Raw genomic sequence first — 1,153,433 nt, 5'->3', positions numbered from 1 at the left:
AACGCGGAGACGGCGGACCATCCTCCAGGCTGTGAATAGCGCCCGGGACGTAGGGTGACTCACCATTCGCCCAGAGTGCTTAACGGGCTGCTCCAGTGGGCCATGGGGAAGAAGGATATACCGCCGAAGGGCCCCAAACAGGGGCCCATGGACAATTTTGCTGCCCCGCGTCCGGTGGCGGAGGGCCTCCATACCGCGTCACGCGCACGCTCGGACACCGAGTTGCTGATGGGGGCCATCCAGGCTTCACGGACGGATATCTAGGAGTCCAGAGTGGCCCTGGAAGTAAAGATAGGCGAGGTGTGCTCGGAAGTGACACTCCTGAGACAGGACTTCCGGAACCTATCCGACAGGGTTACTTCTGCAGAGACGCGGATGGGCGAGGCAGAAGATTCAATCACTACCCTCCGAAAGGACATGGCAGAGCTCAAGGCATCCCACCGCCAACTACTATGGAAGGTTGACGACGCCGAAAATAGAGCGTGACGCAACAACCTGCACTTTGTTGGCTTTAGGCAAGGAATCGAGAAAGCCGACATGGTGTCCTTCCTACGCACGTGGCTCATGGAAACTTTCCCAGCGGTACAATTCTCACCCTGCTTCATTATTGAGAGGGCGGATAGGGCCCTCCTAGCAAAACCTCCGGAGGGGGCAAGACCGCGACCAGTCATTGCGCGTTTTCTTAATTTCACTGACAGAGACCTTATCCTCAGAGAGGCGAGGAAACTGGGTGAGATTCGTCTAGAAAATGCACATATCATGGTCTTCCCGGACTACAGTCAGGAGGTCCAGAAACAGCGCCGCTCCTTCGACTCCGTGACGGCGTGACGGTGAAACTCGGAGACTTAAAGATCTCATACATGCTCCTCTTTCCGGTGAAACTTAAGGTGCTGTACAAGGAGCAGTCACTTTTCTTCACCCACCCGGAGGATGCCTGGCAGTGGCTGGAGGAGCGCCCGATCCTCAACAGTAGAGAAACCGTTGGCCGAGATCTTCTGGACAGGTCCCTGCGAAGTACAACCCAATGGGAAATACCGAAGGCACAAAGACTAAAATCAAGGAGGTCTAAGAGGCAAATCCCGACGACACCCTATCGAGGCCGGGGTACGGGAAATACACGGAAAGGCCGTTCAGCCTCCCCGAAAGGTGCTGCCAGGACAGGCTCAAGATTTGTTGCCCTACGATCCACTGCTCGCTCAGAAGGCGAAGATGAGGAAGGCCTCGATAGACGCACATCTGGAGGGGAAGAAGAGGAGGAAGGGAGTCAATCTGTCCATCCGCTGGTGGAGGAGATCCGAGTGCTGGAGCAGGACTTATCTGGACAACACAGTGCGCCCGAATCAGAGACTCAAGACTCCAAATCATGAACCGTGGAGATTCGGGCCACTGAGCATGCTCTGTGAGGTGAAGATACCCTCATGCTGGCACGACCTTTGAACGACGGTGCACTTGGAAAATGGAAACGGCAGCCCGACAGAGGAGAGCACGCAAGTTGACACGCTTCCCTGTTTTACACGTTTTACTGTTCTTTGGTTTTTTGAAGGGAGGGATCTGCGGGTGGGCGAAAGGCCTACTCTTACGGAAAGTTATGTCCTGTGTTAGGATGAGACTGGAAGGGGAGGGAGGTGGGGAGGGGGAGGGAGAGGGGGATTTCAAGTTCATTCAGGTAGGGGAACGGGTGGGAACAGTTGGGGGAGGGAGACAACAGTCGAGATAATGCAGCAGCGCACATCGCACCTCCACACCGCATACACATGCCAGAGTCTAACCACATGCAACCATCACATCTATCAATGGCAAGTACCTTAGACAACTCACACTGGGGAGGTAAGGGACTGAGCGTCCTCACATGGAATGTCAACGGATTAGGCTCTAAGTTTAAAAGGGGCCTTGTGAACGCCTATATCAAAAAGGCGGACCCGGATGTCACCTTACTACAGGAAACACACCTCAAAGGTACACAATGTGCCTTCATCGCTAGAGGCCGATATAGAGTTCTGGCAGTCATTATAAAAAAAGTCCACACCATTCTGCACCACACGCACCTGGATTGACCCACAAGGGACGTGTGCGGGGGTACAGGGCACCTGGAATAGGCACACGTACACGTTAATTTCAGTCTATGCACCTCCTAAATTACAGACCCGTACGCTCACAGCGCTTGCGAACATCCTTTTAGATACGGCAGGCACTATACAGGTGGTGGGAGGTGACTTCAATGATGTTATGAACATAGGTCTCGACAGATCCGGCGACGCAGGGAGGGAAGGGCACCAGACCACACTGTTCAAGCAGATGTCCACTATAGGACTTACGGACGTCTGGAGGTGGCTACACCCGGCACAGCAAACCTACTCATACTACTCCGGGGCACACAGGGTGTTCTCACGACTTCATGTCCCAACAGTACCTGAGGGCAGATGATGTTGCAGAATATAAGGCCAGAGGCTTATCGGACCACTCGCCACTGTTTGTAAAGGTGGGACGCAACCAGGGCAGGGGCACAGGTTCATGGCGCATGGCGGCGTGGGATCTTCAAAATGCTACTGTACTGAGGGGTATACGAACGGACATTAAGATATATATTGCAGAAAATGAGGGCACGGAGGAATCGAGCGTCACCCTCTGGGAAGCCCTAAAACCGGTACTACCAGACAGGATAAAATCCAGATTGGGTGAGGAAAGACGTAAACTTCAGGCCGAGGTCGCTGCCCTAGAACAGGCTATCCTGGGATGGGAGAGGGAATATCTGACCCATAAAAACAGCGAGACTCTCAGGCGGCTACTCGATGCCCAGAGACATTATAGAGAACTAGCAACTAATGAGGCCAAGACCCAATCCCTCGCCTCCCTCCACCGTCTGTATGACATGGGCGACAAGTCCGGAAAACTTTTAGCGTGGCTTAGTAAAAAGGAGCGAGCGGCTAGATAGGTAGACAGTATTGATACCACTGACGGGACTACTGTTAACACCGACACCGAGATAGCAGAAGCATTTGCTGCGCACTATGAACAGTTCTATGCAATGCGAGACCTTGTAGCTTCAGAGGAAGCACTACAATATTTGGATCAGACGGTCCTGCCGGTCCTACCCCCCGAGGCCCTGGGGCGCTGGGGGCGGACATAACAACCGATGACATCACGGACGCCATTGCCAAACTGAGACTGTGCAAAACCCCGGGCCCGAACGGTTTCCCGGCCGAGCTCTTTAAGCCAACGGCGGACCTCTTGACTCGCCATCTTAAAGGCCTCTTTACTGGTGCCTTCCAGGAAGGGCAGCTCCCTCCGGATCTTGCCATGGCAACGATTGTCCCGATATACAAGGAGGGCAAGCCACGGGAGAATTGTGCTTTAGGTTTTAGTATCTGCGTTGTAGTGTATTGCGTTGTAAAGGTTTCCGTTGTAAAATGACCTGCGTTGTAAAAAATGCGTGGTTATGGTATGCGTGCTAAAAGTACGCGTGGTAACATCATATATCCGGCGAGACCAATGGGGGAGACTATCGGAGAGACTACTGATGACCTCCGAAGGCTTCCAATACCTCGGGATTTATATAACCTTGAGTGCGACCCTCTCTTTCCGTAGAACCCTGGACCGGATCATGCTGAATGCGGTAGCAGATATGGACCGTTGGAGACAGCTTCCACTTACACTCTTAGGCAGAGCGGCCATGTACAAAATGATCACCTTACCCAAATTCCTCTACGCACTGCAAAACGAGTATTATCCAACACCCTCGGCGGTCTTCACCAGGATTCATGCAGATCTGCGATCCTTCCTATGGCTAGGCAAGCATGCTAGGGTGGCTCTGTCCACGCTTCAGAGACACCAATACAGTGGGGGGGATCTCGCTCCCTAACCTAGAGGCCTATTATTGGGCAGAACACTTGACACCAATCAATGACTGGTTCCACGCCCCGGCGGACCACCCAACTTACGCCCTGGAGAGAACAAAAATGTCGTCCAAAAACCTATTGTGTTATCTCTACGGGGGCGCTAGAAGGGCACACCTTCTCCCGGCGACATCTATAACACTTAATGCATGGACAAAGGCCACAAGATGCATGGGATGGGATAAGAGGCCCACGTGGCAGACACCGCTGTGGCACTGCCAATGGTTGCCGGAGCTTAACAAGCTGCAAGGTTTCCAAAGGTGGGACGATATCGACATCTCCACTATCGGAGATGTGATAGCCAAAGGGGAGCTGAAATCTTTTCAAGCACTCAAATAAGAGTTCGGTCTCCATGCTACCCAGCAGTTTAAATACGTCCAACTACGACATGCATGGCGAGCCCAGAACATCACACTCACAGATATCCCAGAATATGCACCACTAGAGGGGCGGCTCCTCCAAGAACAGATAATGGGGAAGGCAGTCTCCCTCACCTATAAAACTTTAACTAATCATATGTTGGGGGACCTAGCAAAACTCAGGGGCACGTGGGAGGCAGAGGTGGGAGAAATGAAAGACCTGGATTGGGAAATAGTCCTGATGCATCCACGAGAGATGGCAATCAAATCAAGACTGAGACTCATTCAATTTAACGTACTCTATAGAACTTACTATGATAGACTGCGGCCTAGCAAAATGGGGAGGGTAGACGACCCGCGGTGTCTTAGATGTCACCAGGGCGATGGGGACTTCTATCATACTATCTGGACGTGTGACACAATACAAACGTACTGGACACAGGTATTCAAGGAGTTAGAGGAGGTCTTGGAGGTTTCGATCCCACGGGACCCCAAGCTGGCACTGCTAGGCATGACTAATGAGGTAGACCTGACTCGCCCACTGCTTACATTCCTAGTCCTTGCGTTAGTTGTAGCAAAAAGGGACATCGCAAAACATTGGGGGGCACCGGAACTGGAGGAGTTGAGGAGAGGATTAGATCTATATATGGCAGCTGAGAGGGTTACCTATAAGGCAAGGGGGTGCCCCAAAAAATTCCGGAGAGTTTGGTCCAAGTGGCGACACTACCACGGGCTGGATGGGGGGGTGTGAGGGGGGTGTTTTAGGTGGGGGGTAGGTTAGGTCACGGGGACATCCTTGACATCACTAATATGGATAAGATAAGACAAGGAAAAAGCGCAGAGTGCCACGTGGCACCGGAAATCTGAGGGTCCGAAATGTGACAGACTCTACGGACACGGAGAGATGGGGGGGGGGGAGCTTTAGAAATGTCACTGCTGCTAGTCTCGCCTTTGTATTGTTGGAGGGTAACTAATGTGTTTGTTGGTTTATCGGGGGTGGGTGGGGTTAAAAAAAAAGCAGATGCTCGGAATGCTCATTAGATGCTCACATTTGTACATGAGTTTGTATTTACAGTTCTTTGACGCAACTTGCCGCCCAACCTCAGGGGTGTGGGCTAAACAGCTGTGTGTTCCTTACTAACGGTGAGATGCGCTAATATTGGCGAATAACTGAAATAACTGATTGATTGCTGGTGGCTTCCTGTGAATCTGCAATAAAAAACGTTTTAAAAAAAAAGTTTGCGCTATATAAAACTCAGTAAAAAAAAAACAAAAAAAACAAGTATGGTGTTATGTTTTACATTCTGAGTTTCTGCTTCACCAGACTACTCACTATTAAGCTATGCTGCCCACTAGTATGGTGTCATGTAACTCACACCTTGTAGTATTGTTTCTTATGTAACATTTCTTATACAGTGATTTACACACATATGATTGATTGTAACTGTGTAATGTGTGTGATGTGAGTTGCTCTGACACCCTACACTGGTATAAGTGGCGCTATAAAATTAATTAAATGCATCTGAGAGAGAGAGAGTGGTTATGGAGACTTAAGAGGCGCAGTTAAAGGGAGGTAGTAGGGAATCAGTGGCAGAGAGGGTCATTGGGGGGCCTCAACAAACATGGTCACACAGGGTGCCACCATCGCTAAAGCCTGCCCTGGGTACATCCCGCACTACAGTCAATACATTTTGGCCCATCATAGGCATATCTACACAGCTTAGCTTAGCTTTTCTTATGTTCAGTGTGTGTGCAGGGTGATGCTAGGGACATGCACCCATTGAATGGACAAATCTGCCATAAAATATCAATAAGCAATAAAAACACAGAAATGTCCCACTTGTGGATTCAGAAAACCTGGCAGCTATGCCATGCTACTACTAAGTGTGGGTAACAATATACCGTTTGCAAGAAAGTATCACTCATAGTCATTGGATGTCACTCATAATAACACTGAAAATATGAAAATATGAAAATGTCACACATTAGCAATCTGAAACCTTGGCAGCTATGGGGTGCCGCTGTTCTTTGTGGGGTAGCAGGCTGCCTGAATGAGTGAAGCAGGAGTCTCTCACCTGAATGAGTGCATGGTGTGGTTGTGTGTGTGCACGGTGTGCCTGTGTGAGTGCAGGGTGAGTGGAGTGCAGGGTGAGTGGTGTGCCTGTGTGAGTGCAGGGTGAATGGTGTGTCTGTGCGAGAGTTGTCTGCACACAACATCAACGACAGACACTTTGGCATTGCCACTGCTTGTTCAAACCTTAGCTGATATAGAAAAATTCACATTTTGTATGGAGATTGAAGTTGCGGTTTGTTTCCTGAAGGGAGCAACAATTCATCTATTATCTAGGAGCCCGCGTTAAACCAGAACGTAACGAGCTCTTCCATTATACAAGAAAGTCAGTTCAAGCGAGCGCGTGTTTTTTACCCGTTAGAATACTTTAAAATTACAATTTTGAGAAGTTCTTCACCCTTAGCATTTCTAAGAAAACGGATATTTGTGGTGGCAAGAAAGCTTTAGAAAGAATTGTGCGCTTTTTTCACAAAATGAGGTGTTAAAATCGTTGCTAAGAGCAAATATGTGAGAAAACTGCTTTCCGTGTTGCCTGTAGTGTTTTCATACAGTGGCTGGGGTGTCCTCGCTTGAACAGGAACGCCTTGGCTCCAAAGGTAACATTTCTTCTTGTCAGTAAAGAGGTAAAGGTTGGCTAAAAAGCGTGCATCTGTGAAAATGACGGGTTCATGCATGGTTTACTCTAAGACCACGTCGCCCTGGCTTGCGTAGGGCTGCAGTCTCGTGGGACATGTCTATATCGAACCCTGGCCTGTCCTCGATCAAAAGAGAGGGTAAACTGGCTGACTAAGATGTCGAACATGTGCAACGGACTGAATGTAGAGGCATCACTGCATATGAACCATCTGACTGAGGACTGGACTTTCCACTCGAGGTTCACAGGCCTCACCCTAACACCTCGAGCACCCGAGGCGCACCCCTCAAGTGTTTGTAGCATGCCTGGGGTTCTCATTGGATGTAGCGTCAGAGCCCTGCACTGCAGGCTCTCTGGGCACCGCCTGGCAGCTGGATGCTCTGGACAAGAGTTTAGTTGTGGGTCTTGGACAGGTGGCAGCATTCAGATGGCGCAGTCACTGGGTGGGTGAATTAGACTCCATGACCCAGGTTTACTATGAGATTGCGCAGGGGTTGCATCATTTTTGTGGTGCAGCTCCTATGCAAAATCCTTTTTCGCAATTACTAAGCCACGAAAAGCCACTTTGTGTGGCTTTGCGTGGATTTGTAAATACAAAGGGGCAGATTTATTTTAACTGGCGCATCCCCAGGGATGCGCCAGTTAACGTGCGCCACAGTGCGCCACAGCTCCGCCACCCATGGTGCAAAAACAGCACAGATGCGTGACGCATCTGTGCCGGAAATGTGGCGCATTGCTGGAGTTGCGTCGCAAGCGCGACACAGCTCCAGCAAGGCTCGGGGGTACACAATGTGCACAATGCTGCGTCAAGACCTACGCCTGCTTCAAGCAGGCGCAAGGTTTTGACGCAGCATTGCCCTGAAAGTGACTGAGTGAAATCTCATAGATTTCACTCAGCCACTTTCAGGAGGCGTTCCTGCGCAGGAACGCCCCCCCCCCCTACGCAGGAACGCCTCCTTATGGCACAGTGCTTTACAACGTGACGCATTTCCTAGATGTGTCACGTTGTAAATAGGGCGCATTGTTTGCGCCGCAGTTGCGTCAAATAAAGTGACGCAATTGCGGCGCAAAGAGGCGCAACGGCCTCATAAATCTGCCCCCAAGTACCTCAATACAGCACATTCTTTTCAATCCAAATAACAGACTAACATGCCCACCACTCAAATTACTTTCATATTACACTATACTAATTCACCTGTAATCCTTTATTGGTACCAGAGTAGCTTGATACTCGCCGAAAAAGCACTTCGACGCAGCGTCAGGGGTAGCAAGCGCTATATTAATGCAAACCTTTTTCTCTCTTCTGTCTGTCCCTCCACTATCCTTCTCAATCCAAGTAACTGACTAACATGTCCACCACTCAATTTACTTTCATATTTCACTATACTAATTCACCACTAATCATTTATGGGTTCCGGAGTATTGTGCTACTCGTCGAAAAAGCACTTCAACACCACATCCGGGGATGAAAGGGCTATATAAATGCAAACCTTTTTTCCTCTTCTATCCCTCCACTATCATTCTCAATCCAAATAACTTACTAACATATCCATCACTCAAATGACTTTCATATTTCACTATACTAATTCACCTGTAATCCTTTATTGGTACCGGAGTAGCTTGATACTCGCCGAAAAAGCACTTTGTCGGCTCGTCAGGGGTAGTAAGCGCTATATAAATGCAAAACTTTTTCCCTCTTCGGTCCCTCCACTATCCTTCTCAATCCAAATAACTGACTAACATATCCACCACTCAAATTACTTTCATATTTCACTATACTATTTCACCTGTAATCCTTTATTGATATGGGATTAGCATGCTACTCGTCGAAAAAGCGCTTTGACGCCTCGTATGGGGTAGTAAGCGCTATATAAATGCAATTACAATACAATACGTATCACTTCCTATCATTACTTTGCATCAGGTTGACGTTTCATGGGTGGAGCACGGACGTCCCAATGCATCCACTCATGTATTTTGACACAAACCCAGATTCACAAAGACATGTAAACCTAAGTTTGTTACAAAATGGTGTGTCTACCCGACAGAGGTACAATATTTGTATTTCTCCTCGTTACTTCATGTTTCCATGTGTGATGTATTCTGATGCACACTTATAAAGAGTAATATGCCTCTAAGGATTGTTTTAGTGCAGAAAAATATTCCTTCCTGCTGACTCTGTCTTACCTGCCGGGACCCTGTTTGGGAAACACACGGGAGAATACACGGGAGATTACACGGTGTTCCATTAGAAATTCCAGGTCACCGTCTCGTAAACTTCCTCCAGTAGAACTACCCCCGGAAGCCCTCCCCTATGTGGTTGTGCTGACAGGGGTCCCTAGATTACCTGACAACAAGAGGGAAGGGTTTCATCAATTGAAAAATACAATCATGCACTGGCTCAGCCAATTTAGACCGCTTGCACAAAACATCAATGGAGAAATTGTACATGTAAGGCGTTTGCCTTGGCTAGGCAATAGGACCAAGAATAACAATGGGGATGTGGTTGTCATAAATTTCAGAGACCCACGAGCGGTCAATTATATACTAAACTGGCCCCTAGGTATTGGCTCTAATTCCATCGTCCCACGCCCGCTGACTTACTTTTATCCGAGATCCATAGTGCTCCCACACACCTATTCTGGTCCCATGGCTCTCAATTATACTACCCCCATATTACCTCTCAACTCTGGATATCCGTTACAAGTTCCCCATCCCCTACCTGTTGCTGACCCCTTTGGGTGGAGTATGGTACCTTCCAGGCCTAATAGGAACTTGAACAGTAGAATGGACCACCTGAGACCTTTCACACCACTGGAGTCAGCAAACAGGTTTGATGTGCTCTCAGGATTGGATAACTGTGATTGAAGTTCACAGACTCAACAGAGTATGGGTACCCACCTAAACGCCACCGGCGAGGGAGAGATTGGTGTGCAATCCCAATCCACCAAACCCACTATTGTGCTGGCGGATTTTAATGAGCCTTCTGTACCTAACTCCCCTGCCACTTCATCTGGAGACCGCACAACCCGACTTTCCATTCTTTCATGGAATTTGGCGGGACTTCAGGGCAAGTTAGACTCTCCTGAGTGGGGGTCTTTCATCGATGATCAGGATATATGCCTGTTTCAGGAGACATGGGCACGGAAGGACACATGGCGCTCTGGGTATGCAACCTTTGCAACCCCAGGTAAATGGGAGGGAAAAGGACGGCCCTCGGGAGGGCTCGGTATATGGGTGGCTTCCCATCTGAGATGCAAGGCTAGGGTCCTTCACACTAATTCCCTGGATATTCAGTGCGTGCTGTTGGAATGGCCGAACCACGGCCAACTCGCGCTTATAAACGTATATTCCAGACCGACGGGTATAACTAAGCCCTCACCCACCTGGGATGAGCTCTCCCATCACATCTTCAACAATGCAAACTCAGTTATCGCACCCCATCTCCGAGACGCCATCAACTGCTCCCTCAACTCCGCCACATTCCCAGAAAGCTGGAAACACGCCGAACTCAGCGCCCTTCTGAAGAAACTCACAGCTGACCCCACCGAACTCAAAAACTACCGCCCCATCTCGCTCCTCCCATTCCCTGCCAAAGTCATTGAGAAAGCCGTCAACAATCAACTCACCGCCTTCCTCGAAACCAACAAATCACTCGACTCCTCACAGTCTGGCTTCCGAGCCAAACACAGCACCGAGACCGCCCTCATCACAGCAACAGACGACATCCGAACTCTACTGGACAACGGAGACACAGTCGCCCTCATCCTCCTTGACCTCTCTGCAGCCTTCGACACAGTCTGCCATAGCACCCTGATACAACGCCTCAGAAACATCGGAATTCAAGGAAAAGCATTGGACTGGATCATCTCGTTCCTCGCTGGAAGAACTCAGAGAGTCCGCCTCCCCCCTTTCAAATCAGAGGCCTCCGAAGTCATCTGCGGCGTCCTGGAAGGATCATCACTCAGCCCCACCCTCTTCAACATCTACATGAGCCCCCTCGCAACCATCGCATGGAAACACAACCTCAACATCATCTCCTACGCTGATGACACTCAGCTGATCCTCTCACTCACCAAAGACCCAATCACCGCCAAAACCAACCTACATGAAGGGATGAAAGAAGTAGCCGAGTGGATGAAGCACAGCCGTCTGAAACTGAACTCGGACAAAACGGAAGTCCTCATCTTAGGTGCATCCCCTTCCGCCTGGGACGACTCTTGGTGGCCAACAGCCCTAGGAACAGCCCCCATACCGACGGACCACGCACGGAACCTGGGCATCATCCTGGACTCCTCACTCTCGATGACCAGACAAGTCAACGCCGTCTCATCATCATGCTTCAACATCCTACGCATGCTCAAAAAAACATTTCGCTGGATCCCCACCGAAACAAGAAAAACGGTCCCCCACGCACTGATTACTAGCTGTCTGGACTACGGAAACACCCTTTACGCCGGTACCACCGCAAAACTGCAGAAAAAACTCCAACGCATCCAAAATGCTTCAGCCAGACTCATCCTAGACATTCCTCGCAAAGACCACATCTCCGGTCACCTGAAAGACCTGCACTGGCTCCCCGTCAACAAAAGGATAACGTTCCGTCTCCTCACCCACCCATACAAAGCCCTCTACGAACTCGGACTGGATTGCCTCAACACGCGCCTTTCCTTCTACACCCCCACCCGCCAGCTGCGTTCGTCCAACCAAGCCCTCGCCGCCGTCCCGCGCATCCACAAAGCCACCATGGGGAGAAGATCCTTCTCCTACTTAGCGGCCAAAACCTGGAATTTCCTTCCCACCCACCTCCGCCTCACTCAAAACCACCTAGCCTTCAGAAAACAGCTTAAAACCTGGATATTCGATAAGTAAACCTCCCCCCCCTTTCTCAAGCGCCTTGAGACCCTCTGGGTATGTAGTGCGCTATATAAATTCTGACTTGACTTGACTTGACTTATTTCTCCCCAGAATTCCTTTGGGTGCTGGGATTGTACTGGGCGGAGACTTTAACTGCCAGTTTGAGCCACTTAGCCTGACTATGGAGGGTGCACTCATGGAGGAGGATGACCAGTGGGGAATTCCACAATTGGGTGGCCCCCCACCAAAGCCATGGTCTCCCCTAGCAACACAAATTACGGCACTCACTGTTAGTAATTCCCAGAGAGCTTGCAACGGCCGATTTAAGAGTGACATCCCCGCAAAACCTACCTTTAACAAATCAGGGCAAGGGTCTCATTTGGACTATATCTTGGTTCAGACATCGAACTGGAATAGGGTCTCTGACTTTGTGGTAGTCGAAAGAACTGACAGCGACCACAACGCACTAATTCTTTTTTTGGTCGCACCAAGCGGGTTCTTGGGCGACCCACTGACAGAGGCACCCCCAAATCCCAAATTAATCCTCACAAACGATAGGCGTAGAGTGAAGTGGGCAAAGCTTTTGGACAATCCTGCCCACATTTCCAAGTTGTACGCTCAGCTCATCCCCATATTTGAACGGGTCGGGGCTCTTATTAGTCACTCCCCGCCAGAAAATATATTCCGCAAGCTGGGTACCCTCCATATGGAATTGGTGGACACCCTCATGGAATTTTTAAATCCAATTGTGCGGAAGGGGATCCGCAGGGGCCAAAGACCCTCCTGGTATAATTCAGCTTGCAGGAAAGCAAAGGCCAACCTCCTCGCTGTATTGAGATATCCAAGGGATAAGAAGGGAGGAATTAAAGCAAGTAATCCACCATGCAAAGGTGGAATGGGATTATTCCAATTGGGATAATATGCTGGCCGCTCTCCAGACTAGAGATGCCCGTAAATTCTGGCAGATAGTGAGAACAGGGTCTGCCGAGCCGACTCAGGCTGTGGAGGCTAATATAGCGGCCTCAGTGTGGGAGGACCACTTTCGCAGCCTCTATGAAGAGGTTAGCCCTAGCTCCCCTAACCATCGTGATGATCTGATGCCCGAACACCATTTACCTTCTGGTGGGTTTACTGTGCATTCTGGAATTATCGAGGGTGCTGAGACATTGCAATTCACCCTAAGGGAGGTCCATAATACAATATCCAAACTGCCCTCGGGCAAGGCCCCTGGGTTAGATAAAATCCCGGGTGATTTATTCAAGCACCAACCCAGGGTTTGGGCTCCGTATCTGTTGGAAGTTTTCAATGCAATACTCGGGGGAATGGCAGTCCCTAGCACTTGGCTGGGAGCAGAGATTTTACCTATCTTTAAGAAGGGCTCTCCTCTGCTCCCAGCCAACTATAGGCCAATCAGCCTCATTGATGTAGCACAAAAAACTTTTGCGAGGCTGATACTTGACCGCCTGCAAGAATGGATGACGGACAATTCCGTTTTAAGTACATACCAGGCAGGGTTTAGGTCCAAGGTCTCGACGATGGACCACATTTTTCGTTTGGCCCTTCTGTTCTGGAAGGCGGTGCAGGTGGAGGGGGGTTCGTTGTACACTGTCTTTGTCGATCTCCGCACAGCCTTTGATTTGGTTCCGCGGAGCAAACTGTGGGCAGTACTCGCCGATCTTGGTGTCCCTCCTGCTCTTTTAAACATCATTGTTCGATTGCATACCCATAATTATGCTCAGGTCAGGTGTGGGAGGTTGGGTACCCTCTCACAAAGATTTCCCGTTGGCAGAGGGGTAAGGCAGGGATGTGTTCTCGCACCGACCCTGTTTTGCCTCTTTGTCAACGGGGTAATCGATTACCTAAACAATGTTCCCAATACAGATGCACCAAGGCTTGGTGGCAGAAGGGTGCCCGCAATTATGTTTGCGGATGACACCCTCCTGCTATCGAAATCCCCAATGTGGATTCAGCGCATTCTTGAGGGCTTTGAGGCATTTTGCCAAGACCACAGTCTCGAAATAAATGCCCTGAAGATCAAGTACATGATTTTTAATCCCCCCCAAAAACCACGCCCTAATCCCTCCATAGGCCCGAACAGGCTTGAAAGAGTTTTCACGTTTGAGTACCTGGGTTTGACTTTGAATGACAAACTGGAATGGGGTGAACATCAAATCAAGTCACAGCTCAGATTGGCTCAAATAGCAGGGGGAATAATTAGGCTAGCCAATGCCAACAAATCATCTATTAGACCGCTAGCCCCCACCTTGGAGATCTATAGACTCCAGGCCAGAGGCGCGATTCTTTACGGCAGTGAACTCTGGGGTCATATCTGCAAGAAAGAGCTGGTCATAGTTGAAAACAAGTTTCTTAGACAACTTTCAAAGTTACCGGCTAGCACCCCGCTTCTCCCTCTTAGATTGGATCTGGGCTTAAAACCATTGGATGAAGTAGTGGGTGTAAAGCCCTTAGCCTTTTGGAGAAGATTATGGTCTACCCCTGAGCTAGCCAATTATAGACAGGAATTGAAGGAAATCCTAGCTCTGCCTACTATAGAGAACATCCCGTGGTTCAAATATCTGAAAACTGAGTTTGCCCGGCTGGGTCTCCTCACCCTTGGGAGGGACCCTGAAATGGCTTGCCAGGGTTTGTCTCGTAAAGATCTGGTGGCAACCTTCTATACTTGTAACCTTGAATCCCATACACAGGGCATACGCCCAGACTCCCTGGCTAACACCTTTCTTGGGGTGAAAGACTATTACAAGTTTGAACCAGTTCTTGACGATATTTTTCCGAACCTGGCCAGGAAGTTATACTTACAATGGCGGTAAGGCACTCTTCCGCTTAGAGCATTTACAAGCAAATGGAATTTCCACACCTTGAAAAATTGTCCAGGCTGCAATTGCGGGCTTGAAGACGAATTGCATTTAGTCTTCTTTTGTCCCACTCACTGTGCGGCTAGGAGGTACTGGATAATTCCACTATGCAAAAATCTAGGGTTTGTTAAATGCTCTGAGGCCTTTAGAATTCTTAAGACCGAGCTCTCAAAAGTAACTGTTTTTGCAATGGCTAAATTCCTCGAAGCAGTATGGCACAAGAGAAGGCTTTTAACTTCCAGGTTACCCCATCCATGACCAGATCATGTACTAGTGACTGCGCAACCCTTTTGCATTGGACTCTTTTTTAACTAGAATCTAAAAAATTTATAAAATTGTCCTGTTTTTATTCGAATATATTGTCAAAATTACTACATAGTACTGATCTATTGAGTGTTGCAGTCCTTATGTTGCTATTTATTGGGACATTGTCCTGTTTTATCTGTATGCTATCCCACTACTGTTGTAACACTGATGTCTAAATTTGGTTAGTTGTAATTTTATGTTTATCTTTTATGGCAATCGCCGAAATAAAGATTATTGAAATGAAAACAATTATGCCCATAACAGAGGCACTCCACCCTTGCGTTATGGTGCAAGGATGCCTGTGTTGACATGAGGCAGCACACAGTACACCAGCGCAAGGAGAGAGCAAAAATGCTCAACTATCTTTGTAAATATAGAGAGTTTTTGCTCTAATCCTTTCACACAAAATAGCTCAAGTTACCTTCAGTAGCAGCTCCTCCGCTATGGCTATGGCGGAGGAGCGTTGCCCCACTACTTTTTAGTAGTGCAAACCACGAAACATAAAATCATAATAACTTTGCGTTAATATCATTTTATTCTTTGAGCTGCTTAGCGGGTGCGCCGGTGGGCGGGGCTGCTCTGCTCTCGGACCAGGGTGGCGTGGCTTGCCCACTCCTAAGTGTGCAATGACTGTTCGGTCATGCACACTTTCCCTGTTCTCCATGCAGGCTGCATTACAGCCTGCATGGAGAACATGGTCACCCATCCAGCTCCAGGATGAGTGCTGTGTCACGGCACTCAGACTAATCACAATGCTGCATTGCAGCATTGTGATTGGTCAGTGGGGCTGGGCTGTGCTTCCTCTTTTCGAAGACGAGGAGAGCAGGAGGGAGCAGAGACACGGGACTGGAGGAAAGGTACTTTTTTTTTTATATTGCGCACTCTCACCACTTGCGCAACTCCCCCCCTGCCGCGACACCCCTCCCCGCCCACCACCCGCGAGCAATGCTGGCCACCACCGGTTCCCTTGCTATGCTGTGTTGCTTGAAGTAATAGTAAATATACTCCCATGAGATGCAAAGCACACCTAAGGTTGTTGACAGTGGTGCTGAAACAATTTGGGCGTGCTGACCTTTGGGCATATCCAATGTGGGAGTTTGCAAAACAGGTATCACTGAGCAAGTGAGCGTTGCAAAGTACCTAAGCCTTTCCGCAGGTCTAGATGGAATTTCAGGGTCTAACTAACCGTACCATGGATCTTCAAAATTCACTGTACCCTGTGCATTTTTTGGCCAGTCTCATCACTGCACAAGAATAGAGAAAGAAAGCAGAAATTTACTGGAAGGTTGTGAGATGATGAGGCTGGACAAGGTAATTCACTGTTTAGCCAGAGCGGCTATCTCTAGTTAGTGTGCTACCTGGCTGGCATTTTAGCATCATAGCCAACATTTCTAAGTTAAGGCCTTTTAAAAAATAGAAGAAAAGGGAAATAAGAGCAAAAAGGGTGGCATCTTTCACTTTAAAATCGGAACGTAAAACATACAAGACGCAATCACTTGAAAGTGTTTTAGAGATGTTTAGTTATGTTATCCTAAATAATTATTAATGCCAGCAGGAGCAGAGTTGACAGCTAAAACGAGAATAGAGGATTTTACAAAAAATGATATCATGAAAGTACCAGCTGCTGGATGTCCTGCATTTTATTTCAGATGGCAACACTACCTCTGATGCACAGAGTTTAGAATGACCATCAGCGGGTCCTAAATATATTCATGAATTTCGACAAGTATTCAGGATACACTATCAATTGGGCCAAGTCATTGATCTTCGTGCTTAGGGGGAGGTTTACGCTCCTGCCCAAGGATTGTAGGGTGTCGGAAGCCGTTGATGGCTGTAAATACCTTGGAATTTCCGTTGCAGGGACCCTAAACTGTATTATGACCATAATCTCCTGCCACCGCTACAGCGGCTCAAAAACGATGTGGAGCATTGGAGGGCTCTCCTGCTGTCCCTATTGGGTAGATCTGCACTTTTTAAGATGATGTCCCTGCTCCGCTATCAATATGTCTTCACAACTCACCCGCTCCTGTCCCAGCGACCAACTTTCATCGGAAGTGAACAGAGGGCGCTACTTTGGGTAAAGGGATCTCCATAAATATCATTCTCAAAACTGGTAAGGGGATGGTACGATGGAGGGATAGGTCTCCCAGATATCAAGAAATACTATTGGGCTGCCCAGCTGGCAGTCATCAACTAATGTACTTACCAGCCCCATGACGATACAGGGTACAGAATGGATAGATGGCTCCTGCCGGGAGGCTCCTACACCTGGGCGCTCCAGTCTAGACCCGCTAAAATGCCACTAACTGGACAGAGTGCGATGTGGGTCCCAATATGGCATGCATCTCACAAAAGTCTAGGTTTGGCCAAGAATATCATGCAGGCCACTCCTCTGTGGGTCTCGTATCAATTTGGAACCTTTCGGAATACTAAAGTGTTCGACAAATGGGATATAATAGGACTGTCTCAGGTGGGTGACATGTGGAGGTGGGGTAAGGTGATATCATTCTCGCTACTGCAACAAGAGTACGACTTGGCAACCACGGAAAGATTCAGATACTTATGGGTGCGACATCCCCTGCAAACAAATATCCCGGGAGAAGAGACACTCCCCGAGGCGATGCCGTTGAAAGATAGACTCCTCAACGGGTATATGCCTAAAAAATTCAGTATCCCTGACCTACCGGAAGTTAATCAATCACACTCTTGACCCTCTCGTACAGCTAAGTAGGAAATGGGAGGCTGACCTATCAGAACTAGATGACGAAGACTGGTTGCAGGCATTGCCTTTCCCAAAGGAGGCTGCAATATCGTCCAGGGTCAAACTCGTACAATTAAAAATACTTCACAGAATATATTTCTCTGGACCAACGTTGGTCAGGATGGGAGGTGGACTAACGATGTAGGCGACAATGTGGACAAGAAGGTACTTTCCCACACATACTATTGGTATGCACCACTATTAGTACATTTTGGATGGACGTCCTCCAATGTATGGCAGAAGTATTGGGGCTGAGGCTGTCCCTAGACATCAAAAGGTGTCTGTTAAATATTTGGAAACCATAAGACTTGAGTAGCAAAGAGAAAATATGGGCAGCCCTGGGCCAGATGGTGGCTAAGCGTAACATCGCTAGAATTTGGGGGGTGCAGGAGGCTCCAGAAATAAATGCATGGAAGAAAGATATGGACTGGTGCATGTTTTGTGAAAAACGGTGTATGTCTCTAGGGGATGTCCGAGAAATTGACACAAATATGGGGTCAATGGAATGCCTACAGAGGAAATATTTGTGCTCCTCCTCTTCATCCCCCCTTCCCTCCCTTGACGAACCTGAACCTATCAAAAACTGTAATAGTTAACCTGCTTTGCTGTATGTAATTAGTGATTATCTATTTTTCATGGAAAGAAAATTGTATACCCCATCTACCCAGAAATGTGTATGTACTGCTGCAAAACTGTCAATAATAAAAAGATTTATGAAATAAAAAAACGACCACCAGCAAAGAGGACGGGTGCTATTTTCACCAATTTTATTTAAACTGCAAATTTTAAATAAAGATGTGTGTAGATCGAAGGAGTACAGTTGAACAAATAAAATTACAAATGAAATGTGGTAAAACCATTTAACACTTCTACATGTGCTTGTCTTTTTGTTTAATTATACAGCAAGTACTAGACTGAAGGAATACAGCCAATCCTTAGTAGCTCCTGCTCTGATCAGATAGGATTGCTTCACTACAGAAAAAATTACCAATAAATGCACTGTTCGTTCTCCATCTTTTAAAAGATAACAATTTCTAATTGGTGTATAACTAGTAATGGAATTGGAAAAATATTACCCCAGGAACCCATAAATTCGGGATGGAAAACCATTTGGTAGCCGTGGTTATTAATCACATATCAGCAGCATACAGTCAGGTAACAAGAGCAACTGATCAACCATAACAAGAACAGTGTTGCACCCCTTGGAACCCTAAACCATGCTACCAATAGGATGTAAGTTAATTATAAACAATAAGGTTGCAATCGAAGCAAAATAAAATCAAGTGACGCTGAAGCACATATTGACATGTATGAATTAACATGAAAAGTAATTCCAGTTTAAGTCCATCAGCCCAAAAAAGTTTCTTTAGCGAGTCGTTCCAAACAATGACATGGATTTTGCTTGTGAATGTTCTGTATAACAACTGGCAACTGACAGGTTTCGTGAAAATATGACTTTATCAAAGGCTGCAAAGTTTTAAAATAAGATGGATGCATGTCTTAGTACACATAGATGTATGTCCTAACAAATGTATGTAAATAAGAGAAGTCATAGAGAGTGCTCAAAATTGTGTTATTTAGGGAAAATCGACATATAAGTTGGTATAAATAAAATGAAGTAGTGTAGAAGATAATAAAAAATGATAAACGCCACATAAGTAAGATGGTGCGAGAGCATCCATACACCCTAAAGCCACCATCCAAAATAACATGCACTCACTTATTAAGTGCGAATCGTGAACAATCTTATCTCTCATATGCGAAAAAGTAAAAACGCCACATAATGTGAATGTATAAAGTCCAGAAAGAGAATCCTATAAAGAATATTTAGCATAAAAACAAAGTGTGTGTAATAGAAAATGTGTGTCTAACCCAAAACTTTATGATATATATTTATGTATACACTTGTGATCATATGAGCTATGTGTGTTTGACTATCAGTCCAGTTATGGATTGCACTTGTAAATTATGTAAATTGATTTTTTTCTTTGAATGTTTTTGGTATTTTATGTCTTATAATTATATACATTAAAAGCTATGCCAAATATGTTTGCAGCTGCTTTTCCCTTTCCATATTTTTTTGTTTTCGTTTACAATAGAACAATACTTATTTTTTTTCGAAATTTTGAATACCTTTGCACCTTTACTTTATTATTGGCCATGTTCACCATGTTTGACATTCTCTCCACAATTATCAGGATTTGCCCTTTACATTTGTATACACCTCCCTCGTTACTATTACTCCCACTTTCTTCATACAAAAGGGTTTTTCTGTTACTGGATTCATATGGCTTGCGATCAAACAAGACACTCTGAGATTTCTTAAGTACTCTCTGGATTTTTTATAAATTCAATATTTTTTATGAGCATCTGTAAGAGTACCATTAGTCAGTCCACTTCTAATATAATACACAGGCTTACATGTGGAGTCCTTTTCTGTTTCTGTAGACTACGCTTTTATAGCGTTTTATACAAGCTCATGATTGAATACTTTCTAGTCCTCTGGCAGAGGCACTCATTCAGGTTGGTAGCTTTGGGATTTTTGTTGCTGTTATGTAATCCCTATGTAAACCTGTGGATATAGTTTCTTTTATTTGTATTGTGCTACATTACAGGCTTATCACAGCCTTATTTTGGTTTATATTTTGGCATCGAGGCAAAGTCATCATAATCGCTTCTGCTGAAGTTTTCTGCGCTGCAATTCTCTATCATCCGAGTAACTTGATATATACTAACTAGAATTCAAGGTATGAATTTTCCAATATCAGAACATTAGACTTATGCTATCCTTTTCTTTTAGATACTTTATTTACTACTCTGGCTGTGTCAATGTCCTTGAATTCGACCTATACGTTTTTTGCATTTTACGTACTACTTTGACAATTGTACTACTTTAGTCAGGTAATTAATTGGTATATTCAGTTGTTACTCTTTACCTCATATGTTGGGTTAAACACACATTTGTTATTACAGACAGTTCATTCTTATACAAGGTATTCTTTGTAGGGTTCTCTTTCTGGACCTAATAATTTCATTTGATGTAGCGTTTTCATTTTTATATGTATGAGAGATAAGATTGTTCGTGAATCACACTAATTAAGAGTGTGCATGTTCTTTTAGATGGTAGGTTAAGTGTGCATGGATGCTCTTGCACCATCTTACTTTGTGGCTTCTCTCCATTTCTTCTTGTCTTCTATGTCATTTTATTTAGACCGACCTATATATCAGTTTTCCCAACATAACTAACACAATTCCTAGCACCTTTTATGATGTCTGGTATTTAAATGTATTTGTTAAGATGTACATATTTGTATATTAAGACATGCATCAATCTTTTTTTCAATCTTTGCAATCTTGATAAAGTCACGCTTTTTTGAAACACGTGTTGGCAGCCAGATACTGTACATGACATTCACAAGCATTCAATATTTGTGTAATTACTCATACAGGTTGATACATCTTGAATTCTTACAGTGCAAGCACATCTCTTGCACAGTGAGGTGAACAAAGTTAAAAACCTGACTTCAAATCATAGCTTCTCTTAGGTACTTGTGAAGTGTTAACATGCCTTTATTTTCTTGCATTGGTTTGGCATTTAGGTGTTAGGCTCCAGGTAGCTCCCATTCATTACTATACTCAAACAAAAAGAGGGCGACAGCCCTTTAAATCAGGCTATTGTTTTGGGCCTAGCTGGAACTGCTAATAAGAAAGCCTCCCCCCGCCTGCACGTTGCTGCTCCGAACAGAATGCAGTCAATGTACAGGTGCTGCTGAAATGTGTCCTGGTGTCAGAAAATGACACCATGTCGAATGCAGCATGTTTCCTTTGGTCAGAAGGATCCCAGATCTGGCCATAAATAGCTGCCAGAACCAGGATCTAGTGCAATCCCCCTACTGCCAGGACTGTGTGTAAGAGAATCTAGGGGGTGCTACAGTACCTGCCGAACTCCTACTTCCAGCTCCACTGGTTATTGAGGGGTAAACCTTGGCTGTGAAACTAGACGCAAAGCAATATGGACATATCATAAATAGCTGGAATGTTTGTGGATGGTCATTTTTGCTTGTATGAGGTCTCTCTGAAGATCTCTGTGAACGTGTCTGGGGCACATAGATTGAGCACCTCAGGTCAGTCCACGGCTATGGGCCTTAGAAATGAAGACCAGATCCATCACAAAGTCAGAAGACAGTTATAAACAAACCCTCGTGATGAAAGAAGTTAATTAAAGAAAGATTTGCTCAATTGCATACATTTCTAATACATGGGATTCTGCAATCCCTGTATAAAAGCCTGTCTCTAATTTCTTTATAATTAGCGTGATACACCCAGTGGCCAATTATAAAGGAAAGATGTCTGAACTTGACTGTAACAAGTTACTGCAGTCGAATTCTGACATCACAATGCCTGTTGCCAGAGCCAAGGTGAAAGGCAGGTCAGGTCTCGGAGCAGATGTATAAAGCAATGAAAATGAAATGTTGCTTTTCTGTTGCCTGCTCTATTTTTCTAACTCAAAGTGACTAGCACAAAGAACATGATTATTTTTTGCATTCCTTAGATAATTACATAAAAGTTAGAATCTTTCTGCATGTTTCTACACATTCTGAACTACTGCAGTGTTTTATTTATTTTTTTAACTGACTTGTATTGAACTGCTTTTAATATCTTTTGCAACAAATATCGAAAAGGTTTTTGATGTGTTTCATTTTGCACTAGAGGTTCTATTTTTATTCTTCATGTTTGCAAACATGCTATCTCATATGAAAGAGTTACACACTAAGGTTTTAAGTGGTTTGAGGGAAAAGAGATGGATACCATCTGGGTTGCAGCCACCGACTGTTGCTGAAACGACTCTTAGACCATTCATCAGAAAAAATAATTGTCAAACAATATTTGGCCCCCTGCCATTCATGACGACATTACATGTCATGGAGACAGGATAGATCGAATATCATTACGTATGTGAAATTAATAGACATTTTGTCTATATATTTTGTCTCCTATATTATCCATGTATATATTCTCCGTTTGTCTTCATTGCATAGTGTGATGTGAGAGCAAATGCAGATACAACTGCAGTTTGTCTGTGGACTCTTTTACTGTTCTTATGATCCATATTTATTGTCTTGTCTTAATAAAAGCATTTTTGTACTTGTTTAATGATTCGTTTTCTTGTGCCTTCATGTGCTAAGTTATGAACTATTGTCATGTCACTAACATTGTTTGAGTTTCCCTAGGACTTAGCATTTTCAAAAGTGATGGTATGACCATGTATTATATGGGATAAAGTACCCCCTGCCTTCCATGATAAGGATATTGCAAGTCACCTCAGAGTTCTACAACCTTATATAGGAACTCTTTCGTGACTCGCAATATCCTTATAATGTACAGCAGGGTGTATTTTATCTAACATCCATCTGTATCCTCCAAAACACAACAGGAATTTGTTGTACCATCCTTTGCTCTCCTGAAATTTTAGAAGCACAGTACTAGATGCACAAGTACATTTTATTTTTAACCATATTCAAAAGTACAAAGTCAGAAATTGCTCTACTTAATCTGACTTTTAAATGTCTCCCCAGGTGAAATGGATGTTGATGTGCTGCTGCAAGAGCTGAACATATCTCATCCCATCCTGACACCAGCATCATGAGTCATGATTAAAGTACCAGCTACCCTCACCAATGTTACCAATCAGCTACACAAGGGAGTGCACACTGCAGGTTCAGCATAGTGCAGATTTATAGGACATGAATTTACAGTAAATGTACATACAATCAATCTAAATAATTTGCCTAGACATTTAGTTCCCCTAAGAATTCTGCCAAGGATTCTGCCCACCTAAACTAGGATACCAATAATCACATTAATGACTACATAATATGGTCAGGCTGAATTTACTATTCCATTCAGGTTTTCAGGGTAACCAACGATAACCAATAAGAATCAAATCTACACATGAAGAGTTTAATTGAAGATAATTAGCAAATGTGATGGTCATTGTTTTGAAACAGGTGTCTTTTATTCCCATGTTCTTCATTATGAGTGCCTGTGACAGATAAAATAAATATCACAACCGATAAAATTTGACACCGAGATGTTTGGAGTTTATAGAGTAAGATGATTATCAACTATTATGCCTTTTTAGGGACTTATATGAGGATTTTGTTAGTTAGAGCACCAATATCCGCATGTTCCAGTAAATATTGGGCCTTTTCCCCCGTAAATTTAGTAGGTTTGAACTACAAAAATGTAACTGATGGTGCGGACTTTATAGCATCCTGTAATTATTAGGTGCAATACACTTGGCACCATTTATAATTGGGATCCCTGTACAAACAGGTGTTTGTACAGGATTCGCGTTATATATAACACACCATTAGTAATCAAGCCCCAAGTGTGTTGATAATCCAGCCCTTATTGGAAGAGATAAGAACCATGATTCAATTAAATTTCGATGATTTTTTCCTACCAGTGATAATTGTTGACACTCATTGAGAGCTTTTTACGATGTAACCACTTTTTTTTTTTATTGGAGTTTTATATAGCGCAAACTCCACCCAAAGGTAACAGAGCGCTTTATATGAGCACCAGTTGCGATACACAAGGACACATGCATTTGTGGTAGGCACAGGGAGATTAAGTGATCTGCCCAAAATCACAGGAAGTTGAGCGTCTCTGCCGAGACATGTACCTGATTCCTGAGCTTCGAGGTCGACAGCTCTAGCCTTTAGGCCAGTCTGCTTTTCCATACAAAATGCCTAGATGCCAATATAATAAATAATAGCCGGGTATTGTAAAGCATCTGCTTCACCATCATTATATGAGAATCCTCAAGAGATTACAGGGGCATTGAAAGTTCAGCTTTCATTGTATCTTTCACTACTGTTTATAAAATAATGATATCAAGCACACAAAGCTCACTGATCACAAAATGCTGTGGTATTAAATATTTAGGATCAGATACAGAATTGCAGAGCTGATGCTGTTTTTCATGCAACACAAATTGGTTTATTTTTTGCCCCCCCCCCTTTTCAAAAAGATTAAATTTGCCTTCCCCTAATTGGTATATTTGACTATAACTTTAACTATAACCTATAAGCACATTGTATATGGCACAAAGTATTAGTGGTGTATTAGTATACACCTTGTAAATAACACAAAGTGTTAGTAGAGTATTAGTAATGCAAGTTAAATATCACAAGTGGACAGCAGTACCCATTGTGCTGTCCAATACTGTGACAGTGTAAACCTGAGGGCAGGCCTATCCTCTGCAGCATAGATGTGTAGTTTTAAATCGCAAATTAGACCTGTGAAAATAACCCCTTTGGACAGGCCTAAATCTTCTTTTGATATATTAATAAGAAGGTCTTATTGCCCTTAAGGTAGGGTGCATGGTAATAAAAAGTAGGAGATATAACAGTTTAATGTTAAACATGTCCTTGCAGTGTAAAGGCCCCAAAAGCAATTTCACTGTAGCAGGGTTGGCTGTCCTATAGGAAAGAATTGGGATACAATATTACATTTCTGATTGCTATCTCCGGCTAGGAAACAGCTAAAATATTCTTTCTTGGACTTATTGAAATATTTATTACAAGCCAAATTCACTGGTGAAGTTGGATTTGCAATAAATATTTTGAAAACTGTACTTTTAGAAAGTTGCTGTTTCCCTGCTAAAGCCTCTAGAGCCCCATTTGCATGACCTTCATCTGTCACCTGGCAGCAGAATAGTCCCTAAATGAGGTTTGCACCTGCTCCAAGGGCTGAGACAGAGGCATTGGCTGTGAGAAGGTGTTCTGTTCCTCTGACAGGATCACTACCTGGGCTGTGCCCAGGAGTTTGATTAACTTCAAAGAGCTCTACCTTATCATAGTCAAATGCTGCTACATGATATCTGGGCAGGGCACTTCTTTTTTTCTCCCAGTCAGTCAGTCACCACTCCCAATGGGGGAGGAGCTGCCTCAGAACTGGTTTAGAGTGATCACATTAAGTCAGCCATCCTGTTTTCTCAAATGGCTGTTACCTTTAACTGCTTTTTCTTTAGTACTCTACCTTCCATCCTGGTCCATGGACAGACAACTGTGCACTATTTGCCCCCCGTGTAAGGCAATGCGTTTTGACCCATGTCCCTATCATTCCTCCCTACCTGTTTCCCTGTATGGCCACTCACAAAGGAGACTTACACTAACAATCTTCCACCTCACCCCAGTCACCCTATGACCATATATGATGCCATTTGAAGTCAATACTGCAACAAAATTCCTACCACATATTTACAGCTATCCATGCTTATACATTTGGCTGACTATGATAAGCTCCCTGGCCCCTCTATTATTTCAGCTCTGCCTAACTGATGGCCATATATATAATAGAAAGTAGAGTTGGCTGCTAATTGCTATTGGCCAATAATACCAGGATATTTTTTATAACATTTTATTTACCACAGTAACTACTGTGTGTATCATATATATTGTGGTACATGAATACAAAAACTTGTTTCTAAAGCGGGGAGTATATACCTGCACATCCCCCACATCCTGGCTCCAAACCTGGCAAGATATAGAAAGCTCAGCCTTGACCTCTGGTTCGCTTATGTCTGGAAGAGAAGCACGTCCACTAGTGGCAGGATGGGATGTCTGCATCTTCATGGAACCACAGAGGCAATGGGTACTATAGGTTCCTGGCTGCCATTGGATAGCCTGCACTTGGCTTTGGCAGGCTCCATCCAAATGTCCACGTACGTCACCATCTGCGAGTGGGGATTTGGCCTGGTTCCAAGCAGCACTAATTCTGACTACAAGCTGGTGCTAGTGATTCAGGAAACCCAGTCCACCGACTGTGTGCTAGCGCAAATTATCGGACTGGATTTGGAATCATTTTGTGCCCTATTGCAAGGGTCTGGATCAGTGGCATAACGAAACTTGGGAGGGCCCCCTGCAAAGTAATTGGAAGGGGCACCCTATCCTCCGGACCCAGTCAGAAGCTCTTAGTAGCCGCCCGTGCACAGTGCTCGGACCCCTCTGCACTGTGGGGCCTTTGGGGGTTTTTGTTACACCACTGGTCTGGATGAGGCTCCAGGACTGTGGAAGAAAAGACTGCTGCTGCTTGAACTGAACCTGGAACTGGTCTAAGCTCATCTGAAAGAATTACTATGGCTAAGCGTAGTGCTGTTGCAGCTGCTGTACATGATCCAAAAAGCATTGTGAAAGAGATTATTTGTTCCTTCCTCACTCCTGCTGGAGAGATTGGAAAAGTCTCAAAAGACTCTGGTGTGAGTGCCCAAAGTGCACTACTTTCTTTTGCATTAGCCACTCTTTACCTCCACAATCTCGGGAGCACATGGTATATCCGATGCTTTTCCACAGCGTGACTATCCACCAAAAGCACCTGCAAAAATGACCTAAACTCCCTTTGTGGAGACTGCACCTCTTTTGTGTTGCTGCCTGGAATCCAGCATGTCCCCATTTCCCCAAAGCCCCCTTAATTTTAGTCTGATGCTGGAACCCCGCTTCCCCCAGGCGCTGACTGCACCATTTAGCACACACTACCCAGCTCTGACAACACTCTACAAGCATCATCTGTTGACCGTGTGGTATAAGAAATAGACTTCATAACTGCAAAGTCCCCTTTATCCCTGGCAATGACACGTCAGCTTACCACTGAACCTGAAGAACGTTCTCAAGTTCAGGAAGAAAACCAGATAGACAGCACCTAAGGCACCGTCCTTCTTTAAACACACTTCCAGTGTTTCCATGTACCAATGTGTGCACAGAGTTCAATTCTTGCCTCGATTAGAAGAATCCATACATTACCTAGTTTTGGGTAGACTGTGGTATCCTACCCAACGCTGTCATCAGCAGCATTACTCAGCTTTCATCAGTAATGTGCACCATGGTCAGTTTCGGAACACTGCCTGTGTTTCCCTGGTATTAGAATGTACAGACTTGAGAGCGGCTAGTGCTGATCTGAGAGAAAGAAAGTTTACATCAACTACACCAGGGTGTGTGGCACTTCATTAAGTGCTTCAAGAGAAACATCACTCTTATTACACTGCCTAGGCTTAGAAGGTCAGGAGGTGTTTCAACACTTACCGGACCTTACACAGGAAAAGGTAAATAATTTAAATGAGTATGAGATTTGCATCAACAAATTGGATTTGCACTATTTTCAAAAGTTGTGTACTATAATGAGATATCACTTTGGGAGATGCATACAAGAAGAAGGGGAGTCAGTTGAGGAATAAATGTCTGTACTAAGGAAATTAGCAGTGATTTACAATTTTGAGGGCCTCAATGAAAAATGATTACGGAATCAATTTATGCTAGGTTGCAGTTTGCTTAAAGCTAGAGAGGAAATGTGGTCGAGTGATAATCCATCTCTTAAAAGATGTTTTGACTATTGCAAAGTCCACAGAGCATTCACAAGCGTGTATGGAGGTGATTCATAATAACAATCATTCAGAATTGAATAAAGAGAGTGTGCAAGTGGTAGGCACTACAAAAACAGACCCGGTAGAACAAAAAGTGGTGGTAGGCAATGCACTAACATGTAGAAAGGTGGAGAAATGTAGTACTTTATCGAAGGGTTTACAAGGCAAGTGTTTTAGGTGTGGGACAGTGGGTTACCTAGGCAATAAAAAAGGACTGTCCTGGGCCGAAATCAACGTGTAGAACCAGTGCCACCAAGGGCAATTTCACATCATGTTGTAGGAGTGCTAAAGGGATCAGGAAAATCAGAGAAATGGTGTATGACTCGGATTGTGAGAGTGATGGGTGTATGTTACAGAGATGTCACCATAATATTTAATTTGGGGGCCAAAATAACTCTATTTCCCAGGGCATTTTATGATGAACAACTCAAGACAAAAGTCAAATTGTGTAGACCGTATATCAAACCTAAAGTGTACGGTGCCAAACCCATAAAGTTATTTATGGGATTTTGTGGGTAACATTGAAGTGAAGGATAGAATGATTCCGGGGAGGTGTATGTGTCTTGCAAAAGTGACTTGTTAATTAGTTGGAAGCACCAGAAAGAACTTGAGGTGTACCTGGATCCAAATGAGTTACCTTCTGTCAGGTGGAGAAAGAAAGACAGCAGTTTCCAAAGTGGACAGTGAGGGGTTTGTGAAACAGTGTAGAACAGTTGTTTCTGGAAGTCTTCAGGAAGAAATTAGGATGTTTAAAACGTTATGTACATCAAATTGAACTCAGTCAGGAGCTGTGCCTAAGACATGCAAGGTAAGGGGGTTCCCATGATGGTGAGAGATGCTATGAAGAAGGAACTGGAATGGCTATTGAGTGAAGGGATAATTCAGGAAGTTGAGAGCACAGAGTGATTGTCTCCAGTCGTTATGGCGTGAAAGACCAATGAAGACGTGAGACTATGTGTGGGTTTGAGGGAGCTGAACAAAGTGACAAAGTGGTGGATCATTATCCTCTGCCCAATATTACTCAAATTCTGTGCAGTTTAAAAGGGGCAAAGTTTTTATCTTCTTTGGACTTGACGTCCGCATATCATCAGATTATCCTGAATCACTCTTCACAAGACCTCACGGCCTTTATAACACCATTTGGTACATTTAAATATCTCTGCATGTCTTTTGGGTTAATCTGGGTGGTTGCCTTCTTCCAAAGGAGTATGGCGTGAGTTTTGGCTACTGTCTGTGGTGTGAAAATTTACTGATGTTCTAGTGTATGGTAAGACACAGGAGGAACATGATGCAAGGCCACAGCCACACAAATTTAACTGGAGTAGTAAATTTACAGTAAATACAGATCACTAACAATTGGTGTAAGTATTTGGGAAAAAGGGTACTGGTGCCATCTTAAATTGAATAAGAAGGAGGGTAGTAGTGTTGCAGGAATTTGATTTTGAAGTGGTCTATATTCCAGGTGTAATGAACACAGTAGCAGACTGTTGTTCTTGATTGTTTATGGAGGATGATGAAGGCGAGGTATGACATGAAGGTGAGGATGTGTTTAGAAAAGTTAATGTGAAGGTTTGTCAGGTGACTGGAGGTATTGAACAGGAAGAGGAGTGGAGAATTGAGCAGGGATTAGACTAAGATATTCAAGCCCTAAAGACCAAGGTGTTGGAAGGTTAGCTCGCCATGAACAAGTGTTCAAGGGTTTTTGGAATGTGAAAGATGAACTGTTGATATGGGACAGGTTCATCATGAGAGGAAAATGGCTTATACTGCCTAAGAAGGTCAGGTCAAGGTTATTTGAGAATGCCCATGAGGGTCATTCAGGTATTTTCAAGTCAAAGGAGAGGTTAAGGGAAAATTACTGGTGACCAGGAATGGATCTCCCCCTAGAGAGAGTGGTTAGAGAATGCTTGAAGTGCAGATAGAGTGATAAAATCCTCAAATGCAGGACACAGCACATGGTGATTAGGGAAAAACCAATGGAACCATGGTCTGAAGTGGCGTTATATATTATCCGACCCCTCAAGATTTTCAAAAGTGACAAATGCATAATCTCCTGCATAGAGCTGTATTCCCGCTGGCCTGTGATTAAGAATGTGAGTTCTGTAGAAACAGGTGTAGTCATGAAGTTTCTTGAGGAGTTATTTGGATGAGAAGTGTTCCTGACTCTCTACTTACTGATAATGGTATGCAATTCCCATCTAAGCTCATGGAAATTTTACTGTCAGAGAGAGGCCTAAGACACAATAAAACAACCCTGTACCATCCCGCATCTAATGGTGCAATTGAGCGCTTCACCAAAGTCCTAAGGAGAGCATTCAACATTCTTTAGCTAATAAATTAAATTGGATGGCAGAGCTTAGGACTAAGTTGAAGGTGTACAGGGTGAAGCCTCATTCCTCCACAGGTGTGAGTCCTTTTTGACTGTTCAAGAAGAGAGTTCCCAATCATCAGGTGGATCCCATGGGGGTAAATAAGTTGAAAGGAATGGGTAAAAATGGAGTGAGTGAAGCTTTGAGAGGGTGGAAAGAGAGAGAAACAAAAATTGTGACGAAAAGGAAAAATAATTTTGACAGCAGAAGGGCTGTGAAAGAAACAAAAGTGTGTGGGAGATTGAGTGGGGGTAAAAAGAACTCTAGGAAGAGGAGTTGTAATGATAACTTCAATCAACCTATAGAGGTAATTAAGGGCTTCAAGAACGTGGTGAAAACAAGTGATTATCCCATATGGACTTGTGGGTGTGTTGCTGTGTGGAAGAGCGTTGAAGAGAGGATAGAAGTGAGATGCTTGTTGAAGGGGTAGGCAAGATTGTTCAAGAATAAAAAAGATTGTGCAAAAGGTTGGTACAAAGACCTTCTTAACTGAAAGACTATGTATAATGCAACCTTAAGGAGCCTGGTCAGGTACCAACCTTGTGGTTGCTGAAATATTACACTGTAATCGGTATAAAGTAGGTCATGAAAACACAGGTAGCCATATAATATACTGTAATAGTTCTAAAGAAGGTCCTGAAAACACAGGTAGCCATCAAACTGAACACACTAGGTGGTGAAATATTGAAGATACGGTTTAATTCCATATGTGGGAGGCAAGAAAGGTATGCGTGTCACCAGTCACACACTGCGCAGTACGCAACAGATTCCATTTAAGGTTCCAAGGATTTTAACAGTTGTGCGCGTTGATGGAGCAAGGTGGTGAAAGTAAATTTTGTGTACCCCTTGTGAAATCATACTACAATAACCATAACTTGTATTAATGAAACGTCGTGAATGTATAACCAACATAGAATAAGAAATGCACCTACACAAATACACGTAGGAAATTAATCTTGCTTGTGTTGCAATCATATTCAACTAATTTTGTGATTTTGTAATGTCCTAAACTAATAAGCAGCTTTAAATTAATGGAAAGGGGCATATATGTGCTTTTGTTTGTGTCCTCGTGTAAAAACGCAAAGATAAAGTAAGTATGATGCGCTTAAATGTAGCTATTTGCTTGGTAAATGTTAATTGGGAAAACCTTAGTAAGGGGGGAGGTAAACAGAAGGGTTAATCGACTTAAATTAATGTTCGTTTGTGTTTGTTTCTATGATAGTCCCCATTTCTGAGTCGTGAGGCCTAAGATAAAATGGAGTCACTCGATTATTGTGGCCACAAATGAACTGAGCATGCGCGAGTCAAAGACTAAATTCGAATGCGGTCTGCTTGTGCCTGGAGTGAGAACAGTTCAAGGACAGACTGGCCTGGAAGTGCAGATGGCTGCCAAGTGATGAGCACAGTGGTACAGAACGTGGGAAAGATGCCGAACGTTGCGGATGGGGAACCGGACTAGGCTGGACATTTAATAAAAAAAATAGGCCCATTAGAAAAATTGCGGACGGAAGGAAACTTGAGTTTCGATGACGAGATGATGCTCATCCACCCCAAAATTGTCTAATCAGAACTCGCATTTAAGTCAAAAGATACACTTTTAGTTAGATAGAGCTAGTGAAAAAGGTATAAAAAGTGCTGATTTTACTGAAGGGTATCACTTCCTTCAATTTCCTTTTGAGATGCTGCCGGACTGATGATTTTTCCTGAGATGTAAGAAACCTGCCTAACTCTGTTTTTCTTTTACAGGGAAATACACTTTATCTGAGAGTCTAGATAGGGAGGTTAGGAGAATAGATAAATGTTTGGGAACTATCTGTCTTTTGCTAATATCTGATCTATTAAAATAATGAAAATATCTATTCTTGATTTTTCTTAAATAAATAATTTAACTGTCCTAAATCTGAATCTTTATATACTTAAACGTCGAATTTTCTGAATAAAATAAATAGAAGTGAATAATATTAGACATGCTGAATTTGCTATTAATAAAAATTAGATAAATAGAGAATCAAGCTGGCCTTGAGTTTTCCTAAGCCTAATTTTCTTACTAGCAGATCTATCGATCTCGATGGTGGTGTGTCTACTAAAATGGTCGTATTTTATGAAACCATGGTAAATACATCTAAACTGCAGGTGTAAATAGTATAAATATGCAATTTAGTTTTTAGTCACTCCGCTAGGATACAGCAGCTTTTCCTTTGAATTTCACCGATCCATGGAATAAAGTGTAAGTGTTTAGGAGTGATTCACAGTGATATGGGCCCCACTGTTTGATAGTATGTTAGAAATTATACTTCAGGGAGAGGTGATATGTCTTTAGAAATTTTTTCCGGAGAAGCGCTGCATCAGTATCACTGAAAGCACACTGCAGCCCTTGCAATTATACGCATGCAATAGATAAGGAACAAAACGCCCACTTACCACTGGGTGTACCACAAAAGGACATCAATTGCTGTCCCAAAATCGCTGAAGAACCAATGATGCAGTAGTGTGGGGCAATGAAAGCCGATGAGCAATCCACCCAATAACCAATGAGCGTACCACTGGGGTAACAAATAGCAATCCACGTTATGGAAGCCAAACTATAACAAGCATTTACAATGCAATGGTTTCGCCTTTGGAAAAGTTAGAGCTATTGGCATTGCTCATGACATTTCTTTTTTTTTTTTTACTTATAAATAAATGGCATTGTTATTTACGTTGCCAACCTCAATGAAGGTCGAAGTCTCACAATGCCTGTCTCACAAGGCACACAGATACACAGCAGTCACCCACTTCACAAGGCATAACATACACTCAACTTCCGGCATCACAAGATACAAAATGCACTGCAGTACCTTATGCAAAATGCACAAAGTGGGAGGGGGGCGGGATAGGCACGGACAGCGGGAGGGGGGCGGGCAGGCACACGGTCAGCGGGAGGGGAGCGGGCAGGCACAGGGACAGCTCTCGGGGGGGTTGGGTTGGATTAGGAGTCGCCACTAAACCCTAAATGGTTTAGGTACTTGCTAAACACCTCCCCAAGTATACAAAATCTAAAAGAAGAAAGAAAAGGGAAACGTCATCCTGCTCATGTTTAGAGAGGGAGCGTGGATTATTTAAAAACAAAATAAAGAGAGAAAAGACATGACTCACAGATACATAAATCAGCATTGTGATTACCATTATTTGGCGCACAATGATTGCGGGCGCTGCAGCAAACCAGCACGAGCAGCACCATGCAATGCTCTGGCCGTTCAGTCGCACACCAACATCCAGTGTACCAGCATGGTCACCCAGATCTCAGTATGCTAAGGTATGTCTTGCTAAGATTGCAAAGAAACACTAAATGCTTCGTTCGCCCACATGGTATCAGCTCTGTCATCGTTGTGGCTGTATGCGGTCTAGTCTGAACCGATGACATAGCGGACTGTGCCACGTAAAACGTCTGAACATGCTCGTGTAGCGCAGATCGGTTACATAGTTCTCTGTAGAAGGCGTGTATAGATGGCTTACCTAAAAAGAGCCCTACTGGTGCTCCATGAGCTAAAGGCGCAGGGGCCCACATCTTAGTTGGGCTGCAGAAAAGGAGAAATGCAAAGGCTATTATACTACTTGCCCACTAGCATCGGTGAGATACCTACATTGTCAACTTACTTGATGAGTGAAGTCTCGCTGCACTTCCTTGCGGATTATACTCACATCCCAAATCGGGTGCCGGCTCGCGATAGCTGCCCCGTCCTGGCGCCTGCTCGAACGTACGAGTGATCGTTCCCAGGACCAGATTAAATACCGGTCCGTGTTGTAACTGGAAGGAGGTGCCGTCTTCCGGTAAGCTGACTCATGTGTCAGCTTGCTGCTGCTGCACGAGTATGTAGTGCTGTCCTTCCTCATGCGCAGAGGGCTGTGAGGGGACTGCGTCTGTATAACTGCCTCACAGGTTCGGGACTGCCGGTGATAGTATTTGTAAAAAAGCGATGTTTGTGCCAAAATGTAGAGTTAAACTCCGGATGTGATTAATAACATTATTTGAAAAATAGGGGTCTAAATTAGGTCAAGTAAGTAATAATGTTAGATCGATTGGACACACTCGGGAAAATGTAAGTTACGATCTGAGTACATTGAGCCCACGGGTGCGCGACAGCGGATGGCCATCATTAAAAAGAGAAGTGCGTGTTAAACAAGCACTCACCGGGGGAACAACGGAGGCCCAGCACGGAGCGGAAGCACACGGACAGCGGGAGGGGGGTCGGGAAGGCTTCCTCCGTTGGCGGTCGGCCGCCGAATGGCCAAAAAAACCTGGACGCCAAAAAAAAATAAACCCCGCCCACGGCCGCGATGACGATGCAGAGGGGGTAAGAAATCGCGGGCACGCCTCCGAATCTGGTCCGGCCTTGACGGACAGATCCGGCTTCTAATGGCTAGCCTCCATTTATGGAGCTAGCCAATGGGAGCCGGGGGACGTTCCTATATCCCATATTGTAATCATTAGATTTCGCCTGCGCGAACTGCTTGCGCAGTAACACCAGGTGAAACCTAAAAGGAGACTAATGAATGACCTGCCGCAATCTTCCACATCCAAACTCTAGCAATGTAACACACCCAGAACTGTTGTAGCCGCGATGCTCAATCTGCATGTAGACAGTTGCAACCAGCACTAATAACCCGTGGTTACCAAACAAAATTCACAATGTGAAGTAATATGCTCATCACCCATGTCAAGTGGGTCTGGAAACACAGGTAGCCTTCAAAGTGAACACGCCAGGTAGTAAATATTGAAGCTACTGTTTAATTCCAACAGCGATACATGGAGCGTTACATGTCAGACCCAAGTGCAGAATGCCGGTTGGTATTCTGACATCACCTTATATGCACTCACAACATTCTGATGCAAGTTACATTTGCCAAAAGTAAATACCGCCATACAAAGTCCATTTAACTGTAATAATGCTAAGCGTCTTTTGATAAATGCACGAATGCGGCACAACTGGTGTCATGTTCGCGCTGGGAATAAAAAGTCCACATTTCTGGAATAAACACCTGTCAATACTACAAGTGGGCAGGAGCATGACAACGTACAAGACGTCACCATGCCCGTGCACGAAATACACACTCAACCATTAGTTTTATTAATTAGATCTGGTTATTTGATTGCAATGGGAGGGAGGTGTGTGGTGTCCTAGCCAATGTTATATCAGGAGCAATAGGTAGCTCTCATCAGTAATGTGCACCATGGTCAGTTCTGGAACACTCCCTTTGTTTCCCTGGTGTTAGAATGTACAGACTTGAGAGTGACCAGTACTGATCTGGGTGGCTAAGTGACCAGGAGCTTTCAGATGGATGAGGCTTGCATTGAGAAATACCAAATAAACCCCTGTTGGATTCATACCCATAACTGTGTGGAGAGACATTCTTACATAGACATGTTTAAACTGTGAAGGAATCACATTAATAATAATCTATTGCGCATAATAGATTTGTTTTCAAAGTAATAGAACTGATTGGACAATGAATATATTGTTTTGCACTGGTGCCAGCCTTTTATTGATGTTTGATCACTTCAGCATCCAATTTATCTTGCTATAATCATTAATGCTCTTGTCTATCAAAGACAACATTTCAGATTGCGACAGACATTTTAATAGAAGCAAATATTTATATTTGCAAACTATACAATCCTAACAAACCCATTAATTTGTCACCTACAACAAAGTCAACTGAGACGCAAACCCATGCACGCCTGGAACCTTGTTAGTTCCTCAGTTTAAGGCGTTGTCGACATGACTCAGACTGTTTATCCAACCATTGAGCCTTTACAGGCACAGAATGTTTTATTGGTATTCAAAACCATAGAGTGCATAATGATGGATAATATTTTGTCAATATTTGAAACAGAACAAGAACAACTCAGCAGGCGAAATGTACTTTGCGGAGATAAACGGTCATTTCTGTGTCAAATTACAGTGAGAACTCATTAGTAACGCGCGATTGACCTTCAGGAAAAGCACTTTTTGTTTGCTAATATCTTTAGCTCACTCTTTTGCCAATATCCTGCAAACTTGGCAAGGAGGGCAAAGGCAAGAGTGGAGGATTTCAAATAGTGTTTCACATCCAAAACCTAATTAATATTTTGAATTAATTCCACAGCAAAATCTAGGTGGCAAATTGACCAAAAGCATGTCAGGAAAGCAGAGCCTGTTTAAAATTGACATCCTTTTGTGTTCTCTTGTAAATCTTTGTCAGAATCCGCTCGAGTGACCAAAGGGCAAGCAGGGGTTATCGGACTACAACCACGGCAGTTGTTTTTTTTTTTACCTGTGGTGTCCCAGGATCCGTCCCTGTAAGGCTGTGAAAACTGGGCCAAGTACACTCTTTCTGCACATAACCCTAGGGGTAGCGAGGGCGGGCAGTGAAAGTCAGGGAGGTAGTGTGGGACTCAACTCAAACAGTGAAACACAGGCACAATAATTCATTGTCCAGTTGAGTGCGCGAGGTTGTTTAAGCCCAGGCCTATAGCTCCTCCAATAGGATGTTTGCGTAGTACTTAGATTCCATGTCGAGAAGTGCAACCATTCTATAGTTTTTTGGCTCTTTTCTCTTCCCACTTTTGTAAGTTGGGTGAAGGATTGCTCCTCGCCAAGACTATGGTACCGTGCTTTGTAGACTGCAATAAAGAAATAAAGAAGTCAGGTATTCAGACCATACGGTGATGTCGGATTTGAACATGGCCTGGGGAGGGCCATTCGGGCCTGGGGAGGGCCATTCGGGCCTGGGGCTCCATCTGCCCTGGCTGTCATTATGAGGCGAGAGATTGTGTCCAGTTGAGGGCTTTTCTATCAGTAGAAAGAGAAGTACTTTAATCACACCAAAATGAAATACTACACACAGGAAATGTTACTCACCACAAGGATGTGTGCTATGGATGAAACAGGGTTAATGCCATGGAAGTAGACTAGATTAAAGCGCAGGTGCAAGCTCACCATCAGTGCCAATGAGCAGCTTCTCTGGTTTCTGGGACTCATAGTTCAGTTCCTACTTCCTTTAGTAGACAGATCTTTCTAAGCAGGGCTATTGTTAAAGCATGGATCCAACAAACATCTGCATACATCTGCAATAAAGTTCACAGTCAATGTTCAGTTCAATAGATGGTTTTACTTGAGATGTCAGATGAGCGTTAGGCGTAAGTGCGAGCATGCATGCCTCACCCACACAGATGAACAGAGGCGTTCACAGAAGCAGTGGCTCAGCCAGACGGCTCCGCCTCCTTCTCTTATTGCAGGGCCCAGTGCTTGAGCAGGTGCTCTGGAAACGTTGCCACCGATCGGGAGGCTCGGTACTCTAGGAGGCTGGCTTCCATCCTCTGGTTTGTGATGCGTGTCCATTGCCCTCGCTTGACATGGTCAACTGAGCAAGCACGCTGGCAGTGTGCAGAGGGTTCATGAGCTGGTTGGTCTCACTGCGCTTACATGTAGAAACACTGTATGCAGACACACCCACAAACAGTCCACTCTTCTCGCGCCCTCTTTCAGACTCAGTAGCTATGTTTCTCCTTCCTTGTGCAGTCGTATCCTTCAGATCCAGGCACGCTTTTCTCCATTCTATGCAGGATGGGCAAGTACCGATCTCACAGGGAGACCCACAGATCTTCTACAAAAATGTGAAGTCTTCAGGTGATATTCCTCACCTTTGGGAGACTGGATGTTCAATAGACACTGGCCATGGATGTCAGCAGTTCTTCAAGCACTGTGCAGAGGCCTCCCTTCCTTGGTCTTGAAGAACTTGGAACAGGAACCAAGTGGAGTAGTTTGGGTCCCACTTTTATACACAGGGTATGTTTATCCCACTGTGAATGCTCCGGAACCAGCTTAGGGTGCTTTCTTTTCATACTTCCTGTTCTTTCTGCAGTGCAGATATAATCTTTACAAAAGGTGATGGCTCTCACAGAAGGTCGTGATGATGCTCGCAGCTGGCTCCAGGCAGGGGTGCCCAAAACATGAGCGCAATAACATGTGAAACTTCTGCATCTTGTTTTCATCAGCCTATCTGAAGTAGCACTCAGGGAGAGGCAAACCGGGCAGGCCCTGCCTAGAAGCATCCTTCTCTCTAAATTTGCTGACTCGCCACCCATCCTCCCACCATTAATTCAAATGGTAGTTAGTGTTTATGAAAGGCTAAGCTGCAATCCTCTTCTAAAAATCTCACCGTAGAATTTCTATAATCAGCCGTCTCAATCTTCAAGCAATTCACTGTTTAGGGTTACACCCTTCAGCTCTGGGATACAGACAATATACTTCAACTGTCTGGGGAGGCTGTAACACATGGGTACTCACAAACATATTCCCAAGAGCCACAAAGTTTGATTTCTGATGTGACCGAGGGCCACTTCAATGCCAGCAGGGTAGCGATCCGGGGGGAGGTTGGGTATCAAAATTTGTGATCCTAGCCAATTTTTTTATTTCTCTTTGAGTCCTTTTTTTCTTTTATTATCACAGATAAGAGGACCTTGAAATACATGACTTCAAGATATGTGTTGTCCAAAACCTTCTCCTGTTTATGATTTAATAAACTGTAATGTTGTTTATGTAGAATAGGGACTGAGGTCACCCTAAAAGTGCACGTAACAAATGACTTGTCTCTTAGTTCACTATTGGCATTGGTGTCAGTGTGAGAGAAAAATGAATGTTTCTAAATTAATATTTGAAACCTATCACTTAAAAAAAAACATACTTCTCAATGCACTGATATATTCTGATATACTAAGGTGAATTGGTTTTGCATGTTATTGAAATACACTTCTTTAATTTTGAAGAGACTTTTATCATATTTTCATACTTTTGCTACAAGACGGCTTTGAAAATGAAGGTGTTCCTAAAGGTAAGTGGCGAAGGACTACCTAGTCACTTCCTTTCTTTAACTTCAATTATCCTTAAAGAAAGGCTTGCCTGTATATTTAACATCATTTTAATGTTAATGCTGAGTCTAGTGAACAGCAGCCCAGTGCTGCTGTTGATCAGGGGGACACATATCAAGGTCAAGAGGGCCGCAAAAGGGTCCCCAGGTCGTACTTTGAGTATAACTGCTGGAACACAACCTATATCTTGCACCATTTAAAACCTGAGCAATCCAAAATGCGTCCAACTTATCTAAGCCTTCTCACTCTCCCATCCAGACACAGTCCTGCTACCATGCATGCTTCAGACAACTCACACTTGATGTGCACATGGGATGTCAGTGTAAGTGGCTGAAAACAAATACCTAGATAGGTATCTAGGTGAACCCAGTGCACTACATTGGTGTCACTAATTAGTGTACTCTGATCTTTGCTGCTAAATCAAAAATATAATATGATAGCTAATATAATTTCTAAATAGTCATCCATAAACAAACCAATTAAATATGAAATAGTAAGAACATCTTCATGAGCTTCAATAGTTGAAAATCTGCGTCATTTATTTCAGTGTAAAGCAGATCAACTTCAAAATCAAAGAATTGTTGTAGCTTGAATTCAGCATACGTAAACAATTATCAGAAGTTCCCAATGCATTTCGGGCTTCAATCAAGAGCCCTTCGTCAGGGGAATCTGTAACAAGTACATGAATATCACAATTACATAACCATAATAATGTATTCAACAGTTTTAGCTGACATTGGCCCAATCAAAATATTATTATAATAATAATAGATCAGGAGTGTCAGTGCTCTAAATAGCAACACAGAAGTGAAAAAGCAAATAAAACTAAACAATAAATCCTACTAGTGAAATACTCTGTGCACATGAAACTTCAAAAGTGCTAGTGGGAAAAGGATTCAAAGAAAAGAGACCTCTGCTAAATCATCAAAACACCTTAAACGTGAAAGAAGTGACAAATAAACGACCAATGTATGTGAAGTGAAAAAATTAAAAAAAGGAATATCACAATATGGAACCAGCCTACACAAGGTTAAGCTGTAGGTTGGTAAAAAGAAGATTGAATGTTAATGTGTCGTTTTTTGTTAAAGCAACTAATGTATAGAGCTAGCTTGAAAAAACTCTGTACCTTAAGATTTTAATCCTGTGTATGAAGTGGACGGATGTAAACTGGAGCTGCCAGGGTCACTAGGTGCGCGTGCATCTGAAAATACAACGTGCACATTAAAACACTTAAATAGGCTGCAGTGCAAAGCTTTCCAGGCAATTAAAAGGTCTAATTGACCTGAGGCTTACCAATAGACGGGGAAATGGCGCGTAGGCAACTGCTTCCAAACTAGAAAACGCCGGTCACGGTGTGTACACCTTGTCTGTATGCGACTGTTTGATAAATGAACTCAGCGACATAGAAAGAGGACTCCGCGCGAGTAAGAGATCAAACAGTTTGCCGCTATACTGAAATGGAGTGTAATGCGATAAAAAAAATTCTGTTTGTTGCGGAATAGTAATAAGACAAGTGAAAATGAATAAAAATAAGACAAGTAAAAAAAATAAGTGCATAAGAATACTGGTGAAAGAAAATACGGAATAAAGAGAGTCAGCTGACACCCACTGCAGATTTTAATGATGAGTAACATAAAGATACAAATAAAATTGGATACTGTATTATTGACCTATTCTAATACACAATACTACTGGTCTAGACAAGTGAAAAATATATACAGTGATGATGTACAATCCTCATTCGTAATCAATGAATCTAAACAATCAGATGTATCTTAATGCAACAAGTCAAGAATTTACAAGAAACAAGACAGTTCAAACTTATCGTTTAACCCTGTAGGGGACAAAGTCTGCATAGACCATATCCAGTATGTTTCTCGTTGTAAAACTAATTTGGACATGTCTCTGTCTGGTAATTCTTAAATTTTTTCTAACACCCAAATCTGAGCTGTGCGATGGAATGATGTGCAAACTACCAATGTTGTGCCAAAGGTGAACTCTGAGTATTAGTGCGAATTCTACTCTTGTGTTCTATAATCCTAGTTCAAAGGATTCTCTCAGTTTTTCTGATATGCAGCAAATCACATGGACATTTTATGACATAAATGACATGGTGACTGTCACAATTTACATTAAAAATCAGGGTTATCTTTTTCCCCGAGCAGGGATGGTTTACACTATTGCCAGAAATGACATTGTTACAATGGGAACAGTTCATGCATCTAGTCATACCTTTGAACTTGACTTTTTTTGGTTCAGGACGTTTATTCAAAATTTCTTTAAGATTTTGCGATCTTTTATATGCAAATAATGGAAGTTCAGAGAACATACCAATAAAATCTGGCTCTGATTGGAGTAAGTCCCATCTTTTGAGGATGCAATTTGTTACGAGTGTGGCATGGGTAGAAAAAGTTGAAACAAATACTTCCCTAGACTGGGAGGAAGAAGCAGTGCTTTTTTTTCAAAAGATCATCTCGATTTAAAGTTAAAGTCCTGCTCTCTGCTTGATCTAGGACTTGTTGGGGGTATCCTCTTGAAAAAAATGATTGTCTAGCTTCTTTGATGGTCTGCAGGCCCAACTCCGGGTTTGAGTTTATCCGTTTTATTCTCAGGAATTGAGAAAAAGGCAGATGGCGTTTTAGTGGCCATGGGTGGAAGCTCTGATAGAGCAAAGCATTATTGCAATCGGTGGGTTTCTTGAAGACAGTAGTTTCTATGTGAGTGCCTGAGTGTTTAAGCAAGACATCAAGAAAAGCTATGCTTTGTGATTCAATTTGAAACGTAAATTGGATTCGAGGATTGATGGCATTGAGTGCAAGAATTAGTGTCTCAAGTTGACTGCGTGTCCCTTTTCAGATGATAACTATATCATCTATAAATCGTCTGTATACCATTAAGTTGGAACTCCAGGTGTTATCAGTTAAAATGTTCTCTGTTTCAAATTTATACATGAAAATGTTCGCATAGCTGGGGGCTCCCGAAAAGCCCATTGAAATTCCGTTAGCTTGAAGAAGAACTGTTTTTTCCAGTGAAAGTAGCTATGAAACAAGTAAAAATGGAGGATTTCTAAAAGAAATACCTTATTGGCTATAATGGGCTCTTGTCTCAGTAAAGCCTATTTGGTGGCTTCAATGCCTTCAGTATGAGGAATGGACGTGCACAACAACACTACATCTATGGTACACAACCATATTTGATCACTTTCAAGAAAAGTGGTTGTCTTTAAGATGTTCAGTAAATGTGTAGTATACTGAAGGTATGACGGACTAGTTTGTACAATGGGTTGGAGAAACTCATCCAAGTAGCGCCCTAAAGGTTCATGTAGAGATCCACACCCGGATACAGTAGGTCTCAACGGGGGGTCATTCAGATGTTTATGAATTTTTGGGAGCATGTATAAACCTGGTCTCAGAGGGAACCGGGTGAATAGGTATTCTTTTGTTTTGGTACTTATCCACTTCATCTCTATGGCATGTGTCAAGATGGAATCCAACAATGCTTGAAAAGATTTATTGGGATCTTCAGGTAACAGTAAATATGTTGAAGAATCCTGCAGATACGGTTGATCATACCATCTTACTTGACCGTGCCGGCGCAGCGGGCATTCGGGGCTCTGCTCTCTCCTGGATCACGTCCTTTCTAACAGGACGTTCACAAGCCGTTCACCTCTCTGGTTTCTCCGCTTCTCCCCTTCCGGTTTCCTGTGGGGTTCCTCAAGGCTCCTCCCTCTCTCCTCTTCTTTTTAATCTCTATATTCGTCCCCTCATTGTTTCTCTTCTTGATCTGGGGGTATCTGTGTATAATTACGCAGATGACCTCCAGCTCCTTTTCGACCTCTCCTCTTCCTCTCACTCCCTCTCATTTTTTCGTTCCACTCTGGTTTTTATTTCCGGTTGGATGAGCGCCAATCATCTCAAGCTCAATCCAGACAAGACTGAGCTTGTCTTGACTGGTGGCTCATCCAGTCCATGGTCTTCTGCTTTCTGGCCCCCCATCCTTGGTCCCCCTCCTACCCCGGTTTCCTCTGTTAAAACGCTGGGCATCAAGGTCAGCCAGGACCTGTCAATGCATGCACAGGTTAGCTCTGTAGTGTCCTCCTGCTTCCTCTCCCTCCGCTTGATCTGAAAAATCTCCCGCTTTTTTTCCCTGGATTCCCTTAAAATGATCATTTCAGCCCTCATTACCTCCCGCCTTGATTATGGAAACAGCTTGTTCGTGGGCATCCCCGCCTACGAAACTCGCCGTCTTCAAGCAATCCAGAATCAGGCTGCCCGTCTTATTTTTCATTTTCCCAAAACTCACCATATCACTCCTGTCCTTAAATCACTTCATTGGTTACCTGTTCTGCAGAGATCCCTATTTAAACTAGGGTGCCTAGTTTTCCGGGCTGTTGATCGCTCTGCTCCGGCGTTCATCAATACCTTGATCTCCACTCATACCCCTGCCCGTACCCTCCGCTCATCTACTTCCGCCCTCCTCACTGTTCCTCGCTTTCGCAAATCCCGCACTGGTGGTACAAGATTTTCTGTGCTGGCCCCCCGGTTCTGGAACTCCCTCCCTCTATCTATGCGCTCAATTCCCATCTTTTCACACTTCCGCAAAGCGCTCAAAACATTCTTGTTTGCCCAGGCCTACACCTGTTAAACTTCCTTGGCCCTGTCTGTATCTGTTGTTTAGAGCTCTCAGCGCCAGGAAGCCGCTTGGCCACAGTGCGCTTAACAAATATCTTATTCATTCATTCATTCATTCATTCATTCATTCATTCATGCAACATTAAGTCAATCTTATTTTCGTATTGAATGTAATCCATCACTACCAACGCTCCACCCTTGTCGGCTCTGGTGAAGTGTAAAGACTTATTCATTCGTAAGGATTTCAGAGCTAGTCGTTCCCTAGTTGGTAAGTTGACTTTCCCTGTACTAGCGTCGGGGAGAGTGGCTAGATCTTATTTAAAAAGTACTTCAAATAGATCAATGGTCTTGTGAGATAAAGGAGAAACAAATGTACTCTTAGGTTTGAATTCTTGAAACTCTGATTGCTGAGATAAAACTGGTTCAGGTGTAATGGTGGAGAAAAAGTATCTAAGTCTTAATTTTCTGGTGAATTTATACAACGCAATTTGAGAATCTAAACTGCTGGTGTGTTGAGTAGGAACAAATAAACTCCCTTTTCTAGAACTGACAAATGCTTATTAGTGAGTTTCTTATATGAGATGTTTACAACTAGTGTTTCTTGCATTGAGTTCCGCTTGTTTTTGTTGAATCAGTGACCTCGACAGGTTTTGTGGATTTGGTTGTTGCCTGTGTAGGTGGTTGATTTGCTGCTGGCATGATCTCTAAAAAAGAGACCTTAGTAGTGCTCGAACCAGCGATGAAAGCATCGCTAGAGGAAATAGAGGTCGCTACAGGAGGTCTAGACAATTGTGTGTCTGTAACAGAAGCTAAACTCTCTTCTGATGAATTTGTGCCTTGTTATTGCCATGGTCTTTTTTGAGCATAAACTTCGGTCTCACAAGACCATTGATCTATTTGAAGCACTTGTTAAACAAGATCTAGCCACTCCCCTCGACGCTAGTACAGGAAAAGCCACCTTACCAACTAGGGAACGACTAGCACTGAAATCCTTACAAATTAATAAGTCTTTACACTTCACCATAGCAGACAAGGGTGGAGCGTTGGTAGTGATGGATTACATTCAATACGAACATAAGATTGACTTAATGTTGCAGGATTCTTCAACATATTTACTGTTACCTGAAGATCCCAATAAATCTTTTCAAGCATTGTTGGATTCCATCTTGACACATGCCATAGAGATGAAGTGGATAAGTACCAAAAGGAAAGAATACCTATTCACCCGGTTCCCTCTGAGACCGGGTTTATACATGCTCCCAAAAATTCATAAACATCTGAATGACCCCCTGTTGAGACCTACTGTATCCGGGTGTGGATCTCTACATGAACCTTTAGGGCGCTACTTGGATGAGTTTCTCCAACCCATTGTACAAACTAGTCCGTCATACCTTCAGTATACTACACATCTACTGAACATCTTAAAGACAACCACTTTTCTTGAAAGTGATCAAATATGGTTGTGTACCATAGATGTAGTGTTGTTGTACACGTCCATTCCTCATACTGAAGGCATTGAAGCCATCAAATAGGCTTTACTGAGACAAGAGGACATTAGAGCCAATAAGGTATTTCTTTTAGAAATCTTCCATTTTTGCTTGTTTCATAGCTACTTTCACTGGAAAAAACAGTTCTTCTTCAAGCTAACGGAACTTCAATGGGTTTTTCGGGAGCCCCCAGCTAAGCGAACATTTTCATGCATAAATTTGAAACAGAGAACATTTTAACTGATAACACCTGAGGTTCCAACTTAATGATATACAGACGTTTTATAGATGAAATATTTATCATCTGGAAAGGGACACGCAGTCAACTTGAGACACAGATTCTTGCACTCAATGCCATCAATCCTCAAATCCAATTTACGTTTCAAATCGAATCACAAAGAATAGCTTTTCTTGATGTCTTGCTTAAACTCTCAGGCACCCACATAGAAACTACTGTCTTCAAGAAACCCATCGATCGCAATAATGCTTTGCTCTATCAGAGCTTCCACTCATGGCCACTAAAATGCCATCTGCCTTTTTCTCAATTCCTGAGAATAAAACGGATAAACTCAAACCCGGAGTTGGGCCTGCAGACCATCAAAGAAGCTAGGCAATCATTTATTTCAAGAGGATACCCCCCACAAGTCCTAGATCAAGCAGAGAGCAGGACTTTAACTTTAAATCGAGATGATCTTTTGAAAAAAAGCACTGCTTCTTCCGCCCAGTCTAGGGAAGTATGTTTCAACTGTTTCTACCCATTCCACACTCGTAAAAAATTGCATCCTCAAAAGATGGGACTTACTCCAATCAGAGCCAGATTTTACTGGTATGTTCTCTGAACTTCCATTATTTGCATATAAAAGATCGCAAAATCTTAAAGAAATTCTGAATAAACGTCCTGAGCCAAAATAAGTCAAGTTCAAAGGTATGACTAGATGCATGAACTGTTCCCATCTTAACAATGTCATTTCTGGCAATAGTGTAAACCATCCCTGCACGGGCAAAAAGATAACCCTGAATTTTAATGCAAATTGTAACAGTCACCATGTCATTTATGTCATAAAATGTCCATGTGATTTGCTGTATATCGGAAAAACTGAGAGAATCCTTTGAACTAGGATTACAGAACACAAGAGTAGAATTCGCACTAATACTCAGAGTTCACCTTTGGCACAACATTGGCAGCTTGCACATCATTCCATCGCACAGTTCAGATTTGGGGTGTTATAAAAAATTGAGGAATTACCAGAGTCATGTCCAAATTACATTTACAACGAGAAACATACTGGATATGGTATATGCAGACTTTGCCCCTAAAGGGGTAAATGATAAGTTTGAACTGTCTTGTTTCTTGTAAATTCTTGACTTGTTGCATTAAGATAAATCTGATTGTTTAGATTCATAGATTACAAATGAGGATTGTACATCATCACTGTATATATTTTTCACTTGTCTAGACCAGTAGTATTGTGTATTAGAAAATGTCAATAATACAGTATGCAATTTTATTTGTATCTTTGTTACTCATCATTAAGATCTGCAGTGGGTGTCAGCTGACTCTCTTTACTCCGTATTTTCTTTCATCCTTAACTTTCCTTTTCTACTTTTTCACCAGTATTCTTATGCACTTATTATTTTTACTTGTCTTATTTTTATTCATTTTCACAAATGTTCACTTGTCTTATTACTATTCCGCAACAAATAGATTTTTTTATCGCATTACACTCCATTCCACTATGGCGGCTGTTTGGTCTCTTACTCGCGCGGAGTCCTCTTTCTATGTCGCTGAGTTAATTTAACAAACAGTCGCATACAGACACGGCGTACACACCGTGACCGGCGTTTTCTAGTTTGCATACAGTCGCCTACGCGCTATTTCCCCGTTCCATTGGTAAGCCTCAGGTCTATTAGGCCTTTTAATTGCATAGAAAGCTTGGCACTGCAGCCTATTTAAGTGTTTTAATGTGAGCGTTGTATTTTTAGATGCACGCGCACCTAGTGAACCTGGCAGCTTCAGTTTACACCCGTCCACTTCATACACAGGATTAAAATCTTAAGGTACAGAGTTTTTTCAAGCTAGCTCTATACATTAGTTGCTTTCACAAAAAGTGACACATTAACATTCAATCTTTTTACCAACCTACAGCTTAACCTTGTGTCTGCTCATTCGTTTCAGGTACACCCATTGTTTCACTTCACATACATTGGTTGTTTATTTGTCACTTCTTTCACGTTTAAGGTGTTTTGATAATTCGGTAGAGGTCTCTTTTCTTTGAATCCTTTTCTCACTAGCACTTTTGAAGTTTTATGTGCACAGAGTATTTCACTAGTAGGATTTATTGTTTAGTTTTATTTGCTTTTTCACTTCTGTGTTGCTATTTAGAGCACTGACACTCCTGATCTATTATAATAATAACTATTTTTTGATTGGGCCAATGTCAGCTAAAACTGTTGAATACATTATTATTGTTATGCAATTGTGATATTCATGTACTTGTTACAAATTCCCCTGACAAATGGCTCTTGATTTAAGCCCGAAATCCATTGGGAACTTCTGATAATTGTTTACGTATGCTGAATTCAAGCTACAACAATTCTTTGATTTTGAAGTTGATCTGCTTTACACTGAAATAAATTATGCAGATTCTCAACTATTGAAGCTCATGAAGATTTTCTTACTATTTCGTATTTAATTGATTCGTTTATGGATGACTATTGAGAAATTATATTAGCTATCATATTATATTTTTGATTTAGCAGCAAAGAACAGAGTACACTAATTAGTGACACCAATGTAGTGCACTGGGTTCACCTAGATACCTATCTAGTTATTTGTTTTCATTTAGAATTAGGAGGTTGCGGAACCCCTAGCCTTGTGCACACAAATTAAGAAGAATGTTTAAAATTTCATAGCAACGTTTTGTATAAAAGTCTGAATTAGTTAACTGAGGGCACACCAGCTGCACTTTTACTCACTGGTGTAAGTGGCTGGGCATCACCATGCAAGCAGAACTTTACACAAGTGAGGCTATGAGACATCACACCCCTTCTAAATCAGAGAAAATGTATTTTCAGTACTAGAATTATGAAAACTCTACACTGCACCTCTGCTTAATGTAGACACCCAGTACATGTACAATAGTCCCATGTGAGCCAGACGGCAAACTTGGTGCACCTTTCCCAAGTCTAACAAGCATTGGCATACCCAATAGGTCTCGCTTTTAGGACCTTATAAGTATTTAGTTATGCAGCACAATATCCTTGGTGCAACAACATCAACCGTTGCATGTCTAAACACTTATAAGGCCCCCAAGGCAATACCTATTGGCTATACCAATGCTTGTTTAGAGTAAGGGCTGCCCCTAGTTCTCTTAGTCTACACGTATATTCATGTATTCACGGTTTTTATAGCACTAACCACTATTTCGGTGTCATTGTGGTGCATTCTCAATGGGGCACCCTCTTCTGCAGAAGTGGAAGGCCAAGGGCCGATTGTGCGGGAAGCTTGTTGGGGTTTAGTTGAGTCAGGTTAGTTGAGAGTAGGTTCAATGTCAAGATCACAAGTGGTGTATTTCACTTAGTGTGAAAGTGAATTGCGTTGGATTTTTAGATGTCTTTGTAGAGTTGTATGGCTTTGGGTGGGTGAGTGACTTCTGTGTCGCTTTCTGCATTGGGTGATCTGTTGTACCTTGGTCGCCATAGGTGGACACCGCGGGCAGTGCAGAAGCTCTCCACCCATTACCAGCCCCTTCGTCCCACTTCCTAAGTTCACTATATGCTTGTGAATACACAGTGTGCAATAGTAATGAATTGTTATTGAACTGTAACACTTCTGACCCCTTGTAACCAATTCAACGTCAGCAACCTAATGCACCAAGGTAAATGTGAGCACAGCCTTTGTGCCTGAGCACTTCCTTCACAAGTAACAACATGAGCACTTTATAAACACAAGTCATTAAATGGTGGCGGTGGTTGGTGAGGGAGAATTGTGCACTCTTTCTACAATGGTGCTCGAGGCTCAGACCTAGTGCAGCTCAGCCCGGGTTGGCATTCACTGGGTGTCAGCAGAGAGCACCAAGGGGGGGTGTGGGTGGGTCTCTGGGAGTTGTCTTTTTGTCCTTGCTGGTGGGTGTGCAGCCTTTAATGTGTGTTTGTGCTCTGAGTGATTGCAAGAGAATGCGAGAGCCACAGGCGATTATAAGGTGGTGGCTCACACCCCGGGGGGTGTGTTGGGGGGGTCTTGTCAGGCACGCCTTGTTACCACTCAAGGTCCGAAGGTGGGGTGGGGGTGGGAGTGTCCCCACGGCACACATGGAGGTGTCTGCCCTTGCTGAAGTGTTGTTGCGGCACCTGATTATTCTCTGAGTACCTGATACGGATCCTGGGAGGTGGTGGAGGGACGGTCGTAGGGGGCATGGCTGGGCGGATCGGCTCATGCTTCGGGGCTCATAACAACTGCTCTGAAGCGGTCACACCAAGCAGTTAGTAATGCAGAATTGCAGACTGCTCGAAGGCGCATAAGTGCCTCCGAGGCCTTGAAAGTTGAGAGGCATTCTTTGCACATATGTTGGTCTGATCAGAGTTTTATGGTAATGGACAATTAATTCCCTGGTTTCTAGAAGAGACTCCACATGTGGACTTTCCTCCACAAGATGGTGCAGGACATCCCCCCAGTTCAGATCTCCTGCAGTGTTTGTGCAGGACATGTCACCCACTGGTCAAACTTTCCAAAGGCGGTCAGCCATGGAGGGAGGCACATGAAGTTATATTTACATTTTTGTTGTGCATGAAATGGCTCTAATTACTATACCCTCTCTGCAAAACTTTACTGCTGAAATGATGCTACACTGTATGCAACAAAATATGCATTTCCTGTTACACAACAACCCCTTCCGAGTTAAGTAGGCGGTCACATGGGGGTATAATGTCCATCTCGTCTTTCCGTATGTAACCAACATAGACCCCCCGCGCATAGAATTAACATCACTGTTGGAAAACCTTCATCTTTAGTAATAGAATAAACGTGTATAGAAATACGCAACTAGTTTTGGTCAATTCACCTACTAAGCTAGAAAAATACACCCTTGTTTATAGCAATACCCCGCTGCATACGAGTTGTGCTGCATGATCGAACTCAGCCTTTCATCTTCTCAAACTCAGTAAACTGAGTAGCACTAAAATTGCAAAAGTAAAACCTGCTATTCAGAGCGCCTCGAAGTGGCAAGAGTGGTTTAAAAATGTATTTACAAAGTGATGTGTGTCTTGGCATTTAAATGAAGTTACCTTTGTTACTCATGTCAGCGCCACTTATTTTATCGACCGTGAATGGTTAAGAAGATGAGTTGGATTAAAAATTGCGACTTAGAGGTGTTTGGAGCGTGTGCTTTCCCTCCTTCTCTGTGATATCTGCTGGGTTGTTGAAGAGGCATCGAGACATCATCCTGTAACAAGCACGGCCGCGCTAATTGAAAAAGAATGTCAGGAATGCAGCTGGCCCCCGGCCACGCTGCTGCTCACTTGCGAGCTCCCTAGGCCAGGGGAGCGAGAAGGACATGCACCCGCCTTTAGCCAATTGCGTACTGTCTTTCTTAGAAAGACGCACACACAGGCCAATAGCGTGTGAGCAACAAAAAAAGCCAGTGCTCCGAGTTGAAAGTGCTTACTAAAAGCCTCACAGAGCAGCACAGGCACGCTGGCTCAGGCGAGACCTAAAAACCAGTCTCAGTCAGGACCTAAGAGTGAAAGGACTCAGAATACTAGATTCAGATAGCACATCCAGTTCAGTCACAGAGGGCAGGAGTTGTCATTCATTTACCACACCGGGGCATTCCCATCCCAGCAATCTTTAAAACTGTTTTTGAAACATTAAGGGTCTGGTTACAATTTGCACAGGGTGCAAACTCTACATCTGTAACACTGATACTGTGCATTAAGGCCATGCCAGTACTTTGCAGGTAAAAGTAATCCCCAAATAATGATAAATAACCATATAGGCTCAATTTTTCAGGTTGAAATTCCGTACAGTGTTCACTTTTCTTGATAGGAAAAGGGTTTCATTTGCCACCTGCTTTCAGGTAAAAGGGAGCACATACACCCGTAAACTCTAGTTCTGTACAGTAACACCTTGCCAGTACTGTGAGGTTAAAACATAATCCGTAACATTGGAAAATAACCATACAGACTTAATTCTGAGAGTGAAATCCTGCACAGTAGTCCCTTTTCTGTACAGACAAAGGCTCTTTTTTTGTTACCTGCTTTTAGCAAGTGCTATATGGGAGCACAGCCCGGTTTGTAGCGGGGCAAGCAGCAGGGATCTGGGGAGTGTGTTAGGGAACGGGGGAAGCAGGCTGTATTCTCCCTGTGCACTGTGTGGGCATCGGGCTGGGGATGTTGCAGCTTAAGACAAGAGATTTTAATCACTAAATTTTACGGTCAGTAAAATTAGGTCAAGTGCTCTTGAACCTAGGAATTTTGGGAGTGGCTACCGTGGGTGGAGGGGTGTAGCCTCACTGCTCTCAGAGAAGGAAAACATAAAAATAAAATGATAATAATACGATTATTATCATTTTATTTTTAGTGGCTATGGGGCTGGGTTAGGGCATGGAGGGGCCGGTGGCCCAGGGAAAAGGAGTGGTTTGTACACAATAAGTGCGCATGACGGTTTGGCCGGCCGTCTCGGGCTGGCCAAAGAGTCATGCGCAATTGGTATGTTCTCCACTGGGCTGTAATACACAAATTGGCTGGAGAACATGCACAGGCTCCCAGTCCCCATCTGAGTACTGAACCACGGCGCTCAGACCAATCACAACACTGCATTGCAGCGTTGTGATTGGCTTGGGGGAGCCAGTAGCTTTCTGCTTCCATGACTCGCCAGGAAGAGAAGCAATGGAGGAGAGATGGCAGCCGTGAGGAGGTAAGTGTTTTTTTATATTTTGTGCCCCCCCTCCACACCCCAGCACCCCACCACCCAGCCACGCCCATTTGTTGCCAGCCACCACTGGTGGCTACACCAGGCCAGTTGTAATTGGGCAGAGCAATTTCCCACCCAGGGGTGCACTCAACCAATTTATAATCATGGCTTAAGAGAGAATTAGCCTAAGAGAGCAAAGGTTATTGATGTGTTGAGAGTTTGATTGAAGGATAAATATTTTAAAGAAAAATAAAAACTGATTTTCCCAGACAAAAAAAACACATCGCCCATCGTAAGGTCTGAAACCTCTGCAATCCAATTGCCCGAGAAACGCTTCAAAGTAATTGGTTGAGAAGAAGAGGTCATCTGAATATTGTTCGTGCCCAAGGAACAGCATAATAATGCACACATGGAGACCTCCCATATACGCAGGGACACAGGGTCTCCTTTCTCAGCTGAATGAACAGACAGGCCCATGCAATCCTGAAAGCACCGCTCAGGGAGGAGCGCACGGGTTTCTTACAGACACAGAGATTCAATGAATAATGGAGATACTACTTTCCTGAGTGCAGTGGCAAACCCTGGAGTTTTGGGCTAGTTCCTGAATGTTTTGTCCCCTGTACGGCCATCAAGCCTATTTGTTTAGGCCAACATATTTATAATATTGTGTTGTGTAAGGGAGGTCAACGCAGTGGTGGTGGCCAGACTGGCCGCCTCTTTTAGCTCGAAACTCAGTGAAGTCCTCTTTGTGCACGGTTAATAGTGTACTTTACGTTTATCAACATCCCAGCACGGGAAAAGAGAAGCTTCCCCAAGTTTTTTGTCATTTGCAACATGATGGACGAGGTTGCAGGCTGCGAGAAAGCACACACACAATATCCAACGAAAGAAGACTCCTGAAGGTAATAGGTTCCAATTACAACCTATGACCAGACTGTAAATTACTACTTGGTAACATTTAATTGTGATTTAAATCGTTTTACTTTATCTTACCCTTGTTACTTTGTCCTAAGCTCCTGGCTTTCCTTTCCAAGTGCAAGAAGACAAGTTCTCCCTTGAAGCTCTGGGCTCCGTGCCGTGGCATGTTGTTAGCATGTCCTGGTCCCTCGAGGCCCACTGCACGAGCACATTCTGCTTTAATTACTGCAACTGAACACATTTCATAATAATTTAAAAACACATAAAAATGTTCTTGCCATAATAAACCAATAACAGCCGAGCGTTACTGCTGGCTCCCCTTCCTTTATTTTTTTTAAAGACACTAAATCACATTTTTGGTAAGAAACCACCGTGACACTTCTCAAAATCGGAGGCCAAATGTCTAAACTAAGCGCACGCATTTCTCCGGTTTCCTTCTTGGACGCGCTGCTGCGCCACAGGAAAGAGGCCTGGCTTCGCTCTCACAGCTGCGCACCAGTCCGGGTTTATTATTTGTACACGGAAACCTGGATGTTAGTTTTAAGAGTTATGGATCAACCCTTCAAGCTGTTGGCAGCCGGCCCACCGCTGCGAAGGCAGCCCGGAGGCGCAGCGTCTCGTGCAACAGGCAGCGCGCGGGCTGCTTCCACATTCTGCCCTCAGCTCCAGCCTCGCCGAAGCATGCCAGAAAATTGCGCAACCGAGCAGCTTTTCTGGATAGTAATTCCTGGTTCACTCGCCGAGTTGCCGACCGAATCCAAAATTACAAATGATGCAGGATTACCCGCCGTATCGGTCATTGTAATTCTCGCACCATTAACAAAGAAGACACCTGTGCAAAGACTAAGGAGTATATTTAATAAGATTTTGTGCTGTGTTTAAGTCACAAAAGTGCAGCAATTTTTTTTTTCTCAATTTACTTTCTGGTGCCAAACATGTTTTGTGCTGGAAATTCACAAGTAGCGCAAAGCAACAACGCCTAGTAGTGTAGTGTCTATGGAGCGTCCCATAGGTGGAAAATGGGCATTCTCATGCAACCGCCCATGGTTTTTGACTCAAAACCCTATCTACTAAAAAAAAAAAAAAAAAAAAAAAGTAGACGTTGTGCATCAGAAAATAACACCACTTTGAAACTGGTGCTATCAAGGAGAAAAGAAACAGAATGGAAGGTGCACTCAAATGAAGTCAATAGAGAAAGTAATTTTAAATATCTTCTTCTTTATTCAAAAAAGTGTTCATGAAGCAAAGGCATAGCCAACGCGGTTCGTTCCCATTTTTTGCCTTTTAGGAACTTCGTGTCAAGAGCCAAAAAAGCGAAGCCGCACCTGTGATAAGGTCCCGGCTCCTGAAACGTCAACGAAAGAGGCGTCCTGCAGGACGCCTCTTTCGTTGACGTTTCAGGAGCGGCTTCGCTTTTTTTGCTCTTGACACGGGTCACTACTGGACCCCTGGCGGTTAGGCTACGCTAGCGGCTACTACACTTTAGAATTTTAAAACATTGGACCAATTACATGCGCTGCCGCCCTAATATGAGAACTTCTGTCGAAGACGCCACTACCCTACTAAATTGAATGTTGCTCTTTCTTGGGGCTGCCACTAGCATCTGGAACACACTTGATTGTACTGCACCGACTGGGACTACTCGAGGTCATCCCCACCAGGGTGCATTTCTCACGATTCAAGGCAACTAAACCTGATCCACCGAACTTGCCACTACTTCTGGCTTAATTCTGTCTGGCTTATGAGTTCACCCCCCTCTGAATACTAACTTGCCCTGACGAAGTTCCTAAAAGGCAAAAAATGGGAACGAAACGCGTTGGCTGTGCCTTTGCTTCATGAACACTTTTTTGAATAAAGAAGAAGATATTTAAAATTACTTTCTCTATTGACTTCATTTGAGTGCACCTTCCATTCTGTTTCTTTGCATTGCGATAATTTGTACATCCTACGGCAGCAGATGTTGGAAGAGATTGCACCACCTTAACTCAAGAACTTTAAGATCCGTCGTGCTTGACCTGGTCTGCTGCCTTTGGTCTTTTGGTTGTATAGCTATCAAGGAGAAATGCTTTTATTTCCCCTGCCTTTTCCACCTTTGCATGTGTACTGCAAAGTAGGAAATGTTTGAAAATGACTGAAAGCTTATTATTTTGTACTAGAAGGGTATCCTTCCAGTGCAAAACCTACACTAGATTTACACAGACACATTTGCACTATGGTGCCAAAGGACGTGCATGGCACACGGCAGCCTGAATGTGTACTAGGGAGAGAGGAGAGTGCCATATCTCTGCAGATATGGCCCTGTACTGCTCTCTCCTCATTTAATGCAGAGGAGCCTTTTCGGTTGCTGTGCTACGTGGTGTGAGAATTTGGGAAATTGGCCCACGAAGAATTGGAGAGCAGTAAACACATTGCACCAGAAACATACAGAAAAAAATAGAGCTCGATTTACGAAAAAAGGTGTAAATGATCACAGTTGCAAGTTAGCCTGAAGATGGCCGCTGAGTAGGAGCTCCCGGTTTGAGGATTACCTTTTTGGTAGTAATCCTCACGTAAACCGTCTCACTGGCCTACCCAACTGCGTGTCTGAGGTTCGAATACGCACCGCTTCGGATTAACACGAAAGAAGTAAATGTTGTACTCACCTATCGCATGTTGTAGTGATAGCAGCGGCGACTCAGGGCTGTGCTGACCCCGCATGGTGCACTGCCTAGGTTCGCAGCATTGCTCCGTGCCCTCCTCTTTTGGAATATTTCTGCCGTTTTGGGGATTTTGGACTATATACTCCTGTGAGCCCTGAGGATCCGTCGCTGCCCACCCCGCTCTTGTGCAGTTTGCCTTTGAAATGGTGTGATCTCCTGGTTTGACCCGTTGACCCGCCTGGCTGGTGCAGTTTCACTGAGCGAGTTTCGGTTTCCCAGTTTATCCCACCTGGAGCCCGGTTCCTTGAGGTTGAGCGACAGCGTCTTCTATGTCCCGATGCAACTTGCTCTCTGAGCGCATCTCCCACCGGATGTGTCCCGTTTACGCTCACAGTCTGACCTCCTAATTGCGGGGACTGCGTGAGCTGGTGTATATTAGCTGATTTGAGTGAACTGCTCAAGAAGTTGGACTCCTACGCCTGGATATCGTGCAGAGTACTCTGTCGACAGGTACTTTTTCCCAGTCCTGCTGTTTTTCACCGAGACACTACCTGTGAAGAAATCAGGGTCAAATGGCGGCCCTGAACCAAAATGGCTGCGCTTGAAGTAACCTGGAGCACTTTTTTAAGGGGCACCTTTTTATATGCCTTACAAGGCTTTATGCAACTTTCTTTGAAGGTAGTTTTCTCTCCCTATTGTTCCAATTTTAGTCAATGGGTGATATAACTCAATTTATTATCTGTGGTATCGATGTTTTGCCTGACCCTAAAATGGCGGCACATTGAAGACAATTTGATTTGCCTGCAGTGTCTGACTTTAAAATGGCTGCTTATATATTTTACCTACCGCAATATATGGTTTCTTTTTTGAGGTATCCTTTTGTGAAGGTATCCTTTCTGGCCCGTAAACATTGTGGTTTTTGCTGTGGCATTGTCACTTTATTTTAATTGATTCCCTTCATGCCCATCTCAGTTGCTGAAGCCCTGGAACCAACTCCGACCCTTGGACTTTAAATTCTTTGGACCCTTCGGTGGGCTTTCAGCAAGCTCTCTCTCAGCTAACGTGTGATCTTTTATGCTCCCTCATCTATTCCAATGAGAGCTCGTGGATTGTCGCCGCATTCTCCCTCTTCCTTACTCTCTTCTTTTAGCCCCCTCCTCACAAGGTGCCCTGCTTAAAATGGACATAAGTCCGATCCTAAAGTTAGCAATGCCTTCATCATCAACTACCCATCTAACCTCTCCAAGAACGCAGCAAAAAAGCTCAAACATTGAATCCTCAAAGCTAGCCCAGAAACTCTAGTCTCCGACACCTATTTCTGCACTAACAAGAGTAACCAGGTGAACAACCTTATGTTCTATACTAGGAAACGGGCTTGCTGGCGCACCGTACTCTACTCTAAGCTGTGAATTTCAGGATCTAAAAAAGCTCACCATGGTCTCAAGCTTACAACGTCTCCCTCGCTCTTCCTCAAAGCCACCACCACTATCACCCTCTACAATAATGGGATCATTCTAAAACAAGCCTCCGATGACAACCTTGCTAAGTTGGCCATGATCTACCCCACCCTTAAGAAATTGGTATATGGCAACTCCACTGACCCCTACACAGCCACCTCCTCTCCGTTGGGATTATCTAGTACCCCCCCCCCCCATTAACAGTTGCGAGTCCCTCTCCCTCCCTGAACCCCTCCCCATCTGGCAACCTCAGAACCTCCTCGCCCTCGGTTGGTCTGCGTCAACCCCCCAGATCGCCACCTCAGCTATCTGACTGTCATGTGGTCTCACTCGCCCCGCTGACTGTCAGCCCAACTCAGGGTGACCCTTGTGATGGGTTGATTCCTCAAGTCATATTATCTCAGCGATTAACCAATGACACCCTTTCCTCCTCCCCTATAACTTTGCCCTCAGCCAGGCCAGTTTCTGGGCAACGTTCCTCTTCGGTTTCTTTTTGAGCCAACCCTCTGATCAATGACCCTCCCCCCAAATGCGATGATTCATACCTCACCTTCGAATTATCCTCTAGTTCTCTCCGACCACCCACCTAGCCATGAACCTTCCACTGCCATAGTGGACCCCACAGGTCTTCTACATGGCCCTCTGACACCCTCTGTCTCTCCTGCACTCCCTTCCTCCCCCGGCCATTACCCAATTTGGTGGCATGCCTTGATGATATATCTCTACAACTGTAACATCTCTTGGAGGAGTTACATGACGTGAAGGCCCTCTTGAATTATCTTTTCATCATGTTCAGTAGTAATATTTGGCCCAGAGACTCTACAGGGCTTAGCGATCACAAAGGGCAGTTATTAGCCCCCACCATCTCGAAATCTATTCCCTCTCCAAACTCGCCACCCAGACCCAGAAGCTTTAAGCCCGGCCTAGCGTCTACTGATCCTCAAGACCATCTCTCTTCCTGCTCCTCGTGGACCAATGTTAACCTGACCCCTCCGAGGCAAATACACTCCATCCTTCCCAACGCGAACAGAGATCCTTCCCGCAATCTGAGATGCAGCATTTCTGACAACCTCACAAGGGTGAATATCACCCAGACTTCTGCCCCCTCGAATCCTCTTAGTCTCAAGTGTGTACTATTAAATTCTAGATCAGCCAGTAAACACACCTCTGATGTCTTTGACCTCATCCAACACAATGATTTAGATATTATCATCCTCACCGAAACTTGGCTAAATCCCGCTTCTACTCCTATTTTAGACCTCCTAGTACCTCCCATTCATAATATAGTCAGGCTTGACAGAAATTTGAAATTGGGTGGAGGTCTAGCCTGCATTTATAGGAATACTCTCTTGATCTCCCAGGTGGAGTCCTCTCCCCCCTCCTCCTATGGATGTCTCTGTCTCAGCATCTCAAGTAAGAACCTACCGATCTGTAAACTTTACACCCTTTACCACCTACCGGGAGATAACCTCCCTTTCATTGAGCACTTAATGGACATCATCTCTAGCAATGTCGACTCTACAGTATCACAATTCTTCCTAGGGGACTTCAACCTGCTTTGGTCCAAACACAATGACCCAGCGGTTTCCTGCCTCAAATCATTTCTAAATGATCATGATTTGTCACAGCACTGTGACCAACCAACCCACACGAAAGGGGAAATCCTTGACCTCATCATCTCCAAGGAACAGACCATCTCTTTAGAATCCATAACCCTTTGTGACTGGTCGGACCATCACAGCATCCTTTTTTATATTGACAGGGAGGTGATATTGAGGAAGGCTCACCCGCTTAAATCAAAGATTCTGAAATGAGATCTCAGATCAATAAACCATGACAAACTAGCTGCCCAATGTAAATCCGTCCTTTCCTCCCAAGCTAACTTGATTAAGGTTCAAACTCTCACGGACTACTACAATTCGAGCATTGCCAAGATCATGGACGACATTGCTCCACTCCAGCTTAAAAGTACTTCATAAAATTTCCAAACCGTGGTACAATGAAAACTTCAATTCCGAACGTCGCAACCTTAGAGCAGCTGAACAATCCTGGCATTCCAATCCTTCCTCGGATCAACTAAAACTTCTGAGAAATGTTGGGGGCCTCTACAATAAACAGATCAAGAAAGCTAAGGTTGACTACTTCAGATTACAACTAGACCAAGCGGCAAATCATCCTAAGAAACTCCTCAAATTGGTCAAACAGTAAACTGTTACTGCTCCAAGCCTCTCTTATTCGAATGGCAACCCACCCTCTTGCGAGGAATTTAACGCTTTCTTCACGGGAAATCACGGCTCATCTCCATTGACCTTGCCTCTAAGAAGGCCCTATTGCCTCACTCTTTAGCTGCCTCGCCCTTCGACTTCCCTGAAAAGCATATACCGACCGTCTTTGATGCTAAGAACAATGCTTCATGGGGCTCCTTTTCCCCTTTTAGTGAAAAAGACATTGATAAAATTCTCCAGACTATCAACCCGTCTAACCACTTCGGTGACCCGCTGCCTCCGGCCATCTTCAAAGAGATCAAGAGCGCTCTCATCCCCACCTGGACCAGGATTGTAAACGCCTCCTTATTTCAAGGCTCTATCCCCGACTGCCTAAAAGCAGCCCAGGTCTCACCTATTCTAAAAAAATCAATGCTGATAAATCCGATCTCAATAACTTCCATCCTATCTCCAACATCCCCACCCTAGCAAAACTTCTTGAAAAATGTGTCCAATCCCAGCTCTGTGCTCACATTGAGAATTGCCAACTCCTAGACCATCATCAATCCGGTTTCTGGAGTGGTCACAGCACCCTCATACACATTTTTGATGACATCCTGAAAATGCTTGACAAAAACTAATCTTGCCTCTTGATCCTCCTTGACCTTTCCTCTGCATTCGATACGGTCAATCATGACATTCTCCTATCCATTCTACAAAACAGAATGGGCTTCTCGGATTGGGTGCTTCACTGGTTTTCATCCTTCCTTCTTCACAGATCTCAAAGTGTCAAGACAAACCACTCCCTCTCTCTGCCCTCCCCAGTACTTATGGAGGTCCCCCAAGAATCCTCCCTTTCTTCCTATCCTCTTCACCCTTTTCTTGGACCCTCTTGCTAACTTACTTAATTCTATGAACATTCTCTTCCACATGTATGCTGACAACAAACAACTCTATTTGAAAATGTCATCCCCGGATAACATCATCTCACTAAATTCTATCCTCACGTCAACTCAAAATTGGTTAAAGGAGAGCAATCCCCTGCTTAACGCTTCCAAAACAGAGTTCTTGCTCATCTCCCCGCCGAACCACACCCCCAAGATCGATCTCTGGATGCCTCACCTCACGGCTCTCAACTGCACTCCGATCATGATAGACTCAGCCAAATCGCTTGGAGTCACAGTGGACAAGCACCCGAGTATGAAAACTCATATCAGCAATGTTTGTAAGGGAGTGAACCACTTGATGAGGACACTTAAAAAAATCAAACCCTTCCTGCCACAAAAGGATTTTAAGCAGGTGGTACAAGCGCTTGTCTTACCAAGGTTAGACTATGGCAGTGCAACTCTCTGTGGCCTTCCTAAATACGCCTTGGCTCCACTTAGGGCCTCGCTGAACTCTGCAGCAAGACTGATAACAGGCTCCAAACGAAATTATCACATTGCTACCCTTTGAAGCACAAATCCAGCTAAAGATTGCAATACTGGCGCACAAAGCCCTTCACTACTGGCACAAAAACTTGAATTATTCTGTGGGGTGAGGGTATCTAGAAGCGCCTCTACTCTCCTCCTGAAACCGATCATCCTTAGCAAAAAGAGAACTTGTCACCGAGCCTTCTCTGGTGTTGCCCTTAAAATATGGAACTCTCTTCCTCCGGATGTTCGCAGACTCTCCTCGACGACAGCTTTCAAACTGGTAGCCAAAAGATTTCTAATGAGCAAATTCTTAACATAAGGGGTGGAAACACTCAAAAGGCAGTTGTCTCTTGGTTTCTATCTCCATGGCACAACTAACAGTCACGGATCGTCACTTCAGCATAAAATTATACCCTATATGTGTACCATTGTTTACTGTTTTGCACTTTATTTTTTCCACAATTGCTGTGTACATCTCATTTTGTCCCCTCTCCCTACTTATTGTAAAGAGCTCTGACATCCTTCGGGATCTTGTTCGCGCTATATAAAACTTTAATAATAAATAAATAAATATTAGTAGTTGAAATTGAATGCAGTATTTACTAAACCTCCCATCCCAACTAGACAAAGCTTACATGCCTTTATAAGTAACAGTCATAGGCTCATGGGTTATATTTAATAAGCGCTGGCAACCCAATAGTTATATCTTGTTTATGCAACAGCTATTGGCTTTGGCAATGTGTTTAAGCCATGTTGTACATTAGTGTGGCTGCTGATCAGCATACCTAAAAGTTAATGGCGCAGAGGAGAGTTGTGTGCTTGGAGTGTCAGAGTGTGGTGGAGTGGCATAGAGTGGGTGGAGTGGCGTAGAGTGTTGTGGAAGGAGTAGAGTGGAAGGGTGTAGAGAGGAGTAGAGTGTCGTAATGTGGAGTGGTGTAGAGTTCTTCCTCAACCTCATGGAGGACATTTCCCCTTTATTTTAAGGTGCTGAGCAAGTCTGTGCCTACATAACCAAGAGCAGTAAGTGAGATTATGGTAAGTGAGTTTACTTACCTCACTCATGCATGAAGAGCTCTGAAAGTTCAGACCTCGTCTTCATTGGTCTTGATGAAGGCCACTTGACCCATACAGGCAACACTGGGCCGAAACATGTCAACCTCTCAACATCGCCATCTTTTTTACCCTTATCCTTTTCCTGTTCAATAAATTACCATACACTGGAAAAAAGAAATTTTTAACCTCTGTCGCTACCCAACAGTCTCCTTCCAGGTGGAGGACAGTAGATCACTTGGAGAATGGAAGACTAAAGTGATAGTCCCTATGAGGATACTATAAACTTAAGCACATTGGCGGAGAATCAAGATATACCGCACAAAATGACTCTGTGGTTGAGGGTCTCCAATAAATACTTTTGTGGCATAAAGTATCATGGCATAGAGTGGAGTAAAGTGGCATGGAATGGCATAGAGGGAGTTGCTTACATTTTAACGTGGTGTAGATTAAAGTAGATTGTCGTAGAGTGGAGTGGCATAGAGTGGAGCGGCATGGAGTGGAGCAGAGTGTAATAGAATGTAGTGGCAGAGAGTGTGCTGGAGTAGAGTGGAGTAGAGTGCTGGGTCATGAAGTGGCATGGAGTGGAGGCACGTGCCCTAGGTATTTTTAAGCACAACAAACGAAAAAAAGTAGAAACTAAATTTGCCCTGCTAGATGTGCTGTTGGCCAAACGCGGTGTGGCTATGTAGTGGCGAGTCGCAGAGGGGCCACCAATCGCTGCATGGTGGGGAGCGGCGATGCAGAAGTGGGCAGCAGCCGAAGAAGATCTTATTCAACAAGAGGAGGCCCATGGCATACGACGGCGACCTATCTCATTAGAATGGGCGACGCTCCTACAGGACTTTAGGCAAGCCCACACAAATGACACAGAGCACGCCGTACACCCCCAGGCGACACCAGATTCACCTGCATCCCAGGCCACACAAGCGACCTATTTTCCGCCCCTCCCCTCATTCATGCAGCGACAACTCCATCTGGGTCCTCCCCCGGGAATCCTAGCACAGACCGAGAGTAGGTAAAGTGTGCAACGCCTGCGCAACAATATGGGACCCCTTTACACTGACCAGCGCATTTAGCGACCCCAGGCTCCTCCCCACACCCTGACCCCCTTATTACCGAGTTCTACATCCCCAAGTTTAGTCACACATTTGGATTATCTATGAATAATACCCTTCACAGGGGAGTTAGATCAGAAACAGGTATACGAGTCGGAGAACGGAGGCGATCCTTTTATTAACTGCCTCCCCGATGCCCCCTGGCACCCTCGGTGGAGATGGTGGGAGGGGGGTTTCCCCCTCCACCAAGGAATCCACTATGTGTCCGCTTATTCCGCTAACCTCAGCGGAATATGGCTGATATTGTTACTTTGTACTACTGAAATGATCAAGCCGATTACTGAATGACATGTACCATGTGAAAATCCAGTAAAAAGGTTTACAACAAAAAAATGAAGGGGCATGGAGTGGAGTGTCACGGAGGGAACAGAGTGGAGTGGAAGGGAGAAGTGTCAAGTAGAGTGTCGTATAGTGGAGTGCCGTAGTGTGGAGAGGTACAGAGTGTCGTAGAGTGGAGTAGATTGTTTTAGAGTAGAGTGATGTGGTGTGGAGTGGTACAGAGTGTCGTACAGTGGAGTAGATTGTTGTAGACTAGAGTGAAGTGGTGTGGAGTGGTGTAGAGGGAGTTGCGTACAGTGGAGTAGAGTGTTGTGGTTTAGAATGGAGTAAAATGTCGCAGAATAAAGTAGCATAAAGGGGAGTAGAGTGTCAAATTAATTGAATAAAGATCCCACCTACCCTGATGTATGCCGTAAAATATTTTCTGGAAAAAATGGCATTTCCTGCACAAATGTGAAGGGAAATTTTTGGGGAAAATAATTAACACGAGTCAGGCCACTCCAGTCCAGGCCTTTCGATTAGAATTGTCACTGTCTAGTGCTTATACAGATTGCACTGGCATTTAGGTGAGCATATAATATGCTCCATGCAGAAAAAGATGCTTGAATAGCTTTATTAAAACTCAAAACCTTTGAGGTTCGTTTGAGCAATTTTACATTCAACAGAAATCTTGAAGTAGCTCTATCACACTTCAAGTGTACGACTACACTCTTACAGTCCTAGGCGCAGGCCCATCTAAAAATCTTCTTAAAATATATACCACATATTAGTTTTGATCTAGATTCAGCTTATTGCCCACAGCTGTCTCATTATAGGTCTTATTCTGCATCTCTCGAATAAAAGATCAGCAGTATCTGAAATATACTCTTGCACACAGTGATGGAGCAAGGATTCAAGAAAACGAAACTTGCTTGAAACAATCCTTCATTAACTTTTACTAACGGTTAAAAGTTGTAGATGAGACAAAATTAATATACATCAAACACTGACATGTGGGGAGAAAGCTTTACATAGGCTTAATTAATGTGGAATAAAATGCAACGCAATTAAAACCGCTTTAAATGTGTAAAAAAGCTTTGCGCATGTGCAAGCTGGAATTACCAGGAGATAACATGACTAACTAGTGTTTGGAGGGAAATCTTTACCCATGCGCAAGAAGGACTAACATGTGGTCTTGCGGAACCGCATGCCTGGTATCTGCTTGCCTGAAACTAAAAAGAAAGCCGCTTATATTAATGCTTTTACCCAGGAAAAAAAATAATATGGGATAGAGTAGATGTGGGTGGTGAACAGTGAGTAGTAAATTTTTGAGAAAATAACATATCTTTATGATTCCTTTATGAATAGTGTGCATTTAGGCCTGCTTCACGTATGACAGGGAGAGAAAATGGAGTCAAATGACGATGAATTGCGCATGCTTCAAAGGGGCATGGTATAAACAGATACTATGGCTACTATAGCTATGGGCTCTAAACTTTCCCCATCATACGCCAATCATTTTATGGGCTGGTTGGAGGAGAGTTGAATTAAAGGCAGTGATTGGAGCGACTCCAGTCTTTTCTGGGGCAGGTACATTGACGACTGCCTCCTAATTTGGAAAGGCAACACTGAGAGGCTGACGGAATTTGTAACATATGTTAACAGCAATCACTTTCTTAGATGTGGAACTCTTTGTTTACAATAACAGAATTGAAAGCAGGCTTTACAGGAAGGCTACGGCGTGCAATAGTATATTACATGCCACAAGCGCACACCTGCGACATCAGATTAACACTACTCCAATTATCTGTTTATACCATGCCCCTTTGAAGAGGAACACATTGTTTTCAAGAATCATTTGTGTCATGTCCATTAACATGTATGTTCCCAGAGTGACATCCAGAGTAACTAGTGCCATAGTATTGTCCCAAATAATGTCTGCCAGTGTGCTGAGTATGTATTTCGTGTCTCTGATGTAAGAGGGTAGGTTAGCAACCAACGACTGGAGAAATAAATCCAGATACTCAGATAGTTTATCTGTGGGTCCACCATTTCCAGACACAATGGGTCTGCCTGGTGGGAATAAGCAGGATTGTTTCTGGACACAAGATATGTGCAGTCTTAACTCTGTATCTAACATTGGACCCTATTGAATTTGTACGCGCACAATGCAATTGCAGTTTTAAAGGCAACTTTGTGAGTTGTCTCAAAAGCATGGGGGACAGAATCAAGCACAGGGGTTACAGTCAGAGGACAGTAAACAATGCAATGAACCGGGTCTCAAAAGTAGAGAGAAAACAGACACTTCAGGATAAAAGCAAGCAAGAGGACCCCAACACTACTCGGCTTGTCATAGACTACAATGTGCTCAGCATGACACTCACAAATAGCATGAGGAAACATTGGCACTTACTACGTGCTGATAAGACGTGAGAACCTTTAATTTCTTCCAGACCAGAAATGACCTCCCGCAAGGGGAAGAGCCTTAGAAACGTACTTAGCCCTAGTTATCCTAGGATGGGCAATCAGGTACATTGGCTCTCGACTTACGGACTTGGTTTTTTAAATGTGGACGGTGCACTGCCTGCAGATGGGCCACTGATAAAAAAGAAAGAATTTTCTGGCCTGAATGGCCGGTCTTACAAGATAAATATTAACATTAACTGTCAGACCAATTATGTGGTCTACACAGTTGTATGCAAATGTTAACGTAGGTACGTTGGCAGCACAATCAAATCTCTGAAAGAGAGCATCTTAGAGCACATCAGGGCAGTTAAACAGGCTGATGCCAGGTACCCGGTAGCCATGCACATATTGGAATGTCCTGCTCAGGGTAGCCACAAAACCTTCTCCTATTACGGCTTTGACACCATACCCAGAGACGTGAGAGGTAGCAATCGGGAACTACCGTTGAGCAGAAGGGAGGCGACTAGGATCATGCGATTAAGAAGTGTGGAAATGGGCCTAAACACAGACCAAAAATGACACTACTTTTTGGGGGACTAGCATTCAGTCCCCACATGAGGCGTAATGTTACCAAGTTGAAACAGAATCTATTTACTCAGTACCACAATCTCCTTGTGGTCTTCTGACTTGTTTGTGATGTGAACTCTATCTTACTACTACTGTTGAGTTTGAACTGAAGTTTTGAAGTCTGCTTCCATACGCTTACATGCAAGCTTACCTAGGTCTACATGTCCTAACATGGTTTTGATTTCCTCAGCACTATAGGATGTCACTTGGGGAGCTCATTTGTTCATTAACTATCTATTATGCTCGTTATACCTGTTCTCCTAACCCCTCGGATTTAGGATTCTACTAATACACCTCCCTTCTTTACTCTGGGACCGATATGCTTCCTCTAGCACCAATGTACTTACTGTGTATGTTTAACTATCTTTAACCCCTTCTGCGCGGCGCGAATTTTCGCGATGTGCTGAAGGTTCTAATGAGCCTATCGGCTCATGACGGAACGGTTCCGTCATGAGCACAGCTCAACCGACGCTCATGACGGAACCGTTCCGTCATGAGCATGGAAGGGGTTAATTGACCCACAGGATTGTGTATTTAGAGCCTGTGGGCATAGAATATGTTTTATTTAGACTTATGATAACTATTATTCAGTACCGTTCTACTTAGACGGTTGCAGCACACACTGAACTCAAGCATCCCTTTCCCTTGACTCTTCTTTAATGTTGCCTTAGAACTCTACGAGTAGAGACACCCTTTTTTCTTGGGTTCAAATATTAAAAAACGTATTGTTTCAGGTAATTTATAGCCAGATGGATTTGTTACTCTAGGGATGGTTCACCCACGTTCTGTTTATTATGTTTTATAAAATTTTTCTCCTTTACATTCCTAAACTTGCTGTGGACACACCATTACATGGGGGCATCAGCATTGTTTTCCTTCTACAAACCTTTTTTTTGCATGCGCACAGCGATAATCAAAATTATATTTTCAGATCCTTATTGGATGCACACAGCTGCAATCACTTTAATTTGATATGTTCTTTACCCCTTCTCAGGCCGTTATTTACCCATCACTATCTCTACTATTAAGCTGGATGCGGAGATTAGACACTCCAAGATGGCGGACGTTATTTGTTTTACTACTATGCATTAGCCCATCGAGCATAATGCTGATCAATACCCAACAACGCTTAAGCTCTACATCAACGCACCTCAGGGGCTGATGAATTGCACCTCTATTTGATAAGTGGGGTACTGAACTTACCGTTCCAAGATTTGCAGACGTCTTTGGAGCGGGTACAGTCCGACAACTGTTTCCGCTCCCAGGCCTATATAAACGTGTGTTCTCCTGCGGGCCATTAGGTCTCCAGAGCACATGCCGGAAGGAGCTCTGTTCAGCACAGAGGTAACGCACATAACTAACTGAATGTTCTCCTGCAATTAGCGGTACGGTGCCAATTACGCCAGATACAAGCACCTGCATTTGGGGGCATCTTCTAAATACTCACAGCAGGGTTTGTCTACTCGCTTGTTCAAACACACTTTCCTCTGATCCTTTTTATTAGGCAAAGATCTCGTATTAATACTGGCAAGGATATGGCTGCCGGTTATTTTCTTTAACACAATCTACATCGAGAGGGTGCAATGCGCCACAGATTTTATTTATTCATGCCTGAATAAACTTGCACTACCACTAAATCCTCGTTTAAGGTACGCGGACCCACATTACCATGTTCTTAAAGTATATAGAATATGCCCCAGCTATTTTTCCTTTGGGTATATTCTTATATGTAATTAGGCCATTTTCCTTTATTTACCCATCCTCAGGGACTCCTTATTGAGAAACACAGCCAGGATGCATATACTGTGAGTAGGAGGGATTATTTCTGGACATAAGATATGTGCAGTTTTAACTGTGTGTCTAACTTTGGACCCTATTGAATCCCATTCGAGACGGAAATATAACCGGATTTAAGGTTGGTTTCCCAGTCAGATTTGGTCACCTTAGCACAATAAACTTGCTCTTACAGGGCTTGTATATTTAGCATTATTTTTTTTTATTTTTTACTCGTCTCTTTTCCCCTAGGATCTTCAGGTATTGAGTATAGTTATTTTGTTTATTACATACCTTCGGGTACCAGGCAGCATTAAAGGGTGTCATTATGTTAAATTCACTTTAGCAAAGTCACTGTTGACTATTTAGGTTCATATGTCACAACTGGACTCACAAGGAACAAGCATGTCTTAACTCCGCACCAGTTTATTTTATCTAAGAGTGTTATTATAATTTTTCTTAAATTGCACTAGTTTGTCACTAAACAACCGAGGTGACACCGTTTATTTTATCTAAGAGTGTTATTATAATTTTTCTTAAATTACACTAGTTTGTCACTAAACAACCGAGGTGACACATTTAAAACAGGATGGGTTTCCATAGGCTCGAGTAGGTAACAAGAGCCGATCCTTCAAAGTTAGTCTGTCACAATGGGACACTGACATTGGGTGCTATTTTTGCATACGTTTCATTCCCAATTCTGTACCATTGTTTGTTTCTTAGCCCTGAAGAAGTCACTGCGCACAACCGTAAGCGCCACAAAACATGTGTTGGCTAAGGCTGTTATGAATAAACTGAATCTCATGTTTCAGCAAAGATTCAAGCTTTTGTCACACTGTTATTTATATAATTGATATACTATTACATTGTGCTAGGGACCGTTGTTCTGTAGAATAGAGTAGAGTCTAATAGACAGGGTAGCATGTTGTACAGTGGAGTAGAGGGGCGTAGAGTGTTGTCGAGGGGCATAGAGTATAGTAAAGTTTCATAGAGTGGAGTAAAGTGGTTTTGATGAGGTTGCGTGGGGTGGAATTGAGTGTTATAGAGTAGAGTGGCATAGAGTGGAGTAGATTGTCATCGAGCGGAGTGTCATTGAAGAGTAAATTGGAGTAGAGTAGAGTGTCATAGAGTGGATTAGCATAGAGTGTTGTAGAGTGGCATAGAGTGGTGTAGTGAAGAAGAGTGGATAGTGTGTTAGTTTAAAGTGGAGTGGCGTGTTGCAGTATTGTGCAGAGTGCAGCAAAGTGGCATAGAATAGACTGGAATGGCATAGAGTGGAGTAAAGTGTCAGACTGGAGTGGCGTAGAATCAAGTGGCGAAGAGTGGAATGGAGTAGTGTATTGTGGATTAGAGTGTCATAGATTAGAGTGCCATAGCATAGAGTGACATGGCGTAGAATGTTGTGGATTAGAATTTCGTGGATTAGAGTAGAGGGTCTTAGATTAGGGTGGAGGGGGGTAGAGTGGTGTGTCATAGAGTAGAGTGGTGTGTCATAGAGTAGAGTAGTTTGTTGTAGAGTATAGTGACATGTTGTAAATGGAGTGTCATGAAGTGGAATGCATAGAATGGAGTGGCGTGTGGTAGAAAAGAGTGGATTGGCATGGAGTGGCATGTCATTAAGTGGCATGTCGTGGAGTGGCGTATCGAGTAGTGGCATGTCATACAGCATCTTAGAATGGAGGGGGGTGGAGTGGCCTAGAGTGGAGTGGCATGTTATAGAGTAGAGTGGAGTGTCGTAGAGTGGAATGGCATGGTGCAGAGTAGAGTGGCATGTCATAGAGTGGAGTGGCGTGGCGTACCATAGAGTGCCATAGAGTTGAGGGGCATAGAGTGGTGTAGAGTTGAGTGGCATTGGGTGTAGTATGCCTGGTGTGGTAGTGAACTCTCATTACTGGCTGCACATTTTCAATTAAAGTGACCTTGCATTTACGTAGCCATACAGATACAGAGCACAAACAATAATGTGTGGAGAGGTCATCACCTAGTATACTTATTTTTGACCGTATTAAAATAATTGTTCCCACCACACTTCATAATTACAAAATGTGCTTCATTTGTGCTTTCTTAATCGTGATATATTCTAAAATATCTGAACAGTACATTTTACAGACATCTACATTTTATTGTGTACTAGAAAAAAGCCTTTCCTTTCACAGTGAGATTGTCACATATATCCTCTCACTTTGAAGTCAGAGAAAGAAGTAAACACTAACGGCCACATGCATCAAAGTTAGCATTTGCGATTTCTTAATTGCGAAAATTAGGGAATCGCAATTAAGAAATCGCAAATTGCCATGCATCAAGAAATCGCATTTTTATTTGCGATTTCTAAAAATTCCTTAATTGCGATTCACAAATTGCAAATCGCAATTAAGGAATCCCTTCCCATTGATTCCTATGGGCCAAGAGGCCCATAGGAATGAATGGGAAGGCATTCACAAATTGCGATTAGTATTTTGCGAATCGCAATTTGTGAATGCATTTTCAAGGGTGCAGAGGGGGGTCCAAAGGACCCCCCCACCTGCACCCCTGAAATGTAACTTTAAGTGCAAGTTTCACACACACATGTCCCATAGACATGTGTGTGTGTAACATGAAACTTTCAAAAATGCATTTTTGTGCATTTTTTAAAGTTTTCGCAAAGTAGCATGAAGGTCAACTTCATGCTAATTTACCCCTTCCTATTTGCGAATTCGCAAATTAAAAATGTTCATGCATTGCATTTAAGAAATCTCAAATTGCAATTTCTTAAATGCAATCACAATTTTATAAATCGCAACATGGTTGCGATTCCTAAAATTGCAAAAAGCATGATGCATCCCAAATTTAAGAATTGTATTCGCAAACGGCCGAAAATTGCGATTCGCACCGTTTGCGAATGCAATTCTCAATGATGCATGTGGGCATAAGCTTCCTCAGAAGACAGAGCCAAACATTTGACCTCTGTTTTTAAATGTACAGCAAGCGTGACAAGATCAGAACAAGATTTAAAGGCCAGTTTACAGTAAGCGAGCAACCATGGAAGAATACATTAAATAGGCTATGCTCCATGGGCGGGACAAACTCAAGCTGGATAGCCTACAACAAATAAAATCAGCAAATAGAAAGCAACCAAACGTAAGTTACAAAACACAAAGCCAATGGTAAGCAATGTGCGGAATGAATTCCCAGGGAAGCTTTTAGAATGTCCCCATGAAATCAGTAGCATACTAGACAGCTAAAAAGGGTGCCTATACCGGTTTACCCAGTCCAAAAAATGTGTATTGTATTTGAGAAGGGAAGTGAACACCCACAAACCTCTCCTCATTAAACATGCCATAAATGGACCCTCTAGTTCTAAACACTCTATTCCTCCTTTTCCTACCATATTCTTCCTCATTTAAGCCCAACAGACTGCATCATGCTAAACACTGCTGCTTCTGAGGGAGTTTTTTTAATAGCCATCATGCAACTATCAAGCTAAAGACTCGTAGCCATGGGCATCATCAACAAGATTCCAAGATGGATCCACTTGGCAGTTACTAAAAAAGGCCCAGCTCCTTAGGGCTAGAACTTGTAAAATTCATGAGGAAGTACCTAAATGTGTGACATTCAGTTACTTTTCATCGCTGTGCACATGAATTAGGACTAAGCCTATTAAGTATGCACTTTCCCTGTCAACGCTATCTATTTATTCATCCCTGCTATCTAGCATTAGGGATTGTAAGGTGATAAGTACCTCTATGATGATTGTGGAGAGAGGCATTTGGATAGATGCATTTTCAAATTGAATATAATGCATCATGCACGTGCAAACTCCACTGATGGATGGGAGGTGGTTAGTGCAATGTCTTGCATAATGCTGCTGACATGAACCCAGGTGCATTGCTCAGAATCATTAGCTTAGGAGCACCCTGTCAAGTATCTGTCTTTCACTGGAAAGTTCATAAAATATCCTTGACATTTACCCGATTTGGTTCTGCACACGAATGACTCAATGTTGGACTGTTTGTACATTTTAAGGTATAAAGAATATTTGTACCTTAAAATGTTTGTGTCTCTCCCAGAAATACCTGAATGCCAAATGAAGAACGTACATCCAGGCAGGACTGGGCGTAGTGGGCACCGGGCGCTTCCCCGGTGGTCCACCATGGTTGGGGTTGGTTTTGGGCCTCTGAGGGACTGTTATGTTACCCAGGGCTGGAAATATCGGCCCCCTGTAACAAAATCGTCCAAAACCGGCCCTAATAAACAGCTCGACCGCACTACTCTCTGCCCCTCAGGGGGGCCAGCCGAGCAGTTTGCCAGGGCCTGTTTCGGTTCCCAGTCCGGCCCTGCTTACATCTATGTAAAATTAGGCATGCCAATTTAATAAACATAGGAATACTTTACACCGCTACCTCACCCTCTTTAAAAGTGCCTGCTCTGACCTCTTCTTTCTTCTCTGACTCAGATACACATCCAATCTCCTTTACTACAAGTGAGCTGCCAATGGACACATCATTATGTACTTGTATATCATTTAAACCCTCAGTTTTGTCTCCTTCCACTACAACTGTTGCAGTGTCTACCTGCCCAACAAGTGTGTACAAGAAACTTGGAGGGCTTAAACACGGAGTGCACTGGATACCAACATCCTCCCCAGCGCCCAATCTCAAGATCAGTCACACAGTGGGTCTCACCTTCTAACATAGTTGATCAATAAGGCTAAATGAAGCATGATGCACATGAGGGCTAGGTCTTGAAATATGTTGTTTCCTTTATACCATACCTTTCCAGAATATTTCCATCTCTTATCTAGTCCTTGAATTAACCTTTCCAAAACCAAATGTAGTGACAGTAACATTCTTTGTTTCCAAGCAAAATGGAGGATATTATGGATAAAGAGACTTGTGCATTTACCCAATCAAAAACGGTGTTCAACTCCATACGATATTTTGCTTCTTCTATTACAACAAATGTGAAATGGTTACTTGTGGCCATTTTGAATCTTCAATATATTACGACGCTTACCATGAAGAACCTTAATTCACAATCATTGCTTTTCATCTGCTTGTGTCTCACTCTAGTTGAAGGCAGTGTATTCTACGATTATCATTGGATCAGTATTTCCCATGGTTTTGGAGTATTTTTTGATTATGTTGGTTTTTGCCAACATATTCTTTCCCAGTATTTGAAATGGTATGGCCGTTTTCTCCTAAAAGACTATGGACTTAGGTATTGACTGTTCTCCCGACCTGCCATTGCAAATTGCAATGTCCTGGGGGTGGGCACCCCTGGACTTGCTGGAGCCGACCCTGGGGGGTGGCGGTCCCCAGGGCCATTCAGGGCTCCACGAAGGGGGTCGCTCGGCACCCAACAGACTTAAAGCCCCGGGAGGCGGTGGTCCCTTGGGCAGTGTGGTGGGGGCAGAAGCCCCCACACTTTTACTTATATTGAAACTCTGGGGAGGTGGCGGTTCCTGGAGCTTGGGGGGGGCCGTGAGGCCCCTCCCCACATAATTACTCTAATTCCCCAGGGAGGCAGGAGCCCCACACGCATAAATTATAAAACCCCGTGGAGGTGGTGCCCCCTGCATAATATTAATCATGCCTGGGAGGTGGCGGTCCCCGGGGCCCCCCATGGGCCCCTACATATATTTTACTTATTGCCCTGGGGGCTGATTAACACGAAGCGAGGAACACGGCGCTTTGTTTTTTTAATTTTCTCTGCAGGATTCACACACCCAGCAAGAATACTGCTGTTTAGTAAAAAAAAGCTTTTTGAGGCCCCGGGGGTCCCTGTGGGATCACCTGACCAGGCCTAGGGGGTCAGGGTGTTTCTACCCTGCGCACTTTTCTTCATTTTTAACCTTTTTTCTTGTGGGTCGGTTTTACTGAGTAACAAGATGGCTGCCAACACTTGGGGCTCGATTAGGATTGCGGTGATTCCGCATCCTCTGGGCCGGTGGAAGCCACCGCCGGCCCGGAGGATGCGGAATCACCGCTGCGGTGAATGGAAAGACCCCCCACCACACTAGGATGGCTGGGGGTCATCGGCGGACAGGAAGACCGTCCGCCGCGGTCGCCTTCCGGCCGTGGCGGAAAAGCTCTAATATGGTGGCGGTGTCTATCAGACACCGCCAGCCATATTAGGATATGCTGCAGGACATGCCTTTGGCATACGGTCTTTTATTTGGGGGCCTGTTGCGGGCCCCCAGGGTGAGGGGTGGGGGGGGCACATCGGGGGTCCCTAAGGTACTCCCCTGCATTTGCATGCATAAAGCGGCAGGCATCGCGCGGTGCCTGCCACTTTGTGCATGTAAATGCTAAGCATGCATTTTTAACCTTGCGGTGGGTGCTGCTTTAAGCAGCACCCGCCGCAAGGTTAAAGATACGGGATGTGACCACCAGGGTGGCGGTCACATCCTAATTGGCATGGAGGGACCGCCGCTGCCCCTGTGGACGGTCCCTCTACCTCGGGGGGCGGGGGTGGCGGACAGACGCAGTCCGCCATCCTAATGACCCCCTTGGTTTGGAGTGTTGGCAGCCAATCAGAGTCAAGCTCGTGCTCGGGAGGGTTCGCGGATCCACCACGGTCACCAGATATCTACATTTCTTTATTTTTTAATTTCTCAGGAACTACCGAATGGATTTATACCATTTGGAAAAAAGGTTGCTTTCTGAACCAAGACCTACCTTTTTGCCAAATTTGGTGCAATTCCATTCAGCAGTTCAAGATGTAGCTTTGTCTAAAGTTTCCTATGGAAATTAACATAGAGAAAACAGGTTTTGGGATCCCCTTTTTTCTCGACCACGGCTTGATGAGTCACCTCAAAACTTTCAAGACAGAAGCTGACCTTAGTGAACCATTAGTTTTGAAAATTTTGCGAAGATTCAGCAAACGGCGCCAAAGATATTGGCAAAAAAAACGATTTTCCTTTAGAAACTAAGTCCTAACTAGAACTACCTACTGGCGACCATACTGACACTAAAGTGTTATGCCTTACAGGAGAATCACTTAGGAGCAGATTTATCAAAATATAACGCAGCCTAGCAAGACACCTTGCTCCACTGTGTTGCGTGACAGGGAGAGTACAGGAATACACCATATTTAATATTATATGCACATTCTGTCCTCTCCTTGTGCTAGCACACTTTGTGCTACCTAACACCAATGCAGGCACCCTTGCACCATGGCGCAACAGTGTCTTTGTTGCAGGCAGGATTGTTTTAGTGTAAAAAGGGACAATCCTCTGAGGCTTTTCCATCTTTTACGTGTGCAACAGAATGTAGCATGTGTAGTAAGAGGAAAAAAGTTTGGAGAAATAAACATATTTCTCCACCTTATGGCTCCCCTGGGAAGGCGTAGCATTGTGACACATTCCTAGATGTACCACTCATGGTAAATTTAGGAACGTGCTAAACTGCATGGATGGATGCGTGGGAACACCCATGCCCCACCCATGTAATGCCTCCCTAAGGCAGAGTACCGCAAGGCATTAACTTGCCCTGCTGTGCGTTACTCCAGATTTACCAAGCAATGCAGGGTCACGCAAGTGGCTTTGTGTGACTTGGCAAATCTCATTCTAGGTTTTGCATCACCCAGCGTCCTTTTACGTGTTGCAATGGCGACAAAACCTCTGATAAATACTCCCATTAATCTTTATAAAGCACATGTAGCTGCAGAGGGTTATCCGATTCCAAAAGGTATCTCATCATAATCTAATATCCCAAAGGTAGTTATTCCTATAAGATTGCAGAGTTAACATTGCACATCCAGAGATATTGAAACCAAAGAATAGGAGAGGAATCCATACCCGATTAAGACAAGGGTGCATCACAACACATTTTTTCCCAATCACCTTTGCTCCATGTCATAAGGTGTGACTTACATTAGCCTCCTCAGAGAACAATTTGTGAGTCGCAATTAGGGAATGTGTAGGAATCACATTTTTTTTGCGATTCCTACATGCAAAAGGAATCGTGATTCCTAAATTACTATTCCTTAAAAATCGCACTTTAGGAATCGCAATTACTTACTTTGATGCATGTAGCCCTAAGACTTTTATAAGCCGGATGTATGCAAAGACAAGGAGGCAAATATTGCCCATGTTCCCAAGCTCTGCTGACTGCAGCCCATACACTAACTTTTCGAGTTAACGTATGCATTGCAAGAGGGAAAAATAACTGTAGACTCCTTCTGCACTGGGGAAGAGCACAGAACAACATTTAGATATGGCCCCCTGGTGGATATGCAGCCTCTGTTCAGGATACAATGAAACGCGTACGCTCATTTGCATCTGTGTAATCTTCCTTGCATTTTGGTGATGGGGAATAAAGGGGATAACTTTTTTATTATGAATGTTTACTTTGCTCAATGTGCCTGGTGCACCTTCTGGAAAAAGGAACATGAGGGCAAGAACACATAATGTTGGTACCTCCTGCATAGCCACCTTTGCCTGTTCATATGCAAATTGGGAGGTAATTCAGAATGGTCTTAAATGGCAGCATCAGCTTGCTCCTCTGTCTCCTGAGCATTGTTTTTGAGTGCAGGTGACTTGACAGACATGAGACTGATGGGGCACGAGTGTTGGTTCCTGTCCAAAAAGTATTTTCCGAATGTAGATTTTTTTTGTGTGCCTCTGTTAATGACTGCATGTATGCATAGCATATATACCAATGTATAATATGCCCAACGTATGTGTGAAGCATATGCACTCGTGTGTCATAAGCATGTACTCTTGATTGTAACAGAACCCCTATCCCGCCCCACATGGTCATATGCTGACTTTCCCTGCAAACAATTGCTATAGGGAACAAGTCTGTTAGTTGGTAAGCTCTGTAGAGTAATTTCTGGTTCATCAATAGCACATAATTATGCTGCGCTTTGTTGAATCTGGCATGACAGAGCCCCAATGGTTCACGTTGAATGAAATCAGTTTAAACAAGCATTAGAAATGCAATAGGTCTCGCAGCATTAGAGTTAGTGCTTTTAGAATTGTTTATGGGTTTTTTTGTAAATCTTTAGCATTTTTGTTTCCTGTAGCCAATGCTAAAGAATAAAAAAAAAAAAGCCATAAACATTTCTAAAAGCTCTAACTCAAATTCTCCGAGACCTATTGCATTGGAAATGCAATAGGTCTCGCAGTAGGAAAGTTTGAGCTATAGGTGTTATTTATTTTTTTGTTTTTTATTTATGTGTTGTTTTTTCTAAATAGCTAAATTAATAGCTTTCTTCTTTACAAAGCCAATAGTTATAATTTTTGTAAATGTGACACCTCTAGCATTTGTAAAGCAACATGTTTTGTATTAACGGGACTTATATGTGACTTATATGTATTGATATTAAAAAAATCAATGGCTTTAAAAAACAATTAATAATTAATACGTAAATAAAATGGATTTTATTTTATATTGCCAATAGCTTAAAGTTTATTAAATATATTTAGTGAAGATGCTGTGGTTGCGCTGAGTGAGGGTGAGTGAGGGTGAGGGTGAGTGAGGGTGAGTGAGGGTGAGGGTGAGTGAGGGTGAGTGAGTGAGGGTGAGTGAGGGTGAGTGAGTGAGGGTGAGTGAGTGAGGGTGAGTGAGTGAGGGTGAGTGAGTGAGGGTGAGTGAGTGAGGGTGAGTGAGTGAGTGAGGGTGAGTGAGGGTGAGGGGGTGAGAGGGTGAGGGGTTGAGGGTGGGTGAGGGTGAGGGGGTGAGGGGTTGAGGGTGAGTGAGGGTGAGGTGTTGAGGGTGAGTGAGGGTGAGGGTGAGTGAGGGTGAGGTGTTGAGGGTGTTGAGGGTGAGTGAGGGTGAGGCGTTGAGGGTGAGGTGTTGAGGGTGAGGCGTTGAGGGTGAGTGAGGGTGAGTGAGGGTGAGGGGTTGAGGGTGAGTGAGGGTGAGGCTGAGGGGTTGAGGGTGAGTGAGAGTGAGGGTGAGTGAGAGTGAGGGTGAGTGAGGGGTTGAGGGTGAGTGAGGGTGAGGGGTTGAGGGTGGGTGAGGGGTTGAGGGTGAGGGGTTGAGGGTGAGTGAGGGTGAGGGTGAGTGAGGGTGAGTGAGGGTGAGGGTGAGTGAGGGTGAAGGTGGGTGAGGGTGAGTGAGGGTGGGTGAGTGTGAGTGTGAGTGAGGGTGAGTGTGGGTGAGTGTGGGTGAGTGTGGGTGAGTGAGGGTGAGTGAGGGTGAGTGAGGGTGAGGGTGAGTGAGGGTGAGGGATTGAGGGTGAGGGGTTGAGGGTGAGTGAGGGTGAGGGGTTGAGGGTGAGTGAGGGTGAGGGGTTGAGGGTGAGTGAGGGTGAGGGGTTGAGGGTGAGGGGTTGAGGGTGAGGGGTTGAGGGTGAGTGAGGGTGAGGGGTTGAGGGTGAGTGAGGGTGAGGGTGAGTGAGGGTGGGTGAAGGTGAGTGAGGGTGGGTGAAGGTGAGTGAGGGTGGGTGAAGGTGAGTGAGGGTGGGTGAAGGTGAGTGAGGGTGAGTGTGGGTGAGTGTGGGTGAGTGTGGGTGAGGGTGAGTGAGGGTGAGGGATTGAGGGTGAGGGGTTGAGGGTGAGTGAGGGTGAGGGGGTGAGGGTGAGTGAGGGTGAGTGAGGGTGAGGGGTTGAGGGTGAGTGAGGGTGAGGGTGAGTGAGGGTGAGGGTGAGTGAGGGTGAGAGGGTGAGGGTGAGTGAGCTACATCTAATGACTTCAGAGGACTGCTTATAGACTGTTTAAATTACAACCACTGTCGATAGTAAGTACTATTGACCCTGATAACACCCTAATATATGTCCAAAGTCACAGTTTGGTAGGACTGGGCCAGACCAATGTATATGTTTCTATAAGTGTAGTCAGGACCATACAAGGGTTAGTTGAATAGCCTTGGCGGAAAACCCTGCTTCATTTTTTCGTATGAAACGATCCAGAGCGCCGCCTCAAATTGACAGGCGAAAGTATGATCTAAACATTACTGACATCTCCACCCTGAGGCGTGGGGTCTATAGCGTGACAGCTCGGTCTACACTTCATGCCCTTGGACGAACGCGGATTGGCTGTTCCGTTCTATGTGTCAGGAGCTCAAGGCTGACAAAACTGATGCCGAACTCCTAAAGGAAGTTTGAGAAAAAATGCGCTTGAGATGAGTAGCAACCAAATCGAAGGCAGGCAGATTTCGCTTCATTTATATCCAGTATCGTTGTTGTCCTGAGCGGCACCCTCAGGGCAACAGAAGCCGCTGCCATTGCTAAATAAAACAATGCAAACAATAGTTTAAAATATGGCGCGCTGAAGGATCTTAAATACAGCCTTTAACCCCTTAATCCTCGCTAATTGTACAAAACACCCACTGTAACGCAAGAGTCGAAGAGCGTTCTGACGTACCTTGCCTCGTAGTTTTTGCAGATGCGTAAGAAGTAGACAGAGGACTAACGCTTCCCCAGGGTAGGGTAACGGGGCGGCCATTTCAGAAGAGAGCGTTTCCGGTCGAGAGGAATGGCAGCTTCTCGGATGGCCACCATACCCTGAAGATTTGCCGTTTGATGGAGAAAGTAAACACAAATTGAGACAGAACACTTTATTGGTCTAAATGGAGGGAGTCTCCCTTCCAATTAGAAAGCCTGCTTGTGCGTGAGCTTGAGGTCCTTTCTAAGCAAGTCTGGTGAAGATATAAAACACTTTATTGCATTTCGGGTTACGTTATTAAGTGGAGAGGTCATTGAGTCGGTACTTGTTTTTCTAGCCTCTCCAGTGCATGTTTTGTTTGCTTCTTTACTTTTGTAGCAGGTAGTAAGATCTGATAATGTACCCCGAAGGACGGCAATAAGAGACTATACAAAAATACAAATTCAAACAAATCGCCCAGCAAAACGTGTGCTCAAAGTCCTTGACGCAAATAGATTTTCTGCTTGTGACAGGCCAGCTGTTTCTGTAATTCTTACACTATTACGTGATTATGCATGGAGTAAAAGTTTTGAACGCGACATGGCAGGCAGGGGAGGGGGCGGAGCGGGGGTGTGGGAGGAGTGCGGGAACAGACGGGGAGGAGAGTAGGAGGAGGAGAGTAGAGGAGGCACGGCCTAGCGGCCGTGCAATCAAGAAGTGAGGGGGTGGAGCTGGGGGAGGCTGTGTGAGAGAGTAGGCAAGGCAGGCAGCTGGGGGCATGTGCACGCGCATTTAAGCTCAATGCGCATGCGCATTGAGCTTAAATTTCTCGTGCACTGCAAGGAATCGCCACGATTCCTTGCAAGTTGGGGATAAAGAGTGGATAAGCCACCATAGACTCGCAAGCTCGATGCGCATGCGCATCGACAGGCGAGACCTAAAAATCTTATGATATAGGAACTGATTTAGTTTGACAGAGTGGTACTCCATCACAACGGCGATGGGGTACCCTCTCCGCCTAAGCCAAGTTTGGGCCGCCTCATTTACATTTGGACAGAAATTCAGTATGTCAGACTACTGGTCTCCACTGCTGACATACACCTCAGACGGCACAACAGAAAAAGGTTTGGCCATTTGACCACCCGAACAATTAAGAGTGGGCAGTCAAACGGCCAGTTTTCATTGTCCGTCATCACCAGGTAAAACCTAAAACTGGGGGGCAGGGACAACTCCAAAATGACCCCCACACCATAGAAGACAACTCCTGTGGTGCAGGGGTTATTAGTTTTTAAACTTTAAAACACAAAAACCTGCTTTGGGATTTTGTTTTTGAAAAGTCAACTTTTTAATACATTGACAGGAACCACCAAGACGGCGATTTCTACAAAGGTGGGAGATGTCTCCTGAGCTAGCACAAATCTCTAGATTCAGAGGATGGGCACTTCATCAGGTAGAGAGAGTATGTTACTGCTTCACCCTGACAGAATATAGACAGTCCTCCATGGTCTAAATCAGCCCAATAGTCTTAATAAGTGAGGGAACCGCTGTATGTGTTAAGTGGTGTCTTGTGTTTTTCTGTGTATGACGAGAACAGGCCATATGTTTGAATACACATGATACTTCCACTTACAAGAGTACAGCATAGAATTTTGTGAAGGCAGGAACATATCATTGCAAAGACATTTTCAAGTGTTTCATGTGTGCCAATCTTTCATATTCAACGTTGTCACCCCCAGTGCATAATTCTACTTTTTTGCAGGTACAACTATGTATTTTACTCACCATAGGTGTGTGTTATACATAATCATATTCATTTTCAACACAATTACTGCAAGGGCATGAGAGTCTTTGCAAATCACTACAAACATACATGTACATAATGTACAAGCTCTTCAAGTCCATTAGCAGTCATAGGGGAGAAACGGCCTATTGTAAATTCGGCCAATGGACCCTGCGTCCCAAATACATTTTGAAAATTACGACATACTCAGTTTACTCCGAATTTCAATTGTTTGGGTATTAACAGACATTTCCTAAGGACTCATGCGTACAATCCTTAAGTCTGTGAGTCTAACTGCAGGGTATTCACAAAGATAGGCTGGTATCCTAGTATTTGTTATTCATAGTGGAATTATATTTGTCGATAGCTTCTATGACATAATATTGAGATTAAAAATATTGCATGCTAAAACAATCAAGGAAAAATATATTGACTTTACTTTTTTACAATTGAAAATACAGTAATATGGCGAACATGAATATTGTGGACAAAAGTATAAAATACATACCTAGGTAAATATATATATATGCAGCAGAATCCTTCCCAAAAGAAAAGGCGAAGGCCACGTCGGGGACAAATGGAAATCTCTTTAATCAGCAACAGACACAGAGGGTGAATGCATTTCGGCGTCATTGCCTTCATCAGCGCCATGTGAAATAACGAGCAGGGAAATGTCCACACCTTTGAATGTCCCGCTGTTGTTGGATAGGCTGCGGCTGTTCCTCCCCCTGAGCACTCCGCCTAATGTAGTTTGCACTGTCAGGGCAAAAACTAATGGACCCAGAATGCAATAATTCGGTACAGGATTCCCAGGCGATGTTATCCCAAGGAATTGCCAAAATGCAGGACGGCATGCAACACTTTCCCTTGTCCCATCTGTTGTACACCCAAGAGTCTCCTTCTGTCCCCTACCGCATAAACCACTCTGCCCAAGATTTTTGTCAGCGGGGGCATGCAGCAATGCAGCTAGCCCATCGCAAGGCACCGTGTCCTCGACACCGCTACTCTCCATCTCAGACGTCGTGGTGGGTTTAGACCTACATTTAGCACTGAAATTGCACTTCTAGAGGTATCTACCAAGATCAAACATACCCAAGGGGGCAAGGCAGTGCTGTTTAAGTTGCCTTTGATTACGTGCCACATTCCAGGCTTCTTGACCATTTCAGTGAGATTGGTATCAGGGGTTCAGTGCTAAACTGGTTAAGATCCTTTCTAGAGGATAGATATCAAGAGGTCTGGATGCCTCCTTTTTCTTCCAGCAAGAGTATTGTCTCGGTGGGAGTACCCTAGGGCTCTTAGCACTACGGTGTTTAACATTTACATGACCCCTTTGGCAATTTTGGTTGAGTCCTTTGGGGCCAAAATATTGTGCTACGTCGATGACACTAAGTTAATCTTCTCATTTAAAACAATTGAGACACTGAATCAAGAGGCTATCAAGCCCTGCCGCCTATCTGCGGTCTTTCAGTGGATGAGTCTTAATCAACTTAAGTGCAAGCCTGATAAAACCGAGGTTCTTAGCCTTGAGTATAATTTTACCTCATATCTACAAGTGCACTGGCCAAATGAAACCCTTTTACCTAGGGTCCAGGCTGAAGTAGTAAAGAACTTGGGTGTCAAGATTGGCAAGCAACTGACCTTCCAAACTCAGATTAGCACAGTTGTTGGCATTTGCTTTTGACTGATGCGTAAGGTAAAAAAACCTACCTGTCAGGACCACTTTGTTTCTGGCCCTGGTAGTGTCCAGATTGGATTATGCCAATGTGCTGTATGCAGGCCATCTTCAATATCTGGTGCAGAAATTGCAGATGGACCAGAATGCACCAGCCAGTACGGTACTCCATCTTCCCAGACGTGCATCGATGATGACGATCTGATCAATTTTCACTGTCAGTGAAACTGCTCTCCCACCCTTGCAGCTCCACCATTCAGTGAGGCCTCTCCGAGCCCTGCACTACCGTAGTGTTGGTGTTCGAGGCCTTCCTCCACCTGCAGATTATACCTGCGCCTCATCCCTTGTGGTCCAGTGGACCTCCGATTCCTTTCTCTCGCTCGGCTTTCTGCCCCTTCTGCTCTGTTTTCACTTTTCAGCTTTTTCCCCCTTTACCTCTCTTTAGCACTTTTTTCCTGCTTTCTGCTCCTCTTTACCCTTTAGTCTTCTCATCCTTGTACTCATTATACCTTTTTCCTTTTATTTTTCACCCTTTTACTCTTTTCCTGTATTGCTGGCTCTTCCCCTGTTTTTCCTGCCGCTGCTGCCGCTGCTGCCGCTGCTGCCCCTGCGGCCCCTCCCCCAGCACAACCAGCCCAAGCCAGTTTCCCTCCCTGCTCCCGCCTCCCAGCTGTTCAGCCCTCCCCAACCCCTACATAATGGTGGCCGCACGAAGGGGCCCGCTGGCGCGCCAAAGGCAAGCCCATCTGCACCTGTCCGCGACCCTACCACGACTAGCGCCAGGACCCCTGGACCTCCGCACCACCAACGATACAACCCAGCATCACTGCACACACTCAACCCAGGCGGTAACAAAAACTGCAAGCTAGCATCACCAGCCGACACCCACGGACCCATCAGCTGTCAGCGCTGCCGGCACACCTGCAGCACCGCCAGGGACACGGACCCAGCACAATCCGCCTGCAAGACCACAACCACACCGAAGTGGAAATGCATCCTCCTCAACGTCCAATCACACCACAAACATGCCACCAAAATCTGGGACCTCCTCAACAGCACCACCCTGGACATAGCATTCTTCACCGAAACCTGGACCAACACCACCTCGGGACCGGATATCGCCATCCCATTCCCCAAGGATACAAGATCTCGCAGAAGGACCGCCCCACCCGCCCGCGAGGAGGAAACGCCATCGTCCACAAATCCACCATCTGGCTGAGCACACTCTGCGACGAGCCAACATACCTGATGGAACACCTACACTTCAAGATAAAGGCCAGCCCTACCACCACCCTCTGAGAAACCCTCATCTACCGACCCCGCGGACCTTTCACTAACTCCATCACGTATATCATCTCCCCGCAAGCTATGGCATCCACCAACTACACCCTGCTGGGAGACCTCAACTTCCACCTCCACAGCCAATTAGACGCCAACACCACACCCCTCCTGGACAACCTCCACAACATTGGATTCCGCCAGATCGTGACCAAACCCATGCACTCAGCAGGACACACCCTCGAACCTCTCTTCACAACACGAAACTCCATCACTTTCAGCCACATCACCAAACTCCCATGGACAGACCTGGGATGCATCCACTTCACCTTCAGAACATCCACGGACAGCAGCACCTACTCCATTCAAGAAATTGAACCAAGATCACGACTACCAGCTCATCTCCTCACTCAGCAACTCCACCCCAACCACCATGGAAGAAGACGACCCCAACACCGCAGCCTGAACCCTGCGCAGATGGATCACTCACAGCGCAAACCCAATAGCCCTCCTTAAGAAGAACACACATGCCAAGAAAGCCAGATGGTTTACCACCGAACTTTGAGAGTCCAGACGCACATGCTGCCACCTCAAATAGGCCTAGATGAACTCCAAATCCACAGAAGCCCAAAACAACTTCATAGCCGCCACCAACAACTTACCAACACACTGAACCCTCACCAGCAACCCCGACACCCTGAAGCCAACGGTTGACAACAGCCCTCACGACTGAAGACAATGAAGTCAATCCACTTCGGTGCCCCCATGGACCCCTGCCCCCACAACATCATCAACAGAGCCGCTGACACTATTGCACCCATGCTCCGCCACACCATTAACCTCTCCCTGGCACACGCCTCTTCCCGGACAACTGGAAATACACCAAGATCAACCCCTTCCTGAAGAAGCACTCGGTGACCCCACCGATCTCAAAAACTACAGACCCATCTCCCTGCTTGCGTTCCCAGCAAAAGTTATCGAGAAAGCCATCAACAGCGACCTTGCCACTTTTATCGAAGAGCACAACATCCTGGACCCCTCCCAATCTGGCTTCAGAAAAAACCATAGCACAGAAACCGCCCTTAGCGCCGCAACAGACGACATCCACTCCCTACTGGACAGAGGAAAAACAGTAGCCCTCATCCTCCTTGACCTCTCAGCAGCCTTCAACAGTCTCTCACAGCACCCTAACACGCAGACTCCAAGACGCAGGGATCCAGGACAAGGTCCTCGACTGGATCCACTCCTTCCTCTCTGGCAGAACGCAGAGGGTCCGACTCCCTCCTTTCCTTTTGGACCCTACACCAACCACCTGGGGAGTCCCCCAGGGGTCCTCCCTCAGCCCCAATCTCTTTAACGTCTACATGGCTCTGCTGGCCCCCATCGTCAGAACCCACAGACTCAACATTGTGTCATACTCAGACCACACCCAACTCATCCTCTCCCTATCCAATGAACCCAATACAGCCAAACACTACTTTCAAGAAGGCATGGAAGCTATCGCAAAGTGGATGAAAAGCAGCTGCCTCAAACTCAACATCGACAAAACAGAAGTACTCATCATGTGCCCAAACCCAGATGTCTGGAACAACACTTGGAGGCCCCCCACCCTCGGAAGCCCACCACCCCCACAGACCACGCACACAACCTTGGAATCATCCTGGACTCCGAGCTCAAAATGGACAACCAGATCAACTCCGTCGCATCCTCCTGCTTCCACACCCTCCGCCTCCTACGTGAGACCTTCAAATGGATCCTCCCCGAGCACAGAAAGGCCATTAATCACGCCCTCGTCACCAGCAGACTCGACTACAGCAACACACTCTATGCCGGAATAAACAAAAAGCTCAACTGCAAGCTACAAAACATCCAGAATGCCACAGCAAGACTGGTCCTCAACCTGCCAAGACACTGCCATATCTACCAGCACCTGCGCACACTCAACTGGCTCCCCATCGAGGCCAAAATCACCTTCAAGATTCTCACCCACACACACAAAGCCCTCTACAACACCGGACCAGCATACCTGAACAGCCAACTCAAATTCCACGCACCCCAAAGGGGCATACAATCAGCCCAGCTCTCCCACACTGTGGTCCCCCGGCCAGAAAGACCAGATTGGGAGGCCGATCCTTTCTAGCAGCCAGAGCCTGGAATGCCCTGCCACTCCATCTCGACAGACCGCATCGCTCCCCACCTTCACAAGAAATCTCAAAACTTGGACCTTCGACAGACCCCCCCTCCTTGAAGGCCAGTATCCTACACCACCCCACTCCCTGCTCCCCCAGCGGCTTGAGACCCTTACGGTGAGTAGCCACACTTAACAAACACTTGATTGGTTGTTAGGACAAGAATCCTGTTTAAAACCTTGACACTGATGCACAGAGCTCTCCAGAGTACTTGTCCACTAGAACTCAATTTGATTTTCCCCTTAGAACTCTACAGCCATCTCCTGTTCATCTTGCTATGGTCCCCAGGGTTTTGTGAGCAAAACAGGAGGCAGATCCATTGCCCTCCTGGGCCTGCAAGCTTGGAATACCTTGCTGGCTGAGCTACGGTTAGTACAGGTGAACGTTTAAAAAAAAAAAAAACAGCTGTAGTCTTGGCTGTTTACTCTTTGATTGGTCCTTTTTAGGTCTCGCCTAGCTATGCAGCGCAAAGAACTGCTCGCTATCGGCGAGATCTATTGTTACAGACTTAGCTCGGAAGGGGGACAGGACATGTGCACGCGTACGGCAAGGCCAGGACTGGAGATGTGCACGTTTATGGTGTGAGCAGGAGTTTTAATAACGCTGCAAGCCGTACGCGTGCACATCAACTGTCTGTGCTGAAGCTTTAACAGACGAAATGTGCAAGCGTACGGGTCACAGCGTTATCACAACTCCTGCTCGCACCATACGCGTACACATCTCCTGTCCAAGTGTGGCGCGCTTACCACGTACAGCATGCCTCACCCCACTTACCGGCTCTTGTGGGGACTCTGCACTGCTCATCGGCTGGTCTCGCACACTTCAGCTGGTCACTGCATTAACACACGGGGCTCAGTTTTGCTCACAGGAGCCCCACCTGAAATCCTGCTTTGGCCGCACAATGCGGCATTCACGAAGGCGGGGTGGGCTCTCGCCGGACCTACTCTACTGCTTGCTAGTGCGGGGTGGGCTCCCACCTTGCTTCTCCCACACACGGGCTGCAATACGCGGGACTCCCTCGGCTCACGGGAGCCCCTGACACTTCTGGCGCGTGCGCTCCATGCCCCACCCATGTCCCGGGAAAGGACGGCATGTCTTCTCTGGTGTTCTCAGCATGCGCTGGGACATCAGATGTGCACGCTCATGGCAATGCGCTTCCACCACGCTGTGACCTTCGCGCGCACGCTCCATCTCAGCTTTTTACTTTCGCTGCCTCTTCACACAAGGCACTGAAAGTGAAAGTAAAATGTGATCAGTTAATCTTTGCTAAAGATCTCGCCATCAACTTCGCTGGACTATGGAGAACACCCACTATTAGCCATGGGGAGAAATGTAAGTACCTTCAGCAAACAATTGTTTTACGTGATGCCAAATGGATATCCTGGCACTACACTTGTGCACCCCTGAACTGTGTAATAATAACAGCTGTTGTTTTCTGTGCTTTGAAAGGTCGAAATATCCTGCAAATGAATATCTGTCTAGAATGATGTAAAATGTCATGCAGTAGTGTTGTGTGTGCACAGGGTTGTGGAACTTACAAATTGCAGAGCTTGTTTTTACTCTGAAGGAGCCATGCACCTCCTGCGATCATTTCTGGCCTTTAGCATAATTCATCCATCGTATGTAACTTCATTTAGTGTAACCCAATGTCGGAGCTGGCTCCTTCCTGAAAAATGCATACTCAAACAAACCACGTAGCGAGAGCAAATTTCGTAAATCAAATTTAAGTAAATAACACATATTATCTATTTGGATGTACTTTACCCATAATAAGGTTCTTGCTTTCTGACATGGCATAAATTGCATGTGCAAAACATTCAGGTGCAACTTTTGAACCATATTTTAAATGTTACCACTGCTAATGAAGACTATAAATTGTAAAATACACAGTGCTAGAATTGATGTTACTTCAGCATACTGTTGTTATGATTAGAACGTATAAATATTATGTCAACTTTAAAACAAAAATGTGTGACACTGTGTTATCGATAGACCTACATAACCATGCTGGGATTTTCAATGCTAAAAAAATTAATACTGTTTTACCTGTGATAAGGAAATGAGCCATCTTATGGCTGTGCGGTGGCTTATGGGTATGCAAATGAAAACAAGCATTTGCAATGCAATAGGTGTCACATTTGGGGAGTTTGAGCTATTGGATTTGCAAATGACAATGCATTTTATTTCTGTGTTTCGCGGGCGCACTTTGTACTTATAGTCCTTGCTTAAGAGATGCAAGGCTGGCAATAATTGCGCATCTTTTACTGCCGGCCTTTCGTCTCGTAAGCAAGGACTAGAAGTAAAAAGTGCGTATTTACGCACCGCTTGCAGCTTTTCAAAACACATAAATAAAAGGCATTGTCATTTACAATCCCAATAGCTCAAACACTCGCAAATGTGAGACCTATTGCATTGCAAATGCTTGTTTCTTCTGCTATTGCTTGTTGTCTAGCACCAGGACACTCCTGGGTGTAGTCATGCGCTCTACAAGTCATGCAATTCATTCATTCACTAATTCATTCAGTAGGGGAAGTATTACACTCTGGATGGGATAGACATACGATTCCCACTTCAGGCCATGTACGGTGGGAATTGGGAGACTGCACTGGGTTAAGCGCAGGACCTGTCCAGGACCCAGATCCTGCAGCCAATTCCTGCTGCACACGACTGTAGGGCATGTGCGACGGGGGTTGGGCAACTGTGAGAGGATTTGGGGCAGAGCTTGGTTGTAGGCCAGGCCCTGTGGCCAATATCAGATGCACATGGCCAAATGGCGTGCACAGCAGGGGGTTGGGCGGCTTCAGTGGGGTTAGGCCAAGCCCTGCAGCTAACCCACTGCTGTCCACAGCTAAAGACCGTGCGCAGTGAGGGGACTGGCGATCTGCAAGGGGGGTGAATGCAGGACCAGGCCTTGCTACCAACCGCTGCTGCGCTTGGCCCGAAGTCCCTGAGCAGTGGGTGGTTAACTGCTCATGGCGAGGTGTTGGATGTTCAGACTGACCGGAGGCCAGACTCTCCGGCCCAAACCCTGCTACACATGACCAAAGGCCAAGTGCCGCAGGGAAGATTGATCGCAGTGAGGAAAATGAAATTTTATATGGCCAATGTGTCCCCTGCGTGAACCCCAACTTTTAGTGTATGTGCATGTCATCCATGCAATTTTCCCTCTATGGCCTACAATGATAATGCCTCTGCATTTCCGTCCAACATCAGAATGTCAGTTACCAAGCCCTCCATGAAAGAAACGTTAATTCTGCACTGAGGCCTATGTTGCCAATGCATTTACATGGTGCACGTTTAAAAGTCGTTTTTGTGGCTCAGCCGAGCCAGGACCCGAATTCAGGCTCCATGCCTCCCCGACACTCTGAAAACTGTAGTTTAGTTTAGCTATGTATCCCTGACCTCTCACATACTTCCTGCTCAGCCGAGAGGTGCCCAGCCTGGCCTGCCAAGACAGTATTTTGCTTACAGTTATCTGCTCTGCTCCACAGAAACACATTCCTGCTTAATGAAAAAGGTAAACATAATTCGCCTGCAGAAGATAGGGCCTAGCCTTTCTGTCTCCATTCAAGTGATTTACAGAACTCGCATCCATAGAAGGCCCATGGCCCCACGCAATGCACGAAGAAATATATGCACACACTAGCATTTAGTGATGAGCAGCCTTTGCTCGAGCGACCTTTACTTCAGACAATACATCCTCCAAACTCAAGATATCAGATAATACCAGAAGTGCAGGTCGTCCTGACATCCAAGACTCCTCTACTAGCACGAAAGTCAGCTTCCCCCAGTTACACGTCAATTCCACGTCATGACCAAATTGCACGCACAAGTAGGGTAAAGGCTCCTGCTGACCATGCAGACCCCCTCCATGTATCCACCCACCTATGACACACCTATGACTCATCAAGTGAACACCCACGTGTACGCCTTCTTACACGCCTTTTTCTCGCCCATGTGCTCTTATCTCTCACCTTCGCATGCTCCGCCTGGAACGCTCCGCCTTCTCTATGCAAGTTAATGTATGTTTAAAGTATAAATAATGCACTCTGTGAATAAAGTTCAGATGACGATCCTTCCTGATCCCTAGTGGTGATGGAACCCGATTCTCCCTAAACTCAAGTTACTGAATAAAGCCCTTCTGAATCGGACACCACGTACTCTGCCTCTGGATACCGACCCCTCCTACCGGTAGGAGGAGCAGACATCCACGCGGGACGTTCGTGAGTGAATGAAAGAGGGTAAACACGGAGGAAATCACCTCGTGTCCCGGGTATCTTTCTGGAACCCTGAACCCTACAAACGTCGTAAACCGCTCTGTCTATAGGTGGGAGTCGGTATCCAGTTCAGCACTACCGCGTGCTTTGGACGTATTGATTTTAACTCTTTTTTCCCAGCCATTATGCTGGATGTGTCACAAAAAGTGGAATTATGATAAAGATTCCATCATCATTTTAATTTAGAATACTGTGTATATCAAGAAGATAATTCGCTGGACGAATATCTCCAACAAACGATAAGGAGGCAGTATACCCCTTATGATACATTGAAAGACCCTTTGCTTACCTGAGAAGTATTGGGAAACATTTGTACAAATTGCCCTGATGAAGGCGGTTTTAGATTGATTATACCGCCGAAACGCGTCGATGCTCAAGGAGTAAATCTGGGAATAGAAACTAAGGAAAATTCAAAATTGCTGTTTTTTGTTTGAGTTTAGTCCTTTCTCCCTGTAGCTCCTTTTTATTGGAATGTTGATTTTATTGATTATTGTTCCGTCCTGTATGTGTTTCCCAATTTTTAACAAATGTAATGTATGCTAATAAATTGTTCGAATACTTAATTTTACCATAGTGTTTTCACGTGTATTGAATTTATCACTTATTTTCATTGCTTCCTTGTTATCTGTTTGGTATTGGTAAGTTTATTGTATGTCTGTAAGTACTTATGTATTAACGTTAATTCGCCCAAAGGGAATTAATTTTTGACTTCCGCCTAGAGACACTCCTGGTCATTTTATGTATCAGAAGCATGGGCTAGATGCCATACTGTTTTTAGACTTATGGGTAGATTACACGAAGGATCTAGAAGAGAAGTATAGATGGCCTGCCTCAGGAACATGGGATGCTGAATGCAATATGAAAGTAGAGGAAGCACTATGGAAAAAGAAAGTGAGACCGTCCCAGAAAGATGCCATTGAGTTATGGCGTAAAGAAGCGCATAGGAGAGCAGAAAAAGAATTCCACAAAGCAGAGAGACGTAAAGAGGCAGCAGAAAAAGCCAGAGAAAAGGAACTAAAGGAAGAGGGGGAACAGGTCAAGGCGGAACAAGCAGATCGAGAAAGAAATGTCCTCATTACAGGCATGTATCCCGTCCTCGCTGAAGGACTAGTTAAAGTGACCCCCTCAGAATTACCCAGTAATTTGCTGCCACCACTGATACCGACCAAAGTACGTAGGCATAGACAGACAGAAGCTGAGGCTTTTATTTCCTCCTATCTAGCGGAGCCTGCTCCGGATTATGTAAATGCAGAATTCCCTCCTCCTGTTCCTTCCGTCAACAATCCTTTTCTCCCTCCGCCCCCACCACAGGATCAGCTTACACAACTGCTTCCTCCACCGACAGTGAAAGACGACTTAGGACAAGGGGCAGTGGGAGGGGGGCCACCAGCATCACCACGAACACCGCCAGCAGCACGAACACCGCTGGGGTTAGGGTTACAACGAACGCCACAAATGACAGCATCGCCCTATAAGCCTAATGTAACAATTTCACATTGTATATACGATCCAGTACCAGGTGTGGGTGCAATGCTCGTGTTCTCACTACGACTAAGACGCGCTGCAGAGTATCTGATCACATTACCAGGCATGAAGGAAAATTTAGACAAAATATACCATTTCATTAGAACGGGGGAGGGACCTGAGAGTATAGAAGATGCCATGGAACAAAGAAAGGTAGAGGTTAAAAACATAATTTTACGTTTTTTGATTAACTGTCTGATCAGGGAACAAGACCAGCCAGACAAAGGAGTAACTAGAGGTATGACTGATTGGAGTGACAACATAGCTGCCGGTAAACATGATACAGTGGGAAAGACTGAATGCATGTACAGGAAAATACGAAAAGAGATCCTAAAATTACACAGGAAAGAGTCTGACAAGAAAGAGGATTCAGCATCAGAAGATGCTGAGCATGAAACAGAGGAAGTGGATAAAATGAATTATGTAGGCAGAGCACGACAGTTTGACAGGCCCAAGTGCCTCGACTACCGCAAACAGGGACCTCCTATAAAAGAAAGATATTCCCTCGAAAATCTATTCCAAGCTACTGAGAACGCGCTGAAAAGACGAGTAGAGTGCGATAGACCCCACACCCTACATGAACAGGAATTAGCACGGTCAGCCGTTCAATGGGTGTCTAATGCCAACATATATAACGGTGACGTAGTGGCTCAGACCTTTTTGAGCCTTCCACAGAACGAACAGCGTTTGGCTGGTATTTACATGGTTCAACATCTGATCACTTTGTACGAGAGTCAATATTCTGATCCCGGTCCTTTGTATACATTACTGGATGATATATTACTAGATAGATGGATAGGCCTAGGTACCGAATTAATTAATGTCATTCTAGACCAACGACATAAGTACTTGACTTTTCTGACCACGTGCATGTTTCCTGCCCCACACTACGACAGAAAGGGTTTACACATAGACAGACAGAACCCCGTACGAGAGGTTCATCCCGTTAAAAATACAGCGGGTGAGTTTCAGCGAGTATACGTTTACACACCCTTGACGAAAATAGAAATACTGGAAATGAAAAGGATGCTGCCCTGCCATGATAAAGACCCGGGGGGGTTCCACCGTGAATTAAAAGACATTCTCCGCATAGGGGATTACACGTACGCTGATATTATTAAATTATTGAAGGTACTGTTACCTGCTGGTATTTACGAAAAGCTTAAAGAGAAAGACTGGGAGGTGGGAGAGAAAAAGATAAGTTGGGCAGAATTGGAAACAGAGGATAAAGGACGGCTCCCTGGTGTTGGTCTTGGGGAAAAAGCTAAAGCACTACCTGAACTCTTGATACAGGTCCTACCGAGATTATTGATTACTAAAAAGGAAGATTGGGATGCTATTTCAGCCTGTAAACAGAAACCAGACGAAGACACTAGTGATTTTTATTCCAGATTCGAGAAATGTTTTTCTATTAATAGTGGCCTTAAGCCAAGTAGTGAATCATATCCACATCTTTTTGTGAGCAAACTAGTAGAGAATTCCTTACCCCTGATCAAGAATAGAGTACTGAAGGTTGAGAGTACCTGGCAAGCAAATAGCCCTTCCCAAATGTTGCAAATGTTACAATACCACCAGAACAGAATTAGAGAGGAACAGGAACATGAAAAGAGACGCCTGAAAGATACGAAAATGAAAGTGCTAGTTGCACAATCGGTACCAGCTAATGGGAATAAAAAGGGCACGGCACCTGTTAAAGGGAACTGTAATTATTGCAAGCAACCAGGTCACTATGTAAATGAATGTGCTGTCCTGAAACACAATATAGCTACAGGCAAGACAAAAGAAAGACCGCATCCTCCTAGACAGAATAGCACCCCACAGAACACGCAACAGACAGTAGCGAATTTTCCGCCCCCACCAGCAGCTGCCATACAACAAGTCACGCAACAAATGTACCAGTACGCCCAGTCAGACTATCCAGAATTCCAACAGTTCTCATGAAATAGCATAGAGAGGGAGGTTGGCTTGCCCCTTATTGAGGTTCCTGTAGATCAAGAAGGTCCCTATGTACATAGTCATGTATCGGGAAAAGACAGAAAATTTCTGATTGACACGGGGACGAGCAGAACTACCATCAGTCATGACGAGGTTCCCAGGGCCCCCCTCTCAGGCTCACAGAATATTTCCCTGGGATTTTCAGGAAAGCCTATTGTTAACGAAGTGTCAAAGCCAGTTTCCCTAGGAGTCGGTCCATTGTCCCGTACCACAGACTTGTTACTTACTAAGTCATGTCCAGAAAATTTGCTTGGTATAAAGACATTGAAAGAACTAGGAGCAGTTATTTGTTGTTCTCTGGAAGGAGTGCGATTGTTTTTACGTGATTTTAAAGGACATTATGTGTTGAGAGATTTTGATCCCAGACTCTAGAATGTACCACAGCATTTATGGGCACAAGGTCCGACTGACGTAGGTTACATGCACATTACGCCATATCGTGTCACTCTCAAACCAGGAGTAGTACTGCCACGAATCCGACAATACAAGTTGCCACCTGATGCCGTAGTAGCATTACTGAAAATTGTTGACGAACTCATTGCACAAGGAGTGGTATTAGAAACTGACTCAAATGTATGTAATTCACCTGTCATCCCTATTCTCAAACGAACAGACCCTAATGCACCACCAGTCTACAGACTAGTGATTGACCTTCGAGAGCTGAACAAATGTATAATACCCCAATACTCAGTGGTCCCAGACATTTCTTCATTACTGACTGCAATTGATTCCGAGGCGACGTTCTTCACTGTCATTGATCTAAAGAACGCCTTCTTCAGTGTCCCAATACATCCAGAGAGCCAATACCTCTTCGGATTCTGTTTAAATGGACGCAGCTTTAAATTTACGAGAGCTCCTCAAGGTTTCACAGAAAGTCCTAGTATTTACAGTCAAGCATTGAAAAGACAACTAGACAGTATTCACATGCCTGCCAACACCGCACTGCTCCAATATGTAGACGATATCCTGATCACAGCACGTACAGAACCAGACTGCGAACGTGCATCACTGACACTCTTATACTTTCTGGCAGACAAGGGGCACAAAGTGTCCCCTTCGAAGTTGCAATTCTGTGCACAGCAAGTGGTGTACCTTGGACACTTGCTGTCCAAGAGGGGTAGACAGCTGACACAAGACCGTATTCAGTTAATTGCTAACCTTTCACAGCCCAAGACACAAAAGGAAGTACGGGCCTTTATTGGCCTTACTTCTTACTGCAGACAATGGATTCCCCAGTATGCATATCTAGCCAAACCACTCATACAGCTAACAACACAGGAGGCAGCGTCTTCGACTGTCCTCCCTTGGACACAAGAACATACCCTTGCATTTGAAGAATTGAAGAAAGCCTTATGTCAAGCACCAGTTCTAGCGACTCCTTGTTACAGCAAGCCCTTTACGCTTTTTGTCACTGAACGAGATAGAACAGCATTATCTGTCCTTACACAAGACCATGCAGGAAAACACAAGCCTTGTGCTTATTTTTCAAGTACATTGGATCCAGTGGCCCAGGCTCTGCCTGCGTGCCTGAAATCAGTTGCAGCAACAGCCCTAGCAATAAGACAGAGTGATTCCATAGTATTAGGACACCCCCTGACAGTACAGGTCCCACATTCAGTGGAAGTTCTCTTGAACAGAACACAGACACAACATCTGACTGTAGCGAGACTGACAGGATATGAACTGAAATTATTTCAGCCACACATAGAAATCAGACGATGCAACATTTTGAACTCTGCTACACTTTTGCCCTCAAGCACAGAGGACACTGCACCACATGACTGTGTGGAAGTAATTAATACAGTGACGAAACCAAGACAAGACCTGACAGACATTGCACTGCCAGACCCTGACCTGACACTTTATGTGGATGGTTCATGCATGAGAACAAGCACAGGAGAGTTAGTGGCCGCATATGCTGTGACCACTGATACTGAAGTCATAGAGACACAAAGAATAGATACACTGTCAGCACAAGCAGCAGAGCTCATTGCTCTGACACAAGCCTGCATACGAGCCAAGAACTTGAAAGCAAACATATATACAGATTCACAGTACGCTTTCGGGGTCATTCATGACTTCGGAGTGTTATGGCAGGAGAGTGGTTTCCTGACCTCTCATGGGGCCAAAATTCAGCATGGTCCCCTTATTCAGGCTCTGTTAGAAGCTATACACTTGCCTACAGCCATAGCCATCATGAAATGCAAAGCACATACAAAAGTCACAGACACCATTTCCCAGGGTAACGACCTGGCAGATCGAACAGCCAAACTTACAGCCCAGACTCCAACAGACACTCCAACGGACACGACAAAGACAGAAGTACCGTCACTGACGAACTGCATGACAGTCAGGGATCCCTCACAAGATGTACTCGATATACAGACACATGCCACTCCAGACAAAATAAAGAAATGGACTGAACAAGGAGGGGTCCAGACTGACCAGGGTTGGATGACAAAAGGCAAAGCTACATGGTTTCTCCCTGACTCTATGGTTCAAGTCATCATAAACACAGCACATAGTCCAGCACACTTAGGAGAAAAGGCAATGCTAGACAGTTTACAGAATATTTGGTTCAACAAGCACCTGCGTGCAGCAGCAAAACAGAAAGTACGCACCTGCATGATTTGTTGCCAGTTCAATCCAGGCAAAGGCATTCCGGTGGAACAAGGTGGATTCCACCCCCCTGACCACCCTTTTGAAGTCCTCCAGATGGATTATATCCAGATGGACAGATGTCGAGGATACAAATATGTCCTGGTAGTTGTATGTGCACTATCTAGATGGACAGAGGCATACCCAGTCCCAGATTACACTGCTGTAACCACTGCCAGGCAGTTGGTTCGAGAGTTCTTTCCACGTTACGGATTGCCCCGTGTCGTGTACTCAGATAACGGTCAGCCATTCTCCTCTGAATTAATGAAACAAGTCTCTCTTCTGCTAGGGTACCAGTGGAAGTTCCATTGTGTACGACACCCAGAGGCAGCCGGACTTGTAGAGCGACACAACCAGACACTTAAGACGAAATTAGCGAAAGTCTGTGCAGAAAAAGGCGTGGATTGGATGGTAGCCTTGCCGGTTGCCCTCTTTTACATGCGTATGGTAGCTCATTCCAGAACAGGACTGTCCCCTTACAAGTTGGTTTTTGGTAGACCACCGAATATGTGGGGTACGCCTATGCCAAAGAAAATTACCGATGTTGACAGTAATATGCTAAGTAAGTTACAATAGCAATGGTCAGAGTCTATCGATTCAGTTAGAACAATAAATGTTAAACAAGCAATTAGTCAAGTACAAAACAAAATGATCTGGTATACCAAGGTGTGCTTATATTATTTAATCATTAGTTCAGCACAGTGTTAAGCAGGTACCTGGTTCAATTCAGCAGGTATCGAGATACAAGGAGTATCATTATGTAAAGACAAGAAGAAATATAGTTATTCAATTACGTCATTGAATCATATATGCATCAATGGACATTGGTCTCATGGAGAAGCTTCATGAAAAGAAATCAGACAAACTTGTACATCAATTATTTACATGAGTGTCGCGCTCAAAAGTGATAGAAATGGGAAGACAGTTAGGTAGGATGGGTGTGATAAGGAACACGTGAGGACTGGGTAAAGGTGGTTGTGACTGGGAAAAATCACAGTGGAATAAAATAAACCCTTTACAGTCTGTATTTAGATCTGAAGTTCCAATATACACATATACATAGGAGTCGTGTTACTCTGTAGATTAATCCTATGATTGGTAAACGATTGTGATCAGGTCTACGTTTCGACCCCCTGGTTAAAGGGTAGGTTTGCTCCTCATATCGGGGTCTTCATCAGGACAGGAAAAAACAGGAGCGCCTATGAATAATAATATGCTCAAATGAGTGTATCATGTTTTTAGGGAAGCTAAAAAGCACACTGCGGAAACATGTAAAAAATGAGGAATGGCTTACTTTGGTAGGGGCCCTTACGAGGCCGCTTTGGTAGAACCATCAAGGGTTCCATTCGCTTGGAGTGGGTATCCCGCCTTCATCTGAAAGGGGATTAGTGTATTACTGATACAATTAATTCTAGGCGCGGAATACGCATTAGTTGTCTAAAGATCCTAGGGGGGTACTTACTGGGAGATGAGCCTTCCTTCCAATGGGTTGTTTTTCTGTTCCAGCCGAATCAACGTTTGTGCGGTCCTAATACACGCACCCCACGTGGTTCTGGAAAAGGAGGAATGTAACATAGCCAGATGTTAATGGCAGTTGCCTGGACATATGGGAGGCAATTTTATCTTTATTTTTAACAATTGAACGTAGAGATACGTTCTCTTTTACCAAAAAATGGGGTCTCATAATGAGGGAATGGCGCTGTAATGTATCGCTGGATTGGCCGCCTAGAAGGGGGACTGGCATACAACATTGTGCTTATACGAGGTATTATGGACAATGGAACGCATGCATACGTTCTTTTCTGAAAAGTGTGGCATCTTCCTTGAGAATTGGCGCTAGAATGTAGCGCTGGGTCGAGCCGTCAGAAATTAGCCGGCATATGACCTAATGTAGTAAATTTCTTACGCGGCGCTGTGTTGCAGCGCGCTTCAGATCTCAAGAGCCGCTGAAGCCGCGGAGGGGATCGGTTACTTCGTACCGGACTGAAAAAATAAAAGACTCACCGTTGTATTTGACAGCGGAGGCTGTCTACTTGATCTATCGTCCTCGCTAGCCGGTTAGGTCTGCGCCGCGAGGTGCAGGCGCCGGATACTTCCCGGAGGCTCGGCTGCTCGTGGCCAATCGGAGCCTCGGGTTGTTAAGGGATCATGTCAAAAGTCCCATTGTGTGGGGAATATGTTAGGGACCATCTTGGGGTCTAAATACACTGTACTAGGAAGGGTAGCCTAAAGCCTGAAAAGACTCCTACTCTCTGACTAAGGAAGTTTTGGTACGAGTAGACACGGTCATTAGGTCAGTGTGTCCAAGTTGTGTTAAAACAGAACATGAATTCACACATAATAAAACTGATTGCATATTAACGTTGACAATACTATGCTGGTTATATAAGGATGAGGATAAAACCATACAGTCACACGTATTTGTGCTATTTACAAGACGTTAATGCAGAGACTAAGACAATCACACACAACAATCGGTCTATCCACCTGAAGACACTAACCAACTGTAATAGCCAGGGAGTGATTTATGCCATCTTTTGCCCATGTGGTTACATATACATAGGCCAGACCAAGCAAAGGGTAAAGAACCGTATACTGCAACACTGCGCCAGGATAAGGTGCCAAACCACAGGAGCACCTCTAGTTGAACATTTCATGACAAAGTCACATACTCCTGAATCTCTCCAATGGGTGGTCATTGAGAAGATTACACTTGGTGCTCGGGGTGGAGACCTAGACTCAATTATGAATTTACGTGAATGCAAGTGGATGCAGGCGTTTGACTCCGTCCAAAATGGTTTGAATGAACAGGATGCAACTTTTTCCCAAATGGCACTACTCAATCAATAGCCACTTGATATGTAGTAATATGGACTCTAGCTGCTGTGTAGGATGTTTGCTTTGCATATATGCGTAGGTTCAAAGTACAATCCAGCCTCTTTCTATAGAGACTATCTGGTTAATATTACCTGTTATGTGTCATTTATGATTGTTCTCACGGTTAAACATATGACAACAGTAATCATTGAATTTTCTAACTTTAGGCATTTAACTAGATGATGGGATTGCACATAACATGTAATAGCTGCATTAACGTCTTGTAAATAGCACAAATACGTGTGACTGTATGGTTTTATCCTCACCCTTATATAACCAGCATAGTATTGTCAACGTTAATATGCAATCAGTTTTATTATGTGTGAATTCATGTTCTGTTTTAACACAACTTGGACACACTGACCTAATGACCGTGTCTACTCGTACCAAAACTTCCTTAGTCAGAGAGTAGGAGTCTTTTCAGGCTTTATGCTACCCTTCCTAGTACAGTGTATTTAGACCCCAAGATGGTCCCTAACATATTCCCCACACAATGGGACTTTTGACATGATCCCTTAACAACCCGAGGCTCCGATTGGCCACGAGCAGCCGAGCCTCCGGGAAGTATCCGGCGCCTGCACCTCGCGGCGCAGACCTAACCGGCTAGCGAGGACGATAGATCAAGTAGACAGCCTCCGCTGTCAAATACAACGGTGAGTCTTTTATTTTTTCAGTCCGGTACGAAGTAACCGATCCCCTCCGCGGCTTCAGCGGCTCTTGAGATCTGAAGCGCGCTGCAACACAGCGCCGCGTAAGAAATTTACTACATTAGGTCATATGCCGGCTAATTTCTGACGGCTCGACCCAGCGCTACATTCTAGCGCCAATTCTCAAGGAAGATGCCACACTTTTCAGAAAAGAACGTATGCATGCGTTCCATTGTCCATAATACCTCGTATAAGCACAATGTTGTATGCCAGTCCCCCTTCTAGGCGGCCAATCCAGCGATACATTACAGCGCCATTCCCTCATTATGAGACCCCATTTTTTGGTAAAAGAGAACGTATCTCTACGTTCAATTGTTAAAAATAAAGATAAAATTGCCTCCCATATGTCCAGGCAACTGCCATTAACATCTGGCTATGTTACATTCCTCCTTTTCCAGAACCACGTGGGGTGCGTGTATTAGGACCGCACAAACGTTGATTCCACTGGAACAGAAAAACAACCCATTGGAAGGAAGGCTCATCTCCCAGTAAGTACCCCCCTAGGATCTTTAGACAACTAATGCGTATTCCGCGCCTAGAATTAATTGTATCAGTAATACACTAATCCCCTTTCAGATGAAGGCGGGATACCCACTCCAAGCGAATGGAACCCTTGATGGTTCTACCAAAGCGGCCTCGTAAGGGCCCCTACTAAAGTAAGCCATTCCTCATTTTTTACATGTTTCCGCAGTGTGCTTTTTAGCTTCCCTAAAAACATGATACACTCATTTGAGAATATTATTATTCATAGGCGCTCCTGTTTTTTCCTGTCCTGATGAAGACCCCGATATGAGGAGCAAACCTACCCTTTAACCAGGGGGTCGAAACGTAGACCTGATCACAATCGTTTACCAATCATAGGATTAATCTACAGAGTAACACGACTCCTATGTATATGTGTATATTGGAACTTCAGATCTAAATACAGACTGTAAAGGGTTTATTTTATTCCACTGTGATTTTTCCCAGTCACAACCACCTTTACCCAGTCCTCACGTGTTCCTTATCACACCCATCCTACCTAACTGTCTTCCCATTTCTATCACTTTTGAGCGCGACACTCATGTAAATAATTGATGTACAAGTTTGTCTGATTTCTTTTCATGAAGCTTCTCCATGAGACCAATGTCCATTGATGCATATATGATTCAATGACGTAATTGAATAACTATATTTCTTCTTGTCTTTACATAATGATACTCCTTGTATCTCGATACCTGCTGAATTGAACCAGGTACCTGCTTAACACTGTGCTGAACTAATGATTAAATAATATAAGCACACCTTGGTATACCAGATCATTTTGTTTTGTACTTGACTAATTGCTTGTTTAACATTTATTGTTCTAACTGAATCGATAGACTCTGACCATTGCTATTGTAACTTACTTCACTGACCCAGGTCAGAGGTTTCTTAGGGTGTACCCCATTGAAACTTACGACAGTAATATGCTGACAGATTACCTGGCTTCCTTGATGTCTGCACTCCTCTCTTGTCGTTCACAGGTTGCAGCCGCCTTCCCCGACAACACCCAAGTAAAAGAACACACCATCGTTCCGGGGGATGTAGTCTTGGTCCGGAATTTTGATCGTTCAAGCCCTCTCGAGTTAGTACTGCTTACCACGAGGACTGCCGTCAAGGTCGAGGGAAGAAAAGGCTGGATCCATGCCCAACACATCAAGAAATTCCATGGAAATACCAAAACTGTGATCGAAACTAAAGACTGCCCCGAAACCAGTGACTCAAAGCCCCCATTGCTAGAAAAAACTCCACAACAGGAGTATAGGTCCAAATTACGGTCTAGTAAGTCAGACAGCGTTTAATTGTTTAAGTCCACCCTGTGGTGAATCGGTTAGACAGGTTCCTGACATGTATAAGATCGTAGACCAGAATAGCAGACAGAGAGATAAGAGAGAGAAATACTGCAAGACATTACGCAGTAGATGTATAGTAACTCTGATTATTATGTTTCTTCTAAGTATAACGATTATATGTATCAGCTTGACGCTACATGTTTTCTTTCCTCCTATTGCTTCACATATACACTCTTCCTTCAACGACACTGTAGAGCACACATTCAGTGATCTGCCACCCCATGAACTGTCATATCGACTAGCACTGCGCAACAATACTTTTATTCGAATGTTGCACCATTCTCATCAGACCAGCAATGTAACTAATTGCTGGGTATGTGGCCGACTCCCACCTTATCAGAAGGTGAAGGGAGTTCTGCCCCATTTTCCTTTCCCGTTCTCGCACAATGGTTCGTGCGGAGCATGGTTTGCTTTAATGTCATCACAAGACAGAAAGTTCACAGTTTCCCAGGGCGATTGGATCTGGGGAGATTTGAATACAGTAATGAATAAGGCATGTTTCCCAGACGACGACGGTTTTCCCCAAAGGAAAGGGACCGATCTAGAAAATGAAGTGTACTAACAAGGAAATGCTTCCCTTAACTTTATGATTTTGAATGCCCAGTCCGAGAAAAATATAGGTCCACCGTTCATAACAGTCTTACCAGTAAAAGGTGAATTGTGCGTTAGAAAGAAAGGATCAGTGCAGCTGGGACACAGTGTTTGTAATACTGTAATCGAGTTCAATGATAAAGGAAAGTCTACTTTCAAAGCTTCCCGCCATTCCTATTTCATTTGCGGTCAGACAGCCTATATACGTCTGCCCTTAGACTGGGGTGGGACGTGTTATATTGCGCTCCTGCTGCCGCCCGTTTTTCTAGCCCCATCCCATTATCATCGAGATTCACGACTAGTACATGTTAGACACAAGAGGGAGACCGATTCCCCAGTTGTTGATCAGACTGAGACAGCTTTGGAGCAATATACCGATTTCAATAAAGGATTCTTTTTCTTCATAGGTCCCGTCCAAAACAGTAAATTAATACGCAGGTTAACAAGAACTCTAGAAGCAGTAGTAAATGAGACTGCGTCTGCTCTGGCGAACTTGACAGAGGAGCAGTCCGCGATGAGACTTGTTGTTCTTCAGAACCGCCTTGTTCTTGACGTCATCCTGGCAGATAGGGGCGGGGCTTGTAGAGGGATCGGCTCCAGTTGTTGCGTGTTTATTCCTAATAACGCGCCATCCGTGTATGCAGCAATAACAAAACTCCACAAGTTAGCTCACGAGATACATCAGAACCCAGGCACATGGACTTGGTCCGGTTGGCTCTGGAGTGTAATATCAGCATGGGGATGGAAAGTACTGTCATTCCTAGGAATAATACTGCTTATTATATTCAGCTGTTGCCTCTGTCTGCAATGTGGCCCGGCGATTTGCGGCTTGTATTCCCCATCCACGTAAACAAATGAAAAAAGACGAACAAATGATGCTGTATGATCAGATATATGGTATCATGAATATAGATGTGTCCTGAAGGGTACGTAGGGGACAAGGAGGGAATGAGGAAAATGAAATTTTATATGGCCAATGTGTCCCCTGCGTGAACCCCAACTTTTAGTGTATGTGCATGTCATCCATGCAATTTTCCCTCTATGGCCTACAATGATAATGCCTCTGCATTTCCGTCCAACATCAGAATGTCAGTTACCAAGCCCTCCATGAAAGAAACGTTAATTCTGCACTGAGGCCTATGTTGCCAATGCATTTACATGGTGCACGTTTAAAAGTCGTTTTTGTGGCTCAGCCGAGCCAGGACCCGAATTCAGGCTCCATGCCTCCCGACACTCTGAAAACTGTAGTTTAGTTTAGCTATGTATCCCTGACCTCTCACATACTTCCTGCTCCGCCGAGAGGTGCCCAGCCTGGCCTGCCAAGACAGTATTTTGCTTACAGTTATCTGCTCTGCTCCACAGAAACACATTCCTGCTTAATGAAAAAGGTAAACATAATTCGCCTGCAGAAGATAGGGCCTAGCCTTTCTGTCTCCATTCAAGGATTTACAGAACTCGCATCCATAGAAGGCCCATGGCCCCACGCAATGCACGAAGAAATATATGCACACACTAGCATTTAGTGATGAGCAGCCTTTGCTCGAGCGACCTTTACTTCAGACAATACATCCTCCAAACTCAAGATATCAGATAATACCAGAAGTGCAGGTCGTCCTGACATCCAAGACTCCTCTACTAGCACGAAAGTCAGCTTCCCCCAGTTACACGTCAATTCCACGTCATGACCAAATTGCACGCACAATTAGGGTAAAGGCTCCTGCTGACCATGCAGACCCCCTCCATGTATCCACCCACCTATGACACACCTGTGACTCATCAAGTGAACACCCACGTGTACGCCTTCTTACACGCCTTTTTCTCGCCCATGTGCTCTTATCTCTCACCTTCGCATGCTCCGCCTGGAACGCTCCGCCTTCTCTATGCAAGTTAATGTATGTTTAAAGTATAAATAATGTACTCTGTGAATAAAGTTCAGATGACGATCCTTCCTGATCCCTAGTGGTGATGGAACCCGATTCTCCCTTAACTCGAGTTACTGAATAAAGCCCTTCTGAATCGGACACCACGGACTCTGCCTCTCATTATATGCATGATCCTTGTTAATGTATAGAAATTCCGACAGGGTAATTATTTTATTTACCACAGCAGGTTGCCTGATGGTGTTGGGCGTATGCTCAGCTTTGGCCATGATAAAAAAAAAAATCATGGAAAAAACAAACATTAAAGTTACGTTATAATTAGATGTTGCAATAAGTTAATGTTTTAAAACAAAAAAAAAACAGAAATTTACCAGTTGTAGTTTAATAAACTAACAATAACTTGCACTGCTTGTGAAGTCACATATTACGACATGTTAAATATCCCTGATGACATCTGAAATGATGTCACAGATCTATACAGTAAATGGCCAAATGAGCACCAGCAATTGGACTGAGAGTCCCTGAGAGCCCATAGTGAGAAAGAGTTTGAGTTAGAGGATGGCACCTCTCTAGAGTATGGCATAGAGGAGACCGGAAAGGCTCTGCATTTGAGGAAGAGAGATAAAGCACCTGTCCTTGATGGCATTTCTGGAGACTTATATTTATCCCAGTCAGAAATTTTTGGGTCAATATTTGAGGGGAGGGCCTGGCAGGGGGGGCATTATTGTCTAAATTTATAAAAAGGGTAAACAGGATATCTTCTCCAATTATAGGCCGAATAGCCTGATTGACAGTAAAAAAAAAAATTCAAGACAGGTGCACAAACATGCCACAGAAATTTGAGACCTCCTCAACGCCGGCTCTCCTGACATTGCTTTCTTCACAGAAACCTGGACCAACACCTGCTCGACCATACATCGCCATCCCCGACTGCTACAAGATCAACCGCAAGGACTGCTCTGACTGAAGGGGTGTTTACTGGCACCAATTTTTTTTTAGTATTTATCTGATTTGCCTCATACATTTTTTGAAGTTTAATCATTTTCTCAAAAAAAATAGGATGAAAAGCGATATACACGCTTTCATATGCTGATGTGGTAGTACTGTCTGATTTAACCACAAAGGGCCTGTAAAGAAATTTGACAGAACTACACAATTATGCAAAAAAAAGCTATTTTTAAAGACTAAGGGCCAGATGTATGATCAATCCGTTTTGCGGGTCGCAAATTGCGATTTTATGCAATGCACAAAACACATTTAGCTGTTTCCAATGGGGTTACACATGACCTGCCTCATCAATATTCATGAGGCAGGTGTCGAATTGCGACCCATTGGGATTGGTTAATAACACATGAATAGTGGCCTACTAGGAACAGCAGGCCACCATGTATGTGTTCGCTTTTTAAATAAAGCAATATTTTTTTTCCTTAAAGGTAAACGAGATGAGTTTATAATAAAGAGATGAAAAGTTTTCTTTTCATTTTTAAGGGCAGGCAGTGGTCATTGGGCCGACTGCCTGCTCTTAAGAACTATTTTCGCTGCCAAATACAAAGAGCAAGGGGTTCCCTACAGACCCCTTTCCTTTTGCAACTGGCTTGCCATCAATTTGAAATTGGTGGAAATTGCGATTGTTATGCAATCGCATTTGCGGTCGCAAAACAATCAAACATCTCCTGCGACTCGCTATTAGGAAGGGATGCCTTTGGCACGCTCCTTCCTAATGGTGACTTGCAAACCCTATTGTGCAAGTCGGTAATAGGTTACTGACTCACAAAATAGTATTTTTACATGCTACAACCCTTTTTTAATTGTCGGAAACAGCCTGATTTTCTGTTTGCGACAACTCAAAACGGTCGTATATTTGGCCCTAACTTCTCTAAAGCAAAGATTCTAGCTTTCAGGGGAGAAAATGTACTCCAGCGTACAATGTCTGGAGCTCGTAGCAACAAATACATTTTTCTACAAATGTCAAACAGGCAGTAGATAAGTTCGGATGTAAAATTGAATTGCTTAAACTATGGTTCCAAAGCCATTTCTTAAAAGTCAAATCACTCAGCTGAGCTACAATTTGTATGAGGAATACTGGGGAAAATTGAGATCATACAAGTTTTTCCCAGGAATTTAACCACTTAGTCAAGTCCAACCACCTCTCCCCCTTTATTGAGAACATAAATAATGACCGCCTGAATTGGAAATTTGCCTTGTAAATCCCTGGTAGGGAGATGGGCGGGTCATTACCCTGACATCCACTCTAAAGTGACAAATTATAATTGATCAAAATTATTACGAATCCCCAATGTGCAAGTTTGTTATAATGTGTTTACATTTTCTTAGATGTTTTCTGAAAATATTTCAAACATATGTAATTAGGGGTATTATTCTTCTGACTACATAATGTTTTTTCATATATTTATTTAATAATTGTAAAAATGTCTTACATTGTTGATCTCAGTCAAGCTCTAAATCAATTATTAATAAACGAACTAAAGAACTAAAGCCAGAAGGCAAACTCTTTGACCAGGACTTACCTGGTTGGTGTATCCGACCCACACTCCAATGCGGTCAGAGTCAAATTGCACCGAGGTCCCAGACTACAGCGACCATTGACTGATTGGCACTTTATGCTTCTTGGCGGCATAACTATACACATGCTGACATAAAGGAATTCCTGGATGATTTTCAACTCCCCCACGTAATGTGTGAGCAGTAATAAAAGCTGGAAGCTCCTATATCGTGCTCTGAAATTGGTGAACCAATTTGCTCCCTGGTCTCGGGTCAAACCCCTGGTCCTGATGGGATACAAACAGAGTTCTACAAAAAGTACTCTTATTTATTAATTATCCACCTAGAAAGCCTATACCAGAAAAAGATTAAAGAAAGTACCCTTTCTCCCTCTCTAGGTGAAGTCCTTCGTATATTGATTCCAAAACCTGGTAAGGACACTAGTGACGTCAGCCATCCTCAATTCAGATCCAAAATATTCAGCAAAGGTTTGGCGACCAAATTATTGCCTCTACTCCCCTCACTTATTCAGATCATGCCAGGTAGAAGTATATCACTTAATCTTAGAAGATTCTATAGGATAAATTAATCTGCCCCCATGAATAGGTTGTGGCCAGCCTGCATAATTCTATACTTCAAAAATTTGATTTGCTAAAGTGGTGCTACTTCTTTGTGGTTTTGGAAAAATATTGACAAGGTAGGCATGAAGAATGTGATTAAACTACCATATACAGCACCAATGGTGCGAGTTAAAATGGGAAAAAGTATATCAGACACAGTAGCGAGCCTATGAAGTACAAGACAAGGCGGTCTGCTTTCTTCACTCCTTTTTATTCTCACAGTGGTGCCCTCTGGTTGTTAGACTGTGGTGTAGCAGTGCAGACCGGGGCATCCCTCTCAGTGACAGAACATGCCGTATTCCTGTATGCTGCTAATATGCTAATGTACCTTCGAGACATCACCACGGTCCCAGATTGCAAAGCCACCACGCTCGGGTCCTATGCAAAGATATCAGACCTAAAAATGATCTAGGGTAAATCATGTCTATTTCCCCTATTCTCAACCACCCCAACAGTACACTTGGGCATTGCGAATGAAATTCTACTTTGGCAGGGTAGCACATTCTGATATTTAAAAATTAAAATATATCATCGTGACTAGGACTTGTTGGATGGTGTTTTCAATGGAGGGGTGGACATCACTCCATAGTAAGGTAACGTTGTGGACATTACCCCTTTAAGTGATGGTCCGCATTTCCCTTTCCAGAATAGTCATGCTTCCCCTGGTTAATGCATTATTTTACTAATCTCTCACTGTGTCTCCCGACGACAATTTTCCTGTGCTCTGCACGCCATACTGGGTGAACCTGTCAGGTGCAGTGAGCACCGTAGAGTGGCACTGGCAAAAAACTGACTTCCCATAGACAAAGTGGGTTTAGGAACTCTGATCGGTGGGTGTGTGTCGCTGGATGCTGAAAACATTAGCTAACACAGATGATGGCTATTGGTTAAGATATTGCAGTTAACTAGACCATAAATAGGAGCATCTCACCCACGTTCCCAGCTACTATGCTCACGACTAGTGTTTCCAAAGTTCTCAGTGTATATAAGAAATAAGACCATCCCATACAGCCGGCTATTCCCTTAATTAGAGTCCAAGGCCTCCAGATGCCCCTAAATCTCAAACACTGGAGTTCAGTTGGTATGAAAACCTTAGGTGATCTTTTTCACAACAACTTTTTACCCATGAGGACCGCATGGAGCAGTTTGATATTCACAGGGGTCAATTCTTAGTGTACACCGCGTTGACACATTCATGTGCCCATTGTGACATAGTGACTCTAGAGCCACTGACACATGCTGTCATACATTATCTATACACTATGTGCACCTGTTGTGAGCTTATTAGCTGGTTAACCAAAACTTTAGGTGAACTCCCTTAACCACCCTTCTTGACAAATGGGAAACTGAAGTGGGGAGGGTGTTTCATGACAAGGAGTGGGAGAGAAAACTATCCTACCACTCAACAAAATCTACAAACGTCATGTTTTGGAGTCATTTTGTTTGTTATATTTTACTATCTATTCCGAATTCAGTTTGGGAAATTTAGTGTTTTGAATGTTGACTTTATTACTTTATAAATACTTTACACATTCCCCTAAATTAAGCCTATCTGCTCTATGTAATAGCTACCAGGAGGTTGAGCTCAGGTTAATGTAGTGACCTTGAAGGTTCACCATGACAAGGGTAAGGACACTAGTGACGTCAGCCATCCTTAATTCAGATCCAAAATGTTCAGCAAAGGTTTGGCGACCAAATTATTGCCTCTACTCCCCTCACTTATTCAGATCATGCCAGGTAGAAGTATATCACTTAATCTTAGAAGATTCTATAGGATAAATTAATCTGCCCCCATGAATAGGTTGTGGCCAGCCTGCATGATTCTATACTTCAAAAATTTGATTTGCTAAAGTGGTGCTACTTCTTTGTGGTTTTGGAAAAATATTGACAAGGTAGGCATGAAGAATGTGATTAAACTACCATATACAGCACCAATGGTGCGAGTTAAAATGGGGAAAAGTATATCAGACACAGTAGCGAGCCTATGAAGTACAAGACAAGGCGGTCTGCTTTCTTCACTCCTTTCTTGAGGTGGGTAACCGCCCCAAATAATAATCCAGTTTCTTATAGCCTGTTTCTTGACAGCCAGTTTGCCAAAATGTATGGCTTCAGCAGAGTGTCCACCCTCTATCCATGTGATAATGTATCTAGGCAGACTTTTATTCAGATTATGCTTTTCAATTAGTTCTATTGAGTGGATATAAGAAAACACATGTGCCTAATACATGGGTACTCGCAAACATTTCCCCAGGGACCAAACATGTTGGTCAGTGGTGTGACAGAAGGCCATACTGATGCCAGTAGGGGGTGGAAGTTTGGTATAGGCAACGCAAAACATGTACATCTACTACACAATGTGCAACACAAGACATGTACATGAATGGCACAATGTGGAACCAGAAAACATGTGATCAATACTGGCTTCTCTGCTTGACCAAAGTGTGTGATCCAAGGCAGTTGTTTTATTTTACTTTCCCTTCATTATGACATATAAGAGGGGCTCAAATACAGGACTGCAGACTGCGCGCTGTACAAAATCTTCTCCTGTCTTTGTTTTAATAAACTGTATTGTTATTTGTGCATAGTAGCAGCTTTGGTGTCCCAAAGGGTACACATAACAACCGACTTGCCTTTTAGTTCACTATTGCCATTGTTGCCAGGGTGGGGGAAAGAATGAATAAATCTAAATTCATGTTTGAAAACTATCACTTTTAAAGAAAAATACTTCTTAATGCATTGATATAATCTGATTTAGTAAGCTGAAACGATTCTGCATGATAATTACGTACACTTTTGAAGAGCCTGCTGTAGAATGTCTTTATAAATAAAGGTGCTCCTAAAGTTCAGCAGTGCAGGACACCCTATTAACCTCCTCTCTTTAATAGCAATAAAACTTTAAATAAATGCTTCCCCATTTATTTACCATATTTTTAATGTTAGTGCTATGTTGAGTAAACAACAGCCAAACGCTGCTGTTGACCAGGAGGCCGCACAGAAACGTCAAGAGGGCCGCGAGCTGCACTTTGAGTATCCCGGGCCTTATAAAATAAATAGATCTGCAATTTTTGCCCTGCACTATTCTTTATTGACGTTGTCATCATCTTTGGATTGACATGCGATTTCATGCTATCTTATTGCAGTAATTAGGCTTAAGCAAAGGTTGGAGCAGGAGGGCTGAAGATTAAATGTATGTTATTGAGGAATATTTTGATCTTGTATTTTGCCTTTTATATATGTTGTATATGCTATACGATCTCTGTTGATCAGCAAACTACTTATTGATTAAATACCCTTTTCTTTTTAAAGGAAACCATGGGAGATCCCAAGCCACTAAAGATTGCAGAAGTTCTTCCAACAACGGAATAGTTTTGGTTGGCCTTTGTAGGGAGTTCAAGATGGTAGACTAATAAATGGAATGGCTGCGTGATCATTCCAGTAGGAAAATTGCGCTGCCTAGCATGTGAGATTGTTGGTGGATGAACAGATGAATTTCGCAGTGTTAATTAATTTTTATGTGGGTTGGTAAAAATAAATCGTAGCTGTTTATTAGGTTGAGGAAGGTTTTCCACCATGGACTCGGATTTCGAATCACCTGGGAGGTTGACATTACGAATTAAAAAGATGCTAGAAAAGCTGGTTTAAGGTCTGTGAGGAATTTGAAGATCTTGGAGGGGAAGGAGGGTTGCGGCCCGGCTAAGCGTTGTACCAAGTGAAAAATTGCAGAAGAGGAGCGCAAAGAAGTTTGAGGGGTTGTTGCTGGTGTGTACATGACCTGTAGGCATCCACCTATGTCATGTTGGCTTGGTGGGTGTGCTGGATGTTATATTCCGGGACAACTCAAATGCGAGAAACAAGTTCACAGGTGGTATGGAAAAAACTTTTCAGGTATGAGGATAGCATTACATATACAGACACATATACAGAGGTGGATGAACCTTAACCATCTAAAACTTAACCCAGGCAAGACAGAGCTGATCTTGCCTGGGAAAAGTGAATTGAGTTGGGGCCCATGTTTCTGGCCATCTGACATGGGAGGCCCACCCACAAAATCCCTCTCTGTTAAAAGTCTGGGGGTCACGCTGAGCGCAGATCTTTCTTTAAAAGGACAAGTTGGAACAGTAGTCTCTTTTAAGAAAATAAAAAAAATAGCCCAGTTCCTGACACAATCTGCTCTTATTCAGGTAATCATTGCCCTTGTTCTTTCCCGACTGGATTTTTCCAACAGTCTCTATTTGGGACTCCCAGCAGGCCAGTTGAAAAGACTTCAGCTTGTTCAAAATCAAGCAGCTAGGCTGATTTGCAGACAATCTAAATGGCAGCCTATCAGACCTGGCCTGGAAAGATTACATTGGCTACCTGTACAACAAAGGGTTGCGTTCAAGACTGGATGTATTATTTTTAAAGCTTTACAGGATACAGGCCCAAAATTCATCAAGAAACTCGTCTCTAGGTACAACCCTTCATTAAACCTTCGCTCTGCGCATAAACGTTTTTTGGTTGGCATTACCTTCAAGAAAAAACGTCTGGGGGGGGCAACTGTTTTGATCATCTTGCAGCCACCTTTTGGAATTCTCTTCCCCTGCCTTTAGGGCAGAGTCCTGATCTTCTTACTTTCAGACACTCTCTCAAGACTTGGCTTTTTAAACAGGCTTACTTTTAGAGTATTATTTTGTGTTATGTTCTCTTCCGATAGCGCCATGAAGCCTACGGGCGTACGCGCGCTTAATAAATAAATTTTAACATAACATTAAGGTAATAAGTAGTGATAAGGTATGTCTACTGCATTCAGGTCATACTGTGTGCAAACTGTGAAAACGGCCCACAAACGAGCACTCGTCTTCACAGTAATAAAGGGAAGTTCATTATACACAGACCAGCTATGAAATTAGACAGCCCACTTGACAATGCAAAGTTCAATAGAAAAAAATAAAAAAAACTTGGCTGTACGTATTATGTAAAACTTCCTCACTGTAGGTGGGAGTTAAAAGAATGTATGCTACATCACAAGGCATGATCACAACTCAGGCTGTAAAACAGATGTTCCTGCCGCCGATGGAGACGGGCGCTTGACTCTGAGCTCCCGCCGGCGAACCGCTGTCTAGCACCATCCTGACCGATACGAGGGGCCCCTACAATCTGTATAACTGGGGCATCGTGCCTAGAAAACATTCAAGAAAGACCATGGAGCACAGAGGCGTCAAACTCAACAAATGTAGACTAATACTATGTTGCAGGAGACGGTGAAATCACCCACAACAATAAGAGAAAACAGTCATCAACACCTGGGATACACCCAAAGTTCAAAAAGCAGCAATCATTATCAAAGAGGGCGACCTGACCAGGAAGACAATTTAAGGTGACCACTGCAATATCGCCTGAACAGGACTCAAAGGACTTTGTTTAGAATTACAGCGTGTGGATATCACACAGGAGAATGGAGCATCACTTACATCCAAGAACTGGATGGACCCAAACAAAATTACAACATTCCATCATTATGCATCTCCCTTATGTGTAGGAGACCAGCTCGCAGGATGCACTAGCCTTCCCAATATTGAGGGCAAGTTCGTTACATAAGGACCACTATAGGCCAATGTATCATCATTACCATGGACCACTACAGGCCAATTTATTAAATCATGGCTGGTACAGCCCGCTATAGAGGTCTATATGGCTATTAGAAGATTCCACTCCTAGAGGGCAACATTTTCTAAATGGTAAAACAAAGGCCTCACATAGTCAGAGGGGGTTGAAATCCCCCTCGGGCTCCGTGAGACCTTCGTTCCCAGCAACAGCTGTAAACAAATGTCGATACTCCAGGCTTCTACCAACTCCAGAGTCGTCAATGGAGCTGCTCCCCAACATTCCAATGTTCTAATATAAAGTAAAGCATTGCTTCAAGTCTTATGTCAAATGTTCACACTGGGCGGGGTGTTGGAATCTTCAAACGTCTAGATTGTTATACTCACCCTATTCTTCCTCTAAATTTTACCCAAGACCAGTAAGAATGGAAGAAGGGATTGATTGCATGTTCGTGATTCAGCCTGTAAAATAGTTGGTCCATTTCCTGTGTACAAGTATATCTTGCTTGGATTGCTGTGCTAAAAAGCTGCCTTTTGTTGGGCGATAAGCACATCAGTGTTTGAGACTTAGGCCATACATTTGTAGAACATAGCATTTATACACGTCTGGAGTCAATTAGAGTAGGTCTTTATGCTACATAAAACCAGGCCAGTCTTTGGAAGGTGTTCACTAACCTCAAAAAAGTAAACCAGTGTCCCTTAAATTCTCGTCACGTTGCCCCATCATCAGAGGACATTCTACATTAAATCCATAAAATTCTCAACGACTTATATGACTTTTATCGCTACAACATATAAATTATATGTATTGTTTTAGTCCAATGACTAAAGTGGTTTACTATAATTTTATTTTCAGAGTTTTGAGTGAGTCAAGATATAAGAGGTTTTTGAAATTGGCATGTTATTTGTATATGACCCCTCCACCTCCAAACCCCAGGGGTTTGGAGGTGATTCACTGAATAGGGGTATTGATACAAACAATGGAGTGGACCTCATGATGATTGGGCAACGCAGTAAGAATTTAGCACTTTACTTAGAATTGTAGGGCGTGGCCTTAGCACTTGTAGCTTTCACACGTTTGGGAATATGTAATTGGAATTCCGGGATGTTGTCTTTGCTCGCATGTAACAATGTGTGAATTTTGTGGTGGGGACATGGCCTGCCGCCGATGGAGACGGGCGCTTGACTCTGAGCTCCCGCCGGCGAACCGCTGTCTAGCACCATCCTGACCGATACGAGGGGCCCCTACAATCAACGCTGGCCCCCACAGCGTCGGAAACCCTGGGGAATACATGCAGCTGAAACCCAAGCTGGGAAATTATGCAAAACACCCGAAAAGGGAAGCGGACCGCGGAGCCATGAGGTTGCGCAAAATGGCGGCAGCGCTCCGATAATCGTACTCAGAGGAGCAGAGACATCCCTGGGAAAATTGGCGTAGGTCCCTACCCAAAGCAACAGACCGGCGGAATAATAACCGCACTGATAAGCTGTACACACCGGTGACACACCCAGGCGGCCGAAGCCCGGCTCGTGAAAGGTACGGAGCAGAGGGGCAGACAGGCTCCGAAGCGAGTGCCTGGCGGGCCCACGATGGGCCTGGATGAGCCTGCAGTGTGGCGCCACCCCAATATATGCCCGGAACTTGGGAAAGGAGGGACAGTGAAAGTACGACGAGAACGGCCGGGAGCCAGAGGCTGAAGGAGCAGGTAGGGGCTAGGAATCATTAAGGCCACAGCGCACAAGTGTAAATTGGGGCATAGAAACTACTTCCCCTAAACTACCAGATGGGGATTCGTTGAGGCTTGCAGGCAAACACCCTGGAAAGTAGGTCAGCAGTGCCACGAACTAGCTTCAGAAAACGGCAAGGAGGAGCCCCGCCTGAATTCGAGCAGCACCGTGACCGTCTGAACAGCCCCTGGACACAGGGCCAACTGACTAATCCCCAGGCAACGCACAAAGCGGGGAAGAAAGACAAGGGCGCTTACTGAGGCCTTAACTACGCGCTGGGCCCCAATTCAGAGGTCACAGGCACTGACATTGCACAACTAAACTTGAATGCCGATGGAGGACACCTGACAGTAGAGCCTGGGGCGTGGAGCTGCGGTGACGCGGAGGGAACAGGAGGCAACTGTGTGCAGGACGCCCCAAGGAGATGCCCTACTCAGGACCTGTCCACAGCGTGCTCACTGCCCGTTCTCTAAATTGACCGTGACACTGCTTGAGGAGTAGCAGCGGTGAGCTGAGGAGAGAGAGCAGGGCTCACCACCATCCGGTAGGTCGGAATTCCTTTCTAGATCGAAGGCATTGAGTGAACCTGCGATTGAACGCACCCGAAGGATGGCTTCTCTGACGCCACACACCTCGAAAGCAACATGGGTTGGCTCAACAAGAAACGCGACACAGAGCAGCAGGAATCGGTGAGCGACGCTAACGGTGAGTCGCGCTCATGCACGGGGACCCGAAATGAAAAGATGATGCAGAGAGGAGCTATCACTCCACTACATCCTACAGGCCATAGAAAAGTCACAGATGGCAGTAGAAACCAAAACAGACACGATCCGAGAGGACCTGGGCCTGCTGCAAGCAGACCCCAGAAAACTGGCTGACCGGGTCACTACCGCAGAAGACGTGATTGTATGCCTGAAGCCCCCGGTAGCTACCACTGCACGCAAAGTAGCGGACATCGAAAAGACGGTCCGGGTCTTAGAGCAGCATGTGGAGGATCCAAAAAATAGAGCGCGCCGAAACAACATCAGAGTCACGCGCCTGGCCGAAAAAGTTGAGGGGAACACAACAACATGGTGGCGTATCTAGAACACTGGCTGCGCACAGAAGTGGCGGAAGAGGGCCTTTCGACATTCTTCACCCTGGAATGGCCGCACAGGGTCCCTGCTTTTGCACCCCTGCCTGGAAGACCACCACGACCGGTGGTGGCCCTCCTCCTCTTTTATAAAGATAAGGACCATGTTTTGAGTCAAGCGCGCCTCAAAGGACAATGCACAGTGGACAACAGCATTGTCAGGATCTTCCCTGACTTCTCTGGGGATGTGCAGCAACAACGAGCATCCTTTGTCACAGTCAAAAGGAAACTGTGCCGAATGGGGGTGTCTTACTCTAAGGTATTGCCAGCCAGACTCCAAATAGTGCGCTAGGGAGGAACCACTTTCTTCACCGCACCTCAGGATGTGTGGGACTGGATCAAGGAGCACGACCCCCAAGACCAAAGACGTGAAGTCAACGACCCAACTGAGAAGGAGCCTTCCCCCCCAACCCCTCCCCCCCCCCCCCCGGCAGGGAGACGACGTCAAGGAAACCAACCAACCATGAAAGAGACCCACCGGGACAGAGATAGTGCTGTGGCAGCAGTGTCCTGCCTAAGCACAGCGGCCACCTGGGACGCCCCTTCGACCTCCGGAGAGGAACAGAGAGAATCGGACTCTGAGACCAGCTCAAGCACGGTGGGGGTTGCCAGCCAGGTCCTTCCGGGTATAACACCCAGATCAGCATATGACCTGATGTGAACCAGATCGGACACGCAGGTACAACTGAGACTATCATGTTGGGGGTAGGAGATCGGCCCTAGCGTCGCCCTAAGCAACGCCTAGAGGAGTCCAGACACAATTGTATCTGAACTATACACAAGAGCGGGGTGAACCGGGGGGCGGAGAGGACAGCTGTCCTCCAGGCGGACACTGGCCTAGTCTTCACATGAGTGCAAGGTTTGGATGGGGGAGACGTTCTCACTTGTCCTGGGAGGGGGAGTTGGGATGTTTCTATCGTTTTAAGTTGGGGGCACTGCTATCTATCTCTATGCGGGCCACAGTTCATTGTGTGGAGGCTCTCACCATATGAAATTGGGCGCTGGGTGTCGGGAGGGGCGGAGGAGGCCAGACGGTGGTGGAAAGGCTGATTCGCAATGCCTACTCAGACAGAATATAATCTCCACTCCTGGAATGTCTGGGGGATGCACTCCATGCACAAACAATACAAAATCTTCTCACAACTGAATAGGGGGTTCACATAGTAATGCTACAGGAAACGCATACATTAGCATCCAAGGGAGCGGCATTACAACGTAGGTGGAGGGGCCAGGCATACTACACCACATACTTTGCATTTGCCAGAGGGGTCCTGATCTGGATCAGGGCAGGTGTCCCCTTTCAGCACACCGGCCACAAAGTGGACCCAGAGGGCTGATATGTGATGGTCACTGGGTGCCTAGATGGGCAGGACGACACACTGATCAAGATCTGTGGCCCGAATACGGACCAGGACACATTCATTGAGCACTTATTAGGATCACTGGCTCCACATATGATGGGGTCAATTATTATGGGGGGTGATTTCAACTGTATATCAGATCCGGCGCTGGAACGCTCACACCCGCCGCTTTGGGATGCTTCAGTACATAGGGTAGCTAAGACGTTTAGGGAATGGCAATCTCATTGGGGGTTGGTAGACACGTGGCGACGGACGCACTCACTGAATAGGGAGTACTCTCACCTTTCCCACGTACATGACTTGCACGGCCACCTGGATACTTTTCTATGCTCCCCAGCCATGCACACCCGACTCTACAATGCGGAATACCTCACCAAAGAACAGTGTCTGACCACAATCCTTTATTAATTCGACTACAGAGGGGACACAAACAACAGTCAATCCCCACCTGGCATCTCAGGCCGGAGGCACTAGAAGACCAGATGTTCCACCAAGAGATCAAAGAGCAAATCACCACATACTTTACGGACAATGCACACTCCACAGACTCATGGGTAACAGAATGGGAGGCCTTTAAGGCAGTGATTAGGGGGCGCTGCATGGCATTGTCCATAGGGGTACGACGTAAACTACTGACTGAGATAGAACGGGCAGACCAAGCGTTGAGGGAAGTGGAACACAGATGCCCGACCGATCCAGACCTCCGCCAGGAGCTACTTGAGGTAAAGGAGGAGGTAGCTATGCAGCAGGAGAGACTGAGGTGCTTCGACTATCGGGCGTATATGGACAGAACACACACAGAGAGACAAGTTAGGTAGACTGCTAACGTGGCTTGTTAATCCTACCCACAGGGAGAATACAATCTTAGAATTGACTGGGCCGGAGGGGCGACATCTATACCGGCAGAACGACATTACCAAACAGATTCCACGGTTACTGAGAGACTTTATAGGAGTGCCGGGCCCCATGGGGGGTCGAAATCGAGGAATACCTGGCGGACCTCCAGATTCATGCCCTGACAGACGAGGACGCAGAGCTCCTAGGAGCTGAAATCTCGCAACGTGAAATTCGGGTGGCTATTAAGGCACTGGCGAGGGGGAAAACACCGGGCACGGACGGGCTCCCCAAGAAGTTTTATGCAGCATACACTTACAAACTGTCCCCCAGGTTGACGGAGATGTATGCAGAGGCAAAGGAGATGGGCCACTTGGTTCCAACAAGGTGTCAGGACAAATTGGGAGAATAATTGTTCAATCACAGAAAAATTCCAGGAGCCTTTCAATCATGTGCAGTGTGTTATATACAGTTCTGAAGTTCAAAACTCCCTCTCAGAAGAGTAGCAAAAGGGTGACAGCCAACATGTGTTTCAACCCCTACATGGCCATCCGGCCTGGGGCTTCCTCAGGGCTGTTTATTTACAAGTGAAAGGTATATAATATTTACAGTGCAGGATGGAAAAAGAGAATTTACACAATTTGCATAAATATAGGTCACCGTAGGCCCACATTTTTCATTCAGGGTAGTAAACCAAAGTGCAGTTCAAAATCCCGGCGTGTACAATGTAAAAGGGCACACGGGTTGAGATAGGCGCGTTAATGATGAGCAGACAGCGCATTCGAAAAAAGGTCATGGAGTATGGTTGTGTACATCCAAGAAGGGGTGCAGGCTGTGGTGAGTAGGATGTGAGTTATAATATATGTGGTTAGGATTTGCGAAAGGCATAGTCGTGGTTTGTATGTACATAAGTCATGTGGGAAAATATGGCAAAAATAGCATTGAAATTCACAAGTAATAGATAATTATTAGTGGAATCCCAGTTAAGAGTTTGTCGTGCGTCAAAGTCAGAAAAAAAGGCCAGCAAAATGGTACATCAGTAGATTGGCAAAGCGCATTTAAGAAATGTTTTGATTTAGAGAGGTGAGGACATTTGTTAATATATATGTGTGCAATGGAGCATTCAATGTGAGCAATCAAACATCATCAAGAAAATATATGCAAATCAAGACATAATTACATATTTCAGTTGAAGGTCGGATCCATGGTTCAATATAGGAAATGGTGAAAAGAGGCAAAAGGAGATAGGTATGAGAGATGGAATTATATTTCAGGTGAGGTGGTTTGTGGCTATTGAACTCGAGTATTAAGCTTATGTTGATGCGTAGGTCATAGCCTGCAAGTCCCATGGTCTATGTCAGTTCAGGGGCCACTTGGCCGGTACGTCTATTGAGGCAGTGGTAATACCGCTGTTGAAGCCGGACAACCCTTGGAGTGTGAAGCATAAAGGTCATTGTCAATGCTCAATTTTAAAATCTGCAGAAAAATATTGGCGACGCGACTACTCCCCTACAGGATACCTCTGGTGCACCAAGACCAGTCAGGCTTTATCCCTCGCTGGAATACAACCCTAAATATCCGTCGACTACTGTCCATCATCGAACTAGGGACGACGGCAGAGCAGGGAGGGGCGGTGTTCGCCATCGATATGGAAAAGGCATTCGATAGCCTTGAATGGGGGTTCCTGTATGCAGTATTAAACAAAATGGGCCTAGGGCTGGGATTTGCACGCTGGGTGCAGTTACTATACACCGACCCGGTGGTGAGGGTCCGCACTGGACACACAATATCAGAGCACTATCGGGTGGAGAGGGGGACGCGCCAGGGCTGTCCACTCTCCCCACTGCTGTTCGCACTGGCAATGGAGCCGTTAGCCTGCATAGTGAGATCTGGAGGGGAGTACCGGGGGATATAGGTAAGCAAGCTGCGGCACCAAATAGCGCTGTATGCGGATGACCTCCTTCTATTCTGAAATGATGCAGAGGACGATCTGCCGGGAGCAAAGGCTATGATGGAGCGCTTTGTCTTCTTGTCGGGGCTACGAGTGAACTGGCTGAAGTCAGATTATTCCCTTTGAAAAGGGATGCGAGCCCCCCCCTGAACTTGGGGGATCTGCGGTGGGAGCCCTGCTGCTTCTGCTATTTGGGAGTACACATTTTCCACTCTATGGAGGATTTGAAGGAAGGCTATGCTCGCTAAAAGACACTATGGCTTTCTGAGGTAGACTTCCCCTCTCGGTGATGGGCTGCATCTCACTACTTAAAATGATGTCTCTTCCTCGGCTGCTTTACTTCTTTGTAGCACTTCTTTCTAACACTCCAGATCTGGATATCAGCGGCTTGGTGCGAGAGAACTGGACTCCTGCTTGTTGGCTTTCATATGGGGTCAGGACGCAGACAGGTTGCCCTTCATACATTAAAGCGGCCCAGGTTGGAGGGAGGCATCGCGGTGCCTGACATGGAGACCTACTACTTAGCAGGAGAACTGCAGAGGTTCACACAATGGGTGGTGGGAAGCAGGGTGGCAGACAGGGGGAGCCCACCTTTAGCCCTGGACAGGGCTGATGTGTTCCGAACTCTACTAAGGAGGTCCAGGCCTCAATAGATCTGCAGCATTGAACATAGAGTGATAAATGGTTGCTGGGGCAGATGCCTGCAGAAAACCAGAACAAAGTGCCCATATTCACCGGAGATGGTGCTGTCGTAGTTAAAAGCCCTTCCCCGTGGAGGACAGTGGCAGGGTTTGGACGATTGGGTTCAAGCAGGAGTGACGAAGGTTGGGGATATTTTCCGGGACAGGGAGCTTCTCTCCTTTGAGGACTTCAGCGCTGACTGGGACATACCACAGGGGCATTTCCTACCATACGGGCCAGTCATGGAGTGGTGAGACGACACTGGGGAACGGGGATGATGGCACCGCCGTGACACACCACCTGCGACTACATGCGCTTGGCAGGTGGGACCATCAAGGCCGTGGCGTACCTCTACTCGAGCTCGGCGGTTAGGGGTAGGTCTGCAAGCAGGGACTCGGAGCGCTGAAGCCAAATTTTAAGGGCTCAACTCTGGAGTACCAGACCGCCGATCACTCATGTGGCCTCTTATAGAAGACCATTAGGCATAGGAGGATCCACTAAGGTAACTAATACAACACATATGAGATTAGCATGTTGTTGTTTTCACTTTGGTCCTGAAGAATCGCGGTGACTATAGCCCTAGCGAGAAACATGTTGACCACATGCACCTCTAGCCTCTTCTAGGGTCACACAACCCTAACTAGTAGACACCTAGGAAGCTAGCCCCACCTTTTAACTGTAGCCAGAGGACCCCCAGAATAAAGGTAATTCAGGTACCCCTTGCTACATTTTTAACCAGTTCAATAGGAATACACCATCCTGCCCACATACCCCCACTTCACCAAAAGGCAGTTGGAAAAAGATCTCCGCCAAAGAGCCCCTCTTTGAGGTGAGCCCGTCGGGGGTTGCACCGCCTCCCCGACGAGGAGCAACCGCCGATGATGAAGCATGACACTCTTCGGGGTGTGTGAGGCAATTACATCCAACATAATGGATGCCCCAGGGTACCATTGTAACACCCTTGGTCACGCCAGGTAAATCTTTTCTTAAAAACCTTCCTTAAATTCTCATCTCTTTCCAGGAACAGTGCAGCACCCTCTCCTTTTGTTGCTACCTCTACAGAGCCATAGGGCGAGACTCCATAAAACCGCTGGACAGACAGACACAAATGGGGTGACGACATTGACAGGCCACTAGACGACAAGGACTGAGACAATATTTTAGAATGAACCGCCAAAGTATCTCAAAACGCCCGGTTTAGCCTGATAAGTTTCTATATACTCCGCCAAGCTTATCTAACCCCAGAACGTATTAACAGCTTCTTTGATGGTGCGGGCGCTCGATGCCCGAGCTGTAATGCGCAGGGGCAACTTTTACTCATATGGTATGGAGCTGTGCCTCCTTAACGCGATACTGGCAGAAGTTACACAGGTGTCAGTGAGGGGGAGGAGAGGGTGGTACCCTGAACACCTGCCCACGTACTGGTCCACTCCTTCCCACACACTGCCATAACAAAGACCACAGCTAGGTTTCAGGACCTGCCATTTATCCTGGTGAAACGAGAAATAACTAGTAGCAGGAAGAAACTGGAGGTCCCCAACATGCACAGATGGAAAAGAGAGTTGGTGAAATTGGTAGGATGTGAGGGCAGGGTCCTGCTTAGGAATGCACAGCGCGGAGTGGGCAAGCCAGAACGAGCTCAGGCATGGGAGTGGCTGATGGCGGACTTAACAAGAGATGGCGAGGCATCAGAGGCTTCCACCCCAGAGAGACCTCCACACGTAGAGAACTCCTAGGGACCAGAATAGGACAGAACAACAAAGTAGAGCCAGAGGGATGAGCATTACATGGCATCGCACACACAGGAGAGGATGGAGTTGTGATGGAAGGTTCTGGCGCAGCACCATTACTTACACCTCGAGTGCAAGAGAGTCTGCTAAATGAGCTCAATAGTGGTACAGGAGAGACAGCAGTGCAGAAGGGAGTGCAAGGGGGGAGGGGGAGGCCTAGTTACTTGTTGGGGAGGAGGGAATTTTCTCGAATGTATGTCAAATCAATATTAGATAGCGGTGTGACCGTAACAGCCAAACGTTTGCAGAAGGGACAAAGTAGGGGCAGCATCTGATGCATCCGTTTGGTCATGCGCTTCTGTTTTGTACATTGACACCCTGGACGTGGATATGCAATATGACATGTAAAAGGAAATAAAAACTTGTTTACAATGTGTGAATTTTGTGGTATAAATCTCAGAATCGTCCTCTTCTGAGGGAGTTTTTGAGATATCAACTGCAGAATTAGTCTTCTGCAACCTGGGTTTAACACAACACTCACTACTTTTATATGTACGTGAAAGTCACAATTGGAGTCAATGGGCGATCTTTTCTAAGTATGGAATGTACTATTGAGGTTATAACAGTGAGGTTATTTTGTGATTTTGTTTGTTTGGAATTTGTGCCCTGATGAAGGTGTGAACATGACGGAACTTGTGTTGGCTAAACTGAAAGGAGTCAAGACAGTAAAGTATTCATAATTATCAAGACTGAAAACAGTGATTGAAGAACGGACGACATTATTTTCATATTTTTTTTTTTTGCTTCTGATCTTGCGTGTGCTAAAGGCTGTGCTGGGTTTTTACTGAGGATGTTGGGTGGGCATCCCACCTTTTTGAGCACGGCATCATTTGGGGTTCATTGCTACAATAGATTTGACAACTGGATGAGCGCCCCGTAACTAGAATTCACCCTTCTCAAGTATAATATTACGAGAAGTGATTGGATCTGCTAAAGCCCACGTTTAAGCTGGCAGTAAACCACCATCAATTCACCTAAACCCAGCCACGGGATACCAAAGAGGAGGCACACCCAATGCATTGAAATCTGCACATGTGGCAGACATCCTGGAGGTCCCACCCTCATCTCTCAACACATTCAATACTAGACACACAATAGCATTACTCACATTTGGGAAAACTGTACTGCAGGCCATCTAGGTGGATCTCTCTCCAGCACAACAAATTAATCATATAACTTGTATAAAAATTACAACAGCAAGCAAACATAACTTGTGGTTGTCTGACTTTTTTCTTTCTCCATTACACTGCCAAGTGCTGCGACCAAAGACAAGGTGACGGGATCATCTGGTCATGCAAAAAACACCAACACACTTCCCGCATGGGCTAACGGCATATCAAACACCCTTCCAACCAAGCAGTCACCCACTGTGTAGCAAGCTACCCATTCAATAAAGCGCTTTGGCGCCCTGCAATGAGGCATGGAGAAATGTTTTGTTTTCCTGCTGCCCAAGTCTTGCACATTAATGACTGCAAATCCATGAACGAAACATTGTGCAGTACAAATGCGCATTATTTATAGATCAAACGTAGATTTTGATTCAATATATTGAGGAACTAGCCAAATTATTATTTGGAGCTGCTTGCACGGAAGATCCAGGAATCCGGACTGGAAAACATAGGTGCTGATTTAAGTGCGCTAAAATCAGACAAGACATGTGTGACTTTAACAGAGTTAAAATATTTTTCTCCAAGCAGGGCAGAAAGGATGCTCTCCTTACAATGCTTTGGTTGATGCTCAATAAAATTGAGCTTTCAATGTGAAGTTTCCCCATGCAGGAAAAAAATCTTTTTAGGTCAAGCACAGCGATGCACGGTCTGGTTCAAGTAGTATTTCTGAGTTTTCCTTCCTATTCTTCTGTTTGTACTTACCTTGGAGCATGAACGCATTTCTGTGTCCTTTCACTGTGCTTTTTCAGACACTACTTTTTTTTCTTTAAGTATTCTACGAGATGGCATGTGTTTTCAGCTGCCTTTTCTTGTTTATTTCTCTCCCCTGCATGCTCCGTGTTCTTCTCTCAACTGTTTGCTTCTCTCCCACTCCACCGCCTCCATGTGGGTCTCCCCTCCAGATCCACATTGCTCTTTTTCACCCGTTAGCTCCCCCTGTGTTGCTGCACTACTTTCCATGCTCTATAGACAGTTCTTTCATAATGTAACTACAGGCAGATTGTGGTTCTGGATGGTCAGCTACAGTGCTTGATGCCTTCAGAAAAGGTAGCGCTCTACAAATTTAAAAATCAAATGGGATGGGAGCGCTGTCCCATGGATCCTATGAACCTCACACCGCTCTGGTTCGGAGTACAGATGTTGAGGGGAAGTCATTTAGTAAAACTCTACAACATCAGCAGATCCAAAAGTGTGTAGGAGTCCACAGCTGCAGCCCATCTCCCTATACCGAGTTGTTCCTGGGGGTGAAGCTCTGTTTGGGGCTGGAGAGTACAGGGAGATAAGATACTGTGAAGCCGTCTTCCTCTCACAATGCTCCCACTGGTAATTAGGTCAGGAAAAGGAAAGCCAGTGATGGAGCAAGGATTTGCCCGTAAACGCCTTGCTCGTATGCAAAACCCTTGTCTAAACTGCATAATAATATTAACCTCGTTATTCGTCATTTATAAAGCGGTTTTCCCAACACGCGGGTGTCCCTAGGATGCTTGCTTGTTTGTCTTTTCGTACTAAAACGAAGCTTGCACTGAAAATGGCTGCTTTGCCGAAGTTCAGTCTGCGCATGCGTCGGTCATACCCATGTGATGTGACGCACTCGCATTCTGGAGGGATTCTGTGCTCATGCGCATTGATGCTAAAAATGGCTGCTTGTCTCTCACCACGCTCTTTGCTTACTGCAGCAGCTTTAGCCTATCTGTCTTTTCGCACTAATCTTTAACGCAATAGTCATTATAAAGTAAGGGTTGGTTAAGTTTTAGCTTGGTATACAGTGCGATCAATTTTATGTATGATTTTAATTTGTTTTCGCTTACTTTTCATGTACCGCGTCTTTTTGGGCTGGGGCGATCATGAGCGGAGCCATACTTGAAGCTCTGCTGGGCACCGTCACATGACCGGAGAAAGTTCCAACTGCGCAGAAGCTAAATCTAGCCAGCTGGCTCCTGAAGCACAATGCGCCTGGGAACATCGCTGGGAATACGGAGTCTTACCTTGAAAGAAGCAATACTGTTGCTACCTATTGTAAAACTGTCCTGTACTACTGTATTCTATGCATGGGAACGTGAACCCGGGGGGCGGGTGTATAAAATTGAATATTAAACATGTGAAAGCTGAATTCTAGGAGGTGGTAATGACCGCACCACCTCTCCTGACCAATCACAATGTGGGAAACTGTCACTTGCAACATTAGTGGGTGGTCTAAGGGTCCCCAAAATAGTATAATTACCCTAGTTTAGCTTAGGAAAATTGTCCGACTTGTCCGAGTAGCAGACCTGTCACTGACCCTACGATCTCAATAGGTGCTCATTCCGAAAGTGCTGCGGAGCACTTTGTCCATACTTTCCACAATCCCCTAAGGGGTGGAAAATCCTAAGTGCTGGCGAAGCACTTTGCTGGGGAATTCGAAAATCCAATCGGGGTTTCTGGCGGATTACTTGCAGGAGGGGGTAACGCAGGCGTTGCTGTCCGAAGCTGTGGGTGTTGGTCGTACCCTGGGAGGCCCAGTCCTTGACCTGAACCTGAGGGGTATCCTGTCCTTACTGTCCGTGGGCTGTACCTGCTCGCATTCTGGCATTCCTTTTCTGAGGGTCCCTGTCCCCGTCTTCCCAACTGACCCGTGGCCAGGGTTGGTCTTCAATCTGATCTAGGTAAATATAGATTGTGGGTTTACGTCTCTCCCTCTCTCTTTCTCTTATATCTGAATCTGGTAAAAGTATTCTTACCTGTGTTATTGCTCTATTGCCATTGCAAATATATGTGACTGAAATTTAGTTGGTTCCTTCTCTCCCCCCATCCTTTAGAAACTCATTGATTTTATAAAACCATAGCATGTTCCCGTTTTTTCCCCTTTTTCCTTTAGTGGTTTGCAGTGAATTTAGCAAGAATAGCTTAAATACTTAGGTTAAGTACATGTTCTAGGTCTCATCCCCAATCCTTCGTTCTAGTATAAAGTTGCAGTGACTTGTTTTGTTCTAAACCCTCCTACCTTTAGTCTCCCCATATATCCTAATGGTCTTAATTTTGATACAAAGTTACCTATTGGTGTTGATCTTAATGTTTGATATATTACTCTGTGTATCGCTTATTATCTTGGCATCTTCTCTTTGAATTCCTATATAAATATTTTAACTTCATCAGGTGTCTGTGGTCATTTTACAGAATTGTGGAAAGTATATTACTGATTTTAAAGTGTATTGGATGTTAGGCCTGTCTACTGTTTTCCCTAATAGCTCCAGGTCCGTCGTAAGAATTGTGCCTGTGGTAAGTCGGGTACATGGTAAGCAGAGGTAAATCCAAACTTTATTACTCTTAGCAGCGTGCAGGAGGAGAAATCCTCACCCGGATCACCCAATAAAATTAGTGAAATAATAAATAGTGTCTTTTCACGCCAAGGGCCCAGTGCGTGTGAAGGAATTGGTAACTCGGGTGACCTGGGTAAAACTGCGCGCTCTAGCAGTAATTTCTGGTAGCCAGAGGATGGTTTGGACTAGTTAGATTAGGTAGACAGGATAGGTCATAAACAAACCGTGAAAATAAAACGTGCTGCTGATTTCTACTGTATTTTTTTTCAAAAAATTATGAAATGTGTTTTTATATATAAATGTGCATGATTTTGCATTGCTGCTATAAATATTGCATGTTGAATTAACCCAGAATTGTTTGTAAATGTTCAGTGTAGTCCGAATCCCCGGGGAAGTATTTTAGCTAACGGTGAGTAGAATCCGGTTAGCTGTTGAAGTCACTAAGTTTGAATCATTAGTGCAGGGTTAAAGGAGTAACTGGAAGCACTAATTAGGATTTTTTTCTGGAGTGAATGATAGCTACGAGTCCATTATAAAACTTTCATTGCGATATCACCTAGTAAGGGTCGCATACGGAAGGAGTAGTAGGGTCTCCGAGGCTTGTCTGGTAAGTAAAATAGTTCGCTGGTGAAATCCTGGCTCAGTACATATCCCCGACTAAGGTGGATGAGTCAGAAGAATAACGGGTTCTATGTTACTAGTGTGAAGGGACAGGCAAAGAAGTCTATCCAGAGTGAATGAAAAGTAGACAGAAGTGGTTTACTAGTAGCGAAAGAAAAGTCTTTTCTCTCTTTAGAACACTCAGACATAGTGGCAAACGTTGTGTGTTATTGACTAAAACTTGCACTCGCACTTTAGAGAGAGTAAAAAGTTTCCGTTACCTTGTGAAGGAGGGAGTCAGTCGGAGAGCTGCTCTGACGTCACTCCGCGCCGCGCTGGTATTGGTCAAAACAGCGGGTGGGTAGCGGAGCTGAATTTGTAAAGGAGGGGTGAGTGCCGAAGCGTGAGACTCTGTCTTGCGAAAAGGCCGCGCACCCATTGGTTAACCGTAGTTGTGTTCTCTGACCTGATTGGGTGGTGCGAAATAAAAGTCGCGCTAGCATTGGAAGCACAAAGGTAAACAAAATTAATCCAGCCGAGATAGAAGCGAATCTGGAGAGTTGTATGTGGTATCCAGATTTCATACCAAATCCAAAATACCTAGGATTTTATAAGGAGCAGACTTTACGAGGTAGACCGCACATGATGTATGGAATAAAGAGAAAATTGTCGTTTTCCGATAAAATAAAGAATTTTTTCAAAACTGACAAGCCCATTAGAACGAGGGAAGGCGTACTCATTCCCCCGCCAAATACCCCTGCCTCTTTCATGTTGTTTGATAAAGGGTATCACACTTGTGTCTGGCTAGAAAATTGGGCAAAGTATACTGTAGATGACGGAGTCCTAGCATTCCCTGTTGAAGGTACATTTAATGGTCGGATCCTGTTTAACTTAAGGACCCGCATGAACGAATTACACCCTAGACCTAGGTTGACCCAGTACGAAGCTTTGGAAGAATGGGAGATTGAGGCTGCAGAGCGAGATAAACCACGAATGGATAAGGGAGTGAGTAAGTGGTATCCCAGACTTCCAACGCCAACCAAAGAGCAGAAAATGAAACAGTGGAGGCAGTCTATGTTAACTGAAGGGCTGTTCCCCATGATGGGGGTATTAGAGGAGAAAAGAGGAAAAAGAAAAGAAAAGACCCATCACCTAGCACCTATGGGGGATATGGAAGATGAACACCTGGAAGACTTGCTAATGAAGGATCCACCTCCCTATGTAGCAGAATCAGATTCGGTGCATTCTCAAAATTCTGTTACCAATTACCCCCGAAGTAGGAGGGAAAGTGATTCAAACGGGACAGCTACAAGCAGTAAATATAGTGGAAGGGATGAGTTTTGCAGACCTAAGTCCACAGTCCCGAATTATCAGCCATTCGGGGAAAGTCCCCCTCGATTGGTCGCCCCGACTGCCCCGAGTATCTATCCGTCCTTAGTACCTCAGGTATTGCATGGCAACTCTGCTGAAAGGGGGTTGCAGGAAAAAGAGAGAGAAGCCCTGACTAAACAGCGAGAGGAATTAGTCAGAACCATTGCCCAGATGCATCCCCATCCTGATTCCTTGACCATTCCGGTAACTATTGGTCCTGCTATCCCAATGTATAAAAATGACCTGATTAGTCCCCTTCCTCCTGTTATCACCCCAATACTGCCTACTCCCAGCTTCCAGACCCCGAGGAAGGAAGTATTCATAGATGAAGATCAGGAAAGTGAGTGTGAATCTGGAAGTTTGATGGATCTGCCCATAAGGGAGTCAAGGGCCAGTGTAGTAGGGACAAGAAGTCAGCCCAGACAAAAGGAAGTGGTGATTGAAAGTGCATCTGGAATTAGGAACGCCTCTTTAGTTTCCCCTGAAGAATTAGACAGATGGACAAAGGAGATAGAGAAGGAGACCGCTCCCCAACCTAAAGCATTGGAAATATATAAATTAAGAATAGAAATAGAAGAAATGATGGCTGGGAACGTGGGAGTTGAGCGCCTGAGCTCGTATAATGAAGAAGAGTTACTATTCATCAGTAAAAATCTTACCCGGAGTGCTAGGGTGCTCCATGAAAAGATAATGGATGCCGCCACAGAAATGGGAGTTGATGTCAGTCGCTCCAAAATTCTTCAGAAACCTTACAGAGTAGACTTCTCAGACAAGGATTTAGAAAGCCTGAATGTGATGGGAAAGCAGATCCAAGTAAGAGAATTGTTGAAAATCCTGCAGAAATGGGGCGAAGTGGGGAAATGGAGAACACGGTGGGCAAAGAAAAAGGAAGGCAGCAGGGCTGGGTCCGTAACTTCAGAATTCGTATTAAAGGAAGTAACCCCAACAGAAAAATTGTGCCCCATGAGAGAGGTTCCGGGAGGAAAATATGTCCATGTCCCTTGGTCCAGACAAGACATTGTGTCATTTACAAACGACTTCCCGAAATTACGTGAAAAACCAGTTGACTGGTACAGACAGGTAGAACGTTTCATAAAAGTTCAGAAATGTCTGCTGAAAGACCTGGATGGGTTTTTCGACATTGTGGTCCCTGTAGATCTGTGGACCGAATGTAAGATAGAAATTGATTGGCCGAATGATGAATATCCCAGAGATGAGAGAACGGGGGCCCCTTCACCGGATGTAATGAGGAAATATGACCAGGTCATCCAGTACCTTAAGAAAAAGGTGCCAGCAAAGGAGACAGATTGGACCCGTATAGATAGAACCACCCAAGAACGTGATGAAACGGTGCATTCATTTTATGAAAGGTTACTGCAGGTATTCAAAACTTACAGTGGTATCGATAATGTAGACATGAAAGACATGACGCATTTCAGTTATAGGTTTGTGCTAGGATTAAGGCCTGAAATCTCACAATGGATTCGAGATAACAAAATAAGTTGGCAGGGAAAACCCATAGATGATGTCCTGAAATATGCAAAATACTGCGAAGATGAAATCGAAAATAAAAAGAAAGCCCTCAAGGAGAAAGTGATGTGGGCACAGGTGAAATTAGCTGAACAGCAAGAAAAACAGTTAAGTAAAATGACTTCTGATAATAATGTTCCGAATACCAATTCTGGGGGGGGAGGAAAGCCCAGACCTAAAATGAGTCGTGAAGAGGCCATGAAAAAGTTTCCGTGCCATGGGTGCGGCCAGATGGGGCATTGGAGAGACGAGTGTCCACACCTACAGGCCGGTAATGCCCCTGTAAATGGTTTAAATCCACAGGTGCCGAAAGAGGGGACAAGAAAAACCCAGCAACAGGTAAAATTACCTCCAGTACCTCGCGCTCCTAGACAGAATTTTAAGAGTCAGGGTCAGCAGAATGAGAGGGCGGAAGTATGGGAGGTTGAGAGTGAAAGAAATGCAGTCATTCCACAGTACTTGCTAAATGATACCTTCCTTTGTGAAGATCAAGATTGACGGGGCCTGAGAGGGGAGGATGAGGAGTGCGTACTTGGCGCCTCCTTACCGGTAGACCAGACTGGACCATACATTGAAGGAAAGGTTGAAGGCAAAGACGTCACCTTTCTGTTGGACACTGGTGCTACCCGATCTACTGTAAGAACAGTGGATGTTCCTAACCTACCCCTCTCGGGAGAAGCAATCCAAGTAGTGGGCGTCTCAAATCAGATAATAAGTACCCCTGTAACTGAGCCAATGGAGATTTCCATAGGAAATTTCAAGGAAATGCACAGATTTGTGGTCTGTGATTCCAGTCCTGTAAATCTACTGGGACGTGATTTGTTGTGCAAGATGCGTTGTACCATTTACTGCACACCAAATGGCGTTGAAATTCAAACCCCCGATGAAGATGGCCTGTACAAACTGATGTTAGTCAGACAAGATGCCGATATCAAGCCTTTGACAATTGAGGATTTACCTGAGGAACTCCAGCTAAGAGTGGTACCAGAAGTGTGGGATTTCACAGGAAAAGATGTAGGCCTGATGGCAAATGTGGACCCAGTTAAAATAGCAATAAAAACAAATGCTGTATACCCCAAAACCAGACAGTACAAAATGAGTGCAGAAGTGAAGGCAGGAGTAGCGACTGAAATCACGAGGCTACTAGAAGCAGAAATAATAGAAGAAGTGCTGAGCAGCCCCTGTAATTCGCCTATCATTGGGATCAAAAAGCCTAGTGGGAAGTACCGGGTGGTGCAAGATTTGCGCAAGGTAAACCAAATTGTTGTGCCTTGCTGTCCTATTGTACCCAACCCTGCAGTGATACTCTACCAGATTCCCTGGAGCGCAGAATGGTTCACTGTCATCGATCTGTGCCACGCATTCTTTTCCATCCCATTGCATCCCGAAAGCAAGTTCCTTTTCAGTTTTGAATTTGACAGCCATATCTATGTCTGGAATCGTGTCCCCCAGGGGTACACCGAAAGTCCATCGATTTTCAACCAGATACTGAAAAGGTGCCTTGAATCCCTAGTGCTGCCAAGAGAGTCTGTTTTGGTGCAGTACATAGATGACCTGTTAGTGGCATCTAAAACCCAGTCTGACTGTGTCACTGACACAATTGCCTTGCTGAATCACCTAGGAAAAGGAGGACATAAAGTGTCGCCTGACAAATTACAATTCTGTAAAAACTCAGTAAAATATCTGGGGCACCAGATAGAAAAAGGAATCAGGAAGGTCACTACCGAAAGGATCAAAATAATTAAAGCAATGGAACTGCCCAGAACGCAGAAAGAGGTGAGAATGTTCTTGGGAGTTGTGGGTTACTGCAGACAATGGATTGTAGGATTTGCAGCTCTAGCCCGACCCCTGATAAATATGACAAAGAAAGGAGTGGAAGACCCCGTCCACTGGGACAGTGAAAGCATGAATGCTTGGGTAACTCTGAGAAACTGTCTATGTACCGCACCTGCATTGGGTATGCCTGAGTACACTAAACCCTTTGAACTGTTCTGTGACACCAGAGAAAATTGTGCTCTTTCAGTCCTGACCCAGGAGCACGGATCAGTCAGACGACCAGTAGCCTACTTTTCGGCCACCCTAGATCCAGTGGCCGCTGGATTGCCTGGATGCTTGAAAGCCGTTGCTGCTGCTTGCGTCAGTCTGGAACAGAGTGAGAGCATTGTCATGGGACATCCCGTCACTGTCTATGTTCCTCATTCTGTTGTCATCCTACTGACTAGAACTAAGACCCAGTACCTCACACCTAGTCGGCTGACTAAGTATGAGAGAATTTTGATTGGTGCTGAAAATGTAACTATTTCCCGGTGCAATGTCCTAAATCCTGCGACACTGTTACCTATCCCTCTGGATGGAGAATCTGATGAGGGCGGGGAACATAATTGCATCGATCTGACTGAATACAGCACCAAGCCCCGTCCTGACATTCGTGAAATAGCACTACGTGACGGGGATAAAACAATGTTTGTGGATGGCTCGTGTTTGAGACATGAAAGTGGGAGTCTGAGTGCTGCCTATGCTGTGGTTACACTGACAGGAGTCGTCGAGGCATCTTACATGCGCGAGGTGAAATCTGCACAAGTGGCAGAGCTCATCGCGTTAACTCGAGCATGTAAGAGGGGAAAAAACAAAAGAATTACTGTTTACACAGACAGTCAGTACTGTTTCGGGGTTGTTCATGACTTCGGCCAATTGTGGTTACAAAGAGAATTCATGGCTTCCTCTGGCACACCCATCCGAAATGGGAAAATAGTGCATGACTTACTGGAAGCTATCCAATTGCCCAAAGAATTGGCTGTGGTCAAGTGTGCGGCTCACAGATCTGGAAATGATGACGTGACTGCCGGTAATAGGTACGCTGACCAAATTGCACAGTTTTGTGCCCGTCACCAGATGTCCCTGCAAATTGCCCTGTGGGATGGAACCAGCTGCCAACTTATGTTGTTTGATAATGTGTCAACGTGGGAAGAATTAAAGGAGATACAACAAGCCACAGACAGGCAAGAAAAGGGCAGGTGGGCCGCAAAGGAATGCGAATTGCGAGAAGATGGTGTGGTGGTAAATCCGGCTGGGGTGCCTGTACTGCCTGATAGCTTGATCGACCCCATGATCAGAATGATACATGAGCCAACACATATGGGAAGAGACGCGATGTGTCGGGTGTTTGAACAAGTGTTCTGTAATTCAAAGTTCAGGGACCAGGCGGAAAGGCTTTGCCAGAGGTGCCTAGTGTGTCAGCAATTCAATGCAGGAAAGAAGACTGTAGTGAAACAGAGTACTATTGGAAAGGCAGTAGGTCCCTTCGTTAGAATGCAGGCAGACTTCATAACCATGCCCAGATGCAAAGGATATAGATATGTCTTAGTCGTAGTATGTCTATTCTCCAGGTGGGTGGAAGCGTATCCAGCTAAGAAAAATGACGCTATCACCACAGCCAAATTGTTGCTCAGGGAGTTGATACCTAGGTATGGGATCCCAGAGACGATCGAAACAGACCAAGGTGGGCATTTTGCCAACGATGTCCTATTGGAACTCTGTAGAGCCTTCAAAATGAAGCAAAGATTGCACTGTGCCTACCACCCAGAGGCTTCTGGGGTAGTGGAACAAATAAATGGCACTCTGAAGTCCAGACTGGGAAAAATGTGTGATTCCACAAAAATGAACTGGATAGAAGCTTTACCCCTGGTGCTGATGAGTTTGAGAAGTATCCCGAATCGAAAGACTGGCCTAAGTCCCCATGAAGTGTTGATGGGAAGAGTGATGCGCCAGGCATGGGTACCCGGAAACAAACTGCTAAGCATTTCTGATGATATGGTGCTAGAATACTGCAAGCAGCTGGGTGACCAAGTGCGTTCTCTCTCTCAGCAGATTGGAGAGACAGAAGACGAGTGGCCAAAGACTCCAGCACACAATCTGCAGCCAGGAGACTGGGTGGTGTTAAAGAAACACACCCGGAGCAGTTGCCTGAAGCCAAGGTGGGGAAAGCGACGACAAGTGATCCTCGTCACTACCACTGCTGTGAAGTGCGCTGGTGTACCGAAGTGGATCCACGCCAGCCACACAAAGCGGGTATCTGGAGAAAACGCGACTGGAGCTGAAGGCAGCACAGCTGAAGAGACTTCCGAGGAGGAAGGTCCGGAACTAGCTGACATCGAACTGCCGAGCACAAGTCGAGACGTTGAATGGTATCCCGCCGACGAACCAGTTCATGACCCAATACGAACCAGGAAATATTCCTACTTAGACAGTGAGTGGGATAGCCCAGGTGAGTCAGAAATAGAAGAAGCAGGTCAGGTCAACGAAAGCCACAACACACCTGATCAGGACATAGGCCAAGTAGGGTCAGACCAAGATCTCGAGACTCCTCCTGAAACTCCGGAGCCGAGAAAGGGACAGTTAGAAGTTAGAGCTGACGTTCATGCAGAAGAAAACGAAGAGATCGAAGAGCATGAACAGGAACAGATAGAACTAGATCAAAGTGCTCAGACAACGGAAACAACAGTAACCAGAAATAAAAAGAAAGTGCGATTTGAATCTGAGCAGGGACAGAATAGGGACCAGGCAGAAGAAATAGACGAAAGACCTGGAACTAGTCAGACAGGCAGGGAAACAGAAGTGCCACATCAAAAAGTGAAAAGAGTACACGAGGAAGGCGAAGTCTCCTCAACCACTGGGAGGCACGGAGGAAGAAGTGAACCCCGATACGTCAAGAGACTAAGGCTCAGATTAAAGACAGTCGGAGAAAACGATAAAGACCGAAAAAGGGCTCAAAGTGAAAGAAGTGCAGCCCAAGGCAAATCGCTGAGAAAAAGCGACAGAATAAAGAAACAGAACCGACTGTATCGGAGCCCTGAGTGGACGTACTTTGTGTTGGAAGAAATTGACGAGCCACACCACAGTGGCAACAGTGACAACGAGTCCATTGCTGATCGGAGTTCGGACGAAGACCCTCCGTAAGAGAACCCCTGAAGTGAGCCTTTGGTACAAAGGAACGAAGAGGGGTAGCAAAAGCCACCTGTAAGCTAAAAATGTCTGATCCGAGTGTCTCTGGGAGATCCCGGTGTGGGTGTCTCAAAACCTGTTGTAAGATATGCTTGTGTAGTGTAGCTATGCTAATAGTAATGTGGATAGGACTAACAGTTTTTCTACCCTTTATGATAAGTAGAGATCCAAACTTGTCCCCTACTGAACCCGAAGCAGTAGATGTAGGGGTTGTACAGACTGCAGAAACACCACGAAGACTAGAAAGACGCGACAAAAGAGTAGGACTGACACACACACGACCTAATTTAGAAGCACCAGATGAGGATGGACTGCATTTTCACAAAATGAAGAACAGAACGCATCTAAATGTTTTTGCTAACTTGTTAGTGCATTATGTAGAAGCTATGGAAATAGAGGACTGTTATGTCTGCATGAAGCTACCAACATCAGTGGCTGAAGGCGTGACATACCACCATCTACCTTTGACCTATGGAATCTCCTGTAGTATATTAGCTAGCTTGTTCTATAGAAGCACTTTGCAGTACTATTATTCAAATGATGACGTAGTATTTTCTGAACTTCCTGTTAGAGGACATTTGAACCGTGTACATACTACAAGTGACGTGACCCGCTACATGGGAGAATATTTCCTGACTATAGGTAACATAGACTTAGATCAAGCAAGAGAAGACAATCTGACCTGTTCACTGCAAGAGCAGGAAAAGATGTTTATAAAGATGGCAGACAGAAGGAGAGAAAAGTTTCAGAAGAAGGCAAATGACGAGAAGGATAGAATCCCTAGGTGGGCTGAGCACATGGATAACACCTCAGAAGGCGAAGCCAGTCCTGCCTTGTTGCTGGATTTTGAAAGAAAGGGGAAACTTTGTATCCATAGGGAAAAGACAGAGTACTATAACAATGTATTCATCGGTTCCAGCGAGTGTGAACATAATTATAAGGTAATTGGAGGCTGGGGATTCAAAAATGGGTCAGAACCTGTGTTTCCCGGAATATATTATATATGTGGGAACAAGGCTTATTTCAAATTGCCAGATCACTGGTATGGAAGCTGCTACTTTGGCATTGTTTTCCCGAAAATATACCATGTGAATAACGCAGCTGGAAGCGATGATGAAACTAATGGCTTAGTGCGTAGTAGACGCGAAAGTGTAGGCGAAATTGTAGGTGATATCTTTAGTGCACTGATACCTGGAATGGGGGTAGTTCTGAACACCCATAGAATCTGCAAACTGTCTACAGTAGTGGACCGGTTATCAACGGACACTGCTGCTGGTTTCCTGCTGGTCAATACTGAAATGGTTGCGATCAGATCAATGGTTTTACAAAACCGTCTTGCCCTTGACACCCTATTAGCAAAAGAGGGCGGAGTCTGTAGAATGCTGAAAGCGCAACATTGTTGCACCTACATTCCTGATAAAAGTATCGAATTAAAACAATATGTGAAGAACATAACTAATTTGGAAAGGGAACTCAAACCATTGGAGGTTGACAGTGCCTGGACGAGACTGACTGGAGGTCTCTCCTCTATAGGTAGTTGGTTTACTAACTTAGGTAGAAATATTTTGTGGAAAATACTGATGCCAATAGTTATAATAGGTGTGGTTGTATTGATCATTTTTATCTGCTGCAAATGTCAAAAGTACAAAAAGAAATATACAGTAAATCCGAGGGGGGTGAAAAGAAATATTGATGATTTAGAATTAGAAGAGTTGAAGAGTGCAATTTACAAAAAGGCGAAAAATGACCACTCTCATAGAGAAGCTGCAAGAAAACTAAACGACAAATTTGTTGAAATTCGGATGAGTGATGTGGATGAATGAGAAAAGTTGGCATCTGTTTCCTTCATGTAGTGATGATAGTAAATATCATCAAAGAGGGGATTGATGGAGCAAGGATTTGCCCGTAAACGCCTTGCTCGTATGCAAAACCCTTGTCTAAACTGCATAATAATATTAACCTCGTTATTCGTCATTTATAAAGCGGTTTTCCCAACACGCGGGTGTCCCTAGGATGCTTGCTTGTTTGTCTTTTCGTACTAAAACGAAGCTTGCACTGAAAATGGCTGCTTTGCCGAAGTTCAGTCTGCGCATGCGTCGGTCATACCCATGTGATGTGACGCACTCGCATTCTGGAGGGATTCTGTGCTCATGCGCATTGATGCTAAAAATGGCTGCTTGTCTCTCACCACGCTCTTTGCTTACTGCAGCAGCTTTAGCCTATCTGTCTTTTCGCACTAATCTTTAACGCAATAGTCATTATAAAGTAAGGGTTGGTTAAGTTTTAGCTTGGTATACAGTGCGATCAATTTTATGTATGATTTTAATTTGTTTTCGCTTACTTTTCATGTACCGCGTCTTTTTGGGCTGGGGCGATCATGAGCGGAGCCATACTTGAAGCTCTGCTGGGCACCGTCACATGACCGGAGAAAGTTCCAACTGCGCAGAAGCTAAATCTAGCCAGCTGGCTCCTGAAGCACAATGCGCCTGGGAACATCGCTGGGAATACGGAGTCTTACCTTGAAAGAAGCAATACTGTTGCTACCTATTGTAAAACTGTCCTGTACTACTGTATTCTATGCATGGGAACGTGAACCCGGGGGGCGGGTGTATAAAATTGAATATTAAACATGTGAAAGCTGAATTCTAGGAGGTGGTAATGACCGCACCACCTCTCCTGACCAATCACAATGTGGGAAACTGTCACTTGCAACATTAGTGGGTGGTCTAAGGGTCCCCAAAATAGTATAATTACCCTAGTTTAGCTTAGGAAAATTGTCCGACTTGTCCGAGTAGCAGACCTGTCACTGACCCTACGATCTCAATAGGTGCTCATTCCGAAAGTGCTGCGGAGCACTTTGTCCATACTTTCCACAATCCCCTAAGGGGTGGAAAATCCTAAGTGCTGGCGAAGCACTTTGCTGGGGAATTCGAAAATCCAATCGGGGTTTCTGGCGGATTACTTGCAGGAGGGGGTAACGCAGGCGTTGCTGTCCGAAGCTGTGGGTGTTGGTCGTACCCTGGGAGGCCCAGTCCTTGACCTGAACCTGAGGGGTATCCTGTCCTTACTGTCCGTGGGCTGTACCTGCTCGCATTCTGGCATTCCTTTTCTGAGGGTCCCTGTCCCCGTCTTCCCAACTGACCCGTGGCCAGGGTTGGTCTTCAATCTGATCTAGGTAAATATAGATTGTGGGTTTACGTCTCTCCCTCTCTCTTTCTCTTATATCTGAATCTGGTAAAAGTATTCTTACCTGTGTTATTGCTCTATTGCCATTGCAAATATATGTGACTGAAATTTAGTTGGTTCCTTCTCTCCCCCCATCCTTTAGAAACTCATTGATTTTATAAAACCATAGCATGTTCCCGTTTTTTCCCCTTTTTCCTTTAGTGGTTTGCAGTGAATTTAGCAAGAATAGCTTAAATACTTAGGTTAAGTACATGTTCTAGGTCTCATCCCCAATCCTTCGTTCTAGTATAAAGTTGCAGTGACTTGTTTTGTTCTAAACCCTCCTACCTTTAGTCTCCCCATATATCCTAATGGTCTTAATTTTGATACAAAGTTACCTATTGGTGTTGATCTTAATGTTTGATATATTACTCTGTGTATCGCTTATTATCTTGGCATCTTCTCTTTGAATTCCTATATAAATATTTTAACTTCATCAGGTGTCTGTGGTCATTTTACAGAATTGTGGAAAGTATATTACTGATTTTAAAGTGTATTGGATGTTAGGCCTGTCTACTGTTTTCCCTAATAGCTCCAGGTCCGTCGTAAGAATTGTGCCTGTGGTAAGTCGGGTACATGGTAAGCAGAGGTAAATCCAAACTTTATTACTCTTAGCAGCGTGCAGGAGGAGAAATCCTCACCCGGATCACCCAATAAAATTAGTGAAATAATAAATAGTGTCTTTTCACGCCAAGGGCCCAGTGCGTGTGAAGGAATTGGTAACTCGGGTGACCTGGGTAAAACTGCGCGCTCTAGCACCAGAAGCACACACCACTGCTTTGGTTTGTTTCATATTACACTTAATTTCTACGCCTCCCAGTTTCATCATCACAAGTAGAATAAGGAGAGACCAGAGGAAGCTGAGCAGGAAGCTAAGTATGCAAGCGCACCTGCTGCTAAGAGCTGTGGTCAAGTCAGCCATTATTCAACTATATGAAAAGGGGGAAAAATTAGGGCCATTGAGTTGTGAAGTACTATGTGGAGAACACTATTGCAAATGTCCTCATTCCTAGTATGGGACGCAAACCATGCTACTTACTGGCTGACAGAGATGTAAACATGCTACTGGCTGACAGGCCTGAAACAATCATTGGCGTTGCCCACCAGCCTTTCAGCAATTCTTTTTTGGTTTCGTCATACTTTTTGCAAAACTTTAATTTTTGGGAAGCTGCGGGCTCTCATTAAATCTAACAAAACAAAAACACAACCATGGCTAAAGGCAAAATAGTTTTCTGGTCTCAAAAATGTACATAGTACCATGGTGTACCTGGCACTGAAGGGACTACCTTATGTGTGGGTGTGCTCCTTATGAAAAAGCAACATGCTGTAACTCATTTTGAAGTCAGTCAATGGCTGATGAGAGCTAAAATTGCCCCTTGATGCATGTTCGAGTGGGTGGAAGAAAAATGTGAATGACAATTACAGACTAATGGATAAAGTCTGGCTGAAGAAACTAGGTTATACATAATGTTAGTAAAATTAAAAGGTCTTGGCTAAAATAGATCTAAAAGATCTATCGGTTTGGCACTGGTTGCTAGCTAGCCTTTGAAACAACAAGAGGAACAAAGATAGGACGATATTTAATGGGGTCCAGTGTACATGCCCTAGTCTAGAGCACACAGAAGAATACAGAGTTCCCCGGGGAGAGTACTACAGTGTGGAGAAGGAAGTAGACGTGCAGAGTCAAGGAACTAGAAAGGTTCCTTTGTCGGAACTAGAGAGCCTCACACACCCAGAGCGTTAGATGTGAAACACACCCTGACTGTGTGGAAAATTAATTCGTATTGATAAACATTATCTGCGCCATCTTGCCTTTTTCCCAATGCCATACTTTTGTCGCACACGGCAGCCATTTTAGATGCCTTGGTCAGACCCTCTCTCTGCACGCCGCCGATCTCCAGCGCGGCTCCCCACCCTCGCAAGCATCTCCCCCACGCACTGGTCACCCCCGCTCTCTCTCTCTCATGCATGGGCCATAAACCCCCTCCATCTGCGCTGCTCTTCCCTGAGAATCACATCCCGTGCCTGCCCGACACCTCCGTTTCATCCTATTCACTATCGCACCCTCTGACCCTCCTCTTCCTCCGTGTCCGATTGTCCAGGCCGTTCCCAGGCTATCACCTCGCCCTGTGAATGCAGTTTATGGCCCCAACTGTAAAGAACCACCCCTCTTCAAAGGAGTTACAGTAGATCAAGGCTCTCACCCCATGAGATCTGTCACACCACACGCGTTCCGGGAATTGGCGGAATACCCCGCTGTTCCTACCATCCGACAACGATCCTGTATTGTGATTGGGGAGGGGATTCTCACTGTTAGGGTGTGTGGGAACGGGCCTGAAGCGGAAGATTCCGGGGATGTCTTTCATACTTCAAAGTACCTTTATTGTAATAAATAATGTCTGCCTGCCATAAATGCGTGTATAAGAGGCCAGGCCTCAGAGATGCAGTTAGAGCACCTCGAGAAGATTCCCTGTTGGTCTGATCTGATGTGTTCTCCTCCGGAGAGAATAAACCCTTGTTTCCTGTCTTCCAGTCTCCAGCGCCTGCCTCTTCATTGATCAATACACTGTGGGTTAAGAGGCGACATCGCCGGGAAATACTTAAGGTTATTTCGTTCGTTGATTGCCTTCCCGTTTAACAATTGGCGTCCCAAGCGTGGGGCCCATCAGCGACACGTGGATCCAGTGGAAGAGGTCCTGACGACAGAGTGAACGACTGCAACGATCGGGAAAGAGCTCCTGCCCAATAGACCCTCGTCTGGCAGCCGATCATCCGAACTTCACTGGTTCTGAAACGACCTCTCTCGAGTGATCTACGGTCCTGACTGGGAACCATCAGGAGTGCCGAGGCAATATCGGAGATTGGAGGACGATCGGGCGCTGGAAGCGGAAGACGAGAAACAGCCCATGTGGTCCGGGTAAGGTCGTGTAAAAACGACAAATTGCGAAACGATGATGGTTCTTTGAGACATTCGCTGCTTACAAACGAGGAAGAGTGAAGGGTGGGTAACGCGGACTTTTGTCCCCCTTTGTAATCTGTCGTGCCTATCTTTTCTCCCCACTGTTTGTTTGATTGATTGTCAGGGTAGCTCCCTTTTTGATTGTTAGAGTAGCCCCTTTTTGAGATATTCACTGTTTGCAAACAACGTAGAATAGCAATATTCTGTCTAGTCTTTGCAGATAGTGAAGGATAGGTAGTGCAGACCTTTGTCCCCCTTTGTAATCTGTCATGCCTATCTTCTCCCCACTGATTGGTAATTGGTTCCACCCGGACCATTTATTAGAGGTACATCATCCGGCTCCACCGGAGGGCACCCCTAATAAAAAGGACATATATAAAATACGGATTAGTCGTTGTGTCTTTTTAGCTAACTATGGCATAAAAATCATTAGAAAAGGAAAGAAAAGAAATCAAGTAAAATCAGTAGGCCACTGATAGGATCTTTTGACCCTGCTAAAATGGAAACACTAGGAAATAGCCCTTTGCGAGAAATATGAAACTAGGGGGAGGAGCCAAGCTCGCAGTCGAGATGGCCACGAGGTAGCTCGGCTCCGCCGCCCTCGCTGCCTAAAACATGTCTGTCCTACCACTCACCCGCCCAATAACGACAAACCCTATACAAAAAAAAATCTGCTGATGCCTACCAATTCAGTGTTGCCAGATTGGGATAGACCATGCACAATTGGGCTATATTTTTCCCTGGTTACGCAGTGACATTTTGGTTTGTGCTAGTTGCCAGATTATAAATATATATACAGCCGTCCAACAAAGTAGAATGTTAAAACGCTTTATTAGACAAATATTTACATGGCAGCTTGCTGCAACATCAATCCCAATGCATTCACCGTCTGCTTGACGCTGTCCCTGTCCCTCCTTCCTTAGAGTAGCAGCATTGGGCTACTTTGGGCTACTTTTTAGTTGGCTTTGGGCTATAGAAAGCCTACAAAATCCATCAGCTGGCGATGTGGCATCGGTGGAGGCCTGGGATGGAGGGAGGAAGCTGGCCGAGGAAGTCGTTGTGCGGATAGCCCGGAGACAACCCAACGTGCAGAGGCACGCCCCCAAATCATCCAGATGTAGTGTCCAACCAGTTGCGGGCAGGGGATGCCTTACTGGTGGCTCCCCCCTTTTTGTTGCCTGGTCCGGCCATCCTATAATGCTGCGCCAAAAGACGGCGTGGGGTGCCCTGGGGGGAGGCGACGCGAACGGGCCTCCACCACCACCTCCGGTGGAGGCTCCTCAGCTGCAGCAGGCCGACCCTTAGCATTTCACTCGCCGACCAGCTGCAGCAGGGCGACCCTTAGCGTTTCGCTCGCCGGTCAGCTGCGGCAGAACAGCCATTAGTGTTTCACCTGCCGGACAGCTGCACCAGGACTGCCATTGTGGATGGCCGGGGGACCCGCTCCGGTGACCGGGGTGAAGAGCGGCTGCTGCTGGGGAACGCTCAAAATGGCGGCCGACTCCCCGGATTTGGGCCCGGTCCACTTGAACGGCTCTGGACTACCCTGGAACTCGAATGCTTGCTTGTTCGAGCATGAGCCACACTCTTGAAGACATTGTCCAAGCTCTGAAGATCCCCCAGGAGTCATGGGCATTCAACCCCTGCGGGCTTCCGGTGGGGGCGACCGCCACTGTTGCTCAATCATCCTCCATTGAGGTGCCCCTGCTCTGGGCAACTACCGCCTTATCCCCATCTGGTGCTGCGAGAGAGGGTGATCCAGTGCGTCGGCGGAGGGATACGCCTACGACAACGAACCCGGAGACCAACCCACCCAACCATATGATGAACATCCTCCCCCCTTGAACACTCTTAACGACTGGAACCCAATCTCCACTGAGGACACCATCCGCCTGATGAACTCTATCCACTCAGGATCCCCCACAGACCCATGTCCTCACCACATCTTCAACAAAGCAGACTCCGTCATAGCACCGCATCTCCGAGACGTCATCAACTGCTCATTCAACTCCGCCACCTTCCTGGAAAGCTGGAAACACGCTGAACTCACCGCCCTTCTGAAAAAACCCACAGCAGACCCCACCGAACTCAAAAATTATCGCCCCATATCGCTCCTTCCTTTCCCAGCCAAAGTCATCGAGAAAGCTGTCAACAACCAACTCTCCGCTTTCCTAGAAGCCAACAAATCCCTCGACTCCTCACAATCTGGCTTCCGAGCAAAACACAGCACTGAGACCGCCCTCATCGCAGCAACAGATGACATTCGAACTCTACTGGACAATGGAGACACAGTCGCCCTCATCCTCCTCGACCTCTCTGCAGCCTTTGACACAGTCTGCCACAGCACCCTTTTACAACGCCTCAGAAACATCGGAATACAAGGAAAAGCACTTGAATGGATCACCTCGTTCCTCACCGGAAGAACCCAGAGAGTCCGCCTTCCACCATTCAAGTCCGAGGCCACTGAAGTCATCTGTGGCGTACCACAAGGATCCTCACTCAGTCCCACCCTCTTCAACGTATACATGAGCCCCCTTGCGGCCATCGCTCGCCAACACAACCTCAACATCATCTCCTACGCGGATGACACTCAACTGATCCTTTCTCTCACCAATGACCCCAGCACCGCCAAAACCAATCTACACGAAGGAATGAAAGAAGTTGCCAAATGGATGAAACAAAGCCGTCTGAAACTGAACTCAGATAAAACAGAAGTCCTCATCTTAGGCACATCCCCCTCTGCATGGGACGACTCTTGGTGGCCGGAAGCCCTTGGAAAAGCACCCATCCCGACAAACCACGCACGGAACCTAGGCGTTATCCTGGATTCTTCACTCTCAATGAACAGACAAGTCAACGCCGTATCCTCATCCTGCTTCAACATTCTTCGCATGCTCAAAAAAACATTTCGCTGGATCCCCACCGAAACCAGAAAAACAGTCACCCATGCTCTGGTCACGAGCCGACTGGACTACGGTAACACCCTCTACGCTGGTACTACCGCCAAACTCCAGAAGAAACTCCAACGAATCCAAAACGCCTCAGCCAGGATCATTTTAGACATCCCGCGTAACGAACACATCTCTGGCCACCTGAAAGACCTCCACTGGTTACCCGTCAATAAGAGGATCACTTTCCGACTGCTAACCCACGCACACAAAACACTCTACGACATCGGACCAGAATGCCTCAACTCACGACTGTCCTTCTACACCCCCTCCCGCCAACTACGTTCTTCCAGCCAAGCCCTCGCCACTGTACCCCGCATCAACAAGACCACCATGGGAGGCAGATCCTTCTCATACCTGGCAGCTAAAACATGGAACTCACTCCCCACCTACCTTCGCCTTACCCAGAACCACCTAGCATTTAGAAAGCAACTTAAAACGTGGATATTTGACAAGTAATCCTCCTCTCCCCCCTAAGCGCCTTGAGACCCTCTGGGTATGTAGTGCGCTATATAAATTATCTGACTTGACTTGACTTGACTTGACTGTACCGCTCTCCGGAGTGGCCACGACGTTGCCGCGAGATGGTGGTGCTTCCATACTGACGCCAGCTTTTGTCTGAATTACCAAGGAACACTGTAGACTACCAACTCGATCAGTTCCGGTGGAACCCCAACGTGACCTGGAAGGGAAGATTTTGCCTTTCCCCGCCTTTGAGTAACGGTCCATGCTGCCTGTCCTTTCTGTTGGTGTTGACAAACTTTTTGAACTGCCGAAAGGGGTTCTGGTCCGGCCGCGGATTATTAGAAGGATTTGAACTAAAACTTTGGACCTGCCCGGCCTCGGACAAAATGGCGCCAATATAGGTGGGACCTGCAAATCCTTACGGTGCCCTGGCTGCTTAGCCTTGATGATACGGGATATGTACTTGGTCTTTGGGCCCATATCGGGCGGGGAAGGATACTGACTGGGCATGCAGACAGCCCTGTTGATGTTGGTTTTGATCGATTATTGATTATTGTATTATCGTAGCTTCAAAGCAGTGTTGCTCGTGGTACTCGCCCACGGTGTGCATCTGGATGATTTTTATCGTAACTGATCCTGTTATACTTTCGATTATTAAATTAACATTCACTGATCCTGCAACTATTAGACAATCAGTTTTGCAATTAATGGCTCGACTGTTACGTATTTTTTATACACTACAGCGTAATTTCCCCTTACCTTATACGTTTTTAACCTGCTCCGTGGCCGGCCTATATGGTTGTAGACCCGTATTTGTATGTTGACGTTTTTTCATAATAAAGGTAAAAATACAGATAATACAGACTCCTTGCCTGAATATTAGGATTGATTGAGATATTTTTATCCACCATGCCTGTCTCTCTCTTAAGGTTATGAGAGAATGGTTGCTTTAACTTGAACTGATTGTCGGATATGAGGTATGGTATTCTGTCCCATAATGTACGACTAATCGAGGAACACACGCACGGGGAAGAAAACTCGAATTTAAAAGACAAGTAAAAGCGAGGCAACTTGTTCCTAAACTTCACCGAAGAGAATGTCATCTAGTCTGACCTTAGGCAAGATACGTACTATTGAAAACTCAAAAACCCTCAGTGGAACCTGCCGCCCCCTATAGTTTCCATGCTCTACGGATAGGGACGGCCCCATACCGTGGTAGACCATATCTTTTCTTCAAAGGAAAACATGAACCCGTCATCTCCTTCATCTTATATTGAGTACTTCTAGCTTTTGACCCTTCCCTACACGCGGTCTGCAATACCACACTCGAGCGACCTATGCAGCGAACTGCCGATAAGTCGGGTATGTGGTAAGTAAAAGGTTTTTGTATTCATGCGCGCTAAATGTACTTTGAATGCTGCCCCCCCCCTCCTTTTTCTTCCTTCCTCTCCAGGCTACAAACGGAATTCTCGACCCAAGAACAAAAGAAGACCTACGCACCGTGTTCCGCACAACAGGAGGACTAGTACAATTGGGTGGTATGCTGAGTGCAGAGGCTATCTCTGGTGGAGAAGAGCGATTCGTACGATATGGATGCATACGTGGCATGATTTGTACAGTGTGAATGCGTAGGTGGCATAACTTGTGCAGTATGAAGATGCATGTATCATGATCCGTGTAGTAAGTACGTCTGCATCATGTATGCTTAGGTTGATCCGGGAATGTTTTATGTGTGACATGAATACCGACTGAGCGGCCCGTGGGAGGAAGAAAACAGGCCTGGACGTCGTACTTTTATATGACAAATAAATAGACACGTAGGAGGATAGCTTACCACAGGGGCCTAGAGGGTTATCGCAGTAACGTCGAACAACTCCGAAAGGAAACGCCCAAACGTATGATCATTCCTGATGCTTAGGCCAAAATAAAACGCACCAATGGGTTGACATGTGAGCTAATAAAATAACAAAACAAAGAGTCCCCCGGGCAGGAGACGACCCTAAAATACTCCTCCGCCGAAGGACTAGAGATTGTTATGTTCTAGATTTACCCCTTCTTCTTCCACCCACTTAGAAAAATGAGATTTGCACCATTTCGTATCCGACCGACACTCCTCCTTTGCATCAGCCCAGATCGCTATTGCAGGATATTGGAGGACTCCACCGTGAGTACAAACCCGACTGGACTAGCGTCCGACCAATTAAAGGGGAGTAAGTATTTTCCAGACAGGCCACCAACCGCAATGATCAACCACTGAGAGATACGGGAAAAGGAATGCGCCTAATCCTGATTTTAAATTAAGCAAAGGGCAGAGAGTACGAAATTTATGTAAAATAGTCCGTCTGTCCTTTTTGTACTTGATGTATGTCCTGTTCTAATACTCGTACGTCCCAAACCGCATGCTTTATATGTAAAACAGACCCGTAATATTCTATGTTGTGTATTGCACTGAATAGTCTATTATTGTACACGAATACTCTCTCCCTCTCTTACCACTCTCTTCCTTTCCACTTTTCGATGTTGCACGTGTACTGAATAGCCTATTGTTGCGCATTATTCTCTCTCTCCCTCCCTCTCTCTCTCTCTCTCTCTCTCTCTTTCTCACCCTGAGGACTCGCTCCTAACTGACCGACCACTATACCCCCCCTGACCCCTGGTACACGACTCAATTGGCTCCAAATACAACGGTATTTGCACAAATTGACTGAAACAAAATATCATATTGTGCCATGTTACTACCTCTCCTTTCTGTTAACACTGATGAAACTTAAATTGGCCAAGAAGGAAAGGACAGGTAAGACAACTGATGTTCCCTAATCTGACCCTTGAAAGGGGAACTATATGTCAGTGGTTTTCTTTTTTAAAAATGCCTTAGGTAACACAACCTTTATCGTCCAGATTGTCTCAATGCCCAAATTAGAGTGATCCGGATGCCCCCGTTTTCCCAGGATGGCCCCAGTTTTGTATCCGCTGCCCCGGACCAGAGCTTGAAAAATATGGCTCGCACCCCGGTTGTAAGGGACGGGTTGATTAACAACTGACACAGGCCAGCCGTTGTTCCCAGAAATTATTTAATTAACAAGCAAGCCACCGAGTTTAGAATGCGAAAAATGTCCCTGAATCCTTGCTGACTTAACTGTAGCCTTCGGCTAGATAACGCGCTTATGACACAAAGTAAGATGGTAACCCCTCACCCCAATAGAAATTAGAATGATGCTTATGAAGTTGAATTAGATCGAAATAGAGAATTGTTGCAGTAGACCCCGCTGAAAGTAATATGTTTAGCTGAAGGATCGGATATACCGACATAATGGAAAATTGCTTAGCCCATGTTCCTTTCTCAGAAAGATACCTGTCAGCCCATGATGATAGCACTTCGCACTTTTTGTTGCAAAGCCCTGAAGGACGGTATAGCTTTGCAGGATTTGTACTAGAAGAACAGGTCTCTGCCAGAGGAGCTGACCTGAATGTGATAAACAATTGTAAAGAATAGGTCTCAGACTTCATACCACGATCATAAATGTAACGAAAACGAACGCCAACGACAAGGTTATGATGGAAGGTTGTGGAAATACTTGCAACCCTACACACCAGAAGTGGTTTATAAATTAGTAGCATACACCAATGTGACGGATGTTTTCCCAGTTGCTTGGGGTTGGGAGAAAAATAGACTTGTATAATTACCTTCCCCTGTCAGTTCACTAAAATTTGTTTTTCGAACTCATTTAAGGATGTCATACAGTTGCCGGAGGAGAGGGGCCGGACGTGATGATGCACAGCCTGGCAACAGATCGTGGAACGTCTACAACCTCGACCAAGGTGGAACCGCAAGGTAAAGAGTTGCAGGACGAGGCACTATTTCCGACATGGAGGAAAGAAAGGGATGACCAGAAGCCCCTGCTCAATGATCAACATGTGCCGGAAAGTCCCAGCCCTCTGAGCCCGATTAATGGGCCCACTTGAATAGAATTTCTTGTCCCCCTGGTCTGTTCCCGATCTGACCCCACTCCGCCCTCTCTTCCCTTGACTTTTCGAAAAGATTGCCCTCACACCCCCTTTTTCCACATGGATTTCGTGACAATTGACTTGAAGAAGAAACACAGCATTCAGATAGAATAGGGTTTGTTACAAAAAGGAATGGAATATGGATACCCTGTCTAAGGTACCCATGAAAGAGTAATTAGGGTACAGGGCACAAAAGGACCTTTGGCCAGGGAACAAGGAATGGCCACGCCCTGCAACGCGAGATCTGCAATAGAGCTGGACGCATAGCTCCACCGCCGGTGCTCAACAGTGCCAACGGAAAACGAAGAAGAACACTAAGTACCTACCAGTGATGACCCGCTGTAATACGACGCTGGAAAGAACGACACCTTTTTTTGAACATTATCACCCCCGACTGTCACTTATATTAAGTTGCATTTCTCTCCCGAACCACTTTGAATTGAGTATGCTCCAATTGGGTGTAAAAAGGATTTATCTGTTGAGACACTACCTCAGTCACCTTCGCCTGTATATGTGTAACGAAGAAAACGTTAAACTTTATATGGTAAAGAATCGTAGAAACAACAGTTGTACATATGGATATACCCACTAGTTCGTATTCCCAATAATTGTAGGCCTCTGTGAAATGTACCCAATGCACTCTCACTGCAAGAACGTTTTTTTGTCTGATATGGTGGTATTATGATCTTCCCGCATCATCCTAGTAATATACCCACCTCTAGATCTGAACATGCGTGACCCCACAAATGTATATGTTATGCACTGTTCCCTCACCTAAACTCCCATTTTTACTACCTGTGGTTATTACTAAAGACAAGGATAGAAAATAGGCCAGCAAGATGACTTGGGAATGTTAAAGGGAGGACTGTGGAAAATTAATTCGTATTGATAAACATTATCTGCGCCATCTTGCCTTTTTCCCAATGCCACACTTTTGTCGCACACGGCAGCCATTTTAGATGCCTTGGTCAGACCCTCTCTCTGCACGCCGCCGATCTCCAGCGCGGCTCCCCACCCTCGCAAGCATCTCCCCCACGCACTGGTCACCCCCGCTCTCTCTCTCTCATGCATGGGCCATAAACCCCCTCCATCTGGGCTGCTCTTCCCTGAGAATCACATCCCGTGCCTGCCCGACACCTCCCTTTCATCCTATTCACTATCGCACCCTCTGACCCTCCTCTTCCTCCGTGTCCGATTGTCCAGGCCGTTCCCAGGCTATCACCTCGCCCTGTGAATGCAGTTTATGGCCCCAACTGTAAAGAACCACCCCTCTTCAAAGGAGTTACAGTAGATCAAGGCTCCCACCCCATGAGATCTGTCACACCACACGCGTTCCGGGAATTGGCGGAATACCCCGCTGTTCCTATCATCCGACAACGATCCTGTATTGTGATTGGGGAGGGGATTCTCACTGTTAGGGTGTGTGGGAACGGGCCTGAAGCGGAAGATTCCGGGGATGTCTTTCATACTTCAAAGTACCTTTATTGTAATAAAGAATGTCTTCCTGCCATAAATGCGTGTATAAGAGGCCAGGCCTCAGAGATGCAGTTAGAGCACCTCGAGAAGATTCCCTGTTGGTCTGATCTGATGTGTTCTCCTCCGGAGAGAATAAACCCTTGTTTCCTGCCTTCCAGTCTCCAGCGCCTGCCTCTTCATTGATCAATACACTGTGGGTTAAGAGGCGACATCGCCGGGCAATACTATAGACAGTTCTTTCATAATGTAACTACAGGCAGATTATGGTTCTGGACGGTCAGCTACAGTGCCTTGATGCCTTCAGAAAAGGTCGCGCTCTACAAATTTAAAAATCAAATGGGATGGGAGCGCTGTCCCATGGATCCTATGAACCTCCCACCGCTCTGGTTCGGGGTACAGATGTTGAGGGGGAAGTCATTTAGTAAAACTCTACAACATCAGCAGATCCAAAAGTGTGTAGGAGTCCACAGCTGCAGCCCATCTCCCCATACCGAGTTGTTCCTGGGGGTGAAGCTCTGTTTGGGGCTGGAGAGTACGGGGAGATAAGATACTGTGAAGCAGTCTTCCTCTCACAATGCTCCCACTGGTAATTAGGTCAGGAAAAGGAAAGCCAGAAGCACACACCACTGCTTTGGTTTATTTCATATTACATTTAATTTCTACGCCTCCCAGTTTCATCATCACAAGTAGAATAAGGAGAGACCAGAGGAAGCTGAGCAGGAAGCTAAGTATGCAAGCGCACCTGCTGCTAAGAGCTGTGGTCAAGTCAGCCATTATTCAACTATATGAAAAGGGGGAAAAAATTAGGGCCATTGAGTTGGGAAGTACTATGTGGAGAACACTATTGCAAATGTCCTCATTCCTAGTATGGGACGCAAACCATGCTACTTACTGGCTGACAGAGACGTAAACATGCTACTGGCTGACAGGCCTGAAACAATCATTGGCGTTGCCCCCCAGCCTTTCAGCAATTCTTTTTTGGTTTCGTCATACTTTTTGCAAAACTTTAATTTTTGGGAAGCTGCGGGCTCTCATTAAATCTAACAAAACAAAAACACAACCATGGCTAAAGGCAAAATAGTTTTCTGGTCTCAAAAATGTACATAGTACCATGGTGCACCTGGCACTGAAGGGACTACCTTATGTGTGGGTGTGCTCCTTATGAAAAAGCAGCATGCTGTAACTCATTTTGAAGTCAGTCAATGGCTGATGAGAGCTAAAATTGCCCCTTGATGCATGCTCGAGTGGGTGGAAGAAAAATGTGAATGACAATTACAGACTAATGGATAAAGTCTGGCTGAAGAAACTAGGTTATACATAATGTTAGTAAAATTAAAAGGTCTTGGCTAAAATAGATCTAAAAGATCTATCGGTTTGGCACTGGTTGCTAGCTAGCCTTTGAAACAACAAGAGGAACAAAGATAGGACGATATTTAATGGGGTCCAGTGTACATGCCCTAGTCTAGAGCACACAGAAGAATACAGAGTTCCCCGGGGAGAGTACTACAGTGTGGAGAAGGAAGTAGACGTGCAGAGTCAAGGAACTAGAAAGGTTCCTTTGTCGGAACTAGAGAGCCTCACACACCCAGAGCGTTAGATGTGAAACACACCCTGACTGTGTGGAAAATTAATTCGTATTGATAAACATTATCTGCGCCATCTTGCCTTTTTCCCAATGCCATACTTTTGTCGCACACGGCAGCCATTTTAGATGCCTTGGTCAGACCCTCTCTCTGCACGCCGCCGATCTCCAGCGCGGCTCCCCACCCTCGCAAGCATCTCCCCCACGCACTGGTCACCCCCGCTCTCTCTCTCTCATGCATGGGCCATAAACCCCCTCCATCTGCGCTGCTCTTCCCTGAGAATCACATCCCGTGCCTGCCCGACACCTCCCTTTCATCCTATTCACTATCGCACCCTCTGACCCTCATGCTGTAACTCATTTTGAAGTCAGTCAATGGCTGATGAGAGCTAAAATTGCCCCTTGATGCATGCTCGAGAGGGTGGAAGAAAAATGTGAATGACAATTACGGACTAATGGATAAAGTCTGGCTGAAGAAACTAGGTTATACATAATTTTAGTAAAATTAAAAGGTCTTGGCTAAAATAGATCTAAAAGATCTATCGGTTTGGCACTGGTTGCTAGCTAGCCTTTGAAACAACAAGAGGAACAAAGATAGGACGATATTTAATGGGGTCCAGTGTACATGTCCTAGTCTAGAGCACACAGAAGAATACAAAGTTCCCCGGGGAGAGTACTACAGTGTGGAGAAGGAAGTAGACGTGCAGAGTCAAGGAACTAGAAAGGTTCCTTTGTCGGAACTAGAGAGCCTCACACACCCAGAGCGTTAGGTGTGAAACACACCCTGACTGTAGGATGTCCAGTATCATCATCGGCTCAGTGAGCTGAACTGAAAACAATATTATTTTAGTGAAACATGAGTGACCTCAGATATCTATCACATGATGCTTTAAGGCAACAGGGTTGAACTAGAGAACATTGTTTCATCTTGTCATCTTCCAAATTACCCTATTGTGTAAACAAATACCTGAAGATGCTTAAATTCAACCCTCCCACCTAAAGAATGCTTTCTTACCCAACAGCCCCTCCACCAGCTTTTTAGGTCGAAGCCTAGCGTAAGACTGCACACATGCGTATTCTTGCTGGCGAGATTTAGTGTCATCAGGAGTGCTCACTAGCTGGCTTTAAGCCCCGCCCCTCTTTCCCATTGGCCGGCGTCACCTTTTAGGCTAAACGGTAGCCAGCCATTGGAAAAGAGCTTCCAGTGACGTATGATACAGGGGGCCTAAAGAAATTCTGTCTCATAAGCACTACTCTACACTACGATACTCACCATAATTTATAAATTCATCACAAGGCCCATAAATGTCTGAGACAAGAATTGACCAACTGAATCATGTGACTTAATTAATCAGAACTATTCACAAATCAATTTATATTTATATACATCTGCAATTTATTTTATTAAATGTACTTTTAATTAAGCCACCTAGGCAATGGATTAACTAATGGTAACTAGACTCAAAAGAATCAAGACCAGCTTGACATTTCAAAATCTATTTTATTAACTTAATTAACAAGAAAAGAGCATATTCAAAATATTATTTGCAATTAATAAGCATCATTTATTAAGTAAAGGCACATTAGACTGTCAGTTCAAATCAAATCAGCATGAAAAGTATTTAAGCAAAAGAATCTCATTCCCTAAACCCTATTTCCCTGTCTAAACTAAATGGAACCTAAAGGGAAAAAGCATAAGTTCAGAGTTCTCTTACGTGAGTCAAAAGTCCGTCAGCATCTCACGATCTCAGGAACGAGCCAGCAAAGCTCCTCCCAAGGGGCCAAGTTTATACCTTTTCTCTATCTAAAACTAGCTAAAAGAATTACTTTTAGAAAGCCATCCTGCGTTTTGATTGGCTGACAGCCGTCAGTCCAGGAAGTCCTTGCCTCTTCATTCAAAATCATATTTTTCCATAGCGCCTTTGTCCATTGTCTACGAGTGACATTAGCTTCCGAGGATCTTTGCAACATTTTATTGAATAGCAGTTCGTTGCTTCCTCAGCTTTGGCCTTTCTGCTATATCCTGTCCTTTGCAAAATTATACAACACGAGGCACATCCTGCACAGTTCCAAGTATTTTATTTTCTGAAGATTAAGAACGAGAAACTTTTTATTCTTTGCTGAGCACGGCTCGTCATAAAAGGACTTCAAAAACATCCATTTTAAGTTAGGCCTCAGGCCTCTTTTTCGAAGCTCTAATATGCAAGGAAACACAAAACATCAATTAATTTGAGTAATGAAAGTCATTCTGTTACCCACCCCCTTCACTAATGTTAAACCATTAGTTTATGTTACCTAGCTTTGAGCACAAGAATGCAACAAACCTTTGTCACATTAAAGACACGACATAGTCAAAAGCACATTTAAAAATAAGCACATGCTATTATTTAAATAGCCGCAATTATTGTTGACAAAACGAAAAGGCAAAGTTAATTTATTAATTTAAACGTACTGGCAAATGCAACAAGAGCACATAATGTTAAACCCGCATGTTCATGTAGGTGCACATTATTCTAGGTTGAATTAATACAAAATCATGCAAAACTCATTAATATTATTATTTATTAAGGAAGTTCAATTCAGCGAATAAAAATGTAATTAATTTTAAAAGCTCGCTTCATCCACTCCCTCATCTGGTGATTTCAAAATCACCAAACAATACTCAAAAATTTTATCAAAATTTTAACTTTTGAAGACGTCACATTATGAACACTCTCTGTGTTAGTAATTCTAAACCCCTGTCTCAGCAGTTTGTCTGGAGCTCTCATATTGAGCCCTACGAAACTCTTCCATCTCTATCTCCTTCTCCTGAGCCCTTCTGAGTTTATAGATCCTTCTCTTTTCCCTCACATGCTTTTTTCTCTTGTGAATCATGCAACTAATTATTAACAAGAGTGTCACTATAACAATGATTATTACAGGATAAAGTACTTTGCCAATAATTGAACTGCCAATTTCACCAAACCATTTCCCAATTGCCTCAAACCTTTTGCTTAAACGTTCTGAAAAATTGTCACTTTCCTTGGGTTCTATTTCTGAGTGAAAATCAGTGATATTCTTGATAAGCATCTCTATGTTCTGGCTTTTGCCTGGGATATAAGTACAGCCATGCTAAACATGCAAAATCCCACAGACTCCTCCTTCTTTTGCTAGCAGAATGTCTAATGCAAGACGGTTCTGCATAACCATGCTTCTGGTGGCAACAAGTTCAGTATTAACTAATTGGAAACCACTTGCAGTATCAGTGGACAATCTGTCAACAATTGTGGAGACCTTTCTAATTTTAATTGCATTCAGAGTTATTCCCACCATAGGAATTATTGCACCAAATATGTCTCCCATGATCTCAGAGAAGCTTTCTCTCTTGTACCTGTTCAGGTGTTTGCCAATCTCAAATGAACCTTCTCCATTTCTGTCCACATGAAACATTTTTTGGAAAAACTAGACCAAGGTAACACGTCCCATACCAATGGTCTGGGAGGCTAAAGTAAGCTTTGTTCCCACAAACAAAATACATTCCAGGGAAAATTGGATCTTTGCCACCTTTAAATCCCCATCCCCCTACGATATGATAAGTATCCTCACATTGACTAGCTCCGACAAAATAATGGTCGTATAGCGTGTTGTCTCTTCTAATACAGAATTTCCCACTAACAGGATCATCTATGTGAATAGCAGCATATCTATTTCCACCATTGAGCTTCTCATCCTCGAGCTGCCAGAATTTGGATTTAGTCTGTTTCAGCATCTCATTTCTCTTATAAATCGCCCTTCTCTCCTCAACCAACTTGAGTAAAGACCTTAATTCATCTCTCATTTTGCAAGTTAAATTGTTCTTGTAAGCATATTCGTAGGTAAGTTCATTAGTCACCAAAAAGAATTCCCTCATCTGTTTAGCAGGTCTGACTTTGTTTAGGCTATTTATAACTTTCAGGTTAGCAAAAATGTCATCGAAGTCTGAGTAATAATACTCCAGACGACCTGTTTGATAGAACAAGCTAGCTATAACACTGCATGTAATGCCATAAGTAAGGGGATATTAACAACAAGGGGCCGAAGAGGCTGAAATGCCAGAAACCGGTCCCCGGTAGCTTGTCTCCTTTCTGGTAAAGAATTGGCTTGGTAGTTTAGTCTGCCCTGTTCCCATGATGCACTGGGCCAGGGACAGACTGATTTGCATATAGCCAGGTTCTGAGCTGGGATGGGGCAGTGAGATAAATAACAGTGATGGATCAAGCCCTGATCTTTGGACTGGGTAAGAGTGGTCTGCTCAATTCAGACACTCTGTTCATCACCACCCCCTTTTGTAAATCGATTTTGGCCACTATAGGTGTGGCAGGGTATACTCAGACATGAGTCCCTTTCTCACTGCTCCATCAGGATTCAAGCAAGCCGGGCCGAAGAGGCTGAAATGCCAGAAACCGGTCCCCGGTAGCTTGTCTCCTTTCTGGTAAAGAATTGGCTTGGTAGTTTAGTCTGCCCTGTTCCCATGATGCACTGGGCCAGGGACAGACTGATTTGCATATAGCCAGGTTCTGAGCTGGGATGGGGCAGTGAGATAAATAACAGTGATGGATCAAGCCCTGATCTTTGGACTGGGTAAGAGTGGTCTGCTCAATTCAGACACTCCGTTCATCACCACCCCCTTTTGTAAATCGATTTTGGCCACTATAGGTGTGGCAGGGTATACTCAGACATGAGTCCCTTTCTCACTGCTCCATCAGGATTCAAGCAAGCCGGGCCGAAGAGGCTGAAATGCCAGAAACCGGTCCCCGGTAGCTTGTCTCCTTTCTGGTAAAGAATTGGCTTGGTAGTTTAGTCTGCCCTGTTCCCATGATGCACTGGGCCAGGGACAGACTGATTTGCATATAGCCAGGTTCTGAGCTGGGATGGGGCAGTGAGATAAATAACAGTGATGGATCAAGCCCTGATCTTTGGACTGGGTAAGAGTGGTCTGCTCAATTCAGACACTCTGTTCATCACCACCCCCTTTTGTAAATCGATTTTGGCCACTATAGGTGTGGCAGGGTATACTCAGACATGAGTCCCTTTCTCACTGCTCCATCAGGATTCAAGCAAGCCGGGCCGAAGAGGCTGAAATGCCAGAAACCGGTCCCCGGTAGCTTGTCTCCTTTCTGGTAAAGAATTGGCTTGGTAGTTTAGTCTGCCCTGTTCCCATGATGCACTGGGCCAGGGACAGACTGATTTGCATATAGCCAGGTTCTGAGCTGGGATGGGGCAGTGAGATAAATAACAGTAATGGATCAAGCCCTGATCTTTGGACTGGGTAAGAGTGGTCTGCTCAATTCAGACACTCTGTTCATCACCACCCCCTTTTGTAAATCGATAAGTAAGGGGAAGCATGTTATATTTGACCCCTTCTGAAACTGAAGCAGGAAGCTTCACACAAACGTAACAATCCTTCACATCCATGACTTTCACATATTCTGACAGGAGTCTTGAAAAAGAATTAGTAGAAAAATCACCAACAGACCTATCTTGGTGGATCTCTGGTTTGTGCTCAATAATTCTATTAGTTTTGCCTGCAACATCATGAACAGCTTGTTTAGATTCAGCTTTGCTTGTCATATTAGCTTTATAGTCCTCTTTGTCTATGCCAAGAGGAAAGATTAAATTAACCAAACTAAAATAATTAGAATCACACAAATAGAAGACATTTTACAACATCTTCTAAAGATAGCACACCTTGAATTGTCAGTATTAGGCATTCTATTTTTTTTTTTACAAAGTTTACTTACATTTTTTTTTTAAAATAGTAGTACTATATACACCTCCCTTTTTAATTTTTTTTTACATCAAAGTGTTTTTCCAGCTAACACAATTTCTTCAACCTTGTGTCACCTAACACAATTTCTTCAGCCTTATGCTAAAAATAAACCTCAACCTAAAGACAATTACTTTTAATCAATGTCACTGTTTTCCTCCAAATCCTCCAGACTACTACTACTGATCTCCACTACTGGTGGGATAATGATATAGGTCCACTCAGGAGACTTGTACTTTTGATTTGGCTTCAATGGCCTTTTGCCCCTACTGCTAATTACTTAAATTTTCTTTCCTGCTTGACCTTTTTTATCTGAGTCACCCTTTTGACTTGATATTTCATTAATCTGCTCCTTTGATTTGTTCACAAATTTGAATTTTAGATTTTCTTTTGGCCAACTATCTCCTTTTCTTAAGAGTTTCTTCTTAGGCTCAGTTTCGTTACACTCAGCTTTCCAAGCCCTTTTTCTGAATTTTCTTATTCCAGACTCCTCATCACTCTCATCCGAATCTGTTTCAGAGATTTCAATTCTATATCTAGGAACTTCTTTACTCTGCAGCTTCACTCCGTTAGGAACATAATCCTTGTAGCTGGTACTCGGTAATTCGTCCTCCTCCTCTTCTGGAATTACTTCTAACTTCCCAGTTTCAGAATTCTTGTTCCTGCTTTCAGAGCTTTCAATCTGCTTTTCAATACTCTCCTGATCTTGAATCTCTTTTGACTCAGATTCTTTTTCTGTTTCTTTTTCTAGAACATTTTCATCATTTTCTGAATCTAGAATCACAATCTCTAGATCTTTTTCATTCAGTGCCTGATCCACATCAGAATCTTCCAGATCTCGACTTTCTTGTCGATCTTCAGAATCTGGACTTTCAGGTTCTTTTTCAGAGTCTGAATCAGTTGTTGTGTCTTCACTATCCTCATCAGGATTATCAGGAGGTGGTACACGAATGGTATGACTTGCATGCACCCACCTTTTCAAACCTTTGCATTTACCTGCATTTGTTGTGACTAATATCACCTGTCTTGCTTTTTGCCACCTGGGTACTAAACAGTTTCTTCTCCGGTGAACTTCTGTTCTGACCCAGTCTCCTGGTAACAGATCATGAGCTTGCTCCTTTTCTTTTGAAATCACATCTGTTCCCACCTGATGGAATACAGAAGTCACCACATCAGATAGATTTTTACAGTAATCTATAATTGCATTTTCATTTATGGTCAATAATTTCCCAACTGGTATAAATGCCTGTCTCATTACTCTTCCCATGAGAATATCATGAGGGCTTAGACATGTCTTTTTATCAGGTGTGCTTCTCAAGGACATTAAGACAAGTGGAAGTGCATCTGTCCACTTCATTCCTGTAGCTAGGCAAATTTTTCCAATTCTATTTTTAATTGTGCCATTAATTTGCTCAATAACCCCTGATTCTTCTGGTCTGTATGCAGAGTGTAGCTTTTGCTTTATGCTGAAGGCCTTACAAATCAATTTTAGCCATCTGTTTTCAAAGTGTGTGCCGCGATCACTTTCATTAGTGACTGGAAATCCATACCTTGGTATAATCTCCCTTAAGAGCAATTTTGCCACAGTAACTGAGTCATTTTGACAAGTTGGGAACGCTTCCACCCATCTTGAAAACAGACAGACAATCACAAGGACATATCTCAGCTTATTATGGGGTGGCATGTCAATGAAATCCATTTGCAACCTGGTAAAAGGACCACCCTCCAATCCTATGGTTCCCATGCTCACAACAGTTTTTCTGTTTGGATTGATTTGCTGGCAGATCAAACATCTCTGGCAAAGTGACTCCGCAATAATCCTAAATTTTGGAGTATACCAAATCTGCCTGAACATTCTAATCATAGAATCTCTTCCTAAATGACCTGGACCATGGTACATCCGTGCCATATCAGCACTCATGCAATTTGGCATAACAGGTCTGCCATCTTTGTAAACCCAAATCTCATTGTCCTCCCTCTGTCTGCAACCTTCTTTCAGCCATGTGTTTTTCTCCTCATCATCTGCCTCATCTTGTAAATCTTTTACTCCCCGCCATGTTTCAACTACAGATATTAGCATGAGAGAGTTCAAAATGTGATCATTGTCTTTTTCTCGATTAATTGAAAAATTGTTTTTCGCACAGTATCGTGCAGTTTCATCTGCAAAAGAATTACCTTTGGTAATATAGTCTTCACCCTTTTTGTGAGCCCCACATTTCACAACAGCAATTTTCTCAGGTAATTGAATGCCATCGATCAATCTTTTGATCAATTTCGCATTTCTGATCGGTGTTCCCACAGAAATTAAATAACCTCTTTGAGACCAGAGCTGGCCATAGTCATGGACTACGCCATATCCATACTGACTATCAGTCACTATGGTAACCTTTTTTCCTTTTGCTCTTTCACATGCACGAATTAAAGCAATTAATTCAGCCACTTGAGCTGAAGAGTTGAACCTTCAACTACTTCTGCAACTGTGCAGACTGAATATGCTGCTCTCAGAATGCCCTCATCTGTTCTCAGACAGGAGCCATCAACAAAGTAAACAATGTCTGACTCTGGCAAAGGCACATCCTTTATGTCCTTTCTAGGTTTGGTATAGTATTCCAAAACATCCAAGCACTCATGATCAACATCAGTTTAATTTTTTATTTCAGTAATAACACCATCTGGCAATAGTGTAGAGGGGTTAAGGTTAACACACCTCGCAATCGATAGATTATTTGACCCCAGAATAACCTTTTCATATTTGGTTAACCTGTTACTCGATAGGTGTTGCGTTTTACTTCTGGTAAGGAGAGTTTCAACTGAATGAGGTACATACACTTTTACAGGAAACCCCATTACAATTCCTTCACTTTGCTCAGCGCTTACACTTGTTGCTGCCACTGCTTTTAAGCAACCTGGCAATGCTTTTGCAACAGGGTCAAAAACAGCTGAAAAGTAAGCTATTGGCTTTCTCATTTTTCCATGTCTCTGTATCAGAACTGATAATGCACAACCCTCCCTTTCACTGCAGTACAGCTCAAACTCCTTATCATAATCTGGCATCCCCAAGGCTGGAGCTTCACACAGACTTTTCTTTAGCTTTTCAAAAGCTTCTAACTCAGTTTTTGTCAAGGTAATCGGGTCTTTTATGTCTGCCTTTGTCAGTCTTTGTAGTGGTTTCACAATTACTGAAAATCCACTAATCCATTGACGACAATAACCTACCATTCCTAGAAACATTCTGACCTGTCTTTGTGTTGTTGGAGGTTGTATTGCTCGAATCATTTTTATTCTCTCAATTGTCACTTGTCTGATTCCTTTTGCAATTCTGTGACCAAGGTATTTTGCTTCTTGTTTGCAAAACTGTAGTTTTGCAGGTGATACTTTATGCCCCTCATCTGCCAAACAATTCAAAAGTGTAATGGTGTCCGTTACACAATTTTCTCGTGTTTTTGCAGCCACTAGGAGATCGTCAATGTATCGACCAATGTCGATTTTCCAGGCAAATCTAAATCTTCCAAAGATTTCTTTAATAACTTATTAAAGATAGATGGACTCTCCGGGAGGGATATGACACCATGCTAAAATACGATCCTGGAATCTGAACGCAAAAATTTGTTGGCTCTCTGGATGCAGTGGAACTGTAAAGAAGGCATTACACAGGTCAATGACCATATACCATTCTGCATCATGCGGAATCCGATATAGAATTACCGCTGGATTTGGTACCACTGGACAGCAAGGTACAACAATTTGGTTAACCTTTCTCAGGTCCTGAACTATTCTGTAAGTTCCGTTTGGCTTTTTGATTCCCATAATCGGTGAATTACATGGGCTGCTCTCGATTTCTTTTAAAACACATTGTCTTATGAATTTCTCAATCACAGGAATGACACCCTCAATAGTTTCAGCTTTCATTTTGTACTGGGGAATGTTTGGAAAACCTATCCCTTGCTTCACAGTAATTTTTACTGGGTCCACATGTTTCATTAAACCCATTTCATCTCCAGTTAAATCCCAAATTTTCAGATTAACTGCCTCTTTCGGTTTTTCAGGCAAATTGTTTTTATCAAAAGCAGGAAACAGTTTATTTCCTCCTCAACCATTAGCATTGTTAATTTATACAGACCATCTTCTTCTAAGGTCTTGAAGCTCAATACCATCCGGTGAGAAATATATTTTACAATTCATTTTACACAATATATCCCTCCCTAACAGGTTAACAGGACTGCTGTTACAGACAACAAATCGTTTGTTTGTTTTGGTAATTTCCAATTTCTATATTAACTGATTCTGTCAAATCTGTTTTAATTTGTTGATTTGCTACACATACAACTTGGATTGACTCACCTGAGAGAGGAAGGTTTTCTCTTTCCACCGATCTAACAGTAGAACGGGTAGCACCAGTGTCCACAAGAAAAGTGATTTCTACATCATTCACTTTACCATTTACAAATTGACCTGACTGATCTACCTCAAGAGTGGCTCCAAGCACACACTCTTCCTCCTCTCTCGGGCACCGTCATGAGTAATCCTCTAAGTCACTGCTCTCATTTTCTTTTAGCCAAAATTGTTGAGACGGATACATTCACTCTTTGCAATCTGTTTACCTGCTCAGCTCCGCAGAATCCCGTCTCAGGACTGAATCTTTGTGCATTCATACAATTTGGAAGTGGTGGCTGTTGAATTTGGCTCTGCTGATTCAATTGGCTCTGCTGATTCACTAACTGTCGCTGTAGCTGTTGCTGCTGACTTATTTCATTGAACTGTAGCTGTTGCTGCTGATTTATCTCATTCTGCATCTGTGGATTTAATGATGAATGTAAAAAATTTCTGGGTGGATTCTTACACTCTCGCTTCCAGTGTCCAATCTCACCGCAATTAAAACATGGGAGCTTCTGTTTAAGCTCTTCAATATTTACATTAAATTTTGGCTTGTTAACAAAGTTTCCCTTAAATTTGCCTTGATTCTGCAGAACATTTTTATTTTCTAAGGTTGCTATTTGCTGTTCAGCTACCTGCACTTGTGCCCACATTGCCTTTTCCTTAAGCTTTTTCTGCTTAGCATCTATCTCATCACTGCAGTATTTTGCTTTTCTCAGGATGTCAACACTGTAAGTGATTGCCAGCCGACAATTCCGTTTCTAATCATCTCACCAATTGTTTTTCAGCCACACAATTACTTTGTCATAGAAATCCATGACATCGGCTGAAGGAGCACCTGTTAATTTTATTTCGAGCTGGTTCTTCTCTGGGCCAACCTACAGAAATTTTACATTCTGTCCAACGATCTGATGGGACAACAATGTCAAAGAATCCATCAAGATCAACCCACAGACCTTTTGAAACCTTTATAAATCTGTCTACCTGACGATACCATTCTACTGGCTTTTCTCTCAGCCGAGGAAAATCATTTGTAAAGAGCAAAATGTCCTGTCTTGTCCATGGAACATGAACATAACCTCCGCCAGCTATTTCCCTCATAGGAAATTCATTTACGACTTCCCCTCTTTCTCTTTTTTCTCCTTCTCTTTTCTTTGTCCATTTTACTCTCCATTTACTTAATTCACCTAATCTTTTTAGAAAAACAATTAATTCCTTTACATGGGTTATCCTGCCTGTGGTATTCAAGTTTTCGATATCTTTCTCAGAAAAATCCACTCTGTAATGTTTTTGCAATTGTTTCTGTCGACTCAAATCTAGGTCTATTTCAGCAGCCACTTCGTCAAATTGATCATATTTGTTTTTCGTTTTCCATTGTATACTTTTGCAGATAAATAACAATTCATCATCCTGATATTGCTTTAAACAGTCAGTTCCAATTGTGCCAATAATTAATTCTTCTAAATCTGCTTTTAATTTTGCTACATTAAGTTGTTTAGACTCAGGAACTTGTGGATTTAATGGAATCTGTGTTAAATCTGTTTTGTTCATGCTTTTTTCTGAAGATCCAGAATCAGATCCTGCAGCTGATGGTGTCTGACAATTTGACAAACTTTGATTAAAAGTTAAATTTGGCAGTGTTTTATCTCAATGGATTTCTGATAATTCTGAATAAAAATTTTCAGCCACTTTCTGAATTTCCGCATTTAATGGAACAGTCAGAGCTGAATGTCTATTTTCACCTTGCTCAAAAACTGGTACAACAGGACCAATTGTTACTGGTACCGTTACTGCTTCCATCCCTTTTGTTAATTGCTGAATTAATTCCCCTTTTGCTCTTAAATATTCAGAAATATTCGGTATAAATGCATTTCTCTGCTCTGGAATTTCGGGATAATTTCTGTTTTCTCTTGGGGTATTAGATTTACTTCTTGACCTTACTCTTTCAGATAATCTTAAAAATCTGGGTGAATTTTCATCTGCTTCTCTAGGAAGTGCACTAGGAGAGATTCCTGAAGAAACTCTCGGGGTAGACTGTGAACAACTTGGCTGATAGGGTTGTGCATTAGTAAGAATTTCTTCTAAAACTGCATCATCTAATTCTTCATCAAGATGACCTTTCCTTCGGGAATTCTTCTGACCTGATGTTTCAATAACCATCTCCCTAACTGGGTACAAACCATCATACATGTCTGCTTTTCTCCAACGACGCACTCTATCTTGATGAGTTTCCCTATTTATATCTAATTTTGGGCCTCTTGATATTCCCCTGCTCTCTCGTTCGAGTTCCATCATTTCAATTTCCCATTCAACTAAAGCTTCAAATTGAGTGGGTCTAGGTTTTGGCGTGAGAGCCATCATTTTTTCGCTCAGGTTTTTCAAAACTTTAACATTAAATGATCCGTCTTCCGGCCACGCTAATACACCATCATCTTTGGTATATTGCATCCAATTTTCAAACCAAAGGACAGTATGATAATCATATTCACCTTCCATGTATGCTGCGGGTGTTTTGTACTTATGAAGTAATTTTCTACCACGCGTTTCGATTTTCTTATCCGGATTGAATACATTTTTAAATTTCTGAAACCATGAAGGCTTCTTTTCTTCTTTATCGTACCAATAACTCATGATTTAAAACTATTCTGTTTAATTTAGAAAAGATTGTAAGTATTTCCTTGTTGTTCCGCTACTCTAGCCAATCTGTGCGCGAAACTCACCAACAAGCCAATCAGGTTAAGCCACGTCACTACCTTACTCAACCAATGAAAATACTGTTTTCAGAAAGGACCATTCAGCTAACTGCTCATTTCAGTCACGTGAACCAATCAGTGCGCTTGCTGTGACATATGTCAACCAATCGCAGCGCGAACCCTGTGACGTATACTGCCGCTGCAGCTTCGCTGTCTCCGCTCCACAAACTCACCCGTCCTTTAAAAAATATTTTCACAGCGCCATTTTTAAACAATTCTTTTCAATGAATTTCAGTTAGTAACTACAGAAAAACAAACCATTTGTCTGTTTCGCTAAACAAAGTGATAGTTTTTATCAAACATTCAAGTTCTCACTCTCGACGCTATTTTCACAAAATCATTTTTACGCATTCAAACGGAAAACCCTATCCATGTATACATGAAATCTTTGGCAGGACTTTAACCAACCAATAGAAATCCTCAATGGCCAGTAAGAATAGACGACACTTCCTTACCCTTCACTCAAGCTTGGAAAAATCCTACTATTCTTTTCACAGCGAGTTTTAAAACGGGCTCCTAGTCCCTATACTCAAAGCTACAATTTCATAGGCAATCCTCACTATACATACAACCTGTCATACCTAAAATCCCTAAACTTGTGCTGTACTTCCACAACACTAGTGATATATCAATACCACTAATTTGAAACAGAACAAATGAACTGTGTAACTTCACCTGTCACACTACTCTGCCGGCAACCTAACCAGGAATTTTCACACTACTGGAAAAAACCTTTCGACTACATATAACAACTAGACAAACCTTAACATGTGTTAAACATGTATCCTATGTAATTACCATGTAACATGTCAGTTACCATAGTAACCGAACTCTGCTACCAGAGAATTGATCCAGCGGGCCTAGGGCCTAAAGGAATTCTGTCTCACAAGCACTACTCTACACCACAATACTCACCATAATTTATAAATTCATCACAAGGCCCATAAATGTCTGAGACAAGAATTGACCAACTGAATCATGTGACTTAATTAATCAGAACTATTCACAAATCTATTTATATTTATATACATCTGCAGTTTATCATTGTCATTTTTATTAAATGTACTTTTAATTAAGCCACCTAGGCAATGGATTAACTAATGGTAACTAGACTCGAAAGAATCAAGACCAGCTTGACATTTCAAAATCTATTTTATTAACTTTATTATCAAGAAAAGAGCATATTCAAAATATTATTTCTTTATTTGCAATTAATAAGCATCATTTATTATGTAAAGGCACATTAGACTGTCAGTTCAAATCAAATCAGCATGAAAAGTATTTAAGCAAAAGAATCTCATTCTCTAAACCCTATTTCCCTGTCTAAACTAAATGGAACCTAAAGGGAAAAAGCATAAGTTCAGATTTCTCTTACGTGAGTCAAAAGTCCGTCAGCATCTCACGATCTCAGGAACGAGCCAGCAAAGCTCCTCCCAAGGGGCCAAGTTTTATACCTTTTCTCTATCTAAAACTAGCAAAAAGAATTACTTTTAAAAAGCCATCCTGCGTTTTGATTGGCTGACAGCCGTCAGTTCATGAAGTCATTGCCTCTTCATTCAAAATCATGTTTTTCCATAGCGCCTTTGTCCATTGTCTACGAGTGACATTAGCTTCCGAGGATCTTTGCAACATTTTATTGAATAACAGTTCGTTGCTTCCTCAGCTTTGGCCTTTCTGCTATATCCTGTCCGTGGCAAAATTATACGACAAGAGGCACATCCTGCACAGTTCCACGTATTTTATTTTCTGAAGATTATGAACGAGAAACTTTTTATTCTTTGCTGTGCACGGCTCATCATGACAGGACTTCAAAAACATCCATTTTAAGTTAGGCCTCAGGCCTCTTTTTCGAAGCTCTAATATGCAAGGAAATACAAAACATCAATTAATTTGAGTAATGAAAGTCATTCTGTTACCCACCCCCTTCACTAATGTTAACCCATTAGTTTATGTTACCTAGCTTTGAGCACAAGAATGCAACAAACCTTTGTCACATTAAAGACACAACATAGTCAAAAGCACATTTAAAAATAAGCACATGCTATTATTTAAATAGCCGCAATTATAGTTGACAAAACGAAAAGACAAAGTTAATTTATTAATTTAAACGTACTGGCAAATGCAACAAGAGCACATAATGTTAAACCTGCATGTTCATGTAGGTGCACAATATTCTAGGTTGAATTAATACAAAATCCTGCAAAACTCATTATTATTTATTTATTAAGGAAGTTCAACTCAGCGAATAAAAATGTAATTAATTTTAAAAGCTCGCTTCATCACGTACACTTTTCTCTGTTAGAGCCGTCCCACTTGGACTGGCTGCCCTGGCTTACTAATGGCGTAAAAGCTTTGCTATCTTTATTGGGCGAAAAACATGGCCCAATAAAGCTAACAAACCTGGCTAGGCCGTCCAAGTGGGAAAGTGGGACGGCTCAAACAGAGAAAAGTCTACGTAATGGTGTCCGCTTGTTTTTTTTCTTTGCCCTTTTTACCGGTGGGAAAGATTGCCCCACCGACCTTCCTTTAATAATTCTGGATTTGTCTTGGTATCTCCTGGCCTCAGCCCCGTTTTTGGATGTCTTATTTGGATTCACTTGGTCTCCTGCACCAGAGGGGGAGCCTGCTCCAGCGTTGCCACCTTCTGCTACTTGCTGTCCCACGCTACTGCATCCCCCTTGCGCCGTACTTCCTGCTGCTCCGGGTGCGATTACAGGCACCAGTAGGTACGATCTGAGGCGGTTTTCGCTGTGCTCAGTCATCGCTTCTGTGCCAGTGACTTCGTAGGTCGCAGTTCTCCCTTTCACTTTCGCTACCTTTGTCTTAGAAATTGCAGGTCGCTGGGCTCCACGCCATCTTGTGCCTGCGTGGTTTCGCTTTCACGCTCTATATATTCAACTATATTAGACACATACATGCACACATATACACACTTACATGTATGTACACGCACACATCCAAAGATAATGTAATGCAATGATACTACGTGCAGACATAGTGCATGCATTTGTCATTATTGGGTGACCCGGTGAACGGCTCCCCCGGCGCTGAGTGCGCTATTCCCACGGTCTGTCTTTCATTAATATGGATTTGCCCACACTCTGCTCAGTCACTGTCGACCTAAGCAGCTCCCATGCAACAGAGTGATTCCCTGTGATATTTAGCAGGATTTACTGACCTCACTGTGGAACTGAGTTCATTCGCTGTGAAGGTGAAATACGGCCTGGAATATGCCCGGTTTTACCTGGGCATTAAGAGTCTCTGGAACAGCTTGAAAAATATACGCTCTTGTATACATTTCACGCTGTTGTAAAGAAACATTTTGAATAATACAAAAATAAACATTTCACGTCCCAATTGCAAATATATTCTTGGTTGAATGGTGGTTCAGATCTTTGACTTACCTTCATTCGAAAATATTTCTTTTCTTTTTGTGCGCATTCATCAGGACGTGAAGTGAATGTCACACGTGTTTAGCGTCGTTAAGCATGGGCCATGCGTGCGCGTTGGTGCTGTGTGGGCGCGAGCGCAGTGGTTGTAAGTCGAGCTCGCATGCAGATGCTGGACAGACTGAAAGGCGTGCAGCTGAATCCTGCAAAATTGTGCTCTTTAAATGATCTGTTGTATAAACATGCTTATGGCATAATGTACGAAGAAATTATTAGCACTTATATGTGGCATAATCGTGCACACGGTAAGCAGTCAATGGAATTATTTAACATATCAATGATACAGAATCGCCAGTGTGTACTTCCAGGTCATTTTTGAAAACACATGGGCATCTTTTCTGCAACGTTTCTGGTTGCTCGAGTATCTCACAAGTGATGTATGCACTGTAATAAATTGTGACACGTGGATAGGCGCTCATCGGGTGCGGTTTCTTCCACGGAGTGGTCTGAGCTGTGGATTGTAGGACTGTGCTTTGCAGTTTGACAGCCCTCAATAGAGTTGCAGCTATGGGGGCTCGTCTAAACCCACAGCTCCGGTCCCCGCCATTCGAGGGTGAAATGCCTGAGAACACTGGGGCAGCGATCGGTGCATGGCACAGATTTGCAGAAGACGTGGCTTTTGTTTTCAGTGGACACAGATGTGACTTTCAGTTCCTGCATTTACATCTGTAAATACCGCGTGCACTCCAGCTGCCCCTACGGATATCGTCCTTTCCAGAGAAAACAAGCATTAAAAATGCAATAGGTCTCTACTTTTATTAAGTTAAAGCCATTCGCTTTGCTATACAATACCATTAGCAAAGCAAATGGCTTTAACTTAACTTTAACTTAACATTTTCAATGCTTGTTTATAAACTGGGTTTATTAAATACAACGTCCAAGCCTTATATTCTCTTTTGTTGCCCAAAGGGCGGCTCAGTGAGTTGAACGATTGTTGCGGACATTGGTGCTGATTTGAAGGTCACAAGTTAGAGAAAGCCTTCCAACCTTCAGAGGTTAATATAATGAGTACCATATATTTAGCAATATTAACACACGTGATTTATAACACTTGGAATCTGCAGAAGTGCTTTTGAAGGTCTATATAAACTGTTTGACTTAAAGCTACTGTACATGCTAGCCTTCTTTTCCTTCCACAGACCAACAGCCCTTCTTCCTTTACTGGACCTACCAGTCACTCTCCTCTCTGCCAGACCTATTGGTCCTCCAAAACCCAATCAATCAATCATGACACTTGTAAAGCGCACTACATACCTACGAGGGTCTCAAGGCGCTGGGGGAGGAGGGGTGCTGCTACTGATCGAAGAGCTTGGTCTTCAGGATTCTTCTGAAGGCCAGTAGGTCTTGGGTCTGCCGTAGGTTGATGGGGAGGGTGTTCCAGGTCTTGGCAGCGCGGTGGGAGAATGATCTGCTGCTGGAGGTTGCTCTTCGGATGCGGGGGACTGTGGCGAGGGCGAAGTCGGTGGATCAAAGCTGGCGGTTTGGGGTGTAGAAGCGGAGTCGTCTGTTGAGCTATGCTGGTCCGGTGTTGTGGAGTGCCTTGTGTGCTTGAGTGAGGAGTTTGAAGGCTATCCTCTTGTTTACGGGGAGCCAGTGCAGCTCTCTCAGGTGGGGTGTGATGTGGCTGTGGCGAGGGATGTCGACAATCAAACGTGCTGAGGCGTTCTGGATGCGTTGCAGCCGTCTCAGGAGCATAGTAGTCCGGCCTGCTGGTGACGAGGGCCTGGGTGACCGTTTTTCTTGTTTCGGTGGGGATCCACTTGAAGATCCTGTGGAGCATTCAGAGGGTGTTGAAGCAGGATGAGGAGACGCAGTTGACCAGCTTAGTAACGGAGAGGGTGGAGTCGAGGATGACCCCTAGGTTGCGTGCATGGTCGGTGGGTGTCAGGGCTGTTCCCAGTGTTGTCGGCCACCAGGAGTTGTCCCAGGCTGAATGGGTGGGGCCGAGGATGAGGATCTTCATCTTGTCCGAGTTCAGCTTCAGTCGGCTGTTCCTCATCCATTCTGAAATGGCCTTCATTCCTTCGTGGAGGTTGGTTATGGCGGTGTGAGGGTCTTTGGTGAGGGAAAGGATAAGTGGGTGTCGTCGGCTTAGGAGATGATGTTGAGGTTGTGCTGTCGGGCGACGTGGGTGAGGTGTGCCATGTAGTTGTTGAACAGCGTCGGGCTGAGGGAAGAGCCCTGGGTACGCCGCAGATTATCTTGGTGGCATTGGAGTGGAAAGGGGGAGGCGGACGCTCTGAGTTCTGCCGGAGAGCAAGGATGTGGTCCAATCCAGGGCCTTCTCTTGGATCCCGGCATCATGTAGGCGTGTTCGTATTGTGCGGTGGCAGACCGTGTCGAAGGCGACTGATAGGTCCAGGAGGATGAGGGCAGCTGTTTCTCCGTTGTCTAGCAGGGTTCTGATGTCATCATTGGCGTTAATGAGGGCGGTTTCGTTTCTGTTGTTGCTGCCGAACCCAGACTGGTACGGGTCCGTAATGCTGTTCACCTCGAGGTAGCGGGTCAGTTGTTTGTTTGCCTATATTCTCAGTGACCTTCGCCGGGTACCAGAGCAGGGAGATGGGTCGGAAGTTATTGAGGTCCTTGGGGTCCGCCTTGGGTTTCTTGAGTAAGGCGTTGATCTCAGCGTGCTTCCAGCTGTCCGGGAAGGTTACTGTCTTGAAGGAGATGTTGATTACTTTCCGGATATGGGGTGCGATTGTTGTGCTGGTTTTGTTGAAAATGTGGTTAGGGCATGGGTCTGATGGTGATCCAGAGTGGATGGAGTTCATGATCTCGCTGGTGTCCTAGTCTTTGATGCTGGTCCAAGAGAGCAGGTGGTTGGTGCAGGTGGTGGTCGTGGGGGCGGTGGTTGTCAGGGTGGTCGCGGCGTTGAAGCGGTCGTGGAGGTCGACGATATTGCAGGGGAAGAAGGTGGCCAGCGAGTCGCACAGGTCTTACGAAGGTGGGATGCCATTGGGGTTGGAGCTGGGGTTGGACAGTTCCTTCACAATGTTGAAGAGCTCTTTGCTGTTGTGTGCGTTGTTATCTAGGCGGTCTTTGAATGAGGCCTTCTTGGCAGTTCTGATGAGGTGATGGTGTCTGCGGGTGGCGTTCTTGTTGGCTGCGTAGCTGTCCGGTGTTTGTTCTCAGAGCCAGTTCTTCTTCAGTTTTCGGCATGTTCGTTTGAAGGCCTGGAGGTCTTTGGTGAACCAGGTGGCTTTCCTGCTGGTGTGGCTGTTGGGAGTGGGGGTGGGTCTTGAGTGGGGCGAAGGTGTTGGCGCAGTCGTCGATCTATTGTCTGAGGTTGCGGGCGGCGGTGTTGTGGTCGTTGGCTCTGGGCAAGGGTGGCTCCATGACCTCATTGTACCACCAGTCTGCACACAGGAAGCGAGGTGGCCCTTCATGACCTGAAGCAAGCAAAACCAACAATGAACTCTTAGATTACAAGTTGTACATCACGATTAGACAGCCTTACTTGCCTTAATGGCTGACCAATCACAGAGGCAACATCACTTTCCTTTACAGCCAATACTCCTATTCTCAACCGGTCATGCCCCAAAACATATCCTGTAAGATAAAGGAAAATAGGTCACATGCTGCAAACAAAATACAAATCACAGGTGTTAGGGTCAACTACTTCACATTTATGCTATATGCAAGGCCACTGTAATTATGTGACAAGTAAGGATCATATTATGCTGCAAGGTTGACTAAAAATTATGCAGTAAGTAAGGCCATTTATGCGGCGTAGTATGCAATATTTTGTGAAAGTACTGCTTCATTATGTTGTCTTCTTTTACAGATGTTACCGTAGTCTGGGTAGGAGATTCAATTCATTAGTACCAGTTTATTTTTATTTTTTTGTCCTCATCAAGCAAGTTTTTTAGGAGTTTGGAGGAGTCGGGCCCCTTTAAACACTCTGTACTCAATGCTTTGAATCCTTACAGAGTTATATAAGGGTTTGAGCTAAAGTCCTGGAGGTCTCCTTACTTTGCTTCTCCAGTTGTATTTGACACAGACCTGTTGTTATTGGTCTAAACCTTTTGAATGGAGTAGACTCCGGTACATTGGCAGGATAATTCGGGGTAGATTGGATTTCAGGTCGACCACGCTGAGACTCTTTGTTTAAGGGAATGGTTACTGTCAAGTTACTGATTTTGCTTAGGTTATCCACCACTGATGCATGGGCCTAAAGACTACTAGCCATTACAGACCTTTGATGTAGGGTATAAAGCTATAATACTTTACAATGGATCAGGTCGTTGTTTTCTCAACTTTCTGCTCGATAGCTATAATCGAATGGGTACATAGGATTGTTTCTGATTTATCAAGAATATATAGTGGGAGCGTGCTAGTGGATTCATATGGATTTCATGTTGGTTCTGCCACACCATTCCAATGTTCTAATGTCCCACTGCTTACGTAGTGTTTATATGCATTTTGCGTTGTGCATAACTGTTCCAATGTCTATACATGACTAGTTTAGACAGGAGGGTTGCTGCGGTTTTCCTCACGTCGCCATGCTTCTGTACTACAGTTGGGGAGGGTGGGGTGGGGGGATGTGGGGGATTGGGGGGATGGGTGTTGTGTTCTATGGTTTGCATTTTTTCTTCTTCTTCTTCTTTCTCCTTTTTCTCTTCCTCTTCTTCTTCTCTTTTCCTTGCTATTTCTTTCTCTTCCGGTCTATCTCTTTGCTCTTGATTGGACAAGTTGTATCATGCATATGTTGTATTTGTCTACCCGTACTCAGACCAGTCATGTTCTATCCCCGGGCACACAGATGTCTGCGCATGGTCTCTTCCCGTTTTACGTCATAGGGAGCAAACCAATGTGTTCTATGCATAACGCGCCGTGTAACATGTTTCTTCTTGGTTCTCATGGACCATTCATGATACATATACTAATTTAAATGTCACATACAACGATTTCCACTCTATTTGGGGCAACCTCACTTGACCCATTGAAGATTCTGTCTATGAATGTTAAAGGTTTAAATCAACCCGTTAAAAAACAGAAGATATTAGACTATGTACGCAGGCAGAAGGGGGACATTGTATTGCTACAAGAAACCAAACTAGATGCTAAACAATTTTACACTCTGCGCAACAAGTTTTATACGGAGGTTGTAGGATCTAGTGCGCTGAGGTTTACTATAACCGGATGACAAGGTACGTTTTAAATGCCAAAAGTATAAGTGTTATCCGGAGATCTGTTACACGCATTGGCACTCCTCCATACTGTTACACGCGTTACTATTTAGACAACCACGTAACGGTCTCACCATTGTGCATTACCAATTCACACGGGCCATAGAAAACACCCGTAAAATATTTTCTTCGCTCCCGATATGAAAAGATTCGGTAATACGTATGTGATTTATATATGAGGGTTCAAGAAGAAGCATGCACGAGATGCACGAGTACTTGTTGAATTTTATGTATGCAGAACTACACAGAAAATTAGATAGCTTAATAGACATAACCATCCTTTATGCACAAAGTCCGCATCTCAAAAACGCCAACTATGAGAGAGTTGACCCAATCTGGGGTGCAAGAGTGTTCAGCTTAAAAGTATTTTCATTTTTGATTAATAGTGCCAATGTGTTACGAATTCATGTCTGATAATTTCATACCAGTCAAAGAATTTTAAACGTTATTCCCCTTACCCTTTCCCTTGTCTAGATTCTTTCTTTTTAACTTCACAGGTACTATTTGACCTTGCCATAGAACTACGCAATGTGATGTTCTATTGAATACTTTGAATCGATAGAGACGTGAGTAAGTCTCTATACACTTGAGCACCGTGGTCCTGATGAAAGCCCCACAGACCTAGTGGCGTTGGGAGGGCTGAAACATGTCGACCTATACCACACACCAAATGTGAAAGAGTCATAATCGCTCTAATTTCACTCACTCCTATTTTAATATTGTCCTCTAAAAACCAGAACTATTAAAATTAATTGTCTGCCATAGAGAACAATTTTTAGTTCCTTTATATTTTCACCTTATCACTTCACAATCACGATTTCTGATCACTATTGTTCTAACAAGGGTAACACCTCCTGGATGGAGGTTGCATACACTATCAAACCCCGTGATTATGCGAACAAGTGTTAGGGACAGCGGAGAACCAAGATATACCGCTATAAGATCGAAATTTCCAACACGTGCATGAGGGTTTTTACTTGGGAATAGTACGAACCATCCATGCATACCCCATGTTATGCAGGACAAGTGATCCTTTCTCATTGATCAAAAGTGTTAACGAAATAGGAAACTGATTGGATCACATTTTCCTATCCCCCTCCATTGATTTTGAATTACTCACTTTAAGGCCCAGCTTGAAATCTTTGTTGCCATTGCCCTAATTATTGGACACCCTGTTGTTCACTTGGTTGTAGCTTTCCCAAATATTCCAGAATTTAAACTTCTTACTCTTTTTCCCTTGGTTATCTAATCTGTACACCCTTAGTATGGAGGCCAGCAATTCATTGTGTGTTGGTGGTGCATCTTTTACCCAATTGATGCATATCGCTCTTCTGGCTAGCAGTATTAATAGAAAGAAGATAATGATCCTTACTCATTGTGGGATAGTTTGTATTTTAATCCCAAAAATAACTGCTTCCAAGCTTACCTCTATGGTTTGTTCCAGCACCTCGGAAAGAGTCTTACCCGTTTGTTTCAAGAATTCCTACAGGAGTATGCAGTACCGGAACATGTGCGGATCATCTGATCTTTCCTCCCCACATTTGGGGCACCTCTTCACCTTGTTACTGTTGATCTTAGTCAGCCTTTTTGGTGTCCAATAAGATCTGTGTGCTGTGAACAGATGATTTTTCTTCAGTGGAGCGGATTTCACCACCTGCCCACAGATTACCATTGAGGTTTGCAAATATTGGAAAACGTCTAGCCCTGGCAAGACTTTTCCCCAGATTTAATTTGGGGCTTTATATTCAGTTTCGCCAGCTCTTATGAGGGCCCAGTACCAAAATGATATTTATTTTTTAATGGGCTTTGTGCTCAACAGCTTTTGTTCGATATCGTCATCCCCTTGTAGGTTTTCCTTTATGTCTTTTATCCAATTATTGAGTTGGTAGTATTTGAATCTCGCTAGCGATCCCTGAGCCTTTTCGTTTAGAATCTCACATTCTATGATTTTGTTGTTTTCTATTATCTGTCCCCAGTTGTTTATGTTTCCTTCTCTCAGGGGGTCACTAGTCTGCCATTCAGGGGTACCTGAGATTGGTGCATACTTGCTGTAGTACGGAACATTTAGAATTGTTCTTATTCCATACCAGACAATTGTAAGCCTGGCCACGCCGTAAGGAGTTTCCTTGTGTCTTTATGAATTCTAACAAAATTCATGCTGGCTATCCGTCTATATCTTTTATATATTCTATCCCTAGAGATTTTATTTTTTCCCTCACTAATGGGTTTCCAGAGTTTGTATTCCACTCTAAGATTTCTGATTTTGATTGGTTCACAAGATATCCTGAGACTTTCCCGAACTGACCTATAATCTCCTCTATCTTCGGGATTGAGCTATTTAGATCGCCAGTGAATGTCATTAAATCGTCCGCATATAGTGCTACTTTTTTCCCAGTCTTGATGTTTAAAATGTTCTATCCCCTCTCCCCTTATCAAAAGGCACGCTAAAGGCTCTATGTAAAAATTAAAGAGTAGGAGGAAACGGGGCACCCTTGTCTTGTGCCTCTCTTTATCTTGTCTGTGAGGACGTCGTTAACTAGTACTTTGGCTGCTGGGTTTTTGTACATATTTTTAATTGCACTTTCAAAGTTATCCCCAAGAATAAATTTGACTAGGTTGGAGTTAAAAAAAAGGCCAGCTAACCCTGTCGAACGCTTTTGCAATGTCGAAAATTATTATTGCCAATGGTATGAGTTGCAACGTCTATAGCACCAATAAACTTGTGTAATAATTCATAAATTTGTCTGCCTTTAATGAACCCTTTTTAATTTGGATGAATCAAGTACCCTGCCACTTCCCCTAATCTTTTGGCCTGTATTTGTGTGTAAATCTTGTAGTCTGAATTTAAAAGTGAGATGGGTCTGTATGACTCACGTTTGGCTGGGTCTTTCCCTGGTTTTGGTAGAATACTCACTATTGAGTAGTTCCATGAATCTGGAAGATCATTTTTCCCTAGGAAGATACCGTTTAAAAGATCTGTTAGGGGGGTTACTATTATTTCCCTTAGGGTTAAGTATAATTCGTTAGGTAGCGCGTCTGGACCTGCCGCTTTTCCTTTCTTTAGGCGTTTTATTGTGTCTAAGACTTCATCTCTGGAAATCTCCTGATTAAGGGCTAATCTTTGCTCTGGGGACGCCGCAGGAGTTGTTATTTTATCTAAAGAACTTTGTATTTGCTCTTTAGTTCTAGATGTTTCTTCCATATATAATTTATCAAAGAATTCTGAAAATTCTCGCCTGATCTCAATATCTTCTAAGCAGCAGCCAAGTTGGCCTTCCTTCTGTATCTTCGTGACCCTATTTCATATTGATTCTGTTTTTGTCTTCCATGCCAGAATTTTCCCACAACCTTCACCATACTTGTAGTTTGATAATTTACGGGCCTCCCATCTGTCTCTAACTACTGTTTCGAGGAAGTCATCTAATTCTACTCTTTTTTCTTTCTTTTTTTCCTCTATTACTACCTTCTCTTGGGCGATTTACGCTTTCTTAAGCTCTGCATCCAGAGCTAAAAGTTCTTTTTCAATGTGTTTGATGTAGGTCCTTTTCTCCTTGTTTTTATGCCCTGTGATGTTAATAATTCTTCCCCTGATAAAGGCCTTGATGCGTCCCAGGCTATTTGTTTTGTTGTACCTTCTTTATTCAGTTGGAATTACAGTTCTGTCTCTTCTGCTAGCTTGTCAGTACAAGATGTGTCTACAGAGATAACTCTATTCACTGTCAATCTCTGATTGCATAGGGAGGTTTTTAGATTGAGGTGGAGTTGCACTGCTGAGTGATCCGAGATGTGTTCTGGTATATGCTCAACCTTCCTTGTACAGTCAACCAGGCCTCTGTCAATCAGAAAAAAGTCAATTCTAGAGGCATGACCTAGCCTTTTGTTTTGAAGAGTAAATCTTTGATTTTTATTTCCTTTTTCTTTCCATACATCCACAATCCCCAAGTCCTTGATGCACATCCCGACCCATTCTCTCATTTTTGGTAAATTAGGGAACTTTTTTGCTGGATATCGATCCTCTTTGGGGTTTAGTATTATGTTGAAATTCCCACCCATTATTATCGGTGCTTGGGTTGTCATTGGATGAGAGTTTACGTTAGGGCCATAATATCCCTCTACTGTACAGAGAGTATTGTAGCTCCTTGCTTTTACAATTACCAATCTACCTTTTTTGTCTATTTCTGCTTTTTCAATGACTGCTTTTAAAGATTTTTTAAGTAGAATTGCTACGTCCGTTACGTTACACTCTTGGTTTGTACATATACAGTGATCCTTACTGATTTCGTCCAGGGAATTTTCTCCTCCGGTAGCTGAATCGTGAATCCCTTTATATCTTCCCCTTTAATGCCTTCCGGAACATTTAGGATTTTGAGGTTGTTCCTCCTGGCGTGGTTCTCCAGGGATTCCATTCTTTCGCTAATCACAATTTCTTTGGTTTTCAAACGGATTATTTCTTCATGATTAGCCTCTGTCTTTTTGCTCAGTGACTCTACTTCCCCCTACACCTACGTCACTCTGTCTATGAGCATATTTATTTTTTGGTTGAGTGCTTCAAAAGCTTTTTGTATATTTGTTTGATTTCTTTCTGAGATCGCAAAGTTGGCTCTCATCTCCATCATTTCTTCTAGGATTTTTTCAACATGGGGATTACCGAAGGGTAATGGATCTTGTCTCGTGATCGGGGTGGTATCTCCTCTCCCCTCGGGGACAGCACCTTCTAGGGCTGTTCCTCCTGTTTCTGGCTGCTGTGTAGAGAGGACTTGATATCTGTTGCTCGTCACTAAAGAACAATAGTTACTTACCTGTAATCTGTGGTTCTCCAGTATTGGTGATTTCATAGATTCACATGCCTGAATCACTCCCCGTCGTCGTAGTGGGAGTCCCAGGGTACATAAAAAAGTAATAATATGCCTATAGAGAGACCAAAACCTTGGTAATAACCAACCAGGAAGTAAAGTAGCCCTAAGCTACAGTGCGAAAAAACTTCCACACTCATGACTATCCTAGTCATTTTGTATAGATCAAACTGCAGCCAATCAGGCGACAGCACCCACCAGAATGTTCTCCCCAGAGGCTCAGGCTCTCAGATTTTCTACCGCACGTCGTGTGAAGGGAGACTCCCTGAGCTCTGCTCAGTTCTTCATAACTTTGGTTGGTTTTTACCTTCTAAAAGATGTCATCTTCTAAATCCCTCTTCATGGCTTGTGACTCTTGTGGGAAGCTGAGGCTTTTTAAGGAAGATCCCCACAAAAAATGTATTTATTGTCTGTATCCAGATCATGAGGTAAAGGAGTGCAAGATCTACAGAACCTTTCCTCAGAAGACCCTCAGAGACAAGAAGGGTTGTCTTCTCCTGTGGCTCCAGAAGATCAAGGACCAGGATAACCCCCTTTCGGACGTAGGAAGTATAGCTTCGGGGTCAACTGTGTCCTCTAGAAAGAAGAAGGCTGAGGTAGAGACAACTTCTCCTGGAGCAAGGGTGTTGAAGAAAGCCCAATCCTTCAAGGATTCTTGCGTGCCTTCGAGTTCTAGCTCAAAAAAGGCATCTCCACCTTCTAAATCTGGACCTGGTACGCCCCCGAGAAAATCTGGAAAATCATCATCTTCCAAGGGAACTTCTCATAAAATTTTACCTCAGAAAAAGACATTGTCGACTACAGAGTCGACGACGGCTCCACCGTCGACGATTCTCAACGTCGACGCATCTTCAACATCGACGGTTACCTTCTCCTCACCAAGACCTGAGATGGTAATGTATCCAGCTTCTTCACCTTTGATGCTAGTCCATGTAGCAATTCGTCCCATCTCGTCAACGAAGGTAATGCCATCGATCGTCGACGCGTCACCATCGACGAAGATTTTGCAGATACCGTCAACGAGCTCATAGTCGTCGAAACATTCGTCGACGGGCTCCTCGTCCACGAAGATCACCCTCCCGTCAACGTCATCCCCGCCGACGAAGATTACCCTACCGTCAACGTCATCCCCGCCGACTAAGATTACCCTACCGTTGACGACTTCATCGTCGACGGAGAGGACACTCCCGTCGACTAAGTCATCGTCCACGAAGATTACATAGTCGACGGCCAAACCATCGACGAAGACCTCGTCGTCGAGATCATCGTCGACGAAGATTGCCTCGTCGACGAGAACAGTCGACGTCGACAAAAATTGCTGTTCCATCGACGGCTGCTGGTCCTTCTCCATTGACGACACCGATGACGGTGGCACCGTCGACGCCTCCTCTCTCATCATGTAGAGCACTACAAGTGTGGTCAGCTACGCCGTCTGCAGTCTCTTTACCTTCGCCGTCTACGACAGCTTCACTACTGGAAAGACGGGGCTCATCCTTAGCGGTTCTTTCACCATTAAATTTGCCGGAGCAATTATTAGATTCTGAAGAGAAGGAGGAACAATCTTATGAGGATGAGAGTTTTCGTGCAGCTAGAAGTCCATCTGAGCTACTTATAAAATATCAGGATGCGGATCAGGAAGAAGAGGAACAGTTCCTTGAGCCTACTTGTCGGGCTCCTGCGTCGGTGCCTACGGAACAGATGCCATTGGATCTACTCCATAATCTTCAATATATGCTGAGTGATTATTACCGCAAGTTCCCACCATCCGAGTTCGCCAATATCATCTCACCATGCCCAGGATGATGTCACCTCTGAGGAGGAAAGACGGGAAGGAGAAGTGGATGACAAATCAGTACTGTCAGAGTGGGACGAATATCAACTCAAACCCCTTCTCCAACTGGTCCACCTACTGCGGACTCTCCGCCTGTAGACATCGGGAGTTTTCATCAGATCATGGAAAGGGCAACAAAAAGATTTTTAATTACCATGGAGACAAAACAGGATGACTGTTTCCTGTACAATTTTAAGGATCAACCACAAAAGCAGGTTAAAACAATCCCAATAATTTTAATTTTTTTTGGAAGGAGGGTTTAAAGATAATGGCTACACCAAACGCTCTACCTGCAGTGCTACCTCGAGTAGATAAAAAATATAAGGCGCCTCTCACTTCACCAGCATGCCTTATTGGACAGGCTAAAACAGATTCAGTTGTCACCCAAGAGGGTCAGAGGGGAGCCAGAAATGCAGTTTCACGAGTCACCGCTCCCCCTAACAGGGATGGGAGGCGTCTGGATTCAATTGACAAAAAGGTTTCAACTATAGCTGCAACTACTGTCCGTGCTGCGAACTCCCAAGCGATACTAGGGAGGTACGATAGACAAATGTGGTCAGACATAGCGCCATATATTGAGAAGCTTCCGGAACCTGATAGGTCTGAAGCCAAGAAAATACTGCATGAAGGAGAATGTACATCTGCTGAAATGATTGATGCAGCAGTATATGTGGAAGCTAAGGGTTTCAGGCAGTTGGCAGGTGCAGCAGTGCTGAGAAGGCAAGGTTGGCTCAAATCAACATCCTTTCGCCAAGAAGTCCAAACTAGGATCATGGACATGCCTTATGACGGAGAGTACCACTTTGGTCAGCACGTTGATGAAGCTTCGCAGACCATAAAGGAGGACACAGAGACAGCAAGATTGCAGGGAAATCTGCAATTCCTTAAGTGGTCCTTTCGTGTTGCAAAAGGACGAGGCAAGTTCTCCAATAGAGGAGGATACTCTCAGCAACGTTCGTATAACACCACACAAGGTAACCAAAGACACCAACCGTACAAACAACAAATGTACGGTCAGAGAGGAAACAATTATTCTCAAACAAGAAGGAAGTCTTCTTATCGAGGACGAGACACCACCAAAAACAAGTGAAACGGACAACCTGCCACCACCTCAACCCATTCCACATTTATAAATTAGAGGAAGAATATCCCGCTTCTTATCAAATTGGTCCAAAATTACTACAGACAGATGGGTCCTGGACGTTGTAGCCAGGGGCACCGTTCTGGAATTTGTCACAGCCCCTCCAAATTCTCCCCCAAAGGGTCCACCGCCATCTCTCCCAAATATATGCCATGATTCGGAAGGGAGCGATCGAAAAAGTACCTCAATTGCAAAGAGGGAGAGGATTTTATTCGAGATTTTTTCTCATACGCAAGAAGTCAAAGGAATGACGTCCTATCCTCGACCTGCGTGCCCTCAACAAATACCTCAAAAACATTTCCTTCCGGATGATAACACTTCAAGAAATCCTCCAGTTCCTCTCAGAAGGGGATCACATGGCAACCCTAGACCTTCAGGATGCTTACTTCCATGTGCCCATCTTTCCCAGGCACAAGAAATTCTTAAGGTTCAGAGTGGCTGGCAGGGACTTTCAGTTCAAAGTTCTTCCATTTGGACTCCATTCAGCTCCCCGAGTTTTCACAAAGATATTAGCTCCTGTAGCAGCTCATCTTCGTTTGGAAGGCATTCAAATGTTCCCATACTTGGACGACTGCCTTATCAAGGCCAATTCTCTAGACACAGCAAGAGCGCACATTCAAAGGTGCCTGTCGCTATTCCAGTACCTGGGCTTCTCAGTCAATTTCGAAAAATCCCATCTAACTCCGTCTCAGAGAAACTCTTTCTTGGGAGCGACATTGGACACTCAACTCACTCAAGTTTTCGTTTCAAAAGAAAGGCAGATACAAATTTGCAGAATGGCTCCCATACTACTGAAAAAAGAGTGTGTTTCCATTTGGAGATTCAAATCTTTCCTAGGGATGATCTCCTCATGCATCCCTCTCATTCCCAACTGGTCGTCTAGGAATGAGGCCCTTGCAAGAAGAGCTCAGTCTCCTATGGGTGCAAGTGGTAGGATCATACGAAAACATGATCAGCATAACTCCTCGGATGAGGACCACTATTCAATGGTGGATGCAAAGAAGCAACTTGAAGGAGGGATGTGCATTCCTGATGGAGGTGCCCAGATTTATCGTCACCACGGATGCTTCTCTGGAGGGATGGGGCGCACACCTCCAGGGAATGATGGTCAACGGAAAATGGAACGTACAACAGAAAAAGTGGCACATAAATCTCCTGGAGCTGCGAGCCATTTTTCTAGCACTGAAATCTTTTCAGACGATCATCAAGGGTTCCACGGTTCTAATTCGAACAGACAATACAACCAGTATGCATTATCTAAACAAACAGGGAGGTACAAGGTCGGCCCTACTATCTCGTCAAGCGCAAGAGATTTGGAATTGGGCCCTGGATCACGAGATCAATCTTTCAGCGGTTCACGTTCCAGGGGTCTCCAACGTGTTAGCAGTATCCAATCACAAATGGGAGATCCATCAGCCGACCCTGGATCGAGTCTTCTGAGAGTGGGGTCACCCCGACCTGGATTTGTTTGCAACGAATCAGAACCGGAAATGTCCACACTTTGCAAGCTGGATCCCCCACAAGAACTCATGCGGGGATGCGCTTTCGATGAACTGGTTTCAGATATTTGCATACGCTTTTCCACCAATTCCTTTGGTCCCCAAGGTCATTCTGAAGATGAAAAGACAACCATGTTGCCTAATCCTCATTACTCCCAGGTGGCCTCGACAATATTGGTTCACCGAGCTTCTCCTCCTTTCGGAGTGCAGTCCCATTCAGTTGCCACAAATACTGAATCTCCTGACAATTCAAGAGGGTCAAGTTTCCCATCCGGACCCAGCTTCCTTGAAATTAGCAGCTTGGCTCCTCAACACAATGAGTTCGCCCATTTAGACATCCCTGCGGATTGTCAAGAAGTTATGGTCAATGCTAGAGAGCCGGCCACGATTAAAACCTACAAACTCAAATGGAAAAGATTTTGTGCCTAGTGTCACTCTGCTAATCTGCATCCCATTCATGCTAAACCAGAACAGATCTTGCCTTTCTTTCTCCATCTGGCTAGATCGGGTTTATCTCATTCAACTCTGAAAGTATTTTTGGCAGCCATTTCCAGATTCCGTCAGGATGGATCTACTTCTCTTTATTCATCAGGGATAATTCAGCAATTTTTTATGGGGTTGTTCCGTATGTTTCCTCCATTTCGACGTCCACCTCCATCTTGGTTCTTGAACGTGGTGCTCGCTCAACTCATGCGTCACCCTTTTGAGCCCATTCATAAAATTGATCTCAAGTTCCTTTCATGGAAAGTCTCTTTGCTCTTAGCATTGACGTCAACAAGGAGAGTCAGTGACATTCAAGCGTTCACAGCGAAATCTCCTTTCTTGCCATTTACTTCCGATTTAGTGGTGTTGCGCACCAATCCAAGGTACATGCCCAAGGTTCCCTCTGGCTTTCATGTTCATGAGCCAGTAATTCTCAAAACATTCTCGAAATCCGCAATCAGCGGCTGAAAGGGCCTTACATTCATTAGACATTAGGAAATGTCTCAAGTTCTACCTCCAACAAACTGCCACAATACGTAAAACAGACCAACTGTTCGTAGCCTTTTAGGCTTGCACGGCTTGATCTGGACAGCGGGGCTTGTTGCTGCCTGAGATAAGCTTTTTTTGTGCCTTATCACTTTGGGCGCTACGTTCGCCAATGTTAGGTTTTTCTCTTTAATATCTGGGTGCGCCCTGGACTCGGAGCTTCCCTTAGCAAACAAATGCCTGCTCCTGAGGTAGTAACCCCCTCTTTTAATAGATTCACTCTCCAAGCCTCTACTAGTAGTGGGGGGGACCTTAGTGCCTTCCAGATTCCCTACCCTTTGACTGCCGGTGGGTCCTGAAAATGCCCCTGCAGAAGCTTTTTCTTTGTCCTGCCCTCATCTCGTTTTTTTGGCTTCTTCCGAGACCCAGAACCCCTCTCACTTACCAGCTCACGCTTGCGCTGTCCTCTGGCCACCTGCTGTCCCACTGTGATATAACTTACTTTTACCAAGCCTGGGATGCCTGCAACGCTGTTAGTAGTGCTGTTCCTTCTCTCTCCTTCCTAAGAGGCTTTCTCAACTGCTGCCACTGCTCTCCCCTGGAAAGACACTCTGTAGGGGGCCCTACTGCTGCGAGCCTCAATTGCTTCGCCCACATTCCCACCGAGTGGCACAGCTCCGCTTTCTCCACCCTGCTCTCCGCGCCAGGATCAGATGTCGGTCCCCCTCAGGAGGCTTCACGTAGGCTTCACAAAGGCTCGCAGATGTGTCAGATATCACTCCGGGCGACTCCCGCTACGATAGCGAGACAACGATGACCGGCTGACCAGGTGCGTTAATTCCCTTTTGATTTTAATTTTCCTCGCTTTCTCCTCATCGATGCCTCCTTATGCCTCCAAAATGCTCAGGAATGCATCCGATATTACCTGGTCCACATCAAAATTGCTGGAGTTTGAGTTTAAAATTATTTGTATAACGCACTTTCACCAGCGGTTTCATGGCGCTGCAACAGACAGATCCCCTGGGTGGGAATGACAGGGATTAATCAGAAGGGAAAACAGAAACAGCAAGTGAATTAGTTAAAGGATTTAGTAAATAAATAAGCTTTGAGCTGTTTCCGGAATTGGGGGTAAAGAGATAAAGCTCTAAGCTCTAGAGGCAGGGAATTCCATAGGAGTGGTGCAAGGGTCGCGAATTTCGATCCTCCCCATTTCTTCCTCCGGAAACGAGAGACTGTAAGAAGGGATTGAGTAGATGAGCGCAATTCCCTAGTAGGAACATAGGGAATGATCTCTGATGAAATGAAAGCCGGAGCCGTGCCCAGTCGTGCTTGAAAGATGATGGAAGCAAGCTTAAACTGGACACGTTCACGGACAGGGAGCCAATGTAGGGACTTGAGAAGGGGAGTTACGTGGTGGGATTTTGGCAGATTGAACACCAGGCGCGCCGCCTGGTTCTGGATTAACTGCAAACGCCTTAAGCTATATGCAGGTATACTTGCATATAGAGCGTTGCCGTAATCCAGGCGGGAGATAACTATCGCCAGGGTGATCAATTTCAGGGCATCAAAGGAAAAGAAACGGGATACCTTGCGTATGGTGCGTAGTTACAAAAAAAGAAGAGGACACCACAGAACTAACCTGGGAGTGAAGGGTGAGCTGGGAATTAAGTTTAATGCCTAATGTTTTGACTGAGGTAGACGGGACAGGTGAAGAGCCTAGGGATGGGGGCCAAAAAAGTGAGGACCAGGGACTGGATGAACCACCCGTCAACACCAGCTCAGTCTTGTCTGGGTTGAGTTTCAGATGGTTGTGGTTCATCCAGTCCCGGATATAAATCATAATAGACTGGAAATTTAGGACAGGAGAAGAAGACAGATTGAAGACAAGTTGGAGGTCATCCGCATAATTGTATACGCTGACCTCCATTTGCTGCAGTGAAAAAATAAGAGGGGCAATATAAAGGTTAAACAAAAGAGGTGAGAGGGATGAACCTTGGGGGACCCCGCACTGAACTTTCCGAAAATCTGCAGAGAAATTACCCAGGCGAACCGCCTGGGTGCGGTCCCTCAGGAAGGAGGACAACCATACCAGGGCGGCACCCCCGATCCCCGCCGCCTTGACACGGGAAAGCAAGATGGTGTGGTCAACCGTGTCAAAGGCGGCTGAGAGATCGAGGAGGACCAAGGCCTGGGTCTGATTGGTGTCCATTCCCTCCCTGAGGTTGTCAAGGACCGAAAGTACTACGGACTCCGTAGAGTGTGCGGGGCGGAAACCGGCCTGGCGAGGGGCCAGGACCCCATACTCCTCCACAAAAGAGCTCAAAGAACAGGTGACATGACGCTCAAGCACTTTGGCCAGAAATGGCAGGAGGGAGATGGGGGGATAATTGGCGGGGACAGAGGGGTCAGCGCCAGGCTTCTTTAGGATGGGGACAATGACTGCTGTTTTGAGTGGATTGGCTACAACACCCTGAGAAAGAGAACTATTAAGGAAGTGGAGAGGGGGGTCTGGACAAGTGGTGAAAATGTGGCGGAGGATGTGCGCAGGGCAAGGATCTAATGGGGAACCATATTTGACAAGGGGGATTATCGAAATCAGGGATTCCTTGGTCAAGGGAGGGAGGGCATCAAGTTGTCCCTTAGGGGGAGGACACTGAGGGTCAACAAAAGTAGGGGGAGGTGGGGGAATGTTGGCTTTGATAATGGCAATCTTCTCAATGAAGAAATTATTTAAGGAGTGACAAAGTTCCTGGGAGGGGGTGGGCTTCAGGGATGTCCTGTCAGAGAATGCCAGATTATGCACAATCGAGAAAATTTCCCTCGGTTGATTCTCAGCTGCAAGAATCTTTGAGGAAAAGTAGGCTGTTTTAGCAGCCAAGATAGCCTTTTTATATTGAGCCAAGATATTAATGAACTCAGATCGGAGTAGGGGACAGTAGTTCCTCCTCCAGGCGTGCTCAGCTCGGCGTACTGTTAGTTTGGTGGTCTTGAGATCTTCGTTGAACCACAAGTTGGCATCCTTCTCCCGCTTTGAAGTGACCCGTTTCAATGGAGCAATAGAGTCACAGCCTGAAGAGAGCCATTGTTCAATAGCAGTGGCCTGAGAGAGAGTGGATAGACCTTGTAGGGAGGGGTAGGAAGCGGTTAATAAGGCGGATAGATTGTCAGGATCCACTCGCCTCCATGCGCGGACCCAGACATTCTTAGGGAGTGGGGGCTTAACAGTAGGGTTGATGGGGAGGGAAAATGAAATCAAATGATGGTCCGACCACGTGCAGGGTGAGATGGATAGGGAGTCTACCGGACAATTCAGGGACCAGATCTGATCTAAGATGTGTCCTTTGACATGGGTGGGAGAGTGGACATGGGACACAAAATTAAGAGATTGAAGGGTGTCTGAGAATTCTCTTGAGGATGGACATTCTGCGGGGTCTGAAGGCCAAAAATTAAAGCCACCCAGTAGTAAAATGGAGGAGTTATTGACCGTAATAGTGGCCAGTACCTCCTGAAAATCGGAAAGGAACAATAAAGGGGATTGAGGGGGACGGTAAGTAAGGACACAAGTGAGAGGGGGGGTAATAGAAGTGGTGCGAATAGCCAGGTACTCCGTAGTGGCAATATCTGGCAGAGAAAGAATTTGGAAAGGGAGGTCAGCTCGAGTAATGACCGCTACACCGCCCCCAGCCCTACCAGCAGAGCGGTCCGCTCGTAGAGCATAATATGGGGCTGGGAGGGTGGCCAATAGGACGGGGAGAGAGTTATCGCTAAACCAGCGTCCTGTTAAAAAGAGAAGATCTGGTGCGTGGAGGTCCAGCAGTACCGATAGTTCGTGCGAGTGGGCCACTGCTGACCGGGTGTTCAGGTAGTAGGCCGAAAGGGTTCTAGCAGTTCCTGTGTTAACCTCACCCCCAGGGGGATGAGGGGGAATGGGAGAAGGGGGGAATAGGAGGAAGGGGGGGCCGGGGACAGGCCAGGGGAAGAAATACGGGTGCGAGCAGAGGCGGATAAAGGCCACGTGCCCTTGAAGTTGCGGAGTTGGGAGGGGGTATAGGTGATGTATTGGGCAGAGTGACGTGCCCCATCTACGCTTATCAGCGTAGATGGCCATATTTTGGCTGTTTGGTCTAACTCAGGGCACAGAGCTACCGAACGAGCTCCTTAGTCGGCCGCCATCTTCATTAGTACCAGTTTAACACCGTATGTAGCAAAAAGCATCGAAAAAAAGTGACGAGTCAATCTTTTCACTGTGCAGTAACAGGTCACTGCGTTTTTAGAAACCTTTAATCTGTTTGAGCTAGAAATAATTTTTGGGTTAAAATCTGCAAATTATACAGCAGATGATGGATTTTGCGAAAAATCTATAATCATGCACTGGCCTGAGTACTGCATGATTCCAGTGACCCTGGCTAGATGTGATTAGCACATCATGTGTCTTTCCACTAAGGTAAACCTAAACCCCTTTCTGTAAAGTAGCATTGGCTAGCTGATGACAGGCTTTGACATTCAACTGCTCCATTTGCCCAACATCCACAGGGGAAGACAAAGAAAAAGGTTATTTTAGAAGGATTGTTTTCGGGATTTCCCCCACCTCTCTGGCTCACTGGACATCTGAAAGGTTGAATGATATGCTCCAAGATACAGAGCGAACTTTATTTATTCAAAGTATCAGCCACTAAAACAGATGTATGTGTACATGTATGTACTTATTACAGAAAGTGACTCCAGATTTGCAAATAACTTTAGGACAATTTGTGGGGGGGCGCTAGAGGGCGCCAAGCAAGATGGCCGCACTTGCGTGAGGCTCTTGCTGTTCGGGCTGTCATCCGCCCGTTATCCGCGTCATCTCTTGCGGAAAACAGCTGTAGTGTACTGATATGGCTGAGAAGACAAGGCAGCATTTTGCTGGGGGTGAACCAATGGTGTATTGGCTGCAGAAACCCGGAGATCTACCATCTGAATCCAGAGCTGTGGTCCGCAAGATGGCAGCGGCCGCGGTCGATTACCGCTAGTAATCGGCCGCGGCATATGCCATCTTGCGAAGGGGGGGTCGCACATGGTGTCTGACTGCAGCGAGGAAGATGCCGGACGCAGAGGTCGGCAGGCGATGCTGCTAGCCGCTGATCCTGCTCTGTGGGGGGCGCCTGTCCGCGGCCTGTGACAACATTGGGGCGAGCTGAGGACGCTGTACGAGAGGTCCCGGTGGGACGCACGCTGCGGCCTTGTGCAGTAACGGAGAGTGTAGAAGCCCCCCAAGCTGCCCGGCATTGACTGGCGGGACCGGGCCGGAGCTCCCCCATAGCGAATATGGACGAGAGGATGCAAGAGCATGGTTCAGCAGCATAGGAACTGCGCTTGGGGTGAATCGCTGTGGCACCCCTTCCCCTGTGGCCTTGGGAGCTGTATAGACTGTCGGTGAGCCTCTGCTGAGCCTCACGGGGATGGAGCGGGCAGAATTACGGGATCCTTGCTGGTCATAACCAATCCCCGCCATCTAACTGGCCTGCTAGAGATCCCCACCTGCATTGCTGCTGCTGCACCGAGGGGGAGATCACCTATACCGCTGCAGACCAGGGAGCCCGGGCCCGGCCCGCCGCGGGGCTTCTGTGAGGTGAAGAGGTAACAGAGCGTCCCACCGTGGGAGGAGGCCTGGCTCCCACGGTCACCCCCGCGGGCGGCCTGTTTTATGAGGGGTTCTTGGAGTGATGAGGGGCCACTGAAATTTGGGCCTACTTGAAAAACGCTGAATTTGGAAACATGTGCCTGCTGCAATCTGAAACTGAGCTTTGCCACAGAGGGGCTCTTTCTGGGTTGGGATCTGCTGAAATACCGCCCCCTCAGACTGCTCCGGGCCTGATGGTCCACTCTTGATCCGCAACACCACGCTGAGGAACCTAATACGCAACACCTTCACGGCGGCACAAAGCTGATTGACCCCCTCTCTTTTGATCTGGTGCGATCTCACACGAGCCAACATTTAACGATGGGGAAGCAGGATGGACGCCAACCGAAGCTGAATTTTGAAGTGCGAAAGGCCACCCGCTCACAGACTGGCCAGGAGGATGAGCACGCGGAATCTCAACCCCCTTCCACTGGGATTTAAAAGAACTCCTGCCTATCATGCAATCCATCTTGACCTCCATCAAATCGAAGATGGACTCCATGAATGCACGGCTGGATGGAGTCACGCATAGGGTTGATAAACATGAAGACCGGTTGGCGGAAGCGGAGCGCCGCATCTCGGACCTAGAGGACACCACTACTGCCACCCTGTCCCGAACATCGGAGATGGAGAGGGCCCTCAAGGTAATAGCAGCCAAGAATGAGAATTTGGAATCCGGCTCTCGCCGCAACAATCTCTGAATTCTTGGCGTATCTGAGACGACAGCTACAGGGCGAATGGAGGACTATATTGAACGTCTCCTTATAACGCTGTTTGGAAGGTAGTCCTTCTCGTCGGTCTTGGTGGTGGAACGGGCGCACTGCTCACTTTCTGCACTACCCGTCCTGGGCGCTACTCCCGGGCCAATCATAGCCAGGATACTAAATTACCGGGACCACGACACTGCCCTCTGCCTATCTATAGAACATGATTTAGAAAAGGGGGTGGTGATGAACAGAGTGTCTGAGTTAAACAGACCACTCTTACCCAGTCCAAAGATCAGGGCTTGATCCATCACCGTTATTTATCTCACTGCCCCATCCCAGCTCAGAACCTGGCTATATGCAAATCAGTCTGTCCCTGGCCCAGTGCATCATGGGAACAGGGCAGACTAAACTACCAAGCCAATTCTTCACCAGAAAGGAGACGAGCTACCGGGGACCGGTTTCTGGCATTTCAGCCTTCTTCGGCCCGGCTTGCTTGAATCCTGATGGAGCAGTGAGAAAGGGACTCATGTCTGAGTATACCCTGCCACACCTATAGTGGCCAAAAACGATTTAGAAAAGGGGGTGGTGATGAACAGAGTGTCTGAGTTAAACAGACCACTCTTACCAAGTCCAAAGATCAGGGCTTGATCCATCACCGTTATTTATCTCACTGCCCCATCCCAGCTCAGAACCTGGCTATATGCAAATCAGTCTGTCCCTGGCCCAGTGCATCATGGGAACAGGGCAGACTAAACTACCAAGCCAATTCTTCACCAGAAAGGAGACGAGCTACCGGGGACCGGTTTCTGGCATTTCAGCCTTCTTCGGCCCGGCTTGCTTGAATCCTGATGGAGCAGTGAGAAAGGGACTCATGTCTGAGTATACCCTGCCACACCTATAGTGGCCAAAAACGATTTAGAAAAGGGGGTGGTGATGAACAGAGTGTCTGAGTTAAACAGACCACTCTTACCCAGTCCAAAGATCAGGGCTTGATCCATCACCGTTATTTATCTCACTGCCCCATCCCAGCTCAGAACCTGGCTATATGCAAATCAGTCTGTCCCTGGCCCAGTGCATCATGGGAACAGGGCAGACTAAACTACCAAGCCAATTCTTCACCAGAAAGGAGACGAGCTACCGGGGACCGGTTTCTGGCATTTCAGCCTTCTTCGGCCCGGCTTGCTTGAATCCTGATGGAGCAGTGAGAAAGGGACTCATGTCTGAGTATACCCTGCCACACCTATAGTGGCCAAAAACGATTTAGAAAAGGGGGTGGTGATGAACAGAGTGTCTGAGTTTAACAGACCACTCTTACCCAGTCCAAAGATCAGGGCTTGATCCATCACCGTTATTTATCTCACTGCCCCATCCCAGCTCAGAACCTGGCTATATGCAAATCAGTCTGTCCCTGGCCCAGTGCATCATGGGAACAGGGCAGGATCAGGCACCATCAGGATTCAAGCAAGCCGGGCCGAAGACGGCTGAAATGCCAGAAACCGGTCCCCGGTAGCTTGTTTCCTTCCCAGTGTAAGATTTGGCTTTTGTAGTTTGGTTTGCCCTGTTCCCATCATGCACTGGGACAGGAACAGACTAATTTGCATACAGCCAGGTTCTGAAACTGGGATGGTGCAGTGAGCTAAAAAACGGTGTTGGATCTAGCCCTGATCTCTTGACTGGGTAAGAGTATTCTGTTTAATTCAGAGACTCTGTCCCTCACCACCCCTTGTTGTAAATATCTATAGAACATGGGCTGCTCCATTTGGAAGGCATGGACATCTCTCTCTACCCCGATTTTACCATGGCAGTGCAGGAGCAGAGGCGGAAGTTTCTCACAGTCAAAAAGAAACTGCAGCAGCTTAATCTGCCCTACACTATGTTCTTCCCAGCACGGCTTACAATCACACACTTGGGGGAAACGGGAATTTTTCAACACCCCACAATAGGCGCAGGACTTTCTTAAAACTCTGCCAAAGCAGCAGGCGGCCTGCGCCTCTCCTCCCCACCCCCCGGATGAACACGGCTGTGCCTTCGACATAGAATGAAGACACGCCGCACCGGACCTGCACCAATCGCTGTTTTGTGGACAGGAACTTGCCGCTACGATATGCCCCTTCCTGGAAATGCCTCATCTGCCATAGACGCTGGGCGCGGAGGGGAGAGCGGATACAAAAACACTGAACGGTTTGGCTCGCGTTGTCTCCTATTACAGGCTCTCCCCCTGGCCAGCGCTGCTGAGACTACGATGCCCCAGACTGGACTGACTTGGTAACTTCTCTGTCCTACTATTGTGACCTGGAAGCTGGTAATGACATTATCCTGGAGGACTCCTATATCCTTGTATTTCTTCACCCATTAAGCGATAGACCTAATATACAAATAAGCACGAGCTGACCCTTTAATGTTGCCCGAACGCCCTCGCTACTGCGAGGAGACTCTGGTCTCCCTCTGGAATCCACCCTCCAGGTGAACCCTTACTACTGTTGTTGAATTCTGGCTGGGCTGAAAGGTTTTGGCTGTTTGGGTCTTCTTCCTCAGTACTTACTGTTTTGACTGAAGTTATGTTGTCTCTCGAGACACGAAAGAGTGGGGTGGGGGAGTTTAGGGGGTCACAGCAGATTTGGGCTGCTGATGTGGGAGGGTGTAAGGTAAACACTTGCCACAGACCCATACAGATTCATGACCAGCCACAAGACACTGGTCACCTGCTCCTAATTGCTAAATCGATATATAAGATTGCCACTTGACACACGTCGCTGATGAATATATGTTTTCATGTCTGCCGCTATGAGTGACCCCCCCTCCCCGAGCCATCCAACAGACCAGTTCCTCACATGGAATGTGCGGGGCCTGGGCGACCCTCGCAAGCGCCGACACATCCTAGCTTACCTAGATCGCCATAATGTACACTGCATGATGTTACAGGAGACACACTTTAATCCTAATGCTACCCCTGCATTCGCTTCTCGCTGGGCCAGCTATGCCAATTTCTCTTCTCACTCACCGTATGACCGGGGCACGTGCATCCTCGTGAGGAAAACCCTCCCCTACACTCCTATAGGGTCCATGGTAGACAGGCAGGGTTGATACTCCATTGTCTGGGGCAGATTAGCCACACAGACCTTGACATTTGTCTCCTGCTACGGCCCCACTTCCGACGACCAAGAATTTTTCCGGCTACTCTGGGGTAAAATCCTAGAAATATCACACTTGCTATGGGGGGGGGATGGGGGGGGGGGTGAACATAAATGTCACCATTAATCCTGCACTAGACCGCTCACACTCACAACCACATCATTATTTCAACTCCCAATCCACTTTGAAACTGATTGCTGCTGAGCATGAGCTTGTAGATGCGTGGCGACATATGCACCCAATGCGGAGGGAAGGTACCTGCTTCACCACGTCCCGGGCCTCCTGGTCCAGAATAGATGCATGTGTTATCACTAAAGGCTCATCTCGTGGCTGACACATGCCCTCCATCTCCCCCGCACTTACTCTGATCATTCCCCAGTGCTCATCGCTCTTACTCCTCCACATGAAAGCTCTCCATTCCTGAACTTGCGTCTGAATCCATTTTCCCTGCTTGACCCAGTCTTTAAACAAGAGCTTGAACAGGAGATCACAGACTTCTTCCAGCGCAATGAAAAGTCAGTGACTCACTACTCCACGATATGGGAGGAATTTAAAGTAACTATTTGTGTCCTGTGCATTGCTAAAAGCAGGGGAATCTTGAGACATCAGGGCCAGGCTGCATCAGCTTGAGACTGACCTCAAACTAATCGAGACTAACTTGCAGACAGCCCTGTCACTTGAGCTGCAGGCGCAGTTCCGAAGCACACTAAATAAGTACCAAGAAACAGCTGAAAGTGAGTGCAAGTTCAGAGGCAAGTACTGCAGGGCGCGCCAATATGGGGAAGGAGACAGGCCGGGGAAGGCGTTGGAATCCCTAATCCGTCCTCCGCGGTTCTCAAATACAGTCTTCGAAATCGAGGATGAGGATGGCAAGCTACAAAGGAATACGGCAGATATTGTGGCAACATTCCATAGATTTTATAAATGTCTATATAAGACTCAGAGGGACCAATCTACTGAGTTTGAATCCTTTTTTGAGGACACAGCGATTGCGTGGTTGGGAGATGGCCAACGGAGATATCTTCTTCAACATCACAAGGATGAGGAGATGGTGACAGCTATAATGCAGTTACCATCTGGAAAAGCGCCGGGCCGGACGGCCTCCCGGCGGAATTCTATAAAAACTTTCATCACTTGCTCATCCCGGTTTTGCGACACATGTTCGAAGAGGCTAGGGAGTCCGGGATTCTTCCCCCTTCTATGCGAGAAGCACACATCTCCATACCCAAGCCAGGCAAAGCTGCCACGTATTGTGCCTCGTACAGGCCCCTCTCTCTAATAAACATGGATGCTAAAGTCCTAGCTAAATTAAATTGCCAACCGCATCAGCCCCCTGATGACTGCATTGGTCCTCTGAGACCAGTCGGGTTTTGTGCCTAGTAGAGGCAACTCCCGCAATATGCATACACTATTTGTGCTACTACAAGACATAGACCCAGAGACAAACGCCGCAGCGATATTCCTAGATGCCACTAAGGCATTCGACTCCCTTGAATGGGACTATCTTGCCTTTGTGCTGCAGCGAATGGGGTTCCCCCCCACTTTCTGGACTGGATCAACTTGCTGTACTCTGGTCTGCAGGCAAGGATCCTTATTAACTGGATACAATCGGCTCCCTTCGCGATAACCAGAGGCACCCAACAGGGATTCCCCTTGTCACCCCTTCTATTTGCTATTGCAATTGAACCATTAGCGGACAAAATCAGACAACACCATCAGGAGTATGCCCTGGTCTACCCAGGAAGACTAATTTTAATATTGTTAAATGCAGATGATCTGACCTTATATCTGAGAGACCCCAGCGTCAGCCTTAATCCAATCCTCCGAATACTGATATTATTCGGTAGACTGTCAGAAATAAAAGTGAACTGGGGAAAGTCCCAAAAATTCCCCCTGACTGTCTCTACCCCGAGTTTCGAGCCCGACTATCCACTCACCTCGTCCGTGGAATTGGACACGTATCTTGGCATCCACGTCTCCCGCTGCTGGGAGCAATTGATGCGGGACAACTATGGCCGCGTGCTGGACCAATTGACGGACATAATAACCAGATGGTTTGCGATACCCTTATCCATGGCCGATAGAGTGTCTTTGATTAAGATGGTGATCTTACTTAAGCTTATCTACCTGTTCACTAACATACCTTACGCTCCGAGTCGCCATTTTTTAACAGTATCAATTCACAGATGATCAGATTGACATGGGGCGGAAAGCAGCCCAAACTGGCGTGGGAGGTCCTCACACGTCCCTTTGACACCGGAAGCTTTGAGGTCCCTGATATTGAATTTTATTTTATCTGTGCTCAGGCTCACTTCGCGCCCACTGGCAGTGGAGGATGGGCACATGGCTCCCACGCCTTACTCGGCATATCTGAGCGCCCCTACAGTCCCTAGACACTTGGCATCCACTACTGTTCAATGCACCACTCGTGCTTGGCAGGACTTGGTGCAAAGGCTCAAGAGCCCTTTACTATACTCACCCCTGGCACCTCTGCGGAGAAGACACAACTTACCTGTTACACAGGAAGGGGGATGATGTTGGATGTTACGGAAGCTCTCGGCTCACTTGGGGTCAACTATACACACAGGGGACATTTTGCATCAGTGAAGAGTTTTTTGGCACCTTTTCCCCCACCCCGTTGGAAAGTTTTTACTATGTACGACTCAGGCAGGACATGCGGACACTCACACCATGCTTCCCACTCGAACCGCCCATCATGGGCCCCCTGCATGCTTCACTGCAACAAGCTTCCCCAGAGCATGTGGCATCGCGACTGTACTACACCACACAGAACTTTTTTTCATTTTGTTTAAGCACTCCATAAGAGTACATATGCTTCCCAGCTGTTACCCTTGTGTACTTCTTTCCCTTCTCAATCGTGCTCGGTGTGCCTTTCTTGCGCCTGTGTGCTATTCCCTCACACCCAACCAGCTCTCATCTTGGCTCTTTCTGTGGACTTCCACCCCCCCAAGCCCTCGTATTGCTCACACCTGCGTTACTTCAACCACTACATGCTGTTAAAAAACAAGCTTTTAGTGTATTTTTTTGTTTTTAGTTAGCGATCCAAATTAGATCAATACCTAAAAAGAAACAGCATTTGCAATGCAATAGGTCTCGCATTAGGAAAGTTTGAGCTATTGGTATTGTAAAAGACACATTTTTTATTTATGTTTTGTTTTTGAAAATAGCGAAATTAATAGCTTTGTCATTTACAATGCCAATAGTTATAACTTTTTCAAATGTGACACCTATAGCATTTGTTGTTGTTTGGGCCAATGTCAGCGGGCTTGATAAATCTCTCCTTCGGTGTCACTCTATCCATGGCTTCCACTCAGCAACTTGGTGCAATCATTTATTTATTTTGAAAGTTTTATAGAGCGCAAACAAGATCCTTACGGATATCAAAGCGCTTTACAGACAGAGTGGGATAAAAAGGCAAATGAGTAATAATTAAACAAAACATTTGAGGAAAGAAGTGTAAATGGTTACAAAATAAAAGAAAAACAAGGTAAGGTAAATCCACATCTCATCTAGATTGGCCTCGAGGAAGATGTACAGATGCATGCGAACTGACTGCCCCTGATACACCGCGTGTGGCCTACTTGATCTAATGGCCATGCGATTACTACATCACTACACGCGTTGCCCAGCGAGCCGAGCATGGCCGCCCCCACCTGCATGTGCCATGCAGAACTTACCCCATTCTAGCTAGAGAAGGGCTTCTCTACCTACTAGAAGACATGTATACACACATTACTTACGTCTCACAATTGGCAGACACCTCTTTGTTATAACTCTCCATCACTTTTAATCGGGATTAACTTCTTACCTCCTCTGTGCAGTCTCATGAGCTTGTTGGCTTTTTCCTGCTCACTTTGTTATACTTTTTGGTTGAAATGATGGTTTTTATCATGGACAATTTGGTAGTGGACATAGAGGTGCAGCTGATGCTAAAGCTTGACATATATCTGTTGCATGCGACGCATGTTGCAGCAGATCTCTGCCTGCGGTGCTGATTGTAGCAGCGGCCTCACGATATGCATAAAATTCAATAAACATTCTAAAAAAAAAGTGTTGACGATATTTGAGGATTGGTGCTGCAACAGACTTCTGAGAGCTGGACAACATGATCTCTGTCTGAACTACTCTAACATTTTTTCTTTAAACAAAGTAAATAAATAAAATGCTGCAAATGATAAATTAAAACAAGACATGAGCAGAGATGAGTCTTTTGAGTGTCAAGTGCAAGTGTCAGAAAAGAGGAAATCATTTTGCCAGCAATAAAGAACATATCAGAAAACTGATGAAACACTCAAGACTGGGAATGGGCAAACAGGATGCCAAGAGGAAAATGGAATTGGTAAATGGAGGAAAGCTCTAAACCAATACTAAAGAGGCAGGAGGGTCAGGAGAATCACTTCTGAAAGAGAAGAAAATTATGAATTTACAAAATCAGATGGATCTAGCTGGCAAGCAGAATAATTTCTTTCCACTGCAAGGCGGAAAGAGGGGCAGGTCAATGATGTTGGGGCCGAACAAGGAAGCAAATGGGAAACCTTGCTCCTAACTTTCAGCTACCATTTCTATCTTCTAGAAATCACAAAGTTGTGACTATTATCAAGGAATATAGTATTTAGAAAACAAAGTAGAGCTTTGAAAAAAAATAATATGCTACTCCATCAACTAAATGCATAATGTTAATGTATACAGACAGAGCTTAGCGCTCAAGGAAACAAGAGAACTACTTATGAAATTCCTCAATTGGGTCAATAGTAGGAATAGAGACATCCAGTTCACAATCAACTATAGCAAAACTGAGATGAACTTTCTGGACTTAATGATCAAACATGATGGAGGGAGTATGTATACGACCCTATATAAGAAAAAAACCGACAAACACCATACTCCATTTTTCCAGTTTTCACCAACTGAACCTTTGTGAAAATTTACCCTTTAGTCAGTTTTTGAGAACAAGACGAAACTGCATGAAAATGGAGGATTACTTTGAGAATGCGAAGGTCCTCATGGAGAAACTCGCAGAAAGAAACTACCGAAGGAAAAGCTTGAAGAGGGCTATGAAAAGAACCTGGTACACCCCCAGGGAAACACTTCTGGTACCCAAAGCACGAAATGAAAATGTTCCATTAGTTTGTGTAACTACATTCTCAGGATGGACCAACGACATGAAGAAAATAGTACGCAAAAATTGGTCCACAGTAAAAGACTTGGAATCATTGAAGGAGCCCCCGATCTTTGCATTAAAGAAAAACAGAAGTCTAAAGGACAAACTGGTACATGCCGACACATCTAAGAGAAAGAATTCCCAGCCAATTCGAAATCTGTTCGCACTACCACCCATCAAAGGACACCGGAGATGCGGGAATTGCTCCTCCTGCAAAAGCACAATAGAAGGCTCAATGTTCATCTATGGCAACAAATTGGTAAACACGAGGCATTCACGAACTGCAACACGCATAATGTAATATACTGCGTGATATGAACATGTCCGAAAGTATATGTCGGAAAAACGACCCAAGCCATTAAGAAGCGCATTACGCAACATCGCTCGAGAATTCGCTGTAAGGTTACCAGTGCACCAATGGTCACACATTGCATGGAACACCAGCATGGTCCCAACGACATAAAATGGACTGTACTAAAACATGTTTCTGGAAAAAACATTGACCATCTTCTGTCCAGATTCGAAGCCAAAACTATTATGTATTTAAACACTATTGACAACGGAATGAACGAAATGAGCGAGATTAATCATTGGGTATGATAGAGCTTCCCTGCAGTAGTTCTTTCCTCCCCCCGCCCTAGATCTGAATGAATGAACTTGATTAGTTCATGACAATTGCGGGCACGCTAAGAAACATGGTCCCCTACACATTTGAGGTATCAGAGTAGGATTGCCCCACGGGTGTCCCGGGGTCTCGAGGTGCGGACAAGCTTTATGCAGAATTAAAACACCTTTCCACGAGGAACACAGACACACAACATAGCATTTTCCGTTTGAGAGCCCTCAGCTCCATGGGATCCACCGGTAACCCGGTATGTCAAGATATAACGCTCTGTGTATGCGAGATGAATTAAACCTGGAGTGCCTCCGTGTGAAGTCCTGGGGCATCCATTTAACGAGAATTCAAACGTAGCAACACTACACAGCTTTATGTGTGACAGCTCCAAATAATGAAGTAGTTTCACTTTAAGAGCTTCGAGCTTCTTGGCAACCGCCAGAACCACGTCACCATCAGGCACAAGTAGTTCCGCCTTAGAATCCGGAAATAGTTTCCCGAATGTCGCGGATTGACTGAAGGATTCCAGCGAGAGATTGCCGGCGTGAGAACCACAGAGATTCATTCCGGGCTCCACGCCGCTCTGCTGCACGAGGGCTCGAGTGCAGTACATTGTAATGTCGCGTCCCAAGTAACAACTGTCTGGAGACGAGCGGTAGTTTGGGCATGGGGTGACTCCCCCAGATGCCTTGATTAAGACATACGCTGGTACGTTCAGGTACAGACCGCCCCTATATCGCAACGCTCACCAACGTCTTTGAAAAGCTTGTCACTTTGCCTGCCTGAATGAACACAGCAGGAATTAAAACATCAGGTGCTATTGTTAACTAAGAATATGTTTATGCCTTGTTTGTTAAATTCAATCATGGCCATTATGCCCTAAGTACACACTCTTGTCCTGCGCTATAGATTTCCTTTAGGCATTTCCCATATGCTTTAAATGCCATCCATTGTGGTCTTAAGCTGCATTCTAACATTTCCCACTGAACGGTCTCTTCAGTTTTTTGGACCCGTCAGACCTACCCGTTTTTGTTCTGCTTCACGAGCTGCCGATGCAGCAGCTAATAAAGTTTTTCCTTCAATGCCTATTTTCCATTTTGAATAATGCTGGGCTTGCATCCCAAGCCTCTTTTTCACCTTCCATTGTGATTGGAGCCCTCGACGCTGACGTCACGGCATGACACTGCTTGCTGTCCATGCCTCACTCTCATGCCAGCTCCCGGATTGGTCACAGCGCTTCAGCATTGATCCCCTCCCTCGCCGGCACTCTACTTTAGCGTTTTCGGATCAACGGTTACCATCCACGAGGTCCGGTTGCAGGAGACGGTAGGTGCTGAGCGGGTGCTGGGCCTTGCGGGCGTAAGATGATTTCTTCTTACCATCACAGAGCTAAGTAAACTTGCTATTGAGCAGATCCCATTATTCTTTTACTGTAACTTTACTTTTTATGTAATGTCCCCCTGCAGGGTGTGCCATTGTCGCCCCCACCCCCCTCCCGAGACCTATAGGGTGTGGATCTTTTAATTAACAAGTGAGGATCTATTACTATTTGTCCTTCACCAACCAGTCTGTAACTATAGCTTTACTTGTTTCTACATCACCAATGGCCATGCAGTCCGGCCCATTGATCGCTAATCACGAGTGATGTGGCAACGGCCGCCCTCTCAATCGGCCCCCTCTTTGTTGCCATAGTGCATGACTACACGCAGGTTTGACTCCCAGAACAGCATTTCCTTGCACAAACGTACTGTCTATGGAACTACGGCCACGGCTATTGACTAGCCTCAAGCACTCCCATGCAGAGATCTGTCTTGCAAAAAACACTACAGTCAGATTCCACTAACTAAGTGTGTGTCTTCTATGTATGTTTGTCTCTTTTATTTCCAGACTATACAGGTTCCTCTCAAACTGAGGTAAATCCCACAACTTGATGGTTTGTTTTTTGCACCTTTTCATTTTTACACTCTATTTTAACTTTGACGTCCTCTGGTAAGGGTAGGCCTTAGCGCGCTCACACCGCCGAGGTACACAACTAACGGTCCTGAAGAAAGCCCAGTAAAACTACACATAAAAGGGCAGAAACATGTCGACCCCACTCTAAGTGGAAACATCCAAAACATTATTTGGTAGATGTCCCACACATATTTTTAACCACGTCAGGCTGACCATTGAATAAAACTTTTGTATGGTACAGTCCTTTGACATTTTTAATATCCCTGATTTTTCACACTATTGTCACACGAACCAGCTCCGCAGTATCCTGGCGTTGTAGCACACCAGGGAGGCATTCGGCTTCTCCTGGTGGGCCCGATGATGAAGCATGTCACTACCCAGGGTGGTGAGTGAGGGCTTCCTAAAAAATCCCTAATGATGTCCAATGCGACCTATGTAGGTTGATTCATTCTCTGTTCCTGTGCTTACGCACATACATTTTTGTTGTGTTTGACACTCTTCTGTTGTTTGAGTACGATTTACCTGGGGGACTGAGAGTGTTCCAGTGTTTCCCTCTCCCTCAAATTGTTGTTATTGTTTGTTAAATTGCCATAAAAGCAACTGCATGCTTTCAGGACACTTGTTGCACCCCCTTCACACACCCCGACCAGTAGGCACTCATCCCTAACACCAGAAAGAGCCACGATCTAGATGAATAAAACTAGAGTAAATAATACATGAGAGGTGCGATCTACACTAGTGACCATGTGTATACCTGATTATTTCCCAGACCAAAGATTTTTTTTTCCTAGCCCAAGGATTTTTTCGATTGTAGAACAAAGAAGTTTTACGCCACCCAAAAGATCAGATCCGGTACGTAATGTTCTCGATGATTCACTCATACCTGTAAATATCACATATAGAAGTAGATTTTTGTGAGCTCCTATCTTTTTTTACTCATACAGGTATCACAAGTCCTCCTTGATAATAATCCACCCTGATGAAGACCTTCGTTATAAGAAGTGCCAATTAGAAAGTCAAAAACGCGTTGGTTATACTGTTTTGAGAGGCAAGCCTATAGAACCCAGGGCAAACCGTCATCCAGAACTTTGACATCTTAGAGCCCATATTGTACGGCCCTATTCTGGGTTCTATACTTTTGAGGCGACCACCCACTGGCATATAAAACTTTATCGTACTGTGGGGACCTTAATGTGAGAAGTCCCCGTACTGCTATCTAAGAAAGGAGTTGGACTATCATTTGCCTGTAGAATTGAACAGTTATTGGTGCTCGGTAGCACCACTTTGTTTTATGTTTGTAAATTGTACAGTTATTTGTTTAATGTAAACTGTCATGATTTATATGATTTGAGTATTTTTTCCTGAACATAACTTATACACAATACAAGGAAATAGGTTAATTGTCTAGCAAGTCCGGCACAGGGCCAACACGTCTTGGTGTAAAACAAAAAAACGTTGTTTGTACTTAATTACAACCGAGGGATAAATAAAAAATCCAACTGGCGTAAAATAACATTGGGATCTATGGTGTCCGAGGTACTTTGTTTTGAATACAAGGGAAACGCAGAGAGCACTTCATGCCCTAATTGGAGAATCAAATGCTTAATTTTAAATCCCAATGTCTCTCCCCTTGAATCTTCTTGCAAAAAGAGAAGTTCTGAGGAGCCTTCTGAAATAATGTTGCATTTCAGGAAATAAAACTATATCATATTGAGGAATAGGATGTGGTGGCTCATTGGACTAATGCATCCACTACTAAAGGAGCCTGTGTTCGACCTCATGGTCATAGGTTCAAATCCCGGCGGGTGTACTCAGCCTTTCATCCATCCGAGGTCAAAAAAAGGAGTACCATTAAGTTGGGACACAATAAACATCTGTTATTCAGCACCAAGATACGTCCGGGTGAACGTGCGCTTTACAAATACACGTTACGTTATGGTGTAAAGGCCAGAGCTGCCGACTTTGGAGCTGCGGATCCAGGTTCGAGTATCAGCATCAGCTCAACATCCTGCAATTCTGAGCAAAACACTTAATCTCCCCATGCCTATGAAGAGGGACTGTATACCATCACGGGTGATTAGATGCGCTCTACAAATCCGAGTATTTATTCATTTAAATAAACAAGATTGAAATGATACAGTATTGCAGCAGAGCAAATGTTTCCTTGAAGTATTTCTAGTACAGGTCTAAAATCCGAACCATAGATCAGAGAGAAGACTGGAAGAGGAGGAGACTTATACATATACAAACAGAAAATAAGCTTATGGAATATAATAAGTGAAATATATCCTGCCAACAGTGCCATCAGAATGGGAGACTGGTTAAAAAGCACCCAGAAACAAAATGGCATAAAACAGAACATATAGTGAAGGAAACTGAGAAGTTATGTAGATGGTGAAGTGCAAGAAGGCTTGTCAGAGCGGAACACTGTAGTGCATTTTTAAATCAGTATGATCCAGGCTTTGTGTTCCTTTGAGGTTTTTAGGGTCTCAAAAAAATTAGGACGGTGAGGAAGTCAGACGTTAGAAGAAAAAGATCACTACATAACCTAAGTTTTCTGTGACAGAATTCCGATTGGTCCGGTGCACAAAAAAGTCTGCTTACTTAAAGCATATAACCAAATGTTATTTAATATCTTAAAAAGTAACACAATCCAAAATGGATATTTCACACACTACATAACAACATGAACACAATATTACCATATGAAGGGACTTTCAAATATAGGCTTACAAAAATCCCTGTCATTTTATCCTTTTTAAGTTATTATGCTAAGCATGACAAGTAAACATCCTTTACAATATGATACACTGACACAATAAAAACCATGTTACAAATGTGCTGTTATAAATCAGTAACATTAGGGAAGACATTTCATGGACTGTAATTATTTCATATGAAATACTATACAATATAAACAAAACATCCATCTTGGATGACCTTTACAGCAACCAGAGACCAAGTATTTTTAATATTTTTTCAGTGCAAACACATTTATACAAGGCAGTCTTGGCTGCAATACTCCTTCCTAATGTACAGTAAAATTCTGCTTGCATGTATTAAGCTAGTTTGCCTAATGTCACATTCAGTCACTCACAGGTTACCCGACAGTGTTACAACCCTTTTTACTTTTAACTGCTTTGAGGAAAGTAACATCTGCGGCAACTAATCTAATGTATTTGAAAGCGGGCAATTCAAATATCTGACATGTCTTCTGTTGCAAGAGTTAGACTGGCAATCATGCTTAAACAAGCATATGCAATGCAGTCTGATGCATTACAATTACCAGCTGACTTCAGGAAGAAAATTAAAGCAAGGTTGAGGAGATGATGCCCATGTCTCATCCCCCTTTACATAATCAACAAAAGTTTTTTTTCCCCATGGAAAAAAATATTTTTTTGTAACTTTATAATACAAAAGGAAACCATGGTAATGAAAAATATGAGCTCATACATAAGCATTGACATAGTTTATAGAATAACTAACCTAATAAGGTTTCAAAACTTACTTTTTGTACAATACAATTTTACATTGCTTCCATTTTTCATCATCAAATTCATGGAGGTAGTTCTATGTAAAAAGTAAAAAAAAAAAATCCATAAAATAAACATGTTGTATTATAGAAATAATACATATTAAGTGTGCAAAATGCCAATAGTTTTGTGTTGATCCTTTAAGTTTCACATAGATTCAACATCACCTAATTCTGTAAACACTTCGATTGATCGACAGCAAAGGTTTTAGGTAGATACTATTTGTATTTCCTTCCAAAGACGACCTTCTCTGCAAATTGTAGAGGCTGTGTACATAGAATACTCCCAACCTCATTCCATTTTCTCTCAATTTTTTTAATGTGGCATTGCTCCCATGTTTTCCTGACCACAATTTGTGGTTTAATACTGTGAATGGTGCATCGCCAGTTCAATTCAGGTCAAGCTTATGTTGTCTCCGCTGCCAAAGAAGAACGTAGTTTCACAATGTCCCCAAACTGGCATTTTCTAGATAAACCTTGTAGTTTAAGCGGAAATCACATTCAGCCATCACTTGCAGAATTGAGTGCAGTTCTGTCAACCGAAGTGGGACTTTAGTTTCAATGTTGTCCAAGTTGCGACATTACAACATTATGGAGTACAAATATTCAAAACAAAAAGGCCCAAAATGCAATCCCCCCACAGTTTGTTTCTTTTAATTCCCATGAAAAAAGCATGTTATTTTAAAAGCCTAATTTAGGCATTATAATGAAACTCTAAATAAAATAGAATTAAATCCTTCCATTAGAAAGAAATCAAGTCATCAGGCCACACTTGTAATTTGTAGCAGAAAAGCTCCCTTTTGTTCATACAAAATATTTAAGATCCCTATTTTCGTGTACCAGGGGATTAGGTATATCATCAGCGCCATGAGGGTTGGAGCAAATTTTATAATACTTGGTTCCTACTCAATAAAAGAGTATTTCCTTGTTACTCCTTAAAAGCTGCACCCATGCCAAATTTGCAGTTTAATACTTGCTCAAATTATACACCCAGTTTGCCATGTGTGATCAGGGAGGACTAAGTTAAAATCCTAAAATTATTCCTGTTGAGTGTTGCTTACTTTTATTTTCTCGCTATACCTCCATAATCCACTACCACTAACTCACAGAGCTGCTGTCCTTCTTAATCTAGTTTGACACTGTTCGTTACCTATTGCAATTGGAATTTGATTGGTGCTCTGAAAAAAAATATATTCAAGATTGGCTCTGCAGTATACTTTAACCACATATCATGTGGGCTCAAGTGATTTGGGAGGCGAGGTCTTTAGCGCCAAGTCTCTTCCACACAGAATAGAGTTGGCGACTGCATGATATGGAATACGCAGATGATAATTTCAGTGTCATGACTTTCACATGTTTACTCACTTAATGATGAGCATGAAAGGGAATGTGTACAAATATCCCAGGCTGCTATTCTCTTGCTTCAAAACTGCAAATATTTTTTTTTAAAAAGCAATATTGTGAAATAAAGATTTTGTTTCAGCTGGCGGTGGTACTGGTTTTGTTGCCCTTAGCCTGTGCCGGAGCACAGGTTTTTTTTTTTTTAGCACGCCACACAAAGTGTGATTAAGTTGATTGTTTTAAGGATGTAAACATCGGTCCCAATGTCAGTAAACTTTGATGTGTCGGATGAGACAGAAAAAGCTCTGAGGTCGCGTGAATATCAAACACTAGTAACAGAAGCTTGCAGGCAGTTAGCTGGTTTTTGCAGTTTCTCAGCATCAGTGGTTGCGGAGTCTGCGGTCGTTGCTCGGAAGTTGAACGGTGGGCCGATTCCCCCGTGAGCCGGGCTGAGAGCTGGGTTCTGACGTCTGTTACTTTCGACAATACTTGAAGTGTTGGAAGCCAGGCTTTCGCGAGTCCTGCAAGAACACAATAAAAAAGGCCATTAAAGAACGATCTTCCTTGTTATGTAACGTCAAATCCAATACGTTTTTAAGCGTAATCGTTCACACATGCCTTGGCAAATGGTTTCCAGAAGTGCTCTGCAACCACCAATTGGGAGTGCAAGTGAAATTCTAAACCTGTAATAAAATTTACAAGGTAGAAACGTTGTTTGACATGCGTTTCTTTTTATATGCAGGATAACAAATTAACATACTTACTTTTAAAAGTTTTATCTTTGTTTTATGCAGCGCCCATGTTTATAAACAGCTTGGTTGAGTGCTTCAACTCAAATACTATTAATGTTCTATTGCTGTTGAGACTTATCCAGTTTTATTTATCCCTCTATGTTCACAACCTCACTAATATCTCTTGTCTTCAAACTGTCTTCCTCAGAGGAAGGGTGTGGGGGTAGAGCGTGGAAGGCAGATATTAAGAAAACAGCCTTTCAAATGCTTAAGTCCATTGTGTCATGCTCCTCATTCCCTTTACGGTGAAATAACTCCAACCAGATACTATTTTAGTCCTAAAACTAATTTGTCTCACTGCTGCAGGCTTATTCATTAATATTATTTCTCTTCCTTGTTTACCTTTAACAATTTCAACAAGAAAATTATATTTCAAGGTGAATCAAGTATTCTGCAAACCTAATTTCATTTTAACTTTTTCTTGTTATGTCTCGTGTGTCCCCTTCTACTGCATGAAAAGCCACAAACCAAAGAAAGTATTTTTAGAAAGAGAGAAATATTAAAAATGCAGTTAAAGAGAAAAATTAAGAGATTACTATCTTGCAGAACTGATCACTTTCACTAATAATGTTTACTTCATCCCTAGATCCACTCCATTCTGCTAAATACCTGTTCTGCTACTATGGAAGAGATCAGTGCTGGAATAATCCAACAGAGCATCTCCCTCATTACACATACAACTTCCGTACTATAGGCCCATCGCCTGATGTGACATATCTGCAGCTATCCCACTTTCCTGTTACTCTTACAAAACTTTTCTGCACGGTCCTTTTCCAGCGCTTATTCAATGTTTTTTAGACTCCTGTGTGAAGCACAAATGTTGCTGCTTTTTAAAATTTCACAAAAGGTATCCACAACAGAAAAAGAAAAAAACTATTATAAAGAAAAACAGAGATGAACCTGAGGATAAGAACACTATGAACGGAACTGTACCAAAAAGAGAGGAAGTTATGTTTATAGCATAGGAGAACTGTGAAATATAGCAAGACATTTGTAGGTTGTGGAGAATATGAAGCGCTGTCTCATGTTTTTGTTGGAGGCGACGTCGTGAAGGATTCAAAACCAAGTTTGACCAAGTAAGATGAGTTAAGAGAAGAAGCCAACTGACATAAAAGGCAAAAAAGCACAGATTTCCACACAGAGCCTTCTTAAGATATATTATGCTGAAAAATACCTTTTATGGTTAAGAGATACGCTTTCTTGCTGAGTGGATTTATATGACACGACCATGAAACAAAGCAGAATGTGTAGTGCCATATTGGAAACAGAACAGGCAGCACTGCTGCACTCCATCCTAAGAGAATAGAATTATACCTATTTATCAATCTGTCTATATGTAAAAAAAAAATAATAACGTATGCACCCAACATCATTTAGTACCAAGTTTCCAATGAAACATTTAACGATGCATAGTTTTGTTCAAGGAAGTAAAAAACTGATTTCCATTGAAGTACAGATAAATAGAAGTCACAGAGTTAAAGCTTATTATAGTATTTGCATGTTGGGATACACTTTTCTCACAGCATCAATGATGGTGTGATCTTTATCATCATTATACATTAAGTGACTATTTTGCTGAAAAAAAATGCAACCTCTATGAACTTTAGCAGACACACTGTTGACACAACCATTCACTATGACAATATTCACTGGTAGCCATCAGTAAAATCATTCAAAAATGTAGCTATCCTATGTCACCATCGTTTTAATTGGTGAAGCTTGAATTCTTGCAACACCAAAATGACATTGCATATCGTCTATTTCTAGGATTATATCACAATTTATCATGTCATCTGTTTGCATATTTTCGTTCTCGATAAAATGTTGCTGTATTTCTATTTAGGTCAAAAAATGAAAATACCTAAAAAGCTATATTTGCAGTACTTAGATCCTGGGTGAAATAGGTACAATAGTGTTCCCTTTTCACTAATTACAGAGAAGGTAGAAATTCACTATCCTCGGTGAAATAGGGCCAATAATGTTCCATTTTCACTAATTACAGAGAAGCTAGAAATTCACTATCTTTTCATGTCATTTTATAACTTTCGATTTGTTAAAACACAGAGACAACTTTTACCATTTGAAGTTTGTGACTTATCTTAGGCAAAACAAACCAATGTGAATGAATTTTAGCTGGCAATCGCACATACACAGAGAAAATCTTATGCGATGCCAAATCATATTTCAGTGATACACTTGTGCTAAAGAGAGTTATGTCATATAAAACAGAGGAACAGATCAGCCCGGTGCCAATTTATGCTACTATCATTTACTTACTACAACAGCATCAGGGGCTACCACGTTAGTTTTCTTACTTCCTTATACGAGGCATGTTTTTCGACATTTGTTTGAGTCAGTGCCTCCCCTTCCCCAGCCAATGTTTTGATGGCCTTTCTCAAACTTGGTAATTTCCATGGACCATCTTCACAGCTTTCAGAACAACTCCTTATAGGAAACCTAGGCTGTGGTAACATCCTACAAATTTGTGGCTGATAACGTATCTGTGGCTGGTAACGTATATGTGGCTGGTATCGGATCTGTGGCTGGTATCGGATCTGTGGCTGGTATCGGATCTGTGGCTGGTATCGGATCTGTGGCTGGGACTATGCTCGTTACAAGATTCAATAGGATTGTCCATCACTAACCTTTGACGAATCCCATTTCTTCCAAGCATCTATCAAGCCCCAAACTTTACACACTTAAAAAACACATCATAGTTCTCTTAGGAGAAATGCGATTGCTGCTGTAGGTACAGCATTCCTTCTTTGCAATGCTAAACTTTTCAAGAAAGTCTCTCTCCCCCCCCCTCTCTCTTTCGCGCTCTCTCTCTTTCTCTCTCCTCTCTCTCTCTCTCTCTTCTCTCTCCCTCTCTTCTCCCTTTCTTCACTCTCTCTCTCTCGCTCATACACCTTGCAATTAGTCCAAGTCAGTACTGTTTTTCTACCTGGATAATATTTGATAGATAGTGGAAGAAGGAGTGGTCATGGGCTGACTAGTACTCTATTTATTGAAGTCGTAAACACAGTTGATGATTTGCTTTTTTTGAGTAGACCATGGCAGCGGAGGCTTGGAGATCAAGTTGTGATACAGCTATCCTCACAGCAATTTCAGTTTATTTCTATTGCCTATTTCACTTCCAAAGTCTAATAGATGGATACGCTGAGGCTCCTCTTTTCTACCTCAATATGTATGTAAAACCACCTGGCTTTCTTTTTCTGTGCGGTCATGTTTTCTCTTCTTTGTGTAAGCAAAGGAATCCGGATTTTCTTCAACCAATCGAAGGTTCCATCGTTTCCACATTTCTACAACTCTTTCACTGCGCAACTCTCAAATAAATGGGTAAAGATCTAATAGCTTAAATTAAATGCATTGAAAGACATTTGGTGATCTTTAAAATCTAACCAACTCTGGTTATGTGAAATCGGCTAATGCCCTGAATCAGTGGACTTGATATAGGAAATTTGGTCTCAGGGTTCTATAAATCATCTGGTAAAGAGTAAAAAAGTCCAGCGAGATCGGACGGGAGAGTGACAGGATGATTAACAGTGCCAGCAAAAGTGGACATCCAAGTAATCATCATATACCCAGAAAAGGAAAGAGGTTGGTCTTACTGAGTGTGGTGAGGTGCCCTGTGTGCTAAAGTTAAAAGGAGGTGATTGGGCCAGGAAAGGATTCCTTGAGGAGGGCAGGAGAGATGACAGCGGGAGAGTTGAGGATGTGTATTCGGTAAAATGTAAACAAATAGGATTGTGTTGTTAAATTGCTCCTTTTTGGGTAAGGATAATAATAATAATAATAATAATAATGATATATCAGTCCCTAAAGGAACCTCAAATTGAAATTATGCCCAAGCTATTGGTCACTGCCTTAGCTCATGGGTATTTTGCCAGCAAACACAGTCAGAGCAGGTACCATCTTTATACCCAATCTACATGCACTGTCTCCGTTATCTGTACTTGAGCAGGTAGTCTTTCGTGTCAACAAGATGTTACCACGAACACAGCCAATCAGCTTCTGATGCTGGTCTTGTAGTCACTCTAAGATGTGTATGTGCCTTTAGTCGGCACCATTGCGAAGAAATGCATTACTTACCTGTAACTGCAGTTATCCAGTATTAGTGTCTTTCATAGATTCACATGCCTGAATCATTCCCCGTCGTCGAGACGGGAGCCTCCGGTATATAAAAAAGTAATGTCCTGAGACATACATATAAAAGAATAGGCTTAAGGGTCTCACCTTAGTGTACTATCCAGGTCCTTATGCAGGAAGGACCAAACAGAGTAGGCCCAAGCGTCCCACCTTGGTAGCCTATCTGTGTCCTTTTGTAAAAAGGACCAAAGTAAAGAGAAACAACCAATCAGCTACTACCTCCTTCCAGAACCTTCCTGTCAGGAGCCTCAGTCTCTCAGATATTCGTACGCACCAAGCTAGTTAGGCGTAAACTTGTTAGAGAGATAGGTGAGTCCTTCCAGGGGAGGCGGGAGGGTGCATGTGAATCTATGAAAGACACTAATACTAAAACGTTTTTGTTTTCCGTTTAATTCCTTCATTCTTTTAGTAGTGTTATGCTCTGGTAAGCGCTGGGATGCCTATTTGGTAACCAGGCGCTATACAAAACTCAGAATAATAATAATAATAATAATAATAATAATAATAATAATAATAATAATAATAACTGCAGTTACAGGTAAGTAACGCATTTCTTATGCAGTATTTGGGTGTCTTTCATAGATTCACATGCCTGAATCAGAGTAGCAAGCAATACAATATGCACATTCTGTGTTGGTACAGCATATATAAAAGTCTGTAGATAATACATATCTGCAACTGGAAGTCAACAACATACAATGTCATGTAGTATCTAGTAATAAAGAGATGTGCATACCAGTCAAGGATGGTGGGAAGCAAGAAGGCTCACCTTACTGGAATAGATGGCGAAGCACCGCTCTGCCCACTGCTGCATCTTTCGTCAGCTCAGCATCCAAGCAGTAGTGCCTGGTGAAGGTATGCGGGGACTTCCAGGTCGCCGCTCTACAGATGTCCAGGAGTGGCACTCCAGCAAACAGTGCCGCAGACGTGGACATGGCTCTCGTGGAATGGGCTTTGACCCGCGAGTCCAAAGGCCGCCCAGCCTTGTCATGGCAGAAAGTTATCGCTGAAGAGATCCACCTTGATATACTTTGTTTCGTCAGGGGCATGCCCTTCCTTGGTCTGCTGAATGCAACAAAAAGTTGGGGTGATTTTCTGAATTGTCTTGTTCTGTCGATGTAGAATTTGAGGCATCTCTTCAGATCTAATGAATGCAGCGTTCTTTCAGCCGAGGTAGTTGGGTTTGGAAAGAACGATTTTAGAACCACTGGCTCATTAAGGTGGAAGTCCGAGGGGACTTTGGGTATGAACCGTGGGTTAGTGCGCAGGATGACTGTCGTCTCTGAATTGTAAAAAAGGGTCTTAGATGGAGAGAGCTTGCAATTCACCAACCCTTCTGGCTGAGGTTAGGGCCAGGAGGAGGGCCGTCTTCCATGAAAGGAATTTGATATCCGTTTTGTGGATAGGCTCGAAGGGATGCTTCATCAGTTGGTGAAGGACCACGTTGAGGTGCCACGACGGAGGGATAGGTTTTGGCCTTGGAAAGGACCTAAATAGGCCTTTCAGGAATTGTTTGATAAGCCTGTCCGCCCACAGGGAAGGACCCCTAGAAGTTCTGGTGAACCTGGATATTGCTGCTAGGTGTACCTTGATGGACGCATGTGCAAGTCCTGACTGCGCCAGATGTAGTAGATATGGCAGCAGTTGCTGTGGGGTGACATGGAACGGGTGTAGGCCTTCTGTCACACACCAGACACAGAAGCGCTTCCATTTAAGAGAATATGTCTTTTTAGTGCTGTCAGCTCTAGCTTTAGCGAGGACATCTCTACACTCCTGCGGAATGTTCAGGTGGCTGAATTCGCGGTATTCAGGAGCCAGGCTGATAACTTCAGAGGGCCCAGGTTCGGGTGGAGAACCTGTCCTTGGGACATTGTGAGCAGGGTCGGATGACTGTGTAGGCGCAGAGGTGGTTGGATAGACAGGCAATGCAGTTCCGTGTACCAATGCTGCCTCGGCCAGGATGGGGCGATGAGGATCAGGGTGCAGGGCTCCGACTTCATCTTCCTGATGACCCTGGGTATCAGTGGAAATGGCGGAAAGGCGTAAGCAAACACGTTCCGCCAAGCTATGGAAAATGCATTCCCTAGTGTTCCTGGTTGGGGAAGCCTGCTTCCGAAGCTTGGGCATTTGGCGTTCTCCCTGGTGGCAAAGAGGTCTATCTGCGGGGTTCCCCACTCCGCAAGATGTAGTTCAGCGCCTCCATGTCCAGTTCCCACTCGTGGGATAGAGACTGTTCCGTGCTCAGGGCGTCCGCCAGGACGTTGTCTTTGCCCGGAACGTATTCGGCCTTGAGTGTTATTCCATGCTCGAGGAGGCAATTCCAGACTCTCTGAGATTCTTGAGAGAGTGAAAGCGAACGCGTCCCTCCCTGTTTGTTCAGGTAGTGCATCGTCGTGGTGTTGTCTGTCCGGACGAGCACTGGGGAGTTTCGGATGCGTGGGAGGAAAAATTGGAGCGCCAGAAAGACCGCTCTTAGCTCCAGAATGTTGATATGGAGTTTGGATTCCTGCGGCGTCCATTTGCCGTTGATCTGTAGTTCTTGCAGGACCGCCCCCCAGCCCTCTAGGGATGCGTCCGTTGTGACTACATGTGGTTGCGCCAGAAGCAGGAACGGCAGTCCCTGCGACAGGTGTTTGGTTGACCTCCACCATTGTAGATGGTTGACTATAGATTGTGTGACTCGTATGCGGTCTTTGAATGATCCCGCAGCTTGTGTCCACTGTCTTGTCAGTTCTTCCTGAAGGGGGCGCATTTTGAGACGGCAGTGTGGGATGAGCAGAATGCATGAAGACATCATGCCGAGGAGCGACTTGAAGGTACGGAGAGTCAGAGTCTTTTTGGATGCCACTAACGTGGCTAAGGAGATAAGTTTCGTTTTTCTCTCCTGCGAGGGGAAGGCTCTCGCGCGTTCCGTGTCCAGGGTCGCTCCAAGGAAAGTGATGACTTTGCTTGGTTTCAATGATGACTTCTCTCTGTTGAGAGTCAGGCCGAGTTGGCGGAAAAGATGCAGACAGGCGCTGGGAGACGCGGCTGCGGCTGTTGCCGACGGGGCCTATACCAGCCAGTCATCCAGGTATGGGAAAACCTGGTGTCCCTGTTGACGAAGGAAGGCTGCCACAGGAGAGAGGCATTTTGTAAATATCCGTGGGGCAGATTTGAGGCCAAACGGGAGAACACGGAATTGGTAGTGGGTTCCTGCTACTGCGAACCTGAGGTACTTCCTGTGTCCTTTGAGGATAGGGATGTGATAGTAGGTGTCCTGCAGATCTAGTGACGTCATGCAGTCGCCTTCTTCCAGGAATCCCAGGATCTCTTGTAGTGTGACCATACAGAACGACTGTTTCTTTAGGAACACATTGAGCGCTCTCAGGTCGAGGATCGGTCTCCATTTCTTGCCTTTTTTGTGAATTAGGAAGAAGTGGGAGTAGAATCCTTCCCCCTTTTGGGCGTGTGGAACTTTTTCTATTGCGCCCTTTTGAAGCATGGAAGCTATTTCCTGAAGAAGCAGCCGTAGGTGTCTGTGAGGCCGCTTGGCTGGTGGTGTCGTTGGGGGATTTGAAAGAAATTCCAGTGAGTGACCGAATTGGAGAAGTTGTAAAACCCACCGGTCTGTAGTTATTTGTCGCCAATTCTGTAGGAAGAAGGAGAGTTTTCCTCCAAGTCTTAAAGAATGTGATGGTGGAAGGGCTGGCCAATGGGAAGAGTCATTGGCGATTGCCAGCAGGTCTCTTCTGGTTTTTTCCCCTGTAGGAAGATTTGTTGTAGGAAGTTTGACGTCCCGTCTGGTGTTGACGCTGTTGGAACTGCGTCATTCCCTGGGAGTACGAGTAGGAGGACCTATTTTGGTAGGAACCTCTGTACGTAGATTGTCCTCTCCCTCTGTTGCCACGAAAGGACTGATTTCTAGATTGTAGAGTTCCCAGAACTCTGGCTGTATCGGTGTCCTTTTTGATTGTGGTGAGGGCTTCATCGATCTTTTCGCCAAAAAGATGTTCGCCATCATACGGCATATCAATTATTTTAGTTTGAACTTCCTGGCGGAAGGAGGTGGCCTTAAGCCAACCCTGACGTCTTAGAACAGCGGCGCCCGCCAGCTGTCTGAAGCCAGTCATGGCTACGTCGATGGCACAGTCAATCAATTCAGAAGCCGATGTTTGGCCCTCTAGGAGTAGCGAGTGTGCCTCCTCTTTCAAATCCTCTGGCAGGTTAGCGAGGTAGGGCGCGATGTCCGCCCAGAGCTGACGGTTGTAGCGGCCCAGGAGTGCAATAGAATTTGCGATCTTCACCGTCGTTGCAGACGTGGTGGAAAAGCGTTTTCCGATGGCATCCAGCTTCCTGCCTTCTTTATCGGGTGGTGTTGATAAGGGAGACGCAGGGTTGCGCAAATTCTTCTGCGCTGCTTGAGTAACCACGGAGTCTGCCTATGGGTGACCCGTGAGGCATGCTGGCGCCGAAGAAGTAGCTTTGTATTTTTTGTCAAGCCTGGGCACTATTACTTGCAGAGAAGCTGGCGTCTGCATGAGTTGTTTGCCCTGTTTCAATAGGTAGTCAATGATCGGGATCGATCTTGTTGTCTTTTTCGCAGGTTCCTTAAAATCATAGAGGAAACATTCAGTCTCCTGTGTTTCCATGGACATATGGAACCTCTTGGCTGCCCTCTCAATGAGGTTATGGAAGCCACCAATGTCTGCGGGTGGAGACTCCGAAGACTGTGGCTCTGGAGAGGCCGGAGAGTGAGTGACGAAGTCCTGGTCTGCAGCAGGGTCTGAGTCATCATCGCGGACTTCCCCCTCTTCATGGTCTCTCTCATCGTCGTCGGACGAGATGGTGTCTTGTGCTGGATCCTGAGTTCTAGGAAGTACCAGCGGAGGGGGCTTATGTCGTGGTACAGGAGCAGGTACCTGCGGAGCTGGAGGAGCAACGGGAGTATTTTTTTCTGGAAACCGCTCTTTATAGTCTTGGATGAGGAATCGTAGGTCCGAAACTAAGGATGCTGGCAGGCACACCATTGGTGTCACTTGAGTGTGTACCGGAGTATGGACAGTTTGATCCACAGGTTCCTCAACATCTTGTTCCTCATCTGTACTCTGCCACTTAAGCACCAGTTCCGAAGGGCTAGTGGCCTGGGTAAACAGTTCCTCATCCAGTTCCTGGTCTTGTAAGGAGCAGGATGGTGTTAGTGGTTGCACCTTACTAGGTGATGTCATGCCCGGTGTGATTGGCTGTTTAGTAATCTTAATCGTGACATGGGACGTCTGGGCATCCATAGCATGTGAGAGCAGCTCAGACTCCTTCCAGGTACCAGTTGCCGTCGACGCCTGTGTCGACGGTGCCACCAAAGAGCTTTCCATCGTCGGCGGAATTTTACTCTTCGTCGACGGTATGTCCGTCGTCGATGCCCTCGTCGACGTTGTTCTCGCTGACAACTTTTCCGTCGTCGACGGCTTCGTCGCCGTCGACGGGGTGCTCCTCGTCGACGAAGGAGGCTTCGTCGACGTTGTGGCTGTCGTCGACGGTGTCGTCGTCGATGTCTTCGGCGTCGACCGCGTCGTTGACGACGTAGTCTTAGTCGTCGAGGGAACAGTAGATGGCAGCGGTCTACTCGTCGACGATGAAGGTGTCGTTCTCGTCGACGAGGAAGACTCCGACGAGGCCGTCGTCAATCGACACTGTTGTCGTCGACGTAGAGACGGTTTTCAGCGCTGAGGAGGCCATCGACGTTGTCGTCGGAATCAGCGGCTGCTTCCTGGGGACAGGAAGGTCCTTGACAGACACAGGTGGCTTGCCCTCTGAAGACTTTCTGGCCTTCTTAGGAGGGGTGTCTGAGGGGCCAGGAGAGGAAGCCCTAGGCCTCTTCAAGGAGAACTGCGAGGCACCAGACATGCTCTCACCTTCTGAAACCAGGTCACTCTCAGGCTTGTTCTTAAGCCTGTTCAGCCATATCAGAAGACGTCCTTCCCGGTCCTTCTGAGTTTTATGTGAGAATGTCCTGCATATTCTGCAGTCCTTGGCCTGGTGTTGGGGGTAGAGGCAGTATAAACAGGTCTCATGTTTATCTTCCACGTGGAGCCTCTTTTTGCCACATGAGGTGCAGGCTCGAAATAGTCCTTTTTTCTGGCTATCAGCCATGGCAAATAAGTTGTGAAAATATCAAGTTTTGATGAAAAGAATAAGTTTCCTGAGGAGAACTCAGGTGGAGACTCCCTAGCACAACGTGCGGTAGAAAATCTGAGAGACTGAGGCTCCTGACAGGAAGGTTCTGGAAGGAGGTAGTAGCTGATTGGTTGTTTCTCTTTACTTTGGTCCTTTTTACAAAAGGACACAGATAGGCTACCAAGGTGGGACCCTTGGGCCTACTCTGTTTGGTCCTTCCTGCATAAGGACCTGGATAGGACACTAAGGGGAGACCCTTAGGCCTATTCTTTTATATGTATGTCTCAGGACATTACTTTTTTATATACCGGAGGCTCCCGTCTCGACGACGGGGAATGATTCAGGCATGTGAATCTATGAAAGACACCCAAATACTGGATAATAACCCACCTCTAAGCAGCCTCATATTAATACACACTGCAGCTTCTGTCGGGTTCACAGTATGTGCTGTGTTTGGTAGTGTCTGAGCAGTTACTGTGCCTCTGGTCAGCCACAGCCCACATACGGTACCTGATATTGCACTCCAGAGCAGGGTAAAGCATTGGAGACAGTAGTGGGTCCTTAGTCTAATCTTGATTAGGTACTGGGCCTCTAATGGGATGCATAAAAAAGTACCTCATCGTAGACAACAGTACAGCATACACTGTAGCCTACCACAGGCTCTAAATCTATTTCCATCCATAAACAGATAAGGGGCCTATAATTAGTCCTAAAACAAGTACTGAGGCTGTACTCAGCCACACAGCTGGTACTGAGTGCATGACAGCCCCGAAGCATGCTGGGATTTGAGGAGAAAACAGAGTTAATGGTGGATGGGGGCTAGAGTGAAAAGGAAACACACAGAGGAGCATGTAAGGGAACGCATCCTTTGAAGACATATACAAAGTGTTTTCACAAAGCTCACAGGTCAGAGAAGAGCTGGGCTAGAGAATAAACACATTAAGAACTACCACATTGGTGCTATGCTGCTGTCCTAGATGAAATAACAGAAGGGTAAGCATCCTTTCATCACATAGTCATTTTTTTTAACCCTGAAATGCCATTCACCACTAACAATTTAAGTTGAAGTTGCTTTGGTAGGAAATTTTAGGTCCTTAGAATGCCTCCTTATGTAAAGAACCGGGTTCTCTGGGATCCACAAAACCGTATTGGGCTGTAGGGAGAGGGAGGAAATGGGGGTAACACTCTTGTGCTGTCAGAACAGCAACCTACCAAGCACTTTGTCTCTCGCCCTCACATGTGCAGGGTGCCAGGTTGGCTGGAGTCTGAACCACGACCAGATTAGGGCTCACCTGAATGGTGCTCATCTGCCTTGGGAAGCCTTCGAGAACTTCAGAGGAGATGGAGGCGTGACATGAAAACACTTCTCATATAAGCTCAAAGCAGAAACAACACCCTCCCAACCACACACCTTACAAGATAACTTGCTATAGCTGTATGTAAGTGCTTCAACACCCCAACTAAGGGGTAGTAAGCACTTTACTAACGCAACAATAAAAGAATCTTTAAAATATAATTGTTTTCTTATGAAGTGCATGTAGTCTGGTGCTGCCCTGCCCCTCTAGTGCGGTCTCGATTAAAGAAACATTCTTTACATACTTTTTCTTATTCTTTTGAACTGTCTCAACTTCTTACGGCAATGCCCAGGAAGGAGCATATCTACCCATACCCGCTTTAAGCTGGCATTCAACGCCTTAAGGTATCAACTTTACAAGTCTGGTCTTAATCCACAAAGCCTACACCTAGGATCCTCGATTCCAATACCGCAAATTCGCACGCTGGATCTAAACAATTAATTTCATGTTAATTAGCCTATCCAGAACTCTGCACCAGAGGCTTTTTTCCATGATGGGAGCACAGTTATGCCTAACCACCCCAACCCAAAACACATAACATTCAACAAGAAAAGGCATTTGGTATTAAACAAACAAGTAATTGTTAGAAAACAAATGACCCTACCTAAGCAAAGAAGACTAAATCAAACAACCTCCTTCACTTAAATACATTTGTGTCATTACATACTTACAGTGGAATGGCTGGTCAATGACTGTGACAGGCCAAAAATACCTTACCCCTTGTAGCTCTTGATTTGCAGGGGTCAGAGGACTGCCTATATTATGCAAAGGATACAGAAGTAGGGTAATCAAGTAAGGAGGACATCCTTATTTCTGTTACATATCGATTCATTATAATTGAGCTTTAAGCAGCACCCATCCAACCAGAAGCAAAAAAGTAGGAAGAGAGAAATTTTCAGAGATTGCATACAAAACGCCTTGAGTCACCTACATTTCTGCTTTGAAGCAAAAGTGTTCACCACAATGGTTTGAAAATAGGCATCAGGAGGGGATAATATATGACCCCGATACAAGTTTTTACGAAAAGCATGCCATTTTAACCAAAGAAGGTTGTCTGTCCTACAAAAATGATTTTGAAACTGGGAAGGCTAGAAGAATAAGCTTCCTGATTTGCTATTTAAATTCAGGTTTTATAGCTTGGACAAGCATCGAAGAAACTGTGCCAGCTTTGGGTCAACTATATTATGTGAATTTTAAGAGATATAAACAGCGGTAGTTTTGCTACATATGGTAATGTATGGATGTGCACAACATTTCCTAGTAGTTTTTTCTTTGTAGGACTGCGCAATATTTGGAACTATAGAACCATTTATTAGCACTTAAAGATCAGAAAAAATGAACCATGCACTATTCAAATGCATGAACAAGTGAACATCCAAGTGTGAGAAAGCAGCAACACAACTTAAAGAAACATTAACCTTCCGTTAAGCGGAATACGGATGCTACCAGGAGCTTCAAATGAAGTCACACAAGCTAGCTATGAGTTAAACTGAAATTCCAGTTCAGCTCTTGTGTTCCACTTTGTTTAACTTTATAGAAGTTCGCAAAAAGAGGCCATTGAAAGGACGATTGCTTTCAGGAAATACCTTTAATCCTCCTTTTTTCTGCCCCCAAAGCCACTAGGTGGACTCAACGAGAGCTGGGGCAAGACACTTATCCAGGGCCTCATGAAGGAATTCCAAAACCTGAGGGATGGAACAAGCAGAAGCATTACTGATTACGTGCTTACATCAATTTTGGAAATGTGTGTCTTCCAAGTACTAAAGCACTCCATCATGGGATCGCTGTTGAAGTCATAAATATTAAATATACCCTCTCGACTCTTGTGCACTTTTACAAAAGATAAATTATTTAAAAAACCGTTTTTTTCCATGTGCTCAGATGCCCACAATAATAACTAAATCTACCCATTCTTTCCTACAATAAAGCCAAACCGAATTAGTGAAAAAACTCGAATGGAAATTGGACTGATTAATCTTTACTATATCCCTCTAAAAACCAAAAATAAGATAAAGTCCAGGGGGTTTCACTCAATTAGTCAACATTTTGAAAATGCATTAAAGGAATACTGCTCCTTCAAGAGAACCCACAATCCTATAATTCAGGGCACTGCCAGTCGAAACCTCTGTTAGTTTCTCCAAAAGCCTGGACGCAGGACGTTTGAGAACTTGGGCCTCATTAGGAAGGCAGATGGACTTCCGTCGGTCCATCACCCATTCAGAATGGGGACTGCACACTTACAAGGCGGCAGTCCCACAAGCCGAATTATGATGAGACTGCCACCACGGCGGTCGCAATGCTGATTCATTGCATTGTGGTGTGTGCTATGGTCTGCAGCACCCGCCGCAGTACAATGAAATTACATGTTACATATCCCTGCACTACGTGGCAGGCAACATGCGGGACCCCCAGGGCCCATGTCCGAGGCCCAAGGAGGGGTGTGGGGGTCTGCTACGGGCCCCCATTTCCGTGTCTGTCTGCCTGGTCACGGCAGGTTGACTGCTGCTGAAAGACAGGCGGAAAGGGATATTATTATCCCTAAGGCGGTGCCTGGCAGGCATCGTAATGCATCAGTCGGATCGGCCCTTACGAAAGGTGAAGGACCGCACCGTTGGCATAGCGGTGGCGGTCTTCTCGCCATCCTAATGAGGCCCTAGGTTCTGTATGCTAACCATGTATGACATGAAAATGTAGATATTGTTCCAGTTCTTAAACAGTTGATTTCTTTGAGTGTTTGTGTGGTGATTATTTTACTGTAAATATTTTAGCTTTACTTTTTTTTTTTGTCACTGCTCTCAATAATCGTGTCTTGACCTTTCATGAATTCTCTCCCCTGAAGAAAAAAAATATTAGGGGGACCCTGTATGCAGACTCAGCCTGTTAAGTAAGATGGCAGTATGTTCATAATGCAAGGAGAAGTCTCCAGAAGGAATTAAGCTCCTATAGCTGGCACAGCCTTCTGCTATGTCGAGTGTAGGGGTTCCCATCGCATCAGAGAATGCGATCAAGGATCTAAGTCCAAAAGGGGGGAAGGTGTTTTGTACGACCTGCAGTCTGGTATACAGTTATTTATTCAAGGAAGCTATTAAAGCATTACCATAATCCAGGTGACTAATAATAAGTGCCTGGACTAGTGATTTTCTTGATCAAAGTGGAATCCATTGAAATACTTTCAGTGGGGCGGGCATGATGCCAAAACGGGTACCTGAGAAGTGGTTTACATGGCCCTTCATTGACAGTTATCCACTATTAATCCTAGATTCTTTACTGTTACCTTTGGAATGGGAGTAGGGTCTAGACTTACAGACCACCAGTCGTCCAACCAGAATTTGTGAGCTTTCACAAATAGTACAACCTCAGTTTTACATGCATTAAGTTGTAGACAATTTAGCTGCACCCAATTGGCGATATGATTCATGCAGTCTTGAAATCTTAGTTTAGTGTCTGCCGGCTGGGTCCCATTGTGATGACCAACTGTGTATCATCTTCATAAGAGATGACATTAAATCCATATGATTTCATCACTTGTGCAGGGGTGCCACATATTTATTGAAAAGAGTGGGGCGCAACGCAGATCCCTGTGGCACACCCTTGTACAAGGATATGGTTCTTGAAACATCCAACTCTAGTTTCACTGAGAGTGTTCTTCCCTTCAGGAAGTTCTTTAGCCAGCTGAGGCCTTTCCCTCCGACACCAATCTCTTCAAGTCTTTTTGTAAGAACTTCAGACCCATCTCCCTACTCCCCTTCCCAGCCAAGGTCATCACGAAGGCCATCAAAGCCCAGCTGTCTGAGTTCAACGAGAAAAACCATGTCCTGGACAACTCTCAATCCTGCTTTCGAAGCGAGGCCAGCACCCAAACCGCTCTCCTCGCCACCACTGCGGACATCCGCTCCCTCCCTGACCATGGAGAAACCGCAGCCTTCATCCTACTGGACCTCTCAGCTGTGTTCGATACCATCTCCCTCCACACCCTAATCACAAGACTCTACAATGCCGGCATATGCGACAGGGCCCTGGACTGGATCCACTCATTCATTACCCGCCGAACACAGCAAGTCAGACTACCTCCATTCCTCTCAGAACCTACAGAGATCAGCTGTGGAGTGCCCTAGGGCTTCTCTCTGAGCCCCACCCTCTTCAATCTCTACATGGCCCCTCTGAGGGCCATCATCAGAAACCACGGACTGAACATTATCTCCTACGCCGATGACACCCAGCTGATCCTTTCCCTCACCAACGAATCTACAGCCACAAGAACCAACTTAAGATAGCTGCCTCAAGATCAACTCGGAGAAGACTCAAGTACTCATCCTAAGACCTGCCCCCGCAGCCTGGGACGACTCTTGGTGGTCCGCCGCTCTGGGAACCCCTCCCACCCCCACGGACCATGCATGCAACCTCGGCATCGTACTGGACTCCTCACTCTCAATGAACAGTCAGAACAACGACATATCCTCATCCTGTTTCCACATGCTCTGCCTACTCCGAAAGACATTAAGATGTATCCCCACAGAATCCAGAAAGATGGTCGCCCATGTACTCATCACCAGCAGTCTAGACTACGGCAACGCACTATGCCGGCGTCAACCAGTAACAGCTCAGGACTCTACAGAACGTTCAAAACACTGTAGTCAGACTGGTCCTGGACGTACCCACCGCACAGCCACATCACTCAGCACCTCTGTCAACTCCACTGGCTCCAAGTCAATAAGAGAATCACATTCACGCTCCTCACAGATGCCTACAACTCTCTCCATGATGCAGGATCAGCATATCTGAACCACCGCCTCTCTGTCCACACTTTTTCAGTGCTATGACCTGCCTGGAAACCTGACTGAGAACGGTCAAGCAGTTGTTGGCGTTCTAAGTATGTTGTCAGTTGCGTATTCACCAATGTTTCCATTACCTTCCCGAATTAGGGGAGTAAGGAGATTAGTCTGAAATTTTCTAATTCATTCGGATCTGCCCTTGGTTTTTTAAGAATAGGTTTGACCCTCGCCGATTTCCATTTTCCTGGAACTATTTCCAGATTTAATGACACATTAAACAGGTCTGTAAGGCTGTGATGTAATGCAGGAGCCTGGGTGGACATAATATAGGGAGGCGCCAGGTCTTCAGATGATCCTGATCGAACCCCGTTTATTATGATACTGACATCTTCTTGCGTTACCATGATAAACTCCTTCAATAATACAGTATGGGCATGTTTTGTCCTACTGCGCTCCAAATTTGTTTCTTCTGCCATATCACTGATAAAGGTATTATACATTTAGGTTATTTTGTCCTCAACGAAGATAGCTACATTTTCTACCAGGTCCTGGGAGGATGGAATAGATGCCTCACAGGATTTGGGATTAGGAAATTCTGAACATTCCTTATGCGAGTTAGCTGCTTTGTCAATTCTGTTGACAATGTGAACTTTCCTGGCTCACTTAATGTTGTCTAGATATTGTCGGTGGGCCCTTTTGTAGGATTGTCCGTCATCGTTTTTCGATGATCTCTATTTACGCTCTAATTTCCTGCATGCCACCATTTTTGTTTTCAAGGAATCTCTAAACCATAGGGCCATCTTACTCTTATGCTTAGTTTTGTTATTTACTATTGAGACAGGAGGTATCATGTCCAAAGTTTGTGAGATGGCATTTGAGGGCCTCGTCCGGACTATTATGACCAATTAATCGAAAAAGAGGAACAGAAATGTGGAGTGAAGGAGGCTAGATCAATGTTCATCAAAGGCCTGCTTGGTTTTTGGGCTGGGACCTGGATTTCTAGGGGAGTTTCTCACTGTAAGTGGAATTTAATAACGCAGTAGTCTGACCAAACTAATGGGGAAGGGGGGATCAACCCTGATAATTGATATATTGGTCAACAGTAGGTTTACGGTGTGCCCTGCAGTATTTATCGGTCCAATCACCTTTTGATATGGACCTAATGCCTTTAGGTCTGTGATTAGACAAGTTGTGTCAGCGTCGGATGTTAAGTCTGCATGATAGTTTAAGTCTCAGACCAATAGGAAGCTATCTACCGTAAAGATATGTGGGGCGATGAATTCCATCAGTTTGTTACTGAAATCGTGCTTCGGCCCCGGGGGTCTGTACACAAAGGCACTTTTCCAGGTACCCTTACCTGATGCTTCCATTCTAAAAATGCATATTTCCATCCAGTCTGTCATATAATAGTTAATCATGCATTAAAGACCTAAGTGTCCTAGAAGTGGTCTACTAGAGTACAGCTCCTTAGGACTATTATCAGAAACTTACCATACAAAATACTATAAAGAAAATCCAGGGCTGGGAAGGGTAACCTCTAAAGTTTCCTAAGAAAAATGCTACTTACCAGTATGCATCTGTTCTTGGCATGTAGAGCTGCAGAGTTGTACACTTAGCATTAGATCGCCACCTGGTGTTGGGCTCGGATGATTGCAGGTTGTTGTTGTCTTGGAAGAAGTCTATGTAGTCACGAGATAGGTGAATCCTCCCTTGGACAATACTGCGCATGGGCATCGGCTCCATCCTTAGATTGTTTTTCGCCATGATGGGAAATTATGAAGTTAGTATAAGTAAAGAAAAAAGGATGTCCATGCGTGTGCATCTAAGTAAGATGAAAAACTGGACCTGATACAAGTCCCGGGGAGGCGAGAGGGCATGTACAACTCTGCAGCTCTACATGCCAAGAACAGATGCATACTGGTAAGTAGCATTTTCCATTCAAGGCATATGAGCTGTAGATTGTACACTTAGCATTGATTGTACAGCAGTGTCTCCCCTAGCGGTGGTCTCTTGTATCCGTTGCAGTTGTTTGAAAGAGAGTTTTAAGAACAGCTTGCTGCTTGGCTTGCACATCAACACAGTAGTGTTCAGTGAAGGTGTGTGTTGTAGACCATGTTGCTGCTTTGCATATGTCTTCTATGGGGATGTTCCCTAAGAAAGCCATGGAGGCTCCTAGCTTGCGTGTGGAGTGCGCTCTAGGAGTAACTGTTAATGTACGTTTTGCTTTTTGATTAGCAGACTTGTATACATTTTACAATCCACCTTGCAATTCCACCCTTAGAGATGGGGTTGCCTTAATGAGGTGGAGAGAAAGATACAAATAATAGTTTTGTCTTTCAAAAAGATATAGTCCTATCTATATAGTAGAGAAGAGCTCTTTTAACGCCAAGGGTATGTAGAGCTCTTTCTTCTACAGAGTCTGGGTTTTAGAAAAACACTGGTAACTCTACAGATTGGTTTAAATGAAAAGGAGTAATCACTTTTGGAAGGAATTTAGGATTAGTTCTTAGAACAACTTTGTTACGATGGAGTTGTAAGAAAGGTTCTTGTATAGTGAACGCTTGTATTTCACTTACTCTTCTAAGAGAGGTGATAAGGAAAGCTGTTTTCCATGTGAGGAATTACAGTTCACATTTGTGTAGAGGTTCAAAAGGGGGTCCCATGAGCCTTGTAAGAACCACGTTAAGGTTCCATACTGGAGAAGGTGGTGAATTAGGTGGAATGATTCTTTTTAATCCTTCCATAAATGCTTTAATTTCAGGTACTCTAAAAAGAGACAGATGTGGTCTGTTTTGTAAGTATGCCGCAATTGCTGCTAGATGCAGGCGTATGGATGAATATGCCACGTTACACCTTTGTAAATGTAGAAGTTAGTAAATTATATTTTGGATAGAAGCATCCAGGGGATCAATTTGATTATTATTGCAGTAAATGGCAAATCTTTTCCATTTAGCAGCGTAACAAGCTCTTGTAGTAGGTCTCCTTGCCTCTTTAATGATGTTCATACAGTCTGGTGGTAGGTTAAAATAACCAAACTCTAAGACTTCAGGAACCAGATCGCTAAATTCAGTTGTTTTGGGTCTGGGTGTCTGATTTCTCCATGGTTCTGTGTTGACAGTGCGCTGTAACTTTTGATGTGGAACCAGAGAGAGGTCCAGTAGTGTGGTGAGCCACGGTTGGCGTGCCCATGTGGGAGCTACCAGGATTAGTTTGAGAGACTGTTGTCTGAGCTTGCGCACTACCAATGGTATCAGTGGGAGAGGCGGAAAAGCGTATGCAAATCTGCCTGACCAGTTCATCCATATCGCATTGCCCTTGGACAATGGGTGTGGAAACCTGGCGGCGAAGGTAGGACATTTTGTATTTTCGTAGGTGGCAAACAGATCTATGTGTGAATGACCTCACCTCCGGAAGAATGGCTGAAGAACTTGTAGATGTAGTTCCCATTCGTGAATCTGTTGTGACTGCCGACTTAACAGATCTGCTATCTGATTGTGAACTTCTGGAAGGTGTTCCGCCAACAGATTTATATTTTGAGGAATGGCCCATCTCCAAATATTCTGTGCAAGCTAGGACAGTTGCAGAGAGTGTGTCCCCCCCTGTTTTTGTATATAGTACATGGCTGTCATATTGTCCGTCCGGATTAAGACAGCTTTGTTTTGTACTTGTAGCTGACAGGTTTTGCGTGCAAAGAATATGGCTAGCAGCTCTAGATGGTTGATATGGAACAGTTTTTGTTGATTGTTCCATTGACCTTGAGTTGTATGATGTAAGAGATGGGCTCCCCATCCTGTGAGAGATGCGTCTGTTGTGAGCACTAACTGTGGAACAGGTTCGAGGAACGGCCGTCCCTTTGTCAAGTTTTTGGTGTTGACTTGGTGTAGTTGATCGTAAACCCCAAGTTGTGCAAAGTTTGAATTGTTTGATTTGTGTGTTGGACACATTGTTTGAATGACTTGGCTTTTATGAGCCAGTCATCTACATAAGGGAAGACATGTATTTGCTGCCTTCTGAGATGTGCTGCTACTACTGCTAAGCACTTTGTGAACACGCGTGGTACTGTTGTTACCCCAAATGGAAGGACTTTGAACTGATAGTGTTGTCCTTGTATTACAAACCTTAGGTACTTTTTGTGAGCAGGGTGTATAGGGATGTGAAAGTAGGCGTCCTTTACGTCTAGGGTTGAAAGGAAATCGCCTTGTTGCAGTAGTGGGAGCACTTGTTGCAGAGTGATCATATGAAAATGATCTGATTGTATGTACTGATTGAGGGGCCTGAGGTCGAGAATTTGTCTTAGTGTCCCGTCCTTTTTGGAAATGAGAAAATACAGCGAGTAAACCCCTGTTCCTTGTTCTTCTAAAGGAACCAATTGAATGGCATCCTTTTGTGAAAGTGACAGAACGTCTTGTTGGAGCAGAGCCAGGTGGTCTGTAGACATTGGACGCTGCCTGGGGGGTATGTGTGGAGGGGTTGCTGTAAGTTCTAGGCAGTAGCCATGTTGGATAATCTTTCTCACCCAATTGCCTGTTGTAATGGAGTTCCAGACAGGCAGGAACTGTGTTAATCTGCCCCCTACAGGAGTGGAATGCTGTTGGGGAGCAGAGGGAAGTCACTGTTTTGTGGCAGAAGAGGATCGATTGCTGTTGTTACCGCGCCCTCTTCCTTTGTTATTATTGCCTCGGTATCCTCCTCTAAAATATCCCTCGTTAGAGGATGTTTGTGTGTGAGATTTGAAAGATGTTGTAGTGTCTGCTCCAGTTTGTTTGGAGCCTCCTCTGTAGAAGGAGAGACGAAAGGAACCTCTAGCTGGTGTGGACTGTAAAGCCCCCATAGACTTGGCGGTGTCCATATCTTTCTTCATCTTTTCGAGAGCAGTGTCTACTTCTGGGCCAAATAACAGGTTCTGATTAAATGGTTGGTTTAAAATGGTAGTTTGCACTTCCTGTTTAAACCCAGAAATGCGTAGCCATGCATGTCTCCTAAGTATGACACTGGTATTGACAGCTCTAGATGCAGTGTCTGCCGCATCTAGTGCACATTTTATTGAGGCATTTGAAATTAATTTACCTTCCTGTTTGAGGTCAGTTGCCTGAGCTTTATATTGATCTGGTAGGAGTTCAAGTAGTTTTTCTAATTGATCATAATGGGCCCTATCGTACCGAGAGAGGAGGGCTTGTGTATTAGCTATACGCCATATATTAGTGGCTTGTGCAGCTATTCTTTTACCTGATGCATCAATTACTTTGGATTCTTTGTCAGGTGGGGGTGCTTCGCCAGAAGTTTGAGAATTTGCCCTTTTCCTAGAATTGGACACAATTAAAGAATCTAATGGTAGGTGTCCTTTAATGTAGGCTGGGTCTGTGGGTGTAGGCCTATATTTTTTCTCAATTCTGGGGTTCAACACTCTAGTGCGTACAGGGTCTTTAAATACCTCTGGAGCATGTTTAATGACTCCTTTAATCATGGGAAGAATTTGAACAGACCATTGAGACTGTTAAAAGGTATCTAAGAGAAAATCCTCCTCAGTCTCATCAGAATGCATAGTAACTTTATGGTATGCAGCAGCTCTGTGTAACAAATGACCAAAACCAATGTTATCCTCTGGAGTGGAAGGTTTTGAAGGGTATAACTGCGGGTCAGGAATATCAGGCGCATTTTGTGGGTTTGGCAAGTCCCATAAAACGTCATCCACGGGGTATGAGAAAGGCTCATCTATATTATCCCCTCCACCCAGACAATATTCATCATCATCATGTTGAGGTGAATGTGATGATACAAGTGGAGAATGTGCAGGAGAGATTTGAGGTGATATGTAAAGAGGAACAGGAGAAGAAGGAGGATAGGTATAGGAAAGAAAAAGTGCATAGGTGATGTAGCACAGTCCTTTTTCTTGGCAGGAACCACAGGTGTGGGCGGTGCATCTGCTGGTCTTTTCTTGTGAAGTGTAGCTTCTACATGACCTGTTTTTGGGTTGATGTAGATCTGTTTATGTCGAGGATCTGGCAAGAAAAGTTCCTCCTCATGTACAACCTTATTGGGCGTCAATTTTTTTGGTTCCATTAGAGCTTGTTTTGTGTGTTTAGCCTTGGGAGGTGCTAAAACATCCTTTGGCGTAGTTTTTGGTGCCGAAGGTGTTGTTTTCGGCTTGGTAGGCAGGTCCGAGGGCTCGGTCACATCGGAATCAGGCCTCGTGGGCTTCGGCACTGAAGAAGGTGTTTTCGGTGTGTGAGCCGGTGTCTTCGGCTTCGAGGCGTCGGACGATGGCTTCACACTTTTATGTTTGGGAGTGGACAGCTTCGGAGCCGGCACTTCTTTCGGTTTCGGTGCCGATTTAGGCTTCGGTGCTGAGAGGTCTTTCTGTGTCGGTGCCGAGCCATCCTTAGGTTTCGGTGCTGAGCTAGCTTTGGGGCCGATGGAAGAGGTGGAATCGGCACGTGCGGTTTGCTTGGCGCCGAGGCACTAGAAGGCTTAGTTGTTTTGGTCGGAGCCGGGCTCGAAGGCGGGGCTTTCGAAGCGGGTGTTCGATCTCGACTGGGCCCAGCGGGCGGAGTGCTGACCTTTGCCTTCGGTTTGGGAACTGTATGTGGTGCAGGGGCAGTAGTACTCACGCGTTGACCCAATGGAATGGAGTCATCTGAGTCGTCTGCCTCTGATACGATCTGGAGATCAGGTGAATCTTCTTCAGGAACGATCGGAACCTCTTCATCTAAGATATCCTCCGGTTCTGGGGCTGATCTCCTCTTTTCGTGTCGACTGGCCCTCCGATCCCGGATGGTTTTCTTTGATCGGAAGGATGCACAGGCTGTGCAGGTTGATTTGTCGTGTTCTGGAGATAGACAGAGGTTGGAGACCTCGTGGTGATCGCTATGTGGAAACTTTGCTCGACATACTGGGCATCTTTTGAACGGAGTTCTATCCATGAGGTGTAGGCCGCATGGCGTCGATAGGCCCAACGGCCCGCGTGGATGACCAGAATCGAACTGATGGCGTCGAAAACTCTTGTAGTCGATGGCGAAGGTAGTTTTTAGCATTTTGAGGAAGTTTTGCTCTTCAAGGTGCTTGAAAAATGTTTTTATCGCCGGAGCGGATAAACTTTCATCCGAACCCAGTGGTGGAAAAAAACAATCTAAGGATGGAGCCGATGCCCATGCGCAGTATTGTCCAAGGGAGGAGTCACCTATCTCGTGACTACAAAGACTTCTTCCAAGACAACAACAACCTGCAATCATCCAAGCCCAACACCAGGTGGCGATCTAATGCTAAGTGTACAATCTGCAGCTCATATGCCTCGAACAGAAAGGTTTTCTTTGAATGAATTTCACAGCACCAGTTACCATTGGCAGAAGTGAATCCACAGCCATAAGTTTAAGTGTTCTACATGCCCAAAAAAAAGTGCACTTCTGGATTAGGGTCCCGCCTGATTATGGCTAAGAAAATAGTCATCAGCCTTCCTGCTTTAGAAAGGGCATGCTCTACAACAGTTGTTTAAGGTGGAGCAAACAAACGTATATTATAGATGAGATCCAGGGCTTTGTGTTCAACTATTTAATTTGAAGCCAAAACTTCCAAGGTGTAGTGCAGTTGTAGAAAGCTTGAGGAAGGCCTAAACTTAGAGGTCCAGAGGCTGGACCTACATTCAGATACCTAAATGTCTGATTCGAGATAATTTGGCTCTAAACTATAGGGACCCTCAACTCCAGAATGACTTTCACTTAAATTCCTCTGTGCTTTATCTAGATGCTGGTCTTTTACCTTTTGGCTTCATCACTGGAAGGCACTTCCTCCACCTTTTTGGGCCAGTCACTTAATTCAGGAGTTAAATTAGCCCCAAAGAATCATGTCCAGACGAAAGAAGACAAAGGGAGAATTCTGCCGCACATAGGCACACACCTCTACATATATCTAAATATCATTTAGTTAACCTAGTTTTTAATCTAAATGTAGATCTTCAATCACTATTTATGTGCACACAATTGTGTTTACCAACCCCTTGAATTCGCAACTTGATTTGTGCTAATCACCCATACTGCGGAGTTATGATGCACAACTTACCATTTTTGGGTAAACTGGTAGTGTTCGAAACGCTGTGGCTGTCTAACAAAAAATAAGTACATACATTGCGAAACAATGATGTGGATGATTCCTCCTCACCAAGAGTGGGAGGATCTTGGTAACATCAGCATACATTTAAAACAAGGGGCTAAGAGAAAGGATAAATATATTGAGAGGCTGAAAATAGATGTTAAAGAGATAGGGATGAATGGTAGACCCTTGAGGAAATACAAAGGCTTGCAGATGGATTTCCATAGAAACAAGCATTTACAATGCAATAGGTCTCGCATTATTAAAGTTTGAGCTATTGGCATTGCTAAATAATGCAACACCAATAGCTCAAACTTTAGTAATGCGAGACCTATTGCATTGCAAATGCTTGTTCCTCTTCTGAGACACAACCACCCCTCCCGATGTCCAGTGTACGTTCTGCTGAAGTCACTGCCTTCACGACCCAGAAACAAGGAATGGCAAAAGCGAGGCCAGTACGTACCAAACGGTGAGTCAGTGGTAGAATGTTACAGTGGTGTAATAAGAGGGGGGCCGAGCTCCAGGGGAGGCCCTCAGCACAGTACCCTGGCCTGAGAGCTACTGAGTGAGTCCAGAGGAAAGTCCTCTATGTACTTTTCTGGGGTGGGGGGTGTGAGAAGTTGGCCTGATATGTAGTGTTTCCAATTCTGGAACCACTGGGTATCAGTCCAAGCAAACCCCAAAGATGTCAGGTTGTAAGTCAACCTTGTAGACAAGCTATCCTAGTGGTAGCATGGACTAAGCAGCCTTAAAGGCTTAACTTAAGAGGTCGTGTTAAGCGAGCTTGTTTTACCACATACAATCCTGTAATCAAATGAAAGGACACCACACAAGTATATATTATAAAAATATATGTATTTATTTCTAAATTACTCCCCAGTACTCTTTATGAGGAAAGGGGCACAAGCGTTAAATCAAAAGCACTGTTACACATATAAAGTTGCACGTTTATGGATGAGGGCGGGTGGCCACTCAGACCATATATTAAAAAAGTGGTATAAGTAACACTTATCGAACAATGGTTAGGCCTAGGGCCTAGAGATTCGCTGGGAGCAGTCAGGACAAGCAATGAAGAAGTCGGGAGTAGCCCACAGGAGACGGGTGCAGCACGGAAAGTGCGGCGCGCACCAATGCACTGTCAATGGTGCGTAAAAGTCAATAAAAGTGAATTAAAAGATACTTCCGCTGAACCTAGGAACACAAAACTTTAGACACAGACCCTAGAGGTGTGTACCAGTGTAAAGACACCGGCGTTGCAAAGTTACCTCACCCACAGGCCGTGGGTGCACAGGGTCGAAGTGGCGTCGGGTTCTGTCACGCAGGTTCTTGGTGCTTGGAGCTGTTGCAGCTGCAGGCGCTGTGAAGCAGAAGTGTCCGGTGCGATCCAAGGGTGGATCGAAGTAGAAAAGTACCTGAAAGCAGAGGGGACAGAGTCTGGGTCACTCAGCAGTGACCAGGGTGGAACCAGGACGGAACCAGGCAATGTCGGGCGCAATCAGGCGGTTGTCGATAGGCTTCTCTCCGCTGTCACGTGGGCTCTGGGGCATCTGCGACGTCCAGGAGCAGGTCACGATCTGTCCCACGTAGGCTCTCGCCGTCAGCACCGTCGGCTTCAAGATTGCAGCAAACAGCACTTGGCAAAAGCAATCCACGCGGAACCGGGAGATTGCTTATCACTCGAACCAGGAGGGTCAGAGTGGGTGCTCCTTTTCACAGGAGCTGGTGCAGATCTGGAGCAACCAGAAAAGCAAGTCGGATTTCAAAGTTCGTCGGCACAGGGGCCACAAGCCAGCTGGCAAGTGACCGGGCCAACGCGTCGAGCGCACACAAGCAGAAGGGCCCCACGCAGCACTCGTCGAGTGTGGAGGGGTGAGCTTTGGTGCAAGTGGAGCTCGGGGCTGGGGCTTCTCAAACCCCGGTGTACAGCTTCGAGGGTCACTCGTGGGCCGCACGGTCAGCGTCTCGTGGCCTTTTCAAGATGGCGTGCCCCACGCTTCCGGTCGCCTCCACGGGTCTCAGCTCTGCAGGGACTGTGGATCGGGCAGGTAGAAGGCAGGCAAGCTTGATCTCGTCGATCTCTGTCGCTCGAGTTCCGGCGGGAACTGCAACAAAGCAAGGGTCGAGGGCTGGATGGTGCCTGTTTGCACAGGGTGGTCACTCCTTGACCACAAGGGAGATTCTTCAGTCTTCTCACGTCGTGTAGAAAGTCGAAGGGTCCAGATTTCGTTTCTTATGTTTCTTCAGGATGATCTGAGGTCCGTTGGGACTGCTCCCCCTCTTATTCGAATCTCGGGGGTTGGACATCCTGCTAGGTCCCCTCCTATGGGTGGGACCCAGGAAGGGGGTGGTTACACCCCTCTCCTTTGATCCTGGCCGCGCTGGGACAGGGGCTGGGAGGCCCCAGAACCGGTTTGGCCGGATCCTGCAAGGGGCAGCCTTGTGCTCCCCAGGCAGTGTCTGGTTTCTTTGAAACCTCCCTACTCCAATCCACTATCTCCTGTCTGGGGTGGTTTGACACCGCCCTGTGACAGGAAACTCTTTGTCCAGGCCTCCTCTGCCGGGTTTCGGTCAGCAGCAGGAGGTCAGACCCGTGTCTGTGGCAGGGGCATCCATTTTGTGGATCTGAGGCTCATTTTAAATCAACCGCGTTTCAGTAAAGTAACATGTCTTCTCCCTCTAGAAGGGTGGAATGCTACCCCCGTCGCCAGAACTGGCGAGGGGGTAGTATTCCAATTCGTATGACACCTTACACGACATGTTTTGATAAAGCCAAACCAAAGTTGCTATATAACCGCGAGGATTATAAGGCGCTTAAGAGTATATGGTATGGCATTATCCCGGATCAGCTTAGGGAGTTGTTCCCGACAGCTGCAGACAGGCTCAGCTCATGCCAGAGCACCATCTCACATAAAACCACGCACTCTGCCTCCAGGATTGATGAGGCCTTCCATAGGAGTGGCTTACAGGCTATATATGTGTCCAGATATAGGTTTAGATATAGGTATACTATATCTAAGCAAGGGGTGATTACACCCACTTGCCCCAGCTGAGTGATCAGCCAGTTGTGTCAATTTAAGAACCAGCCAGGGGTGGCAAAAGCTATGCTTCAGCCCCTGGTAGGCCTTGGTGGCACCTATGCCCTGAGCACCTATAGTGCATGGTACAGGGGCTGACAAGGAGTCCATTTCCAATTGTGGTATGTACCTATAGCACATGTATCATAAATTTAGAGAGAGAACAGCAGGCTGGGGGTCTGATTAGCAGGCCCACAGCCTCAGTAAGTCGAAAACCAGTGAAGCAAAAAGCAAAAATTGGGGTGACCATAGGATAGCAGACCCTACTCTCCTACATAACCCCCCCCCAAACGCAGGGACATTAAACTTAACCTTGACCAGATAAGTCTTCATGTTCTAAGTGGAAGTACCTGGAGAGACCATCTGCATTACCATGGTCAGTCCCTGGGCGGTGCTCCACTGTAAAGTCCATCCCCTGTAGGGAAATGGACCACCTGAGCAGTTTGGGATTTTCACCCTTCATCTGATTTAGCCACAAGAGGGGCTTATGGTCTGTCTGAATTAGGAAGTGAGTGCCAAACAAGTATGGCCTCAGCTTCTTCAGGGCCCAAACCACAGCAAAGGCCTCCCTCTCAATAGCTGACCAACATTTCTCCCTGGGGGTCAGCCTTCTGCTAATAAAAGCAATGGGCTGGTCTTGACCATCTTGATTAAGTTGTGAAAGCACAGCTCCCACCCCCAACTCAGAAGCATCTGTCTGTACAATTAACTGTTTGGAGTAGTCAGGACTCTTCAGGATAGGTGCAGAGCACATGGCCTTCTTCAGGTCATCAAATGCCTTTTGACAGCTAACTGTCCACTGAACCTTTTTGGGCATCTTCTTGGATGTCAAGTCATTCAATGGTGTCACAATGGACCCATAGTTCTTTACAAATTTTCTGTAATACCCAGTCAGGCCCAAGAAGGCTCTGACTTGTGTCTGGGTAGTTGGAGGAGTCCAGTCCTGTATGGTCTGGATCTTGCTCTCCAGTGGTTGAACTTGACCCCCACCTACTAGGTGGCCCAAGTACACAACCTTGCTCTGCCCTATCTGGCACTTAGTAGCCTTGATAGTCAGGCCTGCCTTTTGCAGGGCCTCCAGAACCTTCTTCAGGTGGATCAGGTGATCCTCCCAGGTGGAGCTAAAGACAGCAATATCATCTAGATATGCTGCGCAAAAGTCATCCAACCCAGCAAGGACTTGGTTCACCAACCTTTGGAAAGTGGCAGGTGCATTCTTCAAACCAAAGGGCATTACCACAAACTGATAATGTCCACTAGGGGTAGAGAATGCTGTTTTGGCTTTTGACTCTTCAGCTAGTCTGATTTGCCAGTAACCAGCTGTCAAATCAAATGTGCTCAGAAACTTGGCAGAAGCCAATTTATCAATGAGCTCATCTGCTCTTGGAATGGGATGAGCATCTGTCCTAGTGACAGCATTGAGACCTCTGTAGTCCACACAAAACCTCATTTCTCTCTTCCCATCTTTGGTATGAGGTTTTGGCACAAGGACCACTGGGCTAGCCCATGGGCTCTCTGATGGCTCAATCACTCCAAGCTCCAACATCTTTTGCACCTCAGCCTTTATACAATCCCTGACATGGTCAGGTTGCCTGTAGATCTTATTCTTCACAGGCAGATTGTCACCAGTATCCACCTCATGGGTGCACCAGTTAGTCTGACTGGGTGTGAGTGAAAACAAGTGTCTGTGGGCCTGCAACACCTGTCTGCAGTCCACCTGTTGCTGCTCAGTGAGGCTGCCTGCCAAGGCTACTCCATCAACTGAACCATCATCAGGGTTCTGGGAAAGCAGGTCTGGGAGAGGGTCACTCTCTTCCTCCTGTTCCCCATCTGTGGCCATGAGGAGACTCATGTCCTCCCTGTCAACAAATGCTTTCAAACGATTGACATGGAGCACCCTGTGGGGGCTCCTAGGGGTGCCAAAGTCAACCACATAGGTGACTTCTCCCTTTTTCTCAATGATAGGGTAGGGTCCAGTCCATTTGTCCTGGAGAGCTGCTGGCCCCACTGGGTCCAACACCCACACCTTCTGCCCTGGCTGGTACTCAACCAGAACAGCCTTTTGGTCATGCCAGGCTTTCTGTAATTCCTGACTTGCCTCAAGGTTTTTGGATGCTCTCTCCATGTATTCAGCCATCCTGGAGCGGAGACCAAGTACATAGTCCACAATGTCTAGTTTAGGCTTTTTGAGAGGTAACTCCCATCCTTCCTTCACCAAACTCAGTGGACCCCTTACAGGGTGGCCAAACAAAAGTTCAAAAGGGCTGTAGCCAACCCCCTTCTGTGGGACCTCTCTGTAAGCAAAGAGCAAGCAGGGTAAAAGGATGTCCCATTTCCGCCTAAGCTTCTCTGGTAAACCTTTTATCATTCCCTTTAGGGTCTTGTTGAACCTTTCCACAAGCCCATTGCACTGTGGATGGTAGGGTGTGGTAAACTTATAGTTTACTCCACACTCTTTCCACATTGCTTTTAAGTATCCAGACATGAAGTTGGCACCTCTGTCTGAAAGAACCTCCTTTGGAAAGCCCACTCTTGAGAAAACTGCAATGAGGGCTTTTGCCACCACAGGAGCTGTGGTGGTCCTCAGGGGAATTGCTTCTGGGTACCTGGTGGCATGATCCACTACCACCAGTATAAATCTGTGCCCAGATGCTGTTTGAGGATCCATGGGACCCACAATGTCTATTCCAACTCTTTCAAAGGGTACCCCCACCACAGGTAGTGGTATTAGGGGGGCCTTTGTTGTGCCACCTGACTTGCCACTGGCTTGGCAAGTGACACAGGAGCGACAAAACTCCTTGACATCTTCTGACATGTGAGGCCAGTGAAAGTGTGGAACAAGCCTGTCCCACGTCTTATTCTGGCCTAAGTGTCCTGCAAGGGGAATATCATGGGCCAAGGTAAGAAGGAAGCCCCTAAACTTCAAAGGTATAACCAACCTCCTGGTTGTGCCAGGCTTGGGGTCTCTAGCCTCTGAATAAAGGAGTCCTTCATCCCAATACACTCTATGGGTACCTTGAGCATTCCCTGCAGCCTCAGCAGCAGCTTGCTGTCTGAGGGGTTCAAGTGAAGGGCAATCTAATTGAGCCTGCCCCAGGTCTGCCCTTGAGGGTCCCCCTGTCCCCAGAAACTCAACCTGATCAGGTTCAAGCTCCTCTGAGACAGTCTCCTCTTGGACTGCAGAATCAGTTTCCTGTGAAACCTGATCCTCAACCTGGGGCAAGTGGGAAGGCACAGCCTTAACCCTCTTGCTCCTTCTCTTGGGTTGTGGTTGGTCTATTGTTTCAAGATCCACCACTGGTTCAGGAAGGCACTTCTTAGCCTGAGACCTTGTCACTGCAAGGACATGAGCTGAAATCCCTAGCATTTCTGCATGAGTCCTGTACTCCACTTCTGACCAAACTGAGCTTTCAAGATCATTGCCTAACAGACAGTCTACTGGGAGGTCTGCACTCACAACAACTTTCTTTAGGCCATCTACCCCTCCCCAGGAGAAGTTCACAACAGCCACACTATGGGAAGTAGTGGAGTTGCTTGCATTGGTCACTAGGTAACTTCCACCTAGTACAATCTGTCCAGGGTCCACAAAGCCAGGTGTCACCATTGTGACACTGGCACAAGTGTCCCTGTAGGCCTGAGCCAGTTTCTCATTAATTAAGGGAGTCTGCCTATATTTGCCCAGGTTACTGGGGCTTACTGCAGTGGGCAAAGATAAGTCCACATCATATAGGAGAACTGCCTGTGTGGGGATTCTGACTAGGCCAGATTCCACCTCAGTACCCAGGGTCAACCCTACTAAACCCTTTGGCTGTGTACCACCACTGCTGACTGTACTAGGGGGTGCAGTTGCTTTAGGAGCTGCAGTGGTGGGGACTGGATTTTTCTTAGTGCATTCACTGCCCCAGTGTGAAACTGATTTGCAGGTATTACACCAAGGTTTCTTTGGGCCATCATTCTTCTTTTTCTTGTTTCCATTTTGGGAACCCCCCTCCTTATTGCTAGTTTGGGGGCCTGAAGACTTCTGGTCCTTTTCTTTATCTTTCTGATTCCCACCCTTCTGGTCTGTTTTCTTCTGGTCACCTTGGTTCTGGTTTTTCTGCTTAATCCTTGTTCTGACCCATTTGTCTGCCTTCTTTCCCAATTCTTGGGGAGAGGTCAAATCAGAGTCAACAAGGTATTGATGCAACAGCTGGTTCTGACAGTTATTAAGGATCTGTTCTCTCATCATAAGATTGTACAATCCTGTATAGTCTGAAACTTTACTTCCCTGCAGCCAACCCTCCAGAGCCTTAGTGGCACAATCTACAAAATCAGTCCAGTCCTGAGTCTGTGCTTTTTGGGTGTCTCTGAACAACAACCTGTATTGCTCAGTGGTTAGGCCAAACCCTTCAATAAGAGCACTCTTCAGAACAGAGTAGTTTTTGGCATCCTCAGGTCTAACAGTGAGGAGCCTGTCCCTCCCTTTCTCAGAAAAGGAGTACCATAAAATTGCTGCCCACTGATCCTCAGGGACCTGCTGTACCATGCAGGCCCTCTCAAGAGCAGTCATCCATTTGTGGATATCATCCCCTTCCTTGTAGGGGGGCACAATTTTTGTCAGGTTTCTATTGTCATAGGCCCTGTCTTTTTCTTTAGGAACTTTGCTGCCACCAGTGGCATCTAAGCCACACAATTTTTTCTCTCTTGCTAAAGCAAGTTTAGCTTGAGCCAAGGCTACCTCTTCCCTTTCTATTTGGAGTTGGACAGCCCTCATTCTGGCCCTATGCTCTTTTCTCTGGGAGGAAGTCATTCCTCTTTGAGATTCTCTTGAGGCACTAGAAAGATGAGAATCCCTTGATAGAGATCTCACCCTCCTATTACCTGGGAGAATTTGGTTATGAGATCTGGAGTGGTGCTGGCCCTCTCCATTCCCATGTAGGTCCAAGTTGGCCTGGTTAAGCCTGGCAACCTGTACCTGGTTTCCCCCCTGAACCTGATCTTCAGGCTCATCTAAATCAGAGCCTTCCTCTTCTTCTTCCTCCTCCACTACATCATCTTGAAGATCCTCATTCTCAGGGGAGTTTATCCCTTCCTCTGTTTCTAAGGGAGTCTGACTCACCTTATCTAGGTCATCCTTTTCTAGGAGAGCTACTAGGGAAGGAATGGTAGGGCCTCTGCCCTTTTTTAGCCCCCTGGCTGTGCACAAGGCACTCAGGTCTTTGTGGCTAAGGTTGTCATATCTGGATGTTGTCCCTATAGGATCAACTATTACAGGAGCAGAGCCTGAAGCTCTATCTGTATCAGACATGACTGCTAGTGAGGTGTAAGTGGTGCACTTACCTACACTAAGTGGTTTCCTACTGTACCTTGCTAGTGAGTTGTAGTCAGGGTGTGCTAATCCCTTTAATCTACAACTACTAAGTTCAGTAGAACTTAATATGCTAAGCTTTTGATTTATATGTACCTAGAGGTACTTGATGTGATCTTTCAATTTGATAAAGATTGCAATGGTAAAACAAACAGCAAGCTCAAATCCCACCGCTGCCACCAATGTGAGAAGTTGGCCTGATATGTAGTGTTTCCAATTCTGGAACCACTGGGTATCAGTCCAAGCAAACCCCAAAGATGTCAGGTTGTAAGTCAACCTTGTAGACAAGCTATCCTAGTGGTAGCATGGACTAAGCAGCCTTAAAGGCTTAACTTAAGAGGTCGTGTTAAGCGAGCTTGTTTTACCACATACAATCCTGTAATCAAATGAAAGGACACCACACAAGTATATATTATAAAAATATATGTATTTATTTCTAAATTACTCCCCAGTACTCTTTATGAGGAAAGGGGCACAAGCGTTAAATCAAAAGCACTGTTACACATATAAAGTTGCACGTTTATGGATGAGGGCGGGTGGCCACTCAGACCATATATTAAAAAAGTGGTATAAGTAACACTTATCGAACAATGGTTAGGCCTAGGGCCTAGAGATTCGCTGGGAGCAGTCAGGACAAGCAATGAAGAAGTCGGGAGTAGCCCACAGGAGACGGGTGCAGCACGGAAAGTGCGGCGCGCACCAATGCACTGTCAATGGTGCGTAAAAGTCAATAAAAGTGAATTAAAAGATACTTCCGCTGAACCTAGGAACACAAAACTTTAGACACAGACCCTAGAGGTGTGTACCAGTGTAAAGACACCGGCGTTGCAAAGTTACCTCACCCACAGGCCGTGGGTGCACAGGGTCGAAGTGGCGTCGGGTTCTGTCACGCAGGTTCTTGGTGCTTGGAGCTGTTGCAGCTGCAGGCGCTGTGAAGCAGAAGTGTCCGGTGCGATCCAAGGGTGGATCGAAGTAGAAAAGTACCTGAAAGCAGAGGGGACAGAGTCTGGGTCACTCAGCAGTGACCAGGGTGGAACCAGGACGGAACCAGGCAATGTCGGGCGCAATCAGGCGGTTGTCGATAGGCTTCTCTCCGCTGTCACGTGGGCTCTGGGGCATCTGCGACGTCCAGGAGCAGGTCACGATCTGTCCCACGTAGGCTCTCGCCGTCAGCACCGTCGGCTTCAAGATTGCAGCAAACAGCACTTGGCAAAAGCAATCCACGCGGAACCGGGAGATTGCTTATCACTCGAACCAGGAGGGTCAGAGTGGGTGCTCCTTTTCACAGGAGCTGGTGCAGATCTGGAGCAACCAGAAAAGCAAGTCGGATTTCAAAGTTCGTCGGCACAGGGGCCACAAGCCAGCTGACAAGTGACCGGGCCAACGCGTCGAGCGCACACAAGCAGAAGGGCCCCACGCAGCACTCGTCGAGTGTGGAGGGGTGAGCTTTGGTGCAAGTGGAGCTCGGGGCTGGGGCTTCTCAAACCCCGGTGTACAGCTTCGAGGGTCACTCGTGGGCCGCACGGTCAGCGTCTCGTGGCCTTTTCAAGATGGCGTGCCCCACGCTTCCGGTCGCCTCCACGGGTCTCAGCTCTGCAGGGACTGTGGATCGGGCAGGTAGAAGGCAGGCAAGCTTGATCTCGTCGATCTCTGTCGCTCGAGTTCCGGCGGGAACTGCAACAAAGCAAGGGTCGAGGGCTGGATGGTGCCTGTTTGCACAGGGTGGTCACTCCTTGACCACAAGGGAGATTCTTCAGTCTTCTCACGTCGTGTAGAAAGTCGAAGGGTCCAGATTTTGTTTCTTATGTTTCTTCAGGATGATCTGAGGTCCGTTGGGACTGCTCCCCCTCTTATTCGAATCTCGGGGGTTGGACATCCTGCTAGATCCCCTCCTATGGGTGGGACCCAGGAAGGGGGTGGTTACACCCCTCTCCTTTGATCCTGGCCGCGCTGGGACAGGGGCTGGGAGGCCCCAGAACCGGTTTGGCCGGATCCTGCAAGGGGCAGCCTTGTGCTCCCCAGGCAGTGTCTGGTTTCTTTGAAACCTCCCTACTCCAATCCACTATCTCCTGTCTGGGGTGGTTTGACACCGCCCTGTGACAGGAAACTCTTTGTCCAGGCCTCCTCTGCCGGGTTTCGGTCAGCAGCAGGAGGTCAGACCCGTGTCTGTGGCAGGGGCATCCATTTTGTGGATCTGAGGCTCATTTTAAATCAACCGCGTTTCAGTAAAGTAACATGTCTTCTCCCTCTAGAAGGGTGGAATGCTACCCCCGTCGCCAGAACTGGCGAGGGGGTAGTATTCCAATTCGTATGACACCTTACACGACATGTTTTGATAAAGCCAAACCAAAGTTGCTATATAACCGCGAGGATTATAAGGCGCTTAAGAGTATATGGTATGGCATTATCCCGGATCAGCTTAGGGAGTTGTTCCCGACAGCTGCAGACAGGCTCAGCTCATGCCAGAGCACCATCTCACATAAAACCACGCACTCTGCCTCCAGGATTGATGAGGCCTTCCATAGGAGTGGTTTACAGGCTATATATGTGTCCAGATATAGGTTTAGATATAGGTATACTATATCTAAGCAAGGGGTGATTACACCCACTTGCCCCAGCTGAGTGATCAGCCAGTTGTGTCAATTTAAGAACCAGCCAGGGGTGGCAAAAGCTATGCTTCAGCCCCTGGTAGGCCTTGGTGGCACCTATGCCCTGAGCACCTATAGTGCATGGTACAGGGGCTGACAAGGAGTCCATTTCCAATTGTGGTATGTACCTATAGCACATGTATCATAAATTTAGAGAGAGAACAGCAGGCTGGGGGTCTGATTAGCAGGCCCACAGCCTCAGTAAGTCGAAAACCAGTGAAGCAAAAAGCAAAAATTGGGGTGACCATAGGATAGCAGACCCTACTCTCCTACAGGGGGTGGGGGGGGGAGGCATCAAGTTTCATCACACCATTAGGTAGAAAATGCGGACACCCCTGGGAACATCAAATAGACTACCTTCCTTGGGCAATAGAAGTAAACTGGCAGCCCGAGTTTGTGACTGTAAACTCAGGGAGTTTAAATTTCTGAAGAAACAGTAGCATCCTCAGTAGGGCTCTGCTCTACCACAGTTTGTGACAGATGAACCCCAGGCAGTTTAACTTCCTCTAAAGGCATCTACGCAATGTGCAGGAGAAAAGTGTACACTTTGGGGAGTCCTCTATTAGAGGTATTGAGGTAAAAAAACGTGCTGCGCTGTGTCCAAAGAGAAGGCCCCCAATGTCAGGACAGGCCAGTTAAAATTTCTGAATAGGGCCGGGATAAACCCACAGCCTGGAATTAAAATGGCTGAGCTAGTGACACATTAACCCACGGTTTGATTAAACGAATTGCTGTGTGATTTCTAATAAAACGTTACTCTGGTACAGCCTGTAGCTGGATGCGAGATTGGAAATGGATACTCAAGAGCAAACTGTGAGATATATATATATATATATATATATATATATATAATGTGATCAAGGCAGTGGCGACGCAGCCGAAACCAGTCATGTTGACTATAGAGAAATAAATCACTAAGAAGATTACCTCACACGTTTGTGGTCTGTACCTCATGTGTCTACTATAGGATATAGTAGCACAGGACTGTTGGTGATATATATATAAGAGAGAGAGAGAGAGAGAGCGGGCAGTAGAAAACAGGAAGAAAAAAAGAAGGGATGACAGCAAACAAAGACACAGAAGTGAAGATAGGGGAGGAGAAAAGGAGATAATGAATGAGAGAGTGTGGAAGAGACGGAGAAAAGAGAGGCGAGGCGAAAAGGGGGGATAGATAGGAAAAAAGAGAGAAAGTGGTTGAAAAGGGAGAAGAGAGAAATAATAGAAGAGGTAGCCACGGAGAGCACTTCTGCAGACAGTCTCGAATAGTTCAGCTGTAAACTGAGACTACTCAGCTGCCCGAATTTTGCTTCGAAGTGCATAGGGAGAGAGAATTTCACGAAAGAAAAATAAAGTTCTGTTTCCATGACTGCCAAGTCCCCTCCTGCAGAAGTGGAGTATGCATAATCTCCCGCGTGACTGATGGCCTGGACCGACATTTGGTGGCGAGCTGTCCGGCATCATACCACCGTCTTGTTTCACGAGGGACATGCATGTAGGCCTTTTCATGGGTGGGGAGGTATGAGTCTTCAGAAACACGTCCCCACCTTGCTTTGGGATTGTCTTCCCTGACGCTGCCGACTCACAACCTCGCTAATTCCACCCTGCTTTCAAAAGCACTTTCCACTCTGTCAGCAGCTCCACCCCCCTAACCACAGTGCGTGGCCCGGACACAGCACCCAGGGTCACTCCTCCCTTACTGGCACCTGTGCATTATGTGGCTGACTGTGCATCTAAACAGCCTGTTATCCAATGCATACACCGAGGTACGTCACCTGCAGGGACCATGGGAGAGTGATGCTTGTGAGAGTGTAGGAAATGCAGTAAAGGTGCAGTGAGCAAAAGAAAGAGGGTAAAAGAGACCAGTGGGGTGAAAAAAAAGATAGGGACTTAGAGAAGTAAGGTTCGAAAGTGAAAGTAGGTCAGAAGGGGAGATAGACAGTTACATCAAAGTCAACCAGTGAAAGACAACAAAAGCCCGGAAATGGCAGAGAAGCTACGCGAGGAGGGAAAGAGGCGAGAAGTGAGAAGCGAGAAGTGAAAGGAGATAGGGCGAGAATATGGGATTAGCAACTGCATGAAGAGACAAGGCCCGAGAAGTGAATGAAGATCAGGGAATGTAGGTAATATAAGATAAGGAACGCCCAGAATAATAGTGTTAAAGAAGAAAAAGAAAAGAAATGCAAACTAAGGAGTAAAAGAAAGGAAAGGCCCTAAAACAGTGGCAAGGGGAGTGTGTGAAAAAAGTAAGTGGTGGGAAACCAATCAAATCAACATGAAAGAAATAGAAGATGAGAAAGAGATTGAAAGAAACTCGCAGATAGAGACCAGAAGGAATAAAATGTAAAAGAAGAAAACAGATATTACGAATGACAATGTAAAATAGTGGATGATGGAAAAACGGTTAGCATACTAATAAAAGTAAGAAGTAACAAGCATTTGCAATGCAATAGGTCTCGCATTAGGAAAGTTTGAGCTATTGGCATTGTAAATGACACTTTTTTAAATTTATGTGTTGGTTTTGAAGATAGATACATTAATAGCATTGTCATTTACAATGCCACTAGCTTAAACTTTCGCAAATGTGACACGTATTACATTTGTAATACAATATGTGTTGAGAGTGAGTGAGTGAGTCAGTGAGTGAGAATGAGTGGGAGAGTCAGTCAGTGAGTGGGAGAGTCAGTGAGAGAGAGAGAGAGAGAGAGAGAGAGAGAGTGGGTGAGTCGGTCAGTGAGAGTCTGGACAGTGAGTGAGTCAGTGAGTGGGAGAGTCAGTCAGTGATTGAGAGAGAGTGGGCGAGTCGGTCAGTGAGAGTCTGTTAGTGACAGTGAGTGAGTGAGAGAGTGGGAGAGTCAGTTAGTGAGAGTGTCAGTGAGAGTGAGAGAGTCAGTGTGAGTGAGTCAGTGAGTTAGAGAGTCAGTGTGAGAGTCAGTGAGTTAGAGAGTCAGTGTGAGAGAGTCAGTGTGAGTGAGTCAGTGGTGTGAGTGAGTCAGTGTGAGTGAGAGTTAGTGTGTGTGAGTGAGAGAGAGAGTCTATGCATGGCTTCAAAGGATATTGCTCCGTTTGTTGCTTGTCCCAACTATTCTTCCATGTCTGATTAATAAAGAGATCTGTTTCTTTCTTAACTCTCATGTAGATTATCTACTGCTACGTAAATAGCTCACTGGAGCGTCTGGCTAATGACTGTCCTTGTAAAAGGTGCGGAACATATGTTTAAAAGTGTATACATTGGCTTAGCCATTATCTGATCATATCCAAGAAATATCCATGCTTCATCTGGTTTACAGAACTCTCCATGTATTATTGGAACGATGACTTGGGGCCCAAGGGGTAATGTGCTTGCTACACAGCTTAAGGTATGATCGACTTATCAGTTTATTCAGCAGGCTGCTATCCCAGAATATAACCTGCAACTGAGCTCACACTTTCTGTTCTAAGGGAGACCGCTCAATGGGTTGAGGAACCAACTCTAGAGATGCACGTGTAACCTATAGGTTACCTGGTTACATTCTAGTGATATGTTTAATGCTCCTTTCAGTGCTGGGTCGGGGCGTAGCAAGGGTGCCCTGGTTCAGTTGTAAAATGCAACCATACCTGTGGTGTAGTGCCTCTTCCCCAGTATCGACAGACCCCGGTGCCACTGCTCCTGTTGCACTAATATGAATGGGTACGCACCTGGTCCCCTTAAGATAAATTGTTATGGCACCAAACATCACATGGATGTTTACTAACCTGTAAGAATGCATCAACCCTGCTCCTGCGGGCCGACCATGCCCACGACTCCCCGCCTACCTCTGCAATGAACCCGACCAGAACCAATAGGAAGCTTCTGGTCGGGGATGCCTACCACAGAGGGTGACCAGATCATGCGACTGAAAAACCGGGACATTTCTAAAACACAGAGGAAGGACTAGAATTGTACAAAGGAAGTGGCAAAGAAGGACAACCCTCAACAACACAAACACACAGAAAAAGCACTAAGAAATTAAATAAAATGTAATTTTCAAAACCAGCATCATACCGATTAAATTGCTTACTAGAAACAGCTACGAACTAGCGCCGATTTAGAACACCTAAAAAAGCGGCTCTCACTGTTTTGAGTTGGCCCTCTCTAAGGACCGGTACGTGACCCAAACCAGCAGTTGAAAAACAGGGACTGCCCCGGTGAATCCAGGACACCTGCTCACCCTACTGCGGTGCCACACACACAGGGAGGGGCTTACATAGTTGGCCCCAGCAAGCCACAAATATTGCTACTGTGCTAGGATGGAGAAAATAGGGCAACAGAATGCCAACAAATGTAATTTCTCTAACGATGACATAAATCACTGGCCAGGCCCTATCGTACACACAGTCACACTGAGACAGATAAAAAAAACAAATATGTGATTTCTCTGCGTATACGTCACATACCTTGAAACATTACCAAAAAAGCCCTTCATATCCCTATTATAAAAATATTATGGGTACTTACTTACTTACTAAAGCGGCAAACATATTCGAATGTCAATTACAATTATGACAGCGCAGCCAGTAGCGATTACCTAAAGCCAGATGCATAATAAAAATCTGTTTTCTTTTTTTCAATTCAATGATGAACGGTACTTGAAGAGGAAGCCTCCTTCTCATAAGATGGCCTGAGTGTCTGCGCGCTCGAGGCCTCCGCCTACCCTTCCTGCAGTTTCGCTTGCACTTTCTCCGCCGCACCAGTCCCTTTTCTATGTTGGCGCTGCACTGAAGGACACAGTCAGCAGCTGGAGCTGACGTCACCTCCCCGGGCGCCGCAGCTTGCAGCGTTAGTGTGAGCACCGGGGCAGGGCCACAAACTTGGTGCCACGTCAGGGCTAAAGCTGGGGCGGCGGAACACCGACATGAACCCGGCACACCACGAGCATCCGTGAGAGCAGCAGCCGCAGCCGCGGAAGCCCGCTACAATCTGAAGAGCACCGGTAAGGATAAGCAAAGCCCCTCCCTCTCGCTCATTGTGAGCCTGGCAGAGGGCAGCTGCACGTGTCACCCAACCACCTTGTGGGGGGGGTGGGGGGGGGGGAGGGCAGAGGGCGGCGGCGTGTGTATGCGTGCGTGTCTGTGTGTGTGCAGGGGGGTGGGGGGGCAGTAGCGTGTGTATGTGTGCGTGCGCCTGTGTGTGTGTGTGTGTGTGTGCATGCAGAGAGGTGGCGGCTGGCTGTGTCTGTGTGTGTGCGCCGTTAATACATGCGAGCGAAGCGAAAGCAGGGGATGTGAGTTCGTCTGCGCAAGCACGGGTCAGAAGCGCGCTCCCGCGGTCAAAACTGAGACTGCAAAAGCGCGCGTCTGACTCGTGTCTTCATTCCTAGAAACGGCTGACAATAGGTTCCGAGCAGACAGCAATCAATGCTTCGCATTGAATGCAGGTCGAGCTCGACCTAAAAAACATACGTTGGGGGTGGAAAGAAAGAAAACTCGAGGGAACGAAGGAAAAGGGATGAATGAAAAGTTTAAACTGTCAGGGATGTGCTCTGTATTGCTCGGCAATGCTGTGGCGGGGGGGTGGCAGCCTTTGAAGTCTGATGTCGAGGCACAGACAAATGGTGGTGTGCGGAGGGACAGAGGCGAGTAGTGAATGGAGATAGGGCGAGAATATGGGATTAGCAACTGTATGTAGAGACAAGGCCTGGGAAGTAAATGAAGATCAGGGAATGTAGGTAATATAAGATAAGGAACTTCCAGATTAATAGTGTTAAAGAAGACAAAAGAAAGAAATGCAAACTAAGGAGTAAAAGAAAGGAATGGCCTAAAAACAGTGGCAAGGGGAGTGTGTGAAAAAAGTAAGTGGTGGAAAACTAATCAAATCAACATGAAAGAAATAGAAGATGAGAAAGAGATTGACAGAAACTCGCAGTTAGAGACCAGAAGGAATAAAATGTAAAAGAAGAAAACAGATATTACGAATGACAACGTAAAATAGTGGATGATGGAAAAAAGGTTAGCATACTAATAAAAGTAAGAAGTAAAAAACATATGTTGGGGTGGAAAGAAAGAAAATTCGAGGACACGAAGGAAAAGGAATGAATGAAAAGTTTAAACGGTGAGGGATGTGCTCGGCATTGCTGTGGGGGGTGGAGGGGGGGGGCGGGGGAGCGGCAGCCTTTGAAGTCTGATGCCGAGGCAGAGACAAATGGTGGTGCAGGATGTGCACGTGGGGGGGGGGGCGGGGGAGCGGCTGCCTTTGAAATTTGATGCAGAGGCACAGACAAATGGTGGTGTGTTATGTGGCTGGCGTGCAGGTGCATAGCTCAAATAACTGTATGCGATCCGCAGCCATTTTGGTAGACTTTTCTTTTCCGCTTACTAAAATCTTGCCGGAGCAATGCGCAAGCGCATTGGCTCAGGCGAGACCTACGGAGAGTTGGAGGCATGCGGAGTGCATTTAAAAAGAAATTAGCCCAACTCCAATATTCTGCAGTCTATTATACAGCACTCAACAGTGTCACACGGCACTGAAGGACCAATATACTGCCACCACTCGTTGTCAACCGCAGGTTGATCATCTGCCATCAAACCTGATCTGATACTGCCTTTAGACGCTCATATGCTTCCAGAAATGTGTAAAGTTGCCTAGCCAGGTGGCCATTTAGCAATCAAAGGAAACAGAGGGTGGACAATAATTGGCAGGTATCGGAGGGTTCAACTTTGTTTTTTAATGAAATCGTACCTCAGAACCCTTTGTAAAGGGTCAGAGGTCACAGGACCCATCTGTCTATATACAAGTGAGTCAGACAAGGATCAAGAAAAAAGGCAAATGATGAGATGCTAAAGTAGAATACACAGGCGGAAAACACGAAAGCAGTAGGTGAAGAGAAAACAAATATAATGAAGACGGTGCTTTAAAAGGCACTTTACAGGTCGCTAAAGAAACACAAGAGAATCATAGGATTCAACCTCTATTTTGGTAGCAATCACTGCTGCAGCAATCAAACCAAATGTACCATTACCAAGAGTAACAGGAGGTCATCAGCCTTCTCAGGAGCAGGTGTTTAACCCCTGACAAAGCAAAATAATGGCACATCTCTTCTCCTTCTGGCTATGCTGAGTCAGTAGATGACAGATTTTAGATCATCAAGCACAGTCATCCAAAATAAACAAGCATTGGCACATCCAATAGGTCTCGCTTTTGGGACCATATAAGTTCTTAGTAATGCAGCACAATATCCTTGGTGCAACAACATTAATTGTTGCATGGCTAAACACTTATAAGTCCCAAAGGCGAGACCTATTGGCTATGCCAATGCTTAATTTTATTGTTGTGGCCCCTACAGTACAATGTGTACATCCGCAGGGCAGATGTCTTATTGTCCTTATGCCTCGCTAAATTCCTTAAACATACTTCTCCATTTCATTTTTATTACTCACAGGAATCTCGAAACGAATGCAAACAGCATCTAGTTTAATAACTCTTTGTTCACATATTAAGAAGGTCTCAACACATATGCCACAGTAACAGCTCCCGACTGCTCCATGTGTTGCACCCCGAACCACTGCATTTAGAAGCTACAGGACTGATCCTCTGAACTAGAAACAATTCCCAAATAATTTGTGTGTGCCTGCCTGACACCTGCCACCCTCCTTGCATTCTGAGTGTTGTTAAAACGACGGATGCTGTTGAGGGCCCAAGGACAACCGGCTGTCAAACTGCAACTTCTATGAAACCAGCCTGAAGAGAAAGCAGGAACCTCCAGACGCATAGATTTTCCAATTAAACTTTAAAATAGATGCAAGTATAACCCAAATTCGCCAAGAAGATAGATCAAAAATTATTTTGTGCATATAGTGCTCACATTTCAATAACAACAATAGAACTCTGTAGCGCCTCCATAAAGATGTTATTAAAGTGCAGACAAATAGTTACCACACAAACCTAGGCTCCTCAGAGTGTCTCCAAGAAAAGTCAGAAGGCACAGCTGGGGAGCAGAGCTGCAGTATGCTTATCAAGGTGTCAGTGATTGTTGACAAGCTATGACACTGCTGTCATCAGCAGCAATCCCCACTTATGACATCTTACTCACATCCCTCTAGTGTGGGGTCATTTGAGACTGGCCATCTCCTCCACAAGGATGGGTATGCCCAGTGGGCCTCCCTTATCCTGGCACTGAAACAGCCAGAAACGGACACAGCATGTCACCGATGCCAACCCGGCGTCGTTTGAAGTCAAAGCACACGTCAAACGAGGTGTTGTACTGCCCGGCTGTGGAAGAGCACCTTACCTTGAACACTGCTGTTGGTAAACTAAGTGATTCCACCATAAGAGCACATTCAATTCTTCACACAGTTGTCCCTGTCAGAGCCAATGGGGCATCTTATCGAAACCGCCCAGCATCCTCTTACACCTAATAAACCTCCAAAAGCCATATCGCTGTCAAAGGAAAGCCTCCTGGCTACACAAACTCTCCCAGGCGGGCAGCAAACACCCGAACTTTAAAGCGATCTTTGCCACAGAGCAAGAGCGTCTCTGCTGTGTTCAGTCATCGAGCCTCGAATGGTTCTTCAAAACTCACCAGGAATAACAAAAAACAAGTGTGTCCACGAAAGTGAAAGCATGATACAAAACAGTTGGCACCCTGCACACCCCGAAAGCTTAACGAAAAACAACCTTTGAAATCTGACCCGAAACAAATGCGCCGCTGCTCTTAACTGAAAGCCATAGGCCGTGGGTGGAGACATTTCCTGGGAAAGGTGGGACATGCACCCGCCTTTTCCCAATTGCCTGCTGTCTTCGCATGCAAAGCCCAAAAGAAACCACACTCACAAGCGTGTGAAAAGTCCAGATCGATTCCAAGAGGTCATTTTCCTAGAGCAGCGCATGCGTGCTGCACTAGGCTCATCTTAATAAGGACACATAGGCACTAAATATTGTGCAGAATAGTTACAAAGTAAAGATCTAGTCTCCTGAGGGTCCTAAAAGGTATCTGTCCTCTTTTATCGGAATCATCTGAAGGAGAAGGTGTTGGATGTGCCATAGAAGCAATTGATGAAACCTGCTCCGTCTCTTCAAAAATAAATACAATTTTAAATATATCACATTTGGCAGCAAATCATACTTTGTTGCTGCTACTCCAGTTTTCAAATTTTAAGAAAACCAATCTTACTTCAGAAAAGCCTTAACAACCAGTTTTTTCCTTACTAATACATCTCAAATTTAGTCTCAGGTCAGCAAATTCAATTAATTGAGAATGTCTTTACCATCTTGATACCCAGTGTGGCAATGCCCAACTTCGCACATACCTAAATACAAATAGACAGGCAAAGGTATCTGTTCTCTACCTACTGATGAAAAAGAAACGAAAAAATAGACAAAGGCTATTTCTGTATTTAAATTTAAACAAACCGATGAGAAGTTCAGGCTGCTAGCATTGTATTAAAGTTTACATTAGCACCACTGGATATATCAGATGTGCGTAATACACCTTCAGCTGCATACTTCCATAATTTCAACGCAGCAAAAATCAGAGGTTGTTGTAGGTTATCAAAGAATCTAAAGTACTGCTATACAGCCCGCAATATGCATCAGGTTTTCTCTATCCACAAAGCAATAGCAGTACAAATGATCATCTAGTTGTACTACAAAGACTGGCTAAAAAAGTAGTTACTTTTAAAAAGGCCTTTCAATCGCCTACCAGACCACTGCAAGATCTTGGTCCCCAAATAGACATCATCAAATCCACATCATTCCAAGTGGTGAGGATTCAAAACCAAGAGGCTACACTAGACACACGAGAAGAATAACTGTTCCACATGTAGAACAGACTTGCTGCCATCTAGAAAACATGCCTGTTTCTTCAGTTGAACTATCACTTACTCCAGTTTGCCTTGCATTTTTCATAGTCCTACATGAATGTATTAATTCAATGGCTAAAAGTGCCCGCTTCCACCTGAACTACTTAAGAAAATTGAAATCATTCATCTCAGAGGCGGATCTTAAACTGGCAATCCAATCCTTAGTTATCTCGAGGATTGAATATGGTTGCACCACCTTAGCTGGCTTACCAAAAACGTCCACAGCACCACTAAAAGCCCACCTTAATGCTGCGGCAAGACTTATCACTGGATCAAGGAGATTTGATTATATATCTCCTCGCCTGAAAGCATTAAACTGGCTACCTTATGAAGCCAGAATTCAAATGAAGATAGCATGTATCACTCATAAAGCGCTCCACTAAAACACTCCAAGATACCTAGCCAAGAAAATTGAGCTATCCGGAAGTAACAGCCCAGCTAGGAGCGCCGAGGAGTTGCTGTTGAGGCCAGCCATTTTCTGAAAGAAAAAGACTTATGACAGAGCGTTCTCAGGAGCTGCCCCCAGAATCTGGAACTCACTCCCTCCAAGCATTAGGAAGATTCACAATATTGCAACATTTAAGCGGGAAGTGAAGAGCCTTATGATGAGTAAATACTTTACATACAGAAACTTATTGATCACTGTTAAGATCTATTGCTGCCCTAATACAGAACATTTATGTCATCAGAAGGGGAAGCCTCGACATGAATAATATGAATGCTAATCGATGACATGAGACTGACCCCACGTATAAGACTAAACGGTATCCTTACCGCAGCCTCATGTCAATGTGAACTTATAACTGCATCCCACAAAAACCTTATAATGATCTACCTCATTTATGTTTTGTGTATATGGCTTATGACATAAGTTAAGCCGCAACTTACCTCTTAATGCAAACTGCACATGTGTTATGAATATATACCATCTACCTCATATCTGTTGCTCTTATAATTGTTAGTATATTTGTTAATCTTTAACTTACTTTTTATGTTAAGCACTCGGATACCCACGGGTCTTGTTCGCTCTATACAAAACTTTATAATAAATAAATAAATAAATAATAAATAAATGGTGGAATATATCACCACAACAACTACTGCTTGGTGACTAATGTAGTCGGAGGCCATGCAAATGGAAAGACAAGCTTAATCTGTGCCTTGGAGATCTACACAATTTGCCATGGTGGTGTCAACAGAAAAACATGATGAAAGGTGTCTGTCCCAAGAGTAACTAATCCCCTCTCTCGGCCAGTAAATCATAATAGATGCTTATCAGCATGGTGTTTGGGAGGGGTGAATGGGGGGAGTTGTCGGGGGTGATTTGGAAATGCTCAAAATCCTGGAGAACGGGTGTCAAGCAGGACAATGTATTACAACAATGTTCTGTTGCTGACTACAGTACACCTGACTCAGAACTCCTTCAACCCCTCCTTTAAAACTGTTCCCATTCTCGTATAGACGGACAACAGAAGAAATGTTGTACCTGAGAAAGCGGAGAGGTACTGGCTCAAAAATGCTGAAATCTATCGTTCAAGTCCGTAGCTCACTTTGTTACGTTAGTCCAACTTGTATAGCACAACATCTGCCTCAGCGAAGTCGAGCCTAATGCTTTTAGCAGGATAGTCCAATAGAACTACAAATGGGTTGTAAATGACAACTATTTATACAACATTTTGAGACTAGGGTTAGAAATGGCTAGAACTCACATCAAGGATCAAAGGGCAACACTCCTTTAGTCAGTTGGTTAAAGAAATGTCATTAATGGTTGTCCTAAAGTCCACGATTGGGGAGTGGATCATTGTTGTGTACCTCTCCATTTTACTCAAATTAGATTTGCAACTCTTATAGATTAAGAGACAACAGCAACTGTCATGTTTTACAGAAAGAGTTGCACTTAGGTATTTCTTTCCAGGTATAACAATGTCTTTCCTTTGGAGAGGGTATCCCCTCTTCCATGGAAAAAGTTGCCCTCTTATAACTAATGGGTTCTCCCTTTCAACCTTTGCATACGTGCACGGTAAGCTGCTATCTTAGTAGTTAATTTGTGATGGCAGAATAGAATGAATAAGAAGCTAAAGTTATGACCTCAGGAAACATGCATTAAGGACACTGTTAAACCTCTCAAAAGCAGTGGTCATTGTCTATGTCTCTCTACCGACTTCGAAAAAGCTTTCTGTCCCACAGGGAGAATTCTTCAAAACATGATATTCAGAGGATCCCATGTGGTTACTTAGATACTCGAAAGCAGTTGGAGTTGCATTGAGACCCTTAGAACACCAGGAAGGGGCTTGCCGCCTTCATGTTGTTCAACTAATATTTACTTATCTGGTGCCAGTTTCTTAGGTGTATTTCCTTTTTCTCTTAAAAGACAGAGAACGTAGTAAGGACTAAATAAACCAGTTTATTCACTCCAATTCGGCTTCCAACTCATTAACTTTTTAATCATTTTGCATTTCAAATTTTTTTTATTGAACTATAGTTATGAACTGCATTCTAAAAGAAAAAAAATAGGTTTTGTTTATGCCTTCAGATATGAAGATGTGAATAAAATAAGAAAGGGTGAGGGTTTGATAAATTAACTCTCTTAATAAAAGTTCACAATCCTACTCTAAAGGGTTTATATTCATGACTTCAAGGTAGATTCACATGATGAATAACTAGCATTTGGGAAACACTAGGTTTAAAGAGTTGCAGGACCCTATGATACACAATGATGATTGCCACAGAACAGAAAGTTAAACCAGTAGATAAAACAAACTTTTTAAAAGTGAACAAAGGGAATATAACCTTAAAATGAGAAAGCAATAATGGTTTACATTAAACTATGGAAACAAAGAAAATAGAAAGGAATGGCGCGGAAGCCAGAGTCACAGTTGACAGGTGTAGATATGCAATTGAGAAATAAAAAATGCAACAACACCGGTGGGTGCGTTGGATCATGCAGGAAGTAGGTATTAACACGAGGGCATTTGGTGCACATTCAGCTATATGAGCAATGGCCTCAAAAGCCTTTAGGTTGGGAGTGCGGTTGGAGGACCTCATGAGAGCAGCGGACTGGTCTTCGGACTGTACGTTTAAGAGGTTTTATTTCAAACCGCTGCTGAATGTGGCTCAGGTGGTTATTGATAAGCTTTGAAGGAGCATAATCCTCGCCTCCGGTCCTGACATAGAATAGAAATTTGCTTAGCCTACGAGAAGGTAAGTTTCAATTCTATTAAGGGCGCGGAAGCGAGGATTTCCCTCCCTGCCAGCACGTGGTTTGCGGTTCCCACCCCGTATGATAGTAAGTAATCTGTTTAGATTTTGGGTGGTTGAGATGCCTTTGATTATGTCCAAGATTTGGATTGGTTGTTTAATGCCTATTGTTAAGATCTTTCAGGTCTAGGAATGTATTTGTCATGCTTGTCTGACGTTGTAAGGCATACAGGTGACTGTTGTACTCTCTTTAGGAAATTAGAATCAGAATCAGTCCGTATGAATGGGAGAGCCTCCAGCGAAGAAAGAGGGCGGGGCAGGAAGTGACGACGTCTATTATGGACTGATGTGCTATGGACAGTTTTAAAGGACTCAGAGAATTGTTGTTTCTCCTTTTTCCCTGGTTATGGGAAATGTAGTTGTTTTGTTACAGTTGTGATGAGCTGCTGTGCTGGAATTTGTAATAAAGCGAAGAGAGAAGTGAGCATAATCCTCGCCTCGCGTCCTTAATAGAACTGAAACTTACCTTCTCGTAGGCTAGGCAAATTTCTATTATACTGAATTGTCAAAATGGGCAGAAAAAAGGTCGAGACGTCGTCAGTTTCATATGGAACATCAATGCATTTTCTAAAGCGCAGCTTTTCACTTTGAGGCCTCACAATTATGGCTAATGCTGAGTAAGGTGAATACAGGTGCACAAGGAAAATACTTATACTGAAAAAATGGAAATGCCGAATAACATGTTCCCTGCAACAAAATGAATATGGAGGAATCCTTCTTCAATTGACCATCCGATTTCGCCATTTACCTAGTAAATTAAATAACTTGACATGTGCTGAGAATGTGTTTGATGTAAGTTTAAAAACCTGTGACCAAAGCTTCTGTATTCACCTGAATTAACCTCCTAATAATACATTTGTGAGCATCAAGAGTGGCATTCACACCTCAAGTAAATTGAAAATAGCAGCACACCATTATGTTTCACATCAATTTATTTCCTCATCAACAGCTTTTAAGAAATATTAGCTGTCTCTATTCTTAAAGAGCTTTTTCCATCATTACTCCCACAGGTAAACACGTGGCGGAGGACTGAGATACCACCGGTGTCTAGCTAAAATTGCTTTTAAAATTCTGAAGCTTTACTTTGGCAAATACTTTGCATAGCATTACCGTCATGTCAGACACTGCACCTTCAGGTCCACTGAACAGTGCATTCTGATGAGGAGAGGTTTGGTTTCACTTGGTCATATCTACAGGAGAAAATGATCCAAATGTTATCTCATACCTAAGGACACTGGGGTGTAGATAATGCTGGGGGCAGAATATGTGCTCAGCTTTAATGGTACCAGGCAGAATCCAGTGCAAAACATAAATGTAGGCGGAAAGAAGAACTTCAAAGTTACATCCACTAACAAGTTCAGAAACGCCACCTATTACCGCCAAAGGATGCAGATTAAGAAACATATTCGGTGGAAAAAGAATCGTAACTTAAATTAAAAAACTAACAAAGAGCTAATCATATAATGTAACTGGGAATTAGACTAAATGAAAATGTTTAATCAGCTGAAATATTTGCCATTTCCTAAAGTGTTTTTCACACATCACGTTATGCTGTTTCACTTTTTTAAAGACTCGAGAAAAGATCCTAGCTGAACTCTTTATTTTGATTTGATAATAATAATACATTGTACTTTCTAGAGGCAAGTTAGCAGCAATAAAAGAGAAAACAATTTTTCATGGAAGGCCTACACAGATAGGCCTTTAGTCAAAAATATGGCCAAGACATCTACAAATCTTCACAGTGTCACGGCATGGTCGCAGATAGAGAAAATATTTCTCAAGTTAAAGTCAGCCTTTTTGGGTCATATCATTTTCCATACACATAGAAAGCGCATAGTATAGAGTTAAGGAAAATGATGGGGAAAAATTAGCAAAAGCTAAAGATTGTTATTGATAGTATCAAATAGAAGCAAAGCACTTCGGAAGGAAAATCACAGCACCTAACTCAGATCAAAGTGTCAAAACATACACATAAAAACACAATGACATGCACGGTAAAAAAGTTCTTAACTTTGACCCTTTCAGGTACAAAGTGGTTTGGTCATTTATGTGATAGCGAGTCATGCTTTGGTGCCTGTGCTCTGCCTCCTTGCAACAAAATGTGCGCCGTGGCCATTGTACATTATATAGATGGTCGTCTGCGTCCTCAAAGAAAACCTAGTCAGCTTTGAAACTAAACATACCTTGTAACAATAGCTCAGTGTTGCATGGCTACTACAAACACTTGGTTTTGTCAGCAGTAATTGGCCAAAAAGAATCATGTTTCACTTTGTACACTCATGCCACAAAACGCTGTACATTTCCATTTTAAAGAACATAGTTTGAGAGGCAAATTCCACGGACCAGTTACTTTTTTGTTTAATCTCCAAGTTAACAAAATGCAGTCAGTGTTCTTACCGTGGTGAATTGAATCCGCTGTCTACAGTGATGCTGCTGCTGTCCATGCTGTCCAGTCGAGCTGAGTGGGTGGCTCTCTGGCTGCTGCTGTTTTCAGTCTCCTTTGGATTGAGAAGTGTTAGGTTCTTCTCAAACTTTCTTTGAAGGTCCCTTTCTTTCTCTCGCTCGAGCAGCCACTGCATGGTACCCACATCGTCCCTGTTCTTTTCCTCCTCGACATTCTTTTGAGTCCCTTCTTCAGATTCATCATCATCAGAAACATTATAATAGTCAAATGAGGCTTCCTGGTTACCAGAGGTCTCTTGCTGTCGCTGCGAGACTGGCAATGTCGGAGTAACTGAGGTGATGATTGGTTGCTCAAAGTTTTCGCAGCTGATTGGCAGTGGGTCGGTGGGCGTCTTTTGGTGGGATTTGAGCAAGGGCACAAGAGGCTTGTGAAAATTGTTCACAGATAAAGTATTATGAAGGGGTTTAAAGAGAGTATCTTTACTAAATAATTCTTTCCGTTTGTCAATGCTAATAGAGTCTGCATTATGGTGTTGCACTAATCGTCCATTTGCAACTAACTCAGGAGCTTGACCAGACAATATAGAAGCTGGACCACAACTTGGCAATTTAGAGGGTTCCTCTTTATAATCTCCAAGTTCCCTGCCTATATGTTGGGATTCACGCGGCGTGTGCTGGGATTCACGAGGCGTGAGCTCACGAGGCGTGTGCTGAGATTCACGAGGCGTGAGCTCACGAGGCGTGTGCTGAGATTCACGCGGCGTGTGCTGAGATTCACGCGGTGTGTGCTCACGAGGTGTGTGCTCACGAGGCGTGTGCTCACGAGGCGTGTGCTCACGAGGCGTGTGCTCACGAGGCGTATGTTCACGAGGCGTATGCTCACGAGGCGTATGCTCACGAGGCGTATGCTCACGAGGCGTATGCTCACGAGGTGTATGCTGAGATTCACGTGGCGTGTGTTCACGAGGCGTATGCTGAGATTCCCGTGGCGTGTGCTCACGAGGCGTATGTTGAGATTCACGAGGCGTATGCTGAGATTCACGCGGCGTATGCTGAGATTCACGCGGCGTATGCTGAGATTCACGTGGAGTGTGCTCACGCGGCGTGTGCTGAGATTCACGCGGCGTGTGCTGAGATTCACGCGGCGTGTGCTGAGATTCACGAGGCGTGTGCTGGGATTCACGAGGCGTGTGCTGGGATTCACGAGGCGTGTGCTGGGATTCACGAGGTGTGTGTGGTGGTTCCCTGGCTATATGTAGGGGTTCTCTGGCTAGGTGCTGTGGCTGCCTATCACAAGGCGACAGTCTCTTTATCCCATCACACAATGTCAGTGCCTCATACTCCTCTTTCTTCTTCCCCATTGGGGAAGGAGCAGTGAGGATAGTCTCACTGGAAGTATTACACTGAAAATAGTCATCAGCCACCACTTTTGCAGTACATGCATTTAGATCGCTGTAGGACGGCACACTTTCTGGGGGCATGTCCTGCTCAATAAAGTTGCAAGAATTGGGGGTTTCTACAATCCCGTTACCTAGATCAGGCGTGCATGCTTCTTTATACATTAATACTCTTTCATGTGTAAGTGACTGTGAAGGTCTTAATGTATTGTCATCGATATAGGAGAGACTAGGCGTTCTATCATCAGGGCTAAAGCCTTCAACTATATCTTCAGGTGTACCCAAAGACGTCCCACCCAGTGGACCTTTAGAGTTATCCATCGACCTAGATCTCTCCTTTGCTTTGTTTGACCTTTCATTCCTTGACCTTCTGTCCTGCGTATGGCTATGACTTCTATGGACCTTTGAGTGTGAACTTCCACGGGAAGGCTCTGGAAAAGGCATCTCTGTCCTCCTTTTGGCCAATTCACCAGACACATCCCATTCTGGAGTCACTGGAAAATGTGATTCAATTAGGTTAGGGTTACTGTGCACAATAAAATGATCTCCTCCCTTGCGCTCCATGATGAAACAGCCTTCCCGTGGAGAACGAATTCGGGGAATGTAGAACTCGTATTCTCTTTCCCCAGGTACATCCAGGTGTGAGCCATCCGAAGCTTTGGAAGCCCTTGTTTTGCTGTGTGACCGAGATTTCCCATGAGCTTTCCTGTGATTCCTACTTTTCTTGCTTCGGCTGCTATGGTGAGCTGAGGATCCTGCTTTGCTTCTCTGAGCTTTTTCTTCTTCTAGTCGCTTCATTAGTGCAGTGTGCCTCACAACATTCTCAACAGTCAAATCTGGGTTAATACGCCGGATAATTTCTACCTCCACATCTCTTGGTATGGTCGATGGGGTTTCCTCGTCCCGTAAGGGCCATTCCTCAGGTGGAAACTGAGCTGAAAATGTAGCCAATTGTTTCGTCTTATCTTTTTTAAAGCTAAGCCTAAACAATTTCAGTCCAAATTTTTTCGGTGGCTTGTCCCCATCTTTCGACTTGGTTAGCGTTTCTGCTTTGTATGAATAATTTACAGTACTTTTACTTTTTTCAGTGGGTGGTACCTGGCACATAGATGGGGGGCAATAGGAATCCTTGCAATCTTTTGGTGATTTCCTCTGTAGAGTAGAAGCATGCATGCTGTGCATATCTTCCCTGCAACAATGGCAAGAGTCGCAGTGGTTTTTGGGTAGAGTCCTATCCCTGATGCAGCCTGAGGGGGAGGGAGTTATAGTTCCTGGTTGTGGAGAGGTACACTGAGACCTGTCAGGTATCCTCTCATCCAAATGGTACCATTTGCTGTTAGTTCTTATAAGGGTGGGAGTTATAAAATAAGTCTGTGGTGTCACAATGAAATAGCCATCTGGTGTTGGGTAGATTTTTCTCTCTCGCACAAGCATGTTGAGGGTATGCCGAAGGATTTCCGGGCTTGGAGTAGGAACTCCTAAATGAAAAAATACAAGAGTTTAAGATTGCTTACATGTAGAAAATGATGTTTTACAAACTGAATGACTTCTATAAATCAATGAACTCTGATTACAAACCAAATGCAAGGTATTAGAAAGTACAATAATGTTTATTCTAAATTAGGTAGCACTGACACAAATACATTTCATTTGATCCCCATTATTGCTCGAGTGCGCATCATAATGTGCTTGTACAGATTTCTACTTCAGGGACACTTGTTTACATATTAAAACTGATGGAAGGCAGGCATCAAAAAGGTACATTGCATTTGACTTAAACTCTAAGTAAAGCAGTATAATGCAAAGCTATATGTATAAAGACACCTCCTAATTTTTTTTTTTACCTAGAACAGAACTTTTAATTAAACCAATTAAAAACAATTTACAAAATCAAGCTTTGCAAACTACCTGGCAATGTTTTTTTTGTTTTTCCAAAGTCTATCAGAATATCCCTGTATATGTATACCAGCACCTTAATTCAGGTTCAATATTTAACATCTTTAGAACCTCGATTGGAGTGAGGCTCCGCAATCACCAACTCCTGATCGGAACTGTACTCATGCACCTACAAGCTTTTATCCCCGAAATGGGGAGAATTATGCAAACCCGGAATTATAGTGTTCAAATAAGCTTGGTTAGGACAGATCCTAAGACAATTAAATTCCCAATTACCACCTGCTCTCAGCAGGCGATAAATCGGAGCAGTGGGGCGGATATTGGTTAAGAATCAGGTATGGGGGACTGGATGGAGGAAAATGACATTCTGAGTCCCCTCCAGGCTGGCTTCAGGAAAAACACGTCCACCATGAACCAGATTTTCCGCCTCGTACTCCTCTATTGGAAAACTGTGAGGATCGAGGGGGGGAGGCTGTACATGGTGTTCGTGGACCTGAGGTCAGCCTTTGACTTGGTCCCTCGCAAGAAGCTCTGGGAGGTCCTAAGGGAGCTGGGTGTTCCCGCCCATTTACTACATGCCATTGTTAGGCTTCAGACTAATAATTTTGCACAGGTCAGGTGTGGGAGGGATGGAGCGTTGTCATCCAGGTTCCCAGTCCTTAGAGGAGTAAGACAGGGTTGAGTCTTGGCGCCGACCCTGTTCTGCCTCTACGTTAACAGTGTCATATTCCATCTCGACACTGTTAGGGACAACAACGCTCCCTTTTTGGCAGGCAGGAGGGTACCGGCCATCATGTTTGCCGATGACACCCTCCTGCTTTCCAAATCACCGATGGGGATCCAGCGGATCCTAGATGGTTTTGGTCTTTTCTGTAGAAAATATGGTCTAGAGATCAATACAGAGAAGACCAAATTCATGATATTTAATCCCTCCCCTAAAACCAGACCTAATCCATCCCTGGGCTCAGTCAAACTGGAAAGGGTAAAAACCTTCCAGTATCTGGGTGTAACCCTGCATGAGAACCTTTCCTGGGAGCCACAAATAGCAAGATCCCGGCTCAAGCTTAGTCAATTGCCCGGTGCAATTTTGAAGGTTGCTAATACTTCTACTTATAAACCCATTAGCCCGGCAATAGAAATGTATAAAACTCAAGCCAAAGCGGCTGCTTCTTATGGTAGCGAGTTGTGGGGGTACAAAGCTGGGGCAGAACTTCTAAGTGTAGAAAACAACTTCCTAAGACGCCTCTTGGCCCTCCCCGTGGTACACCCCTGCTCCCCTTGAGACATGATGTGGGTCTTCCCTCCATAGCTGAGGATCTTGAACTAAAACCTCTGAGTTTCTGGCACAGGCTTTGGACCACTAGCTAGCTTGCTCATTACAGGAAAGATCTCATACACGTAATGAACTTGAATAAGCGCGACAGAATTCCTTGGTTGGCTTTCATTAAGAAAGAACTGTATCACCCAAGACTCCAGGAATTATGGGATGCTACTGAACAAGGCTGCCAAATGGTTTCCCGTAAAAGACTGGTGGAGATACATAAGGAAAAAAGCTTATTTATTCAGGTATCTGCACCCAATAACGGCACCTTAACAGATCGTTTCTTAGACTCCAAAAATTCATATAATTTTGAAGGTTTTATGGACATTATTTTCCCCATTTTAGCACGGAAACTGTTCATCCAATGGAGGTTAGGCACCCTGCCTATCAAAACTTTTACCTGTAAATGGACAAAGAGTGATGATAAAATCTGTCCGGGGTGCACTGATCATGATGAGGAGGAAATTCATGTTCTGTTCTTTTGCCCAGCCTACAATAGACCTAGGAAATATTGGCTTGTGCCATTGTGCAGGAATTTGGGCATAAGGAGCCATTTGAACTCTTACAGAATATTGAAAACCAGCACTTTGCCTCACATAGTCTTTGCAGTTGCCAAATACATACTAGCTATGTGGCAGATAAGAAATAAACTCTTAAAAGTCTGACCACTGTAAAGTACTAATCTTATGAACAGTTTTCTAAGGAATTGTAATGTTGTTTATATTAGGGAATGTTCTTTTTTAATGGTGAATGTTTTAAATGTTGAATGTTTTATTGTATCTTTTATGGTCTAAATGACCGAAATAAAGAATTTTTGGATTGGATTGGATTGGAAGGTCATAGGCTATGTCGTGGTTGGGGAAGCACAGCATGTTCTGCATCTTCTGCAGAAGGAGGTCTGAGGTGGCAGCGGACACGTGCCAATGGGACCTCCCCGATACTGGCATACAAGTTCACTGGTGGGCTTTAAAGGCCAGTAAAACCTGGCCTGGTGTTCAAGCACCAGGTATATAAATATTCATGATCATACACAGTGGGAGCCACCACTCTCAGAATCGTGACCTTCGAACTGCTCTGCTAGTAAAAAATGGCAACCCATATTTAAATAGCAAGTTGGCCCAACCTCAATACATCTGTGCAAGGTACATTAACAAGTCTGCCAATAGTGGCTGCTAAGAATGGGACACCACAAAAAACACTTTAATGTTAGTTTACAAACTCGGTAATTCACTACTCTGTAATTCACTTTAAAAACCACAGTTATAGTTTGGGAAATAAAAAACCCATAGCTTGGACTCCTGCCATGCAAACCATATCTTTTGCACCAAACATACAATACTGTTTTTTAAATATTACATATGTGTGTGTGCGTGCATACATGCATGAATATATAGTAGGCGATAGAGAGTTATGGTTAAGTCAAAGTTTCCATTGAAAAGCCTGTTCCTGTTATGCTAATAACTTAGACGCTGTTCGACTGATCTGCACAAAGCTTTCCATTGGATTCCTTTCTCTCGCATACAGAAAAACAATGGTGAATGAAATCACCCTTTATTTGGCATGCAACTCAAACTTTACTCCGGAGTGCTTTTGTTTGTTTTAGTGTAAATCCAGTTAGTTGTTTATGAGTGTTTCGCTGTTAGTTCCTGAACTGCCCTTAAACTTGGATACCAGGACAAGTCACATATCCAAAATTCCCAAAAATTGAAAAAAATGAAGAGGGAGCTTTTTCCATCCAAGTCGTCCATTTCGGGTTTACTAACCTAGACTTTGGTTCGAGGACCTGAGGGCTCTACCTTATTTAGCTGCTAGGGTAAATCTTCTCTTGTGACTGCCATTACAGAATGCAGGGCATAGCTCCCAGGTCTTGAATAAAAAAATCCAACCCATATAAGAGAACGGGGTGGATATCACCTAATCCCCAGAATCAGGCTCAAAGTTTAACATTTAAAAAGGAAATGTGGTTTTGCGCATGAGGTCTGTGAATTCAACCCGGACTGGCACACTCCTCCCGGACTCTGCTCTGAAGTTCGCAAACCGTGTACAGAGTTTGTAAACCATGAACCTTTTGAACTCAAGTTACATTCATTCCCATAGTTTGCAGACTGCCTATAGTTCGCTAAATATGAAACTCCTAGACTCATCACAGGTCAACTGCCGTAGTTCACATACTCTATGCAGATTTTGAGGACTTGCCAATTGGGTGTGTCAAGTTCGCAGACTTGAATTTAAGTTGTCAAACTAATGACACATTTTGGCACCATTTAAAAAATAAAAAAGTAATTATGTTCACATTAAATTTGAGGTTTAGTAGTGGGCTGGGGTCCAACGTTGCTTTTGGAATCTGTTGTTGGTGAACGATTAATTTTTTTTAAATACAAAAAATTTATGGACTTGTATCATAGCTCCCGGATTTAGCACACTTGGCTAAGCGGGCAGAATTTCCTGTGAGGTCTGCAGACTTGGACTCTGTGGACTTTTTGACAAGTTGTAGAGCATCGTATGGGTTTAATTAGCTGGAAGGTGATATATTTGTGCACCACATTTGTGCAGTTCATAATTGGAGAATATTTTGTATTCCAACTCTGAGCCAAGAAAGACAAAACAGGAGATTCTAAGATCATCGCCTCCTTCCACAGAGAAGGAAGAGGCTATCTGCACTGGGGACATGGGAGAACTGGAGAAGCACATCAAGGTTTTCATTCTTTCCATTCGCTAGGTGAGAAGAAACTGGAAGCAAAAGATGGTCACCTGCAAGCTCTGTGACCAGAAACTAAGCATGGGACAGGTAGGTCTCTACTTCTTTGGCACTTTGATGAGGACATGACACCTCAAGTGAAAGTATGTAAAGAAGTATGAAGTTCCTGGAACAGGAAAAAAAACATTGTTCCACACTTTAGTATCTTTGCGCTTTAGTGCAAAATTAATATAGGGTACAGATAAAAGCATCTCAGGATTGGGAATGAAAAGATAAAAAAAAACATTGAATTAAATTCGATTGGTAAGAAAAAAAGTGGTAAAATTATAGTTAGGATTGACTATAGCACCTTAACATATATATATATATATATTGTTTTAAAGACTGAAACGCACTTAAAAAATAGTGAAAGTGAAGTTTTGTTTCCAAAACAATATCTAAAAGTCACCAGTTCTGGTTACGTCTGCAAACAAAAATGTACTACAGCCATGTAAACCATAATTCATATACTAAATAGAAAGCTTATGACCTCACAATAAGTATCCCAAAAAATAACTCCACCGAGAAGCACAACATCATTAAATGACAACACATTTACAAATTGCTAAATAATACTACATTCATGGCCATCACTTTCATCATAAAGTTAATGGTGATGCGATTTGTAAACTCGTTTGTAAAAATGTTGTAGGGCAGTAGAATCTGTCGGGACAAAGGTTGAAGTCATGGTTTGCATTTATGTTGTGCGAGTTATGAACTGTGGAGCCAACCATTACGGAGGGAATTCAGTGTTTTTTATATTTTGTTTTGTAACCATAACTACTTAAACTGAGTTTAAACAATGAGAACAGCATTACTTTTTTGGGGGGTATGTGTTGTTATGTAGCGATGCGTGTTGCATTCTGAGTCATTGATTATAACAGTAGGACACTTCTGTTCTGAGAATGCTTATCTTAGAAGAGGTGAGAATTCATGGAAACCGTCAGAAGTGCCCAAATCCTCATTCTTATGGGTGTCATCATTTTGTTTTCACAACAGATTCCAGAAGCATTTCTACAATATGCAGTTTTTTTAATGTTCCTATGACTACTAATTTGCTGCGTTTCCTGGAACTTGTACCTACGGAACTACTCCAATTATCACAGCGTTTGGTGTTGCGTTTTTCTATTTTTTAGCACTGAATAGACCAAACTACCTTTCTTTCTCGTGTTCCTATAGATAAGTACGCGATACTTATTTTATTTATTATGGCGCCATCCAGATATTTAAATGAAAACTTATTAGAAGTAGCAGCATAATGAGACTTGAGGTTTTAAACTCTGCATTTCTCTGCTTCCACTGCCATGCAAATTTATTTTAAAATACGTGTTGTTTAGCAGTGCTCTGGAAACACCGCAGGCAATTTGAAACTCAAGACCTACATTCTCGTAGACGTAGAGGATCACAAGAGGACGCAGGACCAGCAGCAACCCTGTGCACGCCCTGCATTCACTCTTCCATTACCACTCTATGGAATGCCTGAGTGAAGGATGCTCGATCAACAGTGGCAAGTAGCACTGCTGATGCAAGTAGTCAAAATGGAAGAAAGTTTTTTTCAATCAGTTATGTGTTTGTGGATCCAACCTATCCGCAGGGAAAATGCCTCTAGTGGATTGATTGTTTGTGTTCTGAAGTTCGTTAACCCCTTAAGTGTGGGTGTTAGCCAATGGCCGACACAAGCACTGCTCCCACAGTGAGCTTGTTGGCTGTTGGCCAACACTGAGGAGGCATAAAAAGGCCCCTCCGGAGTCCATTATATTATTTTTAGCATGGGCTGCCTGGGAAGAGCAGAGCTTTCATAGAAGCCTGATTTTTAATTGTTTTTTTTTAAATGTAATGACGATCGCCGCGTAGGGCGCACTGATGTCATTATAGTAAAAGTGAAACTAAAACAAGCCGATGGGCTTGTTTTACTTTCCATAAATCAGTGCTTGGGGGCATATTATAGACACTCCCTCTGTCCCCCCTCTCATCAGCCTGAGCACTGATTCTCTTGGGTGGGGGGGACGAAGTATCATTGGAAAGGGGAGTATCTCCCGTTTCTAATGTTCCTCTGCCCGGTGGATTCCTTCTTTGGGATCGCCACAGGACAGCAATCCCCAAGCTGGGATCCACCAATTAGTCACCAGTGATAGGGGTAGCTGCCTCTTAGGAAAGGGCTTGTGCTCCCCATAGCAATTTAAATATATTTCAGTTTTTCTGCCCCCCCCCCTCCCCTAACCCCTCCAACACCTCCCAGACACCAGGGAAATAGAAAAACATATAGATAGGAGTGGGGTCTGTCCACTATGGGCATAGCCATTCCCTCACCCCTAAAAAATAATGGTGATGGTCTTCGCGTCCCTCTTGGGAGGGCCGATGGGGGCGATTGCCCCAATCTCCCCCTTCCCCCACACCCAGGAGCAGAAAGCTCACTAGACATCAAGGAATGGCTTGTATTTAAAAATTAATATATGGTTGGAGGCTTCCCACTATTGCCCTGACCAATGCCCCCACCCGAACAAGTAGATAGACAATCTAATTGACCCCGTATGACCCCATCTCATTACCCCCAATCTGCCCCCCAGGAGGACAGATTGACTACTAAACACCAGGCATTTCAAAACTGTTTCAAAACAAAGAAAAGCAGAGTACAGCCTACCCTGGCATCGAGCCATACTCCATACCCAGAATGAGCAATAGTCTTTTTCTGCCCCAAATCCGCCGCCCGGGGGGCAGGTAGAACCTTTGTCGATTGCCCCAAATATGACCCCGGGAATAGAAAGTTCACCTGACAACAGAGATTTTGCCTTTTGGGCAGAAGAAACTGGTGTGGATGGTGCACTCTTGCAATGGCCACACCCCACCCCCTGAAAAGAAACAAGCCAGTCTTTTTGCCACCCCCACACCGACAGGAGGATTTCCCCAATTTGCCCCTGGGGGCCAGAAAGCCCACTGTATGGCAGGACTATATTTTTTTCATAAAATAATGGGGTGGTTCAGGCCCATCCTAACATCTGCCCCACCCTCACCCCTACAGCCTTAAAATAATTTTGTTCTCCTCTGTGCACTAAGAAATCCCATCCAAATGCAAACTAGAGGACATTAGATTCCTTTGGGTGTTATTTTTACCTATGAGCCATAGAGTGTGGGCAGCTCCCAATATCGTCCCACTTGCAAAGGTGAATGGCTGCACTTGTTAGGTTTAAATAGGCTGCTACCTGGGAAAACCTTTCAAACAAAGAGAGAGTGAGGGTGGAAAACTTAGTTGCATCCTATCTAATAGACTATAAACATCTATGGGCAACCAGGCCTAGTTGCCCACAGGTGTTTATACCTGGGAAAACCAGACTCGGACAGTTCTGAAAACTAGAACCCCAGGGGGAGTCCAGGGTGGTGTGCTTCGTGTGGACCACATAACATTTTCTTATCCATAATGCCCTGTGTTAGAAATAGGATCTGTAGTGGACAGAGGTTTGCACCCTTTCCAAGTAGAGACCATCACTCTAGTCATGGCAAGTCAGAAACACACTAAAGATAACCTGTGCTCACTCTCTGGTAGCTTGGCACACAACAGGCAGGCTTATCCTACGAGGCAATGTGTAAAGTATTTGTGCAACGCACCAATTCAGCAGCACAATTGGAGCGGTCAACACTTTTTGTTTTATTCTGGAACGATGTTGGGTCACTCAATACCAATACAATAGAAGGGACAGTTTTTGAACACAATTCTATCAAATGGATACACAAAGAATTCACTAATTGTATAAGCAAGAACATAGTGTACGCCATAATTTGCCCATGCCCAAAAATCTATATTGGGAAGACCAAACAAGAAATTAACCAGAGAGTGACCCAACATCGTTCCAGAATAAAACAAAAAGTGTTGACCGCTCCAACCACACGGAAAAAGATTTTAGGCGGACAGCGCTCTCGGGCATCAAAACTCCACCACGTGGAGGTAACTAAGAAACTATTTTGTTGAAAAGAGAAGCTTACTTGATCTTAAAATACAACTGTGTGGCTGATGGGTTGAGCGAGATGTCTGAGCTATAAAAAACAATTCGTTCCAGCCTTCTGTATCGATAGCCGTGTTTTTCTATTGGGAGATTCAGCAACAAAATCCCAATTGAGGAGGATGATTATTAATAATACAGCGCACAAACCGTTCAGAATTGTCCAACTAATGACTACAATTCCCACAACCACGCTGCTCCAAACACGTGAATGATGGATTAATTCCGGGCCATGCGCCCGGAACTCACTCGACAAACACAACACAGCAGAGCGCGAGTGAACCAGAGTGAAAGATTGATTCCAGCAAAATCAAAAAATAAGGCGAGACAGACGGCCATGGGCGATAAAATTAACTTAGACACAGTTAGTTTTGTGTAAATATGAACAAACTCCTTACTTACGGCAATTATTTTTAAATTCAGACGCAACACGCTGCTGAATGCCACACGTGAATTCGGTGTCTGAAATCAAAAAGGGAAGCGCGAGAAGCGCCGTGAGCACGGAAATCATAAGCTCAGAAACCACAAATAAAGTAAGTTGTTGCACCATGACTCCCAAATAAAATACGATATATGTACACACACATGGCTAAAACGCTTATCTTCATTCCATGATAGATCACGCCATTGCTGCTCAAACTGTGGTAAAGACACTTGTGATACTAATACGGGACAAGCTACGCGTCCCCAAAGACTTTCATGAATAGTAAGTCCTGTTTGGCTGTATCACTTCTAACTAAACTTTAAACCACCACAGCGAGTAATGAGACATCGCTGCTCCATGTAACTCGAGACAATCGGTTTGTCTGTCATTTTAGAAATGAAAGATCTTTCAGGAAAACACCAAGAGCATTGAGACAAGGAACAAAGTGTTCAAGGAAGACAGAGGTAATTATTTGTCCCTTTACAGACACAGTCTGTCAGACCATAGGTGAAGGTCAAAATACTCAACTGTTCCCCCCCTTATTCCTGAACAGGTATCCAGTCAAGCCCTGATGAAAAACCCGGGAAAGTGTTAGCGGGTTTGGAAACGCGTCGGCTGTTTCATAGACTCTCATATTATCCACAAAGGGCTATAAGACCACGAGTGTACACTTGAGTGGTGTATACGTTTAATAAAGTTATATTCCGCGAAAAATACTGTCCCTGGTGAGATCAGTCCCATACTATACTGAATAAACAATTCAGGACTGTTAGGAAAAAAGTACTGGGGTGCTATTGTAATGCGTATTTTAATTGTTTTCTAATCATGTATAATTAATTTGTTATGTATATTTTTTGTTCATAATATTCGTGTGAAATGTTTTTTGAATCACAAATGTATTGTAATGTGTCAAACGTGGACATTTTTGAATGATATAACTGTTCTAAGTGATATGACAAAAAAATACTTGATGATAAATACATCAGCACCTATGAATTAATTTATCAGGGTGCATATTCTGCTTAAAATAAAGAGCAGCTTTAACAAAATCGAGACAGAGTTATCGTTTGGTGATTGAAATTTTGTTGTCCTACTCGGTGCCGTAAGGACAAGACCCCTCTTAGTTTTAAAGTAAACAGTATGAGGCGGCTCCACTGTAAGCCACTATTGCAGCTTAAAGTAAGTTCAGCCATTCCTCCATGTAAACCTATGAGAGAAAGTCCAAGCCTTGGGAAGCATATTTAAATGCCAAGTGAAATGACGGTAAGCTGCGTGCTCAGGTCCTGCATCGGCAGGCCTGTGACAGGTTTGAAAGCCTACTTATGTGGGTGGCACAATCTGTGCTGCATGCCCACTAGAAGCATTTGAAGTACAGGTCCTGGGTATATTATACCACTATACAAGGGACTTACAGGTAATTCAACAGAAGCCAATAAGGTATACACCAATTACTAGCAGGTTTAGGAAGAACACGTGCTTTAGGACTGAATGCCAGTGGGAACGTGTTCAGAGTCCTATGGCCAACAAAAAGATGCAGCAAAAAGGAGGAGGCAAAAGGTAAAAAGTTGGTGGAAGACCGCCCTAAGGGTGAGAGGTCTAACACCCTGTAAACCTCAACATTTTACTGAGAACACACACTTGCCTCGTGTGTGAGAAGAACTTCTGGAGTCTGTAGGGAGCCACAAATTTCCTACCACCCAGCATTCCCCCAAGGCCTCCGATACTACTGGTACCTCACATGTGTGGGTGGGCTAGAGACCCTGACACAAAAGGAAGTAAAACACTTTGTGGAGAGATCAGCGATAAGAGTATCTGTGTGATTTGGAGTCATTCATGGAACGCAGACATGCTTGAAAACTAGCCACTCAGAGGATTCGCAAGTATTGTCACTTGCGTAAATTGCACAATGTTTTCTTCCCCACAATGCACTGCAAACCTTAAGCTTTGCCTGAAATCCACCATTTCCCTTACATTTCTGTGATGAAAACAATCGGAATTCTCAAAATGCCAACCACCCAGTCTTATCACACTAGTGCCGATAAAAAAATTCCACCACTTGTGTGGCTGTAACTAGTGCCTGAGACAGGAATGGATCAACCAAGGTCAATGGCAATCCCACTGACCCTGGACAGATCCATTCCTGTCGCTGGAAGTAGGTTGAGAGCACAGAGAACAAGAATAGGAAAAAAATGGGCTCCCTCTTTTAAAAATGCCAGAACTGTCCTAAAAATTGAGTTTTTCAAGTCTGCATGTTTCTGAAAGCTAGGAAGATAATGGCTTTAGAAAACCAAACCATTTGTTGATGCCATTTTAGGAGAGAAAAATACAGACATTTTTAACCAGAGCCCTTTTTTAGGTTTTGCCTCGCCAAAAAGATGCGCTCTGCGCATCTTTTTTGCGCAGGCAAAAACCTAATGAGAACTGTAGTGTGGGTTTGGGTCGGCCCTCGTCATTCATTGGCTGGCTCCATAAATAGAGCCTAGCCATTGGACGAGGGGCCTGTCCGTCAATGCCGGAGGAGACACGGGGGTGTTCCCGAGATTCTTTGGCTTTTGCCGACGTCACGCGACGTCAGCCGAAAGCCGGGAACGCCCCCGATTCTGGTCCGGCATTGCCGGCACCCGCCTTCCTGCTCCGGCCGTCTTCTGCGTCTCTCCTCCCCCTTTCCCGCCCCCTCCCGCTTGTTGTTATTCTCTGCTTGAGTGCAATGTACCTGCACCCAGCGCAAGATTGCTTGTTGCTTGCCTGACCTCTCGAAAGCCATCGAGCTGAAACCCGACTTCCTGGCTGTAAGTTTTTCATGTGCTCAAATGTCCTGCTGTGAGTCAGTTGTGTGTCATCATTCCTAAAAACGACAGTCTACGAACCTTAACACCATGGGTTAAACGGAACCTTTGGGCGCGGCTGGGGATGTGTACAAACGATGGCTGCTCCCATAGACCCTGGTCGTTTTACTCGCAGACATCTGCTCCGTGCGCCTACAAGTCCATTCTTTCTAAATACCGGTACCCGTCTCTGTTCCTATAGGCCCGATTAGATGCACTTGCAAATGCCTGTTCCGTGCGCCTAGAAGTACATTCCTTTCAGGGACAGATACTCCAAAAACCCTGTTATCTTGACTGGTGGACGCCCACTATCCTCTACCTCGAAGTCAGTCCCTTCGAGGCACTTGTATAAGGTCCATGCTTCTGTAGAGAGTCCTACTTATACTGACAGACACCTCTTCCGAGCGCCACGAAGTCCATCCCTTTAGGTCTGCTCCCATAGACTTTTCCAGCTGCGCTCGCAGACACCTGCTGCGCGCGCCTCACTTCCTTACGGTGCCTTCACGGCACTATAATATCCTGACCAGTCCGCAGCCTTTTTTTTAGCCGGATCACACCCCCGCCCCCTCCCCCCGCCCCCCCCCCCACCTCACTCCGGAACGCTCTAAACCCCTGCGCTCACCCTTCTAACCCCAGAATGCCTAAATCCCCTCTCTTACCTATACCAGTCCAGCTGCACCCGCTCACTCTCGCTCCTGTAGCGCCCAGAAGCCTCTCGATTTCTTGAACCGTTTAATGCCACTTGATCACCCTCCAGCCGCAAAGCCTCATGCTCCTCTAACTTGCACCAGTCCAGTCTCAACTGCTTACCAACAACCGGCAGCGCCTGGAAGCCCCTCGCTTCGCTTACCTGGACCAGTCCACCTCCTACGTGTTCACAGTCCTGTCCATCCCCAGCGGCTCGATCTCCTACCCGAACCAGTCCCGTTCCTCTCCCGCTCACCCACCACCTGTAGTACATGTAAGACACTCACCCGCGCCCCCACCCCAGCCGCAGCGCCTAGAAGCCCCTCGCTTCGCTTACCTGTCCCAGTCTAGTCCCGCTTCCTGACAGTCCATCCCCAACGCCTCGAGCTCATCTTACCCGCACAAATCCCGTTCCTCTCCCGCTCACCCATCCGCTGCAGTCCCTGGAAGACATTCTCCAGCGTCGCATTCCACCCACAGCGCCTAGAAGCCCCTCGCCTCTCTTACTTGTCCCAGTCCAGTCCCACTTGCTCACAGTCATTCCCAACGCCTCGAGCTCCTCTAACCCGCACCATCCCGTTCCTCCCCCGCTCACCCACCCCAACACCTGCAGTCCCTGGAAGATCTGTCCACACTCTGAGATCAGCTCTGTCCACAGTCGGCCTCCGAGGTCAGCTCTGTCCTCACTCCTCCACCTTGCTGAGCTCTGTCCACTGCTGAAAGCGGGGCGCGCGTTGTCCACCCTTCGCCAGTGGATCTGTCCTGTGCACTCCTCTGGGATCCGGTGGTACAGTCCTCCGCCCCTCCGTGTAAAGTTGGATGTGTCTTTGCTCTCGGTCGCAGATCTTTTGGCCACGCCCCTTTCCCACGTGCTCCGTGGATGCCTCACTGGTGTCTGTTCGGATCTGGTCGTGATTGGGTCTCGCTGTGATCTGGGACCAGTTGTTTCTTTCTTTCTACGCCGTGATCCGTCGCTCCCGATGTCCTGCTCGCTGTCCTTTCGATGCTATCCTATTGGGATCCGGCTCCCGTCAGCATTTTCATTTGGATCAATTATCCTACTCCGCTGAGATCTGTTCCTCCACCCTTGTTCAGTTCAAATATATTTCTCTTTTTCCTATAAGATCTATTCCTCTTACTCCGCTGGGGTCTGTCCCTCTTATTCCCCCGTGGGATCTGTTGCTCTCACACCACAGGGATCAGCCCCACCCCCTCTTCTTCCAGTGGGATCTGTCAGGGTGCTCCTTGCTTCGCCCGTTACTTCTTCGGACCTGTGGGTGTCTGTGCTGCCAGGGTCTGTGTAAGTCACGCCAAGGGTCCTCCTGTCGCCTAGAAGCCCCCGCAAGGTTTGCAGCGCTCAGGGAGCCGTTTCCTTCCCTCCTTTTGAAGTTGCCGTTCGCATTGAATCCCGGCTGCACTCTCTGCGCTCCGGTGGCAGGGAAGGTAGTGCGAGGCTGGATCGGACCCAGAGTGTGAGCCGGGGTGCGGGGACAGCAGCGCACGTGCCGGCAGCACTCAGAAGTGACATCCACAGGACTTATACTCAAAATACTGACGAGCACTGGCTGAGCAGTGGACCCCCGAGGCAGGTGTGTCTCAAAAGCTGGTGCCTCCTTCCTTGTCTTGTGCGCACCGCACTGACACTGCAGGGTGTGTCCTTGCTAAGGTGCAGTGCAGCTAATCTGTGAGGAGCCTGCTGCCACTCTCACCTCTGCAGCAGAGCCTCGGCTTGCAGTGTGTGTGTAAGGGCAGTGTGGGAGCTCAAGGTATGTGCGGATGGACCTCACACCCCGCAGCAAGTGTTGGCAGTGTGCGTCATTGTGGAGAGAAAGGAATTGCACAGGAGCTGGTGGTGTTCGTATGGGGCGTACCCCTACTGCCCGAGTGTGTGGAAGGGAGAGTGTGAGGGCGGACAGTGTGTGATGAGACCGCACAGCTGCAGGCGCTGGACGTCTGTGTGTGGATGTGCGTGGAGTACAGTGTGTGGGGGCAGGCAGGGCACGTGCTAAAACACTTCTGTAGGAGGTGGCGGTGTGTGACTGTGCAGGGGGAGGGGAGGGCTGCCAGTGTGCGTGACGTTGCGCGGGAGGTGCGTGACAGAGTGGTGAGAGCGGGCAGGGTGCGTGCTGACTGTCCAGCGGACACCTCCTCAGTCTCCACAGACACCCCCTCAGATTCTGCAGACACCTCCTCAGTCTCCGCAGAGCCTCCTTAGTGACATTTCTGGTAACAAACTAGGAAAAAACAGTTTGACAGAAATGCATCTTCTACGTTAGGGATTCCAGGACCAACACTTGGGTGTCTGTGGGTGATGCCCCGTGTTGCCATTCTCTTGCTAAGCGTGGTGGTTGTGTACTGCTTTAAGCTTGGCGCATGCAGGAAGTAAGGCACTTTGTGGTGTGTATGTAGTTTGAGGGCAGAGAGTTGTAATATACCTTGCGTGCAACATCTAACTGGCTCCAGAATGCTCTCTCCCCTGACCTTCGGTGTACCGTGAAGGGCCGGCGCGAACTGGACCTCTAAGTTCCCCTCTAGTCATGCTCCCGCCATTGCTTGTTTCGACCTTTTAAAATGTGGCATCGATGATGCACTTAGCACGATCGCCGTGAGCGGCAGCGCCTGAGGCCTTAGTCCTTATGACGTTTATTTGTCGAGGTGAATATAAAAATATTGTCTTTGGAGTTTTTTGCTTTCGGCGCGAGTTACCTCCATCAGTCAGGCGGTACATGAAAGACCCAGGCATATTTGCCATGGTGTGGACAGGGTTGCCCAAAAGCTTAGCGATGCTGGACGCCCCTCCCCTTTCCGATTTCCCGGCTTGGAGTTAAAACCTTGTTGGCGGCCGACCCTCCCCCACTTAATGCTGGACATGCCGTGCGTTCTGGCCAGATCCCTTCACTGTTGCTCCTTTTTACTTCAAAAACATATGCATCCCAATCCCCTTAAACAGCCTTTTTTGCATTTTCGTATTTTTGTCTAGGAGTAGACCCCACCCCACCGTGACTTGCTACCACCTCTGCGTGCTCCCGACCCCCCAACCCCCCTCCACCCCTGTATTCCTTCACTTTCCTTGCACCCCCGCAGTCCGGGACACCCTCACCCCACCGGCGCACACCCTGCCCCCATCCCCCCATGTCCTTCAGACATCTGAGCCCCCAGCTCCAAGCATAGCCCCCCGTCTTGTCACGCCACATCCTCTGCTCCTGAGCCCCAGCCCCGTCTCCGCAACCCTCAACGAGCCTCTAACCATTCGCCAGAGCCCCCCCCTTTTCTGACCACCCGTTAATGTCAGCAACAGAAAACCTGTAAATTGGACTGCAGTCTAGATTAGAAGTGGATGCTACAAACTGGCCGAATACAATATACTAACTGAGAATGTGTGGCATGCTAGTGAAAATCAAATAAAGAAAACATAACACAGCGTGCTAACCGAAATGCACTATTCTGTAGTTTTGTCAAAAAACAAGTGTTGCGAGTAGCCAACTCAAAGGTATGCTTTCGTTGAAATCTAAAGGAACTAAGGAAAAATGCCCTCAGTTTTGTAAAGCGCCGACTTTCATCTTGCAATCACGTAGTAAATAAAGTCAGTTACTAACGGCAGCCCGCGTTGAACACCATCCGACATGTGAAGGGTATAGAGTGAACGGTCCTAGGTAGTTTACTAATTCGGAAGCAGTTTCGTTCAACTTGCAGAAAGTCGCGTTGTATTTCACCAGCACATCCAGGTTACACATAGGGTGCACACGCCCTCCGTACATGCCTTTCTTACACTGCTAACTCTGAAGTGATCCTTTGGACTTCACACAATATGATCTGTCATGTGCACTTTCGTTGTACTATATATAAAGTATTCTGGTACCCAATCTTTTCCTTAACTGAGAACGTAATTTGTGCACTCCTCCACCCATCTCCTGCCATCCTGTCTCCCTCCGTTCCCAGCATGCCCACCCCGAAATGCAAACGTACTCCTCCGCATTACTCTTGCCACTGTCCTAACCGCCGCCAATACACCCTTCCTGAAAACCATTCTTCGGACTTTAATTTGTTGTTCATTGCGCTCTCACTGCCGGGAGGAGTGGGATCTTGGGTGGTAAATAAAAAAAATATTGCACCAATTAATCCGGAAGCATTGTTTGGAGGGTACGTGTAAAAATACTGTAAAACGTAAGATTAAAGTCGGATGCGGTTTCCGATAGTAATGACTCATTGTAGCAAGCCGACTAGCAATCGTGATGGGCGTGTGAGGCCATTGAAAAGGAGCGCTGCATTTACTTCCGCCTTAGTAACACGTTGGACGGTGACGTCTTCTTAAAGCCCCAGCCATGTACTGGTGTCCATCCCCGTTGTATTGAAAAACGTGTTGCTATAGCTCGTCAAGTTTACTGTGTATGAAGTGGCATGTTTTCGATGTGTTATGTCTTAAATCACTTTTAAATGCTCGAACTCCGTCCAGATCGTGGGTTCTGGTAGCAAGGTGAATGTAATGCATTTTGGTCCAGTAGCCCCAGCACCATTTTGGTCACTTTGTATCACATCTTAATGCCAAACAATACCAGGCGCACACACGGAGCATGCGTAATAACACATTATAATCTTACACATGACGTGTCATTTTGACAAAATTACTCATTTTAAGTACCTTATACTTGGGGGGGCTTTGTGTGGCTGTGTGTGTGGGGGGCTTTGTGTGGCTGTGTGTGTGGGGGGCTTTGTGTGGCTGTGTGTGTGGGGGGCTCTGTGTGGCTGTGTGTGTGGGGGGCTCTGTGTGGCTGTGTGTGTGGGGGGCTCTGTGTGGCTGTGTGTGTGGGGGGCTCTGTGTGGGTGTGTGTGTGTGGGGGGCTCTGTGTGTGTTTGGGGATGCCTCTCCGTGGGTGTTTGTGTGTGTCATTTGCGAGATAAAGCTAGTGGCATTGTAAATGACAATGCCATTTATTTATGTTAAAAAAAACATAAATAAAAATAATGTCAAGAGCAATGCCAATAGCTCTAACTTTAACAAAGGCAAAACCATTGCATTGTAAATGCTTGTTCTTATTTTATCCTCCAAAACTTAAAAGGTAGGTATATAGTGCCCATTTTCTTGGTCCCCTCCAGGAAAATCCACAAGCCCAGGGGACCTTTGTAATGCTGAGGAAATATAAATTTTATGGTCAAGTTGTGTTCCCTACCGTGTACCCCACCGTCTCCATGTACCAGCTTAAAGTGCATGTAACTTCCCTCCTGTACCAGCTATGAAGACGCAAATACATTTGCGTCCAACGTTAACATGTCCTCTTTCAGACCCAACCTGAATGGGTTGAATGCTCCGTTCCTAAGTATGCTATGCCAACGTCTTTTTGTAGTGTACTTTACACGTTTTTCAGCTCTGGCGAAGTAGGCCCTGAATTCTGCCATCGAGCCTTTTACCTGCTGTCCGACTCCGAAAGCCTCAGCCCAGGCTGTCTCTGTACCCGTGACCTCTGCCTTACTCCCTGTGCGGCTCATGGCGCTTAGCTCAGCCTGCTGCCTGCCAAGACTGACTTCAACCTTCGAATTATCTGTTCCGCTCCTCGAAAATGCATTCCTGCCTACTAGCTTAAGTAAACATCCCCCCAGCTGCAGAGCAAAGGGCCCGGCCTCACTGTCTCCATGCAAGTAATTCATAGCCTCTGTTACCATGGTAGGCCCATGCCCCTCGCATTCTCATGTAGACACTTAGGCGCTTATACACGCACTCACAGTCAGTATAGAATAGCTTCTGCCCCAGAGACCTTTTCCGTTTAGATAATATGGTTCCCAAACATCAGATATCAGATATGATAGAAGTACGAGTTGATCTGACATGCCAGACTTCTGTCTCTTTCCGCCAGTGTAAATGTCAAGTCCCCTGCACCCTCCAGTTTCCACGTCAATCACACGTCATGCAGCTGCGCGCGCATCCAGGCCTCAGATTTCTGCTGACATTACAAGATTCTGCTTTGTTGCCACCCACTTGTGACACCTACCTGTGACGTTTCTAGCACACACGCCTTGTTCACGCCTAGTTCACGCCTTCTAATTACGTATCACTACCACGTGGATGCTGTTATCTTGTTTCTCTCAGCTGTTACGCCTACTGTATTGGTTTCTATAATGTAACTTAAGTATATAAGCTATGTATTGTCAATAAAATATTGCTCTATCCCTTCCTGAACCCCTGTGGTTGCAGGAACATGATATCCAGTTCTAGAACCATTCCTTTTTAAGGAATAAAACCCCAGAGAACTCTAACACCACGGACTCTGCCTTTTTCTTTCCGATTGAGTTATTATTGATTAAGTACTTACCTGCATAGAAATTAGGACGGTAAATCAAATATTTACCACATTATTCTGGCGCCCGAACAGGGACCCCTCCCCCACCCCACGCGCCGGTTGGTGCGTTGCAAGCTCTGTCCCCTGCCATCAGTTAGACGGAAACTACGCGTACTGGCAGGATTTCCTGTATCTCCCTCTGGCCCACGGAGGTGACGAAGACTGCGATCAGCACCCAGACGAGGCGGTGAGGAGTGCGGAGGATCCCGACCAGAGCCTAGCCGAAAGAAGCAAGGTCCGAGGTGTCAAGAGGCCCACCAGTTTCCGAAATATCCACGTGTCGAGTCGAAGTCGAGTCCAGTCCGGTCCAGTCGAGTTTTTCCAAGGCCTTCTGTTTCCGTGCTTCCCGGTGAGTACCATTGCTGGGACGTATCAAGACGGGTTTGGGTACACAAATTCGGTCTGCACTGTTTTAGACAGTGTATCTGTACTGTTTAGCAGTATATCAGTTATTTCAAGTTCTTGCACTGTTCTTAGCAGTGTATCTGTGCTGTTTAGCAGTACATCCAGTATAGGGGGGTAGTCATATATGTCTCAAATGTCTTTCATGTGATTAATGTCGTGGTATGAGTGTGACTGTTTTTAATGTGCATTATTGTGTTCTTGTGTAACTAGCTGTATTCAGTATTAAGTAGCAAGGATTGAGCATTCAGTACTAAGTAAACAAGATGCCGTTTTTCAACAAGTTAAAGCAGATAGGAACTAGGAAAGGGATACTAGAGGAAGAAATTCCTATCCCCCCTAGGGACACTCCTGGAAATTTTATGTACCACAAGCATGGCTTAGATGCCATATTGTATCTAGATTTATGGGCCGATTATACTAAGCATCTAGACGAAAGACATAGATGGCCTGTCACCGGAACATGGGATGCCGAGTGCATCATGAAGGTAGAAGAAGCACTATGGAAAAAGAAAGCCAGACAATCTCAGAAAGACGCCATAGAGTTTTGGCGTAAGGAATCACATAAGCGTGCTGAAAAAGCACTCCGCAGAGAAGACAGACTTAAAGAATCAGATAAAGCCCAAGAAAACGAATTAGTTACTGAAGGGATCTGAGTAAAATCAGAGCAAATAGACCGCGCACGAAACAATCTCGTAAATGGCATGTATCTCGTGGCCGAGGGTTCGCCTGAGGCCACTTCAGAAATACCGAAAAATCTGCCGCCACCATTGGTTCCAACTAAAGTAACTCACAGGACCACTAAAGACATATTTCTGAATTCCTATCTAGAGGATGTAGCACCCGCTTACACTAATCTGCCTGTCCGCGTCCCACCTACTGACGGTGACGGGGGTGGCAACCCGCCTCCAGACCATATCCCGCCATTACCGCAACCAGGTTTCCCCGTTCGACAGCCCATCGTTCCTCCACCTCCACCACTTCCCGCACCTAAAATTGATATACCAAAACCGCTTCTACCTGATCCTACTAAAAGACAAGTTCAAGTACAGATACAGACTCCACAGAGAGATAATGTCCAAGCTTCCGCCTCAGGAGGTGCGACCGGGGGTTACCGCACCCCGCCACCAACACACAGATTACACCTTAGGGATATGCAGAACCCTTTTACGCTCCAATCACCCCGCCTCGACATACTCAAAGAACCGCTTTCAGTTTGCAGATATGATCCAGTACCCGGCAAAGACGATAGAATGATGATAGCATCACTACGCTTACGACATGCTACAGATTATCTATTGTTTTTCTCAGGAATGAAAGAGCACCTAGATAGAATATATCATTTTGTCCAGACTGGGGAAGACCCTGAAAGTATTAAGGATGCCATGGCGCATCAGAAAGTTGACACTCAAGCATATATACTACGCTTTTTTATAAATTGCCTAATAAGAGAACGAGACAGGCCTGAGACAGAACAGGATGAAATGGAGACACTAAACAAGTGGGGCCAAAATATATCCGAAGGAAAACATGATAAAGGGGGTTGCATAGCCAGTATGTACAAGAGAATAAGAAAAGCAGTGATAGAAATACACGAAAAAGAGAAAGAAAAAGCTTCCTCCGAGGAGGAGGAAGAATCTGAAGAACAAGAAAAGACTACAGACACGATAGCGTATGTAGGTAAGGGAACTTACCTTAGGAAAGGCATTCGTCCAGAAAGCAAGAGAGTTTTTCTCTCTGGCATAACAAAACCGAATTCTCCTGAACATCAGTTCCAAGAGACTGATAAAAGGCTTCGAGAACGAATGGGGTACCATGTACTCAATTCTATGGATGAACAAGAACTAGCCCGGTCAGCAGTATTATGGGCTGACAATCCGAACATATACAATGATGACACAGTAGCGCAGACATTTCTGAACCTTTCCCCAGACGAGCAGAAATTAGCAGGTGTATACATGATTCAGCACCTCATCACGTTATACAGAAACCAACATTCTGATCCAGGTCCCTTACACGATACATTAGAAGCACTACTCATGGATAGATGGAAAGGTCTAAGTACCAAGTTAATACAAATAATTCTAGAACAACGACATAGATACAACACTTTCTTAAGTGCCGAATATGTTCCCGCTCCGCCCCCAGAAAGAAAAATGTATCATATGGAGCGTCTGCATGGCATTGAAAGTCAGAACCCCTTACGAGAAGTACATCCGGTTATGGGTACCGATAATAACTTGAAACGTGTGTATGTACACACGCCTCTGACCAAGTTGGAACTGTTAGAAATGAAGAAACTAGTACCCTGTCATGATAAGGACCCTGCAGGTTTTCACAGAGAACTTAAAGACATGTTACTGATGGGGGATTACACATATGAAGATATCATGAAAATGTTAAAGGTACTGCTGCCCACAGGCATCTACGAGAAACTCAAAGAAAAAGAATGGGAGGTGGGAGACAAAAAGATTGTATGGGCAGAAATAGAAGACGAGGAGGAAAAACGTACCCCAGGGCTAGGCCTTGGGGAGAAAACTAAAGCATTACCAGGTTTGATAGTACAGGTTCTGCCAAGATTACTGACAACTAGAAAGGAAGATTGGGACGCAATTTCGGCCTGTAAACAGAAGCAAGATGAAGATACTAGTGACTTCTATTCAAGATTCGAGAAATGTTTCATTATTAATAGTGGTCTTAAACCAAGTAGCGAGTCGTACCCGCATCTTTTTGTATCGAAGTTAGTGGAGAATTCCCTGTTAGCAGTTAAAAACCGTGTATACAAGGTTGAGAGTACATGGCAAGCAAATACGCCATCACAGATGTTACAATACCATCAGAACAGAATTAGAGAAGAACAGGATCATGAACAGAAACGTATGAAAGACACGAAAATGAAAATGTTAGTGGCCCAGTCGGTTCCAGCCGACGGCCAGAGAAAGGGTACGACCCAGACAGGTCACGCCGCAGCTCCCGTTAAAGGGACATGCAACTATTGCAAGCAGCCAGGTCACTACGTACATGAATGTCCAGTTCTAAAACATAACATAGCAACAGGTAAAACTAAGGAAAGACCGCATCCACCAAGACAAGACCAGGCCCAGCAACAGACTTCACAGAGTGTACAGCCCATGCAGAATACACAGCCTATGCATGCTTCGTCACATACAGCACAGACAGTAGCGGTATCACAGCCACAGCCCATTGCCGCGACTCAGCAAGTTTCCCAACAGATGTACCAGTATGCCCAATCTGCTTACCCCGATTATCCACGATACACATGAAACAGCCTAGAGAGGGAGGTTGGCTTGCCTCTTATTGAGATTCCTGTAGATCAAGAGGGTCCTTATGTACACAGTCAAGTATTGGGAAAAGACAGAAAGTTTTTAATTGACACAGGGGCAAGCCGCACAACAATCAGCCATGACGAAGTCCCAGGGGCACCCCTCTCAGGCTCACAGAATGTTTCCCTTGGTTTTTCAGGACAGCCTATTGTAAATGAGGTATCAGAACCAGTCCCCCTGGCTGTGGGTCCGTTATCACGTGTTACAGACTTGTTACTGACGAAATCATGTCCAGAAAATCTGTTAGGAATAAAGACATTGAAGGCTCTAGGAGCCGTAATATGTTGTTCTCCGGAGGGAGTTAGACTCTTTCTGCGAGATTTCAAGGGTCACTATGTATTACGAGAGTTTGATGTCAGATTGAAAAATGTACCAGATCACTTGTGGGCACAAGGCCCAACTGATGTAGGCTGTATGCATATCACACCATACCGTGTTACACTCAAGCCAGGAGTTGTTTTACCCCGAATCAGACAATACAAGTTACCACCCGATGCTGTAGTGGCTTTACTGGAAATCATTGAAGAGCTCATTGCCCAAGGAGTGGTCGTAGAGACCGACTCCAATATCTGTAATTCCCCTATCATTCCGATTCTTAAACGTACTGATCCCAATGCACCGCCAGTATATCGGCTGGTGATTGATTTACGAGAACTGAATAAATGCATTGTCACACAGTACCCTGTGGTCCCCGACATCTCTTCCCTATTGACTGCTATTGATTCAGAAGCAACGTTCTTTACTGTAATTGACCTCAAGAACGCCTTCTTTAGTGTACCCATTGATCCAGAGAGCCAATACCTCTTCGGATTCAGTTTAAATGGACGAAGTTTCAAATTTTCCCGCGCACCTCAAGGATTCACAGAAAGCCCCAGCATCTATAGTCAAGCACTGAAAAGACAACTAGATTGTATTCAAATGCCAGTTAACACCGCTTTACTGCAATACGTCGATGATCTGTTGATCACCGCACGAAGTGAGCCCGAATGTGAACAAGCATCACTGACAGTGTTACATTTTCTGGCCGACAAGGGACACAAGGTGTCTCCTTCGAAGCTACAATTCTGTGTTCAGCAAGTTGTGTACTTGGGTCACTTGCTGTCCAAAGTGGGGAGACAGCTCACTCCTGATCGCATTCAGTTAATTGTAAATATGTAACAACCCCAGACACAAAAGGAAGTGCGGGCCTTTATAGGCCTCACCTCGTACTGCAGACAATGGATCCCTCAGTATGCATTTCTAGCTAAACCACTCATTCAGTTGACAACACAGGAGGCAGCGACTTCGACTGTCCTCCCTTGGACTCAGGAACACACACAAGCCTTTGAAGCATTAAAGAAAGCCTTATGCCAAGCACCAGTTTTAGCGACACCATGTTACAGCAAACCTTTTACACTTTTTGTTACAGAACGTGATGGTACAGCATTGTCTGTCCTCACTCAAGACCAAGCAGGTTCACATAAGCCTTGCACTTATTTTTCAAGTACATTGGATTCAGTAGCCCAGGCACTCCCTGCGTGCTTAAAGTCAGTAGCAGCAACAGCCTTAGCAATCAGACAGAGCGATTCAATTGTATTAGGACATCAATTAACAGTACAAGTTCCACATTCTGTAGAGGTTCTTTTAAACAGAACCCAGACTCAACACTTGACTATAGCACGACTGACAGGTTATGAATTGACGCTATTCCAGCCACACATAGAAATCAGACGCTGCAGCATTCTAAACCCCGCAACATTGTTACCTTCCATTATGACAGATCCAGCCCCGCATGATTGTATAGAGATCATTAATGCAGTAACAAAGCCTCGACGAGACTTAACAGATGTTCCACTGACAAATCCAGACCTGACACTTTACGTGGATGGTTCATGTATGAGAACAAGTACAGGAGAATTAGTGGCCGCGTATGCAGTGACCACTGAAACCGAAGTTAAAGAAACACATCGTATTGACACACTGTCCGCTCAAGCGGCGGAGCTCATCGCTCTGACCCGAGCCTGTATACTAGCCAAGAACAGAAATGTTAATATATACACTGATTCCCGTTATGCGTTCGGAGTTGTACACGACTTCGGAATGTTATGGCAAGAACGAGGTTTCTTGACCTCTCACGGTGCCAAGATCCAACACGGTCCCCTCATTCAAGCACTGCTAGAAGCAATACATCTGCCTTCAGGCATATCCGTCATGAAGTGTAAAGCACATACTAAAGTTACAGATTCTGTTTCCCAGGGTAACGACCTGGCAGACCAGACAGCAAAACATACAGCATTGACTCACACTCAGACAACTGACGTGACAAAGACAATAGTACCGACACATTGTATGACAGTTAGGGATCCCGCACTAGATGTAATCGATATTCAGACACATGCTACTGCAGATGAAATAAAGAAATGGACTGAACTAGGAGGGATCCAGAAAGATCAAGGTTGGATGACGAAGGGAAAATCTACATGGTTTCTCCCCGACTCTATGGTTCAAGTCATAATCAATACAGCACATAGTCCTGCACATCTAGGAGAGAAAGCGATGTTAGACAGTTTACAGAATCTCTGGTACAACAAACACTTACGAGCAGCAGCAAAACAGAAAGTGCGTACTTGCATGATCTGTTGTCAGTTCAATCCAGGTAAAAGCGTCCCTGTAGAGCAAGGTGGATTTCATCCTCCCGATCACCCTTTTGAAGTCCTCCAGATGGATTATATCCAGATGGACCGTTGTCGAGGATTCAAATATGTCCTCGTAATTGTTTTGTGCACTTTCCCGTTGGACCGAAGCATATCCAGTCCCAGATTACACTGCTCCGACCACTGCCAGGCAGCTGGTTCGAGAATTCTTCCCACGATACGGCTTGCCTCGTGTCGTGTACTCAGATAACGGACAGCCATTCTCATCCGAACTTATGAAACAAGTTTCCTTGTTGCTAGGATATCAGTGGAGATTCCATTGTGTCCGACATCCCGAAGCCGCTGGCCTTGTAGAGAGGCATAACCAGACACTAAAGACCCGCCTTGCTAAAGTTTGTAAAGAGAAAGGGGTCGACTGGATAGTCGCCCTGCCAGTTGCATTGTTCTACATGAGAATGGTTGCCCACTCGAGATCAGGACTATCCCCGTATGAAGTGGTCTTTGGCAGACCACCGAATATGTGGGGGACGCCCTTACCTAAGAAAATTACCGATGTTGATTGTAATATGCTGACAGATTACCTTGCCTCCTTGATGTCTGCACTCCAATCATGTCGTTCACAGGTTGCCGCAGCTTTCCCTGACAACACTGATGTAAAGCCGCATGATGTCCGTCCAGGAGATCTGGTCCTAATTAGGAACTTCGACAGGAAAAGTCCGCTGGAGCCCCGCTGGAAAGAGCCGAAGACCGTCCTTCTTACAACGAGGACCGCTATCAAAATAGAAGGCAGAAAGGGGTGGATCCATACAAGCCATATAAAGAAGTGTAACGAACTGATGCCAGAAAAGGACTCGTCCACCCCTTCCAAAGACTGTATCGAACCTAGTGACTTTAAAGTTCCGAAACAAGAGAAAACTCCCCAAGAAGAGTACCGCCTGAAACTCCGATCTAGCAAGTCAGACAGTTTAATTGTTTAAGTCCTCCCCTAGGTGAATCGGTTAAATAGTTTCTGACATGTATCCCCTAGATCGAGATAGAGAGAGAGAGAGACAACTCAAGAAACGTACATATTGCAAATCACTCCGTAGTCACTGTATAGTGACATTATTGATTATGTTTTTTCTGAGTCTTCTGATTATTGTTGCTAGTATATTGCTTCCCATATACTACCCTATTTTCAAGCGTGAACAATCTGCTTACAATGTTTCTGCTGAACATTCTTTTAGTGAATTACCTCCCCACGAACTTTCTTACAGACTTGCGCTGCGCAACAACACATTCATTAGTATGTTACATCATTCCCATCAGACCAACAATGCTACAAACTGCTGGATATGTGGCCGACTCCCTCCCTACCAGAAATACAAGGGAGTTCTGCCCCTCTTTCCGTACCCGTTCACTCACAATGGCTCCTGTGGTGCATGGTTTAGAATAATTAATTCCTTAGATCCTGATGTCGCTGTTTTCAAAGGGAGCTGGGTTTGGGGAAACTTGAACTTAGTTCTGCTTAATGTCTGTTACCCTGACAAGAAGGGACTCCCCACTAGAATAGGAACTGATCTAGAAAATGAAGTATATGGATTAGGTAATTATACAATTAAATTAAATTGTAAATTGTAAATTGTAAATTGTTGTGTCTTGTAAAGCGCACTGCTACCCGGAGGCCTCGTAGCGCTATAGACCGCTGGGGAACCCGTCCTGGCTTTCCCTGTGAGATAGTCCCTCCTGGGGGTCTCCAAGGTGAAACCAGGCATCCCCGGCGTTTGTGTGGGGCCGTTGTGGAGATGAGGCAAGCTAATGCCCAGAGTTGCTGAGTGTGCTCCCTGGTCGGAGTAGGCACCGATGCGAGAATTATCAGTCCGCTGATCCTGGTCCAAGACCCTGCCGCGTCGGGAATCGAACCCTGGTCCCGGGCCGTTCTCTGCACTCGGGTCTGCCGCCTCTAACCAGTGAGCCACACCTCTCCACCAACCTTATGATTCTTACTGTCGAATCCGAAGCTGCACCAGTTCTCCCCGCTATGTCAGTATTACCAGTCACTGGTGATTTATGTGTTAGTAAGAAAGGTTCAGTACACTTAGGTCATAGCAAATGTACTACTGTGGTCGAATTCAGTGACCAAGGCAAATCTTCCTTTAGAGCTACCCGTCATTCCTACTTTGTTTGTGGTCATACCGCATACATACGCTTGCCTCCAGATTGGGATGGTACCTGTTACATTGCATTCCTTCTGCCCCCTGTTTTTCTAGCACCTCCCGATTATCACAGAAATACAAATCTAGTAAAGAATAGACTCCGAAGAGATCTCCCGATTGTCGACTACACAGAAACGGCATGGGAGCAATACACAGATTTTAATAAAGGATTCTTTTTCTTCATAGGCCCCGTCCAAAATAGTAAACTAATACGCAAATTAACTAGAACACTTGAAGCAGTAGTGAATGAAACTGCCTCCGCCTTAGGTAACTTAACAGAGGAGCAGTCTGCTATGCGGATTGTTGTCCTTCAAAATCGTCTTGTTATTGACGTCATCTTGGCAGATAGAGGTGGAGCCTGTAAGGTCATCGGGTCAAGTTGCTGTGTTTTCATTCCAGAAAACGCGCCAACCGTATACAAAGCTATTACACGTCTTCATAAGATTGCAAGTTTGATACATCAGAATCCAGGCACCTGGACTTGGTCCGGTTGGTTCTGGACAACGCTAACCGCTTGGGGATGGAAGATCCTATCCTTCCTAGGCATTGGCCTAGTCATAGTATTCAGTTGCTGCCTGTGCTTACAGTGTGGGCCAGCGATTTGTGGACTGTGTGCCACATCATGTATTGAACATTCCAGTTTTCTCTCAAAACGTGAAGGAAAGAAAGAAGAACAAATGATGTTACAAGAACAGACTGATCGATTCATGAGGATCGATATATCATGAAGGGTCCGTAGGGAACAAGGAGGGAATGAGGAAATATAAATTTTATGGTCAAGTTGTGTTCCCTACCGTGTACCCCACCGTCTCCATGTACCAGCTTAAAGTGCATGTAACTTCCCTCCTGTACCAGCTATGAAGACGCAAATACATTTGCGTCCAACGTTAACATGCCCTCTTTCAGACCCACCCTGAATGGGTTGAATGCTCCGTTCCTAAGTATGCTATGCCAACGTCTTTTTGTAGTGTACTTTACACGTTTTTCAGCTCTGGCGAAGTAGGCCCTGAATTCTGCCATCGAGCCTTTTTCCTGCTGTCCGACTCCGAAAGCCTCAGCCCAGGCTGTCTCTGTACCCGTGACCTCTGCCTTACTCCCTGTGCGGCTCATGGCGCTTAGCTCAGCCTGCTGCCTGCCAAGACTGACTTCAACCTTCGAATTATCTGTTCCGCTCCTCGAAAATGCATTCCTGCCTACTAGCTTAAGTAAACATCCCCCCAGCTGCAGAGCAAAGGGCCCGGCCTCACTGTCTCCATGCAAGTAATTCATAGCCTCTGTTACCATGGTAGGCCCATGCCCCTCGCATTCTCATGTAGACACTTAGGCGCTTATACACGCACTCACAGTCAGTATAGAATAGCTTCTGCCCCAGAGACCTTTTCCGTTTAGATAATATGGTTCCCAAACATCAGATATCAGATATGATAGAAGTACGAGTTGATCTGACATGCCAGACTTCTGTCTCTTTCCGCCAGTGTAAATGTCAAGTCCCCTGCACCCTCCAGTTTCCACGTCAATCACACGTCATGCAGCTGCGCGCGCATCCAGGCCTCAGATTTCTGCTGACATTACAAGATTCTGCTTTGTTGCCACCCACTTGTGACACCTACCTGTGACGTTTCTAGCACACACGCCTTGTTCACGCCTAGTTCACGCCTTCTAATTACGTATCACTACCACGTGGATGCTGTTATCTTGTTTCTCTCAGCTGTTACGCCTACTGTATTGGTTTCTATAATGTAACTTAAGTATATAAGCTATGTATTGTCAATAAAATATTGCTCTATCCCTTCCTGAACCCCTGTGGTTGCAGGAACATGATATCCAGTTCTAGAACCATTCCTTTTTAAGGAATAAAACCCCAAAGAACTCTAACACCACGGACTCTGCCTTTTTCTTTCCGATTGAGTTATTATTAATTAAGTACTTACCTGCATAGAAATTAGGACGGTAAATCAAATATTTACCACAATGCTCAGGATGTTGGAAAAAAGGATGCAAATTTGGGGTATTTACCTTATGTAGAAAAAACAGTTATTGAGCTCTAAGGGCAAACTACTCCAAATAGCCCAAAAAATGGCTCAGCAAAGGACGGGGAGAGGCCGAGCAATTAAGGGGTTAAGGATCTTCCTGACCTCACAGATGATGAAGATGAACGTGTCTCTATGAATATAAATGAATACTTGGTATGCATTGAAGAGCTAGACAAACATTACATTCCTAAAATTGTCACTATTTTTGAACGATACCATTTTGCAGGCATGTACAAAGTGAAATGGAATCAGTAAAGGAGTATGTCACTTCTCTTCGAGAGTTGGCTGCTGCAATCAGTTTTGGAGACCGCACAGATGAAAGAATACAGGATCAGTTTATGTTTCGGTGAAGCAATAACTTAGTCGGAGAGGAACAATAGCTCAAAGATGATCCCTCTCGCTCATACGTTTTAGTGGTAGTCAAACAATGTAATCATTCCCTTGAATTACAGCAGAGCTATGCAAGGAAAAGCTGCAAAGTGAATCAATGGACATGCAGTTGAGCCAAACCAAATTCTACACAAACCATAAACAAAATAAGAAGTTTAAAGGTGTATGCAACCATTATGGCAATCCAGGTGATTTGTCTTATCAAAAGGAATGCCTAGTTACCAAACTGACTTGCAAAAAAGGTGGAAGAAAGGGGTATTTGACCAAATGCTATAGAAGTATGATGAGTGTGGATAAAGTACATAAAGTCATGGTTAATTTAGATGAATTTGTTTTGCAAGTAATGGTTGATGTAAATAGTCTCGATGATACAAGTTGTGCCAATTCCACAGATGTAGTTACAATCAATCGGTGAGCATGATGATGGATTATAGGGGCAAAACTAACTTGTATCAGACAATGTATACTAGGAAACGTTTTAAGATTGTTTCAATCAATATAGTTATGGTGGCAATCCTATAGAACTGACAGGATACTTTGATGCCATGACTGAAACTAAACGGAATTCCATTGAAGGAAAAGTTTATGTTCCAGTTATAGGAGACACAGTGCTGAGTTGGCAACACCAAAAACTTCTTAGCATTAGTCTGCGCCCCAAAGCTGGACCACAAGTGCAAGTCAGCTGTGTCAATTATTTGGCAGGTAGCATTGTGGCTTCCTTTTTCAATGTATTTTCTGATAAGATTAGGTATCTTAAAGTATACAGTCTTCATATTAAGTTGAGAGACAGCGCTATTCCCATAGGTATTCCAATTAGTTCGAAGGAAAAAGTGAAGGTAGAGATCAAGAAACTATGTACTGTAGGGATCACTGAACCAGTAGAATCAAATGAATTGTTGGTTGTGTTAGCAGTATATCAGTCCAAAAGTGTAGGCCTCAGAAAGTTAAACAAATAAGTTTCTGTTGACAGGTACCCTATACCGAATATTGCTGATATGACTACTATGGTTGCCGGCACAAAGTATTTTACTACATTAGATATAACCTCAGCATACCAATGTAGGAAGCTGGATCTGCATATACTATACCAAAGTAAGGTATGGAGTGCACGGAGTGCAGGGAGACGCCAGAGGTATAGCAGAGGCTAAATTAGACCAGTACAAACAGCTCTCGTTGCGGTAGTTGGGGCAAGCAGTTATGCTTATCAAGAGGGTGTGTTAAGCATTTATTTTATTCACTCGCTCAAGGCTGATGGCACACACTCAGACACTGAATCTAGACCAATTAGGTAAGTATAAAAAGGTAGATTTATATTTTATTTTGTAGAGCCAAGGAGGACTTGGCACAGACAAGTAAGAAATACTTTCAAATGCAAAGCAATACACAGAAATGCAGTTGTGGATTGTATTGGGATCGTTTACAGGTTCAAATTACTTTTATAACAGTTTAAAATAGAGTAAGATTACTTTTATTACTCTCGGAATACTTTTCAGTTACTTTCAGTACTTAAGGTGATATGCCGATAAATCATATACTGGTAAGTACAATTCTAATGTTAAAGCACAGTTACTTTCTTTCCCTACAAAACAGCAGGTCAACACATGTTTTAGAAACAAAACTCGTATCATTGGTCCCTATGGGAAAAAAAGAGTATTAACTTAAGAGTAGAAGTTTTGGAGGGGGTGGTGGTGGTTAGGACCAAGGTACCCGAAGGTCCAGTTAAGCACTCAAATTGCACCACTAGCGGCACTGGGACATCCAGGTGCTGAGTGTAGGGGCCCAATGTTGGCCAATGGGGCATTCGGTCAAGGACTGCATGTGAATAGGCCACTTGTCTATCGGGGCAAAGCTTCTGGGGTTAGGATCAGCACTGCAGGGGTCAACAATCAGCACAGAAGCTACACCACCAGTGGCACAGGGGCGGTTGTGTGCAAAGTGCCAAGGGGACGTCAGGGACCCTGTGGATTTCAATGGAGATTTCTGGTTTGAAAAAGATTCTGCTGACAGAGGCTTCCTGAAGGTGACCACCGGCTGGTGAGGTAAGTTGGGTTCTTGGTGGATGTCTTGACACCTTCGATTGGGCCACCCAAGGCAGTGGGGCGTCTGGTGCAGGGGTGTCTTTTGGCGTCGGGTCATCTTACCAGCTCCGGTCGCGATTATGGGGACCCTTCAGGTTGAGGCTGCAGGAGTCGGCTTGAAGGAGGTCGGGGATCACCAGATCCCAGGTCAGGATCACTGGGGAGACCTCCTCGTGGTGCTGGGCCACTCAACTCGTGCAGTGGGTGTTGGGTGCAGAGTGGTGCAGAACCGCCTGGATACGGATTCTGTGGTATAAGTCTTTGTTTGAGCAAGTCAGGTACTCACATGAGACAGGGTCTTTAATATGAGTGCAGGGTAGGTCCTCCGGGGTCTGGGGGCTGCGGGACACACCAGGGTTTTTGGTGTAGTCAGGTCGGGACAGGCTGGTAGGACTAGGGCCAAAGTAGAGGGTGTCCTCCTCTTCCGGGGTCAGCATGGCTCTTCAGTTCTTGTTTCTGCCTCGAATCTGAGGAGGCAAGGTTCAGGCTTCGGGTTTTAATACTAAATTTAGGGGAAACGGATGTGCATGTTGAGACCAATGGGTTCCTTCCTTGTGGTGAGTACACCCCCTATTATGCCACCATTTGGTGGGAGGAGTGCATGAGCCTCTTCCTAATTAGTTGGGCCCCCTCATTTCCAAGATGGAAGGGACTGAGAAGTGTGTTTCACCTCGCATACACCATCTGAGGGGTGAGGGTGGGCACACCTCTCCTCCTAACTTGGTTTTCCCACCGAATTTCCAGCCCAAATTGGTGGTCAGAACTGGTGGGAGCCAGTTGCTGGTGTAAGCAAAAGGCAGGGACAGCTTACAAAGGCGGCATGCCTTTGAAGCTTCCCCATTCGTGGACCCAGCCCATCCTAGGAAGGAGGCATGACACCTCTGGCTAGGAAGGGCTTTATTCAGGACCCAGAGAGCGGAGGCTTTCTACCAAGGGGTCCAGAAACTGGTCTGGTGGTGGCAAATGGCAGGTGGACATTCCTAAACCACACCAAGGCTGGTCGTTTTTGAGAGGGCACCTCTGAGATGCCTTCTGTATCCATTTGACATTAAATCCCACACTGGCATCAGTGTGGGTCTAATGTGCTGAGAGGTTTGCTACCAAACTTCCCACTCTTCAGTAAAGCCATTACGGAGCTGTTGAGTTAGTAATGACCAACTACCATACCATACGTTTACTGCACTTACAATGTCTAAGAATGGACTTAGATACTGTAGGGGTACAGTGCTCATGCAACTGTACCATCATCTGTGGTTTAGTGCACCCTGCTAGAGGGGTGGTTTACCTAGGACACAGGCAGTGGATTGCAGGCATTGCACACAGGGATGTATGTGTTATGTAGCGCTATCCCTGACGTGGGTAGCGTCACCAAATGCACTCAATGAAGAAGAGTTTCAAAATGTTGTTATGAGTTTGTAACAATAACGATTTATTGAAAAAAAGTTTTTTGGGTCTTGACGTACTCACATCATAAAGTTAATCAAGTTTCAAAAATCATTATTCATTTCTTATAATTCAATTTCAATTTCCCAATGCATTTTGGGCCATGGGCCCTTCATCAGGGGATTAAATGTGCTGTCAACAAAGGATAATACACAAAAATTAATATATGCAGTAATTCATTGCAAATGTTGTGAAACACATAATGGTTATATATATCGTCATTGTCTATGCTTTTCTTCAAGTCATTACAACTTGTGTGGTGAACCTTGTAACCCATGTGATTATAAAGCATTTTTCCATATTATTTCCCACATATACTATGCGTTAGATCAAAAAAACTTAAGTGTTGGTGAGCGTCTTGGTGGAGTTAGTTTGGTGCCGAGTATTGTTGTTTTTAGCGTGGAAGGCAAAACGAAGCGTAGCTACAGGATGTAACAAAGTTCAAACTTGAGTACCCATGGATTGTGATAAAGGGAGTGCCTCCTACCTTAAGGCCGGCTATGGGTAAGCTGGAAAGTCGCACTTTTCCAAAATAACAGTGTCCTAGAAGACGAGAACGTGAAATTGATCTACCGCGTAATGCAGCACAAAAAGTGCGTGATCGGGGTGTCATGCCCCTGCTATTTAGACAATTTTAAATGTCTCGTACCTTCTTTACGTGGATCACGCTCGATTCCACAATATTGAATGCGATGTGTCTGTAAGACAAAAGTAAATGCGATGTAACCGTGAGCACTTTAAAAATTATTATCGCTGGTCTCAGTCCTATCCGGAGAGTTCTTAAGGGTTACTCACCGCGTGAATCGCGTGTACTCGGCTCATGAATTTCTGTGGAGGGTAGCGGGATGGAATGCGGAAATCCCGACTATCGCTATGTAATGAAAGTCACATGACTAGAACCGCCACGTGACTCGATAGTGAAGACATACTTCACCCGTCAAGCGTGAGACAAAAGACAGACTGTGGACGGTAAATAACACATCGTTCTAGGTATAGGATATCGGTATGTGTACGTGGAAAAATGTAAATGAATCCGCATACAAATAGAAATGCGGAGTTCAAAGATTTTTAAGTCGGAGCTGTCAGCCGAAAATACGTGGGTCAGAAAGGTGTTCTACCACAACACTATCAACACAGGGATGTATGCCATTTCAACCCTTCATTTTTCTCTGCACCAAAACATGCAGCCTGCAATGGCAGTGTGAGTGTGTTAAGCTACAGAGCCCCCAAGGGTGGGAAAATAGGGGCTGAAGCCCTTAGAGGCCCATGGTACCTTTTACAAGGGGCTTACCTGTGGCCAGAGATGTGCCAAATGTGGATACAAAGGTACAGCTTTATGAAAGAACACAGGTCCTTGGAGTCTGATTTGCAGGAACACAGGGCACATCAAGTTAAAGTGCATTATGTGCCAGGCAAAAAGTGTGGGGGAGGGGATAATCATGCAAAAAGGGGAACTTTCCTGCACCTCTGCATACTATCAAGTCAAGCTATGTGTAGAGTCTAAAGATGTAACTGTCTTTGTGAACCCATTTGGAACCTATTGTTTTAATCGCTTGCCTTTTGGGTTATGTTCTGCTGCGTCTGTTTTCCAGAGTTTTATGTCTTGTTTTGTTTGATGGAGTAATGAGTATACCATTCTAAACAGAGTGAGACATGCATTAGATAAAAGGGTTCAACTCTCAAGCCTAGCAAATGTAAATTTGCTAAGACTGACATAAGTTAGTTACATCACGTTATCTCTGGTTATGGTATTATACCTAAAGCAGAATTCAAACCATTGGGAATATACCTAGTCCAACTAAGTAAGATGTAGTACAGACATTCGTGACTATGCAGAATTTTACTCACTTCATTCCAAATTTGCCAGTGGGACTGCTACTTGTCAATTATTATAGAACAGGACACCATTTGAGTGATCCGTGGATTGTGAGGTGGAGCTAAAATAGATAAAGGCTTCTCTGCAGGAAGCGCCCAAGTTGATCAGTTTTTGCCTGGTCTTCCTGGTGTCCTTGTTACTGATGCCAGTGAGAAAGTATCCGTGTTTTGGGCCATCAAGAAATGTAACATTTTTTGTGGGGTTTCAATTTCGAAGTATTCTCAGATCACAAGCTACTACAAGAAGTTTTTGGAAGTAAGGGACTTAACTCCATTTCGTCTACAATTTATAAAAGGGCAGTAGAATTTCAGGATTTTCAAATCACATTTAAATATATTCATCAGCAGTTCAGAAAAAAACCTACAGACTGTATATCTAGATTGGCTGCAGAGTAATAAGGTAAGTGTGAGTTTGAAGAGGAATGGTGGGTAGATGACACTATTAAGGTGTATCTAATCACAGAGGAAAATATCAAAGTGGAAGAGTGGTTAAATGAGTTAATTGGTGAATCTTTGTTGAGGGAAGTTTGTGAATCAGGAAAGGTGGCCAGTGTAGGAGTAGGAAGGCTGAGTAGTGTAAATAACTAAAGGTGTTTGAAAGGGTAGAGAATGAATGCTCCACGCAGGGTTATTTACTTCTTAGTGTTACAAGACTAGTTTTGTCAACCAATTTGAGATCTCGATTAATTGATTTTGCTCACATGGGTCATCAAGGCATTTGTAATACTAAAGAACAGTTCAGGGTGAGTTATTGATGGCCAAGAATGTACTTCAATGTACAAAGAGTAATAAAAGACTGTGTTGAGTGTAATCAGAGTGACAAGATTATGAAGTAAAGATCTGCCAACTAGTCACTGGTATAGATGTTTTTTTCTTATTTTGGTGCCAATACTAGGACATTTGTGTGTTTATCTAAAGATACTAGTTAATATGTTCTCCTGTTGGCCTGAGGTAACTCTGGCGAGGGATGTAATTTCCAGTTCGCAGATATTAGATTTTTTTAAAGACTTCTTCGGAAGGAAAAGCAAATAAAGATCCATATTTACTGAAAATGGCGTTTAGTTGATATCACTTGAGATGGAATTATTATTATAAAAAAAAGAGGATAATAAGCAATGTACCCTTCATCATCCTCGAATTCTATTTGCCAAGAATAACAAGCAACACCTAGTCTGAATACCGCTCAACAACAAGAACCCAACTTTCACCCAAAGCGAAGTCATTTGGATTCACTCTGGACATAGACCTGAAACATCTCCAAGAAAACCGACATGGCTTTGTAATAGTTCTTTACATTAAAAAACAAGCATTGGCAAATCCAATAGGTCTCAGCAATGCCTGAGATATTGGCTTTGTCAATGTGAATGTCTTTCAGCCATGTTGCCTAGCAGCACATCTGCTATTCAGCATGGCTGGAAGTTACTGATAGACCAGAATAACTGGATGATGAGCCAATGCAGAGTCTCTTCGCCTCCCTTGTTGAACTTCTTGTCCTGCCCCTTCTAACACAAATAAGTGCTATGACGTTTCCTGTGCTGGCCGCATCATAACACTTTTTTCAGTGACTTTGAGCCATGCTGAACAGGAGATGTGCTGCTAGACAACATGGCTAAAATACATTCACATGAGTATTGGCTTTGTCAATGCTTGTTCGGTGTTGACGGGGTCTTGCTGAACAAATGTGGAAGTGATTGTGATAAACAGTTGAGGAGCTGGGATCGTCTGAGCAATTTGTGATTCTGGGCAAATCACCTATGCTTCCCACTGCCTACGACAATGAATATGCATTGTGTAATGTAACTGGTGAGCACTGAAAGCGTTCCAATGCCATCAGGGGAAATATGAAAGTAATTTGAGTGGTGGATACGTTAAGTCAGTTATTTGGATTGAGAAGGATAGTGGAGGGGTAGAAGAGGGAAACAAGTTTGCATGTATATAGCGCTTGCTACCCCATATGAGGTGTTGAAGCACTTTTTTGGCGAGAGGCACGTTATTCTGGAACCCATAAAGGATTAGTGGTGAATTAATATCGCAAAATATGAAAGCAATTTGAGTGGTGGATATGTTAGTCACTTATTTGATTGAGAAGGAACAGAGAAGGGTCTAAACATTTTTTTTTGGAGCAGGATCAGCGGCAAAAAGGAATGTGTCATTGTGTAATGTAACTGGTGAGCACGTAAAGAGCTCCAATGCCATCTGCTTGTGCTTGCGCTATAGCAAGACAGACAATTGAGCGAGGGCTCCAATACCACTTTATCGTGCAAGAAAATAAACAAACCAGTGCTGTTCATGTTTTAACAACTTCTTAAAAATGCATTTGTTTATGTACATATGCATTCATTTTAGTGGTATGTGTGAATGTGTACAAGGGAGACAGCCTGAAAAGACAAGTACTCCAATGAAGAGCGGGCACGGCCCCTCTCCAAAAGTAGTGGTCAAGAATTTAGGAATCCGTATTGACCAGAATGTCACTCTCTAAGCTCAAGCCACTACTACCACTGGCAATTGCTACCACACACTTAGCTTACTCAGAATAGTATTTCCTCTGTTTCCTTCCTCTACAAAAAAAACACTGATGCAAGCCCTAGTATTAAGCTGTCTGGATTACTGTAAAGCACTGTTGGCATCGGCCAACGAGGCTTACTTAAACAAGTTACAAATTGTCCAGAATACAGCCGCCCGACTAGTAGCAAATGCCCCTCCTAGAACTGCCTCTATTCCACTTCTTAACAAACTCCACTGGCTCCCTGTGAGGAAGCGGGTGAATAGCAAGATCTGCTGCATTGTTTTTAAATATTTACAACAAGGGGTGGTGAGGGACAGAGTCTCTGAATTAAGCAGAAAGCTCTCACCCAGTCAAGAGATCAGGGCTAGATCCAACACCGTTTTTTAGCTCACTGCACCATCCCAGTTTCAGAACCTGGCTGTATGCAAATTAGTCTGTTCCTGTCCCCTTTTCTGAATCGTTTTTGGCCACTATAGGTGTGGCAGGGTATACTCAGACATGAGTCCCTTTCTCACTGCTCCATCAGGATTCAAGCAAGCCGGGCCGAAGACGGCTGAAATGCCAGAAACCGGTCCCCGGTAGCTTGTCTCCTTTCTGGTGAAGAATTGGCTTGGTAGTTTAGTCTGCCCTGTTCCCATGATGCACTGGGCCAGGGACAGACTGATTTGCATATAGCCAGGTTCTGAGCTGGGGTGGGGCAGTGAGATAAATAACGGTGATGGATCAAGCCCTGATCTTTGGACTGGGTAAGAGTGGTCTGCTTAATTCAGACACTCTGTTCATCACCACCCCCTTTTCTGAATCGTTTTTGGCCACTATAGGTGTGGCAGGGTATACTCAGACATGAGTCCCCTTCTCACTGCTCCATCAGGATTCAAGCAAGCCGGGCCGAAGACGGCTGAAATGCCAGAAACCGGTCCCCGGTAGCTTGTCTCCTTTCTGGTGAAGAATTGGCTTGGTAGTTTAGTCTGCCCTGTTCCCATGATGCACTGGGCCAGGGACAGACTGATTTGCATATAGCCAGGTTCTGAGCTGGGATGGGGCAGTGAGATAAATAACGGTGATGGATCAAGCCCTGATCTTTGGACTGGGTAAGAGTGGTCTGCTTAATTCAGACACTCTGTTCATCACCACCCCCTTTTCTGAATCGTTTTTGGCCACTATAGGTGTGGCAGGGTATACTCAGACATGAGTCCCTTTCTCACTGCTCCATCAGGATTCAAGCAAGCCGGGCCGAAGACGGCTGAAATGCCAGAAACCGGTCCCCGGTAGCTTGTCTCCTTTCTGGTGAAGAATTGGCTTGGTAGCTTAGTCTGCCCTGTTCCCATGATGCACTGGGCCAGGGACAGACTGATTTGCATATAGCCAGGTTCTGAGCTGGGATGGGGCAGTGAGATAAATAACGGTGATGGATCAAGCCCTGATCTTTGGACTGGGTAAGAGTGGTCTGCTTAATTCAGACACTCTGTTCATCACCACCCCCTTTTCTGAATCGCATTGTTTTTAAAGCCCTTAATGGCCTGGGTCCTTCCTACCTGTCTGACAAACTTACCAAGTAAACCCCCCCCTCGGCCCCTCCGATCAGGATCCAAGAATTTTTTTTAAAAAGGCCCGCAAGGGTGGCAAAGCATTCACTCACCTTGTCCTGACTTTCTGGAACGAACTTCCCCCTTCAGCTTTGCCACTGCCAGATACTTCTTCAATTCCAGAAGCTCTTAAAAACGTTTCTTTTCTGAGTCCCTATGGTTTGACTGTAGCACTAAGTCCTAAGCGTGGCAATACCCCTTACGGGGTGATTCTGGCTCTATAGAAATGAAAAAATATCAAATATATCAAGTGCTTGAAAACAAAGAAAAAATAACTCTGCTAACCGGGAGCAGTGTAAAAAGACATGCACTTGGTCCATGCGCTATAGGAGGACCACACACAAGAAGAGGGCATGAGGCACGAATGCCATGACCACTGGCATAAAAAAATGAGTGATGCAGAAGTTTACCAATGGTAGGAGATGGGTGGCTTGTAAGCCCACAGATAGAGCACAACATATCTCTTCGAGAAAGCGCATGGGCTGTCAGCAGAGACTTTAAAAAAAGCAAAACGGTTACTGCCAGAAAGCTGCATCAGAAAGCTATCCAAGCATGATATATATATATCCCCCTCCTTAAGGCCATCCTACACATCACAGCATGTCTCATTAAGAGTGTGAAGAAATATCACTACATCTCCCGACCAAGATGGAACGCCACTGCCACTGGCTTAATGCACCCGGTGTTAAACCATGTAATATCCATACAGAAGAAGTTGCTTTAAGATGATCTATTCTATGATCTTAAGATCAATTTCTCATAGAAGGTCCAATGTAGTACCTCACTAGGAGTGTCTATTTCTACTCTGAAGCTCTCAAAACCTCTTGCGGAATCTTCACCCACTCATATCAAAATTTTCATCACATACTTAAACATTAACAAAACATGTTTAGGGCACAGTACAAGAACATAGAAGACAGGACAACACCCCACTTGCCTGTCTGCACCATCTTCAAAAACAGCTATATCATCTACGTAGCGATCATGACCAAAACCCCCACCAATATGCCTTAAATGCTCAATACGCCTTACATGCTCAATTCTCGGCGGCTCCGCCACACCTGCAGCCAGTACGTCTTCATGATGGAGATAAGAAATGCAAAAAAGGAACACAAAGCAACAGGGTTTCTCCATTTACGTAACTAGGATCTAAAACAACTTTCCTATATCCATGAGGACCACCTCACTTTGCTCCAGTTTAGGAAAGAGCTGAAGGACGGTACACTGCATCACAATGAACAGTTCTCTCTCTCAGGACCCAGCTATCCTGCAATCACTTGTTCACTATCTTAGACCCTGTAAAATGCTGCGTCCTTAAGACTAAGTGTGAAAACGTATTTGTTATTTTGAACATCAGTTCTTTTATGTGTAATTCCATGAATGTTTCTGCTAACTAACTTTGGTGCCTTACTGACGTTTTCAAATCAGCACAAACAGACTTGTTTTGCTTAAGTCTTAACACATATGATGTTCACATACCTGTCATTTGCCCGTTTGGGGCTAATATAGCAATGAGTATGCTTGATTGTTCAATTGTCTGCAGTTGAGGGAGAAGGAACAAGGAATAACAACTTGTAAACGTTTATGCTTGTTTGTTCGATTGTCTGCCAATGTCTTGAGGAACAAACAATGTCCCCTTATAATGTTTGTGATCGTTTCCTTCATTATATGCCAATGTCTTAAGGAACCAGCAAAATCCACTAAGAAGGTTTGTGCTAGTTTGTTTCATTGTATGTTAGTTTGAGGATCTGAAACAAACCTTAACCTAGTTATCTAGTTAGGGATTGTTCATTCTGTAAATATGTTGCACAGTCCCAGCTTGTGCCAACTGTATAAAAACCCTTGCAAAACTATGTAAATTGTCCACTCTGGTCAAACACCTGAGTGCTGGGATTTATGTGCACACAAGTGTTACTATTAAATACAGATTGCTTTGGCAGACCTCAGACTACTGGCTTCTTTATTTGGAAGTGGAGACTAAAATATTGGGATTTCCACAATGGTGTATTCTTTACTAATATCTCAATGCATAGATAGGGCTATACTCCAAAGGCCTAGTTACTAGGATTCTATGCAACTGCAAGAATTCGGTCTATTGATTGTTGTGCTCTATTTATACTTAAATACTTTCCTTGTAAAATCTGCACATGGAAAACAGCATGGCAAAATATATAAATGCAGGCCTTCTGAGCATAATATGCTTTTATTATAATTGTTGAGGGAAGTGAGGGGCCACTTTAGGCATTTTCTTTTGTTACTGAATAGTGTATTACACATAGCACATCTACAGTCTCTCTCTCTCTCTTGTCATGTACATCTGTAAAGTACTACAACCCGCAAGGGTATCCTGGTGCTGAGCAGGTGTGTGTGCCTAGCCCTGCCTAGGATAAATTAGTTAAATAAAAAAGCCAGTTCTTCAGCTTCTTGCGAAATACAAGGAGAGATGCTGCTTCTTATCTTCTTAAATCAAGTGCTAAATAATATGGTGGCTAAAATAAGGCAGGCAAACTTTTAGCAAACTATCTTAGAGTAAAAAAAGTTTAATCATATTAACCGGATTTACCAACTACTTTTATGCACCAGAAAATGATCCTCTACAAACGGATATCAATGTATATCTCTCTTCCATACATGAAGAATTCAATTCAATTTATTTAGAAGAGGCACAGCCCCTTGACTTGATGGCTTTCCTATTGAATTTTAGCTTTGTTTTTCTAAAGCGCTATTTCCTAAATTACACAAACTGTGTACTTTCTTTGCAACTTCCAAATTCACTACGGGTAACTTTCAAGATGCTTTAATATGCCTTATTTAAAAAAATATAAACTAACACCCTAAGATATGTTAAAATTATAGACCAATTTCCCTAGTCAATTTGGACTACAAAATCTTTGCTACGATTCTTGCCTTGTGTCTGGATCCTCTCCTCCCAATTTAATTGGCAGAGAACAATCTGGATTCGCTAAATTTAGAAATGTTTCCTATGATACTATAATCTAAAATATATCAAGATTCCTTAGCTGCTATTTGCTTAGATGCTGAGAAAGTTTTTGACCATATGCATTGGAGTTTTATATTTTCTACTCTTTCTTGGTTGGGACAAAAATTAATTAACCCCTTCGATGCTCAGGACGAGCTCAGCTCGTCATGAGGTACACCTCTCGTACACTCATGACGAGCTGACCTCGCCATGAACAATGGGAATAAATCATGGCCAGCACAGGAGGGGAAAACCATCACCATTGATGGTGTTAATCTTGTTTCTCTTCTATATTCATCCACTAAAGCATCAATGTTGGCTTATGGCCTCATTTCTCCCTCTTTCCCTTTACATAGAGGAGTGCGATAAGGTTGTCCCCTAGCCCCTCATTTTATTCTTGCACTCGAACCCCTTATTTAAAATCTGACACAACAAAACTATACATGGCTTTAAATATGATAAACAGATAACATTTTTAGTTTACGCTAAAGATATTCTTTGATACATGGCGTCTTCTGATTCCTCCCTATATCCATTTTTGGATACAGTTTCAACTTTTGCCTCCCTTCAGGTTATAAATTACATTTTGACACATGTGAGATTCTTCCACTTAATAAATAGTGTTTTAAATACGACTTTTAATCTTCAGGCTTTCTTTTGATTACGCCCAAAAAATTATATTTAGGTCTCTGGATTACTAACTCCTTAAAAGATACTGTATCATCCGAATTCTAACTCTCTCCTTTCAAATTTATCTACCCTTACCTCCTTATGGAATCCCTCGTTTCTATCACAATGGGGTAGGTTGGATTCTATGAAAATAGTACTTGTTCCTATAATTCTTTGCTATCTTTCGACAATTCCCATCAACATTCCATCTTTTGTTTATAGAAACAATGTACGCTATATTGACTGCTTTTTATGGAATAAAAGAAACCTCACGTTTCTCACCAGATTACAAAGTAATCAGTACCAAGGAGGAGTCAACTTACCAATGTTTTTATTTTATCATATTGCTTTCTTTTTGAAACAATCATCCCTCTAGCAAGATAACCAAAATACAAAGAATCAACCTTTTATCTTTTTCAGAATTCTTGTCACTATCCCAACATCTTTCTCCCATGTTGCTTCCTGTGCTTCAAACTTTTTGCAGATTATTGCATCCAATTTATATTACTCCTCTTTCTGTCATTTTCCAATTTCGTCAATCTTAGATCTGGTACAATAAATTTATTACATCAATAACAGTACTATCTTTTGGAAATCCTAGAGAGAAAAAAGGTTTATTATGGATTATTCAATAATTCAAAATCACTTGCTTATCTCTTTTTCACAAGCTCAATCTTCCGTCACTTTCATAATTCATATAAAAACAAATGTCAATCCCTAATTTCATCCATTTCCAGAACCTACTCTGCCCTTCGCCTACTCACCACTTCCCAGTCCTCCAGTTCCATTATACAACCATTGTTAGCCTTCCCTCCAGCTTCCCATACCCAACTTCCCCCCCTGATATTAGAAAGAAACAATACTGGAGGTACAATGGGTAACAGACAGACATACTTATTTCCTCCCCATCTCTATGGAATAAAATATGGCTCAAAATCCACAAAACCTCCTGTGCTGCCAACACAATTCAAACTATTTTTCATTTGCAACCGACCTATAATTACTCTGACAAAATTACTCCAGCCTCCTTACACAAGTTTAATCCCAAGTTCCCATCACCTTTATGGTTTTGTAACATCTCTGTTTCAGATATTAAACATATTTTATTTGAATGCCCGACCACTTATAAATTTTGGTTAAAAGACTGGACACAAATCAATTCTGTTTTTCATACACACACATATACCTTTCTCCTTCACAAACTTGTTTTTAGGTAGCTTTTCAGACGATTGGCATGGTTATATTATCCATGTGCTCATGGTTGATTTATTAATTGCTGTTGCATTTTTTTTAAAAATCACACACGTTGGAAAAATGCTTTTTCAAGCATGGAGAGATGATGTTTGTTATATTCAGACTGGACAGAGCATATACTACCCAAAATGTCTCTTGCTATCGAAAGAAACATTCTTTGGTCACCAGTAACAATTTTCAAAGATTCATGTGTTCTAATGACTAACTGATATCAACCCTTTACTGAAGAAGTATCGAAGTCTCCTTGATTTCAATATTGACCTCTATTTTTATACCATTAATATGTTATTTGGTTGTTTTCTTTTCAAATACACTCAATTTTGGATCAAATCTCTTTTTCAATGCATAAAATGCTGGTTTCTCTTTCTTTCACAATTCTTTCTTTCCCCCCCTTTTTGTGTTGATACACAAGTATAGATTTTATATTATAATATGAATTCATTTTTAATGGATTTATTACATTCTTGACATATTGTCGAACATTTTTGGTAATTTATTTTTTTCTGTTTAACAAACGTTATCTTTAAACTCAAAAAAATATTTTCCCGTGATGTTGAAATTGCTTGTAGGGAGGCAGATCTGAAGTGACTGATGGAATAGCACTCATGTTTTCTTTGTATCATAAATTATACTAGGGCTTGAATTAGGAGGTAGGTAATCTTCTAGGGTCAGAACAATTTTGATTAGAGGCCTGGTCTTTAGCATCTCCTTGGGTTTTATTTTTACACTGTTAAGTGCCTGCTTTGTACACTGTTTTGCATTTCAAGTGTTTGTAGGTTCAAAAAAAGTCAATCTAGTCCACAAGAGTCATTATAAGCGTCTTTCCATGCCTCTCCAGCATAACTGCTCAATGAAGCACAAACATTTGGCTTTATCTCTGGGCATTTCCAAGATTGGGGAAAGATAGAAAACCAATGATAGTAGTGCCAGTCTTCCAATATCCGTGCTATCGCAGCCCAGCACCCCATCTCCCCACCTAGTTACACTTTGTTATAGAGCAGCATAGGCAACCAATATAGACCCTCAATTCAGCATTCAAGCCACAGTATTACACATCACTGCTCATTTCAGGAGTCATGTAGTCCAGTCAGATTTATGCCATGAAGAGCAGACATTAGCAGATAGTGACTGCTATTCAATTTATAACACCACATATAGGTCAGGTCCCGAGGCAACACTTGGGAGCTATGAGAAAGAACTGGGTCCAGCTCCACAGAAATTAGGATAGACAACTCACAGCAGTATTTCTAGGCCTGCCAGGTTCTAAAGAATGTGTTAATATCTTCCAGAAAACAATTAGCAACCGGTTTTAAAAGTCTGATAGAAGAGGCACTGAGGGACCATGGGAGGCTAATCTGCTTGGAGGTTGACGCCACTTACAGAGGACGTGAGCATCTGTAGACCCCCAAAGTACAAAGTAAATCCTGTAGGCCACAAACGGGCTGTATTTCTGGTTTGCAGTTGATTAGAAAAATGTATATAAAGCTTCCACTACATGCCTGGCCAATGCTAGTAAATCTTTGTTGAATAATAAAGGACGTTTACTCCTAAAAAAAGTGCAGTCAAGCTATCTTTCCCTGTATGCGGACTTGCACCAGCTGAAAACGGAAAACAAAGCTACTTTCTGAATTAATATCGTATCTTTGTCCCAATCAAGCTACCTGTGCCATGATTTTAATTAACTCAAATGTGACATATTGGTTTCACTGCTAAAGAATATTGGATGCAAGTTAATTTATCATTTGCTTTTAACATTAAATTAGAGAGAAATCCGTTGTTGAGAGGAGAGTGCCACTGATACTAGGGTAATACGGTTTAAGAAATACTGCACAACCAAGGTTATTCCAATAATGTATTTCCTATGATGCTGTGACGTTGTGCAGGACCCACTCTCCAACACATCCACACCTTTGCACTTTCAATGCAGCAGACTTCACTTCTGTGGGTCAGATGTTCCAATTTCAAAAGGTTTGGTTCGCGTAGTAGACCTAATCCACTTTGCAGCAGGTCCCATAGTTTGTCCTCTACGTTGAGGAGATGCCGGTCTCAAAGTTTCATCAGCTTCAGGTTTCCCCCCTTCCCTTAACCCCATGAAGATTCACTTTCATCTGAACTGTTTTTGCTCCACTGAAGTCAGAAATCAGCCTGCGGCCAGGCTATGTCTATACTTAAATATGATAAGTATTTCTTAGAAGGAAATTCTGAACCCTTCATGTGCTGTATCAATCAATACGAAAACCTTTCTTCAGCACCCAGACTGAACATGCACTTTCTTCTGCATGCATACAACAGTAATGGAAGTGGGCAATGCACCAACTTTGGAGAGGTAAAAAAACTGTTGAGAATTTCAAGATCAATTGCATTTTTGAGATAGATGAGAAAAGCAGCAGAATGGCGCTGCGTGCAAAATGCCTTTGATCTACCAAGCCTGAACTCTCCGCAAATCCCTAGTGTTGTGGAGAGAATACGTGCTTTCATACCAAAATTACTCTCGTTCTGTGAACCACTACAGTTGTTTACTTTATTTTTTATTAGGATTTAAATATAAGGGATGATAGCAAGATTATACTGACAATTCACAATATATTAACATTACTAGTTTAAGAGGCTTTGTGGGCAAGCGTCTAATCCTAAAGGATTCCTATATGCTGTCTAAGACCTGAGTGGGAAGTCATATCTGACCCTAAGGAAAACACAAACACATTTGCTTTATATACTATAAACTGTACAGCATGAGGGAAATGTCACCCTTTGCATGAGATAAACCTATTATATGGGATCTCCCCCTGCCTAAACTATCAACCGAAGACAGGGAGGGCCTTATATCTCTGAACAAAGGAGGAGAAAATAGGAACTATTATTTGATATGTGCTGGTGAGCAAAGTAACTGGGGCCAAATGAATCCCCCGCACCTCAGAAGTTAACAAAAGATACGCCTCCAAATTGATCAAACACAAAGTTGATGTTCGAGGGTTTGGAGAAGGGATCACTGACCCGAGATCTACAGGGAGCTACAGTGGTAGTCATCCATAAACCGGGCAGACTTCCTTTGGACTGCGCCTCTTATCCGCCCATTTCATTAATTATGCCGACTAAGGACTTGGCAAACCGGCTCAAGGGTGTGATTAGTGGGACCACAATAGGTCCATGCCTGGCCAGGGTACAAGTCACTACATTAGGCACCTGTAGGTTTAGGCCCTGGTCAGGGGCAAAAAAGGGGGGTAAAATGTGGGGCTTTTCCCTCTTTTGTTTATTACACAAAGGGGCAGACAGCTTACTTTAGGTCTCAGGATTAGGTGTGATGGCCCTGTGGAGTGGGCAGAGCAGGAAGCCTGTGTCATAGGGCTTTAGGTATCACTGGTGCTGCAGCAGCAGTGGGACTAAGGACCAGGGATGTGAGGTGCAATTAAAAAACAATTATGGCCAAGTGCATCCTTCCGGGGCCAGTGTTGCCGAGGACCTCCGACTAATGGCCCAAGGGTGGTGGATTCTGAAGTAGAGTAATCACCTTAGCCTGGTCCTCAGAGAAATGGCAGAGAGGGGAATGGTGCAGGATTGAGGCTCATGTATTTAACGGAGAGGAGACTTCTTGCTTCATTAGGCAGTAGCTATCATCGGTGAAGCAGGTAAAGTGGAAGTAAGATGGGGAAATCCATGAGTTATAAGCGCAACGTAAGCGCACCGGCAGGTGAGGAGGTGTATGTTTTAAAGCACCTCTACCTTGGACTTTATATGCGGATTATTTGGACACAGAACTAGAAATCTGAGGTTCTGGATTGAACCGTTCAAGAATACACGGAAGTTGGGAAACAGCGATTTTTCCAGTCCGTTTAAGAAGGGGGTCCAGTAATATACCATTCTTCGAGTCTGCAGAAGAAGTACAAGAATAAGTGCAAATATCAACTCTTTCATTCAGGGTATAACCACAAAGAAAAGTGAACATAATGACTGTCTTGATAAAGATGAAATAATCAGATACCCATTGAAACGGATCAACGCATTTCTGTACATTATCCTGAGGACAAGTTGGCCTGTAGATACAAAATAGAATATATGTATCCAAGCTAATCTTGCTAAAATTATTCCTAGGGAACTGTCGAGCTAAAAGACAAAGAATACTGTCTATCATTGTTCTTTTCCCTATTCTTTTAGGGTGCTCTGTGGTAAAAGTGTTATAAGATGCTATGTTATGTCCTGATGATGAGTTTTATTGTTTTTAATTATGTTGAACTGATGCATTGTGTTTTATTATAGGTGTTTTATTACATAAATTGTGTTTTAATAATATTCCCATGTAGTAAAGAAATGAATTGACCTTTTTGCACTGCATGATATAGTGGGATCATTGAGTGTTTCAGAGATTTTGAGTAAAAATAATTATATATATATATATATATTATATATATATATATATATATATATATATATATATATATATATATCTATATATATCTATACTACTATTATAAAGAGAGAACACAAACCTTTTGGCAAGGTAAACTCGGGAACCACAGCGCCAATCCACACACCCAATACATTGTGGTTTGTGGTAATCCGCAGGGTGTGCAGATGGACATAGGCCATAGAAAATTTTAAAAAACGTAAATTTAAAAATATAACTTAAAAAAAACGTAGTGCCCTGAAAGTAGCGCCGGCCGCGACGCTGACAGCCACGACGTAGCGCTGGCCGCAACGTACGTGATGACGAGGAGAAGCGGCAGTGCAGTGAGGAGCTCGGGGATGAGCTCCGGCTCAGGTAAGGCTCTGGGACACGGGACGGAAGGGAGCCGGTGCGGGAGGTTGGCCCGGAACAACTGCGGTAAGGCTCAGGGTCTGGGGGCAGCATTTCAGGCTTACGAGGAGGAGCGGGGTTGAAGTGAGGAGCTCGGGGAGGAGCGGCGGCTCAGGTAAGGCTCTGGGACACGGGACGGGAGGGAGCCGGTGCGGGAGGTTGGGCCGGAACAACTGCGGTAAGGCTCAGGGTCTGGGGGCAGCATTTCAGGCTTGCATGCACTCCCGCCCCGGCCCCCGCCTGCCACGACATTGTCCGGGACACAGACAATGTCGTGGCGGGCGGGGGCCGGGGCGGGAGTGCACGCAAGCCTGAAATGCTGCCCCAGCCCCCTTCTGCCCCAGGCAACGCTGGGGCGGGCTGCTAGTATATATATATATATATATATATATATATATATATATATCCTTTAAGTTGATCTATGTGCTGTATATGAATTAAGCTATTGATAGGGTGTTCTTGCTGATTGAGTGAATCAAGGGACAATTTGTTTTTTGAAAGTGGCACTGGGCCCAGGGATGAGAGTGGCTTATTGGATCACAATCAGGACTGTCTTATTTTCCAAAAGAGGCATGGGGCCTTGCTAGCTTTAGAGCGAAGGAAACCTTACTGCAAAGCGGGGAAAATAATGCGAGCTCATTATTTCCCTAAAAGTGGCAGAGACTGTATTTCAGATTTGGAGTGATAGCCAGGCATGGTGGTGAAGGGTTGACAGTAGAAGAGAAGACAGCCTGCTATGCAGGGCAGCAGCTATTAGTGCAGCAGGTGCAATACCTCCAGAACAGAATCCCTTTCGAGATAACCTCTCACTCTGGCGTCGATATATCGATGATATCTTGATTTTCTGGAAAGGTGACCACCCTAGCTGCGAGGCCTTTTGCCTATGGATCAACCAGCAGGACCCATACTTAAAATTTACAGGCACGATCTCGGAGACATCTATACCCTTCCTGGATCTAACGATTCAACTGGGTCCATCAACGATCAGCACCACTCTGTTCAAGAAGAAAACTGATAGAAACAGTCTGCTCCTGTGTAACAGCCATCACACGAGAGCACTGAGGGAGAACTTGCCCTTTGGTCAATTCCTCCGGATACAGAGAAATTGTAGCTCTGTCCAAGACTATAAACATGAAGCGAGTATTCTACAACATAAGCTCCAAGATAGGGGGTACCCCACACGACTCCTGAAGACATCATGCAAACGAGCACTGAACAACAACAGAGAGTCGTTGCTCGAAGTCCACACAAAAGATAAGGATGAGACGATCACATGTGTCACGTCCTACACAAGGCACTCGACGTTTATAAAAAAGACCGTGAATTCACATTGGGGGATTCTCAATACGGCTGGCATGGACTTGCCTTGCCCACGCTTTGCATACAAGAGGACAACGAATCTAAAAGATACCCTTATCCACACTCGCCCGAAACAATCAAGCACCCGACCAGTTAACACTCTATGGGATCTTCCACCAGTCGTTGGGCATAATCATTGTGGATCATGTGTAGTTTGCCCTCAAACAATCCAGGGCAAAACTATTGTACTACCCAGGGACTTCACTTGGAATATCAACAGACACACCAATTGTAACAGCTCAAGGTGTATCTATGTACTCATGTGCCCTTGCAAGATGCTCTACATCGGGATGACGATGCGCCCTGTCAAACTACGCATCATGGAGCATAATAGTAACGTACGATGTCAAAAGACTCACACTAAACTATATGAGCACTGCAGAGAACAAAATCATGGGGCTGAAAAGTTGCAATGGACTGTACTGGAATGCCATCCGTCTATGAACCAACAAACCCTCTTTAAATTGGAGCAAAGATGGGTACATCGCCTACACACTGATGAATATGGCCTGAATGATGCTGTGCCCTGGACTATGCTGTCCAGATAATACATTCCATGGGCTTACTGTCCAACTACCAGCTAAATCCCCAATCATTACCATCTAATTCCTAACTGTTAATACTGGTCCGCCTATTCCCAACCCGTTTCAAGATGGCGCCCATTGTCACAAGCCAATACACGCTTGGTAGTCCTTTCTTTCCATGCCCCAACGCGCCGCGTGTCCTAGCAACACTTGCCAGACACGCCCCTTATGGCGCGAGCGCAACCCGCTATGTTTAGCGGTGGAAACACGGACCGCTTGTACCGGCTTTCCTGCGGTCAGACCGACGTGGGCGGGGTAGGTGACTACACGCCTGTGCCAGAAGCAAGTCAGGTAAGGCGTGTTTTCCTTACGCGCAACTCACCCGAGGCTTTGGATTTACGATCGTCATGACCCTTTGACGCTTGTGACTCCATCTGATGGTAAGCTTGACCGCTCCTCAACATTATGACGAACGGTGATTCGCTTTCTTCTTTTTAGGTGCTAGTTAACCAGCACTGACCCCACCAGGTTAGCCGGGTGGATCACCGACCAGGGACTGCGGGTAAGCTCCGCGCATCCGCTACCCCCATGCTAACTGTTTACCATTCACCATTGATTGGGGTTATTCAGTACGAACGTGATCACTGAGGGAGCTATGCCCTGCTGGAAATAATTAGTGCGTTTGAGTGGTAATCTTTCTTAGGTTCATTTTTTGATGTGTAGACACACACCTCCTCAAGCCTGCATGACACACATGTGTTACCCATCATGGTGTTGCACACGATATATTTGTGATCAAACATAATGCATGCCAATTGATAATTTCCAATGGCATTTGATGGCAGGACATAATTCAGTTTATTCTGTCCCGCATTTCTTTTCGCCCTCTCTGAGTGTTATTAGTTCACCGGAGTTGTGACCCCCTTCAATACTCAATCACTTGCATGCCATGATTTCATGCAACAATGTCTGTAGTAACAAACAAACTATTGACTGCACCCTTCTTTTGTCTCTTTCTCTAGTCCCAGGGAGGGCTTCAATGAAGGGTTGATCCTGCGACACAAGTCAGGTCGTATACCCGGTTCCTTAATTATCGAGGAATCCTATAGCAATTTTATAAGCACTTTTGGTCCTGATGAATTGCCCTTTTGGGCATGAAACATGTCGACCACACTTGGACTGAGGGTTGAATGAGGCTTGATTACCCTAATCGTCACGCCTCAGTACCCCTCACCTTTTCACGCATTTTAATGAGGCAGTGAGCCATGTTATTAAAGGTTTCCCTATTGGACTCTACTGACCTGTTTTAACCTCACTCACGCTCACTATTGCACTTCCTAGGTCCCTCACACACATGCACCCATTGGCAAAAGGAATAAAAGATCTCCGCGAAAGTGCAGCACTTTGTGCTGCCCGACGGGCATTGCACCGCCAGCCTGCCGTTGGAGCAGGGTGCCAATGATGATACTGGACATTCATCGGGTGGGATGACAAAAGCCATTCAACCTTTGGTATGTGTGAGGCACCCTAGATTCCGAAAAGGGATTACTTCATTCCCTGTTTTGTCACACCCTGTAAAAGAGAGGTTCTATTGAGTTACTTTAGTTAATCATGTTGGGGAACTTTGTACTACTTTTTGTTGATTTTCATGCAATACATTGGGGCCCAGGATTAAAAGAGGTCCATAGCATGGCAATTATGTAGGGTACTGTTTTTTGCTCTCAATTTCTGTTTTATTACATATTTGCTCTTTTATAATTCTCACATATGGTGCAGATTTTGTTCTGCAAAAACAATCCCTAAAATTACCTCATAAGCCTGTCCCCTGTACATAACCCTGCCACTCCCGCTCCTACAAGTTCTGCTATAAAGTTTTGGAGGGTGGCAACTTCAAAACATATTGCTGGGGGTGGAGGGGGGGGGGGGGGGGGGTTGGGGGTAGAGTACAAAAATGTGTAAGACCCGTATAAACACCTGCTATAAATGATTGGTCATTCATTGACAGAGCGGACCTAGTGGGGAAACTGGAGATAGAGGCTGTGGGGTTGCCGTGGCTACTGTCACAGTTGTATTGCTAAAGGGTATTTGGGGACCATCCCACACTCACCAGGACACCCATTGAATGTAGACATCAAACCTTGTGTTAAATGTGGCACATGAATTGGCCCCAGTTAGCTGTCTTTTCCAGGTGGGACGGACGCTATATGGCTATCCAAGGTGGAAGATGTCTAGGAGAGCTCCTGTATTAAAACATTAAGCCAATTATAGGAGGAATTTAAATTACACACATTACAGTACTTCAGGTCAGGCCTGCACTGGAACTCGCGAAACCACAACACCCCATAATCCTGGAATTTTTTCAGTTAAAAACAAACGGTGGGAGCGGTGTGGGGCAGCGGCCAGGGTGGCGGACTCCAGAGCACGGGGCTCACGGTTAGATCCCCAGCACCAGCTCAGCATCATTTGACTCAGGGCAATAGCTCATTGAATCTTCCCAACGGCACCCAGCGCCTTCTCACCCTTATGGGTGTAGGTTTGCACTTTACAAATACCGGGGTATTTTATTTATTATTATTATTTACTTCTTAAGCCAGCGGCGGAAATCGCCATTTCTAGATAATATAGAGCTTTATTGGTAAAGATGGCTGATCCCTTGAAATCTTCAGAGAAAATAGGACAAAGATTTGGGGACCCTGGGGAGGAGAAAGAAGGAAATAAGTTACTTACCTGTAACTGCAGTTCTCCAGTATTGGTATCTTTCATAGATTCACATGCTTAAATCATTCCCTGTCTTTGAAGTGGAAGTCCCACAGTACTATAATAAAGCAGTATGTATCTCTATCATAGGCTATAATGACAATGAAAAAGTTGGTTTAATATTCTATGTCCTTTTTTTTTTTTTAATACCAAACTTGAACTATAACCGGGCGACAACACCCTTTTGAACACTCCCAACTGAGGGTCCTAGATTATCAAGCACAACAGGGAATAAAATAATACTGAGCAATAAGGGGAGCATCTCCGGAGAGGAGGAGGGTGGGTCGCATGTGAGTCTATGAAAGAAACCAATACTGGAAAACTGCGATTACAGGTAACTAACTTATTGTCTTATCCACCATTGGGGTATCTTTCATAGATTCACATGTTGAATCCGAATAGCAAGCATTTAGTGTATTTGTATATATTATAGTATTAGCGGATGGTGGGTAGAAAATATATAGCTAATATATTTATATGCAACTTGATAAATTAATATATCATACATTAAAAGTTGCATAAATACACAAGCACACAAATGGAACCAAAGGAGGCTCCTCTTTTTGAAATAAATGGTGTAGTAAAGCATGTCCAACAACTGCATCACTGTGCTGTGTCAATTCCAGGTAATAATGCATGACATATCTTCTACACAGGCAATTCCCCAAACAAAGTAATTGAGGTGAAAACTATCCTAGTTGAGTGCACCCTGGTTTTCACTGTGAGAGGCTAACTTTCTTTTGAATGGCACAACTGGATTGCAGCTGAAATTCATCAAACAATGGTTGCCATCGTGACAGAAGCCCCTCACGAGTGAGACCATCTGAGTCCAACAGTTGGTCAGTTCTCAAGAGTTTTTTAGCGCTATGTAAGTAGAATTTTAGATAGCATTTAATACCTAGCGTATGAATAGACCTCTCAGCCAGTGATGTGGGATTCGGGAAGAAAGTTCGAAATATTATAGTTTCATTGAGGCAAAATCTGAAAGAACCTTCGGAATACATCTTTGGATTGGTTTTCAGAAGTACTAAATTGCTGAGACGGAAAAAGGTTCTTCAGCTGAGAAAGCCTAAATCTCCTCTACCCTCATTTTCGGAGTAAGTGCTAGTCACAAGGCTACCTTCTATGTAAGAAATAGGAGATGTTCTCTGTGAATGGGTTCGTAGGAAGTCTTCATGATTTAAGATAGAACGATGTTCAGGTGCCAGTACGGGGAAGCAGCCCTTACTGGAGGAAAAAAAAGTCTGAATAATTTTTTCATGAACTGTTTGATTCTGCAAGAGCAGAAAGAGAGAAAATGTAATGAGCATTTATATCTTGATATTGCTGCAAGCCGTACCTTAACAGATGCATGTACCAACCGTAACTGAGCTAGCAAGAGGAGATCGAGTACCAACCGTCAGATTATGCTAGTAGAGAATGTAGGTTTAATTTCTGGCACATTAGGAAGAAACATTTCCATTACAGTTTACATGTCTTTATTATTGCTTCTGCCTTGATTCCGAGACAATACACCTGCATTCCTGAGGAACAATGAGATCTTTGAATTCATGGAATTTAGGAGCCGTCCGTATAAGAGGAGAGAAGTCGGATCAGGATGAAGGACCTCGCCTTAGTTCAACGTCAAACGTTTACTGGATCTTGGAAGGTGAATGTGGTTTTATTCCGATAGCAGGATAAGCTCCGTGAACCAAGGCTGTGTGGGCCACCTGGGGGCTATCAGGAAGAGACGACACCGCTCTGCTTCCCTCTTTCGGAGAACCTTTGGTATTAAAGGTATGGGGGAGGCGGGGGTAAGCATAGATCCAGGACAATCTGTCGAAAGGCATTTCCCTACAATCCTGGATGAGGATGCCAACTTGCATAGAATTGCCATTTGCAGATTTCGTTTGTTACAAAAAGGTCTAAAGCTGGCTTGCCTCAGTATGAGAAGATTATACTTGGCACCTAATGATCAAACGTCCATTTGGCGAGGCGGTTTAATTGCATGCTGGTGGTATTGTCCGTGCGAACTAACACCAAAGACTCTGCTATCATTGGCAGGAAAGCTTGGAGACGGGTTAGATGGCTTTGAGCTCCAGGCGATGGATACGTATATGACCTTTTGGAGCGGAGACCAATTTTCTTGAATTTGCAGGCTCTGTAGATGACCACCCCAGCTCTCCAGGGAGGCATCTGTAGTCATTAGGAAGATGAGGTATTTGAGGTTAGAACTTGATGTCCTCTGACAGGTGGGAGGTCTGGGACCACAAGGCCAGAGCTTCCATCATATCTGTGTGAAGATCACCAGGCCCTTCAACAATTCTTTTGTTTGAATCTATTGTTTTATTGCGGTTCCTTTAAGGCTGCCATTTTCAGGTGTGCAAGAGGGATCATATTGATCACGGAGGACATTATGTTCAGAGGCTAATTAAACAGATGCACAGATTTTTTTTTTTTTTTTAGTTCGAGAGCCAGTTCCTAGAGCATTTGTTGCTTGTCTTGGCCTAGAAAGTCTTTGACAGTATCTAGTGTTGCAGCCAAGGAACAGTATCTTCTTGGATATTGGAGTTGAAGATCTTTTATTATTCACAAAGAGACCTAGTTTGTGAAAGAACTTTAGGCAAGCATCTGTTTCCTTTAAAGCTTGAATGTCGTTGGTGCTTTTGTCAACCAGTTGTCGAAGTAGGGGAATATATGATGGCCGTCCTTTCTGAAAAAAGCTGCCACAGGGCTAGGCAGAAATTAAAAATGCAGTAAGCCGTTTTGAAGCTAAATGGGAGAACTTTGATGCTTGGGTGGGAACGTGGAAGTATGAATCATGTAAATTCACACCTGTCATGTGGTGTCTGAGAGGGTGGCCATGTAACAGTATTGCTTCCGGGAATACTTGTTTGATTTCGGGAGGTCTATGATTGATTGCCACTCTGTTTTCGTTGTCCATGATGAAAAACCGCAAATAGAAGCACGTTCCTTGCTGAGAATATGGACCTCTCTCTATGGAACCTTTGGTTAGCGTAGCTAGCACTCCCTTTTGAAGCAGATTGAGATGAAGCGGGTGGCCTCCTTTAGGTGGAGTGGTGGGCAGAATCTGTATGAATTCCAACATCTGACCATGTATGATGAAATCCAGAATTTATTTGTCCAATGTCCATTGTCACAGATGACATTTTGGAATGGTGTGGGATGGCATAAGCAGCACCAGAACGTTGTCACTGTAGGTAAGCTAGCCTACGGGATACGGAAAGGATTGCTAAATTTGATACCTATGGTATCCTCCTTGATAACGGATGAGTGCCTATTTCGTGGATCCCTTTAAAGGTTCTTCTTTCGAAATTGTAATGTGCCAAAAGATCTTGTGGTGTCAAAGTCAGCCTTGACTGCTTGCAAGGCGCTGTGGACATGCTTGCCAAACAAAACGTTGCCATGGTAAGGTAAAAATATTAGATACATTTGCACCTCAGCCTCTAAATGTTGTGGCCTTGAACCAACCTTAGCATCTAAGGACCACTGACCCGTTGTAGATGAGGATGTCGTCGACGACCGTCGTAGATGAGGATGCAGTCGACGACCGTCGTAGATGAGGATGTCTTCGACGACCGTCGTAGATGAGGATGTCTTCGACGACCGTCGTAGATGAGGATGTCTTCGACGACCGTCGTAGATGAGGATGTCTTCGACGACCGTCGTAGATGAGGATGTCTTCGACGACCGTCGTAGATGAGGATGTCTTCGACGACCGTCGTAGATGAGGATGTCTTCGACGACCGTCGTAGATGAGGATGTCTTCAACGACCGTCGTAGATGACGAAGTCTTCGACGACCGTCGTAGAGGAGGATGTCGTCGACGACAGTCGTAGAGGAGGATGTTGTCGACGACCGTCGTAGATGAGGATGTCGTCAACGACCATCATAGATGAGGCTGTCGTCGACGACCATCGTAGGAGGCATCATAGACCATGTTAGATCAGGCCGTGGTAGGTGGGGCCATTCGTAGGTGGGGCCATTCGTAGGTGGGGCCATTCGTAGGATGAGGCTGTCATAGACGAGGCAATCATAGATGACTGTCACAGACAATGCCATTGTAGATGAAGTCCTCATAGACGGGGCCTTGAAGCAGTAATCGTTGACATGGCTTTGGTCGTTGATGTTGTAATCATTATTGTTGTTAACAATGATTTTGACAGCAGTTTTAACATAGATGCTTTTTGTCAGGTTATGAAGATTTCCCTAGTGTCCGAGCTGAAGAGGGAGTTGTAGGGTCTGCCTCTGAGGAAGTTATTTCCAATTTTCTCTTAGAAGTGCCTTCTTAAGGCTCATGGTAAGTCTTTTTTTCTGGCTTTTCTGCATGCCTTCTGGAGACCCTTAGCGCGACCTCTCCTGTGAGGTGAAGAAATCATCACTGTCTTCATCAGAAGTGACAGATTTAGGTTTCTGCAGTCCCAATAATAGCCTCAGCTCTCTGAACTAGAGTTTATGAGGAAAAGGTTAGACATAATTTGTAGTCCATGACCTGGTTTTCTGCTACTTTGACATATTAGTGCCAGGTTCAGAGATATGAAACATGAAATATAATCTTGGATGATCCAAAAAGAAGTAATAGCTGAAGAAACTCAGCAGATCTCAGGGAGACTGCCTTCACACAAAATGTGGTAGAAAATCTGAGGGACTCTGCATCTGTTGGGAGTGTTCTAGAGGTTGCGGTCACCTAATTGGTTATAGTTCAAGACTGGTACTTTTATTTAATTGACTTTTTCATTGCCATTTTAGCATTATGGTACCGTTGGACTCTCACTTAAATGACGGGGAATGGTTCAAGCATGTGAATCTATGACAGATCCAATACTCAATGGGTGGAGGCGAGGATGGTCACCAACGAACTTGGTGATACTGGCCATGACTCACCATATACAATGTAAGTATTTATTAGCAAAAACATTTGATGCAACAGATTTTCATAGATTTTCTGTTTTCAGAAAAGTACATTTGTTAACTATGTTTTTCACATTTTTTACCAAATGGGAACAGAAAGCCAGCCAGGTATTGATGAAGCTGTACCTTAAACTAAAAAAAGGATGAAATTTATGGAGGCAGGTTTCTTGAACAAAAGCAAGTTATGTATGTACGAAAACGCACACTGGAAAATGTTTAAAAAGGCTTACAACTGGGTGCGGAAAAACCTCATCACTCCCAGTATTAAAGGAAAATGGCAGTTTACTAACTGCTGTAGGTACCTACCTTTAACAGCTTGTTGTCCTCTTTGCTTCTTTTTTTTTCCAGATAGCTACTTGTTGAACAAATGTTGGCAAAGCCAACATGTCTGGCCAAGCATATAAAGCTTCTTTTTATGTATTTATTCTAAGTAAACAAATGCAATATGGAAATAAATGGCAATAATTAAAACAGTTTTAAGGAGCGGCTCAGCAGCCTTGCCACTGAAAAGTACTCCTTTTTGTGTGGCTGTAGATATTCTGTTATGCAAAATGCCTTCCCTCACAGTGAAGAAAGCCAATGGATGAAGTGGACTGACTCATTCATTACCCCATGCTGTATGTTATGGTAGGGGAAAACAAAATGTGGATGACATTCCAACAGACCCACTGTCCCTCTGAGTATTTTCATTAGGATTTTATGTATTTGTATTATGTTGGGTTTTATTTTATTTTGATTTTTGGAAAATACGAGGCTTGTAAGACAGATATAGCTGCCTCTAGGACAGACCTAAACATAATACTGAAAATCTTTTAGAAAGACACTGACCGCAGCAATTTTTAAAACCTAAACTTCTATCATGATACAATTAATTGTGGATTGGAATAGATGATGATCAACTCACGAGTGTGTCCTAGAACAATTTGTGACTTTGAACATAGTCGTCCAAATAAACAGGTTCCAAGCATTTTAAAGTATTTCTAAACACTATAGCTTATTTAAAAAATACAAACACAAATGGCCCCAGGGAGCTAACCAGGGCAAGCATGTTCAACATTTTTTAAAAAAATGTCTGGCGTTTCCCTTTTACAGTATGTAGTTCTTAAATAATTCAAGCGCTCAGGCGGTCTGGCCAGTGAATCATCAGACATGTACATTTTCTGCATCTCAAGAGAGTCCGCCGTGCACTGGCAGCAGCTTCCAGACAGAAGAGTATGTCTTATTTGTTGCTCACAGAGATCGCTGACCCAAAGTGAACTGAGTTAATGCAAGATGCATTTTTTCGAAGAGTTCCTTACATTTTCTATTATCGGACTCTAGATGTACGCGAGTTTAAATCCGCCATTTCCTTTTTAGGACAGACACTATGCTCAAGCAGTGCTTGGTATTGTTTTACAGGCCCATGTTATGCATATTGGTAGAGTCTTTGCTACTTTATTGAACAGTGGAATTCATCGCCAAGATGTAAATATTATTAAAAATAAAGAGAAAAATGCCCAACAGCAGACAAAGCAGAGTAGTTGCCATTTACGGAAGCCACGTGTCCATACATTTGGATCCGGTTTATAGGAGGGAGAAAGAAAGAGAAGATGCTTTGCATAATATCTCAAATCAAATCAAAATATGCAAGCAACACATTTGGATCACTCACAAAGGAAACATTTTTTCCTAACTACTATAAATAAGGTTGAGATGAAAAACATAAACCAATATTTTTCTTTTTTTTTTTTTTAGAGGTGGGTGCCCATGTAGGTTACCACGGTGGTCATCTGGAGAACCAAGTTAGTCGCGTTATCTGGTTCGAAAGGCAAAAATATCAAGTTATTTAAAAAAAATGAAAATATATATGACGGTCAACTACATGGATCGTCAAAAAAGGGAGGGATGAAGAAGAGTAGTGTCCGTTTCTTTCCCCAGGGATTAGATGCAGTTGATCAGAAAAAATGGACACTTGTTACACCTTCTAACCTTAGGTTCAAAGGATGAAGAGTACCCTCAAAGACTCAATGCAATCGTAGGTGCGGTATATATGGTTCATCCGCCCCGCATTGAAGTTAAGGCAGTTATCATTGGGTTATCTTCTATGTATGAACTGCCAGCCTCACCCGAGGCACCTCTGGGTTATTGGTGCAGTGTCCAGAGATATGAGGGTTTCCCCACTATATACAGTGCAAAGAAAAAGTGACAAAAAGAAGTGATGTGAAAAAATATTAAAAAATGGAAGTAGCCCCAAGGATTTATTGAGGGGTATATTTCCACTGTAGGTTAAAATAAGACTATACTTTTTTGCAGACCGAGTTACTGGGTCTGTTGGTATATTATTGAAAAAGCGTCGACATGTTTCAGCTCCTTGGGCCCTAGGGGTCTATGGAGCTTTCGTCAGGACTTATTCACAAACATAAAACATAAATGGTATATTCACACGATTTGTGCGGTATCTGTTTTGCAATTTTTCATTATCTTAAATCAGCAAAAGTTGTGCCACTACGGGGGTTCGCTTGTTTCTGAAGCCCAGAGCCGCGTGGAAGTTGTATCCAACTTGTGCTGGCTCTGCCCCCGGCTCTGGGCTTCAGAAACAAGCGAACCCCCGTAGTGGCACAACTTTTGCTGATTTAAGATAATGAAAAATTGCAAAACAGATACCGCACAAATCGTGTGAGTATACCATTTATGTTTTATGCTTGTGAATAAGTCCTGACGAAAGCTCCATAGACCCCTAGGACCCAAGGAGCTGAAACATGTCGACGCTTTTTCAATAATATACCAACAGACCCAGTAACTCGGTCTGCAAAAAAGTATAGTCTTATTTTAACCTACAGTGGAAATATACCCCTCAATAAATCCTTGGGGCTACTTCCATTTTTTAATATTTTTTCACATCACTTCTTTTTGTCACTTTTTCTTTGCACTGTATATAGTGGGGAAACCCTCATATCTCTGGACACTGCACCAATAACACAGAGGTACCTCGGGTGAGGCTGGCAGTTCATACATAGAAGATAACCCAATGATAACTGCCTTAACTTCAATGCGGGGCGGATGAACCATATATACCGCACCTACGATTGCATTGAGTCTTTGAGGGTACTCTTCATCCTTTGAACCTAAGGTTAGAAGGTGTAACAAGTGTCCATTTTTTCTGATCAACTGCAACTACATGGATCACCTAGGGGGATCCCGACCCCCTTCTGGCAGATAGTCAAAGAGTGCCCCTGTGCAGTTGCATGTCATCATATCGCCATCTCATGCCCTCAAAAACAAAGCACAACCCCAAAAAACAATTATAGCAGCATGTAAATATTTTTAATGGACGGTTGGCTTAAAAAATATTAAAAAGAGGGGGAGCTGTACTTTTGTAGACAAAAATGTGTTGATCGGGCTGTTACCCTTAAGATATAAATGTTTCGAGGCAGCATAATGATAGCTGGGTTCAATATGCAAGCATCAGACCAGCAATGCAAAATACGACGCTGCTTTACTAGTAGAAGAAGCAGCAACTGATAATACTGTATCCTTTAACTGGATGGCAGTGAGCGACTAAAAGACACGCCGACATAAAGCAGCTTTAAAACGTAGGCCTTTGGGGACTTCCTCAAGACGCACTAAACCTTTCAGTTCCTCCTTTCTCATTTTTCTTTCTTTTTTTAAAATGAATTACTCTTTACAGGTGGGGCCTAGCACCCCTCACACTATGATGTACTGCAGTTACTTTCATTTGGACATGATGCCATATTTCCTCCATTAGTGTATGCAGCAATCATAGTGGGTGGCATATGAACTCAGAGGCAATATTATACATATGCCGTATTTTCCTTGATTGCCCAAAAAAATTTGCCAAATTAGGATGAATGCGCTGCCCTCAGGGCAGGGCATTCATGTGAAAAAGGGAGTGGCTGCTTTAACCCAGCTGCACTTCTAAAGGGGATTAGATATTCCTTGCACGCAGATGCAGTGAGTGACTAGCCTCCTCCAGAGGGTTGCTATCAGGGGGCGCACTGACAGTAGGGCACCGCTTAGGTGGCACACTATCAGTTCACCTCCTGCCAGCCTCTTTGCCTCTGCGCCCACATTTGTGTTATTGCGCAGAGGCAAAGGGATTCCCTCATTTGCATGGGGCCTCTCCCCCATGCAAAGGGGGGAACACTCTGATGATAGCACTGGTGCTGCATGTGTGACAACCCTATTGGTATTACAGAAGGGGACTCACAAACGTCTGCAGCCCCAGCAGCTTTTGCGGACCCCAAAGAGACCCGGGCACGCAAAAACCTGTTGTACCCCCAGGGCACTAAAGTAATACAGCCCCTGGTGTCCAGGGCGTTGCTGGGCTTGTGAAAAGTCTGAGCACTTGGGACCTGTCTGTAATTCTGAGGCAGGGGGTGCAAATGTATGTTCAGTTAACATCATCCCATCAATACTTATCAAAGAATTAAATATGTGGACCGTCAGCTAGCTTTGGCAACTGCATGGACAGACCGACGCAATAGATGCCTCTCCATCAGCCATCTGCGTAACACACTGCATCTAGGCCTCTATGTTTAACTCCAGCAGGGCAAATGAGGGCATTTTCAGCCCATCTGATTAGCCCAACCACTGACCAATCAAGATGGCTGAAACTGATAATAAGCACTCACTAAGTCATGCCCCAGGCATCAACCTTCGACTTTCAGGGTAAAATTGAATCCTCATTTCTCTGCCCGGCTCAGTGGGTCACGAGGGCTCTGTTTCCACCGCCCATACTATGCATCAGAGTTAGGCTTCCCAATGACACACATTTCCCCTTAGCAAAATCATCAGCTTACATTTCAGCTGGAAAGCAATAAAAGAATATTCTGATTCCAAAGCAAACAATACTTTGTTAATAATGGTTATGAATTTTGGATATGTCACGCGTATTTGCTTCCCAAAATCTGGGAATACCTCTAATAACCCTAGAGAGAAAAAAAAGGTTTGGGAACATATCATTTTTCAACATTTGCACAAGGGAGTACCACTAAAATAATCTGGAAGTCAAGTGACAAAGTAAGTTCCTAATAACATGAATAACAAACAATTGATCGTTCATAGGTCACAGGGCAGGGTTAACAGGCAAGCTCAGATTTCAAATCAAGGAGCATTGGAAAGCTCCTAAAGTTTCCTGCCTAAAACTCCTAAAACATCGTCTGCACTTATTGCAAGAGTTTCTCCCATCGAGGAGTGGCTCATACTGCACGAATATGTTGACACCTAAAACCAATCGAAATCTACGGCCAAGCCAATCTCAGTGAAGATGCTCCCATGTGGATGCACATAGGTCTTGGGGCACCTTTTGATTTAGGGTGGCACGCTTGCAGTTTCAAGGCCAAAAAGTTGGTATCCTTGAAATTCTTTGGGCGGCCCACACGGTGCTCCTATTTATTTTTGCTACAAGACGAGCAATATTTTGTTTAAGAGAAGATTTATCCTAATTAAAACCAGAATTTCCAAAGATACCTGGCTTGTGTAGAGTCACTCTTCGTTAAACCAAAAATAAGAAAAAACATATGGGCTTGCGCCAGGTCGGGTAGTTGCTGAGAGGCAACACATAACCAGAAACTCCTGTAAAGGTACAGGATTACCTACGCCCAAGCCCATGGAGTATTTCTCCATGTGACTTTAGGTCAATTTCAGGAGCCGATCAACTAATTAGTTGTAGCCGAGCTGTAGTTTTCCACAGCATGAGCCCGCTCAATCTACATTGAGGGATATTATCACTTGCACACCTCACTTCACTATTTATTGCTGGTCCTGAGGAAGTGCCAAGGATCGTTATGACCGTCTAGGTGCGAAACATGTCGACCTGACAACCCGCACTCATCTAACGGCTGTTCTCCAAAAGAGCTCTGCTAAAGTGACCCTTCGGGGGACCCTTAGGGCATTGCAGCGCTGGCCGATGAGGAGCAAACGCCCAATGATGAAGCAGGACATCCTTTGGGGTGTGTGAGGGTAGCATGAGACTTGTTCTCCCCCCTGCAAAGTGGGTCCTAGACCTAGGTCCTTTCCTCTCCCCTCTTTTCTCTCATCGGTGAGAGGGTGATTTTTCAGCACCCACACCGACGGAACAGAGACCCTCTTTTTTGGTTTGACCACTTGATAGTGGAGCACGGGCACAGCACCATTATCAACTCCTGGTCCCCATTCTCCTTCCTTGATATAGAGTCACTCTTCAGCAACAGAAACACTGCATAGATTACACAACTTTCCAACAAGGTGGCACACTGTAGTCAGTGAAACCTAAAGTAAACGCTGTTGGCATTCCAGACCAGACGAAGGGGACTCGCACAACTCCCTCTAGGTGTCCTTAGCCATGAAGCAGTTTAAAAATAGAATACGTACAATATGACAAGTGTGAAAGACAAATCTTGCAGAGCACGCCCAAACGCACTGCGATAAGGGAGAGTAACGACTGCCAACATACCCTAGGGCCTTAATGTAGAACATAACAGCAATGTGCAATGAGTTTGATTCTCTTGCCACGGGCTACTATTAAGGGAAGTAATAAAGTCTCGAGAAACCATAACCCAAGTCCATTGCAGGCTTAGAACTTTGACCAAAAAAACAAAAAACAGTACATGTACTACTTTAAAATTTGCCAGCGAGTTTGAAACTACAGGCCGAGAGTACGTTGTCTCTTCAGAAGAGAGAGAACCAGCTTTAAGGATAATGCTTCGTAAGTAGTTTTGAAAATAAAATGCTGGAAAACAGACCGATACACATTTTAAAACACAACAGGTTTTCACCTGCGCAGCTCTAAAAAAGGAGTTATAGCAGATAACTAAGAGTTAAAAAATAAATAATAATAATAATAATAATAAATAAAGATGATTAACCTCAATATTCAAAGTGATTGGATAACCTCTTGGAGAGGAAAACGTCAGGTGCACAGATTCAATTTTGAACAGAAGCTGCAAAATTAGGACCTATTTTTGGCATAGATAGTCTTGCTTGGTCTGGATTTTGACAGCAGAGCTGTCAAGCACACCTATTGTCTCTAATAAACTTAAAACGGGCTTTGGGTGCATTGCTCTTTCACCCACTGGTTTGGTTATTTGTCAATCGCATCTTGGCTAATCCCAAAAAAGTATTTCTCTCTTACCTGGATGTCACAGTGAATCTTTCCTCCTCCAATTAACAGCTTACATTGAAGGGCATGACAACTTCATCTCTCGCTCATCTCCTGGTAGGACCTTCCAGCACTTTACGCTTTGCTCTCGTGTCCACTCGTGGTTACTCCATCCCTTTCACATGTGTGTCGCTCCTCGCTGGTCCCACACATCCTTCTTGTTCCTCCATCACGCCCCTATGGATTCCCTCTCTGATGCCCCTATTTATTCCCTTCCCATGTGTTGCGCCTTGTCTTCTCACCTGTTCATCCTCGTTTTTCTTTCTACATGAAATGAAGGACGAGTGACAAATGATCATTTGTTATAGTCTTTCTTTCGTTTCTACGATACAGAAAGAAATCAAGGACTATAACAAAGGCTCGCTTGCCATGTATCCTTTATTTCCCATAAAATAAAAAGAGGACGGTAGTAAAAGCAAAGGTGCTTTCAATAAAGTCCTTTGTCACTTCTTTTATTTGTCTGGCTTTAAAGTGCTAACGCTGGGTTTCCATTGGTTAGCACATTACGGTCAGACTGACTGGCTTTGCCAGTGCTGGTCTTTAATGATAAGACTTGCTTAACATTGTTGTTTTTAAAACATAAGAATTGTTATACATGATGAATTGGTTGCATGTGTTGTACTGTTCAAAAGAGCTTGGTATCTAGAAAACTATAAACTGAATGATCAAAATAAAAGCCCATCATAAATGATGCTCCGAAGTATCTTAATGAACTATCTCATTGTTTGGCTCAAGTGGGATTAGGTATCGGGCCTAATTTGTTACGGACAACTGAGCTGTGAAAACGAAGAATGGTGTCCTGCTCTCCAAAGGACTTAGCCTTTGTTTTTAAAGGTTTAAATTAGAATGTTATATTTGCCTTAGGGGCAGGACACCCCAGGGTAACCGTGCGCTCTATAAGTGCAAATAACATAACAGAACATAGATTCGATAGTGGATTCAAAGAAGTTGAACTTTCACTTAATTTATTTTGAGGGTCTCCGCTAGCCACTAATCACTAGTAAATTCACTTGTTAGGACAAATTTCTCCACAAACAAGGGTAACTGGAGCAGCTGAGAAAAAGCATGGACTCTGTGAGTTCCTTGAGGCTTAAAGATTTTTGGTTGCCCAATCTACCACCCTGTGTATTACACAACCCTTTCCAGTCATTCACATCAATTACAGCCAATGTCCCGAGGCAGACTACTGAATTGTACACCACTGGCTCTGCAGGCCACGTTCAAATTTGTCATCACAACAAGGGATGTAAATAGGGACAGGTGACATAGCTAGCGGAGGACAACAAAATAAATATATATGTTACTCAGCAATCAGTCGTGAGATCACATAAGAAGACAGGGATAACCATTAAATCAAAAGACGATGGTTCCCATCTCTTTTCTAGAAGTACAAGTTTACATGGAACTCTTATCTAAGGGCTGCAGCATATGGATTTTTCACCACCATGTTTAGGCTTTCAGCTGGTAACAAAGAATAAAGTATCTCTTGTGCAGATTTTAACGCAGTGAGGTAAAGCAGGAGAGCAAAGCAAAAGTCATCTAGCACAGAAATCACTCATTCTCTCACAATAATATCCTGATCCCAGAGATTCAAATGGCAAAATTATACCTGGTCATGCAGATCTGTGTTCCAGACTAGAGAGACAGCAGAACTCCAAAGAGCAGGTATTAGGGTTCCCACCAATCTGATAGGTGTGAGATGAAAATATGTCAGAGTTAAGGCAATGGAATATATTTCTGTGCAATAGATGGTCATTCTTCTAATAAAAATGATCACATTTTAAAATGGGACTCCCTTTAAACAGACAATCATGTATGTACAGGAAGACATGAATTTGTCTTCAATTCGTGTGAGCCACAACCACAGTGAAGCTGTTCTTTACTCTGAAGGTAGAACTTTTAATTGGTAATGTGTTCCACCTACAACAAAATTTAGGTACTAGAATGGCACCTAGTGCCTGGGGATGTGGAAGTATACATCTTTTTAATTAAGTGTTGTGATCTAGTGTCCCATACTTAGAAGAGGGATATCATCTTCTAGGGGGACACTCTTTAAATGTTCTTAGCTTATGTGGAAGTTGAATGCTCGTAAATCCACGATAGCTTACCAATGCCTTGCCCTTTTTTGCGGATTCGGTAATATAGGGAGTACAGTCCCGTACCTCACTGATGAAATGCCACAATTTCGTTATACCCTTTCTCTCGAAATTACTCTCTTCTAATAGAGGTTTTAGGCAATCAATGTGATTTGGGGGGGTGGGCATATGGAGGGATGGTTTGAGACCTCAAGTTGTAACCATGAGCCATGGTGGATTCAACCCACTAATCAAAACGTATGCCTTCACAGGCTGCAAGGTCTAACCATTATCATGCTCCTGACAGGGGTTGCATGATGGGGGGGGGGGGAAATGCTGAGAAGGCCACTAATCGGCTCTATGGCGAATTGCAATGACTCACTAGACCTTAGGATTCTAATTATCAACATGTTTCGACCACTATATAAGACTAAATAGGTTTCGGGTCTTCATCAGGGTAATGTAATAAAAGGTAATGATATATATTCTGACCATGCAATCAAGTAATTAATTGTACCCTACCAGTCCCTCTTGAAGATTTGTAAAACCCCATTCGTAGTAAACTACGGACTCCATAGCAATGTCTGATGTATGTGTGACAATGGAGGAGGCGTCCCCCACACTTGGCCATGGAGCCCATATTTAGTAGTGTATACATCATAATGCTGAAATTAACTTGCCTTGCGGCTATTTCTACTGAATTTAAGGCACATCTAATGTTTGCGTCGGATGGAAAATGTTACTTACCCGGTAAGCATCTGTTTGTGGCATGTAGTACTGTAAATTAACATGCTGTGCATACTCCTGCCATCTAGTGTTTGGCCCGGATGATTGCAAGTGTTTTTTCTTCGAAGAAGTCATTCGAGTCACGAGCTTCTGTGACTCCTTCTCTTGGTGATAATGGGCATGGTCATCGACTCCATTGTTAAATTGTTCTCCCTCATGGTGGGTGGGAATGGCATGTGAAGCGAAGTGATATATAAAGAGATATCCATGTATAGGAGGAAAAAAGATAGCAAGAGATACTGCAATTGTATCAGGCGTCTGGGGAGGAGGGTGGGCGCATATGAATATGCAGCTTGTCACAAACGGATGCTTGAAGGTTAAGTAACATTTTTGTTCAAGGCTTGTGTGACTGTAGATAAACATACTGTTCATAGACTGTAAAGCAGTTCTCCCAAAAAGTGGTGGCTAGCATGTGGGTGTTGAAGAAGATAGAGTGTACGGAGAACTGTCTGGCCTACCTTAAGTTGTTGGAGGGCTAAAACATCCACACAGTAGTGTTTTGTGAAAGTATGTGGTGTGGGCCAGGTAGCTTTGCATAAGTCAGCAATTGGGGTGTTCCTTAGGAAGACCATAGAAGCTCCTTTCTTCAGAGTAGTGTGTGGTGTAAGAGGAATGGGTAGAGGTCTCTTAGCTTTAGCATAGAAAGTATGGATGCATTTAACTATTTATCTGGCAATACCAGATTTGGATAGAGCTTTCTTTTTGTGGGATTTTGAAAAAGCAATAAAAAATTGGTGCGTCTTCCTAAACGGCCTGGTTCTGTCAAAGTGGTACATGAGGGCTTATTTTATGTCCAAAGTATGAAGAGCCCATTCTGCAACTGAATCAGGAAAAAAGAGGAAGGTCATTGGACTGATTGATGGACTGACTAGAAAGGAGAGACTACCTTAAGGAGGAATTTGGGGTTGGTGCAGATGTCGGTGTCAAGGGTCGAATTGGTGCCATGCACAGATTGCAGACCTGATGGAGATTGACCTGAAGATATTTCACGTGCCAGCGAGGACCATACAGAAATTGCATCTGCTTCATCACCGTCGAGGCATGGTGGAGAGAAGAGACAGGAGCAGGCCCCAAAAGACAAGGCCCAGGAGGGGCCGCAGTCAACTCAGAGCCTGCTGAAGCAAAGTAATCAGACATCGACCCGAGTTAGAAACACAATTGAAGTACCAATTGAGGAAAGCAAGTCATGTGAAGCAAAATGAGTACAGTGACGGTGTAAACCTGGAGCACATGTGTACACGTCCAAACCAGTCAGCGGAAAGATAATCTAGCAATGGAGTTGATGACCATGAGCATTATCGCCAAGAGGAGGAGTCACAGTACCTTGTGCCTCGAAAGACTTCTTCAAAGAAAAACAACCTGTACACATCCGGGCCCAACATTAAATGGCAGGAGTATGCACAGCATGTGTATCTATAGTTAAACATGCTCAAACTACATTTCCTTTCCTATGATCTTTATAGTTCGCTTTTTTTAAGCTTCTGGATAAAGCTGCATTATGTCTTTTATTTCCTCCCACTGACATCTGTCATACTATACATGTATGCACAACCGAGTAGCAACCCCCACAGCTTCGTATTTTACAGCTTTGTCAAACAATTTGTTTTCCTTATTTAGGGCGGTGCATAATCTGTTCCCTAGTGTCCAAGCAGTGCGCTACAAGCGAATCCAGGGACACATGTCCACGGAATTACAGCTGCCTTGGAGCACCAGCTTAAATTTCTTTCAGATTCGTTGAGTCACCACTCAAGCCATAACAGGCTTTTTAAAATTATCCATGGAACACTACAACATGCTTTTTAGCATTGGTATGAACGGTGTAGTTTTTTCCAGTCTTGGAGATTAAATAAGGATGTCATCCTCTTCTCATCTATGTGCTGCCACCCTCCAATAACTGCATGATATTTGGTGGGGGTGTCCTAAATGAATAAAGCTCTAAGATGCAGTCATCTTGAGTATGCTCTTTAGTCCTTCCATGTAAATATTGGCTGATTATTTGGCCACGGTTCTAAGTATTTTGGCAATGGTTGAAAAGAGGTGTCCTCATCAGAACTAGTCTGTGGACTGTAAAAACATTAGAGGTGGTAAAGTATGAGGAGCATTTGCCTTCCTTTTTTTATGCATTTGAAAATGTTCAATAGCTTCTGAAACTGCCTCTTCATAAGTGAATCTTAACGTTTTTGAAGGGTTGGCGTTTCCTGTGGTAGTCTTGCAACAATATGTCCTGTATTTGGATCAGTGTATGTTTCATTGCCTAACATCCGGCATTGTGGAACCTGTAGGCACAGTCCCAAAGTTTGCTGGGCTTCAAAGGCAAATTTGAGGCTGAGAAGCTATTCGCGTCATCTCAGAGATTCTTCTCAGCCTTGAGAACCTTGCTTTGAGTATGGACTTCTTGTGGCACTGAGTGCGTCTTTCGGTGCCAAGTGGTACTCAATCCAGTAGAAACACTGGCTGTGTAGCCTTCTTTGGTGTTGGTTCTTCAGTGAAGGCACATCCTTCTTAGAGTCATTCTTTCCCCCCCTTGAGGCTGAACTATGGGAGGAAGTTTCTTGTTATGTGGTTCATTATCTTTTCGATGCTGGAGGTGTTGGGGCCAGCCCTCTGTCTCCAAACCAGAGATGCGAAGTGTAGTCATTTTCTTGGGTATATATTTTGACGGGCAGCTAAGGACTGTGCTGCTCTGAAGTCAGAAGATAGGATTCCGCTCCATTTCTTCCTCCAGTGCACCTAATGGTTCTCCCCATGGTTCTGGCCCTGCGGACGCACTTGGTACCCTGCTCACCCGCTATGTACCCACGAGATGCCTACGATCGGCCGGGCTACACCAATTGGTAGTGCCCCGCGCTAGGTTGACCAGATGGGGAGCGAGAGCTTTTTCTGTTGCCGCTCCTCAGCTTTGGGACTCCCTTCCGGTGGAGATCAAAACCTTACCCTCCATCGACCTGTTTAAAAAGGCCCTTAAAACCTGGTACTTCATCAGAGCCCACCAATGAGATACTGCTGTCTGGCATGGCTAGTTCCTTTATTTGATGTAGGCGCCTTGACGCCCATTGGGCTAAGTTAGCGCGGTATAAGACAATTCATTCATTCATTCATTCATCATTGACGGACTCAAAACTCTCTGTGCCCTTGGCTATCAGTACAGACTGTGATTTTGGAGAGTCCTGGCGCTGCATTTCTGAACAGTGTACTTATGTTCTATCCAGTTAGTGCCAATTGGTATTTTTTGCCCCAGCAGGAGGTCCTGTTGTGGTCATTTGTTAGCGGTTACAGAGCAATACACAATTTCGGTGACCACCTCCTTCCAGTTCATTACACACACTATTTCCATTCCTAAACTTTCATGTGATCACAGATGAATTATGGGCATTGTAGTCTTGCTTTCCTTCCACTGAACACATTAGACTAACACACCTGAAAACAATGATCTGCAGGTAAAAACTTCAGGACCAGAAAATGCTCCTAATGACATGGTGTAAGTTGGTCACCCTACATGTGATGCAGCCTTTCTCGCTTCTTTGTACTCCCTCTATACCCTTCCCTCTACTCCCCCTGGTAGTCCTAAAACCACCACTTTCTTTCTTTTGGACGAACTGGGTGCTTACTGAGCCCGGTCTAGCAGTGCTCTGCAGAGGGCAGAAATCTGAACACATCACACATTCCTCAGACGAGTGGATAAACCACAGGCATAAGAAAATGTTTGGGGCAAATGTGCAGGAAGGTCACAGAGGAAAAAAAAGTGTAACATATACTCTATTGTTCCCGTCAGGAGATTGTAGGCAGATGAACTATTCAGGTACTTGGCATATTGTTACTCTCCCATGCATACAAAAATGAAAAATGCATGACAAGATCTGGTGAGCAGAACAAAGGCACTGCCTGTTGTTAGTTCAAATAAATAAGGAATGCATAAATCCACATGGGCAATCTGCAGAAGTACAGCAGGGAACCTGACCTACAATAACAAAGCCTGTGGCTCCAGAACTATTTAACTAGCGCATAAATAGGCTGAGATGGTAAATGGTAGTTGCCCTAGATTTTGGTTTAACTGCATTTGCAGACTGCTGGCATTTGTATCTATGATTGTACAGTTTACAAACACTGGCTGTAGTCAGATAAAGCATAACATTCTGTAAGAGCCCGAATAATCCAGTTCAGAGAGCGAGATGTCATTGAAAAAGATCTCCATTATTTCATCCCTCAGGTGTCTTTAAATTTAAGGGGATGAGCTCTCCCCAATAAATCAGCTATATTCTGTAGTGAATTTTAGACCACGATAGATTAAACTTGAAACCAGAGAGTTTCTAGAATTCCTCCATTAATGAAATCATCAAGACTGTGAGGTAACAGAAGGATGACTTCAGTTAAAAAAAAACCAACGTAACTAACTTTCAAATCCACAGCAAAGCCCCTCCGTCTTATGCAGTTTAATGAGTATTTCGAGTGGTTGAATCAATACTTAGGAGAGACAGAGACAGAACATCCAACTTCAATCATCTGCATAATTTAAAATATTCCCCCCCCCCCCCACCAAAAAAATGCATTGCCATAGCAGTCCCTGGTACTTAAGGGTACTAATTTGTGTGTGGGTGTGCCCATTGTGAAAGGGCAGAATGTCATCACTCTTAGTGAAGTTAGCCAATGACTGAAGTGGGTTGACCCACTGCCCCATGCGGTATGCTGTACTAGGAGGAAGAAAACAGAGAATGCTAATACAGCCAAATGTGAGAAGAGAGGCTGGTGGAACACATCCCTATATTTTTAGGTCGAGCAGACAAAGTCTGCGCAGAGACCTATTGTTGGCCGTATTTGGGAATGTGGACACGAGAGGGGCACTAGCGCAGATTTCACCTTGTGGGCGCGCACGGCGCCGTGCCCCTCTCGTGCCTCATATTCTCATGCGCAAACACACTCACACAGTCACACTCACGCATGCGCACATACACAGCCACACGCATACACAGGCACACACACACTGCATACACACACGCACCCCCCCTTAAACAGACACACGCACACACAGACAGACGCACGCACAGACACACTCGAACAGACACACGCGAACACACACAGACACACGCGCGTTCACCCTCACTCCCACTCCCACTCACCGGGCTCGTCTCCCCTTAGGCATGGGAGCCCCTTTCCGATGTTCTTCACGACGGGACTTCAGCTGCCGGACCTGGTAAGGCGGGGGCTGCCCGCGCATGCGCGGCATTTCTAACCGGGGCTCTTCAGAATGAAAGTGAGAAATGCCGCGCATGCGCGGGCATCCCCCGCCCTACCAGGTCTCGTTTGCTATCTGTTAACCAGCCAGAACCACATTCCTTCCGACTCATGTCTTTTGCTACACAATGCTCATTTTATGACTGTTGTAATGCTTTATTACCCCCGACTAAATTAGCATGCATTGCTAAATTGCATACAACGTCCCCACTATGTTTTGAAAGTGGGTAGGATAAAGTCTTCCGTGTATATCCAGATATCTTTAGTTATATAGTGCATACATTTCTCATAGCGTTGGAACATTTGAAATAGACAAACAGCACTAAAGTATACATTACTGCAATGTACTGAACGTTCAATCGCTCACACCAAGATGGCCGCTCAAGAATAGTTCTGTTTCAACAGAGACGTGAAACCCTCCTTTCAAAGATGGCCGCCACGTTCGCTCAGAGCTGGTTCTGGGCACCCTGGCGTATCCGTCCTCGATGTCTATGCTGCTAGACACGCCGCTGCTCTCCGTACTAACACCGGCGGCCCGGCGCATGGCCGCGGATCCACCGCGCTGTTCTGACAGCAGCCCCGCCCCCGCCGTGACCATGCCCTGCCAGAACCAGCAGCCAGCCTCAGGGCCCGCGGAACCCGCTGCCCACAAGCAGCTGCGGTTTGCGGAGTCGGTAGAGAACGACGTCCGGAATGCAGGCGGCAGCACCGGGTCGTCCCCCGCCAGCAGCGACGGGAGCGAGGACAATGGGAGCAGCACCGCCCAGCAGGAGCAGGAGCAGGAGGAGGAGGAGGAGGAGGAGGAGGAGGAGGAGGAGGAGGAGGAGGAGGAGCAGCTCCTGGCACAGCAGATCGGGCCCCAGCTCAAGGTGCTGCCCATCAACGACCAGATCCGGGAGCTGCAGACCATCATTCGGGACAAGTGAGCGCAGGAGGGGGCTTGTCATACTGGAAGAGCGAGAAATGCTGTTATTGAGTTTGGAGATGCTGGGAATTTTTATTTTTATTTTAAAAGTTTTATATAGCGCTAGCTTGACCCGTGGGTATGAGAGCGCTTTACATATACACAAGAGATAAAGGTTGCATTACATAGCATGATCTCAGGAAGCAAAAAAGATATGTAACCTATAGAGTACCTTCCCCACTTAGTCAAAGAGGTGGATACTACTTTTTTTGAACCCCGATATTATACTTATTTAATAAAGCCCCCTTGTTTCTTTTAGGAAATCTCTTGATTGTAGCCCATTAGGTAAAAACTGAATGCGATGGGATGAGCATGACCAGCAACTAACTGAAGACTGTCCAGTGTTTTGAAACTGCTTGTCACGATGCTGTAAATGACACTGGGTTAAGTGAGGTTAAGGCTGGCCACAATGATGCCATAACAATTATATCCTATGATGTCATCTGGGTCAGAAGCCACAAATCTTAAGGGGTATCGGATGGGGTGCGCCCGTTACAGGCCCTCAGGGCAAAGTTCACTATAAATTACAATAACTTTCATTTAAGTATTAATTATTGAAAAAAAATTAAAAGGCATTGTTATTTGCAATATCAATATGTGTAAGTCACGTAAATACAACACATTGCATTACAAATGCTATAGGAGTCACATTTGCGAAAGTTATAACTACTGGCATTGTAAATGACAAAGCTATTAATTTTGCTATTTTCAAAAACAAAACAAATAAAAAATGTGTCATTTACAATACCAATAGCTCAAACTTTCCTAATGCGAGACCTATTGCATTGCAAATGCTTGTTATACATATAATCCAGGTAAAATGAAATCTTCTTGGCTACCGCCATGCCTAAAATTTCACTGTGGCTCAAAATTGGCACACTAGCTTAGGCCGTCAGCCTTCGACCCAGACTCAACAGCAATTAAATTTGCTGCTTTAATTCAATTTATTTATTAAGCATGCTGTATATGAGACGGAGTATGTTCTGCAAATATTTGTTCTTCATTTATTCTGCAAGAAAGGCAGTTCCGAAAAATTGGTTCTACTACGAATACGAAGAATATGGGATGAAAACTATTGCTTGGTAAACGTGTAACAGCAGTGCATCTCTGTACTATCCGCCCCCTCGGTCTCTAAACGGCCTATTAATTTCACATCCTGAGTTGCCCAGTGAAATCGCAGTGCAAAAACCTCAGTGTGACTCACATACCTTATATTTACACAAACAGAATTACTCCTCCACCTTCAATGCAGTTTTTCTATTTAGTAGATGAACACCTACTGGGCCACCTCACACATAGTGTTACTGTTTAGTTTGAATGCAGTTATTATTGAATGGGTTAAATAAGAGAGGCCATGTGAGGTCAAAGGTTTACTGGACAAGTACTTTGTTCATTAAAAGCAGTTGGACAAGTACACCCTGTAGGAAAGTGCCCCTTTTTGACATGGTCTCCCCCACGTTTTGCCGGGTATCTGATGCAATTTTGACAGAAGTGCACAGGGTTCCTGCTATCCAGTTACTCAGTGCCAGATCTCTTTCCCTAAAACGGTACAATTGTTCCCCCAATTGGCAGTACCTTTAGTGCCCCTTGGCTGCATCAAGCTTCGACAATTGCGACCAGGGACTCGCCCTGCAGCTGATCAGCTTCTAAAAGCCCCAGAAGAATGCCAGCCCTTCGCAATTGCCAGCAATCTCCCTTGGTGTAGAGGAGCTACTCCCCTGCAGTCTGCAGGCACCTAAGAGCAAAGTACGGTTCACCAGCCAGCCAGCTCGACGCCCCAGTCTCCCGTGAGAAGACACCAGGACCAACCAGAGATGCACAGGACCAATACCTGTGGTACCGGACCCCTTCAGCAAACAAAGACTGTGAGAGTCCACATCAGACTCCAACGACACGGAGAACGAGTCGCGGGACATCAGCATCACATGGACCCACTTCCAAAGTGTGCCAGCTGTCCTGATTTTTGCACCATAAACCGGCAAAACCGATGACCGCAAGGCCCTATGATGCACAGAACCCAGCCAATCTTTTCACTCTGCATCTGAGTGCCCCAGCCCAGGTACCGACAAACCGACTGTACTCCCTTGTTCTCAGGACCCTTGAGACTCTAATCCCTTGTTGGGATCTCTCTGACTTGTCCCCAATCCCCTTATGGAGCCTGTTTTTAGGTGGCTTCCCTTCTTTCCACTAGTGTAGCGCACACAGCTATTAACCCGACCAGCACCTCTGCAAATGGTTGCCCCAGGGTAGGTAACGAATAACTGCTGATGGTACTTTGAATCCTGGCCACCTACAACCTTAAGTCCAGAAGGAAATCCCCAGAAACAGGTCACAAATAACTGTACGTAACATATGCCTTTTCTCCCATTAGGGGCGCATTGCTGTGTAAAGACGCATGATATTGAACTCTTGTGCTTACCTGTAAAAAGGCATAACAGCTAAAGTACTTACTTGATAACGAAGTCCTTGGTATCAAAATTAAAATAGGACTTATTTTCCTAAATTGGTCTCTGATTTATCCGTGAGTGTGCGACTCATTTATTGCCTCTGTGAGTACAACAAATGCTTAGCATACCCTCTGATACGCCTTACTGCTCGCCCACAGTGCCACAAAAGAGAACATTTTGGATATCATTTGTGCCTCTGTAAACCAACTGGGGTTTGCCTGGTTTCTTTATACAGTGTACCTCGTTCTGGTCTACTATATAAAGAGCCAGCTTCCTACACACCCCAAATAAACTTAGAAACAACCTTTCAACATAACACTGTACAAAAAATTAGCCACTTCTAACAAACATGTTAACTTAACGTGCTCGGTTTAATGTAGAACATTCAAAGTTAAAAATACCATTAAAATATCATTTTTTTCAACCCTAGTAATGGTGAGTAACTGTTGAAATGATTGAGTAATTAAACCTACTGGATGTAGTTTTATTTTCTAATTGTAATGTGTTGTCCTATTTTCTGTAGTAAATTAATTTTACTAAAAACAATAATGATTTTAAATGAATTTTGACAGCAATTAACTGCAGTAATACAAAAGGGAAGGCCATGTTTATTTCCACTGCACTTCAAACTGGTAAATGTCCTATTCTGACCAGGTCAAATATTCATAGTTGCGGAAATCGGGCCATAAGGGTAGACAATGTTGCCTAGAATTACACAGTTTTCTCAAGTGAGCAAACTGGCATTGCAACTGCGGTGAAGCTTGGTCTCTAGTCAGGCAATGACACCACAACCAAGAAGACACTGACATATGAACAATACGCAATGAAACTATGACCAACAGGCGTGCGGTGGTGCAGTGGAGGATGCTGGGAGAAAGCGGGCGCTGGTGGACACAGAAATGACATCGTAGATACCCCCAGATCAAGAGGTGCCTAGGGAACCAATTAGCTTTAAAAAAAAGTTCATTACTGCTGTAAAATGCAAAAACGATATGCTTTTACGACAATGTATGAAAAGCACCGGAACTATGAAAAAGATTAAAAGAAGTAGAACTATATAATAAAACAAAATCGAAGTATGAGAAGTCAATTGCTACTTCTTCAACCTCTGGCTCAAGTTACAACCTTCATAACTTTAAACGAACAACTATACTATACCCAAGTTGTATTTTCCAAAGGTGTTATTGCCAATTTTTTTAAAAAAGGAAATCGGCTCCAAGTGCTGAACCACAACAGGCATACAGGAATTTAGTTACACTGGGTATACTAGTTCCTGCTTTAATTATATGTTCTGAATGAAATAATAAGGTTTTAAAAACAGGAGGCCAGGTGAAGAGACCTAATCACATTCTATGTAGCCAAAGGGCACGAGAACCGAAGATCTTTCAAACTTAGCCTTGTTTCAATAATGAACACTTTATAGGTCTAGGCTTATTGTTATCATTTAAAATATACATAAAGTGTATTTTGGTGTCACCCAGAGCATTATTTCTTTGCAATACACAAGGGACTATTTTACATCTCACTGAATCACCACACCTTAAATTCCGCATCTCATAATCATTTGTGTTTTCTTTTTTTCCCTGCAGCAGCCTTTTTAGGTCGAGCCTGGCGTAAGCAGCGCGAAAGCGCTGTCGCCAGCGAGCTCTATTGTTAGGGACTTGCCTTGGAAGTGGGACAGGAGATGGGCACGCGCAGAGCTTTCAGCAATTTCAGTATGTGTACGCGCACGTACAGCCACGCGCTGTGCACATCTCCTGTCCCGCTTCTGAGGCAAGTCAGCCTCCTGCAATCGCAAGCGCACACACACACACACACACACACACACACACACGCACGCACGCACACACGCGCACACCACCCCCCACTCCTAGATGCCCCCACCCCACACTCCTAAGCCCCACTCACCGGGCTCTTGTGTCGCTGCTTCAGGCACCATCAGGCTCAGGACTCCCCTGGTGTCATCTCCTCTGCATCACCTGGCACACGCGGGGCTTCCATCACTCATGGAAGCCCCGCACTTGCATCGGCGGCCTCAGCCGTCACTTTTACTCCTCCTTACGTCTGCAGCCACTGCGGGGCTCTCCCTCAGGCATGGGAGCCCCGCGTCACCACTGCTCCTCTCGGTCATGCACCCCGTGGGCGCGGGCTTCCCGCAGAAGGCGGAAGTCCTGCCTCAAGACAGGTTTGACGCTCCCTAACTTTCGGTTTTCGGGCCGGCGGCGGTGATACCTTAACTGCATACATTGGACCAACATCTGTTATTATTCTTTATACCTTTCCTTGGTTTCATCTTCGAGGGATTTGTGCTTTTAATTCATACCGTGTACTCTATATTTTCTACCGGAGCGTTGCTTGACCTGCTGCCCTCATTATTATGCGACTGCAGGGAGAGAAGAGACAGGAAGTTACCGTTTATTTTAAAATCTTGTAACCAATACTGTATCCGGAGAGCGGCTCATCGGAGAGAGCAGTTTTCACTGTTGGCGCCCTTCATAAAAGCAATTATTTGAAGAAACAAAAATCTGCGAGGTGAGGGCCGATGGAGCTATGCGTTTTTACATCAGATTTCGTTCTAGGAAAACCGCGAAGAATGTCTCCAGCTGGGGCTTGCTGCCTGCCTTCGCCCGATGGCTGGAGAAGCTTGTTATTTTACTCCTGAATTCTACAGGAATCCAAAACAATTCTGCAGGAGTAAATCCTGTGGTGCTTCTTCAGATTATCAGGTGATAGGGATTCATGGCTGCAGAGGAAGCATTCGACGGGGAGCATTACGCTTCTATGATGGGATTTCCACGGTCAGAGGTTGAGAGCAGAGAGCATGAACGGGGGAAGGATTGCCAAATGTAGTTAAGCCGTCCACAGAGGGGCACACAACATTTTGGGGAAATCTTCTATTCTAATGCTCTGTGGAAATTAGTGCAAACAGTGCACATCGAACAATACTGTATGACTAACTCCATTTCGATATGTGAGAATCATCTTGCAGGCAAAAATTCCTACATCGCATAATCATATGCCAGCATTTTATTGCTATGTTTGTTACATGCGGCTTCAGGCCTAGTGATGGAATGGAAATAATAGGGCCACTGCTGTTATGGTGACTAGTTTTTTTGTTGTTGTTATACCTCTCGTCTGGGAGCGCTGCTGTTGTCACCCTAAGTGTTCCTGTTGTGGTCTTTTGTGGCGATTGCTGTAGGTGCTGGCTTTTGGGTTCAATGTATAGAAGAATGATGGGATCAGGCAGAGAGGGGGCAACAGCTGCCCCCATGGTTCAAAAGGGACTGATGCTCATCTGTCAGCAGATGGGCTCCTGTGTTGTGGCCGTCCTCTCTGTTCTGCCTCCCCTCCCCCTCGGGCTTTGCTGTCTTTTGCCCCTTATGCGTAATTGGCTCAGTCTTTCTAATTGGTTTAACAAAAAATAAACTGAAACCAAAGCACGCGTTAGCTTCCACTTAGAAGTTCCAAAGTGGAGCCGTAATGTTTTGCCCAGCTGCTGACTAGAATTCTAAAAACCAAAACGAAAAACAAAAAAACATATTCGCTACTGTATCTAGTCGAGTTCATTTGTTAATAGGCGACGGGAATGTATTTGCATTTTGGAATTTCTTACTGACTTTAAAAGCGGCGTGTGGATTGGGGTGGTGTTACATTTTGGTTGTCTTAGTTATCGCAAATGTTTTTATTACTTTCTAAAAAAAAAAAACATCTTTTTTTTCTTACTACGTTTGTAACTTGTTTGGTTTCCCAACTTGTATGTGGCTATAATTGAGTCAGTGCATTTGGTCACAAGATGGCATGTAAAGTCATCTTTAATGATCACTGCCCGGCAAAGTAAATACACTGAGCAACCAGTGGCATACAGAAGTCTTTTTAAGTGAGGCATTATATTATTTTAAGATATCTCAGTGAGTGGAGAACAGCTCATCTTTTTGAGATAGATAAGCAGATATTGCTCACCGTTCCCAAGTTACTTGAAAGAGGAGACGTTCTATATGGGTTGCTGCATAAATGATGTCAATACTACGTTTAAGCGTCTTTGCCTGCAAGGTGTGGGTCAGTCAGTAAATTGTCTTCAATGGGTACCGCATTTGTTGAAAAGAAACATATCTGAGCAAAGGTTATATATGTGCCTTCCATCATATTTAGCATTCAAGGCCACTGGATTTATTATGCCTTTTGGCAGTGGTGTTGTTTTCTCCAAATTATGAATTTTGTGCTCAATCCAGTATGTGCGGATGATAACAATGGGACTAGTGCTGATGCCAACAATGAGAATAGCACTGATGATAACAATGGGACTAGTGCCGATGCAAACAATGAGAATAGCACTGATGATAACAATGGGACTAGTGCAAATGCCAACAAAGAGAATAGAACTGATGATAACAATGGGACTATTGCTCATGACATCAATGAGAATAGCACTGATAACCATGGGACTAGTGCCCATGACAACAATGGGAATATCCCTGATGATAGCAACGGGACTAGTGGTGATGATAACAATAAAAATAGCTCAGATGATAACAATGGGACTAGTGCTCATGACAACAATGAGAATAGAACTGATGATAACAATGACTATATCGCTGATGATAACAGTGGGACTAGTGCTAACGAGAATAGTGACAATAGCGCTGATGACAACAATGAGACTAGTGCTGATGTCAACACTAATGACAACAACGAAAATAGCGCTGATGATAACAACGAGCCTAGTGCCGATGACAACAAATAGAATAGCGCTGATGAGAACATGACTAGTGCAGATGGCAAAACTGCATGAGTAAGAGACTGTTACTCAGGGTCCGCACTGCTCATTCACAGGAGACACTGTCCTAGATTCACATGCCTCTCATCAGTGTGCACACTGTTCTTTAACCATATTCCTCCAACAAATTCTAGCACATTATTACAGGTTAATATGTTCCTTGTGAAGCCTCCTGACTCCGGCCATTGGGATTTAGGTTCTGCCACTATGTTGATTATAATTCCAGTGCCGGAGCATTGTGCTCTTGGTAACACAAAGCCATCTCGTGCTTTACCTGTACTTGTTTGTTTTTGTGAGTAACGTTAAAAGAGCCAGTATGCGCTGTAGAAAGGGCTTTTCGGTAACAACAAGCATTTGCAATTCAATAGGTCTCGCATTTACGCGCGTTTCACCTATTGCCATTGTAAATGACAATGGCTTTTATTTATGTTTCAAAAACCAAAACATAAATAAAAGGCAATGTAATTTACAATAAAAATAGCTCAAACTCTTGCAAATGCGAGACCTATTGCATTGCAAATGCTTATTTTTAAATTTCAATTAGGAAGAAAGTGTAAGACAACCATACATTTAGATATATGTTTAGACAGACACACACACACACTTACAAATAATCCAGCAGGCTAAAACAAAACAAGCATTGGCAAACCCAATAGATCTGGCTTTACTATGATAACACACATAACTAAATACATGCATGCACAATAAAGCTAGATCTGTTGGTTTTGGTAATGTTGGTTTACTAACAACCTATTTAATACATTTTGCTACTAAAAAAGAAAATGTTAGGAACTAGTATGTGCTACTTGTGCTTCTAAATAAATAAGTCATTGAGCAACCATATTATGCTTCTCCTCTAACATGGGAGACGTTGCTACCCTCTGATAGTCCTAAAACTACAACAGGTGTGCAAGGGTTTGTGATTCGAAACACTCGACAGGCGGCAGAATAGGGAAAACAAAAGAAAACCACTTACCTTGCACTCGCCGCAGAAGAGATCTGGCAAGCGCAAGGTAAGAAGTTTATTTCGTTTTTTATTTTATTTTCTCTATTCCGTCGTCTGTCGACTCCCCCCGCCCTGTCCCACTGCTCTTACCTGTACCGGCCGTGCCCGTTACTAAATCCTTCCAATGCTTGCTTTGTGAGGAGCTACTTTTTTGTGGTTAAGGCCTCTACAAGAGTGCATGTGTAGGCCAGCTGTTTCCCTAGGGTGAGTCTCTTCTCGTCTTTGCTGCAATGGTCTAGATGTTCCTCACACTACGCAGCTCAAGGGACGGGAGAATGTTTTTTCGAGGTGAGCACACAAAGGCCGGTCCTTCTCCAAAGCAACTAGATTACCCTCTCCACTGCTCAACTTTACACTAAACACGCCAGACTATCTTTTCTCTTTGTTTTTTTTTACTAGACAGTGTCTAATGTGAGGTATTTGTTTCCAATGCTGCCACTTTACATGTCCCAGCTCCAGACTTTAGCCCATTATAAACTTAAAAACCCTTTTTTGCTACTGAAGGTCACATCTGTCCCCCCACCGTGTGAGAGGACACCAGGACGAACCGGAGCTGCACAGGACTAATAATACCCGTATTTATGGTTGATGAGTAGCTGTTCACAATAGGTCTGACCATTGGGACATACTGGCTTTGTCTGTAGTGGTTAGCTAAGCTGTACAGCATGCCCAATGCTGTGCGGCATGGTTAGATTAAAAAAAAAATGCCTTTCACAGATTTTTATAGGTTCACACACCTACAAAATGACACAGCTGCTTTTTTTCTTTTTATTTGATTTCAACATTGGATCAGAAAATAAAAAGAGGAAAAAAGTGTGAAATATGCAAGACGTATTATTAGCTTACACTGGGTGTATAGCCCGCCCATTGCTTACCATCGGTTGGCTTCAGTGTTAATTCTGTGGTGATGCAAATTTTTAATAGCACAACTCCCCCTCAATCGTGGTCTACGGCCAAGATCGTTGTCTTTCCCACAAAAAATAAATCTCCAATTGAAATGGGTTTGTATCTCCCAATCATCCTCATCAACGGTGACTAAAAAACATACTCTAAAATATTTGCCTCTCGACTGTCGGCTAAAAACGAAAATCTTGTTTCCAGGTGGCAGCATGGGTTTATACCCACTAAGGGTACCACTGAACATGTTCGGAGGGTCATTACCCTGCTTGACGCAGCACAGGTTTCAGGAGACCCAATAGCCTTAAATCTTGATGCTGAAAAAGCATTCAATCGGGACCCCTGGAATTTTCTCTGGTGCGTCATGCGGAAAATGAACTTTGGACCTGAAGCCATTCAGGCCATCAAGGGGTTATATCTTACCCCCACTTCCAGGGGGTCTATTAATGGGTCACTGATGGAGCAAATAAATATAACATGTGGGATTCGACATTGCTCCCCATTGCTCTTTGCCATGTACATCAACCCGTTTATTAAAAAGCTGGAAGAAAGCCAGGATATTTCAGCAATTCATAGATCCGGCCTAGAAACTAAAATCATGGCCTATGCAGATGATCTAGCTCTTGTAACACCCGACCCAGAGAAAGCTATTCCTGCAATTGAGAAGAGGCCCAGCTATACGGGGCTGTATCGGGGTAAGCACTGAATAAAGGGAAAACCCAAATCATAATAAACAAAAAGATCACTTGGACAGAAAACAGAGTTGTCGACAAAGCTAAATATTTTATGTGTAGATATTTTGGCTGATACCGATTTGATTGTTGGCCAAAATATGGACCCTCTTGTGGTAGAGACAAAGAAAGCCTTGAGCTGTTTCAACAACATACATCTGTACATTGTGGGCCGATGCAATGTGCTCAAGATGATTTTTCCCCCCAAACTTTTATGTTTTTTTAGAGCTATACCTTTGGAGTTTACTAACGCAATGCTTTTAAGATTTGACCGGTTGTTTTCTCAGTTTGTGTGAGCATATTCTCAACCTAGGAGGGGATATCAACTTTTGTCTCTCCCTCGGAAATGATGGGTTTGGGCACTGTACAACCTTAAACTATATTACTGGGCTACTGTTTTACAATCATGTCCAATATTGATGCGAGATTCAACTTCAACTCCCGCTTCAGGACTTCCTTCACCTTATGAAATTTTACTTGGTAAAGACGCCTGGGGGTGCCTGTGGGGTCTGCTTGAATTTGGATATTACAGAAGGGTAAAATTCAAGTCCCTTATGGGAGTTTACAAGGTTTTCTCTGCCGTACGTAAAAGTCTAGGAATCGGTAGGTTGAACTATTACACTCCTACCAGGAATAATTCTAATTTACTGGATATGTTTGGAATATCATACTTTCAAAATTGGGCAGACTGAGGGGTAAATAAACCAGGGTACCTTTGTACCGCTGACGGGGTCTTGCCCTTTGAGGAGCTTCAATCTCAATTCAGCTTGAGCAATAGGGATGCTTTTAAATATCATGCAATTAGGACTTTTTTTAACGTAAGACAAGGGGGCCTACTGGTTTCACTAAATGTGAACTAATTGAGAAACTATGTGCATCCATCCCCTCCTGAATTGGCATAATCTACGAATTTTTAAATAGCTGAATTAATGCCTGATGACCTGACAAAAGTCTCTAATAAGTGGCAGCAAAAACAGAATATTACTAAACGTTTTTCGCAGAGCACCTAAATCTGCTCAAAATTATCTATTATCTGCCAGCATGCAGGCACAGTTTTATAAAAACCGATTGTTTAAATATTTTACACCAAGTAGGATTGCCAAATGGGGGATGGGAAAAGGTATACACTGTCCGCGCTGCGTAGAATTCAGTGCTGACTCAGTCCATATGTTTGCTACCTGCGTGGATAGATCCCAATCCTCCATTATTCTCGCATTGGATGGCCCAGCTTTATTCAATATTTACCCTGGAAAAGGTAATCTATTCTAAAAAGGGTATTTGGGCTAAAAAGAAAGGCATAGCTATTTGGGAGTTTCTTTCTCGTTGGCTTAATCAAGAAAACTCAGAAGAAAGCTAGGTTAGGAGGGGCTTCACCTTAGGACTTGTGATATGGGCTGTCTTAACAAGTGGGGTTTTCTCTGCCCATAGATTGAATTTCATCTGAATGGGGGCAGTGGCAAACCACGATCCGCTTATGATCATTTTAGGCCCTATTGGTGGCAAGCACTCAAGACTGGTGCTTTTTAAAGTACTACATTTTAATTACTTTCTTCCTAGAGCTGGCTAGGGTGATCAACTGCATTTGCGTATTAACTTTTTACCGCTTTGCACAAAAGTTCTCCTCAGTAGTATATTGTGATGAATTTTTGCACTGGTCACTTAAACCACCTCGGGTATTATGCACACACAACCATGGGTATTGATTGCCTGCATATTTGCACAAAATGATCCGGTATATTTTGAGACGAATTGCGTGCACTGGTTACTTTACCTTTTAGAGACTTATGCCCATCTAACTTTGCGTATTAACTATTCTTCACTTTGTATTATTCAGGGATGTATTTTTGCATTGGTTATTCTACTTGTCACAGTCCTACTTCTATTTACAATGGCCCAACTGTTTGTTTTCGCATTATGCACTTTAAGCTGATATATTGGACTGTGTTATCTAGATTTTATGTTTTGTATTATTATTGGCTTCTTTTCGAATTGGCACCCGTTGTATTTTCTCAGCTCAAGAAGAGGGGGGGGGGGGTGTTTTGTCTTCTCTGTCAATTTTTTTTTGTTTAACGCATATTTAAAAAACAATTAAAAAACATTTTAAAAATAAAATGAAGGGGTTTATTCTGACAGCACAACCGAAGGATGATTAGCTGTGAGGCAGTCAAAAGCGCCATGCCAGTAATGCACTGCAGCTGCCATCATGACCTGACGCTCCAAATCTGATAAAGATAAACCCTCCCTAGTCCACACCCCTCTGGCCTAGCAGTGGGGTGCTCCTCCTAGAGCTTTGAGCCCAAAAAGCAGGTTGGTTTCCAGAAAAACAATCGTAAATCAGCACTTTTTCTTGAACACGACTTAAATAAGCACTGCATAAAAGAGTAAACTGTTTCCTCCACTTTCAAAGGCACACAACGTGTGCCCAAAAAGTAGCGCTCAAAGGCAGGCTTATAAATTATTATTTCATTCCTAAAGCGTACTCCAGACTCCCTGCTTTTATTCTATGCAAATTATACTGAAATCACGTGGACGCCCACGCCTCCCCAACTGAATGTTCTGCTGAGTGGGTACTCCACCAGAAATAGACTCCATTAAACCTGCATGAAAATATAGATGCAGATCGAAACAAGAGACACTAAGGTGAAAAATATACTTCTGTGCATCTTTTAGAAATGTCCCCTTAAAGTTCGTGCATTATCTCATGCAAACACTCCACGCTTCCCTCAACACGCAGTAAAGAGAGAGAACAGGGTGTAGTGCAGTTACCTGGAAAGCAGGTGGTGAGGTGTTCCATTAGTGCTTCTTGGGTGACTGGCTTCCGTGAAGAGTTCATAGCCGAGATGGCCAAACAGAGGATTTCCCCGAGTGGAATGAACTGGGATTGGCTGATGGGAGACATGCTGATTGGCGATACATCACCTGCACACAGAAACAAAAAATAGAGGCGCATTAACATTGAAGATTCACCAACCTGAAAATTAAACTACACCCTGCCCGCAATGCACTAAGGCTCTTCTGCCGAGTCCTATACCAAAGATCCAGTAATATTTTGTTTGTCTGCGATATAGAGCGAGGAAAATAAAATGGAGTGTGTCAGTGAGTGAAAGGGAACCTCCATTTAGCCGGGTTTTACATGAATGTGCCACCTTCTTAAACGCAGAAATGTGCAGCTTAAAACTAACATTTCTATTAAAAACGCCTGTGTAAGCCCGATCCTTGAAAAACAGCATCAATGGGTGCATCCATCCCTCAATCTGTTCACATTATACATATATGATATATATACATTTTACACTTTGTTTAATTACAATACACATATAAAAATCGAGCTTAAAAGAAAATAGAAAATATTTTTCACTGAGCTCCACCCATCGGTCTCAAATAAAAGTAAAGCAATAAAATTGCTAGTGTGAGATTTCTCCTAAAACGGGGTAACCTTCACTTAAGAGAAACCACATAGCGGCATAATATCGGTAACTACCATTAATAAAAAAATAGAGGTTGCTTCTAAAAGCAGCAGATAAAACACCAACTTATAAAAGAGTATCCAAAAGGTAATGTGCAGAGCAAAGTGACAACAATCAAAAGTCAGTGACAAGCCATCAAATTAGTGTTCTGTGTTGTAGGGCTGGGGCTGAATACACTGGTTTTGCTGGGGAGCAACTTCAATAATGTACCTTTATTGAAGCGACCTGTGCTTGTTCCCTGGTTTTAACACAGGCCTGTGATTTACTGTTAAAGCTTGCGGTATGCAAGATGGACAAAGAGTGTGAAGCTGATATTTAAAGCTGTGTTCTCCGGATTCAATGCTGCAATGATACCCTGCCTACAAGACCGGACTGCCCAAAAAAAAATATATACATAAATATATATATATATATATACATATACACACATATACATACATATATATATATATATATATATACACATATATGTATACACATATATATGTATACATATATATATATATACATATATATATATACACACACACACACACACACACACACACGCGCGCATATATACACACACACACACACATATATATATTACACACACACACACACATATATATTTGCATTCTTAAAATTGAGCCTATCCCCTGTATATTTAGTCTCTTTCTTGTGGTTGCACATTTGTTTGGGTTTAAAATAAAAATAAAAAACGACCATTAAATAAAAACTCACACCAGAATGCTTAGTTGGGAGCAACTTGCTCACAGTTTAGTTGTGAAAGTCAACATGACACTAGGACTCAATTTAGCGAGGTGCAGAGGCAATTGAAGAGTCGTCACAGAAAAAATATTGAAGTCATATTGATGCAGTTGGAAAGATTCTTCGACATTGGTCTAAAGCTGTTCGCATGTCCATGAAGAAGTGTGGCGCAGCAGTGCTAGAGTAGTTCAATGGTATTTGATCCTTGATAAGGAAGACCCTGGTACCCGAGTTTTCAGTAGAGAAATAGTGCTACACGAGAAGCAATATGTACCAAAGGAAGACTTTTAAAGAGTAGAATAACTTCCTCCTATGTAAATCGGAGAGCCTGTTGTACTCATATGTTTTGTAAAATATATTCCCATGTATACAGTACTGTTGACGTCACCACAACAGCTGTATTTACAAGCATGTTTCCCAAAATCAAAGATGTATAACAGGAAAACAGACGTATGTTATGGATACCTGGATTAAAATTACTTCATGGAAGCATTTGCCCACAGCTTTCAAATGTGTGAGCAACTTATGGTTCCTATAATGGCCAACAACAAAAACCACAAACTGCATTTGTGGCAAATTTATTCAGGGTCAACTTAGTCCCATAACTAGTATGTGTCGTCATATAGTATGTGCTGGGAAAATGCCAACTATGACTTTCCTCCTTGCATTGAATTCACTTCTAAAGAAAACTGCATATTTGCCCATAGCCTCGGCTTACCACCCTGTCAAGTCTCGTGCCTTCAAGCGGTTCATAAAGCCAATGCAGCCTGGAGGAAAACGGTTCTACCTCATTTCACATACCCCAGAATCTTTTTTTTTTACTAAATACTGGTTTAGGCAGGTGCCAAAATAAAAACGCAGACATGACTAGCCGTGTTATTGGCTTGGAGTATAATATCGGCAGAGGAAAATCACATCTGTTTTGAGTAACTCCAATGAGCTAAAAGTGCAAAACAGTGGTTAATCATTTTCTTTCCCTATTCTCTGGCATGCCTGCCAAATTCTGTTCCACAAGTTATGTTCTCAGCATTTGTAAGCACATAGAAAGCATTAATATTGTTGTAGCAGCACATACATACTCACACCTTAGTAGTACTTAATATGGCTCCTGTATCTGCCAAAACAGTATAAAAAACAACTCTCAGTCAGGGCAAGCGTCCCTTTTATAAACACCATACCAATCTACAGTCAAATGCCAGACACGCAACATAAACTTCAGATATGCATTGGCAAGTCTAGAACACTGTGTTGCCTTGCAAAATATTCCTGTTGTCCTCTATGAAAGTTACTAGCTGACGCAACAATCACCACCTTGGCATAAACTTTGATCATTTATACATATAAGATTTAAGTACACGTCGAATGCACCAACAGCAATATTCTGACCTTCTCAATGTGGACTTGAGCAAAAAATAAGAAGCTGACACTGAAAAAGTCTTATGAAGCGCATTGAAAAAGCCCAATACCCTTGAAGTTAGTGCTGCCGCAGCACTTAAAAATCACCTTTGGAAGCCCAATGTAGATAACACCACACCGACTACTGCATTCAACAATGATCTTGGCCACTACAAAGGTTTCTAAATTATAGTCAACTTTGTAACTAAGCAAAAGGAACAGATTTAGACCTAACCAGTGGCACAACTAGGAAGAAGACTAACAAATGGGAGACCTCCTGCCAAGAAACAGGCAAGGCAGTGTTGTCATAAAAATATTTCATTACTGATACTTAAAAGCTGATGCGTTCCCTTAGCCTCTGGTGAACAGGACAATCATAAATTTACTTCTGGATAATACACAAGAGGGCTGTATGCCTCTGCTTGCAATGACAAAGCAGTCCTCATCCATCTTGGCCGCAGTCAGGAGGAGCTCTACGTGAAATCTTCAGAAGCCAATAATCATCATCTGGTTTAGATAGCTTTTCATTTCTCCAAGAAGGGGGACTATATATCTCAAACGCTTTCAGTTGAGATTTGCAAGAAAGAAACAAAATAAATAACGTCATGCTACTAATGTGCCAAGTTTTTCTGAAAATACCCTTGAATGCCACTAAATTATGAGCCTCAGTGGTCAGATGGAGCAAAAAGAATGCTTGAATCCCAGTATCAAAAAATGGCTGCTGGTTACAGTTTAACTGTGATTTACTTCCCTGTTAAATGTGCAAATACTTTAGTGTGTTAGGTTCACAACAACCTCGTAGTGCTTCATGGCCAGCTCCATTCCCGAAATTGAAACAAATTCTGTAAGAGCCAAACAGTCCAAGCATATGGCTCTCGTTAAAGTTGCCTGCGGCTTTTCCCCAGCTGGCTTGCCTTGAAGTCAACCTGGCTTTAACAAGTTTGTGTCCCAAATTAAGAGAAAACCTGAGTCCAAAAACTGTCAGTCATCTAATCATTCATTTTACCAAAGGCACATTAAGCTTTCCATTGGGAAATATAGTTTTGGGTTTAAGTGGTCTTTTTAACAGAGTGAAGCATGACATAAAAACAATGGTGCAGGAAGTAGTAAATGTAAGAGTCTTAACACAGAGCCAATTATCTTTAACTTTTAAAATACAAACATGCCACAATTCAAATATTATCCAAGTTAGAATACCCGACATATGCAAGTGCTGGTAACATACAATCTTACTTATCCAGTGTCTTACCCTAATAAAAAAAGAGAGCACTGCGTTCCATGTATATTTGATAACAAGGCTTTTATTGTTGTATATTCTGCTTTTCTCCCACAGAACTGCCCTACATCCGAGAGAACATATCTCACACGAATATTGCAATGTAGAGATATCCCTTTTCATCCTCTTAATTAGATGCTACCAAAAACAGATAGTTCTAAGAAATCTCACACACTCGCCCACTAGTACAAAGCAGACAGACCTTTTCTCAAATACCTCAAACATAGTTCAGATATGATACATACTTACTCCGCATTTCAAATCCTTTGAGTGCATATTATTTAAATGTTATCCTGAGCACAACAAAGTTCTAACGACATACGGTCCAACGCACAAAGCTATACACTTACGACCAATATTACCCATTTCATTCCTGACAGGAATTTACAAAGGAATTTACAAAGGCATTCTTAGCAGGCGTAAACCCATTTACGTGTGTCGAAATCTCACCCATGAGGACAGAGTTCATTCTCCACATGCATTAATCCCACTCAAGAGGATGGGAAAATGGAGGTTCATGTTGTTGTTAGCCTTAGAAGCTTGTGAACGCCCACAAACAGAGTACAGTTGTCTGCATTCAAAATCTCCTATAATTTTCCTTTCAAACCTGAAAGATGGGAATTTTTCCTCCAGACAAGGCTAGTGTGAATTCCTCCCGGAGTGTGAATAGGCCACCCCCAGATCTGTTTGGGGTTTAGGCGAAAGGGGTTTTCTTCACGTGATAATAAACATATCCACCCCCCAAGCCCTCCTCCCCCCCAAACCCAATCCCACTCCCCCGCTGGTGAAAAACAAAAGTTAGCATTTGCACAGGGAATCCTTTTCCCCCTGTGCATAGTTCTTCACCATGAAGAGCTCGGCATAGTGGAAATAGAAACCTGAAGCCATACTATATTATGTGACCTTCACAGAAGTATTCATGGAAACCCATGCCTGGCACAGATTCCCAAACATAATTCTGTGAACATAGTGAATTCTATGAAATTGGAAAAATTATATCCAAGATGAGGCTTAGCTTTCTACCCGTAATTGTCCTGATTTTCTACACGGATTGAGGCCATAGTTGTCAACGAATTTGTTTATTTATTTATTTATTTATTTACCAACATAACATTATTATCCTACTTATAATATCAACATACATCTTAGAACTATTCTGCGCCAGGTAGTGTAAAGATACTACACCTTAAAACACAGCTGTGCATCAAATCTATGCAATTGGCTAGGAATGCCAAAGTTGTTAACAATCTGCTCAGACTGTAAAATAGACACACATTTACCACAGAGAAACGCCAGAAACAGTTAACTCCTTCTGCACATGCAGCCATACATCCTCGACATACAAAAATACACAACGTTACTGGACACATTTTAGCTTTCACATCAACGAAAAAAAATAAAAAGATTGTTAAATAATACTATTGACAAACCTGCCTTCACTGCCCTAACACAACCAAATACAGTCAAACAATGAAAATCCAAGGACCTTGCGGAAAGGGCGCACAGACTATGACACCGCACACTTCTAGCATTGCAATAGCACTACGGTGCTATTGCAATGCTAGAAGTGTGTGGTGTAAACGGTGATAGCATTAAATAACCTAACAATACTGACTCTTACAAAGTACATTGACAACTCAAAAAGCACAAGCGAAAGATTCCCTTCACATTCCAATGTACTCAATAATATATAATATGGTTGCAATCCTTCATCGTCACCACACCCATATATTCCTTGATGCTGTTGTACTTTGGATTTCTTAGTTGACAAAATCAAGCCCACCAGAAATGCAGTACAGACAACATTGCAGTACCACTGGTCAAAGTCAGTAAAAAAGTAACCAAGAGAAGGGGTGCAGATGATTTGGGGTCGATTTGCAAAAAGGTACCAACATAATTTGAACAATAACACTAATATAATACTAAAAACAGAAAAACAGAGCTTCAGCGAAAACAAGCAAAAAGCCATAGTGCTGCACATGCATTAAAAATGATACAGTACCATTCTTTATTGCAATATTTATGGTTTGTTTGTCTTGGGTAAAGACGCTGAGAGTGAGCTCTCCTGAATTATGGTCCTCTTAAATGAACAGCAGATGCTGGTATATTTCTTGATAAATGCATTGGGAGACCAACATTCAAAGGTGTTTGCTCTAGACAATACAGGTGGCAAATTCAATTTCAGAAAGGCAGGGAAGAAACCCCAAAACTAACCATGCGTAAAACAATTGGAGGAGCTCGTGTCCCAGATTGGGAAGGTGAGGATAGGAGTAGGGACGAGCAAGACAAAGCAGGAGGTTTACATCTCCCCCAAAACACAGAATGACCTATCACACCACATCAGAGCCTCCTTATCTCTTCTTGAATTCCGCAAGAAACTGAAGAGCTGACTTTTTAAATAAATCTCCAGGGAGTCTGCTGCCTACCCAACTGCGAAGCGCCTGGATACCATCAAGGGTTATTGGTGCACTACACAAATATGTATAACATAAGGAGAATGGAAAATGTGCTGATATATGAAAGGGAGGTGGGCTTTTCACTTCTCAATTGCCGTTTTGTTCAAATGCTGCAGGTTTTCAGGTTCTAAAAGGAGTTTTTCAATTCGGAGTTCAAAAACGAAGACTGCATGATAGCTTTCACTGCCTGCTTAAGGGCTTCTAGTTGAGGCTGGTCTACCTGCAGCCTTTCTTGCATTCTAAGAAATAATTATGAGATAAGCAAGCTCATCTGGTGAAAGAATCCTTTAGTGGTGTATTAGGTTTCTTTTTTTGAGTGACATAAATGAGTTTGTAACATGGCATGGGACCTATCCGTAGTATTTTAACGTCAGTTTATTGTGTAAAGGAGAATCTACACTTCCTTCAAGAACCTGAAAAGCACCTTCAGGGGAAAAATTATATTTTCTGATGTGCTCATCGGCCTCACCCTTCTAAGCTGGGTAAGTATGCTGCGGGTCCATAGGAGAACATCAAACACTCCTAAAGTGAACCCTGTAGAAACCAATGTTATCTCAATGAGACATACACAAATGCAAGCAATGCAGTATCTTTTCACCTCTCTCTGATGCCTTGATGTACAACAGCTTCTTCCATTACAAAGATTTGGTGCCCTGCTCGTGCATCTCCCAACATTAAATATGTGGAGGATTAGTTCACATCTGGAAATGGGGAGAGTATTGGAAAGCAGTAAACTTATAGATTCTTGAAAATCACTTGCAACGCAAAGTAAAACGTTATCAACTTGAAAAGAGCAGGCATGGCAACCTCATAACCAAATTAAGACTTCAAGGTCGACTATGAGCAACAGGTGTATTGGGGCCTTCCATGGCTGTCATCAGCCCATTACCAGTCAGGAAATAGGCATAACGAACACCATGCAAAACCATTCACAGTACCTAAGAATGCCAGACAGCAGCAAATTCGGTCAATAAAAAAAACAAAAAAAAAAAACAACTTAATACAATAGCCGCAACAGAGAAAGGTTCCTTAATTATTATTATTATTTTTTAATCAATGATGCCTATGGAGTGTAAATGATTTATTTCAATAACGGAAAAGACCCACGTACTCAGAAAATTAATTTTTATTTTTTATTTAATTGCATTTATTACGCGCAACAGCTACCCACAAAGGGTTTCCCAGCGCGGAGATTTGTAAGGGCAAGCAACACTACGGAATATGAAATTTAGATGTTAAATAGCCAGGTTTTTTAGGCTTTTGCGAAATCTGCCATAGTTATCTTCCATCCGGACTGCAAGAGGCATGAGTCATGACCATTCGACTACAGGATGATATGGCCTTGAAATTCTTTGATTGCACTGGAAAACGATGGTACAAAAATATGTGGATATGTGGTGGGAGTGTGTGCGAGTGTCAAACAGCACAGACAACCAGCTGCTAGGCACATTATGACTAGGATTGCAAATGCATTGCTCATAAAAAGGAATTGTAGGTAGTAAATAAATGGTTTTACTAGAGACAGGCAAACCTCATAGTCATAGTGTTTAGCATGGTCTCATATCCTCAAATCTAATTACACTACAGTCTAGTTACATATTGTAATTTTGAAATTAGTAAAACATGTTAAATGCAGAAAAGGTGGGTGCTTACTTGGGCACCCAGTAATCTCACAGAACTGAAATAGGGGAAATGTATTTAGATTTTTTTTAAAGGCTTTGAAACGCACATATGAGTTTGCAGTAAAATGTTTTAGGTATGTTGAGATTGACATAGTGGACATTAAAGTCCCCAAAATGTTTTTAGGTCTCGCCCTGGAATTCGCATCCGAAGGATGCGTCCAGGGCGGAGACTTATAGTCGGCTGACACGGGGGAATGAGGGACACAAAACTGTGACGAGCGTGGATTGAGCTGTGTGCACGCGCGTCAACATTCACGCATGCGCACATCACAGCCACACGCATACACAGCACTCACGCATGCGCACATACACACGCATACACAGGCACACCCCCGTCACCTACACGCATACACAGAGACCCCTCCACACACACCAGCCCCTCTCCTCTCGGCTCCACACACACGCACACGCATTTACACTTACACAGACACGCAGGCACCCAGACAGGCAACCCCCCCCCCCCGTCACACACACGCATACACACAGACTCCAGGACACATACACATACACACACACATGCACGCTCACACACATACACAGTCCGCCGCCGCGCGCGCGCACACAGATGCCCCCCGCCCCCCCCCCAACAAGGCGACGCCCCACTCACCGGCATCCTCAGTGCAGCGGCTCCCACCGGCAGCAAGACTCTTCTTCCCTTCTTCGGCACCGGGGCGCAGGGTAGGCTCCTGCCTGCTCCGGTGCGCCAAACAATCGCGGCTCTTCCGTGGGAGGCGGGGTAGGCTCCCGCCCTCCTACTTCCGGTTGTCCCGCCCGGCCTGCCTGACTTCCTGTTCGCAGGCCGGCGGAAAACGAAAGCGGGAGTCCGCCGTAATTGCTTACCTTAGGGCAAAGGAGCGTGTGCGCGGCGGTTTCCTTTGCCGCGCGCGTTGATTGGTGAATGCGCAGTGAGTATTTTTTATAAAACTGTAAAATACTTGAATCAAATGCGCATCACGACGTCTGCGCATGTCCGTGACTTGGTATGATACAAGGAGGCAGGAGAGGAGAGTGTGCGAGCGGCCGGTTTCCTTTGCCGTGCATGTTGTTTTGCCAAGCGTGTTGTTCGTTGAGGGTGGAATGCGCAGTGAGTTTTTTATGAGAAAATTATTAGGTACAATTGCACGGACTTGATTCCTGGAGTACACCCTGTCCACGCACAGAGGACTCCTGAGCCGTGGATGGATCTGGTTTCCCAGGCGACCGATGGCCGGGTTGTGTGCCTGGCCCTCTCCATCAAGTCTTCGTCTGATCTGTTTTGATAAGGACGGGTCGGGTGGGTTCGTTGTTATGGGTGATTGATTTTTTTTTTTGTAAGTACATTCCTCCAAGATACAGTGAAACGTTTAGTACTTTGGTATTGCGGGTACATTTTGTCTCTTACCTCGTAGCTTCTAATCTACGGCCTTGTGCTGTTGCAGGAACATATCATTTTGCCATTTTGTTCAGACATTGACCAAGCTTAGCTCCTCTGACATAAACCAGTGCACGCAGAAGAGGTACCCGTTTTATGCCACAAAAGGAACAGTAATGATGAGTGCAGAGTGAGTGCAGAGTGACAGTGAGTGCAGAGTGCATGCAGTGAGTGCAGAGTGACAGTGAGTGCAGAGTGCATGCAGAGTGACAGTGAGTGCAGAGTGACAGTGAGTGCAGAGTGACAGTGAGTGCAGAGTGACAGTGAGTGCAGAGTGAGTGCAGAGTGACAGTGAGTGCAGAGTGCATGCAGTGAGTGCAGAGTGACAGTGAGTGCAGAGTGCATGCAGAGTGACAGTGAGTGCAGAGTGACAGTGAGTGCGGAGTGACAGTGAGTGCAGAGTGCGTGCAGAGTGACAGTGAGTGCAGAGTGAGTGCAGAGTGACAGTGAGTGCAGAGTGACAGTGAGTGCGGAGTGACAGTGAGTGCAAAGTGACAGTGAGTGCAGAGTGACAGTGAGTGCAGAGTGACAGTGAGTGCAGAGTGACATTGAGTGCGGAGTGACAGTGAGTGCGAAGTGACAGTGAGTGCGAAGTGACAGTGAGTGCAGAGTGACAGTGAGTGCAGAGTGACAGTGAGTGCAGAGTGCAGAGTGACAGTGAGTGCAGAGTGACAGTGAGTGCAGAGTGACAGTGAGTGCAGAGTGACAGTGAGTGCGGAGTGACAGTGAGTGCAGAGTGCGTGCAGAGTGACAGTGAGTGCAGAGTGACAGTGAGTGCAGAGTGACAGTGAGTGCAGAGTGACAGTGAGTGCAGAGTGCAGAGTGACAGTGAGTGCAGAGTGACAGTGAGTGCAGAGTGACATTGAGTGCAGAGTGACAGTGAGTGCAGAGTGACAGTGAGTGCAGAGTGACAGTGAGTGCAGAGTGCAGAGTGAGTGCAGAGTGACAGTGAGTGCAGAGTGACAGTGAGTGCAGAGTGACAGTGAGTGCAGAGTGACAGTGAGTGCAGAGTGCGTGCAGAGTGACAGTGAGTGCAGAGTGACAGTGAGTGCAGAGTGACAGTGAGTGCAGAGTGACAGTGAGTGCAGAGTGACAGTGAGTGCAGAGTGACAGTGAGTGCAGAGTGACAGTGAGTGCAGAGTGAGTGCAGAGTGACAGTGAGTGCAGAGTGAGTGCAGAGTGACAGTGAGTGCAGAGTGACAGTGAGTGCAGAGTGACAGTGAGTGCAGAGTGACAGTGAGTGCAGAGTGACAGTGAGTGCAGAGTGCGTGCAGAGTGACAGTGCGTGCAGAGTGACAGTGCGTGCAGAGTGACAGTGAGTGCAGAGTGACAGTGAGTACAGTCACTCAGCACCACCACATTATCAGTCAGAACCACCACAGCATCACTCAGAACCACCACAGCACCACTCAGCACCACCACAGCATCACTCAGCATCACTCAGCACCACCACAGCACCACCATAGCACCACTCAGCACCACCACTGCATCACTCAGCATCACCACAGCCCCATTCAGCACCACCACAGCATCACTCAGCACCACCACAGCACAAATATGTTCTCTCAATGTTTCAAGCTTTATTACAAATGTCACAAAAAGATGTTAATATTTCACTTCTGTTCTTGGATTTTGTTACAATAAAATACACTGAACATAATCTTCACAAAAGTTATTTACAAAAGTTTAAGCTATTGCCATTATAAATTACAATCACTTTTATTAAGTATTAAAAAAAATTAAAAGCCATTGTTATTTGTAATATCAATACATCTAAGTCACGTAAATACAAATGTTGCATTACAAATGCTATAGGTGTCACATTTGCGAAAGTTATAACTATTGGCATTGTAAATGACAAAGCTATTAATTTAGCTATTTTCAAAACGAACACATAAATGAACGTTTGGTGAATTTCCATTAAAATATTTGACTTTTTTACTAAGATATTATTATACTGTTTTATGCAAACAAAATTTAGATACTGCATAAATAACTTTAATAAAACATATTTTATATGAAGCTTTTTATGTAAAAAAAAAAATATAGCATAAAGCAAAAAACAATTGCCATTTACAATGCTAATAGCTCAAACTTAAATAATGCGAGACCTATTGCATTGCAAATGCTTGTTTTATTTGTCCTCAAGGACGAGACATACACCATAGGCTACATTTCAAGTTTGAAGTCTGCTTTTCAGTGCAGCTTATGTGAACGTTTTGTCTTTCAAAGCCAATAGTTCTAGTCTTATCAAGTTAGTCTGGTGGCTATTTTCTTCACTAGTTTTAAAAACAAGCATATGCCACAAAAATTAAATAAAAGGGAAAAAAAGAAAATATCGTTATGTGGTGGCTATATGCTTGTAATAAAGAAAGATATTTCAATTTAAAACTAAACAACTAACCACTGCATCACATTTTAACAAACCGGTATAGGTGCTTCCTCCTAATAGGAGGGTGTACTGAGAACAGGTATAGTTTTAATACACATCATAATATTTTAGCAAAGAAAATGTACAACTGGCTTTACATTACTGTAACATGAAGGCTTAGTTTAAATACACAGGAATAACTTAAAAAGTGAAGAATGGAAAGGAAAAAAGTGTTAGCAAAGTAAAGCATTAGCCGATTACCTCTGGCACTGAAATGCACTTCTTTTCAGATGGATGTGGACATGATCAAATAAAATGCCGTCACTTACAGTGACACATAGCAAGTGACTGAAGTGGGCTGACCCACTGCCCCATTCTCTAGTGAGCAGACAAAACGTGAATGCACCTCACCAGACCACTGGATGATGGACACCAAATAGTACTTGCAGATGCATACTTTCTGATAAAGGGGGCTGGAAACCTCGGATAGGGGTCACGATAGTGCAGTAGCTCGGTTTATGGGAGAAAGGAAGGCCCAAAATGTGTTCATGTGAAAAGAACAGATGAAAAAGAAAGGATACTTTTCGTGACTCAATATTAATAGTCTTTTCAAACAAAAGGATCAAGAAAATTATATGTCATTGTTAATCTCATCAATTCACTGGCATGCAATGTAACATCAACATGAGACACAAGTCATACATATAAATATACTCATAAATTAACTTTTCACAATCATATTGATAATTAATGCAGATTCAATGTTGTGCTTTTCTCGGTTATCATTCATTAAGTGAAACATTACTGAAAGTCAAATAAATATGAAACCAACATGGAATACACTTCCTGTTCCTAAATTTTAAAAACTCCATGTACGTTCAATGTCCTTAATAATTGTATCTGTTCAAAAAAGCCAGGAATAATATCAAGAAGGGACAATAGTAGCCTTGTAGTTCTTCCAGCCGATTAGCCTCCACACAGTCTTTTCTCGCTCAGTGCCCCTGTTGGAAGTGTCAACGCGTTTCAATCACTGTTATTTGTGGGGCCTTCTCAGGACAGGGAACTAGTGTACATAATATAAGATGAAGGATTATGTGTAATAAATCGAAAGAATGGCTTGATAAAAAAACAAATCCTGTTTTATGTAAGCTGAAATGTTGCGGCACTTTATGTCTAAAATAAACAAGAGCAATCGAATTGAACGTTTTTATGGTAAACATAACACCTACGTTTTAATATTAAAAGAGAAACAAGTCCGCTTGAGTTCTTATATTCCAAACTGAAACATTCCTGTCTCAGGTTTAAGCTCTTTATTATGATTGTTTACCTTGATACCGGCATAGACAGGTTCCACTTTTATCCGACGTCCATAAATGATTGCAGGGAGTGCAGAAGACTTTGGATCCCTTGTTACTGTCAAGATTTGCTAAAGAGTGTGGACAAATCTAGGTGCGGTTGCTTTGTCCGGCATCCTTGTTCCCTCTGTATCTGAGCAAAATCGTGGAAAGTAGTCCTCATTGTAGATTTAATAAAGTTGTGTGAGCAGAGAGATACACAAGTGGTACATACATTAATGTCACCTGGCTTGCTCAAGGGCATTGTAGTTCCTACAACAAGACTGCCATTGTTGAGTCTGAGATGACCCCATATTGTAGTGTGACATTTACAAGGGCTGTATTAGGATTGTCAAGTTCAATATTTTGTATTTCGGAACCTTCACTTAGTCCTGTAGTCACGATGTTAAAGTGAAGTATAAGGATTCCACGTTTCCCATGGTAATCCCACTGGTCTCTCAGTGTTTCTTTAAGTGCTGATGCTACAGGTATGTAAGCACTTAGCAGTTGGTTTCCAAGACTTCAATTCTTTTTCAGCGCAAATACAGATTATTTTGGTTTGTATTAAAATATTTGCAAAACTTCCAATTTTGGTAGATGATTTTTAAAACGAATAGTAATTGGGCAAAAGGCTGACGAATAAATTATTTTATCAGTTGCTGTTTTAATTTTTTTGTCCAGAAGGACATCACGAGAAGTGAACTATGCCCTTTTTAATGAGTCCTTAATTAGATGTTTGGTATAATGCATTTGCATGATGGAAGTAATTGGTGTTCTTAGACCAGTTGCGCCAAATTCGCAAGAACTGTCCAAACAGGAAGGTTTCATGTAGGCTTCTTGAGTGAAAACTATGATAACTCAAGGCACTCTTCTTGTCTGTAGGTTTTTGATATAGCCATATGTGTACAGCAGACTGATGGTAGTGCTTTAATATCCAAGAAATGTATGGTTTTTTCCCCCCTTTGGACATATGCAGGAGTTATGTGACAAAGGAAGGCAAAATTATGCGGCAAGAAAAGGGAAATTATGCTGTATAATGCAGCACATTTTGTGATATTTAACACTGTCTGGGCGTAGGTTGCACCTCATTAGTGCAAGTTTTACTCCCATATATATCAATAATGAACAGAAAGCTGACCAGTCAACTTTTGCAAAGAGCCTTCCAATGCGCGGCAACATGTTGCGGTGTTTTTAGTCACTTTTGAACCGTTTGAGCAAGAAACAATTTTGTTAAAGTCTGCAAATCATGCAGTAGATGATGCGTTGACGCAAATGCGGCAAATCCATAACTATGCAAAATGCGACGCAGCCACACAATTGCATAATTCCAGTGGCCCTGGATATGTGCAACTTGATATCTGGTTTGCAGTTGTTTAAACACTAAATGAAGTAGTTCAAATCAACATCGTTACCCATCCATATAAAAAAAAAAATCATCAATGTACCTTTGCAAAATGTTAATGGTATACATACAGAACATCTGATGCATCATCTTGGGGAACGTATGTATAATATAAAGTGTCAACCATTATTAATGCTTGCGTTTTGGGATCAAAGTGTAGGCTTTCAAATTTTTTTATATAAAGTTTGCTGTATCTTGGATTTAAGACATGAGTGACTTGAAAAATGGACATAAGAAGGTACCAACATACTTTAATATAGGTTCCAAAAGAGAACTGCCTCTGGAAGCAAACTTTCTTCTAGGTGGACTTTCAAGTTCTTATAAATTTTTGTCAGGTGACAAAAATACAGGAACGAGTTTCTTTATTTTGGGGAGAGAAGACAAAACTAGTGAAAAAATCAGATCCAAGTTTGGAAGGCTGGGGCGCGAGATGTGGTTAGTTGTCTGCAGGACAACTTTGGTCTCCCTCGGAAGGACTTCAGAGAGCTATGGATGTGACTAACAGGGAATATCAAATGGAAGGATTAAGCTTTATCATTGAAAAAAGAAAACGGCAACAGTAAACTTTGTATGGTAAAATGTTTGAAAGAATATGAAAAGCGAACTGAGAGTCTGAAAGGTCTTGGTGTGTCTCAATTACTTTGTAATTGAAACAGCCACTTAGGCCTGTATGTTCTCCAACCTAGACTTGATGTGTGAAGGAGGCCATGAAACAAGCAGGGGTGAATGTAAGATGCTTTAGTCCACATTTTATAAGCGGGCATCAGCTTCAGAAGCTTTTTTGTTGGGGGGGGGGGGGGGGGTTGCAGGATATGCTCGGAAGTTGCTATTTCAGACCTGGGGATAGCGCGATTGATAGTCTGTTGACAAGGCTTTGATCTTGCATAAGGTTAGCATCCGGGTCTTGACACAAAATGCAGATTTGCATCAGTATGGTGAACAGAAAATCTGGATATTCTTAAAGACATATCCCAACCAGAGATTTTGCCCTCCCTCATATGTATTGCTTATTGGTTTATAGAAGGTTCAGGACATGTGGACCATCGGAGGTAGGATTTGGAGATGAGACAGACATTCATAGTATGGATTTACACCATTCAAATGTATTCAAGATTATAAAGCATGAATTAAATTTGGTGTTTGTTATCTTGCTTGCAGCACTGTAGGAAAAAAAGTTGGCTGCTGGTTCTGACTATTTATATTCACTTTTAGAATTTTTGAGAGTTGCAATTTCTTGCTTTTGTTGTTCTGGGTGCAATAAAGGACATTGCATAATCTTGGTCTTCGTGTCTTTAATGAAATTCACATTTTCTCTTTCCTTTGCTGATAAAAATATACATTTGCATCTAAGAAAACGAAGCAAAGCAAGAGAATGCTATTTTACCAGGATAAGAGTTTGCTCAAATATATAAACTAGAGCTCAGGTGTACCACTTCCACAATAGATATTTTGACAACTACATTGTGATAAGTTTGTTCTTCCCCTTTAATCCGTTTGGATTTGTCACTTTTTGAACTAACTGGATTTTGAACGTCTGCTGTAAATCTCAATACCCAACTTTCACTCACTGTAAGCTCCGTTATAATGGCTTAGGAGTGCTAACCACCAGAGTCTGCATTTTAAGATAAGTTCAGTTGCTGTACAGCCAGAGTAAAAAGCTCTGGGTTGGTTGCACGTGCAAATGTGTGCACACATGAGAGAGAAACATGTGAAACTACTAACTCAGGATGGTAGCTGCCCAGAAGCAGTCTGTCTCAGACCGAACTCTTCAGTGACTGGTTGTGCCCAGTGCAGGTCTTATAATATGAGTGGGCAAAAATAGTGTGAGTATGTACATCTGGAGCACTACACTGGATTTATATAGCGTTCTTACTGTACCCTAGGGGCAAAATCTGCATCAAAGTACAATTTTTCAATGGGGACGAGACCAACGCACCAATCCTATGGCAAATCAGGATTCAGAATGCAGGTTTGATATTAATTTCCCGATATACGCACTCTTTTTGTCAGGTTAAGATTCCTCATTTTCTCTGACTCAACTCCTAATAATATACAGGACAGGCTTTGAATCACCCTACTGAGCCACGTTAGATACTCTGCTGCCCAGCTGGAGGATCAAGGGCCTCTATACCATAGGTCCATTTGCCAGCAATTAGTTCTACTCCTGGGAGAGGAGAGGGTGGGTACGGAAACAGCATGTGCTAATTACTGTATTGCATTTGGCTTGGGATGACTTAACCCCACTGAAACAAAGGAGTGCAAGAGAAACCTCTGAAGCTAGTCACAGGAGAAGCTACGCATTGAAGTTTGGGATGAAAGGATCCAGGCAGCTGTGAAGTTGGGGACATGAATTAGATTCTCAAAGAAGGCCGTTCAGCAGTCTATTGACAGCACCATCTTAAAATGCCCCAAATGCTGTTCTTGAGAGTTGGGGCAGGTGTGGAGTGATGATGGGCAGAGGTGGCCAGCTTTGAAAACGTTCCATGACCCCCTTAAAAACCCATGCAAAAGAGAGACTTTTGACAACAGTCTTGACCTGGGGGAGCAACAAAAGAGAAATTCCCAACTGGACGAGAGAAGACACCTGACCCCTACTTCAAGGACGTTTGTCTTTGGCTGGCATCCAGGACTAGGACTAGTTTCTCCAGGGCCAGTAGCACTGGCCGCTCTACATCTTCTGGAGACAGTAGAAGGATGGACTTTCTGGAAGGGAGCCTGAAGGGTTTCCCTGAATTTTCTGAGGAATAGACCTACCGAGATGCAAACTCCAGAAGGAGAAGGACTGGGACTCCTGCTGACATTCAGGTACCTCGCAAGCATCTAGGCAGCCATAAGACCTGGGGAGTACACACAGTGAGGCTGTGTCTTGGAGGTCCTCGGGGTGCTGCTGAGGCCTTCATCAGCAGCACAGGCGATGTTCTCCAACGAGTAGCTTGTGAGCTACTGTTAGCTCTCCAGCTACATGAAAGTAACACTCCTGTGTGTAGTCAATCCCTACTAAATTAGAAGCTATTGCTTAGCTGAAATAAATAATGTGTAGCAAAATTGAGTGTGTATTTGAGACGAAAATGTGTTTATTTTCAGAACTTATGAGCTTATATTTTAAGATAAATGGCTGAATTTCCAAAATACATTTAAGGTGTTATTTGAGAGACAAATGTGGCACTGAGGAGATTATTTACCAATGTTACACCTTGTTAATAGAGGCATTGCAGCTATGGCTTACCCATGTGGAGAAATTTCAGACTGACAGAGCTTTTTTTTACTTTACTGCTTGCAACCATGCCTGATGCAACGAGATCACTGGTAGTAAACTGCTAGACACCTTGCATATAGTGGCTACTATTAAAATGCTAATAATATTAGTAGCTCTCAAGGATTTTCGTTAAACATAAGTAGCACTCATTACAGAAAACGTTGGAAACCCCTGAATAGATCAACCAATGTATAGTATTGTCATGTAATGTATACTCCACACAATGAGTATGTAAGTAACGCTTTATTTGCAACTCTGCATCTCACTTCTCCAAGTTATCTTCATGAAAAAAATCTTCAACCGTCTACACTTAGAACTTCCTCCCACATTAATTCTTTGTTCCACCCGGTGATGTAGGATACATTCCAAACATGGAATGCATCAACACCACACATCTTCCCCCTATATGAGATAATATAACAACATGAAACATCTATATATCTATATATATCTATATCTATCTATCTATCTATCTATCTATCTATATGCAACAAAACCCTTCTTCGCTCGAAAGAAAGCAGAGGCCACAGAGGGGAACACCAACGAAGCTGTTTATTTACAGGATATGGCGAATGCATTTCGGCATGTTTGTGCCTTCCTCAGCGCCCAATCAGTTCGAACCCTGTCCTTAGCGCAAATGTGTGTCCTGCCACTTATTTGGAGATCCAAACAAGCTCCATCCCCAACGACGATGTCAGCACACCTGTTGCTAGTCCCGTGATCTTCCATGGACTGCAAGACCCAGAATGCCTTTTGAAGCTCCCAGGTAAGTTTGTGACTTACTATACACATATTTATGACAGCATATAATCCTTGAGTCTGCGAGGAGTATGAATGACTCTACCCATTCTTCCTAATCTTCTAGAGTCCATTCCTGCTTGTTCCAACATCTCTGTAGTATCTTGCTCACCCAATGTTTCTTCACTTTCTTCCACACCTACTTCACCTTCTACTTCATCCTCCCACAACCAATCATCAAACATTGCTTTAGTTTCCTCCATATCCTCCTCCTGTGCCTTTTGAATATTTTTGCATTTTGCCATGCGACTCATATGCCATACACGATCATCACTCAGTCTTGCTGAATTTTTTTAACATTCCACTACTTTAAGTGGTTTGGAAAATACACTTTCTCCCTTAGCCACCTTTCCCCAATTTTTAGTTTTAACCCAATCACCCACCTTGAGCTCCTCCATCTTTGTCACATTCTTTGTGTCAAAATTCTTTTTGTACACTATTTGTGCCTTGATATTGTTTTCTTTTACCTTCTCAGGTGACCACTCAATATGCTTAGTACTATTCATCCATCCTATATTATCCCTTGTGAAAGGTTCTCTTCCCCTCATTAGTACAAACGGACTTAGACCTCTGAGAGATGGTGTTCACCGGTAACCCCATAACCTTTTCATCTCTATTTCCCAATTCTTCTTGTTTTGACAAGCAATTTGAACAGTGCCCTTAATGACACGATTAAATCGCTCTACCGCACCATTTCCTGAAGGATGGTATACAGATGTCTTAGCATGAATAATGCCATTCCTCTTCAAAAACTCTTCCACCTTGATTGCCGTAAAATGTGTGCCATTATCACTTATTATTCTCTTTGGCAAACCTTCTTTTAAAAATACATCACTTAAAAATGTAATTACAGTGTCTGCATCAGCCTTCTCCACAATTTCCAACTCAACCCATTTACTGAAATAATCAATTAATTCAATGATAAAGTTACTTCCTCCATCCTTCGTTTGTACAGGACCTACAAAATCTATTGCAATTAAGTCCCAAACCATTTCTGGACACTGCACCGGTGATAATTGTGGTTTCATAGTTTTCAGATTCTTATCAGAATTTGCACACTCCCTACACTCTCTTACAACCCTTTCCACCTCAATATCTACTCCTGGCCACCAATATGAACCTTTAACTCTTTTTTTGGTTCTCACAATCCCAAAATGTCCTTCATGACACAATTCTATTATTCTTTTCCTCAAAGTTGTTGGTGGTATGATTTTTCCTCCTCTGCTTACAAATCCTGATTCAACACTTTACTCACTTCTTACTTCCCAATAACTTCTTTCTTCTACAATTTCTGGTTTCTTCTCTCCCCATCCTTCTAAAATCTTTCCTTTAATCTTTACCATGAATTCATCTTTTCCATATTCAGAAATCCACTCTTCTCTTTCTATAGATTTTAAACTTTCGTCATCAACCACAGCAATTTGATAATCATCCCAACTACTCTTTGGCACCTCTTATCGCTAAAGGAATTCTGCTCAAACAATCCGCAATTCTATTCTGTATTCGTGGTACATATTTTATCCTATAGTTATAATCCTGCAATCTCATCGAAAGTCTGGCTATTCTTGCTGATGCTTTCACCATTCCTCCCATAGTTAACAAATTCACCAAAGGCTTATGATCTGTTCTCATATCAAACTAATTTCCCCACAAAAACACCCTAAAATGTTCCATTCCCCACACACATCCAAGAGTCTCTCTTTCAATTACTGAATACAATTCTTCAGTAGATGTTTGACGCAAAACCAATAACAACTTCCTTGTTCCCTCTCTCATTTTGTGTCAACACTGCACCCAAACCTTTTCCGCTAGCATCAACAGTTAAAGTACTCCTCAAATCTTGATCAAATCCCTTAATAGGTGTAGCATTACAAATATCTCTTTTCAAAGTAGTAAATCCCTCTTCACACTTAGCATCCCACTCAAACTTGCTCCTTTGTTTAAGTAACTGTCTTAAGTCATACGACTTCTCTGCGAAATTACGTACAAATGTGGAATAGTACTCTGAGAGTCCTAAAAATTAACGCAACTCCTCCTTATTTTTCGGTTCTGGTGCATCTCTAACAGCTTCAATCAGTTCCTTCTTTGGAGAGATACCATCTATCCCAATGTTGTGACCCATATATGCCACTTTTCTTTTTTCAAATTTACATTTTCCATACTCAGCTGTCAATCCTTTTACTTTGAGAATATTAAACACTTGTTCCAATCTCCGGTCATGTACTTTCTTGTTTTCCCCCATTATTAAAATGTCATCATGGAAGTACAAAACTCCTTTTGTGTCTTTCAAAATTTCGCCCATCAATCTCTGAAAGACTGCCGTCGCAGAAGCCAGTCCGAACGGCATCCTAACATACTGGAAATATCCAAAAGGAGTTATAAATTATGTTATTTTCCTGCTCGCCTTGTGTAATTGTACCTGATGGTACGCAGATGATAAATCCACAGTGGAGAACCATTTCATCCCCTTAGTTTTTGCCAACAATTCATTTATCCTAGGTAAAGGATCATTATCTACTTGAATCTCCTTGTTCACACCCATCAAATCCACACACAACCTGATTTTTCCATTCGACTTTCGTGCTACTACAATCGGAGACATCCAATCCGACGATTCAATCCGTCCAATCACTCCTGCTGTTTCCAATCTAATTAATTCCTTCTCTAATTCATCCCTCACTGCAAAAGGAAAATTTCTCACTTTAAAATTTACTTATACGGCATTCTCCTTAAGCTTTATTCTATGTTTAAATCCTTTTAACATACCTATCTTCCCAGAGAATACATCTTTAAAATCTTCTCTTATTTTTTTACCTAAATCTTCATCATCATCATTTAACACTAATACTTGTTCCTTCCCATTAGGATTTAAAATTATAATAAGTTTTCCTTGATCTCTCCAACCTAACACACTAGGTCCATACTCAGCCACATACATTCTTCTATCAGCTTTCCTTCCTTTAAATTCAAACGTTACACCCCTGCATCCCACCATCAGAATGCTCTCACCAGTGAAACTCTTAGGCTTAAAATCACTCTTTTTAAGTTCTCCTCCAATCTCATTTACAAATTTCTCATTATCCATGTCCAAATTCACAATCGTGTACGGCGACCCTGAGTCAGCTACTAACGTCACTTCCACTCCAGCAACTACAATCTCACATTTGGGTTTGCTTCTTCCTTCACTTTTTGTATCTAAAATAACATCTTCCACCATGAAAATTACATCATCATCATCATCAGAACGTTCTTCCTCACATTCTTCTTCTTCCTCTTTTCCAGTAACATACTTTACTTTCGTTGTCCTATCCTACCTATAACAGACTAGTGAATAGTGTCCAATTAATCCACAATTAGTGCACTGTTGGTCTCTAGCTCTACAAGCTCTACTATTTGCCAAATGAGTAGAACTTTCACATCTGTAACACACTAGATTCGCTTGACCTTCCCTCTTATATTCTGTTTAACTGAAAATGTTGTCTTTCTGTCTCCTTTCCACTCCTTTAATTTCTCTTTATCCGTATTCTTGTTGTTCCCCTTTGTTATTTTTTTTACAACGCAGACTTCCTCTTTCTCTTTCTCCAGGGCTGCTTTTGCACATCTCACAGATACCTCTGCTTTCCTCACCACAGCAAGTACTTTGCTTAATGTACCATCCCCATAGTCCAAAGTCTTTCCTGTACTCTCTTATTATTCGTCAACATAATGATTTGGTCTCTTATTAATTCTTCTTCTATTTTCCAAACCTACATTTCTCTGCCATTTTTTTCAAGACACTCAAATAATCATTTATTTTCTCATTTTGTTCTTGCTTTCTTCTGAAAAATGTGTATCTATCAATAGCTACACAAATAGTAGGTGCATAGTATTTTTCTAGATCCTCTAAGGCATTTGCATAAACGTCCACTTCATCTTCACCTCTTTCCTTCTTTTGCATCTGTTGATATTGCCTAATACCTTCCGGTCCTAAAGAGTGTAATATTCCTTTCTTTATTTCGGGTGTCATATTCTCATTGTTTATAGTGACCATATAATTTATAACCCACGCTTTCCATTCCTGCCATTTAATGCGTAGTTCACCTGGTTCCACTAAAAATGGTATAGGCGGTGTTAAAGTAAATGTTTGCGCTGCACACATTTTACTTACTTATTTCCTTTATACACTGTTATTTTTATTATTTTCTTTGATCGTATAATGAATATTTCCACTATTGTCCATAAATGTCTCCAAATCCAACAAAATAAACACTCAACATTATGTTCCTTTTTTTTAAACTTCACAACGTTGTTCAAATATTTATTTTTTTACTCTTATATTTGCCTTTGCTTCAATATAACTGTTCAATATTTATTTTTTTATACATGCGCATTTTTCCTGTAGCGCGTTGAACTCACCATGTTTCCCCGATAATTTTCTCTTTTCCCAACTGCCTCCACCTTCCGGTGATCTTCTTTCGCGTTCTTCGCAATTCAAGAACGACACTTTTGTTGATTTAAGCTGCTATTGCGCTATACGCAAAATCCCCAATTCAACATGGCCGCCAACGTCCTTCGTCAACACGTTGTGCGTCACGCTGTGGATTAGTAAGTTTTCCCTATTTTTTTTTAACCACTCCACACACAGCGCTCGAATTCTCCACTACGTGTCATGACCGTGCCTGACTCGCGCAGTCTTCTCGCGCTCCTCACGTGTTTCCGACCCAACGGTAATTTCCTTTTTTTTTCACTTTAAATTACAATGCTTTCTCCACCATAAGCTTGTTCCCTATTTACTCCGCTTTAAAAAAGCTCACCTCACCTTGTATCTGAAACGGTCTCTTTTACTTTGTCCTCAATATCATTTAATACGCCATACACGCTTCTTTGTCCTGCGTGGGTCCTCGCAGAGTTGCTCCTCTGTCGCCAATTTGTAATGTATACTCCACCACAATGAGTATGTAAGTAACGCTTTATTTGCAACTCTGCATCTCACTGCTCCAAGTTATCTTCATGAAAATCTTCTTCAACTGTCTGCACTTAGAACTCCCTCCCACACTAATTCAATGTTCCACCCGGTGATGTAGGATACATTCCAAACATGGAATGCATCAACACCACATGTCAATTGATAACAAACAAACCTAGTGTGCAGAGGATACAAATCACTGCATTTAAAGAACCTGGTCACAAACTTCTACACCCATCATCATGAACAATGATTATCAAGCAATGAAGAAACACCTATTGAAATCTAGACCATTCTTATATCTTCTTGGTGAAGGAGCTGTATAATTAGCCATTGCATCATTGGTGAATAATTGGAATGTATGCCCTGAAACAGGGTAGATGAAAAAAAGATATGCATAATTGAAATTTTAAAAGTAAACCAAGGAGGATCTGTTCTCATTGTTTTGTTTGGTATTTTGGCAAAGAAAATAAAATTGTAAAGCCAACAGCCCCTCACACTGGCTGCCAGCCTTTTTGCTTGATCAATGTTGGTTTTGTCAAGGTCTGTGTAATTCCTTATTGTTAAGAAAGCTTCGGGGGCCATGTCAATCTACAAAGAAACACATAGCATAAAAGCAAAAATATTTACTAGGCCTCTAAACACACACATTGCTATAGTCAGAGCTGGCACTGAAGGGAATTTCTTTGTGAATGTACCCCTTGTGAGAGGGCAGAACAGCATCACTCACAGAAGGACCCACCACCCCATGATGTATGTCGGGTGTGGAAGAAAAATATGGATGACACAAAAAGATAAAAATGGATGAAGATGGCTGGCTGAAAGCAACCAAGCAAGAGCATTATCCATTTCATTTTAGTAAATTCAAAAGGTTTTGGCTGAAGCCTCGCCTAACAATGGCCCTCATACGTACAGACGTTGGGGAAAGATATACACACATTTGAACTCTTGCTTGAATGTCAAAACAGTCATTTCAAAACTATACTTCAATATCGGTCAGACTTTCTGTTCATCAAATAGGCACGGGCTGAAGTACAAATGTATTTGCTAACAAAAACACTGTACTCCCTTTTAATAACAAATATAATAACAATACGAGTTACTAAAATGCAACCTGTAAATAATAAATTTGCTAGATGGTGGATGAATTTTCTAAAAACTTAATTTCACAATTCGTGTTACATAGCACATTTGGCAACTTAAAATTGGTCGGCCTAATTCAGTGGTGTGACTCAAATAAGCTATTGCTCTAGTCCAGGCATACCATGCCCTTCTCCAGATAAGGCCTAGAAAGACAATGCAGATATTAGGGGGGTTGGCATTGGAGGTACATTTCTCTCTACCCTGAAGAACACTGCTGTGTCACACAAACTGAGGGAAATTACTACTTCATGAGTGACAGACTGAATAGTACAAAACACAAGCATTTACAATGCAATAGGTCTCGCAGCATTAAAGTTTGAGTTATTGGCATTGTGTATGACAATGCCAATAGCTATAACATTTGCAAATGTGACACCTATAGCATTTGTAATGCAATACGAGTTGTATTTACATGACTTAGATGTATTGATATTACAAATAACAATGGCTTTTCATTTTTTTAATACTTAAATAAAAGTTATTGTAATTGAGTTGGTGGAAGGGTGAAGTGGGTCGTGTCCCCGAGTGATGTGGTGGTGTCCCGAGTGATGTGGTGGTGTCCCCGAGTAATGCCCCCCGAGTGATGTGGTGGTGTCCCCGAGTGATGTGGTGGTGTCCACGAGTGAAGTGGTGGTGTCCCCAAGTGATGTGGTGGTGTCCCCGAGTGATGTGGTGGTGTCCCCGAGTGATGTGGCGGTGTTTCCGAGTGATGTGGTGGTGTCCCCAGAGTGATGTGGTGGTGTCCCTGAGTGATGTGGTGGTGTCCCTGAGTGATGTGGTGGTGTCCCTGAGTGATGTGGTGGTGTCCCCGAGTGATGTGGTGGTGTCCCTGAGTGATGTGGTGGTGTCCCTGAGTGATGTGGTGGTGTCCCCGAGTGATGTGGTGGTGTCCCAGAGTGATGTGGTGGTGTCCCAGAGTGATGTGGTGGTGCCCCCAGAGTGGTGTGGTGGTGCCCCCAGAGTGATGTGGTGGTGCCCCCAGAGTGATGTGGTGGTGTCCCCAGAGTGATGTGGTGGTGTCCCAGAGTGATGTGGTGGTGCCCCCAGAGTGGTGTGGTGGTGCCCCCAGAGTGATGTGGTGGTGTCCCCAGAGTGATGTGGTGGTGCCCCCAGAGTGATGTGGTGGTGCCCCCAGAGTGATGTGGTGGTGCCCCCAGAGTGATGTGGTGGTGCCCCCAGAGTGATGTGGTGGTGCCCCCAGAGTGATGTGGTGGTGCCCCCAGAGTGATGTGGTGGTGCCCCCAGAGTGATGTGGTGGTGCCCCCAGAGTGATGTGGTGGTGCCCCCAGAGTGATGTGGTGGTGCCCCCTGAGTGATGTGGCGGTGCCCCCTGAGTGATGTGGTGCATGGCAGTGGTGGTGTCTGTGTGTGCATGGCAGTGGTGGTGTCCGTGTGTGCATGGCAGTGGTGGTGTCCGTGTGTGCATGGCAGTGGTGGTGTCCGTGTGTGCATGGCAGTGGTGGTGTCCGTGTGTGCATGGCAGTGGTGGTGTCCGTGTGTGCATGGCAGTGGTGGTGTCCGTGTGTGCATGGCAGTGGTGGTGTCCGTGTGTGCATGGCAGTGGTGGTGTCCGTGTGTGCATGGCAGTGGTGGTGTCCGTGTGTGCATGGCAGTGGTGGAGTCCGTGTGTGCATGGCAGTGGTGGTGTCCGTGTGTGCATGGCAGTGGTGGTGTCCGTGTGTGCATGGCAGTGGTGGTGTCCGTGTGTGCATGGCAGTGGTGGTGTCTGTGTGTGCATGGCAGTGGTGGTGTCCGTGTGTGCATGGCAGTGGCGGTGTCCGTGTGTGCATGGCAGTGGCGGTGTCCGTGTGTGCATGGCAGTGGTGGTGTCCGTGTGTGCATGGCAGTGGTGGTGTCCGTGTGTGCATGGCAGTGGTGGTGTCCGTGTGTGCATGGCAGTGGTGGTGTCGTGTAGTGTAGTGGTGTAGTGAGCCCCTAACTGCATAGGGTCGGTGGAGATGAGAGTAGGTTTGTGGAGGAGGAGGATAGCAACTTCAATATTTCGAGACTAAATGTACAAATCTTTATTAAACAAAATGTATAACTCTTAATGTACAAACACGTTGCCTTCCAGGCTGAGCCAGGTGTGAGGAAAGGCCACAAATAGCTCAGAAATCAGAATTCTTCCATAAAACATAATTCACATTAAATCTAACCAACCAAAATTATCAATAAAAAAATTAGCATTTTTTCAGAGAAATTTGGCACTATAGCTATTGACTAATATTGCTCAGATCACATACTAAATATATATATATTTTTTTTTTTAAAGGACCGCCAGAGAATAACATCTATTAGAAATTATTAGAACTGAATAAAGAACAAAATGATGCATCCATCCATCGACTATTTTAAAATCATGGACACATTTTTACTCAAAGGTGATGAAGAACCCGAAACACACAAACTATACACTCAAACATACTGGGAAAAAACAAATGTAGCAACAGTACCACAAAGCTCTCAACACATACAACAAAAGCAAGCTAGACGATTTAACTTACCAAAATAAAAATCATGAACGCAAGAAAAACAGCCTCACATCACATTCAGAACAACACAAAAGGTCTACCAGATGAAACCTCCCACAAAGCCAAATGTATCACTCCTCAATAAGTGATGCCTTTACCAACAGTGCTTGTAAATACATCCCGACATATTACCACAACAGCATCCAGTAATCCACCAATGTGCCTTAATTTCACAACTAAACAAACTATTTAGAATTCAGCCACTGACTTCAAAGAAAACGAAAACGGGAAGGGTGTGGGGGGGGTGATAGATATAGATAGATATGCATATATCCACAGCCCGAGTCCGGAATAACAGCATTATTATCAATAGTGCAGACAGGAGAAGTGATGGCCTTGAAGAGGTTCGACAAACTGCCTTTTTCAAACGTGAAGCATCACTTGTGCCGTGTCCCAGGTGATTTAAATAACATACAAGTCACATGCCTGCAAGCCACACTACAATTCAGATAATGCACCTCAAGTGTGCAGCGCATTGTCTGTATTGTCCCAGTGATGTTTTGTAACATTGCACACTCCAGCATGGTTTTAAACGTTAAGTACGGCTTGCCAGGAAGAACTGGTGCACCAAAAAGGCTCCTTACTGTGCCCACACAATCTCAAATGTGCGCAGTGTAAGGATCCTGCCAAGGGAAGGAGGTATCAACCTCCCTCGGCTTTCTTTCTCACATCCTGCCACAACTGTCGCCGGTAAATCCAAAAGCTTGCGGCGGGGCGAGTGGGTCATGCCCCCTCGTTAAACAATCCAAATCAACCGCTGTAGTCGGGGCCCCCAACCCTGCAGGGCGGCCGTGGCTACGGGAGACAGCACTTCCCATTATTGGCAATGCAGCAATATAGCAACCCCTCCCCCCTCACACTCTAGGGCCACATTTGCTTTACCAAAGTCTGTGAGGAGTGGCACCAGCTTAGAGACACTAGGAGCGGAATGGCCCGAGAAACTATGACAAGGGCAGCCGGTGTTTTGTTGGAGATAAGGAAGTTCCAATAGCTGACAAAATGGCCAGACCAACCCCTACTACAGGAGGCTGCTATTAAAATGCCCCCGGAATCCCGCTGCGGCCGCCCCGGAAGTCAGGCACGGTCGCCTGTGACGGGGGTGGGGCCACGTCCAGACCGGAAGAGGAGGCAGGCGGAGTCAATGCGTCTCGCGGCCCGGGGCTCCTGTGAGCGGTGTAGAGCCCCGGGGCCGCGCCAGCAGGAGGTTGGGCGCCGCGTGCTGAGAGCAGAGTCCCCGACATTGGCCAGGTAAGTTCCAAAAGGCTGGGGGGGACTTGGTGCACTTGTGTGTGTATGCTCATGTGTGTATGTATGTGTGCGACGGTGACGGCGGGGGAGGGGGGCCTCGGTGCACTTGTGTGTGTGTGCGCGCGTGTGTGTATATGTGAGGGGGGGTGTCTCTGTATGTATGTATGTGCGTGCGTGCATGGGCGCTTGTGTGTGTGTCTGTGTGTATGCGCATACGTGTGGGGTGCTTGAGCTTCCTAGGAGACAGCGCCTGGCCACAGCGCGCGTTCCAGTTTCAAATCGCCTCCAAGGCGATGCGCGCGGCCGGCACTGTCTCCTGGGAAGCAAGCACAGTCGGCAACAAAAGATCTCTGGCGAGACACAGCGCTAATGCGCTGTGTTTTCGCTACGAGACCTAAAAAACAACCCAACAGCATGGTGCATACGCCATCTATAAACTGATGACAAAAAAAAACATTTTCAATTTCTCTAATGTGAAAGTAAATGCAAGGAGACAGTTTGGAGTTACCAGAATACACGACACTGGTGATGCTTAAAGCTCTTCATAAAAACTATATACTACACAACGAGGGAGGGTTCTTCGCACAAACCCTTAAACTAGCAGGGGTAGAGTACCGAGCAGCTTGCTTGATTAATGTTTTCCTTATGCATGAATGGAAGGTATAGAGCTGTAAAGATCACCAAATCTTGTATCTTACGTTGTTCTGGATTTTCACAGACCAGTTGATCAAGCCCTTTAGGTTCAAGTGAGCTAAACCAGGGCTAATACTATCTAAATGCATTATTTGGCTAAGAAAATCCCTTAACTGGAAACGTAGTGTCCTAGTGGCACAGGTTCCTCGATGAACCTAGTCATGAGATGCAACCATGTATTCTATTCTGATTACCACATAATTCAAGTTTACTAATCTAGATGTGAGTAGAGGCCAAGCTTAGATAGCAGTTTTACTTCAAGTGTTAGAGAAAAATGGCGTCCTATTAAACAGGTAGGTTAATATGCCTAGGGAAACCTCAAAGAAAGACAAAATGCCCCTGAGTGAGACGGGGTTGCTTTTATTCGCACCAGAATTCTAAGATGAGTTTGCCAGCTGCAGTAATGTGGGGTTAGTTGTACTTTCAACGATGCTAATTGAATAGCAGAATATTGCGGTCATTCCACTTTCAGCACAAATCACAAGAAACTTCATGTACTCCCTTTTAATAACAAATATAATAACAATATAAGTTACTAAAATGCAACCTGTAAATATTAAATTTAAAAAACTCGCAGCATGTTACATACACCACATCCCTCCTTAACAATGGTATCTGTCACAGCAGATGATGAGACACACAACAGAAGCTCTCAAAACCACAGTCAGTGTACGTGCATTCAATCATCAAGCTCACATTGTGTGCTTCACACACCACGCAAGATTCAGTTAGTTCTACACTTTGGTATTTATTGGACTGGACGTGTCCTAAGGAGTCTAAAACAACAGAGAACTAGGATTTCAAAGAATGCAAGAGCCCCTCTGCTGTCCAGTCTCAAAGTGCTGATCTTGTGTGATTAACCTCCAGTCCAAATCTCTGCACTAGATTGGCACTCAATAAAGCACATGTTGAGCATCAGAAGCAATAGCATTTGCCACTCCGGAGCCCCCAAAAGATTCCAGGATGTAATAAGCTGTTATAGGGCATAATGCACAAGCATGTCATTGTATTTATTTTACCTCTAACTTCAATAGGCAAAACAATTGTATCACTTTATACTGTTATAACGAGAAAGGAAAGAGTCCAGTGAGAAATGGGGGGCCCAAAAGTGGTTCTTTCTTAAATGATACATCACTAAAATGTAGTAGATGTTACAGGTAAAAATGGAGGTCTATGGGTAGTTTTGCATGTCCCGTTACTTGAGCAGAACAGGGTGCACCAGAACATATTTGCAGAATTGGGTTAGCACAAGATAAAAGTCCAGGTATGTGTAAATCTGAGAAAAATCTCAGGTCCTCCCAAGATCCCTCTTGAGCAAGACCAGTAAACACTCAATACGTGCTGTGGATCCAACCTTGGAAAAGTGAGGAGCACATAACTAGATGGAAACCATTCCTTATGCACTTCCTATGCCAGCAGCAGCAAAAAGAAGGGATGAAAACAGGGATCTATGTTGAGACCAAAAAAAAGTGGAGACTTCTTCTCTTGTTTCCCACACTTCTCCTAACATTACATCTCGCTGGTTAAAAATGTATTCCGCAGATATGAAAGAAACTGTTTCTAATGGCCATTCACCAACTTTGGAGCGCGAAGAGCGCATACATATTCCTGCCCTCCCTGTGAAGAGGGACAAATGAGTATCTCAGTGTATCTCGACTCCCTCATCTGAAAAAAAACATTAGCATTCAGAATTAGAGTTACCCACACTAGTAAGCACCATTTATAAAATTAGAAAGGCCATTTACATAACACCGCTTATCAAAGGAAGCTTTTTGTGTGAGAGAGAGGAAGGGAATAGGGAAAGGCAAAGGAGGGCTAGGGGACAGAGGATGAGTTCAACTGCAGAGATAAACACGTTTAGTGACAGAGGTGTTTCTCTTTCCGAGAGGGGCAAGAGCTCTGGGTAATCCTGGCAGAGTGCAGCTTCTTGAAACGGTGACGTAGAAGTACAGTTACTCAATGTCACAGAGTACCCGTTTGCTACCGAGAAGTCTTGGGACTAACTCAGTGTAGGTATTGCACATCTGCCGAGTAGTGCAGGTCCTCTCCCTTTAATTTTAAAAAGTACAGCTGCTCAGTACCTGACAATAGCTACTCTTTTAAAGCACTGCAGAACACCTTACTTCGGAGTGATAAATTCCCAGTTGCTTGATTCTGCAACAAGTATAATCAAAGTACAAACACAAGGACTACTCCGATGTGTGCTGGTTATTGAAGGCCAACAAATGAATGTTCAGTTAAAATAAATGATGATGGGTGTACAACTTTAACTACTGACCGTGAACAGTTTGTGGATACCTTTATGTGCTTCCACCCTTCTATTTCCTACCTGACTTTAACAGCTCTGAAAGTGGCCACTATGCGAGAGTGCAAATCCACCACCACCAGTCAAATTCACAGGGATGTACCAGTTCTGAAATGTCGCTTGGAGCTGATGCATTGCTTTCTTGATTGCAGCACAAAACTCACTTCCAAGACTGGATTTGGCACGACTTGACAGAGCAAGACTCGCAGTAGAGAAGATCAGGTGCAGATCGCAAGATGCAGGTGAAGACTTCATAAACAGGAGGCAAGCTTAGTCAAGCCCTTGGAGAAACTTTAGAAAGCAGGATGCAGAAAGCAAAGTCCAGACCTCTCATTCCTAGGCAAGAAGCAGCAGGCAGCGGACCAACACAGCAAAGCAAGCAGCAAAGTGACAGTCCCTTCTGGCAGCAAAACAGCTATTCTTCCTGGTAGAATGTCCTCAGTCCAGAAGTGCTCGGCGTATATGGTGTCAGAGGTCCAGTACTAATACCCATTTTAGCCTTTCAAGTAGGGAGATTTCCATGAAAGGTCTTTGTAGTGCCCAACACCCTGCCCTTCCTCGCCCTGGTTCCAGACAGGAGATTTCTTTGTGTGGGAACAGGCACAGCCCTATTCAGGTGCAAGCGTCAGGCCCTCCAACCACTCTAGCTCAGGAAGGCTCATCAGTCAGTTGATGGATAATCAGCATATGCAGGGCACACCTCAGCTCCCTTTGTGTGTGACAGTCTAGAGCGCATTCACAAATCCTAACTGTCATCCAACCCAGTTGTGTATTCTAGGGACAGGCAGAGGCAAAGAATGGTCAAATAAGAAAGTGCCAACTTTCTAAAAGTGACATTTTCAAACCTGCAATCTAAAAACCTGAAAGCTGTTGTGGCCCTCTCCTGCTCCCTGCAGGGCCTGAAATATGCCCAGAGACTGCCGGTTAGTGGCTGATGACTCACGCGGCTGGGGCGCACTGATTGGGACTGTCAGCCATTGACTGCTCGGTCAGCAGTCTTCTGTCTCTCTGCTTTCTGCCTCTTCTCTTGATCTCTTTTTTTCTCGTTTTATATTTTCTGCTTTTCTTTCACTTTTTGCATTTTTCTGCTTTTCTGTCACTTTTTCCCTCTTATCACTTTGCGCTTTTTCCTCGCCGCGTCCCCGCCGCTGCTCGTCCTCAGTGGCCTCGCACCTGCCAGCACCGCTTCCCCCTGTTCCTGCCTCCCAGGTGTCCAGACCTTCTCCTTACACTACTTAATGGCGGGCGCAGTGCAGCCGCGCAGCGGGCGCACCATAGGCACCTGAACCATGCCCAGCACCATGGACTCTGTTACTCGGACCACCCACCGCTACGACGCCAGCACCCTCCATGCCCTCAACACTAGACACCAACCCGCCTGCCGAAGGGCATCGTCGGATGACACCGGGGCCCTATTTCCTGCCAAAACTGCAGCTGTACCTTCGTCAGCCATCGCACACCAGCCCCACCCACCGCACGACCGACTAATAAAAGACTCGACTGCCTTAGCTGTATCCTGCTCATCACACGCTCCCTCAACAAAAACACTGTGGAAATCTGGGACCTACTCAACTCGGTCTACCCCAACATCGCCTTCCTCACGGGAACTTGGATGAACTCCACCTTCGCCCTAGACATTGCCACTGCCATCCTGGATGACTACAAGATCATTCACAAGGACTGCATAAACAAACCAGGTAGAGGCATTGCCATTGTACACAAAAGCACACTCTGCCTCACCACCCACTCGGACGACCACTCGACCAACATGGAGCACCTCCATTTCCAGACCAACCCGAACACCACCCTCCGCGGCACCCTAATCTACAGACCACCCCCCCCGGACCCTGTCCAACCTTTAGCGACTCCATCATTGACTTCATCGCTCTCCACTCTCTCGCCTCCACAGATTACATCCTCTTAGGTGACCTCAATTTTCACCTGGACAAGGAAAACGACAAGAACACAGTCCCTTCTGGAGAACCTCGGCATTGTCTGACTCAAACAACGGATTGCCTCCCAAACCCACTCAGCAGGACACACACTCGACCCCATCTTTTCTGCCAGCGACATCACCACCGTCAGCCAAAACTCTCAGCTCCTTTGGACTGACAACTTCTCCTTCACCAAACCCACTGTACACCACCACACCCACCACTACCCTCACAGAAGTTGTAAAAAGGTCACCAAAGAACAGCTCACTGCTGCCCTCAGCTAAACCCCACCACCGGCATCCGGGGGCGTTAATACCTCAGCATGCAACCTCCATTGATGGAGGTCCAACTGTGCTGACTCACTGGCTCCCCTCCAGAAAGCCTCAGGCAAGCGACACTCCAAAAAAGCCAGTTTGTTCTCTCCCACCCTTCACGAGTCCAGACACAGCAGTCGATGGCTCGAGAAGAGATGGAGGAGCAGCGAGACCCCGGAAGACCACTCAGCCTTCAAGACCGCTGCCACTGTACACCACCACCTCAGCATAACAAAGAAAGCGGCCCTACAAAAAAGAATCCATGCAAATGCAAAGAACAACTTTCACAAGAGGATGAAGGCTATCATAACCTGGATGAAGGACAGCTGTCTCAAGCTCAACTGAGCAGACTGAAGTCCTCATCCTGGGCTCCACGTCCTCTACCTGGGATGATTCCTAGTGGCCCGCATAGAATCCACACCCACAGACCACACACAAAACACTGCCATCACTCTGTACTCCTTGCTAATGATGAACCGCCACATCAACGCCGTCTGATCGTCCTGCTTTCACGCGCTACGCCTGCTCCGAAAGATCTTCAAGTGGATCCAGACCGAGTCCAGAAAGACGGTCACCTACGCACTCAGCAGCATGGAACCTCCATTGATGGATATCGACCACAGCAACGCACTCCATGCCGGCATCACCCAGAAACTCGTCAAGAAACTTCAGAATGCCTCCGTCAGACTCATCCTCAATATCCCCCGCCGCAGCCACATTACCAGCCATCTGAGAGACCTTCATTGGCTCCCAGTCAACAAAAGAATCCCCTTCAAGCATTTCACACACACCTACAAATCCCTACATGATGGGGGGCCTGCGTACCTCAATCACCGCCTCTCAATCCACGCTCCCAGCAGAGACCTCTGCTCGACCCATGTGTCACTTGATTGATTGAAAAAAACACCTTCAATAAAAGATGTGTTTTTAAATTGTGAGTCCAGAGACACCAAACTCCAATTTTCTATATTCTCCCAATTGGAAGATACACTTGTAAGATGTTACAAGGCAGCTCCAATGCTAACCTATGGGAGAGGTAGGCCTTGCTGTAGTGAGAAAACGCATTTAACAGTTTTTCACTACCAGGACAAGTAAAACACCAAAGTACATGTCTTAACTTTTAAATACACTGCCCCCTACCCCTAGGGCAAGGTATGGTCTTAGGAGTGACGTATATGTAATAAAATGGGAAGGTTTGGACCTGGCAAGTAAGTAAACATGCTTGCTCGAAATGAAATGGCAGTTTAAAACTACACACACAGGCTCTGCAGTTGCAGGCCTGAGATAGGTTTGAAGGGCTACTCATGTGGGTGGCACAATCAGTGCTGCAGACCCACCAGTAGCATTTGATTTACGGGCAGTGGGCACCCACAGTGCACTGTACTAGGGACTTACTCGTAAATCAAATATGCCAGTCATGGAGAAACCTAACACCATTATTTTTTAGACACAGAGCACATGCATAATCGCATTGGTCAGCAGAGGTAAAGTGCCCAGAATCCTAAAACCTGCACAAACGAAGTTCAGCACACAGTCAAAAACAGGAGGTCAGAAGCAAAAAGACTGGGGAAGCCAAGCCAAAAGATGCCAGGATGAACACATAACTTATTCCAAGGTTTACAAAGCTGGATTTCATTTCTTGCCTAATATAGAGACACCCTTCACCCAACAGGCTTTGTAGCATCACTCACAAGTGAGGTGCACAAGACCTCAAACATTCCCTAAAACAGACAAAAGGGAGCATCTTTTAATAGTGAAATGTTTTGTGAATATTATGTAACCTCTGAGATTTCATACTACTTGAGACTAAATGCCGAATCTTATCTTATATGAACTTTCGTGTAAAAACATTTTGCCTTTGAATGATGAACATGAAAGAGTCAAACAGCAACTTTACCTTAAATACTGGGATTATGTGCACCACTGTGTGCTAAGGAAGTCAGATTATACACAGTTATATATCATTTCAAAAGACATGTGTGGAATACACTAGGAGACTATCAAACTTCACTGTCAAAAACGTCACCACAATTGTTTTCAGTGAGAGGCAGGGGCATTTCCTGTGTGAGGACATCAAGTGTTAAAGGGTAACAAGTGTTAAGGTCTGCTGCGTGCATTCCGCGTTTTGGTCATACTTGGAAATTTAAATCATTATTAGACTGGCAATTCGGAGTTTTGCTTGTTCTCCTATGAGATGCTTGCCCATCTCTTACAATTATGATCGGCTTATTTTGCAACAATGCAATTTTTTGTCAAAGTGATTCAGACAAAGTAATGTCCATATTCTAGCACATAATTCAACCTCATGAATAACCATTTTGGTAAGGAAAAATATTTTTGGCCCAACATATGCGTACTATCTCTAGCAAAATAACTGCATATTGTCGCACAATTTGCTTTTTCTTGAACACCAATGGGAACATGGGCTTTATCTAGTACAGTTATGGGCATGTTCTAGAATAAATCTGAACCTATCCTGTGCTGGTTTTATTCTCTGGCACAATAAGTACCTATTCTTGAGCTAGAGCACACCATCTTTTTCAAAAGTATAAGGACATCACTGAGCCAGAAGGAGAAATGCTATGCCTGAATACATCGATCAACGGTCCAATTACAAATCACACAGTGACACAATTACTCGCACCCTGATACGCGTATTCTGATTTAACATTGGCTTATGACCCCTACCAACAAACTATACCAAGCCTACTACCTTCAAGTGCTTGCTTCCCTGTCTAAAGCCAGAGAGGATTTTCAAAGTCTGTTCACCTTAAAGCCCTTCACGAGCACTGCATTGATCGCAGTCAAGGACAATATCAGATGGGAACGAGATAGTGGAGACTACTGGTTGCGAGCGCTGCACAGACTGCCAATCTCGCAAACTGCACATCTTGCAACCTGCACTTCCCCTAATCCAAAGAACTAACTATACATAAAACCCAAATGTCAGGAAGAAAATCTTTAGATTTCATTCATTACACAAGATCATAACACTAAAAGACATGCCTACAAAATCTTGAAGTATAATACCTCCCACCAAAATTGTTAACCGCAATCATGTAAAATCATCCATGTGAGGTTGGCCATGACCTTGAGGTCACTAATATTTCTGTACACTTTCACAAAACTTCTGAATCCTCGTCCATGTTCAAGAAAAAGAATACGATGCGGATAACAAATACACGATTGGTACAAGGTAACAGAGAAACATGTTTTAAAGTAAAACGGAGCCCAAAGCCAAGTGCAGATGAGGACAGGGCCAAGAGAAGTAGCATCTCCAAACACTGCCTGGAATACTAATAGCAAGAGTAAGAACCGGTTCCTGCCGGCAACCGTCACTCATTTACTCACTCCCCTTCTCTGGAATTGCCTGCCACTGTAAGCTGCTTTTAATATTTTAGAGGAGTCCAGAAGGCACTAAATGACAAAAAAAATTCAGATGTTTAAAAATTACCATCATGTAAGCAGAATGGGCACCTATGAAACAACTTGCGGCAGATGCACCATTTTACGAAGCCTCGGAGCACTGGCTTATAATCTGGGAGGTAAAGTGGAAGATTTCCTCCCGCCTCACATCATTATTTGCATCTCTGTGTCTATCATTAACCAAACATTAGCTAAAACAGTGGCAACACTTTAAAATAAGTTATGGGGTTTAGTGAAATAAGGTAAGTCTAGCAGGTGCTTCCTTACCCTCCCACCTACAATTGGTATTAATTAGGGTTGCTCTCTGGGCTGGTGCACAGCACATTCAGATCAAAACCGACCGAAGCTGGGAAGCAGGAGGCAGGTAAGGGATGACACCTTAAGTAATACATACAATACTGATACAGAATTCTTTCAAACTTCATAAAAGTACCTCTTTTGCATGCTTAACTTTTGCCTCAAATATTATTCAGATGTGAACGCAGCTTCTTATTACAGAAAAATACCATCTGAATGGATGGAAGGTAATTTCCATGAGCGTTATTGAAATACCTGGACCAAAAGGCATTATACCACTTAATCCCTCTCTTCCTGGGGAGGTTTGGGGGATGGAGAGGACTATTGAGAAATCTCCTGAACAGGCAAATTCCTTTAAACGCCTACCATCTCAGGCGTTCCATAAAACAGGCAGCCTGAAGCCTCTCTGCTATGTTGAGATGGGACAGGGGGAAGTGCCTTCCCAAGTGGAATTCTTCCCTGCACTTCTTCCCCGAGGGTTGGTGCGGCCTTCAAGGGAGATGCGTTAGTCCACACAGAGCCCACATTTAAACTATCAAAAACCAAGTTACAAGTGTGCTTTGTATGAACTCTCTGCACCACCTCCACAAACCACAATTTGAATACCCAGTTACCATTGTGATAACAACCAGCATGAGTTCCCTTCGGCCACCACTAATTTTTATAATCTCAAAAATACAGTGTTGCTGCCTTTCTCCTGGTATTGCAGGAGTGAAATCAGTTAGAAAGTTCCTACCTGAAAAGTTTTGCAATGCTTGTTTCTATAAACGTAGTACTTTAGTACACATTATAGGCCTGAACGTTTCCACAAAGGCTAAAGAAGTCCTGTATCATGACCACAGTAAGCAGTCGGTGATCTAATATTAATGCCTAGCATGCCACTTCAATTAATGAGGGTAAATTATTAAAATATACATATCTGGCACAGGAGGAGAGGCAACATAAATCTAGAGTGGCATGTCTGAATTACTGATTACATTATATATTTCCTAATATAAATCAAAATACACTAACAATACTTTGAGACATAGCAAGAAGATAAACTAGCGAAAAGTAGAGAGAGTGGCATGAAATTTGGGAAAAAAACAGCAAATACTGAATTTTGAAAAAGTATAGTTGTACACTTTGACTTCCTAATCCCAAACTTCATGCCACATGCAACGTTAAAAATGGGTTCCTTCAGTGAACAGTATTGTAAGCTAGTGAGTGCTCTGCTCTAAAAATTAACGGTCCAAACGAGAACTGAAATTCACGCTCACTTGCTGGTGCAATGCAAAACAATGCTGCAAAATTTTTAGCTAATAACTTGATCAAATAAGGGTGCAAAATCCAAGACACAGTACCATATTGAAAATATTCACCTGACTATCTTTTGTGAGAGGAATTACTCTTGTTCCTGCTCAATACATCCCAAAATATCTTTACTTTTTCTGGTTTGCTGACTAAGCCTCATCGTTATTCTGGGAGAATTCTACTATTCAACTGGTGGCGCCAGACACTAAAGTGAGTATCTTGATCAGGTGCCTAGGTGAGCACACTCCAATACTTTCAGTCACTGAATAAGGGCTAGAGAGAAACAACTCCCTGCATTTCATTTACAAAAATGTGACTAACAACGTGTTTAGTAAATGGCACCTGGGATGATGTGTGAGGTTTCAAAAAAGGAATGCAAAAGGATGAGAAGTGAAATCATTTCACATTTTAACATAATCCACTTGGGATAATACACAGACTGTGGTCTTATACCATCTATCGGCGGACCAGCACTGTGCTGAAGAGTTCCTGAGACAGAAGGCCAACAGTAGTCAAGAACTATGTGCAAAAAGTTGGTGAATTTAAAAAAAAAAAAAAGGCAAGTCAAGGACAAACATTTCTACTGCTACAACAATTAGGAACAAATGCAACAAAAAACAACAAATACTTAGGAAAAACTATGCTCAAAGACATTCATGCACATGTGGGTCTATACTGCTTGTCCCAGTGGAGAAGTGTGGCTCAATGGTTAGAGCGGCAGACCCTGATGCAGAGGTCTAGCCCGGGACCAGGGTTCAATTCCCCGCCTCGGCGGGTCTTGGGCTCAAAAATTCCACGGACCTGATAATTCTCGCCTCGTGCCTATTCCAATCATGGAGTCCCACTCTGCAACTCTGGGCAATAGCTTGCTTAATCTCCACAACGGCCCCCACAACGCTAAGGATGCCTGGCCTTCACCTTGGTGGTCCCCAGGAGTGGACGCCTCACAGGGAAAGCCAGGATGGGTTCCACAGCGGTATTCGTACCAGCGCCTTGAGACCCTTGCGGGTGAGTAGTGCGCTATACAAGTATCAATTTACAATTTAGTCATTATTTTAAGCAGCCTTCAAAGAAGTGAAGAATCCTAAGGGTACAACTGAAGCAGTTAGGACAAGAACTTCGCAATGTTGGATAATACATAATCCACTCAAATCCTAAAGTCACCAAGACCATGAACTGCTCTGCCATAGGATTCAACAACTATTCCACATTGTTGTTTGGACCATAAAATAGTGTCTCTTTTAGAGATATTATCCTTGTAGTGTTAACCTTTCAATTATTAAATTTGCATTAACACCTAACTGCACATATAGGTGATTGTCACAAGTCAACTGTGATTGTGCTTAAACCCTTGGGCGCGGCCGCGATTCTGCACCTGCGCGGCCGTTTTAATGATTGGGCGGGTTCATGACGGCCCCCAGCCGTCATCAGCACACACCCACCGTGATGCATGACGGACGGGGGCCGTCATCAGCATGCAAGGGGTTAAATCAATGCACTCCAAAAATATTTCACACCTTTGTAACCATTTGACAACGTTATTCAGAGTGACACTCTAGTTCACATGTAGGATAGATAAGAAGGAAGGCACGGCCTGTTTTTCTAAATCATCTAACAGTCCCATCTCCAATGTTCTCTACACCTTGGGACTTTATTTATTTATTTATTTATTTTGAAGACCTTTATTTCATGCATAAGAATATACAAGGTAAGGCCGGCAATCCCCAGGGCCAACCACAGCATTGAAACAGTCAGCATCGGATATAAAGAGGAAACACACGGCCTTTGAGCCGACAACCCAGAGGGCCCGATTTACAAAAGGGGGTGGTGATGAACAGAGTGTCTGAATTGAGCAGACCACTCTTACCCAGTCCAAAGATCAGGGCTTGATCCATCACCGTTATTTATCTCACTGCCCCATCCCAGCTCAGAACCTGGCTATATGCAAATCAGTCTGTCCCTGGCCCAGTGCATCATGGGAACAGGGCAGACTGAACTACCAAGCCAATTCTTTACCAGAAAGGAGACAAGCTACCGGGGACCGGTTTCTGGCATTTCAGCCTCTTCGGCCCGGCTTGCTTGAATCCTGATGGAGCAGTGAGAAAGGGACTCATGTCTGAGTATACCCTGCCACACCTATAGTGGCCAAAATCGATTTACAAAAGGGGGTGGTGATGAACAGAGTGTCTGAATTGAGCAGACCACTCTTACCCAGTCCAAAGATCAGGGCTTGATCCATCACCGTTATTTATCTCACTGCCCCATCCCAGCTCAGAACCTGGCTATATGCAAATCAGTCTGTCCCTGGCCCAGTGCATCATGGGAACAGGGCAGACTGAACTACCAAGCCAATTCTTTACCAGAAAGGAGACAAGCTACCGGGGACCGGTTTCTGGCATTTCAGCCTCTTCGGCCCGGCTTGCTTGAATCCTGATGGAGCAGTGAGAAAGGGACTCATGTCTGAGTATACCCTGCCACACCTATAGTGGCCAAAATCGATTTACAAAAGGGGGTGGTGATGAACAGAGTGTCTGAATTGAGCAGACCACTCTTACCCAGTCCAAAGATCAGGGCTTGATCCATCACCGTTATTTATCTCACTGCCCCATCCCAGCTCAGAACCTGGCTATATGCAAATCAGTCTGTCCCTGGCCCAGTGCATCATGGGAACAGGGCAGACTGAACTACCAAGCCAATTCTTTACCAGAAAGGAGACAAGCTACCGGGGACCGGTTTCTGGCATTTCAGCCTCTTCGGCCCGGCTTGCTTGAATCCTGATGGAGCAGTGAGAAAGGGACTCATGTCTGAGTATACCCTGCCACACCTATAGTGGCCAAAATCGATTTTAGCAGTGAGCTAAAAAACGGTGTTGGATCTAGCCCTGATCTCTTGACTGGGTGAGAGTATTCTGTTTAATTCAGAGACTCTGTCCCTCACCACCCCTTGTTGTAAATATTTTTGTCCACCCTAAGCGTGGAAGGGTATACTCAGATGTGAGTCCCTTGCTCATTGCACCATCAGGATTCAAGCAAGCCGGGCCGAAGAGGCTGAAATGCCAGAAACCGGTCCCCGGTAGCTTGTTTCCTTCCCAGTGTAAGAATTGGCTTTTGTAGTTTGGTTTGCCCTGTTCCCATCATGCACTGGGACAGGAACAGACTAATTTGCATACAGCCAGGTTCTGAAACTGGGATGGTGCAGTGAGCTAAAAAACGGTGTTGGATCTAGCCCTGATCTCTTGACTGGGTGAGAGTATTCTGTTTAATTCAGAGACTCTGTCCCTCACCACCCCTTGTTGTAAATATTTTTGTCCACCCTAAGCGTGGAAGGGTATACTCAGATGTGAGTCCCTTGCTCATTGCACCATCAGGATTCAAGCAAGCCGGGCCGAAGAGGCTGAAATGCCAGAAACCGGTCCCCGGTAGCTTGTTTCCTTCCCAGTGTAAGAATTGGCTTTTGTAGTTTGGTTTGCCCTGTTCCCATCATGCACTGGGACAGGAACAGACTAATTTGCATACAGCCAGGTTCTGAAACTGGGATGGTGCAGTGAGCTAAAAAACGGTGTTGGATCTAGCCCTGATCTCTTGACTGGGTGAGAGTATTCTGTTTAATTCAGAGACTCTGTCCCTCACCACCCCTTGTTGTAAATATTTTTGTCCACCCTAAGCGTGGAAGGGTATACTCAGATGTGAGTCCCTTGCTCATTGCACCATCAGGATTCAAGCAAGCCGGGCCGAAGAGGCTGAAATGCCAGAAACCGGTCCCCGGTAGCTTGTTTCCTTCCCAGTGTAAGAATTGGCTTTTGTAGTTTGGTTTGCCCTGTTCCCATCATGCACTGGGACAGGAACAGACTAATTTGCATACAGCCAGGTTCTGAAACTGGGATGGTGCAGTGAGCTAAAAAACGGTGTTGGATCTAGCCCTGATCTCTTGACTGGGTGAGAGTATTCTGTTTAATTCAGAGACTCTGTCCCTCACCACCCCTTGTTGTAAATATTTTTGTCCACCCTAAGCGTGGAAGGGTATACTCAGATGTGAGTCCCTTGCTCATTGCACCATCAGGATTCAAGCAAGCCGGGCCGAAGAGGCTGAAATGCCAGAAACCGGTCCCCGGTAGCTTGTTTCCTTCCCAGTGTAAGAATTGGCTTTTGTAGTTTGGTTTGCCCTGTTCCCATCATGCACTGGGACAGGAACAGACTAATTTGCATACAGCCAGGTTCTGAAACTGGGATGGTGCAGTGAGCTAAAAAACGGTGTTGGATCTAGCCCTGATCTCTTGACTGGGTGAGAGTATTCTGTTTAATTCAGAGACTCTGTCCCTCACCACCCCTTGTTGTAAATATTTTTGTCCACCCTAAGCGTGGAAGGGTATACTCAGATGTGAGTCCCTTGCTCATTGCACCATCAGGATTCAAGCAAGCCGGGCCGAAGAGGCTGAAATGCCAGAAACCGGTCCCCGGTAGCTTGTTTCCTTCCCAGTGTAAGAATTGGCTTTTGTAGTTTGGTTTGCCCTGTTCCCATCATGCACTGGGACAGGAACAGACTAATTTGCATACAGCCAGGTTCTGAAACTGGGATGGTGCAGTGAGCTAAAAAACGGTGTTGGATCTAGCCCTGATCTCTTGACTGGGTGAGAGTATTCTGTTTAATTCAGAGACTCTGTCCCTCACCACCCCTTGTTGTAAATATTTTTGTCCACCCTAAGCGTGGAAGGGTATACTCAGATGTGAGTCCCTTGCTCATTGCACCATCAGGATTCAAGCAAGCCGGGCCGAAGAGGCTGAAATGCCAGAAACCGGTCCCCGGTAGCTTGTTTCCTTCCCAGTGTAAGAATTGGCTTTTGTAGTTTGGTTTGCCCTGTTCCCATCATGCACTGGGACAGGAACAGACTAATTTGCATACAGCCAGGTTCTGAAACTGGGATGGTGCAGTGAGCTAAAAAACGGTGTTGGATCTAGCCCTGATCTCTTGACTGGGTGAGAGTATTCTGTTTAATTCAGAGACTCTGTCCCTCACCACCCCTTGTTGTAAATATTTTTGTCCACCCTAAGCGTGGAAGGGTATACTCAGATGTGAGTCCCTTGCTCATTGCACCATCAGGATTCAAGCAAGCCGGGCCGAAGAGGCTGAAATGCCAGAAACCGGTCCCCGGTAGCTTGTTTCCTTCCCAGTGTAAGAATTGGCTTTTGTAGTTTGGTTTGCCCTGTTCCCATCATGCACTGGGACAGGAACAGACTAATTTGCATACAGCCAGGTTCTGAAACTGGGATGGTGCAGTGAGCTAAAAAACGGTGTTGGATCTAGCCCTGATCTCTTGACTGGGTGAGAGTATTCTGTTTAATTCAGAGACTCTGTCCCTCACCACCCCTTGTTGTAAATATAACCCAGAGGGCCCGGCGGCAGATGGGAGTATCATAGTGCATGATGACAAAAATATTAAAACACGATATGACTTAGGTCTAGGAATTTTCTGGTTTTTAAACAATTAACAAACCCCACAAGTAAAATAAACCCACGGCAATCATGTTCAGTTCCACAAAGGTGACCATTAAGTCCCGGGACTGCAGCTGAGTCAATACTAATATTGTGACCAGAAAACAACCAATTCCGTTGAAGGGAGCGCGACAAGTAGTCAAGCGGGGTCCAACGCAGCCAGAGCCATGCACCTTCTTACGTAGGCCCTAGATCAAATCTGAGAATCAGAAAGACATTCATCTGGTTCACTTCGTGGTGGCTCACATATGTCTCCCCTGAACTTGAGAGAGAGAGAGAGAAACTTGTTTATTTAGACCTTGGTCTTTTAAACAGTACAGAACACACGCAATTAGACACAAAAAGTACGGACAGACAAAATTCTACTACATCTTAACTAGGTAAAATTCAATACTTGTTAAAATTAAATTAAAAGAGGGAGACGTCCTCAGAAACACTACATACAATACGCCCTATTTTACAGAAATTTCAAAATCACTAAAAGGATAAGAAGAATATTTTCATTTTATAAAACTTTAAAACAATTTAAAATCAGTGCCCCTCTTTCAAAATCACCTTTCCATATTCTTTTAAACTCCTCAAAAATTTACCCAATCCAATTGCAATTTCTAAAGTGGGCATATCGGTAAGTAACCATATCGCCTGGGCACGTGAAGTTATCTTATATGATAAAAATATCGGGCGTAAAAACTGTTTCCTTATATCCTGTACAAATAAGCAATCAAGTAAAATATGTGCCATATCATGTCTTAGTCCGCGTCCACAGTTACAATTACCTTCTGGGCCGATCAGTGCAGATTTTAATTTTCCATCTATCTTCCATGGGTTAATCCCAACTCGAGTCCTAAGAATTTCATATCTCAGCACTCGATTGGGCAGAATGTCCAAATACGGGAACCAGCCATCATTAACCCATGACTTTTTTAACCACTGGACCGATTTTTTCTCTGTCATATATTCTTGGTCCTGCGCCCTAGAGAGCGACTGGCCTTGTTCCCTAAGGGTTTTCTTAGTAAACTCGGCTATCAAGGCTTCCTGAGAGAATTTCACATTAAGGCACCCAGTTACTTTCTGGAGGGTTTTATTCACATCCTTTGCCCAGGCAAGGTTACTTATTTGGATCTCATCCCTACACCACTGTGAGACCTTTAGTGTCACTCCTGGGTCTTGGCGCTTCCAGAATCTTACCAGGGCCATTTGAGATTGTACGGTCCATGAAGTTAGCCCTAGCTCCATTCTTATTGCCTGAACCATAGTACAATTTGGTAAGGACAATAACATTTTTAAGATTTTTCCCTCTTCCTGGTCCCACTCATGTTTACCGCTCAGGTATAACACCTCTGCGCCATACAATACTTGGGGGGGGATCATTGCACCAAATGCCTTTATCATTGGTTTATGAGTCATGTCGCCATATTCTTTATTAAACTTTTTCAACCCACATGTGGATGAAAAAGCTTTGGCTCTTTGTGCCTCCAAATGGGTGCGCCAATTTAGCGCACTGTCAAACCAGAGGCCTAGATATTTATACTCCTTAACTGCCTCTAATTTGTTATTACCCAAAAACCAATTAAAATTCTTCTTGCTCTTTCCAAAACACAAGACCTTGGTTTTTTCCATATTTACAGTCAACTTTTTCCTATCACAATAACCTTTAAAAGCATTTAGCTTCCTTTGAAGTCCTATTTCTGTTTGATCTAAGATCACTAAGTCGTCTGCGTATAATAGGCAAGGCACTTTGTTCCCGCTCATTCTAGGGCTTGCACTTCTTTCTACTTCAAGTGTCGCAGGGAGATCTGCCAGAAAGATTGAAAATAACAGGGGTGCCAGAACACACCCCTGTCTAAGGCCATTCCCTATCAATATCTTCTGGGTTAGTGACCCATGCGAATCTCTAATAACCTGGGCCCAGTTCCCTCTATGGAGATCTTTCAAGATCATCAACAAGCCATCCGGAATTCCGTATCCTATCAAATCCTCCCAGAGTTTGTTCCGGTCCACAGAGTCAAACGCGGCTCGAAAGTCAACAAAACAACAATGCAACTTCCCGTTTTGTTCTATTGACTTCCGGGCCAACGCCCATAGGGCAAAGCAGTGGTCTATTGTAGAATGGCCTTCCTTGAAGCCGCCCTGTTCCACTGGAATAATTACTCTCTCCTCTGCCCAAGTCTTTAACCTACCTAATATAATTTTGCGAATATTTTTTCTCCTATATCGAGTAGGTTGATTAATCTATAGTTCCTTGGTGCGTTGACGTCCCCTTTTTTATGGATCGGTCGAATTATCGCACCCTTCCAGCTACTTGGAACTATCCCTGATTCTAGGATTACTAAGAACATTTGGGAGAAGAATTTGGCCCACCAAGATGTCCGTGTCTTGATTATTAGGGCAGGCAGGTTATCTGGGCCGGAGGCTCTTGTTAAATTTAAAGTTTTAATTGTATCAAGTACATTTCTTTCTGAGAAGTCTGGTTTTAGGTCATCTACTAAGCCACTCCAGTCCCTTTGTACTTCCTCTTCAGCTTCACCCCCCAGCGGGTATAGCTCTTTCAAATAATCCACCCAGGCACCCTCGTCTACCACGCAGATCATTGACCCAGGTGAGGCTTCTGTTGCTGAGCGAACTAGATTCCAGAATAAACGTATATTCTTGGATTCTATTGCCTCCAGCAATTTTTCCAGCAATTATTCTTATGGGCTCTTCTTGTGCTATCAAGAAGCATGGTATACTCTTTCTTTAATTTTACAAGATATTCAGCTCTAGAATTATCAAATTTATTACGCAGACTGCGCTGTTCTCGCCTTAGTTCTCTTTTCTTCTTTAAACAGGCTATATTATACCAGTTTCCCTTCCTAACTTGAGTGGTTTGTACACTCTTGGTGTTCTTTACGTCTGTTCTAAGTTCGACCTTGATACTTTGTACCACTTGGTTTAATTTTTCAATGTACCAGGCCAGATCTAGACCAACTATGCACCCTAGAACGATTTTATGTTGGAGCCTGGTTAATTTCTCTATATTTTCTTCGGTTAACCGTGTTGTGATGCGTCTGGGATAGTCCATCTGTGGTATAATTACTTTTTCAGCAATGAATTGATGGGAAAGTGCCAGTTCTACTTCTAGAATATTGTGGTCGCTTTCTTCTATATGGTTAACCCTAAAGCCCTTTATTATATCAAAGTTCCATGCTGGGATAAAGACATAATCTATGGGGCAATTTTGTGTACCTTGTTTAAAGGTTTTTTTTGCCGGTCGATCTTGTGGGTACCTGCCGTTCAGACAAAAGAGACATTTATTCGCTAGGTAATTCCCCAAGCTTACGTCATTCATTGTACACAGATTTTCTGGAAACTTTGCTTGAGTTATATCATAAGATTCCAAAAAATCCTGATACATGAGATCCTGCCGCATAGGATTAAGTTTATGGTTAAAATCTCCTACTAACAAGAACAAATCTGAAACGTACTTTTCACACAGTAAATCTAAATCATTTTTAAAGTGCGCCATTTCGACTCGATACTCCTCCTTGCCCCCCCATTGCATATATACATTTACAATCAACACATTTTCTTTCTTGTTACTGGCTGTAATTACTGTTATTCTACAGCAGAGCAGCCATTTACATGTTACAGTGAGCCGGGAGAAGTTTTTCACCAAGTTTGTAGATTGTAAAGTCAATAAACCCCCTGCCGGGCGACCTGATCTAGATTTTACTGCTGGTCGATAGGCTTGACAGAAGCCATCCACTACAGGGGGCTCGCCACATAGCCAGGTCTCCTGGATACAGATGATTGCATAATTTTTTGCTAGATCTTTTAGCCGTTCACATTTTATTTGGTTACCTAGCCCATTTATATTCCAGGAGACCATTTTTAAGCCGTGTGGCTGCCCCTTTACCTATTCCACATCACTAAGGGGCCCAAACCTGTTGGATTCCTCTAGGTACCGCTGTGAAGGACCTGGGAGGCTAGTATTAAGACTCCAATTCTTCCAAGAGTCTTCCGAAGCAGAATTATTTATTATAATATTATAGTTTCCCGGGCCTTGCCCTAAACCTCTTTCTATAAATCTTACTTGCCTTTTACCAAGTCCTGCATGGTACTTTAAGAACTCATTTCCTTGCTGGACACTTTCTTCAGTCCCTACTTCTTCATCAGGTACTAACCGAATTCCTGCTTTAAATATCTCACTACCAGCTCGTTCAATGGCTATTTTTACCAGCTCAGAATAAACTAGAACCTTAGTAAGCTCTTTTCCATCAAGGTTTGTTTGAAAACCCACCTGTCGGAGATCTTTTGTACAGATTCCTTTCAAGTTAGGGCAATGGGCGAAAGCATTAAGAAGAAGTTCTCTGTTTAGGTACGAGCGCTTCTTCGCTTTTTTCCCTCCCCTTCCCATTTTTACTTGCTCAAAGTAAAGCCATTGGTTTCCTTTAGACTTCATACTATTTATTTTTAATCCCTTTTGTGGATATTGTATTTTAGTTTTATCCTCATAGGCTTTCTCATTAAATTGCATCCCCGTATTATTTTGTTTCTTACTGCCATTATCATTTGTTACTCGATTCATTGCTGGCTTCTCTGTGTTTCCCATTCTTGTGTTTCCCATTCTTGTATTGCTTGCTCTCACTTTCTTATCATTTGGAGGTTTACATTTTAACTCGTGTTCCATTAGAACTAATGATTCTAATGATTCCTCCACCTTTGACCTTTTTCTCACTACTCTACCTTTACTCTTACTTTGTATGACTCTTCTAACAGGTCTCCCCTGTCTTAATGAAGTACTTATATACACCCCTCCTTTTTATCAGCATAGGCCATTTTGAGATGTACACTTCATGATTTGTAGCCGGGAGTTCATTATTCCCAACATCCATCACAATTGGCGTTGCCGCTGGGGGTTCTTTATTCCCAACCTTCCTCTCAATTGGTGTTATATTCTCTGGGTCAGGTACTGGTCTAAGCATTAAGGGCATTTGGCACTTGATTCCCTGTAATTCACCCTGAATTTTTAAAAGGTGTGAATTCTGTGATTTTAGTGTATCATGATTTAACATTGTCACTTCAAGGATTCCCTGGAGAGTTTTTTGCAATATTAATATCAGATCCAACATTGAGGTGGCCGGATTTGTTGAGGTCTCCGGGATAGTCTGTGAAGACTGATTACCGTCTTTAGTACCCTTGGAACCTAAAGTGTGTTCTTCGTGCACGTCAAGTCCTTTCGAAATTCCATTTAGAGCCAAATCGTTCAAATCCAGGTCATCTTCCTCATCTTCCTCCTCTTGTCCTTGAGTTTCGCTATTTACTTCCTCCGAGTCGTGACGCAAGGACAACTTTGGGGACGAGGATAGCCTGGGTGTCATTGTTGGGCCATTATGAGTAGTTAGGGACTGTAATGATTGGTTAATCAGATTTTCAGGGTCTGCCATTTGGTCATCAAAAATGACAGAGGAGCCCCCCTTCCAAAGTTCTTCTCCGGCTGCTTCCAGATCTGGTGAGAGGAGCTTAACCGGTGAAAAAACCCTTTTGAAATGTTTTCCCACAAAGTCTTTCAGGGGGTTAGAGGCTTTGCCACTCATAGGGCCCGCATTCGATTGCTCGTTGGATATTTTCTCTTTTCTCTTTTGGGTGCGTTTAGATTTTGGTTTTGCCTCGAGGTTCCCCGAGCTTCCTCCTGACGAGTCTAAATCCATTGGGGGATTTTTAGAAGTCTTTGTTTTTATCAGACCCAAGGCACTTTTGTTCTTCCTTGGCGCCATCAAGTGCGCTTTTTGCTTCAGAGATATGTCAGTGCTTTGTGCCTGTGGTACTCTGGAATGCTCACCTTTCACAGCTCACACTCCGGAGCTCTTATGGCTCACTAGCGACCTCTGGCGTCCTCAATCCTAACCCTCTTTCCAAACAGATACCGAGCAAGCACACAAGCACTCTGCACTCCTTTCGATGCCCTTTTAGGGCGGGGGGCCGGGGGCCGTGAAAGGCCTAAAACTGTTATTGTACGGGCAGGGGAGTTGAGGCAAATGGAGGCAAATAGAGGCAATTTGGTCCTTTAAATAACCGGATACCGCTTACCGGTTTCAGATACCAAAGCCGACCGCTGGGGAATGTAACTGTTGAAATTCTGCAGCTTCCACAAGCTCCTGCAGCCTCTCTACACCTCGCTCGTTCTCCCTCAGTTGACGGCGAGGACGTTGCCGGTGAGAATGCTGCACCACTCACCGCTCACCTGCTGGCCCCTCCCGCAGCCCGTCTCCTTCTGTCGTCCGCTGCTCTTTGCAAAGTGTGGGTACCAGGGCTCTAGGTCAGGTGAGAGGGCCAGGGGGCCAGAGGGCCTGGGGGGCGGGCGGGCAAGGGCAGTTCTCGATGCGAGTCAGGGAACAGCCTGCTCGTTTACCGCTCGTGGTCCATTCACCGGGATGTCAAATTGCGTTCTGGCGTTCTATCGTACTGCTCACTGCTCCCCTGAACTTGTTCCAGGCGCCCCAGATTTGTTCCCATTTTTCCGGGCACCCCCGGTGGACAAACACCGCCCTCTCAGCCACCATTGCTACATCCATGTCGCTGCACCAGTCTCGCAGTGTAGGCAGCACGCCAGAACCCCACAGCCTAGCAATGTTACGTTTAGCCACCAACATCCCCAGTATGGCCCAATCCTGCTGACGGTGGGTCAAGTCCTCCGCATCCCAGATGTTTAACAGGCAGCGACGCGGGTTGGGCAGTAACGAAATGGTTATTGATTGAGAGATGGTCCGCATCACCCCTGCCCAGAACGTGGCCACCCAGCTGCAGTCCCAAATGGTATGAAAGAATGTACCTCTATCTCCGCAGCCACGGAGGCAGTACTCGTGGGGGGCCCCTCCTATTTTGTAAAGGGTCGTTCTGGTGTAATATGTGCGGTGTAGTATTTTTAATTGAACTAACTTAAGTCTGGATGGGATCGCTGATTCTCGGGGTGACGAGAGAGCCTCCTGCCATTCTGAGTCATCAAGGTCGCCAACGTCTCCCACCCAAGTTAGGCGCAATTTGGAAAGCCTGTCAGGTAGATTGTTGAGTAGCTTCCTATATGTGTAGGACGTGGCTTTGTGGGGCATATGATCTGTCAGTAGTCTATCTTCCAGCGGTGTGGACTCTTGTAGTTTTGTGCCAGCTGGGATGACCGATTGGAGCGAGTGACGGATCTGTATATATCTATAATATTCAGATTGGGCCATGTCGTATTTGGCTCGTAAATAAGTGAAGTCCACTATGTTGTTTTTCTTCCAGAGATCCCCCACCACTGAAATGCCTATGGCGTCCCACGCCCGGAATCCCTTGCTATTTCCCATGAAGCCTAGTTTGTGCGAGGGTCTCAAGTTCAGGGCGTGGAACTCGTCTGGATCGGAGGACACCTGGATTCCTAAGTATTTAAAAGGGGTATCCGTGTAACGTAGCGGACAATCCGCTGGGAGGGGAGGAGGGCTGCCGGCGAGAACGTATAGAACTGATTTAGTCCAATTGATTCTATATCCTGAAACCCTCCCAAACTTCTCACAGACATTCAGGGTTTCTAGGATTGACTTTTTAGGGGGGTGAGGTAAAGAAGGACATCGTCCGCATAGAGAGATATCCTGTCTTCCCAGGACGGGGACCGCCTGATACCTTTGATGGATGGTTCCCACCGAATCCAAATTGCCAGAGGTTCAAGGATCAGCGTGAACAGTAAGGGGGACAACGGGCATCCCTGCCGCGTCCCACGGCCGAGTTGGAATTCCCTGGAGACGTGGCCATTCACTGCTATCTGGGCCAGAGGCCCGGCATAAAGCAAGCCGACCCACGCGCAGAACTTGGGGCCAAAGCCCATGTGTCGGAGCACGGCATATAGGTAAGGCCATTCTACGGTGTCAAACGCCATGGTGGCGTCTAGGGAAAGAAGTACCGCCGGCTCCTGTATGTACTCCCGGCGGGCCAGTACTGCCTGTAGACGGCGCAAATTGTGAGAGGTGCTACGCATCGGCATAAAGCCCGATTGGTCCGGGTGGACAAAAGTGTCAAGATGGGGAGCCAAGCGCTGAGAGAGCAATTTGGCAAGGATCTTAGGTTCTGCGTTAAGCAGGGAAATGGGACGGTAAGAGCTGCATACTTCCGGGGGTTTGCCAGGTTTGTGAATAGGAACAATCGTGGCCAGGCGCTGGCCTTTAGGCAGCATACCCCTTTGCAGGCTATCTTCGAACATTTTCAGCAGGTGGGGGGCAGTTATGGAACCAGTGTGCTTATACAGTTCCACCGGGAGCCCGTTAGGTCCCAGAGCCTTACCAGACGCCAGAGCGCTGGTCGCCTCCAGCACCTCCTCCACAGTAAAGTCTTTATCGAGCAGGAGCGCCTCCTCCGGTGAGAGGGAAGGAATTGTCAGATCTTTAATGTAGTCGTATGCCTCCTCAGTAGTATAGGTCGCTTGGGGGGTGTAGATCACCTCGAAGTGATCAGCTAGCAGGTCGGCTATGGTTCCCGGGTCTGAGGTAAGGCTGCCTCCGGGCGTAGTCAGTAGCGCAATGACCCTACCCGCCCTCTCCTTTTTATCGAGCCAGGCCAGCATCTTCCCGGCCTTATCACCCAGCTCATACACCCTATGACGGGTGGCCTGAAGGGTGGTCAGTACCATTTCCCTCTGGTAGGACAGCCATTCTACCCGCCGCAGCTGGACTGTCTGGGCGGTCGCTGCGGATGGGTGGGTCTCCTGCTCGGCAATGGCCGCCTCAAGAGCACCTTCAAGGGTACTAAGTTCCTGATCCCGGGTCAGTCTGTGGGCAGTGATGGAAGCAATTGCCTGTCCGCGTATGACCGTTTTATACGCTTACCAAAGGGTACCATGGGAGCGCACGGAACCTGAATTTTCCTGGAAGTAGTGTTTCACAGCTTTAGCAAGGGTTTTCCTCAAAGGGCCGCTCTGCAGGTAACCTGCGTGAATGGGAAAGATGCGATTTCTATGGGGGCGGTGGTTTGTGTACGTAAGTTGGAGCGGTGAGTGGTCAGATATGCCCCTGGGGTGGATGTGAACGTCCTCAACTCCCTGTAGGCCGTCCCCTGACAGTAAAAAGTATTCTATACGTGAGAGACAGTGGTGAGTCGCAGAGTAGTAAGTGTATTACTTATCGTGGTGTTTGTAGCGCCAGCAGTCCGTCAGCCCAAGAGAGCTCTTGTAGACCCGCAAGTCGCCCACCTCCCCGCACTGTTGTACTTTGTGGGTGTCTGTCTATCTCATGGTCTCGGACATCATTCAGGTCTCCCCCTATGATTAGTGTCGCTGTTGGCAAAGATAGGAGAAAGGAAGCAAGGGCTGAGTGTGCTGAGGCGTGCAGACCGGGAGGTACGTACACAGACACAAAGTTATACAGTCGGCCCTCCCACTGAACCGTCGCAGCTGCAAAGCGCCCCTGATCGTCAATTTTGGTCTGTTGACACACCATTGGAAAAATTTTCCGTATCAATATCCCTGTCCCTCTGGAACCGGAGGAAAAATCAGAATGTGCGGGACTTTATTTTTAATGTTTTACAGATAGCACTTATCAAAGTGATTATTCACTCCACTGTATAGTATAACTCAACCGCACAGAAAGTTATGATGTTATGTGAGATCACTGTAGTCTGCAGCACAGATGCAGAGTATTGGCAAACTCCCTATAGAAATAACAAGGAAATATGCATAGTAGCATGTAATACTATGTACAAATAATATAAGAAATTTAGAGGAACATAGAAAATATGTGTCAGACCACTTCATTACAGTTAATTTTCAAAAAATACAAAAAGTTTTAGATTTTTGTTGGATTATCAAAGAATTTATTGAATAGTCGTGAACATCTAAGACTTGCCATGTAACCAGGAGTACTACTTTTGTATGCAGAATTATGATATGTTTATTTGTAAATCACACTATCACCTGGTGCTGAGGGAGTGTGTGTGCCCAGCCCTGCCTACTTAGGCTGGTTAATTGAAAAGCCAGGTCTTCAGCTTCTTGTGGAATTCTAGAAGAAAGAACGAGGCTCTGATATGGAGGTCGTTCCGCGCTTTAGGAGAGATGTAAGGGAATGCCGGTCCTCCTACTCACACACATGCCACACATACAAGGAACCAGAGCTGGAGTTTTGTGGAGCGGAGGTGTCTGGGTGATTGGTGGTAACTAGGTGGGGATTTCCACACAAAGCTATGCACTAGAAATGCGCATTTGTGTACTAAACTGTGTTATTTTGGCTACTACAAGTGAAAAAATATTTTTCTGCACGGTCTACACATCCATTTAAAATTCGATGTACCCTGCACATTAACATCTTGGAAACACTCATTCATGCCAATAAGTGAAGCAAATATTGAAAGCGCTTCAGGGCGGTTAAACCACCTCAAGTTTATGTTGAATAACCTCATAGTATACGGGTTTGTGAGTGATCATCAACTATTATTACAGATGGATACACCCAGGAATGCCCTTGGCTCCCCATACACTCGGTCCCCACCTAATAATGAGTGACTGCAACATTTTCACCTGAAAGTCAGAATTGCCATGGCGGTAAATCCCATTTGCAAGTAAAATTCCTCCACTCAGAAGGCCGAATCAAGAACTGAATGTTGCCTTTGCACATTAGATTTATTAAGGTTATTTGAGATGCGATTCTTGAGCTATGATTCAGAACCACTACCCAATCGAGGGTAGTTTTATTTACTAGCCATATCAATTAACACTTTTCAGACCGTACAGCAGCAAAGTGCTAAGATCCCCCCAAAAAGTTTCTGAGCAACAGTTAGCCATAAAATTATGCATGTTAAAAAATGTCAAAATAGCGAAGTAATGCCATAAAATGCACAGTATAATTAAGGTGTTAACCCCATAACGTGCCACAATTACCATTTGCCGCATAATTAGTCAGTCTTGCTGCCTAATCTGATTTTCTATTGCGGCTTAAATCTAGGGATCTAGTGCATCGTTCCACAACTAGATGATCATTGAATAAACGTACAAGGCAGGCCGCCTCTCCAATAAGGAAACACAACAAGGGCACAGAGTAAAAGGGAGAACACAGTACCCCTTGACCAAGACGTTTACACAGATCACTTGTGAGAAAGAGGTTAGGCCAATCACAAAGGCGGGAGGAAGTTAGACAGATGGAAAGAAGAGCGGGTGAGGAGGAGACCACGCCCTCTGCTCTGCATCAGAAAAGCGCGCGACCTAACTTCTAATGGGGAATCGGGTGACAAGACAACAAGCAGGAGGTAAATAAACAATCACATTTCAGAAGTTGCTGCGGCGGTTGACCAGGCATGATTGTTCACGCCCCCGCTGTGTTATAGCCCATCAAAGCCTCGTTAACAGGGGAGAGCTTCTGTGGGACACAATGGAAGTGTGCTGAACACGTGTGCAAAATAACGAGCCACTGCTGTGACTGGGCCATGGCGTCTCGCGACCCACGGAAGAGCGCGCCAACGTATGCGTCCACTAATAAGGTCACCCACAAATATATCTGCATTTAGAGATGGAGAGAAAAACGGACTGATTGGTCATCTCTTATTCACCGGACTATGCGAGTAACAGGATGCGAGTAATGGGGACCTGGCATCTATCAGGTGCACCCAATTTTGAACAGGAACATTCATAACAAAACACGACTGACTGCACGAAGAGGGGACCACCGTACCTCACGTCGCTGTTTTATACACGGTTAGATATTAATATGCTGAGTAAACATTTTACAGTCTGATGAATAACATTCCATTATTTTTTTAATCTTAGGTTAAAAAAAAAAATCGACGTATGGTGGCTGTATACACATTAGCGAAAAACGTTTGTTGATTTTGCCTTTACAAGTGGCATTTTGTGTAATTGTTATGTGATATTCATGTCATGCATCTCTTGGAATTTCAGCTACATGCAACAACGGTCTCTGCGCCTCGTGAAAGAAAACAACTCTCCGTTTGGCCAAATCGCCTCCATCTAGGTTAGTGCCTAGAGGGAGGACTAAGGCAGAGAATTAAGACCAGACTCGCCGAGAGCGCTTTTGCTAACCCTTGGGCTTACAGTAAAGAATAGGGAAATGCATACATAGGTTGACTCTACATACGTAGGTTACTTTTCAGTACATCTCTTCCTCCCTTCAATGTATTCACTGGATTTCCTTATCCACTACATAAAAACACAAACAACGAGCCCTTAAAATAGTTAGATCTGGAGAACGCACACAAACCAAAACACACCAACACTCAAACTGCCCACTGGTAGACGCATAGGAACCTATACCCACCTCTATTTCAAGCAGCAGCTCTCAGCCTAGTTGAGTCACTGTGCGTTGCCTTTCCCATGGATGAATCCACCCAGTTTTACTGAAAAAAAATAAAAAAAATAAAAAGTGCAGCTCTAAACCATTCCTGTGGTTTAGTGCACAACCAGGGATTAATCTAACTTGTTATGTTTAGCCCACGTGTACCACATTAACATTACTCTCTTTTACTTGATGTCAGACAAACTCTAAAATTCCTGTTATAGAAGGTGGAAGAACACAGTGAACTCCTAAAGCTGGGCCTAAGGTCGAATCCTGCGTGGGCATTTTACCATCCAGCTCTCCATTAATAGTGGCAACATTTAGTTACTTTGGAACTGCGGGTAAGAGGTTCAGGTATGTGGTATGTTTCCATTTTGATATCAACCTTCCTGTGCTACCCAGACAACAAAGAGCTATTCCTAGATGGAGGAAAAACTCTTTTGCGTGGATAACGTCTTAATGTCAGTTCTGGTATATGGTTACAACAGGACTAGTGATACTGGGTTTATTACAAAATATTAGGCTGGCTTGGAAAGGGCAAGGGCTGGATGCCCTCGAACATGCCAAGCTCTGTTTGATCCTCCAAGATAATGGAGGTGTTCCAGTTTGCACAAGGGCCATGGGTCTCGAGTACCTGATGTCCATTTCAGACAGTTATCCCTTCTTATGCTGCGTGGACTTTTTGGACCAAGGGTCCACAAAGCCCCAAAAGAGGGCAATATCTATATTCACATTAATGATGTTACCTTCTTAAACATCTAAAAGAAATACAAACATCCTTGAACCATTGGAATCTAGCATGTTTTGTTAAGGCTAAGGGAGGAGGGTCAATCTTACATGGCAGTATAGACCAAAACCCCACAAAGCCAGGGCTGGACTGGGAACCACAGCCGGCCCTGGCAAAGTGCTCCGCCGCCTCACCCCCCTCCCTACTCGGGGGTTGGGGAGCCGCCGAGGTCTGTGCGGAGACGGTTTTCGGCCGATTTTGGTACAGGGCCGATTTTGCAGCTATGCTGCAAAAACAAAAATGGCCCGAGGGGCCCAAAAACGGCCCCCACCCGTGCAGCACACCAGGGGATAGCCCGGTGCCCGCTATGGCCAGTCCAGCCCTGCACAAAGCACCTATTCATCCAACAGACCAGCCTCTTCCCTCCGGCAGTACAATTCCTCACAAAACCAGGGTCATTCATTTGTGGTGCAAAGCGATCTGATGATTACAACTAAACTTCATGTGCTTACAACTCAACCCAGCATACGCAGCACTTGGTACTTGGTACCTGGGGTAATTTGGACATTCAAAATGGACAATATTCCAAACAATTAAAACAAATTCAAAACCAAGTTATTAGAAAAGGGGCAGTTTCTACTGTCCTCCCTAACTCACAAGCATGCCAGGAGGCTCATAGAGGAAGGCCCAGATTGTAACTTTATTTACATAGCGCTTACTATCCCGGAGTAGGTGTTGAAGCGCTTTATGAAAAGCAGCATGCTGTTCCAGGAACCCAACACTAGTGATTAGTCCTGTGTTTATTGGTTATTGTTGGTGACTGGATTTAATTTTGTTCTCTCAAGGAAATCATTACATGCATTTACTTAAGTTGCCATGTGGAAGATGAAATTAATATGACTTCAGCATGGTTACTAGTAGGGGTGTCTGTGTTCATGCAACAGAGTTGGCTGTGTTAAGAGAAAGAAGGCATGCAGGGATGTTAAATTAGAAAGTATCAATGAAGAACAAGCATTGGAAATGCAATAGGTCTCGCAGCATTAGAGTTAGTGCTTTTAGAATTGTTTATGGTTTTTTGTTGTAAATCTTTACCATTTTTGTTTCCTGTAGGCAATGCTAAAGAATTACAAATCAAAAAAGCCATAAACAATAGTAAAAGCTCTAACTAAAATTCCTCCGAGACCTATTGTACTGTGTGAGGGTGAGGGGTTGAGGGTGAGTGAGGGTGAGGGTGAGTGAGGGTGAGTGAGGAGTTGAGGGTGAGTGAGGGGTTGAGGGTGAGTGAGGTGTTGAGGGTGAGTGAGGGGTTGAGGGTGAGTGAGGTGTTGAGGGTGAGTGAGGTGTTGAGGGTGAGTGAGGGGTTGAGGGTGAGTGAGAGTGAGAGTGAGTGAGAGTGAGGGTGAGTGAGGGTGAGTGAGGGTGAGTTAGGGTGAGGGGTTGAGGGTGGGTGAGGGTGAGGGTGAGGAGTTGAGGGTGAGTGATGATGAGTGAGGGTGAGTGAGGGGTTGAGGGTGAGTGAGGGTGAGGGGTTGAGGGTGAGTGATAGTAGGTTAGGCTTAAAGATTGAGGGTGAGTGAGGGTGAGAAGTTGAGGGTGAGTAAGGATGAGGGTGAGTGTGGGTGAGTGAGAATGAGGTGTTGAGGGTGAGTGAGGTGTTGAGGGTGAGTGAGGTGTTGAGGGTGAGTGAGGTGTTGAGGGTGAGTGAGGTGTTGAGGGTGAGTGAGGGTGAGGGTGAGGGTGAGGGTGAGGATAGATAGATAGATAGATAGATAGATAGATAGATAGATAGAGCGATATATAGATTGAGAGGGCGATAGATAGATATATAGATAGAGAGATAGATAGAGTAAGGGCAATAGATACAGTGAGTGCGATAGATAGATAGATAGACAGACAGATAGATAGATAGATAGATAGATAGAGTGAGTGCGATAGGTGGTTGTGTGTGTGGTTGTGTGTGGTTGTGGTTGTGTGGTTGTATGTGTGGTTGTGTGCGTGTGGGGGGTTGTGGGTGTGTGTGGGGTTGTGTGTGTGCCGGGTTGTGTGTGTGCGGGGTTGTGTGTGTGCGGGGTTGTGTGTGGGGTTGTGTGTGTTGTGTTTGGGGTTGTGTGTGTGGTTGTGTGTTGTGTTTGGGGTTGTGTGTGGTTGAGTGTGGTTGAATGTGGTTGTGTGTGGTTGTGTGTGGTTGTGTGCTTGCGGTTGTGTGCGTGTGGTTTGTGTGCGTGTGGTGTGTGTGCTTGTGTGTGTGCGTGTGGTCGTGTGCGTGTGGTCGTGTGCGTGTGGTCGTGTGCGTGTGTGGTTGTGTGTGTGTGTGGTTGTGTGTGTGTGTAGTTGTGTGTGTGTGTAGTTGTGTGTGTGTGTAGTTGTGTGTGTGTGTAGTTGTGTGTGTGTAGTTGTGTGTGTGGGGGGTTGTGTGTGTGGGGGGTTGTGTGTGTGGGGGGTTGTGTGTGTACCTCTGTAAAGTGGCGCTAATGTGTGTAGTTGTGAGTCACCAAAATAGGAGAGGAATAACTGGAAGAAAGAGAGAGAGGGTGAGGAGGCAGCTGCTAGCGGGAAGCGGAAGTGAACATTGTTGTTTAAACAAACACGATAAAACGAAAGTAGCGCTCCACAGGAAAAACCTGTAAAGCGGCCCGAATGAATGTGGTTGTGAATACAATTAATATGGCAGCCTTTGGTATTTTCACCCTTTTTTGTGTCTGTTCCGAGGCTGCACCACTTATAATATAGTACCTCCGGCAATGGTGCAGTTTATTACCTGATCTTGAACCAATCTATGTACTTTAAGACCACAGAGGAGGACCGAGACAGAGGCAGGAGAGGGAATAGGAGTATCAAGGAGCGGGGGAGGGGGAGGGAGCGCTGATAGCGACAGAGCAGGAGAAGCTAAAGTGTTTGTTTTCAGTAAGTGAGAAGGGGACTTAAAGAGAGGGAATAAGAGGAAGGGTCAGAGAGGGGTAAGGGGCAGCTGTAGCCGCCGTGCAATATATAAAGGTAAAGATAAAGTGCGTGCCAGGGAGATGCACAGTAGGATTAGAAGCAACGGTGGACTGCGCTGTTTGCTAAATGAGTTGAGTTTGATGACAGATAGCGAAATGGTGCTTTGAACGCAACTTGTTACCCCTCTCATAATGACCCGAAAAGCATGGGCAGCGGACACAGGCAGGACACTGCTGGCCTCCCAATTAAGGGCATTCCACTCGCTATCAGTGGCAGTGTGAACAAAGCAAAGTGGGGCCACCATATTTAAAGAACACAGCTCAGGGTGTCCAGTTCACCAAACAAAAACAAAATCTTGAGCGAATTGGAAAAAGAAACAGAGGCTTCGAATTCTTTGCAGCATCACCCATTTTGGCTGCAGTCAATAAATAAAGCAGTCATGTGAGGTGTCTGTAAAAGAGAAAGAGTTTACAATTTTTTCACAAATATTCTTGGCAGTTCCACAAGAGTTCTTTAAAAAATTCCTTGCATGGGAAAATTGGTAATTTCTTTCCGCTGCTCTCTACGCAGCCTCTTCCTGTTGTATACAAATTGAGCACTATTTTTCCCCGAGGGCCTGTGGGGGATGGAGTGTGAGTAAACTCTCTAAGCCTGTACATTGCTCAGTAAGTGGTGTGCCAGTAAGGTCTGACATCTTGTGATTTCTCAAACCGGAAATTGCAAGGAGGTGTGGTGGCATCTCCTGCCTCGTAGGCAAGAGTAGTGTCTGTCACCGGGATAATTTATGAAAGAAGTGTCTGGCAAAAATGTCTCTTATCGAGATTAGGTTAAAAATGGGCATTAACCCTGCGAAAACTATCATTATTTAAAACAGAAAGTTGGAGATGAAGGCATGTTGAAAACACGCTGACTGTTCCAGTGTTCGAGCACTCAGAGAGCGCTGCCCATTCTGGTAATGAGAGGCCAATCTTCTACCTGGAGCGTGTGGCGCATGGTGCTTCCGGGCCTTTGAAGCCTGCACTGGGGGAGGTGCGCCTTCTTAGGACGCCTTATCTGTTATCAGGACCTGCTGCCCTGACGTCTCAGAAGAGGCGGCCACCGAGGCGGGGCACTGTGTCACCCTGCAAAGTAGGCAAGAAGTGGTGCAGAAAAGATAGCAAATAAATGAATACACCTCAAATAGCCACACCAATGGGGGACACTTTTTACCTGTTCATCACAGATTAAAGACATATATAGAAGCTGTGATTGTTTGCAATTTTGTAAACTTGCTTAAACGCTCCCTAAAGCTTGTGGAAGATATGCCCTAAGCCTAACACATACTCGTCGTCACTTTAAAAGTGGCTTTGGCGTCCAACTCTCAGAGGTGTTTCAACAATCACAGACAGGTTTGGTTTTTTTGGTGTTCGAGAGCGCGGGGTGCTCGGTGTTGTTGAAGAGTGAAGGAGCATGAGGGGTAGTTGAAAAGCACGAGGGGTGCGTTGTTGAAGAGTAAAGGAGCACGAGGGGTAGTTGAAAAGCACGAGGGGTAATTGTAAAGCTGAGGGTTAGTTGTAAAGCGCAAGGGTTATGTGAAAAGCGCGAGCGGTAGTTGTATAGCACAAGCAGTAGTTGAAAAGCGTGAGGGGTAGTTGAAAAAACATTCATAAGCTATCCTCTCTCAAAGCAGCTTCAATTAGTTCGTGGCAGTGGTACCAACTGTGCTGTTCCAGTGTTCGAGCACTCGCCATAAGCCGGAGGGAAGAGAGGGGAGGGGGGGAGGAGAAATGCGACACGGCGGGAGGGGAGGGGGCGGAACGGGGGCGGAGAGGGGAGAGAGAGAGTAGGCAAGGCGAAAACTATCATTATTTAAAACAGAAAGTTGGAGATGAAGGCATGTTGAAAACACGCTGACTGTTCCAGTGTTCGAGCACTCAGAGAGCGCTACCCATTCTGGTAATGAGAGGCCAATCTTCTACCTGGACCGTGTGGCGCATGGTGCTTCCGGGCCTTTGAAGCCTGCACTGGGGGAGGTGCGCCTTCTTAGGACGCCTTATCTGTTATCAGGACCTGCTGCCCTGACGTCTCAGAAGAGGCGGCCACCGAGGCGGGGCACTGTGTCACCCTGCAAAGTAGGCAAGAAGTGGTGAGAGCATGAGGGGTAGTTGAAAAGCACGAGGGGTGCGTTGTTGAAGAGTAAAGGAGCACGAGGGGTAGTTGAAAAGCACGAGGGGTAATTGTAAAGCTGAGGGTTAGTTGTAAAGCGCAAGGGTTATGTGAAAAGCGCGAGCGGTAGTTGTATAGCACAAGCAGTAGTTGAAAAGCGTGAGGGGTAGTTGAAAAAACATTCATAAGCTATCCTCTCTCAAAGCAGCTTCAATTAGTTCGTGGCAGTGGTACCAACTGTGCTGTTCCAGTGTTCGAGCACTCGCCATAAGCCGGAGGGAAGAGAGGGGAGGGGGGAGGAGAAATGCGACACGGCGGGAAGGGGAGGGGGCGGAACGGGGGCGGAGAGGGGAGAGGTGCGAGTAAAATAAACCCAAAAAAAAAGAAGCCGGAGGGGAGGGGGGAGGAGAAATGCGACACGGCGGGAGGGGAGGGGGCGGAACGGGGGCGGAGAGGGGAGAGAGAGAGTAGGCAAGGGTAAACAAACACGGACGTGCACGCGCCCGTGACTTTTAAGGTCAATGCGCATGCGCATAAGCTTAATGCGCATGCGCATTGACCTTAAAAGTCACGGGCACTGCAAGGAATCGCCACGATTCCTTGCAGTTAGATAAAGAGTGGATGAGCCCCTATAGTCTCGCTTGCTCGATGCGCATGCGCATCGACAGGCGAGACCTAAAAAAGGAAAGGTGACAATCAGAGGTTTTAAGTCAAGGTCAATTTTCGCGAATTGTTTAGGAATATAGAGAAGGCTTTTAAAGATAACTTGCAATCTGAGGTTGCAACACTGTAGAGAGAAACATTATTTGCATGTGATATAGTGCTCTACTAGATACGTTTGACAGGCACTAGACTCGGATGAACAGTATGTCCACTGCTCCAATACAGCTAGATCACCGATTCAGCAAGAACAACTGATCAGCTCAGGGGTAGGAAGTATGAAGAAATCAATGGATGCATATTGGGAAATATCTGGATATTGTAGGCTTTATAAATTAAAACTCTGCAAAACTCTACAAAGTCTAAAGTGGATTCTGATCTGTATCTTCCACTTAGATCCTTATCTCTCCTTAACACAAGGTACAAGTAGTTACAGTCACATCAAAGAACGCCTTAAATTATTTGAGAAACAAGTACAAGATACAAACAAAAATACCACCATGCAACAGCAAATAGTTTGTTGTCAATTAGTTATAAATTAATCATGTTAACTGTAGTAAATTGAAACAAATATTAGAACTCAATTGCCCCAAACATCAGTAGCAGCCAGCAAAAATGCACACAGATGTAGGCAATTACTTACATCTCCACACAGAACGCACCAAGTGTCAACCTTCAACAGCAGCCCAAACAGAATCCCAGAAAGATTTTTCTGTCAATCATTTTTTTTTAAAATACAGTGCTATAAATAATACTTTAATTAGAATAAGAAGGCTCTGAACAGTCCACTAAGAGAATGGTAAAAAATATTTTGAGGCACATAATATTCCCATGTGTTCTCACAATATTTTTGTTACACTATGATCATGTGTACCCTTAATACACTGTAGTATAACATCATATTACTGAGCCACAGAACACATTACAGTCTAAGTGCAAGCCAATATGTACGTAATGAAGAAAATGCACATCACTGCCAGATTTTAAAACAGTTTTTGATGCAAAATATATACCTTTTACTCTGCCTGAGAATAGGACAATCACTGCATTACTGACTATAGCAACCCCATATGACTCTAACCATTCATACACTTACCAAGATTTCAACTGTCCTAGGAAAAACGTGCACATTCAGAGAGATCATAAGAAACCCAGTGGTTTTCTCACTGAAGAGTTACAGCAATGCATGGGGGCAGGTAACTGCTTACCTTTCTCCAGCTTCCATTCTGTTCCCAGCAATCCAGGCCAGACAAAGATCTTATGTCTGAATCTCCGGACTTTGATGTGCTCTAGAGTGCTGCATTTGTATTTTTTAACTCCCTGGCACCACTGGCTGGAGATAGTCTGGTGGTGGTTGGCCAAAACAGTACAAGGATCATAGGAAGGACCTTAGGACCATGGGCCTAATTCAATACATACTACGAAACCTTTGTTTATTTTTACTGCCTGTCCTGATAGTGCATATTTCTATTCTATTACACATTACTTGCTCTCACAGTCTGAGACTTTGTTGGTGTCAGTGTTCATGAGGAGTTTCCCTATCCACTTGATGGCGTTATAGACCAAGTGTTCTGTGTAGGTGGAGGTAAAGGTCTTGGCATTTGTAGAAGTCGTTTAGAATTCCATTTTCACGTTCATACTGGTGTTATGTTTCTGGTGGCTATGTTACTCTTTTAGGCCTACTAGAGAGAGGCCCATTGATAGCTAATACGATTTATAAATAGTGAGAGGAGCTATGTATTGTGAATTATGTAGTGTAAATGAGAGGGTTCACTTTGGTCTTTTCTGATATGGAGGTTGCTGTTTGGTGAGGTGGGTGTGTATCTATGTAAGATGGTTTGATGCGGTTAAGTATATTAATGGCGTGGTATAATGGCAGTAGGGGCCGGTGCAGGCAAGCACGGTGGGGCGGGAGGTCGACAGACGGCAGAATAGGTGCAGTCAAATAAAGAAATAATTCCTATTTCATAGTCTATCAACTCCACCCTGCCCCACCGGGCTTACCTGCACCAGCTGCTGATGGATAATGGTAAGCGATTTGAGTGTTTTGGTGCGATATGGCATCAAGATAGAAAAACAGTTGTCTGCAATTAATTTATTTTTGAAAGTTGTTCTGGTGTTTCCAAGAGACTGTCGACCTCAGGGAGAGTATTTGTACAACTTTAACTGAACAAATTATGTGTCTTTTCAGTACTATGCCCCATAGTTTCAATAGAGAGTTTTGAATTCTGCTTTTTGAGTTATTTGCAACTATTGAAGATAGGTATGCAGAGCTGATGTGACGTGTTCTCTTGAGCATATATGAAGGACCTTTTGAGCTGCTGTGTTTAGCATATGTTGGAGGCAGGCATGCAAGAGCATGAGGGGAATGTTTACTGGCAGTCTGTGCGATTAAAGCAGATAGAATAGTGTGTGGCATAAAGAGCAGAGGGGAAAGAAGCAGGTTTTAACTATGCCGCTGGTGTGTGATTCAATGACAGGTTGGAGTTCACTGCTAACACTGCTTTTTTGACTGTCTATGATGGATTGAGGCACAGGCTATTCCTGTTGGCCAAGGTACTAAATTGGGGTATATTTTATGTTACCATATGAGCATATCAGTTTAGTCTTATGTAGATCTATGCCATTCCGTACTCCACATTATGTAGGCACATCCAACCAGCAAAAAAATCAATCATTCTAATATGCAAATGGATGTAACATTTTGGTACAGCTGGTTAGTGCAGAAAGTAAAGGAGCTGGCTCTCTGAAGTTTATGCACCTATTATGAATACTCACTGGCCCACAGCACTCATATGGGGAGGCAAACAGTCAAGTCAGAGCCAGAACAGCCCTTTCGAAATTGCAGAGGGTGAAAAAGCCAGGCCCATTTTGATGACTTTTCCCTTACTTTCTTTTACAGAATTTTAGAGCTGTAAAATTTTATTTTGTGAAACTATGCAAGAGTCACGATGTATAGCTACAAGTTTTCAGTGACTAGGCCTAAAAGTTTCAACCTTGATAGATATTGTTGCACAGAGATCGTGGTTAATGCATTAAAAAAAACTGGAATATGTAAAAGTAAAGTGAATAAGGTAATTATGCAAGTGGCTATTATTATGGTTGTCGGGACACGGTAAGAAACTTTGGACCTTCTGCCACATATTAACATATAGATCTTGAGCCTAGCAATGGACACACCTACATATGAGGGTTCAAGAAGTCTGTCCTTTATTTATGAGCTACAGTGTATTTATGAATGAGTTAGAATCACAAAGACTAATTTGGGGCAATTGTGTATGGTGATCCATTAGCAGGATGAGATTCTGCTTTCATCCACTGACAAATTGGTTCATGGATCGAGTGGGTATATGCCTACAAATTATGCACATTGGTATATCCCACTTGGGTCTGGGCACACAGAGTTGGGAAGGAGCAATTTTAGGAGAGCCTGGCTGAGACCCTGCATGGGATTAATACTCTGAGACATGACGTGACAATAAGATTGCTGAAGTAATTTAACATTCAACAGACTGAGGCATATAGGATAAAGATGGGATGGTGTTTGCTGTTAAAGCGTGATGCTGTTTTAGTTATTAACTTGAAATCGCAAAGCTGTGATTGAGTTTACTTTGTGACTTTTTTGATGAATGATTGGTCAGAGGAATGTAAGTGTTGAAAGAAGGTAAATCACTAGATGCAGAGGACATGTGGTGAAACAAAAGAAGAGCACATCCCTCAAAGAGTCCAAGACACCAGTGCCCATAGTGAGAACTTCACAAGAGTCTAAAGCACAGATTATGTTTTCTCGCTACTTGCTGTGTATCCATCTCTGTCTCAGGAAAGCTGCATTGGTGGAAAGGCGACACATTGTACTACTTCTGCATGGGGCCTGAAAAGAAGCTACTTTCGAGACTGGAATGCAAGTGCCCCCCCTAATTTTTTATGACCAAGGGTGGTAGAGTACATCTTAGCCTATAAATCTGGATCACTCATTCAGTAGCACACATGATAATGAACTCCACTCACCAAGAATAGTTTATCATATAACACAGTTAAATGCAGCAGCTGTATAAGCACCAAACCTAAAGAACATCAGAATTCTAGAAATGAGAGGTATAGTGTAAACAGTTTCATAAAAAAGAGTAGATATGCACCATGTTCAGTATGAACTTGTTAACCCAGTCATTTTATTTGCTTAAAAGGGGTGAAGTAGAGGCACAGCTAAAAAAGGGAAATTAAGGAATTCACTGTTAGCTGCATGAATCTAACATATCCTTACATACACATATTTCCTTTATGAGATGCCAAACATCACACAGACAGAAGCCAGACCAACCTTTCAAAAAGATACTGGACAACTGGTGAGCCTGCTCTTTTCAGGTTGAGCACTAAAATCGTTACTAGCTTGCTACAGGTTGACATGTGGCTATGACTAAACACTAATGGGGAAATTTACTACGATTTACTTTCCAGCCCTAAACTTTATTAGCGTTGGAAATAGTGTGAAAGTAATGCTGCTTGAATTACTTAGCGCCACGGGTGCGCACTATGGGTGGAGCATGGGTGTTCCCAATCAACCACCCAAGGTTTCCGACGCTAAACCCAATTTAATTATTAAGGTACACCGGGTTTAGCATCAGAAAACTGCGCCCTTTTAAAGTAGGTGCAAGGAAGTAGAAAGGATTTCATTCTTCTTCATTTTCCAACTACCTACAGCACACATAAAAAGAGGGGAAATGGTTTAAGTCAGTCTATCCATATATTTTGTACTGGAATGTTACCCTTCCAGTACAAAACCTATGCTAGACTCGTGGAGACACCCTTGCACCATGGGGCAAAGGTGTCTTAATGGCTCATGGAAGAGGATTTCAGCACCAGCGCTAGGGAAAGGGGAGGAGTGCCATATTTCAGTACATTTGGCACTCTCCTCCTCTCTTTTCACGCAGTGCAGCATTTGTGGCTTGTGCACTGCGCTAAATAAAAAAGTGGTAAATCTGCCCCTAAATGCAGAGATAATAGAGTATAACGGGAAACCATCCACTATTCACAGATAGCAAATGTCCATTTAAACCTCAATTATTCTCAATGCATGGAGACTTTTTGAGAGTCCGCATTACTTTTCTCAAATGTTTTCATTCTGATCTAGTAACCTGCTAGTTAACCTCATAGGAGCGTCGAACGTTCAGCGCCCAGTGCTGAACGTTCGAAGAACGAATGCTGGCCCGTCGGCCAAAGGTCGTGCGCAGCACTGGCAAGGTAGTGCTCGCGACGACCGTTGACGACGGCAGCACTTAAGGGGTTATGGGTGCCCTGATTCAAGGAATCCTGAAAATGACAACATTGCTCAGTGCTTGTGATCTCCAATTTGGTGACTTTAAGACAGAGCTCAAAATTCCGGCATTCTGGATTTGCGCTATAATGCAGACCTTCTCCCTGCTCCAATTACTAGATGATTCACGGAGCAGCAATGACAAGGAGAACTTGAAGGCTTGAAAACAATGATGTAATGGTAATTTCCAGAAGCTGGCTGAAAGCAGTATCGCTGGGAGTAAATTAGAGTGCAGAACGAATCGGAGAACTATCTTAAAACGATTTAAGTGGTTCTTTTCATATCTGGCACAAGGTTTAAAGCTAATGAGCCAGCGTAAACATCATGTTGACCAGTTTGGATAGAATATTTACTAACTTAACAGAAATAAAAACAAAATAGTGACATCATTCAAACACCTAATAGCAGGAACTAGGTTTAGCTGCAATCATTTGTTTCAACAGTATATATAAATGCCTGAAGAAAGGGCTTGCAGTATTTCGACATGAAATCCAATTATCAAAAATATAAGACTGTCTGAAGTAGATAGTATCCTTATATAACTGTAAACTATATTTGCAAACGAGACAGCATTCACACTACGTTTTTATCTGAGTAAATGTATATGCAAGACCATTTAGAATACCCAGTAATGAAAGCCCAATAACCAAACAATGTTCTGCTGTGATCTGTATCTGACCTGTAGGTCACGGGTTCAACTGTCACAGCAGAGCCGTCTAGTCCTTCTACTGTTGACACGTGCAATCATATGTAATTAGGTTTTGAGATTAAAGGTCATACATACAATGCAGATTATCATCTGCTAGACAATTCACTGTGTAGAGTGCTCCATAATTGTCGTGCGTACAATTATCTAGGATAGGTGGGCTACAACATATATTGCAGCACAAGCATAGTAATGCTTTGCTGATGTTCTGCAATAATTGTACTTATTAATGACTTGTGTAGTGCAATATCGTACACAAGTGTCATTCGCCGCGTTACACGAGGTTCACATTCACTGTCACTTTTCTCGGCCATATACGCCCTTACTGTCTTCATCAACAGAAGCCATGGCAAGCCATACAACTAATCCTCCCCCGCCCAGAAGCATGCACACAAAGCACTATCAGTTAAAACGAGTCAGCACTGCAATCCCTCGCTTCCACTCTGGGCCTCAGACTACACACCTCATGTACATTGTTCTCCACCTGCAACCATTCTACTTACTGTAAAAGCTCACCTCCCTCTTCAAACCAGCTGTCTCTGTCCCCCCTACCGTCAGCAAAACATCCTAAAATAGTGTTGTTGGTGGAGACTAATTCGGTGGGTAACGGGGAGCAGTGCAAAACACTACACCCTTTCAGAGCATGCAGCCCGCAGTCCCCCCGGATCCAGCAGCATTACCTCACTGCAGCCTTGAGACACTCCGAGCATTCACCCCGGCTCTTACCCAGCGTGCCCCGCGCCACACAAAGACAACAGAGGTGTGACCAATCAGGGCGCGCAAGGGCGGCCGCGTGCGGGCTACCTCCTTTCCCCGCCGTCCATTGACAGGCTCGGCCCGTTCCGCCTGTCGTCATGGCAACACCTCCCGGCCGCGCTCCGCCGAGGCTCGTTAGGTTACTCTCCTCTTCCGCCACTCACTGACTCCACTAATTAAAACGTTAGGCCCGTACGTTTGCATGTGGGCAGCGCACGGAGCCAGCAGAGCGCACCGCGAATTCCCCCTCCGAGTAGCGAAGAAAAGTCGAAAATAAATGGAAGCAGCCCACACTACAGCCAATCAAACGAGCGCTCGACAGATGGGACTTGTATACTAAAACCTAGTGCGTGGCAAAACCCAAACAAAAATACAAGCGCTCCGCGCGCGCACGCTGCCGCTCGCATGCCGTAATGTTTTTCCTCAGATGGGAGGGTGTGGTTTCGAGGCTTCGCGCGGCGCTCCGGTGTGTGTGGATGGAGCAGGGCGCGGTTGTTGCGGCAGGCCGCGGCGCCCAGAAGTTGGAGGTGTGCGAGGCCCACGTGAGGCGGCGCGCGCGGGCGGGCGGCTGACACCTGCACAACGCGCTGTCACTGCAGAACTGCGGTGAAAGGGGAAACTTTGCGGGTTCTCTGTCTCCTTCATGGCAAGCCAAAGCAATGCTGGCTGCCAAAAACACAGCGAGGAGCGCGGAAATAGATTAGCCCTGGGGCAGTGAAGTATTCGCTCTTGCTTGGTCCCTTATTCTTGTTGGCTTGAGAACATTTGTCAAGTGGTTTGCGGCAACAAATTCATGTCAAGCTCGAGGTCACTGGTTCAAACGATTGGACCAGTCGTCTGTCGGATTGCCAAAAAAGAATAACATGGAGATGAGTGGTCGCAAAATACGTCCTAGGGCAATGAAAGCAAGTTACTTCGAGACTAGCATACGTGGTGGGTATCACCTTCGTTTCAATAAGATTCACCCTCTGAAAAAGCAACACCACTCCATGGACTTTCACAAGGTCACCTTTGTAGCAACTCTGCATCATCCCTTTGACCCAACACAAAGATAGTTTTCTCCATTCCCTTTAATGGAACACCTTCCTAACCGCTCCAGGGGCGTTTTTAACACTGCACAGCAGGTGTAGCGATACTGGGTCCAGAGATGAGGGGCCGACAGCACCCCCAAGTACGACTTTCTTTTACTATCCATTCGGAGGGTAAAGGATTGTTTCTTTGCTTGTATTTGGGCCTATACTGCCCTTACTATGCCAATGATGGCCTCACCCTCATTCCACAGCCGATAACTTTGTAGGTATAACCTATAGATTGCACAGATATCTGATAACTCGCGTAGGACAAGATGTTGCATAAACGTAAGATTGACGCATCCTGCTCACTGCAGAAAGTCCAACAGATTTCCGAAGACCTATTTCACGAGTCCGCAACAATGTAACAATACATCCGACTTCAGTTCACCCAATGCAACAATGTTGCATACCAGAAAACCTTGTTTCTAAGTCTCCATGATTCTGATCTATGGTTCAAGGTACTCAGCTAAAGTGCCACTTTAGGCTACACACAACCAAGCGCGTTCCGGTCCTTGTTTTAAAATGTTATGAACCGAGTCACCTGCACAGACAAAATGTAATTGAAAAAAATACAAACGTACAGAAGATTCCCATATCAGTCTGCTGATGGAGCTTTCAATCAATCACAGACCTTATTCAAGCTAGTAGATTCTTAACTGAATCCCTCTTTCACTGTAGAGCAGTTTGGCACTTCACAGATTCTGTAACTAGTGTATTACCTTCCTCATTGATAAGATATTAAACATAACACAGGGATTGAGCGCTACTGCTAAACGTTTGTACCTGCAGTGTCAGAAAGGGACTGCTTTTACTTTATGTAATTTCTCGCAGCCTAACAGTTTTTCTACTGCATTCCAAATTAGACGCTGCATGTGCGGCCATACATAATTTCACATCCATAGACTCTCCTCATGACCTGGCTCCTTCCTGGCATGTAAAAACACATGCAGAGATCTTTGCCGCCACCACAATTAGTATCTCATCACAGTGAGTGCAGGCTACCTCTTCTAAAAGATGAGCTTGCAATCCCACTTTTCAAGAAAGCGAATCTTGATCCCAACAGCCTTATCATTATCAGCTCACCATAACGTTGTCAGGAAAAGGTCAATAGCTGGAAAGGTCCTAGGAGCTCTGTTTCAACCTTCTCTAGACTCTGGCACCTGCAGATATACTCCTGTCTGGGTTTCAATTTAGACTTCAGATGGAGACTACTCTGCTTTGCTTCTGGGATGATGCTTATAAATAATGGACATAGTGTATTGTTGGTTAGGCTGGAACTCTCCACTGCCTTCAGTACAATGAACCAGAAAGTATTTTGGACAAGGTGGCCAAAAGGTATAGAAATCTGACAACTCATGTAGGACAAGACATTACATAAACATAAAACTGAGGCATTCTGCCCATTTGAGAAAGTCCACCCAATGTAAAGAGTACATATTTTATTCATCAACAACAATGTAACAATATATTCGACTTCAGTTCATCCAGGGCACCAATATTGTGCATCCTCAAAATTTGTTCCCAAGTCACCACAATCATCATCTAAGTGTCCTGGTGCACAGCTAAAATGCCCCTTTAGGCTATGCACAATCATGTTCTTTCTGTTCCTTGGTTAACCCCTATTTTGAAAGTTATGAACATAAACATTTTGGACATGCTGGCCAACGTGACTCTTCTCCTTTCTTTCATGCAGAATTCAAAAAGACACATTGGGTCATTTTTTTCCCAGCACTACTAATGCGCCACAGGGCTCATACATCCCACCTGGACTCAATCAATATTTAGCCCCCTCGTTCAGATCCCTGGAGATTCTCTGGGGTGAATGTCAGTCCTGGGCTATGTAGATGACATATAGTAAAGTTTATAAAACCAACCACAATTTGAGCGCTTTATGGCTCCTTGTGGATACAGCCAAAGATGAGAAGGATTGGCACTTGTAAAGTCACAGGGGTTTCACCGGGTTGAACAAACAAAAAGTAGTGGGACCCAGGGGCTTAACAAAACTTGAGGGGGCACCCCCTGCAAAGCACATGGAGGAGTACCCCCACTCTCCATAGTCAGTCAGGAGCTCTCAGGCCAGGGTCACTCCACCCATGCACAGTGCTGGAGGGGGCCCCCTGGAGCTCAGGCCCCCGCACTACGGGGGCTGCAGGGGATATTGTTACACCACTGGTGGGACCTCAGCTGGGCTATAAATGTAAGTGTACAAGCACTCAAGGCAGCAAGCAGGCCTGTTTGATAGAATTATGGTAAGAATCACTGAAATACATTAATTGGTATCCAGTGGCATTCCATATTACAACTGACAATGACCATCATTCCGTACGATTATTAAATGGCAAATACACCAGCAACCAATATGTCTCAAACAGTAATATTCAACTGTTGTAAAAAAAAAAAAGGTTTAAGTTTATGAAGTGATGCTGCCCATCAGCGTTAAAAAATGTGTACATTATGAAGGTATAGGTCTGTTCATTACAGGTTGTTCAAATGCAAAAACATGAAGACACCAGCAGGTTATTGTTGGGATGGAATGTGTTAATAGTCTGTAGTTTTGTAGAGAACTAATTACTTGTTGGTGAGGGGAACTGTTAGTGACGGTAGTGCGTGGGAGGTTAGTACAGAGTTCATGCTTTCTACAGACATGGTTGTGAACAGGCACATGACATGGGAGTAATGTGCCAATCAGCTTCCCCTTTGCACTGTTGATGCGTTTTGACAGGGCTGGTAAATCAGGGGTCTCATCAGTAATATGCTGGGTCATGAATCTGTGGTAAAATATACAGCACATGAATATTTGCTCGGGGTTGTGATGATAGTGCCCACATGGGAGTGGACATATTGAGTGCTTTTTCAATTGTAGCTTATGAACACAATTTTTACCCTCTGCATAGAGGAAGGCTCCGATGTATGAGAAGAGTATTGGCGTGGTAATGATTTTGACTTCACAATCAAAATTATACATGAGCGCCACGCCTAGGGGTGCAACAAAATGAGATTAGGGGTCTATATGGTCCCTACCTCCAACACTCCTCCCACTCTACAACTGTTTGGACAAGATGGTGATGGAGAACGTACCTCCAAGACACCAATCTGTTGGGGTCGGCCGTGCTGATGCCTGGAATTAGTTTTGATCAGGGCAGAATAGATGACTGAATGCCCAGCATGAGATTCATGACATCAACTCTGCACCTGTTTGTGTGATAAACCTTTGATAAGGTCATGTCATCTAGATCTCAAACGTTTTCAGCCCGCAAACCAACCCAGCCTGGTACCACAGAAAAAGCTCTTGTTGCGAAATTATCTCCCTCGCAACCCTCAATTTTATCAGCACAGTCAACAATTGTTTGTATTGTAAAATAGGTTCGAGGGATGCTGAGTGTATTTTTGCAGGAATGCAGTTGATAACCTATTATGGAGGAGGAAGTGGAGTGCAAAGTGCTTTCTAAGCAATCACTACTCTTAAAACGTTTGCCATAAAATCTATGCCTGAAGCACTAAGGTTTTGAGGAGCATATTTTCATTCTGTATGTATCTGTATGTATCTTCCGAGGGGTTGGATTGAAAGATTGAGACACTGTGCAGGGCATAGGTCTATAGAGCCTACCTTCACTGCAAGTCACAGTACCCTCATTACCTGGGAATAAGGGGGAATGTCCAAGACCGGATTCTTTTTTAGGTCTCGACTATTCTATTCTGCAAGGAATAAGTAGACGAGATTATTGTGGGCCAAATAAGCTTTGAAACCATCACTGATTTCATAGAGTGCATGTGCTCATGCATGCGCTTTTTACCATTTGCTCCCGAGCCGCCTGCCTCCCACTTCAAAGGGATCCGCTCCCCTGCCCACTGCTTCACACTTCACGGCCGCCAGGCCGTGTCTCACATTTCTCTCCCCCCCCCCCCGCTCCCCCCTCCACAGCCGGCCACATTTGTGTTAAGTCTCGTGGCCGGCGTTTGATGTTTAATTGCGGCGCGTTTAATGTTAAGTCTTGCACCGCATTCATTGTTTATATTTCTCTTTTTTTCAGCAGCTTTATTTCCACCCAGAAGATACTGCCCTTACAATTTCACGTATGTATAAGAACAACAGGAGAAGACCCATAAACCTCGTTGGGATGGGTGTATCATGTGAGCAAAAACAGTTCCCAACAGGTATTATATAAAGACAGTTTTAGAAATGTATGCAACATGCATTACAAAGAAAGGAGAACCAAGGAGTCAGAATGCTTTACAGAAAGGGTAATCTTATTTCCGAGAACAAAAGGAAAAAACTTTCATGGATCAATACAGTTAGAGCAGCACTGTACAGAGTGGATCTTGTGACAACCCAGTGACACTTGGTGCAAGTGCTATATACAATCAGTGATAAGTGAGTGTGCAAGTGTTAAAAACAACAGCAAAGGCGACGCATTGACCAGAGTATGCACATCAAACAATGGCTCAAACAGAGACAAGTTACAATCACTTGAAACACAATTATTTATAAGAGAGCACAAGACGTGATATGCGTCGTAAAATTCAAGCTGTCTAGTCGACGGCGTTTCGATCCCCTTTATTCGGGATCGTCATCAGGACGGGGCTGTCGATGAGAACAGTGCTGTGGACAGAAAGGGCAGTTTGAGCGTGGGATCTGGGGTTGGCGTACGGAAAGGGAAGGGAAGGTGCACAGGTGCTTGATCCGGTCTATATTACGGACTAAGTTGTGTCAGGATGTGGTGGGGGGTGAGGGCCAGAATGGGCCAGGGGGTAGTGACATAAGGGGTGGCTAGGATACTGCAGTATATGGGATATAAGCCGCTATATCTCAGTCAGCCAGGGTGGCCATTAGGTAAGTGAATAGGGTCGCCGCATATGGAGAGGACAGTTGGAGGCTCACACTTAAGCTCAGGCAGGGGAGCGTAGTTGAAATCCGGTTCGAGAACTCAATGGTCCGAAGTTACTGGGGAGCAAGTAGTAGACAGAGTTTTAGAAAAAGGTCTAAAGTTACTTGCTAGGACTAGAAGACACGGTAACTGGAATTATCTGTATGTTTCTTACGTCTGGGTGGCGAGTGATATTGGCTGAGCCTACGGGGGGAAAAAAGGAAAGTACTCGGAGTGAGCACGATTCAATATAGAGAGACGGCCACAAGTGTCTCGGTAGAAGGTCGCGCTTAGCGCGCGTTGAAAAATGTCCTCTTACCTGACTGAATCAGGACTGTAGGCCGAAACCGGGGCTCTGCTGACAAGCGGGCTGCAGGCAATAGAGGCGGGAGCTACCTGCGTCCGTGTTATGCCTGCATATAAGTCAGGAAGTAAACGGCTGGGGGCGGAGTCACGTGACTGCCAGGGGCGGGGAAGGGGAGTGTCTGGTAGAGATACCGGGGTGGTATTGGCTAATGGGAGGGCTGGGGGTAGAGTCCTGCCGACATTGAAGGGGGACTATAGGGCGTGCAGAATGGTTGCCTGGGTGATAATGGCAAACAAAAAGTTGAATCAGCACTAGGTCAGATCGGACAAGCATGACGCGGTAAAGGCGTGTTTGGCGGACGTGAGCGGCGCTCAGGTTATGAGGCGGAGTAGGGCAAGTTGCGAGCACAGTTACAATGTCACAGTTAAAAATGAATAATGATAAAAGGAAAAATTGAAAGGAAAAATTCAATTTACGAATGTATACACTGGACATTCTTACATGGTGCATTTAGGGCAACGCGGATATCCCAAATGTCAAGCAATTTTTGTGGGGCTATTCATGACATAGAAATTCCAGGGTAAAACAGATATTTCAATACATGAGGGTACAAGTCTGGTATAAAACCGGATGGTTAAGTACATGGCGATTGTCTATATAGATGGACAAATGACTAAGACCTCATCCGAGGTTAAACAATACTGGCATTTACAGTGGACTTCGAGGCATAGTAGGTGATACAGAATACATCAACATCACACTTCTTTTCTAATTATAGAGAGGTAGTCAGAAGAGGGATAGATATACAGGTGGATGGACAGAGGAATTAGATGGAGATGGTGTTTGTCCATTCATCAAGGGTATTTAACCCCTGGTTTACGGAGTCAACTCGTGCAATCCATTTGCATTCTGCTCTGTTTAGTAGGGCTGCCATATTGCCCCCTCTGATAGGCAGTGTTGGTTTTTCAATGACCAGCCATCTTAGGTCAGTGTCCATATGTGATTTTTCCAAGAAATGTGCGACCAGCGGAGCAGTGAGTACTTTGCAGTTAATTCTGCTTTTGTGCTGTATTATCCGTTGTTTGACCATTTGGGTGGTCTGGCCAATGTAGATTAGTTCGCATGGACAACGGATGGCATAGATGACGTTTTGGGTTTTGCAGTTAGAGTGGTGGGAAAGTTGATGAGTCTGTCCATTGTAAACAAATTCCTTGGTGTTGTAAGTTAGCTCACAGACGCAACATGATTGACATTTGAAATGTCAAATTACTGGGGTCATTCCCCATGCCGCTGTGATGGTATGTTTGTCAGTTGTGGCAGTTGGCCATGTGATGGCTCGAACAAGATGATTGGCAATATTATTGCCTCTCTGGTATGAGAGAAGCGGTGGTGCATGGAATTGTTCATCAAATCGTAACACTGCCCAGTTTTTCTTGATTATTTTGGCTACTCTGTTGCTGTCTGGGCTAAAAACAGAGACAAAGGGAATTCTGTTCATGGATTTTCTGTTTTGGTTCGGCACTAGTAAATCCTCGCGGTGGTTATACCATGCGCGTTTCTTCGCTTGGGTAACCAGGCGTCGTGGGTATCCCCTGTTGACAAGTTTCATGACCAAGATGTCTGCCTCTCTGAAATAGTCCTTGCGCCACTTGCAATTGCTCCGAATTCGGAGGAATTGGCCAAATGGGAGTCCATCTCGTAAGCCCCTTGGGTGGTTGCTAGAGTAGTGTAGTAGGGTATTTCGTTCTGTTGGCTTGCGGAAGATTTACTGATTTGGAATGGAACAGCCGATTCTTTACAACCCTTCATGACCTGGCTAAATTCCTCACAAGAACATCTTAAATTCACAAGTGAGACCAAATCAAATGACCTACCATTCCTTGATGTCATCATACACGCAGAAGAAGGCAAACTTGGAACATCGCTCTTCCGCAAGCCAACAGAACGAAATACCCTACAACACTACTCTAGCAACCACCCAAGGGGCTTACGAGATGGACTCCCATTTGGCCAATTCCTCCGAATTCGGCGCAATTGCAAGTGGCGCAAGGACTATTTCAGAGAGGCAGACATCTTGGTCATGAAACTTGTCAACAGGGGATACCCACGACGCCTGGTTACCCAAGCGAAGAAACGCGCATGGTATAACCACCGCGAGGATTTACTAGTGCCGGACCAAAACAGAAAATCCATGAACAGAATTCCTTTTGTCTCTGTTTTTAGCCCAGACAGCAACAGAGTAGCCAAAATAATCAAGAAAAACTGGGCAGTGTTACGATTTGATGAACAATTCCATGCACCACCGCTTTTCTCATACCAGAGAGGCAATAATATTGCCAATCATCTTGTTCGAGCCATCACATGGCCAACTGCCACAACTGACAAACATACCATCACAGCGGCATGGGGAATGACCCCAGTAATTGGACATTTCAAATGTCAATCATGTAGCGTCTGTGAGCTAACTTACAACACCAAGGAATTTGTTTACAATGGACAGACTCATCAACTTTCCCACCACTCTAACTGCAAAACCCAAAACGTCATCTATGCCATCCGTTGTCCATGCGAACTAATCTACATTGGCCAGACCACCCAAATGGTCAAACAACGGATAATACAGCACAAAAGCAGAATTAACTGCAAAGTACTCACTGCTCCGCTGGTCGCACATTTCTTGGAAAAATCACATATGGACACTGACCTAAGATGGCTGGTCATTGAAAAACCAACACTGCCTATCAGAGGGGGCAATATGGCAGCCCTACTAAACAGAGCAGAATGCAAATGGATTGCACGAGTTGGCTCCGTAAACCAGGGGTTAAATACCCTTGATGAATGGACAAACACCATCTCCATCTAATTCCTCTGTCCATCCACCTGTATATCTATCCCTCTTCTGACTACCTCTCTATAATTAGAAAAGAAGTGTGATGTTGATGTATTCTGTATCACCTACTATGCCTCGAAGTCCACTGTAAATGCCAGTATTGTTTAACCTCGGATGAGGTCTTAGTCATTTGTCCATCTATATAGACAATCGCCATGTACCTAACCATCCGGTTTTATACCAGACTTGTACCCTCATGTATTGAAATATCTGTTTTACCCCGGAATTTCTATGTCATGAATAGCCCCACAAAAATTGCTTGACATTTTGGATATCCGCGTTGCCCTAAATGCACCATGTAAGAATGTCCAGTGTATACATTCGTAAATTGAATTTTTCCTTTCAATTTTTCCTTTTATCATTATTCATTTTTAACTGTGACATTGTAACTGTGCTCGCAACTTGCCCTACTCCGCCTCATAACCTGAGCGCCGCTCACGTCCGCCAAACACGCCTCTACCGCGTCATGCTTGTCCGATCTGACCTAGTGCTGATTCAACTTTTTGTTTGCCATTATCACCCAGGCAACCATTCTACACGCCCTATAGTCCCCCTTCAATGTCGGCAGGACTCTACCCCCAGCCCTCCCATTAGCCAATACCACCCCGGTATCTCTACCAGACACTCCCCTTCCCCGCCCCTGGCAGTTACATGACTCCGCCCCCAGCCGTTTACTTCCTGACTTATATGCAGGCATAACACGGACGCAGGTAGCTCCCGCATCTATTGCCTGCAGCCCGCTTGTCAGCAGAGCCCCGGTTTCGGCCTACAGTCCTGATTCAGTCAGGTAAGAGGAAATTTTTCAACGCGCGCTAAGCGCGACCTTCTACGAGACACTTGTGGCCGTCTCTCTATATTGAATCTCACTCACTCCGAGTACTTTCCTTTTTCCCCCCCTTAGGCTCAGCCAATATCACTCGCCGCCCAGACGTAAGAAACATACAGGTAATTCCAGTTACCGTGTCTTCTAGTCCTAGCACGTAACTTTAGACCTTTTTCTAAAACTCTGTCTACTACTTGCTCCCCAGTAACTTCGGACCATTGAGTTCTCGAACCGGATTTCAACTACGCTCCCCTGCCTGAGCTTAAGTGTGAGTCTCCAACTGTCCTCTCCATATGCGGCGACCCTATTCACTTACCTAATGGCCACCCTGGCTGACTGAGATATAGCGGCTTATATCCCATATACTGCAGTATCCTAGCCACCCCCTATGTCACTACCCCCTGGCCCATTCTGGCCCTCACCCCCCACCACATCCTGACACAACTTAGTCCGTAATATAGACCGGATCAAGCACCTGTGCACCTTCCCTTCCCTTTCCGTACGCCAACCCCAGATCCCACGCTCAAACTGCCCTTTCTGTCCACAGCACTGTTCTCATCGACAGCCCCGTCCTGATGACGATCCCGAATAAAGGGGATCGAAACGCCGTCGACTAGACAGCTTGAATTTTACGACGCATATCACGTCTTGTGCTCTCTTATAAATAATTGTGTTTCAAGTGATTGTAACTTGTCTCTGTTGGAGCCATTGTTTGATGTGTATACTCTGGTCAATGCGTCGCCTTTGCTGTTGTTTTTAACACTTGCACACTCACTTATCACTGATTGTATATAGCACTTGCACCAAGTGTCACTGGGTTGTCACAAGATCCACTCTGTACAGTGCTGCTCTAACTGTATTGATCCATGAAAGTTTTTTCCTTTTGTTCTCGGAAATAAGATTACCCTTTCTGTAAAGCATTCTGACTCCTTGGTTCTCCTTTCTTTGTAATGCATGTTGCATACATTTCTAAAACTGTCTTTATATAATACCTGTTGGGAACTTACAATTTCACAGCAGGCATGCAGCGGGGCTCCGTAGTAATGCAGTGCCACGGTGCCATCTCGGAAATTCAATGCGCTCCCGCCCCGCCCCCCCACAGCAATGCCAAGAGCTTGTTTTTATTTCGCCCAATGTATTTTTGTATTGTTTGCCTTCAGCTGACGCTCGGCCGCATCTTTTGCATTTGTCTCGCGGCCGCGTTTAAAGCATATTTGCTGCCGCGTCTAATGTATACTCACGGCCACGTTTGATGTTTAATTGCGGCCGTGTTTGTGTTAAGTCTCGTGGCCGGCGTTTGATGTTTAATTGTGCCTGCGTTTAATGTTAAGTCTCGCGCCGCATTCATTGTTTATATTTCTCTTTTTTTCAGCAACTTTATTGCCACCCAGAAGATACTGCCCTTACGATTTCACAGCAGGCATGCAGCGGAGCTCCGTAGTAATGCAGTGCCACGGTGCCATCTTGGAAATGCCCCCTCACCTTCTGCCACTTTAACAATTCTAACATCCTTCTCTTTATTCAGTAGCCTGTACTGTCTTGTACAACACCTAATAGTCTTTCTCCAAGGTATTATCCCAGATTCACATACGGTTCCAAGAACAGTCACCAAATTCCTTCAGTTATTGGTAACTTGCAGTACCAATCATGACTGCCAGGCTCTTTCTCAAGATGGCGGCTGCAGGGAGCACCTGGAGGTTCCAAATGTGATACAGCCCAGTACTCTGGGTACTAGGACACTTATAGTTAGATATTACTCTACAACTTCTGGGTACTAGGACACTTCTAGTTAGATATTACTCTAAAACTTCTTTAACTATCCAATGGTAGCAATGGTCAGTCAGTCAACGATTAGCCCTTGGGAGGAAACTCAGAGATTACTAATAGGTGAAAAAGTACCTCAGTCGCCTGCCTGTTAACACCTTACAAATGCACAGGGCCCCCCTTCTATGCAAGCAGGCTCTGCACGGCTCCCTGCTTTTTTCCCTTTATCCACAGGCCTCTTCTCTACCCAAAGCCCTTTGTCTTGTGCAACCACCATCCTGCAGCCCCTTCACTCCTCTACACACCCAACTTCTCCAGTGCCTCCCCTCTTACTCATGTGGCCGAAACACCCCTTCTCCCCTATGACACTCCTCTGGCCCCTCATGCCCCCTCTCGAGTCACCTGTGCCCCTTACCCTTGGCTACCAAGTAAACTACCACCTCCAGCCTTCATCAACCGCTGTCCTTTGCACCTTTGAAGTAGAGGTTGTCCGATGCCAGAATGAGAGTTTTTTTTATTATAATTTGGTATCAGACACCCTCCTGTTTCGAGTTGCAGTGCTGCTGGACACCCTGCTGGGTCAAAAACGGTGTATTGGCAGAATCTCTACACTAACAGATCAAGGAGAAAGTGGCACATATTTGGCCTGCTGCAAAAAGACATACATTTTTTGGTTTAGCACCGAAAAAGTAGTACTTTTGTGCTGCCAGATGTGCCATCTCTAGCTGCAAAATCCTGGGTGTTCAGTTCGTAAAATAATACATCGTGAACTCAGATTTGCATAAATAAAACAGTGACAATGAAGAGTAGCCCTTTTACATATGTCCAAGCAAAGAAGGATTTCTGCATCTAATTCTTCTGCACTCCGAATAACCACTAGAGCAGAAATAACTTCAGACCTGGCGTGCGGTATGATTTTTAATGCTATACCCACTTTTGAATTAGATTTTCATGGATACATTCAAAATCAAGAGCATTGTTACTACATTAATTATTCAGATATAGAGGGGGGTGAGACGACCAAAACTAAAGATGAGAAAAAATAGATTAAAAGACAGAAAAAACATGAGGGGAACATAGACTTTTTAATGTATTTCATCATTTAGTTCTTAGAAGTATCATGGAGTGTAAACAAGACACACTGCACACACTGCACCATCACACACACTGCACCCACTGCACCCTCACACACACTGCGGACCCTCACACACACTGCGGACCCTCACACACACTGCGGACCCTCACACACACTGCGGACCCACACACACACTGCGGACCCACACACACACTGCGGACCCACACACACACTGCGCACCCACACACACACTGCGCACCCACACACCCTGCGCACCCACACACCCTGCGCACCATCACACACCCTGCGCACCATCACACACTCTGCACCATCACACACTCTGCACCATCACACACTCTGCACCATCACACACTCTGCACCATCACACACTCTGCACCATCACACACTCTGCACCATCACACACTCCAAATACCACTCAGTGCCACATAACACTCTATATATCTATCGCCCTCACTCTATATATCTGTCGCCCTCCCTCTGTCTATCGCCCTCACTCTATCTATCTATCGCATCACCATAGCATCACTCAGGGGCACCACAGCATCACTCAGGCGCACCACAGCATCACTCAGGCGCACCACAGCATCACTCGGGCACCACAACATCACTATGCGCTACCACAGCATCACTGAACGCCACAGCATCACTCGTTGCCACCACAACATCCGTCAGCGCCACCACAGCATCAGTCAGCGCCACCACAGCATCAATCTGTGCAACCATTGAACAACAACTGGTTCAAATATGTTCTCTCAATATTTCAAGCTTTATTACAAATGTCACAAAAATATGTTAATATTTCACTTCTGTTCCTAGATTTGTCACAATAAAATACAATGAACATAATCTTCACAAAAGTTATTTACAAAAGCATTTGCCATTATAAATTACAATAACTATTATTTAAGTATTAATTATTAAAAAAATAAGCCATTTTTATTTGTAATATCAATACATCTAAGTCACGTAAATACAACACATGTTATGTTGCATTACAAATGCAATAGGTGTCACATTTGCGAAAGTTAAAACTATTAGCATTGTTAATGACAAAGCTATTAATTTTGCTATTTTCAAAACTAACACATAAATAAAACAATTGACATTTACAATACCAATAGCTCAAACTTTCCTAATGCGAGACCTATTGCATTGCAAATGCTTGTTTAGGAGGTAGCCCAGGTCTGTCCCCCTTGAAAAGCTGAGCAGGAGGTTTTACCTTCATGTGAATGGATAAAATGGAATTTTAGGATTGAGAAAATAGTTCCTTCTTTCAACTACAAAGCCTAAACATGTCACACCCTTGCTCTTACTGAATCAGAGCAGTACTAGTTGGTATTGAATTTATTGATTACACCAATTAACCTAGTGCAGAACCCCTCCATCCCACTGTACATAAATGCCACGGTTTGTCTTGACAAGGTATTGAAAACATGAGAACATATCTTGTTGGCTAGTCGTTCCCTTCCCTGGTTACATGGAAAAAGATTGTCAAATGGAATAACGCATGTCTGACCTTCTGGGGTTTGACTGGCAATAATTATCAATGTTATTATTCAAAATAGTATATTAGGCACTTGTTAAAGATCGGCGTTTCAAATGGACCTCTGAGTTAGGCACAGGTATTCTGTGCAGGTCACACAGATCTGGGACAAGCACTCTGTCACTATCAGTATTGCTCCTGTGTTTCCACCTTTAGACTCCTGTTGAATACTCATCTGTTCTATGACAGGATTTTAGTATACCAGCACCAAGAGACCAAACTGGCTTCTGTGTTCTACACATGTGTCTCATAGTGTACTCTCGTTCTTACCAATCCAAAAGGGGAGTCGAATAATATTAAGCGCCCGGATACACTACCGGGTAATTGCCACACTTCATCACTTCGATTAATTGAAGTATTCTCTAACAGATTATTCGGTGGTCCATAAGAAATAATGTTGACGGTCTCAACTTTCACCCTTTAATTTTTATGGGGAGGACTAGCACGACAATGGGGCATTACAGATGCAAATGGGACTTGCGTAGGGTGACCAGAATTTTTAAGCCAAAAACAGGGACATTTCACAAAAATAGAAGCAGGACTACAATTTTACTTCAAGCGATGAGAGCGCCCCTCAGCAGAGAATTACAGAACAGGCAGTAAGTACATACATAAAATGCAATTTTTAAGCTCAGTAGCTTGCCTGTTAATTAAATTGCTTTCTTGAAACAACTGCTAACTATCCTTGCTTTGTAAAACATAAAAAACACCTTCCACCGTTTTCAGTCGACCCTCTCTAAAAACCGGGACGTGAGTTACATTTCTTGAAATTTGCTGAGACAGCTGGTTAAAAACAGGGACCGTCCTGGCAAAACGAGGACGCCTGGTCACCCTAGACTTGCAGAACAGCCTCCAAGTTATGAAAATGCACATCACACCATTAAATACAAGATGTGACCATCTCCAATATACTGGTGTACATTACATCCTACTAGTGTGTCTAATGTGCAAATGTCTTCATAGCTCTGCAAAATAGTACAATCACCCAGATAGCTTCTACAGTGCTCTGAGCCTGCCTTGTGATAGAGGGAGGACAGTACTCTCATCCCAGCATCTTTCAGGCATACTTGTTGCATTCATATGCTAATATTTAAGAAGTACTTTTCTTGGGATTTTGTTTTGTATGTTTGGTATACATTGGTTGGCTCACTCAAATATTCCACATCTAGGTTTCTTGGAAATCATGCACTCCTTACTCAGACATAATGTGATGCAGTAATACTGGCTGTCACACGCAGTGAAGATATCAGTGTAAAGATCTGTAGACTAATGAAATTTTATTTTGCTAACAACTGTCGGAGCCATGCTCGGACAATGCAATGTGGCCGCAATTAGAGTTGCACTTGATTAGCCAAATAAGCCTCTAATATAGCAAATAGCAATTCGCCAATAGCAGCAAAAGTCACTGCACTGGCTCCGATAGCTGGCCACAAGTTTACCCATGCCATTTGTTTTAGACATCGAATGAATGCTCAATAACACATCTGAGGAAGGGGTCTGTGTGATCTATACGGCCTAGAGCCTTGTACTGATTTATTTTGTATAAATACCTAGAACATACAGAATTATTTACTTGGGTTGACATGACAAGAAATAACCCTGTTGCTTAAATCCTACAGAAACCTTAGTGTTGACAATGCTTTGCCGGCTATATATATAACAACACTCTTGGTTAAATTGGAGAGAGAAAAGGTGTAGTTACTGCTTTGAAGTTTAATTACGTTTAACTCGGTTTTGAAGCAGAGCTCAGATCACAGTCTATGGAGTGCTGCTATAGAGAGCAATATAGAAGGCAATCAGCGAGCATGGCCACAGAGATGGCATTGGAAATGTTTAGTGATCAGTACATTAAGATTAACAAACATACATCTGTAAGTGTTCAAGGGAGCAATCCCTGCAGAAATGTAGTTAATGAGGTGACTGGTATAGGGCTGAAAGTGCACTAAAGGTGGATGTGCAAAGGAGATACCTTTCTGGACACTGCAAAGCGAACTACTGCACTCTGTGACAGGCCATATATCCCTCTTTCTTGAGGAAAATGACCACCTCAATTAAAATACTTCTTTTTCACCTTCCAATCCGATTTTCTACCATTAATATTTGAAAAAAGCCAAAGATTTCTCACTACGGATTATTCCATGTGCCACAATTACCCAAGATGAAGACACTTATTTGCATGTCTTTCAAAGTACTTCTCTTGGTCTCTCCATTTACTTACAGAATGCAAGGGCGAAAAAGCCTTAAGTCATTAACACCACATACAGCTTCATATTTGAAGTTTCACATTCAGACAATGATTGTAAACTGTGCTTTTTCCGCTTCTGATCAACTTACAATTGAAAAAGCTTTACATTTCCTAATATTATGCCTACAAGGTTTCCGCCACATGCTTGTTTATGATATGGACATCACTCAGTCAGTCAAATATCTTTATTCGGTTTATGTGCAAACCATAAAAGCATTCTAAAAACATATTATATCAGCAACTGTAAAACCCTAGTATATAAAACACTATCAAAGCCATGAAAACAAATAAAATCAGTGGATAAAAATAGTACAAACTAATTTCATTTTAACACAGTGATAAAAGGTATACATAATTATAAAATATTAGGTTATTTTCCTCAGGGTTCTCACAGCTGCGGATAAAAAATTAGCAATGCTAAAAAGTTTCCCTTACATCTGTCAACATTTGCAAATAGAGAAGGGCAGGTCTCACTTGCATAAAACCTTTGTTTTTTAAAATTGGAATGATGAAGCGTTTCCGAATGACAGTAAGATGCTCACAAAAAAATAAGAAGTGTATGATATCCTGTCCAGAACAACTATCGCACGTACAGGGTCCAAGATAATCTACCTTCTTCCAACCCTTCTGTTCACCAAGAAGAAAATGAAATTGATTAAGCCTGAATCGGATCAGTAAGAAACAGTGGTTATTTGTGACATAGCCCAAATATGGTACCATGGATAGTGTAGTTTTGCATAGCTGGTGGGCCCTTGCCGTCACCTTTACCAGCTCTCTCTCTTCTCTGTCCGTAGTAGCTAAACGTAGGTATGTTTCCTTGGACCATTTTATATCTCCCTTCTCTAATGTTTCTGGGGAGTTATAAAATTCTGGTCTACCTAGCTTAACTGATAGCTTCTGGACATAATTGAGCCAAGGTATAGACAACCCACGATCGAGTAACATGCAATCTTTCAGGATATCATGATTTAACACTAAATCAGGGTTTAGCCAAGTAGCTATCCATTTCTGTAGGGGAGCCACAGCAATTGCGTCTTCAACAAAGCCAATTCCACATTCTTGATGGACAATGTAATTGGCTGTTGTTTTAGGGACAGTTAGCAGGTTCTTTAAAAACCTGTCTTCGACAATCTGTATAGCCTTCGTGTTTTTAATGCCCCACAAATCTGCCCCATAGATAGCTAGTGATATACACTTTGCTCTGTATATTTGAATTGGGGCCCTCATTGGCCTGACTCCTAACTTCCTGGCGAAACCCAGCACAGCAGATGTGGCTCTGATCAAAACAGTTTTTTTCGCTGTAATTTGGGTCCTCCAGGATCCTTGGTCGTCAAATAGTACTCCTAGATATGGGAACGACAAAACCCTGGTTAGTAAATGTCCCTCACAATAAAGGGTTTTGACCTTTAGGGATTTCTGACCAATGGCCATTATGTGTGATTTAGAGAAGTTTACACTTAAGTCTAATGACTTCATAAAGGCCGAAAAAGAGTCTAACAATAACTGTAGTCCCACTGCCGTTCTCGCTAAGAGGGCGGCGTCATCCGCATATAAAAGAGTGGACATCAGTCTTCGCTTTGGGTTACAGTGTCCAGAGTACCTTAACATTTAATTAAAACATTAGATAGACCACTTTGTGCCATGTTTATAGTAAGCTGTGACCCAGACATTTAAACTCGTTAGGTTAACCTGGGCGCGGCTTGTGAGCTTATTGCTCCAAATGCCAATGTAAAGGCATATTGTGTCAACGTGGGGAAGTGTGGAGCAAAACAATCTGTAATAAATTAGCTTAGATAGCTTTGCGTTTGCGGCCAAAAAAAATGTTTACATTTGGTTTCCACTTGCAGCATTTGGCCCAGTAACAGAGAACCAATGGAAGCTTTCCAAATAAAAGTTAGAAATTGCAAGGTGCGGTTTGATGAATCAGTGTCACAGCACTTGGCATTTGTAACATGCACCACAAAACACAGGGGTAGGCAAGGCATTTATTTTTACAACACACTATTGTATAATATCAATACATTTGAACCTTTTGCACGCAGGCTCATACGTGCACTGCAATAAATCTATTCTCTATGCTACCAGCCACAAGACCACACAGCAATACTACTATTATTCAGCAGCTTGGGAGACTGCTTTATATCAGTTTTGCCTAAGGTACAAGAAAATACTGATCAAAAAGTAGGCGTAGTAGGACTGACAACTTACAGCTACAGAAATAATGTATCCCCTAGTCACATATCTGTGATAAAGCACAGTTGAGTCAATCTTAAATATAAATCCAGAAATAATCTCACCACTTGGGAATATAGAGAAGCCTTCAACCATGTAGGACCACCTGGCAACGTAGAACACCAACATAGGCAAAGGTGGACTACTTGAGCTTCCAAATGATATTCCTCTGTGCTTGTTGCTTTGAAGAACTTTGTAATTGTTTAAAATTAGATGTGCACTATTTTTAGGTCTCGCCTGTTGTCGATGCGCATGCGCATCGAGCAAAGCGAGACTATTGCGAGTTATCCACACTTTATCTGCACTGCAAGGAATCGTGGCGATTCCTTGCAGTGCCCGTGAGTTTTAAGGTCAATGCGCATGCGCATTAAGCTTATGCGCATTGACCTTAAAAGTCACGGGCGCGTGCACGTCCGTCTTTGTTTACCCCTCCGCCCCCTCCCGCCGTGTCGCATTTCTCCTCCCCCTCCCCTCTCTTCCTTCCGTCGTGTCGCACCTCTCCCCTCTCCGCCCCCTCCCCTGCCCGCCCCCTCCCGCCGTGTCGCATTTCTCCTCCCCCTCCCCTCTCTTCCTTCCGTCCTGCCGTGTCGCACCTCGCCTGCACGTTTTCGGCAAGGAACTTTGCCAGCGCTTGTTTCTCCGTGCAATTAATTAATGTTCTTACTTATAACTGCTGAGTTTTTCCTCTTTCACAAGAAGGCATGGCGAGCATTGTACCGAATCCCGCCCTTGGGTGAATTTAAACCCACTGTGCCAGGAATTGTCTCATAACTAAATCAACGCCCTTATTGAGATAATTAACACGGTGTGCTTGAATTTCCTTTTCAGTTTAAGCATTTGGAGCCGCTCCGTAAACACACCAGAATATTTTTTCCCATTTTATTCCTATTTACGCTACCACAGTTACCGCATTTTGCCTGTTAATGCCCTTAACAACGAGGATGTAAGAAGTAACTTGTGCAACACACAAGAATAACACAGAGGTGCCTTAGTACACTGCTGAGAGAAAAAGGTGTGTGTGGCTTTTTTGTTTCCATTCAAATCATCTGTGTTGGAACTGCTTTTGCAATACAAATGAACTCCGTTTCCTGTACGGTGCCAAAACCCATAAATTTGCTGGATCATTTAGCGCTCAAGTGGGTGACAAATTATACAGATGCGCATTATATTTGCGCTGTGTGCTCAAAGTGTTATTTCACCTAAATTTAACAATCGAGGAAAAAGCAATGTTTTTACACCTTTTATTCCCTCATTACAAGGTTTGGGTCACTGTTCTCACCAGAGAGTAACCGTGGTAACAGGAGTGCCAAACACAGGTCAGCTTAATGTGCTTCCAGTCCCAAATGCACGCTGATGTAAGATAGACTGTAGAACCATTTCCACCATTTTTTTTCTACTAACGCTTATATTCAAATGCACCATTGGCTGATGTTCTCCAGGAGTTGCCACATAAGAATTATAAGAATCAGTGACCAATGAAACGTAATTTTACCCTCAACCCCTCACCCACCCTCAACCCCTCACCCACCCTCAACCCCTCACCCTCACTCACCCTCAACCCCTCACTCACCCTCACTCACCCCCAACCCCTCACCCACCCTCAACCCCTCACCCTCACTCACCCTCAACCCCTCACTCACCCTCACTCACCCTCAACCCCTCACTCACCCTCAACCCCTCACTCACCCTCACTCACCCTCACCCTCACTCACCCTCAACCCCTCACCCACCCTCAACCCCTCACCCACCCTCAACCCCTCACCCTCACTCACCCTCAACCCCTCACCCTCACTCACCCTCAACCCCTCACTCACCCTCACTCACCCCCAACCCCTCACCCACCCTCAACCCCTCACCCTCACTCACCCTCAACCCCTCACTCACCCTCACTCACCCTCAACCCCTCACTCACCCTCACTCACCCTCACTCACCCTCACTCACCCTCACCCTCAACCCCTCACTCACCCTCACTCACCCTCACCCTCACTCACCCTCAACCCCTCACCCTCACCCACCCTCAACCCCTCACCCACCCTCAACCCCTCACTCACCCTCAACCCCTCACTCACCCTCAACCCCTCACTCACCCTCAACTCCTCACCCACCCTCAACCCCTCACCCTCACTCACCCTCAACCCCTCACTCACCCTCACTCACCCTCAACCCCTCACTCACCCTCACTCACCCTCAACCCCTCACTCACCCTCACCCTCACTCACCCTCACCCTCAACCCCTCACTCCCCCTCACTCACCCTCACCCTCACTCACCCTCAACCCCTCACCCACCCTCAACCCCTCACCCACCCTCAACCCCTCACCCTCACTCACCCTCAACCCCTCACCCTCACTCACCCTCAACCCCTCACTCACCCTCACTCACCCTCAACCCCTCACTCACCCTCAACCCCTCACTCACCCTCACTCACCCTCACCCTCAACCCCTCACTCACCCTCAACCCCTCACACTCACCCACCCTCACTCACCCTCACTCACCCTCACTCACCCTCACCCTCACTCACCCTCACTCACCCTCACTCACCCTCACCCTCACTCACCCTCAACCCCTCACCCTCACTCACCCTCAACCCCTCACCCACCCTCAACCCCTCACCCTCAACCCCTCACTCACCCTCACTCACCCTCACCCTCAACACCTCGGCCTCACCCTCACTCACCCTCAACCACTCACCCTCACTCACCCTCAACCTCACTCACCCTCACCCTCACTCACCCTCACTCTCACTCATCCTCACTCACCCTCACCCACCCTCAACCCCTCACCCTCACTCACCCTCACTCACCCTCAACCCCTCACCTCACTCACCCTCAACCCCTCACCCACCCTCAACCCCTCACCCTCACTCACCCTCAACCTCATGCTAAAGATTTACAAAAAAACCCATAAACAATTCTAAAAGCACTAACTCTAATGCTGCGAGACCTATTGCATTTCTAATGCTTGTTAGTTTTGTGGTAGGGCATACAGTATCTATTTTAATGTATCCTTAATCTACGGCTTGTTTATAAAGGTAATAAAAAGCACAAAAATGAATATAGTCCCAAATTAGCCTGCCTAATTAAAGCCAAACCCTTAAAAAAGGATATGATAAATATACATTTGATAGAAGTCGGCAGCTTATAAATAATAAAACATTAGCTGTGAAATCTGACTTACACAATGCCACAGTTGTGGTTACATGCACATCTGTGTAGCTGGCATATATGTATTTACTTGCGGCTCAAATGAACTAGGTCCAATGAGTGCTAAATTCTAACTGGAAAAATTCTACTAACAAAACATATATAACACCACGTGCCATATTTTTTTTATTCAAGGGGTGCTAAACCTTGAATCAGAAAGGCTGGAGCCATGTCAGACTTTTAGGATAACCACCCTAAGACACATTAACCTTGGATGTATCGAATGTATGTAGTCATTGCTTGGCCTGAAAAATTGGCATGGATCTGATTGTCATGAACCTTTATTGGATTTTGCCGTATTAGTTGTACTGTGACTTAAGAACTCATACGAAACTGAAAAAAACACAATTAGGACTGAATTATTGTTGCAGGAGTGTCCAAAGTAAGGCAAAAGTAAGTTGAAAAATATGCATTCAAGTTTGTGTGCAGTTGCAACATTGCAGTGCTTAAAACTATGCATATAAAAAAAAAAGTTGTGGCCGTTGCAAAATTGGCTAAGGTTAAAAATAGGACCAAAAAGACTGTATGCTGCAATGGTAATGTTCCTACTGTTGTGCATGACCCTGAGTCCATCGCTCCTCAATTACCTACTATTCCTTCCTCCAGCTTTCACCTCTGATGGGGCGGGATTTCTAGCAATGTGGAAAGAAAGTGATGCAGGCTACTTCATCCCCCTCTGCCCTTCACGAATAGGGTAGCCCTGAGAGACAACATTCAAACAATTTCCTGAAGCCTTACGTGTACATCCCTGTGTGCCTACAAAAGGTTGGGCCAGCAAAGTGAACCTGTGCTCGAAAAAATTAGGGAACTTAGTATTTCTTTATAAAGTGTGAAGTTCCCCGACCGTGATTTTGGCCAGGCCTACTTACATTTACAGAGAAGCCCTTTAGATTGCTGGAAGCAAAGAAGACCTTTTTCTTTCCACTGGGGTTTCGGTAACAGGAACCCGAAGATATACAAGTTTGCAAACTTATGACCAGGACCTATTTCCCTCATAAATAATTCTTAGTTCAGCATGAACGATATACAAGTCGTCCCCCTGTTTTTTTTACCAGACATAACTCTCTGACTTGATTCAGGATGCGCACGCATCCTGTTGGTACCAACTCCTTAGTTGAGCAAACTGACATTTGCTCCACAATGCACCAGTAGTACATTTTGTAAGAAGGGCGATTATTGTCCTGTGTCATTCTCATACATCGGTCATTCACATTATGCATTGAAGAAATGATGCCGCTTTTACATCTTCAACATCTTGTTTTACTCATGAAAGAAATGCAACCACATTTAAATGTGTGTGAACCCGATTTTCAACTCGTTGGTTGGGCTTTACATCTGATTAATCTCTTTGCTTTCTCATTTTCAGTTTAACTTAATATATTAAACATGAAAATAACTTGGATCAATTCCAGAATGTACCACTCCTGATCATAGGTCAGTTGGTTGTAGAACGCAATAGCACAGGAAATAATGAGACTCATCAATTTCTTCACATCTAAAAAAGATGCAATGACATGGTCGATAGTAAAGGAAAATTGGATTACACTATGCTGAAGTATTACTTTCAAAGCAAAATTTATATGAGCACCACATGTAGCAAACTTCAAAGTAGTACCCTGCCAACTTACAGCCACCATATGAAAAAACTATTTATGCACAAGGTTCAGGCACAAAATCTGAGGCAAGTGCAAGAGTTTAGGTGCTCTTAACGGCCATGTAGGAGACCTGAGAAACACCAGGGAAGAAGGAAACTAAAAGAAACAAAATGCGGAGGTGGCAATTGGAACTCATAAAAACAATCTTTACCTCTGGGTCTAACTATATTGAGCATTGAGAGCATGTCCAGTTCTTTCTGCATGGTGTGGAGGTACTGTGTTTCCTATCCATCTCAGTGAGTAAGAGTTGAGAAGAACTGGTGGAATCCACCAACAATGACATTTGACTGAATGTAGACAAAGCAAAGTAGAAAGATTGAGCACTACATAGCTGCAAGGGAGCGCTACTGGGCTCCTTATCTTTAATGTACCCTCAATAAAATGTCCCTGAATGGATACTGGACCCTTGCATACTTTTCAAAGTGAAAATCCACAGAGCCGCCCCCCACCCCCGCCTGCTAGGCTAGTGATGTTGCAAGATGCCGCCAACATCCCAGGAGAAAATTTGCATTAGAGGAGATATATCTTCAGGAAGTTATGTATCCTTCGACACTGCATGTTACCCATGTGATGATATATAAAGAATAGTATGGTGGAATTCTGATGCACGATTATCGCATTGGACCCCTGCCGACCGGCTGCTTTACGGAGTATTCACTCAGTTTTGCCCTATTCGCAACCAGCGAGGGCCTTGCTTCATTGAATCATTCGACTCCTTGAAACCTCTGCGGCAAGTAAATCGGTCATAACATTGGGCATTTGCCCTTCCTTTGACCAATATCCATAGGCTCATCTCGAGCCGGACTACCGCACTCTAAGGACCTGCACGATAACAGTGAAAGTGCAGTTACCCGGCCAATTCTGGGTTGCCAAACAAACTATTATTTAAAGACAGGCATGTTTATATATTCATTGTCCTGAAGATGATCTCATGTATCTGAGTTAAGGGATCGAAACGTCAACACCAATGTACCATATGGCACTAAATACTGTGGATGTAATGCACAATGGTACTAATACTAAATCAAGTCTGTCTAAAGAAAACTAGAAAACAGACCTTCCCCCTCCTTGCCTGAACCCCCTCCTTCCTAATTCTGTTTCCTTGTTCTGTATGTGTGGGTCGCAAGTTGTACTCCACTTGAAAAATTGTCAAAAATGTTTTTTTCACTAAAAGCATATTGTCTAAATAAATTCTGTCCGGCTGGAAAAAGAACATATTGTCTATTTAGCATATGTTGATTAATTGATGTGTACTCTTTTTTTCAAGGGACCACTGTCTTTAGTAACAATTACTCACCCAAGGTCCCTAGTGAATTGCCTTTGGGTTCCCTTGTTTCTTTAAAAAGGAATTCTGATGCATGGCAAGGTACAAGAGAACCATTTATTAGATTCAGGCTCACATAAACGTAGTTGAGTTCATCTGGTCCCCTTTATTGAATGGACCTACTGACCCTAGGTCATAGCTTTGAGAGGACAGTAAACTGTAAAAAGCACTTGACATAGCCCATCATGTTCATTAGAATATCAATGACGCACAGAAGGAAATCAGAACGCAGACCCACTGCGCTTAGTTAGCACCTCTGTGCTACTCAGTGTGTTCTCGGACTGTACGAATACTCTATGTTAGCAACAGGTGATATCTTTAGATTTGCCTGGGTCCGTCCCAATATGCTAGAGAAGGACAATTTTGGACGAATGGCTCCAATTGGTATAATGTAAGGACCACTATGAAACAATCCAAATCCCCAGCACTCACCTCCTTTTCTCCTGTGGAAAAGTGTGCAGGTTTAGAGTTCACATGTTAGAACAAACACTTGCCTCATGACTACACTTTCTCTTGTTAACTGCCTACCAAGCAATGCCAGGGGTTCCTGGGGTTCAGACAAGGCTCCGGGATTACAATAGAAGTGACCAATTGCGTATTCTTTTGATTCAGCGGACAACATGCTTTGACAAATGTTTGCCTCCTTTGCTTGTGTGCAAGAATCTCAAGTCTTGCATGTATCATGATATCTCCATACCCTTCTCATAAAACGAATTATTCAGAAACTACGAAATTAGAGCAAGAACTGGCTTGCTGGAACTGCGAAAGAAGGATCACAGGCATGAAAAATGTACAAAGGGACTCAATGATAATAGTGAAGGATACAGATGTTCTCTCTTATTCAGTGATCAGTAGATGTATGTTAAGAGCTGAGCTATAAAGGTGTAGTAAAGCTAGAGGAAATCTAAAGTAGATGGTCACAAGAGATTTGTAAGTGTGATTATGCTAGGGGCAGAAGGGTTGAGGTGTCAATCACAAAGAGTTGGGTTGAAACGGAAGGAAAACTTTAAAAAAAAAAACAGAATGTTAACAAACTGTGTACACTTGCAGGGCGTTAGTTAAAGAAAGGGCATGGCCCAGTGCATGGATTATCTTTGGTGAAAAGGTAGAGTAAAATTTTACATAGCTGGTGTATCAATGCATAGTGGCAAAAGGACCAACTAGTCAAATGACATTTAATGAGGTGTAAAGTAATACAATTAGAACAGGTAGTCACTGCTGCACAGGAATTGGGAAACTTTATGATGCTACAAATGCACGTATTAGTCAATCACTTAACATCCCACATAACATCAACAAACTAGGTTATCATCAGAGAGTTTGTTTGTATTGCTGATTTGCTGACAACTTAAAAAATAGCAGAACTAGCACTACAGCCAGTTAGTATTTAGTAATCCATGCAAAAAATGTGAAGTTCCTCTGAGATTCCAAATTTTTAGGTCGAGCCTAGGCAGCACACGCACTGTCAGCAAGATTTAGTGCGTTTTTCTGCGCCCCTCGATTGCCATTCGTTCTTTGTTGTTCTATATAGAAATGCAGCCTTTTGATTGGTGCTTGCCTTGCAATTGTCCCTCTTTTGGGTTCTTGGTTTCCTCCAGGCGATTTCACTCATTGTTTTTTTTTGGGTCGGCCATCGAATCACACTCACATTTTATCTTGGTTGGCCATCATTTCAAATACACGTGTTGCATGTAGCAGAACTGTCCCAACTGCAGTACTCACAACTGGTGCACACGTCCACCGGGCTTCTGTGCTGGAAAGTACAACTCTGGTGAGGCAGGGAGGAAGAGCAACTTTCAGCTGCTAGCTGGCCTCCGAGGCCCACACCTGCCGACCAAGGGACATGCTCGGTTGTAGTAGACAAGTGGTATAACTCGCTACTACCACAGGCTCCTAAGTGGGCCGAAGTAATAAAGTCTGAAATAAACACGGAGCAGAGGCTGCCACAGAGGCCTTGTTTCCTCCACGATGTAGTCGTTTCTTCGCTCTCTAACTTGTTTCTGTTGGCTTGGTTCGCGACGTAATCGCATTCACTTGATTGCATTCTTCCTTTTTATTAGCTCGAGCCTGTATAGCGTTTCTGCTGTGTTTGTTGTATACTGCCTTCTTAGAGAAGTCCTTTACCATGCAGTAGTATTTAGCAATTCGGCACCCTACAAACACAAGCCTCAAAGTCGTGCAATATAAAATCACCATACTGCATCTTCAGGCCTTTTTACCCAAAAAGACAAGACCCTGGAAAATCCAGTAGGTCTGGCCAGGATGATGTGATTATTTTTATTGCAAGCATAAAACAAGAAAAATATTTAAAAAGTAAACCTACCACCACCTAAACTTGGCGCCATATGCTTGCAATAAAATGTTTAAATGCAGCACTTTCACTGCTCTTATGACAAATATATCAATGTATTGAAATGCATAGAAAGCTTGGCATTGAAAGGGTTAAGATATGATGTGCATATCATTTTAGTGGTGCTTGCTAACAAAAAACATTACAATTTTTAATGCATATTACATGGGAAGATAATTCTGACTAGTGCAAAGAAAAGGTACTACTGACTTTGAATAACTAAAGCCTGAAAACATGGTTTAAACACACAAAGATTACTAATACAAAGAAGATAGAAAAACGGAAAGGAAAACACTGGCAAAGGAAAGCATTGGCCCACCAGCAGAGGCCGTGAAGGGGACTTCTTTTTAGGCAGATGAGAACATGAGATATGGAAAAATGTCATTATCACAGTGCAATAAAGGCAATGGCTGAAGTGGGCAAAACTATTAGCTTTTGCAATATGCTGCGGTGATGGAAGGAAAAATGTGAACGACAGATGAATAAACCAATGGATGGAGATGGCAGGCCCAAAGCCCCACTATGTATGTGTATATATTGATTTTTTTATTTATGATTTTTTTTATTACATGAGGTTAGCAAACAGCTAAAGTTGCTTCTAGGCCACACCTAAAATAACTTGTGTAAACCAGAGAACACTAAGTGATCATATTTTTACTGATCCACAGAGAACACTAATTATGAGAGCTGTTTAGGCCTAAGGCGATAACTTATGTTTATGTTTGTGTATTCACAAGCAGTTCTCCATGAATTCACTCCACATAAAAATAATATTAAGTGGTATGACTTTTAAAAAAATCTATGCCAACATATTCACTGAACCAAGGGACTTTCAAATAAAAGATAACCAACATCATTTTCACTGTTCAAAATTGCATCAATGAGTAAAGAAAGGGCTATCAGGAGAATAGGTTACTGCTCTGCAGGCTCCAGAAATGGTTCAGATTGTAAAAATACAATATTACAGGCCCTGTTTTAAAGAGAGCGAGCACTAGAACTATTATGGATGGGTCCATCTACTACATCAACATTATTCTGCAAGCATTAAGCCAGGAGTCGCTAGCAGAAAAACGGACTTTAACTTGGGCTCTTGGCCATAACGGAGTATGCACAACATTTGTAACTGTTTGATTTTTTACCTGTGGTCTTGTATCATGCAAGTTAGACAGTAACATCATTTAATATTGAGCCAAATGATGGCCCACCCTCACAAATCTTCCCTTCAATGAATCATCAAGAGTTTGATGTTTATAGAGAGTTAATAAAAAATATATATATTTGTGCTCCTGTTATACTGTAATAATATAACTGTATTAACCCAAACATAGCTGTCTCACTTATTGGTGATAGGCTCTTACCTCCCTCTTTCTTGGATCTTCTACTGCTTTACTACTGCTTTACTAAATATTCTTTAAACTGCCTGCACTTTCAAGTTTTTAGAAAATACAAACTATTTCTATATATAACTTCTCTTTTGCAAGTTTTATTCCAGTAGTAATACGTTCCTATTTGAGTAACAGTCAACTGATAATGTTCCAGGAAACATGGAAGAAATCTCCATAATCTATGCACCAGATGGGTTTAGGCAACTCCCCAAAAAATCTGAAGTACTAAATTGAATCAGAATAGTGCACAAAGTTTGTTTTTGTTGTTAGTTCTTGAACTTTCCAACATCCTAGTGCCAGCCCTGTTACTAGCTAGTAATTCAGGATACAGGCATAAGTCTCTAGGTGTTGATAATGAGGTTAAACTAACATTTATTCTTTTTCAGCTTTGGAAATTAAATTATTAGGAGAATATCCACAGGAAAAGAATAAAAATCAAGAGAGTTCACACCAACTACCAGAAGTTGGAGGCATTAAAATTTTAATTTCTTAATCAAACGACACACCAGCAAAATTTAAAATCCTGCTCACCATTGATAGGAGTTTCACAGTACCAACATTGTCCATGTTTCGTACGAATTGTTATCTTTGTGCAGGGCTGTTGCTGTTAAATGTTTTGTTAGGACAGCTCTAGAAAAACAATTTGAATCTGCCAAGTTGGCTGGAAATAGCTCCGGCCAATTGAGGGCTTATTTTGCTAAAAGGAGCTCAGTATGTTTACTCTAGGCTTCGGTGAGGAATGACAGATTATCTTCAATGGCTGCTAGAACTAGGGCGAAATTTTTTTACAAGAAAATATTTAAGGCAAATAAAGGTAAACACATTTGTAATACAGATGGGAAGCAGAGTATGAGCCAAGAATGATCAATTGTTGGCTATCAAACTACATATATTTATTGGGTGGTGTTGAGCAGCGCACGTGGCTCACCAGGACACACACTGGTTTATGGCTGTGATCAACCCACATGAAAATAATAAGTAATTCATTTAAAACAGTAACTATTTTAATTTTCTAGCAAGTATAACACCTGGGAGAATCTATCAGCTAAAGACTATCATTAGAAAAGAAACAACGTCCCTTAAAATGTACTAACCACGTACCGCCCATGACTGCATCTAGTTTTCATGGAATTCAAAGTCAAAAAGGGGTACTGGTCAATGGTGCAGAGATGAGCCTTGGGCCCATAGTAGGGTGGGGAGAGGCAGCACATACCACAGACCAGCTTGTTGGTGTGTAAAAGGCAGCTTTATTGGAAACAGGCGCACCTTACAAATACATACCCTTGGCCTGTGCCCAACAAAACTAAACCTCACTAAATATATACTTGCTAACATACCCCACTCCCCCACCCCTAAAATTGGATCCCACTGCAACAATTATAAACACCAACTTTCAATTTTCAACTTTCCTACCTAACTATATAACTTCTTATATCTACCCAACTGTAAACCCAGACCCCATAAACTCCCCCCTGAACTTTTAAGGAAAAACGCCACCAAAAAGGCCTACAGAAACACCAGCTCCGGCAACGAAAAAAAAAACCTACAACATAACCCCCCTGATGCACCTGATCCCAACAAGACCACCTCAAAAAACCCCATCCTACACAACCATACAACCCAGTACCAACCTCCCCCCAGATGAAAAGAAAACCAGGGCGGGCGGGAGGGAAAAACAGAGAAATCCCCCAGGTCGCCTACAGCTAGCTGCTGGGTAACTACCACCAAAATGGTGGGTAAATTCCCAAAATGTCCGGCTAAGATAGCCCAAGAACAGCCCAACCAGCCCAAAAGGAGCCCACAAAACCCAACCAGCCCAACTGAGGTGCTGGCTGCCCTCCCCCGGGCCAAAACCTCCCGGGAGGGCCAGGCCTCCCGCTGGTCGGCCGCCCCTCCCAAGGCCCTATTGGGCCCATAGTGGGGTGGGGAGGGGCAGCCCATACCACAGACCAGCTTGTTGGTGTGTAAAAGGCCGCTTTATTGGAAACAGGTTCCCCTTACAAATACATAACCTTGGCCTGTGCTGAACAAAACTAAACCTCACTAAATATATACTTCCTAACATACCCCGCTCGCCCACCCCTAAAATTGGATCCCCCCTGCAACAATTATAAACACCAACTTGCAATCTTCAACTTTCCTACCTACCTAACTATATAACTTCTTATATCTACCCAACTGTAAACCCAGACCTCAAACTCCCCCCTGAACTCTTTAGGAAAAATGCCACTCGAAAGTAGTCTTGACGGCTTTTGAGCCCCCGCCTTAGGCATCCTGTCTCTTAGGATAGCGACATACTCCTTTGGCCTTATCCAGCGCCTCCTTCAATTTCAGAATGTACAACTCCATCCCATACCGAGATAGGTGTACCCCATCGTCCCGAAAAAAGTACACTGCCCCATAAAGTAGTTCCGGATGTTCTATCCTACCCAAAACTTCCTTCTCGCAAAATCACTGCAGCTCCCTGTTAATCTTCCTGAGCGCCCCATTTATAGCCGCCGGCCTTTCCGCCCCTCTTCATATCCGCCTCGGGACCAATTCGGACCAGATAACATGGCAGCCTGACCACTGGTGCCGCACTTCCAACAAATCCCTCTTCATTTGCTGGACTAAAGCCAGTCCCTTGCACTGCACTAAATCGCTTTCCCCTAGGTGTATAACAAGCACATCCGGACACACCCCCCTCCTGACCACTTTACTCAATGCTGGCAACAGCTCATGCCACCGCATACCCCTTTTCCCTTCCATTGACAAATAAACAACCCTGGATCCAATCCCAGATTCAAACTCCATTCCTTTTCCCACTTTGCACGTTCCGCCCGCTTCACAAAGGAATGACCCACAATGAGGATAGACAGGACAGCCTCCTCCGGCCCCGCCACTGCACCTGTAAAGACACATATGTGAGCCACAGAAAAAGACGCCATCAAGCGCCGTTTTACAACTTCACTCTCCTCAGCCTGAAATACGTCTTTTAACAGTCCAACTTCCAATGCCCTAAGCGCATGAGTTCATCCCTCCCCCAACCCTGTCTGGCTGCATCCGTTGCCGCCCCAATGCGAAATGAGTGCGTCCCAAAAACCCTCGGGTCCTCACCCATCGCCCGTAGGGGGTGCCGCAGGACCCCTAACAACTGAGCCGCCGTCACCCTGCTATGGTCGTCCCGACAGAACACTTCCCCTGACCCCACTTGCCGCACAGACACCAACAACCTACCCCAACCCGCCGGGCATACCGCCCTTGACTCCACCGGACCCATCACAGCCCACTTCCCCACACCCCGTTGATCGGTCTTAGAATGTCGTCACCTCACCGCCACCTCCCGGGTTCTCAGTTCTACGTCCCCCGACAAGACCCCAGGCCCCCTCCTGATCCCCACCATCTCCGAGACTCGCAATGCCCCAAAATACATCAACGACATGAGCGTGGAAAACAGAACGGTCTCCTCCCGGTTGCGGCAAATTGACGGCAAAAGCCGAATCAAAGTGACGAGCATACCCGCAGTGATGGGCCGGCGCCGGCACACTCTGGAACCCTTCTCCCGCGCCCAACCTTCCAGCAAACACGCACCCAGTTCCCCCGCGGACAGCGCATATCCCCACCACAACTTCCCCATGAAGACGACTGCCGCCAATTTGCCGGCAATCGTCACCTTCGACATCCCTTTGTCCATCATGCGCAGCATAAACTGCACGACCTGTTCGCACTGCAGCCAGCGATCGTCCTGCCGCACTGCCCCACCTTTCCGAAATTCCCGCCATGCTTGTTCGTACTCTCTCCAGGTAGAAACCGTCACGAAACCCCCCAGGTTGCCTACAGCCGGCTGCTGGGTCACTACCACCAAAATGGTGGGTAGTTTCCCAAAATGTCCGGCTAAATATATCCCCAACCCAAACATAGCCCAAGACCAGTCCAACCAGCCCAAAAGGAGTCCACAAAGCCTTACCAGCCCAATTGAGGTGCTGGCTGCCCTTCCCCCATTCCAGGAACCCAATTAATATAAATTGACTTTGTTGGAGAACCTGAAAACCTATTTCAAAAGTCAAAAAATGCAAAGACAATGACACCACATTCTATGCTACTCCATAGTCGTTTAATATTTAGGGTTTTGTACCTTAAAGAATAGTGAATGGGGTAAGCCCCTCATTTGTTGCTATTGATTTGGGCATTCAGATTGACAGTAAAATTTGCTACACACTGAATTAATGTTACTTAGTAATGGAACAGATTTTTTTCATTCTTCCCATGGCAACCTCTCCCTAGATTCCTGTGTCCAAATATTATACAGTGCCGTACTAGGCAGAGCCAGAAGGATATAGATTTAGTACCTTTCTGTAGCAGGGTGAACAAGTTAAATGATGCTACAAGAAATTATAAGCGTCAAGACAAGGATGTTTGCAAAGTGAGAGAAAATAAGACCATGCTTCAGCCTTGCAGATATCCACGACATACACAGGTATAAGACAATGGTGTTGACTTTCCACTATTAGAATGACAGACAGCAACTTTACAGAGGCATTTGTGACCATTTAGAACTTAGCTATGCTAAGATATGTCGCTTCAAAAGCAGAATTTTGTCCACCCGTTTAAATTTTCAAAGCCTTGGCAATCAAAAAATTGTTGAAATGAGCATATCGAAAGCCATTTCACCTCAAGTATATACAGGTTGCTTTCAGTAAGGGCTTAGTGCAGCCCTGGAAAACAAACTCCAACGTGATTTGGAATCAAATTAAAACATCGCTATCTAAGGCAGAAGAAATCCAGAACTTGTATTGAGACACCCACGCCTGTACTGAAATTAAGTATTACACTCATCTCACACAGAGCATCCATAGATATTTACACTTATGAAGGAACTAACATATTGTAAATAGGTGAAAGGGAAATAAGAAGGGCCAAATCTGATCTGGTTCTCCTCCTTCAGAGCCAACCTTTGTAAGCAAGTAGGATTGTGGTCGTTTTGTTTTTTGCAGTTTTATTAACCGCAGACTCGACCCTAAGATATTGGAGAGCTTTACACGTGTACTAGTTACATTACACAGGGACACTTTTTTTTAAAGACACAGGGAAATTAATTGATTGCTCAACATCCTGTGATTCTGGGCAAGACGCTGAGACTCTAACCTGGTTCCCCAATTCCAAAGTTGGCAGGTCTGGCAGTAACGCCACATCCTCTCCATGGTCTGCAGATTTGCTTTTACCGTCATTACAAGTGCAGCAAGCAGGCAGATGTGGCTTACAGGCTCGCCAGTTTGGGGCTCTTCCCCAGCATGTCATATGATAACCAATACCATCTGAGAGCAACAAAGTGAAAACTCGCTTATCTCATTGCTCTTGCAATTTCAGAAGACAATTTCAAGTCGTCGTTCCCATATCAGACTACATATACATAAACTCCATTATCGGTCAACCTGCCGAAAGCATCCTAATAATCTTTAAGGGTAACATTTGACCAATCACCAACTTGTTAAATAGGAGGCCGATGAATCAAAGCAAACAAAGTTCTGACTTATCTTCTAATAACGCCCTTCACTGCTAGCCACTCCAAGCCTACTGAAGTACTCGAAAACTCTGCAAACCCTACTGCACAAATCCAAGCTAGTCACTTGCTCTGCTGCTGCTCAGCCCCCATGCCCAGCGAGTTCATCCCTTCCCTTCTTACTCGCACACCCGCCTCCACCCCCCCACCACCACAAAGCTCCTTTTTTTAAATGACCTATCCCATTTTTTTGTTCAGGTAACTCACCCTTTACTGAGCTCCCTTCCAAAGATTTAAACAAAACCCCTATGAATTGTACGCCCCATTATATTTGTTCCTAATCACAGCCACACATATTCTCTACCTCTGCCCAGTTCCAAGCCTTTCTTTGAAATACCCGATCAATTGGTATGGAACAGGGACTTGTGACAAGCAGCCTTATACTTCCATAACATGTTCTTAACCACGTTCTTTATTTATTTATTTATTTATTGAAAAGTTTTATATAGCGCGAACAAGACCCGTGGGTATCAGAGCGCTTTACATAGAGGTAAGCTAAGCAAATTAATAATAAGCTGAAGTCCATTAAACAGCATATAAGTATGAGGTAGATAGTTATAAGGCTTTTAGTGAATGCATAAATAGCCACCTTCCATTCTAACATATATGGTGTGAGGTAGATAATTATAAGGCTCAAGTGACAGCATAGATAACTACCTTCTATTAGAGAGGTTATCTATTACATTATACCGTACTATAAAGCATAAGATATTAGCATAGTCATTTTCGACGTAAATAAGAGGTAGTAGGTTATAAGGTTTCAGATAGTGGTATAAGATCAAATAACACGAGGTAGCAGTAGGTGTTCAGATTAATCACAGGAGGTGTCATCGGTTATGCCTCATTGTTTCTCTTTCATCTGATTCCAGTCGAACATTTCCTTACGAGGACGTAAGTGTTTAGTTTGAGTCCAGGAATGTAGCATACAGCGTTCCATGCAATTTTCTATGTAAGGTATTTACTCATTAAGAAGCTCTTCGCTTCCCGCTTAAATGTTGCTGTGTTCGGAATCTTCCTAATGCTAGGGGGGAGTGAGTTCCAGATTCTAGGAGCTGCTCCGGAGAACGCTCTGTCATAAGTTTTTTTCTTTTTGAAGATGGCTGGTCTCAGCACCAACTCCTTGGCGCTCCTGGCCGGTCTGTTTCCTCCTGACAGCTCAATTTTCTTGGATAGGTATCCAGGAGTATTGTGGTGAAGAGCTCTATGGGTGATACATGCGATCTTTAGTTGAATCCTGGCCTCATAGGGTAGCCAGTTTAGAGCTTTCAAGTGCGGGGATATGTGGTCAAACTTCCTTGATCCTGAGATGAGTCTCGTTGCAGCGTTGAGGCAGGATTTTGGTGGCGCTGTGGATGTTTTTGGTAAACCCGCTAAGGTAGTGCAGCCGTATTCAATTCTCGAGATGACTAAGGATTGGGTTGCTAGTTTCAGATCGGATTCCGAGATAAATGGTTTCAGTTTTCTTAGGTAGTTCAAGTGGAAGCGGGCGCTTTTTGCCATTGAATTAATGTGAGCTTTCATGTCAAGAATCTCCTCTAAAGTGATTCCCAGTGATTTGGCTGATTTGACGAGCGTCGGGGTGCAGTTGAGCGCCGTCACCAGTTTGGTCCACTCTTTTATTTCTGTACCGCTCCTTGGTGGAGAGATTAGTAAGAATTCAGTTTTCTGAGCATTTAGCTTCAAGTGGTTCGTAGTCAACCATTCCGTTGTCATTTTTAGTGTTTCATTCATACGCTCAATGTCTTTAAGGGAGGATATCTTTAGATATATCTGCGTGTCATCCGCATACATATGGTAGGATATGTTTGAGTTGCTGAGAATTGCTGTAAGAGGTTCTACATACAGGTTGAACAAGTCCGGGGATAATGTTGATCCTTGTGGAACCCCAATCGTGTTGGGGCATGGTGGTGATATGGCTTGGTTGACCAGGAAACGTTGTGTTCTGTTTCGTAGGAACGAGTCGAACCATTTCAGCACATTTCCGGATAGTCCCATTCTGTCCTTTAGCCTGGCTAGTAAAGCTTCGTGGTTAACTGTGTCGAATGCAGATGACAGGTCAAGGAGAATTAGTAAGCATGCTTGATTTCGATCAAGTGCCTGTAGTGCGTCATCCACAATATGGAGGATCGCTGTTTCCGTGCTATGTCCTGATCTGAATCCTGATTGGCATTCATCTAGTAGTGAGAACTTGGAGATGTGTTGGCTCAGTTGGCCCTGCACGCATTTCTCGATTAATTTGGCCAATAGGGGAATGTTGGTCACTGGTCGAAAATTATTCGGGTCAGTAATATCCGCAGTTGCTTTTTTGATCAGAGGGACCACTTGACCTGTTTTCAGGCAATCTGGGAGGATCCCTTGTGATAGTGATGCATTTATTATTTTGGTCCAGATTGGTACCACAATATGGCTAATTCCTCTTACACATTTCGCTGGTAGAGGATCTTGATAATGGTTATTGGGTTTGATTTTGGAAAGCGTTTTGGCTATCGTGGCCTGATCATATAGTTCGAATGTGTCCCAGTTTGCCTTATTTTTTGTATTTCTACATCCTGCAGTCGGGTTGGTCTCGCCTATAGCCATTAGTTGGTTGGGGTGTTTAGTCGCGGCGCTTAGGAGTTCTGTTTCCAGCGATTTGGCCTTCTTTGTGAAGAACGTTGAGAATTCCTCACTGCTCAGCGTCGTTTTTGCGCATTCATGAGCTGTTTTGGCTAGTTTGTTCGATTGTTGCTTCAGGATTTCAAAGAGTTTTCGTGGTCTATTTTTGGCGTTGTCCAATTCCGCTCTTATAAACTCCTTTTTGGAATTGGTGATCTTTTTGTTATATTCGTTTCTCATTTTTCTCAGGGCTTTCAGCTCAGGGGATGATGGGTGTTGTCTCCATTTTCTTTCCGCCATTCTTAGTTTGCGCCTGTCTTCGTTTAGTGATCCATCAAACCAAGGATTTTTCGTCTTCTCCGTGATTCTTTTTAGTTTTAATGGCAAGGTGTTGTTGACTATATTTCCAACTGAGGTTAGATAGTGTTCTGTCAGCTCATTTACGTTCTGCAAGTTGTTAGGTGTCTTTAAGTCTCTCTCGCAAGTTTCTATTAGCAGCTCAATGTTCGCCTCTCTTGTGTCTCGGATCCATTTTTTGCAGTTAGGAGGTTGGACGGTCTTGCCTTTTTTCAAAATCGGTATCGAGAAGGTTATTGCATAGTGATCAGACCAGTCGCACGGGTCAATTGAGAGGATTGATGTGTTTTTGTTGCCTGATATAATCCAATCCAATGTTGCTCCTTTAGTGTGTGTAGGTTCCGTGCATGCTTGGTTGAGTTTTAGCTCAGCAAGGAAATCTTTAAGTGTGTTGACTAGTTTGTCGTTGCAGTCATCCCAGTGTAAGTTAAAATCTCCTAGGAATATGTTATTAGCATCTGTGTTTGAGTTGATCGTGATGATCTCCATTAGCTGCTCAATGAACTTTGCATTCTCACCTGGTGGGTGGTAGAATGCGTGTATATTGCATCTTTGGTTGGTGGCTGATCTTATATTAATGCCTAAGTATTCACAGGATTCTAGCGGGTCGGCTTGAAATTGGCTGACCTCCACATCTGCTCGGTGAATGCAGGCAATTCCTCCTCCTGACTGTCTTGGTCTATCCAGTCTCACAATGTTATAATGAGGTGGTACTAGGAGATCCATGGTCGGAGATGATGCTTCCGATAGCCACGTTTCTGTGAGGATTGCTAGATCAATTTCCTTGTCCATGATGAGGTCTGCTATGTCTGATGCATGTTTAGTAGCCGAACGGCAGTTGAGTAGGAGGCAAGTCAGTTGTTTCCCCTGGTTATTACTATTCAAGTTTTCGTATTCAGAATTAAACTGGACTTGTTGTAAATTGTTATGATTGGGTTTTCTATCCTTCTTTCTTGTTGTTCTATTATAGTCAATCGGGACTGTTTTGATGTTCTCCACATTCTCCCGTTCTGGTGCTTCATATGTTCGGAGTAAGGCAAGGGCTTCCTCCTTCGACAGTGTTTTCGTCCTATTTGGGCGGTTGGTCCTATTCGCTAGGGATAGGTCCCTCTCATTGCTCTTTCTATGTAAGGAGTGTACGAGATTTTGTATATTCATGATCTTTGAGTTGGTGCTTGCCGTCACTTCTCGTATTTCTTCAATCGCTTGTATGGTACTCTTTGTGGCTGGAGTCAAGTTGCAGACTAGTTTCTGAAGATCTTTGATAACCTTCAGATTCCTGAGTGAGTGCTTAGGGATGTTTGGTCGGTGTGTCCGTAGGTTGTAAGAAGCTCTTCTCCGTTTTTGATCTTTATTTAGTGCCACTGATACATTCTTTTTACCATCAGTTCGGTTGTTGATTCCGTTTCTTTTTGCACTGTTTAGAGAGTTATCTATGGTTTGTAAAGTTAGGGGCGTTTTTGTGGGTGGGGTTTTGCTTGGCATTAGTACAATATTCGAAATAGGTAATGAACAGATGATGTTTCCTCTCTTTCCCGTTTCTTGATTCACCTTGAATGATTCATTCTGTGCCCCTGTAGGTTCTGCTTGGGTAGGCTCAGTGTTTAGCACCTGTGAGGTCCTTTCCTTTTGGGGTTGGTCTTGTTCTCTATTCACATTACTCGTAGACCTATCTATCCCTACTGTTTCCTTATTCGCTATAGACACTTCTATTTCGGATTTCTTTCCGGATTTGGTATCTGGCTCTCGGCTGCCTCCCGTTTGATCATCGTCTCTGCTAGTGATCTTCTCCTTTTGGGGCTGGTTTTGTTCAATATTCATATGGATCGTGGATCCCTCTGTCCGTTCTGTCTCCTTTTCTGGTGTGGTCAGCTGTCGTTGGTGTCTTACGCCCTCAAGTGAACCTTTTATAGTAGGGAATACCTTGTCGAACTTCATTAGTTCATTGTTAGCTGCCTGTATCAGTACAATACCGGTTTTATATATGGTGAAATCTTTTCCCCTCCCGCCACCACGGAAGGATGAAAACAGCTCCAAACGTGTACGGATTTGAACACCAAGCAGAAGGCATAAGTGCATTATACATGTATATAAGTAGAAGCATGATGAAGTTAACAATTTTTTTGAAAGACAATATAAAACATTTCTAATTAATTCTATGCTCTCCACAAAAGAGAACACAGTGAATTTGACATATCTGGAATCTGTCATGGATTTAGTCAGCCAACAATCGTGAAAAAGTTGAAAAGGATCTTCCACAATTCTGAGTTCTGAGTTACAGGTTTTCATCATGTTAAAATAAATAATTGTGGGTTTTTTTGGTTCTTTATACTCTCTTTAAAAGCAGTCCACAATCTACTTTTACGCATACAAGGCAGTGAAAATGTATTTCATGATCAGATTGAACCGTCGTTATCATGAGGTAGTGATATCCACGTCACAAATACAAACGCCTGGGAATTGTGTGACCATGTGTACTTATAATGGGCTTACACTAGATCAAAATATGACAGGCTATCAATGAATCAAGTTTCTGTGGTCACCATTGGCCAGAACATAACATTTCAGTATACAACTTACCCAGACAATTTGTACAGTAGCTTGATCTTCCCTGTTCAGAAACCTTCATGTAACCTGCAAGTTATGTGTTTGAACCCAAATACCAACCACTTCGCTGAATATAACATAATTTATGCTAGCATAGCCTTTGTCGAACTGCACTAGAAATAATGGACATCATTTAATATTCACAAGTCAAATTAATCTCATAAATAGATCAACAGGATTAACTTCAGAAGGAAATGTTGTATTTTCTAATGTAAATGTAATTTTTCTGTACATTTTTCTGCAAGATTGAGTATGCCTTCAGTTGCCCAAAATCCTATCCAACAAATATTACGGTGTCCAAGGATTTTGTCTTGCTCTGGGCGGAGGGTGGTAAAGGCACAAAGTCTTTATGTTGCATGCAAAGAAAAGAGCAGGGTTGGCTGCCTCCTTACTAGTGTCAGAATTCTCCAGTTTGAAGATCCTCATTTGTAAGCACGCGTCGAGGCATGCCAGTGTCTCGCCTTTATAAATAATACAGGAAGCGTACAGTTTATAATGCACAGTACCACAAATTAGTGGTGTCTGGAGAAGGAACAAAGCACGTGAGAAATTAAGTAGAACTCCATGGATTATACCGACAGGAGTTCCCTTCCTTTTGGAAGGTAATTGGCTGGCGGAGTGCAGCATACCAAGGGGCCCAGAATGTAGACCCTGTCATTAAAGTACTTGTAGCGCACTTTCTGGAATCTGTATTTATGTCAAACTTGTGAAAAAAAGGCAGATTATTGCACGCTGTTCTTTTTATCGTCTTTTTAAAGGAAATATCTGATTTTGTAAATGATCAACCAATTTTAACTATTTTAGGTACTTTCTGTCCATTACGTTGGATCAAAAACGCAAGGAAAGAAATTGTTCGACACAACTAGTGTTTTTAAGAAAATTTGGCTGTGGGTATTTTATTCCGTGTAATATATGATTGAGACCAATCCCTTGCTCAATTTAAAGCACTGATTCTCGAAATAGTCCACGTATTACATAGCCATAGACCCTTTAGTTGTAGCATTTGTTCAATGAACATAGGAGTGCAGAGTGCGGTTATTGTGCCTTCAAGATATTTAAGTGTGGTCAGAGGGGCGCTCTCTCTCAGGCAAAGTGTATACACAGTTACTGCCAAACCATCCCGTGCCCGAAAAGCTTGGATGATCGGCTACCAGCAACGCACACACCCAGTTCCCGTTTGTAGCCTTTTTCCTGGCATCTACAGGACACCTGTGGCTCAATGCTAGTTGCGGCTCTGTGACATTCTCTGACTGCAGCAAGAAGCCGCTGATGTGTTGTGAGTATGCGCTCCACAGAGAGGCTACCTGTGTGTGGCAGCAGCTTTGGTTCTCTCCGCTCAACCTTTGTCGTAGAACTCTGGTTGGGGCCATATTACACATGACTGCACCGGCGCTAGCTGTCTATGTGCGCCAAAGTATGCGTCCGATCGGTTTGTAATGTGCTGTGATGTTGACGGAGACTTTGAGCTATGTGTATATGTGCGTTTGCGTCTGTGCGAATATTGTATTAGCGCACAAATACACATAAACACAAATATACTCTGGCACACATCGACAACTAGCGCCGGCGCAGTCATGCAGAATACGGCCCCTGAACTCCACTTGGCCCGCTGCCCAGATGCACTTTGCGCGTGGTCCTTCAAACTCCTGTCCCTCAATGTGTGCGCAGTTGATCTTCCGCTTTAGGTAGGCACTTGCCAGAGTGCTAGTATGTTACTAAATGCCAAATTACTATAGGCAAATGGTGACTTTTTTTTTAATTAAAGCATGCTCTGGTCATAGAAAAAAGAAAATAAAGGACATGATTTTTACATTTTTTTTAAATACGAGCATTCTTTGCGAATTGTAGCTCTTTTTTTTAAGGGAATTTAGACATTTGTCTGTGCTCGATTTAAAGACACGCGAACCGCTGTGTCCCAAGAACCTTCAATCCACTGAAACACCTGCTGATATCCTTGCTCTTATCCCTGCACCTCTACTGGCCTGAGAGGATCAAGGGCGCCTGGACATCAAGCTGGACTACTGGACCCCAGAGTAAAAGAAAACCCATGCAGGGAACCCCTGTACCTATGTAAATGTAATGTAAATACCATTTGTGAAGCGCACTGCTACCTCCAACTGAGGTGTCCCGGCGCTGTCCGTATACCGCTTAGGAACCCTTCCTGGTTTTTCCCTGTGGAATGTCCACTCCTGGGCACCCCCAAGGTGAAGTCAGGCATCCCAGCGCTGTTGGGGCCGTTGTGGAGAATAAGGAATATGCTACTTACCAGTATGCATCTGTTCTTGGCATAGAGGGCTGCAGAGTGGTACATTATGAATAGATCGCCATCTGGTGTTGGGCTCGGATGATTGCACTTTGTTTTTCTCTTGGAGAGTCTTTTGTATGTTGGTGACTCCTCCCTTAGTTGGTAGTGCGCATGGGCATCGGCTCCATCCTTAGATTGTTTTGCCATAGTAGGGTTAGATGGAGTAGTATAGTAGAATACAGATAAGAGTGCCCATGTAAGTGTATCTAAATAAGATAATGTTGGAACAGACACAGGTTTCCGGGGAGGCTGGGAGGGCATGTACCACTCTGCAGCCCTCTATGCCAAGAACAGATGCATACTGGTAAGTAGCATATTCCGTTCGAGGCATATGGGCTGCAGATGGTACATTATGAATAGACTATACAGCAGTTCTCTCCCTAGCGGTGGTCGCCCGTGTCTGTTGCAACTGTCTGAAACAATGTTTTTAATACTGCTTGTCCCACTCTAGCTTGTTGTGTTGCATGCACATCAACACAATAGTGTTTTGTGAAAGTGTGCGGTGTAACCCAGGTAGCCGCTTTGCATATGTCATCTAGTGGAATGTTTCCCAGAAATGCCATAGATGCTCCTAGTTTACGTGTAGAGTGAGCTCTAGGAGGAACAGTTAATGTTCTCTTTGCCTTTAAGTAGCATATTTGAATGCATTTTACAATCCATCTGGCAATGCCCGCTTTGGAGATGGGATTGCCTTTATGTGTGGGAGAAAACGCAACAAATAGCTGTTTTGTCTTTCTGAAAGTTTGTGTTCTCTCTATATAGTACAATATGGCCCTCCTAACATCCAGTGTATGTAGGGCTCTTTCCGCTACTGTTTGTGGTTTTGGAAAGAAAACCGGTAATTCCACTGACTGATTGATGTGGAATGCTGAGATAACCTTTGGTAAGAATTTTGGGTTTGTTCTAAGAACCACTTTATTTTGGTGTAGCTGCATAAATGGTTCTTGAATCGTAAAAGCCTGCAGTTCACTTACTCTTCTAAGTGACGTGATAGCTATGAGGAAGGCCACCTTCCATGTGAGAAATTGTATTTCACACCTATGCATAGGTTCAAAGGGTGGCCCCATTAGTCTGGTAAGCACTATGTTGAGATTCCAGACTGGGGAAGGTGGTCTTCTTGGTGGAATGACTCTTTTGAGTCCTTCCATGAAAGCTTTAATTGCTGGTACTTTAAACAGTGACAGGTGTTGCCTGTTTTGTAGGTATGCCGCTATGGCTGCTAGATGAACCCTAATAGAGGTATATGCTAGATTACATTGCTGTAAGTGTAATAAATAGCAAATGATTTGTTTAGTGGATGCGTCCAGAGGGTTGATGTGCTTACTGTTACAGTGTATAGCAAACCTCTTCCATTTTGCTGCATAGCATGCTCTCGTGGTAGGACGTCTTGCCTGTTTAATGATTTCCATGCATTCTGGTGGTAAATCTAAATACCCAAACTCTATGACCTCAGGAGCCAGATCGCTAGGTTCAGTTGTTTGGGATCTGGGTGCATTATTTCTCCATGGTTCTGTGTAAGATGCATGGGTAATAACCTTAGCTTTTGATGTGGTACTTGTGAGAGTTGTAGCAGCGTGGTGAACCACGGCTGTCTTGCCCACGTGGGTGCCACTAGTATCATTGTCATTGAGTGTTGCTGCAGTTTCCTCACCAGTAATGGAATTAGTGGTAGAGGAGGGAACGCGTAAGCAAATTTGTTGGACCAATTTATCCACAGTGCATTGCCCTGGGACCTTTGGTGTGGGTACCTGGATGCGAATTGTTTGCATTTTGCGTTCTGATGATTTGCAAACAGATCTATCTCTGGTTGCCCCCATTTTTGGAAGAATGGCTGTAGTATTTGGTCGTGCAGTTCCCATTCGTGAACTTGTTCTGACTGTCTGCTTAGGATGTCTGCTATTTGATTTTGAATTCCTGGTAGGTGTTCCGCTAACAGGTAGATTTTTTGAGGAATGGCCCATCTCCATATGTCCTGTGCTAGTTTGGACAGTTGGAGAGAGTGTGTCCCCCCCTGTTTTTGAATATAATACATTGCAGTCATGTTGTCTGTTCTGATCAGGACTGCCTTGTTTGTTATTTGCATTTGGAAAGCTTTTAGTGCTAGAAATATTGCCAATAGTTCCAGGTAGTTGATGTGCAGTTTCTTTTGCTGCGCACTCCACTTCCCCTGTACTGTGTATTTGTCCATATGCGCTCCCCATCCGGAGAGCGATGCGTCCGCTGTTATTATTACTTGTGGAATTGGCTCTAGGAACGACCGTCCCTTGGAAATGTTTTCTGTGTTCCACCACTTCAGAGAGCGATACGTCCGGTCGTTTACCAACACCAGATCTGTAATCTGACCTTGAGCCTGATTCCACTGTGTCGCTAGACACTCTTGTAGTGGGCGCATTTGTAGTCTGGCATGTGGTATTAGCAGTATGCAAGAGGACATCATGCCTAATAGTTGCATAAACACTCGTGCTGGTAGTGAGTGTTGTGGTTGAAATCTTTGTATTAACCCGACCATTGTCTGTACTCTGGTTGGGTTGGGGTATGCTATTGCCTTTTCTGTGTCTACTGTAGCCCCCAGGTATTGCTGGATCTGGTTTGGTTGCAGGTGTGATTTTTTGTAGTTCACCGTAAACCCTAGGTGGTGCAGCAGTTGAATTGTCTTCTGTGTGTTGTGAAGACATTCCTCCTTTGATTTGGCCTTTATTAGCCAATCGTCCAAGTATGGGAAGACATGTATTTGTTGTCTCCTTAGGTGTGCTGCCACCACAGCTAGGCATTTTGTGAAAACTCTCGGTGCTGTTGTGACCCCGAACGGAAGGACCTTGAACTGGTAGTGTTGTCCTTCTAACACAAACCTTAGGTATTTTCTGTGGGCTTTGTGAATTGGGATATGAAAGTAAGCGTCTTTTAGATCCAGTGTAGAAAGAAAGTCCCCTTTCTTCAGTAAAGGGAGTACTTGTTGGAGCGTGACCATGTGGAAGTGTTCCGAATTTATGTAAGCATTGAGAGGTCTGAGGTCTAATATTGGTCGTAGGGACCCGTCCTTTTTGGGGATCAGGAAGTATAGAGAGTATACTCCTGTTCCTTGTTGATCCTTTGGGACCTTCTCTATTGCATGCTTTTGTAGAAGTGCTAGCACTTCTTCTCTTAACAATGTCAGATGATCCTGACTCATTGGACGCTGTTTGGGGGGGATGTTTGGTGGGGTAGCTGTGAGTTCTAGGCAATAACCATGTTGGATAATTTGTCTCACCCACTTGTCTGACGTGATGTTTTCCCAGACAGGTAGGAACTGTGATAGACGTCCCCCGACCGGTGTTATGTGGTCTGGGGGGAGATCTATGAAGTCACTGTTTTGGTGTTGAGGCGTTGCGGTTGTTATTATTTCCGCGGCCTCTACCCTTATTGTTGTTACCTCTGTAATTACCTCTTGAATTACCTCTGGGTGATGTTGGTGTGAAAGATGTGGATTGCTGATTTGTTCCTGTGTTTTTTGAGCCCCCTCTATAGGTGGATCTACGAAAGGAACCTCTGTGCGTTGGCTGTTGCAATGCTCCCATTGACTTAGCCGTTTCTGTATCTTTCTTCATCTTTTCTAATGTCTCGTCTGTACTTGAACCAAACAATGTCTTCTGATCAAATGGTCTGTTCAGTAGGGCTGTTTGAACTTCTTGTTTGAATCCTGAGATTCTAAGCCACGCGTGCCTTCTTAGCATGACACTAGTGTTAATAGACCTTGCTGCAGTGTCTGCTGCGTCTAATGCACACTTAATGGAAGTATTTGTTATTATTTTCCCTTCCTGTATTAATTGGTCTGCCTTCTTCTGATGTTCTTTTGGAAGATGTGTGAGAAGTTTTTCTAACTCATCATAATGTGCCCTGTCGTAACGTGCGAGTAGTGCTTGTGTATTAGCTATACGCCAGCTATTCGCTGCCTGTGATGCTACTCTTTTGCCTGATGCATCTATTAACTTTGACTCTTTATCTGGTGGAGGAGCCTCTCCTGTAGATAATGAATTTGCTCTTTTACGAGCGTTTGAGACCACCAGCGAGTCTAGAGGTACATGCCCTCTAATAAATATTGGGTCCTTTGGAGCCGCTTTGTATTTCTTATCGATTCTTGGGTTTAACACCCTGGCTCTCACTGGGTTTTCGAATATCTCTTCTGTGTGAGTGAGAAGACCCTTTAGCATAGGAAGAGTACCTGATGTTCTCTGTGCACTAGGTAGAGTCTCTAACAAGAAATCCTCTATCTGAGGTTCTGTGTGCATATCTAGTTTGTGATATTTTGCTGCCCTATTAATGAGCTGCACAAAACCTGTGTTATCATCAGGTGGTGAAGGCTTTGAGGGGTATAGCTCTGGGTCGTTGTCCTCATCTGACCCTACATCGTAATTTTCCCATGGATCTTCCTCCTCTTGGATAGATTCGTCATCCCCTTGAGGTTCTCCCTCCCCTATATCACTGTCTACATCTGACTGAGGTGTAGATGGTCTTGGTGTGGAGGGTGTAGGAATATGTGGCCTATTGTGAGGAATAGAAGAAGAGGGTGTGTCTCTAGGACGAGGAGAAGCAGGAGGAGTTATGTTCGTCCCCATTGTTCTCTTTTTTGAAGGAAGAGGTTTATCTTCTGACTGTTCACTCTTTCTCTTCTTCGTGACCACTTTCCCAGTCTGTGGGTCAATAAACAAGATCTTTTGTTTGGGATCTGTTTGTTGCTCTTGAATCTGTACCGAGGGTCCTGGTTCCGAGAGCTGTTTTTGTTTTCTATCTTCTTTCGACACCGAATGTTTGCTCGATTCCGACTTTTTGGGTATCGAGTGTCTTTTGGGCGATACATCATATTTCTTTTTCGACATGGAGTGTTTCGATACCGAGCTCTCCTTTGTATGCAGCCTCGGTGTCGAAGTCGATGACGCCCTTTTCTCGGATCCGACGTGGTGGGATTCCGAGTGTTTCGGTTTCAGTTTCGGTTTCGTTGCCGGGCCCGAAGGCGGGGCGTCGGAAACTTTTTTCAGCGGTTTGACCGGGCCCGAGGGCGGGGTCGTTACCGCACGGGGTCGGTTTTTCGGTAAGGGGACGTCGTCACTCACGGTTTGTTGCTCGAAGAGTTCTTCAACCTCCGACTGGTCCCCTTCCGACCCCGACTGGTCCTCTTCTTCCTCGATTTGTTCGTCTCCGAACAGCTCCGGGATTGCCTCCGCCTGCATTCTGGAAGCCTCGTGTCTTCGAGCTCGACGATTTCTAATCGTTAGCTTGGAGGAGAATGCTGCGCAGGCTTCGCAGTCCCTGGATTCGTGTTCAGGCGATAGACAGAGGTTGCACACCTCGTGTAGGTCCTTGTGTGGGAACTTAGCACCACACGATGGACATTTCTTGAATGGAGTCCTTTCCATGGACTCCGGGCTTGACTGCGTCGAGAAAGGTCTCCTGTTCTTCGACGTAGATCCAAGTTTTTCTCTTCTATTTTGAATTTGTAACGCGTCGGAATGGAAAAGAACGCGTTCGCTAACAATACCGTCGAATTGGAAAGGGAATACGCGCCGAAAAATCACTTTCTTCTGAAGTTGATCTGGAGCGTCTCGATCTTCATCCGAACCCGATGGCGGAAAAAAACAATCTAAGGATGGAGCCGATGCCCATGCGCACTACCAACTAAGGGAGGAGTCACCAACATACAAAAGACTCTCCAAGAGAAAAACAAAGTGCAATCATCCGAGCCCAACACCAGATGGCGATCTATTCATAATGTACCATCTGCAGCCCATATGCCTCGAACAATCACTTTCTTCTGAAGTTGATCTGGAGCGTCTCGATCTTCATCCGAACCCGATGGCGGAAAAAAACAATCTAAGGATGGAGCCGATGCCCATGCGCACTACCAACTAAGGGAGGAGTCACCAACATACAAAAGACTCTCCAAGAGAAAAACAAAGTGCAATCATCCGAGCCCAACACCAGATGGCGATCTATTCATAATGTACCATCTGCAGCCCATATGCCTCGAACGCAAGCTATTGCCCAGAGTTGCAGAGTGGGACCCATGCTTAGAATAGGCACCGAGGCGAGAATTATCAGGTCCGAGGAAATTGAGCCCAAGACCCGCCGAGGCGGGTATTGAACCCTGGTCCCGGACCAGACCCCTGCATCAGGGTCTGCCGCTCTAACCATTTGAGCCACACTTCTCCACCTATCCCCCTGCACATCACACGCTCGCCCAGATTCTCACCTGAGTCTTCACTTTCTCATGACACTTTGCCTCGCTATCACGACAGAGGGTACACATCTGTAAAATCAAACCATCAGAGCCCTCAGCCTCTAAAACCCCCCGAATGGCGCATCTCTCTCTAACCACAAGTCTGGGGTTTGCTTCCATCTTCTCTTAGGACTTCAATAATACCGAGAATCAGTCAAATAGGTCACTTAGACAGGAGGCGCCTTGACACCAGGTCAGTGGGGATGGAAATATAAGCAAGCATTGATAAAAGTAATTGCCTTGGTTTAAGATGCTAATGTATGTGAAGAGAGATATGGGCAAGTGTACATTTGCACATGATTTAGCAAGGAGGAGTCAACAAAGGTAAAGGTAGGGAGATATAAATCAGTCCCTCGTGTTCTGAAAGCCATGCTCTCCATTTGGGGTGGAAGGATACAAGCAAACAGCCAATATCATTAGGTGAAAAAGAAATAGTCCTCGAGGAATAACCAAAATGTGATTGATCAAGTCTCAATCCCTATGGCTGAAAGAAGCTGATAAACAGCCAATGTTTGAAAGGAGTGGACCCAAAGCCCACTGCATGTATTCTGTAAACAATAGGTCTGTTCGAGCAGGTGCACCGTTGAAAATTGGACTAAAAAGTGAAGGGGATGAGCAGAAGGGGAAGCTTTCTTGCAAGCCAACATTTGGGAGGGAGCAGTGCTTTGTATGGAATGTATTTCCAGAGGCAGAGTACCTGCACTTCTTTCATTAGAAAGGAGAGGGGCAGCAGGGGTACAATACTTTAGTGTAGGGTACCATCATTTCTCAGTAGCAAATAAGTACTCTTGGATAGTGAGCACCACCACTTCTATATTACCTTTTAGAGTACTGGGAGGGAGACTTGTTGCAAAGTGATTTGGGAAGGACATGTCGAGAGACGAAAATAGGGGAAAACCTTCTGACACAAACACAGCACATTGAAGCCTCTCATTTGCACAAGTTAGAGAAGGTCACAAGACGGGACCACCCCATCTCCCCCAAAACTATTTTTTCAGCGAAGACAGATAGGACACTCTTAGTCCCCCAGGTTAGTTATACAAAACAAAAGAAGAGTGTCATATGCCAGGTGTCTCAATGGAGAGACAAAAGGGCAGAGACTGTAAGGAAAGACTATAGAAAGATACCCCCTTGTTGACACATTGGAAACCTTCAAGGGTTATGAGAAGCCCTCACTCACCAACCTGGTTGGTGACATGCTTCATCATCCCTCACTGCCAGGTCCTTTGTTGAAGAGCAGTCATCAGCTAAAAAAACTAGAGACTCATTAACCACAATATTCAAATCAAAAATCTGGCATAAAAAATTCCCAAGCCCTTTCCAAAACGCCAGGCACTCAAAAAAACATGAATGTAATTGGCTTTAGGGGCCATACATCTGTGACATTTCAACTCGCAGGTTGGGGTAAATTTTGCAATTGTAGCTGGGGTATAGTATATTCGATAGGTCACGAAAAAATTCTTCTTCTTTAAACTAGCTGATTTTGTAAATTTATAGAGAAGTTTTAAACAAGGTTCTAAAAGATCCCCTATTGTAGACTCAAAGGGAGATTGATTCCATGCAGAAGCCTGTGTTGGAATGTTCTTGTCATCTGCTTCAACAAGTTTTCTATACCAAATTGAGACTTCTTTCTTCAGCAATTGTGGCGATGTAAAAAAAAGCTCTGTATCCCAATCTCCCCTTATCCCACCGCTCTCCGCCTCAACCAGGATTTTAATTGTAAAAACTTAAATTTGGATATGCCAGGGCCTATCCTTGCTCTCAGTATCTCTCACGGATGGATACCATTTACGTCTCCCAGATCTGACCAAATTGAGACTCCAGCTCTCTTAATAGGTACAGCCATTCCGTCTTTAAGACAAAGAGGAGTCCCCGGGAGTCCCAGACAGGGGCATGGTCCGAGTAGTAACCTATCCCACACCTGTTCCTTACTTTAAGCCAGGTTGCTAATGCATTTTTATAAGACTTTGGTGACCCATAATTATAGAAAAATCCTTCTGTGCTGCCCCCTCTTCGTTCTTAACCAGCTCACTAAGCAGTGCCCCCCACGCTGAGACCACACGATGTGCCACACGGTTTGCCGAAAGCATCCGGGTGGCTTTAAATTGAAATGCTACCAGATACCAGCTGATGTCTGGAAGAGCTAGCCCACCCTTGACCAACCTCCGCCTCAGTTTCTTCCATGACAACCTCACTCCTTTGTCTCCCCATACAAAACTCCCGATCTTACTCTGTATTTTCATAATACCCTGCTGGGGAAACGTCAGGGGGATGGCATTAAAGATATAAGTCAACTTAGGGAGGATAGTCATCTTGACTAAGTTTACCTTACCAAATATAGTTAGGGGGAGATTCTACCACCTTGCAAACAGACGGTCTAAATCCTTAGTAACTTTTTTGCCATTTTGGTTCCTTAGTGACTTTTTTCAAGTTCAAAGGAGCAATCTTATCCAGCTCTCTAACTATAGTAATGCCAAGATATTTAAATTCTGTACTAATCTGTCCCCTTCACTGCTCAATATTCCAACACATTACCTCCGTCTTTGAGGAGTTGGCTAGATATCCAGAAATTAAACCAAACTCCCTCAGGAGGATCTCAACCCTTGGTATAGTCACTGCTGGGTCACTAGTGTAAAGGATAATATCGTCAGCATATAGTGCTATTTTTGATGAATACTGCTGAGATTTAAAAGGCAGAATTTGTTCATCTAACCTATAGCCTGAGCCAACGGCTCTATGTATAGGTCGAACAACAGGGGAGATATGGGGCACCCTTGCCTAGTTCCCCTCTGAATCTCAAAACTAGGAGTAAGCAACCAATTAATCAGGATTTTTGCTGAGGCTCCTTGGTAGCATTGTCTTAAAGTGTGGATAAACACGGGCCCGAAGCCCATTGCTTCCAGTACCTCCCAAAGATAAGACCAGAAAACCCTATTGAACGCCTTGGCGGCATCTAAAGCGATCACCGCCAAGGGTTCTGCTCTTACTGTAGCAAGATCAATATTACCAATGAGTAGCTGCGTTTGTTCCTGTATATAACGTCAGTTGATGAATCCCTTTTGGTCAGAGTTGACCAATCCGGGGGCCAATTTGGCTAATCTCCCTGCTAATATACCCATGAAGATTTTTTTTTTTTAAAAAGAAAAAAAAACATGGACGCCTTGGTGCTAGGGTTAAAGATGCTCAGGCTTCTGCCAACTTCTACAACTACTGTCCCTCGATCACTAAGGGACACAATAACATCCCTAGAAGAAAGCTTTGGCAGCGTGGCCAAAATCTCACATTTTTGGTTATACCAAAGTTAAATTCCCGGCCAAAAACCCCTAGAACGATCTACCCTGGAGCTCAGGATAGAAGTTAACCACCTCAAGCTGGCAGTAAACTCTGGTGTTCCAGCGAAACATATGAGCTAGCGTGCTGGAAAAGAGGATGGAGTCACTTGATGACTCGACTAAGTACCAAAAAGCCCCAGGAAGGTAAATATTACATTTAGAAATCATCTAACATAAGAAATAATTCGTTGTAATTGAGCTTAAATAGTGCAAATCCAATGGGAAGAGGATTGACTTGGACTAGAAGCTTAAGGCATGGTGATAAAGAAGGCGTCCATGTTCTTTTTGGAGTGAACCCTTCCCTAGTCAAGATAGCGTCACCCACCACCGCAAATCGTACGCTCACCACAAGCATTAATCTTGAGGAGATTTTTCTTCTTACAAAGCCGATTTCTTGAAATATGCCACCTAACGCTGCTCAAAAAAACTCAGAAAGAACAACACATTTGCAGAAGGTTAAACTCCTCAAACATCAGACTCTCTCTCTCTCAGAGCTACACAAGCTGCCTGTGAAATTTCAAGAGCAGACTCAGGTGTTATCTCTGGTTTATAACACTTCCAGAGCCCGATTTAGAGCTGTTTAATGGATTTTCTGTGCATCTCAATCCATGATTGCAGCAGAGCACAATTTCTGGCATTGGTAAACGCACGCGTGCTTTCATCACCATTACATTTCAACAACAATAGTTTCTAAAAGCTGGCCTTAAGAAGAACTAGCACACTCGTTAGGCTAGGACGATGGTTTACATAGTAATCATTATTTTTACAGATTTGCCAATGCTTTCCTTGGCATGAGGACAGATGAAGAGTGAGTTTGCCCGAAGGCATCCAAACCTGGGACCCGCAGATTGCAGTCCAGGGAGAAAAGTGGCACTTCACAGGACAAGATGCATGAAATGCATTTTACATGTAATCCTCTAAGCTAGGGTTGCTTCCAAATCTCTTCTAATGTGCCAAAAGCATTGACTTGTGACACTAAGCAAACACACACAGACTTCCCCTCCTGAAAACTCCTTCATGGAAGGGTTCAATTCGCTTACTAATCTCGCTGTAAAGTGCAAACTGTATGAGATTTCTTGCTGGGCTCGCTTTGCTTCCCAGTCGCTTTAAGTAGTTGATAATATGATAAAAGATACCACTTTCAGGTTTTCTGTAGGTACCTCAGTCACCAACTTCCCATATTTACATGTTGCTTAGAAGAGGCGACAACCAACTGCACATTCCACCTGCTAGACGGCATGCTCCTACCTTCACTAACACCAGGCAGCACCTTTTCTGATAGAGGAATGCTTCCGAGGGCAGGGTTCACCTGCGGCTCCGAAATGAGATTTCAAATTGTCTCACTATAAAGAAATCCATAAACTGGTCAGCAATTTATCGACACCCAGAAAGATGAAAGATGTGTTTGGTTTTACTAGGATTCAAATTTGAGATCAGCAGTGAGACTAGATGTCAGCAGCGAGAACCTAAATCAATGAGCCATTTGGTAGTATATGGAATATGAAAACAATATCATTGAAACGTTTCATACAGGTATTATATATCTCCCTATATTTAAGTACATTCTTACAACACATTTTGGCAAAGGCAATCGATCTGGAATTTGGCTTTGTCTGTTCTTATTTTGAATAACCATAATTTTTTAGAAAACATTGCTATGAGAACAACCATTACCAGTATATAAACAAAAAACATGTCTGAAGGCAAACATTTTTTTGGTCATAAAAAGCACATATTGCCATAGAAGTCCATGGCACTGTAGAGAACTACATTAGCAGTGGGCGTGCCATCACTCACAGTGAAGTTAGCCAATGGCTGAAGTGGTCGGACCCCATGCTCCCATGATGTAGTGTGCAGTGGGCAGAAGAAAAATGTGAATGACAACAACAAACAAACGGACGAAGAGTGCTGAATGAAAGCCTCTGTATATAAATGTGTGTATATATATATATATATATATATATATATATATATATATATATATATATATATATACACACATACATACATACATATACACACACACACACATATTCTACTTGAAGTGAAATATGTGACTTCTGCTTTAGGACGTGATGAGGATATTGTTCGTTTGAATGGAGGTATTGCATCTCTACAGATACCTTGTATTTACATTCGGCAATGCACACAAACTTGATCCAACTCAGTACAAGAACAAAGGGAGCAGCATCCTGACCTGTTACAATGGGCATCCTCCTCTAAAACACTAAGACTTTGAGTTGCAGAAAAAAGACAGCTTATTGAGAATATCTAAAGGCAATTGCATTGCTTTGGCATTTATATAGAGTTTTCCACGTCCCTTGCAGGATCTTAGGTGCTTTCCTGAGTGGTCCCTAGGCAGTTCTTTGGTGCAATCAATAAACCACAGTAAGCATATGCAGAGCACTACCCACCCAACCTGTGCATTGTAAGCAAAAGGCGATGAAAGTGATACACTAACATCAGTCAACTATCTTGCATATAAGCTCCCCAAATCCTCTGCACACATGACATTGTTTTGCAGCCTGGCAACTGCTAATGTTGTAATGTTGTACTTGTAATGTTGACTTTGTATCCAAGGGCTAAATTTATGGCATGAAAAGCGTCTGAAGAGACTGTTCATTTGGTGTTGACCGCTTAAGGATAAAATACTATATGCAGTTAGGACGTCCCACCAAAAATAAAAAAGTTAAATGGCGTGGGTTTAATGTTATCTTGCGTATAAAGTGGCTTAATAAGTGCTCCGATGTTTCAGATCATCATCTGCTGTATCTAGCAACTTGCTGAGTGTACCTGTTCCAGCCTTTGTATTCAGAAGGGATATGGGCCTTACAATACATAGAACAAAAGCGGCAAGAGAAGTTCTCTCTAAAAAAGCGGGGCAGGGCCATACCACTCTTAGGAGTTGCCAGAAAATGCACGTGACCTGCAGGCCCTCGTCTATGGATGCTGTAGGCATTCCTAGCGGATAGGACCTCACATGCAGAATTGGGCAACACTCACATCCGGCCATATTCAAATTGATTAAAAAAAGCTAGGGCAAGACAATAGAAACAAAATAAGACCTCTGAATCTGTGACAATTGTATTGGTGAACATCCTCACTCATTGGTCTTTGTCCAAAACAGTAATGACAATCAAAAGCATGAAGCTGAATATCTTATGCCAAAAGAAAATAAAGGAAATATACACAAGTACATCAGGTTCCAATCAACAAGCTTGAAATGCTAATCTTCTGACTTCTAAAATGATGGATTTTTCTCTTTTTTAAACAAGTGCAGCAATGTAATGTTCCTCAATCAATCATATCACATGTCAAAACTGTAGTTCAACACACTGCAGCAAACATGAACCTGCAACACTGGCAAGAATAATAAAAACCATGCTACCCCCTGCAGACTTTTCCAATTCGAAACCATTCCCGACAAGCTTTTATCCGTATTGCATGCAACAGTCAATACAACAGGGAGACACCATCTTGAAAGCTCTGTGGACTTAGAAAGTGAATGTTGAACTACTCAAGCTTCGATATACCCCAAAATCAATTTGAGATCATAGAAATTGATAGGTTTTTTTAAACACTTAACTCCAAATACATATTGTTCTGTAAGATGTGGTCCTCATTAGTGAATGCTTCGTAAAATACTGCAGGACCAAACCACGCCTACCTATACTGTGAATATAAGCAATGTGCAGAACTTGCAAACACCACTATACAGCACTCAGATTACTGAACATGCCAAGGTCCGCACTCTACAAAAAATACATATAAATACATATATACAAGAAATCAACAACCTAATTAGAACAGAATTTGTTTGTAATTCATATATTCATCTCAGGCTTCTTTATTAAATAAACTATTGACTGTTTGTGAAATAGGTGTGGCGCAGCGGCCAGGGTGCCTGACTTCGGACCACAGGGTTCACGGTTCGATCCCCGGCTCCAGTGGCAGGTTAGCCCAGCACCATGTGACTCTGGGCAAAAGCTTGCTTAAACTTCCAGACAGCCCCCAGCGCCGGGACACCTCTCCGGAGGTAGCTGTGCGCTTTACAAATGCTGGCATTTACATTTACACAATAGATTGAAACCAAGCCAGCTTCTGACATTCTAGGAGAAGAATAAATCCAGGGAAAATTAATTTCACACCGACTGGTTGCGGGATGCTACACAAATACCACAAACTGAGAATATAAACTGAAGCTCAATTTCAGCAGTTTGTAGAACTACAATTGAACAAGAATCTAAAAGTCCTTGTTGACACCTCCTGGACTAGAGGTGCATGTCCACCCTGGACAGATGGCAAACCTGAAAGTCGTTAATCTGCTGCTGTTGGTCACCTAATGTTTGAACGAGATGACTAAAAAGCAGCGCACAGCCAGCCAAGGAGACCAGATGAGCCACTTAGAGTACGCCAGAGAATCCTCATCAGATATGGTGAAGAACTGCAGGCAAGAGAAAGTGCAGGTAAGCTGACACACTGGAGTGTAGACTCTTCCTGGTAAACCTGTTGTCTGCTCCACTGAATGATCTTTTTGTTATCTCTCCTCCGATTATACTAACACCAATATCCCCTAACCTCCATCGGCGTATGTGCATGGGCACCCACCAGCTTTGGGTCCGAGTACCAGCAGTGTATCCCCAAGAAATGGCTCCTGATCATGTTGTGCAGTGTCCAGGTTCAGCAACCAACGGAAACCTGAATTCATATATCCAGAGCTTGTTGACTGGTAGCACTGTGTGAACATTAGCCAATTCAGAAAGGGATTACAAATCTTGCTGGGTTTGAAGCCAGCCCTAAACTAGGCCCTCCTCTTAAAATATTACAGTTAAACACAAGGTAGTAGATTCTGTGCAGCTACCAGCAACAGGACGTATTTTATGGCATGGGCGCTAAATATGTTTGGCTATATGTGGCTCAATATTCATATCACTTGTGAAGAGCTAGACCCTGACTGCTAGGCTAAGCTAAAGTAATCGTGACCTAGTACCCAGCATCCTGGTCAGGGGGGGAACATGTGCAGACTCATCTTGGAAACTGCTAGGTGTTGCAATCACTTCAAAGATTGGTACGAGGACACTTATATTGCTTGCTGGCTTCAACAAGGTGAAATTTGGCAAGATCCCAGAATTGCTACGCAACATTCCTTCCTCACTCATTGTGACTAGCAGCAAGAGTACGGCAGCAGCTGGGGTTATAGTCCTGGAAGAGACGGGCCTAGGCTTCTCCTAGTCTTGCCATTTTGCGGCACAGTACACGCTCAACCTTAATTTTGCTTTTGGCAGCCACTTCTACATCTGTCACTGTAGAACAAGCAGCAGCTAGAATGGAGTTGGCACTCCCACCTATTCTTTCTGCCAATGCATGGCCCTTAGTTTATCTGATTGGGACTTCCTTCTGCACTGTGTTCCCCAAACTCCCAGAATAGCACCTTTTAGCAAGCTCACTCACTCAGTGCCACCGGTGGCTGTTCAGTGATATGGATGGTGGGGGGTATTTACATGCTGACTGGCGCTCAACTAGGCCTTAACTTAAAAAATATATATGCATAGTGATATTATGCCGCAATGATGGGCAAGACTTTCTGGCACAGATTGACAATAAGACGCAAAATGGACAAGGGCGCTAATAATGTGGCAGTATGCCATGACAATTATGGACAATACATGGCACACATGAGAATATTCTATGGCACCACGCCAAGGATGCTCTCTGAATGGGGAGTCAATTTGGAGGATTCTGGAGCTGTTGTATGCTGAAATCAGCATTATTTCATGTTGTTTTTGATGATAGATTATGGTGAATTATGTGTGATAGTCAATGGCTGTTTCATTTTCCTGAAAATCGCAAGCATATTCATGCTGAGGTGGAAGCTTTAGCAACTATTTTGTGGCATTTCATGTTGAGTACTTGAACACATTTACTGGCCTAAAAGTTTTTTTAAATGCTTCACTTGGAATATTCCTTTGAAAAACTATTTCAAATGACACTCCCTTCCTGAAAGTTCTACCACCCACCATAACAATTATCTCTGAGAGCAAATCTGATATGAACAATCAACAAAGGCATTAGTGGTTTCTCAAAATTCTTTGGTGGTCAGAGGTCTTAAACAATTGGATCTACAGTGTGATTTCCTACTTTGTTTCTCATATATGATTTGGGGAAAGAGCCTTGTAGCTACACATCTTTATCTAAAATGAAGCCTGTTACGAACAAAGAGATAAGCACAACCACGTTTCAAATGTACACCGCCCTTTGTTTTGTTAAAAAACCTGCCTGACAATTTTTTTTGTTCACTCTATTTAGCAAACTGATGAGGCACCTGATTAAGCAAAATAGGATTTAAGGTTACAAAACGTTACCTTTGTTAGTAATAAAACGAACCCCATGCAACTTATGTGTAATTTTGCAAAATACTGCATCTTCTCAGTACTGACCTATAAAAAAGTAATTCCTTCATGGTTGACATGAAGGCATATAAGGTAGCATTTCAGCTAACACCTTGTAGCTATGGTCAGTAACTCACCAAAAGCATTATCCATGTCCTGGATACCATTTTATGCCACCAAGACTGCCACATGGCATTCCCAGCTTACTCTACGGCTTCACCACTGTGTAGACCATTTTTGAGAAGGGCCCTACCCTCAATGCTGTGAACAATGCTCCTTTAATCAAGGGCGTGCTAACTTTATTAACTGACATGGCACAAACTTCACATGAAAAGCAGCCGCACACCAGGTTGCAGTTCTTCAACAATGATTCCACTGCAGCTGCCCGTCTCCCATCCATGAGTTCTTTGTCATCTTTTTCTAAAGACTCAGGATTACTTACAAATACTACTTGAGCACCACAAAAATCAGAGGTGGCCAGGTACAGCTTCGGCTTGGTGTCCTATTCACCAAAACCGGTACAACCACTCCGCTTTGAGGATTCCTAGCAGCTTTGTCTACTACAATAGACTCAAACGCAACTGTGCATGATGTAACAACAGTGGCATTATCCTGTAGACAAGGGCGTGCTACAGAATCTCAAAGCGTGGTCGACTAGACTGCCATCTACTAGTTATGTGAACCAGAAGCCGGTTTCAAAGCCAAGGCTGAAGATCCTAGCCTTTGGAAGGGCCGTCTGGTGGCCCTGGTCAGCCAGACAGGCAGGCGTGCATCAGTGCCTGCACAGGACACTTACAGTCACTGCTCTCAACCGTGTGCTTGCAGAAAGACGGACGTCTTGGTAACACTGTGCGTCGCGCTCAGCTTTAAATAGGGGCTGAAAAACCATAACCATGCCATGACTTCCAAGAAATTGTGGATGAGGACACTGGTCTCCTCATGTGACTATACCAGGTGTGACAGTGGCACCATGCCACATGCAGAAACTCTTAAGGCTAAAAGGGGGGCGTGGTAACATTTTAATAAAAACTTTCGAAACTAAGAGCTAAGGCTAAAAGGTGGTTGCTGTAACATTTTAATAAACATTTTGGAAACTAAGAGCTAAGGTTAAAAGGTGGGCGTGGTAACATTTTAATAAAAACTTTCGAAACTAAGAAGTGAAATACTCCCCTTTAAATTTAACCTCGAAACCCTTAACAGAGGCCGGGTAACCAGAGCTACAGGAGATACATTAATTGACCTTGCTTATAACAGGACTCTACCGCTCTGCTTACTTTTTGGATTAAAAATACAACAACCCACTTCCAATGCCAACAGATCGCTTGATAATTTGTTTTTGCAGTAACAGATACACCGTGAACCAGTCCCCACACGTACATTCTCAACACAGATCATGGTACATTTTAGCACGTTGACAAGTTCATAGACACGCGGTACTTGTTAAAAATGAACGTGTTTGGAAAGCGCAGCTTCACGCTGAACCGGAGCAGACAATCTTGCTCGAGCGAGGCACGTTAACCCCGGCTAGCTCTCAAGGCCGAACCTCGTGCCCGTGCAGGTGGTAGATGGGGCGGTACCAGGGTTCACGACGCACGCGCCTGGGAGGGTTCCATGGAGCTCCCCCGCACCCGCAAGGGAACAGAAATGCTGCCAGTGGATTTAATGAGAAGGAAACATGATAGGATGGGGTGAACCTGTATAACTTGTTGCTTTCACGACTTCACACAAAACATGAAACCATTTGTTCTCGTGCTGTGACTCCAAGAAGGAGAAGCCATCATAAATAACCCCTCCCACTCTAATTAAAAGCGGAGAGTTCAGCGCAACCCAGAGAGCGAACAGACATCTGCGAGCATATCTGGTTACAGCACTGGCTGACAAATATGTGAAGCGATTTAGGCCTATAAAGCACCCCTGCCAGACAGAGACATGTGCCTGCGACAGCAGAAGCTCAGGGGCCAGCCCCAGAGTCCTGCTCAAAACATCTGTACAAGTTCATGTCTCAGCCCTTCACACACTGCAGGCGGGCTGGAGGGGTACAGATCACGTGGCCTGCCTCTGTTGGAGTTCATTTACCTTGCATGCCAAGGCCCTATCTCGGTTGAAGTGTCCTGACCACCCGTCTCAGTGCACACTTGGTTTAGACCAAGTGTGGCGCCGGCGAAAGTATAAATACACCATGCCCTGCCTGTTCTGGCAGCAAAGGACTACAGTTGATAATGCAGTCTCCCATACCTCATAGCTTGCTCTGCACCACCACGCTGGGCCTATGGTGTTAGGACCCACCTGGTGATGAGGACACGGTGTGCTGAACCAGCAGAACCGAGCTGGTGACTGTAGTGTCCTGCAGGACATGTCATGCAGTTGGCGGTCTGGCAGCGGGCCAGACACAGCACATACACAGTGCAGACTACGCGCAGTCCAGTGGCAACCCATCTAAGGGGCCTTCACAAGCGCAAGAGATGGACTTGACACTACTCCACCGTCGGATACCAGGAGGTGACATGGCCTTGCAGCAAGGACCCGTAGCAGGTTGCAGATGTGTTCAATGAGCCGAGAAACATCACCAAGACAGCACTTATTACACACCCTTGTTTTTGTACTGTTATCACGAACTACGATTCCTCTGGAGAACTGGCAGAGTGGTCCAAGTCCACTCAAGGGACCCGACTTTAACCAGATTGCATACAGAAGATCCCTTATGTCCCTGAGCCAGCGTTCTGCTCCTTAACAGAGATGTCCTGTTGCAGCTCCTGTCATCAGCCAGTATGTCCACTTCTGTCCTGCTGATTGGGTCTAGAGACTAATGGACCATGTGGATCCAGTTATTGTTGTCCTGACCCACTAGTTGGACTTGTCTTTTTTTCAGATTTTGGGAGGAATGTAGTGTCCTGTAGGACACACCATGCAGCAGCCCATCACTAGGGGCAGTTCTACTACTCACCCCACAACCAGCCAACACAGTCATCATCGGTCAGGTGACCCTGTTCATAAAATGACCCGGGTGCATATGCTCATGACCAGTTACAACCACCACAACTGTGTGTCAGTGTTGTCCTTTTATCTATAATGTGGGCCTAGGACCTACTACCTTGCCGTGATTATCAGCAGGACTACATATCTCAGGCACCTGTAGCAGAAAAGCCATGCCACGTCCGTAGCCGCAGTAAAGACCCACCCATTATTAGGCTAATCAGTGGCGTAAGGAGACCTGCTCACTCTTCGCCGCCAGACGCTTCAACTTCTCTGCATCTAGGAGGAACAGCCCAATTAAAAGCAATCAGCGCAATCCAGTGGTGTATCAGAAAAAAAGAGGAAATAATCTTCTAATTGAATAGGCTGGATGTTGGGTGCAAATTAACTTCAACAGCGTAGCCATAAAAGCATCAAATCAGCTAGCTGTGCCCCATGCAGGCCCAACTAGAGTAGTGTGCAGTAGAGCCATACCCTGGTGTAAGTCAACAAGTGAAATGTTTTGAGCATGGTTATTTACACAACATGAGGACAACCGTGCATAAAATAAGTAGATGTGTTAACAGCACCACAGATCATTATGAAAAAGGACATTCCGAAACATCACAATAGTGACAAGTGTCAGTGCTGTCTCACTCTTTGTTCTTATCACTTTCATCGGTGGCAAACCTTGCATAACAAAAAAAAAAGGCAAACGTTCCACAACGCTGCTTCTGCAATTCAACCCTTCAACATACTTACATAACGCATTAGTGGCTCCAAGGTGGAAGAGTGAAAGATCCATCCTCCTTCAGTTGGTTGACGAAGAAGTCCACAAAATGTTCCTGATGTTTCCCCCACATACAACTTGAACAAGGCTATAATGCAGTTCTGCCTCTCTTAACAGCCAATTCAGCATCCAAGGCAATTCAGACCACGAGCGATATGTTTTACTCCAAGCAAAGTAAAGTCCAATGGAATTTTTCAACTCTTTTTACATCAGACTGCATAAACTAGTGAGCATGTACAAATTCTCAAATGATGATGATAAAGAAATCAGAGGGCAAGTAATAAAGGGTACTCATCACACCTTAGAAAAGAGATACTGAGAAATGCTAGAGTCCCGCTGAGGACATGCTCACTCTGGGCCGTCATACAAACTAGCCAATGCCAGGGCTGCCTATGCAGAATTATCCTGAACGATTAAATCCATCAAGAGGGAACCAGTAGAGACAGTGGCTTAAGAACAGCAATAACTAAAAAAAGCCAGAACGCAAAGGCCATATGGACCTGTGGATACTGCAGTAACCGTCAACACAGAGGAAGCTAAAGCCTAGCACAAGGAAAAACCTGCTATGCTTGCTTTAAGAGAAATCATTTCGCCAGAGCGTTTAGGTCGCCGATGACTCTAGAAAACACGAGTGACTGTACGTGTAATGTCAAAAAATGATTTTCAGAAAATAAGTCCGACACCGTACTTGGAGTAGACAAGTACTTGCACTGAGGCCTATGGTAGTACCACCCCAATAGCACTTACTGGGATGTTCACCAGCCAGGTAAAATACAAAGACGGCTCAATCCACACACAATTCTTTATCACCAAAGCAAAGGAGACAATACTGGTCAGCTACAAGGTGGCAGAGTCACTTGGACTTCTTGCTTTCACATTTGGGGAGCAGAAGCAGGTAGCTGCCTGCATCCTAGAGGAACACAAGAAGATATTTAAAGGTATTGCCTGCCTGAAAGGAAAAAACTATAAAACTACATGTCGACACTTCAGTACAACTAGATGTGCGAAGACACTGAAGAATACCATTTCATATCAGAGATAAAGTAGAGAAAGAATTGAACAAGCTGAAAAAAGCAGGAATCATAGAAAAGTTGAAAGGCCCATATAAAAATATAGGTTTTATAAATTTGAGTTGGACTTCTTTCGTGTTGTATAACTTTCTATTCTTTTGTTTGAGGAGTCCAAATGCTTTACACAAGTTCCTTTGCTTAAGCCTTAATGGTCGAAGCCAAGGCTACCCGGGGTTGACTTAGAGGTTTTACAAATGAGCCTGACTTGACCCAAGATGACTTTGTGAGTGTATTACACAGTGAGGTTACACAACCACACCATATTATAATACAGCACAACTATCAGAGTCTCTCACCAACACACCCTATGTATACACAAAAGCAGATAAGGGGACCACGTCTTCGCGTACCTGGCCCCTAAAGCCTGGAACAACTTCCCACAACACTTCAGAGCCACCTACTCTCTTCTTGACTTGTGCAAGAAGGTGAAGACCAGGCTTTTCTAGTAAGTCTCTAGGGCTGAACTCAGACACTCGCTACAGAGCTTCTCGATACTCTCACAGGTGATTAGCGTGATAAAAATACCCATACACACACATATATATATATATATATATATATATATATATATACATACACACACACACACATATTAAACGCACCTAATGAAAAAAAAGATACAGGAGAGTTACACGTAAATAAGTTAGTAATATTTTAATTTGCATTAAAAAAAAAATCAAAATTCACTGAATAAAACGCCACCATTTTCAGACCAAAAGAACCACTGAAATTCACCGATTACACGTAAATGACCTATCTATAACTTGCACCACCATAAATTTCAGATGTCATCAGAGATGTAATATGTGATATCTCAGTGGGACAATTCTTGATGCATGCAGCAATAGCACCACAGGGAAAACCTGTGGAGATCCGAGCAAATAACCAGATATAGACCCTGTTCTACACATCCTGCCAACATGTAATTCAACACACACAGCATCACTGATATATACACAGCACTGGGTGAAGTGGTGGGCCTGCCACTCAACAGCCTAAAAAGACAGCTGGAGCAAGCTGTGTCGCTGTGCCACACTTCAGCCATTCTAGGCTGAAGTCTGTGCTTAGATTACGCACATGCCGAGAGTATGTTAATAATCCCAACAAATGTCTGCTGGGTCGGATGCTTCAGCCCAAAATGGACAAAGTGGCCAATCAGCTCATGGATGTGGGACTGAGATTGGCACGATGGGCGAATGTGATGCACTGGAGGGCGTACTCGGTGCCACATGTGGTAGCTTGGTAGAGCAATGTCTGCAGCTGGGTGAGAGCTGAGGATGACATGACCCACTGGATGACGGGATGAGATGTTCGACTACTGGCACCGGAACCCGACCCAGACTGGCGGATGCCCTGGGCCACCGACAACCGAAAACAACACTGGGAATCCCATTGTGAAGAGTACACAGAAGGTATGGTGTTGCTGAACTGGAAGTCAAATCATATGAGGGATGATCCTCCTCCTGCCACGTGATATCACTTGGAGACAATAGGGAACCAGGTGCCCCCCAACCCCAGCCTTCCCCTCGCCTCACTTCCTATGACATGTTCTGAATGAAAACCTACTGCCTGATCATACCATATATCCTAGTGAACCAGAGAACCAGGGTGCTGCCTTGCTTTGCTCAATGTGCCTTCAATGTATTTCAGAATGCTAATGTGAGACATCGAACAAATGATTGGCCTGAACAAAATGTCTTTCTGTATCTGTTAAAAATTCAATAAGGAACACATTAAAAAAAAAACAATCAGTGACGTAATTTGTGATGTCACATCATGTTATACTTAGGCAATTTATGTGTAACTGGCACATTTTTGGGTTTCTTGTTTTTAAAATGGTAGAGTTTTTTCAGTCAGTTTTTAAGGTTTATTTAATGTAGGTTGAAATCTTAGCACCTTACTTAATTTATAGCTCTACTTTAACCTTTGGTAATAGCCTATGTAGGAGGCACAACCATGTGCCAGCTACTCAATGGGATCGACCCATTTTGTGAACACGTCCACCACACTTGTCTCTAGCCATTTTAGGTATACAAGGTGCTATACCTCAAGACTAGTTCCCAATGCCATGCTTCAGATAACTATCTCCTCCATACTGCAAGTAGTATCTGCCCTCCTCTGCATTCCCTACTGAGCATGCAATAGGGAAACTACTAAACCGGGTTCTCTTCAGTATAGCTCTGGGTGCCAAGTCACTGATTCTTCAGAGTGATTGTACGTTTCCGGATGGCAGGGGGTCATCCAGGTGGTTTTGCCTACGATGGAAGAGGGGGTAGGCTTGAAATCGAACACCAGGAGTTGAATGTTTTCCCATATTGTTATACCTCATGCTTCCCTGTTTTATCCCTTGTAAATTCTCCCCATGCCCTCTGCATCCCGCCCATTATTGTAGTTAAGCGGTGATCACTGTAGGGGACACTTTCCGTCTCATTGTTTCATTGCGCCACTGTTTTTCAGCATTTATGCTTAAGGGACAGATAGGCTCCACCATTTGTCTGGGAGAACTGGCACCGTCTCTTCCACAAAAGGTATTCATTTTCAGTGTCTCAGAGTAAGGATATAGCATCTCAAAAGGGACAAATACACCCTACTCCATCCTGTACCCAAAATACCACACAAGGTTGCAAACTTGAAACCCCAAGAAACAATTAAAGGGCCTTGAGGTGCTGATACCACACAATGAAGACTACACCCACATCTGTCTGGTGTTTTCATCTAAAATAGCATAGATGGGCACAAAGTTATGCTATTCTGATAAATGATGGACAGGGGACAATGAACCGAAAGTCCACTTACTTTGGTTTGCCAGAATGTGTACCTTTCTGCCCATCTATAAGATGTTTGCCAATTCCATTAAAGCTGGGAGCACGAGTGAACATTTGCTTTCCGAGTGCATGTCATTTAGTGTGTACACTGGTCTAAGCGTTTCCAGGCAGCATAGACTTGGCACTGCAGTCCAGAGCTCAGTGTGGGAAATGCACTGGAAGCGAGGGGGGGCAGCAATCTACATTCAGGACGCATCAGCAGAGATCTCTTTGAAGGGAGGAAGGGTAGAAAGGAGGCAGTGTTTCACAAGAATATGTACGGCCAACTGACCCATAATATTAGGCCATCGCAATCAACAGCTAGTTCAGAGAGCTTTTGTTGAGAAAAATAAAAACCATGGGAAATAGCTTTCGATCCTTTAAACAACACAGTTGTCCTTCCTAAGGTGAAACTGGAGAACACTCAAAAGGTCTCCCTGGTCTATTGTTTTAAGAACATGCATTTCCTAATGACTAAAATAATTAGGTAAATACACAGGCCTATACAAGACACCTAAGTTCATCATCTTCCCGAATAAATATGGGAAAATTATTAAATCAACAGTTTAGTTTTTACTTTACCATCTCATGACACAATGTACCTTGTGAGATGCTACAGACACTACGTGCAAAGCACGGCCACGTCATTTCTTAAGTGTGCAGAAACGATATAAAAAGGCAGATCCCCACGGTTATACATAATACATGACCAATTAAAATAAGCTTTAACAATGTCAATCGTTTTCGCTTTTTTCTGAAGTAAAAGATTGTTTTCCAAGTTCAACTAACACAACACTGCATTGACATATCATAGCCAGGAAGAGAGAGAGAGCGCGAGCACACACACGCATCCCCCCCCCACACACACACACACCTACCCCCCCCCCCCCCCCCCCCCCCCCGACATTCCCCCACTCCACCCCTCCGCCCCACTAGGTAACACAATTTCCTATTGGGCCTGTGCTCTGCTGGTCAGCACTGCTACCTGGCCACCAGTGAACAGGACTGAACTTGTTCACTGTGCACAACTATGGAAAACAGACAGGGACATCGTTATGTTCATGATGCTTGTGTTCGCATTCTCGCATTCTGTTCCGTGTCTGCTATGTCCACGTCAGCATGAGTTCTAGAATACTGGTCAGTGGACGTTGGAGCTGAGAAGGGAACGCATGAGTTCTAGAGTGCTGGGCAGTGGACGTTGGAGCTGAAAAGGGAGTGGAGGCATTTGCTGTACCAGTGTTTCCCTTGAATAAATCTTATTTGAACTTTCCTGTGTCCGGGTCCACTTTACAGACATTCAAACAAACTTCTGTCTTGGAGCGTAGAGGAGTATTGGCAGTACCACCTGCCACACATCCAGGCCAATCCCCACTCCTCATTTCCCTCCAAGTAGAAACAAATATTGTCTGTATGCTATCAATGTGATGGCCCCACCCTGTCGAATGCCACATGTTTTCTCCTTGGTGGCAGGGTTTTATGGGAATGGCCATTCCCACCTAGAAGAGGTTCAACTTAAAAGGATGGAGAGAAGGCCTTTGGAGGCCTGGGAGAATTCTATAGAATAATACAAACTAGGTTGACCCAGAGTGCAAATTCCTGATTGGATAGCGGCCCTCAGGAGAAAATTTCAAACTTATACTTTTCGTGTTTCATCTTTACAGAACCCTCTAATTCTCTGATTTGAGGAGTACCAAAAGGTCTTACATGACGACGGCACATATCTACCCCATTTCGTACACCACAAAACTTAGGACTGCCTTAGTCCTAGGTACATCAGCAAAGTCAGATTTTGAGGCATCAAGGACGTTTGATGTCACAAACGAACCCCCTCTTCCAACAAAAAATGAAAGCCTCCTTATATTCCTCGATGACTAGGTTACATAACATTTTATGTTCTTTATTACAGTTGGCCCTCCATAGTCATTCGACACTTCTATATTTGGACTTAATGCTTTTAAACTCTGGGCCGTACAAGGGTGATGACACCTGGCTTCTTCTTATTTTCATAGTTTTTCCGGTGCCACCTGATTGACTGCTGATCTAATCCAATCCTCAAATTGCAGCACTGCCACATTGTTATCTGCGGCTTCTGAAGGGAGGGACTTATCAAGAGACTCTTTTAACCCATTCTTCTGTATCTTGTGCCAAGGTCGGGTATTTACAAGAAGTGGTCTACTTAAGTTGTGGCGGTTGGGATGCATTATTTTGATTTTCAAATGAACATCTTTGTGATCGGTCCAGGGTAGTGGTACAGTTTTGACCAATGAGATATCAGAATTGTTGGTAAAAATGCCGTCCAAAGTGTGACCGGCCGAGTGAGTGGATTCTGCGACAATTTGTGTTAGATCATGTGCTGCCAGGTTGTCTAGTAGCCTCGCAGTGTCTGGATTATTAGATTAAAGGTGAAAGCTGAAATCACCGAGAATAGTGAACATGGGGAATTCTAAACAGGATTCCAGAAGGGTCTGAAGAGCTAGGATAAAGACCTCTCTAGGCCCAGGTGGTCAATGTAGGATTAAGCCAGGGAAGGTCAGGATGGTATTTACTTTGATTGTAAAAAGCATAGCTTCAGCCGGAAGTTGTAAGGTGAGCTCCACTCGGACATTGAGGTGGGAGCGAAATAGAATGGCAATGCCTCCTCCTGTTTTCCATATCCTGTCTAGGCCAGCCACTAAATATCCTTCAGAGAGAGCTGCATTCCAGTCAGGGTCGGATGTCTAGTTTGCACAAATTAAAATAGGCCCAGTCCCAATGTTGATGGGTTTGTTGAGCGTGCTAATGCCATATGGGCTCTTGGCATTAGTGTCATTAGAACCAGAAAACGAATCACAGTGAAAGACAAAACTGGGCCTGGACTATAAAACTAAGAGGAATCATAAAAAACAGAAATAAGATTAAGCTACAGAGTTAAAAGGCCAAGTTTTAAAATCCTTACTAAATTACAGGAGTGTTGGAATTGTAGATGATTTGGTTAAGAATTCCATCATTTAGAGGTGGAGTTGGAAAAATGTCTTCCCCCCCCCCCATTAAGATTTTTTGATTCTGGGGTCAAATCCTTTTTTTAGCAGTGCTAGACCGCAAGGTACGAGAGAGAGTGTACCAATTAAAGAGGTCCTGCAAAAAAGACACCTGTCCTGATTAGTCGCTTATGGACCCAACAAAGGCCCTTGAACTGTATTCGTGCCCTGATGGGGAACCAGTGAATTTCCCGGTTAGTATTGGAGACTGAGCAGAACTTTGGAAGATTCAACAGCACTCTGGCTAGCGCATTTTGAAGTGTCTGTAGTTTGTTAAGAAGACGTGTTTGAGATCCTGCATACAGAGCATTACAATAATTATTTTAGAAATAACCAAAGCTAGGATAACTGATTATCTTAGCTCTAGTGGACGAAAAGGTAGAATTCTTTTAGGATTCTCAGCATAAGAAGGCAGGAAGATGTAACCTAGTATGAAGGCTCAATGAAGGCTAATTTGTTGACACAAATGACCCCCCGGGAGATCAAAAGGTGACTCTCAGAATATTTGGTGGTCCTGTCTGCCCACCATTCTTTTATTGGAAAGAAATCCTCGGTCACACAAAGAGCCCCATGGGCTACCCGAATCCAGCAAACAACAACATTGTTATCTTGGGCATACGTCCTCCGGACCTAAAAGCGATGACGCATGCAGAACTGGTATCAGACACAACACATAACTGGCGCAGCAAAGCAAGTTATCGCCCTAGTCTCGAAGTCTCCGAATACTCTGCACAAAGCATCTTGGTATATGAGGCTTTGGCACACCCTAGCCATGGAGCCACTAACCCATAAACTGTCAGCCTCAGAAAAAAAACTTTACCCACCTTTGACAACCCCTTACTGATTACATGTCCAGGCTGGAACACTTATACTTCCAAACAACCAGATTCTGTGCACTTCACTTTCTTTGACTAATTGGCTGAACGCTGTGTCCACACAGAATAGCACCACTTACAGACAGACACAACGGGACTAACTCATGTCCAACTCATACCTGTAGGGTGAACCTCCCTCACTTCAGCCTTTGACATTGGCACTCACTCAGACTTGCTTCCCCAGTGATAGAATTCACTTTTCGATGCTCTAATTACCCTATGATGACGTGTGAGTTAGCATCATATGACTAACTAATGCATTTACGTAAACGCACCTATGTTGAATTCATATTTTTACTTACTGCTTATATTCAAATGTATGCGTGACCATATTAGTTTCTTAGCTTAGCCTGTGTGCCACCATTTTGTGTAACTCTCTGTGCCTGCGGGTTCTGCTCGCTCATGCCCCTCCCGCAGGAATACAGAAATATACTAAGACAGCAGTTTTCGTTTCTCGGCTGACTGTGGCCGAAACTAACAAGTTCCGCTATCTGCAATGTTCCCATGCCCAGAGGCGCCGAAGCCTAGCTCCATGGCCTTGAGCAGAGATAATAATGTATCCCTCGCAGGTGCAGATGCCTGCTGTATGAGAGCATTGTTCACTGGTCTGGGGCTCAGTAGTTTTCCACAAGGGGCGTACCCTATTTACTGTATTGCATTATAATGTATTGCTGTGATGCAGAGAGTCAGTCCTCTCGTTCGCACTCCTAGGAGTGAGGTCGGACAGGGCCCTCTCATATGAGTGTTATTTGGCCTAATAAAGACTTTTGTTTATACTTCTCCACTGTCCGGCTGACTTCCTATAAGGTAATTATAGGTGAGTGCTGTAAGTCACTCGGGTGGATTTGAGCCACGCTTATCAGATGGCGCCCGAATAGGGACCCCGCGATAAGGATCTTTCTCACCCATAAGTGGGTAGCAGAAGACCGGGGACCCGCTGGTCGGCACGGTGGGTCCGGGATCCCATTTGATGCCGAGCTTGGTTCTCGCAGCGCTGCCCCACCCTGCTGATCGGGAGAGGTCCCGGTTCGGATCTTACGCCGGGGTCCAGAAGGCGGAACTTGAAGCTGACCGTGTTGGTCCTGGCAGCCGGAGGTGGAGAACGGTAGAGGTCGGTGCCGCCTACGGAAGGTGAGTGGTCCACCTGTGATTGCTGCAGGAACTGGAGTGTTCCGGGAGACTAGAGTGTCTCCGATGCTTTGAGGAGCCGGTGCGCTCCTGGGGCTAGTGTGCTCCGGGGAACTCAGAGTACGAGTTGGTGCTCTGACAGACTTGGCGGGGTTGGGGACGTATTTCGAGGTAATTGTTTGTAGCGATCCGACCGGATGGTACTGTGGTGACGGCGTGGCTCATTGTGGGCAGACTCTGGTGTGCTTACCCTGAACTCCTAGTGTGGTGATTCAGTGGAGGTGTGATCTGGGTTTCCCGCGGTAAAGTGCGCAGTGATCCACAGTGCCGCACGGGTGGCGGATTTGTTCCCCTTCCTCAGAACAGTTAGTGTACTGTTCGGTCTGCGGTAGAGTCCAGGTTCCCCAGGACTTGGTCGACGGGCCTTGTCCCATTTGGTAACACGTGTTTGGAGATATTGTATATGTGTACGTGGTTCTCTGATGTACGTCTATATGTTTGTGTGTGAATGAACTCGAGTTGAGATTCAAGATAAAGTAAAGATGCCGTGTTTTAGCAAGTTGCGATGTTTTGGATGCTGTTGTCGACCCTCAGATACTAGACTGGCCGAGAGCCAACCTGCACCCCCTGAAGGGACACCGAGTTTTGATATGTATGTTAAACATGGACTGGTCCCGATTTTGTTTGGCACTTTGTGGCATCGATACACTGCTGATAATGTGGATTTACAATGGCCTTTGACGGGTTCTTTTGATGAAGCTAAGTTGGATTATTTGCAAGACAAACTGTTTGCTAGGCGTAGCCGTCAGAGTATGTTTGACTCTTTGCGAGTATGGCAGAAAGAGGTCAGGAAACGTAAGATGCGAGAGGAGAAAGAGGAGTATAAAAAGTCCACCCAGACTATGGCGCAGAAAGCGAGGGAACAGGTGGGGAATGAGAATGCATTACGCATGGAGCGCGCTGATAGACTTTGTAGGTTGAAAGAAAATAAAAGTTATGTAGTACGAGAGGACGACCCAGATGAGATGGAGGACATTTTGAATGCCCGGCCCCCTCCCCCTTATGCCCCGCAGCCCTTGTACCCCCCCTTGCCGCTTTCGGCCCCTAGTAGTGCCGTTCCAGGACTTTCGGCGAGTGCCCCCCAACAATCCTTGCCCTCGACACCCCTCGTTTCTCTACTCCAGACCACTTCACCTGCCCCCTCACCATTTTCCTTAGCACTCCCTACTGTTTCAGCTAGTACCACCCCCAGTCAGGAGATGCTAACACCGAGTCGCGGCGCAGGTAGCGGATTGCTTTCACAGGTACGGAAGTTGCTTACACGTTCTACAGTTGGTTTAGATGAAAAAAGTATGGTGGCTAATCAGGCATGTCAATGGGCCAGGAATAATATTTATTCGTTCGAAGACATTTGGTCCACCATGAAAGATTTTGAGCCCTTGATGCAGCAGCACGCTTTGTGGCACATGGCTGGTGTATTGATACCGCTATGGGAGCAGGGATATGGAGGTGTGGCTCCGGCGGTTTTACAGGATATACAGGCTGGAGCGTACAGAACGAACACGGGGGTGAAGGAAGTGATGAGTAGTTTGCGCGCGCTATTGCAATACAGGAACGAATTGCCCTCTGCCGGTACACCCCATTTCCCAGGTCTCCACCCAATGCGAGAGGTGCACCCTATTTTTCATCCTGAGGTCCCCGAGTTGTTAGACCCAGTCACGAGGGCTGTCACACGGAACAGAATTGATGCACATTTTCAGGAGCAATGGGTGTATACGCCATGGAAGAGAAGTGAGGTGTTGTCATTGAAGGCTCAGCTGCCGGATTCTAGAAAGAATCCGACTGCCTATTACAAAGAGCTTACAGAAGCGGCGTCTTCTACTGTGATGACGTTGGCTGATGTTGAATTGTTTTTCGGCCTTTTAGTCCCGGTTGATGTGTGGCGACAGGTGAAAGGTATGGATCATACGGAGGAGCTGGGAGGTACATGGCAGGAGTTTCAGGATTGGGACAAGGAGCGTAAGCCAGGGGAGAAGCCGAGGGCTGAGATATTAGCTTTGCCAGGACGCATTATAAAGTATATGCATTCTCTCATTCCCCCGAAAAAGGTAGATTGGGACAAATTGACGGCTTGCAAGCAGAAAAAGGATGAGGCGGTCTCAGATTTCTTTACGAGGTTTGAGGAAACGTTCATGGATTTTAGTGGGCAGGATGTGTCACAGGATGGAGGGTTACGGCTCTTCGTTAACAGGTTTGTCACAAATTTATTGCCTGAAATATCGGCTAGACTGCAAGCGTCTGAGAGCACGTGGACGACGTCCTCTCCTTCGGGAATACTAAGTATGGCGCAATATTACGAGCACAGGGAAAATGAAAATAAGGACAAGCAGGAAAAGAAGGCTAAAGATTTGAAGACGAGGGTTTTGTTGCAGCAAGTGGCAAGAGGCAGAGGAAGAGGGGCGGCGCTGAGTCGCGGAGGCGGTTTTGGGAGAGGTGAGAGTAGGGAAAGGCTGGGACCGAACCAGTGCGCCAAGTGTAAGCAGGAAGGGCATTGGTGGCGAGACTGCCCACTGCTCCAGTCAGGCACGGGACGAGGACGAGGTAGTGGTGATTTTGGAAGACAGGCTGGGCGATCAGAAGGAGGCGGGAGACCGGGAGGTAATTATTTTGACAACGGGGCAGATAGACAACAGTCACAGAGGAGCGGGGGCCAGTATTACAACGATGATTATTCAGTGGACGATTTGACAGGATTCTCCCACAACTAGGACAGCGTAGGACAGAGCATGGGACCAGTACTTATGGAAGTTGATCAGAGGGGACCTTATGTCGAAGCCGACTTACTAGGGTCTCAACAGAAATTTCTAGTGGATACGGGTGCAATGAAAAGTTCAGTGGCTCGTTCTCGGGTCCCAGGGGCGGCTCTGTCTGGCAGGAATAACATATCCGTGGGTTTCGCAGGAACTCCGGTGATTAGCCCCATTTCTAAACCTCTCACGTTAACGATTGGCCCTTTTACTGTTGATTCACCGTTTTTATTGACATCGAATTGTGGAGAAATTTTGCTGGGTTTAGATTTATTGAAGAGATTGCATGCCACCATCTATTGTTCTCCGGATGGCGTGTACCTTACTCTAGGCCCCAATGTTGCCCGCCCACTACAGTGCTTTTCAAAAGACGACCCGTTGCCACCTGAGTTTCGAGGCATACCCGACAGCTTGTGGGCTGTCAGTGACAATGATGTAGGGAGAATGGATATTGCCCCGGTGTCAATAAGAGTGAAGGTGGGAGCCAAATTGCCCAGAATTCCACAATACAGAATACCTAGAGAGGGTGAGAAGGCCTTGTTACAGATAATTCAAGAATTGATACAGTCTGGAGTTGTAGAAGAGACTGATTCGAATATATGTAACAGTCCTATTTTGCCTGTACTTAAAAGACGGTCACCTGATGCAACTGATAATACTCCTGATGTCTATAGATTTGTGATTGATTTGCGGCAGGTAAATAGAGTTGTGGAGCCACAGTATCCGGTGGTCTCGGACATCACTACGATATTGACAATGATTCCACCTTCGGCCAAATATTTCTCTGTCCTTGATTTGAAAAACGCTTTCTTCAGTATTCCAGTACATGAAGATAGCAGGTATCTCTTCGGATTCTCATTGGCTGGCCGAAGCTTCCGCTTCAAGAGAATTCCTCAGGGGTACACTGAGAGTCCTAGTATATACAGTCAGGCTCTAAAGGCACAATTGGATGATTTGGAACTTCCACCTGGCAACGTGATGTTGCAGTACGTGGATGATATCCTAATAGCATCGGATGACGAACAGGGTTGTCGGGATGCTACTGTGAAATTGTTACACCATTTGGCTAAAAGGGGGCATAAAGTGTCCCTTCCGAAATTTCAATACTGTCGAACGGAGGTCACCTACCTCGGTCACCTCCTTTCGAAAGCGGGGAGGAGATTGACGCCGGAGCGCATAAAAGCGATCACTAACATGCAAGTACCTAACACGCAGCGAGAGGTGCGCGCGTTCTTAGGCATAACATCGTATTGTCGTCAGTGGATACCTAACTATGCGTTACTAACAAAACCCCTATTGTATCTGACTACCAAAGAAGTGCGCGAACCTCTACCCTGGACCCCCGCATGTCAGGAAGCGTTTGAGTCACTAAAAACGTCTTTGTGTTCTGCACCAGTGCTTGAAACACCTGATTACCAGAAGCCTTTTGTTCTTTATGTGCACGAGGCGGAAGGTTGCGCGTTGTCTGTCTTAACTCAGTGTTTTGGGGGGAAGCAGAGACCGTGTGCGTACTTCTCTGCAATGCTCGATAATGTGGCAAGAGCGCTGCCGAGCTGTCTGAGAGCCACGGCGGCTGCTGCGGTCTCTATAAGACAATCGGCAGGGCTCGTGCTGGGATCAGATCTCACAGTAATGGTACCGCATGCTGTGGATATTTTGCTGAACAGGACACAGACGCAGCATTTAACAAGCGCTCGTCTGACGGGTTACGAGATGACTCTTTTTGCGCCCCATGTGACAATTAAAAGGTGTGCCACATTGAACCCCGCCACCTTGTTACCTATCCCCACAGATACTGACACGAATGGTGACATACATGACTGTTTGTATAGGACTGAGGAGGAGACAAAGGGGAGGGTGGATCTGACAGACAGGCCCATGGAAGAACCAGACGGGGAACTGTATGTTGATGGATCCTGTTTTAAATTACCAGACGGGACATCGACAGCAGCATATGCAATAACAACATTACAGACGGTGGTAGAGACTTCTAGAATACCTTACAATTCTGCTCAGGCTGCCGAGATTATTGCCTTACTGAGAGCATGTGAGTTGAGTGAGGGGTTGGATGTGAACGTTTACACCGATAGCCAATACGCCTTTGGCGTGGTTCATAATTATGGGCGACTTTGGGCAGAACGGGGATTCTTGACCTCCCATGGACAGCGCATCCAACATGGTCCACTGATATTACGACTGTTAACGGCATTGACATTACCCAAAAGATTGGCTGTGATAAAATGTAGCGCACACAAGACAATAGTGGACGATGTCGGGCGAGGCAACGCTTTTGCCGACGAGACAGCAAAAGAGACTGCTAGAGAAAAATTACCACGAATGTTTGTGGCAGGGCCAGCACGATGGGTCCCAGATATTCATATGTTCGCAGACACGGTACAGAGTGTCAAGAACATACAAAGTAAGGTGACGGATGAGGAATTGAGAGCATGGAAGGATGGGCAGGGACGACTGGATGCGGATGAATGTTGGACAGATGTGACAGACAAGAGAAGATGGATGTTACCGAATGCGTATGTCCTTCCAGTAGTGACGATGGCACACGGGCCTGCCCATGTGAGTGCAAAGGGTATCTGCAAACTGTTAGACCCGGTGTGGAGCAATAAAAACATCTCTAAGATGGCCACCAATTTGGTTCGTCAATGTATGGTGTGTTTGAGACACAATCCTGGAAAGGGTACCCCTGTCCCAGCTGGAAATTTTGCACCCCCCTCTTTCCCTTTTGAGGTGATTCAGATGGATTACATCGAAATGGAAAGAGTCAACAACTTGAAGTATGTCCTTGTAGTCGTATGCGCCTTTAGTAGGTGGGTGGAGGCGTTCCCAACGAAAGACTGCACGGCTATGTCCACTGCAAAAATGTTGATAAAGGAGTATTTCTCCCGCTTCGGATTACCTAGGGTGATTTGGAGTGATAATGGCACGTCCTTTAATGCTGAATTAGTGAAAAATATATGCAAAGGTCTACACATCACCCAGAAGTTCCACTCAGCCTTGCATCCTCAGGCGGCAGGACTGGTGGAACGATTTAACGGCACGCTCAAGTTAAAAATGGCCAAAATATGTGAGAGTACAGGTCTCCGTTGGCCAGACGCACTTCCCTTAGCCTTGCTATCCACAAGAGTCACTGTAAATGCAAAAATGGGCGTCTCCCCGCACGAGGTGGTATTTGGCCGCCCGGCCAATATCTGGGGAGTGCCCCGACCAAAATGTTTTTCCGAAGTTCCTTACCCTCTGTTGACAGACTATCTGTATGCTTTGACTAAAGATCTTCGTTCTATTCATCAGCAGGTAGCAGACACTCTGAAGCCGTTGCCGGAGGGGCCTGGACACACCATCCACCCAGGGGATTGGGTCGTGGTGCGACGATACCAGCGGAAGTCCTGTTTGGAGCCCAGATGGTCAGAGCCTCGTCAGGTGCTCCTTACCACGCGCACAGCACTACGAATTGACGGCAGAAAGGCGTGGACCCATGCCTCTCATGTGAAGAGGGTCCCACTTCCGTTGCCCTATGATCAATGGGTACAAGATGGCATCGCTGACCAGGAGTTTGAACATATCCCGAGGTATGTTCCTTTCTCGGATGCTTCACTGATTGGAGAAGAGCGAAGCGGCATTGAAAATTCTGTGAGCTCTACAACTCCTTTTGTTGCTAGCAAAGAGATACCGGAAAGTTCAGCATCTGCCACGGAGACACCTGCTTTGTTCTCCGACCCCGAAGTGCCAGGGAGCACTCGCTATAATTTGAGGCCCCGAAAGAAATAAGTGCAGTGCTGGAATATGATGGACTAAATACTGGAAGAAGGGCTTAGTGGACATTCTGAAAAAGAAGATTTAGTGGTAGGGATGGACTTGTAAGAGCCCTGGTGTTTAGCCGAAGATTGTGTTCTTTGAGACTATAGAGTGGTGCGGGGCCCAAATTAAGTGCTTCCCTTATTCCAAAGTGTTGACCAAGCGACGTTGGAGTAGGTATGAACGGTAAAAGCCTGCCTGTGAGGCTTTGAAGGACACAGGGAGAAGATCCCTTTTTAAGGGTTGAAGAACCCCTCTGGCCGGTGGAGGATTGTCTGGGACTATTTTTTTAGTAACAGTGTGATTTTTATTTTTCCTTTGATTTTTGATATTTTGAACGACTATTGGAAATGTATCCCTTTGGGCGGCCAATTCCTGATGAGGAGCAGCCTTTTGCAGCTCCCCCGAGACGTGAGCCCGATTCCCCCTGGTTGGCCCTTCCCCGAAAGGGAAAAATAGTAGTGATAATAATTGTTTTAATTGCCTTTCTGGTGACTCTTGGAATATTGTTTTTCGTAGATAAACATTATCCCGTTCATACATTTGCACCCACACCTACTGCTGTCCCGGAACATAAAATGTTAACAGTTGAATATGGTGAGAGAATGATACGTAAGAATTATAGGGATAATGTTTTTATTAAAACTCTGCATCACGCACATGCCACTACCAACATGACAGATTGCTGGGTATGTGGGCTTTTGCCTTCTGCTGCCTATAAAAAAGATAGGTTCCTCGCTCTCCCTTTAACGCCAGTGAATAGCTGTGTGGGGTGGTATACTCTTATAGGTCTTGTTAAATATTTCCAGCAGCCAGATTCCTTGACTCCACTCCTGCAGAATAGGGGGTGGACAATGACAATGCGAGTGCGGCCCTTGCCTTCAGCTTCCCTTGGACGAATATACACTGACGGACGTTTTGACCTGACTTTTATACAGACATGTGAGAAAAAGTTGGGTCGCTTCTTGACACCTAATGATACTGATCGACTAAGGGATAGTTTCCTGAAATTGAACGCCACTTTGTCTTATAGGCATCCACCTAGGAGTAACGACAGCTCCAAAAGTTTGATACCTTTGGCTGTGGTGGGTCCTCCTCCATTTTTCTTTATAGAGGGAAGGGGTCCCATCAAGGTTGGAAATAGCTCTTGTAACGTGACTGCTTCAATACGCCTGCCCGTTAGCCCTTCCTTGATTGCCCCACCCAGTGTCTATTTTGTTTGCGGTGAAAATGGGTACTTATGGTTGCCAGAGGGTTGGGGTGGGGTGTGCTACCTGGCTTATCTGATTCCTCCCGTGTATGTGGCTCCCTCTGATTACCACAGAACTCATCGACGATTCCCCAGTCCTCAGGAGCAGCCGCAGGGGCAGCGTAAAAGGAGGGACCTTCAGGTAGAGGACGTTGATCAGACAGATACCTCGTATCAGCAGTGGACTGATTTTTCTAAGGGTCTGCTTCCTTTCTGGGGTCCTATATTCAACAGTAGAGCTATCAGACGACTCTCTAGGGTAATGGAAAAGGTGGTTCTGGTTGAGGCTGACATTACGACTAACATCTCTGTTGAGGTTCAGGCTATGAGATTATTTACGATCCAGAATAGGATGGTCCTTGACGTCATATTAGCTGATAGGGGCGGGGCCTGCCGCGTCATCGGGACCTCTTGCTGTGTTTATATCCCTGACTCTGCCCCGACTGTTAACTTGGCAGTGCAAAAATTGCATAGATTAGCGACTGAATTGCACCAAGATAATGGGACATGGTCTCTCCAAGGGTGGCTCTGGGGTGCCTTTTCTTCCTGGGGCTGGAAAATACTGATGGGTTTGGTTGGAGTGGTGAGTGTAATTCTGTCATGTTGCCTTTGCATATATTGCCTTCCTCCATGTTGTTCAATGTGTGCCGCAAATATACGTCCGAAAAAGAAGTTACATGGTCAATATGCCACTTCTATGATTACTGAAATTCCTGCTGACGCAAGTTTCTTAATGTTTATTGCAGAAGATGTTCTAGACTGAGGTAGTACAGTCCTGCCCCTAGAATGGATGTCGGCACTACCTTTGGCAAATAAATGAGGCTATAGTTAGCCAATGATGCTAAAAGGAGGGTCTGATAGAATTCACTTTTCGATGCTCTAATTACCCTATGATGACGTGTGAGTTAGCATCATATGACTAACTAATGCATTTACGTAAACGCACCTATGTTGAATTCATATTTTTACTTACTGCTTATATTCAAATGTATACGTGACCATATTAGTTTCTTAGCTTAGCCTGTGTGCCACCATTTTGTGTAACTCTCTGTGCCTGCGGGTTCTGCTCGCTCATGCCCCTCCCGCAGGAATACAGAAATATACTAAGACAGCAGTTTTCGTTTCTCGGCTGACTGTGGCCGAAACTAACAAGTTCCGCTATCTGCAATGTTCCCATGCCCAGAGGCGCCGAAGCCTAGCTCCATGGCCTTGAGCAGAGATAATAATGTATCCCTCGCAGGTGCAGATGCCTGCTGTATGAGAGCATTGTTCACTGGTCTGGGGCTCAGTAGTTTTCCACAAGGGGCGTACCCTATTTACTGTATTGCATTATAATGTATTGCTGTGATGCAGAGAGTCAGTCCTCTCGTTCGCACTCCTAGGAGTGAGGTCGGACAGGGCCCTCTCATATGAGTGTTATTTGGCCTAATAAAGACTTTTGTTTATACTTCTCCACTGTCCGGCTGACTTCCTATAAGGTAATTATAGGTGAGTGCTGTAAGTCACTCGGGTGGATTTGAGCCACGCTTATCACCAGTTCTCCCACCCCTCTTCCCCATTTCAGTTCTACATTCAAGCACTGGACAACCTGCCGTTCCCCCCTCTTCCCAATCCCTTTATTCAAGGGGGCTCGGTTACACTGGATCCCCCACCTTTCCCCTGACATACCCCTCTGTTATTATTTGCGCCATAATTTAGGCTTCAGGCATCACTGCTGATACCCCCTTCCTTTTTTGGGATTGGATCTGCAGCAACAGGCCATCCTCTGCCCTGATTTTCAATGCCGCACTATTAGCAAGCAATGCTTATTAGGATTATTCAGCGGGATATGCCAAGTTAACATTGCTGTTGTTTAATCGGATATACCTCTTGTATCATTGCTTATGTATTTTTCCTGGCTTTGATCCCAAGTTTGTGGTGCTGATTCAATTTATACCTTTCCGGGCTATTCTTTTGTCCAGTGCAAAAAAAATGGGATAAACTGCATTTGAGTAAAAGAAAATGACACCCAAATTTCTTGCGTTCTACACCGGAGATGGAAGGGGGCCCAGATTTGGTGGCCACCAGGTGTTGTCCCAGAAGGAGGGGTTAATACCAAATAACAACACCTCTGAATTGAGCTTTAAACAATTCAACTGCATCCAATGAGCAATACTGCTCATGCATGCATTGAACTGCATGGGTTTGGGAGACAGATACCACTAATTGGGTGTCGTCAGCGTAAAATCACACTGTGAAACCACAGGATTGGATAAGCTGAATTAGAGGAGTAATGTAGGCATTACATAGAGTTGGATCTAATGAGGGTCCCCGAGGGACCCCACAGGGAAGTTTAAGGGAGTAGATGTATAACCTTCCAATGCCACCACTTGCTCTCTGTTGGAAAGAAAAGACCTTGATCAATTTGGGAGTTGTCCCTTTTATAGCTATCCTTTCGAGACAGTTGACTAAGGAAGAATGGTCCACCATGTCAAATGCAGACGATAAGTCCAGCAGGACTAAGGCAGAACTATCACTTCTATCACCAACAGTGCTGATCTCTTCGGTGGCTGCCAGAAGGGCAGATTCTGTAGAGTGATTGGGTCTAGACCTCTGTTCTAGGAAACGACAATTGATTGTTTTCAGGAACAAGATAATCTACTGATTCACAGCTTTCTCTAGTATTTTAGCTGGAAGTGGTTGGCACGAAATGGGCCTATAGTACTTCACTTCTGAAGGGTCAAATGACGGTTTCTTAACAAGAGGCAGGATAGAAGCTTTTTTCTAGGCTGCCGGAAATCAACCTGATCCCAGAACCTTATTCACAATCAAAGTTAGATGGGCAGAAATGTTTTCAGAGACCGGATGAAGTACCTGAGGAGGAAACAGACCTGCAAGAGATCCCAATTTAGAGATTTTTATGAGAGAAGTAATCTTCTCTATGGTAAGATAAGTAAATGAGCTCAATGCCAGAGGGGACTCTGAGAATGTTTTATCCAAAGATTCCTCATCCCTGTCTTCTTAGGACAGGAGTGAGCTTTTTAGGTATTTTATTAAAATCTTGAAATATTGCGTGTACTTTAGTAAAGAAAGAATTAACGAGTTGATCACGGAATTTTTGACTAGGAAGATTGTGTTTTTACTGTATTAAATATCTTCCTAAAGGAGTTATTGACTGCTCTAATCTGATCTCTAAAAAAATTTGTTTTGGTGGCTTTGATCTGTGTTTTGTATTCCTTTGGTAGGTTTTTATATTTTAGTTTTTCTTCTGGGCTATATTACATCCTCTAGCGCTGTTCTTGATGTCTACATTTTCTTTTTAGTTCCTTAAGGTTTTTAGAACACCATGGCACACATGGTTTTTTCTGATGGTTAATTCTTGTTTTTAAAGGTGGTAGCTGGGAAATAACTGCATCTATCAAGTGTTGAAGGTGGCTGAGGATTGCTCCAACCTATTAATTATAGTTTCAGATTCGCACAGCAGTGTCTAGCTTGAAATGATCACAATTGACAATGGGGGTATTAAGTTTAAAAATGGTGGTCTTGTGATTTATCCAAATTAGGGGTAACATCTTATATAGCTCTATATCTGAATTATTTGTGAAAATACCACCAAGTTCATGGTTGATGTTTGAGTAGGATCTTTAATCAATTGTCAAAGCTCGAAACTCTGTAACTTATCAAATAGATGTTCAGTCTTTTTATCTCCTAGACATTGTAGATAAAAATGAAAGTCTGCAAGGATGGTGAAATTAGGGTAGTCAATGCAGGATTCCATGAAGCCTAGCCGAGACTGCATAAACCTTGCTCTTGTTCCTGGAGGACGGTGAATTAGTAGGCCATTAAACAATTAAGTGTTATGAATTTTTAGGGTAAATAAAAGAGCCTCAAAGTTTAGGTGAGAGAGGGGTTTATATGTGGCTTTAATAACAGAGTGGATAATTGCTTGCCCGCCACCTCTCCTGTGTGGTCAGTCTACTCTAATTAAATCCTAGCTTTCTGGTATGCATGCTATAAAATCCAATACTGTCATAATGGCGTATGGAACTTCATTAAAGCCCAGTGTGCATGAAAGAGCCACAGGAGAATACCTAAAAGGTATACTCCCTTTTAATAATATTTAGTTTCACTTTCTCCCACTGCCCTTTAGCTTAAGTGTTTTTGCTCCTGTCACTTAGTTTTACCGTTCCCCTTGGGGTTGCTGCTCAACTCATTAATCCTTGCACCCTATTTTGCCCCCCTTTAAAATCATCCTGCCTTGCACCTTAAAAGGGTCTTTCTTTATTCCTTTTATTGCATGCTACGATAACCTTGGCAACAATCCCAGATACTGAATTAACAGCAACTGTGTAGATCCTCTAAATTATTCAATACACTATGAAGAAAATCGGAGACTTACCAGTGACTTGGTGGACGCAAATAAACTATCTTTTCAATGTATAGCCTTTACTCCAACTTTCTCATCACTCACCCAATCATTTCAGCAATTTAGATGGATAACCGGACTTTGTGGCATTAAAACCTCCCGTTATGGCTGCACGTCGAGTTGTGTGCAGAAGCCCTTGCTGGGTAATTGATTATGTGAAAATATTTTTGTGGAGAAACTAAAATAATGAAACCAAAGGAACACCCAGTGTCTTACCAAAAACAACAGTAGGTCTTTTTTTATAACTCCGACATGTTTCCAAATGCAAATATACTGTGCTCAAGTGGTCTGCAGAGGTCAAACTCCAGGTAACAATAGATCATATTTACTAACAAGTTAAGTCACCATAACTCTTGACAGGATAAAGATTTTTTCAAATATTTTAATAAAGATAAAACAAACAGAACAAAGGTGACATATGATCACAGCATTACCAATTAAAGGAGAGGGCACTGTATTAAAGTTGAAACAACGGAGAGTAAATATTAAGTTCTCAAAATTTTCTTATGAAGGGAAGTCTAAAGGCTTAAATTAGTCCATGAAGCAGAATAAAATGAATTACCTAAGTAGGAAGTGTTTGGCCATATTTGTAGTCCGGGTGAAAATTGCAAAAAACAGTTGATGGACAGAATGTAGAACAATGTCATACATTCAACCCAGTACAAGGATCTGGGCCTAAATCCATCGTTTTTTTGCACTCCACACCACCCTGGGTTAGACACTGGCTATATGCAAATCAACTCTGACCCTGTGCCTCATGGGAACAGTCCAGTACGAACTACCAAGCCATGTCTTTCCCAGACCGGAATCAAGCATCCAAGGACCAGTTTCTGGCTATCAGCCTTCTTCAGCCTGGATAGCTTGACTCCAGTGGTGTGGAGAGCCTCGGACTCACGTCTGAGTATACCCAGCACACTCGGGTGAAAATTGCAAAAAAACACAGTTGATGGACAGACCACCCTGGGTTAGACACTGGCTATATGCAAATCAGCTCTGACCCTGTGCCTCATGGGAACAGTCCAGTCCAATTGTAGTCCTTCATATCGCCCAATACAATGCACAAATGCCTGAATACACATATGGGCAAATAAAGGACCATCACATTTACACTTTCGAAGGTGTTCACATTAGTTATTGCACAGCTGTGATAAAAAAGCATTGGTACAACCGCATTAAGTTTTCTCTTTAGCTCTTAAAAGTTTCTAGCACAGGCATTAAAAGTTTCATTTTTGCAACTTTTCTCAAAGTACGTCTACACACATTCTTATACCCAATTAGCGAACATAGTTGTAAACACCTTTGACACAAGTATTTAAGAGAAGGGGTGAAAGATGAGCTCCAACGATTCTGATGGATACACAGAAAGCAGATCTGTAAGTTGTTGCTTCTCTGCCGAAAATAATTGATTTCTGTCTCACCAAATAAACTTTTTGCTCTGAGGCGAATTCTTTTGGAGGTATAAAACAACTCATTAGTGAAATAAGTTCTAGGTAACTTTAGAAGCATGTGCAAAAGGTTAAAGGGACGTTATAGTTAAGTATGGTAAGAAGATCTTATCTTATGTTAAAAAGAAATTCACTGCAAAAAAAACAAAGGTTATCCATTCATAAAGGTTGAAGTAGCTGAAAACTCTGTTTAAAAAACAAATTAAAAAAATTTAAATTCACCAGTTATAATTCACTGAGCTAACTACAACTTGTGTCCCCGCCTTGCACCAAAGTCCACGGTTTCGGAATCGCCAGCGATCCTCCACCTAGCATACATAGATATTACATGGGTGGCTTATTGTATATAATGGAGTGTTGTAAAAAATACATATTTCTCAGGGAACTATGACATTCAGGAAATATTTCACCATTACTTGTTAAAATATGGGTTTCATTCATTCATAAACCACTTTATTTCGGTCACAGACCTTAAAAGCAAACAATTATCATACATTTTTACAATACTGTGCATTTACAACGGGTATTCCAGAAGTAAATATCAGTAGAACAGTACAAGAAAATAAAAATTCATAAATGTGACTCGTCGTTAAGTGCTTAAGATGCATTTGTTTAACAACATTAAAAAACAAATCATAAAAATTACACACAAGATTGGTAATAGGATCAGGTTGGTAAAACAAAAATCCTGAGGAATAATCAATAGCATTTTAGGTAAACAAAAAAAAAAATCACCCAAAAGGGCATAAGCCATGTCAAGATAACTCAAAGTGCCCAATGGTGGAGAAGCTTGGATCTGATAGGCCAGACATTTTCAAGGAGTTTTGCAAGAGATAATATTATATAAGATGAAGCATCAGTTCTGCAAATTCTCAATGCAACTTTCCACTGTCGAACTTCTAAATTACTACAGAGGGGCACTATCCAGAGCCTAAGCCGAAAGATAAATGCTGGGCAGAAGAATAAAAGGTGCACATCAGTTTCCTCTTTACTGTGATAGACTTAGTAGATTTTAATTCCATCAGTCAGGCTCTTCTACTTGGCAGACAAACTAGCAAGCGGGAGGATACCCAATCTAGTCGGATTTAAAGAGCCTTAGTAAAAGGCGGCTCAGTCAAGTCCTTAAAAGGCTCAAATTCTGGCACTGGTTTCATCTCCATGAATCTATCTATGAGGGGACTGAGGCTTTAGGAATGTATCAGGGCTCCTTCTTCACACTCCCAAAAGTGAGACTTAGCCATTCTGGAAGAGCTGCATAAAAATAGAAACTGGACTGGTCCAGAGATCTGTCAGGCCCAAGGTAGCTAATGTCTCCTGCACACACTTAATGCCATGGGAGTGTTGCTCGCATAGTTTGCTTCTCCATGGTATCCCTCAGGCCATTCCTGTAAGGAAGTTCTTATGAGGTACTCCAAATCCTTAGCCAATATAAAACTGGTTTCAATCTAACCTTAGAAGTGATAGATTGCATGTCCAAATCATATTTAAAAATCAGGCGAGTGCTTTGAGGAAGTTTTAGGGCTGCTCTCAGGAATTTATTTCCAGTGACTCCTAAGGGCACAGTATTGGAATAGCCCATAGTTCCACTCCATACGTTGCAGTAGCCACCACTTGAGGTCTCCCTGTTTCATAATGGCAAGATATAGGGTGTATGGAGGTGTTACTTGCAAATTTCAGTGTAGCTGCTGCCCTATGGTTTAACAGGAGCGTACTATTTGAGATCTGGCTTGCCCAAGAATTACTACTAGATAGGCGAATGTCCAGGTAATCAAAGACTGGGGCACTCAAGGACAACATCGTCTAGCCTTATAATTCCTCTAAAATGCCTAGGAGGTTGGATTGCCATAAACTTGGTTTTAGAAGTGTTTATGGCTAACCCCTTCTCAGAGCAAAACAACTTGAATCTATTTAATATGGTTTGTAACCCTTTTGGGCTTTTGGACACCAGCAGGGTGTCATCAGCAAATACTAAAGCTGGGGTTTTAACACCCCCTAGAGAAGGTAAATTGTTAACACAGCTCAAGAGGAGAAAGTCAACACACCCATTTATCAAGAGTAGTGTTTGGGTGAGTACACAACCTTGTCTGACACCCTAGGCCACACTAATGCTCTCAGTTGTCTAACCATTTGGACCACATCTCACCAGAGCATAGTTGTCTGTGTGTAGGTGAATTAAGATGTCCAGTAGGGACGGGGGAGGCCCAATTCTCTTAAGGTGGACTAGAGCTTTTATCGTAGAACCTTGTTGAAGGCCGAAAAATGTCACAAAGAGGTTGCTCCGCTACGATCCACCACCTTCAACTTCAAAACTAAAAATCTAAAAACTTGAACCACCGGGACCTGTTTTGGTACTAAATCCAGCCTGAAATTGGGAGATGAAGTTATTTTCTTCCATCCAGTCAAGGGGATGAATAAAGATTTGTTTGCAGACATTTTTTTTTACTGGCATCAGTTAGACTTATGGGGTGATAGTGGCCTGGATTGGATTCAAAGCTCTTTTTGAAAATGGGTATTATCTCTGCTCCTTTCTAGGAAACAGGGGGTTCATGTGGAGGAAACATGTGGACAGCCACAATGGCAGGGTTAACTACACAATTTAATTATTGGGCCCAAACAACAGGTTCAGACCTAAAGAGATCCGCCGGGATTTTGTCAGGGACTGGGGCCTTACCTGCCTTCTGAGAGCAAACTGCCCGAAAGCTTTCCGCCAGAGTAAAAATAGGGATCAAAACCATCGCCATTTTCAAGCCATGTGGAAGGACTGTTGGACTGATATCACTGCCTGAGTCTTCACAGCATGTAGAGGGAACAAGGTGTGACTCTCCAGAATCTTCACTGTAGAGGGCTTAAAAATTGTGTAGCCTTACGGCTAAAGCAGACGACCTCGAAGCTGGGGAACCGGGTTCGAGTCTCGGCAACAGCGCACAACATCCTGTGATTCTGGGCAAATCACTTGAATCTCCCTGTGCCGAACAAAAAAAAATTAATGTGTCCATCTGTATTGAAACTGGTGCTCATGTAAAGCGCTCCGATACCCGATTCCCCGGGTCTAGTTCGCACTATATAAAACTCTACATAAAAGAGAATAAAAATTAACCCAGCCCTGAGGGAGAATATGATGCTCCGGCATCATAAGGGAAGTTTTTGAGCCATGACTAATCAAGTGCCAGAACGTATCCCAGGCTATTTTTGCTTGCCTTTAGGCCGCTTTATACTTGGTTCTGGTAGAATGAATTAAAGAACAAGTGCCTATTTTAATTGCTAAAATTAAGGTTTGTTTGGCCTTCCTGCAAAAAATGTTATACCAAAAAGTAGAGGGTAAGCTCTTTTGGGACAATGGTTTAGTAATTTTTTAGCACTTAATAGCACTGGTCATGGAGGTCCATGATAGCCTTGGAGGAGGCGCCTGGATCAGCAAAATCAGGCAATTTTGAACCAGATGTAAATAAATCTGGACAACAAAAACCTCGTTAGTAGCTATGAACTCGCATCTTACATTCCTCTGGTTGTCAGTAACAGATATTTGCAACTAACCTGATACGAAGGATTGACCATCTGTTCAGGATTACCCCAGAGGGTAAGGAGGAGGGGGAAGTGATCGCTTTTAAGTTAGGGAACAATTTCCATATCAATGAAAGTAGACCAAGAAGGCACCTTCATGAAGATGTTGTCAATGTTGCTCTGATAGAAGTTCCTTGTAAAGGTCGGGCGTCTGGTCGAATCAGATTGGGTGCAACCATTGCACGCTTTCAGAAATATGGGTTTCAACAATATAATACCAGTCCTTTAACTGCTCAGCAGAGATTTACCAGTGTCAGCATTACTATGGTTATGCAACAATTGAGGATTAAGTTATGCGGGAAGATCAACTAGCTTTTTTAGCAAGAAAAGGCAAATGCGCAATATATTCTCTGGTAGAATCTTCATCCATTTGAGCTAGAAACTACACGTTTCGTTGAAATGTGTTAACTCTATAATCATGGGATACGTGCGACAGTGACAGTAACACAAATCCACTGAGGCTCAATATTGCCCATAATAATATCAACCAATCCTTCAAGAAATGTACACAAAACCATAATCTTCTAATTTCAATCAGCATAAATTATTAATAAAGTATATTTTTTCAAGCTGACAAGACCAAAATAAACATGCAATATGAAAAATAGGTATGGATAACTTAAAATATAGTACTTTTTTGCCACCTCAAGGGTCTGCTTAGATTTATTTGCAAAACACTCTGCCTTACACCTCGAGGTTTGTGACGTCACCAGAACCCACCTCAATACATACATACATAGATACTCACTCACAATCACACCCACACACTGTGTGAGAACAAGTAGGCATCCTTCTATTTGTCAATGGAGTTTCCAAATGTGACAATACTTTCATATGCTTCTAAAATCTTACACACGTACAAAATATACCTTTGCCCTACACTTTAAAAAAGAGGGCAGTAAAAAAAGATCCCTGCAAAAAGCACTTTAAAAATAAAGCTGAAGAAAGCTGCATTGCATTCTTTCTGAATGCTTTCCAAATTATTTCGGTTTCAGTTTCATTCACTTTTAATCTCCGACCCTATACATCATGGTAGGGCATGGTAAAAAGTCTCGAAATTAGAACATGCAGAAAACGGTCCATTTCATTGTTCATGGATTTAAAACGTGAAGATACACGTACGAACATGTGAAGATGTAGGACTATTAATCTACCATTCGACATACTAACTTAAGTAAGGCATATGAATTGTGGACAGTCATACCAGGATCACCAGCCTACGACTAAACAACATTGAAATTGCACAGTCAGAACAGTTAGTCAACATATTCAATCGTTTGTTGTTTCTTTGCCATTCTCCTTAAAATCCCATTTCTTAAATTATACTGCAGTAGTAATAGAAGTGGGTGAGCCAACAAATGAACACAGTCAAGTATTTAACATGCGGAAGCGTTTAACCTTCGTACATCAGATTATTTGAAAAATATTTCTCAAATGGTGAGTGTTTCTAAACAATAAGTAAGAAACATTCCTGCCTCCTCCCTGATGACGATGCAGTTAGTGGACGAAGAGGCAAATACGTTGTCATATTTCCCTCAAATGTTGCTTATATTCTTATTATTGATGGAGCAACCTCATAGGCTACTAAATCAACCACGACACATTTGGTGAAATAAAGTATTTGCCGAAAATTCACACCATTAGGTCAAGCCAGGATGGAGCTCAGATTTTTCAGCTCCACAAAGCACACACAGCAATTCCGTCACTATATGTCTTTGTGATACCAAAGAATAATGCTTTGTGCCTAATTATTCGTGGATAAGACATGTGCAGATGATACGCAGAAGCCACATATTATTTTGGGCTGTTTTACACAGAGTGAACCTTGCCCAAGGAAATAACAGCACATTACACCAAACATGCGGACTACGTTACACTTTTTTTCCCTCAGCATAGGAAGATTTGGGATTCACAGGCTGAAGAGCTGAGGCCGGCATTTTAACCAGATTCCTGATGATGCATGTTGGCAGACGTAAGTACTTGGCCACAACCCCTCCAGTGAAAGAGCAGCTCATTTTGGGCTCGAGGTTCCCAAATGAACTCAAGTGGAGACAGAAATTTGGCGCTTGAGCCCATCTCGAGCCTGACTCAAGTTTTCAGTGGCTCACCCACCTCTTAGTAGTAACATTCCATTTAGGGTAAACAACATATGCACAGGCCTGCCAACGGACACAGTGACACCATGTGTGACATAATAACAACTCTCTTCACATGGCCTCCAGGTGAAGAGCTGATAGCACACAGTGTGCACAGAGAGAGCAGGAAACCCCTGAAGTGAGTAAGTTACCAGCTTTGGTTGGAATCTCTGGGCAGCAGATGCCTATCAGTCGTTTTACAGTCTCCTCAAGTCTTCGGTGGTAGCCTCCGGGGCCTCTGATATTTGTTTTTGAGAGAGGATGGGAGAGTTTGCCTAGACCTTGATGGGTTCCAAGGCCTGCCCCCTACATGTTTGGCCAGATAGTGAGGATTTCAAAGCAACACAACTATTTCAAATTGCGTCTCGTCAAGGTCCCAAAACATCCTCTCACTTGGTAAAAATAATTTTCAAGTTAACAGACGCGCATCTCTAGGTGGTGAGACCTTGAATTGGAAAGATAATGTTTTTCTTTTGCCTGTTTTCAAACTACTTTTTTGTTGATTGCATTCTTATTAATGATTGAGAAATATAAGCTGAGCCAGGACATTGTTTGCACTCTCCTAATTACATGATAAGGGTGAAGCACATCACAGTTATCTTTTTTAGGTTTGGCTTAACACTGCGGTCTTCCAGACTTATTGTCACCAATAATTTAAGATATACACATTGTGGAATTTGGTTCTGCCCATAGAAGTAATTCAGTCTTACCCTCTGCTATTGACTGGTGCATCATTCTGCCTCCTATTGGGTGCTTGCATTATAATGCATGAAGTACACTGTATTATAACACATTAAATTATTTAACAGGTGCCCCGTAAACAGGAATAGTTTTTTTGCTTTGTTTATTTTCCTTGGGAGCAGGGTTTTAATGTTCTAGTTAGAATTCAAAATGGAGGCCAGACCTATGGGCTTTTGCCAATACTGGTTCTCTCCAGCAACTGTGTACTTCTTTGTATTACAGGGAACATTTTTCAAGTCAACATTTGCACTTTAATAATGGCTTTAAAATCTAACCTCTCTCACGTTTGAATATGGTGCAACAAGAAGACCATGCACCAATCTTGAAACAAGGTTATGGAATGGAGCAGAGGCAGGAAGAAAACTTCATAGAAGTGCAGACTCGAGAGATGCACCATTGTATTCCGTTTCTACGGCAACCAAGGCGGTATTTGTTTTTTAAACAAACCCAAAGTCCCACCACTGACTCGGACTCCCAGCAGCACCTCAGTGGGGCAGACATCAGTGTGGCAGATGTCAGTGTGTCTTCACTCAAGGCCGATGTGCAAGGACATCAAAATCTAAGGAAAAATAAAAGTGCGTGGGAAGGGGAGGAAACTGATGCTAAAGTAAACTCGAGGTCTGGGAGGACCAAGATGCTGAGTGCATTAGGAAGAAAAAGAGGCAAGGAAGACCATAAAAGAACAGAAGATGACCTATTTCAAGCAATGTGACCTCACCCTTGACCCCACCACAATCATATATTCAAGGGCCTGATATACATTAACAAAAGGTGATAGTGAGAAAACATTTTGAACAACACTGTGAAACCTTTTCGAGTTGCATGTCTTCACTTACATTCGTAATTTCATTTAAACTATTTTGGTTTTCTATCAAAACCATATTGGCGCATTATTTACCGTAAAAAGAAACAATATAGCAAAATCGTCTAGAACGGAGAGATTAGAGTGAGGATGGTTACTTCATACTTTAATTGTTTGACAACAGTTCATAAACCTAACAGTTTTTTTTTTTTTTTTTACAAAATACCTAATTTTAGTTTCACTTTTAAAATTGCGTTTTTGTGTGGGTGTGCGGCTCAAAGTAAATATCCTTAGTTTCAAATGTTAGTTGCTGAATTAATCATTCTCAATTTTGTCCCTAAATTCAGTAATCATAACCTCATCAATCCGATGAAAACTAGCTGTATTTGGTACCGCAAGCTGGAGGCGGCCAATATGGAAAAATTGGTAACTGGGCGCAGTGACAGTTATTCCACCTTAGGTGCAGCTATTACCACGTGTAAGTGGTGCACGTTGAGAGCTTCAAATTAGGCGCACGTGGGATAATGTGGTGGTTATGATTACACATGGGGCGACGGGCCTTGCATGGCTGTCAACATAGAACAGGGCAGACAAGCTTTCACTATCAGGTCACCAGGTCAAAGGTGACAGAAGCAATGCCTTTCCTGTCAACAACCAATCGATGACCCCAAACAAATGAGATGTTCCCACCGGGAAAGCAAAGTCATCAGTATTAGTTTTTTTTGCACAGTACTTTTTTGCACAACAGACCAGAATATTTTTGTATTTTCTTATCATCCAGCTACGTTTCACTAAGTTTTCAGCGGTCTGTGAAGAGGTGGATATTAAGAGTATTTTTAAGCGTTTTTGGCAGTGCCACCCGATTTGGTTTGAAGGGGATTTCTGTTCAGATTGTTTGTCTCTGTTAATTCGCATTCATTCCCATTGTTCTGTACTTCAAACTTCTATTTTTGACGTTTCCTTTGATTGGACTGCAATTGGTAAGCAAAGTGAGAACCTGAATCAAAATTAATGTAATATTTGTGGAAAATCTTAGGCAAGCGAAACAATTTGAAACAGGCATGAATATTTCTCCTGTTACCTCCCCAATTCCCATGCCCACCTCTGCTCCGATGGTTCTCCTGTGGTGAAAAGAGCCGTGCTGGTACCCTGGGAAATCCTGGAACAAGGGTGCTGCAATCTTCTGACACCCAAAAGCTGCATTCATGGCTCTACTTCTTGGCGGTACTACTCATTGGTTCACAATCACCTTTGATTTCAATTACATTTCCAGTACCCGCTGATTGGGCAATGTTCTCAAACTGACAACCAACCACTCTGCCCGGGAGTAGGTAGGTTGGCAAGCGCATGTCTCTGTGAGTGATGTCAGACACAGGAAACACTGGTGTTCTTAAAACATGTAGGGGCAGATTTACAATAACTGGCGCATCCCTGAATATCAGCAGGGATGCGCCAGTTAATATGCGTCACGGCTACGCCACCATGGATACAATGCGGCGCACCGTGGGGCAAAAATGGACAGATGCGTGACGCATCTACTGCCGTAAAGATGGCGCATTGCTGGAGTTGCGTCGCAAGTGCGACGCAGCTCCAGCAAGGCTCGTGGGTGCCCTATCCTGAAAATGCTGCGTCAATCCTCACGCCTGCCTCAAGCAGGCGCAGGGTTTTGAAGCAGCATGGCCTTATTAGTGACTGAGTGAAATCTTGTAGATTTCACTCAGCCACTTTTAGGAGGCGTTCCTGCGCCGGAACACCCCGCCTGCGCCGGAACGCCTACATGTGGCGCAGGGCTTTACAACGTGACGCATCTCCCAGATGCGTCACGTTGTAAATACCCCGCAGCATGGTGTTGGGTTTGCGCCGCCGCTGCATCACAAAAGTGATGCAACGGCGGCGTAAAAGAGGCACAAGGCGCTTGTAAATCTGCCCCATAGTTTTAGCCAAAACATTCAGTCAATCCTTGTCCAAGTAGCTCTTTTTACATATATTATGCAAGTGCAGCGAACGCTTTTACACCGATTTTATTGTTGCACACTGGTTGCAAAATGGACGAGCTCTTTTGCTGAGCCTTGTACAAGTCTATGAGGCAACTGTTTTCTAACATGTAAAACTTGTGCAAGCCTATGAGCAAGGGACTGCTTAAAAGAGGTCACGAAAAGAGTCAGGAGCCCATGTGTTTCTTTCATTACACTATCCAACTATTAAATCTAGTGGACCCAAAAGGTTAATTACAAAACGGATTAGATGAATGGGTGTGGGAAAATGAAGCTTCGGATAAAAAAAAAACACTGGCCTCTATTTCCCAGGCCATGGGTGAGAGCGGTTCATGCACCACTAACTCTAGGGTGACCATCACTGGGGAATCGGTGAAGCAGAGAAGACAGAGCCGGCCAGGGAAAGTTCTTGAGGCTTTCTGGAATTGGATAGCGACAGAGAAAAGCCATTTTATATTCCAGAGCTGTGGCTGACTGGCATCGAACTGCTGACACAAAAGAGATTTTTTTTTTTTTTTAAAGGCTGCGACACCGTTCACCAGCTGCCAAAAACACACTGGAGGCAAAATCATGTTCTCCACAATTATATGCAAGAAAGAAAATATCTTGTGACGATTAATGTAAAGTGTATGCTGCATCGACGGAGCTCTCGCCTTGACCTGTGCCACGTGAGAGCACTGGTATAAGGTATATGTATCTCGAACTAGTTAGTTTGAAAAGCATTGTTAACAGCTCGAAAAAAACGTGTTAAATATGACTTATGACGACAGCCACTACTTAGCACACACGTGACTGTACCCCACACTAGCTAGGACATGAATTAGAATGCATAAATTAGAATGAATACATTCTAATGACGGCAGGACAGCGCAGTAGCCATGTTTTTGAACATTTAAAAAGTTAATCAAAATGGAAGTAACTTGTCCTTTTTTTTTTAAACGATACTTTTTCCTTGTTTCCACACACGACATTATTAACTCAATTTTTATCGAGCTTTTTTCTTTTATAAATGTTTTACAATTTCGAACTAAATGTTCATCACTACTTGCTTTAAACGAAATGCATTTCAAACTAAAACGTTCAACCTAGATTCATAGGCGACAGTTGTTCGCTGCTCTGCCACATTTTCTCTAGAGACTCTATTTTTGTGTCAGGTTTGAGTTGCAGGATCACTGCAACACGCACTTCCTGGAATAGATCAGAAATTAGGTAAAGCTCGTGGTAGTCTGACGTCTGCATACTAAGTAGGCCTTCTTGCCCCCTTACCCCCGACTCTCTGGGAAATTAACGCTCACAAAGGACAATGGAGCAATCCTCTGCCCCCTGATCCTTCTGGTTGCTAGGCGACGAAGCTACTCTGGGAAAAAAAAAAGTGTTAAGACTTGGAAGTATTATGGCTGGCTGCCTTGCGACGTGCTCAAATGTAAGGACAAAAACCTATCACTTCCCAGTCTTGCCTACGATGCCTTTCAAACCAATCATGTGCTTTCAGTTTAAACCCCATACCTACCATACAGAGCAAGGTCACATCTAAAAGGCAACTCCAGCCTAAAATTGATTTTCTTAGAAATTGCTCGACTGCCACGACTTACAGAGGTCCTATACTCTTCTCCAAGGCTCTGTGCTGGGTATTTGCAAGGTGTATAAAAGCCATGCATAGTGTATTAACAGCGTAGTAATTACACCAATGCCAAACTCCACTTAGACCACATCTTTATGTAGCACATAACTTCGCGTCATTGCTCTATAAGAGCTAGGAGCCAATAGAGCCTCAAAGGACTCTCAACGCCAACACTCTAAAACGAAGGCATTCTGCAGCTTAAATCTTAATGTATAGCTTGGCTGTTTGCTCTCATGTTTCTACATGATACTTCCACTGAAGGCCAAACAAAGCGGATGAGGTGAGAATCACCTGACTGGTATACTTTATCATCACAAGTATCACCTGAAGGCATGTCAGCATCTACACAACAAAACACAACTTTTTCAAATAACGTGTTATCAGTGTCAGTGCCTAAAAAAGCATGCACAAGATGGCATGGGCACATTGGTGCCAGGGCCGGAATGGGAAACCAAAGCAGTCCTGGCACATTAAGTCAGACAAGCCCCCAAGAGTAATGAGCACAGCAAGCAAGCCTGACCACTACAGAAGAGGGCTGGGGATAAGGTTCTCACACCAAGAAAAGTTTAGGAAAAAAATACAAAAATGGGGCATTCTACAACACATTTTCATTATTTATTCAATCATATTAGCTTTTAGAGCACAGTGACGACCTTGCAGTGCACCAGGATATGACAATCTTGTTGGGGCCCCTTAATGATTCCCTCACTATCACCTTCCAACAATGCCCCTCCCCATAGCACTTCTCGCATGTTTTTCATTTGTTTTATAGTGCATCTCATAAACTATACATCATGCACACAAAAAGAGACAATGAATTATACTTGTTGGAAAATGTTAGATAAGACGAAAAGGAATACAAGGTGTAGGATTCACACGTCATTCATTCTGGTAGGCATCTTTTAAGAGTGCTTGGTCTGGAAAAGCACAAACTCAGGATTCAAAACGTAACACAGTGGTTGGATTTACTAATAAGAAGATATTTCTACCCAAACAAATCCATTTTAGCAACATTAGGATAATAAAAGACGGAAAAAGGCATACGTTTTGAACCTGTAACTAAGCAGTTTGCATGCAGCTCTTTGATGGCGGTTCATAGCTCACTATGCTAGGTATATTGCGATTGTAAGTTCTGAACTGCAAGTAACAAAAGGATCTCGGTGACAAACGAACCCACTGAGATATACACATTAAATTTAGTTCTGTGATCTGTATGGTATACTTTCTTTGAAGCATGAATACTAACCCTCTGCACTACATTAGATGAGTCACACTACCAACAGACAAAACTCCCAATCTCTCTCCAGCAGGAAGATAAACCTCATCAGATATCAATCTTGACACTTTTATTGTTGCCTGAAAACAGCTGGGTATACAAGAAACTCTGCAGTGAGAAGTGAGTCATTATGCTGGACAGTCCTGCTGATTTTGTTCCTGGAGGGTGGGGGGGGGGTCGATATTGCAGCACTGCTACACAACTGGCCCCCAGTAACAAAACAAAACTCTCACCCCGTAGCCTCCCAGGGAAATGCCCAAATGCCCAGTAGGGCCAGACCGGCCTGGACTGGTGCTCTCTACAAGTAATAATAATGACTGTTAAAACTCCAGCTCGTATGAAAAGCTTTTTCTCATGCACCACAAACAGGCAGAGCAGGGAAGGTAATGCAGAGGTGACCGAAAAATAAGCAGATCAGCAAAAAACATCTTTGTGCTGGAGTAGGGTTGGCTGGGAGAAATGGCAGGTTAGGGTAAAGGAGCAAAAAAACACAGCATTGAGAAAGTTATCAATTTTGGATATAGTGTGCCAGCGCATATTTATATAGCCTTTCTCAAATGCTATTTTCATGAGTTGCATGCGCAAATGCGGTTTAGAATGAATATCCCGTAGTAGAACGCAGCCGGTTTCATATTTTCAAACGAAAAATTGCCAAAGGAATGGAAAAAACATAATCCACTCAAACTGCCGAGGCTACGATTCTCAATGTACAAAGAATAAGAGATTTGGTGAGGGCCAGAACACTAGGATCAATGCAATCAAGTACAAAGCCCTGAATACGAGATGCTGAGCCCACTGGAAGCCATAGAAGATCAAATAATATTTGAGAAACCATTGCATGGGACAAGTATCCTAGGATTATCTTACCCAATTGTCTCAAAGTTTCCCCAACACGATATGAACAGGCGTTAAACTAGCAGAAAAAGGAGGCTACCACTGTATTAGTGAGACATGAGTTATACTTCTGCATGCAGATCTGAAAGCTTCATTTCCAGAGGTATGGAGAAATGATACAATCAGCCTGGAGGACGACAACTAACGAGATGATGCAAGGTTTGAAGAAGGATACAACGCTTGCTCCTCAAAAATGGGAAGCATTGCAGTTAGGCCAGGTCAAGGCAACCATCTCTAGATGCTCTGGACAGGATCGCCGCTGTTCACGCCTGGGCCTTCCAGGTTTGGGACAAAAGGGTCATAAACAACCAACCCCGGCAACCATCTCTAGATGCTCTGGACAGGATCGCCGCTGTTCACGCCTGGGCCTTCCAGGTTTGGGACAAAAGGGTCATAAACAACCAACCCCGCCACAACCCACACTAGACGCAAAAATCGCGCATGCAAAACCTTAACTGGTAAATTAATTGTGAGATGCAAATTTCGCCAAAACTGTAACAACCAATGGGAGCATACTAACCCTGCAACTCTCCTAAATTACCTAAAACAGCACTGAACATTCTCACCGTTAATAACAGCTACGCAAAACTACCATGAAAGCAGCATTCTTCCCCCAAAACAAAATTAAACGGTGGGCGGGTCTATCACAGCAGTTAAGCTGGAACATGCCCAACAGGCAAAGAGGCTTAACACCCCCACCCCCAATTTAATCAGACTCCTACTTAGCCTTTTTAGTCAAAACGGGCGACAGCACAGACACCGAGAAGGAACGGAGCGCGAACAACAGACAAACCACGTAAAACATTTCGATCTAACTGCGGGTTACTACTACAGTGTAGTAACTACACTAATGGACATAGATCCCCCTAGTTGTTTAGAAACCTTATCATTGGGCACTCGGTGGTAAAGCCATCAATTCAGAACTATCGCGTTACCCCCTCCCTAAACAAACCAAGCGCTTAATTAAAAAGATCACGCCACAATACTAATGACAATCAAGTTAAAGCCGTGTAAACAGCGAGGAGGGCTCTGAAGAGCGGGCGGTGCTTTCTAGCCTATGGTCATTGAAATGACAAAAGGCGTGTTTGCTTGTATTCAGCCGGAGCAACTTTCCTGGAAGCTTTCACACAGATTTAGTTAAGAAACGAGCCGCCGCTAACAGTGAGGTTTGTTAAAGGTGGGCTTGGGAGGCAGACGGCGTAAGGGGGCGTCGGACTGCGATGCACCCAAGAAACAACAACATAAACCAACATGCACTCGCTGCAGACTTTATACGAACTTCGTTCATGTCCTGCTGTAAATGTTATGAGTTGATATATATGAATATAGTTCAGGTAAACATTGCACATTAATATTCATAATTATATACAGGGAATAAAATGATTGAGCTGTAAAACTCAGCAATTCATATTTTGTGACTCGTGTCACAGACCTGGTACCTCATTTTCTATACCTTCGAATTAATATGAGCTAGAGAGCTTTACATTGAAGAGCTTTTGCACCCATTACCTGTCTATTTGCGTCTATCCTCTCATTGGTTGTCACAAGCACCTCCCAACTGCATGGGACCCAATAACCTCAGACCGGGTAACAGTGGTTAAGGGAGAGGGTCTGGGGGGGGGGATTTGACTTCTGTTGGGAATGGGTAGTGGGGGGAACGAAGCTCACTTCGTCCAATAAGACCACAAGTTAAACCACACTTACAACCTGTTGCATTTTAGGTGAGGAATGTATCACAAACCATAGTAAACCTTTCACCATTATACGAGTCCCCTAGATTCGGAATACATAGAAACCTAACATGAATGCATGGATGAATAACTCCTTCCCACCCCCACAAGAGCAGGTGGTTCCAGGATAAAGGCAAAGCTCTAAACCAGGTGAGTAGGTGTGCTCCATCTCTGCATAATGAAGACAGCGAACCATGCCTCCTGCCTAACCCCCAACACGCGTCCTACGAATAGGGCTAGGCATGCAGTAGTTGCTAAAGGCCCAACCTAAAGAGCGGGTCAAATCTCTTGATACCAGATAAATACTTGTGTCCTGGAGATATTGAAGACTACTTCCCGATACACAAATCTTCATCACATACAAGAAAATACTATCAGCACTTCCATGTTCATTTCTGGCACCTGCCCGCTTTCCTTAGATCCTCGTCTGCAAAGAATCTGCATTTCGTACTATCTGCCTAAATGCGATTTAAAGTTAGTCAAACTATAAAAAAATGCAAACTTTTCCTTTTTATTGAAAACAGGTTGCCAGGAGATGTCTTTCCCTTCTCATGTGGAAGTAGGAAATATTGATACGTAATGCACAATGTACACTGGGCTTTATTAAGGTAAACATTTAGATGTTTGTGTAAGTGAGGAATATACGTTTTTCACAGATACAACTCTGAAGGTGTTCACCTCTTTTGCATCACTGTTCCTTGACCAGCCCTCTGGTCCTCCCTAGGGTACACTCACAGCTACTCCCTTTGCTGACACTTATGAATGCACAATATCCACAGGAGTGGCAGATTTTTTGCATGAGTAAATGAAACCACTTAATGCAAAATAGCTTTGTGTTTAAGCTGCCAGTTTTGCAAACAAAGTTTCAAATTATGTTTTAGACTGGCTTGTGCAAAGAAAATGTGTTGGTTGTATGTTTGCAATCGCCCAGTGCCAACTGCCAAACACTTGTTGGTCAACCAATTTCTAGCCAGACTAATTATTGTGTACCTCTTACCTCAAAAAATGTGTGTTTGTTTTGTTGTTTGTGTGCCTCTTACCTTCCTCCCCACAAACAAAAAAAATGCTAAATGTTGCCTTCCTAATTGACTGGATAAAGGTGCCAACTCGTTCTATTCTGAATGAACATTTTATAGTTCCATACTCCTGGGAGTGCCAGCAAGTCTGGGGAAGAGAATTAACTTACTGGCCCCAGTTACACGAAGTGAAGGGTAATGGGTATGGCTGCTGGAGGTTGAGGTGACCTTGGAGCATTAATCTTACCATCACAGTTCTATGAACTGCAGGATGAAACTGGCCCAAGAAAGTGCTCCCTCAATAACAGAAGATATCTGAAAGCAGGTCTCAAATATATCGAACAATTCCATCAACTATCTCCAAAACACCAACAGCATCCACCAACCACACTGTCATTTCCTTACAAAACAATTATGTAGCGGGCAGGGACTTATCTGATACATGCAATAATATTGATTCCCCAAATGTACCTAAATATGTATGAGCCCAATTAAAAAAAACCTGCAAGCAAAAAAATGAATCTACCCCCAAGGAATTACTCCTTCATTTGAAACAAGATCTTCAGTTTTATGGGTTTGACAAATTCCTCAAAATGTAAAACAGTCATAACTTTACAGGAGTCTTTCAAATCAAAATGTATTCATTAGGAATTCCACAAGGCGGAAAGTTGGCACTTTTTAATTATGTAGAGAAGGCATTGCTAAAAGAGTTTTCCTGGTTCCTGATGGATATAAGGATCAAGTTCAAAGTCCTCACCACTATCCACAAAGTCTTCTCGGGGAAAAGGTACAAAATATTTATGATTGCGAATCTCATGCTAAGGTCCAACCAGGAACTGCCTGAAACATGAAGGCAGATCTGTGAGAGCTCAGGACCACAGACTTATGCTTTGGGACATTTGTAGAATGCACTATCACCAGAGATTTCTAGACACAGAATGAAGTGCTATGGAAGCCCAAGAGGATATTATGGGTAAGCTCCTGGAAAAGGCCATATTTTAGCTCGTTGTATTCTAGCAAAAGACTTTTTGATATCAGAGGATGGGTCACCATAAGGCAACTTGAATATCAAACACAAAATCTTGAAATGAATTTTTTAATAAGCAGCCAGTCACGTTTGCCCAGAATAGGACTGGTGTGCATGAACCTAGTGCACCTGCAACAAAACAAGCTTCGGAGTTTTGAAAAATCTGGAGTCTAATTAACGTGAGAGTTGGTTCAAAGTAATCCGAAATGTCATAGGCTAGGTGGCAGCCTATCGGGACTTATACCGTCATATGCCAAGTTTCTTGAGTGAGGCAGGAAGACATTTTTCAGAATGTTGTTAGATATTAGTTACAAACTGAAACAGTAGACAGAACCGGATTTAACAGCATAGGTGGACAGCGAGTCGTCACATCCACACTCTCGACTGAAGTAGTCAGTTTATGAACGGCGATCAATTCAAAGGGCCAACAGGTGTCAAGTCAGATAAGAATGACTGTTGACTATAAGGACCTCTGTCCTCTCAGCATTAAGCTTCGGCATATTGCTACCCATCGAGCCCCGAATAAAAGACATTTTCAGTTGGAACTTGGCATGGACAGAGAGGCGCGTCATTGCAAGATCTGGGTTTCACCTGCATGCATGAAGGCTGTGGCTTCCATCTCCACGAAGTCGTTGGCAAGCAGTCTGATATCAGATGTGGAAAAGGTGACCAGGATAAGCTTGGGGAACCCCACACTTTACACAGCTCTACAAGGTGAATAAGAAGACACCATAACTGCTTGCAAGCTATTGGACAGGCAGCATAGAAACCACTGCAGTAACATGTCCACAATACCAACTGCCTTGATATGGTCTACAAGGATGTTCTGATCGGCTGGATCGAAGGCAGCAAACCAATCCGATAAAATCAGTGCACTAATATGCTAAGCATTCAAAGCAAGCCTTAAATCGTCCAAAATGGAAACCAGAATGGTCTCTGTGCGATGTGCCAGGCAGAAACTGGCCTGCAACTCATTTAAGCAGTCATACAATTGCAGCTCATTACGTAGAAGCTATATCCAAAAATGTTCCAATACCGACGCATCAAAAGGTAGAAGCAAGATGTGGTGAAAGTTCTTTAGGACAGTATGGTCAAGCCATACTTGTTCAGCAACTGAATAATTGCAGCAGCTTTAAAGGCGGAAGGGCCAGAACCCTACAACAAGGAGGCATTTAGGAAAGTGTATAAAAGCAGGTTCATATCAGGGGCAAGAGAGTGCAGCCCAGATCCTGATTTCAGCACACTCATTAAGCCATTCAGCTCAGTATCCAATAAAAAGGGAAATGAAGAGAAAAGCAGGGTTTGGGCATCCTTAGGAGTATGAGCCCGAACAAAAAGACTGCCCTCGATAGCCTTTCATATCTCTTCCACATTCTCCAGGAAAATCATGAGGGAGTAAACCTCAATAAAATATGAGGAGGTTTGGGTTAACAGTTGCAGCACCCGAACAACTGTTGGGCACCATGAACCCGACAAGACATGTAATCTAAACTACACGTGCCTCCGAAAACAATTGAAAATGGATGTGTTCAAACTGGCCTATAACTGATCTTCAGTCATCATGCAGGAAAAAAGTCACGACTGAAGAACATAGTTCAGGTTTCACCTCACTGATCGGACTGCAATTACGCAAAGGAGTGACCACAGAAAACGTGCTCTGTCTCGACTTTCAGTATTCTGAAGTAACTAAAAGGGGAAATGTAGCATTGTACAAAACTCCAGAGTAAAAAATTGTGTATATGAACAGTAGTTTTTTTCCACAGAGAATACATTTTCCCTGTGGAGGATCCATACTCATGCATTAAACATGCCTGTATTCCCTTCTCATTCACACTTAATAGGCATTCATACTTTTGTTTTTGCAGGTGTAAATTTGTGTTTCTTTGCTGGTAAACAAGCTCCAATAGGTAAGCGATTACCTACAAAGTTGACCCCTTCGCTGCTAGGCCTCCCTCCTCCCCCTCCTCACCACCCCTGTGCGAAGCCTTTTTTTGGCTCTTTGGGGTAGTACACACTTCAGCCACAGTAACTTTTTGTCCACTTAAGGTATCCACTCCAAATATGTGTCCGTTTCTTCTAACATTGCAGGGTTTGTGGATTCCCTTGCAGGGAACTGAGCAATTGGCCAAAATAAGGCGAATTTGTTTTTTTTGAAAAAACTGGAACAAAGTGCTGCATAAGAAAGCATCTGTTTTTTCCCCTGTAAAATGTATCAACCAAGGCTTTGTGGTGCTAAATTCACTGTTTTCCCAGCTTTCAGAAACAGGCACACTTTTGTTGGACAACCCACATTTTCTACACTGTTTTGGCATTTTACTGGGACATAGCATATTTTTACTATGTTTGTGTTCATAACCTCCTTCCAGTTAGTGGTAATAATGGGTGTGAAAGCAATAATGGATCCCAGAAAACTATATATTTATGAAAAGTAGACAAAATTCTAAATTCAGCAAGGGGTCATTTATGTAGATCCCTTAAGGTTTTTCTATATAAACTAACAATTGAAATAAAGAAATATTGAAATTGAGTTTAAAAAACAGCCATTTGTGCCAACGTTTTCACTTGTAACTTCTTCCAAGTATGGCAGATTTTTTAACGTAATATACAGTTTTGTCTGTGATAGAAGGTTCTGGAATCTGTGGGAAGCCACAAGCTTCCACCCACCCATCTTTCCCCAAAGTCTTGTATGGGAAGGCCTAATACCTGCGACAGGAAAGCACCCAAGACACAACGTGGATACATCATATTTTTCCAGTGAAAACGAACAGTGGTGAGCGGCACACAAGTCACACCATCCTGGATTTCCTTGGGTGTTTAGTTTTCAAAAATGTACAGGTTTGCTATGTTTCCCTAGGCGCCGGCTGCGCTAGGGCCCAAAATCCACAGCTAGGCACACTGCATAAAAATTAAGTGCCTAGTGGGCTTTCTGCCGTTCTGGTGGGAAGGGGCAGATCGGTGTCAATTGCCTGCATCTGCCACCTTGGGGGAGGGGGGGGGGCAGAAAGACTGAATATCCCTATTTGGGGGTGGGGGGGCAGAAAGACTGAATATCCCCATTTTGAAATGAGGGGAGCAAATGCCCTTGCCCAAGGGGCTGCTCCCCCCTTCCTGGTGCCTTGCAGGTGAATCCCTGCTTGGGGATCACCCTCCTGGGGCGATTACCAATCAGGGATCCACTAGGGAGGGGTACCATTGGAAGGGTGAGATTCTCCCCTCTCCAACAATACCTCTCCCGTGTGTTTCAGTACTCCGGGGTGGGGGTGGGGGGCGGGGGCTGAGATAGCTCCACGAGCACTTAAACAGTGAAACTAAACCCAAGTTTAAGTTTAATTTTCAATACAATGACATCAGTGCACCAATGTCATTACATTGAAAACGAAAAAAAGTCCTTGTGAGGTTGTGAGAAGCTCTTTCCCACCTTTTGGGGCAACAAAAAAAGTAAATCCCTCAGCTGTTTACAGCAGAGATATTTCGTGATAGTGTGCACATGACACACATGACGGAATGGTTCCATCATGAACACACGAGCACTGGTACTCATGAAGGAACCATTTCGTCAAACGCACCAAAGGGGCTAATAGTTTTTTTTTGGATGTTGACCTACTTCCTCGAGATGGTAATCTTGAAATGGCCTATGTACAGCCCTTACCCTTAAATTTACAATGGTGCATAATCTGTCTTGCTATTTATTATAAGTGCGAGTTACGATGATAAAGTTTCATAAATCCAAATTCTGTTCATCCAGTTTTGGGATTTAGAATCAAAATTGATTTTCTCTTCACCCAGGTATCATGTTAGTGTGCAAAAATGTTTGTGAAGAAAGCCTAATGTTGGTAATAATATAAAACACCATCACAGCATGGTTGGCTTTGAAAGGTACTTGTGTTCTCAAATTTTAAAGTTACTATATAAAACCTTATAATTAATTTTTTTTTAAAAATGTCAGCGCAGAAACCAAGAGACACATATATACTATGGATCAAGGCGAGGAGCATATGTATACACAGTCTCCAGAGACCAGGAAAGCATTCGGAGCCAGGTGCTAGGCCTGTGGATGTCAGACTTGTAATAAATAGCTTAAAGGTACATTTCTGCTCTAACGGCACAAAGTCCACCTTGTCAATAAAATCTTCAAAATCAGTCTTTGTTAATACATGAAGACCTTGTTCATGATCATAATCAAAAGACATCTTTGTTGTTTTGGCTTAAAAAAAAAACTCTTTACAGGATGTTAAAAAGTCAAAAGAAACAATACATTGGGTCTTTCTGCAGTGCTGAAACATGAATAATACATTTGATTTCTTTGGCGTGGAATAAACTACTCTTCCAAGAATGATAAAAAGCTGAAAAAAAACAGAAACACAAAAATCACCAGGGCTAACTTTGGATAATGAACCCATGCCCTTTAAGCGCCTCCGCTGAGTTTCATGCATTTTAAACCATGCCACAAAAAGTCCCACCGTCTGTGATTAGCCAGATATTGCTTTCGAGGTTCTCATTAACATACTGAAATAGCTGCATACTTTTGTTTTCCATTTCCAAAAGGTACACGATTTTGAGCTGATCTCAAGCAGTTGAAAATAGGAATATACTTTCTGCGGCTCTAAAATGCTACGAGGAGAAACCGGTTGTCGTCGCGGTAATCGAATGCTAGGCGAGGCAAGGCAAGGCAGTAATTAGAGACCATGTCTGATTTCACTGACAACAAGCACAGCTACCGCGAGGTTTCCAAAGTATTCTCCCCCAGTGTTTACAGTCGAAACACCTCAACTACTTCCAGAGCGAGGCACTACCAACCACCAAATGATAAAAGGGAGGGAAGGATAGATAAAAGGGATGTAGAGAGGGTAGGAAGGAAGGATAAAAGGTAGTGAGGGAAGGATAAAAGGAAGGGAGGGAAGGATAAAGGGGAGGATAAAGGGGAGGGGAGAAAGGATAAAAGGAAGGGGAAGGATAAAAGGAAGGGGGAAGGATAAAAGGGAGCGAGGGATAGATAAAAGGGAGGTATAGGGTAGGAAGGAAGGATAAAAGTGAGTGAGGGAAGGATAAAAGGAAGGGAGGGAGGGAGGGAAGAATAAAGGGAAGGATAAAGGGGAGGGGAGAAAGGATAAAAGGAAGGGGAAGGATAAAAGGAAGGGGGAAGGATAAAAGGGAGCGAGGGATAGATAAAAGGGAGGTATAGGGTAGGAAGGAAGGATAAAAGTGAGTGAGGGAATGATAAAAGGAAGGGAGAGAAGGATAGAAGGGAAGGAATGAGAAAATGAAAGAAAATGGAGTAAGGGATAGATAAAAGGGAGGTAGAGAGGGTAGGAAAGAAGGATTAAAGGGAGGGAGGGAAGGATAAAAGGGAGGGAGTGAGGGAAGGAAGGATAAAAGGGAGCGAGGGATAGATAAAAGGGAGTGAGGGAAAGATAAAAGGGAGTGAGGGGAAGATAAAAGGGAGTGAGGAAAGGATGGAAGGAAGGAAGGGCTACTTTTCGTTACTGATGGGAATTTATTTAGACGTCTTGCAACATCATCTACCAGACTCAAAGGACACCAGGGAACGTTTAGTAACAGAAATGTGCACAAGAAGGTACAGAAATCCCAAGTAAGGATAGGTATGTTTGGGGCTACACACACTCTAGTGAAGATGTACGCCCTTGGGACCACTTTCCAATAGTTTTATCTTATATAAGAGGACAACCTATTTGTGGATCTGGCCCATCCATGAACAGTGGTCCGGGCAGATCTGCTAGGACAGCAGGCTCCCAAGACAGACCTTTTGTCTTTAGAGCGGACAGTGTCACCTTGCAACCTAGGCACAGCAAGCACTGGCATGCGTGTTTGTTTCTGCCCTCTGGCAGTTCAGCCTCCAGTCCCAAAAGCATGGGATGGGGAGGGGTTGGGTGGGGTGGGGTGGCGCAATCAGGCAGGACAGGCACAGGGGTCTACACCACTGTTTGCATCAGCTACAAAGCAAAATTCTTACTCTGCTGCCTTGATAGACAAACTTAATAGTGATATTTATTCCCCACAAGATGGGGAATGCCACACCCGATAATATGACAATTGTGATACATAACATGCTCAGAGGTGGAGTTAATTTGTCCCATCAGCAGACTTAAGTCTTTACTGAGTCGCTACACTCCAGCAGGTTATTAATTCTCTTCAGAAACTTTACATTTCACAGTTTAACACATTAAGGGCTTGTATAATCAATTTCTAACCCTAGCAGAAGCTACAGAGAAAGTTTTTATGACATGTGATGTTAATGATCTTGACCCAAGTGTGGCCCCAGCCCCGGCAGCCGGGTGAACATTTGGGGTGGAACAAGGGTTTGAAGGTGAATTGGGTCAAGGCGCCAGGGCATACACAAGTATAGATGCCTGGATCTACCCTAAAATATGGGAATTCGAGTGCACTCCAGCAAAAGTTAGCCATCTTGGTCAATTATTTTTAAGGTTCATGCAATGCAAACTTGTTGGAACTATCAAGCATTTAACATGTGCTATAAATAACGGAGATGGTACTGGGCTGCAGCAATTCTGTCCATGGCCTTTTTTTCAATTAGATAAAAAAAATCCATGTGAATATCTAAAGTAGTTTCTAGCATTATATTGGGTGTTGTATACTATTTTAAGTTATCTTGTCATGGTAACATTATAATGGAGCGCAATGCGATTGTGAATATTAAAATATTGCTCCTGTAAATAACTACGGTAAATGCTTGCTACAAAATAATGAGGTTGGGTTGTGCGTATTTTTCTGGGGAGTGTTGGATTTCCTCGTCTTGCTGATTTACTTCTATATCCTATAAACACTTTCTATGGGAGTGCATGTGACGAGGATCCCTAGCAGTACTGTTCAGACAGGCCAGCTGCTCTCCGGTAGCTAAAATGTATTGTCACACACAAACCCTTGGAAATGTTGACACTTGTACACACGCACAAAAAGAGGCCCTTGCATCAATATACGTGTAGACAACTATGCAATATAAAGTGTGCTGTGATTCTGTATCAGATATGGAGCTCCTGGTAGGGCATGACGAACATAGGCAAGCTAACACACGAAAAGTTTCCCCCCACCCCCCAGTCGCATGTGTGCTTGTGAAATGCAAGAAAGAGAAGTCGAGGGGTAGAGTGTCACAGAATGGAGAAACAGGTGCACCCCTTGCCTTCAGAAAGACTGACCCTAAAGAGAGAAGGCATGCCCACTGCTCCAAGACAAATAACAGCTGACGTTGGTCATGCACCTACCATGGACTTGTGGGTCACAACACTCAGAATGCCCGTCCCAGTATACACTCCACGCCCCATGGCCCCACACGGCCCAGAGGCCTTTAAAGATACAAGATTAGGACGCCTTTTGTGGGTGGCACAACATAGAGATCACATGCTGAATGATTCAATGTGTGTAATAATGAGAATTTAAAAAAAGGCCATGGTGACTTTTTTTCTTCACTCTGCGTGTGCACCCCGCACCTGGCCGGCATCTCGGGTGTAGAACACGGCACCCTGCGAGGCGTGTGCCCTCGCATTGATGCCGTTTACTTCACCACAATAACGCTGGCGTTCCAGTTCGCTCTCCACAATTACCAGCGGCCCCCGGTCCCTGCTCGCTCCCGGCTGCAGCTGGAAACACTCGTACTCCGCAGTCGTGCGGAGCAGCGAGGGGTCATCGCGGGGCAGGAAGCGCGCGCGCGACCTCGTCTCGTGCTCATCAAGGCGCTGTCTGACAGACGTCAGTGGTGAGGTTTTCAGAGCGGCGCGCGCACACCCCTGCACGTACCCCCGGGGCACCCTCTCGTTCAATGGTTGGCCCTGGTCCAAGTCTGTAATCAGGCCTCTTGTTTACACACCACGCCCGCTAGTTTTCGGACGGCCCTGCCATGCCATCTCTAAGATAACGAACACCGTGTTTTGGTTTAAATGGATTGAAAAAGGCAGCTTCAATCCAGCGTCTGGACATTCCAGGTGTATTTACAAGTCCCGTCGGGAGCCCCGAGGCCGGGCCAGTTCACCCACCACTGCAGCAGGGCCCAAGGGTGGGGCAAGTTGCTGCCGATTCTCTATCAGTCCCAGGAGGAGCCCCTGCCAACTGGCTAGAGTACACCAGCGACTGTGACAATCCCTGTGCAGGCCAGAGGGGAAGAGAGTGACAGGCAACCGCCATGGAACAAAGTGCACACACAAAAAAGACACTCGAGAATTCATTTTAAGTCCCACACACACCTTCCGTGCATAAGGAGAACCCCCCTCGAGGCTTCTGCATGGAATGTTCTGGATGTGCTCGACAGGATTCAGAAAAGGACTCCAGACCTGGCTGTACGAATGGCCGATCACCACCAAGCAACTCCAGCGCCGCGAGGCCCTCTAGGGCGATTTGCAGCGCTTTACAAATCCTGGATTGATTGGGGTGCTAGAAGGTGGTTTCTACACTTTCTCCACATACACTCAAATCACATTATTAATAGATTCGACCTTAATGTATCATTGTGCTGCCCGTTTATTTCACAGATGATAAAATAACTTTTCGATAAACTTCAGGAATCGCTGCAATGGCAAAGGCAGTAGCCACGAATTAGTCCACAAGAGAAACCTGGGTAACCGGATGATATAAAGTTTGAAACGTGCTGGCAAGCCTGTCAGAAGATTTTGTCGGACCCAGAGCAATATCTTTTGCAGGGGCCCACTCTCTCGATTGTAATCCAATGACTGCCTTCTAAGAAGACAAAAACATGTTTCCTCTTGTAAGAGAAAACCGCAGTGTTTGATGCCACGTAGTGGGGTGGAACAGGCCTTACCTTTTTAATAACCATACAAATATATTTTGCAGCAGAAGTCCCAATTATCACAGGGTCTGGGACAGGAACTGCACTCCCGCTGGGAGATTTCTGTGGCTCTTTTAGTTCAAGTGAACCAAAAACTGTGCAGTGATAGTCTGAGACACAAGTCATCGGAAAGGCAACTAAGACATGTAACCACTTAAGCGCCATATGAATGCCATGGGAGAGCGGGCACTTCACATACCAGACTCATCCGTAAGCCAGCGCATGATATTTGCTCCTAGGTTTGAAATGAGGGTTCAGTGGGTCAAATTTGCCATGCCCCTAAAGTGACGTTCCTCTTCACTGGTTGAGTGACAGCTCTGATAGGCTAGGGGTTTGCACGAGTGCCATCATTCTCAAGTAGGCAGGCCAACTACTGCACATGCTGCATCGTTTACTAGCAATATGATAAACCAGGGCTACATTTCATGTCAGTGTATATGAAAACTCGCTGTGCTGGTCTCCTGGCCTCAATACAGAAGGAATATATCACTTCCTGTGAAGCTCCTAGGCCTCGAAATAGGTGTCAAAATACCTCACCATCCACCAATTACATTCAGGAAGCAATCGCTAATGGATGGGACGTCTATTCACCATTGCTGAGGCAGCAGAACTGAGACCATGCCTCCTTTGAACCTAATGGCACCACACACTCGACTCCCCTTCCGAACCCCGGTCTCTCAGCAGCCTTGGAGTTGCTGCTGTGGAGTTGCAGCAGCAAATACTGGTGTTTAAACAAGGTTGTTAACTTTACCTTCTTTCTTCTGCCTACCCTATGAATAGCAAGCACAGATCCAGACGTGTCAAGTGGTATGCCTGGGGTAGCAGTGGCTGACCCCAATCAAAATGCTTGCAAGTTCAGTTTAAATCAAGAGGCCCACTCTCTAGTGTTGCAGAGAAACCCGAGGTTCATGGCACCCACCCAACAGTATTTCAGTCTCTCAAATGTTGTGCCGCTTACATGAAAATGGCTTCTATGGCTGCACCAATTGTACAGCAATGTTGCCTAAACTAGGTCTCTTTAAACCTTGCTGTTCACAGGACTCTCTAGGACAAGCATACATCTGTATTAGAAATGGGTGTGTCAAGCTATACTCTCTAATATCCTTTTTGCCATGATGGCAAAATTAGTTCACTGCGAGCCCTCAAATATATAGCTATAATGCTAATTTTGTCCTTTATTAAAAATCTAGCTTTTTCGACAGGCCTGGTTTCCTCTTCACACAGTCTGCTTCCAAGTGACATACCTACATACACAAATATCGTGTTAGGAGGTATAAGCTAGAAGCACCTTTCTTATTTCCACTGTAGATATGGTGTCGCTCCTTCAGACTTCTCTCACCACAAAAACTGGGCAAACAACAATACCCTCTGTGTAGAAAATACACACACTTTCCGAAGTAAAGTAAAACCCAGCTCATGAACGGACAATCCGGCGCATGTTTTTCTTGCACAGTTAACCAGGATCTGTCTCTCTCCTTTCACTATCCCTACAAATCTGGGCGATTTGCACCCTTTGCTAAAAAAATATACACTTAGTAACACAAAGATCATGCCATTATCCAGCCACCGGCTACCATTTTTGAGTGAACCTCCTCAAAAATATGCAGCACACCAACTTCAGCACCACCTTTATAGCAATTCTCTTTTTAAAGAACTATCACTTGTGGCTTCTGTCCCTGGTGCAGCACAAAGTCTGCCACCATCCAGTTTGTATAGAGCCCGGATCCCCCAGGATGCTTCCAGCCCCGCACCCAAGAATACCCCACAATCAATACTTGATACCATAACTGTGGGTACAAACTGCCATGTTTGTTTTTAACATCACCACTCTATAAACATGACAAATTAAAATTAATTATTTACAAATTGCATAACTCAATATTTACACTTTTAATATTGGCAACCATAAACAATCAGCCTAACCACCTGACTTTAATATTTATCAGTCCTTCTATTGCTCCCAGCACCAGGTAAAAACTTTATTTGCATAGTTACTTAAAACCATTGCAATGCATACAATTAATACAACCATATTAAAATGTTCCATGTTTAAAAGTGAATGCTCCCTCATTGCTCCCAGCACCAAGCGGCCCTCAGGCTCGCATCCCCCAACTGAGAACCACGCAAGGAGCAACCCACCTGCATCCTTGAGAGGTGAGCCCCCAGCCCTCTGGTCCTTGTCCGCCATTTTCAGGGCCCACCCATCTACCACCAGGATGCCAAGGAGACTCGTAGGGAATAACCAGGGGCCGCTGCCCCATGTCCCAGCTCGTGACCTGGCGCCCTTGCCTCCCCACCCGGTGTTCTCATTCTCCCTGCGGAAAGCTTCCCGTCCCTCTCCCTCAGTGCTGGCCTAGGTAGTATGTAGGAGGACTCCCGTTAACCATGTGAGTCAATCTTCTGTGGCCTCGTTACTGCTTACCCTCCCTAAATATATAATCTTAGGGACGGGTAGATGGGGGATTCTTTGTCGACGATGGTCAGGGCCGGCAATGAAAAGAAAGAGGACGGAGTCTGGGGCCTCCCAGCATAAATAGGCCTCCAGCTTCTCCCCCTCTCAGTGAGTGCCGGTCCTGGCCGGAAGCGCATCATCTCTGTGACCCAGAAGGACTTCCCCTTTTACTGGCCAGTCGCCAATCGGGCTACCCCGGCCCCACAGGTAGCCGTGGCTGGCATGACAGGGGGCCAGGTCCTAATGGCATGCTCTTTTATTCTCGCGCTTGCCTGTGCTTCTTTATCTCTCACCTGTCTTTTACACTCGGAGGCTCTGTTGTTTATCATGAACACCTTCATGGTATCAGAAGAGCATTGCTGACCTGGAGCTCATCCTTGCTCGCTGCTCATTCCATGTTTGTGCAGAAGCGCTCCTCTGAGTAATCCCTATTCACATGGCCTATGGGGTGCCCCATGACTCGATCCTTGCACCTATGCTCTTAAATGTCAAAACGGAGAGCCTGGGAGAGCAAGTGCATGTTTTGGGCATTTTCAGCTACCCGTGCACCAACAACAACCAGCTGTACCCTAGGAACTGTCACTGGCTGAGATCTAGCCCCTAAGAGACTCGCTGTAATCGAGGACTGGATTCCTTCTAATTTTTTTCAAGCTTTCCAAGTTATGTTGTGCTGATCCTGAGCTCGCTGTGCATAGGGTTAGTCTCCACCAAATTCTTGACCTCGTTCTACTGGTTTCTACTTGTTCTTTCCAACTTTCAATACTACGATTGAGCCATTGCCCCATCTACGCTGGACAGCAGTGACGCCCTCTTAGATAGTCTTTCAGTTGTCTCACTACCTTTAAAGGGAGTGCTCCACTCTGCAGCTTGTCTCATCTCTAGAACAAGAAAATCCAAGTACACACCTGTTCTTAATTCTCTTTGCTGGTTACAACTTCATTTTTTATAGGTTTTAAACTCCGCTGAAATAATTATAAGGCAAGCATCGTTAGTTGGCTGCTAAGCTCCATATTATTGGTGGTTCTTGGATGACCAGAAGCAAGGACAGTGTGCTCCCCGACATTCAGCACATTACACAGCGCATGCTCCTATGTAGTTCCTTTATTTGGTATAAACAAAAGCAGGGACAACACTACGCAAGCAGCAGATGTAATTAACTCAGCCTCTCTTATCAACTATCAGTCCACACTAAGCCAGCACATAGAACACACAGATAGAATATCATAGTTGACCATCCCACAGCAACTACAGCTGCACCCACCGAGATGCAGCAGAATGCACAACAGAAAATTACAGGGAGAGGTATTTGAACCGTTGTTGCCTACATGGCGCCCTCTTTTGGTCCTGGTCGCGACGTGGATGGTCCCCCTCCTCCCGCCATGCAGAGCTGCCCGAACGCTGTTATCCCTCCCTACCGCGAACCAGGCGGTCGAGCAGCGGGTGGGGGGTGCCTCAACTAATACTATTTGCTTTGTGTTGCAGGCGGAGTTACAGGGCGATCCAAACGCTGGAAGGTACAGAAAGGTACCCTCTACTACAGGAGCACAGTAAGGGTGCGAAAGCCAATTATCCCCCAGGGAGGTCCTCGCGTGGGATCCTGGAGCAGCGACGGCGCCCTGTTAGTCCTAAGGGCGGTTGTGGACCTGAGCAACCGGGGGTTGCCTGCATCTCTCCGCCCCCCCACCCCCCCGTAGTGGGGAGGGGCATGAGTAAGGGGTGGACTGGAGGTCCGCCGGTGGGAGGGGCTATCCCTTCCCTTAAATTGACAACACCCCCGGGGTTAACACCACTGGAGTTTATGGTTCATCAGGTGGTGAGGGGCTGCCTGACCCTGGATCGCCCGTAAGATAACCCAACATGTTGGCATAATGTTATACAAATAAATCTGCAACAACTTTCTCCACCAAAACAATTGTGTTGTGTCTGTTATTCAGATAATTGTTGTGGGAGGGCTGGGGTATGGGCTGATGTTGGCACAATACAGCAGCACCCACCGAGATACAGCAGAATGCACAACAGAAAATTACAGCACCTGCCCATCAGCAAAACTGCCTCAAGAGTGTAGTGTTGCTAAGAGTTGGACTTGGCACGGGATTCTAGCTCCTAAAATTGTGAGTACCTACAGGATTCTGAAGTTGACAGTTGGTAGCTGATTGTTCAGGCGTGGCAGTCTTTAGGGCCATCACCTAATAAACGTATCTTTTTAATAAGAAATTGGGTCTCCTCTTTAAGTTTGGTGACAATTTGGAAAACAGCCCCACTTCTCCATTGAACCTGTGCGATTACGGTCTATTCACTCTTTTCCTTTGGTCACTGCCAGACGCGCAAATGGACAAAGTAGATTGTGCATTGATCTTCACAACTTAAATAATAACATCTTGATTGACACATTTTCATTATCTAAGATAAGCAAAGTGCTGGCTGTGAACAAGGTCTTACATGGTTCAGCACTTTACATTTAACTTTAGCCTACCATCAAGTAGTCTTGCATCAAAAATGTAAACTTTTAACTGGTTTAACCATACTGTTTAGTTGCTATCAACTTTGGTGTTTGCTATTTGATTTAGCGTCAGCAGTGACTGTTTTCCAGCTTGTGGATGTATAAAATCTTCAGTGGTATGAACTGAATTGTCTTTTCCCAAAAACGACATACTTGGGAGGAGTAGAGTTGAGCATGACAAGAGATTAACAAATGTATTTAAAGTTTTGGAAGAAAAAGAACAGCGGGGTTTGCCAAGTATGCATTTGCTGTTAATTCCGTAACATTTTTGGGACATCTATTTTGTGATAAGTATATTTTGCCTAAAACAAAATTGGTAGAAGCCATTAGGCATGCTCCTTCACATTCTAATAAAGACAAAGTCAGATAGTTCCTGGATCTGGCTGAATTTTACCCAACATTTGTAGAAACGTTGTTAAAAAACACAGAACACATCCAAAAGCTACTGAAAAAGAATATTGTATTTATATATATGCAGAATTTACAAGAGAATTTTAATACCATTAAGAAGGATGTTTTCAGAGCCACGCCTTCGAGCAATTTTGATCCTTCACAAAAATGAACCTGTTGTAAACACAGATGCCATAGAGGGCTAATTGATGTACTATCTGAAACTGATGAGAGGGGAAAAAGTCACTGTAGAATTCGCATCAAGATCCCTTACACAACTGGAAGAGTGTTATTCTGTGATTGAGAAGGAAATGCTGATGTGTGGGGGTAGACTATTCCAGACGATTTGAGTGGGGTGCTGAGTTTGAACTTGGAGCTGCTCACAAACCATTAACTAAAATTCTCATCACCATTGGAATGCAAATGGCTATTCCTTAAATTGCAAGGATGTCTTCAAGGGGGAACATCCTTTACGACGCAGATGTTACCCCCGCAGTACCGTTACAACGCGGATTTTAGAACGCAAGTCGTAACCACGACTTGCGCTGGAGGGTGCTAAAGGACAAGGAATAGTAGATTTACTATTCCAACACCTTCCCTACTGTACGTAGTCTGGTGTTGGAATAGTAAATTAAACTATTTCTAAGTCCGCACCCCTACAGCGCAGGTAGTGGTAACGACTTGCCTTGTAAAATACGCGTTGTAACGGTATGCGTGGTAATACCACGCGTCGTAACAACGTACATCCGTCTTCAAGCATTTTGGATCATAACAATGTGTAAGGTATTCACTGGGTGTTACGGATTTCTTAAGCAGAGTATCTTTACCGTTGCAAGAATTTCCAGTCGATGAATAGATTGAATTTTGTGTTGCCTGTGTGGTACCTGATACAAACACTGTATGAAAGGATGAGTGGAAAAGTGAGTATGAGAAGGATAAACAACTGGTTGAGATTAAGATCTGTATTTTGTCAGGATATTTGTTCAAGTGAAGATGCAAGATAGTTTTGGGAAATGAGGAATTAATTATTGGAATACAATGTTGACTTCAAGTTCATTAATGCTCCAGCTGCATTACTGAGGGATAGGATTATTAGAGTCATGAAGGGCATTTAGGAATTGGAAAAACTCGAAATAGAATCAAGGAACAATATTAGTGACGGGGTAGTGACTCCGACATTGAAAGGCTTGTGCGTACTAGTGTGGATTGCATTAGTGCAGATAAGTCTTTGTGCTCCGTAGAGGTACCCTGCACTCATTGGGGAAGTTGGGCTATTAATATTCTTTGTCCTAACGAGAGCATGAAATATATTCTTGTGTTAGTGGATATGTTTTGTCATTGGTGTGAGGATCAGGTTTTAACTAAAAGATGATATGTTTAGCATAGTCAAATAGCAGGAGGAGAAGGACCACCCAAATGCTTAATAAGTGATAATGGACCACACATTTATTCCAAGGGAGTAGAGTACTTTCTCTCCAGGAATGTTAATAAACAGTAAGTTAATTCAGTGCATCATCCAAGCCAGTAATGACAGTGTTGAATGCTTTAATGGAGTCATTATGGGTAGCATGCAAATTACAGTAAAAAAAAAAATCATCTTGGGAAATTAAGTTATTTAAATTGATTTGGGCATATCGCACAACCCATACCCTTACAGCGTTTCGTCTTTTTAAGATTATTTCTGGCAGGGAACCGCACACTAGAGATAACTTGTATTGGACAACAGCTGTGAGACACAGGAATAGGCCCCCCATTACAGTCACGTATAACATTAAATGTGTACGACAAGGATTATTATGACCGTTAACAGGCATGTCCAGTTGGAATTGGAGAATGGGGCAGGATAAAAAGTCCTACCAAAGTATGCAAGTACCAATGTAAATTTTCGGATCTAGTGAGGATGGTAGATATATCAACTCTGCCAAGTTGATGATGGCAATGTTTAGCATTAAAGTATGTTGGCTCTTTATGAGGGTAAAGCCGTTGAACTTGTTTAATTTTAGGGAGTTCAGGAGGTGATGTGCCTTATGGAGATTTTAAGGAGGGCGAAAATGACCAAGTATGTAAATCCAACACTGACCAATCTGAAGACCTTCTTTGAATTCTTCCAAAAGTTTCAATGAGAATGGATGTGAGTGGGGAAAGAACTTCTGAGAGAGTTACAGATGATGCCCACAGGGGGGGACCTTTGCTGCAGAATGTGTTTCATGGTCAGGGGGTTCCATAAGAAGTCCTAAGAGCCCTAATGATTTTATTGTAGATTTAAAATCCTTCATTTAGTGTTATGCCGGATTGCTTTTACCTTTCTAACATGATTTATTGGAATTTTCTCTAATCTTAGTAGTACATTACGTGCTTAGCATCTACATGTTTTAAATGTTGTGGGGGATATGATAAAGTATAATACAATGTGTTAAGCTTTATACTATGTGTTCTAAATTAGCAGTAAAGAACTGTATTTTTAGTTTTGTGAAGGAGTATGCCTAGTGTTGCTTAGAGTTGTAATGAGCAAGGGGGATACTAGATCCAGAGATAGTGAGTGACTTCAGGATGCTAAAGTTGGCAGTTGGTTGCAGACTCCATTCTGGTGTTGTGATCACCAAATAAACTTACCTTTCCATGTTGAAGAAGCTGCACCTCCTTACCAAACAGTAATGCAGTCACCAAGAAGACAGCCCAGAAGGAATGCTTTTTAACTATGCGGTACAAAAAAATAACGCTTGTGTTGTGCGAACAACTACATTTGACTAATGTAAGCTTAAGAACCTGAAACCATTGAAAGATTACCTGTTCTTCATTATGCACTGGGGTTTGTGTATTTCAGATAAGTGAGGCTCAGTGGGAGAGCCTGTAATCAAAGATTATAATTTTTTCTCACTAAAACGTGCTACATGATATGTCCCTTGCCATAAGTCAGTCTCTTATGACAAGAACATATCCCCCCCTATCTTACTTTCCTTGTATGAACCTAAAAAACAGAAGGCTCACCACACTAACAGTTTGTTGTCTCCTCAATATCTCTCTTAGCTTCATACTGTTCATCTCCATCCTGAAGACACTTCACCCCAAAGGCTGGATTAACCAGCCGGGGAGCAAGAACCTGCAGCACCAGGGACTAGCTTGGAAGGCTCTCAGAGGTGACAGCAAGGGTCACTAGATCATACGGGGATTTTATTAAATATGAAATGAGTTGGACTGCTGTATCTGGTCTTCTTTTTGGCCAATATTGTTCAGTTCTTTACTTCAGCCTGCTCATTTAGAGGAAGAGAGAAGAGCAGTGGCTGATGGGACAGAATAATAAAAGATTAGAACTGCAGGACGGCCACTCATTTCACATTAAAAACCTCCTAGCGGACACCTCTCCATGCATTAGTTCCTTCTCACCACACCAGGCAGGAGGAAGCAGAGGAGGGTGAAAGGTAGGAAGCGGAAAATGAGGATCAGGCAGGACAATTGAGCTTTACCTACTGGGGCTATGGCAGACTTGGTATGGCAATCGGGCTTCGCATGCTGAAGTGGGGATTTAAGGCATATGAGCTCAACTGACAATGAAGCTTTACATGCACTGTTTTGTATCACGAGCATATACCAACACGCAACTGCACAATTTGTATGTATGGAGAAATAGGGCCTTGAGTAGTGTGGTAAAAGAATTGAAATATATTTTAATTACACATTCAGAAGCTCTGTGGAACCTATAGGTTTTCAGCTACTATAATTGTTCTGTGTCAACTTTTTAAACATTCTTAGGGACAGGCAAGAGTGCTTGTTTGAAGGAGTGTGGGCAGGAAACCTATCCTGCCCATACATTCCCACAGCTAGGATTGAGCTACCTTCCTGTGTTCACATGGTACAACATGTAGACGGTGTCTTTTTGCCAGGGCTGTGGTTTGCATTTTTGCACACCATTGTTCCAGATATATAACCTAGCAGCTTTCTCTCCGGTAACACCAATGCTTTATGCGTTTGACAAACTAGGTGCATTCAAACTTGAGTGAGAATACAGTTCCATCCTCCAGTGCACCTTTTATTTTTCTTGCTCGAGGTGGGTTGGACATAGCACCCTACCTTTCAGTTTGTTATTAACTTATAATGACTTCTGTAGACGAGGTGGCCAAAGATCCGAGACACATAAATGACTTTTTGATAGGTTTTTTTTTTTGCCTCTCTTAAAATCCTTTCTTTTCAAGGAAATTTAAAGAGGTTATACTTTCTGTCTACTTCTGGCCTCTAAGGGGCCTTTTTAACTTTCTAATGTTGGGAGGTAAGAAAAGCAGAGTTGAACAGACAATGAAAAAAACAAAGAACGCCTGTGTGATGCTGTGGCTTCTTCTTGAGCCTTATATTGTAGGGACAATCTCATAGTATCAAAAGATGGGACTGCACAGGTTTACTGTTGACCTCAATGATCATTGAAAAGTATGCCTCCAAAACTGCCACTAACCCTCCATGGGTAGTTAGGTTGAGATAAGAACTAGCCCAAGGGCGGTGGTGTGAAGGTTGAGTTGCATACAGTATATCAATTACCACGCGCACACAAAAATATAAACTTCAAGTTAGGTTTATTACATAGGTCTAGGATTCACTTCTTAAAATTATAGTGCAGTGAAATGTCAAAAGTAGTAGTCTAAAATCTCTAGCCCTGACCATTGAAGAACAATAGAAGAAAATAACTTTCTGAACATGGCCCTGGTTCCTGTTCTGCAGTTTGTTTTGTCAGAGCTTGCACAGGAAACAATGGGCTAATATTAGTCTGTTACGATTCAACAACTACGGCTATCTGTGAGCCTGTCCAAACTACTGAAAGTTTTTAAAGAGCTGTCCAGAGTGCTGAAAGTTTTTTACACTGAAGGCTTTAGACCTCCGCCATGTGCACGGTGGTTCGAAGACAGGGGTACCATAGTTTAAAATAAGTCGAAGTCAATGTTAGATAAGAAACAAACTGACACAGTTCCTGTGAAGGATAGAAAAGCGGCGGCGAGGTGAGCAAAAGAAGACCCAAGAAGTCGAACATGGGCAAAGGGTCTAAGACAATAGCAATGACAGGTGGGGAAAAAAATGTCAGAATCAAAAACAGGAAGGAAGGTAAGAGAAAGTCCCTCAATGAACCAGGCCCCGGGCATTAGGACTAGACAACAAAGGAAAAGTCTGAAAATGATGGAGAGTCAAGAGAATGCCTTCAAAGAGTCAAGGTGCCAGGGCTGATGCAGAAGCAGAAGGACAGAGTCAATTAGAGAGCGGGAAAAATGATAGTGGCTAAATTGACGGGACAAGAAGGGAAAAGGAGAGTGAAAAGAATGGCCCAGGAGCCAACGAAGAGGCCGGTAAAGCTGGGGATAAAAAAGCATTCCACCTGGGGATATGAGGATTGATGCTGAATAACATGGGAGGGATCTTGACCATCCATGGCCTTTGCAAACAAATGTAGTGCGCTGATGTACTGCTCAAACAACCAAGAGGAGAGGGAGCACCAGGCACAGAACAAGCAGCACTAAAGGGGGATGGTGACAAAACACAGTGAAGTCCTACAGTTGACCAGCGCCAAGCGCACTAGGGGGAGGAGAGGTAAGAATAGACTCACAAGGGCCCAGGCTAAGGCCATCACATTGGAACCGATCCAAAAAAGAATAATAACTGGAAGATGCAACATGTGCAGGGGGCAACAAAAACAGAGAAGGGCAATGGGGAGCCAAGGGAGAGCAAAGCAAGAGGGGACAAGTGACATTGCTGTGGCAAAAGGGCAGGAACAACAAGGGCATGTAGGATAAAAGGGAGGCCATCAGAGAGCCAGGAGCAGAAGCTTGGCCCAGTAGGATGGGGGCACTCTGTGGACGAGCAAAATGGATGGGGGAATAAAAGTTAAAGAACAGAAAGGAAGGAAGGAGTAAAAGAGAGGGCAAATAAAGACATAGGTTCAACCTACAAGACCAGGAGAGGCTCTCAAAGGAGCCAGAATAAGGTTCAGGGCAAGGGGTGGAGGTGGCGAAAAAGGCAATGAGGGGTAGGAGAGGCAAGAGACAGACCCAGATGAAGCCAGGTGCCAAGGCCAGAATGTTTGAGGGTGAAATGAGCATACCATGTAGAAAGGTCATATGGTTGGAAGGCCAATGGCTTGACCTCCCATGACTCCAGCAGCCAATACAAAACTAGTGCCCAAGCTTTTGCTCAACCCACTACCAGCCAGCCAGGAGTATTAGGATGGGAGCACAAGCAGACGACCTCCTGGGCCAAAGTAAGGGAGCGGGCGAAGAGAGGAAATGAAGTGTCCTTCAAGGAGCCAAAGCTGGGGCACGCTATGTTCAGGCGACAGAATGTTTCCTTTTTCTACTTGCATTATTTTAATTTATCTTGCCTTTGTTAAGTTTGTGTATGAATTTACAGTGGTTGTTTAAGTTGAATGCAAGAATGAGTCAGTGCGTTGATGAATGTATGTGAGGGTGCTAAAATGAATGACAGAGTGTATGCATTAACAACTATTAACTAAGACTTTATTTTATTCGTTTGTTAGAAAATTTGCATTGAATGTGATATTACTGTTTCTACTGCTCTTCATGTTGTAACTCTGCCAAGCGCTCCGACACCTGCAAGGGTCATGTTCGCGCTATAAAAACTTTCAAAATAAATAAACCGAGCAGGGACACAAGGGAGCAGGAAACATGCAGAACAAAATAGAACAGTGATGATGACAAGGAAAGAAGGATGTAGGACAACAAAAAGATGATTGGAAAACAAGGCAGTAACAAAGACAGAGCAGGGCAAGCGGGATGGGAAAGACAAGGTGAGGGAAAAATAGAATGGGGGGGGGGTCTTTGAAGAGACCGCGTTGAAAGCGTAACACAAAACCAGAGCTAATGAGGAGATGGGGCAAAAACATTGGAGGCCATGAGGAGAGTGGGGAAAAAACATTAGCAACAAGACGAGAGCCAAAAAACACAAGCATTAGCAATACCAATATTTCTGGCTTTAGTATAATGTTGTATGGTAATATGAGGCATTTTAAGTAAATAGCATGGGAATTAATATGTATTTGTGTGGAAGCATCGAACTGTAGAAATATGAATTAAATTAAAAAGGTACTTGTAAAGCGCATGCCTTCCAAAGGCCTCCCAGCGCTAAGAACCTAGTCTGTGAGTGATCACTTTAACTGGTGAATATACTGGTGTAGGTTAAAAGGGCAGGTGACAGTTGCACTGCCAAGCCAGATCTAAAAATCCATGTAGTTAAGTGACTTCCCTCCTCCCATATGTGCTGCTGCCCGAGAAAAAAACCATAAATTAAGTTATCTAAGAAATGTTAGCAGCATTCCAATGCCATGTGTGTGCCTCTTAAAGTTCAACTTTATGCAGCCGAATATGCAAAAATTTATCACATCTGGGTGAAAAGCAAGCACTTTTTTGTGGAAGCACACAACTTCTGCCCAATCAAAACATGTACTCCAGACTCCCAACATGAGGGCGGAGTCAAAGCCCTCTCTAGGAGTTCACACAACTGTCTGGCGACAACTGCGCAGTTAAATTAGACAATTAAAAGGAAGTAAGGGAGGCAAGAAGATACCCTCAAGGAGCCAGAGCTTGGATAGAAAAAAAAGGCAAAGCAAAAAGGTGAGGGTCAAAAAGATGGACCGACGAGGGGAGTAGAGCAAAATGAGTAGGGCCAGAAGGAAAACTTGAATAGGAAAAGGCCAACAAGAGGACAAAGCAATGGGGGCAGGGGAAGGTAGGGAAGACTCAAGGAAACACAGGGCGAGACCAGACTAGAACCATCTAAGTGACAATGTGAGTGGCATAGGAACGGGGTTATAAGAGGAGGGAAGCAAGACCGGGGCCTGAAGAAGCAAAGAGGCAAATCTGGAGCAACATGACAGTGAAACGAGGGACGGTGCAATGAGGAGGAGGGCACAAAAGGAACAGGGGAGGCCTTAGGCATGTGCAAGCTGTGCACCTGCACAGGGCCACCAAACCCCAGGGGCCACCATGCCAATATTTATCCTTAATATAATAATCCTCTGAGGATGGATACATATTTGCGTGGCGGCCCCTGGCAGGGATTTGACGGCCTCCGGCTCTGTTCCACTTCCTAACACCCTGACCCCACCTCTTCACTGGCCTCCGCGCTCCGCCCTGCTCGGACCCCCTCTTCCGGGGCCCCCTACCTATTCTCCCTGCCCAGGGCCGCCATGAGCCTAGAGCCGCCCCTGAAAGGAAGTTGCAAAAGGAGGAGCCCAAGGACTCAGGGCCATAAGAGAAGGAAGTAAAATAGTCAGTTGAGCTATTAAACTGGCCGGAGATTTATCTGGAGAGTACACTGGGGAGGTTGCCTATGTATCACAGGCATAACGTTTTACTGCAGTGATAAAGGACCACCAAAACTGAAGCAAATTTGGGAGTAGAAAATGGAGGGAGTGTCATTCATTCATTAATCTTTATTTCGGTTTTGCTTAGACCATTAAAGATACTTAATAACAATTCATACAGATTGATTGGTAATGCACAGTTAAAATACAAAACATTCCAGTGGTGCCACTTTAGACAAATACAAATGCTAAAATAATAACAATTTGAATAAAACCCGGCAATCGATCTATCAAGTTAAAATATAACAAAAGAGCTAAGCTTACAATCCAATATAATTAAAACGTTGAGGAGAATGTATAATTCAGGTTGAATTAGGAAGAAGCGAATACTAGAAGAGTATGTGTGATGAATGAAGCCTTCTCTCATAGAATCTAAACAACCACAAAAGTGCCAGTGCTTTGAAAGTGCTTATGGGCTACCATGAGTGGGACGTAGCATGAACAACAACACGTTCTACCTGAGCTCTGGGCAATGCTAAAGTGGAAATGCAGAAAAATCCATATTAAGATTTGAGATGACATTAAATTCAGAACATCAAATTTTCAGACCTTTTTTTCCTCTTATTAAAAGTATCTGCTAACACTAAAAACAATTTTCTGGAAGGTGTCAGATTTTAGTATTCTTTCTGCCTCAAGGCAAGACCTAGTTCCTTAAATCCGACAAATGGGTTTCATCCATTTTTGCCTAGGCAAGGCCTTTGCTGGGCAGAAGGATAATAAGTGTAAATCATTTTCTTGTGCATAAGATTGATATAGTACACAACAATCCTCATTATTCTCACCTGTATTTCGGCCCAATTTCGCTGTGTTTGAGTTAATTTGCAAAACACCATAGCGACATTTCATACATAAAGATTTTGCCTAGAGGGAGTGCCAAATATGATGTGTGTGTGTGTGTGGGGGGGGGGGGGCTAGGGTGAAGTGTCGACTGTGTAGTACCGGGATAAGGCCCAAAATGCAATCTTTCTCCACACTGTCACGTCACAACCAGCTAGCGCTCTGCTACTGCTCCTCTCAGCAGCCATCAGTGGCAGTATGATAGCAGCTGCTGAAACATAGCATACGTCATTTCCTTGGAGAAAAAAAAAGCTCCACTGCCCTTCCTCGAAATAGAAAATGAAGACCATACATACTGCTGACAAAACAGAACGCACAAACATCAGAGTGGCCAGACTGGAATGCAAAACGTAACACGATGCAAATGCCTCCGATAATGACAGGGTTGCATACCACCTACACCACAATGCAGAAATCCACAAGCTCATTGACCAAATTCAGTTTCCAAGGTTTACATTAACAGAAGGAAAATGCCGGCTCGCTGATTGCGTTTGGTTAGTCTTTTCAACAACCCAAGATTTTAAGCAGAACGTGTTTCACTCAAACATCATTCACATAAGATTGTGATTACTACGGGGGAAAAAAGCTTAGAGGAGAGACGACATTTCTCAGCGATAACCTCATACAAGACCATGAGATAAGGCAGCAATTAAATCACATATCTGATTTCACATTGGCTAGCAGTAGTACAATTAGAGAAAATGCTGCATGTTTATTCTGTTCGACATTTCAACCGCTCGAGCAAATACGTCATCGACACTACCACTATGAACTCCCTATAGAGTAAGAGATGCTCTACGTTCATATGCTTTAAAAACCGGATTATGCATCCAGCTCGTTTATTTTAAAATTATGTCAACCCTCCTCCCCAGTTGGTGAATTTCCAGCAGGCGTGTTAAAAGTGGCCTTAAATGGATCCAGTTGCTGACATATTTGTGTACATCGAATGACAAAATGCCTAAAAAACAGCTGATCTTGGGACTTGTTATTGTCACCTACCAGTGCCTGGTGACTTATTTTGGTATTTTTCTAGCCAACAGAACGACTTTTCTTTTTCCAGCTGGACCTATACGGTCCAAAAATCCATACGCCGCAGCCGATGTCGGCAGAAACCATTTCTAGCTAGCTGGAATTTCCACCAGGCATACGTCTTGCAGGTTATGAAAAGCCCAGTAGGGAACGAACACTGCGCACTGCCATTCAGAGGAATGTACAGAAAGAATAAAAATGCATAAGCAAATGTAGACTGGCATCTGTAGAAATACACATTTTTAAATCGTGAGCAGCGTATATCTAACGTACTGTACAATTCTTCAAGTCTCACGAGAAATGTGTCCTCTGGAAAGGACCGCACCAAGAGATGGGCACACATATAATGCTTAGCTTTTCAGCAGGACATCATGGAGGCAGATGAAACTGAAAAATAAATCATCATTACTCTTTACATACCAATCAAGGAGTGGTGACACGGGAGGGAAGCGGCTAGGCCTGTGGTGAGAGACACTTGAGAAACAGGTGCACCTTTCACCTTCAGAAACCCTGAGTGTAAAGAAAGAAACCGTGCCCACTGCACCCAGACAAACGGCAGCTGGCAGTAGAAATTGAGCATGCATCAAATCGGGCATCAGCAGGAAGGGCTGGCATGTCACCAGCTGAACACACACAGACACACTGCCTCCCGTGCAGGCCTGGCTGGCACGGTGGGCTTTAAATATATCGGATTCATCAGCCCTGGTGAGGAGGCTTTCTGAGGTGGTTCAAAATGGAGGCGGTGCGCTCATTTCATGAATGTGTGCATTACTAGAAATGAAACGTCACAGGGTTATCAGCACTCCCCCGACACCTGCAGATGGAGGGCACAGAGCTGACCATACACACCTGATGTCATGTAGCCCCGGGACGCCTGCGAGAGGAAGGCCGGGGGGAAGTGCTTGTGGAGCCGGTAGTCCTTCTCGCTGCGGGACCTCATGCGGTCCGAGGCCCGGTCCGAGAAGTCGGCGCTGGGCCAGGCCCGGCGCAGGGTGGTGCTCCGGGTCTTCTTCATGTCCAGGTGGGAGGAGGGGTGATGGTCAAGGGGTCGGCGCAGGCCTCAGCGCCGCGCCGCTCCCGGGCTCCTCCTCGGCGGGGGGATGCTGCTGCTGCTGCCCGGCGCTGCTACCTGCCGCCCCCGGCGCAGGGGCGGCCCCGTGCGGCGGGGGCATGGCGCGGCATGGGCGGGGGATAAATGCAGACCCGCAGCCCGGCCAGGGGCTCTCGATCCCAGACAATAGCCCTGCTCGCAGCCCCGGCACAACAGGCCCCGCACAGCCCTGCAGGAAAAAACAACACAATCCAATGCGGCCAATGGAGCGTCCGGTCCGAGCCCGCGAGTGCAGGGGATGGAGAGGCAGACGGCCCCGATGCAGGGGATGGAGAGGCAGGCAGGCAGCCCCGGTGCGGAGGAGGCGGCGCCGGCTGCTGATGACGGCCGAGCCCGGCCGAGGGTGCCCCGCGCCCGCCCTATCAGGAGGCGCGGCCGAGGCAATCAATGGAGCGGCCCCGGCCAGGCATGGAGGGGAGGCGGAGCGGGAGCTGCTGACACCGGCGGTGGAGGAGGCTGGGCTGACACAGCTGACGGTGGGAGGGGGCCGGGCTGTCACCGGCACGGGGAGGAGGACGGGCTGAGTGACACCGGGGAGGGGCCGAGCGGACACCGGAGGAAGGGCTGACGCCGGCCGGAGGCGGTGCTATGTGAGTGGGAAGCACCGAGGCTGGGCCGTCATTCTCCAGGGGCATCAGCGGCGTGCACAGAGCCGTGGGTCGGTGCACCCCGTGGGTAAGTGTCCTGAGTGGAGGCCCGGATGCCGCTGCAAGCCTCCTGCCGTTCTTCAAATGCGCCCTCACCCCAGGGTCAGCTCACACTTCAGCACTGGCTCTTGCATTCTCTCACCATACAAATCCACTGAACGCTGGGGCCCCACACACGCCGCACCGCACCGCATTAATTCCATCTACTACAAGCTCCTGCCACATTGGCCTTTGCTTAATGCCATGATCTCTTCACACACACTCTGACACTTTTGGGGGAATTGAGCCACAGGCGTGTACTTGGACACACATCCTGCGACAGCACGTTGTTTTAAGTCTGGCGTTATTGTGCGGCTGCGACCTGCTCCAAAGACGTCCAGACTGACTTCTGCAGCAGCCGTTGAAAGCACCCCCGCCTCTAACGTTTCAGAGTAGTGAATGGCTGGTGAGGGGGGAGGAATGGGGAGACACACAGTCTTATGCTAATGAAGAAAATAATTGTCTTAAAAGGTACAGCATACCGTGCATTGGCTTTAAAGCAATGAGGTGTTTTATTTTTGAATTTACAAAATCCGAATGCAACAGAAGCAAAAAACAACAAGATCTGCAATAAATATACAGTAATAATTACACCTGCGGAGCAATAAAAGTTCCGATTTCCACACTGTCCTACTTTTAACAAACATTGGCAAAGCATAAAGGTCTTGCCTATGCGAGAGCTATTGGCTTTAGCGAAGTGTTTTAGCGATTTTAAACACCAGTGTGGCTGCATGATTCAAAGTTAGTGGAGTGGGGTGAGATAGATTGAAGTGGGGTAGTTGGGGGTACAGTGGAATAGGAAAGATTGGGGTAGAGTGGAGGGAGGTAGATTGGGGTAGAATGGGGTACATTGGATTGGGGTAGGTTGGAGTAGGGAGGAGTGGGGAACATTTGAGTGAGGTGTAGTGGGGATGATTGGGGTACATTGGAGTGGGGGAGTTGGTTGGGCAGATTGGCCTGGTAGATTGAATTGAGGTAGATTGAACTGGGATGGGGTGGATAGGAGTAGGGTAGAGTGAGGTAGGTTGGGGAAGATGAGTGGGGTAGATTGGAGTGAGGTAGGTTTGGTGGATTATAGTAGGGTAGAATGGAATGGGTCGGGGAAGAGTACAGCAGTTTGGAATGGGGTAGATTGGGGGGTGGGGTATATTGGAGTGGTGTGGGGTATATTGGGATGGGGTAGATTGGGTACATTGGTATAAAGTGGGGTAGATTGGCGTGGAGTAGATTGAAGGGGTAGATTGAATTGAGGGTAGATTAGGGTGAATTTGAGTAGACTATGGTAGAGTGGAGTGGGGTACACGAGAAGAGTGGGGTGCAGTGAACTGGGGTAGATTGGAGTGGGGTAGACTGGAGTGGAGCAGATAGGGTGGAGAAGAGTAAATTGGAGTGGGTAGATTAGGATGTAGTGGGGTAGATTGGAGTGGGATAGATTGGGTGGATTATGGTAGAGTGGATTGGAGTGGTGTAGATTGGAGAGGAGTGGGATAGATAGGAGTGGGGTAGTTTGGAGGGGTAGATTGGTGTTGAGTGGAGTGGGATAGATTAGAGTGGAATAGATTGGAGGGGAGTTGGATAGAATGGGGTAGGGTAGATTGGAGTGGAGTAGATTGGAGCTGTTACCCCCATTGGGTATCCAACATCTTCTGGACCAGTTCGGAGTCTTCTGCAGACAGAGAGGGCTGCAGATCAACACAAGAAAGACCAAGTGCATGGTAATGAACCCTTGCAAGATGGCAAGATCGCACCTGGTCCTCAATGAGACTCAATTGGAGAGGGTACGCACCTTTGAATACCTGGGACTCACTTTCAATGAGCAATTTGGCTGGTCTCCCCAGATTCAAAAGTCCAAACTTTAACTAGAACACTATAGTGGTGGCCTTCTGAGAGCCTTGAAGGGATCCAGTTTTAGTCCGATGACTCTTGCATTACAAATTTACACATTTACAACTTGCAAGCCTTGGGGGATCCCTATATGGTGGGGAGCTCTGGGGGCATGCTAATGTCAACGATTTCGAGCTGGCTGAAAATCGTTTTCTCTGACTCACTAGCACTCCACTAGTGCCACTTCGCTTAGATTTTGGCATCCGTCCACTTACCCATAAAGTAAAACTCAGACCCTTGATGTACTGGCGGAAGATCTGGTCTTCAGCAGATCTACTATTCTATTGGCTGGGCTTGGAAGAGATTAGGAAACTTCCCGGGGCCACATGAATTCCGAGGTTGGGGTACACTAAAAAATCACTCAAGGAGATAGCGTGTGGTGACATGTGGGCTCACCCAGAAACATCTAGTGGCATTTCCACGTCTACGCTCAAGGAGCGGTATTGGAAAGACATAGTTGGTAGACTGCACCAGCATGGGGGGAGGGGTGGGGGGGAGGGGGGAGTACCCTAACTTCTACCTTTTTAGAATTTAAAGATGCTTATCTCTTGGAAAGGTATGTGGACACAATTAAGCCTCCAGGCGCCAAGACAATTTCCATCAAGTTCCAAATTGGGACCATGCCTTTTCGATCATTTACTGCAAAGTGGTGGTGCACCCTCGTTAATGCTGAACCTGACCTAAGCTGCCCAGAGGCCAAGGAAACTGTAGATCATGCACTGTACTTTTGTCTGCAGTACCTTGCACACAGGAGGAAATGGATTGGTCCATTATGCCGCAACTTGGGCTTTAGGGACTATAAAATGGCAATTTGGGTACTCAGGGCAGACACAGCTCACTTAATTGTCCTTGCTGTCTCCTGTTTCTTGCATATATGTGGAGCAGTCCCAGGCCGTCCCCTGCCAAAGTGGTGGGACAGGCCAGCGGAGGGTGCTGGGGGGAGGTGGGGAGATGGAGATTCGGGTACAAAATAGAAAAAAATTATAAAAAAATTAACTCACCTAATTGCCGTCACTGCCATCCGCTCCATTGTGCTCTTCCTGCTTCTGGGACAGGCTCCCAGACTGCACTGCGGCCAATCATGACGCTGTAGGAAAGCGGCATCAGGATTGGCCTGAGCGCAATGACTTTGCGCTCCCAGTCAGACTGGGAGCCTGTGCCTGTTTTCTTCAGCCGCAGCAACGCAGCTGGGGCTGAAGAAAGCTTCACTGCGCATGAGATGTTTGGCCAGCCTGAAACGTCCAATCAAACACCTCATGTGCAATGAAGGGACGGGGTACACTAGCACTACCCCACCACAGTGTCATCCCCCGGACTCGCTCCCAAGACTCGGGAATGTGAATAAACTGGCATTGGTTGGAAAAGTAGGAGATTGTTGGCGAATCCAATTCCCGACTCCAGGGTGCATATGAGGTTTGAATGGTTGACCGCGTCTAAGGCAGCTGAGACGACCAGCAGGAGCCAGAAATCATTTTTCTACTGTGGTAAAGAGGGCATTGTCAACAATCTGTATAATAGCAGTCTCAATGCTACAGAGTGATCTGTAGCCATGCTGGTAGTCATTCAGGAGATGGATAAAATTTATATGATCTTGAAGTTGAATATGGACTGTTATTTTAATGACCTTGCCGATGAATGGTAGGTGAGTGATTGGTCCGTCGATGGTATGGTTATCCGGGTCTAGTGTAGGTTTGGGTACGATCTGGCAAAGGATCTGACCTGTTCTGAGAGTTTCTGGGAGAATGCAGTGAGTGAGGGAGGCACTGACAATGATAAGTAGGGGTAAGAGATTGCCCCAGAAATCAAATTCATGAGAAGTGACTTTGAAGGAACCAAGTATGTCAGCGAGATCTGGTAGAGATAAGACTTGGAAGGCTGACCATTGTGAGATTTTACAGAAAGGGATGGATGATAAGAGATGAAATAAACTTGGATTGGTAGATGTGGGGTTGGGTCTTCTGTATTTATTTCAAGGTAGAAGAGGTTGCTGGCATTGCACTTTTCTGTGGAATGAGAAATCAAATCTGACAGAAGGTTGACGTTGTGCTTCATTGCCTTGAATATTGCTCTTCTTCTGTTGGCGCCTTCTTTTATCGCATTGGTATAGAAGTTTAATTTGGCTGATGCGAACAGCTGTCTGCGTGTTGCATGGAGGGACTTAAGTCTCAAGAGGTCATTGGAATTCCATTTTCTTTCCTGTCTGCGGATGAATTGCTTATTGTCAGCAACGTCTGTAGAGTACCAGGGTGCCTGAAGGCTTTGGTTTCCACTTGTGTGTTCTAATTGTGGCATGGGTGTTCACGTACCTTTACAAAAAAAGGGTGTTGCCATCAGAAGTGGAGTTGGTAGGATGAGAGATGAGTTCAAGCATTAAGTTGTCTATGGAGACGCCTTCGAAGGATCTGAAGGTCTGGTCTTCTCTTTTGCTTTGACCTTAGTTTGTTGGCAAGATGCCAAGCAGGGAGCTAGAGAGGGCAAAGTGGTCTAGTTCAGGGTTATGGATTTATTTATTTAATGCTTTGTATAGCGCGAACATGACCCGTGGGTATCAGAGCTCTTTACATTCAGAGGTAGGTAAACAATTAACAAAAGTAGTAAACAGTTTGAAGATAAGAAGATATGAGGTAGGTACTAAGCGGCTATAAGGAGGTGATAACAATATATCTATATACCTTAAAATGAGTGCTATATATTAGGAGGTAGGTCAAGGATTAACGTATATATTATATAATTTAAAGGTAACACACGTGAGGTAGATAATTCTATGGCATTGCATAGTTGCGTAAATATATATATATAAATTCAAATTAACAAGAGGTAGCAGTAAGGATACAGCTTGGACTCGGTAGTCACGTTGTCCCGAATCATTGTTCATCCTATATCTTTGTTCATGTCGGCTGTTTTTCCTTATAATGATCTTGCTGCTCTAAGTCAGGGCAGCAACAGTTCAAATCTGTGCTCAGTAAACTACACTATGCAAAGTATTTACTCATCATGAGGCTCTTCACTTCTCTCTTAAATGTTACTGTATTTTTAATCTTTCTAATGTTTGGAGGGAGTGAGTTCCAGATTCTGGGGGCTACTCCTGAGAACGCTCGGTCATAAGTTTTTTCTTCCGGAAGAAGGCTGGCCGCAACAGCAGCTCCTTGGCACTCCTAGCTGGTCTGTTTCCTCCTGATAGTTCAATTTTTCCAGCCAGGTATCTTGGTGTGTTGTAATGGATCGCTTTATGAGTGATACATGCTATTTTTAATTGAATTCTGGCTTCATAGGGGAGCCAGTTTAATGCTTTCAGGTGAGGAGAGATATGGTCGAATTTCCTGGATCCAGTGATCATTCTTGCCGCTGCGTTGAGGCATGCTTTTAGCGGTGCTCTGGTCGTTTTTGGTAAACCACCAGCTAAGGTGGTGCACCCATATTCAATCCTTGAAATTACTAAGGACTGGACTGTCAGTTTAAGATCCGCCTCTGAGATGAAAGGTTTCAATTTTCTTATGTAGTTCAAGTGGAACCGTGCACTTTTAGCCATTAATTTAATGTGGACTTGCATGTCGAGGTTCTCATCTAATGTGATTCCTAGCGATTTCGCTGAGTTGACTAGGGTTGGGGTGCAGTTTAGCGCTGTCAACAGCTTGGTCCATTCCTTAATTTCCGTCTGGCTCCTAGCTGGTGAGATTAGTAGAAACTCTGTTTTGTGGGCGTTTAGCTTCAGGTGATTTGTTGTTAACCATTTCAATGTCATTTTTAATGCCTCATTCGTCAGTTCAATGTCTTCCAGGGACCCGGTCTTCATGTATATTTGCGTGTCGTCCGCATACATGTGATATTGTATCTGTGCATTTCGGAGAATTTCTGTGAGCGGTTCGACATTGGACATTGGATTGTTAGTGATGTTGAGAAGACAAAGTCGATAATGTGGCATTTGAAGTGTGCTGCTTGTGTGACAAGCTGTACTACATTGAGTGTGTTGATGAGGCTAAAGAGGGAGTCACAATTTTATTTTTAGCTTCTATTGTCTGGGATGTTTAGGCTAAGGAATGCTTATTTATCCACGTTAAATTAACGTATCCCTCCGGGCTACACAAATAGCCTACACACCCAGACAAGTTTTTGTAAGGGGCTTACCCCCAGATTCATCATGGTCATGTTTTGCGAGTCCTTAATAGTGAATTTTAAGGAATCGCTAATAAAGACTCAGAAAACGGGATGCATGTAGAAATCGCAATATTTTATGCGATTTCTACTGCTTCCTTATTTGCGATTCGCTAATTGCTAATCGCAAATAAGGAATGGCTTTCTCATTTATTCCTATGGGGCGATTGAATGGGGAGTCATTCCTTATTTGCGATTAGCAATTAGAGAATCGCAAATAAGGAAGCAATTTCAAGGGTGTCAGGGTGTCCTGAAATGGTAATGTACACTGGTGTTGCGCACACACATGTCCAAAGGACATGTGTGTGTGTGTAACATACAACTTAGAAAAATGCATTTTTCTAAGTTTTTGCTATTTACCACGTAGTTAGATTTTGCGGTAAATAGCGGCCCCAGATTGCGAATTCGCAATTTTTAAATGGTTCATGAATTGCATTTAAGGAATCTCAAATTGAGATTCCTTAAATGCAATTAATCGCAATTTAGCGAATTTCTAGAATTGCGATTTTTGCATTTGGGATGATGAATCCCAAATGCAAAAATAGCGCTCGCAAAGGGCCAGATTCTCAGAATCTGGCCCTTTGCGAGCCGATTTCGGCTTGATGAATCTACCTGTTAGTGGCCACTATACGGGATGACCTTTTCAAAAGTTTTGCATTACATTAGGTAAAAATTATGATGATACAGTAATCGACATCACAACACCACACAAATACCTTCTCATAACCTATCACCATCTCCTCCTAGATAAAATGTATTCTGTGTTCTGGGGTATAGTAGCAGCAATACTCTTGAACCTAAAGCATCCGACGATCTTAGATGACTTTACATTATGGGACAATTTTACAGTTTCAGAATACCAAAACCTTATCCCTATATGGCAGATCTTGAGGTTATACCTTCGATCCAGCACCGGACTGGGAACCAAAACCGGCCCTGGCAAAGTACTCGGCCGACCCCCCTCCCCACACGGGGGGGGGGGGGGGGGGAGTTTGGAGGTGCTGCCGTGCGCTTTGCTAGGGCCGGTTTTCTGCCAATTTTTTTGCAGAACCGTAACAAAACCGGCCCCCAGGGGCTCAAAACCGGCCCCCACCCTTGCGGCGCACCGGGGGATTGCCCGGTGCCCGCTATGGCCAGGCCGGGCATGCTTCGATCTGATCTTTGGAATGAAGGAAAGAGATATCTCTCTTCTACATCCTCTCCTTTGACTTGGTCAGATTGCAGGATTGTCTACTTTTCTGTCCAACTCCTCTACTCTCCAGGTCTGCTAGCACTGCATCTGTAATGGTAAACCACAAATGAAAGGCACAGTATACATCGTTACAAAATGATAATCTGGCTTCATCCAACCAGGGATTGATCCATTCTCAATACAGATCAGAAAAGGTTTAGATGAACATATTCACCATTATACCCAAGTTGAACAAGGTATGAAGAATTTGTTTGATCCAGCCTTTAGCATTTGATATCAAATGCTTGATCAAGAAAATAAAAAGGCTGCTCTTTGCGCAACAGAATATCCAGTTTCTTGGTACCCCAGAAGGTATCATGCTAGGTTTCAGAGAAACAAAATGCACTAAATTATGCAATGAAATTGCCAACATTTCAGAAATAAAGTTAACATAACTTTTCAGCGATTAAAAGCATATTCTTTATTATAATAATAATAATAAAGGGGTTTGTAAAGCGCATGGTGACGCCATCCCGGCGTGTCCCCGCGCTGTGGAGAGAGAGGCAGACGAGAGTGCGAGGCTGGAAACTAGAGGGTATACAGGTAGGTCTTTAATAGTCTCCTAAATTTGGTTTCAGTGTCCGCTAGCCTGATATTCACTGGAAGAGAGTTCCATTTGTTGGCTGCTAACACACGAAAGGAGCGACCTCCCATTCCGGCTTTTTTTATCCGGGGGATTTTAAGTAGACCAGTTCCCCTAGAGCGTAGTGTTCTATTAGGCTCGTAGGTGATGGCTAGATCCGTCAGATAAGGAGGGGCTTTGTGCGAGGTGATCCTATAGCACATTAAGAGCGCCTTAAATAAGATCCTCTTTTTTATTGGTAGCCAGTGTAGAGCGGCCAGGGGAGGTTTGGAGGCTGCTCTTTTGGGTAGTCTAAGGACTAGTCGTGCTGCCGTGTTTTGGAGAACCTGCAATCTCCTGATGTTCTTTTCCGTAGTTCCTAAAAGTAGCACATTGCCGTAGTCTATCCGGGAGGTCACTAGGGCTTGGATCATGGTTCATCTGGCCTCTAAAGGAAGAAGGTCCAGAGTACGGTTAAGGGTCTTCAGAACCCCGAAGCATTTCCCTACTACTTTATGAATATGACCATCAAAAGAAAGTTTGGGATCAACCCAAATACCCAAATTCTTTGCTTCCTTACAAGGAATGGGTAAAGGACCAAGACAAGGTGGCCACCATTCTTTTGTCCAGCTAGCATCATTTCCTCCTATCATTAAAACCTCCGTTTTAGAGCCATTTAGCTTCAAGCAGTGTTGGTTCATCCAACCTGCAAGATCCTGCATACAGGTTTTGAAGTTGGCAGCTGCTATGGTGGGCGCTTGGGACAGGGAGATAAGCAGTTGGGTATCGTCGGCGTAGGAGACTAATTCTACACCGTACGATTGAACCACATCTGCCAGAGGAGCCATGTATAGATTGAACAGGGTGGGGCTCAGGGCAGAGCCCTGAGGCACCCCCTGTTCTAAGGCTATGCTGTCTGAGAGGTAGGTGCCTCTCTGAACCTGAAAGCAGCGGTCTGAGAGGAACGCTTTCAACCAACCCAGTGCCGCCTTGGTGACCCCGGCTTTGTTTAGACACTGTAGCAAGATGGAGTGTGCCACAGTGTCAAACGCGGCACTGAGGTCCAGCATAATAAGTGCCATAGTATGACCCTCATCTGCTCCTGCCCGTAGAGTTTCAGTCGCTCTCAACAGAGCTGTCTCTGTGGAGTAGCCCGCCCGAAAGCCAGATTGAGAGCTATGAAGGAGATTGTTAGATTCCAGATGGGCCATAAGCTGTTTATTGGCTATTTTCTCCGCCACTTTCTCTAGGTAAGGTAGCAGAGATATGGGTCGCAAGTTTTCCAGGGTGTCCTGGCTCACATTGGGTTTCTTTTTAATAGGGAGTACAATAGCTTTCTTACACTCTTCAGGAAGGCAGGCCGATGCAAAGGAGACTTGGAGCACATGTCTAAAGTATGGTTCCAGTACTGTTAAACTAGCTCCTAGTACCTTAGGAGGAGCTGGGTCACGGGGGGAACCCGACTTGATACTTTTGCAAATGTTCGAGAGTATTTCCGGAGGGGGAACCGAAAAACAATGTAGGCATGACTCTATGAGACTAACTCCTTCACTTTCCATAAAATCATGACCAGATGTCAAGTTTCCAGAAAAGTTGGCATAGATGTCTGTTATCTTTCCAGAAAAGTATTTGGCAATTTTGTTGCATGTTTCCACAGAGTCAGTGTGGGACGTATTATCAGTGGTTAGCACAGAGATTTCCTTAAAGATTTTAAAAAGCTCTTTAGAAGAGTTCTCTGCTTCCCCAATGCGTATTTTATAATGCAAGGCTTTAGTAGTGCGTATCTTTTTATTATAATCCTTTTGCGCTTTTTTATATTGAGTTTTGATTGTCGGGCAGAAGTTGATGCGCCATTCCAGTTCTAGTTTTTTACAGGCGGATTTAGCTATCTGAAGTTCAGGAGTGAACCACGGGGTGGATTTCTTCACATTCTTAGATTTTTTCATATTTCGAATAGGGGCAGTGCTTTCTAGGGCAGTTAAAATACGGTTCTGTAGTCGACTATAAGCTGTTTCACAGTCTATACCTCCTGGAAGTCCTCCTGTTTCGAGTCTTTTGATAAAAGTGTCTTGAGAGAAATATTTCCATTTCCGACACTGGTAGCGATGTTCACAATCTTTTTTTGGGTCAGACTCAGGTAGCCGTATGTGGAACGGAATTAAGGAGTGATCAGACCAGGGTACCGGTTGCGGAGGTTGAACTTGCACTCCGGTCCTATTCCCGAAGATAGGGTCCAACAAATGTCCTTGTCTATGAGAGGGGTCACGATTTTTAAGGTCTAATTGTAGGGAGTGTAGTTCTAACCTGATGTCCTTAGCATCTTTGTCGAGGAGATCATCAAAATGAACATTCATGTCTCCAAGCACCATGAATCTACTCTTTCTTATGGCTAGGTGTGCTGTAGCTTCCACTAGGCTAGCCGTGAAATCATACAGCCTACCTGGGGGTCTATATACAAGAATACCCGAGAGGGAATGTTGAGGCCCTATTACAATAGTGAAAGAGCCTGCTTCACAATGATCGATCGTCAGGGGTGATTGGGAGCATTCCATAGGAGCTTTAATCGCGATTGCAATCCCTCCACCCCTGCCGTCTTTCCTGTCCAGTCTGGAGAGGGAGTAGCCAGGTGGCATGGCCTCTATTATGTCAGGGTCTGAACATTCTCCTAGCCAGGTCTCAGTAAAAAACAGGATGTCAAATGCCTCATCCTCAAGTAAGTGATATATTTGTATGCTGTGTTTACTAAGAGATCTGCAGTTTATCAGTCCCGCCTTTATCTGCCCTTTAGCGGGCTCATTGGTCGGTACTTTATCAGGTGTAAAAGGACATACTGAGCAGCTATGCAGCGATATCGCCTCCATAGTGTGTTTACATGGTAAGGTGAAAGTGGGACAAAGATCCAACAGTTCCTGTCTACCATACCGTAAGTTGGGGGACTTTGGACGACCAGGATTCCTGGCCCGACACTTAGTTAAAGAGTAAGTCCATTTCTTTAGATATTCAACATAACCAAGGCACATTTCTAGACTAGTTAACTCCAATGACACCAGAACTGAAAACAATACTCTTGCCCAGCAACTAAAATCGAAAGAAGCGTCAGCAACAAACAACTTCTATTAGCATTTACAGCGCAGGGACACACTTGCTAGTGTAACCAGGCGCTTTACAAAATACTAATAAATAAATAAAATAAATAAACTGTTTACAGAAATACACAGACCACGAAAATTGTATGATTCCCTAATAGTATTTGTCTAGTGACACACTACAAAAAAACTCTCTCCTCTGGCAGCAGTGTCAATTGCCCAAGCATAATTTATAACTAATCATTGTCTTCAAGAATAATGCCTTTATCTCTATAAATGGCTGTAGGTGTGCCACTGGTAAAATTAATCTCTAGTTGGCCCTGCTGAATTAACAAATTACTAGGTATTTTTAGTCCTGCTCTATTCTTCTAATTTACTGGAAATAGTAGGGATCCCCAGCTCCAGGCATTTATTGAGAACTATGTTTTGCCGAATTTCACCTCATGTGATACACTAAATAAGTCACAAAGGCCATCTTAGACACTCTGTTGACTGTATTAAACACCGTTGACCATTTAATCCCGGGGGAACATGATCTGGGGATATGAGGCAAAATATGAGACAAATACTGGTGTAGATTATATACTTCCTTAATGGATGGAAATAGACGGTTGTGCTTTCCCTCTCTTTAGAAGTCACCACTGCAAAAACATCTTGTTGGGTTAAAAAAAAAACAGCTAATCAAGAAACAAGCGAAGACCTAGCTTGCCCAGAACCCATCCAAACCTGTTCAATTGGAGGACAACTTGCAGGGACCTTACTTGCAAGTACAGGGAACTACCCAGAGGAATGGAAACCCTGTCTCCCGGACTCACTCCTCTGCACCAAAGTTGGCCAATTTGACATTGAGGATCCCACTACAGCATTCTTGGGATCGACTAGCATCTACCTTGCATTATATAAGCATGGGCCCATCAGTATTCTTTGGCATGGGTGCCAGAAGTATTGTCGATGAGCCACAATTTGAGATCTATGTGAACTAACCAGACTGTGCAGTGATCCAATGTTCAGTTGGTCCCCGAGCCTATGGGCTCTTGAGCTTCAGTTCAGAGCCCATCCAACCACCACCAGCAGCAACAAGAGTGACTTCCCAGTGACCGGAATCTTTGAACCTGTGTTTCTACTGGAATTCCATAATCACCACAACAAGTTAAATGCGACTGATGGAACCTGAACTAGATGGATTTTTATTATGTTTAAATTTAATTATGATTTCTCTTTAATTTAACTGTATCAGTGTTGCCACCTTTCCTAAAGACCTCCTTAAGTAGTCAACAGTTTGGAGGTAGAATTAGTATTGTTAATTATAATTATGCTCATGAGGGACACTTCTCACAGCAAACAATTGAATATTCCCTACATGGGAGCTCGGGAACCCCCTATGAACTACCATGGTAAATTAGTTAATTACACTGGGCAGCTCCACAATTGCCATGGTTCTGAAACTCTAAGAGAACACATGCCAGCTGTTTCGTAAGGAAGTCTCCAAAACGAGAAGAAACACATCCGACTCAGTTCACAACCCAACCAAAACCGAAATAATTTTATGAATTGCTTTGAATGCAGAAAGGATCATTCTGGGGTTAATACTTTGCAAAAGTTAACGCTAGAATTAGCAGAATTTCACTATGAGTTTTAATTGTTTGATAATTTTCAGATGTGTATTAATGTTCTGTTATAGTATGTGTATTTGTAAAGCGTACAACTCGCCCAGGATAATATTCTGTGCTAGAAGCAGGCTCAGCATGGACCTAACCCAGGGCCAAGAATTAGGTGAAGAGCCAAGACTTCAGTTTCTTGCGAAATTCAAGAACTGAGGAAACGGGTCTGATGTGTAGAGGCATGTCATTCCATGCTTTAGGAGCAAGGCAGAAGAGGGCGCAGCCACCGGATCTGGTTTTGCATAGGAGGGAATGTGTACAGAGTATAGGTGTCTAGTATGTTTGTGGAAGTTTAGGCAATTCATGAGGCAGGAGGAACTGATGTTGTGCAAACCTTTGCGTGTGTGTGTGAGGAGTTTGAAAAGAATCAATTTGTGGACGAGGAGCCAGTGGAGTTTTTTGAGGTGTGGGGTGATGTGGGAGCTGGGTGGGAGTGCAAGTCTGCCTGCTGAGTTTTGTATGGTCTGAATTCTCCTGGTCAGTAGTGTTTAAATTCTTATGTATAGTTTGTTCCCGTAGTCCAGGTTGCTGGTGATGCGGGCCTGGGTGACGGTCCTGCAGGTGTTGAAGATCATCTTGAGCATCTTTAGGGCATGGACGCAGGAGGCAGAAACTGAATGCACTTGGCTTGTTATGGGGAGCCGATTGTCAACCGCTATTCGGAGGGTCTTCATGAGGTTGGTAGGGTTGGAAGTAGGTCCAAGATCAGCAGGCCACCAGGTGGCATTCCATATTGAGGTGTTTTTGCCAAAAATGACTACTTCCATCTTGACCACGTTAAGTTTGGGGTAGTTGGTGTTCATCCTTCTGGTGACATTTGACATGCAGGTGTAGAAGTTAGTACGGGTGCTTGAAGTTTTGTTGGCGAGGGAGAAGATAAGCTGGGTGTCATCTGCGTATGAAATAACTTTGATCCCATGGGTTTGAATAATGCTGCCAAGGAGGGCCATGTAGGTGTTTAACAGCATAGGGCTGAGCAAGGATCCTTTTGGTACTCCACAGAGGAGGTTGGCGGCTGATAAGGTGAAAGGTATCAGGCTGATTGTCGGGGTGCAGCCTGTCAGGAAGGAGATCCATTGCAGTGCAGGTCCTTGGATGCTGGCATCGGATAAGCGCTGTATGAGGATGGGGTGAGGCATGCTATCAAATGCAGTGGAGAGAGTTTCAGAAGGATGACGATCACAGGGTCTTCTCTGACCATGATCAGTCAGATGTTGTTGTTGCTGAGATCAGGGCAGTACCAGTCTGGTGATTTACGCCTGAAACTAGATTGGGTGGTGTTGAGGAGCTAGCTGTCGCCGAGGTGGGCTGCTAGTAGTTTGTTCATGATCTTCTCTAAAAATTTCACAGGGCAAAGTAACAGGGAGATGGGCCAGTAGTTGGCAAGCGTGTCTGGGTTCGCTGAGGGCTTTTTAAGGAGGGGGAGAACTGTGGTGTGTTATCAATGGTCCGCAAAGGTGACTGTGTTCATTGAGTTATTCAGGATGGTGGTAAGGGCTAATCTGATGGGGTTCAGTCTTTTAGTGAAAATGTGATTGAAGCATGGGTCCAATGGTGCTCCGGAGTAAATAGATCACATGTTATCTGCAGTTTCATGAATGGTGACAGTGGGCCAGGTGGTCATGGTGTCTTCTGGTTGTCTGGAAGGTAGAAGGGCAGCGAGTGTTGATGGGTCCGGTGCGGGATTGAAGTTGTCATATGTGCTGGTGATCTTGTTGCTAAATAAATGGGCAGCTAATTGCAGAGGCCCTGTGAAGGAGTGATGCTAGTGGAACTTACTGCTGTAGAGGTGATGTCCTTCCCAATAGCGTAGATTTCCTTGGCACTGTTGGTTGAATTTTTTTCCTGCAGTTGGTGACGGTGGTGTATTCAGTGGCTCTGATCTGTTAGCACTATCACATCAGGGCTGACCTAAAGGTGACTTGTTGGTGCCATCTGCGTTCTAGCTGCTTGCAGCTGTGTTTGGTGAATTTAAGCTCTTTTGTGTACCGGCTTTCATGAGGTCAGCTTCTGGCAGCTTTGGTGATCTTGACAGGTGCCAAGATGTCTGCGCAGGAGGAAATCCAGGCGTTTAGGTCAGAGATGGATCTGGTGAGGTCATTTAGGTGTTGTGGTCGGTGGAGTCAGAAGTCTGAGCACCAGGATTCTTCGGAGATCTTGTTCCAGTCACAAAATAGGATTTGATGGTGGCATTCTTGTGGTGGTGAGGGATGGGTACGTTGATGTGGACGAGGGCATGATTGGACCAACTGATGGATGTAGGCTTGTCCATGGTGATTTTACTAAAGCTGGTGAAGATGGGCTCTAGAAGGTGTCTGAGATGTGGGTGGGGCCTTCGTCCGCTCAGGGTGAGTCCAAGGTTAGACAGATTCTCCAGGAAGTCAGGTAAGTTGAGGTCCCTAAGAAGTATGCAGGCACTGGAGTAGAGGACCAGCAGTGCAAGAATATATACAATTGTCCTCCCAACATGGTTTAGGGTCGGTAGACAAGAATGTCATTCAGGGTGAGATTGGTGGTAATGAAGAGCTGAAAGACAACTGTTCCATATTGTTGTCCGCTACTGTTATGGCACAGGGTATATACTCCTTGAAGATGATGGCCATTCCACCTCCAGGTCTGATGGTCCTGTCCTGTCCTGTCTTATGTCCTGGCATATCCAGGGGATGCTGTGGCAATGTCGAAAAAGGATGTGGGAGTCAGCCAGGTTTCTGTCTGAAAGAGCAGGTCCGGGGTGTGGTTGTGAATCAGGTCCCAGAGTTTGGTTGAGTGTTTGGTGAATGAGCGGGTTTTGTGAAGGATCCAGGATAGGAAGGGGTGAGGTCGGGGAGTGGTGGGAGTGGTATTTGCTATTAGTGTTGTGTGGTGCGTGCAGAAGGGGTGAGAGGGTAGGTGAGTATGCAAGAGGCACAGTAGAATGCCCTCCTTGGGGTTGGCTGGCAATGCTCGGCTGCAACGGAGCGTAGACAGGCCACGTTTGAGAGTGCAGAGGGGTTTCGACAGTGGATGGGGGAGGAGCAGGGTTTCTGGTATTTTGTGTGGGTGGAACGCAGGCAGGCTTGCCTTTGGCACACTAGCGTCCTGCTCACTGTGCACAACTGCACTGCGGCAGGCCTTTAGGTCCCTGCGCACATCTACTGCACCCTCATACACTTTTTGTAGCCGACTCTACTGATACAATTCCTGCACATACTTTATGAAGGTATATGTTCTTTCACATTATCCACATACAGTTTCATAATCCAAGTAAATGTTAGGTAAGGTAGATTTGTAGAGCGTCGCGTGTCATCCGTGATGGAATCCAGGCGCTAAATTGTATTAAGTAGAGGATTGCATACTACCCCAGCAATTAGAAAGCCTCAAAGAGATGGATTTTTCTGAGACAAAAGCAGGTTTGTCAGTGCTGCTTTTAGAGTTTTCTTGCATCATACATTTTTTGCAAATTGCTGATGCTTACAAGGTAATATGTAATGCAACTTAAAAATGCCAATAAAACAGATTTGTTAAAAAATCATACATTTTTTGCAAATGAACTGTCCTGTAAACAATGCATTGCAAATGTAAGCCAGCACTGTTAGGGTTAACTCCACGGGCCTCTTCCAGGCCAATCAGTCTAGAAAGTTTTCTTTCCTCTGCTGGCTCGTAGGTCAGCAGAGCCACTCCCCCCACCCCATCCCTCCCCCGCAAACTGAACTGTGGCCCAGCTGGATTTAAAAGGATATACCTCTTTCCAACATGTGGTTTCCTTAATATTTAATGGAATGATGGATTGAACAATAATGTAAATCACATGTCACTGCAAGGCAAATCATGGTTGTGGCCAAGTCGTTTCCTGTTTAGTCAAAAAATGTTTATGTCTAAAACAAATACACTCGAACTGTCTGATTTCAACAAGTGTTTAAATATAAAATGGATTGGTTGTTTAGGAAAGAAAATTCATGGCGTAAAGAACCGAATATGGGGTGTTTACATCAGATTTGTTCCTTGAATAGGCGGGGTTAGGGAGTACGCGTTGTAGGTTTAAGTTTGCGTTGGGAGAGTGAAGAGTGGGGAGGAGGCCCTGTCCCGCGACCATGTATCATATGCCAAGGCATCGCGTCTTTGAGTGAAACCATCTGAGAAATAGGTGCTGTTCACTTTGTTGATTCTTACTCCAGTTTAGAGGGTTGGGCAAAAAGCCATAGCCCTCACCTAGGCAGGTGTAAATGTCTCCACTGGACAGAAATTCATGAGTGGAAAGTTATTACGGATCATGGCCTATAACTCTGTCTAAATGGGTGGAAAAAACAAAGCTTCCTCTTCTGTCACCAGCTACCTTACTTCACACCAGTGGAAGTTTCTCTGCTCAGTTGATGGGGTCTGGAGGTGGAAGGAGCAAGGGTGGGTTATGCCCTCTTCCCGAGTGTAGTGGGAGTCCCCCTACACACCACCTCAACATGGACGTTAGTTCATCAAAATGCCAGGGGTAGCAGAAGTGACTTCACATGCCCCTTGACCTTCACATTCACTCACATATACATATGTGTATAAATACATACACATTCACAAGCATTCACACATACACACGCATTCACACATACACACACTCTCTCATACGTATACACACTCAAAACTGGAAGCACACACACAACACACATACATTTTAAAGTATTTTCTCTAACTTACCTCAGCTGCCAGGAAAAGCCATATTCCACCTATTTGTACTCCATTTTTTTTTATTAAACTAACAACAAATAATGTAATATTATTTACTATTAGTATAATATTAAACTGAAAAAATGAGGTGAGTGAAGCCCTCACCAACGACCATAAGGAGAGCTGTTTCTGTTCCAGCCACTGATTTTGTCACTGCTGAAGCTAGGGGTCAGAAAGGCAGTGCCAGGGGTCACAAGGGGCATGCCGGGGGTCGCAGCAGCGACCCATAAATGACGTCCTTCGTAAAATAAATACATAAATAAGTACCAGGGCTCTTGTCAAAGGCCACAGCAGTTTGCACCACATATTCTCCCTACTATGCTGCCAATGATAGTAACAACACAGCTACTAACAATCACACTCCCACAAGTGTGACAATTTGGACTATTTCAGGCCCCCAAAGCTATAAGAATAGCTGGCGGTAAGTAATAGTAATTTGTAATGTATATTGAACTAATAATTAATTGTTGTGGTCATTTATAAATTAGCCAGACAGCATTACCATGTGGCAGATTGTGACAAGTGTAGGTTTTGAAAATTAAGTACCAGTGCCAAGCACCGGAAACCACTGGCTCAAATTAAGCACTGGATACCTGTTAGGTGCTCCCTGCACCAGCCTCTTAGATCTAGGCCAGTTAAAGTGCTGGTGCATATTATTATGGAGTGCATCCTTCCACTGACAGTCCTGTAAAAGAACTGGTATTAGAAGCTAGCGGTACAGCTGCACCGGCCCAGTGCACCTGAGTGGTGTCCTCGTCAAGCAGAAGTACCTGAAGGAAGATGACACACTCATCTTCGCTGAGTATTGTGTTACAATGGTGGTTCTCACGGACAGTAGATGGGGATAACCCATAACGGTGGAATCCTTCTTAACTATTACAACCATCAGTTTACAATCCACGACAAACCACAACATAAAGCACAGATTTAACCCGTTCCCAGCGTCGAACCTTCAGCGCCCAGTGCTGAACGTTCGGAGAACGAATGCTGGCCCGTCGGCCAACGGTCGTGCGCAGCACTGGGGAGGTAGCGCTCGTGACGACCGTTGGCCGACGGCAGCAATTAAAGGGTTAATATCCCCATTACAAACATGTTTACTATCATACCCCTATTTCAGCAAAAATACCACATAAAATAAGTCGGGAAACTTTACTTTTGTAACTGATTTAAAAAAAATGATAACAATTTTCGCCTTTCGGTAGTTAGGTAAGAATGAATTTCACATTTTATCTTCCACCTACTGATGATAGATTTCTGAATTCCAAGAACCCGATCCAGCTTAATAAGAGCATGGTCCAAAATGATAAATTGATCTCTTCCCAATGTTCTACCCCAACAACCATCCTGGAGCCAATTTGCAGTAACTGCCCCCAGGGCAAAACATGTGTTTGTGCCTGCTTCTTTCCCCCCATGGCAGTATGGTATTCTAGAAGGGGGTGCAGGTGCTTCAGTGGCCCCTTCTATAATACAGAGAGTGCCGCTAAACACAGCGTAATGAAAATTAGGAAATACTTTGTCTCTGCACCTGTGCCTTATTACAGTTTGCGCTCTGTGGGCAGCGCTTGGATGGTCGAAAAAGGGTCTAATGTACCCTCTCAGATATCCCGCTCAGGTGCTGTGGTCACTCACTGCACCCATCTGCTGGGGGATCACTACCCCCTTTCAAACGCTGTCCAAGTTGCTGCCTGCACAGTGAAAGGAAAACCAGAGGTTTCCAGCAGCCAGCCTGCTTTTCACTAATGCACAGTTCCCAGTGCAGGCGTGAGATCACATTTGTGGTGGGCACTGCTCATTTACTGTATTAGGGTGCAATTTTCTGGTCTGAGCTTGGCGCACCCAGTTAAAGGCGCTCTATATGTAATATAGGTCCTTGTGGTTATTGGCAGGCTTTCTGACCCAAAATTCTATACACCAACTAGATAGGAGAGATTTGGAGGCAGATCTCTTCAAATCTATGAACAAATAACACTTGAGGCCAACTTCTTGATGTTGGGTTCAGCCCTGAAGAGAGAACTGAGCAGATACACCTATGGCCTGGGACCACTCTTCCAACAATCCAGTGGTCATCGGTGCTGCCCACCACACACAGCCCTTCTCCTGGATTCAGCACTCTCATTGGAGGATGGCTCAAGGCAGCAGAATTACTTACCAAGATATGTAGAGACGGTTTTTGTGTTAAAGAGAATGTACTATATTGTCCTGTGAGAAACTGTTTGTGATAATTTAGCCTGACACATGTTCGGTTTATTAGTGAACAGAAGCATGTCAATGCTAACCCCAAGGCATTCGGGAGTGTAGTAAATTCCCTTGGCAGCTTTTTAAAAACCTTAGGGATAGAAGGAAGTGATTAAAGATTGCTTTTTCCCACTTGTACACAATTTTGTCTTGTCTGTTGATCAGTCTGGCGACTGTGATATTCCGAGTAGGGCTACTGTTGGGGCATTTCCTACACCCAAGGACGAACAGCTACAAGAGTGGGGGGAGGCCAGACACCACAACAGGGAACCCCCTAGGACAACAGTAACGATTCCCAGACCCCTTCCTTTTCATTATCTTCTTGCCTAAGTGGTAGGTACTGCTGCTCTCAAAAGATGGCAGGAGAGTTGTCCCAACACGAGCAGACCCGGTGATGAAGTAGGTCACATGTTGGAGCTGGTTTATCACCATTTTACCTTTGATGACCGGTAGGGTTGTAAACCAATTACAGTAATCAAAGTACAAATGGTCTCTCTGTGCTGCCAAGGCCATGGTATCGTTTGCGGTAGACCTAAGTTGCACCAGCCAGGTACACTGCTGATGTATCTAGTACTCTCATAACCCACCAATCATTACAGGCATCCTCCCGGCACCACCTTTCACTCGAAGATGCTCCGCTGAGGCTTATGGGTGCACGCTGTGCCTTTCAAAAAAACTAAGCAAATCAATGTGACAATTAAAAATATTATCATATTTGCGTGCCACTGGGATCACAGCCATTGAATAGACTGTTTGAAAGCTTTCAACCAAAACAATTTTACACATAAGTATGCAGCATTCACAATGTAAATGATCATGACTTGTTTAAACCGGTTTAGGGCAGGGTCTCACCAATCTAGTGTAAAAAGGGCAAAGAGAGAAAAAAACATGCCCTGGGTTTCTGAAGTTACACATGTATCCCTGCCTAGGCCACACTTTCCCTCTATTTCACGTCTAACCCAGAGAGGAGCACCTGCGACCCGCAATTTTGTTTCAATCAAAACTATTTTAGCTTGTGCTGGTATAAGTTTTACAAGTCTGGCCGCATTAGTGTGCGCTTCCACATAGGGACACAATCAAACATAGGACCACACTCTCTAGGTGTGTCATCTTCAGCCCCCCAGGAGAAGCTGCGGGTGTCTGAACTCAGTGAAGAACAATGGCCCTCCCCGCTATCGTCCACCACTATCCTCCAGTGCGCGTGGTTGGCAGCGTGCTACGCAGTGTGATAAGGTAATACAACAATGGGTTGTGTACTAGCTTTTTTAAATAGAACATTTTAGCATGTGCTTTGCATGACTGTAACCCAAGACTCCGTGTTATGAAGAGAGATTTCAACATCAAGCATATATCTGACTTAGAAGCCAATGGCTGGTTGTTGTGCGCCCCTATAATTTGTGACATCAATTTCCTGAGTTCTGAGTGAACACTGCTAAGGGGTGCTGCAGGCGTCATGGAAGACAGACTTGCTCCAAAGACCATTACTTTGATCCTGGAAGTTACAGTATTCAACCTGACGGAAATGAATGTGGCGAGTGTCCGCAGGGGAGCATCCGAACAGCCCACCAAGCCGGCTTAGCAACGGAAAGTGTGTGAAGTCGCTTTGCTTTCCCTCGATTTTGGCAATATTGTGACTATCAATCATTCCAGTATGGGAGAGAGCGCTACTGGATTCCAAGTTCCCCAGGGAGGGGCTCCAACAGGAGCAGTCAGTACAGGAGGAAATTAAACCAGCTTTTTTTACTACCACCAGGCAAGCTCTGCAGTGAGGAGGAACCCAGAGAAATTAAACACTTCATGCTGCTGCCAAAAAAGTGCACTGTGTGTTTGTTCATGCAAGCAGCAGCTTCTCTTAGACATGTAGCGGGTGAAACTAGCTACTCACAGCAATGTCAGCAGTAAAAGCCGAAGGATTTATCTTTACGCATGCAGCACCAGCTTTACTATTATAGTCATACACAGGGCTTTGTGTGAAGTCATAACAACTGAGTATAAAGCAATTTTCATCCAAATTCCCCAGACTTCATGGTCATAAAATGTTTGTGGCACACTCAAGAATGGCCTCTCGGTTTGACATGTCAAGTCCCTCTAGATGTGGCAAGGGCCAGAACAATGACTTACGGTGACTGTGGTTTTCCCATTGCTGGTGGCAGATGCCGGGGTTTTCTTCTTTCGCTGAAAACTGAATCAAACCATCACGTTTTTAGAAAAGTTCTCAAAACCTACTTATTTAACCAAAAACCCATATCAGGGTGCTGGAAGGACTTCTTTCATTGAACTTTTAGTGTGCTATTGTTACTGTTCCTTTTCATTCATGTTGAGTTTCAGATACTATCATGAAACGTCTGGATGTGACTATGTGTTGGAGGGGTGGGGGGGGGGGGGGGGGGGTGCTACCCGTGGTCACAAATGATGCACAGCGATTAGGAAAGAGTAGTTTGTCAGGTTCTTGACACCACGAGAAAAGATGCATTTTAGCAGGAGCGGCCTGGAAAGGCAACATACAAAACCGTAATTTATGTATCCGCTTTGGAAAACCTTACCTAGCTTGGCAGGCTTGTGCAGTATTTTGACTCATATTGTTTATTGCATATCCAGATGCTCCATCTTTTGTTTCAACAGCCTTCTAGTCACAAGTGCCAGCACCTGCATATCTGCCATCTTACCTTTGCCCCAGAAATCCCAGAGTTCACCAGGCAGTGTTTTGTTCTCTCCAATCTCCATGTACATCGAATGCGAGCGCCAGTTCAGAATGTGCTAAAAAGACCTCATCAGAGCAGCCAAAGCTAAAACTTGAAGGAAGAAGTCCTTGAGCCAAGACTGGTCCTCAACCTGCCAAAACACTGCCACATCTCCCAGCCCCTGCGCACACTCCACTGGCTCCCCGTCGAGGCGAGAATCACCTTTAAGATGCTCACCCACGCACGCAAGGCCCTCCACGGCACCGGACCAGCATACCTGAACAGCCGACTCAAATTCCACGCACCCCAAAGGACCCTACGATCAGCCCAGCTTTCCTACGCCGTGGTCCCCCGCACCAGAAAGACCAGATCGGGAGGCCGCTCCTTCTCCTTTCTCGCGGCCAAAGCATGGAACGCCCTTCCGCTCCACCTCAGACAGACAACATCGCTCCCCATCTTCGCAAGAAACCTCAAAACCTGGCTCTTCGACAGACCCCCTCCTTGATGGAATGGAACCTGTAACCCCCCACCCCTCCCACCCCTAGCGCCTTGAGACCCTTACGGTGAGTAGTCGCGCTTTAACAAACTCTTGATTGATTGAGCATAAAAGCAACTCCAGGTAAGGCAGGAATAGGTCTAAATCATTAAGCACCCTTTGGAAGGTTCTTCACCTGCACTACATGTCATATGCCATAGGCGCCGGGAAACCCTTGTTGGGTAGCTGAGCGCCATACAAATACATAAAATAAAATACAGAGAAAAGGCATGAGCTTCCTGGGAAAATCCAGATGGGACGTTCCACAATATGAGCAGGTAACTGGACATTAATACGCATAAGTGGTGCCTTTAAGACAGTGTACCTCAACACTTAGCAGACCATCTGGTCAAGAGGGTACATTGCATGGCTTACTATTGGACATTTTGTGGGGGGATTTACGAGACAGACCAGGGGCCTCATGTCTAGCTAGAAGTGCTGACAGTAATGGTCAACTTAAGATCAAAGTTTTCGGGGGAAGCCTTATGCCTTAAGGCACGCTGGATTATCCTAGTTGCCAAGGGTCTGGTATATCAAAAGTTCTTAAGATATACCCTGCATTCTTCATTACTCAGCCATATTAAGGAGGTTACTCTGGAGCGTTTCAAATTCCTAGGGTTCCAGCTGGGTTCTGGTAGCAGCCAAAAAAGACCAACATCACTTCAGTCATTCAGCAGTTAGGGTGGGGAGTGCTGCCACCATGGCTCAGGAGGGTATTCTGCCACAAATTTGTTCATTCTCCATTTGGTGGGCTCGTCTCAAAGTACCGTCCTAATCCTTTGCTCTCAGACCTTGCTTGGGTGGCAGTGGTATTTACGATGAGGAAACTAGACTGCCTGCACCTAATCCCCACAACGCTGAGTGGTGAAGTGGTGACTTTCTAGTCCCTAAGCACCTCAGCGCACTGTCGGAACTGAGCAATAGGCAAGCTCCCTCTCACACCGAGCTGAAGACTGACCCACATCTCCCTGTGCGAGGGAGCCAGTCACACGCTCCATCTGCACTGACTTCTTATATTCACTCGTTGTTCGGACATCTTTATCGATATTTGTGTGCGTTTTTCTTCTGGGCTCTCCTAAGGCGGAGGGTACTTGGATCACCGAGATTGCCAGTAAGGAAACTGTACGCATGGTTTAGTGTAATTTGAGTGTATACATATGTACATAATGGCATAGGCAAAATGGAACATTTGCTTTTGTTTGCCCCCAAGAATGGTCTGGGTTGGTGTTAGTGGGTCCTCTGTGTGGAGGGGTACAGAGAGGGGGGCAGGTCGCTTCCGCAACAGCTTCTGTGCTCTGCAGAAACCCTTATGCTTTGGCCATGGGGTGTGAGAAGGGGTCTGGGCCAGGTTGCCTAGATTTTGAAGTTGCCCAGGAACATCCTCCAAATCTGGTGCTACAGGATGGTTTGGATCGCTTTTTTGCACAGTTAATGTTTGCCCGCTTCATGTGGTGGGATTGCACAACATCTAAGGTTTTACAATATAAATGATAATGATAACCTGGCAACATTTTTATTGTTTTTATGTTCACTTTCTGTATATGGCTTTCACGCCTTACAAGATGTCGATTACTGTCCATGTAGGTAAGAGCTTCAGTACCCACATAGGGGTAGCAACTAAGCACTATCCAATACGAATTAAAACGAAGGCCTATTTTTCCAGTTATCTCGATGTGTGTGGTCTCTTTACTTCAGCCGGTACAATCACAGCTGTCCCAGGCTTATGGAAAGTACAGCAATAAACCTCCATAAATCACATTAAGATCCATAACCTGCTAATTGCTTGGTTTATATCTCTGTTGTACATCATATGCCTTTTGACCGTCATTATGTCAAGCAGAGGTCCCTGCCCAGACACTATGGCTCAAAGATTGGCTCCAGTGAGACAAATGAACAGAAAAAGGAAAGGAAAAGACAAACTCTATCAGAGACTAATGTTATTTGGCAGGAAAAGGATATATTTCTAAATTCTGATCCCCTCCCACTCTCCTGCGAGGAAGCAAAGACCTGCAGAGTGCTGATAAATGGCTGTCAGAAAGCACTTTGCCATAGTAGGCAATATTTGTGTTGACTACCTTGAACTGCGGTCTTAAAAATCTTGGCTGAAACCTGTAAGCGATTTATTTAAAGGAGCCCGGTATCATATTCCCACCATCTCCCTCCCTTGTGCGCCGGTGTGAATTTTCCATGGATCTAGTTTATGGTCCCGTTCCAGCTTTTGAGTATGGCCATGCAGGAAAGCACCACAGTGATAAATCCAAAAAACAGGGACAGTTGTTGGCCACATTTAAAGGAGCCAAACAGACTGTGATCGGCGCTCTCTAAAAAGTAGGGAATACCCAGCAAAAAAAAAAAAAAATCCTAGGAGTACTACAAGTGGCACTATTTATAAAACGCACACTACCATAAAGGCATATAAATACCGGTGGGGCCAGTATGTTCCCTGCATCAATGGAATTATGAGATCTGAGGGAACACAGGGGATCTCTTAACTTTCGCTGGGAGAATTCGACAGCTAAAAGCAGTCAGAATCTTTAGGAGAAAGTCCAGCTTTAAATGGCCAATGACCCTGGAATCGGATGCGAAATTCCCCTGTAATTTCTCATTTTTATGTAGACTCTCAGAATCCAACTCATAATGAGAAATTGTTTCCTCACCCCAGGAGTTACCGGTGTCACGCTATAGGTAACTCAAGGGGTGTGGAAAATCCTGCCTATTTACCTGTCCACTCATATTGAGGGCTTAAGTGCTCTCTAGTCTAATAACACATGCAGTGTGCTTGGAGGCCAGAATACAAATCTGTCTATGACATGCCAAAGTTCAACACTGCTTTTAGGGGCTGATTTAGAATTGAGTGTCATGGGAAGATTCTCCGATTTATGGAGGAATGATGAATCCAAAGGAGAATTCACCAAAACAATTTACTCCACCTTAGTGTGGTGTAACAAAATCCACCAGTGCATTCTTCTCAGAGTTTTTCACTTGCATCAGAAATTGGAGTGTTCTCCAACAGCACCCAAAATAAACTAATGGTAGAAAAGGTACAAGTTCTGTACATTGTCTCCTCGCGCAACCCGGTCTACATCAGCCTCACGCACTGCAGGAACACTATGGCTAGATTTACAGAAACGATGCATTTATAAGTTTCCGTAAAGTGTCAACCTGACGTATCAATTGGCTTCCACATTTAATATCCTGTGCCTGTGCTGAGACCTGCTATGATAAGTGTTTTACTTTTATCACTGGAGTGAAATCTTTACTTGTAGTTGCAGACAAACCCAATGGTACATATCCCGTTGATCTGTTGGCTTCACAAGGGATGCACCGGTATTAGCACATGAACAGAGAAGCAGGGCCATCAAATATGTGCGATGTTCCTGTTTGCCCACCTTACCTGCCCCACCCTCACTAGGGGGGTTTGAGGTTGTTTTCATAGCCAGTCAGTGGCTTAGAACTTGGATCGGGTGGTTATGTAAAGATTAAACTGAAAGGGGCTCTAGTCTTGGCATTGACTTACTGACCTTAGAATCTGGGGAGCCGGGCCCTAATTCTAGCTTCAGCACTTCATTAAACATTATTTTAGTAAAATTAAAAGGTTTGGTCTAACGCCAGACCTAAAAAATGAATCTACACTAATCACTATGGGACAGATATAGGTAAATTCAATTTTGCAAGTCCTTAATAGCGATTTTTACCAAATCGCTATTAAGGACTCGCAAAATTGAATCTAGGTAGGAATTGCAAAAATATTTGCGATTCCTTAATATTGCTTGATTGCGAATCGCAAATTGAGATTCGCAATCAAGGAATACCATCCCATTCATTCTATGGACCAAGAGGCCCATAGGAATGAATAGCATTTGCACCCGCAATTTGAGTAACCAAGAGGCACTTGCAAATTCGGGGCACAATTTCAAGGGTGCAAGGGTTCCAAAATGACACCCTGTTGTACCCCTGAAATGTGCATGTATGCACATGTGGTGCACATACATGCCCTAAGGACATGCATGTGTGCCACATGGCACTTTTAAGAAAGCAAAAAAGTGTTTTTTTAATGGAAATCGCTAATTACCACCAACTTGTAGTTGGTGGTAATTAGTGATTCCTTAAGGCTAAAGTGCACTTTCTTTTGTGCTACTTACATTGCATTTAAGGAATCGCAATTTGCGATTCCTTAAATGCAATCGCAAAATAAGGAATCACAAGTTTTGCGATTCCTTATTTTGCGAGAAAGGTTTAAACTTACCTACATTGCTCAAAGCCAAATTACGATTGCAAAGGCTGAAATTCTGCGAATTTTGGCGTTTGCGGTCGCTATTTGGCTCCCTACATCTGGCCCTATATTCCCAAGGGCATAACACTTTAGGTATGTGTGAAGTGAAAAATAACAACTATACAGCATACCGTCTCATTTACATGCTCCTCTCAAATCACATACTGGTTTCAGTAATCCAGACCTCATACACTTTCCTAGCTGCTCATGGCTGCTTCTGTGCAATACTATAACGAAATCACAGGAGATGGAAGTGGATGAATGAACTCCTCAACAGTCATGTTTGTGCAAAGAATGCTTTTTCAATACCTTTCTAAGCTCAGGGCGCCACTGGAGGACTTGTACTGGTAAATGAAGTATAGGTCATGTCAAGGGTGGATGGGAAGGTCAACAAAAAGTACCTAACCTTATGTTGAGGATATGCACACTTGTTAGTGGACATCTGTTTAATCAGAATATGTTTCTGATTCAGATGTGTTCATTGGGTAGAAGGATGGCCAAGTATTAGCAAAACAAATTGGACCAGGCGTGCACACCTTGTCCAAGTTGTTTTGCTAAGACTTGGCCATCCTTCTATTTAGATAACACATGTTAGAAGGCGGAGCACACTGATCTTTATCTCCTTTTCCTTAACCCCTTCGATGCTCATGACGGAACGGTTCCGTCATGAGCGTCGGTTGGCCTGTGCTCATGACGGAACCGTTCCGTCATGAGCCCATTGGCTCATTAGAACGTTCAGCACAGCGCAGGAATCTGCGCCGCGCTGATGTGGCTAAGTACCAAAAGTGTCCTATAATTAGGTGTACACAAATCTACCCCTCACTCACTTAGATGTGTTCATTGACACACTCATGTCAGGAACTCTCGGCTGCTGTCTTGAGCCGACCGGTATCTTCTTGGGCCCCAGTACTGTGAAGTACTTGGGTTCCAGTACTGTGAAGTACTTGGGTTTAAAAAAAGAGCATCCTACCCGGGTCCCTGGCCTCCCATTCGCCTTTCTGCAGGGCTTGTGGTCAACTGTTAAAACACTGGGCTGTATGTAAACAACAGCCAACCTGGAGAACTGGCGCCATGACAGTTGTGCATCGTGTGCGGAAAGGAAGGCTCGTCGCCAAGGGTGTGCTGGGGAGGCTGAGCTCACATTGCTTCGCTGACCTTGTGTCAACTCTTCAGTTGGAGGCGACAAGCAGATGTCAGCTGGATTCTGTGTTTGACACATTCACGTGTCCTGACCGGCCGTATAGTATTTCTGAGACAATGACGTTACAGCCGAAAGTTATACAGTGGACTCATTGTGTACGAACTCCACGTGAGATGGCTCCACTTAAAAATCACTTAACGCGCAGAGGGGGTGTTACTTCTGCCGGCAGGGTGTATTCTGACACCAGCCTTTAGACTGTGCGTGTTTTAAAAGTTTGCCCTGTTTAATGTTAACACAACCCTACATGAAGGCAAAAACATCAGTTTAATGTCTTTTCTAAATATCTGTTCAGAGAAAACCCCTTCCACAAACAAAATGCCGACGATCAACAGGTGTAAAGCAACTTGAGCTGATGGTAAGATTTTCACGATCGCTACCCATCACAATTTTATAACAATGACCTTTCTTTCTTAAAATAATATCTTTCGTTGTGTGCGTGTGAAGGCTACATTCTCAAAGGTTCTGCACCTCTCAACATACCTTATCCCCACAAAAAAAGATTTCTGAGCCTAAATGTGAACCCTCAGTAGTACTTACAAATATTACAAGCATTGGCAAAGCCAATAATTCTCGCCTTTGGGACTTGTTCACTTTGTCGATGGTTCGAGCCATGCTGTAGAACTACCTAGATGCTCTGCAGAATGGGTTAACAAAAATAAAAGCCTATAATGCAATTGGCCACACAGTTTGTAGGCGCATGCACCAGCCTACAAAATACGCAAACTCCTATTTTCGTTTCGTTTGCAATACCGAGTTGAAACAGTACATATAAGAGGGGAAAAAGTAGTAGAAGTGGGGGGAAGCAACACGTGGGTGGGGTGGACGGAATCACGGAGGACTGAGTAAGCAACAAGAGGGTGGTGTAGAAGCAACATGGGGCACAGATGGGGGAGCAACACAAAGGGCGAGTGTGGGGGTAGGAAGATGAAGGAGTAGGTGGGAGGAAGGAATACAGAGGCTCAAGGTGGGCAGAAGGAACATGGAGGGTCGAACGGCGGTGCAAAAGGACAACAGACAGGGCAACATGGAACTGTGGAACTATCACATGCGCGGAAAAGCAACAAGGAAGATAAGCAAGTGATTGCATCGAGTGGGGGGGTCAAAGCCGGGTTTAGGGCAGTGCGACCAGTGCGGCCGCACTGGGTGCTGACCTGTAGAGGGGGCGCTGACCTCAGGGAGAGGCACTCTGTTTAGCAGTAACTTATATTTGGAGAGCTAAAGAGCAGTTTTGCCTGGTGGTAGGTAAAGAATCTGAGGGAGCGGTCACGGGGTGTGGGGGTGCCAAAAATGATTTTCGCGCCAGGCACCACCAGCGCTACTGCCGGCACTGTGGGGGGGAATGCACATGGACAGTGAAAGAACAGCATGAGTGAGAACAGCAGAGGAGGAGAAGTAGGCAAGGGAGACTGCTGGAACATACATGCACTTTTGTTAAGTGCTCAAACAAAAAGAAACAAAAACTGGTAAATGCAAGAGACATCACCTATGTAAGAGCTATTGGTTTTGCCAGTCTGTTTTTGAAGAAAACGCTATGATGCATCATAGAATTTGTTTTTGTCTAATGGCAGGATGGGGTGGTCAACACAGAAAATGGGAGGGCAGGGTGGGAGGGGGAGAGCAACATAGACAATGGGGTGTAAGATCAGTGGGAACAGGCAAAGCGGACCACAGTAGGGAGGGTGGGAGGTTAAGGGGCAATGGGACAGTAAAGAAAGCACTATGACATCGCCAGTGATGGCTTCATGATAGCACTTTTTTTTTCTTAAAGCAGGTGGAGGGGGAAGGGAGTCATCATAAGGAAACTATTTTTCCAAGGGGAAACTAAAAATAGGTAAATATGCAAGTGTGCACTTGGGTTCTATTTAAGCATGCATGAATTTGCATCTCATTATAATTTCACATGAGTACTTTTTTGCATTTAAGTACTCAAAGAAATCTTCAACTGTGGTATCTTTTTATCCCTACCATTGGGATACTTGGTGATTATCACAATAAGAATAGACAGTCTTTGCACCGCTCCTGTGAGTGAAAGGGACATTGTAGCAAATTTGGTACCAGGCTTTTTTTTTGCCTATCAGGATTCAGAGGTACTTAACATTATAAAAAGCTCTTTAGAACAGCGCCGAAGAAAAAAAAAGTGTTTCTTCAAACTCAAAGCCCTGCAATTTCCTAGCACCATTTCTTTGTTTTTGGCAAATAGCAATTATTGTATCTTCTGTCATGGACTTCAGGCAATAAGGACACTTGTCTTATGTAGAAGTCATTACAAAAAAGAAGCAATCTTGGTTTGCCTAGAATATCTGCTTAACCAAAGGCTTAATCTGCAAAATGAGGATGCTTTTGCCTAGTTTGAGCTGGAATGTGGGGGCCATGTTCATCCTAATTTTGTATTTAGGTATTTCCATCGACTGAACTGGAACGACCAACTTTAAATCTCACGAATGATTCATCAGGAATTCCGCTGCTGCATTGGCCCGTTTGATACAAACGAGAGAAGTTCCAATATGCCAACGGAGCCCCCCATTCTCATCAAATCGATTGTGAATCCATAATGTGAAAAATATATGTTGAGATTGTATGTGCAGGTGGCAGTGGATTTTCAGACCAAGGAGGTCAACACTGGGCTGACACTCAGTTGGACCTGAAATGTTTTGAACACCTTTTGCCCACAGACGGTTTTCCAAAACCTTTCTATTTCCACTTCAATGGGCAGGTACTGCCAGGTGCTGCCTACCTTCAATCCCAGTAACAAATGAGCACCTTTACGTAGATGTTGCTTAATTAAACTTACAAGATTTCATAGCAAATATACAGACTATTATCAGGTGAGGGCTACGATTCAGAAAGCAATGCAAATGCTCCATATTCTTATTGTGGTCACACTCACCCTGTTTCATGGGTTTATTGAGAACAGTCTGTGCATCTCTTGTCTGTGCTCAACAGAGGCGTCAAAGGTACAGGTGTGGCAGCGGTACCTGTACGCTGAGCCGAAGAGGATGCTGTTCAAACCAGAAGAAGACACTGAGATAGAAGGTGATGAGAGGGTTGGAGCCTACAAAGAAGAGAATATGTTCTTTGGCAGTTAAAGACCATCAATAATCTGTGGCACAAGGTAAAGGTGAGTGTAATTTTTGAAGTCCGTAGTTGGGGGGGAAATGGGATTTTTGAAAGCTGTACGCTGGGTTTTTACAGTCCCTCATATGTATGTGCCCTTTTACACTTCATCCTTTTACTTATGGTTATGTATGTTGTTCATTGCCGATCTGTTTTAGGGTTCTAATATACACTGTCCAAAAGTGAAGTTTGGTTTTCATACTATATCCTGCAGTTAGTAGACCCCTTGAACCAGGTGCCAGGCCATTATGTTTCAGGCTAGGATCTGCAGTGGCCTTGAGAAACAGCTTTACTACAACAATTTAAAATCTATTATACTTTCATTGCAAACCCCATAAACAAAGAGTTGTGTGGTATGTTGACAAAGCAACATATTTCCTATGAGAACACCTTTTAAAATAACACCCAGACAACAAAGATCACTGGCATATGATCTATTTTCATTGGCAAAGCACATGCTCTCTTACTTAAATCAGTCACAGTCGCATGAAACCATTTATCGAATGTATACTCTAGAATGTTTTGTACTGTTGCAAACACCTTTCAATAAATGCAAGGGCTCTGCTCTTTTACTAGTGTTTAACAGTCCTGTCTCCAGCCACCCTTGCTCCTCGGGCAATTGCGCCATGTCCTGCACCTGCCACCCATCTCACCTCCTTCCATGGCACGCCCATTGCTGAACATGGCTGCAGGAGAGAGCGGTCCCTGAATTTATGCACCGTTATATCTATATATGTATATATATATATATATGTACATACACTGGTGATATACTCTTGGAGCACTATACTGAAGGGTGTCCTTGTCAAACGAGGCCGAAAGGGAGGGAGAAGACCTGAGGGGAGACAGTCCACTGGGTGTACAGAGTGGGGCAATTTACGTAGGATGGTCACAATGTACTATGATCAGGTTTCTCAAAGATTTAATTGAGTTGCATTACTTTTATTTTAGTAATTGGAATTGACCATGACCATATATAACAGGTACTTTCATTTTCAAAATTACCATGTCGGTTGTACCTTGAAATTGGCTGGTCCCAGGTGACTGCAGCACAACCTCCTACCAACAAGAATCCATGTACAAAATTGCCCAGTCTCTGAAGAGGAAGTGTATGGAAGGGTTCTAGCCTGAGGCGGGACTGTACCGATGGGGACTCTTGGAAAGAGAGCGTTTTTTTGAGGGTGTACCACTGTGAGAGCCTGGTACTGCTCAGTCACGACAGCAAATGGGAAGTGCATGTGTAAGAAATACAAGCTTGCTAAACACCCACATGCCCAAAACCATTGAAACTGATGAAGGACAACCACGGACCAACAGTGGACGTACAACCAGATCCACCCTACAAAACAATGGCACTGAAGTAGGCCTGTTGAGACTTCCAAATCTGTTTTTATATAGTTATGCAGGCTGGACTATAAGTATGTAAACCAATACGAGGAAATCTGCGAAAGCCCCCGTTTTAAGGTGCAGAGCATTCCAGGTCAAAGGCCTCTATTCTCCAGTGACTCTCCTGTTCGAATGCCTGTATACAAGGATGACTGAACAGCTGCGTTGTGCTGGGAGGCATCAAATGCATGTGAAAGCATGTCTGTGCACACATATATACAGCAGTTTATGTTAAATGAAGCATCTGATAGTAAGAAAATGTAACTCTTCCGCCTATGTTCTCTTCGTACGTCCAAGAGCAGTGATATGATCTAGTCTCTCTAGTCCTTTCCAAACTTTCTTATCGTGTTCAACACCGTAAAATTTTAAAGTAACATTTTGCAGGATTTACACGACTTTCTTGACTGTGGGAAAATAAACACCATCTGCAGTAAAAGTGAACCTCTCCGGAGTTATATCAGCGGGAGTGCTGCCATCTGCAACACATCAAGATCTTCATTAGTTAACGTTCCACGGAAAAGCCATTTTCGGTGATATTTCTTACTGTAAAAACAGCGCCAGAACGCCAAGTCGAAAGGAAATATATACCCCATAAAAAGTTCCAGAGCACATCTGTGAACGGGCGGCCCGGCGAGGCCACGCGGGCTTGGGAGGCACGTGAAGGCTCAGCCAACACGTCAGGGGCAGTAAATCCTGTCAGCTGCCCGGGCAGCGTCGAACGTTTTGTTGGGCTGCCATGCGGTAAATCCCGCCTCCACCGCGAGACAAAAAGGGGGAAAGAAAGGAAAGACTTAATCTGATATTGATTAAAATCTTGGCTCAGCCCCACACAAGTAAGCAAAAGTTACTCTCCCGTGTAGGGCCGCGATGAGGTTGAACGGCACTTTTTGGACTTTTGAACTACTCGGTGGGGGAAAGTTCCTCCGGGAGGAATTCCGAAGACTTTCCTGGCCCTCGGACCCTATTAGCAGTTGATAGGCAGTAAATTATAGTTCATGTGGCTTCAAGGGATTAGGGGCCCTTCCAGAACTAACAGTATTATCTCTAACGGTCCTTCAAAAACCAAGAAATCTCGTGAGGGATATTTTTTTCCTAATAAAAAATATGTCTGCCTGAAGAATAGTTGAATTATTGGCAGGGTACACATACTGTTTTGATTTTAATATTATGTTTTCGAAAATACGCTTCAATGAACCTTACCCAGCATGCAGCACATGGAACACCTTGTGTGGTGCCAATGTTCCGCAAATGCAGTCAATGAGGTGTAAAGCTGGTGGGAGCTGCTCATTGGCAGCGCTGGGGGATGGCAACTCGGTGAGGGCGCGTGGCAGTCGGAAGCTCCTGCGTTCTTCTTACCAGAACTGGGCCACATGAAGCAACACGCACAAGCACCCTGATGGTGCTCCCCATCAAAAACCAGTGTGATTGACTAATGTCTATACAGCAGAACTTGGTGTCACGTGAATTGCTTATTTCAAGGGTTGTGAACTGTGGCTGAGAGGGTGTCACTACTGCAGTGTTTCTCAGCAGAGGTTGTGGTCTGGAGAAATTCTAGGCAACTGAAAGTCTCAACGATATGAGAAATGCTGAAGCATTAGAGTAGGGATGTATGTCTAGCTACTCATGCGGCTTGATACAACATAGTCATTGTAGTGTGAGAATTAATTTCTAAAGTTATGATATACAAGTGCACATAATGAGCACTGTGGAGACTTAACAAAACTAGTGTACCCAGGCGACACCCGATCTCATTCCAGCAATATGCCAGTTTATCATGTTAAATGTCAGAACTGTACTGGAGCAAAAATGATTGAAAGGAAGCAATGGTAGATAACTCCCAACGACAAGTGCATGTGGATATGCGATTCTCCTCAGTGCGCAAACCCAGGGTATTTTTCATGCCAATCCGTCAGCTTGTTATCTGCAACATGAATGGTTGATACTCTCCATACTTCTCAACCCCCTGGAGAAATATTCAGCAGCAGCACTCATTGCCTCCATCATAATTTATCTTAGGAGTATCCCTTCCCCTCTATCCTAGATGACAGATGCGCTTGCAAAATGTGTTGGGAGGAATGTTTGGAAACAGTCTAAACACAGGCATTCCAACCCATCTTCTTTTACCCACCACACCACCTCAGATTAGACCCAACCATATGCAAATCACTCTCGGTCCTGCTCCTATAGGAACAGCCCAGCCCAGGCTGCCAAGCCATATCCTCTTAGAACCGGAACCATGTCTGAGCATACCCCTGACCACTTAGAGTAGACTAGGGCTGATCTGTATAAGGCTGGGTCAAGTATGAGGTGGCATGGTGAGCAAAAGAACGATGGGTTGATGTGCTATTTCGAGCGATTGCCAGTAGTTAGACTATTTGCAAGCATCCCTCCCATCACATTTTGTGAGCTTTGTGTAATTAGGGTCATAGGAAGCCAAACTCAGCCCACATTTAAATTCAGGCTCAATTCAAAAACTTCAGTAGTGCCACTGAGCATGTCTCAACAAGAGAGAGGGGCTTCTTAAAACCATGTAATTGTATATTTGTTTGTGACAATCTTCCATATTGTGTTGTTATTCTCACAGGTTTGTTTATGAAATCTTTAGGATATTTCTTTTTTAACAAAGATTCTTTTTAAATGTAATTTTTGTATTGTGTTTTAATTTTCAAATACATTCTTTATTACAAAGGGTTTGTGTTTGTGATGTTTATGGTCTGATGATACAGTATGATTATGTGAAGTGTGTTTGTTTGGTTTATTCTATTTTCGAGTCTGGAAACGAGAGGAAGCAGTCATTAGAACACTCGAGCCCTTTAGCCGACAACCCTGGGGTCCGGCGGCGCAGCAGAATAAGGAATACACAGAACCCACAAACCCTACAAGGATATGCTAGCGGCCTAGAAGAAAATTCTTGAAAGCAGATGATGATGATGACTTCATACCAATGACTGATCATTAAAGACTTGTTCATGTATTTTGTGATTATGGGATAATCAGAGAGAGAGAGTTGCCGATGATGAGAAGTGGGTCATCTGACGAATGTTAGTCAGCAACCTCGTTGGCGGTTCTACCGTGAGGAGGAGAGGAAGGGACTCCCTAAACTGGGCCATGCTCAGGTGACGAGAGGCTGCCTTGGCGTGGGCGTCCTACCCTACTCTTTCAGAGAAGAACCGGCATTCTTCTCCCCTGAGCACGGACGCACTTTCTGCAGCTACAGCGGCACTTTCCTGGACTTGAGCAACCACTCGCCGCACCCGCTCCGCGGGTGCCGCTTCGCCCCTTGGACACCGGGTTGCCATTGAAGGACTGCAGCAGGCTACCGGGTGAGTGTGGTCAGCGGGGCTGCGAGCGTGCAGGGGACTCCATTGCCCAGGAGTCCCTGCAAGACCATCCTCCAACTTCCGGTCCGCTCTCGCCGCTGCCACGCCCCCTTGTTCGACCCGGCCACCTACTTATTTTCCCAGCATTCCCGCAGCGCGGGACGCAGCCCGGGCGAGGCCGTTCGAGGACGGCAGCGGACGGCCCTGGCCCACCCCCCTTGCTACTCCTACCCCGCCTGTTGATCCACCACTGTGTTAAGCTAAGGCCAGCTTAATAGAGGCAATACATCTAGCAGGGTGTGTGAGGGCCCCAACTCTATCATAAGCATTATGAGTACTAGGATGACACGTAGTAAGGCCACCAAAGGTGGTTCACAAGTCAGTGGTCCCATGGATGACTTCATCACTCGCACTAATATAGCTATTGATGAAGAAATATCCAAACTCCAAACTCGGGTATCCCTAGAACTGGCAGCCGCACGTAGGTTGTCCGAGGTAATGGCCCATTCGAAAAAATCATCCCTAGGCCATATAGCCTCTGCTGTCACCCCTGCTCGCCCTGTTCGCCCAGATAGCATCACTATTCAGGCCGATTTACATCATCCCCCGATCACTCCCTCTCTCACTCCGCCCTCAGAGCAAACACGCACTTTAGAAGAGCTAAGTTTCCCTGTACTTCCCCATACTCAGTCCCCCACCCCTAACTCTCCTGCCCAAGTAATCCCAACTACTGCCTGTGCTACTGGCGCGTACTCCAAAAGAAAACGCCAATCACGCTCAGCCTACTCCCGCAAAAAGGCTAAAGTGGCAGTTTCCCAACAGCTTACTATGGCTAACACTCAGGCATGTACTGTCTTACCGGAGGGTCCCTTAAGATCACAGCCAGTATGCCAAAAAATGGGAGATGGCTTAGCTACCATCACCCCAGAGGTTGAGGGGTCGCAGGTGCAGGACCAGGGACAAAATGAGAAGGAATTCATAGACCAAGTCTGGGAAACACTAAAAAAACTTCTCTCCCCACTCGACTTAAGATTGTCTAGGATAGAAAACAATCTACTCGAGATGGAGAAGAGCCTTATTGCTCTGGCCACTCTTGGCCTGAGAAATCTTGAAAATCAGGGCGTGTCCTTATCCGATTCACAATTGCCAGCTCCTGCTGCACAGGCTGAGCAGCACCCCGCTCCAGCACCTGTTGCTGCAAGGCCTGTTCCCAAGCCGAGGACGGTGGCTGTGGATCAAACTTCCACGACTGCTAAACCTCAGGCTTCCAAACCGCAGGCTCCTGCACGGAATCCCAAGCCGAAAAAAACAAATCCAAATCTGGCACCACCCCACCCTATAGAAACCCAGGGCCCTCGCCCAAAAGAAAATTTTAGAGGAGGCTATATAGATCTTCCTCCAGAGGCCAACGAATATGTAGTTGTGTTGACAGGCGTCCCTGTCCTCGGCACTGACCAATACGAAAACCATTGGTCTTTGAAAAACAAAACAATGCACTGGCTCAATGTTAATAGACCAGCTTCTAATGGCGAGAGAAGCCGGGTAATGATGGTCCGCAGAATACCCTGGGTGGGCCCAACAAAGAAATCTAAGCAAGGGGACTGCGTAGTTGTAACTTTTGATGACCCACATACGGCACGCCATATTTGCTCCTGGCCAACTAGCGAAGAATCCCTTGTCATCCCGAGGCCGCTATCCTACTTTTACCCTCCACGCCAAGTACATTCCCAAGCGGATACTCGATCCTTGATGCAGCACCATCCATGGAACATCAACCCAACGAGGCCAATGGACACCCTTTTACACTGGAATGGCCTTTCAACCTATAACAGATTTGGAGGCCTGGAGGAGGTCGATTGACTTTTTGCGCCACTTGCTTCCCCACAACTAGAAAAAGCTTTGTCTCCCATGGACACAGAATTATCTGGAAACCAAACTTACAGCCCACAAACTAATGATGGCGGACTCCTGATTCGCACGCCACGTGTCTTGGATCTGACTAAAACGGTTACTCCAGACTGTATAAGGATGGAATTACGGCCAGACAGCCACTGCCTGACCCTACCTCCCGCTCAATCCAATCTAATGGAGATCAAACTGCCAGACAGTGCTGCCCTCACTGAACTTTGTCGGACCAAGATCCCCCAAACACAAACTATCCCGGATGAAGAAAACTCTTCCTTATCCACTCACGTTCCTAAAATCTCTCCACCCGGCGAATCCTCACTGAAAATCTTAAGCTGGAATGTGGCTGGCCTCGAACGCAACCTTAACAACCCGGAATGGAACACCTTCCTGGCACCTTACGACATTTGTTTGCTGCAGGAAACATGGTGCCAGGAACCTAGACATAGAGTGGGTTTCTCGACCTTCCATGTCCCGGCTGTTCATCAACAAGGTTCCAAAGGACGCCCGTCCGGCGGTCTTCTTATTTGGATTAATATAGCTCTAGACCTCAGCGTTCTTCGAAGATCCACTGAATCTCCTGACCTCCAATGGTTAACACTCCATCACAAAGGGGGAAGGAAGCTTGAACTGTTCAATATCTATTTAAGGGACAGTAGGAACGGAGGATCCCTAACCTTACTAGGTCTAAGCAACAACCTGGCTGCCTGTGACGCTGACTCTCTCGTCCTGCTGGCAGGCGATTTTAACTGCTGTTTTGAGCCCTTAGCTATAGAAGATATTTTGGACACTAATGAGGAGGATAATAGGAGGGGAATCCCCATCTTGAACCTTGACCCGATCCCGAAATGGACTCAGAGGGTGATCGACATAAACGCTCTCTGTATGGAGTACAATTTGAGAGCAACAAACGGGCGTTCCAGATCAGATCCCATGGGTGCCCACACATATAATAGGACGGGCCACTCTTCCAGAATTGACTTTGTCATGCTCAACTATACCCTCTGGTCATACCACCAAGACATGGAGGTTATAGAAACCTGTGATAGCGACCACAACCCTCTTGCAGTAACCATTTCTGTTCCCTGGCATCAGGGCTCCCAAGAAAACACCAATCAGATATGGAAATCTTCACGTGAGATCCTCCCCTCAAACTGCGGGAGACGCCTTAAATGGGCAAGAGTCGCAGCAGACGAGGCAAGGATGACACAAGCTGAAACCATCCTACTACAGGCTGAATCCAAGTTTGGTACTATAAACGATGATGGCAAGAAGTTTTCATCACTATTTTTAGAGACAGTAACAGCACTAAGTGGGCTATTTACCATCTCGAAACCCAGCGCTAGAAACGCTGCAAAAGACGTCCCGAGAGCGAATGGAAAGTGGTTCACAGCGAATTGCCGAAATGCTAAGAGTGATCTCGTGGCCGCAGTAAAAGGGAAAGACCAAGCTGTCATCAGGTCTGCAAGGAAACTCTACAGGAAATCTGTGTCTGAGGCCAAGCGGTCATATGACTTCAATTTTTGGCGTGATTTAACGGAGGCAAGTACAAGGAAAGACGCCAAGGGGTTTTGGGACTTGCTAAGGTCAAGAGATAAGCCCATAGATCATCAGTTGACTTGTAACATCCCTGGCGCTGTCTGGTTTGCCCATTTTTCGAACGTGTATTCAGCGCAAACAGGGCCCCCCCAACCAGACCCGCTATTACGGTTCAGTTCTACAGTCCTTCCACCAAACGAAGTTGTATTCACCGCCGTAGAAGTAGAGAAGGCAATTAGTTGTATTGTTCCCAACAAAGCGGCAGGCCCGGACGGGATCCCGGGCGACCTGATAAAAAATAATCCCCCATTTTGGAGCAGACTAATTTCAGAACTACTTAATGAGGTTACGTTGGGGGGTTCTTTCCCTGATTCCTGGAGGGGCGCTGAAGTCGTCCCCATTTTCAAGAAAGGCAACAGGGAAGACCCAGCCAATTACCGCCCCATCAGCTTGTTGGACACAACGCAAAAGGTGGCGGGGAAAGTGGTATTGGGCAGGATTCTGGAGTGGGTGGATGATAACCAGATATTATCTGATTTCCAAGCAGGTTTTAGATCAGGGACAGGTACCGTCGAGCAGACTTTCCGCCTTCTAATGCTCTATTGGAAGGTAGCGGTGCTAGGAGGAGGAAGTTTATACCTAGTCTTCATAGACTTTAAAACGGCCTTCGACCTGGTTCCACGAGCATTACTGTGGAAAGTCCTCGACGGTCTAGGTCTACCCCCCTACCTTCTGGCCCTATTGATAAAATTCCATGCAAATAACTTTGCTCAAATCAGATGGGGTGCCCAGGGAGAAAAAACATCGTGTATCCCAGTAGACAGGGGTGTTCGCCAGGGGTGTGTGCTTGCCCCCACTCTGTTTTCGTTGTACGTAAATGGAGTGGTGGAGCATCTTTTACAACATCCTGCAGATGCACCATCCCTGGCCGGAAGGAAAATCCCGACACTCCTGTTTGCCGACGACACCCTCCTGATTTCGAAGACACCCATAGGCATTCAGGCGCTACTTACCAGCTTTAAGGCCTTCTGTGATGCCAAGGGCTTAGCAATAAATATTGGTAAGACCAAATTTCTTGTCCTCAACCCCCCGAAGAAATCTGTAAAACCCCCCACTCTAGACTCTGTTCCGTTAGAACGGGTCAAAGAATTTGACTATCTAGGCATTCGCCTCTGTGATAGTATGAATTGGAAGGCCCATCACCAGAAAGTGTTTCTAACCCACAAGAGGGTTGTTGGCGCTTTACTTAAAGAACAACGTGCCTCTTCCACAAAACCGATCGGGGCACTTCTTGACATCTATAGGGCCAGGGTTGTGAGTGCAGCATTGTATGGTGCAGAACTTTGGGGAACCCAGAGAGTGGACACTTTGGCCCACCTAGAAAACAAATTCCATAAAGACTTGATGAGGCTACCCCAGAGCACTCCCACAATTGCACTCTTGCTCGACGCAGGTACCCGTCCTATCTACGACCAAGCTAAATTACGTCCTTTATTACTGTGGTCCAGAATTTGGAACGTTCCTGAACTCCATAGCTATGCGGATGCCCTAAAAGACGTATTGTCCCTTCCTGGCTGGCACAAAATCGCCTGGCTTAGAGAGGTTAAGAAGGCATTCATCTTGCTTGGTTTAGGATCTGCGTGGGAAAATAAAACCGCACCTCCCAAACAGGAATTGAAGAAGGCCTATTGGTCTTGGGTCGATAGCGAGAGACTGGGCAAATCAAACCATCCAAAAACTGTTGCCAACTTCCTGATGGTTAAATGTAACCCCTCCAGAGAAGCTTATTTGGACCTGATACACAGTTCTTATGATAGGGCTTTATATTTTAAATTCAGGGTTGGGGTTTTACCTTTATGCCAGTTCACTTCTACCTGGAAACCACCCCTACAAACTGTCCCCAACTGCCCATTTTGTGAGCTGAAAACAGAATCCGTTGCACACTTTTTATTTGAGTGTCGAGCCTACCTAGCTCCCAGACGGAGGTGGTTGAAACCTCTTTTCAGGAGCTTAGGAACTCGTTCGCATCTGGAAGCTCTGAGAATACTGCTCTCAGACACAAGACCTTTTTTTTCTCCATTTGTCTGGCAAAATTCCTAGGATGGGCTTGGCGCATAAGAACCACTAAAAAACTGATGATCCAATAACGTCCCCCCCGTCTTTTAACATGTTTTTTTTTTTGTCCATTTGACAGATCTCTTTTAATGTATAACGAATTGCAAATTGATTGTTTGATCATTGTTTTATACTGTGATGCTTCGCTTTTATGATATGTTTTTATATATCGAAATAAAGCTTACTTACTATTTTCACCAAAGAGTATATACTTTTGTGACTTTGTGCCACTGAGCATGCCTTGTGTTAAATACCCTTGGTCTTAACAGCGCCAATCTGTGAAGATCTTTGATTGTAGATGCCAGCGTTATGGCACAATCAACACAACTGCAAGACCAGTAGCTCAGTGGATACAGCAGTAAAGCCCGAGGCAGCGCCAATAGGACCTTGAACACTTTACAAGGCTCGCTAGGTCATTGGTTCTGTACCCACCACATGCAACACATGGGAGGACTACATATAAGGAGGGCATGTTAGATGGAACTGGTGTTCATAGCATCAATGCCCGTCTGAATCAGGTACGGCCAAGTTAAGGGTTAGACTGAAGTGCAGACTGTCATTCCACCTTTTATTCACTCTCCTTCCGTAAACTTCATTCTGTAAAGTGCCATAGTGCAGCCGGAAGGTACTGATGGCGCAATATAAAGACAATGTAAACAATTAATGACAATAAAATGACTGAACCCTATAGGGACAGGCCTTGTAAATTGCCTGCATGCTTCATTCTACTAACAGGTAATGCAAGAAATACACAAAGTTGCAGCAAGGAGTGTCCATTATATATGGCTGATTCCCTCTTTCTGAACACCGTTTGCAAAGAGAGTCAGGCTAAAAGTTTATTAATATATATTATAATTTTTATCTAACGTGCACCTAGCCTTAAGGGCAGTGGGGCACCAGTCCATTTGTAACACAAATGACTAATGATTGGTACCATCGTGCAACCAAAGTGTGGCAATAAGTCTGACCTTTTCAAGGTGAAGACTTTGCACCGCGGCCTTTGCAAGACATAGACCACTCTTGCCCAGTTCCCTTTCCCCTTCCCTTTCCCTTCCATGACCTCCCTGAGGGATTCAACTTCACATATAAACTCTGAATTCCTGAGAACAATTTTCTAATAATTGCAGTCATCAAATAATTGCAGAATAAAGTTTCCAAACGTGCCTGATAATTTGGGGGGAAAAGGTGCATAAAATGGTTATTAGTGTAGAACTCACCTCTTCTGTCAGTAACACAAACATCTTCTGGCGCAGCCTTGAGGACTAAACACTTGCAGGCTCTATATCATGTTTACACCGGCGGACAGGCCGCACGAGCAGGGGTAAATGTACTGCGATATTGTGGTTATCATGGCTAGCAACAGCCCTTCATGACCACGTTATAAATAGAGTGGAAAAGCCTTCTTCAGGTTCCTTTTATCCTTTATTCAATGACCTTCTGCCTTTGCTATGGTGTGGAATACTTACAATTAGGCCTGTCAGAAGCTTTTTGGGGTTCTGGATAATGCACGTTGTCCAAGACCCTGGTTGTTTTGGTAGTGTGAGCACATAGCTCAAAATAAAAATCAAACTTGCATTGGCAAAGCCAACAAGTCTCGCCTTTGAGAGCTATTGACTTGACTGATGCCATTTCGAGATGCTGCACAGGGTTCGGTATGTAAACATTATTTAAAAAGTAATAGAAAAGCTCTTCTTTTTAAGGTGGAAAACTGGCAGCAATTTGCTACCTGGTACTCCTGATAAAATATAAAATAAAAAAAGAAGTTTGATGTGAGGGGCAATTAACTGGGTGGCTGGAGAGCAATGGAGGAGGAAAAAGCAGCAGTTCATGAGAAACAGCAACATGTAGGGTGGGGGAGCACACAAGCTAGAAAGTAACTCTGAATGTGGGAGACAGAGTTTCGCGGTGGGTGAAGAACAAGAGAAAGCTTGCAACAAGACTTACACAACAACACAGTGCACAGGAGGAGTGGGTATTTGGCAGGGGAAGAGAAGCTTACAATGGCAAGTGCAGTATTAATATGCAAGAGTGTGCCTTGGATCCACATTGGGGACATTTCAGAACAGGTAAGAGAATGGTTTGTATACTCTAAAAGAGGGGGGACGGGGAGCTCAAATAAGAAACTAGAAAAGTAAAGTGAGGTCCAGTGCCCTTGATCCCAAGGTCATATGTATCAACACAAATAGGGTCGAAAGTTCCTCAAGGGGAGTATGCCTAAAAGTAGGATGCTCCAATCGAAAGAGTGGAGAGATAGAGAAAAGTGTAAGGGAATGGTTTTGCTCTTGTTCTGGATTTCCAGGTGGAATTGTGAGATATGCGTGGAGTGAAGTGAGTGCTTCTCCTTGGTAACCTAGTGCCCTCAGACACCTTACGATCGCCCTAGATCATCATTGGGCATTGCTCCTCGTGTGGGTGTGGCGCTGCAGTCCCTCACGGGCCCCTCAAGGGGGCTCTTTGGCGGAGATCTTTTGTTGGAGATGCCGCAGTTGTGCAAGGGGGTAAGGGGGCCTAGCGAAAATTAGTAGTGATAGTGAGGAAGTTAAAATAACCGTACAGTACCCTCAATCTAGTTTAATTCAGGGGTCTGGTATGTTAGTTCAAAGGGAGTGGTCCCTGGAGAATCCCTATGTAACAAATAATAGGGGCGATTGTCTAACTAAACGCTGAGGGTAAGTGCTCAAGTGGGGATAAACAAATTATGCAGTCGACATGTTTCGCGCGTCTAGTGGTCCCTAGTGGATCCAATCGCGCTTCTTCCGGACCATATGATGTACAAAAAACAATGTAGGTTTGTTGGTGCAGGTGCCAGGCCTATTGCCCGTGTACCCGCTGTACCTTCGTCGTCAATGGGAACAGCGTCTTATCGCTGACTGGTACGGTCACTAATGGTACCATAACCCAACCCAATCAGTTTATGGTCTGGGCCCCATCGATGTCTGTTTGCATGTTAAGCGAGGGAGCAAGTTGTCTCCCTCAGTGGGCGTCTCTGACTCCTACCCACAGCAAGCTCCACGTCGGAAAGGAGAATGGTTTGCTCATAGTAGTGAGACTCTCAAAATGCTAACTTCAGTTCCTCTTAGTAGTCGGACACAGACCTAAGTGCAAGCAGGGTGAGTTAGAGCAATTCCATTCTTTACATTTATGGTCCAAGAGGACTCAAGTTCAGAAAGAAAGATGGAAAATCTCGCTCACACTGACTCTGAGTGAATGGGTAGGAATCTCAATGGAGACCTAGAATCTCGCTGACAGGCACTCAAAGTGCTACTCGAGGAACAGTCTCTAAGGATGCCTGAAATTCTTTCACAACAGTACCTAAAAGAACCTGAAGTGCCTCTATGGCGGCCCGAGGACCTCTCTCACAGTACATCAAACTGTTTATCAGTTGTTCCTGCCCTTTGCTGTGGGAGGATGGAATTTCATACGTAGTCCTCCCTCATAGCCTTTCTCCACTCTGTTAATGTTCATGAGGGAATCTGTGGAGGTTCCCAGTCGCGGCTGCTCCCGCTAATTGGTAGTGAGGCAGTGAGGGAGATTGGGGGGTTGAGTGGGGAGGAAGTGGGGAGAAAATACAAAAACAAAACACTTACCTGCCAACCGGCCAGCTGGCTGCCGCTCTCTTCCATCCTCTTCCTGGCTTGTGTTGGAGCAGCAACCAGCATAGACTCCCCTAAGCCAATCACAGTGTTGTGACTGTTAAGCATCCAGGCTCCCCTGAGCCAATCACAACGCTGCAATGCAGTGTTGTGATTGGTCTGAGCACAGTGGTTCAGCGCTCAGATGGGAAATGAAAGCCTGGGCATGTCCCCACTCAGGCTATAATGCAGCCTGGGTGGAGAATATGCGAAGTGTGCATGAATGTTTGACCGGTCTCCAAATCCTTCATTTCCATATCAGTGTGGATCATGTTTGCTGGGAATAAGACAAAGGCCATCCTTAGAAGCTAGTGATGTGGCTGGACTTTCTCATCACACTGGTAAGGACTAGACTTACAGAGCTGGACACTGCTCTCAAAAGACTAAGTGTAGAATGCAGAAGGTTACAAACAAGGAACTGCACCGTCCACAGGCAATGCTATGCAAAATAATCCTACGCTGGCCCCTTGCAAAGCACAGACCATACAAGAAATCCACTTGAAATGTTAATACAAATGATCTGCTGAATGCATAGTTAAACCTCATCACTCGTTACCACCAATTGTCTTTAATGCACATCTAGCTCTACCAGTCCATGTGCATGCCTATAACTCTAATAGGTGCATGAACGATTCGGTCCAGCCATCCTGTCTCACCCACCAAAAACCAAGAAAATGTGCATACAGCTCACTGAAGTTGTAGAGATAGGACCATAACCATTCACGCTACATCTTTACAAGACAAATCAAACTGTGGTCTGCAAAATAAACCTCAAAACCTTCTGGGAATTCACGTAGGGAAGGCCATACCAATAGCAGATTGTGTGCTATACAAATGGAAAGAACGTAACTTAAATGGCTAATTTTCCAGCTCTCCGAGAGGTTGCTATGCCATGAAGTTGTACTACCTCAGTACTTTTCTAGTATTAGGTAATGCTCGTTTCTTATGGGAACATAACACATGCACTGTGCCCACTCCGGAATGGCATGCAAACCTCCTTACAGATGTATTACAAAAGACAGCAAATTCTTGTGTAGTTTTTGTGCTCGTTGGTGGCCGTAGTTTTACTACCCTTACCTGCATACTCATTTCGCCATTCCTGGACATAATTTTATGGCCAGGGTCATAAATCATGAACCATCATAAAATCGGGTGTCATAAATCAGTAAGTGTTGCACATGTTGCACATGTCAAAAATCATTCAGGTGTCGTAAATTATTTGGGTCATGAACCGTCATAACTTGGTATCATAAATCATTTGCATTACTGGTTATAAACCCATAAATCATTTGTTTGTCATAACTCATTTGCATATCATAGAATCATAAATCACCCTGACAGTTCGTTATTCCACTGTTTTGCAGGCGTATCTTCTTTCTTGCCACTTTTGGGGTAAAACATTGTCCTGCTGGTTTCCACTCCCCTTTGCTTGTGGGGGTAGCCTCTCCCCGGAGTTGTGCCCCAACTCGCTACCTTGCTAGTCTCTTTTTGTGCCCTGCAGTCCAGCAGGGTCTGGGCTGCGAGCACCATCTCTGTTGGCTACCCCCTGTTGTCAGGCCTACACCCCCTGCCGTAAGGAATCCCAAAGTGAGCAGCCCTCCTTCTACACACCGCCCTGTCGGTGTGCCTCCAGAACCAACCAATGTACCTCTCTTATCTGCCAACACTGCTGCTGCGTAGGTGTGGGTTTTGAAAATCCTTTGGCGCCGCTCCATGATGTAATAATGAGCTGTAGTACGGGGTCGAGTGCCTTATATATCTTCCCCACGATTTTCCCGCCGAGACTGGCAGGTGTAGTGATTGGGGGGTTCAAAACTTCACCTGGCCCCTCCCCCCCCCCAATTGGCCTGGTGACTAGACTTCTCTCTGGCACGAGTTTGCTGCACCGGAAGCGCCCCTTCTGCGTCGGGCGCTGCCAGGCGGCTGAAACTAGATCCCTACGGGGCTCCGGCGTCCGTCATGGCGCCAGCCCTCAAGGCCCCCTTCGGGGGAGGCCAATGGAAAAAATGCTGTAGACTGACGTATAAGTCCTATTTAGTATTTACATGGTGATTGTTTGTTCTGCAGGTGAGGAATCATAAAATCATCTCCAGAAACAAGAAAATAAACATACAGGGAACACCAGTGACTAGACAACTGGTCTTGCTGTTACTTTGGGGTCCATTTGGTCGCAGTGCATTGGTACTCTTTGGGGTCCTCTACAGAGACCCCTTGGAATGATGGGGCAAAACAGAGTACCGGGCTGCGTGGGGGCTCTGGTGGGATTACAAAGACGTCATCGGGCCCTTATTTCCAATGAGGCCTAAACTGTCATATTATTTTTTAATTTTTTTAGTTTTTCCGATTAAGAATGGAGGTGCGGGGCATAACAAATTTGGAGCATTGTGACATAAAAATCACGTCACAGAGAGAGCGCAATATCTATATCTATATATGTATAATGAATTAATTCTTGAATCTGAATTTAGCGAAATTAATTCGGTATCGTTTGATAAAGTATAACTATGCCAGTGTGCACAAGCGGCCGACTGTGCACAAGCGAGGCACGTCATTGCTCCGTCCTCAGAATGTCCTTTTGTTCATTTGCAGGCCGGGACCGCAATGAAAAGAAATCTGCATTTCCTCGCGCGCGTTCCCACACTGTTTTATATGCAGCTCCATATGGAGTGTGTTTATTGGACGAGCTCATATATCCCAGAACACAATTATAAGAGCACGCACCTGGTGCCTTGCAGGGCAACACTTTTATGTGCTGCAGCGCTGTGTGGAAATTAAAACCTGCCCAGGACCGCGAGGCCGGCGCGCGAAACAACCTTCTGCAAAACCACTCAGTTAAGCATGCTCCATTGTGTGAGCAGAATCAGCAAGACCGCGTGAAAGTCTCGTTCTAGGAATTCCACGAGATTACTCATTCATGGTCAAAGTCTACGAATAGTTACTCGCCAGACTGAACACGCTAGTCGTTTCTCTACAAGAATTATCCTTGGGCTTCTCTGTCATTTCCTTTTCCCACACTAATCTGTCTCCCCATAATACCGTTTGAATAGGTAAAACCCGGAAAGTGACGGCAGCGCGCCCTCTGCTGGCTGGGTTGAGTGCTGCACGAAAAGTACATTGGGCAAGGGGGAAAAATGTATCGCATAGCAATTTTGAAAACGCACTAAAAGGCTGAGGGAGCCAAGACGATTTCCGCCTCGCAAATGGCAGCCGGAGTCATTTGTCGTGCTCTCGACTCAGCTTGGAGCCTAATACAACATATCATCACAGCGCCATCAACTATGGAATCCTTCGTTTTTGTCCTGGCAACAAGTATTGACTCTGAAGAAGAGACATGTCTGATGTGAGACATGTAACAGGCCGATACTTGCCGTTTTGCAATGTTATTTTCCAATATAAAGCTAGCACAAGTGAATGTTGAAACGTTCTGTTTTTTAATGTAACCTTTAGAAATGTGTACTGTTCTGACACAAATGTTTCTTAGGCTGGCGCTGTGGAAGACCCCTTAAACCCAACACAACAAGAAGGCACAGCACTATCAATCAATCAATCAATCATGACACTTGTATAGCGCGCTACTCACCCGGAAGCGTCTCAAGGCGCTTGGGGAAGGGGTCCGCTACTGCTCGAACAGCCAGGTCTTCAGTTGCTTCCTGAAGGAGAGGTGGTCCTGGGTCAGCCGGAGGTGGATGGGGAGGGAGTTCCATGTCTTGGCCGCCAGGTAGGAGAAGGATCTGCCTAACTTGAGTGTAAAGCGAAGGAGTTCATGGGAGCTCCAACACCATGTAAAGTGTGAGTGAATTGCAGGCCCTCGTACTCTCGCAGCTGGAGGGTGGCAATGCCAGGCTCCACGCCTCCCGCCCTGATGGAACATCACCAGCTGCCCCATCCACAAAGTCATCATGACCAGAACCCCTGCCTTTCCGGCTGACAGACTCTCTGGATCTCTGTTGGTGCACTTCTCAGCAGTCAAGACACCATCAGTCTGAGGCAAATCAGGTAAAAAAAAAGGCAACAGGCCTGTCTACGCACCCTGAATAAAGATCAAAACCCCCTTATCGAATTGGACTGCCCCAACCTTCCTCTAATTTAGGGAGAAAAAAACAGAAGACTCCACTCTTTAAAGAACACTGCACCACGATGCATCAACAGTTCACTTCCGCTCTTAGAAACCAGCCTCCCCAGCCTCGCACTAATGGAGTATTAGCCGCAGACTCTGTGCGGTATTGCGCTTCCTTCTGGCTAGGTTTGTGTCATATACATAACATATGCATACATACATGGATTAGAATGTATTGACTTGATTGAAAAACTGTATGCATTCATGCTCTGATAATTGTGTGACCAAGTGATTGCCCTTTCATATTATTTTATATTGATTTAAAATGGAACTTTTCACCCACATAAATGATCAAATACATGTAGAGTTCCAAACATTTGATAGATGCCTGCGCCGCCACCCATGGAGTAATACTCCAACTTCAGAGAGGTGAGATACAGGAATGTGAGGTTTGCTATGTACTGTTGCCAGGACGTAGGGGAGGCCCTAGGACGGGTTCCGTGTGGCGCGCATCTTGACTACCCGTGATAGAGTGATGCAACACCGGACTTCTCCTGTAGTGCAGCCCGGCGGCCATGGTTAATGTGTGTTTTGGGGCAACGATGTACTTTGGCAGAGTGATTCTACAGTTGGCCTATTGGGACTTGACCAGCTTGGATAACACCAGGACCAGCTGCACCATTGAGCGAGGCCCATGTTGAACTTATGCCGGTTCAACACCCTGACTTAGAACTGGACCCAAGCATAGGGCTGATGTCTAATGAGCTACCATGACACAGACTATGACTTGGAATGTTATTTCTATTAAATATTTCCTACACTATTTTTCTCCCTTCTCTCCCGTACTTTCTCTAGGTTTCCCTGGAGAGGAGATTAATTATCTCCAAAAAACTGCAGCGCCCTAATAGGAGTAGTAGACCGCGTTTACCTCCAGCAGTGAGGGGTTAGCAATTTCCCCCTACACTTGCACTAGTTAAAACTATACAGTTCTTTGCCGTCACTGGTCCTGATGAAGCGCACTGGATCAACCTGACCATGCTAGCGTGAAACATGTCGACCTGACCACACCTACAGGGTACATTAGAACCCATATTGTAACACACAACCTTTTGTTTTTTTATTATGACAGGGGAGCCCGTACATTAAAATTTACTAGGTCTTGGCATCCTCTAGCCATTTTTAACTCACTTCTTCACCTACACCACTAAGATAAGGACCCTCTCCACACACCCGCACTCATCTAATGGCTGTTCTCTTTAAAAGATCTCTGCAAAAGGGACCCTTCGGGGGACCAGTAGGGCATTGTAGCGCTGGCCCGACGAGGAGCACCACCCGATGATGAAGCATGACATCCTTCGGGGTGTGTGAGGGCAACAAGAGACAAAGAGTGTTCTTCCCCTCCCTCCCCTCATCTCACTGTGAGAAGTCCTTAGACTCAACCTAGCTTCCTTTCCTTCTCTAGGATTTCGCGCTCTACCCTTCACTTTATCCGAGTGTGAGCGTGACTCCACGGCACTCACTCCGATGGAACAGTGACTCCCGACTTGATTATAAATATAAATAACATATGCATACATACATGGATTAGAATGTATTGACTTGATTGGAAAACTGTATGCATTCATGCTCTGTTAATTGTTTGACCAAGTGATTGCCCTTTCGTATTATTTTATATTGATTTAAAATGGAACTTTTTACCCACATAAATGATCAAATAAATGTAGAGTTCCTAACATTTGCAGTAATAATAATCAAGTCCAACAAAGTGGGCGTTCATAGTTTACATTGAACTCAAAAATGCATAAGCTATGCACTGCAAAGTGAAAAACAAAATATAGCAGAGGCAAACATGGTTAATTCCTTAGGGCTTAGCACAGTTTGGTTGCAGACTTGAAGTATATATCAATGCAGCTGCAGTGAGAAGAGCTACTGCTGCTAAGAAAACCCTTGAAATCTAATTAGTGGAGGACACAAGGAAAGGAAAGCACCTGCTACCACCTCCATTCTGCTGCTCTTGTGCTAACCAAACAATACGTCAACCAATAAGACTAAAATATATGTACTTCTGGTTTACATTTTCCCTGGTGTCTTGACAAATTGTATGAATTAAGGGCACTGCAGCAAACTGTGTTTGAGCCGCTGCTGCAAGACAGAAGACGGGCTGACTATTTGGGTTAAGTCGAACTTGAAAGAAGGACAACTTTATCAAACTAACCGCTTTGATGCCATGGAGGATTTTGTGGTGCCACTGGGCCTTTGAGATACCGCCTGAGGGAGTAAGTAGGTGGCAACTACAGATAGTTAAGGCAACTGGCAAAACTGAGAATCAGAATTGTGTATGGGCATTATATCTCACCAAAAATAAAAATAAAAATGGACAAAGAGTGAACTTGGACAACAACAAAAATGTAAATGAGGGAAGTGCTTAAGCCAACGCTTGTTAAGCTTTTGGAATTTCAGTTGTTCGCTCCAGTGCTGCCAAAGTAAAGGATGAACTCTTCTCTTATTCGCTTTTCGCCAAAGGCACAGTGCAGGCCAGATGACCGCACCAAGTTCCCTCTGCAAGTGTGTATGTATGTAAATGAGATTTCTAAAGCGTAAACCTACCCAGAAGGCTGCAGAGCGCAGTACGTGGTCAAAGACAGGCTAACATTCAATGAGTAATGGACGAGGAAGCGGAGAGGACGGGTAATGCATTGTGATATAGTGTTCTTTAAAGAGGTGAGTCTTCATGTGAGCATAAGTAACCTGGGCAGTTTTACCCATATCAGACCTCCCCTGCAAGGCGTACCTTGAGCTCCTAGACCGTGCTACCTGTACCTGAACCTATCTGTTCACTAAAGAGGACAGGCATAGAAAACAAAAAGGTAATGCATGGAAATGTTTGACTTGACGCTTTTCACCCAGGCTTGCATACTGGAGTGCACATTATACAGGGAGGCAGGAAATGATGGACGTGATGACGATTGGTGCCAAAGAGGAACTGGGGCATCTCCCTAGCAGCCATAAGGTATGGTGTGTCGCCCTTAGTCAAGCACATCTTGGGTTTAAGACTTGCTCTTTGCCGTGCGTGGGTGAACAGGGTGAAAGCGGTGCTCTTTTAATGCTACCGCACCTTGGACTTCTGTCAAGGACCGAATACGTCCATAATGAAACCAGCAGAGCTGCAGTGGCAACAGCCCTGGCGAACTCCTGTCTTGATTATGGGAACTCCGTAATGAGGGTATGCCTATTTACCCTATGCCACATCTGTGGCATGTTTAATACAGTGGACACAAAGTCGATCCTGTGCCCTACCCCAATCCCTCCACCCCCAAGCTTTGCATTGGCTGCCCAGTGGTGTTGAAATCTATGTGCTTTACCTAATAGACTCCCATACTATGCGCTCCTCCTTTTTTCTGGCACAGTTCTGAATGACATTTACACTCAATAGTAGGACTGCCCTGTTGTGCAAACTAAGAAACAACAACGGAAGGCCACTTATGCACCCTGTACAACGCTTGTCTCTGCTGCTACTTCCTCCACTCATTTTGTAGTCAGCCAAGATTTGGCAGGCGCTTTCGCTTGCTGATGGAGTCTATACATGTGTGTGGGATGTGGAGAGCATGGTGGATGTATCATAGGAGAGACAGCAAGAGAGGACGGCACGGAGAGGTTGGTGATGCTGTCACTGCGAGGGAGAAAGAAAGATAGGGCAGGGGTCTGTCATTGGACATGTGTGAGAGACACCGTTTACAAGCATGACCATGCCAGGGATGATTCTGAGTAGACGTGTAGCGTGTACAGCTGAGCTACAGATGAAGCATGTACTCTCTTCACCAGCAATGGCTCACACCTTGATGAATGTGGGTAAGTACAGTCCCTTTCTTGGCATAGATCAGGCTGGCATCGCTCAGAAAGACGCTGGCAGATTGAAAGCCAGAACCGGACCACCTGGTTTCTTATCGCGCTGCCGCAGGAGTATAATGTTCTGACATGTTTCCTGCATAAGCATGTCTGATTACTCTTCGGTGTTCTTCGTGAAGCATTCCAATTCACCCATGGCCTTGTAAAGTGGTTCTGCCTTAAGCATTCTCTTGCATCACTACAGTGCATGCTTCTGTTGGGTTATCCTGGCAAGTGATATGGCAAGGCTAGGCTTCCAAGCAGTTTTTCAAGCACCTGCTTGCACTTTCAGGTCGTGTCATACGCCGATGACACCCAGCTCCTTTTCTCCTGTGGGAAGGGGGCTGAGTTTGACGGAGAGAGCATCCGTGGGTGTCTTGGGGCTGTTTTCGAATGGTTTCAGCGAAACAGCCTCAAGTGCAACCCAGATAAATCAGAGGTGCTTTTCTTCGGGTGTCAGGCTGACCCGAGCTGGCAGGATTGGTGGCCGGTGAACATGTTCCCTCCCACGTCTTCCTCTCTGGTTGCTAAGAACTTGGGGGTCAAAATTGATAACAGCTTGTCGCTTAAGTCCCAGATCCTTGGATTGACCGGCACTTGTTATGGCCTCCTTAAAATGCTACGTAAGTTCCTTCCCCTGCTCCCGCTGGCGCATAGGAAGACTACTGTCCAGGCTCTTGTTTGTTCAAGGCTGGACTATTCGAATGTCTTATATTTGGGGCTTCCCGAATACCTACTCCAAAGACTCCAGGTGGTCCAAAACTCGGCGGCACGGGCGATTTTTGGCCTACCTCGCCGAGCGAGAGCCTCGGATCTTCTACACTCCCTACACTGGCTGCCTATTCGGAAGCGGATTGTTTTTAAAGCACTTACGCTAGCGCATAAGGCACTTCATGCTGTGGGAGCTGAATATATTCAAAAACGTCTTGCTTTCTATAAACCAACTAGATCCTTAAGATCAGAATCTCTCGGCCTTGCCGTTGTCCCTGCTGTCAGGAAAGCAAGGGTGGGGGGACGTTCCTTCACACGCTTGGCGCCCCAGCTATGGAATACCCTTCCTTTGTCACTCCGCTGCACTTCAGCAGTCCACACTCCTGAGGCGGAAGCCGGGAGAGGTTCGAATTTGCTCGTTTTTAAAAACTGAAAATTATCACTTTGTTTATGTGTGCTAGCTTTTAAATGCACCTTGTTGACTTCTCTGCCACTCACCAGCACTAGCAGCAGATCCTAACGCTGCCTGCTGGTCGAGCATTGAAACATTTCCTCGGACGCTCCCAGCGCGAGGACTTAGGCCACGCCCCTTTTAGGACACGCCCCCGCGTCAACTACAAAGCGCTGAAAACAAGCGCCTGACAGGCCAGCAGTCCACACTCCTGAGGCGGGAGCCGGGAGAGGTTCGAATTTGCTCGTTTTTAAAAACTGAAAATTATCACTTTGTTTATGTGTGCTAGCTTTTAAAAGCACCTTGTTGACTTCTCTGCCACTCACCAGCACTAGCAGCAGATCCTAACGCTGCCGGCTGGTCGAGCATTGAAACATTTCCTCGGACGCTCCCAGCGCGAGGACTTAGGCCACGCCCCTTTTAGGACACGCCCCCCGCGTCAACTACAAAGCGCTGAAAACAAGCGCCTGACAGGCCAGCAGTCCACACTCCTGAGGCGGAAGCCGGGAGAGGTTCGAATTTGCTCGTTTTTAAAAACTGAAAATTATCACTTTGTTTATGTGTGCTAGCTTTTAAATGCACCTTGTTGACTTCTCTGCCACTCACCAGCACTAGCAGCAGATCCTAACGCTGCCTGCTGGTCGAGCATTGAAACATTTCCTCGGACGCTCCCAGCGCGAGGACTTAGGCCACGCCCCTTTTAGGACACGCCCCCGCGTCAACTACAAAGCGCTGAAAACAAGCGCCTGACAGGCCAGCAGTCCACACTCCTGAGGCGGAAGCCGGGAGAGGTTCGAATTTGCTCGTTTTTAAAAACTGAAAATTATCACTTTGTTTATGTGTGCTAGCTTTTAAAAGCACCTTGTTGACTTCTCTGCCACTCACCAGCACTAGCAGCAGATCCTAACGCTGCCGGCTGGTCGAGCATTGAAACATTTCCTCGGACGCTCCCAGCGCGAGGACTTAGGCCACGCCCCTTTTAGGACACGCCCCCCGCGTCAACTACAAAGCGCTGAAAACAAGAGCCTGATAGGCCAGCAGTCCACACTCCTGAGGCGGAAGCCGGGAGAGGTTCGAATTTGCTCGTTTTTAAAAACTGAAAATTATCACTTTGTTTATGTGTGCTAGCTTTTAAATGCACCTTGTTGACTTCTCTGCCACTCACCAGCACTAGCAGCAGATCCTAACGCTGCCTGCTGGTCGAGCATTGAAACATTTCCTCGGACGCTCCCAGCGCGAGGACTTAGGCCACGCCCCTTTTAGGACACGCCCCCCGCGTCAACTACAAAGCGCTGAAAACAAGCGCCTGACAGGCCAGCACTCCACACTCCTGAGGCGGAAGCCGGGAGAGGTTCGAATTTGCTCGTTTTTAAAAACTGAAAATTATCACTTTGTTTATGTGTGCTAGCTTTTAAAAGCACCTTGTTGACTTCTCTGCCACTCACCAGCACTAGCAGCAGATCCTAACGCTGCCGGCTGGTCGAGCATTGAAACATTTCCTCGGACGCTCCCAGCGCGAGGACTTAGGCCACGCCCCTTTTAGGACACGCCCCCAGACCTCCCCCTTGGCAATTACCTACATAATGTGCCTTGGACGGAAGCGCAGCGGACGAGCGCAGCGGGAGCGCCGTTTGCGCGCCGAAGGCAAGCCCGTCTGCGCCCGTCCGCGACCGGCCTGCGACCAGCGCCAGCCATGCTGCCCGCGCCCACAAACAAAGGATAGTCTGGTCCAGTGAGGAGCTCCGGGCTCTGAATGCTGCTACTATCTGTCAGACGCCTGAACTTAATCTGGCGACTCAGGCTCTCCCTCCCCATTGCCCACGCTGCCATATGTCTTTAGGCACAGTCTCCTCTCTAACAACCTCACTTCCCAAAAAAGCTTGCAAACCTTCTCGTAACACCCCTTCCATCCAACTTAGAATCGGATTACTTAACTGCAGATCTCTTCCCAAGCATGCTAATGACCTATGCTTGCTCATAACGGACTCACATTGGGACGCTCTATGCCTCACAGAGACATGGCTCAATGAAGACAACATGGCATCCATTTCGTTAGCAATCCCGCCAGGCTTTAAAATGAGCTTCTCCAATAGAAAGGAGGGCCGAAGAGGAGGTGGAGTGGCTTTCATTTACAACGAGAATTACACTCTGTTGTCCTCCACTCCTACCACACTCCCAAGCATTGAGGGGCTACGCTTTTGCCTCCAAGTTACCCCCCAACTATCTCTTACAGGCCTAGTTATTTATAGACCCCCTGACTGTCCGACATCAGCCCTGTGTGAGCTTACGGACTTTATAATCCTAAACTCTCTAGACCACTCTTACTTTTTCATAGCCGGCGATTTCAATCTCCACGCCGACATTCCTGACTGTCCACAGGCTTCCCATCTTATCTCTACCCTGCAATCGGCCAATCTGACTCAAGCTATTACAGGCACCACGCATCGGGCAGGGCATATGCTCGATCTTTTCTTTTCCAACATACCAAACACAACAGCCTCCTCTCCGCTACCGCTGCTCTGGACGGACCACTACCTAACTACCATGACCATCTCAATCCCCACCCAATCTCAGAGCACTGGAAAGCGATCCTATGTGCGGAGAAAATGGGACAATCTAACAGCGGACAAATTATGTCCAGCACTTCGCGCGACCCCCATACCCCTTACCTCAGATGCTAATTCCGATGCTGCTTCTCTGAACTTGTGGATAAGCAAAACAGTGGATTCTATAGCGCCGGCCAGTATTGCCACATCACAAAGAGAATCTCCCTCTGCACCGTGGTTCACCCCTGAACTCAAGGCCGAAAAAAGTAAATGTAAAAGACTGGAACGCCTTTGGCGAGATAACTACTGCGACGCTGCCAAATCTAGCTATAAAAAGCCCTTCATGCTCTACATTTATCTATTAAAAAAGCCAAGAAAAACTTCTTTGAGGCCTCCATCCTACAGGCGGAACAATCAAGCAAAGAAGTATTCAAGATTGTTCAATCCTTTTTCAAGCCCAGAGCTATCGAGACGGATATCATCCCTTCAGTAAATCTCTGCGAATCCATTTCAGACTTCTTTGATACCAAAATTTTAAAAGTCTATGACACTTTTACGGACCCTGAGCCGACATTAATGGATGAGCTAAGAGTCTCTGAGTGCCTTATTACCCCTTTAAATCAATTTCAGCCTATTACCCTCTCTGAAGCAGTAAAAGAATTACAAAAATGTAAATCGGGAGGCCCGGACGATCCCTGCCCACCTAAACTGTGGAAACTAATGTCGGAAGCAATTGCAGTTCCCCTCCTACACATATGGAACACGTCCATTGCTACGGGCACGTTTCCGGACAGTTGGAAACAGGCCACACTTCTCCCGCTGAAAAAAAAACCCCAAGGCGCACCGGATGATCTGAACAATCTTCGACCCATCTCTCTCCTTGCAGCCCCCGGCAAAATGCTTGAAAAAATAATCCAGCGGCAGCTTAACAAATTTATTGAAGACAGCGGCGCCCTACACGAAACTCAGTCGGGCTTTAGGGCCGGCTTCAGCACCGAGACGGCCCTCATTGAGGTTGCCGAGTCTATCAGGTGGTCCTTAGATTCAGGGGCATCAGCTATGCTGGTGCTCCTGGATCTATCAGCTGCTTTTGATACTGTAGATCACAGCAGATTGCTGACCCGACTTAAGGACATAGGTATTGGAGACAAAGCTCTCAACTGGCTACTCTCCTACCTCACTAATCGCTCCCAGAAAGTGGCCTTGGGCCCCTTCTCTTCTGGACCAAAAAATCTCTGGTGTGGCGTCCCACAAGGGTCGGCACTCAGCCCCCTGCTGTTTAATGTATACTTGGCCCCACTCTTCACCTTGATTGCCAAATGGGGGGTCAAGGCAATATCCTACGCGGACGACACGCAATTAGTCTTCCCATACACAGACACGTCCGAGGCAGCATTTAGCAAAATCAGGGGCTGTCTGCAAGACGTGGCCAAGTGGATGAACACAAACAAACTTAAAATGAACGCGAGCAAAACGGAGGTGCTATTCTTTGGTAACCCCAAACATCCCCCTCCGGATCTGTGGTGGCCAACGGAAATGGGCCCTGCCCCATCTCCCAGCCCCCATGCAAAAAATCTAGGAGTAAAATGGGATGAGAAGTTGTCTTTCTTGCCGCAAATACAACAGCTCACCACGGGCTGCCTGCATAAACTCAAAAATTTGCGGAAATTTCTGCCTTTGCTACCACTCGAGTGCCGGAAAACGGTTGTTCACGCAACAATCACCTCTCGACTCGATTACTCTAATGGCCTCTATCTTGGTCTACCTAAATATGCGGTGCAACGCTTACAAATCGTGCAGAATGCGGCTGCGAGATTAATAAAACGGGTCCCTTTTAGGCAGCATATCTCTCCGCATCTGCACGAGCTGCACTGGCTACCAGTGGCAAGCAGAATTAAGTTCAAAGTGCTAACCCTGGCTTTCAGAGCGCTAAAAGGCACATGTCCAAATTATCTGAAACTCCGACTTCCTCGCTACCACCAAAAACGTGAGCTACGCTCAAACTCCCTACTCAAGCTAACTGTACCGCACATAAGGGAAGCGAGACTTGGAGGCAGATCCTTCTCGGCCGGCACGGCGAAACTTTGGAATACCCTGCCTCCTGCCATCCAATCCGCTACGTCAGAAGCAAGTTTTAGGAAACTCCTAAAAACCTGGCTTTTTACGCAATAATCCTGCCCCCCTTCCTGACTACTTACTCTTGTTGTGGGACTCGCTAGCGCCGGGACACCTCCCCAGAGGTAGCTGTTCGCGCTCAATAAATTTCTGTATTATTATTATTATTATTATTCAAACCTGCTGGCCTTCAGAAAGGGTCTGAAGACGTGGCTTTATGGACAGTAATTTGCTTGACCTCTCTCTCCTTCTTGCCAGACCTCTGTAGTCTGTTGTGGGTTAGAAAGTGCCGGGACACTCCTCGGAGTAGCCGAGCGCTATACAAGACACCCATAACATTAACATTAACTTTCAAATACATGTTTTTGGTTTTCCTGAGATGCACTTACACTGAGGTCTGTAGATGCAGCATTCATCAGAAAGAGGAGGCAAGGGATGGCTCAACAAATTTTGCTTAGGTTGAATACTTAGCTTATTAGGTACCTCCTGGCAGACATGACTTGTGCAATCTAATTTTTGCCTTATAAGGTAACTGAATAGGACACCTTACCCCGCATTTTTTACACCGCATGGCTTTACCCTACATTTTTTACTCCTCAATAACTTTTACTACGCGGGGCTTTACAACGAGATTTGTTACAACGCATTCCCCATTTCAACGCAATTACTATTTTAACTCCCCCATGTTACTTTGGGGAATGCATTGTAACAGTTTTGCGGTGTAAAGCCCTGCGTTGTCAAAGTTATTGCATAGTAAAAAATACAGGGTAAAGCCATGCAGAGTAAAAAATGCGGGGTAAACGACGTTTCCCAAGGGGACTACTATTAAAAAGTTTGTGTTCTGAGTTCATCTTAGTAGTGCAGAAAACGTAATTTGCTAGGGTTACATCCTACCCCTGACACATGGATCTGTGGGGTTGCTTATTCTATAAATTGGGTTTCCTTACATGGACATTTCACCAATATATTTCAATGTCAGCCAATCTATGACTACAGACCGATTTGTGGGCATTTTCTCGGTGAGTGCACTATCCAAAAATGATTAATGCCAACAAACTGGTTTGGGAACACTCGCCAAGATTTTGCTGCTAGCTTCCCACTCCAAATATGCTTATAGAGTTTTCTCCTTTGTTATGGGCAGGAGTAAATTAATTTTGGAACGAGAATGTGTGTGGAACAACTTCAAATTTGATGGGATATTGAGAAAAGGTTTCTCTATCAGCAAAATAATTTACAGCAAGCAAAACAGTAAGCAAGAAGTTTCTAAGTGCACTTCGGCTTTACATTCAGTGGCGGCCGCCACAAGTAAGAGCGGTGAGGTGGGGCAGGGGCAGGGTGGGGGGTAGGGACCTCGACATAGAAGGGGATAAGTTAACTTAAAATAAAAAATAAATAAAGCCACGTACCTTGATCTCGCAGCATCACCGAGTCGGCGATGTCAAAGAAGATTGAGGAAGGCGAACGTGCCGAAACGCATCTGTCTGATGTTTTAAGTGCTGGCAATAAAAATCTAAAAACTCGGATACTCCTGGTGTACGCCTTATCTGTTTGTGGTCACGACGGAACCAGAGTTGTGGAATCTTTACCCGTCTCCACTGACACGCAAGTTTGCACCCGTGTTGTGTGGTGCGCCAACTGGTAAGGACACAAGGCGAATATATATATATATACTGCCGAAATGCATTCGCCGCCACTGTAACCTGAGGGAATAAAGCTGTTTGTTTGACCCTGGACACCGCTCTGGCCTCTGATTTCTTCCTACGAGGGAATGTTTTTGCCATATTATTTGTACCGGTCGAGGGTGCAACACGGAAGGCCTCGCTCAATCAGTGTCCCGGAGTCTACTCGGCGCTTGGCTGCTTGCAGCGTTTTTTGATCGTGGTAACGATAACTCCGGTGACCGCCAGCCATTTTCAGGCATGCAAGGATGGATTGAGGTATTTGACCTCGCAGGGTATTGATGCTTCCACAGGGCAGCCCCCACCTTACAGCGGACCTGGAAAGACCGGCCGAGCGGCACGAGGGGACCCAAGGTCACAGACGCGGACTTCTTAAGGGGTCTGAGCATACCTGCACCTCTTTCCTGCTTGTCAACACGGACCTACCGTCTGTCCCACTCTCCTATGCAACCGACCCAGCAGCGCCGGTACAGTGCACTCTGGGATTGGTAGTTCCTTGCCACTTCCTGAACTACCAAAGGTGTGCCTATCGCTTCATGGGGAGGCGCACCAGTGCTGACAGGTACTTACGAGCAGGAAATAACACTCTGGTGATGGACTCGTTACAGCGCAGGGCGCTGAGGAAGGCACTACTGCCGAAATGCATTCGCCGCCACTGTAACCTGAGGGAATAAAGCTGTTTGTTTGACCCTGGACACCCCTCTGGCCTCTGATTTCTTCCTACGAGGGAATGTTTTTGCCATATATATATATATATATATATATATATATATATATATATATATATATATATATATATATATATATTAACTAGTGGCGGTCACAACTGGGTAGTTCTAGTAAGGATCATGTTTCAATAGCAAATGCATTTTTTATGTTGCTAATAACTTAGGCACCGTTTCACAAATCGCCATGAAACTTTAAAAAACAAAGTGTTTGTGTTTGCATAGTTTGCACGTGAAACTTTCCGGAGTGATTCAATAAGCGTCGGCCAAGAAAAAAGGGGGTTCCCAAAACTCATTTTCTCCATTCATTTTCACATAGGAATCTTAGACACAGCTATAGCCTAAACCTCTGAACGGGTTGACAACAAATTTGAAAGAATGCTAGATCTAAGTCCAGAAAGATTGCTTTTTGTGTTTTGGTGTGCATCCGTTCAGTAGTTTTTGAGCAATTAATTTGAAACTGAGAACTGATTGACTGCCAGCACCTCAACCGCGAAGTGGTGGCAGCCAACCAACGACTTGTTCCCAAGTACTAGAATAAAAGGAAAAAAACGACACAAGGGGGCAGGGTAGGAACACCCTGACACCCTAGGCCTGGTGGTAGTGTCCAAGAGGGCCCAAGTCTGGTGCCAAAAACATTTTTTAAATGCTGCTGTGAATTCGGACGAATCAGCAAATCTACTGCAAAAAAAACCAAAAAGACAAGAGCGGTCTCCCACCTTTGTTTTTTTAAGCCCCTAGGTGGACCAGGTCCCGGGGAGAACAAATATATATATTTTGGGGCAGGGAGAGCAGGTGGTCCCCACCCTAGGCAGACTTCGGCCCTGGGACCATAACCCCTGGGGCCCGCCTGTTTAGTAAAGGGGAGGAGGACACGCGGCCCCCTCTCTGGGTCAATTTTGGCCCCCAGGAAACCCATCCCTGGGACACTGGCGAATGTAAAGGGGAAGGGGGCACACGGTCCTCTTTCCTGAGCTGCTTTTGGCTCTGGAGACTCCATCCTCCGGGGCTCGGCTGCAAATGTGAAGTGGGAGGGGGCATGTGGCCCCCCTCCTGGGGCTGATTTCAGTCCCAGGAACTTTATCTCTGAGTCCCACAGCACAGCTAAATATCCAAAGGGGATGCAGGCTGCACCCCCTCCCTGAGCCAATAATGGCCCTGAGGATCCCAGTGCCCATTTATTTCAATGTCCTGGGATACCCACCCCCGGGACATAGAAAACACAGGTTTCCTTGCCCATATGGGCAGAGAAACCGCTCTCACTTGGCAGGAGCAATTTCAAATCTCCTGCCGAGCAGTAGCAAATGCCAAGTCCTTTCTCAGCGGGCGGGAGCTTCAAAGTTGCTCCCACCCACAGGGAGCAGCATTTTTAGCTACTCCCTGTGGGCGGGAGCAATGCTGGCTCCCACAAGATGTATGGAGCTGGCTGGGGCACCCCCACAGGCACACAACCATAGTATGGTGGGTGCCCTGGGTGGACACTAGAACACCACTAGGACATCCACCCTTTGTTGTCCAGGCCCCAGGCGATGGGTCCCTGAGGCCGAAATCGAGCAGTTACCTTAACTGCCTTTTTCAGTGAATTTCTAGTTTCTTTTAACCTTAAGTAATATTTAATTACCATACGTTAATTCAACCCAACGCCATACACAACCGAACGTCCTATGAAGCATGGAGTTGGCTGCATGCGAGGGGGAGGATGACCCAGCAGCCCACACCCCCACCGCGTACGGCCAGAGACCTTGTGTGGCAGGGGTTGGATTAACTAATGGATTAATGTATGGTAATTAAATATTAATTTATATTAAAAAGCGTTAAAACCCTAGAAACTCACTGGAAAAAAAAAGTTAACATAACATTATAGTCTGGTGAAATTTTCAGTTTTAAACTCTAAAAATAACTGAAATTTACCAGTTAGGGTTATCTCAAGTAACTATAACTTTTGCCCTAAGCTAACGAACTATACCTTGCGCCCCTGCCATGCACTACTAATTACCCTACATATTATCTCACTCATGACATCTTCTTTGGCATCATTGATAATATCACTGTGCATGGTGGAGGCACTAGTTATCGTTAACTTAGGGTAGGAGTTATAGCTACTTGAGATAACCCTAGGTGTATCTGGTGAATTTCAGTGGCTTTTAGATTTTAAAACTGAACATAACACCTAACAGATCCTCCTCACATGTAGCCACCTATAGTCCCTCAAGGAGGCAGTACGTAGATCGGGAGTGAGGTGCCCGCTCGAACTCCACAACATGGCCTACGCCCATCCAAGATAAAGGAATGTGCACATATAGGCTGCTGGTGCGGAAAGTGTATTTTATGTCCTATGAACCTGATGCATTTCAGCCTTACAGCCTAGCTCACAGATTCAAAAAGAGGGGTGAATTGCAGTATACACAATAGACATAGAGAACATACTAAAGCATGATGACATACTATCAATCGTTTAAGCATGTTGAAAATCACCCCCATCTTGCAATGGTGTATTTAACTAGCTCACAAAATCAAATTGAAATGTGGCAACACACTGAGTGAAAACAGCAATTCCACCTTAATGCTACATGTTAGCATATTATGTCAATGTGTCCAGCAGAAGTTGCACAGCCTTAGAACTATAATACAAGTACACAACAGGCAGTGTCTATGCCATTGCAAAAATGAACCCCTATATCTTCAATAGACCACCGTAACAGAGCATCCCACCCAACCAATCTTCCCCTGCTTCTAACCTCATCTCCAAACTCACATACAGGATGGTAAATACTTCAGTCTGACACAAAGACGATGCAAAAGTCCAACCCTACAGATAAGAATTCACCAAACCCTCATCTCCTCCAGAAACGCCATCATAACCTTATATTTTAACAGCACCAAGATCTGCTAAGAGTCTTTTAAATCGAATTAAATGGAAGGGAGGGCACATGAGAACAATGTTAGGAACAAGCAGGCTAGCCAAACCCAGGCATTATGCATCTAATAAAAAGAAGGCAGGCAGTAGACATACGCCTAGATTAGATTCAACTGATAGTGTGCAAGCTGGGAGCAACTTTAATGTAATAAAATAAGCGAATATAAGGCGCTCATGCCTTGATATAGTTGCACTTTAGACTTGGATGTTGAGAGACGCTGTTCTGTTCATCATGTTGCTTCATGTATCAGTGATTGCTGCCAGGGGCGGGCCAGGTTTCAGCCTAATTCAGCTCATCAAAGGAATCATTTTAAACACAGCTATTAAATTTCGTTGCAAGTTGTGCTCTGAAAGTACATTTGTATCGTCTTACTGCAAAGCTGGGCCTCCAAGCAAGTAAACTGTCAATCAAGGGCAAGGTTTGCAACTGTGACCATTGGGTTTCCAATCTGTTAAGTCGAGAAACGCCAGCTTTCCACACAACATGGTGTGAGCTTTAACAAGTGCCTCTACTTTATTCCTGACAAAGGAGGGTCTATAGAAAGGGAGAGTGCTGCTGCTGCATGACTGAACTAAACAAGTAGAGTGGAGTGGTGCAGGGTAGAGTGCAGAGTGTAGAGTGGCGGAGAGTGCAGTGGCGTAGAGTAGTATAGAGTGCTGTGATGCAGAATAGATTAGAGTGGCGTCGAGTGATGCAGAGTGTAGTAGTGTAGAGTGTATTGGCATGCAGTTGAGTGGGTGCAGAGTAGAGTGCAGTGGCCTAGAGTGCAATGGTGCAGAGTAGAGGTGTGCAGAGTAGAGTGGTGCCGAACAGAGTGGTGCAGAGAGCAGTGGCGTAGAGTACAGTGGTGCAGAGTAGGATAGAGTGGCATGGAGTGCAGTGACATAGAGCGAAACAGTGTAGAGAGGCGCAGCGTACAGTGGCACAGAGTCGAGTGGTGAAGACTAGAGTGGCCTAGAGTACAGTGGTGCAGAGTAGGATAGAGTGGCATGGAGTGCAGTGACATAGAGCGAAACAGGGTAGAGAGGCACAGCGTGCAGTGGCATAGAGTGCAGTGGCACAGAGTCGAGTGGTGAAGAGTAGAGTGGCCTAGAGTACAGTGGTGCAGAGTAGAATAGACTGGATTGACATAGAGCACAATGGTGTAGAGTTGCATAGCGTGCAGGGGAGTAGCGTGCAGTGGTGTGGAGAGCTGCAGAGTAGAATATAGTGGTGTAGAGTGCAGTAGTGCAGAGTAGTTGGTGTAGAGTGCAGTGGCATAGAGTGCATTGGTTTTGAGTAAAGTAGTGTTGAGTGCATTGGCATAGAGTTCAGTGGTTTAGAGTAGAGTGGCAGTGGTGTAGAATAGAGTGGTGCAGAGTAGAGTGGCATACAGTGGCACAGCACAGAGTGTAATGGCAGAGTGCAGTGGAGTGGTATGGTATGGAGTAGAGTGGCACTGAGTGGAGTAGAGTGGTGTAGAGCAGATTGTTTCAGAGTAGAGTGGAGTAGTGCAAGGTAGAGTGGATTGGAGTGATGCTGGGTAGAGTGCAATGGCATATGGTAGTGACATAGAATGCATTGGTGTAGAGTGCAGTGGCATAGAGTGCAGACTTGCAGGGGTGAAGACTGGAGTAGAATGGAGTGACCTAGACTGGAGTGGTGTAGAGTGCAGTGGTGCATAGTAGAGAGGGTAGAATGCACTGGCATAGCGTACAGTGATTCAGAGTAGAGTGAAATGACATAGAGTGCAGTGTGAGAGTGCACTGGTGCACAGTAAATTAGAGTGGTGTAGAGTGTAGTGGCATAGAGTGCAGTGGCGTAGCATGCGTTGGCATAAAGTGCAGTAGAGTGGCACAGAGTAGAGTGCAGTTGACAGAATAGAGTGGTGCAGAGTAGTGTGGCATAGAGTTCAGTGGTGGAGAGTGCAGTGTTCGGGAGTAGAGTGGTGCAGAGCAAAGTGATGTAGAGAGCAAAGGTGTAGAGAAGAGTGGCGTAGACAGCAGTGGCATTGAGTGTTGTAGAGTATAGTGGCATACAGTCCAGTGGTGAAGAGTAAATTGGCGAGGAGTGCAGTGGTTAGAGTATATTGGTGTAGAGTGCAGCAGAGTAGGGGAGGGAATCGTAGAATAGAGTGGCACGGAGTGGACTGGCACAGGGCAGACTGCAGATGTGTTGAGTGGAGCAGGGGCGTAACACAGGCCCCCCGCAGCCCCCGCGTTGCGGGGGGCCCCTACGCTCCAGGGGCTCGCTCCCTCCCGTTATTTATCACATGATTTTGAATGGTACGCAATGCACACAGCACAGCACACATTGTCACCTGGCCTCAATAAATTAAAATGTGCACACGCCACAGCAGGGGCCTAACACTGGGTTGCAGGGAGGGGGCGCGCTCCAGGGGCCCCCTCACTCACTTTATTTATCCTGATTATAATGGTGCGCAGTGCGCAGGACACACCCGGCCTCAATAAAATAAATGGTGCACAGCAGTCCGGCCGGGCCTCAGAGGCTCCGCTCCTCTAATTAAATGGAGGCTCGCTCTTTTAATAATTTAATGGTGCGCAACTGAACTGCTGTGCAGTGCGCACGCGCGGGCCCCAGGCGAGCCTCTTCAATAATTAATGGGGCACGGGCCTGGCTGGGACTCAGAAGCTAAATGGTTAGTGGGTGCGCGTGGGGTCCAGCTGTGACACTAACAATTCTCCTGAGCACTCACATAACCAGTGCAGTTGCCATGCCGCCCATCCATCCTCCCTGGCTTCCTGAAGGGGACGGACACGGTGGTGATGAGCTGGCACTGAGGCTCATGGGAGCACTGTAGAGTCCAATGGTGAGCAGAGGAGCACCGATTTCCTTATGCGAGTAGAAGGCGCCTCCCACACAACAGGGGAGTAGTAGGCCGCAGGAAACTCCCCCCTCACTACGGGCCAAATTTCAGCCAAACTCAGATGCTGGCCGTGACTGATCTGAGCACCAGAAAAATCTGGGCTTCCTCTGGTACGGGATAAAGTCTTCGGCTTGCCATCCTCCCAGGAAGGGCCGGTCATAAATCAGATTGACCGTGTGAGTGCCCTGGGCAGAAAGAAAATTTGGTGTTTGTTGGGGGTGGGGGCCGTGTGTGTTGGCATGTGGAGTGAGGAAGATAGGAGGAGGGCAGGGGGTTGATGGGGTGCTAACAGTTATGCTGAAGTGCATTATAGGCTAATTACAAAGTCTTTAACAGGACTCGATTGAGACCAAGTGGGATGGACTAGTTGCTGTCCCTGTGACATTAAATCAGGCAGCACCCTGTGGCCCCCTCTTAATATTGGCACCTCGGGCCAGGCTCCAGCTAGCCCATGCCCAAGGCCGGCCCTGCTCCCATGCTGGAAGCAAAAGGACCAAATTCAGCACTTGCAGGCCATTTGCGAGCCCGGTAATCCAACTTGTAAGTATGCCGTGGATGGTGCATTGTATGAGGAAGGAGTCAGTTTGAGCCAATACAATCTTAATTTACTCACATACTCTCTGTTTGTGTTCTCAAATTTCTCACTAAGAAGCTCTCTTCTGATATTTTGGATGTGGGAGACTCTCGGTTTTTAAATATAAAAATGGCTTTCTCCTGCCTGAAATGCCCCCACTTCAATTTATTTATTTATTTATTTATTTATAAAATTTCTAAAGCGCGCAAATACCATGCAAGTGGAAGGGGAAAAACCGGTAGCCCTTGAATATTTTTCAAAAATCTCCCAAATATCTGCTTTCCCAACGTTGGCATGTATGAATATATTTCTCCCAATGGACGTTCATTTAAGTTGAGACAAATTTAGGCCAGAGAGTGCTAAAATTATGCCACGTATGCTTTATTTTTTATTTTTAGAAGTGATGATTTTCTAAACCTGACCCTAAAAACATCTGTGAATGGTGCTTCTCAAACCCCATGATGAAGCCATTAGTGAACCAATGGTAAAATCGGGTGTCAAGCCCTTAAATGTGACTTGGAATGCTATGCTAATGGAGAAGCATTACAGCTTTTTAATCACGTAAAGCACCCTTTCTTAACTGATGGAGAGGATTTTGTACATCACCCTTATTTGACTGATGTATTTAAAGGTAAATGTAAATGTAAATTGATACTTGTATAGTGCACTACTCACCCTCAAGGGTCTCAAGGCGCTTGTACGAATACCGCTGTGGAACCCATCCTGGCTTTCCCTGTGAGGCGTCCACTCCTGGGCACCCCCAAGGTGGAGGCCAGGCATCCTTAGCGTTGTGGGGGCCGTGGTGGAGATTAAGCAAGCTATTGTCCAGAGTGGGACTCTATGATTGGAATAGGCACCGAAGCGAGAATTATCAGGTCCGTGGAATTTTGAGCCCAAGACCCGCCAAGGCGGGGAATTGAACCCTGGTCCCGGGCTAGACCTCTGCATCAGGGTCTGCCGCTCTAATCATTGAGCCACACTTATCCAGGTGCTCTCTAACAAGATAAAGTAAAGCGAGGCATGTGCATTAAAATAGTTGCTGAGGATCACACAAGTAAAACAAACAACTAAGCTAAGATTGATTAAGGTTTCCTATTGTGCAATTCCAGCCACAAGATGGGTATTGCTTTCCTGTTTGCCTTTTTTCTTTAATGCTGAGAGGCACTGAACAACTGCACTCATAAATAAATGTATGCATTAATTGGTAAATCAGGTCGACACTAGACGCCTTTCCGAATAATGTTAATGGCAGACATGGTGTACATTTTTAATAACGACATAACCAGCTTCCCTTTACTTAACCGACCAACGTTAGGAGAGGATCAACACCTCGGTGATTACATCTGTTAGCAAAACAACCTGTCTGGGAGATCTAACTCCATTACAAGTGAATAGAAATGAACCACAGCGCTCATCTGCAGAGCTGCATACTGACTTTCATAGCTCGCACTGTGCTTGCTTTTTGCGCTTTGAAAGTACTGGACGGGCTAGCCTCAACATTGGAACCTCCATGGGAGTCTTCGTCCTCCCCTGGTGGCAGTCAGTGGGTGGGAGTAGGGTATGTCACGCGGCTCACCAAGGGCGTCCTCTGCTTCCTCTTCAGGAGGGTCAGCCAGGAAAGCCCTCTTCAGCCTATCGAAGGTGCTTAGATCCATGGTGGGGTCCCCTTTGCGCTTATGGGGTCTTAGCACTATGTGCTATGACTCCTGTAGCACACCAGAGGGGGGAGCTTCAGCTCGGGACAGGTCTAAGGGGTTGCATAAAAGTGGGCCAGCTGCATCAGGCACCTTTCGGAGGGCCTTGTGGCGGCTGCTACTGCCTGGTGTATGGAGGTGTCTACAGCCTCGCATAATTCATCATCTAGGGGAAGGACCGTGATGGCCTCCTCCTGGTAATCTTGCATAGTAATATATCATTAAAACGCATTTCAAGTAAGCCAAAAGTCAGGCGCAAGTGCACAGAGAGCTTCAGAAGGTGCGATTCCTGATGAAACGCAGCCCAGAGGGCTTAGTCTTTTGGCACTGTCCGGTGCTGTAGATTAACTGGCATAACAAAGGTGACATTTGTGAATTGCAAAAATACAAAAACGTACGCAGATGGAAACTTACTTGTCTAGATTTCAAGGTGTTTATAGTCAACTGTTATGAGCAGGACCCTTTTTGCCCCCCAAAAATCTTCAACTGAGCAGCGCTTTTCCAAAACTATATTTTAAGTTTTTGTGAAAGTATATTTTAAGTTAAAGTCTATCTAGCCTTGCCATCAATATCAGATTTAACAAACACGTTGCTATAAAATAATTCAAAGCCCATGCATTTGTGGTAAAACACCATTTGCTAGAAATAGATTTTACTAAAGAACAGGGTGAACATAAATGTACATGGTAGTAAATTACAGGAGTATAAATGAACCATCACCCTAGGCCCCACCACAAAACCGTCAGGAAAAGCAGTATTATTTATGCTGTGTTTTGATTGTGAAAGCGTGTCATCAAAGTCAATGTCTTCTTCATAGTGTTATTGTTTGACGTCTTAGATGAAATGGATATTGTTGTTGCGCAAGGTTCTGCCCCTTCTCCCCGCCCAAGCAAGGCCGGAAGTAGTTCGTGGAACTATATTAAGTCGCCTCGACTACTGTAATGGGCTTCTTTTGGAGGCCCCAAAAAATCTGACCGGTAAGCTACAGCGGGTGCAGAACATGGCCGCCAAGCTGGCTCTCTCCCGCCCTAGGTCCAGTTCCTCCACTCTTGCCTTAAGAGACCTCCATTGGATTCCGGTTCATCTGCGGGTACAATACAAAGCTGCTTGCCTTGTGTTTAAAGCTGTTCACCAACAGGGCCCTATCCCTCTGCAAAAAATGTTTGCATGGTACTCTGCATCGCGTCTCCTCCGCTCCTCCTCCGCGCATCTTCTTGTGGTTCCGAGGTTTCACCTAGTGAGGATGGATGGCCGCTCCTTTAGTGTCGCAGCGGCCAAATTCTGGAACTCCCTGCCACTCTCTCTGAGAAGCCACAAGGACTACCTTCCTTTCCGAAAAGCGCTAAAAACCCACCTATTTCCAAAATTGCCCTGAGTTGCTAAAGTCTATGGTTCTTGATCAAAGCGCCAGGATGCCCTTCGGGTGACAGGTTTGCGCTCAATAAATACACTAAATAAATTAAGAAATTTTTGCAACTGAAATTAGTTTGTACATTTGTAGATCTCAAACATATAAACACAACATTAGCAAAATAGTTATAAAATCACAAAGTCTGGGATTTTTGCCCTGTAATGAAGAAAACCATGGTATCGCCTTTTATTTCAATATAGCGAATGGGGAGGTCCCTAAAATTCCCCATGGCCAATTCCAAACCCCTTGTGCAGTTGAAGAGTGTTCTGGGTGCTTAATTGCACCCAGGGTTGCTCCTAGTGAGATCTACCCTGCCCATTCATAATTGTAAGATGCCTCTGACCTCACTTCCCCTTGTAATAGCCATACCCACTCCTGATTTCCTGCCCCTATCGACAGCCATTTCTCACTCCTGCCCCTTCTCAGTTTATGCTGTAAATTTATAACTTTTGTAATTTGCCTATTCTGTAGCTTGTAAGAGTCTGCTCAGTTTTATGCCTTCTGTCCGTTCCATTGCCTGCTCTCATCACGTGCTCTACTCGATCCTGAAAATTTATGATTGAAATATAACAAGGTTATAAAAGCAGAAATGTCAGAGTTTTTTTTTAGGATTATTTGTTTTCAGATGCCTGGCTGCCCACTTTTTCTGCTGTTCTGACTGACTGGTGAAGAAGGCATTATTTTCAACTTGGCTCTTTGACGATAATCTTGTGTACCTTACCATTTGTTATACACTTGTTTAAAATATTTGAGTTTTCTGAAACCCTTATTTGGCATATTGGTTTCAGCAAGACCAAGCTATACTGAAGGCATCAGAATTTAGTTTGGAGAGGACATCAATGGTGACATTGCATATTACCATTAACTCCAATGAATAGCTCATGAAAACAATTTTTGCTACATTTATGTGCTAGAGGTGGATGATGCCTAGAGTGTGGTGGGCAGGGCTGAAGGTGATGCTCTATGGGGTCCAGTGGCAGTAAAAGTTAGTTTGGGGTGTGGATAAATGCCACACTGCACAAGGGCTGGCCAGATACCATGGCCATAAGCTCTCTGGGCACTTGGGAGTGAGTGTAGAAGGTGACCAAAGGCTGCATTTAGTAGGCTCTCTGGACAGTGGGACATCATTAGGAGGGGTGTCTATACCCATATTGATAGGGAGCTAGGGAATTGAGTGCAGGGTGTGTCTGCAGATTGTATCCTTCGACAAAGACCTTGTGGACTCTGGGTGCAAAGAACCTTGGGCAAAGGCTGGCCCAAAACTAGTGGCTACATTGAAAAATGACCAAAGTAGTTAAACCATTACTGAAAAAACTTTATGGGAAGTTGTAATTGTTTACTCATTTAAAAATGTATTACAAAATAATCATTGCCTACAAAGATCATAAGTTAGATAGATGTTATTGCTATGAAATGATATGTGTAGAACCTGTAAACCCATAACATTCACTAGTTCTAGTAGGGCCTGCGCATTCTGAGAAGTGCGGTGTTCATTATGTCACCCCTTCATCCAGTGTTGGTGTTGAGCAGTGAGAGGCCTCTTCTCCTGCATCACAGGACACGGGAGTGGGTGTAGAGTCCAAGGAAGTAATTCTAAGGCCTAAGAATAAGCAGAGATCAGCGGTGGGCTGGCCTGTCTCAAAACTGGGATATTTTCTGAAAAGATCAGTGTCTCTGAAAGCTTGTGAGGGTCGGGACAGAGTCAGTCGTTTCTCAGGCAAACATGCTTAATTTGTGCTGGTGTATGCATGTTGTAGACTCGGGCGTTCAATATTTGGGCATCCAGAATTATTTTTCATTTCCAAAGATTGACCCAGTGCAATAGAGAGAAAGGCAGACAACTACAGAGAAAGAAGTAGGAAGAGAAGGATACGACAGCATCAGTGATAAAAGCAGGAATCAGGATTTAAAAAATCCCAGCTGTGAGCTAAGAGGCAGGGAGTGTGTAGTGGAAGAATCAGGCTTTGGGTGGAATAAAAATAGGCTGCTCTGAAAATCTACCAGTTTTCTATTGTGCCTGCTAAAGGCTTATCCTTTGCTCACAGCTTGTCTCTAGAGAGATGGGTGGGTAGACGAGTGAATGAATGGATGGTATGGACAGATGGTCTTGGTTTGGTATGTGTTTCAATCCAAGAGTTTGGATGAGTGGGTGGGGCTGGATGAACGGTTGGGTTATTGTGTTAGGTTGGCTGAATGGCTGGGTGGGTGAATAGATGTATGGGTTTTGCTAGTTTTATGGATAAAGGGTTTGGATGGATGAATAGATGGTTTTGGATAAGTGGGCGGGTGGTGGATGGGCAATTTGGGTGGATTAGTTGGATGGGTTACGACTTGTGGATGGCTAAGGGGTGAATAAAAATACAAAAGACAAATGTGCAGCATTTGACTCGAAAATGGTCACACAAAAGTGTGAGATATTGGCACAGCAAAGACGTTGTGATAAAAAATGCTCCCGCCATTGCCTGCATAACTTTGAGCATCCTCATAATGTGGCCATATTGCTCTCGCTGGCTGTTGCTCACCCATATCCATTAATGATTGTTGCCAGGGCAATTATATCTGCAAGTGTGTGGTTTTTACAGCAGTTCCTTGGAATTACCAAAGAAATAGTATTGGGTCATTCCCCATTAAGTTTCTATTGCCAGCCCTCTCTATTCGAGTAGCATGTGGGTTTGTGGGATTTAAATGTCCCCGTTGCATTACTCTTCCCTCTTCTCACAAAGGGCGTGCAGATGTTAAGTGTCTTACGGCATCTTTCATGGCATGTGCGAGCTATATTAAAAATGTGTGCAGTCACCTCGGTCCTACAAGTTTCCTCAGTGGGTTTCGCTTTTGAATCCAGTCCTGGATTTGCTCTGTTAAGATCTTGGTCAGCATAGGCCCTAGACCATGAGGGATCACCCACCTTGTCCCATCCCTACGGACCCTGGGAGTCTCAGTGGGTGGCGGTGGTAATCTGATAATTTGGAATCAGGGAGGGCATCATGGTGGGGTGGCTGGGGCCCGGCCGGCAATAAAAGTAATCCGTAGTGTAGGGCGGTACATACTTCACCCACTCTCCATCTCATGCCGGTCATACACCTGAAGGAATCTCACATCGGGGCTCTAACGGAGTCAGTATATATTGATGAACATCATGATCCCTGTAATAGGCAATATTTCCTTAATTCGCTTACTGCTTTAACTTGTTTATCTACTTTAGTTGATCATTGTCATACTAAATCCTATTTTACGTCATCAGTGACATGCTAAAGTATTTAATGTGGCTTTAAGTTTGGCTGATATAATGTTTGCTGTGCTCTCATTTTGCACGTATGTCTCTGTCATGTGTTAGATATTCCTGAATGACATTCCAATTGTTTGGCCATTCACCATCCCAAAACTTAGAGCTGCCTTTATCAAATGCCTCAGGGCATTCTACGAGGAGCAATGTACATATATATATATATATATATATATATATACCTATCTGTGATAAACGCGGTACATCTACCACTTTTGAGTTTAACCTGAGGAATTGCTGTACTGAGATGTCGAGATGATACACTGTAGGTGGTGAGCCAGGCCGCCGGTGGGGGCCACCCTCCATGTGCTTTGCAGGGGGGCCCCCACAAGTTTCGTTACGTCACTGGAGTGGAGTGGCACAGAATGGAATGGTACAGAGTGGAGTAAAGTGCAGTGGTGTAGAGTAGACTGTTTCAGAGTAGAGTGCAGTGGCATAGAGAGCAGTGTCGAAGAGCGCAGTGTCAGAGTGCATTGTTGCAGAGTTGGCTAGAGTGGCTTAGATTATATTGGTGTAGAGTGGTGTAATGCTGAGTATAGTGGCATACAGTGCACTGGCATAGAGTGCAGTAGAGTGACAGAGTAGAGTGCACAGGTAAACTGTAGTGTTCCAGAGTAGAGTGGCGTAGGGTGCCTTGGTTTTGAGTAAAGTGGTGTAGAGTGCATTGGCGTAGAGTGTCCTGCAATAGAATAGAGTAGTAGACAGTAGAGTGTAGGGTTGCAAGGTAGAGTGTAGTGGCATAGAGTGCATTGGAATAGAGTAGTGTGCAGTGGCGTAAAGTGGCATAGAGTTCAGTGGCAGAGTGTTGTGTATAGTAGAGTGGCGTCTAGTGCATTGGCATAGAGTGGTGCAGAGTATAGTGGCATAGAGAGCACTGATGTAGAATATGATAGAGTGGGGTAGACTGCAGTGCCGTAGAGTACAATGGCATAGAGTGCAGTGACATTTAGTGCAGTGGTGTAAAGTGTTGCAGAATAGAGTAAAGTGGCATAGAGTGAAGTGGTGCAGAGTAGATTGCAGCCACGGCCTGTGCTGGTAAGAGCGGAGGGGCCGGGAGAGAGGATTTCGATAGATGATGAAGGAAAATGTATTATTTATTTAATTTTCCCTATTGGTCATCTGTCGAATCTCCCTGAAACCGTCCCCACCCCTCTCACCTGCAAGAGCCTCGGCTGGTAGATTGGTTTTGAGTAAAGTGGTGTAGAGTGCATTGACAAAGTGTGGTGGTGCAGAGTCAAGTGAGTGGAGTAGGGTGGAGTAGAGTAGAGTCAAGTATAGTGGCGCTGAGCACATTGTTTCAGAGTGGTGTAGAGCGAAGAGTATATTAGAGTGGCACAGAGGGAATTGGCACAGCGTACACTGGTGTACAGAGTAGAGTGCATTGGCGTAGAGTGCAGTGGTATGGAGTGTAGTGTTGCAGAGTAAAGGGCATAGAGTGGAGTGGCGAAGAAAGCAGTGGTTCATAGTAGAGTAGTGTGGGTAGAGTGCATTGGCATAGAGTAGAGTGGTGTAGAGTAGAGAGGCGTAGAGTGAAGTGCTGTGGAGTGGGGTGGGGCAGAGTAGACTGCAGTGGTGTGGAGTGGTGCAGAGAAGAGTGGAGTGTGGTAAAGTGAAGTATACATGATGTGGTAGCGTACTGAAATTACAGACAACACATCTTCTGTTGATATGACCATTACATTTGCACAGACATACAGCTTTACTGATAAAATTATACAGTGCACAAATGATACTGTGCTGAAATGTCATCACCTAGTGTATTGATTTGCTTTGATCGTAATAAAATATCTGTTTCCACCTCGCTTCAGAATTAACAAAAAATGTGGTTCATTCATATTTTTCTAATTCTGATATATTCAGAAATATCTGCACAGTATAAAGACATTACATTTTTTGGGTGCAAGAAACAAATAATATTATCGTACAGCTTTCTTCAAGCACATCCCTAGTAACCAGCATGATTGTCACATAAATCCTTTCACTTGGAAGTCAGAGAAAGAAAGGTAAAGACCAAGGTCCTTGGAAGACAAAGCCTGACATTTGAGCTCGGTCTTCGAAAGCACAGCTCATGTGACTAGATAAAACAAGATTTAAAGGCCTGTTTACAGAAATCTAGCACTGGTGTAGGAATACAGTAAATAGAATTTTGGCAACGGACGGGAGTACCTCAGACTGGACAGCCTTAAACCAATAGAGCCAGTAAATAGAAAGCAGGCACTTGTGAGTTACAAACCACAAAGCCAATGGTAAGCTAAGTTTGGAATGCATTCTCAAGGAAGCTTTCCGAATGTCCCCAGGATGTCATTAGCAAACCAGACTGCTGCGCTCTCTGTTATGGCTTCGACCTAAAAAGGGAAGAGAATATTTTTTAAATGTGCAACAAAAGCAAAGAACTCCTTGTCATGTGGAAGAGCACTTATAAGTTAAATAAAATTATTGCAGACAGAAGGTGCGGCCACATAATCTAAAAAGTAATTTTAAGGCTGGAAATATTAACATGTTATATACATTGCAGAACCAGCTTTTTCTCTCTCTTTCACTCTCTCTCTTTCTCTCTATCTCTAGCTCTCTCTCTCTCTTTGATATACAGGGACTTTTTTACAATTTAAAATATAGGGAGTCCTACAATATAACGTTTTTGCTTCAGAATGGCTCACTAACAAATACTCTAGTTAATTCTACTAGACCCCAAACCCTAATTTTTCAAATGTCTGTATTTTTTTGTTGTTGTATGTAACAATCGCAACGTCATACAACCTTTCAACTGCATTAGACCACTAAAGTATGCCGTGGATAACAGAAGTGAGGAGGAGGAAGGTACTGCAAGGAAGGCAATGGCATTTAATGACTGGGAGATGGGGCGGGAGAGTTTCAAGCATTTCCTCCTGTGCTTTAGAAAGTATCCGAGAAGGTGAAGGTCAGTGCTTAATTTGAGCAGGGGTTTTCTGGTGCTAAGCACCAGCACCTAATACTCAGCACCGGTGGTTATAACACCAGTTAAAGACACACTCATTTGGAAGGCACATGATTTTCCACAAAATCACAGGATGTTGAGCCACGCCAAGACTCAAACCCATTTCCCCCGCTCCGAAATCGGCAGCTGTAGCAAGTAGGCCAAGTCCTCTCCAGAATAATTAGAGCCAGGGCTCTAGTCGGGAGGCAGATTGCACCAGCACATTTCTTCTGTTAGCGCTGCCCCCTGAGGAGAGCACTTTTTATTTTACAAATTAACCACTGTGAAGGGTCAGTGGGAGAGAGTTTCTGTGGAAGGAGGACTTGGAAGCGAGAGCGGTACTGCACCTTGTAGTGCAATCGTCAACCTTCGATGTCTACTCAGATGGGACAGGAGCATCAGCTTAGAGAATGAGGCCCGATGGTCTTTATGTGTGAGACTCGGGCTCTAGAACTCAACCCTCTACTTGAGCCTGACTAGTAGCCAGCAAAGGGAACGTACTATAAGGGTGATACGTTATGACCATATCAGCTAAGAGAGTAGTGAACATTTGTAGATAAAATAGATTGAATCCTGCAATAAGCAGTGGGTGATGCAGGGCTTTAAATGGGCCGGGTCTCACTGGTGCTGAGCACCAGCAGTTTTTTAAGGGGACCTCAAAACGTGTCCCTGTTGGGCTCTGTTTTGTGCCCTGGCACAGGTGGTCTGTTTTTTCCCTGACTGCAGTGACAGCAGGCACATCGATGTGCGCTGCTGACTTCTCACTAGTGGAGAAGTTACGGCATGACGTCATGCCAGGTGAGCGTTGTAGGGGAGGGGAAATCCTTTAAACAGAGTCATTTTCTCTCTGGATTTGCCTTCTCTATTTGAAACTCAGGAGCAGCAACACTGTTGTGCTGACGCCAGGGCTTTAAGTGGAGGCTCTTTCAATATTATATACAAGCCACAGCTGCTGCTTATTTATCTAATGCAACTAAAAACCATTGAAAAAGCCAATAGTCCTAACTTGTTGTAGGTATGATGTTACTTGTTATATCATATATCTGGATGCAATGTCAGAAGCAGCAAAATACAAGTTGGGAGGCACTGATTTTTAGCGTATGCGTTTTAAGCCACGCCCTTAATTACAAAATTGAATCGTCAAAGAAGAATTAAAAACAACAAAAAAGGTTTACACCTAGGAGTGAAGGGGACTAAAGTAATTCTTATGTGGTGTTGACCAGGGCTTACTCTTTCCAGTCCGCGGGAGAGCCTAATAATAAGAATTTATTGAGATTCAACCAGTTGTTGTCTATCCACTGGGATAAAAAGGAGATCTTGTCCTAGTGATTGTGCCAGTTTAAAGGTAACTTGTGGTCTTGCTTAATAATGTCCTCACTGCAGCAATGAGTGATGTAGCGATTGTAGGCGCATAATAATGAAAGCCAGAGAAAGAAAGGAGCCCAGCAGAACTCCACCTTAACTTGGCCCAAGTGGAAATAAATTTGCCACTCCCTTCCACACAACACACAGAACATGTTCTCTGAATCAAGAGGCACATTCGTTTTTAGCCAAGTGTAACATCTCCACAGCCATCATTAGTCCTAATGAGGAGGAGGAGATGAATGAAGGCTTTTGTACCCTACCGAAAAATCCAGTAAAAACAGTGTGGCATTAAGGTTTCCATTCAGGATATCCAGACTGGAGTCATGCGGTCTCAGTTCCCCTGTCAGTCCTGAGGCCTGACTGCAAGGTGACAATACTTTTATTAGATGCCAGAAACTTTTAGAGTTGTGCTGCAGCTGCTTTCTCTAGAATGTTCAGGCAGAGAGGATGCTGGAGACCTAATGCTGCATGCAGGGTCTAACCGGCCTTTCTAACACTGGGATCCTTCTTGCCATTGACATTCAAGCAGAAAGAAAGGAATTGGCTTGTTTTCCTGATATTAAATATCTTGCTTTAAAGTATTATGTGTGTTCTTGTACTTTGGTGACATTTACTATACATTTCTACATAGCACCACCGCAGAGGTGAACAGCCAACACTTATGAGTTCACAACAAATGACCTCATGTCTCCAAAAAACGAGGAAAGTTGATCTGCACGATTTAATGATAGATCTGTACACGGCGCTTTCAACCAAGAAATTCTGGATACCCTCATCTTGAAGAAGAAGTTAATCAACATAAGGTACAAGATGCCATACTCTACCGAACTCCCATCTGTTTGGTCATGTGTGCCACAGTAGAATTATCTGCTTCAGGAGGAGCAAGTGCTCAGTTCACAAACCAGGGAGCGTATTCTATATGGGGCACTTTCCCTTCACAGCACTCCTTTCAAAACGTGCGCCAGGTACAAACTGGAAGAGTGCACCATATTACAAAGAATGCTCACGCTGCCCTCGGGCAGAAGATTCAAGTGAAAAACAGAAGGGCTGTTTCACAGCTGCTCTGTGGTTCACAATGCAGGCGGCATGCCACGTGTGCTTTGAAGAGGGGAGAGAGATCCCCTTGCAAGCAGGTGTAGTGAGTGACTGCACCTGCCTGCAGAGGGAATGTCTGTTGGGTTCATGGAACCCACTTTGTACCCTATAGGTGGCTACACTCAATGGGCGCATTAACAGTGCACCGCCTTTTTTTGGCTGCCACGCCAGCGCCCTGCTTTCACACTACCAAACTCATCTGCACACTGCCCGCCAGTTTATAAGTACGCTAGTGGTCTGGCGGATGGTGCTTTGGCACCAAATCACGTTCCTGCACAGCACAGACTCTGAAGTCTATGCTGTGCAGGAACTACGGGTGCATACAGACAAGGGGGCACACCGTGTGCACCCTACATGCATCCCCCTGGCCCAGAGGCAATAGGGGGCCCTGTAGGTCCCCCTTAGTTTACTCACCACCACACTTTTCATGGAAGGCAACTCACAATCTTCTTGGCATTGGCGCAGCAGCACCACCAGCATATTGCAGATTCAGTACGCGACTGCCAGGGGATCACGGAACACCGGCATTAGTGGCAGTCTAATGGTGGTCCGACTGCCAAAGTCATAATACGGCAGTCGGACAGTCGGTGCAGTGGTTGCGGCACCGCCACTGGGGGTTTGGCGGTCAATCGTACCGCCAAACTCATAATCGAGCCCTCAGTCTAATAGAAGTAAGTCATTCCTTTGTAATCCCATTGGGAGTGAGGAACTAAAAGACCCAGACATAGAAAATGAAGAGGTCCGAGGGAGGTTAGAATGAAAGACGTTGTCAATGGTATTGTGAATTTTAGACCAAAAATTGTGTAATGAGGGACATTCATACAGCATGTGAAGGTACATTTGTCCATGAGGCCTTAGTGTGGTCACTCAGTGTGGGGTCCAGAAGGTTCTGTGAAGTATATGTAATTTGACCTGAACAAGATTTGATGTCATTTTCTTATTGAAAGGGGAAGCACAAAGTTTCGGCCAGTCAATGTCCGACGGGTTGGGTAGTCTGTATTGGGACCAGTCTCAGAACACCATTTCTGTTGGGTAGTGTTTCATAATGAGGTGGTTAGAGGTCTGAGACTCGCATAAATTCTAGAGGCCAGGTGACCACCTCGCCTAAATAATGCCAGGAGGGTTGGCTGCGTGGCTTGTTTGAATGAAAAAGTTCTGTGTTTGGAGATGGCAGCTTTTAGTTGGAGGAAGTCCTAAAAATCGGAGGGAGCAAAATTGCATTTTTGGTTACTGTCGAAGAATGATAGGGGGTGTTGTTTAGAGCCACAGTCGCCTACCACAGAAATTCCTTTTAAACTCCATGAACTTCCTATAGAGAAAGAGGAATCACATTTAAATATTTATTGAACCAGATTGGGGATTGTAGGGAGCATCTAATGTTTAACGTTAAGAAACGAAGGTCGAGATATAATAAGACAATTCTAGTATGTTTCCAAATTTGGTTTTTAAGGATGTGGGGTTCCTTTGAGATGGTTAAAAGAAATGACAGAGATAGATTGACTGCTAGTAGTCGTTTGAGGGAAAACCAAGGGGGCATAAAGTCGGGGGCGGAGTCAAGCCATTTCGCATCTTATGCAGCTAGAAAAGCCAATTGGTATTTCCTGAAGTCTGCAAGGTAGTACCACCTAGATCGTGGGTACTCACAAACTTTCTGTCGGGGGCTAAAATTAAACTGTGGTTTGTGGCCGAGGGCTGCATCGGTAGGGTTGGGGTCAGTGGTAGAGGGGTCAGTGAGGGGCCGGGCTAGAATAAAAAAAAATCAAACTTGTTTCAAAACATTAGACAATGCGGCCATGTTGTATTTAAAAAACAGATGTAACTACAAAGAGCACATTTTGATAATATATTTTTATTAGCAGACAATAGTAATCTTAAGAGGCATTGCATAGCTTCATACACACTTTGACCCCAATTCCATCACAGTCTCTCTCCCTCTCTCTCTCTCTCTCTCTCTCTCTCTCTCTCTCTCTCTCTCTATCTATCTATCTCTCTGTCAGTCAGTCTCTCTCTCTGTCAGTCAGTCTCTCTCAGTCAGTCAGTCCCTCTGTCAGTCAGTCCCTCTCACTGTGAGTCGGTCCCTCTCTGTCAGTGAGTCTCTCTGTCAGTCAGTCAGTCTCCCTCTGTCAATCAGTCAGTCTCTCCCTGTCAGTCTCTCTCTCAGTCAATCAGTCTCTCTCTCAGTCAGTCTCTCAGTCAGTCTCTCTCTCTCTCTCTCTCCCTCTCCCTATCAGTCTCTCCCTATCATTCTCTCTCTCTGTCAGTCTCTCTCTCTCTCTCTTAGTCAGTGAGCCTCTCTCTCTCTTAGTCAGTCGGTCTCTCTCGCTTAGTCAGCCTGTCTCTCTCTCCGTCAGTCAGTCTCTCTCTGTCAGTCTCTCTTTCTGTCTCTCTCTCTCAGTCCATCTCTCTCCCTCTAAGTCAGTCAGTCTCTCTCTCCCTCAGTCAGTCAGTCTCTGTCAGTCAGCCTCTCTCTCTCAGTCAGTCAGTCTCTCTCTCTCTCTGTCAGTCAGTCTCTCTCTCTCTGTCAGTCAGTCAGTCTCTCTCTCTCTGTCAGTCAGTCAGTATCTCTCTCTCAGTCAGTCAGTCTGTCTCGCTCTGTCAGTCAGTCTCTCTGTCAGTCAGTCTCTCTGTCAGTCAGTCTCTGTCAGTCCGTCTCTGTCAGTCAGTCTCTCTGTCAGTAGGTCTCTCTCTGTCAGTCTCTCTGTCAGTCAGTCTCTCTGTCAGTCAGTCCGTCTCTGTCAGTCAGTCTCTCTGTCAGTCAGTCTCTCTGTCAGTCAGTCTCTCTGTCAGTCAGTCTCTCTCTGTCAGTCTCTCTGTCAGTCAGTCTCTCTGTCAGTCAGTCTCTCTGTCAGTCAGTCTTTCTCTGTCAGTCTCTCTCTCTCTCTGTCAATCTCTCTCTCTGTCAGTCAGTCAGTCTCTCTCAGTCAGTCTCTCTAAGTCAGTCAGTCTCTCTGTCAGTCATTCTCTCTGTCAGTCTCTTTTCTGTCAGTCTCTCTCCGTCAGTCAGTCTCTTTCTCTCTCTCTCTGTCAGTCTGTCTCTCTGACAGTATTTTTCTCTCTGTCAGTCAGTCAATCAGTCTCTCTCTCTCTCTCTCTCTCTGTCAGTCTCTCTCTCTCTATCAGTCTCTGTCTCAGTCAGTTAGTACCTCTGTCAGTCTCTCTCTCTCTCTCTGTCAGTCTCTCTCTCTCTATCAGTCTCTGTCTCAGTCAGTTAGTACCTCTGTCAGTCTCTCTCTCTCTCTCTCTCTGTCAGTCAGTCTCCCTCGGTCAGTCTCTGTCTAAGTCAGTCAGTCCCTCTGTCAGTCTCTCTGTCTCTCTCTGTCCGTCTCTCTCTCTGTCAGTCAGTTTCTCCCAGTCAGTCTCTCTCTCTCTTTCAGTCAGTCTCTCTTTCAGTCAGTCTCTCTGTCAGTCAATCTCTCTCTGTCAGCCTCTCTCTGTCAGTCAGTCTCTCTCTCTCTCTCTCTCTGTCAGTCAGCCTCTCTCTGTCAGTCAGTCAGCCTCACTCTCTCTGTCAGTCTAAGTCAGTCAGTCTCTCTCTCTGTCAGTCAATCTCTCAGTCAGTCAGTCTCTATCTCTCTACTCTCTCTCTCCACTGTCTTTCTCTCTGCACTCTCTCTCCACTTGCTCTCACTCTCCACTCTCTCTTTCCACTCTCTCTCTCTCTCCACTCTCTCTCTCTCTCCTCTCTCTCTCTCCCCCTCTCTCTCTCTTTGGGGGGCCATGGGTACATTATCTGCAAGGTCAGCGGGCTGCTTCAATACGTTTAGCTAGGATCTTGGCATACAGTTTGCAATCTAAGTTGAGAAGTGATATTGGCCTGTAGTTTTTGGGATAGATGTGATCCTTGCCTTCCTGAGGGTTTAGAGCTATAATCGCTCCCGCAACAGTCTCCCCAATGTATCTGGTCTCAGCATAGCTATGAAAGAGGCCCATTGGGGGTAGTCTAAGCTCTTCCATGAACAGTTTGTAGAAGTGGGCAATTAGACCATCAGGTCTAGGTTCTTTACTAGTTTTAAGGGATTTTGTAGCCGATTGTAATACTGTTTCTGGAATGGCCTGATTAAAGTGTAATTTGCGTTTGAGATCCAGCGCGGAGAGGTTGAGTTTGTTAAGATACCCCAAGCTATCTGTGGAGTTAATATCGGTATTTTCATCATATAATTTCAGATAAAAATCTAGAAAGACTAGGGATATTTTATGGGGATCTAAGTGTATTTTTCCCTCCTGGTCTCTGATAGGGGTCATGTGTGAGCTGTTCTGTTTGTGCTTTAAATATCGAGCTACGACTTTACATGCAGTGTTGCCAGCACAAGGTTTTATTGAGTTAAACCTGGTCTCCCATTGGCCAGCTCTCATGCTAAGGAGTTCATTCAATTCATATGTTTTTCGGTTTATTGTATCCAAGAGGAGGGGGCCTTTTCTGGGAGTAATGTCTGACTTCTAATTGTTTAATTTCAGCGTCCATGTTTTTCATTTGCATATTAGTAGACTTGTTAATATGGGTGTTGGTTTCAATTATTACCCTGCATTACAGTAGCTTTAAAGGCATCCCAGCACACCTGAGGGGAACAGTCTTCAGGTTTTTTTTCACGAAATAAGTTTTTAATGGCTAAACGGATTGTTTTAATGTCTGTTGTGTCTTGGAATATGTCAGGATTGAGTCTCCAGGATTTGTCAGGTCGGGTGGTTGTGACCCAGCCTAGCGAGGCCCAAATGGCAGAGTGATCTGAAACAATCTAGGTTCGATGGAGGAGTCAGAAATCATTCTTACCAGGTTACTAGATACTATTAGAACATGGGAATGTTGGGAGCTCCATTGCAGACAATGGAGTGCTCCCTGCTTCTACGGGCCGGTAAAGGCCCGCAGAGCAACATTCCAATGTTCTACAAAGGCTTCTCGAAGCTCGAGGGGGATTTATATCCCCTCGAGCTCCGAGAACCCTTTGTTTAATTTGTTAGAACATTCTGCCCTCTAGTGGCAGAATGTTCTAATAGCCTTATAGCCCTTCGGAGCAGGGCTATACCGGCTATTAAAGTCCCGCTGTTTCGTTAAAGTCCCTCGCCTTCGGCTCGGGCCTTTAACGATTCAGCGGGCCTTTAATAGCCGGTATAGCCCGCTACGGCGGGCTATAAGGCTATAATATAGGGTCAATTATGGAAAAAGATGGATGGGAAGGGGAGTAGAAAGAGTAGCCCCTAGTGTCCGGATGTTGGATATGTCAGGTGTCAACTAGGGAGTAGTTGGATCATATTTTGTGGAGTCATTTGTGGGCTGAGGATGGCCTAAATTTGGCTATCAAACTATGGTCTAGAGCAGGGTCAAGTGAGAGATTAAAGTCGTCCCCCCCTATCGGGAGCCACTGGGCAGACTGGAAATCTGTCCATCTCATGCTGTTGAAAGCAGCGGCAGCTTTGGCTGGGAATTTGGAGCCTGCCTGCCTCGAGGAGAGAAGAACATTGAGGAGGACGTCGATCTCAGAGGTAATTGCTTTTAATTAATGTATTTTCATTTTTTTTTTCAATGTCATACCCGACACACCACCCTCGGGACATCCCAGCCGCCACTGCTGACAGTGCGCTTGATAAGATCTGATAAGCTATTTTGTGGTGCCTCCCTCCACTTCCATCAATGGCAACAAAGAAATGACGTAGGCCCTTTAAGACCACTACCTCTTGGATCAAAGTTGTGAAGAAGAGACATTTCACGCCACGGGTTCTCTTCACAAGCACACCACTTTCAAAAGGAGACTGGAAGCACTGTCTGTTTTCCCGGGGCAGGTGGAAGACGACGTACGGTGAACTATGCGGTGCACCGCCTAACTCAGTGAGGTGCTCAGGGAAGAAACATCGAAGAACTTTTCCTGGCGCAGGCACACAAACCGTTTTCTCCTTCTCCTTCACGGCACGATCAATCAGCTGCAGCACAGCAGACGAAGCATCTCACAGAGTGACGTCATCATGTTGCAGGAGCTATGATTAATAAACTTTGGAGTGACAGAGAGCACTGCATGGAAAGTGTATGGCCACCGGGTGCTCAAAAATGTGAACCAGTTGATAACAAACAAGAAGATAAATCAAATCCAATAAAAGATGTTAAAACAAGAAGACCCAATAAACTTGTAATTCTACTTAAATATCACAAAAAGAAAATAAAGTGAAAGAAAAGCTAAATCAGGCCGAAAAACACTAAACAAAGGATCTTATTTCCTTAGAGCAAAACTTTTTTTCTTGGTGGCTTGTCACTTTTGCACTTTTTTGTGTGTTGTAGTTCACGTTCTTTTTCCGAATTGACGACTTTGTATTCAAAATGACAGGGAACACCCGCCATAAACGTACCGCAGTATTATTCCTTGCATTATTCCAGCTAATGCAGTTCGTCAAAGTTTATTTAAACGTGTATTTTCTAGGCCCTCTGATTAGGACTAAGTAAAAGTTTTCATTTATCTATAAAATCGACAGCAACTTATTATGTGATTTTAAATGCTCGCAAACAGCGAAAATAATGTTTTTATCTCAGAGCTGGAAACTTCAATCTGCCTTGGGTAAAGATAAAAGCAAATTTTATTTACTGTCGTTATACTGCCATCGTGCGGCAAAATAAATAAGTGCAAGCCATTATTCAGACAGGAACAAAAACAATGTGACTAACAAACGAGTAGGACTGTTTTGTTGTATTATCGGTCAAGTTGGCTAAGCGAATTATGCACGTGCTGGTGATAAAGGTAAGACCTTCGAGTCACACTACGAATCTCGGCAGGGCTGATGAACTGAGTGGCATTCATCGTTGAAACAGCAACACTTGCCACGTGGAGTGCTATGAAAACAAAGACTGTGGTGGTACACGTGCTGTACAAAAAATATGCTACTCTAGGATACACTGCGACATGTATCATGGCCTCCCAGCTTCTTTGCCGTCCCCCTAGTCACTTACCTTCTACAAGAAGGGAGCAGGAGTTTAATTAGTGCTTGAAATGGGAAAAATAGAAGTGCAGGTACCCTGCAGAGTACCTGCTTGTTTCTGAGAAGTGCCGGTACTCTCCAATTAAAAGTATTACGTCACTCTTGAGAAGTGCAGGTAGTCTCCCTCTCAAATTAAAAAAGTGCTGGCACTCAGTACCAAACAGTACCGGCTCATTTAAAGCACTGACTTTAATGCAGTATTGTTGAAACCAGTGTACTCCTCCCTGCACCATGATCGATAATCCACCTGTGATCAGATTATTACTCATGCAGAGGCTAATAACGGCCTCTGCTTCTGTAGTTTAGAGTGAAAAATACTGGACAAGGTCAGGAGCCAGGATGCCATTCTATGCAGAACGCTCATCGCCCTGCCCATCAAAGTCTGCCATGAACAGGGCGTAGCTTAGTCCATTCTGCCACGAAGAGGGCGTAGGGGGGTGGAATCAGATATTTTCCAATGAAAAAAGGTATGCTGCAGGGTTCAGAGATGAGATGACCAAGGTTTAGAAGGTAGGCCTTTCACATACCCAAGAGAAACCTCCGCTGACCTCGCCCTCTCCAAAAACCCACGCATCCGCAGAGCCAGAGCGGCTGGAAGAGCCTCTTCCTACATCCTGGCAAAGACCTGGAACGAGCTCCCGATCGACATCAGACACTCCCCCACTCTATACACCTTCAGGAATAGCGTCGAGACTTGGCTTTTCGGCTGACTCAGAGCTGCATCCCTCCCCCTAGTGCCATGAGACCCTCATGAGTGAGTAGCGCGCTTCACAATTCCCTGATTGATTGATTTATTAGAATGGACTGCCCCTATGAGGAACAGCATCAATACTGATTTGCATTAGGTGGGCCTCTGTCTGGGTTCCTCCTTAAAAATGTCACAAGTTAAAACCTCTTAGTGAAATCAGGACGATGAGAAAAACCAACCAAGACATAGGAGACCCCACTCAGGCCCCCCCAGAAACAGTTCTCAAGCTTAGAATGCATTTATTTGGAGGGGTGTCACACCCCAAACACCCCCCCTGAAGTTACACCCCAGGCCACAACCATTATTTTCCTTCATTCTGTGGGGCGTCCCCTCGTGCGCACCCCGAAATGTCACTAATTTGTATTCAGAAATGTGCTTATTTCTTCGTCCACCAAATGAAATTGTTGCATTATTATAGGCGATAAGGTAAACAAGCATCAGTAAAGCTGAATGGTCTAGCTTTTGCAATACCTCACTTTTTGGTTCTGCCAATGCCTTTCCCCATTGAGAAAAAAATGCTTCCTTGCTGTTGCCAAACAGCAACAGAAAAAATAAGCACAATGAGGCACATTCGTAAGTGTGCCATCGTGCATGCGTATATGCATCATCACACTATTGTGGCCGTCGCATCACCATGCATAAGGGCACGTGTCAGCAGGCAAGCATTCATATGCATTGGCAGCTGCTGCCAATCTGACGGGGGCAGCGCAGGGAAAATTTATTCAGAAATGACTTACCTTTCGCAGCCGGCTGCCGCAATCTTCTGCTCTCATGGCGTGCCTCTCTACTGATCTGCTCCCAGCACTGCAGTCCCCATAAGCACAGGCTCCTAGCTCCCCTCACATTCCCAGCGCTCCTCTCATGCTATTACTCCCAGCATGAGAAAAACGCTGGGATTGGGCGAAGCGGGCCAGTTTCACCCTGCAGCAGGGACTGGGAGCCTGAGCAACTGAGCACTGCAGATGTCACCAAGAAACAGCCTGGAGATATCCAAGTGTTCATGTCGGTTTGGCCGTCCTAAGACGTCCGGCCATAGCGGCATGTGCACTTTCAATGCCTACCACTCCTCCCCCCTGCTGTTGATGCTGCCTCATGGTCCCGCCCCACCCTAGACCACGCAACTCTGGAAATGAAAAATAAAATGACAAATCGTTTTATTGGCATATTTTTTTCTGTCGACTAAATTTCAGCAGTAGGGCGACGCTCCTCCGCCATAGCGGAGGAGCCACCCCTGCACACATGTATATGACACTGTAGCCATCAGGTTAAAAAAAATCTTTTACAGTTCTGAGATCGTGGACATCAATCTTGCAATAGTAAACTGAAAAATTTCTCAAATAGGGCCAAATTGCTCGTTTTTAATAAACAAACAAGAAGCAGCCCGTCAGAAAATTGCAGCTCCTCCAAATGTATTTTTTTCAATGAACTAATGGGAGAAAAGTGGAGGAGCTAGTTAGGAGGGAGGGGTTTACACATTAAAAAAACTGTCAAAACTAGGAGGAGTGGGAGCAATGGATGTGCTGAAAGCAGCAAGGAGAGCACGGATTGACGGGGCAGGTGGGAATTTCATGGGGAAGCAGCACATGAGGATGGGAGCAAAAAAAAACATACTGCCATACAGTGCTGGAGGGGAAAAATATTTCCCAGGGTGCAAGCAGTGCAAAAGTCTTGACCCAGGGGGGAAATAGGTGAGACAGCAACAGGCTGACCTGCATCTGGAGTGTAGGGGGGAGGAGTTGCCCCCTGGATGTGAAGAGGCCTGGGCTGCTGCCATAAAAGAATGGCTCCACCTCCTGCTGAGTGACTGAAGAACCAGACCCCCACTATCAAAGGAAGGAGGTGTTACTGGCAGGGAGACACCCAGAACTGGTTTGGACAGAGGTCAGTGCCCCCTGAACATAAAGACTTCAAAGACATTTAGGGATATAAACATGAGAGCTGAAACCCCTGAACGATGGACTGATCAAGACCGAAAAGGAATGAAACTAATTCGTAGTTAAGAGGAACCTCTGCCAAGGAAGAACAGCTGAACAGACTGAAGAGAAGGACTGACCCTCGCTGTGTGTTCTGGGGCTGGCCTGCTGTTTGCTGATTTAACTAAGGAGAGGCTAAGGGACTTTGCTGTGTGCGTTGTCCCCCTGCTTGAAAGGACTTTGCTGTGTCCCGAAGTAACTTGTCCCCAAGTGCCCGAGGAGAGCTGGCTCACTGTTGTGGAAACTCAGGGACATCAAAGTTTCCAAGTGTGTCTCAGCAACGCTGTGTGTGTGTGTGATTTTTGCAGCCTGAGACCTTCGTAAGCATTGCACCGGGACTGTGAAGCCCAAAACCCAACTGAGTCTCAGCGACGCTTTGTGTGTGCGCAGCATGAGACTGCATGAGGTCCGTGGTGCTGGTTGAAAAGTGCCCCGTGACTGCAGTGCCCCCGCAGCGTGAATGATCGTCCACGCTGCTGTGTAGCTGTTTGTGGCCCGAGCCGTCATCGTAACAGAGGCTGCGGACCAAGATCGCTGCCGCCGGCCTGAGCCGCAACGTGCGAAAGGTTTTCGTAAAGCTAAGGAAGTCGTGAGTTAATCGTGATCGTTGTTCGCAAGAGGAATCTGCCCAAGATCGTCAGCAACGGAGAGAGCAGCGCCGTAACCTTTCCGGCTACAGGGTGGCCTTGCATCGGAGCTGAGTCGTCATCGGGAGTAGCCAGCAGGACGTCCGATGAGCGGGGAGAGAGAGACAGCGAGGCAGCGCATCCCCCAGGTAAGGACTCCAGTCAGGAACCGCAAGCGCGTGGCCTAGGTAGGCGTGCAGGAGGAGTCCAGGAGTGCTCCAGTCTCTCTCCCACTGTGTTGGAGGGTGACATTTTATGGTCTTGGGGCACTGGACTAGGCGGCTTAATTTGAGGGGGTGCCTCTACATAATATGAGAAAACACAGTGAAAGAGACAGGAATTGAATCAGGATTTGAGAAAACACAGTGAAAGAGACAGGAATTGAATCGGGATTTGGTGCAGTTTATTACAATGAAATCACTTCAACAAGAAGTATAAAGAAACACTTTAAAATTCAACTATGAGCCTGGGAGTCTTAGCAAAGACTGGGCATTTAAAGACACATTTCTGGAACGAAGAACAAACTCATGCAATGCAAATATATTTTAGATCAATGGAAATGCAGAGAAGAGAGAAAGAGACAATTTCAAAGTACAATAAGCATTATAGCTTCAGCCAAAGATGTTAGAGAAGATGGCTGAGGGAAACTACACATGCGTCATGACCCAAGGGGTCATTTGTGTGAGGTAGTTTAGTGAATGGACTGAGGAGCAGATCTTTATACTCTTTTAATGAAGAACTATTGACCACAGAATCACAGCATTAACAGGGGCTTTGACCGCAGAACATGACGCACTTTGATTACTTCCCAGAAATATTTAGGGACACAGAAGTGACACCCACATTACAAAAGTTTACCAATAGGTCACTTGATGTTTGACCGTGAATCATAATGAAATTGAACATTCATCGAACATTGATTTGCTTAAAAAGAGGACATTTTTATAAGTTTATAAGAGTTCCTCTTAGCTTGAGATGTTCTGTGTGCTTGTGGTTTTGTTATAGATCAATAGATGTGAGAACAGAAGTGCATGTTGGATGCAACGAGAGACTGGGGGCTTGGAGGAGCTGGGGCTTCGCTGAGGAGATGTCTTGTGATTTTAGTCAGAGAGGCACTGGGCCTGCTGTACAGGGCCTACTGTGTTCAGAAAAAGAGTTTACAATACTTTGGTCAATTAAACAAATCCCTTCATGCTGGCTGGTGTGTAGTAAGTTATTATCTTATTATAAGTTATTGTTGTGCTAATATTACATTAAATAGTGTTGGTTTTATGTTATTCTATGTGACATCACAAGACTCCAGAATTTTCAAAGATGTATTCAGATTTTACTTGGATTTTGCTGTGATCAGTCGTGGGTATTATTGATGAGAATAAACACTTTATTTATTCTCCAACTTGTTTCCTTGGATTTATTGGATTTCCATGTGTAGAAGCAACTACATATTTGGTGATATTTGGATTCTTTTTTTATTTTGAAACCTACGTTATTGCTGGATTTAACATGTGCCCACCGACTATCTGGAGATCACAATCGCAATTTTGAATTTGGAACAATATTCTTTATAGCGACATTGATGATTTATGCGGAGAAGTCGTGAGTACTGTTTGCGATTCCTTTTATTTGTTCCTGCGTTATAATTACCTTTGTTTGTGTTGTTGTTTAAAAACATATGTTATTCTATGTGACACCACAACACTCCAGAATGTTCAAAGATGTATTCAGATTTTGCTGTGATCAGTCGTGGGTACTATTGATGAGAATAAACACTTTATTTATTCTCCAACTTGTTTCCTTGGATTTATTGGATTTCCATGTGTAGAAGCTACTACATGGTGGGGTCATATTGGGGTCTCATGCTTCAGGTGTAGACAGAATGGGCCTGGAGCACTATATGGTAAAACTGGACCCTGCTTTATTCCCTCCTCTTGTTCATTCTTGAACAAACTTCTTACAGCAAACCTTTCAGGCCCTCCTTCTAGTAGGTGTATCCCAGGGCTGTCATTCATATTGGCATATCTGGGACATTCGTTCTCCTGTGTCTTCCTTAACTCAATATACTCTACTTCAGGTATGTTAATGAGGGATGCATATGGTGTCTGTGTTGGTAATGCTGGATCTATATTTAAATCCTATCTCTTTTAGCATCTACTAGGGGTGAGTTGGGGGCTATCTACCTGGCATTTGGTAATGGTAGCAGGCTGCATTTAGTGTAGTCCTATTGTTGTTACTTCTCCAACTTCTATAAGTGCTAAGTTATTATTATTATTATTATTATTATTATATAAAATTTATAACGCGCTCAGATTACCCAGGGGCATCCCGGCGCAGAACAGACCCAGAGAAGAGACTCAATCCCAATAACTACTGTGGAAACAAATAGGTCTTCAAGAGTTTCCTAAACAGTAGGATCTTGGGCTCTGAACGAATCTTAAGGGGCAAAGAGTTCCACAGAGTAGCCACTTGCACTGAGAAATGCCTGCCCCCAGAGCGAGCTCTCCTTACTCTCGCTGACTGCAGAAGATGTTTTTGATCTGAGCGTAAAAGACGTGTGGGCTTATAAGGGCGGGCCATGTTACAAAGGATCGGGGGGCCCTTACCATACAAGATTTTATGGGCCGTGCATAGCGCTTTAAATTTCACCCGCTCCTTCACGGGGAGCCAGTGAAGCGTTTTGAGGGCCGGGGCAGCAAACTGCCTTCTGGGGACATCCATTAACACTCTCGCAGCTGCATTTTAAACCTGTTGGAGGGTTTTGAAGGTCGCTTCGGGAGCACCGAGAAACACCGCGTTCCCATAGTCGAGCCTCGACCGGATTAAACCACGCAACAAGAGCTTCCTTGCTGAATCAGGAAGCAGTGGTAGCACCTTGCGGGCTGACCGCAGCAGACCAAAACAGACCCCCGCGGTCTTCCTGGCGTGGGTCCTAAAGGACAGATCTTCCTCCAACCACACTCCCAAGGTCTTGATCTCCTTCTTGGGAGATGGTTGGTCGCCAAGAGACCGGGGCCAACAACTGGCAATGATGGAGGGGCTGGAGTTACCCAGGAGCATCAGCTCAGTTTTTCCTCCATTAAGCTTTAAGGCAGAGTGAGACATCCAGCGATAGACATTAGCAAGGCAGTCGTGTAAGACTTCAGGTTGTTCCGCCAACTGAGTGAGGCCCACCACCAGCTGAGTATCATCAGCGTAGCTGATGATCTTCACTCCTGAAGGGGCGACCACTCTTTCAAGTGGAGTCATGTATATGTTAAATAAGGTAGGGATCAACGATGAGCCCTGCGGGACTCCACATTGAAGAGGAAATAGGGTTGACTGCTCTGCCCCTTCCCAGACTTGGTAGAAGCGGTTGGAGAGGAAGGATTCCAACCATTTCAGAGCCGTCCCTGCGACACCTACCTCTGACAGACGTTGGAGGAGCACCTGATGACTCACCTGATGATTCACATTCCCTGTTCTATCCTTGCTCTCCCTTTGTAATTCTGCTACTCTCTGGCGGTGCAACTACTACAGACATAGTCTGCTGACAGAAGAGCATATTGCGCATTAGGACACAGACAACATATTTAGATACAGGTAGGACATTGTTACACATGCTGTTTTCTGTGTCTGTAGGCTGGTGTGTGCAAACATAACATCCTGCCCTTCCAACTGTCCCCCGGTCTCATCTTTATCAATGGGTATTTATTCAATTTGGTACAATATCTCTGTGTCATTTAAGCAGTATCTCATGTATAGCACTGTGATCAGAATACACTATAAGGACCGTAGTCATTATAATGGCAGCAAGGAGGGCAATACTGCGAGTAGCACCCATGGTCATTTTCTCTCATTGTTCTGAAAGTCTTGGAGCATTGTTCCAATCATTGATACGTGTAGCTAGTTTGACTCGTTGGAAGAATATCTTATCTTCTGCTGTACTTTTACTCTTTTCAAAAGTCTGCTGAGGAATAATGCAGAGCTTCAGTGATCATACCTGTAAACAGAAAAAGTAACCGTTGGTGCCTGTCTTCAAGTAATTTGAGAGGTTACAAGGACATCTATTACCTAGGCACTTTCAATATGAAGAAAACAAAGTGATGAAGTAGGTAAAGATGTCTCGTTGTCACAACTTGTAGACTGAGGGGTTGGGTCATTGATGTTCCAGACATCTTTAGTTGATGTATCATTGGGGCCCGCTTATACACTCTTCCTTTCTCTGCTGTGTTCAGCACGCGCCACCCTTCAGGATGAACTTGGGATACCATTCTCACTTGGTACTTTTCGTGGGACACATGTTGTAATGAGGCTGTCCTTGATGTGATGCAGGGGAAGGCACTGGAGACTCCTGTGGTGGTGGCGGAGTTACCGCAGAGTTTCATGTGGGCTGAGCTTTGTCACTCTGTCTGAGGTGCTTCTCATGGACAACAGAGCAAGTGGTAGTGCATCAATCCAGGTCAGCTTAGCTTAGCGAATGCACAAACCTTCCCTATCTTATTTTTCAACACTCCGTTCTTTCTCTCAACAACGCCCGCTGCTGGTGGATGGTAGGCCCAATGTAGTTTTTGTGTCACTCCTAGCCCCTTGCACAACCCCTCAATCACATGTCCATTGTCGGAACCCAAAAGCATAGGTATATAAAGGCGCTGTATGAACTCTTTCAGGAGGCATTTGGCAACATCTTGTGCATTGCAGTTCTTGGATGGGTGTACGTCAGTCCATGTGCTGAACATGCACACAATAACCAACACGTACTTGTACTTTTGAGTAGAGGACATGTTGATGAAGTCCATTTAATGTGAGTAAATTAAGTGGCATGGGGCAGTGGAAGTACCCTTTCCAATTTTACTGTTCTATCATCATTAGGAAAACAGTCTGATCATTCCATCACGTCCTACATGTGATGGACCATGAAAAAGTCGGGCAATGGGAGCAAGCATTATCGTTGGTAAACATATCTTTCCATTTGGGCCTATCCATAGTCCCTCTTCTGTTTGCCTACATCCTCTCCTTTTCCATTCTTCCTTTTCTTCCACCCCCCTTTGAGTAATATACTTTGGGTCATAGTAAATATCATCATCCTTTATCTTTATATCATGATATCATGTGGAGTAGAAGCAATTAGAACCATTGTGTTCTCACAACCAGTTAATGCTATTCCTTTTTTACGTCTGCATCAATACATTCTTCACCTCTTGATACATAGTCCTTGGAGATGGTGTGTGCAGCACATTCTACAATTGAAACTCTCTTTAGTAGCAACAAGCCTTGCAATAGTTGTGCTATTAATGGTGCATGCTGTTTTTGTTGGCCAGCTGAGATAAGGAAACCCCTCATAGACCACTGCTGACCAAGATCAGGGGCCACCCCCAAATCATATTTGCTGTCTGTTTAAATGTTAACTATCCTTCCTTCATGTTGTTAATCTCACAGTACATTCCGGTATATTTCTAGCCGTGCCCACTGCGTAAAAATTTGCAGTGAGCCTGCGATACTGCGGATACATGAACCATGAACAATAATACATCTACATCGGGGAAAGGTGTCTCTCTTAAATCATGTTGAACATTTGCATACTTATCTGTTACTAGCACACATAAACAATTATTTACCAAACACTCCCTATCTATTACCAGTTGCTAGGTATGAAAGCAGTAGTGGCGCAATGTGTGGGCGAAATTGTCAGAATTATAGAACACATTTGCCCCAGTGGAGCTTTCTAACCAGATAAGAGAGGGTGACAACTTTTATCATTAGGCACTTGCATGCAAACATTTCAAAAACAGGAAATCTATTACACTCTGTATGGGAATGAAGGAAAGAACCTAAAAATTATATTGGTACCCCTAACTTGGCACCCCTATAGAACACTTTAAAAAGAAATCCATTATCTCCAAAAGCAAAAGAAGAATTAAAACATTGTTCTATTGCTTGTCCCAACAGCAAACACAGATGAAAATCTCTGTCACAGTAACACCTTTGGGAATCAAAATACTCATAGTTGTCAAACTGTGCCAATCCTTTATACCTTGAAATCTAATTGCAAACACCCTTAAATATTGCACTGGTATATTAAAAGACATATTAAATCTGTACACATTTTATCCGTAAAACATTATAATACGAAGCATTGTGTTTCAATGCACACTATCCTTCTGCATTGGCATATACTCATTACTAGATCAATATATAAACATAATATTACTACTTTTTATCCTATCCTTTGTAGCCCCTGGCGAATGCACTGCATTAGAATGCATTTTAGCACATTCCACCTCAATATAATTAATTATTGTAATATTTTCTGCAACCCTGAAGAACATAGAACTGAAAAACATTAATATACACACACATTATTTATGTTAGATACACACACAAAATAATACTTCTCCTTGTGCCATTTAAGTAGGCAAAACCCTTCAAGAACGCAATATACCTATTGCTATTCTATATATATCTGCTTATGAGGATGGCGGTGTTATATGTTAGGTGATGGTCTGTGGAGTGAGAAATGGGGAAAACAAGGCAGCTACTAGCCTGACCTAATTGTGTGATCCTGGGCATTTCATTTCTCATGTTCCTGTTCCGTTTAACCACAGGAAACTATTTCTAATGGCCTTCCTGTCTAGGCACAATGCCCAGACTCTTCAGCCAGCTAGGAGCGCTACTCCTAACGGCAGCCCAAGAAAAAATCAATTAACTCTTCCAACACATGCGTTGTGTTCCAGTGTACGTTAAGTTAAATAAAACCTATTTTAAAATAACATGTCTTTTTTTGTTAAGCGTACGTTCACTCAGAACGGTATTCTGGAACTAGATAGCAGATTCTTATTGCTCCCTAACTCAATGGTACTCATTTTATCCACCTTAGAATGATGAAGGGCTGATCAGACCCTGCATCTATCCACCTGAGAAGGATGAAATGCTCTGGAGACCTAGTAGCATTGGAACATGCAACCATGAAGTCAAACACAGGCTCCCACAAACCCAACCCATGTTCATTATGTATCCTGCGTGTTGTGTTATACGGAGTATTTTCTAGTCTTTTGCTCCTAAGGGCCTACAATAATGTATTGGACAATATATATTGATCCAAGACAAAAATTGGGTGTAGTGAGTGTGTATTCCATTCCATCATTTTATCTCCCCTCTTCTCTCCCTAGTTCTGTAGTCCGATATTCACGTCGCTCTTCATCCAGTGTCACTAACTAACTTTCACATGAGCCACAATTTTAAAACCTCATGTCGTAATAGCAAACACCAACTGGGTGTGCTCTGTGGAAGTACTTCCTGGATTGGTGCTTGCTTTCGGGCTACTACTTTTGCCTGAAGGGGCGGCACTTTTGTTACTGCATGGGCTGTTGTTAAATTGGACGCAGGTAGGAGTATATTACTTGGTAACTGCTTAGTACTGCAGTATTTTGTGTTGGTGTAATCTTCAGTGTGAATGTGCATCTGGCTGACCTGGTAGGCCTTTGCATTTTGCGCATTGAAGTATGGATGCATATAGATATTCATTGTGTCTATAATGAAAAATTATTTTTTTAATTATAATTGGTCATTTAAATAGGAAGAGATATTCACATGCATTTGAAACTGAAAGTATTTTCCTTCTGCCAGGAAACGATTCTAATTATATAAATTGCATTTTTAGTCTTTAAACATTGTGGACTATAGAACATTATTTTCTAAATATATATTTTCAATAAAGAAGGAGATATTTTTATATTGCTGGCAAGGCAATTTACTCATATTTAAAATCTTTGTTAATTTTTTGTTGTTGTCAATAATCTAGATGTCGTGTGGCTTGTTAAATTGAATGAGGATGTATGTACTATGCTAAGCCTATGATCCAAAATATCAAAGGGAATAGCTCCATTTTACCTTGTATTACATCTTCCATCTATTGGGCTCTGGGCGGTAAGAGATGGCAGTCTTTGACCTTAACTTATGTCATTGTTCATTGTGGGAGGGAAAGAGAAGGTTTCTGGTATTGGAAGGGAACCGATGGCTGACCTATCATTTGAAGTTGGGACAAAGTCTAGAGCGTAATTGTGAACAGAAATTTAAAAAGTTGGCTGTGTGACTTGGTCAATAAATGCCTGCGAAATCCTTCCTCCCCCTCTTTCTACCACTTGACTTAATGTTCACTATTCTTCCTTCATGTTGTTAATCTCACAGTACATTCCGGTACATTTCTAGCCGTGCCCACTGCGTAAAAAGTTGCAGTGAGCCTGCGTTATTGCTGATACATGAACCATGAACTGTTACATCTACATCGGGGAAAGGTGTCTCTCTTAAATCATGTTGAACATTTGCATACTTATCTGTTACTAGCACACATGAACAATTCTTTACCAAACACTCCCTGTCTATTACCAGTTGCTAGGTATGAAAGCTGACGTGGTAGTATCATTACTTCGTCGCCAAACACACAGGAATTGTGAGGTGAGAAGCATGAGGTGATATTGTCAAGGAACTGAATGCACTCTATTCAGGGGTAATGAGTTAAACATGGGAGCCTATTGAAAATTGTACTCAAAAGTCGTAATCATGTGTTGTGACACTGCGCCACTACATATGAACATTAGCAAGACATAGGCGGGAGGGGCGGGTGATAGCAGGGCGTGCATATGTAACAATACTATTCACAGTGGACTTAAAGACTTAACAATATGCATAAGACAAAAACATGTTCTACACCTAGATATTATGTTCTCGCTAGCAAAACATTTCTTTAAATTGCTACACTAGACACCGGTGTTAAACACCGCAGCCACAACAATATTATTATGAGATGCGATAATGCAAACAGATAATAGAAACACTAAATGAGAATCATGAATTCATGGAGGTACACAACAAATTGTATATATGTATATAGAAGAAATGCGTTTTGCAATAATCAAAGAGATAAAATTGTGCTCTTTCAGGCCTACAAAAGACAGGGAAAAAAACGTTTCTATTTAAAGTTAAAAATAAAGCATTTGCAGCCAGCGAAAGTGTTATACTATTCTTCTCTGTTCGCCCTGGGCAGAACAGGAAACTACTATAAGACGGCCGGCTATGAGAGAGAGAGAAAAACTTCCTCTTTTCTGTTAGAGAAGTTTGACTTTAAACACCACAGTGTTTCTTTTCAGACTTAAAATAGCTATGCCGACAGTCGGTTTGTAAAGTCTAGAGATGTCTTTTAATATATCTTACATTAAAATAACTGTAAATGTCTTGACTTGCTCTACCCTAAAAGAAAAAAGAACTGAGAAAAGTGTTGACATAACCAACCCTTAAAATTTAGAAAGTCTTGACATGACCTACACAGATCTCCTGCGCTACTTCACAAAACCCAAACTGAGAGCTGTTGGCATCCTGGTAATCTGGTACCACCAGAACACTGCAAAACCTGGTCTGGTCCCACCAGAACACAGCAAAAAACCTGGGAAATGCAAGACGCTATTGTGCCTTATTTATCAGAGAGTAAACCAGAGATTATGCATACATAAATAATGAAAATCCACAATACCTGAGAGAACCACAATATATTCAAAGGAGAAGATATGAAGGCAAAATAATCACAATACTATTATGAAAATAAGAGCACATTATTTAAATAATTCACTGAATATAAACACAGGCAAAGTTGCGCAGACCTTGCCCCAAATAAAGACAGAAGGATGGTATCTTATTTACTGTTTTCCTTTTTAAAAAAAGCATTTGCAATGCAATAGGTCTCGCATTAGGAAAGTTTGAGCTATTGGAATTGTAAATGACACATTTTTTAGTTAGGTTTTTTTTTTTTTTTATTAAATTTTTGAAAACCTTTATTCAAAACAGAGCACACAGCTATTCAGCCTGACATCCCGGAGGCAAGGCAGCAGGGGCGACAGGAGAGAAATAGTGCCAAACGATTCAAACATAATCATCGAAGGTTATTTTTATATTTAAGATGAAGTTCAACAAAAGGGCGCCCGAGGGCGTGAAAATGGCAATAGAGGCAATGTGAAGCTGGGCGCCAGGGATGGGTAGGGGAGGAAAGGCAGGGAAGTGAACATCAAGGATAAGATTCCAGGATGGGAAGGAGGAGGGGGGGAAGAACCAGGAGAATACAGTACATCAGAGCTCAGTTGGCGTCACAGGTCAGGGTGACACATTATCATGCAGGCTGACTGATTCAGGCGGCAAGCACACGTCCCCCCTGTACTCATTCCATGCCCCCCAAATTTTATTCCAGGTTTGAGGTCTCCCTCTTGCCACATAGACCGTCTTCTCCCGGAACATGCACCAGTCCATGTTGGCTTTCCACTGTACCAGCAGGGGGGCCGCGGACGCACCCCACTTCTGAGCTATGTCCCTCTTGGCCACCATGTTCCCAAGGGTCACCCACCTAGTCTGCGCAGCGCTGTGGTCGGAAGGCTCCCACACGTTCAGGAGGCATCTACGAGCCTCCGCGTGGGCAGCCACGCCAGTCACCTCCTCCATGACTCGGTGCACTCTCCTCCAGTAGGAGGCTATCACTGGGCATTCCCAAAGGATGTGCAAAAAAGTGGCGAGAGCTCCGCAGCCTCTACGACAGAGACCGTCAGGCGAGAATCCCATGCGCATCAGTCGAGGCCCTGTCATATACACCCGGTGCAGGATCTTAAATTGCACGAGGCGAAGACGGGAGGAAATTGCAACCTCCTTAGGGGAGGAAACCGCACTCTGCCAATCTTCATCATCAAGTTCAAGGCCATCCGCCACCCATTGGTCCCGCAAGCTAAGGAGGAGATCTGTGCGCACGTTAATCGATTTTTTATATGAAAGGGAGATCGCGCTGTCCGGCATGTGCCCATCCAGTATCCTGTCCTCCAGAGGGGAACTCTCAGGAATGACGCCGTCCGGCGGTGAGGCCGAGAGCAGCGCATGTCTCAGTTGAGCGTAACGGAAAAACTCCATCGCGCCCAGCTGGTATTCGGTTTGTAACTGGGGGAAGGTCTTAATTGAGCCTCTGGAGAGCATGTCTTCAACCCTGCTGATGCCGATGAGGTCCCACTTATCAAACCCCTTGGTGTGCCATAGTCTACCCAGGATGTCCGAGTCAAAGAGGGGAGTGAACCTTGTGAGTCTGCCTTGCCAACCTTGTGCCTTAGTGACCGCCCGCCAAGTGTGGACCGCCGTCCGAGTAGGGCCCCTCAACCGCCGGTCAAAAGACTTCGAGTATAGGGCCCGATAATAGTTACCATCGCCCATCAGCCATCTATCCATGGCATAACCGGGACTACCCACAGGGCCATAGAACCCGTGGTTGAGGGCAGCAAATTGAGAAGACCAATAGTAGCGGCGCACGTCTGGGAGAGCAATGCCACCATCGTACCAGGGGAGCGTGAGTTTGTGGATGGCAACGCGGGGTCGACCATCCCAGATGAGGGTCCGAAGGAGGCCTTCAAGGTCTCGAAAGTAGCGCGCCGGGACAGGGTCCTGGGCGTTTTGCAGGGCGTACAAGAACCTGGACAGGGACATCATCTTAAAAAGAGCGGCACAGCCAAGGAGGGAGAGCGGTAGCTTATGCCAGCTGTCTACATCACGCTGCAGACGCTGGAGAGGAGGGAGTAAGTTGTGGTCGTATCGCAACTTGGGGTTACCAGAGATGTAGATGCCCAAGTATTTGAAGCCGCGTGTGGCAATCTGAATGTTGCAGCCTCTGGGAAGTCTTGGAATATCTCCTTTAAGGACATATAAGGACGACTTGGCCCAGTTTATAATCAGACCAGAGTACCGTCCGAAAAGTCTGATCACATCACAGGCCACAATGAGGGACCTGCAGGGGGAAGTCAAATAAAGCAAGATATCATCGGCGTACAAGGATACCCTGTCTTCGAAGCCAGGGGCCCACGTAATGCCGCGTAGGTCAGGATGTACTCGCAGTAGGGCTGCGAGCGGTTCAAGGGCCAAGGCGAACAAAAGGGGCGACAGGGGGCAGCCCTGTCTAGTACCCCGATGTAGGGGGAATGGCGTCGACAGGCGTCCATTGACCGTGACATTAGCCATTGGATCCGCATACAGTAGCTTCACCCAGCTCACAAAGATCGGCCCAAATCCAAGTTTGGACAGCACTGCCCAGAGGTAAGGCCACTCGAGAGAATCGAAAGCCATTGTGGCGTCGAGGGACGCGAGGACAGCCGGCTCTTCGAGGGTGTGAGCTCTAGCCATGACACCGTGGAGGCGACGTAGATTGAGAGCAGTGTTTCGGTGGGGGACGAATCCCGACTGGTCAGGGTGTACGAGGTCGCCAATAACACCAATCAGCCGGTTGGCGAGCAACTTGGCGAGGACCTTGGGTTCCACGTTAAGGAGAGAGATGGGACGGTACGATCGACAGACGTCACGTGGTTTACCCTCCTTGTGGATGACCACAATGGTAGCCAGCCGCTGATCCAGTGGGAGACAGCCCCTCTCAAAGGATTCCAGGAACATTTTCCGCAAGTGCGGAGACACTGCATCCGGGCGGATTTTATACAGTTCAACCGGTATGCCGTTAGGCCCAGAGGCCTTTCCGGTCCGTAGGGAGCGGATCGCCAAAGCAACCTCGTCAGCGGTGATGTCCCTATCCAAGTCCGCTCTCTCGTCCTCAGAAAGGCAGGGAAGGTCAATCTCCGAAAGGAAAGCCGACGAATCCGCCTCCGAAAAGTCCGAAGCAGACTCATAGACTCCCCGAAAATAACCAGCGAACGAGTCGACAATGGCACTCGGGTCCGTAAGGACCACACCGTCGTCTCCCAGGAGCTCAGGCACCACCCGACTGGCCATCTCCCTCCTGTCTAACCAAGCCAGCAACTTCCCAGCCTTATCGCCCACATCATACACGCGGCCCTGCTGTTCCTTGGCCAGAGTGAGTGCGGCATTCGCGGCCAAATCGTGGTACTCCGCTTGTTTCAGCGAGAGGGTATGCAAGACAGAGGGGTCCGGCTCGGGCCCCAACTGGGACTCGAGACGCAGGACCTCCTGCTCAACAAACAGCAGGTCAGAATCTCTAGTCCGGCGGGCCTCAGCGATGAGCGCCTGGGCCTCACCTCGGAGCACCGTCTTAAAGGCCTCCCACAACGTAACGGCCGACCTAACCGAGCCCACGTTTTCGGAGAAATAAAGATCAATGGCTTTGGCCAGGAGAGAGCGGGTCTTGATGTTACGAAAATACCACGGATTGACCGGGGCTGGTCGCTCCAACAAGACCACCCCGAAGTCGAAAGAGACCCATAAACGGGGAGTGATCAGAAATGCCCCGCGCCAAGAAGCGGGCTTCGGAAACGGCCAATGCGTCCGACGCCAATGTGAGGACATAATCGATGCGGGAAAGACTCCCATGTGCGCCCGAAAGAAAGGAAAAGTGACGGAGCGTAGGATGTAGAAGACGCCAGCCATCTACCAGGCCCATAGACTCGAGAAAGGAGGACAGCCACATCTGTGGGTTACGTAGGTCCCGGGGCGGTTGGCGATCAAGCAGACCAGAGCAAACCGAGTTAAAGTCACCCCCCACTACTAACCGGCCAGCCGGCATAGACAAGATGGCACCACCAAGGTCCTGAAAGGTACTGGATTGAAGCCCCGGGGGGACGTATACAGAAAACAACGTGAGGGAACGCCCTTCCCATCTACCAGCCACGGCAGCGTAACGCCCCCTGTCATCAATCAAGGTGACATCTATCTCTAGGGGAAGGGACGCGCGCACGAGGATACCCGCCCCCCGGGAACCGGAAGAGAACCCCGAATGTGCCACCATTTTGTAGCCTTTGCGATTCAAAGCTTTACAAGCATTGCCCACCAGGTGTGTCTCTTGAAGGAGGACAACATCAGGCATGTGACGTTTGATCAGTTGTATCACCACCCCTCTCTTAATTCGGTCACCCAACCCGTTAACATTCCAACTGAGAATTCGTAACTTTCTACCCCCCATCTCCCCACTGTCTGCCCCGCCCAATCCCACAAGACACCCGTATCAAATACAGTTCAGGAGCACAAATGACCCATTGCCACACAAAAGAAAGAAAGGAAAAACCAACAAACAAGATAACTCTCCCCAACATACCCCCCACCCTGCACCCCTGCATCAGACTAAAAAGCCCCCCCAACCAGCAGTGTGCCTGTCGCCCCATTAACTACTCTACGAAAGACCCAGAGGAGTAAGGAATCTCCATGAAAACGTCCCGCCACCCACCATGGAAATGAAGGAGAGACCGTTAAGTAACGAGTCACAATTCCGGCAGTCATTCGAGGCAGGGGTAGCATCAGCTCCTTGCTCAGTCTCGCCGTTCCGCTCCGCCCGAGGCGCCCCCAACTTCATCCTCCTGTTCATCCCGATGTGGCGAAACCGTGTCCAACCATTCACTGACATTTTCAGGATAGTCAAAGAAAAGGGCACGTCCCTTATGTTCAACACGGAGTTTCGCGGGGAACATCATTGAATACTTGAGACCCAAGTCTCTGAGGCGCCTCTTCACTCCCGCGTAGCTCAAGCGTTGGCGCTGTACCTGCCTGGTGAAGTCCGGATAAAAGTGCACCTCCGCATTCTGGTAATGGAGTGGCCCGTGAGATCTGGAAGCTTGAAGGATCGCATCGCGGTCCCTGAAGTTGAGGAGGCGCGCCACAATCGGTCGCGGCGTCGCTCCCGTTTTCGGCGGGCCACCCGGTACCCGGTGGGCACGCTCCACCGAGAAAAAGTTGCTCAGTCCAGAGGGCGCCAAGTGGGTTTTAACCAAGTCCTCCACAAATAGGTCCGCCGCGGCATTCTCGGACCCCTCCGGTACACCAACTATGCGGACGTTCTGCCGCCTGGCTCGCCCCTCAAAGTCCTCCAGCCGCCTTGAGAATAGATCAGTGGTCATCCGCAGGTTGCGGACCTCAGTCTGTAACTCGGAAACGTCGGAGGTTAGGCTGGAGGTCTTGATGTCGAGCGCCTTCACACGCTCGTTGGTCTTGCCCAAGTCAGCCCTTATAAGGGTAATAGCAACGGCCATAGAGTCTACTTTGTGGTTCAGGGTCTCGTGCTGTTGCTGCATGTCGGCCCGGAGGCTCGTGATGGCACCCATGATGTCCACAAGGGTGGGGTCCGATCCATCCGGCAGGCTCGTCGATGGGGTCCCTTTAGAAACGGCCCCCGATGTAGGTGGCGACTTGAGATTCACATATCGCTCAATGCGATTCTGCTGCGTTTGCGACTTGCCCCGGCCACCCTTGTTCGATGTCCTGTCCGGGTCACCTCTGCCCGCCATGATGGGCACGAGAGAACAAAGGCAAGGTGTCCACAAGTCCGGGTCCGCAGCCGGAAGGCAGGTGGGGCAAAGGAGGCAAGACCAGGGTGTAGAAGGCACAAGTAGGAACACAATCACTCCACCAACGAGGGCGGCAGGCGGGCACTACGCAGTCCGATCGTGCGAAGTGGCGAAGTCCGGAGGGACAATGGCACCGTCACGGAGCGGAGTTCAGCTCGACGTAACTTTGCACAGGAACCACCGATTTGGAAGCCGATTGCAGTCCTCGCCTCAGCAGGCCACCAGCAACACAATTCCACCAACGTGGATCAGGATTTCAGGCAGGATAATTGCGGTGGGTCGGACGGTCCACGGAGCTCCGAGCTTACGCGGCCATCTTGGTCGCCCGCGAAGCTCCTCCCTCGTTAGGTTTTGTTTTTGAAAATAGCTAAATTAATAGCTTTGTCATTTACAATGCTAATAGTTATAACTTTCGCAAATGTGACACATATAGCACTTGTAATGCAATATGTGTTGCATTTAAGTGACTTAGATGTATTGATATTACAAATAACAATGGCTTTTATTTTTTTTTACATAATTAATACTTAAATAAAAAGTTATTGTAATTTATAATGGCAATAGCTTAAACTTTTGTAAATAACTTGTGAAGATTATGTTCAGTGTCTTTTATTGTTAAAAACTCCTAGAACAGAAGTGAAATATTAACATCTTTTTGTTACATTTGTAATAAAGCTTTAAACATTGAGAGAACATATTTGAACTAGTTGTTGAATGGTTGCACAGATTGATGTTGTGGTGGCGAATGAGTGATGCGGGGTGAGGATGTGTGGGGGTGAGAGGGTGGGTGAGAGGGGGGTGAGAGGGGGTGAGAGGGAGTGAGGGTGGGTGATGGGGGGTGAGGGTGTGTGTGGGGGTGAGGGTGTGTGTGGGGGTGAGGGTGTGTGTGGGGGTGAGCAGGTGTGTGGGGGTGAGGGGTGTGTGAGGGTGAGGGGGTGTGTGAGGGTGAGTGAGGGAGGCTGAAGGGGTGTGAGGGTGAGTGAGGGTGTGTGGGCGAGGAGGTGTGAGGGTGTGTGAGGATGAGTGAGGCTTTGATGGTGTGAGGGTGAGTGTGTGATGGTGTGAGGGTGAGTGAGGGTTTGATGGTGTGAGGGTGAGTGTGTGATGGTGTGAGGGTGCGAGGATGTGAGAGGGTGGGGGGATGTGAGGGTGTGTGAGGGTGAGAGGGTTGTGAGGGTGAGGGGGTGAGGGGGTTGTGAGGGTGAGTGAGGATGAGGGGGTGAGGGTGTGAGGGTGGGTGAGGGGATGTGAGGCTGAGTGAGGAGTGAGGGTGAGGAGGTGTGAGGGTAAGGAGGTGTGAGGGTGTGCGAGGGTGAGTGAGGGTTAGTGAGGGTGGGAGAGAGGGTGTGTGAGGGGAGGTGAGGGTGTGATGGTGTGTGAGGATGAGGGTGTGGGGGTGATGGTGTGTGAGGATGAGGGTGTGGGGGTGAGGGGGGTGAGTGAGGGTGTGTGATGGCATGTGAGGGGGTGTGAGGGTGAGGGTGTGTGAGGGTGAGTGAGGGTGTGAGGGTGAGTGAGGGTGTGTGAGGGTGAGAGGGTGTGATGGTGTGAGGGTGACTAGGAGAAGGTGGCAGTGTAGTTCTCCGGTTCCACACCTAGTGGCACAACATCACTGAATAAAAGAGGAATGGCAGTCCACACAAGTCAATAAATCGCATAATCGGCCATCGGAAAATGTGAGAATATTCGGACGCCGCTAACGAAGAAGGAAATCTTGCACAAACATCAAGATCCAGTGTGAGGGCCCCTGGAGCCGAACTGAAACCAAATTGGCACGCAGCCCTAACTGAGACACTGTGGTGTTCTACGGAGAGTAGTAGCCCCTCGCAGTGCACTATGGATCCTACACCCTACTCACAATAAAGAGGGAAGACATTTTAACAAGCAGAGTGCATTTAAACAGCACTTAAAGTGCAGAAAGCATGTGAGATGCATTAATCCCCCGGCAGAGAGCGATAAGAATGACACGTGACGGCCGCTGCGACTCAGACACACCGTGTAGCATCCAGCATCAATCACAATAGCAGGAGCTGCACTCAGAGCATCACCTACCTTTCAAGCCCCTCCACCCCTCGTTTTTTCGTCCCACTTAATGCCCTGGGTGCAAAGTACGCACAGCTCTCACTGACATCTTCACCTAGTGGCACAACATCACTGAACAAGCATTTGCAATGCAATGGTCTCGGCATCATTAAAGGTAGAGCTATTGGCATTGCTCATGACATTTCTTTTTTTTTCTTTAATTCATAAATAAATGGCATTGTCATTTACATTGCCAATACACAGCACTCTGCACTCAACAGCACACACCACTCTGCACCTGCACTCACTGCTCTGCACACTCACTCTGCACTCACTACTCTGCACTCACTACTCTGCATTCACTACTCTGCACTCACTACTCTGCACTCACTACTCTGCACTCACTACTCACTACTCACTACTCTGCACTCACTACTCACTACTCTGCACTCACTACTCACTACTCTGCACTCACTACTCTGCACTCACTACTCTGCACTCACTACTCACTACTCTGCACTCACTACTCACTACTCTGCACTCACTACTCTGCACTCACTACTCACTACTCTGCACTCACTACTCACTACTCTGCACTCACTACTCACTACTCTGCACTCACTACTCTGCACTCACTACTCACTACTCTGCACTCACTACTCACTACTCACTACTCACTACTCTGCACTCACTACTCACTACTCTGCACTCACTACTCACTACTCTGCACTCACTACTCACTACTCTGCACTCACTACTCACTACTCACTACTCTGCACTCACTACTCACTACTCTGCACTCACTACTCTGCACTCACTACTCTGCACTCACTACTCACTACTCTGCACTCACTACTCACTACTCTGCACTCACTACTCTGCACTCACTACTCACTACTCTGCACTCACTACTCTGCACTCTGCCCTCACTACTCTGCACTCTGCCCTCACTACTCTGCACTCTGCCCTCACTACTCTGCACTCACTACTCACTACTCTGCACTCACTACTCACTACTCTGCACTCACTACTCACTACTCTGAACTCACTACTCACTACTCTGCACTCACTACTCACTACTCTGCACTCACTACTCTGCACTCACTACTCACTACTCTGCACTCACTACTCTGCACTCACTACTCTGCATTCACTACTCTGCACTCACTACTGGCCCGGATGGCTACTTTCAAGAAAGCACAGACGTGGTAGCAGATTTCAGGTGTGCTCAAAAATTGTAAGTGGAGCAGATGCATATTTAAAATATTTCTCACAAAAATACTACCGCTGATGGCTGACCACCATTCATTTCACATCTATGGAAACTGAGGGGCAGATAACGTTTAAAAATATTTCATTTAACGTTTTCAGCAATTTTGTTTGTTTTGCATGTTTAGCTAATTCTCTGCTTTGAGTGACGTTTGCCAGACGTGAGAGTGCTTAATTGATTGCATAACACCGACGCAAGCACCAATCTGCACTCACTACTCTGCACTCACTACTCTGCACTCACTACTCACTACTCTGCACTCACTACTCTGCACTCACTACTCACTACTCTGCACTCACTACTCTGCACTCACTACTCTGCACTCACTACTCACTATTCTGCACTCACTACTCTGCACTCACTACTCACTACTCTGCACTCACTACTCTGCACTCACTACTCTGCACTCACTACTCTGCACTCACTACTCACTACTTTGCACTCACTACTCTGCACTCACTACTCACTACTCTGCACTCACTACTCACTACTCTGCACTCACTACTCTGCACTCACTACTCTGCACTCACTACTCTGCACTCACTACTCACTACTCTGCACTCACTACTCTGCACTCACTACTCACCACTCTGCACTCACTACTCTGCACTCACTACTCTGCACTCACTACTCTGCACTCACTACTCTGCACTCACTACTCTGCACTCACTACTCTGCACTCACTACTCACTACTCTGCACTCACTACTCTGCACTCACTACTCTGCACTCACTACTCTGCACTCACTACTCAGCACTCACTACTCACTACTCTGCACTCACTACTCTGCACTCACTACTCACTACTCACTACTCTGCACTCACTACTCTGTACTCACTATTCTGCATTCTGCACACTCACTCTGCACTCACTACTCTGCACTCACTACTCTGCACTCACTACTCTGCACACTCACTACTCTGCACTCACTATTCTGCACACTCACTACTCTGCACTCACTACTCTGCACTCACTAATCTGCACTCACTACTGGCCCGGATGGCTACTTTCAAGAAAGCACAGACGTGGTAGCAGATTTCAGGTGTGCTCAAAAATTGTAAGTGGAGCAGATGCATATTTAAAATATTTCTCACAAAAATACTACCGCTGATGGCTGACCACCATTCATTTCACATCTATGGAAACTGAGGGGCAGATAACGTTTAAAAATATTTCATTTAACGTTTTCAGCAATTTTGTTTGTATTGCATGTTTAGCTAATTCTCTGCTTTGAGTGACGTTTGCCAGACGTGAGAGTGCTTAATTGATTGCATAACACCGACGCTAGCACCAATCTGAGGGGAGAAACAGAAGTCTGGGCATGATGCCAATATTTGGAATTTCAGTTGGCTAAAGTGTACTCAGGCGAGGAGTGAAATAGACCCATGGCATCCTTGTCATAGGCTATGGGCTGGGGAGGGAGTGGACAGCACACAGCAACCCGCCTGACGATATTCCCTAAGGCACCCCAGCACCCCAAAACCTTTTCTTGAAAAGGAGAGTGGATAATAGATGGAGACATGTAATTAAAACCAAAGGGAGAAAAAGAGTTGTGTTGTGCGTATGTCAGGTTTCATTATGTTAGGGAGTGCCTACAGCAATGTTCTGCATCTGCTGCTAAAAAAACGTGTAGAGCTGAACTAATTTAAAGACACATTGTGAATAACAGAGAAGATATTTTGTAAATAACGGCAGCATCCTAAATGCCCCCGGAAGCCCGCCCCGGAAGTCAGGCACGGTCGCCTGTGACGGGGGCGGGGCCACGTCCAGACCGGAAGAGGAGGCAGGCGGAGTCAAATGCGTCTCGCGCCCGGGGCTCCTGTGAGCGGTGTGGAGCCCCGGGGCCGCGCCAGCAGGAGGTTGGGCGCCGCGTGCTGAGAGCAGAGTCCCCGACATTGGCCAGGTAAGTTCCAAAAGGCTGGGGGGGCTTGGTGCACTTGTGTGTGTGCGTGTATTATCGTGTGAGTATGTATGTGTGCGACGGTGACGGCGGGGGAGGGGGGAAGTGGGGGAGGGAGGGAGGGGGGGCCTCGGTGCACTTGTGTGTGTGCGCGTGTGTGTGTATGTGTCAGGGGGGGTGTCTCTGTATGTATGTATGTGCGTGCGTGGGCGCTTGTGTGTGTGTATGCGCATGCGTGTGTGGTGCTTGAGCTTCCCAGGAGACAGCGCCTGGCCACAGCGCGCGTTCCCGTTTCAAATCGGCTCCAAGGATGCGCGCAGCCGAAACTGTCTCCTGGGAAGCACACTCGCTAACAAAAGATCTCGGCGAGAAGCGCTAGCCGAGACCTAATAAAAGAGGAATGGCAGTCCACACAAGTCAATAAATCGCATAATCGGCCATCGGAAAATGTGAGAATATTCGGACGCCACTAACGAAGAAGGAAATCTTGCACAAACATCAAGATCCAGTGTGAGGGCCGCTGGAGCCGAACTGAAACCAAATTGGCACGCAGCCCTAACTGAGACACTGTGGTGTTCTACGGAGAATAGTAGCCCCTCGCAGTGCACTATGGATCCTACACCGTACTCACAATAAAGAGGGAAGACATTTTAACAAGCAGAGTGCATTTAAACAGCACTTAAAGTGCAGAAAGCATGTGAGATGCATTAATCCCCGGCAGAGAACGCTAAGAATGACACGTGACGGCCGCTGCGACTCAGACACACCGTGTAGCATCCAGCATCAATCACAATAGCAGGAGCTGCACTCAGAGCGTCACCTACCTTTCAAGCCCCCCCACCTCGTTTTTTCGTCCCACTTAATGCCCTGGGTGCAAAGTACGCACAGCTCTCACTGGCATCTTCAGCAAGTAAACACTGCGGTACATACACTATAATACAATCCCCGCACGGACTTTGCTAGGTTGTTCGGTAGGAATCTAGCCGGATGTAGCTCGAGAAAGCTCCTAGAGTAGAGGCTTGGGGTGACTGGCACACAGTTCACTGTCGGTGAGTGGACTGGAGAGCTGAGCTTCAGGGCAGCAGAGGGCGTGTAGGGGCACCTCACTCAGGCATCAATGCAGGGTGGGTGGGCGGGGGGGCACCTTAAATTAAGCACTGCCTGGACCACAGGGGTAGAATGGGGTTTCTAAAAGACCCAGGATACGGGCGTCTTCAGGTAAATGATTTATGTTTGAAGTCTGGGGCTCACCAGCTGCTGCAGGAGGCCTCTCGTCTGCGAGGTGACAGCCGCTTCTAAAACTTATTTTACGTCATGTGACAGCTCTTGTGCAAGCACAGCGCCAAAGTCCAATAAAGAGCTGCATTTGAAACAAGACGTGTGGTTGCGGAAAACTGCTGTGGGGCGGGACTTCCATTTCCTGCTGGAAGCCCGCGCCCACGGATTGGCTGGCTAGGAGAGGAGCAGTGGTGACGCGGGGCTCCCATGCCCGAGGGAGAGCCCCGCGGTGGCGGCTGAACTCCGGAGTTGCACCGATTCGGTAAGTGGGATTGGGGGGGGTGCGCGCGTGTGTAGCTGTGCGTGTGTATGTATATGTGTGGCTGTGTGTCTGTTAGCTGTGCGTGTGTATATGTGTGTCCTGATGCTTTGTGCCTGCGTGGGTGTATGTGTGTGTGTGCCCATGCGTGAGTGTGGCTGTGTGTGATTGAGAGAGGCTGTGAATGGGAGGCAGGGGATGTGCACGGCGCCGTGCGCGTACTCGAGGACAAATCTGAGACAGCAGAGGCGCGTGGCCGAACGCTGTCTCAGATTCCCTCGAAAGCGAATACAATAGGTCTTTCGCTGACGCTCGACCTAAAAATGTTGCAAATAAACCTGAGAGTCGACCTAAAATGTTGCACGGGAAAATGAAAGTCACTTCACTTGCACCCGGGCTTGAACATGAAGACCATCAGGAAACCAACACTTCACCTCTTTCTTTTTCTCTCTGTTAGCCATGCAGAGAAAAATGACCCTGTTCAAACGGTACTCTTATATCTCATTTCCAGAACTCAAGCAGGCTCTACCAATCTTGTCTCGGACTGTCATATATTAGACAGTCACTCACAGAAGCTATAGATGTCCGAGACGTATCATCGCTACACCTTCCATGTCACCCATAAGACGTGAAGTGACTAATATTTCTAAGCCCTGACCCGCTCAGGGCTTGCCATAGCTGGGAAACGCAAAACGCAATCTCCCCTTCCCTACCTGCACAGGGGTTCTGTCCCTTTTAGACAGGCAAATTATAAAGCAGATGCATGTATATTAAAAACAATTCAAATTGGCAAAAACAACCCTTAACAATAACACGTGACCCACAAATGAAAGCGTCAAACAATATTGCATGAAAGAGCCACAATTTTAAACTATCAAAAAATGTTGCATCAATTCCTTACTCAACGCATTTGTACATGCATTTAAATAAAAGGGTTTGAGTAATGTGGCAAGACAGGTGATTATGTATATATGTTCAGGAGTACACCACTTTCCAAACACAATTTTTATCCTATTTTGGTATAAGTTAGATTCGCCACCTCAACACTATTTACACAGATGCTGAATGACAAGTAATAGGATTAAGCGTCATCATTGTTCAAACACTATTTTTAAATAGTTTAGTTTTCTCAGATTTCACTTCAAAAAAAGCTATTTTCATTTAGAATACAGGAACACTCTTCTCGTGCTTCTAACTTGTCTCACCATCAAAAATAACCGTTCAAGTGGTAACCCTACATCACGCAGGGGAACTAATACAACCTTTCAGGCTCAATTACGAGAGTGTTTGTTTACCCGTTTAAAATGGCGACCGTATTAGACATTCACTTCGAGTCACTGGATAGGAAGTATGCTAAATGGTTAGCAACGCGTTTATAATCTCCCGAGATCTTAGATTCCCTTTACGGACGCAGTAACTGACGAAACTATGTTAGCCGCGAACATTATCGTGAACCGGTAAGCAGCCACTATAATCTACCAGCAGTGAGTTTTCACAACTCCGCATTCAGTTAGTCAAGCCTTGAACTCTTGTTTATCTTATCACATAGGCAGAAGCTAGAACGAATAAAACGCCAAGGACACCTCTTGCAGGAACGGACGCAGTAATTGACGAAACTACGCTAGCCGCTAACATAACTGTGAGCTGGTAAGCAACCAACTAAAACCTATGTGCAGCGAGTTTGCAGAATTTCGTGTTTAGTCAGTTAAGACCTGAACCTTTTCTCATCCAATTGCACAGGGAGAAACTAGAACGAACAATATGTTAAGGACACCTTTCACAGACACCAAGAAGGAACTTCTTCTAACATTACAAGGTATGAGAAGTACAACGTACTATGCACACATAACACAGTGTCTCGCTAGTACCCGTAATGGTACAGCAGTTTCATTTTATTTACTTATTTGTCTCACAGCTTCCTGCATCCACTAATCTTTAGATGAAGCTCCGTTCCCTCGAACACTAAACAAAACTGAATTATCAGGTAAAACCCCATCACACCAGAAGCTATGTTTTCAGGTACCACAGCGCAGCAGGATTTTATTTACAGTTATGCAGAATAGAATACATTCGTTCGATGCTCTTAGTAAGACAGTTTTGATATTTTTCAATTAGTTTTAACATTTAACCTGTGTACCCTCTAGATGTTTCCCTATGTAACTTGGAAGCATATTCGAGTATGATAACCAACTTTCATTTAGGTATATAGCGATATAGCTAAATTATCCTAGAATAGAGGTTCACAACCAGTAGTTTGTTATTCACAGAGAGACAGTGCGATCAGTAGAGAGATAAACCCTCAAACACAGATCATTAAGTTGTTAAAGGTAGCAATGGTGGTTGATTTGAAACGAAAAGTGACCCTTGATTAGATTTGTAAAATGTACATAGAAAGAGAAACATTTAAAGTGATGTAGAATGTGCTTCATTTACAGGACGGCCCCCGAAGAAGGGACTGGGTCCGAAAATGCATCGGGCCAACCACCTCTCAACTGTTTCAGATTAATCAGTTTTTGGGATGTGTTAACGTGTGAGCAGCATCACACCAAAGATTTAATGTATAGGAAATGTACATGATTATATAAGTGATGATCTTAAAAGAGAAAAGCAAATAACATGAAAAAATAATAATCCTATGGAAAAAAAAACACGGTGAATAAAACCCAGTGCAATTAATTGAAACTTGTAAACTTGTGATTTAATTTAAGAAAAGTAGTTTAATTAATTAATTTTTGGCTGTGCATCAGGTCAGGGAGTAAATGTTGTTTACTACCCGCTCTATCAAAGACACCAATTACGCAAGAAACTGTAACTCAGGACCGAAGTGCGAATTCAAATGCCCATCTGAAAATGGAGATAAACAACACACCGGGAAGAAGTCAAAAGAACAAGAGAGGGTTACACTCTGATCACTGACCTACCCAAGTGCGTTTGCACCAACAGGGAGAAGCACCGAAGGGGCAGTAAGCTGCGGTCGTTGTCACAGGAAACCCTTGCCGGCAGGAAAAGTGTTGCATGCTTTTCCGTGGTCCCTGCTTCAGCTGCATCACATTACACGCGCTAAGTCCTTGGGCACCCCGGACCTGCCCAGCAGTACCGGGGCCCCCCTTGGAAGTTTAGGAATGTTGTCTGTGGTTGGGGCCTAGTGGTGCCCGCGCTAATCGCATCATTTGGCATGGTATTATTCCTGCATTACGAACTGCCTTATTACTTGCATTAGGGATTGCATTATTCATGCATTACGAACTGCCTGATTATGTGCATTGAGGATTTAATTATTCTCGTATTATGAACTGCCTTATTACTTGCATTGAGGAGTGCCTTACACTTGCATTACGAACTGCCTGATTATGTGCATTGAGGATTGAATTATTCTCGCATTACGAACAGCCTTATTACGTGCATTGAGGATTGAATTATTCTCACATCACAAACTGCCTTATTACCTACATTAGGGAGTGCGTTATACTTGGATTACTAACTGCCTGATTACATGCATTGAGGATTGCATTATTCTTGCATTACGAACTGCCTGATTACATGCATTGAGGATTGCATTATTCTTGCATTACAAACTGCATTGGTCTGACAATACGAACTGCATTACAAACTGCATACCATTGCATTAGGACTGCATTTGAACATCGTGAACTGCTCATTAATACCGCAAGAACCTACTAAGCATGGGCGAATTTTGCGAATCTCGCGTTCGCGAATTTTGCGGATTTGCGAACTCGCAATCCGTAAAATCCGCGAATTCTCGCGAATTTGCGGATTTTTTTTTTGTGTGTTTGCGCGGGTTTCTGCCAGTTCGCGAGGGTTTTGTACACTTTCGCAAATTGCGAACTTACCTGTCGGGTCGCAAGTTTCGCGAACTTGTTGTTTCTACGTGTCCAGCCTGTTTGGGACACTCCTCTTCATCACTGCCACTCTCTGTCACCACTGCCACTCTCTGACTACTCATGCCACCCTCTGGCCCACCCATGCCACCCTCTGTTTCATCACAGCACCCTCTGGTTGTCCAGTCAGTGTACATTATTGTGGCAACGCAAGCACACCTTCCCTGCCTCAAGTGACCTGAATTAATTTGGGGCTGATTAATGTGTCACAGAATATTTTTTTAGCTGGCACCTGCTTCCTTAGTGCTTCCTGATTAGTGATCTTTTGCACTTGCTAAGTGCTTTCATTGTTGCAAAATTAGTTATAACACCTGCCCTGCCCCAACTGACAATAATGAATTAGGGGCTGATTAATGGATTTGAACTTCCAGCCTGGCTCCTGCTTGTCTCCCTTAGCTGTAATTCAGGACCTTTGTGGCATATGTGTAACTATTCTGAGGTTCAGAGCAGGGTCACATAATAGTTGCAACTGGCAACTGAACTCTGGAGGGGCCCCTCAGGAAGCACTACAGGAAATGGCTACTAATGATGAGCCTGAACTTTTGAACCTGGTAAGTAGTTTCAGTTTTGCTAAGATCGTATTTCTGCAATTTTGCACTTATTCGCGGGGCGCGAAGTTGTACTGGGAAGCCGCGAACTCACGCGAACAGTGCGAGCAGTGCGAGCAAAATCCGCTGCTCGCGGATTTGCGGATTTTGCGGGAGATTCGCGAATCTCGCGGATTGCGAATTTCCCGAAAATCCGCAAAATCCGCGAGCGAAACGGATTTTCCGCCCATGCTTAGAACCTACAAGTGTTTGTTGGCCTAATAACCGGCAAAGTGAAATATTACGAATGCGCATATGTTGGATCTTTTTCGTTTGTTCTTACCGTATTTTTCTTCTTGATAAATATATCACTATTTTCATACATCAGTGTGGTGCCCATTTGTGGTGTTAGCACTGTGTCACTGGGAGTGTGGTTGCAAATACTTTACACATTGCCTTGAAGATAAGCCTGGCTGCTCGTGCCAAGCTACCAGGGGGTGAGCAGGGGTTATCAAAGAGGGTGTCCCTCCTTTCCCTGACTAGAAGCAGAGGTCCCTATTTGGACTAAAGTAACTGCTTCAGTCAACTAGAGACCCCCAGCTCTAACAGTGTCCAAAGCAGAATTGGCTAAAAACGTAATTTTAAAAAAATGTAGAAACATGCAAATAGATTCTAGCTTTTCTCTATATAAGGGGTGCAGAAAAGAAACATGTTCTCTGTGCTTGTCATTTTAAACTATTAAAATAGATCAGAAGAAAAGCAACTTTCAGTTTTATTTGCTTAGCAGCTCCTTAAATTATGCTCTGTGACCTGACCTGCCTTTCACCTTTCACCTCGGCTGCTGGCTCTGTCAGCAGTCATTGTGACATCAGAACTCAACCATAATAAATCATAATAGTCTTTTCTTTGTAACGAGTGATTGTGAGCGTCACATTTCGACGATTGACTCAAAGTAAGTGAGCCAAGACTGCTATTTCAAGAGTGCATAACTTGTTGAGTGGCAGTCTAAGCAGTCATCCTAAGGAGTACAAAGGCCAAACATGTGCGTGGTTTTGCTGAGCATAAGGTGCTGCAAGAGAGATGTAGCCAAACTAGTAGAAAATGGTGCTAAAATGAAAAAAAGGTAACACGCCACCGTAATATGAAAATGCATGATGTGGCCAGGATATACATATGTAGAAGAATATGAGCAACAATGCCTTGGCATTTTCTCTCATTCTACAAATTCCACACAAACCATACCTCCCCATGCTTCCTCACACTGTGCATCCTCCGTAGACTCTTCAAATGGATCCCTATCAATACCAGAAAGACCGTCACACAGGCCCTCATTACCAGCTGCCTCGATGATGGCAACACTCTCTATGCTGGAATTTGCACCAAACTCAAGAAGAGACTCCAGACCATCCAGAACACGGCAGCCAGACTTATCCAGGACCTTCCCAAGCTGATCCACATTACCACTCACCTCAGAGACATCCACTGGCTTCCCATCCAGAAGAGATGCCAGTTCAAGATCCTCTTGCATGCATACAAGGCTCTACACAACTTAGGAGCTTCCAACATCAACCAACAATTAAATGTCCACCTGTCTGCAAGACACCTGCACTCTGCTTAACTCACCCTCTAACTCACCCTCGCACATACCGCCAGCATCCATTGCAGCTGCAACGGAGGACGCTCCTTCTCCTATATCGCATCTAAGAACTGAAACGACCTGCCCCTCTATCTCTGAACAGCACCCTCCCTGGCAGACTTCAGAAAGCGACTCAAGACCTGGCTCTTCGACAGAGATGCAGCACCCTCTGCGCCCGGATAACCCTAGGTGTGACAGTGCAGCGTTATACAAATACTGCTTGGTTGATTCATCATGTTTGCAAGCATGCTCGCTCTTTCAAATAAAAACACACCAAGGTTTTAAGTGGTGTGTGGGAAAAGTGATGGTGTGACCATGTATTATATGGAATAAAGTACCCCCTGGCGTACATGAGAAAAATACTGCAAGTCACCTTGGAGTTCCATAACTTTATAAAGGAACTTGGGCTTTGGCCTCGTTCCTCTATATGCTTATGGAGCCCCTTCGTGACTTGCAATAGCCTTATAATCTATGGCAGGAGCTACTTTATCCCTTATATACATTACCCTAAAGACTCTGCTGCAATACATGCATAGATTCACGGGGTCGCTCTGCAGATTCCACTCTCTGAACAGTGTTTCTGGCTTTGGAGATATCCATTTTCCTTATTCTGCCTGGCTATTATGGTCATCTTTTCCATACCACTGCTCCTTTCCAAATCACCTTGCCCGTCAGGTTCTTGCACCATATCTCAATGCAGGACTATAAGTATCCACTATTACTGTATGCAGTGTGTGTGCCCTCGTGCACCAGGCACATTAGTGCGGTCACATGTGTTCCAGCCCAACAATGAATGGCTCAATGGCTCTATGGGTTATTAAGGTTGCCCGGAGGGATCTTAGCTTTCAAAACCTGAAAATACACCACGAGATGCAAACTCATGAATTCAGTGTTAATTGATGGTTGGCAAGAGACAGCTGCTAAGTACCTCTCCAAGTGTGATGTACCTTCCTGAGGCCTTTTTATCCCTCACTTAAAACAAAAATATCCCACTTTAACAGGAAGATCGTATTTAAATACTGCGCTTCCATGACCTACATCTTTCCTACACAGTTGTTCTCCAAAACACCAACATAAAATTATTTCTGGGACACTGAAAGACAACATATACAAAATCATAACATGGTAAATTGTGTTGCATTATGATAAAATGCTACCCGTTTATATTTCTTATTATTGCAATAATTGCAGAGCGCTTTTGTTTTCGAATTCTCCTTAGGAATTAAGCCAAAGGTTGAGAATATTTTACAATATGCCAGAAGAAAACCGCTGTTAAAGCAAGTACATTGCAGAAGCTGGCAGAGATGTCTGTTTCATTTCAAGCTATATGGAAACAGGAAAATAACCCATAATATCAAAGCTTAGTGAATATTCAAGTCTCTCGTGGGAATAAGGAATATGGTCTAGGTATGGAAATAGGTATGTAACTAACCATTGGAGATAGCGTCTAACAGGCATTTTACAAAATTGGTGCGATAACGAACAGGATATGACATCAGATGCCTTTGGAGATATGATTGGGTGTAACTAATGTGCAGATTTCCTGTAGGTCAGGTTTGGAACCTATATGGCCCAGTACGTTCCTCACGATGGCATGAATACTGGCAATTCACTTTGAATTGTGGCTTCAAAACTTTTTTCTTTTGGGTGGTCTTGGTATTTTCTTTTGTGTGTTTGACAATGGTAGGTAAGAGACGTTGGGACTGGATGTTTGAGGCACGATAACATATCATTTGGGGTAACAATGAATTGAGTTTTTAGTTTCTTGTTTTTGGCAGGAAATTATGTTATTTTGGTTTGAAGGATTAATCTTTCAGGGTGTTTTTTGTTGAAGGGGCTGTTATATTGGTGATTAATATTGGTATATAAACATTTGCAATACACGTGGAGCATTACATACATAGCCAGAAGGTGATATTGTGTGAATGCTTAGAAGGACGAGTAAGATATGATTTAAATGCAGGGTGTTTTCTTGCATATGCCATCTAGAACCTTGATGTGATTGGCCTGTAAACGGAGTCGTTGAATTGTACAATTTATGAATGCTGTGAGACATGATTTGTGTGGTGCATCGTTCAAGCTTTATTGGAAAGATCATAGTTGGAGACATAAAATCGTGGTGTGAAATGAGGATCGAATTGTTATCAAACAATATTTTTTGGTCGCTACAGAATACTTCTTTCTAAATCTGTGTTTGCTTTTTTGCAATTCCTTGCCTGTGTTTTTTTGTATTTTCCTTTTTGATCTGTACAGAGGTGTTGTGAAGTTAGCACACCAGTAGTTGGGAGTGGGAGGAGCTAGGGGGCCAGAGGAAGAGGAGGAGTGGACACAGGAAAGAGTTAGAGTAGGGACAGGGCAGGAGCAAGAAGTGTTTAATAAAGCTCCAGTTTGGATAAGTCCATGTGTCTGTGATTATTGTAGCAGGATGCTACAACTGGCGACGAGGGTGGGATGAGCAAGACTGCAGCCCACAGGATCGAGTGAAAGCGCCCTGTCCCCCCTGAAGTGCTAGCCAAGAAAAGCCTGCTGCCGTGCACTGCTGTTACAAGAGGAGAGACTCATAGTAGGTGACCCTGCCCCTCCTGTTATTGTGGGAGCCCAGAGGGAGCCGCTACCATGAGCATTGAAGCGCTCGGAAAAAAGGAGAAATTTTCGCGCTGAAAACGCGAGTCCCGCCTGATGCTTGAGCTTTGGCACGCGATCGGCATTGAAGAGCGGGAAATTCAGGAATCGAGTTGGGAGCCCACCCCAACCCGATCTGGTGCCTGTGGTGCCCAAGAGACGAATAAACCCTGGGGTAGATCGCCCCACGAAGGCCTGCTGTTGCGCGCTGCTGAGCGCGAGATAATCGGAGCCTGAACTCCGATGTCGGAGAATCTCACGCCGGATGCGTGAGGATTGGCCTGTCGCCGCCGAGGACTCTGCAAGGGAAGGCGGGAGCCCACCCCAACCTCACCTGGCTGCAGTGGTGACCAGAGGGAGTCGAATTGGGAAGATCCTGCTCCTGGAGATGACTGCCGGTGAGTCCCGAGTGAAGAGGAGGGCTGAATGCAGAGAGAGAAAGTAGTGCCTGCAGATAACCACGGCGGCCATCTTTGAGTCAGGCCACTTCTGGGACACCTTCCCTGTGCAAACTGCAGGTGGCCATTTTGAAGTCAGGCACTGAGAAAAGAAACAAGCATTGGCGTACAAACAAGCATTGGCAACCGAAAGAAAACAAGCACTGGCAAACAAACAAGCATTGGCAACTGAAATAAAACAAGCACTGGCAAACAAACAAGCATTGACTCTGGAAATCAAACAAGCACTGGTGAACAAACAAGCACTTATAAGTAAACAAACATTAGCAAGGAAACAAGCATTGGTGAAACCAAGTGAGAGTGCTGCAAAATGTCCGACGAAGATAACGTTCAGCCTCCACCAAGTGGGTCGCTCCTGCGGGCACCCGCGCCTCTCAAGGTGACAACTGGAGGGAGCATGGGTCCCAAATGGCAAGAATGGTTGGAGGAGTTTGAAGATTACACTGAAGGGTCGGATATTGCAGACGAAAAAAAGAAGTTGATTGCTCTGCGCAATCTGGCAGGGCGAGAGGTAGTCAAAATACTCAAAGACCTTCCTGCTACCGACGTGGATACTTATGCCAAAGCATGTGAGGTCTTGAATAAAAAGTTTCTTCACAAGCGTAATGCCGACTACGAGCGCCACACATTCCACTCCGCTCGGCAAGGGAAGGATGAGCCCATGAGTACCTTCATGATGCGTCTGCGGAGACTAGCCAAATACTGTGAATTTGATCATTTCTCTACGGATGACGCCATCAAATCTCAAATAATAGACGGATGTCATTCGGATCAACTCAGGAGGCGCCTGCTGAGAAAGGCACATGGACTAGATGAAATAGAAGAATTGACACGAGCTTACGATCAGGCGGAGAAGTACGCAGCCGTCATGGAAACGGAACACAAAGGGAGTCATGAACTGGTGCGGCGTGTGCACGCCAAAAGTGACAGTCGGAGAAGCTCCAGAGACAAACAATGGAGGTCGCACACGTCTTCCCGTCAAGAGCAATCAAGATATCAACGACGAGAACCATGGAAGAAGGAGAATAGATCAGAACGAGTGAGAAAATGCTACCGATGTGGGTATGATTACCCTCATGTAGACAGCTGCCCGGCCATGGGTCAGAGATGTCGGAAGTGTGGTCGAACCAACCACTTCGAAGTCATGTGTGGAGACTACAATAAAGAAAAACGAAGTGGTCCCACAGGGACAACCCGATCTGACACACGAAGCAGAGCCCCAAGAATGTCTCGGTCTGACACTCGAAGACACCACGCTCGAGCTGTCCAAGATCAGACGGAACAGTCCTCTGGATCGTCACATTCTAGCAGAGAGTCACGTCGGTCCAGGTGGGAACGGAGGTCACCTTCCAGAGAATCCAGACCGTCGTCCCGAGACTCGGCATACACCATTGAATATCTGAACTTGGCAGCAGATCCAGACCAGCTTAAGAGATACCCTCGGCTGGATATCAAAGTTGGAAATCACGACACAAAGTTTGTGCTAGACTCTGGTGCATCCTTAAACTACATTCCAGTTACCGAATACGAAAGGATGAGTCCACGACCTCCTCTGACCTTCGCACCGGTGAGGGTTTTCACGTGGATGGCCAAGAAGCCACTCCCCTGCCTGGGGAAGTTCTCAACGACCCTGACACACGACAACACAACTATATCAGCGGTCATCCATGTTATCAAGGGCCCCGAAGCAGACTGTCTTCTGAGCCTACCAACCGCTGAACGGCTTCACCTGGTTGAAATCCTTTTCAAGGTCAGCGACAACCAAGCTGTGACTCGCAAATTTCCCGGATTGTTTCAGGGATTGGGCAAATTGAGAGACTGTCAGGTGCGATTGCATATCAATGAACAAGTCAGGCCTGTCGCCCAACACCCTCGACGGGTACCATTTCATCTACAGACTGCTGTTGAGGAAGAACTCCAAGACTTGTTAGCTGCGGACATCATCGAGCGCACTGACGGCCCGACTCCATGGGTATCACCAGTCGTTATCGTCCCAAAGAAGGGCACGGCCAACAAAGTCAGACTCTGTGTGGACATGCGCCTGCCCAACACTGCGATAGAAAGAGAACGACACCCGGGGCCACATTTGAGCGACATGATCGCAGCGCTTAATGGAGCCACTGTGTTTTCAAAGTTGGATTTGAATAAAGGGTACCATCAATTGGAACTAGAAGTGGGGTCCAGATATATCACCACCTTTGCAACCCACCTGGGGTTGTTCAGATATAAAAGACTGAGCTTCGGAGTTTCCTCAGCGGCTGAAATATTTCAAGAAACAATTCGGCAAGTCATTCAAAACATTCCTAACACGCTCAACTATAGTGAAGACATCCTTGTCTATGGTTCTGACGTTCGAGAACACGACATCGCGCTCAATCGGGTCTGTCATGCCCTATTGGCGGCAAACCTGACCCTGAACAAAGAGAAGTGCGAGTTTCACCAGGCCACACTAAAGTTCTTCGGGCACATCTTTTCTGGAGCTGGCATGAAGCCTGACCCTGACAAAATTGTGACCTTAAACAACACCAAGAGTCCCCATGATGTCAGCGAACTCAGGTCGTTCCTTGGGATGGCCAGCTACTGTGCTCGTTATATCAGAGACTACGCAACGATCAGCCATCCCCTCCGTATGCTAACCAAACAGGGTCAACCGTTTGAATGGACTCCCCAATGTGAGCAATCATTCAAGGCAATCAAGAAAGCGGTTGAATCAGCAGATCACCTGTCATACTTCAACCCGAAACGAAAGACTGAGATAACCGTGGATGCCAGCCCTGTGGGGCTTGGAGCAATCCTGGCACAATATGAGAATGATTCAGATCAACGCCGCATCATTGCCTATGCGAGTCGTAGTCTGACTGACCCGGAACGGGCCTACTCCCAGCCCGAAAAGGAGAGCCTAGCCATAGTATGGGCATGTGAACATTTTCATGTTTTCATTTATGGCAAACATTTCACTTTAATTACAGACCATCAAGCGCTCATCACCATCTATGGAAACCCAAGATCCAAGATGCCCCCGAGGATTGAAAGGTGGGGCCTACGGTTGCAGGAATATACTTTCACCATAATCCACAAGCCGGGGAAGTCTGAAAATCCAGCGGACTACATGTCCCGGCACCCGCTTCCATAATCAACTTCCGTTTCGTCCATCGCGGAAGAGTACATTCACTTTGTGACGGACCAAGCTCTACCTCCAGCCATCCCCATGGACACCATTCGGGAGAGTACAGCACAGGACGTCATCTTGCAAAAAGTCCTTCACAAGGTCCGAAACAATCGATGGAGACATGACTCTCAAGATGAGAATGCCGACTCCTCTGTTCAACGTGAAATGCAGGCTTTCCGGCATGTGAGTGGCAAACTGTCGGCTACCACGGATGGCATACTACTGCGAGACCAGAGGATTGTAATCCCCACTCAACTAAGACAAGGAGTGGTTGCCCTTGCACATGAAGGGCATCGGGGGATAGTGTCTACCAAACGAGCACTGAGGGAACGAGTGTGGTTCCCATATCTTGATCACTTAGTGGAAACCACTCTGAAGGATTGTCATCTCTGTCAACTCACTAGCAAAAGTGATCCACCTGCGCCATTACACATGACACCTCTGCCTAGTGGTGTATGGCAAGAGGTCGCTATTGATTTCTATGGACCCCTGTCATCGGGCAAATATGTTCTGGCCATCATCGATGAATATTCCAGATATCCCATTGCATGTTTTGTACCGTCCACAAACACCTCCAGTACTCTCAAAGTACTTGATGAAGTCTTTGCGACGTGGGGGGTTCCTAAGACGGTTAAATCAGACAATGGGCCCCCGTTCAATGGTAAAGACTTTGCAGCCTTTGCGAAACATTTAGACTTTCATCACCGCAGGATCACGCCCCTCTGGCCACAGGCGAATGGGACAATTGAGAGATTCATGGCCACGCTCAAGAAAACCTTTCAACATGCTACCGTGGAAGGCAGGGATCTACAAGCAGCCCTCAATGAAGTCCTCCGAGCGTATCGCACGACTCCTCATGCAACGACTGGCCAGTGCCCAGCGACCCTCATGTTGGGACGTCCCATGAGAAATCGCATTCCAACGTGGGATGGGGCCTTGGAAGCATCCTCATCGGCAAAGGACACACATGAAATGAGAGCAACCGACGAAAGCAACAAAGGGAAAATGAAAGCCTACGCCGATCACCGGAGAAGAGCGAGGTCACTATCCTTGCATGAAGGGGACCGCGTCATTGTCAAGCAGGAACCGCAGAAAAAGACTGACTGTCAATTCAAGGATGACCCCTTGGTGGTCACGAAAAGGAACGGAACTATGCTAACGGCGGAGTCCGAGCAGAGACGAGTCACGAGAAACATCTCGCACTTTAAAAAGCTGTCACCAGACATTTCCAGAACTATGGTGAGTGAAATGGATACTCCCAGTGTGGAAGAACTGCATCCTGATGATCGTGAGAGCACTGCTCCGATCAACGAGACACTGAGTACTAATAGTCCGAGAGTCAGGTCGCCACGACCTCATCGCGACATACGTCCACCCAAGAGACTGATCGTGGAGATGGACTGAGAAGTCAGTATGTTTTGTTTATTTTGTTAGAAAAGGGGGAGATGTTGTGAAGTTAGCACACCAGTAGTTGGGAGTGGGAGGAGCTAGGGGGCCAGAGGAAGAGGAGGAGTGGTCACAGGAAAGAGTTAGTTAGAGTAGGGACAGGCCAGGAGCAAGAAGTGTTTAATAAAGCTCCAGTTTGGATAAGTCCATGTGTCTGTGATTATTGTAGCAGGATGCTACAAGAGGGAATATTTTAAAGCAAGTAAAATACATCCTGCCATTCCAATTAGGTCTTAGCTGCTGTAGTGGTACCGTGAAATAATATTTGTACAGTGAAGAATTGATATAAGGTGATTATTCAAAATAAGACTAAAAAGATGTAGATGAACGTAAAATTGAAGCAAAAAAAAGACATGTTTGGTGAGCCCAAGAAATGCATTTAGGGCTAGATGTAGGTAATTGCAAATTACCGATTCTAAAATACCGAATTTTACCGATTCGGTATTTTAGAATCGGTAATTGCAATGTAGATGAAGATTCTGTAAAAAATACAGAATCGGTAAGATTCTGTATTTACCGAATCGGTATTTACCGATTCGGTATTTGCCATTGATTCCTATGGGCCTGGAGGCCCATAGGAATGAATGTCAATTACCGAATCAGTAATTACCGATTCGGTAAAATTCCGAAAAAGTCAAGGGTGGCAGAATGTCACTTTGACACGCTGTTGCACCCCTGATTAGTGCTTGTGTGCCATGTGGCACACATACATGCCCTAACCCTGTTGCACCCCTGATTAGTGCTTGTGTGCCATGTGGCACACATACATACCCTAAGGGCATGTATGTGTGCCACATGGCACACAAGCACTAATCAGGGGTGCAACAGGGTGTCAAAGTGACACCCTGCCACCAAAGACACATATACAGGACTAAGGGCTAGATGTAGGTATCCAAATACCAGTCGGTAACGGCTGAAAATACCGATGTTCGGCCGTTACCGACCGGTATTTGGATACTGAGATGTAGGGCATCTCAAAATACAGATTTGGTAATTTTACCGAATCGGTAAATTTACCGGTTTGGTAAATTTACTGATTCTGTAAAATTACCAAATCGGTAAAATTACAGAATCTGTATTTTGAGATGTAGGTAGCACTAAACAGTGCTACAGGGCTTTAAGGATTCGTTAATTACCGAATCGGTAAAATTACAGAATCTGTATTTTGAGATGTAGGTAGCACTGTAAACAGTGCTACAGGGCTTTAAGGATTCATTATTTACCACCAACTATTAGTTGGTGGTAAATAAGGAATTCCTATGTAAATGCATAAATGTGCATTTAAACCTCTGCCATGTGGCACACATACATGCCCTAAGGCACAGCTTTCCAAACTGTGTGGCGCGACACGATACTGTGTCGCACCCCATGCGTTGGTGTGTCGCACGATGCAATGCAATGACGTCAGGGGCTATGAACTGGGTCTGTGCACTCGAGTCTCAAAGACACTCTCTTTCATTGAGCTGAATCACAATCATAAAGCAGATTATTTGCTAGGAGACTGTACCTCAGACAAAACATCACTCTGGAGCCCTGCTTCTGATAAGGGTAACTTTTGTTTGCCTCGGTTAATGTAGGAGTTGTTTGTCTCGTAAAGGGCAGAGCCCCCCCTGTAGAAGCATTACAATGTCAGCAGCTAAACCACAGGAAGAAGACGGATTTAAACCCAGAGGAAACACCAACGGAGCTCTGGCCATTTAATGAAAAATGCTCACAGTGCCACAAAAGCACAACTCACACACGAAAACAAACAGGCTTCTACGACGGAGTGAGATTGTGCCGGCTAGGCTGATCGAGAGAAGTGTTAAATATGCTCTCATGATGGACGCTGTGTGATGGTGATCTGATCGCGTGCTGATGGCGGGGATCTCTGCCCAATGGGATGCTATTATGTTCCGAGTGGGGTTAAGTGAAGAAGACCACAGCGGAGATTCTTAAAACTTACAAGTTCTGTGCCGTGTAGGGGACCACGTTTGCAAACAAAGCATAAATTGGCATCAATCACACGACTTGAGAGACAAGACGCCAAAATCCATTGGGAATGTCACTCAGAGTAGTCTCCCGACGGATGCACAGCATAATTAATTAATACCCCTGATGCACAGACACACTGCACACCCAGGTGATATTTAGGGGTAAAAAAGGTGCCCACGGCATGAGCCTCAGGATATGCAGTCGGTTCCACCCACTGATGGAACTTAATGTGGAAAATCCACAAGTATACAATTTTCATAGCTGTAAATTCAGAGTTGCTTTATAGGCAGTGCTTAAAATGGAACAATAGGACTGCAGGCACTGTGTATCAGAGTACCTGCTTGATTCTGAGAAGTGCTGGTACTCTCCAATTAAAAGTAGTACCTCTCTTGAGAAACGCAGGTACTCTCCCTCTGAAAATAAAACAAGCATTGGCATAGCCAATAGGTCTCGCCTTTGGGACCGAGGCATCCAGTACCCCATGTACGCCTCCCTCCCCACCCCTTACCTCTGCTGAGGCTTGCAGTAGAGACTGCGCTTTGATGGTGGGGCAGGCAGATGGCGGGCCAGGTGGCAGCACTGATGATAAATAACTGAATCATGCCATGACTCAGATATGGGCGGGAGGTCTTATAGTGCGCCGTGCTGCAGGCACGTGTGGAATTCAGAGTAACGGCGGGGATGTGGGGGGGAGGCAGGGTGCTGGGCAGAATGGTGGAGGCAGTGGGCATAAAAGGCGCAAATATATGCCCCACTGTTTTCCCATTTTCCAGAGTCACAGCTTCCTATATTCTCTGAGGGAAGAACAGATTCGGAGTGGTGGGGTGTGTGTGGGGTTGTGTGTGTGTGTGTGTGTGGGGGTGGGGTGGGGTGTGTGTGTGGGGGGGTGAGGTGTGGTTGTGTGTGTGGGGGGGTTGTGTGGGGTGTGTGTGTGTGGGGTGGTGTGTCTGTGGGGTGGTGTGTGTGGGGTGGGGTGTGTGTGTGTGTGGGGTCCGAACCCACCATAGGTGGTTCGGGCTCGCGTGGGTTCGGGCTCGCTCGCTGCGCTTCCTCGTGTTACCGTGTCCCTGAAATTTTGTTCACAAAAATGTGTGTCACCAACATGAAAAGTTTGGAAAGCTGTGCCATAAGGGCATGTATGTGTGCCACATGGCACAGGTGTATATGCACATTTATGCATTTACATAGGAATTCCTTATTTACCACCAACTAATAGTTGGTGGTAAATAAATTAGTTGGTGGTAAATAAGGAATTCCTATGTAAATGCATAAATGTGCATTTACACCTGTGCCATGTGGCACCTGTGCCATGTGACACACATACATGCCCTTAGGGCATGTATGTGTGCCACATGGCACAGGTGTAAATGCACATTTATGCATTTACATAGGAATTCCTTATTTACCACCAACTAATAGTTGGTGGTAAATAACGAATCCTTAAAGCCCTGTAGCACTGTTTACAGTGCTACCTACATCTCAAAATACAGATTCTGTAATTTTACCGATTCGGTAATTTTACAGAATCAGTAAATTTACTGAATCGGTAAATTTACCGATTCGGTAAAATTACCAAATCTGTATTTTGAGATGACCTACATCTCAGTATCCAAATACCGGTCGGTAACGGCCGAACATCAGTATTTTCAGCCGTTACCGACCGGTATTTGGATACCTACATCTAGCCCTTAGTCCTGTATATGTGTCTTTTAACTAAGACCTGCTTTTGTTGTGTTCCTCTTGATCTTTTTCTATTTTGTTGTTTCTCTATATTTGTTATGATTTGAGATGTAATCATTTTTTTTATTTGTCATGTTTGTGTGAAACTGCAGAAACCTGAAGAAGCGATAGTATACCACGAAACCTGTTTGCTCTGCCTATGATCTTACTCTTTATTGCTTAAGATCTCAGACTGTGATTGGTACTAGAAAGATTAACAAGAACGAATGGGCTAATAAAAAACTATATAAGCTTGTGAAGCCAATGATTATGGATTCAAGTATTAGCTGGGTTTCTGATATATTTTGCAAAAAAATTATTTTACGAGATGCTTTTAAATATATGATGTTGAGAAAGAAAAATATTTAGTATGAAAATAAGGTTATATTCAAATAATTTCTCAGGACCAGCTCCACCAATGGTATGCAGTGAATTGTCAGCCAGTTGGGCTACTGGTTTCGAGCAGAGGGCTAAAGTTCTATCATATGACGTTGTTCTTTTGTTTTTAAATAATATACATATCAAGCTGCTTTTATGAAGAACCTAGATTAAATTCAAATATAAATAAGAAAACATCAAGCAAACATAATATGTGTATTTTCAACAGCACTCAGCATAATTTCACATCAATATAAGTGGATAGTGTATCAGAAATTTAGCTATTTAGTATCTATTTCACACAAAAAAAGGTTTCAGGGGCATTATAGTTAGGAAATAGAATTTAAAAAAACATGAATATTCACTGAAAACAACAAAGGTTGCAAGGATGTTATAGATAGCCCTGATTTCACTCATTCAAACCCAGTGAAATTCAGTAGTTATAGTTACACGAGCTAACTATAACGTACGTCCCCACAATGCATTGCTTATGACTGCACATATTACATCACATATGACATGGTAAGTGACATCACTGATGACATCCTAAATAACATCACTGATGACATCATTCAATGAGTGTGTTTTGTAAATGTTCCTGAGTTATAAAGATATATACTAAACGGCTGCATTACTTAAATAGTATTCTTTTTGTACTACTAATGAGTAACACTGTTTCTAACATTTGTTATCTAAGAGGCTGTGAAACTGTCTAAATCTGTGTGTGAGTGGTAGTCTGAGTGGCTGTATGGGTGTGTGAGTGGCTGTATAGAGGAGAGGAGTTGGCCTAACGGCTAGGGCGCTCGGCCTTGGACCTGGGGATCTGGGTTCGAGTCTCGGTAACGACGCCTGTGATTCTGGGCAAATCATTTAATCTCCTCGTGCCTAACAAAAATGAATGCATGTCCTCATGTAAAGTAACTGGTGCTATGTAAAGCGCTCTGATACCCGTTTTGGGTCAAGTTCGCACTATATAAAACTCTGCAAAAAACAAAAAATAAATACATAATTAATTGGGTGTGTGAGTTACTGTATGGGTGAGTGAGTGCCTGTGTCAATGGTTACATTGGTGAGTGAGAGTGTGTGTGTGAGTTGCTGTGAGTGACTGAGTGGCTATATGAATGGGTTAGAAGCTGTATGGTTGAGTAGGTGGGTGTGTGAGTGGCTGTATGGGTGAGTGAGTGGCTATGTCAGCGACTGTATGGGTCAGTGTGTGGCTGTGTGTGTGGCTATATGGGTGAGTGAGTGGGTGTGTGTTTGTATGGGCAGGTGAGTGTTTGTGTGAATGGGTGCAACAGTGAGTAAGTGAGTGCCTGCATGAATGGCTCCATAGATGAGTGATTGGGTGTCTAAGTGGGTGGATGAGTGATTGGGTGTGTAAGTGGGTGCATGGGTGGGTGCGTTTCTGTTTGAGTGAAGATATGAGTAAGTTAGTATGTGTGCGAGTAGCTATATTGCACAGACAATGCATGTATAAGTGGCTGTATTAGGTGAATGTCAGTGGCAGTATTGGAAAGTTAGTGTTTGTATGACAGAGTGGTCATTTGAGTGGGTGCATAAGTGGTTGTACCTGTGAGTGAGTGGCTCAGTTGAGAGGCTGTATGGGTGAGTGAGAGGGGGTGTGAGTGGCTGCATGGATAAATAAGTGGGTGGGTGAGTAGCTGTATGAGTGAGTGAGTGAGTGAGTGTTCGGGTGAGTGGCTGTGTGAATAGGTGTATGAGTGAGTGGATGTGTGAGTAACTGTTTAGGTGAGTGAGTGGGTGTGTGTATGTGAGTGGTTGTATGGGTCTGTGAATGGGTATGTAAGTGGTTGTGTGGGTGTGTAAGTGAGTGTATGAGAGGTTGCATGGGGGTGAAAGTGGGTGTAAGTAGTTCTGTCATCCATCAGTGATGTCATTTGAGATGCATTGAGTGATGTCACTGAGCATGTCATGAGTAATGTAATATATGAGGTCATAAGCAGTGCATAGTAGGGGCGATAGTCATAGTTAGCCCAAGCAACTATAAGTGCTGAATTTCGCTGGTTTTGTACAAGTGAAATCTGAGCCAAACTATAACGTCCCTGTAACCTTTGGGTTTTTTTTCAATTAATTGCTACTGTTTTTTATATTAAATTTCCTAACTATAACATCCCTGCAACCTATGTTTTTTTCAGAGAATTTGTAAGGTTTGTAAATTCTAGTTCCTAACTATAACCTACGACCTTTAAGAGTAGGTGTGTGAGTGGTTGAATAGGTCAATTAGTGTGTGTATGTGTGTGGCTGTATTGCAATGTGAGTGGGCGTGAGAGTAGTCGTATGGGTCTGTAAGTGGGTGTGTGAGTGGGTTTGCGGGTGTGTGAGTGGTGTATTGATTGGTCAGAGGATGTTACTGGCTGTGTGGATCTGTGAGTGGATGTGAGAGTTTCAGGGTGGATGTGTGAGTGGGTGTGTAGTGTCTAAGTGGGTGTGTCAGTAGCTGAGTGAGTAACTGCACCAGAACGGAACCTTACCCGCCCCTTTATCCTACAAAAGAACACCATTTTGAACAAAATGTCTACCTAACTGGAGTACTTTCTTCTGGTTAATTACTAAGAACTACCTCACTGGTTAAATGTACAGTGCGCATTGTACGTTATATCTGCGTAATGGACAAATGAGCAAATGTCTCCAGTGACCTTGTGAGAGTTTCGGCAATGTAATTGTTCCTTGTGCATCTCTATCCATAAATCTTTGATAATATGAATTTTCCAATAGAGAAGACAACAAGACTAAATATCCACCAAACAAGGATACTTTCTCTTATCTATATGAAGTATGTGTTTCTTTGTTTGGTTAAGATGTCTTCATATACCACAGCATCAAGAATTTGTGTCACCAGCACCCTATTGGTTTTCACCTGCCATCTTGTGAGCCACCCATCTACTCTCTCATCAACCCACCTTCCCCCCTTGCTTGAGTACCTCTCTCAGGTCACTTGCAGACCTTCACTATGGTGTGGACAGAGGGGTTTAAGGAGAGTGCATGCGGAAGGTCTCCAGATCTCAACAGGGTATGGGACATGGGGTGGACTTGGTCTGCATCATTTCTTATCCCACCTCTCCAGAACATCCTACCAGGGGAAGGAATGGGATCAATAAACCGAGGTGACCCTCTGATGAGCTGGCATATTTGGCATCCCTGGTCCACCTTACATGGGTACCCAATGTCTGTCCTCCACTGAGCTTCCCATATCAGAGGGGTACCTAGAAGTAACTATGGTGTAAACAAATATCAGATAAATTGAAACATCTGCTGCTAAAGCTTACATTTTAAATTCGTGGCCTCCTCTTCTAACTGACAGTGGCTAGCAGAGGCGCTTTTAGCGCTCGGCTGATTGCCCTGCCCCCTTGGGCTTCGTTCTGCAGTTGCGCCTCCTGGCACATATCTTGGGGTAAATGGGATCCCTAGCACATGTGAGGTAAAAAAGGGCTAGTGATCCCAAGTCCAGGTAGTATATTGTCCGACACCGCTGGATAGCAGAGGCCCATTTAGAGCTCAGGTGATGGACCCATTCCCATGGGCTCAGTTCTGCAGTCGTGCCTCCTGGTGCGTAACCTGGTGGGAAATGGGGTCCCCAGGCACAGGGGAGGTCAAAAGGGGCTGGTGACCCCAAGTCCAGATAGTGAATTGTCCTGCATGGCGGGATAGCAGAGGAGCTTTAAGCGCTGGGGTGACGGCCCCACCCCAGCAAATCCTGCTGGAAAATGGGGTCCCTAGGCGCTGGTGAAGTGAAAAAGGGCCAATGAGTCCAATTCAAGGTAGTGTATTGACAGTGTCCACCTAGCCTGTCGTAGTCATGTGGTAAGCGCATAGAACTGCCATCACTTCTAGGGCCCTGGTATGGTGCAGTTGTTGCATCTCATGTCTACTTCCTCATGAACGTCTGTGTTGTCTAAGCATTTCTTTGTGCACTGTTGTGAGAAACAGGTGTGCAACATATGTTGTGCAATAAAACAGCACTGTTTGTTGCCAGCACTCAAACAACATTGGTTATTCAGCTGTCCTCGCTACCCTTTTCACACAAACAATTTGAGAAGTGGCTTGCTTCAAATTGACTTACAACAATTGGCTGGCTTTTAATGGAGCCTTCTTTCAAAAATCGAACACATAATAAGTAGTCAGGTTATCATCTAGAGATGCAGGCACGCCCCAGGGACCTGGCCCACCCAGGGGCTGAGATGTAAAGAAGCGCAGGAGACAGTGCTTCTTTTTTTATTTTGAAGTGAATTTGCTGCCATTTCTCAGCAAAGTTAAAAAAAATAGTTTTTGGTACTGGCGGAATCCCTAGGGGACACCAGGATCAGGGCTTGGTTTTAAAGTTTTTTTGTGGTACTCGGCAGAAGTCCCACAATGGCTGCCAATACTTCCTGGTTAGAGTTTTTAGCCAATCGGAGCTCTGCATTTCCATGCACAAGCTTATTATTCGCGATCGCATATATCCTAATTTAGATTTCCTTAAATTTCTCAACAACTACTGAACGGATTTACACCAAACAACTGAAAGTGTGATCTGTGTAACCGAATCTACCTTTCTACCAAATTTGGTGAAATTCCATTCAGCACTTCAGGCTGTAGTCATGTTCAAAGCCGCTATGGGCATTCACATGGGAAACACACTTTTTTGACCACCACCCTTTTTCTCAGCCCTTGCTTGATGGTTCACCCCGAAACTTTTCATGTGCAGCAAGAATCACCTGCAAATTTCTTTTGGAAAATGTTGTTAAGATTCATAAACTGGCACCAAAGATATAGGCAAGTCATTAAATGCCTTTCCCTTTGAAACATGGTCCTAACTATAATTACCATATATATAACAAAGAGAAAGAACAGGCAGATATTTCTAGTTAAGTCTTAGAATAGCAAGCAATGTAAAATATATACAGTTTGATGCAAAGCACATCTTTAGGCTGACAGTGACCAAATCTACTCTAAAGTGACTGATGATATCTATGCCGAAAATCTCCCTCTTACAATTTCTACACTAGAGTATGTGTTGCACAGGCACTCCCAGCACCTGTTAACCTACTAAGGCAGAGTACCCTAAGTTTGTAAGTCAGGATATTCACTCTCTCTCTCTCTCTCTCTCTCTCTCTCTCTCTCTCTCTCTCTCTCTCTGTCTCTCTCTATCTCTCTCTCTGTGCCCCATTGGATATTATGTCTCTCTCTCTCTCTTTCTCTCTTTCTCTCTTTCTCTTCCACCCCACCTCCCCCAGCACCACCACTCCCTACCCAGACATTTACCCCGTTCTGTGTCTTTTTTAGGAGGAGCTAACCTCCATAGCTACTGTCGAAATGGTACCTCTTTTGCAATCCCCACTTCTAGCCTTCCACGTACGCCCATGGCCGTGATATGCAACTCGAACTTGCAGAGAACTGCTGCCCAATGTAGCATGGTTGCCAGGCTTGCTGTAACTGTTTTATGTATGTGGTGGAAAGTCTCAGAGCTCTGCCAGCTGTGTACATGGCGGAGGTTTGGGGGACGTGTGTGAACTTGTTCTCCTGCTGCTTACATTATACCTTTTTTTCTGTTTGAGTTAATCTTGATCTGCTGCTACAGGTGTCAATTTGTGCCAGTATGCGACTTGTCTAGTTCTGTAGGTAAGAACCGAGACAGAATGTGAGTTGTCTAGTTCTGTATGTGTGGCCTTATGTTACTTATGCATGTGGTTGCTAGTACAAACAGTTAAAAACAAGCATTTACAATGCAATGGTCTCGGCATCATTAAAAGTAGAGCTATTGGCATTGCTCCTGACATTTCTTTTTTTTCCTTAAATCATAAATAACAGCACTCTGCACTCAACAGCACACACCACTCTGCACCTGCACTCACTGCTCTGCACACTCACTCTGCACTCACTACTCTGCATTCTGCACTCACTACTCTGCACTCACTACTGTGCATTCTGCACTCACTACTCTGGACTCACTACTCTGCATTCTGCATTCACTACTCTGCACTCACTACTCTGCACTCACTACTCTGCACTCACTACTCTGCACTCACTACTTTGCACTCTGCACTCAAATTCTGCACTCAATAGTCTGCACACTCTCTACTCTGCACTCACTACACTGCATTCTGCACTCACTACTCTGCACTCACTACTTTACACTCACTACTCTACACTCACTCTGCACTCACACTCTGCACTCACACTCTGCACTCACACTCTGCACTCACACTTTGCACTCACACTCTGCACTCAATAGTCTGCACACTCACTACTCTGCACTCACTACTCTGCACTCTCTACTCACTCACTACTCTGCACACTCACTACTCTGCACACTCACTAGTCTGCACACTCACTACTTTGCACTCACTACTCTGCACTCACTACTCTGCACTCACTAGTCTGCACACTCACTAGTCTGCACTCACTACTCTGCACTCACTACTATGCACTCTGCACTCACTACTCTGCACTCACTACTCTGCACTCTGCACTCACTACTCTGCACTCACTACTCTGCACTCACTACTCTGCACTCACTACTTTGCACTCACTACTCTGCACTCACTACTTTGCAGTCTGCACACTCACTACTCTGCACTCACTACTCTGCACTCACTACTCTGCACTCACTACTCTGCACTCTGCACTCACTACACTCACTCTGCACTCACTACTCTGCACTCACTACTCTGCACTCACACTATGCACTCACACTATGCACTCGCACTCTGCACTCACACTCTGCACTCACACTCTGCACTCACACTCTGCACTCAATAGTCTGCACACTCACTACTCTGCACTCACTAGTCTGCACACTCACTACTCTGCACTCACTAGTCTGCACACTCACTACTCTGCACTCACTACTCTGCACTCTACACACTCATTCTGCACTCACTACTCTGCACTCACTACTCTGCACTCACTACTCTGCACACTCACTAGTCTGCACACTCACTACTCTGCACTCACTACTCTGCACTCACTACTCTGCACTCACTACTCTGCACACTCACTAGTCTGCACACTCACTAGTCTGCACACTCACTAGTCTGCACACTCACTAGTCTGCACACTCACTACTCTGCACTCACTACTCTGCACTCACTACTCTGCACTCTGCACTCACTACTTTGCACTCTGAACTCACTACTCTGCACTCACTACTCTGCACTCACTACTCTGCACTCACTACTCTGCTCTCACTACTTGGCACTCTGCACTCACTACTCTGCACTCACTACTTTGCACTCTGCACTCACTACTCTGCGCTCACTACTCTGCACTCACTACTCTGCACTCACTACTCTGCACTCACTACTTTGCAGTCTGCACACTCACTACTCTGCACTCACTACTCTGCACTCACTACTCTGCACTCACTACTCTGCACTCACTACACTGCACTCACTACTTTGCACTCACTACTCTGCACTCACTACTCTGCACTCACTACTCTGCACTCACTACTTTGCAGTCTGCACACTCACTACTCTGCACTCACTACTCTGCACTCACTACTCTGCACTCACTAATCTGCACTCACTACTTTGCAGTCTGCACACTCACTACTCTGCACTCACTACTCTGCACTCACTACTATGCACTCTGCACTCACTACTCTGCACTCACTACTCTGCACTCTGCACTCACTACTCTGCACTCACTACTCTGCACTCACTATTCTGCACTCACTACTCTGCACTCACTACTTTGCACTCACTACTCTGCACTCACTACTTTGCAGTCTGCACACTCACTACTCTGCACTCACTACTCTGCACTCACTACTCTGCACTCACTACTTTGCACTCTGCACTCACTACACTCACTCTGCACTCACTACTCTGCAATCACTACTCTGCACTCACACTATGCACTCACACTCTGCACTCACACTCTGCACTCACACTCTGCACTCAATAGTCTGCACACTCACTACTCTGCACTCACTAGTCTGCACACTCACTACTCTGCACTCACTAGTCTGCACACTCACTACTCTGCACTCACTACTCTGCACTCTACACACTCATTCTGCACTCACTACTCTGCACTCACTACTCTGCACTCTACACACTCATTCTGCACTCACTACTCTGCATTCACTACTCTGCATTCACTACTCTGCACTGACTACTCTGCAGTCTGCACACTCACTACTCTGCGCTGACTACTCTGCACTCACTACTTTGCAGTCTGCACACTCACTACTCTGCACTCACTACTCTGCACTCACTACTCTGCACTCTGCACTCACTACTCTGCACTCACTACTCTGCACTCACTACTCTGCACTCACTACTTTGCACTCTGCACTCACTACTCTGCACTCTGCACTCACTACTCTACACTCACTCTGCACTCACTACTCTGCAGTCACACTCTGCACTCACACTCTGCACTCACACTCTGCACTCACACTCTGCACTCAATAGTCTGCACACTCACTACTCTGCACTCACTAGTCTGCACTCACTACTATGCACTCTGCACTCACTACTCTGCACTCTGCACTCACTACTCTGCACTCACTACTTTGCACTCACTACTCTGCACTCACTACTCTGCACTCACTACTCTGCACTCACTACTCTGCACTCTACACACTCATTCTGCACTCACACTCTGCACTCACTACTCTGCACTCACACTTCGCACTCACAACTCTGCACTCACACTCTGCAAAGCGCGTCGATTATAATATTTTTTCATGAACTTCCTTTAAAACACACCTTTCTGCAGTGTTGTGTCTCCATTGGCGCACGCACCGGAAGTCAGGCAATATCGCATGTGACGGGGGCGGGGCGGCGTCCTGGCCGGAAAAGGAGGCAGGCGGACTAAATGCGTATCGCGGCCCGGCAAAACGAACGGTCCGTGAATGATTACGCTGCCCGTTGGAAACATTTCCCAGGTAAGAGAAGCATTATGCCCCCCAAATAGTCTGAACATCTGCAGACAGGGACGCGTAGACAGCGTGTACACTTGTTCACAGCCTCACACTTCGTATAACTTTTTGAGAGCTACGCCGCGCCAAGCAAAGCCCGTGTACGTAGCATTGTTTAAAAAAACCACAGCGCGATCCTGTAATCAAAGTGCCTGGCCATAGTGTCTTCAATAAATTTAATTCTGGCGACCTTGTTTTCTCTGCTATGTATCGCGACTTTAATGCATAGTGAGGCGCGGCTGGTGCACTGATCAGGATGGCAGCAACCGTTTGAGCTCTGTCGCGGCGTGGAATTCGAATCTAATATACAGTTACATACAGTGAGAGTTAGCCAACGGGAACCTCTCCGGATGCATTCAATACAGCCTGCAGTATCGTGAGCCGGTTTTAAACCCAACCGGTGCATTCTTTACATTCTGGAGCCTGTTTGTGTGCGACGGGGAAGGGGGAGGCAGGGGGGGAGGAGCACTCGTGTGTGTGTGTGTGCGCGTGTGTATGTGTGGGGGGGTGTCTGTATGTGCGTGCGTGGGCGCTGGTGTGTGTGTGTGTCTGTGTGAATGCACGACAGCAACTGCCCACAGCGAGCGCGATTGCGTGCGCGTTTCAAATAGCCTCCAAGGCGATGCGCGCGGCCAGGAGTGCCTCCTGGGAAGCACACTCGCTAACAATAGTTCTCGGCGAGAACGCGCTTCCGCGCGTTTAAGCCGAGACCTAAAAATCTAGGGAGAAATATCCCCCCTTCTCAAGACAAATCACTCAGACGCAGAGGCTAAAAAGCATTTTTTTTCTTGCCACATGACATGTTTGAATAACTAATATGATCTCATACTTTTTGAAAATCTGGCACTTGCATTCTAGCCCTGTTTTTTTAATTGGAAGAATACTACATGTCCCAGAATGGGTAGGAAAAGACAGGGCTGGATGAACAGCTCACACCTGCCATGGGACCACGTGAGACTTGTGCCCACATATACTCATTGACACATGCATTCTATTCTGTCTCATTATTTGTCCCCATTTTATATCACACTGTCATTCATGATGCATGCAGTTGTGTTGCTTGGCTCATTGCAGATAGGCTAAATTTGGGGCAAAAGTACTGCTCACAGAGGCGACTGAACCTGATGCTAAAATTGGTCCGAGGATTGGAAAAAGTTTTCCTTCAGAGTTATTGTGGCGCATTCCACAATAAAGTTGATGGGAGCTCTGGATTCCCAGCGTGTTTCTGCCAACAGACCGGTTTCCAAGACTTCTATGGTGGCATCCTGAGCTATGTTGGTATATATTGGTATATATACATTCACTGTACAAACATTAGATGCTGCTCTTCCTTACCGCATAATGTGCCTTCCTGCATAGCCTGCTATATGCCTGTTTATTGTATTACTCATCCTGTCTTATCTGACTTGTAACCTTGTAATTATGAGATTATTCCTTGTTTTTTTTTTATTCTTACTCAATGTCGTGATTGCTTTTATGTCCTTGCTTCCATAATTTTCGTAAAGCGCTCCGATATCCTTCAGGATCTTGTTCGCGCTATATAAAACTTTATAAATAAATAAATACCATTCCATTTTCAATTAGACTATGGAGGCTAGCAGTAAACGCTCTTGAACTGCCGCCAGTTGGCAGGAACTTGGCCGAATGGCGGTGTAGTCTTGTTAATAAAGTTAAAGTCCAGCCAAAAACCTTTGCAGCATACCAAGACAAATGGTGCGGTAGCATAGAACAAAACAATGCACTTTGCCAAGATTCTTTAATATACAAATGAGAAAAAATGCTACCTTTAAGAAATGAATAGGGAAAAGACTTAGGGTGAGAATGCATGTGCTGATCCGTGCCATTTCATTAGTGTGGACCCAGTGCTTAATATGTAAAAAGAATAAGTGCCAGGGCTCTCGTCAGGAGGCCACTGCAGCATGCACCACACATCGCCCCTGCCATGCTGCCGTTGATAGTAACAACACAACTACTAACCATCACACTCCTACAAGCGTGACAATTCAGACTATTTCAGGCCCCCCAAAGACTGGCTTGGGTGGCAGGTAACAGACATTTTTAATGTATTTTGAATGAATAATTAACTGTTGATGTGATTATCTCTAAATTAGCCAGACAGCGCCACCTTGTGGGAGACTGTCACAAGCCCCAGTGTTGGCAATTAAGTGCTGGTGCCGAGCAACGGAAATAACTAGCTCAAATTAAGCTATGTGTTCACAAATGGATTGCGTTTCTGGTGAGATGGCAACACAATGTAGAAGCTACACAGGGCTCCTCTGATAAATATTCATAAGTGGGTCTCTTTTCTGAATAGCACAAAATCATTATTCTGGATCTTTCCCTATACAATGAGGCAATGACTTGGATAGACGCTTGTCGGTGACTGAAGGACACCTAGGACGGAGGTCTGTCAGGGACTGAAGGATGCTCAGGTTGGGGTAGAGCGGTTGATTGGCTTGCAAACCAGATGGGATCAGATTAGTCCTCACAAATTAATGCACAAAACACTTCGTCCATTTGTGGATGCAGGGGTAGGTAAACAACACCCATTTCCATGCAGATGCTGAGAAAATGCCAAATGTCGCTTAACAACTGTTCAACCAACAATCTGGCTATCCTCCAGAAACTAAAAAAAGACGGTGGTATGCAGTCCTTCGAGACAGATTAGACCACAGAAGGCTGCCTTTCCATTCTGGGTCGGAGGAAACCATATGTGTGGAGGCTAGCAAGTAGGATCAGGCCCTTTCCTTGTCAACTGCTAGATGGAAGGGCATGCAGTCTTCTCTGGACCAGGGACAGCTGTGTGGGCCAGGGGAAAGTGTCAGACTTGCTCCTCTTCCATGTGCAGGATCAGTAGTGGTTGGGTGACTGGCATAGGAGGTCATGTGGCTGTGGCAGGTCAGGAGGGGTCAGAAAGGAGGTCTTCCTCGGTGGTGTGTACTCTCTCCTTCCTCATCTTAAGTAAACAGCGTCAGCTGTGCCAGGAAGGGGTACCATGTGGCTGGAGTTGCAGTGCTGCAGTCCAACTCGAGGTCAGTCGAGCCTGGGGCCACAGACAGCAGGTGGGGCTTTTATCTTCTTGTCACTTATAAAGTGTCTTGCACATTGCAGGATATGCAATACTAGAGAAAAATATGGACACTTGGGCTGTAGGTTAACTGGAGTGATGGTGTTTGTATCCAGCTCCCTTTTATTAGCAGACTCACCTGACCAATGACGACAGTTTGGATTGGGTGTGTTGGTAAAGTTTATGGGAACGATCTCATGAGGAGGAGGCTGCACAATGATGTGCCTTGAGGGATACTACCAAAGGTTGAAGTAGGTAGTACCTGTGTGAAACAGCGTGCCCGCACTACTTTTTTTAATATAACAGTTACCCTACTTTTGTTCAAAGACAACCATAACAGAACAGATAGTTTTGACAGTTGAGATGCCTCGGCTGAAATGGAAAGAGAGGGGGTCTCCTGTACTGTAGAGGGAGGGGCCGAGTATTAAAGAAGGAGCAGGACTATACACCTTAATGCCTCTACCTGAAAGAAATGTGTGCAAATTGTTAATCTTCAAGTGTAAAAGGCTGCGTGGAAGCCTGTTGGCTTTAACTGATGAAGTCACTTAAAGCTTCATGCTAAAGATTTTTTTTTGATTGGTAATGTAAGGGTGTTACAAGCTGAATTATGGAGTGCATACTTTCTAGTGGCATTTTTTCAGCACTAGGCTAGTCAAACAGCGTATTGCTAAAATTTATATTTTTTAAAGCACTTTTTTTAATCTTAAACAGGAATCATTTTGCAGCAGCCTATCTCATACTGTGTGTAACGCAAGTTTAAAATACTGGATTACATCTTGACAGTCACAAGTCACTATTCCCCATTGCAACAACCAAGATTCCATTCTGTGCATTTCTCACTAATTAGTTTAACTTGCAGTTGTAGTTATCTGAAAGACCAACAAAATAATGACAGATTATTTTGTTCTTTTTAGTCACGCCTTTGACCCCGTCCCCATGGTTGTATGACGATCCATCGTACACAATCTCATCGCGGGAGTTCTCATCGCGGCAATTACATCGCAACTTCCTTCACATCGGCAATTTTCTCATCGCATGCTGTTACTACGCAAATGCGGCCATTTAATTACATAGCGTTTCACATCGGCGACTTTACATCGCGCGACATGACAACGCGATGTTTGAGCCCACACATTGAAAATCTTTTCAGCCAATGCGTGATCCCGGATTCTTCTTCTCCCAGTCCCTGCAATAGTTCCGATGGGTAGATCATTTTCATGACAAGTTGTTGCTTCACGCTTCTGCTTGATGTACATCCAGCAGAAATTAAATTAAGTCGGAATCTGGTGATTTTATACAGGGTTTTACCGTGCCCTTCTCGGCCATGATGAGGCGCTAATGCACATGTAATCCAATCTTGCATTTAAATCAAATCGAAATGTGAAAAGAGGTGACCAGCTTCACCCGTGATAAATGTCACGCCATAAACGACACATTATTGTGAAATAATGTATGTCTACCCCCTAGTCACCGTTATTTCAATGTTTGACGAAATCAGCTTTAATATTGCATTTCAATGTGCAGCAGATTGGTTAATGGAAGGACGTCCTCCGTCACTTCCTTTATTACTTGCATTTATAGCGTGCAGTTGATAAAAGGAGCCACATAATGGCGGAGCCACCTGTCATTACATATTAAGGATGTTTTTGTTTTTTTATCAGACAGCCTTGGTCTAAGTCGATTGAAGTGCTTGTTAAAAGACAAAGTACACAGGTGCAACTGCAGGCTAGAGGGAAAGAAAATGATATAATTTGCGTGCCACTGGTTTTCGACATTCATATCACCTCAGCACGGTATTTCCAGCAGAAATTGAATAATGTTGAGTTATAGCAAAGGCAGATACAGTTCGCAGAGAGCATCCTTTCTGAGGTTGCTCGATCTGAATGTTTTTACTGTGTCAGCAGAACAATGGGAGATTGAGTCTCTCTGTAACTCTCATTAAAAATGAGAGCACTAAACATGGTTTCTAAATTAAAACTGATAATAACAATATTGCTCTGACATAGAAGCCATTTTTAAGCAGTAATAAATAAATTTGATTTATACTGCATTCCTAGCTTTCTGGTCCTCTGTACTGGGTGGGGTGGGGTGGGGTACAGGGCGCAGCGGCAGAGGGGCAATGGCCTCTGTTTCCCTCGTTTTTCGTGCCCTTCTGCCCTGAGTTTCCCTCGTTTTTTGTGGCCTTCTGCCCTCAGTTTTCCTTGTTTTTTGTGGCCTTCTGCCCTCTGTTTTATTCGTTGTCCCCTTGTTTTTCGTGCCCTTCTGCCCTCTGTTTCACTCGTTTTTCGTGTCCTTCTGCCCTCAGTTTCCCTCGTTTTTCGTGCCCTTCTGCACTCCGTTTCCCTCGTTCACCATACATTCATCCACCCATCCATGCATCCATCCATCCATCCATTCATCCACACATCCACCCATCCATGCATCCATCCATCCATACATGCATCCATCCATTCATCCACACATCCATCCATCCATACGCCATACATGCATCCATCCAGCATCCATCCATACAGCCACCCATTCACCCGCCATCCATTCATCCATCTGCCATACATTCATTCACCCATCCATGCATCCATCCATACACCCATCCGCCTATCCATGCATCCATCCAGCCATACACCCATCCATTCATCCATCCGCCATCATTCATCCATCCACCCACTCACCACACACACATCCTTCCACCCATAAATACATAAAAAGTGTGCCGACTTGATAGGAGGCTCGAACCCTGGTTGCCAACACCAAAGTCGGCAGAGCTAGCCGTTAGCCACATCCTCGCACTGCCATTGATGTGGTAATTCTAAGATATCAGTTAGCCCGTTTCCGTTTTAATTATAAAATATATGTCAGTCTGTTTGCTATCAGTTAGAGGTTTCCGTTTCTTTTTTTTAGGAAAGGCGCATTAGAGGTTTCTGCGCATTTCCTACAACTGTGTTCTGCTGTAACTCTCGTGTTTAATAATGCTCTGTCCCATCAAGAGACGGGTCTGCAGGGGCAGCGCCTGACTGCACCTGCCCTGCTTCGAAGCGCTAGTTCTACCACTGCCGTGGTAATATATGCACATCTGTCTCTCATAGCAAGATGATAACTCTCGTGTTTAATAATGCTATTTAGCTTACCTTCAATTTACTGAAATAAACTTAATTGCCATTTTACAATTTCCATTTTATGAAAACAATTCCGCCGCTTATGCACTGATTAAATGAACTCTCGTGTTCAATAATGCAATTTAGCTTCAATCTGCTCTCCTTAAAGAAACACAATTCCCGATTCACCGATGTATCCCGATTCACGATGTAATCGTTTAACGATGTATAAGGAAATGCGATGCACTTGCATGCGTCCTGATGACATGCGATGTGATGTCGTCTACGATGTAACAGCCGCGATGCAATGTCAGCGCGATGCGATATATCCGTTGTAAGCGGCGCTTCCCCGTCCCCATTGCATGAGGGATCACAGTTCTTCCTATACTTATTTTTAGGTCTTGACTAGACAGCGCATGCACTGCCTCTTTGAAACCTTTTCTTGTCTAACAGTGGGCTTAGAGGCCACCAATTGCTCACCACTAGTTGGCCTCATTGTCAGTCTCATATGATTGCTTCTTATTGGATAGCTGCTGTAGGCTTCCTTCCGCCTCGTGTGTTTGGCCCTCCTTTCATTACTGCTTTTTTAGTCATTACTTTGTTTGTATTTAAGCACCATAACAAAGTACATATTTTTCAGTTGTCTCACTCTTGTTCCTCTCTCCTGTGTCCGTGGTACATACCACATTCCACCTGCTCTCTATCACTTTGTCTTCAGTGCCCAAGTTGTTGCTTACACCACAACGACCATCCTTCCATTGTTCATATTATTGCTAGCTCCATCCCCCCACCTCCTTTGCTTGCTCACTGCCCTTCCACGCTCCTTCTGTTGTTGCTTGCTCCCGCCCTGCCACCCTCTATTGTCTGTGTGCTTGCTCCCAGCCCATACTTCCTACCCCGTTGTCCATGCTGTCTGCTCCAGAATCACCCTCCCTGTGTTGCATCCAACCCCCTTTCTCTATGTTGTCTCCAGCTCCCATTTCTCCACTTTGCCTCCCGCCTCCATCCTGCAATAAATAAAAATAAAGAGCTATGACACATCCAGCTCTGACTGCATCATATCACTTTTTCCCCATACGCCTACCCCTCCCTCCCTGTTGCCTTCCATTCCTCCAGCAATAAAAAAAGAAAAAGCACTATGACGCGGCCAGTTAAAATGATAATAAAGCCATTTTCTCGTAGGTGAGAACTATTGGTTTTGCCAATACTTGTTGTTAATGCATTTTGATCACTGGAGACTAAATACTCCATGGCTCACTGACGTCACAAAAGGGAGGCTGCATCTCCAACTGGGGTCTAGAAAGCCCAATGTATGGAAATATACGGTAATTTATTTTATGCGCATGCGTATGTTCGTAAACTAAACTGGTGTAAAATCTACATTTACGCTTAAAAGCACCAACTGTGGAGGCTAACGCTTTTGTCATATGACCTCCAATGTGCTGTTATTGTGTCTTAACAAGCCTGAATTAGCCGACAGAAATACATATAAAACGCTTATATTTTCCACTAGGGGGCGCTATGGTGTAGCAAAAGGATGAGTGTTGCTTACACTGGAAATGAGATAATGTACATCAGATTACTAAACTCCATACAAACATCTGTACCCCTTAAACATTTATTGCTATGAAATAAAGAGTACTTTGCCGAGTTCAACGCCCGAACTTTGCAACCCAGCATGTACGGTATGAAGATACACATTTAATTTTGTTTTTTCACGCAGGTGGTGCCTGTCCCCTTGCCAAAAGTCTCCCTGAAGCTACTTTTGCCTTGATAATAGAATGGATTGATTTTACATTTATTTTTTAGAAGTGGCTTTGATGGAGTCGGTTTAGTCCTACGAACCTGTCCGATATTAAAGAAGAAGTTAGTTCACACTATGTTGCATGATGCATTTTTATAGTGCGGCGTGTTGCCTTGGGTGTTGTAACGTGCAATAATGCTATTTGTGGCAAATACAGTGTCACGGAAGTGCATGTACTGCCCAGTAGAGACTGGGAACATCTTATAAAAGTGACTTCTGTATCTGTGACCACGGCAGGCAGAGTATTCAGCTGTAAATGTGTAGGAGATATTATTAATTGAACAATCTCATTCAATATAAACACTCAAAAGAATTATCTATTTTTGTTTATACGCCTATAGAGCATTAATTATCGTAACTTTGCTGAAATGAACGCTGAACTTCTCAATGAAGGATAACTTCAGCAAAAACAAGCATTGGCAAATCCAATAGGTCTTACAATGCTGGGCAAAAAACACAAAAGCCTTTGAAGTTGCTGCCCATGTCATTCTGTAGGTGCTCGCACCACGCATGTGCGCGCCTACAAAATGATGCAGTGTTTTTTTTCATTTTAGTTACAGATCCGAGTTGGATCAGTAACTAAAAAGAAAATAAAGCACACAAAAGCCTTTTTTTTTAAGCAGGTGGGGACGGGAGCAACATGGACGAGCATGGTGGGAATGACAAAGCAACGTGGGGATGGAGGGGTGAACGTCAAAACATCACGAGGTAGGGTGGGGGAACATGGGAAGGTACGAAAGAGCAACTGGGAGAGGGAGGGTTTGAGGCAGTGGTCGAAGTGGGGACAAAAAAGTAGGGGAACTGTGGGCGGAGACTCAGGGGGCGGGAATAAGCAGAGGATTGGATTAGTGGGCGGAGTCGGAGGTGTGGCTAAAAATAGCAAAACATACCAATTTTTAGTGCATATGGCATTTCACTGACCAGTTACAGCTTATAACGTTATTTAATTCAAACAATCGAAAAACATGTTCATTTGAGGTTTAATATATAAATTGTTTATATTTAATTCATTTACAATGTGGGTCATGTTTCCAATCACAGAATATTCCAAATATGCTTATAAGTGGAATCATAAGCCATTTGTCTCCGAGCCATGCAGTTTCTTTCATTGGCACTTCCTGCATTGCAAATCCCTGGTGAGTTTGCAATGCAAAATGGAGGCACCAATGGGTGAGGTGGACTGGCCTCAAGGGTCCTGTGTATCATCCCCAGATCGAGCCTCCCCTTCCCACCGTCATTCTGACATCGATCAATACCCTGCTTTTTACATACCCATGTTCTGTTCTCGCTTTGCCACCATTACTTCCTGGCATCGCTCATTACCGTACTTCTGGCATAGCAGGGTTGAGCCCTCCTCTTGCCAACCTACATCTTGGCCTCACTCTTAACCCTGATTCCAGCAAACCCAGATCTAGCCCTCCCCAATTTTAATTCCTGCCATCGCACATTACTCCGCTTCTAACATACCCAGATCCAGCTTTGCTTTCTCCCACTCTCACTTCCTGGCATTGAACAAAATCCTGCTTCTGGCGTAGCCAGGTTCAGCCCTACCCTTGCACCCTTAGCCCCTGGTATAGTCGTTAGTATGCTTCTACCATACTTAGATCCAACCCTCATCTCGTCACCCTTAGGTTCTGGCTTCACTAACTACCCAACTCCTTGCATACAGGGTATATCCCTCCTGTCACCTTACTTCCTGGCATTGTCCTTTACCCTACTTTTAGCACCCCAGGATCAAACCATTCTGTTGCCACCCTTATTTAAGGCAACGGTAATTACTTTACTTTTTGGATGTCAGGAGCCAGCTCTCCCCTCACCCTCCTCACTTTCTAGCACTGCTCATTATCATGCATCTAGCATACCCAAATAAAGCCCTCCCATCACCACCCTTACTTCCTGGCACTCATTACCTTGCTTCTAGCATACCCAGCTTCAGCTCTACCCTTACCGCCTTTACTTCATGTTCTAGTTTTTTGCCATGCTTCTACCAAACTTAGATCTAGCCTTCATCTCGTCCTGCTTAGTTTCTGAAATCACTCACTACAAAACTTGGAGGATACCCAGGTTCAGCCTTCCTCTGACCACCCTTACTTCCTGGCATTGCTTTTTACCTTAGTTCTAGGAGTGATTCAGCCCTTCCGGTGCCATCGCTACTTCCTGGCATTGCTAGTTACCTTGCTTATAGCATTACTAGAGTTAAACCCTATTTGCTAACCTTACTTAAAGGTATCCCAACTTACCTTACTTCTAGCATACCCAGATCCAACCATCCCCTCACTACCCTTACTTTTTAGACATCATTACCCTGCTTCTAGCATAGACAGGTTCAGCCCTTCCCTCGTCCTCTACCTCCTTGCACCGCTTATTATTGCCCTACTCTAGAACACCCACGTCCCGCCCTCCTCTCGCCACCCTTACTGCCCGGGATCGTTCATTACCCTAGGTCTAGCCATAGTTGGATCTCGACCTCCCTTCGGAACCCCCACTTCCTAGAATCATTCATTCCCCCAGCTTCTAGCTTACATGGTTCATTTCTCCTCTTTCCACCCTTACTTCCTAGCACCACTCATTTCACAGCTTCTTCATACCCAGATTCAGCCCTTTCTTCATCCCTCTGTATCCTGGCATCCCTCATTACCCAACTTCTAGCATACCCAGATCATGCAATCCCCCTCAACCTTACGTCCCGGCATCGCTCATTACCCTATATTTAGAGTACCCAACTCCAGCCCACCCTCTCCACCCAAACTTCCTGGTATCACCCATTACCTTGCTTCTAGCATACCCAATTGTTCACCCTCACATCGCTCCTTACCCTGCTTCTAGCGTCCCCACATTGAACCCTTCCACGCCTCCCATGCTCTCTGGAATTACCCTGCTTCTAGCATACCTACACCCAGCACTCCCCTCGCTACCCCTCACTTCCTAGCATATCATTACCCTGCTTCTAGCATACCCAGACCCAGCCCTCCCTCGCCACCCTCACTTCTTGGCAATGCTCATTACCCTGTTTCTAGCGTACCCACATCTTGGCCTCCCCTCGCTCCCCCTCACTTCCTGGTATCACTCATTACCCTGCTTCTAGCATACCCACATCCTGGCCTCCCCTCGCTCCCCCTCACTTCCTGGCATCACTCATTACACTGCTTCTAGCATACCCACATCCTGCCCTCCCCTAGCTCCCCCTCACTCCCTGGTATTTCTTATTACCCTGCTTCTAGTATACCCAGATCCAGCCATCCCTCACCACCCTCACTTCCTGGCATTTCATCCATAGACTGCAAACTGCCCATGGGGCACATAGGGCGAGGGCATGAAAAAGACTTGAAGGGCATCAGCAGAGCCTCTGTACTGTAATTATAGGTTAAACTGCACGTCTGGATTGAGATAGGCAGGGACAGCAGTGTCTGGCCCCTACCAGCAGCACAGAGAGCAGTGGCAGATCGGGATAGATGCCCTTCGGTGGAGCAAAATGCCAACATTTTAGAAGAGTAAAGAGGGAGATTTGTTTAAAATAAACGGAAGAATTAATTTCCCCCATTGACTTCTGCAGAAGCCGCAGGCTGCAGAAATAAAGCTGGTTTTGGCTTTAAAGGTTGGGCGTCTCCCGCCCAAATCGGGCCTATTGACATGTATTTATTTGATTTATTTTGAAGGTTTTATATAGCACAAATAAGACTCTTGCGAGTATCAGGGCGCTTTACATGACAAGTAGAAATATATACAGTATATATTACGATATAATGAACCACGAAATAAGTAATAGATACATCTGGATCAAGAAAAGGCAGTGCGATGCTAGTGCAAAACAGCAAAGATAAACAGAAGGACGGGCCCTAAAATAGTGTTTTACATATAATCAGGCAGCACACCACTTTACATACAGTACCTCTCCTACACTGCTTTTATATATAATCATCCCAGTACACTGCTTTACATATGACGTCCTCTGGTGAGCAGATTTATAGGTACTCGCTCCTGAGCCCTGTTTATATACAGTGCTCTCCAGTGCACCAATCACAGTTCTATATATAATAATACCGGTGCACTGCTTTACATATAACAATCTCCGTTGAACTGATGTAAAAACACTCACTCCTGTACCTTGTTTATATGCAGTTCTCTCCCGTGCACCGCTATACATAATAGTGATTTCAGTACACGCTTCTATATATAATGACACCAGTTTTACATTTAGTGCTCTCCAGGAATTTTAAATGCCCGCAGTGAGCCTGGCATGGGTGGTGCCGCCAACTGCACTGGCTTCTGAGTAGGGCACTACACATTGAAAGAGCAGATTTAGAGCAAGTCACAAAGTCCCCCAGGTGGCGTCCGTCAGTCTGCTTGACACCAAAGAATCCTTTGTCACAGGTCACAGGGGGGCGGGCAGGCAGGCAGTGTCCTCACAAATGAGGTGTGAATCACGGTCTCACGGCAGCAGCAGGGCCATCAGAGGTAGCCGCTTTCGCGCTATGCTACACTGATGGCCCTTTCAGTCTCACTTTGTAGGCCCCGAGACACAACAGGGAAGGGGAGGAGGTCGGGTGCATTGCAGAGGCCCTTGTCAATATTCACGTTGCAGCACGCGCCCGACCTTCGTCAATATTCACGTTGAACCACTCAAACAAACAAAAGGTGTCATTTTAAAGTGGCTATTCCTACAGTCCCGGTACGCCCTTTCAAAACCAAGAAGTAGGGGAACGGACAAGCATAATTTTTAGAAGTAGGGGCACGCCGTGCCCTTCCGTCCCCGCCCACTTCTAACACTGGTTTGAGGGGATGTGAAAAAAACAAGGGGAGGGTGGGAGTGAACGCTACACAGGTTGGGTGAAAGCAAAATGGAGGGTGCTGGAGAAGGACACGGGTGAGCGAAAGATGAAGGAGGGCAGGGAGAAGCAGTTTGGTACCAGAGAGCAACACAGAGTGCAGGTGGAGAGACGTATATGACGGAGAAGGCTCGAACACAAACGTGCAAATGGAGTGCTGCTGCAAAAAAAAATAGTGCTTGAACAGCAAGCAGTGGAAGCACAGATTCCAAACAATCACAGAGACTGTAGAGAGACAATGCTCCATGGGAGGGACAAACAAAAGAATGGCTAGCTGGGGCACGAACAAGAAGCAGGCAAATAAGAGTGACTAGAAAAGCCAACCAATAAGGGGGCTCCACGCCCCTCTGTGTTCTTGGTAAGTCGCAATATGCCTCGCAACATACAGTGCATGCACTGTCCAGTAGGCTCAACCTAATTATTCATAATGCTCCACAGGAAGATAACCTAACAAGCTTTGGCAAAGCTAATAGGTTTTGCCTCTTTGATCTATATTCCTTGTTAGTGATTTTTAATTTTGCTTTGCCGCATGTGGAATAAAAAAAAACGCAAAGATGTGTCGGCACCGTAGCATCATGGCGTGATGGAGCACAGTGTAACGACATAAGCATGACTGTGCCTTCACACTCACATGGCATGGCGTGGCTGCCATTTTCATTTATATTTTATTTAAACATGCAAAAGCACTTTGTACAAATAGAGAAGCTTGGAAGCATTTGGTAGCTGATGGACAAACCAAATAAAATATATATATATTTTAAAGTACTGTGACATGGGAGGGGAAGCAATGGAGGAGCAGGGGGAGACTGAATAAGAAAGAAAACAAACTAAAAAGCCAAATTAGGGAATCAAAAGATGAGCTGGTGTGGGAGGAGAGGGGGGCAACAAGAAGCTTGTGGGTGATGGGTATTTGTCAATCAAAGCAGCTCACAAGGGAGTGTGCAGTAAAGCACAAATACTCTATTGAAGTGTCGAAAGCAACAGAAAAAATGTAGTTCCTTGAATGCGAGTAGTGGGAGGATACAAGTGATCCTATCAAAAGGAAGTCATCCAGTCAAAGTATCTTCTCTAGGGTTGGGACAAACACGAAAAAAGAAATTTTAGTATTGTCTTCAAGAGGTCTTTCAACAACAGACACCTGAAAGCTGTCTATAGGCAAGACCTGAAAAAAATATATTTTGAATAAGTGTGAGAGTTCAGTTTTAACCCCTTCCACATGGGGCTAATTCCTCCGCGGTGTGGGGGGAAGGGGGGCCGCGTGCGGCACCGCAGTACTCATGACGAGCCCAGCGCATCATGCTGCACAGCGGAGCTGTGCTCATGACGAGCTGAGCTCATCATGACTCCGCCCACTCCTGTGGAACACCCGCACAGGAGGGGAATTAGCCCTGCGTGGGTGTTCTGCGGCAGTTATGACAAGCTCAGCTCGTCATGTGCACAGCTCCACTGTGCCTCATGACGAGCTGTGCTCGTCATAAGCGCAGAAGGGGTTAAAAACGTTCACAGTTAAACATTCAAAATGCGCGTGGGAGCCAAACCTGGTGTAAACTATAGCAGCACAAACAACCACAAACAAAATCACTGGATATTAGTGTACAGCTCCAACACATGCCCTCTATAGACTAGTCTATGTTAGATGCTATTTGTAGCCCCTTATGTGGGAATAGTAAAACTTGAATGATAAGCCCAGGTCTCGCAATTGAATAAGAAATATGTAAAAGGATGTTGGAATGTACCCTGCATGTGAGCTGGATGAGGAAGATAGGCAACATCAAAGAAGCACTAACAGTCCTTGACATAGGACTTCCAACTGTACCATGGCTCCTGACTGGGAGGAGAGCTGTGCATACCAATTTGATTGATAGAATGTGAAGGGAACAACCTTCAGTAGATCTGAACACATTTCTTCCTTGGTCAGACTGGCCTTGGTGTGATTTCTGTGGTGAGCCCTCTCAACAATGAGCCACACTGTTCTTGACTACAAATGCGTATGTCCTTGAACTTGACTGCTCACCCTCTCAATAATGGTGCAGCCTTGGTCACATAAAACCGGAGGGCCATGTAACTGCTGCCTGATGTGCTGCTATGAACTACCAAGTGCTACCATGAACTGCCAGTGCTAATATGGACTGCCAGTGCTAGTTTGTGTCTTTGCAGTGATGTTGATGCCATATAATGTTCCCCGCTGTGTGGGATTTAGGATGAAACTAGCCTGTCTCATCTCCCCCCTACTTATTTTTGTCATTTTACATTATCTTTCTCTTTTTGCCAATTTATAGAAAGTCTTAGCTCTGGCTAAAGCCTTTAAATAATATTAGAAAAAAGGTGGTATAAAATGTGTATACAGAATGGATGATATGTTACTACTCTAGAATTAATATGGGACAGTCTATGTAAAGTTAGATGATTATTTTTAATCGAAACAGAGGTGTCAACCACAAGACAATAATAGGCTTCAAAAGGTTTTCTGTATCACAAAAAATAAGATGTTGAATTATCTGTGGATGTAGTATACCGTTCTATAAAACATTATAGACCTTCAGATATTATTTGTTACATCCACCTCCGCTTAAATGCTCTACAACTGATTTCAGTGGAGACTAGGATGAGATTTGAAGTGCTACGAATTATGCACAAAGCATTCTGGAAAAAGAGCCAAGGCTGCATGAAGAAAGATCCCCCCCTCTACATCATTTCTACCAATCACATCAACTCAATCGATTGCTGTATTTGGTTGTTAAAGTGGTATTCAATAGTACCACTTTAACAACCAAATTCAGCAATACGCAGCTGAAAAATGACCAGTTAAACTTTGCAAAGGTCCCTTCACTGCGTGCAGAAACATTGCCACATTTGTAGTAACTTTTGATCCAATTGGCTAGAAACCATTTTATGGCGGTTCAAATCTACCGATTATCCAGCAGATGATGGATTATGTGGTGTGGCAAACCCATGATTATGCTAAATAAACAGTGGAAGGCCATGTTCAATTAAAATACTGTAGGTATGTATATGGTACTTTAACAACACAAACCTAGCTGAAAGACAGCAGAGTGCTGTGCATGGTCACAGACCCAGATAAACTCAACAAGTAAGAGGAGAGGAAGCTGGGCAGTCCAGTAGCGGCTGCTAAGGGGCAGCAGTGGTGAGGCGGCTAGGTGGTGGGAGGATTAAAAAAAAAGGAAAATAAGCGGGGGGAAAAATTAAACTTACCGGTGGCGGACTCTCCTCCGTTCTTCTTGCCACGATGCAGGAAACAGGATGCACACAGGCTCCCAGACTCCCCTAGCCAATCACGAAGCTGCTTTTAGCAGCGTCATGATTGGTCTGAGCGCTGTGGTTTGGTGCTCAGACAGGGACTGGGAGCCTGTGCAGGTTCTCCACCCAGGCTGTCCATTATAGCCCGGTGGAGAACATGCAAAGAGCGCATAACTGTTTTGCCGGCCAAAATGTCATGGGCAATTAGAGAGTGCCTACCACTCCGTCCCCTGCAGGGTGGGCAGCCCCGCCCCTACAATGCCGCGAGGGAGAAATTAAATTATAACAACATGGTGTTATAATATTTTTCTTTTTCTTGTGGAGCGACGTCTCTGGGTAGTGCTTGGTTAAAGTTTGATATTGTATTATTTAAAGAGGTAAGTCTTCAACTCTTTCCTAAATTGGAACGGTGTTGGGTGGTCCCGATGGATACAGGGATGTTGTCAGACTGGCCTTGGTGTGATTTCTGTGGTGAGCCCTCTCAACAATGAGCCACACTGTTCTTGACTACAAATGCGGATGTCCTTGAATTTGACTGCTCACCCACTCAATAATGGTGCAGCCTTGGTCACATAAAGCCGGAGGTCATGTAACTGCTGCCTGATGTGCTGCTATGAACTACCAAGTGCTACCATGAACTGCCAGTGCTAATATGGACTGCCAGTGCTAGTTTGTGTCTTTGCAGTGAAGTTGATGCCATATAATTTTCCTCGCTGTGTGGGATTAAGGATGAAACTAGCCTGAGTCTCATCTCTCACCTACTCTTTTTGTCATTTTACATTATCTTTCTCTTTTTGCCAATTTATATAAAGTCTTAGCTCTGGCTAAAGCCTTTAAATAATATTAGAAAAAAGGTGGTATAAAATGTGTATACAGAATGGATGATATGTTACTACTCTAGAATTAATATGGGACAGTCTATGTAAAGTTAGATGATTATTTTTAATCGAAACAGAGGTGTCAACCACAAGACAATAATAGGCTTCAAAAGGTTTTCTGTATCACAAAAAATAAGATGTTGAATTATCTGTGGATGTAGTATACCGTTCTATAAAACATTATAGACCTTCAGATATTATTTGTCACATCCACCTCCGCTTAAATGCTCTACAACTGATTTCAGTGGAGACTAGGATGAGATTTGAAGTGCTACGAATTATGCACAAAGCATTCTGGAAAAAGAGCCAAGGCTGCATGAAGAAAGATCCCCCCCTCTACATCATTTCTACCAATCACATCAACTCAATCGATTGCTGTATTTGGTTGTTAAAGTGGTATTCAATAGTACCACTTTAACAACCAAATTCAGCAATAAGCAGCTGAAAAATGACCAGTTAAACTTTGCAAAGGTCCCTTCACTGCGTGCAGAAACATTGCCACATTTGTAGTAACTTTTGATCCAATTGGCTAGAAACCATTTTTTGGCGGTTCAAATCTACCGATTATCCAGCAGATGATGGATTATGTGGTGTGGCAAACCCATGATTATGCTAAATAAACAGCTGAAGGCCATGTTCAATTAAAATACTGTAGGTATGTATATGGTACTTTAACAACACAAACCTAGCTGAAAGACAGCAGAGTGCTGTGCATGGTCACAGACCCAGATAAACTCAACAAGTAAGAGGAGAGGAAGCTGGGCAATCCAGTAGCGGCTGCTAAGGGGCAGCAGTGGTGAGGCGGCTAGGTGGTGAGGGGATTAAAAAAAAAGGAAAATAAGCGGGGTGAAAAATTAAACTTACCGGTGGCGGACTCTCCTCCGTTCTTCTTGCCACGATGCAGGAAACAGGATGCACACAGGCTCCCAGACTCCCCTAGCCAATCACGAAGCTGCTTTTAGCAGCGTCATGATTGGTCTGAGCGCTGTGGTTTGGTGCTCAGACAGGGACTGGGAGCCTGTGCAGGTTCTCCACCCAGGCTGTCCATTATAGCCCGGTGGAGAACATGCAAAGAGCGCATAACTGTTTTGCCGGCCAAAATGTCATGGGCAATTAGAGAGTGCCTACCACTCCGTCCCCTGCAGGGTGGGCAGCCCCGCCCCTACAATGCCGCGAGGGAGAAATTAAATTATAACAACATGGTGTTATTATATTTTTCTTTTTCTTGTGGAGCGACGTCTCTGGGTAGTGCTTGGTTAAAGTTTGATATTGTATTATTTAAAGAGGTAAGTCTTCAACTCTTTCCTAAATTGGAACGGTGTTGGGTGGTCCCGATGGATACAGGGATGTTGTCAGGGCACAATTCCTAAAAAAAGAAGTGGGAGGACGCTGACGTCACGACAGAAAGTGACGTCATGAAAGGTGGCTTGTACCATCAGACTCATTGCCTCCCCTCGCACACTCCTTAGATGCGATTGAATCAGAGATGCCAGCACGTGTGCAGCATTCTGAATGAGCTCCGATCTCGCCCCAGAGAGGCCAACGAGTGAATGTGTAGCTCCATTTGTTCAAGTTATCGAGCTCCCGGTAAAATAAGTGGGGGGACGCCGTCCACCCGCGTGGTACCCTGACTTGAGCCCTGGATGTTGTTCTAGATCTTGGGTGCAGAGATGGAAACAGTCTACTAACCTCTGTCTTGTTTTTTTTCCTTTTCATTGAAATGCATAATTCGTTTTTTACTGAGTTCTACTGATTGTCTACTGATTTATTTTAAATAGAACAAGCTGTGCTGCACAAGGGTACACAAAAAATATGTATCTGGTGTTTGGGGATTGTTGAAGATGGTGAGTACAGCTGAGTGTGGCAGGAAGGATGGGGCTCATTAAAGTAAGTTGCAGGAGGATTGCGGGGTGCCCGGCAAGGGGGGGCCTAAGTAAGCTACATGGCAGTCACAGAAGAGTGGAGCCCTGTTTACATCCCAAAGAGTGGGAGAGAAGCTCAGGACATAAGTTGAGTTTCAGCAGTTTCCTGAAAGGAAGTCGGTTGGAGGTAATGCAAAATTCCAGCCGCTGCCATAATCGTGTCCTGTTGTCACACATGAGATCAGGATTGTAGTTTTTCTTTTTAAATTGTATATCATTCATTCTAATGTAATTTAAAGATTATATTTGCTCACATCGAGCTTCCAGACGCAGTGTAACGTGCAAAACGTATACATTATTTGCTTTAAGCTCCATGGATAATAAATAACATTTCAATAGAAAGATTTGGCCACAGCACGGCTACCCGCCTGCTGCACCATCCGGAGTCCTCGACAGTAGGAAAGTTTTGGAAACACCTGGCTTGCTCGGAATGCACGTCTCACCCTAAAGCCCTCCCGCTAACAAGTGCCCGTTGGTTGTTTTGAAATTCATGGACAGGACTCGGAGAGCCGTTCCCACCCATGTCCGCCTCTCTTGACGTCTGGCTGTTCACTGCCCTCCGATGTTATCTGCAGCGACTTCCCCTGACGTGAGCGCTGAATGGCAGCTATGAAAGGATGACTCGTATCACGTTTCGCATCTGCCTGCGAAGCGTCACCGGCGCGCGGGATGGAATGGCTCACGTCAGGTAACCCGGCGTGTCGACGAGTCTGCTCGCGCTGCTGTCCCACAATTCAATGTTTTGCCAATGGTCAGTGTGTTTTCTAGAAGCAGATGATAGGTCAATTCAGCAGTGACTGATGGTGTTTTTTGAAGGATGTGCATTACACGAGGTGGTAGACACCCTAATGACTCAGCGCTTAGCTGGAGCACAGAAATAGATGTACGAAAAAATATAACAGTACTGTGACGTAAATGTGCCAAAAAATTCACAAGAAGTTGCTATTGACCCATGTGTTGGCCATGTAGAACAGTTATGTTATGAGGGCTGTCTGCTAGTGCTAACTACTGCTAACAAGTGGCTTCTTGGCGCTATTGTACATTGCTAGTTTTCAGATTTCAGAAGCCTGACTAGAGCTGCTATTTTTTGACCGGTCGTGTATTATTCTGCAGACAGAGACCTTTACAAGGACACCTTACATTGTATGTGATGTTAGAACTGTGTTGCACGCTTACATAGCCCATGGTGAGAAAGCTCCCCAAACAGTACCCATCCCTCCTGATGGGAAGCTTGGAAGCTCGTCCCACAGCCCTCCTTGCTTGTCCTGTATGAACTTCTTTGAAGAAAAATTCCTGACAGAATCAACGGGTTTTAGTAAGGTCGTTAATCTTAATCTCCATCTCCATAAACCATCCTACTTGTCATTTTCTCAAAGAAAGTTATATGTTTTAAGGGACCGCAGTTCCTTAAATTAAATACAATAATTAATAACCATAAAGTCAAGTCATGGCCGATGTAATAAATTACATTTTTGCTAGTGTATTTGAGTATTTGCATGCTAATTTGTCCAATTTTTCAAATGGCAATGAAACCATTTTATTTGAAAAGTAATTTCATGTTAAATGTTCTCCTAAAGTTGCAATCGTCTTTCTGCCAGGTGAGACACCAGACTAAAAACGCAACACGCATAGCTCACCAGGCCATGTGGACAGAAGGGCTTTTATGCGGCAAAGAGGGATATTTTCACCAGGTTATGGATGTGTAGTTACCTCAGTTGCTTTGCTACACACGATTGTTCCACAGGTGCATAACCTCTGAAAAAGAGGCCTGGCCTCCTTTCGCCCCACTTTTGAATCTTTGAAGAGTTATCAGAAAGGATGATGAGAGCCCGCCAGATGAAATAGAAGAAGTAAAGGGTGTAATCTTGCTGAAGAGGAAAGTGATACCTATGAGATGTAATGCCCTAGACGTCATTCTAAGAGAGTTGACAGTCACTCTCTTCAGAACTGGCATCCAGTGCATGCAAAGCATTATTCTTTTGATGGTGTAATTATTGATTCAGGTATACTGCTTCACTCTGAATCTGTTTAAGATAACACATCAGGTATCGTGAATGACCCAGGTACAGGACGCAGCTGCAATCTATCCGTGACACCACTAATGCCTGGACCACATTTCCTTATGGCTGAAAATTAGAAATGGGAATACACGGCGCACGCGTAAGAGCAGTCTTAACATTTGGGAGGCTGAGAAAATTTAGCATCTTTGACACCCAAAATTTCAAACAATGGAACTGGGATATGGACCGGTAGACAGGTGGCAAGAGGTTGCATTAGAGTATTTAGTGGAAAATTCATACATTGAAAAAGTATCCCTGTAGTACACTCCAGCCTCTTCCATCAAACCTCGAGTGGAGGGGAAGTACAGAAACTGGTAATTTCCAGTTCAACCTAAAGAGGTCCTTTCATGGAAGGATGTGTCCTATGCTGAAAATTGATGTAAAGTTTGTTATTGACCGTGTCAAAGGTCGTCCAGAGATCTAAGAGAATCATGTCCCAAGCGCCGCTCAGTCCGCTTCCCACTTCAGGCCCCTCAGCTTCATCCATTTTACGAATTTTAAATCCGGCTCCTTCATCTGCTGCCATGCCTACAGATTCTCATTACCTCATCTGCCTAGCGAAAGCATTTGTCGAAATTAACATATGTGCTATCAGTCTTTTCTATTTCCTAATTATTTTCACAAAACCTACAATCGCACACCACAAGTTATGCAATTCGAGCTGGTGCTACACCATTGTATTACAGCTCTTATACTGGTTCCAGTACAATAATAAAAAAAACAAGGGCTTGCTCTGTATTTACCCAATGCCTGTAAGGTACTGAAACATCTTGATAATAGAGCAATATTCGTATTCTAATTTTTATTTCTACATATATTTGAGACAATCTAGACATGTTAAAAAAAAATCATTTTTTGCTGTCTTGCCATCCAAACCCTTAAGGCGGTAACACCTGGGTGCTCCGGGAACACTAGTTTTAAGTCTTTTTCTAGTCCGGTCATGCCCTTAGTTCAAAAACTGTGGTTCAGAAAGCCCAGGGGGTACTGTCCGGCATCTCCTGTAACAAATGTGCAGGGGTCCAGTTCTGATGTTCACTGGTCAAAACACCAGTGTTGCTGCTGGAACGTTTTTAGTGGGAAGCACCCCTTCCAACTGCAATACCAGTAAAAAGGAAAAAGTGCAAAACACTGGGAAAAAGTGCAATTCACTGCAAAAAGTTGGATGGCCTGCACGTGTTGGAAAGCAGCTTTTATAATAGTTTGCAACTGAGATAGGCAGATTAATTCCCAAACTTCTATTTATTGTCAAACACACAATTGTTTGAAGTCCCATAGTTCATTAGTCCTCCCTTCATATACTGCAGCCTTACAGATTAAGGCGGGAGACAGGGCGCCATCCTCATCTTAAGCAGTGAATCCAACTCGAATTGACCTGCCACACTCAGTTCCACCAACCAACAAGGGGTGAGAAGGACAGACTGCCCCGGGCACCACAGCCGGTCACTTTCAGTGTCACAAAGAAGAAGGACACACAGGGCCAGAGGAGAAATAAGGCTGGGCTGCTTAGTAAGACTGGGAGATATTTTTGTAATGTTGACGAAACTTCATAACATTTCTGAGATTTCGTGTCACACCTCCAAAATTCCCGAAATGACATCATTAGTCAAAGTTAAGTAATTAAAGAATATTCAGGTACAACCCCTATCCCGGAGCATGGGAATAATGCAGAGGGCCAGAGCGTGAGCAGCTGCTGTTCAGGGCAGTTGTGTTTTTTGCATTTTGTTTATCCCAAAATGTGTCTTTATATCCGAAATGGATGCAAGGACGCATTGAGCACTAAAATATAATGATAAATGCTAGATTTCCATTTTGGGTAAGTTTGTGAAAATGTGCATTAATGTGCAAAAGGATATTATGTAAATTACACACATCCCTACTGGTGAGGAGTAGTGGGTGGGTCTGGGAGGGTAAGATCATTGTGGGAGGGGCAGATGGCAGGAAAGGGAGCGAGAAAGGAAGAGAAGCGAGTTTGAAGGGGAGGGAAAGGAAAGGAAAAGGCAAGGAGAGAAATAAAACGCAGAATCTGGAGCAGCATTTTTTATTATTCCAGGTAGGGCTGCAAGCATTCCGTAGCCTCGTGCTGCTGGGGCCTTTCCGTGATTCCGAAAGCATTGCAGTCAATATGTTCTAGAATGGCCTGAAGTAAACATTTCTCATGCATACCCCTCTAGCTTGGGTGACCAGGGTTCTCGGATTTACCGGGAAAGTCCCGCCCCCCACCCCCGAGGACTGGTCAGACATCCTGACACATTTCAATACATTTGAAACATGTGCTGGTTTTTAAAGAGAGCGGGGTGCTTTAATCCTCTTAAATACCGCTGTCTGCATCTGAGGCAACACCGTGCATCGAAAGAGTTAACCGCGGACTGTTGTGATGCAGCATGAGATGGCATGGTCGGTGAAAATGTGCGAGTGCATCACATTTTAATGTATGTGCATGATGGCGTGACCCCATCTTGCACAATCACACCGTAGACATAAGTGAACTCGACGGATGCAACAAAACAGTATTTAGGAGGAGTGAAAGAGTGTATGTAGCTGGACTATGGGTCAAAACAAAGGCTCAAGGGCCTTTCTCTGTGCTTCATCACAGCATGGGCGAGAGGAGAGCGAGGGGGGAATGGCAGGGCTCGAGTCGGGGTACCAAACGGGTGGACGGCGTCCCCCCACTTATTTTACCGGGTGGCCGCCCTCCACCCTGCCAAACAGCTGGACTTCCCACCTAAGAGACCTGCACTGGCTCCCTGTCAACAAGAGGATCACCTTCAAGCTCCTCACCCACGGACTCAAAGCACTCCACGACACCGGACCAGCCTACCTGAACAACAGACTCAACTTCTACACCACCGCCCGCCATCTCCGCTCTGCCAGCCTCGCCCTCGCCGCCGTCCTGCGCATCCAACGAACAACCTCCGGCGGCAGATCCTTCTCCTTCCTCGCCGCTAAGACCTGGAACACACTCCCGACCCACCTGCAGCAGACCCAGGACCTGCTCACCTTCAGGAAGCTTCTCAAGACCTGGCTCTTCGAGCAGTAGCAGCACCCCCTCCCCTCAGCACCTTGCGACCCTCACGGGTAAGTAGCGCGCTCTACAAATTCACTGATTGATTGATTGACTTCACTCTTTGGCCTCTCTGGGACGAGATCGGATCTCTCCCAGAGAGGCCAAGCGCTTTAAAAGTGATTTCAGAGTAAGCTAACACAACAGAGAACAGGCAGTGGAATCTGACCCTGTGACCCTGGGGCTGAGAGGCAGCATGAGCCACTTTTTTTTTTTAGGACTTGTGCCCTGGGGAAAGGTGTTTAGCTTAATAGTCTTACACATGCTTTGCGCAATCCGAATAACTATACCGATACTGAAAAGGGTTCTGAAGGTCTTTGGTTTTGTTATATGCTTAGGGAATGAAAATAATTCCCATTTCAGATTTATGTGAATCTCAACCCCGCTGACGCCCCACAGCAACTCATATGTTGGCTTATCCAGCCTGGCATTTGTAATTTTCTTTGTAGCAACTGTGGCTTTGTTTTTAATAAATAAAAAGGAAAGACTGCAAGTTCCACGATTCAACGCAAACCAGACAATGCTCCTGTGCATGATCAAATTGAAATATCCTTTATTCCTTCCAAGAGCTAGACAAAACTTTGTGATTTCGAAGAAAGCCCACAGCATTGGATTTTTATCCTTCTCATGGCCCGTGCGAGTGGAAGATGTCACTAAAGTCCCACTGTGTCCACGAGTATCCGCATCTAGTCCTACTTCTATGTCTGGGCCTGGTCCCGGTTTTTGGCTTTGAAAATATAGCCACCCTGTCTAACTGTGCTGGAAGTGGGAGGCAGGCATCCCTCTTCCTGCACAGCTGCCTGCCTGCTGTCTTTCCGCACACCCCTGCCAGGGTAGAGGAGGTATCACACGAGCTTCTCACGTGAAAGGCCGTCGCAGTTTACCGCACTGGAGTGCCCGGACCTCCGCCCGTCTAAGGCACATTTGTAAAGCTTTTTGTTGATACAAGCAAAGTGACACATTTCGTGAAAAAAGGCCCAGTGGTGCGCACACAGGCCAGGTAGGTCAAGAAGCACCACAGAACCAGCTGTTCCCAGAGGCCCAGGCAGGTTCATAACCCCAACCCACTCTTCATCGACTCGGTGCCACGTGTTTGCAAAAGTACACAAGTTTAAAGAGCATCAAAAAATGCTTACATTTTCACCCCGTGATTTCCATAAAAATGCCCACACTGGTTACTTCTGTTGGGGGTATACTGTTGTAAGGTTTAAGAGAAGTGCATATTGGAATGTCCACGGAACTGCCTATCAACTCATTCATAGATATGTAGCCCCAGGCGACCGTGACAAGTTGTTGTCCTACTTCTATGTCTAAAGCGTGTCAAGGTTTTTGGTATTTAAAAAAGGGATCCTCCTCCTGTAGGCCTTAACATTTTTGAAGCACTATATTTTTGCACGTGCCCTCGGACGCTTACACGCTTACACACAGTTCGGCACCGTGTAGTTGAATAAGGTAATACACATATTAAAACCAAATTGCATGTTTGCGGCTCCTCTAAAGGATCGATAAAGTACAGGCAACAAACCCGTGCCCTGTGCAGCAGACAGGGTGCACGGTGCCCGCTCCGCTCGCAGTGCAGCCCTGCAAACACCTTGGAATGTATGATTTTCTAAGGGACGCCACTATCGACAGCGCCTTCTGGGCCCCACTTGCTGTATGGAATACTCAACACTGACTGACCTGGTGTCGTTTTTGTCTGGGTTTGTTGGACAACTGCCAACGATGCAGAAATGTGGACGGACTGGTTACACCTTCTCCTCACAGGGCAGGCCTGCTAGGCCCGGCGGTGCGACTGTCTGCACGACAAAAGGGCTTGTCTGAAAACAATCTCCAGACGTGATAACCCAGGTTAGGACTGCAATTTGCTCCCTGTAATTCTTTTCAAGTGCAAATTCCAAACACGCAAAGGTCTTTGATGCAGGGCCTATTGAGACAACAAGATGGAAAGCGATATCATTTTATCTCGCCTTCTTGTTCCACGGGTGTCTCGGTGTTTCGCCCCACATATGCTTGAAGGGACCCACACAAAACAAAAAGGAGTGTCACTCGACCAGACCAGGTGTACACTCTCAGACCACAATCCTGCCCAGAGGTCACCAGTGCTCCAGGGAACCCAACACCCCCCCCCCCCCCCCCCCCCACACACACACACTGCTCTTGCGCTCTGCAAAACAGGAGTGCTTTCAGGAACCAGAAGCCAGAACAAGCATTAGCAATGCAATAGGTCTCGCATTTATGCAAGTTTGAGCTATTCACATTGTAACTGACAATGTCGTTTATTTATGTTTGGGTTTTTAAAACAAATAAAAGGCATTGTCATTGCAATGCTAAAAGCTTAAACTCCCGCAAATGCGAGACCTATTTCATCGCAAATGCTTGCCTATACAAGAGGAAGGGCACATTTCCTGTACATTCCAGGACTGGACGGCAGGAAGGAACCTCCAAAATTCGTCCTAACACGGCCCCTGCACAAAGTATAACAAGCAGCAAACAGACCTAGAAACACCCAGAGTGAATAAAACAAAACAGCTTGGGGGTGTACGGGGGGCCTTGAAAACAAGTGAGTGAGGGTGTGCGTATAGGACAAAGGTGGATTTATTTAGGCAATATAAATACTGCGTGATGTAATTATTGGCTAAGATTACTGTTAATGTTGAAAGCGAAACAATGGTAATCAGTTGACACCAGTCAGTACTTGAGGTCTACAGCATGGGCAGCAGATTCATTGCCAAGCATTAGAATGTGGCGAGCGGAACGACGGAAAAGGCGACCATAACATCATTTTGGGCCTTGCAGGGAGAGGTGCCAGAGAAAAGCATCCAGCTGTGCCACATTTTATAGTGAGATTGGGCCTGTGGCGGTGGAGATTGCCAGAGAATAATAAATTTAAGTACAGAGGCATCTCTACAATCAGGGCTTTAAGTGGGCTGGGTCTCACCGGGTCTGAGCACCTGCAGTTTTTTAAAGGCCGGCCTCGAAACGGGTCTCTATCGGGCTCTGTTTTGTGCCCTGGCCCACACAGCAGTGACAGCAGGCACTTCGATGTGCGCGGTGCTCACACTGCTCACTTCTCACTTGTTAAGTAACGGCATGACGTCATGCCAGGGGAGCGTTGTAGAGGAAGGAAAATCTTTGAAAGAGTAATGTTCTCTCTGGATTTCCCTTCTCATTTTGAAACTCAGGAGTAGCAACATCGCCGTGATGTCAGCAGGGCTTTTAGAGGAAGTGTTTTCAATATTATTTACAAGCCATAGTTGCTGCTTATTTATCTCATGCAACTAACAACTATTGACAAAGCCAATAGTCCTGACTTGTTGTAGGTATGCTGTTACGTGTTGTATCATATTTAGATGCAATGACAGAAACAGCAAAATACAAGTCGGACGGCACACTATGCTCAGCACAGATTTTTAGATTAAGTGTTTTAAGCCAGGCCCTTAATTACATTGGCCACGCTCCTTTGAGAGACCTTCTAGTTTTTTTCACCCCACTTAAACCCCTGTCTACAATATCAAACTCAAATCTTTGTACAAGTTGATAGCAGTCAAACAAATCGTACAAACAACATATAAAATAGAATAAAGCAAGGCGGATATACCAAAACAGCATTATCTGCTTCTGATAGCCCCGCTAGAATAACGTTGACCTATGAGCATATGATGGCTGTGTGCTTGAGGATAATCTTTTCAACCTCGGGTACCACAGGACTGGCGGCTGGTCCCACCAGGCCAAACTTAGAGGCTACAAAACACCTGGAGCACCCTTAGAGCAGCTGAGGCTTTGTGCGGCATAGACAGTCCCGCTCCCACCAACGAAGGGTGGTGGGCACTACCTAGAGTCTCCCAATTACATATGGGACACCGCCGCACAGTCAAGCCCCCTCTTCCAGTGGAGAGGGTACCCCATACCTGCGACACACTACAGACAGCTGTGTAGTTGCTGATGTGTTAGTTGTGGCCCCGCCTGCCACCCAATAATCAGGATACCCCAGGGCACACGGTGCGCGCCTTTCTTGATTCGGTGCTGGGAAATCTTCCTGGACTGGATGTAAACTATGCTGATCTGCAGATGCATTTTCTGTAATTAACCACCCAGAGTGCTGGCAGGGAGGGGCAGTAAAATTACTGGGAGGCTGTAATGCTCACCACATGATTGGGCTACAAGCCGCCCCTCCCAAAACCGCAGCACTCCAAGAGACTAGAACACGTTATTGTGGGCACTAACAGCGGGCCAGTCCCATCCACTAGCCGGGCATCCCCATTGAACAGCAATTACTACCTGCAATCGGCACTGCAATGGATGCAGTTCTGGCAGCTGGTACAGACCACGTACATGGTGAACAAGTGAGATGTACATCTGCCCGTACCCTATACCCTCCTGCCCCTCATGCCTCCTCCCCCTAAGTCATACTGCAGCTAAGACCGGGCAAGCTTCTTTAACCAGTTGGTCACCCTAACTGACACAATGGTCGCCGGAACTATGGGAGCCCCCCACAAACCTCAGAATCAGAGCCTCGGAACTGCCAGGGCCATCAATATGTGAAAGACAACCAACTCCATGCGCCCTACCACTTGAGTGACTCGTTAGAACTTAGGGGACCTAGTGCCTGCCCCCAAAGTAGAGTCTGTCCTTCCATATGTAGTGCTTGCTGTTGTTTTGGGAAGGAGTGCGATTTCCTCGAGGCACCTCGTTTAACGCCACGTGGCTTAATGTGAGTCAAAAGTGAGACAAGCTAATTGTAAAAGACAGAACAGGTGTAGCGCTCCCACTGGCCATATGACTAAGGGGCAAAGGCTATAAAATATGCCAGATCAAGATCAGTATCTGGTCTCTGGCTCCCATCAGTCACCACTCGGAACCGCCCTTCATCAGTTGGGGCTCCGAGGACCAACACTGTACCAGATCTTGGTATATTAACAGAAAGAGGTGATCTTTCTGTTAGTCAGTAAGTGTTGGTGTTATGGTTGAGACCATATGTGTTGGTAAAGTAACTGACAGGGTTGGAAAAAGGTGTAGTGTGCAGTGCAAGAAAAAACCAGGAGAAATATAAGGGTGAATAAAATTGGTTTAAGGAGCAAAAATTAATTTAATGAGGTATAACTCCTAGCACCAATATTAAAAAATAGCTCAGACAGGGCGAATTTATAACCTGTCTAGTGGTGTAACGTGGTCGACATGTTTCAGCAAAACTGGCCACTAGCCTTGCTTTCTTCAGGACCTAATTAAATACAGCTACTGCAAACAAAGAAACCCAACGTGATAGATAAGTAAACAGTAAAATGTAGTGTAGGAACGACACAGAAAAGTCACCTGAACCTCCAGGTTGTGTCTGTTCCAGATCTCTTCATACACTCAGCGGTGGGCTGAAATAAAAAGCATGGCGTGAGCTAATCCCCCCATACCTGTCTGAAACAAGCCTGTCTAGTATACCTGGTGCAATTCATCCACATAGGTGTAGTAGCCTTTGCCCCTTAGTCATATGGCCAGTGGGAGCGCTACACCTGTTCTGTCTTTTACAATTAGCTTGTCTCACTTTTGACCCTCTGATACTCTCTTGTGATTACTGTTAGATGGGCCTGTATTCAGAGCTGGTCATTAAACTGCCCACTGGTCCCCTTTACTGTATGTGTTTTGGATGTTAATGTGAGTCAAACCACGTGACCATGACATCTCTGTGTTAGACTAAATCCTTCCCTTTGCTAGTGAGATCATTATCCTGTTCATATTAGGAAATTTATGTGAGGAAAAATCGGCTTGTTCATGGTAGTCTGTGCCTTGTGGGCAGTGAAGGGCATATTGGGGCAGTTTGGAAGAGAAGGGCGTACCCCTGACAGTGTGAGGGGCATTCTAGCACAGCGCCAGCTTTCTTTTAATTCGAGGATGCCTAGATCAAGGCATTCCCACCAAATGAGGGCATTCCTACTGCATGAGATATCTGCATATCATCAGGACTTTTTCATTCAGACCCTGCATTCCTTGCATGTCAAAGTATCCAAGATCAGAAAGAACATTGCCCACTCGAAAACTAACATCAAATTGGGACGTTTCCTTCCTGTGTAGGAGGAAAGATTGTCGGATTACACGCTCACTATACCGGGCTTCCACAACACTCTGGTTCATTCCAAGTGCACCTCTTGGACAAGCACGTCTGGAAAAAAATCTCTCAAAATCCAGAAGTGGAACAAAGGTGTCCTTCCAAGAAATGTTCTGCATTGAGAGTTGCCTCAGCAGAGGAGGTGCAATGCCTGCCCCTCTGGGGAACTGGCGTCTGATTACTAACACATACAGCAGGACTCCGCGTCAAACCCAGGGGGCTCAACCCCCACGTCTGAGGGAGGTTTCAAGTTAGAGGGGAGGCCACAGGTGCGAGAGTGGACAATATACAGGAAGAGAAGACACAGTGCATGCTGGGAGGTGGCAGAGCAGCTCAGCAGGAGACTTCAGATAACAGAAGGGACTGATTGCTGGGGCCGGCAGAGGGGTTAATCGTGTGTGTGTGGGATGTCTCAGCAATGGGAGACAGAAAGAAAATCTAATCATTTTTTATTGCAATATGAATGGAGAGATCAGGAGTCACAAAGGGCCAAGTTTGTAGCAGAACCGAGGTGTCTCGGTTACATCAACTAACATTACAATGTTTTATTTAGCTTCCAAACTGTTAACCGATGAATAGAGTCCCGAATATGGTTACTAATACCGGCCCTGTCGATATGTTTAGCTACTGCTCATGTGAAGCTCACACTGACAGGGACAGAGTTTTAGTTCTCATGGTGAATGGTAAACAATGATATAGGGGGGGCGGGGGGAGTCTGATTTCCACTCTCATCCTTTGGAATGCGATTGGTTCAGAAACCTGCAAGCTTTGTTTGGTGTTATGAAAGCATTAGAAAATGCCACTGATGCTGCAAATTAGATGAAAGGGGACCTCCATGCCAACCGTGTAACTATGAATTATACCATTTCCTAGTGTATGTCGGGTGGGGTGGGTAAGCGGGTTTACTGGGCATAAACCATAACACGAACAACAAGTGTGCAAGGGCAACAGCTCCGCTGGCTGAAATAACTTCAGAGACAGGCAGGAGTGTCAGGAGCGGCTTTGGCCCATGCATATTTAATGTACAGTGCGTCTCTACCCGCTTTGATCCTCTATCTCCCGGGCCCCTCTCACAGGCAGTTTTGCCCCCCATACACAGCAGCAGGAGCAGTAAAAAACATCTGCTGCCCGCACACCTGTGTGCTGCGATTACATTGCCACAAGTAATAATTAAAAAGAGTTTGCTAAAGAACAATTACCATGCTTTAAGCGTAACAAGACTGTAGTGAGGCGGTGCTGCTTCTGGAATAAACAGAAGTTAGCATCGGATCAACAGCCTGTGAAAAGGCAGCTAAGAAGAGCAATGCCACAGTGAAACTAATGGCAAACGGCAAGACAATTTTCCCGGCAATGGATAAAGTTTCACCCAACATACAGATTACTTGATGTCTCGGAGAGACAGCACATATGTGCTGCCTAGGCGAGACCTAAAAAAGAAAGAAGAGAAGGGTTACCCACATATTCCATATTTGGGTACATTTTATGGGTTCCAGGACTTATGTGCTTTCCACTGCTACAAAACTGGAGATAAGAACTTCAACAGAAATCTGGGTTTCAGAGAACTGGAACAAAAAGGCCCACACTTCAAGAGTCGTCAAACATTCAGCGCCTCTGGTGTAGGTCTTCCCCCACTCTCTCCTTACAAATGCCCATACTTTGAGTCATTGCATACTTAGATCCTCAGGTGTAGGTCTTCGCCCAACATCTCTGTGCAAAGGCCCATACTTCGAGTCGTTGCACATTTCGATCCTCGGGTGAAGGTCTTCACCCACTCTCTCCCTGCAAAGCCCACACTTCAAGAGTCATTGCATATTTAGATCTTCTGGTGTAGGTCTTCGCCCACCCTCTCCTTGCAAAGTCCCATACTTTGAGTCATTGCACATTTACATCCTCAGGTGAAGGTCTTCACCCACACTCTCTGTGCAAAGGCCCATACTTCGAGTCGTTGCACATTTCGATCCTCGGGTGAAGGTCTTCACCCACTCTCTCCCTGCAAAACCCACACTTCAAGAGTCATTGCATATTTAGATCCTCGAGTGAAGGTCTTCCCCCACTCTCTCCTTGCGAAGCCCCCACTTCAAGAGTCATTCCATACTTAGATCTTCAGGTGGAGGTCTTCGTTCACCCTCTCCTTGCAAAGGCCTACACTTCGAGTCATTGCACATTTACATCCTTAGGTGAAGGCCTTGGCCCACCCTTTCCATGTGCATCTTGCTCCCCCTTCCATATTACGTGCATGAGGGACCCTCACATCATTTACAGGTCCTTTACCCATGAGGATACACATAAGTCATGAAGATACCCATAAGTCCAGGAGCCAGTGTGTTGTTCATGTTCAAGTTCAGCTCATGCAGAGGATTACCTACCATTATGGACTAAATCTATTTCTTTTTGCCCATGATATCGACCTGCACTCTCAAAATAATCCCCAGGTGGCCACAATAGAGAGGAGGATAAAGGAAAACAAAACTACACACTTTTCACCTCTTGTTGCTTGTACACAGGTGTCCATGGCTCCCATAGCTTGAGACATCCAGTCTCCGAATTATATCAGAGTTTGGGGAATTTGGATGAAGTCTATTCAAAGAACTGTTGGCTCAAATCGACTGTTGCTGGTTCCCTGCTTTTACCTGGACTCTGCTCTCTGTTCTATTTCTCAACCAATTTGCATTCTTAGCCTCACTCAAAAAATACCCTCAACAAGAGTTCTTTTAATTGATGTAGCAAACTTTCTAGTGGCACGAAAATGATGTTTGAAGCGTCTAACCAAGCAGCTACAGAAGTTTCCTAACTCAATGCCATCTATTGCTAATGGTATACTTGAAACAATGTGTTACCTAGGAGCAACATCAAAAAAGGTATCAAAATCGTAAAATGTCGGAACACAATGCTGCATTTTAAGTCTTTCTTCTAAAGTGGACCTGGTGTGTTTGGGAGCAGGAAAAGCAATAGTCTGTGTTTATAGCCCTGCATTCAATATAGAAACAGAGATGATCGCAAATTTAATTAAAAAAAATGCAGGAAGTGTTTTGGTTGCTGTTGATTTTTTCTTTATGCTCAAGAGTGTTCTACTTTTATTCAACTCCTGAGGCGCACTCATGGTCTGCCTGTTTTATTCTTGCCAATGAATGGTCATTGCTCACAGGGCTATGAAAACGATGCTATTTTAACAACATTATTCAAATGGTGTTCTGCATAAGGTAGGGATGTACACCACTGCACCTCTATCTAAGACATGCACACCAAGCATCAGCTTGTTGGTGCAGTTGAGGCACACTGAACACCAACAAATATAATGGCAAAAAAATCACTTTCTTTTTCACGTGGCTAAAAATGAGGTACATTTGTAACTGGATATGAAATTCTTTCTTTGACAGGCTTGGAAGTAACAAAATGTACAAAATTACCGAGTATGGAAGGAACTTTTCAAAGGTATGCACAGCTGAGGCACTGCAGCACAAGGGCGTTCAAGCCACCCTTGAAAAGTAATACATGATACTGCATCCACAAAGTACTGTAATATTCTTTAACAGTTCCGCTTTAGAAATGGACATTGGACAAATTTAGGAATAGGTTTATATACCTTTTGCTAACAAACATCAATCTCCTTAGAATTTAGAAAAGCAACATATTGTCAAAAGGCCGACACTTTGTCAGATTTTAGAAAAATGGCTGGGTGGCTAACTAAATAAGAAAGGTAGCATTTGTACCTCGAAGGTAATCCAATCACCCAGTCTATAATGTCTTGTGTAGGTTCTGGGGGTCTGATCCTTGCCAGAAGTTTAGGATCACCATTGGCTATGTAAATATTTTCCATTTCGAGACAGTACCTGTAAATGTATCTTATTCGGCTATCAGAAACATCTGGCAGCGATTTGGTGCTACTGAATCAGGGTATTAGAGCAACCAAAGTACAAAAACTGTTTATTCCAATGAGTTCCTTTCACTCACTTGAAGGAATGGCCCACAGCATCTGGCTCTATTTTAGAAGAAGAAGCAATTGGGTGCAGTTCCGAGTGGGCCCCGGACAGTGAAGATAAAACACCACACCTGCAGGATTTCTTCACTGAAATATCTCTGATCAAATAACCAACCAATTAGGAACCAAGGGGCTAGTTATAATGTACAGCTTCAAAAACCGGATGTGCAACGTGTGGCGGTGGTCCACCTGCAGTATAAACCCTTAAAACATTCTGCAAGTAAAATTTCGTGTAGTTTACACAAGCTCTGGTCAAAGGATAAAGAATGTTGGCCTTTGTTGTACTGTGCAAGCAATGAGTGATAGCGCACACACAAATCAAATCAAGAACACGCAAACAATAAATATCCTATGCTATGGGATTTATAGTGCACATGGCGACCCATAGGCATCCAAGCACTAACAAGAGAAGAGAACTGCTCAATGGAGAACAGAGGAGTCAACTAGAAAATCAATTCTTAATGGATTTTCAGAAACAAAGCTCATTATTTGTGGATCGAATGGCCAAGGGAAGGGCGTTTCAGAGATTGTCCACATTAAAACAGAAAGACCGTCTTCCACTTCTAGCCCTCTTAATAGTGGAGACGGAGACAAATATTGGTGTATCTAAGAAGCATTTTGAGGGAGTAGGGGGTAACTTGTAGTTTATGAGTGACTGCCTTGGGGGCACCCAGGTACAGCGAGTTGCCGCAATCCAAGCGCGAGGGAGTTAGATCCTTAGACATAAACCTATGTCGCAGTACATGCTTTTCCTTCTTCAAATGACGTACCCTTGAACTTACCTAGACATAGAGGAAATGGCAAGCTTAAACGGCCTAGGACCTACATTTCCAGCTAACCTCAGAGAGTATTCAAGCACGCAAAAGTAGGCTTGTAGGGACTCTGGTAACAAAAGCACTGGAATTCCTTAGTTCTAGTTACCCCATTTCAAATCTACTTCCCAGTGAAGAGAACTCACCATGACTTTGGTAAAGAAAGAGTGAGAAGCCAACTCTGGCTGCATTCCTCAGATGGCTCTCTTGCATGCCTTGATTTAGTTCCTTCTAGCTTAAAGCTAATACTGCACACCTTTAACTGAGTGCCATGAATGTACGTCTGCGGTGTGAGGCGTCTCGCATTACAGGCTCTCCAGCTGCTAATTTTACAGACAACAAACACTTCGTTTTGATTAATGTAAAGGCACAATTTACTGTACACTGATCCATACAAAAGAAATAGGAGCTGCCTGACAAGTTTATGCCTGGAAGCTACATCACTGAATATTCTACATTCACATCAAGATGAAAGAAGACGTTAAAGTTAAAACCCCCCAGAACCCATTCTCTCGGAGACAAAATGCAGCTTTTTACACACTATTCATAATTTAAGATGCTATTTTAACTGGCACTTTTTTATGATGCTACTAAATGCTGGTATTGTCCTAAAGTTAAGGATGCGGGGTGCAAGGCAGTCAAAATCCCAATCAATCTCATATGAACGTCGATACTATGGACCCATTGAATCTTGGATAGGCTAGTGTCAGAAGCCAATAAGCAATATATATTTCTATTTGTTCCTCCTTATGAGTTACCCAAATACAACTGTGTCATACTAACATAGGAGTCTCAAAAAGCAGCAATCGTCTCCTTCTGTTCCATGTCTACTGATGTTGTCTTGCACATCAAGCAGGCTTTTTGTTATAATAATGAATGGATGACAGCAAGCTCAAATTCTGAATAGAAGTCCTGGAACAGGATACAGTCAAGCTCCGGATACCTGAATTGGGCTCAACTGGTTATGTCTCAATCACCAAGCAATCTCAAATACTTCTGCCGCACCAAGTGATCAAACCACATCCAAGGCCCCATTGGTCAGACACAATGTGCCTATCACCTGTCACGGAAACACAATAAAAGTGGCTTCATCTTGACTAAAAAGTAACATGAGAGCACAAAAATAGCCCTGGAATTTTTTATCTACATATTTAATGGAAATGAAATGCAGACAGAGCCAAAGACAGTGGAGTATCTGAAATGCCCAACCACCTCAGAAATCATCAAATGTAAGAAGCTTCATAAAGGATGGCCAACCACTGCAAGTGACTCATAATTAAGGCTTCCTGTTTTCCGTTTTTACAGAGAGAAAACCATAAATTTTCACGTCTGAATTTATTTTTAAATGTGGATAAAAACGGAAATTGGGTACTTTTTGAGAGATTCTAAATACACTGCCATGACTGCCAAGTCAATGGCTGTGTGGATTGATAGGTAAGGGGGTTAAAAAAGAAATACATTTTAGTAAAGAGGCTTCAACAGCAGTAGATATGCACAAGGCTGATGCTGAAATCTGCATATTTTAATATGAGTGCATTGATTTATCTTCTGCAGGTGTTCATATCACTGAAACCTGGCAGGCATTCAAGCATGACCGCATATTTATTGGTTTAATAAATGTGGAAATACACCAGTTTCAGCTTTATTTTTTTCACAAAACCCATAATAATTATGGATAAATACAGATAAAGTTAACAAAAAATAAATATGGACAAATACAGATGGAAATGTAAAAAAAATACCATAAAACCGGGAGCCCTACTCATAATACATGTAGCAACATTCACAGAACTACTGAAAGACATGATAAAGACACCTAAGCCCGGAAACCTGTCCCTCAGAAATCAAACACCCTTTAATCAACAAACAAAAAACTCTTCCAGCTGATGACACCCCCTCTTCTCACTGATTGCATATTTTCATCACAAGAAAAGGGCAGACCGAGTGGTGCTGGTGGAAACTGAAACATTGGTTCATCAATCACATATAGAATGGGGAGCAGACTACCGTATACCAACAATACTCACAAACGAAGAAAGAAAAGATATGCATCCTATATGACAGTAGTAATTCCGGACAGGGACAGACCTGAAGCTGCTTATACTCTAAGATATGATTTAGGAAAGCACTAGCTGAACGGATTGTTATCAAAACTTTTATTGTTGGTAATTGTTTCATGACAGTATTGTTTGCATTGAACTACATCTCATCTTCCACTGTTGGCAATTGACCTCTTTGAAGTCAATTGCCCGATTTAAATTTTGTGTTTTTATTATTAATGTATGTTTATTTGTTCTTTTATTTCTTTTAGCTGAAATAAAGATTATGATATGATTTCAAAGTGTCTAGTGCATCGGCAAAGGCAACCTGTCTCATTGGCTGTCAAGCAATGCCAGAGTGTCAGTGCGTCAGGATATCTGTGAGGCAGAGAATGCGGAAAAAAAGCACCATCCTAACAGTGACAAAGAGTTATCATGAAAGAAGAATCTAGTGATTCCCCCAAATTGCAACTGAAACCCAGAAGTCAAGCCAATGAAACAGACTAATAAAGAAAAATAAAAACAAACCAATGGGACTAAGAAACAAATCAAATGCACTGCCGAAGATGCAACATGATCAGACTATCACAGTAGAAGATGTGCTGCAAGGCTCCACATCAGTGTTCTCCAACATATTAGCACAAAGGGCTGTGATACTTGCAAATAAAAGTATCATAGAAAAAAAAACTAGAGCTTATCTATGGGAGAAGGTATGATTTTGTGAAATTGACAGGTTGGCACAGAAGTTGCAGCAATGGACGTTGTGACATCTGTTTTTCTGGGCAGCAGGGTAATCAAGGCTCACTTGGTTCTAATTGCAACAACGAGACTCGTTCACCATTGGTGTTTTGAGCTCACAGTACTATTGGACCCAAAATTGAATAATCAAGTACTAGTCTACAACACCTGACTCGCTTAGAGTGGCAAAACATAGCAATCCGGGGCTTATTCAATCAGAAAAGGTAGGTTAGACACGGAGAATAGCCCAAGTCAGAAGGCCTATAATGCTATTAGAACATTGCACCCACATGGGTAGAAGATTATACATTTAAATGAGGGAACCAGAACAAAAAACATTAGATTGTTGGAGCAGAAAGTCAATATCAGCATTTATTAGCCCGAGCCACTTCAGTGTTATGAATGGAGTTGTCATCATGTCAATGTTTTAATGATTCTTACTTCCCTACCTAGATAATTCTGTTCTTGCAAGTTCTGAAGCTATCTTCCCAGGGGTCACATCAGCAACAGACCATGAACTAAATGCCAAGAGCCCTGCTCCCCGAGAGTTTAAGGGTCATAACTCAATCTCTGACAAGGGCTGGCACTATCATGAGGTTGCCACACTAAGTTTGATAGTGGCCCAAACAACACTGTTCCTTCAGACAATTTTTCTTTCTTTAGACTTTGCCTAAAAACACCTTCAGCTGTCTGTTGTTGAAGGCCTTTATTTGGCGATAGCAATAGTTACAATTGTATTTGGGCCAACACACTGCTAACCATTGGCCGCTTTCTTGTCACTCTCATTTGTTTGCTTCTTATTCTATGGCTTTCATTCCTGTTCTTATTTTGTCCCTCCCCCTGGAGCATTACTTCTTCAACAAACCTTACCACTGGGTGATTAGTATCCATCCACAGTTAACACAAGGGAACTTCTTTTTCTTCGAGCACTCTAGAGGAGTAAATGTGTTTTCTTGCTCTCTCTCCCATGTTCTGCTTCTGCCCTCACAACCCTGAGCTCTCAATGTTGCTCTTCATTCCTCCAATATAATCTGTAACAGCATGGCACCATGAACATTTTCCAGGTTTTAATAAAGAGCAACATTTGTTGCATTTCATTTTTTTTTCTGCCTTCCACGTGTTACATGAAAACACAAGTTTTAGCACACAAAGCTATGCTATGCGGATTTATATAAGCCCATAGCTTACCCGAAGGCTTCCCAGCGCTGAGTAAATCAAAAAGTGCATCCTTAATAATGAAGAGCTGATGCCTGATAAAATAATGAGGTTAGAGCCAGGTTTTGAGCATTTTTCACCATTTTATTTCACTGGGTTCTATTCTTGATTCTTTTGGCATAGAGTTCCATAGTTTGGGGGACAGATACGAGATGATCTGCCCCTTCAACGGGATCTATGACCACCTGGAACCCTCAGGAGCCAGCATTTATGGCATTGAGTGAGGGTTATGCTGCTGTGCTCACTCTGCCTGTAGCTGAGGCAGAAGGTTTAGAGTGACTGGATAGGAGCTTTCTTTCCCACGGGCAGCCATAAATCTGCTCCCTGGGCTGCTGGAGATTCAATGCGGCCACTTCCAGATCTTGTGAAATGAAAACCGCACGCTTTTCCCTTTAAATTCTGATACTTCTTCAGGCAGCTGTTATGTCCTTTGAAGTATTCTGTTACTTTAAGCTGGATAGTGGGCAAAGTTTTTTTTTAAAATTCTGTTCACAGTTTCCGGTTTGTAGTTTCAAAAACAAACACTGGTGTTTATAAAGACTGACAATATTGATTTTAAAGTTCAGTTCAGAGATATCTTAAGATGTTTGCTTTTCCTCCAGTGAAACATCGCTTTAAAAACCAGACGTGGCAAAGCTAATAACTTACAACTCACATTATAAATGTGAGACTTAATGGCTTTGCCACTGCTTGTTTTTTGTTGCAGCGTTATGGTGCAGAGCAACTGCTTCCTCTGCAGACACCGCCTCCTTAAATAGAATACATTTTAAGTCCCTCTGTGTCGTGTTTCAGGCACTATATGGATTGGGGCCCTTACCATTGCAGAAAAAATTCAGCTGGTATGCTCCTACTTGTTGCCTCCGGTCATCTTCGGCCAATTGGGTGACGGTGCCCCTACTAAAAGAGCACGATTGGGGGGACGAGCCTTCAGCGTTGCAGCAGCAAGGCTTTGGAACAGCATACCCATGGAGCTGCGGCAAATGAATGAACTACTGCCGTTCAGAAGGAAAATCAAGACCTGGCTCTATCCCAGAGCATCAGGCGAATCTACTCTGTGTCACAGGCTTCAGGGCCGGACTGGGAACGAAAACCGGCCCTGGCAAAGTGCTCGGACGCCCCTCCGCCCCGGGAAGGGGGGAGGGTGACCGAGCTCCTTGCCAGGGCCGCTTTTCGGGCGACTTTGTTACAGACCCTGTAACAAAAACGGCCCCAGGGGCCCAAAACCTGCACCCACCCTTGCGGCCCACCGGGGGATTGCCCGGTGCCTGCAACGGCCAGTCCGGGCCTGACAGGCTTCCCATCTCACAGCGCCAGGATACCTGTTGGGTTGCAGTGCGTTATATAAGAAATGCTTACATTACATTACATTAAAGAAGTGGCTGTCTACATGCACTCAAGTGGTGATGTTTGAATTACAGTGAATAAGGGAAACCAGAAGTGTGGTTTGTCTCCATGTGTGTATTTGTGCTACTGCACCAAGCAAGCTGGTGCGTGGCCCCTCATTAGGGGCTCTTTAAACAGGAGTAGGAGAAACATGGATTCAATAGGTTAGTATTACTGATGTGAAAGTCAAGAGATTTCATTCCACTCTGACAGCCCTACTCAGCTACTTAACATTAAGGCAGATGCAGTGCTTAATTTGAGCCAGTGGTTTTCTGTGCTCAGCACCGGCACTTAATCATCAACACCAGCACAGTTCATGAGCACCAGTTAAGGACACATTAATTTACGGGCAGATTAAGTGATTTGACCAGAATCACAGGATGTTGAGCTGACACTGACTAACACCTGGTTTCCCAGCTCCAAAGTCAGTAGCTCTGGCCAATACGCCACATCCTCCCCCAACTTTCATGGCTAGTAGTTGGTTCTGTTTCAGGCTGCGCTAACAGGAGAAATGGGCTGGTACAACCTGCCTCCTGACGAGAGACCTAGCATCTTATTTATTTTAATTTAACCACTGGGCAGATGTCTTGAAACTGTGAGGTGTGCACCCTGGAGGTCCATAGCTGTAGTCTCAGGGGACGCAAATGCCCCAACAAGTCCTTATAAATGAAGGTGGCCTAGAATTGCGTCAATGCGTTTTTAGCACGTTTCCAGGCTGTCTTAATTTACATACAGAAGTTTTAAGTGCTTAAAAAATATGGGAACTTTGACCACGAGTACCGTGGTGGGAGGATAAAAAACATGGCTAAAAACGAAGAAAACAATATTCTGTATGTGTGTTGTTTTTTTTCATCTTCAGGTAACTGCATATATAATATTCCACTCACCTTAAATGATAAATACATGCAAGTGATGCTAATCAGTTCGAAATGCACTCTTTTACATTATGAAATCTCAGTTGGTTAATAACTGTAGATGTCTGTGCGTGTGACCAGAGTGTCACAGGATTGAGTCCTTGTTGGCACAGTGGGGGATAGTGACTTGTGTATTTATAGCACTTTGAGGTCCCAGCCTCTGACAGAAAGCACTGTGATTATGCAATTATTTTAAAATCATATTACACACTGTATAAGATAGGCTACTGCAAAATGATTTAGTGTTTCAGATAAAACAAGCGTGTTTTCAAAGTATATCTTTTAGTTTTAGTAATAGTTAATCAAATTATACCAAGTGCAAAGTATCCATCAAAAGTACACTTTCTAGAACTTAGTTGAAAATGCCCTTACATTACTTCTCAAAGAATATATTTTGTCACCATGAAGCTTCAAGTAACTCCATCAATTAAATCCTACACTGGCTCCCAAACAGCCTTTTAAATGTGTTGATTAACCAATTGCACACATTTACATTTCTTTGAGGTAGCAGGGGCCCTTGTGAAATGGCCTGTTTCCCCTTTAGCTCTCTGTTCCTCTGGGGCTTCACATCACAGGAGAGCCCCTGCTCCAACCTGCCCTTCCTTCACCCACAGGCACCCGAAGGTCCACAGTAGCTGTTCAGGGATGGTTGCTTTTCTAACAAAAAGTATAGAAACTACTTTTATAAAATGAAAAAAGCATGGGTATGTTGGTAGTAAATGTAAATGTAAATTGATACTTGTATAGCGCACTACTCACCCGCAAGGGTCTCAAGGCCTTGTGCGAATACTGCTGTGGAACCCATCCTGGCTTTCCCTGTGAGGCGTCCACTCCTGGGCACCCCCAAGGTGGAGGCCAGGCATCCTTAGCGTTGTGGGGGCCATTGTGGAGATTAAGCAAGCTATTGCCCAGAGTTGCAGAGTGGGACTCCATGATTGGAATAGGTACCGAGGCGAGAATTATCAGGTCCATGGAATTTTGAGCCCAAGACCCGCCGAGTCAGGGAATTGAACCCTGGTCCCGGGCTAGACCTCTGCATCAGGGTCTGCCGCTCTAATCATTGAGCCACACTTCTCCACCGTCAAAGAATCTGCCCACTTTGAGCTCTGTTTACATGCAGATGTTCTTTCAAGTGAGTTGAGTGGGTAATATAGATGAGGCCAGCAGGGTCTTGTTCAGAGGCAGAGCCCTGATCATCTGGACCCCTGGGGCGGCAGAGTAATATTCCAGGAGAAAGAGGATAGGAGCAAGATACTTGTATACAGTCAAAGAGATGCCAAAAAGAAGGGCGCGATGTGGGGGCTAATTTTCACATTTACAAAAGGAAGAAGAAAGCTTGCTCAAAGGAATAGGCTGAGGAACATGTAGAAATAGCAGTGCTCGTTTATTTTGTTAAAAAAAAGGTCATTAGTGCAGCAGGTGCAGTGGCACTGAGGCCAGGGTTGTGAGGATCCACTGACCCCCAATTGTGGCGGTCTCACTAGCAAGAAGCAGGATGGGAGGATTGCTAGCATTGGGACCCTTGTGCACAGGGAACGGGGTCCAAGCAACAGGAGGCTAAATATGGGGCAGTTGCCACATATTTATTTTGTAACAAAAAGGGGCAGACACCTTGCTTTGGGTCTCAGGATTAGTAGTGATCGTCAAATGGAGTGGGCAGAGGAGGCAGCTTGTTTCGCAGGGGCTGAAGGTATCAATATTGCTGCAAATGCAGAGACACTGAGGCCCTGGGATAATATAACCCACCATTTTCTTTGCTAGTGTTAAGGCCAAAGGCACCCTTTCTACAAACAAGGGGCACCATGTGGAAGCTCATTTTTTCTGAAAAATAGAGAGTCTGTTTCAAAATTGGAGTGATGGCCATGCATGGTGGGGAAGGGGTGAAAGAGGCAAAGGAGACAGCCTGCTACTCTGGGCTGCAGCTATAATTAGCACAGCAGTTACAGGTGCATTGGACCCAGGAGTCTGAGGGGCTCAAAACACCCCAAATATTGAGTTAGTGAGAATTTCTTTCAATTTCTATTTTTGTCTGATATATTAGTAATTGTCTCACAATGAGTGTGGATTGTTAGCCACAGAAAAATGAACCCTGGAATGATCTCCAAAGCCCCGCCCTCCCGCTCAGCCCAGCCCTCCCACTCACCTCATTATTGCCATAAAGTTTAAGTGGATGAGAGAAAAACGTTTTGAAGACCCCTGCACTAAGGTAACAGTTTCATCTGGTGAAGTTAGACACAAGAGCAAAGGACATGCAGACATTTCCAACAGTCCCATTCAGCACCTAGAAACTTTACTGTTTCAGTGGGCGAGAGAGAGGGAGGGGAAGAGATAGAGAGAGAGAGAGAGAGAGAGAGAGAGAGAGAGAGAGAGAATATTTATCTGGATTTACATTTCACTTGAACAAAATAGCCCCCTTTCCTTGCAGTCTGAAAGTATTATGTCATGGTGTAATTGTCAACATTTAACCAACTTTTGCAGGGTCAAAATAAACTTCAAAGATTAAATGGCCAGAGGAAATGTTATCTACACAACCGCTGCAACCAGCCCTGTGTAGACAAGTCACGTGTTTGGTGTGCAGTGGAAGAAAGGTTGCCACAGTGCTTATGTTTATTCACCATTGTTTTCCAGGAAATACATGCTGGTGGCTTAATCAAGGTTACTTCCTATATCTAGCAAAGAGGTGTTCTGACAAAAATAACTCTTCTACTCTACAAACAGGCATTTGCAATGCAATAGGTCTCGCAGTAATTAAGTTTGAGCTTTTGGCATTGCTTAATATTGCAATACTAATTGCAACAAAAGTCAATAAATTGTAGGCCAAAAAAAAGTGTTCTGAGTGGTTTGAAAGGGTCTATTCTAGTTATTTTTTATTCTGGGAGGGTGAATCCTTTATCTTATAGACAGCCCGGTGCAGATCCTGGGTCCCATCGACACCCTCAACATGTAATCACCCCACAAAAAATCCATATCAAAATGCACCCTTCTATGCACTGGATATGCTTTGCTATAGGTTATGTGAGCTATAACAGACGGAAAAATACCCGGACAGACACAGGAAAGTAATCCAAGTACAAACACAAAGACAGACCTGAGACTGGATAGAGTGCGACAAGCGGGCGACCTGTAGCTGCTATAAGCATCTATGCACCGTTATAACAGCCCTGCAAAGTAGGCCGTGTTAGACAAAAAGATGTCAGTACGGCTAAACATGCACAGCAACAAAATAAAAATAAAAAATGCACGCAGAGGGAGAGAACCGTGCCTAAACTGTACATAGGGTTTCCTGGCTAGGGCCGGTTGTATCTCACCTAAACATGGCTCCAAATTATAGGTGTCCTTTATTTTCAGGAAGTTAACTGTGAGAGAGCCTATGCATAGTAGCAAATACACGCATATGGGCGTGCTGGTCCCTCGACGTGGCGCAAACCGCACTTGCTGATTCCAGCCACTTCTTCACCACCGTCAAGAGGACCGCAACCTAATGCCTGCCTTCTCGCTATCACTAGCCTCAAATGGCCCCAATCCAGCAATCCTGCAAGGCTCATACGGGACTCTACTACCCCCGCAGCAGAGGCAGCTTGTCACCCACTCCCTCTCCGAACACTCGAGGGGGGGGGGGTGGGGGGGGGGGAACGGGGCTGGAGGCAGCGATAGGGCAGGAAGTACAGCGCGCACGACTACGAGGGGTCCGGGGGGACTACCCGGGAGCATTATAACAAACCACCGACCTGTGCTGGGTTCCCAAACTTAGCCACCTTGCTGCCAGGTCACTCTGCTCCGTGCTGCCAGCTGACCGTACCTCGCTTCTTGCTTGAAACGCTGTCAGACTCTGCCCAACTGCTTCCGTAGTCACTTCACTACCCACTCATGTTGACCATTTTAAAATAAAATGTACTCCCTGCATGCTCATCATACCATGTGAAGTTCCTGCGATGTGCTATGGCCTGGGCAGACGGGCTCCAACATGTGCAATGTTGCCATTCTTGCTGAGGTTAGGCCAGTTTGAATACTACAGCTCGCCTCTGTATGCAGTGACCTGAAGGTCACAAGTTCGAACTGTTGCAAGGTTCTCAGCCTTCCACCCTTATAAGGATGGTAAAGAGAGTGGTCACATTTTATTTGGTAATAGTAGCAATAGGTATGAGTTAGCTGTACCCGTACTCAGTAAAACCTGCTACTAAAAGCACTATGGAGCAGCAAGTATAGGCTTGGAAGGACCATATAACTGAAAAAACTATAGTACAGAAAACAGTGCTAAATTAGTGCAATGCCTGTACTCTAGACGAACGTCAACATCCAGCTGAAGAATTTAGTGCAATATCAAAAAAAGCTTCTTGAGCACATTAAAAAAATAACTCTTACTGCCCCGGAATCCCGCCGTGGCCGCACCGGATGTCAGGCAAGGTCGCCTGTGACGGAGGCAAGCGGAGGACATGTGTCTTGCGGCCCGGGGCTCCTGTGAGCGGTGGAGAGCCCCGGGGCCGCCAGTAGGATGTTGCGCAAGTGTTGAAGAGCTGCAGCGTGAACTCTGCGGAGGGGGCACGAGGCACATGCCCGGTGCCTGCCCCTGCCGCGTGCTGAGAGCGGAGTCCCCCGAGATTGGGCCGGTAAGTTCAAAAGGGCGGGGGGGGGTCTCGGTGCACTTGTCAAGTCAAGTCAATTCAAGAGATTTATATAGCGCGCTACATACCCATAGGGTCTCAAGGCGCTTGAGGAAGGGTGGGTAATTATTTGTCGAATATCCATGTTTTAAGTTGCTTTCTGAATGCTAGGTGGTTCTGAGTAAGGCGAAGGTGAGTGGGAAGTGAGTTCCAGGTTTTAGCTGCCAGGTAGGAGAAGGATCTTCCTCCCATGGTGGTTTTGTTGAGGCGAGGTACAGTGGCAAGGGCTTGGTTGGAGGATCGAAGCTGACGGGGAGGGGTGTAGAAGGACAGTCGTGTGTTGAGGCATTCGGGTCCAAGTTCGTAAAGTGCTTTGTGTGCGTGGGTTAGGAGGCGAAGGTAATCCTCTTATTTACGGGGATCCAGCGAAATGTTTTTTTGAGCATGCGAAGAATGTTGAAGCAGGATGATGAAACGGCATTGACTTGTCTGGTCATCGAGAGTGAGGAGTCCAGGATGACGCCCAGGTTTCGTGCGTGGTCCGTCGGGATGGGTGCTTTTCCAAGGGCCTCTGGCCACCAAGAGTCATCCCAGGCGGAGGGGGAGGTGCCTAAGATGAGGACTTCTGTTTTGTCTGAGTTCAGTTTCAGACGGCTGTGCTTCATCCACTCGGCTACTTCTTTCATTCCTTCGTGTAAGTTGGTTTTGGCGGTGTTAGGGTCTTTGGTTAGTGAGAGGATCAGTTGAGTGTCGTCAGCGTAGGAGATGATGTTGAGATTGTGTTGGCGAGCGATGGCCGCAAGGGGGCTCATGTAAACGTTGAAGAGGGTGGGGCTGAGTGACGATCCTTGTGGCACGCCGCAGATGACTTCAGAGGCCTCTGACTTGAATGGTGGGAGGCGGACTCTCTGGGTTCTTCCGGTGAGGAACGAGGTGATCCATTCCAGTGCTTTTCCTTGGATTCCGACGTTTCTGAGGCGCTGTAGAAGGGTGCTATGACAGACTGTGTCGAAGGCAGCGGAGAGGTCGAGGAGGATGAGGGCGACTGTGTCTCCATTGTCCAGTAGAGTCCGAATGTCGTCTGTTGCTGCGATGAGGGCGGTCTCAGTGCTGTGTTTGGCTCGGAAGCCGGACTGTGAGGAGCACTTGTGTGTGTGTGGGTGTGTGTGCGCGTGTGTGTGTATGCGACGGCGGGTTCTCTGTATGTGTAGGTGCGTGCGTGCATGGGCGCTCGTGTGTGTCAATTGAGCGCTCGTACTTGTGCGCGTGCCGGTTTCAAATCGCCTCCAAAGAGATGCGCGCGGCCAGGATTGTCTCCTGGAAAGCAGACACGCCGTCAAAAGGTCTCTGGCGAGCACGCGCTTCCGCGCGCTTAGCCGAGACCTAAAAACGACTGCATATCCAAGCAATGCCACACGTACTTCGCTCCAAACAACCCAGCTCTACCTTACGTGACACATATTGACACCTGTCAAAATCCACAGTGCTTCAGTCAAGTACAAATTGCCAAAAATGACAATTTCCCCAATAAACCAAATATTGCCACAAGTCCAGGTTCTACCTTGCCCCAATAAAGTACTCATTGCAATGCCAGTTTCCACTATTTTTCCGTTACACTTGGTAAGAGAACGTCCTCAAATTATGCTATTCTGCCACTTCGCTTAATTTCACACCAGTCGCGGTAAAAATTCCCTGCGAATGAATGGGAACAACAGAACACGAGTGGTGCTTTTGCTTTTTTGCACTTTTTTTTCCATGGAATGCATTCTCACATCACTTACTGACACTACTACTCATTTTGAACTAAAATATAGCACTAAATGACAGATTCGCATTTTGCGTATTTTTGCGAAAATGTTCCCACAGTTATGTAAAAGCAAATTGTGCACATTTACACAATACCTCAGTAGAGTACAAATTTATATACCAGCTGTTACATTACTCCATTTATTGAGGCCCTGTTATGTTTGCATTTTGTGGCCCATCATAGAATTATGGCCGGCACTGTTAGCGTATTGTCAGTTCTGGAATTTTCCATAAAACTTTGGCATTACGACATGTCAAGGACAAAGATGGCCACCATTATGCAACTGCTTCACAAGCTAAGGGTCACCATTATGCCTCCAGCAGCTACAATATGCAAAGAATACCCACATAATGCCAGGGCTACTATTATAAGCGTTGTTACCATCACCGTCACAATATGATAAGGATGACCAAAATACTCTGGGGCCACAGTTATGCCAGGACTGGTCAGCATACTGCTAATGAATGGCACAATATGCAAAGAATGCCCCTAATGTTTCATAGCTACCAGACAGATATGGCCATCACTGTGACCCCAATTGCAAGGGAAATGCCTCCATACGGACCACTCTCCCCCCAGAAACTCTCACAGATAGGCATACATATATCTGATGTGCACGCAATTCACACGCATACACACAGTTCAGTGAACTTAGATATGCATGCACACACACAAACACACAACACCTTCTGATGCCGTCCTGCCCCATCCACTTTAATGGAAAACAGGTAGCATGGATCCTGGTTCTGCAGTGCTTCCTGCAGTCACAGAGACATTGCTGCTCACTTTATGGTCCTAGGGTTAGGGGAAGAGATCACAAGAGAGCTGCGGTCAATGTGGTACTAGGACCCCGCAAGACATCTGCGGCCTGCAGCTCTCCGACTCCTGCACCATAGGCTGCATTAACATGAGGAGGGCATGGGCAGGTAAGGGACAAGCTGCTGACTACTATGCATGGGAAGGCACTGAGTCGGTGGTGAAGACAAAGACTGGCAGAGGTAGAAAAGACTGCCAAGTGCCTACTGTCACACCCAGGCCTGCCCGCCCCCTTCTCTCATTGATTAGGCCTTTGTAAGTGTCAGCCAGTAGCAGGAATACGCAGGGACCTAGGCGTTCTGCTCAGTTCCTGTTAGATTTTAAGGCGAGAAAATTTCATGTCAGTGGCATGCCAAAATGACTGTCATTGGTTGTGGGTAGGTACATTATCATTCTCCTGCTCTCTCTCTCTCTCTTAGACGCGTGGGACTTATTCCAAAACACCCCGGTTAGGAAGCAAACCCTGTCCCTCACAGCTTTTGCCCCTTTGACCATTTGTCATCAAATTTATTTTCAGCCAAAATTTAAGCCCATCAGAAATGTGCATTCTCTAAAAATATCAGGATTCAATTTGTCATTATGGAGTTGTTTTTTTGATTCCATAATGAAACTAGAGGCCAAAGTTTAGGAAACTGCTTGCAGGAAAACAGGGTTGTAGTGTAGTTCCTATATCCCTATAGGCTCTGAGCATTGGAATAATATACATTATAGTTATGGCATAGGACTGAGGTCAGTATGCCTCTATCAGGTACATTAAACGTAATTACTTGTGTGTGCCAGCTAACTCATAGGCCACTAGAAACTTCTCGAATAAACAAGAAGGGATTAGTTTCTGACAACCGCATAAACATGACAACTTTGTCTTAGAATCGGAACAGTCTCAGAATCCTGGAAACAGTAAATAACAGTTTCACTTAGTGTTACGCTTTGGGCGGGTAGCGGCGCAGGAGTTATGGGCAACAACCGGACTCTGGGTAAGTGAGGCTTTATTGAGGCAAATAACTGGTCTGTACAACTCTTTCTTGTAGGAGGAGGCCTCCGGGGGGACCGGCTTCTGCTCCTTCTCCGATGGCGGACCTTCTCTTTCTTACGGATCCCTTCCGGTCCTCTGGGGGGTGGTTCTTCCTCTTCGGAGTCCGTCACGGCGTGGGGAGTAGCTCTCCAGCAAAGCAAAGAGAAGACAAGGATATCGTGAGACGTCTGTCCACAATTGCCAGTACAGGGAAGGGAGTGAGGGGTGTTTTCACCGGTGCTCTTTAATCACAGTGCACTAACGTGAGGGAGGGAATAAGTGCACAGGGAAAGGGTACCGGGGAATCAGACGTCCCGTGGGGGTGTACCTAGTGTACTTCTACCTCCCACCCAGCCCCGTAACCGGTCACGCACCTGAATGAGCCACGCACCTCCCCTGGGTGAGTGGCTGGGCGGCTCACAGGAACGGTGGCCTCCTGGCTTTCCTCCGTCCGATGCAGGCGCCGACTCTGCTCCGGTCAGGTGTCTCGTTTCCTCGACTCCAACGGCATTTGATGACACTCGCCGACCTCCTTCTCCTACACTCCTACGCGGGCCTTCCTCCGATGTTCCCCTCCTTCCGCTCTCGGTACCTCCGGCGAAGCTCCTCGCTCCCTCCTCCGATGTAACAATCCTCTCGTCCTCCGTCCGTCCTGTCTCCGTCTTCTCCTCTCGCAAATCCGCACTCCGCACACTCCTCTCCTCCGACCTCCGGGTGAACAAGCACACCTGTGCTTCGGAGGGCTCACCTTTTGACGGGCAACTGTGATAGGTTGGCTCCTCCCACTCCGCTTCTTCCCAGGATTTAAAGGGCCATTCCACGTCGTCCGAATCTCTCATGCTTGCACCAGGGTCCTACGATGAAGGAAGAGAGAGAGGGGGGGGTGGTAAAAGTGTTATGTCGAGCTTCCCCTCGGTCGTCCTTCGGGCTCGCGGGAGTAATGTACTGTGAAGCTGTGGGGACATTGCACATACGGAAGCCCTCCGGTACACCCCGTTACACTTAGTCAATCGTGCATGCTTCGTTTCTACAGAGTTTACACAGAAATAGGTAGACAGGCGTTTCAATAAAAAGGGTTTATTGAACAGTCTTATTTCTTGTGCAAGAAATATGAGCTGCTACAATCGTAAGACAGAATGCAAAGTATAATACGTACAGTGTTAGCTGTAAGATAAAATAATACTGCAATAGCACGGTTTGTAGCTATGATATATATTATTAAAAATACATACATACATAACACAGGCTAAAATGTGAATACTCGTCTGGTGCTTCTAGCTAATTCTACCCCAGTGTACCTAACCTAAGTGTAGTACGAGTTAAGAAGTAGGTGCTGGTTTTCTATAGTCTAGTTTAGCTATAGGTAGGATTGGTGTTGCCAAGATTTGCCAAAAGGTCGCTCTAGGTTCCAGTCTGCTCCATACCTTAGAATGAGAGAGGTTGGAATCTCTTTCCGGGTCTCGATCTCGAACACCCCACAAGAGGAGTCAGAAACACTGGAGTTAGATTATCTGCAAGGAGGATGACAGCGACTGGTCAGTGCGTCAGGCGGGGACTCAAATTCCTTCTGAACTTGCCGTAGCGAGCCGTGCAAGTATGCAGCCAAGCCGTGGTTTGCCATGGCAAGTGAAGGTATATTTATACCTTGAAGGTGTTTAGGAATGCCAGTATTGATGTAAAAGTCGAGCAGAGGAATGTCATGAATGAACCCCTAAGGAATAGATGTTCATGCATAATAAATGAGTTCTTGGAGAAATCAATAATCCAAGCAAGTGGAAGTCCTAAAGGCTTAGGAGTCTGGTTTTCCAAGAACTGGTTGTGATGTGGATGGATGGATGGATGGATGTAGGTGGCCATGCCTGTATTTGGTTAGCATGGATAATGCCTAAATAAGGATTGGATTTCTATGGCTAAATAAGGGCAAAGTGAATTGTGCCTATACAAGGGCATACATCGGGAAACCTATATACGGTATCTAAATCGACACACAACAGGGTAAAGGATGGTCACTGCTTAGTAATGTATTGTAGTTCAAAGGAGTTCACCATTAATCATGTAATTCGCTTTGAACTTGTACTCAGTATTTGAAGATATCTACAAAATACAATTAGATCCCAAATATAAAACTCCAAGCTCAGAGTAGTGCAAAAAGTTACGGGGAGGATATAAGACAGTAGAGAAGTACAAAAGTCAAGGAGACTGGAAAAAGACAGAAACAGTAAAGCAGCAGTGGCAGAGAAGATGGTGAGATTAAGAAATCCTTCAATACTGGATATAAGACGGTCCGTGATTGAGCGGGGTAGAAAAAGAGTAGCAGCTATAGGGCAGAATGAATTACTGTGAGTATGTGCCATGTAATGGGCATTCAAGGGGTGGGATGGGGTAGCAGCAGCAAAGCAGAAGATACAGCAGATCACGTATAATGGAAAATTCTCATACATACAGTAAAAACTTAAGGATCAGGAGGAACTTAAGGGCGATGGGAAAAAATGGTGTCAGTAAAGTCCATATTCGTTAAAATTGTGAAAGCATATATATCATTTTGTAATTTGGAAAGTACGATGATAGATTCAATGGCCCTGCATAATTCTGAGTATATGTGCACCTACTTCAGGCAGTTTTAGGTTAACTATTTACTTCATGTCACCAAGACGAGGGTCATTGTGAGGATCAGGGATATGCAGGACCATCATCAGGATCAGAGAAATAGGTGGTCATTGCCTGGATGAAGAAGATGTTGGGATGTTAACAGGATTGTGGAGGTGTGGGGCTACTGTCAGCATCACGCTGGGCCATCGTCAGGATCGGGGAGGTAATGCATTTCAATCATGCAAGATGTGGGGGCATTATCAGGATGAAAGAGATGTGGGGTCCTGGTCAGGATCATGCAGGTGTGGAACCATTGTCAGGATCCAAGAGATGCTGTGTCATTTTCACTGAGGGAGTCTTCATTGAAATCAGGGAGCCACAGTCTGTTAGTGAAACAACTCCCCTTTTGTCCCATCTGGCATCGACACAAGTGGCTAAGGGCAGGGAATCCCACAACATGCACACTGGCCACAGGCAAAGTAAGCTCCTACCCTACTGCATAAAGGCAAAGCCGCTACCCTCGCCCAGGCGATGAAGAACTAGCAATATATGTCTAAGGAGATATGCACAGTGTATTTGAGGGCTCCGAATCTCAACCATTTGTCGTCCAGCATCCCAACACACAAGTGACTACAGTCAGATCTGTTCTTCTATTTCCCTCATCTCTGAAACAAAGTCGCTGCTCCTGGGAAAATCTCAGATTTGAACACAACCACAATTATTTCAGTCCCGGCAGATTAGGCACGCTCTTTGCCTCCACCTGCTAGCATTATGTAATTTAGCATCTCACATTAGATATAGGCATTGAAAAGCTCTGCACTAAACAAATGCTACACAACTCAGCACACTTTCAAATACTAGACAAACTGGGCCATTTCATCACACATCAAGACACACACCAGGTGCAGATCGCTTAAGCTTCTAAATTCCATTCTTAGGTTGCCATGTTTTTCCTTTTCTTTGCGTTCTGGTACTTGTAGTACAGTTTAGCCCATTTCAAATTTGCCACTACATTTTTTAGAATACAGAGTAAAAACCATAGGTGCTGGAATTAGGGGTTCCAGAGAGTGCTGCAGCACCCCCAGAATTATAGAGAAGGTAATTGAGCAATGAGAACGCCTTTACGTTTTGTGCTGATCTTGTCACATTTGCGATGCCTTTCAAAGACAAAGGTCAAATATCAGGCTAAAAAAAAAAAAAAAAAATAAAGCATGTGGAAATTGATATTAACTTTTCAAGCAAAGCACATCACGCAGGGCTTTATTTGTAAAATACTGAGTGCAGGTGCCCAAAAGCACTGCTCAGAAACCCGGCCGGCGCCGAAAACCGAGACTGCTAGGGATAACTCCATTTCAAGCCTCTTTATTCCACTAGCAGACACTCTCTGCCCCTTTATCCCCTTTTCCAGCTTGCTCCCTCGGTGGCGGCTTTTCATTCTTTCCCTTTCTCTTTCGGTCCTGTTTGCTCACTTTTCCCTCTCTTGCTCTCTGGAAATGTCCAATGAGGAAAAATAAGTGCTGGTCTCCAAAAAGGAATGAAACCACTGACTCAAATTAAGTGCTGCCAGCTCATGAGGTCGTACTCTGACCCAGTGCTGGGATCTTAAAGTAAAGTAAAATTGATACTTGTATAGTGCACTACTCATCCGCAAGGGTCTCAAGGCGCTTGTACGAATACCGCTGTGGAACCCATCCTAGCTTTCCCTGTGAGGCATCCACTCCTGGGCACCCCCAAGGTGGAGGCCAGGCATCCTTAGCGTTGTGGGGGCCATTGTGGAGATTAAGCAAGCTATTGCCCAGAGTTGCAGAGTGGGACTCCATGATTGGAATAGGCACCGAGGCGAGAATTATCAGGTCCGTGGAATTTTGAGCCCACGACCCGCCGAGGTGGGGAATTGAACCCTGGTCCCGGGCTAGACCTCTGCATCAGGGTCTGCCGCTCTAACCATTGAGCCACACTTCTCCACCATCTCTAATACTCATACCCCCTTTAAGCATTTGGTCTTTGAGATGGTAACCCCACAAATCTTTGTGAATTATCCCTGCCTACGGCTGCTGGAGAAACCTTGACTGGGTTTATAATTTCTGACAGATCCAGTGCCATGGCTGTGTATGTTTCACACCAGGGGAGCACTTTGAGGTCACAAGCTGGTAATTCAGAATCTATTTTGGAACCCTCCATAATCAATGGACGCAGGCGTGGACTAGTATGGGCAGTGAGTTTCTGTGTATGTGTGTGAGTGAAAACAGCATGTAGCTGGGAGACAGGGCAGCCCTCTGCACCTCTGTCCACTTAATAGGAAAGTGCAGCATGGGCCCTTCACTCATTGGTGGGGGCTATATGGTGTTCTTCCCTCATCTCTTTCAATTAAGCAGCACCTCCTCTGCTCCTTCTTTGCAGGGAAAGGGAGCCTCCAACCCATGTGGGTCACAAGGACTGATGGCCTACTTGTTTCCACTGGGCCTACTCTACCACCAGCCTCATATTAATTGGAATTGTAAGGGGCAGGGATATATTTGTATGCGGAGGGGGGTGGGGGGAGGGGGGGGAAAAACAGCAAGAGAGATTTGGTGGCAGCTTGTGCTGCTGGGTTTCATAACAGGCATATTTGGGATAAGCAGATTGTAAGCGGGAGACGGAACTCTGTCTTAATGTGATCTATTGTATAATTGGGCGTGTTGTGTCCTGGTGCACAGTGCAAATGAAAGCAATTTCATACTCCCTTATATGTTACCTTTGTTTTGAGTTAGGTGTGTGTTCTTTGCCCCTGTTTCATTTTTAGGTCTCGCCTACGCAGCGCACATTCGCTGAATAGGAGGGCCATTAGCCGTCGCACTGGTCATTTTCAAGCACACACTCGTTCTTGTGGCGGCATCCACCTTGGGGAAGCGAGCAGGGGTGCGCCACAAGCACAAGTGCAGTGCTTGAAAATGAGCAGACTGCGCATGCGCGCATGCGCGCACACGGGCACGCGCGCACACGCACCACTCCAGGGATTGTCTGCAGGTTAGAATAACAGCCACTTTGCTGCTTGCAGATTCCTACTTTGAAGCCTCTCATTCAATTTCTCTTTCCTCCATAGCTCTGCTTTCCCAGGTCTCTCGTCTATCCCGCTGACCACAAGGCCGCCTTCCCTCTTCAGTTTCACGCTCCATCTTGTTTTTTGTAAATTCCACGAGCTCACTGAAAAAGGATTCTGCTCCACAATAAAAATGCATCTTGTTTGAATTTTTTTTTTACGGATTTGAAAAAATACTTTTTCACCTTCACTGAAGGTTTGCCATAAATACTTTCAGGAGGGTTGGAGAACAAAGAACACAGATGCCTTCCTGCACGGTGATTTTGTTCAAAACACAAAATTTCTTTCAGACGGCGTTGTCTGTAGATTTATGAGTTCATCGCTGACTCTGGGGCCTTGCTTATTTTATCCTGCTCTTCAATTGTTCAAATCCTCTTTTTCCAGTGGCTCTTTTTGGTTGTGTGAAGTGCTGCCCTTCTTCTGCTCAGTTGGGGTTCCACATGGCGCTGTCTAGGTCTTCTTCTTTTCCCACCGCGCCTCTTTTATCGGAAATAGTATTTCCTTTCATGGTCGCCAATATTGTCTGCACATGGACGGCGCGCGCCTCTGTTGCTCTTTTGCTTTTGTCCCCTTTGTGCACAATCCGGTGTTGTATTGACTTATTTCTGTTTCCTCTTAGATTAAATGCAGTTACTTCAAAGGAAGATGTCACAAAAGACAAACTTACTGTCCTTCCGCCCCCCGTTCAATCGCATTTCTTTCTTTTCTTCTGCTTTTTCCCTTGATGACGACTTTGTGGCTTTGGTCGGGGTGGCAGAAACCCTAGATGTTCGGTTTGAATAAAATATTCCTCGCTGCTTGAATTTTGCAGATGTCCACGTTTTTGAATTTGGTGTGTTCCTCAGCTTCCTACCCTGGTTCAGGTAAGGTCCTGCTCAGCTCTTGCTTTAAAGCTGACTGGCCTCCTGTTCGCAGCACAGGAACACAAACTGCAGAAGCCTGCTGGGTAAGTTGGTAGCCCAAAGTCTTCAAGCTGATACCACCACCACCACCATACAGCACCACAAAAGACCAAGACCCGAAGCACAGAGTGGCACCTGAGCTCGCTGACCCTAAGAGTGCTATCAGAGAGTTGCTGGGACCATCAGAAGGCAAGTTATCAACTGAACAATTAGCCTGTGACTATGACAAAAGGCGACTGGGAGTCCAGTGGCGACTGGACTTTGGCCAGACCAGAGATGACTTTGTGGACGTCGACTCTGCAACCAGGACTCCCTCACCATCTTTGTGGACAGAGTAATCCCTGCATGAAGACCTCCATTGACCACATCACATCCATAGAATCCTTAGAGCATCTTCAGCATCCTTCATCCCTTGCATCAAGACCACACCGTGGGAATCTATTGCAACACAGATAGAGCACCTGGAACTGCTGAAGGACTGTTTACTCTGTGAAGGTAACTCATCTTGAGAACCTTGCTCATCCCCCTGACTAGCTCCATGCCGGAGTTGGTTGCCTCAAGTAATTCTAACCAACTTGACACTTATAAGTTTTCCTTGAAAAAGTTTCTGTAGCCAACTCGTTGATTTTTCCAAGACTTGTTCGCGGTTGAGTTTAATTGATTTGATTTATTATTGCTTGTAAAATCAATTTCCCTAGAACCCTGTGGTGGATCTTTTTTGTTCTAGTGTCTACATTCTTATAAAAACAGTTTATTTTTTTTTAATTGGTGTCAGATTTCACAAATGTCATATCGATTCCTTCTTCTATTGTTTTGGTACAGTTTAAATGATTTACATTAGTTTCCTAAGCCTTGCTGCTCAGTGCCACTGCTACCCAGGGTTGAGCTGTGGGTTTTACATACTAAACCTACTGGCCCTAAAGGAGTTATTACGTGTATTACACAGTGATATCGCACAGCTACACCATATAATACACCCAATTTCCTCATATATATCTTAAAGGTAAGTAAATATGGAGTTAGGAATAGTAAAATCTGCATTACCTATGATATTTTGGTACAGCAATATTTTTGTACTCGATATTCTGACTTGCAACTCACACCAGAGGCTCTAGAGTTTGGAAGCTGGGTTGAATGGTAGAGTCTTCGCTGACTGATGCTTTCGAATAAAGCATTTACAAAGGCCACATATAAAACTGTGCTTGTGTATTATTGCACACACTTTTCAGAATTATTTTTCATGAAATTACCTTAATTATTCACAAAATGCAAAACACTTTCAATAATACAAAGCACTTCTGAGTTTCATTGTGTGTGACCAAGTTATTTGGCCGATACGGTGAGATGAAGTGAGTAATTTATATTTCCACGCGAAGAACATTTATTATTGTGTTTATGATCAAAAGGCTGGATTAGGACAGTTGATGGTTTGATTTTACACCAGGGTAAGCAATGAACTTCCAAGGTTCATAGGGACCTGCTCGAGATAGGCTCTTCGGTGCTACCTAATTTAGAGAACCAGCCATGCCAAGGGTAAAAGGCATCTTTACTCACACTTCATAGGCAAAACAGGGACCCAGCATCCAGCAGAGGCCCACTTCGCTCACTCCTTGAGCAATAGAAGAGTAACTCGGGCAACCAACATACCAGGGGTGGTTAAGCAAGTGTGTGGGAATCCACATAAGTAACAGAGTTTACTCCAGGTCACTACACCCTCAAGACCACCGCCCTCATTTCTCATGTTCATCAACCCGAACACAAACTGAAACCAATCGAACAGATAGAACTGTTGGTGAGTTATTTTATTAGTTTTGCTTATTGTCTTAGGAAATGTAAGTTTCCCTCCTCCGCAAGCCTGTGTGAAATATGTTAGCAATGTGGTGTATGGGGAGGTGCAGTTAAAGCTCTTTATCTTTGGAGCCAGGCACTGCTTTTGCACTCCCTGAACCTTCACATACAGATAACCTGTTGGCCGTCATTGAGCTACACCAAGCTTGGCTTACCTCCAAACATGGACACGAACCAGCTTCATCGGAGCTCTTCTGATAGAGCACTAAATATCTTTAGTTTGATTTTGCAGATGGTCACACTGGTGGATTAAAGATCGCCTATGCTGAAAATTTCAGTCTTTGGCTAAACTCCCCTGTGTGTTACACTTGTTGTGTGCTCAGGGTCTCGAAAACCTCAGAGATACACTAGTCAGTTACAAAAAGAACACCTGCTTTAAATGTACTTCATCAAAAGATGCTGGCTTGAATTCCCATAGAAATATGGCAAAAGTGGAAAGCATAAATTTTTACTATTGCTCGCACATGATGCAAAAATAAGGTAATGGATGGAATGCTTGGATTAATCTCAGCCACTGGTAATTGCTCATTCCGCATCCCGATCCATCATTTTTCACCCACCATGTTATCTCAGTTTGGACTCAGCCATATGCAAAATAGTCTTGACCCTGCTCCTCAGGGGAACAGTCCAGCTTGAACGGCCAGGCCAGGTCCTCGCTAAACCGATACACAAGCAATTTAGGGCCGGTTTCGCCCTACTTAGGGCTCTTCAGCCAGGTATAGCTTGGCTCCAGTGACACAGTGAGGCCGGGACCCATGTCTGGGTACACTTAGGGTGTCAAAAGCAAAAACAATAAGCTAATGAATGGTATGCTTGAATTAATCTCAGCCACAGGCAATCGTTTGGGCTGTATCCCATTCCATTGTTTTTCGCCCACTATGCCACCTCAGTTTGGACCCAGCTATAAGTTAGTGCTCCTCAGCCAGGTATAGCTTGGTTCCAGTAGCACAATGATCCCGGGGCCCACGTATAGGCATACCTCACACATTAAGCATAGCGTGAGGAAATCATCTTGACACAATTCCCACTTCTAGACTCTTATCACTCAAAAATCTGGATCCACATGGCTGTGCACAAAAGAGTGCTTTGAATCCTAAGTTAGTTAGTGGCACAGTCACATAAATGTTAATTATTTTCAACCTGTTCATAAATACTGCCACCCCAAAAGACCAATAAACAAGCACTGGCAAAGGTTTGGATTTTGTCTAATGAAAAGATTTTCTGTTTTCTAACACACACCACACACATGCACATACACATGATAACTAGAGGAGAGAACTAGGGAGAGGGTGCATCACAAGTATAAAAGTGGTGCTTAAGCACACAACTGAGGGAGGGCGAGAGTACGGAAGAAAGGCAAAGAGTCTGCACACACACATATTACACATTCCATAGCCTGAGGTAACCCTAATCAACTACTATCTGTCTCCTGGCCAGCCTACCAGGATGGATGAACCCCGCCATTTCGGGTGCATAGTGCTACGCTGCATTAGTTGTTTTACAACTGATGAAGCAGAAACCCCTGCATTGAATCTCTTGAGTTTACTGCACTACCCCAACTCAATATGATTCCTGGGCATGCACAGATGGGGAAGTCAGGTGACACAGTAAGCACAAAGAAGGGAACAGGCTCCAACACATTAAGAGACTACTCCTCCCCAAAACGTTAATACTGTCACTTTAAGAGATCCTTTTGCAAGTTTCATGTTACGACCCTACAATAAGTAATAGAAAACAACAATATCCAGGCAATAACGGATAAGATTAAACTGCCAAGAAACACACAAAAATTAGTGCAATAATATATGGACACAAGTAAAAGAAAGCAAGATAACCATTAATTATAATCACATATAAAATTTAATACCATGGATACAAATTGATAAAAAATGTTACATTATTGATATTAAAATAAGAGATAACAATAGGAGAAAACAGATAGACTAATCTCTTTATCGTGAAGGAAGAGAGTGGAAACTGTGATGGTTTCCACTGCTGATAGTTCGGGTCAACGCGTTTCGACACCAAGTGTCTTCATCAGGACCTTAACAGCACCTTATCAACACATATCTGAAGCTGTTTCTCAAATGAATCTTCAGGATAAATGAGCTCAAACGATTTAAAAGGCAATGCCACGAAGTATTGATCATTCCACTTTATACATAAGAGTATGGGATCCTGCTGATATATCAGGAGTCTTCAATATTCAGTATATATCTTGCAATAAACGAACAACTTTCCAGATCTTCGTATGAGCGTGCTCTTATAGACTCCCAGCTATACAGGATAAGAGGCTGCGTCGCGCGTTTCTTTTCCCCCAGTATATTTGCGTAGTGTGTGTCCGATGTCAGCCGGCACACGAAAGTTCTGTGCTCTGCTTGAAAGGCGGCTAGGCTATGGTGTAAGACGAACGGGTTCAAAAACTAAGTGCTGTTTGGAAACAGCAGTCCGGCGCGAGCAATGGCGGCGAGAGTGTCCGTGGCAAGGGTGAAAGGACCCTACAATAAGGCCTCGTCCTCTTTGGTTGAAAGCAAACCTCAATCACTCACAGAGATTGGATCTTTCAATTTAGTTGAAACCAATATATGTAGGCCACCCTAGTTAATTATAGAAATTGTGTTGCCGAGCCTTCATGTTGGTAATTCAACAACTTACATATAATGGTGTTTATTTCTTTTTAGTTGAATATAATATGTGGGCTGGGCGGAAATCCCTCTTTTAGCACTGTTCCTAGTATGTTTGCCCTTCACATCTAGTGTTTCGACCTCCGGAGTGGCTGTAGCTTCTTAAAAGGAGCACGGTAACACGTACTTTGTTTTTATACTTCAATCCTTTTCGCATATCTTTGCCCTACCTGATACTTCATCAATAGAAATACAAAATTAAAAACAATTAAAGAGTTGATATGATGATTATTTGCATACCTCTGCACCCATCCCGGTGTGCATTACATGGTAAGAAACCACAAGACCAATGTGTCAGAGCAATACACCTAACAATTGAAGCAATAACAATAATAGAATAAAATCGAATGTGTGCATTAAAAGAACAAAAAGGGGGGTGAGGGATGGTAAAGAAGGTAGAGCATCTAAGAAAAAAGACAATTTGTCATGATTATCATCTGCTCAGAGAAATAGGAAAGAAAGAGACTTCATAATTTGCTGAGGAGCAGCACTGGAGAAATGAGAATCAAACGATTAAGTGTAAGTGAGTAACAGAGTGTTCCTTTTTTTAAATTATATTAGGTGATATGTTCTTGGATCCTCAGGTCCTCAGTGAGAACGTTTTGGAATGAAGGAGCAGTCATAGTGAAAGGGTTGGAAATAGAGTCTGCCTGAGCTCACCTGCAGTTTCTCCTAATCACCACTGTGGATGTGGAACCAGCAGGTGCACTGCAATGGAAGCCCACAAAACAGGCCCAGGAAAAGGGAAAACACGAGGCCCAAATATTTCGGGTCAAATCGGCTAGTGAAAAGTCCTAGCAGTATTCAGAAGATTTGAGCAAGAGAAAAGGGGGATATGACTTTCCCAGACTTTCAGAACCAGAAGCCATATGGGGCATGAAACAGAAGTTGTTTGGAGGGCCTGGGAAGGGACAATTATTTTTTAACCTTAGCAAAAGCAATTAGACCAGCTGTCTCCAACCAGTTCATCACAAGCTACCAGTAGCTTCCAGACACCTTCAGATTAGCTAACAGCCTTGAGTTTATTTTTAATTAAGCACTGGGTCACATTTTCCTTTTAAAGTTAAGGGAAGGCTGTGTTTATTTTATGTTGTTGTCATCAGGCTGCAGATAGCAGGGCCTGATAATAAGCAGTGCTCAGTCAGATTTATGGCTAGGGATGGGGCTGGGGCACAGAAGTGATCAAATGAAGCACTGAGGTATTTAACTTTTAAATAAAAGTCCTTGTCAACTCAATATTTGAGCTTTGAACAAAATGTTGTTTCAGAATGCTTTTAAATAGCAGAAAATTAAAATGAAAAGTTATCCTAATGATTAAGTTTACTCTTCATTTTAATTTTTCTCCCATTTCAAAGTTTTGCATTTACAAACAGAAGGCCTCTTGCTCCCAGTAGCCAGTAGACACTGTGCCACAAGTATAACTGGAAAGTACAGCCATTTTTTTTAAATGAGAAAAATTTCAAGTGCAGAAACATGTTCCATATTATGAAAATGTTTTCAGAACATTTTTCTGCACTTTAAATTTCTCCCATTTAAAAAAAAAAGGATTGTATGTTTGTGTTATACATGTAATGGTGCCACATATGGCCAAAGGTATGTCCTGTGCTGCAAGTACATTTTACGAAGTCTCTCAGTCACCCATTCAAATATATCCATTTATATGCACACATGTTCATACATCCCCAAAGACCACACTCTCACTAACACACATGGTAGCCATGTCATAGTGCCCACAGTCAAAGTACTTTGTTCAGACCATTGTATCTGGCTGTGTAGACATTAGGCTTAAAGTCAATGTATCTGGCGTGTGGGTGTCTGGTAACAATGCCAAGTTGTTTAGCCTTCAGTAGCTCACAATGATTTTCAGTGATCAGAAGCAGCTCTAACTACAGAAAAGGTTGGAGTACCCTGAACTAGACCATGCCAAGGTGGAGTTTGGAAAGGAGAGGTCTCATCACTAATGATTAAAGGCTTCACTATTATCACTTTCTGCGCTTGAAAGAACCATCACCCTAGATCCGGAACTTGGCACATTTCTGCATAGGATGGAGGGGAAAGTCTAGGAATTTTAGTACAATTCACTTGGAAGTCATTCAATGCAAAAAGGTTCAGCACTATACAATATGATATAAGCGTGCCACATCAAAGTTCAAGAACAGTTAGCGCACAAAAAGACATCTGAAGCCAAGATGTGTGTTTCTTGAGGTAGTTTCTCTTTATTTTTCTTAAAAGGATTTTTCTTTATTTTCCCATGAATAAATGATCATAGCCATAGCCAACGCGTTTCGTCTCCCAAAGAGACTTCTTCAAGGCTTCACAGTATGGTATAAAGTGTGTTCATTAGATGGTCGTACAAGTCAACAGTTTAAAAATCCAATATTCATAAGCTTCTATACAGTGCAAAGATAACCCGCAACATAAGTGGTCTTTTTTCAGCTGAAAACTACGTCAAGAAACACATACCTAGGATTCGGATGTCTTTTTGTGCACTAACTGTTCTTGAACTTTGATGTGGCACACTTATATCATATTGTTATTGAATGTTATTGTAGGACTGGTTCCTATTTGGGGAGCATAGAGGGGAGTGCTCCTTGGTTTTGTGCACTATTTGACACTTTGACACATTATTCATTTGTTGAGTGTGGTTTCAAATAGCCTCTACCCTCAGTTCTTTGATTTTCACTTGGAAGTCATTGCCAATTACTGACTGTTTTTAACCTTTAAATTGACTTGCATGATTGAACCCCAACATACAACTGACTAAGGAAGTTGGGAAGAGGATGTGGACTAACGGCTATAGCGGTCAACCTTGGAGCTGGGGAACTGTGTTCGAGTCTTGGCACGGACACTCAACATCCTGTGATTCTGAGTAAATCACTTTATCTCCCTGTGCCTACCAAAAATTGAATGTGTCCGTCTGTGACACAACTGGTGCTCATGTAAAGAGCTCTGATACCTTCGGGTCTAGTTTGCGCTATATAAAAGTCACCCAAATATAAATAAATAAAATACTTTCTTGCTACTAACTAGTTCCTGCCTTCATGACAGCGGTCTGGGAGAGTGGTTGTCTCCAGATTGTACTGAATCTCTAGGACTAAAAAGCTTCTCAGGGGCTAGTGGTGATAACCTCTCACTGAATTATAAGGATACAGGAGTCCAGGTCTTGCTAATGAAGCTTGCTTGCCCCAGTGGTCCCACTCATCTGTGGCTAGAGTGAGAAGAGGCTCCTGGAAACACATGGATCTGTGGCTGCCTGGAGGAAAGGAAGTGGATCAGTTACAACCGGACATTTTAAGGTTGAATCAACCAGGCAGTGCAAACTGGTTGCAAAAGGTTTACCAAGAATATATAGGGACTTGGAGCCTGCCGATTGTGTTTTATTTGTCGGCGTTACTGTCACTCTAATACCTTGCTTTCTATCTGATAGGTTTCCTTGTTTCCTGTCCATCTTGTGGTTGTCACTCCCATGGAGCACAGCCTCTTTCCCATCTATTTGATTGGCTGGTTTCTGTGGTCCCTTTGCTCACTCTTAGGGAACTACTTGTTTATTTTTGTTCAAGCACTCCACGAGAGTGGATGTGGTTTCCAATTATCTCCCTCATGTGCTTTACTCCTGCCTCCATTTTGCTCCCTCTTGCTCACGAGCTTCTCTCCCCCACCCACACTTCTGTGGCTCTCTCACTCCATGTGCTTTTCCCCTGCGCTGCACATTATTCTCTTTCACCTGTATGCTTCTCACTTTTCTCCAATGTTTTCTAACTTGTGTTGCTTCTCACCCCACCCACCATGTTGCTTCTCCTCCACCTGGTGTTTTGTTTCATCTGTTTTAAATTACAAAAAAAAAATAACGTTCACAGTACATTTAAAAAAAGGGCCTTTGTGTTATTATTTTCTTTTACATTTACAGATTCATCTCGGATCAGTAAACAAAAAAAGCCTGTGTAGCAAAGTACATGCATCTTGAAATCCTACAAAATGATGAGGCAGTCACGCCATCGTGCCTACACTGATTGGCTAGGATAAAATTGGATAAAATTAAATTGGCAAAGCCGATAGGTCTCACAGGTGAAACTTTTTGGCTTTGCCAATGCTTAATCCTGCCCGCTTCTGTGTAACATCTACCTAGTGTCTGGAGAATGCTGATGGTCCTGTGTAGAAAGGAACCTTTTGCTGCTGCAGATAAATCCCAAGGACCATTTGGAACTAGAGCAGCGAAGAGCCTGCCTGCAACGTGCACCCATCGAAAGGTGTTGGAGGAACCAGTCCCGAACTGCTGGACATTTTATCAAGGAACTTTATGGCTGAAAACACTTCTCATCCCAATAGAATCTTACTGCTTCCTTTCTGTGCCACTAACAAAATCACTGTACTGTTTGTGTTTTTGCTATAAACCTTCGACTTCTACGTCTGAATTCCTTCAATTAGGTGACAATTAAATTAATAAATTATTACCGGTCATCTATCCTGATTTGGACCTTGGTAGAAGAGCACTATATTTTGCTTAATTTCATATTGATCAAATACACTTCTATCAGGAAAACCAATCTTTTTGAGTCAAGATACCAAGGGTGAATCGGAAACCAGTTCACCTTTAGTGGGCAATAATATATCAACCCCATGGATTAATAATCGGATATACCACACTGGTGCCATCAGCCACGTACTAATATAATACAGAGAGAACACAAATATTTATCTCCAAGTTACTGTATCACAATGGCCCAGCACCATGCCAATGCAGCCCTCGTACAGACACACTTGTATACTACTTCACTGACACAGCTGTAGAGTAGACAGACCAGGAACTGGGAGTAAGGGCGAACTTCATGTAGTCACTAGCAGCGCCTGCGCTACATTTTAAGTCATTGCAGGCCACTGTCTTATGGCAGCATCACAAATAAACGTAATAACAGGGGATCCTTTTGTTATGTGTGGCTCTCACATAGAGCCTCTATTGTTTATTTCAGTTTCTGAAAGTCAACTCCTTGCTGTGACATCACAACAGTTAAGAACAAAACTGGTTATCACCTGTTGGGATGTCAAAAGGGCTTCCCGGCCAGGTGACAAGGCTCTCTGAGAGCCTGTCAGTGCAGTTCTGCTTGTTTGCTTTGACAGAAAGCAGAAATCACAGCTGCACAGGGAAGGAAGGCATGGAAAGGTAGTGGGTTTTGGTTAAGGATAGTAAGTAAGATATTTACTTTTCACATTTGCGTCAGGGAGGAGAGGGCATGTTATTTATAGCTTTCCCATTATTCTTTGCCCCTGTGCAGTAGTTGAAGGCAGGGGCAGATGATTTCTGGGGTCATACATAACATAGAATTATAGATAGGTAAAAAGCCTCGGGTTTCTGTGTGACACCATAGACAACCTGAGCTTCGCTGTTGTCACTCAGAACCCCTCAGTGAAAAACATCCCAGTAAATCACGGTTACTCATCTGTAATTCTATATGTAACAAATTACTTCAAAATGACCTTGTTGTTACAGGAAAGGCAGCCTACACTGAAGAACATCATCATACCTGAGGCACTGAAAATCCTTGCACCAGAGCAGGTCACAAGGAGTTATTTGGCCCGTGAACTTGCACGCATGCTTGTGTTTCTTAATTATGCGTTAAGTGTGCGGCAAGGTCATCACACTAAACTCACCCATTTGGTAAATGAACCGTAGATTACCTGATTTTCCACCCAACACAAAGTGCAGCGTCATCTCTTCTGACTGAAGCGTGCATACTTCTGTCAAAATGCACAGAAAAAGCAGAGCAAGTCATCAATAGCTGTGCTCCTGGCCACGGTTTATGCTAACCTTAGCAATTATGGCTGAATGGCATTAAGAAAGATGTGCTATTCTCTGCAGCATAAGCATATCTTGACCTACTGCTAACAAGAACTTCATCCCCATGTCTAAAGTTATAATCTCGGCCCTCGGTTTATTTTTTCACAGTACCTTTGTAGAACAGTCTTCAACCCAACTAGCAGGGATTACTCCAACCCGTTCGTGAAACATTTATGCAGTGAGGCTGCATCTCATTGCATTGATTTATGCCCACAGCTCGGATTTTATAACCTACTATGCTGTGTGTGGCTTAAATCAGGCCCTGAAAGCTAGCCTAGTCAAGTTAGAGTGGACCAGTTGAACTACTTTCAAGATCTCTTTAATTTGTTCTTAAATTGTCAGTGTGCCTCAACATTGTTCGTTTATGAGATTATAAAAGGACAGACCCCACAGGAAGCACTGGCGTAGCTAGAGGGGGGGGGGGGGGGGGGTGGAAATCCCCCCCCCCAGGCGGCACTACTTTGGGGGCGATGGGCACATGTGCGGCGGCTGTTTGTGAGCAGCCAGTCCGTAACTGCATAATCTACTCACATCGATAGCTTGCGTAAAAATCAATTTGTGCCTCTCGACTCTAAAGAAGTGATCTTTAATTGTCAAACTCTGGCGTTTTCCCGATTTTCATCTTCTTCCTCGAATTCTGTCTGCAGCCTGCAGGTTATGCACAAATCTCTTTGGCAGGTTGGTGAGGCCTAACAGTTGTCTCTTTTAGTTTTAAAAAGTGGTTTGAAGATGACATACATATGTCTGCAAGTCACCAAGGAGTTCCCAAGTACGTATAGAAGGAAACGGTTGAGAGCTGAATGTCGCTATGAAGTCATAACTCTGATGTGATCTGCAGCATTCTTATGGCGGAAGGTAGTTTATTTCTCATAATATATGGCCACATCTTTACCCTTCTTCCTAAAATAATAAATCATTAGTTGCTTGTCCCTTTTCCAAAAATATTATGATTGATAATACGCAGAATAAATATGAAATCCGTAGTGCGAAATAAAACACACCAGTATGAACACCAATATAAAGTTCATAATTTGTTGGAAAAATATGTTGGAAGCAGTTTTATGTAAGCAACTTCCTAAAATTATTGTATTTCAGATATTGGGTATAATGCAAAGACAATCCTGGCTTTCACCTAAAAACTCTAGCCCGGCAAAAAAATATATATAACACTTCCATAAATGTTTATATTCTGCTGACTGTTCTTGCAGTGTTGGAATGCAGAAGCATGCACTCTCTCTCTCTATCCTACCACTACTCTAATGGCACTGGGCCCTCCTACAACTAAACTCTATCTAACCCTGAGGTGACAGTCCTCTGCTGGATTTTTTTTTCTTTTAGAGTTTTACATAGCGCGAACTAGACCCAAGACATTAGGTAGATAGGAATATTGTATTTTTTCAACTGCAAATACCGGAATGCATTACATTAATGCCCTTGCATCCCAGTTTTAACTGAGAGTTTCCGCCATTACATTACCTGTATTGGATGAGGCTGTTATCACCCCCTCCAAACCCCCCATTGTTTTCTTGTTGGTGCCCCTTAGCCAGGAATGCGAACAGTGCTTTGTGTGTGAAATTTTCCCCTGCACCTGGCTTTCAGTTTCCACACTGCTTTCTCTTGGTGCCGAAAATACATATTTCATAGAGAAGATATTAACCCTCTGAGTGCAGGGTTGGATTGGGATTAAAAATCGGCCCGGGCACGCACAAAAAAATCGGCCTACAATTTAAGACGTGAGCCATTCATCCAGGAGTGGATTTCTGAGAGACAGGAGTGAAGATTTTCCACGCTGTGTTTATCTTGGGAGAGCGAGATGACCAGTTGGGTGTCGTCGGCGTAAGTGACTATTTTAATCCCAAATGGATTTACCACATTCTCCAGGGGGGCCATGTAAGCATTGAATAAGGTAGGGCTCAATGATGAGCCCTGTGGGACCCCACACTCGAGGGGGGTTCATTTGGAGCGTGCTGCACCTTCCCAGACCTGGAAGGTCCGATTCTCCCAAAAAGATGTGAGCCATCGCCGCGCTGTACCTGACACTCCTAAATTGTTCAGACGGTGGATTAAGATCTTATGGTCCACCGTGTCGAAGGCTGCGCTTAGATCCAGGAGGATCACCATCGTTGATCCCCCTGAATCAAAGATGCACCTTGCCTCCTCCACGACTGCTAATAAGGCAGACTCTGTTCCCTGCTCTGGACGGAAACCTGTCTGGGAGTTGCGAAGCAGTTATTACTTTCTAAGAAAGATGAAAGCTGCTGATTAGCTATTTTTTCTGCTATCTTGCTGATACCTGGCAGCAACGAAATTGGTCGGAAGTTAGCCAACTCGACAGGATCGAGCTCTGGTTCTTTGAGGAGCGTTTAGACCATGGCCCGTTCCAGCTGGCCGGGACAATTCCCTGAGTCAAGGAGGCATTAAGAAGGTCTGTGATTATTGGGGCAATGGTGGCAGCTACCCGATTCATAATATGCATGGGAGCAGGATCATTGGGAGAACCACTCTTTACGGTATGCTGAATTTTTAGGAGGTCATCCCATGAAATCGGGGCAAACGAGTCAAAGCGAGGGCCGGAGGGAGGGGCCAAAGAGTAAGCCAGGTCAAAGGATTGGTCATTCTGCGGCAGAGTTTTTAGTATGTTTTGAATTTTACTTTCAAAGAAAGCGGCAAATTGATTACACATAGCTTCCGATGCCACTTGCACCGACGGGGGGCTTGGTGCTTGGTGGAGAGCTAGTAGTACTGCTTAATGTGGTGTAAGGGTCAGAGCTGCTGACTTTGGAACTAGGGAACTGGGTTCTAGTGTTGGCATTGGGTCAAAATCCTGTGATTGTGGGCGAATCACTTTGGGGCTTATTATGAGTCTGGCGCAGGGGGCGCGGCGGTGGCAGTCTTCAAACTGCCCTATTAGGATGAGGGCGGTCGTGCTGCACTGGGACCACCGCAACCGCCAGGGATCAGAGAACCCTGGGGGTGGCGCTGCAGTCTTGAGCAAAAATATGCTTGGTGGGGTCACTGCGGCCCCACCAAGCATATTAAGAGTTTCCTCACTGCTACACTTTTCATGTTGATGCGACCGTGCCATGGGGTCCATGCACATGTTGTGCCCTCCTGTGTACATGTGCCCTGCAGGAACTGCCTTTGATGCTCCTATTTCATAGTCACTGCAGTGGGACCGCACAAGAACTACCCGCCAGAGTAAAAATAAATCGTACTCTGGCAAGTGGTCTCGGAGCAGGGTGGTGGAGTGGGGACCCTGCTCCGAGACCGCCAAAGTCATAATAAGGCTCTTAATATCTCTCTGTGCCTACAAAAAATAAACGTGTTCTTGTGTAATGTAACTGGTGCTTATCTAAAGTGCACCAATACTTCTGTGTCAAGTTTCTGCCACATAAAACTGCAAAACAAAAAAAGTCGACATCTTTGATGATCTTGCAGAAATGTGCAGGCACGCCTGTAACAGAAGTTCTTAACACCAACCCACACCAATATGACCAGGCGCCTCTTGGGAGCGGACCTCTTTTGATATGAAGCTAGAGAGGGGTGCACATATGATGCATGATGAAACACTTACAACAAAAGCAAAAATAGGCCCACAGAGTCCTTATTTGTAAGAAAAATGTGGGCACCAAATGTAGGATGGAGCTAGCAGTACTAAGCCCATGCTTCTGCTCTCGCTTCTTTCATCTTTTGTAATCCATTAACATATCTATGTTGACAACATTTTTGGAAAGCACCCAGTTCCCTTTGCTGCACATTACTTGCTTATGACGTACATAGAGACGCTGGGGGTTGATCTAATATTTGGAACGGGGTTCCTGCCCAGACCTGCACAGTGTACCAAAGTTTAGGTTCTTACTATACCTTCCATTAACATTCTTTTTCAGCACCCCTTTGGTTTTTTAAAATCATCTGGGACACCTCACGCCAGAGGAAGCACAAGAAGCAGTGAGGGTGTGCTGAAAAAAAGACTTTTGAGGCAGCTCCTCTGTGGTATATTCGGCCTCGTTTCTTACCTGTGCAGCGGGAGGGAAAGCTTTGTTTCAGGGAGGAACTGAGTGGCACCTGCTCTTGCCTGGAGAATTACCACCTCTCTTCTTACTTGCATGTTCTCTCCGTAAACTAAACGTGAAAAGGAAATAGCATATTCTTCTGCTCGCAGAAAGCAGACATAACGTTTAAGGAAATTAAATGTTTACGTGTAGGTCGTTATTGATAACACACAGGAGCCTGTAATCCCTATATTAAAACGCCCGTCCATAAATTACTTGATACAGTTTAATTGTTTTACCTTTAGTCACCTTTAATAAGGAAATGAGTTGTTCGCCTGTAATAACTTATTACAGTTTAGTGGCGAAATCATTATCAGCTAGATTCATCAAAGTCCAGTCTTGCGAGTCAGTAATAGCGATTATTAAGGAATCGCTATTACAGACTCGCAAAATGGGATTCATGTACAAATCGCAATTTATTTTGCGATTCCTACTGCTTCCTTATTTGCGATTAGCTAATTGCTAATCGCAAATAAGGAATAACTCCCCATTCATCCCTATGGGCCTAAAGGCCCATAGGAATGAATGGGAAGACATATCAATGTGCGAATCGCTAATCGATTCGCATTTTGAGTTTGCGATTTCAAGGGTGCAGGGGTGTCCAAAGGACACCCTGTTGCATCCCTGAAATGATATTGGACGCTGGTATTATGCACACACATTTCCCAAGGACATGTGTGTGTGTAACATACAACTTAGAAAAATGCACTTAAGTGCATTTTTCTAAGTTTCTGCTATTTACCACGAGGTTTGACTTCGCGGTAAATAGCGGCCCAAAATTGCGAATTTGCAATTTTTAAATATTTCATGAATTGCATTTAAGGAATCTCAAATAGAGATTCCTTAAATGCAATTCCTCGCAAAATTGCGAATTCTATAATAGCGATTTTTGCATTTGGGATGATGAATCCCAAATGCAAAAATTGCGCTAGCAAAGGGCCAGATTCTCAGAATCTGGCCCTTTGCGAGCAGATTTTACATTGATGAATCTGGCCGAATGTCTTCTGCCAGAGCCAGCAATCATGGTGAGAGGCAGGCCTGAGAGCAAAGTCACAGCTGCAGTTTAAACAACAAGAGAAAGGAGAACTGGCTTTTATTTCTTTTGATTTTCTAAAATGAATAGTGATTAGCAGATAGGAACTGTTTATAAAAACAGGTTCATTCCCCCCCACACTATAGGTTAGTACAGGAAAGATAGAACCTCTACCTGTTTCTACACATTCTGAATTACAGCATTTTACATTTTTTGCAACACATTACTAATTGCTTTTTGGATTGTTTAATTTTGCACCACAGATTCTACCATTATTTTTTATCTCTCTAAACATACTATCTCTTTCATATGAAAGAGCAAGATACCTAAGATTTTAACGGTTTGTGACAAGGGTGATGGTGTGACCATGGATTATATGGGCCATATAAAGGAACTCAGCATTCGGCCTCATTCCTCTATATGGTCATGGACCTTCTCCTATGTGTTAAGCAAAAGGTGTTTCAAATTTCTCTCTCTCATTCCATTGAGTTACAACCGAGCCTCAGTGGAGCGGACAAGTAGGGGACCTATAGCAGGCTCTGGAGTCCTGATGTCTAAGACCAGACCATGCTAGGCCTAGGGAGTGCTGTGGCCAACCCTCTGAACACTCTGGAGACATCTACTGCATTATCTGTGGTGACTCTGTCCTGCCAGAGGCCCGGGACACCTAGATCCATCCACCTTTCTCACCGGCTCCTTGACTGCAGTTAAAAACATCTACTTGGAAGAGGCTGCATATGAGATGTGACTGCGGACACTATGGAGCGGGGGAATACGTTCTCTCCTGCTTCCCACAAGGCCAGCACCTCCAATTTATTATGGTGTTGCAAAAGTACAGTTGTCTCCTAAGCATTCATATTCTCAGGGGTGCAGCAAGGGTTCCTCAGATCTTAATGCAAGCAAGGAAGATGGAAACCCTGCCCCCCCCCCTTGGGTAACAATACACAGTCATCATTGGGTTGCAGTGGAACCTTCACGTCCCTGGGAAATGAATATACTAATGATGGCTACTCGCCAGCATATCTTTATTGTAATCCATGCCACTAATGTTTATGTTTATTTCTTTCCTCAGGTAATTGTAGGCTAATCCAGTGAGATGTCACATGTAGTATGAAGCAATACAAATCAGTGTATTGGACTTACCTTTTACTGGGGTGTCAGTCCTAGCTAAGTGCACATACTGTGGTCTCTCATGCCAAGTAAATAGATTGTTACTATGATGTAAATAAAGCTATAGAAAATAATTGGTATCCGAGCTTGGACAAGAGATATCTAAGGGACAATTCAAATTGGATTCAACCACTTCTAATACTTCAACTGATATAAAACAAAGGTGACATTAAAAGGCAAACAAAATCAGATCCTTATCTTCTTTCAACCAGACTGGGTAACAAATTAGAGGAGGCTCCTTGGGTTAAAAGATAGGTGAGATGGAACACAAGCCATTGAAGTCATGCTTTAACCAGCAAAGTCTGGAGGGGCAACCCACCAGTGCCACTTGTGGATCATTGTTATCATTTACAGGCAACTCAGAGAAGTGTCCGGCTTTGGTTAATTTGTATAACCTCCAGGCAGGATGGGACATAAAACAATCTAAGCAAAGCCAATACCAAGGGTATTACTATGTGCATCTCTTTCCTGCTCTCATTGGACCTAATCCACAGCAAATTGTAGTGCCAAGAGAAGGGACATACATAACATAAGCAATCACTGTTTTCATTTGGGTTCATTAGAATAAGGTTTCTTTGACTACATTTGGAGCATGACAACCTAATACACTGTGCCACAAAGCAACACAATTCAAAAACAAGGCTGTGACAAACATGCTAGAATCTTCAAATAAAGGGACTCAATTCAGGAGCAATACAGCTGTTTGTAAAAATATTATGCAAATTCATATGAGAATGAATACGGTGTGTAACAAAATAGGACATAGTTGAAACAGCAGAGTGCTAACAGTGTGAGGACATAAACATATACAAAGTGAAAAACTCAATGGCTGCGTGGCTGCAATATTTTTTGTCATAGCCAAGAGTAGATGACAAGGAAATATCAGACGAGTCTGATTGTGGTCCAACTAAAAGACAAAAGGTAGTCCAGGCAAGGCTTTAAGTCGGTGTTTCGACCTCCAGAATTTTTTTTAATGGGGTCATCATCAGGATATAGTCAAAGACAATCTTCTGTAGTAACCCTAAAGAGTAGCAGAATTTCGGTGGTGTGGCCTGGGATGCATGGAGTCCGCAGTGTAATTGCTGAGCTTATGCACCTGCAGCCTGCGAAAGCAGCTATCGTTGCGGCCAAGATGTCCCCACTGCCACACGAATGAGCCAGCACCCGCCGTGGACCCTGAAGCAGCAAAGACACAGTCGCAGCACACAAGGAAGGGACGCAACAGACTGGGATACTGCCACCAGGGTGGCAGCGTGAGAACAAAGATGGCACCAGCCACGTAGCAATTGTGACAGCCTTACGACCCCGGCCCAGCGGAGAAACACCCAGTGGAGTGTGCAGGACTAGAGGACTCCTCCAAAGGCGTGGTCTCCCAAGGAATGGCCAGAAACAGGCCCCTGGTGTGAGGGGCCAATAAACCCCAGGTGAGCCCACACCAGCCAGATGGACTGAGGGTACAGTCCTCCAAGAAGGAGGACGGGGAATGGATACTGCAGGCAATTAAAGGCCCGCCATGAACCAGCACCAGGGCCCAGAGGTGAGGAGGCATGTGGGGAAATACAGGTGAAACTCCCTCCCATATTTTCCGGTGACGGGAAGCTAGATATATGGCCCACAGTACTGAGTACCCAGGGTACCCCAGTTGCTCTTGTGCTAAAGAAAAGGGTTCTTGAAAGGGCCAGCACAACAGCAGAGAGACGGGATCCACCCACTAAGGACCCTGGGGAGATCTGGACAAGATCGGGCCCTAGACCACAACAACGATATGGCCCACCAAGCAGAGGGACCATAATGGGGCAACAAAATTGAAAAGAGCGCTACCGGGGTGGCATAGGAGGATAGAAACAAGGGGGTGCTCGTGCCTAGAGAGCGGAAGCAGAGCCGGTCCAGAAGGCGAGCAGCATGGGTGCATGTGGCACTCCCCTCAGGTAGAAGAGAACTTCAGCACCCACTGCTGCCTGCCTCAGCCCTGGACACAGGACCGGACTGGCCTTATCAGGCATCAGGCATTTGTACAGGCATCAGGCATTTCCCCGGTTGGCCAGAGGCGTGGGGGCCAGTTATGTGCCCATGGGGGTCGGTTTTGTCATTGGGGGCCAATATCGGGCCTTGTAACAAAAGTGGGAGCCCCACTTCTTGCTAGCAGCATCCCCCTCCCCCTCTGCTCCCAGGGCTGGTCGAGCAGCAATCTGCCAGGGCTGGTTGCTATTCCCAGTGCAGCCCTGCCAGGAGTTGAGTTGGCTCCGCTGCTCAACGCAGCCCTAAACATTGCTACTAAATAGGGAGAAATGACTACAGCCAATCGGCTTATAATCGGCCAACGTCTCCAAATTGGTGCAGCTCAATATGCAAACTGATGGAATAAGTGGATGACACTGAGGTGAGATTGTGTTGCACATTCCGGTGGGGGTGGAAGGGCCAGCATGGAATTATTTTTGGAAGACTGGCTGGCATCTGTGGTGCTAGACAAGAAAGTGTCATGCTGGTTCATGGTAGAATGGGCATATAGAGTACCAGGCAGGCGACTTCAACCAGGGACGACACCGTGAATTACAGTGGCAAGACTGTTTAATTTCCGAGATAAGGATGCTATTTTACAGAAAGTGAGGGCACTTGGCCCCTGGAGCGTAGAAGGGAGCCAAGTCCACATTTACCCAGATTACACCACTGTGATACAAAGGCAAAGGAAGGCATATATTGGGGTGAAACTACACCTATGCCAACTGGGCCTCTCATATGCCCGGGTGTTCTCAGCAAATATGAGAATTATACCGCACACTTCTTAACAGCAGCGGAGATAAGGGAATTATTGTGTTGTCAGGGAAACCCTCTGTCAGAAGATGAGGACCCACAACCTACTGAGCAATGGCAGGAACATAGGAGACCCCAGAAACGCACCATTGGGGCCCACATTAAAGACCAAGCCAAAATGGAGAGAGTACAAGTGGTGGTGGAGACTCAGAGAGACTGCTCAGTGGACATCACAAACCACTGGGAGACCCTTGCCAAGAGCAAGAATCCACCGACGAGGAGGTAGAGCTGGGGGATCGGGAAGAAGGAGGAACCCCACCCAAGATCACACCAATGATGGCAGATGAGATCATTTTCCTGGGGAGAGGGCACAAGGAGGACTCCAATTCAGTCACTGATCAGAAACAGCAGGACGTACCATGGTACTAAGGAGGGGGCAACTCCCGGAACGCGGGATAGACACAAATGTGGCAGTAGTTCATTATGTTGGGTCGGCAGTTATACTGTGAATTGGGGAACCAGACAGTTCAAAGGCCACAGCATGGTAAAGTAGAGTGGGTGGGGAATTGGGGACCAGCTAACAAATGACAAAATAGGATAAAACACACGTGAGAGGGGGCAAACACAACCCGAAGGGAGGACACAGCCACACAACCAGAGAGACTCAACGCCACAAACTTGACGACCCACACATTGAAATCACTGACATGGAATGTTAACAGCCTGGTCGGCAAAATAAAGAGAGGTCTTGTGACAAAAGCCCTCAATAAATATGCGGCAGATCTCGTGCTCCTCCAAGAAACACACTTGCAAGGCAACAACTGTGTTACCTTACCCAGAGGGAAATACATCATACTGAGCCATGCGGGGTACACCACGGGATCCAGGGGAGTAGCGATTCTACTTCAGAAATCGACTAATTTTCACATTACAAGAACACAGGCAGATAGACTGGACCGCTATACTGTGATACTGGGTGAGTGGGAGGGGGAGACAATGGCACTCATGAATGTCTATACCTCACCAAGGCTACAGTCAGCTGGACTGGACTCAATTGGTAGACTGCTCACTGAATCACCACAGGGTCTCACTGTAAAGGGAGAAGACTTTAACATAACCCTGGATGCAAGAATTGACCACGCTGCCAATAGAGGTACCCCTGCCAATACAGGGAAACTACACCCCTCTACACAAGTATTAGGAGTGGGGGACATCTGGAGGACACTGCACGGCCCTCAGAGGGAATATTCTCATTACTCAGCAGCACATGCCTACTGTTGCATTATTTCTTCATGCTGAAGAACACCCCCCATAGATTTATAGAGGCAGAATACCTAGCACGAGGGATCTCCGACCACTTCTAACTTAGCATTCGCCAGGAAATCGAGATGGAGGGTGGAATAGAAGATGGCGGCCTGGCACCTCTCCGACACGCAGATAGTAGACCATCTAGAGGGGGCAACTAAACACTATTTCAAGGATAACATGAGTACAGTAAGGGAGGTTTAAAAATGTTATTGGTAACCAGGTATTGAAATGGAGAAACGGGCACTCAACAGACGTATCTGGCTGCATTAATAAAGACAGTACCCTAAGCTATCAGGTGAATTTGTCGACTTTAACTTTATTCAGGGAATTTAATTTATAGATGGTAGTAATAATGGCATCTCACTTGTCTTATCTATCTTTTACTTTAGATTATTAATTCGTGGAAATCGGAATACGAAGTTTTATTTACATTATTTTACTTCGCTTTAAAAGATAGTAGTCAGCAAGTGTGACGGTATTTTTTACTATCTTCATTCAGAACAGAACTGTGTTCAAACTTTGAGTTAAATATGAGGTAATGGGTTATACTTATGCCCTTAGGTACTGACAAACCGGTATTTTTCATGGGAGTATCGCCCGTGAGAAGTTCTATTATTTATCAGGTGACGTGTATTTTATGTAACCTTAGAGAGTTTCTAGGTGCTTTCTGTTGCTTTACTTCAGTCTTGTATACTATTCAGATTCAAGGTCACCTAGCAGATAGTTTCCTATTAACCTTTGGGTGTTACGGTATATCTGCTCTCTTTCTCACCTATTTACTTTACTCTTTTTCTTTTCATCTCTCTGTATCTCCTCTGCTTTTTCTTTTTCTTTTTCATCAGTACATATGTATGGTAATCCTTTTTCATATTTTCATTTTCCATTTGTTTCTGACATATGTAATGCCTTTACTCTAAAATGCTAATAAAAATGTCTTAAACAAAACAAAAAACAAAAAACTTTACTCTTTCACTTGGTGATGGAATTTGTGAGTCCTGACTATTGGTGGTGACTATACTTAGCAAAAATTGAAGAGCTTAACATTTATGTGTATACTCTATTTAGGGGTTGCAGCCCTGAAGAAGTCAAAAGTGCGTAACTGCAAACAACGAAACACGTGTAGGCTCCTTTGTGTGAAGAACTGTGCTACAAAGCTGGTTTTGTGTAGAACGGTATTACAATAAGCTGTGGAGACGCTACCTGAATAATTTGAAAAATAAAACATGGACTTTCAGAACAACGTGTGAAGATTCCAAATTCAATCAGAACTGTTTTGATTGAAATAGTACAGTGTGCTCAGGGTAGACTATTTGACTTTACAGTAAGGGAGGTGTCCACACTGTTGGAGGGCTATAAGGTCACTATACGAGGAGTGATTATATCAGGTGAAGTGGGGGACAAGCGGGCCAGGGCAGCGAACCTTGACGGTTTGGAGGGGGAACTACTGGTAATGGAGAGAGAATATCTCAGGCAACTATCAATGACCCTGAAAGCCTGTATGACATTGAAGCAGCAGGAATACGGAACACTTACCGAGCACTGGTAACTGAGGCAGATAGATGCATCTACATTACTCATCAGAAATGCATATAGGAACCAGGAGATAAGACAGGAAACCTTTTTGCGTGGCTCAAAACAGGGAGCGAGAGAGGAATTATATGTCCTTGCCTATAGGCCCAGTTAGTTATTTAGCGGACTCTTTAGCGGAATACATGGAGGCCTTTTATGCCACCAATCCCGAGCGGCAAGATGAGGCTCTGCAGGAGTTCAGCCGAAACAGCCCCTGCAAACAGATGGAGAGACACAGGGCCCAGGAACTAGAAACCAACCTTACGCTGGATGAAGTACAGTGGGCTCTCCTGCAGTTACAGAGAGGAAAAATGCAGGGGCCTAACAGGACTGCTGGCAAAAGAGACTGTGCCGCCCCTACTGAAAATGTTCATGAAGGTCACAGTAAAGATACCCTCCCTTACGACCTAACCAGGATGACAATAGTACTCATACCCAAGACAGGGAAACCTAGAGATCGCAGGCATTCCTGCCGGTCAAATTCGCTACTTAATACTAAAACTAAATATCTAATGAAGGCTCTTGTGAACCAAATGGGCAATGTAATTCTGGATCTGGGTCACCCTGATCAGAATGGCTTCATGCCACACAGATCCACTCACCCTGAAGCACCTTTTTAATAATATGGCAATGGCGGACGGCCTGTCAGAATCCCTGGCGGTGACCTCACTAGATGCGGGCAGGGCATTTGATTCATTGGAATGGCATTTTCTCTTCCAGATTCTCAGGAAAATGGGCATTGGGCCAGATTTCCTGAAGAGGGTACAACCGCTATATACAAACCCTAGGGCACAAATCAAAGTCAATGTAGTGACATCCTGAGAGTTTCTGATAAGGAGGGGAACCAGACAGGGCTGCCCCCAGTCTCCAATGCTATTTGCCCTGGCCATGGCATGGAGGGACTAGCAGAATGAATGAGTGAAAACCCAGCTCTGAGGATAGCGATCGGGCCCACATGGGAGACGCAAATCTCGGTATATGCGGATGATATCTTGCTCTACCTGGCAGAACCGGAGCTTTCGCTGGCAAGGGTGGGTGAAATATTCAATATATATTGTAAATACTCTGGACAAAGCATAAACTGGGGCAAATCCCTTTTGTTCCCAATGGGCGGATGGGAACGAAAACCATCCCTGCCCATGGCCCTGAAAAGTGCAGATACCCCCTTCAAATACCAGGGATTGTGGCTATCCCATGATGAAAAGACGTTCCACACAACCTAGGACCCTTGCTCCACAAATTAGAAGCACATACAAAATATTGGACAGCCCTGCCACTCTCCCTGATGGGACAGATGGTGCTTTTCAAAATGACTGCACTACCCAGTTTTGTAAACAGAGCTTAGAATTGCCCATACCTTATACCACCCACCCTTTTTCGGACGCTAGATAGGACACAGCCACAGATAGCTCTCTATCATACTCCAATGTTCAGTATACAAGGAGGGCATTGCCCTGCCCAATGTAATACTATTAAGCCTCTCCGGTGGGAGTAATTAAAGAGTGAGCATACGCCCGTCGGACGACCAAGCATTACAACTAGACAGACTGAGGTTGGGCAAGGGGAGATACCACCATACTTTTACAGTGGAAGTCCATCTACGACTCTCTCCCCAGCAACCACCACAGTTGTCACTAACTGGCATAGTCTGCTATAAGAGACTAACCCCGAACACTCCTCTGTGGCTTGGGACTAAAGTGAGTCGCGGATTAAATACACAACAGAGATTTAGGGAATGGGACTTGATTGGCATGTCTAAACTGGGAAGGTTTGGGATGCGGACAGAATGGCACCCTTCGCAAACCTGAGGAAGGAATATGACATGTCAATCAAACAGATGTTCAATTACCTGTGGCTGATCCATTACCTACGGGCACGGATTCCCCTAAGGGATGAAACAATGGAAGAATCCCCTTGGGAAAGATGACAGCTAGATGGACACATGAACATTAAAGCCATTTTCCTAAGGTAGTTTCCGTTCCAGGGAAGACATGGCTTGGCAGTTTGGGCTGGTCTGTTCCCATGAGGCACAGGGTCAAGACTGATTTGCATATAGCTGTGTCTGAACTGGGGTGGCGAAGTGAGCTAAAGAACGATGATGGATTCAACCCAGATCTGTGACTGGGCGTGATTGTCTGAAAAGTTTCAGTGCTCCGTCCATCATCTCCTTGGCTTTGCTGTGTTTGCCCTAAGCTGGCAGGGTATGCCCAGACGTGGGTCCCTTGCTCACTTTGCCACAGGATTCAAGCTAATCTGGCTGATGAGGGCTGTTAACCAGAAACCGGTCCCAGGATGCTTGTTTCTGGTCCAGGGAAGACACGGCTTGGCAGTTCGGGCTGGGCTGTTCCCATGGGGCACAGGGTTCAGACTGATTTGCATATAGCTGTGTCTGAACTGGGATGGCAAAGTGAGCTAAAGAATGATGACAGATTCAACCCAGATCTGTAATTGGGGGTGAGTGTCTGAAACGTTTCAGCGCTCCGTCCATCATCTCCTCGTGTTTGCTTTGTTTCCCTAAGGTACAGCACACTCATAAAGAACACACAGGGAGAACTGAGCAAACTTTGGGTTTGCCAGGCAGATGTGGGAGAGGTGGATGACGATGACTAGAGGGAAGCCCTACAATTCCCTGGAGTAGTTGCAATACAGTCACATCTCCGTCTGATTCAAATTAAAATACTACACAGAGTTTACTAAACCCAAACGCCAATGTACAAAATAGGAACGGCAACAGATGTCTACTGCCCCAGAGACTGTTGACACCAAGGAACATTTCTACACACACTATGGGATTGCCCTGCATTGGGACCATTTTGGACAGGGGTGTGGATTAGACTTGAAAAGCCACGGTGATAACACCGATAGAAGGGCAGGAGGTCCTAGGGATTTTGGGTGTATGGAGGGCCTCAGACCTAAGAGATCACCTGATGAACCTGGGGCACCTGCTGGCAAAAAAGAGAAACTGTGAAGAAATGGGGAAGCACAGACAGACCAAGGGTGCACGACGGGGAGAAGGAAATGCAGAGATGCAGTGCCTTGGAAAAATAGTATACAAAGACAGGGGATGTCCACGGAAATTTGAGAAGATATGGAAGGGCTGGGATAGGAGAATTAATGCGCCGGAGGTGGGGACACAACAGAATGCGAGGAGACGAGCAACGGTTCACCAATTAAGAGCTATGTGAACCTGGGAAAAACTACATACTGCCAGCAGCACCGAGCCCAACTTAAAACACTACTACGAAGACAAGACGGAAAGGTTTCAAAGCACCCTGAGTCAGGGGGAGGGACAATATGTGCAAGTGTCAGGTTACCTTGTTGGACTTTCAAGTCACATTGTATGAGATACAGACTTGAACACACATTTGTAAATATAAAATCAATAAAAGATGCCAATAAAATAAAAATAAAAGTAGCATAATTCAAGCACCTATATTGACGGTATAGCAAGAAAATAAAGGAAACGAAAGGGCAGCTTCATATGTCAAGCGGGAGCCAATCATTGTAAATTGTTGTGTCTTGTAAAGCGCACTGCTACCCGGAGGCCTCGTAGCGCTATAGACCGCTGGGGAACCCGTCCTGGCTTTCCCTGTGAGATAGTCCCTCCTGGGGGTCTCCAAGGTGAAACCAGGCATCCCCGGCGTTTGTGTGGGGCCGTTGTGGAGATGAGGCAAGCTAATGCCCAGAGTTGCCGAGTGTGCTCCCAGGTCGGAGTAGGCACCGATGCGAGAATTATCAGTCCGCTGATCCTGGTCCGCGACCCTGCCGCGTCGGGAATCGAACCCTGGTCCCGGGCCGTTCTCTGCACTCGGGTCTGCCGCCTCTAACCAGTGAGCCACACCTCTCCACTCTCCACTCTCATTGACAAATAGGTACCCACAGCAGTGCACCCTCAAAGTCCATGAAAGGGAGACCGTGCAAACCAAGCAAGCAAGCAAATAAAGAACTACCAGGAGGAGGGACAAATGCGCAGCCGTATGCGCCTGCAGTTGGAGTGCTTTCTTCTACTTTGTGTCCATAACCCACAGCTTTCGGTCAATGCATTCCGTGTAGCTCACTGTCCAAGAGACAAGCCCTAGCAAAAGCAAGCTTTGGCTTTTGTATAGTTTATGCACAGAGACTCACTCACACACACAGCATTCAGGTACACAACAGAGCACGCAACAATTCACAGAAGACTAACGAATCCTCAGATTCACATTGTCACACAGTCCAATCCCTAAAACGTAGACCATAACCCAAGGAGATGTGCGTCAGCAGTGCACAGATTCATGTGATTCAAGGGCATGTGTTTATGTCCAGCAGGGGAAAAGACTGTGTGTGCAAAGCAGGAGCAGAGAAGATGAGCACCACTGGGGCACAAACTGATCACCACCAGCAGAGCACTTGAGATGCACTGCCGGGGAGCGTTGGGTGTTGCATGTCATGAGACCAATAGATGTGCCTCAGAGCAGTAGGTGAATACCAACCAACCAGGAGCACTGTAAGTGTATCTCATTGGAGCCTGGGTGCTTTGCACAAGCTGAGCACTGAGTGTTGGTGGTCAGGGGAGCTATGAGCCAAGCAACACAGCTGCATGCATCATGAATGACAGCGTGATATAAAATGGGGACATATAATGAGACAGAATAGAATGCACGCGTCAATGAGTATATGTGGGCACAAGTCTCACGTGGTCCCATGGCAGGCGTGAGCTATTTATCCAGCCCTGTTTTTTCCTACCCATTCTGGGATTTGCAGTATTCTATCAATTAAAAAAACAGGGCTAGAATGCAAGTGCCAGATTTTCTAAAAGTATGAGATCATATTATTTACTCAAACATGTCATGTGCAAGAAAAAAAAATGCATTTTAGCCTCTGCGTCTGAGTGATTTGTCTGGAGAAGGGGGGATATTTCTCATTATATTTTTTATGTAACTGTTTGTACTAGCAACCACATGCACAAGTAACATAAGGCCACATATACAGAACTAGACAACTCATTCTGTCTCGGTTCTTACCCACAGAACTAGACAAGTCGCATACTGGCACACATTGACACCTGTAGCAGCAGATCAAGATTAACTCAAACAGAAAAAAAGGTATAATGTAAGCAGCAGGAGAACAAGTTCACACACGTCCCCCAAACCTCCATCATGTACACAGCTGGCAGCAGCTCTAAGACTTTCCACCACAAACATAAAACAGTTACAGCAAGCCTGGCAACCATGCTACATTGGGCAGAAGTTCTCTGCAAGTTAGAGTTGCATATCACGAGGGTAAGGGCCATGGACGTACGTGGAAGGCTAGAAGTGGAGATTTCAAAAGAGGTACCATTCCGACAGTAGCTATGGAGGTTAGCCCCTCCTAAAAAAGACATAGAACGGGGTAAATGTCTGAGAAGGGAGTGGTGGTGCTCGGGAAGGTGGGGTGGAAGAGAAAGAGATATATATATAGTGAACAAAAATACATAGTTATTCAAAACACGGCTGACTTAAGGCTGGAATAAATGTAAGACCTGCTTTTCAACCACGAACTTTTGGTGTCCGTTTCCCGTTTTTCTCTCGGCATTGCCGGCTGGTGTGCACGAGAGCTTTGGGAGATCTTCGTTTTTATATATATATATATATATATATATATATATATATATATATATATATATATATATATATATATATATATATATATATATATATATATATATATATATATATATATATATATATATATACATGCAAGCAAATGTCCCAAGTGGGGGGAGCAATCAATAGCTGGGGCTGGCGGCGAGGAATGGGACAGCCTCGCTGTATTATTTGAAACAAAATCCTCAATGAAGAAGACGCCGCGCACCACTTCAAGATGGTTTTTAGTGCTTTATTTTCTGTAGGTTTTCTCCCACCCTACACGTTTCGGACTTTCCCAGTCCCTGTTCACGGTATACAAACAATAGTCTCTTGTTTGGTTTGCAAATGTATACACAAACTCCCAATTGGCCTGTTATGATGCATTGTGGGTGTTGTAGGCAGTTGCAGTATTTATCATTATCAACAATTATCAAATGCTTTGGGTCTGCCAGGATTTTCTCTGTGATCTATATCGGGCTAGTAAAGGTAACATTCCTACCAATACTGGTCTATTGTTTCATACATTTATGAAAGAGAATAGATTTTCATGATGGACAATAAGCTATTGCGTAATAAATTGTCCCATGTTCAAGTTAATTAAAGGCTAAGTGCCATATTCAAAATATTACCCAGGCATCAGATTTTCCTTTCAGACTCTTAGCATTTTGACAAATAAAGTTTCTCAAGATTCTGCTTTTCTACCACATTCAGTTACACTGTACATGAGGAATACATTTGTAATTAAGTCTATGATTTTATAGATATTGTCCAGAATGTTTTATAAGTGTCTTGTATCAATAAGTTCTTAAATTTAAAGATGCACATACATCTCATCATCCCCATTTAATCCCATTGGGGTCTTTGTTTTAAATCTTATTATCAATTTAGGTTCAAGATGGCGTAGCCTTGTGATTCGATCTCCACCTCTCTCGTCCTCGTTGATCATAGCTATGCTGTTACCAAACGGTGTCCTGGCGCTGTAATGAAAGCTCCCCTAGCCTAAGCCTACTATTTAGTTAATGAACAGCCAAGTTTTCAGACTTTTACAGAAGGTCATCAAGTCAGTAATCTGTCTAAGAGCTAAAGGTAGAGCATTCCAGGTAAGCATGGGCGAATTTTGCGGATCTCGCGTTCGCGAATTTTGCGGATTTGCGAACTCGCAATCCGCAAAATCCGCGAATTCCCGCGAATTTTTTTTTTTTTTGTGTTCGCCCGTGTTTCTGCCAGTTCGCGAGGGTTTTTACAATTTCGCAATTTGCGAACTTACCTGTCGGGTCGCAAGTTTTGCGAACTTGTTGTTTCTACGTGTCCAGCCTGTTTGGGACACTCTTCTTCATCACTGCCACTCTCTGTCACCACTGCCACTCTCTGACTACTCATGCCACCCTCTGGCCCACCCATGCCACCCTCTGTTTCATCACCACACCCTCTGGTTGTCCAGTGTACATTATTTTCGGCAAAGCAAAGCACACCTTCCCTGCCTCAAGTGACCTGAATTAATTTGGGGCTGATTAATGTGTCACAGAATATTTTTTTAGCTGGCACCTGCTTCCTTAGTGCGCCCTGATTAGTGATCTTTTGCACTTGCTAAGTGCTTTCATTGTTGCAAAATTAGTTACAACACCTGCCCTGCCCCAACTGACAATAATGAATTAGGGGCTGATTAATGGATTTTAACTTCCAGCCTGGCTCCTGCTTGTCTCCCTTAGCTGTAATTCAGGACCTTTGTGGCATATGTGTAACTATTCTGAGGTTCAGAGCAGGGTCACATAATAGTTGCAACTGGCAACTGAACTCTGGAGGGGCCCCTCAGGAAGCACTACAGGAAATGGCTACTAATGATGAGCCTGAACTTTTGAACCTGGCAAGTAGTTTCAGTTTTGCTAAGATCGTATTTCTGCAATTTAGCACTTATTCGCGGGGCGCGAAGTTGTACTGGGAAGCCGCGAACTCACGCGAACAGTACGAGCAGTGCGAGCAAAATCCGCTGCTCGCGGATTTGCGGATTTTGCGGGAGATTCGCGAATCTCGCGGATTGCGAATTTCCCGAAAATCCGCAAAATCCGCGAGCGAACCGGATTTTCCGCCCATACCTCCTACCTCCCCAGCACGCTTTTCTTATCCGTGGGGTCATAATCAGCCCCAGGTTGGCTGACCTGAGATGCCTACCCGACCTGTACCATTGAAAATGCTGTTGTAGAAACAACGGGCCAAGTCCACGGCCTTAAAGGGTTTTAAAAGAGATCCGTTTCTGCACTGGAAGCCAGTGCAGCTTCAACAGTTCCTGGGAGACGGATGCAAACTTTGGTAGGCCTGCGATGAGTTGAGCTGCTGCGTTTTGCCAGACCTGTAGTTTGTTAAGAAGCCCCTGTTGAGCCTCAAGGAATAAACTATTACAATAGTCAAGGTGAGATAGAACAAGGGCCGTCACCACAGTTTTCTTACACTCCTCCGGTAAGAAAGGAAGGATCTTCTGGATAATTTTCAGTGTAAAGTGGATGGATGAGGTCATTGCATTAACTTGTGGCCTAAAGGTAAGCTTATTGTCGATCAGGACCCCTAGGTTCTTGACCTTCGTGACTGGAATGGGGGGTGTCCCCATCTCTTCAGGCCACCAGTGCGAAAGTAATACTTCGGTTTTAGCAGAGTTCAACTTTAAACGATTCCTGGCCATCCAGGTACCAACTGCTTCCATACACTCCTGGAATTTGCTGGCCACGCCTTCCTCTCTCCCTTGTAGCAGTGACACCACAATCTGTGTGTCATCTGCGTAAGATGTAAGTTCGAACCCATATGAACAAATAACCGGGGCCAGAGAGGAGACATAGATATTCGATTGAAATTCCCCCAGTGCCACAACCTGGACCCTATTGGTGAGGAAGGCTTTCAGGATGCTAAGGCCTTTCCCTTGTATCCCACAGTCCTCCAAACGGTCCACCAAAATTCTATGGTGAACCGTATCGAACCAGCGACAGATCCAACAGGACCAGGGCCACTCTACCCCCCGCGTCCATCACTTTCCTGATCTCCTCCGTCGATTTGATCAAGGCAGATTCGGTGCTGGGACCTTCTCTAAACCCATGTTGCGATATGTCAAGGCCTTGTGTGGCTCCTAGAAATACGCTGAGCTGAGTATTCATAATTCTTTCTATGAGTTTAGCCGGTAGCGGTAGTCTGGCAATGGGATGGTAGTTGTTGGGATCGGCAATGTCCAGGTTGGGTTTTTTTAACAAAGGGATAATCAAGGCACATTTCCAGCTAGATGGAAAGTCACCAACTTCAAACAAGTAATTAAAAACGTGGCTAAGGTGGTGGCTATAGGGGCTACCGCCAACTTTGCCACGGTCGCAGGGCAAGGGTCATGGGGGGAACCCGATTTTATGCATAATAGCTGTTTCTTGATCTCCTCCGAGCTCACCGGGGCGAAGTTTAGAAGCTTTGCCTCGTTTGAATTGGCTATAGAATTCCTCAGCGTGGACTCTAGCAGGTTATGCCTGACTTGAACTTCGAGGGATGTGAAGATATTCTCCACCTTGCTGAAAAAGAACTGAGCTAAATTCTCGCACAGAATTTTACAACGTATGTAGGGAAGGCATAGCTGGTTATGGTGGTAAAGGCACCTGCGTGGTCAGGGCTATTGGTGTCGTTAGAGAAGCAAGGAGATCCTTCCGCTTCCTCTTCCTCTTGACGACCTGTGCCGCGCCTTGTCCTGTTAAGGTAAGGGGAATTGTTTTTGGGTGTATTTTGGGCTTAAGACTGGGTCGCCCTGGGTCTAGATTTAAGGCTTAGGGAAGAGTTTGGGTATTTTTTTTTAAAAGGGCAGAGGCAGTGGGGGTAATGCTGGGGTCTATTTTTAGGAATTAGGGCAGAGGTCGGATATTTTTTAAAAGGGTCAGGTGGGGAGCGCCGGGGGATCGCCTCGAGGACTGACGGCAGGGGTCAGGGAAAACATTTATCACACATAGACCTTTAACATACATGCTTTACAACAAAATACGCTGTAAAAGCATACCTGGTAAAGGCTATACCTGGTTAAGGTGTTTGCATTGTAACACATGCGTGGTAAATGCATACGTTGTAGCGGAATGCATCATTATGTCATATAACCAGCCTCAAAGGTGGCAAAATCAATGCCATGGACTCAGAGGCAGCTCGTGTTTATGGGCATCGGTTGGGGCTCTAAGCTCCCTGCTTTTTTATTTTTGTTATTACTCTAATAGTAAATAATAGTTTATAATGACTCACTATTAGTGTAATAAAAAATGGAGTACAGTTAGCTGGACTATGACCCTCTTTGGCGCCTGAGGTAAGTAAAAAATGCTTTTCAATGCATGTTATTTGCGTGCTTGCAGGTGACAGTGTGTTTATGTGAGAGAGTGTATGTATTTGTGATAATGTGTGTACATGTATGCATGTGTGTGTGAGGGAATGCAAAGGTCAAATGGTATGTGATGTCACTTTCGCTACCCTTGGCATTTTGGTGAATTGACGTTCGTGGCCGGTTCTAATATAAAATCTACCCATTGAATCCAACATTACCACACTTTCTCATCACTTCTATAAAATGTTTCCACCACCTGAGTACCACAAGTTCAGGTCCTCGGCATAAATACAGGCTAAAAGACATCCATTGAAGGAAGCATTTTGATTCACTAAAAGCAGTTCTACAGTGTTTATAATGATAGCAATTCTGCATTCAGGGACATAGCTTGGCCAGTAAGATTTGTGTGGGGTGAGCTTCAGATTTTCCGACAAACACGCTGGCATATCATGTTAATCATTATATGAGAAGCAGCGCTTGAAGGGGGGGGCTTCAGGACCGGTGGAAAGGGAAACAAGTGCGGATTGTTGGGTGTACTTAAATCACAGTATTTTGTAAAATAGCCATGTTTTAAGACCTTTAAAACAGAGACGAGAGCGTATGTGTGTGTTTTTATCCAAGTTGGTATTCAAAAATTCCATGTGAAATCCGACAGACACCTTATCATACCAGACTGAAAGCTCCTGTACCCAAATATTTATTAAATAATACATTTTATTAGAGATCTTATACACCTAGATACCTTGTTTGCAAGAATGTTGCTTTTTCTTGAAAGTGAATAGCACTGCTACAGTTTTGTGTGATGAAGTTACCATTTTAAGATGACTAAAGGATTAACAGCGGCTAGCCTTGCATTCACAAAGAAACATCATTAGTCTGCAGGCAGGAGAGCCTGTTCATGCTGCCTGCACAGTTTGAAGGGAGGTAAAAAGTGTAAAGCATCTAGGATTGCATACTTCAGCTTTCACTCCTGTATAATCACTGGAATCATTTCGCCATAATTCTACCAAACAACCACTAGGCCAAAATGTAAAAAGAGCATTAGGCAGGTGGAAACTTTTTACAAAGGTTGATGGTGGGGAGCCTTCTTTCTAATCTGCCTTGAGGCAATGACTTTTCAGTTTTCCTGTTTCCCAGAAGCACGCCTCTTTGAAACCTAAGTACACCAGGTAAGCATCCTCTAGCTGCTGAGAACAAAAGCCATAAAACAGAAGCCCACCTCCATTAAAAATCAACTGTAAATCCTTCCACCCTTAAAACCAGGGCACAGAATAACATGGGACTAACGGCAACATCCATTGGAAGAATGCAACAAGAGTAGGCATGTGAGGGTTACCAAGAAGGCCAGGGGAGCAAAGCTCTGGTTTGATGCAGTGGGTGTTGAAGGAACCGGCGTTTAATAGGCTGTGTGCTGTTTCTGGCTAACAGACAAATGTGCATTAGGAAGAGGCTCGTGGGCGCAAAGAGCATAATCCAGACATAAATCCACACAAAAAAGCACTCAAATAGCTCTTTGTTAGATCACTCACAGCAGTAAAAGGTTGTGCTAGCACCCAGGAAAGATGTGCAAATAGGAAAATAATGTGAAAATTATGCATGAAGAGGAGAGGGGTAAAACTGATCAACACTTCAATTGAAAAAATGATGAGATGTACGCACACAGACACACAAACGCACACAAGGCCCTCCACGACCTAGGACCCAGATACCTCAACACCCGCCTGACCTTTTACACCCCTACCCGCCATCTACACTCGTCCAACCAAGCACTCGCCGCGATTCCGCGCATCCGAAAAGTCACCACGGGAGGAAGATCCTTCTCCTACTTTGCGGCCAAGACCTGGAACTCCCTCCCCACCCAACTCCGTCTCACGCAGAACCACCTCTCCTTCAGAAAGCAACTCAAAACCTGGCTGTTTGATCAGTAACTAACCCTTCTCCCTTAAGCGCCTTGAGACCCTCTGGGTGAGTAGCGCGCTATACAAATTTCTGACTTGACTTGACTTGACACAAAAAGCATTGCAATCCATGGACGCATTATAAATAAGTTTATGAGATAAACGTTATTATCACAAATCATTTTTTTCAAGAAATTATTGATTCAATATGGGAAGCTATGGCAGATAGTAATCTGAAAAAAACAACTGGTTAAAATAGCTTTGCATGGCTCTATCATAACAGAATACTTACGGGCCAACATCGCCCCTAAAGGTCTCTTGTTAATATTATCCCACTCATTTTTCTTGAAGACTTCACATTCAGACGAGAATGCTCAAAAATATCATGGAAGTGCACAAGGGACTGGTTGATCCTGATAATCAACACTGCCAAGCGTCTCTCAGAAGCACTACTTATCAAAATCACCATTTTGAAGAATGCATTGAAAATAGAAATCAAAATAACAGCTTTCAAATCACGTCTTGCAGAAATCAATGGCTAAATGAATGAACACAAGGTGTACCTAACCCAACAAAGAATCACGAAGTTGCAGAAAGACATCAAGCGATTTGACAGAGAGAGAATCTATCCCTATACCAAGGAAGACTATCAGGAAAACTTGTAAGGAGGGCTTGGTTATGTGTCAGAGAAAAAACAACACATTCAGCAGCGCCTCTAGTGAGGACAGCTGAGGACACAACCACAAACGACGAGATACCAACCCACCGCCTCTATTAAAGTACCCTGTGGCCCCCTATCAGGTACAACAACAGATGGGGATGTTCCCGGGTCAACCACAACTCTGGCACCAAATTACCCAATGGCTATGCAACCACAGATTCCGATGCATCAACAACCCTTCCCTCAAGCCCCCTTTTTTTAAACAGAGGGTGGGGCAGAAGCAGAAGAAGCGGCAACAAAGCAGTACAATGGCAGCAGCCAAAACTACAGATGTGACTGAGGAGCCACACAACAACATCAGAAAACCGATGGTAAACTTATCGGATTGTGATTTGTCCCAACTCCACACATGGACAAGTTCATTCTACATAGCGAACTACATCAATTTTTTCGAAAGATCCACCTCAGTGCCTTTTCTGAGGATAGACCACCACATACCTAAAGGTTATTAAGGATGTACTAAACCTTCTTAAAGACCTGGAACACCCAGAAGAGATCGACCTACTAGTGACCCTTGATGTGGATGCACTATTTATTTATATATAGCCTACTCAACCACGTGAGTCACCATCCTAAAGCCTGGAGGGACAACCTCCTGTTCGGTCAGTTACTGCGCCGCAACTGCGACACTCTTAATGAATATGATAGCCAAGCCAAAGAACTTGGCACCAATCTGGTCATCCGTAACTACCCCAAAAGTATAGTCACCCAGGCATGCAAAAGAGTCAGGATTAACCACTGAGACACACTTCTAGAACTAGACCCAAAACAAAAAGATGAGAATGACGTACTCACTGCATTACCACCTTCACACCATCCTCTAACCAAATTCAAAAGATTGTTATAAAATACTGGTCCATCCTGAAGACACGGACACTTAACAACCCGAATTCGTGGTTCGAGTTTATACCAACACAGAGCATGAGGGATCTTCTAATTCACACACAACCACAAGAAACTCCCAGAGAAAACGAACCCACCTTATGGGGATTACCCAAAGTGAAAGGCCATTACCCATGTGGCAGTTGTACAGTGTGCAACCTTACAAAAGCAAGAAAGGAAATCCATCTGGGTGATACCTGCCTATGGATAAAAAAAAAACCATACTAACAGTAATATACTAACAGTAACATGAACATGGCTGTTTAACATCTGAAACATGTCCAGCTAGAAACAAACCAATGAATCAGTAGCGCCGGGAAACCCTTTGTTGGGTAGCTGTTGCGCGATACAAATGAAATAAATAATAATTAATAACATTAAAAACTGCATAAACCTGATAACCTGCTCATGCACTTTAGGCTACATTGGGATGAACACAAGACCAATTAAGACTAGTATCATGAGAATCGCAGTAATGTTCGGTGAAAACGCATTACCACTAAGATGTCCACTCATTTTGTTAACAGCAATCACACCCCTGAAGACTTGAAATGGACCATCTTGGAAGCCAGTTAAACAGAGCGATTAGAGGCGCACTCAAATTATTATTCATTTCTGAAATTAAACAGCTCAAAAATATTTACTTAAAGGGTGCTACACTACTGTCATGTGTTGGCTACACATTCAGTGAAAAACTCAATAACTACAGAATAAAACCTGCCGGTGGTGTGCATTGTTCCTAATGAACACTATGTTCTCACTTTTGATATCTTTTAACACTCTTAAAAAAATGATTAAAACAAACAGAATCATAAGTGCAAGCAATAGTTATTTATCTTGGTTAATTTCAACAAATCATAAATCAACATCATTGTTTGTGTGCTTCCGGATGTAAATATACATATATACACTCACTGCTAATGTCCTCCTGGGGACAATAAATCATTAATTTCAAAGTTCAAATACAATATAATGTAACACATGTTTAACGCCATAGATTACAATACATATGGTTTACAGGTGACATGATTTAAAAAATCTGGAGCCCGATGCATTTCAAGACTTGCGCGTCCCTTCATCAGGGGCAGAATCCTGGACAAATTGGTCCAATGCACAATCGTGGCATTGTATGCGGAGCCAAGAACAAGTCCTAATAACAATGGAACCGCTAATGTAAACTGAGCAAAAAATTCAGCCACTGCCTTCCACTTCAAATATTCCTGTTCTTAGTTCAGAGTTGTGAGTTCTCAGAGGAACAATCTCCCATCCAGATGCTGGCCGTTAATCAAACAGTGACTTGCACTTTGCCAGTTTTTCAAGCAATGTGTTCGTTTGGAAGTATATCTCAAAGTTCAATACTGTCGACACTCGAAATAGCGGCTAACAAAAAGGGTTATTCACCGTAGTCAGTAGAATGAAGTTATCTCGTTTCACTCCCGCGGAAGGATCTTGGAAGCAAACAATCGCTGGGACCAATGATCATTATTAACGAGAGAACAGCGATGGGTTTTCCGACTTAGGAACCATATACAGGGTTTGAATGATAATACCCCCCTGGCATGAATGCAACAGATGACTCCATACAGAGAGCCTCGAACTACATCATTTGAGTGAACTCTATAACACTTTCTGACCACCTGTAATCCACCAAAAGATAGAAATCCTCACATGTTGGCTGGAACTTAAGGAGTTGACTTAGAACATGCAAATGTATTCATTCAATTTGCCATGTGGGACACAATGACATTGTCTCCCTATCACAATATTAGAAGTGGGGTAACTCAGGTGCATTTTAGAGCGTTTAGCACCAATCTTCATCCTCTGATAAACAGGGGGATAATTCATGTGCATTTAACAGCGACCAGCATTATGAAAAGGGACATACTAAAGATATCCCACACATCCAGAGTTGACTCCACTCTAAGAAGGCGCAACTCTCGTATTAAGGAGGGGGGGACAACCACCCTTGTTCTGTGCTACTGTTTTTTCCTTCTCCCATATACCAGTTATCATGTACATTGACATAACTATCCTTTCATCTTCTTGAATATAGCTACCTTTGCAACAATACAAGCATTTTCAATGCTCTTCTTCCACTCCAATATGGCCACCAACTACAGCACTCAGTGGTACAGTGAGTTATGTGCGATCGCTGTCCGTCCCTCTGATTCTCAACTCATTAGAGGTGGCATTATCCCTCTCATTTCCCGGTTTTTCCATGTGAATCGTCCAAGTACTTACGTTGCCCTTTGTACACAGTGTGGTCACCAACAAGGGCGCTAGAGGTTTCCCCCCCCCCCTCCAAGATGGCTTCCCGCAAGAACCATCACTGGCCAAGCCACACCCTAAGATCATACCGCCCACCCTTCGTGAATCACTTCCGGGTCCCGGGCCTGCATAAATGCACAGCACCTACACCGAAGACAGTCCTGATCCCCAACTTCTTGGACAGCAGGGAGGGGGGTTGTTCTGATGCAAGAATCCACATATGAGATCCTGAGTATGGCCACTATAAAGGACGCCGCGCGCACGTGAGCACTGAGGTAGTGCATTGAGGAGCCCATTCTCATTAACTGCTCCTGTTTGTTTGTTGTTGCAGATTTGCAACCGCAGTCATTACACGGTCCTCCTCTGCCTCGATCTAAGGCACACGTAGGCAAAAGAATTGGGGGTAAGAGATGCCGAAAAACCTTTTTAAGGAATTATAAATGTCAACGTTAATACCTGATATCACGTGAAACAATGTATTGTGTGTTGTGTTTGGATTAATATGCTTTTATATGTCTGTCTGTCGTGACACACCTTAAGCAATATTCTTTTCATAATTCACAGAGGTGACATCGTGATACGGGGATACAGGTGGCACCTGTTGTTGAAGAAGTACATGTAATGCTTTTAGACTATACCATGACACTGCAATATACAACGAAATGTTGAGGCAAGTCTCTACTGCAAGTGTCTTATCCATGACACAGAATAATTTATTCTGTGGTTGATGTCCCTTCTTTTTTCTCATCTCTTTTTTTTTTCTCTCCAAGTTGGGTTAGGAAACATGATAGGGTGAGCATGCCACAGGTACTTTTTGACCATATGCTTAACCACTAGGGCATGTCACATATGATTGCACTTTGACACCCTCTCCGATTCAGAGCAGGGTCTTCACCTTATTGATGATCCTGAAGAAATGACATAGACCCCCCCCCCCCCGGACCACAAGGGCGTGAAACATGTTGACCTGACCAAGTATAAACCAGTAGGTTATTATACTTTCACTCACCAGACTGTAGAGCTTCGACACCAACTGTTTTACTTCTTATAACCTTACCAAAGGGAACCCCAAATAAACTCAGCAATGGGCACCCTTCAGGTAGTATTAGATCGCTGATACACCCACTCATCAGCTACGCACACCCGCTCGCATCATCACAGCTGTTTTATTATAAAGATCTTCGAGAAAAAGCCCCCTTGTGGGGCCCATCGGGCATTGCAGCGCCGGCCCCATGAGGGGCAAAAGGCCTGATGATGAAGCATGAAACCCACATGGGTGTGTGAGGGCCTCACTTCATATTAGGATGATCCCCCTCACTTATTTCTATACCAACCCCTCTTCTAATTCTTATCTCGACAGGAACAAGTACCCCCCTTTTTGCTGTAATAGATAATAATCAATGCCATCATTACAACACCCATTTTTACATTATACCCACATAAACCTCTAAACCTCTGAAAACAATAATCATTTTCCTATGGCATCGCAAATATCCTATTATAACATCTTTACAATGTTGTTGTTCTTGGGGTTGTTGCAGAATTCACTACCACCTCACCCTCCTTATCATGTCTGTTCTCCTCATACAAGGTAATTTATAACAAGCACATGAAAAGCTTATAGGCTTCAGTTTTAAATGGACAATGTTATGTTGTCGTATGGTCCCCTGTCAGCTCTCTCCCCTTAGCTGGTCCAGTGTCCAGCTGTTGAGGTAGAAAGAAGTCATAGCAGATGTATACCAGTATGCCTTTCTGTTCCCTAATGTCCCTCACAAGTCGTACATTAGTAAAAGAATGTTGAGACCGATTCCAACATTCGTGGGACTCGTGCAACAATATTCCCACATCCCTGAAGTAGAGATACTGCATCAGTTCTTCCGGGGTGTTGCAATCCTGGCCTATCCTGAGAATGCCCCTGAGAAAGGGGAAATAGTGGAAACCAGTGTTTCTGTGCCAATTCTGTATGTTTTTCCTCATTTGGAATCTCCCCCCCACTCCCACAAACATTTTACCTCCTTTTAGCAGGGCAAATGTTCTGGGGACGCAACATTGTTTACAGCCAAATCAGGAACTACAAGGTATGCAGGAATGTGGTATTCCTGCATTCTTTGTAGTCATGATTTGGTGGGAAACACTGCTTTTGTCTAAGAGATGTCTTGGTGTTCTGCCACTCTGCCCCACCTCTCGCTTTCTCTCCTCTCCAAATTGCCCTGCTATATAATGCATTTATATCTATTTTTATTTTGAAGCATCTGGCGTTCTCCCACTCACCCTCCCTTAATCAGTAGTCCATCCACCTTCCCAGACATCTTTATAGCCACTATCAGGCATTACGTCACCCCTCCCCCCTTTCCTATGTGCTTGTCCAGCTGTGGTTTCCTTAGTACACTGCACTTGTATTCTCTCATAAAGAGAGGGGGAACAAGCACCATGCTCAGGAGTCTTTCTACCACACGATAGGACCGACAGGTAGGGCAGATGCACGCCGCTCCGGCGGGTTCCACAGGAAAAAGAGGCTGGTGTCACCCACCTATCTATAGAGACACAGGAGATGTAGGGCAAGCCAGGTCACCATCTGTCATTTCACCACTTCCTGTGGGTTTCTGGAGGACCAGGAGAGGTATCAGACGAGTGCCTGTCTTTACACTGATTCCCTTGGGTCTCTGGCTATGTGGGTGAAGTGAAGTTTGCACTTTTGCACCATTACTTTTTGCCTGGTGCTGAAGTTTGGTGAATGGCACTTCAAGGTGTTTTAGGTCCCCACAAATGTTCACCAGACGTAGAATCAAGGTAATGCTGCCAATATCCGATGACGGTGCACACAGATCATCACAACTGCATGCAACGCAGAAATAGCACACTGCTTTGGATGAAAGGAGTGACTGTGGTTGCTGGGTAGAAACTCACTCGACGATGCAAGAGAGCCTGGTGCTTGCGTCTTTAGCCTGCATACATTTTAGTTAATAAATGGTGAGGCTGTGGCATACCTAAGAAGAATAGGAGGAAAGAGAAATTGGCCTGGTAGATTATATAGAAAAACAAAATGATACAAGTGTTTCTTATGGCTTTACCCTACAGACCATGGCTGAAGGGCCTAAAGAGGACGTGTGGGTAAGCACTGAGAATCAGGAGAATACAATGCAGCCTGTCAGTTTACCCCGGGGTAAAAATACAATAAGCAGGGAAAATATTACTGTGAACAATATCTTTTTCAGGAAATCATAAAGCCCAAAATGGTGGCATTACCTTCCAAAAGAAGAGGTGCTTATCCTAAAAAGTGTAAGACCCAACTTCCGCAGCATGCAGCATTGGTTACGTCACTAAACCCTTGTTAATGAGGAACAGTTTTACCCCGCAGTGGCCCTATATCTGCTGATGAAGTTTAAAATGTCATTGGGTGGTGATTTTTTTTACCGCTGTGCAGTAAATTAACCTTTGGTCGTATTTGCTTCACTGACTAATGCAGAGAAAAATGTATTCCGTTACATGCCTTTGTAGTGGTGCACAATAAGAACTCCAGCGGCATAGCATTAACCTTAAGTCTACTGGGCAGCCGGTTTTTGCACAATTGTAAAACTGCTGTCTGTTGCCTAGACGGTAATGCATGAGTGTGAAACTGCTGTCTGTGGCACGAGCGGTAATGCAGAAGTGTAAAACTGCTGTGTGTGACACGGGCGGTAATGCATAAGTGTAAAACTGCTGTGTGTGGCACAGGCGGTAATGCATAAGTGTGAAACTGCTGTATGTTGCACAGGTTGTAATGCATAAGTGTAAAACTGCTGTGTGTGGCACAGACGGTAACGGTTAAGTGTAAAACTGCTGTCTGATGTACAGGCTGTAATGCATCATTGTAAAACTGCTGTCTGTTGCACAGGTGGTAATGAATAAGTGTGAAACTGCTGTCTGTTGCACGGGCAGTAATGCATCATTGTAAAACTGCTGTGTGTTGCACGGGCGGTAATGTAGAATTGTAAAACTGCTGTCTGTTGCACAGGTGGTAATGCATAAGTGTGAAACTGCTGTCTGTTGCACGGGCAGTAATGCATCACTGTAAAACTGCTGTGTGTTGCACAGGCGGTAATGTAGAATTGTAAAACTGCTGTCTGTTGCACAGGCGGTAATGCATAAGTGTGAAACTGCTGTCTGTTGCACGGGCAGTAATGCATCATTGTAAAACTGCTGTGTGTTGCACAGGCTGTAATGCATCATTGTAAAACTGCTGTCTGTTGCACAGGTGGTAATGCATAAGTGTGAAACTGCTGTCTGTTGCACGGGCAGTAATGCATCATTGTAAAACTGCTGTGTGTTGCACAGGCGGTAATGTAGAATTGTAAAACTGCTGTCTGTTGCACAGGCGGTAATGCATAAGTGTGAAACTGCTGTCTGTTGCACGGGCGGTAATGCATCATTGTAATACTGCTGTGTGTGGCACAGGTGGGAATAAATCATTGTAAAACTGCTATCTGTTGCACAGGCGGTAATGCATCATTGTAAAACTGCTATCTGTTGCACAGGCGGTAATGTAGAATTGTAAAACTGCTGTCTGTTGCACAGGCAGGAATGCATAAGTGTGAAACTGCTGTCTGTTGCACGGGCGGTAATGCATCATTGTAAAACTGCTGTGTGTGACACAGGTGGTAATGAATCATTGTAAAACTGCTGTCTGTTGCACAGGTGGTAATGCATCGTAAAACTGCTGTCTGTTGCACAGGCAGTAATGTAGAATTGTAAAATTGCTGCCTGTTGCACAGGCAGTCATGCATAAGTGTGAAACTGCTGTGTGTGGCACAGGTGGTAATGAATCATTGTAAAACTGCTGGCTGTTGCACAGGCGGTAATGCATCATTGTAAAACTGCTGTGTGTGGCACAGGTGGTAATGAATCATTGTAAAACTGCTGTCTGTTGCACAGGCGGTAATGTATACGTGTGAAACCTCTGTCTGTTGCACAAGTGGTAATGCATAAGTGTGAAACTGCTGTCTGTGGCACGATCGGTAATGCAGAAGTGTAAAACTGCTGTCTGTTGAACAGGCGATAATGCATAATTGTGAAACTGCTGTCTGTTGCACAGGTGGTAATGCATAACTGTAAAACTGCTGTCTGTAGCACAGGCGGTAATGCATAATTGTAAATCTGCTGTGTATGGCACAGGTGGTAATGCGTACGTGTAAAACTGCTGTCTGTTGCACAGGCAGTAATGCATCATTGTAAAACTGCTGTGTGTGGCACAGGTGGTAAGGAATAATTGTAAAACTGCTATCTGTTGCACAGGCGGTAATGCATAACTGTAAAACTGCTGTCTGTAGCACAGGCGGTAATGCATAATTGTAAATCTGCTGTGTATGGCACAGGTGGTAATGCGTACGTGTAAAACTGCTGTCTGTTGCACGGGCAGTAATGCATCATTGTAAAACTGCTGTGTGTGGCACAGGTGGTAATGAATAATTGTAAAACTGCTATCTGTTGCACAGGCGGTAATGCATCATTGTAAAACTGCTATCTTTGCACAGGCGGTAATGTAGAATTGTAAAACTGCTGTCTGTTGCACAGGCAGGAATGCATAAGTGTGAAACTGCTGTCTGTTGCAGAGGCGGTAATGCATCATTGTAAAACTACTGTGTGTGGCACAGGTGGTAATGCATAAGTGTGAAACTGCTGTCTGTGGCACGATTGGTAATGCAGAAGTGTAAAACTGCTGTCTGTTGAACAGGCGATAATGCATAATTATGAAACTGCTGTCTGTTGCACAGGCGGTAATGCATAACTGTAAAACTGCTGTCTGTAGCACAGGCGGTAATGCATAATTGTAAATCTGCTGTGTATGGCACAGGTGGTAATGCGTACGTGTAAAACTGCTGTCTGTTGCACGGGCAGTAATGCATCATTGTAAAACTGCTGTGTGTGGCACAGGTGGTAATGAATAATTGTAAAACTGCTATCTGTTGCACAGGCGGTAATGCAAAACTGTAAAACTGCTGTCTGTAGCACAGGCGGTAATGCATAATTGTAAATCTGTTGTGTATGGCACAGGTGGTAATGCGTACGTGTAAAACTGCTGTCTGTTGCACAGGCAGTAACGCATCATTGTAAAACTGCTGTGTGTGGCACAGGTGGTAATGAATAATTGTAAAACTGCTGTCTGTTGCACAGGCGGAAATTCATAAATGTGAAACTGCTGTCTGTTGCGCAGGCGGTAATGCGAAATTGTAAAACTGCTGTCTGTTGCACAGGCAGTAATGTAGAATTGTAAAACTGCTGTCTGTGGCACAGGCGGTAATGCATAAGTGTAAAACTGCTGTCTGTGGCACAGGCGGTAATGCATAAGTGTAAAACTGCTGTCTGTTGCACAGGCGGTAATGCATAAGTGTAAAACTGCTGTCTGTGGCACAGGCGGTAATGCATAAGTGTAAAACTGCTGTCTGTTGCACAGGCGGTAATGCATAAGTGTAAAACTGCTGTCTGTGGCACAGGCGGTAATGCATAAGTGTAAAACTGCTGTCTGTTGCACAGGCGGTAATGCATAAGTGTAAAACTGCTGTCTGTGGCACAGGCGGTAATGCATAAGTGTAAAACTGCTGTCTGTGCAACAGGCGGTAATGCATAAAACTGCTGTCTGTGGCACAGGCGGTAATGCATAAGTGTAAAACTGCTGTCTGTGGCACAGGCGGTAATGCATCATTGTAAAACTGCTTGTGGCAATCCTGTAGAAGCAGCAATCTGAACAGAGCTGTATTTAGTTTTTTAAGTGAGAGTATTGAGTGGGACTAGAAAAGAAAAAGCAACAGTTTTTTTTATCTATTTACATGGAATAAAAACAATGAAAATCTTGTACACAATACTTACAATTTGCTATTATATTGATTGATTGCTTTGTTATTATAGTACTCAACGTATTCTGTCTGAAGGCAATTAAAAATATCGCAAATATATGGAATTATGGAGGGTTGGTACCAGTAATGGGGTTGTTTCCTAATGTGATGTGTGAAGCTCAGGCTGTCAATGCCTTGGAACCCAGAGGCAGAAAAGCCCACCATGAATGATAGTTAGCCCTCTACAAATGGAATCCTCGTGTAAACTGATCCCTAGTATCACTGTGCAGGAGTGACATAGGAGATAAACACGACACTTTTTTCCATCCGCCCTCTCCCACGGTTTTCCTCCCTCTTCCTGGGTATGACTGTATGTGTTGGTATTTACATAGCGCAAACCTAGCTTGGGAACAAGAGGGTGCTGTGCATTATGTGGGGTGTTGGATGACAGTTACAATTGTTTACAAGTGGGAATTACATTACATTTCAGACATTTTCTTTTGACATTTTAATGGGCACAGTGGGAGTAAGTGGAGATTAAGCGATTTGCCCAGAATCACATGATTAATACATAAGAGCTGAGGCTGGGATTCAAACCTTCGTCCCCAGGGTCCAAGGCAGTGGGAGTCTGAAACATGGATTTACATCTATAGGAGTATAACTACCATTCCCTGGTGATCCCACCATCCTTCCTTAAAAACCTTCTATAAAGGCAATGTCTGGCATCCACCCATGGTCACCCACCTCCTTTGATAGCCTGCCATAGAATGCTTCACCTTCCTCAGTGCTTCTGTCCCTCAGTCTCCACAAAGGTCAAGCGCTCTAGCAAAGAGATGAGAGCAGGCGCCTCTGTGGCAGCAACTCTATGAAGAAACACAGGAGAAGACAGGTGGCAAAGGATCAACATCAGCTGTCATTCCCCTACGCCCCTTAGGTTTAAGGCGACCAGAAGGAGTTGGGGTACAATAGGCGAGATGGCAGTTCGTTATCCATGATTCCGGCCCCACCTTTGGAACTATGAGAGCCCTAAAGAGCCGCAGATCAGTGCCCACTCTTTCACTGTTTCACTGGATTTGAGGAAAGCCAAGCGAGGTGATGGCACTCCATGAAAATGGCCACTTCTCTGCACTGATGTCACACAAGTGACAAATAAGGTCTGCTTTTCGATTATGTGTCATGCCAACAAGAAATAACAGGGATTTGAATCCATGCACAAGAGGACAATTGACGACCATCCTCAGAGTTCATATATTTTCTCACTAAAACAAATGATATATGGAAAATTCCAAACATGAGTTTTGTTGCATCACCATTAGGGTTGAGCAAAGCCAATGTACTACTGTGGTAATGAGCAATCACAGTACTGGAAGATGAGACCGGTAACGTTTATTCCAAGTATATGGCAAGAGCCCATGACCTCGGTCTCGCTGCTGTCTCCGCTGGACTGTCCAGATCATCAGAATGCCAACGAAGCAGGGAGCAGAACATGGAACCCAGGCTACATTGAACACAAATAATAACAACTGTGTGGCTCGCGACACAGCAGAGCCACGAGAATGAGAACATTACATGCAAGTGTCACTTCACCGTCACAACTACCCAAGACACAAAGGACATTCACAAGTGCTCCTTGCATAGCTCTGCGGCGCAAGGGCTCCTTGAGTAGCTCTGCGACGCGAGTGCTCCTTGCGTAGCTCTGTGGCGCGAGTGCTCCTTGCGTAGCTCTGCGGCGCGAGTGCTCCTTGCGTAGCTCTGCGGCACGAGTGCTCCTTGCGTAGCTCTGCAGCACGAGTGCACCTTGTGTAGCTCTGCAGCGCGAGTGCTCATTGCGTAGCTCTGCGGCGCGAGTACTCCTTGCGTAGCTCTGCGGCGCGAGTGCTCCTTGTGTAGCTCTGCGTCGTGAGGGCTCCTTGTGTAGCTCTGTGGCGCGAGTACGCCTTGCGTAGGTCTGCGGCAAGAGTACTCCTTGTTTTTGCCCCTTACAGAACCTAAATAGGACGTGATTTTCTCAAACGGCGGCACCACAAATTACTATTGTGGCATAAACGAACTACGCATTCGAAATAATATTTGAGCCTCACACGAGTGGCTGTTTGGCTGCACGCCATCTACTAGGAAGATTGTTGTGTTTTGTGTCTAACAAAAAGATTGTTGGTCCTGAGGAGAACTCCGCATTGGGGAGTTCGAAACGCGTCGACTGTTGTTTTAGGGTTCTTTTGTCAAATCAAAATTAGCATATAACTATTGCTTATTAAATAGGACTAATACCAATGTGATTGTTTTCAGTACATTGATTTCCATCTGTATCCATTGCTTTTCAATTTTTATGTATACATATTGTTTGACACTAGGCCCTAAGTATTGTTTTGCTTTGTAGTATGAATGTAGATGGATGAAAGGTTTGGCCAAAGTGAAAGTGTGGATGTATTGTAAATATTGTATAAATTGTTTTGTACTGTATTTTTCATTATAATGTTCTTTCAAGCTTATACACATGAACATTGTTCCACTTGTTGAAAATAATTTTCTGATTAACTAATGTGAAAAATAAATAAATCAACTAGTGACGTAAATAAAAAAAAGGTCTTTATGTCTTATCCATAGGGACCGTCCTAAAAAACATTTAATCACCATCAGTACGGACAGTAGTGTTGTTGTTTAGGTTGCGTCGATCTGCGGCGCGAGGGCTCCTTGCGTAGCTCTGCGGCGCGAGTACTCCTTGCGTAGCTCTGTGGCACGAGTGCTCCTTGCGTAGGTCTGCGGAGCGAGTGCTCCTTGCGTAGGTCTGCGGCGCAAGGGCTCCTTGCGTAGCTCTGCGGCGCAAGGGCTCCTTGCGTAGCTCTGCGGCGCGAGTACTCCTTGCGTAGCTCTGTGGCGCGAGTGCTCCTTGTGTAGATCTGCGGAGCGAGTGCTCCAGCGTGGATTATCTTCTTGAGCACACATGCATCCATGGTTCTTGTTTGGGCACCCGGTCCCTACCACATGATTAGTTGCTTCGACATAACAAAACAGAATCAAAGGTAAATAGCAAAATAAGTAGGTGATTCAGCTACGTGTCACAGGCCCCTTCCTGGTCACTCCCTCCTCAAAAGTGCCAGAGAGGGGACCTGTACTGGTTTGCAGACTCAAATGCTAATCACTGAAAAAGGGCGACCCCAGCAGCAAATACAATTATTTGCTGTGCCGCCAAACACCGCACGAGCAGACGAAACACTCCTCTCTGGACTCAGTACCCATTTACAAGAGATGCACCCCAGGCTGATGCGAATCGCATGCCCTTCGAAGCCTCCCCTTTCTTCCTTTTCCCATTTCACGAGTTATGTTTATGAGCTCGGACCATGGAAACCGCGGTTGTTGCTTTCAAAAGAGGCCCTGACACGGGCATTATTCCGTGAAACCGGTGCAACTCGAGCTCCCAATGTTTGCTGTCCCGGCCCACAATGCACCGGGCCTGTGCACTCTGCGAGCCTGGCCTCCCTGGCTCAGCAGAGGGTGCATGCAAAGGCCACCCATGACCGCACGCCACCAGGGCACCTTCATTCGCCCCGTGACATTAGCTCGCAGGGGGTCCAGGTACACAGGGCGCCTCTCATTGGCAGACTGCACAGGCCCTTCTGTGCGGTAAACTTCCTGGCGAAACAAAACAAGAAGCCAAGGATACAGTTCACTGACTGTTCTTTTAACCTACAAGCCTTTTGTGTCCCAGCACAATGCGCACAATGTATGGGGCTTCGGTGCTGCTTGCGGGGGAGGAAGCAATGCCCACACGCACCCTCCTCTCGCTACTTGTGTTCCAGACACATTCTTTCAGGAATTAAATATCATAAATCTGATTCTTAGTAACACCAGATTATTACGGCTAAATTAGCTGCACGTTCGGTCTTCTATTGAATTGCTGACCAGATGTGCCCATAAATGAACGTTTGCCAGGTATGAAGCACGAGGGCACGGCAAGGTGAGGTTGCAGAGCCAGTTATACGCGTTTCTTTTCAATATTGCGATAGAAAAACCTAGCTGTATGGCATGTCCCTATCACAGTGTGCACCAGCCTTCATCTGAGAGGTTCAGTCGCTCTCTAGTTTCTTCATACTTTTCGCAAGTTAATCTTAGGAGCCCACTGCTGGTTCTGTTAAATGCCAAGCTTGCCAATTCCAAACACCAATGCTGCCTCGCCTTGATTCCACCCTATGCCTCGTTCTTCCACCATCCTACACGTCCAGTTTCTGTATCACTCACGCAGTTTGTTTTTTATCCCTGCTTTCTGCTTCTGTCACTGTTTCATATCTTTCTCCTTTTTCCTCTCTTTACTGCCTTTCTGTCTCTTGTTGTAGGTCAAGGACTGATAATGATAAATAAATCCCAGTCCTCAAAACTGAGGGTGGTGCTCATCACCTGCAACCTCTAGCACAAATTAAGCCCTTCCTGCTCTGTTCAACCGACAGGTGACCAGGGTGTTACCAGCCATGTAAGCTTTCTGGCAGCTCTGCTTTGTTTTTATGTCCTAATATATGGTACTGTTGAGCCCACCTCATATCTCCACATAAATTTCACATGGATGGAAAAACCTATACATCTTCCAACCCATTCATGGTATGAGTATACTTTGTAGTGAGCATGGGCATGAGTCTTATGTTTTAGGTGCTCCGTGGACTATGAGACTCTAGTGCATGTTTGGTTGGCAGGTTTTGAAGTTGGTTTTCTTTTTTTCTTGCTGAATCAGCCAAATTAGGAAATACAGGGTCTCGTTTGTCCCAACTGGCTCTAGGTCCTATCTGTTCTCCAGATTTCTTTTTTTTCTTTGCATTTTGTATAGCTCCGGCCCGATCCAAAGGTATCAGAGCGCTTCACATTAACATCAGTTACTTTACACAAGGTCACATACATTTTTTATAGGAACGTGGAGATTAAGTGATTTGCCCAGAATCCTAGAATGTTCAGCAGGCATAGAGGCTCGAACCTGACCAAAGTCAACACCTCTGGCTTTAAAGGCACACCTTCTCCCATTCTGGTAGACAGGCTGGACATCGCTCAGCTTTATCTCAGGGTCCATTTAATTAAAGACTACAGACACCTCCTGGATGTCGTGCTTCACTTAAAACCTTTTTGAAATCACTTAAATCCAAAGTCTTGGTTCCAGGGAGGATTCATGGACACACAGTTCAGCTACCTATGTCCTTGCTGGTCCACCACAGGGAGCCAGAGCATCGAGGTGGATACATCCACTCTGATTCCAGATATATGAAGCTTGCACTTTTCTTTCTCACAGTTTATCAAGTTGGATTGCAACATCAACTGACTTCTGTAGAGGAAAACACCACTGATCCGATTAGTGTCCACAAACATTAAATATTAGAAGCTACATGTGGCAGTTAGGCCTGCCAGGGGCTATGTTATCAGTATAGGTGGTATGACCATACATGCAGACATTTCAACACACACATGTATGATACTTGCATTTGGTTCCCTGCCATCCACCTGCTCTTTGCCTAGATCATTTCAACTGAACATTTACACCACAAGCAAAACAAGTAGACAAATAATCCCTCAAAATATTGTAGTGGAATAACTCACTGCCAGGCAGTAGTACTGCTCCTATATCTTTCTTTTATCCACCTGAGGACCATGTTTCTTCCAGCTTACTTGGAGCTGCTCTTGGGTACAAGCTCCTGATTTCACTTCCCAATGTGTCCCCATGCCCCTGGAAATGCGCAGCAAGCAAAGGTACCATGAGAAATGGTGGAGGGTAAGGAGTGGAGAAGGGACATACCAATGAAAGAGGAAGGCAGGCGAGGATGGCAGACTTCGATGGAAAGCCAAACAGTGTAAATGTAAATGCCTTGAAGCATATGCACAGAAATGTACAGAAGAAAAGTTCACACTGAAAAGTACTCAATATTTTAACCCGATATGTTAAATCCTTAATGTAACAGAGGATTGTAGTCTCAGTCAGACATGCCCTTTCCTATGTTTTGAAACATATATTGCCAGGAGTGCAGATACGCACACATCTATCAAAATCTACCCATCGGACATGCAGCGAAGACTCATAGTGATCTGGAGGTCTTCATAGCAGCGTTCACCACTCAAACCCTAGGAAAAGCACTGTTTATTGGGCACCATCTTCATGGTAAGATGCAGCCAGGGCTGTGGCTTTTAGCCTTCCGGTCGCAGTCCATGTGTTTGGTAACTTTGAAGGAAAAGATTTGCTCACCTTCGATGGAACGTCGGTGGAAGCAGGAGACACTTCCTACCAAGAGCTATGAGCATCAAACCTACTGCCCCATGGCGGCCATGGAAGCTAGATCAGGCCCTACAACTCTTCTCTACACTTGAAACCTGCAGACACTGATACAACGTTTTGTAGCACAGAGAAAGATACAGAAACTGTTTTATGGTAGGGGGGAAAGCTGCCACACAACCAAGAGTGTGTAAGTCACCACAGAGAAGGAAAATACATTGTTTCAGAAATATGTAGTTGGAAAGCAACAGATTATGCACCCTAGAACACCATGGGTCCTATGGACCCAACAAGTCACCTAGCGAGAAAGCTTGCTCCTGTAAAAAAGCAACCTGTTTCCATTAAGGAAACATTTGAGCAGTCTTGTGGGGTCACCTACTAGGCACACTGAGCCTGCTATGACTGGGATCACATTTTTGACCAGAAGCCAACCATTACAGGCCAAATTCAGAAACCGAAAGCACAGTGCACCGTTCCATGAACATTTCTAAATCAGAGTGCCATTGGTGGATGGATCCATAGATTCTACATGGCTCATTCATGCCCCACGGTGCCAATAAGCAATCCTAAAAAGTGTAATCCTAAGAAATACAATCATTAATAGGAATTTAGTGATAAATAATTTGATGTTTCTTGACACCCTACTTTGGAGCTCATTACTTCAGTTAGTGACCACCACCTGAGCAGCAAGGATGTCTAAGTCACTGGCTATATTAGTGGTATCTATCAACCAAGAGATACCGGCCCTGACAGCGATTTGATCGGAGCTTTCCGACCCCTGTGCACACCCTTATTTGCACAGGTATTTCTGAGTTGTGTGGCAATTGACGCATCTGGCAATTCCTGGGTTTGCTAAATAAGTCCCTCTTCATTACATTAAAGCAGGTCAAACCTGCAAACTGGTGGCGATTGAGGCCGCTTTGTCTAATCATCTTTGTGAAGCTAAAAAATGAACAAAGATTTTGAGAAGTGTTCTCGGCTACGGGTTCAAGACTGCTGGCCTCTTCCAGAGACTGCACTAATGCACGCATCTGGGCTTCTGTAGCAAAGATAAACAAATACACCGTGCCATACATTTTCAGCCTTTATTGAAATCGTGCATGCTTTCAATTTTCTTTTTTATTCACATCATTTTAGAATGCTTATTGCTCGGACTTGTATGCTATTTTTTAAGCGCCCGATAAATATAGAAACGAGTACATGAAAAGCACAAAAAGCCCGGAGCAGAGCCGTCTGTGAAAGTTGTCCAAATACAATTTAAAACAAGCCCTAGGCCATACTTATGAAAATACACTGACCTTCGCCTTTCCTTGGAGTAAGCCGGTTCATCTCCGGTGGAGGAGCCCAGGGCAGAGACAACATTAGGCTGTAGTATCAGGAAGACATGCAGGGGATTGAGAAAAATGCCTCTGATCTTGAAACTGGATCCAATCCGAGGGACTCGGCGGCTAACCTTGAGACGTCTTGAGCTGACAACATGGCAAGTCCCGGCCTGGATGGACTGTTGAGGTGCAGCTGTCACTGGCCATGGGCTAGGGAAGGTTGGGCTGGTTTCTGCCCAAGAGATGCCTATTTCACAGGTGATGCCTTGGTGGGACTTGAACTTCAAATGTTTTATGGAAAAGGAGTGTATTGCCTTCTATTTCTCATTATTCACTTTGTTGGTATATTATGCATATTTTGCTTAGTAGTGACATAGGCCAAACTATGAATCGCTGGCAACTACTGCAGCATTCAAGGAACAATGACAGCTCTGTGAGCCTGGGAGAGGTTCACAGGTAAGCCTACTTTTCTTAGCAGAGTGCCATGAATCACAACAGTGCCGCGCTCACCATGGAGAAGACAATAACACCAGTGACAAGATGGGAAACGTATGTAGAAGGCTACAGATACTCGAAGCGCATGTGTGCATATACAGGTAGCCTAGGCTTTGAAAGTAAGCAAGCCTACTCTTCCAAACAGAGAATGCATGTGACAATGAGTTTCCGATCGCAGCCTTCATTTAAGAGCAGAATGTGCACCAACATGCATGGACCCTGACCAGAGAACCACCCAAACAAAACTACGTCATACACCCGTCAAGTCAGTAAAAGCCAAATTGTCTCACAGTGGAGCCCTTTTGAAGAGACAACACTAGCAAACTGTCCCATATTCCCCCTTTCAACTGGGGCGTTGATGGCTGCAGCAGGTCACAAATGATGATCCAGGGAGATGCAGCTATGGACGTCTGGATGATGGTTATGCGGGTAGGTGGTTGCCGACCATTCAATGAAAGGGGAGTATATTTTAAATAGGGTTTTCCTAGACATTAAAATTTTATAATTGTTGCGATGCTTTTAAAGTATTTTTGACATTGCCGTCAGTGTTTAAACTTCTAAAAAATATTTTTGTGATTTATCCACATTTGTTCATATTTTTTTCTTCTGTGAAAAATGAATTTGCAGCTCTTACTTTTCAAGGGTTTGCTATAAAATGTACACCTGAATTAGGTAAGGTTATGGTGCTATAGAAACTACAATCCACAATGCAAGGTATTTATTTCACACAACTAACACTTGTACAACTCACAAAAGATAGTCAATGTTTGTTCTTGGGTTGCTCGGCAGTGGTAAGTGCTGGTGCTTGGATTATTTATCAATTACTATCACACGTTATCATTTTATTGAATTTCCATTGTGCTTAAATTGTAGATACCCAAGAAGTGCAAATGTTAGTTCTTTTCTGAAAGTTACCAGGTCAAGAATACTAGAAGCTGAAGTTCCCATCAGCAGCACCAGTTTACACCACTCACCAATGTAAGAGCATGCTAGGGGTGATGCATCGGTAGATAAGTTTTTTCTGTCCGTAATCGTTGATTCATTAATTTCTAGCAGGATTACATGAAAGAATCATGAGGCAGATAGGGTTGTTGTTCATCATGAAGGAAGGGTAACTGTAAAGAGGTCTGGGATGACTACAGGAATGAACTAGATTCTAAGGCACTTCTCATGGTGTCAATGTGCACAGCAATTGACTTAGAAAGGGGTGTCACACTGAAATATGCAACAACAAAAAAAGATATATGGAATGCTTCACTTCATCTCAGTCACTGGTAAAATATGTGGGGCCGCATACCAGTCCTTTGTTATTTTGCACACCATGCCATCTCAGTTTGGACCCAGCCATAAGCAAATCAGACCCTGCCCCAATGGGAAAAGTCCGGCCCGAACTGCCAAGCCAGGTCCTCCCTGGACCGGAACACACGCAATGCAAACACTGTGTACACAATTGAAACAGACAGGGCCCCCGATAGGATCCTAGTGCATCACACTAAAGTATAGAAGACAGTGGTGGATGCAATGCTTGGAATAATCCCAGTCACCTTTAATTACTCGGGTCGCATCCTAGCCTACCGTATCCAACTGTTCCCTCGCCACTGGTGTCCTCACCTACTTGAAGGCCTAGCGGTTCGGTCTGGCTGTTCCTATTGAAGCAGGGTCAATATTGATTTGCATAAGGCTGGGTCCAAACTGAGCATGGTGAGTAAAAGAACAATGGGTTGGAATGCGGCCTGAGCAATTACCAGTGGCTGAGATTAATTCATCCATTCCATGCATCAATTGTTGTATACTTCAGTTGGAAAGGTTTGTGGCAGAATGGAGGCTCTACCACTCCCGCTTTAGCTCTGTTTTTATAAATACTCAGTAACAGATACAGTAACAGACGGATTCCTGTCTGTATTAATATGTAAAAAGTATTAATCAATATTATATGTGATGCAGTAATAGCACAGTATAATGACAACTGTTTTTATCATCATTGACTTTTTAAATAAAGTGTCTCTTGTAGAAAATCTATTTATTTGTATGTTTTTAAGGAATGCTATTTCCCAAAATAAACAAGTTACTACTAATATGTAAAAAAAAAAATTATAAGCAACAGTGAAAAACCAGGAGTCTTAGTAATAAAACAGTTTACTGTTTTGTAACAGACACGAAGCTGGTAGGCAAAGTGGCGCAAGTCGCCAGGAAGAGGTTTTAACATGGTTTATTTTTGGTGGTTTGGTTAAAGGTACATTGTGTGGCTCTTAAAAAGGATACGTAACCTTTTCTTCTGTGGACAGGCCAGCTGAGGACCATCTGACCTACTTCAAGTAGGTGAGACCGCCAGTGATGGGGAACTGAAATGGCCTGGAGCAGTGCTTAATTTGTAAAATATAAAGTGCCAGGACTCTGACCAGGAGGCCACTGCAGCTTGCACCACCCATCGCACCTGTCATCGCTGCCAAAACAACTGCTAACCATTTCTCTCCCATGTAAATGCAACAAATCAGATTATTCCAGGTCCCTAAAGCTAAACGAATGGCTGGGGAGGCACTGATTAGCAATTTTTTTATGTATATTGTTTTCCTAAACAACTGTTATACTGCTCATCTCTAAATTACATGAGCAGCACCACCTTGAGGCCGGCTGCCCTAAGTGAGTTGTTGACAATAAGGTGCCGGTGCAAAGCACCGGAAACCAATTAAGTGCCAGTGCTCAGCACCGGAAAGCACCAGCTCAAATTAAGCACTAGCCTGGAGGCTAAGCACCAAAGGTCATGATTACAAGGGAGTAATGGAAGGGAGACAGGCTGTCCAGTAGTTCCAAGAAGTTTAGATCTAGGCATTGGGGCAGGGCACAGCTGGTAGAATCTATAAAATATGGATAGGTGTACATGTGAAAGAAAGAGAGACGGATGTCAACAGGCTGCTGAAACCACTAACTTTAAAAGAGGCCTTTTTAACACAGCAAGAACATCAGGGGGTTGTCACTGTCCAGGCTCATTGCTGGTAAGAGTAATTACGCTCCTCCTGACTACTTTAACCATTATGTCACGGGACCTCTGCTGGACACCGTAGTATGTTCTATAGAAGCGGTTGGTGCACACAATTGATGCACATGAACAATGCAAATTGTAGGGTACGCCATTCATACCCGGCTCATAAAAATCTGTTAAGGCAATTGTACTCCAATCACCCATGAGTGAACTAGACTTCGCTATGAATGAGCTGCTGTAACAGAAAGAATGAATGAACGCGCTTTTTATCTCTGGTCTACACAAAGCGGTGTTTAATGGCCAGAACTCCATGTTAGGCACGGATCTGAAACAATGCAAATGCCACTTTAGAGGGATCTGATCAGATTGGAGTTTAGCAAAGAATAACTAGAACACAGAATAAACTGCCAAAAATTGATTCTTAAAAGTATAAATGGATGATATCGCAAGTGATGTGAAGAAAAACCACAAAACAAAGTCAATGCATCAATCTGCTGCAACTTTCATAGGCACTGGGGCAGTCTTATAACAGATTCACAAAGCAGATGTGTAATGTGAGATGTACCTGCCTATGAATTGACCAGCGCTAGCAAGATGGAAGCCACGGCTCAACGGTGAATTGAAGCGTCACATCCCTTCAGATGGGAGCCCACAGGAAACAACAGGTTGACCACACTAGCAAGATGGAAGCCACAGCTCTATGGAGTATTGAAACTTCACATCCCTTCACAAAGGAGCCTAAAGGAAACAACCAGTCTCTACATTAAAGAACCAACTACCATCACTTGAAGGGATGAGCAGTCTCTTGAAAAATAATGACAACTCGTCTTTGTTTAGCAGTGCAGCAGGTGCTTTAACAATGAGACATTTTACTGAAAAATGGAGGGAGCTAGAAAGATGACCAGCAGCGCATGTGTAAATTGGAACACACCGCCGTAGAACCTCGGAAATATGTAGGAACTCCAGCAATTGAGCACCGCCTTGAAAATCATCCTCGATCAAGAAGCTTCATTGCCAACTACTGCACCAAGATGTATTAATTGTTGCTTATTTATAGCATTGTACAAGCCAAATGAATGATGGTTTTAGCAGAGTAAACGACGTATAAATAGTACTCCACTTATTGGTAGGTCTCACAGTACATGCTGGCAGTGTCTGCATGGTACAGCGAGACAACCACGCAGCAGTTCATCACACCTGGGTTTGGCTCCTGCTCCCTGTTTGACATATTAGCAAGTCTCTTACTTCGTTCGTTGGTTGGGTTTCATTTTGCATTCAAGGGGACAGATTGTTGGCAACTGCTCGACTTCAGCTCAAGTCAATTTTTTTCAATCAGGCATCACAGGTATTTATGATCCTCCATGTACAATGTGAAGGTAACAAGCCCACAGCCAGATATCCTGGTCCCCGGACTGTAGTTTCAGCCCGGATGCCGATGGGGCGCATCGTGGGTCTTATGTGCCTCACTTTGTTCTGACTGGGGATTTGACGTGCATGAAGAGATGCTACATTTAATTGAACCAAGAAAAGACTAAGTAGATGAAGTTATGGTCTGTGTTTTGGACGAAGGCCAGGCAGACGTGACCAATATCTAGCCTTACCTTGTATTGGATCTCTGGTAATCTCCAATGGGCACATTCCAGAGAAATCGACATTAAGTTTCAATACTTTCAATCCATAATGGGTTAAGCAGTATTTTATACTACCCTCATTCCAAATAATGTATATGAATAAGATACAACTGAAATGTCTCTAATGATGAGCTCCTTAAAAAAAAATTGATTCAGTAGAACAGAACCTGTGACTATTGTCTTACGGCAAAATAGTGTGCATTTGCATGGTCTTCCTCTCATACTCCATGGGGTTAGACATGTTATTTCAGCATGTGGATACATGTAAAGCAGACTGTTCCTTCCCATTGACCAGATTCATGCAAAGACAGAGAACGCTCAGGAATCCACACCGTAGATTTACACTTACAGTTTTTTAGGGTTATGATTTCTGGACTCAAGACGGTCTCCCTGGTTATTTACTAATTCTCTTCACTTTTGTTTGAAACACCCCATGCAGATGGGCTTGTCTCTAAACACATAAAAAGGTAAAAATAAGAGTAGGGAAGTTAAAATGAGGACAAGCGTAGCTGGAACATTGTTCAATGGAATATTATTATTGCAAACAACCCCCATGGATCAGATGGAAGAGCTTTAGATGGGCCAATGGTGGTCAGGCTTCACTTGTATTGTGGTTAAATAGATAGACAGTAAATGGATACCAGGTGTGGCACCAACGTCCCACATGCATAGTGTGACCTGTGCTCAATGCTATCTAGTACTTCCCACAAAATCTCGATAAAAGAAATAAAAACAAACAGAATTAGAGAAGCATTCGAGAATGAAAAACTTTTAGAAAACACGTAAAACCGTCCATATGCCGATGGATGCCAATTCACCCAAATGCCTGAGGTAGCAGAAGTGACATCACACACCCTTTGACCTTCACTTTCACTCACACACACATACTTACACATACACACAAATTCTCACACATACACTCTTTCACACGTAAACACGCTCTCACCTCCAAGCACGCACACAAAACACATTTCAATGCATTTCTACTTACCTCAGCTGCCATGGAAGGGCATATTCCAGCCTATTGTACTCCATTTTTCTTACACTATTAGTGAATAATACATTTTATTTATTCACTATTAGGGTAATAAAAAATGACAGAAAATAAAGAGAGTAGAGCCCCAGCTGCGCCCATGTTTCTGGCACATTTGCCACCTCTAAGACAAAGGGTCGCAAAGGCAGTGCTAGGGGTAGCAAAGGGCAAGACAGGGGTCACAGCTGCGGCTCCTGGCGACTCCTAAATAGCATTCATACATATGCCACCCACTTCTAAATCAATTTCCTATAATTGAACTTTGTGCAACTGTACCAACAACTGCAAACAAGAAAATAGTAAGGAAATGTTGGTGAGTTCCAGAAATCGCCCAAAAAACTCTGCATGATTACCTGTGCCTCCAACTAAGATTCGTCCCTTTGCTCAGACGAAGCCGAGGTTCTACTAAGCAGATAGCCTAAATAACTTAAGAAGCCTATACACTCCAGTGTCAGCTTTGTAGCCTTGGCGCGCAGCTAACATTGGTGAAGCAGGTACAGTGGCACCAGGTCACAGAGGCCTAAGGGGCCCATTTAGTCCTGATAATTGCTGTATTTTACTACCCCACCAACAGTCAAAGGGACCAGTTTCCTCAACATCCACCAGGCCCCATAGCATCCTTGCTAAGCTGCTGCCTTGGAAGGTTCAGGAGACATGGGAAAGGCTGACTGCTAGGTAAACCCCACGGAACAATATATAAGTGCATAAAACAGTTGATTCCCATTGGCCCAACGGAATGCAGAAATAGGCAGATTCTGCTCTTTTGTGCTTTGGTGACACAATGTGGCCAACACTAGTAAATGGATGTATCTGAGTTGTTGGCAGTCATGGTTCCATCAACCTGCAAACATGTATCCATACTCACCTAACATGCTATTGGATGGTAAATCTGAATATAAAAAGGTTAAGGGCCACTAGCCCTCCTTGGCGTCTAGAAACAAATTCAGAAGCCTGACACTCCTTTGAAAAGGGAGACCAAAGCATGATAAAGATGCAATAAAGACACACTCTACTCCACTGGCAGAGAAGCTGAAGCCAGGTGGAAGTTTTTAGCAGCCAAATGGAAGTGTGTGATACATGTCAAAAATGACCGAAAAAAATATAAATGTAAAATGTATTAAATGAAAGCAGTCCACTGCAAAGGGGCCCCCGTTTGTGGTCTTGTGACTGGAAACTTAGAAAGAGAACCTAAATAAGTGTTCATGGAGTTCCGCCGCCAGAATGAATTGTCACAAATGTATCGAGGTGGCAATGTAAGAATGACACCGAGAAGAAAACCAAATAGCCCACTACTGGGCCTGTAACTTCCCACCAGCATCAAGGAAAGAGAATATTTTTAACTTGAATTGTCTTCATATCAGCGCGAGCTTCCTTCCAGATCTGTGCCAAGATACCCTTGGCGCCATGAGTGGTGAATAGTTTTGATTGTAGTTGAGGTTTATTTTGGTTTAAATGCACCCAGAGCCTTGGCTAGTGCCATGAACCCTCTGTAGCCGAGGAGCAGGCGCCCCCACACAGGAAGGACCCGCTGAACTGTGCTGAGACGTATATACCCGGGAACTGCTTTATTCACTGGGCTCACTGCCTGTTCATGTGGCGTTTGCAGAATAGAGCCTTCTGTCGCGATACTATGTGGGGATAAAAAGAGGCTTTTATAAAGCAAAGGAGCCCTGCTCTCTTCAGCAGTGGGATGGCAAAGCTGGCACGTCGGTGCGAAATATCTAGAAGCTGCTGGAAGAACGAACCCATCCCAGGGTTTCGTGGGAAAATAAACAGCTATTACTGTGGTGCGCTGGGCCCCGGTGCCACTGCACCGTCTGCATTATTGATAGCTACACCCATGCTATTGGATGGCAAGAACGGAGGTGCCAGCCGATGACCTGGCACGTGATAGCTCTGCTTGGTATTTAGGATAAAAGTCAAAATTGAACTTATAGCTCGTTTACGCCCTCGCAGCAATGGGCGTGGCCTTCGCGGTGACGTTTTGCACGATTTGATTATTAGAAGCCTAATAGAGCGATGGCACAGCTGAGGTTCTACTTTGAGGCTCTGAAGCTGTGACATGTAATGATATATATCCAGGACAAGCAGTGGCATTCAAGGAAAGGAAGCAATTAGTGCGGGGGGCTTCTCTCGGAGTGCTGAAGAGGTGGGATGTGATTAGGGATTTTCAAGAATACCCATTTGTTAAAAAAAAAGTATGCACCAGTTTTCATTTTCATCTGCCGAAGCATGCGGGTCAGTTCCTCAAAAAATGAAAACAAGCCAAGCTAGTTTTGCATTCAAGTGTGTGCTTGGTTCCAGTAGGGCAAAGTAGGTCGTGGACCTATTTTTCGTGCAGTTTTTGTCCGATCTGCTTTTCTAATTTACTGCTGGTGTGTGTTGTCTGAAATATTTTGCTGTTGGGTAAGTGGTTTGTGGTTAGATGGACCCAAACAAATACAGGCATGTAACTTGGTTTGGCACCCTTTTATGACGAGATAGGGACAAAACATTTGCCTTTAGAGTAGAGAAATGTGCCTGTCTGCATTTGAATAGAACATAGCTATATCCATGGAAGCTCTGACTCCACATATGATTTAGTATAGAATTAGAACTAGTTTATAACCCTATACACTATGTTTAGTATAGGCATAAATCTGTATGGGTTTGTTTCAAATGGAAGCATTCAATATTTTGCCAATCAGTTTAAATTCTTTATTACCCTCCACATAAATTGGCCTATTGCACTGTCCTGTGTTGTATTGACCTATTTACACAGGACAGCGCTAACAGGCCCAAAGCACTTTTGGATGGTCCAGTAAGAAGCAACTCCATTAGTTATACATGATTGGAAGTATGCATTTTAGTGAAATCCTTGTGGGAAGAACATTAGTGTTGTTCATGAGCATGCGCTCCAACGATGCAGCAGCAAATTACTAGCTGTGCTTAAGACATGGCGTGCAGCGAGGGCACATGGTCGGGATAGAGACACTATTGCAAATAGTCCTTATAATACGGTACCCATTTTACCCTCTCCAGAGACTGTATGTTGTAATCTGATGGTGGGCTATGGATACTGAAGAATAAAATTATCACATTTTAAAATGGCCTCTCAAAGCAATTATATATATATAATCTGATCTACTAGGGTGTGAAATGAGTCTACATGTTAAAGAAAGACACTTTTTTTTAATAGTGAAGAATCTTTGTCCTATTTTAGGATGATGTTTGTTGAAAGAAGATTCTGGTATCCCGATTGTTTGCTCAGTTGCAGGTTTTTTATTTTCTATGTAATATACCCGCAGGATATTTTTAAAAGCATCCTTAAATGCTTTTTAAAGCAGCAAATTACTAGCTGTGCTTAAGACATGGCGTGCAGTGAGGGCACATGGTCAGGAAAGAGACACTATTGCAAATAGTCCTTATAATACATTACCCGTTTTACCCTCTTCAGAGACTGTATGTTGTAATATGAAGGCGGGTTATGGATACTCGGAGTAGGGAGTGCTGAAGCCTAGGAGACTAAGGGCCCTATTAGGAGTTTGGAGGTCGGACCACCATAGGACAGCATCTGCTCCCGCCAGCAGCCCACGGCGCTAGCGGTCCAAAGACTACCGTATTACAAGTTGACCACGGAGCCAGCAGTGCAGAGCTGAGCATTTTGCAGTGGTGGTGAGTACTTTTCCCAAATATATCGATGCCTGTGTGTGCATTTCGACTGCAGATGTATTGGATGCCCACATATGCGTGATAAATGTGGAAAAATATCATATAACCATTAACAGGGTTCAGCCCATATGTCGGCAGCCCTGGCAATGGGTATATGGTATGAAAAGGACTTATCTGTAGATCGCCAGAAACAGGGTTGTAATCCTCAGGGTGAAGATCCTGCTGTAAAGGGGGACCTGGAGAAAGGGATCCACGTCATATTTTGCCTGGAAGAACAAGAAACGGGTGAGTACGCCCCTCAAAATCTTAATCACCGCCACCTTGCAGGAGGCTGTTGAACCGCCGTGGTCCAACACTTGTGGAACAGACAACTCGAAATACAGACAGCGATGCAGCTCCCCTGTACCGCCCTATGGCGGCTGATTTTCCCAATCGCAAAAATGTCTGTCTGCTGGCAATCTTGACAGTCTTCACAAAGGCAATTTGCCCAACTCTTAATACGGCACTCGGGCCACTGAGCACTCCACGCTTGTTCCCCCACCGCTGATATAGCAGTCTACAGCACCGACATAGTGGAGGTGGAACTCAAGAAATAGATACTGCAGTAGTGGGTCTATGAAGTAACCCAACCATGGCAGAAGCAGAAGTCAATGAACACCACAGGAATACTGTAAACTCTGTAAAGGCAGTCCAGGCGAAATCCAAGATTTACCATAATTACCACCGTTGTTTTTCTATGGGATCCACTTAGGAGAGATGGACGCAGAACCAAAATCAAACCACACACACAAGAGTCGCATGGGTCAACCCAGGAGAACTGAAGGTGCAACGTACATGAATGACTGTAGTTAGAAAACTGAAGTTGGAAGGTGTAAAGCAATGCATATTGTGGAAAGAGTGTGATTGATTCAACTCAAGATGTAAGGGAGTTGCAAGAGGGAAAGTTCAAGGAGGGAAAAAACAGGACAGGTGTCCTGGTAAAAGGCTAGTTCAGACCAAACAGGGAAATGCCATGAAAAATGCTCTTATCTTTTCTAACCATTGCATAGATGCAGGGGCGTAACAAAACTCGAGGGGGGGGGCCCGGCAAAGTACAGATGAAGCAGTGAACTTTGATATAAAAAGAGCAAGAGAAAGAGAGAATATAAACGGATGCCGGCCTCTGTCCCAGAGGTGCATTACCCTTGTGCACTCGATAGAAAAGTATACAATATAAACAATCTCTCAATCAATTTGCTCGAAAAGATTTTAATTTTGTTCAGTCTTGCTTGATTACATTCTTTCATCCATTACATTTGGTCATAAAACCTGTCTCCTAATCCTCCTAGACCTATCTTCTGCCTTTGATACGGTTAACCACAAAATTCTCCTTGAACGCCTCAAACTCAGGATGGGTTTGGATGGCACCGTCCTTGAAAGGTTTAGATCCTTCCTCCAAAATCGCTCACAGAGAGTCCTCATCAACAGTAATCTATCCGCTCCCTCTCCGGTTACGGTTGGAGTCCCCCAAGGATCAACCCTCTCCCCTACCCTCTTCAATCTTTACCTTGAACCACTCACTGAGGTGCTACGTGCTGCCAATATCTCCTACCTTATGTATGCTGAGGATCTAGATCAACATTTCTGCCCCTGAGGACATTTTCTCCCTGAATGAGGCCCTGAAGCTGACAGTCCATTGGCTCACTGCCAACCAGCTTAAACCTAACGCAAATAAAACTGAATTTCTTCTAATCTCCCCACCCAAAACCAATCCAGACATCTAGGAATGGATCAAGACCATCACAGCCCTAAAATGCACTCCTACCATTGTTGACTCTGCAAAATCCCTTGGAATAACCCTTGACTGCAGCCTGAACATGCCTGGCCATATAAACCTGATGGCCAAAACGGCCAGATTCCACCTGAGTTACCTAAGAAACCTGAAACCCTTCCTCGATGCTTCCGACCTTAAAACTGCCATCCAGGCACTAGTCATTTCCAGACTAGAATATGGATGCTCTACTCTCGCAGGGTTATCCAAGAACTCTCTGGCCACATTGAAAGCCTGCCATAACGCCACCACCAGACTCCTAACTGGCTCAAAGAAATTCAACTACATCTCTCCCCACCTCAAAGTTCTGAACTGGCTTCCCCTAGAGGCCATAATCCAACTTAAACTGGCTTGTATTACTCACAAAGCTCTTTACTCCAATTCCCCTGCATTTCTTGCCCAAAAACTCGTGATATCCGGAGGAGCCAGAAACTCCTGATCTGCCAAAGGCCTTTTCTTCAACCAGCATGCTACCGGAAGAAAAAAACCTACAATCGGGCCTTCTCTGTGACCGTTCCAAGAATTTGGAACTTTCTCCCACCAGCCATCAGAAGACTTCCGTCCTATACACACTGTCAAAAGGAGACTAAAACCTTCTTAATGGGCAAATACCTCGCCTGACGATTACAATACAATCACCTCAGCGACATGTTCTACCCTCCACCTCCGCATTATCCACTGCTTCTACGGATGATACCTGTTCCTGCACTCCTGGGCAACCCACCCAAGAGTTGAGACTGCGTGCCTTCTTTTATAATTTATCTACCTGTTTTAATTTGTATCCCTTATGTATCCAGGACCTTAGACTGCATGCTTTTTTTTCTTGTATAATGTAACCACTTATTTTACCCAATTGGTCCCTCCCTTCCTAACCGTTGTATACCACACTTAATCCTGTAAAGCGCTCTGATATCCTCACGGGTCTGGTTCGCGCTCTGTAAAACTATAAAATAAATAAATAACATATGTTATTTCATCATAACACTCATCCTTGATGAATATATGTTCATCTATGCTCAATGCATTTCGGACGAGTAGCCCTTCTTCAGAGGCTCTATGGATCTGTTGCTTTATTCATAAGTGGATAAACGTTGTAACATCAGGCTATTTGAGAATGAAAAGTCGCGTATTCGATCATTCCGAGTGGTAGAATCGCGTGAGCAGTTTCTAACCCGACTGTATGAGAATGGAGCGGGTGAAGAAGGGCTACTCGCACGAAATGTATTGGGCATAGATGAACATATATTCATCAAGGATGGGTGTTATGATGGAATAGCATATGACCAAATTTAATGGATGAAAGAAGTGAATCAAGCAAGATTGAATAAAATTAAAAGTTTTCGAACAAATTGATTGAGAGACTGTTTATACTGTGTACATTTCTTTCAAGTGCACCTCTGGAGACGGAGGACACGCAGGGGAAAAACCAAAAAAAACAACACCAGTGGAAACGGGGAGACCAAGACGAGAACCAAAGAAACAATAACTGAGGAGTCTTTAGTAATCAACATCTCACGAAAAGAATTCAACCAAAAGGAATTAAAAATATTAAATAAGGGATTATCATTTGTGCCATCATACACCTCGAATGCACTGGAGACCGAGATTTCCCTATTTAAATTTATGAGAAAATTGAGATTATGGTGGTTCTTCTCAAGTGGGAAGACTTCAGATACACAAACAACTGAAACTCAGTTTAAACCCAAAAGCAAATTTGTTTCACCTATATCCCACAAAACTTTGGATAACTTTGAAGTCTTGGTGAAAAAAGACTTAGAACAAATCAAATATACTACATCTGCCTACCCTAACCTAACCCCTGAAGACCGGAGGATTTTAAACAACATGGACAAGATCACACAACAACCTTTTTACCAGCGGATAAGGGAGGTGCCTTGGTGGTTCTTGACACCGAATTCTACCAAAGACAAGTAAACATGCATGTTTCAGATGAGGACATTTATTTCCAACTAGAAGTAGACCCTATTAAGGAGTTACAACAAGTTTTGAGTACTATTTTGACTAAAGCAGTGGAGACGAGAGTGATCACGGAAAAAGAAAAACAGTTCTTGTACAACCAACACCCTAAAACTCCTTCATTGTACATGTTACCCAAGGTACATAAAGACAGAAACAACCCCCCGTTCCGCCCCATTGTGACGGGGTGCGGGTCAATACATGAAGCATTGGGTTTCTTTTTGGATTTCTATTTACAACCACTAGTCCAGAGTTGGACAACCTATGTGAAAGACACAACAGATTGTCTAATAAAACTTGATTCCATAAAAGACATTTTTACTCAAAACATACTGCTTTGTACCATCGATGTGGTGGCGCTTTATACATCTATAGCCCATGAAGAAGGACTTGAAGCCACAGAATGGAGACTCCTCAACTCAGATTTGCCGCATGAAAAAAGTGTATTTTTATTAGAACTATTACACTTTGCTTTGTTTCATAGGTATTTTTGCTGGCAAGATTGATTTTATGCACAAAGGACAGGGACCTCCAAGGGATTCCCGGGGGCGCCCGCGTATGCAAATACATTTATGGCACACTTTGAAGAGAAATACATACTCCATCACCCTGACTGGAAACTAAATGCCATGATGTTCATTCGATACATCGATGACATCTTAGTTATTTGGAAAGGCCCACGTTCGACATTGGAAAAATGCCTTGAAGAGCTGAATTCTTTCAATAGCCGGATACAGTTCACGCATGATATCAATGAAAAGAAGATACATTTTTTGGACATTGAAATATTGAAAACTGAAACAGGACTGACGACCAGAGTTTACAAAAAACCAACTGATGCAAACTGTGCACTTCATTTTTCGAGTGCACATCCATTGTCTCTGAGAAAACACTTACCCGTTTCACAACTGATGAGAATAAAAAGGATAACATCATCAAAAGAGGATTGTGAACAACTGATGGACGATCAGGTGAAGAAATACAAATCTAGGGGTTATCCAGATTCCACTCTGACTGAAGCGAGAAGGACAGTGTCCAATAAAAAAAGAGAAGAGCTTCTACAAAAACAGGACAAACCCAGCGCAAAAAAGGAAGTGTTTGTTTTAAAATACTCCACCCAAGCTCCAAAAATCAAAGCTATCATCTGCAAGAGATGGGAACTGATAGAAAATGAACCTGATTTTCACGGCATTATTACAGGAACACCCTTATTTGCCCATACCCGGGCCCAAAATCTTCGAGAACTGTTAAAAACACCAAAGGAACACACATTGAGTGAATTCAAGGGGATGAGAAAGTGCCACAATTGTGGCCAATGTGGGAATGTAATTATTGGGAAGGAATATCGACATCCTCATACTGGGAAAATCATTCCCTTAAGGAACACTTCAGATTGTACGACTGAGAATGTTATATATGCTATCAAGTGTCCATGTGGACTTACATATGTGGGCAAAACAAGCAGAAAAATCAAAACACGGATAGTCGAGCATAAGAGCGCAATACGCAACAAAAACATGAACTCTGCACTAGCAGCACACTGGGTCAATACAGGACATACAATTCCGCAATTGAGGTACACTATCCTTGAACGCATAATACCACATACAGGCATTGACATCAACACCACACTTTCACAGAAGGAGACACAGTGGATCCTCAAATTAGGGACCGTAATCCCAGGGGGTCTTAATGACCACTACGAACTTTTGTGTTTTCTATAAGTGTACAACCATTTGAGTTCAGAATGTGAGGGGCATTTTACATACTCCAGATGACAGAGTACTTTGTTTTATTCAATTTGCACGTTTTAATTCATTTTGCACTTTTATTTTTATTTACATTCGTTTTTATTTTCACATTATTCAACATTATTACCTTTATCTAATTATCTTAGCAGCTCTCAATCAGCTTTCTCTTTCTTGACACACTCGATGTGTTTTACGTGTATTTAGACGAGAGGGAAGCGCCATTTTGGATAAGGACTAGCTAGGAGTCCTTTATTGATGTTGTTGACGAAGTAGGGGCGGTGCGCCGTCTCTCTGATTAAAATCATGGATTGAACCCGGCCACCGTTTGTGAACACACACGAGGAGCAGTGAGATACATCTGCGCAGCACATTGGAACATTCGAAGGTAGGGGGTCAGTTATATGAACCACCTCTTCTATATTGCTTCTTTGATTTCCAATACGTTTTACTTACTGGAATGGTATTGGTTTCAGGCACTTCCTTGGAGGGTTGAGAACACGAGATCCCGCATTTTGCATTGAAAACGGAGACATTATAATTGTGAGTAAATAGTCCGCTAACAGAATCGTTTTAACACACTTTCCATTGAATAGACTTACATAGAAATTATATTGGTTACAGACATTCCCATGTGGTAAAGTTAAGAAAAACGGAGGGGGAGCATCCAAGTTTCTGGTTATCTTCCTGAATTCGTTGTGAGTACCAAGTTTGTTGAAACCAGCAGATTAACGGTGATTATTAGTATTAAGATGGTTAAACAACAACACTTTATTAATTTAATTTTTTCAGGAAAAAGTGCTGTGCATCATACTTGTCTGTGATAGACCATTCAGGTCTTTGAGGTACTTTTGAATATATTACTATAGACTATTCCTAACAATATCCGAGTGGCATTGAGCACATTCAGACACATGTGGTGACTTCTTCACTCCATTGCTCGAACAGGTGTATTGGCTTTGGTTTTACTCTGTCTTTTGATTCACACTGTTCTTAACCCACATGGTGGAGGTATCTTTTGTTACACTTTTTTAGACACTTTCTTTTGGACTCTGATGTCATCTTGCGGTATGAAAAACCCACAGGGACATGGATTACAAATGAATACTGCTGAACTCTATGTTTATGTTTATATTTCCTTTATCTTGAAACTGAAGTTTTTATACTCTTCTTGTTGTAGATTCGCAATCTGACTGGCTCCGAGGAGTTCATACCATTTGTAAATACATGTAAACATGATTTCCCCTGATGAAGGGTTCAGAATTAACCTGAAATGCATTGGGTTTTGGATGAATATTTTACAACACTAGAAAGTGATATGTATTATTCAAAACAGAGATATTGATTAGTTCATTGATAAGCACTAATTTTTGAGTTTACTTGAACTGTGCATAATATTGCTTATGTTTGTTTCATTGGAGGAACATTTGATTCAATAAATTTGCTGAACAACTGTGGCAATAAGAATTTTGTTTATAAAAACTAGGCCTTAGTGCCTCTCAAGCTGTGCATTGCTTTAGTCTTGGGTTTTCTCTAGACTCACATACAAGCCTCTGGGACAGAGGCCAGCATCCATTTATATTCTAATTTTCATCCTAGTACTCAGGAGGATCAACCCGACTGCACCATCTACCTGCTTAACCAGCAACAACTATTTCGGATCAAATAGAGGAGTTCGTTCCACTGTTCACATTTCCAGGTCAATAGAAAGAGAGATCCATCTATTGGCTGAATTGCACAATGTGCAGACAAGAACCCTGGGATCAGTCCCGGCATTCACACCTTACCAAATTCTGTGACCCTAGGCAAATATTTTAATATTTTATTTCACAGTGCCTCTTTTTCATTAATTATCAGTATCACATATGAGAGCACCTTCAAGTACTTGAGTTCAGAATGTCTGCTGTAACAACAACTCTTGTGCTTGAAGTAACAGACTATACTGTTGCCCCATGTGGAATAACAAGCTAGGCCACATATTAGGTGCAAAAAAACTGACTAGCCTCCTAGTTCAGTTAAAGGCATTTTGTAATGATGGAGGAGAATGTTTTCAAGCTCATGTCTAAAAATGATCACTTTTTATAATGGCCTCTCAATGCAATTATGTCACAGGAAAATTGTTCTTCTACTGCATATGTTTTTAAAGTATGTATATTTTTGTATACTTTTATTGTTCTTTAAAAATGGTGTATTGTTTCCTGTCCCTGAGTAGTTTATCAGTCTACTACCACAATTGTTGTGAAAACCTCATGCAGAAGCAGCCTGCATCGTGGGGCTCCCAGTGCTAGGTCATGCCAACTGCTGCATAAAACTACTGGTAATCATAGCGGTCATCTTTTTATGAAAGTTGTTTTTACTTAAATGGTTTATTTATTCACACTATGCACTTTCCAAAAGTGAATCCTTGTCTCCTGCTTTGAATAACCCTCTGTTCTAAAATTGAGTGTGGAGACTATTTACTTCATATGTGTGCCAGTAATGTCCTTTACTGTTTTTATTATTTGTTTCTCACTACATGCAATTGATTCCCTATGCAGTTCCAAATCTATTTGTATTGTGTCTGTACTTTTAAGGTCATATCGACCGAAATAAAGTTTATTGAATTGAATTGTATTATTCACATGCCAAATATTTCCATGGCTCGGCTCGTGCTCGGCCTCTTAGAAGCAAAGCCAGACCCTTGGCTCGGCTTGGCTCTACCTCTTAGTGTGTGTGATCGCCCACCTTTAGTGACAGGAGGGCATTAGGTCTGCCAACTATTGGATATGACTCCGTAAGGCGGCACAGATTCAGACATAGCATCGCAAAATATACTCCCACTGCAGCAAACACAGATCTCTCGATTAAAATAATTTCTCCCTTAGTAGGTCAAAATATGCAGGTGGTGGGAGGTGTTTGGAGACTGTAGATTTGCCAGCTGACACTTGTAAAGGAAACAATTGTACCCTTTCTGATGCCACGGCATGTACACCGAAGCAAGCATGCATAATGCCAGAGGACGTTGGTAAAGATGATGTCACTTAATTATTAAGCACACTTCAGAACATCACCCACAGCACATGCCGTGACTGGGTTTACTTTCAAAATTGCTTCCTTGCCAAATTAGAAGTGCCAAATGTTAGCACACTAACCCTGCCCATCAACGGATTTTCCTTTAATTTTACACAGAGAGGAAACAGTGAGTGACACCCTGCGCTTTCCTAAATGGCGGTTTTGTCATTTATGACGGCATGCACTAAACACCACCCATCGGGGTAACCAGTGCTATATAAATACAAACATTTTTTCCTCCTCTATCCTTCTGCTATCATTCCAAATCCAAATAACTGACTAACTTATCCACCACTTAAAATGTACTTGCATGTTTCACTATACTAATTCAACACTAATCCTCTATGGGTCCCGGAGTAGCGTGCTACTCGCCGAAAAAGCGCTTTGATGCCTCGTATGGGGTAGTAAGCGCTATATAAATGCAATTACAATACAATCAACGGCCAATGTTATTGTTTTAATCTATTAACTCCAGAATGGCGTAAAAAGAGCCTGTGCATGGGATGAGTTAAAACAAGTAATTTAGGTGCTGGAGTTTTTCAAGTCCACCGTAATTAGTTTAATATGTGCAATGTATGCCCCAAAAGTAAATGATGGCTTTATATACACAACGGTCTTTGTCCCCGCGCTTTCTTTCTGTTTCAACACCCCCACACACTGCAGGCTGCCTTCCTTTCAACGCTTTCTGAGGCTGTCTTTAGTTAATCTGGAAGAGGTAATCCTTCAAAACACACCCTCTCTGTTTGTCCTGGCGCTTTAATTACCTCAAGTGAATGGCTGCTCACTGTTCGGAGGCAGTCACTGTGCCTGGAAGCCTCGGACGATGGTTTATAGCTCTTTTCACAAATGAATCACCGTTAGTGCGTGATAGGCACCCCGGGGCGTTTCTGAGGCGCAGATGCCAGGCCCGGAGCTTGTTTCTGTCTGGTTGCCCACCTGCCATCGAATGAAAGCTCCAGGTATAGCACGTGCAAGCCGTCTCACGCACGCACGCACGCAATAATGCACGTCGACGCAAGCTCACCAAAAAAAGCGCTGGTCAAAATGTGAGAGGGACATTGCTTAACACTAATGCAATTTTGAGGACACTAAAGCATCAAGAGGTAAACAAAGCGGCTAGAGCGTCACTCTGTCGTGTCAATGTAGACAGTGGTGTAATGCGGTGGCACGGCAAAGAGGTGGGGAGGGTTGAAATGAGGGACTAGCAGCAGTGGTGTGTAAAGTGTACTCTTACACTACAATTGCCAGGTGGCTGATTTTGTTCATTGGCAAAGCTCCTGAAGTTACTGGTCTACAACTGCCTTCGCTCGAGTGAAATACTCCTTCGCACTGAAAGGTAATTTCCAGTGCATAGCAAAATCATTTCCACACTAATCTTACTAGCCATATTGGAAAAATCCCTACAGGTACTTCCTTACTTGAAATTGTCTGTGTACAATTGAAAATCTATGCAGATTTTCTGTGCAACTTTATCTCTTGCTGACCTTTTTATGAGCAGTGGTGTTGGGCAAGAGAGAAGTAGCTGTTTTCTGCCAATTTTACATACAATTGAAGACACTATCTTAGACAATCAAAACTAAAGTCCATAGACAATCTACAGAAAACGTTTTAATCTCATAAAGGAGTCATGCGTGTCTTTTGTTGCCACAGTAAAAGTTAGTTGGTCTTAATGTCCTCAGGGAAAAATCAAACCTCTATCACTGTATCTTCCAAAACTGACTTCAATCAATGAAACACACTTGGAGTCCTTTAATGGGCTCTTTGATTAGCAAAGGATGTTGCTTTAGTCAACAATTTAGTGTAAATTTCATGTTTTCATTGAGATTGCAAAAACACACCCCTACTGAGTAATGATTTTCTGCTAGCCGACCAAAAAAACAAGTTATTTAGCCTGTAACAGAAGTTTCCCCCTGAAAGGTACTCTTCTAGCAACACTTTGTCAGCCAGTGAACCCCACAATGGTACACTGCAGCATAATGAAACTTTTGTCAAAACAGAACACTACGCCATGCTAGACAGTGCTGCCATGCCTCTGTTAGTAAGACTTTGCCCTGCTCTAAGAGCAGAGCAGCTCCACCAGCAAAGCTGCCGCATCAGGAAAAAATACATAAAAAGATAACATTGAGTTGTTATTTTATTTTTTCTTCATTTACACTGCTTAAAAGCAGTGCGGTGACGCTCTTCCGCCTTATTGGAGGAGGACCACTGCACTATATAGCTAAATATGGGAAAACAAGTGGTTTTAATACGGTTGAGATTTAGAGGGATTTAGTCTGAGGGGGCGAGGAAGCAAATTCCAGGAAAATCTTTCCTTTCTCAGATGAGCACTAAAAAGACAAACGTAGCAGACTTTGGTCGGATGATCACAGATGTCCGCAAAGAACATACCTGGTTATTATTTTGTGAAGAGGTTAGAGGCGAAATGGATGATGAAGCATGCCACTTGAGTGAGTGACGGCTCAATATCCTTTTAAATGAAAGACATCCAACTATGTGCATCAACAGTATACTTCGGAAGTGTAGAGATCAAAATTGATGAGAGAAGCTGCCATGTTTCTGGGTTTCCTAGTTGATTTTCCATGTTCAATACTGTTTCTGTGCTTGTGTTCTGTGATTCTCAAAATATTTTTGAACCATCCTTGGGTTTAAAAAACAGTTCTGCACCGTGAAAGATTGCTGGACTAACAGGTACTGTTATAGTAAACAAAATGTCAATAACATTGTTAAAAAAAAAACTGTTCTGGGGTTCAGTATTAGTGTTATCAATTTTGGAGTGCAACTGCCTAGAGCACCAGTCATTGAGTGGCCGCATGTCAGTAAGCATAATTCTTTATCACCGTTTAATTACAAGTGGCAGGTGGAGGGATGTCAATTTGCATAGAATTGGAAAAATTCAAATCCAATCCCACGTTTCCTTTAGCACCCTGTTTATCAAGCATAAGCCTTTCGGGAAACAACACTTACAACACAACTTTTACAACGCACTACCTTTACAACAAAAATTTTACAACGCAACATCCATTACAATGCATACCATTACAACGCAACCATTACAACGCATGTCACTACAACGCATACCACTACAACGCATGTCATTACAATGCAGTCATTACAACGCATACCATTACAATGCATACCTACACTATCCAACACTTACCGTACTGCTGCACCCCCTGGAGTTAGAATAGTAATTTTTACCCCTACACTATCCAATACTTACCCTACTGTTGCACCCCCTGGAGTTAGAATAGTAATTTTTACCCCTACACTATCCAACACTTACCCTACTGCTGCACCCCCTGGAGTTAAAATAGTAATTTTTACCCCTACACTATCCAATACTTACCATACATGCAATGTAATGGTATGTGTTGTAATAGTATGCGTTGTAAATGTAGTATGCGTTGTAGTGGAATGCGTTGTAAAGGTAGTTTCAAAGAATTTGTTGTAATGGCATGCGTTGTAATGGAATGCGTTGTAATGGATGTTGCGGTGTAAAAAATGTGTTGTAAAGGCGTGCGTTGTAAAAGTATGCGTTGTAACAACATACATCCAAGCCTTTCAGTTCAAACTGACCATTTGTAAGCGGCAACCACGATGAAGATTCAAAATCGCAGACACCACAAATGCATCAACCCTAACCCCAACACCCCAAAAGGCTTCACTTCTATATTCAGGTGGTAAGATAGTTAATTTTTCCCAAAATTAAATTTCAATATAATGCCAAAAAAGCCTATGTCAGCTTAGACTCTCTGCTCAGTTATGATGAAGACCCAGAGTTAGTGTTATGCACATCATGTTTATGGTCTGGCGCGGCTGTCGACCGACAATTTTGTGACCATCACTAGAGAGGGATTTAGTTCCGCCCACACATTGGGAGCCAGGAGTGCATGTTTTGATTGGGCAGAAGTTGTGTACTTCCACAAAAAATAAGTGCTGCCCAACCATCTGTGATCATGTTTTTAGATATCCAGCTGCCTAAGCCTGAACTTTCAGATGCCCACACATGACACTTGAATGCTATTTGTCACCTGACCTTTTAACCTCCATCAATATTATTCTACAGTTATTTGCTTCCACACAAATACATATCCATTTCCATGCTATTTACTTGTAATGCTACACATTACCATATAACATTCCGTTAAAGCTAGACCTAAATATTTGTTAGTAATTAATAAGTCCCAATACCAACTATAAAATATGTCCTGCAATATTTAGTGTATAAAACGTAGTTTTTAAATCCATAAAGAGCTCGGTTCTCTTCTCCACTCTAAACTCAATTCAGTAATTCAAATATGGTTACAGAGGGTTAGACACACCTTTGTTAGCAGATGACATGTGGGGCAGGGTGAATTGATTCAGGACAGCTCTAAACCGGCCACCTATGCTTAGTTGGAGGTAAAGTAGGAGGATTTATTGTTTTGATATCATACAAAAAGCAGCCAATTCCAAATGCAAACTTACCTTGACTGTGAAACTTCTAACAGAAAATGCTTACATCGGCCCTTGAATATAAACCCACAACCACAACAGCGGTTTGCTGTGGAATAGCAGAGCTGTGGAAATGTAAGAACACAGCCACGTATTATTCATCTTACAAGTTATTTCACCCTCTTTGACAATAAGGGGATCCCTTTAGTGTTTCAGCTAAACCAAGGCGGCGTTTCATTGATCCCATTATGCAGCTTCGCTCTACAATAGTGAACAACTTTTCTGAGTTGTCCATAAAGCGTTCTCCATTACAGAGGTAGACACGTTTTCAGGTGCTAGTGTACAGAATTATTAAGCATCTCCTAGCAGAAACATTTTAGTTAACACAGAGGGTTATATTATATATGTAAAAGTTGCTTTTAGTTTCTCTTGGTGCCTCACTGCCTATGTTTTATATGTTGGCGACCCTGGCAATGGAATCATTCCATGCCCTTTGATTGATGCAGAATTGTAGTCTTATTTCTATGTCTATAGTACTTACCATTTTTTAGGTCGAGCCTGGGCAGCACATGCCCTTCTCTGTGAGGCATGCTGTATTCAGGAAGGGACACCGCCCATCTTTTCAATTGGCTCCTGTTACTGCCCTTTCTAAATTGTTGCGTTCATTCATGAATAGGCTTGGTAGTCACTCATTCGTACCATCTTGTTTGCATTTGTAACCTCCCATGAGGACTGGACATTTACGTGTTTTGTTGCACGGCTCACTTAATCTACTCTGTGAGCACTATTTTCTTCAATGATTTGCCCCAATTCCACCCATCCGTGCTTGGCTACAAGCAGCACGCTGCCCGCTTTTATTTTAATAACTTACGGCGGTCCGCTTTAACTATAGCGTCCGCGTTTCTTTCTTTCTTCACTTTAGCACCATCCACTTTAAGTATAGCAGTCACTCTTATTTATTTATTTCATTTGGCGACGCTGTCTGCTTTAACTTTAGCTGCCGCGCCACGAAACATTTTTTTCCTCAGTGAAAACCCCCATACCGTGCTTTCACTTAGATACTGACCGCACCCCTTTCTTTAGACTTTGCTGCTGTATTCAGGTTACAGCGAGCCGCGTCTAAAGAGAGGGGCATGCACACTATTAAAGTGAAAGAATGACATGGGACGCTTTTATTAAAAAAAACACATTGTTCGGAAAAGCGCCCATGACATGCTTTCACTTTAATGGTTGCCACGCCCCTTTCTTTTGACGTGGCTCGCTGTAAGCTGAATACGGCGAGCAGCATCTAAAGAAAGGGGCACGGCCACTTTGAAAGTGGTTTTGCATTTGCGAGAGTTTGAGCTATTGGCATTAGAAATGACAGTGCCTTTTATATATGTATTGGTTTTGAAAACACATAAATAAAAGGCATTGTCATTTATAATGCCAATAGCTTAAACTCTCGAAAATGCGAGACCTATTGCATTGCAAATGCTTGTTGGTTTTTTAACTCTGGTCACTCTACCCATGTGTTCACTCTTGGACACACTCACAGACTTTGAACAGCACAAAGTACAACAGTCTAGCTCCCCCTGAGGAAGAAAAAACAAGACTGAATGCCCCCATCTTTTCTTGTCTATATTGACTCCCTGTGGAAAAACAATCCAACTCAAAAACATCTGCATATTTGCCAACAATTGGGAATCCCATTCCTTATCGTAAATTCCATTAATGCACAGGAGCCAAGCACTTAGGCTCCGCTTCAGATAAATTGCTATGTGAGCCACATACTCATAAATCTTTCAGGGGGAGGCATGTTTGCTTGAATCAACTCCACACTCCCACCCGACCTTCAGGAAAGAGATGTAGATCTGGATTTTTAGGTCAGCTGTAATTGCTTTGAACCTGGGCCAAGGCAGCACTTTGATAGTGAACAAGCATTCTGCAAAAGACTTTAAAATTACAAAGCATAACACAGCATATACTTTTCATTGGTATGAGTCAGTTCAGTGGGATGTTGGTCCCTTTAATTTTGTAATTATAGCTGAGCTGAACATCAGCTGCTGTATGGACTACAAATAGAAAAGGCCCATCAGTACTCCCAGAATAATCTGTTTTTCACACACACACCTTCAAAATGAGTATACAAATGTATACTGTATTGTTTTCTTTAGTGTTCCTTTATTATTTAGTCATGGATTACCAATAGCTTCTCACTATATGACTATCCTATTAAAAAGCATGGCAAATGTTCAACCACCTTTCTTTAGTTCTAGGGTGAACCCCCTCTTCACAGGGCTTAGTAGTGAGGGAGGAGTGCCAGGAGGTTTGTAGCATGTAGACGCCCACGTGGAACCATATACATTCCTAGAAAGGGACCTCTTCAAATACTTTATCATTTCATCTCCAGTTACAGGTTCAATTCTTGATCGGGGCATAGATGTTCAAATGGTCTTTCCTGAATGCTGCAAACACAAGCAATCAAACGTATCCACAGGATAACAATCTTAGTACATATTCAAAATGAATTCATGGAAGGTAAGAAGAGAACACACAGAGAAAGAAAATATATTCAGAAAATTTATATTTACTAACACAAAATTGGGGAGATAAATGCAAACAAATTAATTCAAGCAAAAGTCATGAACAGAAATAAACAATATTTTTTCTACAGTTCATAACCAAAGACATCAACTCCAAATGGATACAGAAAACAACCAAAATTAATCAATACAAAAGTGGTTGTAAGTTTGTGCCAATGCAACGTTTCCGGAGATGATGAAAGTGTCGACGTTTCGGTCTAAGGGGCAGTCGTCTTGAAGACCATCATCAGGACCAAATATTCAAATGCTGTAGAAACTCCCTGGAATTTCTGAACAAAGCCGTATCGGTGTGGCAGAACACGGCAATGAATGTGGAGCAAAATGTCAGCCAAAAGGTGGAATCTTAAATGTAGATTAATAAGGCCACAGCAGTTAGCCAAGTCTCGGATCACAATCAATTTGATCAGCGTAATTTATTTTCGGAACCAAACCTCGGGCGGCGTCCTCACTCGGCTTGCAGGTTTGTCAGTTACGCCGATCAAATTGATTGTGAAACGTCGACACTTTCATCATCTCCGGAAACGTTGCATTGGCACAAACTTACAACCACTTTTTTATTAATTAATTTTGGTTGTTTTCTGTATCCATTTGGAGTTGATGTCTTTTGTTATGAACTGTAGAAAAAATATTGTTTATCTCTGTTCATGACTTTTGCTTGAATTCATTTGTTTGCATTTATCTTCCCAATTTTGTGTTAGTAAATATACATTTTCTGAATATATTTTCTTTCTCTGTGTGTTCTCTTCTTACCTTCCATGAATTCATTTTGAATATGTACTAAGATTGTTATTCTATGGATATGTTTGAGTGTGTTACATTTTTACAACTCAAAAATTAGTTCGACTATCTTTTTAAATAAGTCCCTTGTAGCACACTTTGACCTCAACCATACAGTCCCCAAGCCTACAAGGGTTGATTGGGTTTCCCCTGCTTAAAACACGCAAACACAAGCAGACAATAGATGGAGCGCTGAAACTTTTCAGACACTCACCCCCAGTCAAACATCTGGGTTGTATCCATTATCATTCTTTAGCTCACTTTGCCACCCCAGTTCGGACCCAGCCATATGCAAATCAGTCTTGACCCTGTTCCTCATGGGAACAGTCCAGCCCGAATGACCAAGACAGATTTTCCCTGTATCAGAAACAAGCATCCTGGGACTGGTTCAGGGTAACACCCCTCATCAGCCAGGCTAGCTTGAATCCAGTGGCAAAGTGAGCAAGGGACCCATGTATGGGCATACCCTGCCAACTTAGGGCGAACAAAACAAACACAAGGGGATGATGGATGGAGCGCTGAAACGTTTCAGACATTCAACCCCAGTCCCAGATCTGGGTTGCCTGAATGCTGCCATGTAAAAAAGGAAGCATGTCTAAGCCAGATACATTGACATCCAAAAGGTCCGTGGTAGTGTGGCTTCTCAATATGGGAAGGAGGAAAAGGTCCTGCCACTGTGCAGTCATGAATAAACAAAGAAAAATGGAGGAGGCCCCCTTATCTGTCAATTCTGGGACAGGGGATGAGAGTTTGAAAAACAGGGAAGTCCCACTGGTAACCTTTATAGGTTAGAGTTATATAGTAGGTGCCCAAAGTCTTGTTTTTTACTAATACCAATCGCACAGTAATATTACCAAACCTTATCTGCAGCCTATTCGGTTACATATTAGCCAACTTTGTATTGATGAACTATCAAATGTCTTAATTGTTGCTCCAAAACCGAAACGCCGCGTCGACCCCTGTTCTTGTGAACATTTTTAACTTGATAATGTATTAATTGTTTGTTTATTGCTTACACCAATGATTTTGAATGTTTTTAAATATGTTACTGTAAAAATTATTTTAATTAACTGTGTTCATTGTGATTTACTCGTGATTCTGAAATAATCATACAAATGTTATATATTTTTCTAAAACCAATTTTCCTGTTCTTTTTTAATCTCTGACCAAAGATTAAGCAGTGTGTGAGCTTGATAGTTATTGAAGACATTTGATAGTTCATCAATACAAAGTTGGCTAATATGTAACCGAATAGGCTGCAGATAAGGTTTGGTAATATTACAGTCATGAATAAAGACATACAACCTACACATTATTAGGCATTGCATACACAATGGATATTTCACGGTTGAAAGATTTAAGTGGGCGCTAATTTGCATGGAAAAGAGGTGTGAACCCAGTAATTCTAATAAATGGCAAGTATGCGTGTAAGGCGTTGACATAGTTGTTCTGGAGTCCTGAAACGTGCATATCCTATAATACAACTTGAATGAAAAATATTTCACTAATCTGGTGAGCATGCTCTGATTGGCATGGAGTTAAGATACATCTAATGATCTCAGAAGGCGAAAAAACCTACCCACCAATAAAAATAGCCTATTCGTTTTCCTAGAGAAACATAGCTGGTTTGGTGTCAGATCCTCCGTCAATCGCCACAGGCATTTGTTCTTCCTCTGGGCATTTTCCTCACCAATCGCAGTGCAGTTAACATGACGATACAAACTAACCAGAAGGAATATAAACAGTCTCCACCCCTGTAGAAGCAGCATGCTTGGAGCTCCAAACCAGTCACACCACCTCTAGCTTCAGTGGACACCATTCCGTTCTACATTATCTCGAGGAGGGTGATCTTATGTGTGTGTTAAGCGCAAACAAAAACATTCAGTAAGGAAAGTGGCAAAGTGATTCCTGCAAGCATTGCTTTCAGGAGCAGTAAATTATTAATCAGTGCCTTTGTGGAAGCGGCTCTGGATCTCCTTCAGGATTTGCTGCCCAAAGAGTGTTTGCACCCGGCCATGCTTTTGTTTGCAGGGCAGGTTTACAGGTCAGATTTCCCTAACCATTTGGAGCAGCGGGTCAACAAAACCAACAAAATGGCTGCCAAATGCAACCACAGTGTACTGAGGTGTCTATTAGTCTCACCTAGTTTTTTAACGCCTGCATACCATTTCTTTTACAATTCACTATCCATAGGGAAGTGTCCATTCAGGAACTGATTAACAATTTTATTTCCGTTGGAATATTTTAATAAAGTGCAAAATAATGGCAACCATCCGCCTAAAACACAGTCCCTTATTCAAAAAAACAGTAACTGTCGATTGCTACCTTTTCAGTCGTCACAACTGTCAAAAGTCATACATTGTTCGTTTTGTTAACAGTTGTACATGATCTCTAGTGGTGGGAACTGGGTGTTTCTAGGAGAGAATAAGGTTAATCTGGAAATATGACCAGGGATTATTCGCAGTGTCACAATTAGATGGTATTAACAAACATCTGCAATGCTTTCCCAAAAGTATCTGCATTGCAGACCCAGCATCTTGAAACCAAGGGAGGAGCTGTGCAGTCACTGTGGGAAAGTGCATTCAGTTTATTTTTTGCAAGGGTGACGTTGAAGAGGAGTCTTCACATGCCAGAGGAGTTTTCATGCGCAGAATAAAAAAAATAACCCTCTTATTTCACAGTTAACAAAGGCTTACGATAATTGTCTAAGTCACAATATTTGTGATTCAACATCTGTGTTCCAAAGTTATAACTCATATTTCGTCAATTAATCTATGTGCAAACATCAATCATCTGTACTTGTCTTTATGCACCGTCTTGTTACTATCCAGCACTTCTGCTCCAACTGCTCCCTAATGCAAATATAGATCTACTGACTCACACTTAAAGTACACAAAATGTATTCAAGCCCATCAGAAACAAGCTACTTATGTTACAGGAAAACAGAATTTGTGTCTGTTGAATCACTTCCTGTCAAACCAAATGGCCTGCCACGACACACAGGAAGGTATTCCTCCACAAACACACTGTGGTTCGTAGTCTTAACTGAACATAACTTTTTAATTGTGCATTAGTCCAAGTGCACTTCATTCTGTAGTAACCTCGGTGGCCAGCATTAACCCCTTAAGTGCTGCGTCGAGGCGTTGGCCGACAGCAGCACTACCTCCCCAGTGCTGCGCACGACCATTGGACGTCCATTCAACACTAGTTCCAATGGACAGCGCAGCACTGGGGAGGGATATTTGCGCCGCATCTATGAGGTTAATACCCTATCTAAGTAATTGTGTGTGCACATGTTCGCCACAATAGTAAGAGCCAATCTGGCCAGAGCCTTTAGCATTCCAAAACACACATCATGATTAAGGCTTCCGGTGGTCCGTTTTTACAGATTTTTACAGATAAATACAGGCAGAAAACAATGTGTTTCCTGTCTGTGCTTATTTTTAAAGGCATTAACACACTGAGAATGGTGCTTCTTGTGAGAGTCTCTCCATGCTGTCTTTCATGAATTCAGGCAATAGCTGAGCAGATAAATAGGATGGCGAGCTAAAACACAGAATGAGATTTCCTTAAATACAGGCATATGTTAACATATATTTGTAGTATAACTATAATATGTACCTGTGAGTGTAGTGTTCATGGCTGTTTAATTTGCAAAAATGTGGCAGGCATCCATGTATAAGTTCACGTCCAAGAGTTAAATAAACATGCAAATATACCATATTACGGCTCCATTTATTTTCAAAACACAAATAAATATGGAGAAACACCAATAATATGGCCAAAAATAAATATGGATAAATACAAATGGAAATGTTAAAAAATAAATTCCATAAAACCAGGAGCCCTAACTATGAGGCAGTCTTCCCATCTTATTCTCCCCTGACATCAGTTGTACTCTCTGCTCTCCTCTGCAGACGCACTGAAACCAAGGCGGTATTGCAATGTATATTAATCACTAGCGACTGAGAAAGAGCCCTGGCGCCTTTCCTACCTCTGCCAACAAGACCTCATGAGTGCTCTGTTATGGAGGGCCCACTGAAAGAACTCCATTAGTAAATGCAAACACAAGCAAGCAAATGATAAGCCAGCTAGCACTGATGTATTATAATTGCTAGTAGTGTGGGTGTGGATGGGAACTTAAATGAATAATGGGGCACAGTTAATGTCTGTCACCCAAAGCAAGAATCCTTCCATTCAGTGTTACTGGTTGCTGTGACTGCAGGTTCAAATTATCAGTTAAACAGTAGACAAAACTACACAGTTTGAGCAGTTCACTGAAGAGTGGGTCGTTTGGCTGTACATTGACTGAATGGGGGAAAACATTTCAGAGTTTTGATGCCTGGACTCCCAAATATCTCCCCTTCCTATTATACTTTGATTGGCAAGTGTCATGTAAATGAGCCCGACAAAGTTTCCTAGTTACAGACCACTTCCACATACATCCGTACAGATTTTTCCAAAATGCTTAATGCATTGTGACCAGCAAAACACACAAGATGATGGACGGAATGTTGCACAATGGCAACACATTCACCCCAGTCACAGATCTGGGTTTAATCCATCGTTTTTTGCTCACCAAGCCACCCCAGTTCATTGTGACCAGCACCTGAAATGGGATCATGGCTTGCAGAGGGAGTCAATGGAATGTTTTTATTGTGGGTTTTATCTAGTCCTATGTCTTCCATTTAATGGCCAACTTTACTATCTGATTTTATAGACACAATTGGTTCTGATTGAGCATGATTATTTGTGAATAATCTGATCAAGTCTGTTCATAAGTGTGTTTAATAAAACCTAACTAACAGTGTGGAAAATTATTAACATGGGAGATTTTTTTAAGTGTAACGCAAAAACGTGCAAGAAAAACATGACACATTTCGTAATCAAAATGTAGTAATCAAAAGCCTCAATGAAAACATGCAGAAATCATGAGAAACATGCGTGTATGAAATTTATATGACATGAGAGAGAAACTTAATAAATGTACTAAGTAACCTACAGGTAGAAATATAAAGTATGATAATGAAAATGCTTGAAGTAAGTGTTTTAATGATTATGTTTTCTTTTTCATAACAGAAAATTGATTAATTATCAATAGCTTACATTTTGAAAATAAGATTATGCTTATGAGTTTAATTAGAATAATGAATCCTTGAATATCATTTTTGTATGTATTTTATCTATTTTCTTAACAGTAGTGTGTTTTTATTCTTCAGAAAAACCGATGATTTATGGTTTTTCTATGAAGGCCTCAAAACCTGTTAGTTATTTCCTTTTTCTAAGGCCTCAGGAGAATGTATTATATCCATCAGTATTTCTAAAATGCTGATTTACTTCTTTAGCTGTGTACAGCGTATCACTAGAATTTCCTTCCTACGGTTAGAGTATTTCTTTCTATGAATAATTTTGCCGGCTATGTTGCAAGCTGATGTGGAAGCGAGTGTGTGGATATGGAGAAGTTTCAATTTTTCTTCCTGCTTCTGAGGTGTAATGACTACATCCAGATGAACAAAGGACTGATTTATTAACGTTCAGGATGAACTAGGTTGTTTATTAGGTTCGTATGAATCAGTGAATTGTATACCGAAATTGCAATGTGATATCTCTTTTTGTCTCTCTCTCTCTCTTTTCTCAAACTTGTTATTGATTTTATGATGTATTTTGCCATGAACTGTATTTTCTTATTGTGATTTTACCTGGAACATTGAAATAACACAGAATTAACATTTTAATGTACTTTGTGTATTGACCATTCATATTTGATGATTAAGATAAAATTTACTTGATAAGTATACAGAGCTTGCCTTTATTGATGAGTTATTTGACACGATACATATTATGACTATTGTTTTTGGTTAGGCATTTTCTTTATCATAGGTCCTCATGAAGGAAATAGCATCCATCTCTTATTATCCGGGTCCCTATTAGCTCTCCCAAAGATCTATCGGAGGACCTGATGTTTGTAAGTGGTATTGAGTTTCTATGGCCCAGACTCTTAGATATAATAAAGTTTCTATTCATGATATATTAGAAACATTGTGAATGATTATAAAAAATTACACTGCTTCCGCTGGATCAGTTCCCTCATTGAACTTTTAGATAGTCCCTTGTAAACCAAATTGCAGGAGTCTAGCTGGGTCATAACTAAGGATCTGGTGAGCTGTGCTCAGTGCTCTATTTGGAGGAGTAGTAGTCCCTAGTGGTGCAACAATAGCGAGAACAAAGTTCTGCTACTCCCAGTGTGAGAATATTTTAGGTCTTGTTGCAGAAATGCTTATCTCCATTTATTTTTATTTTGAATATTAACTGTGAGCCTTTTTTGCGTTTTCAAGCAACCAACCTTTACTGTGGCACTTTCTTCTCAAGCAAAAAAGAAGAAAATCAGATGGTGAGAACAATATCAACTCTCCAAAGCATCCTCAACCACAAGATTATCTATTGAAGAGAAGTGCAAGTTCTTGTCATTAGTGGCCTCCAAGTATCAAACACCCACAATAAACATCAGTACATGACATCCCTTCCTGCTGGTTTGATGGTTGTAGTTGGAGGAAAGTTCTTGTCTCCAGGTACTCACACTTGATGATCACTGATCATGTGACGGTTAAGCGACTCGTCCATTATTCCAAACAATTTTTTAGGAGAAAAAAAGGAGGGTGCATAATTTTTTTCCCCCTAAATTAAGGTTTTCTGTGGAAGGGGGCCCCAATCTTGGTTTCTTCACCATGATAAAGGATTTTAAACATAATTGTCTAAACCCTTTATCTGATCAATCAATGTTGGACCATACTTAGGTATTTGGAAGCGGTTTCAAACTCATTAGGTTCAAAAGAGATCAAACTGCCTCTAAATTTACATATTTCAGTGGGGAAAAAACTAGAATTAATTCTTATTTAACCCTTAGTTTAGCAAGATAGAGAATAGCACTACCATTCATTGGTTCTCACTTAGATACAGCTTGTTAAAATTTGCCATTGGTAGTTCTGATGGTTTCAGAATAGTTAAACAGAAAAGCACCAACGATATTCTTAATTCTGTTCTAGGTTTTGGTAATAGATTGTTAAACTAACTCAGCAGATCAATATTGCAGCCCAGAAGCTTCAGAAGCTTCAGAAGCCAAGGGTGGTAAACTGTGTATCCTGGAAGGTTGGAATCAATCTCTCATCCTTACAAGAGTAATGCAATATACATCAATTCAGAGTTGACAGCAATGGGTGCTGGATTTAGCACAAAAAAGCGAAGTGCTTTTTATTAAAGAGATTAAAAGAAATCTGAAACAAATGTCATTGTGGTTTTTAAACGAAAGAGACTTGGTTAGTGCCGTACATAGAGCTGTAATGGACCAGCGGTCTTCGTAAAGCATGAAGTGGGCATTATCTGGTTCTAGGCACACTCTTTGCCCATCAAACCACTTTAGCCAGGTAGCAAAACAGACCTCAAATCCATGGTGCAACCAGCATTTCTCCACATTGAAAAACGGAGAATACATTTTATTCTGTATAATTAAATTTTTAATACATTTTAGTTAACTCGTCTGCACTATATATATCAACGCTGTGGAAGCAGGATCATTCTACGTCTGCAATACACATTCAGACAGGCCTAAATGTTGCAGTAGCTCTTGGTAATACTGCTCACTATTATTGTCTTATTTGTGAATCGTCTCCTCTCCCAAAGAACTAAGCCATACCATGCCACAGTAAAGCCACCACGCACCACAGCGTGCCTACCCCATCACTTCCTGTCAAACCTTAAGGGCTAACAAGATATTCTTATGCTAAGCCACTTGCTGTTGGTTAAGTGGGAGGAGCAGTGCACTAATTTGGGAAAAGATGAAGGGAAACTCCATTTAACAGTTCCTCTTTGAGGTCTCCTGACAGGCACACAGTGTTACTGAGGTTTAAGATAAACTTTGAAAACCACCATTGAGGTTTTCAGGGCATTGTTAATGTTTACTAGGACAGGACCTCATCCATCTCACACCAAAGCTAGTGATTCAGCACTTCACAGCTGTGGTAACAACATAGCAGTCCACTATCACACACTACATTGGATGTGGTCGAATGTACAACAATTTACACTGTTGCTGTGTACAATGCTCCACCTCATAAACATTTTAGCATCCAAAAAGCATGAATCTTTACAGTACAATGTAAATGGAATTGAGGTGTTCTTTTTGTGTCTAAAGGTTGAGTGTGTTCAAGAAGGAAGTTAAAACTCTTTGGATGGTCGTTTTATGTGCTTGGTGTATATATATAGATATATATAACGACAAGGTGGTAGCACAATAAAACCACTTGAACAAAATTGGGTCTGCACTTGCCTTCTTTGAGCGGAAAGGGGATTAAGTGGCAAACATGTGGATATATATATATATATATATATATATATATATATATATATATATATATATATATACACACATACATACATACACACACACACACACACACACGTATACATACATATTGGCAAGGGCCCAGCTCCTCTCCATAAATTAACGTTTTTACAACACCAAAACACTAGGATTAAAAGAAACAAGCACTTACGAAGCCAAAAGGCTGGCAGATATTGCCAGACCTATTGCCCTTGCCAAAGCTTGTTTTAAGGTAGTGCTTGGTACTGCAACTGTTTACCATTTTGTTGTGGTACAAATAAAAGTTTTTACTATTACACAAATTATTGGTAATCAGTTCATCGATGGTGGAAGGATGAAAGATTAAATAGTCCTGGCCAGAATTCAAACCTCTGAGGAGCAAAATATAACCAAATCGAAGCCAAAAAACCTAGCTCACTGACCCATCAGACCATCATATAGGTCCAAGAGAGTATTTCCAAACCCCTTAAACACATTAACCAACATATTACACCTTGAACATAACTTCCTTGTCCACTTCAAGTCAATTCCTGCAACCATGAACCCCCAGAAGAGCCAGCCATGCCTCACTTCTCCTGGGGCCGTATTACATAAGATGCCCCGGAGGCACAACAGGCGTTAGGGGTCTAGCACTTTTGCACAAAACTCATACTTGGAGCATACACCAAGCACATAAACAACAATACAATACTTTTAGAATTGCACGCACCACAGATGGGCCTACAAGAGCCGCATATGAAAGTTGCTCACAGCTACTGAAGCCCATATCGGCGTTGGTTCTTCGCTTTCAGCTGGTCAAGTGTACAAAATCTGCACCTCATGTCTTTTGAAACTCTATACAATCGGCGCTGTGACTGGACATGCTGATGTAGTCGATATAAACCTCCTTTCTTATCATCTTCTTATCAGTCAAGCTTCTCGAAGTATTCTGGTGTGTAGAACTAGAAACACCAAACTTTAGAACCTACAAAGCTTCAGCTTTCCACAAAACACTAGTCATCTAGAAAATATTTTGGTTAACATCTAAGCAGTCTATCTTGACTTCACTTTTTGTGTATTCACAATCTACCAATGACACGTCAGTTCTACGGTTTATGCTGGAGAAATATGTATCATTCAACTAATAAAGGCTCAAATAACATGTAGGACAAACTCTCCTTTGAGGCAACCTCTACAGAAGAAGCAACATGGTGAACTATACTCGTTTCAGTGTACCTGGGAGTGAACACCAAGAAAATCTGAATCTGACATGCCCTGTAGACATATATCCAGAAGACAATAGATAGACATGGCCATTTTGATTTAAAACAAAGAGAGAAGATGAGTTACTCAGAGAAGGCGTGTAAGCTTCCGTCTGATGTGGGCACAGCTGTTAATCCTTCGCAGCAGAGAAAGTAACCTAAGAGGAGGTCAACACATACTCAACACCTCCCCCAGGGAAGGTGGAAAGGCCCTGTTTCTCACCAGGGATGAGTAAAATTAGGGGCATTCTACAACTTGCGTGGTGAGGTGAGCTATGGTGGCATATGCTCGAAGAATAGCAACTAGACATAAAGTATACCACCAGCCCCTCACTGACCCACATGTCCTGCATTCATCCTAGAGTGGGGGATAGAAGCAAGCAGAATTGCCTGAATAATGTTTTGGGGGGCCACAGTAACCCACCTCAGATTTTGCCAGTATCATCTACCCCTACACAAGTAATGTGGGGGTGGTATCGCCTGGACTAACATGAACCCATCTGGAGCACATGAGTTCTTACTGTAAAGAAATGGAGATCTGACGAGGACGTATATAATTAACATAAAAGGTGTATTGAAAAGCCCACATTCAACCCCTGGGTCATCATAGCACTGAATACTAGACTTTATTACTCTCAGGCGCACAACGCCCATTGGGCTGAAAGGGCTACAGCCCCCCCCCCCCCCCCCCCCCGTTGTGTGGGTCAGCCTGAGCCAGCTTCCTGGGCACACACACAGCTGCACCTGAGTACTTCGCAAGTCTTTAAAAGACCATTTACTTGCTAACAAGACTTTGTTGTTTTGCACCCCTTTGTAGAGCCCCTGTATCTCCACTCTGACTATCGCTGGAAGAATTACCCCCCCCCCCCCCCTCGAAATATTTGGTACCCACCAAATGTGGCTCTAGTTGCGCCTCTGATGACTACCCAATTCAGCTGTACTCATTTTATTGACCTTGGAAGGATGAAAGGCTGATTGGACCCACTGGGATTTCAACATAAGGCCAAAAGCAGGTTTCTGGAGTGGATGCATTAGTCCACTGAGACACAACATCCAGCTTGATTTATTGAAATGAGCATGATCCTAAATGTGTTAAGAAAACACACAGCGTGATATTGCTCAACGGAAAGTACAACATGCAGGTTTTGAGTCATTATTAAAAGACAAGAGAATTAAAAATGGAAAACTTCAAAATTGCTTGCATTAATGCCATTACACAGAAAGCACCAACAACTCACTATATGGTAGACATGGGCAGATTAAAAGCAATGATGGTGGAACATTATGGCTTTCACTAGCGTGGGAAATTTGAAATACCAACCTCACATACATTCCTACCAATCATTGACTTCCTTACTTCCCAGGAGGCACATTCCTTACTGCCAAAGCAGCTGTGCAGAGGAACACAACTCTATCTTACACGGTAAGTGTAACAGTTACTACTGTATCTCAATTACAGGAAGCATTCCTCCCCCTTACTCGTCCAGAGAAGGCACAATTCATTCCACCGGGGAGACAAGTAACTGATGGACCGCTGGCTCTAGCCTGGGGGGTGGAAGGATACAGTTACAGGGTGCTTAGTACATCTGTGGCCAGTTATTTGTACTGAGCTCGCAGGCAGGGTGTGTGGGACCTACATTAGACCACATTTACAGCCAGCAGCAGTTACAGGAGAGACCCATCAAGCTGCAACAAAATAAGCTAAGCATGCTGCATGTTTCGATAGGAAAAAAGACAAGTGGTGCGAACTCCTCAATATTTCTGTGTTCAGTCTTGCATTATGAGAGAGGCCTTTTAAGCACAGCCAGGTAAACAAGTAAGAGTCACAGCAGCAGCACAGCAGAAGGCAGGAGGAAGCTATGTGCATATATAGTCAAAATGAGCCTGTCGGCCAGCTCTCCATATATGTACACCTGTTATGTTAGTAGAATTTATGAGAGCTTGATTGCCCAGAGGCTTCTTGGCGCTGGCGCTGACCCCATCAAGAAGAACCGAGAAAGTAGGATTGAAGCTCACTCTGTAGTGAACAACAAGGTTTTCAAAGCCTTCCTAAACATCAGTAGATTGGGCATGGCTCTAATCTGGAGGGGAAGAGAGTTCCAAGCCTTTGTACCAGCTGAAACTATTCTTAAGAAAAACTGGACCTTGGTTTTGTAATGATTTATAAGCGGTACATGGTGGCTTGAAAGTAATTTTCTGTCTTACTCACAGCCAGTGTAACTTCCTGATAGATTTAGACATTGACTTCTAGGATCTTCAACAATAGTCGTGCTGCAGTGTTTTGAAGAATTTACAGCCTGTTCAGTAAGTGCTGATGCAGATTTAGATACAGTCCATTGCAGTAGTCTATTTTACTAAGTACTAGCGAGCTGATTATCGTCTTTTGAAGATTTGAAGGGATAAAAGGTAGGATCATTTTCATGGTCCTTAAAGTATCAAATGAAGAGGATGCCTCCGCATTGTCATGATCAGTAAAAAGTGAGTTTATCAATTACTACCCATAAATTCTGGGCCTTAGAACTGGAGACGGAAGAACACCTAAATCCTGCACCCACCAATTAAGGGTCCAATTGGACGAATGAGAGCCAAATGTCAAAATCTCAGTTTTCCCCGAGTTTAATTTCAAACAGTCCCTACTAATCCATGTGCTCAAAGCCACCATGCAGTCATGAAATCTGGATCCTGAATCATTTTCATTCCTGGCCTAAGAGACGACGATTTGAGTGTTGTCAGCATAAAATGTGAGAGCAAAGCCATTTGATCTAATTACTTCTGGTAATGGGGTGATATAGTCATTGAACAAGGTAGAGCTAAGCGAGGACCCCTGGTGGACCCCACAGGGAAGTGAGAAGGACTGGGAAACAAACTCACTTAACGCCACTGACTGTTCTCTATCTGTGGAGAAATGATCTTAGCAAGTCCCGGGCTGCCCCAGTAACGCCAATCGCGGCCAGCAGATCTAGCAGCAGCCCATGATAAATGGGTTCAAAACCTGCTGATAGATTTAAGAAGATGAAGGATGCTCTGCAAGCCTGGTCAAGGGACCACCTAATCACCTCTGTGGCTTTGATCAGTGCTGACTCTGTACTACGGCCACTGCAGAATCCAGCTTGGGTAGAATCTAGTGAGTTATTATGCAGAATGTGGTTAGACAATTGTTCATGGTTTTTTCCAACATTTTGGCTGGTAGAGATAGTCGTGATATGGAACGGACCTATTTGAGTCCAAAGGGGTTAAGTGAGGGCTTTTTAATTAATGGAAGCAGTGATGCTCTCTTCCAGATGTTAAGAAAGATTCCTATCCTCAGGGTCAGTTTCTCCATTTGAGCAGAGGAGCGTCCCCACACAGGCCAGAGCTGAAGAATAAAATGGTAATAAAGTTTATTTATTACCATTTCATTTTTCAGCAACCACCCCGTCCTGAACTGAGTGACAGGACGGGGCAGGGCAAGTGCTGAGTGGCAGCAGGGAGCTGTGCGCTTTAAAATGTGCATGTCTCTTTGGCCGGCTGTCTTGGGACGGCCAGCCAGACATGCACATTTTAAAGTTCTCTAACCTAGCTTTCTTAGACAGCTGGGTTAGAAAAAGTGCAGGCCTCCAGTGCTCTTAGGATCGCTGAGAGAGTGTTACAGAACATTTGACATGTGTAAACCAGTTTCTTAGATGTTTCTGCTGTCAGTTTTTTAACAGTCTGGAATAATTCTTCAGCAGATTTTTTGCAGCTTCTGTCTTGTGTAAAATAGGATGCATCTCTGCTACACAAGAGCGAAACAGTCACCCCTGAGCACTTCCTTCCCGGGAAACTTACACCCTCCTTCAAAGGGACAGTGGGGCCTCTCTTCGAGTACACCTAGAAGGCGAGCCTGCGAGGAGAGGCGAAACATTTACATTTGGCAACAGGGCAGCATTTTTATTTTACTTCGTAAGCGTCCACTACCAAGGGAAGACCCATTTTGGTGCGCGCTGCTGAAAGAGTTATTATGCAGTCGCAACACAAATGCCACATACAGTACGTGTGTTGATTAAGGAAATTAACTCTGACCCGGAAATACAATTTCCCAGAAGAGAGCACCGTGTCCCAATACAATGGATCCCGAATGTGGTTTCAACGAGAAGTAATTACATCGGGTGGCGATTCTAAAATGCAATCCATAGTTTGTAGCGGATTATGAAAGGACTTGTCCTTGAGTTAACATGAACTGTGTAGCGAAGGATGCTGTCTAAAGTCTTTCTTTCATAACTAAGACGGGAGTGCATTTTAGGAGAACTTAAATTGTCACCACAAAGCCAGAGCACAAGTCAAAACACCGGCAACGACATACAGCACATAAACAAAGCAATCATCGGCCCCTGGTTAGATATACTCTTAAACAGGTTTTACGTGCAAGACAGGAGCCGAATCAATACAAAATGTACACGAGTAAATGTGGGCCAGTCACGTGGTTAGGTTGTTAGTACCACCACTCAGCCCGGGCCTGGGTGTGCCATTTAACGAAAAGGTTATTGACTTGAGGAAGTCACTCTATCTCCCTGCGCCTCCATTCCTTTCTCCTCGCCAACTGGGTACATGCACCAATATGCAAAATGTTGTCGACAAGCGCCACGTGCATACACTGCACAGCAGAAGTGTCCAGCCTTGGTCCGTAGGACCGAAACCATGCCTGGGGATTTTCAAATGTTCAAGCTAACCACAGGCTATGCGTGGGATTCTTATTAGAGGGCGTGTACGTGGATTTATCAGTTGACATCTTGAATTTCTGTCACCTTGTACCCAGGTGTTCTGCCCCTGGTGTGCACACGCCAGCTCAGTGCACACAGACACTGACATAAGAGTATATGATTAAATAAAGTACGGAGTACGCCATGAGAGCACATATGAGTAGGGCTGTGTAAAGCAGACTGCAGGCATCCACAATCAATGCGAGAAGTGACCAAAGTATCAAAACAACAGTCATGTACTGCAGATAACTATCTGGGTTTGCCTGTCATGGAGAGATCACACAATATCAGCTTACAACGCTTCAAGGCACTCAAATGCTACTTAAAATTCATATTTCCTTTGCAGCTAGCAGGATCAAATACACCGACATTATATGAAAGAAAAAAATCAAAGACTGAGAAAAAACGAACTACAGCATGGTATGCTTTGCACATAAATACAATTTTTACTACTGATTCTACATACCATAAAGTATTCTACGCATTCAGCATGTCACGCCTGTCAGAATGAATGACAGCGTGACATGCGTGACACCTTGAAACACCCAGCTTCTCAAAAGGCACGGATTTCAGAAGAGGGCATTCTGCAAAGGTGCTGACTATAAAAAGACATAATGATAACAATAAAATGACGCGATTCAGCCCTCGCGTCCAGCACACCTTACCTAGGTACTTGATGGCGAAGCCCTGGGGGGGCCGGAGCGCCCTGCGCACCCAGCCCTCCCGCAGCGCCCCCAGGTGCTCCTCCTTGCCCTGGATGAGCAGGACGTGCTCGTCGATCCAGCCCAGGAAGAAGGTCTCGGCGATGGCCTCGGTCACGCGCCGGTTCCAGAAGTGCTGCATGTTCTCCGCCTTGAAGTTGGCGAAGACCTCGTAGCCCAGGCGGTGCTCCTGCAGCCGCTCGTCCACCACCAGCATGTGGCCGCGGAGCTCGTCCGGGTGGCTCAGCACCACGGCCAGGGAGTGCGGCGCGATCTGCACAAGTTTATCCATTTGCTGGGGCATCACCTCGAACCAAACAACATAAAAAAGTATATCCAATCGGGGTGCAAATAAAAGTTTGTCGACCTGTTCCTCCGATTTAAAAATCAAAATAGTCCAAATTGTGATTCTTTTGCTGACGGAGAAAAAATGAGAATAGAAGCTTAAATCATTTTAATACCCAGGCAGGTCACATTCGCACTTCCAGCGCGCTGCGTCCGGATTTCCTGAGTAAGACATCGGACAAGCAAGTGCACTGCCTCGGCCGTGCATCGCAGACCCCTCCGGCAGCAGAAAGTGCCCCGGCAGAAGCGTGCGAGTGCTAGCAGGCAGGCCCGTCAGGAGTTCGGCCTGGATGCCTGCACTGCTTCAGGTGTCCAGGCGGCAGGCAGTCCTGGGCGCGCATGCCTGCCCGGCCGGTCTGCAGACTTATGGTCGGGGATCAGAGGCTGCCATACCTGGGAGCAGAACTCCTGCACGCTTCCTGGGCAGTGCGCGAGGGAGAGGAGCCGGGCTCCGCCCACCCCCGCACCGAGCGTCCCAGTAATTGCCATAACAACTGAAGCCCTCTAGTGGCCACAGCGAAGCCATCAGCGGAGGAAGTGTCAGAACTGGGGCCTTGTGGCCTGTGCACACAGGTAGAACACCTCTCGATTTCATCAGTGCAAAGGAATTAGCAGGACCTGCTTTTGGCATGGACGAACAAAAAGGAGAAACCCTTTTTGGGCAGCTGTGCGCCTTATAAAACTAATTTAACACAACTTAAGGAGCAATGCCCAGGGTGCCAATAGAGAAGGGCATGGAACTGTCTGCATTAAGGTTATGCGGTCAGCTGAGTTCCCCCTTGCTGCTCCAGTGCTGCAGGTGCTAGATTTAACACTTCTTCAACCTGTTTTCTTGAACTCTCCAAACTAAAAACTCTGGGCAATGTAGTGTGCCATGTGGGGGAGTGCAGGCCGTGCAAAGCGGCACTGTGAATAAACATACACACTTGATACTAGAGTATGGGCCAACGACCCTGAGTGGTCTCGCGGCCATTTATTTATACCCTCTGGCCATGTCAGGATGGATCACAGAGTTTTGGCCACTCCGCGTCACGCTTGTAATACAGAGTTCCGGGGAATTCCGTCATTAGTCGGGTGGCTGAGTTTTTTTTCATGCACAGCTCACCAATGGTAAGTTGGCGAACCAGAATTGGCATACCCTTGCGTGATTCTCCAGCACTAGTAGGGCACCCAGCAAGATTGTCTCAACTCGGGGAGTCGCGACTGATCGCAGTGAGTTAGCTGCCACTCAAGTAGAAAATCTACTGGAGCAACTGCAAAGCAGTGGTGCTCTCTGGCACACTGGGTGGTGTTGTTTGCGCTGATTTTAGAGCGTGGGACATGCTCCTGGCGCTAAAAATCAGAGTGAGCAGTGTAAAGGGCAGATTCTCGCCTGTTCGCAAAGCTCTGCGGAATCTCTTGGAGTTTTCTGTAACACTGCAGAATTCCGCAGAGTGAAATTCTACAAGTTCTGCCCACCCTTAGTGAGTGGGATACCCTTCACGGGCCGGGGGCTCACTCCATCCCCTACAGTCTTACTCCGATTCAACAATGTCCCTCATGGATCTGGGCGGAGCATACAAAGTCTCTGAGTCTTTGACTGGGATGTGAGTTCAGCCGGAGGTGGTACCATTGGCTCCTAGGGTGACTGGCTCGATCATTAACTTCCATTCAACTCGTTCGTGCTGCAGTTTCTGTCTGGTGGATGTTGTCTGGAGAACTGCACTGCTGAGGTGTCTCTCCTTGACTTTCTGACCTTGGTGCGTCCTCTGCAGGTGACTTGGATGCTGCCTCAGTCCCTTCCTCCCTTCCTCATCGTACATCTATTCAGCTGGGATCCCCACCCTTGTTAACCAGGACACATTTCTGACTACAGTCTCTCCTCTATGGACGGCAGTTACCATGGTGCCATCTACCTCTGTCATAGCCCACAGGGTTGGCTCATATGGCATGCAAAACTTCTAACCCGAGCGGCAGTCACACATTAATACTTTATCCCTAGGGTTTAGGTGATGGCTGTGTGCCCTTCTTTTCTGGCTCGCCTTGTCGTTATTTCACTTTCTCCGTCTTTGGGTACTCTAAGGGTCGTATTGTCTGGTGCCCACCCTGGGTGAGCCACAATCATATCTCATATATTCCCTATCAACATTAATGTCCATGGGGAGCACTTTGTCTTGTTGTGTGAAGTAAAGTCTTGTTTAAAATGTGCATGTACCGATCAACATCGCCATTGCCTTGAGGCCACAGCTAAGTTATCCTTCAATTACCTATACCTAGGTGTCACAGGAAGTCTTGGAATTCCAACCTTTGGGATTGAAGGATTAAAAACTCTCTCAATATCTCCTCAACACCTGTCAGCAGAGTACTATTACTTGTTTTGATGGCAGGAATTAGAACTTTATCACGCTTAATGCGTATATAGTTAGCTAAAAGTCGGCCAGATTTGTTTAAGTTAAAATTAAAGTTTGCTTTTTTTTTAGAAATAAGTAATCTTGCTCTTTTACTAAGCATACAATTATATTCATATACATATTTCTGAAGTTGGCACTTATATTGCAGATCTCAAGATGAAATGAAAAGTCTTTCAAAAGTTGCTATGTGTTTTTATAATTTAGAAAGGTGAGAGTAGAATGATTAATTGTCAGGGGCCATCATGGAAATTGTAACTCCTTGATTATGAGCTTTAAAGGCATCCCAGTGGATAATTTTGGAAGTATCACGTGGGTCATTATGCAAAAAATACTCACTAATGGCCGAGGCAAGTTTTATAGAATTAATTGGATTAAGAACCACATCAGAGTTCATTCTCCATATTTTATTGGAAATATGAGAATCAGAGAGAGATAAGGAAAAGGATATTAGAGCATGATCAGAAATTGTGTAATACAGTTTATAACAGATTCATTCATCATGGGGCATTAGGTAATAAGTCCTAGAGAAAGAAGAATGGGCATTAGAATAAAAAGTAAATTATTTGTCTGTAGGGTGTGCTAATCTCCAGAAATTAACCAATTTAGTAGTAGAGAAAAATGATTTAATTTGTTAGGTCAAAATTTAAATGTAGGGGGCGTGGGTACCGGCCGAAGAAAATGGCTGCATAGTCCCGGAGCTCCAGAGTCGTAACAGCCCTTAACCTACTATCCGTACACTGATCCATATTACTGGAGTCCGCAGAGGGGTTCCCCCTGCATCGGAACACGAGCGGCATCCAACGGAGCGGTTCCGGTTCCCCGCGGATGCCCACAGCCATCGGAACCATCGTCGAACTGCCAGCGGCCCTGCAGGGCCTATAAAGCCGGGGGCTCTAGTGATCCTGCAGCCGGAGACGGGGGCGTGGTGCACAAGGGAGCGCACATCATCGACGCCGGGACCTGAGCCGCGTTGCCACCGGCTCCTACCGCCGTCCCCCCCTCCCTCCTCCGCACCCCCAGCGACGACATTCCGTCCCTGTGAGAGAGGGTCCTGGAGCTGCTTGTACTCACCGGGCGGCACTTCTTCTTGCACTTCCCTGCTTGCCTGGCGCTGCTGAGGCATGGATCCCTCTGAGGGGGACGGGACAGGGGTGGTGACTGAGGCGCCCTGGACTGTTCGCGTCCTCCTGGCGTCCCCCCCCCCTCCTTGTGCTTGGCAACGCCGTTGGTACGGCCCAGTATGGTCACAAACCTTCTTTGGGATGCTGCATCATCTCTCTGGCCCTGAACTGTTGACGGCCTCGCGTGTGGGGCACTTACCATCCCCTACACTACAACGTGCAGGCCTCGTGATCATACCCATATACTCTAAGTGGGTGGCGGCCCTTGCTCGATGTACCTTTCTGAATGGGGGAGCACTGCTCTGCATGGTGTCGATTTCCGGGTGATCAGAGGTTGCTCTCACTGCACCCGCAGAGTGCGGTTTGTGCGCTGGACCTACCCTTCTCCCTCCACTTGTCCTGGACTGAATAGGCGGGCCCTTCCCTTGCTGACCTGGAAGCAGGCTTCATCAACCCTCTAGTGGCTACACTCTGTTTGTGACTACGATACATCCCTACGCCTGCGTCGAGATGGCAGGCAGGGGGCCCAGAAACCAGACCGTCCAGGGTAAGCTAGATAAGTATGCCTACGACAAGGGACCTAGCACTACGCCACCTCGAACTAAGCCACAGGAGACCGATGGAGGGAAGAAAATCACACTAGAGGACGTCATGAGAGCACTGGCGAACGTCCAGGCAATGGTTGGCACGATCTCAACGGACGTTTCTTTGCTGCGTGCGGACCTTCACAAAATGGCGGACAGGGTGAAGGAGGTAGAGATAGTGTCAAAATCTCTGGTCCAGGACACTTCAGACCTCCAAATGTCTGTGACCCGTCTCGAAAAGGATAACAAGATGCTGATGGAGAAGCTGGACGACCAGGAGGGGCGCACAAGACGCAACAATGAACGGATTATAGGTATTCCGGAGTCGGAGGGGTCCCAAGCTATGGATCTCTACGTTGAAGAGCTGATTAAAACCAGGCTACAACCGAAGGGCCTCTCCCACTTCTTCTCCGTGGAGTGTGCCCACCGGGTCCCTGGGGGAAGGCCCAAGCCAGGGCCCCCCCCAAGACCTGGCCTGGCTCGCCTCTTTAACTTTAGGGAACAAGATGCCATTCTCCAGGCGGCAAGAATCTCTCCCCCTATCCAGGTTCAGAACTCGACCATCACCTTCTTCCCGGATAACACAGCAGCGGTCTCTAGGAGGCGACGGAGCTTCTTTGAGGTTAAGAAACGACTCCGGGCGCAGGAGGTGCCCTATTCAATGCTTTTCCCTGCGAAGTTGAGAGTAATGGATAATGGACAGACCTGTTTTTTTGATACGCCGGAGGCAGCGCGGGAGTGGTTGGAGGGATGGCGCCCTACGAACAGAAAAGATCGAAGACCTAAACCACATCGTCGCCGAGAAGGAGAAGATTCTCCAGATAATCCAGGCCCTGATAGCCATGAGCCCGACACGACTTTACCCCAGAGGAGGAATGAACGTGACAATACTATGATGACTCCTTTGCATTGAATGTAGCAGCACCCACTTTGTTACTTCGGTTGACTTGTTGTTGTGGACTGGGGGAGCCTGAAGGACTCCGAACTGGCTGTCGACTCATAGGACTCTTTCCCCTGATCGCAAGTATTGCAACTATGGGTGGGAAGGAGCGCTCTTCTGTGTTGGGGTGGCGGACAGTTTTGAGTTCGCTGAGCAGGGAGGCAGGGAGGGGGGACGGTTTTCTGGGTGGGAAGGTTGTGGTTGCAACTGATTCTGTTGTTCCGATTTTATTTCTAAAGGTTGCACTTTGGTTTGTTGAGATTTCTCACTATAGGACAGCTTTATATTACACTATGTCAGCTTTGCGGGATAATTGCACTACTGGGTGTCTGACTCGCCTCCCCACCGACAATGGCTGAGACTAATGCGCAGGAGTTACAGGCTCCTCTCCCAGCCCTCACTCTGCTTACCTGGAATGTGCGTGGATTAGGGGATAAGGTAAAGAGGGGTCTGGTGCTGCAGTATCTGAAATGATGTGGCCCAGCGGTGGTATTCTTACAAGAAACACACCTATTGGGGTCTGCAACCCGAGCTATGGACAGGTGGGGCTACAAGATGGTGGCCCATGCTGAATTCTCCTCAGGTTCAAGAGGTACTGGGATCCTTATTAAGAAAAACGTTCCCCTGTTGGTGCACCAAACTCGGGTTGATGACCAGGGCCGATTCGCAGCGTTAACCTGTCAATGGGAGGGAAGAATGTTTAACCTGGTGTCTGTGTACATACCCCCTGAACTCCACACACAAGCTCACACAGCTCTCACGGCATTTCTCCTTGCGCTACCGGCTGCGACACTCCTGATAGGGGGCGACTTTAACAACATCATTGATGGAACCCTAGACAGATCCCCTGCTAGGACGGAACCGCGGGATGGGCGACGTCTTCTTGGTCTAGTGGAGGCCCTAGGTCTTACGGATGGCTGGAGATTCAAACATCCTCTAGAGACGAACTTCACTTACTACTCCCCAGTACACACCTGTCATACGCGCATAGACTATTTCCTGTTGTCCGCAGATGCTCTGAGAGGCCTGGAGGAGGTCACAGTCCGCCCGAGAGGTATCTCAGACCACTCCCCAATTCTTTTAACATACTCCCTTCGCTGGGTGGGTAGAAGACAAATGTATCCGCTGCACGCCGGGTGCCTTCAGGTGGCCCCTGTTATGGCAGCCCTCACACGCACTACTAAGCAGTACTTCCAAGAAAATCAAGGTTCAATGGATTCCCCCAGTACGCTCTGGGAGGCTTACAAGACAGTCCTGCGGGGACAGGCGATGGCCTCGATCACAGGGCATAAGAGGGAGCAGCGGGCGACTTTGGATGGCCTCGAGACGGAACTATCTATGGCTGTTGCATACCAGGAGACCCACCTGTCTCCGGGAGTTACACGTACAGTTCGGCTCAAACAGGCCGAGATCCTAGCCCTACAGAGGGAGATGGTTCACGCCACGATCCAATCCACCCGACATAGGGTATACGAGCTGGGAGATAAGGCAGGGAAGATGCTGGCCTGGCTAGACAGGAAGGACAGGGCGTCCAGAGTCATTGCTCAACTGGTATCCCCCGCTGGCTCCATGGTCTCCGATCCTGCTGATATAGTTAATATACTAGCGGACCATTACAAAAGAATCTATGCCCCCCAGGCGTCCTACACAGTCTCGGAGGCCTACGAATATATTAAGGATCTCACGATACCAAGGCTCTCCTCTGAGGCAGCGCTTCTCTTAGAGGCAGATATTATGACTGAAGAGGTACAGGCTGCTACCTATGCACTGGCATCTGGCAAGGCGCTGGGTCCGAATGGGCTCCGAGTTGAACTCCATAAGAGTACGATACAAATGACGGCCCCCTTCTTTCTCCGCATGTTGTCGGATAGCCTTGAGCGCAGGGAGCTACCGAGAGATCAGCGGCTAGCAACGATAGTTGCAGTTCATAAGCCGGGCAAGCCGGTTGCGGACTGCGCTTCCTATCCTCCGATATCTCTCATTAATGCTGAGCCCAAAATACTAGCTAAATTACTCGCCTTAAGGCTGACTCCCCACCTAGCATCCCTGATTAGCCTGGATCAATCTGGTTTTATGCCGCATCGGAGCACGGCTCTTAATGTTCGTTGGCTTCATGCAGTCATGGCACGTTCGGCACTTATAGAAGAACCAGCAGTCATCCTCTCCCTGGACGCAACCATGGCGTTTGACACAGTCGAATGGCCATACCTGTTTGCAGTGCTCCAACATATGGGCTTTGGCCCCAAGTTCTGTGCCTGGATTCATTTATTATATATTAAACCATTGGAGCATGTTGCTGCCAATGGTCACATTTCACGAGACTTCCCTCTGGGCCGTGGCACGAGGCAGGGATGCCCCCTGTCCCCGCTGCTCTTTGCATTGCTTTTGGAGCCTCTCGCGATATGGGTCAGGTGGGAGCCCTCCATCAAAGGACTCCACTGGACTGACGAGTGGGAGGATCGTATAAGCTTATACGCGGATGACATACTTTTATACCTCACCTCCCCCAAGAAATCTATTCTCGAGTTATTAAATGTCTGTGAGAAATTTGGTAGGGTGTCCGGTTATAAGATCAACTGGACCAAGTCTGTCCTTTACGTCTGTCTGGCACACCTCCCATGCTTCCTCGGAGCTGTCCCCTACGGGTCGCGACGGCACCATTTAAATATCTAGGTATTCTTATTACCTCAGATCCCGACGAATTTTATGATTTGAACCTGCGACCATTACTGGAAAGATTTAAACGCGACGTTAAAGTGTGGCAGGCCCTTCCCCTCATGCTCCTGGGGAAGGCGGCACTGTACAAAATGATGGGGCTGCCGCGCTTCTTGTATGTGCTTGAAAATTCCCCGTTTCTGGTCCCACCGACTTACTTCAAGGCGATCGCTGCAACAGTGTCTCACCTGCTTTGGGTGGCGCGGCCGCCTCGAATCGCCCAGGACAAACTGACCAGAAGTTGGTATGATGGGGGGATAGCGCTCCTGAACATTGAACTCTACTACTGGCCGGCTCATCTTAAACAGATTAACTTCTGGTTACATGCCCCGCAGACTGAGCCGGCGTACTTTGCTGATAGGCACTCTCTTGAAGGTAGAGGTTTACTCCGCAATCTTTACTCCCACCGCCCTCCGTTGGACCTGGTGGTGTCCGACTCACCACTCAGTACAGTTGTGGTACAAGGCCAATAGACGTCTTCAGTGCAGGAACATTATCACACAAATGACACCACTGTGGGACTCCTGGCAATTGGGCTTCCTTCGGAACAGCAAGGGGTTCCAGGCTTGGGACTCCATCGGTATATCGGTGATAGGAGACTTGTGGAGGAAGGGTGACGTAGTCGACTTTGGCCACCTGCAAACACAATACGACATGTCTCAGACAGAGAGGTTCAGGTATCTGCAGATTGCACACGCGTTACACTCAGTTATACCACGGGGCACTGTCTTACAGGAGTGGTCCCCGCTTGAGGACAGACTTCTGACGGACCACATGACGGAAAAGGCCACTTCCTTCACTTACAGGAAACTCATTAATAACCTTCCGGATATAATGTCAAAGTTGAAACTAAACTGGACTGAAGAGGTGGGTCGCTTTGACGACTCAGAATGGCAGGAGGCCCTTGCCTCACCCCGTGAAACCGCTATCCCCTCCAGGTTAAAATTGGTCCAATTAAAGATACTGCACCGCACTTATTACACCAGGACGACTTTGTACAAAATAGGTAGGGCCACGCACAAGTACTGTCTTCGTGACTGTGGGGAGGAGGGAGCATTCTTCCATACCATTTGGGACTGTAGACACATGACAACGTATTGGGCAGCAGTAATGCGTACTATTTCCCAGATGATTGGTATCTCGCTGTTGCCGGAGCCTCGCCGGTGCTTGCTTAACGTATGGGAGCCTAACGATTTGAACCATCGCCAGTTAGACTGGGTAATGTTGGGCATGATGATAGCAAAACGCAACATTGCTCTGTTGTGGGGATCACCGGTCTCCCCGACCCTCAACAAATGGTGTAAAGATATGGATGAGGCGATGGTAGCGGAGAGGGCTGTCTTCATCCATCGTGGCTGCCCGAGTAAATGGGAGGGAATATGGGGGGCCTGGAAAAGATTCAGAGGTTGTCTTTGTGAGCCACCAAGTACCACTGGGGAGGATGAGGACATAGACTGATTGATTGTAGAAACCTCGCTAAATATGGAGTTATGATGTGATATATTGTGTTTCTAATTATGTTTCTTCCCCGAAAAGCCCTGGATTGACGATGACCAGTATGTACCTGCTGACTTACATATGTATGATGTACCATAACGGAAATAATTTTAAGAAGCTCTCCTAACTGTTTTGTTAAGAAGAAAATAAAAATATTTAAAAAAAAAAAATATTTAAATGTAGAGGAGTGGTCAAACAAAAGATCTCGAATGAGGTTAAAATCACCACCCGCAATAAGGGACGTGTTACCTAATTTTAGTATTTCACTAGAAATAAACGACCAGAAAGAAGGATCATCTGATGTAGAGCATATATATTAGCAAAGTTTACGATATGTTTGTCGATTTTGATATGAGCATCAGGGCTGGACTGGCCGTAGTGGGCACCGGTCGTTTCCCCGGTGAGCTGCCAGGGTGAGGGCCAGTTTTGGGCCTCTGGGGGTGTTTTGGGTACCAGGGGCCGGCAATATCGTCCCCCTGTAACAAAATATTCAACCGAAACCAGCCCTAGCAAACAGCTCAGCCGCACCCCACCTCCCCACCCCACCAATGGGCCAGCTGAACAGTTTGGTAGTGCCGGTTTCGATTCCCAATCCAGCCCTGTTGAGCAAAAACATATCTACCATCTGAGTCATGATGGTGAGTCAATAGTTGTACTCGTGCCTTACAGTCGAAAAGTATAGCTACAGCATTTTTACGTTTTGCAGCAGGAAATTACATTATATTTCCCACCCATCCCTTAGACATAGTATGTAACATTTTATCATCAATATGTGTTTCTTGCAAAAAACAAACATCTGCATTAAACTTTTTTAGATATTCTAAAATTTTACGCCATTCAACAGGATGCCTAAAACTCTTAACATTTAAAGAAGCAACAACTAACTTATGTGGTGTAGACATGACAAGTTGTGAGGGACAGAAAAAAGATAGAAAGAGAAAGAAAAAGGAAAGTAGCCCATATAAAAAATGACAAAACAAGACATGCAACATATAAAGAGGTCGACCTCTAAGACCTCCAAGAAAAGCTGTACGAGAGATCCCAACTATTTTGATAGAAGGAAATACATGTTTTATACATCAGGACTTTGCAAAAGAGACAGGTCAAATAAGACACCAGTTTTTCAGATTTTAGGCTGCGTCTACGAGAAGCTGGGTACAAGTATGGCCTCTTTGACCCTTCTGTTATGCACATTTGGAAGAATGATGTTTCCAAGTCTTTCTCCTCACCTTCAGACTTGATACGATTTTTGGCCCAGTTTGATCCTCTTCTCATGGACTCTCAACCTTCCAGATATGCAGGCTAATGTCTATTCCCCTTTTATTATTATTATTATTATTATTATTATTATTAAAGGCTTTTATATCGCGCTCTATTACTAAGAAAATAGTATCCTGGCGCGTTGAAGGCAGAGCAGACTAGGTGAGCGTAAATAACTAGGAATACAGGGCGTGGGGAGGTTTAGACTATAATATTAAAAAGATGGGTTTTTAGACTCTTCTTAAAGGAACAAAGAGTCGGTGCAGTTTTTAAATGAAGAGGTAAAGTATTCCAGGATTTCGCTGCTCTCACTGAGATCGATTGACCGCCAAGTCTGCAATATTTAAATTTGGGGACAGTCATTTGGCACAGATTAGCCGAACGCAAAGGGCGATTGGGAATATACAGGGAGAACCTATTTCTCAGGTAGACAGGCCCAGTGTGATGGATGGCTCGATACGCCAGCACTAGGATTTTAAACAGAATCCTGTGGGCAACAGGGAGCCAGTGCAGAGCACGGAGAAGAGGTCGAGCACTGGAACGCCTTGGGACATTGAACAGGAGTCTGGCGGCGGCGTTCTGAATAACCTGAAGGCGGTGAATCAGGTAAGCCGGTAGGCCAGAGAACAGTCCATTAGCGTAGTCTAACCGAGAGAGTACTAATGCCCGAATGACAGTCTCTTTAGCTTCTTTCGGTAATAGAGGGAAAAACCTACGCACAGTTTTTAGAGTGAAAAAACAAACTCCAGTGACTTTATTTATATGGTCTTCAAACTTAAGGTTCTTACCGAACCAAACCCCCAAATTCTTCACTGGGCCCGAAGCAGCTTTTGGAGGGGGTAGGTTGGTGGGCCAAAGACGGTCACTGAAATCCTCAGGGAAAGAGCCATATAGCAGGATCTCGGATTTGCTTTCATTACATTTTAACTGGGCGTTAGCTAACCATTGGAAGACAGAAGATAGGCATAATTGGGCCGCCGACGTATCTAAATTATCTTTGGGCCAAGTAAACAACAATTGCGTATCGTCGGCGTACGCCATAATTTTTGCCCCTAACTGTTCAGCCAGGTAGATCAGAGGGGTAAGATAAATATTGAAAAGCAAAGGGCTTAACATAGACCCCTGAGGAACACCAGTAGAAAGCAATTTAGGAGTGGAAGCAAAGGGGGGCAACCAAACTTGTTGCGTGCGCTTATTTAAAAATGAGGTCAGCCAGTCAAATGCGGAGCCAGTAATACCTATATCGGCTAGTCTGGAGAGTAGAAGGGAGTGAGGCACCGTATCGAAGGCAGCAGAGAGGTCCATAAAATCAGAGCCGCTCTGCCACCCCCGTCAAGGCACTCCCGAATAGCCTCCGATATTTCGACTAAAGCCGTCTCTGTACTGTAGGCGGCCCTAAAGCCAGACTGAGCTGGGTGCAGGGCCTCCGTGGATTCCACGAATTTCTCTAGTTGACCAAAAACAATCTTTTCGCATACTTTTGCAAGCGCTGGCAGCAAAGATATTGGTCGAAAATTGGACGGGGTGGCCGGATCAAGTCCATTTTTTTTTAATAGTGGGAGCAGTTTTGCTTGTTTCCAACAGTCAGGGACGGTAGCTGAGTGGAGCGAGAGGTTAATAATTTGGGTTACCTCATTTCCCACCGATTCCGCTACACCCGCAAGTACTCTGGCCGGGCATGGATCAGAGGGAGATCCGGATTTTAAGGCAGCAACAATGGCAGTGATATCCGAATCTAGTTGAGGGGTAAAATTGGCCAGTTGGGCGGTGCGACTGGGCATTAAGGGAAGCGAAGTTGTTAAAAGAGAAGAAGGGCCATTACAAACATTTTGCAAGTCCACCTGAATTTTGGCAATTTTTTCAACGAAGAACTCAGATAATTCTTCGCACCATTCTTCTGATGCGGACAGCAAAGGTTTTGATGCACAGGGGGATACAAAGCTATTGACAATCGCAAATATTTCCTTGCTATTGTTGTTAGCTTTGCTGATGCGCCCTGCGTAGTAGCTACTTTTAGCAGATCTGATGGCTGCATAATACTTTTTCTGTGCAGTCCGCAGATCCTTTTTCGCCTCTGGCGGATAAGCTAGTCTCCATACCCTTTCCAGCTTTTTACAGCCTGATTTGAGGTCTCGGAGAGCAGGACAAAACCAAGGTTTAGAAGGGGTAGAACGAAGTCTACAGACCCGGCTGCTCTTAATTGTTGCGACAGTCGCACGCTCCACCCATAGGTTAAATGCGCTGGCTGCAGCATCAATATCAGGAGGAAGCAGTGGGCGGGAAGCAACAAGACCAGCTGAAAGAGTATTTAAATTGATCTTCGGTGTGTGGACAATTTGGGGCTGGATCGCAGTAGAGAGCAGTAGAGGCCAAGCGAATCTGATGAGCTCATGGTCAGACCAAGGTACTGGCTCAGGATGGGCCATGTTGATGTCAAAGTTTGTGCATACCAGATCCAAAATATGGCCGCCCAGGTGGGTTGGAGCGACCACCCATTGTTTTAGTTGGGCCATGGAGAGAACTTCTGCAAGGCGAGCCGCCTCTGGTAGGTCCGGGCTGTCAACATGGATATTAAAATCCCCCAGAAGGAGGTACCGGGAATGACGCAAAATCCTAGGAACTATAACTTCTTCCAGGACCTGTACGAAATTGCCGATATAGCCAGGAGGACGGTAAACCAGCGTGCCACCAATGGATGAGTGGGCATTAAATATCAGAGAGAAGTGTAGCAACTCCGCCTCAACCAGTTGTTCTTGGGGGTCAAAGGAGAAAATCCACTGTTCTCTGAAAACAACCGCGGTTCCGCCACCTCTACCCAGAGGGCGGTCAGACCTGAAAATTTTAAATCCACGTGGAATAGCAAGTTCCACAGAAGGGGCACATGTGTCATTGAGCCAAGTTTCCGTAATAAATAATAAATCCAGCTGATTGTCACTCAGCAGCTCAAAGATATCTGCTGCATGTTTGACCAATGACCTAGCATTGATCAAACCGGCCTTCACCAGTGAGATATCAGTGGGATAGAGAGGCGGGAGGGTAAGGCTGGGCCGAAAACGGAAATTGCACACCTGGCAAATCCGGGACGCACTGTTAGTCGCGTCCCATGCAGCATCACACATACAGGAGTCGCCTTTCAGCGACATTAGGTGCCCGCGTGCATACCGTATTAAATTATTAGGGGGCCGTCGAGGAGTGTTGGCAGAATGGCTGGCCCTAGGCCCGTCCGAGGCACGGACGGGCACAGACGGGCCCCCCTTATTAATATATGTTTTATAGCAGGTTGCAGTTAGATATAGTTCAGTTTATTACATGTCTATTCCACCCAGAGTGGAAGGAAAAGGGGCATAAGAAAGATACTAGGGATCAAATGTCTGTCTGATAGCATGCGAGGCAGGAATGGAAAATGATAGCCAGCCCGACTCCTCCTCCGATGGGGCAATTATACCTCTCATGTTCCAAGTTTGCACCCCTTAATGTATCAATTCCAACTGTCCATGGGTTTCTCATTGGTCACCTATAGCGGGCTGTTGTGGGGTGATCACTGAAACACACAAATCCGAGAGAATTCAGTAATCTTTTCGCGAATGTCATTAAGTTCTATTAAGCTCAGTTGTGTTCCCATTTAGAAATTTTCCACGGAAGTAGGTGGAGTTTTACTTTGCTTACAGTCCGTCCATTCCCATGCGCTTTCCCTGGGAATGCAACAATACTGTCACATTTCTATCGATTATGCTTCTTAGTGAGAAGTGAGTCCTTTGTTAGCGAATACAGAAATGAAGCTCCAGAGAAAGTTCTCAAAGGGCTTAGGTGACTGTCTCACATGATTTTACATTAACGCACTGTAAAATAAGCGTTTCAGGCCTAAAGGAAAATTAGCTGAATCACTACTTCTTAAGTCTATTAAAAATCACACATTTCATGGGGGGCGTGGCTTGGACGCGAGGCGGAATGGCTGCTTAGACCCGCAGCTCCGCCGACCGAGCTAATAAATCCGGCATATATCCTTTTAAACGGACGGCAATCCCGGACCTCTCCCGCTCAGAAGCCCTGTGTAGTGTCGGGGGTTGCTCGCTGGAGGTCCGAATATAGAAGCGGGAAGATCGACCGCTCGGAACTGCCGCGGGCGGCCCGCGAGTGGAGTGGCGGCCTGGGACCAATTAAAAGCCGGGACCTCGCGTGAGTCGCGATCCGGAGGAGGGCAGTGGGGAGCTCGACGCTGCGTGGCCTGCACACCGGGGGCCGGAAGGGGCACCCAACAACTCCGCGCTGAGCTGCAGAGGTACCTGACAAGACCGATCGCCTCCTCCTCAGCTCCGGAGTAACGTAACGGACTGGTTTGGCCCGAATCGGGGGCGCGCTGTGAGGCGGCGAGCTCTGAAGACTGTGCTACCGTCCTGCTTTGGGGCTGACCCGGTAAGGAGAATAGCAGGGGAGGCTGCCGACGGACCAAGAACAAGTGGGGTGCGAGGGTGCAATAATTGGCCTGCAGGCCCTCCCGCGAGGCCAATCTGTGTAGAGGGGCAGGCAGAGGCGCCTGCTGAGAACATTACTTTGGTGGCACCCCCCCCCCCCCCCCCTGGGGTCGATTAACGCTTGTGGTGGCACGCTGCTTTTGAACTCCAGGAGCTGGGCACGGCTGCTGGAACCCTGAACTTTTGGCGCGAGACGCCATTTTGAACCGCCGAGAGGGCTGCTCGGCTGCTGAAACTGACAAGCGGAGGGCATCCTGGCTACGAACTGCCTGCTAAACAAGCGTGCACAGCTCCAACTGCCTGCGAGGGCGCTGGAGAAGCCTCGGCCACGTGAGACACCTCAAGCTGCAGAACTTGCTAGACGGAGCCAGCGCACGACCGGGTTCTCTGCGCTCCCTCCGTTGAATTCGCCGGGCAGGATGGGGAAACCAGATACGCGACAGCCGAAGATCACCTTTGATAAGACCAAGCAGAAGACGACAGGCCAGGAGCCATGCGAGGAAGGGGCGGCCCAAAATGATAATGGGGGCGCGCACACTTCTGAAATTAAATCCATGTTTCAGGACCTCAAAACGAGTCTCCAAGGGATAGATAAAAAGATGGACGACTTGGCGGCGCGTATGGATGGCCTGACCAGACGCATGGACAAGCAGGATGGCAGGATGGACGTGATGGAAACGCGTGTGACGGAAACGGAGGAGAGTCATACTGCTATAGACCGGAAAATACGAGGCATGGACAAGGTCTTGACGCTAATCCAACAGAAGAACGAAGACTTGGAAGCCCGCTCAAGACGCAACAACGTCCGCATAACGGGTGTGGCCGAAACGACCAACATTGCGAAAATGGAGGTGTACGTGGAGACCATGATGTCAGAACTATTCGGGTCAGGCCTCTCCCAAATGTTCCTGGTTGAAAGGGCGCACAGGACACTGGGGCCCCAGCCTCAACCGGGGGCTCCGCCGAGAGCAATTATAGCGCGCATACTGAACTACAGGGACCGTGACACCATTTTGCGCATGGCCAGAGATGTACAAGACCTCCAATATCAGGGAAACCACATCTCGATCTTCCCGGATTTCACCATGCAGGTTCAGGCGGCTAGGAGGGAATTCGTCCCGGCCAAGAAGATCTTCCAGCAGATTGGGACCAAATACTCGCTGATATACCCCGCCAAGCTGAGGGTGCAAGGCCCAGGCAAAGCTTCCTTTTTTGTGGACGCCAAGGCAGCATTGAAATATGCAAAGCAACTTTCGCGAGATCAAAAGAATCAGCCGGCATCTGAGGAACCTGAAGAAAGAGCTGTTCTCAGTGACATAGAGTGACGGAGGGATGAACACTGAACCATCCTTGCGGACGCTATGCGATGCAAGGGTCGGAAAGGCTTGCTGAGGGCCTCGGACACTGCAGATCCTTCATATTCAGATAAGTGTGCCATTACTGATACACGTGTGGTGGAGGGGGGAGGTCCACGCGGGAGCGCTGTCAGACTGGCGCTCGGTCGCCCTGGCATGAGTACAGGGTTAGTGTGCGAAAGACCCGCGTTCCCCGAGGGATGACTCCCATTGTAACTGAACTATTGAATTGCATTACAGGGTGTTTGATGTTTGGGTGGGGGGGGAGGGATAGCATTGCACGACCTGATTGGGGGGTTGGAGCGGGTGGGGGTTGGGGGGGTTTGGGATTGAAGAGCACTGTTGCTATTTGTTTTGTTGAGAGGCAGATGTCACAGGAAACGAATACCTATACAGATGCACGTGGTAGGCCCCAGAGCACTTTGGACGCCAGATATTGCGTGATGGCTGAGCGTGGTCGATTGTGTTGTACCCTAGTGCATATACTGCGGAAGGGAATGACGCTGCATTCTCACAAATCTGACTATGGCTCACATTAAATTGTTAACCTGGAATGTGCGCGGCTTGAATGATAGGCGTAAGGCCCGGTTGGTTCAAGCCTACTTGCTGCGAAGGAATATTGACATATGTTTTTTGCAGGAGACCCACCTAACTACCAATGCCGCTGCGATGCTCCGTAGTACTAGATGGGGGGTAACACTGCATGCACCCTACTCCAACTACTCCCGGGGGGTAGCGATACTCATTAGGCGGGGTCTTCAATGGACAACATCAGAGGTACAGTTGGACACAGAGGGGAGGTACATCATAGTGGTAGGAACTCTGTGTGGTATGAGGATGGTTTTGGTAAATGTGTATGGCCCTAATGATGACAACCCTGAGTTCTACAACGATCTTTGGTACAAAGTGCAGACTAAAGGGCAGGCAGCGATTATGTGGGGAGGAGATTACAACGTGGTGCTCTCAGACACGATGGATAGACAGGGTACTGCGAGAGAACACCACCCCAAGGCGGCGGCTACACTGTGGGATATCATCTCGGAGGCCCGCCTGATAGACTCCTGGAGGGCACTTCACCCGGGAGCCCGGGAAGGTACTTGTCTAACAATGCACAGAGCCACGTGGTCCAGACTCGACTACTGGCTGCTCTCTGGAGAAGTCCATACACTTGTGACAGATGCAGCACACCTACCACGCTCACTGTCCGATCATGCGCCGGTATGTCTTGCCCTAGCCACCCCAACACCCTACATCCAACCTTTTAGCTGGAGGTTCCCTTCCAGGGCACTTAGAGACCAGGTATTTAGCCAAGAGCTGAGGGTAAACCTGGAGGAATACTTCGAACTGAACGAGGGGTCGGTAGACTCCCCGGGCATGCTATGGGAGGCCTGTAAGGTGGTGATAAGGGGGTGCTGCATGTCACTGAAGACAGGTGTACTCCGCTCAATCAGAAACACCTTGCAAACATTGGAAACTGAACTGGCAGAGATCGAGGCTAGACTTCAAGACACACCTACAGACAGAGCGAGGGCTGAGTTTCGTACGAAGCTCACGCAATACCAGGGAGAGGCAGACAGAGAGGTCTCCTTTCTAACGAAAGATGCGCAGGCACGACGATACGGGGAGGGCGATAGGGCAGGCAGGACGCTGGCTAATATGATCCGGGCTCCCAGGGGTGCGGACTATGTGCTAGAGATTAGAGATGAGGGAGGAGACATAGTGAGGGAGCCAAAGGCCATCCTCGGAGTCATGAAGAAATACTACAGCACACTCTACACATCGAAAATTGCGCCTGACGACCAAACTATCACAGACTATCTAGACACCATAGCCCTGGCCTGGTTTAACGACGGGGCCAGACAGTATATGGACCTACCGTTCTCGCAAGAGGACATACGGGCTATAATAATGAGCATGCCACCTGGTAAAGCACCTGGCCCAGACGGCTTAACGTCAGAGTTTTACAAGGAGTATGTCGATATTCTGGTACCCAAACTACACAGGGCCTTTGAGGAAGCGGTCGAATCAGGGATACTCCCGCAATCCATGCGCGAAGCACTGCTCATCACCCTACTCAAGCCCGGCAAGGACCCTCTTGAGCCGGACTCGTACCGTCCCCTCTCGCTCATCAATGTGGACGCCAAGATTTATGCGAAACTACTGGCTGACCGGCTAAACTATATGCTACCGCAGATTGCGCTATCAGATCAGTCGGGTTTCGTCTTGGAGAGATCCACTTCACACAACCTGAGAGTTCTGTTCGGGTTGCTCCACTATTTGGACCCCAAATCGAAGGCCGCCGCTGCGCTACTTGATGCGACAAAGGCGTTCGACTCCCTGGAGTGGAAGTTCCTGTACGCACTCTTTACTAGAATGGGGTTCAGCCCGCTGTTTGCCAGACGTATCGGCGTGCTATACAATCACCCGACTGCAAGGGTGCGAGTGAATGGGCAAACCTCTGACTCTATTCAGATCACGAGAGGGACGAGACAGGGGTGCCCGCTCTCTCCCCTACTTTTTGCCGTAGCTACGGAGCCGCTGGCGGCACGGATGCGGCAACACCACACCCAGAGGAGCATAGGCTTCACATCGCGCGGTCTGCTTATCTCCCTATATGCAGACGACATCACCATCTACATGATGGACCCTGAGGCGAATTTTGATCCGCTGATGAGAGAGGTGATTAGATATAGTGGCCTCACTGGGATCAATATAAATTGGTCGAAGTCAACCATGCTGCCACTAACAGATAGCACGGTAAGGTGCCACACCGAATTTCAGATTGACTGGGCCGAGGGGGAAGTAAAATACTTGGGCATTAAAGTGAGCCGCACCGTTCATGACATCTGGCTCTCGAACTTTGGAGTGGCAATGGACTGGCTGGAAGGCAAAGTAAAGAAGTGGAAGTCTCTTCCGCTTTCATTGATGGGTCGCATAGCACTTGCCAAAATGGTGGTGGTCCCCAAATTCTTGTATCTATTTATAAACATACCCCTGCCGTTAACAATGGCATTTTTTGCCAGGCTCCGGTCTGCGGTCATTGAGTTGGTATGGGCGGGTCGGCAACCCAGGGTGGCCTGGAACCTCCTAACTCTCCCGTTCCGGCAGGGTGGTTTAGCTGCGCCAGATTTTGAGCTGTATGCGTACAGTGCACAAGCTCAGTTCCTGTACTACTGGCATCATCCGATCCCGTACCAACCTCACGTAGCTATCGAGATAGACGTTGCGTCTCCATGCCCCATTAAGACGGCGGTATACAAGAACTTTAAGAGGCCGCATGAGGACATAGACACGGTGGAGATGGTGCGATGGGCGTGGGCAGGCATAGCAAAACGAGCGGGCGTGAGCGACATGTACGCCCCCAGCATGCCACTGGATGGCAACCCCCTGCTGGAACCACTCACGGATGCAGCAGTGGTCCATAGAGCGAGCGAGAGGGGCCTGAGGGTGGCAGCAGACCTGTACCCAGATGACCACTTTATAGAGATACAGGCCATGACTGACTCTACGACCCCGACGGCCACGGAACTTTTGTTGTATTATCAACTACGGTCTGCGTGCAAACGTAGATACCCGGGCTTCCCGGAGGCACCGCCGACGCTGGCGGCACTGGAGGACGTTCTCTCAAATGCGTCCTCCCGTAGATTGATAACAAGGATCTACAGGGCCACACAGAACGCGACACCAGTCCCACACACTGACTCGAGGATGGCCTGGGTGAGGGAGGCGGATATACAGATATCAGAAAAACAATGGACGTTTTGTTGCACGCAACTAGAACACTTATCCCCAAACTACAGGCTCAGGCTCATTCACTTCAATTACTTACACAGAACGTACCGTACGCCTTTGCAACTGGTGAGAATGGGTCTGTCGACTGATGCCTCCTGCTGGAGATGTGGTGAGAGAGAGGCCACCTTTTATCATTTGTCTTGGACGTGTGGCCCGATAGGGGCGTACTGGGAGAATGTGTTCCGCACCATGAGTCTGATGATGCATATACCCTTAGGTCCCGACCCATTGCTAGGCCTCCTGGGCTTTGTATTGCCGGTACCGAGTGCGTCCAGAAAGCTGGTGGCAATGTTACTCCTGCTTGCCAAGCGGCAGATAGCGCTCAAATGGAAACAGAAATCCCCACCAACGATATCAGGCTGGCTGACATCTGCCTTGTACTGCAAAAACCAGTTGACGGCGTATTGGGAACTGATGCCACTCCGCTCTAGGCCTGTGGACATTTGGCAGCCATTGGTGGACTGGCTGGCCCACTCGGAGGGGGCGGACAGTGACTGAGGGTGGTACAGAGAATCATGTAGAGCGGGGGTAGGAGAGGTGGGGGAATGGCTCCATACTGATAGTCAGGACCTTCTGTCGGCGTGCCTTGTGATCACTTGATGGACACTGATTGGGTAGACCTGTGACAATCTCTCACATATGTTTATGTTTAATGTTATAGGTTTATACTATATTGACTGTATGCGAACTGTGCACGTATTGCAACCTTGCTATATGAAAATTGGACATATGCTGCCTGCCCCCGGGTTGTTGGCTAAATAGCGGTGTACAGATTCAGAACACTAATAAAGGTTTTTGGGAAAAAAAAAAAAAAAAAAAAATCACACATTTCATAAAGGCCTTTAATTTCTTTCCATTATAGCAGTTATAGTTTCTTTCAAGTACTACATCTCAATATTAGGTACTACTAAAAAGATTTTCTAAAGTATTATTTGTACATTATCTTTTATCAACTCATATAGTAGTATCGTCTCACTCTGAATACATGTGATGTAATATAGACATTACAGAAACTCAGTTTTGCACTATGCCAAATTTCTCTAAATATAAGCAATTTTTGCTTTTCAAGAACTTTATTATGCTTGTATATTTTTCAGGTACGATGCACATTTTGAGAGTTATTTTCCCACAACTTTGTATGTTAACAATGTTTTATTTTCTCACAACTCATAAATGCGTTCATGTGTAGTTCTCATGTTATCTCCATTATTTTGTTTACATTTCCGTATCATCACTTAGAACACTTTGCATGCTTTTATGATGCATCATGTGTTTTTCTCATTTTCAACTTAGCAGGTTAAAATGTCTACATCAAAAATATTTGCCATAATGATCCTTTACAGGTGAGAATTGATAAAGGAAGATATCTGATAATGTCTATGCTCCATCACTTGTCAAAGGTTAAATTGCTTAAAGTCGGGGTCGGCCTGAAAATCTAAGTGTAGATCCAGGCCCTGACAGCTGTGACGTAGTCATTGTCTGCACCTGTTTTAGGGAGGTGTTCAAACAGTTTGCATATTTCTTTCCCTGTATAGTGTAGTAATAGTGACCTCTTGCTGCTACATCCATTTCTCTAGTCATTCTAAAATAGTTATTCAGGCGGGCCACTCACTCTTTCCACCTGAGCGGCGGTGGCGGTGTCTGCTAACTTGCTGAATTGTTGCCGCACTTTTACAGGGTTGTGTGGGTGGGCTGAAGGTGCTGATGGCACAGTAGGAGCTGGCACATTCCCTTTTGCAATGTTGGCATTGTCTGCCATGATGTGCTGCATGGTTCACTGTGTGATCCTGGGGTGGCACCAGCAGGAGTTCCTGCTGTAGTGTCTGTGCTTTTAGGGCGATGAGCAGCATGTCGCGATAGCAGTCAAGGTGTGTGTCAAAGTTGTTATAGCTATGTGCCTTTCTTTGCTGTTTACCTTACTCTATTCCTGGCTTGCATTGCCATATGAAGGATTAAGATGTCTCCTCTTCTTATTTCCAGGTGTTCTACCTTAATGTTAGTCTCGTCTTTCCTTATGTTTTCTATCTTTTTTAGGTATTTGCACTCTGTGCCAAAGGTTGTGGTGGTATACCAGGCCGTGTGTGCCCAGGGGTCCTGGGGCTGCATTGTGAGGCACACTCTGGAGGGGGGCCACACACTAGCCCTCTCAGGAGGGAAGTGCTGCAGTGTGAGGGGAAGCCAGCTGAAGGTCGGGCATGGCAGTCCTGGCAGAGCCCGCACTTAGAGACCTCAGGTAAAGCCTACAGGTGTGGAGTCGAAGGCAGTCTGCAAAGATTGGCAGGCGCAATCTGTTGTGGTCCCATCCCAGGACAGTGTCTAGGTGCTGCCAGGTATGCTTGGAGGGCGGCCTGAGCTGAAGGACGAGGGCGTGGTGGAAGGCACCCTTGTCGTCAGGGTTGTGTACTGAGTGAAGCAGAGCAGGTCTGGTAAGAGGAACAGTGAACAAATGCAGACACAGTCTCTACTATAGTATGGACAGAAGACTCCAAGCAGATTTGTGCCCCTTTATTTATACTCTCTGGCCACGCCCGGCTGTGAGGGTTGCATACCTAAGTCTGGGTCACCCTTTAAGGGCTGAGTGGCTCACTACAGGCAGGAGTTTTTTCCATGCCCATTTTACAGATAAGCACGAGTCGCTAGTTCCTCAGCAATTGTTGGCCCAGTTTTCCAGTTTGATATCACTGAACTTTAAACAGCCTTTTATCTAAGTAAACTTATTGCTTTTAGGCAAATTTTGGGTCACGTTAGGATTCCAAACATTTTTACTTGTTTAAAAGAGAGGGCAATAGTGACATTTTAATGCGTTTGATAACTATATTTCTGCCTTGAAAGAATACTGTCCATAGACAATGACCACTTTTAATTTACTATACAATGAACAATTTGTTCATCATTTGCACTTTAAGAGGTAAAGGGATGTGAGGAATACGTGGAAAAGGAGGTACTTTGGTCGAATGGCTAAGATCTCAACTTATAGATACTTATATACCACAAAAGGATCCCTTTGGACTCTTTATAACGTACACTCATACATCTCTCATCAGCACCAATCAGAGGTCCAAACCATAATCCACATTTGTAAAGCGCGATCACAGTTTGCTATGACATGGCCGGATTGGTAAAGGTCCTTCTAAGCAATAGCAAACAGTTATGTCACTGGGGTGGGGACCCCAGGACATAACAGGAGCCGGCCTGGGGTTGGCAGTCCCAGGGCTATGTATGGCTCTGAGAGGGGGGCTCCTTTCGTATTTTAGGGATTGCCCTGGAGAGGTGGTAGTCCTCGGGTCGAGAATGGCCTGGGAGGGGGGCCACGCGTCGCACCTTCCATTTCTAAAAAAAGGAGTTTGGCCCCGAGGAGGAGGTGGTTCTCGGGGCCCAGGGGTGTCTGTGCAGCCCACCCATGTAAAAAATAAAAAGCCATGGGGAGGTGGTAGTCCCTGGGGCATGGGGAGAATGCGAGCCCCTGCATTTCATGGTCCCCGGGACTGCAGTGGGGCTGTGCAGGCCCCTGCATCATTTTATTGTTTGCCCTGGGCAGGTGGCGGTCTCTGGGGTGTGGTCTGCCATGTGGGATACCCCCACATAATTTTTAAAAACTGCTTCCGTGATTTGGCCCACCCGGGGGTTTCATGAAAAAACACGCAGGAGCCTGCATGTCTTTTTTCAGTTTTGCAGCTGATCTGTGTGTCTACCACGAATTTTCAGAAAAAATAGAACATAAAAAATGATTTTAACCCCCAGCAGGGTCTCTGTGGGACCCCCATCATATCGGGAGGGGGTGGGTCAGCCTATTCCTATCATGCTCCCTTTTCTTTTTTTTCTAAATTTTTGGTGGGACTTCAAGCCAGCTTCCAAGATGGCTTCCAACATTTCCTGGTTGAAGTGTTGGCAGCCAATCAGATTTTAGTACGATCCACAAGTTCACTGCAAGGAATCCCCAGATATCTAGACTTTTTAAACTTAAAGATCTTTGAAACTACTGAACCGATTTACACCAAATTACACAAAGCACAACTAACATCTAGCTTTCTGCCAAATCTTTTGTAGTTCTCATCATCGATTTGGGCTGTAGTGGTGTTCAAAAAATGAAAAAATCCACAAAGATATAACATGGGGAAAATGTGTTTTGGAATCTCCCTTTTTCTCAGCCTCCGCTTGATGGATCACCCCTAAATTTTAAATGCAGCAGCTGAGCGAAAAAGGGGACTTTATAGAACATTTTGTGAAGATTCTTCAAGCAGCGCCAAAGTTATTGGCAAAAGAAAAAACCCTTTTCTTATGGAAACTTTGGTCCAAACTATAACTACCTACTGGCGCGATATAAGTCTATATATATAGATATATATAAATACCCACATATGTCATGTGTCCCTGCAAGAAAATTAATGTGGGGAGCACCACATTGCCGGCACATAGGAGAATACTGCAACATATTTGTGCCACCATACATAAGGACCGCAGTTACGCAGTTGCCTGTCACTTTGAAAAACAACATCGAGGTGACCCCTCAGTTTTAAATTATAGCTGTGTGGCACAAGTAGCCAAAAGAAACAGAGGGGCCGACAGAGAAAAAGAACTGCGTACATTTTAAACTTGGTACATTCTAGAATTAGGCAGCAAGAACCAATGGGACTAAATGTGGATGAAGAATTATACACTTGTCTTCTCTAATTATTGCTGTTAGTATGGGTATGAAGTGCACTGTCCATGTGTTTGTCTATCTGTTCCTTGACGGGACATATGCACATTGTACTGTAGTGCATACAATCTTTTTGTGTATTTGGGGTATATATCTACTGGTTAATGGTTAGTTACGTTTAGTAGCTGGCTTTATGGAAATCCAGTACCTTTATCTCATGAGATATTGAAAGAAGTTTTGAAATTTTGCTATTTAGCCTATTTATTCTTGCTCTCTGCCAGACGGAGAAACATACATATGTTATAATCACTAGTGCACTTTATTAAGGTGATTGAAAATAAGAGAAGATGGACATCAGGCAATTTGCCTGGGAAAATTTAATATATTGCTTATCAAATGAGATCTAAAGAACAGTATTCCATGTATAATCAATTTTATATGTCTCTTGTGGCGTGTTTGCACATTTGCATCTCTTAATAATATAGTTTTAGAAAAATGATTCTTGCTTTTTCATGACATACATAGCAAGTTGTATTTTTTACTTGCATTGGAATTAGAATGAATGTTTAGTGCAAATGCATAGCAGGATATGTTTTATTGTGACATTATCCCCCTCTTTGTTTAGTGTTTTACACTGAAATAATGTGATGATAAAATAATAATGAACAATGAATTACTAGTGAATACTATGCCTTTTAGCTCAACTATTATTGTAAAGCAACATGTCTCTCACGGTCTTCTCTTCTAAACCGGAGTATATATTTTTTCTATGGTTATTTTGCACGTCATTATTTATTGCATCCAGTTGATGGCGCACATTGTCATGAACAAGGCTGCCGTTGAAACGCGTTGACCCTTTGTCACTCGATGCACTTTTAATAAAGCTTTTGTTGAGAGAATCACCTAGAAGTTCGTCCATATCCCTCTGTTTTCCTGTAGATGCATTTCCTACATATACATATTTATATACACTCTCAAAAGTTATGTTCCCATTTTAAATTATTAAAGAAACAAATACATTTTAGTAAAATATTCTAACTAATAATTGAATATAAAAATGATAGAGCGGGTGGGGTTTTTTAAAAAGTATTTTAAATAATAATAACTAAACAAATAATGAATATGCAATATTTATTTTGTTATTTATTACACATTTGATGAGTTAATATGCAGTAACTTTTTATTTTTAATTCTAGGATCATAATAACTATTTTAAGTTAATAAAAAAAAATATTGAAAGATTTGCAATATTTTTAAAAATAATTATTAAACTTTATTATTTTTCTTTATACTTTCAATTTAGGGGAAAATGTATCGGAAAAATAATAAGGTTTAATAAACTATGCCTAAGAGTTAAAAGTTACTTGTAGTAACTTCACACTCATAAATTCTGTTGTAGCTGGCTTCAGCACGTTTTCAGAGTTTGGAAGCATGTAAGTGTGCACCTAGTAATACATTTACACTCAGAAATGGTGAATAGCAAAAAATGGGAAAGGTTACTACTAGGTGCTTTGCTGTATAAACACTGTAGTGTTGGACTTATCTCTGTTTTTTTAGTAGTAACTTGCACTAGGAATTTAGGAATACCTAAAAGTGGTAAACTTACTCAAAAGTGCAAATTTAAACAAAAGCGGAAGATACCTTTGTGAATCAGGCCTACTGTTGCCAGTATTCAGTCTTTAAGCCTGGCCACAAACAACAAATTAAACAAAAAAAATGAACATTTAGGAACCAAACTCTGAAAAACAGTTGACATTTTTACCATTATAGAAGAATAAATAGATTCGGAAGTTGGACAATTTCAAACTGTTATGGTAAACTAGCGGCACCTGTTCAAACTTTATTATGACATAATATGGGAAGAAGAGCCATAAAAGTCATAGTAAAATTTAAAGGGCACAAGTATGCTATTAGAAAACCTTAATTAACGGGCCTAGTCTATCAAATTGTGAATCCTAATGGGAAAACATTTGATCTGTGATTTCAAGTCACTGAATAATACCATAAGTATTGTTTTTAGTAGGTATGTTAGATAAGCGAGCAAAACACAAAGAAATAGCCTGTTGCCAAGAGTAATTACCAGTGGTGAGGATTCATTCAAACATTTCTATGCTTCACTTTTTTTTGTGCTTACTGTTGAGTGACTTGCCCAACCTATGTCCAAAAGGGAGCAATCCAAATAGTATTTTCAGTATATCCACATAAAGCAAATTTACATACAGTGCATCAAATAAAAATGAATACAATATCATTGGTTGGAAAGCACTGTGCAGTCCAAATCTCTGGAGCAGATTTATTTTTAGGAAAACACATATTCCCGAGGGTCAGATGCAAATCCTTTGTGTTGTCATGAGCCATAACTGCGTGTGCACTAGATATCCATCACCATAGTTCACACATACAGACATGTCCAGTGCAGAGGACTCTAAAGACAGAGGAAGTCTGCTTGGCGGCTACTTTTCTGCAGTTAAGGGTGTGAATTTGGGATAGTAAGAATGATGTGTCAAAAGGAAGGCAATGTGAAGTGTTATTTGTGGGTATCCACAGTGGCATTTGAAATATTTCTCAAACATTTGAAATGCTTTCTTCCGCTCTTATTCCTCTTCTAAAATAACATCTACTAGTAGATGTAGGAGTAGGTGTATGTGGTGCATTGTGTATGGGGAAGTGACAACCTTACTTTTTGATGGAGAGTAGATGTAGCAGTTTCTACACATATGTAGTGTCTTGTGAATTAGAAATGGTGAAACCCGTTTAGCTCCAGATGGACTCTGTAGAACTTTGACGTAAGTGTTAGAGCAGAATGCGCTGAAGGATGATTTAGAATGTTGAGTTTGCAGTTACACGCAGAAGAATAAAGAAGTATATTTCTAAGCCCGGGTGTGGCATAGTGCTTTGCAGGCTGGAGAGGACGCTACAACTGGTGACGAGTTAGGGGACAAGTAACCAGAAGATCGACAGTGCTCTCCCAGAGAGTTTGCTGTGGTCTAAGCAAACTGTTTGCGTGTGCTACATGTGTTGCAGTAAAAGTGTGGAACCAATGTTTAACGCATGTGTAGTCAAAGTCCATCTCCATAAGGAAGTTAAATTACGAAAGCACTGCAAAGAAATCTTCGAATTGATGACCGAGACCCCACTGGCCGGATCATACATAAAGGTACCACGCTGCTACCCAGTATACAGTCATATGTAATACAGAGCATGCACGCTAAAGGCAGATACAACCATGGTTTTCATTGAGCCATTATTAATAATTACAAAATGCAAGATACTGTTACAATTAGAAAGTGGTGTAGACAAAGACCGCACAAATCATAATAATGATAATAATACGGCATTCATAGAACACCTGGTTACACCTACTGGTGGGTCCCTGCTCTAGGAAGCAGTTTCATGCTGAAGCAGAGGGAGGAATCTGACTAAGTCTTGTAGAGCCAGGTTTTCATACCTCTTCGAAAGGTGGATTCTGATTTCTCTGCTCTTAGCAGAGGTGGGAGTGTGTTCCAGCTTTTGACCGCCAGGTAGCCAAAAGAGCGTGCTCCCATCCTAGCCCTTTTTATCTTCGGTATTTTGAGCAGGTGAGTTCCTGTTGATCTTAACTGTCGGCTAGGATTATAAGGGGACAGAAGATCACACAGATAGCTGGGGCCTTTCCCTTGTAAACTCCGATGGCAGAAACACTTGGCCTTAAAAAGAATTCTGTTTTCCACTGGTAGCCAGTGCAGGGAGTCAAGGGCTTTTGTCATTGAGGCACGCCTCAGTAGATTAAGGACTAGGTGCGCCACTGCATTTTTGATTAGTTGAAGGGGTTGCACGCAGCATTTTGATGCACCCAGGTACAAAACGTTCCCATAGTCCAGTTGGGAGGTCACCAGGGCATGGACTATAGTTTTCCATGCTGACACAGGGAGGATGTCTAAGGTTATCCTTTGCATTTTGAGTGTGCCAAAGATTTTCCTGCTACCTTTCTATAGTGGGCTACGAAGTATAGTTTTGGATCGAGCCACACTCCCAGATTCTTTACCTCTGAGTTAGGCACGGGGACCGGAACCAGCCTCTGGGGCCACCAGGCTGATCCCCAGGTAGAGGGAGATTTACCAATGATCATGGCCTCCGTCTTACTCCTATTCAATTTTAAGCAGTTGTTTGATATCCATGAGGCCAGATCATTGAGACAAGAAGAGAATTGTGTTGCTGTCTCACCAGAATCTTGCGCGAGGGTTACCACAAGCTGGGTGTCGTCCGCATATGACACCATAGGAATCTTATATTTGTCCATAATATCTGCCAACACAGGTTAAAGAGTGTGGGGCTCAATATAGAACCTTGTGGAACCCCTTGGAGAAGTGGCAGGGTTTTGGATCTGTAAGTGTGTTGTGCCACCTGGAAACTCCGGTCCTCAAGAAAGGACTGCATCCACTTAAGTGCTACCCCATCTAGTCCACAGACATGGAGATGCTGAAGGAGAAGTTTGTGGGAAACCATATCAAAGGCGGCCCTTAGGTCCAGCAGGACCAGGGCGACCGTCTGCTCAGCGTTCACTTGCCTTCACATGGACTCTGTTGCGAAGAGCAATTCTATCTCAGTTGAGAAAGATGCTCTGAAGCCTGATTGAGTAGCTTGTGTTAGTCAATATGAGCCACTAATTGCTTATTTGCAACCTTCTCTGTGATTTTAGAGATGGATGGAAGTAAAGAGATGGGCCGGAGATTGCCCAACAGCTCGGGGTTGGCTGAGGGTTTTTTCTTTAAAGGTATGACAATCGCGTGCTTCCATGACTTAGGGACCTCCCGCCATTTAAAAGATGCATCCAAAAGTTGTTGTATGTAGGGGAGAATCAGTTCTATGCCCTCCCTTATTCTGCTAGGAGCAGCAGGGTCGGCCGGGGAGCCAGATTTAATGTTTAAAGCCACTTCCTTGAGCTCTGTCATGTGGGGGGCATGAAATTCATACAGGGGGGTGAACCCCGGCACAGTAGATTTCCTATATTGTCCAGTATGACCATTACGTGCTTCTTCAGGGAAGGAGTTGTAAATACTGGATATTTTCTGTAGGAAACAATCATCACTCTTATTGCACAACTCCTCAGAGCTGCTAGGGGTGTGCATTGTCCTGTCAAGAGATGAAATCTCTTTAAGAGTTGCAAACAATTCCTTGGATGCGTTTTCTGCCGTTTCTATTTTCTTCTTCCAATACACATTGCGTCTCTTTTTTAGTAGGGAATGGTACTTGTTTTGAGCTATGTTATAGGCTTCCTTCGATTCTTTGGAGAAGGCTACTTTCCATTTGCGTTCTAGGCGCTTGCAGCCCTGCTTTGCAATTCGCATCTCTTCATTGTACCAGGGTGCTGATTTTGACCCAATCTTCGGGGTCTTAGTGGTCCAGGGTGCCACCTCATCAAGTTCCTCTGTAATCCATGTCACTACTAAGGCATTAGCCATATTAATGTCGCTGCCCATCTGGTGATCCTCCATATGCAGATTAAAGTCACCTAGAACCGTGAAGTTAGTGTATGGAATGGCAAATTGGGTGGTCACTTCCACAAGGTTGGTGATAAAATTGGTTAGAGGCCCTGGTGGGTGGTAAATTAAGAGACCGCTCATGAGAAGGTAATTTGCCTTTTTTCGAGGTGAAATGGGCAGCCTCTGCACTTTCTATTTGGACTTTGTCTAAAGTGCATTCAAGGGATAGGCGGAAGATGAAGGCTATTCCACCGCCGTGTCTACGGGGTCGATCGAGTCTAAGCATGCCATAGTCATTGGGAAGTTCTTCAAGTATGTCGGGGGCTGAGATTGCACTAAGCTAGGTTTCAGAGAGAAACATGACATCAGGTTGATGATCAGTGAGGAAATCAAAGATTTCAATTTTGTGTTTGGCGAGGGACCTACAGTTTAAAAGGGCAAGCTTCCTTGTATTTTGTGGAAAAATTGGGTCACGTGTCTTGAAAGCAAAGGGGCAACTAGTACAATGTGGAGTTTCCTCATTAACCCGTAGTGAATGGTAACATGACCCGGCCAGAGGCCTTTTTTAGAGCTCTCAGTGCACTCTCTGAATAACGTAGGGTCTAGTGCTCTTTCAGCAAGCGTGGGGTGGCCTGTAATTTATGACCAGCTGCTTTCTGTACTCGGTTGTGTGGATCCTGACAAAGCGCTTAGAGACCCCTGGGTTATAATGCGCTATATAAATCAAATAAATAAATAAAATAAATAAAATAGTCTGGCCGTAAACGGGCATAGTGTATGGCCCCTGGCCCCGCCTGGCCGCGGACAGGGGCTGTCGGGCTTGCCTTTGGTGCGCCTGCTGCGTGCCTGCTGCGCGCGTCCGCTGCACGACTGGGTCTGCATATTCTACTTATAATGGCGGACTAGCCCGTCAACTCATTTCCCCGCCGGAAGAGAGGCTATCACCGGAAGGGAGTGGGAGGAGCTAACAACCCTCTGCTCAATCGGCACTGATTGCCATGGCGGACCGGGGTCTCAGCAGGAGAGGAAGTGTGTGTAGGCAGGCTGCGATAAGTAAAAACAAGTAAAACACGCTGGCACTAAAAACGTTAGGCAATTTAAAATGGTGCACTGTTAGTTGGGCGGTTAAAAGATAAGGATACAAATCTGAGTGAGGGGTAGTGTAAGAGTTAGAAACTGGTCACCGCGCTAGTGCTGCTTCCTTCTCTGTGTGATTGGCTCTGCATACTCCACTAATAGTGGAGGACTAGCCAGTCAACTCGTTTCCCTGCGTGAAGAGAGGCTGTCTCTGGAAGGGAGTGGGAGGAGCTAATGACCCTCTGCTCAATCGGCACTAATTGCCGCGGCGGACCGGGGTTTCAGCAGGAGAGGAAGTGTGTGTAGGCATACTGCGGTAAGTAAAAATAAGTAAAACAACCTAGCACTAAAAACGTTAGGATATTTAAAATGGTGCCCTGTTAGTTGAACGGTAAAAAGATAAAGAGAAAAATCTGAGCAAGGGGCAGCGTAAGAGTTAGCAACTGCTCACCGCGCTAGAGCTGCTTAAGAATATAACAGCTATTTACTCACCAGAACCTGAGCCAATACTACCTCTGCGCCAGGCGCCGCAACCCAGGTCAAGCACGGCTTGTGTTTGACAGGTGTGCTACCATCACTACAGTCTCTGAATATCTTTGAAATAGTGGGATGTTTCAGGTAGCAGAGAAGGAAGTCGGGTTTCCAGCTATCATAAAGATGATTCTGAGGCCAGCACATCTCAAGGCCTTAGAGATGACTCACATGAACTGACAGACAAGGGAGCCAGAGAGACTCCACCCTCTATTTCAGCCAATCCCTGAACTGGCTACAATGCTGCTGCTCTCCTGAAACCACCACCACAATTAAATACTGCCAGAAAGCAAAATATTGGCAATAGATGGACTGTTTTAACAGAGACATTTTGATGATTGTATCAATGCAATTGACAAGACCGATAACAAAAAGATTATCAAGTATCTCAAAAATCTTGCTGGTGATGGTGTAAAAGAAGTCATAAAGAGAATGCAGCAAACTGATGACAAATCACATATCATCAGATTGAATAAGTGTTGAATCTTAAATTTAATCCAATGCCAAATGTTAATTACAAAAGATACATCTTCAATCAGGAATGACAAAAAGCCGATGAAACCATTTATAAATTTGTGGAGAGACTCGACACATTCATCAGGCATTGTAAGCTCAAGAGTGTTAATGGCTGCCAGAGCTGAAGAGCATGCTGACAGACAAACTGCAGACATGGAGGGTGGAGATGCCCAGAATGAATCAGACATGAGTGTAAGAAGTAAGTCAAAACAAAAGAATGAAGGATACAAAGTGATGTCTACACGTAGACAGAAGTTGTGTTTTAGATGTGGATTTTTGTTTCCACACCAATGTAAATGCCCCATTCTTGGACAGATATGTAAAGGCTGTAGGAAGGAGAACAATTTTGTGACTGTTTGTAAAGCAAAGGAAACCTAACACATTGGAAACCCGAATGCTTGAAGCCATATTGTGGCATATACAAGTAGAAGTTTGTCCCAACCAGGACATACTTTCCATGTATTCCTGTATGGAAAACCTTTTACGATGGTAACTGATCATCAAGCTTTACTGACTATATTTAGAAATCCAAAGGTTAAAATGCCTCCTTGCATTGAACGATGGAGACTACGGTTACAAGAGTATGATTATAACATTGTGCATCGTCCAGAGAAAGATCACAACCCTGCTGACTACTTTTCCAGAAGGCCTCTACAAGGTCACGGTACTCCATCCAAGATGACTGAGGCTTATATCAACTTCATTGTAAAATCCAATACACCAGCTACCAATTCGTTAGCTCAGATAATGACTGCCAGGAGCCATGATAGTGACATGTTAAAGCTGAAGGATATAATTACATATCAGTCATGGAACCAAAACACTTGACCGCTCACCAATGATTGTGAATATGAAAAGTACAAAAATGTTAAGGATGAATTTTCCATAACTCAGGTAGAAGTTATATTACGAGAGTCGAGAATCCTGATTCCGGAAAGACTGACACAGAAAATAATTGATGTAGCCCATGAAGGACATCATGGAATTTTTGCCACAAAATGAGCTCCCCGAGACTAGGTTTGGGTTTCATACTTTAATGACAGTGTTGAAAAGGAATTAAAGGCCTGTCATTCATGCAACTGCCTTTCTACAAAAGATACTCACCACACCTTGAACATTCCAGAACTCCGAAGCCTTAATGGGAGAGAATAGCCATTTTTTTCTTTGTGTTGTAATTCTTTATTAATTCTTCTGCAAATAAAGTGCAACTTGAAGACAATAGCATCAACCATACATTTATAATGGAGAAATAAACAGGTTCATGAGAACTTGCCCAGTTTTATACCTTTTAGATGTTTCAGAGAGAAAAAATTCATTGTTGGTATGTGTTAAGGGGAGGCATATCCTTAGACATGTGTGAGATACTCAAACTAATGTTGTCCAGAAGCCTAAGATATTACATACGGTAAACTTAATTGTAATTGTATTTATACATAAATCAAGTATTGCCGAATATTCAGACATGGCTACTTATGGTCATGGTGAAAGGTCTCCCTGATCTCAGGTATTGTTTGAATATTTGATGAAGGAGGGACAACAGGACTCTGAAGGGAGATTATTATATCTTTCCTCCTACAGAATTCCTTTGCAACATCAATGTATGACTTAAATCTATTGAGTCTATTATGCTGCATTGTCACATTTTCTGCAAAGCCGAACCGTGGAGAGAGTGAAAAGTGTATAGATGAACAAGACGATAAGGAGGGAGAGAACAAAAATTATATAAGAATGAAAAAAAAGCATTTTATACTATACAACTGAAGGAGTAAAGTGGCTTACAGTGTGGAATAACCAATAAATAAAATAGATAATGAGCAGTGTAGACCGAATATGTTGTGGTCATATGAGGGAGAAGATGGGGCGGGAATCCCAGGCATATATAGAGCTGTGTGAGCATTAACAAAATTGGTGGTAATAAGGGGTGGTCTTTTTAGTGTGGGATCCCTGTTTTCATTTTTGTTTTCATGTTATAAGGAGTATTAAGTGATGCGATTACCTTGAGTGTGTTGGGATGATCGCGGTGAGGTAATCAGTAGAGTTCTCTATAGGGCCACCCTCTGCACGCAGAAAAGGAGCCAAACTTGCAGAAATACATCTATCGGATCTTGAAGATTGTAAATGACTTGCTCATGAGAGGCTGTGTGTATCATAGCTACCAACCAGGCCTCCTATGACGGTGGGGCCAGTGATTTCCGCTGCCGTAATATACAATATTTTGGCTGTAGCTAAGGCTGTGTGTATAAGAAGGCCCTGTGGTTTTCAAAGTTCTGGGGAATCTCACAGGTCATGTAGGGGAATGGTGAGGGGTTTGTGTGGGAGATGCAAAGGTATTGTATTGTATGATGTAAAACTTGGCCCACATAAGTTCAAAAGGATTGAACCATCGGACATTCGCACATAAGATGGTGCTCCCTTTGCCAAATTTTGCGCATGGCAGACAGTTACAGATTAGTAGGGTCAAGGGGACTTGTTCCTGTCCATATAAGGCTGAGAGACACATTCCTGTAGACAGTAGGTGTCTTTCTATATGTACCCATTGTGTCATGTCAGAGGTTTCTGTTAACATATGCACCATTTGAGATAGCTGTAGTGCAAATGTGAAATGTTCAATTGATGGGAGGCGTAGACCTCCATTAGAGTGGTGTGCTTAGAATCTATGAGGCGTAGTCTAGACAAGGGATCTGAAGAGGAAGCATTCCAAGGGTATATATGAAACATGGGAGGATAACCATTTGCGCAGCTTGTACTCTACCCTATATGGATAGCCCTAGCACATTCCACTTTTCAAAGTCGCCCTGCATCTGGGTGAGTAAAGGGCTTAAATTATCTGCAACCATCCCTTCTTTCCCCTTGTTCACCAAGATGCCCAAATATTTGAGACGCAAAGGTTGCCAGTGAAAAGGGAATCCATGTATGGCTGCTTTTGTGGTCCCATCCGATATGGGTAGTGCTTCACTTCTCCTGAGCATCAGCAAACTGAACAACAAGCGGCTCTCCGCATGGTGGCGGAGATAAGCGGACCGCCGACGAGGGACCCCGCTCCAGGAATTAGCCCTGAACGGCAAGTGAGCGATGATGAATACCTCTACGGGCTGCCAGACTCCCAGATATCAGGAGACCTTCCAATTGTCACGCCTCAAACTGCTGATCTACTCCATTGACAATACTCCAGTCTTTGAGGCCTATGTTTGAGATAAGCAGTCGCACTTGCAGCTGATAATATGTGGGGCCCTTAGGGCACTAGAGTGCTGCCCAGGGTGCAATAGTGCGGCGACAAAAGAGTCTTGGATTTGTTAGCAATGCATTTGGAAGCCGCCTTCAACACCTGTACTTTGATACAGACGGTACTAGCGACGGGGAGACCCGGATCTTTATTGAGGGGGAGGACGTGCCCCCCTGGAGAAGAGTGCCCATGCCCGTCCTGCCCAATGCTACTGCTGGCAACTGGGCTCCTGGCCCACTCGGACTGGTTACCCCATGTACTGGAGACCTTCGCTGTTGATAGGCAGTGTGACAATACCTGCCTGTGGTGGGGAGCCTATACATCCTCACCCTGATTGCATGAACACTTAGTGCATTTGATACTACCACCTCAGTGTACCCCCCCTTGAACTTACGGACTGTTCGTGCTCATTAGAGCGTTTGGACGACAGCATGTTCCGCTGTTGTCCTTTTGGAATTTTGCCTATGCTTTCCAAGTTTATGAGGCTGTTATTCTCTTGCCTTCCTTTTGATGTGTGTTTGCGGGACAATGGGACTGTGAGGGCATTGTGGTGGACATGGTGTGAAGAATTGAACCGTTGTGTAGCTGGGTGGGGCGCTGGGTGTGGGGGGCGGGGGTCGGGGGATGGGAAACGGAATTGCAAAGCCTACTGTTAAGTTTTGCACCTAGAATGTGCGAGGCATGCATACCCCCTCGCGCAGATACCAGGTATACTCTTACCTTAAACGACACCGGGTGCAAGTGGCGTTGCTACAAGAAACCCACCTGACAGAACAAGAGACACACACACTGCGACGTAGATGGAGGGGTCAACTGTATGCCACTGGTTTCTCTGCATATGCGCGTGGTTCCTTGATATGGATGCGCCATGGGGTCCCCTTCGCTCTCACTCATAGCACGCTGGATACTGAGGGCAGGTATGTGATATTACAAGGCAGACTGGATGGACAACAGATAGTCATGGCCTCTGTTTATGACCCTAACACGGAGCAGGGAATTTTTTTTACACGTCTATCGACAGCAGTAGCGCCATGGTCAGGTGTTCCACTCTTACTTGGGGTTGACTACAACTGTGTACTGGACATCCAATTGGACCGCTCATCCCCCCCACGGCAAATGCCCCGATAATCGGAGCATCGCGATTGTTCGCGGACTGGGCGGTACAGTGGGACCTCCACGATGTCTGGCGTAGTCACAACCCCAATGCGAGGGTTTACTCGTATTACTCAGGTGCACATGCACTCCATGTCAGACTGGACAGGTTCATGTTAACTAGCGACTTACTGCCCCATGTCACGGACTCCTGCTACCTGGGTCGTACCCACTCGGACCACAACCCACACACCATTGACTTTAACTGGGAACGCCCACACCCACCGATCCCCAAGTGGCGCCTCCAGCCAGATGTCTTACTAGACGCCCCATTTCGGGAGACACTCTCAGCACAAATTCTTCAATATTTTGAAGATAACACTGATACTGCGTCCACACCGCAGGTTGAGTGGGACGCTTTTAAAGTGGTCATACGGGGTCGCTGTCTGGGTACGCAGGCGGGAATGAGGTGTCAGGTAGACAGGGAATTAACAGAGGTGGAGACTACCCTACTGGAGGCTGAGCGGGAGGCAGCGGAGGGCGACGACACGAGACTGGTGACAACCCGCGGACATCACGCGCATCTTCTAGATAGGTTGAAGAGCTTGAATTATGCAGCACATTCAGCGCGCACACATCATGCTGGGGACAAACCAGGCAAGCTCCTGACCTGGCTGATACGGCGAGTCACCCAAACACTACCGGTAATGTCAATTCGCACTACCCAAGGTACCGTGGTATACACGCAGAGAACCATACATGAGGCCTTCACTGGTCACTATGCGGCGCTATACCGCTCCCGATTGCGGACAACAAGTGATGATATCTCCAGGTACTTATCGGATTTGTTGCTGCCGACGGCCACCAATGCACAACGAGACAAACTGGGCGTGCTGCTTGCGGCAGAGGAACTTCGCCTTGTCATCTTCTCACTCTCTAACGGTAAGACCCCGGGCCCTGATGGCTTGCCTGCGGAGTTTTATAAGGCCTATTCTACCATTCTCGTCCCGAACTCCTACGGATGTATGGGGTAGCGATAGAAGATGCCACTCTCCCACCCACACTTAATGAGGCGAATGTGATATCGCTACTGAAGCCTTGTAGGGACGGGCTCAATATGGGGTCTGACAGACCACTTGCTATCCTTAACACAGCCTACAAGATCCTTGCATCCGCATTGGCTCAGAGACTGGCGCCTCTGGTCCCCACACTGGTGCACGCCGACCAAAATGGATTTGTACCCACTCGCAGCACGTCATATAATATCAGGCGACTGTTCCGTGTGCAGAGCCTGGCGGTGTCCAAGTGGCCGCGATCAGGTTGTGTGATACTGGATCTAGAAAAGGCATTCGATTCCGTGGAGTGGCCCTATCTCATGCGGGTACTGGGAAAGTTCGAGTTGGGTGATGCTTACCTACGTATGGTGGAGCTCCACTACTCTGATCCTGTCGCGCGCACTCGCACACGCAAACTCTTCTCTGACCCGATCCATATTCGAAGAGGTACCAGACAGGGTTGCCCCCTCTCTCCCCTGATTTTTGCACTAATGATGGAGCCACTGGCCGCGAAGTTGCGTGCATCTGGTGCAGAGTGGGGTATCCCCCTAGCTGATGGGGTGCACTCTGTGTCATTGTATGCCGACGATTTACTGATTTTCGTCAGAGATCTAGCCCGTTTTCCACGCACACTCACTGACATATATATTACCTTTGGCGACGTGTCAGGACTTCGTGTCAATTGGGCGAAATCAGGGGTGTATTCCTTTGCCGCAGATACCCCGGAATGTGACATCACAGTAACGGGGGAACGGCTCCTTTGGTAACCAACCACATTCAGATATCTAGGAATTCAAATCTATCGCGACTCCGCAGATCTCTTGGACAGTAATCTCACGAGAGCAATCGCGTCGCTCACAACCCAAGTGACCTTTTGGAACTCCCTTCCGTTGAATGTCCCCAGTCGCATCACGCTGGCAAAAATGGTCGTCCTCCCTCGGTTGTTATACTTTTACACAAACCTCCCGATATATGTCCCTACTCGTGTTTTCCGTGAGCTGGAAACCCTAACCAGACGCCTGATCTGGAATAAGGGGCGCCCCAGAGTCGCGTTGAAGACTCTGTATGCGGCGACAGAGTGCGGTGGGTTGTCGGTCCCCAAACATGAACTTTATTATATAGCAGCGCAACTGCAATGGGTCACCTATTGGCTTAGTGGTAAAAACTTGGGAGATACGGCCACGGTTGACGAGATTATGACGGCCTCGCAAATACATGCGCTATTTCACCCCTTAACTAAGACCCGCTGCCCTGATCGACTACTCCTCGCGGTGGCGAGAAAATGCTACGTGAGGAGTCTGAAACTCACGGGTGCTACCAAGCCATACGCCCCTAACCTGCCACTACTGGGAACACCTTGGGAGGGGGGGGCATTAACGGAACACGCGCTGAGCAGCTGGATGGCTGTTGATTTAGAGAGCCTGGGTGACTTGTTTGAAGATGGCGCCCTGCTACCTTTTGCAGCACTAGCGGACAGCACGGGCCTACCGGCTGGGCAATTTCTGACGCATGCGACGCTCCTGCATACACTGACACGAGACTGGGGTGCGCTAACGGAGAAGCCCCCTACGCACCTCCTAATTCAGTATCTGCACGTGATGGGGAACGGCTCTCACGTGGTACACTGGCTCGCCCAGGTGCTGCATACACACACGCAATTCTCATCACAGCGGCTGCGAGACAAGTGGACAGCTGACAGAGGCCGGGACTGGACAGACAAGGAATGGGCGCAGGTACTAGCCGGGATGTTACACATACCACGCAATGCCCGCTTTAAGATTATACAATACTACATTGTGCACCGTGCCTATCTCTCCCCCGACAAGATCAATAGATACTTCGGGTTAACAACAACAGCGTACCCCAGATGTGGACTTGTGGATGCGCCATTCTTACATGCACTCTGGGCATGCCCCTCCCTCCACCTCTACTGGGCCACAGTGTCGAACACCCTGGCAAAAGCGACGGGAGGCTGCCTGCCGCTTACATGGGAAGCATGCCTGCTGGGGTTGTTCAGAAGAACGAAACAGACAAAAGTTCGTGAGAGATTCTGGGACCTGGGGCTAATCACTGCAAAGCGCCTCATTACTAAGCGCTGGAAGAATAACATACCCCCCCAACCGATACAATAGCGTAACTCGTTCGACAATTGGGCAAGGGCGTAAAGTACAGCGCTCCATAGTGAGGAAACAGCGGGGCTCCGCAAGTATCCCATAGCTCTTGACTGGGATAACACCCTGACGACTTACCATCGGGTGTGCCTACAGAGCGGCATTGTTTAAGCATTAATACCCCCCTTGCGGAGTTCTGGTTGAGATCTTCTCTCCTCTCCTTCTCCCCCCCCCCCTTCGCCCCCCAGGGTCCCATCCTCTCCCCCCCACTCCCCCCCCTGCTGCGCACCTGACGGATCTTGTGACTAGATCCCTATTGTTGACATAACATGACACATGCCTGTCCCTGCCCGCCTGGCCCGAGAGCGACGAGCACACACACACACTTCTGCTATTACACACTGCCCAGTCTCTAGTTTTCACACTTTCTCAGATTGTTCTTAACAATTGTTAATCTCTTTTTTTCTGTAATAAAGCTTTGGATATATATTGTATTGCCAATGTACACAGCATGCTTTGATATACTGCCAAGGCACAGGTTATGTTCCGCACTGAACAATTTCTGATGGAATATTGGAGAACGACATTTGTTTTATCACCATTCACGCAAATCAATATTTCCTTCTTGTTATTCTCATTTCTTGTTATGCCAGTGGCTAATGAAGTTGTCATACCGTATCAACTCACTTGCTTTACAGTTGCTCTTCACAAATGTATTCCTGCATGTATATAGGCGACTGAATTGGCCACGGCCTCGTCAATTGTACCAACACATAACTGTTCAATTTTTTCATATGTGTATGGATGTACCATGATAAAAAATGCAATAAACATATTCAAACAAAAAATGGGTAGTGCTTCACTTTTGTCCCAATTTATTTTGTATCCAGAATAGGAGGAGAAATCATCTATGATTTGGAGCAGTGATGACAGAGGGCGGGGCATATCTACAATAGTGAGCAGAATGTCGTCAACGTATAAGTAAAGTTTAGATTCTCCCAACGGAAGACGAATGCCTATGTCGTTGGTTAATTGACAGATTGTGGCTGCTAGAGGTTCTATAGCAAAGAGAAATAGAAGAGGGGAAAGGGGACATCCCTCATGTGTTCCTCTGCGGATCAGGAATGGGTCTGAAACAAAGCCTCCACAGTTAACTTGTGCAGTGGGATTATCGTATAGCAGTCGCACCTTGGTTATAAACTGGCCCCTCAAGCCGAATAGTTCCAACACTTTAAAAAGATATTACCACTCGACGCCACCAAACGCCTTCTCCGCGTCGAGTGACAATGCCAGTGCGTCATTCTGAAGGGATCTGGCGGACCATAGCGTGTGAGCCAGGGTGCCAAAATGGCTCCTAGATGAGCATCCTGGTACAAACCCCACTTGTGTTTGATGCATTAGGGAAGGCAAAACTTTGCTAAGGCAAGAGGCTAGGATACTAGCCAGTATTTTGATATCACAATTTAGGAACGAAATGGGGTGGTAACTGCTGCAAAGTAATGGATCCTTCCCGGGTTTTGGTAAAAGGGCTATCACTGCTCTATTAGAAGGCACCCTAATGAGGCTCTGTGATCCGCGTCTATCCCCCACCCGCCCAACGGTAAAATTCAGTTGGAAAGCCGTCTTCTACCGGGGCTTTGTGGTATGGAAGTTTGGCTATCCCTTGCAAAATCTCTTCTTTACTGATCTCCCCTTCAAGGAATACTACTCTCTGCTGTTAGCAATTGTTTCGTTTGTTCGTGTCTCAAGAAGCAGGCAATGAGGAGTCTCGGGTGAGTAGCAGTGTCTTTACGTGATGGACTAATATGATGTACACGCTGAATTTCAAGCGGTGGATCAAAGGTAATGACAACCAGTTTTGGAAGAATATCACACAAGAATGTTCTGGCATTCTGCCCTTCAATTTTTTCTGGGAATCCAAAGAAACAAATGTTATCTCTTCTGCTACGGTCTTCCAAATCAACCAGCTTGGTGCGGAGGAATAACAATTCTTGATCTTGTTTTTGACTGACTCAAGTCGGCTCTTTTCTACTGTTAGTCGTTGGTCCAACCTCCCTGCTCTATTGTAGAATCCGACAATGTCTGCCCTAATTGACTTAGCCTCCGTTGTAAGAGAGGATATATTAGTGTCCATATCTTCCAAATGATGGCTGATCGTAGAGATATCGTGTAGAATGCGATCCATTGTCTCACCTTGTGCTGGGCTTGAGGTGACCTGAGACGAACTACATACTACCCTAGGAGGGGTGGAGCCTTTCACAGGCATATTGCATGATTGTTTAAGCACTTCTGCAAAGAGTAGTTGCTTGGAGGGTTTTCTCCCGTGTTTATTGTTGGACATTTGCCTTTAGTCTAGGATAGTGTGATGTAGTAGTAGTAGCAGCACAGGTGTTGTCCTTGAGCTATTCTGCTGATGATCAACTATTTCTGCTTTTCCTTGGATGAAGCTGTATGTAGATTGATCTTCCAACTCAACCTCGCTGTTATATAGGGTAGGGGAAGTCCATTGCATTGATGCACCTATCTACCAAATTCTGTATCCGTGGTCCTCATGACCTAGATTCATCTTGGTTGCTCTAGTCTTATATCCTGATGGAGTCATTATAGGCATCCTCCTCTGTTTAACTGAGGAGGTTGAAGGGTAAGAGTGTGCTCTTGAATGCTCCTTTGCAATTTAGGGCCATATGTATCATATGATTCTCAAAATGCGATTCATTGCGAATTGCAATTTGAGAATCACAAAACCCGATGTAAATAAAAGTTCACTAATATTTAGCGATTCCCCAAAATTCACAGAAAATTAATGCGAATACCTAAATTGCGATTCCTTAATTGCGAAATCACAAAAAAGGTATCGCAAATCTGCTAATCCGAGATTTAGGTGCAGCTTGATGACATCACAACCAGGAAGTGTGACTGCCCATACTGCACCTGATTCCCAGAAGCAGAATGAGAGGCTGGGAGGACAGCTGAGGCACCAGTGCACTGCTACTGAGGAAGAAAAATGGACACACAGGACAAGCAAAAGGTGGAGAATGCCAGGAAGAGGAAACAAAAGTTTTCTGAAAGGGAGCAGGAGTTGCTCATGCAGGAGATGGTGGTGAGCCATGAGCTCCTCTTTGGCAAACAATCCCTGCGTGTGCCAGAGGCACGCAAACATAAAATCTGGGCAGACATCCAGGAGAAGGTCAACGCCATTTGTGTCACCCATCGCAGCGTAGAAGACATCAGGAAACGCTGGTACGACATACGCCAGAGGTCTAAAGAAAAGGTGATGCAAGGCTGGCTGAGACAAGAAAGACCGGTGGTGGGATGTCCACTGCCACGGATTCCATGCCTTTGGAGGAGCTGGTTGACGGCACCCTGCTGCCGGAGAGTGTGAGTGGCGTAGCAGATCTTGACAGCTCCGAACCCCAAAACCCCAGACAAGGTAAGAAGCATGCCATCACACCCCTGATACATCCCCACATCACCCACACAGCCAGGAAAGACTCAGGCACCAAACAGGATTGCTACTCCAGTGCATGCACACAAGCACACACAGCAATGCATTACACGAGATTGAAAGCCTCTACACCTGTATCCCACAAGATGATACCATCAGGGTGTTGAGAGAGGCTCTGGACAGAGCCCCGTGGGAATATGAAACAACCCGTGATTTTGTGGCTGACTGTGCCACCTTGGCACTGAAAAGGAACTGTTTTGAATATGAAGGTAACATCTTTCTCCAGGTCACGGGCACTTCAATGGGCAGCACTTTTGCCCCTTCGGTAGCAGGCCTCTATGTTTACAATTTTAAAAGTCATCATATTTTGAGCCCTACCAATCCCTTTTCATCGAATATCATCTTATGGCAACGCTATATTGATGATGTCCTAATGATCTGGCAAGGAGAAGAAAACCTTTTACTCAGTTTCTTTACCTGGATCAACCTGTGCGATCAATACCTTAAATTCACACATGAATACTCACCAAAGTCCATTTGCATTCTTGGATGTCACCATTTCTAAACAGGGAGAACATCTGGAAACTAAAACTTATCACAAGCCAACATCCAAAGACAACTTATTACATTTCAAAAGTTACCATCCACGTGCCTTGCGGGAGAATCTCCCATACGGACAATTCCTCCGTTTACGCCGAAATTGTAGCAGTCTATCTGACTACAAACAGCAAGCTGGCGAATTAACAACCAAATTAGAACTAAGAGGATACCCAAAAAGCATTATAGAGAAAAGCCAAAAAAGAGCCAGGAACCAGCAGAGAGATAACCTCCTGGATGATCATCCAAAGGCTACGAACAACGAGTTACCCCTGACATGTGTGACAACTTACAATCCCCTTTCGAATGCTGTCAGTAAATGTATATCGAAAAATTGGAAAATCCTAACAAGCCACAAATTCAAATGGGACAAACCTCTCTTTTCTTATAAAAGAGCACTAAGCCTAAAAGACTCATTAGTACATACACGTCCACAAGCAACACCAACAGGAAGACGTGAAACGAATGTACTGAATGCTTGGGGTTTGCCTGTTGTAACTGGGCATTTTCCTTGCGGGAATTGTAATGTATGCCACCTTACATCTCATACCAAAACCTTAAAACTGACAACTGGTGAAATATGGGAACAATGTAAACACACAAATTGCAATACCAGCAACGTTGTGTATCTAATTACATGTCCCTGCAACCTACAGTATGTGGGAATGACTGCCAGGCGTATCAAAACAAGGATATATGAACACCGTAGTAACATCCGGTGCCAGAGACCTGCAACAAAAATGTCAGCTCACTTTGTAGAGAAGAATCATAACCCCAATGATTTACATTGGACAATTCTTGAACATGTGGACTCAACTTTCGAAACATTGCTATTTGAAAAAGAGCAACGCTGGGTATACCGTCTAGCCACTAACACCAAAGGGCTCAATGATGATATCCCGTGGGGCTCTGTCCTACGGCGTTAAAGAATCAGTACCCAGTATTCCCTTGAAATCTGATAAACCAGATAATATTCTGCTTACAAACTGCCTGAACATATTACCTTTCTCCCTCTGAACATTTGATCATGAGTAAAGAAGAATTACAATACCTCATTACTGTTCCCTCTCTAATCCCTCCTCTTGTTGTGCTTTTGTGTTACACCTTAATTGGACCTATGCAAAACAGGAGCCTTCTTAACCTGATTGAGTCCTCTCCCTGAACAGTACGCTGTAGAGGAAAACTCACTATAATTGCTTCTTCTTTTGATTGGGTCGGTTTTCTATTTTACCCCCCTTTTTGAACCCTTCTTTTTCTGCCCGCTGAAATTGGAAGCATTTTAGCGCGTCATTCACTGCGCGAGCCTCCTCGGGAATCGAACCCTGACTTTCACTAACCAAGTGACACGGTATCCCTTTAAGACCTCGGCGCCGAACGAGTGTAATGGGAACCACGTGATCGGCTGCACAAACCAACAATAATACACGCCCCCGCCCTTGACCTGCACTTCCGGACTGACGTTTGCCGAAGGTGTAGGTTCCTGGCTGGGAGTCGCGTTTGTCTGAGTAAGTTTTCCTTTGCTGCACCGACAATCACGGGATTCAGCCATGCCTATTCTGAAGGGGAAAGCTTAAACCATCATTTATTTCCCTTCCGATTAGATTTGACACCGCGTGAAGGTGTTCCCACATCGTCAGATCCGAAGGAGAATTTCTCTCCCTTTACGAGTGTGAGTTTATCTATTTACTCGCATTTTCTGGCGATTGCAATTTTAACCAAGGCACTATCAATGTTTGTAAAACTTTGAGGCATGCACTATTATTCACCAGACCTACTAACAACTGCTACGCACTCGATAATTTTTTCCTTTAATAAATATAGTCACATATCGTGATTAGCATGGCCAATTAGCATGGTCATTAACTTACTTGATACTTCCAAGAAGAGCGTTTTTGGGACCAGAATGTGAAAGATAAATTCTCTATAAACAGAGACTTGGACTTCAACATAGTTAATATATCTAAGTCTCCTCAGATGATGTTTTTTGGAGTCTGGATAGTAGACTCTTATCCACTGTTAAGAGACAAAGTATGTTCTTTTCAGCAACAATATATGTTTGTTTGTCACTATATGTCACTGTGTCTTGTCCCTCTTTTCCCATTTCTATACAGGTTTTCGCTACTCCTGTGAAACTCAGTGAGTGATCACGGACAGTAACCGTGAGTCGAACTAATTTTTCACATTTGGTGCCCCACGGGAGGGTGCGCCTTAGAGCGCGTACACCACCGGAGGCCTGCCTTTTTATCTATTTCTTGGTCCTGACGAATGCTGAGCATAATAGCACATAATAACAGCAGAAACATGTTGACCGTTTATCTCCACTAAAGGACACAGGTTTCCTAACATAGAACCTAGTTGGTCCATACACACTGTTTTTACCTAATACAGGTTGACCCTAATTAAATATTTTTTGGGTACCAACTTTGTGTTTTTTAACCAGCACTCACATATCAATACACTTTTTTGTTTGAGCACTGTTGCACTCAACACCAACCCGCTCCGCTGTAACTCAGGCGTCGTAGCACGCTGGGGGGGGGCATTCGGCCACCTCAGCTGGGACCCGATGATGAAGTACGTCACCAACTAGTGGTGAGTGAGGGTCCTTCTTCACAAGGAAAGAATTCCCCCCTTTCCCTGAGCGGCTATACTGGGCTTACCTTGTCCCCAATAGCCGCCATCCCCCCAAAAAATTCTTTGCTTTGGGTTTCACCTGTTTGGGTTATTGGGACTTTAATAACAACCACTCATCTAAGGTGGTTGTTTGTTAATTCTTTTTCACTTTTAGTCACTCCTTAGTTGTTTATAAAAATTCATTTGGGGTATAGGAGTGTCTATTCTAGCACTTCCTCTCCTGTTGTTTCTTGGTTTACAGGAGATGTAGTCACAATCCATGCACCAAACAGTGGAGCAGTGAACCCCAGAAAGGTACAATCAGTATGTGTGTATCAGGAAAGGCAAATTACAGACAGATAGGACCCATGTAATTCCAAACTGTTAAATTTATTGCATGACAAATGCGAGGCAGGACGCCATATTAATGTGTGCATTTACATTCACAGCACGACCAGAAACACAGGAACATAAGGCAGGAGGGGAGGATGCATCCCACAGCACAGAAACGTCAGGGCAAGAGGAGGGGAGGAAGGTGATCCCAGTTAAACGCAGACGGCGCCTCGCAGTACCACCACTGCCACCACTGGAGGTAGATCCACTGGACACGGGTGTGGAAGAGCAGCAAGTCCAGGGCCAGTGTGCCTCACACCACACAGCACAGTCACCTGCACGTCCCACTCCAGGAATGTCATCCAGGCGCAGGGCACGGCCATCCACAAGCACAGCTGACGCAGACGAGGGCACGATCTTCGAAGGGCTTGAGAGCAACATGCTTGAGGTACAGCGCCTGCAAGCAAAGACAATGAAATCAATGCAGCGCCAAATGAGGGCGGGCCTTATGGGCTGAACAGGTGCCCTCGAGACACTGTGCACTGAGATACATGAAGGCCGTGCAGCCAGGCGCAGGGAGAGACAACACCTCCACACTCGCCTGGACATTTATACTAGGGCTGTAAACCGGCTGTCCTCTGCTACATCAGTGCTGGCACGTTGCTGTGTCAGCATGCAGCATGAGTTAGCACACTGCTGCATGGATGTAGCCAGGAGACTAGTGCAAGTAACATGTGCGGTGGACCAGCTGTGGGCAGCAGCCACCAGTGGCACAGAACCCCTCAGTTCACTGGAGGAGGATGGGCAATCGAGCAGGAGCAGCATCACTCCACCCATCCCACAGGACAGGCATCATAGTGCACATCAGGATAGAGCTACCGATGCCTCAGGAGAGGGCAGTGGGAACCCTGAGCAAGGGGCAACGAGTCGTGCACGCAGGCGGTGAAGAGCCCTGAGTGGTACATGGCAATGGGTGAGTTAACCCATTGCACACTGACACATTTTTGTGAAGAAGCATTGCACTGTGTGAGACATTTAGATTCACATAGTGTGCACGTCAGGCTGTGTGATGGTAACTTTCCAGTAATTAAGGAAATAAAAACACAGTTTTGCACCAATCTGTAGCATTGTGTCATCATTACTTACCTAGAAATAGTTCTGTGTGATCTCATCTCGCCACTGGTGCCCGGCAGCCGCACCAATAACACCGGCTGGCCTGCATCTTGGAGCTGGCCCCTCCTCATCTGATGAGTCTGAATCTGTGAGCTCCACTTGGGTGCATTTCCTGGTGGCGATGTTGTGTAGCATGACACACGCAACCACAATTTTGCAAAAGGTCTCGGGCTGTACTGTAGTGCTGCTCCACTCTTATGGAGGCAGCGGAAATGGCTCTTGAGTATTCCAATGGAACAGCGGGTGGCTGTGTGGGCACTGTTGTACCTCCGCTCCCCTGCGGTTGCTGGATTCAGGTATAGAGTGAGGATGAAGTCACGGACAGCATACGCGCTTTCACCTGCAGAGTGAGAAGTATCAGGTTACATACTGTCCTGCCACTGCTGTGCTTTACAGGTGTGTACTTGTGACCAATGCATTCACCTAGTAAGTAGCCCTCTCCAAACTCCCCATTTGTTAGTCGTCGGTAAATACCACTGTGGCGAAAGATGAAGGAGTCATGGGTACTGCCTGGGTATTTTGCAACAATGTCAGTTATGATATGTTTGGCATTGCACACTATCTGTATGTTCAGGGAATGGTAAGACTTGCGATTCCAGAACACATACTAATTCTGTGAGGGGGGGAAATAGCGACATGGGTCCAATCTATGCAGCCAATTACGTGGGGGAAGTGTGCTATCTGGTAGAACTCCTGCTTGGTCTGGTCTAGTGCCTGCTGTGTGCTGGGGAATTGGATGTGGTGATGCTTCCTCTGTACCATTGTATCTAGGAAAGCGTGGAAGAAGCGCAACAGTGCATTCTGAGAGACCCCTCCAGCTGTGGCTATCACGCCCTGGAAACTCCCTGATGCCAGTAAGTGCAGTGAGCACAAGACCTGTACATGGGTGAGGATAGTGTGTGTCCTGCATGTGGGATGTTCTAGTACAGGTTTGAGCTCCTCTATTAAGTCCAGGATGCTGTCCTCGTCCAGCCTGTAGTTCACATGGATCTCCTCCACATTCCGCTAGAACAGGGTGATGCGCGGTCTGAACATTCTTTCCTGGCATCTCCTTCTCTGTGCAGCAGCTCTGATTCGCAGCCTCCTGGCTATCACAAACAGCCCAGCCATTGTGGAAAACCACAGTGGAATTGTGGGCCTCTTTAAATAGGTTGCACCTGGTTACCACCTGCTCAGACTTGGTGGTAATTGCAATTACCAAAATTGCGAATTTTGAGAAATCGCAAATTGTGATTTTTTCATGCATTCCATTTTCTGAATTTGTGAACTCCTTAATAGCGATTTTCACAAATGGCGTGTCACAGATTGTGAGTTCACAAATATACTTGCAGAATCATTGCCTCGCAAAATAGCTAATCGCTATTTTTGCGATTAACAATTTTGCGCTCAAGATGCCTCTCATACATAGGGATTCTCTGTTTTGCGATCGCATATTATTATTATTATTATTATTATTATGTTTCTTATATAGCGCCAGAATCGACCCCCGAAGGGGTATCTCCGCGCTTGCCTTGGGAACCCGTCCTGGCTTTTCCCTGTGAGATAGCCCCTACAGGGCATCCCCAAGGTGAAAGCCAGGCATCCCGCCGCGGGGGGCCGTTGTGGAGATTAAGCAAGCTTAATGCCCAGAGTTGCAGAGTGTGAACCCATGATTAGGTCAGGCACAGAAGCGAGCTTCGGTGTCCATACACCGTTTTTTTGCGATTCGCAGTGTTTGCGATCACAAAACAGCTTCATACATATGGCCCTTAGGTTCTTGCTGTGATACCTGGCGATGCAATAGTCCCAATATAGTCTCAGGAGCACCGACGATGACAACTTGTTCAACTCCTTGGTGTGACGGGATTACCAAAAAGCACCTGCCCCATATATGCTTTGGGTGGCTATGAGATTGGTTTAATCTTTACGTATCAGATTTTCTAATGCGTCTTTAGGCCCAAGACTTTTCACGTAGTACAGTTCCCATAAGAAGCTCAGATTCTTACATACATCTAATTTGTGTAGTGCTATGATTTATGGGACTGTATGCCGCCACCCGCCGTTCCTGTCCTCTCCGGAGTTGATATCGGTTCACTTGTAGAATCAGGAGGTTAAGAGCATTCAATAGTGGTAGAGAACGGACCTGTAATTTGCGTGACAATTGTTTCTGTGACTTGAATATTGCAGTCTCTCAAATAACACCAATAACGACAGTGGGGGGGTGATACTTCTTTGCCTCACCTCCGCCCCACCCGTGTTCAAAGCAGACCGTCCCGATACAGAGAACGAAGTCCCCAATTCGTGTGAGGGTCGAGGCTCTCTAGGGTGGCAAGGTCCGGCGCTGCATGAATCACCACAGGATGCCTCCACCTCCACAGGAACGTACGATATTTGTAGGTGATGACCCGCTACAGGTCACGGGAAATGTGAAGGGAGCACTGTCGCCATACCTCTGCCACAACCGGATGACAGGAAGGCCCCTATGGAAGCGAAGGACAGGGTTCCTGAATCACGCGAAGGCTATGGCTTCCAAGGCGCCCCGGGACTCAGCGGCTCCTCAGCAACCCTCTCAAAGAAAGGAAGGTACCCCTATATGATTCACAGGGAGGGGGTAGATAACCTTAAACAAAAATACTGAACCCTGCAGACAAAAGCCTGGCAATAGCACTGGAATTTATAGAAGACCAATTTCAATTTTTTCTCATTAATCCAGTTGACCTATGGTTTCTAGATGGTATCTGAGTATGTGTGCCTATATATTCTAACTCTCATGCAACTAAATGATAAAAAAAATTTATTTTTATTTTAATCAATACAATACCTCCCTTTGGGTTACACTCTAAAAAAGTCTTTGCATTAAAAACATTAAGATACATACATGTACACAATACAATTTGGATAAAAAATCCTCAAAAAGGAATTTAATATTTAAAAAACAGTCGACACGGCGTTTCGGTGTGCAAACTTCTTATCCACCTTCATCAGGACAAACAATTATAATTCTTAATCTTATGGGTTTCTTTGGAGATTATGATTCTTCAATTTCATAGTCCCAGAATGTACCCTGGTAGTTTATCCGGCTCCTTTGTATGTAATCTGTTTATATTTGCTTATGAAAGGAAAACTGCACGTTGGAGCCACCGTTCAATAGAGGTCCTTTTGGTTCCGTATGTCAATTACGGCAAACCCTGTCTTGTTCTTGAAAGCGTATATGTATCTTTCACAGTAGCTTATTCTTGATTTAAAAGCGATCTGATCTCGTTGTGGCGGCCTCCCTGCTCCAACGTGCGTATACCAGAATACACAATACAATTTGGATAAAAAATCCTCAAAAAGGAATTCCGTTATTCCGGTGTACGTATTGTATTGTGTACTGGGGTGGTGTGGAGTGCAAAAACATGATGGATTTAGGCCCAGATCTCTGTACTGGGGTGAATGTATGACATTGTTCTGCATTCTGTCTATCAATTGTTGTTTATGCACTTGTCACCCCGAGTGGGATGGGTATGCTCAGACGTGAGTCCCATGCTCTCCACACCACTGGACTCAAGCTATCCTGGCTGAAGACGGCTGATAGCCAGAAACCGGTCCTAGGATGCTTGATTCCGGTCCAGGGAAGACATGGCTTGGCAGTTCGGGCTGGACTGTTCCCATGAGGCACAGGGCCAAGGCTGATTTGCATATGGCCATGTCTGAACTGGGGTGGTGTGGAGTGCAAAAAAACGATGGATTTAGGCCCAGATCTCTGTACTGGGGTGAATGTATGACATTGTTCTGCATTCTGTCCATCAATTGTTGTTTTTGCATTTGTCACCCCGAGTGGGATGGGTATGCTCAGACGTGAGTCCCATGCTCTCCACACCACTGGAGTCAAGCTATCCTGGCTGAAGACGGCTGATAGCCAGAAACTGGTCCTAGGATGCTTGATTCCGGTCCAGGGAAGACATGGCTTTGCAGTTTGGGCTGTACTGTTCCCATGAGGCACAGGGTCAAGGCTGATTTGCATATGGCCATGTCTGAACTGGGGTGGTGTGGAGTGCAAAAAAACGATGGATTTAGGCCCAGATCTCTGTACTGGGGTGAATGTATGACATTGTTCTGCATTCTGTCCATCAATTGTTGTTTTTGCATTTGATGTTGGGAGAGCAATGAATGCCAAGTTACCTCAATGGACCTATCAGAGAAAGAAAGATGAGATGACAACTCATAAGAAGGACTTGGTTAACAAGCAAACAATGAAAATGTATGCTGACCAAAGTCGAAATACAAAGAACATCATCTCTAAGAGAGGAGATCCAGTCCTTGTCCGACAAATGCAGAAAAAATAATCTGATACTTCTTTTGCCTTTACCTTTGCAAGTCGTGCCTACTAAGGAACACATGGTGACTGCCTGGCACCCTGGGAAGTCTTTTACCTAAGACTCTTCTTATTGCAGGCAATTTACCAATCGTTCATCAGATCTAATAGTTGAAAGCGAGGTTCATCAGATCTAATAGTTGAAAGCGAGGCTGGGTCTGAAACATCATCAACTTTTGTTGCAACAACACCAATGACATACATCCTAGACACCTGTTTACCAGAACAAGATCAGGTCAAACAAGTCAAGCGCCAAGAAGATTGATTGAAGTGATTTGAATGTTTCTTTCTATCTATATATATATTTTGTAAACATTTTAAGTTTTTATTTAACAGAGCAGGAGAAGTAGTGTCTTGTGAATTAGAAATGATGGGTCCCTTTTGGCTCCAGAGGAACTGCATAGAACTGTGATGCAAGTGTTTGAGCGGGATGCACTGAAGGTTGGTTTAGAATGTTGAGTTTGCAGCTACACGCAGGCGAATAAAGACATGTGTTAATAAGCTCCGTGTGTGGCATAGTCCTTTATGTGTACCAGGCCGGGGAGGACGCTACAACATAGAATATGATTTTTAGTTGAAGAATTATAGGTAAGAAAATTAAATGTGCAGTTTCACATTCATCATAATTATTAGCCTGGTGATTATTCACTCTAGGATAAGCCACGTTAATCTAGGCAAGGCTGTCAGGTAATGACTAGATGTGCACACAGATCAAAACCATACAGCTACTTATGCGTGAACACACTTACTTTTAGTACAACTGCCCTTTTCAAAGCTTTGAAACTGCAAGCAATTTTTTTAACTGTTGTATATTAGGCTGTAAATATTTTGCATTGTGCTTTTGGAATTTGGTTATCGGTCTTGGCTTCCAGGCAGCAAAAAACAAACACAGGCTTTAGAAATAAAGGAGTAAATGTGCTCAAGCAAGTAGGACAGAGATTGCGGCAAACAATATAGAATGGCTTTAATGCTGGCTCCGACTGAGGTGCTAATCAGTTGTTAGTCTGTGCAGAGATGCCACCCTTCTTGAGTTACACAATAACACAGCCTACGATTTCTCCTCTCTCTTGCCCACAAGTGTCCTGTTGCTTTTAGTACTGTACAGATTCATACATACATCGTTTAGAGTGGGAGAATACTCAGAAAATTATACCTTTAATTTTTCTGGGAGAGGCACATCTGTCAGCTGATGAGAACAAGCACACAAATAGATATTGTGAATGAGGAGAGTAAACCCCAAATCACTTTATGTTGAAAATAAATTAAAGCTTGTTCCAAATCTGTGTTAAAAGAGTGTAATTGGTGTTTATCCTCATTCAGAGAAGGAATTTGACCCAGCACACAATGTGATGCAGGTGTGCAAAATGAACTGTGCACAAGCATCTCTCCATTGAGCAAAGATTGCCCATGTGTGTCATCATGTCATCAAGGTAACAATGGGCCAGCAGCACCTGATGGCTGTCACCCTCTCCTCTGGATATTGGACATCATTTCCTGTTGGGGGAAGTACAAGAAGTGAGGTTACAAAGGGACATTAGGAGCTAGGGCAGTGTCAGAGACAAGCTCTCACAGAAGTAGAATAAGTAGTAGAGAGGGAATACAGTACCGAATTAATGCACTGACTACTATAACCAGTATTCTTAATTCATGGGACAACTTCCATGGAAGGATCTGTCAACCTGGTACTAACAGCGACATCAGACTGCTCTTACTAATTCTGCTGATGGCTATTATTCTACTGTTTATGCAACTATTAGCCTCAGTAACGGACATTCATCCCCTTTCCTCTACAGATCCATTGCAAGTATCTGCAAGTGTTGTAATACTTGAGTAACCCTTACCCCAGGCAGCTGGCAGCCCTGGGTCTAAGCGCGTAAAGCAGAGAAAGAGCTCATGTGAGCTATGATTGTAGTGAGGATAAGGGGTTAACTGCAGACATTGCTACGTTAGCATAAGTGAAATATATGCTTAGACACCATTTTGCCGCTTTTGCACACAACACTACATGGCTCTGTTCTCGTAAATACACTGCTTGCGCTTCTTCACATGAGAACTTTCTGCTTTTCACATATCTAGCCGTACACTGTGCTCTCTGTCTGCACAGCATGTTCAATGTCGAATAACAATGAATGCTGTTGATTCACGTTGGTCAGTCCCACCCACATAGACATAACAGGAGGCACAGCTGCCCAACTGAAACTTGGGTGTTTGTTAATATGGCATTACATGCATGAGAAGGCACTTGGAGAAAACCTTTCCAACTAAGAAGAGCTGTGATTGTCCTGGGATGTGATTCATTGCATCTGATCTTGGAGGTATGGGTCCCCCTGACAAAGCCTAGAGGTCTTCGATAATTATAATAAACTAGCTCCAAGCACGGGGAGGGTGGTAAAGGCGCTATAGTCTTGTTTCCACTGTCATTATAATATGATTTCCCCTTTTGTGCTTTATGGAATTGTAATAATGCTGATGGTATTATACATATGCATTTCTTTGCTAGTGTTGGCGCATATACTGCATATTAGAGCACGTTAGTTAAAATAAACATTTTAAATTAAAGCGTGTCTCTGATTAATCATGTTGTGGACTAGTATGAGTGTTAAGAGCGAAAGAGTGTTCTTGTTTCCCATTATTCCTGAGAGTTTACTAAGTCACATGTTCTAGGTTGTCTAATCATTGGTAGCTTCGCAGTACAGAGAACGAATGAGACACTATTGCTAGTTTGATTGGGGTTCTAGGCGATGAGGTGTGTTTTTTGGTACACCACAATATGCTGAGGTCCTGGTTTCCTGCGCATAGTTCTGTGCATGAGCAGAATCCCTGCAACATGGGGCTCCTAATGCTTGGTCTGGTACTTATATTCGAGACACTTTAGTGGTGCTTGTTCTTGTCCACAATAACCTCACTCCTGTTTTCCGGGAAACAGTTGCGACGGCATAACCTACCTATAGTGATGTGTTATAGGTTCATTCAAGCTTGAGATTTTAAAACAGCTCTTATTATTATATTGAATTGCTGACCCTTTTTGTGCTGCCACACAAATAAGTTGTTTTCCTTTTCTTTGTCCTTATAGCTGCAATCGATATTGATGCGCATAGTCGCCCACCACTCCGTCATCATTTGACTGCATATGGAGTGCCTGACGCAGGTATCGTGCTTATTTTTATGGTTGGTGCTAACCCGGCATCCCACTTTGAGGTATTCTACTCTTGGGTAACCATTGAGGCAGTGAATGGAGATGATAACTTGTTCCATACATACACTCTCACTGTGATACCTGTTTTATATTGGCCATATACAACACTCAAAGTTCTGATTTCGGCATGGCAACACCATATTTGATTTAATGGCGCCCTCCCCCACTCAGTGACTAAGGTCCGTTTAGGCCCTTAGTGGATTCCTGGGGCCACTTGGCCAGTTTTTGCTGAGTACACACCTCATCCACATTATCTAGCAGCCCCTGTAGATGAATTGTGTGTCTTGCACATCTCACTAATCGAGGTACATAGGGCTCTAGTACAATATGTTTCCCCCAATCTCCAGGTGGGGGCACCTGGGGTTGCGGGGAAAACAGCTGGACCGGTCGGGATGTCGATTAGTCCCGTCATGGTTAATTCGGTTATGGGCAAGCGTCCCCAGAATAAGGATGATTTACCTTACTGGCTTGCTGAGACCTTTGACCAGTTAGAAGAAGTATTTCCTAATACCACTCCTGTGGAAAAACACAGGATCCTTACAACTAGTTTGCAGAAAGACTTGATACCCGAGGTAACCGATTGTGAAAATTGGGGTAAAGTGTTCGCAGCAGTGTATGCGAAGTGTTTTGGCACACCTTCTATGGCTGTGCTGCCCTCCGTGATTAAGCGTGTTCACGATGAGCACGGCCCGGAGGCGGCAGTTGAGTTGGAAATGAGGCTTGTTGGAGTGTTTGACGTAGTTGCTGATCTCATCCTTGTGAATGTAAAGGGAGATGCAGTTAACTTTCAGGTGTCTAATGCTTTGCGCTTTGTCCCAGAGGACGAGAAACCCAGAGTGTTACCGAAAATTATTGCTGATGCTTATAAGACCATTGGATGCAATAGTTAGGGTTTTAAGCCTTTTGTTAAAGTATCGGCACAACAGCAAACTCAGAAGGAGTAGTCTAATAAAGACGACCGTCGTATTTTTCCTAACAAGAATTGGAAAAATCAGGGGAAGCAACAGCAGAAACAAGGGTTGCGTGCTGTGTCACCGATACCCGAGTCTTCTGAGCCCACTTATGATTTGCGCGACCGCGCTAGAATTAGGTCTCCTGACAGGTTTCAGGTCCCTGATCAGCGTTCTCCTCGTTCTTCGTAGGAAACATCAGGCTCTCAAGCCGGTGGAGGAGATTGCCAGGATCGCGGCAGAGGTCGAGGTGCCCCGCAAGGACGCGAGCACCTCGACAGACTGACGGTAAAGGCAAGCAGGACGATTTTCCTCGTCAAAGCCCTCTGTTTCAGATAAAGAAACTTGCTGCTTTAACAGCAAGATATGCCACAGAAGGTGAGAACCCAACTTTGGAACCTAACATGGGTAGTAATGCTGCTAGACAGCGCAGTGGAGGTTACAACACTGCGGCAAGCACTGCGGCCATTTGTGAAGGCAACAGCAACTGACACTTTCATCACAGTTGAAACTGCTGACACCCGAGTGGCTCCCCCAGACAGATTATATGACATAGTATTTCTGATTGAAGGTGACATACAACGTGTTGTTAAAGGGATTTTTTGGGGAAAATCTGACTTCTTCTTATGACATCTTGTTAGCTGAGGCAGATTGGCCCTGCCTTTTGTTTTAGCCACTCCGAGGGGGGAGAATGTTATCCTCCCTAGTTTTTCACACACTGTTCCCAAAGAGCAAGCAATGGCTTTTGCGAAAGAGTGGGCTTTGGTGCTTGCACCGGCTTTGTAACGTACTCAGGTGGGTTGTGATAAACTTTCACCCCTGCATGAAATACCATTGCGGTCTATGTCACTGCCACAACCCCAATATCCCCTCCGGCTGGAGGCAAAAGCTCCAGTTTCTGAAATTCTAGAACAATTAGAGTATCAAGGAGTGATTGAGACATGTGTGTCACCAATGAATAACCCTCTTTTTACTGTAACCAAACCCGCCTAGTTATGGATTATCGACATTTGAACTCTCATTGTCGAACCTGGGCGGTTTAGAATACCCATAGTTCTGCCCTTGTGGACAGTCTTGTGATAAAAAGGTTTAAAACCACACTTCAATGGCTTTTATAGTGATAATCTGTCCTCTATGAGTAGTCAATGGCCAGCATTTACCTCCGGCGGGAAACAAAAACAATAAAAAAGATTAGCCATGGGCTACAAAAACAGCCCAGGCGTTTTCGCCACACGTGTCGTCTCCTTGTTAGACGACATAGACCCTGATGCGTACTCGGACGTTAATTGATATTTATCTCACGTCCGACAAATTATGGACGCATCTTTGTCGCGTGGACCGCATCATAGTTTTGTTTGCGGACTACAGTTACAAATATAACTTTGCAAAATCTCACATTGCAGAGTACAAAATGTTATTTCTGGGCTATAAGCTCAACAATGAAGGTAGAGGTTTGGCGCCTCACTTCTTGGAGAAATGCGCACGTTTGCGTTCTCTTGCAATCTTTGCTGGGATTTTTTAACTTCGGTCGAACTTGCATTCCCGAATATGCCCAGCATATCAAGTTGCTATATGCCTTGCTGCAACCAAACTTTTCAAAAGCCTACTGGCTTCCGGAACATTCAGCTATGCTGAAATCTTTGCAGTCTGATCTTCTTGAATCTAAATACTTGTTGACACGTGACAACCACACGAACCTGGTAATATGAATTGTGTAAGGCGCAGTGGGTTTCACCTACTTGATATTTAATGAAGGAGACACAGTACCTATTGCTTACAAGTCACATTTGTACACTTCGGCTGAAATGCGCTTTTCAACTGTTGAAAAAGTCTTAACAGTGGTCCAGATGGCAAACCTGAAGTAACGTGCACTGGCGCAGGGAAAACGCATGTTGGTTGTAACACCATATCCTGCTCTTGAAGCTGTGATGAAAGCCAGTGCACCAAATTCAAAAGCTTTACATCCTCGTTGGATGCAATGGGCTACTTCGTTGACATCTCCTTATGTCACATTTATCTTTGACACCTCATTGCAAACACAGGAGTTCTTACAGTATGAATTTGTTCATCCTGCTCCTCTGTCAATGCGCTCGCTTGAGGAGTACCATTGTATCATTTACAAAGATGGTTCAGCACAACGGGTGACAGGATCTAAACATTCTTATTCAGCATACTGCGCTATAGTGGCCGGTGCCATGGTGAATGGTGAGTTCAAGTTCAGTGTCGTGCACACGCAGGCACTCGGGGACTGTACCGCCCAGTTAGCGGAGCTGCATGCTCTGGTGCTAGCACTGGAGTTTGCTGATCCTCATGTTACAACTTTGATTGTAAGTGACTCTTCCTACTGTGTTCAGTCTTTTAATGACAACTTATTCTTTTGGTCTCAGAATGACTATTGTGATTCAAAAGGCAGCACAATTAAGCATAAAATGCTTTGGGTTCGGGTCACAGATCTTAAAGAACCTCTGCCTCTCATGCAAGTAATTCATACTCTTGGCCACCAGCACGTAGGAGTACATGCAGTTGGCAATAGTTTGGCTGACAAAGCAGCTAAAACAGCAGTAGCCACATATTCAGTTGCAGCAGTTACAAGGTCCAGGAGTAAGATTGATGATGACATCTTGGCAGCGATAGCTGCTACAGAGAATGGAGATAATTACTCACAGGGCTTCCCTTCTAAATACTCTTATAATTTAAGTCCCGATAAGTTCCCTATTTGATAATAAATGACGTTGGTGACAGGTTGATTCCCAAGGCTTTAATTGATAACAGCCGCACACGAAGGTATGGCACATGCAGGCGTTTCAGCGACTGTTTCTATCTTACAGCAGCGTTACTGGTGGCGTGGGTTGTATAAACAAACCCGTAATTATGTGCTTTCATGTGAAATGTGTCAGCAGATTAAACCTTCAACTGCTGCATGCCTGCCACAAACACAGCTGTACATTTCTAATAAACCATTCGGTTGTGTTTATTTAGATCACTGCGGTCCATTTTCTTCAGATACTGCGTATAAGTTTATCTTAGTTGCAGTTGATTCATGCACACATTTTCTTTGAGTCTGGCCACAACGCAGTGCTGACGCATGAACTGTCATCAGGGATTTACGTGTCTTTGTGGGAATTTTTGCAAGTGGCACATTCCATTCTGACCAGGGTCCCACGTTCGCCTCTTAGGCGTACAAGAACGCCATGAGGTCTTTGTGGGTGTCAGTCAAAATACAGGCCTGAGGGCAACTCAGTTGTGGAGCGAATGAACCGTGACTTAAAGAAATCCTTGACAGCTAGAGTTATAGGTACAGGCAGGAACCGGTTCGCCGATTTGTATAGCATACAACATGCACTAAATATTGTCCCTAGAAGATCTCTGGGTGGGCAGACCCCATATACGAAATGCTCTTTGACATGAAAATGTAAGTCCCAGACCTTGATGGTCTAGACATGGCGGCGACAGCCGCAGCCTTTGATGTATATAATCATTCTGCTGTATTACAGAAACTACAAGAGACCTGTGACAATCTTGCAAATGAACATTTGCTCTCCGCCACTGAAGCTCACTACAGATTCCGGTAGTTGGCTGGCTACCCAAAGTCGGAGACCTGGTCCGTGAGAAGGTGGAGAACAAGAAAGAGTTTGGCCCCTCTTATTGTGCACCAGTTCCAGTGCTTGGTGTGAAGGGAACTCGTACAGTCATTTTACAACCACTTCCTGGTCGCAAGGATAACAGATACATCTCAGTGGACAATGTCAAACTACAACAACTGGCCAATTCTTCATAGCATGACTCCAGCTTTTTCCTGTCCAGCAATATTAACTAATACAGTCTTTGACACGACGAACAACATCAGGCCTGACACTGCCATAGAGATGACCTCTGTTACTAATCCGTTGTTAAATCATCCAGCTTGCAGTCTACATGAAGACACTGAATATGTGTATCTGACTACAGAGTCATTGCCTGGTTTACAAGCAAATGCTGTTGACCAGTCACGTTTTTCTTTTAACACTGACCCCACAACATGGAGTCCCCCTTCAAAATGTTCTATTTTTGTCATCTGGTTTAAACAGAATAATTTGGTTCCACCTTTGACATACTTCTGGTTGGTGCTCATCGCGATTTTTTAGGTCTCGATTGGTGTTGGAGTGCATGCGCTCCTCGCCTCAAGACTTATAGTAATCAAGTTACTTTTGAGAAGGGGGTCAAGCCCCGCCCCTCTTTTCCATTGTCTGGCGTCATCGTTCATGCTAAACGGTGGCCAGCCATTGAAAAAGAGCTTTTAATGATGTATACTTTTCTCTTTTTCTGCCGTCCCACTTGGACAGGTTCGCCTGCTTTCCGTCTGAAGTAAAAGGTTTCTTATCTTTATGACAAGAAATGGTCATGACTGAAGGAAAGCAGGCCGCATGTTTATGTTTGCATCGCGCTTTCACTTTAAAGTGAAAGCAAGATGCAAAAAAGAAACAGTGGCTGACTGGCGAGCGTTTTTCTTTTTGCGTGTGTTCTTTCCTTGTTTGTGTTGTTCCCTTGCCCCCGAGATACAGCTTTTACCAAAACGAAATTGAAATTACACCGTTTATGGAATTTCGCGTAACCTGTGTCCAGAAAGATACCAGAAATTACATAACTTTATGTTTGAGCAACAAAAAGTTTACCCAGACCTAGAATAAACTCTTTGCCCTCTAAGTACATGCCGTATTCTGGGCCATGACTTGTGCCTGGCCACACCCCACCCGATTTCTATTATTACATAAAATAATATTAAGAGGAGATACTAGGAATTCCTTTTCGAAATCCACGTGCAACCATTTAAGGAGTTCCTCCTCAGAACCCAAGAAAAAGCAGAAAAATTGGCTTGGACAGTTCTCCCAAGGAACCCAACCATGTAGCAGATTCAAAGGCTGCCTTAAAAAAACATGGCATCATAACAGAAATACAATAACAAAGCGGCCCGCCCAACCATCTCTAGCCGCGCCTGCGAGCTGGCAGCTGTCGCCCTTGATGCCTTGATGACCCAAGTCATAAGAGAACTGCCAGTTAGTCCGGGCACTGAAAAAGACCACATCATAGTCAGGGTGCAACTGCCCTCGCTTGTGGGAAGCAACCGTAGTGTGTGTGTGCTGAAGGAGTACTGTGTATTTCTACAACTTTGCAGATCGCAAGTTATGACCTTAGCAGCTATGGAACGTCCAGCTCCAGTGCTGAACGTTCCATTGCGCAGGTGAGGTTCGAACGTCCAACGGCCGACGGCAGCACTCCTGAGGTAGTGGTGCCGTCGGCCGTTGGACTAGGCGCAGCACTTATGAGGTTATATTAGATAATGTTTTAGGACTAGCCTGGGGGCTTTGCAAGTTACATTTTATTATTGTACTGGATGGAAAAGGGTGCAATGAAAGAGTCGGGAATGTCACATGTTGGACAGCGGTTAAATAAATGTTTTCTATTCTTACAATTTAATTTCACTTTTAAAAACATTGTTTAATTACTCAAGGCAATAAGATTTCGAATTTGGCACATGCGCGTATGTTTCTTTACTTGCTTTGCATGTGTGCATAAAGGATTAATTCAGTACAATAACACAGATTTGATGTAATGGTTAAGCGGTACTAGAACAAGCAGCAGAGGCACATTAACACGCTGACTGGTTACAGTTTAGTGTAACGTGCAACCTCTCAATTGTCCCCACCCTGCAACCAGCCTTCGAACACCACAATGTTGATTAAATGCGTCAAATTAACTGTGCATTTAATGGGGCCTAGTCTGCTGGGGGTAACACCACTGCAGCTAATCCTATGGCAGCAGGTGGAGCCAGGGCACCCCACAGAGAAGTGCACATTACCGTAAAGACCTGATTATCCACCCTTTGAAGAGGTTAAATGGTTTTAAGGGATGATTATCCTCGCAACACCCTTAGTTTACTCCCAGGCTAGCATCAACAGGGGCGCGAGGTAAAATGGGTGGGTTCTACTGGTCAAGTCTGGATTAAAATTCCAAGATATATTAATTTAAATACAAACTTTCACACCAACAGCAAGCACACAAAAAAAGTAAACAGGTATTATGGCTTTGATATAGAGCATGTACACAGAAGGCAAATACATTGTTCGACAGGGCATGCAGACAGACCAACAACCCAGCAAGCACAAGTTTTCACAAAGTCCAACACACATGCCTGTAACCATGCACACTGACCAACAGTCATAAATGCCATGCAGGAAGCGCACAAAAGTGATGTTTAATCAGCATGGCTTTAAGTGGACCGGGTCCTGCCGATGCTGAGCACCTGCAGTTCTAACAAGCATTTTTTTTTTTGTCCTCATATCCACCATGGTTTAAGAAAGCCATTTAGAATAAGCTTTAGACTGGTTTACACAGTATAATAACTGGAAGGGATCATTTCGTTCGAGTGGAGAGCCACAGATCCCGCAACTGTCTCAGCTTGAAATTCTTTTAGGCTACCAGTGGGGAGGCCTACTGCTGGGCCTGGGCCGGGATATGACCGGATACAATTGAATTGGCACCATAGTAGTATAATCATTGGACCCGGGGAAAAAAAAAAAAAACAACCCCGGATCTTTATTGAGACCATACAATCGAGTGCCAAAAGGTCCTTTTACTTTGGTTTCCTGATCTGGCTAGATCTATACGTGCAGTCTGTAGCGTTGATGTCAGCCATTCCCCATGGGAAGGGGGGATGGGATCCTTCCATCTCCTGCAGATCTCTCTTCTTGCCAGAAGGATCGTGTAGAAGACCAGGTTTCTATCTATGTTTTTAGTTGTCCTCAGAACTCCAAAGATCACTAATGGTAAGTCTATACTAATTGGGGTACCTAATGATGCCGTGAGAGTCTTACCTATGGCCTCCCAATAAGGTGTTATACGGGGACACTCAAAAAACATATGGATATCTGAGGCTGCCATCAAACCACATCTTGCACATGCCGCTGAGGTTCCTGAGGTAAATTTAGATAATCTTTGGGGGGAGTAATACGCCCTGTGAAGGGTAAAGAGATGGTTTCTACGTAACCATGAGGGTTTCACCAAATGTTTTAAAAGTTCGAATGAGGTAGACCAGAGTTCTTGTACGTCTTGAGTCAAAATTACATCGGCCCAAGTTGAGTTGGTAACTCAAATTCCCCATCAGATTCGTCTAGAAGGAGTCTATACCATTGTGAAATCTCATGTTTGGTTGAGGGGGTATCAACCAAGTTGGTTATTAGTTGACTATGCCCTCCAAGTGGAAACTTGTTGCGTTTGGATTGTGGATCCTTATATGTCTGTGTCCAACTTCTGATTTGTATGTATTTAAACCTCGAAAAGGTTGGACCTATTTTGTTATGTAAATACTCCCAGGAAAGCAGATCCCCTTCATAAAAGAGATCCCCCCTTTCTTTGAGGCCTGCTTCTCTCAGGGGATTTGCTAAGGAATCTTCCAACCAGGCTGGGCTATCAGGTAGCCCCCAAAGTGGTGTTTTATCGCAGTAGTATCCCTGTTTAATAGGTTTAATTAGCTCAGACCAGGTTTTAGCCAAGCCATACAGGACCTTCAACTTGATCTTTTTGAAGAATTTCTGGTTGCCAAATTTAAATAAAAATCCCGACTGACTGAGGCCTTCCCCATTTAGCATTGCCGAAAACATTAATCTTATCCCATAATCAGTAGGTTTATTTAGAAGCATTCGTATGTGAGACAGCTGAAAAGCCCACAAGTATAATTTTAAATCTGGTGCGGCTATTCTTCCCTTCCCCCAACGCCGTCTAAGCTTTTTCCAAGCTATTCTAGGTAGTTTTTTATTCCAGATGAAAGAGGTGATTTCTGATTGTATTTTAGTTATTTGAGTTTGATTAAAGTAAAGGGGAATAGTGTTGAAAAGAAAAGAAATTTTAGGCAAAATGACCATTTTAACGAGATTAGCCCTCCCTATCAAGGATAATTGAAGGTGCGACCATGCTTGCAATAATTTTCTACATTGTTTGATGATTGCTGTAATATTTACTGTGGCGAGCCTATTGATATCTTTCGTGATATTCAGGCCCAAATATCGTAGTGAATCGCTCTCCTGTATTTCCAAGGAACTTGGGTTGTCATTCCAGACCAACATCTCTGTTTTTAATGTGTTGATCTGGTAGCCTGATAATTTCCCGAACCCCTTGGCAATTTCAAATATAACCGGGAGTGCAGTTGTTACGTCTGATGTAAGAACAAGTAGGTCATCAGCATATAATGCTACCTTCTTTTCCCAGCCTCTATGATGAAAAGGGACAATCGCATTCTCTCTCCTCAGTTGTTGTGCGAGAGGTTCAATGTAAAAGTCAAATAGAAGCGGGGAAAGCGGACATCCCTGCCGAGTCCCTCGTGTTCTATTAAAGGGGTCTGACAATTCACCATTAATCAATAGGCTAGCCGATGGATTGGCATACAATAGACTTACAGTATGACGAAATCTCCTCCCCACTCCAAATTTAGCCAGGGCCCTCGACAGGTACACCCAATTAACCCTGTCGAAGGCCTTGGTCGCATCCAGAGTGAGGGCGGTCAAGGGTAAACTATGTGTCACTGCAATATCCATAGCCCATATAAGTTCGTACGTCAATTCATACAGCTGTCGGCCTTTTACAAATCCTTTTTGATCTGCATGTAGGACTGCGGGGGCTACCAAAGCTAATCTAGAGGCTAATATAGTGGTGAAGATTTTATAATCCACATTCAGGATTGATATGGGCCTATAAGATTCGCAGGCGTCTCTAGGCTTCCCAGGTTTCAATATGAGTGTGATGGATGCTTTGTCCCATGATGAAGGAGGAGTCTGGCCTTCAAGGAGGATCTTATTAAACATCTCAGTGAGGAAGGGGGCAATCTCATCTTCTAACAATCTATAGATTTCTGCTGGTAAGCCGTTGGGCCCCGCTGCTTTCCCCTTTTTGCTTTTTTTTATAGCGGCCCTAACTTCTCCTTCCGTGATAGAGTCATCCAATGCTTGAGACTGAGCCTGTGTAAGTCTAGGGAGATTAATATGGCTTAGCCAATCATCGACCTCCTCAGATCGGGTTACAATATCCTCCTTATAGATAGACTCAAGAAAGGCCTTAAAGGCCCTTCTAATTTCAGTATCCGATGTTAAGAGATCATTGCCCACCTTGATTTTTGAAATATTGTTCCTGACCTGATCTGATTTAGACTTCCATGCAAGCATTTTTCCAGCACCTTCACTATACTCGAAATGGGCTAGTTTACTTGCTTCCCATCTCTGCTGCAGTCTAAGATTCAGTACTGAACCCAAATTAGCCTTCAAAGTCGCCATTTCTTTCCTATAATTGTTTATAACGGACTCATCTACCCCGGAGTTACTATCAATAACACCTTGGAGATTTATTATCCTTCCCTCTATGGACAGGATTTGTTCTTTATATTGCTTCCTTTTATGAGATACTTTCGTTGTTATAAGACCCCTTAAAATGCTTTGAACGAGTCCCATACAATTCTTGTTGCTGCTGAATCATTATTAATCGAAAAGAAAAAGTGTGCTTCTCTTTTCAGCTATAATATGTCTTCAGATGAAGAGAGAAGAGAACGATCAAAGGACCATCTGGAGGGCAATCTCTCCATTGCATAGGTTAGGTCCATTAGTACAGCAGAGTGGTCTGAGAGATGAAGAGGTAAGTATTCAATGGATCTTAGATGTTCAACCAGCCGTTGGCTGATCAAGATAAAGTCGATCCTTGATTGGTGTTTATATTTATAGTTTCTGAAAGACACTCCTTGCTGATCCCCAGACCTTTCCCTCCATATGTCTACATACCCATAGGTTCTCATTGCAGATTGCAGCACTGACCTAGACTTGGACAAAGATAAGGATCGACTATTAGGGGATTTGTCCAATGCTGGATTTAGGACGATATTAAAATCACCTGCTATAATAGTCGGCTCAGGAAAGGAGAGTAAATGTGAAACTTAGTCTCCATTACCGTAGGATCATCCTGATTCGGCCCGTAGCTATTGCTACGGAGGCTATGGCCCATCTTCCACCTGTGTCGACCTGCTGGGATATAAGCCTAGCTTTAGCTACTTTTTTAAAGATTATAGATACCCCTCTGATATTACTGGTCTGAGTAGTGGAGACCACAAAGTCTATCCACTTATTTCTTTTAAATAAATCAATCGACTCAGAATTTGTTAAATGAGTCTCTTGAAGAACAATGACCTGCGCATCCAGATCTCGTATATATTGCATGATTTTGTTTGCCCTTGGTTTGGTGCGCAGGCCATTAACGTTCCATGAGAAATATTTTATGTTAATCATCTTCAACATAGATATTTGACAAAAAAGACAAAAGAGAGAGGTAACAAGATAAGGCTAGACCAACCCATACTTGTCTAAAGCTCGTTACATAAGGTAGTAATTTCGGATTCTTACTATCAAGACTATTATATCTTGGCTTTTTGAGGACATTTTTACTTTTTTTCCACCCCCCACCACCTACCCTAACTATGTGCCATCAACCCTCCCCCCTCCTATTCCCTGGAAAACCCTTGCGATATCTAACCGGTGCAATGTCCGGTTGATAGCGCCCCTCCATGAACTCCCGGATAGAAACCCCACCCATTTAATTGCAAAACATATAAGGTATTAAGACCTAACTAATAGTGACACTGAAATATTGTTCGATAACTCATGGGGAGAAAATGTTTTTTTTTTTCTTTTTTTCCTTCCTTCCTTCCCCTTTCCTTTCCTTTTTTCCTTTTTTTCTTTTTTTCTCCTTTCCCTTTTTTTAATTACATTTTATGCAAAGAACTCGGAGAAATCGAGAGATGGCCATGAATCATTAACACATTGACTGAGTCTAAGATTTCTTATTGCTTCCCATCTGCATTAGAAATTCATCCGCTGCCTGTACTGTTCTAATGTTAGTCATTTTATTATTATACATTATTTTCATACCAGCAGGGAATGTTAATTGAGCTGAGGCACCCGCTGCTCTGAACGCTTCCAGGCGCCTCCCAAACTCCCATTGCTTCTCCAGGGTAATTCTTGAAAGATCTGACCTTATTAAGAATGTAACCCCCTTTGCAACTAGCGATTTTTGCTTTAGTGCAAGATTAAGAATTCGTTCTTTCAGAACATACGTGTGAAAATTTACTAGAATTTTACGGGGTTTGGATCTCTGGGGATTTTGTCTAAAGGGATCCCTGTGGATTCTTTGAATGTCCAATGCTATTTCTTCCATAGAGAGGTCTAAATTCAAAGACTCTTTTAACAAGCCTGTTATATATTGTTTTAAGTCTGAGCCCTCTGAACCTTCAGGCACATTCAGGATTCGTAGGTTCCCCCTCCTCGCGTTGTTTTCCAAGGTCTCCATCCTTTCACTGAGCGCTTGCTCCTCTCTAGAGAGCTTCTGAATGTCTACTTTCGCCTGGTCCAAATACATTGAGAGTGTTCCTGTAGTCTCCTCCAGGACTCCCGTTCTCATAGTAAGTCCCTCAATTTTATTTTCAAGGGATTCACAGTAGCTTCTTATTTCCGCTTGATGAGCAGCTAAGTTTGCTGAAGACTCCGCAAAGCCCTTCCTTATTTCTAGCGTGAGGGCTGAAAATATACCTAGTATAGCCGCTGGCGTTATGTCATCATTGGCTGCAAACTTGGGTTGATCAGTGAGGGAGTCTAAAGAGTAGTTCATTTGGTTGGGAAGATCTCCCCCAATTGCTCCGGCTCCGGCTGCATTAGAGCTGCCAGGAGGTACCTCAATATCAGATAAATCTTCTGAGTCTTGTAATATGGGGACTGATAGCAACTCCACCCGGGCTAATGAAGATTGTGAGACTGACCCTTCTTCGCTATCTCCGTCTCCTACTCCGTCTCGTAGGCATAAATCTCTAGCTTCAGGTTCTATACCCCCTTCTTCTGTTCTTTGATCCATGACCTTTATTGCGTTTATAGGGTCAGAATCCTGTACCAGAGACATCTTATCAATTTGGGGAGAAGTTACCTCTTCAGAGCCAGCTGACATGGCGTGATCCCCTGGTAGATGTAGTATTTGGGGTATGACTTTGAAGTAGGATCGTAGGGAAGGGGTAATCTTAGCTTTTTTCTCAAATATGTTTTTCTGCGTTTTGATTTTTGTCTTATTTTTGGACTTCAAACCATATTTGGTGCCTCTTCCTTTGACCTCTGTGTTTAGGTAAGAGGAGGATTTTTTATTTTCAACTGCAGGGGTATGGTCACCCAATCCACTAAGTACAGCTGATATCTCAACCTTATCATCTAACAAAGCAACTTTCTTCTTCCGCCCTCTTTTGTTGGTAACTTTAGTTTTACTGAGAGGGGACTGTATTTTTGGGATAGTATCAGAAGCGACTAGTACTTTTATTGGCACCTCTTGTCCTGCCAAGGTTGTGATATAAGGGTCAGAAAAAATTAAACTCCCCTTGTTTCCCCCCTCTACAGCTTCCAGGTCCGGAGATACTGCAGGTGCAGCAATATGTATTGGTTGTAATTGCAGCTGTTTAGATGAAAGTTCTGGGGCTTTATGCAGGAATTTATCAGAAGTCACTGCGTGGTGTGGCTGCCCCAGACTTCTAAGTAACCTCCCTCTCCTCAGCTCCAGCGCGCCTAACTGTATACGGAGTACTGGAAGTTGTAATTGCTCAGGACGTTTAAACACACCAGTTAATTCGAGTAACTGCGGCTGCAGAAACCTCCCAGGGAGATCCCAGTACTGTATGAGGGGCCTCTGTTTCCCAAAAAAAAGGCTTACCGCTTTAGAGACTTCCTCGGCAAGATTAATACCCAGGTTACTTATCTCGCGCTGTAAATACTTCCAAGGCTCTTGCTCCTGCCGCTGAAAAATCGCTGGTATTTTCAAAGCAATACTGCTTTCAGCACAGAGTTCAATGCTGCCAAACAGTCGACGGCAGCCCGCGTTCACCCCGCCCTCAGCCTCAGCTCTGCACTCGAACAGAGAGCGGACTGACGGCGGCTTGGAATCAGCCTCAGACTCGATGAACCGGGAGAACATCCCCCGCCACGAAAAGCCTTCGGTTCGGTGAGAGAAAAAAAAACAAACGGCCGTTATGCCAGGACTCAGCTTTCCAAGAGTGTACAGATGCTATTCCTGCATTGATTCGGTTAAGTGAGGGTCTCCACCGGGAGTTCGTTACGGAGCACTACGATGTTTCCCCCAAATATAGCATTGAAAATTGTTTGTTTATGTCAATTGGATTTGTAACATTCTTTTTCCTTCTAATCAATGGTCACTACCTTACTGAACGCTCTGCTGTGAAAGTGATTGATGGAACTTTGGCACCACACTCTTCTTCTTACATCATGAAAAGAGACCAGACTTTTGTGGATGGAATAGTTTGGGATGCTGTAAAGTTCCAAATTCTTGGCCTCACCGAGGTGGTTAATGTTCCAAATGTACTTTGTGTTTCGATGGGGGATGTAGTGAAACAAACCATATGCTCTGATGATTGGGATGTACAAGCCGTTCAGTCTTTATTTTCTGATCTAAAGTATTATGCTGCATTTGATGCTAAAGATCTGTATTTGAATTCTGCAAATTATGCTGATTTATTTTGCTACCAGCATCATGGCCGTCATTACCTGCATAAAGCTAATACATTTAGGAATGTTGTTAAGTACACACAATGGGAACATTGCCCAGCTCCCATTGAAGGCAGCTCAAAAACACTTTTGAGAAAATGTGCATACTTCACTGATTTTAATAAATCCAATCCAGATTCATTTTATTTTAAAATGAATACTGCGTCCAATTCTAAAGTCAGGCTCACCCACACAAAGTTACTGTATTCCAAATCCTTTATCGATCAGTTAGATCTAGGTGACTATGGGCTAAGGAAAGATACAGTCGATCTTAAATCTGTTTGGGATTCTAGATCCAGGCAGGCACAGGGCAAAGAGGCTTTACTTCGCACGTGCCTTATCCCAAACCAAATCATGTTTTTGAACAGTTTGATTTATCAAACAACCTGTTTTGGATTGGCCACTTCAAAACAAATAAATGCCCCTAAAATTCCTGATCTGTGTGCATATGAGACATGGAACAATCAAACAGATATGACTCTTGATGATCTGCAGTAATTAATTGCAAAAGCTTCATTTAATGCTTAGACCCCCCTAGGTTGGTTGGTATGGCAAACTAGATCTGATTCTTGCCAACACCGTTTTCTAGGCAAGGCCCCTGGTTACATACAGGATAGACCTGATCCACGTTTTTCTAGCTCCCATTCAGGTACTACCTATTCAGTAGGAAAATGATGTCAAAATTGGTTAAAATACTCTATTCTGACGTCAGTGAAATACCACTTGTCTTTGTGTTAACAGATGACATTGACTTGACAGATTTTATAAAAGGGTCGCAGTTCCTAGATTGAAGAGATTTCTTTATTCAATTTACAATGAAATCAGGAAGCTGTCCCAAATTGAAGCTGCTTCGCGTCTAAGGGCAATAGACCAAGCTAATTTAGAAAAAATGCTTGCTGTCGTTGATAATAGCATTAACACTCTGTCCGCCCACATTTACACATTAGACAATATTGTTTCCTCTGTTGTGGATATCGTTCATGATGAAGTGTCTTTTGTACTATGGTCAAAATCAATTGCGTTCAATCATGCAGTTTGCTTGGACTTTGCAAACTTTAAAGCTGGGTAAGGTTCCTTGAGATTATATGAACGCGTCATCGTTATTTTTGCCACTTAACTTGACAGATAGACAACAGTTTATGTCCATGAAGGATGCCACATACACTCTGTTACACATTGAAAAGTTAGAACCTCTGCCATTTTCAGTGGCTGAAACTGATGCAGCAGTATGGCTCATCCATGGGGTAATAACTCTACCATTTTCCTTGTTTAAATTTAATTCATGCATGAAACATTATCCCCTGGGACGATATGTACCCCTGGGTAGCGCATTCCTTCACAATGTGTGCTCATTACCATTCACATACAGATGCCTACGGGATGACAAGTAAGTGTACTTAACTGGGAAATCATGTGACTCCTCACCTGATCATTCTCTTCTGTGTGAGAATATACAGTTGAATGGTGCTTGTAACTTAAAAGCCCCACATTTGGTGTGTGGTTTAAAGGGTAATCCAGTACCAGCTATCACACCAACGTTTACCCTGCTTGCAAACGGTAGCTATTTGCTTTTGAATAATGTAGATTGCTGTGGTATGCTGGCTGGCATCCCTTACATTGTAACAGTCTCACAACGTGTGGTTTGCTATAAGAATGTGCTTTTTCCACCCTCACACGGGAGGCTCGACATCCCGATTTGGCCTTCCATTCCAACATTGAAGGCAGAGTTCAATAAATTGACCAGAATAAGAGCATTATTTTCCCAAAAGGAAGTTGCGCTCACATCTTCCCATGAAACATTCGTCCTTCACGTTGCAAACACCCGCACAGAGGTGCAAGTGCTTCTTAATACTGACCTCCCACTTCATTTCAGTGCCTTGAACCATACCATGTTCAATGCCTCTTGATTTAAACAATGGGCAATTTATTTAAACTTGTGGGCTCTGGCCTTGTGACTTCATCCCGAACTATATTTGGTGTGATACCGGCATTTTTTCATTCTATTTTTTCCAGCATCTTCGGCGGCTTTCCAGTAATACTTGCCTTGGCTGCTGGGGTGCTGCTGTTGATTTGCCTGCTTCGGAATGGCTGCTCTCTCTGTGGCCCAAAACAGCCTAGACCGGCTGATGCAGCTCCGTAGTCGTATGCTTGAATGCTACGGTACTCTGCACCTAGCCACTCTAAGCGTGGCTTATGGATTGGCTTTTCGTTTTGCATACTTCACTTGCGTGCAACCTGTCTTCCACTACCTTGAAGGCACCTTTGAATGGGCACTGGATCTTTGCCTCTCCAACACGGATAGGGGGTTAACTACAGACATTGCTAAGTTAGCATAAGTGAAATATATGCTTTGACACCATTTTGCCGCTTTTGCATACAACACTACATGGCTCTGTTCTTGTAAATACACTGCTTGCGCTTCTTCACACGAGAACTGTCTGCTTTTCATATATCTAGCCATACACTGTGCTCTCTGTCTGCACAGCGTGTTCAAGGTCGAATAACAATGTATGCTGTTGATTCACGCTGGTCAGTCTCACCCACATAGACATAACAGTAGGAACAGCTGCCCAACTGAAACTCAGGTGCTTTTTAATATGGCATTACATGCATGAGAAGGCACTTGGATAAAACCTTTCCAGCTAAGACGAGCTGTGATTGTCCTGGGATGTGATTCATTGCATCTGATCTTGGAGGTATGGGGTCCCCCTGACAAAGCCTAGAGGTCTTCTGTACTCATAATAAACTAGCTCCCAGCATGGGGAGGGTGGTAAAGGCAGTATAGTCCTGTTTCTACTGTCATTATAATATGATTTCACCTTTTGTGAGTTATGGAATTGTAACAATGCTGATTGTATTATTCTTATGCATTTATTTGCTAATGTTGGCACGTTTACTGCATATTAGAGCATGTTAGTTAAAATAAACATATTAAACTATACTGTGTCTCTGATTACTCACGTTGTGGACTAGTATGAGTGTTAGATCGAAAGAGTGTTCTTGTTTTCCACTATTCCTGACAGTTTACTAAGTCGCATGTTCTAGGTTGTCTAATCATTGATAGCTTCGCTGTAGTACAGGGAACGAATGAGACACTATTGCTAGTCAGATTGGGGTTCTAGGCAGTGATTTGGGTTTTTTGGTACACCACAATACACCGAGGTCCTGGTTTCCTGCACATAGTTCTGTGGATGAGCAGAAGTCCCTGCAACATGATACTACAGTGTAGGCATGGGGTGAGTAAGGCAGTGTGACGTATCAAAGGGAGCAGAAGGAACATATCTCGTAAAAGACCCTACAATCAAGGAGAGAATGTGGAGAATGAAATACTGCCACAAAGCAAAATCATGCGGGCAAAGATATTACACACACTTGGCAAAGAACTGCCCATTGCAGAATCTACACCTTTCCAAAAAAGGCATCAATTCAAATTCTTACCTAATGTAGACTATGAAGCAGTCTACCTTTCTGCACAAGATAAGCCTGTGAATGATTTCATCACTCGACTCACAAGACTTGTCCAACACTGCATATTTAATACATTCTCTGATGCAGAGTCTACTCATCTGAGGTCAACTGAAGACTGTATGCTTGAATCTAACTCCTCATGTTGCAGGCAGCTGAGAAATGTATTGAAGAAAATACTGGTACAATGACAAAAGAAATAAAACATTTTGACCGCAAGAATGCTCAGTGATAAATCAACCTGGAAGCTACCGCCTGTGATCAAGTTTGAAAAGATGCCAGAAGAAGGGATATGAACGGACCAGTAATACCGGAGAAAAATTAGAGTGCTACTAATGGCCTACCTTCATGATTGCCCTTTCCCTGCTCCTGGACATGAATGTTGAAGGTTGGAGAAAAATCATGATCAGACAGTTTGCAAAAGCTCTCGAAATGAGCCATTTCATTAGGGGAAGACAAGGCGCCAGGCCACCATAAAAATACAATGCAAGACAGAGCAGCAGCTCATCTCACTTTGACTCAAAATTTGGTGTGATGTGCTGGGTAACATCCCATTCCCATGGATCATTCACCAAAGACTGATCAGAAGGCTTCTACCTTCGCTTACACCACAGAAGATGCCGATAAAATCTATGGTCTGATCCAAGAAGAAATTACTGCTGCTGGCAATACCCGCAGCGCGGAAAGTAATCTAAAACAACTGCTCTACATTCTGAAAAAGGAGTCGAATCAAAAACTACATGCAAGCACCTTGATTCGGTACCATCGTGTACAACGGATCCCTCGGGGCCTCCGTGTCCCACTCAAACCACTCTTATGTAAAAATAATGTTAAGTTTGTTGAACGTTGGTACGCCATACTTAATAAATGTTCCCTCGACTTGATCCTGCTGATCGTCGAGGAACTATCCAAATCTCTGGAAGAACTAACATTGGAAATAACCAACATCAAAAAGGAGCTGACCGATACCCTAACAGCAGAGGACCTGAACAAAATGTTGGAAGACATCAATGTCCAACTTGAGAAGCACACTAGGGAAACCAAAGAGAGGAAACTGCGCAAGTTTAAAAGGGACACCATAGACTATAAGCTCGGCGAAGTTTACACCTGGGCAGAGGTTTATGCTCGCCGACGCTCTAACAAACCCTACAATCCAGCCTCAGCCACAGAGACATCATCTTCCGATGATGATAGCAGACCCAGACCAACCCGAACCACGTCTACTGTTGACCCACAGATACCAAGCACCTCAACAGATTCCTCGGTTCATTTTTTAGAGTCGGGCACGGACCAACAGAAAGACCCCGGCGGGGAAAAACCCGCAGAGGATGCAGAAAAAACACCTCCACAAACCAAGAAGAAACCCAAGGGCAGACGTTGAACCCCACAGAAAATTTGGTTATCAATATTTCTTCTATTGTTTTAACTCAAGATCAAATCAACACCTTGCAAAAGGGTCAATCCTTCGTCCCCACCACCGTTACCAATTCTTTGGAACTGGAAGTAAGTGTTTTCAAATTAATGCGTAACATACGCCTAAAACATTATTTTTCCAACATCAATCCTGTGCTCTCACAGGAAGAGGATATGCTCAAGGGATTGAGACCCCACAGCACTTTTATGGCACCACAAAGTCATAAGATCATTGATGCTTTCGAAAATCTTATAAAGCAAGAAATATTGAACTTACCTTTTCAAACAAAGATCAAACGTGGAAACCTCAATCGTAAGGAAAGAAATATTCTATTGAAATTGGCCCAGGACCCGTCTATCACCTGTCAGAATGCTGACAAAGGAGGTGCACTAGTTGTCATGGACACTTCTTTTTATAACCAACAGGTCAACCTACATATCAGCGACAAAAACACCTATGATATATTAGCTGGAGATCCGACTAAGGAATACTCACAAGACCTGACATCTATTGTCAAAAGAGCATTTGACCAAGGGACTATCAACGATAAGACACGCAGATTTCTGACACCTGATAACCCTAGACCACCCATCTTGTACATGCTTCCCAAGATGCACAAGCATCCCACACATCCTCCTTTCCGACCCATTGTGTCTACCAGAGGCAGCCTACATGAAAATGTAGGTAAATTTTTGGACAAATATTTGCAACCTGTGGTTCTTGCCACCAAATCACACGTTAAAGACACCACTGATTTTTTACAAAAAATTGAACCCATCATTTTTTTTTTTTATAACATCATTTTTATTGCATCACCAATATAAAAGTACAGACAAGATATTCATCAAAATGAGTATGACATGGACCAGTTCAGTCGAATACATTCGTTTTTCGTCCGGGGAGCTCTCCCCGCTTGCGATGTGGGCAGCTTCTTCTCCGTCTTGGTCACATACTTCTTACATTGTCTGACCGCTTCATTGTGCACATAACCCTGGAATGCTTTTGTGATTTACGCCCCTCCCCCTCCCCAATTTTCGGTACCCCAACATCCCTCCAAACCAGCTTCCTACCCGCCCTCCCCCGTGGTCGCGCTGCGCTTGAGTAACCATGTATCAGTGCCTGGTGTGTTGCAGGAGGAAGCAAACAATCGCTAAGGTGTGTTCTCCTGTATAGTGTTAGGGTTTGCTCCGGCTAGTTCGCTCTCGCCTTCCTGCCCCTCATCGTCCACATCCCTGAGCGCCTGCACCATCACCTCCCATGCAGTCGCCCTTTCCAGTGCTTTCTCATCATTCGACCTCCAGGCCATCTGGTATCGTAGGGTACTATCACACGCGGCCCATCTCAGACATTCCCCATACCATCTTTTATACGTGGGCCCCACTCTGGACTTCCAATTTCGTGTGATCTCCCGCTTGGCCAGGATAAGCCCTAAATCTATAAATTTACTTGACATCGTATTTCTAGGTGTGTGTGGGAACCAGTGAAGGATGCCAACCGCCTTAGTGTATTGGATATCCCTGTCCGTCGCCCCGTTAAGGGCCCGTCCGACGTCCTGCCAGTAATCTCCTAAAGAGGGGCAATCCCACAGCATATGACAGAAATCCGCCCCCGCTGTATTACATCTGGGGCAAGCAGCGTCGGTCGCCCCAAAGTACTGTTGGATTTTCCCGGGCGTAAGGTATGCCCTGTGGATAACATAGAAGTGGATTAATTGGAACCTGGCATTCCTCGAGCTCTTCCGCGCCCTCCTCAGCAGTTGGCCCCAGGTCGTGTCTGGTATCTCCACCTGGAGGTCCAGCTCCCACTTGGCCTTCAGGGCTGCCAGAGGTTGCAAGGCCTCCCGCTGCATCCGCGAGTACAGGCATGTGACGGCCTTAAAGGTTCCCGCCGCCATCATGGCGTACTGGCAGGCCATTGAGGTACCTGGTTCCTGCAGCCCTTCTCCCCAGTGGGCTCGCATGGCGCCTGTGACTGCCGCGTGCAGCAGATAGTCACCCCTCGGTAGGTCAAATCTCTCTTGCAGGTCCCGAAACGGCAGCAACACCCCATCTTCGTAGAGGTCACCCAGCACGTGTACTCCCGCCTCCTCCCACCCGAGCAAGCGTGACCAGTCACCTCCATGTGGGAGGGCAGTGACCATGCCCAACGGTATTTCGGGGGCGTACATAAGGCGGACACCCGCCCGCTTACGGGCCCGGTCCCAACATAGACGGAAAGTCTGCTCCTCGACCGTCAGGTCTCCCACTCGGAGTTTCTGGTGCAGCGTGATATAAGCCAGAACGTGTCGCGGGGTGCCTTCGACTCTCGCGTCCTCGGGACCTCTATAAACTCTTGCCACCTCCTGAGTAAAAGTCTGCAGCTGGGCAGCGAGGTAATATCCTTCGAAGTCTGGCACTGCCATACCTCCCTCATCTTTGGGGCGTAGCAGCGTGTCGAGCGCTATGCGTCTCCTACCCGTGCCCCACAGGAACGCTATAATCAGTGACCTCAGGCGTTTGAAAACCGAACTTGGGATCCATACCGGCAGTGTCCTAAAATAGTACAAAAGCCTGGGCAGGGCTATCATTTTAAGCAGGGAAATTCTACCAGCCAGAGAAAGCGGCAGAGTCGCCCAGAAGTCCATAGATCCACGCAGGGCGTTAATACAGCGAGTTACGTTGCCATCCAGCAGGTCGGACGGGGTGTAGTAAACATAAACCCCTAGATAATGTAGGCAGCGCGGCTCCCACCGGAGTTCCTGAGCAGTGAGTGGGCACGGCTCTCCCGGCCTCAGGGGAAACAGACAGGATTTAGGCCAGTTGACCCTCAGGCCCGATAACCTACCGAACTGCTCCAGTAGCCTCCGCGCCCCCTGAAGTTCGGCGCCGGCATTGGCCAAAAACATCAACAAGTCATCCGCGTAAAGGGAGATGAGGTGCGGCCTCCCCCTAAAAGGCAAACCTGCGTAGTGGCGGCCCAATCTGGCTACCGCAGCGAAGGGTTCCATTGCTAACGCAAACAGTAGCGGGGACAGGGAACAACCCTGTCTAGTGCCACGCTTGATCGGGTATTGTCTCGAGATCAGCGCACCCACCCGGACCCTCGCCACCGCCTCAGTATAGAGGACCTTGGTCCACTGTATATATCCGTCTCCCAACCCGAAGCGGCGCATCACCTCATACAGGTATCCCCATTCGAGGCTGTCAAATGCCTTCTCAATGTCGATGGACAGGACAAATGGGGAGACGGTGTCTGGCCAGTCCACACCCATCAGTCTCGTGAGTCTGCGGATGTTATGAGTGGTGTTGCGTGTCGGAATGAAACCGCACTGGTCACCATGAACCAGGCTCGTCATGTGCACCAGCAATCTGTTGGCCAGAATTTTACTGAGGATTTTGTAATCCGTCGTCAACATAGATAACGGACGGTACGAGGACAGCGCCGCACCCTCTCTGCCCGGCTTCAAGAGTGGGACCATAAGGGCCTCGCACATAGAGCCCGGGAGTCGGCCCTTCTCCTGCGCCTCATTGTATACCTCGCGCAGCCGTGGAGCAAGATGCTCTAGGTATTTGCCATAAAATTCGATCGGTAGACCGTCAAGGCCCGGGGTCTTGTTTCTAGCCATCTGTTTTACAGCGCAACCTATTTCTCCGAGGGAGATTGGCCGCCCTAGCTCTTCTGCCTCCGAGTCCTCCACTCGCGGCAACTCTAGCCCGTCCAAGAACTCCTCAAGCTCCTCCGTCCCTCCCGTATCACCACTCAGATAGAGCCCCTCATAATAAGCTCGGAACTTGTTCAGGATCCCGGGTTGGGTGTGGCAAGGCTCCTCCCCTGGCTCCTGTATCCTCATGATCGGCCCTCCCCCCCGGATAGGGTTAGCAAGCCAAGCCAACATCGCCCCCGCCTTATCACCTTCCGCATGCGCCCTCGTCACGTACGCCTTGTGGTCGAAGCTACGCAGCCGCTCTAGCTCTACCGCCAGCCCCTCCCGCGCCCCGCTAAGCCCCTCCTGCAAGTCTGGTTGATTCGGGCGCCTCTTCTCAAGATCCCTCAGCCGTGTCTCAGCCTTGTCTAAGTCATCCAACAAAGTCTTCCGTGCCCCTGCCGTGTGCCCAATACAGTGTCCCCGCACCACCACCTTGAAAGCATCCCATTCAACCGCCCTCGTGGAAGCCGAACCACTGTTCTCCTCAAAATACCTCTCGATACGGTCACTCAGGGCCTCCCTGAACAACAAGTCGTCCAGGGTGTCAGGTTGCAGGCGCCATGTTGGCACGCAGTTAACAGTCACCATCCATTCCAGAGACATCAACAAGGGGTTGTGGTCCGATATCGTCCTTGCCAAGTATTCCGCCCCTCCCACCGCAGGGAGCACACATTCCGAACAAAGAAACGCATCCAGCCTCACATGTAAATCATGCAGGTGCGAGTGAAAGGAGTAATCCCTAGTGGTGGGGTGTAACGCCCTCCATGCATCCGTGAGGGCCCAGCTCTCCTGCCATTCTAATCTACGCTTGGCGATCCTATGTGCTGGGGACGCGCGTAGCGGGGGATGGGACCTATCTAGTAGCACATCCTCAACCGAGTTGAAGTCCCCCCCCAGGAGGACCGGCCCCGCCAAGTATCCCGCCAATTTGCCCGAGACGTTAGACAAGAAAGCGGGCAGGTCTACATTAGGAGCATACACATTGCAGAGCGATATCATCCTGCCTCTCAGCCTTCCTTCCACCGCCACATATCTGCCCTCTGGGTCTATCGATGACTTCGAGACTTGGAAGGGGACCCCCGCCCGTATCCAAATCAATGTCCCCCTCGCAAATGCTGAAAATGTCGTGTAGAATAACTGCCCCCTCTAGCGCTTTTGTAGAGCCGCCCCTTCCTGCTTATTTAGGTGCGTCTCCTGCAGGAACGCTATGTGAACCCCCCTACGCTTGAGGTACGCCTGAACCTTATGTCTGCGCGTCATGGACTGCATGCCCCGCACATTCCAGGTCACACATTTCAACGCTCCAGTACTAGCCATTCCCCCCTACACAACCGGACCATACAACAAAGAACAGTGTTCGCCTAAGTCCCGCGACCACGGGCCCTCCCCCCCACCCTCTCCAAACAGGAAGCCAAACCCCTCCAACAACTACAACCCCTTGAGCAACCCCAACTGCTCGCAACTCCCACCCCCCCAGGACAGGCCCCCCCGCAACTGGAAGTACCCCCATCCAAACCAACATTCCCGATCACCCCTCAAGGAAAGGTGGTAATATTCGCAGTCCCCACTGCGATGACCTTAGGGGCCAGTAAGGCGCGGCTCAATGCTATAAAACCTCCAACAAATCAGCCCCGCGCGCTCCACCCCACAATCCCCACATTACAGATCCCCAAAACCTCAATCAATGTCTTTCCACTGCTGCGGGTCCATCGCCCCGGTGTCCAACCAACGAGTCCATTCCGCCAAACCAGTTCAACACGCCTCCAGTATCTCTCCCGAGGTCTGCGGCGTCACAATAGGGCCCCGGGCTCCACCAAATTCCGATTGTCCTGTCTCTGAGCCCGTTCCCGGGGCCTCCGAATCCGTGCCCTTCCCAGACTGAGTCCTGGCGGCTCTAGATAAGTCCACCACCGCCTGCAGGGCCGCCTGCCTCTCCGCCTCCGTCTGCGACATCGAGGGTTTCCCGGTCCTCTTGCGATTCTTTCTGATCCGTTGGGACTGTCTGATCGGCTTTTCCATCTTGGCCTCTTCCTCCCTGGCCTTAGCACCGTCCGTTCCTGCCTTATAAGTATCCCACCAGTCCCATGCATCCGCGGAAGTCGTAAAGAATAAAGACTTTTCGTCCACCACCACTCTTAGCTTGGCTGGAAACAACAGGGAGTACTTGATGCCTTCCTGGCGGAGCTCGCGCTTGAGGGACAAGAAGTTTGCCCGAAGTCGCTGAGTCTCAAACGTGTAGTCCGGGAACATGGTGACTCTGTTGTTTTCCACTTGAAAGGGCCCTGCCTCTCTCGCCCTCTGTAAAAGCCAGTCTCTGTCCCGGTAATGGAGCAACTTGAACACCACCGGGCGAGGAGGAAGGCCCAAGGCTGGTGGACGCGCCGGAACTCTATGTGCCCGCTCCAGGGAGAAGAAGGGGGACAGGCCTTCAGGTGCCACCTCCGTCCGCAGCCAGTTATCAAGTAGCCCACCATGTCGTCGCCTTCAATTTTCTCCGGCAGGCCCACTAGGCGTACGTTGTTGCGCCTGTTCCTGTTTTCTGCATCCTCGGCCCTCCTTTCCAGTACCTTCAGACGGTCCATCACGTCGGCCATCTGGGCCTTCACCGTTGCCTGGGCCGGGGCTAAGTCCTTAACCGTGGTCTCCACGGATTTCACCCTGTCCTTAAGTTTGTCGTGGTCGGCCTTCAGGAGGCCCAAGCCCGTTGCCACCTGAGCTATATCTTGCTGTAGGGCATCTTTTGTGGTGGCGATGGCTTCCAGGATGCGATCCTGCATCCGCTGTAACGCCGCCTGGTCTCTCTCTGCTCCTTCCGCCGCCTCAGTGTCGGTCGCGCCATCCCCCTTCCCCTTCGGTTTCCCCATCTGGGCCGGGACGGGCGGTGGTCCTCAAATATGTTCCTGGTCGCCCTCCGAGCGTCGCCGGGCACCGTCCTCCGGCCGGGTGCTCAGGTCCAGAAATGTCACCAAGAGGCAGGAAGCACCGAGCGGTCGTGGCCCGGCCAGCGCCAGTTGCGCCTGAGATCCGGGGTTCCCGTCTCCGAGTCACTGTCGCACCGTTGTCGCCCCAATCAGGAGATGGTCCTCAACCACCGCCCAAGGGCGCGCCCAAAGGTCTACCGACACCTGGGGAGAGGCGCGACGCGGCCGCCAGCACCTCTAGCGTGTCCGGGAGCGGTCTTCAGTGGGTCTCCGGGCAGATGTCTCCGTCACAAGCGATCTCATGCCATCGCCGCCATTTTGGGGTCCGCGACTTCTCGGCCGAGTTCAGCTTTCGAAGTTAAGTTACTGCTGCGGGAAGGCTCGGTGTCGTCTTCCGCGGGTCCCGGACCCTCCGCAGTACCGTCCAGTACCGGATAATGTCCTTTATCTCGGGGTTCGAATGAATTTTCAGGATATTTTCCGGGATCGGGCACGGAGCTCCGAGCTCACGCTGCCTACCTCCTCGGCATCCAAGCCACGCCCCCAAATTGAACCCATCATGAACGAGCTTAAAGACACCCAGCTCATCATGTGTACGGTGGACGTATGTTCACTTTACACCTCCATCCCCCATGATGGAGGAATTGAATCTATTGAAGAGGCGTTGGCCTCATCTGATCTAGATACAGATTTCAAATTATTTTTGATGCAATTGACAATCTTTACACTGTATCACAGTTATTTTTCTATCAACGACAAATGGATCCTCCAACTCAACGGCACCGCAATGGGAAATTCGGCAGCGCCTTGCTATGCTAACATTTACATGCGGCAATTTGAGGAAACTAACATCTTATGCCAACCCAGTTGGCAAACCCATGGTCGACTGTACCTACGGTTCATCGACGACATATTCCTTCTATGGGAAGGTAACACGGACACTTTGAACACTTTCTTGGAATCATGGAATCAATTCAATGACAGAATTCAGTTCACTTGGGAACATAATGAGAGACTCATCCATTATTTGGATGTGGAGATTCACAGGAACCAAGGGGAATGGTCCACCACTGTGTACAGGAAACCCACAGACAGAAATTCCACTTTGCATTATAGCAGTTTTCATCGTCCTAATCTTAAAAACAATTTACCCTATGCACAACTTTTGCGGATAAAACGAATTGTTTCCAACAAAGATGAATGCAAGAGGCAAATTCAAAACACTCTTGATAGACTTAAAGCCAGAGGATACCCCACACCGATACTAGATCTAGCCAAGACAAGGTGTGATAAAATCAGCAGGCCGGCATTGCTGCAACACAAACCCAAAGCTAGTTCTGAACGCATGATTGTTGTATCAAAGTATTCAAAAACAACGCACCGTTTTCAGTCTATCATTAGAAAACACTGGTCTATTCTCACCCTGGAACCTGATTTCAGGGGCTTGTTTAACAGACCCCCCATTTTCGCATTTACACGTGGTAAGAATTTAAAAGAAATCATCTCGAAACCTTACAAAGATGAAACACAGATGGTTTACAAAGGACTCAGACCTTGCTACAATTGCTCCAACTGCAACAACTGCATCACTGGCAATGTCATCAGCCATCCCATGAGAGGATATCCCATCAAACTCAAAGTGAACGCCACATGTAACTCAAACAACGTCATTTACCTCTTGAAATGTCCGTGTGGCAAATGCTATGTGGGACACACAGAAAGAAAAATCCGCACTCGGATTTTAGAACATAAAAGTAACATCCGCACCATCAACCTTAAATCCACTGTGGCTTCCCATTTTGCCGAATTTAGACATACTGTAGCCCAACTCAAATTCCAGATTTTGGAACAAGTACCTACTACACACAACAACAAGAACACATTACTGAAACGTGAGAACTACTGGATCCGACTCCTATCCACGATGGCGCCCAACGGGCTGAACGATCGAATGGAATTCCTTTGTTACCTTTGAACATGTTTTGTCTGTCATATGCCTTAATCTTCTTTACATCACTCCTACACTGTATCCTTGTCTTTTATCACCCCTTTTATTGTACATTTATCCCTTCCAACATGGCGACTTCGTTTACAGTCCGGCTCGTGTTTGTTTCTCACACTGTAGTCCCTTTACACTTTTCATTATTCTTTCTCACTGAGTCCGTTTTTAGTCTTGGTGACCTGTTTACATATCAGTGTCCGATCTGTTTCACTTCACATCAACACTCCGGCACGCCGTGAGGCACCCGAGAAACCATCTCACGTGAGTTAGCCTGGGAGCACTTATTTGAGCACTGTGACACGCTCGCGTGTCCTTTCTCTTATCTCTCCTTAGTTTCCGTTAAACTTCTGCATGCGAGTCCGCCCGGGAGCACCTTTTTAAGCACTGTAGCACACTAGCGTGTCTTTTTATTTCCTTTCAATTTCACGAGGATCTTGGATGCTACATCCCGTCTTTACCAGTTTCTCTTACCACATGGTTTCTTCCTTCGGGATTCCGTTATTAGTCATCAGACATCGCTGGGGTATAAGGTTGTTTAGCCATTTTACAGACAGTTTACTTTTCTCTGAATTCGATCGTGTTGTGATTACTGTGCATTTATTTTGGTCACGTTTGTTTTTCTTGTAGAGCATTCCCTTGACAAAGGGCTCATGCCCGAAATGCATCGGGGATTTTGTGTTAATGGATTACCATGCTTTGAATGACAGTCTTTGGATTGATTAATATACAGCTGAATATGCTTGAATATTCACATGTTGAAGATTAAAAGTGTCAACATACACTCATTAACTTTGGATCAATTGGTTTATTGAAACAAGACCACGGTCTTCATGCTGTGCGTCGGATTGTTCTCCTCCCGGAAGGGGGACCTCCCAATTCATTAGCCTAGTGCACTCACTGTTGGGCTAGACAGTGCATCATCCGACTGCACGCTACAAATCATTACCGCTACTAACATTTGATGATCTACGCTGTGCGAGTTCCCACTCTACATTCATTCACCAAAGACTCACAGGGACACAGAGACTTTTATACTTCATCCTCTTGAGGTTGAACAGAGCATTTATACATGGTGTAAAATTGGCAAAACAAAAGGAGATTGCACAGTCATCAACCTGCCAGTGGGAAGCCACGCTGTAAGATTTGTTCTGGATAGCGGAGCATTCCTTCATCAAGTATGCATAACGGGGACCAAAAAGACAACACTCAGACCAAAACCAGAACATACTGACAGGAGTGTCTCAGGCAATGCACACCCACATACCCACACAAGAATGGAGCTGCAAAAGCTTATATTTATGTGATTGATAGTTTTATTCCAGCAGATGCAGATGAATGGCTAGAGCGAGTTCCAATGCTGTACATCAGGGATGAGTGTCCATCAATTGTACGACAAAATAAGAAGCTGTTCCATGGTCTCAGAAAAATGAAGATCAAGTTCAACTAGACAATAGCCAGTGGCCCAACACCATTAAAAAGTGCCATTGCATCATGAAAAAGAAGAATAACAAAAGCTACAAGTACTGACAGCAGATATAATTGACAGGTCAATGGGATCAGCACCATGGGTGTCTCCACTTTTCACACATGGACTGCCTTGCTCCTGTTGTGCTGGTGGATTAGGCTGGTCTGCAGAGGAGGAAGCCAGTGAGCCCCTCCATAGTTCAAGGCAGGGGATGGCAGCCCCACATGTGAAAGGCCTTGCTCCTGTCACTCCTGCTTGGTTAGGCTAGCCTGCAGAGGATGGGGCGAGTGAGCCCCCCCCATAGTTCAGGCAAAGGATGGTGGCCTCATTATGTGGACAGTCTCACTCCTGTTGCGCTGCTGGATTAGGCTAGCCTGCAGAGGATAAGGCGAGTGAGCCCCACCATAGTTACGGCAAGGGATAGCGGCCCCACAAGTGGTAGGCCTTGCTCCTGTCACTGCTGCTAAGTTAGGCTAACCCGCAGAGGATAGGGCCAGTGAGCCACTCCATTTTTTCTAACAGAGTATGCTGCCCCCACATGTGGAAAATTTCGCTCCTGTCACTCCTGCTTGATTAGGCTAGCTGCAGAAGACAGGACCAGCCTCTGCCCATTCAGATAGCGGTGAAACGGATGTTGACGGATGATGCAGAGCAAAAATTAAATAAACAATAAATTGTACCTCGTCATCACCAGTCAAAATCCCCCCCACCACCCGGGCCCCACCGCCCCGCCACTCTTACCTGCTCTGGCCGCAGCTGGACTGGACGAGTGAGCCCCTCCATGTTTCCGACAGGGGCTGGTGGCCCACATCAGGAAGGCCTCGGTCCTGTTACTCCTGCTGGGTTAGTCAAGCCTGCAGAGGATGGGGTGTCCCTGTTGACAGTTCCTCTTTTCCTTTCGTTTCCATGGGAACAACAATCAATCAGACATAGGATGTGCATTAAACATCCAAAATTTTGTGCAATGTGCCTCGATAGGAGAGCTGTAAACAGTACGTGTTCAGGCCCCACTCTGAGGTCCTGTGGTGTCAGTGGCAGGGCTAGGTGAAGCAGCGGGCAGCAAGTTATGGTCAAAGTGACCATTGGAGTAGCACAATTTAGATTCTATCCTGTACACATTATCAATGCACAATAATGCATTTATATTTGACATTATATGTACTTTTTGCCCTAACATGTGTGAACATTTAAACGCATTAATGAAATGCATCTATTGAGAAACTGAAACTTTAAAAATATGTGCACTAATGTTCAGGTTAAACATGAAGATGTATTCTGTATTCACTTTTGGATTTACACTTTTTAAGTCAGATTTACATACATTCTGAAAGTCATATTTGAAAATGTAATCATGTATGCTTTTATTCACATTTGCATTTGTTCTTGAGTTACATGTGCACAAGTATAACAATGTTTTTGAAGTGCACATTTTAATGTTTAGTTAAGTTAGCCTCACTAAAGGCCTTAATTTTGAAATGTATTTTGCTTAGTTAGTCTGTTATTTCCCCTGCAGGTGCGTTCTCAAGGTTTCATTAGCTAGAAAAAGGAGTATTGTGGTATGTGTTAGTTTAATGATAGTAAGGCCTAAGAAGAGAAATCTTGGCCAGAAACGTGACCTAATGAGCTGGTGAAGCCTCCTATTCGTCTCGTTTCAGGAAAGGTCAAGGTTGCAGTAACTGTCCAACTTCTGTGGGATGGGACATTTAGGTGAAGTTGCTAATGCATGTCATGAGAAGTGGAACGATTGGATCCTGGTTGGGCGAGAAGAGATATGATTATTGTTGAAGTTTTATTGGGTTTAATTAGTGTTCACACTGTTGTGCATTTTAACAAATTGCTTAGACTCTGAGGGTACAGACCTCTCTGCTTCCTTTATTCTTGCGTGAAGCTTCATGCTAAACACTTATTCCAATTCTGGGAGACTTCTACTGGAGTCTTCACTATGCTGACACCTTCTTGCATTTCCGAATTTCCTTAAGACCCCACTCTACAAACCATCCTTATTCTAAACTTAGAACCTTGATTAGTTGAATTGTATAACTTATTCATGTTCAGGAGAGAGAACTGGAGTTTCTTTAAGGAACACCTGTTTTCAATTCTCAGTTTCTGCATTGCTGTGGCTGTGATTATTTCATATCTTATTCGGAGATTGAACTATATCATGATATTTCAGCTTGCCAGCTCTAATTCTGTATCTTTTAATATTCGTCTGACATGCATATATATTGCACTGACTATTAATTCAAAATAAAATCCCTTAACTTCAATCACTGATTCCTTGCCTTTATTGTATGAGCAAATGGGCTTCTCGAAGATTGAAATGTTTTATTATTGTTAACTCCATTGGCGTGTCAGTCAACTTAAAAAGATCCATCAGATGAGAGATTGCAAACCACCCACTCACTCTAACCATCATCTGAAGATGTCTCCTTCTGGCCACCGGCATGTTAGCCCTTGCAACCAATGACAATCCCTACTAGACTACACCGCTGATTCTGCAGGCGAGGAGGGAGAAAAAGTAGCATGGGGAGTGGCAAAGGGTGCGCTTCAATTGTGGGCACACTGTTCACCTTATGGCAATGTTGTATTTGCCAGACATTTTCATAAAAAAAATTTCAGGCACCCTGGGAACTTACAATTAATGTACAGATCTATGCATAACGCCAATTATTTCACAGAGTCACAGAATCCCGTTGAGGGAACGCTGGCAAATCTAAGCAAATGATAGTTTGCCAAGTACACTCACAGCTAACTAGCCTTAGTTCTATGTATAACTGCATGCAAGCAAAGACACATTTATTATAATTTGTTTTTTGTACACAAGGGAAAATGTTTTAACCGTGGAGAAACCTTTTCCACTTACACCCCTTGAAGTATCGGGTGGAAGTATCCCTTTCCCACCTTGGAAACTGACTTTTTGCAACACAGGGGAGCCCAATCACAAACAGGATATATCTCATGGGGGTCTCTGTCTTATGTTCTAAACGAAAGCAAGGGTACAGCCTACAGAGCAATAGGTTAAGCATCTTTGCAAAGACATCCAGCACACCAGACCCTGATGATGGAAGCCTGCATGGAAAAGGTTGTACGACGGTACAACGCATGTAAATACATCGTATGCCTTTACCACGCATTTTGTTCCCATGTATGCTTTTACCACGAATATGCTTTTACAACACAGGCCATTACCACGCATTGTTTTTATACATAAAAACAATGTATTCGTGGGGGGAGACTCCCAACTTACCTTAAATGCGTGGTAAAGGCATGCGATGTAAAGGCATGCACGTGGTAAAAATATGCATGCTAAAAAATGCGTGGTAAAGGCACAACGAGGGTAAAACCTCGTTGTAAAGGCTGTTTCCCCATGGAAACAAGTAGCAGCGGTCTAGCCCTAATGTGCACTGGGCTCAACCAGGAAGGGGGCTCCTGCTCTACACTGCCCTCCATGGATGGTCTACAGAAGCAACCTTGCTTGCTGCCTCCATTGCTGTGTGCAAGATAGAATATGTTCTAAAACCTGCGGTCAATAGGCTTTGTGTTCTAGCCCATCGTAATAGATGCATAGAGACCTGGGCACTGGTGCAGAGACCAGGGCAAATCAATATGCTGTATGTCAATTAGTGAATGCAAATCATTGGGGCTCAATTTTTTTGCATCAGAGTTTAAACTGAGGAAAAATAACGTGAACCTATTGCTAAACATATATAAAACTTGTTTTTAATTCATTTTCAAATTATAGGAGGCCCTTTAGAATATAGAGCCCAGTGGAGGCCACTGGGGTGGTTGCTCTGAAAGCAAACACCTCTGTAGAGTAGGCGCCATATTGTTTTGGCCCTGTTCGCAATTTCTTTGTTTTTTTCTGAGGGTTTGTTTCTGAAACACAAATGGTTCCGAAGCTCTGGGAGTTTTTTCGCAATGTTGTGGGGTTCTTTGCATTGTTCCCTGTTGTTGGGCTCCAAGTGAGCAGACCTCCTGAAAGGTCGAACCGTTCCTGAACACCTACCCAAGCGAGTGAAGGGAACAACACACCCACTGTAGGGTTAGGGGAAACAGGGAAAGGGAGTGAGTGAGAAAGGCTGGATGTTGGAATGGGCTTGTTACAGGCTGGGTGTGGCCATTCTTTAACAATTCAAAAACAAAAACAGCATGAGAAAGATTACAATGATTAGATCTTTAAATTGAGCACATTCCATAAAAGCTGCCAGCTGCAGGGCAAAGCCCCCAGTGTCAGTTGAAAGGGTTAGCACATGATAGCCCAGCACACTTTAAACACAACTTATAACAATCTTAGAGAATAGTTCAAAAAGGATCTAGTTCCATGAGCGAGTCGATGTTCAATTTCAGTTTATTCTTTATTTTTCATTCTTTAAAAACTTTTGAAAGCATCACTTTTGGAACCGCCAACGCGTTTCGGCCCAACCAGGGACTTCTTCAGGGCTTGAAAAGTAAATATAGGCTATTCAGGTTGACAATTTCTCATTAGTTCACAACTGGTAATTATTGGATCTCTTCACAGGGTTCACCACGATACGATAGGTATCGTGGTGAACCCTGTGAAGCGGACACGACCGAGGATTTTCTTTGCGGGACCCGAACTAGTATATCCGGGGCACTGCTTCATAAAAAAGACCTTCCACCTGCTAAATATTATGTCTAATACATGAAGAAACGCTTTAAAGTGAGATTATATAATCACCAGTTGCGAATAATTAAAAGGTTACCAAATAGAATACTCCTTTCTTTGAGATCCAATAATTACCAGTTGTGAACTAATGAGAAATTCTCAACCTGAATAGCCTATATTTACTTTTCAAGCCCTGAAGAAGTCCCTGTTTGGGACGAAACGCGTTGGCGGTTCAAAAAGTGATGCTTTCAAAAGTTTTTAAAGAATGAAAAATAAAGAATAAACTGAAATTGAACATCGACTCGCTCATGGAACTAGATCCTTTTTGAACTATTCTCTAAGATTGTTATAAGTTGTGTTTAAAGTGTGCTGGGCTATCATGTGCTATTAAATTGTTGAAGGTTAGGTTCTTTGAATCAGCCTTTAATTTGAGGGAGTATAGGGAATTGTGCTTCCAGCCCGTTGTTTGCACCTTTTGTTCTTCACTAAAATTGATAGGGACTTTAAGACTAGTGCTGGCACCTTATGCTTTGATTCCCATTTCCTTGTCTTTGTACTCAGTTGAAAGGGTTGCAAGTTTGCTGAAATGATGAGTGCATAACACAGAGGTCAGGGCCCCCTTGTTGCTAAATAGGGACAACTCAAGAACTACCGCCCCATCTCGCTCCTCCCGTTTCCAGCCAAAGTCATCGAGAAGACCGTCAACAAGCAGATGGCCGCCTTCCTCGAGACGAATGGATCCCTCGACCCCTCACAGTCCGGCTTCCGAGCCAATCACAGCACCGAGACCGCCCTCATCGCCGCCACCGATGACATCCGAGCCCTGATGGACAATGGAGAAACAGCTGCCCTCATCCTCCTAGACCTCTCCGCGGAATTCAACACTGTCTGCCACCGCACCCTAGTACAGCGCCTCAGCAACATCGGAATCCAGGACAAGGCGCTGGAATGGATCATCTCCTTCCTCGACGGAAGAACACAGAGAGTCCGCCTACCACCGTACAAGTCAGAGGCCTCCGAAGTCATCTGCGGCGTCCCTCAAGGATCATCTCTGAGCCCCACCCTCTTCAACGTCTACATGAGCCCCCTCGCGGCCATCGCACGCAAGCACAACCTCAGCATAATCTCCTACGCCGACGACACCCAGCTGATCCTCTCCCTGACCAACGACCCCGCCTCCGCCAGAGCCAACCTGCACGAAGGGATGAAAGAGGTAGCCGAGTGGATGACGACCAGCCGCCTGAAACTGAACTCTGACAAGACGGAGGTCCTCATCCTCGGCTCTTCACCCTCCGCCTGGGACGACTCCTGGTGGCCTCCCGCCCTGGGCACCGCACCCAAACCGACAGACCATGCACGCAACCTGGGCTTCATCCTGGACTCCTCCCTCTCCATGACCAGGCAAGTCAACAACGTCTCCTCGGCGTGCTTCAACATCCTACGCATGCTACGGCAGATCTTCTGGTGGATCCCCACCGAGACCAGGAAGACCGTCACCCAGGCCTTCGTCACCAGCCGACTGGACTACGGCAACGCCCTCTACGCCGGTACCACCGCCAAGCTCCAGAAGAGACTCCAGCGGATCCAGAACGCCTCAGCCAGACTCATCCTCGACATCCCACGAACCAGCCACATCTCCGGACATCTGAGAGACCTTCACTGGCTCCCCGTCAACAAAAGAATCACCTTCCGCCTCCTCACCCACGCACACAAAGCCCTACACGACCAAGGCCCGAGCTACCTCAACAGCCGGATCAACTTCTACGCTCCCAACCACGCCCTCGCCGCCGTCCCCCGCATCCGAAGAGCGACTACAGGAGGAAGGTCCTTCTCCTACCTGGCCGCCAAGACCTGGAACTCCCTCCCGACCGACCTGCGCCTGACCCAAGACCACCTCTCCTTCAGGAAGAAGCTGAAGACCTGGCTGTTCGAGCAGTAGCGCCCCCCCCCCCCCCAGCGCCTTGAGACCCTACGGGTATGTAGCGCGCTCTATAAGTGTCATTGATTGATTGATTGATTTTCCAGTTCACTCCTCTTACTCTCCTGGACTAGAGTGCACTCGCTGACAAAAGACATGTATATCTCTTGTGTACAACTAGAGAGGGGAGATGAGGGCACACATGTGAATGTTATAGACCTTTCTTAATCTCATCCCTTTAAGGATGGAGTTGTACTCACTGGCAAAGACAACATGCAGGATTAGGTAGAAGACTGGGTCTCAGCATTGAATGATACCACCTTCACCCTGCAAATAAGTTATAGCTCCAAATTCTTTTGATTGTACATGGACACCAGTCTGAGCTTCAGAATGCACTGCAAAAAACACAAAAACCTTCTAGCTTCAACTCACCCTGCTTCACAAAGCTAGGGCTTCAGATCAATCTCCAAAACACTGGTCCTTTCATTTATGAACAAAAGGCAATGCCTTGATCGCCAGCATCCCAGAGTCCCACTTGCCCCCACACCTGAAGTGTGCCTTCCACACTGTAACATATCGAATCAAAGGACCAAAGAAGACCAATCAGATCATTTCACCATCAATGAAACCACTGACTCCCTCGAAATGTTGACATCACCTTCAAAGTCTGTTGCACCGTCCTCTAGTTGTCAAACTCATTTAATCCACAATTCCTAGCAAGTAAGCTCAACCTCTCTGGGAGGTTTCGCTACACGCGCAGCAGAAGCATCACTAGGCTGGAGACCAGGAAAGTGAATTCAAGAGGAACGTTCTTCTGCTATGCACAGAGGATCTCAGCCTCCAGTCCCATCCTCAGTGCTACCTCTCTCCTTCATTTTTTGAAGGAGTTGAAGAACATTCGATCGCTTCAAAAAGCACTTTGAACTTCTATAATCTCTGGAGTTATATGGCACCATCTGAGGAACCCCCAACCACCACTTATAATTTCATTCTCCTCCTGCCATCTATACTTTAGGATTAATCATCTTCTTCCACTATATCCTATCTTTGTAGTTGCATTGATTCCCTATACTAACCCATTATTGCTCATTGCTCTGTTACTTTCTAGTCAGGTTCTGCCTCAACTCTATCATAAATACATAGGAAATAAGAAGGAAATTGTCAGCCCTATGTACGTTTGACCCATTGTAATATTCTGCTGGACTTGACAACACAGAGGCGCCACCCCACCCCTACTGTGCATTTCATTGAATTGGAAACAGGATAGTTAGTTTTAGGATTCGGCGTATCGTGATTGCAACACAAATAAATATTTGTATTTCCAAAATCCAAAACAAATGGCTTTGGCAATGCATTTTTTTAAATCTTATTTTAATACCGTAGCACATTTTTTAGCCATGCCGACTGTCTCATTATCCGATACATGGTTTCGAGACTACTGGAAATTACAACAAAAAATATGAAACATAAGAAAGGGCCCCCTTTTTTTATTTAGATAATAAAATGGTAGAACATCTCGTGAGCATCTTGTCGCTGAGCGAAATGTTCGAATCCTTTTCCTATGTGGACGTGTCATGAAAGCAGCAAAGACGTCATGCTAAGTACAGTCTAATAACAAACAATCCTCATTGCTGAAAGTCATTTGCTGGCAGACTATGTGAAGTGGAGAACTATCCCTGGGCAGTAGACCCTCTTCATCTCTGGATCAAGGAAAGCAAACATAAAAGTACCCTTTTATGGTTGACAAGGACCACCGGGTCAACCGAAGATGTGATTCACAGATGATGTATTCTTATTTTGCTAATAACCCCTTTCAGACTTCCATCACATTTTCTGTAACACTTGAATGGGGCCTCCTCCCAAGCATGGGAGGGAATGTCCTTTGAGCTCACCTGGGTACCTTCTGTGATATGGGAGTGCCCCAGAGCGCACAAAGAGGGCGCGAATGCCCAGTGCTCCCCCAGGGTACTTCCATGAATATGATTTTGAAAGCTTGGGCTCACTGGCTCTATTTCCAATCAACGGGAAGAGGCAACTTTGACAGTTTAACCACCTAAGTTCCGGTAAACTGCCAAAGCACTAGAGTATCAGATGACTATCTACATAATTAAGAATGACTACTTTTGGAGTAATAAAAAACTAAAATACAATCCCAAACACCTTGAAACAAACACCTCTTGATAAGTGTTTCCTTTTGTAGAGCTCCGCTAGGTCAATGCACGAGGAAGGCGCCAATTTTTTGTGACACCAAAATGCTCGTAAACCTAGGATGACGCAGCGCGCTGTGTCTCGCTTCGGGTGTTCGCCACCTAAGATGGATACATTACATGAAAAGCGCCTTGGGTGTCATTTTCTGGCTTGTATAGTTTGTGTAATACATCATTCCACACTTCAGAGAATTTTGATTCTACTTTAATCTGAGGTAAATATGACAGACAATGAAATCCCGTAGCACATAAATGTTTCCAGTACAGAAAATCTCTCCTTAAATCTAAGATTTACATGATTTTCTCTCAGGTATTTGCAGGGCAATTAATCGCATAACTCTTAATGCAGAACCTTGACACGTTCATAATTTAGCTTCTTACAAGATAAGATAGGTATTGCCAATATAAATGCATTTGTGCACAGCTGTGGGGCTGGTTTTATTGATATACACAAAAGCATTAACGTTGCCAACGTTGATAGCCCTCCGATTGCCAAGATGCATGTTTCTTTTCTTGTTCATTTATATCTTACTTAGGTGGCCTGCTGAACTGTTACTATTAACCTAAATATTCCTCACTAAAACAATAATCGATAAGGACAAATATGATTTATTTTATATCCATGACATTCACTTCTGTAGTCCTTAACCTCTCTTTCTATTCGTGTATACTAGTTTTCTTCGAGCAGTACCTAAACTTAAATAAATATGTTCTCGTGTTATTGTTTTAGTTACTTTTTCTGACTGTTCAGTTTTTTTTTAATGTACAAAATAATATATTTTTATTACATTTTATCAGCAAAGCAAAACAAACATACAATAAAAATAATAAAAGTCGGCAGGCTTAACACAAAGACAAAATAGCAGTAGTCAGATAACCTAACACAGGTAGGGTCAGTGGCAAAATTAACCACACCATGCCTAACAAGGGAGAACAGCGTCATGGTAACAAGCATTGGCATATCCAATAGGTCTCGCCTTTGGGACCTTATAAGTGTTCAGCGAGAGCTATTGCCATTGTTGTTACCTTATATATAATTAGGATGATATTATGTATAATTGCACACCTGTATTAAAAAAGAAATAACAAAAAATGCTGCAACGCATGTCTACCATGAAGACGAACCACCTTGTAGGATGTTTCCGGGTTATGTGCACTTGTGTCAGTGCTGGGGCACCTTGAAAGCAAATGGCAGTGATGATATACTCAAGCTTTAAGTCCCTTGCATGTGAATAACAAACAAGCTCCTATTAGGAGAATACCATGCGCTATCTAGAAACGGAAAAGGGCCTTGCGTAACATTGTGTCACTGCAGTTATATTATTTATATAAAATACCGCTAGAGATATCAAAATAAAAAAAGATTGCTCTTTAGGCATTTAAATTCACGATGGGTAAACCCACATTACATACTGTGCTGTCACTGAATTAGTAAAGGTTTTTAAGGATCCATTCCGAATGGAATTTTTTTTTTAGGATCGACCACAAAGCGGTTCAGTTTTGCACAAAAATTTCGAGCATTAATGATCTAATAAAAACAAAGCTGCTCTTGTTTTGTAGCTGTATATTCAGTCATTCATCTTACAGGGAAAATCTAATAAAAACAGCACTACAAGCAAATGTGATCTGGCGACAACAGCCTTGATGCGGACAATAAGCGCCGTGTTTTCTACAGCAATCGGAGCTATGGCTGCAGAAGAACGGGACCTGAAGCCAGAGCTTCTCCGGGGCGCAGTCGGAGCCTCCAGCTGCCATGCACTTATCAACGGCCCGGAAGGAAGATAAAGGCAGTATGTGAGATACAGGCCGCGCATCAGAGCGGCAAACATCGCAATGCCATCAGCTGTTCACAGGCGGGCCCCGGGATATGCCAAGTTAGGAATACAAATTGGCACAGAGGCCTGGAGCAGATTGGCACCGATTCTTCAACCATTCACTCGTGGGGGGAGGCAAAGCCAGTCCATGGAACGAGCAAAGAAGGCCTGGGGGAAGGAAATGGCTCAGGAGGAATGTGAATGGGGAAGGGAAGAACGAGGAGGAAACAAGGTCAGTAAGAGGGAGTGAGAGAAGAAAGGGGTGGATGGGAAGCCGGAAAAGTGGAATAGGAAGGGCAGGTAGGGAAAGGAATGGCAGGCGGGTCAGAAAAAAAGGTCCCCTGAGAATCCCTGAGACGGAGGAAAGTGCAGCCGAGAGCTGGGAGATGCAGTTTTTACCTTGCGGGAGTGAGCACGATAATTGCTAACACATGGCGCTGCTGCTCGCTCCCGCAAGGGAAACACCAAACGTTTAAGCGTTGCAATACAAAGCAAAGCAAAGCGTGCACGTTTTCGGACAAAAAAGCTGATCGAGTCCAAGAGGTCCCCTCCTATGTAGCGCGTGCGCACAGCGTAGCTGAGACCTAAAAAGACAAAGGAGCCCACAGTAATGATATGTACAAAATAGAGAAGTAACCGAGCATAATCGCGTTCCCGAGACACCTGATGTGCACAGACACAGCAAAGAAATAAAACAGAGCGAGGAAAAGGCCGCTAAGCAGATCCAGCTGGGCTCAGCGCTCTGGCTTCCTTGGTCAGCACCGAGCCACCAGAGGGGGAGCTTTCAACAAGCACCGGGTCCCCATCTGCAGACAAGACAAAAATATGGCATCCCATGCAAGCAAAATCTGAACTTCCCAACCTTGAGCCTCCTCCCTATGAAACGCTTCCTGTTCATAGTCCGCTCACTTCGGCAACTCTAACCACCAGCGGTAAGCATCAGGACTCCAGTCACATAGTCAATTGCCCGCGGGCAAGGATCAAAAACAGATCTAAAATCCTATCAGTAGCCTTTCTAGCTGCCGAACGTTCATGAAGGCCTAGCAAGCATAAAGAAGGACTGAGAGGGGATTCTCTATCTGTGGTCCTGCGAACCACCTGGAGGACCACTGTCCCATAGGGTAGTAAGACCAGGCAGGATCAGACCTTGTGGAATAAATCTGCATCCTCAACGTTGCACTGGGGACACTCCGAGGCAGCAGCAGGGAACATAGCATGTGTACTTTGAGAAAGTCAAATAGGCCCAATGCAGGTAAAAGAACTGGATATGTTTAAAACAGGTATTTCTAGGCACTTTAGAATTGAATTCCAGGATCCTCCTCCACGAGGAATCAGTTAGAGGTGACCCCAGGTCTGCCTCCCAAAGTAACGGGAGAACAGCAATAGCTGGGCACGCCCCCTCTAACAAAGCCCTATAAAGTAACGTGACTGCTTTTGTTCAGCCTGTAATAAAGAAGAGATGATGCAGGCAGTCATGCTCCAGAGGCTTCACAACACCGGCATCCCACCACTTCCGTATCTTGTTCGTCAAGGCGCCATGGAGGAGGAAGTGGCCCACCGGAATATCGTAAGAATCCCAGAGGTCCGAAAAAGGACACAATTCTCTCCCCGCATAAAGACCACCCAGGACATCAATCCCTGCTGGCGTCCACTCACCCACCCTCCCTGTTGACCCCACTGCTGAATCACCAAAAGAGGAAGCTCACAGGACTATGGGTTCGGTGTATGAGTCCAGGTAAGGGACGCATCAAACCTACCATGCAGGCCTAACCAGGATATTTGAGGTCCATACTCTGGAAGCAGGAGTGGGTTACAGAAGGAAACCCAGCAGGTAATCCCTGGAAGGAGAGCCACACTCAGCAGCTCCCACACATCCCATAAAAAGGCCCATCAAAGAGCCACCCACTGGAGCTGCGCCGCTAGGTAATGCAATTCCAAGTCGGGTGCAGCAATGCTTTCCTTGACAACAGGCTGCCGCAAATTCCCGAGGGCTACAAGATGACATGATGTGCCCCATTAAAGCAAAATAAGTAAGCCATCAATCTCCAGAAAGAATCATTGGGGCAACACCAATGGAAGTACTTCAATCAAGTAAAGAAGTCTGGGCAATATAATCATTTTGGAAACAGCCACACACCCACTGACCGACAGAAGCAATTCAGTCCAGAAGGCAATGGAGTGACATTGCCCAGTCATCACATGCCCAAATTTCCCTTTATACAAAACATCCGGTTAGTAGCAAACAGCCACACGCAGGTACGAATCGTATAATGCTCCTAACTCAATGGCGGAGCCATGTGGATGTGACAACAGTCAGGGTCATCCCCCCTCAAGGGATAAACACATGTCCTGGCCCAATTGACTAAAGTCCTGAGTGAGCTCCGAAGTCCAATAGCGCTGCTACCACCACTAAGAGGTGGAAATCTCTCCCCCTAAGATACAACAACATATTGTCAGCGTATAGAGAGGGAAAAGTATAATTAGAGGCAATGTTCAGGCACTGTAATGAATTCCCTAGCAAATCGTGCAGGCAAAAGTCTCCATAGCAAAAGCAACTAATTGGGATGACGTGGGCAACCCTGTTGAGTACCCCGCCCCACCGCAAAGGCCTTCGAGATCAAGGGACTGGTATGGATCCTAGTCAGTGTGGCCAGAAAAAAGAAGCTTCATCCATTTGCTGAAGGGCACACCCAAGCCCATGCCAAGCATTGTAGCACACAGGAAGTCCCAGTCGAGTGACTCAAAAGCTTTCCGAAAGTCAACCAAGATGACCAAAGCCTCCGGTGGGAAGCACTCCAGACGGTCTAAGGCCAGAAATAATTGCAGGGTATTAGGCCTAATGCTGCATGTGAGAATGAAACCTGTTTGATCCAGGTGGACAAAAGAGAACATTGGGGAGTAACCAAGTTGCTAGGATTGTACTTACAATTTTGTATTCTGCATTAAGCATAGAGAGAGGGCGGTATGAATCAAGAAGAAGGGGGTCCTTAACTTTGTTAGGAAGTGATGCAATGACAGCTTACTGCAGCAAGCGCGGGAGCTGACCACGCTGCAGAGAGTAATTGAAATATGTGAAAGGGGGTATGGTCAAACATTGACAGCTAGATAGGGCCTAAATACTGTATAACATCATTATATCTAACTGCCACTTCAGATGCTTCTATCAACTTAAACAGACTAAGACCAATAAAAAATTTCATTGTTCCTGGTTATTTATTCAACCGATTATTCAATACTTTTAATTGAGCTTTTTCTTTTTCATTAGAATGTCAAGAACACAGAAAACACTATTAATTTCACATAGAATTATAACAAAAATACACAATACAAATACAAACTGAATCAACGCAACATAAATACAAAGTGAATCACAAAGCCAGTAAATAACCTCTCAATGCAACAACGCTATTCATGGTTTGTTTGAAAGATTTATACAATTCTTGGCAAAGTTGCCACCTATTGGGAACAAAATTTCACGCTGGTAAGGGTTTAGTGATTTTGATCGATCGCTTAGAGTAGTTCATATTCCTACATATGTGTTTCCCAATAGTCAGATGCTGAGGCGTTTCAAGACCGCATAATATTTCTGGGGTTCTCTTTAGGGCTCTGACTGGGTACACTCGAAAAATAAAATAAAACATTTTTTAGCATAATTTCTCACCCCTTCTCCACATTTTTTGTTACCAAAATAGATTATTAGTACCAACTTATTCTTCTGTCTATTCCTTTCAGGTTATAGACAAGGCGTACATGTTGAGTCCTACCTAATTAGACTCATGTCAGTTGACCATCTGGTCTGAAACTTAAAAATGAATGGGTATCTTTAATGTCAAAATTTTAAAACTTCAATGATTAAACAAACAGTCTGTCACAGCAAACTTGAAAAACGTCTTACTTCCTCTGTTTATCGGAGCTGACTTAGTTTCTTTTCTTGTCTTGTTTCTTACTTATTGATGAAGAATCAGTTCTTGAATTTGGTCTTAAGTTTGTACCAAAAAACCCACTGACTTATGCAATTAAAGATCGAGGCCATCAAGTTCTTCCGCAAAATCAGACTAAATATCTTTTTCTCGAATAAAGAGAGTAATGCTCCCAGTGAACATTCAGGGCTAGCCAATAAAACAAAATTCGTACCTCCTACACATACTATTCCAAAGGAAACTACAGCCTTTGAACAAGTGCCCTTTTATCAATACAACAACTAGAAAGAAAAAAAAACTTTAGGACAAACAATTTAACATCACAGCAACAGAGAGCGATCCAAGATCTCAAGAAAGATTACTCGATTGTCATTAAGTCGGCTGTTAAAAGTGGTGCAGTGGTAGTTTGCCAAAAGACATGGATTTGATGGAAGGCAGAAGTCAAGTGCACATGTATGGTACCAGCAGATTAAGGAGGATCCAACACAACAGATACAAGACACTTTAATGAAGATACTCAGGGAGAGACTAGAACAAGGAATTTTGGAACCCAAAGAATTTGATTATCTCAATAAAAAACATCAGAGGATTCTGGTCATTAAACCTTTACCAAAAATTCATTAGCAACTGACGGAGCCCCCTGGTAGACTGTTTGTATCGTGATGCGATTCGTTGATGGAACTGATCTCTAAATATGTAGATATCTTATTTAAAGATGTTCCCTCATACCTGAGAGACACAACATATTCCATCAACAAAATAGTGGGTCAACAATTCAATTCTTTACAACAATGGCTGGTTTCCTTTGATGTGGTCTCTTTGTAAACACAGATTCCCCAAGACGAAGCCCTACAAGTAATTGAGTTTTATCTGGATATGAGAACACGTCCTCACCGAGTTCCTACTTGATTTATATTACAACCAGCAAAGGTCGCACTAAGGATGAACTACTTCAAGTTCGGTGATACATTCTTTTTCCAAACAATTGGTTGTCCTTTTACTCCATATATGGCGATATTCTTCATGGTCCATTTTGAAGATAAATTCATTTTTAACGATAACCCTTTTTTGCAAAATTTGACACAGTGGTATCGATATATTGAAGATATCTTGTGCCTTTGGAATGGATCCGAAGACGATTTAGGAAGATTTTATGGATGGTTCAACACCAGACACATTGACATTCAGTTTAGCATCACCAAAAGTAAGACAAGTCAAATTTTTCTTGATGTTGAAGTCAAATCCTTCAGAAATGAATTGGTGACCACTCTCCACAGGAAACCGACTGATAAGAACACAATTCTCCACTATAAGAGTTTTCATCCTAGAAATTTGAAGCATAATTTACCATACGGACAACTATTGAGGGTTAGGAGAAATTGCACCTGCAAAAAAGATTTTGAGCTTCATACCGCCACCTGTTGTGATAAACTAAAAGACAGGGGATACCTGAGAAGATTGCTCAAACATGCAATGAAACAAGCCTGGTACACACCAAGAGAGTGCCTCCTGGCAAAGAAGACTAAATTGTCTTTCGATAAACTGGTTTGTGTTTCAACTTATGGCCTGCATAAAAATAAATTCCGGCAAATCATTCTTAAGAATTGGCATCTTCTACAAAATTTGGAATACCCTCTTCAGCGGCCTTTATTCGCCATGAAGAAGAATGTCAGCATTGGCCAACAAATTGTGCGGGCGGAGATTGCCCCCTCTACCAAAAAGAAGGATCTACTAGCACAATGGAAACTGAAACCGGTGGGAGGCCATCATAAGTGTGGTCATTGTTCGGTTTGTGAACTTGCCATTTAGGGCTGTGAGTTTGCACACAATATCAACAGATGGACTCACAAAGATTTTCCCAACTGTAGAACGAGAAATGTCGTTTACGCCATCATATGCCCATGCCAAAAAATGTACATTGGTAAGACAACCCAACAAGTCAACCGACGTATAGTGCAGCATCGCTCCAGAATTAAAACAAAGATGGTGACAGCTCCGATGATTAATCACTTTATGGAAAAAAACACAGTGAAAAGGGATGTAAATGGACTGTGCTATGCTCCATCAAACCAAATCCAAAAGGGGGAGACATGGAGGTAGCCTTGTCACGGAAGGAGGCTTATATGGTAATGAAATTCAACAGTGCTGTGAGAGGCTTGAATGAAATATCAGAAGTATCCAGAATATAATACCGAGAGTTAAGGAATTCCTCAACACACTTAGGTAAACTGGCGAATGCGAATGTGCCTGAGACGGAGAACATTCGCACCCGGTTAAAATTCACTTCAGCATAATTCATATGATCACTCTAAGATGGTCTACTACAACACCCAGAATGTAATTCACACAAGACTCAGACCGGTACTAAAAAAAACAGATGTACCCATGATTGCTTCATCCGGAGAGAACCTCCTCACAATGCTATCTGCAGTATTTCTGGAAAGTAAGATAACGCTCTTCCTATTGACCACGCTCTTCTTGTAATTAAAATCTTGTTTTTTATAGCACAAAATAATCAAGGGCTAATGTTCTGCCTCTTGAAGAATCGAACAGTGGGAATTCAATTGGACTGTAACTAGTCCCTCCCTTAATTTTGGCATTCAAGAAACAAGACAAGAAAAGAAACTAGGTTGGCTCCAATAAACAAAAAAGGTAAGACGTGTTTTAAGTTTGCGGGGAAAGACTGTTGGTTTAATCACTGAAATTTTTTCAAATTTTGACGTTAAAGATACCCATTCATTTTTAGTATCCAGACCGGATGGTCAACTAACATGAGTCTAATTAAGTAGGACTGAACATGTACGCCTCTGTCTATAAACTGAAGAGAAAGGAACAGACAGAAGAATGAGAAGGTACTAATAATCATTATTTGGTAACAAAAAATATGGAGAAGGGGTGAGAAATTACGCTAAAAAATGTTTTCTTTTATTTTTAGATTGTACCCAGTCAAAGCCCTGAAGGGAACCCCAGAAATAATATGTGGGCTTGAAACACGTCGCCATCTCACTATTGGGAAATACATATGTAGGAATATGATCTGCTCTAAGGGATCAATCAAAATCACGAAACCCTTACTAGCATGACATTTTGTTCCCAATAGGTGGCAACTTTGCAAAGGATTGTATGAATCTTTCAAACAAACCATGAATAGCGTAGTTGCATTGAGAAGTTATTGACTGGCTTTGTTATTCTCTTTGGATTTATGTTGCGTTGATTCAGTTTGCATTGGTATTGTGTATTTTTGTTACAATTCTAAGTGAAATTAATAGGGTGTTCTTGACAATCTAATGAAAAAGAAAAAGCTCAATGAAAAATATTGAATAATTTGTTGAATAAATAACCAAGAACAATGAAATGTGTCATTGGCCTTAGTCTGTTTAAGTTGGTAGCAGCATCTGAAGAGGCAGTTAGAGATAATGTTGTTATGAGTGATTGAGAAGCACCACCAGTCTAGGAACAAGGTCTAGGAACAAGGTCTGACATGTAAGCTGCTTAAAATGTGTGCCCTGTATCTCCTGCTCGGTAATGTCCACACCCAGTTGATCCACAAACTCAAAGGATTACTGGAGAAGTGCCTGTAATATAGCCCTGCATTTCCCCCTCATTGCTTGCCACTCCAAGGAGTACAGTTCCCTATAATGTTGCAGAAACCTCCGCACAGATCTCCTCCTGAGTGCAGACATCCCATCCTGAAGGACAACATAGCTGAAGTATAGAGTGGCCATCCCCAACATCCTACCTGATTTATCTTGCTCTCCATGTGCCTTAGCCATATAAGTCTTATAATCAAAGCAGCGAAGGCGCTCCACAAGCTCAAACAACCTACCCAATCCTCCAGCAGATGTCCCCTAACATCTGGGGTCCCCTCCAGCCCATCCAGAAGACCATCCAACACCGCCTCTTGCAGTCAAATATCAGAAAGAAGCTGAGTGCTGAAATACAATACCCTTGAATCACCACTTCATACCCTCCGATTCCACCTCCACTGAAGAGGCTGAACCAGCATTATCAGTCCAGTACCGAGAAATGTTCCCCCCCAATAACACCCGTAAGGCCTGATCATATAAAAGAGCCGGATTGAAGCACCAGGCAGCCACAATAGGCCTGGAGGAAAACCACTGAAAAGTGCCCAGCACGAGAGCGTGGTCAGAATATGTTTTCGCTAAATATTCCAGTGCCATCACTCGACCATAAAGCACACTACATGTATAAAGCCTGACTGGGTGAGCCTCAAGATCATTTAGTCCAGAGCGGTAGGAGTACACATGAGCTCCCGGGTGAAGAACCCACGAACCATCCACTAAATCCCACTGTCCAGGCCACAAATGGGCCACTGCTGCCAGCTTGCCTACAGGCACACCACAAAGGGGAAGTATGCGAGCAATCTAGACTTAAATCCTCAACACAGTTTAAGTTCCCTATCACCACCCTCCAATAGGATTTACGCCGCTACTAAAGGGAAGAATGACCTGGTTGTAGGGCTACTGAATTGTAGATCCCTCCCACGCCATGCTATAGAAATCAACCTACTCATCCAGGATCTGGCATTAGATATCTTGTTTCTAACGGAAACATGGCTAACTCCCAGCTCCGATGCGGATATCGTGGAAGCTCTTCCACCGGGCTACCTTATCTGTCAGGTGGACAGACCAGAGGGACGAGGAGGCGGCCTCGCCATTGTATACAGGAGCCTGTTTGGTTGCAGGACGTATAGTGGCCAACTCTCGGATTGTGAGAGCTGTCACTTCGCCCTCAGGATATCCCCGACAACATCAATATCGGGTCTGCTGATTTACCGGCCTCCGGGAGCACTGGGTAATTTTGTGAGCTCCCTGGTAGAATCAGTGACGGCCCTGGCCGCAGTAACGGCCAACTTCATGGTGTTGGGTGATCTCAATCTTCACTTCAACGAGCCCACTGACCAAACGGCGCTGGACCTTCAGAGCGACTTACAGGAGCGCGAGTTGGTCTTAATTAACACCGGCCCCACCCACGAAAAGGGACACCTACTTGACCCGATGTTCTCTGACATTCCCCGCTTCACAGCTAAGCCGGCTCTCCCCCTCCCATGGTCAGACCATTTTTTGGTATCAGCTTTGTGGCAAATCGACCTTCCTCCCACAAGGACCAAACAGGCCTTCCTAGTGGATAGAGCCTGGGCCAGATTATCAGTTGATAACTGGACCTCTATATTGGAAAATTCGCCTCCCCCTCCTGAGTCGGATCCCGTTAAGGCCGATGCCAATATCAACAGCTGGTTCTCCGCCTCTTTGGACGCGCTAATCCCTAAAAAGAGAGTTCCTAAGAGGGACAAACGAGTTGGCTCGGCTCCGTGGTACTCCGGAGAACTTCGCACCCTCAGAAAGGGATGTAAAAGGTTGGAGAGGTTATGGAGGATGAATTGGGAAGTTTCTAGGAGAGAAGAATATAGGGCTGCAATCAGGGGCTATAAGTCCGCCCTGCGAAGCGCGAAAGCCCTATTCTTCGATGAGCGCATTAAAACTGCTTCAAGCTCTTCCAGGGAGAGTTTCAAAGTGGTCAAAGAACTGCTCAAAGTTCCGGAGCCGGATGTGTTGCATGATAAACAAAAAAGCACACAACTGGCTGAGTTCTTCCACACAAAAATTGAGAAGATCTTAATCTCTCTGCCCCAGCCGAATCCATCTCAGGACATTTCCAAGCAGGATGTGGGACTTCGGGCCAGAGAGAATGCCTCCCACATTGACACCTTTGGTCCAGTATTAGTGAGCGACGTTGCCAAAACTTTATCGTCGATTAAAAGTGGTTCTCCCATGGACCCGGTCCCCATGAAGTTTCTCAAGCAAGCAATAGCGTCCATTGCAGCTCCCATAACAGACCTTATGAACGCTTCTTTCGCTCAGGGTGTGGTGCCACCCACCTGGAAAATGGCTGTTGTTAAGGCTCTTTTAAAAAAGGCCAATTTGGACCCCAAAGATCTGGCGAATTTTAGACCGATCTCGCTCTTGCCGGGCCTCGGCAAAGTTGCTGAACGATTGGTCAACAGGCAGTTGTCAGCCTTTCTGGAGTCGAATGGACTCCTTCGACCATCACAAACTGGATTCCGCCCAGGGCAGGGCACAGACACGGCCCTCTTGGCAGTAGTCGAAGAGACAAGATGCATCCTTGACTCAGGAGGGTCAGTGGCGGTGATCCTCCTGGACCTAAGCGCGGCGTTCGACACTGTGAACCATCAGGTGTTGATCCGACGGCTGGCTGAGGTAGGGGTCTCCGGGGCGGCCCTGCAGTGGCTGAGATCTTTTCTTTCGAATCGTTCCTACCAGGTGTGGGATGGCCCCGAGAGATCCAAATCCATTCCCCTCCAGTGTGGAGTGCCACAGGGCTCGTCATTGAGCCCTACATTATTTAATGTATATATGGCCCCCCTGGAGGACGTAGTATCCCCATATGACATCAAAATCGTCAGCTACGCTGACGATACGCAGCTAGTGGTTTCCTTATCACATCTGGCCGACAATCCTGACATCTTGAACTCCTGCCTGGCAGATGTTCATACTTGGATGGGAGATTCCTCCCTTAAGTTAAACGGCTCAAAAACGGAAATACTGCTGCTGGGGAGTAAAACTACCCTTCTCCCGCCGCTCAGCTGGCCGGGATGTATGGGCGATCCCCCGGCCCCCAAGGATGCGATCAAAAGCCTTGGAGTCTGGCTGGAACCAGACCTGTCTTTCCGCACTCAAGCCAAGAAAACAGCAGGGGTATGTTATGCCCTGCTCAGGTCGGCTCGGAAAATCTTCCCCCTACTTCCGGTAACATCGAGGAAGTTGTTGATTCAGGGCCTCATAACATCTAGACTCGATTATTGCAACGCCATCTTTTTAGGCGCCCCTGAATCAACCTTTAAGACTCTTCAACAGGTCCAAAATGCAGCGGCAAGGCTGCTCACGGACATTCCGAGGAAACAATCTGCGAAACCAGCACTGAAGGCACTGCATTGGCTCCCCGTGCGGGAGAGAGTGACTTTTAAAGCACTCTGTACCGCTCATAAAATTCTTGCAGGCAAAGGTCCCCTTATTTTAAAAAATCTAGTGACTCCCTACAAAGCTGGCAGAACGTTGCGGTCAGACACAAAACATCTCTTGATGGTGCCCAGAGTCAAAAAGGCCCGCACTGGTGGGAGAAGATTTTCATTTAACACGGCAAAGCTCTGGAACTCGCTTCCTCTAAAACTCCGAGCTGAGCCCTGCACACTGCGTTTCCGCAAGGGTCTTAAAACCTTCCTGTTCCCAGCATAACGCCTTGATGCTGTTTCCTTTACCATCCGATGTTGTCTTAAAGCGCCGGGATGCCCGAGGGTAGCTGCGCGCTATATAAGATTTTAAAATAAATAAATATATAAGATTTTAAAATAAAATAGGGGACCATTAGAGAAAGCAAAGGAAGCAAGTTGGTGAGGAACAATGACTGATCCACGTTCAGCACATAAAGATTTAAGAGGGCAACATACCTGCCATTCATACCCCAATACCAGGACATAACGACCCTACTGGTTTGTATTCATTCTATGCGTGCAGAAGGGGACTCCAGGTCTAATACAAATAAGAGCGCCCCATGAAAAGGTAGACTAAGAAGTAGCATAGAGCTGGCCCCGCCAGCGCCCTCAAAGAGTGCGGCCCTCAGTCTCTGTAAAGTGGGTCTCTTCGGAGCGCAACGTGGAACCCATGCTGTTTTAGGGTCGACTACACATTATAACACTTAGAGTGACCCTGCATGTTCAATGTAACCTCTTCCTCACCTCTCCCTCACCAAAGACCCCGCCACCGCCAAAACCAACTTCCACGCAGTGATGAAGGTCGTCACCAAATGGATGAAGAGCAGTCGCTTGAAGCTGAACTCGGACAAGACGGAGGTCCTCATCCTCGGCTTCAACCCTTCCTCCTGGGACGACTCCTGGTGGCCAGCCTCGCTGGGAGCTGCACCAACACCCACCAACCATGCACGCAACCTGGGGTTCATCCTGGACTCCTCTCTGTCAATGACCCAACAAGTCAACGCCGTCTCCTCCTCCTGCTTCAACACCCTCCGTATGCGTCACAAGATCTACAGATGGATTCCCACCAAAACCAGAAGGATTGTCACACAGGCCCTCATCACCAGCAGGCTGGACTACAGCAACGCCCTCTACGCGGGAACCACAACCAAACTCCAGAAGTTACTCCAACGCATACAAAACGCCTTTGCACGCCTCATCCTCGACATCCCCCGTCACAGCCACATCACTGCCCACCTGAAGGACCTACACTGGCTTCCCATCAACAAGAGCGTCACCTTCAAGCTCCTGACCCGCGCTCACAAAGCAATCCACGGCGCCGGACCAGCATACCTCAACAAGCGGCTCACCTTCTACACCCCCAACCGCCAGCTACACTCCGCTGACCACACCCTCGCCACCGTTCCACGCATCCACCGAATAAATAACCTGCGGAAGATCCTTCTCCCACCTCGCTGCCAAGACTTGGAACACCCTCCCCATCCAGCTGCGACAGACCCAGGACCTGATGACCTTCCGGAGACTCATCAGGACCTGGCAGTTTGATCAGTAGCTGCTCCTCCCCTCCCACCCCCTCCCAGCACCTTGAGACCCTCACAGGTGAGTAGCGCACTCTACAAATATTGATTGATTTATTTATTGATTGATTGATTAATTGATTGAATTTGCGTAGCCATAACTGACAAACCAGGGAAAAAAACAGCCACCCAGAGGACCCACTGGGAAACTCACATACCCAAGTGGGCCCCACTGCACCTACCATACAGTGCTACAGCTACATACGTGTCACCGTCACCAAACAAACAAATACACAACAAAATACAAAAGAAAAACCAAACAGTTCCACCAACCCCCCGCCCTCCTCCTAAGGTGAGAGACATGCAACCATTCTGTCCAAACAGCCCCACACCCAGGTACCTGCTAAAGACCAGAAGGCCAATGAGATCCATAATAGAAGGGTAAACATGGGGAGGGAGCTGGCGGTAAGAGGTTGAAATCAACACTCACGACAGATAGCAAGGAAGATGGATGTGGCCGCAGGCTCCCCACTTGGACCGCCGCAAACCCCTGAGACAAAATTACTGAAAGGAAAAATTAATAAACAGCCAGCAAACCAACCAGGCCCAGTAGCATTGTATAAAAACAGGGCAAAACACTCAGGGCATGCCCAGTGGAACACATCAAACCAATTCATCCACAGACCCAGGATTAACCTCAGGCAGAATTTTCTCACGACCAGGATTAGTGAAGTCTTCGAAATCCAAGGTAAAGGAACGGCTCACTGAAAACACAGGCCACCCTTAACTGTCCTGGTGCCACCTGCATCTGAAAAGGGCGTGCCGCCCCGGCCGCCTAGAATGTTGGCTCTTGGAGCGCAAAGATTGGGTAGGCCCAGACGACTCATGCCGCACCACGCCCTTGACGTAGAGTTCAATCCGGTACCGGGTCACAGACGGATCTATGAAAAAACTTACTTCATGCTCCGACTGGACCGGCAGGCAAGCAGGAAAAAGCAAGGAATACTGCCACCGCCGGCAAACAAACAAATACACAACAACGTGCAAAAGAAAAACTCAATAGGATGCAGTGGTGCACCATGACGAGGCTCCTGCGCCGAACGCGGTTTGCATGTTCTAAGGCCTAAAAGTTGGAGAGAACTTCAAGGCCAACAACCTCCTGGAGCCAGGTCTCAAGGAAATCCAGTAGAGAATCCCCCTCAGCATGTTCAGGTAGCCCCAAAATGCAAATGATATTATGCCTAGCCCGACCTTCCTGCCCAAGCAGGCAGCCAAGCACTTAGTCAGTACCTTGAGAACAGAAATAAGATGATCCGCCAACTGAACCACCGCAGCTAGGGTCTGCATAAGGGTGTAGAAGTAACCCATTCTGAAACCTTCCGCGAATCCTCGCTGATCAGACTCAGCTCAACAGAAAGGGAGTACATTTTGCCCTCTAAATGTTGCTCATAAGCGTCAATGGCGGGCAGAAGTTTATCAAATTTGTCGTCTATAAACGGTGTATCTCCACCCCCCAGTGCCCTGCTCGATCCCTTGCGAGGGGAGGGGGGGGGCGCAAGTAGCTGCATCATCCTTAGAGAGTTGGGTGCACACCTTGTTGGCACCAAGAGAGGGCACTGGACCCCAGTAAGGGTAAAAAGCAGACACTCAGGAAAAATCTCTAACTTCTCCAGCAATGCAAAGGGGGACAAATCCACAAAAGACTGAGGCCCCAAAAAGGAGGGCAGGATAGCACAGAATAAGTCCAGTGAGGTGGGTGCCCTGCGAGTGAATACACTTGCTCACCCGTAGGGAAAGCAGCAGGAAAGGAATAACCCCAGACATTTGCAGAGTCCCCCACAGTAGACTCTGCAGCATGTGCTGGCCCTACATCAGGGCTTGTGCTCTGTGAGAGAACACACTGCACACCCCTAGGTGAGCATGCCTTGGCCCCACGTCAAAAGCACATTAAAAGGCCCAGTCACCTGCAGTTCAACTCACCACCAATAGCCAATAGGGTGGGGGCAAGCCATGAAGCACTGGAGTACGGAGGCTCCTGGGGCATGGGGTGAGGTGTCAATGATTCCACATGCCTCCCTCCTCGTCATGGCTAGGAGAAGCACTGAAAACAGGCTTGGGAGGCCGGGTGGGGCCGTAAATCCGTACCTGAACATTGTCTGCTATAAAATTATAGAACGAGGAACATTGGGCTCCGAGGTCCCCCAAGCCCCTATGGGTATTCACAGAAAGTAGGGCACCTCCCACCAGCAAGTATTCATCACCAGGGTCAAGAACAGCGTGGCCTCCATGATCAAAGCAGAGCCGCCACTGTGTGGAAGGAGAAACTGGGAAGTCACCGCGGCCCCACAGCCAAGTTCCACACCCCGGAGCACCTAAGTCGAGCCTCCAAGGTCCCTGCAACAGAAGAGCGCCCCCTCCCCGTGGAAGAAGGGAGGCAGAGGCTGCAGTGCGAGGCTGGGGAAATCGTGGACAGCAGGAAGCTCCGTCGCTCACATCCTCAGGGTATGGCAGCTGGCTCCGACCCTTGCTGACAGTTCTGTTGTTTTATTTTACACCTACTCAAGTATAAACTCCTCTTGAATTGAACCCCTTCCAGATTCAGTTACCCAATATGGTTTCTGTTGGAATATCCTGTCTCTGTAGTAATGTGATGGTGAATTAAGTTGTTTTTCTTGGTTCTAATGGAAATAATCCAGGAAAGGAGATTATTACAGCTGATGTTTCTTGTTTTTGATTATCACTTAAATCTGGTAGTTAGTATACCTCGTTTTAAATATTCTATAGGATTCATAGTTTCTCTTTGGAACATTTAAGTTTTTGGAATTGGACCTTCTCATCTGCTTTCTAATTAAATCCTGGCTGAACGACCACTCATCCCCTATCATCAATCTTCTCGCCCCATTGGGCTTCTCAATCATTTGTTGCAACTGCAAGTATCGCGGGAGTGCAGGATTAGCCATCATACACAAAAACGACCTTTGCTTAAATCCCTTCTGCACTACCAAATACCCTACCTTTGAATATTTAGGAGTACAGTTCTACTATAAAAGCCCCAACCTCATCAAATTTCATGTCATTTAACACCCTTGAGGAGAAAACACACAGTTCCTCAAAGACTTAACAGACCTAATATCGCAAAACTCCCTCATAGGCAGCATTGACATTATATTATACTAGGAGACCTTAAACCTGCACCTGAACAATGCTCATGCTTCAATAGTACAAGCCCTAGCCACTCTCTTGGAAGCAAATGATCTCACCCAACACTGCAATAAAAAAACACAGTTGCTTCTCTGAAGCTCAAGCCATGAATCAAGCAGTATCCCTTCCAGATCCTGGTTTGATAAAGACAGGAACAAAGAGAGGCGACAACTCCGATTAGCTGAAAGAAACTGGCGACAACAACCCTCACTAACCCACCTCTCGATCCTCGGAGCTGAACGCCTAAAATACAAAAAACACATCTTCAGAGAAAAATCCTCCTTCTTTTGAGCACAACTCGACTAGTCTAGGAACAGACCTAAAGACCTTTTAAAAATCATCAAACAGCAAACCTCCTGGTTCCCCCAACACTCAATTAAAGTCTCCATTAAGCGGTGCAAAGAGTTTGCAGCATTCTTCTCTGAAAAAATATCCAACATCGAACTTTCTCTTGTCTCACCCACCTCCCCACCCTGCACCCCTCTTGCAAAGAGGATCCACCCAAGGCCTTACCTCCAACTAATGGCTGTCTCACCACACTCCCCCTCTCAGCAATCCAGAACACCAAAGTCAACCCCTTTCAATTGAAAAACAACACAACTTGGACTGAATTCGACTACATACCTGAAGAAGAAGTCCTCAAATTACTCGCTAGCATGAAGCCGACATTGCATATCTCTGACCCCCTACCTGCTGTGCTTGTCAAAAATCTCAGTCACATCATCGCTCCTACATGTACCAAAATCATTAACTCCTCCTTATCAAGTGGCTCCATGCTGGCCTCTCTCAAACTCGGTCAAGTCACCCCACTCATCAAAAAAACGATGCCGACCAAAACGTCCTTAACAACTATAAACATGTAACTAACCTCCCTATCCTTGCCAAAACCATTGAAAAACGTGTGCTTGCACAACTCAACAACCACCATGAAATATACAACCTACACAACACCTTCCAATCTGGGTTAGGAAAGGCTGCAGCACAGAAACTGCAATACTGAACATCATAGATGACCTACTCAGATCTCTGGATGATGGCCAGGCCTGCCCCCTATTCCCCCTTGACCTTTAGGCTGCTTTTGATACTGTCAACCATGACATCCTCCTTATCACCCTATCACAACATGTAGGCATCAATGGAACTGCCCTTCAGTGGCTGGCATCTCTCCTGAACCGACCCTCCAAGCTAATCAAAGTAAACAACTTCTTAAAAGCAACACCAGTCTCACAAGGAGTGCCTAAAGAGTTAATCCTGTCTCTTGTCCTATTCAATCTCTATATGGAAACTCTAGGAGTGATCCTCAAACAATTCAGAATCGCCTATCACTTCTATGCTGATTGCATACAACTCTACATTAAGATATCATCAGTTAAAGACATCTAGCACCTAAACAACACTCTCTCCACGGTTCAATCCTGGCTGACTAACCACCATCTTAAGCTCAACTCCAGCACAACCGAACTCCTGTTCATTCAACTGAAAGAAAACTCCTTTCCCAACAGATATTTGGCTCAACAGCCTCACTGCAATAAACGGCAAACTATCCATCTCCAACTCTGTCAAATCCCTGGGGATTACACTTGTCAAAATCCTGAACATGAAAGAGCATACTAATGCCTCAGTTAAAAATGCCTTCTGCACATAGAAACACCTAAAAAAATCAAACCCTTCCTCCTCATCGAAGAACTAATCACTGTGGTGGAATTCCCAGTCCTCTACAGTAGTGCACCGATCATGGGTGCCAAAATAACACCGCTTATTCCCCTTTGAAAGCTACAGTCCACGTAGCAGCTAGATGTCTGTTAGGGAGAGTTGCTTTGACCACATCACTCCTACTCTCAGGAAACTTAACTGGCTATCAATCGAGGCAAGATGTGTATTCAAAACTGCTTGCATATCCCACAAATCTCTTGACGTGGAATACCAGCCTATCTTTCAAAACAACTATCAGAAGCTGGCCAAAAGAGTCCTTTTCGAAGCTCTAACAGTCTACTCCTGATACTGCCCAAATTTAAGAAAGAAAAATCTCGCAACTGCTCCTTCTCCGGGTACGCTCCCAGTGTTTGGAACTCGCTGCCTCAGGATTTCCGTGACAATTACTCATTTCCCCATGTCAGGAAAAAACTTCAACTTTTGCTTCTAAATAAATACCTAAACCCTCCCCCCCAAACCCTATGATTGGCCTGATGCTCCTACACCACACCCTCAATTTAAATCTGAGCATCGCTACCTCGAGTAAAAACTGTACCTTTACTCTCTCCACCCTCACAACTCTCTAACCATAACTAATTGAGATCCATATCATTTTCGTATCCTACTGCCTACCGTATACTTCATTTATGTATGGTTAATATGTATTTTTATTTACTTTTTATGTATCTTGTGATGCTATGTCGTTTACATATACTACTGTCTATCGTATACTCATTTTTCAACCGCTACTATTTATTTTAATTTACTCTTTATGTAACTCGTGTAATTGCTGCTTTGCCAACTGTGTATAGCACTCTGATACCTTTGGGTTAAGATCACGCTATATAAAACTCAATAAATAAATAAATAAATAAATAAACAAGAAAAATATCACTATCATGTTTTTTCTGTCATTTGTATTTGATATGTTAGCCTTCTTACTCTTTTGAGTATCTTATAACGGTACTTGCCATTTTGCCAACATTTTCTTGTTATTAGAGTGTGATAGGAATAATACGCAATCATTTAGTTGAAACTCCGTACTTTTTGTGTTACGAATATGGTGAAACTGTTGTTGCTCTTATGGTTTAGTCATTTTTCTCTCATAATTTGAGTAATTTTTGTCATATGGTCTTCACGCTAATTTACGTAGTCCAACAAAGATGTTCCTTAGAGAAATAGCTTCAGAATATACCATAATCTACTGTAACTAAAAGATGTCTAATTCCCAGCGAAGGGAATTAAAGGCTTGACAAAGTCCATTTCTATTCTTTAGAAAGGAATGTCAATTAAGGCCATAGTTTGAAGAGGAGCTTTGGGTATCTTACCAGGATTCACATTTTGATAAGCCTCATAGTCTTGTTAATATTTTTCAATATAAGCAAAACATCCTGGCCAGATACATGTCTCTAGTATATTTTTCAGTTTGTCCCTGCCAAAATGTACCCCTGCTAGATAGGTGTGTGTTAAGCTCAATACTTGATTCTGAAATAGTTTTGCAACTTTTATTGGTATTGGTCCCAATTGTAATCCTCTTCTGTGCAATAACACATTCTGAAGAGAAAAATGGGCCTACCTGTTTGGGATCTCTTTATTCTGTTGCCAGGTTCCAGGCCTCTTCTTAGTGGAATCTTCACTTTAAGTTTTTCTCTCCTTCTTTTTCTTCATCTAAGTTCTCCCCCATCGGGTTTGCAATTGCAACATAAATTAGAGTGCCCCTTTTCTGCTTTTTCTCTCCTTTCCTTTTTGCGATTCTTTGGCCATGGGTAGTGGTTCCAAATATTTTTCAGTATAATGGGGCTTGCATGAGACACTCATTCTCTTGTTGCATGAAGTTTTCAGATGCAGAAAAGCAGAATGAGGATTATCTGTGCCAAAGATAAAATCTATGGGTAGCTTTAGAATTATCCTGACCCAAGCCTCAGTGATCATGTCTCCCATTTGGAGGGTAATCTTGGCAGTAGGATATTCTGTTTCATCACCAGGGACACATGTAATCATAACCTCTGGTTGGTCTTTCAACTAAGAGGATTCAATCAGCTTTCTCTGAATGAGTGATTGTAGGCAGCTAGTATCTATTAATTCCAGATTCCTGTTGACCTGTATAGATATCTGGGAGCTCTCATTAATCACCCAGCATAGTAAATATCTGCAAATCCAGGTTCCATAGATGTAATTCCTAGCTTTCTGGGACAATTATGTGCAGTATTTCCCCATTCCCCAAATCAAAAGTTTTGAGGTCCTTGGGGAATGTTCAGTGAAGTAGTACTTCTCTGAATTCCTTCTCCTTTTCCTGCCCCTACTCCTGACCTACTAGACCCTTCCTCCACTTCGTATTCTTCCCGGCCCTTTAACTTTTCTTGAACCTCCTGGATTTCACGGATTAATTTTCAAATCCTGGGCTCTACGAAAGGCACATACTTAGTTAATGGCTTCTGATAAGGACATGTTATGATGTTGTTTGACACTTTTCTGAATGCTTTGGGGTAAGGATTCTAAAACCTGTTCCAGATAAACTGTATTAACAATCTTCTTCTGAATGGCTGATTTTGGTGTCAACTACTTATCCCTTAAGTCTTTGATTTGATTGTAGTGTAAAACTCAGGTAATTTCCCCAAAGCCCGACTTATCTTATCTAAACCTGAGTTGATAACTGAACGCCTAATCATTCCATGATAGCTTTATTTCCAAATAGGATGTGTCACCGCCAGGATTGGCGGCCTGTAGCTCTCCGGCCTGTGAACGAGCAATGTATTGGCCCCACATTTCAGGTGGCCAGGCTACATTTTGGAGATTCTCTCAGAATTGGTGAAAAAACAGTCAGAGGCCTCCCCCGTATTGTATTTTTACAGTATAGACGATGGCCCATTAGGATGTACCCTGGCATCAGGTTGTGCATCCGCCAGGATAACTATTGCTTTATTTTGAGATACAGCATTTTAAGTAAACCTATTAGCCCAAGTCTGTAATACGTGTGGCAAATTCGCTCTTTCTTTCTGGGAAGTTTGTGCCAATTTTTCTAATGCTAAAGACACATAACTGATGGATGGAATGCAGAACAAATCAAAACATTCACCCCCAGTCAAGAGATCTGGGTTAAATCCATCATTCTTTTGCTCACCATGCCACCTCAGTTTCAGACCTGGTATTATGTAAATCAGTCGTTACCCAGTGCCTCATGGGAACAGTCCAGCCTGAACTGCCAAACCAGATCCTCTCTGGACCACAAAGAAGCATCCTAGGACCGGTTTCGGAGATTCAACCCTCACCAGCGAGTATAGAGTGATTCCAGTGGCACAGTGAGCCCTGGACCCACGTCTGAGCACACCTGGCACACTTAGGGTAAGAAAGCAAAAGACACACAATTGTTGGACGGAATGCAGAACTAATCAAAACATTCACCCCAGTCAAGAGATCTGGGTTAAATACATCATTCTTTTGCTCACCATGCCACCCCAGTTTAGACTTGGCCATATGCAAATCATTCTTGACCCTGTGCCTCATGGGAACAGTCCAGCCTGTTTTTTTCATTTATCTAATGCCAACTGCAAATGTCTCTGACCATCCTCCAGTTGCTGAGTAAGCACTTCCGTTTTGAGAAAACAACATGCCACTTCTGAAACCGAGTTGTGTCATGATAATTGTGGGTAAAATAAAACTTCCCCTGCTTAAAACAACTTTACTTTCTTAGGTCCAGTATAGAATATAGTCTATTGAGGTAAAAACATCCATGGTAGCTGTGAAAAAGAACTTGCTGCACCTCCCACCATGTTGTCAGAGTAAGTAGGAATATCTGTAGTAAGAAAGAATTGGTGCTTCGACGATAGCAGCCTGCATTTCTATTCTTCCGCCCCCAGTGTTAGGGCAGAGGGGCGAGGTAGCCTTGCACCATGTGTGCACGAGGAGCCCAAACCATGATTTATGGTGTTTACTACCGCTGCATTGGTTCCCCTACAAAAATTCAAAGGATTTCTACATGCGGGTGTTCCCTTTGCACATAGGCAACAAAGGAATCGATAAGTTCACATGAACTTCAAAGACACACGGTCATCTTGTTCCCTGGTTGTGCCACTCCTCATTTTAAGTTTTAAAGGCAAGAAAGTGAAGCAAATGCCATTATGAATCTCAGATGAGCCTAAATAACAGAGTGTTGTCATTAACCAGTAAGGCAATTAGATGAGGAGTTATAGTTCATAACCTGGTCAGACTGGATCGTGCTCCAGAACTATTATGTTTGCTGGAAAATGCGATATAAGTCTGTACAAGGCTTAAGACTTATTTCCATTCCTTTCAATATGAAAATAATTGATTTAATAATTGACAGAATGCTGCAGTGGTCAATGTTTTATTACATTGCAAGCATCACAAGACATCATTTTGTTTACAATGATGTCTTTGCCCATCTTCCCACAATCTATGAAAAGTTTTAGTTCTGGGAAAAGTGAAAGCAATATGTAGAAAAATAGATAACCCTCAGGACAGACCGGTCGTTATTGATGGCATGTCGTTTATTGCCACTTTTTTCAAGGAGTTCAGATTGACTGAGGGTGTGGGACACAAATTCCTGGTTTTATCTCACAGTTCCAGTAGGTAAATTTGGAAAGCTCTTGAAGTCTCTTTGTCTTTGTAAACTCTACGGTATAGTGCCCTTGTAAGGGATAGAATTAAATAGTACAGATAGGAAGGAAGCTTAAAGTTGCAAATAGGGTGATGCAAGAGTGCCTGCTCTCTGCATTTCAGACATTAACTAAGGTTCTTAAGTAGCTCATAAATTCTTCTTCCAAGCTTGCCTTCTTAAGGATACTGGAGGATACAAATGGCTGTCAGAAGGAGAAAATATTGATTACACCAGAGGTCCCCAATCTTTTTTGTAATAAGAGCTACTTATGTTCAATGAAAATCATCATGAGCTACTAATATTGTTAGAGTTGTGATTGTAACCACAATTGAAATGATTATATTAGTGGCCACCAAATGCCAGATCACCTGCAGTGATCACCTCAATTTATCAGGCATGGTTGCAGAAGTAATGTAAACAAGGTTTTGACAATGTCAAATGCCTCCTTGTGGGTAATACATACCAGCTGTAGCCAATGCTTATTTTGAGCAATGCTGGTTCTTTTCAAGAGCACCAGTTAAGGACACAATTGTTTATGGGGAGATGAAGTGATTTGCCCATAATCACAGGATGTTGAGCCAACGCTGAGACTTTAACCTGGTTCCGAAGCGCCGAAGTCAGCAATCTTGGCCATTATGCCACATCCTCTCCCCACTTTCATGGTTAGTAGTTGGTTCTGTTTTAGGCGGCACTAACAGCAGAAATGGGCTTGTGCAAGCTGCCTTCTGACGAGAGCCCCAGCACTTTTTTTCTTCAAATTAACTACTAGCTGCAGCTGCAAAGCTCCTGGCACCAAGGTAATAATATCAGTAAAAAGTCTGCCAATGCCTCATGATTTATCACTGAAATATCAGTTTTAAATACATTTCGGAATTCCATTATTTTTTTAACCAAAAATTAGTTTATGAGATCTGAAAATAGACACATTTTCTTCTTGATTACACGATGTTCCATTTTGGTATAAACATAATACTTCAAATAAGCACAAGCTTCTTATATAGTAGGCTGGGATGCACACAGGAGAGCTACTTACAGGTAGCTGGAGAGCTACCAGTAGCTAAGAAGCTACTGGTTTGAGAAGACTTTATTAAGCTGAGTACTTTGCTAGCTAAAAGAGACAGTGCTAAATAATGGACATCCAATGAAGTTCCGTCGATAAGTGTTTGCACAGACAGATATTCAATATTTGACAAACCTTTCTATTGGACTAGGGGGTCCATGCAAGCATCATAAAATATGGGCGCAATAATGGGTTTACTTTCACATATCTGCTGCATAGTAGTATAGTTTATTGTTTAGAGAGCGCACGATCGGTCGTTAACCCCTTAGCTGCGGCAGTTATTCCGCCGCAGTGCTAAGGGGGAGGGGGGGCTGCGCGGCGCTTCCGTACTCGTGACGGAACCGCTCCGTCACAAGCCTCGGGTGGGCTGTGCTTGTGATGGAACGGTTCCGTCACGGCCCCGCCGCTTAATAGAACGCGCCGCGCAGGCGCGAAATCAGCACCGCGCAGGCGCGGCGAGCGGGCCGTGACGGAACCGTTCCGTCACCAGCACAGCCCACCCGAGGCTCGTGATGGAGCGGTTCCATCACGGGCATGCAACGGGTTAAGGTCCTGACATAAACAAATTATGTCTCTATGATAAATTATGCCTGCCATGTATACCAATGTTGTGTTACTTCCAAATTAGTGGGGCTGCACCGAGTAGATCCAATTCTCCAAAAGGTGAATACCACCTCCTGATAGAAAATTAGAACCAGCAGGGGTCTTTCTCCCGTCCCCTTATAGTTAAGCTCTAGTAGATGAGAGTGTTACGAGTCAGACAAACCTGTCAGAAAATGTCTCCTCAACAGGTTGTATATAATAAGTCATGCATACACAATATGTGCTATTTTAAAATGGTTATTTATTATACATTATTTGTCTATAAATCACATGCATTAGTTTGAATGTATGTACTATAAACCAGTGGTTCTCAACCTTTTGACTTCTCCGTACCCCCACTTAATCATTACTGGAACTAGTGGACCCCCACTGAATCATTATTGAAATCCAGGGACCCCACTACTGAGTAATTACTGAAAGCCGTAGACCCCTGCCTAAGTAGTGGCGATGATTTGTGGTGCAAAACTATACACAAAAAATGCTGGAAAAAGCATTCATCAAACAAATACACAAATTATGAAACATTTTATTTATTTCACAAACATATAAATGAAAAACAAATCTAAATTTTCATTTTAATAGAAAGATTGTAGGTTTTTAAAATTCAATTGAGGCCACTCATCGTCCATACTATATTCTGTGTTGATGCACCTGCACTGCTCCCACAAATCAATCTGAAGCTACTAATGTATTTTTTAGCCTCCAATTTCAAATTCCTTCACATTTACAGTACATTTAACATTTAATTAATCTGTTAGTAGTATTTAATTTTTTTAATAATCGCGAACCTCATGAGGAGTCTTTGCAGAACACCAGGGGTCCCCGGACCACAGGTTGGGAACCACTAAATTAAGGCAAAGGTCAAGCAAGCCCCAATCATATTTAATCACACACCCTACACTTCTGTGTTTCCTATGTTGTAACCATCCCTCTTCCATGTCAGTAACTATCCCTCCAGAGGCAGGTTTGAATAGATTTTATTATAAGTAAGTATGATGATATACCAATATGCCAAGTGATGCAATGTCTCCCCCATACCTTATGGTGTGTTCAGGCTTGTAGCTGAAATTCGATGGTTTAGTTCTCCTTCCAGCAACCGGTCTGCGTGTGTCTAACCTCACCGTACACCTTATACCAATACCTTACATACGTTTTCAAGGAGTAGAGTTCAATGCAGCGAGGAGTGGTCAGCTCATGCTCAGCCCCTGCGTCTTTCACTGGATGGTAACACAATGTGATATTGAACAACATTCCTTTTCCAAAAGGTGAAAGCGGAAACCTACAGCTATGGTCCTTCCTTCTTCCACAGGACAGAACACACAAGATGATTTTCTTTCTTCATAACCATCTCCTTAGGTGACATGTTCATAAACAATTCGTGCACCAGATAATGGAAAATCTAATTCTCAGCCTTATTAGCACGAGTTAGAAAGAATCTTGGCGGTTAATTTCAGTAATAAAAAGTTTATTTTAGCTTCAGTTACATCAGTTGGAACTCACTTACAGCCACGGCTGCCAAGCCTTTTCTATTGAAAAGATAACTCTCTGTTGGCAGACATAATGCGTTCCAGGTTAATTTCTTGTATCAGATGCAGCCAAACAAAAAATGTGGCAAGACAAAATCTACTGTCTCTTGAAAAAACATCAGGTGCAGCCTGTCAAACACCACACTGGGGGAGAAAGCAAAATAGAGCTTACAATGCCACTCCTCAATGACATATGAAATCCCTATCTACTGAACAGCCAAATTTCCCTTTTCATTCTTTTCTCTTATAGATCCACTTTCCCGCGTATTTTGTTTCTTTCAACCCCTGGTGATCGCTCATTTGCTGCTGCCCTACTCAGTAAGGAGACAGCCACTCACCACCACCCCATAGCCGTGTACACCTCAAGATGACACACAGGCCATCTTTGGTATTGACTCACGGCTTAGCCTTCATTTACATTGACACAAATCCTCACTTGACAAATGTATTAAACAATTGATAGAATGTACAACTTCACAAGACCATAGATACAATAAGTCTCTAAAATAGATACAATCTTGCACAGCAGCAGAATCATCACAGATCATAATCTGTTTTTATTTGCATCCCCGCAGCGGGGCAGGCACAAGAGTCAGTCAAGAAGTGACTTGGAAATTGGGATACCTTGCGGCTTGTTCTTCTGGCAGCAGCTTCTCAGCAGCAGCAGAATTGACCTCACTTCCCTTCGTCTCATTCAGCAACTCGCGGTACCCGCTACGCGGGTCCCGCGTCGTGTGGGAAACTACTTTAAAACCATTTGTTACCGGAGGGGTTAATTGACATTCGAACTCGCAGGGCTGCGAGCAGGCGGAGGCGCAGGACTACCAGTCCCAGGAGCGCCCGCCCGCCCTCATTGCATCCACCTGGGGAGCTCTCCCTGCAGGCTCCTCCCTCTTTTTTAGACCATTTAAATTAAATGCATTAGCCCCGCTGCGCGGGAGCGACCGGGAGAAGCCCGGGACAAGGGCGGGACCGTCTGTGGCCGTCCGTGGTCGGACGAGGTTGGGTTGGGCCTGGACCCTTGGCAAAATTGTTTCCCAAACAATAGCAGCTTTACACTCATCGTTCGGGACCCAAAGGTACATTGATATAGATTGTCTTCGAAAGGGAGGGTGTTATATAGCATTTTAAATATGGAAGGCTAAATAAGTAGAAATTCATTATGCCAATGAGATCAGGGAAAGAACGTTTAGTCCAGTTACAAACATCAAAGGGAGTTGTTTCTGGCCCACTGGATGCTTTTATCACTAGAGCCACAGGGATTTTGGAGAAAGAAATAGAAATGGTGGAAAAAAGGCTGTCTTTAGACTTAGTTACTGGAAAGCGCTCCTCGATGGGTGGCTTGGCATTAGCCAAAAGTCCCGTCCCCCATGCAGCATCCAACTGCATTTATTCTATGAAGACAAAGGCAATAGTCCATGTGGATGGAGAGGGGGTGGCCCTACCCTCACCTCCAGACACTAGAGTCCCGAAACTAAACGTCAGTCAGTCAAGGGAGGGGGATGAAAGCCAGATTAATGGGGACAATGAACATAACCTGGACAATTCTTCTCAATCTATTGACTCCACCTCACCTAACTTGACTGAGGTAGATCCTATGAGTCCGAAATTGATATCTCGTAAGAGAAAGCACGATTCGAGCCCCCAGGGGGCAAAAGACCTAAAACAGCCTACATTGAATGACACTCACAGTGCTTTTCTACCAGCCCCACAACCACCCTTGGGTTTTCCAAATGTGTATTGTCCTTCATTCACTCCCTTGGGGTCATCTAATCCTTGCCCAACATGCCTCAATAGTGATGATATTCTTTTGGTCAAAATTGAGGCTATGTTAAAGACTATTCTGCTTCCGTTTTTGGAGCGAACAAGGCTGATGACCTCCAAAATCGATGCTCTGGAAACTGTAGTTAATACTAATCTGGGCATACTGCAAAAATTATGCACTCCTAATCCTGCGGTAGGGGCCCGTAATCTGACACTGGGTAAAACCAAATCAGCTAGCAACCCCCCAGCGAATCAGGTAAATAAGCCCGTACCATCAGGGGTAGCTATTAATAAATTTATAGCAGGGGCAAGGTCAGTTGATACATCTAGTACCGCTAGTGGAGGTTCCCTGACACACGCACCAAGGAAAAAAGACCTACCCAAACCTAACTCAGACAAAGTGAACCCTTCAATGTCGGATGGCAGGACAAAACCATCCAATAGTACTCCAGCTCAGACACCTAGTAGGGGAAAAATTAACCTTCAACCTACTAGGACGCCGTTTGTGGGTAAACAAAAGAAGTGTTTAGCACCCCGAGTTAATCTACCCCCGGAGGCGACCCAATACACTATAGTCTTAACTGGTGTCGCTCCCTTAAGAGATGGTATTAAGGAGACACAAGGGGAATTGCGTAATAAAGCGATATTTTGGCTAAATAAAAACCGTCTCTTACCACCATCATCTCCAACAGAAATTCTTTATGTAAGGAGAGTAGATTGGGTGGGTAATGGCACCAAAGATCTGGAAGGGGACTGCATTCTAATCTCATTTAAAGACCCCTGGATGGTCGATTTCATACGACGGAAAGCCAGATTTGCTCGCCAGGGTGATGTCCAATCCTTGGATCTTGCGTATTTTTGCCCACATAGACATAGCAACTATCCCTTAGGCCCAACCCAGTGGAGAGTAAGAGACGGGAGGTATAAAGGCCCAAGAACACCTCACTTACAGCAGTACCCCCTACTCTTTAACCACTTTGGGCCCCTGTCTGACCTGGAGCAGATAGACTGACTGAATACACCAAGAATGATGAATAACCCCATTGATGTTAGCGGGAATGAGGCATACACCTTACATCAAGCCCCAACGGTATCTGAATCTGGCGATCAGTTTATACCTGACAAAATGGAAAAAATAGTGGCTACGGTAGAGGGGAAAAATTCGGCAGAAAAATACCATAGAAGAAATAGGGGAGAGAAACATGCCTACACGGACTACTCTAATGAATCCTTTGCCCCCCACTAATCTTAGAAACAATACAACAGAACCTACAACAGCAACATTTAATATTGTGTCCTGGAATGTTGCGGGAGTGAAGGCTCGCATGGACTCTGAGGATTGGCTGGAGTGTGTTGATAAATATGACGTTGTGGTATTACAAGAGACTTGGGCACCCGAACCAATACATAAAGCAGGCTTCATAAACTTTTTTAAACCCGCAATCAAGAACAGTAAAGGGCGAGCATCAGGGGGACTGATAACGTGGGTTAAACAGGCATCGGGCTATAACATCACCGAACTTTATGAGGATAATCCTGACCTACTGGCCATCAAATTGAGCAAGGGAGGTGGACAGGACATGATCATTATTAACATTTATTCTCGTGGCCTCCCTGGTGGTCGGTGCCCTCCGATTGTGGATGTCCTGGATAGACATTTAGCGGGGTTGAGCAAAGAAACCTTAAGTCTCCTAGCCGGTGATTTGAACTGTACAATTGAGCCGCTCTACGTTGCAGGGGATAGTTGGGGGTCCGCAGAGGATGCAACATGGAACATACCGGACTTACTGACCAGTAAAACTGTTAAAGCAACGGAGGCTGCCTTGAACTGGACTGCACTATGCCTCACTTGGGGGTTAAGGGCAGTAAATGGACGCTCCCTCTCAGATCTTGGCGCCAACTTCACTTTTGATAATGGACTGAGGCAAAGTCGTATAGACTATTTCCTTTTAAAAATGGAATTCTGGCCATTGATGGTCGATATGGAAGTTGTCCCTCGCCCAGAAAGCGACCATAACCCCCTGTCATTGAAACTAAGGTTGCATGGTTTGGTAAGACCGGAAGATCCAGATCCCCCGGGGCAAGGGGTTGTTATCCTATCTAATGATCGCAGGAGGTTGAAATGGTCAAACATATCAGGAGACGAAACCCTACAGACTAATATTGAGAATGTGGTTATGAATGCATTAAACAAAATGCTGTTAGAGGATACTGGGAGGGGTACCTTAGAACCTAACACCATCATGGACCTGCATGAATGCTGTTTTGATCAGCTCAAGTTTCTCCTCTCTAAACCATGTCTGAAGGGTGTAGTACGACCACGTGCTATTCGGGAAAAGTGGTATAACAAAAAATGTAGGGAGCCTCACAGTAATTTGGTTAACAAAGTCAAATCTAGAAATATGTGTGCTGTAAAGGAGGCTAGGACACGGTATAAAAGAGTTCAGTGGGAAGCCAAAAGGGAGTGGGAGGATGGTTATTGGGCCGATCTCTTGGATGCCTCCAAGATGAACAACCAGACTAAATTCTGGGACATAGTAAAATGGGGGAAGGATGTTGATTCCCGTACCCCAACCAATCATGTGTCCCCGGAAGCCTGGATAATACACTATTCATCCCAATTTAGTATGGCGGGCACTGATCCTTCCCCTATTCTTGGATAAGCTGTACATAATGCCCACACGTGGAGAAAAACTGACCTTTACTAACATTGAGGCGGAGTCTGCCCTCGGTTTGACTCAGCGGGGGAAAGCACCGGGGTTGGACCTAATACCTGCGGATCTGTTCAAAGCAAATACAGATCTCTGGGTGCCATATATAACCAACATAGCAAATGCCATAGCAAAAGGTGCAAGCATCCCCAAATCATGGAAGGGGGCTGAGATCCTTCCAATATATAAAAAAGGAGACAGGTCTAATCCGGGCAATTATCGCCCGATTAGTTTAATTGACTGCCTCCAAAAGGTCATTGCTCGAATGATCTTGGCTAGAGTGCAAGGGTGGATGGAATCAGAAAATATATTGTCACCCATGCAGGCAGGCTTTAGATCTGGGATGAGCACCATCTGGGACGAGCACCTGGGACGAGGACCAGGTGTTTCGATTCTGTATGATTTTCTGGAAGGTGGTCATGCTCGGCGGTGGTACTATCTTTGCCGCATTTATAGACCTGAAGTCAGCCTTCGATTTAGTGCCTAGGGGCAAACTGTGGCAGGTATTGAGGGACCTTGGGTTACCAGGAGAACTACTCGAGTTAATCATTAAAATGCATGAAGACAACTACGCGAGGGTAAGGTGGGGAGGCCAAGGACAACACACAGATTCCTTCCCGGTCACTCGTGGAGTTCGCCAGGGGTGCGTCCTTGCGCCCACACTTTTCCTGCTCTTCATTGATCAGGTAGTTAAATTTTTCTCGGCCACCCATACCGACGCCCCATCATTGGCAGGGACAAAATTCCCCATGCTTATCTTTGCCGACGACACCCTACTCCTATCCAAGACACGGATAGGCCTACAGCGGGCCTTGAACTGTTTTGAGGAGTTTTGTGTGAAAAATGATCTCCAGGTAAACGTGGGGAAAACCAAGTTCATGGTTCTAACTAGGAATAACTTTGTCCATAGTAATGTAAAAATGAGTGGGGTCAACTTGGAACAAGTTGAAACCATTACTTATTTAGGGGTCACTTTGGACCGCCGTTTGCTATGGAAAGAGCAAATCGCGGCTCAACAGCTAAAATTTGCCCAACTCACCGGTTGTCTTTTGCGTGAGCAGAAGAGATCCATAACAAAACGGGTTATCCCCGCTATGAAAATTTATGATACTAAAATAAATGCCGCCATACTTTATGGCGCTGATTTATGGGGATTCATGGACCTCTCAAGTCTTTACAAAACTCAGTGTAAATTCCTTCGGAACTTGGTAGGGTTACCTCAATCCTCTCCATCTATACCCCTCTGCCAAGAGATGGGATGCTTTCCAATTAATGATATGGCAATATTTAGAGTAGTGGCTCTCTGGAGGCGTTTGTGGACCTCCCCGGATCTTACTCTATTTGCAAAGGAGTTAGCAGAAGTGAGGTCGATGGGGGGCTCTGAAAGAATCCCCTGGCTTCGCTCCGTAAAAAGGAGCTTGCAAGATATGGGATTAGAACACCTGTGGGTTTCTCCTGGTACCAACACCTTTCCATCCAAAAAGGAATTCAAAGAATTATACTGGGCCTCGATTCGCCAATCCTTGGTAATTGCTTCCAGTTCTGGCAGTCTTACGGGAAGATTCCTAAGCTTTAAGCTGGACCCCTCCAGTGAGACTTACTGGGATATCATCACCAGACCACTGGATAAGAAACTTTATCATCAGTTTCGAGTAGGTGCCCTACCGCTGAATTCATTTACATCATCTTGGGTCAAAGGAACAACAAGCTCCTGTTGTTGGTGCCCAGGCCAAAAGGAAACAGAGGGTCATTTACTGTTTGCCTGCCCGCAGTATTTAGAACCTCGCACCAAATGGATAAAACCTCTGTTTCAGCGCTTCTCATGTAGAAGGTCCTCCGAGGCGATTTGGGTTTTAAAAACTAATACCTCTGAAATATTTGTGGTATGCTTGGCTAAATTTTTAGGCTGGGCGTGGGCAATAAGGGCCAGAAGGAACTCTCGTTAATTGTACTGTGTATGATTTTATTAATTTTGTAAATTGAAATTTGCAAATTTAAGCTTTCTTAGGTCCAGGTTTATTTCTGTCTTTGTAATTTCTTTGAGGTTTAATAATTAGTTTTAGCTGTGACTCTAGTGTAACTTAATAACATGGTTAATGTTATTTCACTCACTGTTTAGTGGTTAATATGCCCTGAAATGTTTTTTAACTTTGTCTTTTATGATTTTATCATCGAAATAAAGACATTAAAAACCTGAACCTGACTTGGAAATTGAAACATTGGATATTTCCCATTGCACCACCACAACATAATACACAGTGCAGACAGCCCCATCCCGCCCTGCGGGCCCTCGTGGTACAATCCAGTCACACCTGAATAAGTGTGAATACTAAAGGGAACCCAGGAGGTAGAGCTTGGGGATCTGGACCACAGCAAGTCAGTCCCCCTCCTACCATCCTCAAGCCCAACCTGACCTCAGGGTCTGACCACAGCCGGTCTGTCCCTTCCCATCCTGTGAGTGAAATGCCCAATTCCTACTCTCCCAAATAGCACAGATATAGTCAAAAAAAGGAGGCGGTATGTCAGGCTGTGATGCTCTGCTTAGTCCCACCACAGGGCATGGAGATACCTAGCAAACAAGGCCCCTCCTTACCACAGTTTCCACCACAGGTGAAATTGCCCCAAATGCTGTGAAAGTAGAGGTCATATCCCTTGTTAGATAGGGGAACTCTGTCCAGGGTCCAGAGGTTTTCCCGCCTCACCTGCAAGAGCCTGTGCCTGATGGTGTGTATGGATGTGAATCCCAACAGTTTCTAGAGAGTTTGATTCCATTTTTTAAGAGATTTGTTCATGTTAATGCAGGAAGCCCCATTGGCCGTATTGAACAGGTCAGGATTTCATACCAAAATATGGAGATGCATAAAACCTTTCTTAATTTGACCATGATTGCTAAAAGGCGTTCTTTAACTGTGTGTCCCGCAAAGCACAATGGCATTACCCTTCACATGTATTATAAGGATGCCTGGGTGCAAAGCCCCACACTCCAGAGCTTTTTGAACCTTGAAAGAAGCTTCTCTAATTTGAGACCCCTGATGCTCAGCTAGTGATGCTCATACCTGGCTGCCTTCACACTGCCTCCACACCGGAGACATGAATTCTCTCACCTGTTCTGTGGATGGATGAGTGCCCTCTCCAGTAGATCCTTACTGAACGTCAACGAGGCACTGTAAGAGAGAGAACAACTAAGAATTGTTCGGCTCTCATTGAAATAACTCCTAGCCTTGGGCTTTTAAGGGGGCAGAGGAAACTCCTTAAGGGTTCCTACCCTTGAGTCACATGAAGTGTGGCATTGCATACCACTAAAAATAGCTGGACTTCCATCTACCCCCAACTTAATGACCTCAGACGAGAGGCCTAAGATCGCCGCAGTTGTGGCTGCACCAATCCTGAATGAAGGTGAGGTAAAACTAGAGGGTGCGATGCCTAACTGCGGCATTGCATGGATGTGCATGCAAGATAAAAGGGAGTGATTCTGCTACAGCGGGACTCCAAAAATAATTTCTAAATCAACATCTCCATTTCCCTGAAACCTCCAAACACACATTCATTCACCAGTGGGGCCCATAACACTGCACACTTTCTTTGTTCATTTAACTCAACTTCAGGGATTGGTGAAAGAAAACAAAGGAGTCCTACCATAACATTTGGCGGAGTGTCTAAACCTATTTAACTAGTTATTATTTACACCTTATAGTTTAAACGATTTACCATGGTTTAATCAAACACCAATTTTATTCAGACACACCACCATAGTGGCAATGGATCTGCTAGAATGAAAATTAGGCATAGGAAAAATTACAAGACCAGCTTTTAATCTTCAATTTTTCCCAATTTTATTTAAAGCAAACTTTTAGTATGTCTGACATTTAGGCATTAATTAATTCTTTATTCCGTAAAAATCTTAAACTTTATTCAAAATGATCATTTTATTTTAGAGCTCGGAAATAGACATTTTATTTCAGAATTAAGTAAAGTTTAGCAAAGAACAGACAATTCCAAATTCATTCTCTCCTAACATCCCAAACTAACGCCCTAATCTAATCCTTCAGTCCTGCAAAGAAAACAAGCAATAAATCAAAGAGTTCTTACATCCAGGATTCGATCTGCAATCCGACAGCACTTCAAGAGGAAATTGAAAGTAGCGACACTTCAACACAAATCAGGGGTTTTTATACACTAATTTCCTAGCTTAATCTATCTAAAAAGTATCTAACATCACCAATTCGGGTTCTGATTGGACAATTTTGAGGTGGATGAGCTTTTCCTCATCATTACAGCATCATGTTCACAGTGAATCAGCAGTTTCATTAAGAATCATTGTTTAGGACAGTCTTTGGCCTAGTCACTTCCTTGACTTGCAACTTTAGGGTTTATTCCCACGTTCAGAACATTTGAATGTCCATGTTTTTGGCAACCATCCTGTCTTCTAGGGCAAGGTAGCCTTGAACCTCCCACCCGAGCACAGGCAGTTCCCTCTCACTTGCAGGCTTTTGGCGCGCATACGCAGTCCAACACTTGCTCACAGTTTACCCGAGCAGCCATATTTCCGTAGGCCTCAGAGGCCACTTTTGGAACTATCATAGAAACAAACACAAATTCAGGTTAATTATGGAACTAAAGCTCTTCTGTTTACCTCCCACCATACTAATGTTTCCCCATTAGTTATTATCTAGCTGGTAAGCCGCATAAATGGGTTTTATACTTACATATCCGGTGACTTTCTGGCACAAAACGTGTACAATAAGCACATTTAAACTGCGTTTATTTATATTTAAGCTATGCATTAGTTCACATCACAATTACAATACATATTAGTTAATTATATTGCTTCATGCAGGCAGAATTAGTATTCCCACGTGTATTTATGTATGCAACTTATTCTATGGTTGATTAATTTACCACAACACACCATTAGTAAAAGTTAACGTTATGGAACATTGATTTCACGAGGGGTACACAAAATGTTGCTTTTGCCACCTCGCACCATCAATTCCCTCATCTGGTGATCCTATCACCAAACATCTCTCAAAATTTTGGAAAATTTAGCAGTACATGTTTCGAATTCTTCATATTAATATAATCTATACTCTAGTAACTTTCTCCTTTGATTCTTTAAAAATCTTTTCTCTAATTTCTTCCATTTCTATTTCATTCTTTTCTCTTTCCCTTGCTTTTCGTTCTTGAATTGCTTGTTTATTGCTTTTCTAAAATCTCTTCTGCCTTTGCAAATACAGCATAATCTTATCAGAAAAATCACTATCACTAAGACTGTTATTGGAATTAGTATTTTACCTATAATTGAACTACCTATCTCCTGGAACCAATGCTTAACTGCTGTAAAACTTCTACCTAATTTTTCAAGAACACCTTCAACCTCCAGTGGTTCAATTTCCTCATGTAAATCTGTAATATTTGTAATATACTTCTCAATATTTTGAATTTTATCTGGAATATAAGTACAACAATGTTGCACTGTCAATATTCCACAGACTCCTCCCTCTTTTGCTAAAATTATATCAAGGGCAAGTCGATTTTGCATTACCATAGCTCTCATAGCAACCATTTCAGTATCAACCACCAGGAAACCTCCTGCAGAGTCTGTTGACAAACGATCAACTATTGTGGACAATTTTCGGATTCTATTTGCGTTAAACGAAATTCCCACTGCTGGTATCAGTGCTCCAAAAACATCACCTATTATTTCCAACACACTCTCTCCTAACAGGTCCCATACCAATGGTCGGGTAACCTATAATAAGCTTTATTCCCACAGATAAAATAAACACCCGGAAAAACAGGATCATTTCCTCCTTTTTATTTATTTATTTATTTATTGATAGGTTTGTATAGCGCTGGAATCAACTCACAGTGGAGTATCTCTGTGCTTTGACGCCTGAAGAACACCAGGAGATAGATGGGGGTGGGAGCTAAATTTCATTTTTGAACAGTAAGGTTTTTAATTGTTTCCGAAATTTTAAATGGTCTGTGCATTGTTTAATTGACAGGGGGAGTTTGTTCCATAGAGTAGGTCCTGCTATGGAAAGTGCCTTGCTCCCGTGTCTGGCTTTCTTGGCCCGTGGCACCAGCAAAAGAAGATTATTACTTTACCTAAGAAATCGAGTGGGGGTGTATGGAACAAATTTCTTTTCCAAATAGGCAGGCCCTTGTCCATTTAAGCACTTATGTATCAGGCAGCATGTTTTAAATTTCGTTCTCTGCCGGACTGAAAACCAATGAAGTTGGTCAAGAAGGGGTTTGGAAGCAGTTCTGGGAGGGGCATTAAGGACCAAACGAGCCGCAGTATTCTGGATGACTTGAAGTTTGGCCAACACCCCTTCATTGGCAGAAAGCAGTAGACCATTGCAATAATCAATCCTGCTTAGAACAAGTGCCTGAACTAAGGTTCTCCTCACCGAATCAGGCAGAAGAGGAAAGACCTTGCGCAGTAGGCTGATGGTATGAAAGCATAAACCTGAGATATAGTTAACATGTTGCTTGAGTGTCAGGTCTTGATCCAGACGGACCCCTAGATTCTTTACAATCGACTTGGGTTCAGGAACAACTCCCAAGTCGCTGGGCCACCAATCCGGGGACCAAAGCAGTTTAGCTTCTCCAAACAACATAACCTCAGTTTTACTGACGATGCATTGAAGGCAGTTGGCCGACATCCATTGTGCCACTGCCTTCATACCGGCTGAAAAGGAGCTCTTCACTTCAGCGGAGATAGTTTTGAACGGGAAGAGGAGCTGCGTGTCATCAGCATATGACACAGGGATGAAACCATACTTACGCATCACTCTTGCCAGGGGTGCCACATAGATGTTGAAAAGAGTGGGGCTCAAACAAGAGCCCTGTGGCACCCCTTTGGAAATCTCTACCTCCGCTGACCGATACCCACCCATGGTGACACTCTGGGTGCGACCGGATAGAAAGCTCTTTAGCCAGGCAAGGGCTTTATTTTTGATCCCGGCGTTCGACAACCGTTCTGTCAAGATGGAGTGTGACACGGTGTCGAACGCCGCTGATAGATCTAACAAAACCAGGATCACTGAAAAGCCCTTGTCTTGGTACATGTGCAAATCGTCAGTCACAGATATCAAAGTGGACTCCGTGCTATGCCTCGGCCTAAACCCAGACTGAGAATAGTCAAGGACGTCAGCCAATTCAATATACTTGGATAGAGGGAAATTTACATGCTTTTCAGTTATTTTCCCAAGAAAGGGTAGCAATGAGATTGGCCTTAGATTAGCCAATTCGGTCCAAGGAATGGCGGTGTTTTTCCTAATGGGTCTGACGAGGGCTCTTTTCCATTCTTTAGGGACGTGGCCGGAACTAAGTGAAAGATTCACAAGTTGCTCAAAAATAGGAGAGAGCTGCTCTGTCAGAGCAGGTATTATCCTAGCTGGGATAATGTCATCCGGACTCCCACTTTTAATGTTGGTAGTCAGTGTAGAAAATTCCTCCAAAGAGATAGGGGGAAAAGATTCTAAAGAATGCATATCCTGTTTCAGCTCTGTATCAGCCTGGGAAAGTGCTGTTGTTGAGGAATCATTATTATTAACAGCACTGACCATTTTTTCATAAATTTTGTCAATTTTAGTGGTGAAGAAATGAGATATCTCGTCACACAGCTGTTGGGATGCTACTTCTACAGATTCGCATGCTGTAGGTTTGACAAAGGTTTAAATCCCCAACCCCCTAAAATTCTATAGGTGTCTTTACATTGACTTGCACACACAAAATAATTGTCATACATAGTATTGTCTCTTCTAATGCAAAATTTCCCTAACATTGGAGTAGCTATGTTTATAGCCACATTCACATTCTTATCATCAAGATTTTCATCATTAAATGTACATTATTTAGATTTCGAATGTTTTATTTTCTCACTTCCTTTATAAGCAACCCTTCTTTCCTCAACCATATTCAAGAACGTCTTCTCTTCAATTCTCAATTTACATGTCAGATTATTATTAAAAGCATATTCATGTGTCAGCTCGTCTAATTCTAAGAAATACTCTCCCATTACTTTTCCACGTTTCTTTTTGTTCAAAGCACTATCAACTTTTAGTTTAGCAAAAATTTCATCCACATTAAAATAATGATCCTCTAATTTCCCAGTCAGATAAAACAAACTTGCAATTACACTACAGGTTACACCATATGTAAGAGGAAGGTGGTGATAAGTCACCCCTTCTGACACTGACGCTGGCAATTTTACACAAACATAGCAATCATCAACATTCATAGTTTTAATATACTCAAGTAATAACCTTGAAAACGTATTCTTTGTGTAGTCACTGATGGACCTATCCTGATGCATTTCTGGTCTGTACACATGAGTCTCATGAACTTCTACTTTCTCACTGGGCTTATTTGAACTCACATTTGGCTTTAATTTTGTTAAATTATCTTGAAAAGGAATAACAATAGCTAAAATTATCCATAATATTATCAATAATCCCATACATATTGAGCAACATCTACACCATTTTCTAAAAATAGAACATTTTGTTTTATGGTTACTTATGGCCATTTTCTCTAACAGAGTTTCTTCGACCTAGTGTCACCTTTAAATTCCACAACACTCAATTCACTAACAAGATTTATTCGACCTTGTGTCAATTCTATTCTAAATTACACCAAGGGTAATTTTTCTAACAGATTTTCTTCGACCTTATGTCAACTCTGACCTCTTCTATATTTACAATATCCGTCTCACAGGACTTCAGAATTTTCATTTATTATCATATACTTTGAGCACCTATCTCTTTTCTCTAAGTTGACATCTTTACTCACTTTTTCCAATCATCTTTGGGTTGTACAGGTTTTCTTGACTGCTATTGACTTCAACAATGGGTGGCAAGACGATATATGCCCACTCGGGTGATTTATACTTCAGGTTTGGTCGTTTTACTCTTTTTGGCCTTTGAACAATTTCTATTTTCCTTCCTAGTGTTTCTTTTTGACTAGTGATCTCATTCACTTGCTCTTCTGGCTCTTTGGATTCATTCACTGGTTTAAATCTCAATCCATCAGTTTCTTTAGGCCAATTATCTCCTTTACAGACTTTCTTAGTCTTTGGCTCCACCGTGTTATGCTCCACTCTCCAAGCTCTTTTCATTGGACTTTTTCTTAATGCAGTTTCATCTGCACTGTAATCAGTTTCACTTTCAGTATCCTCAACTGTATAATTGATTATGATTTTCACAATGTCTTTGTCTTCATCAGGTTCAGCTTTCTCTTCTGTCACTCTGTTAGGAACACCTTGATAACTGGTACTTGGAATCTCATCTTTATCGTGAGTTACTTCCTCTTCCCCAGTCTCAGGATTTCCGTTCCTGCTTTCAGAGTTTTCAGATTTCTTTTCAGCTTTCTCCTCTTCTACAACTTTGTCTTCTCTTTCTTTTACGTCTCTGCTGGTGTCTGTCTTTACCAATTCTCGATCTTCAGATTGATCTTCAGAATCTGGTATCTCCACAATCTCCCTTTCACCTTCACCTTGAGACGCAGAACTGGCTTCTGATACTTCCAGATGTCGACGTTCCTGACGATCTTCAGTATCTGGAGTTCTTTCTGGTTCAGCTTCAGAATCAGAGTCGGTTGTACTTTCACTGTCGTATGGGTAATCAGGTGCAGGCACATGAATGGTGTGGCTTGCATGCACCCACCTCTTCAATCCAGCACACTTGACTGCAGTAGTACTGACCAAGATCACCTGGCGTGGTTTTTGCCACCGAGGTACCAAACAGTTTCTCCAGCGATTTACCTTCACTCGAACCCAGTCTCCAGGGACTAGATCATGAGCTGGATTTTTCTCATTGGAATTTGACTCAGTTCCCACCTGGCGGAGCACAGAAGTTACTACATCAGACAGGTTTTTGCAGTAATCCAGTATGATGCCATCATTAATTGTCAATAATTTATCAACAGGTAGATAGGCCTGCTTCATCACCCTGCCCATCAAGATCTCATGTGGACTTAGTCCAGTTTTCCTGTCAGGAATGCTTCTCAGTGTCATAAGGACAAGCGGCAAGGCGTCTGGCCACTTAAGCCCTGTTGCCAAACACATTTTTGCAATTCTGTTCTTAATTGTTCCATTCACCTGCTCCACTACCCCTGAAGCCTCAGGTCTGTAAGCACAATGCAGCTTCTGGCAAATGTCTAGAGCTTCACAGATCATTTGCATTAGCTCGTTTTGAAATTGTGGTCCGCGATCTGATTCAATCGATACTGGGAAACCAAAACGTGGTATTATCTCTCGTAAAAGCAGTTTGGAAACAGTTATCTCATCATTCCTCCTCGTGGGGAAAGCCTCCACCCATCGGGAGAACAAACAGATTATCACAAGAATATACCTAAGCCTGTGCATGGGGGCAACTCCACAAAATCCATCTGAACCCTTGTAAATGGACCACCCTCCCGTCCTATGGTTCCCAAACTTACAATAGTTCTTCTGTTTAAATTGAATTGCTGACATACCAAACACCTTTGGCACAGACTTTCAGCAATCATCCTGAACTTGGGGTTATACCAAGTTTGTCTAAAAAGACAAATCCTGGCATCTCTTCCAATGTGGGCCTGACCATGGTACATTCGGGCCATGTCTGAGATCGTGCTATCGGGCATTACTGGTCTTTCATCTTTGTAAACCCAAATTTCATCTTCTTCTCTCTGTCTGCATCCTGCTTTTAGCCAAACATCTATTTCCTCTGCTTCTGCCTCTTCCTGTATCTGTTTCACTTCCTGCCATGTCTCAACTACAGTGGTTAGCATTAAAAGACTCGGAACATGTTCTTTTAGCTTTTCTTGATTGATTGAAATTAGATTTTTCGCACAATGCTTTGCAATTGCAACCACATAATTATTTCCTCTGGTAATGTAATCCTCACTCTTTTTGTGCGCTGAACATTTCACTGCAGCTGTTTTTCCAGGTAGATGAATCATATCTATCAGTGTTTTTACAAATTCAGCATTCTGAATAGGTGTTCCTGCAGAAGTCAAATAACATCTTTGGGACCAAAGCAGTCCATAATCATGAACAACTCCGTAGCCATATTGCCTGTCAGTCACTATGGTTACCTTCACCTCCTTTCCTAATTCGCATGCTCGTATCAAAGCAATCAACTCCGCTACTTGAGCAGAATGAATTCCTTTCTACCGACGATTCTGCCTGACAAGGTTTAGGTTAAACATCTTGCATTTTCTTTTTGCATTTCCTAAACAAGGGGGTTGGTGTGAGAGGCTGCCCCCCTGTCCCTGTAACAATAAAGATAGCCAAAGCACGATGCATGTTGTTCTCTTTTGTCCCTTATATAAGGACCCGAGAATTAGGTTTATTAAGCCCATTCTGAAGGAAAAGCAACCATGTCATTATAATGAGGGTTATGACTATTTGTTATCTTTATCATCATCTGGTGTTTGCTGTGCGATGCTAAACTTTATACGAGTGTCACTCTTGATCAGAAAACGGTATGGTTAATTTGGCCCCAAGAACCTTTGTCTTTGCCCATTTTACATTGTTGTATCGTGACTTTGCATTCTTTGTCCTCTTGATGTATATCCTAGTACGAATAATCTATGAATCATCACAATTGGATTGAAAGTAAAGGTTATGGGTTCTATTTGTGATTATATCAATTAATGTGTTTTATTAGTTTAGTGTTTTTAATTCTAAGACTGTCTTTTAAAACGAATTCTAAATCATGTCTGTAAATGTAAATGTTTGACTTTTATGATTCTTTTCCGAATCGAATAAAGTTTTTGAACCGAACCGAATTCCTTTCCAACAAGATGCTTCCAACACTTCTACCACCGTACAAACAGCATAAGCAGCACTTAAAATACCACTCTCTGTTCTCAGGCATGATCCATCCACAAACATCACAAAATCTGATTCAGGTAAAGGTTCATCTCTGATATCTGGTCTGGGTTTTGTGCAGTATTCAAGAACATCCAAACATTTGTGATCAAGCTCACCTTTCACTTCTGCTTCAATAGTGTCAGGTAGTAATGTGGAAGGATTAACGTTTACACATCTGGTGATTATCACATTTTCAGCTCCCAAAATTATTTTCTCATATCGGGTCATTCTGCTATTGGTCATATACTGCGTATTGGCTCTGGTGAGGAGAATTTCTACAGAATGAGGTACATACACCCTCACAGGAAATCCCATCACAATTCCCTCACTTTGCTCCAGACTTACACTGGTAGCTGCTACTGCTTTCAGACATCCTGGTAAAGCTTTTGCAACAGGGTCAAAAACAGCTGAGAAATACGCAATTGGTTTTCTCATTTTTCCATGTCTCTGAATCAACACTGATAATGCACATCCTTCTCGCTCATTGCAATACAGTTCAAACTCTTTTTCATAATCAGGCATTCCTAAAGCTGGTGCTTCACACAGTTTCGTTTTCAGCTGTTCAAATGCTTCCATTTCTGTTTTGGTCAAAACTATGGGGTCTCTGATGTCTGCTCTTGTCAATCTCTGTAATGGTTTTGCAATCAATGAACATCCACTGTCTACAATAACCTACCATTCCCAAGAACATTCTCACCTTGTCTTTGAGTTTTAGATGGCTGCATTCCTTGTATCATTTTGATTCTTTCTATGGTGACTTATCTGATTCCTTTAGCAATCTTGTGTCCTAAATATTGTACTTCTTTCTGACAAAACTGCAATTTTGATGGAGACACTTTATGTCCCTCTTCTGCCAAATGATTCAGCAATGCTACGGTGTCAGTTACACATACATCCTTTGTTTTTGATGCAATCAAAAGATCATCAATGTATTGTGCCAACTCAGACTCTTTAGGCATGCTCAAACTTTCTAATGATTTCTTTAGCAGCCGATTATAAATTGATGGACTCTCAGTGTACCCTTGTGGAATTCTACACCATGCTAGGATACGGTTCTGGAATCTGAACGCAAAAATTGGTTGACTTTCTGGGTGCAATGGAACAGTAAAGAACGCGTTGCACAAGTCAATCACAGTATACCATTCAGCATCATGGGGAATTTGGTACAGAATTACTGCTGGATTCGGAACAATCGGACAACATGGAACAACAATTTTATTACCCTTTCTGAGGTCCTGTACAATTCTAAATGTTCCGTTGGGCTTTTTCAATCCCATGATTGGTGAATTACAAGGACTGCTTTCTATTTCTCTTAGTATTCCCTGCTCAATCATTTTGTCATTCACTGGAGTTATTCCTTCAATTACTTCTGCAGTCATCTTATACTGAGGAATATTTGGGTAGCTTGCACCTTCCTTTATTGTGATTCTTACAGGATCAACACCTTTCATCAATCCTATATCCTTTCCAGTGAAATCCCATACTTCTTCTTTCACTACCTCTTTCAGTTCAACAGGAATCTTTTCTCGGTCAAAAACAGGAAATAGCTTGCTCTGCTCTGCCTCATTCATGAGCATTGTCATTTTATACAAACTATCTTCATCTGGGGTCTGCAACTCTATGCCATCCAGTGAACAATATATGGCACAGTTCATTTTGCACAAAATATCCCTTCCTAACAGATTAACAGGACTACTATCGCACACCACAAATCGATGCATATCTTTGAAAGTTCCAATTTCTATTTCACCTGGTTCTGTCAGAGGAGTTTGTATCTGTCTATTAGCTACAACTACAACTTGGATGCTCTCTCCCGAGAGAGGAAGATTTTGAACTTCCACTGATCTAACTGTAGAACGGGTAGCACCAGTGTCCACTAGGAAAGTTATTTCCACATCATTCACCTTTCCGTTCACAAATGGACCAGACTGATCTACCTCAAGAGTGGCTCCAAGCACACACTCTTCTTCCTCTCTCAGGCACCGTCATAAACTTTCATCCGACTCACTGCCATCTTCTTCTTGTAACCAACACTGAGGACACACATTCACTCTTTGCGGTCTTTTTACCTGCTCACCCCCGCTGAATTCTTGTCTCTGCACTGTATCTCTGCTGGTTTACACTGTTTGGCAGTGGTGGTTGAGGCGCCTGACTTTGCTGATTTGCCATCTGCTGTTGTTGCTGTTGTTGATTTACCTCAAACTGCACCTGCAAATTCAATGAATTATTTTCCGCATTAACTCTCGGCGGACATTTACACTCTTTCTTCCAATGCCCTAACTTGCCGCAATTAAAACAGGGGAACTTCTTCTTCAATTCATCAATATTTCCTACTAACTTAGGTTTACCCTTAAAAATTCCTTGAGTCCCTGCATTCTTACTTTCCATTTGCACCAGTTGTTGTTCCGCTACCTTTACTTGTGCCCACATAGCTTTCTCTTTCAGCTTTTTCGGCTTTGCATCAATTTCTTCACTGCAATATTTTGCCTGTCTTAATACTTTGTCTACTGAGCTCGACTTCCATCCTATCATGCTGTGTCTAATCATGTCTGAAATTTCGGGTCTCAAATCATACACAAATCTGTATATGAAGTGGCTCATATCCTTCTCATTTAGTTCCTCATAACCACTATACTGTTTAAAGAATAACAGCAATCTTTCATAAAATGGCTGTACAGATTCTTTTGGCTCTTGTGTGGTCCTGTCTATTTTTACCCACCGGTTTCTTTTGGAGGGATCTTATTTTTCAGCCATACTATCACTTGTTCGTACTTCTGCATTACATCTGGTGATGGAGCTCCTGTTACTTTGTCTCTAGCAAATTCTTCTCTTGGCCAGTCTACAGCCATTTACATTCTGTCCATAAATCTGCTGGCACCACTATGTCAAACAATCCATCCAAATCGATCCATAAAACTTTTGACACTTTTACAAATCTGTCTACCTGTCGATACCATTCTACTGGTTTCTCTCTCAACCTAGGGAAATCATTCGTGAATGACAATATGTCTTGTCTACTCCAAGGAACATGTACATATCCTCCTCCAGGTATCTCTCTCATGGGGAACTCAGTTATCACTGTCTCTTTTTCCCTGATCGGAAAAGCTAATGTGGATTTATCATTATTTTCTTCTCTCTTCTTTGCCCACTTAATCCTCCATTTGCTCACATCTCCCCATTTTCGCAGCAGCACAATCAATTCTTTTATTTGTGCTAACCTCCCAGCAGTACTCATGTTCTCAATATCTTTTTCTGCAAAATCCACTCTATATGATTTCTGCAATGATTTAAATTTTGGAAATTCCACTCCTAATTCACTTGCTAATTCTTCCAACTGATCATACACTGTTTTGGCTTTCCATGTTATGCTTTTACACATTTTTTTTAAAAAACTCTTTATTTGTGACTGCATGATTTAATGTCTTATACAACCTTTTGTTAGCTTCAGAATACAGTCTTTTTAACTTTTCTCCCACAAAATATCTCCATCGGCTCGGGTGGCATCGTCCGTACAAATATAGTGTCCCAATCCGACAGGAAATCTCATTCTCGTAAGCATCATATACAAAGCATGAAAAACCTCTAGTAGAGGATCATCTGTTACTGTCACATCATATTGTGTCCTAACTGTACAGCAGTAGCCCTAGAAAAAACCAAGCCTTAAGAGTGTCACGCCCTCCCCAACTCCCTCCCTCCCACCCCGTACGTCTCCTGATACATTTAGTTCAAAGGGCACCCTTTCGGGACATAGAGAGTAATCCAACTTTGGATAGTATGTGGGCACCCCACCGGCCAGACCTGTGGATTCCCGGGTTCTATTCCGTATATGCTGTACCTGCTAACACCCAACAATGCAATTCGCACTTACAGTTCTCCCGCCTGTGATGACACCGATGCCATTTCCTCTAGTTCAAGTAACATAATCTCCCAGTCCTGTGCAATTGGGTATTTTCGCTGTCCTTTCTCTTCCTCTCTAAGCAAGGCCGCGCCCTCCGCTCTGCCATTATGCTTTTACACATAAACATAAGTTCATCATCCTGGTACGTTTTTAGTCTGTCTGTTCCAATAGTTCCAATAATGATTTCTTCCATATCTACTTTTAGTTTTGCCACATCTAGTACTTTTGATACCTGGTCTTTTAATTTTAAAGTTTTAATCCAGTCACTCAATTCTTTTTCTGATGGTCCTACAGGTGTTTGCGTTAAATCTATTTTATCTACACTTTTCTCTGGCGTTGTAGAATCAGATTCTGCCCCAATGGGCTATCTGTATGATGGACTCTGATTAAAAGTCAATTCAGGCGGATTTATAATAATATTTCGTCTTATCTCAGATAAATCTGGATAAATATTTTCTTTTACTTTCTGTAAACTTTGTTATAACGGAATTGTCAAGCTTGGCTCTTTTATCCTTTGATTTTCGAACACTGGTATTACAGGCCCTATCGTTACAGGGACAGTTACTGCTTCCATGTTTCTAGTAAGGTTCTGAATCAGTTCATGTGCAGAACGTTCATAGTCAGAAATATCTGGTTGCACATCACTTCGGGTTTCATTACTTCGCACAGTTTTGTGCGAATCATTCAGTTGTACAGGAGTACCTGTAATTCTAGCTTCCACAGCTGGAGTACTTGGAATATATCTGGTTTCTACTCTATCTGGAACATCTTTTAAACTTGAATATTGTCTCAGGGTTTCATTATTTCTTTCATCTACTATTGGAGCATTCGGAGTAGTCCATAAAGAACCTGGTTGATATGGGGGTGGTCTCCTATTTAATATTTCTTCTAATACAGCATCTTCTGGTTCACTTTCACCATAACTTTGGTTCCCTGTCTCTACATTCTTTTTCTTTTCTCTACATTTCCGACCCTCATATTCATCCATTAATCTAACTGGATACATGCCATAACACATATTACCATTTCTCCATCTACGCATTCTAATCTCATGTGTTTCTCCCCATAAATCTCGACCTCTACCTCTTGGTCTGATATGCCTGCTCAACCTCTCGCTTTCCAACTCATGCATCTCATCTTCCCACTCAACCAGTGCTTCAAATTGAGTCGGTCTAGGTCTTGGCTCAAGCTTCATCCTTTTGTCTCTCAAATTTCTTAAAATTGCCAAATCAAAAGATCCACCTTCAGGAAAAGCTAACACACCATCATCCTTGGTATACCTTGCCCAATTTTCTAACCAAACGCATGTATGGTAACCATATTTTGACAACATGTAAGAAGCTGGCTTTTTTGGTGGAGGAAGTATTTTTCCCTCTCTTGTCACAATTTCCTTATCTTTTGCAAATACATTCTTTAATTTCTTAAACCATGAAGGTTTCTTCTTTTCCTCTTCGTAATAGTAGGACATATTCCAGTAATTCTCTGTCTTTCAAAAGATTGCGTACTTCCCTGTTTGCTGTTTTGCAACACCAACCTATCATAGCGCGTTTTACACTAGCGTACCAATTAAAACAAGATATGTCTTCTTATTGCTTAACCAATCACTTTGCTGCTTTTTCGTGATGAGCCTATCAGCTCCTACTCTGTCTTAGTCACGAGGACCAATCCCAGCGCGACACTTTTGACGTCACCAGCGCTCCGGCTTCTGCAGCGCCGACTGACCCCTCCTTTACAGGGTTTTTTCAAGAAGCTGTATTTACAAGATATTTCACAAAATCAGTTAGTAACTTACAGAAACAATACCATTTACCTGTTTCGCTAATAAAGTGATAGAATTTTCTCAATCACTCTAGTATTCTATATGTGGAGTAGACGACGCTTATCTCCACAGAATTTTAGACTCGTCGATAAAGTAGCACTACCCTCTACCTTACCCTTCTACCAGGCAACAACAAACTTGTTTCTCCAGGAAAGCACATACAGAGATATTTTTCACCTCCTTAGAGACAATCCCAAAGTTTCACCAGAATGCATATTGCAATTTCATTTACACGCATTTATACAGAAATCCCTACTCATATACACATAAACTCTGTATTTCCAGTAGGCAGAGCTTACATCTAGCCCACCACAGAATTCCTCTTTCGTTAGTGAAGTAGGCGCAACTCCTTTACCCTTATATCAAGCTCGGGTTAAGTCCTACTACTCTCCCAGCAATAAGTTTTAGTCAGGATACGCAAGGATCCCTATACTTGAAGGCTAAGATTTTATAGTCTGTCCTCGTTATACATTTATCCTTTCACACCTAATGTCCCTAAACATTGATATGCGACAATACCACCGCAGTATACGACAATACTACTTCTATGAAACAGACCAATGCACTGTGTGACTTTACTTGCCACACTTCCTCTGCCTGCAGACAGAGGCGCTAGCTTCACACAACACTTGGAAGCCTTTTCTGAACTACATATAACGTAATACGAACTCAGCAGGTGTTAGTTCATAATTTTGTACATATTAAACTCTATATAGTGCTTTATACATACTCCTAGCTAATTTCCTTAGCAACCACTACTCTGCTACCAAGCTAATACTGCTACAGCGGGACTCCAAAAACAATTTCTAAATCAACATCGCCATTTCCCTGAAACCTCCGAACACACATTCATTCACCAGTGGGGCCCATAACACTGCACACTTTCTTTGTTCATTTAGCTCAACTTCAGGGATTGGTGAAAGAAAACAAAGGAGTCCTACCATAACATTTGGCAGAGTGTCTAAACCTGTTTAACTAGTTATTATTTACACCTTATAGTTTAAACGATTTACCATGGTTTAATCAAACACCAACTTTATTCAGACACACCACCATAGTGGCAATGGATCTGCTAGAATGAAAATTAGGCTTTTAATCTTCCATTTTTCCCAATATTATTTAAAGCAAACTTTTAGTATGTCTGACATTTAGGCATTAATTAATTCTTTATTCCATAAAAATCTTAAACTTTATTCAAAATGATCATTTTATTTTAGAGCTCGGAAATAGACATTTTATTTCAGAATTAAGTAAAGTTTAGCAAAGAACAGATAATTCCAAATTCATTCTCTCCTAACATCCGCCCTCATCTAATCCTACAGTCCTGCAAAGAAAACAAGCAATAAATCAAAGAGTTCTTACATCCAGGATTCTATCTGCAATCCAACAGCACTTCAAGAGGAAATCGAAAGGAGCGACACTTCAACTCAAAATCAAGGGTTTTTATGCACTAATTTCCTAGCTTAATCTATCTAAAAAGTATCTAACATCAACAATTCGGGTTCTGATTGGACAATTTTGGGGTGGATGAGCTTTTCCTCATCATTACAGCATCATGTTCACCGTGAATCAGCAGTTTCATAAAGAATCATTGTTTAGGACAGTCTTTGGCCTAGTCACTTCCTTGACTTGCAACTTTAGGGTTTATTCCCACGATCAGAACATCCGAATGTCCATGTTTTTGGCAACCATCCTGTCTTCTAGGGCAAGGTAGCCTTGAACCTCCCATCCGAGCACAGGCAGTTCACTCTCACTTGCAGGCTTTTGGCGGGCATGCACAGTCCAACACTTGTTCAAAGTTTACCCGAGCAGCCATATTTCCGTAGGCCTCAGAGGCCACTTGGAACTATCATAGAAACAAACACAAATTCATGTGAAATATGGAACTAAAGCCCTTCTGTTTACCTCCCACCATACTAATGTTTCCCCATAAGTTATTTTCTAGCAAGTAAGCCACATAAATGCGTTTTATACTTACATATCCAGCGACTTTCTGGCACAAAACGTGCACAATAAGCACATTTAAACTGCGTTTATTTATATTTAAGCTATGCATTAGTTCACATCACAATTACAGTACATATTAGTTAATTATATTGCTTCATGCGGGCAAAATTAGTATTCCCACGTGTATTTATGTATGCAATTTATTCTATGATTGATTAATTTACCACAACACACCATTAGTAAAAGTTAACGTTATGGAACATTGATTTGACGAGGGGTACACAAAATTTTGCTTTTGCCAACTCGCTCCATAAATTCATCCCATCCTTGTCGACTAGCAGATTGGGATGCGCCCATGTGGACTGACTGGCATGTAAGCCCTGACGAATGCTACTGGGCAGCAACTTGCAGGTGAATTGGCAGGATCCACCCATGCCCCCCTGGCACAGTGGATGTGTTTTGCATTTCCTTACTCTCAAGCCAAAACAGTTGTATGGGAGTATAGTGTCGCTCACTAAATAACCCGTTCAAATCTGATCTGGGTCCCGCTACAAATTCTAACACCCTTAAAGGTCCAAAAAAGGCTATCAAGTATGCAAAACTGAATAGCAGCATCTCACCTTGAGAGAAGCACATACTCTGTATCACGGAGCAGATGGGGGTGTCATCCAGAGGTGCGCGGAAGAGAATCAAAGAGTCCCGCAACCAGTCATGGCCAAGCTGGAGTGCTGTCTTGCCCCCTTCCCCCACTTCTAAGGAGCTCCACAGCTCACTAAGCCTGGAGAGAAGGAGTACAAGAAAATGCGGAAATGCCCCCCATCTGCCAGCAAACAAAGGTCAAAGAGGCAGTGGAGGAGAGTGGAAGCAACAGAAGCCCACAGGTTGGGGTGACCAACAACATGGCATCCCATCTTGAAAGGTGTTTTTCTTGTGAGTTAAGTAGTGCCTTCAAGTCTCTGTAACGTGATATTACTGTGACTGGCTTGTGATATATCAGAAATTCTAAATAAAAGAATAAATAAACAAATCCAGCTCGGGCACATATCTTCTTACTAGCAGATGTGCCAATGTACGCAGTGCTGTGTTTAGTCGGGCTGCACGCCAAACCACTTTACAGTGACGTTCTTGATAGTTTTAGATAAATTCACCTTGAACAACTTTTGAAAAAGCCATGCACGAGTCGATCTGAATTGCAGTTTCATCAAACCAGGGTGGGTACTGGCATGATATCTCTCTCTTTGATAACACAGGGTTTTAAATGGGCGTGTTCTGTCAGGCTGCACAAAATTTTTAATAGACAATACTGACATTTTCAAGCCTCAAGGCTTATAATGTGACAGGACCAGCCCTTCTCATCAGAACGGATCTACTTCTAGGCCCCCATTCTGATTCAAAAGTAAACAATGGCAGAGATGTTTACTCCGATTACGAGTTTAACCCCACGGAATGGGGAATAATGCACAGAACCCGATTTACTGAGCATAAAAACGCATGGAATTCCTAATTCCAGGGAGGTTATCCGTCCCATTTTCCTGCTATAAGCAGGTGGTGAAAGAGAGCAGGGGCTTCGGTGTGGGGCAGGGCGGGGAAGTGACGTTTGGGAGCCTAGGGAGGGGGAAGCAGAAGCTTAGTTTAGGCAGGGGAAGAGTATTGCATGCTCCCTCCTTGCAGTAGAAATAAGCCAGGATAGAGCAGGAGACGAGGCTTGGCTGCTGTTGTAGCCAAAGCCCCATGCAATTTTACTGACTGGAATTAGCGGCGGGTAAAATAGATTCAGGCATTTCCACATCCAGGAAAACATAGTCAGGGAACACCAGAACACTCATGAGCAGGTTCTGCCTGACACATAACCAGGCCCTTAATGTGGGAGTGCCACCACTTTGACTCAGATTTGTTATAATTGTAATGGCACAATACTGGTACCTGCTGGAATGGTATGAGTTGGTTCTTCTCAGCAGGGCTGCTATTGGAATGTCACAGTGCTGATTATTATCATTATGGCTGGTATGATTATAATGGTGCAGCACCGGTACTTCTCAGTAGGGCTGCTTTGCTTGTAATGATATAGTCCTGGTACTCACCAACAGTACTGGTAGAATTGTACTGGTAAAGTGTTGGTACTCCTCAACAGGACTGGTAGAATTGTACTGGTAAAGTGTTGGTACTCATCAACAGGACTGGTAGAATTGTACTTGTAAAGTGTTGGTACTCCTCAACAGGACTGGTAGAATTGTACTTGTAAAGTGCTGGTACTCCTCAAGAGGACTGGTAGAATTGTACTGGTAAAGTGTTGGTACTTCTCAACAGGACTGGTGGAATTGTACTGGTAAAGTGTTGTTACTTCTCAACAGGACTGGTAGAATTGTATTGGTAAAGTGTTGGTATTTCTCAACAGGACTGGTAGAATTGTACTGGTAAAGTGTTGGTACTTCTCAAGAGGACTGGTAGAATTGCACTGGTAAAGTGTTGGTACTTCTCAACAGGACTGGTAGAATTGTATTGGTAAAGTGTTGGTACTTCTCAACAGGACTGATAGAATTGTATCGGTAAAGTGGTGGTACTTCTCAACAGGACTGGTAGAATTGTACTGGTAAAGTGTTGGTACTTCTCAACAGGACTGGTAGAATTGCACTGGTAAAGTGTTGGTACTTCTCAACAGGACTGGTAGAATTGTATTGGTAAAGTGTTGGTATTTCTCAACAGGACTGGTAGAATTGTACTGGTAAAGTGTTGGTACTTCTCAAGAGGACTGGTAGAATTGCACTGGTAAAGTGTTGGTACTTCTCAACAGGACTGGTAGAATTGTATTGGTAAAGTGTTGGTACTTCTCAACAGGACTGATAGAATTGTATCGGTAAAGTGGTGGTACTTCTCAACAGGACTGGTAGAATTGTACTGGTAAAGTGTTGGTACTTCTCAAGAGGACTGGTAGAATTGCACTGGTAAAGTGTTGGTACTTCTCAACAGGACTGGTAGAATTGTATTGGTAAAGTGTTGGTACTTCTCAACAGGACTGATAGAATTGTATCGGTAAAGTGGTGGTACTTCTCAACAGGACTGGTAGAATTGTACTGGTAAAGTGTTGGTACTTCTCAACAGGACTGGTAGAATTGCACTGGTAAAGTGTTGGTACTTCTCAACAGGACTGGTAGAATTGTACTGGTAAAGTGTTGGTGCTCCTCAACACCACTGGTAGAATTGTACTGGTAAAGTGTTGGTACTCCTCAACAGGATTGGTAGAATTGTACTGGTAAAGTGTTGATACTTCTCAACAGGACTGGTAGAATTGTATTGGTAAAATGTTGGTACTCCTCAACAGGACTGGTAAAATTGTAGTGCTAAATTGCCCGATGTGCCTCAACAGGACTGGTAAAATTGTGTCGGTACTACTCAGTGGTGCTGTCAGAATTTAAATGGTACAGCGCTGGTGCTTCTCAGCAGTACTGCAACAATGGCATTGGTAGAGAACTGATACTTCTCAGCAGGGCGGCTATAATTGCTTCAGGATAGTATCAGTACCATTCACAATTAAACATACACTCCTGTCCCTGCGCACTTCTCCCAGCACTCCAAAACTGTCTACAGAAGGGATGGCCAGAGTTTTGTTTCAAGTTCCTTTATATTGGTCTTCAAGACATATCACACCCCAGATGACTAACAACATTAGCCTCTAATGTCTAACCCACACCCTTCGTCCGCATACTGATTCTCCCCAAGTATTCATTTGCAAAGTTATGATTCAGAGCCATCTCGCTGCAGACCAACTATGGGATGATTTCTCTCGTGATTTATGAAAGCTTCTGTATAGCCCATCATTCAAGAGGCCCTCAAAGGTCATTGCAGAGCTCAGGGAAACCCATCTATAAGGGCTGTAAATACCTTTGTGTGTACTAGGATCTTACTAGGCCCCACAAAACACCTTCTTGCATAGTAGGGAGTTACCAATGGACTGATCTTAACAGATTCGAACCGTGGGATAGGTATATATTTTAGATCTGTTTATGTCTGTAGCAGACACTCCCATAACCATTAATGTTTACAAAAGTACGTGAAACAGAGAAACTACGTGAGAAAATGAAGGCAAATTATAAAGAAGCCTTAAAAGTGTTTCATAAGGAGTTAAAAACAGCTAGATAAAATCATATTGCGTCAAGCATCCGAAATGCTAAGCAGCCGAGCAGCGAGATCTTTAAGGTTGTTCAATCCTTTTTTAGGCCCATGGCACTGGAGACAGAAGTAACTTCATCCCCAGCCCTGTGCGATAAGATTGCAAACTATTTTAACGACAAAATCATAAAGGTCTACGAGTTATTTCAGGCCCCAGAGGCCACTGTGAAAGAGGACAAATCTTCGCTCCGGGGGGAGATAGCTAGTCTTAGCGAATTCTCTCCTATTCTGCCACAGGATGCCCTAATTGAAATTCAGAGATGCCATTCAGGAGCCCCAGATGATCCTTGTCCTCCCAAACTATGGAAGGTGCTAGCACCCGCTTTGGTGGATGGGTTGTTACATATTTGGAACTCCTCTTTGAAAACTGGCATATTTCCAGATAAATGGAAGCATGCAACACTTCTCCCACTGAAAAAAAACCTAAATGGAGACCTGGGCGATTTAAAAAACCTGCGACCTATTTCGCTTCTACCCGCTCCAGGAAAAATGCTGGAAAAACTGGTTCAACACCAATTGACGAGCTTCATTGAGCAGAATGGGATTTTGCATGATACTCAATCAGGCTTCCGAGCAGGATTAAGCACAGAGACTGCTCTGTTGGAGGTGGCAGAGTCGATTAGGTGGTCATTGGATTCAGGAGCACTGGCGCTGCTGGTGCTCCTGGATCTGTCAGCAGCTTTTGATACTGTTGACAACACTATTCTCGGTGAGCGCCTAAAAGAAGTCGGATTGGAGGGAAATGTTTTCACATGGCTGACCTCTTATCTGAGCGGACGCACTCAGAAAGTCGACCTCACTCTATATGAATCCCAACCGAAACAACTCTGGTGTGGGGTACCCCAAGGCTCAGCACTGAGTCCTTTACTTTTTAACCTCTACCTAGCTCCTCTGTTTTCCTTGATTGCCAACTGGGGTGGGTCAAAGCTATTTCCTATGTGGACGACACCCAGTTGGTTTTCTCCTTCAAAGAGCAGACGGTGGATGGTTTTAAAAATTTTAAGGGGTACTTACGCGATATAGCTATTTAGATGAACTCTAATAAACTAAAGCTAAACAAGGAAAAAACAGAGGTTCTGCTTTTTGGGCAAGGTAATGTGCCCTAGTCAGAACTTTAGTGGCCAGCAGAAATGGGCACTCCGCCATCCCCGGCCACCGCTATCCGAAACCTAGGAGTGAAATGGGAAGCAAATCTGACCTTTTCAGCCGAAATACAACAAGTCTCTGCGACTTGTTTCAGTAAGTTAAAAAATCTCCGGAAAATATTGCATCTTTTACCAAAAGATTGCAGCAAAACAGTTGTACATGCTACAGTTAAATCCAGGTTAGATTATGCCTATGCTCTGTATCTTGGCCACCCTAAATATGCAATCCATCGCCTTCAGATTATTCAAAATGTGGCTGCAAGACTGGTCTGCCGTATTCCATTCCGACAACATGTCTCTCCGCTTTTACACAAATTCCACTGGCTACCAGTGGCAAAAAGAATCATATTTAAGGCCATGAGAATGGCCTATCGGGCTCTGAACGGAAACTGCCCGAAGTATCTGAAGGAAAGACTTTGCCCCTATAAACAAAACCGGGTGTTGCGTTCTAACTCCTTCAACTGGCTTCAGACTTCGCGTTTTGAGAAATCACGGCTGGGTGGAAGAGCATTCACGGTCAAAACAGCCGTATTGTGGAACACCCTCCTAGCATCCTTGAGAAGTGCCAAGTCAGAATCCTGTTTTAAAAAATCTCTGAAGACATGGCTTTTCAGGACAGCAGTACTTTAGACCTGAAAATATGCACTCTTGCCTCGGATGCCTCATTTACCTAGTGTTCCTAGCGCCAGGACACCCCTGTGTTGGGGGTAGCTGTCACGCTTAATAAATCACTGTATTATAACTATCTCCCACAGGACGCAATCTACACATACGTTGGAAAACTGGATATTTCAGAATGCATTCTATATATGAAGCCAAATTACAGAAAGCCAAACAAAGCGTAGTGGATGATCCATTCGGTGTTACCTACATGAGCAGAGCTGCCCTCTCTTGAAATATGAGAGTAAATCATTGTGTGCCAATTGGGATTTGTGTTTGTGCCCCTATCCAAGAGGTGGCTTGCCATGCAGCTTGGCAGCACACACCAATGGCTGTCGACTGGATGAGAGGAGGACACCATGTACGAAAACCATTAGGCATTTAATCTCTGCTGCATTGTGGATGCCAACAGCAAGAAAAGTGTCAAGAAATACAAAATACCAACCTCATACAGAAGATTCTCAGGCTGGCAGACAAAGTAAATCAGGAACTTTGAGTCATGATGCCCCACCTGAAAACACTACAAAAGTGATATTAGCTCTTTTTTTTTTATTTAAATAAAAGCTTATTTTGGTGCTCAAGCTCATTGGCCATAGATAGGAAAAAAATAAATAGCAATGTAGAGAAATGTACAATTGCATGAAACAGATATGGGAGTAAACAGAAGAGCACCCTCAGAACCTCCTGGGATCTCATGAGGCCTAAGCCCTCTACCAGATATCCGCGGTTCACTCCTACTTCACTTAAGAGGAAACATTACAAAAACAAAAAATGCAATGGCAATGAAAAGGCAAATGAATACCTTTGGAACAAATGTCTGGCCTGGCTTAATGACAAGCTTGATATGTTAGGGTAAGAATCCCAATGAGGACTCATGTGTCTGCCATCTACAATCTCTTTCTTTTTTGGGTGTTATGTAGAGAGCATTACCTTAGAGTAATGTAGGCACTCTATCTCCAAGCCACTCTCTTTTCCTACCTAGTACAAGAAGATCAACAAACACGTTTATTGAGATACAATCAAACTACACATGATGGAAATATTGAATTCTCTTTGAAAACAAGCACATCGGTATGCAAATATCACCCTATGTAATTTAGGCATAATTCACGTTTAAAGTCCCACAGAGTCCAACAGTAACATGACAAGGGCTTTCATTACAGTTCATGCTGGTTATTCTGACCAAAAGCAATAAATCACATGAAAGGAGACGTACTCGACTGGATGACGTAGGAACATGCAGAAAATTCCTAGAATGGGCCGATGTAAAAGATTGCATACTTTTTTAAATGTAGGGAAAGAAACTTGGGGGGTGTTTAAGGGGCAGTGAATACATAGGATTAGAGCATAATTCTCTGATACATTTTCCTTTCCCCTTTTTCTCCCTATGCCACTATGCCTGTTTCTAGTTGATATCCACTACCCAACAGTGCTTGAAATAGAAACAGAAATTGCTGATACAATCTATAATGAAGGAAGTGACCCGACTTGGGTCACCCGGGTCACCTGTGACCACCTCTCAGCCTTCCAAACAATGAAGAGTCGGTCAGACAGTAGAGAATACAAACCAAAGTTATTTATTAGTATTGCACTGCAACGGAGCCCAGTCTGACCAGCCTCATAAGATAGCTGTGATCCAGCACGGCTCCAAACCAAACCTCCAAACCATCATTATATTTCCTAGGAGCTATCACACTTTATTCGTCAGTGCGGCCCATAACACCGCAAGTCATTCATACACACAAATCACTCTGCTCCCAAGATCAGTGAAGACTAGAAGAGGAGATGCTGGAGTGTCTTATTTCATTCTAAAATTTTAGACACTATATACATCTGAAGTTTATCAAAGTTACCATGGTTTTCTCTTTAAGAAACATTAAAACACCCGACCATTTGGTCAATGGATCAGCTAGTAAAAGTTAACTAATGGACAACAAGACCAGCTTAATTCTCCATTTATTTAATTTGTATTTAGAGACTTACTCTCCTAGCATGACCTTATCTTATTTAGCCTTAAACCAATAATCAATAAAACATTTTATTAACCTAGAGAAAAAGAAAAGTTAAGTTCAAACAGTTTACATTTATTAGCAGAATAGTTCAGAACCAAACCAGAAGTCAATACCATATTACCAAGATTTCAGTAAATGGACATCAGGGTTAGGACAGGAAAGTTCCCAAAAACCGCCTCTCTATTTTTTCTTGATGTTCACCTCCCATCCGGACTCCGCACTCATCAAAAATTAAAGTCAAGAAAAATGTCAAAGTCTTTGCACCATGGAAAAAAATAGTTCAGTCCGGCATCATGTCGTGGTGCGAAAATAAATTCAAAAGCAAGCTTTTTTCTTATTTCCAAACGTCCTCTTTTATACCCTTTTTCCCTATCTAAAATGTGAAACTTTTAGGGTCCTTGCTCACTCATTGGTCGATTTAAGGGGTCATCTCCTCATTGTCCATATTTCCGCCAAGTCATCATTACAATCAAAAATAAGGTTCCAATTGTTCGTCCTTGTATTTTTTTACTTGTGTCCTTTAAATTTTCCCTCGGAGCTGTATTCCCAGGCTCACGACGCGGTCAAACAAATGTTTGGCACCCTTTTACACTCCAGGCCACGCTGACCTTGACCCACGCTGTACAGGCACAAACTACTTGCACATCTCTTGAGCATAGTTGCTCATGCGTATATCACCACAGTTTCAGAGTCTCGCAAACCTTCCATTTTATCGCAGGCCGCATGAGCCATAAAGGGAACAATTATAGAAACAAACACAATTAAACGTTAGATCTCGAAGTATAGCCCTTCTGTTTACCTGCCCCCATTCTAAGGTAACCCTGTTAGTTATTACCTAGCATTCTAGCAACATTTAAGCATGGTTTTATTATCATTCTCCATAATTTCTGCTACAATAAGCATATAGGAAGCTTCAATGCACGGGGTTTCGTTAGATTATGACATTTGTGTACTATGCTAGTAGGGCAATTTCACTCAATTAATATATTAGCATTCGCAACACAAGCAAATTAGTATCCCACGTGTATTTGTGTATGTGCTTTTTATTCTAGGTTGGTTAATTTCAAAACCACACGATTAATACATATTACAGTTATGGGAAAGAGACTTCGAGAGGGGTATACAAAAATTTTTGTTTTCACCCTCGCTCCATCAGCTCCCCCCTTTGGTGATTTATCACCAAATAACACCCAAAAATTTCATACATTTTCTCATAACATGTTTCAAATTCTTTTTAATTAGTATGAGTTATACTCTAGTTTCTTCCAGTTTCTTTCTATCTTGATAAAATTTCTCTTCAAACTCCTCCATTTCAATGTTCCCCTTTTCACGTTCTCTTTCTTGTCTTTCTTCAAATTCCTTTTTTATAGACTTTTTAAGGTTTCTTCTTTTTCTAAGTTTACAACCTAATCTTAAAACTAAACATATTGCTATTCTTAGTGTTACTGAAACGAATACCTTCCCTATTATGGATCTACCTATTTCATAAAACCACTATTAACGGCTGAAAAACGTCTACCAAGTTTCTCAAGAACACCGTCAAGCTCCAGTGATAATTTCTTTATGCAACTCTGTAAGATTTGTAATATATCTTTCAATGTTGTGACTTTTATCAGGTATGTATGTACAACAATGTTGTACCTTCAAAATTCCACAGACTCCTCTTTCTTTTGCCAAAATTATATCAAGAGCAAGTCCATTTTGCATCACCATAGCTCTCATAGCCACCATTTCTGAATTTACTATTAAAAAAACCCCTGCAGTATTTGTTGACAAACGATCTACTATCGTTGACAATTTCCGAATTCTGTTTGCATTAAAGGATATACCCACTGCTGGTATCAATGCTCCAAAAACATCACCTATTATTTTTATTACACTTTCTCTCCTTCTACGACTTAAAGGTTTACCTATCTCATGAATTCCATTAGTTCCTCTATCTACATGAAACATTTTAGGATAGACCTAGTTTCCCAGTTTAGGTACTTCTAAGACTTTCTTTTGAGTTTCAGTTCACTCACTTTTTTTTTCTTCAGTCTGGCAACTCAAATTTTCTTGACTGCTATTCACTTCATTTATTGGAGGCAAAACCATATAGGACCACTCAGGTGACTTGTATTTTTGATTTGGTATTCTCACTCTTTTTGGCCTTTGCACAATTTCTATCTTTTTTCCCAACGACTCCTTTTGACTGGTTATTTCATTTACTTGATCCTCTTGGATTTTTGCTTTATTATCCAGTTTAGTTTCAGACCATCATTTTCTTTAGGCCAATTATCTCCTTTACGTGGTCTCTTGGTTTCAGGTCCGACAGTGTTTCGTTCCACTCTCCAAGCTCTCTTTCTTGAACTTCTCCTCAATTGAGTTTCATCCTCACTGTCATAAGATTCAGTTTAAGATTTCTCATTAGTTTCATTTATGATGAACTTTATAATATCTGTTTTCTTTACAGAATCTGTTTTCTCTTTGGTCAGTTCTTTCACTCTGTTAGGAACTTCTCCATAGCTGGTACTTAGAAGCTCATCCTCATCGTGAGTTATTTCCTTTTCACCAGTTTCGAGATTCCGGTTCCTGCTTTCAGAGCTTTCAGACAGTCCTTCATTACTTATCTGACTACCAGTTTTGTCTGTACTTGGATCAGTGTCCACGCTGTTATCAGACCGTACAAAATCTCGACTTTCAGGTCGAGATTTTGGTATTATGTTGTTTTCACTCTCTCCTTCAGATGTAGAGCTTGCATCTGATATTTCCAGATGCCGACGAACAGGTCGAGCTTCAGTATCTGGATTTCTATCTGGTTCACCTTCAGAATCTGAGTCAGTTGTGCTTTCTGCTTGGTCCTGTGGATTTTCAGGCTCAGGCACACGGATGGTGTGGCTGGCGTGCACCCATCTCTTTACTCCAGCACATTTAACTGCAGTCGTGCTAACCAGAATGACTTGTCTGGGCTTCTGCCAATGAGGGACTAAGCAGTTTCTGCTCCTGTGAACCTTTATCCGAACCCAATCTCCAGGGACTAGATCATGAGCTGGATGTTTTTCTTTCGAGTTTGCCTCAGTTCCCACCTGATGGAACACAGAAGTTACCACGTCAGACAGGTTTTTGCAGTAATCCAGTATGATATCATCATTAATAGTCAATAGTTTATCAACTGGCACAAATGCTTGTCTCATCACTCATCCCATCAGAATCTCATGTGGACTTAATCCAGTCTTTTTATCAGGTATGCTCCTTAGGGTCATCAGAACAAGTGGCTAAGCATCAGGCCATTTCAGTCCAGTGGCCAAACACAATTTTGCAATTCTGTTCTTTATGGTTCCATTCACTTGCTCAACTACCCCAGAAGCCTCTGGTCTGTAGGCACCATGCAATTTCTGATTAATGTCCAGTGCTTCACAAATCATCTGCATTACCTCGTTGTGAAAATGTGTTCCACGATCTGTCTCAATTGTTACTGGGAAACCAAAACGCAGAATAATTTCTCTCAGCAACAGTTTTGCAACAGTCACTCCATCATTCCTTCTGGTAGGGAAGGCCTCCACCCACCGAGAAAATAGGCAAATGATCACAAGTACATATCGAAGTCGACTACAGGGTGGCAGCTCAATGAAATCTAATTGCATTCGTGTGAATGGACCTCCCTCAAGCCCTATGGTTCCCAAACTCACAACTGTTTTTCTTCTTGGACTCAACTGTTGACAGACAAGACATCACTGACAAAGGCTCTCAGCAATCATCATGAATTTAGGAATATACCATGTCTGTCTGAACATTCTAATCATGGCATCCCTCCCAATATGGGTTTGACCATGGTACATTCGGGCCATATTTGAAATCATGTTATCAGGCATTACTGGTCTTTCATCTTTGTAAATCCAAATTTCATCCTCTTCTCTTTGTCTACATGCTGATTTTTACCAGATGTCTTTATATTCCTCACTTGCTTCTTCCTACATCTGTCTCACTTCCTGCCAAGTCTCAACTACTGTTGTTAGCATTAAAGGACTTGAAACATGTTCAGCTTTTCTGTCCCGATTTATAGATGCTAGATTTTTGGCACAGTACTTAGCAATTGAGTCAACAAAGCGGTTGCCTCTGGTGACATAATCATCTCCTTTCTTGTGAGCTGCACATTTTACAACAGCAATTTTCTCTGGTAATTGGATTGCATCAATCAACATTTTTACAAATTCAGCATTTCTGATGGGGGATCCTGCAGAAGTTAAATAACCTCTTTGGGACCACAGTTGACCATAATCATGGAGAACCCCAAAACCATATTGACTGTCAGTCACTATGGTGACTCTTATCTCCTTTACCAGTTCACATGCTCGAATCAAGGCAATCAATTCTGCTACTTGAGCAGAACAAATACCTTTCACACAAGATGCTTCTAGAACGTCTGCCACTGTACATACAGCATATGCAGCACCCTCATCTGTTCTCAGACATAAACCATCTACAAACATTACATAATCAGATTCAGGCAATGGTTCATCTTTAATGTCAGGTATTGGTTTGGTACAATATTCAAGAACATCCAAACATTTATGATCAACTTCATTTCTCACTTCAACATCCATGACATCAGGTAACAACGTAGATGGAATTACATTCAAACATCGTGCAATTGTCACATTATCTGCACCTAGAACTACCTTCTCATATTTTGTCATCCTGTTATTAGTAAGGAACTATGGGCTAGATCTAGGTAAACTACATTTACCGAATCTAAAATACTGAATTTTACCAATTCTAGATTCGGTAAATGCTATGTAGGTAATTACTCTGTAAGTATTCTAGGTTGGTTAGTTTCAAAACCACACGTTTAATACATATTACAGTTATGGGAAAGAGACTTTGAGAGGAGTATACAAAACTTTTTGTTTTCACCCTCGTTCCATCAGCTGCCGAGGGACTGACTCCCACCCAACATGACAAAACATATTATACATTTCTAAAATCTCTAAGAACACAGCAAGGCTGGAAAATTCCAGTCCAGGCACTAGCAAAAAAAGAAGGCACAGAAAGATGAGCTACATCCCTGGGACCGGGTACATGTTGTCTTCAAGGCCACATCACCCATGCTTGCCATTAGAGTGAAAGAGGGAATGAGCCCATCTAACAGCTAAGGTATGCAACAATAGAGAGTACATTCATTAGTGCAACTGAATTCGGCCTTGGAGAAACACAAGCAAAGGGGCATGGAGACAGTTTTCTTTCGAGGCAAGCAGTACGAGGCAGGAGCTTAGATTCAATCATGAAACTGAATGCCGGTTACTAATAAAATGGCGCCATGAATGCTAACTTAACACAGAATAAAACATGAGCAAGGGGACGAAAACATTTTCAATTCGAACAATAATAAAGTATTTGTTTGCCACTGAGAAGGGCTGGCACTCATCCAACAAACATATTACACCCTTGCTGAGAAATGCTAGGAATCTCCCTTTAAAATTAAAGACTTGCAAATTTCAAGCACTGCCCATGAAGCAGAGCAGCTCACCCTAGGAAGGCGGTTGTGCTTCCACCACCTACCCAAACTTTTCACCACCTCCATAGGGATGACTCACACATAATCCCAGAAATCCTATCTTCCTGCCTGTGTCTCCCTGACCACCGTGCACACCCCAGTTTAAGAAGTCATACATGCTATGCTGTAGATCAGCAGGATGGTCCTCCTTCTCTGAAAGCTACACAACCATGGTATAACTGGCATTACCCAGTTTCTGAAATAGACAGCTATCTTAGAGCAAGACTTGTAGGTGGATAATACATGCATTCAGGTGTTCCCAGACTGTATTGCACCTGCCAATAAGACTTTTTTAAAGTTGCCTATTTTCTCTGAGCAGGATTGTACATAGTGTACAATTCAACACAGTAGGAAGGGCTACCTAATGTACAAAATTGCATTTTTTCTTTTCTCCTGAAGAAAAACATATTTCCTCAGAATGCAAGACTTTCCCCTTCAAGCCCAGCACATCTGAAAAGGGAGTTATTTCTGCCCTTAGCTGTAGTAAATATCCAAACATATCCGCTGTGGCGTTCATGTTAATGGGCGTTCACAAATTTACATAGCTAATCACACCTTTTATTACTCATTCCCCACCGCACGCATGAGATTTTACTTCTGCGGATTTCTTCTTGTGACAAAGAAATCCACAGTAGTAAAACCATTTACATCTTCTAGGAATCTTTTAGTGAATCCCTTACAAGTATAAATAGAGATACATTTAGCCATAAACATAGGTTTGCAGCTGAAAATGCCCTTGTGAATTGGCCCATCATGTTAAACTGTACTGTTTCTGCTTTCAGACTTCTAACCTCTCCTGGGATGTACCCTAGTGTTGAGAATACTCTCCCATTTTTCTTAATGTCTAAACAGCTTCTCTTATGACCATCCTAAGCATGAAGACACCCAGATCCACAGTAGTTTAGTTGAAGCTTTGAGAAATCGAAACATTATAGAGGAGTGCCTAATACACATCTTACAAAGAATCAGTCTCAAATACTTGTCTAAATAGATCTAGACTGGACATCATGTTTCTTGTCTCCATGGCCCTCACAGTGCTCCTGCTTCCACCTGCATATCTGTACCCTCTGACCAAGCTTCTTACGGTCCACAATATGTGTGGTGTTTAGGCTAACCTGTCTTTGTCTTGGAGGTCAATGATGTTTCAAATACTGTGTTCTCCTTCCTCATTCAAAGAATGCTCTAGCTACTATTGACCCATGTTGTAGATGGAAAGATCACTCTGTCAGATGCTTCTCAAGTAATAAGGTAGAGATTTATTGCAGCACAGATACAAACGTGCATCACCTCATCTGGCCAGGCTTTAACTGATTAAAATAGAATCTCAGTCAAGCCAGTATGCATAAAAGAACATTGGCAATATTCTAACAATGACAAGGGACTAATGGAAAAGGAAGACAGACAACACAATGCAATTAAAATAAAATGATATTTACAACACATCTCCCTCCCTTGGAATATTGAAGAGAAAACAATGATAAAGGTGATTATAGCATAGGGTCAACGTATATAGTCATCCAGATAAACAGATGGACGGCGGGTACGTGAACTCCTGACACAATCATTCAACAATGAAGGGAGATCATCCTGAATTCTAATACTTTGACTTTGAACACCAAGACTATGTGATGCATCACCATCACCTTCTTCCCTTCTATAATCTGAAGAATTCTGAGTAATACTATTACTTTGAGTAGATAACATGTATCCATTACCATCTAAAGACTTATCATGAACTATAATATTGGAATTGTCCTTGCAACACTTTTGATATAAAGCAACTCTGCGGCAGTTCCACTTTTCACCTTTCTCAAGAAGAATAAAGTGTGGATACACAAGCTTAACAACTAAAGGACCTCTAAATTTTGAAAGTCCTTTGGAAGTTCGACCAGGTTTAACCTTGACAAGATCACCTGCAGAAACTGAAACAGAAACTTTTTCAGACACCAATGGTATGGAAATATTCTCATTACAGTTCTTTAGCCAATTAGGTGTTAGTCTCGTATTGGGAGGTCTACCTCGCATCAATTCAAATGGTGTTTTAATGTCTTGCTTGTGGGGAGTAGAGCGATATGCCCAAACCATTTCTTGAACTTTATCATCAGGCTTTAACTGATTAAAATAGAATCTCAGTCAAGCCAGTATGCATAAAAGAACATTGGTAATATTCTAACAATGACAAGGGACTAATGGAAAAGGAAGACAGACAACACAATGCAATTAAAATAAAATGATATTTACAACAACCCACAATCATATTACATTCAAATTCATTGTGGCCTTAATCTAAGTGCATGACTATATTATGCATACCTAGATCAGAAGCAGGGGAGTTCTGCAAAGGAGGAGGGATGTATAGAAATATAGGATTCTCAACATGCAGGTTGTACACGAGATGTCTGCAACTGAATCTATTAAGGTCCACCAGTCATTAATGATGGAGAATCTCAGAAGGTTACAAAACTGGCTTGCATCATATTTGTTTTAATTAGAAAAGATCTTATAATGCCAGAGTAGATGTATTTCAGTTTCAGTATACGTGTGTATGATTTGTAAGCTCAGTAGAACTCAGCAAATAATACGTTACAAAATAATAATGACTGAAATAAGTAATTTGGTACAAATTCATTTTCTAACATAACTAATTTGGTGGCATTAACAAGTCAGTACAAATGTAAAAATACCTTTAAAAGGTTAAAAATTTGATAACAATCCCCTGCATTTGAAGGAACAGTAATGTGCAATAGAGTGCTTTTAGCAGTACAGATTTTGCTTGATGGAGACAAGACGTAGAAGTTTTTGAAAAGCAGATTTTAGGTAGGGACAGCACAAATATACATGATTTAGATTCAGAATCCTCTCTTTACATATGGGAGGGAGTCAATGGCCTGGTAGCATACCTCTCTATCTTCTGGTGGTAAATTTGAAGGGTAATCCCACCTTCCCGTTCTTAATAAAGATAACAAATGTACTCTTAAGGGATATTCATTTTAAAATGTATGTTGATTGGAATATGCCAGTAAAGCACCAGAAATGCATTTTAGTCTTATTGTGGTCAAATAAAAATGTATCACCTCATTCACAAACACAAATGCATGGAAAGAATTGTAACCCCATAACAGGTTTTCTTATGTGTCTGAAAAGTAACAGGTTATCATAAAGATTTCATGAAAAAAGAAGCAGTACCAAAAGGCACGCTTGTAATAAGTAATTCTGTGTATCTATTCTTTTCATTAAACTTTGCCTGGCCGATTAATACTCTGCACCCGATGTTAGAGTGCAGACCAATCAGAAGTTTCAGAAAACTCTGGTGTCTTCAAAGTTGACAGGTATATCACAAGGAAGGTGTGTCAACCCATAAAATACTTAATTACAGTAATCTTATAAAGCATAGAGGAGCTTACTAAGAATCCTGATTGTTTAATTGATTGTATATTCTGTTCTAGGACCCACTTTTCCAGATGTTCATAAAGACATTTAGCAAAGAGCTTCCATATTTCAATTTACTAGTTAAATTTAGCAATATGTTTGGAGGGTGTACCTTATTGCTTTCTTATGAGTGGGACACGAGTACTACCCTTACAGATATTTAGGATAATACCAGTTGCATGACATGTTTAAACAAGCATTTACAATGCAACGGTTTCGCCTTTGGAGAAGTTAGAGCTATTGGCATTGTAAATGACAAAATTTGTATTTATGTGTTGGTTTTGAAAACAGATAAATAAATGGCATTGTCATTTACATTGCCAATAGCTTAATCTCTCGCAAATGTGAGAACTATTGTACCCTACGGACGAGCTCAGCAGACAGCAATTACTACCACCTACACATACACCCAGAGCCACACACACACACCCACACCCACACACCCTCATGGTAGGTATGTATTTATGTGGCCTTTGTAAAGCATGAACCTAGCTGACAGGCGGTGGAGCGGTGTAGGTCAAAGGCAAAGGTAGAGTCAAGGGGTGATTTCTGTGGTAGCTCGAGTCAGAGAGGGGAAGTGGATGTTAGTGCGTAGCAGTGGTATCCCGGACAGAAGATGTTCTCACTGACCATGCGGTCTATAATACCTTCTTTACCATTTACTAGCCAGCATAAACCTTAGAATTGTAATGATAATGGAGTGCCAGCAACGCCTGCGACCTAGGATGCCACTAGAGCAGTGCTAGGGTTGGAGCTGGGGCGGACTTTCCACCTGAATACAATAAACAAAGGGTTGTGTTGCGTGGGGTGAATTTTTGGTTTTAGTCTTTCAAGAACGGCATAATCCTTTGTACTGGCCCAACCCATCAGTCAGGGGGATTTTACTCCTCGACCTTCTCCTGACGATGTCACAAGGCAAAAACGTAATTTTTCATCTGTTGAGCTTGGTTGCAGCTTTTTCATCCATAGCTATTTAGCAGGCTAATGCCGTGGAAGTTGAGATACAACTCTCTACTGACGCCCTTGTCACAGGTTCCATTGTAATGCCCCATTCCTGGGCAATGAACAAATCCTGTGGTAACGCGACTTCCGGATGGCATGTAACTGTCTTCAGTTCTGGCTTGCTTATTCTACTGCCATCACTGCCGCTCTAGCTGAATCAGGATTTTTGAATGCCCTTCCGGGGCGGGGCGGCTGCCTTAAGTTACTATGCCTGTTCCCTGTCAGAGCTCCTTGCTCCCACCCTGTCCGTGCGCTACTGTACACAGGACTCCCTGACTGTGCTTGGATGCAGGTGTGATCACAGCCTGGGAGCTGTAGTATTACCGTGCTTGCACCGCCTGGCGCTAACTCTGAAATCGAATCCTGCCCAGCAGTTGCTTCAATGAACCCGGATTCATAAATAGCTTAGTAACGCGCGCGCTTCATAGAAGCGTAACAAGTTATTTACTAGACGAGAGAAATTAGTTTTTTTACCATTCAATGTTACCACAGGTGCCCCCAAAGCTGCTAATGCTTTTTGCAGGTCTGTCAGGCCTGCATTATTATTATCAGGGCCATATCAGTGGTTTGCATTCGATTTTGCACGTAGCAGTTTGGCGCCTAAACAAAGAGCTTCAGATGAATAGTTTAGCCAAAGTGCTTTTATCATTCTGCTCTCTGTGTAGTGGTGTTCAAATAGGGACATGTATATCAAATAGATGTTCAGAGTATAATATGCTGTATATTGGCATTTTTAAGTGTAGGACAGCGAGAGGCACACGGACAGCGGGAGGGGGGGCAGGAACGGGAAGACGGACAGCCGGAGGGAGGTGCGGGAACACACGGAAAGCGCTCACCTGGACCTGGACTTCCTCCGACGGCGGTCGGCCGTGGAATGACGAAAAGAAACCTCGACGAACACAAAAATAAACCCTGCCCACAGCCGCGATGGCGATGCAGAGGGAAGAAATCGCGGGAACGCCCACGAATCTGGTCCGGCCATGACGGAAAGATCTCTGTTCCAATGGCTAGCCTCCATTTATGGAGCTAGCCAATGGAACAGAGGGCGTATTCCAAAGCCACTCTACTGTTCTCATTAATTTTCACCTGCGTGAAAATCCTGCGCAGTGCGCAGGCTTTCACTTAGGCGAAACCTAAAAATCGCAGGAACGGCCACGAATCTGCTCCGGCAATGACGGACAGATCGCTCTTCCTATGGCTAGCCTCCATTTATGGAGCTAGCCAATGGAAGAGCAGGTGGGACAAAGCCCCCGTACTGTTCTGAAATTAGATTTCGCCTGCGCGAACGCTGCTGCGCAGCGGATCGCCAGGCGAAACCTAAAAAGCAAAACGACTGCAGCAAGACCACCCTAAAGATGCCAGGTCTAACACCTCCTCCTTCCCATTCACTGCAGACATATGTATACATCTCCTAAATATGGATAGTGGATATGCTGCATTCTTCACACTGTCATTAGTGGGTATCCTCGGTCATAGCTAAAGCATTGCCCATATGGACACAATCATGGAGATATCTCAATACCATGGTGTGAATGTAGATCTCAAGGAATATGGATGGAGATCGCTAAACTAAACATTTCAATAGTTCACATTCAACATATAAACCATATCCACAAATGATTAGATCCTAGAATTGCTGATGTTCCATGCGCTGTATTTATGGAGTACCTGCTCTTCTAATCCTATCAGGCGCTAAGGAATGTGTCTTGAGAGGAAAGGCCGATAGCTAAGAGACTAAACTCATGTAAACAACTCGCCGACTCCCAGAAAATGGTTTAAAGCTATTCACTTGACATCGCCTAGCTTCTCTCGTATACATCCCTAGGTACAGTCTGCCCTGCTGGTTTCAGTGGCAAGACTATAGACAGCAAAAGAGGCATACATTCAATCGAAAAGCGAATTGTTCATCAAACCAAACTAGGGAGCAGACGGCAGTTTTACAAATAAAATGCGTTATGACCCAAGAGAAAGAATCCCTCTCTATTGGAAGAAAAAAGAAACATGACAGTTTTCTAGTTTAAATAAGAACGAACTTCAATCTAAAAATATGGGCAGCACGATCAAAAACAAGCGGTCAACAACATTCGTTTCCTTAAATTAGCAAAGGGAAGCAAATGCGTCTCTAGCCACATAAAATGCAGACGGCAGACTGCGTTTTTTCCTTTTCCCAGATCTTGGGAGCTGAGCGCAGCGAGAGTTCCCAAGATCACGAAGTGCTGCAGGCTGCAACAGACACAGGCATGTTCCTCCCAGCTGGGAAATGCACTTCCCGGAGTCACACTTCCTCTCACTCCCAGACCCTCCCAACATCCCGTCAGCCTTGTGCAACATCCGAGGGCTTCACCATCCCTGCATGACACACGGTCAGCAATGGCCTCTTGGGGTCCGAGGGCATCCGTGTATCATGAACACCACAGAAAACAAGGGGATTCCAGTGAAAGACTTGGCACGGATTGGGGCGCAACTAAGCCAACAGACCAATTCTCCTCGTTTGTGCAACACAGGCCCACCTTACAGTAGGTGCAATCATGGAAAAGCACAGGCTAAATCTTCAAGAGGTGGGCATAGGTTGCCAGCCCCTTTCACTCGTGTTCTGGGAGTATTAATCAAAGATGAACCCGTCAACGTACACTCGCGGCTCAGTAAACATGACCTAGCAGTCACTACTACTTTAAATGCTACGGCAAACTTAATGAATGGTTTGACAGCTAATACACCCAGCCAAGTATTACTTGCAGAAACTAGTAAGAAACATGGCCCGCTCATTATTTGAGGAGTAGGCAATATGTCAGATGTGAAAATCCAATGTTGGGAATAACAGATGCCCCATCCTTTTGCCCCTACTCATCCTTCACCAATTCATCAGAGTCTCAGATGGGACATGTGTGCTTTTGCTCGTTTGGAAGAACTTTACCGCCCTTATCCTTTCTGCAGACACACATGGCCCATCAAGTAGCGCCACTGCCCTACATCCTTCCGAATGGCCCTCGTGCACAGCTAACCAATGGCTCTTTTGCAGAGCTCTAAGCTACCACTGTTAATACCAGCACTCATAGCATCTACTGCAGCTTCCATTGCCTCTTACACATTGCATCTCTCCTACAGAACAAAACAGCTCATACCCAACAGCGTCTGTCCTGAACACACCACCGGCAGAGCCACCGCTGTATGGAACTGTCATAATCCGTTATACCGCCCCAATGCTTCTCCGCAGCCTACCTGCGTTTACCCTCCACAGCTCATCGGTGCCTCTCCAGCTAGGACCATAACATACACTGCCCACCAGCCTCTCCTCCACAGCTTATCAGTGCCCCTCCCGCACAGACCACCGGCGCTCGTGCGTTTACCCTTCGGTCCCGAATTAGTTTAATTACATATACATCCAGCTCCCACGGTACCACTGAAACATCCCAGTGCCCAGGACTCACCATGAAGTCGCTACAGAAGCTGTCATCACCGCAGGGCTCCTTCCTCTCGATGGCTCTCATCCGCTGGATAAACAAGCACGTAGAGAAGACGGCACTCTGATGCAAGGTAAGATAGGTTTATTTAAGATGCAGGAAGGGCGGGCAGGCACAAGGACAGCGGGTGGGGGGCGGGCATGCACACGGACAGCGGGAGGGGGGCGGGCAGGCACACGGACAGCGGGAGGGGGCGGGCAGGCACAGGGACAGCGATTTTGCACGTAGCAGTTTGGCGCTTAAACAAAGAGCTTCAGATGAATAGTTTAGCCAAAGTGCTTTTATCATTCGGCTCTCTACTCTAAGGTGTAGTGGTGTTCAAATAAGGACATGTATATCAAATAGATGTTCAGAGTGTAATATGCTGTATATTGGCATTTTTAAGTGTAGGACAGCGGGAGGCACACGGACAGCGGGAGGCACACGGACAGCGGGAGGGGGGCGGGCAGGAACACGGACAGCGGGAGGGGGGCGGGAACGGGGACACGAACAGCGGGAGGGGGGCAGAAACGGGAAGACGGACAGCGGGAGGGGGGTGCGGGAACACACAGAAAGCACTCACCTGGACCTGGACTTCCTCCGGCGGCGGTCGGCCGCGGAATGACGAAAAGAAACCTCGACGAACACAAAAATAAACCCTGCCCACGGCCGCGATGACGATGCAGAGGGAAGAAATCGCGGGAACGCCCACGAATCTGGTCCGGCCATGATGGACAGATCTCTGTTCCAATGGCTAGCCTCCATTTATGGAGCTTGCCAATGGAACATGGGGCGTATTCCAAAGCCACTCTACTGTTCTCATTAGTTTTCACCTGCGTGAAAAGCCTGCGCAGTACGCAGGCTTTCACTTAGGCGAAACCTAAAAAGGGGATATAAAATTTAATCTCATGACATGGGATTATTTTCGGACACAGTACCTGGTGTCTTGTCTGGATTGGGATCAAATGTATTCCCATTAGCGGCAGGCAAATCTGAAACATATTAAACCCATACCTTTTCAGAAGTTAAAAACGTACTTCTTTTGTTTTTTTGGTCCAGCCCCTAGAAAAAATGATTTGGTAAAATCTTTTACAAATCTCTTCTCTTACTGTATCTGTCAAAGAGGTACACATTTGATCTTCTTTAAGCTTTGTTTGCTGTTAAAATCATGTTGTTGTTTACTACTCTTGAAGATAAAAAATTTTTATATTGATTTAGTATGGGTTTGTTTGAGTTTGGCTACCAGAAAATTCATTTGCTTGCTTTTAAATTAGCATATTTGACCTTTTCGTTGTTTTTTTCATGGTTTACCCAATGTATTAAAAATACTAAGTTTTACAAAACAAACTCATAACAATCTAGCACCTTATCCTCCATATCATGAGAAGTGTGGCCAACTAAGTCATCAATGACATCACATACAATAGATATTCTCTTTTGACACCAAATATAGAGCCTTTGGTACTTTTAAAAACAACTTTGCCTCCTGCTTGGTTGCAGTCTGGGATCATCACCAGTTTCACAGAAAATAAAGCAATAGATTATGATGGCTATGATCAGTTGCCAGAATCTTCAACTTCCCACAAGTTTAAATAATTTAATACGTATTATACACAACTATGGAGTTGCTATCGCCACTCTTGCATGTTAAAATATCAGCCTTATCGTCCTCCAAAAGATAATAGACTATAATATGGTGAAATTCAAATAACTTTTCTAAAATTATTTTTAACATCTTTCATGAGCCTTCGAGTTTTTGGGAAATATCATTTCAGGCATGTCCCATGCTATTTTGGCGTCTTTCTTTTAAATGCATTCATTTTTCTGTAGTTGGCAGGTTAACCTTAATAGTCATATCTTTTTCATTGACTATCAAAAGTTACAATGCATGGCAATACCCCGCATGCATACCTTTAGCACGCAATGTTGTGTGTGTGGGAGTGTGTATATATATCTATCTATCAAGTAATCAATCAGGTGGCTTATAAAGCCCGACTACTCACCCATAAGGGTCTTACAGTGATGGGGGAGTGAGGGAGCACTGCTGGTCCGTCAAAGGCGCTGTGTATCAGTCGAAGAGCCAGGTCTTAAGGTCCTTCCTGAATTGAGGCAGTGACAGTGATTGCCGAGGTGGAGAGGCAAGGTGTTCCAGGTCTTTGCTGTGAGGTAGGAGAAGGATCTTCCTCCAGTCGTGGCCTTGCAGATACATGGGATGGTCGCCAGGGCCAGTAGGGCAGAGTGGAGGTCTTCTGTTGGGTGCTTGGAATACGAGGCGGTGGTTAAGGTATGCAGGTGCTGCGTCATGTAGGGCTTTGTAGGCATGTGTGAGGAGCTTGAAGGTGATCCTTTTGTTGACTGGAAGCCATTTGAGGTCTCTCAGGTGGCAGGTGATGTAGCTGTGGCTGGGTATGTTGAGGATGAGTTAAGCGGAGGCGTTCTCAATGTTCTGCAGTTTCTTGAGGAGTTTCTGGTGATGCCAGCATAAAGTGTGTTGCCATAGTCGATTCTGCTGCTGATGAGTGCATGAGTGACTGTCTTTTTGGACTTAATGAGGATCCATTTGAAGATCTTTCAGAGCAGGCATAGCGTGTGGAACCAGGATGATAAGACTGCGTTGATCTGGTGGCTCCTGGTGAGCGAGGTGTCCAGGGTGATGCTGAGGTTCCGTGCAGGTCTGAGGTTGTGGGGGGGGGGAGATTCCAAGTGCTGTGGCCCACCAAGTAGTCATCCCAGGTGGATGGGGTGAAGCCCAAGTTGAGGACTTCGGTCTTCTCTACTTTGAGCTTGAGGCAGCTGTTCTTTATCCAGGTGGCGACAGCCTTTGTCTGGTCATGAAAGTTGTTCTTGGTGAGTGTGGGGTCATTGGTGAGGGAGAGAAACAGCTAGATGTCATTGGCGTATGAGACGATGTTGAGGCTGAGGTTTCTGACGATGGCTGTGAGTTGGGCCATGTAGATGTTGAAGAGAGTGGGGCTCAGGGAGGAGCATTGAGGCACTCCGTAGCTGATCTCTGTGGGTTCAGAGTGTAACGGTGGTAGTCTGACTCTCTGTGTTCAGTCGGTAAGGAAGGAGCAGAACCATTCCAGTGGTGTGTCGCAGATGCCGGCATCATGGAGTCTTGTATTTGTATTTGTATTTTAGACTTGTAGAGCGCCTTATCACCCCGGGGTCTCTAAGCGCTTAGCAGGCGAGTGAGTACTGGCAGGAAGAAAACCGACTAGATGTTACCCCATGCCTCTTGAAAGAGCACGGTTTTTAGCTTTTTCCTAAAAGGCAGGAGTCTGGTTTCTTTGCGCAGATTTTCAGGCAGTTGGTTCCAGGCTTTGGGCATTGTGTGGGAAAATGTCCGACCACCGATGGTGGATCGTTTGATCCTAGGGCAGATCAATAGGGCGGCGTTGGCTGAGCGTAGGTTCCTGTTAGGGGCATATGGGACAAGGCGTTTTTTGATGTATTTCGGGGCTTGCCCATATAAGGCTTTCTGCGTAATGCATAGGCCCTTGAACTTGGCTCGTTGATTCACTGGCAGCCAGTGAAGCTCCCGGAGGAGGGGGGTGGCCGGTGTCCTTCTTGGTTTATTATATATAAGTCTGGCCGCGTCATTCATGACGATCTGGAGTCTCTTGGTGAGTTTTTTCGGAATGCCGAAATACATGGCATTGCCATAATCCAGTCGGGCCAGAATTAAGGCTGACACTGCTCGTCTGAGAGTGTCTGCCTTTAGGATGGGAGCTAGCTTGCGCAGTTGTCTCAGGAGGCCTACACAGGTGCCCACCACCGCCGAGACCTGGGCTGACATAGAGAGATTTGTGTCGATGATTATGCCCAGGCTTTTTACTGCTGTTGCGGGTATTGGAGGGTTCCCTAATTCGGATGGCCAAAGGAGGTCGCACCAGGGGCTAGATGAAGTTGTGATAGGAAGAACCTCCGTCTTGTTCGGGTTGATCTTTAAAAAAATTGCCGTCATCCAGTTGACAGTAAATTTTAGAATATTCTTCAATTTTTGGTCAGCCATAGGGAAATCGCCTATCTGAATGATGATCTGGGTGTCGTCAGCATAATTATATATGTTACAGTCCATCTGATTCAGAGATGAAATGAGGGGCTGCAGATACGTGTTAAACATCAAGGGGGACAAGGCAGAGCCCTGCGGGACGCCGCATGTGATTTTAGCAGCCTCTGACACCATGTCATCCAGTTGTACTTTCTGAACCCGTCCATCGAGGAACGAGGTCAGCCAGGCGTGGGCCGTGCCCTTGATGCCAAACTCCCCCAACCGCGACAAAAGAAGGTCATGATTGACCGTATCGAATGCCGCGGAGAGGTCGAGTAGCACCAGGGCACAGGGATCTTTATTATCTGTTTTAAGACGTAGGTCATCTAGTACTGATAACATGACTAGTTCCGTGCTGTTGTGGGCTCTAAACCCAGCTTGGTTGGGTTCGAGTAGTGCGTTACTCTCGAGGTGGTGCGAGAGGGCGGACAGCACATGATGTTCTAGTATTTTTGCTAAAAAAGGCAGTTGAGATATGGGCCTGTAATTCTTTAGAATCTTGGTGTCGGCACCAGCCTTTTTTAGCAGGGGGATCAGTCTCGCTTCTTTAAGAATAGAGGGGACTAGTCCCGAGGTTAGGGAGCTATTTAGGAGCGATAAAATATCCTCCTCAAGGCCTGGCCATGCTTGTTTAAATATCTGCGCATAGGGTGCAGTCAGAAGTGGTATTGAAGGCAGCCGAGAGGTCCAGGAGGATGAGGGCTGCAGTTTTGCCTCAGTTGAGGAGGGTACGGAAGTCATCTGTTGTGGCGAGGAGGGCAGTACTGGTACTGTGGCTTCTTGAGAAGCCAGATAGGGAGAGGTCCAGGATGTGGTTTGCTTAGATGAACTCGGAAAGTGGAGTGTTGATGGCCTTCTCGAGGACTTTGGCTGAGAAGGGTCGAAGAGAAATGGGTCTGAAGTTCTTGAGGTCCGTCGGGTCGGCAGAGGGTTTCTTCAGCAAGGGGTTCATCTCTGCGTGTTTCTAGTCTTCCTGGAAGGTGGCAGAGTTGATTGAGCGGTTGATGGTACAACATAGTGCGTGGGTGATGGCGTTGCCGGCTCTATTGAAGATGTGGTGCAGGCAGGGGATCAAGGGTGCTCTGGAGTTGATGCTCTTCATGGTCTAGAGGGTGTCGTCAGTGGTGAGGGGAGTCCAGCTTAATCTTGCGGTGGAAGAAGATGCTGAGGTTGTTACAGAAGTCTTTGATAGAGTGGGATGTCTGCTGTCTCTGTGCTGGGTCTGGCAAATTCTTTGACCACAGTAACATGTTCTTTACTAATGAGTGCATTAGGGTTGATCTTTTCTTGTAGGGCCACTTTCTTTGTTGTTCTAATGAGGTGGTGGTGTGCGGTCTTGAAAGCTGATTGGTCTACCGGTGTTTTGCTGCGCTTCCGTCGCTTCTCGAGTGTCTACAAGTGCGTCTGTGAAATGGAGAGTGCTTTTGTATACGATGGCGATGCCTGCTCCAAGTTTGTTGATGCAGTGCTTGTGAATGTTCTTGTAGCAGTTCCAGATTTCGGTGGCGATGTCTGGGGCGGAGGTGGGGTTCATGCAGGTTTCTGTGAGGATGGCAATGTTGGGACCTGGTCCAGTGGGGAAATCTCCCCACTGGATCATGTGGGTTGAGGTGCAGGTGGGTGCCTGCAGGCCTTGAACTCGAACCAGCAACAGTCAAGGGCAGCAGCTACCTAGGCAGAGCTGTGCTGGAAGGGAAGGGTTGGACGGCTGGGAGATGTGAAAGCAGGAAGCTGCTTCTCAGGGGGGTAAAGCCTCGGGGGACAAGCAGCGGCTGGGCCACGTAGGGAAAAAGGTGCAAAAAAAGGAAAGAGGCAAGAGAGGAGAAAAGTGAAAAAAATCAGAAGGCAGAGAGACAGAAAGACAGAGGGAAGAGCAGTGGTAGAGCAGAGAATCTCCCCACTGGACCAACAGGGATGAGGCGGAGGTGGGTGCCTGCGGGTGGAGGAGACCCTCGAACATGGACCAGCAAGGGTCAGGGGTAGCAGCTACCTAGGCGGAGCCGTGCTGGAAGGGAAGAAGTTCACTGACAAGGTCAGTGAGATTGCTCCCTTCACCGCACAACGGCTGCCATAAGTAGTGTGAAGGAGAGTGCTGGACGGCTGGGAGGCGGGAAAGCGGGAAGCAGCACTGGAGGGGTTTGGGCCACAGGGGATGAGTAGCAGCAGAGATATGGAGGGAAAAGTCACAAAAAGAGGAAAGAGCAAGAGAGAGGAGAAAAGTGAATAAAGTGACAGAAGCGAAGAACAAGCGGTTGCAATGCAATCGGTCTCGCCTTTGGGACCTTGTTTATATTTAGCTATGCAGCACCTTAGCCTGGGTGCTGAAACATCTACTGTTCTTTAGCATGGAGGGAAAGTAAGCACCAAACTGTGTGACATGCCAGGTATGGGAACACATGGAGAGAAATATAGCCTTTCAGCAAGAAACGGTATAGTCCAAAGTTCTGTTTTTAATATAAAATCAGGGCCTTCGGTGGCCATATCACTGAAAATACAGATTTGAAAAAAATATTGTTTACGGGTGCTCGTGGAAGACAATATCTATGGACTGGAATCTAGAGAATGCTAAAGTGATTCTGGTATTTTACTGAGCTCTACTGGTCGTTTTCTATCAAGACAGTTAAATAGAGGCATTTGAACAGAAAAAAAGTCCCTAAGCGGAAGCATATAAGTCCTAGGGCTGATCTCTAGAGCCCACAGAATACATACACATATAAGTATATAATAAAGTATATACAAGAGGTCTTGAATGCTCAACCTAAAAATGAAGGTGGTAAAAAGAGATCAGAAGGCAGAGAGACAGAGGGCAGAGCAGCGGTTGAGCAGAGAAACTCCCTACTGGACCACCAGTACCTGGTGTACACACACATAAATATATATACATATTATTCACCAACAAATTATACACCGTACTCCAAGAGTTACTTTTAAGAATAATTTATTTCACACACCATAACTAATGTATTTCGACTAAGAAGTCTTGATCCGTGATCAAAACTACTTAGTCTTCCTGCCACCTGAGCCCTAAAACATCCTTACCCCCTTTACTTTTACCATGTCCTAACCCCTAAAGAAATCTGACCTCTACCTCTACTTCTACTTCTACCTATCTCTAAACCCTAACAAAAAGGCTTATCTCCCTTTACCTCTACCCATTACTGAACCCTATAACCCCTTACCTCCCTTTACCTCTACCCACCCCTGAACCAAAAAAAAACCTTCCTTTACCTCTGTCTTACCTGAACCAGTGGCGGCTGATGACGTTTGAAAATGGTGAGGCGTACTAATTGATTCCAACTTTCAAAAAGCGACAAAGACCAATAGACACAAGAGGATTTGGTGAACAAGGGGCGTGAAATTCTAGAACATTTTGGTAAAGAATTCGTATGAAAATCTAAAGCTTTAGAAGGCAATTTGAATTAGAAAAAAATGAAGTCCTACGGCACTGACTTAAACTCAGTAGGAGATGTCAATTAAAGCCTAAGGCTTGGAACTATGATGGTGCAGAGGAGTGAGCAATGAATTTTAGTCAGGGATCAATATATGTTTTTATTGTGGCCTTCCTTTGATTTGTGATACAAGACAGATAGACTATTGCTGAAGCACACTTGTTTCCATTCACCAGACAGGCAAATGTAGATAGAGTAGCTTTATGCGTGCCTACGTTAGTCTAAAAGAAAGGTAATAGTTTGACATGTGGGAAGGCAAACCAGCACTATAATAAACACTATAAAATAAATGATGGAACACATTTAGCCTACAATAATTCACCAAATCCTATGTACTATACACTACTTTATACATGTTACCAAACTGATCCAGGTGTACATTACATAAGTATGTGCGTGAGTAACAGGCCTTTGTGGAAAAAGACATTTTTATCAGCAGAAAATTCTAGCTTACAACCTCACTGCAACGTGAAGTATCTGCTTTAGGTAATGATCCAAAAACAGAAAAGGGTATTGTCTCTGCACTCACCAGATAAGCAAATGTGAAGATAGGTCCTTTACATGCTGTTTGCACTGGGATGCTTAATTTACATTTAATGTTACACTTTGCTTGCCAGTATTTGAAATTCTTTGGATTATTTTGTGCCTGTTCTTAATGTTGAGACAGTGAATTTTGTTAAGTGAATTGCTGGAGGATTTTTGTTTTATATCTAGATGGTCGTGTCTCTAGCTGTGCACAGTGGAATTAGAAGTGCCCGGCTATGAAGAAATCGGGAAAGACCCTTTTAGGAACAGTTTGTTCATACTGGTGTATACGAAGTTCACTAAGTGAGCTTATTAAAATTAAAGAAAGAATCAGTGTGCTTTAAACCATAAGTGCATAACAGATGCTAACTATTACCATACATATTTTGTCTTGTATTTTTCATATCCCTGCTGTCATCTGGTTTATTTGGCATCACTTATGTTTTGGTGGTTTGGGATTGCACTGGTGGTTGTAGTACAAGGGTGTGCACTGGTGGCTGTAATACAAAGTTGTCCAATGGAGGGTGTAAAACAACAGTATGAACTGCTGGGTGTAATACAAGGGTATGCACTGGTGGATGTGATACAAGGGCATGCACTTGTGGGTGTAATACAAGGGTGTGCACTGGTTGGTGTAATACAAGGGTGTGCACTGGTGGGTTTAATACAAGGGTCTCTTGTGCCTCTGGAGGTCGTGGTTTTGAGTCAATACTAGCCGACAGGGGCAATGTATACTGATCTGAAACATCAGACAGCTGCCTGACCCAGTGTAGAAATGACAGTCTTCTTGAATGCAAGCTCTTGGGAGGTCACATATGGTGTTGGGTAATTGAATGTACACTTGAGGAATGTCCCACAATTAAGATAAATGAGTGAGGGGCAGATTTATGTTAACTGGCGCATCCCGAGGGATGCGCCAGTTAACATGCGCCACGGTGCGCCACAGCTGCGCCACCCATGGTGCGCCGCATTTATGATGCGGCTCACCATGGGGCAAAAACGGCACAGATGCGTCACGCATCTGTGCCGTAAAAGTGACGCATTGCTGGAGTTGTGTCGCAAGCGCGACGCAGCTCCAGCAAGGCTCGGGGTGCCCTATCTGACCAATGCTGCGTCAAGCCTTACGCCTGCTTCAAGCAGGCGCAGGGTTTTGACGCAGCATTGGGCTAAAAGTGACTGAGTGAAATCTTATAGATTTCACTCAGCCACTTTTGCGAGGCGCACCTGCCCCGGAACGCCCACCCTGCGCCGGAACGCCCACCAGCGGCGCAGGGCTTTACAACGTGACGCATCTGCCTAGATGCGTCACGTTGTAAATCGGTCGTAAGGATGCGCCACGTTTACATCACAGTTGCGTGACGCAAACGTGGCGCATACACAACATAAATCTGCCCCTTTGTCTTTAACCTCTTACCCGTAATTGACAGCACATCATATATTAACTCACACGTGTACTTTATGTACAAGAGTAAGGTAAACAACCTTTTTAGTTTTTGTTGTTTTTTAGATAGCCCAAACTCTACTCAAAGATATTGGAGTGCTGTATGTGAGCACCAGTTACATGACCTACTTTGAGGCAGGAGGAATGTACCTTCACAATTGTAATATGAATGTATTTAATAACACTTCACTTAGGCCCTTTTCCCAGTAAAACAACCCATCATCAGCCATTCACACTGAAATAGGCGGACTTATACACACAAACACACTCTCACACCGTTACACGCATTGGCACTAGTTACACAGCCAGCACTCATTTAGTCTACTGCATGGCTGCCTCGCTTCTCTCTCAACTGACTGCAGCACAGAGCGTGACACCAAGCGTGACAAGGGTCTTCCAACCACTGCAAGTCACCGAGCAGTGTGACCCCCGGTGTCATACTCCCTGCTGTAGGCAGTTCAAGAGCCTGCCATGCGGCATTGTAAAAGGGGGTCGAATGGCGGTGAGTATGTTCATATGTTGCACAGGTATAATGCACCTGCTGTAAACTTTCTGTGTGAACCCAATGCCATGGATGTAAAACACAGCATGCACACAAATGTTACTTAAAGCACTCACAGTCCGAGCACAGCGAATACCTATAAGCCAGTGAAAGGCTTACAGAGTGCCGCACGCGTGCATTACAAAAATCTCAAGAGCCCATGTGCACAGTGACTCTTCCCAAGCCCCTTACAAATCCAACCAGTAATAAAAAGATAATAATGGGAGGATTCCAACACACATACCCAGCCTACAGAATTCACCCACCCCAACCAAGACTCCAGTCCGCCTCTTGCCTTTCCTAGCTCTCTATGCTGGTCATGCACTCTGCTGACTCTGCCCTGAGCCACAGCCATCAGCACCCAAGGGCAGACAAAATCAATGGACATAAAAAAAGGCCACACACCCCAGATGATGTAACTGCCCTAGCTTCAGCTCTGTAGGAGAGGGAAAGTCTGCACCCGAGTCTGTGCAGTAACACGCCCACTCCAAAAATGAATCTCCAAATGTTTTTGATATGGAACAAAAATAATTTTTCTGAGGTGTGCATGGTGTCACATCTCTTTCCTTCTCGCTTAGAATAAAAAGGTGGGTAACAGAAGAGTAGCATTCGAACTTACCATTCCAGAGGACAGGGCACCAAATCACACAATGCGTGCATCTACTGCTACGTGTGATCAATGGGAAAGAGTGGGATCTTTGCCTGTGAATGACGGACGGTTTCTCTCACGCACGGAGGGAGCCTCCAACGACCCAAACCATGATGCTGACAGCGTCACTAGCCTATAGAGAATACTGCCATAGACAATGGCAAATTCATTATGAGGGGCTTTAAAACAGCAAGCCCTGCGTCTTGCGTCCCAGTTCAGAAAGTTGATTTACTTCTGTTTCCTGAATCAGAGCGAGGCAGGGCAGGCAGCCTGGTACTGATTGCACATACTTAAATACCTGGATTTGTTTAGAAATACTATTGTATCTCTAAATAAATTGATCTATGCTAAACTTATGCAGAAATGTGAAGGAATATAAGGAAGACGCAGCCCCATAGCCCTAATGGAGAATCCGCCCCAGCCCTGTACCTTAAAAGCCCTTACCACCCTTTAACTTTAACCACTTTGTACCCAAATTCCTTATCTCCCTTTACTTTTACTTCTACCCACCCCTAAACCCTATTATGTGTGCCAATTGTCACAAAGTAAACTCTGTAGAGATGCAAAATAGTCACATCACCTTATAAGAGGCCTCTTTTTCATTTCGTAGCCATCTTTGAAATTACAAAAGAGTTAATCTGAAAATGTAATCCAAAATTCTACAACTGGCAGTGTGGGCTAAGAATAAGGCTGCACTGGTGTAATATCAAGATGATTCCATTAGCATATTCTCACGCTCAACTTTAAGTGGTCACACTGCCCCTGGGCAACGTTCATGCAAAACACAATTTTATAAGAAAAGGAGCATGTAAAAGTCGATCATTAATTTATCTTTCTAAAATTTAAAGAATAATAATAATAATTCCTTAATTCTCATCAGTCCATTACAAAAAGTATCACTTGGGAGTCTTGTGTTTCGTAATGGATCCAATTTTTTTATTCAATCAATGCTTTCCATCAAAAGCAATCAACGCTGCCCAGCCAACGGGTTTCGTTCTTGATGGAGCAGATTTCATCTGGAGTCAGGCATTGTTTATTTTTGTGCTTCAGACAGGCTGCATTTAAATTGACACGCACATGTTGGTGCAAGTTAAAAACATGGCACGTGAAAAATATGAAAGTGAGGCCTAGTCAGTCTGAAATGCTTGTGCTGAATTAACATGTGTTTTTGCAGTGTAGAGAAAAGTGGCCTTTTAGTTGTGAAGTATAACCATACAATGTGTTCTCTTTTCCCAGCCTTTTTCCTTATAATGCACACCCCTGTCCCTGTCTTGAAGGACTTTGGCTTGTTGCATATTTAGAAAAAAAAATATTTCAGTTTATAACACCTCTTTTATAATGTGTGTGAATAAACAATGCACCATACATTACACATGGGGCTAAATACTTTTTTAATGAAAAGCTATCTAAATCATTAAAGCATGAATGTATTAACAGTGTGCGCTTTTAAAATTAAAATTTACACTAATGCATAATAAAGCTATGTTCTACATTGCACATTTTTGTATGTGGAACACAAATAATAAGAAAAGCTGCTTTAAAATTAATAGCTTTCTAGGAAATCTTTATAAAGGGTATTAGTATAAGGGAGGGAAACATAATGGCTGATTTACATGAAATTAATACTCTCTTTTGTTTGTTTTATTTTTTGGGCCTAAAATAACACGGCTGCCTGTGAATCCATCAAGGCTATGACTTGCATTAAAGAGAAGAGAGCATGCGCAGATTGTGCCAGCTTTCCTCAAGACACGAAGGAGTCAAGGCCACTAAGAACTGTACATTCTTGTGATTGTGCCAATGTACCAATGTTAATTAAAGTATCCGTCCAGCCTACGATATGACAGGAAGGAAAATCAGACAGAATTTATTTTCCTGGTAAATGTTGCTAAACATATAAAATGTATTAATCATTTGTGCTTCTTTTGTTAAAACTGCTATGCTCTAGAATTTTTTAATGAGTCAGGATAGTGAGACCTCATGCCATTGTGGCTGACCAATCAAGTACAAGCTTTTCAGAAAATGCAACATTTTTGTGTAGTCTGCCAAGAATGAGAGTATAAATAATGACCTCTTTGGAGGCGTGGCTGGCTTCTAGGCTCATTAGGCTTTAGTGGGGCGTGTGAGCTCTTGAGAGAAGGAACAGATTAGACCAGACATTCTATGGGTTAGGTACAAGAAACGTCGCGAGAGAATATTGCTGCAGCCTGGGTGAAATTGCGTCCGAGGAGGGTCAGGTGGGGGGGTTCCCTTGCTCATGTTTTTTCAGAGAGTCCTGGCACGTCACATTTGGCACGGCAGGCCACATTCCTTTAAGGTATTGTGAAGGTGGGGGCACTTTCAAGGAGCAGCTTCTGTTAGATTGGAGAGGGACAGAGAGACAGATTGAACATCACCAGAGCAGAGAGTGTAGCTGATTAGGATAGAATTAAATGCTAAACTTTAAGTTTATGCTTTGACTAATTAATTAGGTCTGAAAAGAGGTATTTGTCTTTTGCATTTATTTCTCTTAATGGGAGATTTTTGCAAACTATTTAATTATTGATTAGCCTTGCAGGACTATTTTTCTTAGAAACTCTTCAAGAGTTTTGACTGACATTTTGCGCCACATTTTCTTTTCTACATGTAATGCTTATATGCAGACTGTAATATGTTCTGTATCAATGCGAATTTTCCTGTTTTTCAAATTCTGTAACCTGATTGATATTTCACTAATGAATAAAAGGTCAGAGAAAAATTAACTTTTGACTAGAAAATAAAACCCTTTAACCCCTCCCACGCTGGTGACGGAACCGCTCCGTCACGCACCCTGGTGGGCTGTGCTGGTGGCGGAATGGTTCCGTCATGGCCCGCTTGCCGCGCCTGCGCGGCGCTGATTTCGGGCCTGCGCGGCGCTGATTTTGCGCCTTCGCGGCGCGTTCTATTGAGCAGGCGGGGCCGTGACGGAACAGTTCCGTCACAAGCACAGCTCACCCAAGGGGCGTGGCGGAGCGGTTCCGTCACTAGCGTCGGAGCGCCGCGCGGCCCCCTTTGCCCCTTAGCACTGCGGCGGAATAGCCGCCGCAGCGAAAGGGTTAAAATACTCATCTCTTCATTGGCTTAAATAATAATTGCATTTTTGACTGTTCATCTTTATTTAAAGTCTCCTGAAGGTAATACATAGTGTTAAGGGCCCAACACCTTTTTAGCAGTAAATTAGAGGTAGCATGAGGGTTTTGCATTGAGAAATTACCAGATGAAATTACTGCTGCATCATCCCTATGGACATCGTCAGGGCTGTAAATCAAATCAAATGTATCAATCATATGAAGTTGGCATTACAATTTACATATTTACAAATTTACAACATTATTCCCATTAATACACCAAATTGCACAAAATCCCCCCACAAGACTCCCTACCTATTTACACTCGATTATATACATTCTTCCCAATAACATCTTAGTGACATAGCAAAAAGATTTTTGTTTTTATTTTTATTGTATCATGATACACCCTATTTATGTATGATCAACATCTCTAAATATTGATGTGCTTTCTCCTTTTCAGCCACACCCTCAATGCATGTATACCACCTCATAATGTTTAAAAAACCTCCCATCTGTGTATTTTGCAATATTGCACTCCCTCCCCTTAAAGCATTAGAATTTCCATCTCCAACATAAGCAAAAAACAAATGAAGCAAGTGTCTTAGGAGTAGAAATGGTTGAAGGAGTAGGTGCCTCTGGACACTCTTGCCTGGTATCTATCTTTATACGGATTCAGCAAATGTACACACCAACTGTCACTTGAGTTTAGTAATCTTAAATGAGGACTTATATGTAGAATCTCCAGGATCCCAGATCTATTTAGGTGAACCTTAGTGTCACCAAATAAATCTTTCACATTCAGGATGTCACAGTCATAACCTACAGATAAGATTTTTTCATAGCTATCTACTAACGTCTTTCAATAGGCTACCAATCAAGTGGAGGTTGAGTTCAAACCTCTATGCATTATACGCAAGGCACTGTATAGCTGTGCTTTTACTATCTTTAAATGCTGACGCTCCATTCTAGACACTTAAGTGTAACCTCCCATAACTTAGACATTTGTTATTCCTTGAAAAAAGGAATGACTGAATGAACAAATTACTAAATACATTAGTTAGTACTATCACACCTGTGTGGCTTCTCCTGAAAAACAACTGGACAAAAAACCTAATTCAAAATGACTAACAATGTCCATTAGACGTGATCTCTTCATGAGTCTGTAGACTGGTGTGCTGTGACAAGAGTTTTTTCAAAGAGGAAGGGAAAGGAAGTAAACGAGCAGTGAAACAAGATATAACTGGAAAAACAAAGCACACACACAGTGCACATTTAAAGTACAAAGAGCTAGAAATAGTCTTGAATTCATATTTTTGTTAGACACTTTATGTTAAAAACTTGGTAGGCAAAAGCAATCTCCCAAGTCACATGATTAGGACCATACCAGTCACCAAATTTGCAGTGTGGCTATCACAGAATGTTTGCCTTTAGAAACCATTCTCTTTGGAAATAATCATGTAAGAAGCATCAACATTCTATCATAGCCAGTATAAAATGTTCAGATTACACTATTAATACAACAGGCAATCTAACAATGAACACAGTAACACTAAATAAATAGGATGGCTTGGCCATGGCTGAAACAGCAAAGGGTGGCATATTTAATTCTGAGTTCAACACCATTTTAGATCACAACTTTGTAACAATTGACACCAACCAATACACTGGGGTTTTGAAAGCTGGTCCTTCAAATCTCAGTCTCAGCTAATCATAGAGTCATAGTTACACCTTATTCAACGTGAGTAAACCACTACCCTTTACAGAGTGCCTTGTGTCCTCTGACCAACCCCCTTTCTTTCCATGCTGGTCCTAGATATACATCCATAGCTTTCTAGACAAACAATTGAGGATCTACAGGCAGGTGTATCATAGCATTTTTTAGCTGGGTAATCCCTCCTTCTGCACATTAAAGATCAGTTCCCCTTATGAAGGTTGCTACAGGCTCAACATACCAACAAACGGAGTCTCACATCTTTTATTGCTGCATCCAGGACACATCTGTTGCACTCAACATTAGGCCATTATCCATGGCCAGAGTAAAGAGTCAAACTTTTGGAGTCCCATGTTTGTGACAGTATCTCTACTTTCCTAGAGAAATCTGAGTTCCTTGCACCTAACCAGGCCGGCTTCCGCCCTTGCCATTCGACCGAAGCAGTCATTCTCTCGGTGCAGAACACCTTGAGGCGGAATGCGGACGAGGGGATCCACCAGGCTCTGGTGCTGTTGGACCTCTCTGCTGCGTTCGACACGGTCGACTACACCATCTTGGTCGACCGTGTCGAGCAGGCAGGCCTCAGGGGCCCGGCACTGAGCTGGATCCGCTCGTTCATCTCTGGCCGAACTCAATCGGTTAGACTGGGCACTTTTACAGCTCCCACCATATCCACCAACTGTGGAGTGCCTCAAGGCTCTTCGTTGTCTCCCCTGCTTTTTAATTTGTACCTGCGTCCTCTTTTGTTTTCCCTCAGAAGCGCTAAGGTAACCATCTTCAACTATGCAGATGATTTGCAGCTCATCTTTCCTCTTAACACCAAGGACTCTGTGGTAGAATTTCAAAACACCATGTCCCACATTCTGAGTTGGATGAGCTGCAATCATCTGAAACTTAACCCAGGCAAGACCGAACTGGTCTTGCCTGGACAGAGTATACATAGTTGGAATCCCAGCTTCTGGCCCTCCTGCATGGGTGCCCCTCCATCTAAGTCACCCTCGGTCAAAAGCCTGGGCATCTACATCAGTGAAGACCTTTCCTTGAAAAAACAGGTGGGAGCAGTTGTATCCTCCAGTTTTTTCCAGCTGAAAAAAATCAAAAAAATTGCATGTTTCTTTTCTTCTGCCGCTCTCACTCAGATCGTTATCTCCTTGGTCCTATCCAGATTGGACTTCTCCAATAGTCTCTATCTTGGGCTCCAAAAAGGAGAGCTTAGACGCCTCCAGTTGGTTCAGAATCAAGCAGCCAGACTGCTTCTGAACATCCCCAGAAGGCAATCAGTCAGACCTGGCTTGAAACATTTACACTGGTTGCCGGTGGAGCAACGCGTGGCCTTTAAAGTGGGCTGCATCTTATTCAAATCCCTACATGACATTGGCCCCCAATTCATTAGAGATCTATTCCAAAGATACAGCCCCCCCTGCTATCTCCGGTCCACCCATAAATCCCTTTTGATTGTTCCTCCGTACAAAAGGAAACATCTCGGAGGCAGCTGCTTTTACCATCTTGCAGCTTCCTTCTGGAACTCTCTCCCCCCTCATCTAAAACTAAGTGACAATCTCCTTAGTTTCAGACATCTTCTGAAGACCTGGCTCTTTTCTCAGGCACATCATTGAGCTGCTTCCTACTATCAAACGACTGACGCGCCCTGTTCCTTCCTACAGCGCCATGAAGCCTCCGGGCGTACGAGCGCTCAATAAATGACAGTTAACATTAACATTAACATTAACATCCTGTGAGTTTCTAAGGGAGCCTCAATATGGTTCGGTAAGTGGTCAAATTACTCTACTCCAAAGAATGACTTGGATATAAAATTCCTTGCGATGCCTTTGGCTCTTAATTGCCTATTAGCATTTTTCAGGTGCTTTAACGAGTTGCCACATGATCCTCATCGGTGGAATGTATCAGCTTAGTCTTCCCGGCCCAAATCCTTCAGCTCCATCCTCTTGCTTGAAAGAAACCTAGAGTGAGTCAACATGACAGCCTGCCTTCTCAACGCCTATTCCACAAATATAATGACAAGAAAGGATTCCATTTGACATTATGTTCCAAGGGTCCCTTCTACATTGACATAGTAATATCGCACTACAATACTGCTGCGGAAAAGCTGACTGGAAAGTGGACCATTTTTTCACAGAGCCTTCTTTTCAAACACAGCTGGAGAGCCTGTTAGTGAAGTAGTGTGGCTCACTGGTTAGAGGCGGCAGACCCGAGAGCAGAGGACGGCCCGGAACCAGGGTTCGATTCCCGGCGCGGCAGGTTTCTGGACCAGGGTCAGCGGACTCGATAATTCTCTCGCCTCGGTGCCCACTCTGATCAGCGATCACACTCGGCAACTCTGGGCATTAGCTTGCCTCATCTTCACTAACGGCCCCACCAGACCGCCAGGGATGCCTGGTCTCACCCTGGAGATACCCATTAAGGGACCATCTCTCAGGGAAGCCAGGAAGGGTTTCGCAGCGGTCGAAGCGCCTTGGGACCCTACGGGTAAGTAGTGCGCTATATAAATGCCTACACATACACATACATACATACATGTTACCTTAATCAGTCTTCCAATGTCTTCCTGACTTATTGCTGGTGAGACCATTTTTTGAATTAGGCAAGCTTGAATTGTTTTTGGTCACACAGTGGCACTTTTTACAGTTACATGGAAAACATGTTACTAATGAGCATTATTAATTTACTCTATTGCTGTGTTAATTTGATTGCTTCTTGCATGTTATTTGTGCTGTTTCTGCATACTAAATGTACAGGGTTTCGACATCTAGTACACCTTTTAATGGCAATACTACAGACTGTTACTAATGACAGGTATCCGTATGTCTCGTTTGTTCTAATTTCAGCCAGATGAGTAAAATGTTTGCAACTGCCAGGCTCCATATGTACAGCTTAGTTAATGTGAGTATTGCTCAAATGTGCATTTACCTTGTAACAACAAAAGACAAGAGGTGTTTGGCATGGCAGGAACAGTTGGTTTAATTAAACCTTTCGGACGGGAGCACAGTTTCTGAAGCGGGTCTGAGGACTGTCTCAAAGTACAATCAATCTGAATAGGGTTTTATACATTTCTTTGCCAATCATAAAGTACTTCAGTTGGTCCTTTTTTGGTAAAAGAATGCAGGCCTTGTCTGTGGAGTCATAAGTGAGGCTCCTGATAACAAATGCAGGAGGGCCTCGACCTGGCATGGACAGAATGGGGGCCAGTGTGTAATGTGTCCAGATGTCCGGCATGAGGGAAGCATAATCACTGCATGTGTTGTGTCCATAAATATGGACAATCGTCAGTTACAATTGTTTTGTGATTCTGCCTACCTGATCCCAGTCAGGGATGTGAAAGATTTCAGATTTTCAAGTAGTTCATCATAAAAAAAAAGTATTTGCTTACTTGTGTTTTTCTGAAAGTTTCTGCCCAAGATCATCATGGCTTACAGGTCATTCATGTTTATCTAAAAGACCTTCTTATTGTTTTGACGCACTATCACTGACCTGTGGCTCACCGGGCTATCTGCAGTTTGCTATCGCTGCTGGGGCACTTTCACGGACTTTGGCAAACGCGGCCCCCGCTCCACGGGCGTGCCGCTGATCTCACCTACACCGCTGCGGGACTGCGAGGCAAGGACTGGACACACCTGCAGCCTCTTCCCACAGCGGCTACCCCCTCTTGCCTGGCTCCTCAATAACTTTTCACGGCACCCGCTTCACGGGTGCCGGTCATCGCCTGTTGCTCACCGGGCTATCTGCAGTTTGCTATTGCTGCTGGGGCACTTTCACAGACTTTGGCAAATGCGGCCCCCGCTCCACGGGCGTGCCGCTGATCTCACCTACACCGCTGCGGGACTGCGAGGCAAGGATTGGACACACCTGCAGCCTCTTCCCTTAGCGGCTACGCCCTCTTGCCTGGCTCCTCAATAACTTTTCGCGGGTGCCACTCATCGCCTGTTGCTCACCGGGCTATCTGCAGTTTGCTATCGCTGCTGGGGCACTTTCATGGACTTTGGCAAACGCGGCCCCCGCTCCAAGGGCGTGCCGCTGATCTCACCTACACCCCTGCGGGACTGCGAGGCAAGGGCTGGACACACCTGCAGCCTCTTCACGCAGCGGCTACGCCCACTTGCCTTGGAGGTTTAAAACTAGCCTACTCACTCCGCGACGCGGGACGGAGCACGGAGCGAAGCCCGGGCAAAGGGCGGGACGTTTGAGGCCGGCAGAGACTGGGCCTGGGCCACCCCCTTTGCGCTTGACAGCAACACTTAGTACCTCCACCCTACCTTGCTAACGAACTATGGCGACCAGAGAAACTAGGAGTAAGAGTGTGCTGGCTGCCGGTGTAGCAAAAGGTACTTTGGATAATTACTTTGTTAAAGCTGGATCTCTCCTGATTGACGAGATAACGTTATTGGAAAGGCACATTTCTCAAGAAATAGATTGGGTCCGGAGATCTTCCATAGGGCCCATAGCGCATGCAAAGACGCCAGAGAACAGACTTAATTGTGATGTTCTAGAGAATGGGGAAAATGTGACTGATGGGATGTTAGCTTTATCTAATCTTAATAATTCCACCTTGTCTAATACTGAAAACGAATTGAGTGTTCCGGATGATCTCAGCCTCCTACCCTTACCTCCACCACATATCCAAGCACAGCAGCTCCTTCCCTCCCCCATTGATATCGTACCCAATACAGATGGGATCACGGATACTACAGACAGTCTCACGCAAGGGGAAAGGGAAGGTGCTATACCAAAAAGGAAAAGAGGGGCACAAAAAAACGGAGGGCGTAAAGCAAAAATCCCGAAACATAATGAAAAAATAGAGGATAGTAAACCGGGACCAAGTAAAAAAAAGGGGCCCCATCGAACAGATAAAACTATACCCCCTAATACTCCCCCTCCGCCACATCAGACACTGAGTGTGGTAACCCTTCCTCCGCCTGCAACTGCAGAAGATCATGACTCGATTATTGTCAGGATGGAAGCACTCCTCAAGACACTGTTAAGTCCCCTAGTTACACGCCTATCTAGGATCGAAGCTAGGCTAACGTCTATAGAACAAACAACCTCTCAACTAGCTGATACCACCAAGACAAATAACATTTTAGCGAAAGGTGGGATTGAGGCAAGGAGCAAGAAGGCTACATCTAAGCTCCACCCCAAGAACCTTGGGTTAGCTCCAGAAATAGTACAAATACCAGCTACTGTAGCACACACTGATACACCCTCTGTCATCGATCTTACTCCGCAAACACTCCCCCTATTAGCACACACGGACACCTCTAAGGTGATTGATGGTAATCTAAGACCAAACGACTCACACAAAGAAGTGGTTGACAAACAAGATGCACATGCCATCATAAAAAAACATAGGCCTGTGAATCTGCCACCAGAGGCCAGTACTTATACAGTCATCCTGGCTGGTGTTCCAGAGCTGAAGTCGGAGTCCAAGGAATCCCTATCTGCTCTTAAGAACAAGGTCACCAATTGGCTTTCCATGAATAGACCCTTACCACAGGAAATTACTAGTAGGGTACTCATGATTAGGAGAGTCCCATGGCTGGGCTACACAGATAAATCGATTGACGGAGACTGTGTTATAGTCAATTTTAGTGACCCTAGGACAGTCTCCCACATCTGTAGTTGGCCACACCTCGAACAGGGGACATCCATTCAATCGCTACCCTTATCCTTCTTCTATCCTCCTGTGCATAACCCGTACAAGGAAGAGGGATGGCACACTATTCCCAGGAGAGGGAGAGGTTGGGTAGACAGAGCTAGGAGCGACTTCCATTATCCCTCACAATATCAGTTACATCGGTCAGCTCACTTTCCGACATTTAATAGATACAGCTGTTTGGACACAGTGGACTGACTTAATCATGGCAGGAGAAGGGTGATTTCCAGGGTACACACACCGAGGGGAACATTGCTCTCCCGATTACAACCCATGTCAGTCCCCAGAAGATCAATTACTGTGGTGAACCTCATAATACACTCATAGGTACTCTCCAAAAGAACAGGGGTTTTTTAGCTAACCAAGAGGTCTCTGGAATTGAGGAACAGGAATATCCCTCTGGTATTTTACCACAAGCTAGCAGCAGGGATATAGCGACATCTAACGCACCAATTGCGAACTCTAGATCATCCTCACTTAACATACTGTCTTGGAATGTGGCTGGTCTGGGGAATAAATTGAACTGTGCAGACTGGAGCTCATTTATTGAGGGCAAGGATATATGCCTATTCCAGGAAACTTGGTCCAGAGAGGCAGTTCTTAGAATGGGTTTCGCCGTTTTCTCGGCTCCGGCAAAATGGGGAGGGAAGGGGCGTCCTTCGGGAGGCCTTGCAATCTGGGTCGCTGCGGCCCTGGGATGTAAGGCCTCATCTATCCCCTCAGCTTCTAATGACATCCTTAGGGTCCTGTTGGAGTGGCCAAATTCCTGCAGGCTGATTGTGATAAATATTTATTCAAGACCAGTAAATATCACAAACGAGTCAGATACCATCGACCAACTTTTGGCTTTCTTAAATGACATTCCACAGGGTATACCATTCTTGGTGGGTGGCGATTTCAACTGCCATTTTGATCCCCTTCCAGGCTTACTGGATGGACTATCAAGGGAGGAGGATGCGGTCTGGCTTGTACCTCCTTCGGTAGCCCCCCACCAAGAGCCTGGACACCTCTAGCCCTTCAAATTACACTCTAACTCTGAGGTGGGGCATACGGGCTTGTAACGGACATGTGGGCTCAGACATCCCTCCAAAATGTACTTATAATAGAGAGGGAAGGGGATCTAGATTGGACTACATCCTGGTTCATCTTTCCATGTGGCCACATATTATTGATTTCAAGGTAATACCCAGGGAGGATAGTGATCATAACCCCCTAGAATTGATTTATGCGGTCCATGGATTAGAGGATAGAGGGGGTAAATCAAATGACACTGCATTAGGGCTAACACTAACAAACAATAGTCGGCGTGTGAGGTGGGAGAAGTTGGCTTCTAACCCGGGCAAGGTGTGTGAGCTATATTCTCGTGTCATACCAACTCTTGAAAAGGTGTGCACGATTATGGAGCTCACTTTGCCTCAGGAAAGACAATAGGAACTAGGGAGGACACATGAGAATCTTATTGAGTCCGTGACTGATGTCTTTTTCACTTCAGGAAAGAGACTGCACCACGATTGCCCCAACTGGTATAATCACGCTTGTCGGAAGGCCAAAACAGATCTTCTGACATCCATCAAGGAAGGTGTAGATAGGTCAATCATCCAGGCAAGAAGAAGGGACTATAAGTACCTAATTACCAACGCCAAAAGTGAATGGGAGCATGAAAAATGGGAAAATCTTGCTAGAACACTCGCCACTAGGGACTCCCGCAAATTTTGGCATATTGTCAACACGGGGTCTGAGGAGCTAGCCCCGGCAACCGAGCCCAAAATTTCAGCCAAGACATGGCAGGTTCATTTTCACTCGTTATACAAGGCCCCAGAAGATCAAACACATGATACCCCACTGAACATTGCTTCAGCAACAGAGGGAGTACCTTTTACAGAGACGGAAGTCCGAGCAGCTATTATAGGGCTCGCAACAGGCAAAGCGCCCGGTTTGGATGGCTTGCCGGGTGATCTATTTAAGTAAGAGCCCGATGTTTGGGCTTCCTATTTGGTCTTGATATTTAACGCCGTCATTGGGGGTATGGAGGTTCCCAGTACTTGGCTGGGCGCAGAGATTGTTCCAATATTCAAAAAGGGATCACCTCTGCTCCCAGCCAACTACAGGCCCATTAGCCTCATAGATGTTTCCCAGAAGGTATTCGGCAGGCTGATATTAGATCGCCTCCAAAACTGGATAGAGGAGTTTTCCATTCTGAGTCCTTATCAGGCGGGATTCAGAAGAGGGGTTTCCACTATGGACCAGATATTCCGCCTGAACCTCCTCTATTGGACAACTGCAGTACTTGAGGATGGCAGCTTGTACACGGTATTCGTGGACTTGCGTGCCACCTTCGATTTAGTACCTAGAGAAAGACTTTGGTCTGTATTGCTCGAGTTGGGCATTCCGGTGGATATCTTGGCTATCCTGATAAGGCTGTACCAGGGAAATTTCACACGTGTCAGATGTGGGGAAAACGGGGCACTCTCCGATAAGTTCTCCATTGACAGGGGGGTGAGACAGGGTTGTGTGCTTGCACCGACCCTGTTCTGCCTCTTTGTCAACGGGGTGATTGCCCACCTGACTAGGATCAATGACATTGATGCTCCCAAGTTGAACGGCAGCAGGGTGCCCGCAATCATGTTTGCGGATGACACCCTGCTGCTGTCCAAATCCCCAATGGGAATACTAAGAGTCCTAGATGGGTTTTCAGCATTCTGCGTGGAGCGGGGGCTTGAGATTAATGCGTTAAAAGCTAAATTCATGATCCTCAACCCCCCCTTACAACACGCCCAAACCCTTTCTTAGGTTCAACGAAACTAGAAAGGGTTTTTTACCTTTGAATATCTGGGCGTAACAATTAACCAGGATATGACCTGGGACACACACCGGGCAAAGGCCAACATGAAATTGGTCCAACTAACGGGTGGGATTTCCAGGATGTTAAATCAGTCGACCCACAAATCTTTTAGCGCAACCCTAGAAATGTACAAAATGCAGGCCAGAGGGGCAGTCTTATACGGAAGTGAACTATGGGGCTATTGTCCTACCCAAAGCCTACAGGTCACTGAAAATTATTTTATCAGGCAGATGGCGGCATTACCTGCAAGCACCCCGCTCCTTCCATTGAGACTTGACTTAGGTTCGAGACCCATTGAGGAGGAGTTGGGATTAAGACCAATTACCTTTTGGCGCCGCATCTGGAGTACGCCAGAACTTATGAGCTACAGGAATGAGCTCCAAGAGATTCTTTCTCTACCTAAGTCAAGACAAATTCCATGGTTAAGCTACATTAAACAAACATGTGAGAAATTAGGTAGACCAGAATTATGGCTGGACCCAGCTAATACATGTATTAGGACTCCACGTAAACTCTTAGTGAGAGATTTTCGCGAGATGAAGCTCACAGCCACAGTGGGGAAATTACGGGAGGGGTCCCTTACAGAACTGTTTTTAAGGTTTAAAGAAGTGCATTCATTTGAACGTGTGCTAGATGATATTTCCGCGGCCTTTACAAGGAAAATCTTTTTGCAATGGCGAAATGGCACACTTCCCATAAGGGTTTTCACTAAACACTGGGACCAGCCTTCATCAAGTGAGCATTGCCCGTCATGCGCACATCATCCGGAAGATGATCTTCACATTATATTCTTCTGTAAGGCTTACCGAAGACCCAGGAAATATTGGCTTGTCCCCCTCCTTAAAAAATTGGGCTTCACTCGTTACCTTCCAGCTTACAGGATTCTAAAAACGGACCTGTCACCTATTATTGTATTTCGGATAGCAACATTTTTGACTGCGATGTGGCACATTCGTAACCATTTTTTAAAAACATGAGCAAGAACTGGTATAAATGAAATGTTTTTATTAAATGTAATTGACATATTTTGTTAATGCTTTTTTAAACTACTTTTAAATGCTTAATGTCACTTGGATATCATTGTGATTTTAAAATGAATGTCTTTTTGCATCTTTTATGATCTAAGATTGATCGAAATAAAGATTGAAAATGATAGAGAAATTATAGGTATGTGGAGTTCTAGCCATGAAAGTCAATCTCTTACATACAGCAATATGAGTGCCTTAAAGTCACCTGCCTTTGGGACATATGGATGTTCCTTGAGTACCCCCCAGTACCTATCATTCGAGTAAACATGAACTAGTGAAGAAGCCAGCAGGCAGCCTCGTCTAGCCCCTCTACTAGCTGCAAGTCATCCATGCCCAATCAATCAGGAGTTTGTTAAAGCGCAACTACTCACCCGTAAGGGTCTCAAGGCGCATGGGGTGGGGGGGGGGGGGGGGGGGTGTAGGTTCAATTCCATCAAGGAGGGGGTCTGTCGAAGAGCCAGGTTTTGAGGTTTCTTGCGAAGATGGGGAGCGATGTTGTCTGTCTGAGGTGGTGCGGAAGGGTGTTCCATGCTTTGGCCGTGAGGAAGGAGAAGGAGAGGCCTCCCGATCTGGTCTTTCTGGTGCTGGGGACCTCGGCGTGGAAGAGCTGGGCTGATCGTAGGGTCCTTTGGGGTGCGTGGAATTTGAGCCGGCTGTTCAGGTATACTGGTCCGGTGCCGTGGAGGGCCTTGTGTACGTCGGTGAGCATCTTAAAGGTGATTCTCGCCTCGACGGGGAGCCAGTGGAGTGTGCGCAGGTGCTGGGAGATGTGGCAGTGTTTTGGCAGGTTGAGGACCAGTCTTGCGGCGGCGTTCTGGATGTTCTGTAGCTTGCGGATGAGGTTTTTATTTATTCCGGCGTAGAGTGCGTTGCCGTAGTCGAGTCTGCTGGTGACCAGGGCGTGAGTGACTGTCTTTCGGTGTTCGAGGGGGATCCATTTGAAGGTCTTACGAAGGAGGCAGAGAGTGTGGAAGCAGGAAGATGAGACAGAGTTGATCTGGCGGTCCATTTTGAGCTCGGAGTCCAGGATGATTCCCAGGTTGCGTGCGTGGTCTGTGGGGGTTGGCGGGTTTCCGAGGGCGGTGGGCCACCAGGTGTCGCTCCAGGCGTCGGGGTTTGGGCCCATGATGAGTACTTCTGTTTTGTTGGTGTTTAGTTGCAGGCAGCTGTTTTTCATCCATTTGGCGACGGCTTCCATGCCTTCTCGAAAGTTGCGCCTGGCGGTGTTGGGCTCGTCGGATAGTGAAAGGATGAGCTGGGTGTCGTGTGCGTATGACACGATGTTGAGTCCGTAGGTTCTGACGATGGGGCAAGTGGAGCCATGTAGACATGAAGAGCGTCGGGCTGAGGGAGGAGCCCTGGGGGACTCCGCAGGTGGTAGGTAAATGTAAATGTAAATGTGGGTGTACTTGTAAAGCGCACTGTGACTCCAAGGAGTATCCTGGCGCTGAAGACCACTGGGGAACCCGTCCTGGTTTTCCCTGTGAGATGGTCCCTTTCTGGGTATCTCCAAGGTGAAACCAGGCATCCCCAGCGTCTGTGGGGGGCCGTTGTAGAGATGAGGCAAGCTTAATGCCCAGAGTTGCCGAGTGTGTTCCCTGGTTAGAGTAGGCACCGAGGCGAAAATTATCAAGTCCGTTTGACCCTGGTCGACGACCCTGCCGCGTCGGGGATTAAACCCTGGTCCCAGGGCCGTTCTCTGCTTACGGGTCTGCCGACTCTAACCAGTGAGCCACACCACTCCAGGTGTGGGGTATGAGAGGAAAGGGGGGAGTCTTACCCGTTGCGTCCTGCCGGAGAGGAAGGAGCAAATCCAGTCGAGGGCCTTGTCCTGGATTCCTGCGTCGTAGAGTCTGAGTTTGGTGGGGTCCTCCTGCACTTACCAAGCCCCACCTTTTGGAATTCTTTCTCCCTATCTCCCTTCGCATCAAGAGGAGAAATACCTCACTAATCTACCAAGCTTAGACTCGAATCATTTTTTTTCTGCTTTTTGTTCTACTGCCTTACCTTTCAAATTGACAAAATATTCAATATAAACCTGACACCAAGAGTCACTGCCATAGTGCTGCTGACGACACAAGGCCATGATAGCCAGCCAGGTGAGGCCAAAAGGTTCATTGAAAAGATCTGTTTCCACAGCATGTTATCTGTGACTAATTGTATGCCTCCTTTGCAACAAACACACAACTTCCTTCAATCGTGCCAAGGTTCTCTTCAAGCCTGCCCTCCCCTGAAACTCCCGGTGCATTCACAGGGGCCATACAACCCCGTGTGTTGAAGATGCGCACAACGCGTGCCAAGCTGTTGCTTTGAGCACGTCTCTTGAGAAGTCTAAACATGCGTTTGATGAAGATCACACCAAACAAAGATCCCCCGCAAGGAACATGGACATGAAAGACGAAGATGAATGCATGTGATATAGATTTTGATCTCGACTAGTGAATACATGAAAGTGGCTAATTGTACGCTGCACCGAAAGCATCTTCTGAAATGCTCGTTTTGAAGGTCACCTTCACATATAAAGTAAACTCACAGCATCTGAAGACCATGTATTTTGAATGAGTGACTTTTATGGATTATGGGTAAGTTTATTGACATTGATTACAAGTTTCATTTTTAAAGCTATTACTAAATGAAAGAGTCGATAGTGTATCGCTGAAAAAATTATATTTTTTAACGTGATAAAATCCTTAAATGTACCAATAACGTTTAGCATTTTCATAAGGTGAGTTATTTAACTGGATAAATCCTGTGCACATATAACTTGTATTTCCATAAGATTTCCTCAATTATTCATTTACCCTAGAAAAAAACACACACACGCACGCGCACGTGCCCGCACACACACACATATATTTATATGAAAAACAGGAAGCAAGGAACTCTGGGTAGTTCCCAAGTTTAGGCGGAGAGCAGCTCCGTTAAATGGAGCACTGTACAACACGAGAGACACTCTGAATCTGCTCACCTCAAATATCTGTTCTTCTACTATAGTTTAAAGCATAGGATTTAGAACAATGCCATCTACACTTAGCTAGAAATGGTCAAAGCATTTTGCCATTTTCACAGCAAAGTCTTAAGTATAGGATTAGCACAGTGCATCCAAGCTGAGCTGAAAAATGACAAAAGCCTTTTACCACTCCATGCAGTTTTTCAGCTTTGGATTGGTAAAATAATATCCAAGCCAACCGGGAGTGAAAAAAACAATCCCATTACGCTCTAGTTAGAGGCAATCAGAGAGGTGCAGTTTTGTCCAGACACAAGAGAGCACCCAGTATACCTCAAGATAATACCCTTTCAGGCTTAGAGTGCTGAATAAATTATGCAAAATAAGAAGCAAGGAATTCTGGGTAGTTTCCAAGTTTAGGCGGATTGCGGCTCCTTTATATGGAGCAGAAAGCAGGAACCTGCATAAATGGACAGGGGGTGTCTAGTACTGTATTAAAGAGGCCTGAGGTGGATTTAATACTAGCAGTCTTGGTATTCAGTGTGCCGATATTTAAATTCACCAGCCGCAGGCTTCTGAGCAGAGCTTTGGGCACCAACACGCATTCTTTTATAAAGTAAGCACTGTAAAAATGTTTTTTACAGTGCTTAAAATTGTCACCAGTGCAACATAAACCACCACACAAAAATGTAATTACTATTCTTCTTGATAATTAATAGGGCCACCTCTCCTCCAAACACGTTTCGCCTTGCTTTTAATCTCCAACTAGCTATAGGCAGAGGATGTGCATAGGTAAATAAGAATAAGTGAGATCTTTCAAGCCACAGAAGAAAGGGGAAGTGCAAACCAAGCTATCGCCGGCCCTCACAGGCGTCCCCAAACCCACCCTGGCCATGGTTGAATTGGTAATGCGGGCAGTTGGGCAATGGGCCAGATCACTGATCTGCAGCTGTGGTCTGCTTTTTTGGCTAGGCCAGTGACCATTTTGGGATCTGTCTGTGCGGTTTAGCTGCCAGCACGTCCCAGTAGTGCCTGAACGGTCTTTCTGGAGGCCTATAGCCGGAGTCAGATGGGCCTCTGTTACCCCCTTCCCTAAGAGGGACCGACTGTGTCATTCCTAGTGTGCCGCTGGGCTGGCCAATGGTTACAAGAAACCGACTTTGGCTAGCTATAGGCACATTGATGTATGCAGATGATGCAGGGGATGGGGGGTCTGATCTGAAGGAGCTTCACTGGAGCTTAGGCAAGAAAGGTCATTATCGCCCCTGCTGGTGGCCAGCCATGCCTTTTCACTGACTCCCAATTGCTGATGGTGGTGAGCAGGGGAACAGATAGCCTGAGTAGCTTCAAGTTCTCGCTTCCCATGTGTGAGAAGGCCATGCAGTCCAAGTTTTATCTCTTCGTTCAAGGAGTGCTGATCCCATTAGACCATCAGGGCTACGATTCTCAAAGGACAAACCTAGACTGGATGAGCTAGTCATGCACTGGCCATGGAACTGGAGAGCTCTCACAGCGGCATCTGGAAGTAGGGGGCTCTCTCCCTTGATCTAAACAAGTACAAACATATTGCGCTGCAGTAACTCTTCACTGATGTTCAGGTGTGGTTCACTAGGGTGCACTAATCCATGCACAAGGATAAATGTTGACAAAGTTTGCATTTGTTAATCTCAGTAAATTTAAGAAACCAAAAGCTAAGTGTCAACATGTGCTTGAGAGATCTTTACAGCTAGTCTGACAGCCCAGTACGTGAATTTGCTTACTGCGTGACTATGTTCATCATCAAAAGGCCACATGTTCAGTTCAGTCCCCTATACTGTCATGGTTTTAATGTTAACTACAGATATCAAGTGCCAAGTCCTATGAGGAGGCCATACATATTCTGAGGCTTGTGGGGAAAAGAAACTTCTGCTGGGACTTTGAGAGTTCATCAAAAAGGTATAAAGCAGCTTTGATTCCGTTCCCTCTCCTGTTATGGCTTCCCTAATTGATACTTTTCTCATGGCTTTCTGCTCCTCATGTAATGGCAAACTTGGGAACACTGTCTGGATGCAATAACAGAAAACTCACAGCATGCTTCCCAAATACTAGCCAAGCACAGGAAGTTAGTTTACATATTTTCAACCACATCCTTAATAACATAGACAATGCTTCTTGGAAATGTTCATTTATGCTTTTTTGGCCATACTTTTTTTAGAGGACCGCCCCTCCGCCATTTCATACCACTAAAAACGCTGAAGCAGTGTTCTTTCGAAAAGGCGCAATCCATGAACGTGGGCCACTTTTTTTGGGGTGCCCGGACCTATTTTTCATCCCAACACAACCCTGACCCTGCTTGATGGCTCATGTTTCCTTGCTTTGATGGGAAAGAGCCCCTTCCAAACTTATTTCATTTTATTTTTGCAATTTAATATAGCGCTGACATGGCCCGAGGGCATCAGAGCGCTTTCCAACAGTAGCAGGGTACATGGATCACAGCAAGTTGCAGTTACAGTGCTTAAACGTGGACTTTTACATCAGAAGAGGCTTGCAGGAGTTACCATATGAGACAATTACAGCAGTTGGTCAGAGGTTGTACACAGTTAACGCATCTATTTAGATGGTGGGGTCACATAAGGAAGGTAGTTCTGATCCTGGTGGTGAAAGCATTTAAGTATGTTCAAGGGAGATTAACCAATGTGCCTTGCATACCCTCTAATGAATGATTAAATAAAACCTGGACTGTACAAAGATACTTTTATTGCAAGGTCAATAATGTTTATGCTGGGTTGTGGGAAGCCTTTTATGGTTTAAAAGGTTTTTAATAAGGCGATTGCTCATTGTGAATTGATAATATTTGCGTGAAATAGTGAATGTTTAAGGGGCTGGATTGAAATAAAGATTACTTGAATTGACCTTTCAGTGTGCTCCCACACCTCTACCTAAGGACAGACAGACTCCTGCAGTCTGGCCAGGGCACTCACCTGGGATTTGAAACAAGTATTTTCTTCAAAGTACGTAGGTAAGAATGATGTTGCCTTGGGGGTATGTCTATACACCATTATGCCTGTTTTGTCTTGAAAGGTATAGGGTCAAAGGTCACCCAGGCCACGGCCAATCCTGCCTAAGGCATGGAGGACTTAAAGGTGAAGTACAGAGCTCAGGCGCACCAGATCCATCACTGCCATGCAAGTGGCCGATGCCATCTTTGTTCTTAGCAGATCCTGTGTCCCTGGAGTAGGCAGGCAGCCGGCCTGAAGAACAAATGTACATATGTTCCTTTCACAGCTATGAGTGAGCGCTGTGAAGGCTGATATCCCGCCTGGCACTGTACACACAGCAACAATATCAAATACCATCAGCACTGTATGTTTCCTGAAAATGTGAGCAGTGGAAACAGAAGCTTGTAGTTCCGCCATTTTATTATTGATCATGCATGTATGTATCACAGGCCCAGCTACAAAGCAGTGCATTGTTGTCTAAGAGATCTATGGACACAAAAGGGCGGGGCTAGCAGGTAGCCATAGTTTTTCCTAATCTGGATTGCTGCTAAGTGTGATCTTGGTCAAGTAAATCAGTCTTGTGGGAACCTTGTCGGATGATTGACAGAAAACCTACTATACTACAAAGTCTACCTTTAAACATCAGCTCTGTGATTAAATAGGATTCTCATGAGACCTGAAAAACAACAAAGAAACAAGCGTTCAACGTAACTTAAATACCAATCAGTTGCAAGTGAGCTGTGATTCCCAAAGCCCCTATTAGGAGCTGGTTGACTAGTTGAAGGGGTCCTGGAGACCCGGAATCTCTGATTCTGGCCAGTACCTCCATCCAGCCCTTATCAGTTTGTGTTCCTAGAATGCTGAATAATCCCCCAAACACAAATTTAAAGATTTCTTTTTTTGCAGGTTTTCCACAATCCAGAGGACAAATCAACGGACATTTATCACCTTCTTCTGGCAGGTTGGGGCAGTATAGGTTAGGGGTGGTAGGGGATTTGGGAAGAGGGGAGACTGTGGGTTGGCGGGGTGTTGTCTGTTCCCTGTTGGTGCTGCAAGTGGTAGGTGTGGTTAGGTTCTACCTAACCCAGCAACCACTGCCCTTCTCTAGCCATGTTTGTAACAAATGCGGATTTGCACTAGTAATTTGGTAATTTTATTTATTATGCTTGATTAATTAAAACCATTGCATTCATTGAACACATATAAAAAATAAATGTAAATGTAAATGTACAGGAATTTATATAGCGCAAATCACCGAACGGTTTCTAAGCGCTTGCTTAGGGAACCCGTCCTGGTATTGCCCTGTGAGATAACCCCGGCAGGGTATCCGCAAGGTGAAAGCCAGGCATCCCGCCGCGAGGGGCTGTTGTGGAGATTAAGCAAGCTATTGCCCAGAGTCGCAGAGTGTGAACCCGTGAATCGAGTAGGCACCGGAGCGAGAATTGTCAAGTCCATGGACATTTTAGGACTCAAGACCCCGCCGAGCCGGGAATTGAACCCTGGTCCCGGGCTGACCTCCGCTTCCAGGTCTGCCTCCTCTAACCAGTGAGCCACACTTCTCCACAAACATAGAAATTCCTTGCTTATATACAATAAATTAAAACAGCTGGAATGCCAGAAACCGGACCTCGGAAGCTTGTTTCCGGTCCAGGGAAGGCATGGCTTGGCAGTTCGGGCTGGACTGTTCCCATGAGGCACAGGGTCAGACTGATTTGCATATGGCCATGTCTGAACTGGGGTGGTGTCGAGTGCAAAAAAACGATGGATTTAGGCCCAGATCTCTGTACTGGGGTGAATGTATGACATTGTTCTGCATTCTGTCCATCAACTGTGGTTTTTGCAATAAATATATTTGACATATTATGATCGTCTTCGCGTCATTACAAAGTGGTGTTTGGTGGTTGCCCAATGGGTTGAACCACAATATGGCTCACTCATCCGAGGATCGTATTTTTGCTATCACATGGGGTTTGGGTGCTGGTGGGAGGCAAATCAATGACCCTTGTGTGTAAAGTGGGAGGAGTGGCACAGGTCCTGAAGTCTCCCCTGTTCAACCCTAAAGTCCCAACAGTTGTTGTGACAGCTTGATAACTATCGAACTGTAGTAAGAGAAATTGATGTCATTTTTTAGGAGCATATACCACGCGTGTATGCACCTAAAAAATGACGTGGGTCCTTAATTTTATTTTTAGCCACCAATCTGAATGGGATCAGTATCTAAAAAGGAACTGGAAAGAGACGTGGACGCAAAACAAGAGGCGCGTGGGAGCAGGGAAGCAAAACATGGGACACAGGCAGGCTTGGAAACTAAACGAGGAAATGTGGCTGGGGGAAGCAACACTGGCAGGACAAAGAGGAACACAGTGAGACAAAGCAACACAGGGGAGCACTGAAGTACATGGTTTGACAGAGCCACACAGAGACGGGAGCGAAGAAGCACATGGTCAGCAACATGGAGACAATGGGGAAGCAACACAGGGATGTAAACACAAGAGGAGCAGAGAAGCACACGGTGTGCGCGCAGGCCTCGGTGAGGTAGGCCTTCAGACCTGGGCCCGTTTATTTATGCCCTTGGACCGAGCCCGGTCACGAGGGGTGGTGCCAAAGATACAATGTATAGGAAGAGCCGGATGGTTCTCTACACACGGCATAGAGCAACAGGGAAACCTTAGGGGGGTGGAACACAAAGAAGCACATGGTGAGACAGAGCAACACTGAGATCGGGGGTGGAGCAGAGAAGCACACGGAAAGACAGATCTACATGGATACTGGGGGGCACAGAAGCACACGGTGGGACAAAGCAACACAGAGTCTGGGGGGCAGAGAAGTATATGGCGAGACAGAGCAACATGGGACAGGGGAGCAGAGAAACACACTAAAGAGAGAGCTGGAAAAACAGACATTCTTGTAGAGAGCTTTACTAAAAAGAAAAAAGTAGCACCAAAAAAACGAGCAGTGTGGGGACACAGTAATGCATCCAAACTCACCATGGGGAAGTAAATCCCACACAAGCTATCAAATAAGAAGCAAGCAAATGCGAGTTACAATAATGCCAATCAATGGTAAACAATGGGTGGCATCTAAGCTCACTGTAAACAAACAAATGTCTCACAACACACAGCGCAGTGCCGTCTTAGGTGAGACATAATGTCAATTAACAAGACATATCATATAATTGCATACCTAGCAGCAAATAAGCCAGCACGAAAAATAATTGAAATAATATTTTTTTAATTTTTATATGGTACTGACTTTTTGCAGGATGCGTCGAGTGCATACTTCAAGCATAACCTGGGATTCACAAACAAATGAGTAACCCTACTGTTGTTTTTTTGTTTGTTTTAACAATTGTATTAAAGTTAAAGCACAGAGTCATCATTGCAGTATCATATTAGAGTCCAATTTTCGTGCACTATAGTACATCAATATTCACATACTACATATATTTAATGATTTGGAAGGTCATTGTTCCGATTTCTCCTCATCGCCATATCCTCTGTTGGAGAAGTACAAATCTCCCCCCTAAATGCATTCCACCCTCCCTATTTCGTGTCCCACTTCTTAGGGCTGCCCCGCTGTTTGTAGACCTCCTTCTCTGCAATCATGCATCTATCCATCTCTGCCACCCATCCAACCGTCAATGTCCGTTTGTTGGATCCCCAGAGCATTGCTACAGCCCGTTTCACCAGCAGGAACCCCAATGTCATCCAGTGTTGCTATATGTCTGTCAGGTCGGTGGCCTCCCATATATTCAGAATCCCCATTTGCGGCGATAATTGAAGGTGTTTACTCAGTGTGTCTCTCATTTTTTGGTTCCACTGCTCCACAGAGGACGTATATTGGGACAGTCCCACAGGACATGGTAAAATGTACTGTCTTGGCCGCATCCTCTAAGACACAGCGCATCTGCATGGCTACCTATTTTGGTCAGGAGTACCCCGGAGAGAAGGATCTGTGGAGTATTTATAGTTGTATAAGTCCGAAGCTATGATTTATCGCAGTTTCCCTGGGGGAAATTAATGCTGTTTGCCAATCCTCGTCATCTATTGGCCCTATGTCTGTTTGCCAGCGGTCTCAAAGAGTTTGGAAGGAGTCAGGTAAATTACTACGGTACGTGCAGGAGATAGCTTTTGTCAAGAGCGGTTCCGTGAGCAGACCGTCCTCTAAGGAGGAAGAGTCTGGCAAGGAGGGTAGGTCTGGAACGTTTGTGAGAAGATTGTGTCTGATCTGCAAATAACGAAAAACCTCTCTGGGTGCGAGAGCATATTTGGTTTGTAATTCCTTAAATGTGAGATGTTTTCCCTTGCTGACCAAGTCCCCTATGCTGGTTATGCCAATGGTGTCCCATTTGTTAAACCCTCTGTGGTACCAAAGCGATCCTAACCGCTGAGAGGACCACAACGGTGTGGCTTTTGTGATTTATCCGTCCACCCAGGAGCTTAGTGGCCTTGTGCCACATGGCCACAGTTTGTGACATAGGCCCCAGGTACCGGCCCTTTCGGACCTAGCTGTAAATAGCACCAAATACCTCTCCCGCCCTGTTTGGTATTGTTCTAAGTGAAAAGAAGGGTTCAACGGGGAGCCATAAATCCAGTGGTTGATGGCCAACAGTTGTGAGGCCCAGTAATAGAGGTGTAGATAACCCTACTGTTTGTGTAGTTTTATTATTTTTGGGAATTATCAATATCTCCACTGTATAGATGCACAGAGATCCATAGAATACCAAGCAAAGGCCTGTTTCTGCCAATGCTATTCCTGGGATTGACTGCAAGCAGACAATCTGGCAGTTTGGAATGAAGGAAAATCTATGATTCAACATTGATCCCCCTTTTTACTCCGTATGGAACATGTTTCCACATCGATGAATCCCTTCATCTACACTCCTTGAAAAATGAGGAATGTGGAGAACTTTCAAACCTCCATTTTAGATTATCATCATGTGCACATTTTTCAGCATTCTATGTGAAACTACAAAAGAAATCAATAAACAATGTTAGCGTGGGAAAATCCATTTTCCAGTTCAGACAGGGAGGAAGGCAGAAATCATCAGGAGCAACAGGAAGTTAGATTTTGGTACTCAGGCATGATGGGGACCATATGAGCACAGGCATTTTCTTTCCTCTTTCCAGTCTGCTCCACTCTTGCTGGTGCACCTGTATGGAGCTTTGGCTCCTCCCCCACTGTGCGTAGTGTAGGATGACTGCGTAGCGGCAGGATGATGCGGATGTTGCGGGCTAAGGACAGATGAGTTTTTATGGATTGTGAGGAGTCTGCTGGTGCTGCAATATACCTACACAGCCGAGTGTCATCCCTGCAAAGATGGGTCAATTGGTTGCGGGACTCCAAAGCCCTGTGCAGTGAATTCCAGTGGAGGCGTGGCAGTGAAATGCAAGTCCTCCCAGAAACAGGAAAAAAAAGGAGACTCACAAGCAGAGAAGGATGGCCCTGCAGGGGTCGGACTACACCATGACAATGGCTGACTTCTTTAAAAAAAGAAAATGGGTGCCAGACCCAACGTCAACAGGCAAGGATCCCTCCCAGCTTTTTCAGCCATTCAACGTATCCCTTGATTCCACGAGTGAGGCATTGGACAGCTCTAATCCCTGAGCCCCTAGCGTACGTGAAGATACAGGGAGCACAAATGCAACCACAACTGTGAGTACAAACCTGCAAGTTTACACATCCCCCTTGTCATCTCAAGTACTTGGTGAGCCTGATAACCCATCAGGCAATAGGAAGCAAAGTCATTTTCAAGGTTTGCCATCACAATGAGCAAACATGACTTTAATGGGGGGGTGCAGATCCCGGTGTGATGCAGGGAATGTTGACAGCACAATAAGGGGAGCAATGGAGGGTCCTACCAAGGAGCAAACTCCCATTCAGGCACAAGGGCAGGCTATGTACAGGAAAACCAGAAAGCATAGCAAAAGGACACAAAGCAAAAGTAAATGTTATGCGGCCAGTAATGGCAGAGACGGATACAGTGGAGCATTTCTTCTCATCAGATCAATCTTATTGGGCTGGCGAGAATTTGGATGCGGGGTCCGGAAAGGGGACAATAGGTAGCGTCTTAAGCTGCTCTAGTTAGCTAATTGGAAGAGAAGATGCCTTCTCAGATGACCTAGGGGAAAAGGAGAAAGATCCCTGGTGAACCATCAAGTAAATACATCTGCTGAAGAGGGATCCGGAGTAAAGGCTGGTTCAAAATGGCACTACTCGGAGATGCCACAACTGGAAGGAAGTTCGTCATTTGCTTAATCGAGTGGGGGCTAAGTCAATCTGACTCTGCAACTTTGGAGACTATTTATTAGTGAATCATGGCCCATCGGGAGGAGACCTAAACAGACAGCCAGAGAGCATAGACTGCTAACCGGAAACTCCAAGGTGCTATACGAAAGGTTGCAAGAGCATGCACTGAGTTCTCTGACAGAATGGCTGTGGTAGAGAACAGGGTGTTCGTCTTAGAAGCTGATGCACTTAAAAGCCATAAACTAGGTACAGAGCATAAGGCGTGGCTGATTGACACTCAGTAAAAACTCAGTTGAGGCGCAATAACCTTTAGGGTTCTGTGTGTTGCTGAGGGAGCTGAGAAAGACGACACTCTGAAGTTTATAGTGGGCCTATTTAAGAGCGCCTTTCCAGAGTTTGTAGAATGGAACTGGGATATGGAGATTCAACGAGCACATAGGTTTCCTTTTAAACAACACCAGTGACACGTTCAGGATGGGGGAAACCAAGAGCTATCCTAGTATTTTGGGGAAACTTCCTTCTTAGACATGCAGTCTTAGGAATAGCCCACCCAGACGCAAAGCGAATGGCCGAAGGTTGTACATTTTTTGTGCCGCCACACTTTTGTCATACTATGGTTGAAAGGCGATGCTGTCTCAGGCAGCTGATACAGCCTTTTCAGGCCAAATGGGTGGCACTCTAGATATGATTTTGATAGGATGATAGGGCCTATTCTACATTTTGAGTAGAGTATGCAACGGATGGGGAAATGTACTTGAAGGTCTTTGGTCAGATGGTGGCTGTTTATTGATATTTAAAAAAATGTCCAAGCTTTGTTTACACTGTTTAAGGCTAACCATCCAGATTGAATCTTTCAGATCCATTCTTTTTTCTTTGTAGGAGCATGTATATCCATCTACGGGCCATGTTTGGTCCAATTGGGTGGTGGGGGGATTCAGGAGGAAGGATAGGGAGGTTGAGTTAGGAGGTGGGGCACACAGGGGGGGAGGGCTTGGATGCAACATGGAAATGGGAGGGTGCCACGGGTAAGGGGGAGTCAGAGTTTGTATATCAGGAAAATGGTAAAGAAATGGCAAGATGTTTTTGTATGAGTTTTTCCTTTTTTGGAAACATCAGAATAGGTTTTTTAAAGGATATATGTAGAAATGTAAAGAACAACAATGATAATATTGGTTTGCGGGGTATATGGAACTGGAATCAGAGTACTGAATGTAACGAAATAATAAGCGTATTTGTACAATATATGCATGTGGTTTGAATGATAGATGTAAGAGGGGTAGACTGGCACTGGATTTTAGGGGGCTGATGCCCGACATCATTCGTATGCAGGAGATGCACACCCCCTTGGGGAAAAGGCAAGTGCAGGGTGACTTCAGTTAATCACTTCTCTGTTGCACAATGTAGGGGATAACATCCAGGGAGATGGCCATGGTTGCTAAGAAACTTCCTGTATGGTAATCCGTAGCTTGACAGATAAACTGTGGAAGTGGGTAATTTTGGAACTGCGTCTAGGCTCGGTTCGTCTCACTTTATGCTCCGTATATGGTTTCTACTTAAATGAGGCTGCTATCACTAACCATGTAAATTTGGAGCTCTAATCCTGGCCAGTCCCCCTTATCCTGGGTGGGGACTTTGATTTGCATATGTCTGTTGGAGGAAACAGTGGGGGGCTTCATTCATACACCGGAAGGAAATCACCGGTGTTCTGAGTAGTTCAGCAGCTGATCAGAGATCATTGGCTGACTGATGTCTGGGGCAGGCTAAAACCTCCAGACCATGCCGGACAGGTGAAAATTGAGAGATATCCTATGACATTATCTGATCAAAAACCCCTGGTGCTCAAATGTGCAATTGCTGGTCTAGTGAAGCCAGGTGGGACCTGGACGTTTGATAGAAAACTCCCTTTAGATATAGTATATATAGATCACATGTGTAAATGGTTAACAGATTTTCTTGCTATAAATAGAGGTACTGCAGCTAATAATATGGTTTGGGACACCCTCAAAGCAGGGATTGGGGTGAAACACTTAACTATGGTCTTTATTAGTAGAAACAGAGATTCTACCAGATCCTGGGGTTATTTAGAGATCTGTCACTTCGGGAAGCTGTGCTGACTAGTTTTATAATGGAGGGGCTGGACTGCAGTGAAATTCTGCAAAATATTGCAGCAATAAAAGCTAGAATTAATCAACATCATAGTAAAGAGGTAGCTGCTAAATTCCAAATTATAAGTCAGAGTGCTACAAGTATGGGGAAAACACCAGCAGGCTATTAGCGCATCGTATAAGAAAAAAAAGAGACAGAAAGAGGGATCAATGCTATCGTAGACAGGTAAGGCATAAGACCGAAAACCTGGAATAAATTACCAAGGTGTTTAAGGAATTTCATGAGGACCTATACTTGGAGTACATATCCCCATGCATAGATAGTTATATAACATGTCTTAGCTCAGTCAGGGGGAATACACTGAGTGAGCAAAAGTGGGCCTATTTGGAAATTACAATCTCTCTCTCTCTGTTACCCTTTTAAGGGCACAGAGGGAGGGCGAGATCCCCCCTCTTGGGAAGACACCAATATAGTCATCTTTAGGAAGCCTTCTCTAAACTCAGGGTCTTACAGGCCTATGGAGCACATGCATCAACATAAGGAATTGGAACTCCTTAATAGCGATATTTTAGAAATCGCTATTTAGGAATTGCAATTCCTTATGCATGTAGGAAGCGCTAAAAAAATTGTGATTCCTACATATTCCTTAACTGCGAATTGCAAATTGCGATTCGCAATTAAGGAGTAGCTTCCCATTCATTCCTATGGGCCTAGAGGCCCATAGGAATGAATGGGAATTGCATGCGCATAGGTACTCTCAAATTGCGCATGCAATTTCAAGGGTGCAAGGGGGCCAAAAGGCCACCCTGATGCACCCCTGAAATTGGCATGTGAGCACATTTGTGGCGCACACACATGCCCCATGGGCATGTGTAAGCATCACATGGCACTTTGAAAAATGCACTTTTGTGCATCTTTCAAAGTTATTGCTAATTACCATCAACTTGAAGTTGATGGTAATTTGTGATTCCAAATTGCAAAATCGCAATTTGGAAGTTGATGATGCATTGCATTAAGGGAATCACAATTTGCTATTCCCTAAATGCATTTGCAATTTAGGTAATTGCAAAATTTGCGATTACCTAGATTGCGATTTTGCATTTGGGTTGCTGCAACCTAAATTCAAAAATACTGGTCATAAAGGGGCCGATTTGAAGAATTTACCCGTTTGCGAACGGCATTTTCAATGATGCATGTGCCCCATTATCTTCAATAAATGCGGATGCCAAAGTATATGCTATAAATACTGGCTAAAAGGCTAGGCAAGATAATTTCCAATCTGGTATCCCCCGCCAACATAGCTTTATCCCAGGCCGGGGAAAAACTGACCACATACGAAGGGTGATTACTCTGTTCAACATAGCTGAAGTAACAAAGACACCTAAGGGAATAATACTGCTGGATGCCGAAAACCCTTTTGACTGAGTCTCTTGAGGATATCTCTGGAATGTTTAAAATGGAAGAGACTTGATCCCGGCGTTGTCAAAGCTAATAGAGTATTCAGATAATGGTGGTGGAATCAGAGAAGATCTTAATCACAAGAGGGACAAGACAAGGCTGTCGTGCCCATCTTTCCTATTTGCACTTTCCATAGATCCCTTCATCTCACGATTGGAGAACAATGCGGGGATTCAGCCAATTAATATAATGAAAGAGAAACATAAAGTCTTGGCCTATGCTGATGATATTGCAGTAGTAACACCTGATTCTTCTAGAGCTCTGTTAGTGATGGAGAATGAGGTCCTGGTGACCCCTAAATGACATGCATGGCAGGGCACGGACAGCACCTTAGCTTTGCATGTTTTAAGCTGCGATTGGAACTGGGCCAAGCTTTGAGCTGCTAGAACATATGTGGTACCACTTTGATCGGTTTTGTGTATTTTAAGACATGGTGCATATGCGCTTTAACACCTGGGATACCCTATACCCGTTCTACTCTGAAGAATCATTGAACTATTATATCCTTGTATTTTGTACTGTTCTCTTTGACTACCTTATCATTCAATTTGTAGAGGATGGATTTACGGTATAAAGGATGTTGTTATGAAAATTTTACTCTGCCATTTTGCACTGCTTTTGAAGTATCCTGCTGTTTTAATTATATGGAATTTGATGACGTATTGCCTTTTGCATTTATTAAACTCACTAAGAAATAATAAACGAAAGGAGCGACGGGAAGTTCAATCACCACCGAAATGTAGAGGTACTGTCAAGAAGGCATATATAGCCTGGAAGAGTAAAGAAAACGAGAGGCAAAGAAAGAGCAGGACAGAGGCCTGGGCATGAAATCAGTTCAGTTCAAAGAGCTAACTTCCTAAGTCCAGGGTGAAGCGTCCAATGAAGCCAGCAGGAGGTGTACCAAAGTGCTGAAAGGTAGGGGGAAGTTGCAAAAACAACTGTCCCTCTTCTAGCCATTGTCTATACTGTACACAGGTGAATGGCTCTGCATCTTTCTGTACGTCTGTCCATGTCTATTCTGAGTTGGACCAGGAGTGCGCGGTGACGGTCTAGTGTTTCCTGGTGGGCGGGTGCTCTATGCTGCTATGTCCCCTACTACCAGCTTTGGGAGGGAGAAGGGGAGCAAGCTAGACTGACAACCGAATTGTGTGCGTAAAAGGCCGCTTTATTGAAACAGGTGCACATCAAAAACTTTATTAACTGGCTCCTCGCCTTACAAAACTAAAACCTCTCTAAACATCGAGTTACCTGACCCCTTGCCTTTCCTCCCCCCGCCCCTACTATCCCCACATGATAAAAACATCCCCCACCCTGCAAAACACAATACATAAAATGCAAATACATTACATAAATACACCATAGTACACAATCTTATCCCATAACCTTTGGCCTTCTTAACCCCCTAAAACCTAACCTCCTATCCGTCTTCCTGCAACTGTAACTAATGAGCACCAATGTAAAACCTCCAACCTGTTTAACCTTTCCCCGTTCCTGAACACCAACTCCCCAACTTAACGCTAACTACCAAAACTCCAGCCAAACTTGGCCAACTTCCAAAACAAACACCTCCAGAACCTGTTCCAAGCGACAACATACAATCAGAAACCCCTGCGGACCTGTTCCAAAAACGGGCCCTGTCGAAACCTAACAAAAACTAACAAAACCTTCCAATAACCACGAAACCCAGGGAGGGCAGTCAGGGACAAAAAACCCAGCCTGCAGCGCTCCCAGCCACCAGGTTACCAAAACCTAAAATGGTGGCTGGACAGGCGCTGTAACCCCCTATAAACCCATTGGGCTTAATTTTGAAAACTTGGGCTGCTTTTGGGCTATCCCAAAGCAGCCCAAAATGGCACAACATGGCTGCTGTCATCTCGCCCCCCACCCCCTCCTAATCTGCCCGGGGGGCAGACCTTGAGGCTCGGCTGCCCCCCAAAACCCCCTTGGGAGGGAGGAGAGGGGCATGCCAGACTGACAACCGTATTGTGTGTGTAAAAGGCCGCTTTATTGAAACAGGTGCACATCACAAACTTTATTAACTGGCTCCTCGCCTTACAAAACTAAAACCTCTCTAAACATCGAGTTACCTGACCCCTTGCCTTTCCTCCTCCTGCCCCTACGATCTCCACATGATAAAAACATTCCCACCCTGCAAAACACAATACATAAAATGCAAATACATTACATAAATACACCATAATACACAATCTTATCCCATAACCTTTGACCTTCTTAACCCCCCTAAAACCTAACCTCCTATCCGTCTTCCTGTAACTGTAACTAATGAGCACCAATGTAAAACCTCCAACCTGTTTAACCTTTCCCCGTTCCTGAACACCAACTCCCCAACTTAAAGCTAACTAACAAAACTCCAGCCAAACTTGGCCAACTTCCAAAACAAACACCGCCACCCAGGAAAGTCGGGAGGATAGGTGGATTCACCGCCTCCCTACTTTCCTGCCCCCCCCTTCCCTCCCCCGCTCCCCAAAACAGGCAGAACCATCAAAATCTCTAGCGAACCCCTAACAACTGTGGCATGGAATAGACTGCTAACATACCGCCCACCTGGAGGTGCAGCACAGTTTGGAGATCAGCTTTTGGAATTAATCACTCAACCGGCACTTCGATATAAAAAATTCATCATTTTGGGCGACCTAAATCTTCACTTTGATGATATTGAGTGCGCGGAGGCACCGGCTGTGGCTGTAGCACTGAAATCTCTAGGGCTTAATTTGCAATCTACAGCTCCCTCACACCAACTGGGCCATCTCCTGGACCCCATCTTTGCTAACTGGGAGGGCATTAAGGTCGCCTCTCCGGTCAGAACAATCTGGTCGGATCACTTTATTATTCTGTTTGCAATGGAAATTATGCCTTCAGAAACTAGATTTATTAAACCCCTTCCCCAGAAGCGGAGAGAATGGAAAAAATTCAAACAAGAGACATTTATATGTGCCCTATTAGAAAACCCCCCGCCCCCAAGCAATTATCTCCAGGAGGCGTGGAGCAGTTATGAAAAATGGGTGTCCAATGCGCTGGACAAGGCAGCTCCCTGGACACTCAAACCTCCCGCAAGGCAATCTAAAACCGCCCCCTGGTTTTCGGAAAAACTTAAACCCCTGGTTTTCGGAAAAACTTAACCTAGCTAAAGCCAGATGTAAAAATTTAGAACGTAGCTGGAGGAAAAGCTATAATCCAGAGTATAAAACACACTATAGAATGGAACTAAAAAAATATCAGAAATTAGTGAGATCAGAAAAAGGTATCCATCTCAAGAGTAGAATTGATCTAGCTGACAATCCCACCAGAGAACTCTTTATTATTTATAAAGAGCTTACGGTCCCGTCTAGACTTGAAGCCCAAGACACCTACTCTAGTGGGCTGAGTGACTCTATAGCTGATTTCTTTGTAGGCAAGATCGACAAAATCCACGCCACCTTCACAGATGACGATGATCTCTCGAGTAAACATGTTGAAGTAAAGGATACCTCTACGGGGAAGTCTTGTCTCACATGTTTCAAGACACCAGAGAGACAGGAATTATTAAGCATTGTCAATAGCATAAAATCTGGCTCGCCTTGCGACGCTTGTCCACCCACACGCTGTAAAGGAGTCATGGAGAGTATGATGATCGATCAGATTAGTCACATTGTGTCACTGTCTTTCCAAGAATGCCGCCTACTAGACACGTGGAAAACAGCCCAGGTCATACCTTTAAAAAAGAAACCCAACATCCACATTTCCCAATTCCAGAATCTGCGCCCCATCTCCCTTCTTCCCTTTTGTGCGAAAATCGTGGAAAAGGTGGTAAACGGGCAGCTCATGAGATATTTGGAGGAGGAATCCATCCTCCACCCCACACAATCGGGTTTTAGAGCCGGCTACTCGACTGAGTCAGCCGTCCTCTATTCTACTGAGTGCCTTCGACAAATAGTGGACGAAGGAGAGACAGCAGCGTTGGTTTTATTAGATCTTAGTGCAGCTTTCGACACCGTGCTGCACACAACGCTGCTGTCTCGGCTCTCTGACATGGGAGTGGCGGGACGGGCCCATGCTTGGATAAGATCTTTCCTGGCCAATAGGAGCTTTCAGATACACTGTCCCCCTTTCAAATCTTCCCTCAGGAAGGTGAGCCCTGGGGTTTCCCCAGGGCTCGAGTCTGAGCCCCACTTTGTTTAATATCTATATGGAACCCCTGGCTCGCATAGTGGAAGCATTTGGGGTGGGCATTGTTAGCTATGCTGATGACATCCAACTGATGTTCAAGCTTACACCCGACCACAGAGAAGATGCCACTAATTTTTCTAACTGTTTGTCATCAGTGGCAACATGGATGAACAGCAACTGCCTGCGCCTTAATGGCGAAAAAACAGAATTACTGGTGGTAGGGAAATCAGTTTCAGCATGGTCACACATGTGGTGGCCTGTGGAACTGGGTAGCCCTCCCCGTCCTGTGGATTCGGTACGAAATCTGGGCGTAATGCTTGACTCAGATCTCTCCTATTAATCTCATGTCAGTAAAGTGGCAGGTAGGTGCTTCAGCATTCTGAAAGTTCTTCGTAAGGTTTTGGATCTCCTCCCTATTGATGCCAGAAAGACCATTGTCCATGCTCTGGTGACCCCCCATCTTGATTATGGGAATGCTCTACTCTTAGGTTTGAGAAAAAAAGGCCTACACCAACGTCAGTGCATTCAGAACGCTGATGCCCGCCTTGTGCTCAAACTTCCTCGCAGAGCATCTTGGGAAGACCGCTTTAGCTAAACTCCACTGGCTCCCTGTCAAGGAGCGGATTAAATTCAAAGCCCTTTGTTTCACGCATCGAATTGCCCAGGGCAAAGGCCCAGATTATCTGAAAAATCTTCCTACTATGCACCGCCCCATCCGGAATTTGAGATAATCCGGTGCGATGCTGTTTAAACCCCCTAGAATCACCAGAGCCAGGATGGATGGCTGTTCTTTTAGATACCTGGCTTCCAAACACTGGAATGAACTTCCGCTCGATCTCCGAATGGAACCCTCTGAAATTAGGTTCTGTGGAAAGCTTAAAACGCTTCTGTTCCCTCTTGTGTAACCTTCATGCCTTTCTTACCTCTCATGGCTTTTTCTTTTTACATCTGCCTCTTGTGAATTAGCAGTATTCAGCGCGGGGACACACTGTCTTCTGTGTAGCCAGGCGCTTTAAAAATGGTTTATTATTATTATTATTATTACAACACCTTGCGAAGTTCCAGCAGGTAAAGATCCATCCCCAGATGATACAAATGGACCCCATCACCCCGAAACAGTTCAGGGGCATCATCCCTTATATCCTTGTGCCAGATTCTAGAGAAACCCAGGGGCCTACAGAACCTCACCATCTCCACATTCACCTTCCTCCTTGCCTTGTCAATTGCCCGAGGCTGCACCGCGCCCTTCCACACCCGACGCGGCACAAACTCTGTCCAAACTACCACGCACCCTGACCACTTTCTCTTAATCTCACCCAGATCCCTCTTCATGGCCCTCATAAGCACCAGACCAGTCTCCCTCACCATATCATTTTCACCCAAATGCAGCACCAGGACGGTAACACCATGGTATTGAGAGTGGAAACCAATTCCCGCCATAACATGTCCCCTTTACCCTTCCAACTTATGCTAAACACATTAGGGTTGAAACCCAAGTTTTCGCCAAAATAACTGGATCGCGCCTGCACCTGGGCCCTCCTAACAAAAAAATGCCCCACGATCCAGACCGCCATGTCTCCGCCACCGAACCTAAAAAAGAAACAAACAGTAAGTACCATAGTCACCATCGCCACCGCGCGCTTCAAACGCTGGGCGCGCCCCGAATGTAACGCCGATAACAGTCCGACGACCATCTGCCCAGCCGCATGATGTCCCCTCACCCCTGCCCTTGCCGGTGCACCTCCGACGCCGCGCCAATCCTAAAAGATTGGGTGCCAAAGCGCTTCCTGTCCAGCCCCAGCCCCTGCAATGCCTTGCGCAGAAATGTCAGTGCCTGCGTCCCCGACACCCGACGGCCGTCCGCATGTCGAAAAACAGCCCCCACAGACGCCCGCCGCTTTCAATCTCAATCCCCACCTCACAGGACACCTGCCCCCGACGCGACCACCGACACTGAAACCCAACGGCCTACCCCCCTCTGATCCGTCTTTGCTCTCCTCAACCACAAATGTACTTCTCCCTCCCCGAACGACACCTCTGACCACTGTAGACCTGCATCCTTCTGCACGCCCAGCAACTCGGATACCCTAAAGGCTCCCGCAAACATCCATGCCATCAGTGTGGCGAACAAACAGGCCTCCCCAGCGTTAAAACACACACCCGGCTATACACCAATGACCTGATCCAGCAACCCCGGCGACAAAGGCTGACGGACCCTGCACCCCCTCCCGCATTCTCGGGCTCACGCTTCCAACATGCGAGACCCCAGCTCCCCCGCCGACGGCGCATACCCCCACAAAAGGTTACCCATAAACGCCATCCCCGCCAGTTTGCCCGCAATCGTGACCCGTGTGAGTCCCTTGTCAATTAAATCCAGATTGAACTGAGCCACGTTCTCCTGCCTTTCCCCTCCCGTGGACCGCCTCCGCGCCCCGGACACCAAGAAATCCTCCCAAGCAGTCAAGTACGTCACCTTCGTAGACACCCTCAAAGACCCAAAAACGAGTTGCAACATCCTGTGTTGCTGTCACGACCCACGGAGGTGGGACACGGTGAACACTGTCCAGAGCCATGTTTCGACAATAGACTACACTTCCCATGATTCCCGGGAGAGAGCGACGCGGCTGGCTATGACGTAGCAATCAGGAAGTTCAAGACGGAGTGAATCCTGCATCGCCTCGCCGTATATTCTGAGCCCGGATTGCTGTTACGGTAGGAACCCACGCCCAGGATTGTGGCTGTGTATCCTTTCTGAATTCCTTTGCGTTATTTCCTGTGTGTATCGCTGGGTACTGTGGTAAGCTTGTTACGCCCAGGGGAAGTTCCTCTTGGTAATTGCGGAGCCTTTCCAGCGGCTTCGTGTTCTGTGACCGGTATTGCTTTTCCTCGGTTGCTGCAGTATTTGGTTAAGCTCCGGTTGGAGTTTATGTTTGTTTACAAGAAGCTACAGACTTGTGCTCTTCGCTTTGACTCCTCGAGGTTAACATTGGCAGAGCCCTTGCTAGTGTTATTGTTTTGAGACCTCCGTGTGCAGAGATGCTTATCTGTTGGGGGGTGCTTTAAAGAAACTTCATTCGTTGGAGGATTACTTGTCTCTGGAAACGTATGCTTATAAAGTATGTTTGCTGGTTCAGGACCAAACCAGTCGAGAGTATAGACATTGAGACTTGGGGTGACGTAACCCAGAAGTCTTTCCTTTGTGTGGTGCTACGGAAGCATTTGCCTATTATGTTGCTGTTTATTTATCTTTTCACAACAGGGGTACAATGAGCTTCGCCTGGCTGGCTGTATTACATTCTGCCCTCTGTTGAAGCCCTTATTATTAACAGTACTGGTAGGTACAAGTTCCCAGGGGGAGATATTTATGTGTAATAGTGCTATTGTTAACACTCAGTGTCTTGTGTTCCTAGGATTGTGCTGTTCTTTTCTACCATCTGGAGGCCAGGCAAAGCCACTCTATCCTACCCTCCAGGTAACTAGGAATCAGTCCAGGGCGGTTCTGATCTGAGAAGCCCTAGACGTCAGGCTATATAGAATTTAGATAGGGTGTGAGTTATTATTTCTTGTTCTCATTTCAGCTTCCCCGCCCTCCAGTTCCTGCCCAGCAGTTCCAGTTATCCCTCGCTTGATCCCCACTGTGAGTCTGTTTAATTCAGACCCAGAGGTTATCGAGAGGTGGAACCCATATTGGCATCGTACCATCCTGAGGACTTTGGGACCTGACAGAATATACGGCCCAAGAATTTAGTCCTCCCGGTGTTACGATATCATGACCACGCTAGAAGACCTAATGTCCGCCTTGGCCATAGTACAAACTGAGTTGCAGGCTTCCAGGGCGGAAACTGCAACGTTGCAAGCACAGGTTGATAGGTTGAATAGAAACCCTTTCAATGCAGGCACTCAGTCAGCTTCTTCGGTGGTAGTAGAAGTACCCACACCGATTCCGTTGGCCGCCCCAGAAAGGTTCCATGGGGATAGTGATAAGGTACAGGTCTTTCTCACCCAAGTTCTTTTACACTTTTCATGCAAGCCTAAGGTCTTCAACACTAACCATGCAAGGGTAGCCTTTCTTATATCTTATCTGGGTGGGGATGCTGCTCAGTGGGCGGTTCCACTAGTCAAGAAAGATGATCCTTTGTTAAGGGATTGGGAGGCCTTTAAGACCGAGTTCGAGAAAACATTTAATCGCAGGTCAGCCACCTTGTCAGCAGATAGGGATCTACTGGGGTTAAGACAAGGAAATAGGGATTTGATAACATACCTCAATGATTTCCGAAGGCTAATCACTGAAACAGACTGGCCTGAAAGCAAGCGCCTGGCCATCTTTTACAATGGATTGACTGGAGAGATGAAAGACGCCTTGGCCCCAATTGACCCCCAACCCAGTACTTGCGAGGATATGATTAGCCTGGTGCTGCGGCTGGACCATCGTCTCAGTGATAGACGAGGAGACACTAGGCGAAAGGACAGGACCAGGTCTAGTTATGAGTACTCCAGAACCACAGAGGCACCGCCTGCTGCAAAACCTGAGCCCATGGAAATAGGAGCCGTCAGATCCCCTCTATCGGCGGAGGAGAGAGAATATCGAAGAAAGAGGGGATTGTGTTTATATTGTGGCAGGAAGGGGCACTTCATACGAGAATGGCCAACAAAGACAAAAGGTAGATATGACAATCGGAAGGTGTCAGTTTTGTCTTCTGAACCGGAGGCGGGAAACGAGAAGGCTTGAAGAGGAGTGAAGGGTGCCCTTCAAGTAGGTTGTATATCCCTTCTTTGGATAGACAAAGCACAAAGGAAGCTATCCATTTCTATGTGGACATAGGAGTGGACCTACAGGAGAAAAGGACTTGGATCAAAGCAATGCTAGATTCAGGGGCGACTGGATGTTTTATGGACCAGGCTACCGCGAGTAGTCTAGGGTTGGAACTGCAAGAAAAAGAAACCCCTGAAGCAGTGTTTGCTGTTGATGGTCGGAAATTGACTTTCGGACCCATCAGGTTACAAACTAAGGAACTCTGTGTGACCATGGGTGTAGACCATCAGGAACGTTTGTTCTTCAATATCATTCACGCCCCGCAGTATGGGGTGATTCTAGGACTACCATGGCTTAGAAGACACAACCCAGAAATAGATTGGGAGAATCAGAGGCTACGTTTTACGTCGGAATTCTGTCAGAAGAATTGCTATCCGATGAATCTAAGTCCCGCTATCAGGTTGGCTAGCATCCATCATATAGCCACCGCTGTAGAACGGAATGTGGAGCTCCCGGCTGTATATCATGATTTGGCAGAGGTCTTTAGCGAATCAAAGGCAGAAACGCTCCCACCCCACCGACCCTATGATTGCCAAATAGATCTGATTCCGGGGGCTAAAATACCAGCAGGACGGGTGTATGCGTTGACGGAACCAGAGACGGTACATCTCAGGTCATATCTGGATAAACTGTTAGAACTGGGATTCATCAGGGAATCTAGGTCTCCAGCCGCATCTCCGCTATTTTTTATCCCGAAGGCCAACGGGGATCTCCGAGCCTGTGCAGACTACAGGGCATTGAATGCCATAACTGTGAAGAATAAATATCCTCTCCCCCTAATCACGGTATTGTTGGAGCAAGTGAAGGATGCAGTGGTATTTACAAGGCTAGATCTAAAGGGAGCGTACCACTTAGTCCGAATGAGGCCCGGGGATGAGTGGAAGACAGCTATAAAGACCCGCTTTGGATTATACGAATATTTAGTGATGCCCTTCGGGTTGTGTAACGCCCCGGCAGCATTTCAATTCTTTTTGGATGACGTTTTAAAGGAGTATTTGGATCGTTTCGTCATCGTCTATATAGATGACATCTTAATTTACTCCTCCACCACCAGTCAACATACGGGTCATGTGAAGGCGGTATTACGCACTTTACTGGATAATCGTTTATACTGTAAGCTCAGTAAGTGTGAGTTCAACGTTACCACGGTGGAGTTCCTAGGGGTCATGCTCACGCCTCAGGGTCAGGAGATGTCCGAAAGGAAGATTATGGCGATCAAAGAGTGGCCCACACCCAAATCCGTCAGAGACATCCAGTGCTTCATTGGATTTGCGAATTTCTATCGCAGGTTCATCGAAAACTTCTCTGATATGGCATGTCCTATGACGAGATTGCTAAAGAAGAAAGTGGCGTTTGTTTGGACAGAGGAAGCACAAAGAAGTTTCGAGGAGCTGAAGAAAGCCTTTGTATCTGCACCGGTACTGATGCATGCAGACCCTAGCAAACCTTTTATAGTGGAAGCAGATGCTTCGGATGTAGCGGTAGGAGCAGTATTATCGCAACGCCATTCTGACACGGGCCAGCTGCATCCAGTGGCATATTTATCGCGTACGTTAAATCCAGCTGAAAGAAACTACGTGATCGCAGAGAAGGAACTATTGGCGATAAGAACAGCCTTCCTGGAATGGAGGCATCATCTCATGGGGGCAAGACATGCGGTAACAGTTTATACGGATCACCGCAACTTACAGTACATGGCTGCAGCTCGCCATTTGACACCTAGACAGATGCGATGGATGATGCATTTTGCCGAATACGATTTCATCGTGACCTATAGGCCGGGAAAGGATAATAGAAAGGCTGATGCATTATCGAGACAACATAACAAAACAGACTCTGCAGATCGAAAGGAGGAAGCCATCATCAACCCGGAGAAGGTTATAGGGGTCACCTGTACCCAGATGTTTCTACGTAGTGTAATGAACAATGTACAGAAGGAGGAATGGAAGAAATGGTTACAATCACATAAAGAGTGGATAATGGTGCAGGGTCTCCCCATGCGAAAGAAACAGTTGTTGTTACCTATCCAGGCCCTTCGGAAGCAAGCGTTTCATTGGTGTCACACAGCGCCTTGTGCAGGACATAACGGCATCAGCAAGACACTTGAGAGAATACAAAGACAGTTCTGGTGGCCAAACATCAAAAGAGATGTGACCAATTGGGTGGCAGAGTGTCCGATTTGCAATCAGATGAAAACGCTGCATACAAAACAGTCAGGTTTACTACAGCCGCTCCCCACGCCTGATGTCCCATGGGAATGCATCTCTATGGACTTCGTGGTAGGCATGCCGAAAGATCAGGGTTGTACCACCATCCTAGTGGTAGTGGATTATCTGACCAAAATGGCGCATTTCATTGCGTGCAAGAAGGTACCCACTGCTAGTGTGTTAGCACTTCTTATCCTTCAAAACATAGTGAGGTTGCATGGGTTGCCTAAAGTGATTGTATCCGACAGGGGTAGTCAGTTTACAGCCAAATTCTGGAAGACTTGGTGTAAGGCTTTAGGTATAACATCCAGTACATCCACCAGTTTTCATCCTCAAACAGATGGGCAGACAGAAAGGGCGAATCAAACCTTGAAGCAGTATTTGAGATGCTATGTGGATGTCACTAATGAAGACTGGGTGGGACGGTTATGGTTAGCCGAAATAGCTTACAACAGTGCTGTTCATGGGTCCACCAAACATGCCCCTTTCTACTGCACATACGGTTTTCATCCCAATTTCACTCCGTTCCATCACCCTGCTTCCGCGTCCCCTGTCCCCGAGGTTCAGGAAAGGGTGCGGGATCTCCAGGGGATCTGGTTGAAAGTTAAGGGGCAATTAGATATAGCCAAGGCCAGATACAAAACATATGTAGACAAACACAGGCAGATTGGGCCAGCTTACAAAAAGGGTGACTTTGTATGGTTATCCACTAAGAACATAAGATTCAGGAGGTACAGTGTGTTTAATCCTAAATACATAGGTCCTTACAAGGTTCTGAAACTGGTGAATCCTGTGGTGGTGAAATTGGCTTTGCCTTCCTCCTTACGTATACATCCAGCATTTCATGTATCCTTAGTCAAACCAGCAGGGGTGGGTAGAATGACCAGACCTTCTTCAGTTGAGATCAATGGTGAGGAGGAGCATGAAGTGAGAGGTATTGTGGATTCCAAAATATATCGCACTAGACTGTGGTATTTGGTGGCATGGAAGGGGTACGGAAACGATGAGAATTCGTGGGAGCCTGCATCTGGCGTTCATGCTCCCAAGTATGTTCGGATGTTCCACAAACGTTTCCCCCACAAGCCATGTCTCTGTCAGTGTTCTTCGGGGGAGGGATGTACTGTCACGACCCACGGAGGTGGGACACGGTGAACACTGTCCAGAGCCATGTTTCGACAATAGACTACACTTCCCATGATTCCCGGGAGAGAGCGACGCGGCTGGCTATGACGTAGCAATCAGGAAGTTCAAGACGGAGTGAATCCTGCATCGCCTCGCCGTATATTCTGAGCCCGGATTGCTGTTACGGTAGGAACCCACGCCCAGGATTGTGGCTGTGTATCCTTTCTGAATTCCTTTGCGTTATTTCCTGTGTGTATCGCTGGGTACTGTGGTAAGCTTGTTACGCCCAGGGGAAGTTCCTCTTGGTAATTGCGGAGCCTTTCCAGCGGCTTCGTGTTCTGTGACCGGTATTGCTTTTCCTCGGTTGCTGCAGTATTTGGTTAAGCTCCGGTTGGAGTTTATGTTTGTTTACAAGAAGCTACAGACTTGTGCTCTTCGCTTTGACTCCTCGAGGTTAACATTGGCAGAGCCCTTGCTAGTGTTATTGTTTTGAGACCTCCGTGTGCAGAGATGCTTATCTGTTGGGGGGTGCTTTAAAGAAACTTCATTCGTTGGAGGATTACTTGTCTCTGGAAACGTATGCTTATAAAGTATGTTTGCTGGTTCAGGACCAAACCAGTCGAGAGTATAGACATTGAGACTTGGGGTGACGTAACCCAGAAGTCTTTCCTTTGTGTGGTGCTACGGAAGCATTTGCCTATTATGTTGCTGTTTATTTATCTTTTCACAACAGGGGTACAATGAGCTTCGCCTGGCTGGCTGTATTACATTCTGCCCTCTGTTGAAGCCCTTATTATTAACAGTACTGGTAGGTACAAGTTCCCAGGGGGAGATATTTATGTGTAATAGTGCTATTGTTAACACTCAGTGTCTTGTGTTCCTAGGATTGTGCTGTTCTTTTCTACCATCTGAAGGCCAGGCAAAGCCACTCTATCCTACCCTCCAGGTAACTAGGAATCAGTCCAGGGCGGTTCTGATCTGAGAAGCCCTAGACGTCAGGCTATATAGAATTTAGATAGGGTGTGAGTTATTATTTCTTGTTCTCATTTCAGCTTCCCCGCCCTCCAGTTCCTGCCCAGCAGTTCCAGTTATCCCTCGCTTGATCCCCACTGTGAGTCTGTTTAATTCAGACCCAGAGGTTATCGAGAGGTGGAACCCATATTGGCATCGTACCATCCTGAGGACTTTGGGACCTGACAGTTGCCTACGTACCACATCTGAGGAATGCTGGTCGGATCCCGGTCCGCGTCCTTGGCTAAGCCACGGAATCTCCCCCACTGCGAACGAGACAAAGCATCCGTTATTTCATTGTCGACCCCGGGCACATGCACCGCGCGAAAGGCAATATCAAAACGCAAGCAGCCAAGCACAAACACGCGCAGCAGCTTCAACACCTTTACATCCCTGGCCGACTGCCGATTGACCACCTCCACCACCGCCATATTGTCCACATGAAAAGTTACCCTCCTGTGTGCCAGCAGTTCCCCCCACAACGCCACCGCCACCACCACCACCAAAGGAAAAAGCTCGAGGAAGGCGATACTCCTGCCCCCCCGCCCACTCCGCCAGTACAATCCAAAACCGTCGCATCCGAGAAGATCTGCACATCCCAGACCAGTGCCTCTCCCAGCTGCATGGGGATTCCATTGAAATGCTGTAAGAAAAAGTGCCACATCCGTAAATCCTCTTTGACTCCCGCAGGGAGCCGGACGTGGTGATGCGGCGGGTGCTGCCATGCCAAAGCCCTGGACAGCCTTCTACAGAAAGTCCTCGCAACGCGCACCACTCTGCATGTGAAATTGAGGTGGCCCAGCAACACCTGAATCTCCAAAACTGTAACCTTGGGTCGTGCCAACATTCCTTCCAGCAGCTCCAGCATGTGCTGCTTTTTGTCAACTGGTAAACGGGCCTCCATAGCCACTGAGTCCAGTTCAATCCCCAAAAAGGACAGCACCGGGCCTGGCCCCACTGTCTTTTCTGGCACCAGTTGCACCCGCAACTCCCCCATGAGATCTTGGAACCTGTCCAGCGCCTCCTGGCAGTCCGCAGAACCGGGGGAGCCGACAAAAAAGAAGTCATCCAGGTAGTGTGTGACACCTGGGTGATCCGTCCGTTCCGTGAACAGGCACTGCAGGAGCGAACTGAAGCACTTAAAAAGTGCACATGACATCGAGTAGCCCATCGGTAATGCTTTGTCCACGTACCAGCGGCCGTCGAACTGAATTCCCAGTAGGCCCCAATCGTCTGGATTGACTAGGAGCAACAGGAAAGTCGACTTGATGTCGCACTTTGCCATCCCCGCCGTTGCGCCCGCCGACACTACCAAGGCCATGGCCGTATCACGGAGGATACAGAGGAATAAGACACCGTAGTCTCCCGCTCGTCAATGAAGTTGTTCACCGAGCCCCCCTCGGGCCAGGACAGGTGCTGTATAAGCCAAAACTGCCCTCTCTCCTTCTTCGGCACGACCCCGACCGGGGAGACAATTAACTCCTCCAACGGCCAATCCTCAAAAGGACCCGCTATGCATCCCTCGCACACCTCCTTCTCCAGTGTGCTCCGCACCACCTCTGGGTGCTCCCTGGCAGACTTCAAATTGTCGGCCCACCTCCGCCGCCTGGGCCCCTCATACCCCAGGCGGAACCCGTCCTGGAACCCCACCCGCAAACATTCAGCGACTCTCGCGTCGGGGTAATCGCATAGTGCCGCCACCAGCCGATCTACTCTAACCGGTGTATGAGCCCTTGGGCCCAGGACCCATATCACCTCTGCCTGTCCCGGCTGCCTGATGTGAGCACGCCCGCTGACCACCTGTTGCCTCTCGCGGACCTCCTTGGATTTGCCCGCCGCACCCCAGCACCTGACCAGGGGATGGACATATTTCCCGCAGCCGGAACATTCATGGCGGAAACTGCAATGTTCTCGCGTACACACCCCTTTGTTGTAATCCCAACAGGGACCTGCAACGCCGGATTGAATTTTGGCCCCTGCCCCGCCCCTCCCCGGGTGGGTCGACCTTGAAAAGGGCTGATAAATTGTAGGCAACCCACTTGCTGTAAAAATAGTCTTCCCCGACCCTGCCAACCCCATCGTATGTTGCCAAAGGTCGGTGTCTAGCTCGCCCCATTTCGCCTCCGGATCCCAGGACATCCGCGCCCTGAACTCCTCATCATACTGAGCCCAGGCAAAACCGCCCCTTGATTTGGGCTTTCCGGATGACGTCCATGTATTTAAACAAGGACACCGACCTCTCTGGAAATTTCTCGCAATACACGCTTGCGAAAATTAAGAAAGCCGCCGTCCAGTTCTCTATCGTGAGAGGCACTTTTGGCCTCTTCTGGAGTTCATACTCCTTCTCTTTTGAGCCCTCCTTCGCTCGCACCTCCCGGTGAAGTAACTTAAGAATTTCAACTTACTCCCTTCCAAATCCGTTCCTTCGTTGCCAGCATCAAGCTTGCCCCCAGCGGCTTTGTGACCCCCATGTACGATAGCTTCTTAATCTTTAGCTCCTTACTCTCCGGCTTTGCGATGTCCTCCCCCGTCGCGCCCGCCGATACCGCCCCTCAAGCGGACCTGGTCACCACCGCCCCTTTTTGCCTCGTCCCCCAACACCTCCGCGCCTGCCACGCTCGAGTCCTTGCCCGTCGGCTCCACTAACACCACGTCAGGTCCCACCCCCTTGTCAGTCACATACTTCCTTTTTCGCAGCCAAAACCCCCCTGCCCCCCACCCCCACTGACACCAAACGTGCTGCGGCTGCCGCTGCTCCTGTACCTGACACCAAGGAATCCACCGTCCATCCACCACTATGCCGCTCCATCGACGCCGCTCTCTGCTCCCAACGTGATGCCCGGGCCGTCCGCTCTCGCTGGCCCCGTGACCTCTGTAAAACACTAGCAACACCATTATTACGCCCCCCACCGCCCTCGCCATCCCTCAACTCTCCTTCTTCCAAACTATCCTCGTCATCCACCACCTGCACAGAACCTGCCCCATACACTCTTCCTGTCGGCGGCGCCGACTGGCCCCTGCTCGCAACATTAAACAACACGCGCGTGTCACTCCTCCAACGGCGAGACTCCCCAGGCCGCTGGTGCCCCGTGGGTGCTGAGGTCGGCGAGCCCGCCTCGGGCCTTCTTGTGCCGGCCGTGATGGGATCCCCCGCCGGTACCGGGCTCGCCGCGGGAGGCTCTGCCCACCTTTCGCCTTGGCGCCGCCGGGCCGTCCCCAGCCCTGCCAAGTCCGGAACCCCTCGCCGCTCTTCTTCCTGTAAAAGGAACTGGTGTGCTGGGTCCCTCACTCAACCGAAACCCTGACCCCCCTTGCCTCCAATCCCTCCCCCGTGCCCTGACCCCCAAGACCCCTTGTCCTCCCTGTCCCGTCTCCCCACCTCCGCCTAGTCGTCGTCCATGCCAAGCCCCCGAAGCCCGCACCCCCATCGTCGCACCACGCCCCCGTCCTTCCAGCCCACCGCGCCGGCCACCTGCCCCTCCGAAAAACCACTGCGTCTAAATCTCTCCCCGGTCCCAAACGCCCCCGGCCCACCAGACCGTCCCTGTGTCCCCGGTGCCTCCCTTATCCCCTCCCCCCATGACTCAAAAACATCCAACCCCTCCCAGTTCCCTCCACTCCCTTCCGATATTAACAGAGGGGACCAATCCCCCGCCTCCTCCCGCCTCCGCTGGACCCCGTCCCCTCCCCCACCCCCTTCTTCCCCTGCACCCCTACCTCCGCCAGACAAACCCCCTTGTAAGCCCCCCATCCACTCATGGCCCCCAGACCCACCCCCCACCCTGGCTCCTCTTGCCCCCTGACCCCCTTGCCACACCCAGCCAGCCCCCTCCCCACCCTCCGCCAACCTACCCGGCGAAAGGGGGCCTTCCAGTCCTCTTGTTTGATTCCCTTTCTCCCCCTTCTCCAGTCTCTGAGGCCTCCCCCCCGACCCCTCCCGACTCACCCCCCGCTCCGCTCCCCCACTCTCAACCCTCACTGCCCCCCCATCCACCCTGCGCTCCTCTAGTACCCGAGGGGGGGACTGGCCTCCGCCCCCCTTCTTCCTGCCTGCCTTGTCCTTGCTCGCCTTCCTCGATGCTGACGGGGAAGTGCTCTTATCGCCCCCCGCCGCTTGCCTGCTGCCTCCTTCTGCACACCCCCGCCCCAGAAAACGCCCCCTCACTCACCACGGGGGGAGCGCTCTTCGCGCCGCCCCTCGGCATCACTCTCACGTTCCCCTCCGCCTGCCCCGCCACCTTTGCAGCGGGGGAAGCGCTCGTCGTGTCTCCCCGCTGCTTGCAGTCAGCCGCTCTCCCCGGCCTCCCAGCCAATGCTCCTGATGTCCCGGACGGAGGCGCGACCTCCGTCCCAGACCTTCCCGCCGGCCTTAACGAGACCACCCCCGAAGCAGCGGGGCGGTCAGTCTCTCTCCCGGACGCCCCCAAAAGGGCACCCCTGGCTCCCCTCCTCAGTAACGGCCTCCCCCGACCCCTTCACCCCGCGCCCACAGCCTCATCCCCCAAGGCCGCGCTCAACAAAAAACCTAGCCTGCAGCGCTCCCAGCCACCAGTTTACCAACACCTAAAGTGGTGGCTGAGCAGGCGCTGTAACCCCCTATAAACCCATTGGGCATTATTTTGAAAACTTGGGCTACTTTTGGGCTATCCCAAAGCAGCCCAAAACAGCACAACATGGCTGCCATCATCTCGCCTCCCCCCCCTCCCAATCTGCCTGGGGCTCGGCTGCCCCCCAAAACCCCAATTTTTGCCCTGAACAGGATTCTGATGCTGTTCACCTTGCAACCTGGGCCATCCATACCCGCCACGGTCTCGAGAGGACACGTCCTACTGACAGTGAGCTTCATAGGCCCGCCTCTGCCCTTTGAGGTTAGGTAGTCAGACGGGTGTCACGTGGGTGATGCTGCTGTTGAAGAAGGGGAGCGGAATCGCTGTTAGTATGGAGGACCCTGGCAGCCATAAGAACCTCTGTGAATACTCACAAAGTTCAGACCATTCCCAAAGGACTTTCCCCATGACCTTTTCCTGGGAGCCCCATTCTCCCACCCCATCACTTTACTTATTACTTCAGAAAACCCAGCCTCCCATTGGACAACGGTCTGGTTTACTCTTAGGAGAGTGATACAAGAGGGACAGGATGTGCTGTCAGAGGGAAAAGAGATAGAGGAGAGCTAAGAGGAGAAGGATAAAAAAGCCCTGCGTTTTTTTTCTGAAAGACAACTGGGAAAAAAAACAGAGATGTTTTTCAGGGTCCATGATCCCTAAATTTGTCATACACTGTTTATGTGAGCCAGATACAACACCAAAAACGGTATAATTTTACTTCCTAACCACCTATCAGTCGCTTGGCAGGGCGTTAAATGTTTTATTTCACACAACTAATACTTTATGCATTCTACACTGGCATTTACAATGGTATTTTACCTATGTGGGTAGGTCTCAAAGACTCTCATTACTATAGTCTATTTACACAATCATCAATTGCAATATATTCGAATCCAAATCTTCTACATAGTAAATTTAAAAGTGTTTTCAAGCGGTCAGAGGTGAGTATCCAACCAGAGAATTGTTTCCGGGGGATTAATATTGGCCTGCCAGATTGCACTGCTGTAGGCCTGCTTCTTGCATATATACATGCAAACACAGCGAATCACTGCTGAGGGCTGCCATAATAAAACAAGCTAGATCATATCTGTCACCGTGAAACATGTTGACATCCCACCAGCTCACCCTCAGAGGTTGAGTCCATGGTTGAACATGGTGCCGATATAGATCAAAATGTACCCGTGGTGCCTCCGGAGCAGACGGTGTTATGACATTTTCAGAATGCTGACTTCCGAGAAAGTAAATGGAATGTGCAACATGTCACTCGAGAGACTGTGAGAATCCTTTACCAGTTAGAGTATCAATATACAAAGTGCTTCTGCAGCTGTAACCCCTACAATTCTCAATATTACAGGGACTGTGATTCATCAAAGAAAAATGGGCTCGCAAAGGGCCAGATTCTGAGAATCTGGCCCTTTGCGAGCGCAATTTTTGCATTTGGGATTCATCATCCCAAATGTAGAAATCGCTAATTGCAAAATCGCTAAATTGCGAGGAATTGCATTTAGGGAATCTCTATTTGAGATTCCTTAAATGCAATTCATTAACCATTTTTAAATTGCGAATTCACTATTTTTGGCCGCTATTTACCGCGAAGTCAGACTTCGTAGTAAATAGCGAAAACTTAGAAAAATGCACTTTAGTGCATTTTTCTAAGTTGGATGTTACACACACACATGTCCTTTGGACATGTGTGTGCGCAACATCAGTCTACATTGACATTTCAGGGGTGCTACAGTGTGTCCTTTGGACACCCCTGGCACCCTTGAAATCGCATCCTTATTTGCGATTAGCAAATTGCTAATCGCAAATAAGGAATGACTCCCCATTCATTCCTATGGGCCTTTAGGCCTTTAGGCCCATAGGAATGAATGGGGAGTTATTCCTTATTTGCGATTAGCAATTTGCTAATCGCAAATAAGGAGGCTGTAGGAATCGCAATTTATTTTGCGATTTCTACATGAATCCCGATTTGCAAGTCCTTAATAGCGATTCCTTAATAATCGCTATTAAGGACTCGCAAATCGGGACATTGATGAATCTGGCTGTCCGCAAAAGGGTGTTTTATATTGTGTAAAAGCTCTTTTATGAGTCACAAAAGCGTTTCTGGTAAAAGGGCTTTGACAATGATTTTTTAGAAATGCAAATAGGAAAGGGCATGAAAAGGGGCGGCTTCACTAATTTAAGAATCGCAAAGCAGCTATCAACAGTTGGTGACAGAAACTATGGCCACAAACCATTGGTCACTCACTGACCTCCAAGTCTATGGTTACTGATTCGCAAAAGGGAAGCTGACCCTTGGGACTGGCGGCTTCCCCCTTGGGGATCGTATCAGGAGCCACGACATCGGGGGCAGTGGCTGGGGGCTTCCTTGTCATGTCTTCACATATGGAAAACATTTCCTTACAGCAGTACTAATGGACACAGGTCACTCAAAATAAAATATTTCTCGTTTGGAGGGAAACAAATGCAGAGATGGAAGTCTATAATCGATATTCCTTCATAAGCAGCCAATCGCTGGGGTCGCAAATTGCGACCTGGCTAATTAACAGTGGTTGCTTTGCAATCTTAAATGAAGCGACCTAATTGCACGTGTATTGCATCACAAATTCAAAACTAATTCACAACCATGCACATCCTGGTGTGCAAATGGATGTTGGTTGTTATGCCCCATTTAGTACAAACAATGTGAAGATTGGAGTCTTTATCCCAACTGTCCTAAGAAATGATGCAGTCACAATGCCTCTGCATGTAGCACTATACGAAACAGCAGTGGCGGCTGCGTTAAACTGGAAGCAGTGAGGCAACACCAACAGGGGGTGTTAGAAACGGGTAAAGTGGTGCAGAGCGGGCGGGCCAAACTCAGGAGGAAATGTGTAAAGCATCTGTGCAGCATGCACAGGCGACACACAAGGCACACTACAAAATGAGTCTCCACACCAGGTTAGGTGATAAACAGTATGTGTATTGTAAAATAAACACATCAGAAGGGAATCACAGGTGCAGATAAACTGTGCCAGCCGGCACCGGGGAATAATTCACAGGGCGACTATATACAGGGCAGCGCCAATCGGGCCGCTGCCAGAACCATCACAAGTCCAAGGATAACTGAAAGTCCATAAGCAATAACGTCTCAACGGCAGTACCTACTGGTGAGTAGACATGCACTTGGCATAAATCACTTTAGCCATTTGTCAAGGTAGGCCTAAACATGAAACCAGCCACGTAGGCATTAGGGAAAAACAGTAGCATAAAGGCACTAATCATGAAAACACATTATGCATAACTTCAGGCATAAATCATCATTGCCGTAACCTGGAATGGGAACCTCAGGTTAGGCATAGTATGCAGAACACCAGCATTGCAGCCTTTAGGGATAACGGTTGAGCATATTCTGCATATCATTAGGCAAACCATACTCAGCTGGGGCCTAAACCATGGGAGCATTAAATTACCTTAGCTTAGGCACTTTATGCAGGACCCCCACCAAGTAGCATTAGGGTAAAAGCATTGCCAGCATTAATGCATTAGGCATACAAACAGTATGAATAACCTATTAGGCGGGAAAAGTATTAGGCATCAACCTGTGGGCATAAACATAGTAGGCATGAAGAATTCTCATTAGGATAAAAACGCTAGGCAACATCACCTTAGGCATTAGCAGATGCATAAGTCACCTCCTGCGGTACATGGGGCCTAATCATATTAGAATGGGGCATACACATGAGGCATTTCATCATTGCGCATGTTAGGACAGAACATTAGCATAATGGTGCATCCCTAGTAACCCCCAAACATCCTGTAAGCATTAGGGGGGAAAGAAACCATTAGCGATATAACCACATGCATTAGGCATAAGCAACATTAAGAGTACACTTTATGTAAATACACCTGGATTAGCTGCCCCAAAGTTGCAGATTCGCTTCTGGCGCTACTGCGCCTGGGGAGCCCCTACCCGGGGGCTCTCAAATTACCAATGGCCCAAAATCAGCACTGCAAACCGGAGGGAAAAGCATTAGGTATCATCCTAGGTACAAATACATTATGCAACAATATTATGCAAGAAATCATATTGGGCAATAGGTCTCGCCAGCATAAACACAGTTCGCCCCAATCGGGGCACAACACTCTGAAACTGGCCCCAGGCCAACTGGCCTCTCTCCGGGGCTCAAATGCCCTATGTCCCGCAAAGTCAGGGCTGGCTACAAAAACAGCAAAAGCAAAGTGCGCAAAGCACTGGGGCAGGGCAGGAGTGTCTCTCACTCCTCTCTCTCTTCTCCTGAGGAGTATAATGCCCCCAAAAACGTTGCAGCTGCCCACTGTCAACCAAGCAGGCAGGGGGGAATCCCACACGCCGAGACCCCCTTGTAGCGCTTTAGAATACCGGCGCTGCATACGTCCACTCCTCTTCCCCTGGGCACAGTTGTAGCACTTGGCAGCAAGCAGAGCACAGTCAATGCAAATATGGCACTCTGGCAGAACCCAATGCAGCACACACGCAGGGGGAATAAAATATAGGGCTTTTACAGCGCTGCAGGCGTCAGCTCCTCTTCCCCTGGCACCTTGAATATAGTGTTTGCGAGGCACTAGGTCCCACTAGAAGCTTCAGGGACAGACAATAGTGTACCTCTTCTGGTAATCAGGAAAACAGTGCCCACCAGGCGCTAGAGTGCAGGCAGAGTAGCACAGTCACTTCAAATATGGCGCTCACCAGGCGCTAGGTGACTCACAGTTCCGGGGGTCCCACCCGTGGGACTTGCGCCCATGATCCTCACCTCCTTGGAGTGCAGGTAGTCAAACTATAGCACTCACGAGGTGCGAGGGCAGCAGAGCAGGCAGGCTAGGCTGGGCAAGATCAGCAGACAGTGGGCACTCATCAGGACAGCAGCTCCTAGAAGCAGTCATCTCCCATAAAGTGGCACTCCTCCTGACACAGCAGTCTTCACTCCAGCAAAGGCTCTCACTGGTCCTGTGGACAGCAGAGGTGTACAGATGGGCTCAGGGGCCAGCACACAGGCCCATGCGTTGGTACCTCCTGGCAGAGTGTCCCCTCTCATTCCAGTCCACCCTCAGTCTGAGTACATGGCATCTCTACTGCTCTACATATACACCCTTTCTCCCACCTACCAGAAAGAACTGGAAGCTTCTAGAAGGTCCCTGGCAGTTCCAGCCTCACTGTCACTGGGGGAAGTGTAGAGCATCTTGTCACTTCAAACACTAGTATGCCAACCCAACTCAGGCAGGCGGCATAAGCAGACAGAAATGGCGTCCATTTTAAAAGTGACATTTCTGCAATGGTGAAAATAAACTGAGTACACCATTACACAGCATTTATTATTTTCCTCTCACACCACACATGGCATATACATTTCCTACCATGGGGGAGATGTCCTCTAAAGGGGGGGGTGGGGTTCTAATATACCTTTGTAAGGCAGAAAGTACACACATTTTACACTGCTAACCAGCGCCAAAGTGTCCAACATCCTGAACCCGCCAATTCCATCACAGCAAAAGGGCTAGGGGAAAGGCAAAAAGTTTTGGGATGACCCTGCAAGCAGGGCCAAGTCCAACAGGGGGTGTGGGAAAAAAATAATTGAAACAACTTACCTTCACCTGCGGTCGCCGCCTGGGTGCTTCTCTCCTGACACTGGTCACGCTGCACAGACTCAAAGGGGGCAATCACTGCCCTGCTCTCATGCTGGTAATATTATTTGCGAACATGAAAGCAGTGCTGCCATTCGCCTGAGCAAGCTGACTTTACGCTCGCTTTGGCACAGGGACCCTTCCGCTTTTTCTCCAACCCAGCTGTACACAGCTGCATTGGAGCCTAAGACGGTCAGCCAAACTGACATGCACACTTTCAAGTGCCCACCACTCCTCCCTACTGTGACACTCTGTCACGATGGCCCGCCCTAACCTCGGGTGGCAATGATAGAATTAGGAAAGTAAAATAAAAATATAATAAAATGGTTTTGTTATCATTTTATATTTCAGTGGGGAGACGCTCCTCCGCCATAACGGAAGAGCCACCCAGGGTGTAACCCTTTTTTAATTCACATACTTTAACAATCAACATAACGTTCCCTAGGCACCAATCAGGTCTATGGCTTATAGTACTGGCGTGTCACCATTACTAACTAAGGACTACTGTACTGAGTGTAAACCTTCCCACAAGGCAATCATCAGGCACATAGTCAGACAACTGCACATGAATACACAATTACAGTTGGCTAAGCAAAATATCATTGCCCCTAAGGGGGCCTAAGAATGTTTCTCACAAAACAAATCACCTGCACCCACAGGGACAATCAACACCAAAGCCCTTTCCTCCTATGGCAATTTGTGATATTTCATTTATCAAAATATCTTCCTGTAGGTGTAGGAAAGGGCCCTTTTTGACTCTGATAGAGCACTTGAGTCTGCTGCCCATACTCCAGTGCCTGTGCTCTCTCTCAAAACTGTTAGGTTAGACTTGGTAATCCCTAATTGACAAAGACAGTACACCCTTATAAGTCCCTAGTATACGGTACCAGGAGAACCCCGGGAATAGGTGGTAAAGGGGTCCCCAGGGCTGCAGCACAGTTTTGCGCCACCCCTAAAAAAACTACTGACAGCAGGCTTGCCATTACAGACTGCAGGAGCAGTGCAAAATGCTTGAATTCGAATGTGCCCTCACAATGAGTAGCACAGTCATTACACTATTTAAATACGTTAGCAACCCTAAAAAAGGCCTTCAGAGCCCAGGAGGCAGGGTGCAGTACATTAAAGGTAAGGACATATAAATGCAAGTCTATATGTCCCTATAGTGGCGTTCCCCATTGGAAACTGCAATAAGTGTTAAGGGCCATTAGGATATCTCGGGCTGCCACCCAGCCATTCTCGAAGTTGGCAGCTCCATTATGGTACCTCCGAAATATGAAATGTCTGGTATCAAACAACATGCCTGCTCATCCCTGACATGAATCTTGTGTCATAGGCGATGTGGCATGCCCCCAGATGGCTATCTTAGAGATTGCTCACCTGGAGACATATTACGGAAGGTGCCTCGGAGATGCAACAGGTGTTTGCTCCAGCTTTGCATGCCCACGGGGGCACTTTGGTATTACAGAAGGAGCCACAGATGCTTGTGAAGCCCCTTCTGTAATACCGATAGCACATATTTAATTTATTTATTTATTTAAATTTATATTGCGCCTTATCACCCAGAGGTCTCTAAGCGTTTGTCCAAAAATACATACTGAATACTCACGGGGCCAGAACACTTAGGACGAGCCCCAAGCCTCCAGGAAGAGCACGGTTTTGAGCATCTTCCTGAAGGGTAAGAGGCTCGATTCCTTGCGCAGATGTATTGGCAAGTTGTTCCAGGCCACTGGGATTGCATTGGAAATAGCAGATAGTCTGAAATGGGGGCGGACCAAAAGAGTGGCATCTGTCGAGCGGAGTGTCCTGCTGGGAACATATGGAACCAAGCGCTCCTTGATATATCTTGGCGCTTTTCCATATAGGGCTTTGTGTGTAATACAAAGACCCTTAAACATTATTCTTTGCCTAATCGGCAGACAGTGGAGCTCACGCAACAAAGGTGTAACATGTGTCCGCCTTGGTTTTTTAAAGACCAGTCTAGCTGCATCATTCATGACGGTTTGTAGCCTAGTCATCTGTTGTTGGGGGAGGCCAGCATACAGCGAGTTACCATAATCTAGGAGCAACAAGATCATGGCTGATACTGCGCGTCTGAGGGTTGCCGGGGTCAGAAGTTGAGATATTCTCCGGAGTTGTCTCAAAAGGCCTACACAAGTGCTAATGACTGAAGAAACTTGTTTTGTCAGTGCTATCTTCAGAGGGCTTTCCCTCAGTTCCATGGGGGCGTGCCCCATGTAAATGAGGGAATCCTTTTACCTCTGTGCCTGTGCCTTATTACAGATGCTGGCGCAGAGGCAAAGAAGCTTTCAGGTGGTACACTGTCGGTGATCACCTGATTACAGCACTCTGGTGGGGGAAAAGTGGGTCCCATGGACCCTGTGGACATCCCCTTGCAGGCGGGTGCAGTCACTGACTGCACCCGCCTGCAAGGGGATCTTTAATCCCTTTTAAAAGTGCAGGTGGGTTGCTGCCTGCACTGTAAATAGCAGCCGCTCCATTTTTCACATTAATGCGCTACCCCCAGGGTAGTGCGATTTCGCTTCTGCCCTGGGGGCAGCGCATTCACCATAATGCAGGGTATTGTCCTGGATTGCGCTGGGCACACCTTCTGTAATCTGCATCGAGTGCAATCCAGGAAAATGTGCTGCATCCATAATATGGCCCTTGTTTGCCCCAGCTTCTCTCTGCTCTGGCTGGCAAGCCTGCACTATACACGTTTGCTGCTGCCAGGACAGGATTTTGACCTCCTGCTAGGCAGTGTGATTACTCCCAGGAGTCAGGAACAGTGACTTGGGCAAAAAGGAGGGCACACATCCCTCCTCCCAGGCAGCCCAGTGAAGTGGCACATCAAGGAGGTGAGCTTAAGAGGCTGCACCGCCGATGATATGAGGGCTGACTCCCAGTGGAGGAAACAGCCCTCCTCCTGCCCCAAGCACATTTCCACCGGGACAGGATGGAAATTAGTTAGCCAAGGAGGTATATACCCCCAAACGTCTAGCCACACCTCAAGTGTGGGCAGAATGGTCTGTATGCTAAAATTAGATTTCGGCCATCTTCAGAAGTGGCAGAATAGTGGGTTCTGGGTAGAAAAGGTGACCTACACCCCCAGATGTGGTCAACACTGGGAAGGACTAGCTGCAGGGATTAGCTGTCTATTGGCCATAAACTCCCACACCCCTAACTCCACTAAATCTAGGATTTAAGGGACCCACCCACTGCCACCGGAACCTCAGTTCTGAACAACCTGCATCAAAGAGGACAGAAGAAGAGACCCGCGCCAGTGACAAAAAGACTTGTACAAAGCAAATGAGGGATAGTCTGCACCTGTAGCAATGCTCTTGGAACTGCCTGATAGAGACCTGTCCTAGGCTATCTCTCGGCTATCCCAGACAGAGGGACCCCCTTGGGAGTCTGAAACACCTACAGACTCCCCTGGACTAGTGACACTAGTCCCCTACAAACGGCAGGTATAACAATGCTCCGGATCCGAAGAATCACTGGCCATCAGGCACCCGAGGGATCACCCAAATACAGATGGTTTAGTGCATTGTGGGAACAGTAGTCGTGCCTAACCCCCACACGACATAATACTCCACTTTCCTACAGTAGGCTTTAATATAGAGTAACAAAAATCCACCCGTAAAATCCCTATGTATTTAAACATATTCTTTTCATAGAAAATACATCAGGTCTAGTGCCTTTATAGTTACAGTTCATATTAAACAGATTAGGCCTATAGCCATGATCATTTGCTTGCCAGCATAACCAACTCAGTTCTGCTATAGCGAGTATAAGCTTTGCCAAAAGCAAAAAAAAACACTCAAATTCAGCCCAATCAAACGCTGAACTCAGGGTAACCTACCTGTCAGTGGAGCCTAAACCACTTTCTTAGTAGAAGTAGAAGCTGTTTTTGTTGATCACATAAAGTCAGGTGACAGGGACACTCTCAAGCCAGACTGTTAGATTTGGGGGTCTCTATATGGCACAGGTAGATACTTGTGACAAATAGGGACCCTCGCCTCTAGTCAGGATAAGGGATTAGACTCCTAAAATAACCCGTGCTCACCCCCTTGGTAGCTTTGCACGATCAGACAGGTTTTATCTCAGAGGTGTTGTGTTAAACATTTGTGACCACATACAGTAACCCGGTGACAACACAACAAATGGACACCACACAGGTTTCATATAAAAAATAAGTGGACTTTATATAGAGGTACCACAAGACCATAAACGACAAAAATATACAATACTTGTTACTTTAAGATGGGAGATTAAGCTAAGTGCAGTTCAGTTCTTAGATGCAACACTTTGCTTCAATGTACCTTAGGTTGCGTTGCGCTTCCACGACAAGCAATGGCGCAGCAAATTTAAGGCGAAATGTTCTGTTTACTATCCATAGAGCCTATTGGACTCCCCGCAGATTATCGAAGTTTAAAGCTGGAGGACGGGTTGAGTGCCCAAAATGTGGAAATATAAATGTGGATGACTTGCACATGTTTGTGGAGTGCTTAAACATCAGGGAATTCTGGGAGATGGTAAGTAACTGTCTATCACAATCAATCGGCTCCACGATAGAGGTAAGCCATGAACTAATTATTACCGGGAGACTTGATCTACATGACAACAGAATGAACGATAAAGTAAAGTTAGTTTTTTATGGGGTTCTGCTAGCTCGTAGGGAAATTTGTAAAGTATGGGTAGAAGCTAAGACACCGACACTCATGGACTGGTTAAAAAGCATGAGATATTTTGCGACATTAGATTCTAAATGTCGGATAAATAAGAAACACAGATTTTGGTTACTTTTTTTGCAACACTTTGGGTAATAGGCGGGCCTTTGTTTGGGTACAGGGTAAGAGACCAGTACATAATGGAAAAATTCCTATGATTAAGGCCTCAGCCTATCTCGCAGGCCTGTGGAGTAGGTCCGTCCTTCGTGAAGGCGGAGTTGAAGATTGGGTCGTGGCCTCCAGTGTGGCTGTGTCATTACCCACACAGGGTGGTACAGAAGATTGTGGCCCAGTCTGTGCTGGAGAGCTGCATATACTCGAGTCCATAGCCAGCATATTGAGATAAAAAGCCCAGGGCGGAAACTACCGAACATGGGTGGCGTAAAGGCTAATGAGGATTAAAAAAAAAAAAAAAAAAAGCAATGGCGCAGCGATTGGAATGCGGCAAAGTTCAGGTACAAAAAAATAAAGACGTGAAGATCTTTCAATTCCGGCATGCTTCTCCGGGATGCGAGAAGTTCTCGGTTCGATGCGTGGACTGAAGCGGCGACACCCATGTTACGCGATGCGGCACTCTTCTCCCACGATGCGTGAAGCTTCCGCACGATGCAACAACTACAGAGGCGACATCCACGAAGCGACGGCAGCAGCTCTGACGGTGGCACGCTTCTCGGGGATGCGAGGCGCTTTTCTTTGATTCGGTGCAGTGCGACAGTACCAGCAGCGACTCCCTCACTTAGAGTTGCGACGGCAGGCACAGCGACCGCGACACGCTCCGACCTTGTTGCAAGACTCTTCTCTCGATGTGGTGCAATGCGACAGCTACAGTGGCGACACCCTCCTTCGGAGTTCCGACAGCAGCGACGGCGACACGCTTCCTCTTCGTTGAGGCTTGCTTCTCTCCGATTTGGTGCAGTGCGACAGTTCCAGCGGCGACACCCTCCTTCGGAGTTGCAACGGCAGGCACAGCGATGGGGACACGCTCTGACCTTGTTGCAAGACTCTTCTTTCGATGCGGTGCAATGCGACAGCTACAGCGGCGACACCCTCCTTCGGAGTTGAGATGGCAGCAGCAGCGACGGCAACACACTTCCTCTTCGTTGAGGCACGCTTCTCTCTGATGCGGTGCAGTGCGACAGTTCCAGCGGCGACACCCTCCTTTGGAGTTGCAACGGCAGGCACAGCCACGGCGACACGCTTCTTCTCGTTGAGTCGCGCTTCCAGCTCTTTGCGACACGCAGTTCCTCAGAAGGCACAAAACAGCAGGAGGCACTTCTAAAAGAACTCTGGAGAGCTGGGGTTTGAAGTCTGTTGTCCCTGAGACTTCAGCAGGAGGCAAGCTCTTTTCCAAGCCCTTGGAGATCCTTCACAAGTTGAAAGAAAAGTACACAAAGTTCCTTTCTCCTTCCTTTGGCAGTAAGGTAACCACTGCAGGCCAATCCCCCAAGCAGCACTTCAGCTTGAAAATAGTCTCTCCTCAGTTTCTTCAGGTTCCTCTCCACAGTAAAGGTTTCTTCTTGTAGTCCAAAAGTGATCTAATTTCTTGGGATCAGGGTCCCAATATTTATACCCCAAAATCCTTTGTTCTCTGAGGGGAGAGGGGCCTTTGCTCAGTCCAAACCAGTTCTGAAGCACTCTGTTTACCAGACTTCTCCTTTCCTTTCACAGTGCAGGGTAGGCACATCAGACGCCCCGCAGGAGGTGGAGCCAGCATTGTGGAAGGCAAGTACAGCCCTGGAGCACTTTGTTTACAGGACTACTTCTCTTCTTTCAGTGTGCAGGGCAGAGACATCAGCCGGTCCCCAGGAGGTGAAGCCAGCATTGTGGGAGGCAGGCACAGCCCTATTTAAGGTTCAGGTGCAACTCCTCCCTCCCATCTAGATGCAGATCTCTCTATTCACTACTGGGTGACTCAGCCTATCTCTTGGAATCCCCCAGCCCTGTCACTCACAAAACCAGAAAAAAGGAATACACAACCTAGCAGAGGCAGGCTTGAAAGGTTAGGCAAGCCAATACCTCCTTTCTAAAAGTGGTATTTGCAAACACATTATGGTAAAACCAACTTCACTAAAAGATGTATGTTATAATTCTGAGTTCAGGCATACTAAACTCGAATTTCTACCATGTTCCCTGAGACAGTGAGGATTATAAACATGTAATAATGTAACAGCCCATTCTGGCCTATGGAGAACAGGTAGCCTTGCAATAGTGATTAACGAAAGTGGCTGTAATTCACTATTAGGACATGCAACACACATCAGGGCTTGTCCTACCTTATACTTACAATGCACCCCGCCCTTGGGCCTACCATAGGGGTGACTGATATGAAGAAAAGGGAAGGTTTAGGGACTGCAAGTGGGTGCACTTGCCTAGTCAGCATGACAGTACCAGACTGCACGCAGGCTCTGCAATGGCAGACCTTAGACACATTTTACAAGGCTGCTTCTGTGGGTGGCACAACCAGTGCTGCAGGCCCACCAGCAGCATTTGGATTTACATGCCCTGGGCACACTCAGTGCACTAGAGTAGGGTCTGACAGGTACACCAAATAGCCAAACATGGAACCACTGATTAATACATCAATTTACAATAGGGAGCACTTGCACTATGGCACTGAATAGCAGTGGCACAGTGCCCAAAGCATCTAATACCAGCAAAAACATATGAGGCAACAGCAAAAATGTAAGGGAGACCCACGCCAATGGTGCCAGGTCTAACACAGACCTACAAATCCATGAAGATTAGTGTAGCCCTGGACATCCCCTTCTACTCTCAAGCACACAACTACAGTCTGAAGTCTAAAATTAATGATGTAAGGGGAGGATTCTAGGACTGGAAAGTGGCAATATATTCCCCATGACTGCCCAACTCCCATATGTGCCACTGCCAGAGATAACACTGTAAATTATATACTTATGTAAGGCACAGTAGCAGCATCACATTGCCGTGTGTGTTCTTAAAAGTGCTAGGTCTATACCATTGTAAGCTTGACACTTTATGTGTGTTAGGGAGACTTTCTACACACCCATATTGCTGCTGGCTCAGGTAGCTGGATAAACAAAATAATCACAGCTGCATTGAGGGGAAGAACTTTTTTTCTGTGGAACCACAAAACCTCTGCTCAATCAAAATGTGTCCTCTTGTCCTACAGCATGTGGGGGGAGCCAACCCCCCCCCCCCTCTGTGGTACAGGGACAGCAGCACTGTCATGCGAGGCCTTAACAGTATTACACAGTATTACACAAGGCCATGCCCCATTCAGAAAATGTTTTCTGCATTTCATATGAATAATAACACCACTGTTTCTTCTTTAAAACCAGCTATGGTTGACCTTGAAACCAATCTGTTCATTGGGAGTGTTTTTCTTGCCAGTTTGACAGGCTTTTTGGTCCTTTCTCTAGTTTTAGAGCTAAGGGACCCTCATTTAGGCCAGATAAAAAGAAATTGTAAATTTACACAAGCAGACTTACACTATAGTTTGGGCATGGATTAAAAGGGCATGAAACTATTTCGCGTTCGCAAACGCTGCAAATTGCAAAAAAAACGCGCTTGCAAATGTAAAATAGAGAAACATTATGTACCACACATTTCCGCATCGCAAATTGAGAAATCGCTTTTTTTGCGATTACTTAATTTGCAAGGCAGGAAATCTGCGAATGTTTTTGCAAATTTGCAGTCTGCGATATGCAGGCTGCGAAAATCGCAAATCAAGAAATCGCAACACAAGAAATCGCTAAGGAATGCATCAAAAAATTGCTAATTGCGAATCACGAAAATTCGCAAATTTGCACTGCAAAATTACCACCAAGTGAATGCTGGTGGTAACCAGGTGAAAGCTATATAACCAGGTCCACAATGCAATAGGGACTTCCACAATGGCAGCGCTATATGTGATAGCCAGGAGGCTGAGAATTTGTGCAGCAGCACAGAGAAGGAGGCGACAGGAACGGATCTTCAGAGTGCGCGTCACTCTGTTCCAGCAGACTGAGGAGGAGATCCATGAGCAGTACAGGCTGGACACAAAGACCATTTTAGACATGATAGAGGAGCTGAAACCCTATCTGGAACGCCCACCACGCAGGACCAAAACCATTCCCACCCATGTGCAGGTCCTGTGCTCCCTGCACCTACTGGCCTCGGGGAGTTTTCAAGGGGTGATAGCAGCGGCAGGTGGGGTCTCACAGAGTTTCCTGTCGTGCTTCTTCCGTGCATTCTTAGATGCAATGCTACATCGCCTACAACATCACATACAATTTCCCAGCACACAACAGGCATTACAGCAAAGAAAACTGGACTTTTACCAGATTGCACGATTCCCCCACGTATTTGACTGCATAGATAGGACCCATGTGGCCATCACACCCCCAGCAACCAATGAATATGTCTTCAGAAGCCGCAAATCATACCATTCCCTGAATATACAGGTCATCTGCAACACCAAACATATCATCAATGACACTGTAGCCAAATACCCAGGCAGTACTCATGACTCCTTCATCTTTAGACTTAGTGGGATACACAGACGTCTGAATGCTGGCGAGTTTGGTGAGGGCTACCTGCTAGATAAAATCATGGCACACATCCATACATACAATACATATTTGGGGAGTGGGACATTGACTCACCTCTTGTTTTCATCCCTGCAGGTGACAGTACGTATGCAGTGCAGAACTTCATCCTGACCCCGTGCCTAAATCCAGCCAATGCAAGGGAGCGGAGATGCAACCGTGCACACAAATCTGCGCGCTGTGTAATAGAGCGGACATTTGGGATCCTCAAGAGCCGTTTCCGCTGCCTGCATAAGAGCGGAGGAGCATTCCAATACAGCCCTGAGACCTGCTGCAAGATTGTGGCTACATGTGCAATGCTCCACAACATAGCAATGAGAAAAGGCATCCCAATAGAACTAAGTGAGACAGATACTTCAGACGATGATGACCCAGCTCCCCCTGACAGACCAGCAGTTGGAGTTTGGGCAGCTGCCGGACGGCAGAGACAAACTGAGTTCACACAGAACTACTTCTAGGTGAGTAATGATGACATGAGGCAAATACATTTTGTAACAGATCTGTGTTTATTCACACCTTAAACTGCAGGATGGAAGTTTGTCACACAGTCTGACCAACACAATGAGTGTCGCTGTCCTTTGCACGTTAGTTCCACAGGTAGTTAGGAAAGTTTTGACTCCTGTAGGAATGGGTTGCCTCTCCTATTTGCGTGAAACATTGTTCCAAATTCACTTTCTCCTTGGACGGACTGCTGCAGGCCGTTCTGGGGGCTGATTGCCATATCTTGGGTCCACAGGTGCTGCACCCTGTCTCCCACTGCGCCTTCTTGGATCTGGCACTGGTGGGCTGATACTGCTCCTACTGGATGTCTCCTCACTCTCCCCTGTGGCCATGAGTGCTGTGCCACCTGCAGTTTCCATCTGCAGTTCCTCAACTGGTGTGGTGACCTGCGCAAGGCCTTTTGCAACGTCGTGGCAGCAGTGGGACATCTCCACTTGCATGCTGACACTGTGACGTGTGAGCTGGCTAGTGGCAGTGCACAGGTAGTTCACCGCCTTGGTGTAACTTTGCAGATGTAGGTTTGAGCGTTGGCTAGCCCTGTGCGGTGGCAGTAGATATTCCACCCCGGTCTTGTTGGCCTCCACCAGCCTGGCTGCCACCTTCTCCTTCGAACTTTGGCACATGTCATACCAGCGCTTTCTTAACTCCTCCACCGTGCGCTGGGTCACACCTACTGCATTCATCTTTTCCTGGATGTTCAGCCAGATCCACCTTTTCCTGGACTCAGGTACCGTGAGTGCCTTGTTGCCAAATAAAAGTTAATGGCTGCACACCATCTCCTCAATGAGCACCTCCTGCTCCCTTTCATTGAATTTCTGTTTTCTTTTTCTTCATGCACCCTCCTTGTCCTTCTGTTTGTCCTGGGACTCCATTGGAGCAGTTTTACGGGTGTGCTCACTCCTCTGCCTCTCCTCACAGACTCTGACTCTGCCTCAGGCAATCAGGTGCAGCAAATCACTCCCACTTCCTGGTTGTGATGCCATCAAGCTGCACCTGAATTGCAGATTCCCTAAAATTGCGATTTCTTAATTGCAAAATTCGCAAAAAAGAAATCGCAAGTAGGTATTCTCAGAAATTTCTGTGATTTCTAAGGAATCGCAAACAGTTAACGACTTTTTATTTACATCGCGATTAGCAATTCTCAAAATGCGATTCGCAAGAAAACGCATTTTAAGAATCGCTAATCAGAGTTTTGATACATATGCCAGGAAGCATTATTTTGATCTGTTTCCCTGCCTGTATCAGTGTGGGTAGGTAAACAGATCAAAGTCTGTTCCCAGCTGGTGGGAGCATTTTCAAAACACCCGTTGGCTGGGAGCAGACTTTGTGTTTGCTCCCTCGTGCAGGAGTTTTGAAAATGCTCCCACCATGCGGGAGAAAGTACAGGTTTCCCTGCCCATGCTGGTGGGTACCCAGTGGCAAAGCAGCTTGGAGAGCATCCATGTAAACACTTATTTAAACATTTATTCTTCCATCAACTTTTACATATACATATATAACACATATTTTTTTTTTTAAAGACACACATTCACTGGACGGTGTCATCAGTGATGTCATGAGTGATGTCACTGACCATGTCATGAGTGATGTAATATGTGACGTCATCAGCAGTGCATTGCACGTGCAAGTTATAGTGAGCCCAACTAACTATAACGTGGGAATTTCAATGGTTTTATGCGAGTAAAATTTCCAGCTAACTATAACTGGTGTGAAACCTACGTTTTTTTTAGTGAATTTAATAGGTTTTTTAAATGCTAATTCCTAACTATAACTGGTGTGAAACCTATGGTTTTTTCAGTGAATTTCATACGTTTTTTAATAGCAAATCTCTATAGGTATGAAATGTAATATTTTTTATTACGAATTTTATATTGTATAATTATGTAATATTTTTATTTTTATTTCTTTGCCCCGGTGCGCTCCCGGGGCGCGTACCGATGCGCTCACCGGTAAGCGCAGTGCTATGGCGCGCCCCGGGGCGCGTACCGGTGAGCTTCCCGTTAGCGCTATTGCCGCGAACGAAAACAACATCGTGACGTATCGCGTAGCCGCGTGATGGGTCATATGACGCACAGCGTAAGCACACCCGGAAGCACGCGAGCGCATACGATCGCCAAACGTCCTGACGCGCTTACGCTACGCGCCCCAGGGCGCGCCCCAGGGCACGTAGCGTAAGCGCGCCGGGTCATGTGACCTGAAAATAACACTTTTCATTGGTTCACAACACTTTTGGTTTCCAAATGATGAAAGCCCTGCTCATGTGACTTGAAAATAACACTTTTCATTGGTCCAGATCAGTTTTGTTTTCCAAATGATGAAAGCCCCCACCTTTTTTCCCTATTCTGACTTTGTCCTTTGACTGAGGAAGACCTGTTTGAAGATCTGTCTCTAATCTTTTCTACTTTAAAATGGCTACAGTAGCAGCAGCAGCTGGAGCATCTGCCCCACCACCACCACCACCACCATCAAAAAGACCACCAGAAGATCACATTGGTGGTCAACAAGAAGAAGAGGAGGAGGATGATGAAGAGGAGGGACAGACAAGGCATTTCCTGCCTGAAGTTAATCAGCCCTACAAACCAAAAGAGCACTTCGGATGGCAGTTCTACAAAATCCCAAGGGGTTTCAAAAAAGTCAACGCTGCGAAGGTAACTTGTCTGATTTGTGATGCTGAGCTGTCCAGGGGGAACCCTAACAAAAAATATTCCTTCGGGAATCATACCATGATTCGGCACATGATCCGTTGGCACCCAATCAACTATTCTGCTGCAGAGGTAAGGGACCTCTGTAGTAAGCTATCCCCATCAACATCTAGACCCTCAACATCGAAAAAACCAACTCCATCTGGTTCAGAGGCAACAGAGACAATGCCTATTATACAACCAAAATTTTACGATTTTAAAATCATGTGCAAATATTGTGGAAAGTTAATTTGCTATGGTGAGCAAAGTATAAAACTTATCATCTGTGCTGGGGATAACCATAAGTGCCCGAAAAATCCCTAATTTTTTCTGTTTCTTTTTTGCTCCAGTTGAGCCATTTCCAATTCCCTGTTTTTTGTTTCTCCCCATAAAAAATACAAAAAAAATATAAAACTGTTCAGAAAACCCCAAAAAAGTAAACATTTTTCAAAAAAACAATAAAAAAATATAAAACAACAAAAGAAGAAAAAAAACAGTTCTTTTTAGAACTACCTCCAATTTTTAAAAAAAGACTACATTTTTTTAAAACTCTGTCATTCTTTTTTCCCCATGGTGCGCTCCCCGGTACGCTCCCCGGTGCACGTACAGGGCGCTCCCCCACGCAAATCGAAAAAAAAAATCGAAAAAAAAAGTACATTTTTTTTTTGCCCCGCGGGGCCCTATTATGGCCCCTACATCAATCCTAGGGGATCAGGGGGGGTCTACCCTGCCCCCTTTTGGTCATTTCCCCCTTTGTTTTTGCCACCTCTTGTGTCTCGATCCTACAGAGACACAAGATGGCGGCTGCTCCGGACTGTTTGGAATGTTTACAGACACCCGAGAGCCAATCAGCTTTCCGCGCGCGAACTCGCGTTGCGCGCGGAAAGCGTACCGGGGCGCGCTTACAGATATATATATTTTTTTGAACCTAAATTACTCAAAATCCTCTGGAGCACATTTCTTGAGTCCTAGCAAAGGCACATCGGGCTACCAGTCCCTACAATTTTGCCAAGTTTGGTGGAAATCCATTCAGCCGTTCGGGCTAAAAGTGAGGTCGACCGCCCTATGGAAATTAACATGGGGAAAACACGTTTTGGGACCCCCCTTTTATCTTGGCCCCCGCTTGACGAATCCCCCCCAAACTTTCAGGGAAGGACCGAAGCGCCACGAGGCAAATTTGAGGAAATTTCCAGGCAGATTCCTCAACCGGCGCCAAAGTTATTCCCAATAGAATGTTGAGATTTTGTATTGGAAAGAAGTCCTAACTATAACTACCTACTGGTGACCGCCAGTAGGTAATATATATATATATATATATATATATATATATATATATATATATATATTGAAAGTAACTCCTTAACACCACCTCCAATCAAGCCGGACCGGCGAAGCAGGAGACAGACCACAGCTTTCAGGTAAGTAATTTAATTTTTCCAGTTTTTTCCTTTAATCACCCAACCATGACGCGTTTCGGGCTTTGCAGCCCTTGTTCACATGCAAGGCATTAGTGCAAATAACAGTGCTTTTAAAGTGCTAAAGTGCTCCGCCTCTGGCCCTCCTCCTAGAATGGTCATGTGACCGCCATGAAAGGGAAAACAGACTATCTCACAGAATGTTCGACATAGAACACAAGTTTGTAAAACATAACTTTTCCGGCATAAATGCATAATGTAAACACTCATATAGCTGTGTATATAAAGCAATCAAATCACGGAATAAATTCCGAAAATTACTATCATGATTGGTTAAATCCAGTAAATCGTGTAGACATAAAATGTTTTGACCATATCAAACATAACATCAAGAGTTAGCATAAATCAATATATTGACATGTATAGACACCATGTCTAAATAAAGTTGAACTATGTCAACTGATTCAAGGCCTGACGGAACTATAATAATAACAACCACAAAAAGCTAGGACAACCTTGCCTAGTGTGCAAAGAGGCTAAAAATAAAGTGCAAGCTGTATATGTTTGATAGACAATGAAATACATGTTATAAAATATCAAAGAGTGCATTATGAAAAAATAAACAATTACCCGTCATAAAATCAGGAACTGTCTTTCATTCTAAAAATGCAATTCTAAAAACATTGATTTCATAATATTATTATCCTAAAAGAACACAACAGACAGTGTATCTAAAAGTTAAATAGTGATAAAATGTGATAAAAAAGAGAGGGAAGATGAGAAAAACCATAGATCTTAAAATGGTAGGTGGACGGCGCGGAATAGAAAATTAACACAAAATTATGAAATCAGTTCATATTAATATACATAATAAAGTGCATATAGTCATAGGTATTGGAGTGACCCTGATAGATAACAGGGAACCTGACTATCTATCAATTCATGAAATCACAGAAAGTGAATATCCAACTAATTACAGCCTGTTTCAATGAGCAACAGGGAACCTGACTACTCATTGGAAGAAGAGAGAGATATAAATGTGCCTGGCAGAGGTTAACTTCAAAATGTTCCATAAGGCTGGCCTGGAGAGAGGCAAAATTGATTCCTGATAAATGAAAATAGAGAGTTCCTAATGTATTACAAGAAATTGTAAAAATCTTCAGTATTATTAAGGCCATTCGGCCATTTGCTGTCAAACTCTAAAATGAAGCGTGTTTCGAGCTGTCGCAATAACAACTCTCTATTGCCTCCTCTCCGTAAGGGCAATACTGATCCTATCACAAAATATTTAAGACAGTTAAGGTCTTTGTTGTGTTTAGCAGCAAAATGGCGTGCTACAGGATAGGAAGGATCAGTGTGCAGTATTGCCCTCAGATGTTGCAAAATTCTGACGTGCACCTGGGCTTTGGTACTACCGATGTAATGTAGTCCACAGGTGCACGTCAGAACATAGACTGCAAAATCTGTTTTACAATCATAGCAGCCTTTAATAGGACTCTCACTGGGACAAAATGGCGTCCGATAATGTGTTTTATTCTCACCAAATTTGCATGCCCTGCAGTGAGTACACTTCCGAAATCCAGGTTTAGCTTTTAACCAAATATCTTTTTGTTTTAATTCAGGACTGCCAATATCAAGAGAAATGCCCATATTTCTGGCTCTGCGATATGTTATTACAGGGTTCGCAGGTAACGTAGAGCTCAAGATGTTATCGGTTAGGATAATGGGCCAATTTTTTTGAATGATTCTCTTGATGGCATGTTCATCACTACTGTAAGCCGTGATTAACCTGGGACAGGTATTAACAGTCATATCGGAAACAACAGGCAACTCAACATAGTCAGGGCCAGGTGTCTCTAACAGACTCTCTCTACTTCTTAACCTTGCTTTAGCCAAAGCTTGGTTAAAAATTTGATTTGAGTAACCCCGTTCTAGGAACCGCATTCTGAGATCATTGACACATTTGTTAAAATCAGATGTAGAGCTGCAGATACGCTTGATTCTTAGGATTTCACCCAGAGGGATACTGTAAATAGTGTGCTTAGGATGGAGACTAGAAGCGTGTAAGAGGGTGTTACCAGAAGTTGGTTTACGATGCAAAGTAGATGTTAACTGATTACCTTCCACATAAACCTGTACATCCAAGAATTCTATCTGGCGGGCGCTGATATGTGAGGTAAAATGGAGGTTAAGTAGGTTAGCATTGATTTCATTTATAAACATTTTCGCCTCCTCCTCACTTCCCTGCCACAAAATAAAAATGTCATCAATGTATCTTAGATACTTGTTAATTTTTTCTTTCACCCATATTGCATGTGTGGTACCTAGGACCTGTTCCTCCCACCAGCCCACGTGCAAGCACGCGTAGCTGGGGGAGAAACAGGAACCCATGGCCACACCACACAACTGTCTCCATATTTCCTTTCCAAAGGCAAAATAATTATTGTTCAGACACCAGTTCATAAGTTCTAAAATGACTTTGTTATGTTCGTAAAAGTCAGCAGAACGGGTGTCCAAAAAATGTTTCGTTGCCCTTAATCCCTCTGTATGTCCAATGCTTGTATACAAGCTTTCTACATCCAATGTGATAAGCAACATGTCATCTTGCCATTCCAAATCTTTGATCTTTACCAAGAAATCGCCGGTGTCGCGCACATAACTTGGCAGTTTTTTAACTAGTTCTTGCAAAAAATTGTCGATATAGCGACTTACATTCTCTCCAGCACTGTTGATCGCCGAAATGATAGGTCTTCCGGGGGTAGGCAAGATATTCTTATGTATTTTCGGGATTAGATAGAAAACAGGGAGGACCGGAAATTCTTTATACATGAACTTATACTCCTCACCTGAGATCAATCCCTCTCGCCGATACTGGCACAACAATTTTTCCAACAAAGTTTTTGCATTTACATATTCTTTCTTATTGGCTTTGCTATAACAAGATGCAGTGTTAAGTTGACGCAAAGCTTCTGCCACATAGTCACTTTTCTCCCAAATCACAAGATTTCCGCGTTTATCAGCTATTTTTACAACTATATTTGAGTTGGCGGTGAGCTTCTTCATAAGTGCTATGTAGTTTGCTTGTTGTTGGTTATATTTGGTTTTATTCCTTTTGCAAGATTGAATGTGTAGTTGCTTGATTTCATTGGTGATGCAATCATGGAATGTATCAATGGCATCTTTTACCATTAGAGGTACAAATTTCGACTTGTTCTTAAAAGGCGTGATGCCTGCACCTTTTTGTATAATGTTAATTTTTGCCAGTCTAGTTTGGGTGTTGCTTTCAGTATCAGAACTTAATGGCTGGGAATTTGTAGCTTGGCAAAGGTCATTAAGAGTGAGAAAAGTAGAAACATCAGCTGCTCTTACCTCCGGTACCCCGTCCGGGATATTGAGATCATCCGGAGCCACGGTTTCCATGGGCGTTTTTAAGCTTTGAGTAGCAAAATGTTTGCGTAACTTCATTTTTCGTATAAAACGGTACACATCAATGCAGGTCGCCGCATAGTCGAAGGATTGAGCTGGACAAAAATTGAACCGCAGAGACAGAAGTTGTTCTTCAGCTTTCTCCAGAACCACACTGGAAAGATTAATTACTGCATTTTTGTTGCTCACTTCCTTCGTTGCCATGGCCCTTTGGTTTTCTTTTTTTGCACTCCGCTTACTTGCTTGTTTCCTTCGTTCTCGTCTCTTTTGGTTTTTTGTTTTGCAGTTTGCCCTCAACTGTCCAGCCGAGGGCGCAATGTTCTCAGTCTTTCTGCAACTAAAAAATCAAGTTCCTCAGCCAAATCCAAAATAGGTGCTACTTGCTGATCTCTACCAGAATCCTCACTGGAAACACTGGATGTTGAAGGCGTGATGCTCCTAGTATCCTCATTGAGCAACACATCATCATGATTCGGGTCATTACGTGAAATAGTGGGTATAGCATGCTGTTTTACATTTCCACTGTATTGCTGCCGTTTTGCTGCACTATATTTTCGGGCAAAGGTAAAAATTTGCCCGTGTGCATAGTCCGCCTGGTCACAAGCAAACTTACTGACCTTTCTTGTCTTTATCTTATCTTCATGTTTTTTCAAACTGTCATTCATAGCTGATTCCAGATTTTTTATGACCATTTCTAGTTTGGGTGTTGCTTTCAGTATCAGAACTTAATGGCTGGGAATTTGTAGCTTGGCAAAGGTCATTAAGAGTGAGAAAAGTAGAAACATCAGCTGCTCTTACCTCCGGTACCCCGTCCGGGATATTGAGATCATCCGGAGCCACGGTTTCCATGGGCGTTTTTAAGCTTTGAGTAGCAAAATGTTTGCGTAACTTCATTTTTCGTATAAAACGGTACACATCAATGCAGGTCGCCGCATAGTCGAAGGATTGAGCTGGACAAAAATTGAACCGCAGAGACAGAAGTTGTTCTTCAGCTTTCTCCAGAACCACACTGGAAAGATTAATTACTGCATTTTTGTTGCTCACTTCCTTCGTTGCCATGGCCCTTTGGTTTTCTTTTTTTGCACTCCGCTTACTTGCTTGTTTCCTTCGTTCTCGTCTCTTTTGGTTTTTTGTTTTGCAGTTTGCCCTCAACTGTCCAGCCGAGGGCGCAATGTTCTCAGTCTTTCTGCAACTAAAAAATCAAGTTCCTCAGCCAAATCCAAAATAGGTGCTACTTGCTGATCTCTACCAGAATCTTCACTGGAAACACTGGATGTTGAAGGCGTGATGCTCCTAGTATCCTCATTGAGCAACACATCATCATGATTCGGGTCATTACGTGAAATAGTGGGTATAGCATGCTGTTTTACATTTCCACTGTATTGCTGCCGTTTTGCTGCACTATATTTTCGGGCAAAGGTAAAAATTTGCCCGTGTGCATAGTCCGCCTGGTCACAAGCAAACTTACTGACCTTTCTTGTCTTTATCTTATCTTCATGTTTTTTCAAACTGTCATTCATAGCTGATTCCAGATTTTTTATGACCATTTCTGACTCCTTGCATTTACTAATTTCTTCATTTAGTTTGTCAATGTTCAAAAGTATTTCGGCTCTGTCAATGGCAGCATATTTTATTAAAATGTGCACTAAGTTCATTGAAGCTGCCAAATTGCTTTGCCCCCATTCTTTAAGCATCATAGGATTGGGGTGATCAAAACTCGGAGCCAGCATAATGGGGAGTCCTCTTGGAACACGGCCAGCATCTGCATATTTGGTCAATGAATAATGCTCCCACCATTTGGTGATTTCCAATCGTTTCTGCTTTTCCAAATTTTTATATAAGGTTTTGATATCACCTTCGCCATTCTTGTCCGTCCCAGCCGGGACCTTTTGTGTCGTTTCACTCGTTACCGCAACGTTGTCAAATAATTGCGCCGCCTCCGCTTCCCTCGCACGGAAAGCCTCTGCAGACATGTTGGTTAGATTAAGGAAATGGAGATTGACTGGAAAGCACTTTGCACGCCGTTCGTAACCGTTACTGCGGCTGCATATCCAGAGTGCTGTTGACTGTGCGAATAACCTCTCCATCTATCCGATACCATGTGGTTAGAACTTAGCGCCACCGTGCACCAATCAGACAGCCGAGTCCACCGACCCCGCCGGTGATTGTTCCACACTATGGCGCCGTCTCTTACCGGTGGCGGATGATAGGGGGCACCTGCATAGAATTCCGTTTTCGGGAGAACTTGCCAGTCGGTTTGAAATCCAGGTGCCACGTTCGAAGAGGGGGTCTGTAGACAGAAGCAAACCGAACTTCTGTAATTGTATTGAAAGTAACTCCGTAACACCACCTCCAATCCAGCCGGACCGGCGAAGCAGGAGACAGACCACAGCTTTCAGGTAAGTTATTTTATTTTTCCAGTTTTTTCCTTTAATCACCCAACCATGACGCGTTTCGGGCTTTGCAGCCCTTGTTCACATGCAAGGCATTAGTGCAAATAACAGTGCTTTTAAAGTGCTAAAGTGCTTCGCCTCTGGCCCTCCTCCTAGAATGGTCATGTGAACGCCATGAGAGGGAAAACAGACTATCTCACAGAATGTTATTGCAGTTTTCATCCAAAGATTCCAATGAACACAGGAAAGATTAATCGCGGACCCAGAAAAGTTCTTTGTGCCAAAAGTTTATTTAAACACCCTGCATCAATGCCGCCACGACGCGTTTCAGCCCCACCTGGGTCTTGATCACATGACGCGTTGCGCTTGGGGAAAGACGCTTTTAAAGTGCAAGTGCAATGGTAATACATATATATATATATGTGATCAAGTCCCCCATGAGGGACGAAACGCGTTATGGCTGCTGCTGCACCTCGTATGGAAATAAAATAACGCAGCTAATTAGCTATCGTAGTCCTCCGCTCTTTTCTTTCTCGTGGTATGAGGAAATGGTGAAGGACTTACCTGCTATATATATATATACTAGCAGCCCGTCCCGACGTTGTCCGGGTATGAATTCGTTGTAAATGCATGAATGGTAAAAGCATGTTTTTTTTAAAATGTTTGGATAAGGTAAGTATGGGTATAGGGGTATATGTTTTGGGGTACTGAGGTGTATGTTTTGGGGTGTTTGGGTATTTTAAGGGTTCAGATATAGTTTTGGGTTATGGGGTACAGGGGTAGTTTTAGGGTTTAGGGATAGGTATGGGTTTTGGGGTACAGGGGTATTTTTAGGGTTCAGGGCTAGGTTTGGGTTTTGGGGTATGGGGTATTTTTAAGGTTCAGGGGTATGTTTGGGTTTTGGGGTACAGGGGTATTTTAAGGGTTCAGGGCTAGGTTTGGGTTTTGGGGTACAGGGGTATTTTAGGGTTAAGGGGTAGGTTTGGGTTTTGGGGTACAGTGGTAATTTTAGGGTTCAGGGCTAGGTTTGGGTTTTGGGGTACAGGGGTACACGCCCCCCAGCACACGCCCACAGCACAACGCAGACACGCCCACAAGGGACTACTTTGCTGGCACGGTTCTTTTACCTTTTAAATGTATATGGTGGGCGTCTGCATAGCCTAAGTCCTTCTGCTGCAACTGCCCCTTCCAACGCTGTATTGGGTGTTGTGATTGGTGCTGCGGTTCCTGAGATTACCCGCCTCAAAGGTTTGGGCTCTCTCTTTATTATATTAGTATGGATATATATATACTAGCAGCCCGTCCCGACGTTGTCCGGGTATGAATTGCTGCCGGCCAGTAGTATATTGTTTTGTAGGATTTCGTTTTTTTTGTTTTTTTTTTAATGTTTTTCTTTTTTTTGTCCTCATTTACCACCATGGTTACCGATGCACACTCGGGTGGAGTCACGACATGCTGTCACAGTTTATAAAACTGGCAGGGAAAAAACGAGATAGACGACCATCCCTCAGCACTGACGTTTTCCTCCAAAACATGCATCAAGAAAACCAAATTACCAAAAGATAGGTAATATTTGGTGGAATTTACAGCCATATCGGGCCGGGCTTAGGACTGGACAGAGGCTCTACAAATGGTGTGCACACCACAGTAGCATAATCATTGGACCCGGGGAGAAAAAAAAAAAAACCCTGGGTAACTTAATGACAGCAGATGCCAGAATGACCTTCTAGTTCGATTACCGGCCCTAGCCAGATCCAATCGTGAAGACCTGCAAGACGGATGCCTGCCAGTCGTTGAGAGAGGGAGGAAGAGGGTCCTTCCATTTTTTGCAGATCTCCCTTCTGGCCAATAAAATAGAATAGAACACCAGATTTTTTGCTGCGGAATGGACCCCGTCCAGGATCCCGAAAATCACTAGGGAAAGCTCCAGAACTACTTGAAAGCCCAGCGATACCGTGAGAATGTTACTAATCGCATCCCAAAAGGTAGCCAAACGGGGGCATTCAAAGAACATGTGGGCATCCGAAGCAGCTACCAAACCACACTTGGCGCAAGCTACCGACTTTCCCTCAGTGAATTTAGAAAGTCTAAGGGGAGAATAATATGCCCTGTGTAGGGTATAGAGATGGTTTCTTCGTAACCATGCAGGCTTCACGATGTTCCATAAAAGGCCAAATGAGGCGGACCACAGCTCTTGCAGGTTGTGTCCAGTAAAAGAAGAACCCCACAACTGGTCCGGTAGCTTAAAATCTCCATCTGTTTATTCAAGTATAAGTTTATACCACAGAGAGATCTCCTTCCTTGCTGGAACCATATCCACTAAAGTAGAAATTAGCTTACTGTAACTTCCAAGTGGAAACTTATTCCCTCGAGCGGGTAAAGAGTTGTAGGAATGGGTCCAGCTAACAATTTGCATATATTTAAACCTTGCAAAATTGGGGCCGATTTTATTCCTAAGGTGTTCCCATGTGAGCAGGTCCTCATCAAAAAAGAGGTCACCCCACACTTCCAGACCAGCTTCTTTTAAAGGGACCGCTAAGCTATCTCCTAACCAAGCAGGACTTTCAGGGAGGCCCCATAGAGGAGTCCTATTGCAAAAGTGCCCCAGCTTTATAGATTTTGTTAATTCTGACCATGTTTCGGCCATCCCTTGCAAGACCTTCAGCTAAACTTTTTATTTAAATTTCGGGCTTCCGCATTTAAATAAGAAGCCAGACTGACTGACTCCTTCCCCTTTAAGCAGAGCTGAAAACATGGTCCCCACCCCGTAGTCTGTAGGCATTTTTAACAACATAGGGGTGTGTGACAGCTGAAATGCCCATGCATATAATTTTAGGTCTGGGGCATGCCAACCCTCCCTTCTCCCTGCGCCGTCTGAGTTTCTTCCAAGCAATTCTTGGAAGCTGCCTGTCCCAGATAAAAGATGAAATTTGCGACTGTAATTTAGATAAAAAAGATTGGTTGAAATAAAGTGGGATGGTATTAAATAAAAAGGAAACTTTAGGTAAAATCGACATTTTGATCAAATTTACTCTCCCAATTAGTGAAAGCGGAAGATGGGCTCATGCTTGCAACAACTTACGACAGTCTTTAGCTATTGCAGAGAAATTTACTGATGCGATTAAATTAATATCTTTCACAATATTCAGGCCCAGATACCGCATAGAGGAACCGGAATGTATACTAGTGGCTCTCGCGTCATCATTCCATACAAGCATCTCAGTTTCTGCTGCGTTAAACTCATAACCCGACACTTGCCCGAATTCATGGGCAATTTTTAAAACTGCAGGAAGTGCAGTGCAGACATCGGATGTAAGAATAAGGACATCATCCGCAAATAGGGCTATCTTTCTCTCCCATCCTCTATACACAAAAGATTTGCGGGCACATGCATCATTCGTTTTTGCATTCGCAAACGGTGCGATTCGCAGAAATAGGACGTTTGCGAATGTAAAATTTAATTTTGGGATGCATCAATGTCAAAGTCCAAATCGCAAATTTAGGAATCGCAATAGTGTTTGCGGTTTCTAAATTAATTCGCAAAAAATAAGGAATCGCAATTTCAGTACCAGAAAGTGCATGCATGAAAAATCGCAATTTGCGATTTTCTTAGAAATCGCAAATTGCAATTCTTATTTTTAGAAGAGGCCTGAGCTGGTGGTATTTTTTTTTTCTAACAGTGCATCAGGTGAAAGTGATTAGAAAGGCATATAAGGGGAACACCAATGCATCTTACATACATTCACTATGGCTGCAGTCATTGTAGTTGCACGTAGGATGAGGTTGAGAGCTGCTGCTAGGAGGAGAAAGATGATTAGTATAAGAATTTTTAGATTGCGCATAACTTTATTAGGGCAGACAGAGCCAGAGATATATGATGAGTATAGGCTCAATGGTGATTCTATTTTAGAGTTGATTGCAGATTTGGACCCAATTTTGCAGAGGCAGACACGTAGGACCCAAGCCATTCCTACTCATGTTCAGGTACTTTGTTCGCTCCACCTTCTTGCCTCGGGGTCTTTCCAGGGTGTCATTGCCATTGCTGGTGAGGTCTCACAGAGTTCACTGTCCAGGTTTTTAATAATTTTCTAGATGCTATGTTGATAAGGACAAGGCATTACATTAGTTTCCCTACAACTGCGCAGGAATTGCTTCAAACCAAGTTAGACTTCTACAACTTGGCACATTTCCCACATGTCATAGGCTGCATAGATGGCACACATATTCCTATTTGTCCTCCTTCTGAGAATGAGTACATATTCAGCAACAGGAAATGTTACCATTCCCTCAACATTCAAGCTATATGTAACTCCAAAACTATTATCACTGATCTAGTTGCTGCGAGTGTGTGTGGGTGCTGACCCTTCAAACGATTCCTGTTCAGAGCGCTGCTTCCTGGACGCTGAGCTCCGCGGGCGCCGCTCATGTGTTGAATCATTGGAGAATAGTGACTCGAGACTTTCCTTGGACCCCGCGGGACTGCGAGGACCAGCGGGCTGTGCGGATTTCAACTTGCTACAGCTGGTCCTCTTCCCGCCCCCACCTCCCAGCGCGACTAAAGGAGCGAGCTGTCCTCAACCTCATTGGATTCCTGTGCTGTGAGTGTGTGTGGGTGCTGACCCTTCAAACGATTCCTGTGCGGAACGCTGCTTCCTGGACGCTGAGCCGACTTCTCGCGGCCCCCGCTCCGCGAGCGCCGCTCTTGTGTTGAATCAATGGAGGATAGTGACTCGAGACTTTCCTTGGACCCCGCGGGACTGCGAGGACCAGCGGGCTGTGCGGATTTCAACTTGCCACAGCTGGTCCTCTTCCCGCCCCCACCTCCTCTACCTATTTAGAGTAATAGGGTCCCGCGCTCGCGGGACGCGCACGGGTCGCAGCCCGGGGCGAAGCCCGGGCAAAGGGCGGGCCCTCTGAGGCCCTCAGAGGCCGTAGGAGCCCGGTCCGGGCCCCCCCTTTATAGTTCTGATAAGTCACATGGAGGTATGATTGGCTATAAAGGTTTCCTTTGTGATTTTTGTATAGCGAGTTTTACCCTGTTGCTTGTCGTTAACTTAAGACATCAGGCATTTATTATTGCGACCGCCTTTCTCACTATTTGTGTTGGTGTATTGATTACTTTAAGCAGCCATAATGACCTCCTCGGTTCATATTAACCCATGCTTGGTGGGTGGCAGTGAAAAACAGGGAACACTGGATAATTATTTTAAAAGGGTTCCGCGGGAACGGAGAGAAACATTATCCTAGCTGAACGACGGGCTGAAAGACGTCGCACAGTTGAATTAATAAAGAATAAGCGCTCTTCCTTGGGCTCATTACAACAGGCTTTGTCCCCACTACCTCCCATCGACTGTGAAAGCGATGGGAACGAAGTTTCACTCAGTAATAGTAATGGTATTCCATTACTCCTTCAAAATACTCCCCCACCCATGGTTACAAATAATGACCTGCTTATAGACCTTTCTTTCACTCCCGGAATTTTGACACAATCGGCCGGGGGCTTGACAGTGTCACCACTCCCGGAGCCTGGCACTGCTAATAGTTATATAAATGTTCCGACAAACTCACGGCCGAAAGGTCCACCCTCTAAAAAAAGGAGGAAAGGGGGCAATAGACCCCGACTTAATAAATTAAATTACACCGACCGCGCCAAATCCTAGAGTTTCACATCCCCTAAACCTGTGCCGTCTGTCTCACCTATTGATCCATCCCTCCCAATACTCGATCAATTAGGCGTTAACCTAATGGGTAACATCGAAAAATTAATTAGGTCGTTCATATTACCCTTGGTAGAGAGATTGCAAAAAATAGGCCAACAATTGGGGAATCTGGAACAGGCAATAATTGACATTAAAGGAGAAATGAGGGGTTCTGCAATACCTCCTGCAGTACCCATAACGAAGGAGGCGCCTTCTAATGTTGTAGATCTATCAGTTATTAAACCTGTAAAGCTACCTACACCGGAAGCCCCAAAATTAACACCCACCAAAGCACCACATATAAAAGAAAAAAATAGTGCTAGAGTAGGCGAAGAAAAAGGAAGGCCAAACTCGCTAGTAAATGGCCATGAGGCTGTAGTGAGGTCAACCGCCCTTAAGAGGCTTAACGTAGACCTCCCCCCGGAAGCAGTACCGTTAGTGGTGGTGCTCACTGGAGTCCCACCCTTGGAGGAAGGTATAGATGGTAAAAAGAACACTAACGAAAACCATACTCAACTAAAGAATAAGGTCATATTTTGGCAAAAGAAAAAAATCGAAATCTTACATGTGAGGCGTCTCCCTTGGTTAGGTCCTAGTATAAAAAATATTACGGGGATATTGTCATAATAAATTTTAGAGATCCTAGGGCAGTTAGTCACATTCTAGACTGGTCTCCACCCAATGGTAGCAACGAAATTACAGCCCAAGACCTTACGTATTTCTATCCCAGAAACATGGTATTCTCGACTAACTTCAAACCACCGATTAAATACCAGGCAGATGATATCAGACCTCTATTGGACGAAGTAACTCCTCACAACAGACCACACTTTGACAAATGTGTTGAGCATCCCAGATTTTTATCCCATCAGCAGGTCGTCCCCTTTAGGCCTTTTCATTTACACCAGGCTAACTATCGCCGATCCACCTCTCAGTATTATACTGATCCTGCTAGGACCCTCTGGGACTACTATCCCTTATCACGGAATGGCTCACATATATGGGAAGGGAGATACAACTATCCACCGATAGCAAGACCATTCATGTTCCCTACCAAGAATCGCTTTGACATTCTGTCGGGCCTAGACGATAACGAGTGACTAACCATCACCCCATTTTCTCTAAACGATTATAACCCCCTCTCCTGGATAGGCCGACCATGGCCGTAAAGGACTCCCCAATGGAGGATTATCGTGGTGTCTCTACTGATAAAATCGATTTCCTAAATACAGCCCTGGACAAGCGTGCTACGATTAGCGAGCACCGCAGTAAAGTACAGGACCCCCCCCTGTCATCTCAAGGGCAGATTGCGGAGACGGTCCCTCCTTTTGAAGGTCCTTGCGGTAACATCCCACGCAATACTGACCCCTTTAACAAGATTAATGATGCTGGTTTCCCGAATGAAGGGCCTGACGACTTACTACAAATCATCTTTTCGTTGCCGCAGGAGCCAGCTGTGGATACCGATACTCAGTCCATACAGCGGCAATTTTCCCCTAAGACCCTACAGGCGAGTAGTCTGATTCTTTCTATCCTATTTTGGAATGTCGCAGGTTTGCAGACTAAAATTGAGCAACCCAATTGGTTAGAAATAATTAGAAATCACACTGTAGTATGTTGCCAGGAAACATGGTCGGAGACCGAAATACAACTACAGGGTTATAGATTGTATTTTTCTAGTGCTTGTCCTTCTCCTTCCGGTAGATCTAAGGGAGGTTTATCAGTTTATGTATCTAATACCCTTCCACTTAAAAAAATTACCGAAATAGCAACTGAAGAGAACTATCAAATAATTAAATTCTCAGTAGATCAAGGGCACATATATTTTCTGGTAAATTTTTATAATAATATGTTACCCTTGGAATTTGTAAAAGCTGTTAATAAGATAACCACCATCCTAGAGGAACATCGGAAACGTTGTCTTTCTCTTCCTTTTAAGCTAATCTGGGGTGGTGATTAAAACATTCCTTTATGTAGCGAATATTCTAATTCTAATTGTGGTATTGTGGATGAGGAGGGGAGTCCTTTAACTGACTTTGCTCACTCAAGTGTTGGGAACATCTTAAATGAAAAACTTTTTTTGTTAGGACTGGGATTTGTAAACAAGTTAGTTGTACCCCCAATTGATTTTTCACCTACTTTTTATGGCAGGGGATGTAGCACCACAATTGACTGCATTTTGACCCCGAATCATATGAGGGATGATTTCCAAACATTTTGTACTGGAGATGACGCTAGTAGCGATCATTTCCCAAACAGTGTGACTATTACAGTGCCGTTTGGACCCTCTCCAATTGTTAATTTGGGCCTGTTGAATCAAAGAGCCCTAAACTTGGATAAAAGTAATGGGTATTCGGTTAAATGGGCAAAAGTTGACCCAGAGGCAATTACGAAAAATGTCATTATTAAATCTCTTCCTATGTTAGAAATATGTTTAAATCCCCTTTCCACCGTAGAGGAAATATTGAATAATTTTATCGATATAACCAAAGTGATTAGTAACGAGCTCCTCCGCAAACAAAAGCAGAATAGAAGGGTCAGGACCTCCCAACAATTGCCCGTCGTCCGATTCCTGTGTTACTTTATGCGGACGACGCGGTAATTATGGCCCGAACCCCAGTACAACTCCAGAACCAACTAAACTCATACTGTAAATTCATGGCCTCATTGGACTTAATGGTCAATATTAAGAAAACACTAGTCATGCATTTAGGCAAAAAGAGATCCAAGAAAAAACCGATATGTATAGACAAAGCTAAGTTGGATTGCACTAGGACATACCCTTATTTAGGTATATTATTTGACAATACCTCCTCCTGGAAGTCGGCCATTGATAGTAGATACCTTTTATTTTTAAGAGCCTCCTCTGCACTGATTGCTTTCTCTCGGAAAATAGGAAAACCACCCCCAAAAGAACTTTTGCAAATATACTACGCTAAGTGCCATAGCGTAGCTGTATATGGCGCTGGGGTGTGGGGCCATGTATCTGTGGACATTTTGCAAAGGGCAGAGAACAATTTCGTCCGTTATCTTCTGGCCGTTCCTCAGTGCTCTCCAACCTTTGCCTGCCATATAGAATTAGGCATGGATTATATTGCTGACCATATAAAAATCCAGCCAATATTACTGTGGTATCGCATCTGGACGACGGAGCAGTGTAGCTTAACCCGAGCACTAATTGCAGATTGCCTGGTCTTAGACAACTGGCTGGATGTCCCATGGTTGTTATATGTACATAACTTTTTAAATGATCTGGGCCTTCCCAAATATTTTAAAGAACCGGCAGTCTTAAACACTGTTACTAGAAAGGCCCTGCGATCGCTTTGTTTATCTCATTTGGGAGAACTTCGTATGGCTCAAGAAATCCATAAAGTCACAAATCGCCATATTTTAACTATCCAATGTACTTTGGGCATCCAGCCGTATCTTACTTTTTGTTTGTCTACCTATGAAAAATATTTGTTAACCCGGTTAAGACTTAATTTGTTTTTCCCCTTGGTCACATTCCCAGGGAGACAGGATTGGTCAAACTCCATCATCCAGTGCCCTTGTGATGGTACCTCTGAACAGTCCAACATCCATGTATTACTGTTCTGTAAATACTATGATGTTCCACGCAAACAATGGATTATTCCAATCCTACTGTCCCTGGGATTGAGAAGATGCTGTCCAGCTTTTATGGCGTTACTATTTTTAGATACAGTATCAAATGCCAAATGCATAGCTATGTTTCTTAAGACCTGTTTGAAAATCCGAGCTACTCATGGAGATCCATAGTGACTTAAAAATGGACCACTTTTAATTGTTATGCTTGATTTTGCACAATTTCCAGACAGAATCCAAACCTTCTTTTTATATGATCCATTGTATGGTTGAAAGGCTTTATCATGTGCATACATACATATATTGTTTAATACTATTTTTATTGTGTACTTATGATGCATATGAAACTGTATATAATGACTGTTGCTTTTATGATTTTATACTGTTCTAAAATCGAATAAAGCTTTTCTACTACTAGTTGCTAGCTTCCCTGGGAGTGCCCATGATTCATACATTTTTAGACACAGTGCTATTCATGGTAGACTGCTGGCTGGAGAATTTGGTGATGGTTATTTGCTTGGTAAGTGATTTCTATGGAAATATGTTTAAGTAGTGAATTAATACTTTGCATTAACACTAATAGCTTGTATTCCACCACACTCCACTCACACCCTATCTGACTCCTACTACTCGCAAAGAGCAACAGTACAACCATGCCCATATTTCAACATGCAATGTCATTGAAAGAACTTTTGGAGTAATGAAATCTAGATTTCCCATACTGCATAAAACAGGAGGTGCCTTGCAATATCGCCCTGAAGTTTGCTGTAAGATTGCAGCAACATGTGCCATGCTGCTCAACGTAGCAACTAAGAGAGGACTTGAATTGGATTTTGAGGATGTCTTGCAAAACAATGACAACCAACCCCAACAACCCCAAGCCAGAATACATGGACCAGACGCTGCAGAGGGAAGGAGAAGGAGGGCAGAGATCACACAACATTACTTTTAACACAGGTAAGACACTTACAATGCTGATATTTTGGTGACATGTTCTGTTTATTAAGGTTAATTTGAAATGAAGTTAAAAAAAACATTTAGACATCATAATTGCTCTTGGATAAAGTAAAGTTAAATGTATTGACTTGTTTGTAAACTTCTGAAAAGCATAAATCTTATGATGACAACTGTATCATGTCACTTTAGGAAACATGCTATTTCCTTCTACCTCTCACCCCTAAAGCTTTACTTGTGACATTGTCAGTGCCCTTGGTCATGCTGGTTCCTTTGCCACTTTTTCTATTGCTGCGGTGTTCCACAACTTGGCTACTACTCCCTTGCTCTGCTACATCTGCCCCACCATAACTGACCTCCCCTTCCACAGGCATTTCACTATTTCTCACAACTTGCATGTTATTTGTTAAAGTCATGAGTGAGGACATTCCTCTGGAAACATCATCACAGCACTTTGTCAGGCCCTTCTGCATGGCAACTGCATTCTTGATAAGCTGTGTTGTGGCCATGCACATTCTATTCATTGCCCTACTACATGATTGCATAGAGATGAAAGACTGGTTTGACCTTTTTGACTGTAATAAATATTGTGCCTGCATTGTTGCACACATGGAATCCATGGAAGCTGCTATTCTGTCCAGTTTTTCAGAGGACACCATATGTGCATTTTCCATGAGTGCAGATATTTGTGATAAACTTGTACTAATGGCACTAAAATCAACACTGATGTTATTCATTTTTCTTTTAATGACCCTAATGTCTTTTCCTTGCAGACACTGAATTTTTAAAAGCTTCAATAAACCACACTGGCACTGGTGTCATCATCATTGTTTGATCTGCGCTGGCCATGACGTGTCCTGCGCCTAAAAAATTGCTGCAATCTATGACGAATATATGACGTTATCCCGCGGGATAACATCCTGCATACCATTAGTCCGCATTTTTATTAAGGCAAAACCATAATAACGAAATACCATTATCCCGCAAACATTTACTCCCAATATGCCTTTATCACGCATGCCATCACAACGCAAAGGCATGCGTGGTGAAGGCATATACTTTGTAAAAGTACATTATTTATATATATGATCAAGCTCCCTAGAGGAGTGAAACGCGTTGTCGGATGGACATTTGTCCGTGAATTTAAATAAAAAACTTCACTCTGCCACCTATTTGAGGTTTTGGATCTGCTTTTTGTAAGAATCCCTTCGCTGCTGTTACGAGGTTTGGAGGTCCGCACCTGGTGTGTTTCCGTCACCCATTGACGGGAGCAGGAACATTTCTTTCATATATATATATATATATTCACTGAAAAAACCATAGGTTATAGACCATATATAGTTAGGAATTCGCATTTACAAAACCTTATTTTACTCACACAAAACCATTGAAATTCCATATATAGTTAGTTGCACTAACTATATATCGCGCACCCGCAATCCACTGCTGATGATGTCACATATTACATCATTCATGACATGGTCAGTGACATCACTGATGACATCACTGATGACATCTCAAATGACATCACTGATGACATCTCAAATGACATCACTGATGACATCACTGATGACATCTCATTTGACATTACTGATCACATCACTGATGATATCATTCATGTGATAATACGATGAACCTCTTCAGACTCTAATATAACCTTAGATACAATCAGTGTAAACAGACACTCACAGACTGTCACTCATCCATGGAGTTACTCACACACCTAGTCAGTCATGCAAAGAATCAATCACACCTCCATTTCCTCAACTATACAGTTATACAAACTTTACTTATTCAAACATATACTAACACATATTTACTCTCTTATACAATCCCTGATACAAGTTCACAATGATCCATACAGCCACTCACACATTCACTGGCTCTTATGCACAGTTATTTATATATGTCAACTCTCACATGTACTGTGTTTTACATATGTACTTACTTTGACATGTAGCACTGAGATATCCATTCACTCACCAATACACTCATGCACACAGTCAACCGCCCATACAGCTGTTTCCACATGCACTTTTGAAACCATACATCTAGTGAATCAACTGCTCACACATCTATGCACAGAGTCATACACCTCCCAGCCACCCACACACACACTCAGTCTCCCATACAAATACTTGGGCAACCAATCAATAACCCATATAGTTACTCATATAGCTACTTATCAACACATGCAACAGTTTACAGAACAACAGACATAATGATGCACAAATTAAGACAGTTTAGTCACTAACCCATGCACTCAGTGAGACACATTTAATCACTCACTCATACAGTCAGTCATGCACCTACTAAATCCTTCATCCAGACACTTATACATCCACTCATTCTTCAATATGTAAGACATATTTTAACTTTACAGAAACATACAGTCACTGGATGTTGTCATCAGTGATGTCATCAGTGATGTCATTTGAGATGTCATCAGTGATGTCATCAGTGATGTCACTGACCATGTCATGAATGATGTAATATGTGACATCATCAGCAGTGGATTGCGGGTGCGCGATATATAGTTAGTGCAACTAACTATATATGGAATTTCAATGGTTTTGTGTGAGTAAAATAAGGTTTTGTAAATGCGAATTCCTAACTATATATGGTCTATAACCTATGGTTTTTTCAGTGAATTTTCAAGGTTTTGTAAATGCTAATTCCTAACTATATATGGTCTATAACCTATGGTTTTTTCAGTGAATTTTCAAGGTTTTGTAAATGCTAATTCCTAACTATATATGGTCTATAACCTATGGTTTTTTCAGTGAATATATATATATACATACATATATAAACATATATCATCTGTATATCTATATAAATACAAACATAAATGCATGCATACATATACTTATATGCATACAGATGCATGTTATTTACATGAAAGTTGAAAAAACACTAATAAAAGCAAAGCTAAAAAGCCACCTCATTACAAACAGAATGGCTTTAACTTAAACGAGGGCGAGATCTATTGCATTTTCAATGCTTGTTTACTTTGGTTCCATCAAGAAGGCATTCAGATGTGTCACACATTTGCCATAAATTCTGAATGTTAGCACTCTAGTTGCACATTAGATCACTGTAGTAAAGCTACTGCTCACCAGGGACGTCTGCTGCTGGTATTCAAAGTGCATGTTTCAGGCTGCATGTCAGAATTTTTTTAATTGATTTGGATGAGATGTATGCACTGCTCGTTTTTCACTTGTTTTTGCTATAGGTTACTTAATTTTGTTGGTGCACTAGAAGGTAATGCCGAGGGTCCAACGGCATTTGGTAAACTGGCTAAGTTGTGGGTCTAAAGATACTCTAGATCCATCCCTTCGTAGGCACTCAAAGTTTCGTCTCCATAACATAAGAAGACTTCCACACTGAAAGTTCATTTCATTGTTCAATCATATTTATTGTTGAATTCATTCGGTATCATTCAAATATGTTTCCTTTTATAATGCAATGATTTTTGGCATTTTCATCATCGTACCAAACATTGTCATTTCAATCAGTCCAATGCATTTCGGGCATGCAAACGTGCCCTTCATCAGGGAAAATGACACTGTCAAAAAATCATAATAATGACATTAATCAAACATAAATTCTCTAGTGTATAATGTATAAGTGCTTGTTTGTCAATAAAAATGTGCTTAAAACGGAAGTTTAATAAATGAGTGGAAAAAAGCATGATAACGTGAAGTGCATGCAGGGTATATTTAAGAAATTGATGTGGTTCATGCAAGCTGTTCGTTAAGACTCACATGTCAGAAGTTTCCAAAGGTAGGGAAACCTGTAGAAAAGATACAAAAATAGAACAAAGATCTAGCATCTCTATGTCATATCTATGGCCTTTCTAACGTTCACGCTATCTCAAAGGCAACCGTCTCTGCAACTAACCTGTTGTGGCGTGTAAATGCCGATCCACGCGGGTCCTCTCGTCGGTACGAGCTGGTACATCAAACAGCTGTACGAGTATGTTTTTATAATGAGTTCCGGTCATGTGACTCATGACGCTATGAGCTCATGGAAGAAAGACTATGCGATCGAACGGTCGTCGGTGGTCGCGTGCAAACCGAAGTGCACATTGATATATAGTTCTGGCCAGAACCGTGTATAACGGAAAGCTTATTATAACGCTAGTGATAACCTGAACTCTCTAAAGATTGTAAAAATCATAATAAAAAATTATATTAAGAAAAAAGTTAATGGGGAAAACTCGGGATTCGAACCAAGGAAGATCACATGAGGGGTGTGGGAATTAGTGTTGTGAGCCATCAGAAAGGATGATAAAGGTGGTGTCAAAAAAGTGAGTGTGTGAACACACGCAGTATACACAGGATACAGTCAAAATACAAGCAATTCATATATGTCTTCATAGGTAACAAGCGAATTCGATTCTGTCGTTTAGCCCCATTGGTTTCTGGGTAGATAATTTTTGTATCCAGTAATTCTCTCTCATCAATAAGAAGTTATTATTGTTTCTCCCTTCAATTTTTTGAACTGTTTCCAATATTATGAATTTGATCTGTGAAACGTTGTGGTTTGCTTCTGTAAAATGTTGTGATAATGCTGATTTTGTATTCTTTAGTCTTATGTTCGATCTGTGTTCCGTTAGGCGCACTTTAATGCGTCTCTCTGTTTTTCCCACGTACATTTTGCCACAGGGGCATCTGATTCCATAAATCAAATTGTTTGATTCGCAAGTTGCATTCACTCTTAGTTTAATTGGATAACCTTTGGAGGGGTGATTGATGGTGTTTCCATGTATTATACTGTTACAGTTCCCGCAATTTAAACAGGGTTTTGTCCCAGTGAATGTAATGTTGACTGGAGTTTTTTGTTGTAAAATTTCTCCTAGATTTTTGGCTCTAGTGTATGCAAAGATCGGAGGTTCTCTGAAAGATTGGTTAAAATCAGGTTCCATGTTGAGAATTGACCAGTGTTTCATAATGGCTTGTTTGTATTTCTTGCTCACCGTGGAGTATTTTGATACTACAACCATTCTTGTTTGTTGAGGTTTGGTTTTGCTGGTTAGTAGCTGTTTTCTTTCTATTTGCTCAATCCTCTTTTTAGATTCATCTAATAGCGGTTGTGGATAACCTCTCGTTTTGAATTTTTGAATCATTTCATCCAGTCTGATATTCAGTGTATTTTTGTTCGAAGTGATTCGTTTCACTCTAGCCATCTGTGAGAATGGTAAATTATTAATCAGATTAGGTTGATGGAAGCTGGAGTGTAGCAACATGTTGTTTCGGTCTGTTGGTTTCGTGTACAGATCGGTCACAAATCCCTCAGGTGTTATGGTTATCTTTACATCTAGAAAATTGACAGATATATCAGAAATGTTCCATGTAAGTTGTATTCTTTGGTCATGCTCATTAAATTTCATTAGTTCCATGAGAAGTAGCTCTTGGGTGTTTGTCCATATGATGAAGTAGTCATCGATATATCTAATCAGTAGTTTCAAGTTTTTAGTCCATTCATTATTGGAGAGTATATGACGATTTTCATACCATTCCATGAAAATGTTCGCATACACTGGGGCTGCTGAATTGCCCATGGCCATGCCAGATAGTTGTTGGTACCATGATTCCTCTGCTTTGAAGTAACTATGATATAGAGTGTAGTGCATTAGTTCCATCAAAAAGATTTGAAAGTCATGATCTAATTCTGACTTCAAAAGAGCCGCTTCCATTGCTTCAATGCCCATATCATGGGGGATACTAGTATATAGGCTGCAGACATCTGCTGTACATAGAATTATTTTTTGTGTTGGGTCCCATTGCACTTGTTCAAGGATTTGTAAAAATTGAGTAGTGTCTTTAACATACGTGCGCATGGACTGTACTATAGGTTGACAATACCGGTCTATAAGTTGACCAACTGGTTCATGCAAACTTCCTCTCGTAGACACAATCGGTCGCATGGGAGGGTCATGGATGTTTTTATGTATTTTCGGTTGCATTCTCAATGTAGGACTTTTTGGATCACTGGTGATTAAAAAGTTTTTTGTTCTTTCTTCAATGATACCCTGTTGTAATGCTCCTTGAACGATTTGCTTCAGAATTTTTGCATATTCCAATGTAGGATTTCTATCCAATTTGCAATATGTTTTCTCGTCTGAAATGTGTTCTATGACCTTTTGTTTATACATTTCTGTATTCATGATGACGATGGCGCCACCTTTATCCGCTTTGGTATATGTGATTTTCTCATTTCTGGCCAATTTGTGTAAGGTGTCAAGATCTTTTTGTGTGATGTTTTTATTTTTTGGTTTTACGTGTTTGATTTTCTTCAAATCCTGTTTCACTAAATTTTCGAATAGGTCCAATGTTTTGTGAGTGGTTGGAGCTTGGAAGGTACTGTGAGGTCTTAATCCTACTAATTGATCTTTTTGTTGTGGTGGTTTCTCAGGTATTGTATTATCAAAAAAATGTCTCAGTTTGAGTTTTCTCATTAATTTAAAAAAACTCACTTCTAATTCCAAATTGTCAGATGTAGTTGTCGGTATAAATGATGTGCCTTTTTGTAGTAAATCCAGTTCATATGGGCTAAGTTGATGATCACTGATGTTAATAACTAGGTGTTTTGTGGAAGGTTCTTTTTGGTTTTCTTCTCCTTCTCCTTCTCTTTGGCAATCACGGTCATACTTCTGGTGTTTGGTGGATCCCTGTCTTTGTCCTTTGCCGGACCCTCGCCTGGGTCTCCTTCTTGTGTTTGGCCTTGGTCTAAAAAAGGACTTGTTTCAGTGACTTTACTGGTAGTTGGTTCTTCTGCAGATGTTTTGTCTTGGGTGACTGGTGTAGGTTGTGACTTACGTGCTCTTTGGCTCGTATCGCTGTCCGATGAAGATGTCTCAGTGTTGGAATTATATGGACGACTTCGACGTTTTTGTGCATATACTTCTGCCCATGTATATACTTCTCCTAAACGATAATCTAAAGTATCTCTTTTGAATTTGCGAATTTTTCGCTCATTTATTTCTTTATGATGGCGATCTATTTGGCTCTTAATGTCGTTTAGGGTAGTTGTTAATTCTTCATCTGACATCATTTTAGATAGTTCTGTAGTAGTTTCCTCTATTTCTGCAGTGAGTTCCTCTAAGATGGTGGATAATTCTTGAATGATTAAGAGAATTAAGTCCAAGGAACATTTGTTCAAAATTTCGTACCAGCGTTCCTGAAACTTTTTTGAATGTTTGCATAGGGACGGTTTTAATGCAATTCGGAGTCCGCGTGGTATGCGTAAGTTCCGGTGATATTTGATGAGAGTGCTAGCATGTAGCTGTTGGTTAGTTCTCCTTTTGGATAAATATAATAATTGTCTGATGTTTTGTTCCTTTGACCGCCCTGTGGTTTCCTGGGTGAGTTCCTCCCTGATTAAAGAGTAGATTTGGTCTGCATCTTTAGATTCAAATGCAAAGGTTGAGGCTCTGGCTTCTGTACTTTTGGAGATCTCCTCGTAGTTACTCATCTTGAAAGCTGAAGTGTGTTAGTTTAATTGATTGCGTGCTATACATCCGCAGGACACTGTGAGTACATAAATTGATTTGGATGAGATGTATGCACTGCTCGTTTTTCACTTGTTTTTGCTATAGGTTACTTAATTTTGTTGGTGCACTAGAAGGTAATGCCGAGGGTCCAACGGCATTTGGTAAACTGGCTAAGTTGTGGGTCTAAAGATACTCTAGATCCATCCCTTCGTAGGCACTCAAAGTTTCGTCTCCATAACATAAGAAGACTTCCACACTGAAAGTTCATTTCATTGTTCAATCATATTTATTGTTGAATTCATTCGGTATCATTCAAATATGTTTCCTTTTATAATGCAATGATTTTTGGCATTTTCATCATCGTACCAAACATTGTCATTTCAATCAGTCCAATGCATTTCGGGCATGCAAACGTGCCCTTCATCAGGGAAAATGACACTGTCAAAAAATCATAATAATGACATTAATCAAACATAAATTCTCTAGTGTATAATGTATAAGTGCTTGTTTGTCAATAAAAATGTGCTTAAAACGGAAGTTTAATAAATGAGTGGAAAAAAGCATGATAACGTGAAGTGCATGCAGGGTATATTTAAGAAATTGATGTGGTTCATGCAAGCTGTTCGTTAAGACTCACATGTCAGAAGTTTCCAAAGGTAGGGAAACCTGTAGAAAAGATACAAAAATAGAACAAAGATCTAGCATCTCTATGTCATATCTATGGCCTTTCTAACGTTCACGCTATCTCAAAGGCAACCGTCTCTGCAACTAACCTGTTGTGGCGTGTAAATGCCGATCCACGCGGGTCCTCTCGTCGGTACGAGCTGGTACATCAAACAGCTGTACGAGTATGTTTTTATAATGAGTTCCGGTCATGTGACTCATGACGCTATGAGCTCATGGAAGAAAGACTATGCGATCGAACGGTCGTCGGTGGTCGCGTGCAAACCGAAGTGCACATTGATATATAGTTCTGGCCAGAACCGTGTATAACGGAAAGCTTATTATAACGCTAGTGATAACCTGAACTCTCTAAAGATTGTAAAAATCATAATAAAAAATTATATTAAGAAAAAAGTTAATGGGGAAAACTCGGGATTCGAACCAAGGAAGATCACATGAGGGGTGTGGGAATTAGTGTTGTGAGCCATCAGAAAGGATGATAAAGGTGGTGTCAAAAAAGTGAGTGTGTGAACACACGCAGTATACACAGGATACAGTCAAAATACAAGCAATTCATATATGTCTTCATAGGTAACAAGCGAATTCGATTCTGTCGTTTAGCCCCATTGGTTTCTGGGTAGATAATTTTTGTATCCAGTAATTCTCTCTCATCAATAAGAAGTTATTATTGTTTCTCCCTTCAATTTTTTGAACTGTTTCCAATATTATGAATTTGATCTGTGAAACGTTGTGGTTTGCTTCTGTAAAATGTTGTGATAATGCTGATTTTGTATTCTTTAGTCTTATGTTCGATCTGTGTTCCGTTAGGCGCACTTTAATGCGTCTCTCTGTTTTTCCCACGTACATTTTGCCACAGGGGCATCTGATTCCATAAATCAAATTGTTTGATTCGCAAGTTGCATTCACTCTTAGTTTAATTGGATAACCTTTGGAGGGGTGATTGATGGTGTTTCCATGTATTATACTGTTACAGTTCCCGCAATTTAAACAATAAATATGATTGAACAATGAAATGAACTTTCAGTGTGGAAGTCTTCTTATGTTATGGAGACGAAACTTTGAGTGCCTACGAAGGGATGGATCTAGAGTATCTTTAGACCCACAACTTAGCCAGAATTTTTTTAATGAAATAGAAGAGGATTTGAGAAGTCACTCAAAACGATCCCTAATTTTTCTTTCTGAAGCACTAATCATACTTTCTATGGCAAAATTAACCCCCTCATGTTGTTCCTTTTTAAATTGAGTGTTTTCAGACTTACCACTTCATTCCAATCAAGATGGCTTCTGGTGTGCCATACTTTTGTCATAAGTAAGACTGTTAGCGCTCTAGTTGTTCTTTAGAACACTCTGGGACATTCTGTCATTGGGCTATACTTGGGGTACATCTGGGTGATATTTGGGCTACATTTAGGCTCTTTTGTCTCTGGTGGCCATCTTGGGAGACTGTATGTCAGAATTTTTTAATGAAATTGAAGAGGGTTTGAGAAGTCACTCAAAATGTGCCCTAATTTTTCTTTCTGCAGCACTAATCATAATTCATATGGCAAAATATACCCCCTCATTTTGTTCCTTTTTAAATTAAATGTTTTAAGAGTTACCACTTTATTCCAATCAAGATGGCTTCAGGTGTGCCATACCTTTGTAATAAGTAGGACTGTTAGCGCTCTAGTTGTTCTTTAGAACACTCTGGGACATTCTGTCATTGGGCTATACTTGGGCTACATCTGGGTGATATTTGGGCTACATTTGGGCTCTTTTGTCTCTGGTGGCCATTTTGGGAGACTGCATGTCAGAATTTTTTAATGAAATAGAAGAGGATTTGAAAAGTCACTCAAAATGTGCCCTAATTTTTCTTTCTGCAGCACTAATAATTCCTTCTATTGCATAATATACCCCCTCATTTTGTTCCTTTTTAAATTAAATGTTTTAAGAGTTACCACTTTATTCCCATCACGATGGCTCCAGGTGTGCTATACCTTTGTAATACGTAGGACTGTTAGTGCTCTAGTTGTTCTTTAGAACACTTTAGGAGGCTGCAGTAGAGCACAAAGGAATCAACTGACAGTCTCTGTCCTTGTTGGATGTACAGGTTTTACTGAGAATGTCAGACTTCATTTTCACATGACTGAGAAAGATAATGTGAATTTACAGAAAATATGCTTTCAGTTTAGCTTATAGATCCCCTTCCAAACCACTGTGGGAAAATCATGAGATATTAGTTTTCTTTCAAACAATATTCATGATATCACAGCAGAAGGTTTTTTCACATGGTAAAATCACCTTAGAACCCACCATGTGGTATGCGCTCTAGTCTATGAGCGTGTGCGCGATGACGCGTCACGCCATAGACTAGAGCAGGAGGCGCACGCATGCGCAGTGAGACGGAGGTAAAGGCGCGAAGGCGGAAAGCGGCAGTTGGCGACCGGAGCGGGAGATAGTTAGACGCTCGGCGCCCTAAGCTCTGTAGGCTTTATACAAATTAAATAAATGCGAGTTACTCACCTTCCACTGGCTCAGAGTGTACTTGGAGTGGGAAAGAGAGAACATTACAGTGGCGACGAGGCTGGCATCTGAACACCACCAGGCGCAGAGGACGACGGCAATCACCCCCTGCAAACCCCACGCACGAGCCAGCAAGGCAGGACACCTACAGGAAGAGCTAAGGGCGTGGCAGCAGCGCAGCAGCACGGTACAGACCCTAACACCGACCCCACAGTCAGGTTAGTGCTGCCCAAGACACCAGGGGCCCTCAGCCAGCACCCTGGCAACCAAGGGAGACACCCCCAAGCTAGAGGACGGGGGGAAGACCGAGCAAACCGCGCAAAGTGCGTGGGACAATACCCCAGGTAGTCCAAGGGGCCAAGGCGACACGGCAGAGAGCGCAGGAGCATCCGGTGAGCCTACCCAACGAAGGGCCCAGGAGGGAGACCCTAGAGGTGACGCCAGAATGGCGAATCAAGCTTCAGCCCTGATGGCACCCGTCCCTTTCCTACCCAGGCCGGGAGAACCCCAATTAAAATGGGAGGACTGGAAAGAATACTTTCTCAACTACATAGAGGCCCTCGGAGATGAAAGTGAAGGGGAATACACGCCGGAAAGGAAAAAGAGACTGTTGCTCCACAACTTAGGCCCAGAAGGGGTAAGGGTGTTTAAGAATCTGGTACCCAAGGAGAGAGGTGCAGCGGAGACAGATGTCTTTATGAATGCACTGGACGACCTGGACAGCCACTACCGCCCGGCAGTTTGTGTCTCCATAGACCGCTATAATTTCCAACAGAGAAAACAAGAGGCGGGAGAATCCATTGATGACTACGTGGCGGCACTCCGACGCCTAGCTATCACGTGTCGGTATGGGGCCCTGCAGGATGAATACATTAAAGACCAAATCGTGATGCACACCACCAGCAGAGCGGTCCAGGACAAGTTATGGGCGATGAACGAGACGTCCCTTAAAGAAGTGGTGGCGATGGTCAAGAAGGCAGAGATGTCTAAGCGAGGTGCTGACGCGGCAAAAAGGGAAAGTGGGCCGAGGCAGATGATCAACAAGATTGATGAGGCACCACAGTCCAGCAAGCCCAAAAGCACTTATGGAGACCAGAGGAAGGACACAAGAGGAACTGGAAAACAGACGGCCCGCTCCAGCCCTGGTAACAAATTCGCGTGTTACAGATGCGGCAGTGCAGCGCATGCAGCGCAGGACAGACGTTGTCCCGCGTTCCGCGCCCGGTGCTCGTTCTGTGGTCTGACCGGCCATTTCGAAAAGGTGTGTCGGAAGAAAGGGTCGAAGTCCACCGTCAAGTGTATCGACTCTGCCACAGCGAACTTGAGTGAGGAAGAGGACCCGGAAGAAGATGATTTGGTTCTGTGCATAGAGGACCAGGTACTGGATGTAGCAGGGAAGCGAAGAGATAAGCCCCGCACGGACATGCTCATCGGGGGTGTGAAGGTACATGTGGCCGTCGATTCAGGGTCCCCCTGGACCATCGTGCAAAGATCGATATGGGAAGAGGACTTCGCACCGGTTGTGGGGCCCGATCTAATGCCGCCGGACATCAGACCCATCTCGTATACAGAGGATTCCATCCCCCTGGTGGGGTGCCGGGACTTCGTGTTCGAATTCAGAGGACGGTCGGCCACGTGCACCCTATACGTAGCGGAGAAGGGCCCATCGGTGTTGGGATGGAGAGATGCAGGAGATCTCGGCATCATACTCAATCCAGGAGGGAAGGAGCAAATACTGTTAACAGATGAATGGCCCCTCTCGAAAGATGAGGACTGGAAAGCGGCATACCCCAAGGTCTTTGAGGGCACGGTCGGCAAACTGGACAAATTCGTACATAAAATAGTCCTTAAGGAGGGGGCAGTACCAGTTGTCCATAAGGTCCGGAACATACCCATATCCACGAGTGAAGCGGTACAACAGGAATTGCTGAAGTTGGAAGAACAAGGCATTATCGAGCCGGTGGACAGTGCGGAATGGCTATCGCCCTTGGTGGTGGTCAAGAAACCGAATGGTAAGGTCCGGCTCTGTGTGGACCTCAGAGAGCTCAACAAAAACCTCATCGTGGAGAGATTCCCGCTCCCCAGGATTGAGGAGATGCTGGCGAGAACGAAAGGCATAACCCACTTTTCCACAATAGACCTCACGTCAGCATATTACCAAATAGAACTGCATCCGTCAAGTAGGAAGTACACATCCTTCATAACACCCTTCGGATGCTACCAATTCCGGAGAATGCCCTTTGGCTTGGCATCCGCCGCGGCCGTTTTCCAGAAGCTAATGCACAGGCTGTTTAAGGACATCTCGGGGGTGCAGTATTTTCAAGATGACATTTTAGTGATGGGCTCCGACAAGGAAGAGCACGACAAGAAACTGCATCGAGTCCTAGGAGTGTTGCAAGGGAAGGGCTTAACGGCGGAATGGAGCAAATGCAGAATTGGGACTCACTCAGTGACCTACTTAGGACACGAAATAGGAACACACGGCATCTCGCCGAAAGAACAAAATGTGAAGGCGATAAGGGATGCCAAAGCCCCAGCAACCAAAGAGGAAGTGCGGTCATTCCTTGGAATGGCCGAGTATTACAGCAAGTTTGTCAGACATTTTGCCACTCGGACCTACAGGATGAGACAACTCATCAGAAACAATGCAAAATTTGAATGGGACGCACAGGCTAAATCCGAATTTGAGACAGTAAAAGACTGCATCAGCCAAGCCATCCCACTGCAAGGGTACGTCCCCACCGGCAAGACCATAGTGACGACAGATGCAAGCGACAAGGGCTTAGGGGCGGTGTTGGCGCAGGAAAGAGAAGATGGATCCAAGGAAACGATCAGTTTTGCGTCCCGTGCGCTCTCTCCGACGGAACAAAGGTACAGCGTAATCGAAAAGGAGATGCTGGCGGTCACGTGGGCCCTAAACAAGTTTCGGCAGTTCATATGGGGCACAAGATTCAAGCTTCAAACGGATCACAAGCCGCTTATCAAAGTGTTGACGTCCTCGGGCCATGACACAGCGACCCCAAGAATCGCCAAAATGACTTTGAAGCTGCTGGATTACACCTACGACGTAGAATATCTTCCAGGCACGCAAAACAAGGTGGCTGATTTTCTCAGCCGGGCTGCTGCGATGGAGGAAGCGCCGGAGGAGGCCCCGGACAATGAGGAGATGGTGGCCAGCATGGAGGATCACGAGATGTCGATTAGTGCACAGGAATGGAAGGCGGCCTACGAGCTAGATGAGGAGAAGGTGGAAGTAAGGAGACACCTAACTTCGGGCTGGCGGGACAAAAAGAAGCTCACGGAGGGAGTGCGACGATTCTATGAGATGAGAGAGGAATTGTCCCTGAGCGATTCGGGAATATTCTTGTACAGAGGAGAACGTGTTGTGCCCCCAGTGACACTGATACCCAGGCTGTTGAAGTTACTGCACGAGGGACATTTGGGCATAGTGAAAACCAAGGCGTTGGTCAAGCAGATGTACTGGTGGCCAGGAATGGATGCCCACATAGAGAGACAAGTGCGGGAGTGCGGGCAGTGTTTAGGAGCGGACAAGGTGCTCCGCCCACTCAGACCTGCATTGGGGAGGTTTGACACCCCGCAAGGCCCCTGGGAGGATGTGGCTATAGACATTCTGGGGCCCGTCCTAGACAGTAGAGGGGTGAATAAATACATATGTGTGATAATGGACAAGTATTCCAAATGGCCGGAAGTGGACATACAAGAGTCAATGGACACTGACACTATATTGAGATTCCTGACCTCGGTGTTTCTACGAGAGGGTATACCCAAATCCATTCTCAGTGACAACGGACCACAATTTGTATCGGACAAGTGGGGTCGATATATGAAAAGGAATGGGATCGAGGTGAAACACACGGCCGTTTATCATCCGGCATGCAACGGCCAGGTCGAAAGGTTCAATTGGGTGCTCATGGGCTCCATTCAGGCAGCCATATCACAAGGAAAGGACTGGGAAGTGGAAATAATGAGCATGCTATGGGCTTACCGGATCACGCCCTCAGTAGTGGGGTACAGTCCGTTCCAAGTGCTAAGAGGACGGCATCCCTTCACCCGGGACAACGTTGCATGGAGGGAGAAGACCATCACCAGCAAGTGGTCCCCAGCGGTGGTGCAGCACAATCTGGAGAAGGCCCAGAAGATCTATGCAGCACACTATGACAAGCGACGCAACACAAAGGAAACCGTGCTGGAAGAAGGGGAATGGGTCAGGGTTAAACTCCCTACCCTACAAAAGAAAGGCGAAAGCAAGTTCAGCCGGCCCCTACAAGTCCAGGAGGTACGAGGCAGGGCGGCTCTTCTCAGTGACGGCAAGGTCTGGTCGCAAGACCGCATGGCCAGAGTCAATAAAATAATAGTATGGCCCAAGTCTGAAGAGGACGAGAGACGGATGGACTTACAGGAAGCAAGACCCCAAGTGGGGCACAGCACAAGAGACTGTGGGGAAAGTGTAGGTGAGGACACTGAAGTGGATGGCCCGGGAGCAGCGCCCACGGACGGAGATGGCGCACCGGTGAATGCAGAGCAGAGAGCTGATGTGAGAGAAGATGAGAGGTCCCAAGGAGAGACAGAAGGGAGAGAGAACATGCCGGTAAGACACACCCGCAGCGGAAGGGCAGTCACTGTGCCCTCTCGCTATAGAGACTTTGTGATGGATGGACACTAGCTTTTGGTGCCACCTCCCGAGGTGCCCCACATAGACTCATACTCCCGTGAGGGTCCCTTAACCTTCTGGGGGGAATGTTTTGTTGTTTATATTAAAGGGGGGAGATATGTGGTATGCGCTCTAGTCTATGAGCGTGTGCGCGATGACGCGTCACGCCATAGACTAGAGCAGGAGGCGCACGCATGCGCAGTGAGACGGAGGTAAAGGCGCGAAGGCGGAAAGCGGCAGTTGGCGACCGGAGCGGGAGATAGTTAGACGCTCGGCGCCCTAAGCTCTGTAGGCTTTATACAAATTAAATAAATGCGAGTTACTCACCTTCCACTGGCTCAGAGTGTACTTGGAGTGGGAAAGAGAGAACATTACACACCACAATTCCTAAAACGAGTATGGTACCATCAACAAATGATTTATAATGTAACTAAAGTCCTAAAACCCTCTATTAACTACAATGCTTTTTAATGAGGTGCTATCATGTATATTGGTCCCAAGATGGCTGCCAACACTTCTTGGATGAAGTGCTGACAGCCAATCAGATCAGATGTGTGGTTAGGCTCCGCCCAGATATATATATTTTTTTGAACCTAAATTACTCAAAATCCACTGGAGCACATATATTGAGACCTAGCAAAGGCACATCGGGCTAACAGTCCCTACAATTTTGCCAAGTTTCGTGCAAATCCATTCCGCCGTTCGAGCTAAAAGTGAGGCCAACCGCCCTATGGAAATTAACATGGGAAAAACGCGTTTTGGGACCCCCCTTTTTTCTCGGCCCCCCCTTGATGAAACCCCCCCAAATTGTCAGGGGCTGCTCAGAAACAAAATGTTCCATTTTCCTGAAAATTTCAGCCAATTCCGTCCACAAACGCCAAAGTTATTAGACATAGAATTTTCAAAAATCCCATAGAGAAAAAATCCTAACTATATATACCTACTGGCGACCGCCAGTAGGTAATATATAGACATACATACAAATATATATTACAAAATTTAAAAATAAACGTTTTTTTCATTTAAATTAAATTATTTATTTATAATTATTTATAATTATATTTGTATATAAAAACTAATTTTATATATATATATATTTATATATATATATATATATTATTTTTTTTAATTACCCTATAAACTCTAAAAAAATAACCTAACATGGTCCCTTAAAATACCTCTGGGCCTTCCCAAATATTTTAAAGAACCGGCAGTCTTAAACACTGTTACTAGAAAGGCCCTGCGATCGCTTTGTTTATCTCATTTGGGAGAACTTCGTATGGCTCAAGAAACCCATAAAGTCACAAATCGCCATATTTTAACTATCCAATGTACTTTGGGCATCCAGCCGTATCTTACTTTTTGTTTGTCTACCTATGAAAAATATTTGTTAACCCGGTTAAGACTTAATTTGTTTTTCCCCTTGGTCACATTCCCAAGGAGACAGGATTGGTCAAACTCCATCATCCAGTGCCCTTGTGATGGTACCTCTGAACAGTCCAACATCCATGTATTACTGTTCTGTAAATACTATGATGTTCCACGCAAACAATGGATTATTCCAATCCTACTGTCCCTGGGATTGAGAAGATGCTGTCCAGCTTTTATGGCGTTACTATTTTTAGATACAGTATCAAATGCCAAATGCATAGCTATGTTTCTTAAGACCTGTTTGAAAATCCGAGCTACTCATGGAGATCCATAGTGACTTAAAAATGGACCACTTTTAATTGTTATGCTTGATTTTGCACAATTTCCAGACAGAATCCAAACCTTCTTTTTATATGATCCATTGTATGGTTGAAAGGCTTTATCATGTGTATACATACATATATTGTTTAATACTATTTTTATTGTGTACTTATGATGCATATGAAACTGTATATAATGACTGTTGCTTTTATGATTTTATACTGTTCTAAAATCGAATAAAGCTTTTCTACTACTAGTTGCTAGCTTCCCTGGGAGTGCCCATGATTCCTACATTTGTAGACACAGTGCTATTCATGGTAGACTGCTGGCTGGAGAATTTGGTGATGGTTATTTGCTTGGTAAGTGATTTCTATGGAAATATGTTTAAGTAGTGAATTAATACTTTGCATTAACACTAATAGCTTGTATTCCACCACACTCCACTCACACCCTATCTGACTCCTACTACTCGCAAAGAGCAACAGTACAACCATGCCCATATTTCAACATGCAATGTCATTGAAAGAACTTTTGGAGTAATGAAATCTAGATTTCGCATACTGCATAAAACAGGAGGTGCCTTGCAATATCGCCCTGAAGTTTGCTGTAAGATTGCAGCAACATGTGCCATGCTGCTCAACGTAGCAACTAAGAGAGGACTTGAATTGGATTTTGAGGATGTCTTGCAAAACAATGACAACCAACCCCAACAACCCCAAGCCAGAATACATGGACCAGACGCTGCAGAGGGAAGGAGAAGGAGGGCAGAGATCACACAACATTACTTTTAACACAGGTAAGACACTTACAATGCTGATATTTTGGTGACATGTTCTGTTTATTAAGGTTAATTTGAAATGAAGTTAAAAAAAACATTTAGACATCATAATTGCTCTTGGATAAAGTAAAGTTAAATGTATTGACTTGTTTGTAAACTTCTGAAAAGCATAAATCTTATGATGACAACTGTATCATGTCACTTTAGGAAACATGCTATTTCCTTCTACCTCTCACCCCTAAAGCTTTACTTGTGACATTGTCAGTGCCCTTGGTCATGCTGGTTCCTTTGCCACTTTTTCTATTGCTGCGGCGTTCCACAACTTGGCTACTACTCCCTTGCTCTGCTACATCTGCCCCACCATAACTGACCTCCCCTTCCACAGGCATTTCACTATTTCTCACAACTTGCATGTTATTTGTTAAAGTCATGAGTGAGGACATTCCTCTGGAAACATCATCACAGCACTTTGTCAGGCCCTTCTGCATGGCAACTGCATTCTTGATAAGCTGTGTTGTGGCCATGCACATTCTATTCATTGCCCTACTACATGATTGCATAGAGATGAAAGACTGGTTTGACCTTTTTGACTGTAATAAATATTGTGCCTGCATTGTTGCACACATGGAATCCATGGAAGCTGCTATTCTGTCCAGTTTTTCAGAGGACACCATATGTGCATTTTCCATGAGTGCAGATATTTGTGATAAACTTGTACTAATGGCACTAAAATCAACACTGATGTTATTCATTTTTCTTTTAATGACCCTAATGTCTTTTCCTTGCAGACACTGAATTTTTAAAAGCTTCAATTAAACCACACTGGCACTGGTGTCATCATCATTGTTTGATCTGCGCTGGCCATGACGTGTCCTGCGCCTAAAAAATTGCTGCAATCTATGACGAATATATGACGTTATCCCGCGGGATAACATCCTGCATACCATTAGTCCGCATTTTTATTAAGGCAAAACCATAATAACGAAATACCATTATCCCGCAAACATTTACTCCCAATATGCCTTTATCACGCATGCCATCACAACGCAAAGGCATGCGTGGTGAAGGCATATACTTTGTAAAAGTACATTATTTATATATATGATCAAGCTCCCTAGAGGAGTGAAACGCGTTGTCGGATGGACATTTGTCCGTGAATTTAAATAAAAAACTTCACTCTGCCACCTATTTGAGGTTTTGGATCTGCTTTTTGTAAGAATCCCTTCGCTGCTGTTACGAGGTTTGGAGGTCCGCACCTGGTGTGTTTCCGTCACCCATTGACGGGAGCAGGAACATTTCTTTCATATATATATATATATATTCACTGAAAAAACCATAGGTTATAGACCATATATAGTTAGGAATTCGCATTTACAAAACCTTATTTTACTCACACAAAACCATTGAAATTCCATATATAGCTAGTTGCACTAACTATATATCGCGCACCCGCAATCCACTGCTGATGATGTCACATATTACATCATTCATGACATGGTCAGTGACATCACTGATAACATCACTGATGACATCTCAAATGACATCACTGATGACATCTCAAATGACATCACTGATGACATCTCATTTGACATTACTGATCACATCACTGATATCATTCATGTGATAATATGATGAACCTCTTCAGACTCTAATATAACCTTAGATACAATCAGTGTAAACAGACACTCACAGACTGTCACTCATCCATGGAGTTACTCACACACCTAGTCAGTCATGCAAAGAATCAATCACACCTCCATTTCCTCAACTATACAGTTATACAAACTTTACTTATTCAAACATATACTAACACATATTTACTCTCTTATACAATCCCTGATACAAGTTCACAATGATCCATACAGCCACTCACACATTCACTGGCTCTTATGCACAGTTATTTATATATGTCAACTCTCACATGTACTGTGTTTTACATATGTACTTACTTTGACATGTAGCACTGAGATATCCATTCACTCACCAATACACTCATGCACACAGTCAACCGCCCATACAGCTGTTTCCACATGCACTTTTGAAACCATACATCTAGTGAATCAACTGCTCACACATCTATGCACAGAGTCATACACCTCCCAGCCACCCACACACACACTCAGTCTCCCATACAAATACTTGGGCAACCAATCAATAACCCATATAGTTACTCATATAGCTACTTATCAACACATGCAACAGTTTACAGAACAACAGACATAATGATGCACAAATTAAGACAGTTTAGTCACTAACCCATGCACTCAGTGAGACACATTTAATCACTCACTCATACAGTCAGTCATGCACCTACTAAATCCTTCATCCAGACACTTATACATCCACTCATTCTTCAATATGTAAGACATATTTTAACTTTACAGAAACATACAGTCACTGGATGTTGTCATCAGTGATGTCATCAGTGATGTCATTTGAGATGTCATCAGTGATGTCATCAGTGATGTCACTGACCATGTCATGAATGATGTAATATGTGACATCATCAGCAGTGGATTGCGGGTGCGCGATATATAGTTAGTGCAACTAACTATATATGGAATTTCAATGGTTTTGTGTGAGTAAAATAAGGTTTTGTAAATGCGAATTCCTAACTATATATGGTCTATAACCTATGGTTTTTTCAGTGAATTTTCAAGGTTTTGTAAATGCTAATTCCTAACTATATATGGTCTATAACCTATGGTTTTTTCAGTGAATTTTCAAGGTTTTGTAAATGCTAATTCCTAACTATATATGGTCTATAACCTATGGTTTTTTCAGTGAATATATATATATACATACATATATAAACATATATCATCTGTATATCTATATAAATACAAACATAAATGCATGCATACATATACTTATATGCATACAGATGCATGTTATTTACATGAAAGTTGAAAAAACACTAATAAAAGCAAAGCTAAAAAGCCACCTCATTACAAACAGAATGGCTTTAACTTAAACGAGGGCGAGATCTATTGCATTTTCAATGCTTGTTTACTTTGGTTCCATCAAGAAGGCATTCAGATGTGTCACACATTTGCCATAAATTCTGAATGTTAGCACTCTAGTTGCACATTAGATCACTGTAGTAAAGCTACTGCTCACCAGGGACGTCTGCTGCTGGTATTCAAAGTGCATGTTTCAGGCTGCATGTCAGAATTTTTTTAATGAAATAGAAGAGGATTTGAGAAGTCACTCAAAACGATCCCTAATTTTTCTTTCTGAAGCACTAATCATACTTTCTATGGCAAAATTAACCCCCTCATGTTGTTCCTTTTTAAATTGAGTGTTTTCAGACTTACCACTTCATTCCAATCAAGATGGCTTCTGGTGTGCCATACTTTTGTCATAAGTAAGACTGTTAGCGCTCTAGTTGTTCTTTAGAACACTCTGGGACATTCTGTCATTGGGCTATACTTGGGGTACATCTGGGTGATATTTGGGCTACATTTAGGCTCTTTTGTCTCTGGTGGCCATCTTGGGAGACTGTATGTCAGAATTTTTTAATGAAATTGAAGAGGGTTTGAGAAGTCACTCAAAATGTGCCCTAATTTTTCTTTCTGCAGCACTAATCATAATTCATATGGCAAAATATACCCCCTCATTTTGTTCCTTTTTAAATTAAATGTTTTAAGAGTTACCACTTTATTCCAATCAAGATGGCTTCAGGTGTGCCATACCTTTGTAATAAGTAGGACTGTTAGCGCTCTAGTTGTTCTTTAGAACACTCTGGGACATTCTGTCATTGGGCTATACTTGGGCTACATCTGGGTGATATTTGGGCTACATTTGGGCTCTTTTGTCTCTGGTGGCCATTTTGGGAGACTGCATGTCAGAATTTTTTAATGAAATAGAAGAGGATTTGAAAAGTCACTCAAAATGTGCCCTAATTTTTCTTTCTGCAGCACTAATAATACCTTCTATTGCATAATATACCCCCTCATTTTGTTCCTTTTTAAATTAAATGTTTTAAGAGTTACCACTTTATTCCCATCACGATGGCTCCAGGTGTGCTATACCTTTGTAATACGTAGGACTGTTAGTGCTCTAGTTGTTCTTTAGAACACTTTAGGAGGCTGCAGTAGAGCACAAAGGAATCAACTGACAGTCTCTGTCCTTGTTGGATGTACAGGTTTTACTGAGAATGTCAGACTTCATTTTCACATGACTGAGAAAGATAATGTGAATTTACAGAAAATATGCTTTCAGTTTAGCTTATAGATCCCCTTCCAAACCACTGTGGGAAAATCATGAGATATTAGTTTTCTTTCAAACAATATTCATGATATCACAGCAGAAGGTTTTTTCACATGGTAAAATCACCTTAGAACCCACCACAATTCCTAAAACGAGTATGGTACCATCAACAAATGATTTATAATGTAACTAAAGTCCTAAAACCCTCTATTAACTACAATGCTTTTTAATGAGGTGCTATCATGTATATTGGTCCCAAGATGGCTGCCAACACTTCTTGGATGAAGTGCTGACAGCCAATCAGATCAGATGTGTGGTTAGGCTCCGCCCAGATATATATCTTTTTTTGAACCTAAATTACTCAAAATCCACTGGAGCACATATATTGAGACCTAGCAAAGGCACATCGGGCTAACAGTCCTTACAATTTTGCCAAGTTTCGTGCAAATCCATTCAGCCGTTCGAGCTAAAAGTGAGGCCAACCGCCCTATGGAAATTAACATGGGAAAAACGCGTTTTGGGACCCCCCTTTTTTCTCGGCCCCCCCTTGATGAAACCCCCCCAAATTGTCAGGGGCTGCTCAGAAACAAAATGTTCCATTTTCCTGAAAATTTCAGCCAATTCCGTCCACAAACGCCAAAGTTATTAGACATAGAATTTTCAAAAATCCCATAGAGAAAAAATCCTAACTATATATACCTACTGGCGACCGCCAGTAGGTAATATATAGACATACATACAAATATATATTACAAAATTTAAAAATAAACGTTTTTTTCATTTAAATTAAATTATTTATTTATAAATATTTATAATTATATTTGTATATAAAAATTAATTTTATATATATATTTATATATATATATATATATATATTATTTTTTTTAATTACCCTATAAACTCTAAAAAAATAACCTAACATGGTCCCTTAAAATACCCCTGCACCCCAAAATCATAACCCACCCTTACACCTTATAATACCCCAGCACCCTTAAACAATAACCCATCCTGACCCTAAAAACCCCTGTACCCCAAAACCCAAACCTACCCCATAACCCTAAAAATACCCCTGTACCCCAAAAACCAAACCTACCCCTGAACCCTAAAATACACCTGTACCTCAAAACCCAAACCCAGCCCTGAACCCTAAAAATACCCCTGTACCTCAAAACCCAAACCTATCCCTGAACCCTAAAAATACCCCTGTACCCCAAAACCCAAACCTACCCCTGAAACCTAAAATACCCCTGTACCCCAAAACCCAAACCTAGCCCTGAACCTTAAAAATACCCCTGTACCCCAAAACCCAAAACTTTCCCTGAACTCTAAAAATACCCCCGTACCTCAAACCCAAACCTATCCCTGAACCCTAAAAATACCCCTGTACCCCAAACCCCAGACCTAGGCCTGAACCCTAAAATACCCCTGTACCCCAAAACCCAAACCTATCCCTGAACCCTAAAAATACCCCTGTACCCCAAAACCCAAACCCACCCCTGAAACCTAAAATACCCCTGTACCCCAAAACCCAAACCTAGCCCTGAACCCTAAAAATACCCCTGTACCCCAAACCCCAAACCTAGCCCTGAACCCTAAAAATACCCCTGTACCCCAAAACCCAAACCTAACCCTGAACCCTAAAATTACCCCTGTACCCCAAAACCCAAAACTTACCCTGAACCCTAAAAATAGCCCTGTACCCCAAACCTAGCCCTGAACCCTAAAAATACCCCTGTACCCCAAAACCCAAACCTATCCCTGAACCCTAAAAATATCCCTGTCTACCGTCTGCATAGCCTATGTCCTTCTGCTGCAACTGCCCTTTCCAACGCTGTACTGGGTGTTGTGATTGGTGCTGTGGTTCCTGAGATTACCCGCCTCAAAGGTTTGGGCTCTTACCTGGATTTGTGTATAGTTAAACTGGTATATAAAATGTAATGCCATGCGTTATAATGGCATTGCGGAGACATGGTACTTTCGTAATGAAAGTATGCGAAGTGATGGTATGTGGAAAGAAAGTTGCGGAATAATGGGTGTTTACACTCCCCCGGTAAGTACATTGGTGGCATGGCGGCCCACATCTCCAGCAACATACTCATATTTTTTCACCACCCATTTGAAAAATGCACAGGTCTCTCTCATTGATGGCCAGCACCGACATACACTTTTAGACACACCTCCCGCCACAAGTTCTAGAATTGCGAACTTTAGAGCTTGGGAGCTACGTTCGAATCTCGGCATCAGCTCAACATCCTGTGATTCCAGGCAAATCGCTTTGTCTCCCCGTGCCTACTACAAATGAATGTGTTCTTCTGTAATGTGAATTGTGCTCATGCCATGTTGTCGAGTTCGCGCTATACAATATTGCAAGGAAAAATAAAGTAGGGAAACTCGAGTTCACACACTACTGAACACGCACTCTTAAGTGCATCAGCAGTGCACTGTGAATCGGAGCGTTTCACAGGCCTTTCACAGATAAGAAATGCTATCAAAACGAAATCCTACAAAACAATATACTACTGGCCGGCAGCAATTCATACCCGGACAACGTCGGGACGGGCTGCTAGTACCATAATAAACAGAGTTCATGAGAGTCATTATCATGTAGCGAGACAGAATTTCTAATGTTAAGGAGTTTGGAGACTAGTGGATGGGAACAATTCTACCCCGGTACATAGCCATAACTGCCACCTCCGGCATTATGTACCACAAAATTATTGGGTAACTATCTCGAAGTAACATGTGTCACAATATCCGAATATATACTTAGTTGTGAAATCCATGCTAACTGAGTAATGACATGTGAACAGTAGCTTACAAGTTAGATGTGTATTAAAATGATAAATAGTTAAAAATTGATTAAAAAAACGTGGGGAGAACATGGCGGCAGACGGCTGAGCTGCCGTGGTGCTCCGTGAAACAGCTCCCGTTTGTTCTACCTGAGCCCTGATGGCTTAAACATAGCGCGGTTACGTTTCCCTACCGCTGTTAAGCTTTAATATTCTTAAGAAGAAGACTGCGAAGAATAGCAAACCAGCAAAACTGCAGGTGATTTCCTCGGTAAACTCTCCACAGTAATCGAAGTTACCTGACCTGGGTCTGTTTTTCCTTTCTATGACGCGCACCCTCTGCAGCGGTGTTTCTGGCTGGGGCGTTTCTGGTTGTGCGGTGTATGTTCCTGCCTCTCCTGACTCTCTTGACGCCACAGGGGTTTCGCTGGCCCGGTGGTTGTGGTTCTCAGCCGCCCTGGAGCTGCGGCGTAGCAGGAAAGCACACAGTTTGGTGCGCGCTCCTTGTGTTCGGCCCACAGACACTCGGCTCCTCGGGTCCACCTTCCAGGATACAGTGGAGGGTATAGCGGCAGCGGGTGGGCCCAGAGGCTGTAACAAGAAGGCGAAGGAGTCGGAGTCCTGTGTGGTTTTGGGTGATTCTGAGGAAGAAGGTTTGAACCGCCAATATCATCAGCAGTCCAAAGGTAAGGGGAGAGGCGGCCGCAGAAAGGGCAAGGCGCTGGTCAAAACACAATTGAGGGAGCCTGCCCCCAGCGCTAAATTATCTAGCAGCACCACTTTATCCCCAGGAGGTAAGAGAGCCTCTTCTTATCTTTCGACTGAAGTTAAATCGAAGGACACCAGAAAGAAAGCTACACTAAAACGTAACCTTACTCCTGGGGTTGATGTAGGATCTAAAATCACGCCATCTCTCCGCTCCTATTTTAAAGTTGTCCCACAGGTTCTTCATCTCGCAGAGACACAGGGCATGGCTACAGTGATGGAGTCAGACCCAGTGATTCATGCCATTCCAACCCCAGTTCCTACAACCTCTTTCCCTCCGGGTGGTTTGTTGCCTATGATGGTTCTTGACGGTTCTGATGGGTCCTTGGAGGGTCCCGCAACGGCAACGGCAACAGCATTACCAGCAGTATCAGTTACAATCATACCCACCGACAGAGTTCCACCCTCTACGATGGGCAGTGACAGGACGTTGGTTGTCAATGTTGGTGATGGTAACGAAGCAGCAGGAGTCAGTACAGGTGTTTCCACTACTCCTACTTTTGGGGATACTGGGCGCACAGGGCCGGGGTGTTTGGAACTTGGTTTGTTGGATCCACCTATTGACCCTGCCCAGCAACAAACCTCAGGCTGTGTTACACCTGAGACTCCATCTTGCGAGGGAGAGGATATAGCTACCAGCATTCCGGCTGCCTCCTTGCTGGCAATGTTTTCTACCCTGTCTCGAGACATAAAAAGGTGGTTCGAGGAATCCTCAGCTATACAGCTGGAGATTCGGAACTACTGCCAGTCACTTGACAATAAGATCGATGGGCTGTCGGCAAGGATGGGGGTCTTGGAAGAGTCTCTGGCTGCAATGTCGATTCATTTAGATAAAGCCGAAGAGGACATTGGTAAACTTAAGAAAGAGGATCAGGCCCTGTTAGACAGGATGGAGGTATTGGAGAATAATGCGAGAAGAGGGAACATTCGCATTCTTAATATTCCAGAGGGTTCAGAAGGTTCTGATGTCAAGCAGTTTGTTGCCCGCTTATTGAAAGAAGCTTTATGTTTGGATCAAACCTTGGAGGAGCTGGCAACAGACATCCAGAGGGTCCACAGGGACCCATTCAGACAGAACCCCCAAAGGTCGAAACAGCGTAAAATCCTTGTCAACTTCCATACATATGCCCTTAAAGAGCAGATCCTTAATTTAGCTCTTAAGCAGAAGTCCCTACCTGGTAAGGGGTTCGCCTTCCTTATCAGGTCATATTTATCTAGGGTCACGCTAGAGAAGCAGTGGGAGTTTGGGAGGCGGCTGGAGGCCTTTAGGAAACTGGGTGCTTCTGCTCAACTTATGTTTCCAGCTTCGCTAAAGGTCATGCATAATAATAAGATGGTTAACATCAGGTCAGTCCAAGCCGCTGATGAGCTCCTTTTAGATTTGGGCAACAAGTCATCTGGTAAATAGGATTTGATCCTCTTGTTGACGCAGGTCTGTTTGCGAATCTTATTACTGTTACACATAGTTACCAATTAGAGGTAAATAAGTAAATGAATTTAAAATTATGAAAAATGAAATATCATAAAAAAGATAGAAAAAAGTAAAGAAAGAAAGAAAGAAGACAAAAAAGAATAGATATTCTTCATCACGGAAAACGCATATTTTTATGGTGGCAGTTTCACTTTGGGTGGGATTCTCTTCTTTATTTTTCAGGGTTTGGGGCGGAATAGCGGGAGCTTGAGGTAGGGGTGCCATCTACTGGACTTGATCCGGTTAGATACACCACAGGTACTCCAGGGGTGGAGAAAGGGTGGGGGTGAGGTTCACAGGCTTAGGGGGGGCAAAAAATCCACAAAAAATTCCTCATTTGCCAATTTTGTGTTTCTTTTTTCCATGTTTGTCATAAGTGTTTTCATGTTGTGCTGCAATTTTTTATTGAGGCTGAGCAGTCTATTCTTGGCTCTTGTACGAAATTAAGATTGGGGGTGCTCTGGATCAGTGGGGATGGCTAGTTTAAAGATAATATCTTGGAACATCAAGGGCCTTCGTACTAAACCTAGGGCCAGAACGCTGACGCAGTATCTCCGGGATTCAGACGCACAGGTCATCATTCTCCAAGAGACACACTAGATCCAGGCTGAAATTGATACTTTAGTTAAGGGGAACAAATGGATTGATTTCACAATTTCGACCTCTCAGTCTTTGACCTCTAGAGGGGTATCACTCATCTTCAAGAAACTTCTTAAGGCTAGGGTTTTAGACTCCAAGGTAGACCCTGCTGGTAGATGGGTTATTGCTTCTGTGTTAATTTTGGGTGTCCAATATACCTTGGTAGGGTATTACAGCCCTAATCATGATGACTCATCATCCCTGGAAGCTATTTTTTTACATCTTCTGTCCTTCCCTGAACCTGTGATATTTGCTGGGGACTGTAATATTGTCTTAGACCCGGTCCTGGACAAAACTCATAATAATAGATCACGTGTCCCGTCTAAATCAAGATCCTTCTTGTTGGATGCAATGAAGCAGTACGGATACGTCGATATTTGGCGTTTAATGGCTGGTCAACAGCAGGGTATCTCTTTCAGGAACTATAAGTACCACCATCAGTCCAGGATAGATTTCATAATAATTAATCAGAGGTTAGTTGACGCTGTTAAGGACATTCAATATCTCCCGTTGCATTTATCTGACCTTTCTGCAGTAATGCTGGAACTCGTGGCCCCTCTTTCCGCTCCGGTAAGGACTTGGTCTTTTGATCGTACTTACTCTCCCATCCTGACGATGTTCACTTTCTAAAAGCTGGGGTGGCATCTTTTTTAGAGGTAAATGTAGGTTCGGCTGGCGTCGGAGTGGTGTGGGATTCACTTAAAGCCTTTTTGAGAGGCCTTATTACAGGCAAAGTGGCCTATAGAAGGAGGGTGTATAGAGAGGCCGTGGCTTCGGTGGAGGCGAATATGGCTAAGACACAGCTTGATATCGATGCCAATTCAGCCTCCGCAGACATTGTTCTAACACCTCTGCGCGATAGATTACTTACTCTAAAGGGCCAATTAGCTTTGATTCTCAATCAGCGTGTACAAGAAAGGTGGGAGGTCAGCAAAATTGCTCATTTTCAGTAGGGCGAGGGTGCTGGAAAGTTATTGGCATGGAAAGCAAAAACCAATCAGGTCCGTAATAACATCGACCTGATTAATGTCAAAAACATCCCTCTTTCCCTAGATGAAGAAATCAGATCACCCTTTAAAGGTTTTTATCAATCTATTTATCATGAGGACAAGAAGTTGGACCCTGTCATCATTAAAGATTGGCTTAGAAAAATTGCCCTCCCAAGTCTTTCTGTTGATCAGACTGAAATGCTAGATAGTAAAATCTCGGAAGAAGAGGTCATGAAAGCCATCCAGAATGCCAAGAAGGGGAAGGCGTCAGGGCCTGATGGCCTGCCTGCTGAAATATATAGAGCTTTGGAGCAGGAATGTGTCCCCTTTTTGGTAATATTGTTTAATCAGATTTTACTGGATTGCGTGAGCCCTCCAGCATCATGGGACAATGCTTCGATAACTGTAATTGTAAAACCAGGGAAGCCGTTAACTGCATGTGGTTCGTACAGACCAATTTCGATTCTAAACGGGGATTACAAGATATTTGCCTCCATTCTTGCAAACAGACTGGCCCTAGTCGCCCCCACTATTTTACACACTGATCAGAAAGGATTTGTTAAGGGGCGACAGCTCTTTGAATTAACTTTTGACTTAATTGGAGCTATAGATCTGGCTGTTTTAGAATCTCTACCCTTGGCGGTTCTTACGTTGGACGCCACCAAGGCCTTCGACAGGGTCAATTGGTTGTATCTGTCGGAGGCCTTGGCAAAGTTCAACGTGGGAGAGAGATTTCGTCGGGCAATTAGTCTTCTTTACCAGAACCCTAGTGCCTGTGTTCTGGTCAACGGTGCATTATCAGATCCTTTTAACATCTTGAGGGGCACTCGGCAGGGCTGCCCGCTCTCTCCACTCCTGTTCGATCTATATGCTGAACCATTTGCCCAGAGTTTGAGGGATAGTGTTAACATCAAGACGTTCGCGTATAGGGGTTGGGAGAGAAAGATGGCCCTATATGCCGACGACATCCTCATTTTCTCCTCTGAACCATATACGGCCCTTCCAGCAATTTTTAAATTGGCCTCGGAATTTGGGGAGGTGTCTGGTTATGAAATTAACACGTTAAAGACCGAGATGATGACTTGGAATATCGACCAGAGCTCTTTCAGCTCCGGTATCCGGCCGGCAAAACGGATGAGGTATCTAGGCCTGGACATTGTAGGGGATATTGACCAGATGGCCACCAATAATTTTTCTAAGGTGGCAAAAGAATGCCGTAAGATGCTTCAAACTTGGGCTCATCTCCCGCTTTCCTTATTGGGTAGGGTCAACCTTGTTAAAATGTCAATTTTGCCTAAAGTTTCTTATTTGTTTAATACTATCCCCTTATATTTTGATCCTTGTCCTATTACAAAATTGGAGTCCGAATTTAAAACCTTCATTTGGAATAAACATCTTCCAAGAATCTCCTGGAAAAAAATCAGGAGGCATAGGGAAAAGGGGGGCTCCATGCCCCCGACCTCCAGGCTTACGCCTGGGCTTTTCAGCTATCTCACGCTAGGATATTATTAAAGAATCCAGTTGGTTATGGAGTGGGGCCCATTTATTCTATGTTGTTGAATGCAGAAGGGGTAAGCCAGCCAGGTTTTCTTTTTAAATTTGGGGATCCCAAGTTTAAAAAAAAAATTAAACTGAAAATCTTACAGGGTATGGCAAGAATTTGGGCTCAGTTGTCTAAGGCCATTAAAATAGGGTACTATGGAAGCAGGACACCACTGTGAGACCTTCCCGACAGCCCGGCCTGGTTGGGTGATGCACTTGCTTTATCTATGAGAGAAGCTGGGTTGGAGGTGTGGGGTGACCTTTTTGTTGATGGTGACCTGCTTCCTTGGGAGTGCTTAAGCATTAAAATTGGCCCAAATTTCTCCAGGCTTAAATGTGGAAATTAGCAAAATTAATGTACCTAAGCGGCGTTCATTTGCCCTCTCCCGTCCCCCTCCCTGTAGACACCACGTATACCCTGAAATATTGACCGTATCACTCCGCCAGTAAAAGCCCGTGCCCATATGTACATGACAGCCATTTTAGGCACCTTGGCCTCTTGCCCACTCATTAGAATCACTGGCTTCCCTCCTGCGCGCATTTGAGCACCCCCCTCCCACTCTCACATGCATAGACCATGAAACCCAGCATTCTGCGCGACCCTGCTATGAAAGGCAACCCTCCTGCTTGACCCAGGCACCCCCCCCCATTTCCCTCTTGAAGAAGCATCCTTCGCCTCAGCTGACATAGCCCCCCAGCTGTATCTGACTGCCCCTGTTCTCTCATGTACGGGTCATAAGACCTCTCTCTCTCTGTGCGACTCTGACCCTGCGCGCACCCTGACCCCCTCCTTTTCCCTCACATGGACAAGTCATAAACCTTCCTCCTCTGCAAGACCCTGTCCTTGGGAGTCACGGCCGCGCCTGACCAACACCTCCTTTCCTTCCATGAATGCCCCTCTGTTGACGAGCCTTCCCTCCGCGCTCGATTGTCCACGTGGCATGAATACCACTCCTTTGATGACCCCTTCCCCCGAGTCCGGCTGACCACACATGTCCGAGGCCATCGCCTGAGCCAGGAGATACCATTTACTGCCCTTATTGTATGAAGTCACTCCTCTTCAAAGGACCCACTATTGATCCTAGCCACCCCACCCCCTGGGCTATGATCAGGCGCACACATCCTAATAATCAGCGGAACATTCAGCTGCGTCATTGCCCCCTCTCTTATCAGCAGGTCAAGGGTCCCAATTGTGAACACATGTGGGGTAGGATTGACACGAGGATTATGGGGTTGTCTTTTCTTTGTTTCACAATGCTGTGACTGTAATGCCAAGTGTTTTGTAAAGTATAAAAGACAGAGTTTCAGCTCACTTGTTAGAGCACCTCCCGATGGCACCTTGTTTCGTGTTTGACATGACAGGCTCTCCTCATGAGAATTAAACTCTGTTCTTGATTCCTGCTTCCAGCGCCCGTCTCTTTATTTTGGTAATTATTCAGAATGGGAACTAAGAGGCGTCTTGCGCCAGCAGCCTGGGCATCGATGGTAATATGGGCTCCTGTTCCACAAATACTTGCAAATTTCTAGCTGGTCTCGTGCATACACTGTTCAACCTCCTCGTGGAGGCAAATTTCCCTTGGGCGTGTCTAGCCACCTTATAACCCTTTTAGCAGATAAACTTCTGGCTAAAAAGGAGATTTCACTTTGGTATAATTTAATCTTGGAGGAACTGGATGGAGTATTCTTGTTGCCAGATGAGCTCTGGTCTTTGCATGTCTCTAACTCTAATTTACAAGACCTTTGGAGTCCGTCCTATAGAATGATGTGGGACATCGTTAAACCTGCATGGATACGCAGGAACCATCTTTTCACCATTCACCGAGCCTACTACTCACCCCTTCGACTTTCTAAATTCACCCATGGAAACAAAGGGCCCGATTCACAGAATGAACTTACTACTTTTGGCATTCACAGAATGCACTTACTACTTTTGGCATTCACAGAATGCACTTACTACTTTTGGTATTCACAGAATGAACTTACTCATTTCGGTATTCACAGAAGTTAGGACTACTAACTTTAGGACTCCTAAATGCCTTCTGTGAATACCGAAAGTCTTAAAATTAGGATTTTTCTCAATTTAGTAGTAGTAAAGTTAGGACTACTAACTTTAGGACTCCTAAATGCCTTCTGTGAATACCGAAAGTCTTAAAATTAGGATTTTTCTCAATTTAGTAGTAGTAAAGTTAGGACTACTAACTTTAGGACGCCTAAATGCCTTCTGTGAATACCGAAAGTCTTAAAATTAGGATTTTTCTCAATTTAGTAGTAGTAAAGTTAGGACTCCTAACTTTAGGACTCCTAAATTGAGAAAAATCAAAAAAAAAGTCCTCAGTAATATTTAACCCGTCTGGCTGTTTAGAATCGAGTTGGAGGATGTACTTGGTTTCTAATTTACGAAGCTTAGCTTCTCTGTCACCCCCTCGTCTGCTTGCTACCACTGCGTCAATTACAAATAACTTTAGCCCTTTGTTATCACTCTGGTGAATTTCCCTGAAATGGTGAGCCAAACCAGCTCCAATACGCAGCCAGGAGGTCCAGAAACACCACAGCACAAACAGGGTCCAACACTCGATTTTTAGGTAAGGTGAATTTTTATTTTCACAACACCATCGTGCAGACAAGGAGGACGGTCAACGCGTTTCGGCGATTGCCTTCAACTGGACCATAGAGTCCCGCAGTCCAAACAGTCCATTTAAAGTGAAAAGTGAAAAAAGTCCCTTCTTCATTTCCTTTAAAAACAGACTAGACTGTTAACCCTGCTAATCTATTGTTTTTCAGTGGCCATTTCGAGCATTCATTTATATTCACAGTTTTACAAGCAGAAAAACATATTGGTAAAGTACCCTGTGACAAAAAAGGCAAATTAAAATTTTCATTTGAGCAACGTCAATCTCATCTTAAGTTCATGATTAAAATACAAGTTTTTTAAAATTACATAAATAGGGAAAATATGGGTATAATATACAGTGTATTCGCAATAACTATCCCAAAAAGTTTCAATAAAATTCATAGCAAGACCAGGGAGAATAAGGGGGAAGGTAGACGAAGTAAAGAGAAAGGTAACAATTATCTGTCGGGTCGGTCAGTAAGCGATCTTACTAAAAAAGTGCCAAGTGCATTGTGCAAAATATCATATGTAAACATTTTATGTGCAAATAACATTTATGTGCAAAAACGCATTCCTATCCTTGACCTGTCCCATATCCTTTCCCTTACAAGGTCTATCTTTTCTATCTGCATATGTAGAGGAACCGAGGAAATACAAAGTTACCCACTCTCTGTGTTTTGATCAAGCTGAAGTAGACTTTCATAAAACAAGCACAGTGAGCAACATAGTTAAAAAAAGTTTCTTCTTTCTCCCCCAATTTTTTTTTTCAGAAATAAAGTAAAAGAATAAATAAATCAACCTCGTTCAATCATTCAATATGTTTTACCCTAACATTATGTTTTTGATTATATCCACATGTATTATACTCCTGTAGTCATTTTCTTATTTGCTTTCTGAATTTTTTGGATAGTTATTTATCATGGGGGTATTAGTACATAATACCAGAACCTTTTTTTCCCGAAACATATATTTTTTTCTTCCCATTGGATCAACATTCTCTACATGTGTTATCCAGAAATGTTATTCTTTTACAAATGCACATATAGTTCCGCATCCAAATTATGTCCAAAAGGATTCTCTGTGCCCAACGCCAGGATGAACCTTGATGCTGCTCTTCTTAAGTCTAGGGTTCTATCTCCTCCTCTTTCATTTGGCTTTACCAATTTTGCACCAAAGAATTTGAGTTCTTGGTTATTGCTGGAGTGTTTCTCCTGAAAGTGTTTGGCCATTGGATAAGCGAGATCCTGATTCTTAACCTCATCGCTGCTACACATATTTTCCTCCTGTGCTGAAAAATCATTATCATTATGGTTTCATGACGGAACGGTTCCGTCATCAGCACAGCTCCACTGTGCCTCATGACGGAACCGTTCCGTCATGAGCATCGAAGGGGTTAATTGCCCTTAGAAGTTGTAGTATACGTAGTTTCAATTTGTTTATTGTGCTTCCGACGTATAGTTTGTGGCATGGACATTGCAGGACATAAACTACAAATTTGGATTCACACGTTATGTGATCAGTGATTTTTTCTTTATTTCCGTTTTGTAATTCATATGAGAGAGTGTTTTTGCCGTGCTCACAGGCTTTGCATTTTGAGCATTTCCAAAAGCCAGGTGTTGTTAGCCATGATTTTTTGCCTTTCTCATTGTGTGGATTGATGGTGGATAGATGACTTTGTGTGAGGATGTCACCCAGAGAAGCTGTCTTTCTGTATGTTATTTGGGGAGTTGGTGGAAGTTTTTTTCAATGAGTCGTCTAACATCAGGATTTTCCAATTTTTCTTTATGATTTTTTTAAGACTTCGATTTTCTGCATTAAAATCCATGATGATGCGAGTTGTTTCTTCATTTTCCACCTTCTCCGATGTTTCCAGTAATGCAGATCGAGGTCTTTCCTTAATGTTTGTTTTTGCCTCTTCAACGATCTCCATAGGGTATCCTCTTGCCAAAAATCTTAAACCGGTATCTTCAATGGTTTGTTCTATGTCCTCATCTTCCGAGCAGTTTCTTTTTACGAGGAGCATCTCTCCATATGGGATGGTCCACTTTAAATGGTCCGGGTGTCCGCTACTGGCGTGAAGAACACTGTTAGTGGCAGTGGGTTTCCTATGTATTTTTGTACAAAACCGTTGTATATATATATATTACCTGCTGGCGGTCGCCAGTAGGTATATATAGTTAGGACCTAGTTACCATAGGAAATCCCCAACATTCTATTGAGAATAACTTTGGCGTCGATTGAGGAATCTGCGTGTAATTTTCCTTAAATTTGCTCATCCACGCTCCGCTCCTTCCTTGAAAGTTTCGGGGGGATTCGTCAAGCGGGGGCCGAGAAAAAAGGGGGGTCCCAAAACGTGTTTTCCCCATGTTAATTTCCATAGGGACCTTTAGACACGGCTACAGCCCGAACGGCTGAATGGAATTACACCAAACTTGGCAAAATGGTAGGGCCTGGTATGCAGATGTGCCTTTGCTATGTTTGGTGAAAATCCCTCCAGTAGTTCTTGAGAAAATTGAATTTGAAATTTTTCAAATGGCATTTTCTATGGGACCTTTAGACACGGCTACACCCCGAACGGCTGAACGGAATTACACCAAACTTGGCAAAATGGTAGGGACAGGTATGCAGTAGTTCCTTTTTTTTATTTGGTGAAAATCCCTCTGGTAGTTGTTGAGAAAATTGAATTTGAGCAAATTATATATCTATATGCGCTCAACATTCTATTGGGAATAACTTTAGCGCCGATTGAGGAATCTGCGTGTAATTTTCCAGAATTTTGTCCAGCTCTGCTCCGCTCCTTCCCTGAAAGTTTCGGGGGGATTCGTCAAGCAGGGGCCGAAAGGGGGGTCCCAAAACGTGTTTTCCCATGTTAATTTCCATAAGGACCTTTAGACACGGCTACAGCCCGAACGGCTGAACGGAATTACACCAAACTTGGCAAAATGGTAGGGACAGGTATGCAGTAGTGCCTTTTCCATATTTGGTGAAAATCCCTCCAGTAGTTGTTGAGAAAATTGAATTTGAGCAAATTATATATTTATATGCGCTCACCGTACGCGCTCCGTACACGTACCGTACGCATACCGTACGCATACGTGCGCGTACCCTTACGTGCGTGAGCGAGTTTCTGATTGGCTGGCAGTCGACTGTCAACATTCCAAACTGTCCAAACCAGGAAGTGTTGGCCACAATCTTGTTTTTCAGGAGAACTGAGGCACAAGAGAGCCCAAAACAAGAGTGGAAAACACGAAAAGGGGGCAGGGTAGAGACCCCCCCAACCCTCTAGCCCTTCTCAGGGGGTCCCAGAAGGACCCCCAAGGACAAAAAAAAAAAGAAATTCGAAAAAATCGTGGGGTACGCATACCGTACCGTGCGCGTATCCCGCGATTCAAAAAAATAAATTATTTTTGCACTTGGTGGTCCTTCTGGGACCCCCTGAGAAGGGCTAGGGGGTCAGGGGGGCTCTACCGTGTTTTCCACTCTTGTTTTGTGCTCTCTTGTGCCTCATCTCTCCTGGCTGCTCAGGTGGTTCCAGAAGGATAATAACATATATAAACATTATCCGCTAATAGAATTAGCATTTACAAAACCTTTGAAATTTATTGAAAAAAAATGTAGGTTTCACGCCTGATATAGTTAGGAATTAGCATTTAAAAAACCTTGCAAATTCACTGAAAAAACCATAGGTTTCAGGCCTTATATAGTTACGAATTAGCATTTAAAAAACCTTGCAAATTCACTTAAAAAACCATAGGTTTCAGGCCTTATATAGTTAGGAATTAGCATTTTAAAAAACTTGCAAATTCACTTAAAAAAACATAGGTTTCAGGCCTTATATAGTTAGGAATTAGAATTTAAAAAACCATTGAAATTGCTCCTATATAGTTAGTTGTACTAACTATATTTCGCGCACCCGCAATCCACTGCTGATGATGTCACATATTACATCATTCATGACATGGTCAGTGACATCACTGATGACATCTCAAATGACATCACTGATGACATCACTGATGACATCTCATGTGACATCACTGATCACATCACTGATGATATCATCCCATTCACTCTCAGGGATTCCCTCCCATTCACTCTCAGGGACACCAGAGACCTTGGTTGCTTCAAGAAGCTCCTTAAGACCCATCTTTTTAACATAGCCTACTAAAGCTGCTTTGTTCTGCTGTTCAGTTCTCGACTTCTCTGTGGTTATGCTTCGCGCCAGGATACTCTTGAGTAGTTGTGCGCGCAATAAATATCCATATAACATAAATATCCATATAACATAACATGTGATAATACGATGCACCTCCTCACACTCTAATATAACCTTTGATACACCCAGTGTTAAATACAGACTACCATTCTTGAAACCATTGACACACCAATACCAGTTACTACATACGCACTCACTGATTCCTAGGTCTACACACACATTCACTCATGCACCCATAGAATCACTCATACATACAGTCACTCATCAATAGAACACTATCATATGCACTCATACACCTATACAGACACACACACTGCCACTCATCCATGGAGTTACTCACACACCTAGTCAGTCATGCAAAGAATCAATCACACTTCCATTTCCTCAACTATACAGTTATATACACAACACCTTACTTATTCAAACATATACTAACACATACTTACTCTCTTATACAATCACTGATACAAGTACACAATGGTCCATACAGCCACTCGCACATTCACTGGCTCTCATGTATATTCATTTATATATGCCAACTCTCACATGCACTGTGTTTTACATATGTACTTACTTGGACATGTAGCACTGAAATATCCATTCACTCACCAACACACCCATGCACACAGTCAACCGCCCATATAGCTGTTTCCACATGCACTCTTGAACTCATACACCTGGTGAATCAACAGCCACCCACACACACACTCAGTCTCCCATTCAAATACTTGGGCAACCAATCAATAACCCATATAGCCACTCATATAGCTACTGATCAACACATGCAGCAGCTTACACAACAACAGACATACTGATGCACACATTCATACAGTTTAGTCACTAACCAATGCATTTAGTACTGTAAGACACATTTAATCACTCACTCATACAGTCAGTTACGCACCTACTAAATCCTTCATCCAGACACTTATACATCCACTCATTCTTCAATATGTAAAACATATTTAAACTTTACAGAAACACATAGTCACTGGATGATGTCATCAGTGATGTAATCAGTGATGTCAAATGAGATGTCATCAGTGATGTCATTTGAGATGTCATCAGTGATGTCATCATTGATGTCACTGACCATGTCATGAATGATGTAATATGTGACATCATCAGCAGTGGATTGCGGGTGCGCGAAATATAGTTAGTACAACAAACTATATAGGAGCAATTTCAATGGTTTTTTAAATGCTAATTCCTAACTATATAAGGCCTGAAACCTATGGTTTTTTAATTGAATTTGCAAGGTTTTTAAAATGCTAATTCCTAACTATATAAGGCCTGAAACCTATGGTTTTTTAAGTGAATATATATATATATACACCCAGTTACGCAAATCTTTTCGTGGGCTGGTGGGAGAAGCGGGTGGCCTAGTCAGATGCTAAAGAGGAATGGACCAGTAGACTGGTGAGCTGGAACGGTATATTGATGAATTATTCATCATATTCAATGGGACAGAGGAATCAGCTAGAGAGTTTGTCACAATATTGACATCAATGACTTCAATCTAAAATTTACTGGAGAAGTGACTAAGACAGCAGTGAACTTTCTAGATTTAAAGGTATTTGTATCTGAGGGGAGACTTTGCACCGTCTTACACAGAAAGCCCACAGTGGGCAACTCTGTTTTACAAGCTAGCAGTTGTCATCTGGATAAACTAATCAATAGCATTCCGTATGGCGAACTGCTGTGGGTAAAAGGAAATTGCATCATAGAGTGCAATTTCCAAACAGCAACAACGGAGAGTGCAGCCAGATTTCAAACACGAGGTTACTCTAGTGAAGTTCTATTGAGTGCCAAAAAGAAAGTAGACACTAAGTCTAGAACATAACTGATCTGTGGGGTATCTATCACCAAATAGAAAAAAGAGCAAACCAGATTGTCTCAATCCAATGAGCTCCAACATTCCAATGTGTCTTTGTTCACAGCTCTGACTGTGAACAAAGGCTTCAAGGAGCCTGAGGGGATTCCAATCCCCTCGTGCTCCCTGAAGGCTTTGTTCTTTTTTGTTAGAACATTCTGCTCTCTAGTGGCAGAATTTTCTAATAGCCTTATAGCACTTCGTAGCTGGTCTATACCGGCTATTAAAGTCCCTCTCCCTTCGGTTCAGGCCTTTAACGCTGGAAAGGGCCTTTAACAGCCGGTATAGCCCTCTACGGCAGGTTATAAGGCTATAGTTTGTCTGTGTAGCCTAAGGTGCATTAGTAGCACCATACACCCCACCAAAATAAGTATTTTGGAACACATATGAGCCATCACTACTAAAGATGTCATCTATCCGGTGGCTCGACATTTCGAAAGTCATCATAGCAGCATTAGGAATCTGTTGCGCTATTTTTGCTTAGAACATGTGCCTGGTAACATCAGTGGTGGGGACAGACAACTCAAACTCCAGAGACTAGAATCCAGATATATTATAGATATTCAATCAAAAATACCCCATGGACCCATGGACTTAACAGCGGGGAGGAATTGGCCATACATCTTTAAGGTAGTAGTGTTAGGTTCTGGATGGTAAATATTTGTAAATATTAGCACCATGAAATGAAGGGTCTTTTTGCTTTTCTTCTTGTCTCTCTTCTTTCTTTTTGTTTTCTTTTTAGTTGGTGGGAAATGGATATTTGATTGATGTATAGTGATGTTTCATTGTACATGTTTGGCACAGGATATGCCCATCTTGGGCACAAATATGAAAAATATCCAGAATTGCCTATAACGATCAAATATTTGAGATAGATTAACGAAACACGTTCAGTAAAGCTCATCCAGGGCACGATATTTGTGCTTGACCATATGAATTTAGTATTGAGAACATGATCAAAAGAATGTATTTTGCATGTTTCAAAATGGCCGAAATGTTTTGTATCCATCAGGATAGGCCTTTGTTTATTTTGATTCTACTCAAACCAAAAATTAATTGTGAGTGTATATTTATATGATGCTGTCTCGGGCTACCGATTGATATTGAAAAAGGCAGTCACCGAAACGCGTCTTGTGTGATACAAACCCCAATAAAATCTGGGTTAAAAACTCCCGCGAGTGCTGCAACTGGTGCCGAATCTCGCCAAACCCCGCTCTTCAGATGGCCGCCGGGGCCACGGGCGGCCATAGGACTAGCTACGCCACTGAGTTCAGTGCTTTTAGTGCTTTGATTTAAAGAAAAATAAAGTGCTTTTAATTACACAGCAGTACTAAATACTACAAAATCCAAAGTCAATATATAGGGCAGTGACCCGGGGTATGGTCTGTCCTTGAGGCATTACAACCTCTTAGTTCCCTTGCTAATCCTATCCAGCTGACTACTTTTTGGTTGATCCAACAACCCCGTGATCTGGTAAGGTAAAGCATAAATGAGGTTCTGGTGCAGTGTTTAGCTATTCCAACAAGTCAAATGTTCACTTAGATCATGGCTTCCCGCAGCTCTTAATTCCTTGCTAGGCACTGGGAAGGCGGTAGTCTTATCTTGCTCCATTTGAACTGGTCAACTCAGTGGTGGCTGTGACTTTTCAAAGTGGTAAGACTTAAAATTTGGAGACAATCTTCACATAAGAACGAGGCACGCTGAATGAGCCCGACAAGGGAAACAGTCATTACAAAGCGGTTATAGCCACACGTGACACAAAGCCATTACAGCGAATATATCTTTGCCACGCATGCCATCTTAATAAATTTCATTCTAAAGACATGAATGATAAAAGGCATATACGTGGTAAAGGTTTCGGCATATTCGTGGTAAAGGCAAGTGCAGGTAACGGTTCAGGAGAGCTCCTTAATATTTGAACTTTGCACTACAGGTCTGTCAAACACCGTGATTGTACTGCACAGGAATACAGACACCCCACTTACGGGCTGCTCAGCATCTTGTGGTAGCATGACTGTAAGTCCAAAGCTGTACAGGCGGTCATGCTGCTCTCCCCAATGTCTGAAGGTCCTACAGAGCTGGTGTGCACCAACTGCAAGCCAAGGAGGGCGTGTCCTGTTACCCAGCGACTTCCCATTCGACGGGAGAGTGCCCACTGTACCTCATGAGCGTGTCTCCGCTGTGAAATACTGTAAGAGCTCCTTCCTAAGCAGACCTCCGAAGCGCAGAAAAAACAAAAAAAAAGGTATAATGTGCTTCAAAACTTCACTCTGCAGCCCAACTTATCCATTACCATGCATGCCAAATTTGCAGCCCCGTATATGCCTATACGAACTGTGGCTTTGAATACCGTCATAGATATGGAGTAAGGCAAGGCAGAGCAAATCTCTACGTGCCTTACTCGCCCCAGGGAGGCATTCCAGTGGTGTTACAGTGGGTGTTCCCACGCAACAACCTTGGATTTGGATGCTTCCTCAGATTTACAAAACCATGTAAACCTGGGTGTGAGAAGTTGGCCTGATATGTAGTGTTTCCAATTCTGGAACCACTGGGTATCAGTCCAAACAAACCCCAAAGATGTCAGGTTGTAAGTCAACCTTGTAGACAAGCTATCCTAGTGGTAGCATGGACTAAGCAGCCTTAAAGGCTTAACTTAAGAGGTCGTGTTAAGCGAGCTGTTTTACCACATACAATCCTGTAATCAAATGAAAGGACACCACACAAGTATATATTATAAAAATATATGTATTTATTTCTAAATTACTCCCCAGTACTCTTTATGAGGAAAGGGGCACAAGCGTTAAATCAAAAGCACTGTTTAAACATATAAAGTTGCACAATTATGGATGAGGGCGGGTGGCCACTCAGACCATATATCAAAAAAGTGGTATAAGTAACACTTTACTAACAATGGTTAGGCCTAGGGCCTAGAGATTCGCTGGGAGCAGTCAGGACAAGCAATGAAGAAGTCGGGAGTAGCCCACAGGAGACGGGTGCAGCACGGAAAGTGCAGCGCGCACCAATGCACTGTCAATGGTGCGTAAAAGTCAGTTAAAGTGAATAAAAAGATACTTCCGCTGAACCTAGGAACACAAAACTTTAGACACAGACCCTAGAGGTGTGTACCAGTGTAAAGACACCGGCGTTGCAAAGTTACCTCACCCACAGGCCGTGGGTGCACAGGGTCGAAGTGACGTCGGGTTCTGGCACGCAGGTTCTTGGTGCTTGGAGCTGTTGCAGCTGCAGGCGCTGTGAAGCAGAAGTGTCCGGTGCGATCCAAGGGTGGATCGAAGTAGAAAAGTACCTGAAAGCAGAGGGGACAGAGTCTGGGTCACTCAGCAGTGACCAGGGTGGAACCAGGACGGAACCAGGCAATGTCGGGCGCAATCAGGCGGTTGTCGATAGGCTTCTCTCCGCTGTCACGTGGGCTCTGGGGCATCAGCGACGTCCAGGAGCAGGTCACGATCTGTCCCACGTAGGCTCTCGCCGTCAGCACCGTCGGCTTCAAGATTGCAGCAAACAGCACTTGGCAAAAGCAATCCACGCGGAACCGGGAGATTGCTTATCACTCGAACCAGGAGGGTCAGAGTGGGTGCTCCTTTTCACAGGAGCTGGTGCAGATCTGGAGCAACCAGAAAAGCAAGTCGTATTTCAAAGTTCGTCGGCACAGGGGCCACAAGCCAGCTGGCAAGTGACCGGGCCAACGCGTCGAGCGCACACCAGCAGAAGGGCCCCACGCAGCACTCAGCGAGTGTGGAGGGGTGAGCTTTGATGCAAGTGGAGCTCGGGGCTGGGGCTTCTCAAACCCCGGTGTACAGCTTCGAGGGTCACTCGTGGGCCGCACGGTCAGCGTCTCGTGGCCTTTTCAAGATGGCGTGCCCCACGCTTCCGGTCGCCTCCACAGGTCTCAGCTCTGCAGGGACTGTGGATCGGGCAGGTAGAAGGCAGGCAAGCTTGATCTCGTCGATCTCTGTCGCTCGAGTTCCGGCGGGAACTGCAACAAAGCAAGGGTCGAGGGCTGGATGGTGCCTGTTTGCACAGGGTGGTCACTCCTTGACCACAAGGGAGATTCTTCAGTCTTCTCACGTCGTGTAGAAAGTCGAAGGGTCCAGATTTCGTTTCTTATGTTTCTTCAGGATGATCTGAGGTCCGTTGGGACTGCTCCCCCTCTTATTCGAATCTCGGGGGTTGGACATCCTGCTAGGTCCCCTCCTATGGGTGGGACCCAGGAAGGGGGTGGTTACACCCCTCTCCTTTGATCCTGGCCGCGCTGGGACAGGGGCTGGGAGGCCCCAGAACCGGTTTGGCCGGATCCTGCAAGGGGCAGCCTTGTGCTCCCCAGGCAGTGTCTGGTTTCCTTGAAACCTCCCTACTCCAATCCACTATCTCCTGTCTGGGGTGGTTTGACACCGCCCTGTGACAGGAAACTCTTTGTCCAGGCCTCCTCTGCCGGGTTTCGGTCAGCAGCAGGAGGTCAGACCCGTGTCTGTGGCAGGGGCATCCATTTTGTGGATCTGAGGCTCATTTTAAATCAACCGCGTTTCAGTAAAGTAACATGTCTTCTCCCTCTAGAAGGGTGGAATGCTACCCCCGTCGCCAGAACTGGCGAGGGGGTAGTATTCCAATTCGTATGACACCTTACACGACATGTTTTGATAAAGCCAAACCAAAGTTGCTATATAACCGCGAGGATTATAAGGCGCTTAAGAGTATATGGTATGGCATTATCCCGGATCAGCTTAGGGAGTTGTTCCCGACAGCTGCAGACAGGCTCAGCTCATGCCAGAGCACTATCTCACATAAAACCACGCACTCTGCCTCCAGGATTGATGAGGCCTTCCATAGGAGTGGCTTACAGGCTATATATGTGTCCAGATATAGGTTTAGATATAGGTATACTATATCTAAGCAAGGGGTGATTACACCCACTTGCCCCAGCTGAGTGATCAGCCAGTTGTGTCAATTTAAGAACCAGCCAGGGGTGGCAAAAGCTATGCTTCAGCCCCTGGTAGGCCTTGGTGGCACCTATGCCCTGGGCACCTATAGTGCATGGTACAGGGGCTGACAAGGAGTCCATTTCCAATTGTGGTATGTACCTATAGCACATGTATTATAAATTTAGAGAGAGAACAGCAGGCTGGGGGTCTGATTAGCAGGCCCACAGCCTCAGTAAGTCGAAAACCAGTGAAGCAAAAAGCAAAAATTGGGGTGACCATAGGATAGCAGACCCTACTCTCCTACATAACCCCCCCCCAAACGCAGGGACATTAAACTTAACCTTGACCAGATAAGTCTTCATGTTCTAAGTGGAAGTACCTGGAGAGACCATCTGCATTACCATGGTCAGTCCCTGGGCGGTGCTCCACTGTAAAGTCCATCCCCTGTAGGGAAATGGACCACCTGAGCAGTTTGGGATTTTCACCCTTCATCTGATTTAGCCACAAGAGGGGCTTATGGTCTGTCTGAATTAGGAAGTGAGTACCAAACAAGTATGGCCTCAACTTCTTCAGGGCCCAAACCACAGCAAAGGCCTCCCTCTCAATAGCTGACCAACGTTTCTCCCTGGGGGTCAGCCTTCTGCTAATAAAAGCAATGGGCTGGTCTTGACCATCTTGATTAAGTTGTGAAAGCACAGCTCCCACCCCCAACTCAGAAGCATCTGTCTGTACAATGAACTGTTTGGAGTAGTCAGGACTCTTCAGGATAGGTGCAGAGCACATGGCCTTCTTCAGGTCATCAAATGCCTTTTGACAGCTAACTGTCCACTGAACCTTTTTGGGCATCTTCTTGGATGTCAAGTCATTCAATGGTGTCACAATGGACCCATAGTTCTTTACAAATTTTCTGTAATACCCAGTCAGGCCCAAGAAGGCTCTGACTTGTGTCTGGGTAGTTGGAGGAGTCCAGTCCTGTATGGTCTGGATCTTGCTCTCCAGTGGTTGAACTTGACCCCCACCTACTAGGTGGCCCAAGTACACAACCTTGCTCTGCCCTATCTGGCACTTAGTAGCCTTGATAGTCAGGCCTGCCTTTTGCAGGGCCTCCAGAACCTTCTTCAGGTGGATCAGGTGATCCTCCCAGGTGGAGCTAAAGACAGCAATATCATCTAGATATGCTGCGCAAAAGTCATCCAACCCAGCAAGGACTTGGTTCACCAACCTTTGGAAAGTGGCAGGTGCATTCTTCAAACCAAAGGGCATTACCACAAACTGATAATGCCCACTAGGGGTAGAGAATGCTGTTTTGGCTTTTGACTCTTCAGCTAGTCTGATTTGCCAGTAGCCAGCTGTCAAATCAAATGTGCTCAGAAACTTGGCAGAAGCCAATTTATCAATGAGCTCATCTGCTCTTGGAATGGGATGAGCATCTGTCCTAGTGACAGCATTGAGACCTCTGTAGTCCACACAAAACCTCATTTCTCTCTTCCCATCTTTGGTATGAGGTTTTGGCACCAGGACCACTGGGCTGGCCCATGGGCTCTCTGATGGCTCAATCACTCCAAGCTCCAACATCTTTTGCACCTCAGCCTTTATACAATCCCTGACATGGTCAGGTTGCCTGTAGATCTTATTCTTCACAGGCAGATTGTCACCAGTATCCACCTCATGGGTGCACCAGTTAGTCTGACTGGGTGTGAGTGAAAACAAATGTCTGTGGGCCTGCAACACCTGTCTGCAGTCCACCTGTTGCTGCTCAGTGAGGCTGCCTGCCAAGGCTACTCCATCAACTGAACCATCATCAGGGTTCTGGGAAAGCAGGTCTGGGAGAGGGTCACTCTCTTCCTCCTGTTCCCCATCTGTGGCCATGAGGAGACTCATGTCCTCCCTGTCAACAAATGCTTTCAAACGATTGACATGGAGAACCCTGTGGGGGCTCCTAGGGGTGCCAAAGTCAACCAAGTAGGTGACTTCTCCCTTCTTTTCAATGATAGGGTAGGGTCCAGTCCATTGGTCCTGGAGAGCTGCTGGCCCCACTGGGTCCAACACCCACACCTTCTGCCCTGGCTGGTACTCAACCAGAACAGCCTTTTGGTCATGCCAGGCCTTCTGTAATTCCTGACTTGCCTCAAGGTTTTTGGATGCTCTCTCCATGTATTCGGCCATCCTGGAGCGGAGACCAAGTACATAGTCCACAATGTCTAGTTTAGGCTTTTTGAGAGGTAACTCCCATCCTTCCTTCACCAAACTCAATGGACCTCTTACAGGGTGGCCAAACAAAAGTTCAAAAGGGCTGTAGCCAACCCCCTTCTGTGGGACCTCTCTGTAAGCAAAGAGCAAGCAGGGTAAAAGGATGTCCCATTTCCGCCTAAGCTTCTCTGGTAAACCTTTTATCATTCCCTTGAGGGTCTTGTTGAATCTTTCCACAAGCCCATTGCACTGTGGATGGTAGGGTGTGGTAAACTTATAGTTTACTCCACACTCTTTCCACATTGCTTTTAAGTATCCAGACATGAAGTTGGTACCTCTGTCTGAAAGAACCTCCTTTGGAAAGCCCACTCTTGAGAAAACTGCAATGAGGGCTTTTGCCACCACAGGAGCTGTGGTGGTCCTCAGGGGAATTGCTTCTGGGTACCTGGTGGCATGATCCACTACCACCAGTATAAATCTGTGCCCAGATGCTGTTTGAGGATCCATGGGACCCACAATGTCTATTCCAACTCTTTCAAAGGGTACCCCCACCACAGGTAGTGGTATCAGGGGGGCCTTTGTTGTGCCACCTGACTTACCACTGGCTTGGCAAGTGACACAGGAGCGACAAAACTCCTTGACATTTTCTGACATGTGAGGCCAGTGAAAGTGTGGAACAAGCCTGTCCCAAGTCTTATTCTGGCCTAAGTGTCCTGCAAGGGGAATATCATGGGCCAAGGTAAGAAGGAAGCCCCTAAACTTCAAAGGTATAACCAACCTCCTGGTTGTGCCAGGCTTGGGGTCTCTAGCCTCTGAATAAAGGAGTCCTTCATCCCAATACACTTTATGGGTACCTTGAGCATTCCCTGCAGCCTCAGCAGCAGCTTGCTGTCTGAGGGGTTCAAGTGAAGGGCAATCTAATTGGGCCTGCCCCAGGTCTGCCCTTGAGGGTCCCCCTGTCCGCAGAAACTCAACCTGATCAGGTTCAGGCTCCTCAGAGACAGTCTCCTCTTGGACTGCAGAATCAGTTTCCTGTGAAACTTGATCCTCAACCTGGGGCAAGGGGGAAGGCACAGCCTTAACCCTCTTGCTCCTTCTCTTGGGTTGTGGTTGGTCTATTGTTTCAAGATCCACCACTGGTTCAGGAAGGCACTTCTTAGCCTGAGACCTTGTCACTGCAAGGACATGAGCTGAAATCCCTAGCATTTCTGCATGAGTCCTGTACTCCACTTCTGACCAAACTGAGCTTTCAAGATCATTGCCTAACAGACAGTCTACTGGGAGGTCTGCACTCACAACAACTTTCTTTAGGCCATCTACCCCTCCCCAGGAGAAGTTCACAACAGCCACACTATGGGAAGTAGTGGAGTTGCTTGCATTGGTCACTAGGTAACTTTCACCTAGTACAATTTGTCCAGGGTCCACAAAGCCAGGTGCCACCATTGTGACACTGGCACAAGTGTCCCTGTAGGCCTGAGCCAGTTTCTCATTAATTAAGGGAGTCTGCCTATATTTGCCCAGGTTACTGGGGCTTACTGCAGTGGGCAAAGATATGTCCACATCATATAGGAGAACTGCCTGTGTGGGGATTCTGACTAGGCCAGATTCCACCTCAGTACCCAGGGTCAACCCTACTAAACCCTTTGGCTGTGTACCACCACTGCTGACTGTACTAGGGGGTGCAGTTGCTTTAGGAGCTGCAGTGGTGGGGACTGGATTTTTCTTAGTGCATTCACTGCCCCAGTGTGAAACTGATTTGCAGGTATTACACCAAGGTTTCTTTGGGCCATCATTCTTCTTTTTCTTGTTTCCATTTTGGGAACCCCCCTCCTTATTGCTAGTTTGGGGGCCTGAAGACTTCTGGTCCTTTTCTTTATCTTTCTGATTCCCACCCTTCTGGTCTGTTTTCTTCTGGTCACCTTGGTTCTGGTTTTTCTGCTTAATCCTTGTTCTGACCCATTTGTCTGCCTTCTTTCCCAATTCTTGGGGAGAGGTCAAATCAGAGTCAACAAGGTATTGATGCAACAGCTGGTTCTGACAGTTATTAAGGATCTGTTCTCTCATCATAAGATTGTACAATCCTGTATAGTCTGAAACTTTACTTCCCTGCAGCCAACCCTCCAGAGCCTTAGTGGCACAATCTACAAAATCAGTCCAGTCCTGAGTCTGTGCTTTTTGGGTGTCTCTGAACAACAACCTGTATTGCTCAGTGGTTAGGCCAAACCCTTCAATAAGAGCACTCTTCAGAACAGAGTAGTTTTTGGCATCCTCAGGTCTAACAGTGAGGAGCCTGTCCCTCCCTTTCTCAGAAAAGGAGTACCATAAAATTGCTGCCCACTGATCCTCAGGGACCTGCTGTACCATGCAGGCCCTCTCAAGAGCAGTCATCCATTTGTGGATATCATCCCCTTCCTTGTAGGGGGGCACAATTTTTGTCAGGTTTCTATTGTCATAGGCCCTGTCTTTTTCTTTAGGAACTTTGCTGCCACCAGTGGCATCTAAGCCACTTATTTTCTGTTCCCTAGCCAAGGTAAGTTTAGCTTGAGCTAAGGTCAGTTTAGCTTGAGCCAGAGCTACCTCCTCCCTCTCTATCTGGAGTTGGACAGCCCTCATTCTAGCCCTATGCTCTTTTCTCTGGGAGGAAGTCATTCCTCTTTGAGATTCTCTTGAGGCACTAGAAAGGTGAGAGTCCCTTGACAGAGATCTCTCCCTTCTATTACCTGGGAGAATTTGGTTATGAGATCTGGAGTGGTGCTGGCCCCCTCCATTCCCATGTAGGTCCAAGTTGGCCTGGTTAAGCCTGGCAACCTGTACCTGGTTTCCCCCCTGATCCTGATCTTCAGGCTCATCTACATCAGAGCCTTCTTCTTCTTCTTCCTCCACTACATCATCTTGAAGATCCTCATTCTCAGGGGAGTTTATCCCTTCCTCTGTTTCTAAGGGAGTCTGACTCACCTTGTCTAGGTCATCCTTTGCTAGGAGAGCTACTAGGGAAGGAATGGTAGGGCCTCTGCCCTTTTTTAGCCCCCTGGCTGTGCACAAGGCACTCAGGTCTTTGTGGCTAAGGTTGTCATATCTGGATGTTGTCCCTATAGGATCAACTATTACAGGAGCAGAGCCTGAGGCTCTTTCTGTATCAGACATGACTGCTAGTGAGGTGTAAGTGGTGCACTTACCTACACTAAGTGGTTTCCTACTGTACCTTGCTAGTGAGTTGTAGTCAGGGTGTGCTAATCCCTTTAATCTACAACTACTAAGTTCAGTAGAACTTAATATGCTAAGCTTTTGATTTATATGTACCTAGAGGTACTTGATGTGATCTTTCAATTTGATAAAGATTGCAATGGTAAAACAAACAGCAAGCTCAAATCCGCACCGCTGCACACCAATGTGAGAAGTTGGCCTGATATGTAGTGTTTCCAATTCTGGAACCACTGGGTATCAGTCCAAACAAACCCCAAAGATGTCAGGTTGTAAGTCAACCTTGTAGACAAGCTATCCTAGTGGTAGCATGGACTAAGCAGCCTTAAAGGCTTAACTTAAGAGGTCGTGTTAAGCGAGCTGTTTTACCACATACAATCCTGTAATCAAATGAAAGGACACCACACAAGTATATATTATAAAAATATATGTATTTATTTCTAAATTACTCCCCAGTACTCTTTATGAGGAAAGGGGCACAAGCGTTAAATCAAAAGCACTGTTTAAACATATAAAGTTGCACAATTATGGATGAGGGCGGGTGGCCACTCAGACCATATATCAAAAAAGTGGTATAAGTAACACTTTACGAACAATGGTTAGGCCTAGGGCCTAGAGATTCGCTGGGAGCAGTCAGGACAAGCAATGAAGAAGTCGGGAGTAGCCCACAGGAGACGGGTGCAGCACGGAAAGTGCAGCGCGCACCAATGCACTGTCAATGGTGCGTAAAAGTCAGTTAAAGTGAATAAAAAGATACTTCCGCTGAACCTAGGAACACAAAACTTTAGACACAGACCCTAGAGGTGTGTACCAGTGTAAAGACACCGGCGTTGCAAAGTTACCTCACCCACAGGCCGTGGGTGCACAGGGTCGAAGTGACGTCGGGTTCTGGCACGCAGGTTCTTGGTGCTTGGAGCTGTTGCAGCTGCAGGCGCTGTGAAGCAGAAGTGTCCGGTGCGATCCAAGGGTGGATCGAAGTAGAAAAGTACCTGAAAGCAGAGGGGACAGAGTCTGGGTCACTCAGCAGTGACCAGGGTGGAACCAGGACGGAACCAGGCAATGTCGGGCGCAATCAGGCGGTTGTCGATAGGCTTCTCTCCGCTGTCACGTGGGCTCTGGGGCATCAGCGACGTCCAGGAGCAGGTCACGATCTGTCCCACGTAGGCTCTCGCCGTCAGCACCGTCGGCTTCAAGATTGCAGCAAACAGCACTTGGCAAAAGCAATCCACGCGGAACCGGGAGATTGCTTATCACTCGAACCAGGAGGGTCAGAGTGGGTGCTCCTTTTCACAGGAGCTGGTGCAGATCTGGAGCAACCAGAAAAGCAAGTCGTATTTCAAAGTTCGTCGGCACAGGGGCCACAAGCCAGCTGGCAAGTGACCGGGCCAACGCGTCGAGCGCACACCAGCAGAAGGGCCCCACGCAGCACTCAGCGAGTGTGGAGGGGTGAGCTTTGATGCAAGTGGAGCTCGGGGCTGGGGCTTCTCAAACCCCGGTGTACAGCTTCGAGGGTCACTCGTGGGCCGCACGGTCAGCGTCTCGTGGCCTTTTCAAGATGGCGTGCCCCACGCTTCCGGTCGCCTCCACGGGTCTCAGCTCTGCAGGGACTGTGGATCGGGCAGGTAGAAGGCAGGCAAGCTTGATCTCGTCGATCTCTGTCGCTCGAGTTCCGGCGGGAACTGCAACAAAGCAAGGGTCGAGGGCTGGATGGTGCCTGTTTGCACAGGGTGGTCACTCCTTGACCACAAGGGAGATTCTTCAGTCTTCTCACGTCGTGTAGAAAGTCGAAGGGTCCAGATTTCGTTTCTTATGTTTCTTCAGGATGATCTGAGGTCCGTTGGGACTGCTCCCCCTCTTATTCGAATCTCGGGGGTTGGACATCCTGCTAGGTCCCCTCCTATGGGTGGGACCCAGGAAGGGGGTGGTTACACCCCTCTCCTTTGATCCTGGCCGCGCTGGGACAGGGGCTGGGAGGCCCCAGAACCGGTTTGGCCGGATCCTGCAAGGGGCAGCCTTGTGCTCCCCAGGCAGTGTCTGGTTTCCTTGAAACCTCCCTACTCCAATCCACTATCTCCTGTCTGGGGTGGTTTGACACCGCCCTGTGACAGGAAACTCTTTGTCCAGGCCTCCTCTGCCGGGTTTCGGTCAGCAGCAGGAGGTCAGACCCGTGTCTGTGGCAGGGGCATCCATTTTGTGGATCTGAGGCTCATTTTAAATCAACCGCGTTTCAGTAAAGTAACATGTCTTCTCCCTCTAGAAGGGTGGAATGCTACCCCCGTCGCCAGAACTGGCGAGGGGGTAGTATTCCAATTCGTATGACACCTTACACGACATGTTTTGATAAAGCCAAACCAAAGTTGCTATATAACCGCGAGGATTATAAGGCGCTTAAGAGTATATGGTATGGCATTATCCCGGATCAGCTTAGGGAGTTGTTCCCGACAGCTGCAGACAGGCTCAGCTCATGCCAGAGCACTATCTCACATAAAACCACGCACTCTGCCTCCAGGATTGATGAGGCCTTCCATAGGAGTGGCTTACAGGCTATATATGTGTCCAGATATAGGTTTAGTTATAGGTATACTATATCTAAGCAAGGGGTGATTACACCCACTTGCCCCAGCTGAGTGATCAGCCAGTTGTGTCAATTTAAGAACCAGCCAGGGGTGGCAAAAGCTATGCTTCAGCCCCTGGTAGGCCTTGGTGGCACCTATGCCCTGGGCACCTATAGTGCATGGTACAGGGGCTGACAAGGAGTCCATTTCCAATTGTGGTATGTACCTATAGCACATGTATTATAAATTTAGAGAGAGAACAGCAGGCTGGGGGTCTGATTAGCAGGCCCACAGCCTCAGTAAGTCGAAAACCAGTGAAGCAAAAAGCAAAAATTGGGGTGACCATAGGATAGCAGACCCTACTCTCCTACACTGGGGATGCGCCAAAATGTTACACCTTCCCAGCAGAAGCGCAACCTAGAAAAAATACCTTTATTTCTCCTCCTTTTCCCCTTTCCATGTGTGCTGCATTCTGCAGGAAGACACATGGAAAGAGGAAAGTGCCTCCCAGGATTGTTTTTCTGCAGGAAGGGTCCCCTACTGCATAAAAACAATCCTGCTGACAACACAGGCACCCTTGCATCAGGCGCGCAACACCCATTGGACTCACCGGGCTTCAGCCCCCCCCCAGTCGTGTGTGGCAGCCCGGGATCAGACAGATCCCGGGCACACACAGAGCCGCACCCGAACGTTTCACAGGTCTTTAAAAGACCATTTGAATGTTAATTAGGCCTTGCAGTGGTTTCACCCCTTCTAAGAGCCCCTGCAGCTCCACTCTGCCTACTGATTAAAGGTTCAGCCCCCCGAAATGTTTTCTTAGCCCCCCCAAAATGTGGCTCTAGTTGCACCTCTGCCTTGCATCATGGTGCAAGGGTGCCTGCATTGGCGCAAGGCTGCCAAAACGGCGCGATCGCAGGAGAAAGGACAGGAATGCGCCATATTGGTTAAAGACAGTGCGCTTCTGCCCTTTCACTTTGATGCAGAGCAGTGCAGAAAGGTGACTTGCTGCGCTGCCCTATGTGAAATTCCCATAAATGAGGTCCTCCGTGTGTACAATCAGCTCAATAGGCCATTAAAATCTGCTATGGATATTGTCACCAGCTTCTTTTACACGAGGTCCGTAGACTGACACCCCACCCTCCCACTCTACCCACGCAGCGGCAATGGCCTTACAGCGGCAATGTATTATTCTAACTAAGCGAGCACCGCCAGCTCTGCAGAACAGGTTCACAAGCCTCTCAGAGCAACAAGATTTCACACACTCCAAAGAGCCCACAAGCGGACAATCTACAAGCGCCTAGATGTCACATCTGTGGAGGAGGCGCGCTATGTAAATACCAATAATAAAGCTTAAGTATTTTTAGGTTACCTGACCTCCCACTAGCATGCTAATATCTTTTGTTGAGATTAAGTTCCAGAAGATGAGAGGCGCAGTTGCTACAGTGGGCTTCAGGACTGCCCGAGCCAGGTCTACACTTCATCCACGTGTACTACAGATTGTCTTCCGGTTTTACACTGCACGTCCTACGTTTGCAGTGATCCACGTTAATACAATGGCCAACACGAAGCATGCTAGAATTCCGATTGCATCACAACGCATGAAAGAAACATCAAAGCACGGTTTCCAGATGCACAAAAGACACTTAAGTGCAAGCTAGAATTGGTGTTTGCTTTTGCCTGACTCTCCCCTCCCTCCAATTTGTGTAAAGGACTATTTATTTACATTTTAAAACGGCATTCCTCTCACCAGTTAATTTTCCTGAGGGGGAATGCTCATAAAAAGGCCTCTTACAAGCGTCTCTCTTTTGCTTTTGCTTTACTTTGGAGAGGTTCTCTTATCTTGCTTCCTCCCAAAGAGCATGAGAACACCGTTTGGCATTCTTTAGATGCTGGATAACCTTCCCTGGCCCGGCGGCTGCACGCTGTAAATCATTGCCACCTCCAGAGCTGATAACCTTCATTCCTTCGGCCTGCCAGGCCTGCAACAGGCTGTGGGCAGGGAGGGGGGCCGGGCTCGGCGCTCTTTCAAGTTGTACTGGGAGTTTAATTCGAGGAACTAACGAAAATGTCCACAGCTCACAGGTGCCACTGAGTGGCCTTTTCACACTGGCTTGCCTGTGCAGATGTGGTGCACTGGGACGGGGCAGGGAGTGGTAGTAGTATAGCTGGCAGGTGTTGGAAACTAGTGGACAGACAACAGAAATGCTCAAAATACCAAGGGGCTTATATACAAGTCCATTGCGCAGCGCCGCTAGTGTGCCACTTTTATTGACGCATCAGCAGCACAATGGGCTTCCCCATGTTTACAAGGCCATGTAAAGTCACCCTGTGTCACTTTCCATAATCATGTTAATATGTGTCCCTTTCACGCATAATTCTGTGTGAAAGGGGCATTCCATGGGTGCTGGTTTGGGTGTTCCCACGCAATATCTGTGGAACCTGACGCATACCCAGATTTACATAATTTTTCAAACCTGGAGATGCGTCAGAATCCTACGCCTCTCCAGGGAAGGCGTTAAGAGGCGCAACAGGGAGAAATACTTTTTTTTTTTTTTAGATTTGTAAAGCGCACAAATGCCCTGGGGCGTCTCGGCACTGCAGACGGTGAGCAGAATCGGTGGACAGAGTTATTGGTTGAACAACCAAGTCTTTATCATCCTTCTGAAGAGTAACAATGACAGACAAGCTCTGATCTCCAGCGGGAGGGTGTTCCAGAGTCTTCCCACCATAACAACAAAATGCCTGTCACCCCAGGAGACGGTTTTTGTGCGTGGTACCGTTAATTGACATTCAGTGGTGGAGCAAAGCAGTCGGTTAGGAAGGTAGGTGGATAACTGATTTATTAGGAACTGGGGGCCTATTTTACGAGAGGCTTTATAGGCGATGCATAATGTCTTAAATTTTATACGGTTCTTTACTGACAACCAGTGGTACCTTTTGATCACGTGGGAGATGGGTTTGAATTTGGGAATCCCTGACAGCATTATGGCAGCCGCATTTTGAACGGTTTGCAGTTTTTGAATAACCCTGCTTTGTTCATTAGCAAACAGCCCGTTGCAGTAGTCCAAGGATGACATCACTAGTGTACTGACCAAAGTTTTACCTGCATTCACGGGGAGAAATGGAAGAATTTTTTTGATCAGTTGAAGTTTGTGTCACTGCAGAGACCACCAGATTGGCATGGGGTACAAAAGTTAATCTATCATCGAACATGATGTCTAGGTTCCTAACCTTGGGTACTGGGTTAGGTGGGGCGCCTAATGAAGGTGGCCACCAGGAACTGGACCATGAAGGGGATAGCTTACCGAAGATAATGACCTCAGTTTTATTGGAGTTCAATTTTAGGCATTTGCTGGCCATCCAGTTACTGATGGCCAGCATGCCCTTTTGAAAGCTGGCTGCTACCTTCTCTCCATTGTTGTTAACCGGGAGCACCAACTGGGTGTCATCAGAATAAGATGTAAGGCCCATCCCATATGCCTTGATGACTCTAGCTAGGTCCGACACATAGATGTTAAAAAGTGTCGGACTTAGGGATGAGCCTTGTGGAACTCCACACGGTAACGTCAGTTGGGCGGAATGGAAAGAGCCCAGAGTCACCGCCTGGGTCCGGTTGGAAAGAAAGGATGACAGTAGTTCTTTTGCCTTATCTTGGATACCCATTGCAGTGACACGGTCGATCAAGGTGGTGTGATCGACAGTGTCAAAAGCAGCTGACATATCTAACAGTATGAGCACAGCCGTACCTCCCTGGTCCATAATGGTTATTATGTCTTGAGAGGCTTTGATTAGAGCTGTTTCTGTGCCATGTGCTTTTCGAAAACCAAATTGGGTGTCATCTAACAAGTGGTGATCTTCTATGTATTTAGAAAGTTGTTGGTTCATCACCTCTTCAACCACTTCGGCCGGAAAAGGTAGGCTAGCTATTGGCCTGTTCTTGGTGTCCTCCGGATCCAAGTGAGGTTTTTTAGTAGTGGTTTTAAAATGTTTTTTTTTCCATGAGGTGGAAATCCCAGATGTGAACATGGTGTTAAAGACTTTTGCTAATGCAGGACCTATTAGGTCCATGACAGGGGCTAGAACCTTAGGTGGACAAGGGTCATTAGCTGATCCAGCTTTAATAGTGTTCATTACCTTGGCGATTTGATCCCCAGTGACTGCTTCAAACTGCACGAGGAGGTGATATAAGGGGTTCATAAATGTGAACTGTATGGTATGATTAGTGTGTACTGAGAATTCAGAGTAGATCTTATTTACTTTCTCGTAAAAATAATCCGCTAGTGAGTTACACAGAGGTTGTGAAGGTATGGGAGCTGTCACTAGTGATCGGCCCACTAACTTATTGAACTTATTTTATTTCTCTTCGTTTTTTCCTTTTTCTATGCATGCTGCATTCTACACCAGGCATAGAAAGAAGAAAATGCTTTTAATGATTGTTTCTGTGCAGGAAGGTTACTGCAGCCTTATCAAAGTCTACAAGTTTACCTCAATGTAGTTTCCTGACTCTACATCGGCCATTTTACCAAAGCTACGATTCTCCTTACTGTTAGAATCTGGTGATTCAGAAATTTACATGGGGGGTTAAACAATTGGCACTTAACACCTTTACAATGGGGCTGAAATCCTTACATAATGTAATAAAATATAAAAAATAATACATTGGAATGAATAAATGAAGTTACTGTTGATACTGCCAAAATAAAGGATGCTGGTGGTGGTCGGTCACAGGATTCTCATGCACAATTTAGTTCCTCTATCAGCCCCTTCTGCTCAGAATAAGAACCCTCTAATGACATTGATATTGAGAAGCCCTCTCTTCCTTTTCTCACTGGTGGGACATCCTGCTGTGCTGTTCAAAGGTTGTATGTAGTGGATGCTGCATCAGGACTGGGCATATCCGCAAGCAACCGCTACTCCACTCTGGGTGCTACTGACACCGATCCATGGTAGCAAGCTCAACTGAGTCTTCTCTCCTTCTTCTTGTTTCCTTTTCCTTCCCTTGTGTGGTATTCAAGTGATACCTCTAGAGAGAGTCAGGGACAACCAGGAAACTCAGCAGATCTACATCTTCGCCAAAAGTTTGACTCATACCTACACATATTCATAGGCATTCCTAATATATAGAAGGGCAATTCATAATTAGATTTTCCATCATCCAAATAGCTATACATTTCATCTACAACCAATTAAAAATAATTAATGAATCAATAAAAAAGAAGCAGCCACCTCCTTGACTGGCTCTATTGGAACAGAAAAGTCCTCTTCACGGTAATGACCGTCCACCCTTGTCCTGAGTGCCCTACTGTACTGGTGACTGGTTCTCAAATGCGGATGTTGTTGTCATAGGCAACCATGGATTGTGTGTGTGCCCCAAGTCATAGGCCTGTTTTATGGATTGAGGTCTTGTTGGACCAGGAGGGGCACCCAAAGCGCTAGCTCATAGTGGTGGAAATTTACTTACTGCCTTCGCCAGAGGTAAAGCAGCACAAGCGGATGATGGCAGGATACCGTCTAGGGATCAGTAGGAGTAAGAGGGTCCTTTTTAGGTTGAGCCTAGCGGCAGCGCACTTGCTCTGCTTGCTCTGTGAGGCATGCTGTATTTGAGTATGCACTGGAAGCTCCACCCATATTTTTCATTTGCAAGTGTTAGTGACCTTTGTAAATGCTGGCTTTTGATACGTTAATAGGCTTGTTAGTCCCTCCTTATTACCGCCTTGTCTTCGTTTGTAACCTCCCATGAGGACTGGCCCTTTTACTTCTGTTGTTACACTTCATGTCTTATTTAGTCCGCAGGCACTATTTTCTTTAATACCATTTTTGTACTACAGGCATGACATGCTTTTCTGTAACATTCAGCGCACCATGCATGCTTTCCCTTTCCTTGTAGCGACGCAAGCAGAGAGCACTTAATATGTAAAATGGTGGTCACGTTTTTTTTTCTGCATGGCTGGCCACAAACTACTTAACAAACATCCATTTCTTATTTTTCAACAGTGCGCCATACCACCATACTGTGCTTTCATTTTCATATAGCTGAGCCCTGTATGCCTTCCAGGATTGCTACATCCCCGCCCCCATTACTCAGCCTCAGAAGCCAGGAGCAGCAGTAAAGGGCAGGATCATCTTTTTTTTTTTTAAGTTTGATTTTATTAAACAGTAAAGAAATACAAAGTAAATGAGAGCAGGGGAGAAACAGTCAATGCATGAAAATCAAAAATATTATACCAGAAATGGGTAAAGAGGAGTGAGGAATCATACAAATACATCAATAATCAAATACCTGAAATAATGACAATACCTGGAATAATGACAATACCTGAAATATTGACAAGCAAGCAGTAAAATCTATAAAACCGATACATAAGTTAAAATAAGAAAAGATCATTCAAGGCGGTTTGCGTACTTCAGTAGAGTGAACATTGTGTGTGACGGAGGAAGGGGCAGAGGAGGAGAGGTAATTCACTAAAGGAAGCCAAGGGAGATCTCGCTTAATTGCTAGAGAGACAGGGGAAACAAAATTAGTATCCAACCATTGGTGAAAGCATATTGTATTCCACCAGGACCGGAAGGAGACATTAGCGGCTTGTTTCCAATTGGAGGTGATATGGTGGAATGCAATGGCGATAAAGAGATCCATTAGGAGATAGTGATTATGTGTTTGGGG

At 44.7% G+C, this 1,153,433-nt stretch overlaps 1 protein-coding gene across 6 annotated transcripts; it reads right to left on the bottom strand.

Moving 5' to 3' along the window:
• Positions 1 to 204,441: 204,441 nt before the first annotated feature.
• Positions 204,442 to 834,630, bottom strand: STOX2 (storkhead box 2). Of its 6 annotated transcripts, XM_086962475.1 has the most exons (5): positions 545,180 to 545,907; positions 348,702 to 348,854; positions 258,538 to 261,418; positions 219,818 to 219,901; positions 206,830 to 207,219 (listed from the first exon to the last, which is right to left on the bottom strand). In XM_086962475.1, exons 1-4 carry the CDS (start codon positions 545,343 to 545,345, stop codon positions 219,832 to 219,834), a joined length of 3,270 nt encoding a protein of 1,089 aa, XP_086818601.1. In that variant the 5' UTR covers positions 545,346 to 545,907; the 3' UTR covers positions 206,830 to 207,219; positions 219,818 to 219,831. The 6 variants fall into 6 exon arrangements, with proteins under 6 accessions (XP_086818598.1, XP_086818600.1, XP_086818603.1 ...); XM_086962472.1 differs by lacking the exons at positions 219,818 to 219,901; positions 545,180 to 545,907 and adding an exon at positions 834,162 to 834,630 and having other exon boundaries at positions 204,442 to 207,219; XM_086962474.1 differs by lacking the exon at positions 219,818 to 219,901 and having other exon boundaries at positions 204,442 to 207,219; positions 545,180 to 545,587.
• Positions 834,631 to 1,153,433: the final 318,803 nt, after the last annotated feature.

Source organism: Lissotriton vulgaris, chromosome 3_1 (genome assembly GCF_964263255.1).
Source record: "Lissotriton vulgaris chromosome 3_1, aLisVul1.2, whole genome shotgun sequence".
NCBI classification, from domain to species: Eukaryota; Metazoa; Chordata; class Amphibia; order Caudata; family Salamandridae; genus Lissotriton; species Lissotriton vulgaris.
This window is presented reverse-complemented; position numbering and strand designations above follow the sequence as displayed.

Coding starts and splice junctions, on each gene's coding strand:
- STOX2 (XM_086962472.1), bottom strand. CDS start 834,501: ATGCCCCAGCAAATGGATAAACTTGTGCAGATCGCGCCGCACTCCCTG. Junction 348,855..834,161: donor CTTCGCCATCAAGTACCTAG/GTAAGGTGTGCT, acceptor TTCTGTGTGCAG/GTGATGTATCGCCAATCAGC. Junction 207,220..258,537: donor AGCGGATTCAATTCACCACG/GTAAGAACACTG, acceptor GTGTTCTTGCAG/GACTCGCGAAAGCCTGGCTT.